Raw genomic sequence first — 1,153,433 nt, forward strand, 5'->3', positions numbered from 1 at the left:
TAGCTTTTCCACCATGACTTTTGGCTGCACAATCCAAACCAACCTGTGCTGATTTACTTTTCCATCACCAGTTTGGCCTTGCTTTTCACCCTTTTTTTTTCTGTGATAAAGACACATTAATCCAGTAGGGAAATTGCACATGACTCTCAGCAGGTGCAATGATAATGACTGTGGATGAGATTGATGAGGGCTCAAACAGCCGTGTCATCAGCTCTAGATGTGCCCTAAAACTGGTCGCTCGGTTGTGGTGAAAAAGCAAATCCCCTGCCGCGTTGGGCTGCCATGCCAAGTCCCACCAAGTAGAGCCTATATCAGGCTACAACTTGACAAAATTTCAAAAAGTGAAGGGGATCTGAATACTTTTGAATGCACCGACATGGACTGTGTTATCTCCAGCTACCATGTTTCTCCCAATGTTCATTTGTCTACATGTCAGTTGTACACACTACTCAAAAACCTCAAGTAAAACTGTTTTCCAATTGGAGACTTCAGCCTAGCTGGGAGTCATTTTTATTAAAAAAAAGTGTGTTTAAAAATCATTCTTAGTCTAAACTTAAACAAAACAGAAATGTTTTTTCTTTTCTCCCTCCAAGAGCCTTTTAAACATCATCTTCAAACAGATTTTTTATAATTTAACCACACTTTTACTATGAAACATATATTATTGACCATAATTTAATAATTTAACCTTGGCCATAATTTTACCTTTAAACGGATGTGGATACTAGACTGCCTTTCTTGAGATTAATAAAGATGTCCTAATCTAAAACTCCATCTGAATACTATATATACCTGTACTTTGGATGTGCACAAAGCAGTGGCGTCAACACCACCACCTCGTATTCACAGGTTGTGACCTCTGCGACTGACAGGATCTCATGTTTGGCCTCTGGGTGACAGACGTACAGCACGGATGTGATGCGAGCCAAGTTCTGCTTAAGCACACAAGGAGTCCCGTTTCCCATCTCCAGCGAGTAGTAAGGAGTCAGCTGACCTTCTATGTTCTTTGTGGGAACCTGGTCAACCAAAGAAAGAGTGAAGGACAAGAAAAGAGATAAAATGCATGAAAACAGACACCTAGCCTGGCCAGTAAGGGTAGTTATTGCTGCTAATATTACTTACTTCTGTTTCATCTGATGATTTCACATTTTCTGGCTCCTCAGCTGTAATAAAAAAGAAATCAAAGCTTTAGAACTATCAAAAAAGGGGCAATCAGACTCACATTAATTATAAAATAAAAATTCTAAAAGTCCAAAACTCACTGGGTTCTGTGGACGTGCTCCTCTGTGACATGATCCCCAGGAAGTACTCCTGAACATTAATTTTCTGTTTAAACACATGTAATAATATTCAGTGTATACTACACAATGATGTTTGACATTCATGGCAGCTAAAAATCCTTTACCCTCTAACAACACTGACCTGCCCAGTCTCCTTTTCTTCATGATACTGTCTGATATGTTTTCCATGGCACACCTCGTACGTCCAGTAAGACTCAATCTGCAACAGACAAAAAAGAAAACAACTTCTGTTCATGCTCTGCTGACGTAGCATGAAGGACTCCACATGGTTTCAGACTCTGAGAGAAACAGGGAAATGAGAAGAGAAACGTGAAACCGTCACCCTGTAGGAGCAGCTGCTGCGTTTGAATAGTGGCTCCAGAAGTTCACCAGGTGTGGGCCCGGTGTACTCCTTCTCATCGTCCTAAGATCACAAAAGACACAAAAATTCAAATTTAGTGAAATAAATTAGGCAGTGAACTAAGCCTCAACAAAAGACACGACAGAGATAGAAAATGTCTTCACAAATCAGAGTTGTAATATTCAAATTCACTGAACAGACACTGAAACCCACAGTAATACTCCTCTTAATAAATAAAAGAGAGAAAAAAGTCTTTTTTAGGAGGCTTTACTGCTGCATATCATTTTTATCAGGACTGAGTTTGAAAAAAATCAATTCTTTGATTCAGATCAATTATAATTTTTTAATTAAGGTCTTGATTCATATAATCCAGAGATTAATATTTTAATATGTAACTTGAGACTTGACCTGCATTCATCTATAAAAGCCTTTAGACTCAGATTTGAGGTTTGAAACTTACGAACGACTTTACAGAGCTACAGTCGCTTACCTCTTCTCCTTCTGTCAGAGAGGGCAGGAGGCATTTATATTTCTCCTTCTCTGTCGTTGTCATGATCACGTAGTCATCTTCCTTATAAAATGCACCTGCAGTCGGCTGAAAGTATGGACAAACATACCACTTATGTCATAAATGAAATACAAAGGGAACTAGGAACCAAAGGTAGAGTCACAACAGCAGGTCCCTTCATTTTTTAGAGTATGTTCGTCCTTTAAAACAATGCCACAAAAAAGAGGAAGCATACCAGCGTGAATTCAGGGCCAGGCCAGGTAATTTTGAAGGGGATTTCGTCTGTAAAGGACGGGTATCCCCCTCTGTTCGCTGACACTCCACTGCAGACCTCTAGCAGCCCCCCGAGGAGCACCATCAGCAGCCCAGCCGTCATCTCTCCTACCCGGCTGCTGAGCTCCTACAGCCGGCTCCTCATGAACGAAGACAACCCGCCCTTCTCACACTATCCCCGGCTAAAGAGAGGACTGAGAAGCACTAAAAATTACAGGGAAATCCGGGTTGACTGTACGAGATAGGACTTAATGAGACGGATGTCAACAGAGCACAAAATACCGGAAGTGTACTGTTTACTTGCCACGTCAAGTTCCGCCTACGAGTGGGGCTGAAACTTCAGCAGCGCCCTCTGGTGGCAATAAGTTAGTGTGACAAAAGAAACAAAAGAAACCGTCCCAACTCTGACCTTTCAAAGTTAAAGACCAGCACCGTTAGTGAAAAAATAGATAAATAAAATTAAACAAAAATAGATTTGATTTAATTAAAAACTTTAAAGTATTAGTATGAGTATTACTATTTGTATTAGTATTACAACATTTTAATACGTCCACTTAATTGACATGTTCGCTAGCAGCTAAGCTAAATAAAACTTTGCATTGTTGGGTCACCCAGGAAGAAGGACGAGTCTGAGTGAAGAAAAAGCTTTAAACACTAATATATTTAGTACATCATAAAGGGTTAAATTCTCTGGATTAATATGAGCCATGGTACATGTTGAAATTTGAGTAAAATAGGAACAATCTTGTCGTCTGTTTTTTCATGTAACTGACAAGATATTTTCCCACCAGCTACAATAGCAAGAGGCACCTGGCTGCAGACATCAGGCATCCTGAAATGCATGCACACTTGGACATTCATAAGCTACGGCTCCACTCAACATGTCCAAGTGGCGGTCATGCTGCGCCAATATCTGCTGCCTTCTGTTTTTTTTTTTTGTTTTTTTTTTTATTTTTTTTTTTATTAAGGTGTCTTTTCATTGAAAACTGAACTCTACAAACTGTAGGTCCTATATAGTAAACCTACACTTTATTTCTGTGGATGAATTTGACATAGTGAGAGGGAAAAGATGTTTAAAAGTGCAGAGGCCTTCCAACATTGCACTACTTCAGGCTCCCAAAATGTTTGCATCTGCCAGAAAAATGTCAGCACTTTCAAAAGTTTTTCTCCGTCACTGTTAGATTATGTATTCATATATTGACAACAGCACTTTCCTTATTGTGAAATACACACAATTGAGTGCATTTTTTTTTTAATCAATAAGAATTCTCAATTCATAAAAAGGCAAGTATTTGATGTCCACATATGCATGTGTTTATGGATCTCTGCAGGAAAGCTCTCTTGAACATATTTGAGGAAATGGTTCACCTTTAAGAGTAATTCTCACAGAAAAATAGAATTTTTTTAGTAGCAGTTACCCAGGCATCTTAAGTTTATTAACCCAATTTTACTCGTAAAATTTATGTCAAGTTAAATTCACTTCTATTCGTTTAACTAAGCTGCGGAAACTTCACTTAAATGTAAAGGTTAAATTAAACTCATTACAGCATGTTAAAGTACTTTTAATAAAGCTTAATGTTTCCCATTTATCACAATCTTAACAACATTTTTACATATTTCAATTTTGAAGATTCTTGGCATCATAGCTAAGCTATCATGTGTGGCTGCAAGGTGCACACTGAACCAGGAAGTGCACTTCCATCTCAGTTAGCACACCACCTATAATGATTTGGCTCCCCACAGTGGGACTTTCTAACTGAGTTGGTAACTTCATTTGTGGTGCAAAAGAATCTACTGCCCTACGGCATTCTGGGAAAACTCTGCAGATCAAGGGCTGATTGTCACATGATTTGAGTACAAATACAAAAAATACTTAAAGGTGATCGAGTACTACTTACCTTAAAAAAGTGTTAAAAATAGAAAGATTAATATAATTTAGATTAATAAAAAAAATAGAGCTTAAATAGATACTTTGGATTTTTTCATTAACATAAATCATCCATTAAAACTACCTGTTACTGTTAAGCCTTACAATGTTTTATACTTGAATATAATGATTTAGAGTAGGTGAAAGTAAAGACAGTAATTATATATATTAAATGTAAAGCTCTGGAGGAAGGCCAATAAAGAAAAGCAGTTTATGTCATCACAAAGCTAATTCAGCATTATGTCTTTCTTTAGCTGATCAATAAAGTCAGTAATGTTTGAATTCCAGGGATCTTAGGAGAAGCTGTTCAATGAAACAAAACTTTCACTGTATTATCTGAACTTTTCCACTGTGAATGCAACTGGCCGGAAACATTTTTCTCCAGTTGAGCTGAAATAACTGCCTCCTAGGTCATGAATGCATAAAACAGATTAATGTTGCCTCATCACTGCCCCCCAGTGGATGGATTTGGATGTATAACTGTGGTCTGGATACACAGAACTTGTGTTTTAGGTGGCTGTATTACAACAGATCCTGTTAAGAAGCTGATTTACAGAGCGTTCTTGGGTTAATACATCAGATGACTTACACAGAGGCAATAACACGAGCAGCTCTGTGCCAACTTTGCAGCATCCTTACTATTTCATCCATGGACTTTGTTGATGCAGCATTGCTGTGCCATGAACGCCAATAAATAACCTCCCCCTACATGAACAGTTCACTTGGAAGCAGCTCTCAGTTAGGAGGAAATTGAAAACATAGACCTTGGAAATATGAGGCGTTGCATTTCACTGTCGAGGCAAACTGCAGGGAGCTCCTTGGAGTGATGGAGACACGGAGGGATGAAGGTGGTTTTTCCCACCTGTTGGTGGAGCTGTTGATGTGAGAATGAGCTGCACAGGAGCCAGGAGAGAGGAAAGAGATTACAACAGAGATTTTGAGACAAAGAGGGAGAGGATTTGGGGAACAGTGGGGGGGTGGAGGAGGGGGGGTGGTATGGAGGAACAGGAAAGGATACAAGAAAGAGACTATATCTACGAGGCTACATCCATCCTCTACACCACTCTCCTCTGCTTACATGTTAAAACCTGTATGCTATGGACATACGAGCCACATATAAATGTTAATATTTACTGACACACAAGCCTGAGTGTGCATATAGTAGGCTAAAGGCTGTATTTGAGGAAGATTAGATAAAAATAGAGCAGGAATACATCAGAAATGACACAATTCATTTCAGTGAAATTATTCCTCCTCATTGAAAGGTAATATCAAGTTTGTAGCAAGCTTTTTTCTCCTCTGCTTGATTTTGTTTTAAGGATGGGTATATTCTTAACCTTGAAAACTACTGGACATGAAAAGAAAATGTAAGAGTTCTTTGAGTTCATGTGAGATTCTTAAAGTATTTTACATTACTTAAAAGAAGACACTGAGATCTACATGTGACTGAATTTTGGATTGGGACTGTTGGAAAGTTTTTCACCTCTTTTCTGGCTTGGTTTCATGTGGGCGGGGCCAATATGTGGGCTCATGATGTCACAAGCCCACATTTGGGAATGACCCCGCCCCTCTGACACCACAATATAAATATGTAATATATAATAATATGAGATCAACAAAAGGTCAGGAGGCAGGATAAGATAAGATGATATAAAGTATATATAAGTATATATATACTTTATTGTCTCCGAAGGGAAATTTCCCCTGGGCAGCAGTGCACCGTACACGTCTCAAAACATACGCTGACATGCAGACATCAAGATTTAAGAATATAAGTACAGAGTCTGAAAATACTATATAAAGTGCCTAAGAGCATCAGACATCATAATAATGGTGTGATTGTAACATTTTCAAACCTGTGAGGATCATATTTCTCCTGAGTGGGCGTGGCTTTATCTCATTCAGTAGACACGGCCACGCCATCTTGGAGCAACCTTGTTTTTCATGATTTTGAAACTTAATTCTATAAATGTTTTATTGACTGAAATTTGACCTTGGAGTTCATAACACAGTGACCTGTCATACAACAAACCTAAATATAGATTTATTTTCACTTTACAGGGCCTTTAATGATCAAATGGCAAAAAAAGAAAAAAACTCCTTAAACTAGTTCACAAAAAATACTACAAAATACAAAAGGCTTGCTAGAAAAATTACAAGGAGCACAAGGATGCACTGGAGGCTGTATGACATTCAGTGAACTGACAAAGACAAAGGGAAACAGAACCTAAATACACAAGGAGTGATTGGACACAGGAAGACAGGTGAGGCAAACCAGATACAAGTGAGGGCAATCAATGAGGAGGGAAACCGAGGCAGGAAGAAATCCAGAAATCACACGAGGGAGGCAAACTACAAAATAAAACGGGAAAAATGGAACACCTCACAAGATAGTTACAAAGAAACACACAAGGACTGAAAGACAACAAAACAGCACAACAGAAACTAAAACTGAGGAAACACTGCAAACACAGGAGGACACATAGGCAACAACAAACTACAACCAAATGGAACATAACAAACACAACACAATGAGGGAAACCATGAAATATTTACAGAAAGGGAACAGAAAAACTCAAAACACTAGAACAAACTCAAAATCATCATACAATACTCAAACTACAACTAGCAAAGCATTACAACATGGTGTAAATTACTCAACAACAAATCAACATCACCACAGAAACGTTTGAAATCGACAGAGGAGGAAAAAGTAAAAGTGTAGTTACTCAGGTTACAATTTACTTAAGCAAAAGCAAATGAACTGGTCTATAAATCTACTCAGGTAGAAGTAACGTATTGAGTACTGAGTAGCTGCTGAGGAGTTGTACAGTAAATTTGATCTTTCCTTACTGGCATGAACAACAAGAGAGCAGATCTCCAACCAGGTTGTTCAGGTGAAGTCACACCTCTATAGTAAAGTGAAATACACAGTAGAACTGACAGTTTTAATTAAACCTATATAGAGTTAAACTGAACACTTTAAAAGTGTCTATACTGGCCCACAACACAATGCTGCAGTACATTTTTGAAAATCCGTGACAAGGTGGGTCTCCTCTGGCAAGAACAAAGCAGAGTCAGCCTCATAGCAAGGCAATTCATACTGAAGAGGAATATGCACTATGCTTCATTTAAAAGCACCTAGACTCATGCAGGAACTCTAACTCTGTTGATAACTTCACTCATGGTGCAAATGTGTCATCAAAAACAACAAAAATATACCAGAAACATGACCCCCCCAAAAAAACAAACAAACAAACAAACAAACAAACAAACAAACAAACAAACAAAAAAAAAACAATAGGGATCACTGTACATCAGGCAACATCCAAACAAAACTAAACATCTAAAAAAACCTTTAAACACTTGGCTCAAGGGCACAGTGCAAACTAGTGCTACTGTGTAGTCAACAGAGGTGGCAAAGTACAAGAGTAGTGCCCGCTTTTACTTCTCACTGAAAAAGAAGAATGATTTTAAAACTACTCACAAACATCACCTTTGGTCTTCTTTTGTCAGTAAGGCCCCGGCCACATGAAGATTTTTAAAAACTTAAATATTTTTTTCAATGTGAGAGACACCACACATGGTGACAAATAATCCGAGATTTCACCATTTTTCCTAACAGATTCTGTTCACTGACTACCAGAGTCTAGGCCTGGCAGTGGCGTGCACAGACTCTTTCAAGGGCAGGGGCGAAAAGAAAAAAAAGGGCACATGCAGCGAGTTCTTGCCACTGAAGAGGGCACTAAGTTTCGCGTGTTTTCAAGGGCACTTTAGACATGTTTATAATGTTATACAAATGGCACATTATATAGCCTTAAAACAGACTAACTAGACAGACTACTCAAGTTAGTTTGTTGTTAGGATCAGCATCCACAAGAACTGTGTAGATTCAACATTAGACTGCGAACAACACACAGAAATAAATAAATACATCCCTAGGGGGTCTGGGGGTCTTCCCCCAGAACATTTTCAATTAAGTAGATGCCATTTCCTGTATTCTAGTGCATTTTAACACCATTTTAGCACCAGATAATCCAAACTGGTTCTGTGAGGTATAGTTCTGGCTCAATATAGATCCAAAAAGGGCCCAACATAAAAGTCATTGCAACAGTAATGTTTCATAGTATTTCTTGGTCCTAATGGTCTTCTGGAGTTTAGTGTGTTTTTGGTTTAGTGTTTTGCCAACTAGGAGGGCACTTTAGCACGCGTTTTGGCTCCCAAGAGGGCACCTTACAAGCGTTTTGGCTCCCAAGAGGGCACTTTAGCACGCGTTTTTCAACAATTGGGCCAACAGACAGGCCAAACGACAGAGTTCAATTTGCAAGTCTGCAGGTGCCCCAGCAGAGGGTGCTGATGTTAAAAAATGCACCAGTCCCAGTGGAAACTCATTAAAACACAATATGAGCAGTAGTTATACCACAAACTATGCAAACTATGCCAAGTGATGGCAAGAGAAATCATCACTGCTTCACCTGCTCTCTTAACAATTGCCCCAGATGTCTTTTACTTTAATTATACACATTCTATCTGCCAAGGAAGACCATGAAATGCAGTTAAAACCCCTCAGAAAAGATAGTAAGTAGTCCTTGAGTCAATGAGTTGCAATATTCAAAAGCCCTTTGGAAAATAAACACTCATTGGCTTTCTTGCTGAGCATTCATAGAGAAGATTGGTAACACTTTTGTATTGGTGTGATAAATATGAAGCTTTATTCTGCTGTGGAAAACTAAGCACAAAGACCAGGACAAAAAGGTAAACAGAATCACAATCAGAACCACTTTATTGATCTCTAAGGAGCAATCTGGTTGGTTCTGTTGTGCTTACACATGATATAGTGTTGGGAATACAACCACAATTCCAGAAAAGTTGGGACACCGTGTGAGATGTAAATAAGAACAGAATAAAATTAATTTCAAATTTCATAAACCCATATTCTATTCTGAATAGAACATAAATAACATCAGATGTTGGAAATGCGACACTTTACCATTTCATGAAAAATGTTAACTCATTTTGAATTTTATGGCAGCAACACATCTAAAACAGTAGGGACAGGGCCATATGAACTATTATCAGCATATCATCTTCTTTTAACAACAGTCTGCAGACATTAGGGAAGTGAGGAGACCAGTTGCTTAAGTTTTAGGAGGGGAATGTTGTCACTGAATGGGAAATTATGTTGCTCCAAAACCTTTTCTACAGCATTGATAAAGCCTTTCCAGATGTAGCCTATAAGCTGCCCATGCCATAGGAACTAATACAACCCCACACCATCAGAGATGCAGGCTTTAAACTGTGGACTGGTAACAAGCTGGATGGTCCCTCTTCTCTTTAGTCTGCAGGACCAAGCATTCATGGTGTCCAAAAAGTATTTCAAATTTGGATTTATCTGACCACAGAACAGTTTTCCACTTTTACTCAGACCGTTTTAAAAGAGCTTTGGTCCAGAGAAGATGGCAGCATTACCAGATGCTTCCTTGCATGATACAGCTTTAACTTGTATTTGTGGATGGTACAGCCAACTGTGATGACAGTGATTTCTGGAAGGGTTCCTGAGCCCATGCAGTAAATTCCAGTAAGAATCAGGCCTGTTTTTTATGCAATGCTGCCTGAGGGCCCAAAGATCACGAGCATCCAATACTGACCTTTAGCCTTGTCCCCTGTGTACAGAGATTTTCTCCAGAAATGTTTGATATTATTCACTCTAGACAGTGGGATATTCAGTCCCGCCAGTTTCCCTGATAAGTTCCAAAATGCTCCTTCAGCTGTGTTTCTATTAGTACCACTTACCTTTTCCTGCCTTTTGTTGATCCGTCCCTACATTTTTTGAGATATAGTGCTGCCATCAAAGTCAAAATGAGCTAATATTTTTTGTGGATCGTAAAATGTCTTAGTTTAAACATCTAAAATGTTGTCTGTTTTCTATTGTGAATAAAATATGGGTTTATGAGAAGTGTAAGCAATTGTATTCTGTTTTCATTTATGGTGTGCATGTCGGTGCAGGGGTTAGCGCTGTTGCCTCACAGCAAGAAGGTCCCTGGTTTGCTCCGCAGTCAGGGCCTTTCCGTACGGAGTTTGCATGTTCTCCCGTGCATGCGTGGGTTCTCTCTGGGTTCTCTGGCTTCCTCCCACTACAAAACATGCTCATTAGTTTAACTGATGACTCCAAATTGGCCGTAGATGTGAGTGTGAGCGTGCCTGGTTGTCTGTCTCTATATGTCAGCCCTGCGATTGACTGGCGACCAGTCCAAGGTGTACTGTGCCTCTCCAGAAATCCAGGTAGAGATATGAATAAAATAATACATAAACTTTGGAATAGAGCAGTATGAGCTGTGTACAAATGAGAACTATTGAATTAAATCAACATGAATAAAAGCATAATATTGAAGAATAAGGATAATCCACACTATGCTCAATAAAAAGCAACTTTAGCCAGGTAGTATTGCATCATTATGAATTTAACAAATTGTCTACCGATTCCAAAGTACCAATTAACAAGCTATTGAAGGTCTGTCTACTCATGTATGAGCTGAGGAACTGGAAAAGTCTTTCTACCAAGAGGAATAGTTTAGGGGGTAATGTAGAACTTTGCTGACATTGCTGTGAGCTATCCATTCCTTCCATAACCAACATGGCTTGTTCTACATATTTCCACTGTCACTGCTTTGCATACAATCCTATTTCATGGATAAAAAAGGGGACCCATAAGAGGAGACTTTGCTTTCTGCCTATCTCAGAATACTCTCTACTTTTGCAGATGATGCCGTTCTGTCGGCTTCAACAGACCGTGACCTTCAGCGCACACTTGAGTCATTTGGCACCAAGGGGGAAGCAGTGGGGGGAAAACCAGGGACTTTGAGCCTGAGGCCATGGTTCGCTGCTGGAAAACGATGGATTTCTTTCTCTGAGTTGGGAGTGAACTGCTGCTCAAAGCAAAGATGCAAAGCTGTCCTGGGATATGGAGGCAAAGCTCCTGGTTCACCAGCAGATCTAGATTTAAACCCTTCCCCATGCTCATGAGCTTTGGGTAGCAACCAAGGAACTGGCTCGGAAATGTAGGCGCAAGAATTAATTTCCTCCATAGAATAGCATGGCTTATCTTACAGATGTGCTAAGGAGCTCTAGATCTGTAGCTGGTCTGCACCAAAAACAAGCCAAGGTAGAGCTGGCATCTAAATAGAGTGTTGGTCTTTTATAATCACAATGTGTGAGATATAAATGTTATGACAAGGCAAGCATACTCGTGATATATAAGAGACATAGTAGGCTATAAATAATAGCTTTAGCTTAATGCAAGTCTGGTTGCGTATCATTCATATTATAGAGGAGTACTACATGCTTTTTGGAGTATCTGATTGGCTCCTGCATCTGTTTAAAAGGTGCTTATCATGTTGGAGTCAGGTTACTTGGGTTGTTGTTAAGTTCTGGAGCTCTTCTTTCTCTTTTCTACGATAATCTTTGGCCTCAGTGCCAAATGGGGAGTGGGGTTGATGTGAATTGGTGTGAGATGTCAAGTTATTGTGTTAAAAAAATACTGATAAAACACACTACAGTTAAATAGACGGCTCCTTTTCTCTGAAGTGCTTGTTATCAGGTTTCAGAACTTTGACTGTCAAAGTGTTATCTGTGGTTCTGATGGTTGCCTCGTCTCTTTTTAAACAGTTTTTAAAAAGTGTGTATCTTGTGTATCTTTACCTCTTATCAACTGAATACAGATGTTTTGATCAGACACGTTGCCACAGGTGTATAATATCAAGCACTTATGCAGTCTCAATTGACTAATATTTGTGATACAAAATGGGTCGTTCTGAAGAGCTCACTGACTTCTAGCATGGTGCTGTGATGGATGCCACCTTTACAATAAGAGTGGTTGTGAAATTTCATCCTTGCTGGTTATTCCACAGTCAGTGGAAAGTGATATTCAAACATTTAGGATTAACAGCAACTTAGCCATGAAGCAGAAGACCATGTACAATCACAGAGCAGGGTCAACGACCGCTAAGGTACATGATACGTAAAAGTCGCCAAAACTGATGATTCCATAGATGAAGAGTTCCAAGAGGAGCTTCATGGAGAGGGGTTCCATGGCTGAAAAGCTGCATACAAGCTTCACATCACAAAGTCCTATGCCAAGCGTCAGATGGAGTGGTGTAAAACAAACCAACACTGGACTGTGGAGCAGTGGAAACATGTATAGTGCTTCTTGAGTCATCTGACCACTCAAAGCACTGTTACACCACAGGACACACCTACCAGTTCATACCCTTTCACACCTTTCACACCAACATGTGACTGCAGGATCTGGGGATTGAACACATAACCTTCCAATTGCAAGACAACCTTCCAACATGACTGTGCCTCAGTGCACAAAGCAAGGACTATAAAGACATGGTTGGATGAGTTCAGACTGGCACTCACAGAGCCTTGACCCCCACAAGCACCTTTGGGATAAACTGGAACGGAAAATGCGAGCCAGACCTCCTAGTCCAACATCAGTGCCTGACCTCATAAATGCTCTACTGAATGAATAGGCTCAAATCCCCACAGAAACACTCCAGAATCTCTTGGACAGCCTTCCAAAAAATGTAGTGTCTGTTATAGCTTCAAAAGGGATTCCAACTCTATATTAAAGTACATGTATTTGAAAACAACGGACACAAGTGTGGGAGGAATGGTGTGAACAGATTGGGTGTTACAGTCAATCCAACATAACAAGACAGAAAGTTTGACAAAACAAACCGAGTAACTTTGACACAAATCTAGGTTGCCTGTTGAGCTTTGAAATTGCTATTTCTACATTTTCTACAAATAGAAAATGTACTTATTCGTCACTTTTTCAAAAGCTTGGATAGCTCTGTTTGATATATCCTGTCTGTTTTCATTCCTAACTGTCCTTCACAGCAGTAGTAATTGGTTTCCAAATCTCTAACAAAAATTGGCATTAGTTATGATACAACCAGCTGAAGTGTGCTAAAACAAGTTTTCATGTTTCACGGACTTTTCCAAGGCCTGCCTGATGGGAACTTACCTCAGCTGACCACTTTGAAATGAGCATTTTCATTTATTCTCTGCCATGGATGGGGCGAGCCTGATTTGCATAGATGCCTTGCACAGACACTCTCACCTTATGCATAATTGATACAACTGTCATCTCCCCAACCATAATAACATCATTCCAAAGGGAGCAGGGAGAAATGAATCTTGACATTTGAAGGTCTCGAGTGAGATTAAGACATCTCCTGAGGTGTCATCAGAAAAAATACACACTGAATATGTCAGGTGTCAGATCAATAATGTCACTTGTGCTGGATTTTTTTAATGGGATTCAATATCGATTCAGCTAAAAGGTTTCTGCATGTTGTATTTTCGTTGTGATCTTCACAGGTTCCCCTTGCAAGAAGTGTTGTTTTTCAAGCATTTCCCCTTGGACTCATCCATACAGCTTGTCTAATTAATCAATGATGCTTCATACTAGTGTTCACATTAATATTGCACACTTGTCAAGCATATTAGCATAACATCGTGCATTTTTGTCCTGCTGCCTGAATCAAACAGACTCAATTTGCGTACTGATTTTGTTGGTGTGATGAAAACACCAAAAGGCTCAAACCGTCAAACCGTTTTGAATAATCTTTCTCAAGCTGGTAGGTATGTTTACCAGATTAAAGACTGAAGTGTCAGTACATGTGGTACGCCTCCTGATGAGCATTTTAAACCAGGCTTGAGCAAACTCTCCTGGTTCTGTTCCCTCTCTATGTACACAGTTGTCACTCATGCTCCTGTTGTGCTTTAAAACGCTGTGTTATAGCTTGAACAAATCTTGTAAAGGGGCTACCACTTGAATAAATGATGCAAAGGAGCAAGACAAAGTCAATAAAGTCAGAGAAAGTTGAAAGAAATGGATTTCACCACGCTGGAGGATCAGAGTGCTGCTCTCCACAGCCCTGCAGGGAATGTAATGAGGGAGTATTTTGGTTTGGATGGATCTGGAAAGGCTCCAGATCTTCACGGAGCTGCTTCTTGCTTTATTTGCCTGTGTTTGAGGCGTAAAGCTGTTGTGGGGTTCTCTGAGGTTTGTGTCGCAGTATGGTAGCCACGGCAGCTGCAGTCAAACTGGCCCTTTTATTAAAGAAATGTGGTCCAGTTCTCATGTAAGCTTTAACAGTGAAGTAAATTCCTGTATTTGAACTTAAATATGTTTGAATTTAAGTTAAACAAAAAAAAAGATATAATAAGTTGACATCTACACAGTGAACTATCTACATATTTTATGTTACAAAGTTGTCATTCCAAGGTTTACATGTTAAAACATTTTCAGCAGCATCTAACAAGAGTTACTAGGGTATGTTGAATCTGCCTCTGGAGTTTCCATCATGTTTACTTAGAGTTTAGTCCTTCTGATCTCTGATTTGTCAACTGCATGACATGTGACAAGTAACCAGGAAGTGGGCATTGTTGTGGAGGAGAGGAAAAGTGGCTGTCATTAAAACTAATGCTGACAAAGTTATCCCTTCACCATATATCAAACCCTTAACCTTGCAATGCAGAAGGATAAGCCCATTTCCTTGTTTCTCACTGGTGAATCCATCTTGCAAAGCTCCCGTCTGAAACGTTTGGGCCCAATTAGAAAGTGACAGGACCAATCGGCGACAAGGGGCAGTACTTTTGGGCGTGGCGGAGTCCTGACGTAAGCAAGCAGCAACAAGAGCCCAGTGCTGTTATACTGGAAGACAGTAGCGTGGATGCTGCTAAAGGGCCAGTTTTATCAGAACTTGATGATATTTCTCTGTTAAAAGAACAAAGAACAGCAGTGAGTTGTTTTCTTTTCAAAAACAACAAAAGTCATGTACTGACATGTCTACAGTCGCCATGGTTCATGTCATGCATTTCTATATGGAGTTTATTCATCGGTAGCTGTGCACGCACACCTCAGTAGCGGCAATGAGGTAAAGATGTGGCAGACAGAACGTTCATCCAATCACCCTCCAAGTTTTTTTTTCAAAGGCTCTGCCCTTTCTCAAACGCTGTATATCGAAGGTTTTCCAGATGGATGTGTGCCAGGTTATCGAACCCTCACATTACAATCATAAAACTGCTGCTGTACTATGCCTACATCCAAGCTAAACACTAGCCATGGCTACATTCTCCCAGTACAACTACACCCGCACATAGCAACTGCCTCATTCTCCTCTGATGATGCTGATTGGTCAGATCTGATAAGACTTGGCACAATCATATCAGGTTTGATCTTTGCAAGATGGATTTGTCTGATGACAGACATGAAGTAAAGCCAATCCATCTGCTCTGCAAAGTTAGCTGTTTTGGTCTGCAAGCTTCAAAAGAGACAACAAATACAACCAAAGTAAAAATTGAGTTTGTTTTTTACTGTAAATACGTGAGAAAATAAGTAAAGTGTCTGAAGAAGACTCTATGGGTCTGAGGAAACCTGGTGGTGCGGGTGTCTTAACTGTGAGCTCATATCCATGGACCCAGACGAGTGTGACTTTTCTTTTTTAAACAATTTATTAAGCTCAGACGACACCAGCAGCTCATATTTGCCTGCAGAGTGTATGACTCACCATCCAGAGCTTCATGCTGTACTGAACACTGATATTTTACAGGCCCTCGTTAGAATTTCACAAATTCAGTTAAAAAAAGACAGAAGAGCTTGTCTACAAGGAAAAGTTTTTGCTCCCACAAATTCTCTTTATTGCTTAGTAATACAACACATAGTCTGTACAATATATTTACTTGATCCAAACTTCCCATGTGTTGGTTGTGAAGAAAAAAAACTGAACTAGAATAAAAATCTTTATATGAGCAATTATCTTTCAAAAGTTCATTATACAGGCACATCTGTAAAAAGTTAATTTTTCAAAGCAATTTGATTTAAAACTTGAAACGTCCTGGATTCATCACGCTCAAATCTGAAATATTTCAAGACTTTTTTTGTTTTAATTTTCATATTTACGGCTTAGGGCTGATGAATATAAAAAATTCTATAGCAAATCTGCAAATCTGTTTCCGCTCTGCTCAGAACGAGCTGTTTCTGTGTCTGTGGCTTTAAATGTTACTGAGCTGTCTGACTGCGCCCCTGACTCCACCCTCTCAGGAAGTAGATGTGGCTTAATAGATGTTGTTCTCCTGATCCAGGATCAGGAGAGGAGGGCGGAACTTTCTTTCAAGTGGAAAGGCCCAACCAAACCTGGGGGCGTTGCTAACTCCCCACATGACATCATCAGGGGAAAATTTGACAATGGCTTGTTTCAGCACACTTTTTTTGAAAGGTGGAGAAAGAGTTGGGGGGTAGGATTTTTCTGGTACTTGAGGGGATTGTGGACAGGCCAGGGGCACATATTTTTGTTAGAAAAGCCTGAAAAAGTGAGGGTGGCACCACTGTTGCCAACTTCAACACCTGCAACTTGATAATGGATTTAAAGACACATCACATGAAGAAGCAGGATGACTTCACATCAAAAACAAAAGAGAAAAATTGATCTACTGCAGCAGCAAAGTTTGGAGGCAGCAGATCCATCGTTGCAAAAAGTGTTTCCAAGGCAGAATAAAAGTAATAAAGATAACCATCAAAATTTTAGTTTATTGTTTTAGATGACCAGTCCCTCTCTGTTTTGGAAAATGTGGGATTTAGCCACTTAATGGAGTATTTGGAGCCATGATGTAATATGCCAAGTTGCAAATTTATATCCAGTTTATAAAAAGTGAGTTGTTATATTAATATCTAGCAGTAAAACTCATGATAATTTGGGGGAAAACAACTTTAATTTTAACAGAGAGATTGTACAATTCTATCTGTTGAGCCATGTTCTGAGTTCACTCTAGGGCTAAAATAATGTCGGTCCAGAAAGTTTACACCAGTATTCGACTCGGTACTAATGTATTCCAGATGAATTCTGTGACGATTCTAACAGATGACAATGGATGATAAAGTAAATAATCTTTGCAAAACTGAGGCTTCAAGCTGTTTCAGGGATTCTTCTGTTCTACACTTGAATATGAGTCATACGAATATAGTCGAGTACGAATATAGTCTGTGAAGCCCTTGATGTTAAAGTTTTGTCTATGAGCATGAGCAGATTTTGGGTTAAACTCTTAAAGCAGCACTCAAGAAGTTGTGGGTGCTTTGAGTGAGAGACATTTAATGTTTCTTCACAGTTTGAAAGTGACTGGCACCGACACTGCAAAGTAAGGAGGAGAGTGCTTGTCAGCCTAGATGGAGAGCGGATTTAAGATTTTGTGGATATTTAATCAATATTAAGAGCAGTATCAGAGAATCTGGGGAGGATTAAATGTAAGCCAGATAACACTGAAAAAGATGCTATACTCTGCTAATGTTGACAAGGGAATAAAAAAGAAAACATGAATGCTTTTTCAAGTAAAACTCTTGCCTTGTTCAAAGATAAATAATCCCTAAACAGGCCCAGCTTTGCTGCCTTCAAACAGTAACACCTGTTTAAACCTTTTACCATAAAAGTTATCAAGGGAGCCACATTGACGTTAGGTTTCATGACAGCATATGCACTATATGGACAAAAGTAATTGCCCATTCCTCTTAATTAATGAATTCAGGTGTTTTAATCAGACCTGTTGCCACAGGTGCATAAAATCAAGCACCTAGCCATGCAGTCTCCATTTGCAAACATTTGTGATACTAAATGGGTCGTTCTGAAGAGCTTACTGACTTGATGCTATCTTTGTAAAAAGACAGTTTGTGAAATCTCATTCCTGCAGGAAATTCCACAATTGCATGTAAGTGATATTATTATAAAGTGGAAGTGTTTAGGAACAGCAGCAACTCAGCCAGGAAGTGGAAGACCATGTACAGAGAGAGGTAAATAACTGCCAAGGTACATGATGTGTAAAAGTCATCACTGCTAATTCCACAGCTGAAGAGTTCTGAACTTCCACTGGTGTTAATGTAAGCACAAAAACTATGTGGTGGAAGCTTCATGGGTTTCCATGGCTGAGCAGCTGCATGCAAACCTCATATCACCAAGTCCAATGCCAAGTGTCAAATGGAGTAGTGTAAAACATGCCAACACTGGACTGCAGGACTGTGGAGCAGTTGAAACGTGTTCTGTGGAGTGATGGTTGAGTCTGGGTTTGGCTGATGCCAGGTGAACATTACCTGCCTGACTGCATTGTGCCAGCTGTGAAGTTTGGTGGAGGAGGGATAATGGTATGGGGCTGCTTTTTCAGGGTTTGAGCTAGGACCCTTATCTCCAGTGGAGGCCAATCTTTTTTATTCTTAGATGACTGTGCCCCAGTGTACGAAGCAAAGACTATAAAGACATGGTTTGATGAGTTTGGTGTAGAAGAACTTGACTGGCCTACACAGAGCCCTGACCTCAACCCCCCAGAACACCTTTGGTACAAACTTGAATGGAGATTGAGAGCCAGGCCTTTTCATCTAACATCATTGCCTGACCTCATAGATGCTCTAAATTGGGCACAAATTCCTACAGAAACACCCTAAAATCTTGTGGAAAGCCTTCCAGGAAGAGTTGTACTGAATGCAAGATAGAGAATACAAGATTAGCATTTGAGGAAAGGCAAACTTGGAACTTTTTATTATAATGTGCATAAAGTTGTTGCATAGCATGAATTTCCCCATAAACACCTCATTGTTTTGCTGTGGAGAGTTGTGGTAAACACTGTATTTACTGATTTATTTCTGTTCTATTGCCTGCTTTGGCATTATTGATGAAAACCCTACACTATTCATCATCATTTGAATGCAGTAATGGATCTGTTTGGCACAAATTTAAAGTACAGATGGGTTTAATTGGCTGAGCTATCTAAATGATGATGGCTTCATTTCATTTTCTACTTGTAAGCATCTTCTCAGCAGAGTAATGACTGACAACTGTGGGAAAAAATGAATAGATAGAATTTAACCTCAGGCTTCCTTCAAGATAGATTTTTATAACGCCCTCACGTCTATTTCTTCTGGTTGACAGCTCAGTCAGTGGCCCCCGGCTTCAAAATCTGATGATCCAGGTTGGTCTTTAATAATGATTTGGCAGGTGGATTGCTCTGCAGCTGTGTTAGCATTTAAAGATATGCAACATCAAGTAAAATTTCCAAAGCACAAATCAAGCACAAATGTCTGGAACAACAATTAAGACTCATCCTGTTTGATTTTGAAAGTAAAGTTTGTGTTCAGTTGTTGGACATTGTTTTCCCTTTGAATGTTCAACAGCAACTAAAGGCTCTTTTTTGCTCATCATTTGATATGATAAAACATTTTATTTGTACTTCATCTTATTTCCATCAGTGTTTCTGCATTTTTTCTGAAAGGTTTCAGCTACAGACATAACATTAAAACACTTGTGGGGCCAGTGATGGCCTTGCAAAGCGGATGGATTGGACAGATTCCATGTCGGTCATCAGGAAATCCATCTCACAAAGCTCCAGTCTGAAACAAGCTTGAATATAGTGATAGTATGGCAGCAGTTTTCGCAGAACTGGACCAGGTTTCTTTATTAAAACAAGATCAAAGAACAGCACTGACAGCTTTTCAGGATGGAAAAAATGTTTTGGCTTTTTCCGACTTGCTTCTGCATGACTTTGCAATAGCCAAGTCGAGGTTAAGTGATACTGTGAGCCGGTATGTACAGTAGCTATAGTGTAACGCAAAAGTCTATGCTTAGTCTCCTTATCTATCTGTTTAATGCATTAAGAAACCGCACCTCCAGCTCTGGAAGTTCTACTTAATTGTGAGTCACAGAAGTTTGTCTGCCAAGAGTCTCGCTGAGATTTTTTCAAGCTCCAGAACAATTGTTTAATTTTTTCATACATTAATCTAGACTCTCATCATGTTAATTTGAAGACGAATTAAACTTTTCCTCTGAGACATCCAAGAATATGCTCAGCTGTTCCATCTCTTCCTACCTAGACGGGCTGCACTTCCGACCCATTCGGCAAACTAACTGGACCTAACGGAGGAAGAATTCTTTAATCTGCTTCCAGCAAGTAAGGTCTCCTCATCCTCAAGACGACTAGGAAAAGGGTAGAGTCATATGAGCATACAAGATGAGAACTCACACGGGATAAAGTTTAGTTTAACTCTTTGACTATCCCATTTCCTGTTCTAATTACATTTACATTACTGTCAAATAAGTTCATTCTGAACTCTGATGTTATTGAATGATTTTTCTGTATCACACAGCGTCACTATTCATTCATCACCATCATTCAGTTATTCATTTTTGCTTAGTTACAAATCTATTCATTAAATCTAATCATTATTAATTGTTGCTTATTAGCTTTATTCCCACCATTGCAAACTCACCCGTAAATAAAAATATAAGTTACTATTAACTTTTTTGTCTCTGTGCTTCTTTGAGTAGTTAAATATTACATAGAGCTAATTCCTTTCAGATATGAGACTGACTAATCTGTAAGTGTTTTTATATATTTCCCTTGTCTTAGATGGTGGTGCCCGCAACCAGTCATTATATCTATTTGAACTACAATCCACTACTGATGCTAAACATACAATTCCTATAGAAAGTGTTTACCTCGTTGGATGTTTTACCGTTGAACTGATTTTATAAATCAATCATGGTCAATATAATTTGACATTCTGGACAAAACACACCCTCTTTGATGTAAAAGTGAAAACAGATTTCTACAAAGTAATTTTATATTTAATTTGGACATTACTGACATCTTGTATCTTCCAGTCGTACTCCTATGTACCCTCTGTGTTTGCACACAGCCCTGCTGTCTCATGCCCTTACATGTTCTACTTCATGACAGTAATCTAATGAGGAATAGCAGTTTGTTGTTATTCTTAATTGGCCAGTCTGAATCAATTTTTTTCCAAATCTGTGGAATAAAATAACTGATATCTCATTTCAAGCCAACATCTAGAATAAGATATTTATCTGAACTTGTATTTTTTAGTACAAGTCAGATAAATATCTCACCAAAATTTAATTTGTTGCAGTGGATGAGTCTTCTTTCTCTCTTGTATTGCACTGTTTACTTATTTAACTTTATATGCCTTAACACAAAACCCAGACAATGCATGTATTTAATTTAATTGCTCACATCTGGTGCCCTTACAACGCTTCTTGAGTCATTTCTATTCAACATATTGTGTTTCTTCTCCACCCACAAAGTTTTCCTAACTGCAAACAAACAGCCACAGTAAACTACTTGGTAAACAATGTATGGTGTTAACACTCAGATGAAAAATTATATTGGCATGTTGGTATCACACTGCCTCTTTTCCAAATGGCAAAAAGGATGTGACCTTTTCATGATCTCTCCGCTGTCAAAAGATGACCTTTGTGCACAGCATCTCGGAGCCAAAGTGTGTGAGTCTTCAGACAGGGCACAAACGCTGCCTTTTCAAAACCACTCTTTGAATGTGGTGAGGAATGTAGGAATAAAAAGTAGGGAGGCCCCAGCCATGATTTTTCTCTGCCAGCACCAATCATATATAAGTGAAATCACGATGTATAAGGATACTAATTTTGCTATTATTTTGTGTTGTGTTACAGCGGCTTGATTAGAATCAGATGGCAAAGATTAATTGTAGATTAATTGGGGCATGTCTGATGAAAAGGTGATTTTATTTTGTTTTTTAAGTTATGAAATAGTGGTATTTATTCTACCATATCCCAAAAAGTCTGGTTTGTGTGACCATAATTTGGAGGAGTTCTGGTTAGAATCACATCAGAAAAAGAATGATTCAGAGACAAATTTACTCTGGCATTGATAGAGGCAGCGACTGAATCTCAAGTGAATAAAAGAAAATTCAATTCAGACACCCACGCAAAATCTGTTAGTGTTTTTTCAGGACATTCTCACACCTCTTTTCCTGGGGACTTGAGAAACTTTGTGAATCAATAAACTTCTGTTATACTTCTCGGTTTGTGGGCGTAACCTGAGGGAATGGCAGGATGAGGATGAGGGGGAGGAGGAGGTCGAGAACGGGCAGCTTGGCTTCCCCGGCGGGTCAAGGTGAGTCTGTTAGCCTGATGGCTTGTTCACTCTGCAGATGTCACCTGGTCATTATCCTGAGGCGGCCATCTGCCAGCTGGTCCTGCAGGGCCTGGCTACTCAGTCTTCTGGGTCTTTTGTGACTGGCAGGATCCATGCTGCTCCTCTTCTTCTCTTCTGACCCGATCCTCCTCCTGCCTCCAGCGTCCAAAAGGCCAGGCTGGTCAGGACCGCGGGGAAGACAGAGGACACACGCGGAGAAACAAAAAAGCAAGCTTTGAACTCACAGCCTCAGTGTACTGTAAAGGGGGGTGAATTAATGACGCATATACAGCGTTTTTTTCTCTTTACCTGGGCTCCCCTCACCGCTGTCTGCTCGGCTTCTCACCCTCAGTGCTGCTGGGATGCACAGGAATGCTGCCAAAATAAACTCCAGCCCCCCTGAATCAGCTCAACGGTTTCACATGCCTCTAGTTTTACCTCAAAAGTGTTTAACATGATTAGTCTATTTCTAAAAACCAACTATTGAGCGAACCTGAGACACTGCAGCTAATGAAGAGCGTCGTTACATCACAAAGTTAATTGTTAGCCCTTAAATCTTGCAGAAAGTGTCTCAGGGCGGGTAATTATATCTGAAATGAGAGTCTTACTTTTGGACATGCTTAATCATGCCCTCCTTCAAGGTGTTGGATTTGGATTTGAGTTCTGCTTTTAAGATGTAATTTGACTTGATAGGGTTCTGGGTGAACCTTCATTACAGTGAGATTATATTTCTGAAGAGATAGAGGGAATCTTTACTGATATCACTGAGATTCTTCCACAGGATCACATTAACTTTGTAGTTTTGATTTTCTGCCCTTGGGTGTTCTCACACAGAGGAATGCTCTTTATAAACCATTTTAGATTAATTTTGGATTTACACTGAGGTCAGAGTCAATCTCTTTGTCACGATAGTCCCTCTGTCAGATTAAGTGATCACAGAGCCACGAATTTATGCTTTGAATTGACCTGCAGACATGACAGACATGGTTGTACCCTATCTGACATGAAGATGGAAGAAGGAAGAGGAGCTGGGCTGGACCACACTTGGAAAGACTTTGAACTAACTGTACTTACAGTACTAAACCATGTTTGTTTGTCTGTCCACAGTGTTTTCGTATATGGCAAGAATCGGCTTGTTATTCAAAGTTAAATAACTTTTGAACCGTAAATCATAGGCACTTCCTTGTTTTTCCTCCATAGCCCGCTGTTGTGCCGTTGTAATATCACTATCTCTAACCAAACTGACTCCACAGACAACGCCATATCTTCAGCTCGGCCTCGGCCTGGAACACCTAGACTGAAAAAATACCCATGTCTGCATGTTGTTTGTTGACTCCAGCTTGGCATTTAATACAATAGTCCCAAAGCACCTGGTCACCAAGCTGGGCCTACTCAGACTGAGCACACTACTAGTGTTGTAGTACTCGAGAATGGTCTTGGTCTCAAGACTGGTCTCAAGACCACATTATGAATGTTTTGGTCTTGTCTCAGACTCAAGAGCATTTTTTTTTTTAAGGTTTATGTTAGGAATTTTTGTGCCTTTATTTGATAGAAGAGGATAGTGGATAGAGTTGGAAATAGGGATGAGAGTTGGGGAGAGACATGCGGTAAAGGGCCTCAGGCCGGATTTGAACCCGGCCTGTCCGCGTACATGGGGCGCGCCTTAACCACTTGGCCACCTGCGCCCCTCAAGAGCATTTTTACTCAGTCTTGTGTCAGTCTTGTACGGTTTCCATCAAGACCGGTCAAGACCAGCTCTGATCTGCTTTTCTTCAATTTCATTAATGTAAAATAAGGAAAAGAACTTGAAAAAAAACAACAAGTAGCTACAACTGCAAAAAAACTCAGACATCTTATTTCTTGTCAGAAAAACCTCTGAACACTTACTTTAGGCCTCATTCACCTGACAAATCTAGATAAACATCTCATTTTCAGATATTTAAAATAATTTCAGACTTGTCAGTGGCTTTTAAATACATACAAGGATTTATTTTTTACAATAAGTTTGTTGAACAAATTTGCTAAGATTTGAGATTTGTGCATGTTGTGCTTTAAAAATGTTGCAGACACCTTGTATCCATCAAATTTATTTAAAAGAAAACTAAAATTAAAGAGAGAATGCTCTTTAACTGTTTAAACGATTAAAAACATCAAATTCCTGGGGTGCAGGTGGAAGACAACCTGTCCTGGTCCCTGCACACCTCCTCCCTGGCGAAAAAGGCTCACCAGCGCTTACACCTCGGTGTCTTAAAAAGGCACACCCCAGCCCATCCATCCTCTCCCCTTTCTTCAGGGGCATCATTGAGAGTGTCCTGATGAGCTGCATCTCTCTGTGGCATGAGGGCTCCACCACCATGGACAGGCCCTGAGGAGAGAGGTACAAACAGCTTAGAGGATCATAGGACACTCACTGCCCTCTATAGACTTTCTGGCCCAGAAAAGGACACTTAGGAGGATGACCTCAGTTTCAGGAGCCTGTGCTGCAACTCAGCAAGGCTCAATAAATCCTTTTACCCAACAGCCATCAGGCTGTAAAACAGAGTCTCACAAAATAAGGACATTCTGCCATTTCAAAAATGACACATGTAACATTCAATATTCAATTTTTCTGCACATACCTACAAACATGCATATGTGACCATTATCAAAACACGAATATACATTAATAGGGTAAATAAATATTCAGGTTTTCCCACTGTTTCTCTCCTCTTTTTGGAGTTGTATAGAATAAGTCATCTGTTCCCAAAGATACAACTGTTTTACAATGCTGACAAAGAGGCCAGCAGTTGGGCAATTTTCCTGTAACCAGCACTTTGTAACAGCTTTTTTGCTAGCCGCTAGCAAGATTTTTAGGAGGTGTCATTCCTATTGAGACCATATATAATCCATCTTTTGATTGTTCTGGCAGCTATAGCGAGTTAGCCCCCCTCCATATTGTCATATTGTTTGTATCCCAGAGTGCATCGGGACTGGGCTGTGACAACCAATGGCAGGCTGTTCCGTCATCATGTCATGCTTTGCTGCTTGTGCACAGACTTCAAACTGAAGGAGAGAGCCTGAATGACTTATAATAGAGAGAGAAAAAGACACTGAGAGGCTGTGATTTGTTTCTCTTTGTGACTGCAGATAGGAGCCGCTTGGAATAATGACTCAAATACCCAAAAGTTAAATAATAAATTAAAAAAAAAAAGAATTTGGAGCCTTTTTAACACAGAATGATTTTTTTTTTAAACTTTTTGGTCTCAAAGAGACAGGAGAACTCTTTGTCAATAATATTTTAATTCCAGTGACATTTCTGCAGCACTGATATTCTTAAAGCCCAGGTTGTCCTGAAGAAAAGGATGTTTAGAGCTTGACTGTGCACCACAGAGTGGATGTGTTACAAGCTTTTTGAGACAAAAAGTCCAGGGGAGACACAATGGATAAAAACTAGATTAGGGCTCACAGGGTTAAGATTATTTATAAACTTTTAGCCTTTCTGTAGACAGGAACACGATAGGAAAAATGAAGAGAGAGAAAATATGAGGAGAAAGAGTGGGGCAAGACATGCACCAACCAGTGCTGGGAATCAATCCCCTGATTGGGGGGGGGGGCATTCGAGCTAAACCGACATCTTGTCTATCCAAACATTATGATGAATTCTGCGCTAACCAGAGGTGTCAAAAGTATTCACATTTAGTCCTCAGGTAGAAGTATAGATAGTGTTTAAAAATACTTCTGTAGAAGTTGAAGTTCCTGTAAAAGTGTAAAAGTACTGGTTTCAAAACTACTCAAAGTATAAAAGTAATGTAAGGGGGGAAAAAATGCCATTAAGGACAAAAGCTTAGGCCGCCCCACAGGGGCCTACCCCAGCTTCCCAAACAAAACATTTTTCTAAAGGCCATAATGACTATAATGCTATATTAAAATGTTAATGTTGAAAAATTTGGGATGCACCTGTTTCAGCCGTATTTATGCCCATTGAAAATGAACATATTTTAGTGAAATGCAAATACATTCAAGAACCATAAATGTGTACTACTGAGCGTTAACACGTGTTTCATGAAGCAGAAGATAAGATGACTGGTTGCCTGTAAGTGTTGGTCTTCCTGGCTACCAACCTCCTCACTGGTGTTTGGTTGGGACATTTCACTTGAGTTCTCTTGAGTCTCTGCCATGGACATCTTCATACTAGGCTACATACTTCTGCTGTTTCCTTGCTGGAGTGATTTGTGTTGTGCGCGCAGGTGCGATGGATTGCTTACAAATCAATAGGGTGTTGGAATGGTATTATGTTTATACTTCTCGTCCAACCACAATCAAATTCACTCTATCCATATGGCGCTGTTTATCTGGATAGTTTTTTTTTTTTTCTTTATGTGTGTTTTTTTGAACGATGACAAGCCGGAACAAAAACAAGCCGAAATGAAGTAGGAGTAACAAGGCTATTTTAAAAATGTAAGTAGAAAGTACAGATAATTGCGTAAGGAGCAGAGGTAAAAAGTCAGCTGAAAAACGCTTACTCCAGTAAAGCATAGATACCCAAAATTTCTACTTAAGTAAGGTAATGAAGTATTTGTACTTCATCACTTGACACCTCTGGTGCTAACTTGATGTCTGACCATTGAATAATTTTATTCAGAAAAAGATCAATAAGAAGAGAAATACCAGAGCACAAACTAGAGGTGCAAAACTAAAGGTGGTGCCTTTTAGAGGCGCACATTCAAGAAAAAACTGATTACCAGAGGCCGTGACAATCAATAATCTCCTGTTTGTAAACGACAGCATAGATGGCCTGCTGAGCTCATGCTGCCCATGTCTTCTACCTTATTTTTCTTGTCACCCTGATTGGCCCGTAATGAATGTGACAGGCAGATTGTTCGGCCAATCACCTTCTAAGATTTTAGTAGTCCTGCCCTTCCCAAAGCTTTCTATGGCAGCTTTTCCAGTTGAACGTTAAATATATCCATACAATGGGTTTATAAAGCAGTCTATCTGGCATGTCAGGTTAGTAGAGAGTTTCTGAAACAAGACCAGACAGTTTTAAACCTTTGGTGAGGACAGACTGTCCTTTTTGATTCCAAGAGTAGAGGAGGAATGCTTCAGTTTATTCTGTTTTTTCTTGTCAAAAATAACAACGGTGCAAAACCAGTAACACTTGAGTATATTTTTGGAAATGACTTCTGCGTGCCCAGTAGAAATACAAGTGAAGTATTTCTCTTTGACCTGTTTAGTGGACTCTTTTTAGGCTGTGCATTTTTCTCTCAGTCCCACTGACACATGCTGATATCAGGGACTATTTGAGGACAAAATTCACAGGTAACCAATCAGGTAACAGCCATAAACACAATCATCCTCTGCCTGCCAGTCATGCCTGCAGGGCTTTCAATTTATTATCAGCTCCACACTTTCATCATTTTGCCACAAAATACCTTTAGTGGCTTATACGCACACACTAACGCACACACTGGTGCACCTTTGATCTTGTAGCCTCGGTGAGTCGGCTTTTTTCATCCTCGACCCGGATTGAACTGAGGGCCTGCAGTAATGTGCTGGACATGAATGACTGCGTGGGCAATCTGCTCCTCCTTTCCTTCTGTTGTTTTTTTGGATCAATTAGGCTGTTGTTCTGGAGGACGGCACACACATCTTGAAGCTTGGCAGAGTTTCAGCCTCCGATATAAAAACGGAGAAGTATGATAGTAGGAGGCCCGCCCTCTAACCCGCCTGTACCCCTGGCAGCCAGAACAGACCAGCTGGTACTGTCAGCAGTCCTGACAGATGACCTGCTGAGCGGATACTTTTAGCTCATGATTCCCTCATCATTATACAAACATACACTATCATGTACACAAGGCACTCAAAGAAGGCTTTGTATGGTGATAGGGGCGACAACAGGGTGTATAACCAGCCTGGAAATGTAGATTTACTTTAGGGAGCAACCAGAAGAGGTCAAGAAATGCTCTTGACTTTATTTATTCATTTATTAGGTCCTGAGAACCGACCTCAGAGCGAGGACTCTATTGAAACTGAAGGGATTCTTTGTTTTTAGTATTATTTTTTTATTATTTATTTTATTATTTATTTTTTGTCAAATAAATTGTAAATTTTGGGGTCCCAAAAACTTACCAAACCTTCCAGAAAATTTGAACCCTGTGGGATTGTACGTATATTGGTGGTTTCATACAAGCCCATTGCACAGGGCCTCCATGGAGTCCCAGAAGTCAGTGAGGGAACTAGGTAAGAGCTATATGCATAAAAACTGGTACACATATGTATCAGCTCTAGATAAAAAAAAATCTCATTGGACCAACCTTCACATTTCAACAAACTCGCCTGAGGGATTTCATCTGAGTGACTCTGGAATTTTTTTGCTCATTCTCGACAACCTGGACATCTCATCATCATCATGCCCTATAATTTTTCAGTGCTTATGTCCATCATCATCAAACAACGCAGAGAGGATCACACATTGATCCTGAAAAGGATCAAAAAATATCCTCCTCTGAAAGTTCATCTATTCCTCCAAAACAGCTTTAAACAATCAACAGAAACACTGCTGATTTTGAAAAACTCCTGATAATTTTCACACTATGACCCCCAAAATTTCAAAGCAAATTCCAACCAACATTTCTAAAAGCTGCAGTATGTACAAATAGGTATCCCTAAAATTCCTTGAAAAATTAAGGAAAATTTCCAAACATTCCCCTATAATCCAAATAAATTTCTGTGAAAATCTGAACCTCAGATTTTCAATAGAATATCCCCAAAATGTACAATTGAATTTCCTAAAATTCCAAAGGTAATTATGGAAAATTTCAATAACATATCCCCCATAATTTTCATGAAAATTTGAGAGAAAATTCCCTCATCATTCCAAGCAAATTACTTTAACTATATGGAAATTCTGGAAAATTATCTCAAAAATTTGAATAGTAAATGCATTGCTATGTTGTAAAGCCTAAATGTAATATCCTCTTATGTACATGCAGGGTCTCAAGAGGTTGAGTTAACTCTGTTTTGTGCATCAAATGGCAAAATGTCTAATATTGTTCATAATCCCTTTACAAATAAAGTTAAAAATTAAAATATGTTTACACTGTATACATGGCTTTAGCCATTTAAATCACAGGGCAGAAATTCTGAAAAAGAAAAAAACATTTACACATCCATGTCTTATTAAAATCAATGAAATATATGTCTGTACAAAGTAACAGGATTATTTTTTATAATGAAGTGTAACATTTGTTAGACATTTGGAATGAACATTTCTTTCTTCAGTTTTAATTGTCTCCATGGCTTTTCTGAACCTCAGGAAGAGTAAGAGTCTGTGTCCATAGCTAGCTTTTTAGCACTCATTTCAGTTAAAAACCAATGTAGCCCATCGCTCTGAGCCTACAGCGCCCTGGGTGAAGAAAACACCCTCACTGTCAGCTGTTTGTGTTGCTCCACTTAAAGCACTCTTGATTAAAAACTATTCAACTTTCCTCATTAATATTGGCCTCATTAATATCACTACTTCCTCACTTGCCAATCAAAATCAAGAAGGGGCGGGACTTCTGACAATAGCAGGAGAGAAACCGATCTGACTCGTCATTCTTTGTCTTTTTCGATGGTAGTTTTCAGGTCTGCAGCTGCTGCCTGTATTAAGGATTCCTTTACATTGTCTAGCAATAAGAACTCTAGAAATGAGCTCCTGAGTGCTGCTGGTGCAAAAAAACAAAAGCCAGCTATGGACACATCACCTAAACTCTGCCACGGTGAGACACGCTACAGATACACACTAAGGCCCAGAAGCACAAATAGAACCCAGAGACATGCCTATAAGCAGAGATGTTAGAGTAGTGGGGGCTGAATTCAGACTGGCACTCTGGGCAGTTGAAGGTCTAGTGCCTCTCTGAAGGGCACTTTGGCAGGAAGTAAACCAGCATCTTTCTTGCAACTAGTCCCAATTCAAATCTTGGTCTTTCCCCAGAATCAAACTAGAGACTCTTTGGTTTCCAACCTAAATGTCTGCAGAGTACTGATTCAGTTTTACTTTACTATGCAATGCCCTATTTGCAAAAACAAGTTAAAAAAAACAAATACACAACTCGACAGATAAACCAAATAAGTAAGGTGGATAAACAGGTAAATAAGAAGAAAATTTTATCAAGAAAACCAGTCTACAGAAAGAGATTTAAAAGCGTTTTTCTGTCTGAGATTTGCAGACAGGGAGTTCCACTGCTGTGGGGTCTGAGCTGTAAAGGCTGGGTCATCTTTGGTGAGTTTTAGGGGCCACAGGCTTACAGCATCAGGTATTCCTAGGTGGTCTAACATCAAAGTACTAAGCAACCGACCCTGGGCAAGTCTAAACCCCCTCTAAAATCTCTCCCTTTGAACACCACAGAAAAAAACATCCTTTCTTCGAGTTTTTTCTTCTCTTTGAGTTTTGCTTTATTTCTCATATTTTCTAACAAATAATATTATGTTAATATTTTTTCTCTGCTCCCCTACATTTTTGGATGCATTACTTAGTACTGAGTAGCACTTGTATTTTTCAGACTTTCACACAATATCATAAAAATCATACATAACAATATTAGGTTTTATTTCCAGCCCAGTGATTCTCTTGTTGCTTAGATGGGCACGATAAGCTGGCTCACAGTTCCCATCAGTAATACATCCATGCAGTAAATCTGACAGAAATGTTGGAATAAAACAGGAGAAAAATACCCGTCCTTAACACAGTCTGCATCAACGTCCAACCAGCATGCCTGCAGGAGTCCACGGCTGTAGAGGAAGGGATTCCAAATAGACTCAAACTATAAACCATAATGTAATGTAGCCCACAGACATGTGGATTGTGTTTCAGTCTCTTGTCCTTCACTGGAATAATTTCTGCTCTCTTCCTGTATATTTACACTATCACTGTTTTACACACCTCCTACACACATAACCTGTGGCTGCATGCCAAATGGTTTGTGGCTGTTCTGGAGGCTGTTTCAGGGCATTATGGGTAAATACTTACAGTTCAGATCAAAGGTGAGAGAAAAGGAGCAGAAATAGAAGCACAATTGAAAAAAATGCCATTCACATTGCAGATTAGTTACACACAGCAGGTCTTATACGGTTAATGAAATGTTAACCAGTTTGCTCCAGAACAACCAGGACAATGGAAAAAAAGGAGAACATGAATATTTATTATTTTCAGTTGGTCATGGCTTCTTTCTCACATCCCCTAAATCTGAAATATAGACTTAATCTTTGGCTGCTCATCTGTCTTTTAATCCTGATTGTATGTTCATTAAATGTGGAGTGAAGCCGTGGTTTACCAAATAGAACAAAGAAAATGCTATGTCAATGAGAATGAAGGATAGGAGGCTTGGAGCACACATTTCATACGTAGGTGAGGTTTTTCTCATTTCAAAATTCGATGGCAGCAATTCATCTCAAAAACTTGGGACAGGGCCATGTTTACCATTTTGTAGCATCCCCTCTCCTTTTCACAACAGTCTGTAAACGTCAGGGAAGTGAAGAGGCCCCTGCTGGACTTTGGGAGAGGAACTTTATTTCATTCTTGTTTGATGTATAACAGTCCTGGGTCTTCCTTGCAAGATTTTTTGTTTTATGATACTCCAAATATTTTGTTGTGATGGATGTGGTATGTGGTGTAACATTGTCTTGGTGAAATCTGCAAGGTCTTCCCTGAAAGAGACATTGTCTGGATGGGATCTTCGGTTTTGTCCCCTGCACACAGATAGATATTCAAAGTCTTCACAGTTTTACATGGATTGGTGAACGTCTGTCTATCTTTACTTCTGAGAGACTCTGTCTCTGTAAAATGCTCCTCTTATACCCAGTCATATCGATGACCTTTGCCAGTCTACCAAATTAGCTGCAAAATGCTCCTTCAGCTGTTTCTTATTGGAACGACTTTCCAGCCTTTTGTCCCTACTTTTTTAAGATGTGTTGCTGCCATCAAATAGACAATGAGCTAATATTTTCCATGAAATGGTAAAATGTCTCAGTTTCAGCATCTGATATGATGTTCATGTTCCATTGTGAAATAATCATTGTTTTTATTTACATTTACACAGCTACAGTCTTTATGGAATTTGGGTTGTAGAATACAAATTTCAAATCCTTTTCAACCGATATTCAGTTAACTACAGCACAAAGACAAGATATGTAATGTATGTAATGCATAAACAGATTAGCTTTTTTTAAATACCACACATTTAAATGTAATGACATGTTCTAAAAAAAGCTGGGACAGCGACAAGAAATGATTCGTATAGTTGCAGGAGGCTCGAAAAACACCTGGAAGATTCCACAGGTAAGTTGATAAAGTGGTAACATTGGTGATAGTGCCCAGGTTGGATATGCATTAAAATCCAGCATAATTCTGTGATGGCTATTACAACAGGAGGACTTTGGAAAATCAATGTTGCTTACGCTGTACACTGCTACAAATGTTAGTGAGTCTAAGACTCAAAGCGAAAGCCATATAAACAATATCCACACGTGATGCTCACTTCTCTGAGCCTGAGCTCATCTGAGATGGACTAAGTGTGCTGTGGTTGACGAGTCTACATGTCAAATTGTTTTTGGAAATAATGGCCATCAAGTCCTCCAAACTGAAGCGGATAAGGACCCTTCAGACTGTTATTATTGGATGGGATGGGGATGTATCAGTGCCAATGGCATAAACTGCACAACTGTGAAGGCCCCATTAATACTGAGGGGCACATACAGGTTTTGGAGAAGTAACAGCATGGCTTCACAGTGAAAGACTGTGGGTACTAGAGAGCAGTAGTACTATGCAGTCCAGACCTGTGTAGTGTACTGCGCATAATAGAGTAAAAAATATAACAACAAAAACCTCCACTGTAGAGCAACTTCAGGTGTTCATCAAGCAAAAACGAGAGTTTTACTTTTAATACTTCAATAATTAGTGCTTCCCATCCCCAGACACTAAAAGAATGCTGTTGGAAGAAAAGGTGATGCAACACAGTGGTAAACATGCTCCTGTACCAACTTTTTAAGATGTGTTTTGCAGGTATCAAATTCAGAAAATGTGTATTAAAAAAAACAAACAAAAACAATTTTATTCAATTGAACATAGGTTGGATGTTGTTAGAAGAGAAGGTGATGCAACACAGTGGTAAACATGCTCCTGTCCCTTCTTTTTTGAATGTGTTTGGCAGGAATCAAATTCAGAATGTGTGTATTTAAAAAAACAAAAACAATTTTATTCAGTTGAATATCAGTTGGATGGATTTGCAAATCACTGTATTCTGTTTTAATTCACATTTTACACAATGTCCCGACTTTTTTGGAAAGCCCAAATTTGAATAAAATCAATATGAGAAAAGACTGAATTTGATCTGCAATATTATGTTCATGTTAAGCTTGCACTAAACAGCTGAATGTGCCTTTCTTGACTACATCAATTTAAAATTGAAAGCAAATACTTGAAATTGAATGCAACAATTACTGAAATTTAGCAACTTCACCATCAATTAGCCCATTTCATATTCAAATGTGTTTCATTCAAACAGAGCTGGAAAAGAGGCTGAACATCTGGAGGAACTTTTGTTCTCTGAGTGACTGAAGGCAGCTGCCTCCTCAGACGGTGGTCTGACACTCTTCACTTGGCTAACTGCAGCCATGTGGCTGCGGTCCTCTCTCACCTCCTCAGCCAATGAACAAGCCCTCCCTTTGCTTGATGAAAGGGATGCAAATTGCATCTTACAGCTGTAAATACGGTGATGAGCAGAACACTCCTACCAGTTTTACTGGTGTCAATACTAAACTGTGCTGCCTTCCTGCAGGTGCACGGTTAATTTGTTGGCATTTTGGACATGAAGCAACAGCTGTGTGGAAAATGACCCACTAGCATGGCTGCTTTTACAATCTGATATGAGAAATGTCAATCCCTCAGTAGCACAGGGTTAATTTGACACACTGGGAAGAGAAAAACAAAAACTTCTCTATTCATAGCATTTGCTCTAGCTATAGTGGCCCACAAGGTAACAGCACAGTGACATTATAATCAAAAACAACACATCCAAGATACATTTCACACCATTTTACTAAGCAGGACACCATCATTAGGATATAAAACAACAGAAAAACATTTCAGATACAAAATTACATTTCACAAATTAAAAAAAAATGAAAAAATGAAAAAATATGTAACTGAACAAATAATTTAAGAAACACTTAGATATTCAAGAAAGTCCAAGTTTTGGTCAAGATAAATCACAGCTTTTGCTTGTGCATGGAAAACCAAAGTCCCTCATTGGTATCTTCTGCAATCAAAAATGCACTAATTTCAGGACAAGCAGCATCAAGTGTAGAGAAAATGAAGCCAGTGCACACGTGCAAAAACTGCAGTTTTTAAAGTGTCCACTTGAGCCTGACTCCAAAAACCAATCAGCACTTTCTCTAAAATGTCAGATTTTACTTCAGAGATGGTGCAGGAAGCAGTTTTGATTTTAATAGAACATTTCTTGATCCATGAAACCGTGTCAGGAATTGAGTTTTTGTTACATCTCTTCTAATTTTATGAAAGCTGAGTGATTCATATATTTGCGTGAATTTGGACTAAGTTGATGGACAGCTGGAGGTTTGCAGCTGTTTGCCAGGGAGCTTAGCTGCTTCAGCTCCACCTCGTCACTTGTTATTTGATTGATTGTAGGTTAGGTCCAGATAGTATTTTTGCATTTTAAATATCATATCTCCGGGCTTCACTATGTTTCTTCAGACAGAATTGGTGACATCACTAAGACAATGCCCACAGGACCCTTTGTTTTATGACAGTGCCACTGAGCCCATGGGTGCCACAATAAGATGCAACAACAGGATGACAGAGCTAACTTTTTCAGAACAATCAATGGTTGAATTGGTGTAGGTAGCATTCCATAAGGCGTGAGGTTTGCCAAGTGGTGTTAGCTCACACTGTGCAGCTTTGGAGGCAGAAGCAGGGATGGGAATTCTGGCCCTTTTAGGGATCCGGATCATTTAGCTAAGCTCAGCAAGAAGAGACGGCTTCTTTGGCTCAAACAGCTTGTCATTCGATGTCCTTTTAGCTTTATTAGATCAGCCAAATTTAGCAAATAAGCCATTCCACTTCATTTAATGCATCTAACACAAAATACATTGATGTACTTTAATGTTTCAGTAAATCTTACAGAACTGAAATTGGATTACACATATTACCGATAGGAAATATAACAAGGTAATTGGAAAGAACTATTTTATATATACATAAAGAGAGAGAGAGAGAGAGAGAGATACATACTGTACATATAATATGTATATAGTACAGTTGAATATATAGTATATACATTATATGAATACAATAGTTATTTTTACTGGTTAAATAACTTAAACATGAATGCAAATAGAATGACAAGAAACCCTCCATAATCAGTTTTAAAAATGAATGGGAACTGTACATATAGTCTATCAAATTGATTTCTAAGGGAAAAAAAAATCTTAAAAAAAAAAAACAATATGAAACCATGGTTTAGTTTCTGAAATTTTAATTTACTTCTCATACCTTATGTAATTTAATCTAAACTTCTCTTTACCTGTATGTGGGGTTATTTATGTCTAGTAAATACGTTTTGTTTCATGTGCCAATGCTGGATTAACTATTGGAATCTGTTCAATAAAGTTGTATCAATATAAAAAATAAATATATAAAAATAATTTTGAAAAACTGTTTCCCGTCGCCATTCAGCCCTGTCTACACAGGAACGTTTTCTATTCCGTCTGTACTAGAACAGCGATTTGGGTGTTTAAAAATGGAACAATTTGGAAACGAGCTACAGAGTGAACAGTTTTCAGTCACCTCCCTCCATGTACACAAACAGTGCTGCTTTCTCGAAATGCGTTTGCGCACTGTGGTTGCAGTCAATTGCCATGCGCGAATCGTTTCGCGCAGGCGCGCGAGAAAGAAGGACCTTATACGCATGCGTTGTGGTTCGTTGGAAAATCAAACCGCCAACGGCTGCCTGGTAAACTACAGCGTTTCGTGTCTTCTGTGGTCTCGCTGCGCGGAAATATTTCATAAAGTTGCTGTCTGCTCGCAGAACGGGCTGCAAACGAAGATGGAATACAAAGCAGGACATTAGCGTGTATTAATTCGGACGTCACCCGGAGCTATTGGTAAGGTATGTAAAACTTCTTTTTGTAGTGTCAAATATTTCTTGAGTTCTTTTCATTCAGTAACACCACGTGTTTATAGGTAGAAGTTAAATGGGTCAGGAGGCATTTTGTTTCAATTCTAGACCAGCCAACATTGCTGTTTGATTTGTATTTTTTGCTGTCATTTTAGCGTGGAGAACGTTTAACACTTGATGTGTTGGGGACCATAAGTGAACCCCAAGCTCAGAGCTAACCCACTTCAGACTTTTGAAAAATGCACAAAAAATGGGCGATTGGGTGCTGGGAACACTGGGAAGAGGGAAAGAAAAAGGACGGAGTTTTCCAGATGAGGTGGGAGTGACCGTGAGGACCGTGATGTCCCCTAGCCAAAAAGTGAGAGTCCCGCCGCAGCACTGATGCTTCAGAGCGACCTAAGGTGAAGGATTTTTCCCCTTCAGAGTCACATTCATATCTGTGTTCAGAGTCATATTCATATCTGTGTTCAGAGTTATATTCATATCCGTGTTCAGAGTCCCCTGAGGCAGGCTTTCCAGCTTATTCCTACCCCTCCATGAATATGGGCGCAACATCCGCTCCGTTCTATCTAAATGGGACTTTGCATAGAAACGAGATGCTAAACGTGACTATTAAAGCAATTTTAATACCAAACTACATAAACTTAGACTGCTTAACCTCAAACGGGATAATATTATTATTATTTCTCTAGCCTCTACTGGAGAGTTCAAATTGATGACATTACTTTAGATAACCTACACGGACATATTTAGCTAACTTTATTAGCTTTATATCAGTATAAAAAGATACATTTCTAGTTTGTGGAGTTGCTGAAATTCTCATTTTACAAACTAATCCCTCTTAAATATGGGAATTATATTTATAAAATTATCCATGACTCAAGTTGCCAGCTCTTCAGTTTGGTAAATGTCAAGTTTTGTATTAAGATTTAATGATAAATTAATACTAAAAGAATCACATCCCCAATGCACTTAGACAGTGGACAGCATGTTGTGAGAGACATATTTAACTTTGTCATAATATTAGTACCATGAACATAGCAACAGGTACTGAGCATTACAGAAAATATGATTAAAAAATTTCAGCTCATTGATTTAACAAAAATGAAGCAGTATTTATTACAGCAAATATTTATTTATTTCAGAACAACCACTGTTGACACTAAATCACTTTAGTAAGCCTTTGGAAAAATCATGTTTTTGCTATTATTGTTACTGTACTGGAAGTTCCACTTCCATTCATAGCTACAGTAGACCCCCAGGAATAATGTGGTATCCACCTTATTTACTTATCTACAGCTTATAATACAAACAATGTGAACATGTGATAACAAAAATATAAATATTTACAAATTCCAGAAGAATTCCTATTGAAACAACTGTGGTTCTTTGTTAGCGTCTATAGTTAGCTGCTGTACTAGAATACATGTATTTAATGTAGCCTACTTCTGTTTTGGCACCGGAAGTTTCGCCCATATTCACATTTACAGTAGCGGCCCCAGGAATAAGGGGGATAGTGTGGTGGTGGACTGTGGTGGTCCTGGGCACTACCTGTTGACTCCAGCACCTCCTAAATGCACAATGGGGATATGTGCACGTCAGTGTCATGGCACTAAAGATTTAATAGCTCACTTGAGTTTTGCAGTTTTGCAGGATGCCACAAAGCTCAAGATTCAGAGAGGACAGTTGGAGGGCTGCTCAGAGGACATAAAGGGTATGGAGTTTCCCTTCTCTCCTGTTTCGACAAAAAGAAGACAACCTCTTTTGCCTTGTTGAAACATTCTTGCCAGATGGGGTACCAGTGGAAAGCCTGCCCCATGTATTGTTTTTTGTAGTAAGTGGATCTCAGAAACACTTTAAAGACTCATTTGGATGGTAATGGATGATTTGCTTGTAATTCTTTTCTACTTTTATCATCCTCCCAGGAGCCTCTTGCTAGGCTTCAAGGCAGCTCATGCTATGCATTGACCAGCATTGGGATCCACTCAGGAGTTCCTACAGAGGTAATAATTTTTCCTCTTTAGAGGTAGTTATATGGTATAGTGTAATGCTGGCAAAATGTTTTATTTCCTTCCAGCCGTGTGCATCATATGATACAATATCAGTTATTTTTATAACTGTGTTAACGTTACCTGTAACAACTGCTATCCTGAGGAAGACGGTTCAGAACAATAAGAGCCAAAACTAACAGACTGAAAAACAGCACATATCCCAGAGCAGTTGCAATAATAAACTAGAGAAGCACTCAGAGAGTGCAGACCTCCGCCATTAGCCCTATCTCCCAATAGTGAAGAGTCCTTTAAAAATTCCTAGATCCAGACGATGATCTGGATCAGTCCCAAAATCAAATCAGTTCTTCCTTTTGCCATTTCTGACATTTCCTGGAAATTTCGTCAGAATCTATCCATAACTTTTTGGGCTATGTTGCCAACAAACAAACTAACAAACCCTGCCGATCACATAACCTCCTTGGCAGAGGTAATAATAATTGCACTGAATGGAACTGTGCAAAATTTCGTTGTACTTGTGTACAATGACAATAAAGATTCTGGTTCAGATTTTTAGGTTTGATAGTATCCAAATTTTCAAATTTAAAAAACAAAAAAAAAATAGATGTACAGCATTTTTTCTAAACCAAAACTGTCGTGAGCAGAAAAAGCGCAAGGGCGAGCAAGATGACATACAGAGCTGTGGGATCAACACACACTCGGGTAGCACCAGTCACAGCTTAGTGTTGATTTTAGAAGAACATATAAACACAGCAACACCCGTCTGATAACTGCTTGACAGCTGGATCACTCTACATGTATGTCTGCATTTTTGTGTCTGCTGTAGCTTCTGCCACAAAACACAAGGGATGTGACAAGACATTCAGCTCACGGGACAAGAAGAGATTGGGTCCACTCCTTTTTTTGAGTGAATTCAAAAATTGGATAGTACTTTGCAATCAGTGCATACATAAGTGTTCAAAACTTCTAAGTTGACATGATTTGGTGCTTTACCTTGTCTTTCTATTTTTCCTTACTCTTTTTTAAGGTCCTGTTTCTTCTGCTAGTAGTGACTAGGACTCCATTACTTTATACTGTCTCCGGTATTCCACTCTTCTAAAAAGACGCCAGTTATCAAGGATTAATAATGGTAAGCCTTGCACAGCATTTGTACATACCTCAATAAATTCTTTAGATTAATCTTTCTTTAAGCAACATGAAGCCATTTTATGTTTATTTTATGTAGTTTACACCAAGCACTGCATTAATCTGGTCATGTAGAAATACCCAGAATACTGCCATGCCACTGCTTTGTCCAGCTTGTTCTCAGTGTTCTGATGATCACACCATATGGGGGCCAATACAGTTTTCTGTGTGAGTCATATGTTTTCATTATGATTGATTTAAAATTCAGCACCCATCATCTTTGTTACAGCAAAATCCTTTTGTACCCCAAAGCATTTAGGGTAAGTGTACCCATTAGGCCCACCAAAATCTAAGTTCACGTTTTTCATAGATACTAAGATGGTTTAGAATGAAGGATTAATCCCTCATTTGAACGTATATTTCTTTACTAATGCATATTTTAAAGACCAAATTAAAGAAATGTTATGAATCAAGTCAACAGTCTGGCATGGCCTTAATTGGTACCTAAGTCCCATTTAAGCCCACGAGTGGTCCAACTAAGCCCACAACCATGTTTATTGACAGAAATTTAAAAAATGATTACATTTTTCAAGTAGTAAACATATATTAATTCAGTAACATGTTATACATGTTAAACACAATTTATTTTTTGAACTTGGCTTTAATGTTTGGCTTGTAACAATGGACCACCACAAACATGACTAAGTAGGCTTAAAAATCATTTTCATTGGCTTCAGTATTTAACATTTCATTGAACATTTTATTTAATATTGACAAAATTTGATTCAATATTGACAAAATAAAAAAATGTTTGTTTTTAAAAGTATTAAATGACATTACAGTGCATCAACAATATCTTATTGAACTTGGATTTAATGTCTGGCTGTAACAATGATGATTTTAGGACAGTTGTAATTCCTCTTTTTGTTGGCATTTTTCTCACTATAAACAAATAATTATGCAAAATTAACTGACATAACAATTCTTCTGGGCAGTGTGTGATCTGTGATGTACTCGTGTTAAGGAAGTTGGTGAGGTATAACAACATCCAACACAGGATTACAGCGAAAAGCTATCAAACCTCAAAATTTCATTTTTTCTATTGAAACACATGAGGTGGGCTTAAATGGAACACACTGGGCTTAAATGGTACTACAGTGACTACCAGGAAATGAAGGTAATATGTTCTCACCAAAATTAAACAAATGTTTAAAGAAATGCCTGTAGCCTAAATATGCTGTAAAACTTGCCATCACAGTTATTCCTCTTCTGCCAAACTTTCTGAATTCATCAAGGAATTCTTGTTCAAAGTTTTATGTAAGATTTATGTAAAATGAATCAGAAAACACTTAGTTTGTGTACTTATCATTTTTAATCATTAAGCAGTGTATCTATCAGTAGGGCTACATGTATTGACTAGTGATTAGCTACTAGCTAGCATGACTCATCTTTTCACATAAAACTAAATAGTAAGAAATTACAAAAACTACTTGTTTATACACAAAAACAAATCAATAATCTCTCAAATTACATAACATGAATGTACTTAACAAGTCAGTGGCTGAAAATAGTTGAAAAGAGTTTCTTTCTGAGGGGTCCCAAAACACCAAAGTTTTGAGGCGACTTTATCTGAGCCTCCTTGAGACTGCACAAATGTAGGCAGGCCTTTTTCAATATCTACAAATGTGATTGGTGTCAAACAAAAACTGACATATAATTAAGAAATTGTGTGATTGGACAAAATAATGTATAGCATAAGACAGGCCCCTCTTTTTTTTTTTTAAATTGACTTCAAAGTCGCAAGTGGGCTTAAATGGTGCCTGGGCTTAATGGGTAGGCTTACCCTAATACAATACAATAATAACTTTATTCATCCCCGAAGGGAAATTATATAGAAATTATATATAAAATTATATATTATATTTACATGTAAAAGCAAATTCTATATTTATTTGGGTGGTCTTACAAGTAAATATATATATAAAGAGCATAGTTTGCAAATATTTATCTTGTGGTTCAACTACATAAAATCACAATATAACCCTTATGAATGGTTCATACAAGGTCTTTTGCTAACACTTGTGGTTTGGGCTATTGTGTGTAGCTTTAAATCAGTGTTAATTTTGTTGACTTAAACTATGACTAAAAATGTTCATCGACAGCTTTGTTTTCCATGACAAAAACTAGACTAAGACTAACAAAAATAGATCTGTGATGACTAAAACTGACAAAAACTAATTTTAGTTTTTGACTAGAATGTAATGTAGTTTTCGTCGGACATTCAAAATCCATGATATCTCTCCACTGTGGGTAATTCTGTCAAAAAACAATGCAGCTGTAGCTCTTCTGTCTCTCAGCTGTAGAAAGCAGGGACCCCAGGTTTGGCAGGGTGCAGAGAACATCCCACTATGACTTGGTACCAGATTTAAGCAAGACAATAAATGCTTGGACTAAAAGTAAAACCTAAAATATGAGGACTTTTTATGGACTAAAACTAAATGGACAGAAATGACTAAAATGTGACTGAAACTAAAATTCATTTCACTTAAAGACTAAAACGAAGACTAAAATTAAAAATATCTGCCAAAATTAAAACTGCTTTAAATAATGACATCAATTCAAATTTATGTTTAGTTTTTACAGCAATAGCTATGTCACTTTTTGTGTGGGTCCATATCTTCTTGGATATGTGAAGGAGGGGGGAGCTCAGTGGATACAAGCCTGGGCACCACAGCTCTAAACTATAAAGGAAAAGCAAATTGCAATTAATATGTCATAACTGTCTCATTATAATCAATAACGGAAAAAGTAATTGGCTGTTGTTAGGTGATTGCTGACTTAATAGCTGGCACTTGTGGGTACATTTGCGTTTCTTCACCATATTCTATTATAGAAATGATCTGTATGTACTGTACACACTGTTTATTTTATTCTGTTGTGCTGATTGTAAGCATGGCTTATTAGAGCCTAGTTTTCTCAAATTTACATCTATGTAGGCATTAAACTGAAGCACTGAATCACTCTAACTTTGCTTTGTATATGTACTTCCTGCAGAGAGGATGGAGCCAGTCCAAAGTAGAACACCTGATGAACTGTGCTTGAGTCTTCAAGAAGATGAAGTTTCTTGGCCACGTGAAGCTTCCCAAGTGGAAGGCCTTCTTCAGTCAAGACTGGACTCATTTACTCTTGAATCATTTAGGGGCAAGTGACTTTGTTTCATCTTCATGCATTACACCAAGGACTACCTGTCATACATATGGACACAAGCTTTTTTCTTCCAAGATCTAAACTGCTTTGTGAGTATACGGACAATTTATCAGATGTGTTGAAAGGTTTTTTATTGCAAACATATAACTGCAGAGTTTCTTATTGTTTATCAGAGAGCTTGAATCTTTTGTTAAAAGTAGGAGTATTAGGGCACTACTGCAAAAATCTAGCAAATTAACTGAAATGTCACATGTTTTGTACTGTATTTTTTACAGTAAATTTCTGGCAACCACAGCTGCTGGTAATTTACCGTAAAATTTAAAGTAAGGCAGTATTAAGCTACTACTGTAAAATCTGCAAACATCAGCTGTAATTTCTCATGTTTTGTCCTGTATTTTTTACGGTAAATTTCTGGTAACCACAGCTGCCAGTAATTTACTGTAAAATTTAAGTAGTTATAATAAAATACCGTTAAACATTATACGGGTCTACTGTTTTTATTACTGAGATAGATTGTATTTAGATTTACAGGATTTCTGGTGTTTTTAAAGTAATTTACCGTAAACAGGTTTGTTTCATTATCGTTATTTTTACAGCCAATCCCTGTAGAAAATGTTGTGATAGTTCTGTAATTTCTACATCAAATTACAGTAAGTTGTACAGCAAATTACCGTAAATATGGTTACAGTATAACTGTTATTTTTACAGAAAATCCTTGTATAAACGGTTACAATATTGTATTTTTTTAACAGAAATTTACAGTTAAAAAAAACAGGTTTGAACTGTAATATTTACAGTTGTAGAATGAAAACACCGTTTTTTCTCATACATTCTCACCGTAATTTTTACAGTAAATCTCTGGTAACCACAGCTGCCAGCGTTTTACCGTAAATTTAACGGGATTTTTTTTACAGTGTAGTTTTCTTCAGGTGTAACAGGACACACACCTTCCACAAAGTTCAACTTTTGTCTCAGCAGTCCACAGAATATTTCCCCAAAAGTCTTGAGGATCATCAATTTTTTTTTTTTTTTAAATATAAATAGAGTCTTTGTGTTCTTTTTGTCAGCAGTGGTTTTGGCTTTGGAACTCTACAATGGATGCCATTTTTTCCAAGTCTCTTTCTTATTGTTGATTCATGAACCTTGACCTTAACTGAGTCTTTAGATGTTGTTCTGGATTTTTTTGACCTCCTGGATGTGTCGCCGATGCGCTGTTGGAGTAATTCTTGTGTGTCTGCTACTACAGTTCAAAGTTTTTTCCATTAATGGATAATGGCTCTCACTGTGGTATGCTGGGGTCGTAAAGTCTTTCCAGACTGATAGATATCAGTGACTAAGTTTCTCATCTGTTCTTGAATTTCTTTACATGGTGCAATGATACATTGCTTTTTGAGATCTTTAAGCCTACTTCACTTTGTCAGACGGGTTCTTTTAAAGGATTTCTTGATTCAACTGGTCTGGCAGAATTCATCCTGGGTGTGGCTGGTGAAATTAAAGTCAGCGTTCTAAAAAGTGGTTAATCACAGTTAATTCATGATTTAATAAGTGTGTGTGTGTGTGGGGGTGTGTGTGTGTGTGTGTGTGGCTTTTTTCCCTTAATTATTGAAATCATCATCTAAAAACTGCATTCAGTATTTACTCTGATTACAAAAAACCAAACAGAAATCAGGAAGGGACAAAGCCTTTTTCACAGCATAGATGACAAAAGCAAAATCAAAAATTAAACATAGAACTTTGAAAATGTTTCCTAATTTTTTATCTGTGACTAAAGGCAAAATAGGAATTAATGTAAATTGAGAAAGTGAGAGAAACTAATGCATATATTTGAATATAAAGTGATTAAATACATTTTTAAGGTTCTATTGCATGTCATTAACATTCCTTTGACAGGTAGAAGATCTCGTTTGAGTTTTATTGTTGCTTACGTAACCAACATGTCATTTACCTTTCTTGTGGTTGAAAATCTTACTTTTGTGTGACCCATTCATCACTGATAACTATCCTCTATTCACACTTACCTAAAGATAATAATGTAATGGCCTCTTGGATAAATTAACAAACAAAATAAAGCTCGAACAGAAAGAGACCAGTGACATATACAAACGGACACAAACAAACTGACTCAGTTTTAAAGAAGTATACAAGCTTTATTTAACAAATTAATAGACATCAGTTTTTAAATTAAATCAATGAAACAAAAAGAGGCTGTAGGCACCGGCCAAAAAGAACAAAAGTGGGGTGGTGGAAGTGGCTAACCCTGAAAGGCCATTAGACCAGCCACCATCCCAATGAAAACTACCAAACCAAAAATAAACTATTTAATATTGAAATGAAAACAAGAAAACAAGACTACCTGCAAACTACAGCCTAAACTAAATAAAAAAAAAACAAAAACAACGAGCAATCTAAACATGCATGGTGGATAAATAAACTGAAGCAAAGGAAAAACGATCAGAAGTAATAAATCAATCAACAAAAAGAAAAGTTACACAACAAAGAAACTTCCTCGTGTATTTGTCTGGGAGTGTGTGCCAGGCTCTCTCTGTCTCTGTCTGCATGCTCCTCTCCCCTGCCTCTCTAAATACTCCCTCCCCCCACCCTGAGTGCTGATCGTACTCAGGTGTGCAGCAGCCCACGGGTAGAGGGAGGAGGGAGACCAGAGAGCCAGGGAGAGAGAGGGCATGCAGCACTCCAGGCCACACGTAACAGATAGATTAGATATGCTGTGGACTACAGCATCATATTCTTATGAGGTAGAGCATTGATGAAGCTGCTGGAAAGGGGAGCCAAAATCAGAAATAATGTTGGATGAGAATATTTTTTTTATATTTACTGGCTGAGCTCTTACAAAGGCATCTTATAAGACCAAAAACACACTGGCTGTTGTTATTTTAAGTTTGTCTGAAATACACAACAGAGTGAACTGATTATTCTCAGGTATCAGTGGCAGCTCCCTCACCTGCTGGACTCAGACCTACAGGACCAGCATCTCCACCCTCAGTCTATAAAGTATAGTTAATTTGGATAACTTTTGCATGTTGTACTTTGTGAAATGCATGTTGATGTTTTTAGAACCAACAAATATTTTCTTCATGCTTCTCTTACATCAATAATACAACTCTTTCTGTATATGCATTTGTTTGTCTGCTGCCTGTCTCTGAGTGTTTTCATGGGATATTTCTCCTTCATTGTCTCTGACTTGAATCCAAGGTGTCCCAACCGCAGGAACATCCAGTTTTCAGCTTTGAGAAAATGGAGCATGTTTGAAAGCTGTGGTGGAGTCTGGAACAGTCACTGTTAAGTAAAGAGGCTTCTCCTAAAGCTTAAAGTTGGGTCCCATCCAGAAAGATGAGAACAGGGATGACTCTGTGCTACACTGGACTGTTTTAGCCTTTGACAAAATATGTTTTAACTCAGGAAGGCAAATCAAGACTCAAACGTTTGAATCAGTCAGTGCTAGAATCAAATTTCTGAACTATTATTAAAAAAGTTGGAACATTGTGTAAAATGTGAATAAAAAGAGAATACAGACTGCAAAGGTGGTTGGTTTTATACACCTGTATCCACAGGTCTGATGGTAACACCTGAATTCAGTAATTAGCAGGTGCATCCAAATACTTTTGTCCATAGAGTGTTTTTTCAGTTGAATACAGCACATAAACAATATATTTAATGTTAAACCTAAAAAGTGACATATTTAGTTAATCTTCACTGTCTTTTCTGCTGAAATGCCTGCTGCTGCTCTAAAACAACATTATTTCTGTACCTATCTACCAATCTATCTGCTCCATTTGCCTACAGATGATCAGTAAAGATGTCCACACAGAAAGCTAACATGCAACAAAAGGAGTGATTGAAAAGTTCCCCTAAAAGCTTTTTTATTTCCATCTCATCTGCTCTGAAAACAGTCAGTAATTTCCTTTTAGAGGAGCTGACCGCTCTGTTGGCTGTTATAAGTTTGGTCAGCCTGCGTGCTTTATAGAATTCATGATGAAGTCGACTTTATAAACCAGTTCATTTAAGGACTAAAGCTCACTTTGAAAGTTGTACTTCTGTCAAAAAGCAATTTTCCCATGTAGCTACTTTTCATACCCTCCGAGGTCTGACTCGCCTTCAGAAACAAAGAGCTTGATTGGAGGAGAGAGGGGGAATATGACCCAATAAGACCTGCGGGCCTGTGGAGCTGCCTGCTGTGATTGGCCCCAAAGAACAAACTGGATTTTTTTTTTGACATGTTAGGGAAGTAAAGAAGCATAAATAATTCATCCTTGTTTTTTCCTCTGTTAGACCCTTTTAATTTGTCTGTTCTCACTTTAATGATGACATTTCTGAATACATTTTCAGAGGGTCAGATCTTATAATCAAAGCTTCTGATCAAACAGGCCAGTCATATTTGCGTTAGGATTATGAAAAATGTATGTTTGCAAATATCTCACTTATATAATTTCACATGGATTAATACTAGGCAGAATACCATAAATTTAAATGAATCCTCCCTGTATTTTTCTCTTTTCTTTCATTTTATTTATCTATTTGTATTTTTATAGATATAGATAAAAAACAAATCTAAATAAGATGTGTTTTTGACAAAGTAAGATATCTAAAAATTCTTTATCGTATTAACAAATTTGGTCAAATCAGTCAAAAAGTCGGTTATCTTACAAAAACAACATAGGTGTAGTAATAAAAAATAATCAAGCGTGAGCCATATACTTCATTTGTTTAATATAAGATGAGAATATAAATACTTTTTTTGTGGCATACAACTGTCATCATGCCATATAATGAAAATCTTACCATTCTTCAATGGTAATTTTAATATCTTACTGAGGAATTTTCGGCTGTATTTAATAAAATCATTATATGCTCTATACTGCTTGTGAGAAATCTTTTATAGTGTTCTTGTTCATAACAGTGACATCTGATATTTTAACATGTATCTAGGCCAGGTATAACTTAAAAAAGAAATTATATCAGTCTGGAAAGGTTTACAAAGCCATTTCTAAGGCTTGGGGACTCCAATAAACCACAATGGGTGCCATTATCCACAAGTCGAGAAAACTTGGAACAATGATAAACCTTCCTAGAAGTGGCCTGCCTACCAAAATCCTTTCAAGAGCGTCTCAAAGAAAACCAGAACAACATCTAAAGACCTGCAGGCCTCACTTGACTCAGTTAAGGTCAGTGTTCATGATCAACATATAAGAAAGAGACTGGGACAAAAAGAACACAAAGACTCGACTCACATTTGTCAAAAACATCTTGATGATCCCCAAGACTTTGGAAAAATATTCCGTGGACTCATGAGACAAAAGTTACATTTTTTAGCAGTCAGGCATCCCATTACATCTGAAATGAAACTAACTCAGCATTTCATGAAAATAACATCGTACCAACAGTCAAACATGGTGGTAATAGTGTGATAGTCTGGGGCTGCTTTGCTGCTTTGCTGCTTCAGGACCACTTGTGGTAATTGATGGGACCATGAATTCGGCTCTAAAGGCAAAATGAAGGTTTTGGAGTGGTCTTCTCAAAGTCTGGCCTTTGATCCAATTGAGATGCTGTGGCTTGATCTGAAACAGACCATCCATACTTTAAAAACTGTGGCTGAATTAAAACAAAGCTGCAAAGATGATGGGCCAAAATTCCTTCAAAGAATGTGAAAGACTCACTGCCTTCAATGATTACACAGCCAGTTATTAGGTTTGGGGGGCAGATACTTTTCCATATCAGGCCAGGTAGGTTTGGATGTCTTTTTTTTTCCCTTAATAGATAGAATCATCATTTAAAAACTGTGTTTTGTATGTACTCAGATAATCTTTGTCAAATTTCTAAATCTAAAAAAAAGCAATCAGGAAGGGGCCAAATACTTTTCCACCGCACTGTCCATGTAGGAGTGCATGAAAAAAATGACTCACTCAGCTTCTGTACTTTTCAGGAGATTTGACTGGTTTCCTCTCTCTCTCTCTCTCTCTCTCTCTCTAAGTAACCCAGTTAAAGTTAACATGATACAGGTGATCAGAATCCCAGCAGGAAGCACAAAGGCTGGAAACAGGGAGCAGGATCTGAAAGACAGGGACAAGGTAAGTCAGAATTACAACAGGAAAAAAATACTGATTAATTAGATGGAAAAACAAAAATTTGCCTTAAGAAATTCGTTGCATTGTGTCAAACCTTTTGCAAGTTCAAAATAAGAATATAATGACATTTAAGGAGTCTGAACTCCGTCTGTATAGTTTGGTCCAGACAGAACAAACTATAAAATGTAATTGATCGAATAATTGGAAACTCATATGAAGTGACCAAAATGAGGAAATGTAAATTTTTCCATGAACTTTATTTTTGATACCATATCCATCCATTTTATCCCGCTGTTTGTGTCACATTGCATCAGTGTTCAATTTAATCTCTATCAAAGAAAGCAAAAAAGAAAAAAACAGATCACTGAACAAAATCAGAGGGAGCATCAGAAGGGGGCTGCACAGTACAAAACAGTCTTATCAGCAGATACACGATAAGGCTCTCTGTGCTATTAGGAAGTCATATCGAATGAGGGAGATATGATACAGATTGTATGATAAACATTACAGTCGACAGAATGCAGGAAGAAAAATCCCCACAAAGGGCCTGTTCTCCATTATTTTCTTCCACTAATCCAATGATTCACAGCGCTTTGGGGTCATTTCTGTAAAACTTTCCAGCTCAGAGTTTCTGTGATTTTATTCAGAAGAAGATACAGACTCAGATAATTTACACATAACATGAGTGACTGTCAGTTTTTATAAGTTATAGACTCTATCTTTTAGTCTGCATGCACTAAAGCCTGAAGCAGACATCTTTTCAGTTTTCCAGTGACAGCGAGCAATATCTGTTTGCTTTCTTGGGATCCAGACTGATTTTTCTTTCTACCTCAACAATAAAGAATGTTTTCCAGTTTTATCTGATTAATTGATCTCATTATCCAAGATAAAAGAAGCTTTTTTTCTTGTGAAATTGGACCAAATTTATGATGATCTTAAAAATACAACAATACATTGCAGGTATGAAAGGCTGCCTACATTAAAAGAACATCATATCAACAGTCAAGCACGGTGGTGTTAATGTGATGGTCTGGGGCTACGTTGCTGCTTCAGGATCTGGACAACTACATGGGACCATGAATTCGGTTCTCTTCCAGAAAATCCTGAAGGAGAATGCCCAGCTAGTGTGTGACTTCAAGCTCAAGCACTCAAAGGTTATGCAGCAGGACAATGATCTGAAACACACCAGTAAATCCACCTCTGAATGGCTTAAAAAAGAAAAATTAAGTTGTGGGATTGACCTAATCATTGTCTGGAATTAGATCAAAATTGCAGTTTCAGCTGAAATTGCACGTGGATGCTGAGAGCTAAATTGTGGAAGAACTGCTGAAAATAGCCAAAAGCACAAAAATAGCTGAAAATAGCATAAAATGGCATAAAATGGCATAGAAGTAGCTGAAAATGTCAACAAATAGCTCAAAAAAAGGATAAAAATAGCTAAAAGTAGCCTTAAAATAGCTGAAAATAGCATATAAATATCTGATTTTGGCCTAAAAGTGGCTGAAAATTGCAATCGATGGCTGAAAAAGCAAAAAAAAAAAAAAAAAAAAAAAAAGCTGAAAATTGCAATAAAATAGCATAAAGTGGCATACAAGTAGCTGAAGGCCTTAAATAGCTCAAACAAGGATAAAAAGACTCATAGCTAGTTATTACAAATGCATGCTTGCAGTTGTTGCCACCAAGTGAGGCACAACCAGTTATTAGGTCTAGGGGGCAATTACTGTTTCACATAGGGCCAGGTAGGTTTGGAAAATGCATTTAGTGTCAACTCTGGTTATCTTTTTATGATATGTAAATTTTATTGATGATCTGAAACATTTAAGGTGAGAGTAACTCTCACCTCCGACAGAGCTTCAACCACGTTCCGGGGGAGGCGGGGGACATTGAGTCTGAGTGGGCCATGTTCCGCGCCTCTATTGTCGAGGTGGCTGATAGGAGCTGCGGCCGTAAGATGGTCGGTGCCTGTCGTGGCGGCAACCCCCGAACCCGCTGGTGGACACCGGTGGTGAGGGACACCGTCAAGCTGAAGAAGGAGTCTTATCGGGCCTTTTTGGCCTGTGGGACTCCAGAGGCAGCTGGCAGGCCAAGCGGCTTGCAGCTTCAGAGGTTACCAGGGCAAAAACTCGGACGTGGGAGGAGTTCGGAGAGGCCATGGAGAATGACTTCTGTACGGCCTCAAGAAGATTCTGGACCACCATCTGGCATCTCAGGAGGGGGAAGCAGGGCGTTGTCAACACCTTGTATGGTGGAGATGGCGCGCTGTTGACCTCGACTCAGGACGTTGTGGGTCAGTGGAAGGAATACTTCGAAGACCTCCTCAATCCCATCGACACGCCTTCCGAGGAGGAAGCAGAGTCTGGGGACACGGATGTGGGCTCTTCTATCTCTGGGGCCGAGGTCACCGAGGTGGTCAGAAAGCTCCTCGGTGGCAGGGCCCCGGGGGTGGATGAGATCCGCCCTGAGTTCCTCAAGGCTCTGGATGTTGTGGGGCTGTCATGGCTGACACGCTTTTGCAACATCGCGTGGACATCAGGGACAGTGCCCCTGGACTGGCAGACTGGGGTGGTGGTTCCCCTCTTTAAGAAGGGGGACCGGAGGGTGTGTTCCAATTATAGAGGGATCACACTCCTCAGCCTCCCCGGTAAGGTCTATTCAGGGGTCCTGGAGAGGAGGGTCCGTCGGATAGTCGATCCTCAAATTCAGGTGGAGCAATGTGGTTTTCGTCCTGGCCGTGGAACAGTGGACCAACTCTACACCCTTGGTAGGGTCCTAGAGGGTGCATGGGAGTTTGCCCAACCAGTCTACATGTGTTTTGTGGATCTGGAGAAGGCATTTGACCGTGTCCCACGGGGAATCCTGTGGAGGGTGCTCTGGGAGTATGGGGTGCCGGAGCCCCTGATAAGGGCAATTCGGTCCCTGTACGACCGGTGCCAGAGTTTGGTCCGCATTGCCGGAAGTAAGTCGGACTCGTTCCCAGTGCGTGTTGGACTTCGCCAGGGCTGCCCTTTGTCACCGGTTCTGTTCATAACTTTAATGGACAGAATTTCTAGGCGCAGCCAGGGTGTTGAGGGCATCCGGTTTGGTGGCCCCAGGATTAGGTCTCTGCTTTTTGCGGATGATGTGGTTCTGTTGGCTTCATCAGGCCGTGACCTTCGGCTCTCACTGGAACGGTTCGCAACCGAGTGTGAAGCGGCTGGGATGAGAATCAGCACCTCCAAATCTGAGACCATGGTCCTTAGTCGGATAAGGGTGGAATGCCCTCTCCAGGTTGGGAATGAGATCCTGCCCCAAGTGGAGGAGTTCAAGTATCTCGGGGTCTTGTTCACGAGTGAGGGAAGAACGGAGTGGGAGATTGACAGGCGGATCGGTGCAGCGTCAGCAGCGATGCCGTCTCTGCATCGGTCTGTCATGGTGAAGAAAGAGCTGAGTCGAAAGGCAAAGCTCTTAATTTACCGGTCAATCTATGTTCCCACCCTCACCTATGGTCACGAGCGGTGGGTAGTGACCGAAAGAACGAGATCACGGATACAGGCAGCTGAAATTAGTTTCCTCCGCAGGGTGTCTGGGCTCTCCCTTAGAGATAGGTTGAGAAGCTCGGTCATCCGGGAGAGACTCGGAGTAGAGCCGCTGCTCCTCCACGTTGAGAGGAGCCAGATGAGGTGCCTCCTGGACGCCTCCCTGGTGAGGTGTTCCGGGCAAGTCCCGGAGGCCCCGGGGAAGACCCAGGACACGCTGGAGAGACTATGTCGCTCGGCTGGCCTGGGAGCGCCTCGGGATCCCCTGGGAAGAGCTGGATGAAGTGGCCGGGGAGAGGGAAGTCTGGGCTTCCCTGCTTAGGCTGCTGCCCCCGCGACCCGATCTCGGATAAGCGGAAGAAGATGGATGGATGGATGGATGGATGGATGAAACATTTAAGGGTGACAGATGTGCACAATAAATGAATGAAAAAATAAAATAAAATAAAATAAAAAATCAGGAAGGGGTAAATACTTTTTAATGGCACTGTAGGAGTGCACACACAAAATGACTCATTGAAATCTAATGATCCCAAGTAAAAGCAGCGACTTTCACATTTTCAGTTCTGGTTAAGCTACTGTACTTGCAATTACTTTTTCACATATGGGTAGGTAGATTTGGAAAATGTGACCCAGAATAAGTGATACAGAAAATTGATGGATGGATGATCTAAAACATTTAAGTGCGACCAGTATACAACTTAATAACACACCAAAAAGGGGGCAAATACTTTTTCACAGCACTGTGAAAATGAGACTACAGGGCAGTGTGCAAACACAAAACGCTCACAGGAGTGAGAAGAGAAGTGGAAAAAGTCTGTCATCATACAAATTAGAAATAAGTAACCATGTGCCAGACTCAAAACGATTAGGCCGAAACCTATATTTATTCTACAAACATGTTGCGTGTTATTTGCAAAATGCAACTGGGGCGGTAAAATGATCATATTGACACTCTCTTGAATAGTATTCAGGCTTTTTGTGGCAAGCCTTAAATGGGCTTAAAAATCAACCTAAAATCTGTAGTCAGCCTAAGTACAGGATAAAAAAATCCACAATCCAATACATGTAAGCATAAAACGGAACCCAAACGAGCCCAGAGTGTATTCAGGATGGGTTTGTAACATACTGCATGTTGCTGGAAAAAATAAGGCAGTCCAATCATGCTACCTTGCTGAAAAGAAAAGACACCATCCTTTATTTTAGAGCTTATGTGCAAACAACACAATGACATTCTGGCAAAATAAGACAAAAAAGAAGTGTGAAAAAAAAAAAATCAGTGATCCTTTGGAGAAGGGGTGTGACACCATATGTAGGAATTTGGATCCCACTGAGGTTCTTTTGTTCTCAAAGGAGCCTTGGCCTCGACTTCAGCTCTGTTGGAGCAGAAGCCGGCTCTGTTCCACAGGGCTCCACGTGCAGCAGACCTGATCGATGCATCTTTGATCTCCTGTGCTAGCTCTCTTTTCTCCTGCCTCAGCTCACCAGGGGGTAACCGGGCTTCTTCATCTGAGACGTAGCCGTCAGAAATGGCTTTGGAGTGGTGTTTGTAAGCTGTTGGTTCAGCCTCCTGCCTTACTAATTTTTGGCGCATTACCACTCAGAGCTCTTTCCAACATGAAGCTCAGAACGACGGGGGATTCCTCTATGTGCAGGAAAATGCAGTTGTGGTCTGCTGCTGCCAGGGGAATGCATGTGTCATCTGCAGACACTGCAATTCAGGATGACATTTCTTCCAAATGATTGCCCCTGAGCTAACATGCCATGTTTGTTACACATGAATAATCCATCACTCCTCATGTCTGCTCAGAGCACCAACTGTTGAACTACAAACTGGTTATACTGTACATTTCATTTAAATGACTGTTATGCAAAAAAGCTCAGAGAAGGCTGAGGCTTTCCATTCTTAACTCATTTATTGAAGTCATACAGCTAGGTAGGATGTATAAAGAGCTTGTAATCCATCAGAAATACATAGTTTTTATTATTAAACCTCCATGATAGCCAGGGCCTCAGGCATGATGTTTTTGCATTGCCTCTCTGTCTGTAAGTTAGTATAAATATAAGGTCCTTTCTTGTGACTGTGATATCTCAAGAATGCTTGGAGGAATAATCTTCTAACTTTGTTTAAATGTCCACTCTGACTCAAGGGTGAACTGCATTGTTCAGGTAGAAGGTCAAGATTACTGTGACCTCAAATCTAATGAGTACAATATTTCAAGAATGCACAGAGGGATTTTTGACAAATTTGGCACAAACCAAAAGTCACTGTGATCTTATGGATTCTGAGGTTGCATTGACTTTGTAGTTTCTTGGGAACTGTACCTTCTTTAAAGTGTTGCTTTTTAAAGTGGCCATACATTTAACCTTGCAAAGCAGATGGATTGGCCAGATTCCATGTCTGTCATCAGACAAAGTTTTGCAAAGAGTTTGCAAAGAGTTTGCATCTCAGGCAGGGTTACATTGTTGGATATAACAACACAAACGCCAATGTAGCAACTAGCTCAGATGTAACTATAGTATAGCAGCAGTTTCATCAAATCTGGGCCACATTTTATGTTAGAACAAGAGCATAGAGCCACTCAGAAAGTTTCTCTTGGCAGAGGATATTTTTTTGTGTGCTTTAATTGGTAAAGAAGGACAGTGGATAGAATCGAAAACAGGGATGAAAGAGTGGAGGAGGGACATATGGGAAAGGGACATGGGCCAGATTCGAACCCAGGCTGTCTGAGTACGCCTTAAACCACTCGGCCATCTGTGCCCCAGAGGAGATATTTTTGACCAGCCTTGGCATGAGTTTTATCCACCAACAAGCTCCACTGTTCATAAACTACGGCAGCACCAGTCGGTCGAGCTCAGGTTACTACTTCAGCTGCGCATGCCTCATTTTGTCTTGTTGTTCTGATTGGCCTGCAGTGAATATGACTGACAGAATATTTGCCCAATCACCTTCCAAAAATCTTTTTGAAAAGTCCTGCCCTTTCCAAATGCTTTATAGTGAAGGTTTCCCAGATGAATGTGAAATATATCCATGCAATGGATATATGACAGTCTATCTGGCCTGTCGGGTTACTTACAAGTCTACCATTGACTAAATGACATTTTATTGCTATTTGTTTACAAAATGCCAAACAGTAACCACCAACAAAATGGCCATCACTGGATATGCCCTTCAACAGATGAAAACAACACAGGGAAAAGGTAGTCTTGCATGGAAGTTGTGCATCCCAGAGTTTCCACAAGACTTTTTGTCCCCGGGAAAAAAGGCCTTCAGTCTTCAAGAATTCTGGCTATTTTAAACAACAACTGGATATTTGCTTCAGATAGCCAAATTTGGTATACAACCTGCATTTAACAGCAATTAAAAATACAAAAACAGAAACACTGTGGTATTGCTTTATGTCTGCACTGAAACAGGACTTGGGACAGATTTATATTTCTGAACCTGACCCAAGACTGAGACAGTAGAAACTGAGCCTAATGGTAAATCAGAGTAATTGTTGTCCTGTTATTACGGCCTGCTTGACCCATATTATGACCACACCTTGGAAATGACTATGGGAAAACACTCCTTTGTTGTCTTTGTTCAAGGTGGTTAAACAAGCATAATGAAAATTGTGAGCTTTTCCTTACCCACCTTCAGTTAGTTGCACAAAATACGCCAATGTTTATCATGTAAACAACAACAGCATTTAGCCTCACATTAGCACCATTAGCTCTAAATTAGCCCATTAGTTGCCACCATAACTCAGCAGCTTACAAGAGCCAAACACCATCCTCCACTGAAAACACCAATAAATAACTATTACCAGTGCTCCGTTAACCTGACACATCTAAAAATCTGCATTACAAATTAAAACTGAGTCTTACCATCAATTGTCCCATATTAGTCCTCAAAGACTGATGATCTCAACTGTAACCTCTGCTAAAACAGTAAAATCCAACCACTGAGGTTTATTTGGAGTAGTCCCGAAAAAAAAAAAAAAAAAAGTGTCCACTGTAGATAGATCAGTAAAGTCCTCTCATCGTTAGATCTTCCCACACTGCTGATTTGCCAGGATGCCCTCGAGCATGAACACCCAGCTACGGGGGGATGAGAAGGTGCTGGCCCTACTGATGGTCTTTGTCCCAGCCGCTGCACTGGTGTTTATGCCAATCAGCTGTCTTCATTTCTCTTTGTTTCTCCTTCTTTATACCTGAAGCGATGACTAATCCAAAATCCTTCCATACCACTTGATTTCCCAAAGTTTTCAGTAGCTCTAATCAGAGATAGGCTTTGCTTGACGTCATCCACGTTGATTACATAAATACACTGCCTAAATTAGGACCTTGCTGCCTACGTTGATAAACAACCCCAGCACTGCACAGGAAGTAGGCCATAGAACTACTAGTTTAGATTACCTTGAGTTTATATTAAAGTAATCTTGCCACATATCTTCTAGATAACTCAATAAATAATATGTAATGATTCACTATTTGCTTTTATTTGGTATTTGGCATATTTTCAGCTGGACATTTTAGCGGTTAATATTCTTATCTGCTGGACATCCGCCTCTGAGACTGGCCAAAAACCAGTAAATGCTGGCAAACAGTTCACCCTAACCTCTGACTTTGCCAGAATCACAGAGAAATCCAGGTCCCTGAGGTAATTCATCTATATCAGACATTGCTTGGCGAAGAGTTCTAAGACTGATTCCGTGTTAATCTCAGAGCTACGAGAAATGCATCTTCCGCTTCCTAATATGCAAATTCCTGAGATGTTTTGTTTCCACCTCAGTCTGATTGTGTTTTTCCAGCTGATACTTTTTTTCCTCATTTGATGAGTGAAGCTTTTTCAATTCAGAGAAACATTGGCATCATAAATTCCAACAATGTGAGACTGAGCCCATCATTCTGCTCAACAATAATCATATTCATTTACCATATTATGATTCACTTTCTCACCATACCTACTTGTTTAAATTTATAAGCTTTTTCACAAGTTGTTTGTTAGAAATCCATGCATCCTGAAATGAATAAGGTGGGTGTTGTGCTATATTTTTCATTCTCTCAACAAATGTGATTAAAAGACAAAGAGGAAAGTGTGAGTCTGCCTTTCAACACTTTCCACCTTCCTGCTTGTTTTTTTGTCGTCTCACAGCTCCAAGTTCACAATCTTCTGCTAAATGCATAAATATTTATAACAGGCTCTCATGGAAAGTTAATCTTTAAAGCTTTCCTTATAAGGTAGCTTCAACGTTGGTAGTAAATATTGGTGTAAATGTAGTAAACAGGACATTTTCTCAGGAACATTTTGCAGCTTGTCTCTGTGGAAACTCCACATCATTTCTACCACTCACCCCTTGCGTCCTTTTGACACTTTGGCAAAAATGCAATGGGGAGTTGAGATGGAGTATACACATGACTAAAAGAGGCAGTGCAGAGGCAGATGTCCCAGAAATCATTGGAGGGATTATATATCCTGTCTGGTCTAAGGATACCCCACGACCAGCCAGAAGGAGTGGGAAAATGTCACTGGGGAGAGGGGCGTCGGGGCTGACTTGCTTAGCCTGCTGCCTCTGTGACCCAGCTCCTCATGAGTGGAAGAAAAATGATGGATGGATTTTTTCCCACTTGGACTTCAAATGTTTTTGTTTTCTGATTTTGTGTTGATCTTCATATTTCTTCTCCTCTCCTTCCACATAACTGGGTTTTTGCCTTTTTGTCATTATGTCTCATCAACCCACCATCACAGTGTTCTTAAGTTTTCTCCTAATGTGCCCACTTCCATGTTTCTACATACACTATATAGACAAATGCATTCGTCCACCTGACCATTACACCAACAGGGACTGTAATGACATTGTCTTCAAATACATGATGGAGTCTGTCCCTGTTTTACAGCTACAACAGCCTCCACTCTTCTTGGAGGGCTTTCATGAGACTTTGGAGTGTTTCTGTGGGAATTTGTGCCCATTCATTCTGTGGAGCATTTATGAGGCCAAGCACTGATGTTGGACCAGAAGGCCTGGGTCTGTTCCAGTTGAAATCAAAGGTGGTTCATGGGGTTGAAGTCAGGGCTGTGTGGAGGCCAGTCAAGTTCTTCAACACCAAACATATTTGTACTGCTTGCTTTGGGCACTGGAGCACAGTTATGTTGGAATGAAAAGGGCCTTCCCCAAGCTGTTACTCAAATTTGAAAGCATAGCATTGTCCAAAATGTCTTGGTATGCTGAAGCATTAAGATTGGCCTTCACTGGAGATAAGGGGCCTAGCCCAAATTCTGAAAAACAGCCCCATACAATTATCCCTCCTGCACCAAAATTCACAGTTGGCACAATGCAGTCAGGCAGGTAACGTTCTCCCGACATCTGCTGAACCCAGATTTACCGATCTGACTGCCAAACAGAGAAGTGTGATTTGACACTCCCCAGAACACGTGTCTACTGCTCCACAGTCTAGTGTCAGTGCGCTTTACACCACTCATGTAAGTGGTGTAAAGCCTCACTGATGTGAGGCTTGCATGCAGCTTTGTCGGCCATAGAAACCCATTCCATGAAGCTCCGGCTGCACAGTTTTTTTTGGTTTCATTAATTTCAGTGGAAGTTCAGCTATGGAGTCAGCAGAGCATTGGCAACTGTTACACACCATGCACATAAGCAGTTGTCCCCACTCCGTGATTTTAAAGTGGTCTTTCCATTCATCGTTGAGTTGCTGTTGTTCCTAAATGCTTCCACTTTTTCATACCATTAGTAGATCACAGGGATGAAATTTTACAGACCGTCTCATTGCATAGGTGACATCCATCACAGTACCATGCTTGATGTCACTGAGCTCTTCAGACCGACCCATATTATAATCATAAATATTTGCAAATGTAGACTGCATGGTGAGGTGGTTGATTTTTTTACACAAGTACTTTTTTCTATATAGTGTATATGAAAAAAATAGATGATATGTAATTGTTCATTTTGTAAATATTACAGCACAAAAAGACAAGGCATGCACATAATTAACCCCTTAAATTCAAACAACATCAAACGACTAGATTGCGTAATGCAGTTTCTCAGGGAGTAATCTGGCAGCTCTCAATTAACCATTAAACGCAAAATTAATTAAACAGACTATAACTAATGACCTACCTAACAATTACTTTCTAATAGTGTTTTTGAGAAAATGTGGCGTGTCAGTGGGGCGTAAATTTATAATAGCCTTATTATCACTGATGTACATGAACTTTGTATGTAAATTAGTGGTAATTAGACTATGTGTGTATGGAATAATTAACAGAGAGAGAGGAGGTAATGGCATCAGTTAACACAACCCATGCCAGATTTATTCTGCTCTCCAAATGCACGCTGAGATACAGCAGAAAGTGGAGTGTCTGAAGGAACAAACATGATCTGTACATTCACTTTGATCCCACATGAATCTGTGAGCTGCATACTGACTGGTTTTGCTCCAGGCAGCATTGCTCATCTCTTAAAACAGCTTTTAGGCAATTTGAATACCATTTTATATTGTTTGCAGTTGTGGAAATAGCTCATTTTGTATTAAAAGTAGTGATTTATCTAAGATCAAACATAGGCCCTGCTCCTGCATGTGCTTATAGCCAATGACATGTTGCTCTGCATTCATGAAAAGAAGCCTTAAGTGTCTGAGGTTGGACTGACCCTTTTTATTTCCCAAGTAGCTGCTGTGTTGAGTTCAGCCGAGTTGAAAGCCTATCAGATTTAATTGATGGAGACCCTCCGGAGTCAATGAGGCTCAGAAAGCAGGGCAGCCCCTCTCTTTGGCGAGCCAGGAGGCCATCAGTGAGGGAGGCAGGATGAGGGCGGTGTGTGATGTTCATGCGTGAACCTGGGGCTTCAGAGTAATGGTGTGTGTCTACCCCGGTGCCACGCCACATAAACTTAGGACCTCCCTGTCAGATCCAGACACAGAGCCTGTGGCAACGCGCAGGAGGAGTCTGCACAGAAGAGACTCGACTTCCCAAACGCTTATTTGTTATCACGTGGGTGTCACAATTAGGACACATTAGGTCAAGAAACATTTTTCTGTTACTCTTCTTGGTTAAAAACTGCTTGTGCTTGCATGTGAACATACTTAAATGTGTCTAGAGGCCAAGTTACTTTTAAAACTCACATTAAGAAAGCTTTTGTTTGACATAACATTCATGCATTTTCAAACCTAAATCCAAAACAGCCTTCTTATCATGTAAATGGGTTTATGTCTATCATGCAATAATTATATTATATTAGTAAAAGTACCTGTAGTCACTCTGGGATGAAAACTGATGTTTCTTGTGTCAACTGAAATAGTGCCAGGTTCAGGATAAAAACCTGTAACCAGTACATCAAGGACAATAGCCTGCTTATGTCGGTCTGCTCTTCCAGCACCCAAGATTGACTGTTTTCTATCTTGATTTGATTTTAGAACATGTATCCCCTACAGGGTGGTTCCTGTTGGTCAAGATGATTTAGGGCACACTAAAGAAAGACTTTAGTTAACATCTTCCCAAACAAATACTTACAATTGGTAATACACTTAAAAGTTAGTGAGTGATTCTATGTAATTTCAGAAATATACTGTAAGCTGTGAGGCCTTCTATAGAGAGGTATGTGCCTTTCCAAATCATGTCCAATCAATTTAAGTTACCACAGAGGCATCCTTAAAGGTCACTTTATCATGTTTATTTACCACTGAGGCATCCTCAAAGGTCACTTTATCATGTTTATCCACCACTGGGGCATCCTTGAGTGCACTTTATCATGTTTATTTACCACAGGAGCATCTAAGAGGGCACTTTATCATTTTTAAATACCACAGGGGTGTCCTTGATGGTGCTTTATCATGCATATATACTGTAGGGGAATCCTTAAGGTCACATCATCATGAAAATCTACCACAGGGACATCTTTAAGGCCATTTTTTCATGTTTACATACCTTAGGGGCATCTGCAAGGTCACTTTATCATGTTTATCTACAACAGGAGCATCCTTGAAGGCACTTTATCATGTTGATCTTCCACAGGGGCATTCTTAAGGTCACTTTATCATGTTTATTTTTCTTTTCCTGAACATATTTATCTTATTCATTTATTTCTTTAAGCATTTTTATCCCTTATAATTGACATTTTATTTCATTTAAGGACTTTTAACACATTTATATGTTTGCAATGATATATTTTAGACTGAGATACAATAATAAATCAAAAAATATTTTGTGACTGACTGTGCAATGGCAGATGGCCAGGCTTCTTTTCCTCCTGATTCAGACAGTCTGTAGAGGGTTTAATATAATAAATGCACATGCAATGTTTCCTGTGATTGGTCATGGCCATGGAGGATGCTCAGGAAGTAACCATTGATGGTTCGGAGAAGGATGAAGCACTTGTGTGCTAGGTTGAATGATCCTTTGAAATGGGAGAGCCTTCACTGCTGCTGTGATATAATTAGTCTTCAAGTATGCTTTGCCAAATGATCCACCCCTTAAACTGAGAGAGAAATTTGAGTGTAGCCAGGGAGATATTAATAAAAAAGCAATCATCAGTGGATACACAACTATGAGAAATGGTCTAAACAGCAAAGGAGCAGCTTTTTCATCAGGTTTCTAATAGTCATGAACATTAAGACCCACTCAGCTTTTGTGGATGCTTAATGAGACTCGACATCTTGGTTCTCAAGTTGCATTGCCAGAGGCTTTGAAATAGCCAGGAAATATAAGGTAAACAGTGTGTCCAGTAAACTTCAACAGGCCATGACTGGTACTTTGTGGAAACATTTATCTTGGAACAATGGGTCTCTAAAAGTCCTAGAAGAGCAAATGGTGAGTGGAGGACCCTCTGACAGTCTGTAAATTGAGGAAATTACAGAGCGAGCACAATCATCTGCCATGGCTGTAGGGCCAGAAAGCAGCACTGGCAGTATCCTCAGAGCTCCTCCATGCAGCATCAGCAGTGTCAATGGACTGTGCCCAGTCCCAGCATAGAGCATCTGGACAGCAAGTCACAACACAGCAGAATGATCAATGAGCAGTCTCAACAAACCAGAAACACTGGCTGTTTTATGGTGAGTGATCAATCACAAACTGGCATCCAATATTTGCCTGTCTGAAACACTGGAAGTGAACTGATGAGAAAGTTGATCAAATCTGCATCATTACTGTTTGCCAGAGTCATTATCAGAAAAAAACGCTGTGCTGTGGTTATTGACTGCCTGTAAAGTAAAAGGAAAATCTGATGCATTGATTTGCTTTTGTCTTGACAATTTTGCAACACAGGTGATCGTGTTTGGCACATTCACATTAGATGAAGGAATAATGGGTTTAGTTTGGTGCATGACTGACCATACCTCAAACGTCAAAAATAAAAAATAATGGTGAGAAAATGACAAATAGTATTGTACTTCACTGCAAAATGACAGAATCTGGTCTGGATCAGACTATGATTTTTATAGTTTTTTTTTCAGATTAGTTATTACTACATAGCTACTTTTCTGTCCCGAAAGTAGTAAAATATTCAAGTAAGAATAAAGAGTTTAAAAACTCACACAGAATCAGCAGTGGGCCTCTGTTTGAAGCCTGGAGGAGCGGTTTCACGCAGCACTCATGTATGGTCTGTTTCCATTAAGTGATCCACTTTGGTTCAGTAAAGTTTGCCATGGTTAAGCACATTAAACTTTAAACTGTGTTTCCTCAGCTTATGTCCATCTTACCAACCTCCAGCCTCGTTTGTTGTGACAGGAAATCCGTCTCTTTCGAAAAATCCAGATCATTTGGCTCAGCTCAGTACAGCTTGTTGTTTGTCTCCTAAATGGCTCTTCTTCGGTACCAGGGTGGGAAATTAGCACCAGCCGCCAGTTGAAGTGTCTGGTGAATTTGCTCAACCTACCAGCTATTCGGGCAGGTAAAAATAAATGTAGCAAAATAATTTTGTGACAGTAAAAGGTAGGGTTGTAAAGGTACATGGATTCATACCGTACCGATTCAGTACGGGCCTCTCGGTACGGTATAGATGAGTACTGAACGAATACATGTGGAACGAAGCTCACATAGAAAGACAGAAAACCAGAGAACAACTCACTGTCACACTGTCCTGGCAACCACACAATCCCAGCAAACGCCAGCAACAGCCTGAATATTCCCAGATAAAAGTGTCCTGTTTAGGAACACTTTGTTTCCCAGTAAAATACAACAGTTGACAAAGACAACAACAGTACAACAGTAGCACTGACATTATTCAGCAGCTGTGTTGCTGACAGCATATCGTCCAGCGGACCAATCAAAGCATTTGAAAAGGTTCCACTCAAACAAGAACGTCACTGTAACGAGGAGGAACAATTAAAAGTCTCACCGGCCAGTTATAAATGCCCTATTCTTTAAGATCGATGTCTGCAGCTGCTTCATAGGTAAAGTTACCCTCAGATTTCACACCTCTTTATCCACCAAGATGGGCTGTGAAAAGTTCTCCCAAACTTTGTAGTAGGCCCCACTGGTTAAAAAATTAATCCAGTGCTGAAGTCCGTGTTGAAATCGGCAGGAAAGACGCTAATTTGCATACTTAACAAGCTAACACACAGTTGTATGATGATGTGTTCAAGTCAGCTGGGACATTTTAGTGTTTAAAGAATGGGTACAAATATGTCAATATATCAATTCAAAAAACCTAGTAATTAAAAAATGTGTTTATTTATTAATATTTTTAATCATTGAAGAACCTTTGGAAGGAGGTTGCTGCATTATTAATAATTTTAATATAATTTGTTCAGCCCATTTATTTTTATACAATATAATTTAAAGAAATCATTTATTTGCTTCAATTACCGTACCGAAAATGTACCGAACCGTGACTTCAAAACAGAGGTACGTGCCGAACCGAAATTTTTCTGTACCCTTACACCCCTAGTAAATGACATAAACTGAGTCCTGATGTTTTACAAACTGACCCAAGAACCCCTCCTCCCTGTGCCAGAGCTTCACTTAAATGTTAACAGTGGGCTGTGTATTGGAATGGTTTGACTTAGTGTCAAATGAGTACAGTGCTGCAACTGGGCGCCCTGTTAAAGGTGCTTTAAACCGTGTTTCACTCATCTTAGTCCAAGATAGTTTAGCCAGCACGAGATTGTAGGAATTGTGTACAAAATTTCTAATTCTAAAGATGCTGCGTGAGTAAACAATGCCTCCATTTGTCACTTAGCAAACATTTTCACAGATGAGTTTAAGGACAACTGGCCAAAAATGCAGTTTAAAATGAGCGACAGCTTGGATCATCTTCCTCTTCATTTAAAGAGCTTCATCAAGAAACAAGATCTATACTATACTATGATACTAAATACTAATCCCTATAATTCTTGATTTTCATATTATACCTCATCTCATTATGCTGCTTGTTGAAATAAAGAGGCTGGGAATCAATGTGAGTGGCTGGTAGATTTTTTAATCCATCAGCCAAAGTGGCAGGTAGGCAAAAAAGTTCATTTCCAACCTTGCTTTTGAAAATGTGGATAAAATAATGACAAAGCATGGGGGAAAGAAAACTGGCACTCAAACAAGTGTTAGCTACAGTAGCTCACATTTAAAGAGCAGTTTTGTAGAACAGGCCTACTCTTTAATGGGTTTATGCAATTGCTAGTATATCACTGTTTTAATTGAAAGCATGCCTGCGACAAAATGAGGATTTTTTATATGTCGAAAGGGCTCAGCTAGCCTCTTAGCTTGGTACAACACTCCTCAAGACTTGTCTCCCTTTATGTGGTTAGACAATGCTAGACACTCAACGTCTGCAGGACAGAGTGGTTTGTGATATTGATCACCTCCACACCAGATAAATCTGTTAATCTTCCCTTTATTGTAAAGTGTAGGGGTGTACTCAATGTATCAAGAAAAGTACAAACTTTCCTCCTTTCCCAGTCATTTCTAATGGCTGCCCCCCACTCCCTAACTCCCAACGGACATTCAGGATCATGTGATCGCAAACTACCTACAAGGTGTGGAGATTTTTCGTGATGAAACTGCTAATGCAGAAACTTTTAATTTAAAGTTAGACCGCCCATATGTCTTCCTCTGGCTACAGCACAATGCTGTCTGTTTGGGTCCACAGGATTTAAAGGCGACCACAACTACAACCAAACTATAACGTCAGCAATATTTCCAGCAACTATGGCCATGTATACATGAAAACAATTTCAGCTGAAAACAGTCAACTCTTTTCACCATCAATTTGTTTACAATTAAAAATGTCTTTAAGTTCCTGTTGAAAAAAACATCATGCTGTATTATGCGTGCTTACATGATCAGTTTTAGTGTCTGTGTGTGATAATAATGAATGTGCAGGGCAAATTGATGGCAATGAATTCCACCATGTTGCTCTGCCTTCACTTTTTAAGAGAAAACATCTAGATGAAGTTGTTACCAGTGTCTCTATAATGTGACAAAAATAATAAGCCTGCTATTCCTATGAGTGAATTTGCCTTGCATTTAAAACATTTATCTAAATCTACTGCAGTAATGTTATAAGACCCATCAGGCATATAATGAGTGTGATATTTTGATTGCAAACAGAACAGTTTTTGAGCGTACTGACTCCACAGTTTAATTATGTTAATGTGACACTAAGTGTACCAGTGTGTCTCTTCTGTACTGGGAGCTTCAGTGCTGTGAGCCCATGCTGCATGTTGATGGTTCAGGATGCAAAACAGTTTCTTCTTTCAATTTACAAAAGCTACTTTGTGTCACAGTATCCCAGCTAGTTTGGTGTTAGTCTCTAAACTCCACAACCCAAATGGAGTAAAAATAAGAATGAGTCTTGGATTTCTGAAAGATGTCTGGGGATAATGGTTCCCAAAATTCTACCAAAATGGTAACAGACAAAAATATGGCATGCACTGTATGGACAAAAGTATTTGGCCACACCTGTCAATTATTGAATTCAGGTGTTTCAATCAGACCCATTGCCACAGGTGTAAAAAATCAAGCTCCTAGCCATGCAGTCTCTATTTGCAAACATTTGTGATACACAATGGGTTGTTCTGAGGAACTTAGAGACTTCAAACATGGTACTGTGATGGATGCCACCTTTTCAATGAGACAGTTTGAGAAATGTCATCTCTGCTGGATATTCCACCATCAACTGTAAGCAATATTATTAGAAAGTGGAAGTGTTTAGGAACAACAGTAACTCAGCCACAAGGCAGAGGATCATAAAGCTGCTACGGCGCATGGTGCGTTAAAGTCACCAACCCTCTGCTGATCCCATAGCTGAAGTGTTCTGAACTTCCTCTACTATTAACGTAAGCATGAAACTGTGCAGTGGGAGCTTCACTAAATGGGTTTCCATGGCCGAGCAGCTCCCATCACCACATCAGATGGAGATGTAGGAGTTTGAAGCAGACTAATACTGGACTGTGGAGCATTGGAAATGCAAAGTTCTAACCATTTTTATTTCCAATAACTTTGCTCTTCTCAGCACCAGCTTGGCATGCGTTTGAGGTAATTGCGGGTATGTTTTAGTTGTACTGCATGCCAGTAAACAGTATTCAGGCAAAAGTTTGAAAGTTTGAAGAACACAAAATCATATTTAATGCCAGTTTCTGATATTTTTCCAACAGCTTCAGAGTATTTATTCTTGTAGAAAGCTGTGAAAATCTCAGAGATGATTTATCAGAATAAACTCCTTCCTTGGTGCTAGGTGGAATGTGTTAATTAGTGAGCTTTAGAGGTGCTCATAAGCAAATTTGGTTACCTGATGTGGACTGTGCTAAGGTAGATGTTTCTCCCTGTTTGGGGACTTTGTGCTTAAATAAGCCTTTGTAGCTGATTACCCTGGAGTGTATTGATCTGAAAACTTTCTAAAATGACAAAAAAAGCCACCTCCTTTCTTCAGTTAAGCTCTGAAGGTGTATGAAGTGTAGATTTATGTGTGTTTAGGATCAGATGTACAATGTGTGTTTATATTTGACAGAGAACGTAGAAGTGTGTAAAAAGCTATGTGTGATCTCTGCGATAGCTTCTTTGCATATGAAATGGCGTATTTATAGAACGAACAGATTGCATGTCAGGTGTATGTCAAAAGTCTGCTGCCAACATCATGCTACAGACCTTCATATTACTGTAAGCTTGTAGAAACAGACCTAATCCATCTGGGTGTTGCATGTTGCATAAGGTGCGTGATGCAGCATTGTTTCTCATTAGTATCCAGCGTGTTAAGATGCCAACTGACAGCAGTCCTGGGGGATAGCTTTGTGCTGCTCCCTTATTTATGTGCCCAGTGCAACTCAGGAACGTCTCTTCCTACATGCTCTCCACATCCCCCATCTTTATACATTAAGCTCAACCCCAGGAGCACCTCTGGCAATGCAGAGGTTGGGTATATTTGTCTTCCCACTCGCAGAGGCGACGTGGAGGTTGGGGAAGGTTTCAGACGTTTCAGTTTTATGTAAATGTAATTCATGACATGCAGAAACATTCATTTGAAGTTGTCTAAAAATAAAAGCTGATGCTATTTGGACAACACACAAATCTGCTACCAAATTAAAAGTACATACAATTGAAAGCTTTGGTTGTAATAGACGTTCCTAAGCAGCAGGGTTGGGTCAGTGGCTGATTGCTGTGCTACTCCATGCTTGGATATGATTGGTGCTGATCAGGAATGGAGATGGAAGCTGAGGCTATGGGGAAAATCATGTTGATTTGGTCCTGATTGCCATCTGAATTTCTGAAATTCTTGCATAGCATTCACTTGACCCTAAGAAGCAGCTTCTTAAAAGTATGGTGGGTTGACCTCAGCAGCCATGGTCCCAGAGATTTCAGAATACTGCAGTGCTGTGTTTAAAAACATTCAGGTGTTTCTTCAGGCTGTTGTACCAGCAGACAGGTTGATATACAGATGCTATGTCATCCACAGTACTGTGTTATCAACTCATTCCAGAATTCATGCATGTATTGAGGCTATGGTTGTTTTGCTGTACATGAAATAGATGGTATATTAAACTCTCAGGATTTCTCAGAATTGTAGTTTCAACAAACACCTGTGAAGGAAAAGTCTTTTATAGAAACCCGACCATTACACCAACAGTGTCTGCACTGAAATTGTATTCCATCACATGTACTTTAATATGGAGTTGGCCCAGCTATAACAGCCTCCACTCTTCTTGGAGGACTTTCCACAAGATTCTGGAGTGTTTATGTGGGAATTTGTGCCCATTCATGTAGAGCATTTATGAGGTCATGCGCTGTTGGACCAGTAGGCCTGGCTCTGTTCCAATTCATGCCAAAGCTGCTCGATGGGGTCAAGGTCAGGCATTTGTGTGGACTTCCATACCAAACTCATCAAACCATATCTTAATACTCCTGGCTTTGTGCACTGGAGCACAGTCATGTTGGAATAGAATAGGGCCTTCCCAAAACTGTTGCCACAAATTTGGAAGCATAGAATTGTCCAAAATGTCTTGGTTTGCTGAAATATTAAAGCCGGATATACACTGTGCAATTTACATCCAATTCAGCCACGAATCTTGAGTCGCAAGACTATTTTTAAAATCATTATCCCTCCTCCACCAAACTTCACAGTTGGCACAATGCAGTCAGGAAGGTTGCCTTTCCTGTGTAATGCTTACATTTATGCCAGTGGAAGTTCAGAACTCTTCAGCTAAAGAAACAGTATAGCATTGGTGACTTTTATGCACTATGGGCCTTAGCAGTCGTTGACCCTGCTCTGTGATTGGCTGAGTTGCTGTTGTTCCTAAATGCTTCCACTTTCTAATATTATTAATTACAGTGACTGTGGAATATCCAGTCTTATTATCCGTCTTATTGCAAAGGTTGTATCAAATTGCAATTTGCAAATGGAGACCATGTGGCTAGGTGCTTGATTTAATACCCCTGTGACAACAGGTCTGATTGAAATAATGAAATTAGATACTTTTGTCCATGTAGTTTACGTTTAGTCTCTTTTCACAATTGATATGCAGTCCAAAATATAATGGCTTAGCCCTGTTTACTTCAAGGAATTGCCTTTTTATATCATTTAAAGGGTATAAAATGTGATTACTTAGGTGAAAACAACCTCCTCACTAAACCTAGATTTTATCTTTTGTACTTTGGGGCATTCAAGTTGAAACAAAGGTCTTGAATACAAAAAAGAAATCTGTCTGCAGGCTCCAACTGTGTCTGTCTAACCGCTTTAGCATGGTACATCTGTTTGGATCAGGCTTTCAGGAGAAGACAAGGGTGGCAGGAGAGTCGTAGTAAACATGACTGTGTGGGGCCAGTGTGCCAATCCCCTGCAGACAGCAACACACCACAGACCCAGAAAACACAACAACTGCAATAGGACAAATGTGGGCTAACTATAAACATTCAGCTGACCTTTACTGTTAAAAAAAGCTTAAACAATGTGTTGCACATGAACACAGATGCATAAACATTCATTGTTCTTTTCAAATGAAACTGATCAAACAATAATAATGTAAAAGTGCTGAATAAAAACAGAAGTTGTGAACAACAGAGAGACACGGCAGATCAAGATTAATTCAATTTGAATGGAAGGCTTGGCTTAAAGCAATTAGCATAACCTTAATGCTCACTGTTCTCTGGGCTCTCTGAGGGCCTGGATCTGCTCGTGTATTTTGTTATTAGAGACTGAGAGAATCCCCAGTGACGCACAGGAAATGGAAGAGCAATAACTGCTTTTCACAGCTTCAGATCAGTGGAGCTCTGACGTGCGAGAGATGACTGTGGAAGAGAAGCTCCATGACGGAAGGAGGAGGAGGAGGAGGAGGAGGGGGCTGCTGTAAGGTCCATCTAAGAGCCAGACAGCAACTTATTATCTGAGACTCTAAAAAAGAAATTTGGCTTGATTTCAGAACATTACTTGAGTTGATGGTTGTATAAAACTAGAGAAATTCTGAAGAGCTATTTAAGGTAAAAGCTGACGCTGTAATGTTCAACTAACTAAATGATCATTTGTTTGATTAAACTCCTGCTTTTGTCATCTAGCATCTGTGTTTGGAGTCTACCAAACATAGCGTCTTGTCTTAACGCCAAAAAACAGCACTTTGGTCTCATCATACCAAAGAACTTTCTTCTCCTGCATGCCTTGTGGTTGACTCTAGTCCAGATTCAATCTGAGTTTTCTTCAACAGTGGATTGCGCTTCGCCACTCTCCCAAGAACCCAGCCAACAATTGTTGTATGCAGAGTCTCTCCCATCTCAGCTGCAGAAGCTTCCAACTCCTTTAGAGTAGTCATAGGTGTCTTGGTGGCCTCTCTCACTAGACTCCTTGTTGCAAAATGCTGATTTGATCCCTCTTGCCTTCTATCTTATTTCTTTTTTTACCAGTTAAATTACAGCCTCATTGTGTTGCATTGATACTTCCTTGGGTGACATATTGATAGCTCCAGACAAACAGCAGCAGTAGCTACAGGTTTGAAATAGCTGAAGTGACTAAAAGCCTGCAAAAAATGGTGGTCAGTGAAGAGACAAGTGCAGATACAGCTATAGTTTAAATTTTTAAGAACTAGACAACATTTTTTTATGAAAGAAGAGCAAAGAAATGCTCTGAAAGCCTTGGCAAGTCCAAGCTTTATTTTAAAGGTTCTGCCCTTCCCAAATACCATCTATCACCTTTGACTTCACACAGATACTTTATAACAACATTCACCCTCTTACAGTTTTCACTAAGAAATGTCCCTGATGCAGACATCCCTTTGAAAGTTCACCCCTTGAGCCAAATACAGCTAACCTTGCAAAGCAGATGGATACGCCCGTTTCCCTGTTTCTCACTGGCGAATCCATCTTACAAAGCTCCCCTCAACCGTTTGGGCCCGGTTGAAAGCTCTGTCTGAACAGTTTGGGCTTGGTTCAAAGGTGACAGGATCAATCAGCGACAAGGGGCAGTACTTTTGGCTTCAGCGGAGTCGTGATGTAAGCAAGCAGCAACAAGAGGCCAATACAATTATATCGGAAGACATAGCATGGATGCTGCTAAAGTGACATTTCTTGGTTAAAAGAAGAACAAAGAAAAGAAGTGAGTTGTTTTCTTTTCAAAAATGACAAAAGTTGTGTAATGACCATATACTGTAGAAAGAATTGGACAAACCCTGTGTGACGTCAGCCAACAACTTAAAATAGGCAGACTCAAACTGCTCTTGAAGCCAATCCGTGGTGACTTCCATACTGACATAACGGTCTCATCTGAACTTTGGATCAACCTAACGGCTCGCCAAGTAAGCTCGACTTCCTGTCAGCTAGCTAGCTAGCATTCTTCTTGCTCTGATTGGCCTGTAAAGATGTGACAGACAGAACGTTTATCCAATCATCCTCCGAGTTTTTATTCAAAGGCTCTGCCCTTTCCCAAACACTGTCTGTGAGTGGTTTTCTAGATGGATGTGTGGAAACAAATCCATCCGGCATGCCAGGTTAAGCTACAGCCTGAGAAAGTGAAGATATATATATATATATATATATATATATATATAAAGTCGTGTTGTGGTACAAATAAAAAAAATGTGAGTACAAATTCTTGACAGAAGAGCAGCTGCAGATCTCTGGATTTATCTTTTTTGGATGCAAACTTGAGCACTGTTAACCTTTATGTCTAAAAATTGTAGTGACACAGAGCGATGGAGCCACTGGCAAAGACCAGCAGAGAGTCGCTGGAGTGCAGGCTGAGGAGAGCAAACACAAAGGCTACATGTGCGGTGACGCGCAATAAAGACATGTCAGGGAAAATGAACGTTACGCATGATCTCCAGATGCTGACATTGATGCTCCTTTAGTGATTTGATAGGAAAGGATTAACTTTTCTGACAGATTACAGTGATTACAGGGAACACTAGGCAGCAATTGAATGACAAATCAGGAAGCAGTAAAAGGATAATCTGTTATCATCTGAACTGTGCCAACAGTCCTTTGCAAGAAAATTCAAAGACAGCATGAACATATGAGCCTTATTTCTATTACAAGTATTCCATACTAGAAATTCCAAATACCATCTTTGGAAAAATGTCAGAAATTATGGGCCATTTTCCTTCAACAAACTGCATTGCCAGTGAGTAGATAGCTGTTTAGTAGGGGTCTAGAGGGGATGGAGGCAGAGGAACAGAAAATTGCAATAAATAAGATGGATTTATAACTATGATGCTAGATATGATTAAAATGAGGAAGTAATTAAAGCAGTTGAAGTCCAGCAGCTCAAAGACTCACAAAATCATTTATAACAATGGTCACAGAAAGACTGATAATAATGGTAGTGGAATAGGATTCAAGTGAGTCCACAGCAGCAGGCCGCCCATGCCAATGATCCAGAGGAACATATGAGGGAAGGGAGTTAAGGAAGTCCCAGGTAGATATAGGGTTCTTAGCTTAGATATTCAAGAAGATTTACAGTTGCAATGCAAACAGAGAGAGAGAGAAGCTCAGAGTGCCAGGCCACTCTTTCTTTCTTTCCTTTGTGGATGTGAGTTTGAAGCAATTCTGTATGATTGATTTGCTCTACAGTAGTGGGGCTCTCTCTTTTCTCATGGGATATTTTCTCTTTCCTCAGTGGTGCCACCTACTGTATTGGACTGTGTGTGCATGCAAATTACACCATGGAAAAAGTATTCTACCACCTGACCACACCAACAAGGACTGTAATGATATTGTATTCAAATAATACATGTACTAAAATGTGGAGTTTGCCTTCTTTTGCAGCTGTAACAGCGTACAATCTTCTTGGAAGGCTTTCTACAAGATTTTTAGCGTTTCTTGGGAAGTTGTGCCCATTCCTTCTACAGAGCATTTATGAAGCAAGGCACTGATGTTGCATCCCAAAAATGCTCGATTGGGTTGAGGTCAGAGATCTGACTCATCCATGTCCTATATCTTTAAAGTCCTTGCTTTGTGCACTGGAGCACAGTCATGTTCGAAGAAAAAGGTCTTTCCAAAAACTGTTGCCATAAATTTGGAAACATAGCATTGCCTAAAACATCTTGGTTTGCTGAAGCTTTAAGAGTGGCCTTCACTGGGGTTAAAGGGCCTAGACCAAACCCTGAAACACAGCCCCTATACATTAATCCCTCCTCCACCAGACTTCACAGCTGGCAGTCAGGCAGGTAACGCTCTCCAGGCATCTTCCAAACCTGGACTTGCACATCTGATTGCCAAACAGAGAAGTGTAACAGAACACGGTTCCACTGCTCCACAGTCCAGTGTCAATGTGCTTAACACCACTCCATCCAACGCTTGGCAATGGACTTTATGATATGAGGCTCGCATGCACCTGCTCGGCCGTGGAAACCCGTTCTATGAAGCTCCCTTTGTGTCATTTTTGCCAGTGGAAGTTCAGATGTCTTCTGCTAAGGCATCAGCAGAGCTTTGGCGACTTTTTCTCACCATGCACCTTAACAGTCATTGATTTTATGTAGTCATCTGCTTCACTGTTGAGGTGCTGTTGTTCCTAAATGCTTCCACTTTTTTTTTTTAAAGATGTATTTTTGGGATTTTTAGTGCCTTTATTTGTGAAAGAGGAGGACAGTGGATAGAGTTGGAAATGGGACGAGAGTGGGGAGAGACTCGCAGCAAGGGACCACAGGCTGGATTCGAACCCAGGCCACCTCTGTACATGGGTAGCACCTTAGACCACTAGGCCATCTGCGCGCCCCTAAATGCTTCCACTTTTTAATTACATCACTTAAAGTTGAGTGTGGAATATCCAGCAGGGAGGAAATTTAACAGTGTTGTTGCAAAGTAGGCATCCATCACAGTACCACGCTTGAAGCCACTGAGTGATAACCTTGCAAAGCAGATGGATACGCCCATTTCTGTGTTTCTCACTGGCGAATCCATCTTACAAAGCTCCCATCTGAACCGTTTGGGCCTGGTTAGAAAGTGACAGGACCAATCAGCGATGAGGGGCAGTACTTTTGGGCGCGGCGGAGTCGTGACGTATGCAAGCAGCAGCAAGAGGCCAATACAATCATGGTGGAAGAGCTAAGCATGGATGCTGCTAAAGCGCCAGTTTTATCAGAACTTGAAGACATTTCTTCGCTAAAAGAAGAACAAAGAACAGCATTGAGTTGTTTTCTTTTCAAAAACAACAAAAGTTGTGTACTGACATGTCTACAATCGCCATGGTTCGTGTTATGCAGCTCTCTATAGAGAGTAACTTCCTCCGTAGTGGCAAGCCTTGGTAGAGACTATGCCATGTGTTTTGTCCCTCTGAATGGCCCGTAAAGATGTGACAGAATGTTCATCCCATCACCCTCTGAGTTTTTTTTCAAAGGCTCTGCCCTTTCCCAAATGCTGTGTATGAGAGGTTTTCCAGATGGATTTGTAAAACGTGTCAGGTTAACTGAGTGACCCATTTTGTAAATCAAAGCAGGTTTTAATCCAAACAGGAAGTAAAGAACTGTTGCTTTAAGAAAGAACAAATTAGAAAGTAAATGCATACCACAGAACTGTTTCTAGAGAGAATGTATTTGTTTCTGAAAGGTGCAAATGCATTCTGAGACATTGGTGAGTCATTTTGTACATGCACTCCTGCCTATATCTCAATTACGAAGTGTGTTAGACATTGTTTTTAAGGTATAAGCAATTTGAAGCTGTCTTCTATGTGTAGCTGTTTGTTTTGGACCTCACTAACCCATGAACATGACAGATCTAAGTCAATCACAGAAAATATGTTTCCTTAACCGTTTATGATTCCTAACTATATGTGGTCAATGTGAATGTTTGAATTTGCTTTAAATGAAAAATACATGTTTTAAAAATGAAATTAAAACTACACTAAACTCCAGGACTTCAGTGATGAATCACCACTAAAATGTAATTGTTTGACAGCCCTTCCCATGTACATTTATAGTCATTCTGTTTTTGTAATACATGAAGAACCCAATTAATGAAAATTGATTATCATAATAAAGTTAAACTTCTAAATCTCATTTGAAAGCAGCACACACAGACACTCTTTGATGTGCAACCAGGAGTAGAAAGCTGTTTCGGGCTGCCACTTCTGTGTTTCAGGTGAAATTTAAGGCTCCCAGCTGAAATAACATGAGGAAAACTGAGGCTGAGGTTGACTGTCAGCGCTGAGGGTTGTCCCTGTGAAAAATAATTTTGATGAGATTAGATGAAAGCGATTTGTGTTTAAACTCCTCTGATACCTCAGAGAGGAGTGCCGGGAGAACTTTTAAGTCACAGGAATATTTCAAGGTGAAGACAAAAATGATGACATTATCATGCAGTATAAAAGGAGAACGCTGCAGCTGATGTCTACATCTTAATTCAAAGTGATTGCTTCGTTATAACTCTGCCAACCTCTCACTGCATTGCCCTGTCATGACTTGTGCGACTTCATTTAAACAAATTCATGTTTAAACTTCCAGCAAATGGCTGTCACTCTAATTATAGCACAGAAAAAAAAATCCAGTCTTTGAACAGTGTTTAAGGCAGTGGTGTGAATAATTTTAATTACTCAGTTTCACTTCATTACTCATTCATTTATTCATGTATTCACTGTCTTTACCTGATAATTACTTTCCTTGTTATTAATGGTCATGTAGGAATGGAGTCCCAGAGTGCATTGGGCAGAGGGAAGAAAAGGTTTGGGCTGACAGTTTGTCTGTCCACTGCAGCAAATCACTGCTGATGATGTAAACACAGTGAGTGACATTTGACCACAGCACAGCCTCATATGTCAGGAAACACTGAAGCAACAACCTGCAATGGCTGCAGGAAGAAACACAAAGTTTCTTGCTTCTTCACCTTGCTGAACAATTCTGCAGGTTTTAGTGAATTCAACTCCATTTTTATGTAATTTATGTATTGTGACCATCGTTAGAAGTGCATACAACTAAACTAATCAACATGTCAGTATTCAATAGAAAACACGGCTAGACTTTAGCTACTGTGTGTCATATTATGGTGAAAGAGGAAGGCTGTCTTCAGGTAGTTTCTCTATTAAGAATGTAGGAATGGCAGAAGTTCTGGCAAAACCTCATCAACTTCCAAAGGTGCATAGAGGATGAATAAAATCTTGAAGGAAACAGAAAGCTCCAGCAACACCTGTAGTTTAGAGAACAACTTTGTTAGACAGCTTTTTGGCTTATAGCCTTCATCAGGGAATGTGGGGAAGGTACTAATATTTTCAAGATCTGTCTTCCCGAAGAAAAAAATACTTTGCAAAGCTAATGTGCTGGCCTGTCATCCATCTTGCAAAGAAACGTCTGTTCCCGGTCAGTGAATGACCGTACCAGTAGGCATCATTTTAGGAGAAAGAGATGGGAGCTACAGGCGTGGTTTAGATGTACTGTAGGCCAGTAAACAATGGATGAGCCGGAATGTATGTACTGTTTTATAAAACCTGGACATTTCTTTATTAAAGGAAGAGCAAAAAAGATGCTGGAAAAGATGTTTTTCTCTTCTCTCAACCTGCTTTGTCAAGAATATATATTGTATATTTGGAAAAGGCATGCTCAGAATTAATAGTCAATTTTTAAAAAGCCAAGCACCACTACTTTTTCCTAACAATGCACGTGCCAGTATGTATTAATAAGTGTAAATGTATTATAGTAGAGTAATACCTGCCTGGCTGAACTGGCCTCTTTTTCAGCACTGATAGTGTCTTTACAGATGTGTAAGCTGCCCATGCCAAAGGCACTAATGCAGAGATGCAGGCTTTTGAACTGAATGCTGATAACAACCTGGATGGTCCCTCTCCTCCTAAGTTCACATGGCACAGCATCTGTGGTTTCCAAAATGAATTTCAAATTTTGATTCATCTGACCACAGAACAGTTTTCCATTTTGCCTCAGTCCATTTAAATGAGCTTTGGCCGAGAGAGGACAGCAGCATTTCTGGATGGTTTCTTTTTGCATGACACAGCTGTCATTTTCATTCGTGGTTAGCACAGCCAACTGTGTTGACAGAAAATGATTTCTGGAAGTTTTCTAAGCTACCTATCTATGATTACCAGTTTAGAATCATGCCTGTTATTAATGCAGTGCCGCCTGAGGGCCCGAAGATCACAACATCCAGTACTGACCTTCAGCCTTGTCCCAGAGATTTCTCCAGATTCTCTGAATCTTTTGATAATATTGTAAACTGTAGATGGTGGGATATTCAAAGTCGTCACAATTTTCGATAAGAAACATCTTTCTGGAATTGTTCATCAATTTTTAGACACAGTGTTTTGCAGATTGGTGAACCACTGCTCGTCCTTATTCTCTAAAATTCTTCCTTCATACCCAGTCAGGCTACTGTCCTGCTGACAATTAACCTAATTTGTTGCAAAACACTCCTCTAGCTGTTTTTCTTTTTATCACTTACTTTTCCAGCCTTCTGTTGCTCTGTCTCTACTTTCTTTAAAATTCAAAATTAGCTAATATTTTCATGAAATGGTAAAATGTCTCATTTTTAAAATATGATATGTTGTCTATGTTTTATTTTGAATAAAATATGTATTGAAGAGATTTGAAAATCCTTGCATTATTCACATTTTACACATTGGCACCCCCATTTTTTTAAATTGGGGTTGTGTTTTAATTTTAAAAATTGGTTGGTTAAATTAGTTCAAGAAATAAATGCCTTGACTTAAAGTAAAGATTAATATGAAGAGACTTTTCATTGACTAAAACTGGAGTTAAATGTTTTTGGATTTTCATTGACTAAAACTATAACAGTTAAAAATGATGACAATAATGTGACTAAAGCTAAAAGGCATTTTAATCATAAGACTGAAAGTAAGACTAAATTGAAAATAGCTGCCAGAGTTAACTGTATTAGGCAGCACCAGCCTCACACAACTCAGCAGGTGAGAAAAGAAAATTAAAAGCACAGATTCAATTAAAAACTACAACATGCTGAGGACTGGACAAGGAGATTTATGAGACCATCTTTCTCTGATTTCAAGCCAGAAAATGAGTAAAGTATCACATCACAGGACTGTTTGACTGAGGGGTCATAGGGCTTGAGCATGCATTTAAATGCATGATCCCTTTGAGTTTTGCAATACTGCAATAAAATACCATTACCACAGAGGGCAAAATAAATACAGTGATATAGATTTCAGGTCATATCTTCCAGCTCTAGATCAGAATAACAAAACATCAAATGTTAACCAAAAGTGTCAATTTTCTTCTCCCAACCCCTGGGAATGTGTCATGTATCATTGCTCTGCATCCAGCTGACACCCTGCTAGATTTCGCCTGCAGACACCGGCGTAATTTGGTTGCTGGCTCTGCTGCCAGATTTTCACCAGCAAAATGAAAACATCTCATAATTCTGTGTGTGCCCCTTCCCTCAACCTCCCCTGTCAAAATCCTCCTGCCATACACCTCATTGCCTCCCCATGGGAGCAGCAGCAGGGCAGTCTCTGTCACATTTGATTACAGCCTTGAAGGCAAAGAGCAACAACATAATAGGCTTATCAGTAACAGATGATTGAGATCTTCAAAGAGCCTGCTCTGCCTCGCTGCCTGTTCATCTGACTGACCAGGGATGCAGACTGATCAAAGGCCTCCAGAACATGGCGGCTCAGCAGCCCCGGCTTGCACAGTCCACATGCCTTACAGTCAGCCAGCTACATTCACTGTGTTCATGCATCGCCACTGACAGGTGTCACATCTTAGCCTCCTGTGTGGTGCTTTCTGCCTACTGATCAGGCCCAGTCAATGTTATTTGATCTAAAATGCTCTTGGTGTCAGATAAAAGTCAAGAGGTTCTGATCTGTATGAATCATTTCTTTAGAGTATTCATGTCCGCAGAACACTGATGAGAAATAAGCATTTCTTTGAAATTTCCACTTTTTGATTCACTAAAAACATCAAGGTTACTTTTTTTTAAAGAAATATGGTGTTTTCTCAAAGAAAAAAATTTATAAGTAATAAAGTTTGCCTTTATACCAGTAATTTTCACCTGCTGTGGTGAAAGCCACAAAGACGGTTTTACTATAAAGCATCATAAGTCACTTGCCTCGGGCCTTCTGCACCAAGGGGCCTCCAGGCATAGGCAGAGGTATGCATCAAATGTAAGGTGTAAACATAAAAAAATATTCCAACAGTTAAGATAAGTATTTATAGAGTAAACAAGGTACCCACAGTGCTTTAAAAAAGCATCAAAATAGTTTGATAGTACAACGCTACTTTCTAGAGAGTTTGGGCGCTGTGTAAATGTGAATACAAACAGAATGCAATAATGTGCAAATCTCATAAACCCATATTATATTCATGATAGAACATAAACAAAACATCAGATGTTATGACTGAGACATTTTACCATTTCATCTCATTTTAACACATCTCAAAAAAGTAGGGACAGGGCAACAAAAGGCTGGAAAAGCACAAAACAGCTGGATTTGGCAACAGAAGACTCCTTCGGTGTACTGGTTTAAAACTGATGCCATAATATATGCACAGAAATCTTAAATATGTACAGATTTTCTCTAAAGTCTCTCAAATGTTGTGCAGAGTCATCAGGGGACAAGGCCAAAGGCCAATACTGGATTCTTGTATTCTTCAGGACCTCAAGCAGCACTGCATTAAAAACAGGCATGATTCTGTACTGGAAATCATTGCATGAGCTCAGGAACACTTCCAGGCATCATTGTCTGTCAACACAGTTTACTGTGCCATTCAAGAATGTAAGTTAAAGCTGTATCATGAAAAGAAGAAGCCATATGTGAAAATGACCCAGAAACACCATTGTCTTCTTTGGACCGAAGCTCATTTAAGATGGACTGATGCATTGTGGAAAACTGTTCTGTGGTCAGAATAATTTTTTGTGATTGAATATATATTCAAAGGCAACACCCGCACACTGTCCAACTTGCAAAGAAAAGAGATATTTATTTGCAAATGTCCTGAGAAATAGATGTGCGAAGCAACCTTTCCATTATTTTTCAGTATGAAAGTTGAATTATAAACACAAATTAATACATACATTTCTTACTCCCTTCATTGTTGAGACCGCTTTAGCACCATTAATTTGACCAACTGTGAGTTCCAAGGATATCTTGTCCAGCAACAGAAGAGTCCAGAGCTTTATCTAAAGCTTATGGAGGCTTCAACCTCATTACCAACTTATAGCAGCTGTCAGACCTGGAAGAATCAGTTTTCTCTGAGATTTGTTACCACTTAATGCAGAAGCATTATTCTAGGCCAGAGCTTATCTAAAACGAACTAAAGCAAAAAGGTTACTATTCTGTGGTCTGATGAATCAAACTTTGAAACAATGGATGCCATGTTCTGTGAACCAAAGAGGAGAGGGACCATCCAACTTAAAGTAAGTTCGGTCAGTTTACCCATCTGGAAAGGCACTATCAGTGCTGAAAAATAGGGGATTTAGAGCAACATACGCTCCCATCCAGACAACGTCTCTTTCAGGAACAGCCTTGCATATTTCAGCAAGACAAACCACATACCCATCCATCACAACAGCATGGTTTGACAGTAGGCAAGTCCAGAGGCTAAACTGGCTTGCCCGCAGTCCAGACCTCTCATCAACACAAAAGATTTGGTGCATTATAAAACCAAAAATCTGGCAAAGAAGGCCCAGGACTGTTGAGCAGTTCAAATCTGACATGTAGTCTTCATTTTGCTTAATTTGTCATGGACTTAGCCAATTTTTGGCACACATTTGCAACCCACTGCAAACAGGTCTATGGCCTACTTTTGAGTCTTGAAGCACATTTAGAAGCACTGCTCAAGCCAATCCAAGTCGATTCACTCCAGCACATAGCCAGTGTTTGAACCTCTGACGGACTTACAGACATGCTCTGCAAAATGAGCGTACACACTAAGGCCCTGTCCACACGGAGACGCAAACGATATATTGCCGTTTAATTTTGAAAAAGTTTTCCGTAAAGACGGAGTCGTTTCAGAAAATAGCCGTGTAAACACGGAACCACTGAAATGACTGAAAATGCTGTAGTACATATGCCAAGCCTGTAAGTGGCGCTGTATTGCTGCCACGGAAATGGACCAAAGGAGAGAAAAAGATCTCTACAGTCTATGCAGAAAACGGACACAAACTTTCTTCTAGTTGGCCTTCTGGTCGTTCTCCATGTTGGTGTGTGCGTTTCGCGGTGGTGGTAAAGGAACATCAGATTTTGCTATAAAAGCCATAACAAGCTCAGTAGCTTCTGCAGCACAAACACAACCCTGTATTCAGCCATTGTTGTTTTGGTCAGACCTGCACAGGCGTTGTAAAAGAGCTAGGCTATGTGTGACGTAATTGTTTCAAGAAGGATGCGGATAGCTGTCCACACGGAGACAAAACGGTAGTCGTTTACGGATTTATGCACTCTGGGACCTGTTTTCAAAAAAGTATCGTTTACAGTCACCCAAAACGCAATTTCCATGTGGCTGAAACGCCGATATGACAAAAAAACTTTTGCACTTTTGCATGTACTCCTGATATTGTCTCCATGTAACCTTGCAAAGCAGATGGATACGCCTGTTTCCTTGTTTTTCACTGGCGAATCCATCTTGCTAAGCTCCCATCTGAACTGTTTGGTTAGAAAGTGACGGGACCAATCAGCGACGAGGGGCAGTACTTTCAGGCGCAGCAGAGTCATAACGTAAACAAGCAGCAGCTAGAGCAGGTGCAGTTATGGAGGAAGAGCTAAGCGTGGATGTTGCTAAAGCACCAGTTTTATCAGAACTTGACAACATTTCTTCGTTAAAAGAAGAACAAAGAACAGCAGTGAGTTGTTTTTCTTTTCAAAAACGAAAAAAGTTGAGTACTTTCATGTCTCACCATGTTTCATGTTATTCCTCAGTAGCTGTGCACATGCAGCTCGATAGCAGCTACATCACGTGTTCTGTTGCTCTTATTGGCCTGTAGAGATGTGATTGACAGAACGTTAATCCAATCACACTCTGAGTTTTTTACAAATCCTCTGCCTTTTGTGAAACAAATCCATCTGGCGTGTCAAGTTAGTCTCCTTGTGGACGGGGCCTAAGTGTTACTGTTGTTAAACTTGGAGATGGAATAACTTGCGCTCACCTGATTCACGTTCACATTGACATAGGGAGGTGCCATTTATTCACTGAGTGTGTAAGTTCACCTGGTGATGCTTTATAACCATCAAAGCAAAACATTCAGAAGCCCAGGACTCAACACGAGCTGCTGTTTATCTCAAATACATGCCATTTGTATTTTCCCACCAGCATGGCTGCAAGGTTAGGCTATCGGTTGCATCAGTTTACCTCGTATGAGCACTACAACCAAATGCATCTTTGAAAACTGGTGATAACAGCATTGCAAAAAATCCATTTGGGAGCAGAAGTCACACGAGTGACGGTATTAGCACCAGTTTACTGCCCACCATCTTTCTGATTTCGGCTGTGCTGCAGGCTGTTTAGAAGGCAACAGGTGCAGCATGTCTTAGCTCATGCACATATGTCATCACTCTAAATGCCTCTCAAAGTGCTCCCTTTATTAAATTCAGGCTTTTCCCTTTAAAGACGTCAAACTGAAGACTGCTCTCCCCAAATGATTACCTTTCCTTCAGAAGAATCAAAGCCTTCTGCAGAGGGAAGGCGTTTATTTCGAAACGCCAGCTTGAATAAATCATGAAGCCTCCTTAATGAATATGCCATACATGTGTTGGGAAACTCATGCTCAGCTGCCTTTAATGTGTTATTAGTTGTCTCTCAGATGAAGTCTGATGCATAATTCTCTCAGCCACTGCTGCCTCTGAGTGTAAACATGAATCAGAATCAAACAAATTCAGCCAGATTACAGCTAATTACTGTCTGTATAATTCATTAATGTGCACTGTATGTTCAAGGAGATACTCTCTTGTGCATGTAGAATATCAAACATTCATTTCTTCTGATGAATGCTTTGGTTCAGGTGGTTCTTGTTGCCTTCATGACGCGACGCTGAGCTAATCTGTTTTATATTAAAACAAATCAATCTTTCTGACATCACAATAAGCTAAGGGGGAACAAGAAGAGAATATTAAGCATGGGGAAGAAAGAACTAGTTTTCCCTTTAATCTTCTCCATCACAGTCTTAAAATCCAAGGGATTAGGCCCTGCACCCCTGAGTCACTTTCATATGGGAGACTATTGGTGCATGCAACATGTCTTATCACCTTTTTTTCATTTCTACTATTCATACCAAGGTTTCTTGCACAGAAAATGGATTCGGAACAACTCACAATTTTAGGGGATTTTTCACCTGGATGCATGCAGGAGTTTTATGGGAAAGGTAGCAATATTTACTTTTGGAATTAGTGCTTTCAGTTCAAATCCCTGCTGGGAAAAAAAGCAGTAAACATTTCTTCTAGTCAGGACAGACAAATGCAAGTTTAAGAAAAGGAGGCAGACAGGGCAGAGCTGAAGGTCAACAGTCCATCATGTGCTTGTTAAACAACTAAAATGGAAGTCAAAGAACAATAAAACAGGGAATCAATAGCCACCGAAGCCAAGGGATCAGACCCACTCCTTTTGACAGGGATTATCAGACGAGCTCACTGGCTTTTAAATGGCAAGCAAGGCGGAAAGCTCTGCCAGCGATGCAGCTAGCTGCAGCTATTTCATGCACATTCCTCTCCCCTCTGTCTTGCTGTTCCTCGAGGCGATGACCTTTGCAGTAATACTTCCATAGACATGCTGTTAATGGACAGGGCTGACATATAAGTATGCTTTGCCAAGTTTGACATCAGGGATTATATAACTGCCACAGTCATTGACGGAGTGTTGAAGGGGGAAGAAGTGCCTGCAGTCTATTAGAGATTTAGGTCTCAGGGCAGTTGTTTGCTCATTTGATTAGATGATTAGCAGTAATTAGATAACGACATCCTCATTATGTCGTTATAGTTTCAAACACAGTTCAAACGTAAGAAATCCAGCAATAATTGTCCCGTTGACACCAACTGACTGGTACTGACTCTGGACCTATTTGCTAAATTGTAGTTCAGCCCAAACCAAAAATCCTAAACTTTCTTTGAGGGTAAACATTTCCAAAAACAATCTTAACATAATTGACTTGGCTAGCTTTTTGCATATCCATGGCATAAGATATACAGCAAATGAACAAAAGTATTTGACCAGACCCTGTAAGTTATTGAATGTTTCAATCAGACCTTTTGCCACAGGTGTATAAAATCAAGCTCCCAGCTATGCTGTCATTAGCAAACATTTGTGATACTAAATGGGCCGTTCTGAAGAGCTCAGTGACTTCAAGTATGGTACTGTGATGGATGCCACCTTTGCGATAAGACGGTTTGTGAAATTTCATCCCTGCTTGATGTTTCAGCTCTAAGTACTATTATTAAAAAGTGGAAGAGTTTAGGAACAACAGCAACTCAGCCACAGAGTGAAAGACCACATAAAATCACAGAGTGGGGTCAATGACTGCTAAAGGGCATGGTTGTAAGGACTTTAAAAACATGCTTTATGTGTTCAGTGTGGAAGATGTTGACTGGCACAGAGCCCTGACCACAACCCCAATGAGCACCTTTGGGATGAACTGGAACGGAGATTGTGAGCCAGACCTTCTCGTCCAACATCAGTGCCTGACCTCATAAATGCTCCACAGCAGGGCTGTTCAGTTAGATTGGAATGAGGGCCACTTCCTGAAAAAGGATCCTAAATGAAGGGGAAGAGAGATATCATATAACTTGCATAATATATATTTTTAATGTCGAAAAACCCTCTACTAAATGCCTTTTTCTTCTTGCCTGAAGTCCATACCTCACCTAGTGATGCTGATTTAGCTGTCTTTTGTTCTGTGCAAGCCTGAAAAATGGTGCATTTTCTTTGCACATAACATGAGGCTGCACATGTCTTTTGCAGCAAACCTTAGTGAAACAAAATGGTGTTAATGGACACATACTATTCTGCCCATTCACTGTTGAACTGCCTTGTCTTTGCAGCAACTTTTTTGTCTTTCTTTAAGAAGAAAGACAGATTTTGAATTAAATGTGACAGACAATCATAAAAATTTAATTAACATGTTACTTTATTAAAAAAACTGTGTATCATTTTTAAAGCATTAGCAGTCTACTCCAGGGCCAATAAAAATCATTTCAGGGCCTGACCCAGACCCAGGGCCTCCAACTGAATGGCTGGCTTTACAGAATGAATGGGCACAAATCCCCACAAAAACACTCCAAAATCTTATGGAAAGCCTTCCTAGAACAGTGAAGGCTGTTATAGCTGCAACAAGGGGCAACTCCATGCTAAAGTCCATGTATTTGAATACATCATTATTACAGTCCTTGTTGGTGTAATGGTCAGGTAACCATATACTTTTGTTCATATAGCTTTTTTTCTTTTAGCTGATCTTAATCTAGTTTTTCTCATGGATGAAATGAAAACTCACCACAGGAAACAGAGTTAAATAAAATGAATGGTCTCCTAGAGCTTCTGTAACCATACACACTTATTAAAAAGGATTGCCCGCCCACCCCCATGGGCATAGCACAGGGGGAAAAGAAGGTTACTGATTACCTGGGCCCACAGTAGGCAGGGGCCCTTGGGAAGCCTGCAATGAAAAGTGTATTTTGATTTATTTTTTCTGAGTAATTAGTGACATTATGAAATCAAAAGTGACTACAGCAGTGATCTTCAATGCCCATTTAAGCTGTCTTGTGCAGTTTAATGCCACTTATTTCCCATTTTGCCACTCTTTGATGGTTTTTGCCCATTTAAGTCACTTTTTCACTCATTTTTTGCCACTTTGGGACCATTTTTGACACCTGTAACTCACCCAATTTTTGCCACTTTGTGCCCTTTTTGCCATCTTTGTCCCAGTGTTTGCTGCCTTTAGCCCATTTTTGACACTTCTTTTTTGTCACTCCTCACCCATTTTTGACACTTTTATCCTGCTTTTTGCAATATTTTGCCCCTTTTTGCCTTTTTGCCACTTCTTGCCTATTCAAGCTGCCTTTTGCTTTTGTATATCACCCCCCCCCCCCTTTTTTTTTTTGTTTTTGCACAGTTTTGTCACTTTTCACTAATTTTTTGCCACTTGTTGCCACTTTGGGACCATTTTTGCTATTGTTAACTCATTTTTTGGTCACTTCCCACCCATTTTTGCCACTTTCTGCCCTTATTTGCCATTTCTCTCCCAGTGTTTGCCACTTTTAGCCCATTTTTGACACTTTAATCCTGCTTTTTGCAATATTTTGCCCCTTTTTGCCTTTTTTGCCACTTCTTGCCTATTTAAGCTGCTTTTTGCAATTAAGTGCCACTTTTTTGGCCTTTTATGCCACTTTTTCTCTCAGAGTTTGCCGCTATTTGACCATTTTTGCTACCTTAACTTATTTTAATTGCCACTTTTCACCACTTAATTTTTGGCTCTTGCAAATGCATTTTTCAACAATTTGGCTCTTTGGTTAAGCAGGGTTGGGTAACACTGAACAAAATGAATCGGTCAACAGACTGAAATCCACATAAAATAGAGTAAAATACACTACTGCTCCTCCCTTAAAAATGTCCAAATGGTATAGTCCAGCGCTGCGAAATATTGCAAATAAATGTAATTTAGCCATTGTTAAAATATTGCTCATAAATGGGGAAATTATGTTTCAAAAATACATTAAAATGCATAGATGTTTGTAAAAATGACTCAACATATGTTGCTTGTCTCACCAGTTAAAGGGGGCCCTGTGTAAATTCTTTCTGGGGGCCCAAAACCCCAGCTACGCCCCCGCCCACCCCCCTTTATTCAGTCATGTGCTTTGTTTCATTTGAGGTTGAGAATTTTCAAAAATTTGGGTGGCAGTTTCTCATGAATGAGGTGGGGATTTTGTCATGAGGCTGGACCAGTGGAGAAACACTGATTTAGACCACAGGGGGCTGTGTTTAAAGGTGGGAAAATGTCACCTTTAAAACTTAGTTTGTTTTAAATAAGGGTTAAACCAAAGGGCAGGATGCTACACCCTTACCAACCTCTCAGATACAGTTAAGAATAAGAAAGGAGGCCATTCCGTTGTACTAGAAACAGTTTCACTTTTTAAAGAAATTAATGAGGGAATAAATCAGTTTCCTCATCTTATCCATTTTATCCTTAGTTGCTTCAGTAAAATGTATGCTGTTTCTAAATCTCTGTCCAGTTTAGTTGAAATGTGTCTTTTTTCTAATATAATGTTTAAATTAAAGACCAATTGAACTTAACAGTATTAAAGTTGGGACAGTTTTAAAGAAAAGGAGGGAGCTTGTTAGGGCATCTGAACACAATAATAACCTTTAAACAAACTCTAAAAGCTGATCATAGCCTGGCCAAGAATCGGCTTCCGTAGGCAGGCTATGATCCTGCTTGTTTATATAATCAAATCACACCTGGGGACTGCCCTTACTGGGTCCTTCAGGAGCCCAGCCATAGGCCTGATGGCATGCATGATGCATGTCACTGACGTCTGATATTTTATTTTAATGTCACACTAAATTGCAGTTAATGCTAGTAATTTTTCATTCTGATTTCTTGTGTGTTCAGGGTGAACCCTTCATGGACATTACATAATTCATACAATTTATCAAGACCTGTGGTCTCTCCCTCTGTGAGTAATGGCCAATCAATAGCAGTAATGATCATTAATAGTCTGCATGAGCTATAATCTCATATTTGTTTGGTTGAATGAGCAGCCTAAATAGGCATCTTGAAGTTGTTGGAAATGCAGCATCCACCCATAAGGACTCTCTGTAAGAAAATGCATGTGTAGTCGCTCTACTATGTACCATGTTTCAGTGCCATTCCTGAGAAATGCAGTGTATAAATACTGACAAAATCAGACACTGGTTTCACAAGAATTCTTGGTGTTCAAAACAGAATTGGTTAAAGTGGGCTGAGATGGTCTGACACTAGAGCTGATGCTCTAGTTTAAGTGCCGGGTCAACAGGTCTTCAACATTCAGGAGAAACATTCAGCACGTTCAGTATGCAGTCAGTTTGATTACTGAAAACATGGAAACTTAATTGCACTCATTGTTATGCGTTGTCACTTCACTGGTCAACGCGCTGCTGAATTTCAATGAGCTCCTGATAAATCATGTCTGTGCTAAACACTCCAAGGGAAAGAGAAGCAATTGTCCAATGTTGCTCCAAGGACACGAAAATCTAAATTAGACTCTAACATGTGCTAAATGGAAAGAACTCTGAGGATGCATCAGAATTGGGGTTGCAAATTGTTTCGTACAATTCATTCTTGACAAATTAAGTAAAATGTAGCCTACATTGTCCAGGTTAATGACTCTTCTAACTCAGGCAAAGGCTGATGTATCTATACAGTTTCCCATACTGAGGAGCTGAGGGTCTGATGTTACTGTGATTGTAAAAGTTAGGTATCAAGGTTTCAGTCAAACACTGTCCCTAAAGTGCAGGAGCACTTAAAGAGAAAACACTGAAACATCTAGCCACCATTTCTTTGCATATCTGCTTTAAAACATGCCATGCTTACTTAGTTTCCAGCTTTACATACAATACAAGTAGGCCAAGACCAGTATGTGCTATTAATAATTCATTGGTCAATCTCATCTGCATGGTTGAGCAAACAAAGCTTTAAATAGCATGTTTGCATACTATTAACTGATATGTATGTGTAGCTCTTCCTAGAGATGATTGCAATCAGCCATCAGCATTTTACTCAAGCAGAAATCTATATGAGGAATAAGGAGAGACAACATGACAAGCATAACACGACAATGACAAGGTGGTGCGCTCAGACTGTGTAAAACATGGATGTAGTCTTCAGGATGTCACCTATAACCCAGAGATGGACCTCAAACCTCCTGGCAAACATTTACAATATAAAGACCAGCTTCTTTCAGAGAGTTCTAGGTGTTCACCTGGGATGAAGGGGAATTCATACTCTCCCACACCTGGAACTCTCTCCTCCAGAAACCATTGGGCGGCAGGGGGTGTGGTCAGCTAGGTAGACCTGTCAGGTCTGTCAGTCTGACAGCTGATGAGGACACCTCACAGTAGTCAGGTGGAACTTCTGAGGAAGACTGCGGAGGACAGTCAAAACATGTCAAGGTAAAAAACACATCGCCTACATTTCCTTCTCTGATAAAAGAGAAACAAATAATCAAGATGAAAGAAAAAATGACTTTTCTTGATCTAATTTAACCCACATTCAGTTCTCATCTTAGTAGGTTGTAATCATGATTTTCCTTTTGCTCTGACTGCTTGGTCCACGACACCAAATGAAATATGATCTATAAATAAGACTGATTTCCTACTGATGTGTCTGATGTGTCTGATTTCCTACTGATGTGTCTGATGAAAGGTGCTAACCTTGCAAAGTAGATGGATTGGAAAAATCCATGTCTGTCATCAGCAGTGCTCAAATTATTCACCATAATGCACCATGGTGTTCCAAGTCACATGCATGGCATGTACATAAGTGCAACATGGTCAGCATCAGAGTTAACAGTCATTCTGCCACTTCTGCAGCAAGAAGTTAATGCTGGCAGTAACCTGCTGTTTAGACACAATAACAACAAAATAAGTATCATGCAATAATCTAATCAAAGAATATCAGAGCGAAAAATAAATAAAAAAACAGACAATCTCAGGAATCATGTTGTTATACCTACAAAACTCAGAAAAAACACAAACTCTCTGATTAGTTTAGGTACCTATGTAAATTGGGGTATTATTTCAGTGCAGGGCTGCCAATTACGAGTAACCACAGCAGGAATAGATGCAGAATTGAGTTGATTTGTGAGGACAGATGGTCAAAAAATATAAATTATTATGTATTGAACAAGTAAAAATAACAACACTGAGATATTTATATTATTGGTTTTACATTCGAGGAACATTAATATACCTAGAAGAAAATAATAACCTATATGTTGACAACTCTTTAGAGCTCCCTCTGAACATTTCATATGAGGCTTTCAGGGTAGCTCATGCCATTTTCAGGGAAGCTGAGCCCCTGTAATTTGACCTATGGTCATCAGCAAGTTTATAATATTCTGGGATTTGTTTTTTAGAACTTTGAATATTTACTTCGTTTTCACCTTTTGTTTAAATTTTCAGTTTAGTTTAATTTGTTTTTACTGCTGTTTTTTTTTTAATTTTAGTTTTTGTTTTAGTGTTAGTTTTAGTTTTGTCAGCAATGTGGGATAACCGCCAGGGGCGAGACCCAAAAGGTTTCTTTACTTTTTACTTTAATCATTCAATTTTAATGTTTTTAACTCAAGACCTAAAACTACCGTTGTGTAAAGTTGTCTTAAATCAAATCAGGTGGTTTTACTTTCTCCAGGCTTGGGTGTTCATGTCAGTTCTCCTGACTGACCTCGGCATGAGTTTTGTCCATAAACAAGCTCCACTGTTCATAAACTATGGCAGTGCTGGTTGTTGAGCTCAGGTTACTAGAGATGCACATGTCTACTATTTGGTTTTGTTTTGTTGCTCTGATTGGCCAGTAATGAATGTGACGGACAGAACATTCATTCTATCACCTTCTGAGAAGTCCTGCCCTTCCCAAAAGCTATGGGAGGTTTCTAGCTGACTGTGAAATATATCCTATGACATGTCTGTTTGAAACAGTCTATGTGGCGAGTCAGGTTAGATAGGTGTAGCCTGTGGGACAAAACAAAGGAAAAATCAGTTCCTCAAACAGAGGAAAAGGTTCCAGAGTCTGTCAGTTCTAATCACTTAATGTAAAAATAAAGCATTGCAAAGTTGTTTAAGGTCAGGGAGTTGGCTTGCTGAAGTTTTCTTCGTATGGATGAGTGTGCAGCTGAATTCACAGCTTCACTTTAACTCCAAGCACACAGGAGAAATATATCGTCAGCCATCTCCTTGAATGGGGAGGCACTGTAGCAGCCTTTTTGCAGGAATATATCAGGGATAATGCAGACCATCAGAGAAGCAGTCAGGTCTTTGGGCCAATGGTCCATGAGCTGTTTAATGAGGACTCGGGGATTCTCCCTCCACAACTCAAAGGGCCATATGGCTTACAGCAGCTGCTCGCCATGACTGCTGATCGCATGTGGCGCTCTCAGCTCAGGGCAATCGTAACTATAGCACCGCTTTATGATAGCTATACAATTAGGAGTTGAGAAAATATGCAAAACACTCACATTCAAAAGTCTCAGCAATTCTCAACTTCAGCTGCTTTCCCTATCTTTGCTGCAGAGCTGTTAAACATCTGATGGGATCCCCGCCTTACTTCCTGCTTTCAGTCACAGGACTTCAAAGAGCAACGTGCTCCAACACTCGTAGGACTGCAACACCAGAGTCCACTAAAACCACATGAATCGACCATGAAAGTCACATTGACAATACAAACTGCTGCATTGTTAGATCGCCATTGTTGACATGAAACACTTAAGGAAACATGAAAATGGTAATTATCATACTATTATGATTCATTACAGCAACATCCATTAACACAGCTGGAGAGCTGCTCCCATTTAACAAGCGGTATATGAATTAAAGCCGAGGCATTATGCAAAAGGCAGTTAAAAGGGGTGGAAAAAAGGTTGCATGAAAGCAGTGTCAAATTTTCCCAACAGCATTTCAATTACAGAAGATTTTTTAAGAACTCAAACTGTGTGCTTTAAATAATGTGATATAAACAAGTCATTTAAGCACATCTACAACTAATGCTTCAAAGAAAATATCTCAGAGATGTCCTTCTCCTTCACGATGGCAGCGTCTATGTTAATAAGCCTTGATTATGTGTGACTGCTTCTCTTTGCTGGTGTCAGCTGTCCTCTTTCAATGCTTGCTTTCTTCTTTGTGTCTTTTTCTTTGGATCCATGCTTCTTTTGGAGATTTCCTTATCTGTAGTCATCATCCGTTTCTTTTTTTTTTGTTAAAGTAACTGTTTATTTAATAATTAAAATGTGGCTGTTTCACAAGACCTTTTTACTTGGTCTAATCAGGCCCTCAACTTCAAAATGTGACCTTTCAAGCAGAAAGCTTTACTTGACACGCTCGTCTCGAAAACCTCCCAGAGAAAGCATTTGGGAAGGTGTAGCGCCGCATTATGTAATAATGTGATACATTTTCAATTCATGATGTAATAACGCCGCATTTTGAAAGCCACTAAGCAGTCAGGGTTAGGGCAAGGTAGTAGGGCTCACCTTAAGTTCTAGGGTTAAGGTTAGGTGTTTAGTCTAGAGCAGGGGTCCTCAATTAGTTTTTCCTGGGGGCCAACATTTTTCAAGCACAGAAAGCCGCGGGCCAGACATGATTTCTTGGATATATATACATACACCCTCACACAGAGTATGGCTTAATTAGCTACACTTTAGACAGAGGATTTATTTGCAAGTAATCTAAACAGGTCAGTCATGCTGTCCTTGTATCAGGTGGCATTTTTAACGTTTTTAAGACCGACTGATGTTAAATTTACAAGACTGGAATATTGATTATAAACATTCATTCAGCATGACTGTTTATGGCTTTAAAATGGCAACCTGTCGTCCACAATATCTGATCAGACCCTCAGATTATTTCACCTGGCCTAGGATGAGTGCAGAGTCCAGAAAGAGAGTCCTCACCTCACCTACTGAGTGAAACTTGACTTATAAGTACATGTCTGAGCCACAACAGTCGTTCTTCTGCATGTCCATTCTCTCTGAGTCCACCTGACATCCCTGCGCACGTCATGAAGTGGCACATCTCTGTGCGTAGTTCTGTCTGTGAGCGCTGCACCAAGACCAAAAATGCCGATCTCTCATGTCATTGGACAGCCTGTGTCCAGGTTAGGATTATATTTTCAGTTATGAACAATTTGTTTTATTGTTATGAGAGTAATTTTTACCATTTTTTAACAAGACCTGGAGTCAAATACGCGTATGATTTATAAACTATGTCCCGTTTAAATGTTAATGATCTAGACCATAATTGCACGTCTTGTTGACATAAAATTAAATTGTACGTAAATAAATGTAGTTGATATTAGTTTGGTGTTACAGATTCTTTATAATGAGGGATTTCAAAATTTCAATCTTTTTTCCCAAATTCCTCACTGACGGCGGGCCGTAAGTGGCCCACGATTTGAGGACCCCTGGTCTAGAGCCCTGAAGGGGGGTTAGGTTTAGGCATGAGTCACTAAGTGGTTAGAGTTAGGGCAAGGTAGTTGGGTAGGGCATACCTTGGAGCCCACACTAAGTCCTATGGTTAGGGTTATTACATAATGTGGCACTACAGAAGGTCAGGACTTTCCAAAAATTTCTCTGAAGGTGACTGGACAAAGGTTCTGTCCGTCACGTTCATTACGGACCAATCAGAGCGACAAAACAGAATGAGGTCGTAGGCACAGTTCCAGTTGTTACCTGAGCAGACAACAACCTGAACAGACAGGTGCTGTCCTGGGGTATCAACAGGGGAGCTTGTTGGTGGATAAAACTTACTCTGAGGCCCGTCGGGAGAAGTGCAACACATATTTTCTACCTAGAGAAGCTTTCAGTGCTGTTCTTTTCTCTTTATTTATTGAGGGAATGTGGTCCAGTTTTGGAAAACAAAAAATGGCACTAAACCAGGGTAGGAAATTAGCACCCACCATTAGCCAAATGCTGGTACTTTGAGCACTGTCAGGTGAATTTGCTCAACTTACCAGCCACTTAGTCTGACCTAAAAGAGCTATTTTTTTTTACAGTAAACTGCATAAATGAAACCTTTTTTTACAGTGTTAGTCCTATTGGACGCCGAGCGGACTACTAGATCATGGACGCTGATTCCTCCTCCCTGTGCCAGAACTGCTGTCATATGTTTACAGTCAGCTGTGTGCTGGGATGGTTTGATTCACTACCATATGAGAGTAGTTCTCCATTGCAACTATATGTACAAAAGGAATGTTTGAACCAATCTTACTTGTCTAAAGTCCAAAGCAGTCAAACAAAGCCTGAACTTTGCAAGAGACTGCTGAAATGGTGTACGGTGTACAACAAAGGTCAAATTCGTTGAAAAAGAAGATTTTAAATGAGCAATTTCAATGGGGTTAGGTTGTGGACTTCTGGCAAGCCATTATGGCCTTTCCACTCCTAGATTCTGGTGATAGTCTCTTACAAACCCTGCCCTGTGGGGGTGAGCATTGTCATCTTGGAGGATAGGGTTTTGCCCCAGACTGTGGCGATATGGGATCGCCACTGGTAATATCCCTGCATGGAGATTGCCTCTAATGATGAAAAATCTTGTTTTTCCAGTGAAGGGGATGTTGCCCCACACCATCACACTGCCTCCACCAAAAGATGTTACCCACTGTGCAGCAATCAGCATAGCGTTCTCCGTGTCTTCTCCACACTTTGACCTAATGTTCCAACCACCGTAGACAGGATCTGGACTGCTGCAACATAATGTTCTTCCACATGTTCAGGTTCCAGTGCACATGTTGCCAACATCAGTGCAAAGGGGCCTGATGATAAAGGCCAGTCATGGCAGGTTTCCTGGTAGCCCTGTGAGACCGGGGATTGGCTGTGTTCAGTCTGTTCGGGATTGTCTGGGCAGAGAGCCATCGGCCACCTTGTCCTGCAAACCTTGACTGCAAATCTGTAGAAGACAGCCTACAGTTCCTTAGTGCTGACAGGGTGAGGAAATCTTCTTGGGGTGTCGAAACAAGAGCTAATAGTAACAGCAAAATAAGCTGTTTGGCACTGGTGGGGAAGATTTGGAAAATTTTTCATCAGTGCAGCCCACATCCTCAGCTCTGCTGTTCATCCCACAAATGCATGTTCCTTACAAATTTGGCTCCTCTTTAAAAGGGAAATAAACAGGTTTTCCAATGGTGTAAGATTTATTATCAAGAAGCATTGTACAACAAAGAAATATTTCATTATTTAATATTCAGATTCAGAAAACTTTACTGTCTGTCATGACAGAAAACTGTCTTAGGTGTAGCTCAACTCAACATACAGTGAAGATACCAGTCAAAGACAAATGACATAAATAAAAACAATAAACAAAACATTCCTAAAACCATTCCCATTATTTTATTGGGGGAATTTGTCATTGTAGGCATGGATTTTCATTTATTTATTTATTTTTTTGCTTAAAACTTTATTTTCTTATAAAAAAATTGCAAAAATACATAAGATGAACACTCTGAGATTCAATGAAATGTGCATTTATGATGCATCTTTCTACATATGATATAGATATTATATAGTAATGCATAAGTGCTAATATTGTTAGCCTCATAGCTAACAAAGTCATTTTTTGGCCATATTGTGATATCTGTAATTCCACTCTCTCAACGCTGCTGATTCATTATAGTTTACAGCCTATATACTCAGCCAATCAGAGTGCTTGTTTCAGTCCATAATCACTGTGCCTAAGTCATCTATTAATCATCATTTATTTGTTATGTCATCCTTTTAGCTGCTTTTCTTTTTTAAGCAACTTGTTCACACATCTGGTAGAAATTACAGTTACAATAAAAATTTGAAAAAAACCCTATGTATTTGCCAAAATATGTTTCTTTCCTTTTTTTCTGAAAACCTTAAAATATGACTTAGGCAATTATGCCATGAGGCTAATGATACAGAGATTTTATCGATCTTTCTATTTATGTATTTTGCCAGTCATTTTACTTTGGCTTTATGTTTGCAAAGAATATTTTGATATCTGTAATGTATCATCAGTGGTTTACTTTGTGCACATATCATTGTCTTTTCTACTTGTACAATAGCTCTCGTGTTTCCTTTGGTATCTGTAATGTTTTTGGCATAGATTGTAAATCAAGGCTGTTGAATAACATGTTAAAAGTAACTGAAATAAAGTTGTTGATGCTCTGTAGTATCCATACTTCAGCCACATAGTTCTACCTATTATTAACCCCTTCAAGCCTGTTGTATCATATTTGATACATACTTTTATGATACCTCTATCTAAACAATATGATAATAAAATACTAAAAAAAAAAAAATTCTGAATACATTCTGAAAAATGATAAAAAAAAAAAAATGCCCTCAAGTGGATTATCAGTCACCAAAAACACCTCATGTATTAAATGAGATACAAAAAATATTTTAAATTTTATGGACATTTGGATTTTTGGGGATTTCAAGTAGAAAGTGAAATAAAAATTTCAGTTCTGCAGTGAGATGAGCTCGTATGCAAACTTTAGGATCAAACCAACATCAGGGAGGGGGAGTGCATTTTTAGGGAATCATGTGGTTTTAGAGGAATACATCCAAACTGAAATAGTACTCATAACTGCTACATATTACACAGAATAAACGTTTTTCAATAATAAGATTTGAGAATAAACTGTACATTTTCAAAAAGATTGCCCGGTCATGATGCCTGTGCTTTTTGTTAAGAAGTAATTCAAAATGTCTTCTGACTTAATTATTATCCCTACTGTCCACAGTCATGCTTCGAGACAGAACATACAGGTGAATTTAATGATTATTTCCTCATGACTTTTTCCATCATCACTCAGTCTTAATGCAAACATCGTGGCTGTGATCAGAGAGAAATGGGCTTAATCGTCTTTGTGATGTCTTATCTAGTGGATAGATGGGGGCTTAACAGAGATTTATCTAAATAAAACTCAGATTATTATTCTAAAGGTGTGAATAATTGATAAGTCATGTAAGATCACTTGAATCCTGCTGTTTTCAGATTTCACACTGTGTCGCTCGCCCACTTGGTTAGAGCAGCACAGTTTAGACTGCTCGTCATTTTCCCCCAAATTTCGTCTGATCTTTCAGCTTTCACCAGGGGAGAAGTTGTTAACAGTTGTTTCTCTACTATAGCGCTGCAACCATTGATGTATCGTGCATTTTTCATCTGAAGACAGCTTTCTGGGACGTACAGCGAGCTCTGTTACCATCAGTGCTGGAGATAAAAAGGCACACGCAGTACCTAATCAGGAATGCTATCATGCGTCTTCGCCACACAATACTAAATTCAGCCTTTGCCACACATACACAAAGCGAGGCGGGCTGCTGTACAGAATAAGAATGTCACGGCTCACAAAGAGCAGAGTGCCCCATTTTCGACTGCTGGCTGTGGAATTGTAAGATATGAAGTGAAGCCCCCCTTCTCTTGCATCAATATAGTGCAATTATGGTCTTCAGAGAAATTGCTCATGCAACGAGGCAATCCATACTTCTGTTTCTTGCCACATTTCAAATGCAATCAGTGACACAATAGAGAAAAGACCGATATTGGCAAGTACAATGTGTGCACGCTGAAACTGACATCTGCAAGCTTTTCTTACAGCCATGAAGGGCCTGATGTCCTTTCCTGTAAAACTAACCAGAAAAGCTATAAAAACCATAGCCGGCAGCGTTAAATCAGTGAAAGCATTTGATTTTCTTAAGAAGAAACGATGGAGGGAAAAAAGGGAAATTGATAATGTGCGTGAATGCAGTGCTGGGAGCTTCACTTTTCATGGTTCCTCAAAAATCATACACCAGAGTGTAATGAAGTCAAGGCTTGATCAAAAACTCGCAGAGAGGTGAAATGGAGCAGAACTAAGCATCTGGAAACAGCAAAGAAAAGTTCCCTGAAGGTGCTCAGCAGAACCACTGGAGAGCGGGGCCACTTTGCTTGGTCTCTCTCTGGGAACATAACTGTGATTAATGACTGCTATTTAAATAACTGTTTGTTTTGCCACGAGAGGACAACAAAGTGAGCGTGCGAGGCATTTACACAGCTGTTATTCTTTTATCTCTGTATTTTTCTTCTTTTGGTGGCTTCATGTGTGCTAGAATACCTGCACCGTCTCTCTCTGTGAGCGTATTCTCACTCAGCAGCTATTAAATCCTGCAGTTATTCCCCTCCACATCACTGATGGATAATTCATCAGTGCTAATTTAGCGGGTTAATTCATTCAAAGGGTTCATTAGGAAATTTAACTGAACAAATCAGCATTTACGTGTGACCCATTGTCATCAACATCAGTCATGGACGCAGAAGGTTGGAAGTTACGGACAGCTTTGATTTCTCCTGGCCTCGACACGAGGTCACTCATTAAGCCAATCTTCCCTTCAACTGCCCGTCAAACGAAGCAAATCCATTTGATTCACGGGGGCGCAGCTCTCCTTTAATCCAATTTTCTCTCCAAAACTAGTTTGTCACTCTTTATCACCTTAGTGCCATACAGAAGATTTGAAAGACAGACACTTTTGGTTCAAAGCATCAGTATTGAGGGGCAAAAAAGATGGGAAAAAGTTGATATATATCCACCCTTAAGGCCTGTCAGACAATAAATGTTACTTGATATCATGAAAGTTAATGCCAGGTCAAAAAGACATTATTTGCATATTGTAGTAAATTTTGTATTGCTCCAATAGGTTCATGAGCATTAACCCTCTGAGGTCTAAGGGACTTATACGTTATTTTTTAATTCACTTTTGACGATATTACAAATAACACAATACCCAAGTTTTATTTAAGGAGCCTGTAAAGTGAAAATAAATCTGTATTTAGGTTTTTTTATGACAGGTCACTGTGTTATGATCCCCCAGGTTAAGTTTCAGTCAAATAAAACATCTCTAACTTGATAAAATTAAGCTTCAAAATCATGAACAATGAGGCAATAAAATCTGCTCCAGGATGGTGTGGGTGTGTCTGTTGAATGAGCTGAAGCCACGCCCACTCAGGAGAAATATGATCCTCTTAAATCAAAAAATGAGGAAAGCACTCGCACCATTATCCTTCCCCTTAACCTTTTGTTGACCTTAGAAGAAGTGACAAAGTCAGTTTTCGGGCTCAAATCTCTGCTATGATGCTTTAAATCAGTGATACTCAACCCTGCTAAACCAAAGAGCCAAACTGTTAAAAACATATCTTTGCTGCAATCTAAGTGCTAAGTAATATGGCAATAAAGGGTTAAAGTGGCAATAAGAATAAGTTAGAGGTGGCAAAAATGATCAAAAGGGGCAACAAAGTGGCAAAAATGAGGCAAGAGGGGAAAATAGGCATAAATTGACAAAATCTGGGTGAAAATTGACAAAAATCTGGAAGCAAAAAGTGGCAAATGTATAGCAAAAAATGAAAGAAAAGTGACTAAAATTTGTAAAAAAAAAAAAAAAAGCAGCAAAAAGTCGCGAAAAATGGACAAAAAATTGCAAATTGCAAAAAGCAGGATATTTGTGGCAAAACTGGGAAAAAGTAGCAAAAAGAAGTGGCAAAAGGGGCTAAAAGCAACAAAAATTGATTAAGAGTGGCAAAAAAATGGAAAACAAGGGCAAAAAAGATGCTAGTAAGGGAAAGGGAAATACACAAACAAAGAATAAAATTAAGCCTACTGTAGAAATGTGGGAAACAAACTGATTAATAATGACTTGCAATGGATCATTTCTGAGTCAAAGTTATTTTAAGGTTTTCTGGGGAATAATATTTCAAATTAAGACATAAAAGAGCCACACTTGGCTCTAGAGCCACACGTTGAGTATCACTACTTTAAAAGATCCATAGACCACTGTGGCTGGTAGATTTGGCTAATTTACCTCACAATGAACAAAACAAAACAAAAAAAAAAACAGCATTTAACTGACTTAACTTTCAATAGTGGCAGTGACATCAGCTAACAACAGACTGTACTGAGATGAACTGCTCTGGGATTTTATATTGAAGTGTTAGAGGGGCGGGGTCATTCCCTACTGTGGGCTCGTGACATCATGAGCCCACATATTGGCCCCGCCCATATGAAACCAAGCCAGGAAAGAGGTGAAAAACTTTTTAATGGTCTCAGTCCAGAATTCAGTCACATGTAGATCTCAGTGTTTTCACATGTTTACAGCAACCTTATTCCAACATATCTAGAGTTTTAAGACAAAAACTTTGGATTTCACTTTACAGGGACTTTAAAAATTTTCAGGACAATCTCAGCTTTATGCACACTGAGGCCCATTTTTGTCCTAGAGGACCGTGCAAATAGTTATTTTAGTTATTTTAGATCCTGAACTTTGACATCTGATCTTTGAAAATTAGTAATCTCATGTGTATGAACTGTTTTGGTGCTTGAACTATGTTTACCAAAGTCTTAGCTGCACAAAAGTAGTGGAATATATGAATGAAATAACAAGAACAGAAACCATGTTAAAATGAAATTTTGTCACATCATTGTTTGATCACAATTGTTGTCTGTCATTCTATTTTCACCAACTGTCTCAATTATGAGAAAAATGAGGCTGAACGATAACTTCAGCTTTGCTTCACCATCATTGGAGATCAACAGGTCTAAATCTCTCCTCTTGCCCAGTCTCTTGCCTTACCTCTCCTGCAAAGTCTGTGCAATTTGACAGATTCAACCAATTCTGTGTGCGCAAGATGCCAGACAAAGAATTCATCCAATGATACACGGTGAGAGGTGAAACCATGTGATTGCTCTCTTATTGGCCCTGTAACTCTGGCTGTGAATCACATGGGATGGCAAGTGAGGGCAGAAGTGAAAGATGAGATTCTCTTGTTCACGAAAGTGTTTGAACCACATTTATATTTAAAACATAGTGAAAATGTTGCAAAAAAGGGGCGGAGCATGTGCCAACCTCAGGGTTAACCTCCTGAGACTTGAGCTTGTGTTTGGAATGCATTTTTAGTTTTTCCCACTTTTTTCGGATAGGTAGGACATGATCAGTGAAAACACTGGCCTTGTCTTTGAGCAGGAATTTCTTAAAAATGTCCCTGTCCAAAATCCAAACAAATTCCCTACAATTAAAAAAAAAAAAATTACCTCAAATTTCAAGAGGTCTCTGACAGCAGATCTCAGATGCCCTCCTTGCAGAACACTACCATGAGACAGAACCTCTGTCTGAATGGAAGTGACGTTATTTGCCTCTACAATAAACACATTGTAGATATTACAGACTAAGCATAATTCTTAATTTCTTTTTGACTTTTATTGAAATAGAAAATGTTCAACAATATAAGCATTTCAGTTGTGTGAGCTGTTCAAGAACAAAGCACAAAACCCTGCAACAATAATGAAAAATAAATAAGATACACAAAGATGAGGGGGCTTGGTTGTTTCTTCTAATAATTTTATGTCATCCATAATTTGAAGAAACAATTCATAAATGATACAGGAAAAGGTCAGAAATCTAATCTGTGTGCTGATTTGCTGACTAGGACCCTGGAGCAGAGCAGCCAAAAAAGTAGGTGAAAAGAGTTTTTTCACAGATGACAACAGTGCAAATGAAGGTGTGTTGAATGGCTTGTGGCAAGGAGAAGCACTGGCAGGGTGTAGAAAGCACTGCAAGAAAGAGACAGAGTCACGAGGTGGTAAAAAGAGAACTTGATTACTTAGAGATTAGCTGCAGCTGTGATGCTGACGAGCTGCAGCTGAGACTGCCAGTACTCTGGACCTGCCCAACCAGTCTGCAGTGAGAGAGAAAATCAGAGCCTCCTGTCCCAAACAATCTGAAACACAGGAGGTCAATCATGACAATCTGGGAATAAATCATGTATAGATCTGTTTTAAGTTGTGCAAATGGTGGCTCCCTTTAGCTTCATTAGCTTTAGCTAAAGCTAACTTAGCTATGCTAACTATGAGGTTAACAGTACTACTTAAGCCAATATGGCTACATTAGCTTTAGCTTTATTAATGTGAGCTCAAGCAAATGTAAGTAAAACGAATGTAGCTAAAGCAGAAGTAAAATAAGCAAATGTAGCTTACATAGCTTAGTTATCTTAAGATTAAACTATGCAGATAAGTAATCTGCAAAGCTAATGTAGTTTTGTTAGCTTTAGGCCTAGCTATTTTAGCTGCCATAGAGTGTTTTCATGGAGGAAAAGCTCTTTCTTCTGTAAACAAACTGTTTACTCAGCTTTATGTTCTGTAATTAGGTCAGGTTTAAATGACTTCTATTTCATTTTACTTTACTTTAAGTATCCTAACCCCTACCTTTACCTTTATCCTAACCCTAAACAGAAGTGTACTCCATTTTTTTTTTTGAAAGTTTTAACATGAATTTCCATGTCTCACAGTAGTGGGCTGTAAGGGCTGAGTGCTGTTGCTGAACTGTCTGGAAAATTTCTGTTAAAAATTCTTAAACATATTTCTAAAATATTTCATAAAAGGTACCCCAACATTTCTTCAAATGTTTTGGTGAAACTCAATATTCTAATAAATTTCCCCAAACAATTTCATGTAAATTCCTTGACATTTTCAAGCAAAGTCCCCACATTACAAAGTAAATTCTCCCAACAATTTCAGAGCAAATTCCCAAAGATTTACACATGCATTCCCCAAAATTCCATGAAAATGGCACCAACACCCAAATATCACTCCCAAAATTTCTTAGTCATGAAAATTCAAGGTAAATTTCCCAAAAACTTTCAATAGAACTGTCCAAAACATAATGTCCCCTAAATTTCCATGAAAATACTTGACATTTTCCAGGCAAATTCCCTGAAATATCCAAACAGCACATTCTCCCAGCATTTCAATTGGATTACTTAAACTTTGATGGACATTTGTTGTAGGACAGCCCAAATGTAATGTCCTCATATGTATGCAGGATATGTATGCATCAATCGCGATAAAATCCTTCATTAGAACTTAGATTTTTAAAAAAATCACATAAACTGCATGTCTCTTTGTATCTTTAAACACACTTTGTCTAAACCACTGCCATGTCTCCCTGCAGCCACAGTGACACAGAATTAGTAGGGCTGTCAAGATTAATCGCGAATAATTATGGTCCAATATGAGCGCTTATTCTTTTGTCAGTAGCTATTTGCATACTTTATTGTGTCTTTCAGCATGCTTTTGTAAAGCCACATCACCGTCAACAGTAATGTAAATAACTAAGTCCACCACTCCTTCTTAATGTCTTATTTCACTTTAAACTCTCAGAAGGCTCAGTGGACAAGTCAGAAGTCATCTGACCCAGTGTAATCAAAAAATACTGTACTGATGTACTATGTTAACATGCATTACCTGGAAATTGAAATGCACTCACCACAGTAAATATTTATATTGCCTCCATGTGATGTGCTCAGATATATCAAAGGTAAAAGGTAAGGAGTCTCACTAGGTTTTTTGTTTTTTCTCCTTATATGTAGCTGTATTTCACTTCCTGTATTCTTCTCCCTGAAACCCCCTCCTCCCAATCTCTCTGCATACACACACAGCTCTGACATGTCCTTGACATTCAGTAGAGGTGCTTCCAGCGTATGCCCCATTTATTTCCATGCATCACAATATTCCCGGAGTACTTACTGTTTGCATAAACTTCACCTGGTGCACCACAGCTTGTGTCCTTTTTCAGTCGGATTATTCCACTGTCCTGTACATCCTTCTGAGAAACACAGAGATGTTAGTCTTCTTTGTAATGGGTGTCATTAGCCAACATTTTTTTTCATTAGAAAAAGAGATCTCAAAATTGCTGTTGCAAGAAGCAGCCTTCAAATCTGAGAGACCTGGAGCAGTTTGCAAAAGAAGAGTGGTCCAAAATTCCAGTTGAGAGGTGTAAAAAGCTTGTTGATGGTTATAGGAAGCGACTGGTTTCAGTTATTTTTTCCCGAGGGTGTGCAACCAGATATTAAGTTGAGGGTGCCAATAATTTTGTCCGGCCCATTTTTTGAATTTTGTGTAAAATTATGTCAGTTTTGGCTTTTTTCATGTTTTTTTTGTGTTGTTATGATGCACATAAATAAAATAAACATGTGTATACCAAAAACATTTGTAATTGCAACAATTTCTGGGAGAAATGGTGTATTTTCTGGAAAAATTCCAGGGGTGCCAATATTGTCGTCCATGACTATATATAATATCTTTAAAAGGTTCAGAGAATCTGGAGGAATCTCTGTGAGCAAGGGATAAGGCTAAAGGTCATTATTGGATGATCTTCAGGCCCTCAGGTACTGCTGCATTAAAAACAGCATGATTCTGTACTGGAAATCACTGCATGAGCTCAGGAACATGAAAATCAGTCTGACAACACAGTTGGCTGTGCCATTCACAAGCAAGTAAAAGCTGTATTGTGCAAAGAAGAGGCCATATGTGAACAGGATTCAGAAGTGATCCAGGTGTCATCTCTGGGCCAAAGCACATTTAAAATGGACTAAGGCATCATGGAAAACTGTTCTGTGGACAGTTCAGCTTGTTTTCAGTGCATAGTTTAAAAGCCTGCATCTCTGATGGTATGGGGTTAACTTTAATCTCAGAATTCAGATTTTTTTTTTTTCTTAGAATTAGAAAAAATATTTTTTTCTCTGTGGCCATGATCCACTTCTGTAGACAAGACCGCATACCGACGCACAATTGTATACAGCAAATTTTGGAGCATTGATGTTATACTAAAAAAAAATTGTATGAAATTACGGAGTTTTGAGCACAGCCTTGATCTCACTGAAACAAAAATGGATTTTTTGAACAGAAAACGGAGTTAAATTCATTTTATGGATGCATGAGGCATTTATTTATAATATACTTTTAAACATGCTGAATAAAAGTCAGCGCAAACATTAAGTCATTTTTTTGTAAATGTAAGGATTTTTGGAGGGTTTAAAGATGAAACTGAGTCAGCAAACCTTTGACGCACAGCAGAGGAACTCTAACTGTAATATCAGAGTCACCTTTAGTCTTCAAACAAGATGTAAGACAATCCAAAAACCCCTGACTTCAAATCTGAAGATCTCTGTGGAGGGACAAATCTGAAATACAGATAAGAGTCAGCCTGTAAGTACTTTGAAAGAAAGGCAAGATAAGCAGAAAGCTAAATCTTCAAATATCTTTTGAAAGTGACTGAATGAGCAGAGGTAATAACAGGAAGGCTATGATCTTATCTCCTTGAATTTATTAAAAACCTTGTGACAGCTGGTGACCTGGTCTGACCTTGTTGACACACTACTGGGGAGCTTTTGAAGGGACAAACCATGACTGACGTCGAAACTGTGTTCCAAGGTAACTGGTGCATACAAAACACCAGGCATTTTGTTTTTATCGAGGGGGCCATGGTCACTAAAGTCAAACAAAGTTCCAAGAAGGTTAGTAATAGTTTTGAGAACATCCACGCATTATTTGCACTGCCGGCTGGTTTTGTGGATATAAGGCAATGAATCTATCCTGCAGTCTTTAATATTTACACAGCCCTGGCTCTTTGGGGGAAAAGATAATAGAGTGAGGTGGAAAAGGATGAAATGATAACTGTAAGAAGTATAAGAAATGTCATTTCCTATCAGGCAGTAATCTTTCTCTATAGATTTATGTGAAAGTAGTTTGGCTGCACTGACGGCCCAGGGCAATATGTCTGACCCGCAGAACAAGCTCTTTAGAGAAATCCGACCAAGCCAGGTCTGCATGAAATCATTTCCATAAAAGAGAAAAGTGGAAAAATACAAAGAAGAAAAGTCTGACAAAATTAAAGCTGTAAGTTAATTTGGACACTTTCAGAAAGAACTGAACTTTTTTGACAGTACGAACATCCCGGGTAGAGATGTCCTGATTGACCAGGGACCAATCACTGTTGGTGGAATTTTATTAAAAATATAAGATTTATGAATTAGAGCTAATGCTTGTGGTTTCCTCACCCATAGCTGATACTCAGACGTCTGCTGCCAAGAGAGGTACTGCATGTGCATTATAGTTTCTAGGCCAAATGTGTTACCAGCCAGTAACTATTAAAAAATAACTAAACCCTTAGAGCCAGCCCGCTCTGTCAGGGATCAGTATGACTGGGCCTCCACCCTTGCCTGCCACCTAGTCTACATTGCACCCGACCCCCATGCCTGTTCCTGCAGATGGTGGACCCACAGGGTAACGCCACCCTGGCACCCGTCACCTGTCAGCCCCCTCAGGTCTGGCTCCACCTTTGTTTCCCTTTTCCAGGCAAGGTAGTTTTGGTCCGAATTTGCCGATTCATGAGGGTTCTTGAATCGCCCTTTGTCTTGACCCTCCCCTAGGACCAATTTACCTTGGGGGACCCTACTAGGGGCTAGTGTCCCTGACAACACAGCTCCTGGAGGGCACAACCCTCCACCATGATATGGTGGCCATTCTCCAAGGGAATCGTTGTGATGAAGCTGGAGCTAAGCCAGAATGTCAGGATTGTGGTTTTCCAGAAAATACACCATTTCTCCCAGAAAAAAAAAAAAAACCTCAAAAGAGGACCCAAATGCAGATAAAGAAACAAAAAAGATTTAATTAAACCAAACAAAAGAACTTAACAAAAATAAATCCAGGGAAGTGAAACTCAAATTCCAAAATACAAAGTAAAATCCACAGGAGGCACGAGGAGAAACACTGAGAGTGACACAAGGAGTAACAGGCACGGAGACATCTGACGAACTGACAAAGGACAAGGAGAAACACAGAACCTTAATACACACAGAGTGATTACACAAGGAGAGATAGTTGTGGTAAATGAGACTCAGGTGAAACTAGGGAGGGCAATCAAAGTGGAGGGAAACTGAGGCAGGAAGAAAAAGTGGAAACACACACAAGGGAAGGCAACTACAAAAATAAAACAGGAAACATGGAACACTTCACAAGAAGCACACAAAGACTCAAGGACAACAAAATAGCACACTAGAAGCCTAACTAAGGAAACACTGAAAACACAGGAGGATACAAAGACAACAAATTACAACCAAAGAGAATACAAAGAACACAACACAAGGAGGGAATCTCAAACACAGGGAGGACCAAAGACACAAAATAACACTAAATACTAGAAACTAAAACCTGGGAAAAACTATACATAAAGAATGTAAATTAAACACATAAAATCATAAACAAATATGAACACAGGGAGTTCAACTAAACATGAAACACAGGGGACAGGGAATAGAAGCCCACACTCATAATTACACAAAAAATACAAACAAAGAAAACTCTAAGGAAACCTAATACAAAATAAAACCAGAAACATGGAAATAAAAAAGAATACACAAACCGTATTAACACAAGGGCCACAGAAAACACCTAATAACTAAACTAAACAAAATCAGGATCATGACGGTTAGTCAACACAGGGAGGGAAAAGGATTTACAAAACTCATAAGAACAACACAAGAAATGAAGAATCACAAAGGGTAGTCAACTTAAACACTAGAAACATGATACAACATAAAGCACAAAATACACAGAAACACAACAGGGGCTACAGAAAACTCCTAATAAACCAAACAACCAGGATCATGACACAGAAGACAAAAACTATATCTTCGTCCCAACCCTTATCTATGGTCATGAGCTCTGGGTAATGACTGAAAGAATAAGATCATGGATAAAAGCGGTCAAAATGAGATTCCTCAGCCTTAGAGATAGGGTGAGGAGCTTCGATATCTGGATGGACCTTGAAGTAAAGCTGCTGCTCCTCCATATGGAGTGTAGCATCCCCTTTCCTTTTAACAACTCTCTGTAAAAGTGGGGGGGAGTGAGGAGACCAGTTGCTCGAGTTTTGGGAGGAATGTTGTCCCTTTCCTGTCTGATGTAGGATTCTAGGCTGCTCAACAGTCCTGGGTCTTCTTTGTTGTATTTTTTGTTTTCTGATACCCCAAACGTGTTCTGTTAGTGAAAGGACTGCAGGTAAGCCAGTTCAACATCCAGACTCTTCTATTGTGAAGCCATGCTGCTGGGATGGATGTGGTAAGTGGTTTTCCAAAATATGCAAAGTATTCCCTGAAAGCCATGTTGTCCGAATGGGAGCATATGTGCTATAAAAACTCTTTGTACCTGCCTTTATAGGTTCTTTCTAGATGTGTAAGCTACCCACGCCATAGGCACTAATGAAACCCCATGCCTTTAGCGATGCAGGCTTTCGAACTGTGCCCTGATAGCAATCTGGATGGTCCCTCTATTTTTTGTCCGCAGGATACGGTTCCTGTGGTTCCAAAAAAGAACTTCAATTTTTGATTCATTTGACCACAGAACAGTTTTCCGTTTTTCCTCAGTCCATTTTAAATGAGCTTTGGCTCAGAGAAGATGACAGCACCTCTGGATTGTGTTCACATGTGGCTTCTTCTTTGCATGATAGCTTTATCTTGCATTTGTGGATGGCATGGGGAACTGTGTTGACAGTGCTCCTGAGCCCAGTACAGAATTATACCTGTTTTAAATGCAGCAGTACACGAGGGCCAGATGGTCATAAGCATCCAATACTGACCTTTGGAATTTGGGCTGTGCTTTTGACATATTAACAGCACCAAGCAGAACATGCTAGTGAGAGGAAAATATGATGGAAGTAGTTTCACTTCATACACAGAGATTGCACTGGATATGTGCAGTCTGTAAAAAAATCTGCTTATGATCTTGAAATTATGCAGATGATGCCCAAGTGTACATTTCCATTTTGCTCAATGATACTTTCAGTGAGCACGCCATCCCTCAGCTGTTACAAGTTACTGGGCTTATGGAGGGAATGGCATTAAATTAATTGGAAGTGCACCAGTATGCACAGTAGACTGTTGGAGAAATGTGAGAAAAATGTTCAGGGGAATGGAGTTAGAGACAGCTGTTGTGAAAAGGCAGAAATCTAGGGGTTATTTCAGGGCAAGCCAAAGTGGCAGGATTTGAAATAAAAAGAGAGGCAGTACATGGCAGAAAGAGAAGCAGACAAGGGAAATGTGAGACCAAGAACTGGCTCACATTGTGACAACTGGTGTCTGTGGTCCTGATCCACTGGTGCCAAGAGGAACAAGTGGTGCTGGAGTGGAGTTTCTGACAGCTTGACAGCAACTGTTTGATGCACCTTCATGACACAACTTTGAAATAACACAGGCATCAACTGGCATGTTTTATTTTATTTTATTTTTTTACCAAGCTCAATGACTTACAAACCCCAAATCCAAAAAAGTTGAGACCTGATTTGCAAATCCTATTCAACAAGTTGAATGAATACACCACAAAGACAAGATATTTAATGTTCAGAGTGCTAAACTTTATTGTTTTTGGAAACATACATACATTCTGAATTCTATGCCTGCACCATGTTCCAAAAAAGATGGGACAGGAATATGTTTACCACTATTATATAAACTTCTCTCCTGTAAGCATCTGAGCACTGTTTGAGTACTGAAAGTGGAATTCTTTCCCTTTTTTATATGCATTTAAAGTTAATCAACATTGTTATATTTTGAGCTTCATTATGCACCATACATTTTCCATTGGTGACAGGTACCAGCATTCTTTCACTGTGAAGCCATGCTGTTGTAACTCTTGTAGAATGAGGCTTAGCATTGTCTTGCTGAAATAAAAGAGGAGGTCCCTGAAAATCACCTGGATGGAAGGAAATGTTGTTCCAAAACCTGTCTCAGTATTAATCTCCTAATTCCCAGCATGTACACATAAGGACATCACATTTTGGCTCTCCTACAACATAGTCATAATTTCTACCATCAGAAATTTTGAGATAATGGTCCTGAAGTCCTTAGAAGTTTATGCAATTGGCATGAAATGCTGGGAGAATTTGCATGAAATGTTCATAAAAATGTAAAGAATGGGTTTGGATATTTTGGGGAATTTGTATGGAAATTTTCAAGTATTTTCATGGAAATTGTGTTTGTATATTTGTAGATTTTGGCTAGTTTCATCTGAAGTTTTGTGGAATACTTGCTTTGACATGTTTTGGCATTTTCATTGAAATTGAGGAAACGTGTGGGCAAATATTTTTTGGAAATTTTCAGGCATTTTGTTGGAAATTTTGGAAATGCATTTGTATCTTTTGGGAGTTTGATTAGAATTCTTTGGTGGGTGCTTCAAGATTTTTTCATCAAAAATTTCCAGAATTCGTTTGGAGAAATTACCTGCCATTTTCATGGAAGTTTGAAGGATATATTTGCAGGTTTTGTGGAATTTGACAAGCAATTATAGGCAGGCTTTTCTTTGAGTTTTTGGAAATTTTCAGGAATTTACATGGAATTTTGGGGGAAATTTTTTTTGGAATTTTTAGGCTTTACAAGCATCTTTCACTGAAACATTTGGGTCTGTATATGAATAAAGTTTGGGGTACTCTTTATGGAATAGACAATTTCTTGGAATTTTAAAGACTTTGTGTGATTTGGAAACTTTTAATGAAATTTTGTCCTTGTGAACCATTAACAATGAGAAAAATGACCACCACCCCCCATCCCTCTCAATGACTCACACCATTTCTGTCTGCCTGAAGACTCCCAACAACACTTAGCAAAAGCATGTGCTTTAAACTTATCAGGTCCTACGATCCCAAATAAGTGTAAGGAACTATAAATGCATTTCAAATTAAAGCTCAGGTATCTGTAACCAATGGTGCTTTCACAGATGTGCAAGTTACCCATGCGATGGGCTTTAATACACCCCCGCCTTATCACAGATGCTGGCCTTTGAATTTGGCATTGGTAACGATCTATAAGGTCCTTTTCCATTTAGCCCAGCTGTTATTTTGAAATTTGAAATGTGGACTCTTCAGACCACAGCGCACTTTTCCACTGCAGGTCAGTCCATCTCAGTCGTGCTCAGGCCCAGAGAAATCAAAATCTATTCATGGCATGATCACCTGTTACAGGTTAACCTACTGAGCACCAATGGGATTTTCTGGGTGGTTTTTTTTGAGCATTTCGACACTTTTTCAGTCTGTCCTTGCTCCTATCCCAAATATTTTTGCAACATGTCACAGGCAGCAATTTCAGGATGAGTGCATTTCTAAAAATCTGTAAAGTTTTTACAGTTTGAACATTTCATATCTTCTCTTTGAGCTGTATTCAACTCACTTTAGGTTGTAAAGGATTTGAAAATCACTGTTCTACTTATACACACATTTTACACAATGTCCCAACTTTTTTGGAACAGGGGTTTGAACATGCATTGAGTTTTGATTTAAACATCATATTAACTAATGTTAAATGGACCTCCTTAGCCTGTCTGTCCAAAAACGGGTACTTTTTTAAAGCAAGTAAACCACTTTTATCAGCTTTTGTGAACCCACTTCACCTCTTAATTTTATAGCAGTTTTTATTCTTAACAGTTATTTTTCAAAATCATCCTTGCATTCAAAGTGGGTTATTGATTGGGAGAAAGGAGTTCTAAGAGAACTTAATATCTCCAAGCAACACTGTGAAAAGCAAAAAGTGATAGATTTATTTTGTACTTGTACTTTTTGTCCAGTCTCACTTTACATATTTATGAGAAGCATTTTGTTTTGACTCCCTCAGCACAGACAGGCACTAAAAGTGACAAAAACACAAAAGCAGTGAGGAAAGCAAACAGCTCTGTCCCTCCATTTTGCCATGACCACTCTACTTTTATTCTGTCACACCAACAAAAAGGCTTGTAGAGGGAAAGTGAAGGTGATGGATGTTACTCACAAAAGTATTATGCTGCAAACTTAAAGGGTGCTGCGTCACTTTTTCCGATTGTAATTTTCTTTTCTAAGGAGTAGGGGTACAGAGGTTGGAATGACTTTCCCCACTCAGCCCTGATTTCTCTGCAGACACCAAATTCAGCTCTTCAGCAGCTAAAAGCATAAAGCGTTGACAGAATCTAGATGTAACAAGAACTCTGTCGATGCAGAAGAAAGGAGGCTTTGTAAACTTGATTGCACAGACAACTCAGCTGTGACCAATTCAAAGTTTCCAGTGCATCTGCCTGTACTCACAGAGACAAGCACAAAAGAAAAGTGTTCCTCATCATTTGCGCTGATAGAGGTGATTGCACAAAGTGTACAGGACAAATAAGGACAAAAGAATACGCTGTTGGATGCAACGATGCAGCTCATTTTATCAGTTAAAGTGTTGTGGAAAGTATTTACCCCTTCCCTTGTATCCTTTTTCATATTTGTTACACTTATTTTTTCAGAACATCAAACAAATTTAAATATTAGACAAAGTTAACCTGAGTAAATGCAAAATGCAGTTTTAAAATGATGATTTCATTTATTTAAGGGGAAATGATATAACCCTACTGGGCCCTGTGGGGAAAAAGTAACTGCCCCACTCTATTAAATCATGTATTAACTGCGATTAACCACATTTTTTAGAAAGCTGGGTTCAGTTTCACTAGCCACACCCAGATTTAATTACTGCCAGACCTGTTAAATCAAGAATCCCTTGATTCACCCTCCTAAGGAATCTCATTTCAATCGCTTGAATCTGTCATCTCATTGATCTCACATTGAATTCTGTTTCTGAAAAAAGAAAATACTGGTAAATATAGTATAGTCATGAAAAGGTTTTTGGTGGGCCTCAGAAGATTTTCAGGTCTTGATTGCAGCTTTTCATAAACTTAAATATGCTGCAGCCCAATTGAACTACTTTTATAAAATGATTATAGAAGTCTGAACATTCAAGGAATAAAGTCAATGTTAAAAGTGATGCTGTAAAGGTACGTATGAACCAAAATTTTGATATACAGTAATAATATTAATGGAATAAAGATGCATGAGTAAAGTTTAGACATAGCCCCCTACTCTCCTTGTAATCGAGTTTTATTATGCATTACATTAAAGTCTGAGAGACTGCCCCCTTTTTTTCGAAAATTTATTTCAAGTCATAGACAATTTTTGTGTTTGTAAATAGATAATAATGTGTTTTTTAGACCTAGTGGTGGCAAAAAGTTAGCCAAGTGCAGCATCCGTTCTATTCACATCAGAAAGTTATGGACCATCTGGTCACCTCCTCCAATTATTTTAGACATGCTGTCTAGCGACAAGCTAACCTTAGTAATGGGCTGAGGTTTCTGACCCATACTCACCGTCAGGTCAACAGGTCAATAAGTCAACAAAACAGTTAACCTGCCAAAGTTTCAGTGGGTGTGAATCACTTTGTGGAGAAACCCAACTATTCAAATCTCATGATGCAAACATGGGTGACAGGAAGATGCAAGATTTGATCTATCAGAATCAAGTCAAACATCTTTGTTGAACAGGACTTGTATGGCAGAGTTAGAACTATTGCCTTAAGGAATTGGTCTGTGTTTTTATAACTGCGGTGTCGTTGCATTCAACCCAGGAGTCCTTCCTATTTCCACCTTGATGCATGGTTGCAGCCTGCCTTTATATGATGCTTAGCTCACAATCATAAACATACATATAAATCCTATCCAGATCACCTATAATCAGTCATTTTATGCTGTTGTTCCTCATGCAGATGTTTTCATAGCATCTTCTTGGCTGTTTCTAATGTAGTAGGAATGTTGTACTTCAGTGAAATATAACTTTAATCTACCCAGGACATACACAATATGGACAAAAGTATTCTAACGCCTGACCATATTACCAACAGGGACTGCACTGGCATTGGATTCAAATGCATGAACTTTAATATGGAGTTGGCCCCCCTGTTGCAGCAACAGCAGCCTCCACTCTTCTTGGAAGGCTTTCCACAAGATTTGGAGTGTTTCTGTGGGAATTTGTGCCCATTCATTCTGTAAAGCATCGATAAGGTCTCCATTCCAGTTCAACCCAAAGTTGCTCAATGGGGTTGAGGTCAGGGCTCTGTGCTGGCCAGTCAAGTTCATCCACACCAAACTAATCAAACCAGGACTTTATAGTCTTTGGTTTGTACACTGGGGTACAGTTATGTTGGAACAGGACCTTCCCCAAATTGTTGCCACAAAGTTGGAAGCATAGCATTGTCCTAAATGTCTTGGTATGATGAAGCTTTAGGTTGGCCTTCACTGGAAATAAGGGTCTAGCCCAAACCCAGACTCAGCAATCTGACTGCCAAATAGGGAACTGTGATTCATTACTCTAAAGCAGTGGTTCTCAAATGGTGTGGCAAGGCACACTATTGTGCCTTGAGGCAAGTCTAAGTGTTCCTTGGGGATCTGGCTGGGCCCCTGAAAAAAAACCAGAGAATGGACCCTCCCCAGCTGTGATTTATTTATGATATCAGTGTAAGTGTGTTGGATCAGTAGCATTCGTTCTAGTATCCTGGCTACCTCATTTGGCAAGCTATTATTACTATTATTATTATTGAAATTGGTGTTGATTTATTAATTCATGCTACTTTTAACCAATTTAACCAATTTTTTGTCCCGTTTTGCCACTTATTTTGACAACTCAAACCATTTTTGCTGCTTTTTTGCAATTTTGCAACTTTTTAAAAAATACTACTAAATGCTCGCTTTTAGCCTATTTATCGGGTTTTGCCTACTTCTGCTATTATTTGGACATTTTTTGCCAATTTTTTTCCATCACTTTTAACCCCTTTTTACCACCTTTTAGCAACTTTAACCCTTTTTGCCACTTTTCTGCCACTTGTAATCTATTCTAATCTAATTTCTATATTACCTTCTTGCCTATTTTCACTCACTTTGCCTTTATTTGGCCACTTTTTTTGGCCAATTTTAGCCATTTTTAATCACTTTTAACCCATTTTACCATCTTTTTACAACATTTAACCCAATTTGGCCACTTGTAACCCACCTTTTTGAAACTTTCAACATGTTTTCCACTTTCAACCCATTTTTCGGCACCTTATGCCAATTTTTACCCATTTTTTACTTTGTCTTGCTACATTTTACCCAATTTTGTCAAGTTTTTGTCATCACATTTGACCAATTTTTGCCACCTTTTGCCCTCAGTTGTCTGGACTCCAGAAACCTCTTCCCTTTATCCCCCCTTTTGGGCCACCTTGACTGTTATGTTATTTAAAAAGTCTATTTTGTATTGATATGAATATAGTGTGCCTTGAGATTTTGGCTTAACCTTAGGTGTGCTTTGGGCGAAGAAGTTTGAAAACCACTGCCCTAAAGAACATGTTTCCACCGCTCCACAGTCCAGTGTCAGGTGCTTAACATCACTCCATCTGATGCTTGGCACTGGACTTGGTGATGCCAGGCTTGCATGCAGCCGCTTGGCCATGGAAACCAATTCCATGAAGCTCCTACCAAAGTCTTTGCACTTACATTAGTGCCGATGGAAGTTTGATACTCTTCAGCTATACAACCAGTACAGTGTTGATGACTTTTACCCACCACGCGCCTTAGCAGTTGTTGACTCCTTTGGCTGATTTAAGACAGTCTTCTGCTCTCTCAAACTGTCTTATTGCAAAGGTGGCAGCCATCACAACACCACGTTTGAACTCACTGAGCTCTTCAGAATGACCAATCTTGTTTCAAAAAAGTTTGTAAATGGAGACTAGGCATGATTTTATATACCTGTTGGAATGGGTCTGACTGAAACACATGAGTTCAATAATAGACAGTAAATATTCAACCAAATCCTAATAATTGCCATGCCAATAATAAACAATAAAAACCAATGAAGAAGGAAGCCAGGGGGAGAGTGAATATGTTGCTCCTGGTTTTCAAATGCTCAGATATCCAAAACAACATTGTGATGATCTGTAAGATTTCATCCATTTATTTATTTGAAAACCAGAGCACAGCTGTGTTCCAGTCTTAACATCAGTGGACTGGTGAAGATGGTAAATAGCTTCAAAAATCTCAGCATTAGTAGCTCCACAAGGTCCTGCCTTTCAAAGTCTCTTTGAAAGCATCAGACAGAAGAGTCATCAGGTACCTCCTCTTACAGGCATGTCAAAAATTCAGGGCTGCAGAGATCACGCTCAGCTTTGTTGGGCTTGCCAATCACAGTGCTTGTAGTTAAAAACACAGAGCTACATCTGTTTAATAAGTGTGTATTTGCCAGCAGGGACAACATTAAATCAGCTCCAGTGTGATAAAGAGAGCAGAGACCAGATCTGGGCTCTCTTCATTGTTGATGTGACAATTCAGCTATCTTCAAATCTGCAGTTCAAAATGAGTCAAATCCTGAGTTGCCTGAGGAAAAGTGTGCTTCAGGGAAACCATGACTTATGCCGTCTCACATCTTATGTTTGTAATTAATGGACAGAAAACAGAAGAGGAGACACAAAGAAAGGGTCAGTCTGCTTTCCCTTCATAGTTTTCTGTACTAATGAAGCTGTTGCTCCAATGCTAACCTTTCCATGAGTCAGGCCAGACCTTCTAATTAATAGTCTGAAATATAACAAAGAAAAATTGGAGACAATTAAAGCAATGGCATCCTCACCTTTCTGTCAGTGAGACGATGAATCCCCCAAAACCCCCACCCACCCACCCACTCCTAGACTGGAATTAAGGCCGGATAAACTTAAAACATGAGAAAGTTCAACAAGCAACCAAAGTAAGGCCATAAGCCTCTGTGGGTTAGTCACAAGTTAAGTTTGGCCTAAGAGGTTGTATTTTGATGCAGGTCTGCTGAAAGGCAACCATGATGTGAAATAACATCAACACAAGCTGGATCAGCTGTGTTGGTGCTAGCCTTTTGGCTAAAATTAGCCATGTTTTTACAGGCTCAGGTTAGATTTTGGCACTGACTGAGAAAAAAAGTTGCTACTAAGTTATGATGGTGGTCTAATACAGGAGCCAGCTCCCTCCTTTACTTCATGACTCTACTGGCGTCTCAACTCTCTTGGCATGATGATACACAATAATAATTACATTCAGAGGGTCAGACCATGAGGTTACCTTTGGAGAGCAAGAGACATGTACCAAGAAAAAGATGGGGATTAAAGTTACATTTCATTACTGATGTTGCAAAGCAGAACTCTTAGTCTTAAAGGTACATTACAGATTTGCTGAATTTGGATTGTATGAGCCATGTGGTGATAGTAGTGCTATTGGCCTCCAGAGTTTTCAGTGTGTGTTTCCCCTTTAATAAGAAATCACTTTGAGATGCTGTAGCGCTTTTCAAGGGAAAATCTCTCCATGTATTTTAGCGAGTTTAAGGTAAAAATAGGTCAAAAAACAATGCTGGCTCAACTGTACTCTATATTTGGCATTTCTGCAGCATTTTATTTTTCACCCAGATAGTGGCTTTGTTTGGCACTATTTGGCTACTGGCTACTGTGCGGTACTGCGGGCTTCAACAGATCAATAAAGGAGTTACTAAGCTAAAATAAAACTAATGACTGATATTGACTGGACTTCAATCTTTATTGGCCCAACAGTGCAATATAGCCTAGCTTCTTATTAAAGGGGAAACACACACTGAAATCTCTGAAGGCTAATGGCACTACAATTACCAAGTAGCTTATATACTCCAACTTCAAAAAATCCGTTATATCCCTTCAGGCACTATTCACACTGGACTAGTATTACCTGTGGACCTTTAATTTAAAATAACTCCCTGACGTCAGTGTTTAAAGCAGTGCAATCATACACAATAAGTGAAGTCTGTAAATTACTCAAATTTGCAGACATATCTGAAGGAAAGCATAAAGGTGCTGCATGGCAATAGAAATCCACAGCGAGCTTCATTTCTAAAGTTCATACTTGAAATGCAATGTTCTGCAAGTCATATTCTGCAGGTGATGTTTCCTGCATGTGTCTTATACATTCTGTTAACCAGAGTTTCCAATAGAAACACACACGTGTTTTTCCCCCTCCCTTTCTGTATATGTAGTTTAACAATTTTAGATCTGTAGCAAGTCGTCGATAACTAACAAACTAGAGAACAATCTCCCCTAACACTCCCATTTTGCATCAATGTGGTGTAAGCCACCTGTGCGTATCTGCGGCTGATCAGACAGAGGGGAAAGTCAAGCATCCCTCCTGATAATGTATGAGAAATGGAAACGTCTTATGTTGAATATGATCCTCGTTTTATCGATACCAATACTCTTGAAGAAAGAATAAAATATTGGACTCACAAACTTTTTAAAGGTACACATTTTAGGCAAATAAAAATGTGTATGTGGGCCACTCAGAAATTCATTTAGGGAGAAACTTAAATTAAATTAAAATGTTTGTGCAAGCAGGTCAAAAAATAAAATAAACCAGAAAATAACTCGGAGAGCGAAATCCTCCACCATTAGCCCTATCTCCCAATAGTAAAGAATCCTTTAAAAAATTCCTGGATCCACATTAAGTGAGAAAGACAGCTGGGTTCACATCACAGACTTTAAAATGAATTCATATGCAAGCGAGTGGAGATGCGGAAATCCGTTACTCATTTATGATTGGCCCCCAAAGTCACATGGTACATCAGGTTCGACTGGTCCGATTGGTCTCCAAATTCACGTGACACGGACGAGCAGTAAGAGGAGAGAGAGGCAGGGAGGTACTCTGTGGAGAAGCGTTGGTGAGACGTATTTTATATTACTCATTCGGTATCGATACTGTGCTGGAGAGATCAATACCAAAAGAGTACTTTGTAAATATCGACATATTGATACTGTAGTATCGATACTCCCACCACTATTAGGCAGTTCAGACAGAATAAACCCCCCTCTTTAGATAAGTCTCCTCCAGGGCAGTAAAACCACATGAAGTCCGGGTCTATCCGTTGCAAACTGAGAGTGTCCATGTGATCAATGTATGGCTTCACATACAAATCATGACGTGCTTTACGCATGAAATGTACGGCTAATTAATACCAATATAAGATCCAGCACTCACAAAGAGAAACAGTAAGAAGCAGAAGAGAACAGAAGCACTGTGTGAAAGAGAGCAGCAGTGCACACACGTCTGAACAGCAGAGTTTGAATGAGTTAAGTGAAATGAAGCCATTTTACATATCAGCTGAAATTAACTGAAAGAGAAAAACTATGGACTATATGTGTCAAAACACTGACAGTCTACTTTATTATTTTTTTCAATCAGTAAAAGGAGCAGAAAAAGCTGCACGGATCGTAACAAATCATAATTACCACCCTGAATTACAGAGATGCCAATTTGTACAGGAGTTTTTGCTGTGGCCCCCTGTGTGTGCTGAAAGATGGTAGATCATTTGCCCTGGAATTTTTACTCTGCAAATTACAGACAAGGTCGATTTGCACAGGGTTAAAATCACAGACTTCCTTCGCAATTATTACAAATGATCAGAGGTCGCTAGGTAATACTAGTCTTGTGTGAATAGGGCATAAGGCTATGTGTTTCTATTCATAACTTTATACAAAGAAGCCAGACAACACAAGGAAAGGAAAAATACATTTGCCTATAATTTACTTTAAAGGCCCTATTTTGATGGCATAAGAATGTCCGGATACTTTTCTCCGCTTAGTGTATTTTCAATCAGGACTTCAGTAAAAAGGGAAACAATTCCAAATGTAATCTGAAAACTCTCAGTGTTGCTGTGTGACTGTAAAGTGATCAGAACAGAGAGGAGAGGATGAGATATTCCAACAGTTTAAATCTGACATGCAGTTGTGACATCAGCAGCGACGAACAGAAATGCCTTCATAAATCCAGGGAAATGCCAGGAGAAGAGCAGATTATGAGGCCATAACACAAGCCCGTCAGTGCATTTAAGTGTTAATTATTCAGCTTTTCTTCCCTCATAAATTTTAACTGCAAGCTTTTTGTGATTAAAACAAAATATCTCCCTGAGAGTATCCTTTGGGGACTAGCATCCTTAAAGCCCCTTTAAAGAATGGTGAATAACGACAAGGCTCCCGTAAAAATGATCCCTGGAGGATTCTGGCTGTTTCTCACTCTTTATGCTGCAGACGAGCTGTTGTTTTTAAGTGAGGTCCATTGGAGCTCATGAAAGGGTGAACAAACAATCGCCAGGCAGGCTGAACACACAACAGCTGAACTGTATGAAGCCATAAAATATGCTCTAGCCTCTGGGAGCTCTAATTGCCTAATGATCAAGTTAGTGTACATTATATGGGCTCTATCAGGTGGAGGTGTATAGATGGCAATTTCCTCTTAATTCGTTTAGAGGATGGTTAATTTAATGGCCATTCAAAGACAGTAATGATCTCCTTATCTTTCACACTGCTAATCTCCTACAAATAACTTCCTTCCTTTCTCTTGTCAGCACACACACTCACACACACTCACACTGCTTAATCAGAGACCAAACTTAACTGTTTTCCCCACTTGATTAGCAGATCACATATGCATATCCACACACAATTTCTCAGCTTTGTTTGCATTCAGAGCCACACACAGACGACTGCTGACCGAAGCTGGCGTCTCTGGTCGTCAGCAGCTGCCACTAGATGTCACAATACTAACACCAGGCAATACTGCCTCAGCCAGCAGCAGATACCCAGCCCTGAATCATCACTGTTGTTACATAAATGCTGCTAAAGGTAAAACACTGTGGATTCTGCTCCTTCTCCTACAGGCATACCTCCTACCTTTTCATCTCCTGTCTATCCTTTCCTCTGGAGCCTGCAAGATTAGTCTTTAAATGTTAGAAGTAAGCCGTGCAAATGAGCTTTAAGAGCATAATCATATGAGACAAAGAGGGAAAAAATTTCCTCAAGATATTATAAATGCAATTAAGTGATAATATTGGAGCAGGGCTGCTGTGATGACCCTAACATGCCAGTGATTTCAATGTCTATCAAATAATGTGTCTGTTTTATCTGCAAGTATTTTTCAGTGATTTAATTCAAGAAATAAAACTTCCATAAGATGATTAGAGGTCATAAGTCACAAAAATCTTAAATCTACTGTCTCAAAATATTAGAAAACCACAAAGTTCGGTCCAAAAAAAAAAGGGGGTTAGAACACAGAAATATTGACCTAATGGGTAATTATGCTCATTTATGCTCTCAGACATTGGTTGGAGCTCCCTTTGCACAAATTACTGCATCTATGTGACGTGTCATGGAGCCAGTCTGTGGCACTACTGGGGTGTTATGAAGCCCCGGTTGCTCTGATAGCAGCCTTCAGCTCGTTTTAGACTGGGAGCGTGACACATGCGTCTCAACCGCGACACACCTGGATTTTCAGTTTGATTGCACATCCAAGAAGCAAAACACGCTCCCTGTCTGAAATGGACTTTCGGCTCGTCTGTATTGTTGAGTCTGGTGTCTCTCATCCTCCACTTGACATTTCTCCAAAGATTCTCAGTGGGGTTCAGGTCAGACCAGTTGGCCGGCCATCAAGCACAGTAATACCATGGTCAGCAAACCAGTTTCTGGTGGTTTTGGCTTCAGGTCAGGTGCAAAGTCCTGCTTGGAAAAAGATTCTGCATCTCCATAAAGCTTTGCAGCAGATGAAAACATGAAGGTCACTAAAATCTCTGAGTAGATGGCTGACAGTGTTGACTCTGGATGCAATAAAGCACAGTGGACCAACAGCAGCAGATGACATGGCACCCCAAACCATCTCTGACTGTGGAAACTCGACTTCAAGCGCCTTGGATTTTTGACCTCTCTGATCTTCCTCCAGACTCTGGAACTTTGGTTTCCAAATGAAATTAAAAATTCACTTTTATCTGAAAATGGGACTTTGGACCACTGAGCAATGGTCCAGTTCTTTTCTCCTTAGCCCAGGTGAGAAACTGACGATGTTTTCTGTGGGTCAGGATTGGCTCTACACTAAGAACACAACATATGTAGTCCTTTTCCTGGACACGTCTGTGTGTAGGGGCTCTATATCCACCGACTCCATCCTCAGTCCACTCCTTGTGATGCTCCCCTAAGTTCTTGAATCTGCTTTGTTTGAAAAATCCTCCTCCTTTTTTATATTACCACACATTTCTCCTACAGTCAACTTTCCATGAATCTGCTTTGATACAGCCTCAGAGAACAGCCTGCCTTTTCAGTGACCTTCTGTGTCTTACACTCCTTGTGGAGGGTGTCAATTGACTGTCTTCAGGACTTTAGCCAAGTCAGCAGTCTTCCCCATGATGACAGCTGTGTGTTCTGAACCAGAGTGAGAGAATGAAGGCTGAGGAAACCTTTGGAATGGGACTTTTCCTCAATATTCAAAAATTTTGAGATAGAACATTTTTGATTTTCATGAGCTATTAGCTGTAATCATCAAGGTTGTATTACTACATATATGCTATATAGTGCTCTTCCACATTCACACAGGAAGCTATGCTAGAGAAAATGTGCATCCTTGGATCCTTCAGTGCATGCACATTCAGAGACTGCTTCCACAGTGAACACAGAAGTGCACTTTTGAGTGCATTTCCCCCTCATGAGAATATGGTTTTCTGTTTAGAAAATATGCCTTATGAGGAGCTGTTTTTTCAAACAGAATCCTCAATTCAAAACATAAAGTAAACAAGGAAGATGGGTGAAGCTGGGCTGAGCTTGTCTTTACTCACCATAATATACTGTTTTAACAGAGAGCCCCCTAGGCAGAATTTTACATATAGTGTATTTAGATTGCTTTAGCATATGTAAGTGTATTTTGGGAGCAACATATATCAAATCAGAGCGTGAGCTCTCATTCCATTTAAGATCTAGATGCACCCACAGGCTGATGTGTTGGTATTTACTAATCCCAGTTCCACAGAAATTGAGATTTTGTACAATTTGAATTAGGGGTGACCCGAAATAGTCGGCAATTCAACGATTCAATTCGGAGGAGTCTGATTCGACTATGAACCTCATAATCAAATGTTGTTATGTAACCAAGATCGCACCATTCTGACTACATGGGGCTGCTAAGCCTGAGTTTCTGTTAGCTGGCATTTGCCGGTCATTGGCGGGTAAAAAGGGCAGAATTCTGGCAGATAAAAATATAACCGGTCAAAATGTCCAGCAGAAAACATGCAAATGACCAGATAAGTAAATACTGAATACTTGCATATTATTTTTGTGTAACCTTGAAGATGTGTTGCGAGAATGCTTTAATATGAACTAAAAGTTGCCTAATCTTACTACACCCACTGTCCTGCAGTGCTGGGGTTGTTTGTCTCCTCAGATGGCAAGCACATGGCGTCGATGACGTCAAAGCAAATCTATCTCTCTGCGCGTGCACAGTATTGCTGGGGACTATGCAGGGAAAGTGGGAAAGTTTGACCAGAGCGTTCTCGTAAAGCAGAATTTTAAAGGAGACATATTTTACCCCTTTTTCCTTTTAAGTATTTCATTTTGGGACACCTTTGGAATAGTTATTTATGATGTGCAGCTCAAAAAAATCCTCACTTATCTTATACTGGCGATAGGAAAACCCTTATTTTCAGCAGATCTCGCCTACTGCTGAAAACGCTCAGTTTCAGTCCTGTCTCTTTAAGACTCAGAAATGTCCGTGACCTTACCGTTCTCTGATTGGCCAGCTTGGTCAAAGCTTCCTAGGGGCTGAACAATGGGCCAAACTGTTTTCTCAGCCCATTGATCACCGAGTTTTGCTTAGTTTACTGATTGGGCTTTTAATCAGCACAAGTCAAGACTTAGTAATGTAAAGGTACACAATGTTTCACGGCATAGTTTTGCTTTCTGCTGCTTTCGACCTTCGGGAGTGCATACAGAGTAGATTTATCGTCACAACCAAAAAACCACGAATAAGTTTAGAAAACATGCTGACCGGAATAAATCCACACGACAGCAAGAATCCAAACAACAGCAGCGTTGTATACATGTTGTATATGGGGAGGGGGCGTGGCTGAGAACAAGCTGCCGGGAGGGCAGGTCTGAGAGCCTCCTGTGAGAAGAGGGGAGGGGAGTCATCTGCTCAGAGCCGTCCAATGGGGAAGCCGGAAAATGAGTTGACGTCAGCTCGTATCAAGTCTCGCAACGAGCTGTTCAGAGAGGCCGGTAATCTCGTTTGCAGGGTTTATGGAAAGATGCGTGTCTCTTGATAAAATGAAATCGGTATGGTTTAGAAAGGATCCTCAACATTGTAGCATTGTATGCAAGTGTTAAAATATGACTTAGTATAATATGTCTCCTTTAATCTAAGTGAGGTTTTCCTGGTTAACCAAAGGCTTAATATCATTAGCGGTATGGAGGAATTTTGTGTCATCGCTGCGAGTAATGGAGAGGCTGAAACAAAGGGAACTGTATAGCTGAGTGTCGTAAACACCGATGCAGCAGCAGAGAGAGAGAGGCTTACGCTGAGCAGAGTTGTAGTGGACTTTGATAAACTACCTATGACCAATCCTCATATAAAGTTGGATTGTAGTCAACACAGGACCACATTATGCAGAACGGCATGCACCGCTTGGAGCTTATAACGAAGGCTCTGTTCCTCTTCAACATAGCTAGTTTTTAATGCTCGGGATGTCCTGGCTAATTAGCAGAAGTAGTCTTGGATAAGCCGCTAGTCCAAATAAACCAGGATGTTTGGATTTCCAGCTTTAGCAGAGGTTACACTTAGATCATCATGAGGACTGATATTAGCAACTGACGGTAAGACTCATTTTTCATTTGAAATGTAGAGTTCTAGCGCAGTGTCCAGTTAAGAGAGCACTTTTGTTATGTGTTTGGATGCTTCGTTGTTGTCAGTGGAGGATGGTAGTTGGCTGTTGTAAGCTGCAAAGTTATGATAGCGGCCAAAGTGCTAACAGGCTAACGGTGCTAATGGGAAGCTAACTGTTGCTGTTTATGAGTTTAACGTGGGTGTATATTGTATAAATGACTGCGTGTGTAAGGAAAAGCGCACAGCTTTCATTTTGATACTTTAAACCACTTACAAAAAAAAAAAAAAAAAACACAACATGCTTGAGGATGAAGTGAGAGTTCCCAGGAATTTCTAAGCTCTCTACAACTTTCTCAGTCTTTTCTTGCTCCTGTGCCAACTTTTTGGAGTGTGCTGCAGGCATCAAATTTAGAAAATTGGACTATTCATCAATTTAAAAGCTTGTCTTTGTGCTGTATTCAATTGAAAATAGTTTAAAAAGGATTTATAAATCACTGTATTCTTTTATTCACACTTTACAAAATTTCAGGACATTTTTGGAATTAGGGTTTGCACATGTTGCATACCAGTCTTCTGATAAATGCATCAGGAGGAAACAAGGAAAGACACCTGCACTGCTTACCAAGAACCTTTGAACCAGGCTTATGATAAGGCTTTTCTGTCAATCTACTAAACTCGGCTGTGATGATTGACCCCTGGGAGTTCAAACATCTTGCTGGCGTTTCATAAAGTGAACACTCACATTCCCCACAGAGCAAATCAACTGTAACTTAAGTTATGCAGTGGAAGGGTTGTTTAAGGATTATGCTCACGTGTGATAAGAGATGTTCCTTTCTCTACACATGGATAAAGAGACTCGGAGGTTTCTTTTTGTCCACGTGGATTTCAGTCAAGCCTATACCTGCACTGAATTCCATGTGGACATTATGGCTCATCCTCAGAACTTGGCCACATTTCCATAACTTTTATTTTCCATGCCTCTGCCTGGGTTTGCACTGACCCCGCTCTTCCTTTGGGATCTTTGATTATTCGTACACTGAGACCTGAATGCAAAAACAGAATCTTTTGATTGAGAGGCTGCACAGAACTATATGGGAGGCAACATGGACAGTTTCAAGGTCTTTCTTTTTGCAGGAAGATGTTGATGTAACCCTCTTTGCTTATTCAGGAGATTAAAACCAGAGGTGACAGCTTTGAAGACAGGATCACTGCTAGATAGAAATCTCAACCCTTTCAGTCATGACATGCATACAGAGTTGTACGTATGAATGTTTCAGTGTCTCCTGGTAAAAGGAGATGTTCAAATACAGACCATGGTGATCTACTGTATATATGTCCCAGTTAAAAGGCTCCACACCATGCATGATGCACTGCTTGTTAGACTGTCAGCATCCAGTGTAAAGCAGCCAAATATCAGTAACCTGATTTCATTTTTTGATTTTTAAAGTTGATGTGTCGGTCAGGAAAAAGTTACAGTGCTTTTGTGTGCCTAAGGGATGGCTTTTAAGCTCCTCATATCAAACTATGATTCACACTGGAAATGTGACTTAATCTGATGAATTTCTTTGGCGTTATGTCACCTTCTGTGACAAGATAAGAGAAGTATACAAGATTTTTACATGTAAATACCAGTACAACTATATAAAATACTCCTTTTGACAAAGTCAAAAATCCTACCTAAGTTATACAAGAGAGTCGAAGGCAATATTCAACAAAATCTGTGGTCAGATGAATCAAAATCTGAAACTCTTTTTGGAAACTATGAGCGCCATGTCCTGCTGACTAAAGAGGAAAGGGACCATCCAGATTGTTACCAGCACACAGTCCTAAAGCCTGCATCTCTGATGGTATGGGGTTGCATTATTGCCAATGGTGTGGGCAGCTTACACATCTGGAAAGACACTATCATTTTGAAAAGTGGAGGTTTTAGAGCAGCCTATGCTCCCATCCAGACAATGTCTCTTTCAGGAAGGACCTTGCATATTTCAGCAAGTCAATACTAAACTGCTTACCACATCAATCACAACTGCGTGGCTTCACAGTAGAAGAGTCATCATGCTGAAGTGGCCTGCCTGCAGTCCAGACCTTTTACCAGAAAAATTTTTGCTGCATCATAAACAAGAAATCCCAGGGCTGTTGAGCAGCTAGAATTCTATATCAGACAAGAATGGGACAGCACTCCTCTCCCAAAACTCCACTAACTTGTCTCCTCGCTTCCCAGACGTTCACAGACCGCTGTTAAAAGAAGAGGGGGTGCTATACAATGTAAACGTAGCCCTGTCCCTACTTTTTTGAGATGTTGCTGCCATCAAATTCAAAATGAGCTAATATTTTTCGTGGTTTTGATTTCGACATTGGAAATGGGGTTGCACCTCTCTGCAGATATGGGCAATTTGGTATTTACACTCAATGTATCGACTTTATAACCTGACACGCCAGATGGATGTGTTTCAGACATCACACATGTGTTTCACACACCCATCTGGTAAACCTCCCATAGACAGCATTTGAGAAAGGGAAAAGCTTTTGAAAAAAAAAAAAAAACAACTCAGAGGGTGAATGGATGAACGTTCTGTCTGTCACATCTTTATGGGCCAATCAGAGAAAAAAAACACGTTGTAGCTGCTACCAAGGCTTGCCACTACGGAGGAAGTTACTCTCCATAGAGAGCTGCATAAGATGAACCATGGCAACTGTAGACATGTCAGCACACAAAGTTTTTCATTTTGGAAAAGAAAACAACTCAATGTTGTTCTTTGTTCTTCTTTTAATGAGGAAATGTCGTCAAGTTCTGATAAAATTTACACTCTAGCAGCATCCATAATCCATAATGTCTTCCGCCAAAATTGCACCGGCCTCTTCTTGCTGCTTGCAAACGTCACGACTGTGCTGTGCCCGAAAGTACTGCCCCTTGACGCTGATTAGTCCTGTCACTTTCAAACCGGGCCCAAACAGTTCAGATGGGAGCTTTGCAAGATGGATTCGCCAGTGAGAAACATGGAAATGGGTGTATCCATCAGCTTAGCAAGATTACGTGACATTAGACTCTTGCCAAATCGGGTAGGGAGAACGGCAAAAACATTGTTTCTGCAAAGAAAACAACTCACTGCTGTTCTTTGTTCTTCTTTTAATGAAGAAATGTCATCAAGTTCTGATAAAACTGCCACTTTAGCAGCATCCATGCAAATGTCTTCCGCCATAATTGCACCGGCCTCTTGTCGCTGCTTGCTTACCTCATGACTTCGCTGTGCCTGGGAGCACTGCCTCTTCGTCCTGATTGGTCCTGTCACTCTCTCACAGAGCCCAATCTGATGGGAGCTTTGCGAGATGGATTCACCAGTGAGACACACAGAAGTGGGCGTATCCATCTGCTTTGCAAGGTTATTAACCTTACACATCAGTAGAAAGTACAATAATGATAATGCTTTATTATGAGGTGAAACCTCAGTTATACGTTGTTTTTAATTCTTTACCCTCAGTCCTTAATAGGTCTGAACTACAGTTGATTTATTATTTAGCACTTTAGAGAAGGTGCTTTTGGTTATAATTGTACATGACTATCCAAATCACTGCATGTTAATACTGATGCTTTAAACTGTATGTACATCTCTGTCATAGTGTGTATATTTTATTCTCATTGCTGGCTTTTAACCTGAGGGGTTTGCATCCCTCCAGAGTCGCATGATTAATCTGATGGGATCTGATTTGATGAATGGGGCAAAAAGAAGGAAAAATATGACCCCCTGTTTCTCTTCATGCATACAGTAGGGAAAATATGATACATTTCCTTCTGAAATGTAAAGGAGTGTAAGTAAAACTGCAATAGAGATGTCAGCATGAAAATGTATAAGGGAAGAAGCTTATAATGGAGACAATTTACCTAAATACTCAGCATTTTCATTATCAAGACTATGCTGTTTGTTCTACATGTCTTATTGTTTAAAGCACTTTTTAAAATCAGTTTTCAGTTTTGTAAAACACTCTTATCTATATCAGTGCAGAAACAAATAAATATTTGTTTCCTTTTTAACAGATAAAGTCAGAGCTTATTGTTTTATTCTTATCTACCAAACACAAAATAAATGCAAATAGCTCCTTTGAAAAGCAAAAACCACATTTTGTCTCCCTCGAGTGCATTTTGAATTTGTGGTTGTGTTTTTCTAACACATTTAAAAACCACATCACCCTTACATGGAGCCATTCTCATTGTTTGAACATGACCTAAATAAATACACGTGTGTGTATCTAAATGCTTTTGTAGTTCATTATATGAGACAGATAATGAGCTGTAACTTTGAACATACTCTACAGTTCTCTTATCAGCACAGGTCACCTGAACTTGCTCTAATTTTAATGTCTGCATTACTAATGGAAAGGTTTTCTCCATGATATAGCATTTTAAATGGACCTGACTGAATAGTAAATGAACCACATCCATCTTTGTGACACTGCATTGCAGGGTACTTTCCTCCAGAATCCTCTTCAGATGACCTTGCTATTTAAAGTTTTTTTGTTGATGTGCTGTCCTACCTGGAGGAAAAGTTCATTTATTCACCACAGATTAAAAAAGGGAGGGATAAAATTAGGGCATACATACATTAGATACATATTCAAAAAGCACGAATGCTTTCAATCATAAAATCATTTAAAGGTACATTCTGAAGAATTATTGCACTGAAATATCTACATTAATAAGATAAATACTTAACATATGTTATATTCTTTTAGTTGGGCACTCACATCACTTTAGATATACACTTTATGGACAAAATTTTTCGGCTGCCTGACCATTACACCGACAGGGACTGTACTGATGTGTTCAGGTACATGTACTTTAATAAGGAGTAGGTCTTCTCTTTTGCAGATATAACAGCGTCCGCTCTTCTTGGAAGGCTTTCCACAAGATTCCCCAGTTTCTGTGGGAATTTGTGCCCATTCATTCTTGAGAGCATCTATGAGGTCAGGCACTGATGTTGGACTAGAAGACCTGGCTCGCAATCTCCATTCCATTTCATCCCAAAGATTCTCGATAGGGGCGAAGTCAGGACCCTGTGTGGACCAGTCAAGTTCTTTTACAACAATCTCGTCAAGCCATGTCTTTATAATCCTTGCTTTGTGCACTGGGGCACAGTCATGTTTGCCTTCCCCAAACGGTTGACACAAATCTGGCCAAAATGTCTTGGTATGCTTAAGCATTAAAGACCCTGTAAAGTGAAATCCAAAGTTTTTGTCTTACATTAGGTGTGTTGGAATATGGTTGCTGTAAACATGGGAAAACACTGAGATATGTAACTGAATTTTGGATTTGGATTGTTAGAAAGTTTTTCACCTCTTTCCTGGCTTGGTTTCATGTGGGCGGGGCCAGTATGTGGGTTAATGATGTCATGAGCCCATAGTAGAGAATGACACCGCCCCTCTAACACTACAATATAAAATCACAGAGCAGTTCATCTCAGTCCAGTTTGTTGTTAGCTGATGTCACTGCCTTTATTGAAATAAAACAGTCAGTTAAATGCTGTTTTTTGTTCATTGTGAGGCAAATTTGCCAAATCTATCAGCTACAGTGGTCTACGGATCATTTAAAGCATCATGACAGAGATTTGAGCCAGAAATCAGATGTTTTCTCTTCTCTGGTGCACAGCCAGGCAGCTGCATTTTGCTCATAAGGCCAACATTCAGACTGTTGCATTTTTTAAATCTGAGAGGATTGTATTTTTACTTAGTGGGCGTGGCCTGAGCTCATTCAACAGCCACGCCCACACCATCCTGGAGCAGATTTTACTGCCTCATTATTTTATGATTTTGAAGCTTCATTTTATAAACGTAGAAATGTTTTATTTGACTGAAATTTAATTAAGGGGTTCATAACACAGTTACCTGTCATACAACAAATCTAAATACAGATTCATTTTCACTTTACAGGGTCTCCAAGATTGGCCTTCGCTGGAGATAAGGGACCAAGCCTGAATCCTGACAACAGCCCCATACCGTTATCCCTCCTCCACCAAACTTCACAGTTGGCACAATGCAGTCAGGCAGGTAACGCTCTTCTGGAACCTGCCAAACCCAGACTCGCCATACTGATTGCCATACAGAGAAAGAAACAGAAACAGTCCAGTGTCTGTGTGCTTAACACCTCTCCATCTGATGATTGGCATTGGACTTGGTGATGTGGGGCTTGCATGCAGTTACTTGGCCATGGAAACCATGGAGCTCCTGCTGCAGTTTTTGTGTTTACATAAATGCCAGTGGAAGTTCAGAACTTTTGATGATGACTTTTATGCACCACGCACCTTAGTGTTGTGATTTTACATGGTATTCTGCTTTGTGGCTGAGCTGCTGTTGTTCCTAAATGCTTCCACTTTTTATAATATGTTTGCAAATGGAGATTGCATGGCTAAGTGCTTGGTTTCATTAACTTTGGCAAGGGTTCTGATTGAAACACCTGAATTCAGTAATTAACTGGTGTGGATAAATACTTTTGTCCATGTAGTGTATCCCAGAGAACTGCTAAATACAGCCCATGCTACTCTGCCTCTGATCGGCCTACCCAGATATTAAAAATCTATTGTTAGGGTGCAGAGCGACAGACTAAGGGCTGTAAATAGGCTGTATAGTGACAGTAGAGTAGATGCATTCAGAGGCAGACATATAGTAGGCCATATGTTGTTTTTAAAACTGACATGTGGAACAATTACATCAGGGTATTAATATTTAGTGATGCAAATGCATTCCTAACACTTACTTGTTCTCAGCATGTAACACAGTAGCACAGTAGAGTTACTTTGAAAAACAACACTGCCTAACACTGATCATGATAAACATTTCAAATAAGTCAGGGTTGTTCAATATACCCTGCCTACAAAGTTCAGTCATCCACATGAAGCTGAAAACAGCCTTGTCAATTCATTAAGTTTTTACAAAGCTTCAGTTCCTGTCTGTTAAAGGAAATATTTAGCCTTATTTAAAAATTAAACTTTACATTAGTAGCTCATCATTAAAGATGTCTTTAGAAGGAAATAACAGGGTGCAGAAGACCAGTTAGAAATGCAGAGTGTTTTTCTATGTTTGATATTTTCATTAGACATGAACTAATGAATGATATTTAGAATTATCACTCTTTAACTTAATAATACAAAGCTGCTGCATCAGTCTATCTAAATGACATTTCTATCTCTCTCTCTTGCCCTCTCCCTGTTTCTCTCTCTCCCCCTCGATTATGCTGAGGTGATCTATCAGTCAGACGCTGCTATCTTTAAAGGACACATACTGCAGTTGATTTGTAGAACGGAGGGAGTAGCTGGGGTTCATTACTGAATCCAATTATTTTCCAGAAGCTCAAAAACAACCTGAATGTTGTTGATAGATCCATGTATATATTCCAAATAAATATTCATGCCTTCTAATAAGCTATATCCCCCCTGAGCAAGTAACAAATTATGAGATATCCACTCAAATTCTAAAAAAGGCCTCAAAATGTTTTTCTATCGCTTACCCACAACATAACAGTTTTTCCACAAGAGACACTTTTCCTGAAGGGACAAAAAGTATGATTACCCCTCTAACCCCCCCAGCTGCTATACTTTGAAAGACCTTGTTTGGGTTAGTTTGGGATCAAATGCAAAGAAGCCTCAAAGACACAGCTGTAAATAGTTCACGACAAAACGCAGTTTATCAGGAGTAGAGTTTGTCACACTAGACTTTGGAGGTTTTAACTGAACTGTTTGGATTAACTGAGACTTCAACTAATTTAATTCTCAGCTTCTATCATGGGTGTGTTTGGATATATTTCCAGGATATATTTTTTGGGTATTTTCTGTTGTAATTTCCTTTTTTTCCACTACACTCATTGTTTCTTTATGAAAAATAAAAATATTACACTGACATAGGTGTCCAGACACTTTGCAACGACACTGAAATCTAGCTCACCTTCCTCCAATTTCTCTGGATCTTTGCTTAGATGTTTCTACACTTTGATTGGAGTCCACCAACAGTCAGTTGAATTGACTGGACATGATTTAGAAAAGCACACACGTTTCTATAGAAGGCCTCATGGCTGGCAATGCATATCAGAGTAAAAACTAAGCCATGAGGTCAAAGGAACTGCCTGCAGAGATAGGATTGCTGCAAGGCACAGATCTGGGGAAGGGGACAAAAAACAACTGCCATGAAAGTTCCGAAGAGCAGAGTGGCCCCTAAAATTGACAAATGGAAGAAGTTTTGCACAACCAGGACTCTTCCAAGAGGTGGTCACCCACCAAATTTGAGAAATAGATTGAAGGGCCTTCGTAAGAGAGGTAACCAAGAACCTGATGGTCACTGTGACTGAGCTCCAGAGATCCTGTGTGGGGATGGGACAAAGTTCTAGAAGGACAACCATGACTGCAGACCTCCATTGATTTGGATTTAATGGCAGAGTGGCTAGACAGAAGCTTCTCATCAGTGCGAAACACATGTAATTCAACTTGGAGTTTGCATCAAAGCAATTTAATGACTCTCAGTCTGTGAGAAACAAGAGTTACTGGTCTGATCAAACAAAAACTCAACTGCTTGTCCTCAATTCTAAACATTATGTCCGGAGGAAACCAGGCACCGCTCATCACCTGCCTAGTACCATCCCAACAGTGAAGCATGGTGGTGGCATCATCATGCTGTGGGGGTGATTTTCAGCAGCAGGGGATGGAAGAACCCTGGTCAGGGAAAGCTGACTGGAGCAAAATACAGAGATATCCTTACTGAAAACCTGTTCTGCAGCAAACAGAATCTCAGACTCAGCCAAAGGTTCACCTTCCAACATGACAATGCAGCATCAGGCTGCTACATAAGAAACATAAAATAGTGAAGGGGGTTTGAATATTGTGATGATGCAAGTACATACAGACAACAATAAAACAGGCAAATAAAAAAAAAACAAAACATCATCAAGAGGGATAGCAGTGAAAGAGGACCATTTCTGGAAGAATGAAACTCATTATCTATAAATTTTGGACAGAAATTCACAATGAAAAGGCACAATCAATAAAATAAATAAGACAGTAAAACACAATTGAAAGATTAAAAGCAATGACAACTAAAATCAATGAGGTCAGCCATTAAAACTTGGGATCATCTCACTGCATTGATGTAGACAGTTTAAAATGTTTTTTTGACAGTAATGAATCTCAGGGCAGAGTGGTGTACTGCAGAGGTTTTAGTGTCTAGAATCCCTTCGATGAATAACACCACAGAGAGAAAAATGGCTCCAAGTATTTTTTTCCTTATAAATAAAGATTAGCAGGAGTTATTTCTAAGGAGACATCCAAGCCTCTGCTTGAACATTGATACAAGCATGTCATTAGGTATTGTAAAAGAAAGATCTTCATCCATCCAAATTCCAAGATATTTATAGGACGGCACTCTTTCTATTAGACTGTTTTCAGCCAACTGAATCCTCATACCCTCATAGTCTGTGTGTTTTGCATTTGAAACAACATCCATTTTGATTTTGAGCAGTTTAGGACCTGTTTTAAGTTATGCAGAAGGTTTTGAAGGTGACTGAATGCTGGCAGAAGTTTTCAGGTGGCACAATTGGCGAGTTAAAGGTAATGACAGAGAAACCAGAGATGATGGAATTAACAAAGGTGTAAAGGACAGTATCATCGGCATAGAGATGGAAATTGCAATTGTGTAATGCTGATATAAATAGTACATTAACCTTGCAAAGCAGTTGGATTGACACGATTCAGTGTCTGTCATCAGGCAAATCCAGCTTGTACACTTTGTATGGTAATTTTCCTAGATGAATGTGAAATATATCCATGCAGTGATATATGAATCAGACAATCTGGCATGTCAGGTTAAAGGTTAATAGCAGTGGTCCAAGATCTGATCCTTGGAGGACGCCCTTTGAGATGGGAAGATTGACTGGATATTTCCCATCTTTATACACTGCAGCCTATTAGAAAGGATAAATAAGGGGCTTTATCATGATGTGTGTTCTGTAAATGAAATATTTTTTAAAGTACGATAGAATCAAACAGTGCTGTGTTTGGCCAGGTTTGAGAAGGACAATACAGGTAGGACTCAGATCTTTAAATGTAAAAAGTAAGTAAAAAGAGGGATTAGGATGAATGAACAGGCATAAAAAAAAAACAAAAAACTGTTATTCCAAATTTTCTATAACTCTTTTCTCTCTCCATTTTAATTCCTTGGCACCGCACAGGGTGTGACTGAATTTCATCCACTCCTCACAGAAGTGTGATCAGTGCCAGTCAGACAACTTTACAACATGTTCTGGCTCCATAGATGAAGGAAATTTAAGCAAAACTGAACTCACACCTAACAATGTAATCAGATAAAAGTATACAAACTTAAAGGAGGGAATATTAGCTCAATGAAATTCTTAACCCGCAATGATGTATAAATGTTACAATAAATGATAATTATTTTTAAATAAATAGATAATAAATAATGTAAATAATGTATTATAATTATTAGCCATCCATGCCCTGATATCCTCCAGACAATTAGTGAGGGAAGTGGGTCCTGTTTGGCCAATTGGTTGAAGGGGGAGATATAACTGGGTGTCATCAGCATAAGAGTGAAATGCTGTGTTTATGACAAATTTTACAAAAGAGAAGCATTTAGTTGTAGAAAAGGAAGGGCCCAAGGACTGAGCCTTGGGGGACCCATGACAGAGGAGCAGAGGTGGATGAGGAGTTATTATTACCTCCGCCAAGGAAATCATGGGTGACCCTCAACAAAGAAGATTCTGTGATGTGGTGTGCCCAAAAACCTGACTAAGACTTTTCAAAGATGGTATCATTAAGGTATGGAATCAGCAGTGAGGACTGCTTTATACAAGGTTTGAGATACTTACATCAGGCTTACATTTGGGCTTGGTCTCTTATCTCCAGTGAAGGCCAATCTTAATGCTTCTGTATACCAAGACATTATGGACAATGCTATGCTTCCAAATTAATGTCAGCAGTTTGGGAAAGGCTCTTTTCTATTCCAACATGACTGTGCCCCAGTGTACAAAGCAAGGATGAGTTCACTGTGAAAGAAGATGACTGGCCCACACGGGGTCCTGACTTCAACCCTATCGAGAATCTTTGGGGTGAACTGGAGCGACAATTGTGAGCCAGGTCTCCTAGGCCAACATCAGTGCCTGACTTCATAGATGCTCTCAAGAATGAATGGGCACAAATTCCAACAGAAACAGGCTGTTGTAGCAGCAAAAGGGGGCCAACTCCATATCTAAGTACATGTGTTTGAATACAATGTCATTGCAGTCCCTGTTGGGGTAATGGTTCAGGTGGCCGGATACTTTTCTCCATATAGTAGCCTATATCTTCCACTGCCAAGCAATTAAAATAATTGGAGAAGGCACCCTGATGGTCCATAGCTTTGTGATGGAAACTGTCCACAAGCTACAACTTGCTAACTTTCTTCCACCAGTTCTTCTTTACCCACAGAATCCCCATGTGCACAAAAAAAAAAAAAAAAAAAAAAAAAAAAAATCTGTGAACATTGTATCTTCACCTGCAGGTGTGGTAGAAAGTAGTCACATGATTTAATGCATCAGATACCATCATGTTTGCAAACTCAGTTCACCGAGATAAAGAGTACTGAATAGTGTATGCATATCAAAATATTTCCCCATGTTCCCTCTAAAAGAGATCAGCCCAGAGTTCACACAGGAATCATGGAGTGACCCTTTCTTGAACTCAGAGTGAAGCATATGGCTCAACCCTAAATTATGCATGGCAAAATCTCCCTTTTTTTCAGAGGGAATGAGCACAGAGTGTTATTTTGGTGTAAGGTGACCTCTTTAGCAGTGATATCATCTGATGAGCATCAGGAAGACTTTTCCCTGTCAGTAAGTGTGTCCCTTCATTCATTTTCCCTCTCAGTCTTGTAATTTCCACAAAAGGTCACAGAACTTTGACTTTCCAGTAGATGTTTCTATAAAAAAGGTAAGTGTCATCCCTTTTTGATGTACCTCCTCTTGGACAGACTGATTTAAATATCCCCTTTTCAGATTTGCAGATGAAGGGTGGGCTGGCATCTTTTGAAATTCTCCAGTAATGTCAAGGGAATTTCTACCAGACTCTTCCAATTCAGGATCTGAATAGAAAGCACTGAATAGCTTCAGAAATCCACTGGGCAAACGTTTAAAGACACTCCAGAGTGCTGCAGGATGGTACAACAAAAGCTCTATAATTACTGTGCAGCATCCAGCGATGTGGAGTAATACACTGCCCGAAGTAGAGGTGATATAAATACAGACAAGTGGCAAACAAGTCGAGATTCAAATCAACTTTATTTGAGACCAATTTCATACACAGCACAAAACCTCAAAATGGCTTTTTTTAGGCAGAGGCAGGAGGGGGTCTCTATTAGGTCAATGCAGAGGAAAAGCTCCTATAAGACATTTAAATTGCCAATTCAGATGCCACCAGATGCAAGCTTTATTGAAGTCTTAACTAGAAGTTGAATTAAAGATATGTAGGTAAGTTTTTGGCTGTGCAGCAGCGTCTGAGGACTTCTGCATTGTGTTGCTGGAGAAAAAGGAAGAAGATGTTGTGACACCAGGATCTCATGGTGGTTGACCGCCGTTTATCAGAGTATTGGTACTCTGATAAACAGGAAAACACAACCTCCACCTTCACTCACTTTAATGTCAGCTCAGCTTCTCCAGTGGATTAAAAAAAACAGTAGTGAGATTCAACCTGATTAGTGAAATTAAAGCTTGTTACCAGATTGACATAGTAAAAAGCTTTTAGATACAACCCCAGTTCCCAAAAAGTTGGGGCGCTGTGTAACTGAAAAAAAAAAAACGAATGCAAAGTTTTACAAATCTCATGAACCCATGTTTTATTCACAATAGATCATTAACAACATATCAGTTGTTAAAACTGAGACATTCTAGCATTTCATGAAAAATATTACCTCATTTTGAATTTAATGGCAGCAGCACATCTCACTAAAGTAGGGACATTGCCCATGTTTGCCATTGTGCAGCATCCCCTCTTCCTATAACCACAGTCTGTAAGCATGTGAGAAGTGAGGAGACCAGTTACTGGAGTTATGGGAGAGGAATGTTGTGCCATTCGTCTCTGATGCAGGCATCCTGAAATATGCAAGACCTTCCCTGAAAGCGACATTGTCCGGATGAGTTGCTCTTAAACCTCTTTTTACTTTTTCAGCGTTGATAGTGCTTTTCCAGATGTGGCTTTTGAACTGTGTGCTGATAACAAGCTGGATGATCCCTCTCCTCTTTAATTAGTAGGACATGGCATCTGTGATTTCCAAAAAAGAATTTCAAATTTTGATTTTATCTGACCACAGAACAGTATTCCACTTTGCCTCAGTCTATTTAAATCAGCTTTGGTCCAGAGACGGCAGTGACGTTCACACACGACTTCATCTTTGCATGACACATCTTTAACATGCCTTTGTGGATGGCACAGTGGACTGTAATGATAGACAGTGATTTCTGGAAGTGTCCCTGAGCCCATGCAGTCATTTCCAGTACAAAATCTCGCCTGTTTTTCATGCAGTGGTGCATGAGGACCCAAAGATCACAAGCATCCAATTCTGACCTTTGGTCTCATCTTTTGCACAAAGAGATTTCTCCACATTCTCTGAATCTTTCAATGATATTATGGACATACTTCTGAGAAATTCTGCCTCTCTAAAATGCCCCTTTTATACCCAGTCATGTTTCTGACCTGTTGCCAATCTACCTGATGAGTTGAAAAATGCTCCTCAAGCTGTTTTTCATTAGTACCAATTCCTTTTTCAGCCTTTTGTTGCCCTGTCCCAGCTTTTTTGAAATGTTGCTGCCATCAAATTCCAAATGAGCTAATATTTTTCATGAAACGGTAAAGTGCCTCAGTCTCAGCATCTGGTATGTTGTTTATGTTCTACCATGAACAAAATATGGGTTTATGAGATATGAAAACCATTGCATTCTGTTTTTATTTACATTTGACACAGCGCCCCAACATTTTTAAATTGGGGTTGTTAATGATGGGCATTGTGCATTTATGATTGTGCACTTTTGGCAGGAACTAATCAGACCAAAACCTTTTTTGAACCAGACTGTAAACATGCTTTATTTTGCTTTGTATATTTTTAACAATGAGACAGTAAAATGTATAAGGTACTTATGACCTTTAAACAAAAGAATATAAATGAATTGTCTTGTTTTTATGAACAATATTTGACGTTCTCTTGTGGCTACTGACCTTTCTTTTATCTCAGTCTAGGATGAATGCAATCACAGAAACTACAGCTGAACATTTCATTAAGTTTTAAAAGTCCAGCAGGTCTTCTGTTTAATTCCCAGAGCGTAAAAACACGTCTGATTGCCAGCTGTTTACATATTCAACAATGCACAATAATTTAAACTCACCCAGTCTGTGCAGAACATCATCCAGCCATGAATTAATTAAGGCTTTCTGCTCTGATAAGTACCAGCCAAGAAGAGAGGGTGCTGCGTCGAGTCTTTCAAGAGTGTATAATGGTTAACTCTGAGCTGAGGGGAATTTTACTCATCCGGTTGGTCCTCTCAAGAATGCTTGAAATACTGGCAAAATATGCATGCGTGTCATGTCTGATAAGGAAGCGGTGGATTGTGAATTTCAGTCCAGAATGTGCGATGATTGCAGTAAAAAGAGTTACTCTGATTTTAAAGGATGCATTCACTCATTTCTAGGAATTCATCCTGGTAAATGTTTCTGTCTGGAGGATGGCATCAATGTCACATCAAATATCCTTTCAATGAGATGACTCTAATAATTACTAATAAAACTCTATTATACTTATATTCATTCTTATTGAAACATCATCACCAACCGTACTAAAGACATTCTGGTTTGTATAACTGCTCTAAAGGGAAATCACAGTGGTCTACCTGCAGCTGTCCTGAAATGACCAAGCCTCCATGAGCTTTAATATTCATGTCCAATATGCTCTTTCTTGGTGCATTTTCATTAGCTAATGGTAGCTATGTACAGTATATCACAATATACGGACAACCTAGTGGAAGAAAAAATATTGGCCCGCCTAACAAAATCTTTAGCAATGGACCATAAAACAGATGTTCAGGTTCATTTAGGTTCTTACTAATACTAAGAAGTGCTTTTTTATGCCTTTGTGCTGAGGCTAGTGCTGTATAATTCTAAAAAGTCTGGGCACCTGAGATGAAATCTTCATTCTGAGTCTCCCTGTGCCCAGTCTTCAGTACATCCTCCCAGAACAGATATCGTCCGCCTCCACCAGCAGTGCTCAGCACATCTACAATCCCAGTCTGTCATTAAATACATGTTGTGAACTGTGGGACTTGGAGAGGGGTTTGCCCCCCTAACGCCCTAATGTTGAAAAAACAGAGTGAAAGTGCTCTCTAAGATGAAGTGCCATTTTAAGTTTGAATTTAATTGGACAAAAAACACTGTATGGATAAAAGTATTCGGCCACACCTGTTAATTATTGAATTCAGGTGTTTCAATCAGACCTGTGCCACAGGTGAAGAAATCAAGCACCTAGCCATGCAGTCTCCAATTGCAAATATTTGTGATACTAAGTATCTAAGTGTGGTACTGTGATAGATGCCACCTTGCAAAAAGGTTTGTGAAATTTCATCCCTGCTGAATCTTCCACAGCAGCTGTAAGTAATATGAATAGAAAGTGGAAGCATTTAGGAACAACAGCAACTCAGCCATGAAAAATCGCAACGACGGGTAAGGTGCATGCTGTGTCAAATTCACCAACACTCTGCTGATTCCATAGTGAAAGAGTTCTGAAATTTCACTGGTATTAAAGTAAACACAAAAAATGTGCAGCCAGAGCTTGATAGCGAAAGGGTTGATAGGGTTTCCATAGCCAAGCAGCTGCATGCAAGCCTTACATCACCAAGTCCAATGCCAGTGTTAGATGGAGCAGTGCAAAGGACACACTACTTGACTGTGGAGCAGTGGAAACGTGTTCTGTGGAGTGACCAATGACATGTCTCTATTTGGAAGTCAGATGGATGAGTCTCGGTTTGGCGGATGCCGGGAGAACATTAACCAACTGCGAAGTTTGGTGGAGGAGGAATAATGACATGGGGCTGTTTTCCAGGGTTTGGGCTAGGCCCCTTATCTCCAGTGAAGGCCAATCTTAATGCTTCAGCATACCAAGACATTCAGGACAATGCTACGCTTCCAAATTTGTGTCAACAGTTTGGGGAAGGCCCTTTTCTATTCCGACATGACTGCACCCCAGTGCAAAAAACAAGGACTATAGAAACATGGTTCAATAGTGTGGAAGAACTTGAATGGTCCACACAGAGACTTGAAATCAACTCCATCAAGCACCTTTGGGATAAACATCCCAACATCCAGTATCAGCACCTGACCTGACAACCTGACCATACATGATAAAATTGTGCTTGCCAAGCCATACATATGGGCAGCAACTTTGTCACTGTAGCATTTACCTTGATGAGTGCATTTGTATCATAGCTAAAGATGAATGTTGACTTATAGTGTTGATATATAAATAAGAACAAGTTGCAATAAAGGTAAATTATCCTCACTAGCTGTTGCTGCAGATGATGTTAATTCAATTAAAACCATGGAGATTTCTGTGTAAAGATTGAGCAGTTCTTTGCAAATGGGTCCTTTAATACGGGACATCTTTCACCAGCATGTTAACAGTTATTGGAGCTGTAATGTGAGATGCTCTGATGCTGTGATCACTTTGCACACAATGAATTCAAAAAGGGTATCAGTATCAATGCACGCTCTTGTGCTTCTCCCTCTCCGTTAATGTGTGTGTTGGGGGAGTTGCGACTCAAACAGAAGCCACTTTAATCTCTGTCCTTGAGAGTAATCTTGCCTGTGTGCAAAATGGCTCACTTTATCAACTTGGTGGCAGCCTGCCCTGCCTGGAGTCTGGAGGCAGCAGAAGCAGCAGCAGCGATGCTTTCCTCCTGACAGCTCAGAGAGAGCAACCAGACGATCACCTTCTCCAGAGGCCCTCTGTGAGCCGGGCAAGGACAAGGAGGAGACTATTTATGCTTTACTACTTATCAAACTGGGATTCATCGAATGAAAGACCTGCATCAATGGAAATCATATTAACGGCAGCGAGGTTATTCCTCATTTTCTCATGATTGATGACAAGATTTACTTGTTTTGTATTGATCTTTATATTACTTTTCTCTTTCTATTACATAGCAAGAACAACAGTTATTGATTTAATCTGTAAAAAGGAGCAACTTGAGCCAGTACTGTTGTACATCTGGATAATTTATTGTTCTAACATTCAGTTTAAATGTTTAAAAATATTGGCTGTATTATGTCTGCTTTATTCATCTCATGACTCCATCATTTCTCACCTCATACAGCTTTGCTCTGATGATCCAGTCATAAATGTTCTCTTTTGGAACCAGCATATCATTGATTATGATAAAACACAGACATATGAGGCCTTTTACAGTTGAAGTGATGCAACAACATAAACACAAATATTGGCTAACTGTCCTGTTGAGATCAATTGTGAGGCATTGATTGATTACAGGACAATTTATCACAGACTGACTACAAGACACAGGCTTGGGCCACTCAGGTCTGCAGGGGCATCAGCAGATGGTGCTCATGCTACACTTAGTCTGAGTCCCAGTGGAAACTCATAAGAGCACATGATGATCAGTATTTTTGCAATTAAAGTTGTAAAAGAGTTTAAGTTATGGTTAGTAATGGGCTTAGACCATTGCAGGTGACGGTTGCAGTGCTATGAGCCATCACAGCTTAAATCAGGCTGACTGATAACCTGACACACCAGATAGACTGTTCCACATATCTACTCCATGGAAATATTTCACATTCATCTGGGAAAACTCCCATAGAAAATGATTGGGAAGGGCAGGACTTTTCAAAAAATTCTCAGAAGGTGATTGGAGGAATGTGCTGTCCGTCACATTCATAAGAGGACAATCAGAAAGACAAAGCAAAATTATGTAATGCACATGCGCAGCTCCTGGGCTGTCAGGCACTGTTGCTGTTGTTGTGAATGGCGAAGCTCTTCAGTGAATAAAATTCAAAGACATCTTCTCTGCCAAGACAAGCTTTCGGTATGACTCTTATAACTTAAGCAAAAAATGTGGTCCAGTTCCAATTAAACTGCCAGTATCCTGCAGCTACATCTGAGCTAATAGCTACTGCTGCAGCAGTCATTGGATACACCGGCAGACCCCACCCGTAACAATCGCAACTCATGCCAAAGCAGGCCGGGAGAAGATGGAAAACATCTTCTCTTTCACGAAAAGCTTTTCGTGTTGATTTACTCTTTTCAAAGAGAAAAGTGGTCCACTTCTGATAAAACTGCCTCTATGTTAAAGCTACATCCATGCTAATCTCAGCACTGGAAGCAGCCATTGCAAATGGCTTCAAGTATAATTTCACCCCACCCATAGCTACCACCTTGTCCTCCTCAAATGATGCTGATTGGTCCAAACAGTGTTTGGTTTGGTACAAATGTTATTTTCTTCTGGAGCTTTTCAAGATGGATTTGCCTGATGACAGGCATGGAGTCTGGCAAATCAATCTGCTTTGCAAGGTTAGCCGACTGTTGGTGTTGCCTATGATTCAGTTTCAGTTTCAGTCAAATGGGATATGGAAATCGTGGTTTAAATGCTCAATAGGCCCGGAATACCTAATCTGGAGAACTGGCAGAATTCCCTGTGTGCCGGCTGGTTTCAGGGCCATGAGGGACGGTGTGCAGTGACAGTAAGTAAATCATGCGTAATGTTTCCCCTAACAACTCCTTTTCTTTCTCTGCATCTCCCTCTGTCTTGCTTCATCTTCATCTTCAGACAGTAATGTTCAATCAACCAATCAATATGCTTGGGTGTCCATGTGACTGGAAACATAAACTTATTTGATTCTGTGATTACTTTAGTTCCTTAAAAATGGTTTATCCCTCCACCCCAACAAACTGAAGACCATGACAAACAAAGGAAGATGGATCATAAAAGAAGAATAGGTGGTGCTGAAAAGCTAAATAAAAACCCTGAAAACTTTAGAAGCATATATATTTGCTTAATATAGATACTTCAGTGCAGAAATTCTCCATACTGTATCTTTTAAAGGATATAAACACCAACAAATATTTTCTCAAAGTAGAATATTTCAGAATAGTGCTGTGAATTTGGCAATGCACCTACCTATCTTTACCTGTCTTTACAGCTTAACTGACCAAGTCAGAAAAGGCCTAAGAATTAAAACCTTGCAAAGCAGAGGGATTGGTCAGATTCCATGTCTAGTCATCAGGCAAATCCATCCTGCAAACCTGTGTCTGAAACATTTGTGTCAGGTCTGAAAAACCAATCAGTGTCATATAAGGAGAATGAGACAGAATGTGTGATGCGTTGAACTCAGATGTAGAGATAGTGGCAGTTTTACCAGAACCGGTCATTTCTCATTAAAGAAGTGCAAAGTACTACACAGAAACCTTTTCTAGAAAGAAATACGTGTTGGTTCTTCTCCTAACTTGTCAAGAATTTCGTTCACCAACTGGTAGACTCTGAATATAGCATACTAGTATAAATATTAATATACACTATATTGCCAGAAGTATTCACTCACCTATCCAAATAATTGAAATCAGGTGTTCCAATCACTTCCATGGCCACAGGTGTAAAAAAAATCAAGCACCTAGGCATGCAGACTGTTTCTACAAACATTTGTGAAAGAATGTGTCCCTCTCAGGAGCTCAGTCAATTCCAGCGTGGTACTGTGACAGGATGCCACCTGTGCAACAAGTTCAGTCATGAAATTTCCTCACTCCTAAATATTCCACAGTCAACTGTCAGTGGTATTATAACAAAGTGGAAGCAACCGGGAATGACAGCAACTCAGCCACAAAGTGGTAGGCCACATAAAATGATGGTGCAGGGTCAGCGGATGCTTAAGTGCATAGTGCGCAGAGGTCTCAAACTTTCTGCAGAGTCAACTGCTACAGACCTCAAAACTTCATGTGGCCTTCAGATTAGTTCAAGAACAGTGCGTAGAGAGCTTCATGGAATGGGTTTCCATGGCCGAGCAGCTGCATCCAAGCCATACATCACCAAGTGCAATGCAAAGAGTCGGATGCAGTGGTGTAATGCACGCCACCACTGGACTCTGGAGTGATGAATCGCACTTCTTCATCTGGCAATCTGATGGACGAGTCTGGGTTTGGTGGTTGCCAGGAGAACAGTGCTTGTCTGACTGCACTGTGCCAAGTGTAAAGTTTGGTGGAGGGGGGATTATGGTGTGGGGTTGTTTTTCAGGGGCTGGGCTTGGCCCCTTAATTATAGTGAAAGGAACTCTGAATGCTTCAGCATACCAAGAGATTTTTGGACAATTCCATGCTCCCAGCTTTGTGGAAACAGTTTGGGGATGGCCCCTTCCTGTTCCAGCATGACTGGGCACCAGTGCACAAAGCAAGGTCCATAAAGACATGGATGAGAGAGTTCGGTGTGGATGAACTTTACTGGCCTGCACAGAGTCCTGACTTCAACCTGATAGAACACCTTTGGGATGAATTGGAGCACAGACTGAGAGCCAGGCCTTCTTGTCCAACATCAGTGTGTGACCTCACAAATGCGCTTCTGGAAGAATGGTCAAAAATTCCCATAAACACACTCCTAAACCTTGTGGAAAGCCTTCCCAGAAGAGTTGAAGCTGTTATAGCTGCAAAGTGTGGACCGACGTCATATTAAACCCTATGGATTAAGAATTCGATGTCACTTAAGTTCATATGCGAGTCAAGGCAGGTGAGCGAATACTTTTGGCAATATGGTATATAGTAGTAAAGTAGACTGTACTATACTGGTTCCCCATCTGGTAGAGTTTGAATGATATTATGCTCTTTAGATGGTGGGATATTCAGGGATTCAGAAGAAATCTGAAGAAATCTCTCTGCACAAGGGGCAAGGCCAAAGGGCCCTTAGACAGCACTGCATTAAAAACAGGCATGATTCCGTATTGGAAATCACTGGATGGGCTCAGGGACACTTACAGAAATCACTGTCTGTCAACACAGTTAGCTTGGCATCCACAAATATGACAGAGCCCGAGTGTTAATTTGGTCAGTAATACCGAGCCCAGTGATTCAAACCTGACATGCGTCTAAATCAAATCACATAACTCACATCCTCCTTATACAGTGGTCTATTTAAGCTGCAAGATTTTTGGTTTCTTCCTCTGCTCTGCCCTGGATTAGAACTGCGCTCTCACTTCAACCCACCTCCACCCCAGCATCCACCTGCTGGCTCCGACTGGGGGTGTTTAAGATGTTATCTCATCACTCCTCAATTCTGCATTTAAGATAAATCTGCAAGGAGTGATGAAGTTGGAGCCTGACGCCAAACTATGCTTTGCTGCCAGAATAAATGCTTAAAAAAAAATTACAACCATGAGACGACTGACTGAAATTCAAGTTAAAACTGTATCATGTAAAGACGAAGGCATATGGGAACACTATTCAGAAATGCCTTTGTCTTCTCTGGGCCAAAGCTCATTTAAAACGAACTGAGGCTGAATGGAAAACTGTTCTGTGGTCAAATGAATGAGAATTTGAATTAATTTTTGGAAACCATGGACACTGTGTCCTGTGGACTATAGAGGAGGCAGACCATACAGCTGGTTATCAGTGAATAGTTCAAAAGCCCGCATCTCTTCCAGTATGAGGTTGGGGGCAGCTTACACATCTGGAAAGGAACTATCAACACTGAAAAGTATATAGAGGTCTTAGAGCAACATATGCTCCCATCCTGACTACGTCTCTTTCAGGGAAGGCCTCGACTATTTCAGCAAGATAATACTGAACCACATTCCACATCCATTACAACAGCGTGGCACAGTAGAAGAGTCTGGATGCTGAACTGGCCTGCCTGCAGTCCTGACCTTTCACCAATAGAAAACATTTGGAGCTTCATTAAACACAAAATCCAGCAAAGTAGACCGAGAGCTGCTGAGCAGCTAGAATCCTACATCAGAAAAGAACGGGACAACATTTCAACATCCCAAAACTCCAGCAGCCAGACTGTTGTTTAAAGGAGAGCGTATACTACACAATTGTACTCTTGGCCCCCTCTCTAGTTTTTAGAGATGTGTTGCTGCCATAAAATGCAAAGTGGGCTTATATTTTTCATGAAATGATATATTCTTTAAATTCTATTGTAAATAAAATATGGTTTTATGAGATTTGCAAAATTTTGCACCTAGTGCCCTAACTTTTTAGAATTGGGTTTATATAGCTCTGAAATGCACCAATATGTCACAGGAAATTCCTTGACTTTGCAAAACACTTCTCTCTTCTGATTTCTAATGCTAACACCTTATGCTCCTTGTAAACACAGCACAGGTTTTTTCTATATTTTTTCCATCAAACTATAACAGAATCTTTGTGCTGGCTGTAGATCCTGGGAACCTGCCGGAGGGGAAAAACAGCTGTTTTCAGTGTTTCTCCTGACCAGCCAGCCCTCTCAGCCTCCAGAATCTACCTACGGCTTGATGACTGTGCCTTTACAGCGTCTGTGTAGGTTTTCACTGCATTATCTCACAATGATCTGCATTTTTCTTGCTGTAACTAGCTTGATTGAACCTGCTATTTTTTTCCGAAAAGGAGGATAAATATGTATGTTTTTGGTTGGTGGTTTAAAATTCAGCAGATGTCTCTGGCTGTATTTTCTCTGCAGTCAGCCCGTATGAAGCAAATACATTTGAAATCCAAACAATGGTGTGTTCTTTGCCCTCAAAAGTAAAGACTGCATTAATATAGTCTGTTTTGCCTGCAGCTCAGGCTAGTCATTAGCCTCCCTGTGTCTTACAGTGTAAGGCTAAATTGGGTTAAGGAAAACACGCACACAGGCAGGTTGAAAAACAGTGGAGGGCAGCCTTTAAATCAGGTCATCACTGAGGAAGAGTGTGTGTACGATGTGCCTTTGGAGCAGATTGCACTCCTCTGGCCTGTATCCCATAACAACCACCTTCCAAAGGCAGCGGTCAAGAGCTCAGCATGGATACCCCTGTGGTCACCCTTTATAACCCCTTTTTTGAGGTTAAAAGAGGGTTTGATCAAGGGATCTGCCCCCCCCTCCCCAACCTCTGGTCAAATGCAAACTGAGCTTCTTCATGTCTGGAGCTCCCAGAGGGCCTTTTTGAAGACTGATCCCAATTACACAGCAGTGAAGCTGCAAAGATGGACTGTGGCTCTATATAGGATCTAAGGTTCTTTCTTAATGTGTCTCGAGTCCTGCTGTGATTACATCACTGTTTAACTGAAAGCCTGCATTTAAATGTGAGGCAACTTTGAGCCAACCCAATAATTTATCCATGAAAAGACCTCAGAGTTCCTCTGCAGAAAATGAAAGAATCATATCAACAATTGAAATCTTTTGTAAGATATTGACTTTTCATTGACTAAATGCTATCCTTAAGTGTTATTGTAATATCAAAACAGGGCTAATAACATGCTACGAATCAGTAAATGTCAACCTGGATCCCGAATTCCATTAAGAAAGCAAACAGGTTTTAGAGATGAGGAGGCTGACATTTATCTGTTTGTTGAGCTGAAGCTATTTGAGGGTTTCACTGCTGTGTGTCAAAGTCTCCAGAGAACGGAGGTGTGTTGAAGGCTTGAACATCTGTTATGAACAAATCAAAGTCTCCATTTCCATACTTACTTCCTCACTTGATGACTTTTATTTCTTTGAAAAAGTGAGCTTGGAGTCATCGGACAACTCTGTTCAGTTCATAAACTCAGCACTTTATGAAAATCTAATCAGGTTTTGGATGCTTCCACTGATAAGGACAACTAAACATGTCAGGTTAAAAGAGGCTAAGAAACAAGTTTGGCTTGAAGAGATCTTGGTAGGTGTCAGTATTTCAGGCAGTGACAGGCTGGTCATCTAGAGTTTGGGCAAATGGCTGAAGGGGCCACCTAACCAATGGCTGTTACGGCCACTCTGAATAATGATCTTAATAAGTTAAGGATGTTGATGAAGCCAAAGAAAAAAAAACTTCAAGATCAACAAAACTTTACTACTATAAGGGCAAGAGTATTTGGCTGCACCTGTTTATTATTGAATTCAGGTCTTTCAATCAGACCAGTTGCCCCAGGTGTAAAAAATCAAACACCTATAGCCTTGCAGCCTCCATTTACAAACATTTGTCTTACCAAATTGGGTAATTCTGAAAAGCTCAGTGACTTCAGTATGGTACTGTGATGGATGCCACCTTTGCAATAAGACTGTTCATGTAATTTAACCCTTTCTGGATTTTCCACAGTCAACAGTAAGTGATATTATTAAAAAGTGGAAGTGTTTAGGATGTTCCGGCTACAGCTGCATCCCCTCTCCAGTGTGTAACTGATTTCTCCTGTGGAGTGTTTGTGCACGTGCACAATTTTATTTTTGTAATAAATAACTTTATTTAACCAACACCAACTGGTTTTATGTCACTTCCTTTTACCCACAATGAGCTGGGTCATAACATAAAACCAGTTAGTGTTGGTTAAATAAAGTTATGTATTACAAAATAAAAAATAGAATATTAGGCAAAAAAAAAGAACCGCTTAGTGCTGCTTAACATCGATATAAATGGGGGCTTGTCTGGGATTGATCAATTAAAGGATACCCGGTTTTTATTGAAGCTATTTATCACGAGGTAAGGTTGTTTAAGTGATTTGTGTGTGTGCAGCTAGTTTTGTTGTGTAACTTTGATTAGTGACTTTCAGGAAGTCATTTGTGTGAACTCTCCTTGTGTTTCTCCTTTGATGGTGTGTCTTTATTAAGTTAGTCTACTTCAGATCGCATTTGATGAACCTGTAGTTAAGAAACTACCCTCACTCATCCATGGAGACGGCAGCCATGACAGAAGAAGGGCATGTACTCCACCCTGTCGGTGATCAACCTGCAGGAGTGACTGACATCTGGGTGCTGACGTGCTCTATGCCTCAGGATGGTTCTTGTTGTGGAGGTGAAGAACCTAAAGTCCAGCTCACCAGATCTACAAGCACTACCAGAAACTCCAGCATGGCTGTAAAGATGACCGCAAAGCGGATCAAACTGCCTGAGTGGTACCTGAGTGCTGGAATGAACCCACTGCATCATTGTGAAACTGTGGTCGCAGGTACAGACTCCACTTCCACCATATCATTCAAGAATTCATTCGATATTCGCCATAAATTTGGGAATTTGTGCCAAACAGTTTTGGTGACAAATGTAGACTGTTAAGTTTTGTATGGACTTGTTACTCTGTGCAGTTTTTGTATTGCTACCTGCCCAGTTTAGTAATTCTTTGTTTAGTGTGAATTAGTAATTTTGTGATGAGTGTGATTTGTTGTAACAAACCTTTGGGTTTGTATTTTAAGGGGAGGGGTGTTACAGCTACGGCTGCATCCCCTCTCCAGTGTGTAACTGATTTCTCCTGTGGAGTGTTTGTGCATGTGTTTGTGTGTGTGTGTTTTTGAGTGTGTTGCATCCTCTAGGTTGATTCCCGTCACCTGTGCTGCTGCTGAAAGGTGAAGCTGATCAGTGTGCAGCTGCAGCCAAACCAATCAGCCAATCAGAGGACAGCAACAATCAACTCAACCCTCAGCCTGGCCACCCTTCAATCCGTGCAGCTTCATTTGGTGTCTGAGCTTGCCACTGTGCCTCTTTTGTTAGAATTGTGTTTAATTTTAAACTTGTGTTGTGATTCTGTTTGATGAAGAACTCATTTTGATTCATTGGGCCAGGTAGTAGTTTAGTTTAGGCGACACTCACATGTAGGTTTTGTTATATTTGTTTAGTCAGACTAGTTTTAGGGGTGCTGTTCTTTTGTTGTTAGATTTGGTTAGTAAGTGTAGTTAGTTAGGAATTATGTTCATTTTGTTTTGCCAAATAGTTTTAAAACACTAGTATAGGCTCTGTTTTGGTTGGTTTTTAGTCGAGCAGCACACAGCGGTCCTTTTATTTTGCCTCACCTTTGTTAAGCACAGTTTTATTTTTGTAATAAATAACTTTATTTAACCAACACCAACTGGTTTTATGTTACTTCCTTTTAACCACAACCAGCTGGGTGGTAACAAGGAACAACAGCAAGTCAGCCATGAAGCAGGAGACCATGTAAAATCACAAAGCGGGATCAATGACTGCCAAGGTGCATGGTGCCTTAAGGTCCCAATATTCTGTTAAAGAACTTCCACTAGTATTATTGTAAGCACAACAACTGTGCAGAAGGAGTTTTATGAATGGATTTTCATGGCCGAGCAGCTGCATGCAAGCCTCACATCAGCAAGTCCAATGCCAAGCAGCAGAGGGAGTGGTGTAAAGCACACCGACGCTGGACTGTGGAGCAGTGGAAACATGTTCTGTGGAGTGATTAATCAGGCTTCTCTGTTGGCAGTCAGATGGGCGAGCCCAAGTTAAACTCTGTGATAGTCTGCTTGGCTTTCACATGGACTATTTTACAAACTCCAAGCAGGCTTTCATGTGTTCTGCACTGAGGAGAAGATCCGGTTGCCACTCCTCTGAGACCTTTGTCCTATCTCCACACAGGATCTCTGGAGCTCAGTCAGTAGCTGGGTTTCCATTACAGTTTTTGCAAAATAAAAGCGATATTCCTTAAATTCGATTAAGTACAATTGCGCTTTGGATGCGTTTCCATTAAAGGGAGTTTTGGGCATAGGTCTTGCAATTCTCTTAAAATCTCATCTTGCAGTAGGGAAGCTTGACGCTCAAAACCTGTTGCGTGTTGGTACAGTTTTGGTTACATCTATGGCGGTTGCCTTGATAATTTTGAACAAAAAAACGAAGGCAACAGATGATAGTTCATAGGTAAAGTCCGTATGTATGGCAAAAGTCACGCATAAGGGTAGAAGTATGATATTAAGAAAAGTCTAGTCTCTTCTTCTGTCTACACGTACCGCGCCATGTTGTCTCGGAGTAACTGGTCACGTGACACCGTACGTCACGTCCCGTGACTTGTAAATGTGGAAAAAGTGTTTCCATTACACTTTTGTGATATATTTCTATATTGAAACACCTGAAAAACCTCTTCATCAAAGCGTAAAAACTTTTTCGCAATATTTTAGTTTTTTTTTTAAATTCAGGTTTTTCCATTACCAGTTTTTTATTGCGCTTTCGATTTTGCAAATTTCCAAGTGTAATGGAAACCTAGCTAGAGTGACCATCTGGGTCTTGGTCACCTCTTTTGTAGCCCTTCTTCCCTGATTGCTCAGTTTTGTTGGCAGACCAGCTCTTGGAAGAGTCCTTGTTGTGCCAAACTTCTTCCATTTGAGAGGTCGCTGTGCTCTTTGGAACTTAACTTTTTTTGTAGCCTTCCCCAGATCAATGCCTTGCAACAATCCTGCCACTGAGCTCTGCAGGCAGTTCCTTTGACTTCATGGCTTTTTTTTTTTTTTGCTCTGATCAGCATTGTTAGGCTTAAGTCTTCTGTAGAGAGGTGTGTGTCTTTTCAAATCATGTCCAATCAATTTAATTTACCACAGCTGGACTTCAGTCAAGGTGTAGAAACATCTCAGTAAAGATCCAGAGAAACAGGAAGAAACCTGAGCTGAGTTTCAAGTGTTCAAGCAAAGGTCTGAATACTTATGCCAATGTTCAGTTTTCTATTTTTAAGAAACTTGCAAAAAATTCTAAGATTCTATTTTTACTCGTCATGATGGGGTACTGAGTGTAGATTAATTTGAATTAAAGTGATTTTTTTTACTGTAGCATCAGGCTGCTATCATAACAAAACTGAAAAAGTGAAGGAGGTCTAGTCAGTGGAATAGATGAAATGATAAACATTGCAAAAACGATTCTTTGGCTTTTCCATCTTGTACGTGAGACTGAAGGACACAGTGTTCATTATTTTCAGTATTTTGTTTGGGCATTTTTGAAGTTAAAATGATGTAATACTTTCACCAACATGGTACGAGGTTAATTTAGCATTTCACAGACAATTCACTTGAATTAGAAGACTAGTCATTACTTTCATACTGTGAGTACATACCAAACTCTCTTTTTAAACTTTACTTCAATAAAGAAATTAAATCAGCGCTTCTGCGTTTGCTTTCTAACATCTTTAATTCCACTTGAGTAAAACTGTATGTACTTTTGCCATTTCTGCATGTTAGATAAAAGGCAGTGATTGGCTGGAGCTGAATCAGGCGATATTAAAATCTGTCTGAATGGAAAGGAATCAACACATTTACTAGAGCAAATAAAACATGAGCTTTCAGATGTCTCTTTTTCCCAGGCTGTAAATGAACAACTGCTGTAACAGAAAATACAGCCGATCAGATGGAAAAAGAGAAAAGCATGAATCTTGGTGGGCCTCTAAGCATATTGAGCATAAGAACACAAGGTCTGGGCAGCATTACTGGCTCAATGAGAGACTCACATCCAACTCTTCAGCATGTCAAGAGGCAAAAATCTGCCACAATCTTCCCTCTCAGCTTGTTGTTGAATGGATATCTTGCTGTTTGAATGTTTCTCTCAATTAATTGTCCTACTGAACCAGAAAAATGGAATAAAAGATAACAGCAAATTATCAGTGATGTGCCTTTACAGCGTAGTGACTGGGGTGTGAGAATGGTGGCCTCTTGCTTGTTCAGCCTCTTCACACTGAGAAAATTACTGGACTGAAAATTTAGAGTATGCTGCTTCTGAATGGTGACAGAAAAGAAAAACCCCATGAACCCTGGTATGAACAGGTCACGAATATGTGCCATGCACAGCTCACACTCTCCACAAGCAGGACAAAATTATGGCATGCAGTTACCTCTCATTAAAGCTCTGTATACTCGCAGTAAAAAGTACAAGAAATGCAGTTAAAGCTCTACTATAGCTCAATTAAGTCTCAAGGTAAATGTCTTCATCTCTGTAATTGAGAATTCATGGCAATGCAGTTAGTTTGAGCCCCAAAATTTAGTTTTACTTTAGAGTAAATCAGACATCATTGCTAAGCCATGATGTGCACAAATATCAGGATACCAGAGAGTAAAATAGAGGGATCTATAATGACTTCGAGGAAAAATGGTGAAATGATTTCAAAATAATAGCAAAAATTGGCCAAAATGGGTTTAAAGTGGCAAAAATGGCGGAAATAAGTAGTGAAATGTGGTGGAAGAGTGGCAAAATGGGTTCCAAATAGCAAAAAAATGGTTAAAAGAGTTATAAATGGCAGAAAATATGGGTTAAGAAAGGAAAAGTGACAAAACTGGCTGTAAAAAAGTGGTGAAGAGTGGTTAAAAAGTGGCAGAAATGTGTTAAAAATTGCTAAAAAGGGCAAAAATGGGCAACTTTAGTAGTGAAAAGAGGTTAAAAGTGGCAAAAGTTTGCTTAAAAAGAAAAAATTGGGTTTAATATGGAAACAAATTTGGCAGAAACACTGATGAATTGTCTTGTCTCTCTGATTGGCCCGTCATGAATGTGACAGACAGGACATTCCTCCAATCACCTTCGGAGAATTATTTGAAAAGTCCTGCCCTTCCAAAACACTTTCTATTGGAGCTTTCCCAGATGAATGTGAAATATTTCCATGCAACTGAGATATAAAACAGTCTGTCATGTTATGGATGGTTATGGCTGGCAGCTTTGCAGAAACTAAATAGGATTTTACTTTTGAACCACACTTAAGTGCTATTGTCTATTTTTCACTGTATATTGCTCACAACCAAATTAATTAAACACAAGCTGATGACAATGATAAACTATAGCAAAGTTATCATAGGCAAACATTAATGCTTGTTGTCTTTTAACAGTAAAATAACTCCAGTAGATTGTCGGCTGACTGTTCATTGATAATAGTTATTAGAAAGTGTAACCAGTGACTCTCATGTGGCTCTATCAGTGCTGGCACTTTGAGTTCACATCCACGGCCTCTCTCCCTGCTGCAGAAATAGAGCTTTAAAGCTAAACCGGTTTGGACAACCAGCTCCGCTCCCAGCTCGGGGCTTTTCCTCTCACCTCAACACAGACAGAGCATCACGTAGGAACCACGCATGTCACATTGACTTACCACCAGGGAAGGCAAAATTCACAAAAGAAGGGCAAAAGAGGAGAGTCAATGAACGGGAATGAGAGACACACAAATCAATAAGATGACAGCGGCAAACAAAAGGGTTTTCACAGACGTCTGTGCGGTTGTGCAGTGGAGCATGAATGTAGCGAGGGCAACAAAGAGGACCTGCAACACCCTACGCCTCTTTTAGAGGCACTTCTACTAAATCTGCTGTTTTTAGTTCTACAGTAGCTTCACCTTATCCAGGACTGGAGTGTCATGGCTCAGACCAGCCCGCTGTAGTTCACAGCCTTTAACTGGATTCATTTATTTGTGGATTTAGTATATTTGTAATATTATACATAATACATATACAAAATTAAGAATTTCAAAAAGCCTGTGGTAAAAAGGTTGTTTTTTCTTTCAAGCAAATTTGTTTTACAGAGCTACAGGTTTTTTTGTTTTTGTTTTTGTTTTGCAGTTTCAAAAGTCTTCCATTCTTCAAAGCATATGGATTGGCAGATGGATACAGAAAATTACTATTGGCAGATACAATGAGAGAGGGGGAAAGAGAAAGACAAAAGAGGTTGTGAGGGTAACAAAGAGTGCGTGTGCCCACACCTCATGACTTCAGCCTGTACGATCTTTGTTCAGTCACTGGACACTGACCCTCACGACCCTCATGGGAATCCTCCCAGTTCTCCAGATTAGCCCCTCCAGGCCTGACCTTATCTTAAGTCACTAATCTGAGTAGTTAGTATTTTGCCAGCAAACTCAATTGTGCACAGATATCTCTGCTGTTTTAATTCAAAGCATTTTTCCGTAGAAAACATTGAATCTACACTTTTTCAGGCTTTTCTAGCAAAAATGAGCGCCTGGCCTGTCCATAAACCCCCCCCCCCGGAAAATGTGTGCTGAAACAAGGCATTCTCAGATTTCCCCCCCATGATGTCATGTGGGGAGTTGGCACCGCCCCCAAGTTCGGTTGGCCCTTCCCATTTGGAGGAAAGTTCCACCCTCCTAGTCAGGGGCGGAGTCAGACATCTCAGTCACAGACACAGCTCGTTCTGAGCAGGGCTGAAACAGAGGAGACATGAAAAAATCTAATACTGGAGTGTTTTTTTAACAACAAACTTCACAGACATGTTTTGGGGACCTCTGAGACCAATATAAACTTGTCTTAAAGGAGTAAAATATGTGACCTTTAATGTATTTTGTGTCAGTGTAGAACTAAATAGAACAGGTTAAACTGTATGTCAGCCAGTGAGAAGGAAAACCTAAAGTGAGAGAGGCAGATCACATGTCCACCTCCTTCCACGGTGAGTTAGTGCTTGAGGGGAGGTGATCATTAGGAAAATAGGAGAGTGGGTGCAGGATGCCGGCTGAGAGATGGATAACTCTGGAAGGCATGGAAGGCAGAGCTGCAGTGAAGGCAGTAAACAGGTCAGACCTGAAGCAGCCTTATGGGCATCTAAAACAGAGACAACTGCAGTTATTGGTTCACGCCTCCACTAATAATGACAAATGGAAACCAGCAGTGATAAAAAAGAGCACAAGTGTCAGATTTTGGGTCAAGGTTTGATATTACATCATCTGCTATTGTATTTTATTTGTCTTTTGTTGTGAGGATTCATCTCTTTGTCCACAGTAGCCTTTTTCACATATGCACTCCAGAAAATTGAAAGCAGGCTGCACCTGAAACCTTCCTGAGTTTGTTTTATGCATTTATCTCAGAGAGGAGACTTTTCCTGTTCGAAGTGGGTCTCAGGAGGCAGGGATGATATTATAAGACTATGTAGAGGAGCAGCAGAGTCCACTGCTATGATATACCCACTTCACTGACATGTGTATTTCAGCATATTCACAGCATTAACTAAAGAAGGGAGAGGAACAAACTGGTGAACAGAAAACATGATGAAGCACTTTCATTATGTGTATGGAGATTGTGCATCATATGCCTACTGTACAGCCAAATACTTTTAGATTCCTGCTGTTTATTTTTAAATGAAAGTGTAAAACTTGTACTTGCAAGTCTTTGATGGCTGTAGTTTTATCTCCATGTTGACCCAAGTCAGATATGGGTATCATTAATGCACATATGACAGCTTGTCCAACAAGATAACAAGCCCTGTGGAGGGAGTCAGGTGGAAGAAAATCAGGGAATTTTCTGATCTGACACTCCTGATGCCTTGTCATCTCCCTCATTCCTTGTTCCTCACCCATCTTAACTTGGCGACAGAGGCAACTAAGGATGGGGCAAGGAGGCAAAAACATTGTACTGCTTCAGGCTACATCACTACTGGGCTGTCAGGATACTGCAATAGGAAACAGTTCAGAGCTAGTTTTGGTGCTGATGCTGGCATTAGGACACACTGTTACCCATAGTTTCCACATACACCACTCTGCAGTGTAGTGGTTTTGCTCCAAATTAAGGTGAAGGAACCTTTCACACTGAAAGTGTGTCTAGATTAATTTGACCTTTTAGGATTGAAAAAATGTATAGTTTCATGTAAAATTCAGAGATATTGAAATTCTGATAAATGCTAGATGAAAGCACGGGCAGGGGAACTGCTCTGATTGACTAGCGAGGGAGTGATTTGCTCCTTGGGATGCTTCGGTGTGGTGATCGCACCACAGCCAATCTATGGCTATGTTCACACTGCACTTAAAAGTGACCTGAATCTGATTTTTTTGCTCACATGTGACTCATATCTGATTTTTTTTCTGACAGTGTGAACAGCACAAGTCACATTGAATCTGACCATTTCAAACCAGATTCAGGCCACTTGAGAAAAGATCAGAATTGAGCATTAAGGCCCGCAGTGTGAACGCAGCCTTTGTGGAAACGACAGGTATGAAATCGTACCTTAGCTCAGGAATTCCTAACAAGGAGTCAAAGCCTAAAAAGATTTTTGTGCATTCTCAGAGCAACTCTGAGCAAAAAGAGGTCAGAAGTGTGATTCTAGGTATGAATCACACTCTTTTGATTAGTTAATCTAAAAAAGAGCTAAAAAAAAAAAAAGCCACTTTGAAAGTATAAAACCTGCAAAATGTTTTAAAACACATGCTCCTGTGTATTTGGAAAGCCTTTAATCAGTGATTGGATGCACCTGTGGAGAAAACACGTTTAGAGGGATCACTGTACTGCCTCTCTTTGCACTGAAGAAAGTTCAAGATGGACTGAAACGTCTAATTTAAAAGTATTTGTTCTGTCAACTGCGATGCCAAAGGGTCTGTGTTCGGGTCTTTCCTTATGAGGATATTTCGATGTGCTCATGCTCATACACCAACTGCAAATGTAGTCAGTGTCAGTATTCTAGTGAGGCTGTCACAGAGCTGTAATTGAGTTATCACCTCTCTCTCCACCTTTCTGCTGAGAAACTCTCAGGCCTCGTGAAAGTCCTCCTCACTACTCTGAGCAATTTTTCACCTTAGGAGCTCTCTTACGGGCTAAAAGGCTTTGTGAAGAACTTATCTTTACAAGGATCTCATCTTTTCTCTTGTCTTTTGAGCCAGCCAGAAGCCTCTATGGTTGCCCACCATAGAAACCATTAGCTTCATAAAATAATTGTCTAAGTCATTTTTTGACCAGATTGTGTTTGCCTAATTCTACTCTCCTAATGCTGCTGATTCATTGTGCCTTACTGACTATTTCCTCAACCAATCAGAGGGCTTGTTACGGTCCATAATCGCTATATGCCTATCTATTATTATTATCTATTAAACCACTCTTATTTGTTGTGTAGTCCTTGTTGTGAATTTTCTTTATTAAGAAACTTGTTCACACATCTGGTAGAAAGTACTGTTACAGTATTTAAAAATGTGTTTGCCAAAATATGTGTTTTATTTTTTACCTTAATGGCCAAAATACAGCACCTATGAAAAAGTATTACCCTCCTTGGATGTTTTGCCCCTTTATTGATTTAATAAATCAGTCATGGTAAATATAATTTGGCGTTTTTGACAACAAAACATTACAAGGGTTTTTTTTTAATGTAAATGTGAAAACAGATTTCTACAAAGCAATGCCATTTAAGTACAAATATGTAATGTAAAATAAGTGACTGCGTAAGTATTCACCCCCTTTAAAGTGACTGACCTAATTCATCAGGAAAAATGCTGAACATAAACATAGTTATGTTCAACAATTCTTTAGTCTTTTTGTTCTTCCTCATGGGCACTAAAGATAGTTCATAATGCCAGTTGTTTGTGATCAGTGTATGACTAACCAACTGAGAGCATCTGGAAAATCACACTGAAATGTTCACAAGTGCTTGAGCAGACTCTAACATTCAAAGACAACACAAGAAAACCCAGAGAAATGCTCTCATTATCTCTGATGGTGAGATAATGAGTCAGCACAGAGAACAGCAACTAAGCATATCTACGTTTATCACACCTGGACTCAGTCAGAGCCAATCAGTCACACCTGGCTCTGAGATGATTCACTCCAAACACTCTTTGAGTGACCAATGTGATCTCCTTTACATATTTTAAGGATTTACTTCCCCATTCTTACATTGTTCATGCTTGAAGTGCCTGGTTTCTCCCATCTTCCTGTTTTCCACCCACAATTATTTGACTTTTTTCTCATCTACTTTGCTAACATTGAAAAAAATAGTCATCTGCTATTTTGGATCTTGTGCTTCGGCTTCTTTATCCAACACTGATATTTCTTCTTGACCCAGCTATAGCCACCAATATCCATCCACAGAACACTGTAAACTCTCTAAACTAGATCACCTAACTCCTGAATGACTCAAAATGAAAAGAAAAGAAGACAGCACCAGTGTTAATATTCTTATTTCAAAGCAGCTGGTCAGTAGTTGTTCCTCCATGTGTTTTCACTGCTGCCTCCCTGAGCATCTAGGGACAGCTGCTCCTTGAAAAGCAAGGTTTGATTTGCAAAACTTCCCCTAAAATGTATCCTTGGTATCCCCTCTGGAGGTAAAATAGTTACAAATGCAGTGCACAACATCCTATTGCAAATGTTCTGAATTGCAATGGAATATTTGAATAATGTAAAGCAGGGTGTCTTTCATTCCCCATAGAAACCATTTTCACATGTATCAGTCTGTATAAGTTGATTATTCAGTGTTGCCTGGTGTCTGTGTTTAATATCCTCAGTGATATGAAGGACAGCTGTGAGGCATCTAAATGTTCATATGTATTTGACTCACAGGGTTTAAGATCTGTCAGACCGTCCTGGATGTAGAGATCACAACTTTATAGAAGTAAAGAAGGAGCCTTAAGCCGACAGTATCTTTCAATCCAAATAGAGAAGGGGATCACAAAGACAATATGAGGGATTTGTGACCAGAAAGAAACCCAGTACAGCAGGTTTGATCACTATCTAGCCAAGGCCCACAGCCATACAGTCACTTCTTTTCTTTTTTTTTTTTTTTTTTTTTTTTTGGGGGGGGGGGGTTTTAACTTTTTTTTTCATTTTCAAGGCAGACCCAGTTTGGACATAGGTGAAGTATTTGTTAGGGGTTGAGATTCTTTAGTATCCCATAGCTTGATTTTAGTTTTTGGGGTCATGATTTGAATCAGAATATCAAAAAAGCAATAAAGGACATTTGTGTTTGGTAGATTATTTCTTTGTTGTAACAATGCCTCTTGGCAATAAACCCTTGATAAGCCAGTTTAAATGGAGCCTTTTAAATGGAGCCACATCTGTGAGGAACATGCTTTTGTAGGATGAGCAGCAGAGCTAAGTATGTGGGTTGTGCCCTTAAAAAATTTAACCAAGTCCTCTCTGCCCATGCCCAGTTGTTGCTGACAATCAGGTGCCTGATTGATGTGAGCATGGCATGTTCAGCAATGAGTCCAGATGACTGACCAGATGTAACAGAGGTCCAGCCAATTGGTGCTAGTAGTCTCACAATTAGTGAAATGGGCATCACCTGAGTGCAGTGGATGTGTTTCAAGTGATTGTAGTATAAAGACACCTGTGTCTTAGGTCTGGTTAATCATTATTCCTGGCTACCATTACACCATGAAGACAAAAGAACACTACAAGCAACTCCATGAAGAGGTTATTGAAAAGTATATGTCTGGAGATGGATACAAAAAAATCAAAGGCAATGAACATCCCCCAGACTTTAATGAAATTTATCATCAAGAAATGGAAGGAATATTGCACATTTGTAACCTTGCAGAGCAGATGGATACATCAGTTTCCGTGTTTCTTACTGGTGAATCCATCTTGCAAAGCTCCCATCTGAAACAAATCCATCTGGTGTGTCAGGTTAGCACATGTGTAAATCTGCCTAGATCAGGCTGTGCTTGAAACTGAGTGACCAGGCAAAAAGAAGAGTAGAGAGAGAGGCCACAAAGACACCTCTGACTACTCTGAAGGAGCTGAGATGGGAGAGACTCTGCATACGACTGTTGGCTAGGTTCATCACCAGTGAAGACTTGATTAGAGAGTGGCAAAAAGAAAGCCACTGTTGAAGAAAACTCAGATTAAATCTGGAGTAGAGATTGCCAAAAGGCATACGTGTGACCACATGGTCAAGTGAAAAAAATGTTCCCTGGTGCTCTTTGGCCATCAGACAAAACACGATGTCTGGAAGACATCAAACACTGCACGTTATGAAGCACAGTTGGTGGCAGCATCATGCTGTGGGGGATGCTTCTCAACAGCTGGCCCTGGATACAAAAAATCTTGAGAACAATCTTATACAGTCTGCAAGGGAACTACGGCTTGGGGGAAGATTTACTTTTCAGCAAGATAATGACTCAAAGCATACGGTGAAAGCTACACAGAAACGGCGTAAAGACAACAAGGTGAATGTGGCCGAGTGAGAGCCCAGACATCAATCCAATAGAGAATTTGTGGCTGGACTGTCAAGCCTGAACCCTGTGCAACCTGACAGAGCTTGAGCAGTTTTGCAATGAAGAATGGAGACAAATTGCAGTGTCCAGACATGCAAGCCTGGCTGAGACCTATCCAGACAGACTCAGCACTGTGTTTGCAGCCAAAGGTACATCTACTAAACACTGACACGGAGTGGGTGAATATTTTTGCATCACTTATTTTACATTACATATTTTTATTTAATGTACGTTACTTTGTAGAATTCTGTTTTGACTTTGACTTTAAAAAGATCTTGTAAGTTTTTTGCACAAATATGCCAAATTACATTGGCCATGAGTGATTTATAAAATCAATAAAACAGTGAAACATCCAAGGGGATTAATACTTCTATAGGCACTGTAGCTAGGTAGAGTAAGTTGTCTCTCAACTGGAAGACTAGGGGTTAAATTTCAAGCTCCTGCATATTACTCCCAAAACACAATCATTTATAATCAAACCCCTCATTTCAGCCTTTTTGCACCCTGTACTTGTGTTGTCCACCTTCAAGGTTGCAAAATGTAGATGGACTACCCCCACTTGCAGTGCACCATTCACTTCAGACAGTACAACTTGTGCTGTCAAAATCAGGCCCTTAGACTTTGTGGTCTTGCTGTCAGTTAGGGCTCTAAAGAGATTAGCAGCACAAAATAACTCCACAGAGTTTTGTTTTTTCACTCTTTTGTATTGTCAGATCAGTATTTATAAGAATAATGCTAGAGTTCATGCTGTGTTTGTATTCACTATTGGGAATTGTATTTCCCATCATGGATGCTCTCCTATCTGGCATAGAAGCACACAGCTCCAGTCTCAGTGAGTATTCTTGCGTTTGAAACCACCCATCACCACATTCAACAGCCTCTGAGAACACGCCAAATTTGATTTTGAATCTAGTATACAGGAGAGTACGGGGGCTTTGGGAAACGGTGCCCTCCTGCTCTGTGGAAAGAGAAAGATTAGAGGTAATCAGCTCCTCCCACTGTATTCAATCTCTCACCTCTCTTTGCTCCTTGATACACTTTGTTGTTTACAAAGAGGAGCGATCCATCAAAGCCTTGGGAAGATGACATGTGGGAGAGGAAAGCCAATACACAGAGTCTATGGGAAAGACTGCAGCCCACAGTAGACTGGTATTAGAAACACATTTGTTTGATGTTGGACAGAAACTAATCACTAAACTGAAGAGAAGCATTCATACTTTACTTTACTTGAGTAGGGTTCTTAGATATCTGTGTGCAACTCTTTAATGCCAGCATTTCAACACATATTTACACTTCTTACTTCTCGCATTTTCAGAACAGGCTTGTTACGTAAACTGAAAGGCATTTCAGGGGAGTTGTTTGACTTTGCATCATCAAGCGCTGCTTTCCAGCATCGAGGTTGATGTCAACATATCTGAACGGGACAAGAAAAAGATTAGTTCAAATTTATCAGTGCATCCTGTGTGATAAAGTGATGTGACAAAAAATGAAAGACGTGTCAAGACAGAGACGGACAGGGAAGGGAGGCTTAACTACAGAGAAGTCTTTTAAATGTGATGTCAGGAAAACTCATACTTACCTGGATGAAAGAGGAAAGTCATAGACAATAAGGCAGGAGTCATCAAGTACATTTGCACAGGGGCCAAATTTAGTCTCAGCAGAAACTCTGGGGCCGGACTTTCAAATGGATAAAAATTAGATAAATATTTTGGTCTGATTAACATACTACTGTGCAGCAGGCCACAAGTAGACAGGCCTGCCCACATGGCACCAGTATTAACTCATTTTGACTTTTTTGATACTTTTGATACTTTTTTACCCCTTTAACCAGTTTTATGATATTCTTTAACACCTTTTAAGCCACTTTTCCTGCATTTTTATCCCCTTTGTGTTACTTTTTTATCAATTTTTGCCACTTTCTAACCCCTTTTCATTACTTTTTTTTTTACCACTTTTAAACCAATTTTTGCCACTTTTCCCCCATTATTCCACTCTTTAACCTCTTTTTTGCAACTTTCTTGGGAATTATTGCCCCTGTGTACCTCTCTTTAACATCTTTTCACTACTGTGCCAGGCTATTTTTAACATATATATTTCTGCCCCTTGTCACCCCTTTTTGTTAGTTTAACCACATTTTTGCCACTTTAACCCCTTTTAAACCACTTTTACTGCATGTTTTATCCCCTTTGTGCTACTGTTTTATCTATTTTTGCCACTTTTTATCCCATTTAAATTACGTTTTTGTTTTTTTTTTTGCCACTTTTGACCCATTTTTGATACTTCTTTCCCCCTTTTACTTTTTTGCAACATTTCAACCTCTTTTACCTACTTTTTCTGTCAATCTTTTGTCCCTTTGTGCCACTCTACAACCCACTTTGCCACTCTTTAACCCCTTTTCACCACTTTATCTGTCCATTTTTGCAACATTTCTGCCAACTTTAACCCTATTTAATTTTTTTAACTAATAATGGCTGGAAAGTAAATTTCTATAAAGAATGATCAAATGTTAGGTCATTCTCAAACTATTTCAATTTTAATCATTTTTGGTGTAGATTTAACAAGCCAACAACATCTTCTTCTCCTCCTTTTATGAATTTAATCACCCTCTGGGGGCCAGACAGAAAGCCCGGGGGCCTGATATGGCCCCTGGGCAGCCAGTTGATGGTCAGTGCAATATGGACAACACCTCTGTGTTTCCTTACATTGCACAGAATTGAAGCCAAAATTACACCTGCAATGACTCTCATTGAGTATTTTCCTTTTTCTTATACTTGCATGTGTGTTTGAAGTAGGGGATTTACAGCTATACTGTAAAGAAATGCAGTTAGCTCCAGGCCTGTAGCCAACCAAAGAATAACTGGGTCGACTGAAATTACCCAAACTGACCAATCATTGAGTCATTATTTGGGACCAAGCCCTCGATCAGCGTAAGCAGACAGTGTTCTCATTGAGGCCTGGTCAACCCACCAGCTCCTGGGTACACACGATGAGCTGGATCAGGCCTGTCAGTGCTGTGCATCTACTTCACCATCACCAAACTGCACAGTGCAGCTGTTCGGCCTTGGGAACCCATTCCATGAAGCTCCCACCGCACAGTTTTTGTGCTGATGTTAATGCCAGAGGAAGTTCAGAACTCTTCAGCTATGGAATCAGCAGATCTTTGGAGGCTTTTACTCATCATGTGTCATTGTAGGTGTGACCAGCTCTGTAAATTTTACTTAGTTGTCTGCTTTGTGGCTGAGTTGATCCTGAGTGTTTCTGATTGCCAGTATCACTTACATTTGACTTTAAAAATATCCCACAGGGATGGAATTTCACAAATCGTCTTGTAGCAAAGGTGGCATCCATCACAGTACCTCGCTTGAAGACACTGAGCTCTTCAGAACGACCCATTTTGTATCACAAATGTTTATAAATGTAGACTGCACGGGTAGGAGCTTGATTTTATACACCTGTGGCAACGGGTCTGATTGAATTGCCTGAATTCAATAATTGATAAGTGTGGCCAAATACTTTTGTCTATATAGTAAACATGGTCTTGCCAGTGATACCCAAAAATGCATCAAAGAGAAGCTGTCACAAAGGAGTCCAGCCAGCATCTCTACAATCTGTCAATGTACAGGTCTCATAGGAGAACATGTGACTTTCTGCCACATGCTCAGATATCCTGAGCGCCACACTGCCTTGCTCAGCAATCCCAACAACACCCCATTTATGAGTCCAAGTCAGCAGTTGATCTCAACTTTGCAGTTAGCAGATCAATGGATTACACTGCAAAGATAGGTGAACTGCTCCACAGCTTCCACGCTCTCAACATCCAGGCACAGATTTGATGGAGGATCCAAAGCATCCCTGAATGCCTGGATCTTTGTTTCGGCAAATTTTCCAGTGTTTCAGCCTCATCAAGTTAAGAGCCCCCACAAGGACATCTATTGTTTCCGCAAGGATCGCAGCATCACACAAAATCCAGATTTGACAAGATGGAGGAGTCTGGGATTATGAGCTACCTTGAGCCAATCAGTGCTGGGGGCCATAGATGGGTGTAACTCCATTTATCTTATTATGCACGCTATGGGACCAGCCAACATGGTCAATGATACCAGAAAGATTCAGAACATACTCAAATGATTGCCTCACTGGTTTTGTTGAAGTTAATTTTCAAATGTGTTTCTTAAGACTATGTTTTACCTTTACACTGTGAGTACAATTCATATCCTGTCCATTTTACCTTCAGTAAAGAACAGACCCCTCTTCCATTTCAGTTTGATTTTACAAAAGTACAAATGTACCTGTGCCTCTACTTGTGTAAATATCTGCCTGTACTTTTGCCACCTCTGAGCATTGTAACACAGAAACCTGAATTCCAAATAAACACACTTATAAGAATTTCCTACACCAGCCCCGTGCCCCTAGAGTGTTGCACTGCATGCTAAAATAGCTGCATAAGCTTAAACAGACAATTCAGTAAAATCCTTTAAGAGCAGGTGTGAAAAAGGGATGCATTTACAAGTCAGCCAACATTTAACTACAGACCTTTGCATGCATTAAGAGTATTGATTCTGGGAAAATAAACAGGTATCTGAGTTCAATTATGCAATCAATTCCTGGAGCCTCTTGATGTTCTTTCATCAGCACGCTCTCTCAGCAGAAGGAAACTGAAGCTCATTAGCACAGATGATCTGTAATTGATGTCTGAAATGATACCAAAACATTAGTTAATATTCCAAATCAAGCACCCTGTAGCAGAACCAACAGACGCAGGAGCACAAACAAATATGTCTCCTCTGATGTTCGGGAGGTCTGGGGAATCCTCTGCAGGAACGAGCTGATGTGAGATTGACAGGGGAGTTTAAGGAAGGTGTTGTTTACAACCACAGTGAACTCCAACTTCTGAGTTACTTATCAGAAAGAATAAATCATAGCCTGTGTGTGAGGGTGTCACTTTATGGAGAGGCAGGGCCACGTCATCCCTGATTAATTCACATCTGCCTGCCTTAATTAACTCTATCAAGTACATGTGCCAGTCACACCCCATCTACAGAACGCACAAAGACACTCTGCAGCCGGCTCACTGTCTGACTCCACATCACACTCATTCACACTTTTTTTTTAAACTTGTTTAGCACATTGGCTTATTAAAGCTGACCAAACACATTTACTTGCAGTGTAATCCCAGGATTGCCAAACTTGGCAATGTGTCAGTGACACCAAGTTCACTGAGAGTTTGGAAATGTGTCTGTGACTTTGAAACTGCTCTAAAAGCACATTTCAATTACCATGGAGAGTACCTCGGCAGATAAAAAACACGTCTCCAAATCAGTGTTAATTCAGTCAACTATAGCTGTGAATAAAAACATGTGTAGGACATTTTCGTTTTAACAGTCTTCTGCAGGTGATGCTTTCAAAAATCTAATGCACCTTAAATTTCAGATCATTAAGCACTGACAACAACCCTCCTCGCACAGATCAGCTGTTGAGCAAGGAATGCTGAGCAACACATTTCAAAACTGGATGGATATTTTAAGCTAAATAATACTAATATAAGATCATGAACAGGTAAAGAGAAGCTGTAGAAGGCAGAGCAGAAGAGCTGTGCTTATTAAGAGAGCAGAGGTGTGAACTAACGTTTGGAAACTAGTGTTTAAATGAATAAATCAAGCAAAATAAAGACATTTGTAAACAAAAGCTGAAATTAACTGAGTAAAGAAAAGCAGCATTATTAACTTCCATGGATCAAAACTTTGTCGACAATGTCCTACACAGTCAGAAAAAGGAGCAGAAAAAGCCCCACAGTCTGTAAATTACACAATGACCAGCTTGAAATACAGAGATGCTGATTCACACGTGCAGGATTAGTATTATGTTCCTAAGTAGGAGTGAAAGTTCTGCTCTAGAAAGCTACTCATGTAAAAGTCAAAAGTAAGCCATTCAAAGTTTACTCAGAGTACTGAGTAGCTGCATGTGATCCCCAAGGGATTTTAATGGTAAAATTTGGTCTTTCTTTAATGTACACTATATATGAGAGAATATGGATCTTCAACAAGGTTGTTTATCATAAGGTGTTACTTAACCTAAACTGGAACACAACAGGATGAAATGTGGGATTGTTATCTTGCTATTGCTGCAGACCGTCATGTGTTGTGGAAGTCTAGCTTGAAACAATTTTCTTGCTGTTGGCAGAAAGCTTAGACCTCCTCATTTTGGCTTTTAGTGTTTATTTTTTACTCAGTACTTTATGCTTTTTAAAAATGTGGATAAGTAAAATACCAACCCCAAAATAAATGCAAGCAAAAGTAAAAGAAGGGATTTTAAAAAGTACTTAGAAAAGTACTGTACATGTACACAACAAAGCTACTCATTTACAGTAACTTGAGTAAATGTAATTAGTTACTTTCCACCCCTGGTGAGCAGCACCAGAAAACAAGCAACAAGTCAGTCTGGCACAAATCCTATAAACAAAGGAAAACTTTTTAAAAAAAATTGTGATTTTTTTATTTTTTATTTTTTTGGCAAAATATGCTAATTGAAAAGATGAAAAAGTCACTCCATGCTTCGATTAACAGTATGGGGGGATTTAAACCTATAAACTGTATTTGAATTTGGGTTCTTTTAGAGTTTCGAGTGGGGGACACCACAGCCATAACCCCTGTGGGGGGTTGGGTTAAGTAAGTAATGTAAACGGCCAGGTTTTGTTTCCGCCCCACACCTGACTCTCCAGGAAGGTGGTGAACCTGAAGAAACTTTAAAGCTCCATTTCTCACAAAACTATTTTGAGTAGTGCACTCATTCAAATAGCCACATCGTCTAATAGTTTTGGATTTTCATGTGTTAGACATTGTTGGAAAGCTTAGCAACCACAATTTCAGAATCTGTAATTAACTCAGAATGCCCCTGGGTAAACTTGTTCCTGGTTTTTCCATGGCTGGTTACATATGGTTGGTAATTTGCCCTGCAGTTTTTATTTCGCAATTAAAAGACATGATAAATCAAATACAGAGACATCCCAGAACCCAGGGACTGCTGGTAATAATTACCTATTACCAGGGGTCCCTGAGGTCCCTAATGGCGTGCGAATAGGGCAAAAAACTGTCAAGGTTAAAAATGACAAAAATGTGGTGAAATTCTTCTCTGGGCCGTAGCTCATTTAAATGGACTGAGGCAAAATGGAAAACTGTTCTGTGGTCAGATGAATCATAATTTCAAATTCTTTTTAGAAACTATGGTCGCTGTGTGCTGCAGACTAAAGAGGAGAGGGACCATCCAGCTTGCTATCAGGGCACAGTTCAAAAGCCTACATCTCTGATGGTATGGGACTGCAGTAGTGCCTATGGCATGGACACATGCTGCATTCATCACAACAGCATGGCTTCACACTAGAAGAGTCCGGGTGCTGATCTGGCCTACCTTCAGTCTAAACCTTTAACCAATAGAAAACATTTGCCTCATCATGAAACAAAAAATCCAGCAAAGAGGGCCCAGCAGCTAAAATCCTACATTAGACTAGAATGGGATAATGTTCCTCTCCTTAAACTCCAGCAGCTGGTCTCCTCACTTCCCAGACGTTTACAGACTGTAGTTAAAAGAAGAGAGGATGCTCCACAAGGGCAAACATGGCCCATGTTTTATTGTGAATAAATAAGGGTTAATGAGCTTTGTTTGTCATTAAATTCTGTTTTTATTCCCAACTGTTTTGGAAAAAATGAGAGCGATCATTAACTCTGACTGTGTCCTTAAACTCAAAATATTTGTGTGACAGCATTCTGCTGAGTGTATTGCCATCAGTATCACTCCATAGAAATTTCTGGTGAAAACTGATAATGAGCTCTTCTCAAATGTCTCCAGCAAAGTTAAAATGAAAATCACACATCAGCGAGTGAATCACAGCCTATGAGTCAAACCCAAACTTTGCTAAAGCAGATAATTAAAAAGGAAATTGGTCAAATTAGATATATGTGTGATATTTGCAGGAGTCTGACAGCACTGGGGGCTGTCAGTGCCGGGCTGGGGGCATCGCCCCAGGCTCACTTCAGGTAACTCTGACCTACTCTTCTTCTTTCTTTCATGTTTCCCCTTCTTCACCATAGCTTCACGTCACTGACACAGACGTCTCTGTCCTCCCTCAATCAGCCGGGTGAGGCTCTGATAAGACCATCTCCTCACTGAGGTGCTGATGGAAATTCATGTAATAGCTTTATTAAAGGCCTGAGAGGAACCGCTCCTTTGTGGTGAAGTAATTTGAAAATTGGAATGTTTGATATGAAAGGCTTCTGTGCAAATACAGACTCATTATTGTAATTAATGTTTTAATGAACACAGCAAAGAGAGATTACTTTCTTATAATTATAAACGCCAAATCTCTCCACTTCTATTGAGCAAAGTAAAAGGACAGTGTGCACACACTTATTCCTTTTTGCTGAGTTCATGCAGATGCAATGTTTTAAACTTGAACAAACATCTTCCTCCAGCATAAAGTTCTGTCCTACTTAGACTTTAATGACCAATATATCTTCATATACAGCTCTTATCATGCTGCTGTAATTAAAAGTAAAGGGTTGTCCCTGGAGGCTCGGGCTGAGTGGATTCACTGCCAGTGAAGAGTTTGTGGAGCAAAAAAGAAAAAGGAAGCTCCTTCACTGAGAAACAGGAGCAAGATGGCAATTTGATCCTGTCAGGGAGAATCAGCCCATCCTGAACTGTAAATGGTTTACTCTGATGTGCATCGCCTGTCTCAGGATTCTTGGAATTGGTCGAGCAAATAGAGACGCAGGGACAATTTCTCCACAGAACTGATGTTCTGCCTCTGTATTCCAAGTTTTCTTTAGAAGTTAACCGGTCAAGTTCAAACATCATTATCCTCACTTCAGTATGCATTTTAATATTCATCACTCAAGAGTTGTGTTGTCAAATCATCTTTAAGCCACTTAATGTAATTTGTCAAGTCATAGATCTGAGTGCAACAGCTGTGGTGAGATCATGAGTGCCTCTCTGGATCAGTGTTGGCATTTTAAATAAAGTTTGAATAAACTCTTGGTTGTAGAGAGAGGGAGACGGTGATTATATATGAGAAAACACCGTAAAAACAATTAGGGTGCTCTCACCTGGATCATTTAGACAGGTTGTTTCAAATAAGGGGATGTGTGTGTGTGTGTGTGTGGGGGGGGGGGGGGGGGCTCATTAGGGCGACGATGGCCGTCTCTCATCTGGAAGGTCAAGGGTTTGATCTCCAGCTCCTGCAATTGCATGTTGATGCATCCTTGACACTTAGGGCCAATCCCATTTCTACCCCTTAGTCCTTATTTTAGCCTTCCCCTTGGTTTTGCGCATTCCTGTCAGGTGAAGGGGTGTCCCAATTCTCTTTTGAATCAAGGGCTAGCGCTAAGGCCTGAGGGCTACATAGCCCTTGAAACAAACATTTTCCAGGACCACACTTGAAACCAAAAGGTATGATGAATTTCCCACCATGCAGAAATAAAAAACAGAATGCAAAATTTTTCAAATCTCATAAACCAGTAAAACTGGTATCTTATTCACAATAAAACATTAATAACATATCAGACATTGAAACTGAGACATTTCACCTTTTCAAGAAAATCATTAGCTCATTTTGAATTTGATGGCAGTAGTACATCTCAAAAAAAATTAGGGAGGGGGCCATGTTTACCATTGTGTGGCACCCCCTCAACAGCCTGTAAACATCTGGGAATTGAGGAAACCAGGTGCTTGAATTTTGGGAGGGGAATGTTGTTCCATTCTTGTCTGATGTAGGATTCTAGGTGCTCAGCAGTCCTGGATCTTCTTTAATGATGCTCCAAATGTTTTCTATTGGTGAAAAGGTCTGGACTGCAGGCAAGCCAGTCCAGCACCCAGACTCTTCTACTGCAAAGCCATGCTGTTGTGATGGATGTGGTATGTGGTTTAGTAATGCTGAAATATGCAAGGCCTTCCCTGAGAGAAACATTGCCTGGATGGGAGTATTGCTCTTAAACCTCTATCTACTTTCAGCATTGATAGTACCTTTCCAGATGTGTAGGCTGCCTACACCATAGGCACGAATGCAACCACGTATCATCAGAGATGCAGATTTTTGAACTTAGTGATGATAACATACTGGATGGTCCCTTTCCTCTTTAGTCCATAGGACACAGAGTCAAAATATATATATTTTTTATTAATCTGACCACAGAACAGTTTTCCATTTTGCCTCAGTCCATATAAATGAGTTATGGCCCAGAAAAGGGGCGTTTCTGGACCTTGTTCACATATGGCTCCTTCTCTGCATGATACAGCTCTAACTTGTATTTGTGGATGGCGCAGTGAACTGTATGGATAGACAATGGATTCTGGAAGTGTTTCTGAGCCCATGCAGTGATTTCCAGCACACAATCATGGCTGTTTTTAAAGCAGAGCTGCCTCAGGTGCTTAGGATCATGAGCATCCAATATTAACCTTGGGCCTTATCCCTTATGCACAGAGATTTTTCCAGATTCTCTGAATCTTTCCATGATATTATGGACTGTAGATGGTGGCATATTCAAAGTCTTTGCAATTTTATATTGAGGAACATATTTCTGAAATTGTTCTACATCCTTTTCATGGGTTGGTGAACTGCTGCCCATCTTTACTACCAAGAGACTCTGCCTCTCAAAAAATGCCCCTTTCATACCCAGTTTATATACCCAGTTTATTCTTTTATACCCAGTCATGTTACTGACCAATTAACCTAAATAGCTGCAAAGTTCCCCTCCAGCTGTTTTTCATTCATACCACCTATTTTGTCTCGACTTTTGTTGCCCTGTCCCTACTATTTTGAGATGTGTTGCTCCCATCAGAGCTATTTTTCATGAAATGATAAAACATCTCATTGTCAACATCTGACTTGTTTTTATGTTTTATTGTGAATAAAATATGGGCTCAGAGATTTCACCATCATTACATTTGGTTTTTATTTTAATTTTACACAGCATACCAACTTTTTTGAAATCAGGGTTGTATTTAAAGATCTTGAAGTCAGAACAACAAAAACATTCTCTTTTCTTTTTCAGAAGGCTACAACTGAGCTCTGGCTGTTTGTTTCATTGTTTATAACCTGGAACAGTTCACAGTGTTTATCAGAGCAGACAATGTGTGAATCTTTCCTTTATTTAAACCTTTCTCCCACACGAAGAAGCAGCAGCGGCAACGGGAGATCCTTGGGTGAGCAAAGGTCTTTTTTCTGTGGCATAAAAATGACAGATGTGTCTGCTCTGAGTATGAAAGGTTACATGCTGACAGCTTAATAGAAATGCATGTGTGAACCAGGCAGCAGTGCATTTCTTAATACCACACCACTTTTAACTGTCAAAGAGAATAAAGACATCACACGCTGCTTATCAAATAAAAAAATCAATCGTCTTTGCTTCAGTGCTTGTCACAGCAACAGGAGGAATATTCTCTGATTTTATCCTTGAACATGAGGCAGCGCTCTACTCCACTTGTTTGTGTTCTCCAACATTGCAGCCTTATCTGTTCATTTACTCACTAATGATAAGGCTTCACATATTCTATTGTGCGTGTGTCCGTTGTGTGAAGCGGAGCTCATTCACATGGTTTCGCCCCGCTGCTGTTCTCTCATGCTGTGAAATGAACAGACAGGCTGACCTTTCAGTCACTCTGCTGTTGGGAGCCAACAGAGCACTGCCAGGGTGCATGGCAAACCTTTTGTGTCCACCAGGCAGCTGAATAACAATGAAACAGCAATATTCTGCTGTGCTGCAATCAGAATCACACACCCCAAAAGCCTTTTTTTCCCCAGCCATTTAAAATCAAACCAAGCTGTGGAAGATAACACATTTTTCAGGCCATTTTTATAAGTAATATTAAAGGACATAAAAAAGAATCATAGGCCTCCGGGTAGAATGAGGCTTGCTCTACTTAGGCTGGTTAAATGTGTATTAGAAAATGAGTTCATTTGAATTTTTCAAAGGGTATTGATAAGCTTGTGAAACAGGCACGGCCCTCCTGCTGAGCGGATCTGTACAATTACATGAAAAACACAGTCATATTGGAGGTACTGGAAACATCCATGACAGGTGAGGTGTTATAAAACACAGGATGAACTCAGCTTAATAAACGAGCCGATGATTTTCAGGTAGATAACTGAGGTAAGTGACAAAATATGAAGTCGTCTTCTTTAAAATAAGCCTTGCAAAGCAGATTGATTGGCCAGATTCCATATCTGTCATCAGGTGGGTCCAAAGTCTCAGGCTGCATCACTTGTTCCTAATCAGAGAATGACTGGACAAGTCTGACCTGCCCTGCCAGATAGACTGTTTTATGTATCCATTGGATGGGATATACAGTGCATTCAAAAACTATTCAGACTCCATTCACTTTTTCAATTTTCTAATGTTGCAGCCTGATGCTGTAGGAGAAAAAGAAACATTTTTATTTCAGATATCACCACACATTATGCCTCCAACTCTCTGAATCTTTGCTGAGATGTTTCTCCATCGTGATTGGAGTCCACCTGTATTAGTAAAAGAAGGCCTCGAGGCCGACAGAGCAAAAACCAAGCCATGAGGTCAAAGGAACTGCCTGCTGAGCTCAGAGACAGGATTCTTGCAAGGCAAAGATCTGAGAAAGGCATCTCTGCTGCACTGAAGGTTTCCAACAGCACAGCAGCCTCCATAATTCTCAAATGGCACAACCAGGACTCCTCCAAGAGCTGGTTGCCCAGCCAAACTGAGCAATCAGGGGCGAAGAGCCTTAGTAAGAGAGGTGACCAAGAACCTGATGGTAACTCTGACTGAGCTCCTGTGTGGAGGTGAGACAAAGTTCCAAGAGGACAACCATCACTGCAGCCCTCCACCAATCTAGGCTTTATGGCAGAGTGGCTAGACAGAGGCTTTTCCTCAGTGTAAAACACATGAAAGCCTAACCTGGCACACCAGACGGATTCATCGGAGGATGAATGGATGAACATTTTGTCTGTCACATCTTTACGGGCCAATCAGTGCAACAAAACACGTGACATACCTGCTATAGAGCTGTTTGTTCTTCTTTAAAAGAAGAAATGTTGTCAAGGTCTGATAAAACTGGTGCTTTAGCAGCATCCACGCTAATGTCTTCTGCCATGATTGCACCGGTTTCTTGCTGCTGCTTACATACGTAACAACTCTGCCATGCCCAAAACTACTGCCCCTCATCGCTGATTGGTCTGGTCACTTTTTAACCGGGCGATTAAGACAGAAGCTTTGCAAGGTGGATTCGCCAGTGAGAAAGATACAGGCATATCCATCTACTTTGCAAAAGTTGATGAAAGCCTGCTGGGATTTTGCAAAAAGCATCTTTTGGACTCTCAGACTGTGAAAAACAAGATTCTCTCATCTTATGAAACCAAGATTGAACTGTTTGGCCTCCATTCTAAATGTTAAGTCGGGAGAAAACCAGGCCTAGTACCATCCCAACAGTGGAGCATGGTGGCAGTATCATGCTGTGGGGGTGTTTCTCAGCAGCAGGGACTGGGAGGCCATTCAGGGTTGAAGAAAAGCTGAATGGAACAATGTACAGAGACACACTCAACGACCCATTCTGCAGTGATCAGGATCTCAGACTGGGCGGAAGGTACACCTTCCAACATCACAGTGACCATAAGCACACAGCCAAGACAACACAGGAGTGGCTTAGGTACAACTCTGTGAATGTCCTAGAGTGGCACGGCAAGAGCCCTGACTTGGGAACATTTTTGGAGAGACCTGAACGGCTGTTCACCGACTGTCCCCATCCAACCTGACTGAGCTTGAGAGGATTTGCAAAGAAGAATGGCATAAAATCCCCCCATCCAGGTGTGCAAAGCTTGTTACACCATATTCAAAAAGACTTGAGGCTTCAACTGAGGCTTTCCCCCAGCTTTACTTAGTAACTTTAACCAGTCTTCAGAGACAGCTCTAAATATTCTGACTTCATTCCTAGGCAGCTGTTTCTCTGTCCATCTTAACATGTAGTTTATGATTTTACCCACAGAGGCAACAAACTCAGTTTAACAACATCTCTGAGGCTCACCAGCTTTCATGCTGTCTGTTTTATTTACCTGTTCAAGTAAAAAAAAAAAAAAAGATCATTTGGGAGTATGTGATGGGCCGTTTTTCAGCCTGGGGCAGATACATCCTAAAGTTTAAGCCGATACGAGCCAGCTTAAAAAGTTAAATTTGTACTTTTTTTCGGCAAAAACACTAAGTTTATGTGAATGACCCTCTAAAAATCCACTGCTGATGCATTTATGACTAAGACGAGTTCGTTAAACATATTTCTCTTGTCATTCCTGGCCCGTCGGCTCTTGAGGCTGTGCATTCTGAATGTAAGCAGACAGTGTTTCTGACACTGGAGCTTGGCCAAATGAGCGAAAGCTGAGCTAATAGCAGCCTCAGGTCTATTTCCATGTACAGTGCTCTCTCAAGGTCGTGTAGAAAGGCTTCAGAGCTGCGATAGGCTGCTTATCTCCTCCTCGGGCAACACTGGGTCCCTCCATTAATCAACCGGTGTTAGTTACAGCAGCAGAGCTCAGCGTGAACGGCCAAGTCAAGGTTTGTGTTTGCATGTAAACATATGCACATACATTTCAGCTTTCTTGTAGTTTCAAGGTCTGCACAGGGTATCAGTATCAGTTATTTGCAAGAGGTGCTGGCATGGAGGCTGGAATGGACCTTACTTCACTCCATGTGCTCAGCGATGTGACCTTTGAGTGGAGGTTCAGCTGTTCCTTTACTGTAGGAAGATGCTGTAGAAACACGAGCCAGGAAGTCCTGCCTGCTAAAGTACACATTATAAATCTTGACTCTACTGTAGACTACTTCATTTTCCACCATCCTCCGTTATCAAAAGCACTGCATGTGGATGCATCGTCGGTTTGGTTGCCGGCTGCAGGGGTAAAGTCTGTGTACACTGCTCGGAACAAGATAAATGATGAAGTGAGGAAGTTGGGTGCATTCATCGACAACACAATTGCCTTACTGTAGCCTATCTCTGGAGCTCCCTCTGTCACTGTCTCAAGGTGTAGTGTACTGTAAAATGGAGCTTGCTTCACTAAGTCCCCTTTATTAGTTTTTCTTTTTATAGGGGGTGATTTGCACAGATAATTTCCTCCTCTCCATATGTTTGAAACGGGCCAGTGCTCAGGTTTTCCTGCTCAAATTAGCCTAACTTTAAGGCAGAGCTGCGTTCTTGTCAGTCTTGTATAAACAGTATACCTGCATGAGGAATTCTTTTTGGACCAGTCTGGAGCAGTGTTGGACAAGGATGGCAGCTGTTTTAATGATAAATGATTAATAAAGGCTGAACAAACTACATTTCCTTTGTGACCATGTTTGAAATTTTATGTTCAGACTTGTGCCGACAAAGAGGTGAAATTTATGCGAAAGTTTAAAGATGCATCAGTGCATTCTCAGTTGTTTACCCCCTTTATTTTTAATTTTTATTTTTGCATTTTTGTCATATTTAAATTTCATTCAAGTTTCTGATTATCAACCAGATTTTAAAATTAGGCAAAGATAATCTGAATAAATACAAAATGCAGTTTTTGAATAATAATGTCATTAATTAAGGGGGAAAAAGCCATCCAAACCCACCTGGTCCTGTGTGAAAAGTAATTGCCCCAAACCTAATAACTGGTGGTTTTGACCCTTGGAGTGGAGTGCCATAAAGGTCAGTTCTGGATCCAACCCTATATTCATGCTCTGAGTGACTTGCTCTAGTCCACCTGTAACACCTCCTGCCACTGCTACACTGATGATACATAGCTGTATTTTTCATTCAAACCTTTTCACCTTAACAAGCTTTTTGTTCTTAATGAATGACTTTCTGCTGTTTCTAACTGGAAGTCTCCAAAAATTTCTCAGTCTCAGTCCACATAAAACTGACGTTCTTGTAATCAGTCCTGGGATTTTGATAGAGGATCTAAGACTCTTACCTCCAATTTCCACATACACTGACCGCATCGCGATCCGCCAGCGACTCGTACTGCGGAGCCCATTGCTTCCTCTCTAGTCTCTCAGAGCATTTCCACAGCCAGCAATCCAGTTCGGCAACGGCGCATCCCTGGAGTGCCACTCTACTCCGCTTCAGTCGAGATGTGCTGCAGGTCTGTTTTCAGCACTGACAGCTGCCAAACCTCATAAATTTCTAGTTGTTCCAAAAACTCCAAACAGGAAGTCACAAGCGTAGAAGATCAGGGTTTTTGAAAATACAACACAATGCATGGCTTCCAGTGGCAAATCATCACTACATCAACATTACATCTAATCCTGCAAAGGGACACCAAGAGGTCAGTGGGTCACAGAGCTACAAAGGTGCCACTGATGAGGAAAAGTTAACTTTTGAGGACATTTAGCCAAGGAGTTTTACATAAAACCACAGATCCTTTAAGCAAACATTAACCTTTCAACTTCGGTGGCAGCAACTGCAAGCCAGTGTTGGCGATAACTGGCAATGAGTCTTTCACATCACTGTGGAGAAATTTCGGCCCACTCCTTTTTCAGAATTGTTTTAATTTGGGCACATTGGAGGGTTCTCAGTATCAATGCACTGTTTAAGGTCTTGCCAACACATGTCAATCAGCTTTATCCCCCTAAGACCCTGCATGCACAGACATTGTGGCAGCATATTCATAAATTCTGCTCTTAGAATTTTTGGGAAAATGGTTTTGAATATGTTGTTTAAGTAGTTTCTTTAAAATGTTGGGATAATTTGCTGTTTGGACATTTTGGGGACTTTGATTGGAAATTTAGGGGATATGTTTGTTAATTTTGGAGTGTTTCATTGGGAGATTTGGGAGAATTGCTTTGATTTTTCTGTTTATTGAATTTGGAATTTAAGGGTAGGGTTTTTCCTTTTAAATTTTTTAGGAGTTTCCATGAAAATTTCAGGGAATTTGTTTGAATGTTTGGGGGATTTTTTCATTTTCATGGAATTTTTGGACATTGTATGTGTACATTTCTTTTGCAAAAAAAAAAAAAAAAAAGGGGGATTTGTTTTAAAAAATTTAGACATTTGAATAAAATTTGTTATTTTTTTTAAATTGGAATATTTAGATTTTATGGTAAAGTTTCACTGAAAGATTTGAGGACTATTTTAAAAAAAACAAACATTTTTTTCACAGACATTTTGGTCAATTTCTTTGAAATTTTATACAACTTGCTTGGAATATGGAAACCAACATTTCCAAGAAATTCCTGTTCAGAGCCTACTTATCCCAAATAACTGGGAGAAACCAAAGATATCTTCCAAACAAAGGTTCAGGTCTTAGGAGGGTAAGTCCAGACTTTGACTGGGTCACTCCAAAACAGTCATTTTGTTTTTTAAGCCATTCATAGTTGGACTTGCTGGTGTTTCTCAGATCATTCTCCTGCTACATAATCCAAGTGTGCTTGAACTTGAGGTCACAAACTGATATCTAGACATTTTCCTTAAGAATTTTTTGGTAGAGAGCAGAATTCATGGTTCCATCAATCACAGGAAGTCATCCATGTCCTGAAGCAGCAAAGCAGCCACAGACCATCACACTACCTCCTCCATGTTTGACTGTTGGTATGATGTTCTTTTTATGAAATGATGTGTAAGTTTTACTCCGGATGTAATGGGATGCACAGCTTCCAAAAAGTTCAACTTTTGTCTCATCAGTCCACAAAATATTTTGAATGTGAATGAAGCCATTGTGTTCTTTTTTTGTCAGCAGTGGTTTTGTCCTTGGAAATCTACCATGGATGCCATTTTTCCCCAGTCTCTTTCTTATCATTGAAACATCAACTCTGACCTGAACTGAGTCAAGTGAGGCCTGCAGGTCTTTAGATGTTGTTCTGGGTTCTTTAGTGACCTCCTGGGTGAGTTTTTTATGTCCTTTTGAAGTCATTTTGATAGGCCAGCCACTCCTGGGAAGGTTCCCCACTGTTCCATGTTTTCTCCATTTGTGGATAATGGCTCTCACTCTGGTTCACTGAAGTCCCAAAGCTCAAGAAATGGCTTTGCAACCCAGATGTCAATAAGTTTTTCTCATTAGTTCTTCCATTTCTCTAGATGGCAGCATGACGTGTTGATTTTTTAGATTTTTGAGCCTACTTCACTTTATCAGACAGGTTTTATTCAAGGGGTTTCTAGATTCAGCAAGTCCGGCAGTAATCCGTCCTGGGTGCGGCTAGTGATGTTGAGCTCAAGTTTCTAAAAAAATATGGTTAATCACTGTTAATAACCTCCGCCAAGGAGGTTATGTGATCGGCAGGGTTTGTTAGTTAGTTAGTTTGTTCATTTGTTTGTTAGCAACATAACTCAAAAAGTCATGGACGGATTTTGATGAAATTTTCAGGAAATGTCAGAAATGGCATAAGGAAAAACTGATTAGATTTTCACCGTCTGGATCCAGGAATTTTTTAAAGGATTCTTTACTATTGGGAGATAGGGCTAATGGCGGAGGTCTGCGCTCTCCCAGTGCTTGTCTAGTTCATGATTTAATGATCTGAACATGTGTCACCATGTGCAAAAGAAAAAAAAAATCACATAGAAATCAGGAGGAGGAAAAAAAACTTTTTCACAGCACTGTAATGAAAAATTTACTCGGAATGGAAACCAGAAGACCTAACAGAGAAAATCAAGACCCCTGTGGACAGATTCTTCATTCCTACATACGTAGATTCTGTAAATGGAGATTAGCCCAGCGCCAGGCTGGAGTTATGAAACAGCCGCACTGTGGACAGCTCTCACTGTAGGATATAGGGACAGCATTGTGTTAATATTACCTAAGGTTGCATTATTTATGTTTCCCTTCCTAACCTCCATGCTCCTGCTCAGCGTGTCCTGGAAGTTCAGCAGCCTGCTGGTAATTGTTAAGAGGCCATCTACTGTATTATGAATGAGTAGGATTTGGCATTCGCCTGCTGTTCAGAGGTCTTTCACTGTGAAGTCACACTGAAGGTATGCTATTGGCATGGCGCATCTGGGCCCGGTGCTAGCTTCTTTGATCACATCTTCATGCTGACAGCCGTGTGTGATCCTGCTTTAAGCTGACAGTGCGAAGCTTAGGCTTGTGTGTGGCTACAGGGAGAGGGCCATGAGAGAGGATGAGGTTTGAATGAGGGTGGATTAGTGCAATGGATAGTACAACAGAGGGACATTCAGATGGATAGAGGATGTGATCTTGAATAATGTATGTAAAATGAATGCATGCATGGTGAGTGGTGCAGCTTCCCTGCACTGATACAAGATGCATTGTGACATCAGCGCATGGCGTATACGTGGTTTATTATTGTTCAGCTCCTTTTAGGGCTAAACAACTGAGTGGTGCTTCCAGAACTCAGAATGCAAACAGACATTTCCATCTGTGAAGCTGACAATGCAGAATTCAACATAAAGCTAAAACAGGCAACCAAAAAAAAAGTGTGCATTTGTAAAGGAGAGTGAGAGAGCTACAAAAGCAGAAGCAACTTAACTGTCCTTGGACGTCCTTCAGGGATGTCACGGTCATGCCTTAATGGAGTGGATATGTCCCTGTAAAAGCTTTCACTCCACAGAGGCAGAGTGGGCTTCATAAACAGCTCATGCAGAACTGTCATAGCTCACACAGAAAATGCCCCCTTTCGCTTAGAGGAAACTTTATATAGAAAGCTCAAAAATACTAAAGGTATATTAGCTAACAGGCAGCTCTATCAGATACTACATGTAGAAAACAACACTTTTTTCTGCTCTTAGAGGAAAACACCCAGGAAGATCAGTGATGCTCTACTGATGCTTTACTACATTCACAAAGAGTTTCTGCACCATTCCTCAGTGTTTGGCTGCCTTAAATGAGCAATACGAAGAGTTTTTGCACTGAAATTTCAAAATTAATTAAGATAAGACTAAATTTATACTTATGCTGTACTGAAGTCTGTCTGATGACTGAATATAAAGCCATTTTTATGTGCTGAACATTTCAGGCAGACTGTCCCTGAAATCTCCCTGGGTTGGTTGCACGCACTTCACAGCGGGAGACTTCACTGTCAGAAGAAAGATGTGATGGAAAAAGGATGACACAGAAGTGTCATCAGCGCTATAATGAGAATATTTGTCTTCATATCTGTACTATGTGTTCCACAGTTCCACAGAGAGAGAGTGGAAAGGAGCACACTGGCAAACAGAAAACATACTGAAAAAATTTAAATACATGTGCTGCAGTACTATCAGTCAAGCACATACATTATGCACAATATCAGCTTTTCCCAACCATTTTTCCTTGTCCCCCCCCCAACATGTACCGAACAAAAGTAAAGCCCCCCCGGAACCCAAGAGAGAAGAAAAAGTGACACACTTCCGACAAAAGTCCCAGAGTTTAATTGTTTCACTGATAATACCCTAAAAAAAGGCCTATGCATGCTTTTCTTATCATGGTTTTAGTCAATATTTTCAAATCTAATTTTGGCACCCTCAGAGCAGACAAATCTGCATGCCCCCATAAGATCTTTGCCCTCCCGGTGGGTCCCAGACCCCAGGTTAGGAACCAATGCACTATGGACAAAAGTTTATTATGAAATTCGGGTGTTTCAATCAGACCTGTTGTCACAGATGTGTAAAATCAAGTGCCTAGCGATCCAGTCTACATTTACAAACATTGTTGATGCTCAGTGGAAGGGGAAAAGGTTGGGAACTACTGTACAATAAACTTGCCTTACCTTGCCTAAATTTTGCCTCTTATTTCTTTCACGTCTTGTGGAAAGGACCTTGTTCTCTTCAGGACATTCTTCCTGGTCAAATTGCATGTCTTTTCTCCCAGGGAACAAGAAGATCTCCATCTCCCACGTTCTTCTGAGGCACTCACTAATCTGGTCCAGAAGACTCAAGATGGGCTTAACATCCTTTTGTTTACTGAGCTCATCCTCAGTTTAGAGGAGAGAAAATATAGAAAGTAGGCTTAAAGCCTTTCATCTTGGATCATTTCAGCTGATAGGGATTCATAAGGCATCATGGACACCCCTGATCATCTGCAATTAATGCTCGTAGTCAGGAGGCTCCACCCGGACTTTTGTTTGTTGTAAGAAAATCAAGACTCACGTCCAAACTCTCAGAGCATCCATCCTAACGAAGCAGTAACCAAAGGAATAACATTATGTGGATTGTTTTGATCTCTCGCCTGCTATTGTGAGGCGCTGTGGGAGAGCCGTGAGAGCCTGGAATTCAGCTCACCTCACGGCAACAAAGCAGTTGGCAGTAGTGGACGGGGAGCCTGTTGTCATGAGAACAGTGCAGGGGTAGGGGGGCGGGGGGGGCTGTCTTCATTAGATGAAATAGCAAGAGGGCTTTGTATGGATATAACCAAGACTAATTGGATTTGAGTGATCTGCTCAAAATGTGGCACTGTCATGAGAGTTATGAGGCTGGATCTGCTACAATGACAACTGGGAGTCCAGTCTGAAGCAAACATGCTGCTTACTGAACAATCTCAGCCAAACAACACACGTGTAGGAAAAATGAAGCCACTGTCAGTTACATTTCATCTGAATCTGTCACAGTTTTAACTTAGAATTATAGTGTATTCTAGAATGATACGGCCTAGGGGTGTAATGTATTTGTATATGCAACAGTGCAGGGCTCACAAATTGGTGCATGTAGACACGCAACGAATACACCTGAATAGAGAAAAAATATAATCACACGACAATATATACACACCATTCTATGTGGCAGTAAGTCTAAGCCTCTGGATGGGTCAAAGACACTGGCTACAAGTGTGCATTTAAGTGCTCTGCTCAGGCTCCATGACAACATCCAATCCTGTGTCTACATACGGTGCAGTGAAAAAGTATTTTCCCCTTCCTGATTTCTTATTTGTTTGTCGATATGAAATATGCAAACATATTATATCATCAAGTTACTGTGACTGTATTTTTTGGAAAACTGAGTTCAGTTTCACTAGCCACACCCAGATCTGTTGAATCAAGAAATCCCTTAAATAGAACCTTTTTGATAGAGTGAAGTAGGCTAAAAGATCTGAAAAAGTAACACATCATGCTATCATCTAGAGAAATTCAAGAAAAGATCAAAAACAAGGTCGTTGGCATCCATCAGTCTGGAAAGCGTTTGGGACTCCAGCAAACCATGGTAAGAGCCATTATCCACAAATGGAGAAAACTTGGAACAGTGGTGAACCTTCCCAGCAGTGGCCGGCCTACCAGAATGACTGCAAAAGGACATTGACGACTCATCCAGGAGGTCACAAAAGAATCTAGAATAACACTTTAAGACCTGCAGGCCTCACTTGACTCAGTTCAGGTCAGTGTTCACGATTCAACAATAAAAAAGAGACTGGGCAAACATGGCATCCATTGGAGAGTTCCATGGGCATAAAAGCTTGCCTAACATTTAACAAAAAACATCTTGATCATCCCCAAGACTTTTGAGAAAACTTTTGGGCTGCTTTGCTGCTTCAGGACTTGGAACATCCATCCATCCATCCATCCATCCATCCATTTTCTTCCACTTATCTGGGGTCGAGTCACAGAGGCAGCAGGCTAAGCAAGTCAACCCAGAGATCTCTCTCCCCAGCAACATTTTCCAACTCCTCCTGGAGGATTCCAAGGTGTTCCCTGGCCAGATGAGATATATAATCCCTCCAGAGAGTTCTGGGTCTACCCCAGGGTCTCCTTCCAGTTGGACATGCTCGTTATCCCAAATGCTTGCTTGCAGTTGTTGCCGCTAAGGGTGGCACAACCAGCTTTTAGGTTTATAGGGGAATTACTTTTGTATGTATGTCATTTTACTATATAGAAAGCCCTCTCAGTCTCTGTATGTTTACTTTCTCATACTTTTGTGTATGTATGCAGTGTGCTGTTGTATGTTTAAATGCTGAACAAATATTGAAACATGATGAACAACCAGAATCTTCCTGATGAAATCAGCAGATTGATATTGTAAGCATGCAAGCATAAAAGTTTTAAAGGTAACTCATTTTACTTGGCATGGCAAAATCACAAGATTAAAACAACTCCTGTGAGGATTTCCTGACAGAGATAATAATAACCTTGCACATGTTGGAAACACCGGTGTCTGAAAGCTTTTCCATCAGGTTATAGATCATTTTCCTGCGGCTACACTGCTGTAAACCTCTCCGGACTCTCTGTAAAGGCAAGCAAAACCCACATGCTCAACAAACTGTCAACTGTCACTCTCATCACATCATCGCTCCGAGCCTGTGGGTCGACACCCAGTCAAAACTTCTTTGCCAAAAAATGAAAGCATCACAGTCTTTCCATGTCATACTTGCCAGTGCCTCTGGTGTCTCAGAGTATCACACTGTGCCTCTAATAGCCTCCATCCTTTCATATTTGAAGATGGTGCAATAGCCTGCAGATAGTTGGGCTCTTTAAAGGCCTTGGCTGTGGAATTTTCAATCCCTCCTGATAACAATAATCTAAACAGACGACGTCCACTGGAGCAAATAAACAATTAACCTCCACAGTCAACCATAAGCCTGTGCACTCCCATCTGTTCCCAGACAGTTATCATACACTCATCATCCTCCCTCAGTCTCTGACCTGATTTCTGTTTTGTTTTGTCTCTATTGTCCAGTCAGAGAACAAGAGTCTGCAAAGAGTGAGTTCTGAGCACATTTAGAAGGAATAAATCCACAGTATTTCAACATAAAGGGTGCTTTCAGCCAGTGATACTGCAGCATTTCACCTTTTCATGCATGCATTTTAATTAAATACAAGTTTTTGTTTCTCTGTAATTTCCTGACACCCATTCTCTTTCTAAGATGTTGATATCGGAGGATGGTGCACTTTAGTGTCAATATCATATCATGATATTTCAGGGAAGCTTACCTCCTTAAAGAACTGTAGTCATCATGGAAAAAGATGACATCCAAGAGGAGGCAAATTGAATGTTCACAGGTCCTTAAAAATGAAATATTTTAGACTACTGAGATTGTGTTTGACAGGATGAGGATCTAACACTGCCAGACATACACTGCACAGCAAGTCCACTACGACTTGAAATGTGCATAAATGAGCTGAGACCTGAGATTTGAGATCTGTTCATGCTCAGATTGACACATGCTAATCTGTACAAATTACCTAAAACTTTTCCATACACTTGTTTGTTGAATGAGGGACATTAATGTGGAAACAGAAAGTTCCAGCAACAGCTAAAGTTTGGAGAACAGCTTTGTTGGAGGGACATGTTTCAGCTTGTGTGATTCATCATGGTCATCAAGAAACACATAATTAACATATTCCACAGATGTGGGCATGAATATTTGCTAAAAAAGGTAAATATGGCTCTCTTTTTTTAAGATTTATTTTTGGGCTTTTTAGTGCCTTTATTGGACAGGGGGGGACAATGGAAAGAGTTAGAAATGGGATGAGAGCAGGGAGAGACATGCAGCAAAGGACCACAGGCTGGATTCGAACCCAGGCCGCCCGCATACATGGGTAGCGCATTAACAGCTAGGCCATCTGCGCGCCCAGGCTCTCTGTTTTTGTATTTTCTGGTCTATTTTGGCATTGACTGGTGGAAAAATAGGTGAAGAGCTTAAACAGTAAGCCTGGGAGCCCTGACATGTTACCATGTGCTCCAACATGAAAACCAAGCTGTGAAGCAGCTGAGATGCAGCCATCACAAATCCCATGGCCAGAGACTTGTCCTTTGACTTTGGACCAGTAAACATAAGCTATATGGACAAAAGGATTTAGAAGCCTGACCATTACACCAACAGCAACTGTAATGATATTATATTCAAATACATGTACTTTACAATCGAGTCGGTCCCTCTTTTGCTGTCATAACAGCCACCACTCTTCTTGGAAGGCTTTCCACAAGACGTTGGAGTGTTTCTGTGGGAATTTGAGCCCATTCATTCTGTAGAGCATTTATGAGGTCAGGCACTGATGTTGGACGAGAAGGCCTGGCTCCCAATCTCTGATCCAGTTCATCCCAAAGGTGCTCAGTGGGGATCTTTACCAAACTATTGCCATAAACTTGAAAGCACAGCATTGTCCAAAATGTCCTGGTATGCATGAAGCAGTAAGATTTGCCTTCACTGGAGAAAAGGGACCTAAACCAAACCCTGAAAACAGCCCCATACCATTTTCCCTCCTCCAGATGACTGTGGAATATCCAGTCATGGGATAAAATTTCACAAACCATGCCGTTGCAATCCATCACAGTACCACACTTGAAGTCACTGAGCTCTTTGGAATGACCCATATTGTATCACAAGCATTTCCAAATGCAGACTGCATGGCTGATGTTTGATTTTATTCACCTGTGGCAACAGTTTTGATTGAAACACCTGAATTCAATGATTAAAAGGTGTGGCCAAATACTTTTGTCCATATAGTGCATCCACAGGTTGGTCAAGAAGTACATAAGACAGGGAGATGTTTACCTAGTTTGACTGAAACTGAAAGAAAGTGCAGACTTCAGAGTCACTTCTCTTGATTTAATTTCCACATAACACATAAAAGTATTTCTACATTGGAAATAGCATCAATGCTTTATAATGACTTCCGTGCTCTCCATTTTATCTTGGCCCTCTAACTGTCAGAGTTATTAATGCTGAATTCACAGAGGGCAGTGCAGCTGCATGGTCTCTTTAGGGGAGCTGATGAAGAATCTCCAGGCAGAAATATTTCAAAATATATGAACTCTCATTATATCTACATTTGAATAAGCTATCTATCAAGCTCAAATCTGTGCGATGCATTCACCCCTGCAGCAAACCCTGAACGCTATTTACCACATTATACATTAACTTAATGGTGCATTAAGAATCAATATTGGTCACATTTTCTCTTCAGACACACATAAGTAGTCATAGATAGTTTATTTTTACTTACTAATCAGCTTAAGTGGGAGAAGAGCGCAGGAAATAAACGGCTTATTACTTAAAATATTATTGCAATGATTTGTTGAAAATGCCATGGAACTATTGGGCTACAAAGAAAAGGGATCTTTTTTTTTATGTTTCTCTTTCCAGCTTTGTTGTGATTTGCATAAAACAACTAATTTGAATGTTAAACCAAAATGATGCGTTCTCTCAGAGGAATAGAAATGTTTCCAAACAGTGGCCTGGAGCATGACTGATGCATATCCAAATGAGCCGTCTGATTAAAAAGACTGTGAATCTTTTAACAGTGGTAGCATGAGCCTTAGGGGTCTTCTGGCTCCAGGCTGTTCAGGGGATGTTCACTGACTCCAAAACTCGTGGGCCAAATTCTGTTATCTAAGACAGTGAAAATAGTGATCATTTCAACTGTGAATATGTGGGACTGGGTGCTGTTACAGACTACATCACACCCCTATTACTTTTCTTAGTTTCTTCTCAGTGAATCAAATCTCCACTGAACTGAAAACTGCTTTACTCAGTCACTCATCTGTTTAATGCTATCACTGTTTTATTAGCAAAATATTGAATTTCAATGTTTGAGTGTTGTATTTTTAACACAGAGGTCAGCAGGTGGCGATCTATGCATAGGGCAGCCATAGCACTCACTAAGAAGTGCGTGGTGAGTGAGTTCAAGCATGGTAGTAACACAAAGCCTCTCTGATATGAACTGTCATTTCTTCTGTTATCTAAAAGTAAGCTGACCATAAATATAAATCTGGTCAATTTTGTACAAGTTCACACTTAAAGTAAACAAAAAAGCATCTGAAGGACGCTAAAAAAGAAGATTCTCTGATCTGATGAAACCAAGATTGAACTGTTTGGCCCAATTCTAAACGTATGTCTGGAGGAAACCAGGCACTGGTCATCTCCTGCCCAATATCATCCCAACAGTAAAGCCTGGTGATGGCAGCATCATGCTGTGGGGGTGCTTTTCTGTAGCAGGGACCTTGAGACTGGTCAGGGTTGAAGGAAAGCTGAATGGAGTGAAGATAGACAGAGATATCCTCAATGAAAACCTAAAAACAAGAGCAAAACCCAAACCGCCCTGGCAACCACAGCGAATGACAGCAACAGCCTGAATATTCCAGGATAAAAGTCGCCTGTTTGGGAACACTTTGTTTCCTAGTAAAAGTGGACTAAGACAAGGGCGAGACTAGGAGAAACAAACAGAGCAAACACAGCTCAGTTTGGATGTTTAAAAGCCTCTTTCTGGCAATTTGATGATGAAACTGATTTTTAAAGCAGCTGATAAATTCTAATCCTCTGCTTTTCAACAAAAGTCTCACCAGCCCTTAATGAACTTCTTTTGATTTAAGGTCTCTTTATTACAACACAGGTGCTCCAGTTTTGTGAATCAAATGAAACCTAAATGTGATACCTTTGACTGTCAGCCTCAGAGAGGGGGACTCTGTCAAGTCTGCAGTTGTGTCATAGCAAAGCTAACAGCTATCGTCAAACTCCAGACTAACCCTTATCCACTCAGATGGGCTGTGAAAAGTGCTCCCAAACTTTGGATTTCACTTACAGGGTCTTTAACAAGCAAACTTAGGGTTGTATGATGATGTGTTCAAGGTCAACTGGGAAATTTGAGAATACATGAAAGGGTTCAAACATGTCAATATTTTAATAAAAATAACCTACCATTTGAAAAAAAAAGACAAAAAAAAAATATATATATATATTCATTGATAATGAACCATGACTTCAAAACCGAGGTTTATACAATTTTCCATATATCTATATATATATATATATAGTGGTGGCCAAAATTATTAGAACAGCTGTCAGATCAGAAAATATTGACATTTTTTGCCTCCAAAACATGATTTCATTTCATAATGTTCATGAAACATGCAGGTGGTTGCTCTGAGCAACAAATATCAGATGAAGTGAGTCCTATTGTTTATATCCACTTTTAATTTTGATATTTGGTATGTCCACCTATTGCAGCAATTACAGCAGCACATCTCTCTTGCATGGTGTCAATATATTTCTTGAGAACTTCAACACTAATGTTATCCCATGTCTTCTGCAACTCAAGCCAAAGGCTTTCCTTTGAATGTACAATGGATCTGTCCAGTTTATTTTCCAACTCGCCCCAAATACGCTCGATGAGGTTGAGGTCCAGACTTTGAGGGGTCAGTCCATCGTTTTCAATGTTCCACCAGATTCCTTCTGTTGCAGGTAGTTCCGGCAATAGTTAGAAGAATGTTTAGGGTCATTGTCCTCTTGGAAAATAAATCCAGGCCCAGTAAGACAAATCCCAGCTGGTACTCTGTGCCTCACCAGAATGTTGTGGTATACTTTGTTATCCATGATGCCATCAATTTTTACTAAGTCACCTGTTCCTGAGGCTGAAATGGCACCCCACACCATAATACTATCCCCCTCTGTGTTTAACTGTTGGCAAGAGGCACTCATTTTTATAACCCTCCCCCTCCCTCTAAGTTTGAACATACACTGTTTGCTTGTTGCCAAACTGTTCAAACTTAGACTCATCAGTCCAAAACACTTTATACCAATCTTCCTTTGTCTATTTCTTGTGCTCTTTTGCAAATTTCAGGCGTTTCACTCAATTTTTTTCTCTTTCAGTATTGATTTCTTTGCTGCTATTCTGCTAACAAGTCGTTCTTCTGCCAGTTTCCGACGCACAGTTCTTGAAGACACTGTTGCACCATTACTCATTGTGGTGTTGATCTCGCCACGCAGTTTTAGTGAGGTCTTTCTTAGGTCCTTAAGACTGAGAATTTTGAGATGCTTCACTTGTCTGTCTGAAAGTTTCTTTTTTCTACCTCTCCCCTTTCGGTTCTGGTGAAAACCGGTGGCATCATGGAGGTCTAAAGTGTACTTTATAGTACTTGGACTGGATCTGAAGTCTTTGGCTGTGTGACGGTAACTCCAGCCAACATCAAAAAGGGTCTTTACTCAAACCTGTTGCCCACTCCTTAGCTTCTTCTCCACCTTAGCCATGTTCAAAGAGCAACATGTGCTTCAAGACGACTTCTAGAGGCTTTGAATTTATACCAGTTGGTGGTGTGGCCTCTGTGACAAAACCCTGATGTTACCAATAACTTAATAAGCAGGGTAGGCCTTTTACATTTAAAAGAATCTAACAGCTGTGTTCTAAGACTCTTGCATCACCATTAATTTAACCACGAGCACACCTGACAATAATAACACAAGTAATTTGACTTCTTCTTTGAAGGAACATGATTGTGTGACATTGACAGTGAAATAGGCCTAGCTTGTTTTTTGTAAGAAAAATTACCTAAATCTCCTTATGATGGCTCTATTCTATGGTTTATAGAGCATAATGGTGACTTTATAAATATTTAATTTGTTTTATGGGTATTTTAATGGCCAATTCAACAAATACAGCTGAGACTTCTTAAATATGCCAAGTGTTCTAATAATTTTGGCCACCACTGTATATATATATATGTATGTGTGTGTGTGTGTGTTGTGTTATGTTATATATGTATGTTGTGTTGGGGTGTGTGTGTATGGGTGTGTGTGTAAATATATATTTTTGAATTGTTCCAGTCCTGGTGCCTGAATCAATACTTTTAGAAATAAAACATCATTTAACCTGACATTATGTAACGTAGTTTAATTTGACAAAATGTGACATGATGAAGCGTGACATAATGTGAATTCCACAGAACTGCACAGAATACCAGGATAAAGATAGTCCCTGTGTTTTATTCTTACATTTTGTTTAAAATGATGTATCTTTTCAGAAGCATTTATCAAATTTCATCATTGTTGAACAGTTGTTCACGTGGCTACTAGAGGTCAACTGAAAATTAACACAGGTTTATAATTCAGGGTGTGCACGAATGACCCGTGAGGTCGTAAAGATTGGAGGACTTGGTGGACTCACGGGAACTGGCAAGGAAGTGCAGTTTCTTTTCTCACATCGTCACTGGTTCACTTATTTCAGCCTTAAAGGTTGCCACTCTGTGTGAACCCAGCTCTTACACAGTATGTCTACCACAGTAACACTTAGTTTGATCACACGCTGAAGGTGGAGACAGCCTTGGGTGTGAAATTCATGTGTGTGTCACGTGTTAATTTTCTGCTTGTCATAATCTACAACCAAATAATCCTCAGGAGCGGCTCATTTCCCCTCCATACAAAGGTTGAATAGTTAACATGGCTGTAGCTTACTTTCAGTGTAAGGTGGTGTGCCCGGCAGCAGGAAAATCTCTGTTGACAAAGTATGAGGTGCTGCTGCAACAGTAGGGCAGGGAGGAAATTTCTTTGTGCCAGCTGCCAGGGTAATTAGTTCCTTGCTGAATTATGCATCAGCAGAAGTGTCAAGCAATGTTAGAATCACGTAGGTACAGAGAGAAGGGCTAGAGGAGATCTGTCACACAAAGCTCATAAACCCTCCAATACCAGCAGCCAATCCCGACATATTGAAGACCCTAGAATGAAACTGTCAGTGGAGCAGCAATGCAATAAAAACATATCCTTATGATACTAGCTCCAGGAACAAATGCTTTGCAATTTGCTATAATGAAAATGTGTTTCCAAAAAACATTACCTGAATCAAACCAACATTGAAACAATTGGTTTAAAACAAGCACATCCCTCCTGTTATCCTTTTTATATGTTTTGTGTTTCTGTTGATTTCTCTTGCTTGCTTAGTGATGTGTTTTTGTATCCAGCTGTCCAACCTTTTTATAATTCAAATCAAACATTTTGTTATTCCAATTAGGTCCAATAACACAGAAACTAGTGAAGAGAGATTTAGCGTTAACTGCAGCTAATACAGCTCTGAGTGTGTGAGAGCTGCCTCAGCAGGTGTGTGATGTAAATGAACACAATCCAACAAGAATCACCAAATGGTGTCTGAGTAACACATCAATGTCAACATGAGTGCTTTCACAAGCCATATTTTGCATTTTGCGTGTCTTTTTATGCCACTTAGTCTCCACTGACTTCTATTCCACAGACCAGAATGTCGATTACAAACAATTTTGATCCCAAATATTCAAAGAGACTAGAGGTGCTTTCACACCAAAGCTGTTTGGTATGCTTACAAAAAACTCAAGTCCATTTGCCAAGTTCATGCAATTCATTTATATTGGTATGAAAGCTGTCAATGAAACCCTGGTATGAACCAAACAAGCAGGCCAAGACTGCTTGAAAATGTGTGTCTTGGCCTGATTTTATTCTGACTGATGTGGTTGGATTGAAGTGAGATTATCAAACCAACCTAACAGCAGGAGCTTCAAAAGCAACTGCACATGGTGTTTTTCCTCTCACTCATCAGGATGCTCTCTCTATGATAAATATTACAAAGGTCATGCACATCAAACGCTTAAACATGTAGACTATACCTGGGCATCACTCACAGGTAGGCTATGAACAGTTAGTGTATTTATTTCATTTGGATAAATTGACATAAAGTTTCCCAAGTAGCAAAGTTGCATACCCATTTAGAATGTGTATACAAACCACAATAAATTCTGACCAATTACAGAGAATTTTCAATGCACATCACACATTTTGGTCGGTTTGTACATGGACACCGACCAGACTTGATCTAACAATGAGGCAATGTAACAAACTGGCCCATGATTTGGACTGGAACAAACCTGAGTGCAAATATAATGTATATAATGTAACGTAGTTTAATATCCTAAGGTAACATAATCAAATGCAGTTAATATTTATTTTAACTTAAGTTCAGGAGCAGGGCCACATCAAAACCACACCCTCTATCACCTGATGAGCCTACTTAAACGTAACCAACCCACATCACGCTGTCTGTCTGAGACTCTACAACCCACCCTCCCTCTCTTCTGTAACTCATTAATCTCCTCCTTCATCCATTCACTTCACCCAAGACTCATCTAATTCTAGTTACAGTCTGGGTCGAGATCAGCTCGGGCAGAATGACGCCTGAGATGGAACCCCCATCCTGAGTCTCCCTCTGCCGAGCCTTCATGCATCTCCCAGACTAGACTAAAACTACTTACCCACATCCCTCATCTTTCATCTCAACAGACAACAGTCTCGCTGCACGTACTTATCAATCTTGATAAAACCTTTAATCGCATTCTGTTGTGGTGTGGTCCTTGCTAGTGAAACATATTGTTATATGAAGTAACTAAGTGTAAAATTCCTACGTGACATAATATAGTGTAGTGTGACAAAATGTAAGGCAAATTAATGTCATGCAATGTAACATAACATAACATAATATAATGTAACACTTTATCATTTGACATAATTTAGCAAAATATATGTAAAATAACGGGGTTAGGTAATGTAAGAGTTCATAAAGTGATGCAATGCAATGTATTGTAACATAACCTAACTTAAAATAAGGCAGTATAATGTAACAGCAAAGTGTGGTGTAATGTGACATACCATAAAATACCGTAACATAATATTAGGGGATTTAATGAAGTGTAACTAATCATAAAGTAACACAATGTAGCGTGACATTATGTGACAAAATGCTGTAATTTAATGCAATGTAATGTAAAATATTATGACAAAATTCAACCTGATGTAACATAACATTAGATTCTGTAACATTGATGTGGCATAGTTTAACATATTTAACATTACAGTGTTACATAGCAAAATATTTTGACCTCATCTCAAGTAATGTAATGCAAGTAGTGTGATGAAGCACAACATATTGTAACACTACCTAACCTCACATTATGCAACCTAATGTAACATAAGGCACTATAATGTAGTGCAGCACAGTGTAATGTAATGTAACATATCAGGAATAATGTGATGTAATGTGTCAAAGTCTAATGCATAGTAATGTAATGTAATGTAATGTAACACACTGTGGTAGAATATCACATGACATAATGAGATGTAATATAACATAACAGAATGTTACATAACATTATGTGACATATGTAAACACAACACATTTGATGTTACAGTGTTACATAGCATGAGCTTTAATAACTTGATGTGAAGTAATGTAGTGCATCACAATGTAATGTAAAATAACTAGGCATGTTTATATAAATGCACTAACGCTCGTGATTAATCTGAAAATCTTAATGCGTTAAAAAAAATAACGCAATTTAATCATATGACAGTTTGACCACGACATCCTCCCGTAGTCCTGCGGGGATTTTACATTTCAGGGGTGAAAAGGTTAAAGGCAGGTCAAATGACAGCTAAAAAGGCAACTAAAGTGGAGCAGCTGGCCCGAGCTACATTTATTACACTGACGAGAGACCACTGGACATCAGTCAGCAACTTCAGCTACCTCGGAGTAACAGCACACCTGGTCATTCACTTTACAGCAGAAGTTATTTTCTACCTGATGTGTTTGTTTTCTGTGCTCATTTGTAGTTTATAAATATTAGCTCAGTGAATTAAGACACAGATTTACAAACCTCAAATATTTAAAAACTCTAGTTTATTTGATATTTCTTCATTGAAACACCATACTTGAACTAATTTATCTCAACCAAAAATACAAGTAAATGGTAGTATTTTAAATGTTAATTTAATAATAATAATAATAATAATAATAACAATAATAATACATTTTTAGTGAAAACGCCTTTCAAAGTGTTGTACATAAAGTTAAAATAATGAAGATAAACACTTGATAATAACAACGTTTAAACATTTAAAAAATACTAGAACTAAAGAAATACTGTGATTAATCATGATTAATCACAGCATAGTTATGTGATTAACTTGATTATTTTATCAATTAACAGCACTACTTTTTACAGTTGCTCCAGTGGCTAATTTACATAAAAAACTGGAAAAACCAAAAATTTTTTTTAACACATATTAATTTTTTGACTAATTTCGAATCTGATAAATTTCTGACCCAAAATTCCACACTTTAAAGAGAATAAACAAGGCAGTTTCCTGCATGGGAGCCTGGCGCTGTATTCTCAGCGGGGTCATGTCCTGTCAGAACCTGCGTGCCTACTGTCAGAAGCTAAGCTATGGCTCTCTGAGCAGGCTGCACAGCCACGCTGTAACTGTCAGTCACCTTGGGCTGGGGTGCACAGGAAACCACAGCCGTGTGAATAGGAGTCACCCATTGGCACCGAGCACAGATGGCACAACATTACAGCCTGCTATTCACATAGCCCCCTCATTCTGCCTGTTTAGAATGACTGATGTGACTGTGTGAAGCCTTAAAACACACTCCGTCTCATCAATTAGTAATCCAATTAGACAGAGCTGTTTGTCGTGGTTCTAATGATCACACAGAGGAGGGAAAAATCCATTCAGCAGTATTAGATCCTATAGCTTTCCATACCATAGTGCCAGGGTCTCTTTGCAGCCTAGTAATGTGCCTGCTGAAGTGGAAAGGAGTGATTGAATGGGATAACCTCAAAACTCAAGGACTGGGAGTGCTATTAGCTACTATATTCTCAGAGGAGAGGCTTTTCAGTCACTGTCTGCTGAGTCTTTTCCTCAGAGCCAATACACAGACACTGACATACACAGAATATGTGAACCCTTTCTGGAAGCAGAGCACATACTCAGGCACTCACACAGCAGCACAGACACATCCAACAGCATGAGCAATAGACAACAAGTACTGCAGCATGCGTTTCACACTAAAGAAATAAATAAGTGTTACACAAACTGAATAAATGTGAGCAAACCCCCCTCTGTGCTCACTCCCAGTGGGTCATGCTTGTTGATCTAAGGCTAACCAGATCTGACTTTAAGATAAGAGTATTCATGATTTCATTTCCATGCATGCCTTCAATTTGAACCCTTTAAATATTTAAAGTATCAATCCAGTATTTGGAAATGTTGTGTGTCAGTAGTATTGAACATGTGAACTCTGGCCTGGATTCACTGCTGGAACCCTTTCTGACCCACATAGAGCAAGAGGAGGTGCAGGACAAAAACAGACAAAGACGTTAGTGCATGATAACTAGTACTGATTATGAATTTCAATCATGATTAATCACTGAATTTCAATAGAGGGTATGCACTGATCTCACTTTCAGTGCACAACATGACTGCTCCATTTGGCTGAGTAGCAAAACATTCTGAAACACGGCTGCCTGGCAGGAGATTGGATGACAAGCTTTAATTATGAGTATTAGGACTTGACAAAGATCTGTAATGTTTTCTGAAAACTCAGTGGACTGTTGGCATTGATATGTGGTCATAAATGGAGTTTCCAGACAATCATATGGACCTGAAGTAAAGCAGATTCATCAGTCATTGATGTGAGACTGAATTAATATTGAAGTTTTGTTAATGCTGCGTTGGATTAGTTGTTTCTCCATATTTCAATGTGACAGCTTTTACATTACGTCATGTAAACTGGTATAGCATTGGAAGCATTCACTATATTAAATGTTCACAGAAATACCTTCTGTATTTCACAAAATAGAAATTGTGTTTATTTAAAATGGCTACTTCATTTAATCTGTGATAAATATCTAAGGACTTGACCATTTCTAGGTCATCCCCATAAAACCAGACATGTTATTGGACATTGGGAGACTCTGCCTAATCTGTTGTCATTAGGTGCTGTCACCTTACATTATATTTTGCCGCATGGTTGAGCTGCTGAAATTCAAGGTCTTAATTTACCAAGAAGTAACCTGACGCTGTTTCATATATCCATTTGAAGCTTTTTTTTATATTCATCTGGGGGAAACCTCTCATGCAAAGTGTTTCTGAAAGGTGGGATTAAAAAAAAAAAAAAATCTTGGAAGGTGATTGGACAAATGTTCCATCTGTCACATACATTATGGGCCAATCAGAGTGGCAAGACAAAATGTGTCAGGCATGTGCTCTGCTGGAACCTGAGCTTGACAGGCAGGTACTTCAATAGTTTACAAACGGAGGAGCTTGTTGCTGGATAAGACTAACGCCAAGGCCAGTTGGAAGAAGACTGGAACATCTTCTCTGCCGAGAGAAGCTTTCAGTGTGGCTCTTTGCTCTTGTTTTAATGAAGAAATCTGGTCCAGTTCTGATAAATCTGCTGCTATACTACAGCTACATCCAAGCTAATCACTACACTGGCAGCAGCCATTGTTCATACCGGCTTACAGGAGAACTCATGACTATCGCAAAGTCATGCTGATGCAGGTTGGTAGAAGAGCAAAAACATCTTTCCTGTCATGAAAACCTTTAGTGCTGTTCTTTGCTGTTGTTTTAATATAGAAATTTGGTCCAGTTCTGTTAAAACTGGCGTTGTACTATAGCTACAACCGAGCAAATTGCTACACCGGCAGAGGCTATTGCTACAACCACACGGCACCCATAAAGCTTAATTCTTCTCCAATGATGCTGATTGGTCAGGCCAATTTTGAGATCTGGCACAATGATTTTAGACCAGAGCTTTGTAAGATAGATTTGCCTGAAGCCAGACATGAAATCTGGTCATCTGTTTTGCAAGGTAAGTTAAGAAGAAGGAAAATGGAGTTAAGCTTATTTTCACCCCTAACTGAATTTTTGTGGTAGCTACTGTAGTGCCACTACGTCTAACTTCTTTATTAATGTCACGTAACGACCAAGCGGCAACCTCTGGTCCTGAAAAATGAAGCCAATGCGGAAGTGCAAAAAATTGCTATACTGCGAGTGTCCACTTGAGGCTGATGTGCTGCTCTTAAACTGGTTTACAGCCTGGTTCAAAACACCAAACATGTCTCATTAGCTTGTGTCTTATTGTGCTCCCACTGTACGGGGGGTGAATTTTTTTTGTACCACGATCGTTTGGATTATATTTAGGATAAACCTCACTTCACGGTGATTGGCGCATCTCATTTGATTGACAGATAGCTCGGCAGGCAGAGGCTCCGTTTCTGTCAACCGGAATGCTAGCTAGCAGGCTGCCAGGAAGTTGTGCTTAGTGGACGGGCCGTTAGGTTGATCTGAAGTTCAGTTAAGACCGCGATTTCAATATGGACGCATCTACAAATGGGCTTCAAAAGCCGTTTGAGTCCACCTATTGTAAGCAGACGACTAACGTCACATGGGGTTTGTCCAATTCTATCAGTCTATGGTTACGACTCATAACATTTCTTTAAACGGAATTCTTCATGGTGAACATATTGAAGATGTAGTTTAAAAAAAAAATTGACTTTTGAGTTCAAATAAAGCATTTTACTGCTTACTCAGTGGCTTGAACTGCAGACTCACACTGTCTGTGATTTCTGCTACATTTCCAGTGTAAAATCAACACTACGAACATACTACATTTAACACTAGAAAGGTGTGTATGTGAAAAGTCTTAACCAGGTGGCAGTAATGTTCCTAACTGACTATTAAACAACCAAAGAGGAAGAAGAAAAAGCCGGCAAAACAAAACATGCAAACAAGAAAAGTTGTCTGCTGAGCGAAACCTGCCAGTTTCCACTCCCTCTCCTCATCTCCTGATGCAAAAGCAGAGAGGTTTGAGGATAGATTACCATTACTAATACATTTTTGAGGCCATACACAGACCTGCAGAAGTAGAAAACACTGGTTACAAGCGTGAATTTAAAGACCCTGTAAAGTGAAATCCAAAGTTTTTGTCGTAACACACTAGATATGTTGGAATGTGGTTGCTGTAAACATGTGAAAACACTGAGATCTACATGTGACTGAATTCTAGATTTGGACTGTTGGAAAGTTTTTCACCTCTTTCCTGACGTGGTTTCATGGTTTCGTGGTTCATGTTGGGCCAATATGTGGGCTCATGAGTGCTGTGCTCCAGCTCTGTTGCAACACCCCATCCTGTGTTTACATCAGCTTGTCTGTGGTCACTGACCAACATGAGTTAAGATTTTAACCAAGACAGTGTGCCATTGCACCACAAACAACAGCGTCACAGCACACTTCATAGATCATGGATATTTTGCTCTAAAATGCACATATTTTAATTTGCATTTAATACTGGATTTATTAAAATCTAATTTCAATAGATATTAGACTGTTGATTCCTGTGTTGCTTTTTATTTTGCATGGATTTTATTTTCCTCTTTTTTGTGTCATGTTTAATACTTCGCAGGCTGTACAAACCAGCGCTGACAGTTCCAGATCAGGAGTTCCCAAACTTTTCAGCCCACAACCCCCAAAATAACAGTGGACCCCCACTGTGCTTAAAGTTGGTTGAGGCACAGCTGTGCACATTCAAGAATAGTCATGTGCAGACAAACATTTTAAGGATTTTTTAGATGCTACTTTGATTTCAGCATAAATCTCACCAAATGTTTTTATCTTAAATTTAACACATTTTATGCACAGCTTTTTACAAAAAAGGTAAAATATACAGTTGAATTTTCAGTTGATTGTACAGCCTTGTTCTCCATATGTAATCATATTTACAGAGGGTTTAAACATTGTGCTAAACTGTGGTGTCAAAGCACTGTACTTAATCTGGCTCACCATCCGCTCATCGCTGACATCCGTTTCCTGTTTTATAATGTGAGTGTGATCCAGGCTGTAAATCCACTTCTTTCAAAATGTTTCAGGCAAATCAGGTTAGAAGCATACAAGTTTATTTAGTAGGAGGTTTTTGTAAGTTAATGATGTTAAAACCTGCTGGAGATGAACAATCCTGCCACCAGGATCTGTGTGAATAATGGATCTAAATGTGAAAGCATTGTGTATGTAACATGGTTACTGTAACATCATGTGATTTATCTCCCAGGTAGGAACGCACACTTAAACTTAAACGCCATCTCTTGCCTACTTGAATTGGATCTTATTCGAGCTGTGAACCATCTGAGACAGTGCATATTTAACTTTAATGGTTGTGGGGTCCTGGTGAGTGCAGGCTTCGCAGAATGTGGAGTGCCTGCCAACAACCACTGCGATCAGTTACGGTTGAACCATTACTTAGGTAATGTGTTTCAGGTCAGCTCTTCAGCTGGGGGTGCCGGGCTGTGTGGAGAGAGTTCACTGAGGGCAGTGTGATGTCGTTGATAACACCACAGTTCTGCGGTGTTAACTTCCCTGAGGTGGAGATTTGTCTGACATTTGAAATTGATCATTTTTCAAGAAGCAGATCCAACACAGAATGCAGTAAGGGTGTTCAGTTTAGAAGCTTTGCACTGCAAAAACTCCAATCAAAGCCAGTCTCTGATATCTAGAGAAAAAAAAATCCCATTACTTATAACCCACACCCAGTAATTTCAGGTTAATATCAGGTAAACAAACCTTTTTTGTTCTTGATTTAAAAGCACTAAAAGAACACATCTTTTCTGTGGCGTGTCCTAACTGATGTTTTAACTTGGGCTGTTGACACGTTAATGTTCGTGATTAATCTTGAAACCTTAACGCATTGAAAAATTAATATCAACTTAGTTTGACCACAACTTGCTCCTGTAGTCCTCCAGTACGGATGTTTACGTGTTAGTATGTCAGTTAAGATAAAACAAAAGTTGTGGGAACATGCTGCAGTGATGAACTGTCTTTACACGGAAGCACGAGTCTTAAGTACCAACTTAGGGCAAAGCACATCTTTGCTAATGTTAGCAAATATGCATAACAACAACACAGGATCAAGCCATGGTCATACCGCTCTCTTCCACTGCTCCAGGACAGTTTTCTTCTTCAGCTGCTCAGATAAATGCTGAAAAGTGCTCTCAAACTTCAAGCAAGTCCTGTTTGTTAACAGTATTAATCCAGCGTAGAAATCAGTGGTGGAATTGACAAAATTGAAGTTAATTAGCGAACTTTACGAGCTAAAGACGGAAAATATATGCATTCAGGTAACCTCAGTAAATTAGATGACTGTATTCTGTATATGGGAAAATTTCATTTTTGATGAGAAACCTCAATAAATACAGTGTGAATATGTGTTTATATTTGAGGGATATACAATAGATGTGGCAGACTGAATCACAACTTTTTAACTCAAGCACTACTCAGATCAGATCACTTGTAGTTTAAATATTTGCCCTCATTTTGTCTTTCCACTAAACTATAGAAAATATCGATAGTGGTATCGATAAGGACTCAGATCAGCACTTTAAATGTGCTGTACATAGAATTAAAAGAATAAAAATAAAGCACTTGACAAAGCACAACAACCTTTAAAAATCTAAAAACACAAACATATACATAAATTATTTAAAAAAATGCTGTGATTAATCATGATTAATCACAGCATAGTGATGTGATTAACTTGATTTTTTTTTTTTAATTGAGTAACAGCACTAGTTTTAACCCTTTTAAGCCCACAGCAGCAATAGCTGTCAAAGTTCATGGTTTTCATTTTCCTCCCATACATGCAAGTAGACAACAGTCCTCACAAAAATGATTCATGCCATGACTTTTGAATTTCTCCAAAAAAAAGTTAGTTTCAAGTAATAATGAAGTTTTACTTGGTCATAAATAGTGTTGTTCCCAAGACCACACTATCCGAGACTGAGACATGCCTGAGACCAGAGTGCACCAAGACAAGACCAAGGACAAGACCAAGACCATAAAAATCTGTTTAAAAAGCATGACAAGGTTGAACAGTTTAAGAGCATTTTCACTTTAATTTTAGTTTTCTTTTTCATGAATTTGACAGATAAAAACAAAGTGTCTGCAACTCTTTCAAAGCACAACATGCAAAAATCTGAAATCCTGATAAATTTGTTCAACTAACTGCTTGTAAAAAAAAAATCCTTGTATGTATAACAGTCACTGACAAGTCTGGAATTATTTTAAATATCTGAGAATGAGACTTTTATCTAGATTTGTCAGATGAATGAGGCCTAAAGTAAGTGTTCAGAGGTATATCTGACTAGAAATAAGGTGGACTGATGTCCAAGTTTTTGCAGGTGTAGCTATCTGTTGTTCTGGCAAGTGCTTCTCCTATTATCACAGAAATGAAGTCGAAGAATAGCAGATCAGTGCTGGTCTCAACCGGTCTTCCTACTTTTGAAAAGCTCCCCATGCGTATGGTTTTAATTTGCACCTGTGATCCCCTTTGTTGAGGATGTGACCGGGTCAGGCTTGAAAAAATAAGAAATTGTCTCTCTGTGTGAGAGCACAGCCTTGGATTTTCAGTTGTTTTTAACAATTCTTAGATTTAGGCTTTGGCTTCCTTTTTATTCATCATTCAAATCAGAGCAGAGTAAAATGAAGCATTTCTAAGAATCAGAATAATAACCTGATTATGTGCGGATTTAGGAATTGTTGGTAACTGTGGAAAATGATGCTGCTTGATTTCTGAAAGTTAGGCTCCAACAAAAACATCCTGGTACATTGTGTATATCAAAAAAGCACACACACAAAACCTTTTGCCAGTGGTTTGAATAATATTTGTATTCTGCTCTTTGCATTTGGGCTTAACCGACTCATTTTATCTCCACGGTTCCATATCCTAACAGGCCGCTGCAGGGTTAACCTTTGGCTGCTATCAACCACAGCTGAGCTCTGTGCCATTCAGCCGCGGTGTAAACCAGATTACCTGATCATTTAGTCGTCATTGGCCAGACTGTCTGCCTTCTGCTGTGTGCTCCTGTAGAGATCTCATTCTGTAAGAGTTAGCACTGGGACCAGGTCCCAGAAAGACCTGAACGCCAGTGTTAATCTCTGCCTGGGCCTGCAGCCCATCAGCGGGGCCTGTAATCTAGCTGGGGTGATGTTCTTATCTTTAGTACAGAGTATTCAGCCGTGGCTTTTGGCTCCAACTAACCAAGCTACTGTAGCCCTCCTTTGTCCATATGCAGCACTCTCTGTTGTCCTCTCTAGTCTCTGTGCTACCCTTTTAATTGTTTCCAGCTCTACTTTTCTTTCTTCTCTTATGGTCAAGGCTTTTCATCATGCCATGCCCTCTCTTCTACACCTTTATGGCATTTTATAAACAGGCCAGTCATTTCAGCCCATTGTAAGGTTATAGGGATAGGGGCATGGGTGACCAACAACCCTACAGATGTGTTTCTTGACAGACTGTAGTGTAAATAACAAGTGAATGTTAGGCAGAGGATGTTTCAGTAGCCATGTGGGAGCATCATCATTATCTGGATCAGACAGCTTTTCAGTAGCTGATGTTAAACATTTAGTGTTGTTGCATCTGAACAAGCTACATTTTCTCCTCAAAAAAATGGAGGAGCTGCAGAGCCCTCTGTCACAGCCTGAAATCAAACATCTAAGGCTGAGCAGAACACCTCAGCTGATACAACCCAAATCCTTCAAAAGTTGGGACATTGTGTAAAGTGTAAAAAAAACATTATGCAATGATTTGCATATCTCATAAACCCACATATTATTTAAAATAGAACCTAGACAACATATCAGATCTTGAAACTAAGACATTTTATTTCCTTGAAAAAATATTAGCCCATGCAGTGATTTCTAGTCAGACTCTTGTCTGTTTTTAATGCAGTACTGCCTGAGCATCCAGTAGTGAACTTTGGTCTTCTCCCTTGCACAAACAGATTTCTCCAGATTCTCTGAATCTTTTGATGATATTATGGACTGTAGATGGCGGGAGACTTGAAGTCTTCATAATTGTACATTGAGGAACATTTTTCTGCAATTGTTTCAAATTTTTTACACAGTTTTTGCAGATTGGTGAACCTCTGCACATCTTTATATCTGAGACAATCTTCTCCTCTAAAATGCTCCTTTTATACCCAGTCAGTGTTACTGATTTGTTGCCAGTTAACCTTTTTAGTTTCAGATGTTTTTCCATTGGTACCAACTACTTTTCCAGCCTATTTTTTGAGATGTGTTGCTGCCATCAAATTCAACACGAGTTAAATTTTTTACATGAAATGGTTAGATGTCTCAGTTCTAACATGTAATGTGTTGTTTATGTTCTATTGTAAATAAAATATGAATTTATGAGATTTGCAATAATTTATATTTATATTTTACACAGCAACCAAATGTTTTTGGAATTGTATTTAAATAAACCACCAAAGTTAACCATCTAAAAATCAATCTGCATCTTCATCGGACACCATACTCCCACATCACCTCTATCCAGCTTTTAGTAAAGCTGGATAGAGGTGTAAAGAGTAAAGAGACACTTTGGATAGTTTCATATCAGGGACATGGGCCTGGATCCGAGTACATGTAACTCCAAAGTCCAGCTCATATTCATAGTGTGAACATGAGGGTACCAAAGAAGTGGCTGTGGGCACGATACATGTGATATTGTCAGTGGGAGCTGTGAACTCAACTGTGCTCAAGTACTGTAAGGGGGACCCTTCAGTGAGAAGAGCTGTAAAGGCAACTCTATAAGTCACCTGTCTCTTCAAAATCTATCGTATCTGTGCAGCACAGGCCATTTCATCCTCTTAGCTGCATGCTTGGTGTGGAAGTAGGAAGAGGTTGATATTCATGACTAATATAGTTTAAGCAGCCATACTAATAGGATGGACTCCATTGTTCACACATAACATAAACTAATGTCATCCCGTTGATGATGTGAGTGGTTGCTTCTTCTCTCATCTTTGTTAATTTGCAAACCAACCACACCACTATTTACACAATAGAAGCTATCAACTAAACATACAAGGGTCACACTGATTGGAAACAACTTTTTAATTCATTATAAACAATCACATAATGAAAGCAATAACTAAGAAAACAATAAATAAAAAATCTTAAATCAATTACAGGTTTTTTTCAGTAAGAAATCCCAATAAGTCATAGATATCAATAATAAGAGCAGAACTGAATCACTGGTAGATTTCCTCTTAAATAGCTGGTTATAAAGCTTACACCGACTTTTAGTATTTGAACTTCATCTTGGTAACTTTATTTTACCCCTTTTATGTTTTCAAGAGTGAATTCACAATTAAATTTAATCTGCACTAGGCTGCCTTCCTTATCCATGTTTTAGTCTCCCTCTGTCTCCCTCTGAACAGCATGAAGACTTTGACAAGCTTTTGAAACAATGCGGGTATGATGTTAGTGGGATTCATTTGCATAACATTTTTGATATGAGAAATATGAGAAAAAAGTATTCAGAGCTCACGATGGGCCCCCTTGAGTGTGTGGCACCCTAGACAAACATCTATACCTGATGGTTTGGTTGTGTATTTTGCTGATATTTAATTGTGATATATGATTTATACTGCCAATATACAAATCTGATATATAGGCTGAAAATTTCAGCAGAATTGTTTTCTGCTGATACAAAGAAATTTAACTTTTTAAGCTAATATCTTCCAATACCATGCTGATAATATTGTGCATCCTTAGCCCTTGGTGTTGAAGAAATTATTACAGTGTGAGTGTTCATGACCAAAAATGGCAACATGCTGTAGATAAATAACAATGAAAATAATGGACATCAATATTTTTTTTTCTAACTTCTTTTGCATTTATTCTTAATCAATAGCTGAATTGATCATATAGATAAAATTTTGATTATCTTTCTATTATTTTTTAACTCTTTCAATAACAGCTTAAGTGCAATTTTTTTTATATTTGTATACAATATTTTCAATGTAAAAAAAAAAAGAAACAATTGTCTTGTTCTACACAGGGAAATCTGGGAAGTAATTTTTTCAGCACTACATATGTTACTCATAAAAGTAAAATGTGCTGTTTTTTGAGTGTATTTATTACCAGCAACCGCCAGATTTGGAGTAAAAACAGAGGAAATTCTGCTGAAGTAAAACTTTAACCACACCCACTTTAGTTTGAACTCTCCTGCCATCACTCATGGACGTTCACGGCTGAAGCTCGTTAGGCGTCCCAGCTGCAGATAATCCTTGGCAATAGAGATCTACACACCTGGTGATGACTTACAGACACCTGTGTACTACAGCTTCTAGTTGGGTCACCTGGCATTTATTGGTAGAAAGGCAGCAGGATTATCCATTTAGAGTTAAATGTAGCTTTATATGAAGAGGAATATTGATCAAAGATACAGCTCTACAAAGGTTGAAACATATTTCTATAATGAGTAAGAAACATTTCTATAAGAATTAAAAACAGCGCTAAAAGGGTTAAGTACAACACTATCATGAGTGAAAACAGCTCCATGATAAATGTCCTTCAGTATTACTCTGCATTAAGTGCAATTGCTGTAGAGCGGCATGTATTTTGTTCATCATGTTGATCATACATTATCATCATTCACAGTTAAATAAAATCACTTTATAGATTAAAATAACTCTGAAAACATTACTCTCCAATCAGACTGAATTTTACTCCATATGGACTGGGATCACATGTTATAATTTTCAGAGTAAAATTCTATTCAATTGGAGTAAAATTTACTCAAGTAAATTTACTGTTTACATGCAAATTGTATTCTCTTGAAGGGGCTTACCATAGCCTTGAATATTCTGATAATAATAATAATAATAATAATAATAATAATACATTTTATCTATAAAGCACTTTTTAAGAACTCAAAGACACTGTACAAAAATAATAAAACACATTGCATAAAAAAACAAAACAGGACAATATCACAGTCAAGCAAACAAGCACGCAGTCAAAGTGAGAAGACAACAACAGAATCAAACATTTAAAGCCAGTTTAAAAAGGTGTGTTTCGAGCCGTGATTTGAATGTGGATGAGTCCGTACAGTCTTGGATATGTTTAGGGAGTGAGTTCCAGAGGGAGGGGGCAGCTATGGAGGAGGCTCCGTCACCTCCAGGTTCAGCGCTTGGTTCTTGTTGGTGGGGAGAGGAGATTGAGGGTTGAAGAGCGGAGATTACGGGAGGGGGTGTGATGGTGCAGGAGGTCAGGAAGGTAAGGAGGGGCCTGTTGGTCTAGGGCTTTATGGGTGAGGAGGAGGATTTTGAATCTGATGCAGTAGGGGACTGGGAGCCAGTGGAGGTTTTGGAGGACCGGGGTGATGTGGTCATGAGAGTGGGTGTGTGAGGAGGCGTGCGTGGAGTTCTGGATGTATTGAAGACTATTGAGGACTGTTGAGGATGTGCCATAAAGTGCTATTGCAGTGATCATGTCAGGATGTGATGAAAACGTGGATAAGTGTTTCAGCTGCAGGGAAGGAGAGTAGTGGATGGATGCAGCCTGTGTTTTTCAAATGAATGAAGGCAGTTTTTGTGAGCTGGGTTGATCAAAGGAGAGGTGAAGGTGATGCCAAGGTTGCGGATGTGAGGGGAGGGTGAAGGTGTCAATTTGAAGCCTGAAGTTCTGGATGGATTTGGTGAGGGACTTGGGGCCAATGACCATGAGTTTGGATTTATTGTAGTTTAAAGAAATAAAATTGTTATTCATCCGGGATTTTATTTCAGAGATGCAGTTGGTTAATGTGGAGTGTGTGTCTGTGGTGATTGAGGTGGTGGAGATGTATAGTTGGATGTCATTGGCATAACAGTGAAAATAAATCCATGGTGGTGAATGATTTGACCAAGGGGGAGCACATAGATCATGAAAAGGAGGGGACCAAGCACCAAACCTTGGAGGACGCCTTGTGTCAGGGGAGCAGTGGCGGAGGAGCAGTTGTCGATGCGAATGAATTGTTGTCTTTCCGTGAGGTGAGATTGAATCCAGGAAAGTGCAGTACAGGTGATGTTAAGTGAAATAATCAGCCTCAACTCTATTTTCCATGGGTTGATATTTTTTTAAACATTAAGATCTAAACAAATTGTTACACTAGTGCCCCTACAGGATACCATTAAAAAGTATGCAATTTCTTTTCGTGCCAAAATGGGAAAATGGCTGACAATCGGTGATGAAGGAAAAAAATGCAAATTTGAAGCTTAGACTCCAGAATGAAAGCATAATGTCAAAAAATGCACGGTAATGGCTGGGGGAAAGAAAATTGTGGATTAATGGCACATTTTTGGACACAAACACCCTGAGTGTAAACAAAAAGTTTACAGAGCTTATTATTGACCCCTGTTAGGTTCTGATATTAAAATGTATATATTGAAACAAAAACTAAAACTATACACCCCAGAAAGCCACAGAATGGCCTTGACACCCTGTAAGAGCTAGATTATGGTCCCATCCAACAATTTCAAGACCTCAACAACTGAGATTGATGTCCATTTTGTAGACAATTGTCTCCATTTATAAATAAAGTTAATAAAACTATGCTTTGGGGTGTGACCCGCAGTTTTCGCAACAACGGCTGCACCATGCTCCAACTGAAGGCGAGCGACCAAGCACACTGGAAGACTGTCTAGAGTGTGGTACGATGCAGCGCAGTCCTGATCAGCTTCAAACACGAGGGCAGAGATCACGGGAGAACTGCGAGTTCATGGAGGAATAGGAGCAATAGGAAGTTGAAAGGTAAATGTATGCAGTTTCATGTAAAAGTCTGTTCCTTTTTATCTCAAAAGTTAACTTTTCCTTGTCAATGGCACCATAGTAGCTCTGTGACCCACTGACCTAATGTACATCAACGAGACGTAATGCTGATATAGTGATGATTTTTGATCAGGAATTGGGGCGTTGTTTTGTATGTCGAAGTTAACCGGATACTTTGCACATTTTTCTGGCTGTTTGGCTCGATCTGTTCTATGTAGATTGACACAGTTATGCAGCAGCAAGCACTGAAAATAGCCCTGCTTCTTATCTCCAATGAAGCGAAGTGGTGAGGCGCTTCAGGGCAGTGCTGTGCAGGGCAGTGGAACTACAGATTGCAGCGCAACTGAATGGGGGAAAGTGGAGGTGATCATGAAGTCTACGAGGAAGAATTCAACCAGGGGTGAGACATGACTATGTCAGCCGTGTCAATGAAAAAAATTGCAATGAATAGTCCCAAAAATGTAGATGGCAGCACCTGAAATGACAAATTGAAACTTATAAAAAAGTTGGATTTTGAAACCAGTGGGTAACATCCAAGTGAGAAAATGAAGCCAATGCAGTTCTTCCTGTAACCTCTTGAAGATTGCTGCAAAAACCCTGAAAGTGCCAAACACACCAATATTAAAATGCCCATTTTTGCAGCAAAGGTAATCATTTCTACAGCCTGGATTTCAAAACAGAGTGAGGCCTAAGAGTTATATATAATGTAGAGTGGCTGAACTGACTGACAGGTGGGCATGTTGTGGCTGTTTTTCAGGAATCTCAAGGCTAACATCCATCAAGGGTGACCAAAAATAAAGTTAAAATAGCACACAGTCTCCGGTTTTCTGGCATAAAACTGCAGCTCTCTCTCTTCTGGCATTAAAAGCACTATTCAAAAGCAAACCAGGCCAACCTCATATTTTTTCAAACTTCAGCCGGCCAATCTCTGACAGTTCAGGGATTGGGAGAGGGATGGTGCTGCTCTGCCTCGTTCACCAATCTCTGAGACTGAATATAGACCCAAAGGTCAAAGTGATGTTACACTTTTAGTCTTTTTCACCTTTCTCATCAGACAAGGGATTCTCCATCATCAGCAGAGAGCCATTAAGGTGTCTCTTGCTTAATGGACTTGTCGGGGATCCATAGACAGACTGATGATAAATGGTAAATACTAAAAATGAAGATGGTTAGGTTGTGGGGAGATGGCGCAGGAGGGAAGGGGGTTGTCCTGAGTCCACACTGATTCGCCTGTCAAATGGTGGAGTCTAATCTCCCCTCCAACAACAAATTACCCCCATATCAACACCTCCATCAAAACAATACTCAGAGCGTATGAGAATGGCATATGCTGCTGATGTGTAGCTAAGTATTTTAAAATACAAAGGTAATACATAAAGCCTGAGTGACAGAGTGGAATACCTAAGGCCATTAAATTGATGTTTTGGCAGGTTTATGAATGAACTAGAATGCAAATGATAGTGGGGCTGCAAGTTGCAGAACATGGGCTGTTACTCTTCCCTATCACATTGAAATGGATGAACTACAGTTTTGCAAATGTGGGAATCTGTTTTTGCTTCCTGTGAAATGAGTTAATGATTTATTTGAAGTCTACACTACACTGAAAAATCTTTAATGCACCCTTATGCTATGTTTAAAGGGACATGGACAAACAAGAAGGGTGCTGGTCATAGAAAAATGTAGCCTTTATTGTACAATGCACCTAATAATTAAGCAGTTAATATTTAATAATATAAAATATACAATCAGGCATTGGTCTGACTTATATTTACAGTGTCTATAAAAGTTTACACCTCCTTGGGTGGTTGACCCTTTTATTGATTTTATAAATCAATCATGGTCAATACAATTTGGTTTTTTAGACAAAAAAAAAAGGAAGGTCCGGTCACTGGTTAATCAGTATTCCTGGCCACTATTACACCATGAAGATAAAAGAACACTCCAAGCGACTCAGGAAAAAGGTTATCGAAAAGTAAGTGTATTCAGTAAGTGTATTCAGGGGATGAATACAAAAATATCCAAGGTCCTGAAAATCCCCTGGAGTTTAGTTAAATCCATCATCAAGAAATGGAAAGAATATGGCACATGTGCAAATCTGCCTAGATCAGGCTGTCCTCACAAACTATGCTGACGTGCAAGAAGGACACCAGTGAGAGAGGCCATCAAGACACCCAAGACGCTTTGTTTGGCACACACCATCCCCACTGTGAAGCATGGTGGTGGCAGCATCATGCTGTGGGGATGCAGGCCCTGGAAGGCTTGTAAAGGTAGAGGGTAAAATGAATTGCAAAATATAGTAAAATCAATCCTTTTCCATCTGCAAGAGCACTACAGCTCAGGAGAAGATTTTTTTTCATGCAAGGCAATGAGCCGAAGCATACAGCAAAAGGTACACAGAAATTGTTTAAAGACAACAAAATATTTATGCTCTCACTTGATTTACCTTACATATTTTTGTGTAATTGACATTACTTTGAAGAAATCTGTTTTCACTTTGATATTAACCCTTTACCTACTGTCTAAAAATGGTGATTTGGACATATTTTGTTATTATGGCTGTAAAATAGTCAGGAAATGCCCTAAGTCTGAGAGTTTTGGTCCCCTTTCCCAGGAGTACTTGAACTTGACTTTCCAACATCTGGTCAATGATTATTGCACATTATATGGAATTGTCAGCAGATTAAAAGAAGAAAAACACAAAAATGGATTTGTTTTTCATGGATTTTATGAGAAGAAATTTTTTTTATTGCTCATGAAGTATTGATTTGACATTTGAAATGTGAACCTATATATGTTTATAACAATCACCAGTCATTTTTTGAGTCTAGGACTCTGGGTGTGCAAAACACAGTGCAAGATATATATACATAGGTGAAAATTAGTGCAAATAAAGGTGGAAAAATGCAAGTAACATTTTGTTATTGCACATGACAGACACGCATGTGCGCATGCCCACAATTCTCAGTTTTCCAACACTGTTGGAATTTTTCTGATTGGACAAACTTTGACAGAGTTATGGTAATAATACTCCGGACATTAAAAAAAAATACAGCACCGGCGCCAGGTCAGTAGGTAAAGGGTTAAAGAGGTTTTTTTTTGTCTTTTTTTTTTTTTTTTTTCAAAATAGCCAAATTATATTGACCATGATTGACTAAAATAAAAAATGAAATTAATAAAAGGGGGGTGAAAAAGGTGAAAGGGGGTGAATCCTTTTTATAGGCACTGTATGCTAAACACTGTTATCTTAGTATATGCTGACATAATGGATTCCTAGTAACACCAGTATTAATTGCCTATGGCATTTGGTGACTGAATCTGTTGGTTTGCATCACTGCAAATATGACTGCATCAATTGGACAACATAAGCACATTACTCTTGCATTTTATATCCAGGACATTACAACCATGTGGAATTTATTCACATTAGTGTCAGAATAGGAGCAGTGAGACAGGACTGCAGACAAAGGGTTCCTTCAAGTTATCCTAAAGGGATCACCACTAACATTGCACATGATTAAATGGGAGAGAGGAAACACAAAAGAACAAAATGGTAACAAACCCAAACCCCATGAAGCCCCTGCTCCTAATAGCACTGAGATATAGCAGCTGACTGGAAACTGAAGCTCTTGAGAAGACTGAGAAATGGCTCCTCTAATGAACATAAAGGTCACTATACTGCTGTTAAAAGACAACCTAAAAGGCTGGGAAAGCACCATCAAACTTCTCTATTTGAGCAACTAAAATCTGGGAAATCACACTGAAAAGTTCAAGACATGCTTGAGCAAACTCTCAAATTCAAAGACAACACAAGAAACACAGAGAGATACTCTCACAGGCATTCATTTATCAAACTTGGCGTAGAAACCAGCAAAGATTTAGGTTTAAAGGTCATCTGACCACAACAAATGCCAGCTCACAGCATTGATAAAATGCTATTCTCTGACTGTCCATTAGACCTGAATGTCTAAATACTGTTTTTTTATCTACATTTTACACAGTGTCCCAACTTTTGTAGTATTAGGGCTGTATCAGCTGGGGTTGTTCTGTTTTATTTATCTTTTACAAAGCGCCCCAACTTTTCTGGCATAAGGGTTGTAGATCTAGCAGTTTTTTGTCTGCAGCTAAAGTATTCTGAGCATTCATCTGCTGTCATTTTTGTCTTCATTTAAGTGTTTTGATTGTAAAATATTTAACGCAGATCACAATTATTTCATGCACAGTTGTTTTTCAGGAGATACAAAAATGATTATTATAGTTTTGAACATTTGGTTGTTTGCATTTAGATATAAATAATGATGTGATTTTAGTATAATTATATGTTATTGGCTTTTGCATAAAATCATCACCACCTGTTATAAACATGGCAGCCCATCAACAGCTCCCTGAATAGTTTTTCTCTGGGGCCAATTTCTGTGAGACACAGATGGTAGGCCATGAAGTCTAGTCATATATAAATACATCATACAGGAAGTGATTTTTTAGTAAGATTTAGACCTGGCCTGGTCTGCTCTGATTTAAACACTCGATGGCATTAGTATACATGCTGCATGACTCCAGTCTGCTCTGTCTGCACACAGCATGCTACTGTGCATTTCAACAGGCCTTTCAACCCTCATCTCTATTGAGACATGGCTAATCAGTATTCCTATTTGATCATCTGAAAATTCATTACAGCCTCCTGCAATGGATCAAATGTATTACGTATGAAATTACAAGATACAAGCTGTCAGATATGTACTGTAACTACTGACCAAAAGAAGACGTCTAAGCTGCCAACATCAGAATGTTTTTTTTCTCTGAGAGAAAAGCACACCATGCTGCTTCTTTGGCACAGGTACAAAGTAAAACCGTCAAATGTTTACTTTTTGTAAAGGTGATTATCACTGGATTTTGACAATTAATCATGAATAATCACATTTTTAATTGCATGATTAAAACTATTATTTTGCATTTCAAAAGATTTTTGTTTCAGTTATTACTGGAAGTGTGAATCAGTTCTTACCAGGGCTTTGATTTGGGAATCAGATAGAGTCATAGAGGTGTATTTTGTGATGTTGGCTTTTATATTCATCATTTAAAGAGTGCTTTAACAGTGTGAGCTGGAACCATGACTTAGATGTAGAGCTTTGGAGTTCTTATTCTGTAAAATTAAGTGTCTTTGGTTGTTTTCACACCTGATAGTCTGGGGGACTTGGTTCAGTTGGGGGCACAAATTGCATTGCACTTGGTTAAAGGAACCAAACCATCAAGATAATATCAAGTAGTTATACGTTTGTCATCCCAAACAAGGAGCAGTGAAGAAGAGAAGGAGACACAGAAGACAATAGCAGTCTCCTTCCGCCATTTTTTTATCACATAAACAATGAAACAATACAGAATTTATGCTGTCTTGGGATTCCTGCTCTCGCTTTAGGGCATTATGAGCAGCCAGCGAGGTGGCAAGCTGTCCAGCATGTTGTTCTTTACATGAGACGAATGGGTCAGTACTGAAGAAGAAGGCAAGCCAAAGTGAGAGCAAGAGACTATGACGTGTTGCCATGGTTACACAGATGCAGAGCAGGGTACCAACATGTGTTTGAGTGTATCAAATGACATAAAAAATGTTTATTAGTTATTAGACCCCTGTTTCTAAGTGGACCAGAGTTAGCTTGTGAAAATTAATGTTTCAATATTTCATATTTCATAATGCTTCATGAATCTGTTTCCGTACATCATTAAACTGAGCTGTTCACATTCTGCACAGGTGAATCCAATTCCCAAATCAGCAGGTCTTCACAAATAAGTGGGCAGGAAGGGATACATCCTCCAAAACGACCCGTGACACTGGGAGTTTTAGTTTTGGTTTCCCAGGCTTCACCAGGCATGCAATGAACTCAGCTCTTTCTGTTCACAACCAGCTATAGTTTCAAGGAAAGAAGGGTGAGAAAAGAAAGACAACAAAACAGCTTTAACAGTTAGTAACCCTGACAAGTAAACAAGAAAGAAAATGTTCTTTGTTATGCTTTATTTTGAAACTTGTACTGTCAAGAGCTAAGGGTATTTCATTAAATCTGGACTAGAGTCCCCCAAAAAGGTGTGTGGGAGACTTCATGGTCAAGTGGAAGAAAGTATTTTGGTTTGAAGAGACCAAAAGGGCGTGTTCTGGCTATCAGACAAGACGTTATGTTTGGTGGCCGCCAAATACTGCACATCACCACAAACACACCATCCCCACAGTGCTTGATAAACACTTGGAGTCTTAAATCTAACACTAGAAAAGTGTTCATATATGTCCACACTTTCAAGGGTTGATTTAACACTTTTAGAAGTGTTAATATTCTAACTCTCTTGGTGTTAATTTTTAACACTCAGTGTTATTTTTTTTTTTACACATTATAATGCACTTTTCATACAATATTGTATTTTCTTTCACATTAGGTGTAATTGTGAGGTACTTTAGATTCAGTTATTTACACAGTTCAAAACTCTTCACCTTCATAATAAATATTGATTGATACCTCACATTGTCACAGTTGTTTAATGTGAATTGCCTTATGGTAACCATGGAGCAATGAAGCAAACTCAGAGCCAGAATATAGCCTGAGTTGAAAGTCTGCACTCTCTCCTGTAATGTGGGCAAGCAATCACCACAGTCAGCAAGTGACCGACTTAGCAGACAACTTCACTCATGGTGTCAAAGTGTTTGACATCAAAAACAGCAATAATTCAGGAAACATGAACAAAAGAATTCCAGAAATGATCACTCTAACAGGCAACATCTGTAAAACAGTTTAACACTCTAAATACATCTAAAACATCTGAAACACATCTAAACACTCTGCACTAAGGCGTGATGGCAAAACTCTGCTCCCCAGATTTGAAAAGGCAGCGGGCGGGGCTTGGATCAATTGACTCTCTACAAAGCTGGACTAACACTGGTCAATCAGCACTTTCAAAAAACTCCAACACTGAAGGCCATTTACTCTGAATGGAGTTTAAAATACACTCTAAGTGTTAAAATCAACACTGAAATGTTTAAGACTGAGAGTTCAACAATCCAGTCTTAGTCTGCAAGAGAACTACAGCTTCAAAGCTTTATCGTCTCATAACTTTTTTTTTAAATTGACGTGACATTGCTGCAGGACACATTCTTAAAGCCCAGGTTGTCTTGAAGTAAGGATGCTTAGAGCTTGACTGTGCACCACAGGGTTGATGCTTTACAAGCTTTGTAGGACTAGAAGTCCAGGTGAGACACAATGGTTTGAAAATAGCTACGGGCTCAGAGGGATAATTAAAGAAATCATGATTTTAAGACAGCATTTGTATTTACTTGGGTTATCTTTGTTTAATTTTAAGCTGATTTGACGATCTGAAACATTCAAATGTGACAAATTAGCAAAAAATAAGAAATCAGAAGGGGGAAAATACTTCTTCTCAACACAGTAGCATCCTGGAGCTGCGACAGCATTTCTGTTACTGGAGCGGTAAAAACAGGCTGTGATGTAATGCCGTGAGGACAGTCCAGTTGTTGTGGCCTCTGGCCCTCTTTACAGTATTGCAGAGTGATCACAAAATGACCCAAGGGAAAAATGCGACAGTGTTTCAGTTTATCATCCAACAAAGGTAATCATCCTAAATCAGTGACTTTTACTTTCCCCTTTTCTTTTCTTAGTTAACCTCTCTTAAATATTGTCAGCTTCTGCCTTCTCTCTGTGCCTGACTGAGTGTCACCAGCCATCGAGCGTAAATGGACCCAGGAGAGGCACAAACCTGCAGACCTGAGTGACACTGCTGAGCTGGAGGACAGCTTTAAGCATACAAAGGAGGAAATGGCTGATCTAGGCATCATGGTTCAGCAGCCTCTCACCACCCATCAGATACCTAGAGGGGCAGGCTGTCGCTATTTCCACCTTTATCCAGTAGCTTAATGCCAAGGGTCAGTGACCACCCACCAAATCTCCATCTCACAGTTTTTAGTACAGCTTCTCAGTCGCACTACCACGTTTTACAGGTCCACGAGAAAGGATAAATACTCAATTAAAGGACAGATACTTAAGAAAAATCCTGTTTATTATTATATTATAATTAATGCATCATTTATAGCTGTTAGAAAATGCAGTAATAAGTTTAATCATTTATAAGTTGATGTGGACAATCAAAAAAAGAGGAAGAGTCCTGTATTTTTGGGGTTGCATGAGATATACTTGACAATATGATCCTCCTTAGACCCTGCTTGCATGTATGAGGACAGTTTTTGCTTTCCTACAACACAGTTTCAAGTTTTTGAGATAATTGTCCAGAATGTACATTGAAGTTTAAGTAAGATTGTTTGTAAATTTTGGGGAATTTGATTGGGAATTGGGGAGGGACTTAAAAATCTTCGAGAACTTTAATGAAAATATCAGAAATTTGTATTATTTTGGGGAATATTCCTGGAAATTTCAATGTGCTTTCATGGACATTTTGGGGATACATTTTGTAACGTTTCATTAAACTTATGGGGGGAAATTTGCTTTAAAAATTCTTGGCATTTTCATAGGAATTTGGGATATTGTTTGTAATTCTCTGGAGGAAATTCAATTTTCGATTTTTTTTTTTTTTTATGGAATAAAGGGAAAATTGTTTGCAATTAGAGGAGGATTTGATTGGGAATTGGGGAGGAACTTCAAAATTTTCAAGAAATTTGGATATTTTGGGGAATTTGCCCAGGACTTTTCAGGTATTTACAAGGAAATTTGGGGAAAAAAGTTTGCATATTTAAGAGAATGCCATTGAAACTTTTGGGGCAAATTTCTTTTAAATATTTTGGCATTTTTATGGGAATTTCAGATATGTTTAGAAATTTGGGGTCTTAAAAAATGTTAATTAGGATATTTGAAAATTATTTGTAAATATTTGGGAATTTGATTGGGAATTTGGGATGGTTTCTTTCATTTTCATGGAATTTGTGGGAATAATTTTTTGTAAATTTTGGGGAATTTAATAAGAAGTTTAGAGGGAATTTGAAACAAATGTCAGGGACATTTTTATTGGAAATTTTAAGCTTTGTGATAAAGTTTCCCTGAAACATTTGGGGAATATTTTAAGAAATTTTCTAGAGAATTTTTGTCGATTTCAGAAAGAAAAATTTCCAAGAAATTCAGACAGAATTCTTCTTTAGTAGAGAAATTTTGTCCAGTTCTGATAAATCTGCCTCTATACTTTAGCTTAAATCTTATTTACCATTGCTACCAACTAAACCTGGCCTGTAGTGACTGCCTCGTTCTCCTGAAATGACGCTGACTTTTCCGGCCTGGCACAATCATTCCAGAGTGGAGCTCTGCAAGAGGAATCCACCTGATGACTGACTAGCCGATCCATCTGCCTTGCAAGATTACCGGTCATTGCACTTACTGTCATTATTTGATTTATACAACCCCAAAACAATAACTACTGAACTATCCACTTAAAGCCAGTACAGGAGGTTTTAGTGAAAACTGCAAGAAACTTAAACTCACTCATTTAAATTTCCATTCAGGTCAAGAACTATCTCCAAGACTTGCTCAGAGAACCCACACATTGGTGTTTTCTTTACATATTGAGCGTCAGTTGTTGATTTCAAGCTTTATTTATGCCTCCTTAGCCTGCATCTCTTCTGTGGACGGTGGAAAAATGCAAATTGGGGTTATTCATCTCAGTAGACATGAGTGCTGGAGAGAAGTATGAGTGGTTGCTGTTTGTGCTGTGTGTAGATTTTCAGCTGACTGGAGTGAAATGGCCAAAAGCCAAGACCAATCGATAAGTTTTTTTTTACGTCTTCTGCATGGCCTTGGCTAACCTATACATTGAACTTACATGGAGTATCAACATAATTATACATATTCTGTATATGTGGTGGATATGTATGTGGTATTGTCTTTTCATCCTTCATGCCATGCTGCTAACAAATTGCATAAATCCATCCATCATTTAAGACCTTCAACAGACAAAATAGATATTGTGTAGGAAGAGGATATTTTTATTGGTTTTAACCTAACAAGATATTATTTTTGCCCTACAGGGACGAGAACTAAACCCTCAGACTTGTTTGTCTGAGAAACTGATCTTTTGGCTCCAACTTCTCTAATAAGATATTCAACTATGTCCTTAAAAAGTAACGAGAAAAGTTTCTAACCCTTTCCTTAATGACATTTTTTAAAACTTTACAAATAAATGATTTTTTATTCTTCATTTGTGTTTATATTGTTAATAAATTACTGATACTACCGATAGTAATACACAATAGGGACAAAAAAAAAAAAAAATGGCCACACCTGTTAATTTTTGGATTCAGGTTTTTCAGTCCGACCTGTTGACACAGGTGTTTAAAATTTAGCACCTAGCCATGAAATCTCCATTTGCAAACATTTGTGATACAATATGGGTTGTTCTGAAGAGCTCAAGCGACTTTAGGCATGGTACTGTGATGGATGCTATCTTTGCAAAAGTGTTAATTTTGGCAGCTATTTTTAATTTTAGTCTTAGCCTTTAGATGAAATGTCTTTTAGTTTTAGTCTCATTTTAGTCGTTTCTACCCTTTATAGTTTTAGTCTAGTTGTAGTCGACAAAAAGTCCCCCATGTTTTAGTCTTTACTTTTAGACCAAGCATTTACTTTCTTGCCTAAATCTGGTACCGAATCATGGTAGTGTGTTCTCTGCCAAACCTGGGATCCCTGCTTTCCACAGCTGAGAGGCAGAGTAGCTGTAGATGCATTGTTTTTTGACAGATTTACCCACAGTAAAGAAAGGTCATGATTTGAAAGTCCAACGAAAACTACATTACATTTTAGTCTAGTTTTTGTCATCTTGACAAAAACTAAACTTACTTTTAGTCAGTTTCAGTCATTAAAGATCTATATTTTTTTAGTCTTGTTTTTGTCATGGAAAAAAAGGCTGTTGAATAGTTTAAGTCATAGTTTTATTTGACAAAATTAACACTGCTTTGCAATGAGATGGTTTGTAAAATTTAATCCCCGCTTGATATTCCATATTAGTTATATTATTAGAAAGTGGAAGCATTTAGGAACAACAGCAACTAATGCCCATGGTGTGTAAAAGTCGCCAATGCTCTGCTGATTACATAGCTGAAGAATTCTGAACTTCCACTGGCAGGAACTTCATTTCCACAGTCAAGCAGCTTACAAGCCCCCCTAGATGTCATGGAGTGGTGTAAAGCAAACTGACACTGGACTGTTGAGCAGTTGAAACGTGTCTGAGTCTGGGTTTAGCAGACGGGTCAATGATATATAAAGCTGGGTGTACACTGCGATTTCATGCTGACCATACGACAGTTGTGGCAGAATGTCATCCCATACTGTACGACTGAATCGCTTACGACGCACGACCACCGTGCACAAGATGTGTGCTCACACTGTGCGACTGAAGTTGGGACGGACTGTGACAGAAACCCACAGAGTTTTCTTTGTAAAAGTCTCACACACTCAGGGTGAAGTGTCTCCAGTCATATTCTCTCTCTCTCTCTTGCGCTCTTGCTCTCTCTCCCTCTCCCGCTACCTCTCTCTGTCCAGAACACACAAACAGCATCATCTCTGTGTCAGCTGCAGGTACACGTAAAGGAATATTTCCTGCTTGTATATTTCCTTTATCATAGCGGGGTGCATCAGGAAGTCATTCCAGCTGATGTCATGGTAATATAGGACGTTGTCTGACCATTTACAAAGGAAAACAATCCCCCAGAGATGTTAATTCTGCTTGCGTTTCTGCTGACTGTGAAGTGTCTGGAGTCGTACAACGAACATGCCAGAAATCCTCCCGACCAGTCAGGAGCAGGTCGTCAGGTCGTAGTTGGGCTGTGGTTGGCCGTTGTACCCCCCTGTACACAACATGACAAACAACGCCTGATCCAACTGAAAGTCAACTCAAAGTGAGTCGTGCAACTCTAAATTCTTGGCTGAATCACAGGAAAATCGCACAGTGCACACTTGGCTTAAGGCTTCCATGATAAGCGTCCATAATAACACTCAAGCTGATCATCTCTCTCTGTTTGGGTTGATTTTTGTTATGTCTGCTTAACGCACAGAATGGACAGAAACACGGTGGGAGCAAAACAAAACCGGTCCATTGCCTAGACAACTTTTTTAACCGAAATGTGTAAAAAGCACAGAATAGTTGATCAGACAATATAAGGTCCCACACCAGGGAGTAGAATAATCTAATATTTCACCTGGGAAGGAGTTGAAAAAATGAGCGAGAGACAGCAGTTTGTTTATAACAAAGGTGTAAAATTTCTCTGTCTTCAACAAATTTTAGGTAGATTTGCACATCAGAGCACTTTATATCAGATCAAATGTATGATGCATGAGCATCTGAATAATGCCGCATCTTGAAGTGTCCATGTGAAAAGAGAGGTTTAAATCTGTTCAGAGTACATTAAATGGGCTTGTGAAAAAAAAATCCTCATGCAACTGCAGCTATTGGAGTTGCACCACCTGATATTTGCAAATGCTTTGACACATGTTGTTACTTTTATTCTTGTGAGAAAGTGGTTTTCTATATTTTAAAATCATATAAAGAATTTTTTGGTGAATAAAAGTTTGCTGACATGAAAGGTGTACCCGTCCACCAATACCATGGGGGAATACTGGGTAAAATATGCTTAAGAAGATCGAGTGACAAGCCTTCATATTTTTAGTCTACAGCCGAGTAACAAGCTCCAAACCTAAAGTGCAGATGAAGCTAATCCACGTCTCGCTTTAGACCAGGACCTGATGGTGACAAATGAAAATGGATATTCATGCAAATAGCAGAGATAGATGCAGCATTCAATGTGCAACTTGTAAAATGGAATATCCCTGTAATTGAAAACATAAGTTATAGCCTCTCTTGCCCCCTTTGGATCCCAAGAAGCTGTTTCATCAAAGGAATCACACTGCGGAGGAAGAGGACATGGCTTTCGAATGTTCTGACTGTTCCAATCTAACAGATTAATGAGTCACCCAGGCCCGTGGCAACTCTGCCCCCGAGGAAAGGAGGAACCACGATGATCCATATCAACAAGAAAGACCTTTCTCTGTCATTACTTTCTTCAGAAGCAGTGGGATGGCAAGTGAAAGGCGCTTTTGAAAAGGGCACATTTATTTTGGAGTTAAGCTAAGAATCCTTAGGCATATAGCTTGTGGTGCTTTTCCATATGTCACAGTCTGATTCACAGCCTGCATTTAAGCAACCAATACACAGAGTAGCACTATAAATCCTGACCAGTGCTCTTTGAGCCAACATTAAACAAGGAAATAACAACACTGGACAAACTGAATCAGACTGAAGAACCAAAATCCTCCAGCTCCAGAATTAAATAACAATTCAAAGCTGTTAAGATGTCATATTTATTAATTCATCCTGTCACTTATTCTTGATGGAAATGTGCCATGTTTATGATAACACTGAACATTAAGAAGTTATGGCAAGCACAGACAGCTCAGATTTATTCAAATGACGCTGATTGACTTTGCTGTGAACGTGTCATACATTATAGACAAAATCAAAATGCAGCCAGTCACAGTGATGTAGAGAGTTATGGTCTATAAATGCAGCTATACAGGGAGGAAACGCTGGCATGGTTAAAGCCTGAGAATGATTCTCTGTATCATAATTATCACAATTATGTTAATAAAAATGCTGGATAATGATGTTTGAAGTCACATGAACATTTTACAGAATCTTACAACACAAATTCAAAAAAATTTGGGGTGCTGTGAAAAATGTAACTAAAACAGAATGCAATGATTTTCAAATCTCATAAACCCACATTTCATTCACAATAGAACATAAAAAACACAGTTGAAACTGAGACATTTTACTATTTGATGATAACTATTAGCTCATTTTAAGTTTAAAGGCAGGAACACATCCAAAAAAGTAGGGACAGGGTCATGATTACCATTGTGCAGCATCCCTGCTTCTTTTAACAACAGTCTGTAACGTCTGTGAAGTGAGGAGACACCTGTGTGTGTCACTGTGTCACCTAAGGGCTCAAAGACAACAAGCATCCAGTATTGACCTTCAGCCTTGTGCACAGAGATTTCTCCAGATTATCTGAGTCTTTAATGATATTATGTACTGTAGATTGGGGATATTTAAAGACTTCAAAGAATTTTACTTTTGGGAACATTTTTCTAAAACTGTTCTAATTGTTTAGATGCAGTTTTTCACAAATTGGTGAACCTCTGCCCATCTTTTGAGAGACTTCTCTAACATGTTCCTTTTATACCCAGTCATCTTACTGACCTGTTGCCATTTAGGCTAAGTAGTTGCAAATTGTACCACAAACGTTTTCAGCAGCCTTTTGTTGGCTGGTGCCATTCTGTTTTTATTCACATTTTACACAGTGCCCCAGCTTTTTTGGGGCTGTTTACCACTACATGGGATACTTTCATGAGCAGGAACCATTGTCACATAAGTACAGCCAGACTGGACACCTATGCTATATGAGTGTATTTGGAGCATTTGTGTAAAAGAGCCAAACTTTTATGGCAGAAACCCGTTTAGGCCCCACATTCATCTTTCCGGAATAATGCTGCATTTTTCTGCCTCCAAGCTGGAAGCAAAAGGAACACTTTTTAATGACCTTAGTTTGTGCTGGGGAGTTTAAAAACTTCTTTTTAACTGTCACAGACAGACCCGTAGGGAAGAGAAAACCATTTCTCGAAAGATGTTCAGGTAACCATTTATATTTTTGTTCTATATGCCAACCTGCTATGAGGAAAAACAGAGCGTTGACAGAAACAGTTTAATCTCCCGGCTGCTGTCAAAACTCGTACACCATTAAGTCCCGATAGATGTGAATATGCTTTTTATATAGATGAGACACGCTCTTTAGGGTTACATCAATGGTAGTAATCAGTATGCCAATTTTTACCTGTGACATCCTTTTTTACACAAATGCGGTCAGATTCCCTTTATGTCATCTGTGGGTAACTGTAATAGAAACATTTAACACATGGATTATCATCACAACACAGCTCCTAAAATCCTGAGACAACAAATCCAGAACTTAAAACAGTCAGAAAGGAAATATTTCTGCCTCATATGTTTAAGGTTATACAGGTTAGAAATGAATAATCCAACAATACAGATGTAAATGCACTGAAATAAGTCTTTGCTGAGTCATGGCTTGGACATACTGGTGGCAGTTGGCAACCTTGTGTTAACTGTTGGAAGTTTTTAGTTTTATCGATGTAAGAGGAAGAAGTTTCTACAAGATATACTGGTATATAAACATCCCTGAGGTAAAGTTCTTTGTGACGTCGATAACCTCATGTATCTTAGAGGAGTGTTTCCAACTTTTAGCTGTGAGTGCAGCTCAATAATTAAAGTAATGAGTCACACCTGGGCCCAGTGTGCAGACGTTTTTCAAGCTCCTGCAGTCAAGCTGTCCTCACATAGGTGTACCAAACTTCTGTTAAGTGTGTTAGATTAGGTTAACCTTTATCTGTTCGCATTTCACGACTTTAACACACACACATTGCCTTCGCTCATGCACACCACACACTACTGACTTTCATACTTCACTGTGTAAATCTTCAATTTGATGTCATTTAGTTTGATTTAGTCTAATTTTTCTAACTAAGAGTTATTTGATTTGTTGTGGTTTGGTTTAAGACATCCTTGTTTGATTTAATGATTTTATTTGGTCCAATTTTCTGAATGAGTAATTGTTTAATTGGAATGTTTTATTTGGCCTATTTTGGTAATTAAGATAGGATAAGACTTATTTGAATCCCAGAGGGGAAAGTCTGGCATTGCTACAGCACAGCAAGGGAGATGGATAAGACACAAAAGAATAGAAATAAGAATAAGCAACATAAATAAACGAAATAAAATCAATTAAAAAAACAGGAGGTATGCAATTAACATTGCATCCAGTCAATAGCAATAAGAGTGACACATGTTTTTGTAAAGTTGCATGGTACATCTACATAAACCAATTATACAGCGGCGGTATGACATTGACATGGGATAATACAATAGTGCAAAAATAGTCCAATAAGAATGGGATGTTAGTGCAGTATAGAGGGACAAGATATATTGATAATACAATTATATAAAGATAAACAGTACAGGCTGGTGTAGTACTGTGAATGTTAATAGCACCTATGAATATTTATAGTATACTAGAAAAAGCTAACCTTGCAAAGCAGATGGATACGCCCGTTTCTGTGTTTCTCACTGGCAAATCCATCTTGCAAAGTTCCTGTGTGAACTGTTTGGGCCCGGTTAGAAAGTGACAGGACCAATCAGTGATGAGGTGCAGTACATTCGGGCGCAGCGGAGTCATGACATAAGCAAGCAGCAACAAGAGGCCAGTGCCTTTATGGTGGAAGACATTAGAACAGATATAATATAATATACAATGATTAATATAATACAATATTATAAAATATAATATATTATAGCTTAATTAATAGGCAGCATTTATGGCATAATGAGTATGTACAGTAGGTATATTGTGAGTATCAGATAAAGTGCCAGTTTTCATGATAGTAACAGTGATAATATTACAGTATGGGATTGGTGTAGTACGACAGATACTGTTGTTCAGTGCAGACACAGACTGTGGCTCCCACTGCTGTTGTAGAGTCTGATGGCGGTGGGCACAAAAAGAAATGTCTAAATCTCTCTGTTTTGCATCTGGGTTAGATGAGATAATGATAAAAAACCTAACAAATAAATAATTGAAATAATTGTGCTGGGTGCTGTGTAACCTACAATTTCCACATACTCTGCCTGCCCCGCCGTCTGCTCACAAAGCACGTTGTGAAGGAATTCACTCCCTCTCTAGGCAATCTTCGTAGTTTCACTGCAGGCACCCCCATCTGTCTGCAGTGTGTCCCAGAAGCATCATTCTGCAAGGTAAATGCAAAGTCTATTTTTAGCGCCAGCAGCTGCCAAACCACAAAGAGCAGATCAACCTAAACAGTTGGCAAAACATGCAAAGCATCTGTTCAGCTTAGAAAAACAACACTATGCACTGACTCCTGGTAGTAAATCATCACTATATCAACATACTGTCCCATCCTGTGGAACAAGCAACAGGTTATCGGTCAGTCAGTGGGTCACGGAGCTGCTACGCTGCTGTTGATGAAAAGAAGTTAACTTCTAAGGTGTAACTGGTCAGAGCACCCGGAAAAGCAGCGTAGGTGGAGTTTGTGGATTTTGGGGGTCTGGGTCATAAGTGTGTACATCAGTTTTTCTGAGGTTCTTAAGGGATGTAAACATGCCCCTTTGGAGAAGAAAGAAAATGATACAAATCCTACTACAGCTCCACATGGCAGCCTGTGGTAGCAGCAACTTACCTAAACTCTTGTTGCCCTCCAGACTTCTGCACGTCACGTTACTGAAAGCTAAGAACAGCCAATGCATGTGTCCTCTAGTTTCTAGTCCTCTATTGTAACCTAAAGTCTGAAGCTTTTCACTATTGCTTATTTTCCAGTTGATCACCATGTTGCCCCATGCCTCTGCTCCTGTGAGCATTCATGAAGCTTTACTCCTTATACAGATAAGCATCTTAATCTTCTGTTACGAAGTTGTATTGGCATTTAATAGTCAAGACCCCGAATATAGAACGACCCCAGTTTTCCCCGGTGATTCATCTTTATTTCTTAGCCTGTACAGGAAGTTTCTTTACTACTACAGCTGCTCAAGCCTCCTTTATACAAACTGTTTTTATGCTGAATTTACAAGCCTAGCTCTCTCCCATTAAGCCAAATCTCTTGAGACACCAGGGAACCTTCATCCTAACGTGCAGTTGGGTATCTGGCAATAAGAGCTCCCTCATTCTGTACCTCTTCATCTATGTGGAAGCATCCTGTTTGCACCATTCACTTAGCTGCTGCTGGCAATTGTGCATCTCCAACAGAGAGGAGAGAGTTCAGACTGTGGTGACTCAGAGCCAGCGGCCCCTTAAAATAACAAGGACTGAAAACCTCTCTTTATCCAAAGCGATGTTGGGTTTCCAGCTGTTTTCCTGACTGAATCTTTATCTTAAATGGATGCCTCATTCCAGTAACACTGTTTTTTAAGAGAAACTCTCGAGGAATTTATGCTCAGTCCCATTTATAACTTTTTTCTTCTATACCTACCCCTGCCCTTTAGAGTTACAAACCATCGTGGTGAAATCCTCCCCTATAAATTGGGTTGACCCTTCAAGACCCTGATATGTCATAAGTAGTTGTCGACATTTTCAAATGCTGTCTTCAGCCATGGTAATTTCTCTTGTTTGAGCTGCACTTGTAGGTGACATTTTCCATGCATGAACATGTACTTTAAGAATCCTGCTCTGTACGCTAAAAGTAGAAACCCCCTGCCAGTCTGTACTGATAGTTGCAGAACAATAACAAGTCCAGTAATCACTGCTGGACTCAAGTAAACTTTCAGGCATTGTATGCCTTCAAAATATGACAAGGAAAAGTGTCAAATGCAGGACTTTTGGGGACAAACTGAGAAACTGTGATGTATCACTAGCCACCTAGCTTGTTGAAGTACCAAAAGCATACCAAGTTTTAGGTAAAAATGGGCAAAAAAGAACAATGCTTGTTGAGTTGTATGCTAAATTGAATATTTTTTAAGCTTTTTATTTTTCACCTAGATATCCTGATTGAGGATAGCGGCTCACAGACGCCTGCAGCCTGCATCACTCCCCATCTGGAGTTCTTTGCCTTACTCAACACTGGCATTTTACCAACCTTCTTCAGCTTTCTGAAGTTAAATTGGAGAAACCAACCTTGACCAGAAATGCTGAATGGAAATTCTCATTCAAATAAGTTAGAGCTGTCAGTTTATTCAGCTAATGGCTTAAAATTAGACACCTGTTGGGAATCAGCCATGTTGATAACAAAGGCTCAGGCCTAGCAAGCACTGCAGAAGCCTGCTATTGTAGTAAGCAGGAAATTTTCAGACAAGGGTTCATAAAATCAATGGACTCATCAACCCAGGGTCTTTTGAAGCACATCACTCTATCCTAGGAGGAGAAACTGCAGAGGATCCACAGATAATAAAAGCCCCTGTGACCCCTCCTCAGTTGCCATTAAATTGTGTGTTGCCTTTCCACAGCAGCTGCCTTCTACTGTGTCTGGCACAGTCAGCCCCTAGCTGGTCGAGCATAAAGAGTTTCTGTTACTTCCTTTGACACCATCTGGATAGGCGTGCTGCAGAAAGCCAACTGGTATCCAAAGAAGGACACACAACTCTTCTCCCACCTCAGAAAGACAATACCATCCCTGCTCTCCTCCTAAAGTAGAACTCTGATGCTGCAAGACTTTTAACTTGCTGGAACAGTGGAAAGAACATTAATGTACTGACTCCTGCTGACCCCTGGAACTAGTTGGACAACAAACTCTAATCACACACCATGATTGCAAGTAAGAGGCTCTGTCTCAGCAGTATTAGGAGTTTCATGTGCATTCACTGAAAACTGCATTTGTTGTCTTACTGTTTCTGCTTATGTGTTAATTTGCTTTGATGTGTCCATTTAAGTCCAGTAGTGCCTTCAGATACAAAAACACAAGCTGACTACCACAGAATCAAAGTCAGGCCACTGGGTTTCCACGTAGTGAAGTTATCACACTAAGTTTGTAGCTAAAGTCTTTCTTCAACCTCATTCCACAAGTAATAAAATATGAAAAAGACTTAGCACTGATAAGTGATTTTGACATTTAAAAAGTTAAAAAGATACGTTTAAAGGCTCACAAACTGAGAAAACGATATTTATTATTTCAAAAAGGTCAAAACATGAAATTGAAATTGAAAAATTGTGTTTTTTAAAGGCAAATATATTAGAAATAAAGTCAAAATCATGAGTTTAAAAGGTCAATATATGAAATAAAATTTATAATCATGAAATCAAAAGTCAAAATATGATTCAAAATTTTAAATTGTGAGTCTTAAAGGTCAAACTATGGGATTATGACGTCAAAGTTTGAAGTTGAATATATGAGGTGAAATTCGAAATAATTGATTAAAAAGGTAAAAATATGAATTATAAATGTAGCATTATTAATCTTAAAGCTCAAAATATTACTTGGGAAGTCAAAATTATCAGTTGAAATGCGCAAAGTACGAAATAAAGTCAAAATCTTAAGTTTGAGTCCTAATTGTGATTCCCCCACGTCCTGACTTCTTATCTAAATATTTTTAATCCTTACTTTTTCAGATTTTCTGACTTAAAGATATCTGAAATCATCAAGGGTGATGGGCCAGTTACAACAGAAATATGATATAATCTTGGGGGCCGGATTTAACTGTTCCACAGGCTGGATTTGGCCCCCGGGCCTTCAGTTTGACACCCATGCTTTAAATGAAGCTGAATCAAAGAATTGTGGCTGAGTCCAGTGCATCCTATGCCAAATGAGATAAAGGAAGAAATGAAGTTTCTTTCCTTGAACAGCTTGTATCATGGTCAATACTTCAAGAGTTTAAGGCATTTCCTTCAGTTAGGAAACTTCCTGAGCAACAAAGATTAGATTTGGAGTGATTTTGTTTAGTTAAATAACAATAAAAAATAATGAATTCTTGAATTTGAAATAAGTTCAAATATATGTATGTCTTTTACAACAAGAAGTCTAACAAATAGAGAAATGCCTCAAAATTTTACTTGAGAAATAAAACCAAAGGTATGACAATAACAGAAGAATTTTAAAAATATATATATTCTAAATATTGATGTAAACAACTTCTAAAAAAAGCTTTTTAAAATCACTTTTATTTTCTTCTACAAGTTTTTGTTTCAGTTGTGACAATTTGGAAGATGAAAATATTAGGAAAGTGAAAATACAAAGCAAGATTGAAGTTGAAAAATTGTAGAAGCATGAAATATTAATTTTAATATATTTTCAGGACATTTCCATTTCAGTTTTTGCATTAGACCCAAGTTTTGTTACACAGATTCATTAAAATAACCCCAGTGTCCACATATGAGGACATCACTTTTTTAACTAATTGTTTTTGAAGTATAATGTTTAGTTGTTATCAGGTCCAACAAATCCCATAGAACTAATGGAAATCAAAAATACATACCGAATAAAAGCTTGGGTCTCAGAAGTATGGGCTAAGTGGTAGTGTAAGCAATTTGGTGGGGCAGAGCTAAAAGATTTCTAACTCAATCAGTGGTGCAGTTTTCTGTCTCATGTCTCTTTTTTTATGATCCAAGCTAAAGTGACGTAAAGAACTGAGCCACATGCATTAAAGGAGGACAGCATTGCATAAAGATTGTATCAGAGAACATACAATCTTTTTAGTGTGTTTGATAGAAAATAAATTCAGCTCTACTGGTGTAACGTTGTCTGATAGGATCTTTATGTTCTAACCCATGAGCTGCACACCATAGATGAGCTCTGAAGTGTATTTAATAGAAATTCTTTGCAACTGCCAGTGTCATCTTTTATCAACATGAACCAAGTCATTTTACCAGGCAAGGAGAAAAGTAATTATGACTCTTAATTGAAACTGGCAGCGATTTAGAGCGAGGGGAGGGGGATGAAATGGTCTCCTCAGCATGATGAGGAGAAAATAGCTGATTGTGTTATTGAATTTATATCAGAGCTCCAATAAACCTGTACCCGAGTCACAGAGTGCGTGCAAGAAAGACTTGCACCAAGGGGACCTTTTGTGGGATTGAACTTCACTAACGCTGTCATGCACGCTCTCAGACATCCACACGTTTCCACTGAATTCTATTTTGCATCGATGGAGCTAACACTGAGATAATGCTGTCCTTGTGGAAGAGGATACCGTCGGGAATTTCACACTGAATAACCATCACAGAGCTCATCTCCACCTTGATGTGTGCCTTGAAATTGTTTGTGGTTCCAGCCTGAATACTTAAATACAACAGGCTGTGAACTGGTATTTGTTGAGGAGTGGGGGTTTAGGAGGAAGCCCTGCAAATGATAGCAGAAAGGAACAACATCAGTAATGGATGGAAGATTGAGAAGGCGATGCAGAAGGTAAAGGCAGAGAGAACAGGCATTAGTATCAGGGAAGACAGAGAAAATGGAGATTAAACGGAGGAAAAACCATCAGTAGAGAGCAGAGAAAAGACAACAGTATCCCTGCAGACTGATAACAGGGCAAACATGATTTCATCCTTTGGTTTGATGGCTGTCATTTTGAGGCCACTAGTTGGGCTTTTGGCTCTTCTCAGATCCAAATCTTACAATATTGAAATGAGAATGTTACACTGATATCTCTTGAAAACCACTCATACAAGTGGAAGAAAAGAGACCCAGTGTGCCTGTTAGTGCTTACTTAAATTATCATTTAAAATTGTGGTTGATCACTGAATTCCAATTTCATTTTTAATCTTGTGTTTAAATTTACTTACACTATATGGACAAAAGTATCCAGCTACCATCAGAGACTGTAATGACATTGTGTTCAAATACATGTGCTGTAATGTGGAGTTGCCTTCTCTTTGCAGCTGTGACAGCCTCCACTCTTCTTGGAAGGCTTTCCACTATATTTTGAAGTGAAGATTTTACACCAACTCATCAAACTATGCCTTTAAAGTCCTTGATTTGTGCACAGTCATGTTGGAATACAAAAGGGTCTTCCCCAAAGTGTTGCCGCAGTGTTGGAAGCTTAGCATTGACCAAAATGTCTTTGTATGCTGAAGCATTAAGATTGCCCTTCACTGGAGATAAGGGGTCTATACCATTATCCCTCCTCCACCAAACTTCACACTTGGCACAATGCAGTCAGGCAGGTAAAGTTCTCCTGGAATCTTGAAAATAAAAAGTTGGATTTATCACTCCACAGAACATGTTTCCACCTCTCCACAGTCCAGTGTCAGCTTGACTTTGTGATGTGAGGTATTCAGCTGCCTGGCCATGGAAACCCATTCAATGAAGCTCCCCTCACACAGTTTCTGTGCTTACATTAATGCCAGTGGAAGTTCAGAAGTCTTCAGCTATGTAATCAGCTGAGGGTTGTGGCTTTTACTCACCATGCGCCTTAGTAGTTGTCCCTGCTCTGTGGTTTTATGTGGTCTTCTGCTTCATGGCTGAGTTGCTGTTGTTCCCAAACGCTTCCACTTTCTGGTGATATCACTTACAGCAGGGATAATATTTCACAAACTGTCTTATTGCAAAGGTAGCATCCAACACAGTACCACGCTCTAAGTCACTGAGCTTTTCAGAACAACACATTTTTTAACACAAATGTTTGCAAATGGAGACTGCATAACTTGGTGCTTGATTTTATGCACATGTGGCAACAGGTCTGATTGCAACACCTGAATACAATAAATCGTCAGTGTCGCCAAAAACTTTTGTCCATGTAGAGTATTTTTCATCACAGAACACCCTTCTCAAGCCATATAGATAAGGTTTTCTGGTTAACATGACAGCATTGCTGGATGAGTTCTAGTGAAGTTGCTTTCTGTGTATGCAACTCACTCAACTTTACAGTAACAGTTAACTTAAGATTTTTTTTTAAAGAAACAGTTCTTTTTCATGCTTTTACTTGTAACGTTTAAAGTTTTGCAAAAACAAGAAAGCATTTAATGACAGCATTAAACTAAATGCTTGAATATTTCATAAATAAAAGTAAACAGTCATGAACTGTTTTTGACCATCAGGGCCACTGTAGAAACTATAAGAAGATAAAAAAATTTTCTAACAAATACATGCTAAAGCTAAAGCTTTGGTAGCTGTACTATTATAATTAGTCTCAAGGGACAAAAAAGCACACAGTTAATGCATAAAAAATGTAATGAATTAATTGTGGACTTTAATGGCATCATGATTAAGGTGTTAATGCAACACTACACTCAACCATACAGCAGGCTGCATCATCTCTCTAATATTTGAAACAAAGACAATCTGGAGGAACCAGAAATGCATGTGTAAAAAGATGTTAAAACCATCAAAACTATCAATATTCACCTCTCAGTCCAAGTTACCATACCTCTAACTCTGCTGAACTTTTAACCTGATCAAAACAAGTCACGAAGGATCATGGAAAATCCTCCCATTGGGAGGCTGAAATCTGAGACCCCCTTCCCACTATCTCTCCCTTTCTTGCTCTACCCATTGTTCTATCTAATTAAAGGGAAATAAAATCAATCACCAGATGCAATTAGAAAATTGGAGACCACACTTGTGGTTTCTGGGCATCTCCGAATACCTTTAGCTGTCAGTGGGGGAACAGTGACATCTTTGATGTCTTTAGAGTTCATGCTCTGGTGCATCTTGTGAGTGACAGCTCTGATATGCCCACTGACAGACAACAAGACCCAAGGGTGTGAAACGAAGGGACTCCCCTTAACTTAAATTGCTGAAGATATCCAACTACAACAGAGACTGCAAAGTCAACTGTCAGAGGGAAAAATGACTGTCATAATGAAAACACACACAAGGTCAAAGTCAGATTAGACTTCAGACATAATTGAGGAGTGGCATGAAAGATTTCCATCTAGCATATATCCATTATTTAGTCATTTATGGTACAATGATGCTCATTTTGGTGACATCTGTCGTTGTATCAGGTTTGTTGTTTTGCATTTTGTATTGATCATATTACATAAATACTGCTTATGACTGGACTGTTGGCAACTTGGACAAAATGAAACAACAAAATATGTACAATGCTGAGAACAAGTGTTTGCTCCCTTCCTGATTTCTTGTTTTTTGTTTTTTGCAGAGTTTTCACACTTTAAATGTTTCAGATCATCGAACAAGGTTTCATATTAGACAAAGACAACCTGAGTAAATACAAAATTCATTTTTGAAATGATGATTTCATTTATTATTGAAAGGAAACAATCCAAACCTACCTGGACCTATCTGGAAAAGTGATTGCCCCCTAAACTGAATGACTTTTCTCGTTTTGTAGCGACAACAGCAAGCAAGCGTTTGCAAGTCTTTCACATCGCTGTAGAGGAATTTTGGCCCACTCGTCTTTGCAGAATTGTTTAATTCAGCCATATTTACAGGTGAGCATTATTGGCTTGGTTAAGGTCATGCCACAGCTTCTCAATTGTAGTCTGGACTCATAGTCCACTTCAAAAACCTTTATTTTGTTTTTTGAGCCATTCAGAGGTAGACTTGCTGGTGTGTTTCCAACATTGTCCAGCTTCATAACCATAGTGCTCTTGAGCTTGAGTTCACGAACTGATGGCCAGACATTCTCCTTCAGGACTTTCTGGTAGAGAGCAGAATTCATTGTTCCATCTATAATAGTAGGTGGTCCAGGTCCTGAAGCAGCAAAGCAGCCCCAGACTATCATACTACCACCACCGTGTTTGACTGTTGTTATGATGGCCTTTTATGAAAGGCTGTGTTAGTTTTACTCCTGATGTAACGGCACACAGACCTTCCAAAAAGTTCAACTTTTGTCTTGTCAGTCCACAGAATATTTTCCCACTAGTCTTGAGGATCATCAAGATGTTTCTGGCAAATGTGAGATGAGCATTTGTGTGGTTTTGGCCTTGGAAGTCTCCCATTATGCCATGTTTGCCCAGTCTCTTTCTTACTTTTGAAACATAAACACTGACCTTAACTGAGTCAAGTGAGGCCTGCAGGTCTTTAGATGTTGTTCTTGGTTCTTTTGTGACCTCCTGAATAAGTTGTCAATACACTCTTGAAGTAATTTTGGTAGGCCAGCCACTCCTGGGAAGGTTCTGAGTTTTCACGCTGGAGTCCCATAGCCTTGGAAATGACTTTGTACTCCTTTCCTCTCTTCTGCAAAGAAGAGAGGGCCAAAATTCTCCACAGCAATGTGCCAGACTAGTGGGCAGTTATCACAAATACTTGCTTGAAGTTGTTGCTGCCAAGGGTGGAACAACCAGTTATCAATTAGATTTAGGGGGTGATAAGTTTTCCACATAGGGCCGGGTTGGTTTGGATGGCTTTTTCCCTCAATAAATGATATCTTTATTAAAAAAATGCTAAATTTATACAAAAAGTGCACAAATGTTTAAGTAAACGGTGAATTGATTACATTTTGAAAGCACAAGGTCAGTCCCTATAATATCCTGTCTGGTAATTGAATATGTCACAAAGGCATACAACAAGCAAAGGGCATTTTTGTAATTTGGGCTTCTTATCATTCAAATCTAACTTTGCAAAGCAGATGGATACGCCCGTTTCTGTGTTTCTCACTAGCGAATCCATCTTGCAAAGCTCCCATCTGAACCGTTTGGGCCTGGTTAGAAAGTGACAAGACCAATCAGAGACTAGGGGCAGTACTTTCGGTTGCGGCGAAGTCGTGATGTAATTAAGCAGCAACAAGAGACCGGTGCAATTATAGCAGAAGAGATTAGTGTGGATGCTGCTAAAGTGCCAGTTTTATCAGAGCTTGACAACATTTCTTCATTTAAAGAAGAACAAAGAACATCACTGAGTTGTTTTCTATTCAAAAATGACAAAAGTTGTGTACTGACATGTCTGTAGTTGCCATGGTTTGCAATATGCAGTGCTTTATGGAGTTTACTCCTCCGTAGCTGCTGCATCACGTGTTTTGTTGCTCTGATTGGCCCGTAAAGATGTGACAGACAACATTCATCCAATCACCCTCCGAGCTTTTTTTCAAAGGCTCTGCCCTTTCCCAAACGCTGTCTATGAGTGGTTTACCAGATGGACCTGGCGTGTCGGGTTAATTCAAACATAGTTTCTGCTGCTCTGCAGAAGAATTCTGTTTTGATCGTTCCCATCATCACAGCTCAGCTTTTAGGCAGACATTTACTCATGAGGGTGAATCTGTTCAAAATACAAGCACAGAAAGAACATTTCACATCCTTTGTCTTCACTGAGAGAAAGGTCAAGGCTGCATGCAGGATCACATGACCTTGAATAAACTGCTGTGTTGAATCTGAGACTTAGATCTGTTTGCATTGCTGCTTAAGCTTTTGAAGGTGTGACCTATAATCTCTACTGGAGGAGAATGCTGAGCAGAACTCCAGAGCAAAGCTTGTTGATTTTTTTTCTTTAAAACATTAGATGCAGATTCCTGTCCTCTCTATTGTTATGGAAAAAATACACAATTCTGAGATTTGACAACTACTACATGACATCATCGATGCATGTAAATCTGGTTTAAAATCGCAAATTTAAGAGGTGCATGGTCCATAATGGCTGAATAAAGGGATTAAAGCAGAAGTCAAAACAAACTGCTTGATTCTTGGATGTCTGCCGATTCATTATCTGCTGGTTAAAGTAAGTGAATCAAGCCCAGATCCACAGTGATTCTAAAGGTCTGCAATGTACAGTTAGTGGAGCTGTAGGTTTTTTCATGAGGGAGCTTAAAAGGAAAAGGAGAACAAGGAAACCTAAACTTGTCATGTTTGGGACAGCCGGGGCTCAGGAGGTGGAGGGGGTTTCCATTAATTGCAGGATTGGCAGCTCCACTTGTCAAAGTGTCCTTGAGAAAGACACTGAAGCCCCAGCCACTGCTGAATCGCAGCACTGAGTCTGTCAGTGTTTTATTCTAGTGTGTAAGACAGGGAGGCAGAATTGTTCTGCTCTTTATATGTCATCAATTTAAAAAGAGCTTTCATATATGCCTTGTTTGTTCTGGATAGTTTCCAGAGATTGAAGGTGGTGCGCGTTGTTCTCTTACTGAAAGGCTTGTTGAACTGATTCACTTTTAATATGGATGGCACTACAACAGCAATGGAGACAAGTAATCTAGGATAAATATGTTTTAATTTCTCAATATTCATTTGTTTTAAAGGGATATTTCTATATTTTTGAAGTTGGCTTGTATAAGGTATGGCTATTAAATGATGCCACTGCTCTTTTGAGAATAAAACCCCATGGTTCACTCTCACACTGAGAGTTTAATATATACTGTATAGGGCCAATCCCAATTCTGCCACTTAGCCCTGGTCTTGGCGCTTTCCCTTGGTTTTACGCATTCACGTCAGGTGAAGAGGTATTCCAATTCTCTTTAGAATCAAGGGCTACATAGCCCTTGAAACAAGGATTTTTCAGGACCACACTTGAAACCAAGGGGTATGATGAATATCCCACCATGCACTGCATTCACTTGCGAAATGGCCCAATGGACTACAAAGGAGGTGCATAAATGTAAATATTTTTGGCATTATTCATAGAAAATACAACAGTTATGTTTTCTCATACATTCAATCTTTAGCCACTATAGATGGGAGTTTATTGTATTTTTAGTATGTACATGTGTAAACGAGGGCTATTAATCTTACGGGACGTGATGCTAAACTGTCTGTTGTGCCAATAGGTGGTATACACTTACCTGAAGGTTTCTTTGATGTTAAGAGTGATTGGGAGTCCTCCTGGTGGTTTCCCCATGGTGGTTCCTTGATGTTAAGAGCGTCACTGGAGGTGCATCTCAGATATGGACAGATGTAAGTTTGGGACACATTGTCAGTAGTGTACCTTTGAGTCATAGGGTGTTTCGGCCTTTTAAACACTATAATTGGAGAGCTGTCTGTCTGTTTGTATGTCTCCATTTGCAAACCTCCTTGTTGCTCCAAATGTCTTTCATACCTCTCCAAGGACTTCTTGGGCATACTGGGTTGAAATTGGAAGCCTGACAACATCATAAGCATGTATAGATTTTGTGTAAAACTCCAAAATTGTGTTTTTTATGCTTCACGTTGGTCCCTCTTAGGTCCCGATCCACCGACATGGCTGTACAGTGAGCCTTATTGTGTCACTTTCTTCTTCTGTCCTGCGTTTCTCTTTGCCAACCGAGAGTGTATGGCTGCAGCCCTGGAAACCTCTTGGATACAGACCTCTACTGTACAGACTTCCAGGAGGTGACAGCGATGTCCTGCCCCTGTGCTCTAATTTCCCAACAGGTAAAGCAGTTTCTGGCCCAAAACCAAATCACAGTGCCTGATCCCCCCCCCCATTCACCTGATCTAGCACCATGAAACTTTTTCCTTTTTCCTAAGATTAAATTAGTCCCAGTCCATCAGAAGTTAAGAAAAGACTGACAGAGGTTCTCAACTCAACTTTATTTGTCTGCCAAACCCAGACCCATCTATATGACTGCCAAACAGGGAAGTGTGATTTGTCACTCCCCAGATCACGTGTCCGCTGCTCCACAGTCCAGTGTCAGTTTGCTTTACACCACTTCATCCGGTGATGTGAGGCTTGCATGCAGCTGCTTGGCCATGGAGAGAAGCTCCCGCCACACAGTTTTGTGCTTATGCTAAAACCAGTGAATTTTCAGAATTCTTCATTGACTTCAAAGCACTGTGCACTTACGTAGTCTTCAGCTTCATGGATGAGTTGCTGTTGTTCCCAAATGCTTCCACTTTCTGGTATTATCACTCAGTTGACTGGAATATCAAGCAGGAGTGAAATTTCACGAACCGTCTTATTGCAAAAGTGGCGTCCATAACGGTAACACGCTTAAAGTCACTGAGCTCTTTGGAACGACCCATTTGTGACACAAATGTTTACAAATGGAGACTACAAGTCTAGGTGGTTGATTTTATACACCTGTGACAATAGGTCTGACTGAAACACCTGGATTCAATAGTTAACAGATGTGGCCAAATACTTTTGACCATATAAGGTCTGCATTTGATAAATGTTGGTGTGTTTTTGGGTTCCTCTTGTTGTGAAATGATCAAAGAAGTAAAACTATTTTTTAACTTCATGTTGATGCAGCATGAAACAAATTTTATTTAAAAAGTTTTTTATTCCTGAATCCAAAAGCTCAAGTTTTTTTTTTACTTGTTATGAAACAGTTTGAAATCGATACTGATGCCTCTATATGACCTACTTTAGTAAAATAAACACTGGCTGTGTACTGTCAGAATTAATACCTATGACCGCTGGTGCGTGGTTGTGTGAGAGGAGACCAATTAATTAGCTAAAATTAGACAGAAAGGTCCACACATGAGTGTCAAGGGGACACATCATGTCAAATGTCAGTATTTTTCACACAGATATTTGAGTATCTTCCGGCCCACAAAACGTGACATAAGCCATCACAGGCCTTTGTAGATGCCCCTCCAAGTCTGAAAGCCTGCTGGTCTGATGGCATGGGAGCATCATTATGTGAACACCCCTCACCTGGTTTCTTCCTAGATGAACTTTTCTGGAGGTCTGCTGTTGTTTTCTTGCAGGTGTAGGAGCTGCTGGAGTAATGTGGTCTGAAAGAGCTCAGCATGTTGGCAGCAAAGACCAACATGTGTCTCTACATTGCACTCCAACCTCTGTTGCTGGGCTAGAGCTGGAGCTGGTTCACAGGTGGTTCAGTCGAAATATCAAAGAACAGATTTGCTTTCCCATTGGCTGGAGCCTGCCAGAGGGCCCCGCCAATACGTTACATTACGTTTCTATTTATGTCTTGGTTTTCCCGGCAATACTGGCGCCAAATTCAGGCACAACAAAGATATCAGAGCCTGTTGTGTTACAAGTGTTGTGGTGGCTTTGTCAAAGCTTCCCTGGTGCTTTTCCAGACTGATAGATTTCAATCACTTTGTTTCTCATTTGTTCTTGAATTTCTTCTGGGGGGGGGGGGGTGTTACTTTTTCACACAGGGCCAGATAGGTTTGGATTTTTTTCCCCTTCACAAATAAAATCATCATTTAGGACATGCATTTTGTATTTACTTGCGCTGTCTTTGTGAGATATTAAATCAGTTTGATGATCCAAAACATTTAAGTGAGATAAATTTCCGGCTCTGTATGCAAACATGCAGCATCCAACATAAACTGGTTCTTTCCCTTGGACCAGCGAGAAGTCATTGTCACCCTTGAACCTGTTTTTCTGACTCAGTCAGTTATTCTAAATACTGTCACATTTTATGTATGGTTGGAGATGTGGCCAACCATACACATCTACCACTTGAAGGTATCAGTGGGCAACATTTCTCAATATATTATATAGAGCAGAGTAATTCTTTAAGTGCAATATTAATTTAGTCTTTCTCACGTATAAGCCAAACTCACAAAAAAATTGAGGCGCTGTATAAAATGTACAGGAAAACAGATGATTGTCAACATTTAAGTAGTTGATGGCACTTGACACTTTGAAAAAGAGGAATGGGGCAACAAAAGCCTGGAAAAATAAGTGGTACTAATGAAAAACAGCTGGAGGACAATTATACAGCTAATTAGGTTAATTTGCAACATGTCAGTAACATGACTTGACATATAAGGATCATTTTACAGAAGCAGAGTATCTCAGAGGTAAAGATGTGAATAGGTTCAGCAATCTGAAAAATCTGAGTCTAATTAGTGCAAATGGCATGGGCAGCTTACACATCTGGAAAGGCACTATCAGTGCTGAAAAGTATACAGAGGTTTTAAAGCAACATATGCTCCCATCCAGACATCGTCTCTTTCAGGGAAGGCCTTGCATATTCAAGCAAGACAATCCTCAACCACTAAATCCATCACAACTGCATGGCTTCACATTCATGGTGCTGAACTGGCCTTCCTGTAGTTCAGATCTTTCACCAATAAAAAACAATTGAAGAATCATAAAAGAAAAGATCCACCAAAGAAGACCCAGGACTGTTGAGCAGCCACAATCCTACATCAGACAAGAATGGGACAACATTCCTCTCCCAAAACTCCGGCAACTGGTCTACTTACTTCCTGAATGTTTACAGACTATTGTTAAAAGAAGAGGGAATGCTACGCAATGTTAAACATGGCCCTGTCCCTACTTTTTTGAGATGTGTTGCTGTCATCAAATTCACAATGAGCTAATATTTTTCATGATATTATGAAATGTCTAAGTTTTAACAGCTGATATGTTGTTTAAGTTCTATAGTGAATCGAATATGGGTTTATGAGATTTGTTTGAATTATTGCATTTTTTTTTTCCTTTGGACTTTACACAGTGCTCCAGCTTTTTTGGATTCGGGGTTGTATTTATGTAGAGCTCTTTACAGAAAGATGAGCAACAGCATGCTTTGGCCGAAGCAGCTGACAGAAAAACATGAAAAATGCAAGGCCTCTACGATAAACATGGCATTTGTGTTTGTGCACTTAAGTATAGAAGTGGATGTGAAAAAGCCAGCAGCATCAAGGCACTCAGCAGAAACAGTAGATGAACGACTACAGGGAAGTTTAGGACAAATACATAAAAGCAGAGAGAAAACACTGTCAGGTTCAGGCTGTAAACTGTTCTGGATGAATTGGTCTTCAGTGTGGATATAAGAAGAAAGAGTCTGATTTCCTCAAAGTGGCAGTGAGCTCACCTCTCTATGAGAACTGTTGATGTTAAAGACTTTTCTTGTCTGTGTGGACTACGGAAAAGTCCTCCTCCTTCTGAGTGAGGCATTTGTGTTAACTACAGATGAGACGTCAACCTCAACGCCTTCTCATACCCCTACAGCCAGACGTGGAACTTTTCATCCATTATGTGTACAGGAGGGAGCCACTGAAGGGAGAATGTGACTGGGGTAATGCATTGGTGTTAGCGCTAAAGAAAGCTAAATGGTGACTCATTGTTTGTTGATTCTGGAGGAAGTGGAAGTATAGATTTGTTTTTCTTGGCCGGTCAAAGAAAAATGCCTTATCCTCAAGATATTTTCTAAATGGAAAAACACAACGAGTCTGACAAAACAGAAATCTGGAGTCAAGGGGGCTGCAAGTTTTGGCAAATATGTGAAAAGAAGATGAAAGCAAGAGAACTTTTTGGGTTACTTATTAGCTCAGTTTGAAAAAGGCAGTCATTCTCTGGATAAAGAAATCTTGGTTTAACCATGACTAATGTGCACATGTATGTCAGTCACTTTTTGTTGTTTTGACCAATGAAAGTGGTCACAACTCTCCTCTTCACACTTTATTTTGCAGTTATTTATGTTACGGAAGCATCTTATGCAGCATAATGTTCACACTCTGGGTGGAGACGTACTTAAATTGAACATTACATGTGTTCGAGTCATCAGGAGATGTGTTAGGGTTGTATGAGATACAGAAACAAAGAGTAGGGAAAAGCAGAAAAACGGAGGGAAATGCTGGAAGCAAAATGATGAAGGTACAAGAAAAGGGAAAAAGGAACAGAGAGAGAGATGCAGAAAAAGAAAAGAGGGAGATACAGAAAGAGAGAGAGAGGAGGGAGATGCACAAATAGAAAAGACGGAGGTACAAAAGGGGGGGGGGTGTAGCAACAGAAATGAGGGAGCTATAAGAGAAAGGTTGCAGATACAAAAGATAGAGATACAGTAAGAGAGAGGAGGAAGATGCAGAAAAAGAAAAGAGAGATATAAAGAGAGAGAGGAGGGAGATGCAGAAGGAGAAAGAGAGAAGACTGAGGTGCAGAAAAGAAGGAGATAAAGCAAGATAGAGGAGGGAGGAGAGGTAGATGCAGAGAAAGAAATGAGGGAGATAAAGAAAGACAGAAAAGGAAGATGCAGAGATAGACAAACGGCAGATACAGTAGAGAAAAGAGAGGAGGGAGGAGCAGAATAGAAAAGAGTAATATACAGAAAGACAGAGGAGGAAGACAGGGAAAATAAAGAGGGAGATACAGAGATAGAGGAGGAAGATGTAGACATAGAAAAGAGGGAGACAGAGAGAGAGAGTAGAGGGATTTACATAGAGACAGTAGAGGGATACTGCAAGTCTCTAAACGCTTAGAAAGAAAAAGAGAGATGTAAAGGCCTGTGCCTTCAATGCGTGGATTGTGTGTGCAGTATGCCCTCTTTATTTGTTTTAAAGGCTATTAAAGATGGATGAGGCTCTGTGTTTACATGAATATTGAGTTGGAAATTATGCTGCAGTGATCACTGGATGATCAGACCAGGTGTAGACAGCTGCATCTCTTTAACTCTATGTTAATGTTATTGTTCTCTTTACTGGTCAGCTTGATAAAGGGTTGACGGGTGACTATAGCTGAGGCAATAGTATTCTATCCTCTCCTTCAACATCATCTGTACAGGAGAGCTGCAGAAAGCCCACCAGCATCCAAAGAAGGACACACAACTCTTCTCCTGCCTCAGAAGGAGGATATGAACCCTGCTCTCATCCTAAAGCAGAATATTGATGCCACACGACTTTTAACTTGCTGGAACCGTGAAAGAAACATTAATAGACTGACCTCTCCTCACGTATAGATCTGTTGGACATCAGACTCTAATCACACCGTTATTTACATCACAAGGGAGAGGCTTTGTGAAAGAACTAGCTGTAGGAAGCATTTCATGTACATTCATTTAAAGCTGAATTCGCTGTCTTGTTGTCTCTGCTTATGTGTTGATGATTTGCTTTGCTATGTCCACATTAAAGGGGACATATTATGCAAAAATTACTTTTTCAGGCTTTTCCAACAAGAATATGTGCCCCACCCCGTCTCTTTCTCCACCGTTCAGAAAATGTGGGATAAAACAAGCCATTCTCAGATTTTCCCCTCATTATGTCATGTGGGGAGTTAGCACCGCCCCCAGGTTCGGTTGATCTTCTGTGCTCAGTAACATTTAAAACCACAGACACAGAAACAGCTGGAGCAGGGCTGAAACAGAGGGGTTTTTAGACATACAAAAATCCAAAACTTGAGTAAATTTTTTTTTAACAACAGACTTCACAGGCATGTTTTGGGGACTTCTGAGACCAATATAAACTTGTCTTAAAAGGGTAAAATATGTCCCCTTTAATGTCTAATACAGTGCCTTCACCTACATGAATATGAATGTAATTGCCATCTAACCAACATCCTACCACTGGGTTTTTCTGTGGCAGAGTTGCTATGTTGAGTTGTAACAGAAAGCTAGTTTCTTTGTGCATCTTCTGTCCTCAGTCCACCATCTTTAAATCCATAAAGCCACATGGGAGTTGGCCATATTGCCTTCTTTGTTCTAGTCAGCTATTTTAAGTGACAGCTATCTTCTCTCTCTCTGAATTGTAAATAGTTTGTTGAACTTTAGTAGTCATAGTCATTCGTTGAATTAAGTGTCATTGATAACCATTGATGCTGCTTTGTTTGATAAATTCTTTTATAGATTTAAATAGAAGTTTTTTCTGATTATTGTGCACAAACACAGCAATAGTTTACTGGTTGAGAGGGTCAGTCACAATTTCTCTCCTTTTTATTTAAATACTCATATTTATTAAACAATAATAATTATATTGAATTATTAATTCTGAGATTGATTTTGCTCCTTTTTAGGTTGTTGTTCCCTATTTCATGGTGGTGCTGTGTGAATTATTAATCTTGCTAAACAATGTTTTTTATTTGTCTAATAATTACAATCATAAATAGTTAAATAATAACCACAATCTAGCACTGAAACCCCAACAACTGCAGACTGGCCAAAGAATTTCTGTTTTTGTGTTTGAAAAAAGTCGACAAGCAGTGCTACCAGGCACAGTTGGAAAACAGACTCATTAAGAGCATGTTTTCTTCAATATTAATTATTTTTCCCTGTCTACAAGGTGGTTTTTCTTTGTAAAAAGTTTCATACTGTTTGTAGGCAAGTTCATATTCACCAATTAGGCTCCCTTTCACCAGAAATCATTTAAATCAGGCCTTCACATAAACTGCTTAGTCATACAGATTCTTCTTCCACAGTCCTTTCTGCTGACAGAATATTTGATGTGAACAGATGTAAAATCCACCACATTATTCTGATTATTTTTAAACATCTCTTTCTGGGATCAATGATGCCCTGCTGTTAGACATCTAAAAGCATTTTAATGCAATAAAAATACAAGAAAAGAAGATGACAGCAACTCCCAGGAGTGTGCTTGCCTGATGTTCATTGTTCAAAACTGATGTGTTTCAGCAGCACGTCTTTGTTTGAATTTTCACCTGCTGTTCTTTTCTCTGGCGGATAGACAATCAGTCAAATGTGATGCTTGCTGCTGCATATCGATGAAAAAACTTCTGCACAAGCACATAATAATAATAATATGCAATCCCTATCCCATGTATTGGATTGTATAATCTTTATTTTTAACCAACAGTGGCCCATCTAAGTTAATGAAAATATTTGCTTGTACTGGTAGAAGCTCTTAGTCTTCCCCGAGAAATTTCCAGTGCAAGCTGCTCAAGATTATTCAGAATAATGTGCTGACTTTGTTTTTGATGTTGTGTAATGAAAACCTTCAAAGGAACATGAATGGGACTAGCAGATCATAAAACTTGCAGATAGCCGTCTGAAATGGCTTTGAAAACATTTAAAGTGATTCATAGTGCAGCACAGAAAAGATCAATATCCTCTTCTTTTCCTCTCTGGCTCAGAGGATCGCATTTTTAACATTTAGGCATTAAAACATTCTCATGAAGAGATGTTTGACAGGTCTTTTAATACGCTCATCTCCACATAACTCAGCAAATTGTGCACAAACATCCCTTTTCTTTTATGAGGACTTGAATGCTGCCAAGTTTGAGTTCCTTCCCATTTTAAATCATAGCTGCATGCATATTTTCTCAGCTGAATGTGGTTGACTCATGTAATACACAAAGATGCCATCAAAGCCTGTTTGGTTGGGATTCAAAGGGAAAGACAGACCCCCCTGGGAAGCCGAGTCATATGGGAGAAAAAGGCAGTGTCTTTGAAGCCTGAGTAAATGAGGCGCTTTTGCTCATCTGGGGAGTGGAGGGGAGAATGAGTGAGAGGATGCCTGTGATGCACACAGACATACCTGCAGATGGATCATTTCACAGCAAGGACAAGTGCTACATCACTGCAAGAGCTTCTACAGCCAGAAACTCATGTAGACTCAGGCCAGGGATGGGGAAATGAATTGTGCCACAGTGCAGGTTTGAGGGAACAGAGAGGATTTTATTTTTTTGTTGTTCAGGCAGCATCAAATCAAGGCTGAAACAAGAGCAAGGTGAAAACAAGCACAAATTACATGACAAATGTTCATTGGGAGCAAGATAAAAATATTTTTCAGAGTCAAAACAGACAACAAAGCTCTAGTGAGGAACTTTGAGTTTGTTTTCAGGATTTTTGCACTTATATTTGGGTATCCAGAGCATCTACTGACCCATGAAATGTGAAATTGTGACGCTACAGTGAGAGTCATCATGATAAAAGCAGCAGCTGACGTTGGAGTGCTGTGTATGATGTTAATATGAACAGAACACAACGATTTCCACATCTCATAAAGAACACATCAGATGTGGAAACTGAGACTTTTAGTATTTCATGAAAAATACTGGCTCATTTGGAATTTGATGCACAGTAAATTTACCTGAGTAAATTTTACTCAAATTGAATAAAATTTTACTCTGAAAAATATAACATTTGGTCCCAGTCTATTTGGAGTAAATTTTACTCTGCTTGCAGAGTGTTTTCAGAGTTGTTTTTACTCTAAAAAGTGTTTTTATTTAGCTCTTAATGATGATTATGTACTCCATAATGAACAAAATAAAAAACTCTACAGCAATTGTACTCAATACAGAGTAATTCAGACCATACTCATTATAGAGCTGTTTTTCTCATTATAAAGTGATATTTAGTCCTTTCAGAGCTGTTTTTCATTCCTCTTAGACATGTTCTCCACTCCTTACCATACAATTACTCCTCCTTTTACAACTGAGTAACACTAATGTAGAGCTGTCTCTTACTCTAAATAGATCTATCTTCCTCGTTATAAAGAGCTACATTTCCTCTTTATAGATAATTGTCCCTTTCTACCTATGAAAGGCATGACAACAAGAAAATTTTTTTGCTTATATGTATTAGACATAGTGTTCTTATATTACAGAAACAATTGTGACGAACATATGACAAGGACCCAAGTGCAGAGCACGAGATGAGGCAGTAAGGTTAAAGAAGTTTATTTGACGACGTCCGTGCAAATGATGGTGTGCTGGCTGGTGGTTGGCAGAATTACTGGCAGTGAGATGGAGACACTGCAAAAAAAGAGGACAAAATGGAGTTAGACAACGCAAAAACTCACCTGAAATCACTAGACTATCAATGGTTGAAGAGGAGCCAGGTTACCTGATTAGAAGCTGTAGTCCACAGGTGTCTGAAGGTTCATCACCAGGTGAGGAGGTCTTGATTGCAAAGGATTAGCTGCAGCTGGGACAGCTAACAAGCTGCAGCTGTGACCGTCCATGAGTGACGCCAGCTGAGCTGGAACTTAAGTGGGTGTGGTTCAAGTTTTACTACAGCAGAATTTACTCTGTGTTTTTACTACAACTCTGGCAGTGACTGGTAATAAATACACTCAAAAAAGAGTGAATTTTACTGTTTTTGAGTAAAACATTTTTTTACTCTGGAAAAATTACACCCCAGATTTTCCAGTGGTCACAACACATCTCAAAAAGATTGGGACAGGGCCATATTTACCATTATAGCATCCCCTTTTCTTTTAACCACAGTCTGTAAACATCTGGGAAGTGATGAGAACAGCTGCTGGAGGTTGGAAGAGGACTGTTGTACTATTCTTGTCCGAAGGATTCTCACTGCTCACCAATCCTGGGTCCTCTTTGCTGATTTTGTAGTTTTATAATGTTTTCTATTGGTGAAAGGTCTGGACTGCAGGCAGGCCAGTTCAGGTCTCAGACTCTTCTACTGTGAAACCATACTGTTGTGATGGATGTGGAATGTGGTTTAGAATGCAAGGCTTTCCCTGAAAGACACGTTATCTCTAAAACTTCTATATACTTTTTGGCATTGATAGTGCATTTCCAGATGTGTAAGCTGCCCACGCCATTGGCACTAATGCAACCCCATACCATGAGAAATGCAGGCTCGCCATCTGTGCTGATATCAAGCAGGATGGTCCCTCTCCTCTTTACTGTGCAGGACACAGTATCCGTGGTTTTCAAAAAGTTTTAAATTTCATTTCATCAAACTGTGCTAACAGACAATGATTTCTGGAAGTGTTTCTGAGCCCATGCAGTGATTTCAAGTACAGAATCATGCCTGTTTTTAATGCAGTGCCACCTGTGGGCCTAAAGATCACAAGCACCCAATCAACCCTAGGCTTTTTCCTTTGCACACACAGATTTCTCCAGATTCTCTCAATCTTTCTATTACGTTATGTACGGAGGATGGTAGGATGGCCTTCACAGTTTTCTGTTTAAAGACATTTTTCATGAAATTATTCCACAATTTTTTGACACAGTTTTCGCAAACTGTTGCTTCTCTGCCCATCTTTACTCCTGAGAGACTCAGCCTCACTAAAATGCTTATTTTTTATACCCACCCATGTTACTGATGTGTTCCTAGTTAACCTTTTTAGTTGCAACATGCTCCTCCAGCAATAATACTTATTTTTACAGCCTTTTGTTTCCCTGTCACCAATTTTTTTAGATGCAGTGCTGCAAGCGAATTCACAGTGAGCGAATATGCTTCATGTAGAATGTCTCACTTTTAACATTTGAGTAATGTAAGAAACCACTTGGTAAATCATCACCCCAAAAAGATTTATGAAGATGTGAGGAGCAGAATCTGATGTGGTGGACAACGCAGGTTTTAGAAAGTTAACACGCTGGAGCCAAAGTTGTTATTTTTCAGCCTAATGCACACCTACAGTGCTTTTTGCCATACTGTAATATGTAAAGTGCAATTGTTGTTTAATAAATACACGTTCCTTCTTTTCCAAGTCTTCATTTGTTGTTTTGTAGTTTGGTTTTGCAATAAATACCATACCCGTCGGCTTGTTACGGAGGTTTTACTGTTCTGTGAGATTTTGATACTGCTGTTACATCCCTAGTTGATTATGTTCTATTGTTAAAAAAATTATGGGCCAATGGGATTTGCACATCCTAGCATTTTGTTTTAATTCAGATTTTACACCACTCCCCAACTTTTTTGGAATCAAGGTTGTACAAATGAACATTATGCTGGCAGCTGTTCTGCAATCAAACACCCACATGGTTAGATTAGCTACAATACAAAGTCACAATGTCAAGTTGCCATGAGAGTGCCCAGCTATACTCATGTTGGGACAGACTGTGGAAAAAGAGACTGGGTGGGAAAGAGCTTATTTACAAAGAAAAACCCTCACACCAGCTATCCTGAGATAGGCCGTTTAGGTCTGGTTTAATCAGGGTCCCAAACCTTTATAAACAAGCTCTAAAAACTTGGTTTATACCTTTGGTGCTTGCTTCAAATTACTATTTCACCAAAGCAAAGCATCGAAATGTCATTAAGAACAGTGATTCTCTACTGGTCCAGCCTCAGGACCCACCACCTCCCTGATGAAAAATCACAACCAAAACTGGAAAAAAATTCAACCGCATAACTATATTTAATGAAAAATGTTGGAGTCTGGACCTTAAATGGGAAAAATGTAAGCGAAGAGACAAAACACATTTGTAATGCATTATTACAGGAGCTCCTGTACGATACTCATGCATTTATCTTTGAGTTTCTCATAACAATGTGAAAATTTTTAGAATTTCTGGAGGAATTACCTCGCTGTATTGGGAAAAACAGCTTTGCTGTCCTAAAAAGGAGACAGATAAGTGAAAATCTTGAGAAAATAAGCATAATTTGCTGAATGACTATGGATGTATGCTTACACATCATGGACTCTAGCCTCCTATTTTTCCTGTAGCATAAATTTGTGACCGAATGGTACTGGTACCCACTTTTGGGTCCCAATCCAACAGATGAGAACTGCCGAGTGGGACCATCTCACCCTTCACCTCCTCTCTGATCCTGTTTTGTACTTATGTAAGTCATGGATCTCATGGTTTAAACAGTCAAATGTATCAGTTACTGTTGAAGGTTGCAGCTGAATATGTAAACAAAGAGTTTTGGCAGAGAGCTATTAATTACATCATCTGACACTGACCCTGCGGCAGCAGTAACAGGCATTAAAAATAAGTATAGAATTGCTCCATCTTGTTAGTAATGGTTCAGCTCGCTTTTGCAGGTCATAAAGAGGCATCATTATTGATTTGAGTTTGTTTCATAAGCACATAAAAACTCCTGCAGGAGCTTTAAAAGGTCTGCTAGTTTTTCCTTTGATATAAAGATTTTGATCTGGCTATGGCTCATGCATTTGTTTGGATGAGGAAAAGAGAAAAGACAATTTCTGCAAAATGCCCCCAATTCATACATAAAGTTCTGTCTATGAATTTTGTCGTCTGTTTACGGTCATGCAACAGCATCTCAGTTGGTTTAAGTCTGGATTTGGACTGGGCCATCCAAATCCTTCTTGTGTTTTTTTAAGCCATTCAGAGGTGGACTTGCTGGTTTGTTTTTGATAATTGTCCTGCTGTATTCCAAGTGTGCTTGAGCTCGAGGTCATGAACTGATTGCTGGACATTCTCCTTCAGGATTTTCTGGTAGAGAGCAGAATTCATGGTTCCATCAGTTACAACAAGTGGTCCAGGTCCTGAAGTAGTCCCAGACCATCACACTACCACCACCATGTTTGACTGTTGGTGTGATGTTCTTTAATGTAATGCTGTGTTAGGTTAACACCACATGTTACGGGATGCACACCTTCCAAAAAGTTCAACTTTTGTCTGGTCAGTCCACGGAATATTCTCCCAAAAGTCTTGAGGATCATCAAGATGTTTTTGACAAATGTGAGACGAGCTTTTGTGTCCTTTAGGTCAGCAATGGTTTTGGCCTTGGAAATCTACCATGGATGCCATTTTTGCCCAGTCTCTTTCTTATAGTTGAATCATGAACTCTGACCTTAACTGAGTCGAGTAAGGCCTGAAAGTCTTTAGATGTGGTTCTGGGCTCTTCTGTGACCTCCTGGATGAGTCGTCGATGCACTCTTGGAGTCATTTTGATGTGGCCGCTCCTGGGAAGGTTCACTACTGTTCCAAGTTTTCTCCATTTGTGGATAATGGCTCTCAGCATGGTTCACTGGTGTCCATTAGCCTTAGAAATTACATTGTAACCATTTCTAGACTGACAGATGTCAATGACTTTGTTTCTCATCTGTTCTTTAATTTTTGTAGATGGCGTCATGATGTGTTGCTTTTTGAGGTCTTTGAGTCTACTTCACTTTGTCGGTTCTATTTAAGGGACTCTTGATTCAACAGGTCTAGCAATAATCAGGCCTGGGTTTGGCCAGCAAAACTGAACTCAGCTTTCTAAAAATCTGTGGTTAATCACAAATAATTCATGATTCAACAAGGGTGGGACAATGACCTTTTCAAGTAGGGCCAGGTAGGTTTGGATGTCTTTTTCCCTTAAAAAATGAGCTGATGTATTATTCACCTTGTGAAGGGGTTGCATGGGGAGCAAAAAAATCCAGTCAGAAGATACAAACTGCAACTGTCTTTTTAAAACAATCCAAGGCATAAACATAAGGATTATGTAAATGTATGCCTTCATTTTACAAGGCCAAACATGAGTAAAAAGTCAACTCTAGCAAGTTTCAGCAGAGTCATGTCTCTGGCAGAGATGTTGTATCTCATAAATACAGTAAGAAAAATAACTCTCATATGATGCCTGTAAAACTTTTAAAACTTTCTTGTACTATTCATCCAGTGTAGCCTGTAGCTAACAATTTTGGTACTCAATAATCTCATTTTCACTAAGAATGCTGCAGTTATAACTATTCTCTTGTTATGCTTCATAATTATACGCCAGGAGCAAGATATTGCTTAGTAGGCAATCCATAAATGTTCCATTATAAGAGCATGGTTTTAGAAATATGTCCAGTGTGACCTCCATGGACTGCACTCCTGACTTGCAATGTATTTCATGGCAGAATAAACTCACTGCAGGAAATAGAGAGGAAGATCTGGAGTTGTATCCAACCAAGGATGACTCATGCAGCCGTGCTCTTTTACAGTCTCTTTCTTTAGTCAGTCTGTGCTTTCATCTCTTTGCTGATCCCTGTCTGAATCTGTAATAAACAGGATGAAGAGTTCATCTTGGACCAACAGAACAAATTGCCTCCGTATATTATGGTAGATTTATCTCTACATATATTCTACTTCACCTTTTTCAGGTTGTTTTATTACTGCTTACACTGCACCACCACTCTCTTCTCCTTATACTTCCCTCTCCCCAGCTCCTCCTGGTTGATCCTGGGGCATCTCCTGGCTAAATAGGATATATAATCCCTCTAGCATGCTCAGGGTCTACCTCATGGCCCTAGACCACCAAAGACAGGCAACCAGCTGATTATTTTCAATGTGGAGGAGCAGCAGCTCTACTCTGACCTTCCTCAGGACCTCCCAGCTCTTCCACATATCTCTAAGGTGAAGGCCAGCCACCCTCCAGAGGAAACTCATTTTGGCTTTTGTTTCTGTGACCTTGTCCTTTTGGCAACTACGCAAAGCTCATGACAATACTAGCAGTAGCAAGTTAGAATGAAGAATGACAAGTAAATAAAAAAATCTTTGCTCTTACTAATACGTTTACTTATATTCACTACCAGTGTTTATTTTCTGTTAAAACTAGGACTGAAAATGTTTTGTCAAATAATGTTTTCCATCAGAAAGACGACACTAAAACAAGCTAAAGACAGATCTTTGATGGTAAAAACCCTGAAGAAAAGTATTTTTGGACTGAGATGAAGCTAACATGTTAGTGCAGGACTGTTGGACATTCAAAAGCCATGATTTTTCTTCACTGTCTTAACAAGGTACAGTACTGTGCATAACTTTAAGGCAGGTTTGGGCCAAAAGGTAAGGCTGCATTAAGGCATAGATGTGGAGAGAAAGCTGCCTGAGGGCATGACTGGGCGTGAAGGAGGATTGACAAAACCATGGTCGTTCTCTGGATGTCCTTTCATATTAACAGGGGCATGGAAAAATAATCTGTTGAACAGATACAAATGTGGCGAGTAAGCACGGCCTAGGGTACTGTCCAGGTGAGTATTGGGGTTGCCATGAGCCCCTGGTGGTGCTGTGGATGTCCCAGGGACCCGAAAAATACTGGTGGTCTCTGGGCATATAACCAGGGGTGAAAAGTTACAGATAAAAGCAATGCTATTGAACCTGACCTTGGCTGCCAAGTGACCAACGTGTGTCAAACTTGACTCTTGCTGCCCTCCAAACTCTCTCAAGCCCCAGGATGTGGCACATCAGGCCAAGTCATAAATCCTTAGAGGCCCACATGCCTAAAACTAATGCACATCACTGTAACCTGCATTTTTTACATAGTGCGACTGCGCCATGCACTGAAGCGCCATGGGTTTGCTCCGACCGAAGACAAGTGACTTCACCCACCGGAATGTGTCTAGAGCGCTGCGCCGCGGCATGCAGCCCTGATCAGTGGGCAGAGAGCACGAACTGTGAGTTCATACAGGAATGCTATGTCAACAGCAGACTATTTTACCTTTTTGGATTAATTTATCATCCTTTTCGGTATAAGTTCATGATATTTTTGCTTCCTTCAATGGATGAGTACATTAGGGAGTCCAAAGGTTAATGTTTGCTTAAAGGATCTATAGTTTATGTAAAATTCTTTGACTTAATGTCCTCAAAAGTTAACTGTTCTTCATCAATGGCGCCATTATAGCTCTGTGATCCATTGACCTCTTGGTGACCCTTTGCTCTTGCTGCAGGATGAGATGTAATGTTAATATTGTGATGATTTGCGACAGGGAGTCCATGCATTGTGTTGTATTTTGAAAGAACCAGATATTCTACGCTTGTGACTTCCTATTTGGAGCTTTCTGATCGACGGGCATTGATGCAGTTTGGAAGCAGCTGGCACTGAAAATATGCTTGCAGCGTATCTCGAACAAAGTGGAAGCAAAAGTGGCGCTCAAGGCATGCGCCGCCACTGGACTGGAGCACCAGCTGTGGAAATACTCTGATAGACTAGAGAGGGAGCAATGTGTTCCACTTGGCCCTCCCCTCTCATGGAAAATAAGGGGTTGATGTCAGGGCTGTGTGGATGATGTTGAATGAGAAGGCCAGTTGACTGTCTTATTACAAATGTGGCATCCATCACAGTATCACGTTTTAGGTCAGTGAGCTCTTCAGAACAACCATTTTACATCACGCAAATGGAGACTGCATGGCTAAAAGCTTGATTCTATACACCTTAATTCAATAATAAACAGGTGTGACCAAATACTTTTGTCAATACAGTGTACTACAAACAGCACTGTAATGTAAGGCTTATTTTATTTTGTGCTGCAAGTCCCTTCAGTGGTAACCAACTCAGTGAAAGCATTAAAAACAACTAAATAGTAACATCCAGTTTCCTCTCTGATCGTTGGGTTTTCTTAGTTGATCTCATAGGTCTGTACTTTAAATCCCACTCCACATAGTAGCTGTAAAGTCACTCCGAAATACAAATGGAGGCACAACACAATGATTGTAATATACTGCTGTGGTACTTCAGACTCAGTATCTATCTCTGGAAGTGTCTGAGACTGTGCGTAAATTGGCTCTTTGAACACCAGGGTGCACCACGGCAAACTGCAATTGCAACCAGGCAAGCTGCATCACCACAACAATAACAATATGTCTGCCAGACTGCAAGCTGCTCCAGTTTATCTCGAGTGTTCGTCATTTTAATTAACTGACATTTAGATTTTTTTCATGTCCCTACTTTCAGTCAAAACCAACTTTGATCGCCATCAAATCAGACTTTTAGACACTGAGATCCTTTATACATTAGTCATCTAGACCCTCTGACTGTCAGAGTGAGGGTTCATGCCGGAGTAACCATACCACTCCACGGATAATTAGAGCTATATGTGACCTTTAACTCATCATCTTAGACATAAAAATCCAAACTTAAAAAAGGACAGCTGACTCATGAGTGTGGAAATTTATTGCAAAGATGAAAATATGATTCCTGTGATTAAACATGCACAAACTGGAATCAATTAATCAACAAAAATATGTAAAAGAAGTGTGCACTTTCCTTTAAAGCTGGTCAGAGTAATAGCAGCAGACCTGTTAATGAAGTAAGAGCGTATTCAAGTGTGAATTCCTCGGGAGAACTTTTGATCCAGTGTAATTTATGAGAGCACTGAGCTGTGGTTTGTTCTATGCCTTGAATCTAAATCCAAACAAATGAAATGACAGCTGCTATACAGAAAAGTTATACATAGTATAGATTTTTAAAAATCTCTTCAATTCCCTCCACTTTTTATATTTATACAGCCATATATGTAGTTAAATTTAAAGCTCAAAGCACTGTATGTTCCCTGCTTGGTTATTTTGACAGATCATTTCCTGTGGGACTAATTATTAAGATTTTCTCGTTATACCCTGCGAGATGAGTTGTCTTCTTCCTAATCTTCAGCCATGTGACATTTGGTGTAATTAATTCCAGTTGAGCCTTCTATTTCTGGCCGCGCTGTTGCTAATGAAAGCAGGATGGTGCGGTTTTATCACCTCTAGCTAACACCTCTTGTTCTAAAGGCAGAGGAGGCTGGACTGAAACAGAGAAATGTTGACAAGGGGGTTCCCATGGAGTTTACTCATTCAAGGCCATAATTTAACACATGTAAAAGCCACAAATACGGATGCTGCATAATTTCACAGCTGTTTTAAAATTGCTTTATTCAGCAATTTCATTTTTTCAGTTACATGCTTTATTGTCCCTTTAGGCAGACTTTGGTTCAGCCATTTTATATATATATATATATATATATATATATATATATATATATATATATAGGCTATTGCCAATATTGTGCACTACAGATTTTTAAATTGTTTTTTAAAAGCTCACTAAAATATGCTCCAGACTTAAGCCAGAAATGAAACTCATCAGTGGAAATATGCAATAAATGTAAGGTCCTCACAGTTGATAATCCTGTAGGAAAGTGGGTGTTATGGTTTGACTAGTGACCGTGTTAACTGGTGATTATTTAACTGAATGTGCCGTTGTTTGTCATAGTAACAACGCTGTTAAAACACTGGACTTTTTCTGTTGTGTTTAATATATACTTTGAAAATATGATTTTACTCAATTGCATTTGACGTGTAGTCATCAGTTACCATGGTCACTAATTAAACCGTACCACCAGTCGTTTATCGTATCTCTTTGATGTGAACTCAGACATGGACCTTTCCTGGAGAAGCTACTTTAGTTTAGCACACTTAGCGAACATGCTGGGTCAGGCTGCCTCCTCCCTGGGATTAGGAGTAAGTTTTCTTTTGTTAAACGGGTCAGGCTGAGTAAATTACAGTTCCTTAAACAGTGCAGGCAGTTCTCCAGTATGTAAGACACAATAATGTAAACCTTGCCAACACTAAGAGCTAGTGCTGCTAATGCTAGTGCAGCATAAAGCTACACATGCTCCTACAGCTGAGATGGTACACTGAGGGAAATACCAGCAGTGTGTCTGATGTTGAAAATGCACAAAGGGAGTGAGAAAGTATGTTGGAAAATATCAATTTTTTTGAAATTCCAAGTCAATTCAGAATCTTTAAAATTACTGCTTGCGATTCTAACCTGAATCGATTCTTTACAGCGCCTCTGATCAGCAAAACATCTACCTGTTAAATGTTTCCTTTTTCAATCAAGAACTAGTTCCCTCTGCTGCAGGTTAAGTTTCTTTCATATTCTTCAATCTACCTCAAGTTCCTTATTTTCCTTCAAAACAAACCTGGTCTAGGTGCCAGTTTAGCTCAGGTGGTAGTGCAGGCGTCCTATACAAAGACTAAAATCCTAGTTCAAGTTTCTCTCCACATATCCTGTCTTCTTCAGCTGTCCCACCAAATAAAGGCAAAACACCCCCCAAAAAATCGTTAAAACTAGAAAAGCACTCAGAGAGTGCAGACCTCCGCCATTAGCCCTATTTCCCAATAGAGAAGAATCCTTGAAAAACACAGACAACTGGAAGTCATAGCAGAGGGTGAATATTCCTCTATTCCTCCCAGCATTTTGAGTATTCTTGCTACAATTTGCTGTCTTTCTCTCTGTTATGCTCCCACTCATCTACTCGACTGGGCGTGCGTCTTTCAAACTCTATAAACTCCAAAACTTTGAATAGAAACACACCCAAAAACTGCTGCTGGGATTGAAGTTACTCATGTCCGCCATCTCCTGGTGTAAAGTGATAACAGCGCAGACCTCCGCCATTAGCCCTATCTCTCAATAGCACAGAATCATTTAAAAAATTCCTGGATCCAGACAGTGATCCGGGTCACTCCCAAAATCTAATCAGTTCTTCCTTATGCCAGTTCTGACATTTCCTGAAAATTTCATCAAAATCTGTCCATAACTTTTTGAGTTATGTTGCTAACAAACAAACAAATGAACAAACCCACCCGATCCCATAACCTCCTTGGCAGAGGTAAAACTAAAGCTGGTCTGTTCCTCAAACATGAAGTAAATCACCCTCATTTAATACAGTACAAAAACCCAGAAAGAAACTAAACATTTACATAAAGTGTTAAAAGGCAGACCACAAAGTAAAATACTGCCATTTCACAACTGAGATCAGCTGATGTCACACAAGCCCTCATCAGCTGACTGCCAGCTGGTTCACACTAAGTGTTCTATTGGCTAAATAAAGTCAGGAAGGGAAATAAATACATAATAATCCCTGTAAAATAATAATAATAATAATAATAATAATAATAATAATAATAACTGCAAACTATATTTTGTCATGCCTGAACAGTTTTAAATTCTTAAAATGATTATTATTTCAAAATGAAAGGGTGCAGCTTGTTAACCAACGGGTATGGGAATTACTTTAAATTTTTAGCTTTTCTGTAAATTATTACTGAAAGAGTGGCTGTGAGAGACTCCTGTTATCATAATAAGCGGCGTGCTGGTGCCAAAAATAAAAGTCTATGCCTGGTTCATCTCACAGTCTACACAACATCTACATTTAGATACGTTGTCAAATAGATTTTGCACAGAGCCTGAGTGCCTGTTTACCCTTGTTTCCAGCTTTGAGCTAAGCTAAGCAGCTGCCAGCTGCAGCTCCATGAGAGTGATTTCAATTGGAAGTGAAGAAGCATATTTCCCCAAATGTCAAACTATTTCTGAGCACCTGACCTCTACTCTCAACGCCTAAAGACAGGACTCTTTCTGAAGGTTGAGGTTAAAGAAATTCCTGTTATTGTAATATTGCCTTTTAAATGTTCTCTTTGATTCTTAACTTAGCTTATCTGCCTTGAAGTAGTGGGATTTTCTGTGTCACTCTTTCATGATGTGTTAAAGCTGATGGACTGACCAGATTCAATGTCTGTCATAAGTTAAGTAGTAAAGCTTGAATTTGAAACGTTTGTTCCTATTCAGAGGATGGATGGAATAATTAGCATCATATGAGGAGAACGAGACAGTAGCTATGAGCGTGGTTTGGTTGTACTGCATGCCTGTAAACAATGGTGGCAGATTAGCTTGGATGCAGCTATGTCAGCAAAGAGCAAAGAACCCCACTGAAAACTTTTTTTCCTTTTTTTTTTTTGTTGCATATTCTTCACACTTCAATGTTTCAGATCATCAAACAAATTGTAATATTAGGCAAATATAAACAGAGTAGATACAAAATGCAGGTTTTAAATGATGATTTCATTTATTAAGGCAAAAAATCTTTCCAAACCTACCCCCTTGTTAAATCATGAATTATTTGTGATCAACCACATTTTTTGGAAAGCTGAGTTCAGTTTCACTGGCCAAACCCAGGCCTCATTACTGCCCGGCCTGTCCAGAACCTGTCTGGAGTTCATGGTGCCATCTAAAGAGATTCAAGAGCAGATCAGTCTGGAAAGGGTTACAAAGCCATTTCTAAGGCTTTTGAGACTCCACTGAACCATGGGGAGAGCCGTTGTCCACAAATAGAAAAAAACTTGGAACAGTGGTGAACCTTCCGAGTTCGGCCGAATAAAAATTCCTTTAATAGTGAATCAACGACTCATCCAGGAGGTCACAAAAGAACTCAGGATAACATCTAAAGACCTGCAGGCCTCACTTGACTCAGTTAGGGTCAATGTTCATGATTAAACAATAAGAAAGAGACAAAAAACAGCAAAAATGGCATCCATGAGAGAGTTCCAAGGCCAAAACCACTGCTGGCCAAAAAGAACACAAAGACTCGTCTACAAAATACATCTTGATGATCCCCAAGACTTTGGAAATATTCTGTGGACTGACGAGACATAAGTTGAGCTTCTTGGAAGGTGTGCATCCCGTTACATCTGGAGTTTTCAAAGTAAAGTTGCTGCGGAGATACTGATTTCATTTATATGGAATGCTTTTGTTTTGATTTTTCGACAGAATAAATCAAATCACTCATATGGAGATTAACATTTACTGAGGTAAAACTTCTGGTAGAGGACAGGGTGGTGACTGTGAGGAGACTCAGCCAACATGCAGCACACATGTGACAGCTGTGATGGCATGATGTGGAGCTGACAATCTATTAGCAAAGTTAAGTTAATAAGATGGCTCAATAACTGCTCACAAAATAAGAACTGGTTATAACCTTTTGGCTGACAAAGTAGACTTTGGTGAGGTCAGCCCCTCTCCTAAATTTCTGGTGAGTTATTGTCCTCATTGTGCTTCCTATCTGCAGATTAAATAAAATAATAAAGAAAGGAGAGGGATGAAGGGCAGAGGAGAAAGAAAGCTGGAGGGCAGAGGAAGAACATCAAGCTATCTGGAACTGCTGAGCTGTAATTTACTTGAGAGACGACAGGAAAGATACAAGCAGAAGTCCCAGACTGATAGCTTCTGGTTATGAGGGGAGTGGAACATCAGTTATCTGGTGGCTAAGTGACAGAGCGTGTTGATTGTACACAACACAGCCACAACTCTTCCAAGAGCAACGCCGGCTCTTAAATCAAAGAAAATTCCTGTCGTTTTTCTCTCGCCCTCCTCTGCAATCTATTTCTCTTTAATATTTCTCCACACACCCCTGCACTGTATGGCAGCTTGTTTCGCACTTTACAAATGACCAGACAGGAACTTTGGCTAGCTGCACTCCTCTATACATTTTGAAAACGCTACACAAAATATGGATGATATGCCTCGCATAGTTGTCAGGCCTGTAAAGCTCAAAAATAATGAAAACTGTGTCAGCCACATGAACTAATGTGAACTCAAATGCACTTAATAGCCTAAATACCAGCTCAAGTGTTCAAAGTATAAACTCTCAGCCCTTTAAATAGGGCAGACTTTGCATTGCTATTTCAAGTAAGCACTTGACATAAGCAACCATGCTATGATATCAAACAAAAGCCAGTGTTACCCCAACAGCTACACAACAGCAGGCGGCGGCTCCCGTGGCTGAAGGCTTGAATTGGGCTGTCAGTGCAGACTTGAAGGAGCAGCAGGCCTCAAGCAGCAATTATCAGACTGGCAGCTGCTGATAACTGCCACCAGACAAAACACGACCGTGAAATATTACCCTTCTCTGCTACACTTTTTTCATTCCCGCATCCTCAGCTCCTAACACCTTTGCTGCCACTCCAGCAGTGGACTGACTTTATGTGCTCACCTAAGCTGCACTTTGAATTTTATTCCATTGTAGCTGTTTTATTGTCATATGTAAACAAGTCATTTGTGTTGGACTGTCTTTAGCAAAACTTGTGTATTTGGAATTGAAATGATAGATATCACTCCGGCAACTTGAGTGTGGTTTGGTGTTTTTGGGTCGGCTAATATTTGTTTTAAGATAGCAGAGGGTTTAAACAGCCAGAAAACGCTGCCTTGGGCCCTTCGCCCAAGGAAATAGTTGAATGACAGTACCAGCAATAAGGCACTCAGGTTCATTATCCTGATGAGGCAGGATATGTGGTTCAGGTTTAAACAAAACAGAAAGTCTATCAGAAAAAACATTATTCATTCAGGAGTGAATCATGCCAGAAGCTAAGGTTTACCAGGGGGTGAGATGGTCGACAAGGGAGGGGGAAAACCCAGGAAGGAAAATCCCCCCATTAAGACAAAGGGGTACACAGCACACAAGAAGAGGGAACCACCACCAATAAGAAAACACAAACATGTACTAAATTAAAGTATTTGGCAGCACTAATTCACAAATTGACTGACACACTAAATGCTGCCTCAAACTGACCACATAACAGTTCAGGCAGGCCACAGTGTTATGCCCTGCCATTTCATTGGCATCAGCTGAGCTCACACAAGCCCTCATCAGCTGACTGTCAGCTGAGTCAGGCTAAGGTTCCTGCTGGCTAAATGCACTCATGCAACCATGCATATTTTAGCTGCTTCGTCTGCCAACTGCTTTTCCAACCGTCCTCCACCCCAGCTCATCCTTTGTCTTACTTCTGACTTAATAAATGTCAGTGTGTCGTCAATGATGCCTGGTCTGCTCTGGGGTTATCTGCTGCTTCTTCCCCTGCCTCAGGCCTACTTGTACTTAGCAAAAACTGGAGTGTTGATATTTCAGTGTTAAATATTGCTTAACCCTTAAAGTGTAATTGTCTCAGCCATGGCTGATTTCCAGACATGTAAGTTTGTGTGATAATCATGTGTCATGTGTTTCATGTGATTTATTTACCAGTGGAGGTAGAGCTGTTGGGTCATTGTGTGCCAATAGTTGTGCTTTTCACTGTTTGTCTCCTAAACAATGAGTTCTTGGTCTAAAAATTGTAGTATTTTTTTGGTATTTTTTTCTGTTTCACTCTGTCATTGTGGTGTTGTATTATTAGCGGACAGCCACTGGTATGCCACACACTAGTGGCGAGAGTGCTGATACTAATAACCGATACTTACAAAGTACTCTTTTGGTATGGATCACTCCAACAAAGTATCGATACCTAATAAGTACTTTAAAATATGTCTTGCCACCACTTCTCCTTGAGTGTTTCCTGTCTCTCTCCTCCAGACTGTGTTATCTTCACTGCTTGTCCAGGTCACGTGACTTTGGGGACCAATCATACTTAAGTAACAAATCTCAGCAGCTCCACGCGCACATATATGAACTCAGCTGTCCATCTCACTCAATGTGGCCCCCAAGTCAATTTCAAAATTGACTCTGCACCCTGAGGTCACATGTAAATACCACAAAGTGTATGAAGACCAAATTGTAGAAACATAGAAAGGTAAATATTTCTATGCAAAGTTTCTGGGCATATTTGCACCTGCACATGATAAGAGCAAAATGCTCAGTGAATTCTTTGCAAAAGAAAAAAAAATCTCAGTGGATCTGTCCTGAGTTGGTTAACAGGATAGTGGAGTTAAGGCATAAAACTTGTTCAACTATTTCCCATTTTGATGAACTATTTCGCAAACATTTTACATTCCTTAAAGGCCAACATTTTCACTTTTTAATGCCACATAATGTTAGTCCAATGTTTGCCTCAATGCACATTCCTGACAACTGAATGGCAACACATGGGCAAATTTAGACAGTTTATTTCAGGTTTCCATCTAAACATAAAGAAATGCACTCAAGTGCATAGACTTAAAAAGATATCGTACCTATTTTTTTGGATGTATGAGCACTAATAACATACTCAATTGGAAACAAGGTGCGAGTTTATGTTTGTGAAGCTCACACTGTGTGTCCTGCTTCCCCAAAACCTAACACAATGTAAAACCACATTTGGATCACTTATGTTATGCTGTAATGAAGGCACTGTGTAAATGCAAAAGCACACTAACAGAAAGACTTTGTTACTAGGAATGACAGTCTAATTGGGTTTTTTATCTCAGAGCATTTCAGCAGTATAACATCCTTAGACATATTAGAGACAGATACAAGGGGACATAAAAAACAGTCATCTCTCCAGTTCAGCTCTCATTTTGGCAGTCTGCCTGTTAACAGTGCCCAGACCACAAAAAGAAGAATCTTTGGCCAAAATATCTATCATTGCTTAACCGAAAAGCCTCTGGCTACACCCAAAGCCTTGAAAAATTGGATGACGCTCCCAGAGGCGATATCTAGACCTGATACTGTCTGATGGATTTTGAAGTAGTCAAAAAAAGTACAAGAACAGAAGTTTTGCCTTTAACAGTAGATTTGTTTTAACTTTGAAAAATAAAGGGACATATCAGTGCATAAGTATCTTTTTACTATATTGTTTAAATAACAAAATAGTCGGTCCCCTTTGAATGGAACCGATGATACTGTCTAGCAGTGGTTCTCAAACTGGGGTCCGGGGTCCCCTGGGGTCCGTGAGCCACAGTTTGGGGGTCCCCGAAATAATTCAAAATAAATTATTAAAGTAACGCCATGTCATTAAAAAGCAGATATACACATATAGGGACCACAGCGCCATAAAACAACCATACCAAACCAATGACTCCCACATAAGTCAGCTTTGGGCCAATAAAAACTCAGACATGATTGTGACATACCTAAATGTATCACTGCTCACCTTCCAGTCACTTTACTCAGGACACATTTGGTGTGCAGGTCCAGCTAGAAACAATGGATAAATATCTAAGCGCATCTACTTCATCAAGTGATTCTAGACCCAAACCAGCTAAACTGAAAATATGAAAACAGCTATCTGGAGTTTGGTTTCATTGAGAACAGCAACGGAAAATCAAAATTTGCTGTGTGTCTGTGTTTGCAAATGAAGCCGCGGAGCCCGCCAAGCGTCATCTGATAACAAAGCATGCAGAGTTTAAGGACAAAACAAGAGATTTTTTCCAACAAAAGGGCAACAAAAATGATTAAAATTAATGTCTTGGACACAAACACATCTAATAAGATGCTTTTACATTAAAACTTTAGAAAAAAATCCAACAGTGCTGTTCTAAAATATAGGAAATATTGAGAATGATACTGAAAGGCAAGGCAAGCATGATTCATACACAGAGCAATTCAAAGTCCTTTATCAGAGTGAAAAACATGACATTTTTAACCATAAGACCCTCTCAAGATGGCAAAAAGACATTAAAGATGAAATGTATTTAGATAAACAGATAGAAAAAAAAATCAGAAAGAGTGGATAATGAACACATGAAAGGCTGGTAAGTGTAACTAAAGCAGACCTATTTGTCTGTCATCATCAGTGGAGTTTCCTACCAGAGGAAGCATGCAGACCTTAAACCTAAACCAAATTCATCAATGATGCTCTGACTTCTTCAGCCATTATCCATGGCTTTGGAGTTAATTGGGTGAAACTTTTCCTTATCTTTAATTTAAAGTGAATTAAATTTGGGGCCGATGAACTAAAGGATTAGACAGGCTCTGAAGGTGACCCTCTCCTCATCCCAGCGCCTAATCGGTCTCCTCTTACTGCACACTCAGAAAAGAGCAACAGAAATGAAAATGATACTTGTGAGACTGCAGGGTTACAAAGAAATATGAGCTGTAAATGAAGCTCCAAGTGAAATGCACAAACCTAGAATAAAACTTAACATTATAATGACTCAATAGGCCCTGTTTTGACAGAGTAAAGTGGTGAAAACCAGGCACAGATTGCATAAAGGATGAGTTAAGTTTCTTGATTATACATGGGTGTGCTTTGGGTCTAGCATGAATCAGTGTCAGCTCTAATTCCCTTTCAGAGCCAGGTGCACCTGTAGGTGTACATGTTTGTATATTAGTTTTAATAGACCAAACTCTGGCTGGCTCCTTAAATGACTCTCCTTTCTTTGTATGACCGAACACATAGAACATACACAGTGCACTGTATGAAATGTGCCAGTAGGATTTAAGGCACACAAGGGCATCCTTATTGAATATTAAAACCTCCATACTTTCCCCTTTGGCTCAGTTAGTTATGCAACTAGCAGGTAAGTCCCACAAATGGGGAAGACAATTTAGCATCTTCTGCATGCTCACCATCAAACAGAGGTAGGCTGTAAACATTCATTTATTTATTTCCTTAACTGGAATCCTTGGCTGTATTCTCAAATGAACACTACAGGCACAAAGTATTTGGCAGCCGAACCATTACACCAACAGACTCTGTAATGACATTGTATTCAAATGCATGTACTTTAATATGGAGTTGGCCTCCCTTTTGCAGCTATAACAGCCTCCACTCTTCTTTGGAGGCTTTCCACAAGATTTTGGAGCATTTCTGTACTAATTCATTCTATAGAGCATTTATGAGGTCAGGCACTGATGTTGGACGTGAAGGCCTGGCTCCTAATCTCCATTCACTTCATCCAAAAGGTGCTTGATGGGGTTGAGGTCCGGGCTCTGTATGGGCCTGTGAAGTTCTTCAACACCACACTCGTCAATCCATGTCTTTGTAGTCCTTGCTTTGTGCACTGGGGAACAATCAAGCTGAAATAGAAAAGGGCCCTCCCCAAACTGTTGCCACAAATTTGGAAGCATAGCATTGTCCAAAATGTCTTAGTATGCTGCATTAAGACTGGCCTTAACTGGAGATAAGGGGGCCTAGCCCAAAGTGTGAAAAACAGTCCTATATATTCCTCCTTCTCCACCAAACTTCCCAACTGGCCTAATGCAGTCAGGCAGGTAATGTCCTCCTGGCATCTGCCAAAGCCAGACTCACACATCTGACTGCCAAACAGAGAGGTGTGATTCGTTATTCAGAAGAGCATGTTTCCACTGCTCCACACTCCACAGTGTTCATTAACCACTCTGTCCAGCACTTGGCATTAGACTTGGTGTTGTGAAGCTTACATGCAGCAGCTCTACAATAAAAACCCATCCCATGAAGCTCCCTCTGCACAGTTTTTGTCCTTACATTAATGCCAGTGGAAGTTCAGAACTTTTCAGCTATGGAGTCAGCAGAAAGTTGGCGACTGTCAAAAACTAAACTTAGTTTTTGTCAGTTTTAGTCATCCCAGATCTATTTTTGTTAGTCTTTGTCTAGTTTTCGTCATGGAAAAAAAGGCTGTCAACGAACATCGTTACACACAGTTTTAGTCGACGAAATAAACACTGCTGCACACTCTGGGGGGCACACAGACATGACCGGGAGGTTGTTTTCTCTTTGACCCTTCATTTTTGCAGACCTGGCTGTTTTTCATCCTTCTTGAGTGTTTGTGAACCAAGAAAATGTTTCAAAGAAAAACAAATCACAAAGTGAACCATCAGGTTTCTGAGTCTTACAAACTTTTCAACAACTCATCTTCAACTTCTAGTCACTCACGGATCAGATGTTGATATTTTTCATAGATATTGTCTGTCGTGTTTTTCTAGGGAGTTCCCGGAGTGCTGGCAGCTGTGAGAGTCAGAAAAGGCTGTTCAACTCTTTGGAGCTGCTCTCCTCTGTCTTCATGTCCTGCAGAAGTGAACAGATATGCAACATGACTTTAACCTGAAGACCACACTAGACTCAACGGCCAATCAAACGACTGGGGCGGTTGAAGGACAACAGATTTGAGGAGTTGGAGTATTTGGTTTGTATGGCACTTTACACCGCTGTTGTTTTTCCAATATCACTGTTGTTGCTACAGTTTTCTGAGCACTAAGACCCACCTTAAAGGATATTTTTTTCTTTCTGCTTGATTTAATGGTCAGATGTACTTTAGAAGATAATGCAGTACCATATAGTATGGTATGATACTGAAGAATAACATATGCAGGCCAATTTTTATTGAGTAGAAAACTGATTTAGCTCCCGACTCAGACAACTTTAATTCAGTTTTGCAGTCTACTCAGATCACATTTCTATATACAACAGCAAACAGGCAATGTTAAGACTATAACAAATAGTTAGTACATAGACTAAGATGCCAGTTGGCATGTTGACCCCCTCATGTGGCCAAGGCTGGACTGGCAATCAGGCATACCAGGCATTGTCCAGGTGGGTAGAGACACTTAGGGACAGGTATAATAATAATTATTTTTTTTTTTCGCTAAGAACTGGCCATAGACTGTAGAAAGAATTGGACAAACCCTGTGTGACGTCAACCGTCTGCTTACAATAGGCGGACTCAAACTGCTTTTGAAGCCATATCCACGGTGGGCTCCATATTGAAACTGCAGTCTCAACTGAGCTTTGGATCAACCTAATGGCGGCCCACTAAGGTCAACTTCCTGTCAGCTAGTTAGCTAGCATTCAGGTTGACAGAAATGTAGCTTCTGCTGTCAAGCTATCTGTCAGTCAAATTAGACATGCAATCAGTCCGCAGTGAGGTTTTTCCTCAATATAATCTAAACCATTGTGGTACAAAAAAATTCACCCCCTGTACAGTGAGAACACATGAAGACATTAGCTAATGAGACACGTGTGTTTTTTTGAACCAGGCTGTAAAACAGTTTATTTCTAGTGTAAAAAACAACTTTTTAACAGGTGTTCAGCTGGGTCTTCCGGTGTTCCTGCAGCCAGCCTCAAGCAGACACTTGCTGTATTGCAATGTTTTTGCACTTCCACATTGGCTTCATTTTTCAGGACCGGAGGTTGCCGCTTGGCACTGGCCCATAGAGCAGGAGCAGCCGCTCATTGGATGTTTTCTTTATGATGACAGTTAACGGGCCAATCACATTTTCTAAAGTTTTGGTTTATGCCTCTCCCCTTCCCACCCTGCTCCAGAGGAGAGGGAATCGTAAGTGTTAAAATGATCAATTTGTAAATAAAGATCAAGTTAAAAAAAACAGCTAAACAAGATGCTGCCAAAGTTGAAGAGACTGCACAGTCTACAGCTCCTACAGCAGACAGTCTGATGCTTCACACAGCTTTGTGTGTAGGAGGAGGACAGAAGTGGCACAGAGCAGGTGAGGCAGGGGAGCTGAGGTGCATGGTGAGCATGAAGAGAGGAAAGCAGTGGTTGACTGAGCTCTTTAGAGTCTAGTAATACAGGCTAATAAGCATTACTAGACTGTTGATCCACTTCACAAAGAAAAAAAAAACAGTTTGAGATTAACTCTGTCACTCTTCTACGGTCTGAGGAATAAAGGGAGTCCTCTTACTGCATCGTAGGTAAAAGCCCTGAATTCTGACGTTGCACCAGTATTTTCAGAATATCAAGTTTGAGTACTCTTATTTTTAGTAGTTGAGTAAACTGCATCCTTTGAGTAGTTTTCTATCATAATAATATCACAGCTGCATTGATATATATTTTCATGTTTGATTCCTTGTACATTGTGTGTTCATGAGATTATAAAAACTGCTGCTCTGATTGCTAAATAGTTCTTTACTCACTCATGAGATGAAATGGAGGAAAAAAATAGAAGAATAGCAGCTTTTTTATGAAGCATTTAAAATATTTTTTTTCTGCATTAGTCAGTAAATTTACTTAACTGATCAATAATTTAATAATTTCAGGAATCTATGATAGTTCAAGACCTACTTAATTTGAAAATATATAATGTATTCTGGCTGAGATTTTATTTTAAAGTGGATACTGTGACATGAACAAGCCCCTCACAATGAGCTGAATATGACAATAACGGTACATACCATCACTTTGCCCCCTTCATACGAAGAGCAACCAAAATCTTTCCCCTGAAATTATCACATAATTTAAAGGGAAGTGGTGTAGACACATGTAACAGTGTGTTTTTACTCTGTTTTGATCTTGTGTTCAGGGGTGAGTGTGGTGGACACTGAAGCTTCCAAAGAGCATGGTGGCCTCCATAATTCTCAAATGGAAGAAGTTTGGCACAACCAGGACTCTTCCAAGAGCCGGTAGCCTGGTCAAAATGAGCAATCAGGGGAAAAAGGCCTTAGTAAGAGAGGCGACCAAGATCCCAATGGTCACTCTGACTGAGCTTCAGGGAACCTGTGTGGAGATGAGACAAGTTCCAGAAGGACAACCATCACTGCAGCCCTCCGCTGATGCAGGCTTTATGGTGGAGTGGTTAAACAGAAGCCTCTCCTCAGTGCAAAACACATGAAAAGCCTGCTTGGAGTTTGCAAAACTCCAAGGCCAGAGGAGGGCTGCAGTCCTGGAACATTGTCCCATCTCCCCACAGAATCTCTGGAGCTCAGTTGGAGTGACCATCAGGGTCTCGGTCCTCTCTTACTAAAGCCCTTCTCCAACGATTGCTCAGTTTGTCCGGGCGCCCAGCTCTTGGAAGAGTCCTGGCCATGTTAAACCTTTCATTTCAGAATCATTGTCAGCTGTGATACCTTCTATGGAGAGGTGTGTGCCTTTCCAAATCATGTCCAATCAACTTGATTCACGACAGGTGGACTTCAGTCAAGGTGTAGAAACATCTCAGCAACAAATCAGAGAAATGGGAGGAACCTGAGCTAAACTTTGGGGTGGTGCGAGGGCTTATTCAATGATGCTTGCAGCCTTAATTTTGCTGTATAAAGCCAAAATGACATAAAAAGCTGAAAGATGACTGAATGATTTTCAAAGAAAGTCTTGATCTCAGTTCTAAAAGATACACAGGTCATTTATATTCAATCTAAAATCATGGAGGCCCACTTCAAAGTTGCTTGTAGGTTGAAAGGATAACTGTGTTGGCAAGTTTGCAACATCAAAACATTGGTTCTTATTAATTGTTCCACTTTCATGTTTGAAATCTCACTGTTTGACGTCTCACCGATGCTTCTACTGAACAAGAAAAGCTTATGTAACTTTTGCTCTTTGGCAGCACTGTTGACACCCACTATGCAAATTAAAGTCCTCTCAGTCCATAATTAGTGAAAAACCTCATCTGGCCGAGTTATTCAGCATGCTATTATCATAGAAATAAGGTCACATGAGGTCGGGAGTGTTTTGAAAAATAATCTAGAGTGGAATTATTAAAAGAGTATCCTGGGGAAACATCACATGTTCAGCTCGGAGGAGGTTAGGCTACATGGAGACACTTGAGTGGTAATTACTATCAGTCCTCTGCTGATGCTGTCGAGGATTTGTTACTCCTTTTCTGATGAGGTCAGGTCCTCGTTATAATTACTTGTTTCACTTAAGTATACACAGCGGCAAAATGGAGAGCAATAACTGGAATGGTAATTAGTGTATTACGAATTATTAGGGGTGAGCTTGAAAATCAGCAGGGACTGAATCACTCTTTCATTAAATCTGTAAAGAAGTCAAATAAATAATAAAAATGGATGAAAAGAGGCCGTCAAGGAGTAAATAAGAGGGAAATCAGTGCTGCATTTCAAAGCTCTCTTAATCTGTCTCCATTTGGTTTTAAATACAGACCCTTCAATAAAAGAAGCAAAAACAATGTTTATAAGCTCTCAGATGTATGTAATTCAAATGTTTGCTTTACTCTGTGTTTAAGTTAAATCCTAGGTCAGACCATAATATCAAAAGCACTCCAGGTAGACTTCCCACAAGCTACCTGAGTTTAATAAGACGTTTTATATTCTTGTGAAAGATGCAAATTCACCAGGCTCATTCTGAGTAAAACACATTTATTTAGCAATCTTGGAGAAAATAACAACACTACCCATAATCCTTTTGTGTTACAGTGATGCCTCTGATTGGTGGAGGTTAATGATAGCATGAAAACAAAGTGTGAAGCACTAGCACAAACTGAAACTATAGAGGTCAACAGTGGTTCCAGAAGTAAAACAAATCCCTTTATATTTTCTCCATTGCAGATTTGATTATTATCTAAAATGATAGAAATATCAAAAGTAGAATTACCACGGGCTACAGGAGTGTGAAACAGTGGGTTATCATCCTGAAGAAGACATAAACTAAATGTTCCACTTTCATGTTTTCAGTCGTTTCAGTCAGTCGTCTCATGTTTGTAATTTGTTCAAGCATTTATTCTGGCAGCATAGCATAGTTTAGCATCAGGCTCCAACTTCATCACTACTTGCATATTTATCTTACATGCAGAATTTAGGAGTAATGAGATAACATCTCAAACCCCCAGTCGGAGCAACCGGTGGATGCTGGGGTGGAGTCGGTGCTGATCCAGGGCAGCAGGCAAATGCAGAGCAGAGGAAGAGAGCGGAAATCTTGCAGCTTAAAAAGACCACTGAATAAGGAGGATGTGAGTCATTTGATCTGATTAAGACGCATGTCAGGTGTGAATCATTGGGCTCAAGATTATTGACCTGAACTAACTCACGAAGTTCGTCACATTACCTGCAGTCAGGCAGGTAACGTTCTCCTAATGTTCAGTGGACTTTATGATGAGAGGCTTTCATGCAGCAGCAGTAACTCACAATTTTTGTGATTACACTACTTATAAATGTTTGCAAATGGAGACTGCACGTCTAGGTGTGTGATTTTATACACTTGTGGTAACGGGTCTGATTGAACACCTGAATTCAATAGTTAAGTGTGACCAAACAGATGCAGATGCACTCTGCAAATTTAATGCAAGGACACAGGAAAAAAATCTGAATGACCACCGTATTAAAACTGTCCATTAAATAACTACCCCTTTTTTCTACCATACTATAACTCTATCTATACATCTGTATAGGATTTAATGAATCAGCTCAGAGCTTCACCTCAATGAGATGTGAATGCTACAACATGAGCACAGTATGTAATTTGGTCCCTTGGGCCAGCAAGTTGAATCATAAGTATGCATTATTCAAGGAGAAAGCTCTTTGTGAGGTCGCACTCATACATAGAAAGATGAATTATGCTCAAGGCCTTGACAGAGTTAACAGTAACAAGGTATCCAAATCAATTACTATCTATTTTACAGCCAAACACAGTTGCACATTTACTGATGCCATCCAATGCAAAGTCCTGCTAAGAAATAGAAGTTACACAATTTTAGCCAGTCATGGAACAATATTGGACACCCTATGCATGTCTGCAAAACACATTGACACCTTTCATAAACAGGCTTAGGACAGCGTTACTTTATGTGTAAATGAGGCATGCCAAATGTATGGTGGCCTCAAAGGTCAAACAAACTGTTGCATGTTAAACAATGCTCTCTGGGGGTACCATATAGTGAGATTAGGGGAAAATTCGGGTCTTTTTTGCTTTTACAAAGCTGGCTCCTTTTTGAACTGGCTGAATATCCATGGTAACTTTGCAACTGATCAGCACCAGGTCATGCCCAGAGGTAAGGCTTAAAATTGTTTTGGTTTTACCATTTTTATTTTCCATTACCTGGGAATTTACTCTGTGAACATTATGGATCTGCACCTAGATAAATGTTTATGGAAAAACTCTGAAATGCCTAAATACTCAAAGGATGGCTGGATATGTTCAACTTTCTTTGTGGTATCCCCCATCTGTGACATTTTTAAAAATAGATTTCACATTCCCTGAAATGACTTTATTTTACTGAAGGGAATGAACTTATTTACATGTTGTGTTTTAGGTGTTGTGTAAAAAGAAAAATACATAAATAAATAAATTTGTGTAATGTCTTTATCTTGAAATATTCTATACAAAAGACTCAGCTGGCACCACTTTGGCTATCTTTAATAGAGTAGATTAACTGTTAACTAAATTATAAATTGAGCCCTTTTCATGTACAATCTCAATTCCAAAAAAGTTGGGACACTGCATCAAAAACAGGCATGGTTCTGGACTGTAAAGCACTACATGAGCCCTGGAACACTTTCAGGAATCATTGTGTGTCAACATAGTAGTGCCATTGATAAATGCAAGTTAAAGCTGTATGATGCAAAAAAAGCCATGTGTGAATATGATCCATAAATGCTGCTGTCTTCTCTGGGTCAAAGCTCATTTAAAATGACTGAGGCTAAATGGAAAACTGTTCTGTGGTCAGATAATTAAAAATTGTTATGATTTTTTCAGAAACCAAAGATGTCTTGTCCCGTGGACTAAAGAGAAGAGGGACCATCCAGCTTGTGAACCTGCATCTCTGATGGTATGGGATTGCATTAGTGCCTATGGTGTGGGCAGCTTACACATCTGGAAAGGCACTGTCAATACTGAAAAGTAGATGGAGGTGTAAGAGTAAAATATGATCCCATACAGACAACATCTCTCAGGGAAGGCCTTGCATATTTCAACAAGACAATGCTAAGAGTCTGGGTCCTGTTAACTGTCTTGCCTGTAGTCCAGACCTTTCACCAAAAGACAACAATGGGACAACATTCCTATCTCAAACTCCCACAGGTGTCTCCTCACTTCCTAAATGTTTACAGACTGTTGTTCAAGGAAGAGAGGAGGGGATGCTACACAATGGTAAACATGACCCAGTCCCTGCTTTTTTGAGATGTGTTGCTGCCATCAAATTTGATAGGTTTTTAATGTTCTGCTGTGAATAAAATAATGGTTTATTGGATTTGCAAACATTACATTCTGTTTTTATTTGCATTTTACACAGCGCCCCAACTTTTTTGGAATTGAGGTACTTTAAACTCAAGGTGAAGACACTGAAGACTGATGTATCTGCTAGGACTAGAAACATAAAGTGAAATGGTCAGAACATAGTGCTGTATTAGAATGTACAGGTGTTTATTAATGGCTGAGCTAACAATCCACAAGGACTTCACAAGTTCACAGTGTTGAAAGCAGAACAAGCATTTATGTCATTTTCATGCACGGCTTCACGCCCTTTGGCTGTGATTAGAGTTGTTAACAGATTCATCAGAGGACTCCTGTTAAACATCCAATGAAGTTTGTTGTAATTTGTTTCTTTCTGAGGAAACATTTTATTGACATTATGGCTAAAAGCTATGAGTAAAATACATCCATTTTAATCAATCATTTGGTTCAAACTGTAAGCAAGCTCTCTGGGTTTCAGGAATAATGACACATCTGGGTTTGAACATTTCTGCAGTCCCAAAGCATTACCTCACACTGTAATACCTCTGCCAAGCCTGATTAAATTATAAATGGGAAAGATGGAAAGCGTCCAGATTAGCCAAGAGCAAAGAATACGACACATTTCAACTTATTTACTTTGGGACATCAGAGAATTTATTTTGAATTAGATATCTGGGGAAGAAAGTGATGGACTGTTTGCAGCAGTGGAGCAAAATCCCCATTTACATAAGTTTTTCTGATTTTATGTTAGGGATGAGCAGCATATTTACAGCCTTTTACAAACACAGCCTCTTCTCTCTCTCTGAGAAGAAAATCGTGACTTCACATCTAAGAAAGCATCATTGTGAGTACACACTGAAAACTGATAAGAATCCCAGTCTTGTTAAGCTGTGATTGAAATGTATTCACATTAAGCTCCATGAAAACATGGGGCTCGTAGTGAATTAATAAATGGTGTTTAATTCAAATCAAGACACTAGAGTGGAAATCCAGAGTCAATTGCAGTGGGCGGGGGTGAATGGTCACCGTGGTAACCAAGTGTAATTAGATCACTATCCGCATTATCTGTGTGTGATATTTCAATTTTGAGAAGTTTGCCTATGATAATGTGTAAATGTACAGGTGCATCTAAAAAAATTGAGTATCATGTAAAAGTATTTTTCCCAGTGATTTACTACAGAAAGTTAAACATTTATACATTCTAGACTCATCTCATACAAAGTGAAATATTCCAAGACTTTTTAGTTTTAATCTTGATGATTACAGCTTACAGCTCATGATAATAAAAACTCCACTTCCTCAAAATATTAGAATATTGTGGAAAAGTCTCATCTGCAAATGTTTCCTGAGTCTTCATTCTCTTATTCTGGTTCAGTACACACAACCACACTCATGGGGAAGACTGCTGACTTGACTAAGTCCAGAGGACAAACACTGACACCCTTGAAGAGGGGTAAGCCACAGAAGGTCACTGCTGAAAGGTCAGGCTGTGCTCAGATGCTGTACATAACCTGACACGCCAGATGGATGTGTTTCACACATCCATTTGGAAAACTTTCCATAGTGTTTGGGAAAGGGCAGAGCCCTTGGAGGGTAACTGGATGAATGCTCTGTCTGTCACATATTAACGGGCCAATCAGAGCAACAAAACACGTGACATAGCCAGTTCTGTACGGAGTAAACTCCACAGAGAACTGCATAACGCGAACCATGGCGACTGTAGACTTTGCTGTTTTTGAAAAGAAAACAACTCACTGCTGTTCTTTGTTCTTCTTTTAACAAAGAAATGCCGTCAAGTTCTGATAAAACTGGCGCTTTAGCAGCATCCATGCTAAGCTCTCCCGCCATAATTGCACCAGCCTCTTCTTGCTGCTTGCTTACATCACGACTCTGCTGAGCCTGAAAGCACTGCCCCTCGACGCTTATTGGTCCTGTCACTTTCTAACCAGGCCCAAACGGTTCAGACGGGAGCTCTGCAAGATGGATTCGCCGGTGAGAAACACGGAAACGGGAATATCCATCTGCTTTGCAGGGTTTGCTGTACGGTAAATGTTAACCCCTTAAAGCCTGAAAATTCAAATAATAGCCAAAAAAATTCTCATTTTTTGGAACTGAAATATTATTTTAACCTTCTACCAAAATTCCAAAAAAGAAAAATTGCCATAAGATTTCACTTTTATTTCATCACATTTGATACTTTAGGTGCATTTTGGCAATTGATAATCTGCTGGAGGGCATTTTAATCATTTATCAGTTTGTATTCAAAAGGTTTTTAGGTAATTTATTAATCATGTTGATTAGATAGACTTCTTATAAAAATGTGTCTCTAATATGATGCAAAAGGCTTTTAAGGGGTTAAAGCCTTCTGGCCTCGTGCAGACTCCCAAAATGCTTTGCATGTAGCTCACGTGTGGCAGAACACATTAGGACTTTTAAAATAGCTTTTCTTCTCCAGTGTGAGAAATGTATTTATACACTGACAACAGTGCCTTACTTGTTTAAAAGTGCAGTTTGTATTGATAACACTCTTCAATTAAAAAAAGGCAGGTAAGCAATGAAAGAGGGCAGAGCACCACTTGCATGTGTTCAGTGGGCTGCTGTAGATTATGTAGTGTTCATTTATGAATGTCTGATATCTGCAGCCAGGCTCTCTTAGATATAGTTGGTTATTCCCACATAATCAAGTCTGGTCTTGTAAAAGCACCTCTACAAAGACAAAAATGTGCCAAATGTGCTGATGCGACCAAACGAAATAACTTGTTCATTTGGTGAAATCGGTCAAATTTAGGGTCAGTCCCAGAGAACATGAAGTTTCCCATTTGAATGAAAAGGCAGTCAAATAATCTAACATGCAAGGCACCAGGAATTGGGAGGTTGATGGTGTTCCCTGTGCCTCCAGTTTGGGTTTTAAAGTTTTCTTTTTGTTTTCTTTCTGTTCTCATGAAACAAGAGCATTACATTTAAAAAGAGAAAATTCACATTACACACACCTACCTCAGTACACCAGTACAGCTGGTTTAATACAGCGTTTAAAGAGAGCGCTCCATCACTGGTGAGATAACACCGTATTTCAATCTTTAATAACAAGGTTTCCCCGCACAGATGGTGATGAAAATTCAAGCTCATTATTAGTCCAGGAAATAAGCAGCACCTCTCAAGTCCCATTGAGATATCAGGGAATTAATCAATGACTTGATTTCATTAGCAGTTCTCATCAGTCATTGATTTTTGCTTTAATAAGCACCAAGTCAGGTGAAATCAATTTAAGAATGTTATAATGATTGCTAACACCGCTGAGGTGTGATGACTCATGAGTGAGAGGCAGCTAATCCTCTTTATTTTTACTGGGAGCTGAACGGAGCTCCTCTCTCCTTCTATTTTCAAGAAGACTGACTTCTTTCTGCCTGGGTCTCTGCTGTGGTCATTAGACAGAGGCTCACTTTTTGTCTTCATTACCTGAGCCCAGCCCGTTGCATTTTCATTATTTTCTCATTTGTTGACATCCCCTGGGCGGTGCAGCAGATTGCAGGGAGAGTTATTTGAGGTCTGGTCTTTAGACAGTGAACATATGACACAGCTCATGATATTCTTTCAAGAACAACGAGGAATGTGTCACGCTTAATGCGAATATTTAAAGAAGGTTTGATAGTCGTTATTTAGGAGTAGTTCAGAGATTTGTTTGATTGGACAGATGAGATTAAAACCTAATTGTTTTATTCCTAGGGCTGTCAATGTTAACATGTTAATCCTGATTAAATTAAAGGGATATTTCTTTTTTTAAGTTAGGACATATGAGGCATTTTTACCACTGCGTCTCACCTGGACTTTTTGTCCGAAAAAGCTGGTAAATCATCAACCCTATGGTACACAGTCAATCTCTAAACATCCTTTTGTTCAGGACAACCTGGGTACAGTAATGGCACTTGAATTTTTAAAAAAAAGTTACGGGACTATAAAGGCAAAAGAAAAATGAACAGATATTAAAACTCAACGATTTTTATGTGTGACACACAGTAAACAATAATGACCAAGACATTTGTGTAAACTTGTCCTCCCATCTTTAAGGGACCAAAATGTGAAAAATAATTAATCTATGACAAAAACTTTCTTTTTGGATCGGCTCTATTTGTGCCATTAATCATAGCAGTTCCTGTCTGCAGTGACCAGTGTTGGGCAGCGTTACTTTTGAAACAAACTCGTTGGATTACTGTGTTACCTACTACCTACTCTAAAACTAACCCGTTAGAGTACTTTTGCGTTACTAAATATTGAAACCCTTTAGCCACTTGTTCCACTTGGCGGTTGTAAAAACAACAGATAATGACCACATGTCTGCATTTGAATGTGCAGACTCTAATGCCAATGTAGCGTCATTTGCAGCCCATAATCTGTATCTCTGCAGCCTGAGAACACCACTAACTAACAGGAAAGCCTTTACAGCTCTTTAACGGGCTCACAATCTGACAACAAGCTGAGCAGAGGCAGACAGAATCACTCCAATGCTGTGCATAATAACAGCACATAATTGGAACAGCTGCACAGCTGGTTCAATGAAAGCAAACGGAGCTTTAAAAGTTAGGTTTCACCACAACGCTGTTCTTGTCCCTTTTATCCCAAAATCCATCATAATGGGGATAATTCCACGGTGGCCTGATGTCATCTCTGTCACCTCACTTGTTCAACAAGCTAACAATGAGCGCATGATGGCACAGAATGTTTACCTTCCACTGACACGCCAACGTGACTACAGGAAGAGAGAAGGACAAACACAGCAGATGCTTTAAGGAGCTTCCTTCTTTCTTTCTCTCTTGTTGAAGCCACAGAAGAGAGAGAGGAAATTTGGGATTTTTCTATTAGTAATGGATTACTTTTATGAAAATGTAACTAATAATGGCATTACTGGAATTGTAAAACTAATGCGTTATGTTACTCGTTACAACAAAAAAGTAATCTGAGTACTCTGACAGATTACTTTGTAACACGTTACCCCCAACACTGGCAATGACACAGAGGGACACATCCTATGCTCTCTATCGCTCCTTCTCTCTTTATTCAGGCTGTCTCCACCAGGCTCTGCACAGAGTTGTGCAGATTGACAAAGCATGACATGTTGACGTAACAGCCTACCATTGGTTGTCACAGTCCACCACAAAGCATTGGTGGATACAGTATGGTGGTTAGCATGCAATGCTAGCAACTGATCAAAAGTTGATTTCAACATTGGTAAAAAGACATTAAATAGATAGATACTTTGTTAAGCCCAAGGGAAATGCAATATTTGATTTATTGGGTTGGATTTAATCTTTAATACCATGAAAAGTCACCTAGTTTCAAGGCTTACTAGAAAAGCTTCTGTAAGGGCTAGGAAGGAATGGATAGTGTTATTGGAACAGCATAACGGCCTGCTTCAAAAGGGGGAAAGTAAGTGGCTATGACTTGTGGTTCAAAAGTTATTAAACTTTTAATAATCAGTGCTTCTTCTTGTCGTATACAACAAATTTGGTTTCAGATGGTTAAGAAGACAAACTGGTTATTCTGGCAAGGACGCTACAGCATAGCAGATGGGTACAGTTTCTCTGTGTAATTTAATACATTTTAGGTAAAAATGTAAAAAAAAAAAAAAACTTTGCTCAAACATACACTATCAGAATGGTTTTCATGCGTTTAATTCTTCATCTAGAAAGAGCCTGTATTTTTTTAAGCATTCTGCAATGCAAGCTTTGCACACATGGTGGGAATACCATGTACCCCAGTAAAATACGGGGAAGGATTTACAGTTTTAAAAAACAGATGCTGCCCAATCCTAGTGAGCTGAAAGTTACACTAGAGTAAGCAATACTTGTGCCTTCATTTCATTGTGATTATACAGGTGCATCTCAAAGAACTAGAATATCATGAAAGTTTATTTTTCCCTGTGACAGTGTTGACTCTGGATGTGATCAAGCACAGTGGATAGCAGACAGCATGACACCCCAAACCATCACTGACTATGGATTGGAGTCTGGGACCTTGACTTTCAAATTAAATGCAAAATTGACTTTCATCTGAAAACAGGCCTGTGGTTCAGGAGTGGCTGGACTCTCAGAACACATCACTTACATTCTATTTCCTGGACCTGTCTGTGGTGGCTCATGATCCACTGACTCCAGCCTTAATCTGCTCTTTGTGAAGCTCTGTGAAGGTCTTGACTCTGCTTTGTTTGTCAGTCCTCTGAAGGCTGAGCTCATCCCAGTTGCTTGTGTTTGTGCCTTCCTTACCACCCTTTTCTCTTCCAGTTTTGGACATTTTTCAGTCAGCAGTCTTCCCCATGATTGCTGTTGGGTGTAATTTTGAGATTGGTGGATTTTTGTGAGCTGTAAGCCATAATTATCAAGATTAAAACAAACATAAAAGTCTTATAGTATTTCATTTTTGAGATGCACCTGTATGCATTACTGCTGACAGCCCTGATTTTGCTGTCTTCAAAGTTTTCCTGAATTTGGTCAGTGTCCAAGATGGAATATTGTCTGCATCTTTAAAACAAATTGGAACATCTCTTCAGATAATCAAAGTTTTTTTTTTTTTTTTTTTTTTTTTTTTTTTACTTTAAAAGATGATTAAGATAAGATAAGAGAAATAAGATAAGATATTTCTTTATTAGTCCCACAAGGGAAAATTCCAAAATTTAGTGTGTTCTGTTTGATGTTCCCACAGGTGGTTTGTAAAATCAATTTTAAATTAGATGTAGTCCATTAAAAGCTTTATCCATGTACCTATCACTCAATTTTCTTCCTTCATATGTAGATCACAAACTAGATTTGGTACAGAATCACGCCTACACAAGCTGCACTAGGTATTAAGTGCTTTGCTTAAGGGCACTCAGGTCAGATTTCTGTGTCCTCTTCTTCAAGGCCAGTGTCACGAAACACAAGGCTGGCCTGCTGTCTCCAAAAATAGAAACTCAAGCCTGGGGACAAAACTGTACACAGCTTACTGGTGGCAAAAGTTGGTCTTTGAGATGGATTCATTTTGCACAACAAATCGATACTGTTGTAAACAAGCGTCCTGTCTCTGTGTATTTCTTAAGCCAGATGGAGAAAGACAAGTATATACTCTTTTTTTTTGTGGAAAACTCTCTGGTATTCTGGATTAAAGATAAAGAGGCTTTGTTAAAATGTTTTATCATGAAGAGTGAAAGGTCTTATTAACAGACATTTTCATTTTGGTTGATATATAGTTCCTATGAAAAGTATTCATCCCTTGAATGTTTACCTTTTTATTGATTTTTTAAAATCAATTGTGGTCTATATAATTTGGCTGTTTTGACAAAAATAACTACCAGAGTAAATAGAGATTTCTTCAAAGTAATGTCAATTAAATAAAAATGTAAAATAAGTGAATGAATAAAAGTTCAAACCCATTAAATTGACAGACCTAATTCAACAGAGGTCCAGCCAATTAGCGCTAGTAGTCTAGTAGTTAGTGCCATGATGGTCACCTGAGTTCAGTGAATGTGTTTCAGGTTATTGTAGTATAAAGACACTTGTGTCTGGAAGGTCCAGTCACTGGTTAATCAGTATTCCTGGCTACCATTACATCATGAAGACAAAAGAACACTCCAAGCAACTCAGAGAAAGGTTATTGAAAAGTAGAAGTCAGGGGATGGATACAAAAAAACTCCAAGGCACATGCGTAAATCCGCTTAGATCAGACTGTGCTTACAAACTGAGTGACAAGTTTCAGCAGCTGAGATAGGAGAGACTCTGCATACAACAACCAAAGCCTTATGGGAGAGTGAGAGAAATCCACAGTTGAAGAAAAGTCATTAAATCTCGACTAGAGTTCACCAAAAGGCATGGAGGAGACTCCAAGGTCAAGTGAAAGAAAGTTCTTTGGTCTGATGGGACCAAAAAGTCGCTTTGTTATGGGGACACCAAACACTGCACACCACCACAAACACACTATCCCCACTGTGAAGCATGATGATGGCAGCATCATGCTGTGGGGATGCTTCCTGGCAGCGACCCTGGACAGCTTGTAAAGGTAGAGGGTAAAATGAAAGCAGCACAATTTAAATCCCTGAGGACAATTGTATTCATTCTACAAGAGAACTACGGCTTGGGAGAACATTTGATATCCGGCAAAATAATGACCCGAAACATACAGTGAAAGCTACACAGTAAGTGTTTAAAGACAACAAAGTGAATGTTCTGGAGTGGCTGAGTCAAAGCCAAGACCTCAATCCAATAAAGGATTTGTGGCTGGACTTGAAAGAGGTTGTCAACAACCAATCCATGTGCAACCTGACAGAGCTTGAGTAGTTTTGCAAAGAAGAATGGAGTAAAATTGCAGTGTCCAGATGTGCAAGTCTGATTGAGACCTATCCACACAGTCATCTAAATTATCTCACATATAGACATTACTTTGTAGAAATCTGTTTTCACTTTGATATTAAAGAGGATTTTTTGTCAAAGAAAACAAATTATATTAATCAGGATTGATTTATAAAACCAATAAGAGGGTAAAACATCCAAGGGGGCGAATACTTGTTATAGGCCCTGTAGCCATAGAAGAAACAGTCCTATTACAGAGACATCCATGGTCTTCATTTCACTCAAGCTTTTCTGTAACAGGACATTCACACTACAGATTTCTCGTTTGCATCACCAGCTGTTTTTGCTCTTAACCATTTATTTCCTACCTGCAAATTCAAAGGGCCTTTATGCTGTGAACGCTTTTCCACACCTGTTCCCCCTCCGACGCATGCCACTCCGCTCCACTCAAGATACAAGCAGTGTCTGTTTTTGACTGAGACACTTACAGCACATATAAGCTGAACTGAGTCGATCAATGTGGGCAGGAAGTGAAAACAGGTACAGCATCTGATCATTTTCACATAAAACCCCATGTACAAAGTGTGCAAAGTATATCCCAGTTAATGTGAGATGTGCCCAATGCCAAAAAAGTCTGATTTTTTTCTAGTCTTTGAAATGAGACAGCCATCATGGCCTCCAGTGTGACATGTCTTCAAATCTGCATTTTGAAGGAAGCATCCCCTTAAATTGGACACAGATAAAGTGCATTACACCTTTTTTCTGTCTATTGTCCAACAGGAGGGTCACTTGTCACAGAAAAGTGTGATTACGTAAAAGTCAGTATTAAAACGACCCTACTTTGTTCAACTTTATGATCATATTTGACATTTTCACTATGGGTTTACTAGTTTCAATTTGTGTCCATTTAGTCAGGGTGGAGCCACTGATATGCCAATGTTTCATTGATAAAATATGGTCTCTTCAGTCTCCAAAGCATGGATTTCTACAGGGTCTAAAATGGTTTCTTCTTTACTTCAGACGGACTGCAGGAGACTGCCAACAAATCATTTAACAGAGCAAGAAACAGCATCCAAAAATAACCCATGTTTCTGAGTTAGTTTTGAGTGCTGCCTGTGATCATGTTTTTAGTGTAGTTATATTTCTGTTTGTGGAAAAGTGTAACTTCGGGCACATTCCTTTCATCCTCATGTGGCATCATTAGCTCTGATACACGTCCCTGGTGTACTGCAGAGAGAGGAACACTGAGTTCAACTAAGAAACAGTGTTGTCACCGTCCCAGTGCTGCAAATGGAAGACAGACTGAAAATGAGTGGACTGCATTGTAGAGATTTTGCTAAAGTGGATATTTAAAGCAATGTTGAATAACAAAATGATCATCAAACAACCACTTTTCCTTTACCTCATTAACTCAGCAGTTTGCAATGAAATAACTTAAAGCCTTAGTGACAGATCAGCAGATGATCCTGGCGGATGATGCACTTGTATATCTTGAGGGGAAATTGCTGTGATGCAATCCTAAACAACAGTGGAAGGACAAATCACTTCTCCTCCACTTGGCAGGAAATGGTCACAGCTGAAACCAAGCATATTGTGTTGGAGTTGGAACTGATAAATCTTGTTCAACAGTTGATTCTGCTGCAGTTATTCCAAAGAGGAGACACAGGTGGAGGTCACATGCTTGACAATTGAAGTGGTCAAGGCAGAGGTTAGGGATATTATTTAGCTTGTTCCGCCGCTAAGACTGTGTTTCTAACATGCCATTTCCAGGGCTGGTGCTTGGCCAGAGCTGGAGCTGCTCTGCAGATGGTTAACTGAAATAAGTGTCAGGGAACCAGTTCACTTTTCACAGCCTGGAGCTGACCAGAGAGCCAGGGAATTACATCAGTTAATATGGCTTAGTGCAGCGTCATTTTCCCAGCAACATTGGCACTTGTAGCTCACTCCAGTTTTCTGTGTACTTCATCTGAGGCCTACACAGCTAGGAGACAGCATCTCTCCTCCTTTGCTTTCACATCTACACTACATAGACAAAAGTATTCAGCCGCATGTTGCATCAACAGGGACTGTAATGACATTGTATTCAAATACATGTACTTAAACATGGAGGTGGCCCCCGTTTTGCAGCCACAAGAGCCTCAACTCTTCTTGGAAGGCTGTCCACAAGATTTTGGACAGTTTCTGTGGGAATCTGGGCCCATTCATTCTGCCAGTCAAGTTCGTCCACACTGAACTCTCCAACCCATATCTTTACAGTCCTTTGCACACTGGGGCCAAGTCATGTTGGAATAGAAAAGGGCCTTCCCCAAACTGTTGCCACAAAGTTGGAAGCATATCATTGTCCAGAATGTCTTGGTATACTGAAGCATTAAGATTGGTCTTCACTGTAGATAAGAGGCCTAGCCCAAACTCTGAAAACAGCCCCATACCATTATCCTTCATGAAACTTCGCAGTTAGCACAGTGCAGTCAGGCAGATAATGTTATCCCAGCATGTGCCAAACCCAGAGTGACTCGTCACTCCCCAGAACATGTCACGTCACTGTTCCACAGTCCAGTGTTGCTGTGCTTTACCCACTCTAAGCAACAGTAAGAATTCCTAATCTCTGTAAAAGTTGTTTGATTGAGTAAGTGTCTGGATGTTTATTAATTTATCATTGGGGTTAGGGTTAAGAGTTAGGGTTAGGTGGATCAACAAAATGTGCCAAAATGAACAGAACAGGGTGAGATTTGATAGGACTGGTCAAATAGCATTGAGTGTGTGGCAGTGTTAATTTTGTCGACAGCCTCTTGTTCATGGCAAAAACTAGACTAAGACTTACAAAAATAGATCTTTGATGACAAAAACTAAGTTTAGTTTTCATCAAGATGACTAAAACAAGACTAAAATGTAATGTAGTTTTCATTGGGCATTCAAAATCTGTAATATTTCTCCTCTGTTGATAAATCTGTCAAAATATCATGCAGCTGTATCTCTTCTGCCTCTAAGCTTTAGAAAGCAAGGACCCTGGGTTTGGCAGGGCGCATAGAACACACTACCATGATTTGGTAACAGATTTATGCAAGAAAATAAATGCTTGGACTAAAAGTAAAGACTAAAATGTGAAGACTTTTTATGGACTAAAACAAGACTAAAATGTTTTGAGTTTTCGTTGACTAAAACTAGGATAAAACTAAAAAAGGATAGAACTGACTAAAATGTGACTAAAACTAAAATGCATTTTATTTAAAGACTAAAACTAAGACTAAAATTAAAAATAGCTGCCAAAATTAACCCTGGTGTGTGTCGTGTCCAACGTTGAGCATTGCTAACACTGAGCTCCACGTTGGGCACCGCCCCCTATTGCACACTGCCATGAAGGGCTTTTCATGGAATCAGCAGAGTGTTGGCCAGTTTTACACACCATGCATTGACCCTGCTTCGCGGCTGAGTTGCTGTTGTTCCAAAATGCTTCAACTTTCTAATATCACTTACAGATGACTGTAGAAATCCAGCAAAGTTGGCACCCATCAGAGTACCACACTTGAAGTCACTTAGTTCTTCAGATTGACCCATTTTGTAACACAAATGTTTGCAAATGCGACTGCATGGCTAGGCTAGGCTAAGTTGATTTAATACACCCTTTGCAACAGATCTGATTGAAACACCTGAATTCAATTATTTACAGGTGTGGCCAAATAGCATTGTCCATATAGTGTATGTTTGTTTACACTGTTGTCTTGTTTTCTTCTTTAAAGCTATGTTGTACAACTGGCACTCTTCCTGCTATGTCTTTCTCATAAGTTCAAATACTGCCTACTTTGAACATGTGTACTAACTTTGGACAGAGATTTGATTCTGTAACATTTAAGACCAGATAAGTTAGTTTAAATGTAGGCTTAAGTTATAACTTAAATCTTACACATGCTGCCTGCAAGATGTGAAGATCTCTGTTAAATATGGTTCTCTATGATTTTGAAAGGTGGGATAGCTAGGAGCTTGATGAGGAAATGAGGATTTTACCAGCTGCTTGATGTCAGCAATGTGTTCTCCATGATCAATTACATCCCTCAGAAATGTATGATGACTTTCTTTGGACTCACACCTCCTATTTTTCATGAGCATAAATTATTTCCACCATCCAACGCTGAAGTGCAGTTAAATTATCTTATGTTGTGGATAAATTCATCACACACTCTTACTCTCATCGTTTTACACTGGCTCTAGGTTTAGGGAAGAGGTCAACACTTAATCACAATATTTTGACATATTTTCACTCACTTTTGGCACTAATTGAGGCTTAAAAACAACCATGCTTTGCAGTTGGTCTTACATAATGCGGTTTACACACACCTGCTACATCTGTTCTGTCACTCTGATTGGCCTGTAATGAGTGTGACAGACAGAACAGTTGTTCAGTGACGCCTCTACCCTTCTAAAACACTGTCTATGGGTCGTGTTGAGATGGATGTGTAATCTACAGTATCTCATGCCGCGCATATGTGGAGCAGTCTGTGTAGCATGTCAGGTTACTGCACCTGGTCAGAAATATGCTTAACTTTGTGTGAACATGTGCAAGATGGATTCCCTGCATGTCTGTGTGACTAAGTCAACACAGCAGCAGGATAACAATGACACAAAGTTTAGGAGACAAGCTGATAAGATCAAGTCTGCATTTTCCACATCTGTATGATATTTCATTGTCACTGTATCGCAGCAAACATGCCTGTCAAACTCAGCAGTGACAGATGGGATCTGTTTTGGAAGTCAGTGTGTCAGTCTGCAAAACCAGTGGGGAAAAAGTCAGTGACACATCCATAGAGGGTAGAAAATGTTTAAGGTTTAAGGTTTAATTTATTTAACAGGACATCGGTGTCATTGGTTATTTACAAAAATAAAAAGATGGCTGCACCAGATTTAGCGTAACACTAATTTCCATCTGTAGTCCTCACATTAAAGACAGACATGTACGGAGTACTAATAAACAGAATAAAATATATAAAACGCAGGTGCTGCGTACAATGACAGATAGGAGGCACTTACTGTAAAGTGCATACTAAAGTGAATAATTTGAGAATAAAGAGAGGATTGTGCTGAGTGTGCATTTTGTCCATCGGTCAAAAGCTGCCTGAGCTGATCTGATGCTAATACTGATTGCTAATGATAATGTCATTTCACTTCTGACCATAATATTAACATGTAAGTGTCACCCTTGTCTGTTTAAATCCCCCGACTCCATATGGCCTGAGCGCTCATGTATGCCCTCCAGAAGCATGTGAATTAAAAAAGGGGCTGCATGGCAGCGCAGGGGTTAACTGTTGCCTCACAGCAAGAAGGTTCCTGGTTCACTTCCCGGTCAGGGGAAGTGAACAGGAACTCCCTTGCAGAGTTTGCATGTTCTCCCTTTGCATCCGTGAGCTCACTCCGGGTACTCCAGCTCCCTCCCACCACTGAAGACATGCTCTTTTGGTTGACTGGTGACTCTAAATTGGCCGTAGGTGTGAGCATGCCCAGTTGTTTGTATCTATATGTCAGCCCTGGGATTGACTGGCAACCAATCCAAGGTGTACCCTGCCTCTCGCCCCAATGACAGCTGGGTTAGTCTCCAGCCGCCTGCAACCCCGAAAGGGTAAGGCAGTCCAGAAGATAGATGGATGGATTTTTAAAAAGGTACACCAATGTGCAATCTGTGTAAAAGCTGGATTCAGCACACTTGCATTCATGACCGGTTATGATGCAACTGGTTGTGTTAATTCCCCCTGACCCTGAGTAGAATAAGGGCTATGGATAATGGATGGTTGTGTTCATGCAAACAAGGTTAAAAAGCAAGCATATCTCCAGTCTATATACAGAATAAAATCCGGCTGTTGTTGACAACACACATATGAAGTCCAAGCTTAACATCTCAATGGGAAAAGATCTCAGAGATGCAATTTCAGTCCAAAAAAAGGAAACTTAACTGTGCCATGTAATTTGAATAACACATCTCTGACTTTGCCTCTCTTCCCACCTCATCATTGTGGGGTTTCTCTAAAACCATATCCAGAAATTAACTCTACACGATGCCAACAAATTTGCAGTCTTGCTGAGTTTTTGGCATACGCGTTTGATTTCCCAGCTAAGTGTTATTTTACTGCATTTCCATGTCACAGCCAAGTCTGACATCCCCAATTTAGACTTTCTCATAAATAAATGGAGTGAAATGACTTAAAAATATAAATCTTAAAATGATAGTGATCATATGGCCAACATTTCGGAGAACAAATCGTCACCCAAATGGCTCTCATCAGTAATCAGCTTCTAAATGTGGCAGCATAATTTCCTTCCAATGCTACTGGCAGAGGTAAATGATTCTGTTTAATTACATAATGTTTGAAGCTGTAAACAGAGATTTTATTTTAAAAAGCACACATTTCAATCTCTAATTTAGCAAATACCTCCATCAGGGTCTTGATTATGGATTATATTTCATATCTAAGTAGGTCATTCATAATGACTCATGTCAGAGACTCTAACCTCTGAGCTGGCCGCAGACCGTCACCATGCAAAGGCATCCTGGGATGCTTCCCTCTGCACTGCTCTCTTTTATGTTCCACTATCTCCTCCAAGCCACATGAGCTTTGTACCTCCTCAGTAATTTGAATTTCTATTAATCAGCTTTGATCAATTTCTTCTCTCAAGATGTTGGCATGCAAGTTTCTAATCTCTAATCGGTGCATATTTTTGTCCCATATGACTACTCTAATAGTACCCATCATTTCCCCTTCAACAGGATGACTTATAAACATTGTACTTGGCTTTGATCATTTTCATTTTGTTTACCAAACACATAATTGGCACTGAAAATCTTTTCATTTTTTAATGAGCTTTCCATATTTCCTATTTTTTTTTAATCAAATGAGCATTTTAGAGAGGCAGAGTCTCTCAGAAGAAGGGCAGAGGTTCACCAATCTGCAAAAAACTGCAGCTGGAAAGATTTTGAAATGATAATAATAATAACTTTATTAATCATTTAATAAGATAGTAGTTGTTTAATAAAACTTTATTAATGCATTTAAATGCATTTGAAAAAAATCAAAGAACATGATTCTCACATCAACGCCATACCTCAGTATATCATGCAAAGATTCAGAAAATCTGGAGAAATCTCTGTGCACAACTGTCAAGGCTGAAGGTCAATATTGGAGATCATGCTCTTTTGGTCCTCAGGCAGCACCCTGAAAAAACAGGCATGACTCAGTACTGGAAATCACTGCATGGGCTAAGAAACACTTCCAGAAATCCACAAATGCAAGTTAGAGCTGTATAAAAGAAGAAACCATATGTGAACACAATCCAGAACGGGGCCAAACATCTTTAAAACTCATTGAGGCAAAATGGAAAACTTTTCTGTGGTCAGATAAAACAAAGTTTGAAATTCTTTTTGATGCCAAGGACACCGTGTCCTGTGTACTAAAATGGAGAGGGACCATCCAGTATGAGGGGCTGTGCAACATGTAATTCATCCTGGACCTTTCACATACATACATTCTTCTCTCACAAACATATATTCTTCTCTCACACACATATTCTCCTCACACACACATATATTCTTCTGTCACACACATATTCTCCTCACACACACATATATTCTCCTCACACACACATATATTCTTCTCTCACACACATATATTCTTCTGTCACACACATATTCTCCTCACACACACATATATTCTTCTCTCACACACATATATTCTTCTCTCACACACATATATTCTTCTCTCACATACATATATTCTTCTCTCACACACATATATTCTTCTCTCACACACATATATTCTCCTCACACACATATATATTCTCCTTTCACACACATGTATTCTTCTCTCACATACATATATTCTCCTCTCACACACATATATTCTCCTCACACACACATATATTCTTCTCTCACACACATATATTCTCCTCACACACACATATATTCTTCTCTCACACACATATTCTCCTCACACACACATATATTCTCCTCACACACACATATATTCTTCTCTCACATACATATATTCTTCTCTCACACACATATATTCTCCTCACACACACATATATTCTTCTCTCACATACATATTTTCTCCTCACACACACATATATTCTCCTCACACACACATATATTCTTCTCTCACAGACATATATTCTCATAATCCAGCTTGTTATCAGCACACAGTTCAAAAGCCTGCATCTCTGATGGCTTGGTGGTAGAAAAGTCTGGGTGCTGGACTGGCCTTCCTGCAGTCTAGACTCTAGACCAGGGGTGCCCAAAGTCTTTTCAGTGAAGGGTCAAAAATGAATCCAGGTGGAGGGTCACTGGCCAAAAAAAATTAACATTCATGTTGCAGTGCATGAAATTATATATGCCTATAGCATAATTGTGCGAAATAATAACTCATACAACGTAATTCGAAAAATGAATAACACTATTCTTTATTTTGTTACACCATGAAATTACTGAACATCCATATGGCACAAATACTAATTAGGCATACTGCCTTGAAATCAATTTCAGTAAAAAAGTACTCACGTTCCCAACTATTTTTAAACTTTCTCTTATCACCACCTTACCCCCAGTGCAACACAATGTTAATTTGTGGTCAGGAGAGGAAGTGCAACAATAAATAAATATTGAAAGAAATATTTAGAATGCTGGCAGTGGGAAAATAATAATAATTTTAAAAAAAATCATCAAAAATTTGAACATGGGCAGCGGGCCAAAAATAATCGCTCGCGGGCCAAAGTTGGCCCCAGGGCCCCAAATTGGACAGCCCTGCTCTAGACCATTCACCAATAGAAAACATTTAGCACTCCATAAAATGATAAAACTGGCAAAGAAATATGATAACAATTGAGCAGCTAGAATCTTACATCAGACAAGAATGGGACAGCATTCCTGTCCTAAAACTCCAGCAACTGTTCTCCTCACTTCCCAGACGTTTGGCCCCGTCCCTTCTTCTTTGTGATGTGTTGTTGCTATCAAATTCAAAATGAGGTGTGATATTTTTCATGAAATGGTAAAATATCTCAGTTTCACCGTCTGATATGTTGTTTATGTTCTACTGTGAAGAAAATATTTATGTATGAGATTTGCAAATCATTGCATTCTGTTTTTTTTTTTTTTATATATATATTTTCACAGCATCACAACTATTTTGGAAAAAATGTGCAGCAGAACAACAGTAACAGAATAAAAAGGCTGTTTGACAACTAGACTCTGTCTGAGCCACGCCCCAGTTCTTGTCATGTAAACATCCACTCTCGTCACCACTTATTTGGTACTAATTAGCTTCAGTGGGATGATGTTATAGAAGGTAATTCTCTGCAGATGGAGATGTGTCAGAAACTGATTTGTTCTGTTTTTCAGGTTTTAGAGTTGTGGTTGTTTTTCCAGCCTTTGTTTCAACTAAATTAACTGTGAAAAGCACAACACGGTGCTGGGTGTGAGCTTGTCTTTTGTGGATAACAATGGGAGAAGCTGCTTCAGTCGGCTACAGCAGCAAATACAACTCTGTTATGTAATGTTCCGCTGCAAAACCACCATTCCATGTGTCATAACCACTAAAAAGGATTTATTTATATATCTACATTTTCAAATGTTCACTAAGGGTGTACAGTTTTGGTTCTTTCACGTTTACAAATTTACCGATTCACACAGCTATATACAAACGTCAGCCACAGTGACATTTTTCTTATTTCAATGGACTAATAAGAAGAACGCTTTTACAGATGTAACCTGATGTTAATCCCATAAATAAAGAACTTATAGAATGTATACAATCAGCACACTGTATTGAGTTTTTTCTTGAACACAAATTGTGTTTGGTCTTCAGTCTTACTCAGTGAAAGAAGAAATGTTGTCAAGCCGTCTCTCTGCATTCAAATGTAAATTAATGTGATCACTCATTCCTCTGTAAAGACTGTTTATAGTTATAAGTGAAAACATTCAAACAAAAAAGGTGTAAAAATGGGAATACTGAAAAATGACTCTTTGTTATGATGCACAGAAACATATTTTGATGTGAATCTTTATTTTGCTCTGTAAAAACATGGTTGTTGATCTATAAAATGCTCGTTACCTTTCCCTAAATAAAGAACTAAAAACAGAAAGTCCATTCACTCCTATAGGTTATTTGCAATTGTGTGATCACAACTGCCTGATGAGGGCTGAGAGTGGGGGACAGCCATCAGAAATGAACTGGAACAGAGCTCTAAATGGACCTGTCATCATCAGAAAACTTCTACTTATTTTGATCCCTACACTTCACCAAAAAAAAAGATTTTTGTCATCAATATCACAAATTCGTCATCAAGAAAGACGAAGGGAGACAAGTCCAGAGGAGTCTGTACTGAGCTAAGAGGCTAGCTGAGCCTCTTTAACATATAAAAAAAAATCCTAGTTTGTCAGAAACATGCTTTAACTGAAACAGGATAGACTCTGTGTGGTAAGAGACTGAGTAATGATAGGCCATTCACAAACAAGCCTATTCTATACCCATTAATGTTAGTCAGTGTAGCTCCTGTTTGAGAGTCAGTTTCCTTTCCTCCAACTGTTCTTGTTATCTAATCTGCGTTTAAAAGGCCAAACTGTTAAAGTAATGTAGAGGCATCTTGGGGAAAAACAGCCAGCTCTGCTGAGTTGAGCCAAATGATCTGGATTTCTTAAAAAGAGGCAGATTTCCATCATAATGAGTGAGGCTAATGGGCATCGGCTGAGGAAACACGTGCATTTTTGATGCTTAATCACTGAAATCCATTACATCTTAATTGTTATCATCACTTTCTGTTTCTTCCTCCTTTGAGGCCTTTTTCTTAAATGAAACATGAAAATGGTTTAGCTGTTAATGATACATGATGAATAAAAGCTATTAAAATGATCAATTTTGCCACTAATTCATCAAATCACCTCAAATGAATCCATAATTTATCACTTAATTTGTAAAATTCAAATGCTTTATATCTCTTCATTATTTGATTCACAAGTTTTTATCACCTCCACTTTATAATTTAGTTTTTGTTATTTCATCCTTCATAAAAGGTAGGTCGATGTTTTGACTTTCTGTTAATCTGATAATTGATCAGCCAGTCAATGTATTGATAAACACTGATGGATTGTTACAACATTAATATTTCCTAAAAGACAGTTTTAACTGAATAAATTTGGCATTGGCAAAGGACCAAGTTGTTACAGGTTGTTGGATATTCTGATTCAAACCCTGTGATTACTAATGATTGAATAAAAAGAAGATGTTTCTTATATTATCATTTATTATACATTTATGTTTTTAAACCCAAGTGCAAATAGAAAGCTGCTTTTTTAAAGCCGAGTAGTTACTTGATATTTTACTTGTTTATTTTTTGCAAATCTGTTTAAAATCTACTAAAAAGAAAGAAAAGAAAAAAAAACTAATAAATAAATAAATTAAAAATGAACTACACCCCCCCAAAAATTAAATGTAATTTAAATAAATTAAAATAAAAATAAAATGAGAATAAAGAATAAAGATTTTTTTTCTATTTTTAAAGAATAAAAACTAATAACTTAGTTGTATTAAAAATAAATAAACATAAATTAAAAATGTAATTGAAATAAATAAAAAATAAAAACATAATTAAAAATAAATCAAAGGAAATTGAAAACAAGTATCAAATTGTTTGACTCAAATTAAAGAAACGAAATAAAAGTCTGACCATATACCAGCAGTGAATATGAGAAATGTTTCTGATTAGCTTTTTTCATTTTTTCTTAAAGTTTATAATTTTTTGGTTCTTAAACTTTACTTGGGGGACTGCATCTTGTAAGTTGGAGGGCTGCACGTGGCCCCTGGGCTGCCAGTTGCCCAGCCCTGGATTAGATTTAGTATTGAATGATGGTCAGACATATTTATTCAGTAACAGGAGGTTGTATGTCTGATGCTTCAGATCCTCTCAAAAGAGAGAGAGAGTTACATAGTGAAGAAGAGAAATGTGTCTTTTCACTGCTACAGAGATGATATCCCGTCTTATCTTCTTTTACATTCACATGATCTCTACCCTACACTCTTTCACCCCTGATTCATTTCTAAATGAGTACAAAGGACTGACTGGATCAAACTATCTGAAGCTGATCAACAACAGAGGAGTTCACATTTGGAGCACACTGCAGCACTGAAACAAGACCTGAGTTCACTTCTATGTCACACACTTGTCAGACACAAATATCTCAAAATCTTTTATATTTTTTCTTACAATTAAAAATACATCTCCAAAAAGAAGATTTTGTGCCCTTGTGTGATTACAGAAGTTTAAACATGCTTCTTTTTACTTGAATAATGAAATCTTTTCAATTCCTGCCTCAGGAAGAATATCTTATCTCAGGGAGGGTTCGGAAAACTAAATTTAAACTAAATTCTAAAGTCTTTTCTCAGTATTTTTGTGAATGAGATCACACTGATCCCTTCCTCAGTGTCTCTAGGAAATCGCCTCGGTGTAGAGTCAGGTGTGTGTGACTGATTGACCCTGATTGGTTACAGGTGTGTAAAGTTTATATACTCTTGGATGGAGCATCAGAGGTGGTGAGAACATCTCTCTGGGTTATTTTGTGTTCTTCTTGAATGTTAGTCTGCTCAAGCTCATCTTGAACTATTCTGTGTGTTTTCCATTTGTTAGAGGCTCTAATAAAATAGTGAGTTAGTGCCAGAGAGAGTCTTTTTGGTTCTGTCTAAACACCAGTCTAGTGGCCTCTGTGTTTCTTTAAAGGACTGTTTTTCCTCAGCTCAGTTTCCTCAAGACTTTTTGTTTCTATTCGGCTGCTCAGCAGCATTGGCTTTGTTCCCCCTTTTCTCAGGGCTGTTAGAAATAGGAGCTTAACGGTTTTGACTCAGACAAGTTTTTTCCTTCCCTATTTAATTGTCTGTGATTGTAGTGGCTGATCTCCTGGGACTAGTTTAAAGAAACCTGGGGTCTGCAGTTGTGCACAACATTTCTCTTTCCAGACAATTAGATTTTGTTTTATTGGCATCTCTGACTTTTCCCATGAACAAAGGAGGAAACGAGGGCAACTGGGGCACCAGGCTACAGAGCTAAGAACATGTAAAAGCCGCTAAAAAAAAAGTGTGCCAAGTTTGTAATGACAGCAAGGGTGATTTCTCACTACACTATTGGGGGGCAAACAGGAAATTTTTCTCAAGATTAGTTAATGAGGGGACCACCAAAGTTACAATTAAACGCACTGTTAAGCAAAACGCCTTAACAGATATTAAATATATCAAGAGGAAACACTGTCTCTTAAAACAGTTGTTCTTAAAGTGGGGGTCTGGATCCCCTTGGGGGTCATGGGACACAGAGGGGGTTGTCAGGTGACCTTGAAAACAAAAAATATTTTTAAAATGATATATTTAAACAGTATATTTTATCCATTCTTATAAAAATACATGTAACCAATTGTATGAATATAACATTAACACATGATCATTCGATGAGATTTATCTTGAAATCAAAGTAATGTTTAAGAAGTCTGTTAAAGGGAAGTCTGCACACAGATTTGGCTGTGCCCCTGACAAACCCAGAGAACGGGCCCCAGCTGGGATTTCCTATCAGTGCATGTGAGCTAAATCAGTAGCATTGCTGCTTGCTTCCTGACTAACAGTTACCTCATTTTGGAACTGAAAATTGTCAAACTACAGTTGGGTTATAATGTTGAAAGTATCTTTGTGCAACTTTTTAACCACTGTTCCCATCCAATTTTGCCACTATTATTTGTCACTTTTTTATCTATTTTGCCCAATTTGGATGAATTTTTTTCCTCTTTCTACCCACTTTTGCCACTATACACCAATTTTGCCAAATTTAACCTGTTGTCATCACATTTTTCCTCCATTGTTTTTCTTATTTTAAGGCATTTTTCCTAACTTTAACCCATCTTTGTCCATTTTAAAACTTTTCCACCACTTTTTTTCTGCCTGTTTTTTCCACTTCTAGACCAATTCTTGCCACTTTCATCCCACTGTTGCAACTGCTGAACCATTATTGCACTATTAACCTCTTTTTACACCCATTTTCACGAGATCTTCTACTTATTGAACCCATTTTTGCTACACTCACTCATTTTACCATTTTGTTCATTTTTTCCTCTTTTATCAAACTTTTGCCACTTCCAAACCATTTTTGCTACTTTTAAAATCCCATTTAATAATTTTTGACATTTTTTACCCCATGTAAGCAATTTCTAACCCATTTTAATTCTGTTTTTAAGAAAAGGGATTTACATTGTTCAGAAGGCTAAATACTGTGGCACAAATGAATAAAAAAACATCTGTTGCTTTCATAGGATTGGTTATTATTCAGGTACAAAAAATAAAATATGGATATCACAGCTTAAATTTACAATGGACCATGATTTTGCTGACCTCCATGAGCCCCCAGTTTGGCTGGGCCCCAGAAAGTTCTATCCTTTATCCCCTCTAATGGGCAGCCTTGTTTGCACATGACTATTCTTGAATGTGCATGACTGTTTAACCACCCTCCAGTATGGTGGGGGGGTCCCTGGACTCTGACACCTTTTATTTTGGGGGCTGCGGGCTAAAAAAGTTGAACCCCTGTCTTAAGATATACTGAATAATTAAAGGCACATTTTTAAGGGTTCTATCAAACTACAAAAACACTTGAAAACAATAGCAAACCCACTGTTGTTGCATATTATGTTGGTCTGCATAAAAATCTTGGAACCTGCTAGAAACTCTTCCTGCACAGGTAGACTTGATGATGTGGGGTAATAAACCAGCAACGCAGCAGTCATGGGGAAATTTACTTGCAATAAAAGCACACTCTCTTTTGTTAGTTCTATTAAAACCATAATTTAATTACAGTTTAGAGTGCAGGGCTAATACTTTTAAACAATTTATTCAGCGAGTGTCTTACGTAAATTATCTAAGGTCCTTTATCCACCACTAAACTCTTAGATGACTTGTTATTATGGGGGGTTGGTCTTTGGAACAGAGCTTTAATCATGGCGAGGAAACATATGGTCTTTTTCAGACTTTATAAATAGTGGGCATAAGTGCACAATGAATTCGAAAAACTATAAAGCAAGTTAAATGAACACAAAGCTGAAGCAAATGACAAGAATAAAACCCTTAGTCAGCCAAATTTGTTTTGAACCATCCTGCAACAAAGCACTGAAGTTGTACTCTGCAGTTCAACAGCATTTACCTCTTCAGACATCACCATCTTTTCCCTCCCCAAAGCTATTACAGCTGTCAGGCAATATGTCGGCAAACCTCAAGGAATTCACTAAGTGGAGTCTGCACTGCAGGGATGTATTCCCTGCAATTTCTACAAGTGGACTGTATCAAGGGAGCCAGCAAAGCTTTTTACACACAAAATGTCCCGCTCCGAAGGGAGTCGAGAAAACAGACAAACAAGCAGCCGAAAGCAGGAGAACTCTTGTAAAACACGAGAAACGGAATCATATGAAGGTCATACATCATAAAAACACAGCAAATTAAAACCAAATCAAATATTTATGTGGGGTTCTGAAATAGTACTCAGTGAAGTCCTTCTGTTGGAGGCTGGTTGTAATTACAGGAAGTCTGAGGAAGGATGCTAAAGTCAATGTTAAAGTAGAATTTTGTTTGTTTTCATTTAGTGGCACATGAACCAGGTGATCCATCTAAATGCAAGACAAGCAACATGATTATTCTAAAATGAGGCTGTAGGGGATCCAAAAAGGCTACACTGCTTTGTTACAGCGCAGGCACTATCAGCTATACTGCATAGCTCTGTCTTTAAAAAAACATACTCTTATTTATTGTTTTGAGTATTCATTTTTAACGCTAGCATTCGCTCAATAAAAACTGGAGCAAAAAGCAGCAGGGGGGGCAAGTAGTCTGGCTGCGTCTGAAGGTCAGATAAAGCCAAAGAATAAAAACTACCTTTGGATAGAGCGAGGTGAGCTCTCTTTGAATGGTGCTCTTAGAGAGAGAGCGCAAATTAGATAGTATAGAGTCTCTTTGATGGGAAGAAAATCAATTTAATCAAAAAGGCGACTCTTTGAATCTTCGAAACTAGAAAGAAATGAATGAGTAGATGTGAAACACAGCAACTAATCCGGCCCATTAGGAGAGTTTCAGAAATGTCATGCTGTGGTGATAAATAAGGAGTTGTTTGTACTTTGTATTAACCTTGCATTAACATCTGTTTGGGGTGTTGGATACCAAGTTGACCGCATTTAATGCATATTGTGGACTCACATACTAATATGTCCTTAGCAACAACCCATAATTTAAATTCTTACTTTTCCAACTCTTGTGAAATACTAGCCCATACATTACTGTGTCTGCATGCTGTGGACTGTGAAGCCACTGGCAGTACTAGTGAATAGAGGTGAATTAGCCATAAGCTATTAGGCTGAAGGCACCTTTTTGACAGCTTTTCTCCCTCGTGCTAACATGGAGAGCTCATACTACTGGATGGAGATTGCACTTGGGTTAATATCTCTTATAATCAGATGTTTTTTAATCATTTGCATAAAGTTGAAACGAAAGGAAAGTTAAACACAGAAGCAACTTTGCATATTACTGCAACAACCGAAGAACTATCCCAGAGATACTTCAGAATAAAAGTACTGTATGAACATGCGAGTAGTCTCACCTCAGAAACAAAGTGATCAGGCTTTCACTTTGAAAATCCCAGTGGTGGTTTATCGTACCTGTCATGTCAGCCTGAAATGAATTGACAGACAAGGCACACAATCACACAGGTGCAGTTATGTGAGTTATGAGCGGCCATTCAGCAGCTCTAGACTGATCTACACTCTGCTTTGAAAAATGAAGTGATTTTATGTGTTTACACACAGCAATGGCTCCCATTGGTTGTAGACGACAGTCACGGCACTGAAAAACACAATTTGCATACAACCAGACCCAGGTTTTTATAGATAACTAAAACAAACTAGATAACTAAAACTAAAATGTAAAAAATCATTTGAGTTAACTGAAACTAAATAAAAACTAAGCTTTACAAATAAAATGCAAACCAACTAAAACATTGTCTGCTTTCAGAACTAACTGAAGTGAAATAGAAATAGGATCAAAATCTCCTTAGTTTTAGTCTATGACACTAGCATAGTGACATTAGCAACCATGCCTAGAGAGAGTAAATTCACCTGATTTAGTTGAAGATAACTCCCCACAATGGTAATTTTAGATCTTGATTGGTAAACAAACACCAAAAACTGATAATTACAGTGAAAACTGAAGAGCCTCTTTAGGTTTTGCTCGTGGCAGGTATCCCACATTGTAAAGAAAAAAAATTACACTAAAATTAATAAAAACTAAACTAAAATGAAGCATTTTTGCAAAATAAAAACTAAACTAAACTAACAAACCAAATAAGAATTAACCGAAACTAAACTAAAACTTAAAACAAAAGGTAAAAACTAATTAAAAATCAAAACTTAAACTACTAGCACATTTGATAATGTCGCAATGCCAAGACTGAAGAAAGATTGCCTTAAAACCACTCAAATCAAGTCTTATGACAACTGAAATCACAGGAGTGAGCTGCAACTTTAGCAAGACTCCCATGATTTTACTCCGACTTTGGAATTTTGCCTGCAACTTTGAAATCCCAGGAGAACTCTTTAGGTGTTAGGCTGCCTTTACTTTTCACATCTACACCCTACTTCAGCCTCAATTGTTTGCCCAAACATGCCTTGAAGTTCTGCACAGTACTGTATTGCATGTCCATGTTGATGGAATGAATTTTTCCAGGCTCAGTTTGGCTATACAATAAAATCAAGTCCCTTTACAAATTTATTGAGATTAAATTATGTTGAAAGACAGGGAGATGCGGCAAACATGCAGCACACGTGCTTGGTACGAGAGCTGTGGCGATGCGAGTTGGAGTAGACATAAGTGACCACTACGTGCACCAAACAAGGACCCAGTCTGAATTTGTTTCGCCATTCCATCAATGCTTTCTTCAAAAGTCTATTATATGCATCTTTTGTTTTAAGACTTAAATAAGTGATGAATGAGAAGGAAATGGATGCATAGAAGTAATTATACCACCATCAGATAGATAGCTTTGACACTTTGGAACAATGTGCCACAATCTGAACCAGAAAATTAATGACACTATATCTCATTTTGTCCTCCCAGCCCCCTCACTGCCCAGTTCAGTTATTTCACTTGATCCTTGTACAACCACTCTCACCCCACATGGCTGCAGATGACCAAGGAGCCAAAGATTATTGCTGTTATGTGAGAGCTGTGCCAGTATTTCATCTAGCCTGGTTTTCCTTTCTTCCAGTATTGACACAACATACAAAAATGTTCTTTCTCTGCCAGCGCCCCCCCTACTCCCCCTCCTCTTTTCTATTTCTCTCCCCCTTGCTCTCACTGAGGCCTAATTACATGGTGGACAGAGTAATCGATACAGGAGAGAGTGAAAGTCCCGAGCAGGCAGCTTGAGGACCCTCGTAACTCTCTTCAGCAGACCCTTCTCATACTCACACTTGCAGCACTGGTGAGTCATCTTGACTTTTTGCAGACATTAGACCCAGACTTGCCTATTCCCATAGCGCAGTCCATGGTGCATAAACAGAGGAAGTGCATTAGGGCAGAGTGAATGAGCTTCTCTTGGAAAGAAAGAGTGGTAAAAAGCTGTGGGGCCTCGGCATCAAGTTTCTATGCAAATGGTCGAACTGAGCCATCCATGTTGTAGGAAATAATGTATCGCATGTCAAGAGACAACAACAGTGTACCACTGACAAGATCAATAGAGTGTGGAAATGCTACTGATCTAGCTGGAGTGCATTGTGCATGCATGTAACACTGTCACAGATGAATGCTTCAATCCAGCTCTGATGTGTGAATGATGAATAAAGAAAGGATCACACATAATTACGCAGTGAGGCGGCGAGAGAGACTGCAATCACAAATCATGCATTTGCTATCTCCAGTTATTTTCCATATCTACTCAACCATAACTCTGTCCAACTACAGTGTAGTACAGTAATTAAAAATACACACAACTTTTTAACAGACACTTTTATTCAGGAAATAATTGAAAATAATTAACAGTGATAATTTTGATGTTTGTTGGTGCCCACTGAAAGATGACATGTAACTAAAAAATGAAATAAAACCTGACATAGTGTATGTTTCCTATCAACAATACACCATATGGACAAAAGTAGTCACCATCAGACCATTACACCAACAGATACTGGGTCCCCCGCAGCTTTAACAGCCACTTCTCTTCTTGGAAGGCTTTCCATGAGATGTTGGAGTGTTTCTGTGGGAATATGTGCCCATTCATTCTGTAGAACATTTAAGACCACCAACGCTTTGGACCAGAAGGTCTGGTCTGGTGAGGTATGAGCGCATATGCCAGTTTAGCACTTTGCTGTGTCATCCTTGGTCCAGCACTACTCTTGCCTCCTGGTGGCCATCCTCCAGGCCTGGCCCATGCCCTGTCTCTCCAGGTATTCTCCCAGCTGCCCCCTCCCAATACACACGCTCGACCCTGCTATCTGGACCAGCCCACCAGGCCATGGGTACCTAGAATGCTGTGAGCTGGATCAGGCCTGGGAAAGCGTGTTTGGTACCCATTAGAGTGCAGCTGGTGCTACTGTATCAGGCACCCTGACCCTTCCCATCACAGCTATCCTGTGCACATCAGCATTAGACACAAGGTCTTGCCAACAATGCTTAAAGTTGCCCTGAAGAAGAGTTGTCACAAAGGAGTTCAGTCAGTGCCTATGACCATCAGTTAAGATCCAGGCCTCACAGGAGCACAGTAAGACCAAAAGGACCAAGGGCTGAAAGACTCTGACTTTAATTGGCATGCTCAGATAATGGGAGTGCTACACTGTCTGGCTCAGGGAACCCACTGTCCAATGCTCAAGTTGATTGAGGTTGATCTCAGCCTCATAGTCAGCGCGTTTATGGTTTACGTTGGTAAGGTAGGTGAGCTGATCTACAACGTCCATGCTCTCACCATCCAAAGACACAGATTCAGAAGCTGAATCCAAGGCATGATCAAATGTCTGGATTTTTGTTTTGGTGTGGGAGGCGTGCCTCCCCAGCTCCTCAGCCTCCTCATGCAGCAAGTTAAGAGCCCTCATGGGGATGTCTGCAGTCTCTGCAAGGATTACGGCATCAACAGCAAAGTCCAGATCAGTCATCTGTCTGAAAATGACACACCATAGTTTGCTGCCCCTGTTACCTGCCCATTTTTTCAGTTCATACAGGTACTGAAGAGCATAGGGGCCAAGATGTACCCCTGCCTCACCCCGGAAACTACTGGGAAGAAGTCAAAGGTGGAGCCACCACACTTAACAGCACTCTCTATATGAGAATATACACTGTAAACCTGGGTTTTGTTTCTAATTAAACTTTTTAGCAATCATTTATTATTCTTTCATGTTTTGTCAGAAAACGTTGACATTACTAAATCAAATTAGTCATCTGTATTATTCAGCTGAAAGATGCAATGCAATGATCATTTTAAGCTGAGATAACTTAGTATGTTTAGTTCTTTAAGAGGAGGGAGGGGCTATTTCAAAATTTCAAAAAACCATGGGTGAGACTGTCAGCGCATCTGCTGGCACCAGCAGGCAGCGCTTCCACCATAACAGTCCACACGTAGCGAAGCCAATGCTTTGCCTCACCACCCCAGGGAGGGAGTAATCAGCAAATTAGATTTTGGGAGTGATCCGGATCACCGTCTGGATCCAGGAATGTTTTTAAAGGATTCTTCACTATTGGGAGATAGAGCTGATGGCGGAGGTCTGAACTCTCTGAGTGCTTTTCTAGTTTCATATATTTTTATGTAAGTTAAACTTTGTGAGGGCCAGTCAAGTTCTTCCATAAACTCATAAAATCATGTCTTCGTAAGCTGGAAGTATGTTATTGTCCACAATGTCTTGGTATGCTGAAGAATTAAGATTACCCTTTACTGGGGACAAATCCTGACAAACATCCCCAGACCATTATACTTCCCTCACCAAACTCCACAGTTGGCACATTGCAGTCAGGCAGGTAATATCTTCCCATGCCCATCTGACTGCCGTCCCTCACAGAACATGTTTCAACCTCTCCACAGTCCAGTGTCGGTGTACTTTACACCAATCCATCAGACGCTTGGAATTGCACTCTGTGATGTGAGGCTTGCATGCAGCTGCTCCGCCATAGAAACCCATTCATGAAGCTCCTGCTGCACAGCTGTTATCAGCTGACAGCCACGTCTCCCTTTTCACTGCTCCCACCAACACCAACGCTGCTCACTTGAACGCAAATCTGGCAGATCCTCTCCACCACCACCCCAGCCTACTTTGTAACAGCCTAAAGCTTCTGGTGCACCCTCCTCCAGACGCTCCCTGAAAAGCTGTGGCACACTGCTCAGCAGAGCATCAGCGCCAAGTTTAACTGTTTCTCAAATCTGTGACAACAGTGTTTCTGATTGAAATGCTATAAATATCTGCATGCTAGTTCCGCTAACAAAGTGGGCGTCAAGCAAGACGTCACCTCAAGTTCAACTTCTCTGCTTTATTGTGTATTTTAATATCTTAAAAAGAATCAAAGCGTGTTAAAAAAAAATTCAACAGGACATTTCAATAACCAGAGCTAAGAAACACACTTTACACACCCGGTAAATTCATTCTGGTTAGTAAAAAGAAATAACTGCCTTTAAATCAGCTGCCCTCTTTGTACACTTTTCACTTCTGCTTGGCAGTTCGGTGCTTGTATGCAGCTCTGACGCCCAATCTTGTTTATACAAGTGAACTTCTAATTAACTCTGTATAACCTTTAGAGTGAGACAGAATTTCAATAACTGTCATTTGAAACAAGCAACTGAGGAAGTTAAATATGCTGAATATGGAGAGAAGGGAGTTCATGTCGGAAGAAATAACAAGTCTATTGAAAATCACAGCAAAACAACTTTGTTTCACGAGACAGATTTTGAAGACGAATGAAAGGGGAATGAGGCTGCAGTTAAAACTTGAATGTTGTCAAAAATAAAATGACACATTAAAATAAACAGCTTGTTGGCATTAGTAAGATTTGTTGGAGACAAACATGCACAAGAATGCACTTTTTGAGACTTATTTTTAGATTCTGAGCTGAATTAATTCAATGCAGGTTACATAATATGGACTACAGGATTGATTTTACAGTCGCAGGCCTTGGTTCTTGTGTTTCATAGCAACATATAGCAACAGCAAGAGATGGAACAAGACGGGGGATCTGCTTCATCATCAGGAGCAAAGAGGCTCACAGTGCAGAACAGCTATCAGTGTGGATACTAAACAACACAGTTCTCGCTGTCACACTCTGTTCATATTAAGCTCAATAATCAGTGTTAATTTTGTCCACTAAAAGTGTTAGTGGACAACTTTTTTCAAGGAGAGGACTAAAACTTGATAAAAACACATTGCTGATAATAAAAAATCAAAGACATGAAGTGCAATGATGCAACAAACTTTGCACACCTGGATTGGGGGACTTTCTGCCATTCTGTTTGTAAATTCTCTCAGGCTCAGTCAGGTTAGATGGGGGCTGTCATTTGAAAGCCATTTTCAGGTCTCTCCAGAGATGTTCAATCAGGGCTCTGGCTGGGCCTCTCTAGGACATTCACAGAGTTGTCCCTAAACCACTCCTGAGTTGTCTTGGCTGTGTGTTCAGGTCATTGTCATGTTGGAAGGGGAATCTCGCCAGAGAGTTCGGGGGGACGTGGCGTAAGGGTCTGCCTGCTGTTGTGAGAATTAAGTTCACTCAAACTATCTAAAATCAAGACACAAATGAATGGTTCATACAAAGGTTTTTGGTAATAACACTTGTGTTTTGGGCTATGTTGATTAGCTTTAAACAATGAAAAGAATTTAAATTGGTGTGTGTTTTTGACAGCAATATATCACTTTTGTGTGGGTTGTAGGCAGCCACAGTTCTTTCTTGATACAGTGCTATGAAAAAATATTTCATATGCATTTCATATTTCAGTGCAAAATTTGCCCCCTTTCTGATTCCTGAGTTTTTTGTCACACTTAAATGTTTTGGATCATCAAACCAATTTTTATATTTCACAAAGACAACCCAAGTCAATAGAAAATGCAGTGGAAATGGTTTTGTAACCTTTTCCAGACTGATAGATTTCAATCACTTTGTTTCTCATTTGTTCTTGAATTTCTTTGGCTCGTGGCATGATGCATTTCTCTTTGAGATCTTGTAGCCTACTTCACTTTGTCTGACAGCTTCTATTTAAGTGATTTTTTGATTCAACAAATCTGGCAGTAATCAGGCCTGGGTGTGGCCAGTGAAACTCACTTCAGCTTTCCAAGAACTCGCAGTTAACTCATGATTTAACAAGAGGGGCAATTACTTTTCACATAGGGTCAGATGGGTTTGGACCCCCCCCATATTATATATCATAGATTATATATATGGAGACTTGCTTATGGTCTCTCCTGCTGTGTACGCAGGCTCACTCATCGATCTTAATATTTCATGTTTCACACAGTTGCCTGTCAGTGTTGTGTGTACACAATTTATAGCTTAGCTTGAATTAGCTTTCAGTCAACCGACTAACGCGGAAGCCTGGAGGGCAAAAAGAGCTTGGAATGGTGGCAGCTACCTCTGAACACTGTCGAGCTGCAGCGAAGGCTTGTTCAATTTTCCACCTCTTCAGAATCATGTTTAGATTAGCTGGCAGCCACAGAAAAAAAAGGATGTTGAGATTCAATGCCAATGCAATATCCTTTTACCCATATAGAGTAAGATATAACACTGTTCACAGACAAAAGTCAGAAAGTGCTTATTGTGAGATGCAAAATTGAAAATATAAAATTAAAATGCAAATCAATTTCTTTACCACACTTCCGACTTTTTATCTAATTATTTTTACTCCTTACTTTTTCAGATTTTATGACTTAAAAAGAATATCTTAAATGATCAAGGATAAGTTTAAATTTTTATCTTTGAGGAAATCTGCAGACCTTATACTGATGGGCCAGTTATAACAGAAATATGAGATCATCTTGTGGGCCCAATTTAGCTGTTCCACGGGCCGTATTTGGCCCCCGGGCCTTGAGTTTGATACCCCTGCTTTATGACCTACCATGGAAGGCAAAAACGAAGATAAAATGAAATTGCACTCAACTGGCAAAAAGGCATGTTTTTAAAAAAATAAACTATAAACAGTAGTGCTATCAAATCTCTAAGTGTGACAAATACTTTTGAGCATACAGATGTTTGCAGAAGACCATGTTGAAACAGTGACAAGTGTGACTTGTGACCTGCAAAAAAAACAACGCGATAGGTCTTGTGCAGACAAAACGCCATCACGTACACGTAAACTAGGAAGTACTGTGAAAGGCAGTGGTCTGGATTATGTTATATTATATTGTTTTTGATGTTTCTGCTTTTTACTACATTTCTGCAAAAGAAGGAGGGATATTTCTGGAAGGAGACAGTACTCTAGGACACACTGAATGTGTGATATGTTAGTGTTACTCCTCCGGTTTTATATGCAAAAAGATTTTTTCCTCTATCTCATTTGGTTGCAGTTTTACACGGGCTTAAAAATAGAAATGCACCGGCACTCCTGCAGGTCTTAAAGGGCTACCACAAAAGCCAGTTTACCAGAGGATGGATCTTTTAAAAACCATTCACGATTAGAAACAACTTTTCTGATGATTCACCCAGTGATTGTTGTATGATTTCACTCAGGACAATGACGTCACAATGATCTCTCCAATGACAGAGCTGATACAGTCATACCAAGATAAAAAAAAGTCTTGTTTCTATTATTGATCCAGATGGACTGTTTCCATGTCCCCAGATACTTTTGAGATGACATCACTTCATATATTGGCAGAAACAGACTATGTTCCTGTTGATTCCCAGCCGATGAAGCCTGAAGTGGGTCAGCTTCAGTTTCTTAACACAGTTACGCTGTGAAACCAACTCCTATTTAAAGCCTGTGACAAATATCTGACCTTTTCTCTGTTTCCTGCTCTTGTTCCCACATCCTCAGGAGACAGATATGAATGAAGGCTGGCGAAGCCTTTCATGGAGGATCTGATCATCTTAAGGATTTGGATTTATCCCAATTTAAATCTTTTACAGTGCACAACTTTAAACTTTATCACTCTCAATCTTACATGAAAAATGATGTGATCCTACTCCTGCAGCTATATTGGTCAAACAACGGCTCTCAAACACGGCAGCGATTACAAATAATCCAGTTTTAACATTTCTCCTCCCCGATCGTATCATGCCAAATTCATCAACGTCTTTCTCATTTATTACTAGCCGGAGTTTCAACTGTCTCCTCTCAGTGATTCATTGCTGATAGTGAACCTCTCCTGTCTCATTTGGCTCGCTCTCAGCCCCATCTTTGTTCTAGCCACGTCTGGAAGGCTGAACACGGCTGTACTGACACTACGGGATGAGAAGAGAGCACAAAGCCTCAGCTAATTAAAGTAGGCAAACTTCAGCGGCCTTGTCTCACTCTCATTGACCTTTATCAAAACACTGGCATTCATGTCGTGCAAATGCTGGCACACTCCGCTGAAAGCTGTGCAGGGGAAGAGAGGTAAACAAACAAAGCCTCATTAGATTGCACCAGAGACCATCCTATCACCTCAGTAATCTTGTGATGCTTAACAATTGAACATACCCCCTCACCTGGGATTTTAAGCTGCGGATGGGTTAAAGAAAGCATCACTGAGCATCACAAGACACATTTGAAATAAGCAAATAAAAAAAAACAAAAGTAATCAAATGCTTCCTAATGTGACCTTCAAAACTCACCTGGGGCCTGTACTGCACGGCAAGTCCAACATAGCCTGGATATGTTTAACTAATCTGGCTTCACTTACCCCAGCATGAAAGATCGGGCTTAACCATCACACAAAGCTGGTTATCATTGGATAGATTTACCCAGGCTTGCACATACATTCACATGTCACTGCTATCAATCATGTTTTGCTGTTTACCACCATGGTGTGCCTCAGGGGTCAGTCCTGGTACCAATTTCATTCTCTTTGTACGGGTGCATCCAACCAATTACTACGTTCATAACTGAGCATAATTAACCAGAAGGTCAACATTTCTGTATCATAAATCCTTTTTTGGACCTATGTTTTGCTATATTCTAACATTCTGAGATAGTGGGTCTTGTGGTTTTGTGAGCTGTAATCATCAAGATTAAAACAAAAAAAAGTCTTGAAATAATTCTCAATGTCAATCAATTTAGTTAATATTGAAGTTTTATTTCTTGATTTAAGTGACAGGAAAATAAAATTAAGTTGTTCACATTTTTTAAAAGGTGCACCTGTTTTCATTAATGCAGTTGTTTTCAGAAAACCTTCAGTGTGCGCTGAAGCTTCATGATGCTTGCATCTAGTTTTTTATCACTTGACTTTTGTTGCATGTATGACAATTAAATTTTAGCTCCAGCTGTATCAAACATTGTGACACTGAGCAAACCTAATAGTGAAAAACATCTCCCATTAATATTTTCATTTATGAAATCATACAGGGAACACAGAGTGTTTGCTGGTCTCTCTCCCTCCTCTCCCCTGAATCAGCTCTCAAAGTTTCATGGTAAAGTTTGGACGGCGGGCACAGATTTTCAAAGAATGGTCTTTAACCCCAGTCATAACCCGCTTCGTGGCAGATTTTGCTTGGCCCATGTTACTATGGTGATCCATCCGCCACATTCAAAGTGCTGGACAACCAGAGTTAAGAGTGAAGTTGCATTTCTCTCTGCTTCATGTGTTTCAAATGTTTTTATGTCATTTTTCTCTGTCAGTGTAGCCCTCTTTACAACCTTCTGTGTCTCATTCTGTATGATCTCATTATGTTCTGATTTACAAAATGGTTGAAAGAGATGTAAAAGAAAAGGTTCAGATGGCGGTTATTGCAATGTTTGCCAGAATTGCTCCGTGTCTGTGACAATTTTTAGGATGAGTCAGACACGGATCAAAAAGCATGTAAGGTTACACAGAGGTCTACCAATGCTGGAACAAACTGGCTGAAAAGCAGGGGAGACAATTTGGCGGATGATTAGGGACAGTGATTAAAGGTGTATATAATAGGTGTCTAATTAAGGTAATGAGGCACAGGTGTGTGGGTGACCGAGGAATTATGGGAAAAGGAATTATTAAAGTGGTTGGCAGAAAGAAAACTTACGCAAACATAATACAGGAAAGAACTTAAATTATGATGATGTCAATGCAAAACAACAAATTTCAAAGTTTTTACATTTAGACTTTCAAATGATAACAATGATACGTTTAGACAGGTAGAGCTGTGCAAAGGAAGATTGTTTCATTTAAGATGCTTCATTTCTGGATTTTCTGGAGTTGCCTGCTTGCTCACTCTTATTCCTTTGAATTAAACAAACCTGAACCTGTGCAGTAACACACAAGCTTGAAATGAGATGTTGTAAAATGTTTCATTCACAGTGTTTGAATGTTGCAATTTCATGTGGCACATACATTTGCTCAAGGTAACATCCAATATAAGGACTGACTGACAGGGACTGTAATGACATTATATACTAATATACTTTCATATGGAGTTGGCCCTCCTTTTGCAGCTATAACAGCTCACACTCTTCTCGGAAGGCTTTCCACAAGATTTTGAGGTATATTGGGGGAAATTGTTTCGTTTCATTCTGTTGAGCATTTATGAGGTCAGGCACTGATGTTGGACAAGAAGGCCTGGCTCACAATCTCTGTTTCAGTTCAACCCAAAGGTGCTCGATGGGGTTGAGGTCATAGATAGGAGCAGGCCAGTCCAGTTCTTCCACAGTGACGTCATCAAACCATGTCCTTATAGTCCTTGATTTGTGCACTGGGGTACAGTCATGTTGGAACAAAAAGGATCTTCCTGATACTGTCACACAAAGTTGAAGCATATCAATGTCCAAAATGTCTTGGTCTTCTGAAGCATTTATATCGGCCTTCATTGGAGATAAGCGGTCTAGCCCAAACCCTGAACAACAACCCTATGCTATTATCCCTCCTCCACCAAACTTCAGTTGGCACAAATCAGTCAGGCAGGTACTGAGCAGTTCGGCCATGGAAACCCATTCCATGAAGCTCCTGCTGCACAGTTGTTGCGTTTTCATTAATGCTAGTGGAAGTTCTGAACTCTTCAGCTATGGAATCAGCAGTGTGTTGGCGTCTTAGAAGTCGTTGACCCCGCTCCGTGATTTTATGTTGTTTTTTGATTCGTGGCTGAGTTTCTGTTGTTCCTAAACACTTCCACTTTCTAATAATATCAAAGGTGGCAACCATCACAGTGCCACACATGAAGTCACTGAGCTCTTCAGAACGACCCATTTTGTATCACAAATGTTTGCAGATAGAGACTGCATGCCTCGGTGCCTGGTTCCATACACTTGTGGCAAGGGGTTTGATTTAAAAACCGGAATTCAGTGATTAACAGGTGTGGCCAAATACTTTGTCCAGTGTTTCTATCATGTGCTGTATTGTTAAAAAATTAGGTATATCGCTGTGATGTTCTGCACTGAGGAGAAATCAGCACTGAAAGCTTGCTTTGGTGTTGTTTTGAAGTGCTTTGGAAATCCTTTCATTATTCATCTCAGATCCCTGCAACAACTGTAACAACTGCAAGTAGGAATACTGCTGTTTGTTTAAAAATTATACCCAGTGCAACATTCATCTTCGACAGCCTTCCCCCTTTGCAGGATAACGGGGGGTCTTTGGCATCATGCAGAGCCAAGCATTAAAAAAACATAGTCCCATCAGCTAGTTAGAGTATCCAATACACCTGGCCTACATGGCTGAACTGCAGGAGAACCCAGAGGAAACGCACATGAACGGGGGAAACATGCAAAACGTATGCAGGATTTCCCAATCCTCCCTGCTGTGTTCAAACCAAAAGCACTCTTGCTGTGAAGCTAACCACTGAGGACCCCTCTTGATGTGATTAATACTGAGGAAATATAAATAATACGCTGCTCCCTACTCAGACCCTCAGATGTTCAAACAGAGTAGTTATTGGCTTCATGTTTGCAGTTTTAACTTTAAAAATAAAAGATTATTTCTTAGGAATATAATAGCTTTCCTGTCAATTCACATTGAACAGCTGCATTTGCAGTGCATGCTAAATGCAAAAACCAACAAGCTATACTCTCAAATGCATCCTGCACACATACACACACACCGTAATAATAAAAACAGATGTATTCAGTGTGGTCTGAAGTGGTACATAACCTTTAGATGAGTGGTTCTCAAGTGGTCTAGCCTCAGGACTCACCACCACATCCTTGATATGAAGCTGTGACCCATACTGCAGAAAATTTTCAACCATTCAGATTGATTTAACTGATACGTTACAGTTTGGATCTTGGGTGAAAGAACACATAGGATTTAATGAAGGCTCAGCCTATCACACCCCTGTCCCTACCACTTGGACTTTCTCCTGTATTTTGCAAATTCTTGTGTGGGGTACGGTGTCCGGATACATGGGCTTCATGGCCCTCCAAAGGGAGATCTTCTATTGGAACTCTTCAAACTGAGTGTCCCACAATGTCTAGAAAATAACTGGCAAGATGGCTGCTCCAGCATAAAAATAAGTGCCCAAATTTACTGTGTTTTCCAGACTATAAGTTGCACTTTTTTTCATAGTTTGGCTGGTCCTGTGACTTAAAGTCAGGTGCGACTTAAATATCAAAATATGTTATTTAACATGTTTTCAAATGTTAATCCATACTGACTGACATGCACAAGGAGTAAACATCATCGTCTACAGCCGCAAGAGGGTGCTCTAGGCTTGTGACAGCCACATGCTGCTCCTGTACCACTTAAAAAAATAACAAAAACGGTAATCCAGCAGCAGAAAGAAAGTTTGGAGTGAGTGAGAAACTTGTGAGGGACTGGTGAAAAGCAGAGGTTACTCTTACTGCAATGAAGAAAACAAAGAAAGCTAATCGTGGGCTGAAAGCAAGATGGCCAGAGCTGGAGGAACGAGTCCACAGATGGGTGCTTGAATAACGTGCTGCCAGGAGAGGCTTGCAGTTATGTCTCCACGCCCTGGTAGTTGTGAAGGAGATGAATATGAATGACATTGCAGGCGGGCCTTCTTGGTGTTACTGCTTCTTGCAACGCAACCACCTCTCTATCAGAGCACGGACAACGGTGTGTCAATTTCTAAATATATGCAACTTATAGTCCAGTGCAACTTATATGTTTTTTCCTCTTCATGACGCATTTTTTGACTGATGCAATTTATACTCCGGAGCGACTTATAGTCCGGAAAATACGGTAAGTAGTTTCTTCCAGTTTTGGGTTCAAAACTTCCCACTGAGAACCACAGATTTAGATATCAGAACCTCTGATTTTTTTTTTTTTAAATTTTTCAATACAAAACTATTTTAACCTTACAAGACATGGCAATTTCAAACATTCCTGATGGTCACCACCAGGACAAGCAGTAGCTTGAAAGAAGAACTATATTTGCACTTTTAATATGATCATTGGATTTACTGAACTGACACAAACAAGACATGAGAATGTTGCACTGGTTCTTCCATAGTGCTGACTTTAATATACAGGTGCATCTAAAAAAATTAAAATATAATGAAAAAGTTGTTTTTTTCCCTGTGATTTAATTCAAGAATCGAAGCCACCATATATTCTAGATTCATCTCATGCAAAATGAAATATTTTAAGACTATTGTGCTTTGCTGATGATGATTACAGCTTACAGCTCACAAAAATCCACTGTCTAAAATTCTTAATATATCACAAAACATCAGTCCAAAAATGATTTATAATACAGAGATAATGACCTTCTGGAAAATTTTTTTACTTTATAACTCAGTACTTGATTGTAGCTCCTTTTTGCACAAATTACTGCATCTGTGCAACATGACATTGAGCCAATCAGTCAGTGGTTAAGAAGCCAGGGTTTCTCTGATAGAAGTCTCATCCTGCAGCACAAGTTAACTTTTGAGGTGGAAAACCAGATAATTTTACATAAAACCACACATCCTTTATAAAAGCATAAACCTTTTTACATCATAATGCAGTCACCCATGGCAGAAGCAATAAAAACATGGAATCATGTCAAAATGAATGGCAAATCTTTCCCAGGAAGGCAAAGTAACCAGCTGTTTACATACTATTACCATGTTAACTCGTAGGCCTTCCATGATTTTGAGTCTCAAGCTACTCATTGCTGTGTGGAGCTGTGCAACACTCTTTCATACATTCACCATCAGACAACAAGCTAGGCAGAGGAGTACCGTATTACACACAGGCTGTGCGTAATGCGATATGCCTTAGCTGGTTCATTTGACATGAGCTTTTGAACTTATGTTTCACCAGAACCTTCTCACAGGTTGCACCAGCTAGCTTGATTCAAGGTGTTATAGTGCAGTTCATATAGCGGTAGCTGTCTCCTTCAAAAACACTCTTGTTGCATCACCAATCTTTGGTCTGAACTGGATCTTATATCTGTTTTTATACAAGCCATTTACATGATTCCTCTACACCTACACACATGCCTTTATATTTTCTTTATGGGCTTCTGATTGTTGTATGAAACCAAACTATCTGACCAAGTATGAGGACATGTTTATAAAAAACACAAGCAGCAGACAGCAGGAAAAAACAGGCTGCTGTGTAGGTTCAGGGTTATTTTCAACTATATGGTAAGAACAACACAAAAATCTATCAATAAAATGACTCATTCTTGGTTTTATTATTCACTTATGATGCTCAGGGAAAATGTCCCAAGAGATCCGAGTCAGACTGGAGGAAACTGTGTGTGGTTGTGAATAATAGCACAGCCTTTCACCTGGACTGTTCCCTGAGCACCTTCGCCTATACTTCACTTTGACCTCAAGCAGCAGCCGCCGAGGCTCAGCCATGAGGAGGAGAGAACTCAGACTGGAACAAATGTCATCAGTTTGAGTCATTCTACTAGTCAATCTCTCAGAAAGTGGTACTTCTAACAAGTCAAAGCATTTAAGATTAAATTTCTGCTTTCTTTACTGAACTGATTGTCTCTATAAGCAAACGCTGTATATGGACAAAAGTATTTGGCCACAGCTGTTAATTACTGAATTCAGGTGTTTCATTCAGACCTGTTTCTTTTCAAGTGTTGACTCAACCAGCATGGTGGCTCTTACTGGAGTTAATATGTTAGTCATTCTTTCTATTGGTTTCCTTTATGCCCATGTATGCTCTGCATATTCTTCTATTAAGAGTTCTTCACCAAGGCACAGGCTTAAAAAGTTGAGTCCCTGAGAGCAGCACGGCGGCTGCCCACTGCTCCTAATGCTTCACATGGATTAAATACAGGGAACAAATTTCTCTAGGGATCAATAAAGGAAGACTCAACTTAAGCAGACATTTAAATGGTTGGGGTTTGCAACCCTCTACCTCTTGGACAAGAAATAATTTTGTTATAACTTAACTAAACTTCTGTTTCACAATAATGAGGTCCATTTATTTCAAGAGGAAATAAAGAAAAAAGGAAGAAGTGTCAGCTAATGTATAGTTACGGCTCTAAAAATGTCTATACATATTCCATCAGCTGAGGATCCATAGTGACTGTGATGAACATCATCACGATGTAGTTATTAAAAATGCTCAGCAGTTTGAACCCATCAGCCTCGGAGACTTTGTATTCTTGTGTTACCTGCCTGGACTACATATGTAAATTAGCAGTTTGTCCAACTCCAGCAGGTTAACATATGAATTTTATGTTTATTAAATCTTTTATGGGGCAAGGAACCATCTATGGTCACTTCAGTCAGGTTCCTCCATGGCCTCTCCCCGACTCTCTTTGATAGAGTACAACCAGAAGTTTTTTTTTCTCAGCTAATCAGTAGAGATTGGTAAAGGTCACTGAAAGTGACATCACACCATCCAACCAATCAGCAGTGGCCCAGAGCATCTCAAACTTCCATAACTCAAAAAATGCAGTTTCAGTCTCCAAAAGAATTAGACTAAAATCATAGCTAACCTTGATAAGTTAGATGATGAAACTCACACATTTTTAAGGTGAATAGCAGTGCTAAATATCATCATAGGTTTTATATGCATAGGATTTCAATGACTGTAACTTTGGCATGAAAAATGGAGGGGCCATATTTGGACATATGTCTGGTGAGGTGTTAAATTGTGTCTTTATTAAAACCGACTCATCTACCAGCCATACTAAGGGCTTTTCTAGATCAGTAGGTTCCCAACCCTCCAGGAACCCCTGGTGGGGCGCCGAAGAGCTCGTCAATATTAGATGTTCATATTTTTTTAAAAATCATGATTAGAAACATAACGTACAATGGTGTAAAAGAACCAACCTAAAAGATAAACATTTAAGGAGAATCTGTTGATCCGATCAAAAGTGTCAAAATAAGGATGGGGGAAAAAATCCAAATTTTTAAGATTATAAAGTCTTATATTTACAAGATTTAAAATTTTCAAAAGTCAGGAATTTACAAAATAATAATAATAATAAATAAATAAATAAAATTTCAGAGTTAAAAAATTTTAAATTTTGACATCCATCCATCCATTTTCTATACCGCTTATCTCGTTTGAGTTTGCAGGATGCGAGAGCCTATCCCAGCTGTCACTGGGTGAGAAGCTTAAATTTTGACATCAGAAACAAAAACATTTCAAGTTTATTGAAATCATAATTTTACAACTGTGTAAAGTCCAAAATTTACAAGAAGCCAAATTGAAAACAGTGGTAAGATTTTGATTTTTGGTCTTTATAATCTCAAAAATTCTAATCCAGGGTTCAGGCACATTTACTGCTTTTAAAGTAAGAAATAAAAAAGTGTTAGTTTTTCAACAGTAGAACCTTTTCATTACACTTAAACAGCATAAATCAGTTTTCGTGTTTTTATGAACCTCATATGCTTGAATGCACTTAGCTTTTTTCATATTTGTGATTATTATTATAGGTAAATTCATGAAATTATAAGATAAAACTGGTGCTATCACAATAACTTGTACAGTAATCTGAAGCTAGTCATGTCTTGTCTCTAAAAGAGGTCAGACTCTAAAGTCAACCTCACCATGTCTTGTAAAAGTAAACAAAAATATATTTTTAATGTGCGAGTAAATACTCAGACAATTTCTGTGCTTAATTTTCTTTTATTAACATTTTTATATATATACATGTTGAGTGCTCTATAAAGTGATAAACCGTCTCAGTTTTAGGTTAACCAGCCTCGGCCTCGCTGGTATTGAACTGGAGTATGATGATTAAAAATCTAGACATTTTTAAACTGGACTTTTAAAAGTGTACTGTCCATTTGAGGACCCCGCTTCCTCCTGATATTACACAATTTATTTATTTTTTGAAAGGTAAGGAAAATGGTTTGCATTGGATTGTGGGTAACTCCTGCAAGCTGAGGATACATATGCTTCCTTGGAAACTCTCTGTTTGAAGGACTCAGCCCTTGGAAAAATTCTGAGGATCCTCAACATTAGAAAAGTCCTCCTATAACAAGTGGCCATTCAAGGATCCTTCCTTTGCTTTGAGAAACAACAATTACAAGATACTGGCTTGCTTTCCATGAAAAGCATTTCATAAAAATGATACCCCTTCCATGATCTTTATAAAGCGTGTACCTGACCTCTGTTACTATACACAGTGACTGAAGTATTTCTCTCAGCCTTTTTAGAAACAGACATTTAATGGCTGTAATATTAGAGTTTTCCTGTCTCTTATTCTAATGTGAAAGCTTCTGTAGCACTGTGGCCCCTGAACCATCAGTAGGCTCGTCCCATGAGGTGACCTATTCATGGAAACATGCATCCTGTAAGAACGGGAATAGAGGAGGCTTTTAAGCAAGCTTTTAAACCAAGCCAGTGTGTCTCTTGGTGTCCCTCACATCATGTTGACAGAAATCCAATAATTTCGGAGTCTCATTAAGTGTCTGCAATTTACCTGCTGTAACACATCAGGAGCACATCTGTAGCGAGAGCCCCTGAGCACAGAGTCTGGAGTGAAGCAGGATCTGCAGCCGCAGCAGCCGTTATTGTTCATGCAGCACCTCACCCTGGTGCCCGGCGTTTCACGATTCTTATTCAGAGAGAGACCTTCTCACAGCTACTGCACCTCCTTTCCCTTTGCTTTGCCACTGACAAAAAAGAGGGGAAATCAATGAAACCAAGGATCAATAGGACTCCTCCATTGCTAAGCCCATCTGCTCCTTTTTTAAAAGATGATGTAAAGTTCAGCTGTGAAAACGGCTGCAGCTTCACAGTAATTCTTCACACAAATGGATGTGATTTATTATCCTAAAACCTCCGGTGAGAGATTACGAAAAACAAAGGCTGTGCTTTACAACCAGTGTTGTATTCATATGATATTAATGATAATAGATTTTTGCACTTTTTTAATAAAATCTTCTTCCTTCTATCCACGGAGTCATCGACCCTGACCAACCGTGACATTTTGTCCAGAGCACTTTGTTCTCCGTTTAAAACACCAAAGTGTGGAAAATATTTGTGTATTTGTTAGAAAGTAGCCCTTTTGAAAGGGCACACTAAAGCACCATTAGTAAAGAATTACAGCAAAGTAATAGTCTGGCACCCAAACCAATTTATCACCCTGCATTACATCCAAAACGCAATCTGCCTGTTGTGACTAAAAGCTTTTATACCCGTACTGTTTACATTAATTGCCCTTTAATATGAAATCGTACTGCTGCAAGGTTGTGTAAAGGAAAGGCTTGGATACCATACGAGGGGAGCATTCTGACCATCTCTTCTCTGGCACAGGGTTAACACCGACCCATCCCGCTACCTTTAACATCACTGAGTCCTGGCATACTGTCCTGATGACACCCAACACAAGTGGGTATCAGTGACAAAATCCGCTTGATTACACTGATTCCTATTTTATTCTCTGTCTCAGAGACAGGAATATTTCCTTGGTTTTCTTTCACCTTCCTCATTCAACAGAGTTTGTTAGCTTGTGTTACATATTTGAGATACAGGTTCATTTACATACGTGGACAAAAATGTTGGTACTCTTATATTACAATAAAGAAAAACCCACAATAGTCAGTGAAATACCTGGAAATAGACAATGGTAAAAATAAATAAATAAATAAAAAATGATTTTAAAAAATAACTAATGAAAATCAGGCATTGCTTTTGAATTGTGGTTCAACAAAACCATTGAAAAAAAAAAAAAAAACTAATAAAACTAGCCTGGACAAAAATCATGAGAAAAGATTGAAAATAATTTTACCATCGGGACATGTTAAGCCAAGGTGTGTCCTGTAATTAGCATCACAGGTGTCTTCAAACTTGTAATCAGTCTGCCTATTTAAGGGGTAAAAGTAGTCATTGTGCTGTTTAAACTCTGTGTTAACCACATTGAACATGGACCACAGAAAGCTAAGGAGACAGTTGCCCCAGGAGATTAGAAAGAAAATTAGAGACAAGTATGTCAAAGGTTAAAGTTACGGATAATACGAATGCTAACTAAAGAGCCAAGAACAACTCCAAAGTCAAGGTACATCAGAGTCAAAAACACACTTCATTGCTGTTTGAGCCAAACGGACAATTGAGGAACTTCAATGTAGGAAGCAAATCATAAAAAAGCGAGACTGGAATTTGGAAAAATGTATACCGACAAGCCTCAAAGCTTCTGTGAGAATGTCCTTTGGACAGATGAGACAAAACTGGAGCTTTTCACTGAGTCACATCAGCTCTATGTACACAGGCGCAAAAATGAAGCATACAAAGAAAAGAAAACTAGCTACTGTGAAACATGGAGGAGGCTCGGTTATGTTCTGGAGCTGCTTTGCTGCATCTGGCGCAGAGGGGTCTTGAATCTGTGCAGGGTACAATGAAATCTCAAGACTATCAAGGCATTCTGAAGTGAAATTTGCTGCCCAGTGTCAGAAAGCTTGGTCAAGATTGCTAAGAGAAAACATTGGACTGTTCTGAAGTAGAGGAGGAGGAGTTGAAACATGCAGTCTGGGGAAATCACTCTTCAAATCTGAAACAGCTGGAAAATAATTTGTGGACAGGTGCACAAGTCTCATTGAGAGTTACAGAAATCACTTGATTGGGGATGATTGCCTCAAATGGTTGTGCAACAAAATATTAAGTTAAGGGTGCCATAAGTTTCGTCCAGCCTCGTTTCATTAGTGTGTTCATTTTAAATGATTCTGTTGAACCACAATTCAAAGCAATGTCTGATTTTCATTAGTTAATTTTCATAAAATCTCTATTTATTACTATTTTTGTCAGTTTCAAGGTATTTCAGTGATCATTGTGTGTTTTTTTTTTTTTTACTTTAATGGAAGGGTACCAACAATTTTGTCCACATTTGTATAATAACATCCATGATTGAAATGTTATGCTTTGACTTGTGTAAACACCATTCAGAATGCCCCCTACTTACACAGTGGGACACTAGGTATTCAGTATGACGGATGTGAAAGCTTGCCCCACATAGCAACAGTAACTAAGGGGGACTTAGCAAAGGATCAATTCACAAAAACACAGTAAATTTAGCTCTGTTTCCTCCCATTTCTCTCAATCTTTGCTGAGATGTTTCTACACCTTGATTTGGGGTCCTCTTGTGCTAAATAAAAATTATGGGCACAATTTACAAAGGCACACACCACTCTTTAGAAGGCCTCACAGATGACGGTGCACTTCGGCGCAAAAACAAGCCATGAGGTCAAAGGAACTGCCCACAGAGCTCAGAGACAGGATTGTTGCGGGACACACATCTGGGGATGGCTACAAAAAAAAAAACAAAAAAAAAAAAACTGAGCAATCGTGGGATTGCTCGATTAACAGCATTACAAAGACATATTCAGAGGTGACCAAGAACTCTGACTGAGCTCCAGAGATCCTGTGTGGAGATGGGACAAAGTTCCAGAAGGACAACCATCACTGCAGCCCTCCAGTGATCTGGGATTTATGGCAGAGTGGCTAGACAGACACCTCTCCTCATTTCAAAACATATGATAGCCACTTTGTCATGATGGGGTACTGAGTGTAGATTAATGGGAATGAAAACTCTTTCTGAATGCACTCTAGGTCTTCATGCTGTAGAAGCCAATGTTTTTTTTTTTTTCCCCAGTGTTCTCTCAGCATGCTTTTAGAAGTCGTCAAACATGAAAGACATATTAGATGGCCTTTCTTGCTTCCATGTTAAATGTCTTTTATAAAATAATAAAAGTAACACTTAAAACCATAATGGTGTTATCTTGGATTCACTCATGCAGCTCTTACTTAGCTTTTTTTTTCAAATAAGCAAATTAGCATGCTCAGACACTGCTTCCATTATATTCACCTACACAATGCCTTCAGGCCATGCATGTGCATACTATGGTGACCCTGTCTAATTTTTTCTACTCTTATCCCCCTCAGGCGCAGACTACTTGCTGTGTCTCCTCAGACAAGCTGTATAAAGATACAGCTACAGGTGATTGATTGAATAATCCTCCACATCCCTTATCTCAGCCTACTTCATCACTGCATCCAAGCTCAGGAGCAAATCTCCATATCTGCTCACACTGAGGATGGGCTACAGGTGAAAACAGCTTATTGTCTCTTCCTGTTTCTGTTATTTCACTTCCCACTTTGTTTTGCTGCTTTTTATTTTTCCTCACATGGTTCAATAATTGCACAAAGACTGCATGTGACTGCAGAATGCATCCATTCATTAATAACAGGCCATTATACTGTCAGATATCTTAATTTATCATCATCTTGTCTGAAATGCCAACTTTAACATGCCATTAACACATCAACCTAAATGCACCAGGGTAAAACATAGCAGGAGCCCATTAAAGAAATCAAGGCTAAATTATAGGATTGATTATTTTCCAGCTGTTGGCCTTTCTCCTCCGTCATGTGGCCTTGTAAAGACGCCCCCTTTTTCATTCTTGTTACAGACTTTGAAGACAGACAGTACAGATCAATGCTTGACTTCTCACGTTAACCTTGGAACGTCATTAGTGTCTGCACATTAAAGCCAAGCTTGACTTGAGCTAATTTAGCTAAATGAGGATATCTCCCAGCTGAGATGGAAAGATGAAGGGGAGTTTTGGCGGCGTGACTTCTCTACCTACAGGAGAAACTATGGATTCATCACAAATGGATTCATTAGGAAACTGTAGGGCCACATATGAAACAAAAGGTTTTTGGATTCATTTTATTCATTGGGCTGATGCTATCCAAAGAAAAAGACATATTTAGTCCTGTCATTTGTCTAAAAATAAATCTGAGTGCAGCTGCCTCACTCTGTGCCAGAGAAGAGACCAAGTCAGTTTTCTGGATCAAATCTCTGTTATGATGCTTTAAATCATTGTTACTCAACCCTGCTCAGCCAAAGAGCCAAATTGTTGAAAAATACCTTTGCAAGAGCCACAATCTAAGCGGTGAAGCAAAAACAGCTTGAAGTAGCAATAAAAATAAGTTAAAGGTTGCAAAAATGATCAAAAAGCAACAAAAATGAGTGAAAACAGGAGGAAAAGTGGAAAAAGGTCAGAAAGTAATAAAAAAATGGGGTATAGGTGACACAAAATGGTCCAAATGGGGCAAAAATGAGTGAAAAGGGACTAGAATGGGCAAAAAGGGCAGTCAAGAGTGGCTAAAAAATGGCAAAGTAGCTGAAATGGGTGAAAAGTGGCAAAAAAATGGTGAAAAACGGCAAAAATGGGATAAAAGTGGCAAAAAATTGGTAAAAAGTTGCAAAAAAAGTGGTATTTCATGGCAAAAAATAGCTTAAATAGGTCCAAATGTGGCAAAATGGTGAAAAGGGGCAGAAATGGGATAAAGTGGCAAAAAGAAGTGGCTAAAATGGACAAAAACTAGGAAAAAAAGTGGTATTTAATTAAGAGAGGTAGCTATAATGAGTTAAAACTGGGATAAAAGTGGCAAAAAAGGGTAAAAAATTGACAAAAAAGTGTCAAAATGGGCAAAAAAAAGTAGTAAAAAAGTGATATTTAATGGCAAAAAGTGGCTTAAATGGGTCAAAAGTTGCAAAAAATGGTGAAAAATGGAAAAAAGTTTCCTTTTTAAGATTTTCTGTGGAATTATATTTAAAATAGACATAAAAGAGCCACAAATAATCACAAAAGAGCCACATGTTGAGTATCTCTGCTTTGAATGATCCATAGACCACTGTGGCTGATAGATTTGGCAAATTTACCTCACAATGAACAAAAACAGCATTTAACTGACTGTCAACTTTCAATAAAGGCAGTGACATCAGCTAACAACAGACTGGACTGAGATAAACTGCTCTGTGATTTTAAAATGTAGCTTTAGAGGGGCGGGGTCATTCCCTACATATTGGCCCCGCCCATATTAAATCCAGACAGGAAAGAGGTGAAAAACTGTCTAACGGTCTAAATCCAGAATTCAGCCACATGTAGATCTCAGTGTTTTCACATGTTTACAACAACGATATTCCAACATATCTAGTGTGTTAAGGCAAAAACTTTGGATTTCACTTTACAGGGTCTTCAAGCAGAAACTTCAACACAGCATTCTGACAAGCTACCTCCTGGTGTGGTCCATGTAGTCCAGCATGGGTAGCTTTCATCGAGGCCTGTCTCTGATTTGGGAAGCAGGTTTCTTCAACACTGGCTTTATCTTTCCCATAGAGCTTTGACTGGGGAATAACCTGGGCAACAGCTGTATGCAGCTTTTCTCCCATCTCAGCAGCAGAAGCTTGTAACTCCTCCAGAGTAATCTTAGGTGTCTTGGTGGCCTCTCTCACAAGTCTCCTTCTTGCACGGTCACCAAGTTTTTACTGAGTCACTCAGATTTACACATTTGCCATATTCACTGCGGAGAGACTAGTATGACTGTTGTGCAAGTTATGATGCTCCATCCGTCTCTCCAGGATGTCTCAAGACATTTTCTGAAGTGCATGTGTGAAAAGTCTTGTTTTGATCATCTGCAGCAGAATATATATTAAACAGCTCACAATATGACTCATACTCACACATCTGATCAGCACATATGAGACATCTTCCCTTATTAAAATGGACAGTGCATTAACTTGTAGAAGGGTTCTGTGTCCCGCATATCCATCAGTCTTTGATACATGCATCTCTGCATCTCTGTAATCTTAAATAAGCCCTAGGTACCGATTGTTTTTGTTGTCATGTAGAAATCCTCTCTGCCACTACAAGATCTGTTCATCTCATGGATGAGCTCCTCCAGCCCGCTGCTTGGCAGACACTCATTACTGCCAGAGTAAGTCTTGATTAGAATAATGGGAAATTAAATATTTTAAGAGGAAGGATACCCGCTCTTTATAGAGTCTTAATCAATTTTATAGATATTGTGCAGGAATTAAATGAGATGAAATTAGCTTCTTTTCCAACTCTATCACTGAAAGCCTCCCTTTTGTACAGCCACATTATAAATCCAGAAACACAAATAGAGGAGAAGTGATTATTATTTCCAATGTAAATGTCCTCTTTAAACTGATACATTTAGCTCTTAAGCAGGAGGTTACTTAAGGTGCAAGCAGCGTGTAGAGAATAGAAAAGCAGAGAAAATCCTTCGCAGACCTTGTACTGAAATCTATAAAGACATGCTGCTGGGGTTGGAAAGCAAATGTACTGTGAAGAAAATGTGTCATATGCACAATGTGTCCCATTCCTCAGATATCATTGTGGAAATATTCCTGCCCCTATTACAGTATAGCTCCTAGATACCCTGAAACATTGATGCAGCGTCTGTTTTCAGGTCTTGTACCGTGGCAGCTGCTGAAACAAACACCTTGATGGCTTAGGATTTACCCGTCAGTTTCAACAACAGTATTAAGAGTACGGCTGTTCTTATATACTTGGGAATGGCCTGTCAGTGAATGAATAATAAGAAACAAACAAAAGGCTTTCAGACACAAGGGTTTTGTGAAGTGCAGAGCAGAAACAAGAGAGAATAAAGGTGTGCACTTGGCATGAATAAAGACGAGCTGTGGTTCATGTACGCTGATTGACTCTACTGCTTCCCTGCTCTATGGGCGTAACTGTGAAGTGTTTAAAGGAGCATAACTTGTAGCTTTGCTTTTATCTGACTCACTCCTCTCTTTGAAAACAGGATTACCAGCCATTACAAGCAGTGCAAAAACCATTACGCTATTAGGACTAGGAGAATAATCACGGACCACTGTGCTAGATGTTAACATAAAACATTCATGCTGTTTGATGCATACATGTTAGAAGAATGCTGAGGCTGCATGTGCATTTATAGCCACATTTCCAAAGACTCAAATAGTAAGTCTCTTCAGAAATCATCATCCACTTCACTCTCACCTCCTCCAGCAGCGTCACATAGAGCGGCAATAATTAGCAGCGAAGCACAAAGTGCCGTGAATAACTGAAAATAAATGAATGAATAATCATTTAATTGGGGATGCGGTGGAGGATTGTTGAAATGACTGTGAATAACGCCCATACAAATGAGACAGAACACCCCACTGCTGCTCAAGTTGGTAAACTGTTACGCAAGCACATCACCCCAATCTTTGATAACAAATCAGATTCTAGATAAGGTTCAATGTTTAACACAGTCAGAACAAGGCTATCATTTCTTTCGATGAATCTTTTGTAAGCACGACCTGACTAAACTTCTAAACGACACCACATAGTTATAACCCAAGGTCGTTCAGGAATATTTACAGCTTGACTGCGCATAGGAATCAATTACTTTTCAACATGGATGCTGTTTTTCAACCATGTTTCAACTGATCCTTGTGAAAAGAGCTATAACATTATACACTATAAAGGCAAAAGTATTTGGCCACACCTGCTAATTATTGAATTCAGGTGTTTCAATCAGACTTCAACAGGTGTATAAAATCAAACACACAGCCATGCAGGCGTTCTGATGAGCTCAGAGACTTCAAGCATGGTACTGTGATGGATGCCACCTTTGCAATAAGACTTCAGGAAATTTCATCCCTGCTGGATATTCAACAGTCAGATATTATTAGAAAGTGGAAGAGTTTAGGAACAACAGCAACTCAGCTACTAAGTTGCACGGTGCATCAGTGCTCTCCTGATTCCATAGCTGCAGAGCTCTAAACTTCCACTTGCATTAACCCTCTGAGCCCTAAGCCTTATTTAACAATATTGTCTTGACTGGACTTATTGTCTTAAAAAAAGCTTTAAATTTTCAGAACTGTGGTGCATAGTCAAGCCCTAAACATCTTTTTTTATTCAGGACAATGGGGTTTAAGAATATGTGTGCTGCAGTAATGTCACTTGGATTAAAATAAAATAAAATAAAAAAATTTACGAGACTATAAAGACAACATAAAAAACTAAACAAAAATTAAAACTCAGACACACAGTAAACGATAATGTCTTAGACTTTTTGGCACAAAATTGTCTTCCAATCTCTTGGGACCAAAGAGTGAGAAAATACTCATTCTGTCACAAAAAGTCTAAAAATATTCACATATTTACAAAAAAGTCCTTGCACTTCTTTGTTTTAGCCATTAGTGCCATTATTCAGAGCAGTTCCTGTCTGCAGTGACACAGAAGGCCACATCTCAGCCTCTCTTTCTCTTCATTATGAGCTATCTAGGCTGTTTTCCCCAGGATCTAAGTCTTCAGACATGTATAGTTTAACAACGCAAGAAGAGATGACAGAACAACCTATCGCTGGTTGTCACAGCCCATCACAATGCATGGTTGGATACATAGCAAAGCATAGCATTAGCTGCTATGACAGGAACAATCAAAAAATTGATTAAAAATTGATGAAAATGCCCCAGGAAGTCACCCAAGTTCCAGGATTACTAGAAAAGCCTCCATAAGGGCTAAGAAGGCATGGATAGTGTCATTAGAATGGCAAAAATGGACAGCAACAAGAAGGAATAAAATGCATGGCTACGATATATTGTCCAAAGTTTATTTAACTTTTTGTAAACTTCTTGTTGGACACAATAAAGTTGCTGAGCAGCTGCGTATAAGCCTCGGATCATCAAATCCAGTGCCAAATGTTGGATGGAGTGGTGTAAAGCACACCAACACTGGTGGTATGGGGCTGTTTTTTGCACTTTTGTATTGGCTTCATTTTTCAACAATTGCTGCTTGGTAGAGGCACAAAGGTGAGGTTTCATTGAAAATGCACAATTTCCATCTTCACAGTTTATGGAGAATCAACAAATTTCCAATCCAAAGAAAAACCTTTGTTTTGTCTACAGAGACTTAAAAAACTTAGATCCAAATCAACTTTGTGCTGTGTATGTGAATGTAGAGCAATCAGACGAACAGCTGCATTCAGTCAGAATATAGTGACAAGGAAGGGGAGGAGGAGGGTGCACTGAAAGTGGCAAAATGGCCAAAAAAAAGAATTGTTTTGCTCCAAGAGACCGGTGGGCAACAGCTACATTGCACCTACTCTGAAAGTCAGACATCATTGCTTTTAAGAAAAGATCACAAACAAAATCTTTAATTTACACTCAGGCATGAATTATCAAACCAGGAAAGTCATATTACTTATTTATAGCACTTGCAATACTGGCAGGCCTCACTGCAAGCACTTTAAACCTGTGCAGATGATCCAGAATGCAGGAAGGTGAAGGCCAATCCTATACCAAGACATTTTGGACAATGCTATGCTTCTAAATTAGTGGCAACAGTTTAGGTAAGGCCCTTTTCTGTTTCAACATGACTGTGCCCCAGTGCACAAAGCAAGCACTATGGTTTGAAGAGTTGATGTGGAAGAACTTGACTGGCCCGCACAGAGCCCTGACCTCAACACCTCGAGATGATGATCATGAGTCAGGCCTTCTCATCCAACATCAGTGCCTGACCTCATAAATAATCGACAGAATGAATGGGAACAAATTCCAAGAGAAACACTCCAGAATCTATGGAAAGCTTTCCAAGATAGACTAGCTGGTAGGCCATCAAATTACTCATTCACGTGGGTCAAATGATATTAGAGGCTTTATTGAAGGTCTGTCCCAGCTTTGCAACGTATGAGTTCCTTTACAGTCAGAGCATTTCATTTGATTTCTGTTGCTTTATAGTGAGAGGTACAGTAGTTCCAGCAAACTCAAGCTCCTAAAATACATTCCCCTCCTTAGCTGTAACTAAGAGGAAAGTAGTGATAGCATCGCTTTCTCTTAAATTATTCATATTCGCCACTTAAAAAATGTTCTCAACGAACCACTGGTTCTTGCATGAGGCTCAATGTCCCTTAACGAACAACATATTTTACCCTCAACTGCTGGAAGTATGACTGTTTAATATGTATGTGGGGGTGGTTCCAAGGCTAAATCTATTTTCTCACTCATCTACCATTTCTACAGTGTGTGACATGTGGATGGTGGTGATGAAACAACCTCGGTGGTTAAACTGATAAATAATAGTCAGGGTTTCTTAGCTCATTTCCCTTGATTGACTCGGGCTCACACTTAAAAGGAAATGAACCTGGGCAGGAGTGACAAGCCTATTCAGTGTAATGCATTGTGGTCTTCCCAGGTCTTCAGATTTGTGCTTGCTGTCTGGAAAAGCCACCATCCTCTGCCATAGGAGTGGTTAATGAAGTGTGTTCCCGGGCCCTGGTTGGCAGTTTGACGAAACCACAGAACGGAGCGATGCTTTTCCCCTCCCTGGATAAAGGACAGGGGAGTAAGATGGCAGAGAATCGGCTTATTTTTCATCTGACGTGTGGAAGCAACCAGCCTTTACCTCGCAGCTGTTTAGCACTTTTTAATTGTAAATCCTTCCTGTGCTAGGAGAACAAGACCGCTCTGAATTACAGAATTACCTTCTTCTTTAGGCTTTGGAGTGAATTATTGTGCTTTTACAAATTCAGGACAATGCACTCTGTAATTTAGACTTGTTCCTTAAATCTGTTTCTTAGACATGTTAAAAGAGGATTCAGATGCAGAATACATTACCAGGCTTTAGCTGAGCCTTCACTTTGAATCTGTGAAATCATCTCTGTGGTGTTGTTTAGACTATTTCCCAGTGACTGCCCTTCCAGTGTCCTCTCTCCTGAGGTTTACTCACCGATGCACAAGTAGTCAGAGGAGCACTGTGGGTGCTGCATTCTTCATCATTACTTGGTGTTTTACTGGCCTATCTTCTTCAGACAAAAACGTTAAGTCTTTCTGCTAATGCATTGGGTTACTGGGGCATGTAAAAGTAATTTCCACATTAATCCAAGGGAGAAAAGAATTAGGGCCGATAAGAAGCAATCCTAGTAGCCCTGAGGTCCATTTGTCTCACAATTGAAGTGGCAGGACAGCATAACTGACCTTTTGTTTACAATATCCAAAAAAGTATCTACATGCTTATTTAATGCTTTTGGGGGTATTGCATGCTACAACAGTTATCTGCAAATGCTTACAATCTTTTTAACCACGATGGAACATGATCATTCTGGACCCACCTTACCCACATTCAATAGGAGTCACCTCATAGTCCTGAAAAGATCTGCTGACACAGCATGCAGAAAGAGTTTGCAGTATAAACCCCATAACTAAATCATGTAAACCTGTACGCTAATTTGAAGGGCAGTGGAGCCTTACACTGTGCAATGTCATCAAGTTTACCCAAGGTCCGTTTTTTTGTTCATAACTGACCATCTGGCAAATCCACTTTGCATCCCTGGTCCCATGATGATGCTCAAAATGTTTATTTTACATTATCTTAAGCCCAGAAAGTAACTCTCAGCAGTTGAGCGATGACAGAAAGGGTCACCGGTTTGTTACATGTGAGCAACACTCACATTAAAGCATGACCCATATGAAGAGCCACAAGAAAACAGTTTTGGAATCACTCTAAATGTTAACACTGGCCTAAAAAGGGTTGTGATGTAAAGCCTCCAGCTGAAGATAGAAACAGGAATGAAACCAAATCTGTCTTCTTTACAAGAACTTTCAATGAAAAGCATCCTGTACACAATGAAAACAATCAATGGCGAGTGGACATCTCAGGTAACGTGTTATGTAATTGTACTTGTATAAGCACTTTCATAACCACATCCATTCCTGAGCTGCCAGGCGGCCGTTGACCTGCCTGCTGTCTCTGCCTGTGATGGAGCTGACACAAACACTCTGCTGCCCTGTAGCGTCTAGCCGTATCACACACATCCTCACTACAACAGGTTAAAACAGCACGACTCTCATTGTAGTGAGGAGAGTCAGCTGGCACTGTGGTGCACAGCAAACTGTCTAAAGTCTGCTACAAACACTAAACACTGTTTCATATCACACTGAATGTAGTCCTTCCATAGGTCAGGACAGAAAATGATTCCAGGCTAAACAGTGTGTGCACGTACAGAGAGGGTGGCTAAGAGTGCCTGAGCACATGCCCTTTCACCCCTGACATCCGAACTACCCCTCTTTAGATCCTTTAATAAATGTAATTCAGTTTTATTCTGACTGGGCAGGCAGGTACTAAAGTATGGAAGCCCATTTCTGCCACTTATGAAAGCAAAATGTGAAAGTTAGGCAAATTTGAAAAAGAGGAAAGAATCTTAAGTAATAATTATGAGAGAAAAAGTTGACTCACGGGGGAAAAGTCCTAATTATGAGATGAAAAGTACGAGATAAGTCATGATATTAAGATAGAAAGTCAAAATTATGAGCTAAAATATTGAACTTTTGGATAGTCATAATTATTACATAAAATGTAAAAATTATGAGATAAACTTTCAAAATTATGAAATCAAAAAGTAATAATTATAAGAAAAAATACCAAGGTTACGAGAGAAAAAGTGATAATTATGTGAAAAAAATGTCAAAATTACCAGCTAAAAACATAATTATGAGATAAACTATCAAAATTATGAGATAAACTCAAAACTATGGGATAAAAAGTCATAATTATGAGATAAGAAGTCACAATTATGAGGAACCTTCAAAATTATTACAGAAACTTTCAAAATTATGAGAAAAAGTTTCAAAATAACAACATAGAATTATATGAAAAAAATCAAAGTTAGGAGATAAACAGTCATAATTATGAGATAAAAACAATCTTATAAATTTGACTTATCCCACAGGTAAGACCTTTCTTTTCATGTTTGTTTTTAAAACTGCACAACTATTACATTTTTTTTAAGTGGTTGAAATGGACATCCACACTTAAGCCTGTTTTGCTCCTATCAAAAAAAAAAAAAGACAATCGAATGAAAAAAAAAAAAAAAACCTCTGTAATTGAGACAAGCTGATAGTTGAAGTCATTCGCCAAAAATCTGGGGCTACAACTCCTCAAGAATTAATGGACGTGATGCGTCTGACCCTCAGTAACAGCTGGATAAAAGTTTTACGTTCGGCCATTAAAATAAAAGTGCAGAATACACTCAGGATTGTTAACTTTAGGGGGTTTTGTCATGTTATTCTAGCCAGGATTCACCTGCATTTCCCAAAGGTAACTCATACAGCTGCAGGTACGGCACATCCTTGCACATTAAAGGTTCAACAGTGATGTCATCAACGTCATGCAGAGTTAAGATGCACATAGAATGTTCCATAAATGTATATTCCACACTTGTTGATCAAAAACTCAGCAAAGCTACTGAAAAGCTTGATTTATAAAATAACGACACCACCACAAAGCTGCTGAAAAATGCACTTAAGCTAATAATAACGCTATTTGTAGAGATGCTGCTGCCCACACTGTCTACCATAGACAATAACCAGCATTTTGTTTGGTCAGATGTGTGCTTTTTGGATCAAAACTTTGAAAATATAGAGCATGGTTAAGTAAAGAAACAGCTGGTGTGAAAGCTTGCAGTGACGAGCTACATACTTTTTTTTTTTTTTTTTTTAAGTTATTTGCATAAAAAAATCACGTTGGGTCTGCAAGGGCCTTAAGACCTCTCTTGAAAACACTTCACTGGTTCTTTGTTCTGTCTGAAAACGTATTTATAAAAGGCATAAAGCATACATGAAACATTTTTCGAGGCTTCTACTGTATCTACTTAAGGACAAAGTTTTGCTCATGTGGCAGTACTGAAATGATTTAATTCATCTGCTGTTATATACGTAGAAGCAGTGGGCATAATTCCAGCACTGTGCATTTCAAAACAGCTCCATGTTGAAAAACCACTTGATCTTTCGGTTTAATGAAGTGAATGACAAGAAATCTTTAAGCACCACAACAAAAGAGCTCGGTGGCCATTAATCACTTATTCAGTGTGTGTGTCCCTGGTCGTCCTTTTATCACTGCACACCAGTCACAGAACTGACACTGGACCGCCTTTAAATCACAGAGACAGCAGGCTGTTTTAACACACCGTTTTAAACTGTCTAGGATCAGTTATCTTTGGGTAGTCTCACTTTTCGAATATTAATCACACTACATGAAATGAAAAATGGTTTTAGTAGAAGGACAGAAGTAGAGCAAGTTATGGAAAGTATTGAAAAATAAGTTTACGCTGATAGACTGTATGAACAGTACAAGTCACATAATTCCAAGTTTATATAGTAATGTATGGTGGCCAAGAGGTCTCACATGAATGCAAATTCAAAACACTTTGCAAAAAGAAAAAACACGACATTTGACAAAAACACAAAAACAAAAGTTCACAACACAAATACAAAAACTTGCTGCAGCGCATGAATACAAACACTCAGCACCGCCCAAAGAAACATAAACTCGGCACAGCACAGAGGCAAACAGATTCCACAACAGCATAAAAATACAACAACTTGGTGCAGCAGATGCAAATAAAAAGTCACAACACAACGGAAGTGGGGCCGTTATTAGGGACGGACCTGATAGCGGCTCCGTTAGCAATAAAGTTACGTGCAACACTGCTACTCAAAATAATTTCTGTACTCACAGTATGTAATTTGTAGTGTGTTTTTCGTGATTTTTAATAACTGTAACCTCCTGTACAGTTTAATATGTATGTAAACAACTATCTAAATCAAATTGATCGAGTCCATTCATTCGTCTGACAGCTTACGTCATGCATATCAGACCCCAAACGTAGCTGTCCGTGCTGTTTGCCGGTTAAAATTACTTCTAAAACTTGTCAATTACAAAATAAAACGTGCAAGATGTGGAGCTGATGAACGAACAGTGTTTACTTACTTCAGTTACTCGATCCAAGCGTGTCTTCAGTTAGTTTGCGTACGTAACTTTATTGCTAACAGAGCCGTTAGCAGCTCAGCAGGTCCGTCCCTAATAACGGCCCCACGTCCGTTGTGTTGTGACTTTTTATTTGCATCTGCTGCGCCAAGTTGTATTTTTGTGTGGTTGTGGAATCTGTTTGCCTCCGCGCTGTGCGGAGTTTATGTATTCATGCGCTGCAGCAAGTTTTGTATTTGTGTTGTGAACTTTTGTTTTTGTGTTTTTCTCAAATGTCGTTGTGTTTTTTCTTTTTGCAATGCGTTTTGAATTTGCATTCGTGTGAGACCTCTCGGCCACCGAAGTAATGCTGTAACCTGACACGTCAAACCACTCATACACAGCATTTGGGAAAGGGCAGAGCCTTTCAAGGGTGGCTGGAGGGTGACTGGATGAACATTCTGTCTGTCACATCTATACAGGCCAATCAGATCAACAAACATTTGACATAGCGGCTATTGAACTGTGCCCCTACCAAAACTAAACTCCATAGGGAACTGCACAATGCGAACCATGGCAACTGCAGACATGTCAGTACACAACTTTGTTTTTGAAAAGAAAACAACTCACTGCTGTTCTTTGTTCTTCCTTTAACGAAGAAATTTTGTCAAGTTCTGATAAAACTGGTGCTTTAGCAGCATACACGCTAATCTCTTCCGCCATTATTGTGCTGGTCTCGTTTCTGCTTGCATATGTCATGACTCTGCTGTGCCAGAAAGTACCGCCCCTCGTTGCTGATTGGTCCTGTCACTTTCTAACCGGGCGCAAACGGTTCAGATGGGAGCTTTGCAAGATGGATTCGCCTGTGAGAAACCAAGCGGCAACCTCTGGTCCTAAATAATGAAGCCAATGCGGAAGTGCAAAAAGTTGCTATACCGCAACTGTCCACATGAGGCTGGCTGCAGGAAAACCAGAAGTTCCATCCACACACATGTTAAACAGCCGGTTTTGACACACAACATAAACTGGTTTACAGCCTGGTTCAAGGATGCTAGCTAGCAGGCTGAAAGGAAGTCACGCTTAGTGGGCAGGCCGTTAGGTTGATCCGAAGTTTGGTTGAGACCGCGATTTCAACATGGAAGCATCCATGGAGTGGCTTCAAAAGCCGTTTGAGTCCGCCTATTGTAAGCAGATGACTGACGTCACACGGGGTTTGTCCAATTCTTTCTACAGTCTATGTGAGTAAAACAGAAACGGGCATTTTCATCTGCTTTGCAAGGTTAGTAATGTTGCCAGCATACTCTAAAAATATTGGGAAATTTTATTGTGTCTGTCCTGGGTTTGCCTAAAGTACTTATATCTGTCATTCTTAAGTCCATCAACTGAATGGTATCACTTTTGTAACTGTTCAATGACTGAACTAACCTGACGCGCCAGATAGACTGTTAAATATATATTTTCATGGATGTGTTTCACATTCATCAGGGAAAACTCTCATAAAAGCCGTTGGGAAGGGAAGGGCTTTTCAAAGATTCCTGAGAAGGTGATTGAACAAACTCTCTGTCCATCACATTCAATACAGGCCAATCAGAGCAAAAAGTCAAAATGAGGTAGTGGGCATGTGCTGCTCCAGTTGTATCTGAGTTCAGAAAGACGCTGTCAGTAAACCTGTTTACTCAGGCAGAGACTTGGTCTGGTAAATGATGTGAAGCAGCAGTGAATTAAAACAAGGTATTTGTTAGATATTTCATATCTCCTCCAGTCAGAAGCTGTACTTAACTCTTAGTTTCTAAGATTTTATTTATCAAAGAGTAATGTTAACCAAAGAAGAATACACATTATATTAATCCTTGTAGAATGTGAATAAAACCCAGAAAATAAATCGCATATTTTCCAAATAGATTATTAAGTACAATAGATTGTTAAAAGATAATTTAATAAACATAAACAACTCCAACAAAAATCAGAGAATAATGCTAAAATAAAATTAAGGGTGTGACACAGTTAGTTTTAGTTAAAATCAGAGAAGATTCTTCAATATTTTTTGTTTAAAAAGTTGACTGTCAGTTTTCTAATATGGTCAAAAAAATTGAACATCCATTAATGAAAGAGAAAAGCTATTAAAGAAAAAGCCACTAAACAAGCTTTTTGATATCACTACAAGTTTTTAAAGACAAAAATGTGTATCATTTAAAGTCTTTGTCAGAGCTCAGACCAGGAAACAGCTGGAAATTAGAACTGACCAAATGAATTGGAATCAACGTGTCTTTAATTTGAGTAGTACAAGAGCAAAACATTGGTTAAAGAGAAAAACAGTTTTGATTGATTTAGCATAAATTAAATTATTAAAATTAAATTTGCCCTAATGTGCTAGATTGATGCTATTAACTTTAACTTTTGGTGCATGCCCCAGATCCCCCTAGAAAGTTTGGAGTCCAGCCACCATAGTCTCCTTAAATCCTGTGGGAAACACTGCCCTTCATTACAAAATACATTGCTTGTAAAAAGTGATTGCTTCAGCCAGTTTAGGCCACAAGCACATGTCCACACGATCAGAATGGTACCACCTCTGCTTCAGTTTGAGCCAGGAAAAACCATGTGAATGGTTAAATCTGTTTTCAGACCTGTCACAAAGGTTGTAGACTGGAGCGTTGCAAGAGAAAGGATTTACCTGATGACAGACACGGAGTCTAGCCGATCCATCTGCTTTGGAAGCGGAAGTTTCAAAGTTTCATACGTGTGCAGAGAAAGTTTTAAGCATGCATAGAAAGTTTCGTGCGCACATACAGGGAAAAATTAAAGACTGACATTTTCAAGCAACTTAATGAAAGGACTGTTTGGGCATGAACACAAGAAATTAAAAAAAATCTATTTATAAAAATGTGAGCCCAATCAGACATTTCTAGCACAAACAGAGAACATCTAAGTACAAAGACACAGTGTTGAGTTTTAACAGAATGTTGAAGAGAAATCTGAGCCCAAATCAATAAATCATGCTTTCCAAATGTAAAAATGTGCTCTTGAGTTTTGCAACAAAAACAACTCCTTAGCAGTCATGTGCCAACTGCATCTACAATGCATTCATTTCTGAGGATGTTGACAGTTGATGTGCCCAACAGAGGAACACGTGGCAGCCATTCTGCATACACATACACATGGTTAACAGCAAGTATATCTCAAGCCTTGAAATGAGAAGTGATCATGCTTTTCTAGTCAGTGCTCCTAACCTTCCTTCTTTTGTCCAATCCATCCCTACTTTCAGCTCTATCAAAAACAACAGACTGTTGCACTATTTTGCATTGAGTCTTCCTGAAGTTGTTGCATGTTCTCTGTATTATTTATTTTGCTAAATGTACAGAGCTGTGCTGTTTTAAATATGCTACGGATAAAACTGATTAATTTCTGCATTAGAAATGAAAACAAATTGAAACAGATTTTTACCCCTGCCTTTCCTCCATGTCTGAGAAGTTAAACTCCAGGGTAAATAAGGCCAAATGGATGTGATTTCATTTAAAACCCCTTCTTAATGTGCTGTGAAATATATCTGTTTTGTTCGTGTGAGTGTGTGCTTCTCCAATCGTTTTGCTATTTCTGTAGCGTTGAGCCTGTATTCAGTAAAATCTTTTTTTCCATGGCAATAGCGCTGACAATCCCAAATGATAAGGCAAAGATGCTGCCATGAAATGCTGGGATTACTATTTGTGATCAGCAGGTGTGTCAACAGTCTCATTTTATCAGGCCATTTCACACCCGCTTGCACTCCAATGAATATTATCCCACATTATCATACGCTTTACAGATATTGGCCAATGATACGGCTGCACCTTTCCAGCACACACTGATCTCACGAACTTTGCCAAGTTTAGCGGTTGTGTCACTGAATTCTGAAGTAAATTTACAGTCCCATTATGCCCAAAGAGATGATTATCATGTATGGAGGCATTGTGATAAGACCCTGCAAAGGTCACAGAAATACAAAATCACACCTGGTGAACAAAAAGCAGTCTTTTGCACAAAAGTAAGCCATGCTGGTTTCACAGTAAAGCATTAGTTGTGTGATTTGTAAGCATTTAGCTCAACAAATTACACCTACAAATGCATGCAATTAATCCTGTAATGGATGTACCAAATGGGACAAGATAGGAAAAACAAGGAATGATGCTGCATACATCACTGAGGATAAATGCCCATTTCCTAGTACGATCAAGGTCAAGAGTTCCCTTAGTACCTCTGAGGATCCTTGTAACAATCCATTATTCATCAGAAATGTGCAGATATTCCACACACACACAAGCATGCATTGAAAGTAAACAGTTGCTTGCATGTTTATTTGCACATAGTTATGAGGATCCCCAAGGCTACCTAGACCAGAGATCTCATGAATAGTACAGATAAGACAGGATAAAGACCTCAGAGAGAAAATCTATCTTTTATCATTACATGAATGCAGGAGTATTGCACAGCCTTAGATGATCTCTTGTGATCCACTAACCTGATCCTGCGTTGAGAATTTCTCACACTGTGGGGACCTGAAGGACCCAGTGGTCTGGTAGGAGATTAAAAACAGGGATTCAGGGATAAATCAGTGTTCAGTATTCTCTGTGCGGGAAAATCTAGGATAAAGGGAGGAAGATGCATCCCGGACAAACCCCCATGTGGACTCAAAGTGATTGACAGATTTACACGATTTAGAAGAAAGCGCCATTACACACGTAAAAGACGGACATATTTTCAGACACATCCTTTCCAGAGCCAGTGAAAAGATACTTGACATCTTGACACTCATACATCTAAAAAGCATTCATATCAGCTGTGATATCTCAGTTTTATTCAGTACAATAAGACTTAGATGTAAAATTTTTAAAAATGCATGAATGATGATATGACCTAAGTTAGTAATACTCAACCCGCAACTATTGAGCAATATGCGACTCTTTAGTGACCAGTTGCTGCTCTTTTAAGGCTTACTTGGAGACAAAAAAAATCCTCCTGACAAAGCTCAGACCTCAGTCCGAAAGAGAATTTGTGGATGGACTTGAAAATGGCTGTTCCCAACCAATCCCTGTGCAGCCTGACAGAGCTTGAACTGTTTTGTAATGAAGAATAGAGTAAAAAAATTGCAGCATCCAGATGTGCAATCCTGATTGAGACCTATCGAGAAGCCCCTGGCTGCAGCAGATCGAGCAGTGCTCAACATTTGGCGTTTGACTCCATCCATCTCAACGTTCCATAAACCAATTGCGTTCAGTCTTGTTACATACAACTTCACTTCATTTGAGAGGGACCCAACTGCAGTCAAGATGGCCGACATGGGCGTACATCCAATCCATGCCGGAAGTCCCAGCTGCCAGTGTTTGTCGCGCCTAACCCTAACCCTTGGTGCTGGATCTCAAATATATCACCTTCCCTACTGCCTTACCCTGAACCCTGAGCCTAACCTAATGCCTAAGCCTAACCTTAGACGAACGGACTTCCAGTTGAGACGTCCAATATGGATTTGATGTATGTCAGCCATCTTGCCTGCATCAAGGTACTCTTGCTTCATTTTGCAACCGCTTTTTTACCCTGTCTCCTGCTCATCTCCCGACTTGTAATTCCTGTTGCTTATCCCCCTATTTTTAAGTATGGTCCTGTCATCTCTAATATTTTTCAAGTCAAAGCAAGTCCTCTACTTGTGCTTTATATCCAAACCTCAAAAAAATCCACCCATCTTCATCACCCATAGTTGGTTTGATCCAAAGACACTGCATGAGATCCTTTCTGCAGGTTACACAGACACAAAGGTAACTGTGGGTCACTTGTTGCTGAAGAGTTTATTAGAGCATCAGCTCTTTTTTAAAAACGTGTTCACATATGTGATGAGTTATACTGGTTGGTTAAAGAGTTTATTCATCCTGTGGTTTAGCCCTGTTCTCGCTATCTAACATAAGTTCTGACGTGCTTTAACGTAGCATCCTCTAATATTCATGAGGAGAGTTTAGAGCTGCGCAAATCTTAAAAGTAAGGAGGCTGACTGTTACTATCACGACTGACTTTCATAGAAAGCATCTTGTCTACAATCATCCATATCCAGCGGTCTCCATCGTCCCTCCCCTCATCCACAAACAGCTGAAACCTCGTTTCTGTCTCTCCCCTACTCTTCCAAAAAAAAACCCTCCTAATCAGCTAAAAAAATGCCTAAATTTCTATCCCACTCATCTGCATAAACTCCAAATCAGTAAATACTTTTCTAAATACTGCAAATCAATAAATATCTTTCTAAATACCGCTAACAACATTGAGCTCCAACTCAGCCAATGGAATTGCATGTGCCTCGGCACACCATTTGAGAACTGGTTTAGACTGAGACATGATAAGCTAGCCAGCTAGATGTTTAGCTTATGTGACAGAGAGGCAGACATGCCTTGGACGAGGTAAGTGACCGAGGCTGTGTGAGGCAAATGCAATGATTTATTTTAGTGTAGTGATTTATTTTACATTCATATTCCATCCTAAGTCAGTACTGGATCAGCCAGTGGTGGCTTTGCTGCACAATTCATTTGCAGTCTCAATGCGGGACATGGAAGGATGAACATTTTCTGCCCTGACTGCAGCTGGAAGGGACTAATGGGAGAGTACTGGGCTGCCTGTGGTTACTTTGGGATGAGGTAGGGTCCACAACAGCATCTGCTGCTAGCTGAAAAGAGTAGGAACAATGTGTTCTTTCACGTCAGAGTGACCAGAAGTCTCCAATAATGCCAGAAAAAGTCACTAGATTTGTAGCTAGTTGTTTCTTTTTTAAAAAAAGAAAAACAGTCGCTCCAGGGGTCTAAAAACTCACTTGAGGTGACAAAGTTATGAAGTTGGCAACACTGGGCGGTAAAAGTCAGTCAAAGAGCCATATTCATCAAGAGGGGGTTCTTGTACGTTGCATTTATGAACTCCTGCGGTGTCTGAATTTTCATAATGTCTAACAGTTTATGTACTCAATACCTTTTTTAGGAGAGATGCAAAAACAACCATTTGGTTCATAAAAAGTATCAAATAAGCATGCTCCACACCATTCTTTGCATCTGTGAAAGTGAGGGTTAGGGCGAGTAGAGATTGGTCTTAAATTATGTTATTTTCACACAAATGGATAAATAAATTCTGTTCATAGTCTACCTGGGAGTGAGGCACAAGTGAAGTCTGTGTGTGAGAGACAATGGATGTTCATTAACTTTTTAATATTTCTTGTAGACAGCTGCTTGACAAGAGGCAGAAGAAAAAAACATGGCAACAAAACAAAGCCAGAGCTGCCCACAGGTGGTTAGTTATGAAGCATTCGCATTAAATGCTAATAATGTGCTAACAGTTAGTAGCACAAAACTAATTTTCAAACAGCATGTTCCTTGGATGGGGCTGCACGGCGGCGCAGTGGTTAGTGCTGTTGCCTCACAGCAAGAAGGTTGCTGATTCGCTTCCAGCCAGGGCCTTTCTGTGTGGAGTTTGCATGTTCTCCCTGTGCATGCACGGGTTCTGTCCGGGTACTCTGGCTTCCTCCTACCCCCAAAAACATGCTCGTTAGGTTGATTGAAGACTCTTAATCGGCCGTAGTTGTGAGTGTGAGCATGCTTGGTTGTCTTTCTCTATATGTTAGCCCTGCGATTGACTGGCGACCAGTTCAGGGTGTACCTCGCCTCTCGCCCAATGACTGCAGGGATAGGCTCCAGCCCCCCACAACCCCTAACGAGATAAGCAGTATAGAAAATGGATGGATGTTCCTTGGATGATGCTGATCATTTTCCGCACTGCAACCTGTGGTCAATAGGAATTTCACCACTCTGTACTTTTCAAAATAATCAGTTAACTACTTTAACTTAAAAACTCATGACTCAAATGACCCCAAAACTCTCACAGATGTTGTCCGGATACTCACTGTCACACATCTCAATTTCCATTCAAATCTGTCAAACAATGTGCCCATAACATTAATTGTTTTACTACAATCAGTGCTGTATGCAAAATATTTGTCATTGCACTAAATATTTTCTCAAGGTTTTTAATTATTTTGGCTGCTGCTGTCTGGTGTTAGATCCTCCAATTAAGCCAGCAGCTAAGGCTGATTTCCTCATTTACTGGAAATGCATGTGTCCCATTCACTTCTTCATTAGCTCCAATGATTAAGCAACTGACCAGTGATCATGAATTCACAGGTTTAAGGCCAGGTTGTGCCTACACCTCTGCACTAACAAAATATATTCATGCAGGCGTTTGCTATCAGAGATAGTTTATGTAACTACTAGATAAAGATTAGCCTTCATACACAACCACAGGTTGTGCTGGGTCCATTGCAGTCTTTCAGTAAGTGAACTGCTACAGGGTTTAAATGGAGGAGAGCCGAGATCACCTCTTTTGGGCAGTCTTGGCTCACTTGTTTTGCTCTGCAGTAAAGTGGGACTGCTGTGTTCACATAAACAAGAAGGAATGGCCACCATGTGTCAGAACAATTTCCCCAAATGAGCCAGGTGTAAAAACCTCCTTAGTTTTCCTTTTCACTGGTGCAAAAGAAGCTGCGAAAAGCTGGAATAATTAAACATACCTGTTTGTCTAAACAGATCTATACCTTGAAACTCATCCTTGATGTCTGTAATCTTCGATAAAAAGCAAAATATGCAAACACTGACATTTTCCAAAGCTCAAAATCAATTGATTCAATAATCCCTGGACCTGATGTCAATATCCAGTGAAGCAATTTGTTCCAGACTGTTTGTTCAGGCTTTAGAATCTGGATTTTAATCAGATAATTTTGGCATGTTAACGCTCTTCCCATGCATCTTCAGATGGGTCATTATGTAAGAGTCAATACAATCAGTAAACCCATTCAAGCTGGACATGAGAGCAGCTCTTTGAGGTCCACACGCCTACGATTCATTAAACGTCTGAATGAAATTTAGAGTTGCCATGTCCTTCTGCTTCTCACATAATCTAATAGCTGTAATGATAGAGATTTCTAAATTCAATAAGCATTAATCTAGAGTGTACAGACGCTTTCAATAGGGAGAGAGAAATGGTCCCAGCTGGTGAGTGGTGAAACTGTTATGAAGAGAATTTAGCTTCTTTGGAGGGGTTTTAATTAATTCAGGACAGTCATATTTACTGAAAAGATAGTATTTCACACTATTATGGAAAAGGGATACTACATTTTTAGGGCTTTATGTTTGAGGATAAGATAACTCTTCTCATATATAAAGAAGAACATGAAAAGTAATTATGGAAGGATGGATAGATGAATGCTTGGGTGAAGAGATCCTTGGATGAATGGATGCCTAGATGGATGCCTGGATGGAGGGATACTTGGATGGATGATTGGAGGGATGATAGGATGAAGGGATCCTTAGATGGATGGATGCTTGGTTGAACGCTTAGATAGATGGCTGAGTGAGTGGATGATGGACAGATATCTCACTAGATGGATGGCTGGATAGATAGATGGTTGATGGCTGTATGCTTTGATTGATGAGGAAATGTCTGGATGGAAAAATACATTAATGGATGGATGGATGGATAGATGAGTTGCCTAATGCCTAAAAACATTAATTTCCAGTGTAACATGTCATCACATTGTTTTGACAATAACTACTTGTAGCTGCTGGAACTGAGTAGGTCTCCAGCTTGGTACTAAATATCCCGGTCTTTAAATCTACTGTCAGAATGAAAAAAACTATCATGAATAACTCTTCATTTTGCAGGTTTCCTTTAAATACTGTATATATCTATGAGTCTTAGGCCGGCCACACACTGCAGGATTAAGACCCTGAATCGTAAATACCAAACATGTTTGATATTTACAGTTCTAGGTTGTAGTGCCGCTGACAGAGTAGCCACAACAACCAATGAGATCGAGCAGACCGGGTAGCATCACCAGACGAATCACACGTACTTTCACTGTTCACAACCATAAACACAACAGTACCTTAATTCCAGCCAGGATTTCGTCCTGAGTCTTTTCCCCTGTTTCATGATTGTTGCTGCACCTGTAACCCACACCAGGACAGCTTGTTGTGGAGAGACAGCAAGACGGTATCGACAGACATCAGTGTTTTTTTGTTTGTTTGTTTGTTTGTTTGTTTTTTCTGAAGTCACGTGATCACTCGAGGTCGTAGGCAGGTCAGCAGGTGTGTGGTCTCCAGTAATCTGACAGTCTGGCTGAGTCGTCTAGTTGTGCGTTCAGAGGATTAAAGATGAAAAATCTTCGGAAATTGTCCTGAAGTCTGTGGTCTCTCACGGTTTTAAAATAGTTTCAGATTAAAAAATCATCTAGTGTGTGGCCGGCCTTAGGTGGTGTGTATTTTCAGTCTTAGTTTGTTACTCCAGTCACATCAACAACGTTTTTTTTTTTTTTTAGTCGCCCAGTATGACAATGGGACGGTAACCAGGTATGCATAATGAGCAGCTGAATGAAACAAAGTCATCATTAATTTTATACACCCTCATCCATCATAAGTCTGCCCACATACCACCCACTGACAAGAGGTCCAAACTACCCGGCTAATTGAAAACACCTCCGTGGGTGTGCAGGGCCATTAAACCAGCCTTAAAGCAGTGATTAAATTAATTAGCAGATACATAACTAAATAATTTCAGGTATATTTGTTTTTGAAGTCATCACATAATCCTTTTGAACTAAGAAAGTTATCATGCCTAACCTGGCTCTACAGGTTACAGAGGCAGTAAAATGTAATTGATTGAGAGTCTCAGATAACAACTACATTGAATAACATGGCCTGTAACAGAGTTTTACACAGATTTTAACAAGTAGTATGACCTTGGTTTGGCATTATAGGAAATAGAGGTGTACTAAGCACCGTTCTAACACTGGATGCTTCCCTTTCTTTCCCTCCCAAAGAGAAAACGTTTTTTTGCCTCCATTGTTCTGGCACATTAGGAGTTAACCTGACTCATTACAACTGAACCAAGAGTCATGGTCATGGAGTCCCATAGACTGACAGGCAATACATTCAGTGGACAGTTTTTTGTGACCCATCATCCTGCATAATCACCTCATTAGTTTGTTCCAGCAACTAAGATAGAGTTAAGCTGCATTTTACTGTGTTTAAAAGCAATTTAATTGGTCACTAGCATCCGTCAGGAATGCTATTGGACTGCATCTGTCATAAATAATGGTGGGTGGTTTGAAAAGGAGGACAGGAAAGAGTTATGGTGGAATTTGTAGATGCCAAAAAGTAGGCAGTGATACTCTTACAACCACAGAATGCTTTATGACAACCCTGTTTGTCATCCAGGGGGAAGCAGAGACACACACAAACCCTACATGTTGGATGGATACTTGGATGAATGAATAGATACTTGGATGGACAGATGGATGGCTGGATGGAGGATGGATGGATGGATGGATGACGGGGAAGATGCTTGGATGATGGCTAGATGGATGTGTGGATAGATGCTTGAATGGATGGATGGATGATTGGTTTGATGCTTGGATGGATGCTGTCACAGGTATGCAAAATCAAGAACCTAGCCATGAAGTCTCTGTTTGCAACCCTGCTGGATATTCCACAGTCAGCTGTAAGTGATATTGTTAGAAAGTGGAAGCATTTAGGAATAACAGCAACTCAGGCATGAAGCAAAAGACAGCATAAAATCACAGACCAGGGTCAACGACTACTAAGGCACATGGTGCATAAACGTCGGCAATGCTCTGCTGATTCCTTGGCACTCCAGAGGCCTAGTCCCAGTGCCTCGGTGGTCCCACTACCCAGGCACCCAGTATTAGGTGAGTTGGCTTGACCTGAGAAAGTTGTCCAGGTGCCACTAAGTGCAGTTGATCTCATCCTCACAGTTAGATCTATGAATCCATGAATTAAGCTACAAAGATAGATGAACTGCTCCACAACTTCTATGCCATCCCCTTTCACAGAGACAGCATCCCTGAGTGCTTGGATCTTTGTTTAGGCCCAGGACACAGAGTCCCAATGAATCGGGTTAAGAGCCCCCACAAGGACAGCTACAGCCTGTACAAGGATCATCAGCAAAGTCCAGATCACTGATGTAGACATCCCCACATGATAAACCACAGTTGGCTGGCCCTGTTACCCGCCCCATTATCCAATATTTGAACTGAGTAGATCCATGATGCATCATTACCAAAACACAGTGGCTGTTTGGTTTGCAGCCAAGCACTCACAAAATGTACTCCATGGGATTAATATTGTAAAACGGAATTTAAATCATACAAACCATTATGAATGATTGAGGCTACTTCGTACATTTATGTGATACCAAAGGTATTCATCTGGCCTTGCAAAAGCTCATTATGTGTCTGTGATACAGCCCTACTTCACCTCTATTCATGAGCATTAGATGAAAATGTGCTCAAACATTTGAGGAAAAACTGGTTGCTTCCTATTATGAGCCGGACAGAAAGCCTGGTTTTTATGTTGTTTTATATGTTTTGAACAATAAATGACTTCCTATTTTCTGTATTATTGATACGTGTGTTTGAGGGATATGCATCTTGTGTTTCTTTAATGCTTGGCGGTATCTGAAGAGGCTGTTGCAGCCTCACCTGTTGTTGGGCATTGTTTTTTTTAACCCTTTAGTTTATGTCTCCTGCAGTCAGTGTCATTTAAAGTTTATAGATTTTCTATAAAGTTAATCTAAAATTCATGGTAACATAAAATAATAGATCACATGATGCACATTTATTTTTTTATCAGTGCTGTCGGTTATGTCATTTAATTAAAGAGCTCAAACGTCTGTCTACAGCAGTGGTTCTTAACTAGTGGGTCGGGACCAAAGGGGGTCACAATATAATAAAACTTTGATATTTTAATGTGCCCAGTTTGAACATTCATTGTACTATTTCCAACTTTGGTTCTCTGAGAATCTCTTAAATGTTGAGGCAAAATAAGTTTTGTGACTAAATATCTCTACATGAATCATATCAAATCGAATCAAATCAGGGCTTTGTGAATCGGAATCAAATTGATTCAGGCAATCAGTGGCAATATTGAGGCTACTTCTCTCTGCTCTAACTGACCAATGATTGATTTCTAAACATGTTAGTATGATAATGCGTTTTATCTGATTTAGTACAACAGCGGATGCACAAGTGTGTCATCAGTGTGTTTTTCCTTTTTATTCGAGTCTCTGAGTTTACCATAACCATCTGATGATCATCTGATGCCTTGGTTCCTAACCTGGGGTCTGGGCCCCACTAGGGGCGGAGTCTGCTCTGAGGTTGTCAAAATTAGGTTTGCATTAACTAAAATCATCATAAAAATGATCTAAATATTTTAAACCAAACTAATGTAAAATAATAATTTTTTAAAAAATTGTAGAGCTCTTTCTTGCTTCTTTCAATGAAACTAAAATTGATGATGATTTTTGATAGCACTGATTTCTTCCCAGGTTGGTCACGGAGGGGAGGGGGCTCAGTGGAAAAAGGCTGGGAACCGCTGATCTAATGTGCCAACACGTGTGTATTTTGCTTCATGTCGCTGCAGGATCTTTGTTGGCATTGTAGCATCAGCAAGTTCTTCAGTGGATAAGGTGCAAAAGAGGAGCTTTTAGCCAGCACAAATCTTGAGCTATACTTTGGCCTTACAGTGTACAAGCTGTACCCCTTTATTGATGTTTACTAATGCATCCATATAGCATGTATAACTGCGATTACAAATGGCATATCAGTTAGTTAATAATGCTCTTTAAAGGATGAGTAAGGTATTTTAGTAATGCTTTATTAATTCTTAAAAGTATGTGGTTATAACAAAGTGTTCGTCTTTTATATCTTCATAAATCATTGATCTGCTCTGAGGGCTTTGTAATTTTCAAAAGTCAAAAAACACATCAAAATAAAAATTTGGAATGGATGCATTTTGAGGAACTTCTTTTTCTGATCAAGATACCCAAAGGGGTTAATAGAAGTTTTAAGAAGTCTATTTTTAGTGACTGACTCATCCTACGCTGAATAATTTAGGAAAGATGAACAAGCAGAGCAGAGGTTAGAGGCCTTAACATAAAAATGTGTTTTGTTACATCAGGACCATCTGCCCCCCTGCTGGATTGTCTGAAAATGTCTAACAGTCTTCTTAGACAGTAAAGAATGTGTAAGACGTGTATGGCATTTGGATATCCGGACTGTGTGGGTCTCTGAGTTCAGGAGAGGAAGTGAAGAAGAGAGACGAGGAAAGAAGATGATAGCTGATGCTGTTTGAATATACAAACTATGCTCTAAACTAGGTGTTTAAAAATGTTACTCAGTTTAAAGACACAGTATATACATTCTGCTCCTGGAGGGTCATTATGAAAGCAGGTGGGGAATCATGAAGTTGAAGTTTAGAGAACATGTTTACTGCTAAAACAATCAATCAGTCAAACAATCTCTGTATACTTTTCAGCATTGATAGTGCCTTTCCAGATATGGAAGCTGCCTGTGCAAAAGGCACTTACGCAACCCCATACCATCGGAGATGCAGGCTTTTGAACTGTGCGCTAATCCATCGTTTCCAAATATAACTAGGAATTTTGAGATATCTGACCACAGAACAGTTTTCCATTTTCCCTCAGTCCAATATGGCCCAGGGAAGATGGCGGCATTTATGGATTGTGTTCACATATGGCTTATTTTTTTGGAAAGTCAGCTTTATCTTGCATTTGTGGATTGCATGGCCAAATGTGTTAAAAGACCATGATTTCTAGAAGCGTTCCTGAGCCCATGTTGTGATTTCTAGTACAGAACCACGCCTGTTTTTAATGCATTGCCACCTGAGGGCCCAAAGATCACGAGCATCCAATATTGACCTTCAGCCTTGTCCCTTGCACACAGAGATTTCTCCAGATCTTTTGACTGTACTATGTATTATGGATGGTGGGATATTCTGAGTCTTAGCAATTTTACTTTGAGAAACAATTTCTAAAATTGTCTGCCCAGCTTTACTTCTGAGATTGTACCTCTCTAAATGCTCCTTTTACACCCAGTCATGACTCTGACCTGTTTCCAATTAATCTTATTTGTTGCAAAATGCTCCCCCAGCTGTTTTTCATTAGCACCACTTACTTTTGCAGCCTTTTGTTGCCCCGTACCGACTTTTTTGAGATGTGTTGCAGTCATAAATCTCAAAATGAGCTTATACGTGTCATGAAGTGATAAATTGTCTCACTCTCAACATCTGATATGCTGTTTATGTTCTACAAAGAATAAAGTATGGGTTTATGAGGTTTGCAAATCATTGCATTCTGGTTTTTGTGACATTTTACACAGCGCCCCAACTTTTTTGGAATTTGGGTTGTATGTTAAATGCTACAGCCATTTTGAAAGAAAACTGATATGACTGTTCAGATGCCTGTTTAAATCGATGCAAACAATGACTATTTTTGCGCAGTGTTACTGTCATTATGAATCTGATGGATTTATTAAGGTTTTACTGTGGGAACAGAAGTGAAACAGACTGAGGGATCAGCACAGAGAGGAAGAAGAGAGGGGAGTCCTGCATGCTGTGTTTACTCATGTTTGATCAACGACAACAGTTCGGTCTGCTTTGTGGAGTTGTATAGTAATGACATGGATTACTATAAAAATGACTAAATTCTCTGTTATTATAAACTGTTTCATAGTCAAGGTCATGTAAACACTAAACTGTAAATATACATACCAGAGGTTTAGTGATTGTTTTAAGAGATTAAGATATTTCAGTGCAAATATGATCCACGTTGTACCTTTAAATATTGTATTGTTTTTAACTTTGGTCTTTGGATTACTTAAAAAAAAAACAAGCGATTACTAATGTCAGCACAAAGAGCTTCCTTATCTTATCCCCGTATGAACTCAGAGAGCTTAGACCTCTATTAATCTTGAATGCACTATCTCTCTTTGTTCTCCTCGATCTGTCATCACAGTGACACTAGCAGCACTGTAACCTCAGATGTTTTTTTTACGTCTCGACTTCTGCAGTATCTTACACTTGCAAAGACAAAGCCTTATTTATCAGCTGCTATGACTAATAGTTTATTCTTCAAAAGTCAATGGAAGACTGAGTTGAAAGTTTCCTCCACGGCTGCTCTGTTCAGTGAGAAATACACAACACTGTTCATTCAGTCAACGTCTCCAGTTTCATGCAATATTTCTTAAATAATTTTTTTTTTTTACGTGGTGTAAAGTGAGGTTGCAGATCTGCAGGATTCACATCTTTGGTTTACAAAAGGCCACCAAAGTAAGGTATACAGCCTTAACCACTGGTGTTTATTAAAATCCACTTTAACAGGAATATATTTTACATTTATTTTAAATGTTTAGGTTCAAGATCTCTTTAGTACCACATGTTTACACATGCTGTGTTGTTTCTGAAGCACAGCATAGCCAGAACTAGCTGATGATGAGAGATCATAAGATCGCTGTAAAGCTGCAAGTTTGAGGCACAGATGGGTCCCACTTGCATACATAGGCTGCAGCTCCTTTCCACATGTCTCTCCTGTTCTTTCACCCCAGTTTTCAACTATGTCCACTGTCCTCCTCTCTGAATAAAAGCATAAAAACCCCCAAAATATCTTTAAAAAATCAATAAATAACATCTCAAAACAACTCTACATCACTAGTGATAAATGGACCCCCTAACCCCTTCAAACTCCACCCGCTCCAAAGTAAAAGAGTTATTTTCTTTGCTGTAAATGTCATTTTGCACATGAAATATCCTCTCACTGTGCTTCCCTTTTGGTCACATGAAAAACATGCAAAGAAGCTTTCAGCTGAATGAAAAGACTGATTGCAGCACAATTGCACCAGACGTGAGTGCACAAATTCTGGTGCAGGGCCTGCCTGCTGTGAATAAAACATGCATCCGGCATGCTTAGTTGTGAATGGAATTACTAAGATGCAGTCAGGAGATTTGTGCCAGATCTCTTGAAATAATCTGTCGTCAGATAAGTCTACAGCAGAATACTTAATCTGGTCTTGTCTGTCACAGTTAACATATACAATACAGTAAACCAGCTAAAGTATGTCTTATGTCCAATAACAGGTGTTGTTGCCTTTACAGCCAGCACAAAATCCATAATTCTTGGAACTGTAAGTGTAAGAAACATCCCACTGTAGTGACTAGTCATATATCAGAATTCAGTGTTCTGTAACAGCAAAAAGTATCACCATAAAAGGCTGAGCAGGTGGAATGATAATGCACATTCATCTCATTTTTAAAGTATCCGTTTTTCTCCACATGTAGAGTGGTTGACCTCAAATTGTCCAAACAAAGCTAAGAGGACATTTTCTTCTCCCTTACTGTTTCCTGCCGCTGAGGAGCTTTTTCATTCTTCGAGTACCTTCTTCAAGGACGCCTCAATGGTGTACTGTAGTAGTGCTCACTTTACTCATTCACAGGCTTTTAAATGGACATCTGAGCTTTACTACAGCTCTCGTCAGCAGAACACAATTTTACCAAGGTCTAATGATTGTTTTACTGTTACCCAGTGAGGTTTTCACATTGAAAAATAATTTAAAGGCATGATTACAACAGTTCATATATATTTTATGATGAAATGGCTTTAGTAATTTTAAAAATTACATATGAAATATGGATTTTCAGTGTCCAACAGACCAGCACAACACATCAGTCTTGTTTCAATCTCCTTGACAAAAACTATCACCAATTCAGTGTTAATTTTGGTAGTTATTTTTAATTTTAGTCTTTAAATAAATGCATTTTAGTTATAGTCATTTTAGTAATTTCTGTCCTTTCGTTTTAGTCTAGTTTTAGTTGACAAAAACTCAAAACATTTAAGTCTAGTTTTAGTCCATAAAAAGTCCTCACATTTTAGTCTTTACTTTTAGTCTGTGCATTTATTTTCTTGCCTAAATCTGGTACCAGATCATTGTAGTGTATTCTATGCACTCTGCTAAACCTGAGGTCCCTGCTCTCTACAGCTGAGAGGCAGAATAGACACAGCTGCATTGTTTCTTGACAGATTTTCCACCAGTGGAGAAATATCACAGACTTTCAATGTCCAATGAAAACTACATTACATTTTAGTCTAGTTTTAGTCATGTTGATGAAAACTAAACTTAGTTTTTGTAAGTTTTAGTCATCACAGATCTATTTTTGTAAGTCTTAGTCTAGTTTTCGTCATGGAAAAAAAAGGCTGTCGACGAACATTTTTAGTCATAGTTTTAGTCGACGAAATTAACACTGCAAAGATCAAGTTTTAGCTAGTCTGAGTTTAGTCATCTGGGTACTCTTCCCAAACGCTGCCCCATCACCTTCTGGTGAAAACATTTCATATGAAAGGAATGGTGCCAAATGGGAAAGAAGGGGGCTTTAGGGGCACACAAGCAGACTACACCTCCACCAAAGATAAAAAATATGGAAAGTTATAGCTTTGATTTTTTTTTTATCAAGCTGAAAATGCAAAACAGTTACATTTCATCCCATTGCTACCATAATTTTCTAATCTACTGCTTTTCAGTCTCCAGGCACGGCCGCTCTGAATGGAAAGCAATGATGTTTGATGGGGGGAGGGGATGTGAGATATACCACCACCTTTAGGACGGAAATGACAAAATTTGGCAGTACAATGTATTTACAGTTTCCGGCTTTAGCAATATAAGCTTCAGTAACGGTATTAAAACAGCTACACGAGCTTAGCCATAAATGTAGTTGTTAATGATAACCATGTTAGCTAATTAAGCTACTTTTGCTTTATAGGTAATGTAGCAATGTTATTGTGACCTTACAAGTCAACGTAGCTTTGTAGGCAAAGTAGCTACACTGGTTTGAATAGCGTTAACTACATAGCTAATGTAGTTACAGAATCTTTAGCAATGTAGGCTTTAAGCTATAGCTTTAGCTAAGTTGCTACATTGGCTTAAATTGTAATGTTAACTATGTCGCTGACATAGCTATGTTAGCTCTAGAAGTGTTACATTACTTAAGCTAACATAGCTACATAATATTTAGCTATGTAAGGTATCATTGCTAAAGCTAATGTAGCTATGTTAGTTTTAACAATGTTACCTTATGCAGCTAGAGCTAACATCTACATTAGCTAAAAACTCAAATCTGATTATTCTGATATAACCACGTAAGCTAACATAGCTAATGTAGCTTCCACCAAGTTAGCCTAAACTGCATCAGAGAGTTTTTATGGAGCTTTTTTTCTGTTACCGTTGGCTATGTTATCGTTTCATTGTAAGGTTTTGCAGGTCAGATTTTTAACTTTTGCCGTCCTAAGTTTAATCTGGTTTTACTCTGAAAGTTTTGCATGTATTTCCTGACGGCAGTGGTGCTGTCTGACTGTAGTCTTCTTCAGAGCAGGTGTCTGAGAAAGGTGGTCTGCAGTCAGACTGTCGTAGTTCAGAATTTTGGAGTGACCCACAGTTTTCTAGGGTGGCCACCCGTGCCCCCCCCCCCCGATACAGCCTTGAAACTTGCTGCCTGCATAATGCATGCCTTCTTCATGCCACATATTGTGGGGACTATGCAGCCATATCTCCTTCATTAATTACACACTATTAAAAACAGGATGAACATCCTTAGAGATGCTGGACAAGGTCATAAATATAGACTGTACCATAAACACGACAGAACAAATAAAGTGCACCACTAAAAAAGTGAGCTATTAAACCATTCAGGTGTATCTCAATCTGTGAAGAGAGAACTGTAAGTGGGCTGTTTAAATGTTCTCTCCTTTTTTATGAGTGACTGAGTCTGATCGGTTGCAGTAATTCAGCACAATCGATCTGTAAGATAATACACACAAACTAGAACAAAAGACAGACGCTTCCCAAAGTGAACCTTAACATCCTCTGCCTGCCTGCCTGTGTCTTTAGTGCGATCAATGAATCAATCCCAGCAGTTTTACAAGCCTTATCTCCAAAGTTGTCTGTGCCATAAATGACCGTGGATGGATGCTCGTGGAGGCAGAGGCGCTGTCCAAGGTACTGCATTCAGCCCCTCCCCGGTAGACATCACTGGGAGACACGTGATACGCTCTGTCTGTGGCTCCTGACAGTCGCTGGATAAGCTCAACAGGGAGACCAGATTGCACCTTCTCCTCCTCAAAGATACAAGGATTTTGACTCCGCGCGCGCCTCCATAACGGCTGCATCCGGCTTTTCTTGCTTTCCTCTTTAGTTGTGATTTGTTTGGAGAAGGAGCAAACTTGGAGGACGGGATATTTAAGGTAATTTTTGCACCACTCTGTGAGGTTTATAGTGGAGTAAGAGTGAAAGTGGACCCATCTCTCCATATTTTTCCCTCTCTCGCTGATGCTGTGATTCACTTGAAAGCATGTGAATGTTTCGCCTGTTTGGATTTGAGGTACAGGCTCTTAAAAATTTCGGGCTGTCGTTGCTCTCAGGAGCTCAGATCGTGAATGAATCGCATTTTCCCTCTTGTGCCAACTATTAAGGTCCCGTACGAGTAAAGTTGACGCGTAAAGGTAAAATAATGCATCTCATCTTATTTTGCATTGATTTTTATAGTTGTTGGCGTCTTAAACCCGCAGTTAGAGGCTTAGAAGCGCAATATGATAATAATAGTGCGCGCTTTCCAGCTGCCGTCCAGGGGAAGATGTTAAGGTATGGGGCATGTTATTGATGAGAGGATATCCCGTTTTGGCACAATAGACTGACAAATTCTACTCATGATTATTCAGTGTGTTAGATGAAGCGTTGTAATGATATGAACCTCTCTCTCGTCTTCAAACGCTGATCATGGAGAGGATGTTACGGCTTGTTTAAAGTGCAGTGCCGAAGTAAACCAATCCTCGTTCTTTCTTTTTTGGAATGCAAACTAATTGCGACGATTTTTGGATATTTTTACGCAATTTGAGTTTGGGTGTAAAAGCAGACCCCGTCTCACAGTCTGAATGAAAAATTGTGACGAGGCAGATATTGTGGTTTTGGAGTCTGACTGAGACCCAGCAGGCTGCCCGGCTGGTTCGCCTTACACAAACGAACCATTGTGAATCAAATGACGCACTTTTTCTCATGGTGGGTCTTCAAGGGAGGGTTATCCATCGAAAAAAAAAACAATAGTGTAAATCGGTATGCTGCTGATAATGGTCATTCACGGCTGCAGAAGTTGCAATGAGGTCAGGGAAAAGTGTTTTTGCTTTAAAAAAAAGGAGAGTTTGCGACCATTTTCTGACTTTGGTGTGATTGAAATCATCTGCAGGAACTGTTTATTGACGCGAGGTGATGTGATTAATTATGCAGGCGCGTTATAATTAACATGATTGTCTGTTGTGTTGCATGAATGCATGTTAAAAGGCTGTTTCTGATGCACTGAGATGTTGTAATGCGAGGATTCATGTCTGCCCAGTGCTGCTGTGAGCTTCCTGGAAAGCCCTGATGGTATTAATGTAATGATACACCCTGTGTTTATTGTGACAAAGGCCTTTCTGGGTATAACTGCCTGATTGGCCGTGCTTCTGCCTTAATCTCAGTATTAACTCGGACTTTTGATTAAAGCTGTGGCCAAAGTGGATTTGGAAATGGATCCAGTGAAAATGCTGATACTGTATTAAATTTGCTTTTCTTTTGCAGAGGGCTTTGGGACTGAGGACCACCTTGACAGACAGACAGACAGACAGACTGCTTCTTTTGCTGAGCTTATCAGCCAGCGTGGCTCCATATGGCTTTTTTTTCTCTCATTGCTACAGAGGATGCTGGGTGAAAAGCCCTGAGCAAGGCTTCCAGTTACCCGCCAAAGAATGTTGGCATGAACATGAAGATTAAAGCTGCCATTTCGACTCAAGTGAAACCGTGCACACTCTAACTGGCACCAGAAGGGACTGCTCCATAATTACATAAATTAGACCAAGTGTGCCCAATGGATATTTGATTCCTTGTCACTTTTCTCTAAATAGCCATGGCAGAGAGGACCTTTAAACTGTTCAAACTATTTTGGCGCCAACAGTGAGAGGTTTGGCGCGCGGCCTGGACAGTGTCAGGTAATGGTATTTGCTCCAGGGATATAGTGTCGGCCAAGCCTTTTCAAATGCAAACATATGATCAGATTTGATCTTTTCTCTTACAATGCATCAGTTTGCTCTTATTCACCCATGTAGACAGTCAGATACTTGTACTCTCGTACAGTCAAACAAAGACATCTGCCAATAAATTCAGCCCTATAAGACCCTCTCCACCTACCTTTTGAATCCAAGATGCTTTTACAAAAGCTGCATGGCGCCCATATCATGTGGGTTGGGCTGCTCATTTGTTGCTCTCTAGAGATGGGCACTTGTCTAGAATTTACAGGTGCTGAGGGACAGTGGGCTAGATTTCCAGTGTGGAATGCCTGTTGTGAGAGTGAAATGAGCTTCAATATGAAGACTAAGAGTTCCCACGGGCTGCTAGTTTACTTCGACGATGAGGGATTCTGTGACTTTTTAGAACTTCTCATTCTGAACGGTAAACTCAGCCTTCGTTTCTCGATCTTCTGCGCCGAGCCCGCCACCGTCCTCTCTGACACGGCGGTCAACGACAGCCAGTGGCACGCCGTTACAATATGGAGAAACTTTAAGAACACAACCCTAACGGTGGACGGTGAGACAAAATGGGTGGAAGTGAGGTCCAAAAGACGGGATATGACTGTTTTCAGCCATTTGTTTGTTGGTGGAATACCTCCGGAGTTACGATCTGTGGCGTTACGACTGACGTCAGCTGTGGTCAAGGATCAGCCGCCTTTCGCTGGATGGATAACGGACATAAAGGTCAACAACACGGAGTCTGAGATGATCAATGGTGACGGAGTCTTACAGGACCTCTGCGGTACAGCCAACATGTGCTTAAATGGAGGAGTCTGCAGTTTAATTAACAATGAACCAACATGTGACTGCTCTCAGACAGGCTTCCAGGGAAAAGACTGCAGTGAAGGTAAGACATCTGGTTTCTGGTTGGTACGACACGTCCTCTCTGTAGCCTTTCCAGTCAGCTGCAATATGGACTGCATTAAAGCCCCCTTTTGTAATAAGCATCAGCCTTAAATTAATGCATTCCCTTCCTCTGTTCAGCTAAAGCCATATGTTTACTTAAGTCTCATGTGTGTAATTGATCTGCAATACATTTGTTTGTGAATGATCTCCTGCAAGGCCTCATTAGCAAAACATGCAGGTGTTCTTCATCCCCAAAGGTGTCTTCCATTCGTATCGAGCACGTCCGTGGGGATTGGTTGACCTATGAAACATCATCTCCAATGGCTTACTTGGAATGCAAAAGCAGGAGTAAACATGCACAAGTTAGACTAGTCAACATGAATGATATCACTGAATTTATCTGATGAAAGAGCGCCTAACACATGTATGTATCTGGCAACAGAAGGGAGCCCAAATATTAGTAGGGATTGCCATTAATCACACAGAATTACGACCCATAATTAGGATATAATTCTGCAAAAACTGACAGAAGAATGCACAATTGCTGTTCCACATCTTCCCCCTGCACTGTGCTCTGTATTCATTTAATAATTCGTACTGATAAGAACAAATCAGCAGGAGAATAAAAGCGCTAGCAACCCAGCTAATCAATACACAAAGAGAACACGGGGTTCTTTGAGGTAGTGAGAAGAGTGTCGCTCTGACTTTTTCCTCTCCTCCCTGGTGTTGTTTGTAATGAAAGTGTATCAGTATTCAGGGTATTCAGTGCAGAGCTTCCCACAGATTGGCAGGTTGCTGCTGTGTCGGGGAGGAGCAGGTTTGTTGGTCAGGCCGAGTGTCGGTGGGGGAGGGGTGTGAGTGTATGTGTTGTTTTTCCAGATCTATTTTTAAGGTTTGTTCACATACTCTCGGACTTCTGGGCTCACTGAAACATATAGGCTACTGTGAATATAGGCCGTGTCTAATTTCCATTGCATTTCATTTGCTCGTGTGTCTTTATTCAAGCAGATAAATCTTTTATTAACAATACGCTCATTAGGCCAGCGTAGGATAACTTACTACTGCATTACTAGATATTCCCATCTGATTGTCATTAGTCATCGAGGCAAATAGAAAATACTACTAATTAATAAGTCCTCCACATTCTGTGCAGGCTGTGTTTGGTTTTATGCTGCACTCAGAAATTTTTAATGGTGTGAATACAACAGGGAGGATGCTGAGGGCCTCTACAAACCTCATACACTGACAGAATGAATAAATGTTGCTCAAGTTCGCTAACAGGCTTTAGATGTTAGGCAGCATTATATACTGTAAATCTTCTGAATGTTATTATCAGGGCCAGACCACTGACGGTGCTGAGGACCCCCTAGAAATTGTAGGGATTATTCATGATTTTATTCTGCAAACTCTTTTCATATTTGAAGGCTTTAACATATGTGAAAAGTCTTGAAACTCCCCAAAATGTATGGGGCCTAGTGAAAAATGTGATATTTTGGTAGCACTTTACCAATTTACCAGTTACCAAGTAATTTCATACTAATAAATGTAGTAATTTGTCAATGATAAGGTGTTAATTACCTAGTAATAAGTATGCATTTTACAGAGTAATAACTTGGAAATATGTTAATATAATGGAAGTAATTACCTGGTGATGGTGTATAAATTATCAAGTAATTCAGTCTAATATTGTGGTAAATCTCTGGTAACCTGGTTTAAGTTACTTTATTTGTACCCATGGGTAGATTTGTTTTGCAGCCAGTGAGATTGTATCATCCATTATGGCACACAGATGACAAGACAGGAGTAATATGAAGGAAACAACAGGGAGAGTAAAGGTCATTCAAAACCTATTAAAAACCTGACCCCTAGCCCCTACTCCACCCCTGAAAATGACACAACATGCAAAAACAAGAAAAAATAAAATATGAAAGTACCCCAGGTTCCATCAATCAAGGCATAAGAAGAGAGTGAAGCACCGTCCAATCAATTATCAATTAAAAAATTAACAAATGCATAAAGCTAATTATGCCAGAGTGAAACAGGGCAAGACTTGAATGTAGGAATAAATATATAAAGAAATGAATAAATGTGTGCAAATATGGCTACAGCTTGCAACAGCAGCAGAGACAAGGCTGTTTTTGTACTGCTTTGCCCTGCACACTGGGACTAAACTCTCCCCCAACCCTAACTCTTGCAACTAAGCTAATAGGATTCCTATTTCAAAGTAACCCTCTAACCCTAACTTTTAACTTGATAATAATTCAGGAAGGACTGATTTTAAATTAGTGTACAAAAATAAAGACATTGCTTGGGAATTATCAAGAAATTTATGTGGAAAATTTCACCCCATTGCTAAGAAATTACTTGCTAAAACACCACATACTTACAAGAGAAATGCCACAATATTCTGAGCATTAGGGTAAGGGTTAAAAGGTTTGGATGACAGAAAAACACCACCTACTTACTAGGGAAATGACACAACATTATAGGGTTTGGGTTAGAGGGTTAGGATGAGGATAAAACACCCCCTCCTACACATGAAATGCATCAGTATTACAAGGGTAATGGTTAGAGGGTTAGGGCGGGGGTAAAACACCACCTACTTACTAGAGAAATGTCACAATATTACCCGGGTTAGGGTTAGAAGGTCAGGGTGAGGGTAAAACACCACCTACTTACCACAGAAATGTCACAATATTACCCGGGTTAGGGTAAGGGTTAGGACGGGGGTAAAACACCACCTACTTACTAGAGACAGTTAGGGTTAGGGGGTTAGGTTTGGAACAAAGTGATGCTAAGTAGCATTGGTGCATGGAGGCAGGTTAATTCTTATATCTTTAAAATCTTATTGATTTATCTGTTTCCTGTGATGAGTGTGCCTATCTTTATTTGGGTTAATTTTTTTAAAATATTATTAATAATACCAATACAAAAATCCAAAATAAAACGGATACTTCTAAACATAAAAAGAGCCCATGGGGTTAATGGCCCCAGGAGGTTAGGGTGAGGGGTATGGTCAAGGGTAAACCACAAGCTAATTACCAGAGAAATGCCAAAATTTTACAATGAATTTGAAATACTATCCCTAGATGAATATGTCCTTAATTTTACCATATTCTGAGTTAATGTTTGTAAAATGCTTACTTAATACTAGGTAATTATGACCTCATTCTTGAGAAATTATTACACTTAACACTGATTACTATAGAATTCAGAGGTAATAAGGGCCCACTGAAATAAAGTGCTACCTATATTTTATTGGTTTTGTACACAGGTGATGGGAACTGGCTCACTTTCGCCCCCTAAACTACGCTTAAAATCCAGCCACTCAAGGCAGTTAGCCTCAGAGAGAATAAATTTGGCAGTCAAATTCAGCTTCACAAGACTCACAAAAAAGTTTAATACCATCATGGTGAATTCTCAACAAGAAGTCTGCCATTTTGAATGAAGTGGAATATCTGGTATTTTTTGGCCATTTCCAAGGTTCCTTTGTAATTAACTTGTCTGAGGCTGTTCGTGCAATCAAGCTGGATTTTGATAGATAAAAGGGACCTGAATTATGAAATTGTGTGGCTTGTGTGCAAAAGTCAAAGGGCGTGGCAATGTGGAGCCCCCAGATTTGCTTATCTTTCAAAAAAACAGAAGTTGTGTGTAACTCAGGCATGCATGGTGCTTAGTCCAATCAGTCTGACATCAACAAAGTCAAAGTCTAAAATCACCTTTCTTTGCCATTTTTCTGATTGTTTTGAACTTAAGCAGATCATCTTGACCATGCCTACATGCCTGAATGTAGTGGTTGCCACCATATGATCGACCGCTTAGATATTTGCATTGACAGGTGTGAAGTGTATTTGATGTTCAGTCAGATGTATTTGCCCCAAGATCATTTAACATACTTGTAAATCCTCCAGTAAAAGCAGCTCATTAAGTGTTTGGCCTTTTTAAATTCTTTCCAAGTAGAGGCAGCAGCAATTATAAACGCCATTTTCCCCGGTGCAGATCTGACCTTTAGAACTTGACAGTATGAAACAGTCCTGAGACTGACGGTGATGGTTCCTGTACTCTTCTGATGGATGTAGGTTAGAAGGAAGAAAACATAATTGTTTAAGTGTTGACAAAGACCATCCAGCATGTTCATACAATAAACAGTGATGGGTGAAGGCTTTAAGATTAGTGATTAAGCCCAGAGCTCCTTTCTAGACAGAGTTCAGAGCATGTAAGCTCTGAAGTGAGGCTTGCATGTATGAAACATCAGCTTTGACCAGCACAGACATAAAGGTGGCCACAACCAGTATTTCTTAGATTGAAAAGAAAAGTGGTATTCATTCTGATTCATAGATTTCAAAATCAAGATATCTGTAGCTTGAATCAGACTCGATCTGTGCACGCTGAGAAGTGGAGGTTAGGTTTCAGGGGCTTCGATTATGCACTCTAAAAAAGCATGGCTTTGTTTTGTCAGGCTTGAAAACATTTTTTATTTATAAAAATGATGCTAATCACGGTTTGAAGCAAGTCCTATCAGAGAAAATGCTTGATCTGGAGTACATTCTGAGTGGTAATGACAGTGTCATCAGCATACAGTTTACATATTGAATCAGACACATTTTGATCAATGATATGACCCCATTAAAAACACATCCCAAATTAAGGCCCAAACCCTTTAACTGGCCTTGTGGTGACCCATGATTTGACAAATAAAGGCAGGCCTCAATTGCAGGCCTCACAGTAAGTGAGGGATTGGTTTGTGGAACAAAAATAAGGAGAAAAAACAGCATGACACCGAAATAATGTGAAATAATTCATGCCATCACATTGTTTTAACCCTGGGAACTCCAAGCCAGTTTTTACAATTTTCAGTCCACCTGTATCTTTTATCCAGAAGTGCATGTAGAAAATCAGCCCTGCACATTAAAGTTATACAAATGTATTTTTTCAGACCAAGTAAGAACAAAACTACTATTGAACCTCATAGATATTTATGCAAATCACACCCAGATCAATGATGAACAAGCCGTTTCACATCTGCTTTAGTTCCTACAGACCTTATCTACCAGGTGCAAAAAATTACTTTCTAATAAACACAACAAAAACTGTCAGTATCATTTATCCCTGTAAAACTAGTATTCCAGTGCATATCATGTACATGAAACCAATTTAGGAGTCATCTTTTCTTTTTTGGGCCATAGAGGAGTATTTTTTCAAACTGGCAGAAAACTATCTTGTCTGTTGTCTTTGGCTGGCCCTGGTTGGTCGCCATCGCCAAGAAAACAACAGAAGTAGAAACTAGAGCATCATGATTGGTGAACAGACTCACATAAAGCTTTTGTTTTGTACTTCTGGCGGTAAAATTGAGGAGTGATAGCAAGACTGTTAGTTTATCCTCACAAAACACCCTAGTAAATAATAATAATATCATGGATTTAGCAATGCGGATTGGTAGTGCCACAGCTCTGAATAAAGACCTAGATAAAAACGTTCTGCAGAGGTATAAACGCCTGGAGCCATCCATAGATTGGCAAGAAGGTAGGCTTTGTAAACAATGCACGAGCTACCGCTTGGGATCATTGGCGATCCAGCGGGGTTCTGAGGAAGGTGTTTTAATAAGCTGGAATAATGCCAAAACTTGAGCAAGATAAAACATCTATTGAGTCATATTTTTATCCAAAAACTCAGCCACAGTCTTAACTATACAAAAAACAGCAACCGTTTCTATTTCTAAAATTCAGCTAAAAAGAAAGCAGCAGCTCTTTCCAGCTTCACCCTCTTGTCCAAACGTTGCCAATGTTTTGAGCAATTTGGACAGTATGCAAGCATTTGCCTGCAGTTTTTGATAATTAAAAACAAGAATTTTCTAAATATTGGAAGTCTAGGACTCCTATTTATACTGCTATGGCATTAAACAGGCATCAGTGCTTCATTCTGGCTAGAATCAAATATGAAATTAGATAAATGATTTGTAATTTAATTTCAAGCCCCATCTTTGCTGCACACCAGTGCTGATGAAGAATAGTTAAAGGCCCGGATCATATTGATACCTGTTCCAAATGAATGAAATTCATTATTAAAAATTAATTAATGATTTTATTTAGATTATTGCATAACAGTGAGAATGCACAAACGCTGCATTGTAAAATCTATGCAACATTTACAAGCAGGAGGAAATGCACTTTGACATATCACCTGAAAAGAGGTGTTTTCTCTTTCCTGCTCTTTTCAAGGCAGCCTCTCTTCTTTTACTGCATTATTGCTGTTATTTATTTCACCCAGTTGCCTCGGTCCCTTTTGGATAATACTCTAAATTACATTAGAGCAAAAATAAAACCTGTGGAACACAATTTGGCTATTATTTTTTGCCACTTGCGTATTATAAAGTACAAGGGCCTACTTGGCATTTTCTCTGCACTAAGGTGAAAAATGTAGAGCTGTTCCTGTAAAGAGGAGTGGAAATTTAAAGGATAAAACTGTATCAGTAAGAAGCAGTAATACGGATGCACAATGGATGATGACTGATCAGTGACAGCCATCTTTTCCTATGATGTGCAGTATTTCAGCTGATATCAGGCCTGTGTAGGGAAGCTCTGATACTGCTGTAGTTATGCAAATTTCTTAATAAACAGCTGCAGTCTTTAATTCTTGTATTTATTTTTAATTAGATGTACTTTATTAAACCCAGAGGGAAGAATAGAGTGATGGAGAGGTGTGCTACTCACACACAGGTCTGAAAATACACACAAGTACAAACAGGACTTACTGATGTTTGTTTAAATAAACTGGAATCTCCATGTTGAGACTAATATGAGGAGAGTTATGATCAAAACAATCATAGGTAATGAACAAACATATTTCAAGGAATTCCTCTCATTTAGCAAAGCCACCTCGCTACAGAGCAGACTCCTTCAGCGGCAACTTTGGGTACCAGGCAAGTTGGACATGGTGCAACATGCAGAGCTGAAACTGGCCTCTGTGAAAAAATGTACTCAGGATGAAACACAGTAAGTTTAAAATAATGATTTTTGGACATTTCTAATCAATTCAGAATCATAGATTTTAATATCCGTGACTACAGCGGGGGTCATCAACTCCATTTGCACAATGGCCAGAATTTTCTTAGCAGATGCTGTGGGGGCTGAACATTGAAATTAAATACAGCAATAATCAGTATTTTGGTCTGATTAACAAATTCTTGTAAAATTATTATGTTCTTCAAAAATTATCAGAACTTTTAGCCATTAGAGATCAGTGCCTTTCACCTATACTGCTGCTAGCCACAAGGGGGCAATTGAAATATATTACCTACATAATTAATTTCTGGACCCCTCATATTGTCCATTTCTGAGTTTCTTTTTTGTTTTTTACTAATATGATGTGTCATGATTGACCAAAAACACAGAGCTTCAGTGTAGATTCTCAGAAAGGGAAACTGCATAATTGATGTGAAAAACCACAGCTTTAATCAAGATAAGACATTAAAGTATACGTTTACCATGCTAACTACAGTCCTCTTTTATGACAAAGGCATGAAAAGCCCAGGATAAAATAATGCATTTTATCTCTCTTAAATTTTCTGAATTTAACAATCTTCCAAGGGCTGGATGGGATGTTGTTGGGTGCCTGATGTGGCCCCTGCTCTACAGTAAAACATGGGTACTTCCATGTATTTTACCCTTACTATGATAATAGTACAAGCTTGTTATGAAGATGAAGGGGTTTTTAGAAGCTAGGGGTCCCCCTTAAGGAATTTGTTTGACATTTAAAATCTATTATTTTTATGCACTTTGAGCACATTATTTACATTCCTAATATGCATCACAGTTTATTTTTTCAGATCTATACCTCAGATTTGATGCAAACCTAGTTTACCAGCCCTCCCATCAGTATGTCATGGCCCTATTTGAAACCTGAAAATCTCCTGGGGCCCCAAAATCCTTCAACAACCACACCATGAGACTATACATATTTAAATCCATGATTTTATTCAAATAACAGAGAATTTCAGTGCAATGCTGATTTTTCAGATATGTTAACGATTATGTCCAGGAGAGTGATTTTCAGGCCACAAAGTACAAAATGAAAAAAAAAAGATGAACCGCACAGTCTTCTGTTTTGATCAAGCATCTGCAAAGTCACCTGTATGTTTTTCATAATATCTCTTTTAACATACTTTGTGTCTCCACATGTGCCTGCTCAGTGACATTAATGCCTCTGCAGGCACTGATACATTGTTATAATTGGGAAGCTAGTGGCGTAATGGAGTTGTTAATAAACTGTCCCCAGTTAATTCAGCACCAGTTGAACTGTGACATCGGCTTTGTGCATCAGACGAAATGAAAAATTATAAGGTTGAATAATTACAAGAATTCATATTGCTAAAAGTCTCCATCATTAATTAAGTCTGTTTTAACTTTAGCAATGATCTGTCAGCTTAGTCACCTCAGCAAAATCTGGCTGTTAACTTTGCAGAAAGACTGTTGCCATTCACTTGAACAATCTTGGCCGCGTGTTTATCAAGTGAGGGCCACTCAGAGGGAAGAGGTCCTCCTAGGAGACCCTCAGCACTCTCGATGCAGAGTTTAGACTTCTGCCATCAGAAGTCTGAACTCATCATTTTTATGATGTTTGTTTTGTATGGACTTCTCTTGCAAAGCGAATTGCCCCTCAGGCACAATGAAGACTTCTTAGATGACATGAAAGTTAAATCTTCTGGCTGTATTTTTTTTTTCAAAGACCTGTAATCAAGTATTGTATGAAATGACCTCTTGAAGCCCAAACTTTAGGAAGCACTGGCCTATGCCTATGCAAAACTGCCTGTGCTGAAGGTAGTTGAGTACAGAGCTCAACAGTGCCCGTGCACTTTTTCCGGAAGGGAGATTTTTATTCAAATCCCCCATAGACATTTCGTAAAATCCTCATTATAGCGCTTTTATTAATGCATGAACCAAGCACCGGCCACATGAGTACTCATGACTATGAATCATTAGATTTGGAACAAAAACAGCGTTTGAAGGCAACGGTACAAGACTGTGTACTTATTTCTTTACTGGAAGAAAGGAACTACGTATCCCACAATCCATTTTGAATCATTTTCATTAGTTATAAATGATCGCTTTACAAGCTTTCAAACCATATGCGTACCTCTCTTCTACACTTATCTTTATTGTAGTGTTTACATTTGAAATGAATGTTATATCATAGTTTGGGCATGGGCTTGGTCCATGGTAGCCGAAAACCCCACCAATCAGAGCTATTACTGTGACACTGAGGGATTGTGGGTATTGTAGTATTTCTTTGGCTGAGATCATGAATAAAGTTTGTCTTCAAAAGGTTGATATCTTGCTCATTTTTGTCTTCAACAGGAGCATGTACAATCTCTGGTGGCTTGTGGTCGGTCCAGCTTGGACACCTCTGATAACATGGCTAATAATCAAATCTGCTTTGGAGATAGTGAATGTGATTTTTGCTTCCAGAACCACACTGTTGAGCCCTATAGGCAACTCCAACCAGGAAGTGAACCAGGACTTCTCCAGCAACCTTCTTGTTTGAGTGGCAAGTCCTTGCAGACTAAGCTACTGCTGCTGATCTTAGATCAAATGCAGCAGGATTTCTCATTTCAATAATAAACCATCCAGATTACTATCTAAACTATGCTATTTTTTTGTTTATGTTATTAGTTTGCATGCATTTAAAAAATATGCATTCTGGAAATTAGGCCTATTCCCCTTTATATGTGGAGATTTAATCATAGAAAATGTGTCTCAGTGTTCTGCTTTCATATCCACTTATTAAAAACTCATTCCAAAGTTCAACCTGCCGTTATTTGTCTGAGACGAGATAGGCTGTAGTCCTTAGAGGTCGTTCAACTTCAAAGTAATTAAGGATGAGGTAAATGAGATATAGAAACTATAAAACTTTACTTATGAACTCACCTGTCACTCAAAAGGAGGATTCAACCCTTAGAGCTCAAGCGGCACTGATACAAGCCGCAGACACACCCCTTTGTAAGTTTCTTGGTAACTTTTGAACCGTAGGTTGTAGACACTAACTTGTTTTTTTCCTGTGAAAACTCTGTGTTGTGCCTTTCTAAATATGTTCTTCATGCTTTCGTAGCTCTAACAGAACGTTTTCTAGTGAGCCCAGAACTTGGCTGACTTCCCGGGGTTTCTGAGGACAGCATTATCATATTGTTTATAAAAATGTTAATGACTTTTGAATCATAAGTCATGGACACTTACTTTCCAGGGTCTTTAAGATTAAATCTACGGCCTTAGATCTGATAAGTAGCATCTTTTTATCCATTTTTAATCCATTTTGGATCATTTACTTTGGCTTTACTTTGGCACCATATTTGTTGAGGGCAATGTTTACATGCAATGCATTGTGGGAGGTGCTGTCAACCAATAGCAAGATGTTCCATCTCTACTGCTTAAAGGAATGGCACAAATGAATCTAACTGCAAAAAAGCAAGTGGCCGTTTTTGTATATATGTAGATATGAAAACCTTGAGTCACAGAAGGTTTATTTTTTTCACTGTTTTGTCCCCATAGATGGGAGAACAAGTCTGTGCAAAGAAAATGCTTGGTCACTAATGTTTGCTGTGTGTTACCGATACAAATCTTTGGGTTTCAAATTCCGATTTGTTTTTTCTTTTGTCTTTAGAGTCCTATAACATACTCAAAATTCTAGTTAAATTAATGTAGTAGATATATTCTGAAACCCCAGGTTTTCCTGAAAAGAAGATGTTTAGAGCTTGACTGTGCACCACAGGGTTGATGTTTTACAAGCTTTTTAAGAAAAAAAAGTCCAGACGAGACATGATGGTGAAAAGAATAGCTGTGAGCTCTAATTGTTAAACAACACATCCCCATATTTCAGAATAAAAGTCTGCTGTTCCACATGGTTATTATTCGGTGCTCATGTTCATGGGTGGGTGTGAACTTCTATATGCTTTCCCGTGGGATTTCTTCCGTTTGTGAGTGGGTTTCATTTTTCGAGAATTCATCAGGAAAGATTATGAATCTAACAGCAGGGTGTCCTCTGATGATAATAGTTTCATGGCCGTGGAGGACCTAATTGGTTATGTTATTGCCATGTTAAGATGAGCGATGTGAAAGATATCATCCTTGTGCTGCATGAAGGATGAGCCGTTATTGTTTAAAGGGGTCCATGTAATGAACAGAGCGTGGCATGGTGTCAGGATCCATTATACGTAGTCATGAAGATGAAAGTTACCAAGAAAATATGGTGTAATCACTCCCTCTGTGTTGTCTCTCGCCTACATGTTATCTGAGAGCGGATTCTCTCGAGGTCTAGCTGAGTTTGACTGAGCCTGGCATTGGAGATTTATATGAGTTATAGTCCTAATTGTAATTGTGCTGCAGTGATGTGATCTAGAAATCAATGCAGTGACACTGGCAATACTTTAGATTACATTTACCCCTGGTTTACCTTATGTCAAGTCTACAGCAGGTCACTTAAATGAAGGCATGAGAACTACAAGATTACACAACAGAGAGACAAAGTGGAGAAATGTCAGTCTGGATGTCTGCTGTCACCCCAGACAGACAGACACACACCAGTGTGGGACTGAAACCCTCTCTCTCCCCCTCTCTCCCTCTCTAAAGACATGCTCTTTCTCTGCTTGGCAGAGTTTCCCAAAATATACAAGCTGCCACCCAGCTAGAGTTACATTGTTTTCTGATGCAGTCGACCAGCAGCATCTGTTCAAAACACGAGTTTAAAAGGATTTTGACGATCCAGGGTTTCAAGAAAGAGTATGTTATGTCATCATCCAGCACTGTTTTCCAAAGTAAAGTGATTGGTGTGACGTGCAGTTTTGATGCTTAAATTGAATCTTTTTTTAGACTATCTTTGCATGAGACAAAGTCACAACTGTAAACACAGATGTGACATTGTTGATACTACTTTATCAAACTCAGCTGTACTGGAGAACAAGCTGGTAGTCACACTGAATCTGAGTTAATCCAGAGGTACTAAACCATCACTAAACTTTGGCAAAGTTACAGTTTTATTGTGATATACTGAGTACTTACAGAACATGCATCAGATTGCAATTAATTACATCTGTTCAACTTTAAGGGCTGCATGGTGGTGCTCTGTCACTTCCTCTGGCGCCTTCCCACAGTCCAAAGTAGGGTTGCCAAATTTCCTGTATAAGCTTGGACGCCGAATTGGTTTGTCCTGAGCAGTCCTGCATTCTGACATTACCTCTGCAATCACTAGACGACACTTTACTGATCCTGGATCAGATCAGCTGATACATATAGTCCATCGCGCTCTGATTACATCTATCTTGTGACACCTGTCATTTAATGCTACATATAAACCTTTAAATAAAATGAAATAAATACATTTTTTTTGTTCTAAATAACATGTAATTATACAAGTATTTATATTTTCTGTCAAAATGTAAATAATTTCAAAGTATTGATAGAGACATCAGTCCCTGTTGCCTCTGGGCTATCGAAATAGCTGGGTTTGACACTAATATGCTGATTGGTGAAAAACAAATGGAGGAAATGGGTCTTTTGTTTTCATTCTCAGACAGAAGAATCACACTATCCAAGAGCCTGAAGTGACAAGTTGACACAGAACACAGCAGATTTATGCATCATATTTACTTATGATAGCTGATGGTTGCATTTCTGTAAGAAAATGGATCAAACATGGAGTCATTCCTGATAAAATGGTTTCAATTTTGATTGGGGTGGATTTGAGAGCTGCAGGGAAGATGCCCTAAAAACTCTAACATCTTTTTCCTCCTCACATTTTCTGAATTTAATCATCTTTTGGGGGCCTGATATGGCGCCCGGGCCACCAGTTGATGATCCCTGTCCTAAAGCATGAAAAGCCACAAATCTCACTGAATTACATTTCAAAAGAAGGCCACCTTAGTAAAGGGTACAAGCAATATGAGTGCATCTGAGTGACATCAGTAGCTGCAGTTCCATTACACTCAGAAAAGCGCAAAATCTAAAAAGCGCAATAAAAAAACTGGTAATGAAAAACCTCTCAAATATCACTAAAAAGTTTTTACGCTCTAATGAGGAGGTTTTTCAGGCATTTCGATAAAGAAATATATCGCAAAAGTGCAATGGAAACACTTTATCCACATTTACAAGTCACAGGATGAAACATATGGTGTCACATGACTAGTTCCCTCCTAGACAACACGGTGTGGTACGTGTTGACAGAAGAGGAGAGGAGATTCTTCTTAACATCATACTTATACCCTTGCACGTGGCTTACACGTTTGCCTCTGACCTTTCATCCGTTGCCTTTGTCTTTTGTTCAAAATTATCAAGGCAACCACTGTAGATGTAATAATAACCGTACCAACCCGCAGCAAGTTTTCAACTTCCAGCTTCCTTGCAGCAGAGTCTCATGAGATGAGATTTTACAAGAATTGTGCAGCACATGCCCAAAACTCCCTTCAATGGAAACACATTCAAAGCACAATTGTACTTAGTTGAAATTGAAGAAATAACTTTTATTTTGTGAAAAACTGTAATAGAAACGCAGCTAGTGATGCCAGAAAATGACAAAGATGGGGCAAGTAAAGTGTCATCTGTGTAAACGAGACCACACAGGATGCAGGTTCATCAGAGCCGATCAAACTAAACTTCCAAAATGCTCAAACTGTGACTTGTCATGTAAGGACTTTTCTCTGACGGTGCAAAAGGACTACAAATGCTTAAATCTGTCAAAAGCTGCAAAAATATTGATAAAAAGTTAACTTAGTGAGTCATGCATGTTGTTAATTTTTTAAAATAAATTTTAAACCAAAAGTGAGGACCTGTGATCTGTCTTATCAATTATTTTGGGGTTTATTAGAGAGGTTCTCAAAGTGGAATCTAGGGACTGTCAGGGGTCGATAATTGACATTTTTTCGGAAGGCATAATCACGATAACTTGACTTAACTTGTGGTAAAGGTGTCATAATTTAGCAAATGACACTAAAAGACACTTAATGGCAACATTCATGAAGCCCTATTCATGTTAATGACAGGTGTCATGTCATGATTATGACAGAATAATGTCAGTTTTATAAATAAAACTTCAAATAAAGTGTTAACATTCATTTTACCACAGGTGGATTCCAATCAAGGTGTAGAAACATCTCAGCAAAGTTTAAGAGAAATGGGAGGTGCCAGGGCTGAATTTCAAGTGTTTTGCCATGGGTCTGAAAACTTATGTCAATGTGATATTTCAGTCTTTTCTTTTTAACGAATAAAAAAAAATCTACAACAACAATGTAATTTTTGGAGTTGGGGAAGTCATGAGTTAGTACAAGTACACCGTCTCCCATAAATCAGAATCAGCTTTTGCAACAAGAAATTTGACTTTGCTCTCAATGTACGGGAAGCACTTTATAAGAATAAATACAACTGAAAAAGTATAAAAATTAAGATTTAAATTTGCACTCGGTATTTTAACTTGTCTGAAAAAAATCAACCAGGTCAGCTCTTACGGGTATCTAGGCATTTACTTAGATAACCAGTTTAGCTGGGAAATACACATTACTAATTGTTGTTCTCGTTTATGGCAAAGGCTGTATTTTTATGCTGACTCAGGGTGTTTTGTGTTGATCAGAAGATCATGTTTTTGTTTAACAGGCTGTTTTAGAGAGCATTATTCAGTATGGGATGTCAGCCTGGTACGGTAATCTCTCTGTCCAGTTAAAATCTGAACTTGCTCGTCTGGTGCAGACCGCCATGAAGGTTGTAGGGAGGACTGAAAACTCTTCCCTGCAGTCCATGTATGAACAGTCTGTTCTCAGGAAAGCACAGCGAGCTTTATCTGATCCTTCTCACATCCCTCACCCTGAGTATGAACTCCTTCTGTCTGGTCGGCGATACAGAGTCCCCAAATGTGAACTGAACTGCTTTAAAAACTGGCTTTTGCCCACCTCAATTAGGGTTTTGAATAATGTTTCATGAAGATGTAGCCGGATTGTGCAATAATGTCATGGTGTTATCTTTTTTATCTTTTTTTACTTTATCTTGCTGTATTTTATTCTTTGTCGTTGTTATTTATTTCCAGCATGTTTCTTTTTAACTATTCCTATGAGGGTCTTGTGCAACATGGATATGTGCCTTATGTGTGGGTTATGTGATTGCAATTTTGTTCTAGTCTATTTCTTCTGTGTTATTAATTGGCAGCTTAATCTGTACAGCTCTTGGAGTCCAAGACAAATTTCCCTAAGGGGACATGAAGTGTATCGTATCTTATCGTATTGTAAATAAGTCTTTGTGCTTAATGGTATGGTAGCAAGAGATGCAAAGGATGCAAGAATGCTGGATAGACATGATCTAAAGTACAAAATATGCAAGCGGATCTACATGAAGTAGATTAGATAATTGAGATAATTTACATTAATAAGTGCAGATTCATTTAAGAGGTGAAGCTTTCGCCATGCTGAGTTCTCTTACAGTATTTAAGTTAGAGTAAAGCAGTAAAGAGACGGCGCATGATGATTTACATGAAACAGAAAAGAGTAGCCTTCATTACTGTGATATAAAAGTAATGACTAGAGCAGCTTTAACTGAAGGTCGGTGTAGAGGGATTGCAGCTGTATAAAAACAAGGATCCCCGAGACTGCCAAACCACGCTTGAATAAACAAAGATGAAGGGAGAGCTGAACATAATGCCAACCATAATGTGTGGCCTTGGTGTTTCACAACCATCTACTTCAATGCTTTGAATAAAAAAGAGAAAAATAAATGAAAAAAAACTACCAAATCTTTCTTTCTTTGTTGAGAAGCAACAAATAAGTTTACAATAAAACTTCTTCACATACCTCATTTGTATAAGCTCCTCTTCTGTTGGACTTAGTTCGCCATGCTCCCCTTACATCTCGGTTTTATGCATTTTGTCTGGTGCTTTAGTGCCCCTTTCCTCCACACCAGACCATATAAAACATTATTTTACTACCTGGTATGACGAAGGACTGGTAGATTTTTATGGCTCATTTCAGCGTGGCACTAACGTCCTAAGACACAGAAATTCAATTCCCAGCAGAGCCATTCATGCTGAAAGTGTATGAATTCATGCTACCTTAAGTCACTTTGGATGAAAGGATCCACCAAATTGTACCACTGCCGGATAAATTACTATTCCAGCAAAAATGGAGTTTTTGATTCTTCCATCTGGAGGTAATGTTGCCGCGTGCTTTCTCATGAAAGAGGAAAGTGAATTTGTGCATGTTTGTTTGCAATAGTGATGAAAGCTAGTGTCCTTACTGGAAATGTGTCAGATAAATGTATCAGAGTCAGAGCATTCAGGTGTATAAATCAGTTTAATAGTTACCCCCAAAAACATTGTAAATCCTCGAATGCAACCCAGATTCCAAAAAAGCTGGAGCGCTGTTTAAAATGTAAATAAAAACAGAAAGCACATCTCTTAAACCCCAATTTTACTTACAATAGAACATGAACAACAAATCAGATGTTGAAACTGAGACATTTTACCATTTCATGAAAGATTTTAGCTCATTTTGAATTTGATGGCAGCAACACATCTCAAAAACATAGGGACAGGGCCATATGCCATTGTGAAGCATCCCCTCTCCTTTAACATCAGTCTGTAACATTTGGAAAGTGGTGAGACCAGATATTGGAGTCTTGGGAGAAGAATGTTGTCCCATTCTTGTCTGATGGAGGATTCTATTCTCCACAGTCCTGGGTCATCTTTGCCAGGTTTTTCCCTGTATGATGCTCCAAATGTTTATTGGTGAAAGGTCTGGACTGCAGGCAGGCCAGTTCAGCACCCAGACTCTTTTTCATGCTGTTTTGATCTGTGTGGTATGTGGTTTAGCATTATCTTGCTGACATATGGCCTTCCATGAAAGAGATGTTGTCTGGATGGGAGCACATGTTGCTGTAAAACCTCTGTCTACTTTTCAGCATTGATAGTGTCTTTCCAGATGTGTAAGCTGCCACCGCCATAGGCACTAATGCAATCCCATACCATCAGAGATGCAGGCTTTTGAACTGTGCACTAGGGCTGGCCATTTTATCAAAGTTAATATTAATACATATATGCCCTACTGAACATTTTAAATTGTAGAAGGTGTAATATTTTTTTAACCTCACATGTGTGTCAGAATACCTTTTTTTCAGCAGAGAACATTCAAGTGCCATTTTTTTTTCTGGAATACTTTGCAAATTCTGCTTTCCTCATTCTTTATATGTTTTACATATCAAGATAAGAATGATTAAAAAAACGATTCCTTTCAACACAACAGTTCATCTGGCCTTTTACCTCAAAATCATTCAGCCCTACATAGAATATTTTTTTACTTTTGTTTGTCAACAAACAACAAGATGAGGAATTTAAAAAAAAAACAAAAAAACGTTATATTTATTTGCAGTTGCAACAATGGCAAAAAACACAATAAGATTATCATTCTGAATTGTTCAGTCCTACTGTGTGCTGAAAATAAACTGGATTGTCCCTTTCCTCTTCAGTTGATAGGAAAAGATGTCCATGGTACCAAAAAGAATTTTACATTTTGATTCATCTGACCAAAGAACAGTTTTCCATTTTGCCTCAGTTGATTTTAAATGAGCTTTGGACCAGAGAAGACAGTGGCGTTTTAGTGTTGTGTTCAAATGTGGCTTCCTCTTTGCATGATACAGCTTTAACTTTCCTTTGTGGATGATATCGAGAACGGTGTTAACAGATAACGATTATTGGAAGTGTTTCTAAGCCCATGAGTTGATTTCCAGTACAGAATCATGCCTGTTTTTAATGCAGTGCCACCTGAGGGTCTTAGGATCATCTAATTTGACCCTTGGCCTTGTCTCTTGCTCACAGGGATTTCTCCAGATTTTCTGCATCTTGTGATGATATTATGGACTGTACATGATGGAAAATTCAGTGTTTTCTATCTGACATTGAGGGACATTTTTCTGAAATTGTTCCAGAATTTTAAGATGCAGTTTTTTGCAGATTGGTGAACCACTGCCCATCTTTACTCCTGATAGACTCTGCCTCTCTAAAATGCTCCTGTTATACCCTTGTTGCCCTGTTCCTACTTTTTTGAAATGCATTGCTGCCATTAAATTCAAAATGATTTAATATGTTTCATGAAATGTTAAAATGTCTCAGTTTCAACATCTGATATGGTTCAGGAGATTTGGATATCATTTCACACAGTGCCCTGACTTTTTTGGAATTGGGGTTGTATTTAATAATGTTTACTATCTTAAGCCAAGAGTGCTTGACTTGTTCTGATAACTTGATGTTAATTTAAGAGAAACTAAACTTCTGGTACTTAATCAATATCAGGTCAACAGTGTAATGATGGACTTTCTGTGCATCTAAGAGGATGTGAAACAGCTGAAGAGCTGTCTGGAAGGTTTTTTTTAACATGCCCCACTATAGTAGCTTTACCACAAAATAGAATGTGATTAATACAATAAGAAAATGAATGCAGTGTTGAGTGCATTAAAGCTGACAGCCCTACTTAAATATGAACTAGTATTCTTCTCCCAGAGAGCCTGGCACCTTCTGCAATTCAGTAAGTAAAGGCCCCGGTTATTATTAGAGGATTTATACAAAATGGGTCCTCTTGTAAGTTACCTTAAGCCCATACATTCATTCATTTCCAAAGTACATTGAAGTTGAGACTTTACCTGTCCATTAAATAATTTAAAAGCTGTTGTATCACTTTGATCAGATGAAAGGATTACAGGATTATTCACCAGACCTGTCAACACTCCCCTGTCCTACCAGGAGCTTGCACAATGCATCACCTCACACACAGACGCACACACGAAAATCCCTTTGATCGGTTAAAACAATTATTTAAATGCACTGTTCTATGGCCAGGAAGTTCTCCCAATCTGTCCTCTAGTTTCTCATTAGGGAAATAACATAGATGCATTGCATAGCTCCATATTTTATCCTGATAAAATGGAGCCATGTTGTTTATTCCATCGCACATTACCTAAACATACTAAATCATCCCTGGCAGAAAAGTAGGGCAGACCTCAGCAGAGACTGTGCCGTGTGTTTCCATTGTTTATCATGTACATTATGTAATTCAACGTACATCACATGTAACCATGACTGCATTTTTAAGTGATTTAAACTGAGAGGAGAGCTTATAAAGGCTGTCGTAAGAAATTGTTGGAAATCCCTGGAACTTGCGTCACTCGTTGAAGCGCAGCCAGTCAGACAAGTTAAGCCACTTGATTTAGCAGCTAATGCATGATGACAGTGTACCAAGAATGACTGTGGCATACAGTAAGGGAAATTGTGTCACACCTATTTTCACATATGAATCATAATTGTCAGCTAGCTTGGTTATGCAAATGACTTCATTTAATTGACACAGCAATATCACAACAGATTTTTGTGCTGCTGATGAATTGAATAAGAAATGTGGCGAATTAGATGCAAGTGCTAAAGGGTGTGCAGGCTCATGCTCCAATTTTGACCATTCCTTGTTCTTTGTGGGTGTTTTTCAACAGCTAATTGGGTTGTGCTTTTTTGTTATGTCTGGTTCAAGGTTGTCAGAAAAATATTGCTAATGTGGAATCTTATTTCATAGTTTGAACTGAATTTTCCATGTGATTCAGCATCTGACAAATCTTGAGGTTACATGTGATTTTTACCATAAATTTGCTGATTGTGAATGTTGTTTTGACTGTTCTGAGTCTAATTAGAAAAATGACTTTAATATGAGCTCACAATTTAATGACATGCAATTTCTACCGCTTTGTATGCTCCACAACTTAAGGTCGTCTGCACACAGGGCGATATTTGCACCTAATATGAGCTTGATTCAAGGCTCATCACATAACAGTGTGGCATCAGTACATCAGATCCAAATTGAGCTGGAGTGTTCCTGATTTGGAATTGTGCAAATCAAACAGGTCTGATATTTATGAGTCCAGTTCGGGCTGCCTTCCATGGAAGGCCTCGTGGTCGTCCACGAGGATGACCAGACTAGAATCATCACCAGCTGGATGTTGGGTATTTTTAGAGCTCACAAACATGGTGGTGTACATAAACATAACAGTGCTCAGAGCCAAGTGAAGGAGTGAAATAGAAGGCCAGCTTGTGGAAGGATAGCATCAATATGAGTGTCATGATGATGTCTCGTGTGAGACCCACCATGAAAGGGACAGTCTGTAAACATCTGGAAAATGAAGAGGCTCCTTTCTGGTGCTTTTGGAGAGGAATGTTGTCCTATTTTTTGACTGATAAAGGATTCTAACTGCCATACAGTCCTGTATTTTTGTTTTCTGATGTGCCAGATGTTTTCTATTGGACTTCACGCAGGCTAGTTCAGCACCCTGACTGAAAGCCATGTCGTTGTAATGGATGTGGTCTGGGTTTAGCTCTGTCTGTAAGGCCTCCCCTGAAAGAGACATTGTCTGGATGGGAGCATATGCTGCTCTCAAACTTCTATTTTTCAGCGTTGATAGTGCCTTTCCAGATGTGTCAGCTGCCCACACAGTAGGCACCGATGCACCCCCATACCATCAGAGATGCAGGCTTTTAAACTGTGCATTGATAGCAAGCTGAATGGTCCCTCTCCTTTTAAGTCTGCAATGAATTTCAATTTTTGATTTATCTGACCACAGAACAGTTTTCCATTTAGCTTCAGTCCATTTCGAATGAGCTTTGGCCCAGAGAAGATGGTGGTGTTTCTGTGTTTACATATGGATTCTTCTCTGCATGATACAGCTTTAACTTGAATTTGTAAATGGAACAGTGAACTGTCTGCTGACAGACAATGATTTCTGAAAGAGTTCCTGAACCCATGCAGTGTTTTCCAGTACAGAATCATGTCTGTTTATAACGCAGGGCTGCTTGATCACAAGATCCAATATTGACCTTTGGCCTTGTTTGTTGCACACAAAGATTTCTCCATATTCTCTGAATCTTTTGATGATACCATAGATTGTAGGTTATTCAAAGTCCTTTTTTTTTTTTACATTGAGGAACATTTTTTTTTCTGAAATCTTCCCAGAATTGTAGTTGCAGTTTGTCACAGATTGGTGAACCTAAAAGCTTAAAGAAGATGAAATGCTCTTTTAGGCTAATGTGGACTAGTTTCAAAATAATTTTAAATTTTAATACCACAACCTGTAGCAGGTCAATATATGTTCTGTGTTCTTTTTGTTTACACCCAGGGTGCTCATGACCAAAAGAAGCTGAATGAAACCCACTAATTTCACAATTTTTGATCCCCCAGCCACTGCCATAAAAAACATGCATTTTATGATATAACCCTTCTTTTTTCTTTGACACCAAATGTCAGCTGTTTTCCCTCATTTGGCACGAGGGGAAACTGTATGCTTTTTCCCTGGTTTCCTATAGGGGCACTATTATAACTACAGTATTTATCAAAATCTTTAAATAATTTCAAAAAAAGTAGGAAAAATATTTGTTAGTCATAATTAACACATAGCTTTGATAATTACCCTCAAGAAAATCCAATTTGCTTGTAATAAATGAAAAATGTTTCCTTTTTTTTATTTCTATACAACTGTATTAAAAATCCTATCTTGCACATAAACTGACATTGAAAAGGTTATATTCCTTAAAATTAATGTATTTTTGATATTTATGATCAGGCCTAATCTTGTTTTAAAAGCAAATGCAGATAACAGATTTTTGTGCTATTTATGTATGGCATCCATGTTTAGCCACTTATACCCTCAGTGTGACAATTTAAAAAAATCTTAAAATATAAAAAAATATAATGCATAACAATCAACTTAATTAATCATACTTAATATTTATAATCAGGTCCGATCTCAATTAAAAAATATAATGCAAAAGAAATTGGAAAAAAGTATGAATGTGTCATACCAATGTCAGCTGCTTACACCCTGAGTATAAGAATGATTTTTTTTTACACCGTCTGAGTTTAATCAGTCTCATTGGCTTCATTTTGAATTTAAGAGGCCACATCCACTTCACATGCAGTCTGAAAAGGAGCAGTTCCTTCATGATTGTCCAAGGCTTGAAATGTAACATGAATTGCTGTAGCCTTGATCAAACAGTTGGACTGTAAAACGGAAAGACAGGTTTCTTAGACATTAAACACCCTATAAAAAAAGGAGACACTATGTCACTAAGTCAATCATTCGGCTTAATTCACGAGTATTTTAGGTATCACAGAAGCCGAGCCCGGCTTCTAACACAGACGTTGTTGGACTGCTCAGCATCCAGTCACTTTGCATTTGTTTCTGTATGAGGAGGAAAATCAGTGTGAAATTTCTGTTCGGTTGACTCTCTGGCTTTATGCCTGAAGTCAGTGCTGCACATTTGTGCCAAGTTGCATCCCGAAGGACGACTCAACTTAACACAGTGAAAGCAGAAATGAAGCAGAGCAGCGGACAGGGTTAGAATGGGTGGCTGAGCAACTGAACTGACACGAAATCTGATTGAAAACCCTTTAAAGGTACAGGATGGCGAGGGCAGTGTGCTTTTACTTTTGCTATTTGTTGAGGAGACGTTTCATTAACCAAATCTGTGACTTGGATCAACTACAAGAACGGTGGTTTTTGCACACATGTATCCTGACAGGCGCGTGGGAGAATATGTGATGACACATAGTAAACCAAAAATCATCCCTTGACACTACAAGCACATTATAAATGTGAATGAATACAATAAGTAGCTTATATTTGACATTTCAAAGCCTACACTTTCATTTCTGCATGATTTGTTAGCATGCCAATGACATGTACGTCTGTGATGACCTAGTTTGGAGTTGGTTTTTCATGTGCACATTTATGAATTAAACCGCTCCAAGACACACTGCAAAGAAAGATAAACTGTAATTTGAATGAGCGCTCTCTCTCAGGCATGCCTGTCATTGCAGGAGCATGGACCATGTGACCTGACCGTATCTCTGCAAGTGTCACTCCGTCTGGAAGCCTCCTGCAGCTTCACTCAGACAAAAGCAGATTAATAGTATACTGCTGTCTCTGAGTCCAAAGGCAGATATTGGGATCAAAAGATTAGAGGGATTTTCCCGGCGGATTTTTGCCTTGTTTAAATACAACTGCTCCTGACTGTCAAAGGGTGTTTGTGAAATTCTTTGACACCAAACTCCTCCTTTAAAAGGATTCGTCCTCCTGCACAAATAAACACATATCTGTGCTGCACAAGCTTGGCTTTACTGTGTTGTCTATTGAAGCATGCTTTAGCTCTGTTGGATTTAAGACTATATCATGATGGGAATAATTTATAGATTGATTGATGGATCTCTGCACTGCAGGAAAAAGATGCCTCATTTGGCACCTGGCTGAATTCTACCTTCAAGAAAGTATTTTTTTTTCTCATCTTATCAGAGATTGAGTTTTTATTCATACCTATGTTTTGTGTGGAGGAATATCTCACTTTGCATAATTGCTGGGTGTTTTCAATGAAATCTGCACGGTTTGATCTCACCTTCATAGATAAAGATTGAAGCTGTATCGAGGCGAGCGTTTGCCTCTTTAAATTCCAGGCTGGAGTCGATATTTTCTCTTTGAAAAGAAGTTGCCTTTGATGCTGATGGTTGGGTGTCATCCTTCATGAGAGTCGTCTGAAATGCCAAAAAAACAAGTCGAAGGCGCACTGCTGTAATTTGAAAGCTGCCGCGCTAATGATAGAGCGCAGACAAATCACTTTTCAGGAACATTTTTCACTACTTTGAAGACCTTTTGACTGGAAAAATAAGCCAAACTTCAGTCAGCTGCAGTGAAGTTTGGGTTCCACAGTGTAGACGTCATATTTGGAGGAGTTTTCTAGCTGCGGAAAGGGAAGGAGAGTGATCCCTTTACACCAGTGGTTCTAAACTTCGCCCTACTTAGGAGCCTCATTGAAAAAGAAAAATTGCATGAGCCAAAATCCAAATAAAAATCACTTTTTCTGAAAACAATCAGCATTTTAGGAAAGGTTATTAGTTGTAGTTTTTTAGGGATATAAAACATGATGTGCCCCAAATTATGGATGTTTTAGGTCATCAAACAAATTCTTATTTTAGACAAAGGGCAAGAGCAAATACAAAATGCAGTTTCTAAATGATGATTTCATTTATGAAGGGAAAAATCCATCAAACCTACCTGGTCATACGTGAAAAAGTAATTGCCCCCTACACTTAATAACTGGTTGTGCTATCATTAGCAGCAAAAAACTGCAAGCAAGCATTTGTGATAACTGGCAATGAGTCTGCACATCACTGTTGAGGATATCTGGCCCACTCTTCTGTGCAGAATTGTTTCATTTCAGCATGAACGGCCTGTTTAAGGTCATGCTACAGCATTTCAGCCAGGTAGAAGTCTGGACTATGACTAGACCACTCCAAAACCTTCATTGTTTTTTTGAAGCCGCTCAGGGATGGACTTGCTGGTGTGTTTGTGATCATAGTTCTGCTGCATAACCCAAGTGTGCTTGAGCTTGAGTTCATATTCTGATGGTCTTCAGGATTTTTAGGTAGAGAGCAGAATTCATGGTTCCATCAATTGCAGCAAGTGCTGCAGGTCCTGAAGCAGCAAAGCAGCCTCAGACCACACTACCATGTCAGACTGTTGGTATGATGTTTCTTTTGGTCAAGATTTAACAAGACACACTCCTTCCAAAAAGTGTAATTTTTGTCTCATCAATCCACAGAATATTTCCCCAAAAGTCTTTTGGGATCATCAAGATGTTTTTTGTCAAATGTGAGATGAGCTTTTGTGTTCTTTTTGGTCAGCCATTGTTACTCATTCTCTTTCTTATTGTTGAAACATGAAAACTGACCTCAACCAAGGCAAGTGAGACCTGCAGGTCCTTAGATGTTGTGCCGGGTTCTTTTGTGACCTCCTGGATGAGTTGGAGTAATTTTGGTAGACTAGCCACTCCTGGGAAGGTTTATCACGGTTCCAGGTTTTCTTCATTTGTGGATAATGGTTCTCACTGTCGTTCACTGAAGGCCCAAAGCTTTGAAAATGTCTTTGTAAGCCGTTCAAGACTGATAGCTTTCAGTGACTGTGTCGCTTTTTGAGATCTTTTAGCCTACTTCACTCTGTCAGACAGGTGTCTAGATTCAGGAGGCCTGGGTGAGGCTGGTGAAACTGCACTCAGCTTTCCAAAACATGTGGTTACAGTTGATTCATGATTTAATAAGGGGAGGTAATTACTTTTACAGACAGAGCCAGGTTGGTTTGGATGTTTTTTTCCCTTAATAAATGAAATCATCATCTTAAAGCTGCATTTTGTATTTACACAGGTTATCTTTGTCTAATATTAAAATCAATTTGATGATCAGAAAGAATTCAGTGAGACAAAAAGGTAAAATATAAGAAGTCAATAAAGTTATGTTTATTTATTTATTTATTTATTTTAGATTAATTTCAATATTCCTATCAACACTGCTGGTGCTTTATAAGCCACTCTCCACACAGGGATTTGTCAAGCGTCAACAGTGGAATCCAAATCCAGTTTCCTTCACCAACTGCTGAGCATATTTAACTAGATGGATGATTGATGAACATCTACAAACACAAGAATGTGATTTATGTAACATTAAGCTGAGCCCATTCTTATAAGCATGTAGCTTACATTGATTTCTCTGTCCTCCTGTCAGGCTTTTACTCTCAGAAAGATTTACTCAAATCTGTAATACTAGCACAGATATATCAGGATTAAGATTATTAGAAATACTGTATAATCTGCTATGTTGATCCTGTTGGATCACTACAACCCACAAGATGCAAAAGAATGGAGAGAGGTCTCCAGCACATCTGCTCCCACAATCCTCTCTGTTTGGGCTGTCTGGTTTGAAATATGTGGATTGACTATATTGTCCACACACCATCTGTCCCACGGTGCTCAGAAAAGCTCCATAATAAGATTAATTAAATCACTAACACTTGAGCTGTTTGGATTTGATTAGAGAAACTAAGATTTTGTATGAAGTGTGCTGCAGTTACACATAGAGCTTCCACGTATTTTATTTGACTACATTTAGCCTTGATTACAAGCAAATTTTAGTTTATTTAGTGAGAGCCCCACTTATTATCTTGTCTTATTATCTTAACTTGGTATGAAAAGCTAGTTTTACTGCGATTGACCATCTATAGTTCAAACTGCAGCTTCTTTATCACAAAGTTTAAGTGTCTAGATCAGTGGAGAACCTCTGAAGATATCTGAAAAACAGCCAAAACATTCCTCAAAAGTTGGGGTGCTGTGTAATATGTGCATTAAAACTGAATGAAATGATTCGCATCATATGAAAAGCTCAAAATCCCACATTTCATTCAAAATAGAACATAAATAACATATCAGATGTTGAAACTGAGACCTCTAACTATTTCATGAAAAATATTGGGTCATTTTGATTTTGATGGCAGCAACAAATCCCAAAAAAGTAGGAACAGGGCCATGATTACCATTGTGTAGCAGACTCTCTTCTTTTAACAACAGTCTAAATGTCTGGGAAGTGAGGACACAGTGACAAGTGAGGATCCTTGCTGCTCAGAAGTCTCAGATCTTCTTTGCTGGATTAATCAGCATATGATGCGCAAAATATATCATATTGCTGAAAGGTCTGGACTGCAGACAGGCCAGTTCAACACCCAGACTCTTCCACTGTGAAGCCATTCTGATGTGATAGATGCAGTATTTGGTTGAGCATTGTCTTGCTGGGATTTGTGAGGCCTTTCTTAAGAAAGATGTCTGGATGGGAGCATTTGTTGCTCTGAAACCTCTATCTTCTTTTCAGCATTGACATTGCCTTTCCAGTTGTGAAAGCAGCCCACACCATAAGCACTAATTCGACTCCATAACGTCAGAGATGCACTTTTTTAACTGTGTGCTGGTAACAAGCTGGATGGTCTTTCTCCTTTTAAGTCTGCAAGTAATTTCAATTTTTGGTTCCTCTGACCACAGAACGGTTTTCCATTTTTCCTAAGTCCACTTAGAATAAGCTTTGGCCCATAGTAGACATTTCTGGACCATGTTCACATATGACTTCTTCTTTGCTTAATACAGCTTTACCTTGCATTTATGAATGGCACAATCAGCTGTGTTGACAGATGATGATTTCTGGAAGTGTCCCTGACCTCACACATGCACTAATGCAGTGATGCCTGAGGGCCCTAAGATCATGATCATCCAATATTGACTTTCAGCCTAGTCTTTTTTGCACAGAGATTTGTCCAGATTGTCTGAATCTTTTGGTGATATGTTGCGTTGTAGGTGTGTTTTCCCAGAGAAACCTCAGCCTGTCTTTACTTCAGAGATTTTGCTTCTTTAAAATGCTGACATGTTGCCAATTAACCTGCACAAGACTCCTCCAGCTGTTCTTGATTAGTACCACTTACTTTTCCAGCCTTTTACTGCCTCATTCCTACTTTTTTGAGATGTGTTGCTGTCATCAAGTTCAAAATGAGTTACACATTTGGTTGATGAAAAAGTAATATGTAATACGTTGTTTATGTACAACTGGGAATATAATATGGGTTTACGAGAATTACAAATCATAAAATCCTGTTTTTATTCTCGGTTTACACAGTGACCCAACTATTTTGGCATTTGGGTTGTTGATTATTGTCTCTCAGTCTACTTTAGCAGATGGTTCCACAGTTTTCAGGCACCCATTTTCCCTCTTATTTTCAGATGTTTGTTTGAAAGACATTTAAAATTGTAACAGAAAACATACTTATTATGCTTATTGGTGACTCTGAATTGCCCATAGGTGTGAGTAGAGCATGGCTGCTTGTCTCTATATGTTACCTGTGGGATTGACTTTGACCAGTCCAGGGTGCGCTCTGCCTCTTGCCAAATGAGAGCTGGCATCAGTTTCAGCCTTCCATGATCTCAAATGGAATAATTTAGTAGAAATATGTGTGTAGAATGGATGCAGAGAACTTCCCCTACAAATCAAACTCAATATACAGGCTAGAAGACATATTAAAGATGATCCCCTTTTAAGGAATCCAGAGTCAGTTGATCACCCAGAATGATGCGATGGGGACGGTATTGTTCTCAAAGTGTGTGTGGCAGCTTTGACAGTCTCAGCTGGTGAGAGCAGAACTGCTCAGTATAGCCACAGCTCTGGGAGCTATCCATTTCCATCAGAGCGGCTGGTCACTCTGCCTGTTTCCTCTCTCTCCACTCTCACTGCTGCTTGAGGAGGATAATGAGGGAGATGGTGAGCTGTGTAATGCCACTAACACTCCTCTGCTGGATAGATGCATTAGGTTTAGGCTGAGGTACTAAGAGATGAGCCCTCACTTATACTCATTACTCTTGATTTGCTTCAAATTGTAATTTAACAACAAATCGATCCTCTGGTAGCTCTGACCTTTGCTGGAAGGCTTTTACATTTTCCCTTAAAGCAGCTCTGCGACAAGGGACTATAGAGCAGCTCTTCTGCTGCTATTTTTCAATTCTACAGCTGTCTAATGGGCTGGCTGAGGAGTCAGTACTTTCTGTTCTGTGTGATTTCATGTACGGTGATGAAATGGTACATCCCGATGACTTCCACTGCACAACAAGAAAAAGTGCTCTAATTTCGTCTAAGGTCAGACATACTTAAAAGTTTCATGTGTTTTTCAGAGGCCAAGTAATGACTGTGCTATTCTTGAGTTGTAGGATAGGAACTGAATCATAATTATGCAGGTGTTTTAGGAATAACTAAACCCCAAGATCTTTTTTTTTTAACTAAAAAGCTATGTATTTGGGTACTCAGTTATACTGTTGAATGTTTACAATCCAAATTTTGACATAAATTCAATTGCACATTTCTTTTGGCTGATTTGGTGGCAGGAGATAAATGTGGTGCCAGCTTTTCTCAACACAGAACTCAACAATGATTGCCCATTTCTTCCACAACCCGTGCTAGCAACTGATAACTGACATTTGCAGCAGACTCTACTAAGGATGCACATTTAAATTGCATTAAACCAACTTGTCTAAAGAGGAGAAACTGCTCAGAAAACAGTCATCACTGGGTCATTTTATCAGAGGCTGCTGTGCCAAGGAGTGTGGCCAAAGTTAGCCACTAGCTCTGCCAGCTTTCATTCCTCTTTGCAGATTAATATCATGCTTGGTGGTTACTCACTTTGGTAGAGAAGGAAATGTGAGTAAAATCCTCAACAGCCTACATACAACTTTATTTGCATTTTCTAGGTGAAACACTGCCATACAGTGTTGTTCTTGTGACATCAGAACAGCTCAGGCAGGAAGCCAGTAGCCATTAACTGAAGCTACAGCTGCTACTAGTCACAGGAGGCTTTATTACAGTTTTAAAAGATGTTAGATTTCAGGCCTGTGTTTATAAGAATAATGGATATTTAGTTTAATAGACTTGTGAATCTTGTGCCAGCTAATTTGATATCCGAATTTAGCCATTAGCCATTTAGCCAGCTAACTGTGTGCATTCATAGGGACATCAATCTGACAAGCCATGATTTGGGGTTGTGTAGTTGTTGTCGTGCAGTCCAAGACCATGGTTCTCTGCCGGAAAACAGTGGGTTGCTCCCTCAGAGTGGGGAGGGTGTCTTTTTCCTAAGTGAAGGAGTTCAAAGACCTCGGGGTCTTATTCACGAGTGAGGGTAGAAGGGACCGCAAGATCAACAGGCGGGTCGGTGCAGCATCGGTGGTATTGCAGATGTTGTGCCGCACCGTCCTGGTGAAGAGGGAGCTGAGCTGGAAGGCAAAACTCTCTATTTACTGGTCGATCTTTGTCCTCGCCTAAGGTCATGAACTCTGGGTAATGACCGAAAGAACAAAATCACGGGTTCAAGCGATTGAACTGGGATTCCTCAGGAGGGTGACTGGGCTCAGTCTTAGCGATAGGGTGAGGAGGTCGGACATCCAGAAGGATCTCGAAGTAGAGCTGCTGCTCCTTCTTATTGAAAGGCCACTTTAGGTAACCTGGCACGCCAGATGGATTTGTTTCACACAGCCATATGGAAAACCACTCATAGACAGTGATTGGGAAAGGGCTGAACGTTCTGTCACATCTTTACGGGCCAATCAGAGCAACAAAACACGTGACGTAGCCACTACCAAGCTGCGCCCGTACCGAAGGAGTAAACTCATAACTGCATAACTGCATAACGCGAACCATGGCGAACCAGTACACGACTTTTGTTGTTTTTGAAAAGAAAACAACTCAATGCTTTTCTTTGTTCTTCTTGTAACAAAGAAATGTCGTAAAGTTCTGATAAAACTGGCGCTTTAGCAGCATCCACGCAAATGTCTTCTGCCATAATTGCACCAGCCTCTTGTTGCTGCTTGCTTACATCACAACTCTGCTGCGCCCCAAAGTACTGCCCCTCATCGCTGATTGGTCCTGTCACCTTCTAACCGGGCCCAAATGGTTCAGCAGGGAGCTTTGCAAGATGGATTCGCCAGTGAGAAACAGAAACGAGTGTATTCATCTGCTTTGCAAGGTTACAGTTGAGGTGATTTGGCATCTGATCAGGATGTCTCCTGGTCGCCTCCGTGTGGAGGTCTTCCAGGCACGTCCAACTGGAAGGAGAACCCTGGGTAGACCCAGAACTCGCTGGAGGACCAAAACTCAGATAAGCGGATGTAAATGGATGGATTTAGAGTTCTTGTGATTTAATGACCTTGGTTTGTTCAATATATAAACTAGTAGATGTTTGAGTTTTTCTCAGCAGTCTTTCCTGTTTTATTTTGTTGCTCCTCCTCTAGGGTGTTCATGTCCTGGCTTTGCCATCCTTGATTTTGATTTATTGTCTTTTAACCACTTTTCTGATTTAAAATATGATTCCGTGTATTTTAATCGATTCAACTCCCCTTGTTTTTTGCAGTTGTATGTAAATGCAGAAAGAAGGACACAAGAAACAATAAAACAACAAATGTAAGACAAATAAATGTTTTTCATTTCATGGCATATGATGAAAAAATCTCAAATTATGGTGTCAATATTTGAAGGATTAGCAATAAAAACCACTATTGATGGAAATAAAACAATGCAATATTAGCATTAGCTGCTAAAATAATAATTAAATAAAGAGGGCTAATATTAACAATTATAGCAGTAAGAGGAGAGTTGATCTTTTTTTTTTTTTAAGATTTATTTTTGGGCCTTTTCATGCCTTTATTTGATAGAGGAAGGACAGTAGATAGACTTGGAAACAGGGAAGAGAGTGGGGAGAGACATGCGGTAAAGGGCCACAGGCCGAATTTGAACCCGGGCCGCCTGCATATATGGGTAGTGCCTTAAACAACTCAACCATCTGCGCTCCCAGGAGAGTTGATCTTTGATTGACTTTAACTGTTCTAGGAATGACATTAGAAGTCAGGATGGTGTTGGTCAATGCAGCAGTTGTAGATGCAGTAATATGATTTGAATAAAGAGATAATCAGAGAGGAAGAGAGAGTGAAACTCAGTGTGCAAGACCCCCGGCAGGCTAATCCTATAGCAGCACAACTAAGGGCTGGTCCAGGCCTGAGCCAACCCTCACTAAGCCTTAGAGGAAGCCAAAGAGGAATGTTGTTCTGGAGTTTAAGGGAATGTTAGTAGATGAAGAAAGACGGAAGAAGGAATGGCAATAATAGTGAGGAGGGGGATGCTGGGAGAGAAAAAGGGAAGTGAAGAAAAAGAGAAGAGGGTGGTTTCTTGTCTTTCCTGTTTTATTTTGTAGTTCTTAACCCTTGTGTCCCACGTCTACTTTTACTTCCTTTTGTTCCCCCACTGTGATTGTGCAGTCAGTCTCACGTGTGTCTAATTGTCCCAGTCTCACCTGTTTTTGATCGTCCCAGTCTCACCTGTTTTTGATCGTCCCAGTCTCACCTGTGTTTGATCGTCCCAGTCTCACCTGTGTTTGATCATCCCAGTCTCACTCGTGTTTGAACGTCCCAGTCTCACCTGTGCCTGATCATTCCAGTGTGTATCTCTAGTCTCTGGGTCCCTGCCCTCCTGTTTCAGTTCTTCATTTGTCATCTGAGCTCTTTGTGTCTCTGTGTGGATTTTTACTGGTGAGCTTTTGTGTTTGGATTTTTTTTCTCAGACCTTGTTCATCTTTCTTGTTCGAAGTAGTTTTAATTTATACGTATCGCCTATTGTTTAGATAAATCCTTTTTTGTATTTTAGTCAGTAGTAGCCTACAGCAGCAGTTCATGGTTTAAAGCCAGCTCCACCAATCAGAGACTTTGCTGCAACACTAGGATTGTCGGTAGAGTCATTTCTTCCCAAGATCATGAATTTCCACTAATATTAGGGTGCTAACACATGCACTTGTGTCATCTATAGGAGCCTGTGTTAAGTCTAGCTTCAATGACTAGTAATCTAATTTTGAAAGCTGCAGAGATGTGTGGCAATGTGGCTATCAGCCCCACACTGATGTCCCAAAAGCCTTTTTGAAATTCAATGCTGGATGTGCCCAAGCCAAGACTCTGGGGTTTAGTCAGTCTTTAAAGAGCAACTTTAAAGTTGGAGATCCAAGTAAATAAATATGTTGGAAAATAATTCTTAACATTTTCAACAAAATTGACAAATGAGCATGCATTCTGGAGTCAATTTAGTGTGCTTACTTTTACTTCTGCATTTAAAGGGGACATATTTTACCCTTTTAAGACAAGTTTATATTCTTCTCAGAGGTCCCCAAAACATGCCTGTGAAGTTTATTGGGGAAAAACGCAGTATAGGACTTTTGCATGTCTAAAAACCCCTCTGTTTCAGCCCTTCTCAGAACAAGCTGTGTCTGTGGCTTAAAATAATAATTAGCTTTCTGACTCTGCCAATGACCATGCCCCTCTTAGGAAATGGATGTGGCAGTCCTGATGTTACAGACACTTTTATCCAAAGTTTAGGACCTGACTGGGATTCAATCCTGCAATCTCCCAGACCATAGACAGCAGTGTAACCCACTGAGCTATCCAGCATCTCAGATGGTAGCTGAGAGGATCAACAGAGGAGGACAGAACTTTCCTCCAAGTGGGGGAGGGCCAACCAAACCTAGGGGTGGGTGCTTACGCCCCATGTGAGGTCAATAGGTGTAAAATCTGAGAACGGCTTGTTTCAGCACATATTTTCTGAAAGGTGGAGAAAGAGAGGGGGAGAGGGAATGGATTTTTCTGGTACTTGAGGGGATTGTGGACAGGCCAGGGGCACATATTTGTGTTTAGAAAAGCCTGAAAAAGTGATTTTTTGCTTAATATGTCCCCCTTAATGTTATTGGCATATTCTCATTTATAAGGCAATACTAAACCTGCTTCCATCATGCGTGTGTGATTTTATTCATGTTCTGGAAGCTACAGCCTTCACTCTGTGACTCAGTCACAAGACTTATGCCATCTGTTTCTAAAGTTAATCTTGAGATTGGTAAAAGGCATTTCAGCGACGCTGTTCCTGCAGCCTGTGTCTGGGGGAGCTGGTCCCTTTAAATTCTTTTGAAAGTAGATTAAAGGTGTTCGAGGAGGATGCATCAGGTTGTAGATGTTTTGACTGATGACTTTCTGCTTTGAGACTTAGTTGTTAGTTGATCTTTGTTTGTAGAGTTTTTTTAGGTTCATGTTTCATGTCTGCAACTCTGATTCTGCTGCTGCCACCTTGCTGATTGTGCTCTTGTAAATGGGATCCTTAACCTCAGTGAGGTTTTCCTGGTTAGATACATTTGAATAAATAATAAATTCAACCAGACTACTGAAATTTTACAGAAACAGTATAAGTTCCCTTTCAGACTCACAACCTCCTAATACTGTATCTTGAGCTAAGAAACGTTGAACATTTGTGACATAGTATGATGGGGAAAAAGCAGCTTAATTATGTACCCTTTATGCTGAAGAACATAAGAAATGTGATTACCTGCATCAACAGGCATTATCAGACAAGGTTTAGTATGAATTTAGAAAAAAAGATTTGCAGGTTGCTCTTTAAGATCCAGAAGAAGCTTCCAGGAGCAAGACTGTTTGCAATGAAAAAGTAGATAACATGCAGCATGATTTTATGCATTTCAAATCAAAAGTGAAAAGAGCTGTGAGCTGGTTGCATCCTAAGAAAGCTCAGTTCTCTCTTTTTCCTTCATCTGAACACCAAAGTTGGCAAACTTTGTTTCTTGACGTCAACGACTTCCACTTCAGCATTTTCAAACTCGAACTTTTACTGCTTGTGCAGCTGCTCCATTGCAAATGTTTGGCTCATTCAAAGGCATGTCCAAATATTCACATAATTTTTTATTTTAGCTTTTCCATAATGAAACATAGCTTCAGCTGACCTACTTTTACAGAGCTGGCACGATAAACTGCTTCAGTCTCAGGCTATTTAATATGGAATTGAACTACTTCCATTAAGAAGTGCCTGTTGCTTAATGATTTATGTTGCTGAATTTTACTTAACATATTATTTTTTTATTCATTTAATGACAACGATAAAACCATTATCATACTAGAGCGACTCTATCAGAATCTAAAGGACTAGAAGCCAAAGTAATCATGACGCTGTGAGAGAGAAAAATGAAGTGATGTTTCTTGAAAAAATGACTCGATGAATCGCTCTATTACAGATGCAGATCATGGAGCTCATACTGCTTTTGATGTCAGACGTATTAAAAGTTTGAGGTAAAGTCTGAATGCACAACTTTCCAGGAGAGATTGGGTCCATTTGTTTTAAAGCTGCTACATTACACACACAATTAGGCACTCTGAGAACGGGCTGCACAAATCTTTTTTGTAATAGAAAGCAATTATTGAAATGCAGCTTTGACTGCAAATTTCATTTAAAAAATAGTAATGGAACCACAAATTTACATGCATTAGTGCCTCCATACATATGGTTAAGAATAATTTAAATCAATTTTACATCTGGTTCACTTGAATTATTTTCCTTTTACATGAGTCATAATTATAACAAAAGGGTTCATGCACAACACTTCCTTTTAGCTGTCCTCAAAAAGGCAAAGCTTATTTTTATGCTCCACTGAAAATTTGGTGCTGAACAGTAAAAATGCATTCAAATGTGAGATTCTCCCGAAGCATCCACAAAATATGAAGCAAATATAAGTGTTACCTAATAAAGAGGTTATGTAAAAGGGTGAGCTGAATAAGCCAAAGCTTCAGCCTACACCTTTTGTTGATTTAATCTATAAATGTATGTGTTTTTAAGTTTTTGATTGTTGTTATCACCTTATTATTTAAATCTTTGAGAATGCTGTCTGGAAAACACTAAGCTACCATGATGTAAATGTTAAAAAAGACAGCTCTGTGATTGTTTTTCTTTAGAGGGAATTTCTCTGAAATGTTTAAGCATCACATTTGAAGTTATAATTTCCTAGCAGTAATAGCAAATGTGACCATTGGAGTTGTGCATCATTTAACAGCATGGTGAATAAGAAGCAGACAACTAAATGCATTTATGTTAGCTTTTATCAAATGCAAGCAACAATTTTTCATTTTCCTGATCTGATCTAAAACCACATTTGTAATGCTAGATGATAAAAATGCTATAAAACAGATCATGAACTGTGGTAGAAATACACAACCATGGGAACAGACCCAGCACCAGCAGCCATGATTAATGTCCTGAACTGTGCTGACACCGAAAAGCCAAACAGATTAGAGACCCTTGTTTTGTTTGGGTGTTGTGTGGTTTTAAGTCTAAAAGGCTATCTGAAATTCCAACACATAGGTGGCATTTATCTTCCCTAATGGTATTTTTATATTTGGAGATTCAAATTCAGTTTGGATGCATTGTAGATTATCTGCTTCTGTTGCCTGGGCAAGTCAGTACTAATAAATGACATTTGTATGGAAACAAATTCTGATTTTAGTTGAAGGTTACCCTTTTGTAAGGCCCCTTTTGCTGCTCTAACAGCCTCCCCTCATCTCAAAAGGCATCCCCCAAGATTTTGGAGTGTTTCTGTGGAAATTTGTGCCCGTTCATTCTTTGGAGCATTTATGAGGTCAGACACTGATGCCGGACAAGAAGGCCTGGCTCGCAATCTCCCTTCCAGTACATACCAAACATGCTCAATGGGGTTGAGGTCAGGGCTCTCTGCAGGCCATTCAAGTTCTTCCTCACCAAAGTCATCAAACCATGTCTTTATCGTCCTCGCTTTGTGCACTGGGACACAGTCATGGTGGGATAGAAAAGGGCCGTCCCCTAACTGTTGCCACAAAGTTGGAAGCATAGCATTGTCTTTATCATTTCATTTAAGTGTTGATGTTAGTGTCTCATACAGACAGAAAGGAAGCAAAGGAGAGAAGACAATCTCTACTGGTTATTAAGTCCTAAACTACAAACTTTTTATCCTTCAGCCCAGTAAATAAACACAGCATGAGATCTGATATATGCTCCTTAAAGGGATACTTCAACATTTTGGCAAATTCACCCATTGCCATAATTCCTGTAATCTTAGAAATAGGTTCATTACCTTTAGTTGTCGGTGCAAGCGATTTTTAGATCGGCACTGCTGAGTTCTGACCTGCTGTGCCAACTCAATGTAAGCAGAGGGTATTCTGGCTTTCCCTCATCACACTCATGAAATACACAATCCAACAACTCCAAAACGCTCTCGTGGACAAGTTGTGACCTGCACATTCACCACGCTATGAAATAATCATGGAACATTATGTAACATTACGACACATGAAGCAAATACTCTGAACTATTTCTTTAGTAAACCACTGGGCGGAGTGACACAGTGCATCAGCCATGTCTGGAGTGCAGTTCTGGCTCAGCATTTAACTTTAAAACATCTCCGTCTCGTAATGTTCCATGATTATTTCATAGCGTGGTGAATGTGCAGGTCACAACTTGTCCACGAGAGCGTTTTGGAGTTGTTGGATTGTGTATTTCATGAGTGTGATGAGGGAAAGCCGGAATACCCTCTGCTTACATTGAGTTGGCACAGCAGGTCCGAACTCAGCAGTGCCGATCTAAAAATCGCTTGCACCGACAACTAAAGGTAATGAACCTATTTCTAAGATTACAGGAATTATGGCAATGGGTGAATTTGCCAAAATGTTGAAGTATCCCTTTAAGGAGCATATATCAGACCTCATGCTGTGTTTATTTACCGGGCTGAAGGACAAAAAGTTTGTAGTTTAGGACTTAATAACCAGTAGAGATTGTCTTCTCTCCTTTGCTTCCTTTCTGTCTGTATGAGACACTAACATCAACACTTACATGAAATAATAAAGACAATGCTATGCTTCCAACTTTGTGGCAACAGTTAGGGGACGGCCCTTTTCTATCCCACCATGACTGTGTCCCAGTGCACAAAGCGAGGACGATAAAGACATGGTTTGATGACTTTGGTGAGGAAGAACTGAGGAAAACCTATTTCTAAGACAATAGAAATTATGGCAATGGGCAAATTTGCCAAAATGTTGAAGTATCCCTTTAATGACATAGTATGTGGTCCTGTTAATAGATGTCGTTATAAATAAACACAAAAATAATTATCTGAGCTTATGCCGTTATCATGCTGTGGTCACAGAAATGCAATGGTTAAAGGCAGTTGCTTATCATCTCTGCATTAACTATTATTTCAGTACAATGTGATGAGGAAAAAAATCATTAATGCTTAAAAAGGTTTATTTTAAATTTTAAGTTAATTTAGACTACTATAGTGGTGCAGTGAGGAACCTGTCATGGATTAACCTGATTACAGGCATACTTTTTACATGGTGTTCTGTTTCATGGCTGAGTTGCTGTTGTTCCTAAACCCTTCCATCGCTTATAATGTTGCTTACAGTTGACTGTGGAATAACTAGCAGGGATGAAATTACATGAATCGTTTTATTGCAAAGGTGGCATCCATCACAGTACTACGAAGTCACTGAGCTCTTCAGAGCGACCCATTTAGGATTAGACATATTTGCAATTGGAGACTGCATGGCTAGGTGTTTGATTTTATACACCTGTGGCAACAGCTCTGATTGAAATACCTGAATTTAGTAATAGAACAGGTGCGGCCAAATACTTTGTCCTTATAGTTTATTTTATTGTAGTGTGAAGGCTAATTGTGATTCAGCAGTCCAGTGGCTTATGTTAGATTTCTAGAATCTTTAGTTTACACTGTGAATCCTCCACAGAAATATAAAGGCAGAAAAAAATAGAGCATCCAACAAAGCGAGAGCACTGTGGTGCTGGTGACTTTAAGTGTGCAGAACAGACGGTTGATGCAGGCTGACAGGACGGTCTAAAATTGTCAAATGGCAGAGAAAAATGAATTATATCTATTGCTGGATGGTGAGTATAGTGAATGTGACACATGTTCCTTCATGTGAAATGTAGCATCACCCAGAACCCCCATCCCCTGCCTCTGTATGTTTCCCCAGCCAGCTGCACTCAGACACACTGCAGGACAGATGTGGATGTCTCATTGCGACACTTAGAATAGCCAGTGCGGTGTAGAAGAGTGGATTGGTTGCCACAAGTTTGGCTTTTTATGGACTGTCAGTTTGGTGTGAACCAGTTGTCACAGATTTAAGCTCACAGTGGGGTTATCATGGTGCTGAGGTGTGAGAGAAGAAGAGGAGTTGATCCATAGATTTATTTACAGCCTTTCATTTCTTTCAGCTGTCGCACACCAGATGTTTAATATTTTTACAGGCATCAATTTGAATAGCAATGTAATTATTTTCCATGAGCCACACACCATGTCGATGATCACCAGCACAAGACCATCGTAGATGCAGATCGTCTGATAGACAGTTGAGTGCATTTTGGTGTAGTGTTACCAGCACAATAGCACTGGGATCACTTTGTCAAGGGGATTAAATGGATTTACGTCTCTGGATTAGGATGTAACCAGCTGGGTACATTTGTGAAAGGAAATGTGTGTGTATGTGTGAGAGGGAGAGATAGGGGGCTTGTTTTAATGGTCTCTGTCAGGTGATACCGCTGTTAGAGGAAAGCTTCTTTTCTGCAGAACAGCACAGAATAAAAGCCCCTGTAGTGGGGCCAGCGAAGGCTGAGAAAGAATCACGACTGGACACAGTTTGGTAAAATGGTCCTGGCATTACTCCCTAAAAATCCCTTAGAAGCCCTCTGCTTTCTTCTGTCAAAATTAGAAGCTTAATGTACATGTATAAGCATTTTTCAAAGCTAATGGGGTTTTAATTGCTCAGGAAGTGTGCTTGAGGAGATTTAATGCAACAGCACTACTGCATATGTATGATGTTATACTTTCTCTTGCTCTGCTGATGAATTAGGCATAAATGTTTACTTTCAGCACGAGAATAAACAGAATTCTGTTTATTCTGATTACAACAGAAGCCTATAGATGTCTCAACAGTTTTACTGCACTTTGTATATGAGGCAGTACTGGCCACAAACAGTAGGTGGCAGTATGAAAAGAAGGGTGCTAATATGTAGAGGATGAGTACTATCATATAAAATTCGAAGAAGATTTGATGTTTTTTGTTAGAGGTGTTACTGGCTTCTGACAGTAGGTGGTGCTGCAGTAAAACAATGAAATCAACATTTAACAAATTACCCATTTGTGTCACTTCCTGTTGCCAGCAGGGGACGCTTTGATGAGATGTTTTCATGTAGGTGTGCTTAGTGTGATACAGTTGTTTTGCCAGAAAATTTTGAAGAACACAGAATAATATTTCCAAAAGTTATTACAGGTTATAGTAATGTAGTGCCATTAAAAAAAAAGAAAAAAAAGAAAAAAGCCTTATTTTGAAATAATGGTGAAGCTGGTGGACTTCCTGTTGGGATTTTGGTCTGGGTCCGAGAGGCTTCTAATAACTTAAGATCACCAACTAGTCTAGAATCAGCAAAAAAAAAAAAAAAAAAAAAAAAAGCTGAGTTAAACAGGTGAAATCCCTTGGAGGAGTTTGTTAAAATGTGGGACCTGTTGAAAAACTGCAAAATATAATCAAACCAGGTGTGTCCAAACCATGGCCCGGGGGCCAAATGCGGCCATCAGCCCATTTTTGACAGGCCCGCAGCAAAATCTAGAGAGAAAAAGAAATATAGCCCACATTAAAAAATGAAGCTTGTCCTTAGTTGTATTGTAGTTCTTTTTTTCACCACAAGGCAGTGCCACTATGTTAAATCTGTAAACAAACATTTTGACAAGAAGATATCTTGATTAATAACGTCCTGATGGATTATCACAGCAAATGGCAGTACCAGTAACTTTTCAGGGGCAGATCCAGTGGCATTCATGGCTAAACGGCCTCCCTGAAATCTGATTGGCTGCCCAAAATCCTGATAATGACTGTCTATTTGACCTGTCAGTCATTAACTAGCCTTTTAGGCATACTCAATCATTAGGCATGTATTATTGTACATTAGATTAGTCTTACTAACTTTCAAATCCTCATGGCGAGGAATATGAAAGTGGCCCCATAATCATAATATATTTCTGTATGTGGACCCCTGTGGAAAAAGTTTAGACACCCCTGATATCTAAACTCTTTATGATTTCACTTCCTGTGCATTTGTTTGTATTTTTTTAAAAGAGGAGTATTCGTTACCAATTTTCATGCTTTCGAACTTTCCTGAGGGGCCGTCAAAAAATTACAAACATAAAACCACCACAATGTAAATTTTCATCAGTTTGTAAATTTTATTGAGAATTAAGTTATGTTAGGCCCACCAAATCAGGAATATATTTGACAGAATTACAAGACATGGGTTGGACTACTCATATCTGCAAGGGCCCCAGCAGTAGAAAATAGCTCCTTCACTGAGTTCACCACAGCAGCTGTTCTTTATTGTAGACATTAACAGGGAGGGACAGTTTCGTAGTTTTAAGGATCATACACTTTAAACACTTAAATTCAGATCCTCAGTGATCCAGTTTCACTTTACTGTCAGCAAATATCAGTTGTATTTATAAAAAAATGTCTATTCGCTTTACATCTGCATAAAATTGAACCACTACTTCTGTAACGAACACACAAGTGAGGATTTAACAGTATTTCTCACACTCCTCAAGCCTATATCTAAAGCCTTTGCAATGAGTGGCGTTGTTCGGCTCATGTCTTTACCATTTAAGCATGAAGTGCTGCTTATGATTTCCTGATCCCAGAAGTTGAGGGAAATTTTGACTTTGTAGCATCATTCAGTGCTGTTTGGGATGACATGGACTAGCCTAGCTATTGATGCAAACTGCTAATTTTCCTGGTGTTGGTTTAGATGAAGAATGGTATTGCTTCAGTGTTTTACCTTGTGTATTGCACAGCTTACATGACTCATGTCCAACTCCTGATTTTCTGGTGCTTAAAGAATAATCCAGTATATTTCCTTTTAGCCTTGCTGACAGTACATAGACACTGTGATCCGTGTTACTGCTCAGAGTACTACCGCTAACTTGTTTTGATGTGAGGAGTTGTGTCTGCCGCCTCCTGTTGGCTTTCAGTGAAGGCATTGACACCAGCTAACAACAGACTGTACTGAGATGAACTACTCTGTGATTTTAAATAATTGTAGCATTGTAGCGTATCATAGCATCCTCCCTCTTTTCTAGTGATAGGGGGGCAGGTAAAAGCCCCATCAAGACCAGTAATGTCATGGGCTCAGATTTTTGCCCTGCTGAAATTCAACCAAGCCAGGAAAGGGGTGAACAATTTTCTAACAGTCTAAATCCAAAATTCAGTCACACATAGATCTCAGTGTTTCACATTTCCAGTAACGTTTTTCCAACATATCTAATGTGTTAAAACATAAAGTTTGGTTTTCACTTTGCTGGGAATTATTACAAACATAACATGAAGAATGAATGAAAGATGGCGCCTCCAGTCCGACCTGAATAAAAAGAGGGCAGAGCACAGTGGATGAAACAGTGAAACAAAACTGCACTGACCTGGCTATCCATAAAGGTGCCGTTATGCACAATCTAGAGGAGAGAGAGGGAGAAACCTCCTTTTATCTTCTGCTCCAGTATATCAGTTTGTCAGAGGGCAGAAGAAATTATACCTCAGAGACCTTTGCAGTGCAAATATTTTTTGAGAAGTTGCATAATTTCTTTGGAAAATTGTGTTGCTCCTGATATGCATAGAAAGGTGCATCAAAATTTGTTCTAAGTTATTCACATTTTTTTGCCTTTAATTCACGTCATCCTTGATGCGCAAATACCTTTAGACGTCAACTTTGCTGCCATAGACAGGAAAGGAGAAGATAGTATGCAAACAAGCCAAGGCAGTGCGGATTGGGAGAGAAGGTGAGTGGTGTGATTAGTGGAAGCACCACTCAGTATCTCACACCTTCATACACTACTGCTGTGGTTTCTTCATCTTCAGGAGTCACTGTTCTACCGTCCTCTTCTATCCTCTCAGCCTCTCAGAAAACAGTTGGAAAGTTTTTGTATTTTAATATGTTTTTACTCAGTTGGACCCAAATAACACCATCTCCTCTTCTCTGTGCACTTCTGCAGCTCAATTTGTTTTGGTGTGGGATTTCCTATTTCTGGTTCTCATGCTGTAATTTTTTCTTGTCATTGATATTCAGATCCAAACCTTTCAAAATAATCTTTTCACTGGGCATAAGCTGGACCATGGTTCAGTTTGGTTTGGATTGAGACCACCTTTTTTCAGCAGACTAAGGTCTGGCTGTTTGGTCTGGATCATGCTTTCACACCTATCATTTTGGTTTGAATCAAACTGAAAAGTCCAAAAGTCCAGAACAAACACTGCAGGTGTGAAAGCCCCCCTAAAAATTGCTGTCACAGCATTTACAGCCATATCGATTTTGTAACATCCATCCATTTTCTATTTCGCTTATCCCGTTCGGGGTTGCGGGGGGGCTGGAGCCTATCCCAGCTGTCATTTGGCGAGAGGCGGGGTGCACTCTGGAATCATAAACTCTGCTAATATGCCTGTAGGGGGTTGCTAGCGCCTCCTATTGACCAGCTGCCACTGCCAGGATGGGAGAATGATTTGAGCATGAGCACAGGAAATTTGAACTAGATAAGAGGAATTTATGTTTTATTAATAAGGGGGTGACATTAAATAAGTGCATAACTTTCCTCACTCTTTTCGGATATGAGAATCCACCGACATGTTTGATGACCTCGTGTTTTGACTCTTTGAATGCAAAGTTATTTTTTGTATCACTATTTTGCTTTTTTTTTTTTTTTAACAGGGTTAAAATAAAAACTTAAGTAACTGGAATAGATGTATTGCTTCCCCAATCTAATCAAAATAATGTTTGATTATGTAGAGAAAGGAAAGGGAATCACTAAAACTGTTGGTAGCTCCGTTACATGATCCAAAGCAAACTCAAAAGAGCCAGTTGTTAAAGTGAAATGCAGTTGGAGGTTTTATTAGCATCATGAAATGTTAACATCAGCTTCAAGTGTTTTTTAACATCATCTGATGTTGATTCTTTTACTTCATTTCTTCTCATGTAGTCACTCTGCAACTTCCAGCTTCATGCTTGCCTTGTTTGGATGTTTTTCAGCAGTGTGCTGTTTCATCACCAAGCAAAACTGTTTTGTGAACAAAGTGCATTAGAAATGAGATGAACAAGAATATAGAGAGTGTAAAATTTCTGAAAACTCCTTTTATTCCTCCAGCTAGTCATAGAACATCATGTTGGTAAACTAATCAAATACAAAGAAAGAACTGTAAAATGGAATTGGTCTTCCCAAGTTGATGTCCTTGCCATTTGTTCACAAAATGATGTCTGGGATTGTTTTCTTGTGCATGGTGTCTGATTTGGAGAGTGGAGCCGGTGGTGATGGTAAGTTTTTGGTCGAACCATCGCTTGAGTCTGGTTGAAGATTTTAAAGAGGTAGGAGTTTATTCAGTAGAGGAAACTGGGCTTTGATGCTGCATGGTTACAGCAACCGGACTGAGAACAGGACCATCTTTTGTTGAATGAATACTGAACAGTCATCGCATGTTCTTGTCTCTGTGTTGTTCTTTCATTGGAAACTGAAATAGAGTGTCAACTATTTCTTTTGTCCCCATTTTGTTTTTTGTGCCATTATGATTTCATTTTATAAATAAAGAATGAGGCAAACTATACACTCTCAGTGATAAGGTGACAACTGACTTTCTTGTGCTCTACTTGTTGGCAGTTTGGCCCGTAACACCTCTATTTGATTGTTTTTGCATGCTTCAAGTCACATTTTTTTTTGTTTTTATTTCAAACTTGCAGATTGATATACATTTCAATTGTTTGCTTTAACTCCCATACAACCATACTCCCACAGCAGCCTTATTACTGTGGAGTCACGCTTCGGGTGGGAAGCTCAAGTGCTGCTATTTTGTTATACTGTTATATTCCAGGTTGTCTGTCATATAAATGTTGGATTCTAGCAGCATCTTTTATTCTATCACTCCCTGACTGAAAAGCAACTGCAAATAAAAGAGATACCCAGAACTATGGGAAGATCAGACCACATTTTGTGTTGAAAAATCTTAACCTGAGCTACCGTTAGAAGCTAACCTTAGCATCCTTCCACTTTTCAGTTATCATTTACATTAAATAATTGTGATCATAATTTTATAAAAAAATCAAATAAAAAATCAAGACATAAATGCTTATTTTGAATATATTTATGTAACCCTAATGTAACGTCAATGTTGTAGCTCTATCTTCAAGTTCTACTGTAACTTTCTAGGGATGTGCATTCTGAGGAAAATTACTTTTTTAAAGAACATTATTTGAAGATGATACAAAGATTCTAAAAGAAGGACCAGGCTGCACAACTGTGTTTGTTAGCTTGAAGCTAACAAGCAATAAAAACCGCCATTAACAGGCTTACAAATTTAGCATTGAGTCATACTAATTATGACACCCCCAGCGTTTGCCAAATCACACATTTCTGTACTGAATACTACATATTTGAGTGCAAGTGTGAAAATTACTGCACACTCAAAACTGTCAAAGAACTGAGTGTAGAAACATTGGACACTTGGCCCCCTTAATAAACGCCATTTGTTTACAGAGTGTTGGCATGGCTAGTTAATGTGTTAATAGCAACATCAGCACATTTCAACCAAGAAAAGGACATTTAAGGCAAAAAAGTTTATTTTATTGAAACTAACATTGTAAACATAGAATGCATGCACATAAATACAATGAGTGATTATAATTACCTGACAGCTGTTATATGTCTGATTTAAAAAAAACAAAACAATGCAGGTGGTCAAACCATCCTCACTTCCTCTTAGGACAAAACAGTGGTGCTTTGTTCGGGACAGTCCTAACCTGCTGTGATTAAGTGAGCTGCACTGCAGTGTGTTACAGTGTACTAACAGATGTATGGGATTTGAGACACTGATTATCCTGTTAGCATGCTAGCGTGCTAGCTAGCTAGCATCCCCAAGCTAGCTAGCTAGCTAGCTTTGTTTGAAACTAATAATGTAAACAGAGAATGCATGCAGATGAATACAATGAGTAAAAATAATAAAGAAGTAAATTAGAAGAAGAAAACGCAGGCAGTTAAACCATCCTCACTTCCTCTTAGTGCAGAATGGTGGTGCTTTATTTGGAACTAACCTGCTGTGATTTAGTGCTTTTCAGTGTACTGTAATATAGTATAGTAGCAGAAGTATGTGATTGAGAAACGCTGTCTATTTCACTTGACAATACTAGGTCGAATAGATACTTTAGCTGATCGTTAACATAAAGTTGTTTAGTGAAATTTTTCTCAAGTTAAGAGATGCTGAGTAGGTTCCTTTCAGCACCACTCTCTCTACATTTACATCACTGTCATCTTCCTTTGTTATTTAGGCCTAGTGGTAGCTAGCAAGCAGCTTATTTATCATGGGAGAGTGCGCAATGACATTGATCATTCATACAAAGTAATTGAAAACATGGTTGCACCAGATTTAGCGCTAATTTCCATCTGTTGTCCCACATAAAGCTGACACAAACATAAAAGTCTCAAAACAAGGGCAGACACCTGACAAGACCACAGCTGACAAGACAAAGTACCAAAATACAAAATACACTGTTGATCATTATAGAGGTCGATAAAAAGTCCTCCTAAGTACGAATTGTATAAAAGTAAAAAAGTAGTCTAAAATTTTCACATTTTTCAAATTTTCATAATGACTGTTCGGGGCACTGCTGGCCAGGTGGTTATGTCAACGCCCCTCATGTACAGAGGCTGTAAATCCCTGAAGTAAGAAACCTGGGCTCTGGTTGTGCCTTTAAACAGAAGAAGCACCTGACCTCCTGAGAACGGAGATTTTTTGGAATGCTTTTTAGTTTCTACCGCTTATTTGTAATAAGTCAGGCCTGATAAGTATAAAACCTAAGCCTTGTCTTTGAACAGGGAGTAGTTACCACCAAAAGTGATGTCTGCATATTAGGACAGTAGGCTTATCTTAACGTATAACACATACAAAAAATATTTTTTATACATTTATACAAAGAACATGTTCAAATGCTTAAGATGACTTCTCCGAGACAAACTCATAAACAGCATAACACATCTCTGGAAGGTCCTGTTTCAGCAGAAACAACACATCCCTGAGTAAATGTTTAACCATGCGTTTTGGCTTTGTGTCAGCCAGTTGGAAATTTACATTAAATCTGTGAGATTTCCAAGAATTAAAAAGAAGTTTTTACCAAAAAAATATGTGGAAATGTGTAAACATTAAAAAAAACATTAAATTCACCCAAAATTACCTAAAGTATCACCTGATCTTTCAGAAAAGGCTAAGGATTTATATTTGAAGAATATTTCAAGCAAACTTCCCAAAGTTTTAAATCAAATCTTACCCAAAATTACCAATCAAATTACACAAAATTTACAAATAAATCCCCGTCTGAAATCAATGGTAATGGTAATGATGGCTGCTAATGTAAGCTTGAATTTGAGAGAAGCTAGAAGAAGAAGCTAATGGGAGAATAGATATTGTTAATTGGCATGAATGAAGTCTGATCTCTCTCTGACTTCTCAGCTTCCATTGTCGTTGCAGTGACATTTTAATCAGGAACAACCGTTCTCAGAATGCTCACTTTATATGATGAAAAACCTGGAATATCGCAGTCATGAGAGCAGCATTCAAGCCCCCACTGTGGGTGTGACATCACAAGAACATTGCCACTGTGGGGGATATGGTCTAATGATGAGAGAGAAACTTTTCCATGAAATTTCTCTCACCTCTACATGTGTCACTTTGCTTGTTCCGGTGTCAGGGCATACTGTTTATATTTTAAATATCATTTAAAATGTTTGTGTTAATAACTATCACAGTAAATAATATGTAGACAGCATGCTATGTAGGTTCGTTAGCTGAGGTGAATGTGGAAAACAACATTAGCAGGTTGACTGAAGAAAATTTAGGCATTGTGAATCAAATTAAACCAAGATGCAGTAGCCTACCTTAGACTGTCAGTTTGACAAGAGAACAGAAAACTCAGACTGTGGGAGAAGTGTGCTCTCTCTGACTTTAGCTGCTCTTTATCTGCTCCTAAAGTCCATGAAAAGCACTCCAAAGCTTTGGAGCAACTCCCGTGAGTTGAAGATATTAATTCAGAGTTGAAATCTGCATCTAAATCCATAGAACTGAAGTTTATAAGCTCACCTAAGGAGCTGATTTGTTGTTAAATTATGATGCATTCAAGGACAATAAGAGAACGCAATTAGTCTCAATTAAGTGTCACTATAATATAAAGAAAACAAAACAGTTTTTTTAAAAGCTGATTTTAAGTACAAGGAATATGTTTACTTTTGAAGCAATACAATCGATATAACAGATGGACTCATGAGCTTTTAAACTTTCTAAGTCAAATTAACTCATCATACACCACTTCTATTTAAAAAAGGATAGTCTTCATCTTTCATCTGATAATAAAAAGTCCCAAATTGACCAACTAATTTAGGTCATGATATTCATGATGTGAAATTCTAATACCGTGACATCTCTACCAGCCGGTGTCTCCTCATTGCTTTCACTTCTGTGACCAAATCACCTGACTATGTGTGATGCCGTCACAGGACGCCACCCTATAACTCAACAGTTATATTTTGTTATTGTCTCCTGCACTGCATTTCTCCACTTATGCTTTAGAGAGGGCTTTAGTTTGAAATAAACACACTTTCACAGATTCCTTCGAGTCTGCTGAATGAAACAGATGTTGATACAGGAACTAACAGTCCATCTTGCATAAGAAAAGCTAAATAAATAAAAGATACACAGAGCTGAACACAACAGGATGAACCGGCCTCAAGCCTGGAGATGTACTTTTTATCCCCTTACCATCGGATGACTCATGATCGATACTGGTTCTTAAATCTTTAAACACGAATGCCAGTTTTTATCTACAGCCAACAAAGACTTGTTTGAAGGGATGTGTTTCTTCAAAGTTTAAAATGCTCAGCTTTTTGGGTTAAGACTGCCCTGTACTCCAGGTCAGTCAAGGCCTATGTATAAATCAGCATTTCCTCTGCAGGGGTTACTGTAGGTCACTTGCATGATGTTTAATGCCTTGCATGGTTACGACATGCAATGGCCTGTACTAGTCTGCATGCTTCTTAATGAATGTCTTCCTCTCTTTCTCTTTGCCTGTCCGTGCTTCCAGAAGACAACAATGCTGAAGGTGGGTATTTGATTTGTTGGTGTCCATTTTGTTTTGGCAATTGTATTTTTTAAAAATATTATTATGGCTGCGGCAACTGAAATGATGTTGACAAATGTTTACTCATGGTAAAAGCATTGATGTTACCGGATGGTAAGTCTCATTGTTCAGAGTGCAGAATAATTCTGCTTAATTTTGGGGAATTAAGTCACTGAATAAAGCTGGCTTTGGTATTTAATGTAAGAAAAGTCTACTGAAATGGGGAACAGGAGGTAATGTGGAGGTCATGCGCTACGAAAAGATAAAATCAGAGAACAAGGCAGAGATATATAATCTTACATTAGCTGTTAAATTCAATTAGATTGCATCGCATTGTGATTAAGAATTTAAATTAAATTAGAGCTGTCAGCATTAATAAATGACAGTGCAATTAAAGTCTACAATGTATACATTGTTTTAAAAGCTTGAATTGTTTGTTTTTTTGGACTATTAAGATACTGAAGAATAGCAGCAGCTTACTTTTCTATCCTTTGGAAGTTCTGTTTTTTTTCCATGGTAAAATTAGAATTGTAACTCCACCAGAAGTATCTGATTTTTCTTAAACAAAATCAAGTGTTTATCTGAACAGGGAGTGCTGTGTACTAAGCTTAAAATTATATAAATCACAAAATAAAAGCATACCAAGAAACCTTCTTGAGCGGAATCTTACTATAGTTGGTTCCCCTTAACTGAAATCCTGACACATTGAAAACAATGAAAAAGCCACTCTTGAAAAGTGGTAATCAGCGATCACTGAACTTCAGTGAGTCATTTTGTACATGCAGTCCTGCATTTTTATTATGTGAAACAATGTAAAACAATGTATATGACAGGATTTTTTAAGAATCCAAACAGGATTCCTTAGCTCGAGATGACATAAATTACAAAGTAAAAGCATGTCAAAGAATACCTTATTGTGAAAATATCCTCCTGTTGTTAGTGTGCCATAAGCAAGATACTGGCACAGAGAAAACACCTGAACTGGAAGTCTGGAAAAGTGATGATCCTGTCACTTTAATCTGCCATCATTGAACTTCAATGAGCCATTTTGTACATGCACTCCTGCATATTGCATTATGGGCAAAAATGTAAAGCAATGTAAATGATGGGGTTTATCCAAACAGGAAGTACTGTATCCTTAGCTTAAGATGATAAAACTTACAGAGTAAAAACATGTCAAAGAATACTTTATTTTGGAAATACCTTACCATAGATAGTTCACCTTGACTAAGATATAAATACATAGAAAAAACTAAACAGGCACGCTCATTAAGTGAAAAAAGGCCATCACTGAACTTCAGTGAGTCATTTTGTACATGCACTCTTGCATATTTCTTTTTTGTAAAAGAATGGAAAACAATGTATATGACCGGTTATTTTTATTTGAACAGGAAGCACAGTATCCTCATCAAAATATGATATAAATGACGAAGTAAAATCATGTCAAAGAATAATTCATTCTGAAAATATCCTACCATCGTTAGTTCCCCTTAACTAATATATTGATACAGAGAAAACAACTGAACAGGCACATTCAAAAAGGGAAAACAGGCCATCATTAAACTTGAAGAAGTCATTTTGTACATGCACTCCTGCACTATTTTGTAAACGAATGTAAAACAACATATATGGCAGTTTTTTTGTTTTTTTTTATTTGAACAGGAGGCACAGTATCCTCATCAAAATATGATATAAATTACAAAGAAAAGCATGTCAAAGAATATCTTATTGTGAAAATATCCTTTACCAGGGAATCATTGAACTTCAGGTAGTCATTTTTTACATGCACTCCTGCACATTTCATTATGTTAAACACATATATGACAGAACACACACTTAAAGCTGCCTCCTAAGTAAGTTATGGTTTTAGACCACACTAAATATCACACTAAATATCAAAGTCAGCATTGTAAAGTACACGTCTTTGTCATATTTGATTCATAAAGACAGTGGTAAGAACTGCAGCTAAACATTCAAGAAACAGGAAATTGTAAAATAATTAAACAGCAATCTGTAGAATGTGATGCGACTCTACTGCTTCCCTTACTTTTTCTTTTTCTCATAGTTAAGTGTTACAGGCAGTGGCTGTGTGAATCAAATTGGATAGTGGAAGGCTCTTTGTAGACTGAATATGCTTTGTTATGAAGTGTGTCAAAAATTGATGAATACTATACAAATACAAAATGGTGTGCAATTTATTTTTATACTTCCTGAGGAGTCTAATTGAAGGAACTGGCTTATTATTTTTGTTTGATGTCTTCTTTACATAAAACAGCAGGCTAATAATAGTGTGCACAATGTGTTGTAAAGAAAAACAGTGAATTAAGCAAGTCTCAGGGCCAACATATATCCAGTTCCTATTTCTAGAGCCTGCGTATTCAGGACCTTTTATTTTTCAGGCTGTTAATCATCTTCATATCAATTATTAACTTATTTAAATGCTGGAAGATTTAGAGCAACTAAATAAATTCTCAAAGTAAAACTGAAAAGGGTAAAATGAAAGAAAATTAAAAGGTAAGATGGCAAAATTGATATGAATTCTGATGATAGCAGACATGTTTTAGGTGTTGCAGTTGAACAAATGAAGAACCTCTGAGTGGAGGTGACTAATGATGTGCTTAGATCTATTCTTCCTGGTTTGTATTGATTAAATTCAATACAATTAAACACCTAATCTAAGCAGTTTGTTCTCATTGCTACTCAAAATTGCATGGATACTTGACTATTTCGATGGATTTTCTTCGACACAAGCGTGACTCATGCAGGCACTCGACAGATGTTGAAGCTCAAGGTGAAAGGATGTCGAGCTATATTTGTGTGCAGGGATTGCTCTGTCATTGGTAGGTGGGATGAGACTTTGTGTATTCAGGTCAACCTGAATGTATATTTCTGAATGATGACTAGTAAGTGACTGATGATGCATTGCAACCAGCTGGGGTTGACTAAATGCTCATCATGCTAACCCCGTCTGTGCACCCTCCTCCTCCTCCTCTCCGTCCCACTCTTCCCTCTCCCAACACTCCTCAGGTAACACAGACATCTGCTCTGACAGGGACGCCTGCATGTCGGTATCACACAGCTTCCCATGATCCCTTGTTCTCTGCTGACTGTGCTCTTGTTTTCCTTTAAGGTCTGGCACACCTGATGATGGGCGACCAAGGTATGAGCTCTGTTCCTTATTCCCGCCGCTCCTTCATTGTCCCTCGTTCTCAGTGTGAACTCTCTGGCTGTGCTCAGGCTTGACGCTTCAGATATGAGCTGTCATTTCACTTATTCTGAATGACCTACTTGGTTTCATTCTCCAAGCATCATTTTATTTAATATTTTTTTCATGTGACCTCTTTTTCAAGCTCATTTGGCTCTCTTCTCCCCGCTCTCTTCTTCGGGTGTCATTTCGCCTCATCTTTCTTTTCTTTTTAATTATTCACATCCACATTCTGATGTTTTATGATGATGTGGTCCATTGAAGGCACATTAACATTGAAAATTATTCAGATATAATGCATGGCAGCGGACTGAATTTTTAAGATAATCCTACATCTGTCCTTGTAATGCATGCCACTAGTCTCTGCACAGACCGTCTGTCCATTCTGTTGCAAACTTTCCCTTTATGCAGCTTCTGCACATCCTAATGCAGCGTAACAAGGATAAAAAAGCATTGTTCTTCGTCTAATTTCCTTTGCTGCTGCCACACTCCTCTCTCTAATATTTGCACATATAGGTAGCCATCAAGCCTCTTTCTCCTGTCGTCAATCCTTTTCCGACATGACACTTATCGGTGTCTCCTCTCCTTTTGTTCTCCCTCTTTGTCTGGAATCTGCTTTCTTCATGGAACATTTCATCAAATATCATAGGTAAAAGTAAAGGTACTGGCCTTTCAGTTCTCTGAATTTGACCATAGCAGTGCTTGTGGCATTTTACTCTCAATGCTACACAAAGTGTGTAAGGTCATTGGCATTTTCTAAAAATCTGCTTTCTAACTATTAATGAAAGCTTTCAAGGTAGGTGCTGCTTCACTCTGCATTCACACGCTCATGTTATGTCACCGTTTCTTTTCTGCTTGTTGCATGGGAATCATTCCTGAAACTCATACGGGCAAATTAACACAAAAGCTACCGTGGTAGCTGCCGTAACACAACTCAGGGGTAACTATCTTTATGTTTGAATTGGGGGTTTTGTGTGAGGTTTGATCATAGTGTTGTGGGCCTCCCATCCTGTGGGCTGTGATCCTCACCTCCTCTCCCTGTGGGGTAAGTGGACCTCTGATCTTTGCTATTTGACTCTCCTCCTCAGGGCAGAGAGGGGAAGCTTGGCTTCTAAGGTCCCTACTGAGCATTCAAGGTAAAAATTTGTTGTTTTTTTTTCTGTTTCAAGTTTAACTGCAGTAAAGCTGTATTTAGTGAGCCATCATAAGCTCACTGAAGTGTGGGAGACTTGAATGTCACTTTACTAATTGGAGAATGAGATTTAATAATACAGTGCAAGCGTGATTTTGGAGAGTAGAGATTAACACGCTGACTTTCAAGTGTCCCACTTACATTCTGGGATTATTTTTCATGATTTTGCTCGCTCATGTTGTTGATTTGGCATTTATTATGTTGTTAGTTCTAGTTTTGCATATTCATACAAGCAACCTTCCGACATTTCTTTTACTTTATACTCGACGTTTGTGTTATGTTGAATGCTATCAATTGTCAAAAACTTGTGAAGCATCACCTGAACAGGTAAGTCTTCAATATTCACTGTTGATGGCTTTTTTATGCTGTGTGAGTGGGAATTGTAGATGCACTATTGCCTCTTCTCATTGCTTCTGCAAATACTGACACTTTATCACAGCGCACAGATGCACATGATGTTCTTCACACGATTTATACTTTTGTGTCAAATTTCAATTGTAGCATCCAACTCAATATATTTATTTTTTCTATTGTTTTCACATGAGAAATCTCAATTGATATAAGCACAACTTTCACAAGGAAAGTACATACCTGAGTTAATTATTCATTGCAATACAAGGAATGATGTGCACTTTCTCAAAAAGCAGCTGTGCATTTAAAGATGCAGTTTGCAAGCCCTGTGATTGGTCCACTTGGTAGCATCAAGTAACTGCTAGAATCTGAAGTATGCCTATAAGCATATTTTGAGCACTCTAAATCTACTTGTGGAAATCTAACTTTGCAAAGCAGATGGATTGGTCAGACTCCATGTCTGTCATCAGGCAGATCCATCTTGCAAAGCCCCAATCTGAAACCAATGTGCCAGGTCTGAAAACAGATCTGACCAATCAGCGTTATTTGTGGAGAATGAGGCGGGGTTTATTTGTACTGGGAGATGGTAGCAATGGCTGCCGCCTGTGTAGTTTTTATCTTGGATGTAGCTATACTATAGTGGCAGTTTTATCAAAACTCGGCATTTCCTATGAAATAAAGAGCAAAGAACAAAACTGAAAGCTTTGCCTGATGCAAAAGATATTTTCACTGTTCTTCCAACTTGCTTCAATGAGTTTCCAATGGTAAGAGGAGGAGTTTAGTTGTACCGTAAGCCGGTACATACAGTGGCCGCCACCAGTGTAGCAGTTAGCTTAGATGTAGGTATAGTACAGCAGCAGTTATATCAGAACTGGGCCAAAGATGTTTTTGCACCTCTCCTGACCGGCCTTGGCATGATTTTTAACCAACAATCTCCACCGTTCATAAACTGCATCAGCACCTATCTGTCGAGCTCAGGTTACTACCGGAGCTGGTCATGTCTACTACCTCATTTTGTCTCGTTGCTCTGATTGGCCTGTAATGCATGTAACGGACAGAACATGCATCCAATCACCTTCTTAGAATTTTGTTGAAAAGCCCTAGCCCTTCCCAAACCATTTATATGGGAGGTTTCCCAAATGAATGTGAAATATATCCTTGCGATGGATGTATGAAGCAATCTATGTGGTGTGTCAGATTAGCAATACCAGTTATTTGCAAATAATCCCGGAAATACTGGTTTCTGTATTTGGGCTTATACCTAAAGTGAGCCCAAGGGATGCCCCTGAATGACTTATATACTAGCTTGAACTGAGACCCAAACAGACACCCCTCTGCGATCCTGTAGTCAAAAAGCAGCATTTATGTTGTAAACAGAAAAGGAAGTGTTGTCACTAATGCTAGCCGCTGGCAAAAACAGAATTGCTGAAGAGTTGGAATTCATTCCCAGGAGCAAAGATCATCCATTAAACAATGACTGATGATGGCTTCCTAGATTAAATTTCCTCTGTAACCACATTGCTTTACGCAAAACAGCAGACTTTTGAGGGCAGCATAGTGTTGTTGAAATCTTTTTTCAAAGATTGTTTTGGGCTTTTCCCTTAACCTTGAGAGGACAGTGTGAAGGTCAGATATCACAGCAGTAGAATAGCTTTCAGGAAAGGAGCCACAGGTTGGATTAAAACCCAGTCCACCTGCTTAGAGATCTATAGCCTGGGTATGATCTTACCTCTAGACCACCCTATTATTGTTTTAATACTCTTCAAAAAGAACCATGATTTGTCACCGAATAGAGATCTGCAGTTAACCTCACATTAAATAAAAAGTAGTCAGACACCCCCATGTGCATCTGTATGACAACCATCAGACCCTGTCTTTGGCATCTGTATGAACCAGTTGTGACAAAGTGCTTGTATTTGAGAACATGGGATGAGAAGAGACTCCTTATATTCTGCTATAACATCTTATAGCTGCAGTGACAGATACATGGATGAAATTCATGCGCACACCCACATTCACAGACACATTCACACAGATTGAACGCACTGCATAATAAAAATGTAGATATTGAATTTTTCATCACCAAAGGTAAGTGCCATTTTCATAGTCCTGCGGTTTTGTTATGTTTTTGCAAATGACTCATACAAGTCGGCTTGTTTTGACACATACACACCGCATACATCCAAGAAATGTAAATGACAACTGTTTGCAAAAGATTGTTCAACTTCATGAGCTGTTGGTGGCCTATGCATGTTGGGATTGCTTTTGTCATAATGTAGGCCAGCTTTCATCTCTGCGAAACAAACATGAGCAAACATACAAAGATATGGTGAAACTTGTAATAAAATGTATTATCTAGACATGTTTTAATTATCCTCCTAAGAAGCCACTTGTTATCTTGTCAAACAGATTATGATACCCCTTTTAGACGCATAATAGAGCTCAACAGTGACCGCCCACTTTTTTGTTGCCTCTGGTTCCAGAAGTAAATTTCCTCCTTCAAATCCTCCACTGACATTTCAGAAAATCCTTTCATCAATATTATTAATCCTGTAACCAAGCCAACCAGCCACCGTAATGCTCGTGACTATAAAACATTTAATCAGTGCAAGAAGGTGATGGGAAAACAGAGAAAATGTCTCAGCTTTTGTCTTATGACTAAGTTTACAGTTTGCCTTAAGTACAAAAAAAATCATATTTGAGGCACATCAGGAGGTAATCAGTGTTGTTAAATCATATATGTTCTTAATCAGCAGGCTTGTGCATTTCCAGAGACATTTTCATTCTGAAATGCCTCCATTTAATCAGATTTATTAACAACACAAGCATTTCAAACCACAACTATATTTTAGATTCCTTCAATAAGATCAAAGAGAGAGAAGCTTCATAGAAGCTCCAATTAATACACCATCATACAGATGGGAAAATGCTTTAAATCCTGTTGGGTTGGAGAAAACAATACTTTCAGAAATCTAAAACTTTTCAACTAAAGAAAAACAATAATAATATAACAGGCAATTTTCACCCCTGGACACTGAAGGGCAACATGTCTTTTTCAAAGTAGGCTAAATTTCAAATTACATGTTTTTACAACCCAAATTCCAAACAGGCTGGGGCGCAGATGCAATGATTTTCAAATCTTAAAACCTGTATTTTTTCACAGTAAAATGCAAACAACATATCAGATGTTGAAACTGAGACATTTTACCATTTTACAAAGCTTATTTTGAATTTGATGGCAGCAACACATCTAAGTAAAGTAGGGCCAGGGCCATGTTTACCATTGTGTAGCTGCCCGTCTTCTTTTTAACAACAGTCTGCACGTCTGGGAAGTGAGGAAACCAGTTGCTAGGTTTTGTGAGAGGAATGTTGTCCCATTCTTGTCTGATGTAGGAGACTAGCTGCTCAACAGTCCTGGGTTCTGTTTTGATTTTTCATTTTATGATGTGCCAGAGGTTCTCTGTTGGTGAAAGGTCAGGCCTGTTCAGCACCCGGATTCTTCTACTGTGAAGCCATGCTGTTGTGATGGATGTGGTATGTGGTTTAGCATTGCCTTCCTGAAAGAGTCAGGGCCCAATGAGCTGGATGGTCCCTCTCCTCTTTGGTCAGCAGGACTCAGCGTCCTTGGTTTTCAAAAGGATTTCAAATTTGATTCATCTGACCACAAACAGTTTTCCATTTTATCTCAGTCAATTTTAAATGAGCTTTTACCTAAGACAGACGGCAGCATTTCTGGATTTTGTTCACAAAGGACGTCTTCTTTGCATGATCCAGCTTTAACTTGCATTTGTGGATGGGGCAGTGAACTGTGTTGACAGACAATGATTTCTGGAGGTGTTCCTGAGGCTCTGCAGTGATTTCCAGTACAGAATCATTGCTAGTTTTAATGGAGTGCGACCCGAGGGATAGAAGATGAGGAGCATCCAGTATTGATCTCTGGCCTTGTCCCTTGCTCACAGAGATTTCTCCAGATTCTCTAAATCTTTTGCTGATATTATGAACTGTAGATGGCTGGATATTCAATGTCTTTGCAATTTGAAATGCTCTTTTTATACCCATTCGTGTTACCGAACTGTTTCCAATTTACCTCTTTAATTGCAAAAACTCTTATAGCTGGTTTTCATCACTACCACTTACTTTTCAAACCCTTTGTTGTGTTACTGCCATCAAATATAAAATAAGCTTGTATTTTTGTGTGAACTGGCAAAATGTCTCAGTTTCAACACCTAATATGTTTTTTATATTCTATTGAGGGTTTATGAGAATTGAAAATCATTGCATTATTTTTATTTACATGTTTCACATTGCCCCAGTTTTGGGGAAATTTGGATTGTAAAATGATGCAGACAAAAGATGAACTTCTGGTTTTTAGAGGATCAACACCATTGTTTTACACATAGAGAATAAGTGGTAACTCCACCTTGGATGGTTTTGACATCACTGTCTCACAATGGAGAAAGTGAATGTGAGTTTTTTACTCCTGGAGCCACACTGTTGAGCTCTGTACTATGATATTCTGCTGTTTTCACTGTACACTCTACATCCACTGTACTGAAACCTCCAGGTTTTTACTACACTACACCTAACAGTTGTCTTACTGTGGAAGTGGCAGAAGGAAAGCCACAGGGAGAGATTGAGAGAATGCTGATGAAGCACATAACCGAGCACACTGTTTCTAATTCGGGCCATGGTTAGCTTTCCCCTGTGTTACAGTGTAGAAACCTTGTCACCAGTTATGTAGTGTGTGGTCACAAACACATATCCCCTTTGAGTATTAAATCTAGGAGCTGGGGCAGTGCCTGTGTTCATTGTCTTGTAAGAATATTGTGTATTATGTTGCCCACCGTGAGGTCTTCCTGGGTCGTGTTAACCATTGGATGGTTTATTCTCTGTTTCGTGGCTTCTCCCTGGAGGATGGGCTGGGGTTTTTCTGTGTCTTTGTGCTGCTTTCAGCTGGTGAACTGGCAGAGGATTCAAAAAACCTTGCTTGCACCCGGCTCTAGAGAGCAGGGCATACAGTAGGATAAGTCATAATACCGCTGGCACACAAATCACAGAGTATATAATTGCTGTCATCACAATAAACTGCCATGTGCAGCTTAAGAGGGAGTGCAGGCTGTGCAGGCAGGCTTACAGGTACAACCGGGCTATTTCTAAATTAGTGTACTTTCTAATGTAATTGCTTTCACTTTCCAAAGATGGAAATTGTCTCTTTTCATTACACCACACACATTCAAGGGGATTTGAATTTGGTGAGTGAGTGGAATCATTTGGTAGCTGTTTGGACATGATGACCTGTATCTACATGTAAAATTAAATGGATGTTTGGGATGTCCTACTACCCTTTTTGATTTTTGTATAACTCTGATACACCAGGGTATTTCTGAAGTTACGACTGTATTCAACTCTTAGGTGATCTTAGACCCTTTTTTTTGAGGGCTGAAGCACCTGAAATTTAATTGCAGCATCCCCAGAGAATAAAAACACTACCCAACCAGATTTTTAAACATGTAAGAGATATTTTGTAACAACTTAATTTTATTCTTAGCTATGATTTTGAAAAGAGCATAGTTATAATTATTGTTGCATTAACATACTATGTGCCATGTAAGGCTGGAAAAAGGTGACCCCCCCTCTTCTTCCCTCTGTTGATCATATCCAGAAGCCATGCTTTGACCTGCAGGTAAAAAGACATGGTAACTGCATGGAGCAATGAGTTGCCAAAGTTGTAACTGAAGCATTAATTCATTTAACTCAATGTGAAATATAAGTTTAAAGTAGGCACAGCTAAAGACATTAGCCTTCCCCCATTCAGGGATGTAGCACTCATAAGTGTTTGCCAATGTTAATAAGCTTTTTATGATGTAGTATCCAGTTTGCCACCACCAAAATTTACCTTCACTTTATAACAGCGGAGACACTAATAAGGGCCTGAGCTCCGACCTCAGAGCGAGGATCCTACACCAAAGTCTTGGTGAAAATTTCCAGGTTTTGATAGTTTTGTGCATAAAAAATGGCTCCATAGTGCCCCCTAGAAGCCTTTTTGGAAAGCCCCTTCCACTGGTTTGAGCTACATTCATGAACATGGGTGTTCTGACTAACAAAAACCTAATTACTATATTTTTTAAAAATGTACAGGAAGTGAGATAATAAGGGATAAAGGTTAAATTTAGGGCATTTTTGATTTCCAGGTGTCACATCTGAAGTTTCTCTTCAAAGGGATTTCATCTGATTGACTCTAGACGTTTTTTCCTAATTCTTTATAAGATGAAGATCTAAAGTTGTAAAATGCTTGAGTTTTCACCGTAGGACGGGGCCACAATTAGGCACTAAAGTTGGATGACAAATATTGGCACTGTGCCAAAAACATAATTCACTATAACTCTGCACTGTCTATATCAATCATCACCAAACCACATAGGCATGATCATACTCCAAGTCTGAACGCATTCATGTCCATTTTTTTTAGTCACAGTGCTTCCTGTTGGCAACAGGAAAGGTTTCTTTTTCAGAATAATAAGTTGTCTTTTATACATGGTTGGTTAGATTGTCCTAAAAAGTGGTGTGGTACATCCAGAAATCTATTTGTTTTTGGTATTTCAAGGGCTTAACATGCTCATGAAGTCAACAATCATGTTGAATGACTCTTTTCAGAATAATGTGATCAATCACTGTATAATGCTATAAGTAGGTCTATTGATGCATTCATGTGTTAATCACTTACAGTAAGCTGTGATAGATGAAGCTGGCTTTATTTATTCAGAACTGCTGTTCAGTTTCCCCACAAAGCCCTTTACATTCTTTATTGAATTAGATGTTTTCTATTGCTGTAATATTCTGTCCCATCAACCTTAGTGAAAAAAGAAAGTGGTTAAGCAGACAGATAAGTTCGCTGAGAACCCCTGAAGTTCTGAATCAAAAACTGCCCCTACTTGTAAATATCAAAGTTTCAAACCCAGCGATCAGTTTCAGATACGAAGATTTTGCTCTTTAATGTCTCCTGCTGCATTTTTGTACATTGCAATAATCTGCTGGGTGTCTCTGCTTCATTGAAGATGAATATCAAATGTGATAATTTCACAGCCATTGTAGGAGTTAAAAGGGTGTTGATATTAGTCATGTTCTCACACATACAAATCCACTGTGTGCTTTGTGGGTTCGAGGAGTACAAAATCACACACTTAACATGTATGAAGATTAGCGTGGGTGTATTTGTGAGTTCGTGTGATCTGTGTATGTTTTTTTATGTTAAATGAATAAAACTCAGGCCACATGAGATGCAAATGATGGCATGATAACACTATGTTCTGCACATATTAGCAGTGCTACAGTATGGCTGATTAAATCACATCCATTAAAGTTAGATACAGATTTATGCACTGCATTATGTTTATGATAAAAAACAAACAAACATCATAATAAGATTAAGAAGTGCAGGAGTGATACATTTCTGATGTTACTGTCCCATCTAATCCATAGACATGTTGACTTCACCCTGAGGAAAAAGCATCTTGTAAGGAGATGAGCATATGTTTGCATTCCTAATGGAATTGTTTAGTGCTTAAGCTGGGATTCAGCTCAGCTCAACGTAGAAGTGCTGTAGGAGTGTGTTTAGGTCAGTGAAAGACATGGAAAAAGCCTCACTTTACATGCAGTATGTGGGATTTTTCAAGTGCTGTCGTTTACTTAAACATAAGCTCAGAAAGACACTTTAGTGTCCCATATTATGCAGTTTCACCATCTGTCTAACAGCAAGAGGTCACAGTGGAGGAGCGTTTCAAGAGCTCCAACACTACATGCTTTAACTCACAGTCTCAAAAACACAGAGCACTGGGTGGCCACATTATCTGTGCTTTGATTATTTTGTGTCAGTCACGGTGTCATTCGTAACCTCTGACTGAGAAATCTGTTAAAATCAGTGACGTTACTGTTGTAACTTTTAATAAGAGTTGCACTCCTTCCTCATTTTTAAATTCCTCTGGTAGGCCTATCCCATTAACTAGAAGCTTTTTTTGAAAAAAAAATTTACTTCTTATTGTGAATGTAAACCTTTATCCCAGAATTTTGAGATTTATTGTAGGCATTCTCTATCATATTAAATACTCTGGAAATTTCTGAGAAAATGTGAAGACATATGAATGAATCATTCTTCTTTGGGGGTAGTATAGTTTAATGTTTGCTAAAAGAAATTTAAAGTCACTCGAAGACTAGGAATTAAATAATAATTTCGATTAATATTTCTTAGGAAGGCTTCCTAAAAACCATCTAAATTTCATGATAGATTACCCTTAATATGGGGGAATTATTTTTATAATATAATAAAAAAAATGGATGTTTTCTAATCACACATACTGTGACTTCACCTCAGTATTCATTTCATATCATTCCACATCATACACAGCATTCCCTGTTTTGTACTGGTACTCCAAACTCCTTCAATGTATTATAAAGGAAATAGAAATGTTTTTAGTTGTGTTTTGTTAGTTATGAATGTCACCTTGATGCCAGTAATTTATTTTGTATTGTCTATTGTATTTAAAATCATGTATTTTTTAGGAGTGGCATTTTTTCAGTCACCACACAAAACACTTAAAAAAATAAATTAATAATAATAATAATAATAATAATAGTAATAATAATGATAATAATAATGATAATAATAGTAATAATGATTTTTTGATATTATGGGAACCAGTTGTCCCAACTTTGGTTGAGCTTTATTGACAATTTAAACCTAAGTCATGCATTTTATACGGTTTCATATCATCATGCAGCTATTCAGTAAAAAAGCCTTGGATTTGAAAGCTGGCAATTCAACCAAAAAATGAGTTTTATAATCCTCATTTAGTTATGAATATCTGTTAAACCAAAGAATATTTCAGTGGGTCCATTTCTGTCCAGGGTAGACGTTATTTTCTGGCTTTCATGTTGGCGACATTACCAGGATTGTGTGCCTGAGAGAAAGGCAGCAAAGTGTGAAAGCATCAGCCAGAGTAGCCTTGTCAAAGCATTGCTAGTTGCTTCTTCAGGGTCTTTTAAAGAGGGTGGGTTACATGTTTCTTTTTTTTCTAGTTAACAGCTTTGTGAGATGACAGCTGAAATTTTCCGGTTGTCAGAGTACAACAACATGCTTTTACACATATGACTGTATACACATATCTGTCAGTGGGAAATAACAACTATTATGACAAGGAAAGGCTCAATTTGTCAGGGTGTTATATAACTGATATTCATACTGTCATTTTCAGCTTAAAGGTGTCTATGCATGTTGCCTTGGTGGAGTAAAAAACATCTTTGTGAGGGAGTGAAATAGTAAAGTTAGAGTACAACTCCCTGAAGTATGCATTAGAGCCTCTTTCTTTCTCCCTTTGTTCTCTCTTGATGCTCTGATAAATCTGAAGCCGTGACATAGATTTGTCACAATTCTCCACGATCCTGATTATTTCTTGGCGTACAAACCTCGACGATCAGTTGTAGCAGCGTCTGAAATTTTCGGGTGACAGCTGTAACCAAAGAGTCTCCCATCTGAAGAGTGCAACACCTTTGCGATGAAAACGCAACAAGTTCTTTCAGATAATGTGGAACGGCATGTCAGAGTGCAACTTGTCAAGCCTTGTCTGCTTTCTTTATCTGACAGGTAACACGATACCATGTGGTGTGCGTTGAATCAACAACAGATGTTGCCTTTGTAGCTTCAACATGAAACCTGGAAGACTGTCAGTGAAATCCTTTCGGCTCCATTGACTCCCCCAGGATTACAATTTCTCAGCTGGAAACCAAAAAAATGCAGAGCGAGCATGTTTGTGGTTCTGGTAGTTTCTCTTAAATGAACGCTAACCTGACTGGTAGATGGTGAGATTATTTTAACACAGACCTTTCACTTAGAGCTGCATTTGGTGCTTTTTTTGACAGGCTTGATTCATATTTCTTCTTGAGGGCTGTTAAGTCAAGTGAAGTCTAATCTTACCAACAGATATTTGGATTTGGAAACATACTCTTGGCCAGGGATGGTGTTTTGGTATCTGCACTGTTTTGATAACCATTTATAGTCCAAGGAGTGCTGCTTTTTGCTGGAATCAGTCTGTGTGGAGATAAAAAGCAATGTAATGTTGGCAGTAATTTTCCTAGAACCTTCATCACTACCAGCTATAATCTAATCTTCATTTAGCCTCTCTATAATGGGACATCTGCTCATAAAACTACAGTTATAGGGGTTTGTCTTTAAACTCATCCACATCTCATGTTACTTTTAGAAAAATCAATCAGTCTTTATTTATGTAGGGTCTGGGTCAGAGGACGGTCTACTGAGAATGGCTGGGAAACTGCACAATAGTGAGTCTAACGTTGCCTCCTGGTCTCAACTCGGGTTGTCACGTATAAACTCAGCCAAATTTCTAAGCTTAGCTTAAAAAGAAAGGGTATTTGTGTTTGGCAGATTAATTCTTTGTTGTAACAAATCCTGGGAATAAATCTTATACAATTGGAAAGCCTGTTTACTACCATCTTAAATGATGCCACATTTGTAAGGAACATGTATTTGTGGGATGAGCAGCAGAGCTGAGTATGTGGGTTGCACTCATGAAATATTTGCCAAATCTTCTCTGCCCATGCCAAACAGCTTATTCTGCCCATGTCTCTTGTTTGGTTAATTGGGGGATTGAAGTCTGACAAATTTGCCCTTTTAAAATTGTTTCATTTAACAAACAGGAGCCTCAGCAGTTTGTGGAAGAACCATACACAGCCACAACCGCCTGGCCCCTCCTCCTCACCCCGGTCACCAGCCTGGTCACACACTGCTGTGGGATGGCATCCCATTCTTCAACCAGTGTTTGTCACAAGTCAGCCTCTGTGGTTGTGTTGATCACCCTGGCATGAACAGCACACCCAAATTGATCCCATAAGTTTTCAGTGGGGTTGAGGTCAGGACGGCTGGCAGGTCGTTCTTTTCCACTTCCAAATTCTGGAGGTAGTCTCTGATAAACCCTGCTCTATGGGGGCGAGCGTTGTCATCTTAGACAATAGAGTTCGGTCCCAGACTGTGAAGATATGGGATTGCCACTGGTTTGCAGAATCTCATACCGATATCTCTGTGCACTGAGATAGCCTCCAATGATGACAAGCCTCGTTTTTCCAGTGAGGGAGATGCCGCCCCACACATCACACTGTGTTTACCAGAACTGGATAACATTTATTTTTCAAAGAAGTGTAAAGATCAGAACTGAATCTCTTCTCCCGACCAAGCGTAGCATGAGTTCGCAGTTACCGACAGCATTTCTATATTTATAAAGGGACCGCACTGAATGCTTTTCTTGATAGAAAAGATGTTTTTGTTCTTCTCCAGAATGACTTACAACCTGACATGGCAGATAGACTGTTTCATATGTCCACTGATTCCACAGTCATCTTGGAAACCTCCCATATAGAAAGCATTGAGGAAGGAAAGGACTTTGAACAATCATCTTCTGACATTTTTTTAAGTCTGTCACATTCATTACGGACCAGTCGCAGCAATATGAGGTAGTGGGCATGCCCTGTGGTAGCCTGAGCACAGCAGACAGTCGCAGGTTATGAATGGTGGAGCTTGTTGGTGGATAATACTCATGCTGCAGCCGGTCACTAGAGGTGCAAAAACATCTTTTCTGCAAAAAGAAGCTTTCAGCATGGCTCCTTACTCTTGTTTTGATAAAGAAATGTGGCCCAGTTCTGATGAAATTGCCACCATACTGTAGCTACATCTGAGCTAACTGCTATACTGGCAGCAGTCATACTGCCTTACAGTACAACTAAACCACGTGGCACGTTTGGAGAAGAGAGAAAACATATTTCCATCATGGAAATCTTTCAGTTCTGTTCTTGCTCTTAGTTCAATAAAGAAATGTGGTTCAGTCCACTATACCATTGCAACATCCAAGCCTATCACTACACTAGTGGCGGCCATTGCTATCTGCTTGCAATACTAAACCCCGCCCACAGATACCACCTCATTCTCCTCAAACGATGTATGCATATTCGTTTCAGACTGAAGCTTTGCAAGATGTATTTGCCTGATGACAGACATGAGATCTGGCAAATCCATCTGCTTTGCAAGGTTAAATGACGTTAGCCAGAGTATCATTAACAGGCTGGCTCCACTGATAGTAACCAACCACTGCGCCTGTTGTTAGAAAGATTTAAGATTCAAAGAGACTTATTGTCATTTTCAAAATATTTGGCCCATGAGAGGAAATATATATATATATATATATATATATATATATCAACAAAATATATATATAATGCAAGTAGATACATGCTTAGCTTTACATAGCTAAACTGTAACCTGTACAAAATGCTAGATATGATAACAATACACAACATACATATTAAACTGAATAATTTCTTGGCCTGTAATCAATCAAAACAAATCTTGCATCTGCATATAATCCAGCTTTATTTCTGTTACTCTGCTGTCATTTCAGGTATTTGCTGCCTCAGTATGGGAGAACAGCATAAAAGGAATCATACTCTAAAAGCTTCAATAAAATGCAATAACCATATCACTTATAATACCCATAATTATGGGTTTAAATGGTTTTAAATTATTTGTTTTGGACCTATTACACAGTTTTAATTGGTCTAAAAATGGAGACTTTGATGAAAACAATCCTTTAATCAAAGATATTCTTAATTTGAGTGGTCATCTGGACTCTTATTCATGAAAACTTCAGTGGGCTTGATATTTAAGAGGCTGACTCAATAAACTTTCAACAACAACATGATTGGGTTCATCTCGAGGTCTTGGCATATGAACATCATCATCACCATCTGGTAAGAGAAACACAAACTTCAGAGCTCAACTGAAAATCATACTGCAGAAAAACTGTAGCTGTTTGCTTTCACAATTTTAATTATTCTAAAATAAAATGCCCTTTTGTGTGAAATTGGTTTGATATTACTCTGAATGGCCCTCTGAGGCTGCCTAGTTTATTCAGAAGAAGATTTATAGTGAAGAAGCTATCGTCTTTTAAATACATCCAATAAAGGCTGAGTCTAGCAGAGAGTTTCACATTTAAATAAAAACCAAAGTTCTTATACAAACATATGGACTCTCCTTTATGTGTTTGCTTGGGATTTCTGTCAGATGCAACCAGCTCTTTAAGACAAACCCAGCACAAACTAAAGACACGGAGAATTTTTAGTAGGTATTATTTTGGAAGGGTCAGAGCTGTGCACAGTTTTGGTTTAAAGTTTTATCTTCTGAGTGAAAAGTTCTCATGAAGTCTTTTACGTCAACTTATGCAAATCTTCCTGTTGACTGACCTAAATATTCAAACACCATCCCTTTGTTTGACGCAGGTTGCAATGTAAAATTAAACAGGTGCATACCTTAAATATCTTCAAACCCCCTAGTTGAAAATTTAAATAATTTAACTCTTTTTTTCAGTCTGTCCTCACTAACATTTTTTTTAGCTGCAGGCCGTAGAGCTGTGTCTAAGTGTAATTATTGCTCCATTTATAAATCTAATGTAAACCACTGTAACAAAAATGGGGCTGTGGTTAAACTGAGTTGAGAATGCCACGAAAATTGTGTCCAAACTAATTTCACACATTTTGTTAGTCATCCTTCTAAATAATGATGGTGTGAAAAGCATGAATAAACATGGGTGAGAGAGGGGAAGTGTGATGAACAAGTATTGTCATGATTATTTTAGTGAAATGGATCCTTTTGGATCAGGTGCTGAACAGTCTTGTTATGATGCACAGATGGAGTATGATGACATCATCTACATGCCCATTAGATCAGCAAATGTAACAAGCATCAATGGTATCACTGTACAGTCAGGTACACAAACAGTTGTCTAAAGATAACAAATGAATAATTAACCACTGCAAACAGTTCCAAGTTCTTTTCAACCACAACTTTTAGTTTCAGGAGCTTCTCTAAAGGAACTAAACCGTTCCTGTGGCGCACTGTTGTCTGCATTTCCACCAGGGTTCAAAGATGCATATCAGGCATCCTGACACAGCCAAACTAAAGGCCGGATCAGACAGGATCAGGGTCGTCCGAACTATGGACTGGGGGCCAAATTCGGCCCACAGTCCATTTTTTAATATCCCGCAGCACATTCTAAGAATAAAATGAAATATTGCCCACATTGGAACATGAAATAAGACTGTATTAAACTTCTTACTTTCAGCACTTAGTTTCTGCCTCTTGTTTTTCAGTCTTCTCAAAGACTGAAACACAAGAGGCAGCACTGCATCAAACAATGCATCAAGAAAAAGGCTTTACAATGATGTTAAAATGTTATTTCTGCTCCAGGATTTTGGTTGGATTGGATATTATGCAGTTCTACTTCATATAAACCGTACAATGCAACAAAAGAATAGCACAACTAAGACTACAGAAACTAGATTAGACCTAGGGTTTGGTGTGTACTTTACACCATAACTACAGGACGTACATGGGGCTGCTATAAAACGTCACTGGAGAGCTTTTCCAAGAGGTGGACTTCTGTATTGGATGAATCTTTCCCTGCTTTTATTAAATTTAGCTCCTGTCCTCTCAAAAACATGTATCATATGCTTTATGTCTACTTTCCATATCTACGTTTTTTCCCTTCAAACATTCTTTGTAGGTCAAAAGTACCCAATCTTCCCCATGATGAAAGGAATATTAGAAAAGTCGGACTTAACATCTAGGCCAAACTACAGGCCAAGCTGGCCTTGATGTAATCAACTTTTTACTTAAAGCAGGAAGATGAAAAGGAACTCAGAGTTACTGATGATGAAAGACGTGCTAGGACTACAGAAAAGTTGAAATATGTTGGAGATGTTCACTGGCCGACTGAGAGTTTTGTTTTTAAGAGACCTTGGAACTTTTTTACTTTTTCCACTTGTTTGGTTTAAAGTTTTTTCTTCATGTTGACTCTAAAGGGGATGAGTGCTTTTACAGCTGTGAGCACAGATGATTTGGAGGCTGCCGTCTGATTGGTACTTTGAGGAGAGTTGAAAAAAATGCCAAAATTTGAGTATTTTTGTGCTTTTTATTGTAATTTTAAACAGTAACACTTAAGAATACCAACTATGAAACAGAACAATGGCAGTAAAGTTACTAGATATTCAACCATTAATTATATTTGATTGCAGTGTTGCAGTTAATTCATGCTCTGTACCCAGACTCCACTATCAACCCATGCTGTTGTGATGGATGTGATTTAGGAATGTTTTGCTGAACTATGCAAGGCCTTTTTTGAAAGAGGCATCACATATGACTTCTTCTGTGCATGATATCTCTTGAACTTGCATGTGTGGATGGCGTGGTGAACTGTGTTGACAGACAATGATTTCTGGAAGTGTTCCTGAGCTCTTTTTATGCATTCTGTCTCCTTTGAGCGACTGCTGGACTTCCCAGCTGCTGACCATTATAAGTCTTTGGCATAGCAGAATATGTACAGAATTATATTTGCTTTAGGCAATGAGAACTGCATTCCTTAATAGTGCCAATGAATAAATTAATTTGACTTGTAAGTTCTCACGTGAACATAAGTCTGTCTCTATCATGGACTGAATGTTTCAAACATCTCCGATTATAAAAAATATTGAAAATATTTGTCTTTAAGACAAAGGTAAAGGTTTAAACTTTTGATTTGAATAGGGCCCAGCCAAGATCCAAAGCCTTAATCCTGGTGCTGTGCCTGTTTTCAACAAAGAAACCTTCACAGGGCTAAAGTTTATATGTTTATGAATTTGTTGAAGAAACAGCCAATAAAACAGACAATAACACACATTTACAGGGTCTGCTCATTCTTGACCATCAACAGCCCTGCCCTCAGATAGTGCTAGGTCCTTTATTCATTTGTGGTCCTATTTTTTGCACCTTTTAACCACTTTTTCTGCCATTTTTTCCACTATGAACCCATTTGGGCCCTCTTTTAACCAATTAAGTCCACCTTTCAATTCTGTTTCACCCCCTTTCTGGCCACTGTTGCCACTTTAAGCCTTTCCTGCACATTTTTTAAACCCTTTTCTTCACTACATCTGCACGTTTTTGCCACTTTCAGCTTATTTTTGTCCCAGAAACCCATTTTCACCACTGTTAATCTCTTTTCACTACTCTTTTTTGCCCATTTTTCTCCAGTCTTACCACTACCTGTTATGTCCGTTGCCAGTTTATAACCATTCTTGCTAATTGACACCCACTCTTTGCCCCTGGTCACCCAGTTTTCGTCATTTTAACCCATGGTTATTCTGTTTGCAAGGAAAGGTGACTTACATTTGAAGAAGGCCATATACCACAGCATAAATATATTTCAGAAATATGTTGCTTTGGTCATTATTTCACTACAGCATCTTAACTTTTCAGTGGACCATGATTTTGCTGATCTTCATGGGCCCCTTGTTTGGCTGGGCCCCTGAAAGTTCCCCCCAGTATCCCCCCTTATGGGCGGCCTTGACCGCCAGAGAAAATGGACTTTTCAGCAACACTTTCTTATGCATAACTGTGGTTTATCAGAGCACCATCTGTGCCAAACAGAAAAGGTAATGGCTCCAACACAATCATCCAAAAGCAAATGCCAAAACAAGACATTTTTCCAACAAGGATATTCCCCATCACTGTAACCAAAGTGTCTCAGCTGAAGAGCAAACCTCCATTCATAACCAAGGCACTTTCAAGAACTCCCATTGGTGTTTTCAGGAAAAGCAGCTGGCGTTTTCAGCTTAGAAAAACACGTTGTGGACAAAGGGGCCTGAGGGACTGGTCCCCTTGTTTTTTCTGTCCAAACAAAGATTATTGCATTACAATTTCACCCACCCTGATAGCTTACTTACCACATACTAATTCACCTCTTTCATGCCTGCCCTGGCTGGCTTACCTGTTCCATATACCACCCCAGGGCCATCGGTATGTGTTACAAACAAGGTAATTGTACTTGATGGGTCGCCGAGGCAATTTTCACTGCAACAGAGATGGGGAAACAGACTCCTTTGCAGTGCCGAGAAAAAAGGCCTGTAATTGCCTGGAGTGAGATTTGTGTATCTTGACATGGCAGATTGGCAAGACTGCACTAAAGCTCCACAGATTAGTACATTACCACAGATTCTGCTCCTAAGGGGGAGGCAGGAAGACACACAGAGCGAGTGAAGGACTTAGAGTAGACGGAGAGAGGCATTTAAAGAATGAGCACAAGGAAGCAGGCTGAGAAAGGGAGAGGGGAGAGAAGAAGCGTGATAAAGTGGGATTATAAAACAGAGGCATGTGATTATAACAGACGCAGAGGAAAAATACAGTAATGAAGGGAAAAAAGAGGCACACACAGACTGTTGCCCGAAGCTAAATGAGACTGTTTTCTTTTTGAAGAAAATTGGGTGTATTTGTTTCGAGCAAACATTTATTTTCATGCATCAGACCTGCTTGCCTGGCTTTCTGATAGACATGTTTTCTCTCTTAGTGCCAGTCTCTGCTTCATCGCCAGAATCCTCAATCAGATAAAAAGAAGGAGCGCACCTTCACATCTCTGAACTGTCATAACAGGCTGACGTTGGAGGCAGCTTTTCAACATCACTCCTGTCTCCTCACGTAGACCATCAGCGATAACAAAATCCAAACGCCGACTTCGGATTAATAGCATCAGCGCCTTTCCCAAAGAATATTTATCATTAAAGATGACAAGCATATATATTTCTCCAAACCTAAAGAAAGGGCGAAGGAGAATGTAGAATAAAAAGGTTGGATCAATATGAACAAGGCTCATCTGGCTCCCCAGGTAGAGTGGAAGGAGATCTGCTCCGGATCAATAATCCTGGTCGATGCCAGTGAGAGACTGCAGTGATGAAAAACTCTATTTCTTGGCCTGCAGAACAGAGTGGATGAATCTTAGCAGAAAATAGATAAAATGGGAGATACCCATGCTTTAGCTGCAGACTGTGAAATGCATCCATTGCATGTTGGTTTGTTTAGTTATAGCTCAGCTTTTAGATCATTGATTATGGGTATTTTACAGCCCCATGTGATGGAATCCCACCCTTGTTGATATTACCTTTAAAGGCTACGAATGCATACTTATCCTTTCTTGGAGTATTTTTAAATTCCACAATACATGTTTACAGACTGACGTATGCTGCTGTATGGCTGCTTTGTGCAGGTGATTTATAGGCCAGGCTGCTGGCTTAACTACCTTCAAAGAGACTGTTATGTTCCACCATTTTTAATGGTTCATTCATCTTCCCCCATTATGCCATGAGTCTACAGCGTGCTGCTTTCAAGGCATGTTGGAGAAAATGGATACAGTGTGGAATGGAATCAGTCACAGTGGGATAAATATTCATTTGTCCTTCCCATGACTGTTGCCCAGTGTGTTCAATATGGCTTTGACTGGAGAGGAAGTAGAGTCAGTGCAGCAGAATAATGCGTTTTTTATGATACAGATTCAAAAACAATTTACAGATTATGATAATAGGTATATTTACTCTAAAATATGCAGTGTTGGGGAAGCCACTTGTAAAATGTAGCGAGCTAAGCCAGTAGTTAAACGAGCTTCTCAAAGCTTTGGTGAGAGAAATATAGCGGAGAAATATAACAAGTTATACAGCAACACAAAAGCAGTAGCTATTACTCTTTTCTTTCAGCAGAGTCTACAACTTTCTGAGTATTTTGCATGCAATTGTGCCATTTTTTTAGCACAATAGTTTGAACAGGGCTGCATGGTGGTTACACTGAACCCTGACCAAGGTTATTATAGTTAACTAAGGGGGCTTTCACACCTACGTCGTTTGGTCCGGACTTTCGGACTTTTCTGTTTGGTCCGAACCAAAATGATAGGTGTGAAACCTCCCCTGGACCGTGGTCCGGACCAAACAGCCGGACCTCGGTCCGACCAAAAGAGGTGTCTCGGTCCGGACCAAACGGAACCACAGTCTGGTTCATGCCCAGTGTGAAAGCATTATTTTGAAAGGTTCGGACCTTCGTATCAATGACAGGAAATTACGACATGACTACTGGCAAAAGAAATCCATCACCATAACAAAATGAGCTGCTGAAGAACCCACAACAATCTCACGCTACCCAAATTAACCAGCAGCCTGGACAGGGTAAGCTAACAGTAGCTGCTTTACGTTACGCGAGGAGTAGAAGTGTCCGTTATTATGTTGAATGGGGATCGTCCAAGCATGGAAAATTTCATAAAATTGTAGATGAAGTTATACCTCACTACTGACAGCTCATCTTTTCAGGAGTTCTACAACACATACCTTCTCTCCCGAGTCGGTGTTGCAATGGCTCGCAGGATTGCATACTTTCTTCTCCTTTCCTGTCCACAATGATGAAGTTGTCGTCTAATGATAAAACTCATAAGACAAACTCAGACCAGCCTGAGGTACAGTTCTTCAAGTTTTTGCTTTTGGTAGTAGAAAATCAACAATAATATGATGGTAGGAGTGATGATTTCATTCAATGTTCACAATATTAAAGACTCGTGTTATTCAACGTGTTGACGTCAGATGCCCGTCGGCCAAATGACCAATCAGTGTAAACTACAGAGACACACAAGCCACGTAGTTGATGATGATATTACGTAGGTTTGTCTTGTAAAGTCTGTTAGTCTGTTTGCAACCATGACAGTGTGAAACCCAAACGGACCGAACCAAATGTATACAATGTAACAAAAACACGGACCTTGGTCCACATTTTCAGGTGTGAAAACACCCTAAAACTAACTAAACAACTAAAACTAAAATTCAAAAATCATTGTAGTTAACTGAAACTAAATAAAAACTGAGCATTTACCAAAAAAAAAAACGAAACTAAAACTTTAAAGTGCGCTTACAAAACTAACTAAAAACAAATAAAAATGGAGATAAAATATCCTTTGTTTTAGTCTTTGACACAACCATACTGACTGGCACTGACACCCAACTGCCTGATCTGATTGGTTAAGACTTCACCCAGTGGTAGTTTTATGTCTAGAGTTATATTCAAACATCATCATTAAGTAAATAAAAAGATGAGTAAAGAGTAGCCTGTTTTAATATTTTTAAAAATGTATAACTCTCACTCAGCCTCAACATCTATTCGTAAAAAACTAAAACTAACACCAAAACTAATAAAAACTAAACTAAAATGAAGCATTTTTGCAAAAAAAAAACAATCAAACCAGCAGTCAAAACTAATAAAAACTAAACTGAAATCGATCACAGAAAGTGAAAACGACATAGAAATAAAAATTAATGAAAAATCCAAAACTATTATAACCTCGACCCTGACATTGATGAGCGGATTGGTGCAGCATCAGCAGTATTGCTGGCGTTGTACTGTACCACTGTGGTGAAGAGGGACCTCAGCCAGAAAGCTAAGCTTCCGATTTACAGATTGATCTGCATTCAAACCCTCACCTATGGTTATGAGCTTTTGGTAACGACCGAAAGAATGAGATCACAGATACAAGTGGCTGAGATGAGATCCCTCAGGAGGGAGGTTGGGCTCAGCGTTAGTGATGGGATGAGGAACTCTGACATCAGAGGGGACCTTGAAGTAAAGCCGATGCTATTTTGCATTAAAAGGGGCCAGTTGAGGCGGTTGGAGCATCTGATCAGGATGTCTCCTGGTAGCTACCTGTGGAGGTCTTCTTTTTGGATAGGCCTCAATCAGGATTGCACATCTGGACACTTTCGCTGGCTTGGCCACTGCAGAACATTCGTCTTGTTGTCTTTAAACCGTTTCTGTATAGCTTTCGTGTATACTTCGGGTCATTATCTTATTAAAAAATAAATCATTTCCCAAGCTGTATTTCTCTTGCAGGGCGAATAAGATTGTGCTCCAGGATTTTCCGATATTTTACCACATTAATTTTTACCCTCTACCTTCATAAGCCAGGGCTGGCTGCTGAGAAGCATCCCCACAGCATGATGCTGCCACCACTGTGCTTCACAGGGGGGATGATGTGTTTGTGGTGATGTGCGATGTTTGGTGTCCACCAAACATAGTGTCTTGTCTGATGGTCAAAAAAGCTTCATTTCAGTCTCATCAGACCAAAGAACTTTTTTCCACTTGACCATGAAGTCTCCCGCATACCTTCTTTGCCATCTCAGCTGCTGAAGCTTGTACTGTCACTCAGATGAGTTTGTGAGGATGGCCTGATTTAAGCAGATATACACATGTGCCATATTCCTTCCATTTCGTGATGATGGATTTTATTTCAGTCTCATGTATTTTGAATGTAATAACCATTTCTGGGTCGATTGTCTCAGTATGAACTGACCTGTGACCTCTGTGAATATTACAACACAAGTTGAGACTGAGTTTTGATTCTTCAGTGAAATGATACACAAAGTGATTTCTTAACCATCATTACTAACAAATCTTTACATAGATTTGGATGAAAACTGTATTTGTCTCTGATATTGATGCCTACTTCTCGCTATAGATGGAAATATGGATCAAAAACATCTGACGAGAATAGATAAGGGTTATCTTGAAAACGTCTATAATTAGGACTTGAGATTTTTTGCAGCACTGAAGCAGCATTCTGTGAATATTTTTGTGCGAGCGACCAAGCCCAAAGTGGATGCCTTTTCAATGATGCATAGCGAGGAAATGGCACAGCTCCCTGTGGGAAATTGAATAGTCCATTTCCAATCGAGTGTGCCCTGGAAAATCCATGGGGGTCAGTGGCAATTTGTCTCAGGAGGTCTGCGCAGAGAGTCATTACGCTCAAGACCAACATGTCCCTGGGGACAGAACCATTCTTTATTTCCTTTTGATATGTATAAAATATTTCCCTTCTCTCCTTGTGCTTCCTGTGGTAAATAGGTGTGAAGATTTCTCCCCGTTCAAAGGAGTAGCATGAATTGAATGTTGCATAACAGCAGCATAACCAGCACATTCTTCCATTTTACTCCAGCAGCATCCCATTAACTTCTATTTTTGAGTAGCTCATGTTTGTTTAACAAATTGCTTGTGTCCCTTGTGAAATTAGGAGCAAAGTGCCCCATTTATTCCACTTGGAGGACCTTTTGTGAGCTTTAATAGAAAGTGTTGTTAATTCTAATGGGCACAATGTTCAGCTCTCAATCACTGTAGTTTGCACAGGAGGAGGAAGGGGGCTTTTTTTTTTTTTTTTAGCAAATATTGATACAAAAACCAAATTTCTTGTCTGCTGCTATGACTTCCTTTGAGAGAATGTATTGTTGGAAAACCACTCAAGTAGGTGAGGTGAATAATCGTGGTTTTACCACAAAAAAGACAGTCATTCAACTGACCCTAGTGTATTTAAACAAGCAGTATCATGTACGACACAATTTGGAACCCAGTAGAAGTAATCGTCTTTCGTCATCTGATATAAAGCACACTATATGGACAGAAGTATTTGCCTCCTCTTTGCAGCTATAACAGCCCCCACTCCTATTGGAAAGCTTTCCACTATATTTTGGAGAGTGGGAATTTGTGCCCATTCATTCTGTAGAGCTTTTAAAAGTTCAGGCACTGATGTTGGACAAGACGGCCTGGCTCACAATCTTTATTCCAGAGTGTTCCACAGTGAGCTCATCAAACCATGCCTTTATAGTCTTTGCTTTGTGCTCTGGGTTACAGTCATGTTGGAATGGAAAAGGGTCTTTACCAAACTGTTGCCACACAGTTGGAAGCAAAGCATTCAAATGTCTTGGTATGTTGGAGCATTAAGATTGGCCTTCACTGAATAACAGCCCCACGCCATTATCCCTCCTCCACCAGACTTCACAGTTGGCACGATGCAGTCAGGCAGGTAAAGTTCTATCAGCATCCACCACACCCAGACCTGCCCATCTGACTGTCAAACAGAGATAAGTGTGATTCATCACTCCACAGAGCTCATTTCCACTACTTCACAGTTCACTAGATTGTCATGGTAGTTTTCAAATCTTGCAGATGGTTTGCAAGATTTTGAGAGATTTCCCAGAACACTCATTTTGGAGTGTGCAGCTGGAAAATCTCCATTTGAAGGGCTATATTGAGCACTTCCTCCTATTCTAACAAAATTGAGACACTATCTCTAGATATGAAAATATAGGTGTAGGACGAAGTTTAGGGGCAAGGACTGTAATGATATTGAACCTGCAACTCTCTTATATTCTTGTTCTTCTTGAGCAGAGAACGTTTTACCAGATTGATAATACGCCATTGTGTGTCTTTAGTACATGTAAGATTCTTTCACTAAGGAAGGTACTGTGCAGACATTGGCATAACCTAACCTACCAAAAACATTACACAAAAAACAAAAGCTTTTTAATTCTGTTGACTGTTACAGTGTTATTGAATTTAAGACTGAAATGGCAAAAACGTATGGACTGGAGTTACAGTTCAGGTTCTGTGGCACTACGTACCAGAAACCTTCCTCCTCAAAAACTGGTTTCTATAGTAGGGTTAAAGGAAAAAAACCTCCATTTAGCAGCTGAACGTCTCAAGACCTAGGTTGGTTTTATTCCTATCTTTTCGACAGAAACTTTGCCCTCACCTTAGGTATCCACTCATCTTCCACCTCTTGTATTACCTGTGGTGTACCACAAGGTACTGACCTTGCAAAGCAGATGGATACACCTGTTTCCATGTTTCTCACTGGTCTGAAGCGTTTGGGCCCACATTAGAAAGTGACAAGACCAATCAGCGTTGAGGGGCAGTACTTTCGGGCGTGGCAGAGTCGTGACATAAGCGAGCAGTAGCAAGAGGCTGGTGCCGTTATGGTGGAAGACATAAGCGTGGATGCTGCTAAAGCGCCAGTTTCATCAGAACTTGATGACATTTCTTTGTTAAAAGAACAAAGAACAGCAGTGAGTTGTTTTCTTTTCAAAAATGACAAAAGTCATGTACTGTCAAGTCTACAGTCGCCATGATTTGCGTTATGCAGCTCTAATGGAGTTTACTTCTTCGGTAGGGGCACAGCTCAATAGCGGCTATGTCACGTGTTTTGTTGCTCTGATTGGCCGTAAAGGTGTGACAGACAAACATTCATCCAATCACCCTCCAAGTTTTTTTTCAAAGGCTCTGCCCTTTCCCAAACACTATGTATGAGTGGTGCTAGGTGCTAGGTTAACAAGGTACAATCTTAGGCCTACTTCTCTATTTATATGCTTCCACTAGGATTATTAAATGTAGTTCTTTTCATCTTTATGCTGATGACATACAGATATACCTCCTTGTCACCCAAAAAGCCTAGCTGCTGTTTTTAACTGTTTCGAAGATTAAAATGTTTACCTTTTTCATACTTCAATGATTAAAAATCGGAATATGAAAATGTTTTCAACAACCCAAACTGTCCAAATTTAGGTTTTCAATTTTTTTTTGTTTCTAATGTCAACATTTATGGCTTTTTAAACTTGGAAATTTTGTGTTTTGCCCTTTAATTTCCAAGTTTAAAACACTGAAATTCTGAATTTGTTGTCTTGTAAATATACAACTTTATCATTTAAAAAGAAAATTATTTTCCCCCAAATTTTGAATTTTTTGCTTTATAATCATTGGATTCTCTTATATTTTTTAATCTTTTAGGTTTGCCTAAATATGCCATCACATGTTATATTTCTAATAATGAGTTTTTAAAAAATATATGCACACTTATTTTGACAGTGTCAGAGCAGAGAGGGACCTGAGAGGTCTTTGGTGCCCGGACCCCAGGTTGGGAACCACTGACTTGCTGAATTTTGTTTCAGCTAAACACAGGATGCTGGAGCTCTTTAATGGCCTTGACCATTTCCTCTACAAATATTGCAATCAGAGGTAGCATTACAATAATACATCTAAAATGCTCTGTTTCCACTGATAAATCTTGCTCCTGTATTTTTAAAGGACAGTCTCAGTCATTTTATTTTCAAGGCTGCATAATAAAACCCTGAACCCTCTAGTTCCCAATTAGTGGACTTTTTTCTATTCCTACTCACGCCCTTTGTCATAAAATAGATACTGAAATGGCAGCCGTGCAGCTTAAAATGAGACACAAGGTTTATATTTAAACCAGCCTGTTTTATTAGTGTGCTTTCCACTGCTGCTCATTTGAAAAAATGTTTTTCACTTTAGATGCAGCAAATTCAGCCGCCTCGGCCCTATTCATCCGCCCTCCCCTCTCATTTCCTGCTTTGGCTTTCTCTCTCTCTCTCTCTCTCTCTCTCCCTCTCTCTCTCTCTCTGCGGCTCAGATTCAAATCACCTGCACACTGCCCACACATCCTAAGAGAGAGAAAACGAGCTGATGAAAGACACTGCGAGATTACATGACCCCACTTGATCCATAGCCGCAGTATCAATGAATTTCCAGTTATCAGTGCAGTCTTATTTTGGCTTGTGGATGGGATCAACCTGCGAGAATCATCAGAACGGCAGCAAGATTCCTGTTTTTCATTTCACTGTTGTTAGAAGAAGTTCAGAGGAGCACGATGATAACATGCAAACCCCGGGTCTCAGTCGCTCTGAAGCACATGCACCAGCTCCAAAAATACCACAGAAAGCTTATTTTCAATGGAATATTTTAAAGAGTTACGGCGTAAAGGCTGCTTCATGATAAAAAATCCCAGAGCACATGAGCATGACAAAAACTTCAGGGGAATTGAGGGCACTGGAAAGGTCTTTGAAAGGGCAGTGAACATCTTAGGGTAAATATATTTTATTCCAATAAAAAATCAAGAATTCAAGCTCTCTTCTGAAATATTTCTCTCTGTATTTATGCCAGCAAATACAACTGAGATGGAAAATAACAGTGGAATGTAACCCAGTGTTATTCAGAACCAAAGCTGCAAAGCTGCAAAGCTGACTCTTTTGTATTATTGATTCAGAATTTATAATGATAGTTAGATGTTTTTCTATGGGTAACACTTTACATTGAGGTTTACAAAAATTAAAAATAAGCAATACAAAAAAAAGGTTATCTAAAGTGAAAATTATCTTTTTCCATTTCCTTCAACACTTTTCCCATTGGGGGTCGTGGGGGGCTGGAGCATATCCCAGCTTTCATTGCGTGAGAGGCCAGGTACACCCTGGACTGGTCACCAGTCAATCACAGGGCTGACATATAGAGACAGACAACCAGGCACACTCACACCTAAAGCCAGTATAGGGTCACCAATTAACCTAATGAACATGTCTTTGGTGGTGGGTGAAGTACCCTGAGAGAACCCACTCAGGCACTGGGGGAACATACAAACTCTGCACAGAAAGGCCCTAACCAGGAACCATCTTGCTGTGAGGCAACTGTGCAGCAATGCAGCTCTGAAAATTATTGTGAATTAAAATTGTGATCTCATTTTTGATATAAAATAATTGTGATCATCATTTTTGTCCAAAATTGTGCAGCCCTAACCCTACCACCACCATGTTTGACTGTTGGTATGAGGACATTTCCATGACATGCTGTGTTAATTTTATTTCCGATGTAACAGGATGCACACCATCCAAAAAGTTAAAGTTTTGTCTCGTCAGTCCACAGAGTATTTTCCTAAAAGTCTTGAGGATCATCGATGTGAGACAAATCTTTGTATTCTTTTTGGTCAGTAGTGGTTTTGGCCTCAGAACTCTTCCCCATTTTTGCCTAGTCTCTTTCTTATTGCTGAATTATGAATACTGACCTTAATAGATGTTGTTTTTAGGTTCTTTTTTTTTTTAACCTCCAAATGAGACGTCAGTGTGCTCTTGGAGTAAATCTTGTTGGCCGGTTACTCCTGGGAAGGTTCGCCATGGTTCCAAGTTTTCTCCATTTGTGGATAATGGCTCTCACCATGGTTCACTGCAGTCCTAAGCCTGAGAAATGAATTTATAACCCTTTCCAGACTTTGTCTCTTGTCTGTTCTTGAATTTCTTTAGGTGGTGCCATGATGTGTTGCTTTTTGAGATCTTTTAGCCCTGTGCACTTTGTCAGACAGGTTCTCTATGGCGATCTCCAATTCAACAGGTCTGGCAGTAATCAGGCCTGGGTGTGGCTAGTGAAATGGAACTCAACTCCCCAAAAAACTGTGGCTAATCACAGTTTATTCATGGTTTAACAAGGGAAGCAATGTCTTTTTCACATAGGGCCAGATAGGTTTGAGTGGGTTTTTCCCCTTAATAATGGAATTATTATTGAAAGACTGGATTTTGTTCTTATTAGAGTTATTTTCGTATAATATAATTTCAGTGTGACATATATGCAGAAAATAAGGAGTCAGAAACCAGTCTCTACAGCACTGTATCACAAAATAGTAATTCTTTAATTGAAAGCTAATAATTTCAGTATTGTCCTGTCTGTATAGTGAACTTTTCAGTGTGCATTAGAATTAATTTCTTCACAAGATAAACTTGGGAATATATCCCCCACATCTCTTCTCACTGATGGGATTCACACCTCTTATGAATTATTGATGAAACTAATTGTTTCATTTGTGGTTAGTCCCTCAAGAGTTTGACTAATCTATCATTTATCTGCTAATCTCCAGCTCTCTAATTGGTCTGTTTTGTAAAAAGCTTCAATGAAATCTCCCAGACAGCTAAACTACTAAAGGTAGGATAATTGGACTAAAGAATGGCTATATCTTACTGTAGTCCCTGTAGTGACAAACAATGAAAATATATGGGAAAGCATCTGAGAGCTGGAATTCTATAGATAAGATTTAAGACTTCATTTATATTATGAATGTGGTTCATTAATAACTTACAGTACTCAGGCTAATAGACTGACTCAGGCCTGCAGGATGTATGGGTTTTTAATCAGGTTGCTGTGTGAGTGCAACAGAGATCATTTAGACAGTCTCATGGCACACTGACATCCATAGATGATCCTGCATGTTAGAAATACATGCTGTAGGGGTACCCAGTAGGGCTAAAGAGTCCAGACTGCTTATTCATAAAATAAGATGGGGATTAGATCTCAATGTGCACATGTGCAGCTACTGCATGGAACTTACAGGCTAAATAAATGTCATCCCATCATGCTGCATGCATGCTTGATGCAAAAAGAGCATTTCCAGAAAGGTTGTGCAAGTCAAAAGGCAGAACGTCATGATGACCTTTTGTTTTAAAAGAAGCTGTCACATGGCCGGCATGCAGAAAATCAAAAATGTATACAGCATTAGAAGGAATAGGTTAAACATGCAATTTTCCCCAAATGAGCCTCTATTTGTTCTGTTTTCCATGTCTGAGTCACAAGTAAATGTGTAAAAGAAGCCCTGTTTCCAGAGAACAGAATTTAAAATACCCAAATGTTAAAATGAGTGAGTGTATGTTTGTACATAATACAGTAGATGACTGGTGTAATTTTTCACAATATACATTGCTGTAAGCAGCCCTAATTGACTCATATATCCATCCTACATAATTAATGTTAAAGCCTAATGCCCCTTTGCATTGTCTGGCCTGGAGTAACACGGAAGCAGCAGCAAGCAACTAACTAGATTAATATCTGTGTTTACAACTAAGTTTTTCTCCCTCACACTCAAGACTCAAGTGTAAGCAAGTGCATTTGTCTTATTTCTAGTCAAAATATCTAATTATTCTTATTTAAAGCCAAAATGAACCGACAAGCCCAGGGGAAAACATCTAATTTCAAGATATAAAACCCAAAAATAAGGCCTGCATTGCTTGTTATAAGAAATAGAAAGAAAAAATGTGACAGTGGGGTGAGTGGAATTTCTTGTTGGGCGTCTCAGGCTGTGTTTAAACAGGTGTCATTTCAGCCAGACTTGTTTTACCTGTTCAGGGTCACTTGGTGTAGCAAGCAGGGCAGGTGCTGATAGAATTCACCTGCCTGACTGCACTGTACCAGCTGTGAAGTTTAGGCTAGGCCCCTTTTCTCCAGTGAAGGCCAGTCTAAATGCTAACATACCAAGACATTATGGACAATACTATGCTTCCAACTTTGTGGCAACAGAGTGGGAAGGCCCTTTTCTGTTCCAACAAGATCGTGCTCCATTGCATGTAGCAATGACATGGTTTGAAAAGGTCACTGTAGATGAACACGACTGGCCCACACGGAGCCTTGACCTCAACCCCATGGAGCACTTTTGGGATAAAGTTGTTCTTACATGCCCAATAATTGCATTGCTGTGTGCAAACATTAAATGAATACAAAATAGATAAATAAATAAATTGGCTCCAATGAAATTTGAAATATTAGATATCAGCATAAATCCAATAACATGCATCTCTATAATTATTCTTCTGGTGATAAGTGAGGGAAGCCGTCTCTTATGGTGACAGGTGAACAATTTAATATGACAAATATCACTGTATGCTTGGGGCCTCTGCCAGCAGTGGGACCTCAGAACCATTCTAATTTTTCTCCCCATACAACACTCTTGCACCAGGGCCACAATAACCTCCTGATACCTGAGCCTCTGTTCTAAATGCATTTTCAGTTTCATCCTCTTATACAGTAGAAGTAGTACCTGACCAATCAAAACATCAGCTTTGACTTTGAAGAGGAATTTCTAGGAAATTTTCCTTTCTTAAGTACACAAATTCCCCTAAATTCCAAAGGCACAATTTCTATAAAGATTCTTAAATCTTTAAAAGGAACCCTGCATGATGAGACAAGTTTATCTTGTTGGATAGACATTTGCATCTCTCAAATGTATATTGAACTAAAAAACTTACTAAATATCCCAGGATGTTTAGCTGGATTTGTTAGTTGAATTCTGCTCAAAATATGTGTAATGAGATATCTGACTCAAAACTGACAAATACACTTGCTTAGCTGTGAGGGTTTTTTGTATGAAATTAAGTGTGAGAAAAAAAACTATGACCAAAATGACTCTGCCTTTTAAAAAACTAAGATTTCACACTTGATGACCATGCATCCTGCAGGGACTGACATAATGAACTGTAAATATATTGCATTCAGCCGGCCCTGCTGAGGCTATAATTCCCCGGCTCTGAGCTGAGGTGAAGGTCACCAGGGTTGGCGGGGGGGGGGGGGGGGGGGGGTCAAAGAGTCCGTGTTCCCATGAAGGCGCTCCCACAGCAAGGCTCCTGAGAATTAAAGTGGCTGTCTGAGAGGAGCCAACCTGGATCATTAATTTTCATTTTTGTTCACAGTCAGCTGTTATTTATCCTTGGCTTTTATAATCTGGAACTGTGGGGTTTGGGCCAGGTTGGTCCACTGAGGCGGTGAGCTTTTATTTGGCTGAGTGGCACTGAGTTAGCCTTTATGTTTTCTCTTACAAGTAAGGAGCATGTGAGGATTGCATAATATTCAGTGGAGGTTTATTGGCACGAGCATGAAATGTCACTATTTCAGGTAGCAGCAGAGTCTCTGAGTGATACACACCTAATTCAGTGAGAGTGGATCATGTATTAGTGTTTTAATCATCATTATGCCTTATTTCAGCTGGAAAAAAATTGTTTCTGCATCGTGGAACAAGTGTAATGCATGTTTAATAAAAAAAAATCACATCTGCCAGTTTCTGAAGAATTCTCACAATGCTGGTGTGCATTTTTTTTTATTAAAGCTACAGTAGGCTGAATTTAACATGAAAAAGGATCTTATCAGGCTGAATCACAGAGTTGGGCTATGTCAGAAGGCCATCCTATCCACCGTAATTGAGATCGCACACATTTCTCCTACTGGCTGAAATTAAATTGTGGCTCTGAGAATGGTCACATCGCCCCGCAGGAAATTAAAAATCAAAGCTCACTACAAAGTTGTCTCCTAAAGAGCAGCGAGGAAGTGCTCTGCTTCGTTCCCTTTTTCATATCCTTGGTCTGTCTCCATGTTATCAGTAATAGAGTTCCTATTTCCTCTGCCAGCAAGACAGCGATGTCCAAGTTCCAGTCTTGATTTATAAGGTTTAATAGCGAATTTTCCCATAAAATAAATTAACAGAGCAGCCAAACTAACAAACTTGTCAGAGGAGATCTCAAAGGCTGGTAAAACAATTGTGATGAGAGTAATACATGAAAAAAAAATCTAGGGTGAATATAGCATGCCTCTTCTGGCCTTGGGTATTGAGCTACTGTATATATGCTATAGTGTATCAAACATTTGATCAATAAATTATTACTATAAAGTCAGAACCAAGCACAGAGGGAGGTGATGTGTTTTCTATTATGTATGAATTCTGTATGCTGCCCTAGTTTCTGCTGCTCAAGAATCATGAAACATATCACAGCCAACATACTTCTTTTCAAAATAAAACTTCACTTGATGAGATTTTGCAGCATCTCTCTGACTTGTGGTGCAGCAGTTAGAGACAAATGCAGCTACATGCATGGGTGGTTTTTGGTTTTACTTGGAAGGTAAAAATAATCAATCTTTTGCTACTTGGTTGCACAGTGGAGCAGTGGTTAGAGCAGTCAACTTACAGTTAAAAGGTTCCTGGTCAAATGAGAGGGGTCTGGCTGCAGACCACAGCTCTCAGGCACCCCCTCTTGCAGACCACTGCTGTGAGACGCCGCCTCTGTCAGGCTTGAAGTGACATAATTTGTAAATATAACACTTTTTTTCCATTTTTTTAGAAGCTTTTTTTAAATACACTTCCTTCATCCATGAAATAACAACACTGCAAACATACTGTAGCAGACTAAGCAACATTTCATGAATTAAACAGAACAAGCGTCTAAGGTCTAATCTGGGATTTAATTGTGTGTAGACCTGTTAAGATGTAGTTACATGAACAGTGGCTTGCTTTAGCTTCATTAGCTTTAGCTTAAGCTGACAAATCATGAAAGCTAGGTAGTTAATGCTCATACATAGGCCAATGTAGCATCTTTAGCATGCTCTAGCAAATGTAGCAAATGCTAATATAACTATGTTAGCTATATGGGTGACATCAGCGTAGCTTTAGAAAATGAAGCATTAGCTAACATAACTAAAATGGCTTCATTAGCTTTAGCTGTGTTAGCTACCTAGCAATTTCTCATTTACAAAATATGGGTTTGAGATCTGTAAAACTGTGAAAGGCACACAGTCTTCAGCTACATCAACTGCATAGCCTAAGTGGCTAGAATAGCTTCATTAGCTTTAGCTATGTAAGCTATGTTGCTATTTTAGGTGAATGAAATATGGGTTTTATGAGGTTTGTATAATTGTTAAAGGTGTTCAGTCTTCAGCTAAGTTACCCATGTAGCTTACGTAGCTATCATTGCTAACGTCGTTAGCTTTTGCCATACTTATGCTAGCTGACTTTGAGTGTTTCCATTGAGGACAAGGTTTTATTCTGTTGGCAGACTGCTAGTTGGCTGCATTAAATGTTTGGTAATTTGGTTTTGTAGGTCAAGTTTTTAACTTTTTAAAAAGGTCACCCAAACAATGTTTCAATTCAAACAATTTCATGAAAAATAGTAGCCCACTTTGAATTTGATGGCAGCAACACATCTCAAAAAAGAAGAGACAGGGCCATGTTTACCATTGTCTAGCATCCCTTATTCTCTTAAAAACAGTCTGTAAACATCTGGGAAGTAAAGAGACCGGACGTTTTGGGAGGGGAATGTTGTCCCATTCTTGTTTGATGCGGTATTCTATCTGCTCAACAGTCCTGGCTCTTAATCTTTTGATTCATCTGACCGCAGAATCATTCCCAATTTTGCCTCGGTCCATCTTAAATGAGCTTTCCCTCAGAGAAGGCTTGTGACGCTTCTTCATTGCATGATACAGCTTTAACCTGCTTCTGTGGATGGCTTGGTGAGCTGCATTGACAGACAAGTATATCTGGAAGTGTCCCTGAGCCCATGCAGTGATTTCCAGTAAATAATCATGCCTGTCTTAAATGCAGTCCTGACTGAGGGCCCCAAGATCACAAGCATCTAAAGTCGACCTTTAGCCTTGACCTGTTGCCAATTAACCTTAGTTGAGATTCTCTTCCAGCTGTTTTTCAAAAGTCCAACTTACTTTTCCAGTCTTTTGTTGCACTGTCCCTACTCTTTCGAGATGTGTTGATCACTTTAAATTGCAAATTAGATATTACTTTTCATTAAATGGTGAAATGTCTCAGTTTCAACATCTGAAATGTTATATTCTATGCTCTGTTGTGAATGAATTATGGGTTTGTGGGATTTGCAAATCACTGAATTCTTTTTTTATGTACAACATTTTTGGAACTGGGGTTGTATATGAACTTGTCAAAATGGTTATAAGGAAGCATTCTGTAAACTGGTTAACAGAGCTGGAGCTGCTCTGGCTGTGTAATTTAGTGGCTGTGTCAGTGACTAAAATAGGCCTGCAGATAAGAGCTGAGGATGGCTTGCACATCATTAAGTGTGAAATATAACAACACCCCCCTGAGCTGCCTACTGTTCCCCCGGAGAGACGACAGCTAGATAGGGCTCTGCACAATTACGGCTGAGAGAGAGCCACAGACCTACCTTCTGCACGTTGCTTTATTTTAACGCCTCTCTGATGGAGAGTTTTGCAGAACAGCACTACATGAAACTCCTGATAACAAAGGTACAACAGTGCGTGAATGCTGTTTGTTCTCTGGTCCGGTAAAGTAGTGATAAAGCTGAGGCAGCTCTGCTTGGATTTCTTCTCTTTTTATGGTTCTCATTGTTCATGAACAGCAAGACATGAGGCTGGAGTGTACCCGGAGGCAGATTATCAGTGAAATTATTACACACCACTCCTAGTACTCCCAGGAAATGGAGTAAGAAAACATTATATTATCCAGGAAGATTCTGCTCTAGAAAATTGAAAAAGTATACAGAGGTGTATTTTCTCTAAGAGGCAGCATGCTTCCCTTTTTATTCCTTCATTTGCATGAAAGGCCTGACTACTTGGTTCTGTGAAATTGCATGCTTATTTTAGCGGTACAGTACAGTTGGCTGGAAGTGTTGGCAAGGCTGCATCATTGTCATTTCCTCAGCTTTTAAATATAATCAAACACCACTTTAGTGAGTCATTTCATTACACGTTGGGAACAGCAGAGTAATTAGCAGCAATATAACACAACAGTAACCGCGACAGATCCTATCAAACACTCACTTTAATTCATTATGCATTACAGACGGCTTATGTGATTCTCTCATGATGCATGTTACCTATCTCCATAGGATATTATACACTCTCTCCTATTGTATTCAGCTTCAGAGTGAATACACAATGAATCGTATACATTACAGAGGAAAAAATGAATGCTCTGTTGACATTGGTATTTTCCAATCTTTTCCGTATCCCTCCCGCTGCAGCACCCTGGGGATCCAGAGATGAATAAAGAAAAAAGTCCCCTTACATTGTGGGTTTTTAGACTGCTGACAAGGTGTTCTCTGGCTATTAAATCCATTTCTCACTGTCAGTGCAGCCAGAGCGACTCAGATTTGAATGAGGAGAAGATGCTTCTGCTGCTATGGGACCTGTCTATTCACTGGAGTCTGTACCAGGCATTGTGTCATGACTGATGTAAAGTAGGATTGTTGAGGAGATGAGGTTGTTTGGGGCAGGTTATGTACAGGCCTGTAGGGTTTGGTGGTTTTTAGATATACCACAGATATCACAGGCCTCCTTCACTTTTCAAGTTTGATCTGAAATTTGTTACCAAGATGAACCTAAAACAAAGACTTATGTAACCTGATATGTCAGATGCACTGTTTCATATATACATATTGCATCAGAAATATTTCAGTCATCTGGGAAGGGTTGGAATTTTCCAAAATTCTCAGAAGGTAATTGGGTGAAATTCTGTCTGTCACATTCATTGTGGCCCAAACAGAGCAACAAGACAAAATGATGTAGTACTAGCTCCATTAGTAACCTGAGCTCGACAGTAAGACATTGTTGTAGTGTATGAGCGATGGAACTTCTTAGTGGATAAAATTGATGTCATGGCTATTTTAGTGTGGTTCTTTTGGTATTAGAAATGCGGTCCAATGCGGATAAAACTGTCACAATATTATTGCAACACTGGAGCTAAATGCTACAACAGCAGCAGCCATTACAACCAGCTTCCTGTGGAACAAAACCTAGCCTGTAGCCACTGCCTCATTCTCCTCAAACGGCGCTTGATCCAGCCTGTTCTCAGACCGTGCACAAATAGTTCAGGTTGGAGCTTTGCAAGGGGGAATTGCAAGATAACAGACATGGAATCTGGCCAATCAAATGGCTTTGTAAGGCTAGGTCAAACACTGAGAACTGCAGAGAGTCATTTTGATGACTGGGTTTTTGTGGTAATTTGTGCCAATTCATTCTGTAGAGCATTTATGTGGTCAGGCAGAAAAGCCTGGCTCACAATCTCAATTCTGGTGCATCCCAAATGTGCTTGATGGGGCTGAGATCAGGGCTCTGTGCAGGTCAGTCAAATTCTTCCATAATGAACATACCAAACCATGTCTTTATAGTCGTTGCTTGGTGCACTGGGGCAAAAACTGTTGCCACAAAGTCGGAAACATAGTATTGTCCAAAATTTCTTGGTATGCTGAAGCATTAAGATTGGTCTTCACTGGAGATAAGGAGCCTGGGCCAAACCCTGACAGGCAGGTATTACTCTCCCGGCATCTGCCGAACCCAGACCCACCCATCTGGCTGCCAAACAGAGAAGTGTGATTTGTCACAGTCCAGTGTTGGCGTGCTTTACAAACTCCATCTGAAACCTGGCATTGGACTTGTTGATGTGAGGCTTGCATGCAGTGTTCAGACATGCCAGTGGAAGTTCAGAACTCCTCAGCTATGGAGCAGAGCGTTGTTGCCACTATGATTTTACGTGGTCTTCCGCTTTGTGGCTGTTCCTAAATGCTTATATTTTATAATAATATCACCAACAGTTGACCGTGGCAGGGATGAACTTTCACAAACCGTCTTATTGGAAAGGTGGCATCCACAGTATCACATTTGAAGTCACTGAGCTCCAAACTCAGTTGCTCCCTAATGTTTTACTGTCGGTTGTCAGTTTGAGATGAGCTTTCTTTTCAGATGTCAAACATGTTATTTGTTTGAGCCATGGTTACTTTATGTAGATCAATGAGCCCAACCTCAAGGTCCAATTAATATAGACATTCTTTTGAAAACCTCGTACACGGTGCTCATTTGCATACAGACATTATTTGGTTTCCATGGCAGACAATATCAATTGTATTACAAGGTCTGTTTATTGTCAGCTCTTTCAACCAGATCAGGCTATCTGCAATAAATATAAATATAATCCTAAACCAGTGTTCTTTATTTGTACATCTAGGAACACAGACATAAGCCCTTTTAAATGAACAATAGTTTCATTTTTAGGTGAATGGCACTCATGACTAGTCATGTAATGCTCATATAATGCTCTGTCCTTTTACATTCAATGGTAAATCACAACATACAGGCCATCCAGAATAAATATATGAATGTTGCCTATACTAAACATTTATCCTTTCATTCAAACCTAATTATATCTCTATGAAAGCCCCTTGGTCGGCAGAGAGCTGACAAAGGAGTTCTGGTATTAAAATGGTTGTTATGAACTTTATCTGGAGTCTTATTTGAGTAACAAATGGCCCTGTCATCAAGAACACACCATCTATAATTCTTTGTCCTTTTTTGTCCACAAACAGTTATTCCGCCCATGCCGGCCTTGGTGCCAGAAGATAAATAAAGGGAATTAATTTGTGTCAGGATGACAGGAAAGCGCTGCTCTGTTTGGCAGGAAAAACAGTGCAGAGAGTGTTATTAATGACTAGACGGGTGGACTGCAAGGACCACAGTCACTCAGAAGGAGGTCAGGAGAGAGAGGGGGGGTGAGCCAGAGGAACGGGGCGAATGAGAACACGGTGCTAAGAGAATAAGAATACCCGGCAAAATGGAAGATCAATGATTATCTTAAATGTTAGCATTTTAGAGACTCATTGTATCCTTGATGCTCCTTGTTTTCAGTGTTACAACCTTGCAAGGATCTTTGCTGGTCATCTCTCTGCATAAGAGTCTTTGGAAATGTAATTTGCAGAGTTCAATATCATCTGATAAGTGCTAAATTGTCATGAGGCTGGAAACATTAATTGCCAATTAGATTGAATCTCTGCTTTGTAATTCGTCATTGATCATTTGAATGAGTGAACAGTTCAGGATTTTGCTCTCTCATCATACAAAGGAGCTGATAACAGATTTTCTCAATCAGCCTCCAATGATGGGACTCCTTGTGAAAACTATTTCTTCTCCAACTATTTTTCAGAATGCACACTTCTTATCCTTTTGTATTACTGGTTAGAAGTAGGTGGGTCTCGTTTTGGTAGCACCTTTCGTTTCATATTTACTCCTTAATAAATGTAAATCAATTTAAAGCCAATGTTTAAAGCAGGGCTTTTTGGTATCAACAAATTTGCAGATTTGCTTTATATTTGCATTATTAGAAACAATTGCACTGGACATGCCTCTGGCTGCTGGCACTGCTGCTGCCACAAAAAAAAAAAAAAAAATCTTAAAACTACTCTCTTCTTAAAATGTTTTCCCTCAATCAACTGTAATCCAATTACATCATTTTCTGGGCACTTTTGAAATAGAGCAGGTAGGCCTTTAAATTGTACACTTTATAACATCTACACTGACTGAATCCTACCTGGCTTCTCTCGTGGCTCTCCCTCACTCTTACTGTAAGCAGCAAACTGGGTAAGGGGCTGCAGCTGCTGTAGGTGGAGTTCATGGCGATGTTTTACATTTAGTTTTAGCTGTAACATCACTACTATCTTTATATAGATTATCCTTGTTGTGGGCTATTTATTAGGCTACATAACGCTATCCAATTCGCTGAATTCATTCATAAACTTGGACAGGGATTTACATGCTATGTTGTGTTTTGCTGCATGGAGATGCAGGGCTTGGAACTGTTGCCTCACAGCAGGAAGTTTTCCGGTTCACTTCCCTACCAGGGTCTTTCCGTGCAGAGTTTGTCTGTTCTCCCTGTGCTTGCATGGGTTCTCTCCAGGTACTCCGGCTTCTTCCCATCACCAAAAGCATGCTGGTTAGGTCAATTGGTGACTCTTAATTGGCCGTAATTGTGAGTACTAGTGTGCCTGGTTGTTTGTCTCCATATGTCAACCCTGTGATTGACTGGTGACCAGTCCTGGGTGTACCCCGCCTCTAGCCCAATTACAGCTGAGATAGGCTCCAGCCTATCCACCCAGAGTGGGATAATTGATGTAGAAAATGGCATGTTAGCAAGCTGTGCGCTTTAAAAAAAAAAAATCATATTACATTTGCCACATTTGGCCACATCAGCTTAGGAATTACTTGATTATTAATACATTACAACTCGGTAAATACTTCCTGGAAAAAAGCCAACTTACTTCTAGGTAATTACCACCTTATTCTTTAGACCACTGGTTCTCAACTGGTGGGTCGGGACTCGAAAGTGGGTCTTGAAGCCCTCTCAGTGGGTCACGGATGTGTGCCTGGGAAAAAAATGCGCCAAATTGTCTATGACACTCATAAAACATGCATGTTTTGTCCAGTTTCATTGTTTTCTTATACATGTTGTACTGTCTTAGGCCCAAGCTCTATTATTTTTTTACTAAATACATCTGATGGACCAAAAAAATCTCCAAAATTTGGATCGCAATTCTCCTTGAGGAGTTGATGGTGGGTCCTGTGCTTTTTGAGATTTGAGTTGAGAACCACTGCTTTAGACATTACTAGATAATTACACCTATTTCTATTGCAATTTCTGTACAACATGCATATGCTCCCCAAGACATAAATGAGCCTGTCAAAAGGTCTAAATCGCTCTTCTAATCATTAAAAATAACATAGTGGTGGTTTCTGTATCTTATGCTTACCAAGTAATAAAATTCTATGTAGCATAGCAGAAAGAAAACAACATAAGCTTTTTTGCTTGAAGGAAACGTGTTTATTTTCTTTTATTTTTTGTAAAGTTAGCAGTGTCGTGTCACCGCTGGGTGAGCTGATGTAACTCTGAACGAGTCACCATGAGTGTAAGAGACACAGGTCTGCATGGTGACACAGTTTCATCAATACTGCAGGATAGAAAGCGCATTTTCCTTCCAGAACTGCGGCACATGCAAAGCAGTAAAATAAAGCCTGTTTCCACAAAAACAAAGGACACCCTGCAGCCACCGAGACGTCAGCACTGACCCGGGTCATGGTGTGAATTTTAGTTTAAGTCTGCCACGTAAGGGAAAGCATGATGCAATTTCAAACGTTTCCTAACATAAGTCCTTGAAATGCAAACATTCAAAGAGAAGTTGTGGGTTCAAAAGTTCAGGATGAAATTAATAAGCACTTAAACTGCACAGTAAACACGGCTTTCAAATGAATTTTGGCATTTCATATCAGCTGCTGCTGTAAAAACATGCTTTACCAGCTAGAAAAATAAGGATAGTGTGTTTTTATATGGAAGCTGAATATTCAGCCCATCACCAGATAACAACCTAATTATCTTGTTATTCTCAGAAATTATGCTTTTTTACATGTGATCTCATTGTGTCTCCTCACAGTGCAAAGGTTTCCTTTTTTTTAATCACAAAAAGAGAAACGAAAACTAGAGCAAAGAACAAGGTGCAGATTGCATGTTGATAATAAACAGTCATGTGATTTGTGTATGTTTTTGCACTGAACCAAATCAAACAGCTGTTGTGAACTCATTGTATTATGTGATTAATCATTTCCACCCTGAGGGTTAAGTGAAAAAAAAAAAAAACAGCACAAAATTGTGGATTATTCTGGGGCAGATTTTGGCACACCTTCTCATCCAGATCATAAACATCACTTTTTTTTTTTTTTTTTTTTTTTTTAATTACACACATTCCTAAAGAACAGTTGCAAAGTGGAAGTCTGCAGTGTGGTGTGCACTGTTGTCTGGAAAACTGACTAACATCAAAACAGAAGTTTAAACAGAGCATGTTTGTCTCTTTTTGTCCTCCTGATCCGTGCATTTCTGTGCAATTCCAAAAAGTTGGTTTGCTTTGTAAAATGTAAATAAGAACAGAATGGAATGCTTGTCAAACCTCATAAACCCATATTCTATTCACAATAATGTAAGCACTGTGGCAAAAACAGCCATTACTTTCACCGACAGTCTATTAATCTCTGGGAAGTCAGGAGACCAGCCACTGAAGTTTTTGGGGAGGAATGTTGTCCCATTCTTGTCTGATGTAAGATTCTAGCTGCTCAACAGTCCTGGGTCTTCTTTCCAGGATGTTTTTAGTTTTATGATGCACCAGATGTTTTCTGCTGAAAGATCTGGACAGGCAGGCCAGTTCAGCACCCGGACTCTTCTATTGTGAGGCCATGCTGCTGTGATAGATACAGTATGTGGTTTAGCATTGTCTTGCTAAAATATGCAAGCCCCTGAAAGAGACGTCGTCTGGATGGGAGCGTACGTTGCTCTAAAACCTCTAGATACTTTCAGCCTTGATAGAGCCTTTCCAGATGTGTAAGCTGTCCACGCCATAGGCAGTAATGCAACTTTATACCATCAGGGATGCAGGCTTTTGAATTGTGCGCTGATAACAGATCTCCTCTTTAATCTGCAGGACATGCCATCCGTGGTTTCCAAAAAGAAATCAAAAATTCAAAAATCCACCAACCTTGAAACCGTATCTTCAGCCATGTTTGCAGTGCTCCAGAGCTCCACCCCTGCTTGAGGAAGCACACCTTTCTCATGCAGACCATTCAGAATAACATTCCTAAGCTCTCTCTTAACTAAGGTCTTAGACACAGAAATCTCAAAATGGGAAGCAATCAAACATAGGTCATCTTTTCTACAACTATTCAAGACCTCTAGCGTAGGATTGGACACAAAACTTTCCAAACAAAACTGAGCCATGATCATCAAATCAATTAATCAATTGCTCACTTGACAATCAGATGAGATTGAGCCCCCACTTATGTTACCACCTTTTTACAATCTAGGGGTAACTAAAAGGAGTAACATAATAAATTTTAAAATCAACCAAGAGTAACTAACAAAAACTCCCAAACTAGAACAGCAAGAATTTTAAAGATTTATTTACAATGAAAGTAGGTAATAACAAAACCAAGCCTTAGTTGATCAAGTGGTGAACAAAGGAAAAAGTTTGTTAACAAAGAATTGACTAATGAAAACCTCAAACGGAAGTACTGACTTCAGGGAACTCAAAGGCCAAATTAACAAACAAAACCCCAAATCTAACTACAAAAGAACCAACCTTAACTATCTGTACCAAAATTTAAATATAATCCTAAACTCCCTGACCAACCACAAAACAGGATAAAAACCAAAATCTAACTAAAGTGGCAGAGATTCCCCTACCCTTCCTCTGTGTTAAACTAAAATGGTTTGATTTTACTAAAGTACCAACAGAAGCAGGCTTACAACAACAGGCACACACAGCATCATCATGGCTCAGCAGTTGAGTGAGAGAGAGACTGAAGCTCTGGCTTGGGCGTCTTTTGTAACCTCTCAGATGAGCCAGATCAGCCTCAGCTGCTGCATACTCCTGAGGTGTAGCAGAATGAAGCGGGGGAGGTGTGGCAGACCTGCAACACAATCATGGTGAGAGAAGGCCCAAACAAAAACAGAAGATTCACACAAAAAAAAAAAAACTCTCTCTTCCATATCAGAGGCTGTAACAGCATCTGACCACAGAACAGTTTTCCATTTTGCCTCAGTGCATTTCAGATGAGCTTTGACTCAAAGAAGACAGCTGCATTTCTGGATCGTTTTTTCATGTGACGTCTTCCTCGCATGATAAAGCTTTAACTTGCAGATTGGCATGGTGAGCTGTGTTTACAGACAATGATTTCTGGAAGTGTTCCTGAGCCCATGCAGTGATTTCCAGTTGAGGATCATGCATGTCTCAATCTTTTACAAGGCTGCATAATACATCAACAACTAAAACAACAAAGTCATAAGAAGACATTGTAAACTGTATTAAGAGAGCCAAAGTAGCATGGAGTGTCAAATCTGGCAAATGATTTTAAGTGAAATCATTCTTACAAAGCCCTATTATTCCTACTATGTGCAAGCAAACAGCTTAACAAAACATAGACATCATAACCTATGGGGTGTGGAGGCCTATGTAATGTTTATTTGTTGAAGCAGACTAGTGAAGCCTATGCACTTGTAGATTTCTGTATTCCACAGTGGCTGCTTGAGTGGGTGTGTCTCAATAATTATGGCTAAACACCAGCATTCAGAGTCTGTCACTGAAATTAATTCTGCCACTCTTACATTAAGTACTGTTAGTGAGGAAGAGCACTTTGCTAATTGTTCGTGGCAGAGTGTGATATGCTTTTAACAATATAAAGGTCAAGCGTGCACTTCACATTTGAGTGTGTGGGGGTGTCTGTTTGTGGATGGCATCTCCAGAGTATCCTCAGCCGGAACACCCACACGGAGAACGCACAAAAGCAGAGCTGACCTAAAACGTATCAGGCTCATATGCATGTAATAGAGGCTGATTGTTGCTTTGTTCAGCCTTCTGTGAGAGCCACAGCCTGTCGGCTGATATAAAGAGTGACTTTAGAATATAGAAAATGTCATATTGAACTGCATTTAAAACTAACTTCCAGGGGATATGGTTTATTTAAATGCTGTTTTTTAAGTTTGGCTAGCATTAATTATTTATCATACTCAGGTAATAAAAGTCTGGAGATTTGTCAGATCTGAGTCAAAGAAAAACTTATTAAAATGCACTGTGTGGACAAAAGTATTTGGACGGCTGACTATACACCAGCTAGGACTTTAGTGACATAGTATTCAAATACATGTACTCTGATATTGAGTTGGCTCTCATTTTGCAGCTATAAGAGCTTCCACTCCCCTTGAAGGGCTTTCCACAAGGTTTTAGAGTATTTATGGGGGAATTTTCACAAAGTCCACACGGGCGCTTTAAGTACCATCTGTTTTCGCCGTATGGACTTTGTGTATTTACCAGCTACAGTGCAGTAGATGAGCTCTCAGCCTCCGCTTATTGTTGTGAGGCAGACTCACAGCCCGCCAGTAGCCCTTGCTGTTGTTATGCATGCTGTTGTTGTTATGTATTCCAATATTTTCTGAACTGTGAAGCAACCATTTGCAGTGCAAGTTAGCATGTTTTATATGGATATATTTCACATTCATCTGTGAAACTTCCCATACAAATTGTTTGAGAAGGGCAAGACGTCTCAAAAAGTTCTAGGAAGGTGATTGGACGAACGTGGTCACACTCATCAGATTGACAGGACAAAATGTAATGCATGCACAGCTCTAGCTTTATGAACGGTAGAGCTTGTAGGTGGATAAATCTCATGTAGATGCCAGTCAGGAGAAGTGCAAAAACATCTTATCTGCCAAGAGAAGCTTTCAGTGTTGTTCTTTGCGGTTGTTTTAATAAAAAAATTGGTCAGTTTCTACCACCACAATATGTCTACATCCGAGCTAATCCCTATAACAGTGACAGCCATTGCATACACTAGCTGTAAGAACAAGTTAACCCTGTCTAATACTATTGCAAACTCATGCTAAAGCTGGCCAGGAGAAGAGAAAACATCTCTTCCATCTTGAAAAGCTTTCAGTGCTGTTCTTTTTTCTTTATTTAATAAAGAATTGTGGTCCAGTTCTGATCAAACTGAGGCTAAAGCTACATCTGAGCTACACACTACACTGGCGGCAGCCATTGCTACTGAGATGAGTCAGGCTGCAGACCATACATCTCTGACGACCACTCTTACAGACTGTTTATCTGAGACACCGCACATCTGTAAATTTGCCTGTTCAATGTAGTTCCAGTTTTAGATTTTGTTTTTTAATTCATCTTTATTCATACAATGAGTCTGGCAGTTCATTCATGAAATAACTACACTGCAAAAATTACAGACTAGGGGACATTTCATAAAAAAAATAGGAGAATAAGCTCAGAGGTCTAATCTGGGATTAAATTGCATGGACCAGTTTTAAAAGTAGTTACACGCACTGTGGCTCACTTTAGCTAAAGCTGGCATAGCTATGCTACATAATTAGCATGACTACATAAGCCAGTGCAGCTAAGTTAGCTTTAGCAATCTGAGCTTTAGCAAGTGTTGCTATGGAGACAGCATATCTACATTGCTTACATAGCTGCTTTGTGAGCTTAGCTTTAGCTACAGTAGCTATGTAGCTCTGTTATCTATAGCTAGGTTAGCTTTCAGATTGGAGCTTTGCAAGATGTGCAGAGGTTTATTTTTCTACCTCGGCCTCCTTATTGTTACATTTAACTGATGTGAATTTGGTGATAGCAACAGCCTCCTGCTTAGAGAACTAACCAGCATAAAGAATGTTCAGAAACCCAAACACTGAGCTGAGGAAGGTCAAATTGCTTTACCTCTTTTGTACTTGTTTTTTTCTCGTCTCTCTACTGAGCCTTCTAATTGTCACAGGCTTCTTTTCATTGAGCTAACCGACAAAAAAGCATGTTCATAAAGCCAAACACAGAGCCCAGGAACTAAGGAACAAAGAGGAGCTGCTGCTCAGCTAGCTAACCTATTAGTGCAAAACCCTACAGAGCACACAGCAGGGCACAAACTTGCATGTATTCAGCACAAAAAAGGAAAACCATGGCATTACAAAAAAACAGTATAATTTCAGTCTCCCTATTTTTGTGAACAAATGAAAGATTCTGGAAAAGTTAGACTTGTCTGAGCCTGCTGATGAAGTCACTGAGCATTTAACAAAGCAAGGTCATCTCAGCATTGTTTCTTTTATATATTCTGCAGCACCGTTGGTGATGAAAAGAACACCAAAGGGAAGACAAACGCGTTTCTCAGCAGAAGAATCTTTATAATCGAGTAGGAGACAGGCTGCGCGTGTTTGTGTACGCGAGACAATCTGACAAGAGACGCACAGTTTACATCCCTGAGATTGCAGGGGTCTTGACAAACATGTGATTATTCCTCGGTAATTAGCTTGTTGGCATCCCTGTGGTAAAAAACAAGGGTGGTAATTATGAGAGGGAGGTCTTGGGACTGCTGTCTGCCTCTCTACCAGAGACATAACTCACCGGGGGATACGACAATGAGAAGAGGAACAGGAGGGCACGGGGAAGGAAGAGTGAGGGGGAGCATGTGTTGAATGTGTCCATGTTGTCATTGAAGAGAACAACAGCCTCCTAATTACCATGCATGTAGGCTAAACACAGAGAGGGGTGCAATGATGTAGAATAAAGGGAACAGCACAGTGAGTGACAGAAGATGCCTTTTAAAAGTCATTGAATGAAAATATGAAGCTGAATGTGCTGCAAATAAGGGATGTGTATGCACTGAGCAATGACATGAAGAATACAAAGATTTTTTTTTATATCTAGGTCTGTTTTATTAAATTCAATGACTCTAGATCAGCTCTGCAGCTCTTTCAGCCTTTAAACTTCTATATTTTGTGGTGTATTATTTGCACTAGATTCTCAGCTCTCAGCGTCCAGCAGGCTGTGCAGAGCTTCGACGTTCTGTCTAAATCAGTGGGCCAGAGGGTCGCAGAGGGCAGATGAAGATCCATCACAGCCCGGACTAGTGCTAGTTGGACCACTAGGCCACCTCTGGACCCTCAAGGCCCCAATTGCGGCAGTTGCTTGGCAACCCTTGCTGTAATTAGTCCTGAGATGTAGCGCCTCAAGTCAGATGCCCAGTATTCACAGCTAGGTCAGACCACAGTAGGAAGAGAGCCACACCTACACACGCCGCAGCTACTCATGTGATTTCCTATTAGAGCACTAAGCACACTGTCAGCATATAAGCACAGGGAAAACTCCCCTTAATGGCTGTTCAACTCATTTCCATGGACTTAGAAACTAAGAATTGATTAATTTTCCCACATGCTTTAAAGCCAGAAAAAGTTTCTGAATGTATTCTTACACCTGCAGATGCTTGAGCACAAGAATAAAGGGATAATATAACTTTAGCAAAACACAGACAGCGCAAAAGGTCTTCCACCAGCAATAGCTAAAAAAAAAAAAAAAAAAACATACATTTGCATGTAAGCATGTTGAATGGCTCCATAAAGGTTTTTCTTCATACAACCCCAATTTCATTAAAGTTGGGGCACTGAAACTAAAAACATTTGACCATTTCATTAAAAATATTTGCTCATTTTGAATTTGATGGCAGCACTCCATCTCCAAAAGTAGGGACAGAGCCATGCTTACCATTGTGTAGCATCCCCTCTTCCTCTGTAAATGTCTTGGAAGTGAGTAGACCAGTTTTTTAATAATGCACCAATTTTTTTTCTATGGTGAATGGTCTGGACTGTAGGCATGACTCTTCTACTGTGAAGCCATGCTGTTGTGATAGGTGCAGTATGTGGTTCAGCATTGCTGCTAAAGTAGTCAAAGCCTTCCCTGAAAGAGACACTGTCTGGATGGGAGCATATGTTGTGCTTAAACCTCCATCTACTTTTCAGCATTGTTGGTGCCTTTCCAGATGTGTAAGCTACCCATGCCATAGGCACTAATGCAACCTCATACCATCAGAGATGCAGGCTTTTGATCTCTACACCGGTAACAAGCTGGATGTCCCCTCTCCACATTTGTGGTTTCCAAAAAGAATTCAAGAAATTTGATTCATCTGACCACAGAACAGTTTTCCATTTTCCTTCAGTCCATTTTAAATGATCTTTGGCCCTGAGGAGATGGCAGCATTTTTGGATTGTGTTCAGACGTCTTCTTTGTATTATACACCTTTTCCCTTGCACACAGAGATTTCTCCAGATTCTCTGAATCTGTTGATGATATTTTGTACTGTTAATGGTGGGATATTTAAACTCTTCATAAGTATACATTGAGGACCATTTTTCTGAAAATGTTCTACAATTGTTAGACAGTTATTTTCAGATTGATGAACCCCTGCACATCCTTACTTCCAATATAATCTCTAAAATTTTCCTTTTATACCAGTCATGTCACTGACCTGTATCCAATTATTCCAATTAGTTGCAAAATGCTCCTCCAGCCTTTTGTTGCCCTGTCCCTACTTTTTTGAGATTTTCTTGCTGATGTCAGAATGAAAATGAGCTAATGTTTCTCATGAAATGGTAAAATGTCTCAGTTTCAACATCTGATTTGTTGTTAGAATATGGGTTTATGACATTTGCAAATCATTGCATTCAGTTTTTTGACATTTTAAACAGCACCACAACTTTTCTGGAATTGAGTTTGTAGAGCCAAATTCCACCAAATGCTTCTCATATCATTTAAGAGCCTTGCTTCTCAAAAGCAAGTCACTGATGCTGCAAAAAGTCTTTGATGTGCTTTTATCTTGAAGGTCTCCTTGTCTTTCTTTTGGAACATCTTTTATTCTAGGGCTTTCCAAAGCATGGGCCTGGGCCTGTGGTGGGCCCCAGAAATACTGCAGATGGGCCCCAAGAGGTCATTAACATTGACCATATGAAATATATTTTAAAAAATTAAATCATATTATATGATGTTCCAGATTATTGTGGAATACCTGATTTAGTCTCGTAGTATGTCTTAACTCATTACAAAGCTCCTTTACAGAGATGAATATCAGAAAAAAAGGGACTTTGCAGATGCTTGATCAAAACAAAATAAATGGCATTGGCTCATTAATTGTACAATCACTTTCTGACTAATATGAACGTCTCTTCTCTCAGTTTCTCTCCCTTAGCAACTTTTATTTCCCTGCCACTAGTGTGTATGTAACTGCTATGAAACCATGACGTCTGCTCCAAATTTGTCTATTGAATCATACATGGTGAATGTAGGTGAACAAGGGAGAGAAAACTGTCTCAATTGCAAAATTTCTCAATAAAGAGTAAAAGCTCTGTCTGCTGATATCAGGAGAATGAAGTGCTGATGAAGCCACAGTGAGAAATAAGTGTTAAAATGTTCATATTTTACCAAACGTAAATGTAGCTTTAAGCGTGAAACGTGACAAATGAGGTACTGAGGAAGCTAAAGGCCACTTTTGGCAGACTAGAAGAGAATGACCCGCGCTGCAGAGGCTGAGGGAGGCAAATGGGGACCTAAATAAAGACAAATTGCCACGGCCATATTGCGGTGAGATTGCATTTACTGACGGAGGGAGAGAGTAAGAGCTCATTCTCCAGAGAGACACTTGAATAAATAAATCATGCCGCTTGCACATGAGACTGACAGAACTCCTATGTGTAGAATCTGGAGGCTGTGCAGAGGAATGAATAGAGTTAAGATGATACAGGTTGAATGTATAAAATACAAACAAATGGTCATGTCTGCCATGTACAAGTGGGCTGATCATGCCTGCTACTCTGCACTGAATGCATTTTAGTTCACACTAAACCTGTTGATCTTATTACCTCACATCCTTACTCTGAATAATAATAACAAATGTGACGTTATTCATGGTGCTCCTGGCAATGGCTGAATTTTCTCCAGACTGTGTTCATAACTGTGACCTCAGTTCAGTGGAACTTGTACACAAAGATGTTCATATGGTGGATTTACCATCGCTGCTGAAAGTCAGCATCATTTCTGCAGCACTTCCAATACAGAACATCTTGTGTCTGGCACTCTGCTCGACCTTGATATCTCCTGTAGGAAGCTGTGATAGTCATGTCTTGGCAATATGAGTATTTATAGTATTTCAAGTTGGCATCAAGGTACAGAGACTACTGTATGAAAGTGTTGGTTTCTTCAAAAAAATCAATTTTCGGTTATGTGGACTTAATACAACACAAGTTTTATGCATATCCCTGCAGCTGCTATTCAAACTCCTAAACAGTATATGGAATTATTGCTTCTGTAATTTGCCGCCATTGCCATGTAAGTGTCTTATAAAGTTGAATAAATAACGTGGTGTTTTCAGGCTGTTAGAACCACAATGGAAATGATGTTCTGAGCCCAAAAATATTAAAAGTAAAGCCATCTTTTAAATGGGTTTTAGCTTTTTATTAAATTTATGTCAGAAAATACAGTTTTTGGGCCAAAACCTTTCATTAATCTCTGCTAATCCTTTCACTTAATAAAGCACTAAGTCACTCATTATTTTCAAGCTAGCTTCTGTTCCACTAGATTAAATGTATTTTTAATAGAGGGCTACAGTTCACTTTGTCACAGGAAGAAACATGATATTGCCCATTTATTTTCATATTTAAATCCAAATTGGGAGCTAAATAAACAGTAACTTAATTTATTTTATTAAAATTAAAAGGAACACTGACCAACTTTGTTCAGCAGCTTCAGTTCAGTTACTTTTGTGCATGCTTGAGGGAGCTGAATTTGTGAATGACAACACTATCTACCTTGTTCCTCACCCCCGTGGACTTCTGGTGCCTTCTGCCAAGCTACTGTTTTCACAGTAAGGAGATGCTAATCCTGATTACTAGAGCAATTTAGAGATGAAAATGAATAAATGTCATTTGTTACACCTCAAACGTGATCATGTGATCCTTCTCTGCTTGCGACCATTAAGGGATTTGAGGAAATTATGATGAAATGGCCTAAACTAACAAACTCAAGTTTACTTAGGTAACTTGGTATCACTTTATTTGAAGGGGTATGCATAACACCAAGGGTTCCTCCATTTTCCCAAGTCAGCATGGGAATTTTGGCAAGTTCTCACGGAATTACCTTGTTATCATGGGAAAAGATCAGGGCAGGTATGGGAGCATATGCCGGTTCAGCACTTTGCCGTGTTAACCTTGGGCCTGTACTGCTCTGGCCTACTGATGGTCATCGCCTAGCTTGAGAAAACCAACATTGTCAGCCCCCAAAAGAGTTCAGTTAAAATCTTTTAAACAACCAAGATTTTACTGTTTTGACTAGTTTTTTTTTTCCCAAGGCAAACATTCACAACCCACCGGAAACAGCTCTGCGACCCACTTTTGAGTCCTGACCCACCAGTTGAGAACCACTGCTTTAGATGTTGTTCTGGGTCCTTTTGTGACCTCCTGGATTAGTCTTCGATGCACTCTGAGAGTCATTTTAGTAGGCCGGGCACTCCTGGGAAAGTTCACAACTGTTCCAAGTTTTCTCAATTTGTGGATAATGGCTCTTGCTGTGGCTTGCTGGAGTCCCAAAGCCTTAGAAATTGCTTTGTAATGCTCTCCAAACTAATCGATGCTAATGACTGTGTCTCTAATATGTATTTAAATTTCTTAAGATGGCACCATGATGTGTTGCTTACTAGGTCTGGGTGTGGATAGAGAAATTGAGCTCAGCTAAAAAAAAAAAAAAAAAGTGGTTGATTTTAGTTAATTCATGATTTAACAAGGGAGGCAGTTACTTTTTCACATAGGGCCATGTTGGTTCAATGGCTTTTTCCCCCTTAATAAATGAAATCATCATTTAAAAACTGCGATTTGTATTTTCTCTGGTTATTTTTGTGTGATATTACAAATTGTTTGATGATCTGAAACATTTCAGTGTGACAAAACTGCACAAGAAAAGAAATCAGGAAGGAGGAGAGTAATTTCTCACGGCGATATATCAGATTGATTTAGTACCATTTCTTCGTCAGAAGGTGGATTATTGTGTCTGTCAGCTGTTTGATGCATTAGCAGATAGGGTACGAGTATTTTTTTTTGTATTTTCCCTGAAAACAGATGGTGGCTTTGGATGGAAACAGGTCGATTTCATGAATCCAGAGCAGTTTACTAAAACGCTCCACAGAGCTGAGGGGAACTATGGAGTAAGGTGATGATTCCTTGCGCATTACTTACGAAAGCAGTTCCCGTTCACATTATATATGCTGTTTGGCTCCATTCTGTAAATGAAAATATTGATTACGGCAGCTTCTTAGTCCCATTCAGCAATGCTTGTGTTTGGCACTGTAAGCAATTTTTCTAAAAGGCTGTTAAACAAGCCTTCTCTGAAAACAACCCTTAAGTCATCATACACACAACAAGGGCATTGAGTTGTCCTTAATTTTTCTCAGTGTCCCTTGGTGTTTGAGACGTGATGAGGGCTTGTTTGCCTGTAAGTCATGACCTGTGACCCATACGTGTGACCCATAAACCTCAGCGAAGTATCAGGAGGTCAGTCCTGACTCAATAAATCCACACACCAAACAGATAGAGCCGCAATAAAACAGACACGGCTCATAAACGATGCCCTGCGGAGCAGAAATATTCCTCTCACAAGGTTTAGAGAGTCATTTTAAGATCTGAATCTTGTTTTTGTGTGCCATTAAAATAATCTGTGATTTATTGTTTAAAAATTCATGGATTTTTCCCCCTTGTTCGAGCTCCTGATGATGCTTTTATCATGTTCCAACCTCCAGTGAAATGAACCAACAAATACGTTGGCAGAAAGTGGCTCTGTTATCTTTTGTTTTTTCACTACATTAAGCTGTCTTGTGGTCTTTCGAAGTGCTGCATTGATAAAAATAGATTCTATTTTTATCCTTTTAAAGAGACATTAAAAAGATTTCCCACATTGTCCATGAGTATAGGGCTGTGTGACACGAACACTGTGACCCACATCTCCTCCAAAGTGTTGCTCGATCCCACTGGGGAATTTTGACATTTCTCGATGTGTTACTTCTACTTCATTTTTTCTCTAAGCCTTGCTCCTGACAGCTCTGTCTCCTCGTTAATTTTGAGCTTTGCAGGCTTTGCATATGTCCTTTTTTCCTCTTTCAAAGGCCTCATGAATTGCTAGTCCACTAGCAAGCACTGACAATGAGCACTCCACTATGAAATAGATTTATGAGGGCTAAACCTTAATAAAGGCTGACCCTGGGAGCCACATCTGCCATTAAGCACCATGTCTCCATAATTTACAGCTCTGACTATGTGGGCATGCTCTCAATACTCTCTTATACAGTGCTTTACATTTTCATTTATATACACTGTCTGCTCACTTTGATCGATCGCCCATTAAAATGTAAGGGTCAGAAATGACTCCAATTCATTATTGTGACAAAGGTTCACTGTGCAGCCTGCACTGTTGATTGATTTGCAAGGTATATCAATATGCTAATGTTGAAGGACCCACAATAAGGAATAGGGGCTTGAAACTTTGCACGATATCAGACTTAATTAAACTGTTAGAATAATGTTATGGGCAGTGTTAACAGGGCTTCCCACTGGCTTACTATGGAGATGTTAGCCTTTAGGAAAAAGTAACCAGCATGAGGCATCTGAAAGCTTGCCACCAACCCTGCATCCATTCATTACACAAAGTGACAATGTCTTAGGCTCATTGTCCTGGAAATTTTGAGCATCTGACTGAAAAACAGTAATTAGCTGATTATCAAGTTAGAAAATAAGTTATTAATATGTCATGTTGGATTTTTCTACTGTCTTAGCCTGGCCACACACACTGCAGGATTTTAAGCCCAATTTGGGGCAAGATTTGCCTCCCCCAAAGATCATGGGGGCGTATCCCGAGAGGAGCCTCGTCGCAAACGAGTGTTTGCCTGAATAATCCTTGTGTGTGTGGTGTCAACATGATCGTTTTACTGCACCAAATTGCGTTGTTGCCTCCAAAATCCCGAAATTGTAAATATCAAACATGCTTGATTCTTACAATTCTGGGTTGTAGTGCCTCTGACGAAGTACCTACAACAACCAATGAGAGCCAGCAGACAGGGTAGCATCACAGCCGGATCATACGTACTTTTATTGCTCACAACCATTAACGCAACTTTAACTTAATTCCAGCCAGGATTTCATCCCGAGTCTTTCCCATGTTTTATTATTTTTGCTTCACCTGTAACACATGCCAGGGCAGCCTGTTGTGGAGGGACAGCAAGAGGGAATCGACAGACATTCGTGTTTGTTTGTTTTTTTTCTGAAGTCACGTGATCACCGAGGTCGTTGGCAGGTCGACAGGTGTGTGGTCTCCAGTGATCTGACAGTCTTGCTGAGTGGTCTAGTGTGTGCATTCAGGGGATTAAAGATGAAAAATCTTTTGAAATTATCCTCACATCTGTGGTCTCACTCGGTTTTAAAATCGTTTCAGATTTAAAAATCGTGTGGTGTGTGGCCGGCCTCACACTAGGGGTATTTGACTTCCTGTTTGGACACAGACCTGCCATAGGTATATGGAAGTTTTCTACATGAACTTAACAACAGAAAAAAGGAACTTGTTACCGATTCAAAAGCAAACAAGGGGACAGTAGAAGGGTAAATGTCTGATAATACAATGTGCAGATGCCTTTTGACTTTTCCAGTCAGCGGTCTCTAATTTTTAAAGTGAAATGAGACATTATGGAGCAAAGGTGAACTTATTTAGCAGGGAGATGCTGACATAGCCTAACCTAAGCTTGCGGAAAGGGAAAATCAAGCATGAAATTAATTGCGACCCAAAAAATAATGCATTAATTGTGGATCTTAGTGAATTGCAATTAATGTAATTCATCTTGACAGCTCTTGTAATAATATATAATGAGAAATTTAACCATAGTACCACCATGGAGAGATTACTTTTTATGTTCAAGTCTCAAGTTTTTACATTCTTGATATAAATCTTAAATGTACAGTAAAAGTGAGTCTTGACTTGTTAGTCAAACTATTTAATTAAGTCAACATTAAAAGTAGCCAGCAGTTGCACCTATTGAAAGTCTTGTGTTAAGGCTAATTTATGCTTCGTTTACATATAACAAACAGATCTGTATGTAGAATTGGAATCTCGGAAAAGAGTGTGGAACAAGTAATCTTGCAAAGCAGATGGATAGGCCAGATTCCATGTCTGTCATCAAGCAAACCCATCTTGCAAATCTGCAAGATGGGAAAAAGGATCTGACTAATCAGTGTCATATCAGGAGACTGAGGCGGAGCTACAGGCAGAGTATAGTTGTACTGGAAGAGGGTAACAATGGCTGCCGCCAGTGTAGCATTTAGCTCAGACGAACTTGGACCTCATTTCTTTATTTAATAAAGAGCAAAGAACAGCACTGAAAGTTTTTCATGATAAATTGTTGGATAGCTTTATTTGCTTTTATCCCAACTGGCCTCAGCATGAGTTTTATCCATCAACAAGCTCCATTGTTCATAAACTACAGCAGTGTCTATTTGTTGAGCTCAGGTTACAACCCTGGATAGGCACGTCCGACTATTTGTCTTGCTGCTCTGATGTAATTCTGAGAAATTCTTTAAAGTCCTGCAGTTTCCAAGCATTTTGTTTGGGAGGTTTCCCAGATGAATGGGAAATATATCCTATGCAATGGATTTAAAGAGCTGTCTAAGTGGCGTGTCAGCTTAGGGAGCAAGCACAGGAACGGAACTACTGCCCAGATGTGAATTCAAGCTCAATCATATATTGTTTTCAACTTTAATGGTGATTTTTGCATGCTTAATAGTCACATTGCAGAATGTGTTCTTAATCACAGGACCTGAAGCATGCCATGCCTCTGCCCTATTGTTGGATGTAAACAGCACCATGAGTAGTCAGAGAACGGAGCAATGTGCATGCAGAGTCTGTTCCTCCTGCATGTACAGTGCTTAACAAGTTTATTAGACCACCTGTCATTTTTGTCTCAGAGACCATCCAGCATCATGAAGTGCTTTAATGCGGACTCTTTCATTTTCAGTCAGCTCTCCACGTTTTACCATTTTGAACAGGAATGAGGAATTTCAAACTGAATTCACCCAAATTTGAGCCAGCTCACTGGGCTTCTCTGAGAAGACAGAAGTTAATCAAGCATAACATTCAACCACTAAAACTCATTTTTCTGTTCAGGAATGCAAGTAAATAACTATAATTAGACATATTAATCAAGAAATATTAATGTGCTTTACTATTTTTTTTTTTTTCAGTTTTTTTGTAAATCAGTAAATTTGAAAATTCATGGATAGCAATAAGAATTATATTTTAGCATTAAAAATATCATTTGGGTTAAAGAGCTTCTACATATTGGTGTATTAACCATTGCAGAAAGACAAAAAATGATTTTGGTAATTACCAATGCTATTAAGTTAGGGCAGCTGTGGCATAAACCTTACTTTGGTTAGGGTTAGGGTGGTCTAATAAATTTGTTAAGCACTGTACATTTAGGCTACACATGTTGCTGCCATCACAGATACACGAGGATGATGCTCCATGCAGATGCTCAAATATCACAGATACACCTGTATGATGCTACATAGAGATGCTCATATATCACAGATACACCAGGATGATGCTCCAGGCAGATGCTCAAATATGCAAGGCCAATCTAAGTGAGTTCACTCCCACTAACAGCAGCACCTCATGGTTTTTGCCACTGGTGCCTAACCTGTGTATTTTCATTGATAAAACTGTCATAAGGACCCATATACTCAAATGATGTTTTACATGGGATGGATGTTTAAAAATGTATTGTCCCTCACAGACCTCAGAATCTCCTTGGCTGCTGTCCAACAGATGTTGAATTTCTGTCTGATTTCTTCCTAGCTGTATATTGCAGCTCTCCGATCCTGTACCTGGGCACGCTAACATCATGTATGTTCCTTGTTCCTAACCAGCTTCTGCAATCTTTCCTCAAACAGTGCAGCCTACTCCAACTTTGCTTGTCTTGCTGAAGCTGTTAGTGACACTTTTCAAGACTGCATCTTCGATTTCCAGGAAATATGAAAATTAAAACACATGCAGAGTATTCACATGTGTATTGAACACACATACATGAGATTTTAATGTTAAATAAGTCAGACAACATTGTTTAAAAGTTAAATCTCTTGTGACATGTTTTGTGCAAGGTTTAATATACATCCTGTTGTTTGTTTCCGTCTCCTATCCCCCTTTGATTTCCTAATGACATACACGAGAAGAGAGAAAACAACAATGTTTCAGCCATGTATGCACAACAGAGGAGTATGTAACATGTTTCATAGAGCATCCTGATTGGCTGCACTGTTTGTTTCCTGTGATCCCTGGTTGTCTCCCCCTCCCTCATGACTCGCCTGCGGTAACAAAAGCACCAGCGTGGATCCTATCCCAACTTGGTCCCTTGAGGAACTTCATTTAATGAGCCACTGTGAAGTCAGTGCTTTTACCTTGAGATGGGATTTCTCCTCTCTATGTACAGCACAGGCCTGAGGGCTACACGGGATATAGAAATCAGAGTTAGTGCTACATAATGGCGTAATTATAGCTGTGGTTAAACATCGTCAGGCTTCCTCCTGGAGGCACTTATAAGAAGCACAAACTGATATGAATTATGTGTCTTCTTGATTTAAACAGTTTCTCAATGCACAGTTGTGCGGAGGTGTTTTGGTGATGAGCATCAGCTACACTGAGTGGGAAGGATCTGAGTGATGTAGATTAGTTTTGGATGTACATTAAAGGATCTCTATCTCAGAATGCAATCCACCTTACTGCCAGATGAGAACGTTTATAGGACAGTTCTGAAAAAAGCCTGGGCATTTGTTCAGAAAGCCCCAATGCAAATGTTTTTGTTGCTTTCTACAATATCTACACAGGCTGAGCACATCATGATAAAACATTAAATGACTTTGATACTTTTGGCACCCGGGGGCCAGAAGAGAGAAGTTGTGATACCCATGTATCCTAGAGCCCCTCAGCTACAGTATTATATATTTACAATGTTGCTTTTGTAGATCTGATGAATGTTGGCCCCACATACACTCTCCTTTGGTTGCTAGAATAAACTGAATGAAGTTCCATAATAACTGCTTATTGCACTTCTTTATTCAACAGTTTGTAACTTTGAGAGCTCTTCTATTGAAAATAGCGACTTCAGAACAATGCAATGAATGCTGAGAGATTCAACCAAATGGTTGTGGGACTAAAATATAATTATAACATGCTGTAAAGCTGGCGAGGCTTCCTGAAAATACATTATGTGGACGAAAGTATTCAGGCGGGACCATAATGGCATTATATTCAAATACATGAACTTTAGTGTTGGGTTGGCCCTCCTTTTGCAGCTATCATAACCTCCACTCTTCTTAGAAGGGCTGCCACATTTTTGTGGAGTGTTTTTGTGGGAATTTGTGCCTGTTCATTCTCTAGAGCAGGGGCTCTCAATGTTGGGGTCGCAAGACACTGAGAGGGGGTCTCCAGATGCCTTAAAAACTAAGAACATTTTTGAATTACAGTGTTGCCACTTTACACCAATTTTGCCAATTTTGTCCATTTTAAACCCTTTCCACCACTTTGTTCTGCCTGTTTTTGCCGCTTCTAAACCAAATCTTGCCACTCTCTGCCGATTGTTGGGTCTGTTGACACATCATTGCCAATATTAATCCCTCTTTACCACTTTTTAAGCCACATTTCACATTTTAATATGCCCATTGTTGCCAGTTTCTGACTGTTTCTGCCTCAGCTAACCCTGCTTTGCCAGTTTATATCAATTTTTCATCCCATTTCACCAAATGTCCGCCTATTTTTGGCACTTTAACACCATTTCAGCCACTTTCGAATCCCCTTTTACCACCCGATATGCCCATTTTTGCCACGCTAACTGATTTTTGCCATTTTTTGGTTATTTGCTGCCACTTTTCTCTTATTTAGCAATTTCAACCTATTTCTGCTGCTTTTAAAATCTCATTTCACCACCTTTCCCACCATTTTCATGTCATTGTTAACCAATTTTAGCTATTTTTAACACATTTTTGTTCTGTTTTTAATGCGCATGGCTGTGTTCAGCCAACTTCAGGAACAGTGGGGGTCCTCGGTCACTGACACCTTTATTTTGGTGGCTGCAGGCTGAAAGGTTGAGAACCCCTGCTCTAGAGTATTTATGAGGTCAGGCACTGATGTTGAATGAGAAGGCCTGGCTCAAAGTCTCCGATCCAGTTTATCCCAAAGGTGCTCACTTGGGTTGAGGTCGGGTTGGTTCTCCCACACTGAACTCATCAACCCATGTCTTTATAGTCCTTGCTTTGTGAACTGGGGCACAGTCATGTTGGAACAGAAAAAGGCCATCCCCAAGATGTTTCCACAAAGTTGGAAGCATAGCATTGTCCACCCCAAACCCTGACGAACAGCCCCATACCATTTTCCCTCCTCCACCAAACTTCACAGTTGGCACAGTGCAGTCAGGCAGGTAATGTTCTCCCAACATCCACCAAACCCAGACTCACCCATCTGACTGCCAAAAAGGGAAGTGACTTGTCACTTCACAGAACACAAATCCACTGCTTCACAGTCTAGGACTTGGTGATATGAAGCTTACATGCATCTGCTCACCCATGGAAACCCATTCCATGAAGCTCCAGCTGCACAGTTTTTGTGCTTACATCAATGCCAGTGGAAGTTCAGAGCTTTGGCAAGTTTTATGCACCATGCACCTTAGCAGTTATTGACCCAGTTTTTTGATTTCAAGCAGTCTTCTGCTTCATGACTGAGTTGCTGTAGTTCCTAAATGCTTCCACTTTCTAGTAATATCACTTACAGCTGACTATTGTATGTTCAGCAGGGATAATAATTCACAAACTGTCTTATTGCAAAGGTGGCATCCATCACAGTACCCTGTTTGAAGTCCCTGAGCTCTTCAGAGTGACCCAAATGGAGACTGCATGACTAGGTGCATGATTTTCAACACCTGTGGCAACAGGTGTGATTGAAGCACCTGAAATCACTAATTACAGGTGTGGCCAAACACTTTATCCACACAGTGTGTGTTGTCCAGATGTTGACAGAAATAGCTAGTTTTTAGCAGCACTGTAAGCAACTGCCTTTAGCAGTGTAGCACTCACCATCACATTTCAACACTCATTTGGTAGTTCACGTTGTTACAGTCTTTTTTTCAGAGGTCATGTGGGCTGGCCTCTCTTCCTTCCAGCATCATCAGTCTAGTAACAGCACACATTTATGGCTCTGTGGTCACCCAATCAGATGCAGTGACCATCATAACAGAAAAAAAGGTTTAGTAGCCCGACCTTAGAATAAATCAAGACCCTAGAGAGCAATCTGCAGCTTTTTGGTCAAAGAACTATAGCCTCAGACATTACATTTTAGAATAACATCACACCCAGAAAGAGTCAGTAACCATCCCAAGTAATTTCTACATCTATCAGGCTGTTTTGACTTTCTGCCTTCTGTTCTTTGGCGAGAATATCTTATCTGTTGTACTCCATAACCTTCCCGAGGGTGGTTGCTGGCTAATATCCTCACCTGGGTTTAGTCCAGAATATACATCTCTGCTCTCAGACTCTCTTGGTGACCACAGGTACACAAAAATGGAGCGCTATCTCTCTGCAAGCTCATTCAGTAAATGGGGAAGACCATTGTAGAGAAGCTTTTAGCTAGCTTCCTGGGGAGCCCCGAAGCCGATGACATTTCTAAATGGACAAACAGTCGGGTAGACGGAGGCACTTACTCCAGAGACACTTCAATTCCCCTTTTTGTTACCTTTGGCTGTTGTCACTTTGTGCTGTGTTTTCTCCTTTAAAACATATCCTTCTTGTACTATTGCTCCTTTTTTTTTGTATTTTTCCAAATGCAAACTGATGTCACATATTAATATTTGCTGTATATTTAACTCCCTCTCAGTGTCAGACAAAAATAACAACCAGGCTGAAAACTGAATATATTTCAGGGAGCTCACATATCATCTTTATTTTAGGCCCATTTTTTAGAGCTGAAACAGTTATGGCATTGACATAAACTGTGATGAAGTATAATTGGCAGCCTAAGCCTGAATGTTTATCACATCTAAGATTTTACACGACAGCATCTGCATCTTAATTTGTGAAAATGAACATGTCTCTATCAAAGCTGCAGACCGGAGACCAATTTATTTTTATTTAGGTGATCAACAGACACATCACATTACTTTGCAGAGGCTCCATCGACAGACTGTGGGGCTGATGTTATGGGTAGGCACAGAACAAGTGCAGATTTAAAGACATATTACCTGTTATCTATTATGTAGGTCAGTAGAATCAGCGTTTTATTATCTATGAGGATCCACTGCTATTATTACTGAGTAGCCGCATAACCCTTTTACAACATCTGGGACTAAGAATGGGACCTTGGTCAGCCAAAAGGTAGTGCATGTATAGGCCAAGACATAGATGATAAATAACATGGACAAAAGTATTTGGCCACCTGACAACTATTGCAGCAGGGACTGTGATGACATTGTATTCAAATACATGCACTTTAATATGGAGTTGGCCCCTTTTGCAGCTATAACAGCATCCACTCTTCCTGTGATGCTTTAAGCAAAAATTTAGAGTGTTTTGGTGGGAATTTGTGCCCATTCATTCTGTAGAGCAGTGGTTCTCAACCTTTTCAGCCCGTGACCCCCAAAATAAAGATGCCAGAGACCGGGGACCTCCACTGTACTTGAAGGTGGCTGAACACCACCACCTCCAGCCAAACTGGCCCCCAGAAAAATCATGGTCCAAAGTAAAGTTAATCTGTTGTATATGCTTATTAAAGAAACACATATCTTTTTAGTTCATTTAATTCATTCAAAAGTTAGATAAAAGTGGCAAAGTTAACAAAAAAAGGCAAAAATGGGTTAAAGCGGCAAAAACAGGCATATTAAGAGGAAGAAGGGGATTAAAAAGTGGCTGTAATGGTGTTAAAGTGCCAAAAATAGGTGGAAATTTGGCAAAATAAAGGGTTAGCTGAGGCAGAAATTGGAATAAAGGGTTTAAACTGGCAAAAATGGGCATATCAATTTGTGAAATGTGCCATAAATAGTGGTAAAGAAGGGTAAATAGTGGCAATAATGGGACACCAGACCCAACAATAGGCAGAAAGTGTTAAGATTTGGTTTAGAAGTGGCAAAAACAGACAGAAAAAAAAAGTGGTGGAAGGGTTTAAAAATTGAGAAAAAAATGGGTTTAATTGGCAAAAGTGCAACAGTGTAATTTAGATAATATTCTTAGTTTTTAAGGCATCTGGAGACCCCATCTCAGGGTCCCACGACCCCCAATGGAGTCCCAACCCCAATGGATCCCTGTTACAGGGCATTTAGGTCAGGCACTGATGTTGGACACGAAGGCCTGGTTCTCACTCTCCGATCCAGGTCATCCCAAAGGTGCTCAGTGGGGTTGAGGTAAGGGCTTTGTGCGGGCCAGTCAAGTTCTTTCACACTGAAATCATCAAACCATGTCTTTATAGTCCTTGCTTTGAGCACTGGGGCACAGTCATGTTGGAATGGAAAAGGGCCTTCCTCAAATCAGTGATCTCTTCAGAATGACTATTTTGTATCATAAATGTTTGCAAATGGAGACTGCATGGCTAGGCGCCTGATTTTATACACCTGTGGCAACAAGTGTGGTTGAATCATCTGAATTCAGTAATTAACAGGTGTGGCCAAATACTTTTGTCCTTGTAGCGTACTTTGGATTTGAGAAACAGTTCATCTGGTCCAAATACCAAAACAAGATGGGAGCAGCTGACTGTCACTTGTAAGGCTTCAAACATCAATCAGTGTCATTCCAGATGCTCAGACTGTCTTTTTAATATTTCAGTCAGAGTTCTCAGTCGACTCAAATTATTGGACTTTGCAGAGAACCATAAAAGTTCTGCATCTACATTATAAACACATGCAGCAGTATCACCCTGACCTTTTAACATCTCTTTATGGTGAACATCGTTGGATGTTCCCCTGCTGAACTGAGGGCTTAGACTGCAACATCTAACTACTTGGGAATAGCTTGTTTTTCTGTAACGGCATCAATCATTTATTTTAGTGGATAGTTTACAAGAAATGTCATGTTTTCAGAGCAGCCTGTATGTTTTCCCAGACTGAAGATTTGAAACAAAGACAGCAGAGTGAGTGGCTTGTTTTCCCGCTCAGGTGTGGAAAGAGGTCATGTTGATGTCTGCGTGAGATGAGAACTGTCAGTCAGCTTTTGTGGAGGCTTCTTGGGAAGTTTTATCTCAAAATAATTCATGCATGTTGCTGTCAGACAGAAATGAATGAAGAATGGGTTGCTGGATTGCTTTGGCAGAGAATAACTAATGACAAGGCTCTTTGATTTGTGGCAACTGTATTAGTAGAGATGAACAGAGATGCTTTCTTACTTTAGATTAATGTACCATACTGTTTTTTCTGTTTACATTAGGATTCATTCAATGTGCCTTTTCCCCTGATATGATGGTTTCAGATTTTTTCGTTCCAGTTGGATTTATATTATGATCCTGTAAGAGCTGCGATGTTAGCATATTGATTATGCTCATTTTAATTTGACTAGATTTCATCTTTTTGACTGAAAAAACAGTCAAATTCAAAAAAGGAGAATATTTTAAGTTAAATTTCCAAAAACAATCCACATCTTAAATCAGTCCCTCAGCTGCCGTGCTCAGGTGATGTGTATCTTTGTTTCCTATACAGAAGACAAGCCCAATCCCATATATGAGTGGTTGCCAGTAGCAATTATAACGGCCCCTTACTGACACACCTTATTCCAAGTACTCACATGCTGCTGATTTCATTCTCTGGTCAATGGGAACAGCTATGCAAAAAGATAATTGGGCTAATATAAGAGCAAACTGCAGCTAATGCTGACAGGCTTAAAGAAGCAAAGAGATTCACACACAAGGAAGCTCCTATTGAATTTTATTAAACCTTTATTTAACCAGGTTAGTGCCAGTGAGATCTCGAATCTCTTCAAAAGGGAGGCCTGACCAAGAATGGCAGTAATATATAGTATCTGAAATCAAAAGCACACAAAACTCACAATGAAAAATAAATATAGTAATAATAAAATGTCAGCCAAAAAAATCAATCAGAAATCTAAAAGCCTTCTTTCCCAGCTCTGTTCAGACTTTTGGAATAACAACATGCACAAAGTCAAATAAATGCAGGTGTTGCATTCAGTTCACCAAGATTAAAAGAAAAGAAAGGTAGGTCATAGCTTTGCCCAGAATGGTTTTATAAATGAAGGCATCCAAGACAAGGTGTACTTAAGGAAGTCCAGCTGAAGTTAGTGGATAAAGTACAGTGGCAAGATAAAAATCCACAGTTAGTAAATCTTAGAGTCTAGAGGAGACTCTGAACAGAGGGATTCATGTACAAAACATCAGCATAAACAAGAACGGCTGAAAAGCTTTCACCGAGTAAAAACCGTAGATGCACAGCAGTAAATGACCATGTCATCAGCATAAAAATGATGATTGTAAAATTTTCTGTACAAAGCAATTAATATAGATTGTACATACCAGAGGGCCCTGTTCTAAACCTTTAGGTATTTTAGGTATTAAGTCAAAATGCTTTATGTTAGTTGATTTTGGATCTAGCTCAAACTAAGGGATGCACATGTTGATTTACTAATTAGTAATTAGCTCAGAGCTAACATGCCCACTTCAGACTTTTGAAAAATGCACAGAAAATGGGCAGTTTGGTACTGCGAGGAGGGAGGGGAAAAGGTCAGGGGTTTCCAGATGAGGCGGGAGTGACAGTGATGTCCCCTTGCCAGAAAGTGACACAGAGTCCTGCAGCACTGCTGCCTCAGAGCGATCTTTTGTGGTGGAGGATATTTCCCTCCAGAAGCAGGCTGTAGTGTGGTGGGGGAGCATGGTGGTCCTGAGTACTACCTGTTTGGGCTGTTGGCTCCAGCACTGGCGTTACTAAAGCCGGAGCTCTCAGAGCTGAGGCAGTGCAGGTGCAGGAGAGGATGGGAGTGGTCTCTGAATGGTGAAGTTGGTTAGGGGCGGTGACGTTCTACCTTTTATGTAAAGTTTGTAAGCCACACCTTCTAAGGAAAGATTTTTAAAGCATGTCTGTTTGAGCTAATTTAAAGCCATAAAATGCAGATTTTTATCAGTTTGGTGCAAAGGTCAGCAATAACTCCAGCATTGATGTGTTTTATCACAGTTCAGTCAGATAATTCAGTTCATAGCTGAATTTTTTTTTTAATGCGTTCACTACCTGCAAGTGGGCTAACATTAATCAGTGATCACCTCAGCAGCAAAAAACAGCAAAAAAAAGAAAGAAAAAACTAAACTAAAATGAATATTTCTTTTCAAATTCAAACCCTGGATTCACTTGATTCAAACCCTGCTATCCACATTTTTTGAATAGCAGCTGATGTAAAAAGGTCCCCTCTTTAAAATCTGATTGTGCATAAGCTCACGAGCTAGCTAGCTATTTGACTTTATCAAATAGCTAGCTAGCTGACCGCATACTGACAAGACAACCACTTACCGCTGGTTATCTCCCTTTAGTAATGATAGAACAGTTCAATAATTTACCAGTCTGTTCAGGCAGAGATACTGGTTAGAGATGGCACTCAGTTCTATTTTTGCTTATAATCTTGTTGTTGTGATTCAGGGAAAAACAATGCAACCCTTGTCTGATATTTTGATGCCTTAGCACTGGTGATAGCCATTACTGAAGTCATAATGTTTTTGTATGGATGTCTGAGTCTGGATGAGAATAAGCACCTGCAAGTCTGAGACTATGCTTTTCTGCCAAGAAACAGTGGATTGCTCCCTCTGGGTGGGGAGGGATTCACTGCCTCAGGTGAAAGAGTTCAAGTATCTGGGGGTCTTGTTCATGAGTAAAGGTAAAGGGGAGCGTGAGATTGGCAGTCGGATTAGTGCAGCATCAGCAGTACTGCTGGTGTTGTGCTGGTCCGCTGTGGTGAAGAGGGAGCTGAGCCAGAAGGCAAAGCTTTCCATCTGCTGGTCAATCCAGCTCCCAACCTTCACCTATGGTCATGAACTCTGGGAAATACTGAAAGAATGAGACTGCAGATAAAGGCAGTCAAAATGAGTTTTCTCTAGAGGGTGGCTGGGCTCAGCCTTAGAGATAGAATGAGGAGTTCAGACATCTGGAGGGACCAAGACTAGAGCCGCTGCTCCTTTGAATCTAAAGGTGCTTCTCTTTGGAGGTCTTCTGGGTAGTTCCAACTCGAAGGAGAACTAGGGGTAGATCCAGAATGTGCTGGAGACCTGTGTGGTTTTGAGAATGAATCTTGAATAGCCAGAAGGAGTTGGGAAGTGTCGCCAGGAAGAAGAATGTGCGGGTTGACTTGCTTGGCCTGTTGCCACCATGCGACCTGATTAAATGGAAGAAGATGGATAGACGTCCATCTATCCATCCACCCATCCATCAGTCTAGGTCATTTGCACACAACCTGGGAATAGATTTGCAAGTATTTTTGAAGATTATTATTAGAAACATAATAATAGTTATGCATAAATCTCATATAAAGATATGTGGCCTGTTCTGTTGGATTTTCACCAATGAAAATGATTAAAATAAGATTTTTAACATTTGATTTTTCCAAGTGGGCTGGCTTAGCTTTTCTTATGAGAAGGAGGGGGTCATGAGGAGAAAAAGGTAGGGAACACTTTGATCGATGTTCTTTGATCTTTGTACAAAAGTCCACTCTAAGTTGAGGTCATAGTCTCTGGACCTTATATCCATACTTTGCTTGAGATTAGAATATGTTCAGAACAGTTTGGAGGATTATTAAAACTAGGGCTGTCAAGATTAATTGGGTTAATTGCAATTAAATAAGGTCCACAAGTAGTGGCATCTCCCTGTAGTCACAGTGATGTAGATTAAGTCCCCCACTGCTCCTTATTTTCTCATTTACTTTAAAAATCTCACTGGCAGCTTAATGAACAAGTCAAGAGTCATCTGAACCATGTGATATTGAATATTTACCTTTTTGCTGCCCTCTTTTTTTCTCTTTTCAATTCATAGCATGTTTCTTTTCTGTGGTTGCCATAATCTTAAATGTAGGTCTGTATCCAAACAGGAAGTCAAATGACACAAAAACAGTTCAAAATGCAAAATAGTGGAATTTTAAAATATGATTTTAAAAAAGTGCAATTAATCACTGTTTTACCGAAGAAGTTCTGAGATTAATTGTGATTAAAAATTGTAATCTTTTGGCAGCTCTAAAACAACAAAATGATCACGCCTTACATTCATCCTTTGTTTGAAAATGTGATCTCTCACTTCGATGGATTTTCTTTGAACTTGTACAAATGTCAACTCAGGTACAAGGCAAAGGTCACAGGGTTTCATCTTCATCCCTCAGTTGTAAGATTTCAATTACAAAGCTCTGCTTCTTGACCTATTACTGTTCTTCCTCTGTCTGTAATTGTATTATAAAGGCATTTAACCCCAGGTAGTAATTATCTTTTGGTTACTCTTGGTTCACACTGACTGCTGTTTTGTAGGCAGACATCACATTCATCAATCCTTGAGGACAAAATTAGATTTTTAAAAATATCTCCAATATTAAAAGAAATACTCTGGCAATTCTAACTCAATGCATGAAGGAAGGCCCTCAATGATCGTATGTCTTTATTTGTATTTGATTATTGCACACACTGTTCATCTTTCATTGTGTGGCCTGTATCTTTCGTCCGCTGTGGGACATATTTGTATTCCGAGCCCTGTCTGCCTTGATGACATCCTTTTGATTATTTATGATGTTTATCCTCCCTCTTGTGCACTTCCTGTATCCATGGATCAGAGGGAAAATATCTGGACAATTATGGGAAGTGAACCAGCAAAGTAATAATCTTCTTATGAATAATGAATCTACTTAATGGTCTGAAGTATCGCTTTATGTGTACAGGATGACTGGAAATGTAAAGGGATGGAAACAGGATTAGATACCTGAAACAATTTCCACATACATCAGGAAGTCTGTGCCTAAAATGTGTTTCATCTGTGGTTTTTAAAAAGCATTTATTTCCCATGTGTTTGGGGAGTTGCTCCACTTACTGCAGTGATGCGTCAGATGCTTCTAGGACTAAGAAAAAAATGGAATCCTTTACTCTTCTTCCAATTGCAGAGGCCCTTCAGTGCTGATAGAGATCATTGACTTTTTAAATGAAGTAATCATTACCTTCTAATCGCTGGAGCTCATGCTGTTTCATTCGGACTGAACTGGAATGCCATTTTATTTATTAAAGAGGGAGGAATGATGCTGCAGAAGGTGAACCTGACATGTCTGACTTTCTGCCACACAGATTGCTGAATAATGCACAGCCAAACCCTCAAAATAAACCATCCCGAGTCCCACTTTCTGCCTCTTTTTCTCACCACTGTCTGGAGCTCCTCTGAATAAAATATCCCGGCCCCGTCCTGTGCAGTAAGCGCCTGGATGGGAGGAAGAAGGTTTTTAATTGAAGTCACTTTTGGGACTTTGCTGTGTTCTTGTCCAACAGGAGATGGGACAGATTTTCAGGCTAAGTCCTGCAGTACTGGGGTGTGATGCTGTTTGTTAGGTGCATGGTGATTGGCCAGAGGAGCGTCGAGGCCGCCCCACAGACTTTTAGCTCCTGATTGATCGGAGATGTTGACAGACAGCGGCGTTTGATTCGGCTCCTGTTATCTGTAATGTAGCTGAAGCTCTCAATGGGCTGACAAGATTAGAATGCATTACTGTCAGAAAAGCAGGGTGCCCTGGGGCTGCACCGCTTGTTGAGTGTTAATGACTCAGACTTTGCATCACCAGCGCCGGGCCTGTGCTGACAATCCATCTCGTCCATTGAATCCCAATCAGGCCGGCTGGTTGCCAGAAACACAAAGACTGGCGGTGGATTCCACTTGATTGATAGCCATGGGATATTCAAGACATGGCTGGTGTTGTCTCCATTGTAATTATGATGTCACTTATGGACCAGTTGTTTAACCATTGCTGATTTCAGAACCAAATTAATGCTTTTACTGTGTTTTCAAAGTCCTTGGGCTATTCATGAGTCACATCAACTTTGTTCTGTCATAGATCTGTCTTAAATTTGAGTACAGAGTGGAAACTAAAATGTGTTGAAATAAATTTGTTTGCGACTTGGTAAATGGTGAATGGACTGGAGCTTGGATTGCACTTTTGTTGTCATTTTGACTACTCAAAGCACTTTTACACCTCAGGTCAGGTATTCATTAGCACCCATTCACTCCACATTCACACACTGATGGTGAAGGTTGCTATGCAGAATGGCCATCGGCATTAACTAAACCTTTCACAGCCACTGACTCAGTCTTGGGAGCAAATTGGGGTTAACTGTCTTGCCTAAGGACACATCTAAACATGACCGTAGGAAATGATGATCAGAACCCACAACCTTCTGGTTGTGAGATCATCTACTATACTTACCAAGCCATAGTCAGGTGAAACTGTTTGGTTGCACTCCAGATCCAAGGTTCATCCTCATAAGTAAAGCATAAAGTTCAGATTAACAAAGATCTAGTCAAAATTGATGTTTTTACTTTATGTGATTAATCAGTGAGAAGCGGAGCTGCCACTGGCCTAACTGACCTATCACTAAAGATCTTCACATGCCTGCGCCACCTGACGCACAGCTGAATGATCACCCCCATTATTTTCTATCAAGGCTGGACTGGGAAGCGAATTTGGCCCTGGCATTTCCAGCTTGAACAAGACTTTCAAAACAGGTCGGAACTGTAGATACTCTTACTCTGTCCTCCTTGATACACAGAGGAACCTTTTTTTCAAAACTACTACAAATCTCAGAGATAAGTGGCATAGACAGGTCTCTGCTTTGACTGGTGGACACAGCATCCCTACTGGAGCAGAAGTGCATGAAAAGTATGCACTTATTTTAAAAAATCACTCCCACAATGTGTTATATTTTCAAACTTAACAGGCTTGAATTTGATACAAATGCTTACAATAGTAAAATTAGTAATAGCTCCAGTAAAAGTACTGAATAATGCCAATAAACACAAAAATACAAAACTGATTTTAAACGCTTAAAAAGAAAAAGCTAAAATCATGAACAAAAACAAGATATAAGGAATAAAAAAATGTAAGTTTACTGTATTCAGTACCTATAAATTGCAGCTGTGATATTATTATTATTATCATAGAAACAAGACTTGTTTCTGTAGTAAAAACCAAGCTAGGCCTTAGAACCATTCTGAATGCACTCTTTAAAAGCCAAGTTTTCATCAGGTAAAAACTGTAAATATTTAAAAGAGGATAGGAACTCAGTTTCTTAAGCAAGTAACAATCTCAAAAGTTCCCTTTTGCTGCTTTTGACGTTTCAGTGAACATGCGTTTAGTTTTATTTGCATTTAGAACAAGCTGCAGCTGTCAAAGCTGATCTTGGACAAAGCTGATCAACATGCTGAAGATTTGCAGAACCGTCATCATCATCAGTATCATCTGCATAGCAATGACAAGAAGCATTTGGTACATTCCATCAAAGGCAGTCAATGTATGTAAATAGCAAATAAGAGCAGTCACAAAACTGAACCTTGAGCTACACCGTTGTAGACGTGTAGTACCTCTGATCTAACAGCCTCTAACTGAACAGCCAGGGTTCTGACAGTAAGATTGTTTGCAAACCACCCAACTGCAAAACCCAGTAGCTTCAAGATGGTGCAGTAAAGAGATCCACATTGTCAAAGGCCTTGGAGAAGTCTATAAAAAGACATTGACAACATAGTTTGTTATGTACAGCCTCTAGAAGCCTTTTTAAGAGATGCATGTTTGCTACATGTGTGGGCCTTTTCATTGGGTTCAAGACTATGCAGACCTATAAAGTATGCTGCAGCATAGATTCAATGCAGGAGTACAAATAAAAGAATGAAAAGAAGCATTTGGTGTAATCCATCCAAAGCAACTGATGTACATAAATAGTGAACAAGAGTGGTCCCAAAACCAAACCTCGAGTTACCCTGTTGTAGATTTGTGATGACCCTCTAACTGAACAGCCAGGGTTCCAACAGTTCCACTGTTTGAAAATGATCTAACAGCATGCTCTGCAAACCAAGTAGCTTTAAGGTGGTCCAGTAAAGTGTTCAACATTGTCAAAGGCCTTGGAGAAGTCTATAAAAAGAGACAGACACCAAAAATTGTTATCTAAAGCCTCTTAAAGGCGTGAACATTGGTTACGTTTGTGGTGCTCTGCAAAGGCTGTGCAGACCTATGATGTATGCTGCAGCATAGATTCAATGCAGAAATACAAATCAGGTTTCAAGTGTTGCCAAAAACAGTTAAACATCTTTTACATGTGAGCTTTTTTTTAAATCTAGCAAGAAAATATAACTTAAAGAACAGTAAATGTGGCTAACTGTTTATGACAACAAAGCGCTGAAATATCTTCTTTTATTTCTCACAGTTTACTACTGCTCTTCTTTTCTTGCATCCATTTCCAGTATCTCTTTTTCTTCAGACTAAAGAGTCGATGTGAGCAATTTAAAGGATCACAGTCAGATTTGAACCAGAGTATTTTACTCCCTCGGCAAATGCTGTTTTATGTCTCTAGCTTTCTGTCGCTTGTTCCAATCCCAGCTGTGTAATTGCTTAAATGGTAGATAACACTACATGGTAATTTTGAGAGGCAAAATGTCACTTGTCTGCTTAGAACCAGTAAGCAGGCATTTATTTTAACGCACAATAGTTTGTAGTTTCATGAAAAAATCCATAGTGTATTGATTTTTTATTGAGCATAAGTGCCTGCCTCTGTATGTTTCTTTACTCCACACATGTGTGTCTAAGGCAGGTACATGGCCTTGCAGTTGCTGCCTATTGAGTTGAGAATTCTTTCAATAGGCAGCTGAGAGGTCCTTGAGGATCACGAGATGGGGAATTGGATCATTAATGCTCAGGTCTTTAATAAGCGCCCAGGGGAAAATTCATATCCGCTAATACTCAGTGCCAAGGGTTGCTCACCTAATAAGGTAAGAAGTGAATCTCACTGCTCATACGCAGGCAGGAGGGAGACCTCTACAATCCCACATAATGTGTTTCTTCTTATAAATGTCACCTCTTTGACTGCGGTGATTGACAGCGTGTTCTCGCTGTTCTTCACGGCTGCTCTGGTACATTTGACAATGTGTTGGAAAGCTCCCTCCTGTGTATGAGAAATCCAATACAGTGGACTTTGCTTAGTGCTTTTTATTGACCCTTACTCTACACGTGAAGCTTGTTTTCGCTGGCTTTGCTACAGATTCAATAAGGAGCTGTCTGCACGGCTCCCGTGGCCCACATAGGTTTGCTGTGATTGGATATATAAATACCTGTTTATGTGTTGTGTATCGCCAAGACCACAGAGTCTGAAAACAGTCACCGCATTAAGATGTCTTTGGCCTTGAGTCTACGTATAACAGATGTGTCTACAGTTGCCATGGAGACAGGGCTTCCTGTGACCCATATTAATTTGCCAATTACAGTGCAGTGCATTAACATCATCTCTTGTATGAGAACAGCTGGAAGTGAAATAGGAATCCAAAAGTTGAGACCATGTAGAGTGATATAATGGATCTCGCACAAAGGTATGAACCACAGTCACACAAAGCACCTGGAGGTTTGAGTTTGGTTATTTAGCACTTTAACACCCTTTTAAGGTCTCTGAGTTCAACTGCACTGCTGGAAAACACAGAGTCCATATTATAGACCAGTAGATCTCATCTGGTCTATTATCAGGACACTAGGCCTCCTGTTTAATGATAAATCACAACCCAAAATTCTGTAAATGTTCAACCACGTCAATACATTTCATAAAAAATGTTGCAGTGTGGACCTTAGATGGAAGAAGACATGACTGAACAAAGAAAGAGGTTTAAGAAGCACATAAGTACAGAAGTTTTGGCAGTCCATGCTTTTTTTTTCTTTTCCTCCATTTCCCAAGATTAAATGCACATTTCAGTTGTTCTCATGAAATCTCTGGAAACTAGCAGATTATAATGGAAAAACCAGTGTTGTTATCCAAACATTACATTACATTTTTCCCACAACTTACCCTCCAAAAAAATGAAATCATGATCCACTCCAAGTATTCAGCCTTGATTTGTGCAAGGAATAAGCTTTCCCAAAATTGTAGCCACAAAGTTGGAAGCATAGCATTATCGAAAATGTCTTGGTATGCTGAAACATCAAGACTGGCCTTCAGAAGTGCAGAGGTTTTAGGCATGTAGAGCGCTAACGGTTCTTCACAGGTCTTGACTTGCCCATCTGACCGTTAAACCGAGCAGCTTGATTTGTCACTCCACAAAGCATGTTTCCGCTGCTCCACAGTCCAGAGTCGGTGTGCTTTTTACACCTGTCTATCTGGCGCTTGGTATTGGATTTGGTGATGTTAGGCTTGCATGCAGCGGCTCAGCCATGGAAATCCATCCATGAAGCTCCCCTTGCACAGTTTTTGTAAATTAATGAAATTGGAAGACCTTCAGTACTCTTCAGCTATCGAATCAGCAGAGCATTAGTGACTTTAACACACCATGTGACTTAGCAGTCATTGACCCCGCTCTGTGATTTTACGTGGTCTTCATCTTCATGGCTGACTTGCTGTTGCTCCTAAACACTTCCACTTTCTGATAATATCTGTTACACCTGACTGTGCAATATCCAGGTGGTATCCTTTCACAGTCTCATGCCTGAAATCTGTGAACTCATTGGAACGACCCATTTTGTATCACAAATACTTGCTAATGGAGACTGGATGGCTTGATTTTCTACATCTGTGGCATCAGGTCTGATTGAAATTCCTGTATTCAATAATTAAAGGTGTGACCAAACACTTTTGTCCCTATAGCATAAGTTTTCTCATGCTCTTGATGAATCTTTAAAACACAAAGGAGATTTCTATATGAAATAATCAGGACTTTTCTCCTATGAGAAAAGTTTTGCACTCTGAAATTCTCGCCACACTGCGAATAATGCTCAACATTAAATTGGGGAAGCCTCAGTGTGCAATATTTCATGGCCCTCCGCTGAGTGTGCTTCCACAGTCAGTATCGTCCCATGAGTGCTGTCAGGCTGAGGTCGGAGTAGATATTAGGAAATACTGTGTGGAGCCGGAGAAACCCCTGTTGCTTTTTAGGGCCCACAAACTCACCTTGAAGCAGGAGGAAATGTACTCATCACTGAACTCTGGAAGAGAGCGCAGCAACAGGGCTGCAGATGATACGAGTCTGAGAGGGAGAGAAATCCAGACACAGTCATGCAGTGGCAGAGAGAAGGGGAAAAAATAAAGTACTCAACACGAAAACAACCTGCTATCTGACACATGATATGTGGAGGGCTAGAAAGAGAGGCTTTCAGAGACACAGCTGAGTATAGAATATATACTCAGTGCAGTGCACAGTATTAGCTCTCATGGTTATGGACAGCTTCGTGCAGCAGCTGCAGAAAAACAACATCATGGAGGTAGAACTGTTCGCTTTCGATGATGTAACACTGACACGATTTGCCCCCAGGCCTGTGTTTATGTGCATGAGAGGATCTACTGTAGATTTCACCAAACACTACATGCTTTTCCCAACAGGCCGTGGAAATTTGCAACGCATGTGATGTCAGATACAGTAATTTCACATATCTGCTTTTCACAAATGCTGCACTCTGGATTAATTCTGCACAAAAAGATGAAAAATAGAGCAAATATTCCAGCTTTAACCTGTCCCTTTTAATCTGAGAGTGATCCTCCTCTTCATTTCAACAAGGAATGATAAGATTTATTGCATAAAGGGAATGACTTAAGAACACAATTTAGTGATGATTATAGACATGGTATAAAAGTGTCTTAATGGGGTCATCACTTCTATAAAAGGTTGACAATCTTTCACCAATCTGCACCTCAGATAGTGCTAATGCATTCATTAAAGGTATCATATTCGTTTTGGTGGTCTTTACATAGAGAGAATTGACTGAATCCTACATGCAGGTTAGCTGATATGATGCTCTGATTCATGCCAATTAAAAAACATCATATCTCACACCACAATATAGACCACTGTGAATTGAATGGTCACCAGGAAATAGGCTGTGGGCAGGTCCAATTATGATGCCAGGATCGGTGAAGGGAGATGTTTTCAGCTTTCACCTTGCTTTGACCTTGACTGAAAAACACAGAAAAGCTCTATGCCTGAAAAATATACAAAGACCTACATTACAAAGACATACATCTATATTTAAAAGAAAGAATACCTTTATTTTACTGTGAAAGAAATTTTTCACCATGCTGGATCCCAATCAAAAAAGTGCCACGTGATGTTGTACAGGTGTCTTTTCACATTAATAAAGTCTCCACCCTCAGCAATCAGATCAAAGTGTGTCAATCACATGAAAATATGTAAGTAAAATATTTAACATTTTGAAAATAATGATAAATCCAAAACTGTTATAACCCTTTTTACACTAAGTGCTCATGTTTTAGCAGTTCCAGCCCCTTAAGCCTTGTACAAGTGACTTTGCCCAACATAATTTATACAACATGCTCATGCCGTCAAAAGAGGGCCCTTTTTCTTTTCATACATAAAAAGTTGTGAACTTACTAACAAGAAACACTGACTGCATAATAGTAATATAACATGGTCACTGTATCCTCTAAAGGGGCCTAATATGGAGAGGACGAAAAATTCTGTAAACATCTTCTGAGCTTTAATTTGGAATGCAGTTATAGTTTCTCCAACTTATTTGGGATACATAGGTTTCAAGTTCAACCTCGTCTTTGAGCTAGAATTAGTTTTGACCAAAAATGATGTTCTGCAAACCTCCTGAAGGTCCTGTCTCTGCAGAAAATACAGACTGGATCGGCTTTGGAGCAGATGTTTTGCAGTGTCTCAACCAGTTGGTCTTCAGTCAGTAAGAAATGGTGTCACTCATACAGAGAGCTATGGAAGAGCAATTTTGATGATGGACCACGAAAACTTGTTAAGGCTAAAACATGAAAAACACGAAATGCTCCTTTCCTAACATAAAATTTCACAGATATTACCTAGAAATTCTACAACTCTTTAAACAAGTATCCCAAAATTTACCCCCAAATTTTTTAAAATATTCCTCAAATGTTTTAGCAGAACTTGATCATAAAGTCTTAACATTCCAATAAAAAAATCCCTGAAATTCCATGTGAAATCCTTAATACTTAATGTGAAGTCCACAAAATGTCATTTTAAAATTTCCATGAAAAGTCCTTTAATTCCCCCCACCCCAACTCCCAGTCAGTCCTAGAACCATCCATCCATCAATTTTCTGTAGCGCTTTTCCTGTTCGGGGTAGTGGGGGGCTGGAGCCTATCCCAGCTGTCATTGGGCGAGAGGTGGGGTACACCCCAGACTAGTCGCCAGTCAATCACAAGGCTGACATATAGAGACAGACAACCAGGCATGCTCTTATTCACACCTACGGACAATTTAGAGTGATCAATCAACCTAACGAGCATGTTTTTGGCGGTGGGAGGAAGCCAGAGTACCCGGAGAGAACCCACGAATGCACGGGGAGAACATGAAAACTCTGCACAGAAAGGCCCTAACCCATGAAATCCTCATGAATTCCCATAAAAATGGCAGAAAAAAATCAAAGTAAATTTCATTTAAAAACCTCAGTGGAAACCCTCCAAAAGATTTAAACATGTTTCCATGAAAACGCCAGAGAACATCTAAGAAAAATTCCCAAAAATATCTAAACAAGTTCCCTAAAATGTCAATGAAAATTCCTAAAATATTTCCATAGCATATTACATGTCTAACATTTCAAGTAAATGACTTAAAACTCAATGATCTCAAAATTCTAATAGCAGAAATTATAACTATGTTATATGAAAGCTGAACAGTAAAGTCAGGTTCATGTGAACATGCAGGGTCTTAGGAGGAAACTAAACAAGCTGAAGTAAAGGAGCTGTTGAATGATGCATTGCTGCAGGACACGCCTCTAATGTATTTAGAAAATATATATATATAAAATGACAGACGCACCTATCCCTCTTCAAACCCGCAGCTCCTCCTATCACCTTACAATGGTGTGCTCCAGGTGTGTTCGTCCTACAATGAGAGCGGGACAGGACGGAGCCTGAGGGGTAATGAGAACAGAAAGGGGACGAACAGAGACAATATGCATGTATGCATGTATGCATTTGCGTGTCACAAGATGCTTGTCAGTGTGACAGGACAGCTGCTGAAACACACACAATTATGTACCTGATGAAGGTGACATTAGCCCTGCAGGGTGGCAGCAGGTGTCTGTGGAATGGGTACAAGGAAATTTCCCAGTCCTCTAGGGACAGATGTGAGAAACGGTACAAGGCCTCTGCATCTCCTTCTAGTTTGTAATAGACTTTTAATTTCCGCCTAAATGTGAATGAAAATTTGATAATAATGCTTCTCAAATGGGGAGTTAGGGCCCAAGAGCTGGTGGCAAAGCTGTTTTCAGGGAGTTCTTAAATGTGGAAAAATGAAAAAGTCTGTTGTATTCTCGAGGTGTTGACTTATTTATGTTTTTCTCAGAATAATAAAGCCAGCTTTCCAGTTTTATAACCAGAAGAGCAGCCAAAATGCAACAAAAGGTCACTGTTTTCCACTGAAATTGTCACCTTGTACACATGACCTTTGTTGAAGTGGTTGAAACTTTCCATAAATACACTAAAAAGATAGCAGTATGTCTTGAGGCTAGACCAGCTGATAACCACTAGAACTCCTCCAACGGTCATGTTGTTTCTCATGTGTAAAATAGCTTTACTCTTTACTCTAGGTGTGCGTTTTCTTTTCTTCTCTTCATTCTATGTAGAGCTCCTCTCATCTTGATAGACAGTACACAGCTCCAGCACGTGACGTGATTATGAACTGAGTCTGTTTGCTCCTCTCGGGAAACGGAGTGGAGCATCACACTGAACAAACAAGACAGCAGCTTCTCCAGCAGCTGCAGTGTGCAGGTGAGACAGCAGAGGCCAAACGGTTTGATGAAGCAGTGTGACAGACGGAGAAAGTCACGGTTCATCAAATGGTTTAAAGAAAAGACGCCGTGCCATCTAGCAGGATGCCAGTCACAGACTATTGCTGTCTTTTATAAAGCCTTTGGATAGATGTTATTAGAACCTCAATTCCAAAAAAAATTGGGGCGCTGTGTAAAATGATCAGATGTTGAAGCTAGGGCGTTTTCATGAAAAAGATACCTCACTTTGAATTTTATGGCAGCAACACATCTCAAAAATATAGGGGCGGGGCAACAAAAGGCTGGAAAAGTAAGCAAAAAGAGGAGCGTTTTTCAACTAATTAGGTTACCTGGCAACAGGTCAGTTTTATGACTAGTTTAGAAGGAGCATTTTAGAGAGGCAGAATCTCCCAGAAGTAAAGATGGGCAGAGGTTCACCAATCTGTAAAAACATTATCTACAAGCTGTATAGAAAAAAAGTTTCAGAGAAAATTTCCTTAACAAAATTGAAAAGCCTCTGAATGTCCCACCATGTACAGTCCATAATATTATCAAAATATTCAGAGAAATCTTTGCACAGCAGACCAGGCTGAAGGTCAATCCTCCTATTCTTTGGGATCTCAGATGGTACTGTATGAAAAACAGGCATGATTCTGTAGTGGAAATCCCAGCATTGGCTCAAGAACACTTCCAGAAATTACCGTCTGTGAACACAGTTTACTGTGCCATCCACTAATGTAAGTTAAAGCTGCACCATTCAAAGAAGAAGCCATATGTGAATGCTATCCTGAAACACCACTGTCGTCTCTGGAGCTCATTTTCCACAGACTAAGGCAAAAGGGAAAACTTTTCTGTGGTCAGATGAATAAAAATGTGAAATTCTCTTTGGAAACATTGATGCAGTATCCTGTGAAATAAAGAGAGTGATCATCAAATTACTGCACAGTTCAAAAGCCTGCGTCTCTGATGCTATGAGGTTGCATTAGTGCGGTGAGGGCAGCCTACACATCTGGAAAGGAAGTTTCAATGCTGAAATTTATATAGAGGTTTTTGAGCAAAACATGCCCCCATTCAGACCACTTCTCTTTGAGGGAAGGCCTCGCATATTTCAGCATTACGATACTAAACCACATACCGCATCCATCACAACAGCGTGGCTTCACAGTAGAAGAGCACTGGTGCTGAACTGGCCTGTCTCCAGTCCAGGCCTTTTCACCAATAGTCAACATTTGGAGCATCATTAAAGAAGGCCCAGGACTGTTGATCAGCTAGAATCCTACATCAGAGAAGAATGGGACAACATTCCTCTCCTAAAACTCCAGCACCTGGTCTCTTAGCTTCCCATGTGTTTACAGACTGTTGTTAAAATAGGAGGAGATACTACACAATGGTCAACATGGCCCTGTCCCTACTTTTTTGAGATGTACTACTGCTGCCATCAAATTCAAATTGAGCTAATATTTTTTCAGAAAATTGTAAAATGTCTCATTTTCAATATCTGATATGTTTATATTCTATTGTGAATCGAATTTGGGTTCATGGCATTTTCAAATCACTGCATTCTGTTTTTATTTACTTGTTACACAGCGCCCTGTTTTCCTGGAATTGGGGTTGTATTTATTTCATTATTTCTGTACTTTACTGGGTGTGTTGCTCATTTCTTCAATTTCTTTCTTTGCCTTTTTCTTTGTCTGTTCTCACTGAAAGTTTTAAAACCACGCACAAAGATTTATGTTTGAAATGAATGTCAGTTTTTAGGGAATCAGAGGCTTCTCCTTCATAAAATTCTCATTCGACACGCACAGTAATACGTCTGAATTCTGACTTTTGGGCTGATATATTTGAGAAGATCCTTCACATACTGACAAAACCACATTTGAAGCAAATTGAAACAAATTACATTGCATTATATTGTTGTTTATTGCACTGAGACAGGGCTGAATTGAATCATATCAAACTGACTGACTCAAATGTGTTCTAGGTGCTCTGAATTATTGAGAGGATATTGAGGTGCATATTGAATCTGTCAAGGAAAGAGAGATGCACAGCCTTAGGAGTGAATTCAGTTGTGGTCCAGAATCTCATCATGGTTTAGAGACGGCGATGATGAAGATGAAGATGAAAATGCGTCCTGGATCTTTGACCTCATGTGGCAGTGTTGGTCACATCATTTTCTGATTTGCTCTTAATTGCTGCTTTAGTGAATACTTTATAATGTGTTATATGAGTTCCCACTGAGACTGGTACTTTGAGCAACATGGGCACTCACTGCTGCTTCTTCCAGGCCCCTGCAGACTTACACATTGAACCCTGTTCCTTGTAGCCAGTCTGCAGTATAGCTGTCTCTGCAGTAAGCTGATTTGTCATGTGGGAAAGCAATGAAAGTATTATGTGTCCAAGTAATATGTTTGAGAAAACTCCAGAAATCAATATGAGACATGTCTGTATCAATGCTGATTTGTTATTTGGTACTTAAGGCTCACCATATTTTATTTTGGTTGCAAAAATCACCTGCAATTTTTGCATCAGCCTGCATCTCAAACAGAAAGCCAGTTGTTACCATCTACAACAGGAGTGTCAAACTCATATCGAGTCTGGGGCCAGATTTGCTCTGATGAGAAGCTCTGAGGGTTGGACTATTTATGCCAGGATTGTGAAAGTCAATCCTGGATCTAAATTTAGGCCTTACCTAAGAGCCTAACAAGGTCAACATATAAACATAAACTGTCAACCTCACTTTCGCCATTAGTAAAATATGAAAAAAAAATATAAATAACACTGATAATAAATCATTCTGAGATGAAAAAGGTAAAAATGATAAGTTTAAAGGCTCAAAGTCTGAGAAAAAGTCAAACTTATTAGTTCAAAAGGTCAAAACATGAAATTCAAAGGCAAAATAATGTTTTTAAAAGGCAAATACATGAGATAGAAAGTAAAAAAATCACAAGTTTTAAAGGTAAAAAGATGACTTAGAATTTAGAATTGTGACTTTTGCAGGTCAAAACATGAAAAAAAGTAAAAATCATGAGTTTAAGTCAGAATTGTGAGATGCAAAATTGAAAATATGAAATGACAACGTTAATTTCCTTTCTCACCCTCCTGACTTTTTATCTAACTTCTTTTACTCTTTACTTTTTCAGATTTTTATAATTTAACAAGGATATTTTAAATCATCAAGGTAAAGTTTACATGTTTATACTGGAAGAAATCTGCAGATGTCATACTGGTGGCCCAGTTATAATAGAAAGATCGTATGATCTTGCAGGCCAGATACAACTGTACAATGGGCTGGATTTGGCCCCTGGGCCTTGCGTTTGACACCTGTGATCCACAAGTCCCAATCTCCCCCAGCCCCAGTAAACCAAGGCGTGCCTCAAAGCTCTGTCCTTAAATCGCTTCTTTTTATCATCGACTTGCTCTCTCTTGATTGAATCATTCCTATGCTAATGACACACAACTGTATTTACAGACCAAATCATCCCCTACCCCCCCACCCTGCTGGTCAACTATAATAATAATAATAATAATATCTTGAATTTATATAGCGCCTTTCAAGAAACCCAAGGACGCTTTACAGGAACACATAGAACTGTCTGCAAGAAACAAAAATCTAGATGTCAACCCAGAAACTTAAACTGAACCTTGCAAAGCCTACGGATTGGCCAGACTCCATGTCTGTCATCAGGCAAATCCATGTTGCAAAGCTCTTGTGTGCAACGTTTATGGCGAACCAGATGCTGTTCGGACCAATCAGCATCACTTGAGGAAAACAAGGCAGGGGGTTTTTTGTACTGTGAACTGACATTAATTTCCACGTTATTAATAGTTAGCTTGGACCGTATTTTTTTTTTACACAGTACAAAGCAAAAGACAACATTATAAGCTTTTCATGGTGGAAAAAAATGTTTCCACCCTTCTGCCAACCTGTTTCAGCATGAGTTTGTGAGAGTTACAGGGGAAGGGAGGTGTAGTGTGGGTCTGTATGGGGGCTGGTGGAGCATTAAGCTGAATTTCAATTTACATTTAGTGCTTCTTTCATCTTTATTGTCCCATAACTTTTAAAAATTCAGATGACATTACTGCAGCACATATTCTTAAAGCCCAGGTTGTCTTGTTGTTTAAGACAATAAGTCCAGGTGAGACAGAATGGTTAAGAAAGAGCTTAGGGCTCAGAGGGTTTAATGCCTGCAGATCATTTATGTGTTAAACGAGCACTCTCCATAGAAATGACTCTTCTACAGCACAAATCATGGAAAGCAATTTTAGGCATATACTTCATGCTTGATGCATACTTGTGATTATATTTGTTTATTTTATTTAGTGACTGATGATGACTTTTTCTTGGGGCCCTGTAGAGCATGGCCCCTAGATGACTGCTTACCGTTGCCTAATGGTGATATGGCCCATGACTGTGGTGTCAGAAGTGATTAGTCATTAATTACTAATTATTCACACAAGGTGAAAGAGAGTACACACAAAAGATACAAAGTGAGCATTTTTCTCAAACACAAACAAAAGAACTATGGTACCTCTTTTTTTTTTAAACAGAATTTATGATAAGTTTTATTTCTCTGCCACATTATGTCTGATAGGTGAACAGATGTTGCCATCAAGCAGTGGAAGTGACTGTCTCTGATGTCTTGCTTGGCTGAGGTCCCAGCAGTATCAGACAGAGAGCTGAGCAGTGTCTGTTTGTGCTTTCAGGTATGTTTATAGCAAGCAAAGGTGCAAAAGAACATTTCCTTGTTTTGACATAATTGTGTGCAAACAAAATAACGTCAAAGAAACACTGCTTAGTATTCAGAAAAGTGACTCATATGCCAGAAACATGAGCTGGGACAGTGTTTGTTGTCATAGAAATACTTAAATCCTGCTGATGAGGAGTTTTTTTCTATGTTTCTGGCCAACAAATTTAAAAAAAATAATGTTGGGGTAGGAGTCAAATGGTTGATTTGCCATTCTTTATGTTATTTTAACTGATAAAACCAACTATACTACATGGACAAAAGTATTTGGATGCCTGAACATTGCACCAGCAGGTACTATAGTGACACTGTATTTAAAAACATGTACTTTCATGTGGAGTGTGTCCCCTGTTTAACAGCTAGAACAACCTCCATTCTTCTTGGAAGACTTTCCACAAGATTTGGAGTGTTTCTAGGGGAATTTTTGCACATTCATTTTTATGAGGTCAGGCACTGTTGGAAGAGAAGGCCTGGCTCAAATCTGGGACATCCCTGAATGCATGTAAAACTAATGCTTGAGTGTTTACTCGGGTTGTTTTATTTGAGCTGCCTACCAACTGCACAGCAGGTGTCGCCATCTAGCATGACACTCCAGACAGACTGTATTTATGGATATATTACACATTTATCTGGGCAACATTCCATAGAGAGCATTTGGAAAGGGCAGTACTTTTTTAAAAATTTCTCAGGAGGTGGTTGGTCGAACCTTCAGTCTGTCACATTCATTACAATGTGGGAGTGGGGACCCTCTTGGGGGTTGCCAGATTAATTCCAATAAACAAAAAACACTCTTGAAGGATTTCAGAGTGTTTATGTTGCCTATTTCTGTAAAGATATATGCATAAATTAGTTAAATGTAAAATAAAAACATGGCTATTTTGTGAGATTCATGCTAAAATCAAAGCACAGCTGTGTTCAACTATGCTGCAACCACCTTTAAGTACAGAGGGAGTTCTCAGTCTCTGGCACCTTTATTTTGGTGGTATAGGCTTAAAGTTTGAGAGCCCATGTTTTATGATACAATCAGAACGACAAGATAACCACAAGGTAGTAGCCATGCAAAGCTCCATGAGTAACCTGACCCCTACAGACAGGCACCGTCTGAGTAAGTGAATGCTGAAGCTTGTTTGTGGATAAAACTCAAGCCGAGGCTGGTGGGAAGAAGTGCAAAAACAACTTCTCTGCAAAGAAAAGCTCTTGTTTTAATAAAGAAAAGGGTTCCAGTTCTGATAGCACTGCTCTTATACTAAAGCTACATCGTGGCTAATTGCTACACCTTGGCAGCCCCTGGTATTGGCCTACAGTAAGATTAAACCCTGGCTGTAACTATTGCACACTCATGCTGAAGAAGGTCAGGAGAAGAGCAAAAACATCTTCTGCCATGAAAAGCTTTTAGTGCTGTTCTTGAACTTTATTCAGTGGATATTGTCCAGTTCATTTCAGCTAATCGCGACACGGGTGGCAGCCATTGCTCTTGGCTTCCAGTATAACTAAACCTCGACCATAGCTACAGCCTTGTTCCCCCTTAAATGATACTGACTGGTTTGGTCCATTTTCAGACATGGTACCATTGTTTTGGAGGGGAGCTTTGCATGATGGCAGACATGGAATCTTGCCAATCCGTCTGTTTTGCGAGCATAGGTCTAAAAAAGCGACACACTATGGTTCAAATCCCCACTGTAATGACTTTTCTTTCTATGTTGAGTTTGCCTGCTCTCCTCTTGCATTTATCGGTTTCTTGGTGCTCTGGCTTCCCTGTACAGGAAGTCAAAAAGATGCTTGTTAGGTTAATTGTTGGTTTTAAATTGTGAGTAGGTGTGAGCATGAGTGGACATGGTTGTTTGTCTCTATGAGTCAGCCCTCTGATTTGCTGATGACAAGTCCAAGGTGTACCCTGCTTTTCGCCCAGTGACAGCTCAGATAGCCCCCCTGCAACCTTAAACAGGATGGAAAATGGATGGCTACATTCGTTAGTTTAATTCGCTCGACTGGTCAGCATTTGCTGCTGTTACTGTAACATGACATCATACCGTTCAGACATTGTTAGAGATGGAGAGGTGGAGGATTGAACAATTAGAGCCACCACAGATGAATAACTGTAGGATTCTTCTAATTTCATTACCTTCACATTTAACATTCTTCACGCCCCTCCGCCTGCCTCTTCTTTTAACCTCCTCTTCAGGTGTCACTTTAACCATGCAGAGAGGTTCGTTCTCTTGCCCACTGGCATAATGAATCACATGGCATGGCACTAGTTGGCGGGGCCTTGTCTCCTCTCAGCTGCCCGAGGAGCCATGTCAGATTGATGTACCAGTCACCTAGAGACTCCTTCGCATTGTGATTAGAGCAGCCAAGCATCCACCCCGACGATGGAGGGCTTCACCACGGGACGGATACACACTCTTTCCCCTCAGCTCACGTACACGAGCGGGCACGGACTTTGAATAGCAAAGGTGATGCAGTCACACCAGCTTTGTCACAGGGCTTCAGCGTGTTTGCGCCCCCAGCAATGTTTCCTGATGTGAAGCCACTCATTAAGCTCCAACCCATTCCCCTTGAACACAGCACGCTCCCAGCCATATTTTTTAATTAGTTTATTTAGCCTTCCTTATGACTCAAGGATGAAACTGCCCTCCTCTTGCACATGGCTATTCGTTAGTACTTTACTTAACTCTGCAGGGGGGAAACTGTGGCAGGATTTCAAAGGGCAAGTGTACTTACAAAAGGTGACTCAGAAACTCAGACATACAGTAGACATGAGAAGTTGGACTGATGACTTTGTAGCTGGACAGAGATCAAAATTAAGCCCAGGAAAGCAGACAAAGATTACCCTGGATAACGAGTAGCAAAACTAATTAAACATTTGGTACTTTAATCATGTTAGGGGCGGACAAATGAGGCTTGAGATCTCTGTTTCTTTGCCAAGCCATTAGCTTAATCATTGTAAGAACACCAGTTCCTCCCTGATTTTTAGTTGTTTCTGCCTCCCCAAGCCACATTTCCATTTACTCCAGTCAAACACCATAATATGATCTGTGAATAACTCTTATTGATTGCGACATGTTAGGGGAAGCAATGAAGTTGATTATTATTTAGGTAAAGAGACCTTTGACAATCTTTTTCAGTCTGCAAGAGCGCCATGTCTTTGGAGAAGATGTATTTTCTAGCAAAACAATGACCCAAAGCATACAGCAAAAGCTACACAGAAATGGTTTGAAACAATAAGGTGAATGTTCCAGAGTGGCCGAGTCAGAGCCCAGATCTCAGTCCAAAAGAAAATTTATGGCAGGACTTGTAAAGGGCTGTTTATGCCCAATTTCTGTGCAACCTGGCAGCGTTTGAGCAGTTTTGCAAGTAAGAATGGAGTAAAATTGCAGTGTAGGGATGTGCAAGCCAGATTAAGAACTATTCATACAGACTCAGTGCAGTGACTGCAGCCAAAGGTCACTCTACTAAATACTGACTTGAAATGGCTGAATATTTATGCGGTCACTTATTTAACATTACACATTTTTATGTCCTTGGCATTACCTTGTAGACGTATTTAACTCTGACATTGATTGATTTGATTTGTCAAAAATAGGTGAAATTATATTGACCATGATTGATTTATGAAATCAATGAGAGGGCAAAACATCCAAGGAGGGTGAGTGCTTTTTATTGGCACTGTGCTCCAAGACAAAAAACATAAAAACAGTTCTTGAGCAATTGTACTCAGTTGACTCCACCCACTTCAAGATTTCAAAAAATGCACAGAAAGTGAGCAGTTTGGTACTGAGAGGAGGGAGGGGGAAAAGGACGTGTTTTTTATTTTTTATTTTTTAAAGGATGGGGTTTTCCAGATGAAGCGGAAGTGACAGTGACTCCCCTTGCCAGAAAGTGACACAGACTCCTGCAGCACTGCTGCCTCAGAGTGATCTTTTGAGGTCAAGCATTTTCCCCTCCAGAATCCCCTGAAGCAGGCTGTGGAGTGGTTGTGGACTGTGGTGGTCCTGAGCACTACCTGCTTGTGCCGTTGGCTCCAGCACCAGCGTTACTAAAGCCGGAGCTCTCAGAGCCGAGGCAGTGCATAGGGGAGTGGTCTCTAAATGGTAAAGTTGGTTAGAGGTGGTAATGTTCTACCTTTTATATAGAGTTTGTGACGTAGAAACCGACCGTCACAGAAGCCCTGCTTTTTCAGGAAAGATTTTTCAAAGCAGATGTCCGTTTGAACAAATTAAAAGATGTAAAATGCTGATTTTTATCCATTTGGTGCAAATGTCAGAAATAACACTAGCATTGATGTGTTTTATCATAGTTCAGTCAGATACTTCAGTGTACAGCTGTTGACGTGTTCACTACTTCTTTACTACAGTGTTGTATTCCATCTTTTCTGAGCTGTTTTCCATACCCTATAAAGCTGCTCTTTCATTCCATAAAGTAATGTTCCCTACTCATTGTAGAACAAATTTTCTCCACATAATAATGGGTAATGTTTTGTGCAGAGCTGTATTTTACTCTAAACAGATGATGTTCCTGTTTTTAAAGAGCTACAATTTACTGCAAATAGTTCATTCTCTTTCTGCTGCTTTTTCACCTGTTAAAGGAGTAACAACAAATTGTAATTTTAAAGGAACAATTGTGACGAATATACGACATGGACTTGTTTATTTCACAAGAACAATTGTGCAAATGATGGTGAGTGTATTGGCTGGTTGGCAGAAGCACTGGCAGAGATGAGCTACTGCAAAAGAGAAGGACAAAGAGGTGTTAGACAAGGCAAAAACTCACTAAAACAATCACGAGTTTCAATGTTGGAGAGGAGCTGGGTTACCACATCGGAAGCTGTGGTATACTCTGGCATCTGAAGGTTTAACATGAGGTGATTGAAAGACAATTTTGGATTAGCTGCACTGAAGCCTAACGAGCTGCAACCATGAGATCAGTGCTTCTGCCCTGCAGTTAATGATAGATCTTTCTAACATAAAAACAACAAAATAGACACAGCAAATCATAGCAACAGCCTTTTACTGTGCAGTAAACTCTTGGGGCAGTAACAGCAACCTTCATGATAAAAAGCATTAAAGGATTATCTTAGGACAGCTATGAGATACTCCAGATGTATTTATGTAGTTTGCATGGACCACTATCCAGAACACAACTGGAATAAATGCTGCACAGAAAACTGAAATATCAAAGTGATGCAAATTAAAATGCAACAGCAATATTTTAATGCAATATGTTAGATGAGCAGGATGTTTAGTGGAGCTGCTGGCTGCTGGAACTCTCTGCATGGTGCTGGTGACAGACAGCAAGGGACAGGCGAGCCAGGAGGGTGCTCCGGGTGAGTAGGCGCGCACCCCCCCCCCCCCCTCCCCTTGCCTCCCTCTCCTCCTGCCAGTAACACGCTGAGACGGCACTTTCCCCCCACAGACAGAGGGATTGAAGGGATACAAAGTGCAAATCAGCTCCCTATCTCAGCTGGCAAGGGTTCATCTATCTGTCCATCATTGGAGTCTACAAGCGATCTGCCTCTATTTATTCATAAATCCCTCTCGCTCTTTATTCATTGCAGCCATTTTGTTTCACAAGGTCTTAGCTGAGAATGAGACATGCCATTGCACTCATATACACACACACACGCACCTTGTAAGCTTCGGTGTAAGATTGCATCTCGGCCGTGTCATTTTCTGAAATTATTGAAGGTGCTAAGGAAGCGATGCGATGCAGACTGATGATATGAGAGGAAATTGAGGAATAAATACCAAAAAGGAATCTCCCTGAGTCTTAGCAGTGCTCTCTGTCATTATTCAGCGGAGGGGAAAAAACAGCATGCCAATTTAAAAGCCCTGTTTATGGACTTCCATCAATTTTATGGCTTCATTTACTATCTGCAATTGAGGTCTGTGACAAGCTATGAGGGAGCATGACCAGATGCAGAGCTGAAGGATAGGAAGTGTAAAAATGGACACACTGTGCACCGACATATGAGGAATTAAATTAGAGATGCTGCAAATAAATATTCTTGATTTTACTGTGTGTTTTGAGTAGGGCTGTCAGGGTTTATGTGTTAATCGCAGTGCTATTAAAGTTAAGAATTAATGTTTTCATTTTCAGATCGCGTAAATCACATGCTGTTTTTCTCTCTGAGTTTTCCTCTGGAGATCAATTAAGTTTGTTGTGGTCTTTTAGGCATACTGTAATTAAGCTACCATAGCATGGCAGCAGCTGCATACCATTCACTCTCTATATAGTGTCTTCCTGTTCATCCCCTTTTATTTACTTTTCCATCTGTGATTCTTAGTGTCATAACTTTCAATCAACAAGAAGATCCTGATTTAAAATGCTAACAAATCTAAACATCATTATTGTAGTAATGTTACAGTTCCCACTCCAAAAAAAAGAAAAAAAAAAAACATGTAGAGCTGACAATAACTTTTAATATGCTTTGATTTTAAAGTGTCACTTCCTAAAGTATAGTAAGAAAAATTGTAAAATTAAAGGCAAAATATCTGTGGTTTCATTTATACATTTATTTTTCAGCAAACAGAGAGTTTTAATCTTAGTACAATGTAAACAGCTTGTTTATTGTTTTTACTGCAGTGTGTATCAGTCTTGGAAGTGAAAAAAGGTTTGATTTTTTTCCAGTTTGGTTACAAGAATGATATTTCCATGTTGTGATCAGCAGGGTCTTTCTTTTTTCTATCTACCTATGATAACTGTGATAGGTAGTCATTTAATGTGGGTCATTCTCCAGCACTTTATCTGCAAATACATATGCACTTTCAAAAGTAAGGTTTGTTTTAACTTGTTGTTGTAATCTGGCACTGAAATGTATTATTTGTTGTGATGTGTGCTGCTGACTTCTTAGCAAGGTTGCCCTTGTAAAAGAGATCTGGATCTCAACAGGTTTTATCTGGTTAAATAAAGGTTAAATAAAATAACACTGCAGTAAAAACATTTTTTTACTCTCAAAAAGACTTGGGGCTTTTAAGAAAATATTTGGGGCTTAAGCCCCTTAACCGAGCCCGTTTAGTATGTAGGTCCAAAAAGCTTTGGATATATTTGAGTATAACTTGGGTTTGGTATCGTTTGAGTTTAATCTGATACTGGTGCTAAACCAACACTTGTTAAACAGTGCCCCAGCCTAACGGTGCCTGGATCAAACCTTTTAAGAGCAGAAAAAGTGTTAAAAAATGGGTGGTTGAATGATAAAGATTCATAGCCAGTCCCTAAAAGCTGTGTAGGTATCATAAATTATTCAGAAAAAATATTTTTATGTAAGATGCTCAAACAAAACTTAAATATTGCATTTGCATTAGAGACAATTGAGTTAATGAGTTAGTCAGTTTAACTGTCCTTCATAAGGACATCACTCCAGACAGTAAAGTGATTAAAAGATGTTCATAATCCTCTGGAATTAAACAAGTGCACATAAATAGCACGAATTCCATAACTTATTATGTGCCTTTGATTTGGAGTAGCAGTGGGTTGCATCAGGGTGGTGGGGTACCAAAAATGAAGCATTAAAATCTGGGTTGTATTTTGATCCGGTAGGTATCGGACGTGGTAGAACTGGTACCATATTGGTACCAGATTTTGACCCATCCCCAAGTAAAACCTGACCTTGCTTGTGTAAAACTTTATTGCCATTGTCTAGCTCCAACAGTGCTACAGCATGCTGTTCCTATGAGGTTCTATCAGTGCTATCAGTTCACCGTTGTTTATAATGAGTTCCAGAGCGTTATGGCAGTCGCCATAAATTCGAGCCACAATGGCAACTAGTGGTGGCTAGCTGTTTAAGCATTTGACTGGGATTGTAGGCCTGAGCTGATAGAAATAAGAACTAGAAAAGCACTTGGAGAGCGCAGACCTCCGCCATTAGCCCTGTCTCCCAATAGTAAAGAATCCTTTAAAAAATTCCTGGATCCAGACGGTGATCTGGATCACTCCCAAAATCTAATAAATTCTTGCTTATGCCATTTCTGACATTTCCTGAAAATGTCATCAAAATCTGTCCATAGATTTTTGAGTTATGTTGCTAACTAACTAACAAACTAACTAACTAACAAACTAACTAACAAACCCTGCTGATCACATAAACTCCTTGGCAGAGGTAATTAGGTTCTTCTGGTGTTACTGCGGAATGCAACTTTAACTGTTTAGCTAGTTTAGTTTTTATTCAAACAGGAAGTAAATTACTCTCTGCTGAAGACAGTTTCTTTCAAAAATCACTCCACTTAATTGTTAACCTTGACTTGGATAGTTTAACTAGGCTCGAACTCCAAATTATTTCACATTATATGGAAATCATTAGGTATCAGTGGGTCATTTTGTACATGCACTCCTGCATAATTCTAAATGCATAACAGTGTTGAGCCGTGCATTTGACTGGATAAACACTTTGAAGCTGTCTCTTATTTCTACGTCATGGTACATGGACATGGCTTATGTGGTGCTTTTCTAGTTGTCTGACTAGTCAGAGCACTTTTGGATGGGTAGGTGTAGGTTGGGACCTTTTTGTGTCATCAGTAACAGCTGATACTAGTCATTCATGCAAATTTACATGCTTCCAACAAAGCAGTGGGAGCACATTGGAGTTAAGTTTCTCACCCACATGACTGCAGGAGTTGGGGCTTGAATCCATGATCTTCTGATTGTGAGACAACTGATTCTACCAACTGACCCATAGTCCTCTAATGGGGACTAATGGGTCAGTGTAAAAGTAATCATGGAAAATGAAAAATAGTGGGATTTTAAGCATGCAAAAAAAGGCTATTAACTGTGGTTATTTAAGTGATTAATTGGGATACATTATTTATGTTATAGTTCTTGTTTTTAATTTGCTGGCCCCAATAAATCACATAGGTTTTGCAGTTTCCAGGTGCAGTTTACTGTCCAAACATGGTGCTTGTATTTCACTCTGATGAGGTGTCATGATAGGTGATGTACTGGTATTAGACAGCCTCTGCTTACAAGGCGTGGCACATTGTTTTACAGTTCAATTTCACCCCGTCAGCAGCCCTCACAGCTGTTTGTTTTAGCCACGAGAAGGCTCTTCGGCCTTATGTGACACAGGGGCATATTTTCTGAGCCGATCATCTAGAAACCCTGAGCCCTGCGTGATGATGTCAGCACACGCAGTATGGGATACTCTCTGAACTATGATACTTTCTCTTACTTTGTGCTTTGCCCTGTGCTTGTGGTTGCCTCTGCTCCTCTGTCTGCATTCATCCATTCTGTTTTTATAGCTGCCGGCCTGCCCTCCCTTCCATCAGGGCTGCTCGCTGCTGTCCTGACAGTGAGCTGTGCTCTGCAGGGCTGCTGGGATGGTCTGCATGCAAAGCTGGGAGGGGATGCAGGGAGCTGAGGCCAAGGCTAGCACAGGTGACCTTGGAGCTGGAGGCGCATGCAGTATTCACATGAATGGAGGGAGACGGGAGGATAGAGACATCCATCACATTTTTATTAGCCTCCCAGCATATTCCTGTTTAAATTACACTGACCAAGTAGCACTCAATTTTTAGCACTTCTGTCATGATGCACAGCCAGACCTAAATTTCAGTGTTTTGCATTTCCCTCTATTTCCATTTCTCTTGTTTTTTTTTTCTTGCTTTCACATCGGTGGTGGAGGCTCTGCTGTGAGTAATGAAGTTCCTCCCCCTGGCACAACATCATAGAGTGCATCTTTTCCTCCCAGGGCCTGGGGAAAAGCTTGGGCACCCACTACCTTGTACTAATAAATTCTCTGTCAACAACATTAATCTGCGCTGTAATTGGCCACCACTTCCACAGCAGCCCATGTTTTATGAGCAGAGGCACAATAGAAAGATTGACTCGCTAAATCCGCACATTCAGTGCTGTAATCGAATGACATGGCTGTGTAAATAAGCAGCGGGGGAGACCGAGAGATAACTACTCTCTGCAAAGACCGCGCAACACTCAGCGGGACTAAATTCATAGTTTCCTGAACAAATTATCATCCTGCTGTATCATGATGACAGTAAAAACACTGTTACAGAGCTGATACTTTCAGGCAGTCTCCCACTCTTATTTTTAGGTCATGTCAACACAGAAGGAAGACGTAATCTTTGTTTATGTAGTGCAGAGATAACTGGTCAAATATGGTCGCCAGGTTGGTGGTCAAACATGTCAAGAAGTGGCACTTTAACCACACCGAATTATATTTCATCATGATTTTGTGCCTGTTTTTTTTATGGTCCAAAAAAACTGAACAAAATGGGAATATTTTGACAATGCACACTTTCTTTATCATCTGCTTAGTTGAGTTAGCTTGCTACACAGGCTAGTAGCACAAATGTAGGTTCAACGTCTGTATTTGTGAAGTCTGAGAGAAACAGGCAGTGTGTATGTTCTGGGATAACGCTTCATATACGTGGAAAGAATCCAGCAGCAACTGCACACGTTCCTGCTCTTCCTGTGCCTACAAGAAAAGCCTAAGCAGGGAGCGAAGCAGCAATAAGCCCAGAGCAGAACAGGCATCAGTGACAACAATATGACATTAAGTCGGATATAGCAGTAAGGAGTAGCTGGGGTGGAGGAGGGTTGCAAAATGCAGTTTGCAGAGGGAGTAGACAAGCACAGCCAGGCTAGAGCAGTTTAAATATGGCAGCATGAGTGCAATTAGCCAATAGTGTGCTTAGAGCAGATCAGCTGGCCTTCAGCTGCACCAGGGAAATGTGCAATATCTTTAATAAACTGTTTACTGCAGGGAAGCCAGTGCAATATTACAGGGCAGGTGCAATAGTATATCTGCAAGTCTCTCTTATTCTGGGTCAGTGTGGACCATTTATTATCTGTCTGTCTATTGCCTGTTTGTTTTTATGATGAATGTATTGATTGTGAGCAGCGCTGCACTTATGTCCATGACAAATTTCCCCCCTGGGACAATAAAGTTTATCCTTATCCTTATCCTTAGCTGATGAGGGTGTGTAAGATCAGCTGGTCATGATTTTAAGGGTTCAACTCTGTGGCGACAGTTTTACTTAGCAATAATGGTCTTCACGATAAAAATTAAATTGGATTAATATAAAGATTAATAAAGATGTTACACCTTCTAACCTTGCAAAGCAGATGGAGACGCCCGTTTCCTTGTTTCTCACTGGCAAATCCATCTTGCAAAGCTCCCATCTGAACCGTTTGGGCCCGGTTAGAAAGTGACAGGACGAATCAGCGACAAGCAGCAGTACTTTCAGGCACCGTGGAGTCGTGACGTAAGCAAGCAGCAACAAGAGGCCTGCGTAATTATGGCGGAAGAGATTAGCATGTATGCTGCTAAAGCGCCAGTTTTATCAGAGCTTGACAACATTTATTCGTTAAAAGAAGAACAAAGAACAGTATTGAGCTGTTTCTTTTTAAAAACGACAAAAGTTTTGTACTGACATCTCGGTCGCGGCTACGTCACATGTTCTGTTGCTCTGATTGGCCTGTAAAGATGTGACAGACAGAACATTCATCCAATCACACTCAGAGTTTTTTTCAAACCCTCTGCCCTTTCCCAAATGCTTAGTATTGAAGGTTTTCCAGATGGATGTGTGAAACAAATCCACCTGGTGTTTCAGATGGACAACAATCACATATATTGCACTATTTACACTATTTATATTTCTTTGTAATTATACCAGAAAACAAAAGAATTTCACAAATATTTAATGTCTGAATTAATTTGGGCAAAAAAAAAAATACAGTCAAAATCAGTATACATTTATAGAACTGACCAAAAATCACACATATTTTATTTACTATGTATTAATACCCTTAGTATGGTTGCTAGATCAGTTGGCCATATGTCTAACATAGACACCATTTTACATCCCTAAACAAGTGTCTGTCCAAATATAGTGTCTTTATTTTTCTCACTAGAATTTCAGTCATTACTAGAAATTCTACACAAACAAAACCATGACATTTAGCACTACTTTCACTTTTAAAATATGTGAGTTTCATCACCTTACTGTGGTTACTTATGATGTTAAAGTAATTTGTTTGGGACCAAATGAGACAGAATACTGCATTTTGCAAGTTCTGGAGGAAACAGGAAGTTCTGGGCTATTGCTGATTGGTCAGATGGTGTGATGTCACTTCCTATGACTTTAACTGGCAGAGAGGAATCATTCTGGTTCTACTGTATTCCAGAGAGTTGGGGTGAAGTCACGAAGGAAGTCGTCTAAAGCAGCCCCCCCCCCCACATGTACCTAAGAAAAGCAGTGCCCCCCCCAAGAACCAAGAGAGAAGAAGAACTGTCACACTCCCAAGAAAAACCAATATAGATTTTAATTGTTTACCTGATAAAAGCCTAAAAATGCCTTCATGCTTTTCTTATCAACAGATCTTTGTATAAACTAATAGCTGCTTTTTTATGGTTTTAGTCAATACTTGCAAATCTAATTTTGGTAGCCTTAGAGCAGACAAAGTCTCGCATCCCCCTTAGGGTCTTTGGCACCCCCCTGGGGTCCCAGACCTCAGGATGGGAACCAATGGACTGAAGTGACCACTGGTTCCTTGTCCCATAAAAAAACAACAGGGATGTTAAAACACCAGGGCTGAAGTGTGAGAAAGAGAACCATAATGTTCTGATGGTACATGGTGAGAAAACTGTATGTGAAATGTGAGGCTAAAAAGAAACTTTATTTCAGAACTGTTAATATTTTATGAAGGGGAAATCTGACAGTTTGTAGGACAAGATTTGATGTTTTCATCCTCAGATCTTCATTACAAAAGAAAGCTCCTGAACTACAGCTGGAGGCACAAACAAATGTAGTGTAAGGAAGAGCTGTAATGGTAAAAATGTGTTAGATAAGCATCTGGGGGGAAAACAGTGAAATATTTATCATCTCTTTCCCTCACTTTGCATGTTTGATGTCTCTGAAAGGCACTGGCATCGTTCCGGTTGACCAGCAGCTGAACTGGCCGACTCATATTTCAATTAATGTCCCGTAGAAATGTGTCTGCTACGCTCAACGAAAGCCGGACAATTAGATTTAGAGTTAGGGACTGGCTATGAATCTTTGATAAGTGCTGAAATGCACTTTAAATTATCTGGTTCTCTTATAAAAGCATCTTTTTTTTTCACATCAATATCCTAGCGAGGGCTCTCACCTCTCCTGGTGCTCTATCATAACAGATTGTTTGAGCAGACTTGTAAATGTTAATTAGAGAGGAAAAGGCTTCAGCCAGTTTGCAATTCACCAGGGCATGTCTGTGGATCCCTCTGAAATCTCCACTTAAGCTGGCCACAATACGTTGCAGAGTCTCTGCTTTTGTGCTGGAATGAATCAAGATAATGGGGAACCGTAGATCCAGGCTGTCAACTCCCAGGCCATATTTATGGCTTAAGAGCCATTAGACATTGGTTTGGTGTCAGTCCCGCCTGACAGACTGCCACCCTGGGGTCACTGGAGAAGGACAGTCTTTGCGTCCAAAAAAGGGACCCTAAAAGAGACAACAACGAGAGCAGAGTTTCCACATGACTTATCGCCTCTGGCTTCATATCCCTCAGCTCTCTAAATTTGTAGAAGCTGCTTTGGCTATTTTAATCTTCGTAAGCGTTGTCCTAAATGAGGGCAGACGTCAGCGTGGATTGTCTGTGTAACAGTGCAGAGCCGCTGGTGTGGGTCATTTGGATGTGAAGTCATGCCCTTCATCATGCCTGAGTGCCAACCATCCAGCCCCCACCACCCACCCACCAACCCCCTCCCTCCCTCCCTAGTGATTACTGCTGCTGTTTGCTTGAGGTTCCTGGAGGGAGACAACACTCTGAGTGTTTGTCATTGTCGGTAAAATGCAGCACCACAGTTATGATTGTGCACTCACCCACATTGTTGGATTGGCTGAGGTTAGAATCAAGTTCAGAAAGTTTCCTTGTGGCTCTGAAAAGGTGTTGCCTTTTTGTGCTATCGAAAGGTCAGCACAAACACGAGACGGAGCAAACGGTTTTCTGGCTGAAAGAGTAAAAGAAGGCGTAAGCTTTGTAGTGGTAAAAAAAATCTTCCACAGTGCTAAGCTAAACTTTATGTACGAAAGTATTTGGACACCTGACCATCACCCTGACAGGGACTGTGATGAGACTGTATTTAAATACATGCACTTCAAGCTGCAGTATTAAAGCTATAACAACATCCACTCTTTCACAAAATTTTGGAGTGTTCCTGTGGGAATTTGCCCCCATTTATTCTGTTGAGCATTTATAAGGTCAGGCACTGATGTTGAACAAGAAGCCCTGGCTCACAATCTCTGTTCTAGTGCATCCCAAAGGTGCAGAGCTCTGTGCAGGCCAGCCAAGTTCTTCCACATCAAACTCATCCAACCATGTTTTTACAGTCCTTGCTTTGTGCACTGAGGCACAGTCATGTTGGAATGGAGAAGGGCCTTCCTCAAACTGTTGCCACAAAGTTGGAAGCATAGCATTGTCTAAAATGTCTTGGTGATAAAACATTCAGATTGGCCTTCACTGGACATAAGGGGTCTAGCCGGAACCCTGAAGAACAGCCCAATACCATTATCCCACCGCCACCAAACTTACAGTTGGCACAGTGTTGCTCAAGAAAACATTTCTTAGGATACACATGAACAAATGACCTAACTGCAGAGAGGAAAAACAAGAGGGGGAGAGGGAAATAATATAATAATGATGAACTTTATTTGTATAGCACCTTTAAAAACAGAGGATTACAAAGTGCTTTGACAATAGGCATCATCACAATTATGACAGAGCATCAAACACAAACAGCAGAACACAAAAAGGAGGACAAAACCCCAACAACAAAAGAACCCTTCAAAAACTCAGCCAGCAATCTAACTCCAACAACAGTAGAACATTATAAACACAAAAAACATGTCAAGTTAGAAAGACATCATAAAACCCAACTATAGTGCTGATTTAATACCTGGATTCATGTGGTGTTAAATTGCACCACTTTAACTGCCTGTGGTAGTTAGTGCTGGCCTTTCTGGATCAGTTGCCATTTGTAATGATGTTGATTGTCATACAAGATGTGCAATTTTATGCCAAATTTTTGAGTATTCAACATTCTACTCCTCATTTACATACATGTACAGTAAATTGGACATGGTGCTGTTTGGTCAGCTGAGCAGTTTTGGAGTTACAAGGATTTCCCCTTTGCACTTGCTTTATGGCTCAGGCACAATTTATGTTGCCATTTTCACAGCTAAAGAACTTGCAAAAATATGTGCTGTTCTTTAGTGGATTTGTCCCCATGTCCTTCAGTGGAGATAAGGGGCCTTCCCCAAACCCTGAATAACAGCCCCTTTATCCCTCCTCCACCAAACTTTACAGTTTGCACAATGCAGATAGGCAGGTAAAGTTCTCATGGCATCCACCAAACGCATCTGACTGCCAAACAGAGGATTCGTTACTCCACAGAACATGTTTCCACTGCTCCACAGTCCGGTGTGTTTTCCACCACTCCATCAGACAGTCTGCACCCAACTTGATAATGTGAGGCTTGCATGCAGCTGCTTGACAATGTTTGGGTAGTTGTTCAAAAAAAGTAATCTATTACATATTACTTTTTACTTTCTAAAAAAAAATGCAATGTGTTATATTACTTAATTTCTCACAGCAATAAGTATCTATTTACATGACTAGTTACACTGCTTTTTGCATTATTCCTTGTCACCTGAGACCTTCTTGCCAATGAAAAATACAGTGCTGAACTTTCCCACATTGGTATAATATAATGAAAAGGCTTTATTTCATGCAGCAAAAGGCATGAGGATAAGTAAGTGATGTTATAAGAGAGGGCTTAGTGTGCTCCAAAAAACAAAAAGTTAGTTGCCTGTTGACTACATCTGACGTGTTATGTTAAGTCGTGTTAAGTCAACTAAAGACAGCCACTGCCTTTTTATAAGTCTATATAACACTACAATTAGCACAAATCCTTACTCTAATAAGCAGGACAGACCTCTCCTTTCTGCTCTATAATACAAAAAGGGAACAACAAAGATGTGAAAATCAGACCAAAACATTTCCTAACAGAAAAATATGTCAAGAACAAGACCACACCATACAGTGCATGCTGCCAGCCTGCCACAAGCCTACTTATCTCAGCGTTTGTGGTTGCCTAAGTTGTTGTTGAATTTCGAGCTTTGGCTCCTTGATAGGTGTCGGCCTCATGCAGTTATCTTGAGCTTCAACTGGGCTCTGGGGGTCTTGAGGTACTAGCTTTGTGTTGCTGCTTTTGCAGATGTTTGGGAAGATTTGATGTGGATATCACAGCAGTGTAGAGTTCTTTAAGGCTGGGACACAGTTTACACTTCACCGTCACGTTCTTGTCCTTATGTGCAACAAATTCAAAGTAGTGTTCATGGCTTCACACATCTATCCATAATTGAAGAACTTTGCTGTTTCCCTCTTCCTGTTTCAGTCACCTGGATCAGTGAGTTGCATAAACATGCATTAACAGGGATATGTTTTCTCTTTGCTCCCATTTTACAGGTAGTTTGAGGATTTACAGTAACCCAAGTGAGAGATTAATATTTTACAGTAAATTTAATGTGATTCCGAGGTTAGCAGCAGTAATGCATTATATTACTGTGTTACTGATGCGTTACTTTGTACTGCATTATACCCGACACTGCCACTTAGCCAGAGAAATCCACGTTTGTTTTTTTCAATTCCATTGTTTTGTTTTCTTCATTTAATGGAATTCTTGAGGTAAAGGAAGTCATGTGACCATTATGAAAGGTGAGCATTTCAAAATAAAAGCCTTCATGTCAAATCAAGAGTCATCTATTGTGTTTAACAGTATTATAATAGTTGTGTCTCAGAAAATGCATGCTGTAAAAGGCCTGCTATGTATTGACCAGAATTGAGAATAAAAGTAAATAAAATGTCATTAAATTACAATCTATTAAATTGCCAGTACGTTTACAATATAAAGCATTTATCATACATTGTTTAAAGAGCACTTTGGCCTATTATCATACTGTTAAACACAATAGATGGCTCTTGATTTGACATAAAGGCTTTTATTTTGAAATGCTCACCTTTCCCAATGGTCACATGACTTCCTTGTTCTCAAGAATTCCATTAAATGAAGAAAACAAAACAATGGAATTGAAAAAAGAACAAAATGTTATTTGTTTTTTCGTTTTTTGTGACCAAAATGAAAAAACGGAAAATGGCTTGTTTTTTTCATTTTCTCTATTTTCAGTCAGAAAAAGAAAAACAGCTCTTTTATTGTTTCTGCTATTTTTGGTCAAAAAACAGATTAACGACAGTTCCTCTCGTTTTTTTGTTTTTTTAGTCTGGTTTCAACCAGGGAATGGATCTGCCAGAAAGTACACTGACCTTTTCTGTTTGGCAGACCCTTTTTTTTTATTTTTTTTTTTTTCTTTTCTTTTTTTTTTTTTTTCTTTTTTTTTTTGCATTTATGCCATTGGAAGTTTCTAACAAATGTTTTTATTTGGTCCTTCACTTCACATCTGAGTTGCTGTTGTTCCTAAACTCTTCCACTTTCTAATAACATCACTTACAGTTGACCTATGGAATATCCAGCTGGGATGAATTTTCAAGAACCATCTTATTGCAAAATTGGCATCCATCACAGTACCATGAGTCTGATTGCAATAATCATATAATTAACAGGTGTAGCCAAATACTTTTAATGCAACATTTTAATGCAGTCTCTTAGCATCTAAATGCTCAAAATATAAACAGGATATAGTACTGTTTGTGTCTGCTAAATGTGTAAAAAGACTGAGAGTTATCACGATTGGGTTTAGAGCTTTCAGTTGCCTGAATGCCAGGAAATATGACAGTCTTCTTCCTTGATTTTTAATTTCAGCCATTCTCTGCTAAAATTCAATACAGTTATTTACATTTTGCATCTTTCTATGCAATGTATTCTAACTTATGGGCGGCACTAGGCTGTGTATTAGTAATGTGAGCCTGCAAGGGGTTTCTGTTAATGGAGGACGTGTCACATCTAAGAATTTTGTAATCCATCAGAAGCCTCGGTCCGGCACAAGCCTGAAACTGCCAACTCTGCCCCGTGTTTGATGCAAAATATCGCACACAGGGTGAGCTGTGTGCTCTTTCTCTCTGTCTGCTTGGTTCTTTGTGTTAGCCACAGAAATGTGGTGAGAATGATCCACAGCCCATTCACCATATGCACAGCCATATTGACAGTAGAAGCCCATAAATAACTAGCTGCATTGATTGGTTACCATTGTAGCTCATCCATCTCTGACAAGGCTCTATTGGGAAGAGATCGATAAACGTTTCAACATGCATCACTCACATACTCTAAGTATTATCCATCTGGTCAGAGGGACAAAACAACAGATCCATCTCCACGCCATTGCCACTCCTCGTCTCTGTTTTGCCACTTTACTCCTCTGTCATGTTTTTTTTTTTTTTTTTTTTTTTCTAAATCCTCTAAGCATTATTTGACCCTGGCTGCCCTTCCCTCAGCCGGCTTGAGGTCTGCACCCCCCACAGGACTAGGAGCAGTCTGGAAATGCAGTCCAGCGAGACTCTGCCGGGCAGCATCCAGGGGTTAATGCACTGTGATGGCTCTGGGTTCATGGCACCGGTATGGCTGAGTGAACATCCTGTTCTAGCACAGTGAAGCTAAACTCTGCCTCTCCGATGCACAGGCCACAGATTGGCCTTTTCGCATGAGAACACAAAGGAGGATACGATTGTGAGTAAACAATGCAAAAGACAGGCAGGGAGAAAAGCCATTGTTGTTTTGGTGCTCAGAATCACCTCTGCTCCTTGCGTCTGTAATACCTGAGCAAAGTGAACTCATTTCTTCTTCAAGGGTAGGGAAGAGATAGGGAGCAGTGTGACGGGGGAAATGTCAGAGGGTGGTGGGTGTTAGCTGGCAGGAAATCTCCAGCAGCAGAACTCTCCGTTTGATCCCTGTGGCTCGCTTCCATCTGGCTATATGCTGACCGTGTTTGTGGACAACTGCCACTGCCTCGTGGCAGCACAACACTGGCTCATGTATGATAGCGGAGGGCGCCTTATCTTCTAGTGAATCAGCGATGTCTTACTAAACACATTGTGTGCCAGGAGTGTATTAGCTGTTTCGCTTCACACACACCGCAGCAGATAAGGATTTTTATTTAAAGATGAAATAGTATGCATAGGGGAGTCTCTATGGTGAAGTGTATGCATACAGATTTATTACGTCTGAGTGGCAACTACATGGCATCCTGCAGTGATGTGTCTATGCCTGTAAGATTAATAAGAAAATGCTAAAATGATGTTAAACACAAGCACGGTTGCATTCACAAGGTGACCATAAAAAGGATTTTGTCAGACAAAAAAAAAAAAAAAAAAAAAACAGTCAATCTGCCATGACAAACCTCACACAGTAGTAAGAGCAAGGAAAAAGGTTAAACAGAAGAAAAATTTAAGTGCTGAAATTATTTTAGGACAGTGGCAATAATAAAAAAAAAACCTATGTACAAGCCAAAATTTTAGAAAAGCTGGGACATTTTAAAAAAATCTGATTAAAACAATACAGGAATTTGCTAATTCTTTTCAATCCATTTAAGTACATCCCAAAGACAATATATTTAATTTTCAAACTTATAAAATGTAGTGTTTTTATGAAAATAAGCACACATTCTATATTTGATGCTTGCATCACATTTCAAAAAAAGTTGGGACAGGGTCAATAAATGACTGGGAAAGCTGTGGAATGCTCAAGAAACACCTGGGATATTCCACAGGTAGGTTAATAAATACAGGGGAGAGTGCCATAAAGCGATGTTGATTTCATTATGAAAAACAATGAAAAATGTTTGTTAATGACCTTTTTTTACAGAGAAAGACTGGACGCAGACAGCCTTAAACTAGATTACTAATGATATCAACTTTGATGAAAAGTCAGGTTAGTTTTTGTTTGACTTAACTAGACTAAAATGTACATGCTGGACTGACAGACATCCAGATTTGGTGATTTTTTTCTTCTGTTTCTCACCTGCTGTCTGATAAAACAACCAGAGAGGAGATAGCAGAAAGAGCGTAGTAAGTCCTCTTAGTTAAAGATATGTATCCAGAGTTGAAATCTGCATTAAAATCGACAAGATTAATGCTAATTAGTAAAGTAAATGAGGTGACATATAGTCAATTCATGATATGTTTCATGACGACTCAGAATTTCGACTATGGGGGGTAAACCCCTATCATGATGTGTTTAAATGTCACACGGAAATACAAGTCATTTTTTTTTTGCCGAGAAATCTGAATTAATGCAATCGTTTAAAGTGACAGAAAAAAATCTGAATTTAAGGTTAGTTGTATGAAAAGCAACTGTGCTCTGAATTACCAGGCCAAATTTCACTCATGAAAAACATCTCTAGGTTTATGAAATTAAGCTTCAAAAATAAGGCAGTAAAAACTGCTCTAGCATGGCTTACACCAACACAGTGTCAGAGAGAAACCAGAGAAACAATCACATTTATGTCATGACAGGAAGTTTAGAGCTAAAAAGTCTCATTTTCATATTCTCATCCTGTACTTAACTTTTCAGGTGTTCCTTATATCTCATTTTCTGTGTGTCGTTAACTCTCTTTTGTTTCTGAAATGACTTTGTTGTTAAGTTGCTGCTTTAAACTGTTGTTCTTCAAAACAAAAGCCTTCTTGGCAGGAATAGACCATGTCTATCATTGGATACTAAACTATAGCATTGTGACACTGACATATATGAGACATTGACCGTTTCTGCTTTGAGAGAGACAAAGCCACTGTCTACTTCTTTTAATCATCCAAGACTAAAGACAAGTAAAATATGGATTTAAACACACCTTCAGCAGGTGAGATATTTGTTCCGGCTGAATCTGGTTAAAGTGAAAAATAGATAAGTACTCCAGCATTTAGCCTGCTCCTGACCTTACAGTGAACTCTGGTCAGAGCACAGCTGCATGGCTCTTTGCCAGAGCAGAGACAGATGTTGGATTAATTTTACTGTTTTCTGGCACAGATCTCTCTGGTATGACCCTTTTAATGACCTGTAGGTCACTATGGCCGATAGATTTGGGAAATTTTACTCACAATGACCAAAGACACAGCTGGCTGTTAAATTTCAATGACATCAGTGACATCAGCAGACAACAGACTGTATAAAGATGAACTGCTCTGTGATTTACCACCATTGTATCATTAGGGGGGTGGGGTAGTTCCCTATAGAGACCGGTGATGTCATGGCCTCCTATTTTTACCCTGTCCAAATTAAACCAAGCCAGGAAAGAGGTGAACAACTTTCTAATGGTCTACCTCCAAAATACAGTCACACATAGATCTTAGTGTTTTCACATGTTTACAGCAGCCTTATACCAACACATCTAGTGTGTTAAGACACTTAAAGGGTGAAAAATTTTTTTGATTAGTAATATAAAAACAGTTTGAGTTTAGTTAAAAATATATTCTTGTCTCACCTTTCCACTAAATAATAGACAAATTGTCTCATAAATATCATTGATATTATAGGGAAAGAGTTTGATCATCCATGAGGTTTTAATAAAAGTACCAATATCAATCAAAATAAACATTTTAAAAGTATCCCTATTAATAGAGAAAAGTTAGTGTTTTTTTAAATTTAAAAATTTGGCTGATTAAGTTATTTTAGAGAGAAAATATGAATAAATTAAAGACTTAAATACAAGGAGTTTTTATCATCCCCCTCTCTCTCCCCATATTTTCTCAACTCGTATACTCGACCACTGGATGATGGTAACAGAGGATAGAAACAGCGGATTAGCAGCTGTGAAATATTTCAAGGTTTCAGATAGAAATAATTTTGCAACAAATATCAGGAATCCCAAGCAAAGTCTGTAAAGTTAACAGTCAATGAAATAGAAGTATTCTGCAGCTAGACTGCACTTAATTTGAAAATCTTAAGAGTTTGATAACCTGTATATTTTAGATCAGACTAGAGCATGAAGGCTTTGTGCATCTAGGTCTCCACAGGCTTTATAATATCTAACACAGAGAAAAATGCCCTCTTTCTGTCAGAACAGCAGTTAAATGAAGGAATCTTGTCTTGTGCACTACTTTCTGCAGAGTCCTTCTTTAGCACTCTCCATCAGGGCCATAGCCCTGGGTGACGGAGCCTTTTACCTTTCTGCTGCATCCAGCCACCTGCCATGGAAATCACGGCTGTTTCCGCCATATGCCTCAATGTTCTGCCAAGCCTCTCCGGTCTGTTCCGCCTTGAGCAAATTTCATTATGGGATGGCTGGGAGCACTCGGCGCTGCTCATTAAGGCTATCAGCGTGGCACGTCACCGTTTGTAACACGCGGATGCAGGAGGTTGAACACCCCCAGCAAAGAAGATCGCTTCACAACTTTAGCAATTTAAGAACTTTTGTTCAGAAACAAGGCTGTGATAGCATATGGTCCTCTCTCCAAAACACGCCAAGGTCATTCTGAGATTTAAGCAGTGCTTTAATTTTGGAAAAAGGAGTTAGGTAAGAATATGATGAAAGAGAGAAAAGAACTGACCTCATGCAGTCAGGAAGGAAAGTAGCAGGCAAGTGTCAATTAAAATCTTATTACAGGACACAGCAGGAGTTCAATAGTTCAACGATTGTTCTTAAATCTTTTCACTGGGTGTCTGAGTGAGACCCTGGAAAGAGGCTTTAACAAATTCTCCCACTTCAAAATGAAGAGAGAGATTCATACGTAATAAAAGCCCCTCGCTCAGCTCAGTGAGGGGTCACAGTGTAGTCACAGTATTTAACTGTCGCCATCATACTTTACCCACTCTGTGACAGCTGTCTTTACCTGTTACCTTAGGTCACATATTCATATCCATGCAAAACTCTACTTTTAAATAATTTATGTCTCTATATGTAGAAACAAAGGTATGGATAGGTGCACAGATTTAGCTTTTAGTTCCATTTTTCTGCTGTGCAGAATTTTCATAATCAGCGTTGGCAAACTAGTAGGAGTTGAGCTCGCTCACCCTCTTGGATTGTCTTTTGATAGATAAACCTTTGACTGCAATCACAGCACTGAGTCTGTGTGGATAGGTCTCAATCAGGCTTTCACATCTTAACATTGTGAATTTGCTCCACTCTTCTTTGCAAAACTGCTCAAGCTCTGTCAGGTTGCACAGGGATCAACTGTGAACAGCCCTTTTCAAGTCAAGCCCCAAATTCTCTGTTGGGTTCAAGTCTGGGCTTTGACTCAGCCACTCCAGAACATTCACCTTGTTGTCTCTAAACCATTTCTGTGTAGCTTTCGCTGAATGAAAATAAATATTCCCCCAAACCTCAGTTTTCTTGCAGACTGATTAAGATAGGCCCCCAGGATTTTCCTATATTTTGCCACATTCATTTTACAGTCTACTTTTGCAAGCCTTCTTGGGCTGGCTGCTGTGAAGCATCCCCACAGCATGATGCTGCCGCCTCCGTGCTTTACAGTGGGGATGGTGTGTTTGGTGTCTGCCAAACATAGATGCTTGTCTGATGGACAGGAAGCATAATTTTGGTCTCATCAGACCAAAGAACTTTCTCCAACTTGACTATGGAGGCTTTTTGTGAACTCTACTCGAGATTTAATATGAAATTTCTTTAACAGTGGCTTTCTCTTTCCTCGCTCCCACAAAGCTTAAAGTGGTGAAGAATACAGCCAACAGTCTCTACCATCTCAGCTGCTGAAGCTTGTAACTCCTTCAGAGAAAATCATAGGTGTTTTGGTGGCCTCTCTCACTAGTCTCCTTCTCAGTTGTTGAGGATGGCATGATCTAGGCAGATTTACACATGTGCAACTCTACAACTCTGGGGGATGTTCAGTGCCTTGGATTTTTTTTTTTTTTTATCCATCCCCTGACTTATAGCTTTAATAGTAACTTTTCAATAACCTTTTATCTGAGTATCTTGGAGTGTTCTTTTGTCTTCATGGTGTAATGGTAGCTATGAGTACTGATTAACCAGCAACTGGACATTCCAGACAGAGGTGTCTTTATACTACAATAACCTGAGACACATTCACTGCACTCAGGTGATCCACATTTCACAAAATGTGAGACTACTAGCAACAATTGGCTGGACCTCTGTTGAATGAGGTTAGACACTTCAAACGAGATGAATATTGTTGCAGTCACTTATTTTACATTACAAATTTACATTTAATTAACATTATTTTGTAGTAATATGTTTTTTTTCTTTTCTTTTCTTTGTTTTTGTTTTTTTGTTTTTTTTGTTTTTTTGTTTTTTTTTTTTTTGGTCAAACAAGTCAAATTATCAGGGCATGATTACCAAAAAAGAGAGATGACAAACAGAGATTTAAATGCAAAAAAAAGAAAAAAAGACATTTTAAAACAGGCCAAAAAGTGGGAATAATCACAATTAACTACACAAATTCTAATATTAATTGCTTTTTTTAAACTAATCAAATGACAGCCATTATAAAAATCCTATATGAGTCACAAAAGAGTAGAGCCAGTTGAGTTAGACGTGATTAGACATGTAGACCACAGGGCTATATGTGAAGCTGAGAGTCTCAGTGTTAAAAGGGGACTAAAATGACCTCTTTGTCTAATCTGTATTTCTTAAAGACACAAAAGAAGAAGCCCATGCTGGGACCTTGTTAAGGCAGATTCACGTCTCTGGAGCACACTTTAAAGGAACTAAAAATGCTGTCCTGTCCTTTGATTAATTTGGAAATTTCCAGGCTGTTACAGAATCATGCTTTAGGAACATAGTCCTCCTCCCATGAGGGGCCACTGAAGACACAAAGGATCACTCGTAAACAAGCTCACTTTGTGCATTTTTCTGCTGGATGTGTATTTTGCATACTGTATGGATGTCAGCTTTTGTATATGCATTCGTTTCAACGCAGCGACTAGAATGGAATTATGCAACGTATGTACTGAATCATTCCTTTGTCGGTGAACTGCTGAAACAAGGAAATCCCATTAAGTCTGGAGTCTTTTCCAGGAAAACTGTTTGAGAACAAAGCAGACAAGTACACAGAAAGTACACAAACAGAGACTAGAAAGAGACTATTCAAGTGAATTAAAGGAAGCAGTTTGCTGTCAAAGAAAGATTTCTGAAGTGCTGAAACAACCTCCAACTGCTTCTACCTCCCCACATTGAGTGTGCACGATGAATTTGTTGGTAACAGTTTGATTAAAACTTTCTCATGCCCAAAGATTGCAGTCTGAGTGTTGTGAAATACTCTTCATAGAGCAGAATAACTCAACTGAGGTCTGGTTAAATATGTTAAATATTTTAATAGCATCCAAAGGAAATAAATTCAGACGACTGCAGAATTTTAATCTACCTTCTATATGCAAAGCTGTTTGATACAAAGACAGTTTCTTTTGTATTACAAGAGAAACAATGTTTAATCTACAGAAAGCAGAATAGAGTTGAACACTGAAGCTTGAATCCATGACCAAACATCATCCATGTGCGATGTTCAGTCTTCACCATGGATTTGCTACGTCCACGGCCATAGGTGATACCCTTCTGCTGGGGTTCCCAAATGGTGTGCACACTGGTGTGCCTTCAAGCAAGTCTAGATGTGCCATGGGAATTTGTATAGCCATGCGTTATTTCTACAGCTTTACAACACTGATAACATTTTTTACACAGGCTGTGGATTTTGGTATCTTGACATTGTGGATGATCTGAGGTCTGCCTTGGGCAACAAAAATTGAAAACCACCACTGGAACTGTTATTGAAGGGAAGCAGAGCACAGTGCAACCCAGCACACATGAATTTACAAGTTCACAGGATCATGCTGGAATAGAGAAAGCACCATACAACAGTTGGCTGCATGCTTGTCTGATGTTAATTTGCTTCTCGTTTGGTGCCTGTTTTGATGCATTGTTGATATAGATATGGAATATAGAGGCAGCCTGTACATGGAGTCTTATCTCTGAATGGTCAGGATGGTCCACTGTATGTGTTCAAATGTCTGACTTCATGTACAAGTTGATCTTCAATGTTCAGCTTGATGTGTACTTGAAGTGGCAAAATAAAATCAGAGAATTCTGTTACCCCTTTATGGCCTTCTGTGTGAATTGCTCGTTGCAGAACAGAGACAGGCATTCTGTTTTACCTTTATTGTGGAATCTCTGTATAAAAACGGCTACAGTTTACCGGCTTTCAGTACAACTAAACCCCGACTTTAGTCACCACCTTCTTCTCCTCAAATGGCGCTGATTGGTCAGGTCCATTTTCAGATGTGGCACAATCATTTCAGACTGGATCTGCCTGATGACAGACATGGAATCTGGCTGGTCCATCTGCTTTGCAAGGCTAGATGGTTTCACTGAGCTGTAGAGATTTATGGAAAGCCATTTGAGCATTTTTATTGACATTGGTGATATTAACCATCGGGTAGCTCTACTGGTACAGCATCTGCCAGTGCTAGAACTTAAATTAGGTGCATTAGTAGGTGACTAGGCTGTGCCAGTAAAGCTAAAATTCTTACTAGAAGAAATGGTTCAAAAAGGCCTACTAGTACTGCTAGTAGACTGTCAAGCCTTTCTAGTAGTACTAGTAAGCCCTAAAACGCTGACTAGTACTACTATTAGGGTGTTTTTTTTTTAGCTTACAAGCAGGGCTAAAAACGTCTACTGGTACACAAAGCAAAAATGTCTTACCTGGCTGAATAAATTTTTTTGTTTCATGGACGAATTTCACATCATGAGGGAGAAAACCTGTAAAAAATTGCAAACACATTCATGATTTGCACCACAAGCGACTCCTTAAGTGCAACATGGGGAGGCAGCGCCATTTTTTAGATAGCTTTCTTCCCTGATTGTGTCAAAATAATGCTCTTAAAGAAAATGGTGGTTTAGAAAATAAAACTAGTTGTGTTCAGTTCTGAAAAGACCCCTCAGTTCAACATTACAAGTAGGTCGTATGTAAAGTAAGTAATGAGTTGATCCAAGGTGATGAAGTGGAAAAATGCACATTGATTTGACATGGTGTGATCAACTCAATTGAATATAAGGTATACAGCTGATATGAGGTCCAGACTTTAGTTACACAGAAACAGAAAATGAACTGAATCCAACAGGCTGTCATCTCCCATCATACAAACAGATGAACTATTCATGGTTAACTTCAAATTGATCTGGATTTCTGGACTTTAAAGGGGACTACAAATGAAATTCAGGGCCTCACACAATGTCAGCAAAAATCCTATGTGCTATATGATATATATGGATAAAGACGTTAAAAGTAGAGCTATAGAAGGAGTTTCTTGAGAATAGGAAACAAACCCAATTTAAACTAGAAACTTTTATCTACTCCAGCCCAGTGGATAACAAATTGAATTCTGAGACACCATATCTGTGTTGGATGAGTCACTCTGATGGAAGTGAACTCCCCGCTGATCAATTCATAAGACTGACAGGATTGACAGCGACCTGAGAAAAGAGCTGTAACACAGTCAATACCTCTTAGGGTACTGCTGCACTGTGATGACTGCTCTCGCCGATCACATGCATTTATTCCTGTGGCACGGCTGCTGCAGCCCCCAGCAGAATGCAAAACAGGACGGCTCACGCACGCCCGGTACAAAGCAGATCTATTTGTCACCACTTTGAAGGCTTGGAGGGCAAAATGCAGGATCATCTTTTTTCTATCCCTCTTTCTTTGCTGTTTTCAATCCTGATGGAGGCTGATCTTTATCAAGCTCCCGTAGCCTTGACTCCTGTCACCGTAACTGGCTACACACTCTCCTTCATCAGTCAGGCCTGTTGACAGCAGAGTGGCAGCTGGACAACCCATTATGAAACGACCTTGGTCTAGTGTCAGCAGGGCCACGCTGCTGCTGGAACAGTAACACCCCAAAGTGAGTAATTTTCCCTCCATAGGTCAGCATCTTTGCCGCCGGACAATCTCCCCCTGTAGATAAAGGTAAGAAGGGGGTCTTGCCGCTATCAATCGCAGAGGTGATGGAAGTAGAAAGGCGAGCTGGTCACATAATCAACCGTCTGTGAGCAAACGTTAGTGAGGACAGCGGCGTCAGTGTAATTAGAGCGATGGACTGATCTGATTAAGCAGACTGCAGAACCAAAGAATAGATTAACAAAAGCACAATTAGATCTTGCGTTACATCCCATTTCAGGCTTGTTTGATTAGTCTATATATTTATTTATGCACTCGCTGGACACCTTGAGAACGCTTTAGGTTTCCAGGATGAACAGTAAACAGGACTTTTCTTCTAGGGTTTATATAAGCTTGTTGGGTTTAGTTTAACCCTTGTGATGCTGATGACGACTTAGTGCCAGTGGCTGACTCAAGATCTTTAAGGGGCAGGGGGGAAAATGATCCTTAGGGCACCCAACATGATTACAGCAATTACACCTCTGTAAAAAAATATATATTTTTAACCATTTATTTCACAAAGATACACAAGAGATAACAGTAAAAATGAACTTTAACCCGAAGAGCTCACTGGTTTCTACTGTTGGACATGTGCTCTGTCTCGTTTTGTCCACTGTGAGGACACCCTACCTACTGGAAGGAAACCCTGGAGGGCACTTAAACTCTACTGGAAGGATAGCTGGGATGATAATTCATTATGTATTGTTCATTTAAAAGGCACTGTAGAGGGCACTGTTGAATTTTGTCTCTTTGGAGGACATTAAAGAGGGCATTTGTCAAATATTGTCTATTCAGAGGGAGCTATAGGGGCACTTTGTCATATTGTGTCCACTCAGAGGGCACTTAAGAGTGATCCATTTCAAATTTTGTCTCACTAGAGGGCACTTACAAGGCCCAATGGCAAATTTTGTCCATTCAGAGGGTACTAATGAGGCACTTTGTCAAATTTTGTCTTCTTAGAGGTCCTTTAAGAGGGCTCTTAGTCAAATTTTGTTCATATAGAGGGAACTAAAGAGGGAATTTAGACAAAATTTGTCCACTCAAAGGAAGCTAAATGGGCAATTCTTCCTGGAGGGCAGTAAAGACGCACTTAGTGAAATTTGTTTTCCACTAGGAGTGCTTAGGAAGGCACTTTGTCGAATTCTGTCCACTAAGAGGGGTCTTAGTCAAACTTAATCTCCCTAGAGGGCAATAAAGATGCACTTTGTCATTTTTTTCGCTCTTAGAGGACTCTTGAAGGGGCATATTTTGTCCACTTAGAGGGAGCTAAAGGTGCAATTTGTCAAATTTGGTCTTTTCAGAGGGAACTCAAGAGGCACTTTGTCAAATTTTGTCCACCTAGAGGGCACGAAAGATGGTATTTTGACAAATTTCACTGGGGCATTTAAGAGGCCAGTTTGTTAAATTTTGTCCAGTCAGAATTCACTAAAGAGGCAAAAGTCAAATTCTGTCCACGTCGGGGAACTCAAGAGGGTACTTTGTCAAATTTTGTCCACTTAGGGGGAGCTTGAGAGGCATTTTGTAAAATTGTATTCATTCAGAAGGCAATTAAAAGGGTTATTTATCAAAGTTCCTCCACTCAGAGGTCAGTAAAGAGAAAATTTTCTCCACTTATAGGCAGCTTGAAGGGAAATTTATTTTAAAAAGTGTTAAGAGGGCATCAAGAGGGTTCTTTTTCAGATTTTGGCCACTAAGAGCGCACTAAAGAGGCAATTTGTCAAATTTTGTCCAATCAGAGGGTACCAAAGAGGCAATTTGTCAAAGACTGTCCACTTAAAAGTTGCTGAAGAGGGCAGGAAAAATGGCATTCTGTCAAATTTTGTCCACTCACAGGGCACTTCAGAGGGTGCCTTGTAAAATGTTGTCCACCTAGAGGGCACTAAAGAAGCAATTTTTCAAATTTCGTCCAATCAGAGGATACTTAAGAGGCAATTATTCAAATTAAATCAACCAAAAATGAAAGGGCACTTCACTTAGAGGGCACTACAGAGGGGTCTTTATCATGTTCATCTTTCTACAGTATATGGGCTTCAGAGAGGACACTTTAGCTGTGATAATTCAAACATTAGGGCACCGAGGGGGGCAACTGCCCTCCCTACCCCCCCTCTGAGTCCACCATTGCTCAGTGCTTAAATGCTTTCGACGTGGTCTGTATGCTGCTTCTCACTGCCCAGCAGGGTATATTTTCTGCCAGTATCTACCAATAAAGACACTGTTGACTCAGACTCTTACAACGTTCAGTCAACAAGGGGAAACCCTACATGCTTTTCCATTACCTGCTAAGTGAGAGTGCTGCTTTGTAGTCGTTATTTTTGGCACATCTTTACAGAGGTGTTTTATCCCTCAAGTGGTGCTATGCCGACACTGTATGAATGCCCCTCTCCTCCTATCAGACCTTGGTTTTATCTATCGAGTGTTGGGCTCAGTGCAAACACTTGTGCCTGTGGTTCTCCACTGCTGAGGATACCTCAGTGTGATCCTACTCATAGCTGCAAGGCTTTTTGTGAGACACAAAGAAGTATGTGTTGTCTTTACTTGCTTAAATACCCCTCAGAATAGTGCTGGCACTGCGACAAGCAACTTAGAAGAGAAAAGGCACTGGGTGCTGTTGTTGAATTCACACAGAAGCTTCTGTAGAAATTCCTTTATGCATGTATTAGAGGGACAACACAACCAGGAAAGCTTGTCTGACCTGGAGGAAAGTAATTAGTTAGGGGCTATTTTTATCATCCGGTTTGTATGAATGCAGTACCATACTATACCATAATATGACGTACTGTACAATACCATACAACACGATACAGTGTATTATGATACCACTGGACATGACACAACACAACACAAGCTACAATGCAATATGATATGATAGGATACAATATGATGTGATACCGTTTGATAAATAGGGTATGGTTTGATTTGATTTGACACAATAGCATAACATACTATATGATATTATACAATAAAATACCATATACTACAATACAGCACATTATGAAACAGTATGATACGACATAATAAATATGATATGATACAGTATGGTATATTATTTGGCATTATAACAACAATTAAATAATAAAATTCAACACAATACAGTACATTACAAAAAGACACAATATGATATGGTAGGAAACAGTGCAATACTTTATATTTTGATTTAATATCATGATATGACATGATTTGACACAATACCATATCATACAATACAATACAATATGATATAATATAATACTACATGATGTGATTTGATTTGATACAATTTGATACAATATTGTAAAATAGTGTTTTATATGATACAATATGAGATATGATATGATACATCATGATGCGATACAATTAAATATCCATTGATGCTGGTTGATTCATTGCAATGCAGTACCATACAGTTTTGATATAACCCCATGAAATACAGCACATTATGATATAATCTGATATGCTGACTTAATATGACACAATCTGGTATATTCTAATGATACAATATGAAATAGTCCTGTGATTGGCTGGCGACCAGTCCAGAGTATAACCCACCTCTCACCCAATGATAGCTGGTATAGGCTCCAGCCCCTGCAACACCTAAAAGGATTAGTGGAGTAGAAACGAGATGGAGGGATGGACGAAATAATGCAATACATACAGTATGATACAATACAATGGCATTCATTACCATATATTTATAAAACAATAGAATGCAATGATTTGACACAATATGGTACAATATGATAAAATACAATATGATACAATATGGTACAACATTTTAGGATTAAATTCATTATAATCTGGGATGTCCAACAATTAAATTTTAAATATCAATTTTAAAAATTTAAAAAGGTTAATAACAGTGAATCTTCCTTTTCAAATTTCCAAATTCCAGTCTAAAATGTAGTGAAACAACTTCCTGTTTGGCTAAAGACATGCTTTTATTTACAAAGAAAATAAAGAACTACAGGTATAGATTATGATGTAAATCTAACCATGGAAAAAGGAGCTTGATATGGATTGAAAAGGACAGAATTGGAAATTTCTGCGCAACACTAACAATGTGATACAATTTATATGATACAATAGAAGAAAATGCAGTTTGGTAAAATTTGATATGGTAGGATACAACATGATACATTACCTTATAGTACAGTATGATATGAGCTATGATACATGGAAATATGATATGATGCCATGTAATATATGTCAAGAGTTACTTGTTGTCTTTAATGTCCTGTAAGTTCTTCACAGCTGCCTCCACAAATGAATCAGTGAAAAAATGTAAACAGCACACACTAATCTCAACAACAAACAATATACATATTGCATTTTACTTATTACATATTGCACACTGCCCCTCAAAAAATCAGCAGAAATAAGATGACAGATTTTTATAAAAGGACAGCCTGACACTACTGGATATCCAGGAACCAATGCAGGATGCTGGGAATGCCATCTTTAGCCAAGAACATAAAACCGGAGCTGGTGTTGGTGACCTTGCCCAGCAGCTCTGCGAGGTGATGCTGGGGTTCTGTCAAGCTTCAACGTCCTGCAGCGATTTGTTCATCGGAGCACATATTTAAACATGCAATGATGCTGCTCAGCATGCTGTGCCGTGTTCTCTCACATCAGGGGAGTTAACACATGTAGCAAACCTCTGTTAAGTAACCACCAAAAATCTGACAACAAAACCCAGCTTATGAAAAAGGTGTGCATAAAACCAAACTGCAGGGCTCAGTGGTTCCCTTTCTTGTCTGAGGAGAGCTAAGGTAATTTGCAGGGAAGATTTGGTTCGGATTCAGGATACATTTATCTCAAGTCCACATCACTGCACCTGAAGGAACTGGTCCTGGCAGACAGGCCACTTCGCCAGTGTCAGAGTATGAAAGGCTTGAATGAACAATCTGATCTCATTGGGTTGACTTTAGAAGTGAAAGAACAAAATATGAATGTCTGCCAGCGGAAGTCCTGATGCTTTCAGGTTACTACATCAGTGGCATTAAAAACAAAGCTGTTAGCCTCCAAAAGCTGTTTATATTTTTTTCAGTGATAAACAACTACTCTGAGGGTTCTTTTGAAAGTATACTGCCCCCCAAACTGAAAGTGAATTTAAATAAAGGATCATTTGAAACTGTTCTTCTTTACTCGTATTTAACTTAATTCTATAAATAATTAAAAGGTACCTTTGTTGAAACAAGCTCTGGTTGTTCCTGAAAGGCAAACACACAGTTTCGTCTGAGGCACTAAATGCTTCGCTTACAGTCATAAATTTTTAAACACAGGGTATAACTGGTTCTCTAGTTGGACTTTTCAAATCTAGCTATCGTCCTGTGGGGAATGAAGGTTATGGCAGTGACCCAGATGATGATGGCTTCCCAAATTATATGGTTAAATTATTTCTGGCAGCTCATAAAACACAGCAGTAAGTGTTTCAGCTACAGCTGATTAAGTATTTCTGCTTTTATTGAGGCCTGAGTGTTGCTAACATACGGTGGAGCAGTAAATCTCTGCAAAAAAAAAAAAAAAAAAAAAAAAAAATCTCAGCAGAGTGAATTGATTAAAAGTATATTTTCTTCCACAATTAATAGCATGAACTATTTAGGAAAAATCTGTTGGAGTCTGTCTGTTTCACTCCCTCATAAATTTAGTTGGTCAGAATGAATTATTGTTGACTTTTTTTTTCTATTCAATTTTACAAAAAATAACAAAGGCATGCTTCTTGCAAGGAAACTCAAAGGATATTACAAAAGAAAGGAGCATTAATAATAATCCTCCCTACTTAAGTCTGCATCATCCATGATGAGTATTTTTATGTGATAAAACACTCAATCAAGCAGAAAATTTAAAAACAGGTATTTTCATTTATCCACAAGGCAGACTTACTCCTTTATGTAGTAGTTTTATACTGTCTCTTTTATTGTGTGATAAATCAGGTGAATAATTTCTATTTTTGCACAAAAACAATATTTATTCTGATAACAACTGAATCATATTAGGCCTAATTAAACCATTCTTTTCATTATAAGCTTGAAAAATAAACAAAAACTGTAAGCTAACCACGGAGATCAATATAAAAGCTACAATTTTAGCAGTGCAGTGCAATGCAGGCTACTTGTCAAATTTAGTGAGTGAAGCAAGTAGTTACTCTACCTTTAAGTAAGCTTGACCTCGTTAAAGTTATCCCGAGGGACATTTTACAGTATAAGCTAAGTACATGCATGCAGTTGCTATCTCCACTTGATTTTTAACAAAATGGCTTTTATTTTGTATTTTGTATTGTAAATATTTCCTGTTTTATCAAAGCCATCTTTGTATATTTCACTGTTCTGCGCTGTACTGCAGTAATGAGATGGATCCAAATACAATTCTAGTACATAACTTTTGCAAACTATTAAGTAGTACTGCACTGTCAATGTTAACTTAATAGGCATTGGTTATGTTTGTCTTGGATTAGCATGCATGAACTCATGAAAGCCTGTCTGCATGTTCCTTAGCAGTGGGTTAACATGTTACAAAGTAATCTGTTAGAGTACTCCATTGGAGTCATTTTGCAATTGAGGCACTACATTATTAGTTCCTTTTAATCTGAAAAAAAGCTATATCAGTACGTATGTACTTTTTGTATATTGTATCTTTTTATCTTACAGTAAAAAGTAAGTTCAGAAGCTCTTGTTGTACTAGTCATTTTTAGTGAGGTATGCTGCATTACGCACAGTCTGTGGGTAATTCACACAGCCTATGTGTAATACTGTATGCTAAAGTGATGAGTATCTACATTAAGCACCCTATTAATCAGCAAAGAAGAACGAAGGCTAGCTGCTAACTTTAGCCACTCTCAGCACAGCAGCCTCACTCACATACCCACTGACACAATAACCCTGTGATGAATTTGACTGTTGATTTTCTTTTCTTTAGACTATAGCTGGATGAATGCAATTTCAATGCAGGTTTTGAGGAATAGGGAAATAGCGGCCTGGGAACACCCTCACTCTTAACAAAGCTATTTGTAGTGTTGTTTCTGCCAAACACTGGATTTTAGCTTGCAAAGCATACCACTGTGCTGAGCCTACAGTACTAGACAATAAATCTACATTGTCACAGAAATGTTAATATTAATTTGGGATATTCAAATGAATATATCATGTAGAAACATAATGCTTTAACTGAGAAAACTCACATTTTTTTGGCAGAGCACATTAAAAGATCGTCTTACCACAGTGATATTTGGTGAGATTGGTCACGACACACAGGTTGAACCACTCAAATCTGCGGGGGCCCCCAGCAAAAGATGTTCATTTTATAGAAGCTCATTTGGATATACTGAAATCAGTATTTACATCATCAAAATAGTCAGAACAACGGAAAAAGTCGGACCGCTACATTTACATGGATGATAAACAGTCCAATCAAGGTCATCCTGAGCTCAACACTTGCACTGATGCATGCCTTGGGTGGACAATGAGGGATGAGCTTTGAGGATGAGGAGGATAAGAAAGTGTCTGTCTCTGTGTGTCTGCCTGCTATCAAGCATTCATACTGTGTCAGACCGGGAGTGGATCTCTGAGCTCAAAGCAGTGAAGACAAGAGCAGAGCTCTGCACAGAAATCATCCGGAGACACACTGGCGATGTAATTAGCACATGAATTATTTCTGTGCAATGACACGCCTCAGTGCCTCTTGACTTTACTCTTGTCTGAGGAATGTCTCTATGTGTATGGCCTAAATTAGACATCTGCCAAATGCCAGTCCTTTACAGTCAGACACGCCGTCCTCGACTCCAGTAATCAAAAGTGGACTCTGCTGCTCCCTCTCAGCGTGCACTTTAGGTCCACATCGGCAACCTTGACAAGGGTACGCCCAAACTGAGCAGCTTGTTAAGATGCTTATGGCAAAGATTTATTAGCGCTAGCACATTTTAAGTGCAGCTCATTTGCTCAGGAAGCTGCTATGAAATGTTACTACACACCTGTTCTTGCAGCTCATTTGCTTTGATAGTAAATAATCACTCCCATATCATCATCAGGTACCATGCATTAGCACTGATGGCTTCATCACATCTCCTATAGGAGGCAGAATAATGTTATAGTCTCCTGCTTTTTTATGTGTAGTTAAGTGAAGTGGTAACCATACATTAATATCAAAATGCTTCTCTTTTGATGAGGATATTGATCCCCCCATCTCCCCCAGGCTTACACTATTATCCCCTGGATTTACTCCGCAGAAATGGATTGGGCTTTGCAGATTAGTATTCAGCACATTACACTCTCTCTTCACTGTAATGCTGTTGTGATTCTGTAATGGGCTGAGAGCAAATGAGAGCCCTGCAGCTGGAAGTGTGCTGTTTAGTATGTGTATTTATGCAGTGTTTGTTTGTCTATTTGCACACATTCACATGCATATCGGCCTGTCTGTGAGGGTTCAGGTCAACATTTTTCCCTCTAATATCAGTGTCTGAGTTAGACTGACTACACGCTAGATCATTTTCAGATCTTAACCAATCTTTTGAAGAAGGGCCACCGACATAAGGACGGTTTGAAGTGATTTTAACGGTATAATATTGGTTTTTCAGGGCAGATACCAATACAGATTATTAGGAGTTCGTGATAACAGACATTTACAAACATGTTTTCACAGAAAGTAAGTGTCAGATCTACAAACTGTGATAGGACATAAACCTATCATACAATAAAACTAAGCAACTTCATCAATGTTTATGAAAGTGTTAACCAGAAGTACAAGTGAACATTTAACACATACACTATATGGACAAAAGTATTTGGCCACACTTGCTAATTATTGAATTCAAGTGTTTCAATAAGACCTGATGCCAGTACTGTATAAAAACATACACCTAGCCATGCAATCTCAATTTGAAAGCATTTGTGATATAAATAGGTTGTTCTGCTTCAAGTGTTGTGATGGCTGCCACTTTCGCAAAAAGATGTTTTGTAAATCCCCCACCCCTTGGATATTCCACAGTCTGTCAGCTTAAGATGATACTATTGTAAAATGGAAGCGTTTAGGAACAACAGAAGACATTGTGCCAACTGTAAAGTTTGATAGAGGTTGAATAATGGGTTTGGGCTATGCTCCCTTATCTCCAGTGAAGGCTAATCTTAATGCTTCAGCACACCATTTTGGACAATGCTGTGCTTCCAACTTTATGGCAACACTTTGGTGAAGGCCCTTTTCTATTCCAACATGATTCTGCCCCAGTGCACAAATCAAGGACTATCAAGACATGGTTTGGTGAGTTCGGTGTCTCTGTGGCCTGACCTCAAACCCATCAAGCACCTTTGGGATAAACTGGGGTGGAGATTGCAAGCCAGGCCTCCTCGTCCAACATCAGTGCCTGAGCTCATGAATGCTCTACAGAATGAATGAGCATACATTTCCACAGAAACACTCCAAAATGTTGTAGAAAGTCTTCCAAGAAGAGTGGAGGCTGTTAAGGCTGCAAAAGGGAACCAACTCCATATTAAAGTACATGCATTTGAATACAATATTTTACAGTCCCTGTTGGTGCAATGGTCAGGTGGCCAAATACTTCTTTCCATATTGTGTATTACATCATCAGTAATGGAAAGTGGGAAAACCTAAACATTTAGCACACCAAGCAGGAGAGAGCAGGAGGAGGGAGGCAGAACCGGAAGCTACATAGAGAGAAGTTAACTGCTGAATCAAGCTAAGCTAAGCTAAGCTGTTGTTTGAAACTAAACACTTCAGCATGAGGCACTAAAGAGTGAGAGTGCATGATGATAACTTGTGCTGGCTACATCTAGACATACAGCAAACAAATAACAGCAGGGATTTGAGAACTGCTGAAATGATGGGGTAAAGTGAACAATTAGCAGAAGCTCTATCAACACCAGGAGCAACACGACACAAGCGGCGGGGAAACAGGAAGTGACCCATTAGGTGTATTCATAGGCCCAAGCCCAATTTACAATACCAGAAGCCTGATTTTTTAAATAAGTTGGCTTTTATGGTTAATGTCTTAAACTACAATTATGATTATTTAAAATGAAATTAGTCTGTTCAGTTAAGACTGTCATGAGTGCAACACAGAACCATGTCTTAGACATTGTCTATATGGTTTATGATATTCAGAGCAGTGAGGATGAGGAGCAGACGCACGGACATCACTGTGCACTGACTGTGCTGAGCTGTTTTGAGAGCATCAGTCTGTAAACAGACGGCTTCATTAGAAAAACTGATTTGCATTAAAGCTTTGATCAATTGAAGTGTTCTCTTGATTTCTTCCATCTGTGCATAGTTGGTCCCTGTGCTGCCTTTTATCAGCTTTTCTCCCTCATGACCTCAAAAACATACATTTGAAGAAACCAGTGATATAATGTTTAGTAAGTAAATCACTTGGAGTGAGGTTTAAAAGATGTCTTGATTCAAAAGACATGACCACAAAGGGTACCTGGTCTTGTAATTTGTTCATGGGTCTGCACTGAGGGATGTTGTCCTGATGTATGAAAAAAAGTGAAAAAATAAGAAAAAAGGACAAAACTCAAAAAATAGGGTAGAACTGCCGGGTCTGGTTATGCTGCCAAGTCTGACAGGACGTCTTTGACGCCTGACCCAGCCTGGGCCCTAGGGTATAATGGGGGATCCTGGCCCGGCTTAGTTCCGGGCCTGGGGCCAGATCAGGGAGTCTTGGGAAGAGAATTTAACCTCTCACGTCCAGCCAGTCAGATTGCGTTGTGGGATGGGTATTGAGTGAGACTGTGGAGAGTGAAAACAGAGACAGAGGGGGGAAAAAACTCACAGTAAAGCTGAAGTAGTGCACTTTTTCATTCATGAATTTATGGGCAACTGGTAATTTGCTGACCCCTAATTATAATCCTCTGAACATACAGTTTAGACAGTTTGGATGGACTGTGAGACCACACAGCTGCAGTCATTATTTACAGTGTCACAGTTGCAATTTCACAGACATGGGACACTTGTGGGATACAAAATTACTTAAGTGAATAACAAATATGGAGGAAAATAGGCGTCTTCAGCTGGCTTTACTAGCATGCATTCGGTTTGCATTCCTGTTTGATTCCACAGGCTGATCTTTCTCAGTGTTTCTAATGGCTTAGAGCACAGTTGCGTTTGTAGTCACTGCTGTATTAGGGGTCTGACCTCTCTCACTGGCTAGTTTGTGTATTCTGTCTAAGGCGGCCCAATCCTGAATTGTAAAAATCAAAACGATCTAATATTAATGATTCAAGATCAGGAAGGCTCTGACTTGATTGAAGCAATATAAAGATGCCCCTCACTGGGGTATTCTTGTTAGAAATCCAAAGGCTTTGCTGCTATCGCCCTTCCCCCCCAGCTGTGTGTTGACTTAAAAGAGGCTCAGGTAGACCATCAAGAAATTTCTGTCTTGCCAGGGTCATTAAGTCCTCAAGATGCTACTTTTTGAGGGGAGCTATTTGTTAACCCCACTCCAGAAAATTGTTCCCGTTGGTAAGGGAGTGCACCCAAAGATCTAGTTTAATGGCCCAGCTGCCACCTATAAATGTCTGCCCGTTTTTATTTCTGGCATACATTTGATCTGGAGAATCCTCTGTAGTTGAAACTAGAAGAGTTCTCCACTTCTCGTTCAAACTCTCCACTGATGCTCATGGAGCTCAGAGTATCTAAAGCCTCTTCGCACACAAATCTGCTATTTTAATACCGTGTCTAGTGTGGAAAAAGCCAGCATTGTGTAATTGTAATATCTTAAAAGCATCACAGTGAGAGAAAATGAAATGTAATTGCAAAGTGTTCAGTTTGACCAATATGAAGTCTTTCTCTGCCATGCAGATTGATGCTGGATGTGAGTCTGCACATAATAGTTTGTTTTGAAAGCTGTCTGAGTCACCTTTTCTTGAGGAGGAAATTGCAGTTCATGATGTAGACGTTGCAGAAGCCGGTGTTGTTATTAGAATGTCATGTAGTTTATGTGTCAGAAGGATGAAGGAGATAATACTCTTTAATGTGTGCGTGTTCTGTGTCCATATCAGTTTTACTGTGACTGTTTTCATGCACGCATGAACGTGTGCACAGGCTGTTTCACAGTCGTCATCACATAAGCTACACCCGAAGGAGAGACGCCTGCACACCTGATTGAGACTCTGCCAGCAGGGCTGAGCAGGCCGACAGACTCTCATAAGGCTGCTCTAGCCTTGTTGGGGTTATTAGATTTATTGGATGATCTCCAACACTGAAAAAACTCTCTACCTTGAAGCTGTGATTTCATATCTTAGAAACTTTAACTATGCATCAGTATAAGACCTTGCAACCTCAAAATTCTATATGAATCCCATGTCTATACTTCGTAAGAGCGAGACGAGGATAGTGGCTATAAATAACAAAATAGCCTTAACCTTCATTCTGCCTTTTTTCCAACAGTTGCTGTAAACAGTTTTTTCTTCTTTTTCTGTCTCAGTCAGGCAAGTGTAGCTTTGGCTTTGTGTTTCTCTCTCTCCTAGCAGCAACTGACTGAGAAAGAGACAATGAGACGTGATATATGCAATCAAGAATGAGTGAAAAATGGGACCCATTTTAGAGTGTACATTTAGCTGTGGAACAGTTTGAATCAGAGATACTCATTTGGATACAGTTCACAGTTTGCAATGCATTGATTTGTTACATAGGCGTACTTATTTCAGGATCTACTCCAGTCTAGTTTGCACTAGAGTAGGGATGTAGTTCAAACCCCGCTTTGCAAGGAACTGGTTCCACATTTTTCAAAACCCCAAACTTTATAATCTTAGGGTATATCCTAGCATCCTCCTTCACCCAGGCAGCCGTGGCTAGTCCCCGAAACCCTCTCTCAGGTCCAGCTAGTTAAGAATAGTTTTTCAATGGTGAAATCTGCGCTAAAACCTGCAGGATAAAATCTTGCTTTCTTAATAAATGTGGCATTATAAGGTAACGCAAAGATGCGTTTTAAGGTCAGGTCAGTCAAGTCAGGGATTCCCAAACTTTACAGCCTGTGACCCTCAAAATAACAGCGCCAGAGACCAAAGACCTTGCTGTCCCTTGAGCTTACAATGCTGCACAAAGCTCAGTGACTGTTAGGCAAAGGAAATAAAATGTCATTATGATTCGTTGAAATGTAATTTAAAAACAAAGAAGATCCAAGTTTTGGCTGTTAAAATCAGAACCTTGGTATCTATGGCCAGTTAAAATCCCATCCATTTGCTTCTGCTCATGCTGGGCCACTTTGTCGTGGCAGCAGGTGAGGCAAGTCAGCCCGGACAAACCCGGAGTTCCCTGACCTGATGAGATATACGATTCCTAAGTCTACCCTGAGGTCCCCTCCCAGTTGGACTTGCCTGGAATACCTCCACAGAGTTGCAACCAGAAGGCCTCCTAGTCAGATGCCTGAACCACCTTGACTGGCTCCTTTCAGGCCAAGGTGGCTCCTCTTCAAGCTTCCTCCAGATGCCCGAGCTTGTTACTCGATCTATAAGGCTGAGCCCAGCCCCATATTTCTGTCTCTTCAGCTGCCTTGTCCAAAGAAAAGGAAAAAAAAAGTCCCCCCAAAAAGTCTACCCCCATTCCAAAAAAAAAAAAAAAAGAGAAAAGAACATGACTTGCTGAATGCTTAAATATGACTAAAATGTGTGGGCTTAAGCCAGCTAACTTAAAACAATGCAATCACAAATCCCTCCTAGGTGACATTGCTGTAGGGCTGCAGGACTTAGAAAATGAAGCAGAAGACAGATTTTGTTATTTGTGCTTCACTTTCTAATTGCAGACCTTACATATTGTAGGCAGTGCATTAGTGCCATAGAGACCACCCTACACTGGAAATGCTGCAAGCTAGCTAATGTTAGCAGTGGAACTGACAAGCCAGGACCAAGGAGGGCCACTACTAGATGTGCTGCACTCAAACTGGCTGCTGGTGAAAAGTGAATTTGGATGAATGACGAATTTTGGAGAATCATTAGATGTTGGCATGGTCTGAGTCAAATCAGAACCATAGAAATTAATAAATGAAAGCATCTACTTTCTCACAACCCTGTACCTTATGTATGTTGCTTTCTGCCATATGTAATGGTTATCATTTTTATTATCACAATCACAGCTCTAATAGTTGATAGTATACATTATATTTACATGTTTGGCCTCTCTATGATACGACATATTGGAAGTGGGCGCAAAACATGGAGCACTGAGTGTTGAGAAACTGCCTAATGAGGCATCTTTCGCCCTTTTTTCTGCATCTGGATGAGTTTCCGGAAGAAACAAAAAAGACAACTTCCTTCCTACAATCCGTGTCGCCAGCTGTTCACACGGTGCTATCTGTGATGCTGCTGGCAGCAACTGTGTGGCAACAGCTCGGCACGACTGTGTAAAAACCTGGCATATTTAGCTCATTTAAAGGACAAAACTCACTCTGCAGTGCAAGCAGTTTTCCTTCTCTGGTGTTAACATTTTCCAAGATAAAAATAACATTGTACCGCATCACTATTGTACTCAGAGCAGATAAGTTGGGGGAGTTTTCAAAAACAGAAGGTGTAGTGAGTTTCCACCTTCTTTAGCACTCACAAAAAAAAACTGTAGGCTTTCTTTCTTGAGGTACAGTTCAATTTCTTGGTAGACATGGCTCAGGCTGCAGCATGACAGAAATCCAATGAGGATTTAGGCTGCTGTGAAGGCAAAAACAGGACTACTCCTCTCTGTAGTCTCCTTTAGTTGTAGGCTGTACCTTTATTTTGTGACAAACCATCTCCAAATTGTATGAATTTGAAAAAAAATAAATAAATAAACATCTGGATACAAAGAGGCTGTTTACACCTCCCATTAAGAGCCATTGAGAATTATCTGATAACAAGCACAATACTTAAGTGCTGCTGTTAGCTCTTTGCATTTAGAACACGTCTCCATCTAGTAGTTAAGATCAGAATTCACTTTCCTGCCTCACAAGGAAATAAGCACCTGTCAGTTTGAGAGACAGCAGCATCGTTCTCCTGGTTTAGCAGGCGATCCTTAATGCTGTTTAGGATGGATTAGCGTTTTATCAGACAAGTGTGTGCATGCCAGTTTACCCCACCACCACTACCAGTGAAAGCATCCTCTGAACCAGTTGTTGCTCATTTTTTACATTTTCAGGCCTGTGACTATCCAATTCAAGGGAAATCAATTTGCATGTATCCACTTTGTGTGTGTGTGTGTGTGGGGGTGTGTGTGTGTGTGTGTGTGTCAGGGTTTTGTACTTAAACAAGCATTTAAAGTGTCTAATTACTAAAAAATATTTTAGATTTTATATTGAAGATCAGGTCCGATCATGATTTTAAAAATTAATGCAATGAAGTGGTTTTTTTTTTTTTTTTAGGACTTGTGTTTATTTTATTGTTATTTTTATTTTTTTTTCTATTTATGTTTGGCACCAATTTTAAGCCATTAAAATGGTACACTGAGTGTACCATTTTATTAAAATCTGAAATTGTATTTAAATAAAAGCATAAAACGCAAAGTTGTTGCTCATTTCTAACATATTAAAAGCTGTGATAATCCTCTACAATGAAATCCAATCTCAAAATAAATATTAAAAAATCAGGGTTTTTTTTGTTTGTTTGTTTTGTTTTTTTTTTTGTTTTTTTTTTTGTTTTTTTTGTACTTAACCTGGCGTTGAAAGGGTTAAATTCCCTAAAAAAATCAGGTCTATGCTTGATTTTTAAATTGATTCAAGAAAGTGTTGTTTTCTTATTGCTATTGCACTAAATAGCAATGAAACATAACATCTTTGCTATTTGCACCCTTAGTGTAACAATTTATTAAAATCTTGAAATTTTATTAAAAAATGCATAAAAATCAAAGTGTTTGCTTATTATTTACATATTTAAGGCTGTGATAATCCCTTTCAAGGAGGTCCAATGTGTAGAGAAAATATTTTCTCACATTTAAAATATTATAAAAATTAGTTTGTTTGTTTTAACTAGTCAAACTGGCATTAAAGGAGTTAAATTCCTAGAAAGTCATCAATATGTGATATTTATGATCAGGTTTGATCTTGATTAAAAGGTAAATGCAAAAAAGTGGTGCCTTTGAATATATAGCAATTCATAAAAAGTTGTGGTTCATTATTTGCATAATCAAGGCTATGACAGTCCCATTCAAGGAAGTCCGATTGCATTGTACTTCAAACATATATATATATTTTTTTCTTAAGTTACAAAATTCAGGGGTTTTGTAGTTAAATAGGCATTTAAAGGCTTATATCCCCCCCCCCCCCCAAAAAAAATAATCACTATTTACTGTATATGATCAGAATGATCTTAATTTTAAAAAATAATGCAAAAGAATTAAAAAAAAATCTGAATAGGATTAAATATTCAGACCCTTATGTTATGGTTGTATGAAGGATTTGGTGGGCCTTTGAAGATTTTTAGGTTTTTAATTGGGCTTCAACAAGCTTGAAGGCTGGTGTGTAGTGATTTTGGAGAATAATACTGTTAAAAGTGACTGAAACTGTGCTTATCCCATACTTTTATGAGTAGTCAGCCTCAGACGACCCATCCCACAGAGGAGTCTCCCACTGTGAGGTGAATGTGTGAACAACAAACTCAGGAGGATTTCAAGGAGAGTTCCTGCATTTTTGAAAATGTTCAGGAGCAGGCACATGAAAATAGCACATTGAATATCTGCCAAGTAAAAGGAGGAGGGAAGACATATATGCTGATGATTGCTTTGTCCAGAATTCTATTAGAATAAATCTTTAGAGTAGAAATGCATTGTCAAAGTAACAGATGATCACCTTGAACGCCAATCATTCTGCAGAGTTAGCTGCACGTCTAATAAGTGCCTTAAACATTTGACAAGCTGAATGGAAAAGCCAATTATGAGGAAGCTCAGTGTGGACTGAACATCTCTGCAGACTGACAGACAGGGAGGGGCCTGTTTCTGAGCCCAGCGAGACGTCTGTCATACTGGGAACCTAAATGACAGTGTACGTTAAGCTAGCACAGCATGGTGTCTGACAGAGCTTGCTATGTATAAGCTTACACATGTGCACACATGCTGACTGCTTCAGTCAAATGCCTCCCTACATTTAACAGAGCTAATTGAGGCTCTGTCATTGGTTTCTGCTGCTCTGGCACAGCCTGCAACAAAAGAAGTCAGCTTCACAGAGACTTCATTTCTTTTGCAGACAAAAACAACTGATGTGAAGTAAAACAATCAGTGGTTTGGGAATGCCTATCTTTAGAGCAGTTTGAGACTCTTTATGAAGTTGTTTGAATGGTGTGATAATCATGTAATAAAATACGTTCTCAGAGAAGCCGACACTTCACAAACTCTTCTCTCTGTCATAACGTAAGAGGCTTAAGCCGGCTTCATGACGCTAACTTCCTATCATTTTAATAGACTTCCAGACAGTGACTTCTGTATCATTTTAATAGGCTGCCACTCAAACAAGGAAACGGGGAGTGAATGGGAACAGAGTGAAATCCAGTGTCAGTCACCGAGCTTCGCCGCAGACGATTAAACAACTCTGGTCTTTGTGTCGCTTTGCATCAGATTCCTGTTTTATTTATGGCACATCTAGCCCTTGGAAATCCACAGGTGTTACTCTGGAAGCCTTTTTTCCTGTTTCTACAACTGTGAACTCCTTCTGAACCTGTAGAAAGTTGAGTGTGACACAACAAGCTCTTTGACTTCAGCTTGTTACCAGGAGCAGAAGAGGGGCATTTCTAGTGGTGTGAGGACTTGGGGTAGGTGTTAGTGAGATCTCTGACAGTCATGTAGTTAGTCACAGTTATAGCCGGGGAATGTCATGAACAAGACAGCACCAGTGGAGCTTGGCTTTGCAATTACTCTGGCTGTTCTAGCAACCCTACCGTTGCCTCTGGAAGGGGCCAAGGATCCATGATGAGGCTGCATGCCACCATTTTTTTTCTTTTTTTTTTTTTTTTTTTTGAAGAAAAGTCATAATTTGGTCAGCACATGTTGACTGTGCCTCTCTGCTGTCACAGCCCCATCTTTCATTCAGTTTTACCTCAATAATCACCTGACAAGTTGATCCATTGTACAGCTGAGCCAGATGATTTTCAGAATAAAAGCATTATGCCCAAATGAGGTAAGTTTCTCCCCATAAAAGCGCCACTGCTCTCATTTTCCTGCCTATTTATGCTGTGAGACACACTCACCTCACGGGTCAATAGGCGAGCCCTCTATTCTCAAGATTCTTGAAACATGCCTTTCAGCAAAGGTGGAAAAAGTACAAGAATATTTAACTCAAGTAAAAGTACAGCAGAATTAAAATTTATACAAGTACAAGTAGAAGTACTGGCCTATAAATTTACTCAAATAAAAGTGAATGCACAATTTGAAAATAATTTGCAGTTGCAATTAAACAGCGCAATATTGTGATTTTGATTACAACATTAAGCATAAATACTATCATGAGTCTAATTGCTTGGTAATTGAGGAAAATGCAAAGATAGATAATTTTGTAGTTAAGTGCTCAACTCAAAATAAGTATTAAGTACAATTAGAATACAGCAGCTGTTTTTGGATGAAATGTACGATCGATCTCTTGCTATGTGCTGCTGACTGGCATGTGTTGTGAAAGCTAAACTAAGTGCAATACTTACCCCAAAATATACTTAACTAAAAGAAAACAAATTTAAAACTACTTAAAAAGTAAAAGTACACAAAAGAGCAACTCAATTACAGTAATTGAGTAAAACTAATTAGTTACTTCCACCCTGCCTATCATGCATGTGAGACTTGGTGCTCACACTCGCAGTCTGAAAGTCCTAACTCATTAACATGCAAGGTGAAATGAATATGAAGCCATGATGCAGCTGTTATGCAGCCACCATGCACTCAGTCTAAAGCTCATTTCACTAACAATTACTACGACAATAAAATAAATGGATTTGGGTGATTAATACTGGCATGACTCTAAGGGTCAACAAATAGGGGGTAAGGGTGGAGGGATGAATTGATGAGGTCAGATTAGGGTCAAGGAATGAGAGTTACTACCAGAACTGCACATGCCTACTACCTCATTTTGTCTTGTCGCCCTGATTGGCCTGTAATGAATGTGACAGACGGAACAGTCATCCAATCACCTTCCAAAAATGTATTTAAAAGTCCCGCCCTTCTCAAACACTTTGTTTGGGCGGTTTACCAGATGAATGTTCATGCAACACTTTGCAGAACAAACCAGAAAACAGAAAAAAGACAGAAGTAAAGAAGAGGTAAATGACGAGTAAAACATAAAACATGACATCTGGTAACATAATGAGGCATGTCACTGAACTGCATAAATAAACATTAGTTGAAGAAAGGCTCTAATACATAAAAAAAATATGAAACTAGCAGAACATCCTTCATGTTTCTTAAAGTTTCTGCAAATGTCTTTCATCATCGAGTTTCAAAATGTTGCCGCTGAAATGAAGACAATTTAAGCCAGCGCCACCCCCTGACGTTCATTTCCGAGGTAATTTGTTCGCACTTCCTGCTGAGTCTGTTGCAGAATGTTGTGTCATGATTTGATGTTGACAGGCAGAGCACTCCCCTGGGTGCGCGCTAATTTAAAAAGCAGCCGTAGAGTAGCAGATGCCAGATTAGTGTCAGAGCCGAGTGACTGATGAGGAGCCTCCTGGTCGCTCGGTCCCACGCTGGCACTGTTGTACTTACATATGCTCCAGCTTGTGGCCCCTTGGCACGTCATGATGAATGACTGATTTAGTTCTGTGCGCTCAGCTTTTATTAGCTGGGGGTTAATTGATACTTTGGGACATTTATGCTGTCTCTTCTTTTTATATTTTTTCCGGCGAGGTGTACCTGGCTGGCTGCTGGAGATGCGTGCAGCATCGTTGCACTTTGACTCTTTGTGACACTAATTCAATTAGAGTGGCGAATAATTGTATTACTTCCATCAAAAGGGGCAGTTAGTTCTGCACCACAGCTGCAAGTGTACTGGAACCACAGAGAATGTGGTTTGGGGATGGTGCTGGCAATTATGTGTTATTGATTAACAATTTCTTTTACAGCAGAGGATGAGAATAAAATAGAAGGGGTTCATGGGAAAAATAAGAGTGTCGAGTAAAGAGTCATTTGCCATAACTCTACTGAATCTTTGGCTGGCTTTACTCAAGATCTTGAAATCTAAATCTTTGTAACAAATGTGGAAGATCATTACCATAAGAACATTTTTCAGGTCAAGTCAAGACTTTTTCCAACCACTCAGTCCTGACAGGAAATGATGGGCATTTCTGCTTAGTCTGCCTGATAGAAAAACAAGTGGATAAAGCAAAGACAAACAATGTCTATGAAAGTATGGGGAATAAATCCAGTGGTAGTTGCCACTACTCTAAGCTTTTCAGTGCCTCTGTGTTGTCACATGACTGTTAGCTATAACTTGTTTTTCTTGGGATATCATAAAGGCATAAAGTGTTGTTGCAATAACTCCACAAGCTGGTAGTCTTTTTTCCATATTCATCTTGGCTCAGGGCGCAGTGGTGTTTATGTATGCTGCCATGTTTAAAAGTATGCAACATCTGGTTGATGGTGCTTCCAGGTCTGCTCGCTCTCATTGGCCGTCCTGGGTATTCTGTCAGAGGCCGCCTGATGGCGATTTGGAAATATCAGACATGTTTGATATTTATGGTTAGGGATAGGCGTGGCTCTGTCTCTGTAAAATCATCATTTTGACTCCACATGCTTGAGTTTTAATTTGACGGCAGGTGTAAAGCGTGGTCTGCTGATGATGAATTTCTAAGCTTGTTAGCATCTTGGTGTAAATTTAGTGTGAGGTAAAACACTGAAGTTCTGCTTCTATGTAAAAAGGGCTGATTAGAACTGAATAACAAACTGTGATAACTTCTTACCTGGCTGGTGTCTATTTCTGGCCTCTCCTCTGGAGCTACATTTTCACTCTGTTCTTGTCTTTTCCTGTCCTCTGTTCTCTGAAAACAGACTAAAGGATCTGGCTCTTATCCATGTCCCCGTTCAGTGTCATGACTCAAGGGCAGTAAGATGCCAGCAGCGTGCTGTAGATTGATTGACTATAGAGCATAGAAGAGCCCAGAGAGACAAGGTGGGGTGCTCACCCAAAATGCCCACAAGAGCGAAATGACAAAACTTCTCCAGCATCATGTAGCTTTGTTTTTTTTTTCTGCAGGAAAGTGACACATCTGAGTGACACATCGGCTACAAGACTGCAGGTTGTTGTCTGCTGTGATCCTGTGTCTGAAAGAGATGCACACAAAAATGTACTTGTTGCTCACCATTTGCGCTGCTGTCGCCTTTTTTGTAAGGCTTAGAAATTATGCAGCGAGCACACAAAGATATTCAGGTCGCTCTTTGCATATGGTGGTGTAATGAGGTGAATTCAGGTGGAAGTCATTATCCGCTTTAAGGGTATGTAAAGGGGATAATTGTCAGCAATGTGAAATACACTTTCAGAATGTGCTTTCACCTCGAGGGGACGTGGTTTAATTTTTAGTATTTGTCCTTTTATTCTGCTTTAAAATATAGCTAATATGTGTTTATCTAAATAAGCCACAAATACTGTCTGCATCCATCAGCTTTTGTTAGATTTTTATTGATTTATTTATAGCGTAGGCACTGTCAGTTACAGTCAAATGGAGTTTGAGTTCCACCCATTATATGCACGATTTTAAAGCTAAATAACTGATGTTAGGCCGTATTTTGTAGCTTTCAGCACACTTGTCACAACAAGCTTGTGCTGATTGTAAAGCAACTGTTCAGAGCAGGATAGCTTAGAGCCAAAGCTGCTGTTAAAGCAGCATTAATGCTTTTTCAGAACACTGGGTAGCTTGATCACAAGTATTTGACATGTTATTTTTTAGGCTGCAGTTTTGCCGGAATGTTTAAATAATGTGTTCCAAAAAGATTCAACAGAAAAGAAATCAGAGTTGGGATTTTTTGGCAACCCACAAATTTTAAAGTTCACATTCAGTGTGCCTTAAGCTCTGTTTCTGTCTCTGCCAGCTCTTATCCTACACCAGTTTTTTTTTTGTCTTTGGATGCTATCATTCTAACAAGATTATGCTAGGAGTTCTGAATGTCTATAACTTTGGTTCCTTGGAGATAACAGTGCTTGAATTTCAAAAGCCAATGAGTCTGAGCTCTTTCAATTTGTGTGGGTTCTTCTGAAGGAAAACATCTCATTTACCTAAAAAAAATCAAGAACTATTTTACTTTTTCAACTAGAAGTTGAAGTAATTTCAAAATCAGTCTACAACAACTAAAAGGAACGAAGCCCATCCATTTTCCACAGAGAGCCCGGTTGTGCTTCCAGCATTATGTAACTTCAGTGGTAGCTTGGGGTTGGCCTGTCTCTTCCAACTGCTGAGGTTAAAGGTCTTTACACATTGGGTCCTTTATTTTCGGATGCATCTTTTTTCGGATCCGTAATCCGAGAAAATGTCACGCACTCGGACATTGCACACTGGGTCTGATGCGTTTTTATTTGCCTTCACTGCAAAAATCCATAGAAAGTGGCAAATAGTTTCGTACTGCGAGCCTGCGTCTCTGTCACTCCTTTAAAATCCCACTGGATCCATCCTGACAGAGAGCTTCATTCAGCACCCATTCATGCGTCATAGCACTGAGCCACGTTGGAGACACTGAGAGCAACTTTTTTAATTCTGTCTCTGTTATAAGCTGTGAGGAGGCTACAAATGTATGCCTTTATCTGTTATATTTCCATGGTTGATATCCACATTACACACCTGCAAACTACGGTGTTTTTAGTTAGGTTTCAGGAATGGGAGAGAGGGAGGTCTTGGACGGGGGTGAGTGAGCGAGAGAGCATAAAGGTGCTGATCTGAATCATAAATCACCCATCTATCTGTTATATTTCCATGGTTTATATCCACATAATAAATGAGCAAACTTTGGTGTTTAAAGTGAGGTTTCAGGGCGAGAGAGAGGAACAGAGAGAGGGAGGAGGGGTCTGGTGGGGGTGAGCAAGCAAGGAGGAAGCAGCAGGCACTGTTTTGATTCATCATTCACCCATTGAAATGACTTGAACTGATGCTAAATTTTGCATAAATTGAGTCTGATCCGAAAAAAAATGATGGTCTGACACCAAATGAAATTTCGTTGTCAGTGTGCAACCTTGATTAGAACATGTGCTCGATTTTCTTTTCTTAACCCTCGGTCCCTACTATGTCCGTTTTGAGGACATTCATCATTTTTATCATCGTTTTTTTTAGTTAATAGTCACATTTTTATAGATTGAGGCATCAAATTTGGCCAAAGTTATTATTTTTCTTCATATAAAAAAAAAATAATAATAATAAATGAAAATCGTGTCACCCATAGAACACCCATGACACGAAATAGCTCCATCCAGCCTTGTTTGTCCGAAATCGGACACATAGACTTCCATTAAAAACACATTTTATGACTGCGTGTCTAGGGCACCAAAACAACTTATAGCACCCATTTTTTTGCAGTCAGTCGATCACCAGGGATCTAAATTTCACCATTAAACAGTGATCCAGTGGATAGTGCAGCACACCATTTAAACCCTTTCAGCAGCGCAGACAAGGTTTTCCTTCCATGCACTCAGAGTGTTCAGAGCGCTATTTCACCCGCTAAACATTATCAGAATTAAATGAACTGATTCATGCCACTAGATATGGATGTCTGAGAGTGGACTAGATATGTAAGGAAAAGTTTGTGGGCTCCTACGTGTGTGATCGGGTGCGAATCTGCATGTATGTTTACAAGCGGACATGCCGTAAGTGAAGTGTTTACATTAGGATATGCTACCTGTGGATTCTGCAGCCTGGGACTAAAAAAGAGGGACATTTGGACGATTTCAACTTTGCCCTCATTTCATAGCAAGTGGATTTACAAGCATGAGGATGCACGGGTCCTTTCGATCAATAGGTAAGAATATATCACCTCAAAGATGCAGTACATTTATATCTGCACGTAATTGGCATATTTTTGGTCACATTTTGGTTAGAGGTGGAAATGCGCGTGTTCGTGGTTCATATCCTACAAATATCCTCTGATTCTTTATGCCTGTACATAAAATAAACCTAACATGAACAAATGCATTCACTCGCATTAGATTTGGTAGAGGAGGAGGCGTGAGAAAAGGAGGGTAAAACTGGCGTGTTTTACTCCCGGATGGACCCATCTGTTTAGGATGGACGAATCCAAGTCATAGGCATAGTGTACAATAAGTGGCATAAAAAGGGTGTAACATTAAATTAAAAAAAAAAAAAAAATTCAGTAGTCAGGGTTGAAGTTGTTGAAGAGATCTGAAGCAGTGAAAGTTTTTTAAAAAGTTGAAAAATGAGTATTTTATTAACACCTTTCTGCATGTCCGTTTTCAGACAAACAAGGACAGATGTAGCTAAAATATGGCATTCGGCACTACTCATCATTGGCATGGCCCAGACTCTGTTTATTGAAAAAAAAAGATTTGGGCAAAACTGGCAAAAAAGGGTTAGCTGAGGCAGAAAAAGTCAGAAACTGGCATAAATGGGTATATTAAATTGGGAAATGTGGCTTGAAAAGTGGTAAAAGGGGTTAATAGTGGCAGTAATATGTCAAAAGAGCCAGCAATAGGCAGAGAGTGGCAAGATTTGGTTTAGAAGTGGCAAAAACAGGCAGAAATAAATGGTGGAAAGGGTTTAAAGTTGACAAAAATGGGTTTTAAGATGCAAAATGTGTTAAAATTGATAAAATTGGTGGGGAAAAGTGATGAAAACGGGTTAAAATTTGACAAAATTGATGTAAGTAGCAATAGTGTCATCTAAAACATGTTCTTAGTTTTTTAAGGCATCTGTCTCGCAACCCCAAATGGGGTCCCAACCCCAACGTTGAGAACCCCTGCTCTAATCAATTCTGCATTCATGTAAAATCTGATCAGTCTTACATTTCCAAAAGACAGACATGACTCGTATTTATTATGGAACATATCAGGGAATTCTAACCTTGAATTTCTAGGGATAAAGGACAACTTTTAAGGTTAATGAGATTTGTAAGAATCAATGAGGGAATTCATCAGATGTTGTTATGAAAGGTGCTATGTAAATTAAGTTGGGTTTATTTGAGGTACTTTTTTTGGGAAGGACGGACAAAATGCTAAACACAAAGGGCTTATGAAGTCTGTTTGCCACAGTGGTCAGTGGCAGCTCTATGGGCCTCAGAATAAGGATGATAAAGACTGAAAATTGTCCTCTAGCTTCAAACAAATGTAGAGTGCCTCCTCAGCTTTTCTTAGGAATATACTTTGCATTGAAGATTGGCTTATTATCCGAATCCGGAAGGCATCTAAAAGGAGGCAGCTGTGTGCTTTGTAAGCAGTCGAGCATTAGTGGCCAGATGGAAGTTGGAGTGCTAGCTTGGCCTGACACTTGACTTGGCTGAGAAATTGAGAGTGAAAAGCCTCAAAAAGCAAAATGTGTGAAGCTTGCCAAGTCATACTTTGCCAGTGTTAATATCAATGAATAGCTGTCTGTAGTAAGTTTGTTAGTTATGAGAACATTCCTCTCACCTTTAGCCCTTTCACTGCAACATGGGAGTTAAACAATAGGCATGCAACACTCTGATTGGTGTTGGATTTAGCACTTTTTCCCTCTAAAAATGCACAACAGCCAAAGCTCGAGTAATGCCCAAATTGTTCAGCTTCATTTAGACTCGTGTTTACATCAGAGTACAAGAGACTGCCAGTGTTTGAATGGAAATGCAATTCTCCATGGAGATGTACGCCCCTCGTCCCGAAAACTGCCTCTTGGCAGAGCCCCAAGTGTCGTAAATTCCCAACAACAGCCCTGCTGTACACACACAATTCATTCTCCATTGGTTAGGGGAATTAACTGTGAAGTGCAGGCATGGGGATGTGGGGAGAGAGAGAGAGATGAGAATGACCCCACACGATTGGCTGTATTTGTTATGTGCTCACTGAGCTCGTGGATCAGGGAAGGGAGGGTTTAGTGAAGAGGGTAGAGGTCTTTCATTTTCACTGATAGGGGGCTCAGACATTGAAGGAATGACCAAAGAGCAGGGTGATCCAGTCAACTTCAATTAAGGCCCCTTGTGGTTTTCCCAGAGGTGCTCTATAGTGCCTTTAAGGGGGAATCAATGAGGTGACAAATTGTTGTGGACAGCAACCCCTTTTATTTGTTGTGTTGTTGCATTCATGGCTGGATGCTACTCTAAAAATGTGTGAGTATGTTTGACTGCGAGTGTCTGGGTCTTTGGAAAGCATGTATACAAAACGTGCAACACTCTGCGTTTATGATAATTGAATGCTTTGGTCCATTTGTGTTTTGTTGGTTTATTTTCTGCTGGTGGCCTTAATGGCTTGTTATCTGTCTAAACCTGTTTTTAAACGCTCGCTAATGGGTCTTCACATGCATCACCCTCAGACGCTCAGCTCCGCTCTGTTTTTCATCCCCACAATAACAGTGTTAGGGTTTTTTTCTCAAGGTTGTTTTTGCTTTGCAGAGCGTCCTGTCACATCTGAGGATGTCTGACAGCTGATGAGCGCCGACTTGTCTGAGTTTATGGAGATACATGTGTAGCTGAATTAATTGAGTGTTTTTGATGGTGCGCCGCGTCCATAAGAAGCTGTCAAAGACATGCAGCGTTTGAAGAGTTCTCTTCTGGGAGGATGTTGGTCAGAAATATGGTGTTTGTTGTACTGTGGAGCCTGGGAAAACACCGCTACACTTACTGGAGTAACAAGACATTTCAGTATCCTTCTTTAGACAGATAGTGAATTGTCAAAGTAAAAATATCAATTTTGATTCAGGACATATAAATGAATTCAAATGGGGGGCTGAATTTGCCCTTGCAGTTTATATGAGGTTACTATGATTAGAATTAAAAAACTCAAGGCCCAAACTTTTCAGCCCATGACCCAAAAAATAAAAGTGCCAAATCTCCAGGATATGTGGGGTAGATTAAAGCATATTATGTTGTGCACATCAATGCACACTTGAAAATAGGCCTTTCCTAACCTGACACATAAGATTGTTTCATATATCTATTGCATAGGGACTGTAATGACATTGCATTCTAATACATGTACTTTAATATGGAGTCGGCCCCCCTTTTACAACTAAAGCAGCTTCCACCTTTCATGGAAGGCTTTTCAGAAGATTTTGGAGTGATATTGTTGAATTCATGGCCATTCATTCTGTGGAACATTTATATGGCAGGCGCTCATGTTGGATGAGAAGGCCTGGCTTGCAATCTCCATCCTAATTCATCTCAAAGGTGCTCAATGGGGTTGAGGTCAGGGCTCTGTGTGAGCCAGTCAAGTTCTTCCACACTAAGCCCATCAAACCATGTCTTTATAGTTCTTGCTTTGTGCACTGGAGCACAGTCATGGTGGAATAGAATACTGATAATAAGGGGTCTAGCCCAAACCCTGAAAAACAGCCCCATACCATGATCCCTCCTGCATCAAACTTCCCAGGTGGCACAATGCAGTCAGGCACGGATTGTTTTTCCAAATGACTGCCAAACAGAGATGCTTGATCCGTCACTCCACAGAACATCATTCCTGTGCTTCATAGTCCAGTGTCGAGGTCCTTCACACCAATGGTTCTCAGCTGAAAGGTCAGGACCTATAAAAGTTTTTCGGTGAGTTGCGAATGTGTGTCTAAAAAATGGTGGTAAATTGTTTATGTACTCAAGTTTATTACAAAGTCGTTAGGAGGCACGCATCCATACATTTTATTTCACTGTTTTACTGTAAAAATGAGTATATTTATATGATTTCTCAATATTTCAAATAATTTATCTTTTTTTTTTTCTTACAATAACTAATTAGCTTTCACACATGATAATTAGATCTCTGGAAAACTAGCAAAAATTTACCAGTTATGATAGAATGGAGTGTAAAATGTGTCATTTCGGTTCTGTCTGTGTTTTTTTTTTTTTTTTTTTTTTTTTTGCTTTGTTCCGTCCAAGATCTACACTGCATCATTTTTATTAAATAAAAATGTGTTGTTGAAATTTTTTGAAAATTTGGGTTGCAAATTGCCATTGAAGAGACTGGTGGGTCAAGAGACGTGACCCGCTGATGCTTGGCATTGGACTTGGTGAGGTGAGGCTTGCCTGCAGCTGCTCGACAATGGAAACAGATACCATGACGCCCCCACAGCACAGTTTTAGTGTTTACATTAATGTCAGTAGAAGTTCAGATATCTTTAGCTATGGAATCAGCAGGGCGTTGACAACTTTTACACACCATGCACCTTAGCAGTCATTGACACCGCTCTGTGAATTCATGTGGTCTTCTGCTTCATGGCTGACTTGCTGTTATTCCTGAACGCTTCTACTTTTTAATAATATTGACTGCAGATTTTTTTACACATTACTTTAATTTCAGCATATAACTGGGCTATGACTATGGTTGTAATTGGTATTGAACGAATCTAATCATTTTTTCTGTACAATAATTGGGAAAATATCCTATTTGAATAACTTTTGACTTTCAGTTTTCTTTAGAAGGCATATCTTGATCCCCTTTGTGTCCCCATCCCCACTTAAAGAACCAAATCAGAGTACTGAAATTGGTAGAATGTCAGTTCTGCAGCTGTTATATCCTTAAACTTCATGATGATACATTAATGGGTACTTCCTCAAGCATAATCAAAAGATGTCACTGGGAAAAAGGGGAAAATAGCTCACAGACAAAGAAAACAAAAAGAACTCAAGTAGTAATCCGTCAAGCTGTTTTTTCCCCTCCTGTGAAATATGTTATGACTTTTTGAAGGAAATTATGCAGGTTGAATAGTGTTTTTTTTGTCAGCCAGTTAAAACTTCAATTAAAAAAAATACTTTTTATCATTTGGTTCTGAGTAATTTTCTGATTTAAATCCTAGTTCCTAAACACACAGTGACTTTGGTATGTATAGAAGTAGGGGCAACATGTTGAGTAAGAGCGACATGTTTTATCATAATTTTAAATATCAACTCATAGCCTTCAATTATGTAACTCATACATATTAAAACATTTCTTAAAGTGCTAAACATTATGCAGCCCCTTGACTGTAACTTTTAACTCACCATGTTGAGCTCCCTGTGACTCAAACACTTCACCATGTATACTGCTAGCATGGCAGCTAAAAGTACATATTCAGTCTGCACCGGGAGCTGTGTTGCTGTTCTGTCAGGTAGGGTCCGCTCCTCTTGATGTTACAGAGGGTAAATTGCCATGACCGAGCAATCAAGTCCACATGAGCCTAAAAGGTGACATCAGACAGACTTTTATTGAAGATTAGTAAAGGATATGAGAAAACTGGGGGCCTTGCCTTCCATCAAACAACATAGATGGCAGAATGACATGCTTCAGATGCATGTCCTGGGATGTGACTTTCATGCGTGTGTGCTTTGTAATCGGGTGGGTAAATGATATAGAGTTCCAGCCTTGCAGGTAGCAGCAGTGTGGCATAATGTGTCATATATGGCTGCATTTGCAATGTAGAAAATTCCCCAAAGACCGAGGGACTTTTAGAGGAACTCTGTATTTTCACCTCAGGGAGCAGGGTATTCATCCCAAAAACACTCCCTTGTTTACTTTACAAAAGAGGCATGACTCTGTTGTGGCTCCAGCACTGAATATTTCTGATTGGTGAAGTTCAGGTGTGGCATTTTTTGCAGCAATTTAATTAGCCTAATCCTCACAGGTCTTTAGTGGAAACAGACAACAATGGGCTAGGGGAATATTTCAACCGCTTGAGCTGAAGCTCCTTGAACTGAAAGTCCTGCAGCTTGTGTTCATATATGAGGCAATGAATGTGATGAAGTAAGGCTCTCCTCTTTACTCTGGCCAAGGTTGGTACAAGTTAGTTAATAGTTAGTAAGCAGATTTCTAACGGTGTCATTCTTCACATTTCAGAATGGCTTGTCTTTCCAAATCCATTGTCTTTTTTTGTCCTGACAGCTTACCCGATAAGCACCCAAGAGGCCAAAATATTAATGCACCACATTTCTCTCTTTTTTTTTTGTCTCTGCAGGAAAAGAAGAGTATGTTGCAACCTTCAAAGGATCCGAGTTCTTCTGCTACGACTTGTCCTTGAACCCGATTCAAAGCAGCAGTGATGAAATCACATTGTCATTCAAAACCCTACAGAGGAATGGACTGATGCTGCACACGGGCAAATCAGCTGATTACGTCAACCTGGCGCTGAAAAACGGGGCTGTCTCACTCGTCATTAATTTGGGGTCTGGAGCCTTTGAAGCTCTGGTGGAGCCAGTCAATGGGAAATTTAATGACAATGATTGGCATGATGTCAAAGTAACAAGGAATCTACGTCAGGTAACAGTACAGAGGGTGATGCAGAGACTCAGTAAATGAATCAAAACAAATGCACTTAAATCATTACCATCATACAATATATCATTTTTCCCGACATTGTAATCGGATTGCTAAATTGAATCATGGCGGTGTATGGTGGAGATAAAACAGAACCACAAGTGAGCAGGGACATCTAGATGTGAATCCAGACTTCTATTAGGTTACAGTTTAAGGGGGAAAAGAAAAACATTGCTTTGAAACTGCAACCAAAGCATTAAGGGTCATCAAGATGCTGAGGTATGATGTTTTTTTAGACTGATATATGCAATCTCCCACTTTTAAAGGTCGCTGTATTTAAATGAAACTAAATTAAAAATAAACTCACACATATAAATGCAGTAAATTCTGCATCAGCATTTTTTAAGGTAGAGTAGGTCATATTCCTCAAATGAAATAATTAAAGCGCATATTCTGATTAATGTTTGACAGTGCATGAAAAATGCAATGAAAGTAATGGATTACTTAGTGAGGATTTAGGGCCATTAACCCTTCCTGTCCCTGTAAAGTGAACTCCAACATTTGTGTTGCTGTAAACGTGAAGACATTGAGCTCTATGTGTCTATTTTTGATTTAGACTGTTTAAAAGTTGTTCACCTCTTGGTTTAATTCGGGCTGGGCAGATCATTCCAATACTGCCTGCTGTTAGCTGATGTCACTACCTTCACTGAAAGTTAACTGCGGCTACACGCTGTGTTTTTATTCATTGTGAGATATATTTCCCAAATCTTTCTGGTGGCCTACAGGTCATTAAAAGTATCATAACAGAGAGATTTGTGCCAGAAAACAGTAAATTTAATCCCCAGCTTCTGTTTCTGCTCTGGCACAGAGCCAGGCAAGTGTGCTCTAGCCAGACTTCACCGTTAAGTCTGGGGCAGGTTAATTGCTGGAGTACTTGTCTATTTATCACTTAAACAAGGCGCAGCAGGAACAAACATCTGACCTGCTGAAGGTGCGTTTTAATCCATATTTCACTGGTCTTTAGTTGTGGTGATTAAAAGGAGCCGTCTGTGGCTTTGTCTCTCTCAAAGCAGCAACAGTTCAATCACTCATGTCTGCTAGCTTCACAATGTCAAAGTTTAGTAAAGTGTCTGACAACACATTCAATTCCTGCCAAATCTGCCACAATAAAAGCCAACAGTGTTAATCACCATTGAAGACTTTTATTTTGAAGAGCAACATCAGGAAACGGAGTGCTTTCAGCAGGAACTTAACTTCAAAGTTATCTCATAAATGGAAAAGAGACTTATCATCATGTAACTCAGAATATGACATATTAGGAATATCTGAAGAGTTAAATACAGGATGAGGAAATAAAACAGGCTTTTTAGCTCTAAACTGTCTGTCATGACATGAATGCGATTGTTTCTCTGAGAGTCGTAACATACCAGCATAGCAGGAGGTTGATTCCTCTTTTCAGGTTGTAGCATTTTATAAACTTGAGAGGACTGTTTTTCTCCTGTGTGGGTGTGGCTTCGGCTAATTCAACCAACACACCCACACCGTTCTAGAGCAGACATTACTATCTCATTTTTCATGATCTTGAAGCTTAATTTTATAAACGTAGAGATGTTTTTCGTGGCTGAAATTTGGCTTTGTGGTTCATAACACAGTAGCCTGTCATACAACAAATCTAAAATACTATTTTTTTTATCAGTTTACAGGGACTTTAATAATGAAATGTGGCCAAGTTCTGATAAAACCACTGCTATACTGTAACTACATATGTGCTAATCGCTACATGGGTGGCAGCCATTGCTACCAGCTTCAGGCACAATTAAACCTGCCTGTAGCAACTACCTCTCCTTTTCAGACCTGGCTCAATCGTTTCAGATTTGAGCTTTTCAAGATGGATTTGCCTGATGGCAGACATGGGATCTGACTAATCCATTTGCTTTGAAAGGTTAGATAATCAGGCTTTATGTCTTGAAAATACAAAAAATATTGTTCCTCCCTTAAGTAAAGGAGGACAATAGGGTAGAGAGGTGTGATCCATGCAGAGAGGGGAAGACTTTTTCCACTACAAACACTAGTTCTAATCTCACAAAGCACGTAACCAAACAACATACTTAAACTAAATGAGCTACCAAAAAGCCTGGCAGTGCAAACACTGGTGACCCAGGTGCAGCTCACATCAGCCTAACACAGAGGAGGATCCACTCCATCCAAACAGACACGACTTGATTTTAAATCACTGCAGTAAACCATGACTTAACAGACTGGTTTTAAGGTATGTGATCGGCATGCTAAGTCTTTTTCATTCAGAGAACTTTATAGCAAAATTTTGAAAAAGGCTCCACTATTGGAATGGTCTGGTCATTGAACATCTTTTATATTGAGGTAGAAATCACAGTTTTGAGACTAATTCTTGAGATTTTTCCATCATAGTAAGAAGTGAATTCCATTTAGCAGCTTGTGCCTTTTGATAACTTCAGAATACATCAGGCAGCGCCCTTCGCCCGTGGCAGTGCGTCTCATAAACATGGGAGCAGTCAGGGAATCAACAGAATTGATTTTTGCCTGACTCTCACCGAGAGCAGAGGAATCAGATGGGATGAAGGAAAGATGTTAAGCAGAGCCTCTGGCCGTAGAACATGTGCAAGCGCTTCCACCTGCTAGAACAGATTGTCCTGGCAAGAGCGAGGTCAGTCAGTGTTTGCAGCATTGCAAACAGATTCATTACTGCTAATTTGTTCCAGGCAAACATGTTCTTAATGGTGTCAGGGAGCCACACTTGGACTTGACAACACAGCTGATCTGGTAGAATCATGGGGGAAAGGCCTGTGATAACTATCAGTATGTTTTTAGAGGCTCTCAGCAATAGCTTTGTTTACATGGACAAATAATCGGAAAATGGCATATCAGAACAAAAATGCATCAAGTAAACAAGCCAATCAGAAGAGTCTGAGCTGAAATGGTCCATTTAGAATGAAACTTCTACTGAAAACTTTCACTTTCACACTCTTTATCAACTGCAGGAGAACTTTGTATTTCTGGGCCTTTGGATTTAGGAGACAAGCAAGAAAAGTATTATGGATATGATGTAGATTAATTTTTAAATGGAAGAAAAAGGAAATGCAGACATGAAATTTCTGTCTTGCACAGGGGACAAGAAGTTCAGCAACAGCCTTGTTTGTTTTCAACACAGGCGTGGCTGATATACTATCCCTGCATGAACTCGTAGTTCTCCCATGATCTTGTGCCTCCTCATCTCAAGCTGGGCAGTGCTGCACTCTAGTCACGCTTATACATATCAAATCAATCTTTTAAATGTCCATTAAACAAATAATAAGACAGATTTCATCAGATTAAAGGAACTTTGCACTTTTCTGGTGTAAAAGCCAAACCCTTGTATCTCCAGTATTCATGATTCTATTTTTTTCATAAACGAGTGCTGTTGTATTACACCTTTCAGTGGGTTTTTAAAAAATTTGCACCAAAAAGAAGTGTCAGAAAGATGCTATGAACTTTCAGTGTTGAATTATTTGTCAAATACAGCATTTTTTTCATTACCTAAAAATTGGTGGTTTTGGCGATATGAGGTTTCGGCCCGACAGTACACGTAACACACATCAATGTAGCTGGCTTGTTATTGTCTTTTGAGGTAATCTACCTTTGGGGAGCTGATGCACTAAGAATGAGTCCCAGCTGCTAATGGCTCCAGAAATCATTGCTTCCCTTCTGTGCTGTTCGCAGATTAAATTCACAAAAATTATATCAAAAATATAATAGTGCAGAAATTTCCCATCATTATTGCTGTTATTAGCCTGAATATGCAAAAAACTTTTTACCCCTGTAGATGCACAGTGCTGCCAGGAGGCTTTCGTTCAAAAGATCTATTAGTATTGACAAGCCCTGCTCAGCTCCGCTTATGTCTGCTCTTTACTTCTTGTTTTAAATTGAGGACTCTGTTCTTCAAGAATGGTACTCCCAAAGATGTACTTAACAGTGAACCAACATTCTGATTTCTGATGACTTTCATATAATGAGGGAGAAAACCCCTAAATAGTGCTCTTCCAGGTTCACCATCCTTTTTGCAAGCATGATGCAATCACTTGCAGTGAGAAACAGGAAGGCCCCTTTATAACAGTGTTCCTCCCTTATTGTGAGGAATCTAACACGGAAACTGAAACACTGGTTTATCGTTTCGTAAATACACCTTATGGAGTGTGTTTTTTACTGAACAGAGTCCTCAGTTCAAATAATGAGTAAGCTGTGGAGGCTTGTGAACTGTGGAATATGAGTCGAGCCTTTATGCTCTTTATGATCAGCATTGTCAGGCCTCAGAAATCTCCCATGGATACCATTTTTGCACAGTCTCTTTCTTATTGTTGAATCATGAACACTGACCTTAACTTACTCGAGTGAGGACTGCAGGTGTTCAGATGTTTTTCTGGGTTCTTTTGTGACCTCCTGGATGAGTCATCGATGTGCTCTGGGAGTCATTTCTGTTGGCTGGCCACTGCTGGGAAGGTTCACCACGGTTACAGTTTTTCCCTATTTGTGGATAATGGCTCTCACTGTGGTTCAATGACGTCCCAAAGCCTAAGAGGTGGTTTTGTAGCCAGACTGATGTCAATGACTCACTTATCTGTTCTTGAATTTATTCAGATGGTGCCATGGTGTGTTGCTTTTTAAGATCTTTAACTTCACTCTGTCAGACAGGTCCTATTTAAGGGATTTACTGGGGCTATCTTTGTCTAATCTTACAATTAGTTTGATAATCTGAAACATTTAAATGTAAAAAGATATGCAAAAGAATAAGAAGTCAGGAAGGGGGGAAATACTTTTTTACAGCACTGTACTACCTAAACCATCCTGAAAAGTTTGTTAAAGGCAGTGATGAAGACAGATCTAGGCCAAGTTCAGTCAGTCAACATGCCATGCATATCAATCTAGACAACTTGGTGCTGGATGGCACACTTAGATCATTTGTGGTTGGTGCAGATTGTTTGCTAAAGACAGCTCAAAAGTGCAGGTTTCCTTCAGCATCTGCAAAGCCTTTCATAGACTAAAGCTCTAAAAGATTAATTACTTTCATGTTTGCCAGGCCAGCACTTTTATCCTGTTGGATTGTTTAGTCTGTGTTAAACAGAATAGTATTCTGTATGCCCCACAGAGTAAAACATGTGATCTTGACCCACATAAAATGCTTGATTAGACTTCTAAGACTCATGTCTTTGCCAAATATAATTAGGACATCTCTAGATTTGTCTCTGCTCACTTGGTGGGAAACCTTTGTCTTCACCCCCAGTACCAATGCTGCTTCTTTTGCATAATCAGCAAATTGATTATCGGCAAACGTAAGGATTCGGCCAGCTCAAGCATTCATTGCATTCAAATTGTGAGAGGAAACCATGCATATTGAGTGCATGCTCTTTGGGGGGGAATCCAAATTGCCATCCTCCTCATTCTGTGTCAGGGTCTTCTTTGCTTTGTCTCATTGCAGTAAAGTGATCCTAAAGTTCATCAATAAGACCAAACGGAGGCACAGTACTGAATGAACGCCGGAAAGTCTGAAACTGGATTGGTCTTCGGCCTCAAACAAAGAAGAAAATACTAGAATGATAAAAAATGGTCTTGAACTTGGGAATTTGTTAAAGAGGGTCAACTGATGTGCTTTAGGTATTATTTGAATGAGCCATTTGATTTCTGTCAATCATAACCTTACGTCAGGCTAGGGTAAAGGAGCTTTTGTGCTCCTTAAAGGTATGGCTGCATACACAACATGGTGCAAAAACACCATGAGGAACCTTAGGGAGTCACTGGTTGAGCTCTGGCACCTCTTGTGGAGCTTTCTTGTTATTTCCTTGGTCTGCTTTTTTCTTGTTAAACTTATTTTGCCCTTTTTTCTCTATGTTACTAACATGCTTTGGAAACTAACTAACATCATTCATGGAATGTGCCATTCTACTAACAGTATGGTTTTTGCCGTTTAACAATGTACTAACAGTATTGACCATCATATATGATTTGAGTAACAATCGTTATTCTGTTCACAGTTTTTAATTTCCTTTCTCCCCCCTTTTCCACAAAGCACTCAGGCATTGGACACGCTATGGTAAACAAACTACATTGTTCGGTAGATATCATTCTAATTGTTTCTTAGTTTGGGTTTGCCGTGTGTTTCTTTTCTTTCTTTTTTACTGTAGACGTCATTAACAAAAAAAAGGGAAATTGCGGTTGGTACTCTTCTGCTTACTTTTCAAATCCTCTTTTGATTTCTTGGGTCATTCATTGGTTTCACCCTCTTTATTTCACTTGTTTCCTGTCCAATTCTGTTTGATCCACCTTTTTAGGAGCATCATTTCGAGCCTTTTGCATCAAGCTGTGGTTAATAATGAGGACCCCTCTCCTGTCTGGCTGGCCTGATGCTCTTGGGCTCAGCCAGTTGTATCCCCCATTCACTTTGCATGGCATGCAATTTCGACTGTGTTGCAAATGTCACACTGCCCATTTGTCAACATCATCGTGACAGTATAGCTGTGTTTGTCGGTGGTGCTTCTCTTGCTGCTTTCTTTTCTGGTGGTGTCCATGAGCTTTTGCATGCATCTGACACTCTTACAAGCTAAAGTACTATAAATACTCCTATCCCAATCAAAAATATGGGAACATTTTCTTTTTGTTTGCACAAAAAGAAAAGACAAATGCATGCATTCTATTTTTCTCCAATTCCCTCAGTCATTGTCCTTTACTAATTCTTAGCGATTGTGCTTTCAGAGCATGTGCTCCCTATCTAACCCAGTAGCACGATTTGATTTCTTTTGTAGAAGTGCTGGACGTACTAATATGGACTTTTAACAGTTAACTAACAAAGATAACATTCTACTAACACCATTTTTGTGTCTGCTAAATTCTTTTAAGTTGCAGTAGGTGCAATACTAACACTGTATGGGCAGATTACTAACTCTCTAACCAGAATAGCATTTCTCTGAAGGCTTCCGGTCTTCCAACTAATCAAAATGGTCAAAATAATAATAAAAAACAAGAAAAAAGACAATGAAAAGAGACATGAAAATGGGTTTCAGAAAAATACCTGCAGGGAAGTCTTTCATAGAAGACAAGAAAGGAAAGGCAGAAGCACTGCGTTTTATAGGCTGTCTGAGTATAGCGTGTTCTGTCCCTGTGCTTTCTTCTTTAGGTAACAATATCCGTGGATGGGATTCTGACCACTACAGGGTACACACAAGAAGACTACACCATGCTAGGCTCGGATGACTTTTTCTATGTTGGAGGGAGTCCTAGCACAGCTGACCTGCCTGGATCTCCAGTGAGCAACAACTTCATGGGATGCCTCAAGGAGGTAAACACCACTTCTGCATGCACTCAGCGGCTGGTGGGTGGACTGGATCTGACTGGCTTCATCTTAGGACACCACAACAGGGCCCTCTCCACCTACACACTGACCCTGTCTCATCCTTTACTCTCCGCTTTAGTTCGCTGCTCCCGCTCTCCTCACTAACTCTCACAAATACTTTACTTTTCCTCCTCCGCCCCTTCACTGTACTCATAATGCTATTCACACATATAAACATCCACGTTAAAGGGTCTGCTGTAGCACAGAAGTAGGCGTGTAGGAGTCTGTCTTAGAGAGGAATTTATCACAGGCTTCACACAGCTCTGTCAGGTGCACTTCAAAGAGGAGCTGTGATCCTGAGATCAGGCGGTTGAATTTTCATGAGCAGTCAGGAAACTTCGACGGTTAACATCTCACAGTGATTCCACTGGGGAATACGCAGCACCAGACTAATACTATCTTACAGCACCAGTTGTGACTTATGACAATAATGTTGAATGTTGTAAAAAGTAATAGAATGTAAATGTACACAAATTAAGCTCAAAATGTACTAATTTTTAAAATTTTGTTGGGTGGTTTTGGGTTGAAGTTAATATTGAGTCAGCCTGACCTTTGAGAAAGGATAAAATTAAAACTGTAGGGGTTTTTATCATGGCACGAGTAGCAGCCTCGCCCTGAGAACACTATTGATACTGTAGGGGTTTTTATTCTGGCCTGTTCAGTTTTTACATAGTTTTCACTGAGGCCTGAACACCAAACTCAGAGAGAGGACCCTATTAAAACTGAAGGCATTTTTCTTTGTTCTTTCTTTGTTCTTTCTGTCAAAAGAATTGCTAATTCGGGGCCTGAAAATGACCCAAAAATCACCAAACTTTCCATAAGATTTTCCCCCAGTAGAAATTTACATATTTTAGTGGGTTTGTACAAGTCCCTTGCACGAGAACCCTAAGGGGGGCACTGAAATCAGTCTGGGAAGTGAGGAAGACTTTCATGCATGAAAATCGGCACACATATTGTGCAATCAGAGTATTCAGACCCTCTTCACTCCTTTTCAATCTTATGATGTTGCAGCCTGATGCTATAGTTCAAATTATTTTTTTCTTTTATTATGCTACACTCAGTACCCAACCATGCCAAGTAAAAACAGACTTTTGATTTTATTTTTATTTTTTATTTTTTTGATTTATAAAAAATAAGAAACTGAAATATCACATTGGCATAAGTATTCAGACTCTTTCTCAGTACCTGGGCAGAAATTACAGCCACAAGTCTTTTTAAATATGATGCAACAAGGATTGCACATCTGGACTGGGGGATTTTCTGCCATTCTTCTTTGCAAATCCTCTCAAGCTCATTTCTGTCAACCAGAATGCTAGCTAGCTAGCTGACAGGAAGTTAAGCTTAGTGGGCGGGCTGTTAGGTTGATCCAAAGTTCAGTGGAGACATCGATTTCAATATGGAACCAGCTGGCTTCAAGAGAATCAGAATCAGAGTCAAACCAGCTTTATTGGCCAGGTATGTGTGCACATACGAGGAATTTGGCTGGTTAAACTTTGCTCTCTTAGTACACAAAATATAGATTATAAATACACACTATGAACATTGAACATGTTAACTTATATATACAACAAGAGAAAGAAAGGTGCAGAGGGTGCTTGGTGATAGACTATGACTATAAACATGCAGGTTTGCAGCTGGGTGATTAACATGAGGTAGATGAAGCAGTTGAACATGATTGTGGTTATGCCATATTTACAAAAAAACAAAAATTAAAAACTGTGTGCATACCTATGGATAAGGGGATGACGTTGACCTGACCGGGATGTGTGGTAAAAATTAGTAATAAGTTATTATAAATACAATAAATACAGAAATATGGTACAGAGTTGTCTACAGTAAAGTAAAAGTAAAGTAAAGAGCTGTTTGAGTCCGCCTATTGTAAGCAGACGGCTGACATCACACAGGCTTTGTCCAATTCCTTCTACAGTCTGTGGGCCAAACAGTTCAGTCTTGGTTTCATCTTGTTTGTCACCATCTGAGAGTCTTTCAGGTGCTGTTTTTTTTTCTTTGCAAGCTCCAAGCAGGCTTTCATGCATTTTGCACTGAGGAGACTTCCGTCTAGCCACTCTACCATAAAGCCTGGACCGGTTAAGGGCTGCAGTGATGGTTGTCCTTCTGGAACTTATTACCACACAGTCTCTAGAGCTCAGTCAGAGTGACTATCAGGTTCTTGGTCACCTCATTTGCTTATGCCCTTCTCCATCTGATTACTCAGTTTGGTCAAGCAACCAGCTTCTGCTTGTGTCAAACTTCTTCCATGTGAGGATTATGGAGGACATTGTGCTGCTGGGAAGCTTCAGTACAGCTGAAATCTTACTTGTAGCCTTCCCTAGAGCTATGCCTTGCAACAATTCTGTCTCTGAGCTCTGCAGGGAGTTCCTTTGACCTCATGGTTTGGTTTTTGCTCCAATTTTTGATTTGCTTTCCTAGAAAATGTAAATAAAAAATGTAGGCCCGGCACATCTGTCTTCTTAATCAGGAAGGGGAGAAAAATGGACTCATATCCACTTCAATTAGAGATATTTGGGCTCAACCTGTTTACTGGAGACACAGTGGACTGTGGGCAGTGAAATGTTACCATAAATCATGCTTTCTGACATTTATATGGACCTGATTACAAGTACACAAAGCAGAGCCTGAAGGCTCACATCAGCCTGGTTCATCAGTGATGGATGTGAAACTGAATTTCTGTCAAAGCTTTGAAACTAAAAGATAACTGTGTCTCTGTATTTAGTGATTTGTTTACTTCTCCCTACTTTAGCTTATCTTTGAAGATTGTTTTGTGGTTGTTAAATCTGTTTGAAAAAATTGGAATTGGATCTCAAAAATCAAAATTGATGTTCCCAGGCTGTTTTTCTTAAGCTAGCTTGAATTTATCAGCTGTTGAACTGTTGATACCTCTGGTTTATTTTTAATGAGATGTATACAAATAGCACAGCTCTTACATTGCCCATATTCACTGTTTTTAGGTCAAATAATTTCACTTCACACAAAAAAAAATTGAGGAAATACCTCCAGAATTTGACCAAATAAATGTGATGTTAACATAGAAAGGCTCCTTTATTAAATCTGTCAGGAATATCAATGGACATGACAACTTCTTGTGTTTCCCCACAAAACCAGCCATGTTAATCACTGATTTGGGGGTTTTTTTGTACACCTATAATCATAATTTGTGATACTTAGGCACCTTGTCACCATAGATATAGTTTTACTCTATGGTTGATCTGCTGATTTTTAAAGTCTTAATTTTGTCTTAGAGTAAAAACAAGAGGTCAGTGAATGGAGAGGGGTTCAGCTTATATCAGTCTCTAAATGCTTATGGCAGCTGCTGTAAATGCTTTGTCTTTTGGCTTTGTTAACATTTTTTATAAACATCATCTGAGGATCTATACTGTCCAGGCTGAACTTCATAAAGATATAATTATTAAATAGATGGCAGGTTTCATCTGAATTAAAGCCATCTGCTGCTTACTCCCTACTGGTTCCTATTAATAATAATAATAATAATAATGATAATAATAATACATTTATTTATAAAGTGCTTTTTGTTACAAGTATGCACTTTGTGACTGGAACTGAAGAGACTTTTGAAACTTCCCTACATTTCTGCTATGGAAAACATTTCATGAGCCATTTTTGAAAGCAGGGAGGCTGTAGATGAACTCCAGCTGAGAAGGATGATTTTCTTCGCTACAATAATGCTGACCAACAAAGCCATGGCTTTATTTCTGTGTAACCAGGATCCTTATACCATCCAAACAGTGAACTTTTAGAACTCAAAATCAATTCATAGTTCAAATGATGTGGTCAGTCCATTCTATATGGCACCCCATTTACACCTGGTATTAAAATTACATCGTTTTAATGAACATAACATTGGTCCAATATCTCCCTTTGTTTACACCTGTGTTTTTAATGCATTCTTGTTATTGTCACTGAGATTCCTTCAGAGAAAAACTTACATGTGAGTAATTTAAGGAGGTAGAAAAATAGCAGTAGGCCATCATTTAAGTAGGCGATGTACAGCACACTTTTGCTATTACAGCCTTTAGCTATTTAAAAATCACATTTTCCCTTTATCATTACAGAAATGTCTATTCCCAACCTTGTTAATCCATTTTGTGGTTGAATTTCTTTTTTTCCCGGAGAAACTTTCCATTTAGCTTGGACAGGGCTGTCACACCCTTCAAGCTAACAAGCATTCTGTTTCTAATGATTCCAACAATTGGACTCCCCCATTTTTACTCTTAACTGTTTTATAAATTTACATTTTTGTGGATTAGCTAAAGGGCAAGTGTTTCATAGTATACATGGTAGGCATTTATTTGGAATTATTTCCTATATTTTTTCTGTTAACCCAGTATGTTTATGAAAGATATTGCAATGCTCCTTTTTTCCAATACCGTTCAGCTGTAATCATACAAGTCTTTAATGCTACAAAAGACAGATGCATTGTAGAGGAATGAACCCGTCAAAAAATACAAGCAAACACCTGCACATTGGTTAAATGCACATGGTAATTTGCACCATTTTGGAACTAAAATCATTTCTAACTTTTGATTATGAAAACAAGAAATTACCAGAAACTTTGGGGCCACGACTTTCTTTATGCACTATGTTATATGTTACACGTTATTTTATATTGTTTTAGTATCGAAATAGTTTAGTTACAGTTTAAAATTCTGTTCTAATCCTGACTGTACAATGGTCTAAATGCATTGTTGGCATCTTATAAAGTATGGGTTTTCATCTCCAGAAGGTCTGATCACAATGTGAGCTAGGCTCTCGTTGGATGTGTTCAGGTTGTCTCACACCCCAAATATGGCACATAATCTAGACTGTGATCCAGATACTAGGGCTGTCAGAGTGTTAATGGGATGTGATTAACCCTCTGAGGCAGACATTGTGGTATATGACAAGAAGAGACACGATTTATAAAAAACATAGCCTCTTACTTTTTCCCCATCTTAAAGCTAGCCGCTGTGCTAGCCCAATGATGCTAACTTTTGGATACATTACAGAAGCTCTTCTTTTGAGCCTGGAACTTCAGTGACTTTCCGGGATCTTTAAAGATTAAATCCACACCAGTAACTCCGACATTGAACATCCTTTATCCATGTTTAATCCATCTTTGACTGTTTCTGCAGCTAGCTTTGTATGCTAACTTCCATTGTTTCCCTACAATAGTTTGTTATGGGCTTACAAACTATGGCTAGCTGTTACATTGTCATGTCATGCTTCGTCAAATTAGCACAGCTGTATCTGCAGATCATGAGGGAAGCGGCATGAATAGCTCGTAATGGAGAGAAAGACAGACATAAAGCCTGTGATCTGTCCCTCTGTGTCACTGCAGACAGGAACTGCTTTGAATAATGGCACAAATAGAGTCAAAACAAAGAAGGGACTTTTGTGTAAATATAGGAATAATTTGAAGATATTTTTTCCCTGATAATTGTTTCACTTTTTGGTCCCCAGGAAATGAGAACAAGTTTGTGCAAAAAAAGTATCAGTCATGATTATTTTCTTTGTGTCATACAGAAGAATCTTTGAATTTTAATTTTAGTTTTTTCTTTTGACTTTTTAGTCCCATAACTTTTTAAAACTTCAAGTGACAATACAGTAACAATAATATTCTCTCATTCCCAAATAAACTAATGTTTTGAGCTTGACTGAGACCACAGATTGATGTTTTACAACATCATAAAATATTCTATATCTCTTTGCAGTTATTTGATTCCAAAATGTAAGGCACTTGTAGAAATTGTTTTACATTTTTTAAATATATAAAATATAGTAAATAATTAAGTTTTAATATGATACATCTAGATAATGATTTTTACTAAATTATTTAAATAACTTTATAATAATTTATATTTTATTATAATAACTGTTGATAATTTAGATTAAATAAAATATAGATTTACTTTGTTAAATGCCGAAAATGTAATATTTAATGTGATTTAAATGGGATTAATTACAGTTAACTCTGGGGATAAAGCAGTTAGCCATGATTAAAAACTAATTATTCACAGCCCTTTCATATTCAGACATCATTTCAATAACAAGTATGAACAGGGTTTCGGATGCTACAAGGTAAAACACACTGCCTTAGTCTTAGTTTATTAGAGACTTCCACTCTGCTTCACCTATGTCTGTAAGAGTTCTGAATTTGGCCATACCTTCTGTAAACTCTGCGTTTTATCATAGAAATGAAGAAAAAATTAAATATTTTCCACCAGACAGGCTGTGAGTTATCACTTACTTCAAGCTGTGATCTTAGGACTGTTTGTTTTGAAGGTAATAGGATTTTTGACCTTAAGCATTTAGTTTAAGGGCCGCCACAAAGATTTCTACCACACAAATCCCCAAGATACAGCAAAATACTCCTTTCATTTATCTTTCAACTTGAAGCCAGGTCCCCCCTTTTTTATCATCTCTCTCCTCTTTTTTGTTTTGTTCTTTATCGTTGGTGTCCTACATTTCGTCTCAGACCTAAAGCAGGTACAGTCGTCCTCAGTGAACCTCTCTGAGAAGTTGAGACATTTCTGTTTAATGAGCAAACTGGGCATGGACCACACGTCTGCACGCCATGTACATCTTGTTACAGGTCTGGCTGTTAAAGGGGTTTCTTAGTTAACTACATGCATGCTTCACAGGAGCTGCAGATGCGATGACATAGGGAATGGAATCTGTGCTCTATACACTTTATCTTTCAGCTTTTAGCACGACCGGCAGCAAGCTGCTCCTCTTGTTAAATCATATTGCTGAAAGCAGTGCACGGATATGATTATACCCTGGTGATATGAGATTTACTTTCTTTTATTTTCTCTCGAGACAGTTTCAGTTTTATTATGTAGTTTTATAAGACAATGGAGGTGCCAATACAAGAAGGAAAGGCATCCCTACACTGTAAAATCCATATTTAGTATCTCTGGCTTGGATTTGCTGCTGACTTTTATGGAACATAGACACCCTCATTGCATCATCCAGCCTGTTGAATTATACAGAAGCCCTGCCACAGGTCATCTTCCATGTATGTCATGATAACATGCGAACACTGGTTGAACATATGTGCTGTAGCACCTGATTGATGCCTTGCTCCCTTGTGGGGTTTTTCGCAGCATTAATGTGCAGATTCCAGACTGACTCGCCACGCCTGCCTGTTGGTTCTGATGGCAAAACAAATGGTGGTGCAGTAATAGCTCAGTTGTCACAGGCCTGAGCTTGATGACAAATTAGTGCAGCACTGCCAGTGCAGCATAGATGTAGCTCAGACAAAAGCCCTTTTGACTCTGAAAGGTGCCCTTTGTCTTGACTTTTAAGAATTGATTTGGTTGTAGAGGCTCTATCTGTTGAATGTTTAGAATACCTAACTAAAGTTCAGCAAGCATAGTAGACATTTGAATTACATTGCTCTCCTTTCAGTCGTCTGTATAGATAGATACTTAAGTCAAAACGCTTTTTACTGGTAACCCTTTGCAACGAGGTATACAAAAGATGGCACAGCACAAGGCAAACAATTAGCTTTTAACTGCCAGTTAACCAGGGAATGATTAAAAAATTAATAAATACATTTAAATTTGCATACTTATTAGGTAACAAACGAGTAATTACTGGTATTAAACCGGGGATAGGGGACACAAAATTAGTTACTATCTACCTTGAAAAAGTCATACATCCCCTCATCTTCTGACTCGATTTCTGTAACTCTCTTCTCTCCGGCATCAGTCAGAAATCCCTCTCTTGCCTACAGTTAGTTCAGAATGCAGCAGCTAGACATTTAACTGGTTTAAACAGATGACATCACATCACCCCCATTTTAGCATCCCTACACTGACTCTCTGTACATTTTAGAATTGATTTTAAGATTTTACTCATTCCCTTTAAGCACTGAAGGGCCTGGCTCCAGGCTACTTAACAGAACTTTTAACCCCCTACAAGCCAGACCCTTAGATCCTCGGGCGGGGGCCTCCTGGTGATTCCAAAGTTGAGGCTTAAGACTAATGCCTCGTTTATACGACAAAGTTTTGCTTCGTTTTCCGTTTTTGTTTCCAAAAAGGTCTCGGTTCAGACGGCAACGTTTTCAAAACGATCTCCGTTCACACGAGCTTGCGGGAAACACCAAAAATGATGTAGTGTACATGCCAGACCAATAGATGGCAGTGTGATTTTCGTGCTTGCACCAGATTCTGACTCGACCTATATGCCGTCAAAGTGCATGTGGGTCGAGTCAGAATCTGGTGCAGGCACGAAATACGTCTCTGCTGATCCAAGTGATGGTGAGGTAAATCAACACTTTGTTGGAGAAGTACAGTTAAATTCAAAAGAGTGAGGAGCACAAACAGTACAACGGTGTCTGCCATCTTTGTTTTGGGCTTCCCATCCTTGTATGTGTTATAAGCCTACTTGCGCATGGATATTTACTGCAGCCGCTATGTTCATTTTCAGAAAGTGCTGTTTTTCCTTTTCACACGGAGACAGAGATGGGGGCATTTTGAAAAACTTCCACTCTGGAGCCTGTTTCCAAAAAGTTCCGTTTTCAGGCACCAAAACGCTGTTGCCGTGTAAACAGACAGCCGAAACGCTACAAAACTTTTGCGTTTTCACTCAAAAACGTCGTGTAAACAGGACATAAAGGTGACAGAGCCTTCTCTGTCAGGGCGCCTTGACTTTTGATCGACTCTTTTAGTGTCTCCCATCTTTTTTACATTTTTCTCTCTTAGATCTTTTACTTTTCTGTCAGATTTGACATTAAAGCCTCTATGTCTGCTATTCTCAGCTCTGTATTTTATGCTTGTTGATTCTTATTGTGATATGTCCACTTCTCCCGTTTGGTTTTAAGAGCATTGTCTGGATTGGTCTAGGTTATTCTGGGTTTTTATTCTTTTTTTTTTACTTTTCTGAAATCTAACATCTGAGTTTTTATGATGTCCTTCTAACATGACACAATTTCATGTTTATAATGTTCTGCTGTTTTTTATGATGTTGGACTTACAATGCTGGCTGAGTTTTTCGTGGGTTCTTCTGTTGTTGGGGTTTTGGCTTTCTCTGTTTTGCTGTTTGTGTTTGATGCTTTGTCATAATTGTGATTCTGCTTATTGGCAAAGCTCCTTGTACACCTCTGTTTTTAAAGGTGCTAGACAAATTAAGTTTAAGATTATTATTATTATGATTACTATTATTATCTGTTAACTAATGCTTACCTAGCAATCTGTTCATTGCAGGCAGTTGAATACAAATGTTAAAAGCATTGACAGAAAACTAAACCTGAGCCTTTCCAACCTCATGCACTGCTGTGAGCCTCATCTACTCGAACAGTCACAGTCACAGTAGATGTGAGTCAGTGATAAACACAATGCCCCATGCAGATGCAATCCCATCGGAGATGTCCCGGTTTTCAGGTGAGCCGTTAGCATGACAACAAAGACAGAACATGGGCAGCGTTTTCCACAGCTGTACCTCATTTGATTTATCCCATTGAAGGCTCTATAGATTAACTATTGCCACTGCTTTGTTATGTAAATACCTGTGAGCCAGAATGAGGCTATTTGTCACTTGATAACCTTATCTACCAATTAGCAGTGCTAGAGTGGTGTGGAAGAGCCCATCGACTCTGCTCTTGCCCCTCTGGGGGGGTCGATGTCAGACATTTGTTGCTTCTTTATCCCTCTGCCTGGCATGCTATCGACAACTTTGTCCTCAAAGAATTGTTGTGTTGAGGAAGATATTTTTAATACTTGTGTGTTGATGAAATAATTTTGTTGTATCGTGACTATAGTGATGTCTGAATGAAAAAGTTTTGACATTCGCCCAGTGTTAATTAGCATCTTTTATGGAAATGAGGTAGACTGAGGAAGTCTTGTTATCACAGCTGCACTTACACAAGATACCCCGTCATTATAGAGATTGGATAATAACGAGGTGCTGGCTGTCTCTTATTTTTCACAAGATTGTTGCCAATTACATGCTGTGACATACAACGTCCCCAATCGATGCACAATGGAGCTACTTTTTATTCTTTAGAGATGAAAATGATCAATATTTAAAGATTTCCCTCATGTTCAGCGTCCTACACAGCTCGAGTTAAATCAGTCTTTTCTACTGTATTTTTATATATTTATAATGATGCAACATCATGTTTAAAGGAAATAATCAGCCTGGTGAATTGGACTGTTGATGCTTGCATTTTAGCATAGGATAATGATTTCATACTGTGGTTAATTGGTATTTTAATGACATTATAGTTTAGTCTATGGTAATGGGCTGCTACTGGCTGTCACTGCTCCTTTGCTTTGCAGTACTTGGCATCACAAAGGTCACAGCGCTAATGTACTTCATTTAGAGAAGCTCTTTGATGCCAAACTCAGTCTGGTTTGCTGTGTCTGAGAATATAAATACACTGGAACTATTGAGCAGTTTAGTATCCAGTGCAGTGATTTGCGTTTCTTTATAGATGGATGGAACATTATAAAAACTAGCGAGTTTTCTTTTCCTTTTTTTACCAGCAGTTTGGAGCAGACATTTGGAGCCTGGAGCATTACTAGGAAGAAAACAGTATCAGTGTTGCATGTCAACAAATGTATACAGTCCTGTGCTAAGTTCAGGGCATGAAGGGTGCTAAAGATTCATCATGGGGCCCTATGTGCCACAACTCGGTTTGGAGAGAGGGCAACCAGAGTCAAGCTTGACAGATGTTGGCAAAATTAAGTTCAACGGTGGTTCTTTTGAACTTTTCACCCTTGGTAATTTGCTTGGAGACCTCCGGTGTTTTTTGGACCCACATCCACAGCATGACTGACTCGTGGCAGCTCTTATCTACTACCTGCTTGGACAGTAGCCGAGGTCACTCATTCCCAAAGTCAGGACCCATGGTTGGGTTGCAGGAGATTTAATTTGAGGTTGCAAAATGAGTTCTCCAAATGTCTTTGCTGCTGTATTTAATGGGACATTTATGGCTGCAAAAACGCATTACAGCCACATGGAGGGCTCTGCCCTATAACACTCACCCTCTCCCCTATAATTAACACACAGAAACAGGGCTCTACCAGCCACTGGATGGCAAAAGAGATAAAATCACAGTTGTTGATGCTTGGCAAATAAAGAAATGCATCCTAAACCAGAGACTACTGAAAGCTACCAAGGGGTAGAGAGCACAAAGAAAGCCATTATGATGAAGGTAAAGTGGCTTCTTCCAGGCTTGTAAAACAGAATGCACCAGGTCAGAATCAGAGTGCGTCCAGGATTAACATTATCTAAGCTAGCACTGGCCATTGGTTCGACCAACCAGCTGAGGACGCCACAGAAGGCAAAATGATAAAGCAGTTACGAATGAAAACGAAGCTGTTGGGTCATGAGGGCTTGTAGCTGGTTGGTCACCAGTAAATGAAGTTTAGGAAACACTGTGCTTGGCCACTGGTTCCCATCCAAGGACGACGCCAAAGATCTCAGGGGGGACCCAAGGCTTTGTCGAAAATAGATTGGCATATATTAACTTAGATCATGGAAAAACTTTAATAGTTTATACAAGTGTCTTTTGGTATTGTTAACATATATAGACTTATTTTCTTAGGGTTTTGTTTATGAAACAATTAAAATTTATGTTGAATTTTGACAGCAATCTGTCACTTATTAATTCGTGTGGGCCTCAGTGGGACTCAGCTTTTTTGTAAGTACAAGTGGGGGCGCTTCAGGGAATAAAGGTTGGGTACCACTGCCCTAGGCCATATTCACTTGCCAAATCCATCCCTTACGTCGCCCTAAAGGTGTAAACTTTATTTTTTTCAACAGATTATTTTCCCATGCCCCTGGTAATATTCAAGGACATCCAGAGAACAACCTGGGTCATGTCAATCCACCTTCATCCCCAGTGGTGCCTTCAGGAAGATTACCTGCCATTTTAGGCCCAAATGTGCCTAAAAGTTTGGTACAAGTTAAATAATGAGACTGTGCTTATAAAGATAAAACAACATGGTCACACTGAGTGATGTATATTGGAGGTTGGATATTCATGCACAACTGCTCTAAGTTGACGTCTTTAGCTCACTGCTAGCTACTGATTGAGTGTGTGGTTTTGTTAAGGCATCGGGAAACAAATAGCTTGAAAGTTGACATTTTAATCTTTGCATTAAATGAGGAACATTTTAATTTGGTGTAAAACTTATGGGACGGGCCCACGCAGGCCAGATAATTGGCAATGGCTGCCGGGACCTGGCCCAGGGGCCACCATCTGGATATCACTGCATTAGGGTTTTAGCAAAAACAAGAAAAAAAGGCAGCTTTCTGCATTTAATCAATTTCCTATATTATGTACACAATACTTAATGTCTAAATGTGTTTCTTATAAATTCTGGCACTCATTTTTAATATGCTTTAGGGAAGCATATCCATCACCTGCCCACTTTTATTTTAATCACAGCCTGCCACGGGGACCTTAATCAGCATTTTCCTCCACACCTGCAATTAGGGCAGCAGTTTAAATTTATCACTCTCCTGCTCGCTTTTCACATACAATCCCAGAATCCCAGGAGACGCTTCCTGATAGAATCATTTTCTCTAAGTATTTTCCCCATACCCCCCTAAATTGAGGCCTTCTCTGCTTTAGCTGACACTGGAGCTAAAAGTCAAAATGGATGTCAGAGCAGCTGAGTCGTCTGCACGCTTCATCCAGCCATAATAACCCGTGCATGTGCTGCGAAGGCTTCAAATGTGGAGGGGGAGTAAAAGCAGAATGATGTGGGTGACATTTGGTGCCATGTTGACACAGTTTCTCACGCATAGGTGCAGTGTGACAACGATGACCGAGGGTTGAGCCGTCCAAAGCCTGCTTATGACACACTGTCCTGAGGGGAAGAAATGTCACAGTGACAGCTAATGTTTTCATATCCAGCTCATTCATTTTGGAGGCAATTGTACATATAAAGCTCCCTCATCTTAGGCTGTCAAATACCAAGGCTTTATCATGGCCTTCTGGCATCGCATTCAGACACATGCATTACTATGTAGCACTGTAGCAACAGTCATATTTAACTTTTAGGCATGTAGGGCGCTAAGGATTTATCACGGGGCAGATTTGCCACAACCAGGGCCTGGACAGGGGTTGGGCAGCCAGAGTCAAGCTCGGCACATGTTGACATACATGTGTTGCTCTACAGCCAAGATCAAACTCAATGGCAATGGTCTTTTCACCAGCTGGTGGGTTTCAGGTCCTTGGAACATCCACAACATGACCAGTGGTTTGTTGCAAACCTTTTGCCCCCCCCCCGATGGTACCTAAGGCCAAGCTGTAACGTTAAATTCTTTAAACAATGTTCCCCATGCCCCTGGTAATACGCGAGGACATCAAGAGCATGACCTGGGTTGTGACAATCCTCCTTTCCCCCCATTGGTGCCTTCTGGTGTGCACACTCCCTATTACATGCCTTACTTTAGCCTTAATTTTTGACCCAAACATGCCTAAAAGTTCTGCACAGATCTGTTCATCTCAGCCATTGCTATCAGCTGCCAGCACAACTAAACCCTGCCTGTAGCTCATTCTCCTCAAATAACGCTAATTGGATGGGTCCGTTTTCGGATGTGGCATAATCTTTTCAGATTGGAGCTTTGCAAGATGGATTTGCCTGATGACAGACATAGAATCTGGCTAATCCATCTGCTCTGCAAGGTGACTGATCTTGAATCATAAATCTCAAACATATTTGATATTCATGGTTTGAGATCAAGTAAGCTCAGACTACATCAGGAGCAGTAAAATGTATTTTTTTGACATTGCCATCCAGACGATTATTTTGACAAATAATCACTTGGGGCAAGCCTTAAACTGCATCACCTCCATCCCTACAAAATAGGTTGTAAAATCATCATCAAAATACCTAGCCTAAAGGTAAAAATAACTAATAAAGAAAACAAGGAAATACAATGGAACAGTCAGAAGAAAAGTTTCCATTAGTCCCCCTTGCAAAGGTGCTGTGTTGTTTTGCACATCCAGCATTACTACCATTCACTTTAAGAGGGCTTTCTGTTGATTTCAAAGAGGTCAGTAACTCTGTGGGGTTAAGTAATAAAGCTTGATGTGTCTTATAAAAAAGGAAAACCTGCTGAAGGGTGCCTTGTAACAACATGGGCTTGGGCAAATTGTTAGTACTTCAGGCCTGCAGGTTGATGCACTACAATGATTAAATTGCCACTGAACTATATTCTACAAAAAGCAGTAAAAGACTTTTCCCCTCTTGGGTTGTGATGTATGATGTTTGACGAACAGCTTAATAATTGATTTTTCTCTCTACTTTCAATACAGGTGGTGTACAAAAACAACGACGTGAGACTTGAGCTGTCCAGGCTGGCAAAACTGGGGGATCCCAAGATGAAAATCCACGGCACAGTGGCCTTCAAGTGTGAGAATGTAGCCACTCTGGACCCCATCACGTTCGAGACACCAGAGTCCTTTATTGTCCTCAACAAGTGGAACGCCAAGAAGACTGGCTCTATCTCGTTTGATTTCCGTACCACAGAGCCCAACGGCCTCCTTCTCTTCAGCCATGGCAAGCCCAAGCAGCAGCCAAAGGACTCCAAGAGTCCCCAGACTCTGAAAGTTGACTTCTTTGCCATTGAGATGCTGGATGGCCATCTGTACCTGCTGCTGGATATGGGCTCAGGAACCACAAAGACCAGAGCGGTCAATAAGAAAGTCAATGATGGGGAGTGGTACCATGTGGACTTCCAGCGGGACGGCAGATCAGGTAACCTTTAAGTCCATTAATGTTTACTATCTTTAGACAAAGAGTGTGCTGCAGGAAGGTGTGTGCTCTTGTTACTCCCTCTATGGTGGCCCAGATGGTCCAGTATGTTACAGTGTTTGTAAGAGCACACACTAAACAACAGGAAAAAAGGCACATATGGTGCATTTAGGAAGTATTCAGACCCTCTACAGTCAAAAAATCCTTTTTTACTCTCATTAATCTACATTCAGTACCCCATCATGAGAACAAAATTTCACAAGATTTTGCAAACAAACTAAAAAGGAAAAAAAAACTGAAATGTCACATTGATGTAAATATTTAGACCCTTTGTCACAACACTTGAAATTCAGCTCAGGTTCCTCTTATTCCTCTGGATCTTTGCTGAGATGTTTCTACACCTTGACTGGCGTCCAGCTGAGCTAAAAGAAACTGCCTGCAGAGGTTAGAGACAGGATAATTGCAAGGCAAAGATCTAAGGAAATTTACAAAACTGTTCTATTGCACTGAAGGATCCACAGAGCACAGTAGCTTCCATAATTGTCAATGGAAGGAGTTTGGCACAAGCAGGACTCTTCATAGCGCCAGTAGCCTGACCAATCTGAGCAATGGGTAAATTATAGTGAAAGTATACTCATTGATTCACTCAGTAACTGGTTGGAGCTCCTTTTGCACAAATTACTGCATCAATGCAATGTGGCATGAAGGCATTTAGTCCGTGGCAGTGCTGGGGTGTTATGAAGCTCAGGTTGCTCTGATCCAGATGCTTTATGAGGCTTAGGTCAGACCGGTAGACTGGCCAATCAAACACAGTAATACTGTGGTCAGCAAACAAGGTTCTAGTAGTTCTGGCTTCACTGTGGGCATGTGAAAAGGAAATCAGTATTTCCATAAAGCTTCGCAGCAGATGCTCTAAACTCCCCTTGTAGACGGCTGACAGTGTCGACTCTTGATGAAACTCAGTGGACCAACAGCAGCAGATGACATGGCACCTCAAACCATCACTGACTGTGGAAACTGGAAACATTGGACTTAAAGCATCATGGATTCTCGGCCTCCCTGATCTTCCTCCAGACTCTTTGACCTTGATTTCCAAATAAAATTAGATAATTACTGTCATCTAACAGAAAGGACTGAGCACTGGTCCAGATCTTTTTGTCCTTAGCCCAGCTGAGATGCTTGTAACATCTGTGGTTCAAGAATGGCTCAACACTAAGAACACAACACTTGTAGTTCATTTTCTGGACCGGTCTGTGTGGTGGCTCTTGATCCACTGACTCCAGCCTCAGTCTACTCCTTGTGAATCTCCTCTAAGTTCTTTGATCTGCTTTATTTGAAAGTCTTCTGAAGACTGGGAATTTCTTACCACACTTTTTCCTTCCAGTCAAATTTCCCTGAATATGCTCTTACACAGCCTCTGAGAACAGCCTGCCCTTCCAACAGCAAGTTTACTCGGCTTACCCTCCTTATCAAGCATGTCAATAATCGTCTTCTGGACATTTGCCAAGTCAGCAGTCTTCCCCATGATTGTAGTTGTGTGTACTGAACCAGAATGAGTGAATGAAGGCTCAGAAAAATTTTGAAAATTGGACTTTACCAAGTATTCAAATATTTTCATTTAGCTGGTAAATAGCAGGTTGCATTATGAGTATCACTGGTCCTTTAACACTTGAGAGTCATCTGCTGCAGACCTCTGCAATAAGATGGCCTCAACTGTGGGGAGGGAAGTGGCGTATTACTCCTTGTTTGGTTTTTCTTTAGTTTGTGGTGTGTTATTTTTAATTTCATCCCATTCTCCTTTCCCTACTCTTGAGGGTTTTGGTGCCTAAACCTAACCCTCTTGGGGTTTCCCTTGGCTTTTGATGTGTTTAATTTAAATTTTTCCCCCTCAGTAAATTTTCAATTTTTATTCATAAAATTCTGCTGTTGTGAAATATCCACTTCCTTAGCTCTGACAGTGAGTGGAAAATATTTGTCATTCAGTACGTCATTCTGGTTCTGGCTTAGGTAATGTGCGTCACTTCCTGCCTCACGGTTGAGGTCACCCCATTGTAGATGAGCCCAAAATGCCCCACCACCAGCCAGATCCTGTTGTAATACTTTGCAGCTTTCTGCAGACACCTGGGGTGTTAGCATTGCTCTGCATCATCCAGATACATTATTAAACTGTTAAAGTAATATTCCTGCAGGGTCACAGTTTACTTTGCTGTGAAATAAGACATCCCAGTTGATACTACATCACTGAGAAAAATTAAATATCTGTTGCACTCATGTCTGTTGTTAATTATCACAGCTATTTAATAAGAACAAAGCTTTAAATGATAGTAGCCTCACATCACGGTATCTGTGTGTCATTAGCTGTGGTTCTCGGCCTGTGTTTGCCACAGAATAATTTTGCCCCCTCTCCCGTCGTGTCCTCTACGCCCGGGGTTGCTCTGCTTTGGTCCCTGTTGATTTGCTTATCTAAGCAGCAATTTGTTAGTGTGTGCTTGGAGCCAAGGCCTTGCAATGTCATGCTGCAAATTAGATATACCCCTTGACCATGTTTTCCACTCCATCTCAAGAGGTGGAAATTAGATTAACTGTTTCATTACCCCCAGAGCGATCCTGTGTTGTGTAAATTGAACTATGAGTGTGGTTAAAATAGCTATAGAGCCCATTCATGTGTTTCTTTTTTTTTAATTCTCCATGAGGCTGTTGGTTATGTGTCTTTATGTGTCAGATTTAATTGATTAAGCCCCAGGACAGTTATTAGGGTTGCAGACTACAGTCATATAAAGTTACATACAGTTATAAATGTCTTTACCTGAAACTATAGGATTTGGTAGATTAACTTTTAATAGGTGCTGTCTTTAATTTAACGTCTGTTGTATAAAAATCCTAACAACCATCCCTACATACACACACAAAAGCTATCAAACATCTTTTTGTTAGTTGAGCTCATTCTCCTCTCTCTGTCTACCCTGCCTAAGTTTCCATGGAAACAGGAGGTGGTCTCTCCCTGGACTGAGACAGTTACTTCACAGTTCTGTGCTGAGCTGTGCACTAATGACATTTCAGAATAACTTTTCTTCCTTTTTCTCAAGTCTGAGGCATCAACACTTACAAGGGGACATAAAAAGGTCTCTGCCATGTGATGAATTCCCATGTGAGGAGAGAAACAAGATGGCTTCAACACCGAGACTCAAAACGGAAAAACATTTTCACATTTTCCCAAAGCTGTTTTATCTTTGCTCACCATTTAAGACAATCCAATTCTGCAAGTACGCAGTTCTTCTAAATCTAAAATCTAGCATCTCCAGATTTTCTTTAGCTGTACAAAGCACCATTGTTTGCAGAGAGTAATGATGTCTGCATGGAGATTTAGAATTTTTGCACCTCCTTTGTGCTAAATGGGCCTCATTTAATTTCCATTTCATCCCACTGGAAATGTGTAGTTTTATGAGGCATCTAAGGCAGACTGAAGTGCTATAAGCCTTTTTAAAAAACTAAACCTAAATACATACAATACTTGGACAAAAGTATTTGGCCAAACCTGTTAATTATTGAATTCAGGTGTTTCAGTCAGACTCAATGCCAAAATCAAGACCTAGCCATGCAGTCTGCATTTGCATACATTTGTGAAACAAAATGTATCTCCAGTGACTTCAAGTGTGGTACTGTGATGGATGCCACCCTTTGGGGTATTTCTTCCCAGCTGGATATTCCAGTTTGGTAGTTTTGCAGGTGCTGTACCACACTGTTGTGGTGAAGAGGGAGCTACACTAGGGGCCCGGTCCTAGATCCGAGTGCACTTGAGCCCAAAGTCCGGTCCGTTTTGGTAGTGTGAATGCAAACGAACCACGTCCTCCTTTGCAGGGTTGTAAACCAGCTACGTGCATACCGCCACCTGCTGTTTCAGACTGAGTAAATATGCAAGTACGCCCTGGCACGGTTCGATCTTGCTAGTGTGTACGCAAGCCAGGGGGGGAATGGGGAGGGGGAGGAATCAAGCTGCGGCGTGGTTCAAAACAACTGGGCCTAATGTGAAAGCACCCTGAGAGTCACCTGTTGATCTATGTTCCAACCCTCACCTACGGTCATGAGTGCTGGGTAATGACCAAAAGAATGAAATCGTGGGTTCAAGCGGTTGAAATGAGATTCCTCTGAAGGTTGTCTTGACTCAGCCTTAGAGATAGGATTAGGAGCTCAGCTTCTTTACATTGAAAGAAGCCAGTTGAGTGGTATGGGCCTCTGATCAGGATGCCTCCATGTTGCGTCCCTGTGGAGGTCTTCTGGGTACATTCAACTGGGAGGAGACCCTGGGCAGACCCTGAACTCGTTGGAGGGATTATATATCCCATGTGGCTTAGGAATGTCTTGGAATCCCTCAGGAGGAATCATAAAACGTTGCTGGGGAGATGAATGTCTGGGTTGACTTGCTGCCACCATGACCTGACCTCAGATAAGTGGAAGAGGATGGATGGATGGATATTCCACTGTCAACTGTAAGTGATATTATTATAAAGTGGAAGCGTTTAGGAACAACAGCAACTCAGCCACGCAGGTCTATGATAATTCAGGTGCATGGTATGTAAAAGTAGCCAATGCTCTGCTGATTCCATTGCTCAAGAGCTCTGAACTTCCACTGGCATTGAATTAAAGAAATAAACTGGGCGGCAGGAGCTTCATGGAATGGATTTCCATGGCGGTGTTGAATGCAAGTCTCACATCACCAAGTCCGACGGCAAGCATCGGATACAGTGGTGTGAAGCACACAGTTACTGGACTTAGGAGCAGTGTAAACATGAAGGATAATCATATGGGGCTGTCCCCTTGAAACACAACATAACTGAGCAAAGAGACAGGGCAAAACAAGTGCATTGATTTGGGTTGAGAAAAAACACGCATACATTTTATTTCATTTTCCTATATGTCAGCATGGAAAGTGGTAATTTCTTGAGAAATGTTGTCATTATCTTTGTAAAACCAGATTTATTATCCAAAGAAAAGGAGATGGATAGGTAGAAATCTTGAGACAATCCCCTTATATCACCTTAAGGCTTCTAAACATAGAATTTTTTTGCCATTTTTTTCTGGCACACATTCTAAACCAACTGGAAAGCCAAGCTACTTTTAGGTCCATGACCCACCAGTTGAAAACCATGGATCTACAGATTGAATGGGCCCAAATTCCGAAAGTAAGACTCTAAAATCTTGTGAAATACCTTCTAAGAACAATGGAAGCTGTTAAAGCTGCAAAAGGAAGCAAACCCCATATTAAAGTGCATGTTTTTGACTGCAATGTCATTACAGTCCCTGTTATGGTAATGATCGAGTGGCTGAATACTTTTGTCCATAAAATGTAATCTGCCACCTCTCCCTTGCTGTCCTTATTTAATATTTGAAAGACTTAAGGTAATTTTAACACTGAAAAAAAATCCAGCAGCCCTCTGACAGCATGACTCACAAAGCATATGGTCTGCTCGCCTTTTCTTGTGTGTGTCAGATGTTTTATTAATACACACCATCAAGCACATCACTCAAAACACAAGTGCAACACAACAGCCAGACATAATTATCTGCAGTCGGGTCCTCCATGTGGAACACTTCCTGCAGCCGTGACAATGGCGGATAATGATCCCAGCCCCTTTAGTTCAGCCGGCTCTTCCTGCAGGAAACAACCCTGTAAATGGACTCTGGCTCTCAGACAGCATCTTCTAACCTCAATGCATTAGAGACGCTAAGAGACACTCCGCTTTTAAGTGGGGGCTTCTGGGCCGAGAGTGCCGTGGGTCACTCATCAAAGACATTACACGGACATTTCTCTGTTGTAGCTCCCACTTCCTGCCAGAGCACGCACAACCACCACTTCACACACACATGCAGTACACAAATAGAAACATGCACATACACAAACATATAGGCAACACACACCCTCATCCCCAGAGCCCACTCACAAGCTTCCCTCTCTACAGAGAATCCAATCACATAGAGAGATTTGGCCGTATCGCCCTAACTGGATTGTAGTAATCCCCTGTCTGACATGTTTTGGGGATGTGAGAGTGGGGTTAGGGGACATCATGCCAAGTTGAGCCTGGCTGCTGATGCAGAAGGTGTGAGCAAGATCTGAGCTGTCATTTGGACTCCTGCCTTCAGGTTTGATGATGGAGCACCACTTTACGGGTCAGGCAGCAGGAATGAAGAGGGAGAGGTTAAAATAGTGTTAAAATCTAGCCAGAATGCGAATCTTTGTTATGATTGCTCAGCCTCATTTAGTACTGGTGTCAACATTTTGGTTTGCATTGTTCATTGTTATGTCCAATCTGGGGGAGGCCAAGACACAACATGAGAGGCTCATATCCCCCAAGTCCAAAGCATCCCCAGAACTTACAGACTTGGTAGGAGCAGTGCCTATGAAAAGTATTCACCCCTTGAAAGTTTTCTTCTTTTGTTGATTTTATAAATCAATCATGGTCAATATAATTTCGCTTTTTTGACCAAAAAATAAACAAAACACCTCTTTAATACCAATTAAATTGACTGACCAAATTCAACAGAGGTCCAGCCAGTTGATGCTAGTAGTCTCACAATTAGAGAAATGGGAATAACCTGAGTACAGTGAAGGTGTGACAGGTGTCCAGTCACTGGCTAATCAGTGTTCCTGGCTACCATTACACCAGGAAGACAAAAGAACACTCCAAAAAAATGTCCAAGGCTCTGAACATCCCCATGGAGTTCAGTGTAAATCTGCCTAGATCAGGCCGTCCTCACAAGCTGAGTAATTGTGCAAGAAGGGGGCCAATGAGAGAGGCCACCAAGACACATATGACTACTCTTAGAGAGTTATGAGCTTCAGCAGCTGAAATGGGAGAGACTTTGCATACACCAGTTGTTGGCCGGGTTCCTCACTAGCCACAGCTTTATGGGAGAGTGGCAAAGAGAAAGCCACTGTTGAAGAAAACTCAGATCAAATCTGGACCAGAGTTCACCAAAAGGCATGTGGGAGACTCAGTAGTCAAGTGGAAGAAAGTTCTTTGGTCTGATTAGATCATTATGTTCTCATTAGATGTGTAGGTGATCACCGAACACTGCACATCACTACAAACACACCATCCCTACTGTGAAGCATGGTGATGTCAGCATCATGTTGTGGGGATGTATCTTGGCAGCCAGCACTGGAAGGCATGGCTCTGTTGCAGGCTACAAATGGCAGAGCGTTTCTCCATTTCTGATCAAACTGCCGCTATACTGAAGCTACGTCAGAGCCAAACCCTACACTGGAGGCAGCCATTACTACCAGCTTGCAGCGCAACTAAAACCCACCACCTTAATCTCCTCAAATAACACTGATTGGTCAGATCCGTTATCAGACCTGGCACGATTATTTTAGATTGGAGCTTTGCAAGATGGGTTTGCCTGATGACGGACATGGAATCTGTCTGCTCTGCAAGGTTTGGGGTCCGGCACTTGTAATTGACATGTAATTACAGTGAATAAGGCACTATTCAAATCAGTGTGGCTATTAATTTAACCAAACCACAATATTTAAACTTCACCAAAGCACCTTTATTGCCCTACCTTGATCCTGATCCTTCCCTAGAACACAGTGCTGCTGTTCCCTTTACTGTACCAAAAGTGAGGACCCCACTGGCTCCAGCCTGCCCCTGGTTCCTATGGCTGTGTACATTAATTCAACATTTAATCTACTCTTAAAGAACACTGTCTGCAACCACTATCCATGCAGCAATTACGCTGTCATTATAACATAATTAGAGAGTCATTTAGTTGTGTGAAGACGTAATATCCAGGAGACGGGCTTGCCTAAACTGTTCACCCCTTTCTTGCTTCTCAACATATTCTTTGCTGCTGCGTTTCCTCGTCTGCTTTCTTATCAGTCATCATGTACCCCTCCCTCATCTTCTTCCAGACATCTTTATCTGCGTGTTCCCATCTTGTTCTGAATCCATCTCCACCTCTTTTGTGCTCAGTAGTGTTCACAGAGACTCGTCCCCGTTCCCCTTTTGGCTATGAGTTCAGTTCCAGACATAGGCTGCCATCCTGCAAAGTGTGTTATGCTTCTCATGCTGCTAGCCTGACGATGTCACATGTCCCCATGGGATCACATAGTGCCTTGTGACTTAACATAGCTTGACTGTGTTTACCCGTTTCTTACAGGACTGTGACAAGTGAGTAGAGCACTCTGAGCAGATGCTTGAAAGATGATGACATCCTTCTCTTGTCTACCACTTACATCAATTTCGACAGACATGCTTACCCTAGTCTGTGTTTGCTGTTTACAGCTGTTGTGTTACTTAAATGTACTGTGAGGAGCTTTGAGCTGGTTATGAAATAGACACAAGTATTACTATTGTCCTTACATGACCTACAAAAGCAAAACAGACCATCAGCTACATGCACAACTATTTTTGTATAGTTATTTTTTAATGCCCTGTCACTGCTGCCACCAACAAAGCAATTTAGAGCAATGAAAAAAAGTCTTTGTTTGCATTTGCCAGGACAAAATTCCTCTGTGAGTCATAGTGGTCCAAATATAAGACAGGGTTTTTCTCCTTGAGACAAACTGAAAAAAGCTGGTTTGTCTCTGGGTCTAGACTTTTAAATGCAAATATTCACAACAATAGAGAGGGCTGCTTATCTGAGTGCACCGCTCATGACTGAGGCCAGCTGTCACTCAAAGGTGCAGGAAGTGGTTCAAAAGTAGGGCAACTTAACCACCAACTAAGGCAGAGTAATGATGCCAGTGTAAGATGATGGTTATCAGCGCACCATTATATCTGGATAACATTAACATCAGAGACTAGAGACATACTTGCTGTATCATCTGGCCTTCGTGTTTGTGTCCAGCTGCTTGGTGAGTGTTCTCATCAATATACTTGCCTGTATACGGTGTGTGTTTCTGGTTGACACCACTAAAGGGCACAAAACAGAGTTGTACAACTTCTGACATGGTGAAACTTGCTGAGATTTCTATGATGCCAGTTCTATGATCAGAGCTGACTTATTATTATCATCAGCTATAGTAACATCAGATCAGTTTATTTGATAGTATGGGTCATCAACTCCATTATCACAAGGGCCAGCTTTTTTTTGACCAACATAGTCATTGAAATAAACTGAAATAAAAACACATTTCTGTCTAATTGAAATATTCTTGTAAAAACATTAAATCCTTCCAAAATTAAAGGAACGTTAAGCTTTTAACAATGAGACAAGTCCCTATCACCTATACTGCAGCCAGCCACAAGGGGGCAATTGAGATTTTTTTTTAAATTTATTATTTATCCGTTTATTTGTCAGGGACAATACATAAGCATTGCTGCATTTAATTACAGTGCAAGCGATGCAATATATAAAAGACATCTAGCCATGGCTAATTTGCAGTCCTTGTCCCCGGTTAGGCTTTTAAGAAAAAATGTTAAGTGAAATGCTAAGCCGGGTTAAATGCTTTATTTAAACTTCAAGAAAAAATTGAAACAAATGCATGCCATATTTTATTTATTTATTTATTTATTTTATTTATTTTTTTGATTTAATAATCATCTGGGGGCTGAATGGGAAGCTGTGGGGGGCCTGATGTGGCCCCTGGGGCTCCAGTTGATGATCATTCTTTTCCAGGTATAAACACTGACTTTAAAGTGAATTTGTCTATCCCAGCCTGTGTGACATACATGCTGGCCTCTGTGCAGTGACAGCAAAACATGATAGAGATCATTCTGAAATTGGTTCTAAACCAATTTTACATTTTTTAAAGGGATAATGTTGGTATTTTTGAAGTTGGGTTTTGTGAGGTATTTGGTGATAGTAGTGGCATTAGCCTCCATTGATTTCAATGAGTAATGCCCCATTATAAAGACTCACTGGTTATTCTAGCAGGGAAGCTAGGCTACACAGTGCAGCAGACGGGTACAGTTTCTCCATGTAATTTAGTTTTAGGTAAAAATGGGCCAATAAACAATACTGGCTCAAACTTGCACTCTATCAAAATTATTTTAAGCATTTAATTTTTCTCCCAGAAAACCTCTGTGTTTGGCATTATTTTGCAATGCAAAAAGTATTCACTTAGATTTGCTTTAACCTTCTGAGATCAAGCACTCACAGCGCAATGTTTTTATGAATATCTTTGTCATTTACATCATAGAAATGCAGTTCAAACTCTTCTGTGAGCAGGAATCTGATCTTTCACTTCCACCCTCACTTATCTATTTTATTTATTTATTTATTTATTTATTTGTTACAAGGGAAAATGCACATTAATAAACATAGACATGTAAATGTGCCAGATTGTAGCCATAGGCTAATTTCCATCTGTATTCCCCGGCACGTTGATGCCAACCCATGTGATTCACAGCCAAAATTACAGGGCCAATAATAGAGCAATGGGCACATGTCGTCACCTCTCACGGTGTATCATTGGATGACTCCTATGTCTGTCAACTTGAGCATTCAAAATTTGGTTCAATCCTTTGTCCATCAACCTTTCCCAACCAATTGACACTCTGAAATCCCGAAAGCCCTCCCTTTCACAGATTTTGCAGGAGAGGTAAGGTGAGCGACAGAGCAAGAGGAGAGAATTTGAGCTGTTGATCTCCAATGATGGTGTAGCATTTAAGTGTTGCAGAAGCCTTGGAACAAATTCTGAGAGGCAGTGATGAAGATGGCAGAGCTTAATTTTGGTGAAAATACAATAACAGACAACATCTATGCTCAAAGAACCATATGACAAAATTTCATTTTAGACATGTTTTCTATGTTTTACTCATATATTTCACTTTTTTGGATAGCTAAGACTTTGGTAAACCTATTTTAAGCACTGAAACAATTCACCCCCATGTGTTTTCACAAGAGATTCAAAAAATTTTAAAGATCGGATTTCAAAATTCAGGATTTGGGCTAAAATAACTCTTTACACAGTCCTCTAGGACAAAAATGGGCCTCAAGCTGATATTGTCTTGAAAGTTTTGTTGCAAAACAATTGGATATTGTATTATTTAAGTAAGTACTTTAAAAAGGTACCCCTTTGTGAAAACTGAGAAAATACCCTTAGACCTCAGAGGGTTAATAAAGAGTTGGTCTCCCTGCTGCAGCTCTTCTTGGAAGGTCTTCCACAAGATTTAGTCATTTCTGTTGATATTTGTGCCCCGGCACTGATGTTGGACAAGAAGGCCTGGCTCACAATCTCTGATCCAGTTCATCCCAAAGGTGCTCCATGGGGTTGAGGTCAGGGCTCTGTGTGGGCCTTTCAGGTTCTTCCACACTGAACTCATCAAACCATGTCTTTATAGTCCTTGCTTTGTGCACTGAGACACAGCCATGTTGAAACAGAAGAGGGCCTTCCCCAACCCGTTGCCACGAAGTTGGAGGCATAGTATGGTCCGAATGTCATCTGACAGCCAAACATAGAAATGTGATTTGTCATTCCAAAGACTCTGTGAAGAGTCCCTCATCCCTTCATCCATGGTCGAGGGTACTCCTGCCGCACAGTTTGTGTGCTCACATTAATACCAGTTGAAGTTCAGAATTCAGGGGTGAATTCAGGATCTCAGCTATGAGATCAGCAGAGCTTTGGCGACTTTTATGCACCGTGTACCTTTGTAGTCATCTTCCGCTTTGTTGCTGTTGTTCCTAAACTCTACCGCTTTCTAACATCTGCTACAGTTGACTGTGTAATATCCAGCATGGATGGAATATCCCAAACTGTGCTATTGCAAAAGTGGCAGTCATCACAGTGCTACAGTTGAAGTCACCGAGCTCTTCAGAACAACTCATTTCATATTGCAAACATTTGCGAATGGACACTGCAAGGCTGGGTGATTGATTTTATACACGTGGCAACTGATCTGATTGAAACACCTGGAATCAGTGATTAACAGGTGCAGCCAAATACTTTTGGTTTAACACACACTTATTAACCAGTTTTGGTGCAATCCACTGCCCTAATTGCGTTTTACACATGTTTTTTTATCCCCTAATAAACTTTTCATTTTATTTCTGCGCTTAACTAATTGTGAGGGTCATATAAGGATAGTGGCTCTTGCAAAAAAAAAATTTTTTTCAATGTGGCTCCTAATTAGGGCAAAGTTGAGTACCACTACGGTGAACAATACTACATAAGCATGTACCACTTTGTCTGCAGGGGCAGCCAAAATCAGGACAATGTTAACGTTTCATTTAGTTGCTTTTAGTAAAGATGCATTGGATTTACAGTAGCCTTTCTGTAAAGACTGATTAGATTAGAAATGTTTTACAGAAAAGGAGCAGCTTGTCATATAATGAGATCTGATATGTGCAGTATAGATAGCCTACTTCTATACTGACTATGCTGATGCTCTTCCTCCAGCCGGGCACCTGCTATATATCCAAGCGAACTTTCCCTGCTAATGAGTTTGATGTAGTGAGCTCGTTAGCTCTAACCTGAAGGGAGCTGTTCTGGCTGCGTGACGGGTGGCCCTTGCCAAGTGTGCAAAGCTTGGAAGTCACAGCAGCTGTGGCTGGAGGGAGCAGGGGCAGTGGGTGGCGGCAGGAAAGTGCTGGAACAGATGCCTGAGGCCAAGACCCCGGGAAAAGAAGTGGAACATGTTAGTGGGACCAGGTTAATCATTGTGCACTGGGTCCTTAGCTGTCTCTCTCAAGCGCTTTGGCAGGACGGCTCTCACCTTGGCTGTAAAGAGCATACCCAAGACTATTATTAGCTAACAGAGTGATTTAAATATTTCTTTTTCAGGCCAAAAAAGCAAAGAAGAGCACAATGAGTTTCTGCTTTAATTAGGAAAGAAGACCTGCAGATATTTATCACACGTATAATTAATTGTGATATGTATATTCATGCATGCTAATAGGAGCTGTAATGAAACGTGAAAGGCCCCATTTAATGTTTAATGTGTCTCTAAAATGTGCCAGGCAGCCCTGCTGAAAATTCATGTGTGGCTCCAGGCTTATTTCCCCAACATAAACAATTTGCCTGGAAAAATAAGTTAAAAGCTGTGCTCCTCCTCCACATACAAGCTGTTAGGACTCTGCCATTAAGCCTGAGGAAATCAGCTAATAGGTCTTTCATATCTGCCATGGTTTGCATCTGCCACTCAAAATGCAAATGACGACTCTATGGCATTTTTTTTTTTTTTTAAGCGTCTTTAGGCGGCTATTTCCCGGCCACTCTCCCTGGGCAGTGGCGTGTGCGGATCCTCAGCGGCGGGGTGTATAGATTACAGGACGAGTTTGTGGGCAGTGGAGGCAGCCACCATTAATTAAAGATCCACAGTGGCTCCTGCACTGAGAGTAACAGATCCATATACAAATTAATCACCCAGTCTGAGCCCCACAGTAAGGCCTTCCTTTCTGATGCTTTACAGTCCGGTCATGTCCGCTGTTGTTTACGGTGCTCCAGATCGAGAATTAAACCTGAATGAGAGCGATAAATCATGGTAGGGAAACACACAAACTCCCAGTGCAGGTTTATGTGTCGGGGAAGCAAACAGAAGGGGAGACGGGGTGAAAAAAAAAACAGCCTGGAGTCCGTTAATCAAGTTCTAAAAGATGGCGATGATGTTTTTTTTGTTTTGTTTGGTCTGTTGGCTGAAATGATAGAGGGCGCAACGATTTTTCTTTCCCTCTCTGCCTTTTTTATGATCACTGCTTTATAGATAAAGAAGATTTATTATGGGAAATCCATGGAAAATGGAGAGGATACTCACAGGGATCCCAGATTAGGCCACTAATAGACTAGCTGTCCTGTGATTAATGCATCCTATCAACACTCATCAGTCATTCTAAATGAAGAAAACCCTGACCCTGTCCAGATGGATAACACTAATTAAGCTAATTTCTTCATCAAACCATCTTAAAACGGTCTTCTCTGCATGTTTTCGTTACTGCAGGGCAGATAGTCTTTTGCCTTCGTACAGCAATAGGTGTTATAATCTGTCCATCTGTTAGATAACCTGGAAAAAACAATCACATCCCACTCTCTCTAATTCCTCAGGTACCATCTCCATCAACACCCTGCGCACTGCCTACACAGCCCCTGGAGAAAGTGAGATCCTGGACTTGGATGACAATCTCTACCTCGGGGGTCTGCCTGAGAACAAAATGGGGTTGGTGTTCCCCACTGAGGTGTGGACAGCACTACTCAACTACGGCTACGTGGGCTGCATCCGAGATCTGTTCATCGACGGGCAGAGCAAAGATGTCCGGCGCCTGGCTGAGGTCCAGAAGGCAGCAGGGGTCAAGCCCTCCTGCTCCAAAGAGCCTCCCAAACAGTGTCTGAGCAACCCATGCCAAAACAACGGGGTCTGCAGGGAGGGATGGAACCGCTACGTGTGTGACTGCTCTGGGACTGGATACCTGGGACGGTCCTGTGAAAGAGGTAGAACTTTTATTTTGTTTATGGGATTAAATCTGTCAATCTCAGAGTCTAAGCTATTTCATAATAATCATAAAGGGGCATTTTAAGGGCTTCAGATAAGACAGAAATATATCCAAGACATTTCTTGTTTTTACTACACCCTTAAAGGGATATGGGCTGAAAAAATGAATTAGGGCTGTCAAACAATTAGGTTTTAATCATGATTAATCTCAGAATATCTGGAGTTAATGATGATGAATTCCCCTTTTGGTTGCATTTAGACATTGCATTATTTTGTATTAGCAAAATTTTTTCATCATCTATAACTGAATGTTGTTGAATTCCTGTTTGGATACAAACCTGCTTTTGCTTTAAAAAAAATTGTGATTTGTGATTGCTACCAAGATATACTACATAAATAATATCATGAATCTACTTGCTTGGTTATCAAGGAAAATGCAGAATATAATGATAGTTGTGATGTGTGTATTTCTCCGATCAAAACACACAAATATTAACAAGTATAAAAAATACAAAAGCTGACATTTTTACAGAACAGCTTCAAAATAACATTAAAGAAAAGGTTTCCTTTTTTAAAAATAAAGGTACTTTTACAATGGAACTAGTGTAAATGTATAGGCTGTTTCCACTGAGCAGTCTGGATCAGTTTGGTGTGGCATGATACGTATTTATTTGCATTGCCATTATCAGACTTGGAAAGGGTCCCAAAAAGTTAACCCGGACCATCCCACTTTTTTTTGGAAACCTTCAGTAGGGGTGCCAAGCTTACCTAGCCACCCCTAAATGGAGGAGCTTCACACACAATGCAGACACTGCAGTTCACTGATTGGTCAAAAGAACCGTCGCTCCCCACATGACAGCAGTAATTAACACAAACACACAATCTGCTGTGGATTTTGGAAGAAGGCTATTATCAAGACAATATTTAAATCAGGAGAGACATATTTGAAAAGGAATTGTTTATTAAAATGATAGTGATTATGATTTACATTTTTGAGATCGAGAAATTTCTAGTCTGACCAGCATTGGCATAAACCTATAAAATGGGCGAGGGCTTGCATGGCTGAAGATCCTGCAAAGATTGGAGGAGATGGGAATTTGGAGGGGCACGCTAGACATCAGCATGACAGAACTGGGGAAGAGAGAGGGAGGCATATTTAAAAGGGAGAGCAGAGAGATGATGGCTAATGAGGAGAGAGAGGCACCATGCTATCGGTTAGATGCATCCAGGTAATGATACAGCTGATTCCCCAGCAACGTCCCACATACAGTGACACTTTACTTTAGTGATGATTTACTGTCAGAATAAACATACCAAACTGTACTCAATTAATATGGACCACCAGGTGGAACTGAAACCTTTCTGCAGGCACTTTTGTTAACCTTTCAAATATGACTTAATACAAAATTAATTGCAGCCTTTTATGTGATTGTGTAACTGCACAGCCTGAATCGGAATTGCTGTTGCATTTTGGTTAACTGTGCAACTCGATTATGGATAAGGGAGTGGTAAGTAAAATGTTTGATAGCACAAGTTGCATAAGACTTTTAACTTGACTAATGAACTATCCTTAGATAGTTCTTTTTACTTTTATACTGAAATGAGACACAGAGGTACTGTCGCGTTCTTATTTTACCTCACTGTGGCTGCAGGGATTACACTGGTTTAATCAGTGCACTGATAACAGCTGATAGAAGAACTTTGTGGGGGCATTATACAGAGAGCTCCACCAATCAGAGACGTTTTTGTGACACTCCAGGATTTTGGGTGGTTTAGTTATTTTCCCCAAGATTAGGAATTGGCCTAACCTGACACGCCAGATGGATTTGTTTCACATATCCATCTGGAAAACCTTCAATACACAGTGTTTGGGAAAGGGCGGGGCCTTTGAAAAAACTCAGAGGGTGATTGGATGAATGTTCTGTCTGTCACATCTTTACAGGCCAATCAGAGCAACAAAATACGTGACGTTGTCGCTGCGACCGAGGTGCGTGTGCGCAGCTACAGGGAATAGCATAACGCGAATCATGGCAACTGTAGACATAACAGTACACGATATTTGACGTCTTTGAAAAGAAAACAACTCACTGCTGTTCTTTGTTCTTCTTTAAACAAAGAAATGTCAAGTTTTGATAAAGCTGGTGCTTTGGCAGCATCAGCGCTAATGTCCTCTGCCATAACTGCACTGGCTTCTTGTTGGTGCTTGCTTACATCACGACACCACGCCCAAAAGTACTGCCCCTCAACGCTGAATGGTCCTGTCACTTTCCATGTTTCTCGCTTTTTCGACCGGGGAGAAACATGGAAACAGACAGATCCATCTGCTTTGCAAGGTTAGAATTGGCCACGATTTTCTTAAAACAAGGTTGAAATCATCCAAACTTCGGTCTTATCCTGAAGTAGTGGGGTAGTTTGTATTGGTCTGCCTTATGAAATCATGGCGGTGGATAAAAAAAAAAGTAATGTGATTTTTACTTCCAGTATCACACTGTGTCTGCTCTTTTTCTACTTTTTATACTCACAAGAAAGTATTGCATGTACACGTGAAACTCTGAGAGATCTTCAGCTCAGAGAGGACAAAAGACAGTTCAGCTCATCCTAGGAGAGAATGGCAGAAAGCCGGCTGCACATGCAATACTTTATAAAGTTCACAAGAGACTTTTCGTACACTTGGGAGTGCACTTGGTGCACACAAGATTTCCAGGGCACCTGAAACTTAATTTTGATTTGTTTTGCCCATGCTCTTTGGGGTTCTATATCCTTTTTCTGTACCCTAGTCAATACATTACGTTATTAACTAAATACTTACATGGGAGTTCAGAGACAGTTTCTACAAATGGCATGCTAAGTTTGCTTCTACAGTGCTGTAGAAAGTGTTTGACCCTTTCCAAGTTTGTTTTTTTCTTTATATTTGTCCCACTCCAGTGTTTCAAATTATCAAACACATTTAATTAATAGACAGAGATAACCCGAGTAAATACAAAATGCATATTTAATTGATGATTTCATTTCTAAAAGCCATCCAAACCTATCTGGCCCAATGTGGAAAAAGTCACTGCCCCTTAAACCTAATAACTGGTTGTTCTACCCTTGTTAGCAACATCTGCAAGCAAGCATTTGCGATAACTGGCAATTAGTCTCTCACTCTTCTTTGCAGAATGTTTCAATTTATCCATATTGGAGGGTTTTCCAGCATGAATGGCCTGTTTAATATCATGCCTCAGCATCTCTATTTGATTTAAGTCAAGACTTTGACTGGGCCACTCCAAACCAAGGAGGACTTGCTGGTGTGTTTTGGATCATTTTTCTGCTGTATAACCCAACTGCCCTTAAGCTTGAGGTCACCAACTGATGGCCGGACATTCTCCTTCAGGATTGTCTGGTAGAGAACAGAATTCATGGTTCCATCAAGGTTGACCACTGTTTTAAATTTTCCGCATCATGGTTTGCTGGAGTACAAGACCTTGGAAATGGCTTTGTGACCCTTTCCAGACAGATAGATGTCAATGACTTTGTCTCTCATCTGTTCTTGAATTTCTTCAGAAGGTGGCATGAATTGTTGCTTTTGAGATCTTTAATCCTTAACCAGATTATTTTTGTCTTTATCTATGAATATCAATTTGCCTGATGATCTGAAACATTTAAGTTTGACCAATATGAAAAAAAAGACATTGGGAAGGGGGCAAATACTTCTTCTGTATGCAGACGATGGCTCTGGGATGAATTGCTCCCCAAAAATCTTGTCCATCCATTAATGTGTGGAATCTGCTGATAGAAATTGCTGCTATAATCTGGATCTAAGAGTGTGAAACATTCACAGCACTGCAGAGTGACACACTTACATCTTAACATGGGTTTTCATGAGGTAGGGGAGGGATCATACAGCATGATTATAATTGACATCAAAGCATACAAAAAAAAATATTTAATTTATATATACTCAGGTTTCTTTGTCTGGCCTTCCTTTCAAGTTAGGGATGAACAGCATCATCAGACAAAAGCCTAGAGGGGGTCTTTTTACCCCAACTGATGGCAGAACAACATCACCCCTTAAACAGCAAATTGAAAGTAGAACAAAGCACTGAAGAAAGTCTGCATGTGGAGACAGACAGCCTCAGAGAGGCAGACAGAATGAGTCAGGGCACACAGGCTGTTGATTGACTGATGTTGAGACCGTGCTGAGTGGCAGGTGACTGATGCACCGCTGTGAGACGCCGCTGGTCACGTCCACCATGCACACCAGCCTGTAAATTGGCTGTCTTCTGCTAACCATTTGGCTCATCAAACCGCTCGCTCATGACCAGAGCTGGTGCAGAATACTTATCCTGGCCTTCTCTGAAGAAGAGAAAAAAGAAAAAGTGAGAGTCAGAAAGTGAAGTCTTGTCCATGTCCTTGCCAGAAAGCATCGGGATCACAGTTTCTGTGGGAGTCCATATCAGAGATTAAAGAGCAGAGCCTCTTATAGGTCGTCCTTAAAATTGCGTTACTTTAGTGTAAGTTACAATACAAATACATTTTCCCACTGACATGGCTACACTATTCAAACAGTATCGCTGTGGTATATGTTGTATTTGGCTGCTTACATCACATAAATATTTTGAGCAGATTTCAAAACCAGAGCAATTATTAATTCTCTTAGTTTCACAAAAGCTGTCAAACAGTCATCTTTAACCCTTTTGTTACTATTTTTTCCCAATATTTTTAATGCATACAAGTATGTTAATTGGATCCTATATGGATATATTCAGAAGTTCTTTTTTTTCAATTTATTCTTTCATTTCTAAAACTCTCAGTTGAATGAGTGGCAACCGTTGTTGCCTGTGGGTTCAAAAAAATGTGACAAAAAATATTTTTTCTCAGAAAAAGGTGGCCTGTAGCCTATTATTTGTAGAATGAAATCTTTTTTTCATAGGGGAACTAATCAGAAGAAAATTCATTTGTTCTAATTACTTACTATTTTAATTCAATTAATCTTTTCACTAAATTATTTTTTGCTTTTTTAATTTATCTGTCAAAGGGCTTGAGATATGTACAAATCTATATTTGGAGTTACATTTTTTTATTCTATAAAAATTATATTAATTTAAAAATATTTTTTTGTGTTAAATCAGGCATTCTTGGTCTCAGGCGCCATTAAGAAAAAGTATTTTTTAAGTATATTTTATTAGATTTTGGCACAACTGTGATGGATAAAATTCTTAGCAGGATGTCCAAAACATCTGCATTATGTTTTAAAATGTACGTTCTTTGCAAACGGTGGTTCTCAACTGGTCTAGCCTCAGGACCTAAATCTCCAAAAATTTACAACAATGCATGCCTAGTTAATTACCTCCGCCAAGAAGGTTATGTGATCGGGTAGGTTTTGTTCATTAGTTAATTAGTTAGTTAGTTAGTTAGTTAGTTTGTTTGTTAGTTTGTTGGCAACATAACTCAAAAAGTTGTGGACGGATTTTGATGAAATTTACAGGAAATGTCAGAAATGGCATAAGGAAGAACTGATTAGATTTTGGAAATGATCTGGATCACTGTCTGGATCCAGGAATTTTTTAAAGGATTCTGTGCTATTGGGAGGTAGGGCTAATGGCGGAGGTCTGCGCTCTCCGAGTACTTCTCTAGTTAAAAATGTTAAACTTTGCATCTTGATTGGAACATAAATAATGACAGGAAAAAGAGACAGGACAAACCTGGAATGTTTTACACCCCCTTGCCCCGTGATAGAGTGTAAATCTTAGCCAATTTTCCAGAGATCTTAAGAAATTGCTTCACTATCATGGTGAAAGCAGCTTTTTATTGCAAGAAAAGGAGAAAAAATGAGTTGAAATATTGATAAAAGATTTCAATTTTCCCATTATCACAATAAAACAGAATAAAATAAGAGGTATGGATGCATGTTCTTCAAAGACTTGTGCCACCATTTTTTTTTCCCAGACACACATTTGCGATGAACTAAAAACTGCTCCGTGACCTACTTTTGGGTCCCGACCCACCAGTTGAGAACCCCTAATCTGTGGTGTCTGTTGAGGGTGAGGTAGCGACAGCCATAAGGAATGAATGGGAACAGAGGAAAGTTTGTACTTAAAAGCTCTAAAAGGATCTATGCTGCAATGATCAGAAAATATCTACAAGCAATTGAGGCCACATGAACCTTGAAGGTAAGCTGGTCATCAATCATGACACCCAGATTTTGGAAAGACTTAGTTGGCGTGTGTTTATTTACAGGGAAAAAAAAAAATCACCATTTTTAGCCAAAATTGTTGTCATACATGTGGCATAAGCCTTATACAGTATTTGGAAGAAAATTAAACTTATATCATTCTTGCTTCTAAAGAATGCTTTAAACAGTACACCACAAAAATAAACATTGCACTGTGCAGTCCTGGTGGATGCAGAGCGTCTTGCTGCTCTGAAACTGCTTCAATATCCTGATCCATCTTTGCTGCTTTACTTTCATCCGTCTGTCTTCGACATCAAATTCACCAGACGCCTCTTCGGTGTTGTCGAGTCTGTCTTTCTTGTCTGCTTCGTCTTTACACATCTTTCATGTGGTCTCTGTTATGCTACATCTGTTGTGCAGCATATGCATTGATTTATACGCCAAGGATTCATCATTTCTATATGCTTTGGTCCCGCCCGTTTGGTTGGAAATGTTGTGAAGTTGGCATGCAGTGATGAGACACAAGCATATACACTCACTCCCCTCTACTGCATTTGAGCTGTGGAGTTACAAGCCAGTTTTGAAAAGATATAGGTTGCAAAAAGTACAGATTTGTGTGTTGAATATAGAGGGCAAACCAAAAAACTAAATGTAACCAAAAAAAATCCTCTAAGAGTGTCTGTGAGGTATTTTTGGTTTGTGAATATTTTGGCACCCCCCTGTGGACAAAGCAGTACCCCAGCAGTGTGTTATAAAATAATTGAACTGACACCTATCCTGCTTCAGCATTTAAAGTGACTATGGAGAAACTGTCAGTATTGCTGATGATGGTCTTGTTGGATTGGATTGGGTTGTTAACTTTTGTAGTTCATAAAAGGGCATTATTACTCTTCTGTTTCATCAGCCACTCCTCCTACCAGCTTTATGGAGTTATTAGTTCTTTGTTGCCTTTCCACTCTGATGATAGCCCAGCTTTCTTTCACTCTTTGTGTGTTGTAGATACAGCAGTCATGCACTTTCTCCTGCAGTGTGTGATGAGGCAGTGATATGCATTTACTTTTGGCAGATAACAACAAAAGCATATTAGGTATTTAAAAGCCACTTTTGTAGAAATAAGTAGGGATGTGCGTTCAAGAAAAAAGTATTATTCAAAAGTCATCACAGATTCTTCCAAAAAAAAAAAAAAAAAAAAAAAAAAAAATGATTCTTAGAAATGAACCAAGATTTACATCTGATAGCTTAATGGGAACTAAAAATGGGAATTATGATTAACTGGCTCACACATTAGCACTGCTGAGGGCTAACTACATTCCCAATTCCAAAAAAGTTAGTACACTGTGTAAATATAAATTAATGCAATAATTGTCAAATCTCATGAACCCATATTTTTACACAATAGAACATAAATAACGACAGTCTGTAAACATCTGGGAAGTGAGGAGACCACTTACTGTTCTGACCACAGAACAGTTTTCCATTTTGCCTTGGTATATAATAAATGAGCTTTGGTCCAGAGAATACTGCAACGTTTATGGACTGTGTGCACAAACTTCTTTTCATGATACAGCTTACTGTGTGGATGGCAGGGTGAACTGTGTTGACAGATAATGATTTCTGGAAAGTTCCTGAGCCAATGCAGGGATTTCCAGTACAGAATCATCTGTTTTTAATGTAGAGGCCCCTGAGGGCCTGAAGATCACAAGCATCCAATATCGACCTTCAGCCTTGTCTCTTGTGCACAGAGATTTATCATGATTCTTTTGATGATATTATGGAATGTAGATAGTAGGATATTTAGAGTCTCTGCAGTTTTACATTGAAGAACAATTTTCTGAGATTGTTCAACAATTTTTAGATGCAGTTTATTACAGAATGGTAAACCTCTCCCCAGCTTTATTTATGAGATACACTGCCTCTCTAAAATACCCCTTTTACACCCAGTCGTGCTGCTGCCCTGATGCCACTTAACATAATTACTTGCTAAGTGCACCTCCAACTGTTTTTCATGAGTACTACTAACTTTCCAGCCTTTAGTTGCCCTGTTCCTACTTTTTTGAAAAGTGTTGCTGCCATCAAATTCAAAATAAGCTGACATTTGTCTCAGTTTTAACACGTGATATGTTATTTATGCTTTTTTTGAATAAAATATGGGTTTGTGAGATTTGCAAATCATTGCATTCTGTTTTTACATACATTTTCCACAGTGCCCCAGCTTTTTTGGAACTGGGGTTGTATACAGTCCTGCCAAGCAGGCATTTTGTTTGTGTTACTGCATGTGTAGTTGAACTGAAAATAAGAATCCGTTTCTGTGAAGGCTAAGCTCATCAGTCCCCTCTCTGCCTGCCCCTGAATTAGCGTGTTGGTCTTTCTGACCAGAGGATTGCTCTTTAACCCACTGGATTAAAACAACAACCAGCGTTGTGAGGAAGCCCAATCCTTCACTGGCTAACATAGCCTGCACTGAGGCAGTTATTATCTGTCTTAAATTGGATTTCAGGCTTATTTACATAATCAGTCTGAGTGAATAAATATGTTGGATGTATAGTTAATTTCCTAAAGAGATTTGGAATATTAATGTTTATTACTGGTGGAGGATTTGGGCGCAGTGAAAAGAGTCTGAGGACATTATTCAACAGTTTTTGAGTCCCCAATAATAGACGAGTGGTTTTAATTTGTATTGATGTATTACTGAAAACAAATGCAGCATAAGTGAGTATTCAGTGTATGTAAAGCTGCCCAGTAAAGTGGATTTATAACGGATTTTACATCTTAACCAATACAATGTTTGCAGTACAGTATCTCCATTAATACCTTAAGTGCCAGGATTAAATGTAAAAAGAACCCTCTTTGATAATTTCATCTTAATGGATAGATATTTGGATCTCTTATATGTCGATATAAATCAGACTTTGAAAGTTGTGCATAAAATACAAGAATTGGTTTGAAAAAATTGATCGGAAAGCAAGAAAATAAATGTTTGGTCCTTAAATAATCTGTGAGAGAACTTCCTAGCCCTTACCTGTTTGTTCCAACTATGGGATGGCAATTATTCTAAATATTGAATACATTAACCAACAGGCTGTTGCAGAAGAAAAAGATAAAACTCTGACTTGTAAACATAATATTTGTGCATTTATAAAAAAAACATATGAGGAATTAGTTTGTTTTGATTGAAAAAAATTGTCTCAAAAATGAAATGAAAAAAAAAAATCATAATAAAATCAAGGTTGGGATCAGGCCTTAAAAATGATATGATTCGATGTTGTCCATATTCCCCATCCCTACATATAAGAGATACAAATTTCTGTCAATATAGTGAATTTGTCTGATCCTTTTAAGAGGGCAAGCTTTTGTGCTACAGCGGTTTTCAGTTTACAATCTCACCAGAGCCTGAGCAGCAAATGAGCCAAACAGTTAACATATGCATAATCAAGGCAAATGTCAAAAAAAGAGAGCCCAGGCATGTCACACTGTTATCACAGCGTGGTACATCTGCGCAGGAGCGACAGCAGGAGCAGGTTCTCTCATCGGGGAGAAAAAAATATGAACTTTTGTAGAAATGTAACACCTCCTACGCAGTCACATGTGTCATCTCTACATGTACCCGTGCTTCTTCTGCCTGCCCTAGTCAGTCAAGTCATAAAACGCTGTTGCTTAAATATCCTGTAATTGGGGGAAATGTCTGGCTGGGATGCTAATGATGCGACTGGATGCTGATAGAAATCTGCTGAGTCCAATGACACCAGGCATGGGATGCCTGTTTGCTGTTATGAATGATGCAGTTATGGGTGTTGTTTGCTTTCAGCTCGTCTTGATTTCGGTTAATGCTGAGACAGAATATTAATATGTTGTATTTGGGGAGAAAAATAACTGTAGGAAAGACAGAAACTGGATCCCTCCATGTCTGATAAATGTGTCACTTAGGCTTGGCTCTGCAGCGCTCAGATTCTCCACATGTGCCCTTCCATTCCAGCTAATGAGTTGACAGGAATTAGGGCATAGTGGATGAGGGAGGTGGAGTGGGCACGGGATACAGATTGTCTCACTTCAGTAAGATAATTACTTATGCGGAGAGTGCTCTTGGATTGGGAGAGATATAATCCGCTCTGACCTCGTGTGGAAACAAAAGCACAACACAAACAGCTCTGCCGTTTGAAACCACATCACAGGAAGTGCTGCGTGCTACAAAGTCCCAGCGATCATAACCCCTCTCTCCTCCATCTGAACACTTAAGCGATTTCTGGCGTCTCCACTGTCCAACCCCCTTGTTTCCTGCCTGTCTCCGCTCTGTGTATGAGACTGGCATCGGCGAGAGAGTGAGTGGGCGCAGTGGTACTGAGGACGGGTCCTGGCGTGCTGCCAGCTGTTTTGATGGCTCCAGATTGCCTCAGCGCTGGTAGGATGGAGCAGGCACCAGCAGGCCGAGGAGCTGTCAAAAGAATTACCCCAGCTCTCACTTATCCATGCATGGTGTACCACCCGGTGGCAAATTTCAGCTACTGCATATGGCGGAGGAGGAGGACGACAAGGAACAGGAGGTGGAGCTTCGGAGTAGAACCACAGAGCCATTCGCCCTATTTTGAAAGATTTTAATTAAGCAGACAAAGCAATTTTCCCCTCTTGCATCCCAAATGTCTTCTCCTTCATTGTTCCTCCAGTTGCTAATTAGCCCAAATATTAGTCTTGCAGAGTGAGGCTAAGGCAGCCTCCCAGATGGTGTAATAGGTGTGCAGCAGAACACGCACACATTCCCTAATGAGATATGACATGCTTGACTCCAGCACTGACAGCACCTGCATTATTTCACATGGACAGCAGCAGCAGAGGGATGCTTTCACATGCACATCTGTGACAGATAAAGATAAATACTGGAGATCAATGTACAGATCAATAAGAATGATACCGACTGTGCAACATACATGCTTGAATCACAAAAACAAACCCCTTAAGAGCATTTGTCATCAGCATTTTCAATCATTTGTAGATGATTGAGGGAGGATTTTTACAGGCAGGTGAAGAGAGAAATACATTCATCAATCCAGGAGGATAAAATAGAAGAGATGTGACTCCTTCTCACACTTTGAATCAGAATCAATTCCTGATTCACAACCGATTCAGCACACACATGATTTCAGCATCTGCTCCAGTCTGCTGTGCACTAAGGGGCTTTGAATTATTCTGTGACATTACAAAGCTTAATAAAATACACTCAAGATAATGGTTTTATAGCATATTTGTAGTAAATATACAATAACAAAAATAAAACAGTAGTTTATGCTTGAATTGCAAAATACTTAATGTGAATAAAATGTGTGGGCTTAAGCAGGAAATGTTTCTCAGAAACTTGTCAGAGAAAAAAATGATTGTAAATCCAAACTTAAAGGGATATTTCGGGATTTTTGAAGTTGGGTTGTTTGAGGTACTTGGCTATAGTAGTGGCATTAGCCTCCAGTGATTTCTTTGAAAGTTGATCCGGTGGTTATTACGAGCTCAGAAAGATCCGGCGCATATTGGCTGTAGATGGGATCGTTTTATCCATGTAGTTTAACAAGTTTTACATAAAAAGAGGCCAAGAAAATTTTTTTGTTGAAAATGTAAAAAGTGATTCATTTCTCCAAAAACCCTGTGTGTCAGGCACTAATTTATGATGCAGCTTTTGCCATTTTGTCTCCTTCTGCTGCACGAAAGCTCGCAATAACCACAGGAGCAACTTTCACAGAAATCACTGCAGGCTAATGCCACTGCTATAGCCAAGCACCTCATACGACCCAACTTCAAAAATCCCCAAAATATCCCTTTAACTATGCTGTAGGAGAGCAGGTGTTATGCCACCATATTGAGTTCCCAAAATGGATGTCACATGGGCTGTGACAACCAATGGCAGGTTGTTCAATAATTACATCATGCTTTACCAAACGACACATGTGTATATCTTTGAAATAGTGTTCAATTGGACAGCTATGTTTAATTTTAATCTCGGTCTTATTCTTCAGATTAAATGCCTTTTAGTTTTAGTTGCATTTCAGTCATTTCTACCTTTATAGTTTAAGTCCAGTTTTAGTCCATAAACAGTCTTGCATTTCAGTCTTTATTTTTAGTCCAAGCATTAATTCTCTTGCCTAAATCTGGTACCAAATCATGGAAGTGTGTGACCTGGGGTCCCTACTTTCTACAGCTGAGAGGCAGAGGCAGAATAGCTGCATATGCATTGTACTGTATTTTGACGGATTTACCCACAGTGGAGAAATATCTTGGATTTTGAATATCTGACAAAAACTACATTACATTTTGGTTTTGTTTTAGTCATCTTGATGAAAACTAAACTGACTTTTTGTCAGTTTTAGTCATCAAAGATCTATTTTTGGGTAGTCTTAGTCTCGTCATTCTCATAGAAAAAGTGTGCTGATGTACATTTTAAGTCATAGTTTTATTTGATGAAATTAATGCTGCTTTGAAACTGAAGGAGACGGCATGAATGACTCAAAATGAAGAGAAAAGAGACAGAGAGCCTGAGATGTGGCCCTCTGTGTCACTGTGGACAGGAAATTCTTTGACTTAAGGCTCCCAATTATTTGAGTTTTAATTTATGTTTAGTTTTATCTTTTGTCTTCATAGTCTCATAACTATTAAAACATTCAAGTGACATCACTGCAGCACACATATTCCTAACCCTTAGAGTTCACAGCTTTTTTATTTCACTATCATGTCTCCTCTAGACTTTTTGTCTTAAAAAGCTTGTGAAACATTAACCCTGTGCAGCACAGTCGAGCTCTATACATCCTTTTTTCAGGACAACCTGGGCTTTAAGAACATACCTATTACAGTAATGTCACTTGATTTTTAACAAAGTTATAGGACTCTAAAGACATAAGAAAAAACAAATCAGAATTTGAAACTCAGAGATTTGTTTTATAACACACAGAAAACATCAGTGACTAAGCCTTTTCTTTGCACAGTCTTGTTCTCCATCTCTTGGGGACACAATGGAGAAGAAATAAACGTTCTGTGACTAATGGTTTCCAGAATATCTACATATATACTAGAGAAAAGTCCATGCACTTTTGTGCCGTTAGATTCATTTGTGCCATTCCTCTAAGCAGTAGAGATGCAACTGATTGACTGCCCTCCCACAATGCTTCGTGGTAAACAATATAACGATGCCCTGGGCAGAAAGCCGAAGTAAATGATCAAAAATTGATTAAAAATGTATAAAAAGACACTTATTATTGGATCTACAAGTGTGGATTCAATCTTTAAAGATCCCGAAAAGTCACCAAAGTTCTCGCTAGAGCTGCGAAGCAAACAAACACCAAGAAAGTCAGCTTTCAGAGGAAAAAAAGAGTGTCTATGACTTATGGTTCAAAAGTTATCGACATTTTTATAAACTTGTCCCTTCTTGATATTTATGACTACCCATCCTCAAAGACCCCGGAAAGTCAGCCAAGTTCAGGGCTCACTGGAAAATGTTCTGTAAGAGTTATGAATGCATGGAGAACATAATCAGAAAGGCACAACAGACATCTTTCAGATAAAAAAAACAACAACAACAACACATGGATCCATGCCACGAGTGCTCTAAGGGTTAAAGCCCAGGTTGTCCTGGGAAAAAAAAGGATTTCTAGAGCTTAACTGTGCACAAAAAGGTTGCTGTTCTAAGCTTTTTAAGACAAGCTGTCCATGGGAGACAAAATGGTTAAACACAGCTTAGGGCTCAGAGGATTAAAGCATGTTTGTGGAGAAAATATGGGAGAAAAGCTGTTAAAAAGGTACTGCTAGCCTCATAGCTTGTGGCTAATTCATCCTAATACTTTAGTATCCACAGTGGCCCTCCCTGTACACAGGTTGTAGTGATACTAAGTGATGGTAACAGAGCCACAGATGTTGTGTAGGCTGTTTACAATAGAGGTGGGCAAGTCAGTTCTGATATCAGTTTGTCACTGAAGTTAGAAGTATGGCCACATACTAAAGTGCATCCTTTTATCTGAAAGCCCAAATTGCATCGTTAAAGTGAGATGTAAAAAGCGCCCTTGTTTTTTTAAATTTTGTGCAGGCTCCTTTATGAGCAAAAAACAGAAACCTCCAGCGCGGCAGAGCCTCTGTGTTTAATTAACTGTAGCTAACAGTGTAACAGCTTCATCACAAATGCATAGATGCCTTCACATGTAAGCACGTCCTTTGCACAGGGATTTCACCTCTTTTTACACGCTCAACTGCAGGATTTTTTAAAGCTTAAAGTCTTTGTTTTGTTGTTTAAAGCAGCCCTCATTCTGCAGGTAATAATTCTGGAAGCACAAATCCATAATCCATAAAAAAACATTACCGCTGGTCCTATTTGCCATTACTGTGATGATAGATACTGTGCTCCACAACAGTCTGCCATTGTTCACATCTACAAAATTTGCATAGAATGCATAATAGCATTATTAAAATTAGAACAGCTACAAAAAACTAGTTCTTTGAGCATATTTATTGCTTTTCAGAGCATAAAGCTATTTGCCATTGGCCCGGAGCGAAAGCCAAGAGGTGCAGAATGTTGTTGCATAATTGTGAAATGCCCTCAAAGGGGACTGGGGCTGTGTTTTAGCATTAAAAACATTTTAGCCATGCCCTTTGACAGCACACTGTGTGTTAGTCACCATTCACCACACTTAAATATAGTCGCAAATTAGAGAACTGGTTGCCTCACGCCCTGAAGTGATGCACACAAATGTGCAAAAATAGGTTGGGAAACATGAAAAATGTGACTGTAAGTGTGTGTGACGGTGAGAACTTTGAGTTAATTTTTTGGGGGATTATAAAAGCAAATAAAGAAGAATAAAGGTTCTGTTGGAAGTTTGTGTGCACAAACGATTCAATGAACCTCTCAGTCAGTGTTTAAGCTTTACATCACAGCTTTTGATGTGTGTTTTCTAAAGCTTGGTATAATAGGTCTTGTTAAGAGACCAGAGTAAAGACAAAAGACTGAAGATTAACTTGTTAATCATTAAACTAAGTGGTAATTCTTCTTTAATAGTCCCAAGGGGATGGAAAACCTAATTCACTCCCCCGTCTTGGCTGTCACATGTAGGCCTGACAGCTCATGCTGAAGCTGCAGATTCCATCCCTCTGCACAGACACTCTGATCCATCCCCTATCTCTGCCGTAATGAAGCCGCCGTCTGGTCATAGAGCAGCGGATGTGAAGTCGGCCAGCGATGAAGCTGTTCCCTTCGGTACAGAAAGGGAATACTTGCCATGTCTCAGGAAATCCACTCAGCTGGCAGGTTGTTTTCACACATTTAATAGCCAGCCAGTCTATTTCTTGGATTGTGTACACTAAGATACTCAAAGAGGGCTGCGGTGAGGGAGACACGAGCAGCTTTGAATTATTTATGATATCTCTAAGCCGTGAAAACATTCTCCAAAAGCCTTTGGCAGGTAAAATTTTTGAATTGGATTGGACCTGGTGCCCCGATACAGTGGGACATCACAATCGTGTGACATGCAGCTGACAGTTCTTCCTTCCTGCAGAGCCTTTTCTCCTTGAGGGAGGATGGAGGCAGAGCTGTGTGCATGTCTGCCAGCACTCCTACTTGTTAGTAGCACAACCTCATTTGTAACTTCTGTGGAAGCAGCACCAGTCGCTGCTTATTTCCATGTGAAAATCAGAAAGCATTGTTGTATTGTGCTTTACAGGAGAGGAAATGAATGCTTGGTTTACTTTGGTATGCTCTGTCTCACCGCTGACAGCCTCCTGTTGGGCTGGGACAGACAGAAGTGGCTTCAGTCCCCTCAATTTATTTTGATATTAAACATGGGAGTGCCATTTAAAATAACTCTGCTGCCAGGATTGGATTTTTGACAGGTGTTCACTTTGCATTAGGTAATGATTGCTTCACATGCCATCCTTCATATATCCAATCCTAACTAAATTTGTCTTATTTACAGCAGTTCAGACAGTTTTATTTGAATCTCAGCAAAAGTGACGGCCTGGATGAAGCGACGTATCTTCTACAGCAGTGATTAATTTAATACAGAAAATCTGAACTATTCATGCGACTCAAACATTCTCTATACATGTTCTTTAGGAAACATCAAATCATTATTTTGTCTCACCTTTAGAGAGTCCTAACAGCAGGAGAGCTTCAGATATTGTGTCGCACTCTACACTGCCTCTGTTAAATTTTTAATTCTCTGCCCGGTAAATGTCACTTTCTCCTTAAACAGCATGACACATCCAGCGCTTTCATTTTAAATACAGAGAAATGGAAGTTTAGTGCTTTTTATTGTCACGGCAAGCACAACGCAGGGAAACATTTACACGCATAGGGCTCCCAAGCGTCTGCTGCTCATTCGAATTTAGCGTGTAGCTGCCAAGCTCAAAACAAGATAAGGGAGGTGGACCTTACCTGCTGCATCCTGTCTTCATGGCGACAATGAATGTTGTCAAGACTGGCAAACTCTGCTTCGGTCTAACACGTACATCTCAAAGTGCCATCTGATGACAGTTATTTATTTATTTAATGACATAAACACACAACAAAGACACAAAGACTAAAATTAACATGGTAACAGAAAGTGAACAGGTAAGCAGCCTCTTTTTCTACAAGAAGTTAGCAATAGTCAAGTATGCTTACATGCACAGCTGATGGAGTCTAGCTGGACTGTTTCGAGTTGTGTAGACTCAGTCCAAATAGACTATATGACAAAAGTATTTGGTCGCCCAACCATTACTTCAACAGGGACTGTAAAGGCATTGTATTCAAAAGCATGTACTTTAATATGTAATAGTCCACCTTTTGCAGCTGTAACAGCTTCCACTCTTCTTGGAAGGCTTTCCACATGATTTGTGGGAATTTGTGCCCATTCATTCTGTTGAGCATTGATGAGGTCAGGCACTAATGTTGGACAAGAAGGCCTGTCTTGCAATCTCCGTTCCAGTTCTTTTCCAAAGGTGCTCAGTGGGGTTGAGGTCAGGGCTCTATGTGGGCCAGTCAAGTTCATCCATGCTGAACTCATCAAACCATATCTTTATAGTCCTTGCTTTGTGCTCTAGGGAACAGTCATCTTGGAAGAGAAAAGGACCTTTCCCAAACTGTTGCCACAAAGTTGGAAACTTAGCATTGTTCAAAATGTCTTGGTATGCTGAAGCTTTAAGATTGGCCTTCACTGGAGATAAGGGGTCCAGCCCAAACCCTGAAAAACCAGCCCATATTATTCTCCCACCTCCACCAAACTTCACAGTTGCTACATTGCAGTCAGGCAGGTTCTCCCAACATCCGCTAAACTTGCCCGTCTGACTGCCAAACAGAGATTTGTGATTCGTCACTCCACAGTCCAGTCCACACCACTTCATTTGACACTTGGCCTTGGACTTGGTGACGTGAGGCTTGCATGCAGCTGCTCAGCCATGGAAACCCATTCATGAAGCTCTTGCCACAAAAGTTTTTGTGCTTCTATTAATCTTAAGCTATGGAATCAGCAGAATGTTGGCAACTTTTATGCAGCCATTGACCCCCCCACCCCACACCTCTGTTACGACATCTTCTGCTGAGTTGCTGTTGTTCCTTTCTTATAGCAAAGATGGCATCCATCACAGCACCACACTTGAAGTCACTGAGCTCTTCAGAATGACCCATGTGTGCCACAAATGTTTGCAAACAGAGACTGTGAGAACAAATAGCCTGGTGCAATCTCTCCATGTATTTCTATTGTTATGCTGCATGCAACCACTGAATAAATAACAGCAATATTTCTGATAACCTCAGAGACCTACTAAAATGTATTTCTGAAGCTGGTGTCTTTCTACTCCCTCTTGTGATTCTGAGTCAGACAATCCAAACATACTGTTACTGTCTAAAGCATCACTCTTGTTTGCGGAGGCTGACAGACGTCAATCAAAATGTGATCTGACATGCCCACACAGTCTGGGGAAATGGTCTTAACAGCAAAAAGTGCATTTTCAAACCGGCTTTATAAATATTTATTTTTAATCTGAGGTCTGTGAATGCTAATCAAGCACTAAACAATGATATTACGCATTTTTACTTTTTACAGGAATATCTCTTTAGGCTTTACAGCATCATGCCTGACAATGTCATTATTTGTGCATTTGCTTGATTCAAATCAGTTTTATTGGTAAAACTCATTTCATACAAAGGTAAACTCAGAGTGCATGACAGAAGATTACCTATTTTACCCCCACTAATATGTGTTCTTGTTTCTGTTTTTGTTGACCTACAATCAGGACTTTGGTTTTATCTATAAGCTGAAGGAAATTCTGGGGCATCCAGTGGTTTATTTAGTCAATGCATTGGACCAGAGGAGAATGAGACATAAAGCTGCATCTCATCAGCATATGAATAGTATGAGACTTTATGTTTCTGAAGAAGGAGCATGTAAAATAGTGGGCATCAACTGGTGGCCAGTGGGCCATATCAGGTCCCTCAAACCTTCCCATTTGACCTCTAAAAACATCATTAGATTTAAAAAAATGTGAGGGGGAAAATGATGTCTTGGTTTTTAGGGTATGTTTGGCCTTTAAATCCCTGCAGCTATTAAATCAACCCCAAAAACAATCAGTATCATACTAGTTTTATCAGAATGACTTAATTTTTGCTTTGTTTTTGCAGAAATACTTCTGTCAGCCATTGTTTATGTAACCCAAAGGCTCTGCGTGTCTACTTTATGCGTAGCTCTGCATTGTGTTTCTTGCTTTATTGGATGCGGAGTGTCATGCAGAGAGAAGAGGATCAGACAGCAGGGGTCATAGTTGTGATCTAGACTCTGGATTTAATTATTGCCAACTTCTCATGCATGCACAACCTTCAACGCCAGTGAAAAAAGTGGTCTGTTTTAACATACACTTTAAATGTTTTTCTTGATTCTAAATGAACTGGCTGAGATTTACAAAAAATACATATCAGGCATACTTTACAACTAAAAATATTAGCATGTCACCTTAATTCATTTTGGAAAAAACAAATAAGCTACACATGCAGCAACCAACAAACAGAAAATACTAGCATGTTCTACTGCATGCACACAAAGCTACCTGCACATAGCATTGAAATTAGCACAAACCATGAAAGGTTAGTTAGGCTGTAATCCTCAATATACAGTCCTTAAAACAAGATTTTACACTTGTTTTACACTTCTCAGAATCATATTCTAAAGAGATTGATTGATTAAACGCTGTCTAACTTCTATTTTTAGTAAAAATATGGGCTGCCAGGAGCACTGCTTCCCTTCAACAACAGTGGAACAGAGAATATTTAGCGAAACATGGCACCCCCTGCAGAACACTCGCAAACTACGTTGTCCTGGAAAGGAAAATAGCTAGAATTGCTTGGCTTAGCAGAACAACAAACAGTGCTCCAGCACCATCTAGTGGTGTGTTTCAGTTACAAACATGTTTAGGTTACATACATGTAGCTGATAGAAAAATAGTAAATACTATGCATGACAAAAACATGCTTATCAGTCCAATCCTGGTAGTCAAATGTTGATGCAGTTTTATGCATCAAAATTTGACTACCAGCTGTTAGAGAATGCAATTTGCCCTGTCTGAGAATCAACACAAAACACCTGTTTACTGTACGCATGTATTTCACCAATCAAGACTCACTGTATTAGCGTTAAACCCAGTGATGAACAACATGACAGAAATATGTAGCCATTAATCATCCTCCTGTGGCTGAGAAGTAGCAGAGCGAAACTGAGAATGGTCTTTAGATACGATTTGGGGAGTTACAGATCCGGATAGGCCACTGCAATTTTCAAGATTCATGATGAACTGTGTCAAAGGCAGAACTTAGATCCAATTGTTAACATCATACAGATTGTTAAAGGTTAGGTAACTGATTACTTTTTCTATGATTTTACTGATAAAGGGAAGTTTGGAGATGGGCCTGAAATTGTTCATTATTGAAGGATCAAGCTAGTTATTTTTGGGTAATGGAGTAATAATGTCATGCTTGAAAGAAGGGACTGAAGGAATGCATTGATAATATGCAGACAGTTTGGTAGCATGCAATCCATCCATCTTCTATGCCACTTATCCCGCTTGGGGGACCTATCCCAGCTGACATTGGGTGAGAGGTGCGGTACACCCTGGACTGGTTGCCGGTCAGTGCAGGGCTGACATAAAGACAGACAGCCAGACACACTCACATTCACCCCAGCGGCAAATTTAGAGTGATCCATCAACCTAATGTGCATGTCATTGGTGGTGGGAGGAAGCTGGCGTACCTAGAGAGAACCCGGGCACCCTGCGCTGCCATGCAGCCCTGGTTGCATGCAATGAAAAACACATTTACATAGTTGCACTTGTAGGTTTTTAGGACATGCTGTAAGGCTAGGCATTACAGTTCAAAACTAAATCAACTTACCAATTCAACAGTTTCATACTTCTCACCTAAGACATAAAAATGCTTATTGCAAACTAGGCAGAGAGAATTTCATTAGTTTTTCACAATTCCTCCAACCCTCCCTTCATCTCAGTAAGTGTGGATTTGACAGGTTCTTTGTTATATTTTTAAATTAATTTATCACATCACATGCTTACACTTACAGGTGAGATTTCACAATGAGTCAGGGCGCCTTCTGCCTACTGTATGACATCTGTTTCTTACCAGCACCATCACATATGATCATTCCTTCCACTGCAGTTTAACTTTTCCATTGTTTGGAGATTCCCCCAGCACCCTTCAGGCCAACAGGCGACTTGTCTATACAGGAACCTGGGCACAATTGGTGAGAGAGCAGACAGTTCTTGTCACAGTGTCAAGGCTCCATTGAACTCTGCCACCAAAAATATACACACAGATTTGACTCGTACAGTTTCACAGTTTCAAAATTGCCACCACCCTTTTTTCTTGATTTGACAAATTTGACCTCAAGGGGACTCAATGTGGAAAAAGTAGCACCTGTACAAAAGTGTAGAATTTGATTTTTTTTTTTTTAATTAATTTCTTTTTGTAGTTTTGTTCACAGGAAAAGTTTTAGGCTATAACAAACACATTTAGGGACTGTTGTTAAACCACAATATGTGTTTTTTTTCCCACTAATGTATATATCATGTAACTGCAATTAACTAGTCCTATGTTATGTATATACTTTACAGTTTAGTTCTGACATAACCACAAGTACTCCCCCCAAACCACTGTATTGTTGGGCATTCCCTCTGTGGCTTACTTCTTGTTTTGAATTGAGGACTCTGTTTAGCAAATCTGCTTTTAAAACAATATTTTTACTACACAGTGAAGCAAGGATCTGCCTTATTCATGGACTTCACATGAGTGAGAAAAACTTCTAATTGTGGCCTTCCTGGTTAATGCTGCAAGCTACTTGAAAGCATTTTGTGTTTGCTTGCATCGGGAATCAGGAAGGGCAATTTTAACAGCTAAGTATGCAGCATCTTGCTGAGTGAGGAGGCTTGAGGCGTTGGGAATGTACGTCTCCTGGGCTACCAAAGATCCAGGCAATTGGGGATGCCTTGGATGCTGCCATCGAATCTGTGCCAGTAAATGGTGAGAGCTTGAAAGTTGTGGAGCAGTTCATCTACCATGGCAGCATAATCCATCAATCTCCTGACTGCAAGGCTGAGATCAAGCACAGACTTGGACTCCCACGTGGGGCGATGGGTTCGCTGGGCAAGACAGTAACTGTGTTTCCATTACCCTTAGAAATGCGCAAAATCTAAACAGTACGATAAAAAAACTGGTAATGGAAACAACTACATTTCGAAAAACCTCTGAAATATCGCAAAAAAAGTTTTTACAATCTTATAAGGAGGTTTTTCAGACATTCCGATATAGAAAAAGTGCAGTGGAAACACCTTTTCCACATTTACATGTTACAGGATGTAACGTACCTTTTCACATGACCAGTACACTCTGAGATAACATGGTGTGGTACGTGTGAACAGAAGAGGAGACAAGACTTTTCTTAACATCATACTCATACCCTTATACGTGGCTTTTGCCATACGTACGGACTTTGCTTCTGAGCTTTCATCCATTGCCTTCATCTTATGTTCAAAATTATCAAGGCAGCCACTGTAGATGTGATCATAACTGTACAAACACACAACAGGTTTTGAGCATCCAGCCTCCTTGCAGCGGAGTCTCGTGAGATGAGATTTTACGAGAATTGCGAGGCTCATGCCCAAAACTTGCTTCAATGGAAACGTATTCAAAGCACTTTTGCAATTAGTCAACACAGCTATTGTTGCACCCTGGGTATCTTAGCATGCAGACCAAAGTCAGAGTCTTCTGGTCCCTTTTCTTTCTGGTCTTCCTATAGACCTGGACATTAACTGATGGACAGACGTGCCGACTGGACTCCTTTATGATGACCTCTTTGGTACATTTTTGGGTATTGCTGGCAAGACTGTGAGTCTAAGGTTGACATGATCAGGAGAGCAGGGATGGGAAGGGTCAGCTGCTGGATACAAGAGCAGTTGCATTTCTACAGGCACCTTGCACACTTTCTCGGCCTGATAAAGCCCTCCACATATTGGGTGGCCAGGACCCAGTTGGCTGGACCAGAGGTCGGGGATGCCCACATGCATTGTAGAGGGGTCAGCTGGGAGGATCCCGAAAGAGATGAGGCATAGGCCTGGCAGAGGCCTTACTGATAGTGGTTCTGGCTGTAAAGAGTCTGTACTGAGCATCAGGTCTGGCAACTTTTTACCTTTTAGAATAAGTTCATTTAACACTCCACTGACCAATGACCAGAAGAAGTCAGAAGAAATACATAAAGCTGCTTCAATGCAGATTTAAATACATCAGTTTAAACAGGATTGTTGCTCTTCATTTGTTTGAAACTATATAATTATATTTTGAAAAAAAGAAATATTTAACACAGTCCTAGCTCCATGTATAGAAAAGTCCCTTTCTAGAAAATGCCCTCATCGGCTCTTAGTGCTACTGTGTCTAATGTAACAGTGACAGACACTTTTCAAGTATTAGCAGATTTTCAACAGTTGCTCTGTTTTCCTGGCATCTGCTAACAGTTCCTAAAAGCGTCCCTTTGCTTTTGCTGCCTGGCAGGAGGCAGACAGTTTAGCAGTGAGAACTCGTTTGTCACACGCCCCTGTCATCTGCAGCGTACCCCAGGAGGGCGTGGAGAAATTGGATTTGGGTGAGGAATGTGACGGAGGCGTCCCAGGGGATGGATGTGACATTGGCTCTGTGTGACGAGGAAGTGCCGATGAGGTGGTGTGTGTACATTGGTACCCTATCGCCCCCACCGCTCTCCATCTCCCACCCGTCCGCCTCGGCTTCTATCTGTCTCGGCGCTGCAGCCGCAGTAATGGCTTTCTTATTGGGTTATGGTTTAGTTACACTACCAGAAATGCTGTTACAACCTCCTGCCGACGTTAAACAATCTCCCCTGCATTTCTCCAGACGACTGCCTAATGCTCTGAGTAAATGCAGTCACCCTGAGCAGAAGCTCAATATTCAAGGTCCATACACTATTTCTATTCTGTCGCTGTTTATTTTTTCTCTCTTCAGTCAATATCAATTTGTCCTTTTGTAGTCTGTCGGTACTATATCTCAGCTACAGAGAGAGTTGATGCAAGGCCGATACTTCTTCTCAAGTAAACTTGTACATTTAGTTTGATGGAGTTTCTTTTATATCCGCTTCAGTAAGATTTTTATCTGTTCTCAGTTTGCGTGCCTGTTTTCTCTTCTCTACTTTCTGAATGTTTACCTGTCCTCATACTTTGTGTTTTCACTCATAGAGGCTGCCACCTACATCTGGCACACAGAAGACAGAACTCAGACTTGGAGGAGAGTTGGGGGGCTGTCAGCTGTAGTACACACTGGAATGTGATGCCAGACTTGTGTCATGTCTTTGCACTTGCACTGCTCATGGATGACATATCTGTGAACAAACTGTGAGGAGTCACTAAGCAAGGCGTTTTGCATTGACTCACTGATTTTGTATGTTATCTTTTGTAGTGCTGCTCACTTGGATGTTGGTTTCATCATGATTCGGGGTGTAGTGTTCTCTGGAAGACTTGGAAACTGGAATGACTGTTGTATATCTGATATCTGTCATACCAATTAGGAATGAGGAAATGTGATCTGCTGTTGGTGATCCAGCTGAGTGTCATCAGCATAAAAATATAAATAAATGTTGTGTCAGGAGATCACGTGTCCCAAGGGCAGAATACAAATGGAAAACAGAAGTGGTCCCAGAACCAGGGTTGGACTGGCCATCTAGCATACTGGGCATCGTCCCGGTGGGCCGTCGACCCAATGTGGGCTGGTCCGGTCCGCTACATTTTTTTTTTTTTTAATCAATAATTTGACATGGCCTATCAGACGGCCTATGTGGGGCGGTGCAAGTTTCTTCATTTTCTAAATTCCCTCTAATTGGGCCTGCCAGCCACTCATCATTGGCTACAGAAAGCTAGCAGTGTGTTGCCAGCAGTTATCTACACATATTATTGGTGCATTGTTTGTCATTGTCAATCAATCATGGGCTGACAGGCTCAGAGAGCCCTGACAGTGCTGTCAATCACTACACGAGCCGGGCTGGGGCAGGACCTCATGGGTGGGACCTTGCAGCCTATGGGTAGGCAGACTAAACAAAAAAAGCATCATATCATCCTTTCACCTCCTGACTTGTGCGCAAAGCATCATATCAGTAAACAACCGACCAATCACAGACAATCAAGCGCTAGTTAACATCATAGTTAACATTAGCAGCGAGAGTTAATTTCAGCTAACAAAATGGACAAACGGACATTTGTGAAGGAAAAAGATTAAAACAGCTGTGACTCAGAAGTCATCAGCAGCAGTCGCTGGAACAACAGCTGATGCACCTGCAGACAGAGTTAGTGCTCACCTGTGCGGGCATCTGAGGGCAGCGATGAAGAGTTAGCAACATCCGCTAGCAGGCTGCTATCACTGGGTACCTGGATCACAGTAGGACTAAAGGGACAGACCTGAGAGTAAAAGGCAGCTGTTTATCCATGTCACAGTGTAGGTAAGACGATGTTTTAACTATAAATTTGTCCGCCATGCCTTAACACGAGCTCTTTATTTTCGCTGCCCATAATTATGTTTGGATGCATTTATAGCATTCAGTGATGCCTGAAGTGTGTGCATTTTGCCATGTGAGCTGTTCAGGCTCTGGGTTCAGACTTTCTGCTGTCTTTTTTGGCTTGGATATGATTAACGTAAGCCCCACACGCTACTAATGTGGGCATGTGTCCTGTGAACTGTGGAAGCAGTCCACAGATCTATGAATGAAAAGGCACTTAGATGAGAGACAGAAGTTCATTCATGATCAGACCATAGACCTGGAAGTTTACTCAGGCAGTCATCTGATAGAAGAGTTTTGTTTTTGCAGACAATCTTTGATTGAATAACAGAGTAATATCTACTGAATACTAATGACGTGACAGGTGCAGTTTCATAAATAATATTTCAATTGAATAAGTGGGTTTTTGTGTAGTGAAAGTTTAGTAATGTTCTAACTGAATAAGCAGGTTTTTGTGTAGTAAAAGTTAAAAGTTAAAGCTGAATGAGCTGGTGGTGATTTTGCGCTGTCCTTGGTGCTGAAACACGGCAGATTTGACTGACAGCTGCCGCTCAGAGAAAGAGTAAGGGAGAGAGACGCTCTCCGTAGAGCTTCTCTGCAACAGATTCTTTATCTAATCATTTAGATTAATAGGTTGTTTTCAGTTACACGATCTTCTTGACCCATTTTTGCACAAGGCACAGGTTTTCATTTTTGATGTATTCCGTGACATTTTTGTTTCCCCCTTACTACTGGAACAACACCCAGTCTGCGTTCTGGGACCTGAAGATTTACAAATCTTACCGGGCTGTAAGAAGTAGCCGAAACGTTAATGAAGAGAGGGAAGTTTCATGTAGGGTGGAGAGCTGTTGTGTGTGTGGGTGGTTGTGTATGTGGTTTTGAGGGCAGGGGGTAGCCTACACATGTCAGCCAGCACGCAGTCAGAAAGACACTGGAATGACACAAAAATGATGATAGCCTGTGGAATTAACAATGAAAATGTTTTGGGATGTGTGTAATAAAATAATAATAATAGTAGTAATAATAATAATAATAAAACAGAAAATGTAAAAAAAAGTAAGAAAAAGAACAAAGTTGGAACAGTTAGAAAACAGTTAAATTAATACAATTTGAAAATGATTAGAGACACATCTTCACTAAATAGTATCTGGGGAAACTGTAGGCTAAAAGTGTGCAAATGCTCAACATAGGAAATTATTACAAGACTCATTTATTTCAGTCAGACTTAAAACATGCAGAATAATATTAGCCTATAGAGTTTGTGCACAACCTCATCCTTGCTGGTTTAGAGGTGGTCACCCTAGTGTTTGTGTTTGTGTGTGTGTGTGAGAGAGAGAATTGCCTTTATAGTCTTTGTTTTCAAATAATGCTATGAGTAGACTTGGTGTCCAGTTTACAGTGTGTGGCCATCTCTCCCTAGATGAAAGTCTCTGTGAGTAGTGAAAGAGTGTATCAGTTTTTTAACATGGTTACTCTCTTCCATGTATGCTGCTGTGCTTTATTTTAATTTTTGAATCAACACAATGTGCACATATATCCTCTGGTATGTCGTGTTCCTTCGCAGATAAATAATTATGGTGGGCCACCATGGCCAAAAATGCCAGGGCCATTTTTTGCAGTCCACCCCTGCCCAGAACTGACCCCTGAGGTACTCCAGATGATTTATACTGGAAGACTGGGATTTTCCAATGGCAGCACTAAAAGACCTCCCTACTGAATGAGTTAAGGAGGCACAACCCCAGTTCCAAAAAAGTTGGGGCACTTTGTAAGATGTAAATCAAAACATAAACCCTTATTTCATTCATAATAGACACAAACAACATATCAACTGTTGAAGATGAGACATTTTAACCTTTCATGAAAAATATTAGCTTTTACTTATTTTGAATTTGATGGCAGCAACACATCTCAAAAAATTAGGGACAGGGCCATATTTACCACTGTGTAGCGTCCCCTCTACCTTTAACAACGGTTTGTAAATGTCTAGGAAGTGAGGAAAGCAGCTGGAGTTTTGGGATGTTGGAATTCTAACTGCCTCTCATCGTCAGTCCAAGGCTGTGTCTGAAATCACTCCCTATTCACTCTATAGTACACTATATGGTAAATACACCATTTTGTAGTGGTGTCCAAATTCTGAGCTTGTTATTGGCTGTGTCCGAAACCACACACTCGTTCCCCACTCCCTATCCACTCTATAGTGAGCAGCATATAGTGGACTATATAGTGGACTCAACTGCAAAACACAAAAATGATTTCAGACACTACTCTGGCTGCGGGCGATGACGTCATCGCCGTCTCACAATTTAAACGTTTAGCAGCAACGGCTCGTAAATTTCCTTGACAACAGCTGAGGATCGAAATTAACAGTAGAATTTCAATAAAAACTGCTACAAAATGTAACGTATTTTCACAAAAAAAGATATACTAATAGATAAAAAAGTTGTCTCTATAGTGACAACATAATATACATTTTTGTGTGTATTATCACTTATTTTTGCATAAAGCTGATGGTCTCATGTCTTGTAATCATCATAGAGGGAAAAAGTGAATAGTAATAGTGAATAACAATGCTCACTCAGAATTCGGACACCACTACAAAATGGCGTATTCACTATATAGTGCACTATATAGTGAATAGGGAGTGGTTTCAGACACAGCCATTGACTATATAGTACACACATTCTATCCCACAATGCATTGTGAAAAGTAGTGAACATCCGATGGTCACTAGCCAGCAATATTTACCATAATGCATCGCGGTTGTTGCTCTTAAACATGACGGACGAACGAGAGGAGCACGGGAACATATACAAAAACTTTTTAAAATGCTTATTTGTTTGTTGGTTTTAACAAATCTGTAAGAAAATATTAAGGATTCAAAACAGAGTAACTGTTTCCCCCTATGATGGTTACAAGGCATGAGACCATCATCTTTATGCAAAATAAGTGATAATACACACAAAAATGTTTATTATTTTGTCACTTTAGAGACAGCTTTATTTATCTATCAGTATGTTTGTTTTTTTATTTTTTTAAAGTTACATTTTTTAATCAGTTTTCATGGAAATTCTACCGTTAATTTCGATCCTCAGCCGTTGTCAACGAAATTTACCAGCCGTTGCTGCTAAACGTTTAAATTGTGAGACGGCGATGACGTCATCGCCCGCTGCCGGAGTAGTGTCCGAAATCGTTTTTGTGTTTTGCAGTTGAGTCCACTATATATTCCACTATATGCTGCTCACTATAGAGTGGAAAGGGAGTAGGGAATGAGTGTGTGGTTTCGGACACAGCCCCAGTGTTATTTTTTGGTTGTCCATCTATTTGTTTTGTTTCCCATCTAAAGTATCAAGGCGGAACTAATGTTTGTTAATTAGTGTTCCCCCCTGCACGTAATTAGAACACACCTTAGGAGAAGCGCAAGAAGACATGATAAAGTAAGAGTAAAGTTTGAACGCACAAATTACTGTAAAGAAAAGGAAAAGGAAGACAAAGACAAGAAGATATCAAAGATTTAGCCCCCCTTTAATGACAAGCAGCCTATGAGGTATGTTTTTAAGTTTCTGTTTGTTTTGTGTGACAATGTAGAGCACCTACTTTAAACACGTGTGAATTGCTATGCAAATTACGTTCGTATTATTATGCTAATTAGCACATAGTGTCGCTTTATAGACGTGTTGCCTGTGCTGTTTTTAAGTGCATAGGTTATACAATCTGTGGGGTATAGAGACAGTATCCACAGTGTGTTTATTTTATGATGGAAAATGTGCTGCACTTCTTCAGTTTAAGTTGCAGCATTGAAAGCTATGGAAGCTACATTGTAAGACATTGTGAAACATTCATTTCTTTACTAGTTTATTTTGTTTCTTTCTTTACCCAGTTCTCATGGGTTGGCCAGAAATTAAAGTACACCCCGTTTTTTAACCAAAACCTCATGACTCTTGCATTCATTGGAGGGAGCTACAGGGATGTTGTCGCATTCTTAGGACTCTAGCTGCTCAACAGTCCTGGGTCTTCTTTGCCAGATTTTTTAGTTTTATGATGCTCCAAATGTTTTCTATTGGTGAAAGGTCTGGACTGCAGACAGGCCTGTTCAGCACCCGGACTCTTCGTCTGTGAAGCCATGCTGGTGTGATCAAGGTTGTAATAGTTTTGGATGTTTCATTTGTTTTAAATGCAATTTAGTATTTGACTTTTGTTTGAATTTTTAGTTTAGTTTTAATTAGTTTTTACTGCTGTTTTTAGTTGAGTTTAGTTCATATTTTGCATAATGTTTCATTGTAGTTTATTTTTGACTAGTTTTAGTGTTAGTTTTAGTTTTTGGGATACATGTCAGGGGCTCTTTACTTTTCACTTTAATTATTACATTTTAATTTTGGATGCAACTCAAGACCTAGAATTACCACTGTGTGAAGTTATCTTCAATCAGATCAGGGAATTTTACTCTCTCCAGGCTTGGGTGTTCATGTCAGTCAGTATGCTAGTGTCAAAGACTAAAACTAAGGAGATTTTGTCCCTATTTCTATTCTGTTTCAGTTACTTTTGTAAGCACACAGTACAGTTTTAGTTAGTTTTCATTTTATTTGTAAAGCTTAGTTTTTATATAGTTTTAGTTAACAAAAACTGTTGTTGCATTTTAGTTTTAGTTATTTAGTTAGTTTTAGTTAACTATGATAACCATGTTGTGATGAATGTAGTTTGTGGTTTAGCATTGTCTTGCCTCATCATTGGACTTGCCTGAAAGAGACGTAGTCTGGATGGGAGCACATGTTGCAACCCCATCAGACAGGCAGACTGCTGAACTGTGAACTGAAAACAAGCTGGATGGTCCCTCTTCTCTTCAGTTTGCAGGACAAAGCGCCCATGCTTCCTAAAACAATGTCAAATTGTTATTTCATCTGACCACAGAACAGTTTTCAACATTGCCTCAGGCCATTTACAATGAGCTTTGGCCCAGAGAAGATGGTGAGTTTTCTGGATCGTGTTCACATATGGCCTTTTCTTGGCATTATTCAGCTGTGGGTTGCATTTGAGGATGGCACAGCTAACTGTGTTGACAGCCATGTTCTTAAGCCCATGCAGTGATTTTCAGAACGAAATCATGTCTTTTTTAATGCAGTGCCACCTGAAGATCACAAGCATCCAATATTGACCTTCAGCTTTGTCTGTTCCACGTAGAAAATTCTCCAGATTCTCTCAATCATTTGATGATATTATGTACTGTAGATGGTGGGATATTCAAAGTTTTCACACTTTAATGTTGAGGAGCATTTCTCTGAGATTGTTCCTCAATGTTTAGGCACCATTTCTGTGAATGAGTAAACCTCTACTCATCTTTACTTCTGAGAGACCCTGCCTCTCTAAAATGCTCCTTTTACACCCAGTCATGTTCCTGACCTTTTGCCTATCAACCTAATTAGTTGTAAAACACTTCCAGCTGTTTTTCATTGATACCACTTACTTTTCCAGCCCTTTGTTGCCTTGTCCCTACTTTTTTGATGTGTTGCTGCCCTCTAATACAAAATAGGCTGATATTTTTCATTAAATAGTAAAAAAGGCTTAGTTTTGTTGTTTATTTTCTTTTGACAGTAAAATATGGATTTATGAGATTTGCAAATGATTACATTTTCTTTTTCTTTACATTTTTACATTGTGCACCAAGTTTCTTGGAATTGGGGTTGTAATCAAATGGAGTGGTCAACAGTATGAAATGCAGCAGATAAATGTAAAAGAACTCACATTGAGGATATTCCAGCACCAATCACTTTAATACTTAATCTTAATCATCTCTTCTATAAAGATTTAAAGTCACTAAACTAGATTCTGCCTCATCTTTTAAACCTTTATTTTACTCTCACTCATCCTGTTTCCCCTGTTTTTTCTCTCTTCAGAGGCAACCATCCTCAGCTACGACGGCAGCAAGTTTATGAAAGTCCAGCTGCCAGTTGTGATGCACACAGAAGCCGAGGACGTGTCTCTGCGCTTCCGCTCCCAGCGAGCCTATGGCATCCTGATAGCCACCACATCCAGAGACTCTGCCGACACCCTGCGTCTCGAGCTGGAGAGCGGCCGCGTCCGCCTGACTGTCAACTTAGGTAACGCCTCGGACATACTCCGACTGCAGCGGCAAAGATAGCACACGCACTCACTGACACCCACGCTCAGACAGCACATTTTGAATAGAAGGAGTAAAGACTTTCAATGAAAAGAGTCTGCGGCTCTGCGCTCACTGCCAGTTGAGCACACAGCTGCTGTTGCCCAGCAGGGAATGCTCGCTGCCCGTTTATTCAACATCTGTACATGTGTAATTCTCAAAAGGAAAATGCCCTTACACGGCACATGCTGCTCCTTTTTCTTGTTCTGCCTTATTTGAAATTATTAGAATTCATCTGAGGAAGCTAATAATGCCTCAAAGATGAGTCTGTTTATGATATCACAATATCCCCAAGCTTGTGGTTGACCACAGTAATATGATGAAGTGCTTTTTTTGGCTTGTGGCAACCTGCAGACACATTTTTAATCGTTTGCTCTCCCGTGCTGCTGAATCATTGTAGAATGAATGCATGATCGCACATAAATCCACAACCGTGTCTTAAATTTGAGTGGAAAAGACATTCCCCACCTGCGCCCACAGCCAAAAGAAAATTGAGGACAAAATGAAAGACTCTGTGTATTTGTGTATGTGCGCTTATTTGCTCAGGAAAGGATCCAATGATGCCTGTGAAAAGTTTGATATCTCCCAGACAGAGCAATGCCGCACAAATGATAGCCATCTATTTCTCCTTTCCACTGGCTAAACAGAAATGGGCTCCCTAAGCGGAGTCGTTTAGCGATGCATACAAAGTAGACAGTCTGTTCCAACCACAAGGAAGCATCTGTCGCTCCGCAGAAGACAACAGCGCCCCACACTGACAGGGCTGACAAGTCTGATCATTACCACGACACATAGATGAAAACAAAAGGCCGTCCTGTTACGTCTTCTGTTGAATTATCTTTGACACAGAAACAGAGTCGGTCCGTTCCTTCAGAAAGCAGAGCATTCCCTGTAAGGGTCAGGCTGGTGTTGGTCTCTGGCTGTCTGCGACCACTTTTCTGCTGTGGTTGACAACACGCGACAGGCAGGGCCAAGGAGGCGAGGAGGGGAGGGAGTCGATCGGGTCACCTTTTACAGAGCACGACTTTAGCCTCAGGAAACAGAGAGGTAAATATAGACAGAGAGGGAGTCGCACTCTGTGTGCCTTTGCTAGAAGTAACTAGAGCTGTTATAAAAAGAATTCTAAATCATTGCTGGACAAAAATAATGAGAGAAATGTTCTGTACCCCAAAGCTTTGAGTAGTTTACTTTAAATTAAAGGAGAAGCCCAGCAATTTCTATTGCAGGTTCTTTAAATCTCACTTAGAATTACAAGAAAAACATCAGCAACCTTTACTGGTTATGCACAATGACTTTCTTCTTTATGAAAAAACATGTAAATATTATTATATGACATAATTGGTGCCATGACCTGTACAAGTTTTCAGCTTAATACCTATGCAAGTAGTAACTTGCCTTTGCATAATTAACTATTAATAAAAGCAATAACAAAGTGTAGAAATATTCATTTGTACAACTAGGGATAATCCCAGGCAAATATTTCAAGTCTGGTTCAATGCCAAATTAAAATGTGTTTGGTGGATTGGTTTGAATTTAAGAATACCCTCAGAAAAAGCCAAAATCTAGCACAGCGTGGCATAAAATCAAAGCATTTGTGGGTATCAGGCTTCTTACCTGACTGAGTAAATTCGGTTTTTAGATTTACTTTGGGTAAATACAGTAGATACAAAGATAGGTAAAGGGGGAAACAAAGATAGAGAGAATATTGGAAAAGCTTCCAGCTGGCCCTGTCTGACCCTGACCGAAATCTGATGCTCTTACAGTGTAAAGAAAGTTATATACAGTTTTACATAAATCACCTTGTTTATTAGACTTAAAAGGATTTGTTTAGTTCAATAAAAAAAGAACAAAAAAATCAACAGTGTTATATAACCGGACCTCAGCTCTCGTTATTTTCTCTTCTACATGGCTGGAACATGTCTTCCAGTAAACTATGCCTCGCTCCTCCGGCACAGCTACACTGCAGAGCTTTTACCAGCTCGCTGCAGCTCAGGGCAAAGGGTGAGAGCATCAGAGGACGGACAGTGTCCGTGTGTCTGTCCCCAGAGGGGTGGACTGTATGCTTTAATGATGTCTGCAGCTGTAACATTGAAAGATGAATTTATCTCTCATCTATTCTTCCCCATCTAGATTGTATCAGGATTAACTGTACCTCCAGTAAGTTACTGTTCGACTTTCTTCTTCTTTTTCTTCCTCCTCCTCTTTTTCCTCTTTTTTCTGTTTCTGGATATTCTTTTTTTAGTCTATAGAACTGTTACCATATGTTGTCATGTTTATAATTTCTTCTCTGCAGCCTCAATATGACTCTGACAAGAAAAGTTTTATTAATTGGAATTTACATTTGCACTGATATGTACCTGATATGCACCAGCATAGTCAGAAAGAAAGTTTAGTAACACCTCACAACAAGGTAAGCTAAAGGTGGCATGGTAACCAGGTAAAAAATGACTAATTGCTAGTTAACTAGGGAACAAATAGGTAATGAATGACTCACCAACTAGCACAAAACCAGAATGAATAGCTAACCAACTGCTACTAAACCAGAATGAATGACTAACCAACTGCCTAGTAAGTGGAATAAATGACTAACCAACTATTTAATTAACCGAAATGAATGACTAACCAACTGCTTCTAAACTGAAATGAATGACTAACCAACTGCTACTAAACTGCATGAATCACTAGCCAACTGCTTATTAACCGAAATGAATGACTAACCAACTGCTACTAAACCACAATGAATGACTAGCCAACTGCTTATTAACCGAAATGAATGACTAACCAACTGCCTAGTAAGCCGAATGAATGACTAACCAACTGCTACTAATCCAGAATGAATGAATTACCAACTGCTACTAAACCAGAATGAATGACTAACCAACTGCTACTAAACCAGAATGAATGACTGACCAACTGCTACTAATCCAGAATGAATGAATTACCAACTGCTTCTTACCCGGGAATGAATGACTAACCAACTGCTACTAAACCAGAATGAATGAATTACCAACTGCTACTAAACCAGAATGAATGACTAACCAACTGCTACTAAACCAGAATGAATGACTAACCAACTGCTTCTTACCCGGGAATGAATGACTAACCAACTGCTACTAATCCAGAATGAATGAATTACCAACTGCTTCTTACCCGGGAATGAATGACTAACCAACTGCTTAATAACCGAAATGAATAACTAACCAACTGCTAATTAAGTGGAATGACTAACCAACTGCTTATTAAGTGGAATGAATGACTAACCAACTGCTTATTAACCAAAATGAATGACTAACCAACTGCTTATTAGCCAAAATGAATGACTAACCAACTGCCTAGTAAGCCGAATGAATGACTAACCAAATGCATAGTAAGCCGAATGAATGACTAACCAACTGCTACTAATCCAGAATGAATGAATTACCAACTGCTACTAAACCAGAATGAATGACTAACCAACTGCTACTAAACCAGAATGAATGACTAACCAACTGCTACTAATCCAGAATGAATGAATTATCAACTGCTTCTTACCCGGGAATGAATGACTAACCAACTGCTACTAATCCAGAATGAATGAATTACCAACTGCTACTAAACCAGAATGAATGACTAACCAACTGCTACTAAACCAGAATGAATGAATTATCAACTGCTTCTTACCCGGGAATGAATGACTAACCAACTGCTACTAAACCAGAATGAATGAATTACCAACTGCTACTAAACCAGAATGAATGACTAACCAACTGCTACTAAACCAGAATGAATGACTAACCAACTGCTACTAATCCAGAATGAATGAATTACCAACTGCTTCTTACCCGGGAATGAATGACTAACCAACTGCTACTAATCCAGAATGAATGAATTACCAACTGCTTCTTACCCGGGAATGAATGACTAACCAACTGCTTAATAACCGAAATGAATAACTAACCAACTGCTAATTAAGTGGAATGACTAACCAACTGCTTATTAAGTGGAATGAATGACTAACCAACTGCTTATTAACCAAAATGAATGACTAACCAACTGCTTATTAGCCAAAATGAATGACTAACCAACTGCCTAGTAAGCCGAATGAATGACTAACCAAATGCATAGTAAGCCGAATGAATGACTAACCAACTAATAACTAAACCAGAATGAATGACTAACCAACTGCTTATTAAGTGGAATGAATGACTAACCAACTGCTTATTAACCAAAACGAATGACTAACCAACTGCTTATTAGCCAAAATGAATGACTAACCAACTGCTTATTAGCCAAAATGAATGACTAACCAACTGCCTAGTAAGCCGAATGAATGACTAACCAACTGCCTAGTAAGCCGAATGAATGACTAACCAACTGCTAACTACACCAGAATGAATGACTAACCAACTGCTACTAAACCGAATGAATGAATAGCCAACTGCTACCAAACCAGAATGAATGAATTACCAACTGCTTATTAACCAAAATGAATGACTAACCAACTGCCTAGTAAGCCGAATGAATGACTAACCAACTGCTAACTACACCAGAATGAATGACTAACCAACTGCTACTAAACCAGAATGAATGACTAACCAACTGCTACTAAACCAGAATGAATGACTAACCAACTGCTACTAAACCGAATGAATGAATAGCCAACTGCTACTAAACCCGAATGAATGACTAACCAACTGCTACTAAACCAGAATGAATGAATTACCAACTGCTTCTTACCCGGGAATGAATGACTAACCAACTTCCCTCCAAAGCCGAATGAATGATTAACCAACTGCTTATTAAGTGAAATGAACGACTAACCAACTGTTTATTAAGTGAAATGAACGACTTACCAACTGCTTACTAACCAGAATGAATGACTAACCAACTGCTACTAAACCAGAATGAATGACTAACCAACTGCTAACTAAACCAGAATGAACGACTAACCAACTGTTTATTAAGTGAAATGAACGACTTACCAACTGCTTACTAACCAGGAATGAATAACTAACCAACTGCTAACTAAACCAGAATTAATAACTAACCAACTGCTTCTTAACTGGGAATGAATGACTAATCAACTGTGACTTACCCAGGAATGAATGACTAATTTAACTACTTCCTAGCCAAGGAAAAAATACTCAGCCAACTAATTAACAACACTAAAACTAACAAAGTTGATTAAAAAATGACTAACCTGCGGCTTATTTACCTGGGTATGAATATGTTACTAACCACTGGTTAACCAGGGAACAAATAAGTCCCTTTCTGCAAATGAACCACCACCTCAATCAACCACCAGTTAACCAGGATTGAGGAAATAGCTAACCGCTGATAAGCATCACTATAACGGCTGAGCTTGTAGGTACAAAATGACTAAATTCCAGTTTGACAAGGGATGGCTGGGTCACTAATGGCAGATAAAACGATTGTTCAAAGAGTATATAACTGTTTTAGGTATAATTTAGGTATAGTTTCTGGTTGAGTAAACAGCTAACTTCTAGTTATCTATTTCTAAAATCAGCACTGCTACTAGGGAACACATGATGAACCAACTGCTGTTTAACTTGGGAAAAAAAGTAACTTTTTGCTAGATAACCAACACTAAAATTTGGCATAGTTATTAGATAACAAATAACTAACTAGCTGCAGGGGAATAAATTAGACCGTACATAATTTACACCGTAAGTATGCAGATTTTACTGTAGGTTAACAAGCAGTTGGTTTTCCATTCATTCCATGGTTAACTAGCTGCTAGTTTCTCATTTTCTACCAAGTAAATATCCCTATTTTTGTGTGCCTTGTTGAAAAGTGTTACTGAAAGTTCACACCAAGTCCTAAAGCTGTGGGTGCATTAGAACTGCATGGTGTTGTCGGGTGCATCAGCTGTCCAGGACGATAATGAGCAGCAGGGAGGAGATGGAGGGAGGCTTGAATTAATGACGGACCCAAATATGGCAGTCAGCTGTGATTTAACACACTGAGTTGTTCCTAATTAACGAACCATTTCACTCGTGAACTCAGGCTGATATAAAACGCATGCTTTGGAAGTGCAGGTATTTTAGACACGCATGATTTCCCCGACTCCCCCCCACCACACTCCGCTTCCCCTGTCTCTCTTTTTTTTTTTTGGTTGTTTCCTTTCTACTTTAGTATCTCACGCCAGTTGTAAATTGATGAGGCCATTCAAGGCACAGAGGAAATACGGAGTGTGATTTTATTATTCTCATTAACCTGCCTCACAGAGCAGAAAGAAAGGGATAAAGAGGGAGGGGGAATAGATCTTGCTGTGGGATTCACGGTGGATATGTGAGTGTTTGTGGGCGCGTTTGTTTCAACAAAGAGGTTACATTGCAATATTTTGGGAGGTAAATATCCCTGACATTTATTATTCAGGAACCGTGATGAATTAATAATTACTTCTCTGGAGTCATAATACGCGAGCCCTCTTCCTGTTTAATGATTCTGAAGTGACAGGCCACACTCTCAGTATCAGTAAATACCAACAGGAATGAGACGCTTTAAGCTCGGTAATAGAGTGCCAGTGTCACACGCTGTAAAGAAGGACAAACTGCTCGCTCTGAAAACACGCATGTCGGATCTGTATTTGTGTGAAGTGTTAAAGTATCTGAAGGTCACTGCCTGTCGAGAAGTGGAGACTTACACAACATAACGCCTTCGCACACAAGCACATGATGTGACCTCTAGACATGCCTGTGTGAGCCAGCCCTTCTTAACACCTTTCTAAATGCTAAATAGCATTTTTCATGCGTCTTGGCTTGCCTCCCTTGTTTGTGTATGCAAATAAAAAGCTCTAAGCTGTAATTCCTCCCTCTGATGCCTCAAAAGGTCACTCTTGGTTTATCAGGATAGTGTGAAAGAATAATATGTGCAAACATGGTAACCAATATTTACCACACAATGGACTTATTAGTTCATACTCTTCAAGGTCCTTTCTCTACTTCTGTGTATCCATGTCATCAAGATGCACCATGCAGTCAGAGCGTTCCCATACCTATATTTTACTTGGAACCCCTTTGTTACGTTGGTGCATAAGTGCAAATTTTAATATTAGAAAAAAATTACCGAAGTAAATGCAAAATGCAGTTTTGAAATGATTTAATTTTAAAAATTCATCCAGACCTACCAGGAACATTTAGCCTACGGTAAAGACATCATGATGTTTACAAGGAAACTAACAAGACATACAAATTTATTTACTGGTCTTAGTAAATCATTCAGTTCTTATTGCCCACTCCAAAAATATTATTGTGCTCCTTTCTGTTATACATGATTTTTAAACTGGAAATAATGCCTCTTTCCAGTCACTAAAACCAGTCACCTGTGGTTGAGACTGCGGTGTCACTAGCCAAGTTTCTGTTAACCGTTGTTTGACAGTCTTTGGCCGGTTCCACAGGTGGATGTCCAGCAGATAAAATATTAACAGTCAAACCGTCAGCCTGAAAATATGCCAATTACCCGATAAGTAAATAATACATGTTTTGTTACCTAGAAGGTATATTGCAAGAATCCTTTAATATAAAGTCAAAGTAGTTTCACAACTAGCTAGTTTCCTTGAGAGCAGGACTGGACTGACTGTGGGTGCTTTTGTCTTTTTAGGGAGTGGAACCAAGAACCAGTTCCCATTGAGAACGGTTCCAATTGGGTCAATCCATCAACAACATTTTTTGTTTTATCTTAACTATTCCCTCGTCGATGCCTTACTCCTGCGTGCCATGAAAATCACTGCCTGACATGCGGCAGTCAATGAACAAGAAGAGAGAGGTTGAGGGAAAAAAAAACATATACCGGGCTATACAATATTGCTGCCAGATGTTTTAAAAACCCATTATAAGAGCACTTGTCGGCGTGCACACATAAGCACAATGAGCAGAGTGTGCGCCCCTGCAGCGCTTCATTTATCCTTTATCAAAATGCTTCCAGTCTAAAACAAAACATGTTTATAAGGAGACATTTACAGGAGCGCGAGAAGTGATTTATATACCACCTCAACGTGGGCGACTATGGCTCTGTAGGTAGAGTCGGTCATCTCATATTCGGAAAAGTGTGGGTTTGATCCTAGCTCCTACAGTCACATATCGATGTGTCCTTGAGCAAGACACTTAACAGTGGCATTACTTTGAGCATGTCTGATCACCTCACCCTATCTCTAAAGCTGAGCCCAGCCACCCTCCTGAGGAATCTCATTTCAAGCCCTTGAACCTGCGGTCTCATTCTATCGGTGATTATCCAAAGTTCATGGTCATAGGTGAGGGTTGGGACAAAAATCGACCAGTAAATTGAGAGCTTCCAACTCAGCTCCCTCTTCACCACAATGGTGTCGTTTAACACCTGCAATACTGCCAGTGCTGCACCAATCCTCCTGTCAATCTCACGTTCCATTTTACCCTCATGAACAAGATCCTGAGATACTTGAACTCCTTCACTTGTTGCAAAGACTTACTCCACACATGGAGGGAGCAATCCACTGTTTTCTGGCAGAGAACTATGGCCTCAGACTTGGAGGTGCTGACCCTCATCCCACACCTGCTGGACGTCTCCAGCTGAAGAAGCCAAGAGAACCACATCATCTGCAAAAAGCAGAGATGAAATTCTGAAGTCACCAAACCAAAAATCCTCCTCCCCCTGACTGTGCCTCAAGATCCCCGCATGAAAATCACAGACAGAATTGGAGACAAGGCACAACCAAGTCATTGTCATGTGTTTAAATATAACCTTTAGAAAAGGAAATATAGGTCTTGGCCAGAAAATAGAATAAATACAGTTGTTTAAAGGAGAAATTTGTTTTTCTTTCCAATATATTGGCCAATCTCACTCATAGATGATCAGTATTGGTAATGTGGCAAAAACAGGACCATAGCATCCCTAATTTCTTCGGTGCACAATGGTTTGACTAAACAGTGTAAAAGTATTTGTTTAAAAGCTGAATAATTTCTAAAAGACTGTTGGAAGATTACTAAAAAAATACTTACCATAGGCACTTGCCTACTGTTAGACTAAAGCACTTTTATTCTGGCATGTTTTCTTTGATCAGTCAGATATCAGTTCAAACACGTTTTCCAAATATAGTTCCTTCATTTTCTATCAAAATAATTGTCATAACTGACACTGTGCAGTGTTTTCAGATTTGCATTATTAACTGATGTGTTACAGATAAGACTGCAGATGTTTTCCTCTGATAAATGAGCAACAATCAAAGAGAAAATGTTTTTCCCATCAGCATTTATTATGATAAAGGAAAGCTAATGTTTAAGTTGAATAGAAAAAGATTAAAAAACATCTTTCTTTAATAGATCCAGACCTAATTGTGTCATGAGAAAATACTTTCATGAAGTTCTTGGAGAGAGCTGTGTGAAACCAGAGCGTTTCCTATAATAAAGAGATAGTGTTTAATGTATTTTCTACTAGGTTGTTATTTTGCACCGTGTTATTTTCGGCCCTTTTCTTTTCTGTGTTAATTAATGTGTCTTGTCAGGCGCTGCAGCTCCGGTCAGCGTGGTGGATGAAGAATTTCAGCAGCGACTCAAAGAACACATCACTGTCAATTAGGGACCTCAGCTCCCTGGGGCTGCCCAGAGCTGTCTGAAGAAAACACTGCCACTTCGACTTAAACACTGTTAACAGGCTCTGAGTGACAACAGACTAAAGATATGAACTAAAAATATCTTCTGACAGATTGGCTTTTTCTTTTCTTTTTGTCTGCCGTTGTGGTCTTCTATTATTCATTAACTTCAACTGCAGGATGATCACGTTTTACAGTGGAGCTATGATGCTGTGATGAGGGCAACTTTATGTGATTAATCTCGCCTTGACCTTCTTGGGCAACATCTCAAGGTAGTTTTTCCCTCATAATTGATCTTCTCTGCACATCTATCTTTCATTTTTGACTTATTTAATGTGAAAGAGCTGCAGGGGATTCTTTTACATGGATTTTACACCTGTGTGTGAAGGAACTGACTGATGGCTGGGGGATTTAAACCAAGGATATACAGAGGAAGGAGCACATTCTGCATCTGCACCCTGCTTATCAGCCAAAGCTTTGCTATAAATTGCTAGTATTGAGTGCTAAAAGATGAATAGTAGTTATTACAAAAACAAATTAATATGCATTGAAATTGTTTTTTATGACATCATGCATGTTGCAATGGTTTATACATGAACCATATAGTCTGTATGTATGAGGCAATTTTGTCAATTTTTTAGCTGCAGTTCCTCTAATGGCCAGCAGGGGTCAACTCCGCATGTTGCAACATTAAGTCTTATTGTAGGGCCCAGATATTTCTACGTACGAGTCAGTTATTTTCTTGGTTAACACAACGAAAAGTCAACAAAGTTTCCGTCAAAGAATAAATTTAGACGGAGTCAACTTAATGGTACAATGCTGTGAAAAGTATTTGCCTTTTCCTGAGTCCTTGTTTCTTTGCATATTTGTCAAACTTCATTTTTTTAAATGATAGTTTAATTTATCAAGGGAAAAAAGACAGCTGACTATACCTGGCCCTATATGAATGGCCCCTAAGCCTGATAACTGGTTGTGCCATCCTTGTCAGCAACAACTACAATCAAGTTCAGAAATTCAAATTCAGACACATTGGAGGGTTTTTGAGCATGTATGACCTAGTTAAGGCCATGCCAGAGCATCTAAATAATATTTAAGTCCGGTGTAGGTACCAGATCTGTCCGTGATCCTGCACCTCCTGTTGACATCGCAAATATTATTGACTATGACAACTCCAGGTGGACAAACCACAATGCTGCAGAGTGGCTAGATAGATGGATATTTTATTCAGTCCTTTTAAGATAGATGTTTTTAATGTTTTATACTGAAAGTGATAGATTTTTTCAGTTTTCATTTTCACTATCATACAGTGATTTTATACTTTTTACATAGAAACTAGGCCTGTCAAAAGATAAAAAAAAATCTAATTGCAAATAAATTCAGGATTTCTGTAGTTAATTGTGATTAATCACACCCTTTCTATCCCATTCTAAAATTCATCTATTTTGCATTTAAGGTGTTTTTGGGTCATTTTACTGATAAAACTAAGAGTTACTGACCTCAAGTTTTGAGAAAGACCTGCTTGTGTAGGTCAGTTGGAGATTTTCACATGGACTTAACCACAGAAAAAGTAAGGTGTTATGCACTGAACAGAAATTATATGAATAGTAAAAAGTAAACGTTTGGTAACACAAGGTTCAGATGTCTTCTAACTTGTCCACTGAGCTGTCTGTGAGTTTTAAAGTGAAATAAGACATTAAGGTGCAGTGGTGGACTTATTTTCCATCACTTTAGCTGCAGGGAGACGCTGACATGGCTTCTCCAAAGTTTGTTGAAGGCAAAAATAAAGCATACGATTAATTGCAATTAAAATATATTAGTGCACTAATTGTTGATTGTAGTCAATCATGATTTAGAGATAATTGCAGTTGATGCAATTAATCCTGATGGCCCTTACACAGAGCCTTCATTTGTAGATAAAACTAATATTTTAACCATACAGTACTAGAAATAGAATTGTAATGAAAAATATATTGGTTATTAAAAGTAAGAGGCTGATCCATCCCTGCTTAAGATCTGTTCAGTTTCAAAGTGTAATGTATTGCTTTTCTTGAATAATAAAATTATTATCTTTTTGTATGGTGGGTTGAAAGACGACGAGGTTAAGAGAAAGTCTCAGTAAAGATAACATTACAACGCTAAAGTTAGTGTTCAAATTTAGCCTTAGGAAGGCTAACGGGTTCGCTGTCCTCCTGCGTAAGCTTACAGCCAATAATAACACGACCAGAAGCAGACTTTACCATTAGACCAGTGTTTCCCAACCATTTTTCCTTGGAGCCCCCCCTACACGCTCCTCAGAAAGCGGAGCCCCCTAGGACCCAAGAGAGAAAAAAAAAGTGACACATTGATGCCAAAACTCAACATAGATTTTAATTGTTCCACTGATAAAACCCTAAAAAAGGTCAATGCATACTTTTCTTAACAAAAGGCCTTTGTATGAACTTCTTTATAACTGCTTTATCATGGTTTTAGTCAATATTTGCAAACCTATTTTTGGCAGCCTCAGAGCAGACAAAGCCTCACACCCCCCCCTACGATCTCTGGCCCCCCCCCCCCCCCCCCCCCCGGGGGTCCCGGACCCCAGGTTGGGAACCAAGGCATTAGGCAATAGAAGGCAATTACCCGGGGCCCTGGGAAGACAAGATAAACTCAACCCTTTCTCCAGCACCAGCCAGTGTTCTGGCTGTTTGGAATTTAGCGGGCTTAACACACTTAATAAGAGTGAGAAACATGAGTAAACTTGGTCAAGTTATAAGCTAAAAGGAGAAAAATCTCAAGATTCTGACAAAGTCCAGCAGTAATGGCTCACAGATACACATCAACAGAAGCTGACACTTGAGTTTGAGGAAAACAAGAAAAAAATCAAACTCACAGTATGCGCTGCCTGCGTTCTCTAGCGTATCGTAGCCTGAAAATTAGATAAATCCAGTTGAAGGTAAGGATCCAACAAATTAAACTAGCAGCTTTATTTGGTCCCAAAAACTAACCAACTTAAAAAATCTTTACAAAAGACACTACAAAAACAGTGCTTATCTCTGACCCAACTTATTGTGCGTTAAGTAATCTATCATGTCTGACAGAGGTGGTGTACTTGAGAAAGTTCCCCCTCTCTGTGTCTCAGAGACTCTAAGGAACAAATCAACTGCACCCATGTGATCCTGAATAAATTCTCATTTGTTCATTAAACAAACATGCACACTTTGTATTCATACAGTTCTAACGTTATTTCACCTGAACATTATTCTTGTGCAATATGACAGAATTGTGCAATACTAGGTGTCCATTTAGATTCTCCAAATGGCATCTTAAAATCTGCTGGTCATTTTTGGTTTGTATTGCATCAAATATGTTAGAAATACAGAAAATGAAATTTTCAGTTTCTGTTGTGGGTGCATTTATTTAACTGTCTGTTTTTATCTAATCCAGTCCAAGAAATCCTTACATCATTGCTGTGTAAAGACTGATTATAACAAGACGTTAAAAGCAGCTCTTTCTTTTGTAAAGAAGATTCTAAAAGGGGAGAACAACGGATGTGGAGGGCCCCCTGTCTTTGTTTGCCATGGACCCTAAAACTGCTAAGTGCGCCGCTGAACACGGCACGTCATCACAGCCATTCATAATGTGCTATATCATTGGAAGGTGCAGGCCCCGGACAGACCTGTCAGCTCTCTTTTATCAACATGGGACTTTGACTAGGCTGCTCCAAAACCTTCATTTTGTTTTTCTTAAGCCACTCAGAGGTGGACTTGCTGGTGTGTTGAGCTTGAGGTTACAAACTGATGGCCTGACATTCTCCTTCAGGGCAGATGTTCTTAATACTAATCCATCTAAAATTTTGTCTTTGACATTTGTGTCAACAATAGCACACCATCCACGTACAACATGAATGAGCCAAGATGATGAGAATGATGTGAGGCAGTAAACAAAGCTTTGTAACAAAAACGTGACTAAATATATTGTTTTTATAATAAAACGCTATCTCAGGAGAAATTCACAGACTTTATATCACATCACCAAAATCATCAATGCAATTAAAGACAAATATTATATTAAACTAAATATGTTTCTGGGTGTACATGTATGCAATCGAAGCACAAAGAGGAAAGAAAATGGAAATGCCTGAGCTCAGCTGTTTATCTGAGGTGTTCTTTATGTTTCTGCTAAATTAGCATCATAAAGAGGCCAACACGTCGACTCAGTGGTCCTTGTAATAAAAATTTCCCTCTGAGATTCAAAGCTGAAAATCAACATTGACATCCCCCAAAGTCGCAGCACACTGAGGAACTCTCCTGTCAAGTCAGCAGGTAGTTAACACGACATGATTGTGCAGTTGTTGCTAAAAATAACCTAATCTCAGGAAAGTGATGGCAGTTAACATGAAGAGGCAACCTTTCAACATGTTCAGCGTGACGCTTAGCCTCATTCTACACACAGAACAGATGCAAATAGCAGCAGATTAGTATTGATTGTCACACCTACTGTGATTAACACGGGTTGACCTCTACATGTTCCACTTTTTTATAATTAGTATTCACTTAGTATGGCATTGATTTGATAGGCAGGCTGCAAAACATTGTGCTGTTTTCCTGTTAATGTGTGCAGATTTTGATGTATGCATATCAAAAACTTAAACCTAAGCAAGTGTTTCTGGTCTTATTTCTTGTCAAAACTATCTCACACTTATTTCAAACCAGAATTCACAGACACAGATGAAAATCATCTTACAAAAGCTAAGTAACTTTCTAATATAATCATATTAACACCCCACACAGGACACGCAGGATTATTTGGATAAATAACCAGGTGCAACAACCCATGAATTAGGCCATACCCTATTCATGTCTTGTTGGATCAAGGTATAAATCCAGCCCAAAGCCAGGTATAAAATTGCCTAGTGTTTAGCTAACTTAGGTTAGATATTGCAGCTCAATTAAAAGCATAGACTTTGGCATTGAAAGCATTTTTTTTTTCTTAAGAGCAGTGGGGTTTTTTGTGTTTTATATGTTATAAGGGCTTCTGTGATGAACACGGATTAAATTGAGACTAATGACATACTTCTAGACTAGATATCAGACAAATATGCCTGCTAAGATTTGAGTTTTTGCAGTGATGTTGATTGTAATCCAGCAGTAGTGGCCTTGTTTCTTGGTCAGCGTGTCCTGTTTCCCCCCAGCATGCTTGTGTCCCAGCTTTAGCGGCCAGCAGAACCAGTATCTGTCCTGTCATCGAGCCAGCCAGAGCTGATTGACTGGATAATCACATCTTCTCATGCTGCCTCGTGCCACACTTCTCCATGAGCTCCCTTGGGCCCGGAGTCAATGAGGCAGGGAGAGATCACTGTAGATCCATCACTGCAGATAGATCACCATCAGCGAGGGCACTACACAGGGCTTTATGTGCCAGAGAGTGGCCCTTCATATCTGGCTGGCAGTTTGCCATTTGGACCACAGGGTGCACCACAGGCATGAATGCAGACTCGACTATGTCCTGCAGAAATGCACGTCTTAAAACTATTGACCTCTTTCCCCCCGATTTCCTTTTCTTTCCTCCTTGGAGAGCAACAAGGACAGCATGATGGAAGGCAAAGATCAAGCCTGCTTTCAAGTCCAACTCCATCCCATTATTTCATATCTCTCTGCTTTAATCCCTCGCCAGTCGTCTGGTTTCAATCCTGGCCTGGTGTTTAGTGCTTACAAAGCACAACTGTGCCTCTGAGATTGAATGTGTCCCAGTACTTTGGCACCCTCAGATTTGCATACACATTGTATCAGAGCTTTGAAGATTGCTGAAAAGGAAGGAATGAATAGCCATAAATGGGTGCAGGGGAATGAACCTGGCACCCTTCTGAAATGCTCCCTACAGTGGGAAAGATATTCACATCCTAGGGCTGGGCAATGTGGACCAAAAATCCTATATTAATGTTTCTCTGTGAAACAATGATACACGATAAATACTGTATTATGATCTCTTTTTTCCTGTAAGGAAAAACATGTTTGCCAGAATTATATACTCTGATACGTTTTCACATCAAAAATGCAAATTCCTAAAATCATGGCATCTTTCCATACATTGAGGCTTAAAATGAGAAAAAAAACCCACCTCAACTACTTTACTGTTCAATTATATCAAAATGTTCTGAAACTAAATGACCTTCAGTCATCCTTTGACCAAAAGAGTGTTCACCAAAAGTGGGTTCCCACTTGCTGTTTTCCTCAATTTTTCCAAATTTTGACAAAATATTTTTTGCAATTTAGGTTTTGCAGGAGTTTTCGTGTGACTTCTGGCCTAAAAGCAATTGAAAACAACGTATTACCCAATATCTGGTGTCTAAAACTTCTATTCTGGAAAAGTAATACACCCCTGAACTGGTTGTAACTGGTAACTTGTTGTGCCACCTTTGGGGCAACAACTGCAAGCGTTTGCAATAACTGGCAATGAATCTTTCTCCTCACTGTGGAGGAATTTTGGCCCACTCTTCTTTGCTGAATTGTTTTAATTCAGACACACTGGAGAAGTTTAGAGCACGAATGGCCTGTTTAAGGTCATGCCACAGCATCTCTAAGTCCTGACTTGGACTTTGCAACTCCAAAACTTTAAATTTTCTTTTTAAGCCATTCAGAGGTGGACTTGCTGTTTCGGAGAATTTTCCTGCTTTATAAGCCAAGTACACTGGAGCTTGTGGTCCAGACTGATGTCTGGACATTTTCGCCAAGTGGTCCAGATCCTGACGCAGCAAAGCAGCCCCAGACCATCACTCTGCCACCGCTATGTTTGACTGTTGGTATGATGTTCTAATTATAGATAGCAATAGATAGATAGTCGTTTATTGTCATTGCTTTGTAGAAACACAACAAAATTACGTTTAGCAGTCTCCTCTGTAGCAGCAAACACAGTCGTCCAAGCGGTGGTCAGAAATCCGCAGCCTCGCATCGTCCATCCTGCTGGCAAGGGAGTGGGCATCGGGGAGAAAGAAGCTTGGTATGACAGGATTGTGTGGGGCTGCTCTTAGCCTAGGCTGCAGCCTGGCTTGTTTGACCCCCCTTCGCCTTTTCGCCAGATGCCCTCTCTGCCTCCTCCCCACCGGCTGTAGGTGTTGTGCTGCTCCACGTCATCCTCTGTTCAGTCTCTGAATGCCGCGTTCTCCAGATAATCTCCGTCTGGAAAGATGTAAACTTCGTAGGGCTTTGTTTTGCTGCTGGTGATGGAGCACCGGGCTGCTGTGTTCGTGCACGCTGGCCCATGCTACCTTAGTAGGTTGCATTCAGTAGTCTCCAGTTGATCAGCCAGTGTTCTGTGGCAGTTACTGGCAGTTGCTGTTAGCTTATAAGCCAGCCACGAGTTGTAGTTGAGACTGAGGTCTTCTTTCTCACCTTTTTTTTTTTGTTGATGGAATTTTCCTGTTCTTTCTCTCAGAGGGTGCCCTGAGTTTCAACATATGTTGCCAACTTAATTGTGAAAAAAAAAAAAAAACACTAGACAGACACACTAGACACTAGACTAGACAAAGACAGGCCTTTGTGTTAGTTTTGGTCAGCAGTGGTTTTGGCCTTGGAACTCTCCCATAGATGCTATTATGTCTAAGTTAAGTGAGGCCTGCAGGTTGTTTTATGACCTCCTGGATGAGTCATTGATGTGCTCTTGTAGTCAGTTTTTTTTAGGCCGGAAACTCCGGGGAAGGTTCACCACTGTTTCAAGTTTTCTCCAGTTGTGGGTAATGGCTCTCATCTGTTCTTGCGTATTTCTAGATGGTGACATGAAGTATTGCTTTTTGAGATTTTTTTTAGCTTCACTTTGTCAGACAAATTCTATTTAAGGGATTTCTTGTTTCAACAGGTCTGGCATTAATCAGGCCTGGTGTGACTCGTGAAACTGATTTCAGCTTTCTAACAGATGTGGTTAATCACAGTTAATTCATGATTTAACAAGGAGGCAATTACTTTCTCACATAGGGCCAGGTTGGTTTGGATGGCCTTTTCCCTTTAATTAATGATATTTACATTTAAAAACTGCATTTTGCATTTTCTCTGGTTATCTTTGTATAATATTAAAAATCATTTGACTCAAATGTGGAAAAAAAAGGCCACAAAGAAAAGAAAATAGGAAGGTGACACATACTTTAACATAACTGTACATTTCCCAGCCCTACTTCAGCTGAGGGATTTTAATACAGTCACAGCAGCACATTCTCATTGGTGTGTTTGGTTATGTGTGCCCAGCAGGGAACATCAGAGCTCTATAGCAGCTCAAAGATGCTCTCTGACGGAGCTGGCATGAAAAAATAATGTGCTGCCCCAATTGGACCAATGTTGGAATTTCTAAATGCAGGAGGGTATCTCAGAGAGATTATTTTTTCTCTCTGCTCTGGAGATCACAGAGACTTAGTGCGGTCGCTCTGATTTATCTGTGATTCTAAATTTGATTATCTCTTCTTGAGGTTCTTGGCACTGTGATGCTGTGTGACATCTCCATCTCTGCCTGGGAGCTGTGACACACTTTATGCAATATTAAAAGGCTGGTTTCAGGACTCAGTGAAGGAATGATTCAGAGATTTGATTCATTATTTGGCAAATGTTAATCAGTCAAACGCTCCCTATGAATTATTGATCAGACTTAACCTAATGTATTTTTTGTAGTATTGCTGTGCTACTCGCATTCTCTTCTAAATAGCCATACATTTTCAAGGATGCTGGGGAAAAAAAAAATCACACTCTGTATTTCCTAGATTTCCAGCGACAATGGCCCGTCTGTTTTCCTTTAAGGCGTTTTTTTCACCACAGCCCCCATTACTCACGTATTCCTTTCAATATCACTTTTTCATTTCCTGTGGTGAGCAAGAGAAAAAAGCAAATAGTGGGTTGCACCATCGAAGGTAAACAAGATGGAGAGTGATGCTGAGTTGTTAAGTGCTTTGCACCGGGGCAGCCTTTTGGAAGATATTTGCTGCCACCAAGTGGTGCAATAGGAATGAGAAAAAAATCTCACAAGAAATGAAAGAGGCCAGTAATGAAATGTCTAATTATCTTTGGTTTCTTTTGACATTATTCATTTACAGCACACGGTTTGTGTTAATATTGTTGTTAATAATAATGTGACATCCTGATTCCTGCCTCCCTCCTCTGTGTTTGAAGAAAATGATGTTGAATTCAGAAATTGACGCCCTATCTAATGGTGCGATCAGTGCAGAAAATGCAAGTGAGAGCAATGTGTTTTTATGGACCATTAACTATGTCTACCTTAATGTTTTCTGCTTCTGTCAAGCTCTGTCTTTCTTTAGATCCCTCCACCCCCCCTCTATCTCTCTCTCTCAGTCTGTCTGTGATGTACAGTATGGTGTGTTTGCATGCATGTGTGTTAACCGCTGTCTGGACTGTCCTACAGGCAAAGGTCCAGAGACTATTTTTGCGGGTCAGAATCTGAACGATAATGAGTGGCACACGGTGCGTGTGTTCAGGAGGGGCAAGGGTTTGAAACTCACCGTAGATGACCTGCCGCCAGTGGAAGGTACATCCCATCCTCTCTGTTCCAGACAGAAACGTATTTTTCTACTTTAAGCTTGAATTATATATAAAACCTTCTTGGGAGGTTCCTCCAACTCTAGGTAACTCTACAACAGTGTTTAGTGTCAGTACTCAGTTCTGCTCTTACAGGTCTATGTCCTTGCGTTTTCAGAGTGAAAAAAGAAGCGTGGACAAATGTCGCTGTTTTGGGACCTTTTTTTTTTCTTTTCTTTTTTTTTTTTTTTTTACCCATGTTTGGGTGAAAACAAGCCCTTAGAGTGTATCAGCCATAGATTAGAACACTGATTTCAACATGATCAAATGCTATTGCAAAGAGTTTTACACTTCAAACAATTAAACAAAAAGACTGATATCATAGTCAGATTAAAAACAAAACTCAGGCTTTAGGCTGAAACTAGAGAGAAGTAAAAATAGTGAATTGTGGGACTGGTTTTGTGTTCCTGCTAGGGTTAACCTCCTAAGACCTGAGCTGAAGTGCATTTTCAGTTTCTCTTTCTTGTTTGGGATAACCTGATGAGTTTAAAAGCACAGCCTTGTCTTTGCACTGGATCTCTTTTAGTGCAGGTGTTCTGGCTGTGTGTTGGTCTGTTTTTGGGGGTCTTTGGTTGAAAAGGAATGGTGTAAGTCATTCAGAGAGCTGTGGCAGAGACATTTTTAAAAATGGACCACATCGACTTATTAATACCAAGCATGAACAAAACTTCCATTAAAAGTTGTGCATTTCTTGGAATTGTTCCTTTACAAAATGCACAAAAATTCCCTAAAATTTCAAAAAACACCCTGAAAAATTCTGTGAAAATTCTTAAACACGATTTTAAAGCACACAATAAATATACCCCAAAATTCTTCAAATATTACCCAAATGCTTCACTTAGACTGCATCGTAGTTTAAACATTTAAGAAAAAAAAATCCCAAAATTCTATGTAAATTACAGAAATTTTCTTTCAAAATTTCTAGAAATGACAAAGCAAATTCCCCCCTAAACTATTATATCAAATTCCCCAAAATATCCAAACAACATCCCTGAAATTTCCTTGAAAATACTTGAAAATTACAAAGGATACCTCCAACACCATTCCCAATAAGATTCCCCCCAAAAATTGCAAATTACTTTCCCTAAGTTACTATTACTTGGATTTTAAAGCAACCCCTCCCTGCCGCCCCCCCCCCCACCCCCACCACCACCACCACCACCACACACACACACACAAAATAATAATAATAATAATAATAACCCCCAAAATTTCTCATAGAAGGTCCTCCAAAACTTTCACTGTAACACAGAAATATACTAACATATCTCCAAGAATTACATTAAAATATTTGAAAAATCCCTGTAAAATTTCTACTAGAAATTCCTGGAAATTTCAGATCAAATTCTCCCAACATTTGAAACAAAAGACTTGAACTTCAATGGGCAATCTGGATAATTATCTCTAAAATTCTAAGCAGAAATTATTTCTATGTTGTAGGAAAGCCAAAGGTAATACCCTCATATGTACATGGTCTTAGGATGTTAAGCTGCCAATCTGCAGCCTTTTGACTTGATCTCCTCGTACTTACTAACATGTTAAAAATGTTTTAACTGTCACGTCTCATCATTTGTTTTCCATCAAAGAACACCACAGCAGATCGTACTGAAACATAAATGCAAAAATGACAAATTTGCTTGCCCAACATTACACCCTCTTATCCTCAACTCGGAGTTCTCACTTGTCAATATTTTAAAGCAAGATGGGTCTGACTCTAAAAGACTGCTGCTCTCATCAAGGCTACTTTTTATCAGAGATCAAACATCTCCCTGTATCAGATGTGCCAACTCGATTTCATTTTTCAGATCACACCTCTATGACTAAACCTCTTCACTATGTCTTCAAAATGAGTTAGCTTGTAAGAACTTAAAAATCTGTTTGTTTTTTTACCATAAAATTAATAAAATTCTATGAATAAGTGAATTAATAAAGGATTGTGTCTAATGAATAAAACATAAGTTTTTGAGTGTCCCAACCAAATTGGTAATGCGGTTGTACATGGATGGATTACTTATCTGGACTTAGCTGTCAGAGGGCTTCTTTTACATAGGATTGTACTGTCCATAATGCTCATGTATATTAAGAATTAGTTTTTATTTGTTTGGGAATGACTGATCCAAAGATTCAGATATGCCCCAATAATGAAACACTCTCTCCCACTCTGCTGATCGAAGGTCAAATGGCGGGCGACCACACCCAGCTGGAGTTCCACAATATAGAGACAGGCATTGTGACAGAGAAGCGCTTCATGTCCATGGTGCCGTCCAACTTCATCGGCCACCTGCAGAGCCTCTCCTTCAACGGCATGGCCTACATAGACCTGTGTAAAAACGGTGACATCGATTACTGCGAGCTCAACGCCATGATCGGCTTTAAGAACATCATCGCCGACCCCGTCACCTTCAAGTCCCGCTCCAGCTACGTGACCCTCACTACTCTGCAGGCCTACTACTCCATGCACCTTTTCTTTCAGTTCAAGACCACGTCCTCTGATGGCCTCATCCTGTACAACAGTGGGGATGGAAATGACTTTATCGTGGTGGAGCTGGTCAAGGGGTGAGTAGATTCTTTCCTGTAAAGCCTGAAAACTTAAAACCATGACAATAAATCTAGTTGTTTTCACTTTTGCTGTAATGCCAGCTGCTTTACATGGACCATAAATTAGCAAACCTGAGACATTACTAGATCTAGAGATGGCAAAAGTATCAGCAGAAAACACTGATTCAACTTGAAAAAGGGAGAAGTGTATTGGAATACAAAACAAGAAATTCCCCAAAATGTGGCCCTTCTCTCCTCTGTTTCTGTGTCCCGTCTACTGACATTGAAGTAGGCCTTGATGTTGGGAAGGTGGAGTGGGATTATGCCATTAAAAATGATCAATAATTCTCTAATTAAGGTGACATATTAAACCCCCTTTCCACCTTTTATCACAGTCCCCTTGTGGTCTAAATGAAACGTGGATACCATGCTTTAGTCAAAATAGAATAAGGAGGTTTTTGACCCTGTATAAACCAGCTCTTAACAGCCTTTCTCAGACAGTTGGCTTTGTTGTGTTGTCTTTTAAATGCTCTCATCCTCTCCTCTCTTCTATGGGGTGCAACAACAGCACAGCTGTGGCAGTTTGTCCGCATGTCCCTGAAAAAACACGACACTAAACATGACACAAATGTGCAGAAAGGTGCAGAAATTTAGTTTGATTGCTGCTGAAGTCATAGTCCTTCCTGCCTGTTGTACCTCTACCCTAGTAGCTGTTCTGTTGACCAGCGGATAAATACATTGGATTAGGTCCCTTTAACATCTAATTACAAAGCACATTTTAATGTTAGTGTCTTTAACAGAGCAGATGAGAGAGGCTGTGCTGTCTCCTGGTTCCTTAAAGTAATTCTTTATGTCCTGACCTGTTGTTTTTGAGCTTCAAATCCCTACAGAACCACAGATGCCCCTAAAATTGTCCTAATGTCTACTGACAGATTCTACGTACAGATGTAGGTTTTTAACATGTAAAGTGTTTTGGTTTCCATGTGTAGCACATTTGTATTTTAGGCGTGTTGTCTGACTGGATCAGCAGTTGAGCTGAAGAACAGTATACTAGTGGGAATTTGTCTGCACTGATAACAAACCAGCTCCAGCTAGTGACAGTATTCTGATGATTATGTGCCTCGACAAACGAATATCTGCATTAAAGCACAGCTAACAATCCTTGATAGATCAAACATGTAAACTTGAGCCACAGATCTGTTTGACAATTGGAACAACCCTCAGATGGTGTTAAAGACATTGTTACACTAAGTGGCAAATAATGGAAGGATAAGTAAAACACAACAAAAAAAAATAATACACATTACTATTTTTCCAACTTCTTTCTATTTTTTTTCACTCAAGATCAGAGCAGAGCATAAATATCAAATAATGATTATTTTGGAGGGAATTTAATGGTGTCCATTTATGGGAACTTACAATACAAGGTTTACAGTTTATCAAAATCTTAAATAAAGAAATTACAAATAAAACAAAAAAGTCACTATTGTTACTTTATATTAACATATTTAAGGTTGTGATAATCCCCTTTCAAGGGAATTCAGTTTGCATGTAGTATGTAAAATTTATTTTTATTTCTTTTTTTGCATTCACCTAAACTAGCATAAGAAGGGTTAAATTTCCCCAAATTTATTAGTATTTGATAATTATGATCAGATCTGATCTTGATTTTGAAAATGAATGCAAGAAGAATGTAGATTTTTAAAATTGTTTTTAATTTTATCTCTCTATATATTTTTTAAGTATTTATATTTTGCATCCATTAATAGCCACTTAAGTCACAATTTATTAAAATCTTAAGATTAAAAATAATGACTGGAATGCATAAAAATCAAAGTTTTTGCTCCTTATGAACATATTCAAGGCTGTGATAGGAAAATGAATATTAATATATCAAATGGAAAATATTTCTGTTTTTGATGTTTTTTTTTTTTTTTACATAACAAACATCAAGTTTTTGCACTTAAACTGTTATTGAAAGCATACATAAGTAGCAATAACAATACTACACATAATTTTTTTTTTTTTTTTTAATCAAGATCACACCTGGTCATAAAAGTCCTTTTTTTTTTTTTTAATGCCTAACCTGGCACACCAGGTAAACCACTCACAGACAGCGTTCGGCAAAGGGCAGAGCCTTTGAAAAAAACTCGGAGGGTGATTGGATGCACGTTCTATCTGTTACATCTTTATGGGCCAATCAGAGTAACAAAACACGCTACTGATTTGCGCCCCTACCGAAGGAGTCAAGTCCATAGAGAACTGCATAACGCGAACCATGGCGACTTCAGTACATGACTTTTGTCGTTTTTTTAAAAGAAAACAACTCACTGCTGTTCGTTGTTCTTCTTTTAATGAAGAAATGTTGTCAAGTTCTGATAAAACTGGCGCTTTTGCCATAACTTCACCAGCCTCTTGTTGCTACTTGCTTATGTCATGACTCCGCTGCACCCAAAAGTACTGCCCCTCAACGCTGATTGGTCCTGTCACTTTCTAACCGATGGATTCGCCAGTGAGAAAAACGGAAACGGGTGAATCCATCTGCTTTACAAGATTATTGAAGGCCAGTGTCAGGGCAAAACCTAGTGTTTGAAATGTATAAAACACAAAAACTGAGAAATTTTTCAAAGACTACGTGTAAATTGTATTTACCTTGAAGGGGATTATCACAGCCTTGAATGTATTTGTAATAAGCAACAATCTCAATTTTCATGTATTACTAGTTTTTTATATTTTTATGAAAGATTTTAATAAATTGTTACACTCAAGGAAGTGGCCATACATGGATACAATACAAAATTGATTATTAAACACCTATTCATTGAAAAAAATCTGCTTTTTATTAATTATTTTAATCAAGATCAGATCTGATCATAAATATCAAACACTGATGAAATCTTTTTTTTTTCCTTTTTTTTTTTTTTAGGAATTTAACTCTTTAAATGCAAGTTTAAGTGCAAAAACTCCTAATTTTTGTGACGTGTAAAACACTTTTTTTTCTATTGTACTGCATGCACATTGGATCAACCTAAGGTGATTATCACAGCCTTTAATGTGTAAATAATAAATTTTATGCATTATTATTCTTTAAGATTTTAATCATTCGGACCAACAGTGCCTCTATTGGAAACCAGGAAAAATGTATGCAATTTTTTCTCATGCAAAACATGTGAAAATGGCTGATATTTGATGCTGAACAGGTAAAACTTCAAATTTGAGGTATTACACCATAATGATACCATAAAATGCATGTTCTGTATAGTGTTTTAATGAGTTTCAATGGGCATTTTTGGTCACCAGCACCCGAAGTGTAAACAGAAAGTGCACAGAGCTTATTACTGACCCATTACAGGTTCTGGTATTAATTTCTCAAAATTCTGTTGAAAGAAAAACATGTACCCTAAGAGTTCGATTCTCCACACAAACTCGAGACTTGCCCAACATGACCCAGAGCAAGATTTGGCCAGAATGTCAAAATGTTTTGGTATGCTGAAGCATTAAGACTGGCCTTCACTGGAGATAAGTGGCCTAGCCCAAACCCAGAAAAATAGTCCCATACCATTAACCCTCCTCCATCAAACTTCACAGTTGGCACAAAAATCAGACAAGTAACATTCTCCTAGCATCCACTAAACCCAAACTCATCCATATGACTGTCGAACAGAGAAGCGTGGTTCATCACTCCACGGAACTTCAGCTTCATGGCTGAGCTGCTGTTGTTCCTAAATGCCTCCACTTTTTAATAATATCACTCAGTTATCCAGCAGGGATTACATTTTCAGAGCTGTTTTACTGCAAAGGTTGTGTCATATCCCCCAAAGTCTCTGAGCTCTTCAGAACGACCCATTTTGTATCAAAAATGTTTGTAAATGGAGACTTCATGGCTAGATGCTTGGTAAAGGGTCTGATGAAAACACCTTAAATTACAGGTGTTGGCCAAATACTTTTGTCCATATAGTGTGCTTCACTCTTAGTTGATGGATGGATTTTGTGCTTTCAATCACAGGAGGAGCTTAAAGAAAGGCCTGAGTTGGCTATTTCACATTCTGTGGGACTGTAAATTCTCAGAATTCTAAAATATGCATGCCAAAATACTGAACAAGTGATTGTTCTTAGTTGAAAAACATCAGAATGTTTCAGGTATCAAAAAGTGTCCTTGACTAAAGCAACAAAGTTTGTGTTTTGTAACTCTGCTTGTTTGTTCTTTCCTTGAATGATTGTGTTTTCTACAGTAGTCCTGCGTTGTTTACTGGCTTCCCTTGAGAAATTATGTCCAACAACAGTGTTTTCTGTATTCTGACATGTTTTAAGGGGAATCTCTACCGTGTGGGTGGCTCGTTGTTTCTCTTTAGATGAAATAGCTGCTTTTCTTCACTAACAGCATGGCTTATTTCTGTGTCAGACCTACCTCCACCAGGTGTAAAGACCAAAAAATTAGAAAAGCAAAAAAGCATTTAACTGTGTTTATTGAGTTTGAAATGAGTGTGGCAAGTTGTCTATTTATGTAAGAATCTCCATTTAAATGGATTATGAATTTAATAATGCAGCTTTTCATACTATATGACAGTTTCTAAACAGAAATAATTTGTGACAGCTTTTTAAGCCGTCACTTCAGGAATTCAAATTCTTCCTTATCACCTCTGTGCCAGAATATTTACTGAAAGAGCTGTCGGCTATTACTGTTCTTTTTAATCTTCATGAAGGCAACACAAATAGCCAACATAAAAGGAAATCAACTGCACAAGGGCGCATTTCTTATTGCTGAAATGCAGCTATAGAATGACCTTCTTTTAAGTAACGCCTGGAGTTAAGGTTATTATTCAATGTGCTAAACATTAAAGTCATTCATTTTAATTAAAAATGAGCATGACAATCATAAATAGCCCGTAAACCTAAAGAACTGAAGACAAATTAGTTCAGCACAGCCCAGAACCTTTTGTTAACTCTGCAACATGCCAATTATTTAGCTCCATTTAGACAGCTGCACTCTCTGATTCCTTTATGAGGGCACATGCTCACAGTCGCTCCACTTTTCAGAAGTTCAATGCACTTTTTCTTCTTCAGAAGTTCAGTCTTTGTATGAGAATTTTATGCATGCTCTTCACTGAGCACACTGTGGTAAAAAGACAAATAAAAGCTGCAGTATGAATAGCACGGATTGGTCTTTATTTTCTTTGATTTAAGACGGTGATGCCTTGCTTTCTTATGCTTTGACGTCTGCACCCACTCATGTCATCCAATGTTCCTCTCCAGCTATCTGCACTACGTGTCTGACCTGGGAAATGGAGCCCACTTGATCAAAGGCAACTCCAACAAGCCCCTGAACGACAACCACTGGCACAACGTCATCATCTCCAGGGACACCAACAACCTCCACACTGTCAAGATTGATACCAAGGTCACCACACAGACCACCACAGGAGCCAAGAACCTGGACCTGAAGGGTGCGTTGGCGAAACCAATTTATATACGTTTTTTTTTTTTTTTTTGTCTTTTTAAGATTTCATTTAACTGGGGCAGCAGCGGCCTCGAGGTGAGAGAGGCAGGTTTGGGACTGAAAGGTTGCACCAGGATAAACCCTGCGGGAATGGAGAGGGAAAAAAGCAACGCTTGGCTGTATTTCATTACCACCACTGAGCACCCTTAAGCATCAAACTCAGCCCCCATCTGTTCCACAGCCAACATGGATGCTTTGCATGAGAAGCAGGGAGTTCATAGAAGAGACCGTTTGTGCTTCACTGACCAAAAAGTTATTTGGCATAATTATTAGTGGGATGGTCTGTTAATTTGGGCTCTACCTAGAAGAATGTAGTACCTATTCATGTCATATAATTTTCAAATTACATATCACATAATTTTGTCTTTTCAAAAATATAATTTAACATATTTTAGGGATGTGTTCAAGGCTTTATTTTTTACCCAAAGATTTTATAGTCCACAGAATGTAAGAAAGGTTTGACTTTGTTTTATAACTGCAAGATGCTTAAAGAAAGGGTTTTAGAAGTGTCATATTATTATTACCCACCTTTGCAAAACAGCTCATTTAAATTTGGAAAACACAGATCAGGGAAACTACATGGTCATCAAACTTTGAAAAATCAAGCCCAGATTGAAATAACTTGAAAAAAGTAAATTCAATAAAAAGTGTTGTTTTCTACTTTCCAGGAAAAACAAAAAGTATCTCATTTCTATGGTGGCCCCTAAGGTCAAGTATGAAATTTTTTTTTTTTTATTTTTGCTTCCCAACCTTGGAGAAATACTTTAAAGAACAGCTTATTTAAATTTGAAAGACATAGATCAGGGAAAACTATACGAATATCAAACTTTGAAATATCAATCCCACATTTCAAGACTAGAAAACCAAAATTCATTTATTTATTTAAAAAAACAACAGTAAAATAAAAAAATCTAATTTCTATGGTGGTGGCTCTAAAAGGTCAAGTTTAAAAAAAAATAATTGAGGAAAAAAAATCAAACAAAAAAACATTTTAGGGCCTCACAGCGGTGCGGGAGTTAGCGCTGTTGCCTCATAGCAAGAGGGTTCCTGATTTTAAAGAATGGCACCCAGTCTGGGTGTACCCTGCCTCCTGCCCAATGACAGCTGGGATAGGCTTCAGGCCCCTGCAACCTCTGATAAGAAAATGGATGGATAGACAAACATTTTATGAAACCCAAAAGCATTTTGTAAAATACTAAAACATGTTTTGAAACAAACAAAAAAACAACAAAATAACAATAACGATGACAAAAAGTGACATAAGATTGAAACAATGTGGAATGAAAACATTTCATGAACCTAAAAATTATTTAAATACACAACAAAAAAAAAACATTTTATGACATATGTGTTTTATGTTTCAATTAATGTGTTTGAGTTTATAAAATATGCTGTGTTTAACTAAATGTTCTGGGTTTCATTATATATGTGTATCTGTTTTTAAAGATTATTTTGGGGACTTTTTGCCTTTATTTTGATGGGACAGGAAAGAGAGAGTGGGGGAAGACATGCTCCAAAAATTTTTGCTTTTAAACTTCAGGGCCACCGCACTTTACATCTCTTTTTAATGCATGTTCACCTGAAATGACAAAGTTCTTTCACCAAGGTCAAAAATGAGGGCCTGCATTTCTCATAATGTTATTGACAGTATAGCACTGAACCAAGTTAGACTGTCATTGTTTCATTGGTAGATAGTTTGTTCATATTCTAAATATTTCTGACTGTACTGTTTGCTGCATAAATCTGCAAGTAAGCTGTTTACAAGACATATCAGGTGAATGTGGATTAAAAAGCAGTGCAATGGTATTTCATGTCTTGAAAATAGATTGATACACTTTTTGCTGGTGAGCATGTTGTGCTTTTATAGTTTTGTTCTTCCAAGCTTGTTCCTTTAAAGTCTCACATTTGTCCACCAGGGGTCAGTGTTGTCACATTTGTCATTTCTGCACAGGTAACCTATACATTGGCGGGGTTGCAAAGGAAATGTTCAAGGAGCTGCCAAAACTGGTGCATGCCAAGGAGGGCTTTCAAGGTTGTCTGGCATCAGTGGATCTGAACGGGCGTCTCCCAGATCTGATGTCAGATGCTCTGGACTGTGTGGGACAGATAGAGAGAGGATGTGAAGGTGAGTTCTCTCTCTGAGCCCACTAAGGAAACTGTGGAGTTTTTGACATACTACACCACGTTTAAATTAAACAGTGTTATTATTGATTGATAAGTGATGAAAGAGTTTGTCTAAAATCGAAATTTGCACATAAATGATCAGTTCATTCTTGTAAATCAAGGATGGGCAACTTTGTTTCCCAGGAGGGCTACATTCATTTTATTCTTACTGTCCGAGGGCCAGATTTCGAAGGACATACTAAATTAGGGGATCACAATTTCTTGTAATTTAACCAAATGTGTAGCTTTTATTACAACCTGTAATACCAAGGTTCAATTTTATAGCTCAAAAGAAAATAATAAAGCAATGAGATAGTTACTTTTTCCAAAGCACTGAGCAATTTTTACTGGTTATAAATGGATATTTTATTTACAATTTAAAAAAAATCTTTTAGTCATGCTTCATAAAGATCTTTTGCAGACACAATAGCAGCCAGTTATATTTTCCTATGCTCTCCTGGTGCATGGTGAAGCGGCATCTCCGATTGAAATACTTAATGGCAGATTTGATTGTATTTTACTCATATTTATGATTCATTGGTATCTAAAATTGACTTGCAGGCCATATTGAGTGAGAATAGGGGTTTGCATGCTGCCTCTAGGCCACCAGTTGCCCATCCCTGTCTTAAATCATCTGGTTTCCCCTTAAGGGTCATCACCCTGTGCAGGCTTACTTGCAGACAAGGACACATTGAAGTGTGAAGCACACCCACCGAGGCACCCACACTGCCAGCCTATGTCAAATAATTTAACATCCATAAAGTGCGTTAGTATTCGGTTAGGATGCATCAAACCCTGACACTCCTCCACAGGCAATCATTTCTGTTTCACTTAGCCATAATCTGATTATTCTCTCTGCCATATTTGTCCTGCCAGTGTTATTTCCCATTTTATCCCCATTTTGTTTTGCTCTATGCATGCTTGCTGGATCTGAGAGTTTGCCAGAAGCAATCCTTTTGAATAATGTATGAAGCCTTTGTTGCATGCATGAATATCATTTGCCCAGTCTAATGTGTGCACCACATCCAGAGACAATATTTGATTTATTTTTCAACTTCACTCACTTAGTTTAATTTCACAATTCATCCACTCTTTTTCTGTCGAGCTCCCAATGGCTGATCTTTTCATGTATCAACATCACAAATCTAATCGAATTCGGCGCCCTGTGCTGGTCCATCAGATCTGCCGTTTTGGTGCAGCATGGTATCACTGGCCGCTCTCAAAGGGGAAATAGCTTCTATGATAGAAAATGTATTGCATTGTGCTCAAGGAGTCAGAAGGTACAAATGGTTGCTGATGAATTTTGACAGCAGCAGGGTCCGTTTCAGAATCTGCACGAGAGAAAATCTGAGTTGTTCTTTCACTGTAAGTTTCATTGAACAAAGCAGACAAAGCACATCCACTTCCCATTATCATGACTTAACAATTGCCTGCTTTTACTTCATATTGCTGATGCCATTTTGAGAGCAGTTGCAATCACAGCTGAGCTAAACCTAGCCTCCACTCTACAATACAACCCCCCCCCTCTGGCTCTTCCTGAGGACAAACATCCACCTCAATCTCATCCCCACTGCTTCAACAGTCTGTGTTTCTGTTTCTCCACCTCTGGTGCTTTACTAACAGTTGGTATGCTTTGCCTTTTCCTTTCCTATTATTTTGCTGACAAAAGTTGCATTGATGAAAGCTGACTTGCAAGGTAGATAGCTCTGTTTGATACAGAGTCTGATATCCCCCTCACTCCCCTTTGTTTGCATCTGAAATACCTCTGCCTCCCCGCCTTCCCACAGTCTCTGCACCCACACTCCTAAACTCTCCCCGAGCAAGACGACTGAATTCACCCACCTGATATATGAAATGGACTTCAGTCCCATAGGAATACAAGTATCATTTCTATCTTGTATCAAACCCTATGGGGCCCACCCTCTGATTGGCTCTCACACTATGTCTTTTTCCACTAGACATAACTTTGGTGTTCTTGTGCTTATGTTTTTTCTTCACTTATTCTGGTTGTAAAGCATACATTTGCATGACCTGTACAAGTCTAATTAACAAACTTTTCTCCTGCATGTATTTCTTTTTTCCTTTTAGAATTGAGGTTTTACTTCAAAATCCAGTCATTTATTTTTTTGTTCCAAAAAGGCTTCAAAAGTCTCCTGTCAGCCAAACACTGTTTTCTCTAAATAGTCTTCTGCATTTTATTACAAGGTTATTTTTTTCTCATTGAATTGAAGAATAATACATTTTTAAATGGTGCTGTACAGCTGCATGAAACATCCGTCAAAAAGGTATTAAATGTTACTTCAGTGATGTGCCTATGAGGACAAAAGGAGTTAACATGTAACAACAGGGTACTCAAAAATTTACATCATAACCAGGGGAATGAAAAGCCAATCGGCAGTTAACCTACACTAAAATCTGTATTGTTTCTAGCAAACAACTGAGTACAGGACTGCTGGTGAACCTACAGTTAATTTGGCATAGTTACCAGCTATAAAATGGGTAACTAATTAGTGGTCATTAGAATACTAAAAAATGAGTAGCTCCTAACGATAGCATTGTTACTAGCTAACAAATAAGTATCTAACTGACAGAATATCCACACTAAAAATTGGCATTGGCATATTGATATTGTTAATTAGCATTGTTCTGAGCTAACAATTGTATATCTTGCTGCTAACAAACTGGCAAAGTTACAAGAAAACAAATTACCAACTAGTGGCTAATCTACACACAATAGCATAGTTAATATCTTAAAATTGAGTACCAAAGTTCAAGTTAGCCTTCCCTTAATTTGGCAGTTACTTGCTAACTATTGAAAAGTTAACTGCTAACTAAGCTACACTAAATTTGGCATAGTCACTAGCTTCCAAATAAGTAACTGACTAGCAGTAATCTGTGCTAAAATTGGCATTGTTACAAGTAAAAAAAGAGAGGCTAACTGGTAGTAAGCCTAAACTTAAAGTTATTAGCCAACAACTGAGTAGCTTACTTCAAGTTAACCAACATAATTAGCATAGTTATGTGCTGCATGTCGGATGGTTCAGGCCTCCATTAATCCCTGATAATTGGACGCCTCGTTGGCCATTAACCCACTCATACCATGGTCACTTGCCAACAAAAAAGAATTGATAAAACTAATTTATAATTTCATACGTGTTGTGATCAAAATAGAAAGTTTTACTAAAACAAAACTTCCTTTCCCCTAGCAACACCCGAGGGCTTGACTAATAACTGGAATAGTTATTCCAATCCCATAATGTTCTTTGGGAATGTAAACGTTTTTCAGTACTTCATTAAATTGGACGGGCCATAGACACCAAGCCACAATGGAACAAAAAAAGAAAAAAAAATAGACCGCTCAGCACACTTTCTGAACAGATTTATCAATGAAAAGGCAAGAAGACGTTGGAGACAGAGCGTCATCTTTTTACAGAGCCAGTCAGAATCGAGTGTTCACCAAGACCATGATATAATAGACAACCATTGAAAAATTAACTGCTAGTAATCCTACACTTAATTTGGCTTTTTACTACAACAAATGAGTGCTAACTGGAAGTTTAAGTGGCATAGTTTCTGGGTAACTAAGTAGCTGCCTGCTAGTTAACCAACTTTTAATTTCACACAGCACGAGCAAACAATTAGTCGAGCATCTTCAAAAAATTGATATGGTTTTCCCGTTACAACAGAGTAGTTAACTGTTAGTTAACCTACATTAAAGCTGTCACTTTTTAGCTAATCATTGAGAAGCTAACTGATAGTTAACCTTTACTTAATTTGGCATAACTTTTAGCTATCAAACGGGCGACTAATTGATAGTAAGTCTGTAAAATTAACATAGGCTACTAGCCTACGTTAAATAGCTAACTGCTAGTTAACCTACATTCAATTTAGCATAGCTAATTGGGCTAACATTTCACAGACTAGTTGTTCATTCACTCAAAATTTCCATCATCACTATGTAAGAAATTAGTAGCTAACTGCTAGTTAATCTACGTTAAAATTTGCATAGTTGACTGGGTAACAAATGAGTATCTGCTTGCTCACTAGGGAACAAAAATGAATGGCTACATGTGTATGATGAGTTAGATTTTTACTCACAATGAACTAATAAGGACATAACTACTAGTTAACCATTTATTAGACAGTGAGTAACTCTTCATCAAATTTTATAAAGTATGATAGATTTAATTTGTAACCATACTAAGTGAACACACAGTACTGAAGTATCAAACAATCACTACCCAGTCATCTAAACATAATTTTGTGCCCCCAATACCGCAAAGTGCTACATCATATTGAATACTCAATACTTCATCATTACCTATTCCCAGTTTGGTAAAGATTAATAAACAGTTAATTTCCTGAGATGAAGCAGTGGATTCTAAGCCCCACAAGTAAGTGAATAAAAGATAAATCATTTTATAGTAAATGAGAACTCCTCAGTGCAGTAAGTGAATAATCAAGAGGATGTTTAAGAGTAAATTAACAGATTAAATTGACAGAAGTGAATAAATGAGCAGACAGTTAATGCACAGGAGATGAACAAACAAATTAGCAGTTATTGCACAGTGAGTAAAATAGGTAAGTAAACAGTTATTGTTCAGGGAATGAAGATTTAATCAAGTGTTTTTGGTTTTCTAAAAGATACAAGCCCAGTTCCAAAATAATTGGGGCACTCAGTAAAATTGAATACATCCATTTTGTATACCACTTATCCCATTGGGGGCCGCAGGACAATCACGATGCAATATTTGTAAATCTCATAACACTACATTCTATCCCCAATGTAGCATAAACGTCATATCAGGTGTGAAATTAGACATTTTACTATTTCATGAAAAATATTAACTAATTTTGAATTTGATGGCAGCAACACATTTCCAAAAAGTCGGGACAGGGTCATGTTTACCATTATGTAGTACCCTGTCTCCCTTTAACAACAGTCTAAACATCCGGGAACCGATGAGATCAGTTGCTGAAGTTTAGGGAGAGGAATGTTGTCCCGTAGGATTCTAGCTGCTCAACAGTCCTGGGCCTTCTTTTATGACGCACCGAATGTTTTCTATTGGTGAAAGGTCTGGACTGCAGGCAGGCCAGTTCAGCACCCAAAGTCTTCTACTGTGAAGCCATGCTGTTGGATGTGGTATGTGATTTAGCATTGTCTTCTTGAATATGTAAGGCCTTCCCTGAAAGAGACTTTTTCTGGATGGGCATATGCTGCGCTAAAACCTCTCACACCATAGACACTAATGCAACTCCATACCAACAGAGATGCAGGCTTTTCAACTGTACACTGACAGCAAGCTGGAACTCTCTCTTCTCTTTGATCTGCAGGACACAGCACCCATAGTTTCCAAAAAGAATTTTAAAATTTGATTTATCTGACCACAGAACAGTTTTCCATTTTGCCTGAGACCATTTCAAATGAGCTTTGGCCCAGAGTTAAGTGACATTTCTGGATTATGTTCACATATGGCTTCTTCTTTGTATGACAGATTTAACTTGCATTTGTGGATGGCACAGAGAACTGTGTTGACAATGCAGTGCTACTTGAGAGCCCCAAAATCAAAAGCACCCAATACTGACCTTTGACCTCGTGCACAGATATTTCTCTGGATCCTCTGAATCTTTTGATGACAGTATGTACAGTAGATGGTGGGATATTCAAAGGCTTTACAATTTCGAGGAACATTTTTCAGAAATGGTTTACAATTCTTAGACAGTTTTTCACAGATGTGTGAACCTCTGCCCAATTTTTTTTTTTCTAAAAATGCTTCTTTTATACCCAGCCATGTTACTGACCTGCTGCCAAATAACCTAATTAGTTGCAAAATGCTCCTGCTACTTTTCCAGCCTTTTATTGCCCAGTCCTGACTTGTCTGAGACATGTTGCGGCCACATTTTCCTGAAATGCTAAAATATCTCAGTTTCAGCATCTGATATGTTTATTTTCTACTGTGAATAAAATAAGGGTTTATTAGATATGCAAATCACTGCATTCTGCTTTTATTCACATTTTACACAGTGCACCAACTTCTTTGGAACTGGGGTTATAAATTAATTACACACTAAAGAAACAGCTTCAGCATCTTAAAAGTAAGAAACGTAAAGGGACATCCTGCAAAAATAATAACACCACTGGCAACAAATAATTTCAACTCAGATATACTCTGATAAATACAAACCTTTATGCATGTCTGGATAGGTTATTAATGTAATATATTATTTTATTACATCATGCGTAACATCTAAATCAGCCTGCAAAAAGCTGGCACATGAAACCTAACTGTGTTTCTTAACCATTTAGCTTTTTGATGTCTTCTAATTACAGGATAAATAAAAGTTAACATTACACTTGTTTTATCTCATTTTTCACATTGCTATGCTAAATTAGCTTTTAATTACAAAGATGTTCATAAGCGGTGCATTGATGATCATCTGAAGTATTTGGATGTTATTTAAGCTCATATTTATCGGAGCAAGATTTGTAATCGGGATCAACTGTTTTTATCTTCTAGCAATGAGTCCTCTGTGAACAGCATGTTTATATTTTGCATTTTTCAGCCTTGAGTGGGCTACAGCAAAAGCATAACTATTAAGCAGTTACCATAGTTACTCTGAGTCTGAGCAGCATCTACTGTGGTCACACTTAAATAGAGGATATAGACATAGGATCAGACTGTAGTGTCTGATCCTATAGATGGTACAACAATAGAACAACTTAATTAAACCTACAAGAGTAAACAGATAAGGGAAGACAAATGCAGTATCAAAGGTATTTCTCCATAACTCTGCATTATTGTTGAACAAAGACAACCAGACAGTAAATGTTGTATAAATAATCCATCACTGAAAGTGAATAACAGACTGACTGATTTGTGGCTGTAATGGTGGACGCACAGCCAGAGGATCTATCTTAGGTGACCCCGAACACTTGAATATTCATTGATTCATTCAAAAAAAAAAAAAAAAAACAGCCGAACACCTACTTATGAAACAAGGATCATTCTAATCCAGCCATAAGGGGGTGTTAAATGTCTAATTTTACATAGATCTTCCTGTTCTCTCTGAATAATTCCTGACTCATAGGTGATCTTTGTATAACTATCAACTTATTAGCACTTATTACTGCAGTTCTGAAAATAACTCATGCACTTTTAATGACTCTCCTTTGCAACTGAAGAGATAACAAATGTAATTAGACTAAACTTTTAGACTCATTATCTCTCTCTGCAGTTATTTCTTGATATTCAGAGGTGGTTTGGTGTGATTCTTTTTATGTAATCCAAAATGTTACTGTCTTTTTCTTATTCTACTTTGTGTTGCCATTACTACACTCTTAACAGCAGAAAACTTTAGTTCATGTTGATGTAAAAGAATCCATTGAAGTTCCTGTAAAGTAGAATCCAAAATTTGTTGTAACACCCTAGATATATTTGAATAAGGTTGCTGTAAACATGCGAAAACCCTGAGATCGATGTGTGACTGAATTTGGATTTAGACTGAAAGTTTTTCACCTCTTTCCTGGCTTGACTTTGTTTAGCAGGGCAAATACAGCAGCCCATGGCTGCCATGGGGAATTACCACGACTCCCTAATGCGACAACGATATAAAATCACCTAGCAGTTTATCTCAATATACAGACTGTTGTTAGCTGATATCACTGCCTTCATTGAAAGCTAACAGCGAGCTACATACTGTGTTCTTGTTCATTGTTATGTAAATTTCCCAAATTGATCAGCCACAGTGGCCTACGGGTCATTACAAGTATCATAACAGAGAGATTTGTGCCAGAAAACAGTCAATTAGATCCCCAACTTCTGTCTCTGCTCTGGCACAGAGACAGACAGCTGCACTGTAACCATAGGTCACCATAAGTTCAGGGGGCAGGAATTATGGAGTGCTTTTCTATTTTTTACTTGAACTAGATGAAGCAAGAACAAACATCTTATCTGCATAAAGTATGTTTTAATCCAAATATCACTTGTCTTTTGTCCTGGATGATTAAAAGAAGTGGACTGTGGCTTTGTCTCTCTCAAAGCAGCAAAAGATCAATCTCTCATGTTTCTTAGCCTTGGGATACTAAAGTTTAGAAGAGTATCTGATGATTGACATGTTCTATTCCTGCCAAGTCTATCACAGTAAAAGCCTCCAAAGCTTATCATCACTGAAGGCTTTTATTTTGAAGAGCAACACCAGGAAATGGTGTGTTTTCAGCAGCAACTTAACAACAAAGATGCCTCATAAACGGGAGGGAGTCATTAAATTTCGAGTGGATCATGTTTCTCTGGAGTGGGCGTGGCTTCAGGTCATTCAACTGACACGCCCACACCCTCCTAGAGCAGACATTACCGTCTTATTTTTCAGGATAGTGAAGCTTAACTTGATAAACTTAAAGATGTTTTTCATGACTGATATTTTGCCTTGTGGGTCATAACATAATCATGCAGCAAACCTAATATACAGATTTTGAATTACTTTACAGGGACTTTAACTTGTAGAGTTTACTCTACATGTCTGTAGTGTCATGTAGCATCATGGGATTCACAATTTATTTAAACAGGAGGAGACAGGAGTCTCTTAGCTGTTCTCAGGAGTATTTGCAACATGATGTTTGAGAATCCAAAACCAATCAAGCACTTTTTTTACCTCTAAATTTGCTGCAATTACTCTTGGGGAGGCTGACAATTAGCTCGAGTTTCATCCGACTGCTTGGAAAAGATGTGAAAGCATGCACAATTTTAACCCGCTTAAGTAAGACGCTGTCTGCAGAAAATATGTTTTCTTATTTATTGGGATACATTCAGATACATCGATAGATGCAGAGAGTACTCAGACCCCCTTCACTTTTTTTTAAATTTTGTTATGTTGCAGCCTGGGTTCTTGGTCACCTCTCTAACTAAGGCCTCTAATTAATAAGATTAAGAGAAAAGGGAGGCACCTGAACCAAATTTCAAGTGTTGCTACACATATGTCAATGTGATATTTCTTTCTTTCTTTTTTTTTTTTTTTCTAAATTTGCAAAATTTCTAAAATTCTGTTTTCACTTTGTCATAATGGGGTACTGAGTGTAGATTGAGACAAAAATGAATTTAAATAACTGTAGCATCAGACTGTAACAAAAGAAAATTGAAAAAAGTGATGGAGGTCTGAATGCTTATTGAATGCACTGTAGATATCTAGGTACTTTATAAATCCAGAGGGAAATTCAGACCTTTGCATTGTGCTTATAGTGAAACTCATATTGAAGTCATGATGAAATTGAGATTTATTGTCTAGCCCTCTCTAGAAGCATAGATTAATTGCTATTTTACAGCACAAGGTTAACTCAGACTCCTGCACGTAAACAATAGAGCATCATTTTCCAAGCATCCCTCTCACAGTGCTCAAGATTCACCAAAGACGGATTGTAATCTGACTGCACAAAGCGTCTTTGTGTGGAGGCTGTGGATGGATTAAAATCTGAGGTAACAGTAGTTAACACCTGCTCTAAAGTTTAAATGATAGAAGGAAAGAAAGGAGGAAATAGGAGTGGTTCTATGTGATATTCATAATACTACTCTTCTCCAATAATAGTTATAGAAATCACTCTTAACAATTCAAACAATTGAATAAACGTATTTAAATATTTTAGATGTTATTTATGCTGACTTTCTTCACGTGCAAGGTTTTTCTTGTGTCTGTTTACTGAATACAATTCAATTCATCTAGAGTTCAGGCAGGCAGTCAGCTACAATCTGGCAATTTGCTGCAGTATTTGTAGAAAGAATACCAAATGTGACTAAATACACAGTTGTTAGTGTTTGCATAGCATATGTATGTTTGTTTTGTGGGAGCTTCCATTTGCAAAAGCCTATTGTCTGTATGTTGTGCGTGACATTTAATTTCACTGCAGAGTCAATCTGCACACTGTGCTGCTTGTTATTATAAAACTCTGCTCACCAAGTTGCTATTTATCTCCATATTCAGGCCCCAGCACTACGTGCCAGGAAGACTCGTGTGCCAACCAGGGCGTGTGTCTCCAGCAGTGGGAGGGCTTCAGCTGTGACTGCAGCATGACGACATTCGGAGGACCGCTGTGTAATGATGGTAGGATTCAGCTTTCTGGTGCTTATTTCTCTAAAGCTGATTTTTTCCTCTCTGTCTTTCATCGGTGAAGCCAGGTGGTGGCATACGAAGCTTGAGCCTCAAATGTTTTCACAGAAGCCCCGTATCATTCAGGGGTCACATTTATAAACACTGTGCAGGCACGAAACAGGGCCGCAAGTTGGCATACGCCACTTCCCACACAAATATGTGATCTATAAAAAACAAGACCTGATGGTGAAATGTGTGCACCTGCAAGCAAGATGTTTTGGAGATAGAGAAATTGGTGACATATGGTGAGGTTGGGAATTGAAACCAGTTTGTATATTTATTAGGGATTTAATGGTATAATACCTCTGTAACATGTCCACTGTACGGTAATTGGGTAATTGTTGCAACCCCCCCCCCCCCAACAAAACAACAAATGAAGACTCCAAAAAAGTGACACTGGCCTTTATTAAACAATTGAACTTTAAATATTAAAATATGGCAAAAAAGTGCTGTAGGTGTGCAGAAGGCTTGAAGATATGTACTTATACTTTGGCTCCAGTGTTTACTAACCCTTTTAAAACCATCATTGTCCAACACAAAAAACAGCTGTAGGTCTTTGACAGTATATTCACTGATACAGCTTGTGATCTGTAGAGTCCTCACGCTGTTGTGGATCTCTAACCTTGCAAAGCGGATGGATATGCCTGTTTCCTTGTTTGTCACTAGCAAATCCATCTTGCAAAAGCTCCCGTCTGAACCGTTCGCGCCCGGTTAGAAAGTGACAGGACCAATCACCGACGAGGGGCAGTACTTTCAGGTGCAGCAGACTCGTGACGTAAGCAAGCAGCAACCAGAGGCCGGTGCAATTATGGCGGAAGAGATTAGCGTGGATGCTGCTTAAGCGCCAGTTTTAGTAGAACTTGACAACATTTCTTTGTTATGAGAAGAACAAAGAACAGCAGTGAGATGTTTTCTTTTCAAAAACAACAAAAGTCGTGCACTGACATGTCTACAGTCACCATTGTTTGCGTTATTCATTGGTAGCTGAAAAAGCCAGACACACCTCGGTCACGTATTTTGTTGCTCTGATTGGCCCATAAAGATGTGACAGAACATTCATCCAACCCCCCTCCGAGTTTTTTTCAAATCCTCTGCCCTTTCCCAAACACTTAGTTTTGAAGGTGTGAGGTCTGTGGATGTCTATATCTATGACTAACTTTAACTTAACTTTTGAACCATAAATCGTAGGCATTTCATTGTTTTTTTCTCTGCTGAAAGCTCTCCATTGTACCTTTCTTATGATATTTTCTATGCGTTCGTAGCTCTTACAGAATGTCTTTCGTAAGCCTGGAACTTGGCTGAATTTTCAAGGGTCTTTGAAGATTAAATCCATATCAGTAAATGTGATACTGGACGTCTTTTTATCCATTCATTATCCATTTTTCAAACGTTCCTGCAGTTGGCCTGCTAAACCAGTTAGCCTGCTGCCAAATTGTCTGTTTGTATCCCAGAATGCATTGCAACTGGGCTGTGACAACCAATGGGAAGCTGTTCCATCATCGAGTCATGCTTTGCTAAACAGCGCATGTGCAGACTTAAAAAAATTAAGAAGAGAGTCTGAATGACTCATAATAAAGAGAAATATAAACGGGGAAGCTGTAATTTGTCCCTCAGAGTCACTGTGCTTTAAATAATGACTCAAATTCCCAAAAGCACAAGGACTTTCTAATTTCTTTCTTTCTAATTTCTTATTTTTTTCTTTTGTCTTTATAGGCCCAAAACTTTTTCAAGTGACAATGCTGCAACACACATATTCTTAAATATTTTACCCTTTTAAGAAAAGATTATACTGGTCTCAGAGGTCCCCAAAACATGCCCGTGAAGTCACCCCAGTATTGGATTTTTGCAAGTCTAAAAAACTCTCTGTTTCAGCTCTGCTCAGAATGAGCTGTTTCTTCGCTTTAAATGTTGCTGAGCTGTTTGACTCCGCCTCTCTCAGGAAATGGATGTGGCTTAAAGGATATGGCTGTCCTCATTCTCCCCTCAGCTGCTCAGCTGCCAGCTGAGGGGAAGATCAAGAGAGGAGGGTGAAACTTTCTTCCAAGCAGGGAGGGCCAACCAAACTAGAGCTAAGGGTGGAGCTAACTCCCCACATGACATCATGAGGGGAAATCTGAGAACGACATTTTCTGAAAGGTGGAAAAAGAGAGGGGGGTGAGGGAATGGGTTTTTATGGTACTTGAGGGGATTGTAGACATGCCAGGGGCACATTTTTTTGTTAGAAAAGCCCGAAAAAGGGATTTTTGCATAATATGTCACCTTTAAAGCCCAGATTGCCCTGATGAAACGAATGTTTAGAGCTCAACTGTGCACCACAGGGTTGATGTTTTACAAGTTTTCCAAGACAAAAGGTCCTGTAGAGACACAATGGTTTGAAAATAGCTGAGAGCTCTAAGGGCTGAAGTCACTAAAGTCTTCTCTAGTTTCCGCACAGAGCCATCCTTTTACTCTCCTTTGTCAAAAAAGGATGAAAAAAAAACCCAGCAGTAAATCTTGGATTTTTAGTTATTTGATGCCCAAAACACAACGCAGTAGTGTTTAATGGGTATGCTAACGGTGTTTCCTGATCTACTGCCATTCAAACACGGAGGTTGTTTTCACCGAAATGGGGTTGTGGTCACAATGGAGCGCAGGAAGTGACATGCACTGATTCTATCAATAATCGATATCAGTTGCTAAAACACAGTATTAGTTGACCCCTAATTTAAATGGATTTGTAAATGTTTAACACTGAGATATCAGTTTCTACTGTGTAGTTGAATTAATGTGCACAGTAAACTTCTACTGCCAAAGAAATGCCCCCAGACCCTCATAGGTTTGTTCTGAGCCTCAGATATCTGACACCTCTCAGCTCTGCCCCTGCTTTCTTTTATGCACATTGTAATATTTGATTTACCCATATTAGTCATGGTATTTCTTTACTGATTCATTCAAGACCCTAATTATCGAATACAAGGTGATGTGTTGTATACATCTCACAGCATTAAATGCAAAACTCATTCCATCTGTTGAGCTCATTAATTGCATATAGGAAAAGCATGGCATCAGATGTTTTAAAGTGGGTGTTATCATCAACAGCAGGGCCATTTTTATCTTGAGCTTTCACACCGCGTTTGTTTTCCAGCTCATTAGTGTTTCCTGTGTCTGAGTGCCTTATTTGTGCCTTTAAATTGCACCACTTTTTCCAAAAATATGACACACTCGCTGCATAAACTCTCCAGTCCAGCTATGTAAAGTCTCAATCTGTGCTGTATGCTTTAACTGATATGTTGTAACTCGGTCAATTAGGGTGAGTCTTGACACTCCTTTTTTTCTGCAACAGTTGTGTTGCTTTGAATACTTATTTTCTTCCCCTGACAGAGTTGAGAGCTGCTGCGCCTCTGAAGGGCAGAGACTTTTAAGGATCAGACATCTGGCTGACAGTTCAGTGAAAGCTCATTAAAAGTTGACAGATGTGCCACTAGAGGGAGCAACAAACATTGTGCTGCTAAATAAGATCAACAACGGGTCAATCAGGCATAAAAAAGAACCTGTAATGCATGGATTAATTATCGGAAGCTCCACTAGAATGCTCTCCGTTCAGCACTGCAGTGTCCGATACCAATTACATCCTCATACAACCCTTTAAAATTCCAACTAAGTTCGAGCACCATGAGGCAATTTAAAAGTTCTGTGATATTAATCTCTCTTAAAGACAGTTAAATTGGGATTTTTAAGGGACTGAGTGCTCATTAATGTTACGCTTTTGAGAGAATCGGGGTAATGTCTGCCCTACCTTTAAAAAATGGGCTACTTTGTTATGCAAAACATGCACCAGGGGTTCTGTTTGGTCATTATTTTCTTCTGCAGCTCTTCACACAGTAAGGGGTGAATGGACAAAGTGCTGAACTGCATTAAGGAGGAAAAGAACAGAGCGGGCTCTCTGGAGACGCCACAAAGGCAGAGGAGAGAACAGCATAAATGTTAATGCATTCGGTGTCACTTCTACCAGCATGATAAGACCCCAACTTCTGTTATCACCACAAAGTGTTAATAGATTTGTGTGAACATATCTGCAGCCTATGATAACACTAAAAGGATTCTTCTGCCCATGAGATGCAGGCTTGAGTGCAGCTCGTTCTGATCCCAGCCCTACTGTGCACGTTTTACTCTCCCTTTCATTTCTCAGAAGTGTTTGGATCAACAGAGGAGTGGGGCTTTGCTGGAGGTGTTTGGGGATATTTTTGATGGCGAACTTCTCATGAACCTTTCTTCATGCATTAACGGAAGAAGAAACGCGGGGATTTTTTTTTTTCTTCCTATCATACATATTCATCTTTAGTAGGCCCAATGAGCTCATTTTCAGCATCGGGAGCAGAGCTGCTCTTAAGACATGTGTGCATGTTTTATATCTAAGAAGGGCTCTACCTGCTGAGTCTAGTTACAGCAGCTATTCTGGGTATTCCTGCTGAAGTGACAAAACAATAGGACGGATCAATGTGGAGGCCTGGGGGATGCTAAATGTATCCACAAAATATACTTTCTAAGAAACATCTTTCACTATGGATGAGTCCTCGGAATGGTGATGCAAGACATCCTTGGTCTGCAGAGGAAATCTGTGAGGAGGAAAAATGAAGCTGGAGATGGTCGGGTTTTATCTGTGTTGATGGATTGTCATGGGGATCGAGGGAGAGGAGGGGGAGGAGGGTAGCTGCAGAAGAGAGGCATCTCTGAGGGAAATGTGACTTTTTACTGGGTGTATTTGCATAAGCTGAAATGCAGGCAATTTACAGCAGAGCACAGGGTCTCCAAGAAAGCGTCTTACACGGAGAGCTCGCTGCGTTTCTGAGATTCCTCTAGTGGGAAGTCTCGGCACCCTGCCTTCTCACAAGGAGAAGAACTCCATTTCACAGCCCCAAGCCCCATAGCATTTACAGCTGTCAGTCATGAATCATCAGGGATATAAAAACATATCTGATAGCACAGGGTTCAGCTTCCTGTTAACTCAACTTCATGTGTAACTGTTTGTCATAGATTTATCATTAGTAATGTATACATCAGAAGCTACATATTGGTCACACTTCATGTTTCCGATCATCAGACAAATTTTAGATAACCAGAGAAAATTCAAAATGCAGTTTTTAAATGATGATTTCGTTTGTTAAGGGTAAAAAGTCATCAAAACCTGCCTGGCCCTAGACCTAATCAGTGGTTGTTCCCCCCTTTGCGGCAACAACTGCAAACAAGTGTTAGCAATAACTGGCAATGAGTCTTTCACATCTCTGTGGTGGAATTTTGGCCCACTGTTCTTTGCAGAATCGTTTCAGTTCAGCCACATTGGAGGGTTGGACATGGACAGCTTGGTTAAACTAATGCCCCAGCATCTCAGTGGGATTTAAGTCCAGATTTTGACCAGGCCACTCCAAAATCCTCATTCTGTCTCCACTCAGAGGTGGACTTGTGTATGATCATCATCCTGCTGCATAACACAAGCATGTTTGAGTTTGAGGCCATGAATTGATGGCTGGACATTCTCCTTCAGGATTTTCTGGCAGAGAGCAGAATTCATAGTTCCATAAATTACAGCATGTGGTCCAGGTCCTGAAGCAGTAAAGCAGCCTCAGACCATCACACTACCACTGTTGGTTTGAGGATCTTTTGTTCCAGATCTTACGGGATGTACACCTTCCAGAAAGCTCGGCTGGTGTATCATCAGTCCACGGAATATTTTCCCAAAGTCTTTGGGATCATGGGGGTGTTTTTTTGATAAGATGAGCCTTTGTGTTCTTTTTGGTCAGCAGTGGTTTTGGCCGTGAAACTCTCCTATGGATGCCATTTTTGCACAGTCTCTTTCTTATTGTTGAATCATGAACACTGAGCTTAACTGAGTCATGTAAGGCCTGCAGGTCTTAAGATGTTCTGGGTTCTTTTGTGGATGAATATCAATGCACTTTTGGAGTCATTTTGGTAGGTCAGCCAGTCCAGGGAAGGTTCACCACTGTTCAAAGTTCTTTCCATTTGTGGATAATGGTACTCACTGTTCTTGGCTGAAGTCCCAAAGCCTTAAAATGGCTTTGTATCCCTCCAAATCAAGAAAATCTTTCTGTCCAACACTCCTGGTGACTTTTCATCTCCCTCTTTCCTTGTCCTTTGTTCTTGTAAACACGAGTGACTGAGAAGATCAAAGGAACGGGGTGTCAGGGGGCTAAAGATAGGACCTGCTGTTATGTCACCTTGGTTAGCCAGCTACTCAACTTAAATTTTGCTAATTTAAACCTGGATTTTAACATATTTTTTACTGAGTACAAAGTTTGTGATGTGGATGAATTCAATAATAATTGACTTGCAATTTAATTAACCATTATATAATTGGACTACACCCAAACACAGTGTTTTTCTTAGCTGCAGAATCCAGAATATTTACTGTCTGTGAGTGTGTTTTTGTGATCGGTGACTAGCCTCTGATCCTATCCACTGATTACATGATTTTAATGAAATCAGCTGATGACTGATTGTCAGTCAATCATGGCATCCCTAGTGGTTCTACTTTGTATGAGGACCTGTGTAATTTATCCTGTTTTACAGGTGTATACAAACTCATTTTTACACATATTTCTGATCAACAGTCTGTTAATCTTCATACGTATGCACGAATCAGAGTTCTGGGTTTTATTTTCCAGAACAACCCACCATTTATTGTCTGATCTTCTAGTGGGTTTTGATAAAAATATTTCAACTACACAGAACAGCCCTGCACCACTCAGCACAGAATGATTGGCGAGATGATGACACAGATATAAAAATAATCTTTAGATCTTCTCTTCATCATCATCCCCCCCGAACTCTCCTCACCAGTGATGTGTCAGTGCTGCTATTTATTCAATGAACTGTGGACACCATGTGTAAGAGTCCTATTTATTTATATCTCCAATTATCTCCACTGGATACCTACAGACAGTGAAATGAGGGAGAAATAAAGATACAAGCAATGCTGGCCAGGATGAATCACATTCTCCTCCATGCATGTTAAATGAATTATGATGCCTGTGAATGGTGTTAAGCTTGCATTTGGTCTCATCACTACGAGCTGTTTCTGATGCCAGGAGGAATGAAAAGGCACGTAGAACATTTTAGTCAATGACTGAGGAAGGAAACGCAGCATGGATGAGTGTATGGTTTTGTCATCAGTTCTGCAAATTCACACCACTAGAGTAGAGATTTATCATCACTTTGTTCTAAGATTTAAGTTTGTCAATTTAAAAATTGACGCATTTAAATTGTTTTTAATATTTTTAGTTCATAAGAAAACCTTATAAATAGGTCTGTTTAGTTATAAAACCTTTAAATTTGGGTGCCAGTAGACGTGATAGTTATTTCCATGCACTCCCTCTCCAGGCTTTTTTGAGTCTGGCATGTGGTTCCTTTCCAGTATGACTCTGCCAGTTTCTGACTCTATCCAATGTTTAATTTCTACAATAAAGACTAAAAAAGCCAAAAAGTAGGTCATAAAAAAGCTGAGAATAAAAGACTGTACAGTATGTATTTTAGATAGTCTTAATGATTAATATTTAGAATTTTAGACTAGTCGTATGTGTTGCTTTGCTTAATTTTGTAGTTAAAGTTCAATAAAGATGATGACATTTTGATGCACTTGAATGAATGAATGTATGGAGTCTGCTATTCAAAAACATGCACTTAAATATGGAGTCCCCCCCCCCCCCTTTGCAGCTATAACAGCCTCCACTCTTCCTGGAAGGCTTTCCACAAGATTTTGGAGTGTTTCTTGGGGAATTTGTGCCCATTCATTCTGTAGAGCATTTATGAGGTCAGGCACTGATACTGGATGAGAAAGCCTGGATCGCAGTTTTCATTCTTGTTTATCCCAAAGGTGCTCGATGGGGACGATGACAGGTCTCTGTATGGGCAAGTCAAGTTCTTCCACACTGAACTCATCAGACCATGTCTTAGTAGTCCTTGTTGGAAAGTTGGACGCATAGCATTGTCCAAAATGTCTTTGTATGCTGAAGCATTAGCTGGAGCAGAAGCATGGAGTTAAGTCAAACCCTGAAGAACAGCCCCATACCATTATCCCTCCTCCACCAAACTTCACAGTTGGCACAGTGCAGTCAGGCAGGTAATGTTCTCCCAGTAAACAGAGAAGCATGATTCACCACTCAATAGAACATGTTTCCACAGTCCAGTGCCTGTGTGCTTTACACCACTCCATCCAATGCTTTGCATTGGACTCAGTGATGTGAAACTTTCATGCAGTTCCTTGGCTATGGAAATCATCAACCATGAAGCTCCTGCTGCACAGTCCCTGTGCTTACATTAATGCCAGAAGAAGTTCAGAACTCTTCAGCTGTGGAATCAGCAGAGCTTTTCAGAGTCTTTGCAGTCATTGACCCCGCTCTGTGATTTTACATGGTTTTATGCTTGGTGGCTGAGTTGCTGATGTTCTTAAACGCTTCCACTTTCTAATAATATCACTTGCAGTTTTATGTGAAATATCCAACAAGGAGCAAATTTCCCAAAATGTCTTATTGCAAAGGTGGCATCCATCACAGTCCCATGCTCAAAGCCACTGAGCTCTTCAGAACGACCCACTCTACATCACAAACTTTTGCAAAAGGAGACTGCATGGATAGGTGATTGATTTTTACACCTGTGGCAACAGGTCTTATTGAAACACCTGAATTCAATAATTAACTGGTGTGGCCAAATACTTTTGTCTATTTAGTGTGGAATAGAACAAACACCACTTTAAATGAGCTCACAGATTTGCACATGTTCACACGGACATTCATACCTTCAACAAACACAGCTTCACACATTGACAATCTAACATAAAAACAGATCATCTCAGCCCTTATTCCCCATCGCCTTAGTTTTATAACTATACTTTTCCTCTCCTTCTGTTCCTTTAAATTGGATCGTCACAGAGGCTTTGGCAATATTTCCTCTATTACATTAATGCCAATAAAGCACATCTAGTTGAATCAGATTGAATTTAAACTTTGCTGCCAAGCCCAGGAGGGGGGTTAATAAAAAGTTTCATTGAGAAGCCGGTTTGGCGTGTGTTTGTGAGACTTTAACTGCAGTCTGGACCTCCTGAGGGACTTTGCCTGCAGTGGTCAAGCTTCTGAGGGTAATGCACAGAGACAAACAGAATGGTGTTTGCTGTAGAAGTAAAGTGGGTCGTGGAGAGGCTGCAGCGAGGGGTTTGCATGGCCTTCACGCAATTTTGTCTCGCCTGGTTGCTCCGAGCCAGAGCTATTAGTGCCATGTCAATATTGTATCAACAATGGAGGTTGTGTGTGGGTCTGGTCTCCATTGTCTCTGCCCGAGGGGCGAAGACGAGCCCCTCTCACTTGATTTCTAATGTGTCTGAGTCAATGCTCATTCTAGTAGCTTTGTACCTTGAGAATCGTCAATGTGGGCACTGGGCTTAGTATTTACTATGTGATCTGCAATTGACAGGGGCCTGATTTTTCCTTAAGTGCTAATAGAAGATGTTCCTATTTTTAATCATGTGCCTCCTGATAGTGAAGTCTAAACACAGCTATGATACAGAGGTACCCACACTGTTGCATCAGCCCAGAAAAGCAGAATTCAACTAAATATTTTAAATGACAAAAGAAAGCACAGAAAAAGAAAACCAATCCCCAGAGTGTCTGACTTCACTTAGAATTGTGCAGTCTGCAGCACTGCATGAGGTCCATGTCACCACTTTTACACGAGCTAATATTTGCTCCTAGTTTAGCCTACTGTAAACCTTCAGGCACATTCCTAGAATCTGCTTTTTATAAATTAGGGCACTTGTGTTTCAGTACAGTCATGGCGGCCCTCCAGATTCATGCAGATAACCACACAGGAGCTGGCGGGGAGTACAGCAGACAGTTTTGCCCCCTTCCTCTTTGGTGGCCTGTTTCCCTGCGTGCACGGATTAGACCACTTAGTTTGGTTTCAATCAATACAAGGGGACACCAAGTCCAGTAGTTAGGCCAAAGGGGGATATGCGGCACTGGAGTAAACAGCCTGCTGTCACATGGAAGTAATGTCCTCTTTGCCCTGGCTGTGGCCCTCTTTTTTAATGCAGCAGAAAGGAAAAAACAATCCATGGGTCTGAAGATACTTGGGCTGCAGTCTGTACTGAAAGCTTGGCCTAGCTTTAAGCAGCCTTTGTGCCCTGAGATATGAGAGGAGCAGTCTTAAGTGCCCCTGTGCATCCACTTCAATAGACATTCCTCTAAATGTGCACACATGCTGACAAGAATTAGAGCACATCTTCTTTGATTGGTTGTTAAACTGCTCAAGTCTTCTAAAATGCACAATGAAAAGGCCACTCAATCACTGCTGTGTAGTGTTTTTTTAATCACCCTTATAATTTACATGTTTTCATTTACAATAAATGTAAATGAACTCTCCCAACTACAGAAATGGGACAACCTGTCAAGTTTTTGATATGTTGTAAGTAGCTGTCAACAGTATTAAGCAGATGGAGCCTGACACGACAGTTTAATACATCCATTGCATAGATATATTTCACATTCATCTTGGAAACCTTCCATATAAGGAGTTTGGGAAGGGCAGGACTTTTCACCTCAACTGGCTCCTTTTGAGGGAAAGAGCAGTGGCTCTACTTTAAGATCTCTCTGGATGAGCTCCTCACCCTATCTCTAAGGCAGTGTTAATTTGGCAGCAATTTTTAATTTTAGTTTTGCTCTGTTGCTTAAATTTCTTTAAGTTTTAGCCACATTTTATTCATTTCTATCCTTTAGTTTTAGTCTACTTTTAGTCGACGAAAACTCAAAAACATTTTAGTCTAGTTTAAATCAATAAATAGTCCTCACATTTAAGTCTTTACTTTTAGTCCAAGCATTTATTCTCTTGCCTAAATCTGGTACCAAATCATGTGTTCTATGCACTCTGCCAAACCTGGGGTCCCTGCTTTCTACAGCTAAGACTAAATAGATCTTTCATATTTTGACAGATTTACCCACATTGGAGAAATATCATGGATTTTGAATGTCTGACGAAAACTAAATTACGTTTTTGTCTAGTTTTAGTCATCTTGACTAAAACTTAGCTTACTGTAGGTCAGTTTTAGTCATCACAGATCTTTCTTTGGTAAGTTTTAGTCTAGTTTTTGTCATGGAAAAAATGCTGTTGACGAATAGTTTTAGTCATAGTTTTAATTGACAAAATTAACACTGCTCTAAGGCTGAGCCCAACCACCCTCTTGAGAAATCTCATTTTGACCGCTTGAATCCGTAATTTCATTCTTTCGGTTGGTACCCAAAGCTTTTGACCAAAGGTGAGGGTTGGAATGAAGATGGTAACATCTGCAATACTGCCAATGCTGAACCAATCCACCTATCAATCCCACAGTCAATTCTACCCTCACTCATGAACAAGACCCCAAGGTACTTGAACTCCCTCATTTGGCCAAAGTCCCCCTCCCCACCTGTAGGGTGACCACCGTGTTCTGGCAGAGAACCATGGCCTTGGAGGTGCTGACCCTCATCCCAACCATTTTGCACTCAGTCACGAATCACCTCCAGTGCCTGCTGGATGTCCCTGGCTGGATAAGCCAAAAGACCCACATCATCTGCAAAAAGCAGGGATGGAATTCTGAGGTTACCCAACTGAAAACCCTCCTCCCTTGGCTGATCCTCAAGATATTGTCCATGAAAATCACGAACTGAGTTAGAGATAAGCCTGAAGGAGGCCAACACGAACTGGGAACGTGTTCAACTTCGTGCGTAGAATATGACACAGCTCTCACTTTGGTTATACAGGGACCTAATGGCTTGCCTCAGTGGCCCCAAGACCCATATTTCCCCTATACCCCCCGCCACATTACCTCCTGTGGCAATCGGTCGTAAGCCTTCTTTAAGTCAACAAACTACATGAAGACGTGTGTGAGCACATATGAAATGTTAAAATGTTAACAGCAATGAAAATTGATCAAAATGGAACAAGGTTTATAGTGTTCATTCAAAACATCCTCTATTACATAAGGAGGAAGCCTTTGTAAAAACAGCAAATGTTATGTTTGATCCTCTTTCACACTTCTACAGTATGTGTCAGTATTTAAAGCTCCATCGTCCGATGTTAATCTACACTTTTTCATGTATTTTTCATACCAAAGCTGCTGTGTGCAAATTGTACCAAGTCAACACAAGATATTTATCCTTCTTTTTGTTCCAGATATTCTTCCTCCATCTCCAGCTTGGTATCAGTGGTCGCTATCTGGCCTTAGCATCTCAATAATTTCCTCCTGCTGATTGAATATCTGAATTTAAATGGGTTTCTGTGCCAGGAAGCAGTGGCCATATTTGGCTAAAGGCTGTTGGCATGGAAACCAGGTTCCTATTTCTCCTGCTGTGGATGCTGTAACGTGTCTGTAACCTTGCTCATGCAGTTGCTCTCCCTGCAGGGAGTTGTGAAGAATCGCTTACATCTTGAAGCTATCTTGGTGGAATACTGAAGACTTATAAATCCGGCTTTTACGCACATACACATGACTGAAGTTAAAACACAGAACATAGCTGTGAGCAGGCATGACTCTGGCTTATTATGGGATGCAGCTTCATGCTGGCACGGTGGCTCTATTATGGAGCAGCAGCAGTGTCTGACATATGTCGGATTGCTTTATAACACCATGCTGCTGTTCATACAGTGTGACTGAGCTGTGCTGTGCCCTCAATGATACAAACTCAGCTGGGGGGAGCTCTTCTTCTGCTTTGTATTTTACAGAGGCATCTGAGCATTATTTTCACACCAATGAGCGGTATGTGGTCAGATCACAGTCGAGCACCAGCTTCAGTCGTCTTGATCGAATCTCCACTGTAATCAGAATCTCATCTTGAGCTGATTGTTGTGCAGCCGTGGGAGCTTAATCTTTGAGGTGTTCTTTATTAATTGGTTGCCCTGAGGGGTATGTTGACAGGGAATAAGAAGCTGTTGTTTCTGCACAACACAATACTAATTAAAGTCCTGACTAGAAGACAGAGTATCTGCTAAAGCACCCTGCTGGGTCATGCACTGACGCCGCGAATATCTTCCTCTTTCTCTCTCTTAAAGTCGGGCTATTGAGCATGACACATGGGAGAGCTGTGCTAAGAATCTCATATCCTTAAAAAGTTTGCTTGCTCGTTCTTTTTCCATTTAAAAAGAAAATTTCTATCCGTCTCTGAAAGGCGTTCTGTGAATTATTCCAGAGTCAGAAGTCATTTAATTGAAGAGATAATATGAGTTTCAGTTGAGTGAATAGCAAATTGAGATGCTGACAGACAGTGTAATCAAAACTTGCAGCTTTTCCAAAACACAATAAGCACTGGATGTTCCTTAGTTAGAAACGAATTATAGATATTATTGTGCACATTTTATCTGAGAATAGCCTGCACATTATGAATGTATATAAGCTCCTCTGACGGACAGAAGGTCAGAGGTAACCCTAGAGTAACACCATGTGCTGAAGAAGATAAAAGAGTGGTTCGCCTCAAGACTGAGTTTTTCCTCCTTAGGTTTCTACATAACTAAAAGTTATTTATTATGCTTTTGTTATTTATACCTTTCTTGTGTGCATAACAGGGTTTAATTGGCAGATACACTTAGTCTAATATTTCAGCCTATCCACAGAAATAGAAGGACTTCTAAATGGCTAAGAACATGGGCCCTCCCCGATGGTGAATGCAGATCGTTCCAGCTATCTCAGCGTGAATAATACCTCCAGTCTGAGAAGAGGAATGTCATCCCATTCTTGCTTGTTGTAGAATTCTATCTGCTCAACAGTCCTGGGTCTTCATTGCCTGATTTTTCCCTTCCCTTATGATTCGCCAAATGTTTTCTATTGGTAAAAGGTCTAGACTTCAGGCAGACTAGTTTAGACTCTTCTACTGCAACATCATGCTGTTGTGATGGATGAGGTATGTGGTTTAGCATTGACTTGCTGAGATATGGAACTCAATTCCTTTAAAGAGACATCATCTGGATGGGACCTATGTTGCTCTAAACCTCTATCTACTTTTCAGCATAGATAGTGCCCTTCCAGATGTGTAAGCTGCCCACACCATAGGGTCTAATGCAACCCCCTACCATCAGAGGTACCAGCTTTTGAATGATTAGACGCTGGGTGATCCCTCTCCTCTTTAGTTCCCAGGCGTCCATAGTTTCCAAAAATAATGTAAAGTTTTAATTGATATGACCACAGAACAGTTTTCCATCTTGCCTGAGTCCATTTTAAATGAACTCTGTCCCAGAGAAGGTGCAGGTGTTTTAAGATCGTGTTCACATATGGCTTCTTCTTTGCATGATACAGCTTTGACTTGCATTTTGTGGATGGCAAGGCGAACTGTGCTGACAGACAATGATATCTAGAAGTGTTACTGAGTCCATGCAGTGATTTCCAGGACAGAAATGTGTGTCAGGCGTCACTGTAGCTCAGTAGTAGTAGTAGTATTGTGGGCGCCCATATGGCCTTAGTCACTGACACACTGGTTGGCATTGTTTGAGGCATGTCTTCCCCTCACTCTTTCATGAGCATCTAATATTGTCCTTTAGCCTTTTCCCCTCACTCACAGAGATTTCTTCAGATTTTCTGAATATTTTCATTATATTATGGACTGTAGATGGTGGGATATTCAAAGTATTCAAAGATTTGATCGAGGGGCATTTGAGGAACATTTTTCTGAAAATGTTCCACAATTTTAGAGACTGGTTTATGCAGTTTGGTGAACCTCTGCCCATTTTTACTTCTGAGAGACTCTGCCTCTGTAAAATGCTCCTTTTATACCAAATCATGTTACTAACCTGTTGCCAATTAACCCAATTATTTGCAAAGTTATTATTTACTTTTTGAGATTTGTTGCTGGCATCAAATTCAAAATAAGCTCATGTTTTCATGAAATGGTAAAATGTCTTAGAAATGTACCCCAGTCTGTTTCAAAGGTCTGAAAAGCCTCTAAAAAGAGATGGGGTGCTAAAATGACTCAAATTGTTTTTTTCAAAGATAGAAATTCCTACTTCCCCCTTTTCAATCAGGGAGGCATGCCCCACTGAAAGCTTGTTCCCCTTGGTTGTTGTCCTGAGCATTCCACCCAACTGAGAGAAAAAAAAGTATTTTTTTCCAGTGTACCGTCTTATTGGTAGAAATCATGAGGTGTAATTTGCAGACATGCTTTGTCTAGAGTCTCTGACTCAGGGTTGAATAAGTTGACTAAATTGCCTGTTTGAGTGGCATATCTAGTTAAAAAAAACTTTAACTAATATTATTCATGTTAACTTAAGTTTAAGAAAAGTACTCCACTGGTTCATTATCATTATTGGCATAATGATGAACCTATTATGTCCCCAGCTGCATGCTGAGCACAAGGCTGGGCTTTGTGGAGCTCCAACTGTGACCACTGATCACAGTTTGTCAAACAGGAATCTGCTGCTGAACTCCTGCTGTGACATCGACAAGTTGACAACATGCCTCATGATGAGTCATTGAATGAAATGAATCAAATCAAACCTTTCTTGCTTCTCTTCTCCCTTCTTACCTGTTAAGAGGTAAAGTGGATAAAAATTTGAAAGTTTGATTTCGTGAGTGAGCTTTGAGTGCACAGTGGTGGAGCAGTGGATGTTAAGATTCAGCATCATGAACATTACCAGCACTGGCAGAGAAAGCATTCTTCTTTTCCATTTCAGTGACACTGCTGTGTTCCCTCCACAGGGGGTCCTTTTGCAGATGGATCATTTTCTGCTTTCAAATTGTACGTGATAAAACTTGTGGCTCATTTTTGATAGTGTCACAAATAATACAGAAGCTGAAAGCACACATGAAAAAGAAATATGCCGTAGTCAATACTTTGCTGACCCATGCTTTCTAGATTTTAAAGCATATTTAGTTTGTTATTTGTGCTTTGGTTTGGGTTTCTTGGGTTTGTAAAACAAGAAAGTGAGGTTTAGGGAAGGATCAAGAACTGATTCACAGGGATGCATGTGGGGGATACACAGTTGGTCAGTGGAAGGAGCACTTTAATGAAACTGTATCATACAAGGAAGAAGCCTATGTGAGGTTGATACAGCTTTTACTTGCATTTGTGGATGGCACAGTGGACTGTGATTTCTGGAAGCGTTCCTGAGCCCATGCAGTGATTTCCAGTCCGTAATCATGCCTGTTTTTAATGCAGTACTGCCGAGGTGAACCTCTGCCTATTTGATAGGCCTTTCAGACCAGCAGGGCTTCTTGCCAGTTCTGGTTCCTGAACTGCATTTTGAACCAGCCAGCACGTTCAAACCGAAAAGAAAATTGGTACAGAACCTGAGAAGTTGGTCCTCAGCTGGAACGAAAAAATAGTTGGTTCTTCCTCATGAACAAAGTCTTTATTGGTGTGCATGTAATATTCTAGGCTGTAAGGACGAGCAGAAAATGGAGAAAAAGTGCTCTGCTGAGGAGACAAAATGTTTGGTTGTGATCTGAGCATTGACAGAATTTAAGGTGAAGCTGGAGAGTAGAATAAGAAAGAGCAATTTATATGCCAAACTTGCAGGAGCGATGGCAAAAACTTGGTTCATCTGAACGCCAGAAAAAAATAATTAATAAAACCAAGAAACCACCTGAGTAATGTCCAGAAACATCCTCCAACTTTGGTTCCACTGACACAGTTTTAAACGCGGGCTAGTTCGCCAAAAGTACCAAGGTTCTGAGACTCCAGAATGGATCCAGAACCAGAACTGTGTCTGTCTGAAAGCACTGAGAGATTCTGCCTCTGTAAAATCCACCCTTTATACCCAGCCATGATACTGACCTGTTGCCAAGAGCCTAATTAGTGCTCCTCCAGCTGTTTTTCATTAGTGCCATTTACTTTTCCAGCCTTTTGTTGCTCTGTTCCAACTTTTTGGGACAGAGCAGGCTTCTATTCAGAATAAAACATGGGCTTATGAGATTCATAAATGATTGCATTCTGGTTTTATTCACATTTGACACAGAGTCCCACCTTTTTTGGAATTGATGTTCTATTGAGAGGATAAGAGCTCAATGAAGAAGTCCTTAAGCCAACTTAAGTTTTCATTTTCGCCCCTACAAGTTGTACAGATTGATGGGCAGCAAAAGGCCAGCTCTTTGCCCCCATCTGCTGATGTTCTGTCCACTTAGCCTCATGACACCTCCAGAGGGTTGTAGGTGATCTCCAGCTCTCCAGAGCCAACTTCCTCTATGCTAGCTCTCACCACCCATCATGCCAACATTCTATACTGTACCTGTGCTACCACATGGCCATCACAGCCCTAACAGCAGCACCACCTTTCAAGGGCCCAGGCTCTGTACATCCAACCTCCAGGTAGCAACAATGCTGATACCTTCCATTAGCACATAGCTTGTAATTGCAAGCACGAAAAGACAACTTTTCCTGTTGCACGGTCTTGATAGAACCAAATGTTTTCAACAGTAGCAGCCATGCCTTAAGAACCAGCAGGTTCACAGTCATGCAGTCTCAGCAGATATAATCCATTTGTTGATCCATCCATCTAGACCTCGCCCCCTACATGGCTGGTTTCACCCTTTAATAGCTATAATCTCCTGTTCCTTTGTCTTAAAGTGAAAGACGACATTTCCAGAAGTCTTCGTTTCATAAAATACTAGAAGATGAATTGAAATGACAGTTGTGGACACTCCAAGGGAAAATATTGTCAGCACTGACACAAAAATGCCTTTAATTAACTTTCTAAATTAGAAAATTCTAACCTCCATGAAGGCCAACAACGTACAATTTATCATTCACTTTTCAGTGGCTTTGGTGAGCCTTCAGAGTGGACCTGTATGTGTTTTTTTTCACTGTCATTTTCTTTGACTGCATTGGTGTGACTGTCCTTCAGTTAAAGAACAGAATTGGAGAATGAATCAGACATCTTTTTTTCAGTCTCTCTCCAGATCTTCTTTAAGTCCAAACTTTTTTATAAACAAAATAACACCGTCATTACACTACAAGACTTGCACTGTGCCTGAAACATCTCACTAAACCTGTTTATTATTGGCCCACAGCAGATAAAAGAGCCTTTATGTCAAGGGAAGATGCCAGACTGTTTCCACGGCAAACAAACAACTGTAGTACAGTATGTCAAAGTGCTGCCATGTGCTCCAAGTAATATTAACAATGGGCACCAAGAGCTGCAGCAATGTGAACTCTTTTCTCTTTCAATATCATGGAGAGATCAATATAGCTTATCTGGCAGCTGAACTGTCCTTGAACTCTAATAAACTCCATGTTTAAAAGAAAGATTTCACATGTTGTGTGCTTTTCAGATATCTCCCCTATTCCCTGACTTCATAGGAAGTAAACAGTAATCATTGTGTCTCAGCAATAAAGTTGTCCTGACTTTTAAGAGGAAACGTGCTAAGGCTTGACAGATATTTTCGACAGGATGTTTTGTGTTGGTGATGCAAACACACAAGGCCCCAGAAGATGAATCGTTGGATGTGTTGTTGCTGAATTGATTTAAGAGATGTCACTGGAAAGGTTGGTGAAAAGCATTCCATATAGACATCATGTGCAGCTATATTCATGTAAAAGTGAGTCTATATGTGCTGGTCATCCTTTGTGTTTTAGTTGTTTAAAGGCATGATTAAAAGGCAGTCAAGGCTGGGAGTTAGACTGCTTTGCTTGGTCTATTTGGCACACTTTTCATAAGCACACATTGCGTGCTGGGCTTAAGGGTACTGGCTATTCATTGACCAAGCATTCACTTAGATGAGAATGGCTCAGTGTAATGTTAAACATAAATGGCATTGTTCTCGCTCTGAACTTTTCTTGACTGAGCTATCGTGATTCCAGTGGTCCTTCCTGACTTCTAGCAATGGGCATACTGTCCTCATGCTGCTGATGCCTTGGGAGGCACTGGGCACACATCAGGCCACCTTTGACCAATACATGTATTGGTGCCAAGAACTCACTAAGATGTTTTTCCCTTTTATAAATCAGTCAAAGTCAGTATAATTTGGTTTTTTGACAAAAATACAAAACCCCTCTTTTAATGTCAAAGTGGAAAGAGATTTCGACAAAGAATGTCAATTAAAAAAAAATACTTCATGTAAAATAAGTGATTACATAAATATTCACCACCTTCAAGTCATTTAGTAGATGCAGATTTGGCTGCAATCACAGCACTGAGTCTGTGTGGATAGGTCTCAATCAGGCTTGCACATCTGGACATTGCAGTTTTAATCCATTCTTCTTTGTGAAACTGCTCAAGCTCTATCAGGTTTCAGGGGGATCAGGAGTGAACAGTCCTGTTCAAGTCCAGCCACTACCTCTCTATTGGATGAAGGTCTGGGCTTTGTCTTGGCTAATCAAGAACATTCACCTTGTTGTCTCTGAACCATTTTTGTGTAGCTTTTGCTGCATGTAGAACCAGCGACACTGGGCACTGTTGAGTTCTGTGGTAGTAGTTTTATCAGGAATGGACCATATTATTGAATAAGAGCAAAGAAATAGTGTTGTAGAACTCGAGAACTGTCTTGGTCTTGAGACTGGTCTCTAGACCACATTTTGAATGTCTTGGTCTTGTCTCGGACTCGACAGCATTTTTATGCGGTCTTTGTCTTGGTCTCGGACTGGCCAAACTCTGGATATGCCATCAAGACTGGTCGAGACCAACACTGATCTGCTATTCTTCGACTTCATTAATGTGATAATAAGGAGAAGCTCTTGCTAAAACAACAAATAGCTACACCTGCAAAAACTCGGACATTAGTCTATCTTATTTCTAGTCAGATATACCTCTGAACGCTTACTTTAGGCCTCTTTCACCTAAAAAATCTAGATAAACATCTCATTTTCAGATTTTTAAATAATTCTGGACCTGTCAGTGGCTTTTAAATACATTGAAGGATTTATTTTTTTCAGGAAGTTAGTTGAACAAATTTGTTAAGATTTGAGATTTTTGCATGTTGTGCTTTGAAAGAGTTGCAGACACCTCTTTTTTATCTGTCAAATTTATTTAAGGGAAACTAAAATTAAAGAGAGAATTCTCTTAAACTGTTCAACCTTGTCATGGTTTCTAAAATAGATTTTTAGGGTCTTGGTCTTGGTCTTGACTCGGTCTCGACCCCCAAAAGTTTTGGTCTTGCTCTGGTTCCAGTGCTATCTGGTCACAGGCAAGTCTTGGTCTCGGATAGTGTGATCTTGAGTACAACATTACAAAGAAGAGCACTGAAAGCTTATTCCTCTCCTGACCTGCTTCATCATGAGTTTGGGTTGGTTACAAGAGGGGTTTAGTTGTTCTGTAAGCCGATACCAATGGCTGCTTTCCATGTAGCGGTTAGCTTGGATGTCACTATAATATAGCTGCAGTTTTATCAGAACAGGATCACGTTTCTTTGTTAAAACAAAAGCAAAGAGCCACGCTGAAAGCTTGTCTTGGCAGAGATTATGTTTTTGCACTTCTCCCGACTGGCTTCGGCTCAAGCTCTACTGTTTCTTAAACCATGACGCTCAGGTTACTACCTGAGCTGTGCATGCCTACTACCTCATTTTGTCCTGTCATTCTGGTTGACGCGCAGTGGCTGTGTCAGACAGATCGTTTGTTCAGTCATCTTCTGAGAACTTTTTGGAGGGTCCTGCCCTTGCCAAACACTTTGTATGGGAGGTTCCCCAGATGAATATGACATATATCCTGTGCAATGTATACATGAAATGCATGTTAGGTTAGCAGCACACTGCTTCTAGTGAATACACACCTTTCTAAGAGAGTGGGCTTGAGTGTGAAGCTTGTGTGAAGTACAACCACTGTATAGAGTGCTATAATAGAAAAAGCGCTGAGAGGATGAACCTTATTTGTCTGCAACAGTTCATCTCATGCACCTGATTCCTGTTGTGTCCATGATTTCTAAAGAGATGGGAATGAAAAATATGCAATAATAGACACTTGAAGCCAAGACGTCTCATGCCATGTTGTTGAGTTAAAGTGTGAATGAAGAACACTAGAGAAAAGTAAAGTAGTAGTCATAGTGGTCATTGATTAAACTTTGTGTAGGAAGCAGCTTTATTATATGGCTGCCTGTTGAAGGTTCTTCACTTCTCCACCTGCAGTGATCAGATCATTTTTGTTGATGTTTTTCAGAAAATTGAGAAAAACCAGAACGCTGTAGCTTTGCACTCAATAGAACACAATTGTATCTCTTTCTATTTTGTAGATTTGAGTCCAAAGCACGTACGGCATTCAAGAGGAGGCAAGAGGCTTTTGAGAAGAGTGTTTATTAATACTTCAATTTCATAGAAAGATTTTTTTTTTTTATCTATCTGCTCTTTGCTGTCCGAGTTTGTTTGTGTGGCAGAGTGATACGTTAACAAAGACGCAGTAGGCTCCTGATGAGAGACTCAGTCTGTCCTTGACCTGTTCAGGATGAAGCACTGTTAGAAGGAGACTGATCTACTTTGGACGGATTTCACGAAAGACAGACAGACAGCGAGAGACAGACACTGTGCCCCGGTGGCCCACTGCATCTTGGGAACTGTCAGAGGAGATAGAGAGAAAGCCTTCGGAAAGCTGCCGACCTGTGACCCCTATCTCTCTTACTGACAGTTAGGATTTGGTTTATGCATTTGCAGACACACAAACCCACTCTCTGACACTCACAGAAGCACTGCGTACTTTCTTACGCACAACTACAACCTTTATTTGCACTTAGGTGCAAGGATATTTGAATGATATTTCCTCTGCGCTTGATCATAATGTGTATTTAAATGGGTTTATGGAAATAAATAACACTGTTGTGGCATCGTTTATGCATTAGGAAGGAGGGAAATAAAAAGGTTCTTAACATCAGCCAGATTGTAAGGCATCCCTCGCCAGCTGAATCCAATGAGAGAGGGAGCAAAAGGAGCCGATTGGCTATACAAACAGCTCAGTGTGCAGTGAAAAAAATCCATCTGTTTATCTTCCATATATGTTGTTTGGGCCCGCTCCAGCCGTGGTAATGGAAAGGATGCTGTGTGCAGTGTGTCTGTGTACATGTGCACATGTGTTTACGCTAAACAAGAGGAGTAAACAGCATCATTATTGGTCTATAACCATGTCAGCGTGCTTTTATGATGATAAATTGTTGTGCAAAGCAAATTCTGCATCATGCTGAATGGTGAACCTCTACATGTTTACTTTGAGTTCCAGTGTATGCAACACAAAATCATATCAGTGCGCACCCTGTAACCAGCAGGCACAAACAAACCACATTTTCAAAAAAGATGGGACACTGTGTAAAATGTGAACAAAAAACAAATCCGTTTCATCCTTTATTCAATTGAATGCAGCCCCCAGAAAGGAATATGTTAAAACTAATGACAGGAAACATGCACTCATTCTGAATTTGAAGTTTGCCAACATGTTCCAAAAAGCTGGGACAGGGACAAAAATAGGCAGGGAATGTCGTGGAATACTCAAAAAGCACCTGGAACATTCCACAGGGAAGTATGATTGGAAATACAGATGAGGACAAAATGATTACCTCCCCATGAAATTTCAGATATGAAATTACTTCACATAATCGAAAACAACCAGGGTCTAAATTATCAGCCCCCTTTAGATCTGACCTTTATGTTGAGCCATAGCACAAACCACTGTTGTTCAATGATGTGCTTTAGCTGTGTAATGCTCAAATCTTGTGAAATCAAGTTAAAACTGAGGGCTATCTTCTGATTTACACACAGTATAAAAACTTCTGTAAGGTTGTGAGCTGTCACTGAGAAAGCATCAAGGCAAAAACAAAAGAAATCTGTTTAAACTTGAGGAAATGAATTGTTGATGCTCAAAATGCAGGTGAAGGATCTACAAAGTTATCAAAGCATTTCCAAGTGTCAAGAATCAGAGTGAGAAGTACCATCAAGAAATTCAGTGAGAGCCACACAGTCCAGAACAAGCCTGGAGTTGGTAGGAAGAGAAAGATTTTAAAGACTCTAGAAAGAAAACTAGTGAGACATGTGTCTAAAGACCCCAGAACAACTGCCAAGACACTAATGAGTGACAGCCAAGTTAATAATTGTAGTCTTAAAGAGGATGATCACTAGAGCCCTGCACAGGAATGGACTGCAAGTTTGCAGACAAAAAAAAGCTCTACTTCTGCAGAAAATATGCCATCAAGCCAGACTGAAGTATGCAGAGGACAACCTGGAGAAAGATTCTGCATACTGGAAGCATGTCCTTTGGTCAGATGAGACCAAACTAGAGCTTTTGGCCATTGAGGTGTTGCTTATGTTTGGAGGAAGAAGGGAGAAGCATATAACCCAAAGAACACCGTCCCCACAGTGAAACACGACAGTGGGAGTATTATGCTGCAGGGATGCTTCAGTGGATCTGGAACTGGGTGTCTCGTAAAGGTGGAAGGAATCATGAAGAAAGATGGGTATGTTAAGATTTTAAAAGAAAACCTCAAGCGGTCAGCAGCAAAACTAGGTCAACGAGGAGTCCACATTTCAAATTGCTTTTGAGTGCTTCGGGCTAAAGAGGAAAAGGATCATTCAGATTGTTATCAACACAACGTTCAAAAGTCAGCATCTGTGAGATAGTGTGGATGGCTTGGATTACCTGCACATCTGTGAAGGTGCCATTAATGCTGAGATGTACATACATTGTATCCTGTTTTTATTCATGTTTTAAACAATTTCCCAACTCTTTTGGAATCTTACCTTATAACCAAGTTCCTTAGTGCTATATAAACGTAGCACAAAAAGTAAGGAAATTTGTGTTTGGTAGATTATTTCTCTGTTGCAACAATGCATCTTGGCAGTAGATCTTGTGCAGTTTGAAAGTCTGTTGATTTTCCTTTTAAATGGTGCCACATTTGTAAGGAACATGCATTTGTGGGATGAGCAGCAGAGCATAAATTTTTTCAATCAGTTAAAACCAGAAAGATTTGTCATACATGCAAGGCTAATTGAGTTAAGCTATCATAACCCATGGGTGCCGGTGAGGCTACTGCCTTTAGTAGACTGGTTGCAAGATCATTCCCAGTCTTGGGGCATGTTTGGTACCTGCCTTCTTCAATTCTCTCTCCCCATACTTCCTGTCTCTCTTCGGCTGTCCTATCAAATAAAGGCAAAGTGCCCTAAAAATAATCTTTTAAAAAGCTGTTAACCTAAAATGACATGTGCACTGTCTACGAGTAATCCAATGTTTCCTGAGTTAGGACGTTTAAAACAAGTTCTCATGTACCCACCCGGATAAGTAAAACAGAAGGTTTTTATTGAAGTTATTTTCACAGAAACAAGAGCTCCTAAGATAGGCCTGTTTCACCCCCCTTTGGTAGCTTAAATGACTTTCTTTTGCTGTTGTTAGCTTAATTGAATTGATGATGATGTCTGAGTCATTTGAGACAAAATTAGAGAAGGATGACTACATACTGATGCAGAGTTTTATTTCTTTGTTTTGCACTAAATGAAAATGAAGTCATTCCAGTACACCACCATGCATTGCCATTTGCTGATTTGATTTACAGCACTAACTGTGCATTATTTCCTATTAGCGGGCTGTTTTATCAGCTTGAGTGGTGTTATTTATGTAGTCTTCACAGCTTGCATAATGAACAGTGTTTGCAGCACAAATCTCTGTGTGGTGCACGAGGGCTCCTGCATTTAACATCAACCATGTTGGGGGTGGGGTTCTGAGTTCACTGCATGTATGCATGCATGCTCTGTTTCTTTGATATAATAATAATTGCCTGTGTGACCACTGCACATGCATGAGCGATGGATCACAGAAAGAGCTAATCATGTAATGATGTGGGGAGACACTCCCATGGTGAGGATTTAAGCCCTGAGCTACAGGAGTCTGCAGCACAGGAGATGCAGAGGCGCAGATGAATAGAAAACCAGCAAGTGGATGCTTGTTTGATCCGTGGAGGTCAAAGTTTATTTCGCTCTCTCTAAGTGATCCAGCAGAGCAATCTGACAGACAGGTACCTGATGTAACATCCTCTGCTAACACAAACAGTATTGACACTGTGGCTGCCCTCTCTGTTGAAATACTGTTCAGCTAGTGTGTTTGTATTGAGTGTTGACTCCCTGTATCTGCCTGGTCTTATCATGTCACATCTCAGGATGACTAAGACAGCCCTCTGCTTCTATTCCTGTACACATGGACACATTAGCATCAGTGCTTTGTGTGCTCGTCTGTGTCTCTCTGTAGCATCGTGAGCCATGTTCGGATGAGTAATGACACGTTTTATTTTCGCAGAATACTCCTACTGAATAAAAAGCTTAGGTTTAATATTTTATGTCAACTTATGACGGATGATATTAAAGTCAAATGTCTTTGGAGAGAAGAATGAGACTGTAGTGCTGCAGCAGATGCTTCTTTCCTTGTTTATGTCTTGTGTGCATCAAAGTAGAAATCTAAATTTTGACTCATCACAGTTGGTTGCTCTTTTCCCACAAAATATACTTAAAAATCAAATCAAGCAGCATTTTCATTTCCCCTAGTTTATAAAATAAAACATTTTATTAGGATGGTAAATTGCTTTACTCCCAACATAACCTACAGTTTACTCTCGACCAGTGCACAGTTTACCCCTGAGAATAAGGCCTCCAAATGTTCTGCTGCGCAGGGACTCATAAGTTGTTGTCCCTGACACAGATGTGTCATCCCAGCACTCGACAGGTAGACAGTTCATGCATGACTTGGCCTGCATGCTTGATCAGCTTCATGTCAACAGTTGCATCTGATACGGTAAACTGCACCTGATTAGAAAATCGGGAGAAAGCTGCTGTCATCTGGGAACCTGTCGGCACTCCAATTATTGTAGACTTATAATTATGTCAAATATCATGAAGAATCTACACATTTGAAAAATCTGGTTCAACCCAAATGTGAAAAATTGACAATTTGTCAGTCCCACTATCTTTGGTTACTGTTTCTAAGCTAGACAAAATCTCTTGTTCTTTTTCTCTCTCCTGTTTGAAACAATTTACATTGCCTTACAATCAAACTGGCTTTATTTATATTTTATTCTTTTATCAACTTGAACTAAGTAAAATAATAAAATCAAAGACACAGCAGGGTGAATAAGCATAAGTAAAAATCTCTAAAATTCTGTGCAATCCTCTAAAATATTCTGATGTTGGATGTCAGTGATGTTGGCTAACCTTAGCTGTCCTCCCTCAGCGCATCATCAAAGTTCTTTTTTTTACAAAAAGAGAGAGACGAGATGTTCTAGCCTCTACAATATCATCTGTGTAAAATCACTAAAAAAAAATCATATCAAACAACACATCAGACTTCCAGAAGGAAACAGCACTGTTCATGTCTTTTGTCTCTTGTAACTCATCTTGTGATCCTTCAGTGACCCCTGCTAGTTGATCCATCAGTGTTGACATGTTCCTGTTGAATGATGGTTATGTGATGAGGATGAGAGCTGCAATTGAATTGCCCTCTTGGGATCAATAAAGTTGTGCCTGTCTGGGAGACAGGATAAAGCCATGATTCACCAATCAGCCGACTAGCCATTTAACCATCTGGTTTAAGGAGTTTTAATCTTCCTAACCCTTTATAGGGCACTTACATATATATATATATATACACACATATATATAAAATACATAATTAAAAAAACAGATACTGAATTTCTAAATTGATTAAAGCATAAATAAGGCTCATATTAAAAATGAAAACTGATAAAAGCCACCTAAGTGTAATACAATTGTTACAAGTTTATAAAAAAATAACAAAAACAAAATCTATTTTACTATTCATGCTTTGTAAATGGCTAGAAATTAATAAAAAATTAACCACTGGATCACTCTTTAATATTTCATAGACCTGTGCAGTGATTCTAAACGGATGTGGAGTCAGGACTCACCACCACCTTCCTAGTGAAGATGCATACCCCAAATTTCTTAAATCTTCAATCATAGCCAAGTCTTTGTCATGAAAGCAGGACACTTTTGAAATTAATTAAATACAGGATGCAACAAAACAAAGAGATGGAGAACTGCCCTTCAAAATAAAAGCATCTCAAAGTCTAACCTCTAGGGGTGTAAAGGTACGTGTATTCGTGCTATACTGATTTGGTACGGGCCTCTCGGTATGGTACAGACGTTTACTGAATGGATACATGTGGAAGCTCATACACGGACAGAAAACCAGAGAACAACTCACTGTCACACTGTCCTGGCAACCACACAACCACAGCAAACGACAGCAACAGCCTAAATATTCCCAGATAAAAGTGTCCTGTTTAGGAACACTTTGTTTCCCAGTAAAATACAACAGTGGACAAAGACAACAAAAGTAGCACTGAGATTATTCAGCAGCTACGTCGCTGACAGCACGTTGTCCAGCGGATCAATCAAAGCATCTCAAAAGGCACCGTTCAAACAAGAACTTCACTGTAATGAGGAGGAACAATAAAGTCTCACCTGCCAGTTATGAATTTCCCATAATATTAGATCTTTTTAACAATGGTGCTCTGGTTTTGTGAATCAAATTAACACTGATACGGAAGAGGGGACTCCATCATGTCTGCAGCTGCATCATAGGTGAAGTTATCCTCAGATTTCACACGGCTCTAACCTCTTTATCCGCCAAGATGGGCTGTGAAAAAATTCTCCCAAACTTTGTAGTTGGCGCCAATCCAGTGCTGACGTCCATGTTCAAATCAGCAGGATAGATGCTAATTAGCATTCTTAACAAGCCAACTAATGGTTGTGTGATGATGTGTTCAAGTTGGCTGGGAAATTTTAGTGTTTCAAGAAAGGGTATAAATCTGTCAATATATCAGTGAAAATAACCTAGTAATTCAATAATGTATTTATTTTATTCATATTTTTATATTATTTTTTATTGAAGACCGTTTGGAAGGAGGTTGCAGCATTATTAATAATACAAATGTAATTTACTCAGCCTTTTTATTCTTATACAATTTAATACACTGAAAAAAAAAAAAATCTGTTATTTATTCGCTTTTATTATCATACCAAAAGCGTACCGAACCGTGAATTATAAAACGGGGTACGTACTGGACTGAAATTTTTCCATATTGTTACACCCCTACTAACCTCCTATTTTTTTTCTCTGCTACCCACTGAAAATGGTTTCATGGCCCACTTTTGGGTCCTGACCCACCAGTTGAGAGCCAAGGCTATACAGCACAAATGTCCTACATTCTGATAAGTTATCTGTTAAGTTAGTGCACTTAGCATAGCTTGCTAAATGAATCAGGCATATGTTTTAATATTGATACACATTTTACACACATCAACATATGATCAGTTATGGTTCATCCATTTTTTTAAACTAAAACTGCAGTAATTTCTACAAATCTAACACAAACAAAACCTATCATGACATGTAGCATTACTATTCACCTGTATAATGTGTGAGTTTCATCAACTTGCCATGGTTAGTTAGGATGTTAGGGCTGTTGGCTTGGGACTAAAAGAGAAGTAAAACTGTATAGCGCAATTTCTGGAGGAAACAGGAAGTTTGAGACAATCTGGGCCACTGCTGATTGGTCAGATGATGAGATGTCACCTTCCATGATGTTGACTGATCTTCACTAATTGGCCGAGAAACTGGTTCTAGTGTATCATGGAGGCTTGGGGGTAGGCAACGAAGGAAGTTTGCCAAAGTGACCATAAATGGTTCCTTGCTACTTAAAGCTTCAAAGTTGAAGGTTTTCTGTTTCCTCCAGTATTTTAACTCAGATATGGTAATTGCGCTAATGTCAGTGTTGTCAGATAATGTCCAAAGGAGCTCTGCCAAGTTTTACCAGTACTGAAAAATGCAAAAAAAATGCAAAAAAAAAAAAAAAAAAACTGCCACAACTGCTTATTTTCCCTCAAATGCTGAAGAGTCTCATCTTTCATATCATGAATGTAGGCTGTGTTTACTTTTCAAGGCACATTTTTCACCAGCCTTAATTCAAATAACACCTCATTAGATGATATGTTGTCCTTTAATCCCCAGTAAATATTAAAGTGCTCTTGAGAAGGAGAAACAGTTATATTGAAGTGATTCTAAGTGCCCATCCAGTTCTAAAGGGTCTCTCCATGTGTGATAAATCGTCGCCTGATGGTCCTTGAGCTGATTTAAAGGCCCTGCTCCAGTCAGGTCAAATACTCTAAGATCACCCATCTGCTGCACTCCAGTCTTTTCTCCTTCAGTCCTCTAAAAATCATCTCATCAGCCCAGTGCACTGCGGTTTCAGTCTTAAGTGAGTATCACAGACTAGCCTTTCCTTTTGAGACCTTCTGCTCTCAAAGGGACGATTACACCCAAGACCAATTTGTCCTCTGGCTGATGAGAAAGGAAAAGTCAGCTACGCATTCCCACTTTTCCCATTTTGCTTTTTAAAAACTCTCCATGGCTTCACTTCAAGTTTTTCACATTTAGAAACACAGAAAACAGAAAAGTGTAGATAAAAAAATGAAAGAGATCTCAAAGAATCACATGCATGAGAGACTCGCACAATCCTTTGGGGTCTTTAGTGGAAGCAAAGACGATCTGTTTATGGCTCCCGGTCAAGACAGAATCTCACTAACAGGAACAAAAGTCAGAATACAATAGGAGAGAGGAGGGAAAAATTCTCTTTAATGATGAAAGTTTAGTCATGGAAGATTTTCTCATTTTGTAGCCAGAGCTGTACAATCATCTGGTTAAAGCCGATGAGATCTGTAACTGTGCAGAAATTAGTTTAAATCCTGGTCCCAGGTGTTTGCAGGAGGAATTTAGCAGTGAATGTTTTCCCTAGAGCTGTATGCATGCCCTCTGTTTTCGCATCTCAGACTTCGGTTTGCCAATTTGTCTTGAAAAATGACTGGAGCAAAGGTTAGCCTGCTGAAGGCGTCGTCTAGTAGAAGGGGTTTTAAAGAAATTGATCAGAAGGTTCAGATTGTATCAAATCACAACACACTGTCCTCTTCTATCATGTGAATCTGCAGAGTAATATGATGCAATAATGATGCTTTTGCAGTAGTTGTTTATCATGCTCAATGTTATGGATCTTCTGTCGCACATAAGCTGCTGGCTTCGTTATAAACATAAAAACTTTGTGTGCTCTTGCAGGGATGTGGGAAGTGTGCTGAAGGTGTTGCAGCACCCTGTTAAATAAGGCACAATTAGAGTAGTGTTCTCGTCCAACTAAACACCAACTTAAACCAAAGCCAATGAAGACAGAGTAGTAGGAAGGGTTTCTCTCATTTACTGTGAGCTTGCCCACTTTAACAGGAAGGTGAAAGCTGCAAATAAACGTATAGAATCATTTGCTGAAGACACATCATTGCATCTTATATTTACATGAAACAAAACAACACATTTTACAACCATTTTACTGAAATACCTAATGATATAATTTGACAAACACCTCTATGATATCATAGATTACTTACAGCATTGCTTGTCTGGTGGCTCTCTGTGGATAGCGTTGGATTGTCCTCAGCATTTCCTGTCCATCTGAGCTTGCTGCAACTGCTTAAAATCCCCAACAAAACAAAGCCCGCCCACGACAGTCATGAAAGCCAATCTGAGAAAGTTACGAATGCCAGAGATGAACAAAAAAAACCTCAACCCCAACCAGAAGACAGACAGATGGGATTTACGAATCTTAATCAAATTGCTTGGAGATTAGCATCTTATTAACAATTCAAAGTCCGCTGAGACAGAAAGGACTGGAAGTAGTGCCCAGATTTCACATTTCAAGTATCATCGCCTTAAATAGTCTGAACTAGTTTTAGTTTAGTTTGCTGTTGGGGTCTCTGTCAAAGCGGAGGAGCACGTAGCCAGTAGCCATGGCTTGCATTGCAAAATAGTGCCAAACACAGAGGCTTTCTGGGTGAAAAATAATAGATAAATAATACCAAAACACCTCAAAAATTTTCCATAGAGCTGTCATTGGTTTATGGCCCATTTCTACCAAAAACTCCCTAAACTAAGTGGAGCAACTGTTCCTGTCTGTGGTTGAGCTACGGCTTATCATTTGCAACAATAAAGTCATCATTGACATACTAATACTTTAAAAAGAACCCTGCATGCTCAGAAAAAGTTTATCTTGTTGGATAGATATTTGTATCTCTCATATGTATATTGAACTGAAAAACTCACTAGATGTCTTTATACTGCTGCAGCGCTCCTCGCCATTCCTATGCAGTAGCTGCTATTTCAGACTGGCAGCCAGTTTTAGGATTTGAGGTCTCTTCTATTATTTCCTTGCACAGTTATCAGCGTTAACCGTGCAAGGAGCAGTTATCAGTCAAACTAGACAGGGAAAAGGTAAATACAGAGCCATATATAACCTTGTCGTAGCAAATATCTACGTCCACATGGGTAGAATATGTTTAAAATCTGTTTCTTGATGAACCGGATAAAGGCCACAAGAAAAAATAAAGTTTTTAATAGTGTTTAGTAAAGTTGTTCCCCAATTCCAAGAACAAGTTCTTCTTGTGGTGTAAATTCTTTTAGATCACTCAAGAAAGCCTAATTTGCATACTCTCATAAGAAAATCTCCCGGCAATTTCTAATATTTGTTATCACTTTTTTTGGTCTAACTATTAGTTTAGTAAGTATTATTGCAGGAGTCTTTTAAGTTATGCAGAGGGCCTTACTGCCTCAGAACCCAAACATAACTGCTACTGTAACAGGTTAGAAAATGAAGATGTAGTAGAGTTTGAAAGGTATCAAGAGGGTCTTGAAAAAGGTCTTACTTAGTATTATATTTAATTCAGAATTGTTGTATATACCCTGGTGAAGGGCCTCATACTGCTTTTAGTCTAGGGCCTCCAACTTTACCACCAACTATACACCATGTATGCACTTTCAGTGGGGTCTTTCTTTGTAGTGTATTATGAATATTCCCAAAGGTGCTGTTGATAGTCTAATCACAGTAGTGTAGAGCAATGGATCTCAACCTTTTCAGCCTGTGACCCCCAAAATAAAGGTGCCAGAGACTGGAGACCCCCACAGTACTTGTTTTTTTTTAGGTGGTTTAACAGACATGTCTATCAAGAGTAGTCTTGTGTTGACAAGGTCTCCCATAAGGGGGGATAAAGGGGAGAGCTTTCTGGGATCCAGCCAACCAGGGGGCCCATGGAGGTCAGGAAAATCATGGTCAATTCCTTAAAAAACAGAATTAAAATGGGTTAAAATGGCAAAAAATTGGTGGAAAAGATGGTGAAATGGGATTTTGAAAGTAGCAGGAATGGGTTACAAGTGGCAAAAATTAGATAAAAGTGGCAAAAAACAAGCAAAAAATGGCAAAAGTGGGTTAAAGTGGCAAAAAACATTAATAAAAAGTGGGAAAAGAGGATTAAAAAGTGGCTAAAACGGTTGGGAAATTTGGTAAAATGGAAAGAAAAATGGGTCTTAACTGTTAAAAACGGGGTTAACTGGGGCAGAAAAATATGCAACAAATGTGCAGAAATGGGTTAAATTTTCAAAAATGGGCATAACAAATAGTGAAATGTGGTTGAAATGGGAAAGAAAGGGCTTAGAAAGTGGTAAACAATAGTTAAAAGTGGCAATAATGGGTTAACAGAGGCAATAATTGGTAGAAAGTGACAAGAATTAGGCTAGAAATTGCAAAAATATGCAGAAATAGGTGTTGGAATGGGTTTCAAATTGACAGAAATGGCTTTTAAGTGGCAAAAATTTGATACAATTTGACAAAATTGGTGGGAAAAAGTGATGAAACGGGTTGAATTTTAGCAAAATTGATGTAAAGTTGCAAATGTGTAATTCAAAAACATATTTTTAGGTTTTTGTAAGGCTTCCCCAGAGGGGCTCCGACCCCCAGGTTAAGAACCACTGATGTAGAGAAGTATACTCTTACTTTGTCCCCTGTATTTTTTTAAGCTCCCCATTCAGGAAAGGAAAACCACCCTGTGTTATAAACAAAGACTTGCCAGACCATCTTGCATATTTAGTTCACTTTAAAATAGGCCTTTAACTGTCACTTAACCCTTAAGCTTCAGAAATTAACATTAATGAAATTAACAGCCAAATAAGGGCGGAGCTTACCATCACCATTTATAGGCTGAGACAGGCTACATATGTTTTCTTAGTTAACTATTTCATAGCCGGCTTGCAGGTAAAATGTGACAAAGCAACACACTAGTGTACTCAGATGACTTTCTTGTTCCCTTTATCAGAGAGTATACTCCACATACCTGCTTCTACCCTGCACTGAACCATTCTATAATTACTGATAATCCTGATTCATGATGTGAATTTTCATAGCCCAGAGAATGATGTCATTATTCAGAGCAACTTCCCTCAGCACTCCCAACTAACACAGACTTCCAACATCCCTGTGCACTTCACAGTGTGGCCACTTGGGGGCACAAATGAACAACTAACTAGTGATGAACCTGATAGAGGTATCACCTCACTGCTGATGTCATTAACTTCAGGTGCTGCATACCAACACTGAATTTCCATTAAACACATAATGCAAAGTAAAAAAAAAAAAAAAAGAAGAAGTGTAACCGTGTGCCCATACTGCTACTCTGTTTACATAAATGTGGAACTTTTCAATTTAAGATCCCATTCTGTGTCTCTGTGGAAGTTTGCAGTTGAGGACATAGGAAGTCAGGCTGTTGTCCTTGGCAGGCAGCCCTGATAGATTGCCTTATTAGGTGTAATTATGCAGATTGCACTGCTGATAATTATAAAAGTGTAAACACATTCAGCAGGTACATTCCTTTTCACCATTGCAAATGAGAGTGGAGCTGTGGTTCCATGCTGCTGACTTTTTAGCGCCAGGTGGCTGCACCAAGTTATTGAGATTCTACAAGGTGAGAACAACACAGTTGCCTAATGTGTGCAGCAGCTGCTTTGTACTTCAATCGCTTCATGCCGCTCTATAGGAGCAACACGCAGATAGAGGAGATAAATAAGAAGTATCCTCATCTGTCCTCTTTGTGCCAGATGGCAGATTATATTCATCTTAGTGCTTATGTTCATCTTCTAACAATTAAGTGTCTGCTCTGTTCTTTTTTCATGTATTCAGATTCACATTGCAGCAGCCATGCTATATATTAAGCCCTTATTTTAAACGTATATGTACTCAGTAAATGGATCAAATAAATTGTTCATCATTAGTGTTCATTTAATTGGGTCTTTCATTGCTCCAGGCTTCTTTCCTTGTCAAGTGAAAGAGAAAAAACGGAGAAGGACACATTATCCTCTGTGTCACGCTGGCTAAGTTGGCTTTCTTTGGGCATGAAATGCCTGTGTAGTCCCTGTAAACCGTAAAGATCGGCTCAGCAGTGCTTACATTTTTCTCTGCCTGCAGCTTAGAACACTGCAATCGGAAAAGGGGAGGATGTTGAATGTCCAGTGTGCACACAGAAGCAGGCACGCTGCAGCTGAGCTTTGTGCTCTCCAGTCCTGAACTCTGAACACTGAGCACACTTCCCAGCTGAACCAGATTGTGTTTATCAGCAGGGCTTTTATGTCCACATGTCCTTTTGCATTCCCGTAGCCCTGCGCTGCTCTCTGAGTCTGCGATCAGCATTCCCTCTCCTCTTTTGAGAAATGCTCTTTTATTAGCAGGCGAGGCAGACTTGCCCGGATTCAGCACCCTCTCAGTGGACAGCGCTCCACTGCCTGCCCGGGATGTGTGCGTGCTTTGTTTACATATGTGTGTGTGAGAGCGCGTGCACATTTGAGCGCTCATATGTTTGTGAGAGAGAGAGAGAGAAAGGGGGAGAGTTCTCTGTGAGCTGCAGCATCATCACTCTTGTAAAATCTTTCTAACGTTAGACTGCAGAGTCCGGTCGAGAACCTATAGAAAAACAGTTTTCCAGGGTGATGGAGAGGCAAGGACTGGATTGGACTGCTTTGCTCCCATCTGCTTATATCCACAGGACTTTTGACATACAACTTCCCAGAATTCAAAGATAGAAAGAGTAAATGGGGAAAGAGAAACCTGGAAACAACTGAAAAGAATCTGCCCTGTCCTGCTCTTCCTTTGCTGTCTTTCTCTCTTCCCCTGCTCATAAACATCCACACAGGAGAGTGGATTGAAGGAGACAGAACAGACAGAGTGAAGAGAGGTTGTGAAAGGAATCAGGGCTGGGGGACATAGCTTCAATTCCTGCTATTCTGCCTAAATAGGCTCTTCCTCTGTAATGCACTCAGGCTCCAGTGATTCGCTCTGTGAATGCTGCCCATTTGCATAGCCACTCTCCCTCCTGCTTCCTGGCTGGCTGCTGAGGCTCCCCCCCTCCCTCTCTCTGTCCTCCTCCTCCTTCTCCTCCTCCTCCTCTCTCCCCTCTTCCTCTTGCGCACATCTTCTGGAACAGCGCTGCCGATGCTGCCCGTGCGTGTTTGTGTGTACCAGCCCAGGGCTGCTCTCTCAGGTGCTGCCGCTGCTGTCGGTTGGTCTCATTGAGCGCAGACATCTCTAGATGGGGAACGGGTCGCTACTTGGCACAACTTACAGGTGCAATCACGCCTTCTCCCGTGCGCTGCCGCATCTGTCCGACACATGCAAATGAGACTCGGATTTAACTATGGTCCCATTCCTCTGGACATCCTTTGAAACCACTGGAGGAGAAGGAGGGAAACTCAGAATGTCTGTCTTGGTTTTCTGAAGAAATCCACTTTGCACAGGTGCTATCAGCCTCTTTTTAACTTCTTCTTTTTTCCTGGTAACAGCATTTTTTTTTCTTTTTTGGAATATTAACAGCTTTTGGGGGAGATGTTTCTAATTTTGTGAGTGCCTCTAAAGAAGAAACAGAGAATAAGGGAATCGGATCAAGCTGGAATTTCTTCTTCTGTTTCAGGTTGCCCTAATTTCTTGAGTGAATGTTTTTGATTGTTCTTATATGATGATTTATGAGACTTCTTTGCATCCCTGGGTGCTGCCACGGATTTCCTAACTCAGTGGAGGACTGCAAGAGGCTTTTCCCCCCTTCAACCGACATTTTGTGGTGTCCCTTCTGTTTTTTTTTTTTTTTACCCCCTTCTTTCTCTGTGGATCTGTGTGAGTCTCTCTGGGCATAGTGAGATTTAGCAAGGTGAGAAGTATGGGGCTGTGAGGCTTCACTGAAGTTCCGCCTTGATCTGACGCCTCATCCGGCCACTCAGGGAAGATGTTCGGAGGCTGGAGGACACAGTTTTCTCCCCTGAGGCCTGAAGCGGAGCCCCTTAACAGGAATTCAGCTTCACTCTCCCACCTGGCCTTGTGGATCGCAGCGCTGGCTCTGGGCTTTGTGGCCGGGTCAGACCCGGGTGCTGTGGAGAGTCTGCACCACATTCACCTCTCCCATGGAAACAAGCGTCACCATATTGTGCCTATTGCTATCCACAGATCACCGGCATCCCTAAGAGCAGGGCACAGTAAGTATTTTATGGCTCACCATCGGGCTGGGCGGTATGAACCAGGTCTGGATATTTGGTAGCTCAATAGCCCTATATCATATTGTTATTTTTTTTATAAACTATAAACTTTAATGTAATCGTAATCCAAATCAAACCATACTTAATCCTGTTTGAGACCACAGCAAAAAAGTAGAGGCCCTGGACTTCCAAATGTCTGTTTTGATCATCAAAAATTGCAGAAATAAAACAAAACTGTGCGAAACATTTCAATGTATCGACTTTGTCAAATATTTCTAAAATCTTGAATAACTTCAGAATCTGCCAAATTAGAAAATCTCAAGTTTTTAATGATTGCAATATCAAAAAACACAAAACATATTGATCTTTAGTCATACTTTTAGCTAAATGGGAGGGGGCAATGACTTTGTTGCCTAAATATGTTGGCAACATTTGAAAAGTGGGCGGAGCTTGTGTGGACTAAGAAATTCCCTTGAGGGCTTCCCTTGTTTTTCACAAGTGCCCCCCAAATTTTCAAATGTGTCCAACCTGTTTGTGCAACTTAGACATTGTGAAGGAGTTTGCCTGCAATTTTGACCTAAAAAACAACTGCCCTTGACAAGATGTCAAATTCTAAATTCCTGTACAGTTTCTAGATTTGAAGATTTTCTGTGTTTCTTTCAAGTTACACCATCATTTCCATAAGTTCCCAACCTATCTGTGAAATTTCAATTTTGCAAACGTTTAGGGTGTAAGGGGAATTAATGATTTGTTTAATGGTGAAAAAAATGCAGGTACTGACACTTACATTGTCTAAATTGCAGAAATTTGTCTGCAACATTGGGAAAAGGGGGTGGAACTTTTGAGAAACAAGGAAAACTCTTACTCTTCCCTGGTTCTATCTGCTTTTCTAAATGTTGCCAACCTACTTGTGCAGGAGATTCCCTGCAGTTTTGACCTATTAATTGCCCTACATAGGATGGCAAATTCTAGATTCCTACATACTTTCTGAATTTGAGGATTTCCCTTGCTTCTTGCAAGTTACACCCAAATTTGCAAATGTTGCCAACAAAGTTCGGCAATTTAGATATTTTGCAGGAGTTGGCCTGCCTTTCTGACTACAAAAAACATTACTTTTCCTAAACAGGATGTCTAATTCTAAATTCCTGCACACTTTCTAAATTTGAGGGTTTAACATGTTTAGACAGTTCCACTCAAATTCCCAAATGTTGCCTACATATTTGTGAAATTTAGATTTTGCAAAAGTTTAAGAGAAAATCATGTGGTTTAATGATGAAAATTGCGGGCACTCCACTGCACAATGTCTAAATTGCAGAAACTGGTTGGCAACAACAAAGAAGTGAAACTCTTATTCCTCCCTAGTTCTGTATGCCTTTCCAAAAGTTGCCAAACTATATGTGCAATTTAGTCATTGTGAGGAGTTTGTCTGCAATTTTGGCCACAAAACCAGGATGCAAAACTCTAAACTCCTGCACACTTTGTAAATTAGGGGGTTTACGTCTTTTGCAAGGTCCACCAAAATTTCAGATGTTGCCATCATATTCGCACAATTTAAGTGCAAAAGTCAACATTTAGGAATCCTGTTTCGGGACACTGATTTTTATTGTCAAAAGTGCAGGCAAACTGCTGTACAATGTATAAATTGCACAAATATTTTGGCAGTATTAGGGAAAAGTGGGTGGAGCTCGCGAAAAAAAAGGGAAACCCTCAAGGGGAACTCTGATTCCTCCGGAGCTCTACCTAGTTTTCAAACATTGCAAAACTATTTGTGCAATGCAGAGACATGCAGAGTTTGCCTGCAATTTTCACCATAAAAACATGTATTGCCCAAACATAATGTTAAACTTTAAACTCCTGCACACTTTGTAAATTTAGGGGTTTACGTCTTTTGCAAGTTACACCTAAATTTCCAAATGTTGCCAACCAACTTGTGCAATTCAGTCATTGTACAGGAGCCTGCCTGCAATTTAAACTATACCAAACACATGAATTGCCCTAAACAGGATGTGTAACTCAGAATTTCTGTGAATTTGAGGGTTTCCCTTGTTCTTTACAAGTTCCACCCAGAATTCAAAACATTGCCAACATATTTAGACAATTTAGAAGGTGTGCAGAAATTTGCCTGCAAATTTTGACCATTAAAAACGTAAACACCCCTAAATAGTTTGTCTAATACCATTGTTTTTGTGGCTGAGGTATCTAACAGGAATCAATATTTGATTGGCATTCATGGAGATATGTTTTTTCCATCAAAAAACTGATTTGATATAAAAAAGAATCAAACCCCCAGAAAAACAGGATATATCGCCCAGCCCTATCTCACCATCACTACACTCTGCGCAGAGTTACCTTCTCCAGCTTGTCTTTTTTACTGATTCTATCATTGCTGCAAACTTCTTGCAGCCTTCATTCCCTCTCTGGTGTATATTTCTGCAGATTCAAGCTTAAAACTCCCTCATTATATTCTTTGTATGAAATATTCCCCTTCCCAAGATGCACACGCTGCTCTGCAAGACAGCTGCAAGTCTAGCTTAGATCCATCCTCGCTTTTTTTCCATCTCAGCAAAGTGCCCTCTGTCTCCGTGCCTGAGATTAGCCATATCCCTATCTCCAGATGCTCCGCTGTGTCCAGATTAGACAGGATTAGAACGCTGTGGCGCTCCATGTTGCCCCTGGGTGTTTGAAAGAGACAAAGATGTGTTTCCCTCCAGCTCCGCAGGGCGTCTAGCTGCTCCTGGCCCCTGCCCAGCGTGGAGTGTAGATGAGGCCTCTTTACCCCGAGTTGCAAGAAGGTTCGTGACACAGGCAAGACGAGAAAGGAGGAAGAACCTCATCTCTGAGGACTTATATAACCCCGTCTCCAGCATTCATGCTAGACTGCAGTATGCTTGCCTCGATCCAGTATGTGTGAATGATTCTTGAAAAACTGCAGATTGTTTTTCCCCCACTTTTTTTGCAGTACATGCCTCCCACTTGAATTTCACTCCGTGTAAATGTCTCCTCAACTTTTGAGTGATGCCGATGTTTTACAATGAGTAAGTGTGACACTCAGAAGCCCAGAATACTCCTTTTTTAGTCATCATGCTGCCCATGCTTTTTAGAGTGACGTAATCAGCACTGGTGTAACACTGACGTAATGCTGCCATGTATTCCATTGAGTAGAAACTGCTCAATAATACAGCAAAAAATATTTAGCTCTAATACTCTTATTTATTGAGGATTAGCAGTGCAAGGCATTAAGTGTGGAGTTTAACCATGTCAGAGCAGGGCTGGCATTTTAAGGATGTTTTTTCATCAGACCCAGGGTGCTCAGAAGAAGACCAGAGTGTGGATCACTGGTCCGATTCAGACCTATACGTACACGGGAGGCAATGATGAGGGAGACAGGAGGTTTGCCAGCCTACTGAGACAACAAGAGAGCCAATTAGGCCACTCTGCCGTGACCTGTCTGAGGCAGACAACACTCATTTCACCCCCTCCCTGCTCTCCCTCAGGACCCCGGGGGCATATGGTGCTTTCAGGCAGATTCCACGAGTTAATATCACAGTTATCATTGCTGCTCCATGGTGTTGTGAGAAGGAGCTCGAGGGAGCCTATGGAAAACTCTTTCGTGTAACATGATTACATTTTTGGTTGATCAGCGTACGGAGGGTGCATGAAAGCGAAATGGGAGACATGCTGTTCAACACAGTACCTGGCTCCGGGACAAAGCGTGCTGTTTAAAGCCCCAGTGCAGTTGTCTTAGCTGTGCGGCAATTGGCTTAATTTTCATGGGGCTTGTTCCTAACATCTTCACTGCAGCAATTACACATTTACAGCTCCTTTTTTCACTTTCATTTGCGAGTACAAGAGCTGTATTCCCTGAGGGTTGATTCACTACCTTTTTCTTTATATTTATCATTTCATTGTGTTCAACAACAGCCTCCTTACCTCCCCTCTGCCCCCGCCCCTTCATCTCTCTCTCTCTCTTTCTCAGCTTTTTGGTGTCACGGCCAATGCTAAAATCTAATCCTATTTGCAATACTTACGTAACTGTACCTGCCTTTCACCACTGTTGTCACAGTGCATTTAACATTGTCTCAAGTGATTAGGCTAAACAAAGCTAATAGAGTGCTGACACTTAGTTCTATATGCAAATTGCCTCCATCTCCAGTTCATGAAAATGCACTTTTTCACTTAGTATGGAGCTATATATAGCGTCTGCGCCTGCCCTAATGGTGGGCTTTAAATCCACTCTCCATGACAGCATCAGAGAACTCCTGTAAGTGATCTAATAGGAAACACACATCTCTCTGCCTCACTGGTTTGTAGGTTTATCATAGATATATGTTTATATATAGAGAGCGCATGCTGTAACAGAAACCCCCCATTTTCCTTTGTATCGACTCTGTCATTGATTTATGTGGAAAGAAGAAGAAAATTACCATGGTCAGGATGTATGAAATTGAGTTGGAGTGTGATGCATTGTTTGTTTAGGCCTAGCAGTAATGAGGTTCAGACAGTATACACTCAAAGAAGCAGACCTTCCATTTATCATGAATGGACTCCCAGAGGTGATAGTCTTCTTTCCCAGATCCACATCCCAGGGATACTTGATATTCAGCTAACTAGGTTATCATATTTTCCTCTCTGACTGGATTTCTTATTCATTGATACTGGACAGATAAGATGATGTAATCGATCCGAATAGTGTGATAGGAATTAATCTTTTCACTTGATACCAGCAGAGTGGACTTTCTGTACATTATTTACTAAAGAAAACAGAAATCTGCAGTGATTTTACACTTTACACACTCTTATTTGCAAACTCTGTCTATGTACCGTGTGAATATGTGTGTGTGATCTCTAGAGATGAGCCAATTTATTAGTAGCCGATCATCATCAGCTGATTTTTATTTTTAAAATACAAAATCGTTAAATGGGAATTTATGGGCTCTGCTTTGTGTACTTAAAATCAGGTCCAGATAAACGTCAGGAAACTTGATTTGTGGCCAGATACCAATATCCACAGACTAGGGAACAGTTTGAATCTCTGTTAAGTCCAAATATCCCAGATTTAAGCAGATACTAGTCAGTTTTTCGACCGTTTTTGCCCACTCCTCACAGCACAGACTTTAGTGTTTCGCAGCCCGGAGCCGAGCAGCTGAGCAGCTGCGTTGTGTGCTAATGTGATGTCAGTGCAGTCTCCTGTTGTTGTGTGTGTACCTCCACCTTTTTGGTAAGGATAGGTAAGATTGGTACCCCTATGGAAGGGTGCCGAAAAGTGGGATGGTACAGGTCAGTTTTTTGGGACCCTTTCCAACTTTTGCTCTATGGAAACACCAAAAAAAAAAAGCGTGCCATTCTGCACTGAACTGAGCCGGACCGCTAGGTGGAAACGACCATTATTAAACATTTCACCTCTAACAGCAACTGTGGTAAACCCCCTCACATGATCAGCCTGGGGGATTAAAATTTTGACTCAAATATTGAAATTTGTGTTGAAACTGGGAAAATAAAAGCTGAGTAGAGCTTACTAAACAATAGTAGGTTAGGATACAATACAATAAGGTACAATACAATGCAAGACAGAACAATATAAGATACAATACAATAAGGTACTACATGATATGATATGAAGCAATATAAGATGATAAGATACAAGACATTACAATATGATACAGTACAACCCAATAAGGAATGACACTATGATGAAAGAGGGTATGATGTGTACAGTACCATGAATGAACAAAGAGACAAAAATCTGTAAGTGTCTAGGAAACTTATCTTAGAGGATTCACAGAAGTTTATGGTATAAATTCCTGGATAAAAATATTTTTAAAAATCCATAATAATTTGTAAATTTTCCTACCATTTCCAGTCAAAACACATGAAATTTTACTGGCCTCTTTATGGAGAAGATTTATGAAAGCTTCTGAGAAAAGTCCTGATAATCCTGAACTCGATGGGAAATTTCCAGAGCAGAAAAGTTTATGGCCCGTGGAAGCCCTCCTAGATGCAGAAAGTTTAATCTCTTTTGGAAGTTATCCCAGAGTTACCCAAATATTTCAGGTAAATTTACAATGATGATACCTGAATCACTTAGGGAAACATTCTGTGAAGCATGTTTTTTTCCTTTCTGCTCTTGAAACGTAAAGGACGGGGGGGGAAAGTTTCAGTTAAGCTTCAAATATTCCACCATGTATCCAAACATCCAAACAAATTCCAGGTAATTTCCATAAAGATTCTTGAACATTTCAAAAGACCCCCCTCAATTCAATTCAAATTTCCATATATATATATATATGTTTCCCAAATTTCCATGAAATACCTAAAAATTTATCTAAAGCTCTCAACCAAGCTCTCCAAAAGACAAAAACATACCACAAACTCTCCATGAAATTACTTGAAAATTTCCCAGTGTACACCCTGAAATGTTCATGAAATTTTTTGAATATTTCAGTGGACCTCGACCTCCCAGTCAGAATCAAAGTCCCAAATGTTTATTCATAAATTTCTCAAGTTTCCATGGAAGCACCTTAAATGTTACATTAAGTTTCCCCCCAAATTTAAATTCCTATAAAGTCCAAATCCATTTCCCCAATTCCTTTGGAGATGTCAAAAAAAAAAATCAAAGCAAAACTTCCTTTCAAGCTCTCTAAAAGATTCAAAGGTATTCCCAAAATTTATAATACTTGAAAATATCCAAGAGAGTTCCCCAAAATATCAAACTTTTCCTTGAAAATTCCTGAAAATTTCATAGTAAGCTGTCCAAACATTTCAGATAGATTAGTTAACCTCTTATTGACACTGTGAACAATTAGCTCTAAAATTCTAATAGAGGAAAGTCAAACTATGTTGGAGGAAAGCCTAAGTGTAATGTCCCTTATATACACACGTATGGTCTGTCTTTCTTGTGGCCTTTCTAGTAATTTTCTCAGAACCATAGCACCTCTTTATACCAGGCAGAGAGGAGGTAAACCTCCAGAGCTTTTAGGATTATGTGATATGTACTTAGCATGTCTGAGGAAACCCCAACGTAACACCTGCTCTGTCAGCCGACACACAAGTGGCTTTCGATTTCAAAATTCAGTGGTTTGATGAAAGTCGGTGAAGCAATTTCAGTGATTATTATCACTTTAAAGCTCTCCACCTTCAGAGCTAATGGTTGAATGGATTACAGGCAGCGCTCATCTGTGCTGGCGTGGCTGCAAAGAACAGCAGAGAGGAGAGGGGGAGCGGGAGAAGGGCAGAGGGTAAAAATTAAAAAAAGATAAGAGATCCAAGATGGAGAGAGTGGAAGAAGAAGAGGGAGAAAGTGGATGCTCTCTGATCCTGCCTCTCTGCCGGTGTGTTGTGGGCTTGTATAATATAATTACTCCCATGTCTCCGAGCTGATGTCATTCTGCGATAGTGTGGGGATGACAGTATCTGTGCTTCTGTGAGGCGGCGGAGATGATAGCTGCCCTGATAAGGATCTGAGTACATGTTCCTCTGCTCCAGAGGGAGAACAGGCAGTTATTGACCCGCGAACGAGAGAGAGTGAAGACTGCAGTCGTTTCATTCTCCTCCTCCTCTGAAGTGTGAGAGCACAAACACTCCTTTTTTTTTTCTTTAGGTTTTTAACCTACTTAGAGCCAAGATACTCGCTCCTTTGCTTGGCTCTTCTCCGACTCTCTTCCCTTGACCAACCCCCAGCTCCATTGTTGGTCTTCAGAGTCCATCCATGCAGACAGAGTGGGCAGTCTTTTGTGCCTGCAGTGGTCTGTGTGGTTTCGTTGGTGACCAGGCTATGGTTGGCATGAGGGGAAATGAGACCTGACTGTGCGTGCGGTGGGCAGCGAGGGGTCAGCTGAGTAATGTGTCTGGTTTTTGGATTAGAGACTTTGTAGACGAGGAGGGAGAGAGAGAAAGAAAAAAGAGCCCCCTCCTTTGACTTAAGGGTCTTTTTGTGGCCCTAACATGCATAGGTCCTGCATAAGTTTGAGTCAGGGAGCTCTTTACCCATAAGGCACAGGGTGAATCATCATCAACAGCCCCGTCTCCTGTGCCATCTTTCTGTCTTTCTTATTCATCCAGTCCATCTGTCTGTTTACACCTCTGGCTCTGCTGTATAAAGGTACTTTTTTAGAAATTACTTCAGATGATGAGCTGCTGAGCGGTACATTTATCGAGCAAGTAGAGAAAAATAGACAAAATAAAGCTTTGAGTGGGTTTTGGCAACATTTTCCATGTCCTGCAGAAACAAGGCTGTACTGTAAAAGTAATGATACCACATAGTCTGGGAAATAACATTAGATGACATGAAACATTAATGTGTCCCATGTAGGGGATCTGTGTAAACAGCAGGATACATCAAAAAAGAGAACAGCTAGTGTTATATATGTAGCTGAAAAATGGCACAATCATGTTCAAAATAGCCAGCGGACATGACAAAGACCCACACATCTGCTGTGAATGAAATAAAGATCGTCTTTAAAGGAATGCATCACAGAGACAGGAGGCTTACTGGAAGAACAAATACACATTTAAAATAGCCCTGGCTTCTTCAGGAAAGGGATGGATCCATTAAACATCACAAGCAAATTTCTTTACAATCTCTACATTGCACAAATACTCGTGCATTGGCAAACATTGAAATATGGCCTATGTTTTTGTAACGTTAAGGCAGTCTGCAGGAGTGTGCATGCAGTTTTCAAGAACTGAAAATAAGTTCTCTAAACCAGGGGTTCCCAAACTTTTTGGCCTGTAAACCCTAAAATAACACCACTAGGGATGCAATATATAATTCGCATGATATCTATATTTGCAGATATGAAAATTTCTGCTGACATTTAAACCCTGGTTATAAAATCTGCCTGTATCAGCTGTAAGAATGGCTGTACAAACAAGTAAAATACTGGAGTTTTAGGCTGGACAAACAGACTGACGTCAGCTAAAGTCTTTTTAATTGTCCATAATCGTTCCTTAAACTTCAGAGTGTGTTTTAGGAACTGGAATGTATTAATGTGTTCATCCTAAAGACTGAAGTTTTAGGTCTGAACTACATTTAAATATCCGTATTGATATTGGTATTGGCTAAATTTAGCTGTTTGACATCAGCATGCTGGATATCGGCAAAAGATCTGTCCTGGATTCTTCAACAGCACCAGAGACCGGGGAGCCCCACTGTCCTTGGAGGCAGTCAAAACTTACAATGCTGCACAAAGCATCATGTAAAAAGTTACATTTTAAGGAGTTTTTGTACAAATTACTTACATTTAGGCATAAATCTCAATAATTGTGATTTCTTTTTTTTTTCCTTAAATTTACCACTTTAACTCTTTTTTTTTTTTATTAAACTATTTTGGTTTGACAATTGAATGAATCAAATGTTTGTCTTTTTTTCTGTCTGTTTCTAAAACAAAGAGGATGTCAGAATGCTCAACTCTAGTACAGGAGAGACATGGCGGTCCTCACTATACGAAAAAGCATAAAATGAGTCCAGAAATATTGACACATCGAATATCAGGAGTGATTCAGTAACATGCATCCCTAGTTAATAGAGATCTATAGTTAAAGGGACTGGTATAATTCAATTTATTTTCTTAGATTTACAATGTTGCTTAGAACAGTGGTTCTCAACTGGTGGGTTGGGACCCAAAAGTGGGTCACAGAGTAATTTTCATTGGGTCACGATTAGGTGTCTGGAAAAAAAATGGTGGCAAAAGTCTGTAAAACCTCGTTTTACTGTCAAATTGGATAAATTTAAATTTTTTGTTAAATATTTCAACTAATTAATCTCCTTTTCTTGCAATAAATGGCTACTTTTCTCATGATAATGAAGTAATTTCACAAGTTCTCTGAAAGATTGGAAAAAAAATTAACAAATGATGATGGAGAAAGAGGGTATAAAATTAGTCGGTTTTATCCCTTTTCTTTAGTATATCAGGTACTTTGGTCCAATCATGCTCCAGACTGTGACATATTCAATAAATAAACATGCGTTGTTGAAAATGTTTGGGAAATGTGGGTCGTGATCTGTCGTAAGATAGACTGGTGGGTCATGGGGCTGGACCAGTTGAGAACCACTGGCTTAGAACCCTTGAACTGTGACGGCTCTAACACTGTCTTCTTTGTAACTATGTATTTAGGGTCTGGTCTACATAATAAGCATCCTGGAGTCATTTGAGTAAAAATGCAAATTCAAGATATTGAATTGGTGGTATATTAGGTGGGGTTAAATTTGGACATATTCGGCTCAAATTGTGCATTAATTCCAACAAAGCATTCTCAGTAACCAACACCTCAGATGTCTCTGCTTAAAGTTGCACAGTGCTAATTATTGTGTTCTAATCATTTTGGATCTGACACGCCCACACAGTCTTGAGAATTTTGCCTTTTTTCACTATTATGCTACCATTTCGTAGGTGCTTAAAAGATTCACATCCTTGACATCAAATCTACAATTTTGCCATTTTTTGCCAGATTTCCAGAGGCTTTAAAAACGTGTGAGCCTCAGCTCAATTTTGGCACTTGCCCGGGAAGCGTTGGAGAGATGCAGTGGAAGAGCAGGTCAAGGTGTTAAGGATGCTAATGAAAAGAGCTTAAAGAGTCCTCCACATCCCAGTCTGATTGACTCTATAAATGTTTCTATTTCCCAGGGGAAAGACACAAGAAAGAGAAACAAAAATGCAGCTGAGATCAAGAATGGAAATGCCCCGTTTCTTTTTTTTATTTCTTCTGAATGAGTTCAGTCACCCTCATTCTCTGTCATTCTAATGAGGAAGCAGCTCTGTGTGCCAGTCAGGCCTGCATAAACACATGCACATTCACTCGTTCATGCACACATGAGCAGAAATCATCTTTGATCACTTTGAATCACTGTCACCGCCAAGAAAGTGTGAATGTGGGTAGTTAAAGTGGCATGGGTAACGTCTCAATTATAAAGCCAGTAAGAATTTGAGCAGGGTCATAAAGAAAACTGTGCGCTTGCAAGGTATAAAAAAAAATAATAGTCCAGATGTACAGTCCAGTGCAGTGATAGCTCCCTGAGTGATGCTCTAATTGGTTCCAGGAAAGGTCAAAAGAGGAAGACGGAAGATGGACGGGGAAATCTTTCAGCCTTTACTTCTTGAGAACCACAGGGGAGGTCAGACAGGATGGCTTCTGTGGCCGGCAGCTCGTGGAAGATGAAAATGTATGATTGCCATTGATCATCCGATCAATAATGAGGCGCTGCTTAAATTTCACACGTCTGTTTTGGGACCAAAAAAAAAAAAAGAAATGCCATCCTTGAGCTCTGCTGCGTGGGCGGTTTGAGTGACAGTATTATAATTATTCTAAGCTTACAAGTTGGAACTTTATTTATGCTCATGTATGCCGGCTTAATGATAGTTTAAAAATATAAAAGTTTAAAAATTAATAGCTGCCCTTTGTTACAAAAGAAGGCCTCGATTTGAACCGACCATGTCATAACTATCTGTTTTTCTCCAGCTAACAATTGCTCACCTGCAGCGGAGAAGCAACAGAAAGAAAGCTGCCCCCTAATCCACTCTAATAGGATTGTGTGGGATTTCACCTTCCTCATTGCTCCTGCCATCTCTTAGTGCCTCAGGCCTGCTGGCAAGGGCTGATAAAAACACGCCCGCCTTACACCTAAGTGCAAGCTAATATTAGCATATACTTTCAAACGTAGTGTGGAAATACAATGCATGCCCACTCACGTGTCTATTTTTTAGTTTCTAGATACACAGCATCATTGTGAGATAGAGGAAGGCGCAGGTTTCTTATGGTGCTGCAGGTTGATAAGGTGGAGGCAGACTTGTGTTCAAATTGTAGGAGGGGTATCGTGCTGCAAAAGCTCCCTCTCATACACCTCGCCACAACTACACTCTTATTTTTTTTCTTGATCTTTGCCTGATTTATTCCTTGTATAATTTCTATAAGATATGCAGCTAATTAAATAATATCTCGCCACTTAAAGGGGGCTTACTTACAAAGTGAGGCTACTCAGCAATAAGCAAAGCAGATGTCTAATCCTGCAATTAAGGCCAAGGCGCTGGCTGTCTCCTGGGTACGGCTTACAAAGGGAGAAAACATTAAAAAATGAGCTTGTGTCATACAGAAAGACATCAAATTAGACAAATTAGCATGAGGTATAGGCCGATTTTATATAATGTATTTCTTTTCACAAATTGGTTCGAGTTTTCCTGTACATTGGCTTTTGTGTTAACACATTTTCCAATTAAAGGGAATGAATGTATGCGCAGTCTATGCTTACAAGAGTAAGTCTAAGGTTTATCATACACAATGACAAGAAAATTAGACACATTAGTTTTAGGAATAGACTTGTTTTGTGGTAGCAGAGGCCAACTTTACTATCAGGCAAAGGCAGGCAATTGGCTTGGGCCCCAGACAACTGGGGGCCCCCTGAACACATAACTTACTTAACCCTTTCTCCTGCACCGGCCTTTATTTTAAGCAGTTTTTAAGGGGTTAACACACTCACTTAAAGTGCAAAATATGATCTATACTCATGTTACAGAGGCATTAAAGCTCCAAATGATGAGGTGTAAATATCTGTGTGAATTGCGGTATACTTTTTTCAGCTGTTCATTTGAAAAAAAAAAAAAAGAAAAAGAAAAACAACCAAAAAAAAAAAAAAAAACAAGTCATAAGGTGTCACTGTTATTTTTTCAAATATTTTCTAATAAATATTATACAACTATATTAACAAAAAACAAATATAGTTGCCACTTGTTTTAGAGGTTTTGGTTGGTAAAAAGTGACCAAAAAAGGAAAAAAGTCCAAAGTGGAACTGTTGTTTTTCTATGCTAAATGCTAAATGGTCAATTTTGGTTGCTTTTTACATCAAGTTATAGGACTTTCTTCAATGAATATGAATTTTAAAGGAGAAGAACAATGGATGTGGATGGCCGCATATTTGTGTTTGCCAAGGGCCATAAAATTACTAAATTGGATTCTGAAAACAAGCGGTGACTGAAGTCAAAGTAAATATGTGAGTACGTAAGTCAAATGAATCTAGATAACTAACAGATGCTCAGTCTACTGATTATTTGAGCTAAAGTACAGGAACAAATATTAAAGTATTCAAAACATTGTATTTCCACAAATATAAACAGGGTGTACATTCTTACAGTTCTACAAGTCATACTTCATTTTAAAATCCTCAGACTTGCGTGTTAGCTACAGCCATGGCTACACCTGCTCCATCATGACAAAAATTTGATCTTGATTATGTTATTTTGATTGGTGTTGAGATTACATTCATTAAAGAGATCAGTAATCTATTTCTCAACCTCTGCATGACATGCATTTATTGAACTTAAACACTCTTAGCACTTAAAAAACACACATTAAAAATGATAAAGCTAAAAATCTAAAAAATGGCAACAGAATAACATTCATAAATGAGTAGAATTACTCTCATGGCTTAATTATAACAGACACTTAAAAAATAGTGTAATTTTAGTGATTACACTATTTTTTTCCTGACATTTCTTTGCATTGTGTTTTTTATGTTCAAGATCAGACATGATCATAAATATCAAACATAAACAGATTTTGGGGAATTTAATCTTTTCAGTGCAAGTTAAAGAGCAGAACCTCTGTCTGTAATGTAAAACACACAAACAATGAAATATTTTTCATAAACTAAATGCAAATCAGATTTCTTTGATGGTGATTACCACAGTCTTGATAATGAACATCTATGATTTCCATGCTTTACTATTTTTTTAATTTCAAGATTTTGATAAATTGCTAAATGCAGTGAACGTGGCAAAAATGGACGCTATACATAAATAGCAGTTAAACTTTACATTTTAAAAAAAATCCATGTATTTGCAGTTATTGTTAAAATCAAGATGAGACCTGATCATGACTATCAAACATTGACTAATTTTTAGGAATTTAACCCTTTCAGTGTGATGTAAAAATGGCAAAACTGTATCATTACATATATAGTACATTAAAAATTAGATTTCCTTGAAGCAGATTATCACAGTCCTGAGTTTGTAACTGTTGAGCATTAACTGTGTGCATTATGACGATGATGATGATTATTGTTGTTGTTGTTGTTGTTTTTATTATTTTACATTATAATAATCAGAATAATATAATTATAGTAAGATTTCAATAAATTGTTACAATTAGGGTGTAAGTGGCTAAAAATGGACACCATGCATAAATAGAAATATAAATAATAAACATTATAAAATGACATTTATAAGACCTTATGATAAATGTAAAAAAAATATATATATTTTGAAATCTAACCCTTTAATGGCCAGTACAGAAAAAAAAAATGCAACAATAAAATATATAATCCCTATATATATATATTACATGCAAATTTGATTTTCTAGAAAAGGATTAATACAGCACTGAATATAATAATAGTAATATCTTGAATTTATATAGTGCCTTTCAAGAAACCCAATATGAATATGTTAATAATGAGCAACGACTTAGATTTTAATGCATCATTCTTATTACTTTTCTAAAAGTTTTAGTAAATCCCATCATTACAAAAGTATCTCAGTAGGAAACCAACAAAAAACATGCAAATATATTTGAAAAAGACTGACATTTGGTTACAAACAGGAAAAACAGCAAATGTTTGGATTTGGCAATGGAGCATTTTTGAATATCCCAAATAAAACCCATTAACAGCATGAGTGTATACAAAAAGTGTTTTGAGTTTATTATTGACCTGTTACAGGTTCTGATTTTTTAGATTTCAAAATTCTACTGGAAACAAAAGTTACCCTCTAAAATACATGTTGCTGGCATTAACAAAGTCAACATCATAATAATACAAAAGAAAAAAAAATACCAGAATAGCAACAGGATAGTCTCAACACCCTTTAAGGGTTAAATGAAAAATGTGTATCATATGTGTTACATCCTCTCCATTTACAGTGAGTGAAAGTGAGTGATGCAGACGTTGCAGAATGCTCTGCATGTGCCAAACTGTGTTGGCGAGTTTGTGAGGTGTTGTTTGTGCTCCACTTTCAGACTACTTTCTTCGCAGACTACTTTCTGTTCATCGCCTTAGGCTCAACAGTGATGTACTAAAGAAGCGGGACAGTTGGTTTTACCTGCTAGATTCACTGAAATGTAGAGTAAGACACGTGGATGTGTTGAATCAATCAAAGAGAGCCCTCCTGCAGCAGAAGCATTTTGTAATTATGCAGTCTAATAAAGGCTGCCATAGCATTTGCTTCTGTGAACAGTGCTAATGTTGGAGTATCATCAGTGGAGCACAGCAGTGCTGTCTGATCCTAAAGCAGCCTCTCAGTGAGAGCTGTGTTTGTGCTGATGCAGGTTGGGCTGCATATGGTGCTGGGGAGCCAGAGTCGTCTGTAGTCTCAGATCAGAGCTCTGGCCCCGGACTCTGTTTTTTTCTGCCTCACTTCCACTGTGTAATTATCCCCCACACTTGTCTTTTTCAGTAATTAGAGCTGCAGTCATACTCCACATCTGTTGGCTCCCAAATAGAGAAGACAACAGCTTCTAGAGACCATTTGGAGGCTGTGATGTTTGGAACATGCAAGCGCAACAGACACACTGAAACTAAATAATGCACTGAAGTCTGATGGCATGCAATCAGTCAAAGAGGCTTTTAACTGGCAGTGAAAAAGCAGAGAATCGACTGATGCTTGATTTTATTTGAGTCTAACTTTGATATGTGTGTATGCTGGCAGGAAAATTAAACACTGGATGCAGAAAAATCTAATCAACAAATTGCTGGCGAACAAAATGGCTGACCTGAACCGAGAGAAAGGCAGCATTGTGTCTGAGGAGCAAATGAGGCAAGTGATGATGAGAGAGTAAATTAGAAGCTGTCGATACTGTGAGACACCTCTATCAGAGCCAAGGCTGCTGGCGCGGGAGGCAGATATGCAGCTGGTCGGGGTAACAAAGGGCCCGTTTGGTGTATTGCTCCATTAAGACACTGGGTCTTGTCAGCTCTGCCTGGATGGGCCATTCTGCTCCACAAGGCAGGGGCTCATGTTTCACTCAGGGCTTAGGGGAAGTGAGCATGGCAGAGGAGGGGGCGGGAGGGTGTGAGTGACACTGGTCGACTGAGCATTCATGGTATAATGTTACCAGCCCGGGGGGCAGAACTTTACCTCAACCATGAATTGATGGTCTCCTGCCACAAAGAGGGAGGGCGGTTGGTATGGCTACCCTGGAGCCCCGTCATGATGAGGTGAAGGCTTATCTCCTCAGAGCAGTGTGGAAGAAATACGGTGAAGTTCTACAACAGTATGAGGTGGAGGCTGGGATCTATAGCCACTGTTTGACAGCTTAGTTTGAATGACCCAGTGTGATTTAAATATGCTTAGTATATCTTAAGATGTGTACAATTCAAACAATAGTATGACTACATTTTCTTGGTAGTAAAATTTGTCAGGCTTCATATTTTATGCTACATAAACCAAGACCTGCTAGCTAAGCAGGTCTATTTTTTATCAGGACTAGAAAGAACTAGGGCTGTCAAACTATAATCTATTTAATCACAGCTAACTGCAGAATTTTGATATTTTATCAGGATTTATTGCATTTAATTGCATTCTTAAAAAATATTTTGCATTTCATAACAATTTTATCAGTCCATATTGACATTGTATAGCAGTTCTTACCAGTGTTATGATTTGGGAATCAAGTGAAGTCAAAGAAATGTATTTCATTTGCTGCACTGTTACACCAGTGTAGTGTAAAACCATGACTTAGGGGTAGGAAATGTTTCAAAGAGTATACTCTGCCAAAAACAGAGTTTAATACTGTTAAACATGAAGAAACATGCAGGAGCGCATGTACAAAATGACTCACTGATATCCAATGATGCATTTAATGCCATGATCTAGTTACTTTCTTTGTGTAAGTAACCCAGTTAAGACTCATAATTAAGAAAAAAGATTTTCTAATGAAACTGTTGTATGTTATTTTTCTACTAAGGATATTCCCAGGGCACAATTTCCCTATGAAGCACATATTTAAATAGCATTTCCCAGGCTAGTCAAAAGTGGAGAAAATACTCAAGTACATCACAGGGTCATTGTGTTAGTGGCCGTATGATGTGAGGCTCCTGTGCTAGAGTGTGGCTAAAGTTAGCATCTAGCTCTGGCAGCCTTCATTCCTCTTTGCAGATAAATATTGTGCTTAATGTGGTTACTCATCACTTCAGTTGAGTAGTTATACATTAGTATAATCTTCAACAGCCTAAACAAAATTTTAATTTTTTAGTTGAAAACACTGCCAGACCGCTCTCTTCTTATGATACACTAAATGATAACCCAGCCAGCATGTCCATGAGTCCCATATAGGCCTCATCTCTAGAGATCCAAGATAGATCCTACATGCAGTTCACATGGGCAGTCACAGGTGGGGTCACCATGGAACTCATGGACAAACCCACATGCGACCCACGTTGTAGCCCACATATAACCCATGTTAGGCTCACAAAGACATGCTGGCAGGGAAACTTCTCAGGTTTACGTCCAGCTAAGTGCCATGGGGGGATGCTCCTGTAAGAAGGTAGCAGCATTAACTGAGGCTGTTTTATGCACTCATTCTGCCACAACACAATAAGTCAACATGTGGCTGCAGGAGCTGGAAATTTAACCCACAGCCTTCTGGTTGTTGAGCCCCAGTTGCCCACACCCAGTTTAACTTATTCATAAATCTAGCACCATCTAATTTGATATCCAGATTGAGCCATTTAGCCAGCTAACTGTGCACATCCTTAGCCTATACTGTGTTACTTTTACTGTCTTCAACTCGGGATGCTCTACTTCCTGTCTGGGTAAAACCTCTAAAAGAAAAAAAACTTCTGGTAGATTGAAAGTGATGGTATGAGCTTAACCACAGAAAAGACAACTTTAACATACAGAAAAATATATAAATACAGCTAAAGGGAAAGGTGTTAAAATGTAATTTTTGATATCAGAAGGTGTAGATATGTTTTGACTTGTCCACTAAGCCATCTGAGAGTCTTTTAAAGTATGAAATGAGAAATTCAAAGAAGCAGAAGTGTTCTTGTTTTTCCTCAACTGTGAGAGCAGGAAGGAGATGAGCCTCAAGTGAAAAAATAGACCCAGATTAAAGCAATTAAGATCATTTTTGTATTAATTTTAGATCTTAATACCATCACAATAAACACATTCAACTGACTAAGGACATATGCAAGATTTTGCCTTGTGATGTTAAACTGTGAGTATGACAAATGATGGAAATCCTTAAAATTGTGCCTTACTGAATAGGAGCACAATTTCACAAAAGTAAAATGAAAAATATCTAGCCCTAAATGTTGTAAATATCTTCACATTGAGTATAAATATTGTATAAAATATCCTCAAACTGAACAGTTCTGTTTGGGGAGTAAACCCACTTAGTTAATTAATGTTGAATGTCAAAGAACATGTGCTGTAATGTTATGCTAGTGGAAATCATCTTTTCCCAAATGCCAGACTAGCTGCATTCAGTCTTTAAAATTACATTTAATTGCCATTATCTTCTCCAGTTATCACTGTCTTGCTTTTATTTTTCCCTTTTCCTCTTTTTTTCACCCTCAGCCAGAAATTTCCTCTTCATTTTCCTGGAATTTCTTTGACAAGCTGAGGTTCAGAGTGGATGTTGTCAGATGGGGTCCCACTTTGGGAGATTTTCTTGTGTCATTGCAAACTAGTGGTGGGTGGCAAACCGGTATCAATACTGTCACAGTAAAATTTCTGAGTTTTTTGACACTGGTTTAAATGCATATGTCAGTAGCAGCTTAACACAGCTCAGCACGGCAGAGACTAAATGTAAACCTATGAGTGCAGTAAGAAAGAAGAGAATCCTTGAATGAGAATGGTTAAAGTGTTCCATAGTGCGCTCCCTTTGAAAGATACATTTTGCCCAGTCAATACCATGATATGATATGATATTCAGGCCATAGGCCTATTGCAAACTTAGCAAATTTCAGTCTCTGCTTCAGTGGTTCTAAGCCCTCTGGACCCCCCTACTGGCATGAGGTCCCAAGCAGTTGCCTGCCCGTTGACAAGCCAGTGCTTTTGACTGTGTTTTAAAAGATATTGGTCGCTGAAGTATTCCTCCTGTGCATAATGCCCATTGAAGCGATTCTTTCCTGTCCCCACCTCAATGACAAATAGCTTACTCACTCCTCTCAAAAACTGTAGAGGTTCAGTCGAGGCCAATATCAGGCTTCAAGGAGTCTGAGTCAGCCGAATCAAGAGAATCTTACCAGTCAGAGTCTTTTTTAGTACGCTATTTCCTTTTTGTGTTTCCCCGGACAGTGAATTCCTGCTGAGCCAGTGTAAAGATGTACTTCCTGGTAATCGCTTTAAGGTTTCTTGTGGGTACTTAAACGATCTCTATTGACCATTGTGTGATACAGACTTCTATCCACATATCCACATGGCATGGTTTTATCATATTTGATAGTTTGGGATTTGATTTACCAAAATTTGCAACCTGACACAACGAGATCAACTGTGGAAAAAACACCAGAATCAAAGAGATAATCTAATAATGAATGAATGCACACAGAAGGGTTCAAAAACAGATTTGAGGATTTAGATACCTTTTTTAAAGAAAATGACAGATTGCCTCTATTGCCTCACATAATATTGATGTCACTGGGTGCAGAAGTGTATGCATTTTGTTGCAGCAAGGTCGATTCACTGAAGGTCAGTGAAGACAAGATTTTTAGGAGAGTATTGTACTCTGAAATAAGAAACTCTTCTTCTTGAATACAGAAAAATTGATCATTTATAAAATCCATTCCACTTCTTGCAGGATGAAAAACATGAACCTAGTTTCTTAGCCTGGACTCTCTCTGCAGCCAGTGTTTATTTCTCTCCCGCTCCCCCCTCCTCGATGTGGTCATTCTGCACTGTACTCGCCTCGAGGCCTGACTTAAGTGCTTCTATGTTTTCCCTCCCTCTTCGTCCTCGTGTTTATTAGGTTTTGTTGCGGCTATGATTTTGGAGCCAGCGTCTTATGCCCTCTAATAAGGGTGACCAATCATAGGGGCAAGCGGCAGTGCCTCACTGTTAGTCTCCACTTAATTTAATTACATCAAATTAGCAAAGCAGGGTGAGAGAGTGGGGTGGGAGAGAGAGGCTTAATCCTTTGCAGCTTATGCAGGCAGGTTGGACACTGTCAGCTGTCCTAAGCAGAAATGCTGCTGCGGGATTGTCTTCATTAGAAGGAGCTTAAGGCTCTTAGGTCACTGGATATTGTTAAAACAATACATTGGAAATGGGCTAATTAAAATATTTGCCTAGTCTGGAGTTAAGACGAAGGACGGGACTTTAGAGGTCCAGTATATAGAAGTATTTCCACTGAAATAGCACTTTCTAAACCAAGAGAGAGCCTTAATTTATAGTTGTAATAGGACATGTCTCATCCACCATGACAGACACAATAATACTTGTCACTGAAAAATACTGGATGTTAAAGATTGCACAAATTTAATTGGGAACTACTACCAGAATTTAGCAATTTTGGAGTTTTGTCAGGCAGGACTGCCCTGTTATAGGTCAGATTTAAGTCCGGATCTTGACTAAGGCCCCATCCACATGGAGACAAATTCAGGAGTATACGCAAAAGATTTTTGTCGTATCAGCGTTTCATCCACACGGAAACAGCATTTTGGGAGGCCGTGAACGCTGCTTTTTGAAATCAGGTCCCAGAGTGCACAAATCTGTAAACACTTACCATTTTGTCTCTGTGTGAACAGCCGACCGCACCTTTCTTAAAACGATTATGTCATACATAGCGTAGCCCACTTAAGCCATATGCGTGAATCAAACCACAACAACAATGGCGGACTACAGGGTTGTGTTTGTGCTGCAGAAGCTACTGAGCTTTTTATGGCTTTTACAGCAAAATCTGATGCTCTTTACCACCACCGCGGACAGCATACACCAGATGTTGTTAGATCCAACACGAAGAACAACCAGAAGGGCAACCAGGAGAAAGTTTTGAGCAGTTTTCCATAGTCTTCTCTCTTTTGGTGCATTTCCGTGGCAGCGTTACAGTGCCACTTAAAGGCTTGGCATATATACTACAGCCTTTTCAGTCCTTTTCAGGGGTTCCATGCTTACACAGATATTTCCTGAAACGATCCTGTGTTTATGGAAAACCTTTTCAAAATGAAACAGAAATATATCATTTATGTCTCCGTGTGGAAAAGGCCAAAGCCTCTCCAAAACATTCATTTTGCATTCTAAAGCCATTCAGAGGTGGACTTGCAGGAGAGATTCAGATCATTGTCCTGCTGCCAAATTTGATTACGCCTTAGGTTATGAACTGATGGTTAGACACTTGCCTTGGGATTTTCTGGTAGAAAGTAGAATTCATGGTTCCATCAATTACGGCAAGTGGTCAAAGTCCTGTAGGAACAAAGCCTCTCTTGTCAGTCCACAGAATATTTTCCCAAAAGTCTTGGGGATCATAAAGATATTTTTGGTAGATATGAGAAGAGCCTTTGTGTTCTTTTTGGTCAACAGCAGTTTTGGCCTTGGAACTCTCCCATGGATGCCATTTTTGTCCACTCACGAACACTGACTTTAACTGAGACAAGTGAGGCCTTCAGGTCTTTAGATATTGTTCTGGGTTCTTTTTGGACCTTCTGGATGAGTCATTGATGTGCTGTCTGAGTTATTTTGGTATGCCAGCCACTCCTGGTAGGATTCACTAGTGTTCCAAGTTTTGTCCATTTGTGGATAATGGCTCTTACCATGGTTTGCTTGAATCCTAAAAGCTTTAGAAATGACTTTGTAACCATTTCCAGACTTAAAGATGTCAGTGACTTTGTCTCATCTGTTCTTGACTTTTTTCAGATGTGCCATGTGTTACTTTAAAAATCTCTTAAGTTACTTCACTTTGTCAGACAGGTTCTATTTAAATATGAAAGTTGAAACAAGCCGTGCCACTCTTGATAAAATTTGTGTCATTGTTTGGATTGGGAGGCACCCCTGGTGTTAGAATTTCCACACTGTGGGTTTAAATTCATACTTTTCCGCATGTAGCTTTGTTTTTCATCCATGTTTGTCTTGCTTTGTCAATAACTCATTACATCTGCCATCAGTGAAATACCTTGAGAACATCTCAGCCAAGGTGTGTATAATATCTCAGTGCAGAGCAGCAGATTTAACGCCAGTGAAGATTAAGTCTCTGAGCAATGAAGTGTAAAAGTTTATATCGACTGTGCTGTATATATGCCAATATCTCCAGACTTATTAAGCCAACACGGAGTAAGCAGGCAGACTAGGCTCTGGCTTGATTTAGCACCTCTGTCCACTCTGCTTTCTGCTGACTGCAAAGAGAATAGCTCTTCTGATAAAGACTGAGGGGGGGATTTATCACATAGAAAAGGAAAAAAAAAGGAGAAATGTGGAAGGAAGTAAAGCAGGAGGCAACAGAGTGTGAAGTATACAGTATTTTATGTTATGGACTACAGCAGTTAAAGACTAGCTGGCTAAATTGCTCAGCCTCCACTTCACACTATAAATGTTTTGGCTTTTGCACGATTGCAATGATGTATGAAATGCAGGACATGCTTGCACAATACCCATGTTTGTTATCTTGCAAAGGGAATCCCAGCCCCTCTTATTCAGGTAGACGCATTACAAGTTTGTTTTGCTGTCATTGCAGACATATGCTGTAGGTTTGTTCCAGCTTCAACATGAGATGAAACCTTTTTCTCATGCTTGCTGTTTCTGTTCTAACTGCCATTCCCATTATAAGGGAGGCAGTTGTTTGTGCTGAGAGAGGATTAAGACAAGTCAACAATCCATAGCCTTTTTAGTCTCCCAAAGGGCTGCTCACACACCACTGAAGATAGAGAATGGCTTTTTCCAGGAGCACAGCTCGAGAGCGAGGTTTAAATTGTTGAAAGAACCTCGCTGTACTGCAATGGAACAATGAGCAGATATAGAAATAGAGATTGTGCTGGGGAGGGGGTTGGAGGGAGGGGGTATGGCCACAGGGATCTCGCTGCATCCACCATACCTCGCTTTCCTGTTCTCATTGTGTGGCTCACTTTTCTTCATTTGTAGCCCACACAGGGGACAGACAACCACAGGCTGATGTGCTTTAACTACTATCTCCTGATAACAACAGCAGCAGTAGCACTCTAAGGCGCACAAATAATGGCATAGTTACAACGCTGGAGCAACTAGCTGCTAGTTAACCAGGGAACGGGGCACGATTAAGCAAGATTGATTAAGTAAAGCGTCACCATTGTGGAACCACCAAAATAAACATGTTACTTCATTTGATTTGAGTTGGTTATTATTCATTATTATTATTAACCCATGGTTAACCAGCTGTTAAGTCATCATTCATTCTATAATAAGTGTATTAATTCAGTCATGATCTATTAAGAACTCACTGAGTACCTAATAGATGTGATGGTCATTTACTCATCATCCACATGCTAACTATTGGTTGTCTAGTTATTAATTCCTCATTTGTCCCTCACTAAACTAGCTGTACATACATACATACATACTTATGTCTATATTGTTCTATCTATCTATCTATCTATCTATCTATCTATCTATCTATCTATCTATCTGTCTATCTATCTATCTATCTATCTATCCTTCCGTCCTTCCTTCCTTCCTTCCTTCCTTCCATTTATCCATCCTTCCATGCAGCTGGAGATTTTTAGAATGGGTTACCATGGCCGAGCAGCTGCATGCAAGCCTCACATCACCAAGTCCAATGCTCAAGTGTTTAATGGGGTTGTGTAAAGCACACTGACACTGGACTATGGAGCAGTGGAAATGTATCTGTGGAGTGACAAATCACACTTCTCTTTTTGGCAGTCAGATGGATGAGTCTGGGTTTGGTGGATGCTGGAAGAACATCACCTGCCTGGCTGCATTGTGCCAAATATGAAGTTTGGTGGACGACAGGTAACGGTACAGGGCTGTTTTTAGGGTTTGAGCTAGGCCGCTTATCTCCATCGAAGGCCAGTCTCAATGCTCCAGCATACCAAGACATTTTGGGCAATGCTTTGCTTCCAACTTTGTGGCAACAGTTTGGGAAGGCCCTTTTCAACCCAGTGTAACTGTGCCCCAGTGCACAAAGCAAGAACTAAAAACAGTTTGATGTGTTCATTGTGGAAGAACTTGACTGGCCTGCACAGATCCCTGACATCAACCCCATTGAGCACCTTTGGGATGAACTGGAACAGAGATTGTGAGCCAGGCCTTCTCATCCATCATCAGTGCCTGATCTCAAAGATGATCTACAGAATGGATGGGCACACATTCCCCAAAAAAACACTTGAGGCTGTTATAGCTGCAAACAGTCCCTGTTGGTGTAATAGTCAGGCATCTAAATGCTTTGTTAGTACAGTGTATATGATGTGTTGCCATTCAGCTAAAACATTCAGATTTTTGGTCCATATCATCCAGCCCTGCCTTATCGTGCTTTATTTTACCTTGCTGCCACAGCAGTTGCTCTCAGCTCTTATTTTCTGAGTGACTCTTTGTCCCTGCACTTAATTATTCCGGCATAGAGAGGCTGCCAGTCAAAGGTGACAGGCAATTAATCACCTCACACGTCAAACCATCACAGCCACAGAAGTCACATCTAACTAGAAGGTCTGTTTTTCCTGCTGGCATCTGTTCTTCTGTGAAAATGATCATGGAAATTATAAAAGAACACCATTAAAATAATTGTTGTGAAACTTCTTTTTCCCTTTTTAGAGAGTCGTTTTTAATGACTTAGTCAAGAGAAAGGCTGTAAACTCAATTAACAATTAGACTAAAGAGATTTTTTGTTGGAGAAGCACTAAAACAGCATTCCTCATTTGCTTTGTAATGCCTCCTACTCTCACAATAAACCGTCACCTTACACTGTGAGGCGCTTTTCCTTAAAGCACTAAAAACCCACCATGTGAATCATTAAAATGTCTGCGGGAGGAAAGTCAGGACAGAGCTCTAAAATGGGTTTTTATCAGGCAAAGGTTAAACAAAGCAATATGTAGCTTTACTTGATGGTCGGAGAGATTAGCATAAGTTACAAGCTTGTGACAAACTCTTCTAAAATTGCTCCCTTTGAGCTAAAACATGAGCTTAATTCACTTTGATATAACATCTTGTGACATATTCATTTAAATAATTTAAATATTCCCATCTGCAGTTGACCCAATTAACCCAAAAGCCTTGAATTGAGTACTCCAGGCTGTATAAGACAGAACAGGACCCGTGGCGTAGGGTGTGGAATCGACTTTCGTCGTGACCAGAAGTTCACAGTGCATATGTGGTGTTGTTGGCAGACTTGTGGAATAAATTATCAGTCGATGTGGTTTTCATCACCAGTCAGAGCAGCGTGCTCTGACAACTCTGATGAACAACAGAGAGCAGAACAGACGAGTGAAAAACTCCCTCATGAGAACGCTCGTGTCCTTGTGCTAAAGGTGCAGAACTGCCACGAGCAAATGTATCGCACTTTAAATTCAATTAGCCTGGGAGGAGATAACATATTAGGCTCCGGTGCTGCTCTGGTGCTCAGAGATTCAGCCCCAAATGAAAGAAATACTTCAGTGACATTAACTAAAGAGCCAAACACAGCCAGCGACAAACTACAGGGACAAGACTGCTCACTGCAAAGGTGCATCCACCAACCTGCTCCTCATTCATTCTGCAGCCACATGTGAATATACTTGGAACGGGAAAAAAAGCCTTTTTTTCCCTGCTTCAGGGAATTACATCAAAGTCAAATTGGCCTACATATCTACAAAAAGGTTGTACGCTTATGAGTAGGATCTGTACATGCACACATGACTCGGTAACGGCATGAAAGTAGCACAGAGCACGACTGCAGTGCAGCACAAACCTTTGACGTGGACTCAGAAGGTGAGCGAGACAGGAAGAAATCCCTGGTGATTCTCTCTCTCTGTACGTGGGATTGGTAAAGTTCACACTATGTCGCTAGAAAACCAAGCAGGCACAGTAAACCTTTGCAGCAATATAACCTCGCCAAAATAAAAGCCAAAAAATCCTCACAGTCTTTCCAAGAAAACACTGTCTGGTTTAAAGACAATAGCTTTAATGTTTACAGCAGCAGCACTGGATAAATCAGAATTAAATGGTCTTAAATGAGTGGTTACAAAAGCCACATATGCAGCTGAACACAAATAAAGCTCAGTAAAAGACCATATATTTTTGCATCAGGAGCTATAGGACACAAAGGCAGGCATTATCGGTACATAAAAATTCAAGGCTTGAAGCCCAGCTGCTGGAATCACCATGACCCGAATGACTGAGAAGCTTCACCTACATGAAAACTGCTCAACATTCTCCGTCCTTGGTTGCAGCATGCTCCGCCGTCTGAATGTTGTCTCTCAGTGATCCACGCTCACTTGAAACATCTTGGAGTGATTGTGTAATCCCAGCAACAGATTTTCTTTCATATCCTCCACAGTCAGTCACCAGCAAACACAGGAGTGAAAGAATAAATGTGAGGATGTCATTGACATCAAAGCTGGGAGATGAAATCTTTTTGTCCAACCATTTTTGGCTGACATAAATAGTGCAAAAAATAAAAGAACATGGTTGGCTAACATTGAAAAATAGCACTTTTTCTTCACACTTGTAAATAATCAAATCTTTTTTTGTGTTTTCTTAAATTGATGCTGATTCATTCCTTTAAACACTTAAAAATCAGACCCTATATCTGTATTAGATTAGACAGATAAATGGGTTAAAGGGTTGGGGGAAGTGTTGAGACACAAGTTCTGGCTATTTATCTATGTTTCAGTTTTGATTATAGTTTAAGCTTCCCATGCTCATAAAAGCAAGTAAAGCAAAATTAATTGGTTTCTGTCTGACATGCTGTGTGGCACTCCTCTGTCCATTTATAGGAGCGATCCATCAGGGTACTTTGCCCAAACGATGTGGCCCTGCCCCTTTCTGGTGAGAAAATACAATCAGTGTCAGTGAAGGAAAAGATTGTCTTTATGGATTTAAATGCACAGTATGGAAAATTCTGCCACCAGGGGGCTTTCAACCAAAGCAATAAATCAATATGACAAGCCCTCTTGTAGATTCTCATTCACACAGGTCATGGTTACAGACCAACGCTGCCCATCTCCACTCATCTCTTATGTTGATTTTTCATTTTGAATGGAGAACTGTGTTGAATAAAAACCGTCCCTCATAAGGATCATTTACTAAAGAGAAAACCAGCGTTTTGCATTCATTCATAAATTTCTCATAATGAGGGAGAAGGAGAAATGCTCTGAGAAAGGCACTTACTGGTCGTACTGAAAACAGCCCCAGGATGGAAGCAATGCTAGAGTTCTCACTTTCTCCCTTTTTCAGAGGAATAATCAAATAAAACAACTCAAATACAAGACAAACATCTGCCTATGCTGCTCCTGCGCTGTCTGGCAGCATGATTTGATAAATTGGACTATTTTTGTGCTGAAAACAAAACGTCTCAATGTGCCAAACATGCAGTGTGTGCACCAAGGATATAATAGTTTTTGATTTTTAATTAGTTTTAATTTTTATTTAGTTCTCCCTTTCTATGTTCAGTTTCAGTTTCATTTTAATTAGTTTTAACTGTGGTTTGTTAGTTTAGTTTTTATTTTGCAAAAAATGTTTCGTATAGATTTTATTAGTTTTAGTGTCAGTTTTAGTTTTTTTTTGGATACATGTCAGGGCTGAGTGAACATCATACATTTTTACAAACATATTCATACAGACTGCTCTTCGCTTATCATTGTTTTATTTAAAGATGATGTTTGAATACATCCAGACATAAAACTACCACTGTGTGAAGTCTTAACCAATCAAATCAGCCAATTTTACACTCCCCAGACTTGTGTGCAAGTGCCAGTCAGTATGGTTTTGTCAAAGACTAAAACTAAGGATACTTCATCTCTATTTTTATTTCATTTTAGTTAGTTTTGTAAGTGCACTATACAGTTTTAGTTTTCTTTTTTAGGTAAAGCTTAGTATTTATTTAGTTTCAATTAACTAAAATAAATTTAGAACTTTAGTTTTAGTTATTTAGTTTTACTTAACTATAAAAAGCATTAACATTTAGAGATAAACAGCTGTAGTAGAGAGGACCAAAACTGCATCACATGTAGGAGAACTTCCTTGCCATAAAGGGGCATCTCCTGGGCCATTTAAAGTATCTGATTTCAGGGAATGCTGCCCACACCACTATTCCTTGAATACTTCAGCTCACAGGGTATGTTTTTAAACAATATAATACTGCATTCTGATAGAAGATGGGAGGCACACATGGCAGCAGAGCATGAAATATTTGAATAATAACCTGTTTAATTTTTTTTTAACATGTTTTATTCTAAAGTGCCTCATGCCTGGTTCCTGCTGGTTCCATGGCCTATTACTGTTGATTAAAAGTTAATCTTAGGATACACAGGGAGCACTGACTTAATTACAGAGAGGAGAACTGAGAAGAAAAGAGGGGCAGAAAGAGTCAGCTCTGATTTAATACCTGGTGTCATTTGTTGTTAAATTGCAACACTTTCACTGCCTGTTGCATTTAGGGCTGGTCTTTGTGAACCAGTTGCTATTAGTACTGAGGCTTATATGCATATGAGGGGAGCAATTTTGAAATATTACTTCATTTAAATGCATGCAAATGCGATACGGCGCTATTTGCTCGGCTGAGCAGTTTGTGTGCACTCAGCATTAGTTTGCATGTGCGCCGTAGATCTTTATTTGCCTGTGGATCTGCTCCTGAATGCTGTGCAAAGGAATTAAGGACATTACACTGAAAACCACTGGAAATATTTAAGGTTTTGTCATCCATCCATCCTTCTCCTTCCGCTTATCTGAGGTGGGGTCACGGGGGCAGCAGCCTAAGCAGGGAAGCCCAGACTTCCCTATCCCTGGCCACTCCGTCCTGCTCTTCCTGGGGATCCCAAGGCGTTCCCAGGACAGCCGAGTGATATAGTCTCTCCAGCATGTTCTTGGTCTTCCCCCGGGCCTCCTCTCAGTGGGACCTGCCCAGAACACCTCACCAGGGAGGCGTCCAGGAGGCATCCGGACCGGATGCCAGAGCCACCCCATCTGGCTCCTCTCAACACGACGGAGCAGTGGCTCTACTCCAAATCACTCTTGGAGCTTCTCACCCTGTCTCTAAGGAAGAGCCCAGCCACCCTGTGGAGGAAACTCATTTCAGCAGCCTGTATCCATGATCTCGTTTTTTTAGTCACAACCCACAGCTCTTGACCCTGGAACGTAGATCAACTGGTATATTGAGAGCTTTGCCTTTCGACTCAGCTCTTTCTTCACCACAACAAGACCGATGCAGAGACCGCATCACTGCCGACGCCGCACTGACCCGCCTGTCAATCTCCTGTTTCATTTTTCCCTCACTCTTGAACAAGTCCCTGAGATACTTGAACTCCTCCACTTGGGGCAGGATCTCATTCCCAACCTGGAGAGCGCATTCCACTCTTTTCCGACTGAGGACCATGGCCTCAGATTTGGAGGTGCTAATTCTCATCCCAGCCGCTTCACACTCGGTTGCGAGCCGTTCCAGTGAGAGCTGTAGGTCACGGCCTGATGAAGCCAACAGAACCACATCACCCACATTAAGCAGATACCTAATCGTGAGGCCACCAAACAGGACCCCCTCAACGCCCTGGCTGCACCTAGAAATTCTGTCCATGAAAGTTATGAACAGAACCGTTGATAAAGGATGTTGTCATCACTTGACTAAAAAGCTATAATTAATTTCAGTGCAAAAATTCTATACGTTGTTCAGAACTGTAGAATCTAGTTGCAGTGATAGGTCAGTGGAGAAGAGAAGTAAAATTGATCATGTTGCCTCTCTATTTACCTCCTGGCTCTAAATCCTCAGCAGCATTGATCAGCGATAGCTCCTTTACCACATACCAATAGTGTTTGATTGGCTAATAGTGTCCTCATAAATTGTGTTAATGATTTCTCCGGGAACAGAAATAGTAATCCAATAAACATCATTAAGCTTCTTTTAATTGTTCTCCTCCCAGGAGGGCGTACACGCCAAATATAAACCCAAGCAATGTCGACTTTGATGTGTTTTTTTTAAAAATATCTTCCATATGAACAGCATGCTGTTTATGGTAATGTTAGTTTAGGATAAGTTCGAGTGCTTGGCTGACTTCATGGATGTTGTCCTCATTAGGCTGATTTCCTTTGTAAAGCTGCACAGACCAGGGAATCTGCTGTTTATATAAGATGTATAAAGTTTACAGGCATATAAGGGTTTAACCTAGTTAAAACTCTTGTTTGTAAGATTCGAGGAAATGATCAAATGCTACATGCCACATCTGGTGCAGTCTATTTTTGCACCGCAGTCATTACGGGAATCCTTGGCAGCAAAAAGAGAGAAACACAAGTGCGAGGTGCTGACAGAGAGCAAATCTATAACGTCATCTCCCCTTTTCATATTTCCATCACAACTATGTAATTATGATTGGATTCCTCCCCAGTTTCTCGGCAGAGGTGGTAATATGAAGCTCGTTATGACGGCTGTGCTGGAGGTCAGAGGAAAGACAGTCTGGGATGCGAGGCGTGACCTCAGCTGTCCAGCACGCACAGCCCGGTTTGTGTATTCTCACCACCCTACGAGTGCTTCACCGGGGCACGGAGCCAGCGCTCTTTCCTTTACTCACACCTTCCCGCCTCTTCATATGACACCGAGCAGTTTATTTAACATTCAGAGCTCAGGGGCCAGTTTGCTATATACGCTCCTGCTCCATTCCAGCAGAAACAGATTGAGACATTGTGAAGTCAGTGCCAAGAGGGCTCTATAACACACAGGCCGTGTTTGCTATCCTGCAGCCGCCTATCCCACACACCTCTTTGGCCGAACGCAGGGGGAGCTCCTGGGATGGTGCTACATTTTTAATGAAAGCAGAGTGTTTGATCTGCCAATGTTTATCTTCTTTGATGTTAAGTGACACAGCGGAGAGCAGCCTGCTTTGCAATGTAGTCCAACACGAGGACAGATTAATTCATTATCCTTCAGCGGAGGGGGGCTTGTAGTTGAGGAGTTCATGCCGGAGGTCTGATCATCCACAGTCGCCTTGAGTGAGACCTCCCAAAACGTGTTTGAAATGCAGCACCTCCTCCTGCGCCGTGACCTCTCTGGGGAGATGTGTATGAATATAAGAGATAAAAATGCATGAGGGGATACGTGCAGCAAGAGCATCTTAATTACATTCTGTTTGCTTGTATTGTTTAGCTCTCCACCTCTGAGCACTTTCTCAAAAACTCCCCTCATTACCTCCAACATCTCGTCCTTTCATTTGTGTTTTATTAAACTGTGGCTGAGGAGGGAATAAACTGAAAGTCTTGTCAAACTAAAGAGGAGAGTATTTCCAGGACACTACTGTATCTAATGACTACAACAGATCCATATCAGGGCCCAGTGTCCCAGGAGGGCACAGAAATAACAAATATGGAGCCTGTGCATAATTACTCCCACCACTGGAGTTACACAGGCACGTGTCGGCTGATTTCATGCCACTGCGCTGCTGTGTAGGTGTGCATTAGTCGTGTTTCTCCGTGTTTCTTAATCCTAACAGTCCCTTAAGGAGTTTTTGCAGCACAGGCCAGTATAGATTTCAGTGGTTCTAAAGTGGCAGGTTGGGACCCCAGTGTGGGCTGTGGAGGTCTTTTTAGTGGGTTGTTAATGTGTGCATGGAGAAAAGATGTGACAAAACATCAGTGAGGTAAAGAAGCACCAAGCTGATGGACATGCATGCATTTTATTTTGCTCTGTTTCGCCAAAAATTATTTATCTCCTCTCCTTGGGATAACAAAGCTGACATTCCAATGATTACATTAACTTCTTAAAATACACTATTTAGGCAAAAGTATTTGGACACCAGGCATTGTATTAAAATGCATGCACTTTACTATGGAGTTGTCCCCTTTTGCAGCTTTAATAGCCTCCATTCTTCTTGGAAGACTTTCCATAAGATTTTGGAGTGTTTCCATAACAATGTGTGCCCATTCATACTGTAGAGCATTTATAAAGTTAGGTACTGATGTTGGACAAGAAGTCCAGGCTTGCAGTCTCCCCCAATGGTGCTCCGCTGGGCTGAAGTCAGGGCTCTGTGCAGACCAGTCATTCTTCCACACTGAACTCCTTAAACCAGTGGTTCTCAACTGGTCAGGCATCAGGACTCACCACCTCCTCCTTAAGAGAAATCACGACCCAAATAAAAAAGAAATTGACAGTTATTTCATGAATGTTAATTAGTCAGTATTCATGGCTACCATTACACCATGAGGACAAAAGAACACTCCAAAAAATGTTGATATTTAGAATCTAAATAGAAAATGTATTGAACAAAGGGACAGGACAAAACAAGCACGTTAGAAAAACATGTTGATTACAGAAAAATTTGCATACATATTTTACTCCATTTTCCCAAGATAGCATGAAAGTTTGGAAATCCTTGTTATGTTGGATAAACCAGCTTTATATCCCAACAAAATTGAGATAAATAGGTAGAAATCGTGAGTAAAATACTGAATTTTACTCTGAATCACAGGAAAACCTAACAAAAAATTGAGTTTTTGTCACTTTTTTTCCCCTGGGACACATTAGCGACCCACTTGAAAGCACTTTGCGACCCACTTTTAGGTCCTGATCCACCAGTTGAGAACCACTGCCTTAAACCATGTTTTTGTAGGGAAGGTCTTTTTCTATTCCAAGTATAGCATTGCCCAAAATGTCTTTGCATGCTGAGGCATGATTGTGCAGTTAGAAAAAAATGTGGCAAAAAGCCAAAGCAAAAAGTGTATAGACATTCTAATTTTTTATTTTTCCATTGAAAGTAAATGTATGTTTTTTTCTTAAATAGAAACCCTAAGTAGACATACAGTACCTCCATGCACTTGATCTTCCACTTATCTCATTATAATACATATTTTTCATTAACTCTGCCCTCCTCAAAGATCTCAATTATGGTGATCAGATGTACAGAAATCCTAAGGCTGGAGGATTTTTGGCCCAATTTTAGGCTCTATGTGCAGTCAGCCTATGGAAATATACAGTGGTGTCTAAAACATTTTGAATGTTATAAAGTTGTTTTTTTCTCTCCTGTTATTTAATTCAAGAAGTGAAACTTCCATATACTTTATATAAATCTTCTATAGTGAAATATTTCAAGGCTATTTTTCTTTGAATATAATTAATTAACTCATGAAAATCAAGAATCCACTATCTCAAAATATTAAACAAAACCTCAGTCCAAAAACAGATTTATAAATAAGAAACGCTGATTGTCCAGATAATTATGTTTATCGGTGCACTTAATAATTGGTTGGAGCTCCTTTTGCACAAATTACTTCATCTATGCGGCAGGAGCCAATCAGTTTGTGGCACTGCTAGGGTGTTATTAAGCCCAGGTTGCTCTGATAGCAGCCTTCAGCTCGTCTGTATTGTTGAGTCTGGTGTCTCTCATCTTCCTCTTAACATTTCCTCAGAGATTATCTATGAGGTTCAGGTTAGACCAGTCAGTTGGTCATCAAAACACAGTAAAACCATGGTCAGAAAACCAGTTTCTGGTGGTTTTAGCTTCCCTGTTGGCAAGGGCCAAGTCCTGCTGGGAAAGGAAATCAGTATCTCCATAAAGCTTCTCTGCAGATGGAAGCATGAAAGTCTAAAATCTCCTGGTAAATGGCTGAGATCGTTGACTTTGGTTTGGATAAAGCACAGTGGACCAACAGCAGCAGATGACACGACACCTCAAACCATCACTGACTGTGAAAACTTTCTTCTGAAAACAAGACTTTGAGACTTTGTTCTTGAATCTGCTTTGATACAGCCTCTGAGAACAGCCTGTCCTTTCAGCAGTAACCTTCTGTGGCTTACCCCCGAGGTGGAGGGTGTCACAGATTGTCCTCTGGACAACAGTCAGGTCAGCAGTCTTCCCCATGATTACAGTTGTTTGTACTGAACCAGAATGTGTGATTGAAGGCTCAGGAAACCTTTGCAATTTGGACTTCTCCACAAAATTCTAATATTTTGAGCTGGTGGATTCTTGATTTTTGTGAGCTGTAATCATAAAAATTAAAACAAACAAGTCTCGAAATATTTCACTTTGTATGAGATCAATCTAGTTAAACTTTCTGAAGTAAATCAAAGGAAAAAAATAACTTTTACATGATATTCTATACCGTACATCCATACATTTATTTTTTTCTTGTGATAGCATTTGTTAGGCGTCTTGTCACGAAGAAGGTAGTGGTGTATTTTGAGGTCAGACTGGTTGAGAACCACTTTAGCGTCATTATCTGCTCTGTCTGATTCTCTTCTGAAGCATTTATGTAATCTGCACGTCACTGAGTTTAGTCGACCTTTGTTGCTTTGACATGGCGGCCTCTGCTGTTTATCCATTTAGCTTAAGGGCGGCACAAGCCAGATCTGCCAGCACTCGGATGAAATGAGCCATCCTTATACTTTACTGTTTTTTGTGGAGGTCACCAGAAGTAAATAAGCTGTCAGAGGGAGAAAGTGGGTGTCAAATCATATGAATAGACAGAGGGGGGAATGGGCGCTTAAGGGTCCAGCCAGTTCCAACACTGACATGGTTTAAAAGAGCTTAATTATAATAAGCCGGAGTACGGAGCAAGTGTTTGGAGGCTCGAGGCGAAAACTCGGTGACAGTGACAACAGTCCGGCAAGAGCTACATGAATTGAAGATCGCTGTGTGAAGGGGCCGGCATCAGATATGCATTAATGGAACACGGAGGCTTTTCAGCTGTAGCCGCCAGACTTCATGAAAAAGAAATGACGCCCGCCTCGCAAATATATTACACCATAATGTCTTTTCCTTTGTAGAAGTCATCAACGCTTTATCCATTAGTCGAACAAGAGCACTAACAGCGTTATTTCATTTTACAAATGCGAGTTATGTTTTATGAAAACAATAAATCCCACCACAGATCCGTGTGTCCCAACATCGTTTGTTAATCACATTATCGCTAATTAATGATGCAATTCTTTTTAGCTAATGGTTGACAGTGTGTATTGGCTGGAATGAGGGGCTGGAATTGGAAAAGGAATTTGAGAGGAGAGTGACGCACTTTAATCACTCCGCTGAGAAGAGGAGCCAGAGGGAAGGAAAACAACAGAAATAAATAAATAAATGCAAAATATATCGATAGTTTTATATCCTTGTGAACTGGTTTACAAGAAAATATTGGAATTACAGTCAAAATGATTTATAATCTATTGTTCAGGCTAAGGCTGTTTAACTCCCTGCTCCTAGGAATATTAACTCCCTCTCTCTCTCTGTCTATCTGTGTCTCTCCGTCTCACACTCACATGTATACACAGCAGCAGAGCTCCCCGTCTAATTTTTCATGAAGATAGCTGTTTTTATGCTAATCTGACAGCTGCATTCATTTTCAGCCTTTCTCCCAGGCATTTATTTCCCAATCACATACTCACTCATGCACAATAGCACATGTACTTTTCTTCCACGCCTGTACTTTTCTGTGTCTTGGCAGAAATGAATTGAAACACTATCCTAATGAAGGTTTCTAATTGGGAAGAAATAGGCGCTTATTTGATTGAGACAACTCTGACAGCTCTGGTTGGCTGGCTAGCATCAAACTCTGAGATTGTTGCTCCATACATGAATAAATTGTCCTTATTTTAATAAAGCGCTTCCTTTATTTGTCAAGGGAGCCTTATTTCAAACCGTCAATTTGACTCGGTCACCGGCGTAACGCTGCGCGGCTCTTTCTCGCTGAATAGCTAGGTAATTAGAAGCGCTCTTCTCTCCAGCAGGTCATGTTCGAACCTTTCACAGGGCTGCTAAAGACAACGAGGTAATGCAGCGAGACAGGAAAGAGTCAGTTTTGAGGTCATGAGAAGGGCAGAACTGGACCATTCAGTCAATAACGCTTCCAGCTGAGGCTGCCTTTGAGGCTGCTAATGAAGCACGAGAGCAGGGAAGGGCGTGCTGGTAACCTGGGAAGCGTTGACACAGCCGCTAACATTCAGTTGAATCTCTTCCCTCTGGAGATGAAGCATCAGTGGCAGTTAAACTGAGTAATAGTGCTGCATTATGAGAAAAGTGGCACCAGTACCTGCCTCCTTCATTTCTGCAGAAATTCCCTCTTCTCATGAACTGACGCGAGTGTACTTAAGCCCTCAGACGGGGCTGAGAGCTGTTCAAGAGTGATACAGTATGTTTCTCGGTGCTTTACAAAGACATTATTCAGTGTAGTGGTCATGTACTCTAACCCAGGTTTAAACGTTCTCTTTTGGCATTAGCACACCTCTAATAACAGGAGCACATTAGGTCTCTCATGGCCACCCTTTTAGTAATAAGCTCCAGTAATGCACAAGTCTAGTCCAGTGCAGACAAGCCAAAATACAACCCCAGTCTAAAAAAAGTTGGGGTGCTGTGTAAAATGCAAGTAAACATAGAATTCAATGACTTGAAAATCCCATAAACCCATATTTTATTCACAATAAAACATAAACAGCGTATCAGAAGTTAAAACTTATTTTACCATTAAAAAAAACCCACTTTGAATTGGATTGCAGAAACACATAAAAAAAAAAAAATCTAGAAAAGCACTCAGAGAGTGCAGACCTCCGCCATTAGCCCTATCTCCCAATAGTGAAGAATCCTTTAAAAACATTTCTGGATCCAGACGGTGATCCGGATCACTCCCAAAGTCTAATTTGCCAATTACTCACTCCCCGGTGGGGTGGAGAAACGGTGAGGCAAAGCATTGGCTTTGCTACGTTTGGACTGTCATGGCGGAAGCACCCATGGTCTCACCGGACGATTGAAAGTCATGGCAGAGGGTGAATATTCCTCTGTTCCTCCCAGCATTGTGAGTATTCTCGCTACAATTTGCTGTCTTTCTCCCTGTTACACTCCAGCTCGTCTCCTCGACCCGGCGTGCGTTTTTCCAACTCTATAAAGTCCAAAACTTTGAATAGAAACACACCAAAAAATGCTGCTGGGATTGAAGTTACTCATGTCCGCCATCTCCTGGTGTAAAGTGGTAACAGCACAGACCTCCGCCAATAGCCCTATCTCCCAATAGTAAAGAATCCTTTAAAAAATTTCCTGGATCCAGATGGTGATCCAGATCAGTCCCAAAATCAAATCAGTTCTTCCTTATGCAATTTCTGACATTTCCTGAAAAATCATGAAAATCTGTACATAACTTTTTGAGTTATGTTGCTAACAAACTAACAAACGAACAAACCCACCCGATCACATAACCTCCTTGGCAGAGGTGAAAACAGGGGTTGGAAAGTAACTAATTACATTTACTCAAGTTACTGTAATTGATTGGCTATTTTGTATACTTTAAATACTTTTCAGTTTACTACTTGTAGTTTTACTTAAGTACATTTTGAGGGAACTACTGTACTTCACTACATTTAAAAGCTTCAAGTACTGAGTAAAAAATATTTACACTAAAAGCCAAAACGTATAGCTTTCTGCTAACAAGAAATGACCAGAAGTTTGACTTCTCAGTACTTTGAGTACATTTTAAATGGCTTACTTTTTACTTTTACTTAAGTAGATATTAAGATTACATCTTTTACTTCTACTTAAGTAAATTTGATCCAAAGTAACTTTACTTTTACTTGAGTACAATAGTTTAGTACTTTTCCACTTCTGCAAAATAGGAGGGACAGGGCAACAAAATGCTGGAACAGTGAGTAAAAGATAATTGGCAACATGTCAGTAACATGACTGGGTACAATACAGGCATTTTAGAGAGGTGGAGTCTCAGAAGTCAAGATGTACGGAGGTTCATCAATCTACAAAGAACTGCCTCTAAAAATCATGACAATTTCAGAAAAATGCTCAACTTAAAGTTGTGAAAACTTTAAATATCCCCTTCTTCTTCAGTACATAATATCATCAAAAGATTCAGAGAATCTAGAGAAATCTCTGTGTGCAAGGGACAGGCTTAAGGTCAGTATTAGTAACAGGCAGCACTGAATTAAAAACAGGCCTGATTCTGTGCTTTTTTCAAATCAGTGCAGTGGGCTCAGAAATCATTGTCTGCCAACACAATAGGCCGTGCCATCCACACATGCAAGTTAAAGCTGTATCATGCAAAGAAAAGCCATAAGTGAACAGTCCAGAAACACCGGCATCTTCTCTGTGCCGAAGTTCATTTAATCTAGAGTTGAATCCAAATTCAACTCTTTTTGGAAACCAAGGACATTGTGTCTAGCGTACTAAAGAGGAGCGGGACCATCCAGCTTGTTGTGAGCGCACAGTTCAAAGGCCTGCATCTCTGATGTTATGGGGTTGCATTAGTGCCTATAGCGTGGGCAGCTTACACATCTGGAAAGGCACTATCAATGTTGAAAACTAGATAGAGGTTGCAGAGCAACATACGCTCCCATCCAGATGATGTCAGGGAAGACCTTGACTGTTTGAGCAAGGCAATGCTAAACTACATTCTGCATCGATCACAACACCATGGCTTCACAGTAGAAGATTCCAGGTGCTGAATTGGCCAGCTTGCAGTCCAGACCTTTCACCAATAGAAAACATTTAAAACATCATGAAAGAACTATCCAGTAAAGATCCAGGACTGTTGCAGAATCCCACTAGGACAAGAATGGGACAACGTTACTCCCCCAAAACTCCAGCAGCTGGTCTCCTCACTTCTCAAATGTTTGGAGACAGTTGTTAAAAGACGAGGGGATGCTACACAATGTAAATATGGCCCTGCCGCTATTTGGTATTGTATTGTATGTGACGGTATGGTATGGCTTTGTGTCATATCATATCATATTAACAGAACCAAAGCAGTAAAATAAAGGGGGGTTTTGGCAAATGTTGATGGCAGATGGAATCATTAACACTGCTTTATCAGCGCTCTGTTACTGTGTCATCACTGTTGGCTCTGCTGTCTTAATAATGTCTGTTTGCCGTCAGTTCATTTCTGGTTCACAGTTGTACAGGGAGAATACACTATTAATGCCTCCTCTTTCCTCTCTCCTTTTGTTTTGTCTCTAGCGGGAACAACATACATATTTGGGCGAGATGGTGGACTGATCACGTACACGTGGCCGCCGAACGACCGTCCCAGCACGAGGGCAGACCGGCTAGCCATCGGCTTCAGCACACACCTGAAGGATGCTGTCCTGGTGAGGGTGGATAGCTCCTCTGGTCTCGGAGACTTCTTGAAGCTTCACATCGTAAGTCGAGAACTGTTTCTTAATATAACTCCAATCACAGTGAACAGAAGAGAAGAACAAAGGTTTTTCACTGTTAAACTGAGGTTTTTAACAATTATTCCTAAAACTTGATGCTTGAATCACACTCTGCTGATAGCTCTGTTTCTGATTTTTGTCAATGAAATATCATGGCTACAACCAAACAGTCCAGATGGCTCAAACTGGGTGTGATTTCTAGTGTTAAGTCATATTAAGTCACATGCATTCAGTACTATGGAGAAATCCCTGAGATTTGAAGCCCATGATGTTTAACGGTGATGGCTCTTGCGTTGAGTCACCAAAGAGGGAGGACATTGTGTTTAATGGCCATTACATCATGCATGACCATGCAGCAGTACATTATTATTGTATGTGCTAACAAGGGGCCCATGCTTGCTCACCTCCTCTAGTGGATGTGGTGTTGTGTCTGTGTGTGTGTGTGTGTGTGTGTGTGAAGTAGCAGCCACAGCTGAGGGAAAAGGTGCTCTAATAAGGGTTAGCTCCATATAGTGCACCTCTGACCTGGACATAATTCTGCTGGCAACCACATGACCTTCCTCTCGCTAGCACCCTCTTACTGACAACACTCATTAGTGGGTGAAAGGGTGCTGTAGCTTCTGCTGCAGCCCCTCCTGCTGGACAGAGCGTCTGTTTTTATACCTAAGTGTTGTGTTTTGGAGGGGATTTGCAACAGTTCTGCCCCACCCTGAGAATCACTGCTATGCATTGTTGCTGTATGCATCTTTGAGATTAAAGGGAATAATATCTGCTAAATATCTACAGCCTGGTTTTCAAATAGATTAGGATTCAAATGCTTTAAGGACACTTTAAAAGCAGTAAAAAACCTCTTAAATGTGTTTTTAGCAATGGAGGGTGTGCACTGACTGTTGGACAGAGTTGCAAAACATTCTGAAACATGGCTGTCTTCTCAGTGAGGAATTGATGAAAATGGACGCAAAACAGACTAAAGTCATCTTAAATTAGGGATATTTGGACTCAGAAGACATCCATACCATTTACTAAAGTCACAGTGGACAGTTGATGTTGTTATATGGCCATAAATTGAGTTTCCTGACATTTATGTGGACCTGATTCCAAGTACAGCAGCGCCTGAAGGCTTGCACCCGCCTGGTTCGACCCATGATGCATGTGAAACTGAGTTAACAAAGTTTTGTGTTTCTACAAAACTATACATGGAGTGGATGAATAAGCAAGAAAAAAACTTCAAGGCACTCTCTTGGTCACAAATTGACCTTAAAAACACACCTTGGCATGTTTCAGCATCAAGCTTTAATAATAATAATAATAATAATATCTTGAATTTATATAGCACCTTTCAAGAAACCCAAGGATGCTTTACAGGAACACATAGACATGGACAAACTATGTGAGGGGTAGGATGAGTGGAAGGGGTGGTTTAATGAATACTGTAGGCTGTGGTGAACAGGTGGTGCTTGAGACGTTTTTTGAAAATGTCCAGAGATGGAGCGCTACGAATGTCTGCAGGAAGAGTCTGACGATAAAGGGTAGAAAAACTCATCTGTCCCTGCTGCCATTGGCTTTTTAAGGTTACTTGCAAATAACACATTACCCAGGTGTGTTACATCAAAATTTTGAGAACAGTCTCAGCTTTATGTATACTCAGGCCCATTGTTGTCCCAGAGGACTGTATAATGAATTAATTTAGCCAAAATGCTGAATTTTGAATTCGATCTTTAAAAATCTTTGAATCTCTTGTGAAAACACACCTTCACTCACGTGGATGTTTTCTTTTGGTTCTTGGTTTGTTTTTTGAGCATAAATGTGAAAGGAGACATATTATACCATTTTTAAGACAAGCTTAAATTGGTCTCAGAGGTCCCCAAAACATGGCTGTAAAGTTTGATGCTGAAAAAACACTCCAGTATAGGATTTTTGTACGTCTAAAACCCCCTCTATTTCAGCCCTTCTCAGAGCAAGCCGTTTCTGTGTCTGTGGCTTTAAATGGTAATTAGCTGTCTGACTCCGCCCCTGACCACACCCCTCTCAGGAAATGAATGCAGTACTCCTGATACTACAGACACTTTTATCCAAAGGTTATTGCATTTGACTGGGATTCGAACCACAACCTCCCAGACCATAGTTAGCAGGATAACCCACTGAGCTATCCAGCATCTCAGCTGGTAGATGAGAGGATCAGTACAGGAGGGCAGAACTTTCCTCCAAGTGTGGGAGGGCCAACCAAACCTGGGGGTGGGTGCTTACGCTCCTGGTGAGGTCACCAGGAGCTAAATCTGAGAACGGCTTGTTTCAGCACACATTTTCTGAAAGGTGGAAAAAGAGAGGGGGAGAAGAAATGGATTTTTCTGGTATTTGGGATTGTTGACAGGCCAGGGGCACATATTTGTGTTAGAAAAGCCTGAAAAAGTGATTTTTTCCTAATATGTCTCCTTTAATAATAATAATAATAATAACAATAATAATAATAATAATGCATTTTATTTATAGGTGCCTTTCAAATCAGTCAGGCTGAATATGCCAGTTTGAAAAGTTGGGTTTTAAGACAGGATATAAAAATGAGGAGAGAGTTAATATGACGGATGTCTGGTGGGAGGGAGTTCCAAAGTGGAAGCAGAGCGACTAAAAGTTCTGGAGCCCATGATGGTCAAGTGGTGGAGAGACGAAGTGGACCTGAGAGTGCAAGAGGGGGTGCTGATGTGAAAAAGGTTTAGAAAGGTATATAGGGGCGAGGTTATGGATGGCTTTGAAGATCAGGAGCAGGATCTTAAAATCAATGCGGTAGCTGACTTGGAGCCACTGTAGCTGCTGAAGAATTGGAGAGACGTGATTACTGGATGGGGTTCTATAAAATGTTGTCTGTTATTCTTTTTCTCACCAAATATCTCAAATTTGAGATAAATGAGGCTGAATAATGACATCGGTTTTTCTCCACCATCATTGGAGATCAACAGGTCTAATCCTCTCCTCTCTTTCAGTCTCTTGCCTTACCTTTCCTGAAAAAACTGTGATAGGGAGAGCCCTAGGGATTCCAGAGTGTCAACAGGTTGGCAAAAGTTGACAGGCAAAGGATTTAACCAGATATATGAGAGCAAGTTGACAGATTCATTTATCCTATTCATGGAAGTGTTTGAACCGCATTTCTATGACATAAAATGACAAAGATATTAATAAAAACATAGCGAAAATGTAGCAAAAATGTGGTGGCGCATGTGCCCACCTCAGAGGCTTGAATGATTAGTTGTGTGCCTGTGTTATTTCTTACAATGTATGTTTATTGTTGAATTGCATACTGTCTCTTGAGCTTATTTTTATTTGTTTTTTACATACTTTGTTTGTCTAGATGTATCTTTGACTGCTGGCTGCCCTTCACGAGGATAGTAATGTGAACCTTGAACCTTGAGGTTCTTCAAATAAAATACTGATGTTTTACTGTTAAACTACAGCATTTCCAAGTTAAAGAAAACATACAGCAAGCTTGCACTGGCCACAGCAGCCTTTCACCAAGTGCATGACAGCTCTGTTGGCCAGAAGCATACAGCACATACACACTCTTACAGTACAGAGCCACCTAGCACACAAGCAAATTGATCTTGAAGTTTGCCTCAACCCAAGCTGCCCACACACAGAGTCACACGTACAGTGAGCATGCAGTGACATAAGAAGGCCTGTCCTGAGGACACAGAGCGACCATGATGTTGTTCGTATGAGACACCTATGTACTCACACTGTGTGGAACTGCTTTTTTTTTATACCACTTTCTAATCAGACATTGGGGCCAAGTCATATTTAGCCCCTAGTTATAATTCAGGAGTAACAGCTCATCTGAAAGCATACAACCTCTACATTAACTATGTGTCTCTAAATGCCAACAGGGACCCACACAAGATGTTCAAAAGAGTAAAATGTCAGTAAAGAAGCATTTGTATACTCTCTCAGACGTGTCTGGGCTCCTGTCCATGTTCACCAAACACCTGAAAAGGGATGAAACAGCCACATTTTCTTTAGGCATGAGAGAGGGAAAATGTCTCCTCCTGAAAGTTGAAATTAAAGGGCTCTGCTTGGTTGCTTATCCCGCTGCAGTGCTGATTTCATACATACAAATTTGCTCTTGAGCTTGCATTCACATCTGCTGCTGCATTTTTGAGGAATTCACACATTTTTGATATTCATTCAAATATGTCTGGGATCATTTCAGCAAGTAGAGGGTTTTAAGCAGCGAGAAGCTGCAACAGGGTTCTGCAGATGGTGTTTAAACCTGGAAGTCAATTCGTTTGCACATTTGTAAAAGTTTTTTTGAGTAAGGATTAGGGTGTCAACATTTTTAATCATGATTAAACACACATAGTTAATTAGCATACAGTCCTTTGTGACCAGAATTAAAGGTGAATTCCAGGACAACTGCCGTTTGCAGCTGATGCCCTGCACACTGCTGTAACTGCTGCACTCTGATTACCTCAAAGGTAGTATGCATGGCATACTTTACAGCCCCTTTATGAGCAGACCAGAGATAAAACAGAGAGAGAAGTAAGCAGGAGTCACAGAGGTCATAAGGTGAGGGGAACTCTCTATGAAGACAGTTTGAGCCCGTGAACCTTGTTTCAGGTTCACTGCAGAGCAGAGATGAATGCGAAGCGAGTGGGAGAGGGGAGTCTCGCATGGTGAAGCACGGAGATCATGCAGCTCACAGCAGATGCACGCGCAGCCTTGTTGATTAAATGTGAAGCATTCCATTGACATTTTACAGGGAGAAAATGTTGATAAGGCATGTTCTTACAGCTGGGGCAGTGGGTTGTGAGAATCCCCTCTCCTCTCGCATCAGCAGTCACTCTCAGTGCTTCCACTTATTTATTTATTTCTTCACATTAATCTCAGGGCTTTGTGAAATGTTGCATTTAGTTAGAAAATGAAAGAGGCATGATGGAAATGAGTTTTAGAGGAGGCAGGAAGGGCGGCAAAAAGACCATGCTCTTGATTTTTGTTCATCTAGAGGAGTGTCAGAGTTGTATTATAACTTTATAAAGAAGTGTTTTAACTTTTTAGGTTTTTATTTTGTGCTTTAGAAAAAAATCAACAGAGATCTGTGGCATACTTAAATTTGTGTCTCAGGCCCTCTCCTTTGCTCCAATTAGATGTGCACCATTGTTTGCACAAACACGTACAGACACACAGTTGTTCCTGATTGCAGCCCCTTTCTCCCTTCCTCTCTCCCTTGCACTAAAACGTCACTTCCCTGACCATTGTGCCCATTCTGTGGATTCTAACCATATGAAGCAGGAAAAAATGAGCTGGAAAGATGCACTAGGGCTGGGCGGTAATATGTTTCAGGGCATTAAGAAATAGCCATGGTATTGCTTTGATTACTGTCTTAGCAACGGTGCTGTGTGATGAACAAATATTTATCATAAATCCCATGTGAATATGTGTTGGCAGCACCACTTCCTGTGTGTGAAGATGCTTTAAAAAGTGTTGACAGAACTTGTTATTGCCCATGTATTGTACCCGTGCATCAGAGAGTCCTGGCACATTGTTGGCACAGTGCTGTGGCCCTCTCTTAAGTCAAACTGTTTCATGTGCACCACTGGCTGTAATGTGATCCAAAGGCAACATTAAGTTAAAAATACTTAAGTTTTTTTCTCTCTGGGGGTGGATTAGTGATGAGAAATGATGAAGTTTATTAATAACCATGAGGTCTGTCCTACACCTGTTGCTGATCAGAATCATCGGGGATCTCAGAACATGAAGAACACTACCTCCGATGCAGTGGTGCCCAAAACTCCTGCTCCTACTCTACACAAACTCTCCAGCCTGTGCTGCCACTCTGATGCATCATAGTAAAATAGAGTTTGGTGGGATGCACGATTTATCATTTCATCGACGCTGGCTCCACTGACACCCATCGGCACACCTGCAAATAATGTGGCGAGAACAGATGTCATTAGCTGATTTTTATATGTTGTGCAGCATCAATTTAAAGCAGGCATCAGAATTGTTTTTTAAATATATATTTTGGGGCTTTTCATGCCTTTATTATAGGATAGTGGATAGAGTCAGAAATAGAGAGGAGAGAGTGGGGAATGGCATGCAGGAAAGAAGCCATATTGAATCATGTTAATGAGGTGCAATGCAACTGCTAGTTGAGCTGCACCCAGTGGCATTAAGCACACCTAACTGTTGATGTAGAGAGAAGCCTAAGAAGTTGCCTCTTGGACAAACTGAGATCTGTTTTAGTAGTCTTGTACCAAAAATGACCTCTTTCCCCTCTGTCTGATCTGATCTGAGGAAACACTAATTTAATATAAAATTCATTGGATACCGTTGGGACTTTATGAATAAATGAAGTTATGCTGCTGTTTATTAATGTACAGGGCATCATTTTTCATGGTTTTGGTTGTTTCTGATGTTGTGGGAATGTGTCAGTGTATAGCTATAAGTCAAATTAGTGATAAAAGTAATTCAGAAAGTGTCCCTGTGTGTTATGTTTGTTTCTGTTACAGAAGAAGGGGAGAAATAACAGTACATTAGCTGACCAAAGCCCAGTCTGACAAGGAATTAACACTGAAACACTGTGAAACATACCTGCCTGCAATCACAGCTCACTCAAAGGACAGAGAGCTGATGTAGTGATTGGCTTGACTCATGTTACCATGAACCCCAGAGGAAAAGATAAAAGCCCTGTATAACTCCAATTTAGGGGTCATCAAAGGTGGCAAAACCTTTCTAAAGTGTGTGGCATATTTGACCACATAATGACTTTAAGAGCTTCAAGTAATGATCCAAACTGCATTTATTTATTTTTTATTTTTTGTGTTTGATTGAAATGACTTGCCTTATCAACACAACATGATTGACTGATAGATTTAATTGTCATACTGGATATTTGCTGAGCTTTGTGGTGCAGTCAAATTCAAGAAAAACAGAAAATGTAATCATAATATGTTATGAAATTGTAATGCTTATGATACAAACCCTCTAGATATGTGCTTCACGCTTCTGTCTGCTCCTCATTAATTACACAGGAAAGGACGTGTTTTACAGCACTCCATTAAACACAATGAGCTGTGCAAAATTGCCACTTTGATGCCTTTCTTATGCAGAAAAAGCAGCACTCAGCTAGTCACCTGCAAAACCTTATCTGGTTGAACTGCACCCTTAGAGGCTTGCTCTTTAAAATGAAATAATATTACTACATAATGACTCTATGGGCCAATTTGCCTTTACATTATATTGGGGCAAGTTAGTTTCACTCAGCGTGGTCAAATTGTTTTATTTTCTTTATTAGAAAAAGCATAGGAAGTAATAAGATATGAGGGAAAGATGTTTATAGCTGGCATTGATTATGTCTAAATTGATTCCAGAGTTGTTGCAGACAAGCATACTTTAAAACAACATATAATAAGCTTTATTCCCAATGGTATTTCCCTGTTTCCATTCAGTTACCTCAGCTCTGAGCAGAAATGTCTTTGGAGGAGTGTATCTTCAGCTCTATGAGATGGGATTAGACCAGATTTCAGTATTTACCCCCCCTCCCTCTCCATTTTCTACATCCCTCACCCCCCTAATCTCCTGCTCCCATTTCATGATGACAGGAAACCCAGCGGGGCTTGAAGGACGCCATCTCAGTTCACACTCTCAAGAGGGAATTTTTCTGAGTAATATGTGGGAACTATGATTTAAATGCACCTCTAAGGAATTGCCATCCTTCCCCCGCCTCTCCTTTTCTATCGCAGATAAAGACAATGACTGGGAAGTCGGTGAACCATCAAATGTACGACAATCACTTTCCTCAGGCTCATTACTGTAGCGCACATGGAGGAAGGGCCGGATTCATAATAACACTGCTCCCGTTTCTCCAATTATGATGATTCTCTACATTCCTTTTTCCCTTTTCCAAAGGTGAAGCATATTCATGACGCTCCTCGAACAAGTATTCCATGTGGATATGAGACTTGTCTGTACATGATAGCATGCCCTGGCAAAGTATCTGCATATATGGAATTAATTGCACACTATCTAAAAGTCAAATCCAGGGAAATATTCACACTGACATTATGCAAATTATAGATGTAATGATCCTTGTTCCTTTCAGCACAGTGATTCATACAGAAGAAGAATTGGATTATAGTTTAGAAGATGTGGGAGCAGCACCTGCAGTTTTAAACGCAGTGATATGATTTACTGTCTAAGTTCTGCTTAATTTAACCAGTAGAGCAGTGTTAATTCTGTCAACTAAAAATGTTTGTTAACTTCCATGTGGAAAACAAGACTAAAACTAGCTTAAAAAAAAAAAAAAAAAAAAGTCTCTGGTGATAAATACCCTTACAAAAATTAAGTTTAGTGTCAGTCAAGGAGACTAAATTGTTAAAGCCGTTGGACATTCTAAATCTATATTTCTCCACTGTGCGGATAAGGTATATGTCGGTGTATGAAAATGTCCCCATTGGGAGTCTTACACCAAAAAATAGTATTAAAAATAACATTGGTATCAGTAATGGCTACCGTGTTATTTTAAGAAGAGGCTCTGGCCCTGATTTTCACAATCAGCACATATCCACTCCGTATGTACACATTTAACAATGTGGGTAGTTACCTTTCACTGATCTAAGGCACTTATTACTATAAAATCTGATACTGCAGAAATTTTGTGACTTTATGAAGTTATGCTGCTGTGTATTAATCTACAGGGCACTGGTATTTATGGCTTTTGTTGTTTCTGATATTGTGGGAATTAGAAAAAAATAGAGTCACGTCAAAATTGCTTATACTCATTTCTACTATTCTGAATCTATTTAAAATGACCAAGAACTTATATTTTTTACTCACAAACTGGTGTTACGGTTAAATAAGGGACCATGTTGACTGGTGACCATGGGTCACATACCTGTGGGATAATAATGGATATAAGTAAGTTAACAAGCCCCTTTGTTTAGTTTTTCAGCTGAAAAGTCACCAGTTAACATGGTCACTTGTTAAATCATAACACCTGCTCTCCCACAGCATCATTTACAGTTAAGGCTTTAGATTTAGGATTGTTCTTTTCTGCTGACGAGTTCCTGATAAATACATTTCCTGCCTTAGCCCACACCTTGTGTTCATATTAATATATATTACAATTTAAGCACACATTAGTGTTTTCTGTTACTATTGTAATTAATTAATCAAAAATTTTACAAATATGCTAATACTGAAATATGAGATATGAAATGCTGAAATGTGTAGTAGCAGTTCTGCATGACTGGTAGTTTGTGGTATTGATCGCCTCCATTCCAGGTAAATCGGTTACACTGTGGGGGTGGGGATAGGGGGGAGGGGGCTCTTTATGTGTAGGGATTGTACTCAATGTAAAAATGTTCTGATGATAACTGCAGCGTGAGGTCCATTTAGAGCTCTAAAGTACTAACTTCTTCAGTTCCCATTCATTCCTAACGGCAGTTCTTCACTTCCTACCCCCCATCTGGCATCATAGGGATCATGTGACTTCAAACAACCTGTTCAAGTATTGATAGTTAAATAATATAAGTGTTTTTTCATTATATTAATTTTACATTTTGACTGATTAAATTAGATTAATGGAAATAAATGCATTGGATAAAAGTAAGACTATAATATAAAGACCTTTGTTGGCTAAAACTGCACTACAATGTTTTATTTGACTGAAAGTATAAAGATTAATAATGACTAAAGTGTTTTAAACTTAAAAGCATTTAATTTCTAAAGACTAAGAAAAATAGCTGCTAGAATTAACTCTGAAGCAGAGGTATATTTGACTGGTGCTGTTGAGGCTTTTTTATTCCCACAAAGGAAGTATCATCTATTTTCCAAACAAGGGCACGCGTCTGTTATTGGAAATCCATCCGTTCTTTTTTGGGAAGTCATTTACTCAGTGAAATTGAGGCTTTGCAGTTGTTTTCCTCCTTTTTTGTTGTCAATGAGCAGTGGTGACAGTGACTATCAGAGGCTCTTCACAGTCTCAGGCAAGGCCCCAAGGGGCCCACTGAGCTTGTTTTGAGCTGGTACTCAATCTCTGTAGGGGGGTTGGGAACTATCCCAAGTTCTTTCTCCTCTCCTTCTTCTAATTACACGCATCCCTTTAAAAACAAGCAATGAAGGTGCTCTGACTAAGACAGAGATGCTATGAAGTTAATATATTCCATAGACGTGAGGCTGGTGGAGAAATAATGACTTCTCTAGTGGAGCATTGCTCCCCTCAGTCCTCCTTAAAGCTCTGCCGCAGAGAGGAGGTAGTTCTTTGACTGAAGACACCTTTAATTGCAGTTTCAACTCCTGCTCTCTACCCTATTAATCTTGTTAAATGGCTTTACAGGAGCAGGCCCACTGTTTGAGTATTCAAGTTAAAGGAAATGTCATCTTTTATGTGTTTTTGGAGCTCACCTTCCTGTTGGAGTTGTGACTATGCACAGTCGCGTGCCTCATTAAGTGAAAGCTGTGCTCTTTCATTTGATGCTGCAGGTGATGTTGTTACCTGGGAGAGGTGCGAAATATCTCAGGAGACAAACCAGTGTCACGCTATCCCCAATGCTCTTATTAAAACACCTGCTCTGGGAAAGGATCTTATTCTCATCCACTCCTCTTGTTAAGGTCTCAGACCAGGTAATTGCATCTGGTGCTTGCTGTACACACAGACAGAGAGCTGACCTGCATGCAATACCCTCAGGAATGACAGGCATTCAGCTTTGCTGTGTTGCTTAGAGGCACATCAGTCACTTATTAGCAGACCTCCAGAGGAACTGACAGGTAACACATTGCTACTATACCATGTTATTGCTATGATGATGATAGATGCAACTTAATGTCCAGCTGTTTACCGGGATGTGTGTTCAGACTGAGTGATTGCATCCACAGCTGAACATTTGTGTTTTGTTTGAACAGTTGTTACTTCACACTTTCTCTCAACTTTACTTTATCAGCTGTTGCTATGGTAACAAACCCAGTGTAAGGCTGGTATGGTGTGTTTTGCAGCAAGGTGATGTAATGCATTTAGAAGAGATTCAAAATTAGAGAGAGCTGGGGTTTTCAAATTAGAAATTGGTCCAAAAATCAAATCTTTATTAGATATTCTCAATCCTCATCCTTATGGTTGATACCTCTGACAAAATGACAGAGAATACCAAGTGCATGCTCTGGGATTATAAGCTGAGTCTATACAAGTCATGTAAGAATGTCATCTCACACCAGGCCTGTACTAAAAAAAAAAAAATCAATATGGAAATGTATTGTCACACACATCTTGCCAATATGTATATACAGATGTTCCAGAACCAATATGGTGGCAAATGCCATGATGGCAGTTTTAAAATACATATTTCCTATGGTGCAGTTAAAGACCCAATAGGGGGCAGCAGACTCTAAACTCAAACAGAAATAAATAAATAAATAAATAATTGTAATATGGTTCAGAAAGCACTGCAAATTAGCCATGGCTAGAAGTCTTTTATACATTGCATCAGTTGCACTGTTATTAAATGCAACAATGCCTATGTATTGTCCCTGACAAATAGACTGTTAAAAAATACTGGATTATTTCGGATTTCAGCGAACATCAGAAAGACATGCAATCTTCAAGCTATGGAAAAACAAGGTAAAACACTGCAGCAACACCAATCTTCATCTACATAGCAAAAATATGAGGTTAATTAGCAGTTAGCAACAATTAGCCTTGTCAAACTGGACTAGTGTGTGCCATCACTTAATGAAGCTGTAAAGTTAACACTTCCTGCAACTTCAAAACAAAATCTGAAATTCACTGAAATTCAAGTCATGCTGTTTAATCCCGACTTGTCAGTTCATTACAGAAACTGTGGCGTCGTGTTAGGCAGATGTAAAGCAAAGAGACATTCTTGCAAATACAAGTGGGCTTACAGTAAAGTGAAACCAGGGTATTATTGTTGTATCCAAAGCAAGAAAGACAACAGTTACAAGTTTTAAAATGAAATAATCTTGTTTTTGCATGAATTGATAGCTCAGGAATAATAAACAGAATATTTTAGAATTATTCTTGGATCTATAAATATTTGAAATGACATGTTTTGTGATGCAGGATCCTTTCAACTTTGTCATTTAAGTCAACCTCTATAATAAGGAACCACTGTTATCCAAAAGTCAATGTGTATTGTGATATGTTTTGTATTGTGGTCAATGTATCATGATACATACAGTATCATATGGCTAGAATACCCAGCCCTAGCTCACACTGTGTGGTTGCAGTGTTTATAATGCACAACCAACACGCATGGTTAATGTACTCACACTATATGGTCCGATTGCAAGGCAGTTGCCATACTGTGTGAGTAAGGGTTAAATTGGGACAGAAGGTTGATGAATGCCAGTGACTTTTCCTTCGAAAACTCCAACAGATAAAGGCTAAAGCCATGTGAAGCCTGTCTGTATTTCAGTACTGCCAGGAATGCTCTTGCCACATACGTACACAGAGCATCATCAGCAAACACAACTAGCAGCTGGAGGTCTGCATAGTTCCTGCTCTTTAGTAGTAGTAGTAGTTTTTATTCAGTCATCACACAAAAAAAATATACAGTACAGTTTTAAACAAAGTGAGTGGTCATACTGTATATTGAGTAGTGACTGAAGTCAAAGGCAGAAGCTTATGAAAGCATATTCTGCATTCTCAATAATTGTAGCTGCCAACTTTCACAGGTGCAAAGAAACAATCACAGATAAATCAAATAAACGTATAAGCCTCAAAAATAGCTATACAAGCCATTTTGTGAATTGCGCGTTTTTAAATTTATATTGGCATCCTTTCAGCTTTTAACCCCAACAATACAAACACATCTTCTTTTAAGGCCTTTTTAGTTTTTTGTCTTTTTTCTAGACCCATTGATGCCCTCATATCTCTGCACATTGTAGTTATCTCAAATCATTAGTGAGTAAACTTTATTAAATTTTCTAAGAATCAATAATGAAGTCTTGGGGGTGGGGGACACCAAACTGAGGGTACCAAAGAGGCTAGAGCCAGCACTGGCTATCACTGATGTAAAGTATGAATGATACTGGTCCAATCAAAGATCCCTGGGGTACTCCACAGGTAACCTTTTTCGAAATCCCAGCACAGACTCATTAATTTGCACACACTGCTTTCTGTTTTCTAAATACTGCAGCTTTCTAGTCAAGAATGAAGGATCATGTCCCATACAGCTCTAGCTTTTGAAAGCGTTCATATCTTTCATGATGGCTGCAGGGGGGGATACATCAACCAGAGTGTCCCCATGTTGATTTCAGATGCTTTCCAACAGTTTGCACAGGTACAATCAGGAAGAAAAAAGCCCTGAAGATGAGGAATCAGTTTGAAGCTCTGCTCTCACTCTGCAAGTGACTAAAACATCAAACATGCCATAAAATCATCCAACCTGTGAGGAGCAGCTAATCAGCTGTGGCTTCCCCCTGTATACTGCACAACGAACAACACACTTCCAGGCTTGAACCTGGCCTGACTTCGGAATCTGCTGTACAACTCAATAATCAGGTCAGAATCACCTTGAAACAACACAGTGTCCACCTGGCCTTAAACAAATGTCACAGGCTTTGAAAGTTACAGAAGTATATGGCACACTGCTCCTTTGTAGCTGCACTAAAATATGAAGGGCCTTAATGAAAATAAGCTCTGTGCTGAAGCATTTTGGTATTAAAGGGTGTCCAAACACAGGCTTGTTCCCCATGACATGATTCATCATCGAACTGCCACGCTCTAATGAACAGTGGGTAGAAGTAAACACATCCATCTCACAAGCGATTTGACTTTGCATGCTTTGTGCTGACACGAGTCACTCTTACTTCTGCAGAAAACACGGCTCGCTGGGACGTTAACTTAAGACAGACAGCCGGAGCAACCGACCCTCTACACTTTCACCAAAGAGGTTTAAAAGCAACAGAGCGTGAAATTTGAGGATCATCAGTAGAATACCATAGAGGGGAGGATGCCAAAGTTATTTCTTTTTACTTTGGCTCCAACACTTTTTGTTTAAGCAAGTCTTGCACTTCCTAAAACTTTTGAGAAAGACTTCAGATATTTTTAAACCTAATTCTGAATCCTGACTTGCATATCTGTAGATACCAATTTGATATTAAAGAGGGTACAGCCAGGTCTGGTGAAATCTCTTGACTTGAAAATATGTACTTGTAAAATGAGCGCCATAGAAGTTTCTTTTACTGAGACAGAGATGAGACACCCAGCCATATCCAGAATACAATAACTATTCAGTAAAGAGATTTAGTTGGTGCATCTCTCACACTTCTGTCTGCTTTAGCTCACTGGGACATTGAGTTTAAGGTGAATGTTCCTTATTCAGTTTTACTGGTTTTCATTACCAGTCACTTTTTGAGAGGAGGGGACCTATAATATAATATGATCTGTCTTCAGTTATGACCTTGTAAATGATGAGTTATGAAGAAATCTTAACATTTAAAGCCTGAGGTTAAAGTAGTTTTAAATTATTGGTGGTACTTTTGACATAACTTTTATTACTTTATATTGTTAAAGACCCTGTAAAGTGAAAATGAATGACAGGTCACTGTGTTATGAACCTCTAAATCAAATTTCAGTCAAATAAAACATCTCTAAGTTTATGAAATTAAGCTTCAAAATCCTGAAAAAGGAGGCAGGAAAAATCTGTGCCAGGATGGTGCTGGCGTGTCTGTTGAATGAGCTGAAGCCACGCCCACTCAGGAGATATAAGATCCTGTCAGATTTATAAAATGTTAAAATCTTAATGTTGACCTCATTAATAGAGCACAGCTGCCTGGCTCTGTGCCAGAGATGAGATGAAGTCCTTTTTCTGGCTCAAATCTCTGTTAAGATGTTTTGTGGCTGATAGATTTGACAAATTTACCTCACAATGAACAAAAAACAGCATTTAACTGACTGTTAACCTTCAATAAAGGCAGTGACATCAGCTAACTGACTGTATTGGGATGAACTGCACTGTGATTTTATGTTGTAGTGTTAGAGGGGCGGGGATCATGACATCATGAGCCCACATATTTGCCCCGCCCACATCAAACCCAGCCAGGAAAGAGGTGAAAAACTTTCTAATGGTCTAAATCCAAAATTCAGTTACATGTAGATCTTAGTGTTTTCACATGTTTACAGCAACCATATTCCAACATATCTAGTGTGTTAAGACAAAAACTTTAGATTTCCCTTCACAGGGTCTTTGAAAGAGGATAATGTACACTCATTTTACAACCACACATCCCTGTCTTTGTGTTATTTGAATTTTTGGATGAATAAACACATAAGAGAAAACAGATTTGTTTCACACACCCATCTGGAAAACCTTCAATAGACGGTGTTTGGGAAAGGGCAGAGCCTTTGAGAAAAAACTCAGAGGGTGATTGGGTGAATGTTCTGTCTGTAACATCTTAACAGGCCAAGCACAGAACACGTGACATAGCCGCTACCAAGGAGTAAACTCCACAGAGAACTGCATAACGCGGACCATGGCGACCGTAGACATGTCAGTACATGACTTTTGTTGTTTTTGAAAAGAAAACAACTCAGTGTTGTTTTTTGTTCTTCTTTAACAAAGAAATGTCATCAAGTTCTGATAAAACTGGCGCTTTAGCAGCATCCACGCTAAACTTTTCCACCATAATTGCATTGACCTCTTGTTGCTGCTTGCTTACGTCACGACTCCACTGCGCCCGAAAGTACTTCCCCTCGACGCTGATTGGTCCCGTCACTTTCTAACTGGGTCCAAACGGTTCAGATGGGAGCTTTGCAAGATGGATTCGCCAGTGAGAAACACGGAAATGGGCGTATCCATCTGCTTTGCAAGGTTAATAGAAGCTAACATGGTCTGTATTGTGTCTGTATTGTTGTGATGTGGCCTTAGATTCAAATCATGAAACTTTCCTCCTTTTAACACTGTACTAACATAATCGGTGGCGTGTCTGTGTCTGTCTGTGCTGATTTGCCACATCGTTGCTCCAGTTGTCCTGATACCTCTCAGAAGTCTTCTTGGATGTACTGGTTTGAAATTGAACTGTGAAAAAATTATAAATAGATACAGATTTTCTATAAAATCCCAAAATGTTGCACTGAGTCATCATTGGAGGACTTCTGCTGTATTCCATTTACCTTAGAAGTTAAATCTCAGAGCTGGGAATGATGTCAAACCCAAGTTAAATGTTTGAAAATGTTAAAAGACAAAGAAAGAAAAAAAAAAAAAAAACTCCACCTTAAGTCTGGTGAAGTGGAGTCAGAACCCACTCATGCATTGTCCCTTGCATGCATGTCGATGAAGACATGAGTGACTGATTGATTTGAAGTAATTGATCCATGACACATCCATGGTGGCAGACCAGCACAGATTGCTGTGTAGACTCCTTTTTAGGTCTGGCATGGAAAATGATTTCCAGAGGGAGAAAAAAATGAAGCTTTTTAATTAAATGGCAGAGTCAGACTTAGTGATCATGCTGATATTTGTTTCTGCATTTGGTCACTGTTTGGTCATTATTTGAGGCTTTTTTTCCTGTAATAAAAATAAACTTGTTTTCCCCTCTTTACCAAAACTCCTTGTGCAGGATTAATTAATCAAGCATGGGACACTAGTAATCATGGCTTCACTTATGCTAACAATGCATATTAACAAACCTCACAGCTCTGACAACTCCGCCACATTTAAATTCACAACCAGATGCCGTTTCTCCCTTTCCCTTCTCTCTGCTCACTTCTCTGAGTGTCACTGAAATCAGAATTGCCATTTGCTAGTCAGTGTATTTGGCAGTTGCAGTATGTGGCAAAGCTAAGCTAATGGCACTGTAATGGTGAGTTAATAGCCGACTGTGATGAGGAGATAGCAGTGAAAGGAGAAGATGGGGGAGCTTCATTGACCTCATTTAGTCCCTCTGTGTCGGCTCAGTCACACGAACGTTAATAGAAGGAGACAGGACTATTTATACTCCCGTGCTCCTCGTACTGTAAACATACAGAATTCAAGCTAGTGGTGATGAACAGTTTCAGTAGTCCAGCACTGGTTAAAACAGCATTGATTTAGTGTCAGCTGTGAGTGATCGTGGCAAAAAGCCCGTATGTGCAAGCGAACGGCCTCCTATCGCTTTGAGTCATAGCCGGGGCAGGCACTCGGCTCGGATGATGTACCTGACCTCAAAGAATCAAATCTCATCATCTCCATATTGAGAAGGGACAGCGCTAGAATCACCATTACTCATCTTTCAATTCCAATCATTTCTCAATTTGTTCAAGCTCTTTGCCACTACAAAGCCAAGTGGTCCATGAAGAGGAGCGTGCGCGAGGGGGAGCGAGAAAGCGGGCAAGAGAGAGAGAGGAAGGCATGTGCTTATGTGTATTTGAGAGGGCAGGACAATAATGTTACTTCACTTTTATTAGTGTAACAAATCACAGTGAGTACAGCTTGTCATCCTCAAAGCTGTACATCAATACATTATGAGCCTGCCTCATATACGGCGATATTGCCACGGCTAACTTGGGCTAGATTTGATTTCACCGTCTATGTTACATGGTCAGGCATGTTCACTTTTCTCTGGGTTATAACATTAACATCACTGACTTTATATCGATTGTTTAAGTTAAGAGGATAGATCTAGTTTGTATTAATTTAATCACCTTTTTAAATTTTGCCTTTCCCAATAAAAAGTTGGCATGTTTCATACATATGCAGTTGTTTCCAATCACTTTAATGGAATGCTGTCTTGATGTATGAGATGCGTTGTAATTAAACTACAGGAGAGTATAGCGGCTAGATGCTTCTCAGCGTAGTGTCTTCCTGCTGTCGGGGACACTGCTGCAACTTTGAATTCAAAGATAGCTCATCAAACAAGTCAAAAGTAATATGCACCTGTTAGCTTGTTGGTATTTTATCCCCAATTAAGATAGTATTTTTACTTTTGATCCAACAGAATACCCTTTATTCCTGTTGGAATGTTCAATAACACTGTCCTAATTGCATGCAACAAAGTCAGCTTGATTACATTAATTATTATTGCAGTTACCTGACAGTAGGGAGTGCTGCAGTGTGATGCCATTTCCCCCAGTTCCCCTCTTCCTAAGTATGTTGCTTGAATCGAGATGAGCAAAGAACACAGAAAAAGGTAGATAACAAGAAATAATCAGTGTCAGACAGAATATTTGTTTGCTTTTCTTTCCATTTCCGCACTCTGCAGAGCTTGCTAGCTAGCTAGCTTGTTTTACACAGTTGAGATTGCGGTGCATTGATGATATCCATACCTAACTATCAGACACAAAGCTGTCAGAACAAAGAACCACATGGCAGTTTCTCCCCTTTCAACATAAAAGCACAGGATGTCATATTTTTAGACAAGGAGAAAATGAAATTCACGGGGCAGAGAATCAAATATTTGACAGATCCAGTGTTGACAGCGAGCGTATGATGCTGTGCGATACAACACAATGTCTGATGCTCACATGCTATTAGGACACGGTGTCACAGTTTCTTAAGAAAATCTCTTAGCTTAATTTTAAACCTTAACTGGGTTACTTGAACAGAAAAAAACAAGCAAATGTGAACTTGTAAAGTGTGCAAATTCTGTCACATTAGCTAGGGATCACTGGCTTCAGTGCATCATTTTGTATGTGCACTCCTGCATCTTTCTTAATGTATATCAATTTTAAAAGCTGTACTTGATATAATAAGTGATTTGTATCCATCTCCTGCCACAAGTAATGGTTTCAGACCACACTGGTGTAGCAGTGCAGCACTGAATTGATCAATAAATCTAGAAGTTAATATAATAAAACACATTACTCTTTGCATTCATTTGATTCCATAAACAAGACATTGGTGAGTTCTTTTCTCCCTGGGCAAGCCAATTTTGATACATTTGGTACACCAGAGGATCCTTATTTTCTTCTAAAATAAAGCATTGTTTAAACTCCAGTCAGGAAGTAGAGTGCCCTTAGCGTAAGATAGCACACTAACAATGTCTTGAGAACATTTTAGCTCAATTATTACCCTAATTGGGTCTAAACGTTAACTTGTGAAAAGTGCAAATGCTGTCACGTAAGCCAGGGATCAGTGGCTTCAGTGAGTCATTTTGTACATGGACTGTTGTATTTTTAATAATGTATATTAGTGTCGAAAGCTTTACTTGGACAAAATAAACACTTTGAATCTCTCTACTAGCACTAAGTAATGGTTTTAGACCCTTTTGGTGTAGCAGTGTAGCTCTTAACTGAATACAGAATCTGGAGGTTTAGATTATAAAATACATCACTCTTTTTGTTCATTTGATTTCCAAATCAGTACATCAGGAAGAATCACTTCACATTGTCTTTATGGGCCTCAAATAGTTTTTAAAACCAAAACCTTTAAATTTTCTAGTCATTTTATTGCATTGTATAGCCTTAAATCATTCATATTTGAAGCACTTTTGAATTAATCACAAAATGTTGAATGAAAAAATCCAATACTAGAATGTCTTTGCTTCTTGATCTTAGTCTGAAAGCCAGAGAGGGTTTGTGTGCACTTGGGACTGGAGCGGCGCAGCATGGAGTCACCATAGTTGTTGACTTTTGACACAGCTGCCCCAGCCTTCAGGGTGGGATGAAAATAGTCTCGCTCTTTTTCGCTCCATTGCAGAGATCTAACGTACAGCATTCCCAGCCAACACATGGAGAAGGTTTTCTCCAGAAACACTGTGTGCAATCTAATTTTCTTTTCTTCTCTGTATCTTAAAACAGTACATGCAGTATAAATGAAATAAAGTGAATAATGCTCAAGGTAATTATGCTAAGGTAAATACTCATTACCTTCAATGTGTCTCTGCTGCCTTGGCTTTGTTTTTGCCTGCTCAAATTAGCAGACTTTTCCTAAAGTTATACAAGCTTTTGACTAAAATCAGTGTTTTAGGGTACTTCTGTGTAATAAAGCATATAGTGAAGTTTCTCGAAAGTTGTCATTATCATTGTAAGAAAGTTTGAAATAATCTGCCTATTGCTGCAGCAAGAATACAGTTTTCTCACAGGAACTTTTCAGATTTACTTAGACCAGACAACAGCAGAGCAGGAGAGAATATTTTGGGTTTGCCAGATACTAATCTTGCAAGCAGACTGATTGGCTATCAGAATGAATCAGATTGAATTGAACAGAATTTTTTTTTTTTTTTGTATTTTTTTGTATTTTATTGAATCATGAGTGAATTGAATTGTGGCCTGCGAATTGAGATTCTATTGTAATTGTTTGGGGAAGGAGAGATTCACACCTCTGACAAAAACAGTTCCTGCCCAGTGTTAATTTGACTAAAGATGTTCATCAACAGCTTTTTTTCCATGACAAAAACTAGACTAAGACTAACTAAAACAGATCTGTGATGACTAAAACTGACAAAAAGTAGGTTTAGTTTTTGTCAAGATGACAAAAACTAGACTTAAATGTAATTTAGTTTTCATCAGACATTCAAAATCCATGGTATTTGCTGCTGTGGGTAAATCTGTCAAAAAACAATGCATCTGTAGCTATTCTGCCTCTCAGCTGTAGAAAGCAGGGACCCAAGGTTTAGGAGATTGCATAGTAGAGCTGGGCAATTAATCACAAATTAGATTAAATTGCAATGTGGCCTGCTGCAATTTTCAAATTGCAGAGATTGCAATATTTCTTTAACTTGAAATGTGTCCAAATACCAGTTTGATAAATCAATTCTTTGCAGCGACATAGATTTTATGAACATTATGCAAACATTCAAGAGTCAGTTTTTTCAGAATGGTTTACAAAAATCCTCCTTTTGTGTTTTATGTATGTTTTTCATAATCAAAATGAGTCACATAAAATTGATAACGCCCTTAAACAAAGCAAATGACATCACATTTGTAATGTGAGCAAAAATAGTTTGCTTATTCCATCTAAAACTGATGAAGCCTAGCGTTACTTCACAAAAGTCATAGCCCAGCTGCTATCAGCTGGTAGCCAGCCTCACCTCCCCCACCCCAGCTGCCTCCTTTATAGCTTAAAGCTTGTTGCACCCCCTTATTCAGATTCATGCTACTAAGGCCTAATTTCTTCAGAAATAACTTCATTGTTTTCAATACACATGGTCCTATTTATGGAATTATTTATTGCTTGAATTTGTTGAAAAATACATAAGATTAACCCAAGAATAATCACATATTAGATTGGAATCGCAATATTTGGTAAAAAAAAAAAATATATATATATATATATATATAGAATCGCAATTAGATTATTTTTGCAAATCATTCACCCCGAGTGCATAGAACATAATTTTATGATTTGGTACCAAATTTAGGCAAGAAAATACATGCTTTGACTAAACGTAAAGACTAAAATGTGAGGACTTTTTATGGACTAAAACTAGACAAAATGAGAGCGTAGAACTTAATAAAATGTGACTAAAACTAAAAGATGTTTCATCTAAAGACTAAGACTAAAATTAAAAATAGCACCAAAATGAACACTCTTTCTGTCTTTGTTCAAGTGGGCAGGTTGGTCATGTTTATGCACACAATAAACATTAAAAAGGTCATCTTTTATACCATCTTAATTTCTATAAGGACATAGAATTATGCATAATTAGGGGCATTATGCATTGTAGCTGCATCTGCAAGGCTTCAAGTGTACCAGCACTTCACCTCTGTGCCTGTTTCAAAGTTGACCATAAGTTTATGTGTGGCAGTAATTTGCAATATAGCAGCCGCCATCACTGGACTTCCAAATGGGGCTGATAGGTAACTGAGCTGATGTCAACCTTTTAAACAATATGTGTTGTTTACCAGGGTTGAGCAAATTATGAAGTTAATTTCAACCAAGCCGAGCTGGAAATAACTTATGCAATTAAAGACACATATGAACGGCAAAGACGAGTCTTCAGCAAGCTTCTCAGATAATTATTCCATAATTGTTATTGGTGCCCCGTTGTTGATGGCTTCCACAGCGCTTTGTGTATATCTGCATGAAATATTAAACACACGCCTCCCCTTGTTCTGGTCAACTTAATTACCTTTTTCACTGCTGCACTGTTCTCATCTTCCGCCCCTTGTGTCTTCCATCCAAGCCTGTTTAAAATATAATACACATACAAGCATGCTGTTTTTAATTATGCACTGCTGCTGTGGAAACATTCGGAGCGTGTCTCTGTGGGTGCTTTTCATGTGTTGCTGCTGATGGTCTACCTCACTTGACTTTAGCGCTTGATTTATTTCTTACCTTATATTCTTTTTTGTTTGGTTATTTTATTGAAGAGAGTCTCCTGCCTTGTGTGTCTCCCACGGACTAGAGAAATGATTCTCTATTGTTATCACTCGCTTTCAACAAGAAAACCGCACAGACTCATAAAACATGGAGAGTAAATGAGCAGCGGGAAGCTACAGATACAGGCATCATTTAGAGAGCTGGAAATAAGCACGCTGAAACCAATCTTGACTGAGGTTGGGAACTGTATCCACTTTTAAAAATGTCTCTTGGCTTCTCTGGGAGCAACCACATTGTCAGCAGAAATGCTCACCCTTCTCTTGTCCCCTCTTTATGAATAATGGATTTAGTGACCCTCCTGATATCCTCAATAGCTACCAGTCAATATTACTCTGGTCCAACATGGAGATTTTAACTCCAATTATACACTGAGCAGCACTTGACATTCAAGTTAAATATCACTAGACTCCAGCGTATTTCCTCATCCTTGTAGCACAGGCTTGTCTGGCCAACGTCTTGTCTCTGAGAGTTACACTGCAGCTGAGCACTCTTGCAGACCCTCTGGTCATAGATAGCTATTCTACCGCCTCATCAAAAGAGAAAAAGATGCATGTGTTTGCGCACATGTGCATAAAAATACTTCCCTGCCTCTCTGCAATAATAAGAGCTGTGCAGTGAAGGCCAGCAGTGCTGCCTGTGCAAGAACAAACAGCCCATGACGTGTCAGCAGCCTACATGTGCTGCACAGCTCAGAGAGGGAGATCAAACAGACAGGCACATGTTGTTGTACCTTTGTCCTCTCCTATCCCTAAGGTAAGCACATGAGGTGAGAAGAGCACTTCTGGATGTGTGGCCTCATTCTGCTCGGTTTATCGACCATGCAGCAAGAGAAGAGAGATGTCGCAGCCAGAAGTTTTTGTTTATGTTGCAGTAAATGTTGCGCCATAGAAGAGGCGTTAAACTTTATGGCTCATTCTTCAGCTCTTCTAAGTAGCTGGTATGAGTGATGGTTTGGTTTGCTTTTCCCAGAAGGGCGAAGCAAACACCTTGACAACAGTAATTAAAAGTGCATGTGAGGCCTAATTCATTTTCTTCTCTTCGTCTCCTCCCTTCGCTTGGCCTAATAAATCAGTTATGCTTGAAGTATCAGCTTCTTCTTAACTCTTTAATCCACCAGTGCATTTTATGAAATAGCCTTGTGTCTGACAAGGAGCAGCTATAAAAGATGTAGAAAATTGTTGTGGGAATTCTCTGTCTCTGCTGGATCCAAACTGAGCTCAACACTTGGAGGCAAAGTTTTAATCTGCCTTCACCACTGAAGCATTATAATGGCTGATCGAGTATACTGTTTAAGGCTACTTTAAGTTATCCCTGTGTTTTTTAGGCTGCACTTTGGATGTCTCAAAGATGGCAAATTATATGTATTTTCCACCCTTAACACAGCCTCCTGAGGTCTGAATGAAACACCTGTGCTGTCCTTTGGTCAAGATAAATGGAACGAGCTTTGGAGGAGGTTTTGAGCCTGTTAAAACCAGCTATAAACAGCCTTTCTCAGGGCCGTTACACGCAAATGCCCCTCTAACATAGCACATTTTGCTTCTTTTGTAAATCTATCAGCATACTCAGAGGAGAAACATGGCTGCTGGAGGCAACACAGCAGTCCAACACTATGACCCTACTCGCTGAGCAGATAAGTGCTCAGCCAAGAAGTCCCTAAACCCAGTAAAATCCTTACTATTTGCCTCCATAAGTCAACCATGCCAACCCATAGGCAGCAAGAAGCCAACACTTTACCAGTGTTGTAAAGCGAGAACACCCCCCTTCTCCGGTTTTGTGCACTTAGTTCCACGACACCAACAGAGCTCTCACCGCCCACCATGCCAAAACAGAGACAATCTCTTTCTTACCTAACCAACAATATTGCCGGCCCAGCCCAAACAGCAGTGCCCCCTTCAACAGATCCATGCTAAGGAAGAAGATGGAGGAATCAGAGCTAGGGTTAGGTGTCCTGACAGGGGCTGACGCTCTACCTCCCACTCTACCTACCCCAGCACGACTCATAATTATATCCACCTCAAGCAGGGGCGTAGCTAGGGATTTAGGGATTTAATGTTGCATCTTTTCTACAAATATTTATGCATTTTAATGTATTTTTAAACCACAATTGAATACTTTTAATATAGTTAAATTAAATTTGCTTGCAGTATTTCACATTGCTGTACTATACCATTTGGACATTTTTAAGTGGGGAGCTGGGTTTGCTAATTCCCCATTTCCCGCCTGGGTAGACACTCCAGGAACCCAAATATGTGCAGAATACTGAAAAGGTGTGTTTTTCATTGCATGTCACCAACATGTCAAAGACAATTGTGAACAAAATAAGTATAAATAATAAGATCTATGTTTCTTAAGGAAGTTTATAAAGCCAAATATATAACCTATTGACTGAACATGTCATCTGAATGTTGTGTAATCATGCAAAAACTAAAAAATGTATAGCTGTCATTGATACCCTGTCTGTCTGTGCCCACTTCTCACAGCCATCACTGCGGCAATTACAGGCCAGAGAGTTGCTCTTATTTATATGAAAATGTAACTGCTATTGAGCGCCAGTGTCACCCACCATGCTGCTCCAGTCAATAGCTACACAAATCGATGTTGAGACAGTCGGCTAGTCTGCATTTGTTTGTTATTTAATCCATAAACATCCACTCCATAAACTTGCAAAACCCTGGTGGTCACGGCCATGATTATGGTATTTCCAAGCTGGAAGTAATTGCATAATCATTACCACTTCATGAAATCTTAATAGGTGCTGTAGATTGCAGACAAACTAATGGCAGCAGCCAGGAAGTTGTGACCCATCAGTAGTAAAACAGATGGCAGAAGTAAAGTTTGTCTCTCTAGACCTTTTTATTGTTTCACTCCTCCGTTAGCATTTCTCTGGATGTTTGAGCAGTTCATAATTTGGACAGTGGTTGAGAAAATGTACACACACATCAAAGAGAATCATGCATCTCAGTACAGGTAAAAGTTTTAATAGTTTTGTCAAAGAAACAAGGTAGTTCAATATAATTGGGCTTTTTGACAAAAGAAAATATGAAAAAACCTCTTTAATGTCAAAGTGAAAACAGATCTCTACAAAGTAATGTCAATGAAATAGGAATCTGCAATGCAACATAAGTGACTGCATGAATATTCAGCCTGATGAAGTCAGTATTTAGTAGATGCACCTTTGGCAGCAATCACAGCACTGAGTCAGTGTGGATAGGTCTCCATCAGGCGTGCACATCTGGACACTGCTATTTTACTCCATTCTTCTTTGAAAAACTGTCCAAGCTCTGTCAGGTTGCACGGGGATCAGGCCACTCCAGAACACTTACCTTGTTGTCTTTAAACCATATCTGTGTAGCTTTTTCTGTATACTTCAGGTCATTGTCTTGCTAGAGAATAAATCTTCTCCCACCTTTAGAAGCCTTCCAGGGCTGGCTGCCAAGAAGCCTCCCCACAGCATGATGCTGCCACCATTGTGCTTCACAGTGGGGATGGTGTGTTTGTGTGGATGTGCAGGGTTTGGTGTTAAACACAGCGTCTTGCCTGATGGCCATCAAGCACCATTTTGGTCTCATCAGGCCAAAGAACTGTCTCCCACTTGACCATGGAGTCTCCCGCATGCCTTTTGGTGAACTCTAGTCCAGATTTAATGAGTTTTCTTCAACAGTGGCTTTCTCTTTGCCACTATCCCATAAAGCTTTGACCGGTGAAGAACTTGGCCAACACTCCTTCAGATAAGTCATTGGTGTCTTGATGGCCTCTCTCACTAGTCTCCTTCTCACATGGTCAACTTGATGATGGATGTAACTGAACTCCAGGGGATGTCCAGAGCCTTGGAGAATCCTGTGTATCCATCACCTATCATATACTTCTCAGTAACCTTTTCTCAGAGTTGCTTGGAGTGTTCTTTTATCTTCATGGTGTAATGGTTGCCAGGAATACTTATTAACCAGTGACTAGATCTTCCAGACACAGGTGTCTTTGCACTACAACCACCTGAGACACATTCACTGCACTCAGGTGAACCCCAGTTGGCACCCATTGACTGTTGAATTAGGTCAGTCACTTTAAAGGGGGTGAATATTCATGTAATCACTTATTTTACCTTACATTGATGCTTTTTTTTAATTCAATTGACATATCTTTTCAATCTGTTTTCACACTGACATCAAAGAGTTTTTTTTGTAGCTTGTCAAAATGCTAATTTATATTGACCTTTATTGATTTATAAAATGGGTAAAACATCCAAGGGGGTGAACACTTTATATAGGCACTGTATCTTTAAAACAGTGTATTGGTGAACATATACAGCAGAAAAGCAACAGTCAAGAAGATGGCATCTCAGACAGCAGTAAACACTTATTTTATCTTGTTTGACATGCAAACATCCAATTATTTTTTATCAAAACTTCGAGCTACACACCTGTGTAAGTGAGCTTTAGCATGTAATTGCACGTGTCAAAGGAGGAGGGCTGACATTTTGTCAAAGGAGGAACCTGACACGAGGGTCTGATAACTCCCAGCTCCACTGGGGACTTCCTAACACTCCCTGTGAAGAGGAAGAGGCAGTGGAGGGAGGAGAGATGCCGCAGTGAACTACTCACCCATAAGGCCTTATCAGTCTGCCATATTATTTCACCACAAAGAACCACAGAGGGCTTATCTCACACCCATCAGCCTGATAAGGTCTGCAGCTACAAACAAAAATAAAAGACCAAAAGGAGGGCTAGAGAACAAAATGACAAAGAGGAGCAAAGCCCTCTCAATATGTTGGCCTTTTATTACCTTTCCCTGCAAGATGACTGATAACAACCTGAAGACAATGAAGGAGGGAAAGACAGAAGATAAGTTGTAGAAGGAGAAAGGATAAAAGTGTGACGATAAAGAGTAAAGACTGTGTAACCCAAACATTTCATTAAAGGAAAAGCCTTGTGTTGGCACAGGGGGATGAGGAGGATAAGATGAAATGAGGGAGGTTGGAGGATTAAGTCTGGTAAAGGACACGAGCATTCACACGAGTCCCCATCCTCCGACTGATAGTGTTTCTGTGTTTTCAGTGTATTGGGAAAACTCCTGACGAGTTGTCAGAGACAGCCTGGTCTTCAGGAGCTCTGCGACCATTTGTTGCTGCCTCTGTGTCCTCAGTGTTAGAAGTTTTTCAACATGCATGACTTGTTTTCTATTTCATATCTTATTTTTAGGAGATAGCCATTCATGCATGTCAGATCTACATCTGTACACCCACTGTGGGGGGCACTGTGTTACGAGACATGAATTTTTCATCAGTCTTTGTTCAGATGGGCTCTGCACTTCGAATAAGTCAAAGAGATTTTGAACAGAAGCGCTGGGTGATATCACACCATAGCTGCTGCCTCTAGTCTCTCTCTGCTTGGTGCTCCACTAGGAGGAGTTGCAGGCCAGTATAGGCAAAGAGGTCCAGACAGTTCTAATGCACAGCATTTATCATCATGGCAGCAGTGCTTGCCACCCTGGCCTGTTCACTCCCACTGTTATAAACCACAACTCTGAGGATAGCTGAGTCAGGATCAGCTTGAGATCAGATCAGTACCAGAGCATATGGTGAGAGTCATATCGGCCCAATTTTTATGACACATTGTTGGCCTACTTTTATCCCCACTGTAGAACAGACACAAACAATATGGAAGACTAAACTTTACTGTACTGTGTTGTTTATGACACCATATTTTCCACTGTGAAATTGTGGACTTGTTTAAGTTTTAAACAGACAGTCAGTACAATTACAGGACAGACCTTCATACAGCCTGCCAGGTCTATAAGAGTTTGCAAGAAGCCATTTCAGTCCCCATGAAATCTTGATTTATATGTAGTGCTTATGCTGAGAGTGGTGGCCAGCCACTCTTATGCTGCCTGCCAGTGCTGAGGACCATGAATTTTCAGTAGACACCTAGAAATCAGAGTTATAGTTGGCTGTGAAGGACAGATCCCATGGCGGTGTGCTCATGCATGTGCGGTGTGCGCTTGTGTGTGTCCCTGTGTGTGCGGTATTGAGTGTGAATTGTTCAATAAACTCATCACAGGCCTCATAAAGAAGCTGACATTTACAGCAAAGCGCAAAGGTCAAGGAGTTGGGCCTGATGTGATCATGATGAAGGGAAAAGAATGTTCTAGCCATTGTGCCTGATGAAATTAGAAGAGTGGTAGAGGGAAAAAGATCCAAAAATAAAAACAGCAGGAAATTACAGCTGTAAGCAGTGATGAACGGGCCTTAGCACCTTAGCACTTAGTGTGCAGAAGCAGTGGCACAACGCAGCGGCCATGTAGATCCTCACAGGTTTGTTATCAGAGGTAAATTATTTAGCATGTAGTACATTGTATATGAGGCAATACTTTGGGTAACACTAGGTGGCAGTATGACAAAGAAAGGTGCTGATATGTATACATGATCAGATCAGGACTTAGATGTGCAAAAGTAAAAGTAGATAGGCAGTAAGTGGCGGTGTAGCAAATCTTGAAATGTCACATTTAAATGTGTTCAGGGTCAAACCATGATCATACATGTGAGATTTGAAGCAAATCAAATGTTTTGTGTGAGAGTTACAACAACTTCCTGTTCAATGGCGAGACATCAAAATAAGAAATAGTCCCAAATACATACTTAATTGAAAGCTCTTAGTTTTATGAACAGAAATTGTAACATTTGACAGCTTTTCTATGCAAATCAAAGCATTGTATGTTCAGCAGAGTTTGACAAGTGAAAAATGGCTTAATCGTGCCACTTCCTGTTGCCATCAGGGGGCACTACGGAGAGGTATTTGCACACTGGTGTGCTCAGTCTGAGATAGTTGTCTTCTCAGAAAATGTTGAAAAATACAGAATGATGTTTGAGTTTCATTATTATAGCACCAAAAGAGACATTATTGTGAAATTCAGATCAATATTGTAGACTTCCTGTTACAATTTGTTATGGGTAAAGGAACTTTTTTGTTGCTCTTGTCATGGAGCATCTGCACTCAAAAAATAGCAAGTCAAGGCTGAATGTTGTGGAGGGGTTCAATGTTTGGAAGTTCTTCAGACAGTAAGCCATTGTTCAGACGGATAAATTTGCTGCTTACTTAAAGGGGCATTGGAATGAAATAAAGAAATCTCACACCTGAATATATTCAGACTTAATGTGTGACCATCCCTGTTGGGTTTGGTCATGATTGACGTGAACACTGTGGAGTTAAATAGAATTATTGTTTTTGGCACATTGCCAAAAAGTAGTAAAAGTAGCTAAAATTTAGGCCCTGATTACGGCCCACCCTTGGGTTAAATCTCAACTTTTTAATAGCTTTTGTTCTCCAACTTGTGTAGAATCACCAAAAAATGTTGTAGTAAATCAGACAAAATCCTTCAGATGAGCTCATGTGTGTAGCATATACCTGGCCCCAGGGCTGATTTTAGGGGCATTGTGGAGTTTTTGAGTATGTCAAAGCCCCCAAACTTGAAGAGGCTAATAACTGTCAAGTCTAAGCTTAATGTCAAAGCACATTTTAAAACAACAAATGTTGACCAAAGGGCTGTAAAACCAAGAGACCAAAAATTGATGTAAGAGAAAATATCCAATAAAACACAGAATTGAATTAAAATGAATTATATGCCAAACTAAAGCGCTCAGTGTAAAGCAATGACTTAAAAATGTTGACAGACTGGGCAGAGATTGTTCAGTAACTTGTGAGCAACCACTGCAAAGGCCAGATCCCCTTGGTTTTTAAACTTTGACCTTGCGACCTCAAGCAAGCTGGTTTGCTGACCTGAGTGGTCGAGTTGGCATTTAAAATGTTAAAAACAATCAATAAAATCTCACAATCAATGCTACATTTCACAGGAAACCAATGAAGAATAGCTAGGATAGGTGTTATGTTGTGATATTTATTTATTTTTCCAGTGAGGAGACAGCAGCAGCCTTTAGCACAAGCTGTTGATGGCACAAAGATGATAAATTTAAACCAGCTTACAAAAAATTATCCAGCAGGAGTGGCTTTCTCAAAGTCACTTTTATTGATGCAAGATTTCACTTTTGCTAAAAGTTTGAGCTGGAAAAAGTCAGTTCTAACCAGTTGGCTTATTTCAACACACTATCAACGATAACACCAAGATTTTTTTTTTTTTTTTTTTTGGCCTTTTTGCCTTTATTTGATAGGACAGTGGATAGAGTCGGAAACAGGGGAGAGAGCGGGGAGAGACATGCAGGAAATAGTGCCACGGGCTGGATTCGAACCCAGGTCGCCTGCGTATATGGCATGCGCCTTAACCACTCGACTACCGGCGCGCCAACACCAAGATTTTTACATAAGTGAAGTTTTGAGCTGCTAAGGGGCCAAATATAGCTGCAACATTGGTCATGGTGGCCTGTCCAAGCATCATAACCTCTGGTTTAGATTTTCAAAGAATTCAAGTCCATTGAAATTTTAATATCACTGAGGCATTTCAGCCATGATCACAATGGAACCTCACTATTATTTTCAAAGGCATATAGATTTAAATACTATCTGTAGAGCAATGACAAAAAGATTTTTTGTTGTTGTTGTTGTTGTTTTTTGTGTCTTTTTTGAAGGATTGAGCCCAAAGGCGATAGATACAATAAAAAGAGGGCAGGTCCTAAAGTGGACTTTTGCCGGACCCCACAGGTCATGGGAGCCATGTCTGAAGAATGGTGTCCTAGCTGGACTGAGAATGTTCTATTGGTTCAATAGGACTCAAACAAATGATTCCTTCAGTTTCAATAAGGTTCTCGCTACAAAGTCTAGTGAGGCCCTTAAGCAGCAGCAGGGTAAGATAAACCACAGGAATAAATGGCTGTGTAGGTTTCGAATAATGGAAAAGTAAATATCAGCCTCATGTAGGTGAACAGAAGGAATACACATCTTTAGTGGTTACTTAAACCGAAGATAAATGAAGCATCCAAACAGGAGCTGATCGGGCCAATGTGGACAGAGAGCCTGATAGTGTAGATCTAATTAAAACTCCCCGAATGGGACCAGAGCGTATGTCTCTACCGACCCACACACCGGGCACAGACATGTCCTCATTAGCACCAACAATGTCACCGGGCCTGGCCAGCGCAGCCTTAAAATGTGCTGGAGAGCACAAAGTGCCCTTTCTCTCTGTATGCCGATGCTTTGAAACTCTCCTGATTTCTAAAAAACCAAGGCCCGACTACTAACGTGAGCAGCGTCTACAGGCAAAGTTAATGAAGACAGAAACATCAACGGGAGGGAGCCATCGGGGCCCGAGTCTTTGAAAAAAGCCCCAGCTCTGCGTTTGGGGACTGAAAGTGTTGCCAGATTGGCAGCTGAACCTTATGGGCCCCTCATACCTTTGATGAAACGCTGAAACTGGTGAGGAAGAGCTGACAGGCACACTCCCTTTGGCCAAATTCTGTCTTTTTTTCTGTCTTTGTTGTATGACTTTGTCAGATCCCTGAATTTTTATGTTTGTGTGAGTAAGAATGAGACAGAAAGACTAAAAGAAGGCGAGGGATATAGAGAAGCAGTGTGTGACTCCACGCCTCCTCCTGTGTGTGTTCTGGGTGAGCAGTCATCTGATGAACTGCCTTTTCACAGCCAAGGCTTGTGCACGCCCCAGCCACTGAGATGCTGTTGATGTTGTGTTGGTTAACAATGCTCTCCCCCAACGCCACAACTCACAGAGCTGCAGTAAGACGTTGGCAGACCCTAATGGAAACGTCATCTTCCAGATAAAAGATGGCCTCGCTTTGATGAGAGGGGGAGTTATGGGAGGAGTATAATAAAAGAACCATTTCCAATTGGTTCTGAAGCCAATTTAAGAGCCCCGAATGAAGACAGACGCTGTCATAGACAAACTGAAAAGCCCACAGTCACTCATAGCTGTTCTCCTGTTTGTCAGCTAGAGAGGCCTTTCAGGATAGTGCTCCATTCCGCTGCCTTGAATGGGACAGGCTATAACTTTAACCAAAGGCTTGATCTGGGAATCAAAACTCTGGTGTGCACTTCCATTATTGTTCTCTCAAAGTTTTCAGGCAAACTCAGCTGTGATGCTGCACTCATGCTGGGAATGTTTTCTGACTGATGGCGTACTTATAGAAAATAATGCGCTCTGTTCAGAATGTTTTTCTAGCCCAGGTGGTGCCACACACTGTGAGGGTATGATTAGAATTGGCTGAAAAAGTGAGCAGTGCTCAGAATTATAACATTTGCTGCGGAAGGAGGAATTATTTTGCTGTATCAACTCTATCAGTTCTTGTTGCTGGGCTCCAGACAGGGAGTGTTGTTTTTTTTTAGTGGTCATTACGGCCAAAAAGAAATTCTTTGGTGCTTGTTTTTTGACAGATCACTTGCACTGGAACCTGCTGCAAATACCAAACAGCTCTGAGCATTTTTTTCCACCAAAACTGATGAAATGCTGGCAAAAACAGCTCTGTGGCGGCACCTTAAATATCATTTATCACCAAGAAATGAATTAAGAAAGTGAGGAAACCATGAAGTTTTGCACCTAGACAAACGAGTAGCAGATTTTAAACAGCTTAATGTAGTACCAGCAGTTGATACCGGTCTTAGGATACACATGAGACCCACAAATCTTGCAACTAGGCCTGAACTTTTGAACTTTTCAATCCCCTGCTCCTACACATCTCATACATCAATGTGTCCTTGGCAAGACTATTAACCTGGAAATGATCCTACTACTGCAGTGAATGTATGGATGTGTATAAATTAGTGCTTTTTAATTGACTAAAACAATCAAATTAATCACATCACTATTGCACTGCATTAGTTTTAGTAATTTTTAGATTTTTAAACGTTATCACCAAGTGTTTATTTTCATTATTTTAACCTTATGTACAGCTCTTTGAAAGTGTTTTTTACTATAAAATATGCATTTTTATTATTATTGTTATTATCTATAAATTAACATGTAAAACACTACTATTTACTTGAATTTTTGGTTGAGATAAATTAGTATAAACAAGTTTGGTGCTTAAATGAAGTAATATTAAACAAACTAGAGTTTTTAAACTTACTTGTGGTTTGTAAATCAGAGTGTCTTAATTCACTGAGCAATAATATTTATAAACTGGAAATAAGCCCAGAAAACAAACACATCAGGTACAAAATAACTTGTAAAGTGAATGATCAGGTGTGCTGTTACCCCGCGGTAGCTGAAGTTGCTGACTGATGTCCAGTGGTCTCTCGTCAGTGTAATGAATGTAGCTCAGTCCAGCTGCTCTATTTCAGTTGCCTTTTTCGCTGTCATACAGTTCCCGGATACTTGTGATAGTAGTTCTCGTAGGTGTTCTGTGGTACAGGTCATCCAAGGCGACCCGGATGATGTCTTAAAGCCCCTCGTCTTCAACGATGTCGATGGTCTGCAGTCTTTGGTGACACATTAGCAATCATCAGTTAGCTTAGATGTTGTCGTTTTGGGGACAAATCTGGGTCTGCTGGGCTGTGCCGATGTAGCTTGATGTTATGGCTTGATCCCGTGTTGTTGTTAGCTTCTTTGCTAACATCGGCAACATTAGCTTTCATGGCTTGATCCCATGTTGTTGTCAGCTTCTTTGCTAACATCAGCAACATTAGCTATCATGGCTTGATCCCGTGTTGTTGTTAGTGTCTTTGCTAACATTAGCAAAGATGCGTTTTGCCAGGAGGTGGTACTTCAGACTCGTTGTGCTTCGGAGTAAAGACAGTTCATTACTGCAGTATGTACACACAACTTTCGTTTCATTCAGACTTCCATTAGGCAGCTTTTCAAATTGAAATTTGCTGTGAAGCAGACCTGGGTCTCACACATCCCAGCCTCTTCCTGTATAGCCAAAAGTTTTTGTTGCACCCTCATTTTCACTTTCAAGCTACTATAGAGTAAATTACTGCTAGACCAGTTTTCATTGTATTCAACATGTGTTGTCATGAATGTATGGGGGTTTCTAGCAATGCACTCCCTGGAAAGTCAAAGCATGCTGCTTGGCTAACCCAGGGAGAGTCTTAGCGCCTTCTCCGCCAAGTTAAACTGTGTATCCATTTTGCAATAATGGTTAAATGCATGACATCAGTTTTCCTGAGTGAAAAGAGATTTCTTAAAAATGATAACCACTTTGCATAGCAGCCTTCACCATTAGTGCATGAATGCAGAGTGAATGGATAAGTGTGACCTGCAGTATAAGAGGTTCTCTGAGTAAAGTGCTATACACCTGAATCCAAAATGAATAATAAAAATATGTATATAATTATTTATTTATTTCCACTTAGTTGGTGCTTGATGAGGATATCTAAAGCTGGCTTGAGCTTCTTCTGACAGATTGAAAATGATGTGAAAGCATAAAAATGCTGCTAAATATCCTCCATACACTGGTGAATATTGTAAAAGTATTGTGAAAGAGCTTTTGCATGATCTGCTGGACAATCTAAGAGAAGATACCATTTCTAAATCCCTTTAATGGCTGTTTTCAGACTGGGTGCGTGGCAGCTGTGTAACAGCTGTGTCATGGCTCGACTATCATTTTGGTTTGTATGTTAACAAGCCAGGGCTTTTTAAACTGCTGGTGCAGGTTCCATGGCTTCTGATAAACTGCTATTATACTAAAGCTAGAGCCAAGCTACAAGACAGCTAAACCCCTGCTAAAACTGGAAACTCATGCCAAAGAAGGCTGGGAGAAGAGCGAAGAAACCTTTTCAGTGCTTTTCTGATTCTTAATTTGAAAAAGAAATGCGGCCCAATTCTGACCAGCAACAGCCATTGCTTCCAGTACAACTCAACCCCACCTGTAGCTACCACCTCATTCTCCTCAAATGACGTTAGTTGATCAAATCTATTTTAAGACTTGGCACAGTGGTTTCAGATTGGAGCTTTGCAAGATGGATTTGCCTGATGATAGACATGGTATGTGGCCAATCCATCTGCTTTGCAAGTTTAAGTGGAAGTAGCTGCAGCTACACAACCCTCAACATTTGCATTGTGCTTCTAAGACAATCTTTGACGGTGGCATTTCATAGCAATATTTTCCCACATCCTTATTTTGACATTCAATCGCACAATGAGACTTTTTGCTGTTTTCTTCACTAATTTTCTGCCACCATACTGCCCGTGTTACTCCTATGACATAATTGGGACATCCACTCCAAATCAGCCGATACGTTCATTGATGTCATAAGAAGTAAAGGCTGAAAAATGTATTTAGTTGGACTAAAAGCGCCATTCAAACAAGGGCTACTTGCTACCCGTTCTGGTCTTCAGTCTTCACATATATCATTCCTCCTTTAGTCACAATTTCAACCCACAGCAAGGCAGACGAGGCGCTGGGTATCGAGTTAAAGTATTCTCACTCACATTCCTCTTGTATAATAATGGGAGACATTCAACACGAGCTAGAGAAATGATTATGGTAATGCACGCAGTATAAACAAGCATAAAGCCTATTTTCCACGTGCCCAATAGAATCATATTTATTAATATAAACGAAAGCAAAGGGAGACTCATCTGTGTAATGTGCAGGCATGTTTACGAAGCAGTTATTTTTCATATTCTGTTGTTCATATACCTCGTCTCTGCCTACATTTGCTGTGATGTTGTGGAGGTGCTTATGCTGTGTATACATTTGCATATTTATTGCCCGAAGCCTTTGTATGAGTTTTATTCCCTCAAGTGTGTAAGATGGACAGGCCCTGCTTGCAGACAGGCGTCTGTAGGAAGCTGGAATCATTGCACTTTTAGTTTAGTGATTTTAATGCAAATAGGGGTTCACTAGTTTGGCTTGTTTCTGTCTCTTTTTGGGGAACTCATCCTGCATCATGTTGCTTTGAAAGAATGAAGTGAAAGGATTTAACGCTCATCACGTCCACTTTGTCGGAACAAGATGAACAGGTTGTGGCTCAGTCTTCTAGCAAATTGGGAAATTGTCAGCAGACTCATTCTTACAATTTGTCAAGGCTTTTGAAAATTTCCCCCGAAACTTCTCAGAAATGACAGCCTCCATCACAGACGCGTCCCTTTCCCAACAAGAATTGACAGGAAAGTTCCCTTTCATCATATTCTGATCCTTATTTCACATATTTATGGAATCCATTTGATAGTTATTATCGTCCTGTCAAGCAGGCTGAGGAGTTTGTCAAAGAGAGACGAGCGAGGCAGGAGGGCAGGAGATGATGCTGCAGGGTGGCAGCCATCTTACATCGGAGCTTTATCATTTCAAAGACTAAAATGTGTAAGAGTCACAACAAAGACAAAGCGTAGCCATTTTCATCATCCTTCCCGGCTGTCATCTTTTCACTTTCTCCACTGGAACATACGGTGCCATACGGCAACTGAGTTGCAACTTTCTCTGTCTTGCTCCTTTACAGTATCTGTCTTTATTTCTCTGGAACTATTAGGAGATTAATAAGGCCTGTCTTGGCTCTTCTTAGACGTGCTCTGCTGATGGTGCTCTTCCACTGGAGAGGCTGGTGGGTGGCAGCCATTAGAACATGGTGGCACTTTGATCTGCTGGGCGGATTTACAAAATTGCACTCCTAGCTCCTTGTCGAAGGGTGAAGGAGTAGAATGTGAGAGAGAGAGAGCTGTTAGGTGATGTTTTTCTCAGCAAGTTTCAGTGTGAGAAATGTGGCTTCTTGTGTTTGTTGAGGAAAATGTTTTGGAGAACCAAAGAAATGTCGTGCTGGTGAGTTTCTTGTATTTTCCAACAATAGCCCGTGTCTGTCCTTCATCTTTTTATGAATCTCTAAGCAGCTTCCTCTGCCAGACACAAATAAGGAAAGTGACTCCTACATGCCCTCCGCATTGTCAGAGTAATGAGTACAAGGCATTATATCTCCTGTAACTGCCACCCCAACACGCACACCTCGCTCCGTCAGCTCAGCTTAATTAGCAGCGCATAACGACCTGTAGTGAATTATTGTTTTTAATTATACAATTTTACCGCCTCTACAAATAAGATCTGTGTTTATGGACTAGATGAGACCAGCCAGCAAAGGAATCAGTTACCGTCAATTTTCCCCTCCGAGTCAAAGTGAGGGTGAATTGAGGTGCAGCTGCTGAGGAGAGAAAATTAAATTCAATTTCCACTACCATGATAAAGTGATTACATCACATCACAGAGTGCCCTATAGCTAAGTATGGAAATCTGAGCACATGTATGTACTGGCCTGCCTTCAGCACCCACAGAAAGTGATGCATGTCTCCATGCACCCCACACAGACTTTCTCCTCTTCTCTCATATGCACACACTCACACTAACATGGTCAAATACACACATAAAGAGTGTATTGAGCCATCACATGGATTAATGTTTGGCAGAGTGGGCTTGGATTTGCTCTCGCCACAACAAGGATCCAGTGCTCTCCCTCTCTCTACTTTGATATCCAGCTTTCATGGCCACGTTACACCTGGATGGCTCTGCTAATGGAAGCATTTTATTAGACTTGCATGCAGGATGCTGGCACGACCGTCTCTTTTTATTATTCATATAGCTCTGTTTCCAGAATCCCTGCTCATTTTAGCCCGGTGACCCCTCCATCAAGTCAGTGCACTAACTCTCCTGCACACACTGACACGGACTCTTTTGCTGGCTTGAAGATGTGCTTGGTAGGACATTTGTTTGTGCACAAGCTGGCATTGGGGTGCGGATGCATTTGGCTATTCCCCTTTGATACAGAGCATAGCTGTCATTTGCAAAGAAAGCAGTGCGACCTCTCTTTTTTTTTTTTTTTTTTTTTTTGCTGTTAGAGGCTTTCAGGAGGTTTTTACATTCTAATTATGCCCTACTATTCCACTGCAGTCCCAGAGCACAAGCCCCAAGCGTGACAGGAGTGCCCCTGGTTGATGGAAGGGACTTAATGATATGAAAGACATAGAAATCTTGAGGGAAAAATTGGCCACATTTAGTGACCCTGATTCCAAAAAAGTTGGGGCACTGTGTGTAATGTAAATAAAAACAGAAAGCAATGATTCGTAAAACCCATAAACCCATATTTTACTCACAATAACACAGTATCAAATGTTGAAACTGTGACATTTCACCATTTCATGAAAACATTAGCACATTTTCAGTTGGATGGCAGCAACACATCTCAAATAAGTAGATACAGGGCAACAAAAGGCTGGAAAAGTAAGTGATACTTGTGAAATACAGCTGGAGGAGCATTTTGCAACTGATTAGATTAAATGGCAACAGGTCAGTAACATGACTGGATATAAAGAAGGAATTTCAGAAAGGCAGGGTCTCTCAGAAGTAAAGACAGGCAGAGGTTCACCAAACTGTAAAAAAACTGTGTCTAAAAATTGTGGAATAATTTCAGAAAAATGTTGCTCAATGTAAAAACTGGGAATACTTTAAATATCCCATCATCTACAGTAAATAGATTGTGGGATATTTCTTTCTTTATTTTTTAAAGAGGAAACAGAGAAATCTCTGTGTGCAAGGGGCAGCCGAAGGTCAATATTGGATGCTTGTGCATCTTCAGGCCCTCAGGCTGCACTGCATTTAAAAACAGGCTTGGTTCTGTACTGGAAATCACTGCATGACCTAAGGAACACTTCCAGAAATCCTTGCTTGTCAACACAGTGCATCATGCCATCGGGGTTGCATTAGTGCCTATGGTGTGGGCAGCTTGCACATCTAGGAAGGCACTGTCAATGCTGAAGAGTATGTAAAGCTTTAGAGTGACATACAGTATGCTCCCATCCAGACTATGTCTTTCTCAAGGAAGGCCTTGCATATTTCAGCAAGTCAGTACCACATCCATCACAACACTGTAGCAGAGTCTGGGTGCTGAACTGGCTTGCCTGCAGTCCAGACCTTTCACTACATCTGGAGCATCATTAAAGGAAATATTCAGCAAAGAAGACCAAGTGCTGTTGAGCAGCTAGAATCCTACGTCAGACAAGAATGGGACAACATTCTTCTCCCAAAACTCCAGAGACTGGTCTCCTCACCTCCCAGATGTTTACAGACTGTTATTACAAGAAGAGGGGGTTCTACACAATGGTAAACATGGCCCTGTCCCAACTTATTTGAGATGTGTTGCAGCCATCAAATTCCAAGTGAGCTAATATTTCCATGAAATGTTAAAGTGTCTCAGTCTCAAAATCTGATATGTTGTTCATGTTCCACTGTGAATAAAATATGGGTTTATGAGAATTGCAAATCATTCTGTTTTTAATTTACATTTTACACAGCGCCCCAACTTTTTTGAAACTGAGGTTGTATGTTTCTTCCTTAATGCCACGGGCTTGTGCTCCACGGCTCAATTACTCTAACAGTGGAGTGGCATCCTCCATGTAAAGTTCTCAAATGTTGAATCAATGTAATCACTAACTGGAAATTTGAGCTATGATAGCAGACCAGTAGATATTATACTGGTGTTCTGTAATTGATGCCGATGTAATTTCAGTTGATGGATGCTCTCCGCCAAGCGCCTCTGCTGCTGAAATACTTCTAATTTGCTTAATTTTGCTTCTCGATGCATCGTATGAATGAAGTGTAATTGCGCCTCATCCTCGCTGAATAGTGGAGCTGTTTTGTCCACACAATGCTGTGAATTGGAAATCTCTCATATGTACTCTGTGATTTAAATCAACACCCTTGAAGCGTATGTTTTCACGGTGAAAACAGATCATTCCCTAATAGCTTCTGGCAAAACATCCCATCGCTTTGACTCGCATTGAGAAACAATTCCTGGCTGTACGGTAAATATTGTCGGGGGCCGTCAGGCGGACGCGATATTGCAGAGGAAGGCAACAATGGGACTATTTATTTGAAGAATTGATGCAGCAGGATACTGAAACCCACCAGTTAGACTTTGCATGTGTGCATCCTTTTATGTGTGCACATACTCTAGCAGCAGAACATAGGTGGGTTGGAGTGGTTACAGCATATCAAGACCACCGCAGATCATTAAACATTAAAATACAACACTTCTCGCTCAGCCTACTTAGCCTATCAAAGCAACCTCACTCCCTGCGTGTTTGTGTGCGTGTCTTTGGTGTTCATCTATGTCTAGAACAGCTGGATGAAACGTCTGATGCTCCATTGCCAAATGTCACAAGTAGTCCATCCTTCTGGGGAAATAAATTGGCTCTATCTTAAGCAGGGAGAATGTCGACAGGAGCCGCAGCATATGGTGAGGATCGGACAACTGAAGACGACAGTTTCTCCTCTGTTTTGCCTTTTCTCATTATGATACGGACAGCACCTTGATGATGAATGTGTCTTTGTGTAGAATTCTTTTTGGGGATAAGATAGCTGTTGGAAACTCATGCATCTTTAATGAGAAGCTGAGCATAATCCTTGGCATGTTTTCTTTTCTCTCCAGGTGCTTCTTAATGTCCTCTACCTGAGACCTAAGAACCAAGATATTTCATGTAGGACAAAACTTTGTTATGGGGGCTCGGATTGAGGCACTACTCTTTTATGAAGGTGCTAAAACTAGTGCGTGCTCATGTAGTGGCTGTGCATGCTCTCTTGCATGTTATATTATTATTAGGTCTCTACCAACTGTTTTTGTTGTTTTAAGCTCAAAAACTGGACAGAATAATAGATATCTTCCTGCTATTAAGAATAAAGCTTGCCTATTTTTTCCAAGAGCTGTGTGCGTCTCTCGGCAAAAAAAGACAGGAAATTGAGAAAGACACAAAGGCCACAAGCCAAAAGCGTTGATTCCATCCTCATGCCCTGTTATGGTATTTTTTGTAGTTTAACATTTTATTTTTGCAATACCTTTGGCTGGGACTAGTCCCTGGCCATAATATTTAGGGAAGATTTGGGTTTTTCATTGAATTTTAACATTTTTGAATTACACCCAAATCCATTCTATCTTGACTGTATGAGAAAATTTTGCCCTCACTTACTGTAAACAATGAAATTTGTTCAATTGGCTTGCATTTTAACCACATTTTACCACCTATTGAAATGACAGGAAAAAAATAAATAAATACAAAATAAAAGAAAGATTTTTCCTGTGAGTTTCCATTTCTCTACAGAAAACTCGTTGCAGCTGTGGAAAAATAAAGTCAAAATATGTCAGATTTTTCACCACTTCCCCCAGCTATTGTGTAGACAATAGCTGCAAATCAGTGTAATTGAAAAGAGGCATCTTTCTGTTCATTCAATTGTTCTCAATGTGTGGCTATTTTTTAAAATGTCAATATTGTGTCTGTTGATAACAAAACCAGACACTAAAATCCAAATAGAAACAAATTGCAATATGGTAAACTTGTAAAAATCTGTAAAACCAGTTTTTTTTTTTTTTATTCCATGTCCAAAGCAGTTTAAATGTAGTTACAAATTTTGCTGTTAAAAGTAAATGTGTGACAATTTTCTAAAGTCTCGCATTGTTCAAAAAGAAAAAAATCACCAACATTAATGTTCTAGCTCATCATTTTGGGAGGCCAGCTGGTGGTATTGAAAATAGAAATATCAGTTACGAGAACATTAAATTTTCATTTATTTTCATAAGTCGTGATATAGACTAAATAACAATCCTTTGATAAATAACATTTAGAAATACACATAGATCGATGGATGGATGGATGGATGGATGGTGCCAACATTTAGAACCAGTTTAGACTCCTGATCCTGACACTTGGTGCATGTCACCCCCATCCTGCTATCTAGTAAAGGTGAAAAAGACCTAAAAATACTGATGGTTAAGAAAAAATAACAATGATGAAAAAGTTGCTGCACTTCAAGAATGCCTTTGAGAGCTTTAACAAATGATGGCAACAGATCAAAAGTAAAAATATGACCAATGTGGTTACAATCCATCCTGCCTCACTGTTTCCATCAATCCCTCAGAAAGTTGGTAAGACATTTCTCCAGAATATCTCAAAAGTCGAGCCTCTACGGAGCCAGAGGAGAAGTCGGATGATGGAAATGTGTCTGATAGTTCTTGAGATATTTCAGTCTTGACCAAAGAGGAGGACTGACTGACATTCTCTGAAGCCATGCTGCTAAACATTTACTGTTTTGTACTAATTAGCTCTTGGACATTTTACATGGTCCACAACACACCATGCTTCCCATGTCACTTTTCATAGGAGATGAGAAAAAGATTTTTTGAATGCAAATTAAATATGACGTCTAAGATGAGAGATATACTGGATTCAAAAGGCAGAACTGCTTCTCTAATGGAGGACACAGTGTTTCAGTGATGCTTAGAATAATACATGATAAATGTTTGAATTTTAAAATGTTGGCCAAGAAAAATTAACAATGATACTTAGAAAGTCAAGTCCCAGCAGATTTTTTTGAGAATTGAAACTGAATGTGACTTTTTTAATTTAATGAAAAAGGATTTACTAAATAATATTTCCAACTTTTGTTTCAGGTAATTGGGTTTTGGTAACAACAATGAATGCAACAAATTAAAAATCCAATTAAAATACTGTACATCTTTGATGCCTGAGATGGACCAAACATATTATTTGATGGCTTATTACCTGTATGTATTTATTATTTAGTATCAAAAAAATGCCAAGCGTTTATCTAGCTGTTAGCTACTCATTCTTTCCCCGTTTATCTAGCTGTTAGCTACTCATTCTTCCTGGTTATCTAGCTGTTAGCTACTCATTCTTCCTAGTTATCTAGCTGTTAGCTACTCATTCTTTCCCCGTTTATCTAGCTGTTAGCTACTCATTCTTTCCCCGTTTATTTAGCTGTTAGCTACTCATTCTTCCTAGTTATCTAGCTGTTAGCTACTCATTCTTCCTGGTTATCTAGCTGTTAGCTACTCATTCTTCCTGGTTATCTAGCTGTTAGCTACTCATTCTTTCCCCGTTTATCTAGCTGTTAGCTACTCATTCTTCCTGGTTATCTAGCTGTTAGCTACTCATTCTTTCCCCGTTTATTTAGCTGTTAGCTACTCATTCTTTCCCCGTTTATTTAGCTGTTAGCTACTCATTCTTTCCTGGTTATCTAGCTGTTAGCTACTCATTCTTTCCCCGTTTATCTAGCTGTAAGCTACTCATTCTTTCCCCGTTTATCTAGCGGTTTCTACTCATTCTTCCTGGTTATCTAGCTGTTAGCTACTCATTCTTCCTGGTTATCTAGCTGTTAGCTACTCATTCTTTCCCCGTTTATCTAGCTGTTAGCTACTCATTCTTCCTGGTTATCTAGCTGTTAGCTACTCATTCTTCCTGGTTATCTAGCTGTTAGCTACTCATTCTTCCTGGTTATCTAGCTGTTAGCTACTCATTCTTCCTGGTTATCTAGCTGTTAGCTACTCATTCTTCCTGGTTATCTAGCTGTTAGCTACTCATTCTTTCCCCATTTATCTAGCTGTTAGCTACTCATTCTTTCCCCATTTATCTAGCTGTTAGCTACTCATTCTTCCTGGTTATCTAGCTGTTAGCTACTCATTCTTCCTGGTTATCTAGCTGTTAGCTACTCATTCTTTCCCCATTTATCTAGCTGTTAGCTACTCATTCTTCCTGGTTATCTAGCTGTTAGCTACTCATTCTTCCTGGTTATCTAGCTGTTAGCTACTCATTCTTTCCCCATTTATCTAGCTGTTAGCTACTCATTCTTCCTGGTTATCTAGCTGTTAGCTACTCATTCTTTCCCCGTTTATCTAGCTGTTAGCTACTCATTCTTCCTAGTTATCTAGCTGTAAGCTACTCATTCTTTCCCCGTTTATCTAGCTGTTAGCTACTCATTCTTCCTGGTTATCTAGCTGTTAGCTACTCATTCTTCCTAGTTATCTAGCTGTAAGCTACTCATTCTTTCCCCGTTTATCTAGCTGTTAGCTACTCATTCTTTCCCCGTTTATCTAGCGGTTTCTACTCATTCTTCCTGGTTATCTAGCTGTTAGCTACTCATTCTTCCTGGTTATCTAGCTGTTAGCTACTCATTCTTCCAGGTTATCTAGCTGTTAGCTACTCAATCTTCCTGGTTATCTAGCTGTTAGCTACTCATTCTTTCCCCGTTTATTTAGCTGTTAGCTACTCATTCTTCCTGGTTATCTAGCTGTTAGCTACTCATTCTTCCTGGTTATCTAGCTGTTAGCTACTCATTCTTCCTGGTTATCTAGCTGTTAGCTAATCATTCTTCCTGGTTATCTAGCTGTTAGCTACTCATTCTTTCCCCGTTTATTTAGCTGTTAGCTACTCATTCTTCCTGGTTATCTAGCTGTTAGCTACTCATTCTTCCTGGTTATCCAGCTTTTAGCCACTCTTTTTTTCCCTGGTTATCTAACTGTAAGCTACTGATTCTTTCCCTGGTTAGCCTTGACCTGTCTTCTGCAGTTAACATTGAAAATTAAGTATGATCCCTTCACCTACAAAAAATTGTTTCCACAGTTTAAGCGATTTACCTGGCATAGGGGCCAATGTTTGTCAGCCTTATTGTTAACTCTTATAACTTTCTGTACCTTATTTAATTTGGCCTATGTGCTTTACCACTTATAGTACTAAACAAAACTCTCCAGCACACAGACACCCACACAGCCCCCGTCTTTCCCCCTGTATCACATTTTGCATCACATACAGTAGGTTTCCTGTTGTCTTGCTATAGGGTTGCACTGATGAATTATTCAGTGCCGTGGCTAAAAACAGTAAAGTACAAACATAGTGGGAGCACTTGCTTTTTTGAGACATCTCAAGCAGTGCACAGTAAACATTAAACCCAAGGCATGCACACTGTCCATTTTTCTTCCCTCCAAAAAACTTGAGAGAAGTGCCCTCACTGTTTTCATACACTTTGTCTCCCAAACGCTCTTCCTTTTCATGATACAATAAGCTCCTCCATCAAAGCGTTTCACGGTGAAATGGCCCTTGTGCCGTCACCTTCCTCACGAGACTGCGGTGGGATCCGTTGCATCCTTTTTCCACTTTTTCCTTTTTCTTAGTGCACAGTGCAGCCACGGTTAGTAAGCTCTACTAAAGTCATCACAGCAGTTTTAGTGGTCTTGCCACGCTACCTCCCCGTTGGGTTCAAGGGCATGTGCCTGTTTCTTACAGCGGGGAAGACTGTGACTGGTGAAATTTGCCTTTCTTACTGTGTCTGGTGCAAAGCTTACACAGCTAACAGGAAGGGCAAAAACTACTAAAAATAGACCAGGTCTAAATCTTTTAATTTTGTGACGTTGGATGTCTTATGCTATGTAATGCTACAAAATAGCACATTAGCATTGTAGTGTATGCCTCATATTTAACACTTCACCAGTGGCTGCACTCATGGAAAAGACTTTCCTCTTTTTCATAACATTGCATTCAATTTAATGGTAGCCTTTGTGATTTTTAAAGCAGCAGTTCATGCATTTCTTTTTGTACCTCATATGGCCTCAGGGACAATTGAATTCCAAATCCTTCCATGTCTCCGCTTTGCTTCAGATTATAGAGTGTAGTGCATTATTCTGAATGCATTTTGCTGTATTCTTTCATCATAAACACTGAGATGACTCAGATGATTTATTTGTGACTCGCTCAGTATTGACATTTGTTACATCAGAGTCATAGTCTGTGTACTATAAGATGACTTCGCCTGTGTTTTCAACAGCAAAGACGATGAAAATGTGCCTTAACCCTGAATTCCTCTGAAATAGCCAGCAGGGGGTGATTCAACATAGTGCAAAAGTAGTCCATTCATTACTTCAGTGAAGATTTTCTAAATGAATTTATAGTGTCTCTCATGTTTTTAAATTTAAAAAGCTAAGTTTGTCCAATAGGCGACTTCCTCTGCCAAACTGAAATAATCTCTGAATCATTCGCTGGATGAACTACATGTGGCATTAAATGGCTAAATGGCTACCTCTAAATGTACAGCATGTTGAATATTGTGCTTAAATGTATGAATTATTGTAGAAAAAATGACAAACCCTAGGTTGTATAGGGTTTTTAAGTAATAATGACTAGAGCATTAATCAGAACATCAGTCAGTCAGTCTTTATTTGTATATTACCAAATCATAACTTATGTTATCTCAAGAATTCTTACTAATAGGGCATGTCTAGACTGTACTCTTTGTTATGTTATTTAAAAAGAGCAAACATTTATCCACCTTGAGCTCAGAATTAGGCAACATTAAATAAACTTTGGGGTTTTTGCCTTTATTCGAGAGAGATAAGACGTTGGATGGTGCTGGAAACAGGGATAAGAGAGTGGGGAAAGATGTGCGTTAAAAGAGCCACAGGCCAGACTTGAACCGACGCCACCAGCATACATGAGCTTTGAGAATTACTCCCACGATTCTTCACCGAACTCAGTGTCATCTTTTGTTATTATTGTGATGAAGTGGAATTGACAACGCTGATTCCAAAAATGCGGGGACGCTGTGTCTTCTGTCTTCTTATCTTTTCTTTGGGTTGTTGCTTTGTTCTTCTGCTTGCTTCTGCACTTGTCAAAGCACTTTGTAAACCCATATTTTTAAAAGTGCTATACAAATAAAGTTGTTATTATTATTATTATTATTATTATTATTATTATTATTATTATTAAATGTAAATAAAAGCAGAATGCAGTAATTTGCAAATCTCATAAACCCATATTTTATTCACAATAGAACATAAACATTTCAGATGTTAACACTGAGATATTTTACCATTTCATCAAAAATATTAGTTCATTTGGAATTTGATGCCAACAACACTTCTCATAAAAGTTGGGACAAGACCATGTTTTCCATTGTGTATCTCTCTTTCTTTTTTAAACAAGTCTGAGGAGACCAGTTGCTGGTATCTAGGGAGAGGGATGTTATTCCTTGCCCGATGTAGGATCCTAGCAGCATAACAGTGTTCAATAATGGCTTCCAAGAATTTGAACTATTGATTCATCTGACCACAGAACAGTTTTCCATTTGACCTCAGTCCACTTTAAATGAGCTTTGGCTTAGAGAAGATGGAGGCATTTCTGGATCATGGTCATATATGGCAAAATAAAGCTTAAACTTTCATTTCTGGATGACATGGTAAACTATGCTGACAGACAATGATTTCCTGAAGCCATGCAGGGATTTTCAGTACAGACTCATGTCTTTTTTTAATGCAGTGGTGCCCCAGGGCCTCAAAATCATAAGCAACTAACATTAATTGTCGGCCTTCTCTGTTGGGCACAGAGATTTCTCCAGATTCTGTATCTTGTGAAAATATTATATATTGTAGTAGGATATTCAAATTCTTTGCAATTGTACCTTGAGAATTTGTTTCTGAAATCATTTCACAATTTTTAGACATAGTTTTTCACTGATTGGTGAACCTCTTCCCATGTTTACTTCTGAGAGGCTCTGCCTCTCTATAATGCTGCTGTTATAACCGGTCACGTTACTGACCTATTTTCAATTAACCCAATTTGTTGCTAAAAGCTCCTCCAACTGTTTTTCACAAATACCACTTACTTTTCCAGCCTTTTGTTGCCCTGTCCATACTTTTTTGAGATGTATTGCTGAGCTAATACTTGCATGAAATAGTAAAATGTCTCACTTTCAACATCTGATATGTTGTTTATGTTCTATTGTGAATAAAATATGGTTTTATGAGATTTGAAAACCATTGCATTCTGTTTTCATTTACATTGTACATGGCACACCAAGTTTTTGGGAATTTGGGTTCTGCATTCTCTGCATATAAGTCTTTATTAAAACATCATAGTGTTCAATTCTAAAATAATTTTCTAATTTGAGGTAAAGTTGAAGGCAAGAAGATTTAGTATGACATCTAGCTTATCAACCAGGAAACTGACACATAAATACGTCCACTTCTTGTAAAAAACTATGGATGAGATTGTCATAAATTGTTCTTGGTACCTCAAAATGCTTCATCAATTTCTCGTACACAGTGCATATCCAGAGCACAGGGTTGTTCCAAATTCAGGCTTTAGCTTTGCATACTTTTCACAGTATTTTCAGTGCCCAGTTTGCATGAAATAAAGTTTCCAAGCGTGCCTCCTATCTGTTTTCCATGTTAACATATTTCATGCGGGATGCCAGCTGAGTCTCAGTCTCCGTCAAAGCAAGCCACAGCTGGGGAACAACGTTTACCCAACAGGAAGATAAAGACCTGCCTGTATTGAAAGAAATGTTTCCATTTACTTAGCCTACCCCAGTCTTACATCTGTATACATGTGAGGAGAAACAATATGCGCTTGTGTACGTTTGCTTACGAGCATCATGGGGAACTGCTTGCATAGTGCTGCCGTATGGATCGAAATAGAGAGAAAAAGACTGATGGTGCAGGCAAAGATGTATGCTTGGCTGGAGAAGTTAATAAAATTGAAGCTGTGTTATGATGAATAAGGAAAGGGCCATAAAAGAGAATGTATGTAGTGAATCTCCCTGGCGAGCACTGCTGAACAGCCTAGTGAGCACACCCAAGGGAAGGCTTTTTAATCTGCAGCCCTCCCCAACACTTTGTGCTGCACAGGGAAATGGGCCCACTTTCTGTTTGAGCTACAATAAGACAGAGATATGGAAACCATGAGCTGGACAGTGACGGAAAGATGAGCTAGAGCTGTGCAGGGAGTTAGGAAGGTGAAATGAATGGGATTTTCCTTAGGAAAGGCAGAAGTGTGAGGCTGTGTAAAACAAACATTTCTCACTGTAGGTGTTAAATAACCATAAGGGGATACTAATTATTGCCTAACAAGGGGGGTCATTGCATGTACAAGTGACACTTGCACACATGCTCCTCTCATGTAGTAATAGGGCAGGCTTCTGGTTACCAGCACCTGATTGATTGCAACAACACCCACATCACTAATGCATTTCTACTAAAGACCCAAGAGCAATCTCAGCGTAGGAGGTTCAATATGAAGCACAGAGTAATACATACATGCAGCTCTTGTGATAATGAAACCCCCGTCTAGTATATAGAGGAGGGCACTGAAGCACAGACTGCTGAGTGGAAACAACATGATGAAGAGAAAGACGACCTTCCTTAAAGCGAGGAAAAATCATCCACCCATAATCATCCACTATAAGATGCAATGCATGAAGAAGCTGCAGTGCAATCTATAACCACTTTTACAAGAAAGCAATGAGCATCTTTAACCAAGTCTGAGTATGCATTGCTTTTCCTATCCCAATGCTGCACACACTTCACATCCACTTTGATACAGAAGGTGGTTATTTTTCTCTGATTTGCAATTTGTTTTCACCAAACATTCACAGAAAGTTTCTTATCGTGGATATACAAGAGTGCGTTCACACCCTTAGACAAAAGAAGGCTGCAATCTATTTCTAGAAAGTCAACCTGCTCCTCATTGATTAATGTGGTGTGAATTAAATGGGTGTTAAGGAACAGTGTTTAGTCTGCTATTCAGGTGTTAAAAAGAGCCTCAGGCTTTATTGATGTCATTGCATGGATTCCATGTAGTATCAGTGTGATTTACCCTGTTCACACAGGCCAACAACTTCAAGGTACAGTATGTCAAATGTTTGCACTCAGTGGTATGAAAGCAAATTATGACCAATCCTGTGCCATACACAGTTACTAGTTGACATTACTTCAAGTATTTCCAACAGTTTTTTAAGCCAGAGAAATCCTTTATTTTCTTGTAATTTGTCTTGCCCACCTCAACAGTATGTATATTGCCACTATGGAATCAGCAAGTGTGGCCCGACTGTTTTTGTTTTCCTTTTTGTCAATCGTGTTGGCATGGACAAGGGACAAGGACAGAGGGAGAAGACAGGGCACCAGGAGTGCCAGGCAGGAAGATTTTCTTGATTTTTTTTTTTTTTCACTTTCCTTGCTCAGTATAGTTTGTTTGTTTTACAAAGCAGTGAGAATTGTGCATTTAAACCTCATAAGACTGTGGATGTAGATATAAGGGAAATTACATCTTAGCAGTGGTAACACTTTATGCTAGTACAATTTTTTAAGATAATTGTCCAGAATTTCCATTGAATTCTAAGTAATTTGTTTAAAATATCAGGAGAATTTTCTGTGAAATTTTCCAAATTTTTATTGGATACTTTAGAAAATTTCCCTGGATATTTTGGGGGATTTGCTTGGAAATTTTTTGGGAAATTTGGTTTAACATTTTTTGGCAATTTTATTGGAATTTCTGACATTTTTTTTTACTGGAAAAGAAAGGAATATTTAGTGATTTTTTTTTCTCATTTTAGAAGTAACAGTAACTATATGGTTCAACCACAAATTCTCTATTACCCCGAGGTCTGGGCTTTGTCTTGACCACTCCAGAACAGTCACCTTGTTGTCTTTAAACCATTTCTGTGTAGCATTTGCTGTATGCTTTGAGTCATTATCTTCCTGGAAAATAAATCTTCCCCCAAGTCGTAGTTTTCTTGCAGGCTGAATAAGTTTGTTCTGCATTATTTTCCTATATTTTGCTGCATTCAGTATACCCTCTACCTTTACAAACCTTCCAGTGGCAGCTGCAAAAAAGCGTCCCCACAGCATGATGCTGCCACCACCATGCTTCACAGTGGGGGCAGTTTATTTTCGGTAATGTGCTGTGTCATAGTGTTTTGTCTGATTACCAAAAGGCACCACTTCGGTCTCATCAGACCAAATGACTTTCTTCCACTTGACCATGGAGTCTCCCACATGCCTTTCTCTTTGACACTCTAATAACGCTTTAACTGGTGAAGAACCCAGGCAACAGTTGTAGAATGCAGAGTTTCTCCCATCTCAGCTGCCGAAGCTTGTAAATCCTTCAGAGCTTGGTGGCCCCTCTCACTGGGCTGTGAGGGTGGCCCGATCTAGACAGATTCACATGAGACAAATTCCCCCCATTTCTTGATGATGAACTCTGGGGGATGTTCAGTGACTTGGAAACTGTTTGGTATCCAAAACCTGACTTTCAATAACCTTTTCTCTGAATTGCTTGGAGTGTTCTTTTGTCTTCATAGTGTAATGGTAGCCAGTAATACTGATAAACCAGTGACTGGGCCATCCAGGCAGACCTTCCAGACCTTCCAGGCTGTTACCAGTCTTATCCAGATGTTTGCATCTTCATGTAGCTTGAGCAGCATTTCACAATAAAAGCACCTGGGCCAAAGATGATTTATCCTAGTATGCAAGAGCAGGGTTTAGGTCCTTCTTCTTTCTCAGGTTAACAGACTAGGTAAACCCAGTGTGTCGGCAAAAGAAAACTGAATTTATTGTAAGAATACGGTTTTGATAAAACTTAAAAATCAATGTTCATGTTAGAAATGAGTTAAAAGCTCAATAACAATAACTAATGGTTAAAAAAAAATACATCTGCCCAGCTCTGCTCAGTTCATTTGGCAGCTTGTCTGTCAGACATTCAGGTCTGAATAAAGACTGTCAGAGGTCCACTCACTAAATCATATGTTCAGGACAACTTTGCTTCAACAGAAATGTTGTTTTTGCTTCCTGAGTGCAGTTAAGTAACCCACCATTTACTTTGTATTTCCTTGCAGACAAATATGGCATTTCTGTGAGCAGTTATGTTTTTAAATGACAAGATGTCTGACTAGTTTCCTGTTGTTGGAAACTGTGGCTGGAGAAATGTAGAAAGAATGGCGGGGTCTTTGTGAGCGCAGACATGGCAGCTGTTCATTTTTCGCCTGAGTTGCTCTCCGAGAAGCCAGTTACCTTGCTGATGATAAATGCCTCTGTATGCCGCGCTGTCTCAGAACTCCAGCAGCCTTTACACCCTGACAGCCGGCGCAGCCTCGGCCCCACAACCTCAGGGCTCCAACCTCAGCCCGTCCTTCAGCGCAACAAATCAATGGCAGCTTCTCCTCGCTCTGGGCAGCGGCTGCTTCAGCCCACGCAAAAAAATGAGCCTACTAAGTAATATGGGAAGTAATGCTCATGTGCAGTGACAGGTGAGACCTCCATGACAGTGTGATGTCCTGGGGATCATCACTAAGGCAACATGTGTTAGCCAGGAAGTGGGCGTCTGTTGTTGAGAGATAGAGTAATGGCTTGTGATGGGGGAGGTATTGGGATGATGGTGATTGCTATCTGCGTGTGGACAACCAGACATCTGGACACGGTGTAATCTGTGATAGAGTGATGAGGCCGACCTTCTATCCTCAGTGCAGCTTCATCCCATGAGACCGGCTCCTACTGGTTGCCTTAATACTACGAATTCTCCTTTCTCTTTAGCTCCAATCTAAGTCCACCAACCTCGAAGTCCACCTACCGTTCCAGCTTCTCTCCTCTGTAATCGAGTTTTTCATCCTCCTGTCTTTAAACTGCCTTCCTCTTTTTCTCTAATGCACTCCTCTTTTTCACTCCAGTCTCTCCTCTCTGCTTCTTCTTCTTCTCCTCGTCTCCATCAGCAGTCAGCCTCTGTGAGTCAGGCGCTGGGGCAGGAGATTAACGATGGTCGAGAAGCTTTGGCACTGTCTGATTTTCTATTATCAAAACTGAACTGCCTCAGCCAGGCGGTATTTTCTGTTTGGATGTGGTAAAGCAATGGCAGATGGGATTGCTCTGTTATCACTGAATTGAATCACACAAATACAAAATGAAATGACCTCATTCCACACCTAATACATAAATCGGTAAAGGAGTTGAAAAACACAGGCTACAAACCCTTTTTCTCACTGCGTGTTTGAGGTGGTGCCGAACGTGAAAGCTGCAGAAGCACACAGGGATCCAGTTTAAGTCACACAAGTAATGCTAGGCAGGAGACCAGAGGCCTCTATTTATATATATGGAGCTGAAAATAATGCTTACAAAGTCGGTCACAAATTAGGCAAATTTCAAAGATATTCATATTATTGGTACACTTTAAAACACATGATCCTTGTTTCTATATGATCATTGTTTTTGCATACCTTCATTGTCATTTTTTAAAGAGTTGGAGAGTTCAAACTTAATCAAAAAGATAAAGATGATGTGTGTCAAAAAATATGCATTTTTTTGGATGGGATCTACAAAAGAATTACGAAAGTCATATATATATATATAAACTGTGAGTCTTCAACAGCAAATCCTCAGTATTCAAATCTGTTAATTGCATATTTTAAAAAATATATTTTTTTCCTTTCACAAAAGCCCATGTTAATTATGTTAATTATGTGAAGCAATTCCTAACAGTGTCTTGGTTTTTGGAATCAAGTGAATTGAAAGAAATCTGCTTTTTGATCTTGATTTTCTTTAAATTATTATTCCAGAAAAAGTGACAGCCAAAGCTAAGACTTGGTACACTTGGTGTATCTGTGGTTTTAATCAAATTAATTTTGAGTTCCGTTCAGTTCTGATTGGGGATTAATGTAAAGAGACACAAAATAGACAGGATAAATGGCTGAATGCAGCAGTAAAGAAGTGAAGTTTTGAAACCATGTGGTGCAGATTGCTTTGAACTTGTCCACTGAGCTGTTTGAGACATTTTAAAATGAAATTAGACATTTAAAGGCACAGGAGGTGTCTTTATTTTTCATCTCGGTGACAGTGGCTTAACTAAAGGAACTAAATAGTGATAAATGTAATTCAAAAAATGAATGAGATGATTTTCAACCTTGATGCATCAACACTCAACTAAGTTATGAAACCCTTCTCACAATATACCAGCAGTTGAATTGATGAGTAACAACAGTGATGCAGACACTGGCAGACACATTTATGTAGGGCTCAAATGGTTAAGAGGAGCTGGGAGGATGGGAAATAAGTGGATTTTGTCTCTCACTTCATAGGCTTGAAGCTATGGTAAAATGTCTCTGACTGGATAGGGAAGAGCTTCCTATATCATGTTTAGAAAATCAGTTTTATGAATTGGTTTATGAAAGAAATGGACATTATCAGGTTGGAATGATTTGGTGACAGACTCAGCATGTCTGCATGTTGCCCCTATTTTAATCACTCCTTTCATAACAGCATAGTCCTTTATGAAACTAGAATACTACGTTTCTGTAATGCCCCTTTAACTGTGCTCTGTGTTGGTGGTGTTATTTATAGTGCTACTCCAGATAAAACGCTCGAGAGTTTAGAAATTTTATTTTGCTTTTGAGAAAAGATAAGTGACGGCAACACATGGCCTGACCCAAATAAACACTGGGTTTATTTGTTTTCTTTCCGCCTTGCTGTGAACAAAAAAACTACTTCACCTGTCATGGTAATGTGTCATGCAGTGCTTGAAAAGAAAAGTGTCCGTGAAGGGAAAAAATTGAAATTGGAGGTTGAAGAAAATGCTGGATCTGGCTTATTTGTGACCTTGTTTTTGGTGCATTTTTTATCAAAGCACACAACCGTTTCCCACACTCATGCTTCAGAGTTGCAGAGGTCATCTGTTTGAGCTGATGCATAATGGAAGAGGATGCTAAACAGGTGATATCAAGACATCGCCACAGTCTTTGTAAACATGCATCTGCTTTTTGCTGTATGTGTGTCTGCATGCATGTTAGCATGGTTGTCCTATCAGTGTTACAACTCTGGCATCATCACAGAGACTTCACCGTCCCACAAGAGACGACCTCGGCTTGCAAACTTTGTGTAGGAGGCTGCTTCGACATGAGGAATGTGCGTCACATGTCTTTCCCACTCTGTTTTTGAAGTCCCAGATACCTTCAAGGTAAAGGAGACTGACAAGGAAAGGATAAGAAACATGGAAAATGAGATTGAAAGAAGGGAGAGGGGAATTGAGTAGGAGGTAAAATCGGGAGAAAGCAAAGCGAGGAGTGGAAGAAATAGGACACAGTGAAAATCGAAGCAAAGTGATGGAGAAAAGCAGGGGGGAAAGAGTAAGAGCCCCAGGCTGTGAGGCACCAGCCCAAGTATCATAGTCAATTAACATCCCAGCCCAGCACTAATTCTCAGTCTATTTCAGACCATTAATTATGTGCACCATCAGTTCCAGCTCACTTGGCCTGACACAAGTCTTCATCACATTGCCTTGGCCCCTACGGATCATGTTTTACCAGAGAAAAGGAGCTGCAGTTTACATATTCATGATGAAATGGAGATGAAACTGTACATATAAAGACCCTTTTAAGACCCTCAGTTGAAAGGAAAGATAATCATTTCGACTAACACATACTCCTGAAGATAACAGCTTTATTTTCTAAGCTGTTTTGGTTTAGTTTTATTCAGGCTGTCAAACAAGTCTCTGGATTTCAGCAGATAATTGTGGTTAATCCATTTTTGTGGCAGATGTTTTAAATTCAATAATTTGCACAATTATTTAATTCCATATTGACGATGTGGAGCAATTCATACTTGTTTCTTGATTTTGGAATACACTGAAGTCAGAATGTATTTTATGGTCTTGACCAAGTCACCATGTTCTTTAGCAGGTGTTGCTGTCCAAAGCATCGTGCATGTGGGACAGGCGTTCATGACATCGAGGACCTTTCCAAACCTGGGACAGCTTCAGCTGAGGGCTGTCTACATGAGTCTGGTCTGCTTCCTCTCTCTTAAAGACCCTGTAAAGTGAAAATAAATCCATATTTAGGTTTGTGGTATGACAGGTCACTGTTATGAACCCCTAAATCAAATTTCAGTGAAATAAAACATCTCCAAGTTTATAAAATTAAGCCTCAAAATCATGAAAATGAGGCAGTAAGATCTGCTCCAGGATGAAAATGCCACAATCTGGAGGGAGGAATGCACTCACGCCATTATCCTGCTTCTTGACTTTTTGTTAATCTTAGAAGAAGAGACATAGTCCGTTTTCTGGATTAAATCTCTGTCATGATTCTTTAAATGATCCATAGACCTGCTCACTTTGTAAAATGTCTTGAGATAACTTCAGTTAGGAATTGGTGCATTACAAACAAAGACTGACCTTGTCTTGCCCACACTGGATGGGTAATGTGTTCTGCAACAAAATCAGTGCGTAAACAACTGAGCTATACGGCCCTCTCATTCACAGGTTAAATGAGACTGTCACTGTACAATGGTGTGTTCTGAAACCATGACTTAGCAGTAGGAGACAGATTCAAAGTGATTATTCTGTGAAACACAGTGTGAAGAGTACAGTTACAGATGAAGAAATATTCAGGAGTGCATGTACAAAATGACTCACTGATGTCAAATGATCCCCAGATAATGAGATGACATTTACACTTTTTATATAAGTACCTCAAATGAGCTGAACAATTAAGGTAAGAGATTTTCTCAAAGAATTATTATAGTTCAGTAAAATGTCGATTTTGGAAAATATGAGATTGCAATTACAATCTAATACATACTTAGTATAATGAATGTACTTGCTTGGTTACCAAAGAAAATGCAGTGATGATAATTTTGATGTGTGAATTTCTCAACTCAAATAGTATAAATATTAAGTAGCATGAAAAAACAAAACCTAAAGTTTTTTACAGCACTGCTTTCAGTATTCTCTTTTCTGAAAATAAAGGTACTCAGTGTTTCCTATTAATTACTTATGGCACTCTGCCATAGTCTATCTTTTACCACCATAGAAAACGGCAAAAATAAAAATCCACTGAACTTGCTATGGATAGAAAAGTAGATGAAAATAGCTAAACAGAACGGTAAAACGTGAAATGTTTGATATCACGAAGTGTAGATTACTTCTGACTTGTCCACTGAGCTGTCTGCAGTTTTTTTTGTTTTTGTTTTTGTTTTTTTTTTTTGTTTTTTTTAAAGTGAAATGAAATATTTAAATGTGCAGTGGTATCCTTAATTTTCTTCACTGTTTATAGAACCTTAGCTTGGGAGGAACAATGTTACACAGTGTTAAATGTTCTGTCTTATTGCTGTTTGCTCTGACACCTTAAGAGTCATTACTGTTAAGCATTGGTGTTAACAGGCTCCTGCCTTTGTGCCATATTAATATTTTAAAGGCTCATTATAACGGTTTTGTGATTCTCTGTAATGAGGAACTGTGTTAACAATGTTGTGCATGCCCCCCCACCCCCATCTGTCCTGGAACTCAAACAATTCCCTGATGCCTCCAGAATATAGATTTGTAAGAAATATTAATAAAATAGGCATAAAACTAATGGCTTAAAATGAAAAGTATTGTGGAAGTAGGTACAAAGGTGTAATTCTGTCCCTGGGATGCCTTATCTTGCTGCTGTCTTAGTAGGATTCCTAAAAGGAAATAAGTTTTGACAGGTTACCCATAGGGCTACAGTAGTAATTACTAACATGTCTGGGAAGTACTTTAAAGTTTCAGGTATCCACTGACCCATAAGGCAAAACGTTGCTCCTATCTCTGGACAGCTGGGATAAATCGCCCTACATGCAGAAATTAGGTTAACTGTGGATGGAGGTGGGTGGGTGGAGGGAGAGGCAAATGGTATCAGCAAATTACCTTTCTTTCATATCCTGGCCCAGACTTCTGGAAAGGCCAAATCAAGAGTGCTGGGCTCTCCGCCTGACAAGTTGGAGAGTGTACTGTAGTAACACCTGACTTCTCTGTTCTAATTTCACCAGCAGCAGGAGCAACTCCTTTATGTGCCATAACTGGCAGCCCAGAAAACAATCGACCACAGGCCAGGAAACAGGCCTCAAATGGAAGTCAGACTGGAAGGCACATGGAGCCATAAAAGGGTGAAATAAAACTGATTAAGAAGCTAGAGAAGTGTGCAGAATGGCCATGGAAAGAGTTGGATTATTCGGGAAAAGTGTTAGGGTTAGGCACGAGAAAGAAAAAAATGAGATGACTTTTTAACTTTGAGAACAGAATCAGGAAGAAGAGAGAAAGGCTGAAATAGACAGAGAAAAGAGTGGAGAACAGTGTTGAAATAAAATGTCTGGGTTGAGGTTGTTCACAACTTCATTCTCATCATTTCTATTCCACTTCATGACATTATTCCTGTTATTTGATTTTTTCTCACCTTTCAGTCTTTTCCTGAAGCACTTTGACTCTTTCTTGATTTTTGACTGTTTGACTAATTCTTCTGTTTTTTTTTTTCTCAAAAGCTGGACCTTGTTCTGGTCATTTTCACCTTTATCTTGACATTTTATTGTTTTGCTTAAGATTTCATTCATTGACCAACATTTAGAAATTTTCTAAAATGTGTTCTTTTTTCCTCGACTTTAAAATTTGTCAGGTTTTTTTTCATTGTGAATTATTCTCCCAACAGTTCCCCTATTTTTCACTTACCTTTGTCAATTTTCAACATGTTGACTTTTTTTTCATCATTGTGACTTCTTTTCTAAACTTTAATTTTTTTCTAAACATTTGTACATTTTCACTCACCACTTCTACTTCATTTCATCAATTTGTCTTTTTTTTCTACAACATTTCACACCTTCTCTAAACATTTGGATGTCATTCTCAACATTTTGACTTAATTTTCATCTATTGATTTCTTTTTCTTACATTTGAAGACTTTTTTAATTCTCTTTTTTTAGTTCTTTCAGGATTCCCACTATGTTCTTAATATTTTAAATCTCTTCCTATCATTTCAACTCTTTTTTCTAAACATTTTTCCTGAGCTTTATTGTCATCATTTATAGTTATTTTCTACACACTTTAAATATTAGTTTATTTTTCTGAGAAAATTCATTTTTCTGTACATTTTGGCTTTATCTCATTATTTAAACACAACCCCCAACATTTGCACTTGTTCTTAGTTCATAGTTGTTGTTCATAGATTCACTTTTTATCTCACTCTTTTAACTTTGATCTCAACATTTTCTTGATCGACATTTCAACCTTTTTTTCCAACATGTATAATTATTTTCCAAGTTTTTGACACTACTCCTATAATTTAGAATATTTTTCACAACTTTTCAAAGTTGTCTCTCAGCAAATTGACTTTTTTTGGCATTAGTCTCATCATTTTGAGTGCTTCAGACCGTTTTTTCCCTTAATATTTGTTTTTCTTCTTCGACTCAACTTTCCTCTCAAATTTTCAAATCTCTTCCAATCATTCCAGTTTTTTAATACTTTGGCATCCTTCTCGTCATTTTGGGTTCTTTCTCAGAATGTTTCTTTTCTCCCTTAACATTCTTACTTTTTCTCACAATGACTTCATTCTCATCTTTTTAACTTTTTCCTCAACACTCCAACTCTTTCTAAACTTTTTTTTTCTTGACATTTGCACTTTTTTAACATTTTGCCTTTTTGTTTTTATTTATTCTTCCCAGTTTGACAGGTTTTTTCAACATTGTAAGTTTTCTCTCAAAATTTTGACCTTTTTTACTTTACTTTCAATCTTTTCATTAACATTTCAACTTTGTTTCTGCCCATTTGACTTGTTTTCTTAACATTTTGCCACAAGAATTCAACTTTTCTGTTAACAAATTGACTTTTTTTCCCTTTAAGAAAAACTATTCTGTTTCTTTCAGTTTTTCCTTTTCATGCCTGATCCTGATACTCTTTCATAGATTATATCCTCTGAATTTGCTAAGACAGGCCATAACAGGGTCTGAAACTTGAGTCAAAAGCTGAGAAACTGAGTCAGAGAATAAAAAAAGCCACACAGTGCAAACAAAGCCACTGGCGAGGTGACATTGTCTCATTAGAGGCTGCTAAATAATCTCAAAAATAAACCACTACTCCCGAAGGATCACACACTTTTACTGGCATCAATTTCTTGTTGATGCAACCCAAAAGCCTGCTTTAATCAATTTCCTCTCATTAGAGCAAATGTAATTGGCTTCCTCATAGTACAACAATTAAAATGTGCCAATACCTCCTCCAGTTAACCGTTCAATCGCTGCATGGTACACGGTCTGAGAGTTCAGTCCCTCTAATGATAATCAATCGATGAATATCAAATAGCCAACACAGTCTGGGAAGATGGATGAGGCAACAGAGTCTCAGGGGAGCCAGTTAGCCACTCAGCGCCACCAGAAGCTAACACTTTATACAGCAACTATCGATCATAGCTACAGATCATTTATGGGACAAAAACACAAACAGACTGCAGCTAGGAACGGTGCAGATTGGGTCTCCTCACTGTTGTTTTTGCAAGTGAAACCAGCGTGTACTGCATGCTGGAATCAACTAAGCAGGGAGAGAAAGGAGCTGGGAAAAGTCAGCATCAAAAACAAGATGAACTGGATGAAAGTGCCTGCTCAGCTCCACAGAGATGACAAACATCTAGATATCTGTCACTTGCCGTCTATTTGTCATCACCTTCCAGAGAGCCTGTCAACAGCGCTGTCAGTGTGTCCATCGGCACATTTTCACCCCACACTATTTATTCCCAAGCAGGTGTTCTTTACTGCATTCACAATAAATGACAAGTGAGAATAATTGGACAAAATCCTGAAATTGAGTGGGATGGATGAGGATTTTCGTTTTTTGTTTTTTGCTCCCTTGAACCTTGGAGAAATTAAAATAAAATCACGGGGTCTCACCGCTGATTTAGATCAATTTAAATCATTGCAGATGATTGCAGTAGCAGTGTGTTAATTTGAGAGTGGAATGTAGAAGTAAAGTGCAGCTCCTGCCATTTTATGAAAATATACTCTGGTTTAACACTGATTCACTTGGCTTATAATGACAGCTCCTGGCTAGACTTGTCACCTTGCTCCATGGCCCTAACAGGCATTTTCTTCGACACTATAATGTCAGCCTGCCACTGGTCGGAGCAGAGAGCTGAATTTTAAACCTTTGCAGGGTGCGCAGGCAGGTATTGATGGCTGGGAACTTAGGAGAAGACATTTGAGGTGAACTTTACTTGGTTTAAATCATTAGAAACAAGGACAATCACTATAATTTCATCTGATTTCAGCCCTGATTGAAATTGACGTTGATTTCATGGTAATAGTTTTTAGTCAAACTTATCCTCCACTTTAACAGGTAAACCATGAATAAAGTGAACTGTTGAGAGGTAAAATGTCTGCCTTTGATTGGGAAACTTTAACTCAAGTTTGAGTGAATACTTGCTTTTGATTGGCTGCATTGATTCCTGGAAATTAAGTAGTTTTGTTGTAGCCATTCTGAAATAACACTCTGGTTTCATATGAGCCTTTATGCACTATGGGTAGCCAAAGTGACAGATGGTTTAAAAGAGCTTTTGACTTGATGAATATGACAACTACACTTTTAAAGTGCTCTACCAGTACATGTACTGTTGTTTTTATTATTGATGGCTGATATGGATAATAAGAAGGTAAATTAAAAGTACTTTTTAGTTTATACCTCATCAAAACAGCCATGATAAAGAGTACCATGGAGCTGGTTGGATCAGACACACAAATATGGACAAAAGTATTCGGTCGCTTGACCATTACACAAACAGGGACTGTAATGACCATGCAATCAAATACATATACGTTAATATTGAGTCAGCCTCCCTTTTGCATTTCTTCTTGGAAGGCTTACCACAAGATTTTGGAGTGTTTCCGTAGGAATCCATGCTCATTCATTCTGAAGAGCAGCCTTTCCAAAACTTCAGTTTGCCACGGCCCACTTTGAGACCTGAAAATAGTCTGGGGCCCACCAAAAACCTTTGTACAACCATAACAAGAGACTCAAATACTTACCTTTTATTGACCATGTTTTCATTCACAAACAAGATATTTCAATACAAATGCTTTGCTTTTAGATATATAAACATTACTTGGAAAGTGTTTTGGTCAGGTATCTACAGAGACATGTTTTCTTTTCTAATATTCATCTCTGTTGTAGCCCCAAAAACTACCCTGAATTGCATTAATGTTTTCGAAGATACTGATAAATTCTTAAAATCGAGAAGCAAGCAGCAGTAGAATATGTCATGGAGTGTCGCCAGTTAATCCAACAACAGTTAACCCTTTGAAGCCTGATACCTCAGATAATAGCGATAATCCACTGGAGTTTTTTTTTTTTTTAAATAATTTATCAGATTGTACACAAAAGGTTCTTAAGTGAATTGTTGATCATGCTGAATAGAAAGAGGTCTCAGAAAATTGTGTATCAAAAATAATACACTTGGGTTTAAAGGGTTAAACTGTGACAACTTTTCTAAACTTAAGATAAAATAATCTATTAAAAGGCAAAATGAGATGAAATTTCTGGCAATTCTTTGTTACTTCTGAGACCTAAAATAATAACATGCAGTTAAGTATTTCATGATCATTTCAAGTGAAATTTACATTTTTTTTCTAATTGATATGAGTTTTAATTTTTGTGCATGACCTATCATGGCCCACCTATGTTACCCACAAGTGGGCCTCGGCCCATATTTTGGGGAGCACCTCTGGTTGATGGGGTTGAGGTTTATTTGTTTAGTTGCTGCCAGGGTAGCAACAAGTCTATGAAATGAGATTTACTAGTTATTTAGCAGTGTTTTATTCCAGGAAGTCATTTAAAAAAAAAGAACATACAGACATCAATAATTATAGAATAATGGGATGTGAACTCCAGTCTCCTGAGTGATAGACATCTAAATTACCGCTGAGCTAATGGGCAAGCTAATGATGTAGGCATAGTTTACGTACAAAGCAAAGGCGACACCTGAAGTGGCTACTACTGCACTGACAAATAAAGCTGTTTAATCAATAGTTAGATTTAATAAAGCATCAATGTTTCAGTCACACTGATGCAAAAACAATAGTCCGCTTGTTTCCTTACATTTCACAGACGTGAGCTGAACAACTTCTGGAGCATCTGCAGTGACTGAGCCATCACTCAAAAACTCGCTGGCCAATGGGGATACGCCCCAGAAAAGCCTGCCCACTCGTGACATGTGTGTCTGAACTCAGACGAAAAACTCAAGAAACGCAAACAAAGGATCAGGCAGCACAAACGCAAAACTGAGAAGCGAGAGCAAAAGTCTGATCACCGAGAGAGAAAAACAGGAACTGTAAACAAAAAGATAGATGTTCAAAATTCAAAGACTAATAATTTGGTTGCTATTTCAAATTTGTTCTCTTGATATGAAAATTTTCCTGCTTGGATCACATTTTTTTGCTCTCAAATTCTAATTTTTGTTTGATACTGAAAAAGTTTTTGTTTGAATCTTTTTGACACAAATTTCATTCCATACAAGTCTTCCTGGGGTCCCTCAGTAAGGGAGGTCATGGTTCCGTGCAGGCCAGTCAAGTTCTTCTGCACTGAACTCATCAAACCATGTCCTGGCTTTGGGGTGCAATAGAAGAAGATCCACCCCAAACTGTTACGTATTGGTTTACTGAAGCATTAAGATTGGCCTTCACAGTCGATAAGGGGTTCTACCCCAAACCCTGAAAAAAAAAGCCCCATACCACTATCCATCCTCCACCAAACTTCACAGTTGGCACAGTGCAGTCATGCAGGTGACATTGTAATGTTTTTGTCTATATATAGTATCTTTCAGTGCCAGGTTCAGAGCTGAAAACATGACAAATCTAAGACATCAAAAAGTTTCTACTTGTGTAGATTTTCTATACAAATGTGTACAATTTTGAGTTGTCTGAGTCATCACAGCCTCTTAAGAACACCAATCTAGTGACATTTTAGCACATTTCTATGGCTAATGCCTGTCAAGGCATCCATATAGGAAATATAATTGATACCTACTCACACTTCATCCGTCATGTACAGCAGCTTTCTGTTTTAAATCGCTTAGCTGTATACTCAACAGCCTGAGCAGAAAAATGTCAGCAATGTCAGGAAAGAAAGACGGCAAAAACAGCACATCAAAACAGACTAAGACCCAATATATTTTCTAATACTCCTGCTTCTTCAAAGGTTATCTTTCCCTAACAGTCCTCTGCAGTGTATCGAAGCCTCCATCAGCACAGAGATACTGGGTCAGTTTCACTCAAAAATAGCAGCTACACCGGCGGATAAAGACAATGATCCCATATCTCTTCAGGGTGCTGGGTGTAAGTATCAGCCTCCCTTGTGTTTTGAAAAGATATGGCTGGAAGCAGACAGGCATTAGAGGACTGTGAGAAAAACAGGACAAAAACAAAAGTGAGTAAATATCCCATTTGCTGCAGAAATCACACATTTTCACGGTTATCCCCCATGATAATTTGAATGTTTTTCTTTTTGCTTCATGGCAAATTCCAATATTTTTTCCCTGTGTGAAGTTAGGGTAGCACAGCTCTGTGTCTGCAGCTGTAAAATGATTTTCACTGTGGCCAAATAGTATACATGGGAGGCAGCTGTTGTATGGAATAAGGATTGGTTTGTTTGGAATAAGTTTGAAGGTTCTTTTTCTGGATTTTATGCCTCGGTGCCAGCGATAGCAAGGGCCGGAGGCAGTTTCTTTTCCGGTTTTCTGTCCAGCCGTGCTATTCTTGTGAACACAATATCTCGAGAACGCTGTGGGGGATTTTTATCAAACTTTGCACATATACCCATCCTGACTTGTGGATAAACTGATTAGATTTTTGTAGAGGAAGGTCAAAGTCATTGAGCCTCATGTCCTTCTCTTTCTTGTGAACGCAATATCTAAAGAACGCTTTGAGGAATTTTCTTTAAACTTTGCACAAATATCTACTCTGAGACAAGGATGCATTGATGTATTTTGCTTTTGTCAACGGTCACATGACCTTAGATCTATGAACACTACATTTCAAGAATGCACTGAGGATTTCTTGTCAAATTTGGAACAACCCTACACTTGGACTTGAGGGTGAACTGATTGGGTTTTGGAGGTCAGTGTGTAAAATCTCACAACACTTTCAAAGCTAACAGTTCATGCATTCATAGTCTGAGGGCTTTTTCAGTTATTACTGCAAAGCTTAATGTCTAACACTGTAGCATCATGACAGTCACATCGATATCATGAACAGCATTGCAAATCAAACAACCACGACAGCAGTGAAAGCTCACAGGGCATTACATAACAGTATGATTTGAGTGGACTTCAGATCCCTTCTTTCATCCTAACAAAAGCAGATATAAAAGTGGAGCATTCCAAATTTATATTAAAAAATGTTTTTTTTCTGGGGCAACAGCACTTTATTACCCACAATCCTACAGTCCTAAAGTGTCACAAAAACATCTCTGATTGGTTAGAACCGCCTAACTGCAAAATGTCTGCGTCCTGCCGCTACTCGTCATTTTTCAAAAACAATAGACAATTTTTGGAAAGGCATGATTCATTCACTTTACAGTATCTGGTTAAAGTTCTACTTTCCCCACAATTCCAGTGGGTAAAGATTCCATGGCTGTCATCAGTCAAATCCATTGCCAAGCTCAAGTCTAAACAAGTCTGCAGGTCTGTGAACAGAACTGACCAATCAGCGTCATTTGAGGAGAATGAGGCGGTAGCTACAAGTGGCGGTTTGTTGTACTGGAAGCTGGTAACCATGCCTGCTGCTGTTGGAATGTTTATTTTAGTATAGCGGCAGTTATAACAGAACTGGACCACATTTCTTTATGAGTTTTATCCACCAACAAACTCCACTGTTCATGAACTAAGATACTGCTTGTCTGTTGAGCTCAACCAGAGCTTCGCATGGCTACTACCTCATTTTGTCTTGTCGCTCTGGTTTACTCATGATGAATGTGACTGACAGAACATTTGTGCAATCACCTGAAGAGAATTGCCCATCCAAAACAATTTGTATGAGAGGATTAACGGATAAATGAGAAATTTGTACATGCAATGGATATAGGAAACAGTCCATCTGGCATGCCAGTTTAGCACCTGACTGGTGTGATTCATATTTTTGGCTATTGCCTGTTACCACTGAAGTTAACAGTAGTGGAAAAAGTGGATTGGTTGAAAATGCCACCACAGAACTCATATTTTTCGCAAGCCAGTCACAATTGCTCAAAAAGACCACTAAATACACAAGTACATAGGTTTCTATCTGAGGATTAAGCTGCGCTTTGATATTAAAGATAGAAAAAACAACCAGATAAAAACAGTTAATTTAATAATGATAATAGGCATGCTAAAATCTTGGGAAGGCCAAGGTCATAAATGGGTCAGCCTGGCCCTTCAGGGTCTGATTTATGACATATACATTCATATCTATATACATTTATATTGAGCCAAGGTCAAGCCCGATGACAGTTTTTTTTTTTTTTTTTTTGGGGGGGGGGGGGGGCGGGTGGACGCTGGAAGTTTCCAGGCCCTTGGGACATCCATAGCACAACCAGGTGCTCATGGCAACTCCACCCTAAAGATGTGGACTTTGTTATTGCTTCAACAGAATCTCCATGCCCCTGGAGCAACCTTCCCGCCCGTTGGTACCCTCAGGCAGGCTTTGTCATCATTACACGCCATACTTCAACCTCAATTTTTGGTCTTGCATGCCTAAAAGTTCTGAGTTCTTTGCAATGTTTGTCACAAAAATGCCCTTAAATCATTTAAGGAGCATGATTTCATCCAGTCACCCTGACACAATAACCACCCAGACTTTCTGTTTGAGCCATATTGTACTTTCACCTTCCAACCATTGTATAGTACCTCATGGTACTTCTAGTCTCTTACTTCTTGCTGTGATTTTTGTCAAGCAGACATTTTTAGCTCTTATTAACTATTCCTAGCACATCCATTCATGTGCTCAGCTTTGATTGATTGTGGTAAAATGATTAGTTCTTATCTCACCCGTCGACTGTAAAGGATACTCAGCCTGCGGGCAGACACAGGGGCTTGATTCTCGATCACAAACGCAAGAATTGCATCTCCTGCTTTTTATTTTCTCTAAGGAGCCCCACTCCAACAAAAAACCTTTCCATCTGCCGAGCATTGTTCAAAATAAAAATGGGGCCCGAGAGCGGCTATAACAGAGTGTGGAATTACATTTTTCAGAGACTGTGAAAGCAACGATAGCTCTCCATTATCTGCAAAATCTAGGACGAGGTTCATTCCTCTGAGGTTTAAATAAAGTGAAGTCCTTGTCATAACTTAACACCTCTTGTTCCAGATCTTTTTCCCTCTTCAGAAATGACTCCAGCTTCAGTGTGGGAATAAGGAAATCTGTTTGAGCTGAGTTAATATTAAAGACAAGAGAGAAGTTGGCGGACATGAATAAGTGAGAGGGCACAGGGAGACTCGTTTGTCTTTATCGCTGAAATCAAAGAGGAGCCGAGTGATGATGGAGCGAAGATGGCACAATAATACATGGGGCTGATAGGGAATGGTGTTGACGCTGAAAAAGGCAGCCATGAAAATTGCATGTTGCATCCTCTGAAACCTTTTGATTGGTGGTGGCAATTTGAAAGCCTGGCATTTTCCCAGTTCTCTGCAAGTATTAGAAACCAGCACTTTAAGGTTCTCTTAAAGGAAAATGCATCTCAAACCCTGTTAAATAACAGCTATTGGCAGTAAACAGTTCTAGGTCCATTCTGCTCCTTGGTAATGTGTTCGTCTTCCTGCTGATAGCTGGCCAGACATTACAATTGGCCACTACAGCTGTGTGCTACTTAATAGGAACATGCTTTATCTGTCTGCTTTTTCTACAGCAAATATCCAATTTAAGTACTTTCAGTTTGAGACAACAGATAAGACTGGAGCTCTCTGAATGCATTCTTGGCAAAGATGAATCTGTTCAAGGAAATTGCACATTGTCTGAGCGTTTGGTGTTCAATTTCCACCTGCTGCAGACTTCAGTGTAAAATAAATCATGAACAACATGTCAAACTTCTGACTGACTGCTATGGTTATGAGAATTACACAAAATTGCTGCATTTTATTCTATTTATCATGATGGCAACCCACTTAACAACCCTAACTCCCTGTTTATCTCATTCTTTGGTGCAGCTTTAGATAGTTGTCTCATAAGGTTTTCTGCACAACCAGCAAGGATTAGAAATATATGCAGAAATATTTTGTTGACAGCCAAGACAATGCATCAATTATAAGTAAAACTAAAACATACATTATACGTATAAAAGTATTAGAGCTCAGTGACTTCAGGCGTGGTACTGTGATGGATGCTACCTTTGCACTAAGATGGTTCTTGAGATTTCATTCCCACTGAATATTCCACAGTCAGCTGGAAGTGATAGTCCTAGAAAGTGGAAGCGTTTAGGAACAACGGCAACTCAGCCATGAAGCAGAGGACCATGTCAAATCACAGACCATGGTCAACAACTGCGTAAAAGATGCTAATGTTCCGCAGGTTCCATAGCTGAAGGCTTCAGTGCTTCTGCTGGCATTAATGTAAGTACAAAAACCTATGTAGTGGGAGCTTCATGAGTTTCCATAGCCGAGCAGCTGCATGCAAGCCTCACATCACCAAGTCCAATGCCAAGCATCAGATGGAGTAAAGCAAACCGTCGCTGGACTATGGAGGAGTGGAAATGTGTTATTTGGAGTGACCAATCACGTTTAGCAGTCAGATGGGCACGTCTGGGTTTGGTGAGTGTGGGGAGAATGTTATCTGCCAGACTGCAACTGTGAAGTTTGGTGGGGGATGGTTGATGGTATGGAGCTGTTTTTTTCTTTATCTCCAGTGAAGGCCGATCTTAAAACTTCAGGGTATCAAGATATTTTGGACAATGCTATGCTTCCAGCTTTGTGGCAACAGTTTTGGGAATGCCCTTTTCTATTCCAACATGACTAAAGCTTAATCAAAATGTAGCTTAGATCACAGTATGCCCTTCAATTTTCAAATCACAGCAGGAGTAATATTGCTTCAACCTGAAATGTGTGTCAAAATACCTGTTTAGTGCAACCCTAGTTTAACCCTTAGAGGTCCACAGCTTTTTTGCCATTTTGTCATCACTTTACTTTTGATTTTCAATGCTTTACTTTTGACAATATTAACCACTCAGAAATTGTATACCATACTCATGTTTGGTGTCATTTTTTTATGACAAAATAGGGGATGATGAAATCACACCAGGATTGTGGGATTGTAAACCCCTATGGGGTAAATCTATCTAATATTGTATTGGTTTAATGTAGAATGATTTATTGCTTATGTTAGTTGAAAAAAAGATAAGACAAGAAACTTAAGAAATAATTGCATATTAAATTGCAACTGCAAAAGTGGGGGAAAAGAAATCACAATGAAATTATTTTCCTAAATCATTCAGCCATATGACCGTCCCCCACTGCACAAAATTGGAGTCCCACAAAAATCCAACAACCAAACAAGGCTTTAGCCCATAATATTAAAGCTAATACAGCAACATTTCAGACACACATGAAGACACATACAACTAAAAATAAGGTGACCTTACATGCATTGTCAGCCATGTATAAATTATAAATCTGGCCCTTTCACAGTCTTCCTGTCATAAAAACAGAAATATAACAGGCCACAGTGTCAAGCTACTTTTGCCAATTAGCAGCTACAATGTACTCATTAACAGTGGCTGCTCATTGGATTACACTCCTGTTACGATAACTTATTTTTAGAATGCATAGCAGAAGATAGGACTACGGAACAGGTCGCAGTCTTGCTATCACATCATGTTATTTTTATTTAAAGAAAACCTGATTTTAAAACCGCCTCTATAAAAGTAAAAGTGTCTGTTTTAGCTATAGAAGTCTGGCAGAAAATGAGAAATTTTATTGAATGAGTTCTAGTATGGATGGCACACTTTGGGGAAATTTTAGGTGATGATTCTTTTTTGTTTTCGACTGATGCTTTGATAAATGAACTCTTCATAAACCCTCCCAATCTCTGACCTTTCATTTGATTCCCATGTTTCCTCTTCACTGAGCACAGGAAGCATGGAGAGCAGATTGGCCGCCTTATATTGCAGCTTGTAAACTTAGTTTCTTGTTTTTTTCAGCACTTTATCAGAAACATTCACAGTAAACATGGTCTCAGGCCTATTTCGGCCTCAGCCTTTAATCAGAATAAAAATGCTGAATAGAGAGATATGCGCTAACAGATTAGTCTTATCCACTATAGGCTTGATTTTGTACACAGGTCCTAATCAACCAATAAAAATTACATTTCTTTGTAAGTAAATTTCATAATTATGATACAAAAGACACAGTTGAGAAAAAATAATTGGACATTTTTATGCCTCTAAGGCAGCGATAGCCCAGGCCAGAAGGATTATGATTTGAGGTTGCGCTTCCATCCAGTCCTCTGTCTGACCTGCACATTTTCTGAACACATAGCCTTTAATGGATTTTCCTTCAAATTTATATAAATGTCCACTTTGACTCGGGGACGAACTTTCAAGGTCAAGCATATTGGGCTTCATATTGAGCTCTCCCTTGTGAACAGATATCTCATGGATGCTTTGAGGCTTTTTCTTTGCACAAATGTCAATTCTAACCCGAGATCAAGGAGGTCAAGGTTACAGGGCCAAATATTTGACCCTCACTCCAAAGACTTCTACTGCTCACACCATAGAACCAGAGGGCTGCAAGATGCAACTGCTGCAAATGCATAATTGAGGATTGTACTAACCTTTAATCAGACTTGATTATATAGAATACAGGAATTAAAACGAATCAGCAAGATGCAAAACAAGTAAAGCCAGCAGCCTGTCCATTTTGCTTCTGTGCTGTTTTTTAGGTTGAGATCTCTCTCTTGGGATGAAACATGCATACAATTCCACTTTTGGCTTCAGCATGCCATTCATTTTGATAACAACAGAAGCATATGAGATTCTTCTGAGGAAGACTGCAGGAAGTGAGAAGTCCAAACATGTCAAGGTAACAACAATTTTCTTGTCTGTCAGTAAAAAAAACAGAGAGAAGAAAAGAAGAATACAAGTTTTCTTACAGCTATTCCTGGAACAAAAAGCTCAAAAAATGCATGAGGACAGCGTAGTGCAGACTGGCCACAACACAGGATGTTGTTTACAACATTTGAGATGAATGTCAAATGAACCAACTGTTAGACTAATGGTTCCCAACCTTTTTACCTTAAGGACCCCCCTATATGTATCTAAGAAAGGTTAAACACCTCCTAGAACCAACTTTGAAAAATTAAACATTAATTTCAATAGTGTTCATAGACAGTATCCCAACATACTCATGACAGCATGTGAAGGCCACTCACAGAAATAATAAATAAAGATCTGTTCATTCTCAAAAAAAAAAACTCACACTTTTCCAGCTGAAAAATTCAGAAATTTTTTGACAAAAAAAACAGGATTTTTTTACTTTAAAAACATGCTTGAAATTTTTGAGACTATAAAATAAAAAATAGCTGATTAAGTGTAAGAAAATCAGAGCAGATGAAGCTGCAAAAGTCCTGCAGCTGAGAGCCAAATCAAACTACACTTCTACTGACTGAGCAGTAAGGAGGTCCTTGTGATTTTAGCCCAGAATCATCACATTATCATTACAATTATCATCCAGACTTAGAGGAGACATTTCTGTAGACTGGGGTGATCCAATCACTGGTTCAGTGTGGTTACTCATACATTTTTTCACTTCACAATGTTTCAAATTTATTACTTTAAAAACTTGATTTAAAAAAAATTCAAACCACTTTCTGAAGTTGGAAATTTGGAGGTTTTCTTTTTCTTGCAAATTCTCAACTTTTTAAACATGAAAATTCTGAGTTTGGTGTCTTGTCAATATAAAACCTTATTATCTCAGAAATTTGAAATTCTGCTCAATTATTTTTTATTTTTGTGTCTCAAAAATCCTCTTTATTTTAATCTTTTAGGGTGGCCCTTATATGCCGTTGTGTATTATGCTTTTAGTCATGTTTTTTTAATCAAATAAAATCTAATTTTGACATCATCATAATTTTCGGGGGGAATTGAATTTTAAACAAACTGCAGTCCGGACGACTCAAAAAAGCATGTGCATCTCAGTTTGTGGGGTAATGCTTCAGAGCAGCCTTGATATTAAACTTAAAATGTGCAATAACACAAAAAATTTCAAGTCCTGTTATAAGCAGATATTAATAGATCAGTACAGTATTCAAGAATCCCATAGGTAGGTAGATATGTGTGGATGTAAATGTTTATTTTTGAAGGAGTGTAGATATGTTTCATTATATGTGTATAAATTGTTGTGTGTATACACATATAAATTACTCAGGGTTTAGTATCTCTTAAAATGAAGAAACGTGAACAACATATATACATCTGTGTAAATGTAGGCATGGCATTTGTACACATATTTACTCAGGTATCAAAATCTCTTAAAATGAATAGGGTAGGTATCTAGGATGTATGACTGTTGTGTGGTTGTATAAATGCATTTACTTAGGTATTAAAATCTCTTAAAATGTAGTAACATGGTAGGTATTCAGGCATGTGTATATATGTATATGCTATTTTTAGACACTTTTGTACTTACTCAGATTGAACAATATTTTATATTGAAGTAATATGGTAGGTAGGGGCAGGTTCAAATAAGCATTTAAGCTTCCACCTGTCCCTTTTCAAACATTGGTGGGGCTCTTTTTTTCTTTTTTGTTGTCCTTTATGTCTGGTATGACAAGTGATATGATTTTCATTAGGCAACAAATTGTTGTATTTCTGTCGTTTGTTTTATGTTTGAGATGAATAAAGATCAAATCAAATCAAAATCAGAGTAGACACACTGTAAAACAAGTTGAAACTGCTCTTTTTTTTACTGATCATGTTAAAGGGTTTTACTAGTGGAAGTATATTTTTTGAGTAATAATTTCTTGAACATTTATGTTGGGTTAACTAGATTTTCATAAATTATACTGCACTGTTGAAACTTTCATACATCAAGTAGCTTCCATGGTCTTCTTCATCCACTGCAGTTTTCCTTTTTTCTATCACCTTCTTTAATCTTTATGTTACCAAAGGTGGGCAAATTTAAGGAACTACACGTGGCAGTAAGTGAGACTGAGTCAGTAACTTCACTCATGGTGCAAAAGTGTCTAATGCCCAAAGGCATTCTGGGAAAAATCTGCAGATTAAGAAATGATGTCAAGTGATTTGAGTACAATGACTAGTGAGTAATGTTCACTTAAAGCAAAAAATGTGTTCTATAAGAAAAATCGAGCCGAAATAGCTATTTTGGATTTTAAAGTAAGCACAACTCATTTTTTCACAACCTTTCATCTTACAGTTCAGGGTGAACTGCCCCCCACCCCATCCCCCAATTCCCCATAGGGGTGCCCAGACCCCATGTTGGGAACCAGTGACATGGAAGTTTCAGGTCCTTTTGTAATTCCTTCCTGGCAACGGAAGCAGCAAATTTAATGACTTTTTTTTCCTGAGTTCTGATCCTTTGGACAGACAGCAAGAAAAAATCCTGATGATCTGTTCCATAGCTTTTCTGAATGAGGTAGGTCGGAGGGTTGGAAGACAGACTGAAAACCGCAGATAAGAATAAGCCAGTGTTTGAATCTACGTGCAGACAGAGAAGACCATCTGACCCATTTATACAGCAAACAGTGATGGGCTGGAGCCTTAAAGTTAGAGATGAACCTCATGATCACAGTGTCCAGAGCATGTAAGCTCTGGAGATGTTTCATATCATCATGCATAGCATCATGTTGTAATATCCAAACTGCAGAATCAGCAATCCTTCTTTACATTTTCCACCATTGTATCTGTAATCAAATCCAGTTATCTGAGTATTTTGATGGATCTACAACTATAGAGTCAGACAAGTTTGAACAGATAATTTCTTCTTTTTCTTAAGCTTACTGAATCAGTTCTGCCAACACTGAGGCCCTGAAGTCTCTATACACTAAAAGACCTCTATCTTCCAGAGTCTGATAAAAGCAAGGTTAAAAGAAAGACAGCTTTACAGTAAAGCTGCTGCAGAGGTGTTTGAGGTAGTCCTGAGTCTGAACGTATTGACTTAAAATGCATGAAATCTGTCTGTACATATCTCTGCATCGGATTGTCATGTGGTCAGAATCACCTCCAGATTATCTCTCTGTGCAGAAATCTTTGTGTTGTCTCTTGTGCACATCTTTCAGGGACAACCTTCTGCATATGAATCACTCTATATAGTCAAACATTGAAAGTTTACTGCTCCAACTTTAAACTTGTTTTACCATCTACTCAAAGTGTTTTCATGTATAACAAATGATAGCAGCTCTAAACAACAAATACATTTCAGTTTCTCCACTTCAGTGAGCTACAACCAAAGATGTAATAACCTCATCTCCCTTTTTACAGAAACATGGTTATTTCTAAGTTTGAGAAAGAGTCAAAAAGGTGAAATTGATTTCAGATTTACAAAACCTTGTTTGTAAATATGAAGAAATGTTGAGAACAAATCTCATAAGAATTTTCTAAAGCTTTTCAGCTATTTTGTTGAACACTCTGCATGACTATGCAGCTAAAGTTTTCATTGCTCAGACCAGTGGTTCTCAACCTTTTCAGCCCACGACCCCAAAAATAAAGGTGCCACAGACTGAGGACCCCCACTCTACCTGAAGATGGTTGAACACAGCCATGCACAATTTGGAAAAGCCATGTGCAGACAAGGCCATCTATAAAGGGGGATAAATGGGAGGGCTTTCTGGCACCCAGCCAAACTAGGGGACCATGGAGGTCAGCAAAACCATGGTCCATTGTAAAGTTAAGCTGTCATATCCATATTTCATATTTAACCTGAAAAAATAACCACTTTTATCAAAGAAAAAAATATCTTTTTTAATCTTTCATGTAGTAAATAGCCTTCATAAAAAAATGTAAATCCCCTTTGTAAAAAAAAAAAAATTAAAATGGTTTAAAAAGTGCTACAATAGGTGAGTAATGCAACAAGTGGTGGAAAAGGTGGTGAATTTGGATTGTAAAAGTAGCTGAAATGGGTTACAAGTGGAAAGAATTACAAAAAAATGGCCAAAAAAAGGCAAAAATGGACATAAATCATGGTAAAAGGGAGTTAAAAAGTGGCTGGAATGGCTTTAAATCGGCAAAAATGTGTGGAAATTTGGTGAAATCGTATGAAAAAATATATAAACTGGCAAAAAAAAGGGTTAACTGAAAAAAATTGGGCAGATATAAGCAGAAATTTGTTAAACTAGCAAAAATGGGCATATCAAATGGTGAAATGTTACAATGGGAAAAATTGGGTATGAAAAGTGGTAAAAAAGGGGATAATAGTAGCAATAATAGGTCAACAGAGATATCATTAAAAGTGGCAAGAACTGGTTCAGAAGTGCCAAAAACCGTCAGAATAAAAGTAGTGGAAAGGGTTTAAAATGGACAAAAATAAATGTTAAATGGAAACACATGTTAAAATTGGTGGGAAAAAGGACGAAAAGGGGTTAAAATTTGATAAAATAGTTGTTGAGTGTCAACAGTGTAATTCAAAAGAAATTCTTAGTTTTTTAGGGCATCTGGAAACCCCCTCTCAGTGTCTTGCAACCCTCAATGGGGTCCCGACCCCAAGGTTGAGAACATCTGGCTTAGACAAAGGTTAGGCTTTCAGGTGTTCTGATCCCAGTGCAAGCTGGCAGAGATTGAGCAGTTTTGCAAAGACAAATGGAGAAAAAGTACCCAGATGTGCAAGCATGATGAGACCTACCCACACAGACTGAGTGCTGTGATTGCAGCCAAAGGTGAATCTACTAAATACTGACTTGAATGGGTGAATATTTATGCAGTCACTTGTTTGACATACTTTTTATAAGTGCTGTAAGGAAAGGGGTAGCATTGTTGCTGATATTGTGGCTGTCTCAAGCTGTTTTCCTGCCTCTGTTGTGGACACTAGTGGAGCTATAAGGCACTGAGGGCTTGAATGTTTTACTGGTTTTATATTCCCAATGAATGCCTCTTTAAATCAAAATGGTCATTGTCTGTACCCAGCTGGCTTCGTTTTGCATGCATTGACAAATTTATGACCTCAAATCCATGCATAAATCCTGCTCTACAGTCAAGATGGCACATTTTTCTGTCATGAATTCATTTCAACATTAGTCACTTGAATAAAAAACACACAAGTATAAATTGAGAACCCAGAGCTATAATTATGGAAATGTGACATAATTTAGCTGAACTGTGTTGCAATAGCGATTCTGCATTACTCAGGTGAAATGTGCGCGACACCTTTTACAAGATTATTAAACCTGTCACATAATTACAAGAGGAGCTCCTACAGTGAGAAAACAGAGTGGAACAGATCTCAGAAGAACAAGAGGGGAATGCATATTTATGAGAAAGAACAAGCTCATTATTCAGAGACGCTCAGCTCGGCGGAAACCAACAAAATTAAAGTATATCCTAAAGAATGGGGACAAATACAGCAATAGATCTGATGCTGAGACTGCAGAATATCAACATCGCACCTTTATTTGGCAAATGTACACTATCATTGAGTTCATTTACGCAGACTAGAGTATATCATGAAGTGTTTGGACATGTAGACATCATATTTAGATTTCAGGAAACAGGACTAGTCTTCATTCTGATTTTGAGAAGGCCCTGCCTGGGGAACTCTGGGTATTTTGGCATGTAAACCCATTCAGTTTTCCAACTGCTGCCAACTACCTGTCCAGGCAAGGCCTCAGCCAAGTGACATATCAGCAAAACAAACATGGTGACAACGAGAGGGGTGAAACAGAAACTGCCTGTCAATAATGAACAGATTAAATATAATTGGAAGTCTAGATGGTACGCTGCACCACCAGTCACAGCTATGTATCATCACCCCCATGTTTTATGGGATGGCAGTGACAGGCTGACACCAGTCAGAGGTGAAGACAGGTTTATTTTGCTGTTGCTCCCTTCTCCTGTTGGTAGAAATGCATAGAGTGATGTGAAAAGTTTTTTTTTGTTTTTTTTTTTTACATTGTCAGTCTTAAATGTTTCTGATGATCAGAAAATTTTTATCTTAGACATAGAACACCTGAGTAAATACAAAAATGATGATCTCATTTTCTGAGAGAAAAATTCATCCAAACTTGCCGGAATTTCTTATGTGAAAAAATAAATTTTCCCTAAACCTAATAACTGGTTGTGCCACCCAGCGGCAACAACTGCAAGTAAGCGTTTGCAATAACTGGCAATGACTTTAAAATCCACTTGGAGGAATTTGGCCCACTCCTCTTTGCAGAACTGTTTCTATTCAGCCACATTGGATAGTGTTCCAGCATGAGCGGCCTGTTTAAGGTCATGCCACAGCATCTCTGTAAAATTGACTAGGCCACTCCAAAACCTTGATTTTGTTTCTCTATCAATTCAGAGGTGAACTTGCTGGTGGGTTTTGGATCATTGTTCTACTTCATAACCCAAGTATGCTTAAGTTTGAGGTCCTTCAGGATTTTCTAGAAGAGGGCAGTACTCATGGTCACCTAGGTCCTGAAACAGCAAAGCCGCCTTAGACCATCACACTACCACCCCCATGTTTGACTGTTGGTATACATCAGATGTTAATAGGACGCACACCTTCTAGAAAGTTCAACTTCTGTCTTGTACATCCTCCAAATAGTCTTGGGGATCATTGTTTTTTTTTTTTTGTTTGTTTGTTTTCTTTTGTTTTTTGTTTTTTTGCAAATGTGAGATGAGCCTTTGTGTTCTTTTTTCTTTCTTTCTCTTTCTTATTGTTGAGTCGTGAACTCTGACCTTAACTGAGTCAAGTGAGGCCTGCAGGTCTTCAGATGTTGTCCTAGATTCGTCTGTGACCTCTTGGATTAGTCATCAATGCAGCAACTCCTCGGAAGGTTCACCACCGTTCCAAGTTTTCTCCACTTGTGGGCAATGGCTGTCATTGTGGTTTGTTGTGGTGCCAAAGCCTCATAAATGGCTTTCATAGATGTTAATGGCTTTGTTTCTCATCTGTTCTTTATATATATATATTTTTTTTACTCTACTTTATCAGACAGGTTCTATTTAAGGGATTTCTTGATTCGACGAGTCTGGCAGTAATAAGGCCTGGGTGTGGCTGGTGAAACTGAACTCAGCTGTCCCAAAAAAAGCGGTTAATCACAGTTAATTCATGATTTAACAAGAGGGGGCTTTAACTTTATCACTGAAGGCAAGGAAAGTTTAGGGCGCAGTCTGGGTTAGACGTTGGTCGTAACCTATGTACAGAAGCTGGTCTCTCAAGTGGGCAGTGCAGGTTCAAATCCAACCTGTGGCTCCCTTTCTTCATTGTGTTTCACACTCTCTGATCTCCTTAACTTTCAACAGTTCTGTTCTCTCAAAATTATGTCACCAAAAGAATCTTTAAAAGATAACATCTGATATCTGTTTTGCTGGGTTTTAATTAGAGCTCCACTGAGTTGACACGTCATGCTCGTCATGATTTGTTTTCTTGTCATGTGTCAGGGCAGATTAAGGGGCAGTTGCAGCACATGTTCTCTTCCTTCTGGCGTCTGTCCCCAGTTCTTCCTGAGCTCATGATTTTTTGTTATTTCTCTCACTAAGGTGATTGTACAGTCCCACTCCTCCACAGCAGCACACTTTATTTTATTTGATCTTATTTAGCTTGAAAGCTGTGTGAAAAGAATCGCAGATATGAGGTGAGCTGGACTATGACAATACTCAGGGGAACGCAGGAAGTCCTGGCAGAGGACGGAGATGAAGGTCGAGTCACCTCGACTGCTCGCCAGCTGTCATGAGTGGACAGACGGGAGAATCACCTGAAACCTGAATTGATTTCTTTGAGCGAGAGAGAACAAAATTTCAGATATCTGTTGACCTCCCTTGATGGAAAGTGTCACAGGCTGGCCAAAGATGGAGTATAAGAAAGAGTGTAGACGGACAGAAAATGTCATTTCAGGAGGAGACAGGCTGTGCCTTTTGAAAAGTGCCACTGGCCAGCTCCCATTACGCTCGCTGCTGTCACTTCCAGCTGGATGTAAACTCTTGAACTACAGTGCTCTGCAGCCTCTAATGAGCAGAGAATCATGCTTTTATTGCAGTAAAAACACTAAATGAATGTTTTCTTCAAACATCTCACAAAGATGGTGCTGCTGATTACATGTTAGCATAAATTACTCTTTTTGTATTACATCCCAAATGGCACAATAGCCGTATGTCTAGTTATTCTCTTTGCGCCCACCTTCAAACAGCTGCTGTGGCTGGTTAGATGATTTATTAACTCGAGGTATTTGATGAACCTCTCGTGGAGAAAGCCACTTGATAAAGTCTCCTAGCAATGGAAACAATTTCAAGCCAACTTCACAGATAATTAGGCACTTTAGCTGGCGGGCTTGATTTCGAAATAAGCCGAGCTCCCAGCAAACGCTCTTATACCTCTCTACACTGGAAATGCTCCAGGGCATACGGAGAAAAGAGGAGGGGGAGGCACCTTTTGTTGGAGAACTTTGCTTTATTTTTTGGAGGGTGTTTTAGAAGATGACCAACGTGCAGCTCGGGAGCTCCAGATATAGTTTTTCAGCAGTTTTCACAGAGCTTTTAGCAAGTTTTCTTACAGTTACCAAAGAGAGGAAGTCAGAGATACAGTATCATCCACCACCTCCATACTTCTAGTGGGAGTACCAGCTGTAAATATGGACCATATATTGGGATGCAGGTTAAACAGGGCTCCTTCTCTTCTCATCTGTTGTGGTGTTACACAGGATGCTATATTATCTTTATTTAAACAAGTTGTTTACAGCAAAACAGGCAGTTTAGGTCATGTACAGCTGTGTTGTATTTTCAGCAGTCGTTTACTTAATCATAACACATGCAGTGTATGCATGCAATGTGTAAATATTTTCACTGTAATGATTTCATATTCCCAGTCTGTTTCTTGGGTTGTTGGCACACCTATAGGTTGTTTACAGTCCCGTAATCCAAGGTTAGGCATTTTAATGAACTGAAATGGAAATTCAAACTGACAGCAGATAACTGATTTATTTATTTATTTATTTATTTATTTATTTATTTTATTATTTTATTTTTTTTGCATATTCGTCACACTTAAATATTTCAGGCCATAAAACAAATTTCATCCAAAATAAATACAAAATGCAGTTTTTAAATGATGTTTCTATTTATTAAATGGTAAGAGCCATCCAAACCTATCTGGCCCCATGCGAAAAAATAATTGCCCCCTTAACCTGGTGGCACTAACTGCAAGTGTTTGAGATAACTGTCAATGAGTGTTTCACATCACTATGGAGGAATTTTGGCCCATTCTTCTTTGTGGAATTGTTTCAGATCATTGTCCTGCTACAGCAACTCCTGGCAGCCCGGCAACTCCTGGGAAGGTTCCCCACTGTTCTAAGTTTTCTTCACTTGTGGATAATGGCTCTCACCGTGGTTCGCTGGAGTCCCAAAGCCATAATCCCATTTCAGACTGAATGCGTGAGATATGCATCTTGGCCACGACACAGCTTGATTTTCAGATTGTTTGTATGTTAAGTCAAGACCCTCAGGCTGCCTGCATGTGCGTCGCATCTCACATGCCTGATCTGTGCAATGCGGGTGCAGATAATTTGGAGAACTGAGGCGCTTTTCAAAGTAAAAGCCCATTTTAGCATTTCTTTGGAGCAGCTACCTTCATTTGTACAGAATGCTTTTAGTTGAAATAGTTCCCAGCACAGTTCCACACTGAATGAAGTCACTTGTGGGGAGGTTTGTGGAGGTAACACTTGAGAAAAAAATTACAAGGCTTTGATAGCAGGGAGATGCAGTCAACACACAGCAAACTCGCCCCTAGTGTAGAAAGCTACACCAGCAGCAGCCGGAATGGACAAGTGCAGCACACACACGCAGCGAAACATGCATCCAGTCTGAAATGAGCTCCAGAAATGTTTTACCCTTTCCAGACTGATAGATATCATAGACTTTGTTTCTCATCAGTTCTTGAATTTCTCTAGATGATGTTATGATGTGTTGCTTTTTGAGAATTTTTAGCCTACTTCACTTTGTCAGGCAGGTTATGTTAAAGCGATTTCTTCTTCAGATTTCACATTAGGTTAAATCTGTCAGGACTAAAAAGTTACTCAAGATAATGTTTTTCACATCAGTAGGCACAGCTGCACGAAACATTGCTGTTTTGACAGTGCTTCCCTATGCAGAAATCTCTTCCTGTCCCCCGTCTGGAGTTCTTCACTGTCACATGACATCATCTGCAAACAACCTACAGTTCATTTGCTCTGGTCTGCATCACAGATCAATTTGTTTTGCCGCAAAACATTCTGTGTTCACACAGGGACATTCACAAGCAGATCGAAAATCCTCTTTAATTGGTTGGAATAAACTAAGACTAGCTGACTCTTTTAAGGCTGTGGCTGCTCCAAAACCATTTTTTAAATTTCAAAATGGACACAGAAGTATGTGGCTTGATCATAGGTTTATACATTGTTAGCATTTATCACTGTAGGCAAACAATGCAGGTAGAAAATGTGGTGCAACTGAACCTCAGAATTAATATGTTGATGTTCTGTCACCACAGGCTATGGAGACTTCAGCAGAAGGTGCATATTAAACTTCCAGAACCATGTCCAAACCATGTCATATTTCCAAAGATCTGTCAGGGAGTTGTGACTTTTAACAGATGCTCAAGAATGATGAATCGATAAAACCCACAGGGTTTTTTTACTAAATATACTGGCTGGTAAAATTTACGGTAGCTTTTTTAATCCAAAGAAGCTCAATACTTCCTGCAGTTAGTTTAATGCATGGTCAATACATAGTCTTATACTTCTAATGAACAGCAAAAGTGTCTGAAAAAGCAAACCAAGACCCCTTTTTCAGTGGTCTGTTGTTTGGTCTACACCAGTCTGATTGACAGCTTTCATACTAGCGCAAACAAACCGCACCAACTTGGCAAACAGGCTTTAGGCCCATTTAGCCAAACCAAAGAGGTTAGGTGTGAAAACGCCCATAATCCGACACTGGACCAGAGAGGAGATCACTGCTAAGATGATTCACTGTGAAGAGGAAGAAGAAATTAACACTCTGAGTTCTGCTTACACAGAAAGGTCAAATATCTTGGCAACTCTTTGAAGATGACTCAATGATCGAGACATATAATAATAATAATGAATAAAAATTCAGTATGCTGCAAGGTCTTGGAAATAAATGCTGCTTGTATTCTGTAAATCATGTCAGACTGACTCCATTTAAGAGTGCAAGCTACCAAAAAAGAGCAAAATTCAGAGGTCTGTGCTGCCTACAGTCATGTCGTTAAATGATATTAATGTGTATGCCAAGATATGACAGTGTTAGTCATTTTATCATCACCAGATTAGTATCTACAAGTCAGACAGTGATAAGAAACCTTGTGAAGGAGCACACTGTGAGCATGTGGAGAATGGGATAGATGGAGGACATATAAAATGAATGAGTTATAAAACATTTGAAAATGGTTGGAGAATTCATAGGGGCAGATTTTACATGATGATGCTGGAATCAATGTCAACTATTACATTATGAGCAGTAAAAAGAATGTAGTAAAACTCGAGAGCTGAAGCAAAGTGGCCATGGGGAGATCTTTTTTATAATCTTGGTTAAATAAATCTGAAATAAAAACTGAAAGCTACAGTCAGAATTCCTTTTGCAAAATAATCAAATGATTCTTTTTTTTGTGATCTGAAAAAAGATGTTGGGTGAAAGTATTTACTTATTTGATGGTGTGCAATGATTCTGCACAATATTAAACTGAATGCAAAGGAATTTATCTATTAAGGATGATACATTTTTGCATAGTTAAGTAGAAAACATGACACAGATGTGCTGCACAGAGAGTCTATGGATATGGCTAATTTAATTTCCAACTTATGTTCCTAAGAGGGTCAGTTATTTTTTAAAACATATTTAAGTCCAAATTGTGAAGCAGTTCTTGCCAGGGTCTTCTTTTAGGAATCAAATGTTGTTGACTTTTAGAAGAATTATTTAAATGAGTGCTGTACTGCGACACAGCAAACGGATTCAAAGTGTGTAGTCTATCAGATACGCTGTTTAACATGGTTACACATATCACACTCAATATGAAGGAGTGCATGTACAAAATGACTCACTGATGTCATATGATCCCTTGTTAATATGAAAGCCACAAACAACCAGTTTAATTGCTTTCTCCATGTAAGTAGATTGACAATTAAGCAGAGATTTTCTCAAATAACTCTTCTTTGTTGTACTTTTACTTTGTAATTTGTACTGCCTTAAGGTAATGGTGTTTTATGAGCATCAAACTCCCACTGTTCACACTGTATATGTATTATATATTACATTCATGTTTGCACAGACACTACAGCAGGGGTCATCAAGTGCATTTTCACAGTGGCCATATTAAGTCTTGACAGAGACTCTGGGGGCTTTCAAATAAACAAAAATTAAATAAATATTTTTGTCTGATTAACACAGTATTTTTTTTAGTATTTTTTATTTTCCTTCTAAAATGCAGAACATTTGTATGCATTACCAATGAGATCTATCCCTACTTTCTATAATGCAGCAGGCTGGAGAGAGACAGGCCTGCCCACAGAATTGGTTGGGCCCCTGAAAAACCCAATTGGCATTTAGCACAAATAATAACTCCTTTTTGACATTTTTAACTCATTTTCACTACTTCAATCAGCCATTTCTGCAACATGTTTTGCCATTCTTAACCCATGTTTGATATGTGCTACTTTTTAAACTAAGTTTTGCCTCTTTTCACACATTTGGCCATGCTTAAACCTCTTTTTGCAACTTTGCCTGCAGATTTTTTGCCATATTTTTGCCACATTTAACCCACTTTTGATACTTTTTGTCCCTTTTTGCCTCTTAAACCCAACTTTTTTCATTCTTTAACCATTTTAAACCACTTTTCCTGCATGTTTTATCCCATTTGTGCCACTTTTAACCTTTTTTCATAACTATTCTTTTGCACCGTTTTTGCGATATTTAACCAACTTTTGATACCTTTTGCCCCATTTTTCCTCTTTACTTTTATATGCCACATTTTACCTCCTTTTTACCGTTTGTCCTGCCAATTGTTGTCCCCTTGTGCCATTCCACGACCCATCTTGACACTGATTACCCATTTTTGCCACTCTCTAACTTCATTTCACCACTTTATCTGGCCACTTTTGCTTCATTTTTGCCAGTCTTACACATTTTTAATGGCTGAAAATGAATTTCTGTAAAAAAAGATCAAACATGAAGTCACTCTAGAGCTATTTCAATATTACTTGTTTTGTGGTGGATTTAACAGCTGCATACATTTAAAGCCAAAAGATTCTCTTAAAACCACAACATCTTCTTTTCCTCTTTTCTGAATTTAATGATTTTCTGGGGGCCAGACAGGAAGCTTTGGGGGGGCCTGATAAAGCTCGTGGGCCCCCAGTTGATGATCAGTGCTCTAGGGATATGAAGTATTTGAAGATACACTATATACTATATGGACTAAAGTATTCAGCCGCCTGACCATAATGCCAATAGGGTGATGACATTCATGTACTTTAATATGGAGGTGTCCCCCCTTTTTCAGCTATAAAAGCTTTTTGGAAAGATTTCCACAAGATTTCTGAGTCTTTCTGGGCTAATTTGTGCCCAGTCATTCTCTATGGGGTCAGGCAGTGATGTTGGCTTGCAATTTCCATTCCAGTTCATCCCTAAGATGTTGGATGGGGTCAAGGTCAGGGCTCTGTGCAGGTCATTCATGTTCGTCCACACTAAACTCGTCAACCCATGTCTTTATAGTCCCTCTTTGTGCACTGGGGCACAGTCATGTTGGAATAGAAAAGGGCCCTTCCCCAAACTGTTGCCACAAAGTTGGGACCATAGCATTGCCCACAATGTCTTGGTATGCTGAAGCATTAAGCATTGAATTGAGCAATTTACATGTGTGGCCAAATACTTTTGTCCATATAACAATATCCAGTAACTCCTATTCCAAGTTTGTGTTCAGCTTATAAAGATATATATTTTAGACTCATGTCTAAGGCAATAGTCTGCATCAGAGTAAACTAGATAATGTATTTTGAGTGTAATGCGTGTGTGTTCTGTATGGGATTTGCAGATTTGTTTCTTATACGTCACACAAAGTTCAAGCTTTTACATTTTCACTGCAGTAGAACAAAGTTTGAGGATGATTCTGGATCTGCAGAACCCACTGGTTTTAAACGTTAGAGACATTATGGTGATTGTCTGTCACAGTCCACAATGTCATTAAATTGTTTTGGATATTAGGGAGTTAATGTATCATATGGAGCTTCTATGAGGCTGAAATTTCATTTTCTGCACCATGGTAGTGATGCTCTCATACTGCCTCCAGGTTTGTTATGAATTTACTGCACTCTAAAAATTACGCCCGTGTGATTGCATAGACTCATGTTTGCTTAACCGTAATTGCGGGTGCATAGATGAATAACAGAGTAATGTACAGTATACAGACCACATACTGCAAGGAAGGAAAGAAAAGCATTTTCCATCTCTAAGTATTCCATTATGTCTGTAATTTCATTAACGAAGCTTTGCTTAAAAAGAGAGAGAGAGAGAGAGAAGCAGAGGACTGTCAGAGGTAATTAAAAGATAAGGTGAGCAGTACAGTCTGCTAGCCGCAGCTGCATTAAGACATTTAGCTTCTACAGCCGGAGCATAATATCCCCTCAACACACACACAACACACACAGCATAGTGATGACAGAGGTGCTCTCTCACCTGCCAAGCACACCCCTCATGGATATGAGCACTGGAGGGAGATGTGTTGCCGTCCTGCAGCGTTGAAACTGGTGAGATATTAAGTGTGACGTGTGCACAATGGTTGTCAGCATGAATGACTCATAAACAAGTGAGAGATTAGGACAGCCTACACCGCAGCTCATTTCTGCAGAGATTGGAGAGGAGGCACGACACCATCTCAGATATCACTTCTCACTTCCATTTTGTCTTTTTTTTTAAATGTTGTTTTGAGGTGGGAAAGGGAAAGAGCAGCAGACAACCAGCTTAAAGACTTCAGGATCATATTTATACCTGGTGCTATTCTGATTTATCTGACCGTGAAGTAGATGATGCACAACATTTAGTACATGTTAAAGAGAAACATAAGGATCATTATGGTTTATTCCTTTCTTATTCACTGTTTTAGAGAGGTTCAAGACAGTTTTCTTTTAATTATACACCTTAAACAGTCATTTATTATGTAATATTTCACAATGAAGATTTTTATTCATGTATTTATTTATTTATATATTAATTTACATACCAGTCATAGGTAAAAAATAAGTAATTGCAAGGTAACAAGGAAACAAATATGTAGCACTAAACTTGACATACACTTTATGGACAAAAGTATTCAGACATCTGGCCATGCATGAACTTTAATATGGAATTGGTCCCATTTTTGCAGCTATAACAGCCTTGGTTCTTCTTGGAAGGATTTCCACAAGATTGTGGAGTCTTTCTGTAGAGCATTTATGAGGTCAGACATATGTTGCAACAAAGGGCCTGGCTTGCAATCTTCATTCCATCATCCCAAAGGTGCTCAGTGAGGTTGAGGTCAGGGCTCCGCATGGGCCAGTCAGGTTCTTCCACACAAAACTCATCAAATCATGTCTTTCCAGCCCTGATGGAATTGAGAAGGGCTTTCCCCAAACTGTTGCCTCAAAATTGGAAGCATAGCATTGTCTTGGTATGCTGAAGTTTCAATCAGAGGGTCTGATTAAAACACCTGAATTCACTAATTAACAGGAGTGGCCAAACACTTTTGTCCATATAGCGTAGTTGCCGGGTACTGAGTTAGTAGCTTGCTGCTAGCTAATCAGGGGATGAATGGGCAACTAACTGCTTGTAAATCTACACCTGAACTTGCCATAGATAATTGGCAAGGGGTGAGTAGCAGACTGCAAGTTTACCAGGTAAATAATTGGTAACTGAATGGCAGTTAACCAGGGAAAGAATGTGTAACAGTGCTAGATAATCTACACTGATGTGGCATAGACACTAAGTAAGGAATGAGTGGCTAACACCTTCATCACTTCCTGTATGGAGGCCTGTGTGGGGTTCCTTGCAAGGCCCTGGACAGGCTCCATATGTGCAGGACTCCAGGGAAGCCCTGGTAGCGCATCACCCTCATCCTCCTCCACCGCTCCCAGTCAAATCCTGCATCTCTTACAAAATCCTTCATCCAGTCCATACCAGAAGCTCTGGTTCTAGGGTACTGGTGAACTCTCCTCTTCCAACTCCAACCTGTGGGCATCTTTGGGCTAGAGCCTTCAGTGTGGCAGTTCCCACTCTCTGGAACTCTGGGAATAATAAAATGCAAGCTGCATGAGTTGAAATCAAGTGAAAACCACCATGAAATTGCCTTACATCTGTTTACAACTTGATGTAAAAAAAAAAAGCAGTAGAAGAAGAAAACAGATGCTGGTTCAACTGTTTACACTTCCTGTAAGTGCAAAATGTCAGTGCACAATTTGGAGCAATACTAACCCAGCATGAGTGATCTATACTCTGTAATAAGCTATACTTACAGAAAATTGTGATTAGAACACAGTGATTGACTGGAACAGAGAGTGCTCTGAACACTGCAACAAAAACTGCCTGACAACAAGGGTGTTTTTCTCCATGCTGGGCTCTGGGCACTGAAAACACTGGACCATATTGGCTTTGTAAGTGGAGCATCCCACCCAGTACCTATCATTACATATTCATGCCTTCTCTACTTTTCATTCGTTAGCTTGTAGCATGCTGATTTTTTGTGTACTCTCCTCTCTTGAATGACAAGAGGTATTTTATAAAAAGTTGCTCTGTTATGTTTTTGTTGACATGACTGGAGGAAATACATGATGGCACTCTGATAATTACAGAAAAACACTTCATCTACAGAGGCTGCTCTGCAGCTTTATAGCTAGTAAAACAAGTATCTCTACGGCTGTATAATGAGCGCAGATGGAGAGTTTTAACGAGAAAGTGACACCCCGAGTATTGCTGCAGCTACTCCACCCTCCAGCTGCAGGGATGAGAAGCATGAAAAAAAGGGAGCAGATTAGAGGAGAATGGTGGATCAACTTCATCAGTTAATTAAACTCTATTGCAGCTTGATGAGCAATTAATCAAGGCAGCGTACAGAGTGTCAGGCAGGGCTGAGTTCTTCGGTGCGGTATGTGTGCACCATACAGTATTGTCCCGGGGGGGCCGCCCTGCGGGGAGAAGCACTTACCAAGTGAGCAGCCCTAAAATTGTACAGGGTGTAATGGGCTGGGTTTATGTAAGCAGCTATCAATCACTCTGTGACATAAGCCTGCACCCTATTAGAGCTCCAGGATTAGACTCCTCTCTGTGGTAATCTAACTGAGAATTACTTGTCTAAGTGGATCCAAAATTCAGGAAATGCTGTTTGGTAATTATTTAGAGGAAAAAGTATGGGTGTTCAAAGCAAATCCCAGGCTTGAATCTGAAGGCAGAGGCAGCAGCAGCCCATGTTAATCATGTTAATATGGGAGAAATACAAGCATGTCAGAAATTTAACTTTGTTTTCCCAGGCTGCAGCTGTAGCTCTTATCTTCTATCTCATATCTGATGGTTCTGGTTTTGTCCTTTGTCACTTAGTTTTCATCTATGTCTTCATCTCTTTAAGACGTGCGATTCAAGCCTTTCTTTATGCTATGAAAATTCAAGTTGGCAGTTTGTGGCTAAACGCAGTAAATTTATTAACGAGACCATGGGGAACATTAAAAGTCAATTGAAGGAGGCTATAAAAAGCAGGATTTTAATTGGGTTGGTCCCTCCACTATAGCGTCTTTTTTCGTCTCTTTTTTTCTGAGAGTACTAAAAAGTTCTCAATTAATGTGTTTAGTGTGTGGTAGTCCTTGAAAGAAAGTTCTCATTTGGACTCACAGATGCTACTCTGGTGTTAAATTTCACTGTAAATTGGAGCACTTGAAAGATAGAAAATTGGGTGAAAATCTGCCTGGCTGTGAGGTCTGATGATGGCAGATGCTCGTGCTTTCTGCTGTCTCTCTCTGCAGTTAGTCCTGCTGCTGGAGCTGCTGTCTCTGTAGCTCTTGCTGAAGGGTTTTCAAGAGGGGCAAGTCTCATAAAATGACGGATTACAACCAGCACAAGGTTCCCACAACAACAGCAGCGTCAGAAAACTTGACTCCAGCTGTACTGTAGCCACTGTAGCATCTGCTTTCCAGTTTTCGTTGATTGGTGTTTATGCCCGCGAGGATTTGGTAAATTGTGTTAGTACTGTAGCTTTAATGCATCAGATTATATAATCTGTTGAAATTACATTACAAAGCATGCAATTGTCCTAGTTTTGGTAACTTGGTGTGACACATTACAAATGGGTTTAATTGCACTTTAGCTTCTGGCTCTTGAGACGTGCTCGACTCATTCTGCACTTTAACGGGACCAAGCTTTGTGTTTGTTTCTCTGTGTGTATTAGCCGGCTGAAAAAGAGTCAATTTGTGGATGTGGGAGAGTCAAAGAGAGAGATGTAGTGGAGAATCGGCTGTGCTGACTGGATAATGACATGCAGAGTGCTGCGCTGCTACAGCAGGTTGAGCCTCCAACCAGATGCTCCTTTCCCTGCAGCTCATAAGCAGAGAGCGAGGCTGCACCAACACACATACAGAGACACTCATCTGAGCTGGATTAAGAAGGAGGATTGAGGGACTTCGATCATGTCGAGTAATAAGAGCTTATTAGAGTCGATAGCCATCACATGTGGATCTGAGGAGACGTAGGCTAAGCTCAGTTCAAGACTTTCTTTTTAGACATTTCACCACTTAGGCTGGCAGCACATCAGATCATTTTAGGCCCAATTTTGGCCCAGTTTGTCCCCACCCCTTTCAATGATTGGGGGAATGGCTCAATTCAGGCTTGACACCACACACTTGAGGATTATTTGTCCAAATAATCCTCAAGTGTGTGGTGTCAATATGATTACTTTACTGCCCTTAATCTAGTCAGAGCCTCTCCAACTTAGAAATGTTCAATATATAGGATACCACATCAGGCTGTTTCCTACAGACGCTTTGACAAGGGAGCAGTGGTTCCCCAACCTTTTTTCTCAGAGGACCAACACGGACAAAAATGATAAGATGCTGTCAAAGATGAGCATCAATTTCAAATGTGGTCCGTGATAAAATACCAATCAAAAAACATGCCCATACACATTTGTCATTACCAAAAACCTTGTAAACATGTAGGGCACTAAAGAGTCTTCACAGGGTCATGTGTGCAACAACCCAGGCTGGAGTGAGGGGGAGAGTCAGCTTGACAAATGTCAACATGTCTGTCACAGCCTCCAAGGTCAAGTTCAAAAGCATTTCTTTTGTCTGGGCCCTTTCAACCCTTGTGATAAGCCTGGAGACTACCTGCAATTTTCAGGCTCCTGGAACATCCACAGCACAACCAGGGCAACCCCTGGCAAGCCACTTTCCTCCTTAGGCCTTGCTTACTCACCACATTCCCCTCATATGCCACCCTAAAGGAGTGGACTTCGTTATTTTCCTAGGGAGCCCCCTAGGGATGGGAACCAATAAGAGTAGAATCAAACAGATTTCTTCTATTTCTGACATCAAATATTGCGTTACCAACTAGCTAATAGGCTCTAACGAGTCATACGTTTATCAGACTGATACAAAGTCAGTTTGATATAAAACTAGAAAAGCACTCAGAGAGCGTGAAGAATCCTTTAAAAACATTCCTGATCCAAACAGTGATCCGATCATTTCCAAAATCTAATTCGACGATTACTCCCTCCCTGGTGGAGTGGAGACATGGTGAGGCAAAGCATTGACTTCGCTACATGTGGACTGTCATGGCAGAAGCACCCATGGCCTCACCGGATGACTGAAAGTCATGGCAGAGGGTGAATATTCCTCTATTCCTCCCAGCATTGTGAATATTCTGGCAACAATTTGCTGTCTTTCTCTGTTACGCTCCGACTCCTCTCCTCGACCAGGCATGCATCTTTCAAACTCTATAAACTCCAAAACTTTGAATAGAAACACACCAAAAACATGCTGCTGGGATTGAAGTTACTCATGTCCACCAACTCCTAGTGTAAAGTGGTAACAGTGCAGACCTGCGCCATTAGCCCTATCTCCCAATAGTAAAGAATCCCTTAAAAAATTCCTGGATCCAGACAGTGATCCAGATCACTCCCAAAATCTGATCAGTTCTTCCTTATGCCATTTCTGACACTTCATGAAAATTCATGAAACTCCGTCCATGACTTTTTGAGTTATGTTGCTAACAAACAAATGAAGAAACAAACAGACCCACCTGATCAAATATCCTCCTTGGCAAAGGTAATAAAATAAGTTGATTCAAAGTGCTGTATATATCAGTGAGGACCACTTTGTCAAGAAGCATGCATGATTTGTGGCTCAGGATTCATCACAGGGATTCAAGCTGTTATTCATATTTGTGTGTGGCTGTCCTGGGATCCCCCTGCCCTTCCACATAGAAGGCACTAAGCAGGACAAGCACATGTTCCTGCTCTTCCTATGCAACAAAAAAACAACCCTGAGCCGAGCAGAGCAGGCATCAGTGACAACAGAATGACATTGATTAAGGCAGAGGCAGAATGAAGGAGCTGGGTTGGAGGAGGGTTGCAAAAGCAGCTTGCAGAGAGAGCGGCAGGGCATGAAGTTTTACATTTCAGGCAGACAAAATTTTTTCCCTTATTTTTTAACATGTAATTTCAGTGCCTGTTGTGTAATCCCCAAGTTCCAAGTTACTAAATGGCCTGAAACTGTAAATTATCCTCTTCCCATGGCTACAGCTAGTAGTTTTTTTTTTTTTTTTTTTTTTTTAACAAGGTTTCTAGGAGGCCGATAGGATGCATCATGCGTATATATGGACAGATATATGGACATCAGTCACATAACGGAGGATTCTCCTCTACTGTAGATGTACCACTATGTAAACATCACTGAAGCTAATTTCTAGCTGGAACTTTTCACATTGTAGTGATTTAAATAGTGTCCCTGTGCTGTATGAGGGTCCAAAGTGACAAAACCTTGCTCTAACTGGCTAACTGAGTGAAGGGGGGTTCCCACATGATAACCCAGGCTAAGTGCTGACCCTTTGCTGCCCATCAGTCTGCACGGTTGTGCATACTGGATTTCAGGATTTCGTGTCTGAGTGCTTATCCTTTCAGCATAGCACAGGCATCGTGTGTTTTTCCAATAATATCTCTGTTTGTTCAGTTATAAGGTGATGTAAACAAGCATCATTATGAAGAAATGGAGAAGAAATGCCAGTGCTGCAGTGCCACGTTCATTGGTAGCTGCCATTGTCCATAGCTTTTTTCCCCTCAAGGCCTCAGCACCTGTCACATGAATAAAAGCTATGAATAACCGCAACAGCCTGTGAGAGCAAGCAGACCAGGAGGTGTCAGCAGCTGGACTTGGCATGCTTTTGTAGCTCACCATGGCAGTGAACCTGAGTCGAGGAGTTTCCAAAAAAGACAACCATCTTGGGAAATTATGGAAACAACACAAGTGTCTCTGTAATGTCTCATATGTGAGTCATACATATGTTTCTCTCACTTTTTTTTGTACAGCCAGCTGGCGATGCTGATCATACCCAATTCTTGTTTTTCATCTGAAGTCACATTTGATCTTGCAAGTCTCATGAAGACTGTTTTTCAGCAGGATTTTACTCAGTGCTGACAAGAGCGTGTTTACAATATTTACAAGGGTGACCACATAGGACTGTGTGGATGTGTAGCAGTTAAAAAGTTTTTATGGCACTTTAAAGAGGCAGATGGCAGCGTCACACAGAAGGACAAGAGAGGCACACAGCACACTTAAGCTCGAGGGGAAACTCTGAACCACTAACTGTATAATTTATTTAAGTGGTGTTATTAAAACAATAAAGTACCGTACGCCTATTACTGCTGTTGTTTTTAAAGTTTAAAGAAGAACTTGTAGGAGTAATACAGCTTTCAAAAACAACACGGTGCTGTACTGTATCCATTCTGTCATCTACATCGTGGTTTCCACAGCAGTCTAATGCATGTAGGCTTGGCATATCATTTTAGATCACATGTTAAAAGCAAAAAAAGGGAAAAAAAATATGCTAAGGAGCATCCCTCAAGGAAAGCATATGCTGCCATGTAAGATACTCCAGAGGATGACAGATGTAAACACCACAGGACCATAGCAACAGCACAGGAAAAGCCTCCACTGACAAATCCCTCATGCTTTACTGTTTTGTCATGCTGGAAGCAAAGGCATTTAGAAAGAAATCATATTCTTATTTTACATTCATGAGCTTAAAATCAAAGAATAGTTTTCCTGCTTACTCAGATCTACTGGATATCACTTCTGACCCCAGTCCTCCTCATGTACATCTGTGAGGAGACGGAGATCACATGTCTCATACAGACTCCAAACTGAAAAGCGTGCATCATACATTAGGACTCCTTTTCATTAAGCTGGCAGTGCTCTGTACTATAAGAAGTGCCCTCAGTCTAATGCAGAGTAAATGCTGTATGCAAACTGAGTTTGAAAACTCAGTCTTTATAATTTAATCAAGGTTATTCCATTAAAGCAGCTCTATAGTAAAAGTACCCACTGGCCCTTATATGTTGACTTGATTGACTTGTCTTTCTGCATGTAGAGCTGCAGAGCCAATGCACTGTTAGTCATTGACTCTTCAGCAACAACATATTTATAGTAAGGTAATCTTGGTAATTGTTATAAAATCTCTGCTGGCTTATTTATATTATTTCAAGGCATATTCATTCATGTGAGGCTTCACCTTCACTATGAATGTCACTGGGTTTGATAGAAAAGTCTGTGTTGTCCACTGGGGGCAATTTGTTTGCAACATAAATCCAAAAAGGCTATGGACACAATCAAGAATGTGAAAATACATACACATATATGCATGTAAAACATAACTTCCATGGAAGTCACTATGATAGATGGGCAGTGAGATATGGCGCACAAGTCCAGCAGTCCATAATAAACAGTATGTGCGTTATCAGAGGTGTCTACAGCTTACATAAAAACCCAACAGCTGACTGGTATCAGATTAGTTTGATTTGCCCCTCCTGTCATAGGTAAAATGTGCTTTCTGTCATCACTAATCTCAACTCTGCCTGCAGGGGATGCTGAACATCTCACAGGAGGCTTTTGCTTTTCTTTCAGCTTTCATTAAATAAATATTGCTAAGACCATTCATTCAATGCCACTAATCTGTAGATAAAGGGATGGAGGCATAATGGGGGGATGGTGATAGTGGACTGATGGAGTCTGCATTGTGTGTATTCATGTCTGTGTGTGTGTGCAGCTCCTGCAGTGATGTACTCTATTGAATTTTTGCTAAGCCATACTGCAAAATAATGCAAAACTTGTTCATGGAGAGTTTACTGGAAGAGAAAAGTGTGGTGAGAAAGAGTAAACAAGCAACAGGGATGAGCTCAGCCTTCAGAGGATTGTCAAACAAAGCAGATTCAAGGACTCAGAGGAGCCTCATAAGGAGTGGACAGAGGCTGGAGTCAGTAGATCAAAAGCCACCACACACAGTTGAGTCCAGGAAATGGGCTCAGAGTTTTGGGTTCTTAGCGTCAGGCCACATACATTATTAGCACCTCACCTGGGCTAAGGAGAAAAAGAAGTGGACTGTTGCTCAGTGGTCCAAAGTCCTGTTTTCAGATCAAAGTAAATTTAGCATTTGACTTGGAAATCAAGGTCCCAGAGTCTATAGGAAGATCAGAGAAGCACAGAACTCATGGTGCTTGAAGTTTAGTTTTTCCAGTTTCCACAGTCAGTGATGATTTAGGGTGTCATGTTCTGCTGCTGTTGGTCCACTGCGCTTTATCAAGTCCAGTCAACACTGTCAGCCGTTTACCAGAGAGATTTTAGAACACTTTGTACTTCCATCTGCTGAGAAATTTATAGAGATTATGATTTCCTTTTCCAGCAGGACTCAGCATCTTCTCACAGTAAAGCCAAAACTATCAGAAACTGGTTTTGCTGACTGTGGTGTTACTATGTTTGATTGGCCAGCCAACTGGTTTGACCTGAACCCCATAGAGAATCTCTGGGGAAGATGAGACAGCAGACAATACAGATTATTATATTCTAATATTCTAATATTTTGAGAATGTGGCTATTTGATTTTTGTGAGCTGTCAGTCGGAATTATCAACATTGAAACAAGAAAGTATTTGAATATTTTACTTTGTAATGATGAATCTGGAATATATAGATACATATACTGTATATATACCTAAACAAGAACTGCTACCATGACTGACACCTTTCCTTTTCCTGTGTTCTTGTCTTTCAGGAAAAAGGAAACATTGCCGTTGTATTTAATGTCGGAACAGATGACATTAACATTGAGGAGACGTCAAAGTTTGTAAATGACGGAAAGTACCATATAGTGAAGTTTACGAGGAGTGGGGGTAATGCCACTCTGCAGGTGGATGACCTGCCAGTCATTGAGCGCTACCCCACAGGTGAGTCACCCGCTCGGCCTTTAGCTACATCTGCTGCTGCTTTAGAAGCCATAAAATGACCTGTAGAGATGATCAAGCTGACTATCAAAGCCTTATCTGTCAGGATGTTTTTGTGTTGACTTGGCATGTGCTTTAATTGCTTTTTTATGTTTCTGTTTTCAGCAGCTGTTGAGATCATTACCAGTGTTGTGGGGTTTTTTTCTTCCTCTCTGATGTTTATCGCTCAGCATTAATCAATGCTGTTAAACAACAAGTCTATGCAAAAACACTGCACTTCAAAGTCTAAAATATAAACTGTAAGAAAGGGCATCCACCCACTGTGTCTGCCCATCTGCATTATTCCCCCGTATACATTAATAATCCACCCACAATGTGTGTTCACAGAAACTCAAATCAATAGACTATTTACTGACAAATTACCACTTTTATTGTGCCATGTAATTGTGTGCCAGTTCAATATTTATTCCTTTGCCAATACAGTAGATTGATTGAATTAAAGCGATGTTGTAGACAAGCCTGCAATGACACAGTCAAATGAAATGAACACCTGAATTAATCTGTTGTTTACTCAGAATTAAATACCAGATGATCAGTTACATTTCAGCATCTGGTTAAAGCATGACGATGCACTTTCATATTAATCATTTTCACAGCAAACACTGCAATTACTCATTGTGAGTTTCATTTTCTTTGTCATTAGTGTTACTACCAATGATAATCATTGTTATTTGTGTAGCAATATTCATAAACGAGGCTTATGTGACAGAAGAAAATGCATTACCTAATTACCTCCCTCTGTAATGAGTATTTAGTGATCAAAAGGAATGATTTGTTTCACATTATCTGACTGGAATAGTTGAGCTGGCGCTCTATTTTACAGTGAAGTGGTAAATGAAAAGCGTGTCTGAGAAAAGAACTCAGCAACACTGGTACATTTCTGTAGAATGTCAAGATGTTAGCAGTTTGATGGCTTTTTAAAATGAATTTAAATGTCACTGCTTGTGTTGTTGAAATTGTTAACTTTTTAACTGCGTCAAGGCTTTGACAAAAGCTGCAGAGGGTTAAAGGAGTGGGACTATTAAGTAACTGTTCTGGTATAATTGTGTGCTCAAATGCCTATTTCAAAACACCTAAATTGCTGCAGGAATGAGTCTTTGTTTCCGCCGCCTTGAATCAAAAACATCCATCCGAATGTGAGCATGCATAAAATGACGGGGCTACAGGACAAACACAAGGCAGATTCCACCCGTCTCTTCCCTTTTGCATAATGTCTGGTGACCTTTCTTAGCTCTGTCCAGTGCATTCATCCAAATGAAGGAGGGTTTTGTGACTGTGAGACTCCACCGTCACCGTCCGCCTCAGGTGATATGGGGAAAGCTAATGGCTTCTGACATGCTGTGGACATGGCAGAACGCACAGCAGGGTTAAACGCTGGGATGCTACTATCTTAATCTTCAAATAACAAAACCAGCGTCTGTCTGTATTTCAGGTTACTCTGAGTGGATCAATTGAAAGCAGAGTAGCCCATCAAGCCAGCATCTCCAGACCAAACAGCAGACCAATTTTTCTAATTGAGAATCAAAATGATTCCTATTTTTTTGTGTCTGGCTCTGGGGGAACTGACGTCTGCAAATGAAAACCAGGCCAGATTCAGCATCATCCTGCTGACAACGCCAAAATATGAATTAGCAAAAATGAGACAGACGGTGCATTTGCCAGCCAGAATTTGAGATTCTAATTAAAAACATATAGATGTGTGATGGAACTTCCAGGTACAGAGCAAAAAGCCTCTCTTATACTATCAGGATATATGGTCTCAAACAGGCAACCCTGTGTAGCATTAATACAGTGTCTTGTTACCATAAAGCAAAGGTGTCCAAACTATGGCCCACGGTCCTTTTTTGAATGGCCCACAGCAAATTTTGAATATGAGGCTTTTGCTTGACTATTCTGTTATTCAGTACAAGGTAGTGCTACCATGCTAATTCTGTAAACAAACATTTTGGCCTGCTAAGAAGTGACCAAAATTAGATTTGCACATAACCTCACTAAAGTCTTGCTAACTTAACAATTTATACAAAGGTCTTTCGGTAAGAACTAGCATGTACAGGCAAATTCTGTCAATGACATCAATGAAAACAGTTAAAAATGATGTAAATTTAAACAACAATGTATTGATTTTTTTCATTAAGTACACTAAAGACATAATAAAAAGAATAATGTACGGATTAATTAACATAGAAAAAATGTTTATTTGCATCTCTACTGCCTAGTAAGGGTACCTGCCAAATTAAAATTGGATTAATCAACTTAGCCTTTATTTTACCGGGATATGAAATACAAACAAGACTGGAATTAAAAATCAGCTTCATAAAGTGCATCTTGGTCAAGACAGGCACAAGAGTATTTTTTAATACAACAGGATGTCTTTCTCCTCTGATAAGCTGATTAATAAGTGCTGCAGGTAGTGACCAACCTCATCCCCACCAATCAAATGCCGGTGACAAAGCCAAGTCCATCTACCTTATTAGACTTGTTTCAGACTAATTATATCCAATCACAATTACTGCACTGTTCCTCCCTCACCCCCAGCACACAAAGCCATCATTCTCTCAGCTCGCCTGTAGTTTGATTAGTATCCATGTATGCCTCTAACGCACTCATAATAGCAGCCCTCAGCCCCTCGTAGGCCACTCACAGATCAACAGTGATTATAATAAGAGCAGACAGCAAAGATAAAAATGATGGCTGCGTAGTGAGGAAGACAGAGAGTGGGAGATTATATGGGAGGGAGCGATCATTCTCAAAGCAAGGAAATAATTGCTTCACCAGGGCGTATATTGCTGCCCTGCTAATCTCATTAAAAGTCTCGTACTGCATACTTGTGAGCCATTAAAAGTCTTTAGCACAATTATTAGAATCTAAGAAAGCAGGCGCAGACATATAACTAGCTTCTATTTGTTGTCCTTTATTCTCGCTTTCATTCTGAGCTGCACACAAAAGCCTGGGCAGCTAAAAAAAAAAAAAAAATCAGTCCCTTCTCCTGAGTCTCAGCCATGGAAGTAATACCATCACAATGGTGCTGCAGGACCCTCGGGGTACTGTGCAGTATCCTATACGAGCACCCAATGAGTACTCCCAGCTCACAAAGATAATGGAGAAGTCCCTGGCCTTATTCTTGTGCTGTTATCAGAGCGTGGTGCACTTACACAGCTCTCTGTCTCCTCCTGCACTCCCCTCTGCTCATGGTTTCCTCTTTTCCTGTCCTTTCTACCCCGTCTGTCCACCCCTGCCCCCTCTGTCGATCTCAACCTGTCCTGTTTTCCCGCCTTACAGTGTGGAGTAAGATAGGTGGGATACAAGGGTAGGAGGGTTAGCGTTATCCATCAAAGCTCCATCCTATCTGCCCTGCTTTCTCTTCTGTTCCATCTAGGGTTGGGCAATAGGGACCAGAAATCACATCTCTGTATTTTCAAGCCAAATGGCTACACATACTGTAAATATCTCTAGTTTTTCTGTTAATAACCAACAAATAGTTGTCATTTTTTTCCAGAACCATTCTCAAATATTTACTGGAACACTTTCACTTAAATAACATAGTTTACATGGCTTCTGTAATTACAACAGTATGTCAGATGTTGGCAGGTGTTAAACAAAAATGTCAGTGCCAGCTCAGTGTGCTGGATTAAATCAAGACTGAAACGTTTCACTGCCTGTGTGTCCGCTCCAGCACGCACCGTCACAGCATTCATACCAGGCGTGAGTTTCCTATGCGTTGGCCTCGTCTCCCTGTCAAAGCCCTGTCATTCCTCCTAAGTTTTACCTCTGTAAACCGCAATAGAAGTGACATGATTCAGTGTATAGTGAAACCGTGCCAGGAGCTTTTCAAAATAAAAGCACTATGTACAACGGGTGAGAGTTTTTCCGAAGAAATGCTAAAGCAGGCTTTTACTTTTAAAAGCAGAAACCGGAAATGTTTCACACTGTTTATCTTTACCTGCGACATTTGTACCGCGTGGAAACAGAAAGCTTCATAAATGGTTGAAGTTTGGAGAATAACTTTATCCATCAGGTTCATCAAGAAACAGATTGCAGACACATTCTACCAATGTGGATGTACATATTTGCTACAACAAGGTAAATATGGTGCACTATACATCATTCCTGTTTATTTCGACCAATAACCACCCGTGGTGTGCAAAAAAATGAGAGGCCTCAAATCTCAAAATTCTATGTGCATGAGACGTGCGTATCAGCGCCTGAGATGCAGCCCTTACACAGCTACCAGTCTTGGCCAGTTAAGACAGTAAGCTGAGGAGCGCTGTGGCCAAGTGACGTCACACTACCACTGTGGACCAAAACATGGCAGCTTCCTGGTGAGTTATAAGTAGTGATGGGTCGTTTGTGAACGAGCTGGTTCAAAGAGCCGGCTCTTTTATGTGAATGATAAGAGCTGGATCCCGTTAGAGAGCCATTTTATATTTTTTAAATTAATATTATTATTATTTGTAGTAGTATCATTTGTTTATAGATGGTGTGTTTCTGTGTGTTATTTGACTGATTATTAGGGATGATCTTTTATCATCTTCCACAGGCAGACCAGGCATTAAGGACTCACGCTGGGTGGTGAAACATTAGTGTTTACTGTCAGGTGTGTTATACACCCAAGCCAGTGAGCAGATTTCATCAACATTAGATGTTGAAAAATTACATGATATTTTCATCAATTTTAAAAACTGAGCAAAATACCTGACGAATTATCAATCATATGTTATAACACTGCTAAAATTGGCATGTCAAATGAAGCCAAAATGCTACCTAAATAAAGAGCTGTTTAGGAGCCGAAAGAGACGATTCTTTTTGGTGAGCCGAGCCAAATGAGTCGGATCACTGAAAAGAGCCGAAATTCCCATCACTTGTTATAAGCTCAAATTTACTAAAAATGCAGATATCTAGTGAGATTTTTTTGTTCAATATTTATTTGAGAGATACAAATATCTATCCAAAAAGGTGAATTTGTCTGATCATGCAGGATTCCTTTTGAAAAAAATCTCCTGATGCAAACGCAGAGAGGGTTGAAGTGCAATAACAAAGTATAAGCTGCACTAATGTTAGTTTAAAAAATGATAATGAGAAATTAGAGAAACCTAGAATTATACATTTGGGGACTTTATGTTCCTTTTTTATCAATGAACCTGTACCGAACCGTGACTCTAAAACCGAGGCGCAAATCAAACCATGACCTCTGCAAACAGTTACACCCCTTTTATGTAGATTATGATTTCTAAAGATATCCCCAATTTGTGCACACATTTCAAATGAGTATATACCAAGACCATGTAACAAAGGTCCTGTCTTTATAGCTTCTTTGCTTTTCAAGCTAACCAGAGCACATCTTGGCTTCATCTGCTCCTCACTCAGACAAAAATGAGAGCTTAGTGGGAGGGGCCAAGCACTTCCTGTGCTGTAAAGAAAAGGAAGGTGTGCTCCATTTACCACACATGTCAAGGCCTAAAGACAACGTGAGTACAACACAGCATTCTGCACAGAACCTGTTTAATCTTTCATGATCTTTGGAAGCCAAAGGCTCATCAAGCAGGTATTGAATTTTACAAGTATGATATTAAAGTCCAAAATTCAAATCACAGGACAGCTCCATTAAAGACTCAAGTGACACTAGACAACAAAATATAACTGCAAATATATGTAAAAAGCTGTTGCATTCAGTCTGATCTTCAGCACTGAACATGAAATTATTAATCCTACAAAATAAAATTATCTTAAAATGACAGCCGTTATTTTAGTTTTTGTGCTGCTGTCAACCATTTTCAACAAAAGAAAAATGTGTTAAATAACTGGAGAATTACACACAGTAGACACATGAGAGTCTCAGACAGGCAGGCACCCACACTTACAGTAAACACACTCTGTTATGCTCAAACACACCTAGAATTGTGCCAAAATCTTCTACTTTTGTGCAAAAGCACGCTCCATTTTCACAGACAGTTACACTATCTGTTTGGCTCTGCACCCCTCGTGGCGTGCTCAGTCTCTCCTTATACCGAGGTTAATTAAGTGTGGATATAATCAAGGTTTGATCGTGTATTGATCCCCACTGTGGGACTCCCGCGTGTTAAACAATGCTGTCCCCTGGGCTTTGGAGCTGCAGCAGGGCCCATTCATTGTGCCTGCGAGCGGAGCCAGTGACTGCTGCTGAGCGGTGATTTGGTTTGGTGCGGGACAGCCCCGCTTATCTCCTCCGCCAGACAGCAACGATTCAGCTGAGCCGTCCCTACTGACCTGCTTTGCCCTCACTCACTTGTTTTCTTTTTTGTTAATAAAGTGGTCAGATAAGGTGGGAGCTTTATCTCATTACAAGCCCTAGGACACTCGGCACATTAAATGAACAAATATGCAAATGCTTCCTCTGTTCATGGAGCCGGGAGAATTAAAAAGGAGGGGACCTACACAAATCTCACTATTATTTTCATTATTCTGCTCTCTTTCATTTCTTATTCCACTCTGGCCTCGGTGGCCATTGCAGCATTTTAAGCATGCACAGTGATGGCTGCTTGCACAATGGGCTGAATAGGCTCAGGATAGAACAGAGGAGAAAGCAGGGTAGATAGGATGGAGCTCTGACGGATAAAGCTAGCCCTCCTCCTTGGGCTGGATGACATTGATACATTAAGATATTTTCAAATTACATACAACAAAGCATTATTTATATCAATATACCTACGCTGATTTGCAGGAGTCACCTAGACCAGAGGCGAGACATTTAGAATACCTTCACACTTATCATAAAACTGACATTGAATGATAACCAGTCACTTAGGGAATTCTCATTGTAATGACTGCTGCTCTTCTTTAGTCTAACGTCATGTGTCCTCCTCGCCCTACAAACAGCTGTAGCCTAACTGCTCTCCTGAGCCCCGTTTGAAGCTGACCCCTCCTCAGTTGAGGTGTCATGGCAGGAAACGCAGAGGTGACATAATCAGCACCCCGTGACTGACAAACTGAGGTGACAAGAATGAACAAAGCCCAGAATTGCTCCCTGACAAAAGCAATTAATGGATGAATCATTAATTTAACACATTGAAAATATATGAAAGGAGCGCTGTGAGGGTGTCAGAGCTTGTGCTCTTTGTTTATTCATTTGTTTGTGTCTCATTCTTGCATCATGCTCTGAAGGATCAGGTGGTGCAGAGCTCCAGGGGCCTTGCATAAGGGAAATACGGTGTGTTTGACACCAGGCAGTGCGGTAGATGTTACATAAGCCGAAAGCAACTGGAGGCTGGTGAGCTCTGAATCCACCTACCTGAAGGAAGCGCACTGATTTTTGAGCCGCAGCATAAATTAAATCTATTGCTCAGTAATTCTAAGTTATGACAGTGCCGCGGCATCAAGGAATGAGTGATATGAAACATTTTTCATATTGTTGAACAAATCTCAAGAAATGATTAGGAACGTCAACAAATTGATTTTACAAGTGCTGCCTGTCTACAGCATCTCATAACTGACACTTCTGTGCCTCAGAGCTCCAGGCTTGTCAAAAATCACATCCGTACTCTTTACACAGACTTGTTTAAATCTACAGCTGAAAATAGTCCAAAACTAAAGCACAAGTGTTTAAGATAAATGCTTTAAAAACTATAACAGTTAGCCATCATTTTGGTTATTGATTAATATTATGATTACTTTACTGAGTTTATGCTACAAATTGTCAGAGACTTGTTATTAATTCATTTCTTAAAGCCCAGAGTAACATCTTTAGGAAAATCAAAAACTCAACAGCCCTTTTCACAGAGCATTATTGCTACAACAAAGCTCTGCCATCATTACAATTTTACGTCTAATTTTCACATAGAACAGCTGTGCCGTGATCTGCCGGAGAAACATTCTGCAGAGCAGCTCGCTCCCACTCTTGTCAGTCAGAGCAGTTCCACTGCCTGACTCCAGTCCAGTTTCGGCAAGGCTCCGGCACGGCTCTGAAGCGCCACCCTGCTCCGCTTTGTTTAAGATACACTATGGGTCTGTTTGACCGCGTCAGTCCACATAGAGCAGATCGTGTAAAGTAATTAGTAGACTTCAAAATACAACACAGTGCCAAACTACCATTTATAAATGATAACTATATAAAGCATATAAAGCGTCTCATCCTGCGAGCAAAAAGTCATCAGGAGGTCAGTGGGTCATAGAGCTACAACAACGCAACTGTCAAGGAAAAGTTCACTTATGAGTTCAAAAGCCACAGAATTTTACATAAAATCACCAAATTTTGTGGGGCAAGCCACCCACGGCAGAAGCCATAAAATCATGGAATAATGTTGAAATGAACAGCAAATCAACACAAAAAAGGCAGAAAAATCCACTGTTGACATACTATTCCATCTTGAACTTGCAGTTTCCCCATGATCTCTGCCCTCTTGTCTCAGGAATGCACTGTGCTATATTGCACAGTGCTCTGCTTTCAGTGTGGGAGGTCACTCACCTTCAGTCAGTGCTAAACCGTGGTGCTGCCAAGCATGGTGTATGCTGGTGTATGTGGAAATTCCAGGTGAGACATTAATATCGAATCTGCAATGCCTCATTGGTGGCATCCCCATCTGTGAATTCATATTGCAGTACACTGTTGCAGAACTGCAAGAAAGCACAGCTTACTTTGCAAAGCAAATGGACTGATCTGATTCCATGTCTCAAAATGACACCTAAGAAAGACAACTCTGCGGTGGAGGAGGAGTAAGGGGCGATCAGGAAATCTCTCAACTTCATGTTGGATGAATTTAGCTAAGTGGATAAACAACAAGGTATGCTACGTGACCTTAAACAATTGAAAAACCTGATCAAAGAGAAAATGATAAAATAGCTTGGAGCTGAAAATCAAGAACCTTGAGCAAAACACAAAAATGGATAATATAACTATCATTATTATTAACAAATTGGAGACATCACACTAAATCTATGCCAGTGCTATGGCAGGGGGAGGTAAAGCTGGGGAAGATGCCCCAGCAACGGAGCTACAAGCACTGGAACAAGTTATAAAAGTCCCTCTGAGTTACAATGTGAGTATTCAGAGTCACAATATTGCTACCTGTCATGCCCCCTGTTTGTTTTGAAGGTAAATCGATGTATTTCGTTGGGGTTTGATTTCAAATGCTTATCAAAATAACCTCACTAAATGCATGTCTGTCATCAGGCAGATTCATCTTGCGAAGCTCCCATCTGAAAAGATTGTGTCTGGTCTGAGAGCACATAACCAATCTGCATCATTTGAAGAGAATGCCGCGGCAACTATCGGAGTTAAGTTGCACTGGAAGTTGTTATATATAATGGTTTCTGCCTGGGTAGAGATCAGCTCAAATATAGACCTGGTGTAAGGGCAGGTTTTTATCAGACCTGGGCTACATTAATTTATTTACTCTATAAAAAGCATAGAATGGCACTCTTCTCTCAAACCTGCTTGGTCATGAGTTTGCGATAGTCACGCCAAGGCTTGGGGCACCAAACATGCATTTTGACAATACTGTTAAAACCACTCTGTACAATTTACACCTTTGTGATTGTTCAGCATCACCTGCTAAGATAACCAGACGTTGTTACAAAATGTTCCTCTGACAGATATTTAGAGATCTACATCAGATATTGTACACGCTGTCTCTTTGTGGCTTTTTTTCCGATGCAGAATACTTCTTGCTACGTCAATGTTGAGGTAGAAATGTTCCTCTAAATCTCCTTCTCAAGTCTTTGTGCTTCAACCTGGCACAATCAGCCAAATTCCATGAGACAATCTCTGAAACCCTTTTTCTGTGCAGCTGATCCTCCACAGTAATTCAAGCTGATGCGATTAAAAAAATGTCTTTTTATGCGTCTTCTTACCTCTAAGACCTTTCAATGGACCGACTGCGCATTTGTTACAAGGTTACCTCCTCTCCTTCATGTCTCCGTGATCACTTCCCTTCAAAGCTTTTCTTCACCGAATCAGTCTCAGGCACCGGATCTTTTATCTGCCAGAAGTGAATTAATATAGTTGATGGGACAAACACTGTCAATCTGCCGGAAGAATAGAGCTGACTGAATTCAATCTGTGCAGACAATACCAGGGGAGAAGCACTCAGAGACAGTGGCACTTTGCTGAGAGTCTCTGTTCTGGAGAGGTTATTGGCCCTGACAAAAGAGGTGATGCAGAGTTTGCCCTCATTAATGCCAAAGTACCCCTCCAATCATGAAGTGGAGCTTTTCTCTTTGTCCTCACTCTTATTTGGATTTTTCTTTGGAAAACTACTTTTCCATTGACTCCACTGTCATCAGAGTGCACTATTTAAGCCTGGCACACACAAAAAGTGTTTTTTTGAAATCCTAACTGATTTTGAAAATGTGACAGACTCCAGACGTAATAACAAATATTAACGGCTTTAACAGTTCAGTCAGAAAAGTCACTCTTAGAATTACTCAAAACATTTTTCATAGCAGTTGAACATTGTTTGTGTTTGGTGTCTCCTCTGATTATCTGGGCCCACTGTAGGGAGGGGCCCTTGGGAAGCTTGCAATGAAAAGTGTGTTTATATTTATTTTTCTTAGGAACAAGTGTCATTATTGAATCAAAAGCAACTCAATGAACAGGTCACCAGACTTACATTTGTATCAAATAGAGTGAAATAAAATACTTATTGGCCCCTGCTCCTCCCTCAAAAATGTCCAAATGGTATAATCCAGCGCTGGGAAATAATGCAAGTAAATTTAATTTAATCATTGTAAAAATATTGCTCAAAAATCTGGAAATTATAATTCAAAAATACATTTAAATGCAAAGATATTTGTAAAAATGATGCAACATTTGTTGCTTGGCTAGTAGGTTAAGGGCGGCCCTGTGTAATATTCTTTCTAGGGGTCCAAAATCCCTTGCTACGTCCCTGGCAGTAACTCTCTGTTTGAGCTCCCAGTTTCCACGCCTATATCAACAGTTAACTCAGGTCTCTCCTCTTGCTTTCTTCCCACTGAGTCTCCATCTGCAGGAGATGTTCCTCTGTGTACTCCAGCTTGTAAAAAGTATCCCCTCGTATCTGCAGTGAAAGACTTTGTTACCTGAAAAGACATGCCTCAAAACATTTTGTTCACTGACAATGATTGCTGTCAGTTAAATAAGCCAGAGCCCATGTTGTTTTTCTTGCCTGGGGCCTTGTGACTAAAACCAGCCCTGGTTGCTGCCACAAATCGACGAATTGTTTTGGCGTCCATCTAACTTTAGGCTTCATATTCACTATCATTGCCATTGCTGTGTTTTGTTAAGCTCCCTTGGGGTAATTCATAAATTATGAGAGGTCCCAAGGTAATACCAGTCCCGTGCAAATTGTGCTAAACCTCGACTTTTCCCTCTCAAAGCTCTTGTCAAAGCCTTTTTTCATGAATCTTTTACAGTGTATGTATCTACTTTGACATTGTCCTCTGACTTTTTCTCTGAATAGAAGCTCTGAATGTTTACTGTGTTGATTGTTGTATTGCTCTTAGAGGATTTTTCTTGATAATTAGGCTGTGTATAAATGGGGTGGGCATGTATAACAAGTTAAAGTTAAATTGTTCATCTATAAACTATAAAAGGTTGATTTAATAATAAATTTAAATGTTGTTCTTCTGTATAAATGCATATAACTAGAATAAAAGCCATTTAAAAAATAAATGGGGTGGAAAAGGGTGGGAAAGATTTTGTAATGTATATGTATTTGATTTGGGTTGGTTTATAACATAGATCTATTAACCTAGGTGAAACATGAGCGTGCTAGTTGAATTATTTTCAATAATATAGGCCTAAATTGTTGGTTAAAATAAAATAAAGTTTGTTCAGATAATGTTTCAGTAAATATTGTTTTTAAAATATATAAAACGTTTTAAATATTAAAACTTTGTGCAGTTGTTTAGCTCCAGCATTAAGTATTAACATTTAACCTTTGACTTACAGATTGTAACCAATGAAATGTCTCTTTAAACTTTAAAGGCAACAATGATAACGAACGCCTGGCGATTGCTAGACAGCGAATCCCATACCGACTTGGTCGAGTAGTTGACGAATGGCTACTCGACAAAGGTAAAATCACTGATTAAAATTTCAAATAAAATAATTTGAACATAACCAAGTGGTAGAAGTATTCTGTAAATAATAAACATAAAATAAATGTTCAGTTAAACTTAAAAACTAAATGATCTGAACAGTTAAATTAAGTGTTTCATACTTTTCATAATAATGTATTTCTTTGATAAATGTCAGCTGTTTTAATACGTGTTTATTGTCAACTAAAGGTTAAAGGGACTGTAAATAAGAATTTAAATCCTCTTACTGAAGTAATACCAGTATTGTTAAACCCACATAAATGTTGTTGCTGTAAACATCTAAATGTTCAATTTAAAAGTGTAGTCATCACTAGTTGCTAAGTGTTATTTGAGACACTTCTGACACATTTACAGTACAGTACAGTACTGGTTGTGATTAAACTGCTAGAAATGATAAATAGAGATCAATATGAATTGGCATCAGAATTCTGAGTCCCTTTAACAGACATTGTAAATATGTATAGGGCTTAGACCAAGGAACTGTAATATAAAACAAACTGAGTGCATGCTTTGTTTTTTATAGTTCGATAACTAATTCATATTTTTCACTATAAATGTGAAATGAGCCCTATCATTTCTATTCTTTTGTCCGTTTTGTTTCTGTTCTTGGGTTCTTTTCTGTTATATAATGTTATTTTGGTTTTTCATGTACCCAACCATGTCTGTCCTAACTTTGACTTGCCTTGGTTGCTTTTGCTAAAAGGATGAGTAGATCCAAATATCCAGAAGTGTGCCCTGCTTCCAAGGAAAACTTCATTTTCCACAGCTAGTAGCCGTATAAGATTTTTTTTCCTTTCCATACTTGCTGTATATATGATAAGCACATTCAAAGGGAACTGGGAGTTAATATAAACAAAGCATGAAGAAATGCACTCACTGACCACTTTAATAGGTATACCTGTTCACCTGTTCTTTAATGCAAATACCTAATCAGCCAATCACATGGTCTTGACTGGTTTGTAGTTTGCCACATAGGTTGATCCCCCAGACTACTGTTCCAGTGGGATTTTTACAACTATTGCCATGGTTTTCGGGGAACATTCTGTGGACGACAAAATATCCAGTAAGCAGCAGTGCTTTGGGCTGAAGTCGGATAAGAATGACCAGACTGGTTTGAGCTGATAGACAGGCAACAATAAGTCAAAAAACCCACTTGATGAACCTTGAAGCAGATGGACTACCACAGCAGAAGACCACACATTGTGGGTGCCACTTTTGTCAGCCAAGGATCACCCAAGATCATCAAACTGATTTTTTTATCTTAAACAAAGACACCCTGTGTAAATACAAAATGTAGTTTTTAAATGATGATTTCATTCATAAAGGACAAAGTCAACCAACAGGTTAGAAACAAAGTCAATAGCATCTATCAGTCTGGAAAGGGTTCTAAAGCCATTTCTGAGGCTTTGGGACTCTAGTGAACCATGGTGGGAGCCATTATCCACAAATGGAGAAAACCTGAAACAGCAGTGAACCTTCCCAGGACCAACCTGGCGACCAACCAAAATGACTCCAAGAGTGCATGAAGGACTCATCCAGGAGGTCATAGAAAAACAGAACAACATCTAAAGACCTGCAAACCTCACTTTACTCAGTTCAGGTTAGTGTTCATGATTCAACAATAAGAAAGAGACTTGGCAAAAATCACATCCATGGGAGAATCCCAAGGCCAAAACCACTTCTGACCAAAACACTGCTTAACACACAGGCTCACCTCACATTTGCCAGAAGACATCCTGATGATCCTGAAGACTTTTGGGAAAATATTCGGTGGACTGATGAGACAAAAGTTAAACTTTTTGGAAGGTGTGAGTCCCGTTACATCAGGAGTAAAGCTAACACAACATTTCATTAAAGAACATCATACCAACAGTCAAACATGGTGGTGGTTGAGTGATGGTCTGGAGCTGGTTTGCTGGGGCGTGTACAAAATCCAGTACATGACGTCCAGGGCTGACAGTGGAGGTGGCCTTACGGTGGAGTCTGCAACTGAAGAGACCTGTTAGTGGAGTTCTGCAACCAGACCCTTTCCACAATTAAAAGATGTTCAAAGTCACTTAGATCACCTTTACCCTGAAATTTTGATTCTGTTTTGACTTCATCGCATTGTTTGGACCATGTCCATATGCCTTTAGCATTAGTTGCCACCATGGGATTGGCTGATTAGATATTTGCATTAATAAGTATTTGAAAGATATACTTAATGAATTGGTTGGTGTGTTTTTGCCTAGCTTTGTAGTACAGATGTTTCACATATTTTCCCCCCAGGCAATTTCCTGCAAACAGTTTTTCAATTTGTAGATCATTTAATCTTTGACTAGATAAATATTGTTTAATCTACAGCACACACATAACATTACTGTTCTGATTAATCTTTCCTTCTTATTATTTTTAGATTAGCCTGCCCTTTTAGCAAAGCTGCTTTGAGTTTCTTAATCCTATGTTATTATTTCACGTTTCTTTTTTTTCCTTTCTGTAGGCATCTCATCATTATAACTGCAATAAATTACCCGGGTTTGCCTCGACAACCCGTAATTTATTGGACTCATTAGCCGCTGGGCAAATAATCTGTCTTTCTGTCATTCTGTTTTTTTTCCTGTGTGGTAGAAGTGGCTGAATCCACAGTTCAACATTCTTGTATATATGTAACATTGTTTTCCCGCAGGGAGGCAGCTTACAATCTTCAACAGCCAAACCACTATACAGATTGGGGGCTGGGAGCGGGACCGGAGTCGATCGTTTCAGGGACAGCTTTCGGGCCTCTACTATAATGGCTTGAAGGTGTTCAACATGGCCGCCGAAGGAGATCCCAACATTAGGATCCAGGGCAGTGTGCGGCTGGTGGGGGAGTCGCCCTCCTCTATCACGCCGCAGTCGAGCACCACGGCGAACCGCTCGGAGACGTCCACGTCCATCATGGAGATTACTACCACCACGGCGTCCAACCGGCGAGTCAAACAGACGACACCGCGAGAGCCTCAGCAGGTAAGATGGTCTTTAAATGATTCTGTCGTCAGTGGCTATTATTCATGGCATTATTGTCTCCATTTGATCCATTTCAAAGCTCTTACAATGCCCAGCATGCGGTTAAGTACATCCTGGATTAATTTAATACATTATGTAATTATGCTTTTATGAAGTGGGATGCATGCCTGATTCTGAGGCATCAAGTCTTTCTTCTCTTTGAGTCCTCTGACCTAAAAAAATGAAGAAAATAAGAGCATTGTTCCATCAATAGGAGCAGCTCCACTGGCTCACTGTGGAGCATTTCTCTCTGTGCAATCAGATGTGGCCCCGTGCACTGTGTGTCTATGAGTGTGTATTAAAATGATAACCATCGTTGAGGTTCTCCATCATCTTTATCGGTCCTCCATGAGCTGTGCAGCATCTGCAGCAGCATATAACTTCTCAAATGTCACAATGTGTGACTAAACAATGCAACACAAATCCCATCACATGAAATGGGGATCAGATCATGCATGATCAGTCTTCTCTATTAATAGAAAACGGAATTTTCTGGTGAAGATATGTCATTATTCACATGACGGGTCCAGATGTAAACACTGTTTTAAGATACTACAAGCAAAAAGTAAATTTAGCATGAGTGAAAAAGTGCCAATTGACCTAAGTTTCTTCTTTTTAGGTAATGATCTAATTTACAGAAAGCTAGGTTTACTCATTAAAACAATTAAGACCTAATTTTTTCATTCAGTATCTTGAAATAAAATGAAGTGATTGATTTAATGTGAACTATTAAGTGTAAAATTATATTTTTAGATAGATTTGACTTGAGGAGATTTGACTAAAATCTGAGGGTTTTTTTTTCCATGTTTTCTCATGTTTTGTGATGAACCAGGCATCAGCTTTCACTTTTGGCACCACCACACTGTTAATTCTGACAGCAACAGAAGAATAATAGATCTCTTATAATCACTCTTACAATAATTATCTCCAAAAATTTTGAAAAATAAATCCAAATTTATCTAACATTCTTCATAATGGAGATCAACAGTGATTTAATATTTGAGCCTTAATTACTCAGCAACTCAATATGATCAGAGACATGGTTGATATTGATTATGGAGACTCTTACAAACAAACCACAGATATGATAATACATTTTTTAATAAATGTATTGTTGTTACAAATCATCCTACCATGGGGACAGCATAGTGCAGAAAGGCACTGGTACACAGGCTGAACCACTCAAGAATGCCAGGGCCCCAGCAGAGGACACTTCTGTTCAGGCCAGATCGGCTAATCTGGAGAACTGGAAGAATTCCAGGTGGGCCAGGCTGATTTTAGGGCTGGTAGGGGCTGGCGTACAGTAATGGCAAATAGATAATGCAGGTTGGACACGAGCAAGAGCACACATACTTTCCTCACATAACTCCTGTCTTTTCTGCATCTCTCTCTCTTGCTGCATGTCCCACCTCAATCTAACAGCTGACCCATGCACTTGGTCAGGATGGGCTATCGGTGCCCGTCTGACTGGAAACACTCCTGTACAGGGGTGTAATGGCATTTGTATCAATCCCGAACTGTCACAATTCAGGGGTCTTGTGGTGCAAGAAGTCACAAGAAGAATCATCACCAAAAAAACAGCAGATGAATGTCGCAGGTATTGCCAATCAGCTGCCAATCTGAGAGGCAGGATTGTTCCTAAGTGTTGGCTGGCTGCTATGCACCTCTGCAGTTTAAAAATCATAGTTCAGATGTTCTTGCTATCTGTCGGTGATGTCAGTAGAACATTTTTGGTATAAAGGATGTTTCAAGGGCTTCTTTCTCACAGGCAAATCCAAAGAAGAAACTGTAGCACATGAGCCACTTTTGTACAATTAAATCAGGTGCAAAGGACTACTATTACTGGATCTTCATCAGAGTCAAACAGTAGCGGTGCAATTGAAATACCCTCCTCATTACAGAGTGTCAACCCTGATTGGTTGAATGGGCACATAGGCCTTTCAGACTGGCAGGGCTTCGTAGCGGTTCTGGTTCCTGAACCTAATTTTCAAATGGCTGGAAGAGAGAGTTATTTGCTAAACTTGCAGAAGAGATGGCGAAGGCTAGGTTCACCCCAACCCCAGACCAAATAATAATTAAGCTCAAGAAAATGAAGGAGTACAACAACAAGAAGGACTTGGGAAAAAGTGGAACCGTTTTGTTGGTGTTGTTTACTTCTGCCAGAGTAACGCGGAGTAACCTCCTCCCACTTTGGTTCCGCTTATACTGGTGTGAACACAGGCTGGTTCGCCAGAAGGCACCAAGGTTCTGTGACTCCAGAATGGAGCCAGAGCCAGAACCGTATCTGTCAGAAGGCACTAACAGTGACTCAATACTGTGACAGCACTCATATCTAGCTCTCTAACAGGGTTTAAACTTTGTAATGAGGAGAGTATTTCAGTTTTTCAAAACAGCAGCACTACTGTTGGACTCTGATGAAGAAAAGGTGTGCATTGAAATGTTAGTCCTTTGCTCCTGATTAAATTGCATTAAAGTGACTAGTGTGGGGGCACAGATGGCCTAGTGGTTTGGGGCGTGCCCCATGTACACAGGAGCCCTAGGTTCAGGTTCAGCCTGTGGCTGCTTTCCCACATATCTCTGCCCCACTTTCTCACCCCTGTTTTCAGCTCTATCCACTCACTTCCTCTTGAATAAAGGCATAACAAGACCAAAAATATAGCTTTAAAAGTGACTTGTGTGCTTCAGGTTCTTCTTTGGATTTGCCTGTGAGAAAGAATCCTTTGAAACATCCTTTTTATGTTATTGGTCTTTTCTGAGAGCACTGACCTCCACCTGTGGAGGAGCCGAAGCGCAAGAAACTCCTTCCTCATCTTCGGTATATCTTTGGATGATTCTGATTTTGGTTTCTTTCTTGGTCCAACCCGCCTATAAGAATTTTGGCTAATGCCATTTTTGTTTGCAAAAGTATCCAATTTGTCACCAAAAACCAAAATAACATCTCTTTTATTTTATTTATTTATTTATTTATTTTTTTTTTTTTTTGTGGAAATTGATTTCATGCTACGTTGATTTCACATCTTGAGAATATTTGAACAGCTGTTTATTTAATGACATTGAAGCACAGTTATGTTGTAGCAGTGATTAAGTCAACCTGCCACAGTGGCTAGTTGGAGCCACTGTGTTGTCACAGGTAAAATTCACCTGCATTTTGTGCGTTTGTGGGTGTTATGTCAAGCCCTGGTCAGAACTGGTGGACACTTCAGTGTGGGCCAAGGTAAGTGTGAACTGCTGTCTAAAAAGCACCTTGAGTTGTAAGGTGATTAGACAGGCTTTACATTCATTCACCATTTACCAAACATGCTTGTGGTCCTTAATCCTTATCTGATGCGTGGTAGCACTTTCCTAGAAATCTTGGCTTGATTTCTTCAGTAATGGCTTCTTTACATGAAAAGAAACCACAAGGCAATGCCTGAATAGAGGCAAGTAAGATATCTCCTCATAGATACAATACAGGGGAATCAAAGGGGACATGGAGGCTCATGACAAGCCAAAATGTGTGTCATAATTGGGAATATTCTCCAAGCCGGTTACAAGAAAAGCACACACAGTGGTTTAAAATAAGCAGAATAGTCGACTGAAACCACCCTTTCATCAGGTATTAATCAGCTTTTACAAATATAGTTTAAAATCATCTTGGATTTACTCATTTTGGATTAATCGGATTGGGGAAAGGAAGATTATGGCATCTCCATGAGGGGCTGGGTTTAACTTCAAAATGAGAAATGTGCACCCAATTCAAATGATATGATTTAAATTCTTCTGTCTTTATTGTTTCATAAGGCAACATTTAATACATCTCAGTCCATCAGAGGGATTTAATGCTTCAGATTCCTTAGTGTGATGTCGTGTCGTTCATCCTCATTGTCCAGGAGAACTGAAATGTTCTTGACCTATTTAAATATTTAATTTCAACCAAAGCTCTTTCTGTCTTCTTCATTTCAAAAGAAAGTGCTAAAAAGCCTTGAACCACAGCTGTAAGTCTACCTCTAAAGACAAATTCAGCTTTTATCAAGAGCTGTTTAAAAAGATCAACTATTCTCGAATCAAAACCAAATGTCAAGTATTTTCTTTCAGTTTAGTTGACTGTTCAAGCTACAGCTCCTGTTATAAAATGACAAACTCCCACAGAAAATTTGCACCTCAATTTCAGCTTTGCGGCAGCAAAGACCCTGCATAACTCTCCATCTCTCTCTGTTTCTCTGACCTGCAACCATCCAAACAGTTTGTGTAAGGGTGCGCACATGCTGACAAATAATACAATCATAAATATTGATCCAGTGGAATGGTTTTCTCTCAGACTCAGCAGGGCTCCTGGACTGTTGCAGGAGCATGTAATGTGGTAGAAATATCAGACAATAGACTATAATTATATCCCAGCTCCATGCGGTGTAATAAATTGCCACAAAGGATCCAGGAGATTGGCAGAAAGGAACACGCTTGATAAGATGGATGCTCATCTTTTTCGGAGCTGAACACATGAAGGATATAAATGACCACGTCGGTTTATAAAGGAACTGTATTACAGAGATAGTTATTCGTTTACATGTTTTCTGCTTTAGTAGTGGGAAATCATTATGGCTTTATGCTCATCAGATATACTATATGGACTAAAGTATTCAGACGCCTGACCATGGCACCAACAGGGACAGTGACGACATTGTATTCAAATACATGTACTTCCCCTTCTGCAGCTATAACAACTTTCACTCTTCTTGTAAGCTTTCCACAAGATTTCAGAGTGTTTCTATGGGAATTTGTGTCCATTCATTCTGTAGAGCATTTATGAGGATCAGGGTCTGTGTGGGCTAATCAGGTTCTACACCAAACTCATCGTACCGTGTCTTTATAGTCCTTGCTTTTTGCACTGAGGCACAGTCATGTTGGAACAGAAAAGTGGTGCCACAGAGTGGGAAGCATAACATTGTCCAAAATGTCTTGGTCTGCTGAAGCATTAAGACTGGCCTTCACTGGAGATAGGGGTCCTAGCCCAAACCCTGGAAAAACAGCCCTGTACCATTGGAATTAGACTTGGTGATGTGAGACCTGCATGCAGCTGCTCCACTCCATGAAGTTCCCGCCATAATTGCTTTTGTGCTCACATTTATGCCAGTGGAAGTTTGGAAATCTTCAACTATGGAATCAGCAGAGTGCTGGTGACTTTAAGCACCTGTGTCCATAGCTGGCATTTTTAGTGCTGGCAGCGCCTGTAACCTCATTTTCAGAGCACTTCTCACCAGCATTCCTTGTTACTACATCACCAAAATAACTTTTCTCAGTAGAATCTATACCATTGTTTTGAAATGACCATGTGCTTCACATTTCAATAATTTAAGGAAATGTCCCACAGAAAACATTAAGACTATGTGAAGGAATCCTTTCTTGACACAGGCAGCAGCTGCAGACCTAAAAAACTTTACCCTCAAAAAAGACAAATCAGATGGGTTTCTATTCCGCTATTGTCAGGAGTCCCGCCCCTTCTTGGTTTTGATTGGCATGTAAGGGAGAAAGGACACTGACAAGCGCAGCACTGTTCAAAAAGCTGAATGGTTAAGCGTGCTGTCAAAAACAGCTGATGCTTAGAGGTGGATAACATTGCAGTATGACAACTGTAGCATTGCTTCACATCTATAAAAAATAGTTTTGTTAGTTATTTAGGTAAGAAACACTTGTTGAGAATATCACTAAAATCAGTAGAGAAACAGATGTACTTTGACTTTGTGTTGGCGGTGTCCTTTAAACTGACCTACAAAGGCTTTTGTAAAAATGTGGGTAGTTAAGACTAACTGTGATGGTTACTGTGTTATCTTATGCACTCACACAGAATAAAAAGGTCATCGAATTAAAGAGTTGCTCAGTGATGTGGGGGAAAGATGAATGAGGCATGCAAAAACGTGTGCATCGGGAGTTGTCAATGTGTTGGGTCTGATCTGACGTGACGACCTTCCCGTGGAGAGCTCCTGCAGTATAGAACGTTACTGTCTCAGGACACTACACTCACAAAGACATCGTGTCTGGCCTGTGTAAAAAGAGATGGTGCATTCACTGTCCTTTCCTCTGAATAGTCAGCGTTTTAATCATTGTCCAGCTGTTCCATCTCTCCTCTGATGGCCACTGCAATTCAGCGAATGCTTTTATATCCTGAGAGCCTTGCATTACTGGGACACATACATTTTTAGTGAGGCTGGCCTCAGTGGAAATGGAATGGCTAATGCTGCATGGAGGTTGGCAATATCAGGCTATAAGCATTGAAGCTGGATGACAAGAGTGCTCCAGAAACGTACACCAGGATGTCAGAAAGTGCAGTTTGATCATAGTCGTAGAATACAGTATAGCTGGTATCTTTTATGGGCCAGGGAAGGATTGCAGACAACACTGTGGTTAAACTAAACATGCATAAATCTTTAAGTCTAGTTAATGGCACTTGATGTAGGAGTCACTTTCTTTTAATATTAAAGCAGGTACATTTACTTTTGATATTAACAATAGATGACTTTGAAATGTAAAAGGCTTCAGCCAAAGTGACTCACCCACAGAGAAAATGTCCACCAACCCCACAGTCCCCTGTCACTCTATGGAGATAATAGCAGCTTTCAGCAAAATGTTGGGGTTTTAAAGGTGCAATTCCCCTGCTTTTATTCAGTTAGAAATACTCTCCTGCAAAAATGTCATCAGATAATTACATGCACATAAAACTAGGTGCAAAGTATGATAACATGAATACCTCAAGTTTCCAGGGAGAGAACTAAATAATGATAGAAAACTATATTCACATATGAAATCCAAACTTCCTTTTACATGAGTGAAAAAAAAACTTCATTAATGGGTCCAGAGAGCCAATGCAAGACGGCTCCAAACAGCTCCTCACTTATTGTAATCTTGCATTATTGGCAAGTCCCGTTGCCAATGTCATTGTACCTGGCACCGAAACAATAAAGATATTTTATATTTATGCCAAATACAGAAGAATCTTCCAGTAGTAAAATATGCAACAAGCTGCAGCATTAATTGTTTTCCCCACATAATTTAAGGGTATATAAAAAGCTGGGTAAGCATCTGTTAATCCATTATTTATCAGTCTGACATTTTTCTAAATTGGTTTGTAGCATCTATGTTACATCTATATTACAGTTTGTTTACCCTGGAGAGATGAGGATCCAGACATGAAAGATATATCGCAGACAATCTGAACGAGAGCAGATTTCCTCCTGTACTTTGAAGAGCTTATCGAATAAAGAGCCAGCATTCCCATCTCTGTCACAGGTATTTTAATTCTAAGTTTAGGGCTGTCAAATGATTACATTTTTTAAATTCCAATTAACCTTGGAAATTCAGTTTTCAATCCAATTAATTTCTCCGTTCTGAAATTTCCAATTTGCATTTAAACAGTTGACTTCTTGTTTGGATACAGACCTGCTTTTATTTTGAAAGAAAACAAAGAACTTCGGGTTGGTTAGAGGATTATTAGCTAAACCACAGAAAAAGGAACTTGTCATTGATTTAAAGGGAAATAAGGCAAAGGTAAATGTGTATTGCAAGGTGCAGATGACTTTTGACTTGTCCACTGTGAGTTTTTATAGTGCAATGAAGCATTAAGGAGCAGAGATGGACTTATATACTGCAGTGGCTTAAACAAAGTTTGCTAAAAGAGACAATAATGCATGTGATTAATGTGCATATGATTGCATTCAAAATAAAAGTGCAATAATTCTGGACCTTGAATAAAGGTGATTTATGGATTAACTCTTGCACCCCTTTCTAAAATGCTGCTTGACCAAGGCTAATTGTAGTTACTTACTTCCAGAGTGCCACTGGAATGAAAACTATTGATAGATAAAACAATCTGTTTGTTATTCATAGATCTGAAGCAACTGGTAGAATTAAGATAAAATCAAATAATTTATAATGTTATAAGATTTTATGAGAGTAAATATTCCAAAGCTTTGAAGATGCAACAAGTGTTGAGATAGCAGTTGTAGGTTCACAACTTCTTTAAACTAAATAATTAAATATATTTAACTGTGACAATATGCCCCCTGTGTTTCTGTGTAGCAAAAAATATCAATGTCATTTAGGCTGTAAATGCTCATATCATTGCCAAACTAATGTTTAGTATATTAGTTTAAGGCACTGATGTTGGATGAGAAGGCCTGGCTCACAATCTCTGTTCCAGTTCATCCCAAAGGTGCTTGATGTTCAGAATTCTGTGTGGGCTAGTCAAGTTCTTCCACACCAAACTCACCAAACATGTCCTTATAGTCTTTGCTTTGTGCACTGGAGCACAGCCATGTTGGAATGGAAAAGACCCTTACCCAAGCTATTGCAACAAATTTGGAAGCATAGCATTGTCCAAATGTCTTGGTATCCCATTATCCTTCCTCCACCAAACTTCACAGTTGGCACAATGCAGTCAGACAGGTAACGTTCTCCCATCATTTACCAAGGAACATTGCATGCCTATACGGAAGTTTTACTATAGAGTCATAGTAATAAATACTACTGTTGATTCATCCAGGCTGATTCAGGAATGATCAGGAGTTTTGTGCCAGCTTAATTCAGGTTACTGTTTTATAGCAGGCCAGTATAATCTTTCAGAGATACTAAAGCTCTGTTGATTAAAGCTTTGTCGTCTTGTACAGACTAGCTTCTGTCCTAGAGGGTAAAGTCAGCCCTGGTTATCATTAGTGTAATGATTTTGAACGGCTCTAGAGGGACTCAGCCTTCTCAGGTGCCCCATAAAAAAGTTCTCTGAATGCCTGACTGGGGTTATGTTGTTATCGAATACCGTGGGCCTTGGCTTATGGGGAACATTACATTAATGTCATTCTTCTCAAACCACTGGGTGTCCACTCATGCTTTATTAACAGGAATATTATCATCTTAGAGCTCACTGGCTTAATCAGGAAAGACATGCACCATGGGAAAAAAGCTGATGAGTCAGGATTGTTATTTTAATAGTGATTAGAGTTTTTCCTTTTGCTTGAGGGATAATTAGATTGATTTGATTCCAGGACTTCCAGCCCACTCAGAGGAGAGTAGTGAGCCCTGGTGTTGATTTAACCCTTGTTTGGTTCACATCAGGAGGTTTCATGTTGAGTTTCTACCCTTGGCTCTTTTATGTCAAGTATTCTCTGCGGCAGCTTTTTCTGCTGTGTGCTTCCTGCTCTGTGCGGGGGAGTTCGCTTACTGTATGGGCCTCACTGTCATGTCTTAATGAAGAGTGTGGTCTCTGTAGCAGGGCCTGGTCACATCCAATTAGACCAGAATGCACTTGGGTATGCAGTCAGGAACAAAGGCGCACCCTCTGTTCAAATACTGTAAGGAGTTGAACTAATTTGCCATTTCTGTTACTGTTTTGAAGACTGATTTCTCACAGATGGACTACAATTGAAAGCTTATCGTGTTAATGCTAGTACATAATTGTTTTTACCATTAGTTGGATAACAGATATGGCACACAATGATAGCAGTAATTTTAATTTTTGAAAGTATCTATTTTACTTTGCATTATTAGGCAACCAAGTTTGTTTAATTTTTTTTTTTTTTTTTTTTTTTTTTTTTTTACCCTAACAGGACCAATCAGGAGAAAGAGGCAGTACTTTCATGCACGGCGGAGTCGTGACATAACTAAGCAGCGACAAGAGGTCGGTGCAATTATGGTAGAAGACATTAGCGTGGATGCTGCTCAGTGTCAGTTTTATCAGAACTTGTTGACATTTCTTTGTTAAAAGAAGAGCAAAGAACAGCAGTGAGTTGTTTCTTTTCAAAAACAACAAAGTCGTGTACTGACATGTCTACAGTCGCCATGGTTCACAATATGCAGTTCTCTGTGGAGTTTACTCCTCAGTAGTGGCTACGACATCACGTGTTTTGTTGCTCTGATTGGCCGGTAAAGATGTGACAGAACATTCATTCAATCACCCTCTGAGTTTTCTTTCAAAGGCTCTGCCCTTTCCCAAACACCTTCTATGGGAGGTTTTCCAGATGGTTGTGTGAAACAAATACCTTTGGCGTGTCAGGTTAGGTATAACCATGAAATAAAACTGTTTTGTGCCTATAAATTATATTCAAAAATAAGTGAAATTTTGCCTTCTTCAAATTGACTTGCTCTCTAAAGTTACTTGTTTTGCTCTCCATCAGTTAAAGAGAAGATTTGGTACCCAGCGAGTGAATGGTGTTGAAATGGTGCTGAGGCACAATGGTGTGTCTCGAGACATATGACAGGCGAATTTTTACAACCAAATATATTTACTACAACTAAACAGCAACTGAAGACACTGACACACTTGTCTGAGAGGCTATTTTGCATTGATGTGAACACAGCCTTGAGATTTTGGCTTGATCGTACTCTGTATTTCCAACAGTATTTGGATGCCTAACCATTACACCAACAGGGACTCGCATCACCAAGAAGTGACTTGGTGATGTGAGGCACGCATGCAGCTACTCAGCCATGGAAACCCATTCCATGAGGCTTCTGCCACAACGTTTTTGTGCTCACATTAATGTCAGTGAAAGTTCCAGAACTCTTCAGTTAGGGAGTCAGCAGAGTTCTGGCAACTTTTACGCTGTCATTGATCCTGCTCTGTGATTTAATACAGGTGTCTGCTTTATGGCTGAGTTGCTGTTTTTCCTAAACACTTCTACTTTCTAGTAACCTCACTTACAGTTGACTGTGGAATATCCGGTAGCGATGATATTTCACAAATCGTCTCATTACAAAGGTGGCATCCATCAGAGTAGAAAGCTTAAAGTCACTGAGCTTTTCAGAACGCACTGTTTAGTATCATCAAACATTTTCAAATGGAGACTGCATGGCTAGGTGATGATTTTATGCACCTGTGGCAACAAGTCTGATTGAAACACCTGATTTCAGTAATTAACAGGTGTGGCCAAAACTTTTGTCCATATCATGCCCTTCTTTGAAATGTCCAGTTGTGTACAATACAAACTACCAGGCAACACAGTAATGGCAGCACTATCATCTAATGAGGATTTAATATCAGAGTAATGGTCCTGTAGCTCTTCATTATCCGTCTCAATGTTCTCCAAATGTTTGTTTGTTGAACATGTGTGATAACTGATGTTGTTTTAATGTTTAGATGTGTTTAGACTGGTGAAAGTCTGGTATCATTAAATGAAGGCAGAGTTATAACATGTTGTCTGTTGCAGCTTTTTAAAGTGCAGAAGCACAAAATAAAGGAAAATGTCAAGCTTCAGAAAGATAGCCTCTAATACCACATGATGCTTAATCAAAAGCTCTCACGGATAAGAGATTGCACCCTGTGTAGCTGTTTCCTTCCCTGCAAAAAAGAGGGAAGAAAAAGTCTTAAGCCTGCTATCTAGAAGAGCCATTGAGGGTTCTTGACAGTGATGGATCCTCACCTACGTTGCTCTGTATTATCAACCCTGGCCAGCACACATACAGTATATAAATCTCCTGAGGAGCAGTCGTAGAGTGACGCTGCCATCTACCACCAGAGCTGTCTGCAGGAACATCCTCTAAAGTTGGCATTTGTTGCAGCAACATTGAGAGACACAAGGACAGAATACTTCTGGAGATTAATATTTTCTTAACTTTTCTGTTTTTGGAATCTGAGATGGATGTATGCAATTAAAATAAAGCCATTTTGTTCTTTTATTCATTGGATATAAGTCAAGCTAATTACAACCAATTTACCATCGCACTGTTGTCTTACTTCAGTCAGACAATAGTGTGATATAACATGTGAAATATTAGAGTTACTCCTACTCCCTGTGTAAGTGGCGAAATATCCAAAAGCTCACCTTCGCCAGTGAGTTGTCCTTTAGGATGTTAGTGTTGTGGACAATTATTGAGGACTTTGGTTGAAAAATCTGGGCTTGATAGTTTCAGTACAGTAAGAGAAATAGTGAATGCCCAATTGTCTCACTTCCTGTTGCCAGCAGAGGGTGCTATGATGAGATGTTTGCACATGGGTGCGTTCATTGTGATGCTGTTGCATTGCCTGAAAATGTTGAAAAACAGAATTATGTATACTAAGGTATAAGAGGTTAAAGTAATTTGGCAACATCAAAAATCTTTGTTTTGACATTGAGATGAAGCTAGTGGACTTCCTGATGGGATTATTGGCATGGGTCCAGAAACTTTTTTTTGTCTGATGATTACCTACATACAGACCAGAATTCATAAGCCTTGGTTGAATGTTGTTCAGGGGCTGAATGTTTTTGAGGCACAAATTAAAAGTCAGAAGAGGAAATGTTCAGCTGGCAAAAGGGGGTGCTGTGACAAAGCAATGATACTAATGCATGGATGTATTCAGGAGCAATGTGTGATCATCCATGTGAAGTTGGGTGATGATTGAAATAAACAATAAAAAGTTAGAAGGCATTATTGGTGTATCTTTACTGCAAAAAATATAGAAAAAGTAGTGTAAGTCTGGGCTTCTATAACGGCACTGCCTTATGGTGAAAACTCACAGTTTGCATAGCTTTAGACCTCCAGGTTGTCTAGTATGAGCAGAAAAAGTCTGGAGTCAATGGGCTAAAATCCCTCAGACTAGTTTGTTACAATGTGCAACGTGTGCATCCATGAAAGCACAAAAATTTGACCTTTAGCTGGTTGTAGTCTGTTTCCTGTACCTGTTAGAGGATGGCTCGTCATCATACATGCATGTTGGTCTTACCTAGTCCCACATCTCATGTTTGGGGCCATTGTGGGGGCCCTGCACAATGTACTTGGGGACAATTTTCTCGAAAGTTTGCTGAGTTTTTTTTTTTTTTTTGCTTTCACACAACTTTGGCAATGTGCTGCAGCTTTCTCATTTTTCAGCACTAGTTCACACACCAGCCTTCAGTTAAAAAGAAGCCAGTTTACCCGTCCAGATACTGTCTGATACAATGGAAGATATAAAAAGGGTGGCTAATAGTTGATGCATAGAAGCAAAAAAAAGAGGGAGTGACCGAGCAAGAGTTAAATTGGACAGGCTTTCACACATTGTGAGAGTTACACAAAACAGTAGGCTGAAACTTGGACAGCAAGCTGGTTTTAAAGCTGTTGACTTCTCTGCTTCCCTGCAAGCAGGTTTTTATATCATCTGTCTCAAGCAACAATCTGACAGCAGTGTGTACATTCCTGCTGATATGATTCATAAGATTACAACATCGCTTTGGCTGTATCGTGATCAGTGTCATTGTTGTCCCATGATTAGCAGCTTTACCAAACAGTGGGCTGCATGTCTGATGCCAAGCCGGCTCTGCTGCTAGTGGACCGGTGAGTAATATTGTACATACACCACATGCAAACAGTTTGCAAACAATGAGCTGTGGAGGCTAGTAGGGTCATATTTGTGCAAAATCTGGTATCCGGTATTCCCATTCTTCACCAGTCAGTATGATTCTTTGGCTTCTCACATGCTGCATTTGTCAAAGACTTTGTGAGACGCTCTGTTGTCAACACATGTCAAGAAAAGGGAGGTGTCAGTGAGCAGGAAAAAAACCCTTCAAATCAAACTACCCAAAATATACGAGCACATCCCACTTTTTTCATGAACATTTCAAAGCAAATTCCTCCAAAATTCCATGCAAATTACTTAAACTTTTATGGAAACTGAACTATCAGCTCAAACATTCTAATAGCAGAATTTGTTACTATGTTAAAGGGAAAACAAAATGAAATGTCCTTATATATTGTACGTTGAGACAGCCTGAACATCATACATGGACCGGCTGGTGGCCAAAATATCCCGGTACTAAATTAAATAATTAATAATGATAATGCACATGGTGGCTATGACTTGTATCTAAACCTGCATTATATAAAAGTCATATCTCCTTCCAAACACCCTTGGTGCATTACTATCTGTATAAAGGTTTTGAAAACAACAGGGTTGAGTTTTACCTCATGTACTTGTTGAAAGACACATAAATATTGACTGAATCATAGAAGCAAGGTTTTTATATAAAACAAGTCATTTAAGTGCATGTCAAAAACACATTACCTGCTTACTCCTAGTTAGTGGTTTATTAGTTTCCATGTAAACAGGCTCAGTGCCATGAATGGGACTCAGAAGCCCCCTTCATTAACTGAATGGCAAAAACCAATCAGTCAATCTAACACAAAGGAGGTGGTAGCTGTGGTGGGTTTGGTTATACTGGCAGAAGGTAGCAATAGCTGCTTCCGGTGGTATGTTTACTTCAAATGTAGCAATAGTGAAGCAAACTTGGCCACATTTCTTTATAAAAACAAGAGCATAGAGCCACACTGAAAACTTATCTTGGCAGAGATGTTTCTGCACTTCTACTGACCGGCATCAGCATGAGTTTTGTCCACCAACAAGCTCCACTGTTCATCACCTAAAGGCTCATTTATGCACTATGCACTCACATTCAAAAATAGATCTGTCAATATAACAGTCAGTGTTATGTGTGAGTGGACACTGAAAAAAAAATCTAGAGTTCACCATCTTTCACAGAGCTCCTTTGAGCTGCTCTGTCTGTCTCACAGAATTAAGAAAGAACAGTTCATCCTGTGCTCAGCCGTGCTCGTCTCCAAACCCAGGTGAGCTAACATTATTGATATGTTTGTATATTTTCTCAGAAAATTCAAGTAAGTTCTGCCTTTTTTCAAATGATTTTTCTTTGTTGTATTTTACTTCTCTAGCTTGTTGGCTGTATTGCTCAACAATGCCCATGAATGGCGGCGGAGTTGCAACATTTGGTCCATATCTGTAAACTTTGAGGCATATTTGAGCCTTATGACAGCGCTTGTCTGTCGTCCAATCACCTTTCTTGCAAGTCATGCCCTTCCCAAACACTTTGTAGGGGAGGTTTCCCAGATTAATGTGAAATATATCTATGCAGCAGGTTATAGTTTCTCCTTTGGGCTTTTCGAACAATGATTCATCCATTTTTTTATAAATCATTTAATGTGGATATTTCTTGAAAATGTAGCACACAAAAAAGTTAATATTAATGTTGCCCCTTTTTGTAATTAATTGTAGTAAAATGTGCAATATAGACACCCAGTGTATGAAAGTTTTCATGAATAATTAACTGTTTAAATTTTTTATGCATGTCAATGTTTTACATGCTTGTAGTAGTTTATTAGAACTGAGTACAAAACAAATCTCAGATTGATTCCAATTATCATAGTTTTGCTGCAATCTGGAAATTAATAAAAAATATTGGATGATTAGATCTTGCTAAATCTGCTCTGGATCCAAAAGTTGTCATGAAATTTTCTTAAAAACAAATGACATGATTGCAGCTGCAAAGCCAAGAAATCAATAAAGTCGAAAGTAGACTTAGCCACATTGTAATAAATGCCTGTAGAAACTTATGAATAAATTCATAAAGTGGATACAAAGCTATTCCTGCAGAGAAGTTTAAACCCTGACCTGCCCTAGCTTCAAAATAAAATACCCTCATCTCTGCAACTGTATTAGAAAATATATTGAGCTCAAACCAGTACAATATTTCTTTAACTAACAATAATACTTGACCTCAAACAGCTCTCCATGCTTCCTGCCTTTCCCTCATAACCTTTTCACTATAGAGTATATTTTCTGTTTTATTGCTTGTTGCCAGTGGAAATTCAACAAATGCAGATTATGGCCTGTTCCGAGGGAGAATGAATGGCTGCGATGTCACATCATTGCCACCAAATAGCCAATTGGCCCCACTGTTTCTGAATTAACCCTAGGTGAGGTGGGTGTAATGGCCGTTAGGGGGAAGTGAGGAACATTCAAAACACATTGTACGGGCCATTTCATTTGCAGTCGCAGCACACGGTTCAGTTCCAGCTGAACTGCCTTGTAGTGGCTGGTGTTTGTCTTGGTCCCTGAGACGAGGGGCAGAGACCCAGCCTCGCTGTTATTCACAGGGATAATCGAAGATTTGACATGCTGCACCGCTACACCTTCAGTGCAGTGTTTGGGTACCTGCAAGCCTCCCTTGCTGGCTCTTACAAACACAATATAATAAACTTAGTGTCACAGTAATCTTGGGGTGAAAAATCTTCTCCAAGTTAAACCGAGTAACTGCTCAGTCTGCAGCTTCTCTCCCTTTATAATCATCCGTACACTATGTCTCTTTATTGTATCTGGTACTACCTTCAGGCATTGTTGTGATTGTCTAGATACTGCTAGGGATTATTGTTTTACAAGCTAAGGCTGCAATAAGTCTGCACAGCCCAGATTTAATACTAATCCTGCATGCATCAATATTCAGACCTGAGACTTATCTCGGGTATTAAGCACTCCTCAGGCAACTGCACACATGCACTGCAGGTTCTTTAATTGTACTACATGATGTGATACTCGGATTTGAGTTTGAGGATGACTCAATCTTCATGTAAGATGCATGCTGATCTGCTTTTCAATTCTGGCTCTGCCTCTCTGATCTTTAGGAAAGATTTGAATGTCAGCAAGTTGTCCGTGATAATTAGATGTCTAAAAAGACCAATCCTGCAGCGTCATGTTCTGCTTCTACCTCTTTTAAGTGATTTTTAAAGTGAGATAAATGTACCAGAAAGTGCTAGGAGAGTGTAACTTTCTCTGCAGAAGGTTTTTTTTAGTAGTCGAGGGGCTCTTTTAATCACTAATGATCAGACAGCTCAACATCAGTCAATGTAATTAATTTTATTCAGTCTGCTTTTCACAGAAACTACACTGGTGCTGGAACCGAAGTATCTCGTTTCAACTTCAGGAACTTCATGACCTGCGGCATGTACCAACCAAGCCAAATCTAGGGCTGGCTCAGAGCAAGGGAGAGAATCTGCTCTGGGCCAGAAAAAGGTAGTTCCAGTGTGGCACCATCTCCCGGATCGGTTTATGTTGGGGGTTGCATGCTTATGTCCGTAGCCAGAAGCAGGACTGGAACATAAAAATCACCATTATTAACAGAAGAGTTTCAATCAAGAATGGTCCAAGGAGGAGACAGGCCATCTTTTGCTGTGTGGGTTTCAGATGAAAACAAAAAAGGGAGCTACGAGCCACTAGTATTGCTGTGAAAACAGAGACGCACTCTGACGTATTCAGCAACGTCGTGATGTTGGTCTCAGGCCAGCTCCCACCTGTGGAAAAGCAGACTGGTTCTCTGACGGTTCTTTCAGCAAACCAATTGCGAACCAGCTCAACTGTAGCCTAGCACCAGCCGTCCAAAACAGCTTGTTGGAAAAGGGGGGGTAGTGCTACTGAACTGTAAGAAGTGGACTATCCAAAGTTCTAGACGGGGCATAAGGCATAATTTTAGCCTTGTTGCAAGAGAACGCATCTGTATGCAGAGGCTTCGGTTTTAACTGAACTGGTTGCAGGATAAATTCCCGGTCCTGGTCCTGTGTGGTACATGTCCTTCCCCATTTTCTCTTCCCATATATCCTGTTTCTTTTCAGCTCTTCTGTCAGATTAAAAAAAAAGCCCCAAAATGATCCATTAAATGTTCTGGACCATGCTTTTTTATTGGATTTATAAACTTAAAAGATCTGGTGCATGTCACTGTGTAGCAATAAAACCAGTGAAAACACATTAAAAGCCAAAACAAGGAGGTTCTAGCTTTCTGCAACAATAAAAAGTTTGCCTTTACAGCACATGATGGTCAGTAGCAAGAGAATGATTCAAATTTCATCCTAAAGCAGCTGTTGCATTTGACTTAGATAAAGTCTCACCTTATATAAAACAACCTGGTAATAGATTCATATTGTCTTGTAGAGAAAACATCATATTTATAACTTCCTCAGATATCAAAAGTAGCTACTCAGTACTTAAAATCAATTATAAATGACCTACTTTTTACTCTTACTTGAGTAAATTTATAGATTACTACATTTACTTCTACTTCAGTATATTTTATCTAAAGTAACTTTACTTTTACTTGAGTACAATAGTCTAGTACTTTTTCAACCTCTGCCAGAAAAAAACTTAACCTTGCAAAGCAGATGGATCATTCAGACTCCATGTCTGCCATCTGGCAAATCCATCTTGCAAAGCTCAGTCTGAAATGTTTGTGCCAGGTCTGAGAATGGACCTGACCAATCAGCAGGACTACCACTCCCTATACGTAGACCATGCACAGCGTGGATGGCCTCGTCATCTGTTGGGGGCCTCACTTTGAGTGAGTGTTTTTTTTTTTTTTTTCTGTCTCTCTCTCTTTCTGCACACTTTGAATTAACTCTAATCTCAGGCTAAATAAAAATTTTCAAAGACATAACTAGTAATGGGAAGTGAGCATGTTGGGGTGGTCAAGGGTGGGGGAGTCTGTGTAGAGGGCTTCATGCAGTGTAGGAGGGACCTCACCAGAGTCTGCTTAAGGCCTGCCTTTGGTCAGAGGTGACCCTGCCAATCAGCATCATTGAGGAGAAGAAGGCGGTAACTAAGGGCAAGTTTAGTTGTAATGGGAGAGGGTAGCAATGACTGCTACCGGTGTAGCGTTAATAATTAAAGGGCAAAGAGCAACACTGAAAGCTTCTATTGGCAGAGATGTTTTCTCCTGATTGGCCTTGGCATGAGTTTTATCCACCAACACTGTTGTTACACTGCTCCACTGTTCTTAAACCAGTGTTGGGTAGCATTGCTTTTGAAACTAACTCATTAGATTACTGCCTTACATATTGAGAAAAGTAATTTGTTAGATTACTGTGTTACCTGCTTCTAAAACTAACGCGTTAGAGTACTTTTGTGTCATAATATTAAAACTCTTTAGCCACTTGTTCCACTTGGCGGTTGTAAAAACGACAGATAATGCTCTTTAACATGCTCACAATCTGACAACAAGCTGAGCAGAGGCAGACAGAATCATTTCAATGTTGTGCGAAATAACAGCACGTAATTGTAAACAGCTGGTTCAATGAAAGCAAACAGAGCTTTTAAACTCACTCGCCAGATAGATTTGTTTCACACATTCATCTGGAAAACCTTCAATACTAAGCTTTTGGGAAAGGGCATAGGATTTGAAAAAACTCTGAGTTCTGTCTGTCACATCTTTACAGACCAATCAGAGCAACAAAACACATGACGTAGCTGCGACCGAGGTGCACGTGTGCATCTACCGAGAAATAATGCAAACCATGGTGACTATAGACGTGTCAATACACCACTTTTGTCGTTTTTACAAAAACAATTCACTGCTGTTCTTTGTTTTCCTTTTAACGAAGAAATGTTGTCAAGTTCTGATAAAAGTGGCGCATTAGCAGCATCCACGCTAAGCTCTTTTGCCATATTTGCACCGGCCTCTTGTTACTGCTGCATACGTCCAGACTCTGCTGCGAGAATTTTCCATGATGAAAGTAAAATATATCCATGCAACGGATATATGAAACAGTCGATCAGTCTTAGTCAGCCCCCAAACTGTCTGCAGTTTTTCATAAATTAAAACAAAATATTACACAGTAGCTCCCTAGTCATGCTGGTGATATTGTTGTTAAAAATGTTAACGTTTGGGATTAACATTTTCATGGAACTATTTTAAATGCCAGCATTGTTACGTTAATTGAAGGCTTTCTGCCTGCAGAAGCTGAAAAAGTACCTTCCCAGCTCTCCAGACTCAATTTCATCCCTTGGTGCGAGTCAGACCAGGACACTGAAGAGTCTCTTGCTTCACATTAACTTACAGTCTGCAGAGTCCCTGTAGTAGAAAAAGCCTAATTGAAGGCTTATGTCACCAACCTGCACTGAAAATGACTAAACTTTTACACCTCCCTGACCTACTTTTGGCTCTAAAAAATGAAGTGTTTGGCTGGTGTCTGTCTTTCAGCTATTAAGAAGCCCACCGTTCACAGCCTGTGTGTGCAGTTAATTGTACATGTAAAGTCTCAATAAGTCAAAAGGCACTTCTGTGTCAGCTAATGAGAAAAATGCAAGCTTCTAACAAGCAAGCCAGAGCTGAATTCTGAGTAGCTGGCAGTAAAAATCGATTCTGGGGCATATTTTATCGCAGTATAAAAAGCATAGGTTGACTTTGTTTGTTCATTTTATGGCGTCAGGATTTAGGATCCCATCTGTTTGTGCCGGTGTCAGCTGTGTGATCCTAACTCTCTTTGCTGAATTTCATGATGGATGGTTGTTATTTTCAGGTGGCTTTTATTGTTTTTTGGAAAGGTAAATGTAATGCAGTTAGGCCACCAGTGAGCACACAGGGAAGGTAAAAGAAAGCAGAGTCTGCCCGGCTGGCTCCTACTGATATATGGAATTAGACGTCTTTTTTATTAAAATAGAATTATCATGAAGAATTTAATTACTCTCTATCACAAAGTATCCTTCATCTTCTTTTCTTCTTCCTATTTGAATGCCCTTCTTCTGTGAGTGCTGCATGTTTGATAAGAGAGACATTTTAAGATGAGACGCCAACATTTTGTACTTCTTTTGTTCCCTTTGAAAATCAGGCAGATTCTAATTCAATTTGTTGTTAGAAAATAAGTCATTTGAAGGAACTCCCTCAAAAAGAACAAGTAGAATACAAACTGAAACGTGGCAGATTCAAGCACAGTTGGAATTTATTTTGTCAAGCCTTCACAGAATAAAATCAGAGCCAGTTTTGAAACATTAATAATCCTGCTCTGAATGAGGCTCAATCGGAAATTACTGATTTGCAAAGATGATTGTACAAGTCGCTTTTTCTCTCTGTAGCCTCCTTTTTTCACTTTTATATTAATAGGAAGCGCTCACACTTTGCTAACCAAGTGGAACTGTTTTCTCCAGTACATCTAAAGGCAGATCATATTGTAAGATGAAAACTTGCTTTTTTGTAGAATTTCTTCCCCGAGTGTGCCAGCAATTAAAAAATATGCACATGCACAGCAAACTGAGGGGTTAGGGAGAAAGGCACAGGGAGGGGGATTAATCAGCCAGGGTGCAGTCATGTTGGAGGATAAATTGTCTTCTGGACTTAGAGACATACTGCAGTGTTCAGTGTGAGTGTCAGTGCCCTGTGAGCTTGTGGTGCCTTCAATTATTCACTGAAAGAAAACATCCTCAGGATAAGATTTCCCCTGCAATGCAGATGTATGGGATTGACCATCATGCTACTCAAATACTGTGAGCTTAAGGGGGAAAAAGAGGGATTGTTATCGGACAGCCGGCTTCTCTGACAGGTGCTTTATTGATTGTTCTGGTTGTATTATATTTATCGTCCCTTATGAACAGTGGCGCCAGGGAGCCGTGATTGAATGAGATAAGGGGCTGAAGTGTTTGTATAAGGTTCTAATGATTTTAGCCCCAACAGAGAAACAAGATCAGTACATGACACAGATCCTGGTTCTAGAAAAACACACTAATAATTTTAAGTAAACTTAAAACAAAACAGTAAGGCAATTTGTGTTTGGTACATTATTTCTTTGTTTTAACAATGCTTCTTGGTAATAAATCTTATGCCGTTGGAAAGCCTGTTTATTACCCTTTTAAATGATGCCATATTTATAAGGATCATGCATTTGTGGGATGAGCAGCAGAGCTGAGTATGTGGGTTGCACCCATGAAAAATGAGCCAAATCTTCTCTGCCAATGCCAAACAGCTGATTCTGCCATTGACTTTTGTTGGGTGTTTGGTGGATTGGATGATTGAAGTTTGAAGAAACAAGACATAGTGACAATTTAACAATTTATTCATTTAACAAACAGGAGCCTCAGTAGCGTGTGGAAGCACCATACACAGCCACAACAGCCTGGCACCTCCTCCTCATGCTGGTCACACACTGCTGTGGCATGGCATCCCATTCTTCAACCAGCATTTGTCGCAAGTCAGCCAACATGGTTGTGTTGGTCACTCTGGCATGAGCAGCAAACCCAAGCTGAGCTCACAAGTGTTCAGTGGGGTTAAGGTCAGGACTGCTCTCTACTCCCAAATTCTGGAGGTAGTCTCTGATGAACCCCGCTCTGTGGGGGGCAAGTGTTGTCATCTTGGTTCTTGCTGACAGGGTGAGAAAAAAGTATTCACTGGGGTGTTGTCTCCTTGGGACGCCCACTTCGTGGACTGTCTCTGACATTCCCCATTATATGGAACTTAGCCTTCAGTTTGGCGATGGTACTAGGGTTCACTTCAAACAATGCCGCAACTTGGTTTTTGGGGAACACCAGCTTGAAGTTGCCCAACCGACGAGCCCTATCTAGATCAGTCAAACGTGGCATGCCGATTCTTGAAGCAGACATCTACTGACCACTGTAGCAGGGCCCATGCTCACAGGTGTTGCCAATCAGGCACCTGATTGGCAGCACCTGGGGGTACCAATAGCTCAAAACAAGAGTCAATAGCAACAGCAAAATAAGCTGTTTAGCATTGGCAGTGAAGATTTGGCACATTTTTCATGGGCGCAACCCACATACTCAGCTCTGCTGCTCATCCCACAAATGCATGATCCTTACAAATGTGGCATCATTTAAAAGGGTAATAAACAGGCTTTCCAGTGGCATAAGATTTATTACCAAGAAGCATTGTTACAACAAAGAAATAATGTACCAAACACAAATTGCCTTAACTTTTGTTTTAAGTTTGATTAGTAGCTGTCTGCCAGCTGTAGCTAACTTTAGCACTAGACAGTAGTGCACTACTTTACCTGACAGGTACTACTTGCTAGTTAACAGCTTGCAACCTGTAGCCAACTTCTGCTTGATGCCAGAGATAACTGATTATAAGATGGCCACAGAAAAATCTCCAGTGTTTTATCTAACAATAGAAAAGTGTGTATTGCTACTCTTTTGAGTGTAAATAAGGGTCCCACTGTGTCCCTAAGGCTAAAAAACACCCCCAAATAAAGACGGCCTTAGAGGATTTATGTGCTAATGTATCATTCCAATTTTTTTATGAATACTATCAGTAACTTAAGTCCTCACCATACATTAAAAATATACCCATTCTGTTCAAATTGTAACCCCTTAAATGCCAGTTTTTGAGATTAGAACTTGATTTAATTTAAAAAAGTGAATTATTTTCCATCCCATACATGCAGAATTATTATTATTATTATTTGAGTGGGATTATCAGAGCTTGGGAGTGTCAAAGATTGGAAGAAACATTGATTTGATCCATTTTATTTTTTGTGCAGTGTTAGATTTGTATAAAAAGTGTAACACTTTGGGAAAATTTGCAGTAGGTTTGACACTATTAATAATCAAATACCAACCAGTCCTGATCTATATGATATTTAGATTGATATACTGTTTGAAAATGTGTTGGTACTGCTAGTCTAAAAGTCCCAACTGTAACTTTTTTACTTAAAATCAGAGAAAACACATTGTCATCATGCTTTTTTACAAGGAAATAACTTGTTTTGTTTTTTTTTTGTATGTAGACATACCAATTCTGATTTCATCAACGCTTAAAAGACTACGGGTGCTCAAGATCTCATATCCTCTCCCATGCTGTGATGTTGAAAACTCATTAATCACCACATTTTGAAGTAAAACAAAGAAAACACAGGGTGAAAAACTCATTAGCTGAATGTGAAGATTTAACAGTGGTTTAATGAGAGCAGAAACTTGTTAAACTGCAGCATATGTAGATTAAAACCTCTCCTGTGCCGCTCTCGTGTGTCTTGCTGACCTCCCCTCCTTGCCCTTAAAGTGAGGTGAGTGCTGTTGTTGGTGGTCCTGGTGTTTTGTGCCCCTGGCATGGTTATGGGTTCACGCCCACCCAGTGCTGACAGATGGTGAAGGAGGTATCGGTGTAGACCTGCGGTGGCCTTGAGCCCGCAGCGTTCACTCCCAGCGACAGACCTTATCCATCATCTCAGCCTCACCGGGGGCCATTAGGGAAGCTGCCCTTCAAATGCTGTGTTTTACACATGGAGTCTAAGTGACTGGCTGGTCCAGTCCACCTTGACAGGGGTGAATATGCTTGCTTATGTTAATGTGTTCTCAAATATGCTTGTATTTTGTGATATTTGAAAGGGAAAACAAGCCTCCCTGCAGCAGGTACATGATAATCCTCGTCTTTTTTGGCTTGTTTTTAAAGGTCTGTTGAAATTGCAGACAGGTCCCTCTTACCTCCAGCCGTTATTAAGATAGTCAACAAAGAAGCATCTTTGTTTTGCAGGTTTCACACTGTTGGCAGCAACTTCAGACGTCTGCAGATTGTCCCGCTAAGTGTGTTTGGATGACAAAAATGAAACCTACGCAGTGTGAATGTTGTCTCTGTTGTTTAATAAAGTGTTGGAGGAAAAACTGACACTGACAGCTTTACAGCATGTTTTATACAGCATATTGTTGTCTCTCAGGACATTTGCTGTTGTGATTTGTAGAAACAGAAAATAGTCGTCGGCCAACTGTTGAGCATAAGATACAGTTTGTGCTTCGGTGCGTCACTCCCACCTGCGAGATCGGGCTATCAGCTGGTTTATACATGACATTCATGAGCATGAGCTTGGTGCCAACTGCTAGTCAAGCCGCGCTGAGATCACTGCATTTTTAAAAAAGCATCTCCTCAAAGGCTGGTAGACGGAGTCGCATGAATCTAAAAGCATATTTGTTAATTAAAGAAGCACTGGAATTAAAATTTAACTAAATAGTTCTTGCAAAAACAGAAGTCATAAATCATAAATCCCGTCATTTATTCCTGCTGTCGTCACAACAAATAGGCTGTGGTTTGTTGCAAAAAACATCAGTAAGCTTTCCATCAAGATGTACACTAATCTGTGTCTAGTTTAAAATAAAGTCTGCTGAAAACCTTGGCATGAGAATATGCTGTACTCGTGTCAAGATGGCCGGTTCTCATCGTGACCTGTTGTTGAGCAGCACACCGAGAGCTCTGAAGGAGAGTTTAGGAATGTGAAGGAGGATAATAGAAAGTAACTTCATTACTACGCTGATTCTATTAGCCTAAAAGAAATTCCAGGAGATGCAGAAATGAAATAAAGGCATCTGCATTCCAGCAAATGAAGCCTGCTCTTGATTTGACTAGAGCGAGACATGGAAAGAGAGGCCTCTGGAGAAGAATGTAACTCAATCATAAGGGGGGGCATGCATTCGAATCTAAATATACTTGAAATAATAGTTTGGTGTTTTGGAAAATTTTCTCGGAGCTGGAATCTTAAGGACGTGCAGACGGTGGTTTCGCCCATTACCAGTTTTGTCAGCGAAGCTCATGCACCAGAGAACAGATCTCTTCAAAGAAATGTCAACTAAATAAAAAAAAAAGCAATACAAAATAAGCGACTGCATGAATATTTGTCTGCTTCGAGTCAGAATTTAGTAGATTCACCTTTGGCTGCAATCACAGCACTGAGTCTGTGTGGAAAGGTCTCAGTCAGGCTTGCACAGTTGGAATCTGCAATTTTACTCCATTCAGGTTGCAAAGGGATCAGGCATGAACAGCCCTTTTCAAGCCCAGCCACAAATTCTCTATTGGATTGAGGTCTGGGCTTTGACTCCAGAACATTCACCTTGTTGTCTTTAAACCATTTCTGTGTAGCTTTGGCTGTATGCTTCAGTCCATCGTTTCCTGGAAATAAATTCTTTCAAGCCATAGTTCTTTTGCAGACTGAATAAGATTGTCCTCCAGGATTTTCCTATGTTTTGCCGCATTCATTCACTCTCTACCTTTACAAGCCTCCTATGTGCCATATTCCTTCCTTTTCCTGATGATGGATCTAACTGAACTCTGGGGGATGTACGGAGCCTTGGAATTTTTTTTATCCATCCCCTGACTTGTACTTTTCAACAAACTTTTCTCTAAGTTGCTTAGGGTGTTCTTTTGACTTCATGGTGTAATGGTAGCCATGAATACTGATTTATCCCCATGGCTGGACCCTCAAGACACAGGTACTACAATCACTTCAAACATAATTACTGCACTCAGGTGATCCCCACTTCCCCAAGACCTTTTTTCCCTTAGTTAAGCTAAATTTAGGTTGTTAAGTCTAGAAGAAATGTCTTCTTTCTTTCAAAATAAAAGCTCAGTTTTTTATCTAAAACAAAAGTAAAACACCCTGAGCTTAAGACAGTATAAAATACAGACCTTTTTCTTCTAGCTTTATTATCACCCTTTTTACTTTTCAATCCATATGTTTTTTTTCCCCTTGGATAATCTGATATTACACCTTTAAGTCTAGCAGAAGTGTCTTATTTCTTTCAAAATAAAAGTGGAGACAGCAAAAAGCTTATCTAGAACTCCTGAAAGGTGTAAATGCCATCATTTGATTCCCAAAACAAGGCACTGGCAGGAATTTGTTAACATTGTCAAAGTGGACACAAAATTCATTTTGAAATGCAAAATTACTGAATATTAGTCATGCAGTTTTACAAAAGCAATAAATCACAATTCATGATCAAATTAAGCGATTAGTTATCAATTTAAAATCCATGGTTTGATGACCCTTTTACAACATTTACACAAGTACAGAAAATTTAGAATGAAAAAGACACAATAAATCCACATTATTAAAGTTTTTTGTTCATTATTTCTGCTCATATTTTTTATTCCAGTGCCTTTTGTTTCAGCTCTCCTCTCTGAGTGCATCCCTCATTAGTTTTAGCAGTGGCACTCGGCCCTCCATGAATGACACATCCAGACCTGCAGGACAGGAATCTGATTATGACGACGCTCTGTGGGAGCTACAGGCGACCTGGTCTGCTGTTGTAGGGCAAAGCTGCTCTCCCTCTTTCCTCATGTCATGTTTTGCAAACGCTACACATGGGAATAAGAGCCGAGTACATTCATCTCAGCCATGATGGCATCTATATTAGGATGACAAATTTGTTCCTGTCACCTGATGAGGGACTGGGACTGCATATCAAGACACAGGTAAAGTCAGGAAGACAGCGATTTGTAGCCAGGCTGCATATCTCTTCCCCTCCTGCTCTCTCTCTCAAAAAAAAAACCCCATGCATGCTTAGATTTGTCATCTATTTTTAGATTTGGAGAGCCAGGAACATGAAAATGAAGAATTGCATAGTGGATGGAGCCGGGCTGTTTCCCCTAAATGACACATGTTTATATGTTAGCATTTAGATAGAAAGCGCCATGATTACAAGCCATTCACTGATAATTGTAACCCCTTCCTTCTTCCAAAGCTTATCCTTAGTGTGTGATATTCCTCCTGGGCAGTTCCCTGCTCTCAGGCCAGATTACTACCAAGGCAAGCTACAGATGCATGCAGAGCTCCAGATTCGATTTCAGATAAGGAAAATATCAGGGCATCCAGAGGGGAAAATGCTTCAATGCTGACAGATTTCATTTATCTGAGAAGTGTGAAAGAAGGGATGTGGGGAGCCAAAGTCGGCCATGTCGTATACTTCTACTGAGAAGCGTTTATGCAAAGGCTACGGAGAGAAGAAATGAGAGAACAAGAGGGGGGAGCGTAGGAGGTAGATGGAGGCAGATAGTTCTTATGAATTTCATATTAAGATTTTATCATTTAGAGCAAGTAGCTAACAGAAGGCATTCAGCCGTCTCCCGTGTAATCTGCTCGAAGCTTTACACTACATGGCAGCCGCTCAGTGTGCACTCTCTCTGCACCGTGTGGTGACTGCAGGCACTCGGCCATATTGTCTGCACATTATTTATACATCCCCAGTAATAAATAATATGCATCGTGCTCAGTTGGAAATCAAAATATCAACTGTTCATCATTCCCTACAGAATGTTTTGAGTTGTATGAGAGGATGAATTAGGCACCAGTCACACATGGTGCACTGTGAGTCACAGGCTGACTGTGTAATGATGTGACGCAGGAACTGACTGGGAAATTCTGGTTGTCTTTCTAACCCACAGACTTAATAAGAATTGGTCGAGGCCTTTGGTAATCAAAGGAATGCCAGTGTGAAAGTGCCCTAAACATGCATTCTGTTTCATTGCCAACAGAGTTACAAAGTAACACGTCAAGGATGATGCAAATAAAAGGCACACAAGTTCAAAAATTCATTGGTGTGTTTTGACGCACCTTTCTATCCAATTCAACTATACAATTATCAAAAGGCTGAAAAGATCATGCTGGTTCAACATCCTAAATCAGGGGTGACCAAAATTTTTCCACAGAGGGCCACATACAGAAAAACATAAGGATGTTGGGGCCACTTTAGTATCCACAAGGTGAGGTTTATGAAAAATTGTAAATCCAATATAATGTGGATAAAGGTACACTTAGTGATTGAGTATGCCTGAATGGCTAGTTCATTCAGGAGGCAACAGAGCAGAGCAGGCATCAGTGACAACAGAATGACAAGGATCAAGTCAGAAGCAGAATAAAGGAGGAGCTGGGGTGGAGGAGGGTTGCAAGAGCAGCTTGCAGAGAAAGCAGCTGAGCGTGGCCAGGCAAGAGAAGTTTAGATAAATAGCAATTAGCCACTAGCCGGCTTAGAGCAAATTAGCTGGCCCTCAGCACATGAGGGCTTAGGTGATTAAGGCAGTGCTTGACTCCGTGGCTTGCCTGAACTAATGCTATATGCTTGATTTAATGGCTGACAATGCAAATAGACAGTCATTTCCTGGTTTCTGGGGAGGCCAGTCAGATTTCGGGGGGCCCTGTTTTGCCCTAACTACCCTTGGCTCTGCCCCTGGGATATCAATTGGAGTGCTAGTTGCTGCCATAACCCATATGTTTACCATGTAGAGTGTTGTCTCAGCTTAGTCAGACAAAAACACATCAGTAAATTCTTCTTGTCAAGATGTTTACAGAATTAGCAGGGTAGCCCCACCTGAGCTGAAACTGACTGAGAGTCTTAAAGTACAATACAGTCATGCACAAGCTTCGTGTTCAAATGTGGGCCATATTTCATTTAATTTCTGGAATTTGCTGCAGGCCAGTCAAAATCAGACTGCAGGCCACATTTGGCCCCCGGGCCATAGTTTGGATACCCTGGTCCTAAATAGTGCACATAATGCAAAAAAAGACAAGTACTAGGACATTAACACAGCTGCATAAATCGACTGATTGATGGAGAATTTTTGTAAGCTGTGATGAAGTTTGTGCGGGGTAAATAGAGTGAACATTTAAATGATAGAAATAGTTTTTCATATCAAAAACCTCAAACATCGGCTTTAGATAAGACCATGGCTGCTCTGGTGGAGAGTCATTGTCCTTCTCTGCTTCAGCCATCATTTTTATTGAACTATTTCCTCAGTGTTACATATTGTTTGTTTTGCATTTGCTCTAAGTTCTGGATAGCCTTAGATATTCATTACATAATTCAGATACAGCAACTCTTTGTAGAAAAACCATATGGACAGTTTATTATCTCACTAATCAGTCTTTGGGAAAAAAATCATCAGGTGTCTTGGGAGAAAAAGTAACAAGTAATGAGAGGGTCAATAGTAATGTAGTGGAGTAAAAAGAAAAAATAAATAAATGAATAAAACTCAAGTGAAGAAAAAAAACACTCAAAAACTAAGTATGGTACTTAAATAAACTTATTTTGTTAGTGTCCAAAACTGTTTTATATCGCACACACTAATGCTTGCATGTGGAAAAGAGACAAACACAGCTGGAGTCATGTACAGAGAGCAGCTTTAGGGTTTGTTTGCATAGCTGTTTATTTAGTGCTGGCAGCTTTTATTCTTAATTCCAAACCAATGTAGTCCAGTGCTCTGAGCGGTGGAAAAAGCCCCCCCTGTGTTAGCTGTTTTTGTCGCTAAACTTAAAGTGCTGAAAACAGTTCAAATTTTGGAACAGCGGTGCTCCCCGTCAATGTCTTCTCCCTCACTTGCCAATCAAAATCAAGAAGAGGCGGGACTTCTGACAGTAACGGAAGACAAACTGATCTGACTCGTATTTCATCATCTTTTGTTGATGGTAGTTTTCAGGTCTGCAGCTGCTGCCTGTGTCAAGACAGGGTTCCTTTACATTGTCTGCATGTCTTCTGTGTGATGTCTCCTTGTAATACGAAAATATGAAGCACAGAGAGCTATTGTTAAACAGTACTGGTGGACATGCAGCCTTAAAAGAAGAGGAGAAAGTTCAGTTCTATATTTATCCTCCAGGATGTCAAAGCATTGTTCCTCTCTAGATTGATTCCTCACCTTACAGTGCCAACATGTCTTTGAGTCAGAGCATTAACACGCACCCACAGAAAGAGGATGAGCCACATTGCAGGAAAAAATGTGCCCAAATCAGCGGTGTTGCAGCGCATATCTACACTGGCCTTAACAGTTGAGTACAGCTTGAGTGAAGTATAAGTTGTGTCAGTGATAAATTCAACCTGTGGCTAGCTAGATTAACTGTGGTGCCCACCACAGTTGAGATCCATCATATGCAGGTGTAAATGTCAAGCCCTGCATAGATGAGCCTTAATGTTTACCTTTCTCAGTATGTAACACAGTAACTTAAGCTGTAAACATTTCTTATGGCAGCAGTTTTGAAACATAAAATACTATTTTCCAGAGGAACATTGTCTTACTGATATCTAATAGGGCACTGCTAGCTAATAGGGCACCATTTGATGTGTAAACAAACTGAAAGGACAATCAGCTATTTTCCAAGTTGAATTTTTACCTTAGTAAATTATTTTCATGATTTTTTTTTTTTAGTTTCAATTGCTACGTAGTTTCAAGTGTTCTTGAAAACAGGATGTTGTTTATTTCACAAGTGATGGTCCCATTCAGAGAAGAGCCACTTCTAAATTGGTATGAATTTTAGGTCATCTACTTCAGCAGCCATGCCACCAAGGACAGAGTGAAAACCAAGTCCTAATGCAGGGGCTGCATCCTTGGAGGGCACATTTGACGACCAAGTACGTCATAGTGGTGTGTTCAAGGCTGTCGTTTCAATGGCTCCTTCAAAATTGAATGGCAAATGCGTCCTTCTTTTCGTGGACCACAAAAGATCCTTCTGGTGCATTCTTCCTGGAAGAATAAATTCTGAGATTCATTGTGTGCTATTTTGTGGGGCTTTCATACCTGTATTTGATACCTCAGTTGACCAGATAGGATATCAGGGGGAGAGAGTGAGGAATGGCGTGCAGGAAAGGAGCAGATTGGATTCAAACCCACATCAACTGCCTGGAAGACTGAAGTATTTGTGAATGGTGTGAAAGCAAAATTCTTGGCCCCAGAACTTTGAATTAAATTTAAAACAATAGGTTGGCAAGTTCTGGTGCTCCGTAGGTGAAATGATTAACAAAAGAGTAAGGGCGGAGACAGCCTGTGATGCAAAGGGAGAATCCTCCATCGATCAGACAGTCTCATTTCAGCCTGAGCGTTCTGCAAAGGCTGGGTCCTTTAAAGGTTGCCAACCCTGAAATGAGACACAGAATGTATATTCATCCTTTCATCATTCTGGTTCCAAAAGTCTAAGATAACAGCATCCACTTCTCCATGCTGTAAAGGGGGTTAGCAAACTAAGAGCAGAAATCAAAGTGACTATTCTGCCATCTGCTTTTTTAGTAACGTCAGTGGTTAAATGCCAAGCTGCTACGAAACTCCTGCTCTCCAGTTTGTTCCTTAGCCATATCATACACTTCGAACAGCGTTGAATTAGCATTAAGGCCGTGAGTATCTCTGTTCCTGGAAAAATGAGCTGATCAGGGTCCTGAGGGGGACTTCAGAAACACCAACAAAGTGATTCAGTCGTGCCTTGAAGCAGACACGCTGAAAGGAGTCACAAGGCAGAGTTCTCAGGTACTCCAGAGGGAGCATGTTTAATGAGGGCACAGGCATGTGTACAGTTTCAAGCAGCTCTGTTTTTCCCTCATTTGCATTTCTTCTCGTACATTACACCTTTACATCGGCTCTGACCTGTCTCCTGAAATGCATCCTCACATTTATGCAGCAAAACCCCCGTTGGCACTGTGCAGCGAGCTAGCATATGACCTGTTATTGCTCACTCATTCCTCAGTCTTATTGTCTCGCTTTAATATCTGCTGCTTTTGACTTTATGTACAAATGAAAATCGATAAACTGCTTTATTACCACTAATCTTTACACTGAGGTTTTAAAATCACAGATATATTCTTTGCATAAATTGATGTACAGCTTTGTGTGGATTTTTTAAGGGTTAGTACTGATTTAATGCCTTGCAGTTGTAAAACTGTAAAAGGACACTGCTCTGAAATGAACTCAGAGTATAAAAGTGAAAAATTAGCCCTGTAAAGGACAGCTCTACAGCTACTTTTGTGCAAAACCCACATTCACATGAAGTGTGGTACCTGTTTCTCCACATTCAAAATAGAAACATCAGTTGTCACGCAGTATGGAGAAAACTGACATTCACATAGAACTAAACAATTACCACAAATAGAGTTGACAAAAACAGGCTGTGCTGCAACATGCAAGCAGTATCTGACACTTGCAAGCTGGTAGGACAAGCTGTTAAAGTCTATAAATGAAAACAACCCAACTGAAAATTGACTACTATTTGTGTTCTAATGTGCATTCGTTTTTGTCCCATCCATTTAAGTTGAAATCCATCTTGATTAGGAATAGATATACCTCAAAATCAATAATAGCTTACTGATAATGCTTTTGAGCCTTGAGGCTTCTGTAAGTTAATGCCATCTTATTATACCTCTGCAAAAACATACATCACTTCTTGCAAGGGGGAACATAAGCTCAAAGCACATGAGCATTGTGCACCACATTACTCTTACATGTGGTAGCTTCACCTTTAGAGTGCACGTATAAGCCCTGGCGTTAGCTCCTGCAGGACGGTTTTCTTTCTCATCCGCTCAGTTAGGTAAGAATTGCCCCCAAACTTTGTAATAAGTCCCATTCAGTGAAAATACTAACCTAATGCTGAAATCTGTTTTGCAATCTGCAGAAATGTTTAATCTAGCCGTCTTAATGAGCTCACAGACAGTAGCATTGTGATGTGTTCAAGGTCAGCTCAGTAAAATGACTGATAAATTGTCATGATGTGCTTGAATGTAACATCATGACAAAAAGAGATTTCATTTTTGATTAAACTCAAATAAAAACAGTTCTGAGGAGAAGAATTGTCTGCTTTTTTAGCAATAGATAACCCCAATTCCAAAAACGTTGGTTTACTGTGAAAAGTGTGGATAAAAACAGAATGCAATTATTTTCAAATCTCATAAACCCATAATTTACTCACAAAAACAGAAACACCATATCAGATGTTGAAACTGAGACATTTTACCATTTCATGGAAAAATAACAGCTTATTTTGAATTTGAACACAACTCATCTCTAAAAAGTTGGGACAGGGCCATGTGTACCATCGTGTAGCCGCCCCTCGTCTGTAAACATCTGGGAAGTGAGGAGACCAGTTGCAGGAGTTCTAGGAGAAGAAAGTCTTCCCATTCTTGCCTGATTTAGGATTCTAGCTGATCAACAGATTTTTCTTTCAGGATTCTTCATATGTTTTCTATTGGTGAAATGTGTGGACTGCAGGCAGGCCAGTTCAGCACCCGGACTCCTCTATTGTGGAGCCATGCTGTTGTGATGGATGTGGTATGTACTTCAGCATTGTCTTGTGAAAATATGCAATGTCTGGATAGGAGCATATGTTGTTCTAAAACCTCTATCTACTTTTCAGCATTAACAGTGCCTTATCAGATGTGTAAGCTGCCCATGCCATAGGCACTAAAGCAACCCCATACCATCAGAGATGCAGTCTTATGAACTGCACACTGATTACATGTTGGATGGTCCCTCTCCTCTTAGGTCCACAGGACATAGCGTCTGTGGTTTCTGAAAGTAGTTTCATATTTTGATCAATTTGACCACAGAACAGTTTTTCATTTTGCCTAGGGCCATTTTAAATAAGGTATGGCCTCCTTGTCACTGGGTGGGAGTAGCAGGGATTCATATCTGTGAGCCCCCTGGTTGCAGAATTGACATGCTGTGAAATATACACATTAACTAGATCAAGTATTCAAGAAAATCCCTCCTTAGTTCTGGTGAGTCCTGGTTCCCTACTTTTGAATAAAATCCATGGCTCAGGGTGTGACACAAATGTCACCGCTCCACTAGGGACTGTGTGTATTTGTGGGTAAAACAAAGCTTGTATGTTGTTCGGTGCACCCACTGCGCACTGTGCTGAAGCTGCCTCCCAGCACCTTGTTAGACCGTCTGGGGTGCGGTGACTTCAGCCTGGAGGAAGATGTATGGCAAGACAGAAACATGTGGGTACCAGGGGAGGAGATGGAGAGCCTCCGACCATCCTTTTTTTAATGACACTCTGATACTCTGCCTGAGGTCCAGTTGCAGCAACAGCTGCTTCATTTTAAATAAAGCAAAGCCTTTTCCCCAAGAGGGACGGTGTCTCATAACTTAGCAAGTGAAAACAGCTGTCCACCACAGCCAGTTTTACACTATACGGCGAGCATAGGCAGTCAACACAGAGAGGAGGAGTAATTATTAAGAGTTAATTGCCTTTGAGAAATGGCAGCATCTTTTTGCATGAATTCACCGCTGTTGTGAAGAATCCCACTGCCTACAGAACGCACTTGGTGGCTTCCTTGTATTCAAAGACAAAAGATACCTCAGGTAATTACCAACAGCTTTGAGCAGTAAGAATTCTTCTGTGACCTCATGTTTTGATGTCTCTTATATGAATGCTGTTGCAGTCAGAAAAGTCAGGATTGCTGTGCAAGGAGGCTTTCATTTCTGATAAAATTAGGTGATTATTTTACAACAGACACTCATGAAAAAGCCACCATGCTTGCTCTTTCCTAAAATGATATCTTTCCAGGCTTATATTGTATGTATTTACTGTCAAATTGTGATGCACAGATGACCTATGTGTTTATAATTTGCATCCAAAGTGAGGCTTTTTATTGCAAGGCTATACTTTTGGATGCAAGTGTTTATGTTTCTTCATGACAGCAGCTGTGCTGTGAAGCTGTGAAGCACACCTTGCTCAGCGAATCACTCATTTTATGGTTGACAACATTTCAGTAAAATCTCAACAATTCATTTCCAGGGAAAAAATGAAGCACCTGGTGTTGTTTGTTTGTCTTTTGCATATATTTTTGGTTTGCTTATTGAGGGATGTTTTTTGGCAGCGCCTGTTTGGAAGCTTTGTTGATCCATTTGCTGAGAATCGCAGAATCTGATGTAAATCCTCTCAGCGCGGATGCAGAGGAGAATATCTCCATTTTTACCCTGCTGCTTGTTCCCTATTGTTCATCCCTCTACTCTGAGTCACAGAGCCAATCTGTCGTGTCACCATGAAGCCTCACATCACAGCGTTTCCTTTATTGTACAAAAGCTGGAGATCAAGATGTTTTCAACATGATAAGTTTTGTAAGCATGCTGTATATAGGTATAAGTCTTTTTTCTCTTCACATCTAAGCCGTGATAGTGAAAATGCCATTCTATTGTCTTCCAGGCTTGCTAAAGTCTGTGTCTGCGTGAGAGCATGATGTTGACAGCTTGGCAGACCAGCAGTAGGAAGAGTGTGGGCGAAGGCCAGGCAATACACAGAGCTGAACTCGCAGTCTTAGAGGCCCACACGCCTTCATTATTCAGTTGGAATCTATTGAGCATCTGGGACTAAATTATTCATCAACATCGACCTAGTTCCAGGGTGCTAAGTTAGATACTTGGATGTCATCAGGCGTTCTGATAAGAGCTGCTGCTGCAGTGTGATAGCTGCCATGGGTAAATTCATCCCAACCATGAGCTGTTTCTACACGCTGACCCACCGCCGCCGTCTCACCCCCACTTCTCCCTCCATCTCTGGCACGTTAATGATGTGCTGCTGCAAGAGTGAAGCTTAGGACAACAGACTCCTCCCAATTAGTGAGTGCAGACCGCAGCTCTGGTCAGACCTGGACCCGAGCAGAGCGACATCAGTGTAAATCAGAGCCAGCATGAGTCTAATGGCACACGATCTGAGCAGGAACCCATACAGAAAACACATCTCTCTGCTTTTAGGGGCATCCGGTGCCAATTACAGATAACTTATGAATGACATTTTCAGCCGCTGTATCGGCTTCAAATGGAATCTTGAGCGTACACTCAATATTTGTTAGGATTATCTTGAGATAATGGGAATAAATGGGAAATGAGGGCTGTACTCAGCACACTTTACAAAAGCTGAAAGCATCTTTGCACTGATAAAACAATGATTCTGTCCTATCCGCTGTCGTTTTTACAGTATATACTAGCATTCTAAGTAGAAGCACTCTGACCTTGTTACCTGAAACATCCAAGAGATGAATCCTTACCTTGATTTTTCAATAACAACACAATAAGTAGGTGGATTTGCACTCTGTTATCTCTCTTTTTCTCATTTATGGAATCAAGATAAGGAAACCTCCTCTCTTGGCAAATAAAGAGGGATTATAGTAAAGGCTGTTTATGAAAGACTACATGTGTGGGATCAGTTTGCATGTAGAAGAACTGTAAGCCAACTCCTGCCCACTGTTAAACCTAAAAAACAACATTTAGTTAGTAGAAGGAGATTTATGCTTCAGCAGGGAAGAAAAAAATTGTAAAAAAAAAAAAAAAGTAAAAATAATCAACTTTTGTGGATTTACGATCTAATGTGACCAGTGTTTCTCTGGTTACAAGACTGGAGTCAAGCTTCTTTCCTTTCTGAGTCTGTAAAGCCTGCTCCCTTGGCCGTGGTTTTCCAAGATTGTAGGTAAGGACCACAGGAATTTTGTTCATCCATTCATGCTTGTTGCTTGTTTTTAGATTAGACTAGACAAGACAACTGGCTACCTTAAAAGAGTCATAGTTACTCCTGTCATTTACCACATGTCTTTGAATTTTGTCACTTATGGTGATGTTATTCAAAATGGAAGCATTTAGGAGCAACAGCAACTCAGCCCCAAAGCAAAAGACCAAGTAAAATGACAGAGCCAGGTCAATGAATGCTGAGGCATAAAAATCACCAACTCTCTGTTGATTCCATAGAGCACTGATCATCAACTGGGGGGACCACATCAGGCCCCCCACAGCTTCTCATCTGGGCCCCAGAAGCTGATTAGATTCAGAAAAAGTGCGGAGGAAAAGAATGTATTGTTGTATTTAGGGTATCTTTTCTTTCTTTCATTTTTTGATCTCTACAGATATTTCAGTAGCTAACTTATAAGTCCAGTCTTGATTAAAGCAGCAGATTTCTGTGTAAATTTTGTAGTCCAGGGGGTTAACAGTTTATTTTTCACTGCCTGAGAATTAAAAAAAATCTTTTCGATCAAGTTCACTGCTAAAGGCTAAAAATGAGGTACATTTCAAAGAAAATACAATTATTTAGACAAAAATGTTTCTTTTATTTAGTTCATTAAACACACCGGCCCTCACAAATGTACAAATGTGGTTGACAGCCCCTGCCATAGACTTCTGAACATCCACTGGAGTTGATGAAAGCAGAAAAAGCTGTGCAATGGAAGCTTCATGAATGAGTTTATATGACAGCAGCTTTATGCAGGCCTCAGGTCACCAAGTCCGGTCCCAAGCGTTGGATTGAGCGGTAAAAAGCAGTGTTAATTTTGACAGCTATTTTTAATTTTAGCCTTAGTCTTTCAAATAAATAACTTCAAGAACATTTTCACACCTGATAGTCTGGGGGAATTGGTTTGGTTTAGGGCTGAAATTGCAATATTGTTGCACTTCCCTGTGGTCTCCAAACCGCCTGGATGAAGTCAAGCAGTCATACATTTGTGGCACTGTTCCAAACAAGGAGCAGTGAAAAAGAAAAGAAGACTTAGAAGATAAGGAAACTGGAAATCCATCTCCTCCCAACGGCCTTTTTTGAACATAATTTTAGTTAATTGTATTCTTTGTAGTTTCGGTCTAGTTTTAGTTGACGAAAACCCTAAAGCATTTTAGTCTGGTTTTAGTCAACTGAATTTCTCACTTTTCAGTCTTTACTTAGAGTCTAAAAATGTCTTCTCTTACCTGAATCTGGTACCAAATAATGTTAGTGTGTTGCACTCACCCTGCAAAACCCAGGACCCCTGTTTTTTACAGCTGAGAGGTAGAAGAGCTACAGATATGCCGTGTTTTGACAGATGTACCCACAGTGGAGAAAAATCATTGATTTTGAAGGTCCACCGACAACTAAAAGTTTTTGTCTCATTTTAATCATCTTGACAAAAAATAAACCTACTTCCTGTTAAAGTTTAAGTCATCAAATATATATATTTTTAACTAGTCTTTCTCTTAGAGGAAAGGTAGTCAACAAACTTTTTCATCACAGTTTTAGTCAATGAAATTATCACTGGTGTAAAGCACACCAACACTGGACTGTGGAGCAGTGGAAACATGGTCAGTGGAGTCATGAATCACGCTTATGTGTTTGGCCGTCAGATGGGTGAATATGGATTTGGGGCTGTTTTTCAGGGTTTGGGATAGACCCCTTTTCTCCAGTGAAGGCCAATCTTACAGCCTTAGCATATCGACATTTTGGCCAATGCTATGCTTCCAACTTTGTTGCAATAGTTTGGGGGAGGCCCTTTTCTATTCCAACATGACTATACCCCACCGACAAAGCAAAGACTACAAAGGCATTGTTTGATGAGTTTGGAGTGGAAGAACTTGACTGGCCTTCACAAAGCCCTGACCTCAGCGTCATCAAGCACATTTAGGATGAACTGGAACGGAGCGAGGCCTTCTCATCCAACATCAAATCCCCAAAAAACACTTCAAAATCTTGTGGAAAGCCTTCCAAGAAGAGTAGAGGCTGTTTTGCGGCAAAATGGGGGTCAACTTTGTGTTCAAGAATGCATTTTAATATAGTAGTATAGTGGTGTAATGGGCAGTCGTCCAAATACTTTTGTCCATATAGACTTTTCACTAAGGCCACTTCCTTGTGTGGTCTCTGAGGACCAGTTCTCCTGTAGGACTCTCATGACTGATGGGTTTGCAGTATGTGCTGATATATTTTTATGAAGCATCAGACAAAGATCTGTTCCGAGCAAAAATCTGCCATTTCTGTGCGGAATTAAACAGACAATAAAAGGATTTCATATGAGCTGATGCATCTGGAAGCATCATTTTGATTTTTCAATCAAGCCAGACTTCCCTGCCTGATAATAGTGCCGCTTTTTGGCATCCTGGAAAACTATTGGAATTCACAGCAGATCATAACAGCAGCAGATTACTGCCATTGAGTTAAAAATATCAATTTTCTTATTGTCACCGATCAGCAATGGAACAAGAAGCAGCTTTCTAAACAAGAGCTTATTTTGAACAAAAACCAGGGCTTACTACAGAAAAAAAGCAGAAAGAAAACAGCAAGCATCCTCAGAGGAATACATTACCAGGACAGCAGAGGCATGCTTCGGATAAACCCTTCAGATGCCTTCAGTGTCCTCCTGACTTTCAGCTCGTCTCCAAAGAGACGTGTTGTGTGCCAGAGAGCATTCATCAAATTAGACCGCAGAGAAAACAATGTGAAAACCCGCGGCTCTCCGTGGAGACATGCCGACAGGTTATCACAGAGAAGGTGTCTCTAGCTCTCCAGCACCCGAGCGGCAGCACACAGCAGTCTGTCTGAAGAGCGCCCCCCCCATCCCTCAGCCCAGGAGTAAGAGGGGAAAACATGCAGGTGTACAGATGTAGAGCATCACAGCCAGGCCACATACTCCATACAGCAGTTATTAGAGAGCAGCATTAAGCAGTGTGCAGACAAGCATTAGCAGAGAACAGATAAGCATGCGTAGGGTCATAGATAACCCGGTGTCCAGCAGGAGGAGATGGTGCTGACTAAGCTTTAGTCACACATGCAGACCACAGCTCGGTGTGGACATCTCATTAAGGAGGCCATTATCAATCCTCAGAGATCGAAGAGCAGCATGACAGAGTTAAAGAAAGCACCACATCGCCCTGGACCGAGTCAAGATGGACCTTCCTGGTCCACAGCCCATTTACTGGTTCAATAAGTGCATGAGTCAAGTTTAGGTCTATAACATCCACGCAGATTTATTTTTGAGTCTGGTAAAATCTCTGAAACACCTTAAACGTATTTTCTTTTTTAAGTACACTTAACTCATTTCCAAGCAAATTTCTTTGTCTAATTCATCATCAAAACATCTATAAGGTTTATTTACTAAACAAGAAACCACCATTGTTGTTTCATAGATAAATTGCATATAATGGGGGAGAAAAGCTGTTAAAAGTGCACTACCTGGTTTCCTCTCTGCATGTTATTGTTTTACATGGGAGACCTCTGTCAAAATAATTTACATCCTATGCCCAGGCTATTTAACTGGAGGCCCTGGGGTCGGGTCAGGCCTCCATGGTCATTTTAGTGGTCCTTAAAATAGACCACTAATTCTCAAAGATGATCACCACATTTTTTTTCCCTTTTTATAATAAAATGTCAGTTTCTTTTTTTTTTTTTTTTTTTTTTGGATGATCGGTCACATTCTTCCCCCAATTTTTTTGCTCCATCTCCCATTGTTGAAGTTATCATTGTTTATACTTCTGCTCTCATTCCTGCATCATATTCACTGCTCTTCATTGGTGTTTAAGGACTACAATTTACAAAGGCATTTTAAAAGAACACATGCTAACTTTGACATCAGCAAAGACATGGCTCCTTTTTCCGAGCTTGTACCGAACAAGAGAGAGCAAAATCAAGCTTCATGCTTGAATCAATTGAGGAGGTTATTACAGATGAGAAAAAATCCAAAACAGTTTGACTGAGTAAAGCTATAAAAAATATAACACATATGTAAGTCATGGAATATCTCTTGGCTGCCTGTATGAGGTTGCTAACCTCTGCCATGAACACGGCATGTTGGCCCACAGAACTGCCACTCTCTGGATAGTTCTCTTTTTTGGACCATTTTCTGTAAACCCTAGAGTTGTGCATGAAAATCCCAGTAGATCTGCAGTTTGTGAACCACTCAGACTATCCCATCTGGCTCAAACAAGTCACTTAAAACACCTCTTTTCCTCATTTTGATGCTTGGTTGAAACTTCGGTACATCATCCTGATATTGTCTTCATGCCTAAATGCATTATTTGCTGCCATGTGATTGGCTGATTAGATATATGAGCAGGTGAATAGGTGCAATGCTGTGAAAACATATTTTCCCCTTCCTGATTACTTTTTTTTTGCATATTTGTCATACTTAAATGTTTCAAATCCTCAAAAAAACTTGATATTAGACAAAAATAACCTGAGTAAATACAAAATTAATTGTTTAAATGATGATTTCATTTATGAAGGGAAAAAAACCCATTCAAACCTACCTGTCCTAATGTGAAAAAGTAATTGCCCCCTTATAGCTGGTTGTGCAACCCTTTCCAGCAACAACAACAAGCAAGAATTTGCAATCACTGAAAATGAGTCTTTTACATCATAATGGAGGAATTTTGGCCCATTCTTCTTTGCAGACATTGCAGGTTGTTGAGCATGAATGGCATGATTTTTTTTTAGGCCATGCCACAGCATCTCAATCAGATTTAAGTCCAGACCTTCAAGTAGAGAGCAGAATTTATGGTCTCATCAGTTGTGACCAGGTCCTGAAGCAGCAAAGCAGCCCAAGACCATCACACTACCACCACCATGTTTGACTGTTGGCATGATGTTCTTTTTACGAAATGCTGTGTTAGTTTTACTCTACACTTTCCAAAAAGGTCAACTTTTGTCTCATCAGTCCACAGAATATTTTTCCAAAGGCTTGAGGATCATCAACATGTTGTTCTTTTTTTGTTTTGTTTTGTTTTGTTTTGTTTTGTTTTGTTTTGTTTTTTTGGCAAATGTGAGGCGAGCCCTGTGTTCTTTTTGGTCAGCAGTGGTTTTGGCCTTGAACTCTCCCATGGATGTCATTTTTGCCCAGTTTCTTTCTTACAGTTGAGTCATAAATGCTGACCTTAACTGAGTCCAGTGAGGCCTGCAGGTGTTTAGATGTTGTTCTGAGTTCTTCTGTGACCTCCTGGATGAGTCATTGATGCACTCTTGGAGTCATTTGGGTAGGCCAGCCACTCCTGAGAAGGTTCAGCACTGTTCCAAGTTTTCTCCATTTGTGGGTAATGGCTCTCACTGTGGTTTGCTCAGATCCCAAAGCTTAAAAAATGGCTTTGTAACCCTTTCCAGACCCTACATGTCAATGTCATTGTTTTTCGTCTGTTCTTACATTTCTGTAGATGGAGCCATGATGTGTTGCTTGTTGAGATCTTGTGGTTAATCACACTTAATTCATGATTTAACAAGAGGTCTAGGTAGGTTTGGATGTCTTTTTTCCCTTGATAAATGAAATCATAATTTAATAACTGAATATGAAAATTTGTTTAATGATCTGAAACAATTAAGTGTGACAAATCTCCAAAAAAAGTAAGAAATCAAGGAGGGAGCAAATATTTTTTCTAAACACTGTATACCTAATAAAGTGGTCAGTGAGTGCTTTTAGAGGCTTTAGGAATAACTCTCCACGTACACACTATGATTGTTTCATAGGAACTCTGATATAAGGTTTCTCTCTATAGTATTTCTTTTCCTCCACTTTTTCGTGCTTCAAACTCCCAGCTGTCTCCCCAGGTTCTCTCAGTACGTCTCAGAGGACCGCGTTCTCTGCTGCTCTGAGCAGAGGCAGATAAATGAGCTGTGCTGTAGGTTCACCACGGCTTCAGCATTTTACCGCTAGATTAATGATGCTTTGCGAGCCCAGAGTCTTTTGCTTTTAGCATTTTTAAAAGTACCTTCATAAAATGAACTACAGGTACATCTTGTTTATATGCTCATGTATAGTAGATTCTATCCTGTGGTCATGATGCTTATCGCATCAATAAACCTGACTGCTGAACTAATGAAGCCAACTCAAAAATACACTGTTTCTAGAAACTTTAGGAGAGGAGCCATTTAAACCAAAAGACCGGATTTAGCTCCAAATCACAGCACGGCCATAATCATCACATGCAGATCCTGTGTTATTTAGGACAGCTCCTTTAGAGAAGATTTCAGTGTCCCTTTCAGACATCTCAGCCGGGCTACCTGTCACTTTTCATCACTGTGGCTAAATTGCATGGTAAGCCCCTCACATAGCACCGCATTGAATTGTCACGGGTGAAAAAGAAGCCAAGCGTGGTTCGAGGACACCATGAATTGGTAATGTTATTGGATTTCAACCAGGTCATGACCACATCAAAATGTTGACCTACACACTAATCCATGCTGGCAGAGTGATGCGCGCTAACATGTGAATTCATTTTAGTGTTGATTCAGAGGCTTACACCCCCTCTCCCATTCCCAGACACGCACATACACACACTGGATTCATTTAGAAGTGTAGCATAGGGTTGATATTTTGATAAGATGAGACAGAATTAGACTCAGAGGTGGCTTACAGGCACAACTGAGCTGCAGCTACACTGATGTTCACACAGTCTTTGTCCTTGGAGGCTGGAATGATGAGGATATTATTTTATGGTGTCATTATGAAACTATATATCATGGTTCCTTGACAGATATATGAAAGTCTCAATCAAAAGACCATAATACATTTACTTACTTTCTTATAGTTATAATGGCATGTCAGTATCAGTGAGACAACATTTTAAAGGTTAAACCTGATGACACAGCAATACAAGCTAATAATCTCCACTTTTACACACTAAACAAACACTGATGAGCCGTGAGTGTTAACTTTAAATCCATCTCTAATTACCTGGATGTGATGTCTGCAACTTTATAGAGTATTAGAAGTTTTGCTTGGTGCAATTTGGCACACACTGAAGGACTAGTAGTGCAACCAAACTCTTGTAAACATGTTACCTCCACCTGATAAACATAGCACATTTGTTGGGAAACAGAGGGCAGCGTTGCCACCAAAGTACCATGTTAGAGATCCGTTTAACAACATTAATCTGAGAATCAGGAATGGGCGGTAATGCGGTAAGACCGTATACTGGGGTATTAAAAAATTGCCATGCTATTGCTTAAACTATACAGTAACTGAAGTTCAGTCAGGACCAATTTGTCATGAAACAAACATGATTTATTTTATTTGTTTATTTAATTTGGATCCCCATTAGCTGTACCCTGGAGCACAGCTAGTCTCCCTGGGGTCCAGGCTAAAAACAAATTTATTTACAGGCATATCATATATACATTTAATTTTACAAGAAAGCACCACAGTCTGTGCAAACCATCAAATATTGGAAAGAGAATTAAAATCATACTTTACACAAATCCAGAAACTTAAAACATCTATTGGACTTTACAATAATTTCTGTCAAAAATAAAATAAATGTCAGCCATGAAACATTGATACAAAGGTCAGAATGAGAAAACTACAAACACTATGTCTAGCGTACTACATACATGATGTAAATAGTGCTTCTTTATTAGCAGTTTCAATTTGCATTTACTAATGTCATTCATATGTGGCTGTTCTCGAAGGAGGAGCTGGGGTGGAGGAGGGTTGTAAAAAGTGGCTTGGACAGGGAGCAGCAATGCATAGCCAGGTTAGAGCAGTTTAAATACTGCAGAATGACTGTGATTTGCCAATACCGTGCTTTAAAGCAAATCAGCTAGCTGTCAGCTGATGAGGGCTTGTGTAAGATCAGCTGATCTCAATTATATAGCAGTGCTTGACTCCGTGGCCTGCCTGAAATAATGCTATATGCTCGATTTACTGTAACATGTTTTGAATAGGCAATTTTGTATAGATCTGGATTTGGTGTGCCTTGAAATTTTTGCCTTGGGTAAAAAAGATTGAAAACCCTGGTATACACATCAAAAACTGGGGTTGACTTTAACTCCCAGAGTGTCATTTTAACTCTGTTCTGAGTGAAATGGTCTTCAGTGTTGGAGTGGACCTGACGATGTTGATCCACCAGTGTTAGTCTAACTCTGTCTAATGGATCCAAGCTCTGCCCACTGCCATTGAAAAACTGGAGGGCAGAGTTTTCCCATCATGTTCTTGGGTAGAATGTTAAGTGTATTAGATTTTTTTTTAAATATCTACACTACCGCTCAAAAGTTTGCAGTCACTTGGAATTTTTCATGTTTTCCGTGGAAAAACTTGTGAAATTAGTCTGAATAGGAAATATAGCAAATGATGCTGACATTGTCAGAGTTAGAAATAATGGTTTTAATGAAAAATGTTCTTTAATCTTTGCCTTCATAGAAAAAAAATGTTTTTTGCAGCAATTACAGCTATGCAGACTTAGACATTCTAGCTGTCAGATTTTCCATATAATCTGATGATTTTCCACCCCATGCTTCCTGGAGCATCTCCCACAAGATGGATTGGCTTGATGGCATCTTCCTTCATACCATACAGTTAAGCTGCTCCCACAACAGCTCAGTAGGGTCCAGATCTGAACTGTGCTGGCCACTCCATTACAGCCAGAATCTTGGTTGACTGCTTATTCTTCAAATATTTCATAGACATTTCAGAGGTGTGTTTGGGTCATTATCCTGTTCTGGGATGAAACTGACACCAAACAAGTGCTGTCCACAGGGCATGGCATTATAAAATCTTGCGATAGCTTTTCTTCCCCAAGGAACCTTCCACATTTTACAAATCTCCTGTTCTTTCGCCTCCAACGCCCCCCAGGACGGTCATGCTGCCTCCACCTCACTTGACTGATGGTTTTAAGCACTGGTTAACTTGGATTAGCAGCCATACTAGGAGATTGATGCAGAGGACTGTATATGTGTTGAAATTTGTCTAGATGTTGCCTGTTGTACTGTGATCACTGCTGGGATTCCTTTACTCACATTTCTGGTGGATTTTTGTTGTTTCTGATAGTTAACACTTCTGCACCATGAGTGAAGTTATCCACTGAGTTACTGGTCTCCTGCATGTGGCAGGAAAGTGTAGTGTGCTGATTTTCTTCAAGGGTGTTTCCTAACTACATTTGTCTATTTGCTCCATCCTTAACAGCTAACACCTGACTTTGCCACCAGTCCAATACAAAATAGCAATCTTTATTAATTATAAGACATGCAATGCAATGACTGATTAATTAAAATTGTAAAAACTTCAAATTCATCCTAAGTGAAAGGAAATAACATGCTGAAATCTTTATTTTAACAATATTTAACACCCAGTTTCACAGTTTCAGATCGGTAAATTAACTTTAGAGAGAGGAGGGGGTTGACCTTCTTAAGGTATGGTATCTGGCACACGTTTGATATAGTATTGATTATTACTATGCTGTGTTCAAATAAAAAGATATTTACAAAATACCTGTCTGACTATACAAATCTGGTTGGGCAATGTCTCTGATATTTTTAAGGGTGCTGAGATGAATTTAAGGGTGCTTCAGCTCCCCCAAAAAGGGTCTCAAATCAACTACAGTTATAAAATCAGAGATTCCCTTGATCGAAGGAAAATAACTATCCATCTTCTTCATTGGATTTGATGCTTGTGACAGAGTTGAAGGCATAGAGCTGCAGCTTTTATGACCTGAATGTGGAGACTGAAACATATAAATACGAACGGGCTCACACCTCCACTCTGGTTATTCTATGGGGAGTTAACCTACATCTCGTACACCCACATCACATTGCTTCCTCTTCTCTGCTTGCAAATAAATCTGAAGGACAGAGCTGAGAGGAGAGGAGGGGTAGGAGAGGTAGAGAGCCAGACTGACAGTGGTAAGGTGGGAAAACATTTGAGAGAGAGAGTATTGATTCCTTGATTCCCGCACCTCTGCCAGTGAGTGCAGAGTGTCAAGATCTCCCGCCAGGAAAAACAAATCACAAGGCTGAAGTGATGGATGTGGCACTCCAGGATCCGGCGGTTTTGCCATCTGGATGGCCGACACTGTATATCAGCCTCATGCACAGCAAATTAAATTTACATTTGGATGGCTTCCCCGGGCCTCACCCTGCACAGATGCACCAAAAACAGCCCTTCACCACAACTCCCTTAATGGCTTTGATCTATCATTTCCAGGTCTATTATGTAAAGATGATTTTGGTCTGTGTACAGAATGTCAAAATGATGTTACAGTCACAACAAAATCACATTATATGCAGCCAAATGGATGTTAAACAAAATGACATCACCTTTAATTTCTTTAAGATGAGTCAATACTAATCCAACTTGCAGATGTATTTGGATGCAGTCAAACATTAGAAATAACAACACAAATTGAATAAAACTTCAGTTCCATCTTCATTTTTGCAACCTAATGCATTTTCCACGCTTATTTCCTTTCTTTATTTAATGGCTGTCACATGTATGCAAACCCCCGAGTATGGAACCTTTAAGGAGAAACAGACAGCTTTTTCAGTTTGAAACTTATCCACATGTACTTTGTTGATCAATTTGGGTCCATATCTAAACATTTGAGTACAAAGTATTTATTGTAACTGTTTTCTACAGATTGAAACTCCGTAACTAAGTCTGCAATTGAATTTATCTGTCGGCTGGTCTGGACACAGGTGGCATATGGGGTGCCAGCTTAAGACACCAATAGTGACTGCCTACTTTTTCAGCAGCTCAGAAGTAAATTCAAATTCTTCAATGACATTTTAGAAAATCCTTACATCAATATTTTCAATCCTGGAACCAAGCCAACCAGCCAGACAAAGCTTGTGATTATAAAACATCTGATTTGGTGCAGCAAATGACTGGAAAATAGAGGAAAAAGGTATAAAAGACAATCTGCTGTTCTAAAAAGAAGGTCTTATTATGCACTTCCAAACCAAGGTTCAGTGCAAATGAGAGCCTCTCCAATTAGACTCAACAAAGGATAGTTTAGTGCAGTGGTTTTCCTTTTTTTTTTTTTTTTTTTTTTTTAATCTAAGGCAGCAACATTTATCCACAATCTCAAAGAACACCATATTCTTTCCAGTATCTTTAGCTGTTGCATTAGTAAGATATAGTAAAAATTTATTTGAAATGCATTTTTGATATCTCCACACTAGGCGCTAGGTCTAGGTTACGATATAAGACAATAAAGACACAATTGTGTAACAAAATATGGACACCAAATTGGTGCAATAAAAGAGTTGGAAATATCCTGAAAAAAGTATTTCTTCCATTAAATAATATATGCTTGCAAATTGCTAAACACTCAGGGTACACATTTCTACAGTTCCCCTATCAAATCTTGTTTTGTATTTTCACAGTTTCCTGATATTTTTCATCTTCCAGTTGGTCACTTCTGAAAACAAAACCATACATGACGAAATTGAAATAATCTTAAAAAGATTTTGTTTAGATTAGCATTTAAAATATATAAAAAATAAACATCCAGTTATTGACAAATTTTATTCAATTTTTTGAGTGTATCTTGTAGGGCTTTTCCCTAATCTTAATCATATTTTTTATGTAAATGGCGTGCATTTAAGAAATTTAGTAACCTGAGCTCATCAGACAGACAATGCATTAAATTCGTGCTGAGGCAGGTTAGTGCAAAAGGATCTTCTCAGCCATTAGAAGCTTTTGAGTGATGCTTTGCTCTTGTTTTGATAAAGAATTGGGGTTGAGGTCTGATAAAACTACAGCTACATCTGAGCTAATGGCTACACCAGTGGTGGCCATTGCTACCATCTCCCAGTACAACTAAACCCTGCCCATAGCTACTGCCTCATTCTCCTCAAATGATGCTGATTGGTCAGGTCAGTGGTTTCAGTTTGGAGTTTTGCAAGGTGATTTGCCTGATGGCTGACATGGAATCTGGCCAATCCATCTGCTTTGCAGGATTATAGGGCTTTTATTTTGAAAATTACCCCAGTGCTATCCATTTTGTACCCCTGCCTTTTACTGACAACATCCGTTCCACAGGGGGACCTTTTTTTGTCTCTTTCTTCTAGTTATTTCAGTTTTTGAAATGGAAATGAAACAATTTTACAGCTGATGCTCTTCTCTATTTTATAATTCTCATTACTGTGCTTCAAACAAAAGTCAAACAACTGTTCATCTTTCATTTTCATTTTCTGTTTCAAAAGAAGCAAAAAGATACACATTTTTTGGCTTTGTTTAATCAAACACATCAAAGAGAAAAGTAGTATTATCAGCATTTTCAGATATATTTCAAGTTTTTTAATCAGTGGGATGCTGAGCCATTCTGACTGGGCCAAATAGACAATAATTGGACGGCCTTTCTTGCATTTGCCCATATTCCACTTGGCCAGTCTGTCACTCTGTGTGTCACATACTATAAGGTGTTGCTGACGGTGGCGTCATGAAGAAGTGGGTTAGTGTCATAATTCTCCTCCCCCAGCCCTGCCCATGTTGATTCATTAATGTTGCAAAGGCTGTTTTCTTTAATTCAAGGTTAGATACACCTCAGCCAAACTCAGGGCTTTCGTTACCCTTCAAGTACAATAAATATTGTCAAGCATGCACTTGAGGATTTAAAAATATTAGTACAGAAAGGATAAGTGGAGGTGCCGGGGCTAAATATATAGCAGCAGGTAATTCAGCTAAGCAGAGCTCCATAACGGCGAATCTAGCCCGGCCCTGTAGAGGCTGCCATGCTTAAATGAAATGACCTTTAACGCAGAGCTGATCAAATGGCCTGAAGCAAGACTATAAAAGAACATTGCAGTATAATGTTTTACAGTACCCTTTTTTTTCTACTCTTTTGTTTGCCCTTTCCCATTTTCCGAGAGGGTGAAATGTAGAGTGTTTGGCAGGTGAGGAAGTGCATTTCAAACAGTCTGCAATGGATTTAGTATTAGAGTAGATGTGGCAGCTGAATAATGAAGCACCGCTATATATGCTGTGGTTTTGGTTTATTCTTGATGCTCTGTCTGAAGAGGAGATACTGAATCACATGGAGAGGGATGAGGAAAAAAATATTGATTTAAACCTCTGCTGCTCTGCCCTTTGTTTTCCAATCTCTCTTTTAAGCTTTCATGGCTGCTTGTCCTCTAAATGTCAGAGGTGTTTTGTGATGGCTCTTAACAATCCCTTGAAGGGCTATGCAAAGGCACACACTGCAGCACAAATTGAGCATGCGAGTTGACAATTGTGCTGTGAACTTTAGCCACTACTCTTCCCCAATAATCAGATCTCATATCTGTAAGGAAAGCATTGCCTGGAAAGCAGCAGAGCAGCTGCTACAGAGGCAGGCAGCGTGTGACCGTGTTGACAGATAAATCCAGCAGCCAAACACCGGAGCTGTCCGGATTCACATCTCATCTGTGCCGCTCTCCTTAACCTAACCCTCAGGAAACTCAACGATTCATACTTCTGAGTGGGAGCCGTCTTACCTCATAGATAAATCTAAGCAATCCATGCCCTCACAGCTCTTTTCTGTGCCTCTCTCTCTTTTCCAGACAACCGACGACTTGCTGGTGGCATCGGCCGAGTGTCCGAGCGATGATGAGGACATTGATCCCTGTGAGCCGAGCTCAGGTGGGTTAGGTTAGTCATCTTTTTTATTCTACTTCTCTCTGGGTGTGTCAGTGTGTCTCTGTGTGTCACAGTCCACTTCCACCAAGACACTCCAGGCTCACACACAATCCAAATGAGCAGATTGGAGTTTTAGTGAAAGCTTGAACACTGCTCAGAGGCAGAGCTTCTCTCCTGTGGTTTTCAACACCTGGATAATACAGCGAGCTGGAGAGGGCTCATTAGGTCTGTGTAGGGAGCTTTAATCCCACTAAATAGTATGGTTTTACTAAATCTTTTATTTCACAGAACACGAACGGTAACTTTTATTTTAGTTTTTAAAAGTTTTACATTAAAGAAGAAGAAAAGGAATAACAATTTTGGCAAATTCCATGTCTGTGAAGTTGCAGGAAGAAGGAAAAAACATATTTTCCTTGCTTTTAAAATTTTTAAATTTTTAAACTACTAACCCAGTTCCAAAAAAAGATGGGGCACTCGGTAAAATATAAACAAAAATAGAATGCAATGATTTGCAAATCTCAGTAGTTGGAGTTTTGGGTGAGGAATGTGCCAAATATTATTATTTTTTATTCAGCACCCATACTCTTCTATTGTGAAGCCATGCTGTTGTGATGGATGCATGTTGATTGCTGAAATATGCAAGGCCTAAACTGGAAGAGACATTGTCTGGATGACTGCTCTAAAACCTCTATCTGTCAGCATTGATAGAGCCTTTCCAGATGTGTCAGCTGCTCACGCCATAGAGACTAATGCAACTCCACACAATCAGAGATACAGGCTTTTGAACTGTGCGCTGACAACAAGCTGGAAGTCCCTCTCCTCTTCAGTCAACAGGACATGGGGTCTGTGTTTTTACAGTGTTTCAAATTTTGATTCATCTGACCACAAAACAGTTTTCTATTTCACCTCATTCCTTTTTTTGGGTCAGAAATGACCGTAGTGTTTCTAGATCCTGTTTGCGTATGGTTCTTCTTTGCATGATACAGCTCTATCAACATTTGTGAATGGCACAGTGATCAGTATTAACACACTGATTTCTGGAAGTGTTCCTGAGCCTATGGAGTGATTTCCGGGAAAGAATCATGCCTGTTTTTAATGCAGTGCCGCCTGAGGGCCTGAAGATCACGAGCATGGACCTTGTCCCATTCTCACAGAGATTTTATGAGATTCTCTGAATCTTTGGATGATATTATGAACCATATGGTGGGATATTAAAAAGTCTTTTTAATTTTACTTTGAGGACATTTTTCTGAAATTGTCCCACAATTTTTAAGACCAAGTTTTTTCCCAGATTGGTGAACCTCTGCCCATCTTTAATTCGGAGACTCTGCCTCTCTAAAATGCTCCGTTTATAACCAGTCATATTACTTACCCCTAGCCAAATAACTTAACTTGTTGTAAAACGCTCCTCCATCTGTTGTTAATTAGTATCACTTACTTTTTCAGCCTTTTGTCCCTACTTTGTAAGATTTGTTGGTGTGATCAAATTCAAAATGAGCTAATATTTTCGTGAAATGGTAAAATGTCTCCATTATAACATCTGATATGTTTATGTTCAATAGTGAATAAAATATGGGTTTAGGAGATTTGAAAATCATTGCATTCTGCTTTTTGTTAGAGCGGCCCAACTTTTTGGGAGTTGAGGCTACACCTACTAGCCAATTTTACAGTAAAGAGATATACTTGTAGTTAACTATGCTGAAGCATCACAGCTGCTTTGCCATTTAACTCTTGGCAAGTTTAATGCACACTGATTTATACATAGTAGCTAAATGTCTAATTAGAGCTTGTACTCATTTTGACTTAAGTTTTATTTTTTCCATTTTTTAATTTTCATCGTTAAGGTTATTTCCTGTAGATTAAAAGAAAATCCAACTGGAACCAAATTCCTTGTTTGCAATCCCAGAATGCTTTGAGGGGAGCTCAGGGTGTGACCCAGAAAGGCATCCCCACCTGTAAACAGATCGTCCTCCTCAGTATGTGATATTTAGATAAACTGTAAGAAGCTAGAGAGATTCATTCAGAAATTAAAGATGTACCTCACCAAACACTGCCGGTTTAACATAACAGCTCTGAGTCTGAGAATTGCATGCTTAGCTAACTCTCCTGAGTGCTGGAGGTGTTTTGTGTCAAAGCAGCTGTTAATACTGTGTTTTAATTGTGCACCTACTCCGTCTTCATTAGCTCATGGCAGTTGTTAATGCACAAACAGGGGAGTTCTCGAGAGGATTTAAGAAATACATTCAGCTTTAATTATCAGACCCACATGAGTCCAACACATGAAATCAAGCAGGGTAAACCCAGAGAGGAGTGTGTGAAGGCTGATTCTTACACCAGGTTGCAGCAGTGGGAGTTAATATTGAAAGAAAGAAACATATATATTAATCTACTGTTGTTGAAGCATGTTTTAGGGTTCTGATAAGAGCTGGTGAACTACAAATGTGCATTTTTATGGGATTAATGGCTCGATTTTGATAATAAATCCATTTTTTCACATCTTCAGTTTGATTATTTTGCCGTCCCAAAACCAAATTTTAAGTCCATATTGGTAATGTGAATCTTGATTTTGGGGAATCAAATTATTGAAAAAATAACTATTTCATTACCTTGACTTTCAGATTTACAGCCCCAATTCCAAAAAAGTTGGTACACTGTCTAAAATGTAAATTAAAACAGAATGCAATGGCTTTCAAATCTCGTAAACCCATATTTTATTCACAACAGAACATGAAAAACATATCAGATACTGAAACTGAGACATTTTACCATTTCATGAAAACTATTTGCTGATTTCAAATTTGATGGCAACATAGCTCAAAAAAGTAGGGGCAGGGCAACAAATGGCTGAAAAGTAAGTGGCGCTAATGAAATACAGCAATAGGAGTGTTTTGTATGTTACAATTTAGGTTGATTGGCAACAGGGTATAAATGTTTTAGAGAGGCACAGTCTCTCACAAGTAATGGTTGAGCAGGTTCACCTACTGGTGAAAAAAAATCCAGAAAAACATTCATCATTGTAAAATAGCCAAGACTTTGAATATCTCCCCATCTACAGCTCATTATATTATCAAAACATTCAGAGAATCTGATAAAATCTCTTTGCTTAAGGGGCAAGGCCAATGGTCAATATGGCATGCTCATGATCTTTGGGTCCTCAGGCACCTGGTTCTGTACAGGAAATCTGTGCATGGGCTCAGTGACACTTCCATAAATCAGTGTCTGTCAGCACAGTCTGCTGTGCAATCCACAAATGCAAGTTAAAGCTGTATCATGCAAAGAAAAAGCCAAGTGTGAACCCAATCCAGAATTGCAGCTGTCTTCTCTGGACCAAAACTCATTTTAAAATGATAGAAGCAAAATGGAAAACTGTTCTGTGGTCAGATTAATCAAAATTTGAAACTATTTTTGGAAAGCACGGATGCTGTCCTGCAGTCAAAAGAGGAGAGGGACCATCCAGCTTGTTATCAGTGCGCAGTTCAAAAGCCAGTATTTCTTTTGTTTTGAGGTTGCAATAGTCCCAGTAAAAGAGTCTGGGTGCTGATCCTTCCTCCACAGCGAGCTATGAAGACACTACAATAAGTATTGTTCAGCTGCTGCTCAACTACAGTGTGTCTAAAATGACAAAATACTTCAAATAATGCATTTTGAATAATTAGATACATTAATTTTGGGCCTTTGATTAACACGTTAATGCTAACAGGCCTAGTTCTGATACATTTAACACAAAAAAGCTCTTCTTTCTACTAAGAGTTTGAAAATAGCTCTATTTTTATCAGCTGTACTCTGACAAATTGGGATGGTAAATCTGTTTGTTCCCTGCAATGCCGCCAGACTTTTAATCTCTTACCTTGCCACACATGGAAGGCAATTAAGTCAAACCCTAGCGCCTGCCTATGAATAGAAGGATTTTCAAATGCAGTCTGAAGTGATGAGAGGCAGAGAGAACAATTAAGTCCAGACCCAAGGCCCCCCACTCCATCTAGATGTGCTATCGATCAGTATGTGGTCATAAAACCTCCACTAAATTAATGTCTGCCCCACAGCAAAGACTATCAACTTTCAAGTCTGTGTCTCTTCCTGTTCTCCCAGCTCTCCACTCACAGGATTAGCTTCTGCTACACTTCTCTCCATATAACTCTCGTGCTGCACATCTCAGTGATATTCCCACTGGGCAGCATCACTATAGGTACTTCCAATGTACATCTGCTACCTCTGTCAAATACAGTGCACAGGAGATTGGTCTGATTCACACCAGCAGGCTGCATTATGATGTGTTTTTTGACAAGGGCATCTGCCAAAACATCAGTGGTGAACTGTGTGATGCTTGGGGACACAGACTCCCAGAGCAGAGTATCCCTCTCCTTCTGTGATCACTGAAGGGGATTTGACACCAGAGCTGCGGGCTCCCAGGGTGGCAGCTGTCTAACACCGTATCCTGATTAATATCTACATTCAGAACCATTCACACGCTCTGCCAAGCACTCACCGCATCTCAGACACCACTGCCGTGGATAAAGAACTGGATCCACTCCTGCTGATAAACTACTTTCTCATGTTTCTCTTCAGCCGGCTCCTTTTAATGACACCAATAATATATCACCTTTCAAGCAACACCTTGACAGTCTGCTCCGTCTGGCGCTTCAGCGCAGAGGGCAGCTGCACAAACTTTTTTATATCTCTTTCTTTCAGCCTCGTGCTCCGGCTTTGCAGCAGCATATGTACACAGTCAGATAATGTTTGTGCATAAGTGATCCCAAGGGCTGAGCTTTGAAGCAGACTATTATGTGAGCTATCTATGGCCCAAGGTCAGCTCTAGATCACCCTGTATATCACTGGAGTCTGGTCCCACAGCACTCCCTATCAGTCGAATGAGTGACATCAATTGGGTAAACTTACTTATTGCCATGCTTTATTTCTCTTACCTCCGGAAACCGTGGAGAGCCAGTGGTACCAGCAGAGCTTATCACACGCCTGCACTAAGATTAGATCATACTGCAGCAAATTGAATCCCCCCTACACCCCAGTTCAAAAATCCACTAAGGAATACACCAGCCCATGATGCTGCAACACTGATCTGTAAAAGGAGGCTGGTTTGAGGAGCAGACATGTACTCCAACAGGGCTCTGACGGTCGAATATTACTGTAGCACCATAGCAGACAGACTTAAAGGAGGAATATGGAGAATATTTGCACTGAAATGAATTATATACCTGGCCACAGGTATGTAATACATGGTATTTACATGATAAACTGCCAAAAATATTCAACCGCCTAACACCAACAGGGGCTGTGATGACATTGTATGCAATTATATTTACTTTAATATGGAGTTGCCCCCCCTTTTTTGCAGCTATAAGGAAGGCTTTCCACAAGATTTTGAAATGTTTCTGTGGGAATTTGCACCCATTCATTCTGTAGAGGGTTTATGAGGTCAGGCACTGATGTTGGACAAGAATGTCTGACTCCAATCCCAGTTCCAGTTCATCCCAAAGGTGCTCAGTGGGGTTGAGGTCAGGGCTCTGTGCTGGACAGTAAAGTTCTTCCACACCAAACCCATCAATCCATGTCTTTATAGTCCTTTGAGCATTGGGCCACATTCATGTCGGAATAGAGAGGGCCTTGCTCAAACTGTTGCCACAAATTTGGAAGCATAGCATTGTACAAAATATCTTGGCGTGCTGAAGCATTAAGATTGGAGATAAAAGGCCTAGCCCAAACCCTGAAAAACATCCACATACCGTTATCCCTCCTCCACCAAACTTCACAGTTGCAGTCAAGCACGTTAACATCCTCCTGGCCTATGCCAAGCCCATACTTGCCTATTTGAGTGCTGAACAGACCTTTCCCCCCTCCATCCAACGCTTGGCATTGGACTTGGCTTGCATTCAGCTGCTCAGCCATGGAAACCCATTCCATTAAGCTTCTACCGCACAGTTTTAGTGCTTATATTAATGCCAGTGGAAGTTCAGAAGTCTTCAGCAGACTCTTTTGCACCTTACCAGTCATTGACACCACTCACATGGTCTTCATCTTTGTTGCTTAGCTGCTTTGAGAAACACACATTAAATAGTTAAGTAAGAAGTTTCACAGCTTTATTGAGTTATGGGGCTTAACTTTATAATTCATGATGTTATTTATTTGGCATAACAAGCTCATAGCTAAAATAATGAGTTGGATGATTTTTTTTTCTTTCCAGTATATATATTAGTAAGGTAGTTACACCAACTATTTCAGTCGAGCCCCCAGAAAATGTTGGCTCAACTAAAATCTGTAAGTTCACCTGGTATACCTTGTATCCTGGTTCCCAACCTGGGGTTCGACAGGGGTGGCGCCCAAGATCTTGGGGGGTTGTGAGGCTTTGTCTGCTCTGAGATTATCTAAATTAGAATTACACATATGAACCAAAGTTCTGATAAAACACTTTAAGGCATTTTGGAAAGAATAACAGCAATCAATTCACTGTTCATGTATTTGGGTTGTGGGGTGCTGCAGCCGATCCCTGCTGCCATTGGGTGAAAGGCAGGCCACACCCTGGACTGGTTGTCAGTCAATTACAGGGCTGGCATACAAACAACCTGGCATGTTCACACTCACATCTACGGTCAATTTAGACTGTCCAGTTAACCCAACAAGCTTGTGTTTGGTCAATGGGAGAAAACTGGAGTACCTAGCTTCATAATTTGTTCACTCAACATTAATCAAGTTGGTTTTTTTTTGTTTGTTTGTTTGTTTGTTTGTTTTTTACAGTGTGTTGTTTCTTAACGCTTCCACTTTCTAATAATATCATTTACAGTTGACTGTGGAATATCCAACAGGGATGAAATTTCACAAACCGTCTTGTTGCAGAGGTAGCTTTCATCACATTACCACACCTACATTCAGTAAGATCTTCAGAACAACCCATTTAGTATCACAAAGGTCTGAAAATCGAGACTGCATGACTAGATGCATCTGTGGAAATAGATTTGATTGAAACACCTGACTTCAATAATTAACACATCTGGTCAAATACTTTTGTCCATATGATGAAAATGTATATTTCCTATGGTTTCCTGCTATTTTCCTTGAATAAAGGAAATAATTAAGTGCACCAAGGTATTTCAATCAACTGATCCGTCAATCTTTATTTGTATAGGGCCAATTCATGACTAAAGTTATCTCAAGCCACTTTAGGGCGGGTCTAGACCAAACTCTTGGTTATATTATGTACCCAACATTGATCCACCAACAGCTCAGCACTAAGCAACATTTAGAATAGTTTCAGTGGCAAGGATAGACTTCTCCTTAACTATCTTACAGAACCAGACTCAGTTTTACTCTTACAGTGGAAAAAAAAAAACAGATGTCTTATGGAAAAGTTGCTCTTCTGTTGCTGTATCTCATTCATGTTTTGTGCTTTTTTTTGTGATGGACCACAGGTGATCTAAGCAGGTGGTCTTAGTTCACACTGTGGCTCCTTTTCTGCTTGTCGCTCACCATTTGCCCTCTGATTCTGAGTCCATTCATTGTCCTGACTTTCTGATAAAAAAAAAAAGACAAATTACAAGCCTAAAAATAAATCCTAAAAGACGATCTAAGAATAAATGGATCTGTTATGTAAGCCCAGGTTATGCAATAGATTCAACTGGTTAATTATAAATATCACAAAATTTATACTCTAATAAATATAAAAAGGTGTGAAAGGATAACCAGAGCACACAGTGGAAACGGATTATATCATATTCCTTTTTTCTATGTTTAGAGCAATTTTTTCATCCCTGGTTTGGTCTTAAGCTGCAGGACTTGCATGTAATTTTTATGACTGATTCAGAATTTTTGCACAATAAAACATCAAGCATGACCTGCTCAAATTTACAGCCAATATCACAAGGTTTTCAAAAAATGTAAGTGACAATGCTTCACGAACAATTCACAGTAGGAGTACTGACAGTATGATACACCAGAGTCAGACTACAGGATCTATTTGTCTGTCACAATGTTCACTGTGTCAGATAAGGCATTCACAGAGTCATTAAACTGGGCATACTGGACATACTGCTTTTTTGTTTGTCTGTCCAGAGATTATGATGAATGATTTGCTAGGTTGATGTTAATGCTAATGTCCAGATCGTGGATGATGCTGTGATCCTAGTGGGGGCTCTTAACTTGTTGAGTAAGGAGGCTGGAGTGTTGGGATTGTGCATGTTTTGGGCCAAAAAAACAAAGATCCAGGCATTTGGGTTTGTCAGAGGAGAGCAGTTCACCTATCATGGCAGCGTTATCATTGATCTGCGAGGCTGAAATCAACCACAGACTTGGACTCGTGCATGGGGCAATGGGTTCACTGAGCAAGGTGGTATGCTGTTCCCAAGTGGCAACCTCCAGTCCTGACAAATGAAGCCAGAATGGAAGTGCAAAAAATTGCAATACAGCGAGTGTCCACTTGAGGCTGGCTGCAGGAACAGTGGAAGTCCTGTACACAGTACATGTTAAAAAGCTGTTTTTACACTAGAAATAAACTGGTTTACAGCCTGGTTCAGAAAACCAAATGTGTCTCAAATGTCTGAAGTCGCATCCTCACACTCAATTATATCTCGGAAGAACCTCACTGCAAACTGTTTGGCACATCTCAGTAGATTGACAGATAGCTTGACAGGCAGACACTACCACCAGAAGGCTAGCTTTAGTGATAGCTTTGCTGACAGGAAGTCGAGCTTATCGGGCAGGCTACTGTCTGCCATTAGGTTGATCCAAAGTTCAGTTGAGACAGTGATTTCAATATAGAGGCCGCCACGGATTGGCTTCAAAAGCTGTTTGAGTCTGCCTATTGTAATCTATGGCTGCTCCCTGTATCCAAGCAAGCAGACGAAAGTCAGAGTCTTTTGGTCTTTGGTCCTCCCGGTCTTACTAAACTCTTGTTAGCCCTGGATGCTGACTGATGGCCAGAGGCACCGTCTGGACTCCTGATGACTTCTCTTCTGTGCATTTTTGGGTATTGTTGGCAAGACATTGTGTCTCGTGCTGGTGTGCCCAGGAGAGCAGGGATGGGAAGGGTCAGATACTGGCTATGGGAGTGGCACCTGGTGCGCTTTCCTGGGCCTGATCCAGCTCCAGCATACTGCGTGCCCAGAACCCAGTGGACCAGATGTCAAGGGCAGCCACGTGCATCATGTAGAGGACAGCTAACTGAAGAGATGGAGCATGGACCTGGTGCAGACCTGGACAATGAGCAGTACAGGACCAAGGTTGACCGTCAAAATGCTGCACTGGCGTATGCTTCCATAGTTGACATGACCTGATCTGCTAATGCTAACAGCAGTTGCTTACACATCCTAAAGGCAGGGCTATTGTTGCCAGAGCCCCACAAACCTTTCGTCTATCTCATTGCTCCACATCCCAGCTCAAACTTCAAAATTGTTCTCTGGCTTTGCCATTTTGCTTGTTTACACTGGTTGTATGAACAGAGTCCTCTGTGCTCTCATTGGTCAACATCAGTGATGTGACAGAACAAATCATAGAAGACAGACAGGAAAATCAAACATGCTTCGTTTTCTGTCAGGAGTTCGTGAGTTGTTCCAAATGTTGCCGTGGTGCTGTTTACTCACACTGCAGGGGGGGTAAACTGGTTGATATGATTGAGTGGTTGATTATGCCACATCAGGCTATAATAATAATAACGCTTGCAATATAAAGTCAGACCTTGGCATAAATTAGTTAAAGACAGAAAACAATGGTGTAAAAATGGGATTAACTGCTGAAAAGGGATCTTAAAAAGTAGATTCACAATCAAATAATCAGTTCCCTAGAGCACAAGGCAATTTATTTGGCATTGGGTAAAATCCTTCTGGTTTTTCACTTACATTTAAAGCAAGGACTTGCAATAAAAAAAATAGCAATGTGGGAATACAATACATGCTCTCAGTTAGATAGAGCCAGTGCAGGTCAGAATGCCTGCTTTTGTCATTTCAGTGTAAATGCAGAGGGTTCAGCTTGTTTGATGTCCCCTCGGCTTTGAGGACAGAAATGTAACAAGATGCAAACATTCAGCCTAATGATCTCAGGTACTTTTAAGAGCAGTCCTTATGCTTCAGAAATAGCGTGTAAATCGAAGTCATTACCTGAGAGGAGCACAGGAAATGAAAGAAAGCCTGCTCAGTTGACAATCAGGATGAAGTGTCAGCCAATCATCTGCAGAAAATATAAATGCAGGTTTAGTTGTGTGAAAAAAATCCCAGCGAACAGCGCCTGGTGCTGATTTTCAAGGACCAACCTCGGGTTTTATGGTGGAAGTTAATGGAACAGGTTGTTGCCGAGCAGCATGGGGTCAGATGGAAACGGATGTGTCTTACCTACCTGCTTCATTTCATCGGCGTCATGCAGGCCGTTGATGGAGGGCAGCTGCTGCACGCTGACCCAAATCCAAGGTTACATCCTGCAAACTGCCTTTGTTCCTCATCATCTGGATTTCTCCCCGAGTATTCGTGCTCCTGCAACCAGTCCTCCATATTTGCTTAAATTAGTCAAATTCTTTCATTTCATCAAACTGGATTTAATTTCAGATATTTCTTCTCACAGTTATGGTTATTTGCCCACTTTCTAATTATTCTCATAATTGACATAGTTATATGTTTGAGGCCATCAAATAAATTTCAAGCTGCATTTTTATGATGAAGTCTGCTGTTTCATGCCTCCTTTGTTACACTGATTGAAATCCAGCATCTCACATTAGATTTATAATGTATATAAATACTGTCTGACCTCAACAGGATTCAAGCAGGACAGCTGCTCTCTTTCCACCCCCTTGCCTCCATTGCAAGAGAGATCATCCTTTCAAATTTGGCTATCCTAACTCAGGATTGCTGTGATTCAAAAATAAAGATGATTATTTTTGAGAGTAGACAGATAAATAAGACTTTGATGAGATTACACAGATTAAATCTCATTAAACTCTCATATCTAATAATGTATTACAAAACTACCAATGATGCCACATTATTGGCCCCCGTGCAAGATCTAAATAGCTTGTTTTGTGCACTGGAGCACAGTCATGTTGGAATAAAGAGGGCCTTCCCTAAAGTGTTGCCGCAAAGTTGGAAGCATAGCATTGTACAAAATGTTTTGGTATGCTGAAGCATTAAGACTGGCCTTCACTGAAGATGAACAATAAACAGCCCCATACCATTATCCCTCCTCCACCAAACCTCACAGTTGGCACAGTTCAGTCAAGCAGTTCTACTGGCATCCACCAGACCCAGATTCTCCTATCTGACTGTCAAACAGAGAGGCAGGATTGGTCACTCCAGAGAACACGTTTTCACTGTTCCATAGTCCAATGTCAGCTGGATGGAGTGCATCCAACACTTGGCATTGGATTTGGTGATATCAGGCTTGAATGCAGCTGCTCGGCCATGGAAACCCATTCCATGAAGTTCCAGCCAGACAGTTTTTGTGCTTACATTAAAGCCAGTGGAAGTACAGAAGTCTTCAGCTATGGAATCAGCAGAGCGTTGGTGACTTAGTTGGTGACTGATTTTATGTGGTCCTCCACTTATTGGCTCAGTTGCTGTTGTTCCTAAACACTTCCACTTTCTAATAATATCACTTACAGTTTACTGTGGAATATCCAGCAGGGATGAAATTCCACAAAGATGTAATATTGCAAAGGTGGCATCCATAGCAGTAGCATGCTTGAAGTCACTGAGCTCTTCAGAAAGCCTATTTTGTATCAGAAATGTTTGCAAATGGAGACCACAATTAGCCATGCCTGTGGCAACGGGTCTGCTTGACACATCCGAAATCAATGGTTAACAGGTGTGGCCAAATACTTTTGTCCTTATGTTACATAAAAGTGAATATATTTACTGTAAAACATGCAGTCATGTAAAACTTGGTATCTCTAAGGTGTAAATAGAGTTAAACCTCATTGAACATTTCCAGAATAATCTCAGTGGCTTTACTCTGAGCTGCAGTAGCCCGTCACTGTGGATCGCCCATAGGCAGCCTAAGGTTAATCACATCTAGTTGCCTCCTCTCTCTGTGCTCTCTCATCTTTCTGTGTCCTGAAGCATCCTGCTGTGACATTCTCAGCTACTAATGTGTCTGACATTTGTTTTAATAGATTTAATTTATGGGTGGGGGAAACAATACATCGAGTAAACCAATAAATCAAACGACAAATGAATCCTCTCTTTAACCCAATGGCAGTGACTTGAAGTCACCCAGCCAAGGGGGAAAGAATAGAGTAAATTATTGTTTTAAAGGTAGCTGTGAGATAAATGAAACATTAAGAGCACTGTGCTGGCTTAAGAGGTCACTGGCCATATTTAATAGGTTATTCAATCATACCCAGCTGGAAAGCATCGTGTGTGTTCATGCCTCTCTTTGTGGAACATTGTAGCATGCACCTTGCATGCCAACAGACTGGCACTGGCGGAAATGGTTTAACAAACGGAAGAAAAATCTCTGCAAGGACTGAATGCCCGCTGAATGTGATCAGAGCACATGCCTATTGATAAAAGATGACCTTCAAGCACTGTATGTGCCGTTTGTGACAAATATGTTGCCTTTATTAATGCATATTCTTGAAATATATGCAGACTATCTTATGGAATATTGCCATTTTTGTTTTTCTGCATCCTTTCAGCGAGGATTATGCCGTCCAAGTCTCCTCTCTACATTCTATTTTAAATGGTGTGTTCTGAGAGAAAACAGGATTTCACACTCACTGTCAGTCTTTCTCTTTACTGATCCCACCATATTTATATTTTCAATTATTTTTATTTTTCTACCCCACATCTTCAGGGTGTGATGACATTGATGCTAACACATTGTGTCTGTTTAGAACTCTAAGTAGGGCATGAAAGACTTTGCTTTCCTAAGAAAAGAAAAAGAAGCCCAGCCAAAGGTCAGCTCTGGTGATGGTGAAAGTTAGCAGATGCTTTGAAATATTACAAAACAAATGACAGCTGACCAATCAGAATACGGCTCTCTACTGACGCATCTTGCCAAAAATATAAAAGACATCTTAACAGCCCTCTCACTTACTTTTTCTGCACACAAAAGAAAAATGGGTGGATGTTTTGCAGTTACAGAAGGACAAAAACTTTTACAGAATTTCAGACTAGTAGCTCCAAAAGAATCAAACTCCTGAACTCTTGTTATGAATTATTTATCCACTAGTACAAGGAGCCTTAAAAGCTCTTTGAGCAATGAACTTAACAGTGACCTTTTTTGAGTCCAGAAGTTGGATATTTATGTGAATGTGGTGTTTATCCTGTTGCTCTAATGGTGAGAAAGAATCTACAGGAAGAGAGGAAAACACAACAGCTGTTGCAGAAGTTGTGAAGCTCGGGGAGACTATCAGAAATCTTTAAATGTTACATCTTTCCAAGTTGTACAACCATATTTAAAATACTTTTGGCCTTATTTCGGTAGCATGCTGTCTAAACCACTCTGATTTGATCTCAACAAATCAGAGCATCAGATTTCCTTCCCTTTAAGAACCAGGTGCACCTGCAGGCTGGTGCGTTGGTATTTACACTGCAGTCTTTATAAATAAGCGCAACTCAAGCCTCCAGGGAGTGGAACGAGCTCATCAGACGAATGTAACACAGCCAACAGACTTTAGACCAGGAATTAGGTGGTCCTTAACCTTGCAAAAGAGATAGATTGGCTAGATTCATGTCTGAGAATGGGGCTGTAGGTATGGGCGGGGTGTAATTGTACCATAAGCCAGTGTATGACTGCCCTCAGTGTAGTATTTAGCTCAGATATTGCTATAGTATAGTAAGATGTTCTGCTCTCCTTCTGACCTGCTTCAGCATTCTTTGCCACAGTTATGGACGGGGTTTAGTTTTACTGTAAGCTGGTAGAACTAATGGCTGCTGCCAGTGTAGACATTAGCTCAGACACAGCTATTGTATAGTGGCAGTTTTATCAGAACTGGACCACATTTCTTTATTAAAAGAAAAACAAAGAGCTACTCAGAAATCTTCTCTTAGCAGAGGTCTTTCTGCACTTCTCTGAACCTCAGCATGAGTTTTATTCACTAACAAGCTCCACTGTTCATAAACTACAGAAATGCCTGTCTGTCGAGCTTGGTTACTACTAGAGCTGCACATGCCTATTACTGTATTTATTTGTGTGGTTCTGGTTGGCCCGTACTGAATGTGACGGACAGAAAATTCATCCAATCACCTTCCGAGAATTTTTTGAAAAGTCCCAGCCTTCCCGAATGCTTTGTAGTGGAGATTTCCCAGATGAATATGAATATGAATATACCCATGCAATGGATATATGAAACTGTGTCAGGTTAGGGTGTAGCATGATTTCAGCTAGTATCAGCTTTCATTTCTTCTAAGAGTCAGGTGCACCTGCAGGCTGGTGTGCTGATATTTACATTGCAGTTTTCTAGTCTTTATCCACAGAAAAAACTAAACCTATTTAAATTCTTCTGTTTCATTTTGCCACACCATGTGTGTGAAACAGGCTCAGCAGAAATGTGCAACATACTCCACAGACTTTAGTCCAGGTATAAGGGGGTCCAAGGTGTAATTGTTTTCTGCTTTGTCAGTATAGGAATGCACCAGCTTTGTGGCTGACCATTCTTCATTTTAAGACAAACAGATCACTGGGTGCTAACAGGAGTGCAAGTTCATCTGCTGTGCAAAAAATAAATAAATAAATTTTTAAAAAAAAAGACTGCCTCATTTTAAGTGTTCCACCTACCCATCTACTTTGACTGCTCCCTTGCCCTTTAAAACAGAGTTACAAGGGGTAGTGGTGAAATCTTCCCATATGAAATGGGACAACCTTTTGGGACGGGTTCAACAGCATCCACATAATAAGACGTGACAGCAATGCATGATGGATATTCCTACAACAAGCACTTTTTCTTTTTGGGTGGAGTCTTCAAAAAAACCCAAACATTGAGCTATGATCAACTCAGTTCATCAATTGTTCAATTTTGGAATCCCGGACGAGCCCCCCCTTAGTAATGTCTAGGGAAAACTGAAGGGAGTTACAAAACTAGTTTATAAAGTGACAAAATTCAGTTGCTCTAGAAGCAACAAGTTACAATGATATATTTCAGATAACACAGATGATATCAAAATAGTAAACCCTACTTACCCAGATTGGTTACAAAAAGGAAATTTAGATAGCAAAAAGTCAAACTGAAAAACAGACAAAATGGAAACAATGACCCTAGGGAATTCAACTATAACATTTAAAACATAACACTTGCTTCAAAGTTTGATTCTGTAAAATCTCAGTTTTAAGGGCCGTGTAGCCCTGGTACCCCTCAATGTGAAAATGTAAAACGAACAGCTAGGGCTACTAAGTAGGGGCAAGGGCTGTACTGGTTTTGAGCCAAAGTGAGCACAGCTCATAAAAATGACATCTGTGTCACATGGAAACCGGAAAGACTCCTGTGCCGTGTGCCAAGATGCTTTGCCCTGAATGTACAATAGAGCCACTTATTTTCCTGTGGTTTCATAAGCAGAGATATTGGAAATATTACAAAAAGAGTGTGTTCACACTCCCTGGACTCATCTAACAGAACAGTTTGTGTCAAAGTGTTGAAACAACACAGTGCGAGTCTGTGGCTGAGATCTGATTATCTCCTCGCAGCAGAAGGCTACTCAGCTTTATCAACACAATAGAAAGCTCCTGTGTGGCTACAGGCAGACTTTATATTACAAATAGAAACCCTTAGAGCGTGTTACCTAAGTTTTTCAGGAATCTAATCAAGAGATGAACTCCAGACTCGTGGCGTTTAGGCCTCTACTTTCATCTCTTTTAGTGGAACCTCTGGGCAAAGGCTTAAACTGCACCGTACCTTTGACTGGGCTCATTCAAACACCTTTTAATATTCCTCCCTCCGACCTCATTTCATGCTCACTCAGCTCTCTGTTCATCAGCCACCATCAGCATGAGCAGAGCCACTTCAGACTCACACATGCATGCTGTCATCGGGCACACTGCCAGCATGTCACAAGTACAGGATGGCTTGCATCACTTCTCGAGGACACTCAGATAATTAAAGAGGGAAGAGGGATTTAATAAGTGTTTTGGCTCTGCTGCAGTTGATACAGTGACCTGTCTGCATACTGATCCCCAACTCTGTGACGGCTCTGACAGCTCGTGATTATAGCTGGATATGTGAAGGAAGAAGATGGTGGAACACTAATCTGGCTGAATAACAGCAATGTGTCACTGAGCATGCCAGCTAAGCCAGGGTCGCTCTCAAGACAGCCCACAACCACACCTCCTTAAGCTCTCAGAGATGCACCATGTACTGCTCGTTTATCAGCTGATGATAGAGGCACACAAAGTCTCATTTCAGCTCAGTCTGAGTGGAAATGTCTGTTTTTTTAAATATTTTGTCTGAGTAAGCAATGAACTAAGGGTCACCATTAAAAACAAGACAAAAATCTATCCACCAAAGTATCTTGATTTTTTTCTTCTTCTCTTTCAGTGGATGATTTTAAAATTCTCATTTTTTTACTGTTGATTGTCATGACATCAAATCTGACCAAGAGAAAATAAACACAGCCAGCATGAGCAGAAATGATGCGTGCCTTGCTTGTTCAATTGTTCGATCTCATTCTTTATTTGTACAGCGCCAATTCAAGACACTTTGCAAAGAGGGAAAAACTTCCTTTCACAGGCAGAACCAAACTCGTGTTGCACGGCCATCTGCTGTGATGGGTGTGTGAAGGGATGGAGGGAAAAAAGAAAGAGAAAAGAGGGAGATGCAAAAAATGAAGAGACATGCAGAAAGACAGAAGAGGGAGAGGCAGGAAAAGAGAGGAGGGGATGCAGATAGTAACAGAGATAAGAGGGAGATGAAAAAATGTAAAGATGCAGAATAGGAATAGAGAAATGAAAGATGCAGGAAGATAGACAAGGAATATGCATGAAAACAGAATAGGAAAATGCAGGAAAAGCAGGGAGGGAGATGCAGAGAGAGACAGCGAGAGATAAGAGGGAGATGAAGAAAAATAGAAGAGGAAGATGCAGTAAGAGAGAGGAAGAAGATGGAGAAAGACCAAAGAGGGACATGCAGGTATAGAGAAGAGGAAGAAGCAGAAAGACCGAAGGGGGAGGTGCAGACAGAGAGAAAAGGGAGGAGCAGAAAGAGAGGAGAGGGAGATGCCTGAAGATAGAAGAGGGAGAGAGATGCAGAGAGATGTAGGAAGAAGATGCAAGAAGATACAAGAGGGAGATGCAGGATCAGAGAAGAGAACGATGTATGAGAGAAGAGAAGGAAGATGCAGAAAGATACAAAAGGGAGATGCAGGAAGAGAGAAGGGGGAGGTGCAGACAGAAAAAGGGAGATGCAGGTAGAGAAAAGAGTAACAGTGCACTAATGCTGCAACCATGAAAAGGACTTTCTGCATATTTGGGGAAAAAAAAAAAGAATTTCAACATTTTTAACCATAATCTAAACTTGAATCATTTTATATCGATTATAATACTTTCTTCTGCTATTATTATCATTATCATTATGATGACTTTTAAACTTGCTTTACTGATCATGTTTCCATGCCAGTAAAGCCAATTGAATTGAACTGAAATGAATTAAAAGAGGGAGATGTTATTGTAAAGTCATGGTCTTGAATTTGGCCATAAAGTCAGTAATGACTGGAACAGTGTCAAAAAATAGCATTAATAGCCACAGCGATGTCAGACACTTTTTTAAACTAAAAGAAGCAGAGGTAAATATTTAGCTACTTTCTTCTTCTTTTGTCATTTAATGGCAGCTAGTAAACAGCATTTAGGAATACTACAGCCACCTGTATTAAAACCAGGTGCTGGTTAAAGTAAGGAAAGAATATTGTGTAAAAGAAATAAAAGTTTTGTGAAATCATCAGTTTTCATAAACTGATGACACTGATTGATGAGGGATAGGCCAGGGGCACATTGTTTGATGTTTGATTTACTAATGTTCTCTTAAAAATAGAGAAGAAAACTGCAGTAATTTAGACTACTGAATTAAGAACGGCAAGCAAAATGGCTATTTAAATCCCTGTGACTCCCAGAACTATAATAGAATCGCATCATGCCAATGTTGCCCCAGCCCTAGCTGCCATAGTGCATCCTCTCATGAAAAAACGTTTCCTGTGCACTCTTTTGACCCATTACAGCCTCCAGTTAACAAAAGGTCAAGCCCTGTCTGTCCATCCAATATATCCTGAGTAGTCCTGGTTGCTCCATTACCTCTCAACAAGCCTCGCACGCACCTGAAGTAACCCCTCAGCTCCTCTCTGTGTTTTCCTTCATCTGCAGCCTCTGTCAAACCTGCTCGCCCCCTTTTCCAAATTACCAAACAAATGAACCCTCTCGCTGGAGACAAATGAGGAAAAATAGTCTTTGAAGAGGACCATTTATTCAAATCCCGCCTGACAGTGTGGAATCTCTGATCCCCTTCCTCTCCTTGAAAGCACGTGGCAAAAAAGAAGTCAGGCAAAAAGAAAGGGAATCACATCAGGCATTTCACAGGCTTTTAAATGACAAGTTTCATTGCGGCGATGCTTATATCTCCAAGAGGCGAGCTCATGTAGCCGTACTGAGGAATTCAGGTAGAATGAGGAGGAAAAGATGCTATCAAATGAACTCTGCAGGAAGTAGGACATTGAAGGCGAACCAATCTCACTGCTCATGTCATTGTGCTTTACTATATGGCAGATGCAATTCATGCTCAGGCTGTTTAGTTCTTTCTGCAAGCATTTATGGATCAGGGTCATATAGGAGATCATCTGCTCCTTTGTTGAAGTCTTTTGATGTGCATTTCTTCTGAGGAATCTGCACAGGATTGGCAAAAGCAAATGATTTGTGACTAAATGGCTTAAACATTAACTGTTGTCCTTGTGAATAAAACAGCAAGGACTTTATGATGGTCTGAATGTGATACTGTAATTTAAGCCTTGCTCAGGGATGAGGCACAGAGGAGAAAGTTATTCTGGCAGCTTTCTGCAATCCTTCAAAAGTTAACCCCCCTGAGTTTACCTCCATCACTTCACAAGTACACCCCCGCTATGCCGCCATGAAGCTAGGCGCCACTTTAAGGTCATTTTCCCCATGTCTAATTTTACCCTTGGGTACGCTCGAGTAGAGCACATAAGAGCAGCCATCATTTTAAACACTTGTTTCAGGCGCTATTTCTTTCTCAGTTTATGTGCCTTCATTCTGAGGTGATGGAGTGCTAATGAACAGACAGGCAGATGCATTTTCGCTGATGTCTTATGAGGCGTTCTCGAAGGCCTCGTGTCTGCCGCATTACTTTGTCTGAACCTAACTTGAGGGACAGCAGGGCAGCGTGCACGGCATGAGCAACAAACGAGCCACATCATCAGGTGTATCGGCTAATCCAAGGGACCAGGAAGGATCCACTCAAGCCATCAGGTGGATGTTTGATGGACACTACTGAGACCAAATACGAGCTAATGAGCTGTAATGAATGCTAATCTTTTTGGACCAAACGTGGCTGTGTCAGCACTGAGCTAGATGCAGTGTTAATCCTGTAAGTACTGGTCAATGCTCTGCTTTCTTTATGCAGATATTAAACTTTGCAGGAAAAGATATTTTTTATTTTCCTTATTTATTTAAACATATTTAACCAGAAGATTAAGAGATTAAGAATCACATTTACAAGAGTGTCAGTTAGAGACATGGAGCATGAAAACACTACAAACACAGATCAGCCAATCCTGAGTCACAGAGCAGAAAGTCATCAGTCAAATTATCTACAACCTGATGAATCTTCTTTCAAGACCTTTAGTCTACTTTTAAAACAATTTAAAGAGACCGCTGCAGGAACAGCATATCCAAAAGTCCTTATACCCATTTCAAGATGGACTTTGGGCACAGATAGCAAAAAGTAAGTCTTAGCAAAGTACCCACCTTTAGAGTGCCAGAGTAAGGCATGGCAGGTAGGCACAGACTAGGGTACTGTCCCTGTGGGAAGCAGGGTTGCCACAAGTCCTGTATTGAGCTGCTGATGTCCCAAGGCCATGAAAACCAACGGTGGTCTCCGAGCATACTACCAGGTGTGAAAAGGCACAGAAAAAGAGATGCCATCGAGCTCAACCTTGACTGCCAAGTGTCGACATGTGTCCAACTTGACTTTGCCCTCCCACCCAACTCCTCTCCAGCCCAGTGGTGAATCCTTAGCAGCCTACATACCTACAAAACGTATGCACCTGACTATATTTCACATCTATCTGGGCAGCAGTCCGAAGTCTGTGTTTTGAAAGGCAGAAACTTTAACAAAAATTCTTCCAGTGTGATTGGATGAATGTTCTGTCTGGACAAGACATTTGATGTAATGGGCATGCACAGCCTAAGTGAGTAAACCTCTTAATGTGGGCTTTAAAACAGCTACTACCAGTGGAGCCAGTTGATGAATAAAACTCATGCCAAAGCCGGTTAGGAGAAGTGCAAAAACATCTTCTCTGCCAAGAGAAGCTTTCAGCGGGGCTTTTTGCGCTTGTTTAATTAAGAAACTTGGTCCAGTTCTGATAAAACTGCCACTATACTATGGCTAGATCTATAATAATAATAATAGTAATACATTTTATTTCTAAAGCTCTTTTCATAACACTTAAAGACAATGTACAATGCAGAAAAAGATAAAATTGCATGACGAGCACCATTAAAAGCAGGCAAAGTCAACACAAGCAAAACAAACAAACAAAAGATCAGAATCACAACTTAAAAGATTTTTTTAATGAGATGTATTTTGAGAAGTTATTTAAATGTGGGTAGGTCTGTGCAGTTATGAATATGAAGGCTGAAGGCTATTGAAGGCTATGGGTGGGAGTGTGACGGTGAAGGAGGCCAGTCAGGTAGGGAGGGGCTGGTGTGTTTAGGGCTTTGAAGGTAAGAGCAGGATTTTAAATTGATCTCGGTAGGGGATACAACCCTTGTATGTCAGGGTTGTAAGGGTACTAGTTGTGATTGAGCTGGTTGTGCTGTAGAGCTGGACATCATCTGCATAACAGTGGAAGTTGAGACCATGGAGACGGATGATTTTGCCAAGGGGAAGTAGGTATGTGATGAAAAGGAGAGGACTGAGCACTGAACCCTGGGATGTCGTCACCTTTCATAAACTTACTGTCGAGCTCAGGTTACATCCGAAGTTGCACATGCATACTACATTTTGTCTTGTCGCTGTAATTGGCCCATTACGAATGTGACAGAATGTTCGTCCAATCACCTTTTGAGAAGTTTCTGAACAGTTCTGCCCTTCTCAAAAGCTTTCTATGGGAGTATTCCCAAATGAATGTGTAATTTATCCATGCAATGAATAAATGAAACAAAACAGCCCGCTTGTCAGGTTAACTGGCGACTTTGAAGCAAACGAGGTTTTGGCATTTAAATCAAAACTAAAGATAGAGATGTTTGTTATATAGGCATGAAGGCTTGTATATGCTGTAAGATCACTGGCTCTGTGTGGTTCAGTCTTGATGAGTTTTCTCTGTTTGAGAGAGACCAAATGAGTCATTGACATTGGGTTAGAAATGCACCTTGTATGTTTAGACATTACCTTGCGTCAACACTAATGCTTCTGCCCTCCACTGTAGTAAGCTACATGGGGAGTCACATGTCTGCAAGTAGTCAACACCTAATCAGCAGTGCATTTTGAGTATATAGCATTATGCCTGAGACATGTATGAATTTGTATGAGAAATGTATAAAAAAAAGAAAAGGAAATGGGCTCAGATGAGTGGTTACTTAAGTTACTGTGTGAACCATGCCCATGGAGAGCCAATCAACAGATTCTTGCAGGAGGAAATAACAAAGCCCAGAGCTGAAGGTGTTAGATGACAGGATGGAGAACAACACACCATGGTCCCGTTATCATATGACTCACTCCTGATATCGCAGACGGAGGCCGCCTGCTTCCTGAACTCTTCTAACTCTGCCACCTTTCACAAGGAGCGAGCCCAGGCCTCATACACCACAAGCTTCCCTCTGTCAACCGGCTGTGTTATCTACAGTTTCACCTCTTTGACCCCCAGACAAAGGCTAGATAGCAAATATGAAAGTAACTCAGCATTAAAGTCGGTACAATGGCTCACTGGAGAAGAGCCGTGTCAACCAGTGGCTTTTGCCCACAAGGCGAGAGCATTCTTCACACCTGTCTGCAAGGATAAGTGGGCTTGTCACAAGCAGAGCTAATCTGTTGCAACGCTCAGTCACACTCAATCCCCCAGTGGTGCCCCCTGCTTGTCCTTGAATGTCTGCTGGCACTGGAAGCATACTTGGGCCACTGATCAGCGTCACCACGGTGGGAAACATGTCAATGAACGGCAGCAGCATCTCATCTCCTGGCAGACAGCTTACAGAAACTTTTGCCCTTTTCCAGTTTACACTTTTCACACCTTTTTAGTCTGGCATGAACGAGATTTTCCAAAAATAGACACGTGTTCCATCTGGAGGGGTCATAAGCTAATATTTCACCATTCAAAGCAAAGCTCATTTAAACATTAAGCTGTCAATCAACAGAGAAATGAATGCAATCGGAGAAACTGCTTTATCTCTAAATCCATCAGCTCTGATGAAACAGGTTCAGGGAAACAGTGATGAGAGCTATCAGAGACGTAAGCAGAGCTGTATTATAACTTGGACAGCATTCAGAATATGAAGTGTGAATACTGTTGTGTAATCACTTCCCTAATCAGTGGCAGGGATGATGCCCAGAAACATGGCCTCAGAGTTAGTGAAAATGAAAGGTTGTTGTTGTGAAAACACCAGATTAAAAAAGGAATAAATTGTAGGAAATAGATGAAAGATTGTCAAAAATGCCGCTTCTTCTATATGTCTTTATTGTTTTATTGTTTAGTGGGACCCCCATTAGCACTGACAGTAGTCGAAGCTACTCTTCCTAGGGTCCAGAGCATGAAACAGTTTACATATAAATAGTTCATACCATTCTTTACCTCCACATACTTTAAAACAGTGGTAACCAACCTGTGGTCCTGGCATCCCTAGGAGGGCACCAAAGATCTCGTGGGGTGGGACCATGTCTGTTCTAATATGTCAAAATAAGATGTGTATATATTTTTAAAAAAATGATTATTAGAAACATTAAAAGTTTTTTTTTTTTTTTGGGGGGGGGGAGGGTCAAAATATTTGAGATTATAAAGTTGTATATTTACAAGCTCAGAATTTCAGAGTTTGCAAAGTCAAACATTTTAGAGAAAAACTCAAAATGTCTGAGTGAAAAAAGTCTTAAGCTTAACTTTAGAAACTCATAAATTTCAACTTTTTGCATCATAAATTTACAAGAGTGTTGAGTCAGAAATGTACAAGAAACCAAACTAAAAACAGTGTTTCGACTTTCAACTTTTCAACTTTATAACCTCAAAATTCTTAAATTGGTTCACGTACACTTACAACATTTAAAGAAAAAAAACTTTTTTTGTTTCTCATGAATTAGTGATTTTAAACTTTAGAATTTTGATGTGTTTTTTTTTTCTCTTGAAAAATCACTATATCCTCTTTTTTCTAAACCGGCCCTAATACATCATCAATAATGGATGGTTAATACATCGATTTTTTTTGTCAAGAATAATTATAATTGATGTTTTATTTTTCCAAACCGGCATTGTGTGAGAAAGAGAGCAGCAATGGTCTACTGAACTGTAGAGAGAGCAAGTTCTACTACTGAAAAACAAAGAAGTGATGCAGAGAAATAAGATGATTTTCTTATCGCTTCACACACTAATGCTCATATGCACTAAGAAACCTGTCAACAACAAAGACTGTAGGTAAATATAGCCAAGGTCTGAGTGAGGTTACTTATTTGGTTACTCGGGGGGGTTTAGAACCCGTTGATGATGGGTGCCATATTGAAAATGTAACCTTAACCCGGCAAAGCAATGAAGCTGTGACAGATCTAAAATTTCCTGACAAATAACTTCAACACACCGGCCATACAAGGTGACATAAAGTGTATCATATGGTATCGTATTAAACCAGTAACCAGTATACCCCACTGTACCACACAGTATGGCGTGGCATGGTTTGGTATCATACCATACTATATGGCATTGTATTGAATCGTATCTGTTCAAACTCAATTGATGTTTTGAACATGGCAGAATATGTTGATTTCTGCTGATTCATTTACAACCCTAAATCCAAAAAAGTTGGGGCACTCTGTAAAATGTAAATAAAAGCAGAAGGCAACGATTTGCAAATCTCATAAACCCATATTTTATCCAGAATAGAACATAAACACCATATCAGATGGTGAAATTGGGATATTTTACCATTTAATGAAAAATATTAGCATATTTTCAATTTGATGGAAGCAGCATATCTCAAAAAAGAAGGGACAGGGCCATGTTGACCTCTGTGTAGCTTCCCCTCTTCTTTTAACAACAGGCATCCGTGGTTTCCAAAGCATAATTTTGAACTGTGATTCATCTGACAGTTTCCCATTTTGTCTCAGTCCATTTTGAATGAGTTTTGGCTCAAGCAAGACAGCGATGTTTCTGGATGTGGTTCACATACAGCTTCTTCTACAGCTACAGCTTTAATAGCATTTGTGGATGGCGCGGTGAACTGTGTTGACAGACAGTGATTTCTAGAAGCGTTCCTGAGTCCATGCAGTGATTTCCAGTTTAGCATCATGCCTGTTTAAGATGCAGCGCTGCCTGAGGGCCTCAAGGTCATGAGAATTCAATGTTGACCTTGGCCTCACAGCTTTAAGACACAGTTTTTTCACATGCTCCTTTTACACCCAGTCATGTTGCTGTCCTGCTGCCAATTAGTTGCAGAATTCTCCTCCAGCTGTTTTTCATTAGTCCCACTTTCTTTTCCAGTCTTTTACTGCCTTGTCCCTACTTTTGTGAGATGTGCTGCTGCCATCCAATTTAAAAATTAGCTAATATTTTTGTTTATGTTCTATTGTGAATAAAATACATATTTATGGCACTTCTTTACATTCTGTTTTTAGTTTCATTTTACACAGCACCCAAACTTTTTCGGAGTTGGAGTTGGAGAAAAAATGTTGAGAGGACAATTTTTCCTGATTGATTTCTTGATCAATCACCTGTATTACTGATAGAATACTCATTTATTTCATTTGTTTTCATAGAAACATGACAAACAGCAGAAAAAGGACGCTTAAAACTTAATTTCAGCATGAAATTTATATAAATGTTGTACCTTTGCCTTTTTTTTTGTTGTTGCTTCAGACAAAAAAAAAGGAATGAATACTGTTTGACATTCATCATGAACACTAATACTGTGGTGCCAGGGGACACTGTGCTATTTTTCTACTTTGTTGTTTCATCAAGAGCATGAGAATTAAACTTTATAAAAGCATTTCCTCCTGAGCCAGACAGACCTTATACTTTCAGTTATTCCTTTAAAAAGAAAGCCAAATACCAAACCAAGTGAAGTTTTCTTACCAGCTAAACCTTTCTCACCTACCCAGTGAACTACAATCTGCATTTTGAAAGACTTAGAGGGTTTAAAGGGCAAAATAAATCAATGAGTGTCAAAGGACGGCTGGAAAATGTCACCCTAAACTGAATTAGCATGGTTAGCATTATGGTGATGTTAAGTTTATGTGATTCTTTGTAAATGTTAAAATATGTAAATCCACCGGCACGGTCCTTTAAATGTGAATTGGTTAAATTTAGTGTAATCTGAAGGACAGGAACACCTTCTCTAAAAATCCCAGACTGTCTGGGGTTTATTTTGTACTTGTTCCACATGGAGAAATTGCAGCTAAAGTGGCAGCCTGGGATGTGCTGTATCATCTTATTAATTCAGCCTGTCCTTCATGGATCAGGAGGAAACTGTCTTTTTTTATACAATAGGAACAAGAACTGGCCTCTTTGCTCACGCTCAGACAAGTAGGTCTGTCATAAAATAAGGATCTGATCAGATGAGACAAGGTGATTGTGCTGAACTTCAATAGCAGCAGAATGCTGTTTTCCGTGTCTTTTCCCTTTTGATGTGAGAGAGCCACTCTCCACTCTGGATACGGAGTTGTAGTTTAGGAAGAGAGTTACTCTTTGGGAAACATTTCCGTGACTGGACTAGATCAAAGGATGAAGATAATGAAGAGACAATGTCGCCTTTTTGTTTTAGACTCAAATTTCTTTTTAAAGCTGCGTCTATATCAAAGCTGGAGAATGCAATTATTTCCAGAACCAAATGTTCCCGGGAAGAGGAAGCAGTGGGGAATGTGGGACTGCAAAATGGGACATGAGGAACTGGCATGTCGAATACATTTCCATAAATATTAAGATAAAATGTTGATGTCTCTCTTAGTAAATGTAAAAATGTAGAGAAGTTATGACATGCTTGGATGAAACTGAACAAAACTTTGACTGAATATTACAGTGATTTTTTATGTATGATGCATTATCTTCTGTTCATTAGTTTAAATCTCCATGCGGTATCAGTGAGTCTCACCAGACTTTATAATGATGCTGTTTGATGGATGTGCACTTCTCTAGATCAGTGACGAAAGCTTTAATGTTTCTGTACCTCAGTGAACACAGTTAAAGAAAGAAAACTAAGAGGAAGAACAATTCCTTGACATTACAATAGAAAAGGTACAGAAACCTCATTGAATTCCATCTAGTGTGGCCTACGTTTAATTTAAATCAACAATCAAAAAAATAGTTAAAGCTAAACCTAAATGAGCACAGCATTAAACTTTTTCAATAATCAAAAATACAAGTGGAGCAAACTGAACAGTGTAGGTTTGCTGCTCCTTTAAATTGTTATAACTGCATGTTTGAGGCCAACGAAGCAGTGCTGCCATTGTACACCCACTCTAAAGTAAAAACAAGATGGAGCTTAACAAGTGCAAAACTTTGGTAGCTGAGAAGGGCAGATGATAGACACACATAAAAGTGCAGCTTATCCAGAAAGGCTGCAACTGACAACACAGGCAAACTGCACATGCCAATGCAGGGAGTGAAACGTGCTGCAAATGCAACAAAAGTGTTGCAAAAAAGCTGAAACAATGATCTGCAAACACAGAAATAAAACAAAAATTAAAAAACACAAACTGAAAAGCAACTGTATAAGGGAATCAGAGTAAGCTTTATCAGCCAAGTATGCTTATGCAACAAGGAATCTGACTCTGGTCAACTGTGCTCTCACTTTACAGGAATTAAACATGAAATACAAGAATTAAAGGGGACATATTTAACCCTTTTAAGACAAATTTGTATTGGTCTCAGAGGAGGGCGGAACTTTCTTCCAAGTGGGGAGGGCCAACCGAACCTGGGGACGGTGCTAACTCCCCACATGAGGGGAAAATCTGAGTATGGCTTGTTTTAGCACACATTTTCTGAAAGGTTGAGAAAGAGAGGAGGGGAAATTGATTTTTCAGGTACTTGAGGGGATTGTAGACTGGCCAGGGGCACAGATTTTTGTTAGAAAAGCCTGAAAAAAGTGATTTTTGCATAATATTTCTCCTTAAAATAAAACTGGAAAGGTATTAAAAAAAAATTAAGATTTAAATATGTACAAGCTCTCACTGTAGGTAGTTCTCAAGTATATCAAAGCCATAAAGCCATGTGTACTGCAAGATGTGCAAAGGCTGCAAGAATGCTGAGTAGACATGATCAGAAATATAAAATATGCACAGAAGATTTACATGAGTTGGATAGGATTGTTTAACATAGTTGATTAGTGCTAATATGCAGATGAGGTAAGGCTTATCCCACAGTGAGCCTTCTTACTGTATTTGAGGTATAGTGAAACAATGATTGACAGTGTGTGATATTTGACATTGGACAGGGCTAGGGTGCTCATAAGATTAAAGATCTATTTTCTGACACTTTATGCCTCTTGAGTGGTCATCAGAGTAACTCTGTGATTGTTGAGTGCTTATCAGAGTAACTCCATGACTGTTGAGTGGTGATCAGAGTAACTCTGTGACTGTTAAGTGGTCATTGGAGTAAATCTGTGACAGTTATTTGGTGATCAGAGTAACTCTGTGACAGTTATTTGGTGATCAGAGTAACTCTGTGACTGTTGAGTGGTCATTAGAGTGATTCTGTGACTGTTGAGTGGTGATCAGAGTAACTCTGTGACTGTTGATTGGTGATCAGAGTAACTCTGTGAATGTTGAGTGGTGATCAGAGTAACTCTGTGACTGTTGATTGGTGATCAGAGAAACTCTGTGAATGTTGAGTGGTCATCAGAGTGACTCTGTGACTGTTGAGTGGTCATCAGAGTAACTCTGTGACTGTTGAATGGTGATCAGCGTAACTCTGTTACTGTTGAGTGGTCATTAGAGTGATTCTGTGACTGTTGAGTGGTGATCAGAGTAACTCTGTGACTGTTGAGTGGTCATCAGAGTGTCTCTTTGACTGTTGAGTGGTGATCAAATTAACTCTGTGACTTTTGAGTGGTTATCAGAGTAACTCTGTGACTGTTGATTGTTGATCAGAGTAACTCTGTGACTGTTGAGTGGTCATCGGAGTAAATCTGTGACTGTTGAATGGTGATCAGAGTGACTCTGTGAATGTCACTTTTGACTTTCCATGTGAATTAACTTTGGATTTTTCTTCCTTAAATGTAGCACATTAGATGTTAATACAGCTGAGTCTGCATTTTGCAGTGGTTCACTCGTCACATGTATTTTTAAAGGTGTGCAAAATGCCATATAATTTGCAGTTTTGTCAAAAATGCTGCATGTTTACCTTGATTTGTGACATTTTGGACAAAGCCAATCATTTGCCCTTGTCTGCCACTGCACAATTCACATGAAGTTTTGTTAAATTAATCCACAATGTAGTACTAAAAGTACCGTGGATGTTCTTGTGGGGACTCTTTAAATGCTGAGTGAGTAGGCTGACATGTTGGAGATGTGCGTCTCCTGGGCCAAACCAAAGATCCAGGCATTAAGGGGTGGCTTGGGTGCTGCCATTGAATCTGTGTCTGTGTATGGAGAGTGTATGGAAGTTGTAGAGCAGTTCACCTAGCTTAGCGGTGAGATCAACCGCAGACTTGGACTTTCGCATGGGGTCAGAGGTCCTTGGTCCTCTCAGTCTTAATATACTCTTGTGAGGCCTGGACTCTGACTAATGGCCAAAAGTGACAACTTTTTGTCAGCACACTATAGATTTAAGATATTTTTGAAGCTATCAAAACAACATGATGAAATAGAATTTTAAAATCTGACAGCCCTTACATGTAGTCAGTGAGCTCGACAAAAAAAGCAGGACATTTTCTTTTGCTCTTTTGTTGCTTGCATGCCTTCAGTGCCATCAGCCTGCACTTTACCTTCAAGATAAGACATCAAACTGGACCAATGCTGGCATTGGCCTAAAGAAATACCTGAAAATAATAAAGTGGAACTATAATAACCCTGTAGACCGTACTAAAGGGCACTTACAGGAAGTAAAAATGATTTCTGGAATGCTTCAGAGCACTGGATAACCATCGCTGTCATATATTTACAGACTCCGTTAGTGTTTCAGTGTTCTGTGTCCAAGGACAAGGAGCAGCAGTAAAGTGGGAAACTGTGACGCTTGCCAAACACTTTTACATTTATAACTTTCCAGTCAACACAGTGGAAATTTAATCACACCAATGTCAACACAGCTATTTATGCGTCTGTGTTATTTATACTCCGTCCAGAGTAAATGCAAATCGAAGTGTAACATCTTCCCCTCCAAGTAGCTATGATCTGAACCCGGCTGTAAATCCCTCAAAATATTTTTTCTCTGCCCAAATCCAGTGGAACCAGAGTGCTTTCATTTCCAAATGTTAGCGTCGAGTGTTTGGATTTCACAAATGCAACAAAGAGGGCTTAAACAGAAATGATGACGGCTACAAAAAACACACAGAGATGTGCCAGGAGGACTGAATAATATCAGGGGGCTGACGTGTTTTCAGAATATGTTCCTTTGAATGGCAGCTTTTCACAGCTGAAGTGGGGACAGCCTTTGGCAAAATCTGCTGAGTCAAATGAAGGATTGTTTTTCTCTGAAAGACTTATTTTCACACACTAAGAGATACAGTCATGCTGCGTGGATATGCAGTGAATGCTGGAGATGTGGTCCTCTCATTCATGACTGTGCTTGAAGGAATGAGATCTTAATGAATCATGTACACATTCCTCCTGTCTGCTTCACTTCTTAGTGTCATCTTTAATCTTTCTATCATACAACATCACACCTTCTTCTCCCTTCTGCATGTCAACACTTCATTAAATGTAATTGGATTAAAGTTCTGCAGGTATAATGAGGGATGGGGATCATTAGGTGACAGGTGTGAGACATGTTCATTGAGCGATCTGAGGCTGCGTCAATACCACTGCCAATACGTACCTAGTATGTGGCTGAAAGAGGAGATAGCAACAGGTTTTTAATGGGACTGCTTTCTAGGAAAAAAAACAAAAACGAATTTGGACTCAAAAATTAATGGAACCAACACGACAGAGATGACCTTGCAAAGCAGATGGACTGGCCAGATCCCATGTCTCTCATCAGGCGAATCCATCCTGCAAAGATTCAGTCTGAGTAATTGTGCCATGTCTGAGAAGGGACCTGACCGATGAGCATCATTTGAGGAACCAGAGGTGGTAGCTACAGGCTGGGTTTAGTTGTACTGAAAACCAGTATGCACAATGGCTGCCACCAGTGTAGCAATAAGCTAAACTGGTGGCTTTAGTATAGCAGTGGTTTAAGCTGAACTGGGCCATTTTTCTTTACAAGAGAAAGGAGCAAACTGGAAACCTCTCTTGGCAGAGAAGTCATGCCAAGGATCTATTTCTATTATTTCTTTGTAAAATAACTATTTTTGAGTAGTTCACTGTTTTCTTGAAGCGTTTTAAGTATTTGAAATTTTATAGTATTGTGACGGATATTCCTTGGCTGAAAGGTGCTGCTGAAATGTGTCTGTTGTGGTTTGTGCTTGACATAACCTGACAGGTCAGATAGACTTTCATTTATCCATTGCATGGATATATTTCACATTCAGCTGGAAAACCTCTCATACAAAGTATTTGGGAAGGGTAGGACTTTTAAAAAAATCATGGAAGGTGATTGAACGAGAAGAGACAGGAAATATTCAGAGGGAGAATTGGGGTAAGATTTGCACCAAACATGCATCAGACTGGGAATTGATCTTGTGACCAGTCCATTGAGGACTAGAGCCTCTGTTTATGGGCCTGTTCTACCCACTGAGGTTGACTGGCACCTATCTGTCACATTCATCACGACCCAATCAGAGCAACTTGACAAAATGAGGTGGTAGACATGTGCAGCTCCGGTTGTAACCTGAGCTTGACAGACAGGTGCTACTATGGATTATGAACAGTGGAACGTGTTGGTGGGTAAAACTCATGCTGAGGCCGGTTGGGAGGGGTGCAAAAACATTTCTGCCAAGAGAAGCTTTCAGTGTGACTATTTGCTCTTGTCTTAATACAGAAATGTGGTCCAGTTCTGACAAAACTGCTGCTATACTACAGCTATGGTATATAGTGGCAGAACACATTGTATATACCGGCTTTCACTTCAGCTAAATCCTACCTGTAGCTGCCACCAGGTTCTCTTCAAATGACGCAAGTTCTCAGACCAGGTACAATCATTTCACACTGGAGCTTTGCAAGGTGGATTTGCCTGATGTCAGACATGGAATCTGACCAATGCATCTGCTTTGCAAGCTTATGAACTATTAGCTGCATTGCTCAACACTGCCCCCATGATAGCCCACGGTATTGCAACTTTTGGTCCTTCTGTGAGCTTCCTTACCTCAGAAGGGTCTACCCAATCTGTGCTGGGATAGGCTTCAGCCTCCAGGTACCCCTAAGAGGATATGCAGTGTAGGTAACGGATAGATGGATGATACTACAACAATGGAATTCATAGTAGAAGTTTTTAAAAATGCAGATCAGGTCCTATTGGAACATGGTTTCCATCCCCATGCTTTGGAATAACAATGCTGACAAGCAGCTGATTCAACTGGTAAAACAGCATGCACTTAAGGCAACTGTGACAGAAACATCTGCCCCTACCTTTATTGAAAGTTGTAATAGAAACTTTATTTCTTCAGCGTACAACAGGATTGACTGTTGTATAATTTCATGGGTAATTTAAAATTCTGCGACTGGCAAAGGATTTAGAATACAGTCTTTTAGAGAGTTTAAGAAAATCCACACAGGGGTATTTGTGTCTCATTACACAGTGAGGGGAATGTTTGACAGCCTTATCATGAGCAGCGGTGGGATTTTTAAAGCTTAAAGATTCAGATGTTTTACTTTTTTATTAATCTACTGATGCAAGAAAGAGTTTATCCAGTACTCTCTCATCCTGACTATTTCATGGCATTTATATAGCATCATTAATACAGACATTGTGTTTTGTCTCTTTATGGTGCATGCTTTTCTTTGAGACAGCTTACTCTTATTCAGTAATCCTGGGGCATGATGACTGTTATTCAACATTAAAGTGTGATATTGATGCACACATGAAGATTCATTCACTCTCATGATTCTAGTTAAAGTAACGATGAAAAAGATTATGAGTTTGATGTTAATGTTTATTTGTCTTGCCTTGCAGCCAATCCCACCGGTGCAGGAACGAGGGGAAGCTCTGACACATCTTCAGAGGTCTTCAGGGAGTCCAGCAGCACGACAGGAATGGTGGTCGGCATCGTAGCGGCGGCGGCACTTTGCATTCTCATCCTGCTTTACGCTATGTACAAGTACCGGAACAGAGATGAGGGTTCGTACCACGTGGACGAGAGCCGCAACTACATCAGCAACTCGGCGCAATCCAACGGCACAGTGGTGAAAGAGAAACCGGTGAACACGGCGAAAACTTCGAGCAAGAATAAGAAGAACAAGGACAAGGAGTACTATGTGTGATTGTCAGAGATTTGGTCTTTGTTAGACCGACGTCAACATTTACTGAAAAAGACAAATCAGGACTTTGACATGTGTACAGTATAATAACAAAGATGAACATTATTTAGTCTTTTTTTTCCTATGAGACAATGCTCTGAACATCAAAAATGAAAAAATTGCTTTCTTTAGACTCAAGAGCTGGAGACAGCGGAAGAGACCTGCTGTCCACTGATGGGAAAATGTCTCTGGTAAGCGGTTAAAGATGAACTGAAAACATATCTAACATGACAACCAAACAATATGAACACATCTGGGACTCATCTCCCGGCCAGGATAATGACTCCCTTGTTCCTGGCACACGGAGGAGCACAGATGCACTTTGCAAAGGGAGCTACAGCATTACAGACTTAATGGTTTCATTTACATTGCCTGTGTTTGTGTTGTTGGGACTTTTTCTACAGAAAATGACACAATGCATAAATAAATACATACATAAATACGCCAAACATTTACTGTGGATGAAAAGAAAAAATCAGGTTGCAGCGAGGAGAAAAAAATCCCTGTGGATGCGTGAGGAAATCAGCCGAAGTACTCCCTGAAGAGGTAGCGACAGCCGGCAGAGACTTACACCTGGCCGATTGTGCTGACGCAGTGCAAAAGATGAGAACGGATGGTAGTTTCTCTTAAGGACAATGTCATAAGCAAGACATCAGGAGGTTTTTGCATCATGTGAATCAAAAGGTGAGACCCTTATGGTGTCCGGAAGTGAAGATCGGGGAGCCGTGCACGCAAAATTATCTTATTACAGTACATATGTTTATATACAGTACAACCACATCTATATGTGCTTTCTGGACTGTGACAAAGTGGTGTTTTATAGCCTGTTGTATAGATGATGCAAACTATAACTGCTCCTCAACCGTTTTGGAATAAAACTACAACAAAAGAGACAAAAAAGAAGACATAAGTGTTACTAAGTGTTGCTAGACATAGAAGATTTTATGAAGACATCTGCTTTTTTTCAGTTTAATGATTATTTGACTCCCCCTGTTTTTACATGTGTTCCTATATAGTTTTTATACAAATGCCGACCTGAGATAGACCATCCCGGACCAGTAGTAGCCTAACCGTTTCCCCAAAACTGCATAAGGCGTAGGAAGGATGGCATGGAGCTCTCTTTAAGGATACTGGTAGAATCACTGCCTTCCTGCTCAATCCTGACTTACATGAGTGAGAATGAAGATGATGAATGATGATGATGATGGATGATGACAATGATACAGATAAATTAACTTGCCGTGTGTGTTTCCAAGTGGTATTACAAGATTGTCCGACTGTGTGCTTGGGCTGATGCAAAATCAGAGGAGAATAGCTCAATTAAGTCTCCGTTTCAAACTGTTCTGTGTTTGTTCTGTCATTCTGTCAGTCAATTCTGCTTTCCAGAGACCTGTACTTGGAATGAGTATGAGGAAAATGACCATGATCTATAAATGATGATTATAAATTCTCTTTGTTTGCTTCTTTTTTATTTCTCCTTGAGTGTTTTGTGTTCAAATGTAACTTTTTTCTTGTATTCAAAGTAAAAAAAAAAGTTATAAAAACTAGTTTTGAAAAATCTGATGAATAAAATATTACCGAAGTGAACTTAAACCAGTCTACTGACAAAATGTATTAAAGAAATCTGCAGGATTAAGATTTGTCTTCAGGCAATCATCATATATTTCATGGTTCCTACACACTTTTTACAAATTCATGACTTTATGAGACCTGCAAACTGAGAAAAATTAATACCATCTTAGCCCAACTTCATGACTGTCATTTCCCTTCCATTAATACATTTTTAAATGCTAGGTTTAAATGCTTTTTCTATCAGGAGATACTTTAGAAAACAGTCTTGAGAAAAACAATCAAGTGTCCATGCATTTCCTGTCACATGTCCTTGTTGAATTCCTGATCCATTTTTATCAAGACAAAGACAAAACCTCACAATAAAAGGTAAATTATACATCAACTTAATCATGAAAGTCTCTAGAATAACCCAAACAACATAAATATTACATCAAAAGTTTAGTTTTCTGTGTTGGCTCATTTGTCTAAGTAGAAACTGTTGTTGCAGGTGAGTAAATATCTCTTCAGTAACATTGTGAAAACACAGGTAACAACACTGCTAAAACTATTATCATAAAAAGTATTCAGCGCCTTTGATGTTTTACCATTTTATTGATTTTATAAATCAATCATGGCCAACTATAGTTTGCTTGCTTGACAAAAAAACATGTCAAAGTTAAATCAGATTTCCACAAAGTAATGCCAATTAATAAAAAAAATATTTAAAGTAAAATAAATGACTGCATACATATTGTGACTGACCTAATTCAACCAGCAATAGGTGCTAGTAGTCTCACAATCAGAGAAATGAAGATCACCTGAGAGCAGTGAATGTGTTTCAAGTGATTATAGTATAAAGACACCTGGGCCTGGAAGGTCCAGTCATTGGTAAATAGGTATTCCTGGCTACCATTACACCATGAAGACAAAAGAATACCCCAAGCCACTCAGAGAAAAGGTTGTTGAAAAGTAAATGTCAGGGGATGAATACAAAAAATTCCAAGGCACTGAACATCTCCCAGAGTTCAGTTAAATCTATTATCAAGAAATGGAAGGAATATGGCACATGAGTAAATCTGTGTGAGGCCATCCTCACAAACTCAGTGACTGTGCAAGAAAATGACTAGTGAGAGAGGCCACCAAGACACCTATGACTACTATGAAGGACTTAGAAGCTTCTGCAGCTGAGATGGTAGAGACTCTGCTTACAACAACTGTTGCCTGGGTTCTTCAGCAGTCAAAACTTTATGGCAGAGTGTTGAAGAATACTCAGATTAAATCTGGACTAGAGTTCACCAAAAGGCATGTGGGAGACTCCATGGTCAAGTGGAAGAAAGTTCTTTGGTCTGATGAGACCAAAATGGTGCTTTTTGGCCATCAGAGAAGATGCTTGGCACCACAAACCCACTATCCCTACTGTGAAGCACAGTGGTGGCAGCATCATGCTGTGGGGATGCTTCCTGTGGATTGTGTGTATGTTACACGATCTGGCAACTTTGGTGTCCTCAGAGAAACATACAAAATATATGATTCTGTGTTTATGAATTAGCATTTTTATAGTTGAGCTATGAAAATTACAGGGGAAATAACAAAACGGGAAGTTTTGGCCAAAAAATACGGGACAAGCCCAGGTAAAAACAGGAGTGTTGGCAGGTATCATGATTGATTTACAAAATAAAAAGGAGGGTAAAACATTCAAGGGGGCAAACACTTTCATCAGCACTGTATTTTGCTCATTTACAATGTAAGACTGATGTATCATGACTCATATTGATCCAGAGATTTTTACCCTTTATGAGGTACTGAATATAACTGTTTTAAATATATTTATTTACTCAGACTTTCTTTATCCTGGGCCACACCACAAAGCAAAGCAGCAGTTTTAGTTAGCTTACAAGTAAACACATCAAGAACATGGGCAATATTCAACATAAAGGTATGCAGATATAGCCTAAGATGAAGTGATAATGTGGTAGATAGACCTCTAGCTAGCAAGTCATTAGTGCTGAAGATGCTAATATTGACTGCATTGCAGTGTTTGTGATGTCCACATTTACATGTTGCTGTGGATTTATGCCATTATAATTTAGACAGTGATGTATTATCATGCCATGTGACAATTAGTAATAGCCTGTTATTATAATGCAACATATCATCTCGTGGTGCTGGAGCGTGAAATTCACAACAGGGGATTGGTCTAGTACCTGAAGCTCTTGGACACAGAAGCAGATGACAGGTAGATGTGTGGCAGGTGGCTTTAGGGCTTAAAACCCTCTTTTTACCGTGTTGACATGTACAAACACCCATAATCGTGCTTCTGCTAAAGACCTAAATTATCCTTAATTCATATGGTTAAGCCCTTGCTTGCTTGCTAAAATTAGTTATGATGCAGCGACCTGTTTATGTTGATAAAGTGAGATTAGATCTACATGAATCTCAGGGCCATAGAGCAGGTAACTTTAACAGCATTAAATCAGAGGTAAAAGGTAGCAAAGACTACATGCAGCGTGAAGGAGGCAGAAGGATATTTTTTCTTGAAAAAAAAGTCCAAAAGCTCAAGCTGGAGAGGTTAATAATGCAGGAGTGTGGTTTTGGTGAGGTCATTTTATGTAAGGCAACTTAAGTGGTAGGAAAGGGCTCAGGTAATTCACTCCCAACACCCACTGTAGAGATGCAGTGAATAAAATTATCCTGCATTCGGATGCATATTGTTAAAATTATAGCACATAGCACAATAATATGCTTGTTTTAAAAGTAACAGATTAATAGTTTTTAAAATTAAAAATCACATGTAGTGAGTCCCTTAGTGTTAAAGCATTGGAAGTCAGACCTAACAGTACTCTTTGTTGTTTTTCTATGTGCTAATGTGAGTCTGAGAAGTGTAACCTTGGGCCATTTTATCAGCTCTAGAGGAGTGGAAGTACTGTACCAAAATCAGGCAGGCAGGTAAAGGTGCTGATCTGAGGAAGGCAGGTAAACATGGGAGACTATTAAAAAAGACAACATGATAACAATGATGATAATGATGATGATTAAAACAGTAACAGCAGCTGTTAAAGTATAATTTGTTGGAGCACTGTGTTAGATTTAGTCAATTAGAGAATTGTACTGTGAAAATACAGCAATTACAGTGTGACAGATGTAGATTTGAAAGAGGTTCCCTCAGACTTTCAGACAGATAGAGAAATAACACCCACAATCCTTCTATTATATACTGTATGCGTAAAAATGCATAAAATAGCATCATTCTTCCTAATTTTTCAGATTTTCTGGCATGCGTGACACCCCTGATAGAGAGGGAGAGACAGACTTGAGCTTGTTTAGCTCTTTTCTCTTCATTTGGCTACTCAAAGAACCTTTTACACTGCAGGTCACACCTCCCACAGTCACTATACCCTGGGTCATCAGCTACATTTGTATGAGGGCCAGCTTTTTCTTGGAAGACACAGAAGGGGCCAGACTTCCCAAAAACTAAATGTAACTTAAGATTTTGGTTCATTTGTTTATTTATTTTTCCTTTAATATGTAAAGAATTTTTGCCTTTGGCAGGGAGATCAGCCCCAATTGCCTGAACTGCAACTGCCACTAGGGGGGTGATTGAGATATTTTTATTTCTGGGGCTGGCATGTTATCAATCACCGGGTCTGATGCTAAAATGCCGTGTTGTGATTGGTAGGGAAAACGGGCAGGAAACCAGTCTATTCTTGTGGGTCTCTGGCTGGAAAAAATTAAGTCACTCATAATGACTGATAGACGGTTTTCTAAAAAACTGATCAAAAATTAAACCAAATTAAACCGCTGTCTTTAAACCATTTTAAAGCCAAATACCACAACATATTTTTCCTCTGCACATTTTCTGATTTTAAAAATCTTCTGAGGGCCGGACGGGAAGCTGTGGTGGGCCTGATGTGGCCCCCGGGCCACCAGTTGATGATCACTGCACTATACATTCATGGTAGAAGTTATCTAGTATTAGCTAATCCCACTCATACACATTTTACACACCACCAACAAAGAAGTTTAAGCAAACTGGAGTTAAGCGTCCAACCCACGACCCTCTGATTGTGAGACGACCGACTCCACCTCCGGAAACACAGTCGCCCAAATATGTTCACAGTATTTCTGCATTAAACTCAACACATTGTTTTGCCTGTCAACATTTTAGAATAGAAGCTAGCCAGATTTATTCTTATTTTGATATATTAAATCTTCATTTAACCAGGAAAACCCCTCTGACATTAACAATCTTATTAAAGAGCACCTTACCTGTGATCTACCTCCTTGTTCACAAACTAAAGTTTACTGTTCAAATACAGAACAGCCCCAACTAGACATACAGGATTAACACTGAATTAAAGCCCCTGTAGGGTGATACAAAAAAAAAGTATCTAGGTCTTTTAGTATGACAGATGAATCACCAGGCCAAAATTCAAGTCATGAATATCATCTCTAAGTGATCAATTTAAGCTTCAAAATCTTGAAAAATAAGGCAGTAATATGTGCTCTAGAAGGTGTGGCCATGTCAGTTGAATGAGCCAAAACCACAGCCACTCATGAGAAATACAGTCTTCTCAAATATATATATAAAAAAATGATACCACCGAATGGAGGAATCATTTGTCTGCTATGCTGGACCTGTCAGCCATCAGCCTCCAGAGAAAGAATCAGATTTACGTCATGACAGTCTCTGTTTCATTTTCTTATCCTGTCTTTATATCTTCAGGTGTTCCTTGTATGTCATTTTCTGAGTGACGTAAAGTTATGTCACTCTCCCATTTATGAGATGTCTTTGTTGCTAAGTTGCTGCTGAAAATATCCATTTCCTGAGAATTGGAGGCTTTTATTGTAACAGACTTGGCAGGACTAGAACGTGTCTATCATTTGATACTTTACTCACTTTTAGCATTGAGATGTTAACATACAGGATTGAACTGTTTCTGCTTTGAGAGAGACAAAGCCAGAGTCAGCTTCTTTCAGTCATCCATGATTAAGACAAGTGAAATATGAATAAAAACACACTTTCAGCAGGTAAAATATGTGAAGTATTTAAAGTATTCAAGTGTTATATAGACAAGTACTCCAGCAATTAGCCCTCTCCCTGACCATACAGTGAACAATGGCCAGAGTGCAGTTGCCTGGCTCTGTGCCAGAGCAGAGACAGAAGTCTGTTTTCTGGCACTAATCTTACTGTAATGATGATTTAAATTATCCACAGGCCACTGTGGCTGATGGATTTGGGAAATTTACCTAACAGTGAACAAAAATGTAGCATGAAGCTGCTTGACTTATTTGTGCAAAGTCTGAAGAAAATCCCTCAAAGAATTCATGTGATATCATGATCACAAGAATGGCCCTGCCAGATAAACAGTAAAAAGACTTTGCTATAGACTGAAACCTGAAAAACCCATAATGCCTCAGGCCCTAGCTAAAGGCATAAACATCATGGTTATTGAACTGTTCCAGCAGATCAAAAGGTTTCATTTCTAAAGAAGTTAAATATTGACTTTATTTTACCTTTTGACTTTGGTAAAAGAAAATAAATACAACAGTTTGAATCACATTGAAAATGTAGACTGAAGACGTTTAAAAGATTGAGATTAAAGCTACATCAGTTATTATCTACTGCACCTCATCAGAATAGACATTCAAACACTTGTTGAATTAATTTTAGTGTTGGCAATTGACATTGTGAAGATACAAACTTTGCCTCACCATGGGAAATGTACAAAAAAAATCTTTTTATTGCTCAATTTTCAGATACAGTGTTTAATACTGAAGCATAACTTAACACACACAGCACATCCCTATAAAGTGCCTATAAAAAGAATTCACCTCCTTGGATGTTTTACCCTTTGACTGATTTTATAAATCAGTCATGGTCAAAATAATGTGGCTTTTACAACAACAAAAAAATACAAACTTGTCTACTGTCAAAGTGAAGACAGATTTCCACAAAGTAATGTCAATTAAATACTAGAAAAGCACTCAGAGAGGGCACACCTCCGCTATCAGCCCTATCTCCCAATAGTGAGGAAACCTTTAAAAACATTTCTGGATCCAGACGGTGATCCGGATCACTCCCAAAATCTTATTCGCCAATTACTCCTTCCCCGGTGGGGTGGAGACACGGTGAGGCACAGCTTTGGCTTCCCTGAGTGTGGAGTATCATGGCGGAAACACCCATGGTCTCACCGGACAACTGAAAGTCATGGCAGAGGGTGAACATTCCTCTATTCCTCCCAGCATTGTCAGTATTCTCGCTAAAATTCGCTGTCTTTCTTTCTGTTACGCTCCGACTTGTCTCCTCGACCAGGCATGTGTCTTTCCAACTCTATAAAGTCCAAAACTTTGAATAGAAACACATCCAAAAACATGCTGCTGGGATTGAAGTTACTCATGTCCGCCATCTCCTGGTGTAAAGTGGTAACAGCGCAGACCTTCGCCATTAGCCCTATCTCCCAATAGTAAAGAATGCTTTAAAAAATTCCTGGATCCAGACAGTGATCCGGATCAGTCCCAAAAATCTAGTCAGTTCTTCCTTATGCCATTTCTGACTTTTGCTGAAAATTTCATCAAAATCCGTCCTTTTTGAGTTACGTTGCTAACAAACAAACAAACAAACAAACAAACAAACAAACAAACCCACCTGATCACATAACCTCCTTGGCGGAGGTAAAAAAAATATGTAATGTAAAATAAGTGACTGCATACATATTCACCTCTTCAAGTCAATATTCAGTAGATGGAATTTCGGCGGCAGTCACAGCACTGAGTCTGAGTCTCTACCTTTACCAGCCTTCCAGGGCCAGCTGCTAGGAAGCATTCCCACAGCATGATGCTGCCACCACCGTACTTAATTACAGTTTCTGTATGCAGAGTCTCCCCCATCTCAGCTGCAGTAGCTTGTAACTCCTTCAGAGTAGTCATAGGTGTCCTGGTGGCCTCTCTCACTAGACTCCTTCTTGCATGGTCATTCAGTTTATGAGGATGGCCCGATCTGCCTGACACACATCCCTTCTTTTCTTGATGAATGATCTGTCTGGAGTCCAGGGGGTTCAGTGCCTTGGAGATTTTTGGATTTTTTGGAGATTTATCCATCCCCTGACTTAAATTGTTTAGAGTGTTCTTTTGACATCGTGGTGTAATGGTAGCCAGGAATACTGACTAACCAGAGACTGTACCTTCCAGACACAGGTGTCATACAGAGATCATTCAAGTCATTTCACTAATTTGTGAGACTACTAGCACAACTTGGCTGGACATATTTTTAGGGCCTGAGCACCGAGTGGTGCGAGGACCTAATTGTATTTGCTAGGATTATTTTACTTACGCATTTGCTGTCATTGCATGGACTTTTGAGACCCTTAACATTTCTGAATTTGTGGGAATGCATGTACATCCAGTCTCATGAAAATTTTGATATTTTTTAGGTCTCCAACATGAAAATTCAGAATTGCAAAAATAGCGCCCCCTAACAATTTTCAAAGTTAAAGCCCCCCTTTGACTTTGTCGTAGATGCATGAAATTTTGTGTGCAGGTACGGCTTGGGGAGATCTACAAAAAAGTCTCTCGGGCCTACACTCTATCTCCAACAGGAAATCTGCCATTTTAAATAAATATGCAAAAAAGGGCTTTTTTGGGCCTTTTCCAGGCCCAATCTATCTGGATTAACTCCTCTGAGGGATTTCATCCGATCGACTTGTACTTCAGTACAGAGCTACATGAGACATGGATAATGAAAAGTTATTTGGGGTTTTCTCATTAGTCGAAAGGTGTGGCCATGGCGAGCCCTCAAATTTGCATATTTCTTTGGTAAACAGGAAGTAGTTTATAACTCAGCTGTGCATTGTTCAATTGGACTAATATTGCTCAGGTATATTGACGGTCATGGCCTGCACCCATTTATATGGTTAGACTTTTTACAGATCAAAGCGCCACCTAGTGGTGACAGGAAATATCAAGGTTTATGGTGCAAGCTACAGTTAAAAAATTATCCAAGATATCCACTTCAAATTTGTGTCAGCAAAGACTAAAGGATTGGATTTAGCTTTGTGAAAAATAAAATTGACTTCGGCGGGGGGACAAAGTCAAGAATTGCCATTTTATCTCGCCAAAAATTTTTAAACAGTCATAACTCTAGTATACATGGTCATATCTGAGACAGATTTCATGTGCTTGATAGCAGTCCAGGCCAGAACACACCCATACTGGAAATTAAAAAAAAAAAAAAGTAGCGCCACCCTCTGGCAACAGAAGGTCACTACTCCTGAATTTCACATTGCAGTACCTACATGGTTGGACAAATCATTCTGAAATTCACTCAGGCAGTTCCCAAGGAGTTGGCCTTACACATACACAGTGGTCAAATGTCTATGTTAAAGGCCATGGTGATTTTTTGTTTGCTATGAAAAAGAAGTAGATTTTTCAAATGGTTATAAGACATTTAGAGCAATGAAACTTGGCAAAAAAAAAAAAAAAAATCTCATTGGCATTCTTAGATGATTAATGTTCATTTTGTAGGTGGGTGTGGCCTATTGGCTCATTGGCGCCCCCTAGAACATTTAAAAAATTCAGCCCCCCTAGCAGGTTTAACCTAGGATTTTGAACATGTGTGGGCAGATGTGTCATGTCAGGATGCAAAAAAAAAAAATCCTTTGGACCCATATCGTCAGTCAAACAGGAAGTTGGCCATTTTGAATTTTTTTTGGTAAAACAAGCCATATTTTAGGGGTCATATTGAATTAACTAGTCTGAGGGCATTCATACAAACTACTTGATCTTTAGTGTAGCGCAAGAGGAGATGTCTTAGGTCCAAAGTTATTTGGGATTTTCTGATTAGTCGAAAGGCGTGGCCATGGCAGCCCCTTAAACTGAAATGCTTCATTATGTGATAAAAGTGGCTGATGCTCACTAAAAAATTTCCATTTATTACAAGATTGGCCAATTCTTGCTGAAATTAGCCCAGGCACATTCCTCAAGGTTGGTATTACTCAAATCTGAAGGTCAAGAGTCTACACCTAAAATGGTGTGGCGGTGACAATTTTTCATTCGCCATGTAACAGGAAGTAGAATTATCTAGTGCTTACAAAACTTGTAAAGCCATGAAATTTGGCAGAAAAACACCCAGTACCAAAACAAGATGACTGATAGGATGATTGTCGGTGGGCATGGCTTTTTGGCTCAGTAACGCCCCCTACAGTAATTTGAAAATTCAGCCCCCGCAGCAGGATTATCTGAGAATTTTGAAAATTCTTGAGTTTATACATCATTTTAAGTTCTACAAAAAAGCCATTCAGACCCATTCTTCAAAACAAACAGGAAGTCTGCCATTTTTATTTTTGTGGTCAAAAATCAGCACATTTAGCTACAGCCACTACAGCCATTTTTACACAAAAACTATACTCTGAGAACAGATTCCCTTTTCTTCTTTGTTTTTTTCTTTCTTTCTTTTTTTTTATTTTTCAAGGTTTGGTGTTTAACTGTCAGTCAGATCCACTAATGTGCCTGAAACTGCTGTAGTATCCATGCCAGGCCAGTAGTTGGCAGTGTGACTGACAATGAAACACATGCATGCACACCTTTCCTTCCTCCTGGTGGTGTCAACAGACAAACATGGCTGACACACAAATGTTTGTGTGGACAGATGAAGTCAGGTTGCTTCCTAGTGACAGTCAACCACAAAATAAATAGATATTTAAAAAATGGGAACATATAAACGTGGGCAGGAAGTGAGCATCACAAACAAACAGCACATTTTTGTGTGGTCTGTGCAGCACCAGGCCAAGATCAAGTCTCTGACGGACTACATGCAGAACATGGAGCAGAAGGAGAGACAGCTGGAGGAGAGCCAGGACCGAGGAGCTCGCTAAGCTGCAGGCTCACGGTTTGCACATTTATATTAACCATTAAAACATCTTAGCTCAAGAAAAAACAGGTTAACTTGATGGAATTTTCCTCTGTTTTTCATTAGAGAAAACACACAAGATGACAGGAGAGGAGAAGGAGGACATCGGCAGACATGATGGGAACAGGGACATAAAGGTGATGAGGAAACACGTCACTGGGAATCTCTGTTACAGAAATGTGAAAAAGCTGAATGTTTTTGTGTTTGTGTGGCACAGAAAACTATGGAGGAGCAGCTGGAGAACCACAAACAGCTGAGCCCACTGAGAGACGAGATCGAAGACGAGCCGAGCTGGACAAGCTCACAGAGTAAGTCTGACTGTTTTAAATCCAACTACATTTTTAAAGAGAGCACAGACATAAGAAGAAACACATGGCATGAGATATTTGAATCAAAGTCTGCAGTAAAACAAGTATACTAATTATTTAGACCAGTGTTACTGAAAACTGCTCAACCAAAGAGCCAAACTGTTGAAAAATACCTTTGCAATAGCCACATTTAAAGTGATGAAAAGTGGCAAAAATGGATTAAGAGGGACATAAATGGTCAAAAAGCAGGAAAAAATGGTATAAAGGTTCAAAATTGGAATAGAAGGGGAAAAACTGTGTGAAAAGTGTCAAAAAAGGAGTTACAGATAACAAAAGTGGTCAGAAAGCAGCAGAAAATGTACTAAAAATAGTGAAAAGTGACTGAAATGGCCAAAAAGTGGAAACAGAATTAGTGAAAAGGCGAAAAATAGGCCTTAAATGGCAACAACTAGGTGACAAGTGGCAAAAAATGGGGGAAAAGCGATGTAAAAAAAAGGAGTTACGGATGATAAAAATAGTCAGGAGCCGCAAAAATGTGGTAAAAAAATAGTAACAAGTGACGAAAAAGGGCAAAAAGCAGCAAAAATGTGGTAAAAATTAATGAAAAGTGACTAAAATGGTCAAAAAGCTGCAAAAATGTGGTATAAAATAGTGAAAAATGACTACAATGGCAAAAAGCTGAAAAAAATGTGGTTAAAAAATAGTAGATGGTGACTAAAATGGTTAAAAAGATGCAGAAATATGGTAAAAATGAATTAATAGTGATTAAAATGACCAAAAGCTGCAAAAAATGGTGAAAATGTGCAAAATTGGCAAAAAAAAACAGGTGTAAAGTGGAAAAAACTGGGTGAGAAGTGACATTAAAAAATGAGTTACAGATAATAAAAATGGTCAGAAAGTGGCAAAAGTGTAGCTAAATTAATAAAAATTGACTGAAATGGTCAAAAAGCAGCAAAAATGTGGTAGAAAAAGTGAAAAGTGACTGAAAAGGTCAGAAAGCAGCAAAAAAAAATTGGTGAGAAGGTTCAAAATTGGAATTTAATGGTAAAAAATAGGTGAGAAGTGACACAATAAAGGTGTTACAGATGAAAAAAAACGGTCAGAAAGCAGCAAAAATGCGGTAAAAAATAGATAAAAGTAAGTACATTGGTGAAAAAGATGCAAAAATGTGGTAAAAATAGGGAAAAGTGACTAAAATGGGCAAAAAGATGCAAAAATGAATGAAAAGTGACTAAAACGACTAGAAGCAGCAAAAAAATGGTGAATAGTTAAAAAACAGGCATTAAATAGCAAAAACTATGTGAACAGTAGCAACGATGGTTAAAAAGTGACATAAAAAAGGAGTTACAGATGATAAAAATGGTCAGAAAGTGGCAAAAATGTGGTAAAATAATGATGAAAAGTGACTGAAAGGGGCAAAAAGTGGCAAAATAGGCTAAAAAATTATGTGACTTAAATTGTAAAAAGCGACAAAATTTGGTATAAAAATTGTGAAAATTGAGTTAAATAGTCAAAAAGTGGCAAAAATGTGGCCAATTTTGGTGAAAAGTGACAAAATGGGCAAAATGCTGCAAAGAGTGACAAAAACATAAAAAGTGTCATTTAATGTCAAAAAGCAGCTTAAATTGGGTGAAACGTGGCCAAAAAATTACTAAAAAGGGGAAAAGCAGGATGAAAGTGGCAAAAACTACAAAACTGCCAAGAAAAAATGGCACAAATGGGCTAAAAGAGGCAAAAATGGATTAAAAGTGTCAAAAAGGGAAAAAGGGGAGAAGAATTAGAAATAAGGGTAATGAAAAAAACTAAAAGAAAAAATAAAGGTTGACAAATAAAGCCTCCTGTATAAGACTGGGAAACAAACTGATTAATGTTACTTGATATGGATCATTCCTGAGGTGAAGGTTTTTTAAGGTTTTCTGGGGAAAAATAATTGAAATGAAGACATAAACGAGCCAAAACCATCCCAATGAAGCCACATGTTGAGTTTTACTTATTTAGACTAATAACTGTTTGTGACAAGACTTGAATTGGATCTGGAATTTAGTCTAAAACTGTCTAAACTGGGCCTAAAATTTTGACTTCAAGTCCACAGAGACGAATGAAGCAGTTAAAAAATCAACAAACCTATTCATGTTTGATGTTTTTTAGATCTAGGATATTTCCACAGATTTGATTGGTTCTCACTGAACCACTTTATGCTGTTTAAATGATCCTAAAGTTTGTTTTTTTTTAATTGTTTTTTCAAACCAAAGTAGTGACAGTCATTATAACTGTCTACTGTGTGTGATCCTCATAAAATCCTTGTACTACTCCTCTTTACTGAGTCAGGAACTTTTAGCTGCATACGACTGTAGTCTGGCTTTACACTGGCTCTAAAAGTCTACCTGTCACATTGTTGTCATGTGAAGGTTCCCTACCTGGAGTCCAGGCACCCTTGGGGGGGGGCGCCTATAATGAACTTTTATTTATAGAGTCATGATTGAAAATGTAAGAGGAAGTATTAGAGCCCTCTAAAAGGTCGAACAAAATAAAGAGGATCTGTACATTTCTTGGTAAAAGGTGACATTTAAAAGTACATTTTTGAGATGATAAAGTCGTATTTTTTCAAGAACCTGAACTCAGAATTTTCTAGTTCAAAAGTCCTGTTATTACATCATGCACTTTAAAATTTTAAGTGTGTAATGTCAGAATTGAACATTGTAAACTAGTGAATTTACAATGATCCAAACTGAAAACAGTGAACAGAAATGTCTCTTCAGAGTCTGGGGAATAATGATAATGTGATCATTCTTGGGTCATTTCCTCACTGATCAATCCTACTAATACTGATTAGGCGATCAACTGTAGGACTTATGGAAGGAAAACAGCTTCTTCTCTTGTCATTTTCTTTTTCCACGGCTCTTTTGGGTTTTATAATGACAAAAAATTCTACCTTTTAGTTGACATAAATTTCCAGTTTTCTTTTTCTGGTAAATGTATGACTCGTTAAATTAGAAATGTTTGAGATTTTCCTTAAAAATTGACTGAACCTTCTCATTTTGGTATTCTTATGGTGGCTCTAAATGCCGTTGTAATGATGGATAGTTTATATGCAGATATTTATGAAGAACTTGTTTATGCAGGCCTGTTAGGATTTAGTCAATAAACAGTTAAAAATTATGTTAAATTTCTCAGAGATTGAAAAAAGGTTGGGAGCCACTGATGTAAAGGTCTATCATTTCAGAAATGTTCTGCTTTGTACCATTTTTGAAGCTAAATAACTGTTCGGAGAAATTTCCAGAAACCAGATGAACAAAATGTTGATGTGGTTTGTTGACATTTCTCTAGACAGTTACTCTGCCATTAAAAAGCACCCAATCAGAGCTTAACGAACGTCTCCTCTCAGCCTGAACCAGGGTCTGCTGCTGGAGCAGGAGAGGCTGATGTCAAACTACGACAAACTGAAGACTGAAGAGCAGGAGAAGGACGCCAAGCTGCACATCTCATGTGAGTAAAGGACTCATCCGTATGTTTATTTATGTGGAATGTGAGTTCATGTGGTTTCTGTTTGCAGGCTGCTGAATGAGCAGAGGGAGCAGGCCAGACAGGACCTGAAGGGCCTGGAGGGTCAGGGTAGCAAAGTATTATTTATTTTGAAAGGGCATTTGAACGTACGCAAATCAAGAAAACGGACAGCTTCACTCATTTTTCGATTCTGGACACAAATAAAAAAACGAGTGAAGTTGTCCGTTTTCTTGATTTGCGTACGTTCAAATGCCCTTTCAAAATAAATAATACTTTGCTACCCTGACCCTGGAGGAGGCCATGGTAAGTATTTCCTGTTTCTACAGTGGAGGAGACGAAGTCCCCATGAGGGGCTCAGTGATCATCCATGCATGCAAATAAAGACTCCATCCTGTAAAACTCCTGCTGTGTCTACGTTTTTGTTGCATAACCCCCTACTTACATCTCTGACGGCTCCCCAGGGGGGGCGTCGTGCTGCGCCCCCCCTTCCCCTTCAGGCATGCCTTGATCCAGGTACCAGCCACAGTGGGGTTTGAACCCCAGCATCCCCTGCAGAACTGGTCTAGTCCAGTCCTCTGTGCCACCGCTGCCATACCTTTCACGCTATCAGCTCTTCTCCTGGCGTATTTATCCTCTTTGTTCAGGCAGTGGCTTTAAAATTTACTGAGACCAAGATGGGAGTTGAACCTGGAACCTCCAGACTCTGAGTCAGTTCATGATCTCTTTAGGCTACAGAGCCAGACATACAGCAGAGCCTCAGAGGGGCTTTTCCTTCTTGATTTGGACTCCAATCTTGAATACTTAAAGATATTGGTTAGATTTGAACGGCCTGGTCTGTCCAGGTCTTCTGAAGTCTATATCTGGACTCAGACTTTTAAAATAGCCCATGGTAAGATTTGAACCTGTGAACTCCTGATTCACAGTCAGTTGGCTTTTCCACTAATCTACTGAGACACACACCTGGTCATGTTTCTCAGAGGATCTGATCTCTGCTTTTGGGGACTGGACTTAAAAATGCACAAGGGACAAACACCCCCCACCATCCAACTCTATGGCAGTCCTCCTTACTCCTGAGTCAGCAATTTACACCAGCAGCTTCAAAAATCCACAGATTTGAACCAACAACCTCAAGACTCCATGGCAGTTACCTGTCCAACTGAGTTAGCACACAGGCTAAAGCTAGCTGCACTTTCTCTGAGGACTTCACATCTGGAGTAGAACATCTCTACGATCCACAATCTTTGCTGCTGAAGACCATTTTCACATCTTGAGTTGCACATCTCCATGAGCGATGATCTTTGCTGCTGAAGACCATATTCATACTAGAGTAGAGTAGAACATCTCTACGATCCACAATCTTTGCTGCTGGAGACTGTTTTCACATCTTGAGTTGCACATCTCCATGAGCGATGATCTTTGCTGCTGAAGACCATATTCATACTAGAGTAGAGTAGAACATCTCTACAATCGACAATCTCTGCTGCTACTTGAGAGGAGATATTAATAGATTTAAGGCAAAGCAAGGCAAGGCAAGTTTATTTGTATAGCACATTTCAGCAACAAGGCAATTCAAAGTGCTTCACACAGTTCATTAAAATACATTGACAAAGGGAAAAAGAAACACAGTGAAAACATTTTAAACGAAGCATGTAAAATGTGATTAAAAACAGCAAATAAGACCCACACAAGATAGACACATCCCTAGTGCCATTTGTCTGAACTTTATATGTAAAATAGCAGATAAAATCCAAAAAAGATAAAAACACACATAAAAAGTTAAAAAAAAAAAAACAATAAAGATAAAAACAGATATTAAAGTAAAAGCTACAAAAATGAAACATTTGAAAAGTAAAACTTTTTTTAGTCAAAGGCAGCAGTGAACAGATGTGTCTTCAACCTTGATTTAAAAGCATTGACGAAAGTGATGAAACCAACTTGTACACATCTTGAGCTCTCTCTTTGCTCCTTTGGTCGATCTTCATCACCAATGATTGGAGATTCAGTTAATGCTTTTAGCCACTCGGTCATTTTTCTCCTGTGGACACGTGCACACGAAGGAGAGGGAGTGAGGCTGCAAGCATGCAGGAGAGAGAGATAGAGAAACAGTGGCTGAGCCAAGCAGAGCAGAAAGAGGAGCTGTTCAATTGGCAATACAGTGATTTGTTCATAATTTGGAGCAGCATTCAAAATTTTCAGGGTGCATGCCTCCTTCCCAATGATTAGCTTCCCACTGGTAAGCTCTGGAAATTAATGACGGGTATCATGATGTGTGAGTGTTGCAGAGCTCACATAACCCATGGGTGCAGCGCGCCTTGTTGCTGGCATGCAACAGTTGCTACATATCCACTTTTGCGTAACACCTCGACATGCAACGGGTTGCAAGGGCCCATTGTCGCTGCTTGCAGCTTTAATTATTTGATTGTTTTTACTTTTGTATAAATTAATTTTCACTTTTACTCTTTATTGATTTTATAAATCAGTCATTGTCAATATAATTTGGTTTTACTGACATAAAAAACTCTTCAAAGTTAAACATTCATCAAGGTAAATACTTTCTATAGGCACTATAAATGCACAAAGAAACAGCAGACAGCGTTACATATTAGATCTGCTTTTCAACAAGTGTTTATGTCTTACTCTAAGATCTATGAAGGCTTGGTTTGATTTACAGATCACACATATAAATAGAAATAAAATTATAGCAGTGTGACCGATTATGAGCCAGGTTCAGGTCCATACAGCGCTCTGCGCTCCTCGAGAGACTCCGCCCGATCGTTACAGCTTTTCATCAGCTGCTCAAGCAGCTTTCTAATGTGAGAATGTGTGATCTGTTATATGTTACTGATCTGAACTGGCTGAGGCTTTTTGCAGCTGGTTAGGTTTCACTCAAGGACGCAGGCGAGAAGAGGAAGATTCTCGCTAACACAATATCACACATCAGGCTGGATTCAGGCTAAAAATAGCACTGTGTTAAAAATGGGCAGGAAGTCCCTAAATAATGGGCGTTTAAACTACTTCTATAGAACCTCATTATCACATGCTAAAAACACCATCACCGTCACCATTAGGCATCACCTAGAAACAAGTGTTTCTTTAGGTTAAAACAATAAAACATATATATCTAGTTTTAGAAAGAACTGCTTCATGTGGTTGATCAGATTTGGTTGGGATAGATTTAATAGCTAATCAAATGGGATCTCACCTTGTCAAACCAGTGACTCACTCACAAACACGACAGAAGGTGTTGAACTTGGGCCGTTAAGGAGAAGATAACAGGTTGATTTTGTCCCTTTAGTGACTTTAGTGTGGAGAATAATGAGAAAATACACTCACTGGCCACTTTATTAGGTACACCTTGCTAGTACTGGGTTGGACTCCCTTTTGCCTTCAGAACAGCCTTAATTTTTCATGGCATAGTTTCAACAAGGTGTTGGAAACATTCCTCAGAGATTTTGGTCCATACTGACATGAAAGCATCACACAGTTGCTGCAGATTTGTGGGCCGCACATCCATAATGTAAGTCTCCTGTTCTACTACATCCCAAAGGTGCTCAGTTGGATTGAGATCCGGTGACTGTGGAGGCCATTGGAGTACAGTGAACTCATTGTGATGTTCAAGAAACTAGTTTGAGATGATTTGTGACATAGTGCATTATCCTGCTGGAAGTCGCCATCAGAAGATGGATACACTGTGGTCATAAAGGGATGGACATGGTCAGAAACAATACTCAGGTAGGTCCAATTGGTACTAAGGGGGCCAAAGTGTGCCAAGAAAATATCCCCAACACCATTACACCACCAGCAGCCTAAACTGTTGATACAAGGCTGTTTTCCCCAAATTCTGACCCTACCATCTGAATGTTGCAGCTGAAATCGAGACTCAGTTTCCTGTTCTTAGTTGACAGGAGTGGTACCTGGTGAGATCTTCTTCTGCTGTAGCTCATCTGCTTCAAGATTCCACATGTTGTGTATTCAGAGATGGTATTCTGCACACACTGGTTGTAACAAGTGCTTATTTAAGTTACTGTTGCCTTTCTGTCATCTCCAATCAGTCTGCCCATTCTCCTCTGACCTCCGACATCAACAAGGCATTTTCTTACTGGATATTTTCCCTCTTTCAGAACATTCTCTGTAAACTCTAGAGATGGTTCAGTAGATCAGCAGTTCCTGAAATACTCAGACCAGCCCATCTTGCACCAACACCTATGCCACAAAGTCACTTAAATTCCCTTTATTCCCCATTCTGATGCTCAGTTTTAACTTCAGCAAGTTGTTAACCAAGTCTACATGCCTAAATGCATTGAGTTGCTGCCATGTGATTGGCTGATTAGTTATTTGTGTTAGCAAGTAGTTGTACAGGTGTACCTAATAAAGTGGCTGGTGAATGTATATTCAGGGTTGATTATTATAAATGAGCTTTATGTTGTTCTACAGAAACCATCATCATTCCTCCATCTCAATTACTGAAGATTCATTTTGGGCATTTTTGTACCTTTATTTGATAGAGGAGGACAGTGGATAGAGACAGAAACAGGGACAAGAGTAGGGGAGAGACATGCAGCAAAGGGCCCCAGGCCAGATTCGAACCCAGGTAATCCACGTATGTGGGGCGCGCCTTAAACCACTTAGCCACCTGCGCCCCTCCATCTTAATTATGATGGAAAACATTCTCCATGATATTAAGAAGTGAAATGTCTCAGTTTCAACATTTGATAGACATTTGCAAATTATTGCATTGGTTTTATTTGCATTTGACACAGTGACCCAGCTTTTTCAGAATTGGGGTTGCACATATTGTAGTTTTACCTGCAGGATTTTAAATAAAGAACGTAAAATTAGTGTATTATTCTGATTTTTTAAAACACTTTTAAATACAATGGAAACCTGTCACCAATAATCCTATATTATAACTGTAAATGGTTACACTCGACCAGTCGTAAATACTTCAAATGTTTGTGCATCATGATGTTGGTGAATGAGCTTGGTATGACTGCAACACCGGAAGAGAAAAGAGAAGCAAAACGGCAAAGAAATAAATACAGGATCTGCTGTTCTCACAATTAAATTTTCATAGAAAAAGACATGCATGATAAAAGCGAGTGGCTCCACTGCTTCCTCTCTTTGACCTCATTGTCTTATGGTTCTAATACATGACTCATTCAGGTCACCTGGCAGCTTTTAAATGATATACATCATAATATCACTCCAGAAAAGATGACAGAACAGCAATTAGCTTATAAGTGGCTTCATGGATCAACCACCCTTCTACCGCCACACACCTCCCCCTCCCCTTCCCCACAGTCCAAGGTCAGAAACACCGGATTGTCATACCTGACATCCCTCACTCCTCTTCTCTTTGATTCCCCCTGACTGTGCAAAGCGCAGAAAAACAAACAAGACGGCTGCTTTCTGTGAAGGCTTTTGTGTTTGCCTGGTCACATATGAAACAACCTGTCCTCACGATTCATGCTACCGCTCTCTCACTTCATCTTTCCCATGAACACTTGCCCTTCCTGGATTTGTATCTCGACCTCCACATACAGCATCTTCACCAAAGGCCGAAGCTCCCCAGAGATGGTTCAAAACTCCTGTTTCTTTTTCTCCATGAGGCTGTGCTCAGAGGAAACAATGGATGACTCTGAGTTCAGCCTATGTTTGTTCAGTCTGTGGAAACTCACCTTGTATTTGAAGTAGGATGTGTTCAGGTAAGGTCAAGCAGGGCAAGTACCTGATCCTGGCTGCAGTCTGATTTCCTTTGTGTTGTGCTGTAGTAACCTGTTTTCTTATGGCCTACTTTCTTAGCAGGATGTGTTGTGAGAATAATGGATTAATAGTACACAGAACATGTTACATAAAATATGAAGAAAACACGTTTTCATCTATTTCTTGTTTAAACTCTGAAACTGTGTTCATTTATAATATTCTCACAGATTTTTAACTCACATATTTTACATATATGTCACACTTACATGTTTCAGACTAACAAACAAATTTTAAAGGGGACATATTTTACCCTTTTTAGGCAAGTTTATATTGGTTTCAGAGGACCCCAAAACATGCCTGTGAAGTCTGTTGCTGAAAAAACACTCCAGTATAGGATTTTTGCCTGTCTAATAAACCCCTCTGTTTCAGCCGTGCTCAGAACTAGCTGTTTCTATGTCTGTGGCTTTAAATGTTACTGAGCTGTCTGACTCCGCCTATCTCAAGAATAGATTTGGCTTAATGGATGTGGCTCTCCTGATCTTCCTCTCAGCTGGCAGCTAAGAGGGAGATCAGGAGAGGAGGGTGAAACTTTCTTCCAAGCAGAGAGGGCCAACCAAACCTGGAGGTGATGCTAACTCCCCACATGACATCATCAGGGGAAAATGTGAGAACGGCTTGTTTTAGCACACATTTTCTGAAAGGTGGGGGGGGGGGGGTTAAATATGTCCCCTTTAATATTAGACAAAATTAACCCAAGTAGATATGGAAATGTAGATTTAAATGATGATTTCATTCATTAAGGGAAAAAGGCACCTTTACTTACCTGGCCCTATGTGGAAAAGTAACCCTTGCCCCCTCTTTTTTCTGTGTTTGTGTGTGTGGGGGGAGGGGGCAAATGCTTCTGAAATAGGCCTCAAGATCTCAGAAAGGAACACATCATGGCGCCATCTGAAGAAATTCAAAAACAGACGAGAAACAAACTCATTGAAATTTATCAGTATGAATAAAGTTACAAAGCTATATCTAAAGCTTTGGGGCTCCGGCCACAGTGAGAGCCATTATCCACATATAGAGAAAACCTTTAACAGTAGTTACTCGAGAGGTCTTGTTAATTTCATGGTGACAGAAGTGTCTCAGAACCATTGTGGACACGTGAAGTTTTCAAACTATAGATCTTTAGGGTAAAAAGTGTTGTTTTTTAGAGGAGCAGAGTGAAGGGAAGTGGAAGTACTGTTACCATCAGCCCTCACATAGCAAAGAAGAGTGGCCCAAAATTCCTCCACAGCAATGTGAAAGACTCATTACTAGTTGTCACAAACGTTTGCTTGTAGTTGTTGGTGCAAAGGGTGGAGCAACCAGTTTTTAGGTTTACGGGAGAAATAAATCACCATTTAAAAACTGTGTTTTGCATTTACTCTTTGTCTAAACAGTTTGATTCAGATCTGAAACATTTAAATGTGACAGATATGCAACAAAATGAAAGAAATCAGGAAGGGGGCAAACACGTTTTCACAGTCATGTTTTGTCATGTTTCCTAGTAAGTGGATGAACGCTAACATTAGCCGCTGTCTTACTGAGAAATAAGGCCTAATGGAGCTCCAGATTTCCATTTAATATTTCCTTAGTGGTTGCTGATTAAATGATAAACTGCAGTCATAACAATTTCTTCCCCACTTTTTCATAATTTCCAAACCTGGGACCCATCAGTGAGACATTATTACAGTGATTCCTCTCCTCTCCTCGACCCAGACACAGAGGATAATGTCCACTGTGTGAATATGGTGAATAAGAGCATTAGCTCTAATCAATACCCCACTCCAGCTGTTGTAAAACATCTTTAAATCCTCCTTCCAGTAGGAGCTACAGTGATATTTTCTTTGCTGTTCCATGTGAATCGCTCAGGAATCAGTCACTTAACTGAATGTAACGTCTTGCTTTGTGGAGCACAACAGAGCAGCCTCCTTTATCCACCAGCAGGACGTGATATTCTTGTTGTTGGTAATCGATGTCAGAGCCCTCTGATGCTGCTTCAATGATTCTGCTGCATAGCGGTGATTTTGCTCTGGAAAAAAGCCTGGGACCTAAGTTGTTCTTCCTTTCCCTCTGCCTTGTTGTTGTTACAGCGAGTTTATTCAGCACAATAAAAGTGTTTTCTCTCTTAAGTTAACCATCTGAGCTGTTTGTTGTTGGCTGTGCTTGGAGTCTGGCAGCGTCACACCTCCTGACTTCACATTCACTCTCTGTTCTTTCAGTGTTACTGCCCTTTGACAACAATGTGTTGAGTAGAAGAGTTCTGTGTCTCAGTCTGCATGCTTAGAGAAACTATGAAGTCTGCCTAATCTAAGTGGAAGTTCTTATTAGCAACATCTGGTCGCTCCTTTGCATTCGGGCATCGCTTGTGAGATTTCTTACATACTCATTTAGCTGCTGTGCTAAGTATCCTGCTGACTTCTTTAAGGAAAGACAGTGCAGACCTTAATAACACAGAAAGTAAAGCAGTTCTTTATTTTACTGTAAAAATGACTGCTTTTATTGATCTGCAAAAGCTAATTTGGACTGAATATGTACTTCACCCCCCTTTAAAGGCGACATATTGGAAAGAGAAAAAAAAACTTTTTTAGTATTTTTATACATATATTTGATTAAACAGAATATCCTCCAACCCACTAAACATGACATAAACCGAAGCAGTGCTTCATTTGTGGTCCGATATGCCGATCTTCCTGTCATAGTAACTGCATGTCACTTGCTGTGAGTCTTCATGTTCCAAACCTAGTACAAAAAGAAAGGAAATTTTGTGTTTGGCAGATTATTTCTTTGTTGTAACAATGCTTCTTAGCAATAAATCTTATACCATTGGAAAGCTTGTTTATTTTCCTTTTAAATGGTGCCACATTTGTAAGGAACATGCATTTGTGGGATGAGCAGCAGAGCTGAGTATGTGGGTTGCACTCATGAAAAATTCGCAAATTCTTCTCTGCCAATGCCAAACAGCTTATTCTGCCCATGTCTCATGTTTGGTGGATTGAGTTATGATTTGCACGATCATAATTACAATATCACTTGAGTTATAAACAGACAGGAGCCTCAGTAGTGTGTGGAAGAAGCATCCACAGCCGCAACAGCCTGGTACCTCCTCCTCATGCTGGTCACCTCCCTGGTCACACACTACTGTGGTATGGCATCCAATTCTTCAACCAGCATTTGTTGCAAGCCAGCCAACGTGGTTGTGTTGGTCCCTCTGGCATGAGCAGCACGCCTGAGCTGATCCCACAAGTGTTCAATGGAGTTGAGGTCAGGACTGCTAGCAGGCCATTTCATCCTCTCTACTCCCAAAATCTGGAGGTAGTCTCTGATGAACCCCGCTCTGTGGGGGCGTGCATTGTCATCTTGGAGGATAGAGTTCGTCTTAGACTTTGGAGATTTGGGATTGCAGTGATGACACTAGCTGTGGTTACATGAGCATTTTTTTCACAATCCAGTTAAAATTATTCTGATTGGAGATTTAGGGTGAATCCCATATCTACCCCTTAGCCCTTCCCCTTCGTCTACCCCTTTTCCCTTGCCCCTTGAAACAGAGTGGTAATGAAGGGGTGAAATCCTTCCCTTAAGAAACGAGACGCTACTTGATTGCAGTATAGTGATAGGAGTAGTTAATATGCCAAGCCACTAGGCGGCGCCAAGGTAATGTTTAGACCTGTGAGCTAATTATATTGTCAATATTAGATAATGCGAGTGAGTAGTAGAAGAAGACGGCACTGGCTGTATGTGTTTACACAGAGATATTCAAAAGTAAAGTTCAACAGACCCATGTATCTTTCATGTTTTAAAGAAAAACATAACATGCAGTTCATCATCACACATTGCCGATAAACAGCTGCGTCATCGGAGGTGACTATAAAACTTGGACCATCTTGTTCATACTGCATCGATCTTCTCCACTTATTTATACAATTAACAACCCTCGTTTACATGTGTGGACACCAAAAATACATTAAACTTCAATCCTCAGTGGCTAAAGATTGAATGTATGAGAAAATAAAATTGTTGGCTTTTCTATAACCATTTTTCCGAAAATATTTTTTCATTTATGCGCCTCCATCGTGATCTGTTGTGCCATTTCGCAATTGAACGCAGTGCATGGAGGGGAAATTCATCATACCCCTTGGTTTCAAGTGTGGTCCTGAAAAATCTTCGTTTCAAGGGCTATGTAGCCCTTGGCCCTTAGCCCTACCCCTCGATTCAAAGAGACTTGGGACACCACTTCATCTGACGTGAAAACCAAGGAGTAGGGCTAAGATAAGGGCTAAGGGGAAGAAATGGGATTCACCCGTAAACTTCTCTTTTTACATGGACGCTAAAAGATGTGTGTGCTCAAACATCATGCATTTGATGCTGAATAACACTGCTCTGACCCACTGGTCAAATCTACTGAAAATCTGCCATGAAGAAGAAATTCTTCTTTGCCTTCGCCGTAAACAAACTGCCATCACTCACTTGTTGTTCTTCTCCTCACCACACAAAGATATTGGATTGTTCTACTATCTTGAGTCTGTACTGTAAATTATCTGATCAACAATTCTGAGGTCTTCTAAAGGTTGGAGTAATTTAAGCTGTCTCTGCAACAGACCAGTTTGGTTTTGCTTCTGCCATGTTTCAGGGACAGACATGTGCAGTAAGACAAAAATCACCCCAGACAGGGAGAGATAATCCATCTGAGAGTTTTTATGGACGCTGATCCAAACGACATAAACCACCCCTCTCGTTCCAAATGAAATTTCTTTCCTACTGAGCCTGATTGGAGAATTTTATTCTGAATGAAGAGTTTTATTGAGATCAGGCATTTATTCCGATTACAAGTGGTCCATGTAAACAAAGCTAATGATGACAATCAGGCACCTGACTGTCAGCACCTGGGGGCAGAAGAAACTCAAAACAAGAGTCAATAGCAACATCAAAATCAGCTGATTGGCATTGGCAGAGAAGATTTGGCCATGTATTTAAGCATTATGCTTTTACTTTGAAAGAAAATACTGAACTTTGGGTGGATTAAGGTTATAACACCAACTAAACCACAAAAAAGGAACTTGCAATGGATTATAAGGGAAATAGGGAACGGTATAACAGTGAAATTGTTGAAAACACGAGGTGCAGATGACTTTTGTCTTTTCCACTGAGCTGTCTGTGAGTATTTTAAGGTGAAATGAGACTTTAAAAAGCAGTGGTGGACGTATTTGACACCACTGTGGCTGCAGGAAGACTTTGCCAAAGTGTGTTTAAAGGGACAATAAAGCATTAACAAGAATAATGCTTGGATTACAGACCTTCATTAATTGCAATTAATGCATTAATGCTGACAGGTCTATTAATAACCTCAGACACATTCAGCAGTATAAAAGCATTTCAGGCATCCTGATCAAGAATACTATCACCTTTACAGAGACACAAAAACATGTTCATAATATGAAAAGTGTGTTAGTCAAAAGCGACTTCACTGATGATATGAGAAAACTATGCATGATTTTTTAGACCTTGGGTGGCAGACAGTAGCTCTCTAAAACTGAATAAACCATCAGACAGCAGGAGCAAAATATTTCATAACCTGCTCTGTGTTTTAACCACCTGTAAATACTTTCTGTAGATTCTACTGATTCACCGTCTGCACAACAGAGTGGAAATATTGCTGTCATGTCCTGTATATCTCACCGTGTATTTCCTTCTCAGCACCGCTACAGCCTGTGTCAGAGCGTTTCAAGGCTGAGCACATCATGCTTTATGTATGTTCTGCCTCGGGGATGATGGGAGGGAGCGCCGCACGCCGAAAGCAGGAAGAAATCTCAAATAAAATCCTGGGGGTCTGTGCTCTTGTGGAATATTTTCAAATGCAGGGATTTTGCCTTAAAATGAAAGGAAATTTTGAGGATTAAATGCTTGCTTTGGGGTTTATGTTCTTCATTACACCATCTCTTTTACATTCAGAGGCATTTAACCAGTATGAATCCTGTGTATCCCCAAGCCTGCAAATATTTTTAAAAGAGATTGTGAAAATCAAGGCCAGTACTGATACCATTGTTTGAAATAGCAACTTAGCCGATGGCCAGTGGTTGATTGGGATGTTTGCTTTTTTCATCACTTCTTTTGCTGCAAGACTCCCACATGTCCAAGAATTTCTCTCATGCTTGACCATGAAAACAGATCAGACTTTGTCCGGCAGCTGACTTCCTCAGCCCAATAAAAACCCGTCCTCTGACTCAGCAGTTAGGTATTACATTTGCCAGTCTGAGACAAAACAGATAAACATCAGCTGCTGACATGGGTTCTTCCCACACCGCCAATAGGCCTGCGTTCGTCGAAGGATGGGAGCCGTTTTCTTTTTCCCCTGTATTTATTGAAAAGACAGGATAAAGAGAGGATCTGTACTCCACACACCTCCACCACAGGCAAACTACACACCGAGGACTCAGGCTTGACAGTGAAACATTAGAGTTTACATCAGGGGGTCATGGCACCCAGTCAGTGAGCAGAACATGTCCAGCCTGAAATTTTTTAGGGGCACACATTATTTTGGAAAATGGTGATTTTCATCATCAAAACTAAAATTGAGAGCAAAATGAGAAAAAAAACATGCATGTGTTTAAACCACAGGTCAAAGCATTGCTAAATTTGCTTGATTATCCCTCCATCCATCTTCAATACTACTTATCCTGCTGGGGGGCTGGAGCCTATCCCAGCTGTCATTGGGTGAGAGGTGAGGTACACCCTGGGCTGGTCACCAGTCAATCACAGGGCTGACTTCTACACAGAAGTCTCTCCTCAGTGCAAAACCTTAAACTGCACTGCAGGCTTCCTAGACAACCAGCTCTGGGAAGGGTCCTGGTTGTGCCAGACTTCCTCCATTTGAGAGAGTCCACTGTGCTCTTGGGAACCTTTAGTGCAGCATAAATTTCTTTGCAGCCTTCCCCAGATCTGTCATCTCAATCCTGTTGGTTAGCTTTGCATGCTAACCGCCATATTGTGTCCCACAATGCTGCGACAACCAATGGCAGGCTGTTCTGTCACCGCATCATGCTTTGTCAAAATGTGCATCTATGACTGCGCAGATCAAGGTGGAGATGGCCTGACTGTATCATAACAGAGAGGCTGTGATGTGGCTCTCTGTGTCTCTGCAGACAGGAACTGACTCAGAAATCACCAAGACATAAAAAGTGCAAGGACTTTTTTTTGTAAATATGTGAATATTTTGAGGACTTGTCACTTTTTTTTTTTTTTTTTTCAGTTTTGGTCCCCAAGAGATGAGAAAACAAGTCTGTCCAGCCTCGGATAGAAAGATTAAAAAAAAAAAAAACATCACTGCAAGTTTACAGCCCTGCAGCTGATAAATCAACAATAGGCTAAATAAAAAATAAGCAATGTCCACTCAGGTATAAGTGACTTTGACTAGTTTTGTCGTGACAACCTATCTAATAATTTTTTTTAATGTTATTGTTTTCTTCATTAGCTCCCACTGGGTCGGTTGTTTGCGTCTGTTCATTTCCAGTAGCCAGCAGCGCACTGAAGCCTTTATTCCCTACTGTGAAACACTGTATCAGCCCAACACAAAACACAGGGAATAATAAAATAACAATAACAATCTCACAGCTTTATTCCAGCGCTCATCGTCTGTGCCAATAGAGGCAAAAAAAAAAAAAACTCATAGGGTGGGAGGTATTTTTAGCATCGTGCTTATCCTCTCCTCTCATCCCTCCTCCCCTGCATCTCTCACTCTCTCACACAATGTCTTTGTCCCCGTCTTTTGCATTCATCTTCTGCCATTTCCCCTCTCTCTCTCAGGCTCTTTGCTTCTATCTCAGCTGGATATACCAGACGTCTCTTTAATTCGACACACTAATGTAATTCGCCTTCTCTATAATCATCCATTTTCCTGTTTTCATGCCCTCCTCCCGAACTTGAGACACGTCTTGTGGATTCTATTTCGCAGCAGTGCACCAGACTACATCAGTTTCCATTTCATTTATTCAGTATTTGTTTAGGAGCCTCCGTGCTGCTCTGCTTTGAATCAACACTGCCTAATAGAAGCTACCCTGACTGCCCAGGTTAAAGTGGGTAAATTTACACACGGATCACAGGGTACAATTTAACATTCATGTTCTAAATCAAACAAAAATGAATCTGGGTTCTTGCAAAAGTGTCTAGTCTCACAAGATTACCAAGAAGGTTTTATCTCACTGTCTCTGAGCACCTTTTTAAAGAGGCCTCATCACCAACAGTGCTGGGTATGACATGACTTTTAGAACTTAGTCACTACATTACTGTTACCTACTGAGAAAAATGAAACATGTCAGAGTACTTTTGGGTTACTGAACACTAAACCCCTTCAACTACTTGTCCAGTTGTTGGTTATGGCCTGCCTTTTAATATGCCAACTCTACTGCCATTGTACAGCCTAGTTTATGGCCTACAATCTTTAACTCAACTAACAACCAACTGGGCAGAGGCATACAGTATTACGCACAGCCTGTGCGTAATACTGTATGCACCGTAGAAGGAGGTGTTTTGAAAAAGTATTCGCCCCCTTTCTGATTTATTATTTTTTGCATTATTGTCACCAGGGCTTGACATTTACACCCGCCAACTAGCCAAATGCAGGTGGATTTCGGCCGTGGCGGGTAGCAGCATGACTCTAACTAGCCATGATGGCTGGTTGAATTTATCAGTGTCACAACTAATGCTTCACTGACCGTGCTTGTCTGTTAGCCATTATGATTTAGGCTTACAGAGAGGCCGTTCGGCACACAAAAGCTCAAATTTCCCTCCAAAATAACTGAAAAGGCTGGTCTTTTCATCCATTCGTGGGTTTTTACGCAGCCGCAAGAGCTTTGATGTTGCATTGGGACCTGTGAATGATTAAATATCACCGCATCAATGCCACTGTGTGTCCATGTCAAATAAATGCTAAATGAATAAATAAATAACAAACATATACTGATACACACTCACACTGAGGTGTTGTTAATGTAGACTGAAGGCTTCTATCTGTTTAGGGAAAATGTTTCAGAATGTTGGAGGATAAGCTCAGACCTGAACTCCCTCCTTCTGCTTTAAAGCTTCTCTCTCTCCATGGAGGATCAGTGCATCAGCACCATTTGTGTGCGTGTGCGCTCCAGCTGTGTGTCTCTGTCGCTCGTGCAAGCCAGTGTGTGTGGTGTGTCTGAACATTGTTTGATTAACACTCCATCTATATATCTATATTCTTTGTTTGTTAAGGGTGATCTAAATGATAAAACCTCTGCAAATACGAGCATAATTTAAACATTATTAAAACCTTTGATACGTTTGTATAATGATTTGCCATATATCGATAATTAACGGATATAAACGACGAGAGAAACTCTGAAACTTTAAAACAGTTCACAGAGGCAGTGAGAAACAGAGCCAGAAGAATACAAGTCTGTAACTGTTCACGTAGGAGTCAAAAAGAATTCAACTAAGCAAAGATTTTGCTTTTTTATGCTTTCTGTTTATCACTGAGGGGTGTAATTGTTCATATTTTAGTACAACAGAAAAATCATAATGTTACCGTAATAGTGATAGCCGAAAAATTAATATTTTTGAGTCAGGGTTTGTATCATACCTAATAAATATTAGATTGATAAAATAAAACATTAATATTCCTTTTTTTTCTTGTAGTCTAGCTGAGCGTTTCTGAATGAATGTTAAACCAGGTACCAGCTGTGCCCCTCTCCCTCTTTTTCTCATTTAGTGAGAGTATTGATGTTTGAGTCATCTTTTAAACATTTTAAATCTGAGTTTTAAAGTGATGGTTGACCTGTGTCTGTAAACAGATTTTTAGTGAATCTAAAATCAGTGTAACTTTGTGGATCATTGAATGTGAAAGAAATCATCCATTATGCTTTTAGTCCATTTTCTGTTTCCAGATCAGACGTGTGTCAGGATTACTGCTGATAGATGTGTGCTTTGTCTCGTATTTTTGACAACCAGCATTCATCGCTGCAGCGGTACTAAAACATACAAGAAAGACTGCTATGTAGAGAAAAGAACATTTTAAAGTGCTGCCTTTTTTTCTTCTAAATTGGTGCAAATAAAACTTTAGAAGAAAAAAGTGACATAGGTGAACAAGAGACACAAAACATTAAAACAAGATAATGACAATATATGGGTGGTGTAAAATATAGTGAACATTTGGGAGATATTTGATCAGCAGTTTGAATGTGTGTATACGTGTGTGTGTGTGTGTGTGTGTGTGTGTGGAGGGGGGTCACATAAACGTTTTTGTCTAAAGGAAAGTGTGAAACTGTGTTTGTAGGGAGCTAAAGTGTAATAAACACAACATTTCTGATAAAAATACAGTATGAAATAATAAAAATAGATTAATGACAAAGAAAAAATAAACAATATTAATAATAAGAAGAACACAAATAATACTAAACAACAACAATATTAGTAGCTAGTTGTGTTAACCCTCTGGTACCCCTTGTGCCAAAAATGCTCACTTTGTTGACTTTTTTTTTTTTTACTTTGTCCTCTTTCACAATTAATATTATCATGTAATGTATTTTTTGTTCATTTTTGCACAGTTTTCAAAATTCTGTCCCAGCCACAACAATCAGCCTAAAATAAATAAAGTTAACCTGTTTTTATAGCGTTAATATCCCTGGTGTGCAAAAAAAGCACATTGAAACCCATTCAAAGCACTTCTTTTGATCTATACGTCATTAAGGCATGAAACATGCGTTTTCTGGTTTCTGGGCTTCATTTGAGAGTTGGAGCTTTACATTTGCACCCTGACCATTTTATTTACCCTGTGACATCACTTTTACCGTATATGGGCGAGGGCAGGAAACCCATGTTTTTTCCACCAGATTTCAGTGTTATACTGGCCTTTGCTCCCCTTCTCACTAACTCTCTGAGGTTTTAAGTGCAGATCAGTGTGTGAGTCTGTGAGTGTCTGTGCAGTAATCAAAAAATAAGTTATCTAATTTTCATGTACTAACTTACAAAAAAATCCTTTTTTGTGTATTTTGCATCTAAAAATGCAGCGACATCATCAATGAAACATGGCATTTAAAGGGTTTAAAAAATTAAAATGAATGAGTATTTGACATTTATGGTTAGGGCTGACCTTAAATGAGAAAAATATAATTCAATAACAGTAAAACAATTTTGAAATGTAAGATATTTATTACAAGATTTAAAGGTGTGCCTTTTTTGTGCAGAAGGGTGAAAAACATGAGTATTTTAGAATAACTGACCTTACAAAAAAACTAAGAATGCATTTTAACCAATGTTGCTACTAATCAGTGACATTATGCCAGGCTGCAATCATCTATAAGTAAGTTATTCACTTTGAGTGTAGTATCTTGACAAAAAATCAATTTGTGTTTTTTTTTCATCAAAAAATTGGTTTGTGTACATTACAAACATGGCGATTAAAGGGTTAAAAGATATGACAGCTATTGAGTATCTGGTATTTTTGTTAATGGCACAAGTTGATGAAACAAGGAAAACATAAAAAAATTAAAAATAAACTAATATAACTTTTTTATTTACAGTAATAACCCCACTGTGCATTTTTTGCACACTAGGAGGAAAATGAGGCAGCAATTTGTAGGGATACCAGAGGGTTAATAATAATTATATGGTAAATAAATAAATAAATAAATACAGTAACATTAGTGGAAATCAGATTATGTGCTTAAAAAACAGATATATTTACTATAATGGGCTGCAAACATGACGTAAATAACAAAGAATAATAAACAATATACTTTTTAATATTTGTAATAAATAGAATATTGTCACATATGATTGATCATTAAATTAATAAGGGATTGAAATAAAAGAGATCAATAATTATAGCAACAACAACAACAACAATAATAATAATAATAATAATAACAATAACAATAATTACCATAATCATAATAACCATTATAACCATCATAATAATAATAATCACAATCATCATAATCATCTTCATCATCATGATAATCATAAGAAAGGTGTTTTTATTTCTAAAGGCAATAGAGGCTTTCTTAAAATGTCATTATTGATCTTTGTTTTGTTTTTTTTTCATTTCCCCTTTAAGGCATTAACATGCAGGTGAGCTAAAGTGGGTGGATGTGATAGCAAAACAAAAGCAGTTATTGTTTGCGTAGGTGTGTGTGTGCATGTGTGCCTGTGTGTGTGGGGGTGTAGGCTGATATTGAGCATAGAGGACTAAAATCACTGATGGAGTACTATGATGACTTCATTGAATTTATGAATAGTGGCCATATTGAATCTTGAGGTTTTGAGTTCTGTTCAGTGGAGCTGGAGAGTTTGTCTAATGAGATGTAGTCCAGCAGAAGGTTGTGCGTCCATTTTTGATGAAACATGCTGTTTATCTTCACCTTCACTGACTGCCTCACGGTAAACTCTCCCACACTGCTTCTCCATGTGTGCCTATATTTTACATGGGTTTGCTCGCGAGCTCTCAGTTTGGCTGAGAAGTGTCACATGGGACAATCTCTTCAAATGAAAACACACAGAAATAAGCATGTTAATCTTCTATAATATCTGGCAATTAAAGGGGAGCCAGCCCTTGTTTGCTTGTGTGGCCCACGACCTCTGTCATAATAAGGGCCCAGACAGTTTGACTTCTGGTCTTTATTAGAGTAAATACAGTATTTTCCTAAATTATCTCTCTTTTATCAAAACATCTCGAGTTTATGTCACATCTCAGCGGTCCTCCTTCATTTGCATTGGTGTCAAGCTTTGGCACAACTTGTCCTTCTGTGCTGGGGCAAGGGAAGTGTGTGGAATAAAGCACTCACACTGGTCAAATATACTGGACTTCAGGCTCAAATGGGGCACGGTGCAGATTGCTTAGAGTGAATGCGCCCTTAAGTCAACCCGACATACGTCATGTCCACAAACAGCATAAATATGACAAAAGGGGCAAAAATGATCTGATTTGTCTCTCTTCAGTCCTCAGCCACTGCAGCTGCATGTCCCAATGATGCAACAACAACGTCATTGATGTCATTATCTCCCTCTTAAAGATGTAGAAAGGCTGATACATGCTTTTATTTCTTCAAGATTAGACTATTGTAACTCTCTAAATGTGGATTTGGACCACTCCTTGGTCCAGCGCCAAAATGCGGCTGCTCGCCTCCTAACCGGCACAAAGAAGATGGACCACATAACTCCAGTGTTGCTCTCTCTGCATTGGCTTCCTGTCCACTACAGGACTGAATTTAAGATTCTTCTGTTAGCTTATAAAGCTCTTCATGGTTTGGCACCATCATATTTATATGAGCTGCTTCATGTTCACACCCCAGCCAGAGCTCTGAGTTCTGCCAATCAGCTGCTCATGGATGTGCACAAAACAAGGCGGTGGAATAGCTTACCCTTTCATGTAAGATCTGCTCAAACTCCACAACATTTTACGTCATTGATTAAAAAAAACTCATCTAATCTCATTGGCTTTCAATTCAGGATGAGATTGTGTTCTCCCAACAGAATTTAGATTTTACTTTTACTATACTGTATAATGTTCTATTTGTATTCATTTTACTATCTAATAGTGATGTATTCTTGTTTCATGTTTTGCTTTTATACTGGGAAGCACTTTAGTCAAATGTGTTTTTTTTAAATGTGCTATGTAAATAAAGCTGAATTGGATTGAATTATCAGCAGCTAACATGACAGCAAATGATGGCCAAAATATTTTTCCATTGTGATGTAGAGTTCATTACAAAGAGCTGCCTATGCAGGGATTAGAGAGTAGAAACAAGTGTGTGATTTCAGGCACAATCGTGTACTTACATCCTTTTTCAATTAACTGGAGCTACATTGAGAGTATTTTTTATGCAAACTGGAAATGTGTCCCAGTGTGACCCTAGAGAAACATGCTGGATCCTCAACTGCTGGAGAGGGAAGGAGCAGAGGAGCAGATCATCTCCAAAGACTCAAACATTTGCTCCTGACGTAGGGTAATCAGACAACAGACACCTTAAAGTCCTTCTAAAACTGAACCTGTGCCTTCATTTAAGTGACAAAATGAAAGATACGTTTATTAAACCTTGCTTTATCACATCATTGCAACGAGCAGCTGTAAAATTGACTCCATAGACTGCTACTCAATCTTGACTAGTGTCAGACAAATTGAAATGAAAGAGAGGTAAGTAAAGCATCCAGAGAACAGTGTTAATACAAAACAAGCCTTTCCTTTTATGTTTTCATGCAATTTTTGAACTGTCAACATGCTTCATGATTCCTTTCCTGAGGATAGATTATTTTGCAACAATTTTAACGCATCTTAGACGCAGTGTGAACGAGAATAAAAGCAGCATTGTGAGTCAGGGTTCCTGGCAATCTCGGCGCCGCCTCCGTCCTGTCAGCTCTGAGCCCCGGGTGGAGGGGTTAAGGTTGGAGCTCCGGGCCAAACCCAGCAGTTGAGAGCCCGCCCTCAGGAGAGGGAGTCAACATGGCAAGGGCACCAAACACATTCAGGATGCATAGGTGCCATTTATCATGGTTGACAACTGCACCTCTCCGTGCCATTTGGGTTTATTACTGGTACATTTCTCCCCACATAATGATGTTTTCCTTAGCATGCGTCCTCTGAGGCCAGCTTCAATGAAAAACTGCAGCAGAAACATCAAGGTGACAGCCCCCCCCCCCACTTTCTCTTTATAACAAAGTTCGCTGCATATGACTTCTAAGGACGTGGAAATTTAAACAAAGAGGAAGAGGAGTTTCCTAGTTTACCTACAAGTTTAGGTGCACACAGAACCCGAGGATTAATCCACGTGCAGGCAGCAGAGACTTAATACCTGCACACGTAGGTATTCACTGCTCACTCGTATTTGGTGAAATCCTTTCAGGAAGCTGAACAACAATGTCTGGCTTTCACAAATAGATACGTTTGCAGGTATTTTGCTTCACAATAACGGCTTTGGATAAACAATTTGAACCAAAAATGGAATTCTCTAAAATCCCATCAGCGAAAACATCCTCCCAAAACACTGAGATGGAGGGTTATAATTGACCCTCGAGCTACAGCCACATTATCTATCTGTGTTCTTCACAAAAAATCCCTCCTCTATTTACCTGCTGGCTGTGTGCGACTGGAGTAAAGTTATATTGATATTTACTGAATAGGCTGCAGGGTTTTGTGCAAAATGAAGGTGCTGAAAAAGGGAAGCTTTGTGTAAGCAGGTGTACTTATAACAATATTTACCACAGGTCTGGGATTGTTTGCTTTATGAGTTTTTATGGTGGAAAAAAAAACACCCAACCACACAGGCAACATTCAAAATGAATCAACTCAAGGTGAGATTGGAGGAGTTTAAGGAGTGAAAGCTGCAGCAGTGGCACTCACTGTTATGTAACAATAATGCACAGCATTAAAGGGATATTTTGGCATTTTTTATGTTAGGTTGTACGAGGTTCTCAACAATGGGGTCGGGACCCCCTTGGGGGTCACAAGAAACTGAGAGGGGGTCGCTAAGACCAAACTAAGAAAACATTTTTTATTTATTTCAAATAGTATATTTTATCAATTTTTATGAAAGTAGGTGCAGAAAAGTAGTTTAATGAAAAATAAAAACATGGTCATTTAGTTAGATTTAAGCTGAAATCAGGGTTGCCAGGTCTGGGTCACAAATCTAGCCCAATGGCCGATAAAAACCATCCCAAAACTAAGCCCAACGCTGAATTCAACATAAGCCAGTAAACCTCTGCTACACCACATATTTGCTTGTGTAAGTGCAGGTGTGTTGTGTCTGTGTGTGCTGTGTTGCATAGTGGTTGTGTATCATGTTCTACTGAATGTTTTCCTGCTTCTCTGCTGGTTGATTTAGTATTTGAGGGTAAATAAAGTAGTTTATTCTGCTTTGCATATTAGATACACACACACACACAAGACATCAAAAATGGGTCCACTCAACCCGCGGGCAAATAATCTACCCACGGCAGTACGTAAAAAGAAGCCCAAGTCCGGTGGACCTTGCAACCCTGGCTAAAAAACAAAGTAATTTTATTTATTTATTTCAGACAAACGAACAATCAAAAAAATAAAGCAATGATAAAACAATTCATAGTCCATCCCACAAAGTATTTCATGAGTCCAAAAAAGGAGTGGGAAGAAGCAGAAGCTTTTTGAGTCCTACCCCCACTTACTCTCCTTTTATAATCACCATAATGTTCCCGTGTCACTCCCTATCCCAAACCTCCCTTACCCACTCCCCCATTCATTCACTCAGTCACTCACTCACCCATCCTCCCATTCATTCTTCATTCTTTAGCGTAGCAAAGTCAATAGAGACAAACTTGTCTCAATCCCCAAATCTAACAATTCCAAAAATAGATACAACAATCCTGACAATAACAGATTGTTTTCCCGAGGATTACACGAACAGCCCTTAGACAACACTTGGCTCTCCTTCTGTGATTCTATATCTCTCAAGAATACCTTTTTTATAACTTTTCTTAAATCTTTAATCAAAGTAATGTTAAAAGCATTTATTTGTGCCACTTTTTTGACACCATTTTTCCACTATTATTTGCATCCTTAATCATTTCATGCACAATTTGGAGCAATTTTTGCCTCTTTTTTTACCCACTTTTGCCACTTTACACCAATTTTGCCAAATTTAAACCCGTTTTTGTCCATTTTAAACCCTTTCCACCAGCTTTTTGTTGATCACCTCTAAACCAGTTCTTGCCACTTTCCACCTGTTGTTGCCTCTGTTGACCCATTATTGCCACTAACCCCCTTTTAACCCCTTTTTTATGCCCATTATTGCCCATTTAACCACATTTCACATTTGTTTATCCCATTTTTATGAATTTAAACCACTTTATCATCCCATTTCACAAAATTTTCCAACCAGTTTCAGCCAATTGAAACCCATTTTGGACACTTTTAAATCCCCTTTTGCCACTTTAAACCATTTTTGTAGTTTTTTGCTTATTTTTTTGCCACTTTTATCTAAATTTTCCAACTTCAAACCCATTTCTGCTGCTTTTAAAATCCCATTTCACCACCTTTTCCTCCTTAACTCATTTTAATTCTGTTTTAAAGAAAAGGGATTTACATTCTTTAGAAGGTTATTTACTGCAGCACAAATGAATTAAAACATTTTTTCTTTAACTCATTGAGTCCCATTGACGTATATATACGTCATTTAAAAAACAACGCTTGAGTGCCATTGACATATAAATAAGTCACAGTGTTTTTTCGGTGGCTGGCACAAGGGGGCGCTCTCACACTCCCTGTGGGTAATTTTGGGGCTTCTGGGATACGTAGTAGGAACACTACAGTCAGAAGTGACGGTAGATCAAACATCAGAGGTGGAGACCCTGGGGTCAAAGAGCAGAGTGATCGTTGCGGTGGTAATCTAAGCTAAAAGTTCTAACTTAGACGCAGGAAGAAACTTTAAACTTTTGCCTGAGAAATCGCTTACTCACTGGAACCGACACTGAACTTAACGACAGCTAATCCAGGGATCGGCGCTTTTACTGATCTGCCTCTGCCGGCAAAGAGGCTGAAGAATGCCGCAAGGTTCCCTCCCGTGCGTTGGAGAAATAAGGCAGCCTCTCGCCAGCTGGATGCATACAGCAACAAGCAGGAGAGGACGTGGGCGTATAGGGGGGTCATGTGGAGGCCGTCCAGTTCCAGAGTGTGAATGGCATGACAGTGACTGGAAGCATTGGTATTTATTTTACACTAAAATAACATTTGTAATACAATTTTCAGATGTCTTTTATGTTACTGAAGGCAAAATTGTAACATTCAAATCACTGTTCTGCTTGACAGACTCTCTTTCACATAAATGCATTTTTCTCAGCTTTCTAGAAAAAAAAGTGGTCTTTTTGGTGAAACTAGCCTCTATTCAACTTCAGATAAATCAAGAATGGAACAAGCTACAAAAAATGTTTTTTTCCATGATGAAAAAGAGAGATTCTTCTTTCATTTGAGCTATTCGGTGTTTTCAGAATCATAGTACAAAATATTCTGTGGGTCTTGAAAGATGACTCAAAATGGCCAAAAACACTGGCACAAGACAATTTCCATTTTATAAAAGGGCTGGCACTCAATGAGTTAATATCAGTGATTATTATTTAGGTTAAATATAAAATACATTTATCACAGCTTAACTTTACAATGGACTATGATGTTGCTGATCTACATGGGCCCCCATTTTGACTGGGTGACAGAAAGTTCTCCCCTTTATCCCCCCTTATGGGCGGCCTTGTCTGCACATATTCTTATCCTTGTTCATGGTGGTTGTTCAACCACCTTCAGGAACAATGGGGGTCCCCAGTCTCTGGCACCTTTATTTTGAGGGTCATGGGCTAAAAGTTTGAAAACCCTTGACTTAGGGAACCACTGTTTCAAAGCGCTGGTTACCAGGATCAAGCTTATGTCGTATTAAAAACACCTTAATCAATGTGATAATGTTACCAAATTACATAATTTGCACTTTTTAAACAGCAGAAGATGAAATTTAACAGGAGAGATTAAAAAGCAACCAGCTCATTTAAAAGAGGGTCAGAATCAACATGGTTCACAACACAGTGTGCCTGTCACAGCGAGCGGAGTGTTTGCTTATTAATTGATCACAGATTGCGCTATTTCTCCAATAATTCATCAAATAATCGAGCGCTCATGGCCTTCCTTGGAGTCTTGCCTCAAAAATCAGAGACATCTGTTCCTCTGGAAAGGTCAGAGCTATGACAGGATGAGGCCTTCAGCACCACAGACAGCCTGTGTGTCTGTTTGGTGCGAAAGCACCCTGAGAAAAGCTGAGCCCTGCCTAGGACCCACATGAAACAAGTTAAATATCACAGTCTAACACTAAAATCTATTGTATATTTTTAAAAATCTTGTTGTTAATGATAAATCCAGAGATGAAACATCCTAGCCAGGGCTATATAACAATCAATATATTCAATCAAAATTAATCATTAACTTTCTACAGTCCATTGTGATAGATCTTTCATGTTGAAATTCAAATATTTTGTATTTAAGACTGTTGTTTCATTTTTTGATTTCTTAAACTAAGGGCAATTGACTTCTTGTATGACTATGACCTGCTTTTATTCCCAGAATGAAAATGAGGAACTTCAGGTAAATCAAAGATTTTGACATAAACTGAATCAGGGAAAAGGAAACTTGATCTGGGTTGAAAACTGAATAAGGGAACAGTAAAAAGTAAAAGTTCGACAAACTATTTCAGTGGTTTTCAACCTTTGTTGCCCAAGGCACACCTAAGGTTAAGCCAAAATCTCAGGGCACAGCATATTCATGTTGATATGAAATAGACTCTTTAAATTGTTACAGTTAAGGCCACCCATAAGGGAAGATAAAGGGAAGAACTTTCAGAATCCCAGCCAATGGGGATCATGGAGGTCAGCAAAACCATGGTGTTCAGTCAAGATATGATAACAATATATTCAACCTGAATAATAAACAGTCTTATCAAAGCATCAAACATATTTTTTATGATATAGCAAAAAATGGGGCAAAATTGGGCAAAAAGTAGCAAATGGGATTACAAGTGGCAGATTAGGGTAAAAAAAACACATGACAAATGGGTTAAAAGTGAAAAGAAGAGGCGAAAATTGGCCACAATTGGCAAAAAAAAAATTGGAAAAAGGAACAAAAGTGGGCTAAATGTGATCAAGAGAAGTGGCAAAAATTGGTAGCTAGAGTGTTAAATGTAGCACAAATTAACAATTTCAACATCTGAACCCACAAATAGCTTGCCACACTTTCAGCTTCAAAATCAGGGAACTCTTAGCCAGGATGCTAGCAGCAATGCTACAGATCCAGCACACGCACACACTGATATCATCAGTAAATCACAGCCTCGGAGGGCCCATTCTCTGAGTGTTTCAGGGGCTGATCTAACTCTGTTGGCAGACCTGGTTACAGTACTTTTCATAAGGTTGTAGTAATAGAGTATGGTTGTACAAATTCCCAAGGCACACCTAGACTTGTCTCAAGACACACTAGTGCGCTTTGCCACACCATTTTAGAATCACTGTGCTATATGTAAAAAAAGCATTTGATCATTACACCAACAAGGACTGTGATGACACTGTATCTAAACACATTCTTTATATGGAGTTGGACCCTCTTTTGCAGCTGACAGCCCCCGCTCTTCTGGGAAGGCTCCCCACAAGATTTTGGAGTGTTTCGTTAGGAATTTGCCCATTCATTCTGTGGAGCATTTATGAGGTCAGGCACTTACGGTGAATGAGAAGGCCTGGCTAACAATCTCTGCTCCAGTTCATACCAAAGGTGCTCAATGGGGTTGAGGTCAAGGTTCAAGTTCTTCCACGCCAAACTCATGAAACCATGTCTTTGCAGTCCCTGCTTTGTGCACAGGAAGAGTCATGTTGGGCCTTCTCCAAACTGTTGCCACAAAGTTGGAAGCATAGCATTATCCGAAATGTTTTGGTATGCTGAAGCACTGGAGATAAGGGGCACAGCCCAAACCCTGAAAAACAGGCCCTATACCATTATCCCTGGTGGAAGGATCCAAAGTGGGCTGAAAGGGGCAATAAAGCATGCGATTAATATGATTAAGTAAAATTAATGCAATAGTTGTGGATCTTATTAATCATAATAAAAAAAAGCTTCAATGCTGACTGCCCTAGTTTAACACACCTTTGTCTTTACCAAATGGCCTTTCTAGAATAATAAACTCCTCCATCCCCAAATTCCAACCCAGAATAAGTAGAAAAGTCCAGCAAAAGTTGGTGGCAGTACATAAACTGATCTCTACCACATAGGCTATGAGCAAGAACTTTTTCAAAGCTTTCATTTATATCCAAAACACTGTTAACATAAATGATTTATAGCAGGCCCCTGCTATTTAAATGGTTTGCTGCCAAAGCCAAAAAAAGAAAAAAAGAAGAACAGCAGAAAAGTGTTTTTATGATATTTATATCCTGGCCAAATTGGCTAAAATTGAAAATGTTCTTGCATTTATTTAACCTGCGAGTTATTTATAATGTTTTTGTGCTGGTATTTCTGCTCCAAAACTAATCTCACATTACCATGCCTCAATAACTCTTTTTTAATTGAAGGATGCTCTATTTTTATCTCCTGCCTTTCTTTTCAGACTTTCCCTGTGTCAGAATAAAATGAGCCGAGGATTCGTAGGCTGCACTTGTCCAAGTCAAACAAGTTTTCTTGAAGGGGTTATGTGAAGCACAAAGCTCCTCTCCCAGAAAGTTTCCAGAGACACCAGTGAAGTCTTCCTTCACTTGGAGATGGTGGGGGGTTTTTAAGAAAATATTTCTGATCTGTTCTGAGAGCAGAGGCAGGGAGAAGAGCATGCAGGTCACACTGCAAATAGACTCATCCTGCATATCTGTTGTCTTATCTGAAAAGCATATGCACTTTATCTCCGTCAGCCAACTAATCATAGCCTTAGAGGAAGGATCTCATTAGCACCAGTCACAATCTCTTTGCCCGTGAGATGGAGCCAATCATTATCTGTTGTGCTGGCGATGGTGGTGGAGATGGTGATGAAGATGATGAACAGCTGATTGATTTGTGCCAGTGGGTACGATCTTTGTTCCCAGAATTAAATATGCTCTTTCAAATGAAATTTATTTTCTGCTTCTGGGATCCATCATGATGCTCAAATCAATATTTAATATCCTTGGATCAATGTTACGTTGGGCTTTATTTTGCATTTGTTCTGTCGGTTTATATCAGAAGAATAGTGTGCAAAGGATGAAGAAAAGATCCCATATTGTGAAAATACTGTCCCATGTCAAAGACAGTAAAGTCTTTTCCTCTTTAACTTTTTTGATATTTTTCCTTTCTGTTGCCAGGAATGCCTCTGGCTACTGGTTGAAAAATAGATGCAAAAATAGCAGAGCATTATATCCTGTCAATTTTTAAATAAAGATCATGCATTTATGATTGTTGAAATCAACGATTGCATAATCACTGCTGTAGCTTGGTTCAACAGTTGCCAAGCTTAACTTAACGTGCTTAATGGGGCATAAGAGGTGAGATGTTCAGCAGTTAACATTCTCCCAGCATCCACCAAACCCAGACTCGCCCATCTGCAGCCAGACAGAGATGTGTGATCCCCCACTCCACATATTTCCACCGCTCCACAGTCCAGTGTTGGTGTGCTTTACATTACCCCATCTGACACTTGGCAGCTCCCGCTGCAAGATTTTTGTGTTTACAATAATGGCAGTGGAAGTTCAGAACTCTTCAGATATGGAATCAGCTGAGTGTTGGCCACTTTTACCACCACGCACCTTTGGAATCATTGACCCTGCTCTGTGATTTTATATGGTCATAGCAGTAAGCATACTTTGTACAAGTATCCACAGGGTATCATTACCAATAAAAAAATGATTCCCATCCCTTCTAATAAAAAAGAAAAGCTTTAAATAATTGGTGCTGCCCACCTAGTGTGCCTTGCTATGTATCTCAGCACATTTTTAATAGATATCAAAAAAGATATGGCAACACAACTTTAACAAATAAAAGAAATTGTTAAAGAGTTCTTCTCTTTTCTCCAGATATTACCTAATTTTATTTTTACTGGTTACTGAACAAAATGTCAAGACTGGAAATGTGTTCTTACCCATTATGCATTTCAAAGTCCTCTGTGTTCTTCTTGTGGCAAACTTTTTGTCCATTATTAACTATAAGGATGTATTTTTTATAAATGCTTTGGGCTGTATATTCTTTAACCTCTTGTTGTAACTCATCATTTAGCCATTTGATAATATGACTAAAGATAGTTTCAGACTGTCTTATATAACCTTATCTGTGGTATAGTGTTTTGTACTGTTTATTATCTTATACTATCTAACTGGATCCTATTGTATCATATCACATCATACCATATTGTATTGTATTTACAGTACGGTATGGTATGTAACCATATTGCTCCTAAGTGTATTGTACTGTTTATCACATGGCATTGCATCCTATAGGACTGTATTGTGAAAAACCTTCTGTATCATATCATATCATCTCATATTGTATTTTATATTACCATATTGTAATGTACGCTATGTAAGGTATAGTATGGAATGGAATGGAATGGTATGGTATGGTATGGTGTGGTGTGATATGGTTTGGTATGGTAGGGTTTGGTATGGGATGGGATGATTTGGCATGGTATGGCATGGTATGGTATGGTATGGGATGGCATGGTGTGGTGTGGTGTGATATGGTATCATATTGTATGGTACTTTATAATATACCATATGGTATGGTATGGTGTGATATGATATGGCATGGTATGGTATCATATGGTGTGGTGTGATATGGTATCATGTTGTATTTTACTTTATAATATCGTGTATGGTATGGTATGGTATGGCATGGTATGGTACTTTATAATATACTATATGGTATGGCATGGTGTGGTTTGATATGGTATCATATTGTAAGGTACTTTATAATATACCATATGGTATGGTGTGGTGTGATATGGTATCATATTGTATGGTACTTTATAATATACTATATGGTATGGTATGGTATGGTGTGGTGTGATATGGTATCATATTGTATGGTATGGTATGGTGTGATATGATATGGCATGGTATGGCATGGTATGGTGTGGTGTGATTTGGTATCATGTTGTATTTTACTTTATAATATTGTGTATGGTATGGTATTGTATGGCATGGTATGGTGTGGTGTGATATGGTATCATATTGTATGGTACTTTATAATATACTATATGGTATGGTATGGTGTGGTGTGATATGGTATCATATTGTATGGTACTTTATAATATTGTGTATGGTATGGCATGGTATGGTATGGTAAGGTATTGTATGCCATGGCATGGTATGGTGTGGTGTGATATGGAATCATATTGTATGGTATTATATAATATATATAGTATGGTATCATAAGATTGTATAATTTAGTAGGTATGGTATGGTATTGTATAATGTCATATATGTTATGTTTTGGTATGGCATGGCATGGTATGGTAAGGTATGGTGTCATATTGTATGGTATTGTTTAATATCTATGGTATAGTATGGTATCATGGTATCGTATAATTTTATAGGTATGGTATGGTATTGTATAATATCATTTATGGTATGGTATGGTATGATGGTAACGTATAATTTTGTAGGTATGCAATGGTCTTGTATAATATCATATATGGTATGGTACGGTATCATAATATCGTATAATTTTGTAGGTATGGTATGGTATGGTATAATATCGTATATGGTATGGTATGGTATCATGGTAATGTATAATTTCGTAGGTATGGTATGGTATCGTATAATATGTGACCAAAGCTGGTAAAAAGTCCTGTAAGTCGTCCAAAGTCATTTTTGAGTTTTTTACACATTATGAAAGCGTAGATTCCAAGCTTTCAAACAGTCTATCGTACACCTTAATCTGATCATATTTTACAAAGATATGCTCATTTGAATGTTAACTTCTAGTTCCTGCTTCTTCTGAGAAAACCAGGCTCAAAGTTTTAGGACTTCTCCTACCTTCAGGCAGGCCGGGAGATGGGGATGAACAATAGGGCCACATTCACATAAAGTCCACCCAAACCAAGCTTCTGAATCAGACTGGTGACCCTCATCAAAATATTCCCATAGGAAATCCGCCGTCATCAAACTTGGCCTGTCGAGGGATCCTGAAGTTGTCCGAAGTCTGTTGATAATTCTTGCTGTCTCTTCATGGCTCTTCTACTTTCTTCGCTGCAGGGTGCATCTTGAGGCTTGTTGTTAAAGGTGATAACTAGAAACAGCTGTATATGTGCCGGGGGGGGGGGCATTTGAGCCATGCGGTGTTTGTTATTGTCCATCTCAATGAGCGAAACTGGGAACAATGGAAGACTGAGTGGCCAATTATCAACCCGCAGTTTCGCTTACCCCTCCCTTCAATCTCCTTGAAGCAACTGCGAGGATAGGGCATTTTAAAACACAAAATTAACGCTTTTAAATATCACAATTGTGTTACTTTTTTCATCAAATAAGTAGTTGAAATGTCAGACTTGCATAAAATGAGAAGAAACGGAAAATGATCGTTTTGAAGAAAACAACATTGTATCCATTTTTCTCAACCAGCGGAATGCCGACTTGCAGGAACTTTATCTGGCTTCGGTAACATATCGTATATGGTATGGTATCATATGATATCGTACAATTTCGTAGGTATGGTATGGTATGGTATCGTATAATATCGGATATGGTATGGTATGGTGTGGTATCATATGGTATCGTACAATTTCGTAGGTATGGTATGGTATCGTATAATATCGTATATGGTATGGTATCATGGTAACGTATAATTTCGTAGGTATGGTATGGTATGGTATAATATCGTATATGGTATAGTATCATATGGTATCGTACAATTTCGTAGGTATGGTATGGTATGGTATTGTATAGTATCGTATATAGTATGGTATGGTAGGGCATAGTATACTATGGTATCATATTTTACCATAAATGACACTGCACCACTTTGTATTATACTATACTATACTATACTGTACCGTGTCATGTTGTATTGTATCTTATCATAATATCTATAATTGCTTGGATTTAAAAAGTGCCTTTCATGGGACCAAAGACGCTTTACAAAAAGACAGGAGACAAGACACAACACAAAGACAAACACTGGCTGACTTGGAAACGGAAATAAGTAAAGTTACAGATTGTATCGTAAGTACTCTTTCTTTTAAGCTTTGTTCCAACAGTCGTCTGCTTATGGTCATTCTGGAGACTTTCTCAGACTCTGATCTAGAGACTTTCATCTCTGCCTGAAGATCAGCATTGGTCTACCTTCTGTCACTACCCAGACAGCAAGACAACATTGAATAAATGTTGATATTTCATCTGAACTGTCAGAATGGTTGATATCGATTTCTCAATGATAAATAAACATTGAATCATCATTGAATTGTTGATGGTACCTGATGTTGATGACTATAACATTGGAACAACATTGATTTATGATCGGTTATTGTGGTTGATTAAGCATCTATTTCTGGTTGACCTGGCGATGACACCAATGTTGATAAATAGTTGAAAAATGATTGACAGCGAAACTGCATGTTATTGAAAAGCCATCGATTTATAATTGACCGGGAAACTGCAAGTTGCCCGGGAAATATGATCGAAAATTAGATGATGTATGGTTGACCGGGAGATCATCTTGAGGCGGACTCATCCATTTATCTCTCATCCTCAAGCGAAGCACCCAGGTAAGCACACAATCTGTTATCTATTGTTCAAAAATCTGGTATTCTTGCTTGATGATATGCAAAGGCCAAGGTGGTAACACATCCGTGAATCCTTTATTCTTTGGACGTTCCGTTTCAAAATAAAATCTGAAACCAACCAAAAAAATCTGTGTAGTTTGTAGAGGGTCCGTGCCGGTTAGCTAACCCTGCTCTAGTAGCCTATTGCAAATGAGCAGCGCTAACTCTCGCGTTCACACACATCAAATAATGATGAACAGATAACAACAGTTATAACAAGCAGGCGGCGCTGCCTTGAGAAAAAGAAAAATCTCCGTTACTCACCGCTCATCTGTTTTTGGAAAGTAAAAATCTCCTTTTGCCCAGCATTGTACGGTCTTGTCTAGACGTTCCAGCTAACCACTCTACGTTCTGCCTTTTTGAATGCAGTAGCAAAAACCGCTGGCACAGCGAGCGTAATGGCAAGTGTTTCTACAGTTAACGTCCACCGGCCCGTATTCGGGCCGTTGACGACATAATTTGCATAACACCATCTTTACAGAGAAGCAGTGACAGCAGTAGCATATCACAAGTGTGATCCTCTGTTTGAAAGCTAAGAATCTCATGTTTTCAGCCATATAATCCAATCTCAGATACAACCATAACAGCAAACACAGTCCGTCAGACCTGCAGCAAAAAAGACGGAGTAAAATAAATGGAATTACTCACCTTTGAAGCCCTGTCCTGTTCCACTGCATCAGAATATTCCCACAAAAATAGTCTCAAAATCTTCCTAAGATATCCATAAATCCAATGACACTCAGCATCTTGTCCAAAACTCATAAGAAAAGGCCATAAATCATGACTAAGTATAGTTGCATTTACAAAAAGACATCCACTCTGTAAATTTCCTCCTCCTTTTTCGTTATATCTGCATATTCCTCCCCCCGATTGTTTACATCTCTCCTCAAAATGGCCGCTGGGGTCTGACCGTTTGATTGACACCTCATTTGAGCCAATCGGAATTTGTATATCCAAACCACAGGCTCTAATGTCCAACCAGCGACCGCAGTTCAGAAAAGACCAGCCCGGACTCCTGCCCTCCAAACTTTCAGCCAATGTGAACCAGCTCCTTTTTGACTGACTAGTCGTTTAGCCAATAGACTGACCTTTCCTACGATGTATCACATGTAGGGGCATGGATTAGATTACATGATGTAAATGCGCCATATACATCCCACTGTGTTTTGTGGCCTAAAAGGACTGTTACAATGACTGGCACAGTACACACGGACTGTAGATTGCATGCAGATGTAAAATCAGTTGTAAATAGTGTAATCTAATTAGTTTGTTGTGTTATATATATATATATATATATATATATATATATATATATATATATATTATTTTTACAACCAAAGCACTTGTACTGACCTCTTATTTTCTACAATTTTAGCAGCAAAAAGGGAAAAATGCACAAAATGTCCCTTTTTTCCTGCAACAAGTCACATTTTCACTCTAGGTTTCCTGCTCCTGCCCCCTCCTTTTTTAAAAAAAAATTGATTCACGGAAGTATAAACTATGCGTAACTTTGCACTTTGTTTGTATTTTCTATTTAGATGCTCTTGTACTGCAGGGAGGGCCCGCGATGGTGACCCAATTCATGTTTTCCCAGGCAGTTCAGAAGTGGCTCCGCTATGCACCGGACAGGGCAGGGGGAGCTGGACGCCTGCACTGGTAAATGTGTTATTAGATGTAAATGTAAATGTGTTATTAAATGTAAATGTAAATGTGTTATTAAATGTAAATGTGTTATTAAATGTAAATGTAAATGTAAATGTGTTATCAAATGCTGTTATATTCTAATAAAAATTTGTTTATATGTACTTTAAAGTCATCAGGTGTGGTCATTTTTTTTGCCAACCCTAAAAGGTTTTCATCACTTTTTCACACCATGGCTTTAGATAAAGCAGGGTTTTTAGGCCTGGATATTCAGCTTATTACAGTTGAAATTGAATTGAAAACACCTTGATTTATAGTTGAGTAGAAATGTCCACGTTGTTTCAATATTCCTGATAATTGAAATACCATTGAAATTCTGTTGTTCTATGTTCAGAATTTCAATGTTGTTTCAATATTAAAAAATGGTGCAACATGATGTAGAATCAACATCATATTTCAATGTTGATTCAATGACTTAATGTTGAAAAAATAACGTTGGTTCAATAGAGTTTCAATAACTGCTTGCTGTCTTGGCAACATTGTTTCAATATTCCGATAATTGAAATACCATTGAAATTCTGTTGTTCTATGTTCATAATTTCAATGTTGTTTCAATATTAAAAAATGGTGCAACATGATATAGAATCAAAATCATATTTCAATGTTGATTCAACGACTTAATGTTGAAAAAATAACATTGGTTCAATAGAGTTTCAATAACTGCTTGCTGTCTGGGTAGTACTTAAAATCTTGAGGTGTCGGACATCTGCTTCAGTTGACTTTCGTTCCATGCCTCTTTGTGGGATCATTTTGTAAGTACCAGTCTGGACATTGACTCCAAAGCATGCTTGACTACACTGTGAGAAGACTTGATATCTTTCCCTATTTGTCTTAGAGACCATCCAGCATCATGAAGTGCTTTAATGTGGACTCTGATTTTCAGTAAGCTCTTGACGATTTACCATTTTGAACAGGAATGAGGAATTCAAACTTAATTCACCTTTTTCTACCAGCTCACAGGTCTTCTCTGAGAAGTCAGAAATTAATCAAGCACAACATTCAACCAATAAAGCACTGTATATATACTGTATTGTATGTCTATGGAAGTATTTATTTTAAATTTATTGTATGTTATATTACATTAAACATTGCGTCATTGTAACGTATCGTGTATGATTATCCTGCAACATCCACCCCTTGTTATTTCAGGCCCTATATTACCTCAAATGAACCCTGTGATTGGCTGGCGACCAGTCGAGAATGTATCCCGCCTCTTGCCCAGTGACAGCTGGGATAGGCTCCAGCCCCCCGTGACACCCCCCCAAACGGGAATGACGGTATAGAAAATGGATGGATTTCCTTAAATGACTCTCAAAGGACAGCTGCTACCATACAAGCTGCTCCCTATTAACACAGAGACATTTTCACAACATTTATTCAACAACTATAGATAAAGCTGTGGTTAAACAACTTTTAAAAATATGAGACATTGTTGTTGCATCATGTGTCTAAAGACAGATCTTATCTAATCCCATTTCACTGGTTACTTAACAAAATGTCAAGATTGGGAATGTTTCTGACCCATTATGTGCATTTTAAAGTCCTCTGTGTTTTTCTTGTGGCAAACTTTTTCTCCATTATTAAGCATGAGAATGTATTTTTTATAAATGCTTCTGGCTACACTCAACCTTTTGTTGTAATTCATCACTCAGCCATTTGACAATACAGCTAGAGATAGTTTTAGACCAACTTGTATAACCCTGTGTGGTACTGGCAAGGAGAAGTGCTGGGTTGTGTTTATTTACAAAGAAAAACTTGGTGAACTTCATTAGTGTCTTTGAATGTTCTTTTGTAAAAAAAAAAAAGAAAAAAAACATTTCCACACTCCACTTGCTTTCAGGCAATTTGGTTTTGAACCAAGTTTTACCAGCACCAATGTGGTGTGAATATTAAAATTCAGAAAGCTAGAATACTGCTCTCAAGACAAATAAAAGCATTTACAGAAAACTCTTAATTACTCCCTTTCATTAATTCAGATCTCTTTAAACTGACACAGCATGATGAATGCATTTAATTTGTATTAAATCAAGCTTCATCTAAGGTGATTTTTGTCTACTCTCTGAATGCTTCTGTTGTTTTATTGCAGTATTTTTACTGTTTACTGTAATCAGATGGTTCCCTTTCCTCTGTCAAGGAAGAATCCTAGTTTGTGGAAGTCACCATCTTGCTGTAGCTGCTGCTTCCTGACTGTGACAGCAGCCCTGCTACAGTGGTCAGTAGATGTCTGCTTCAAGAATCGGCATGCCACGTTTGACTGATCTAGATAGGGCCCGTCGGTTGGGCAACTTCAAGCTGGTGTTCCGCAAAACCAAGTTGCGGCATTGTTTGGAGTGAACCCTAGTACCATCTCCAAACTGAAGGCCAAGTTCCATATAACAGGGAATGTCAGAGACAGGCCACAAAGTGGGCATCCTAAGAAGACAACAGCCCAAGAATACTTATTTCTCACCCTGTCAGCAAGAACTCTATCCTCCAAGATGACAACACTCGCCCCCACGGAGCGGGGTTTATCAGAGACTACCTCCAGAATTTGGGAGTGGACAGGATGGAATGGCCTGCCAGCAGTCCTGACCTTAACCCCATTAAACACTTGTGGGATCAGCTTAGGTGTGCTGTTCATGCCAGAGTGACCAACACAACCACCTTGGCTGACTTGCGACAAATGCTGGTTGAAGAACAGGATGCCATCCCACAGCAGTGTGTGACCAGGCTGGTGACCAGCATGAGGAGGAGGCGCCAGGCTGTTGTGGCTGTGTATGGTGCTTCCACACGCTACTAAGGCTCCTGTTTGTTAAATGAATAAAATGTTATATTGCCAATATGTCTTTTTTCTTCAAACTTCAATCATCCAATCCACCAAACACCAAACAAGAGTCATTGGCAGAATCAGCTGTTTGGCATTGGCAGAGAAGATTTGGCAAATTTTTCATGGGCACAACCCACATACTCAGCTCTGCTGCTCATCCCACAAATGCATGATCCTTACAAATGTGGCATCATTTAAAAGGGTAATAAACAGGCTTTCCAACAGTACAAGATTTATTACCAAGAAGAATTGTTACAACAAAGAAATAATGTACCAAACACAAATTGCCTTACTTTTTGTTTAAAGTTCATATGCACAAAAGTATTTAGCCACACCTGTTAAGTACAGAATTCAGGTGTTTCAATCAGACCTGCTGCCACAGGTGTATAAAATCAAACACACAGCCATGAGTCATATGCAAACATTGATGATAAGAAAAAAATGTGTCGTTCTGAAGAGCTCAGTGACTGCAAGTGTGGTGCTGTGATGGATGGCACCTTTGCAATAAGGTGTTTTGGGAAATTTCATAACTGCTGGATATTCCACTGTCAGCTGTCAAGGATCAAGGATATCTTTATTATTCCTAAGGAGCAATTTGCTTCCCAGCCTGCAGTACCATACAAACAATTCCTTACACCATAGGAATAAAACAAATGTTCAGACACACAGGAAGCGATAGCAATGGCATTAAAACAAATAAGGCATAGACAAATTTTACCTTAAACTGTTCAAAACGCTAATGGCAGTTGGGATAAAGGAATTGTTTTTAGTCTGTTTGTCTTACATGATAGAAAGACATATCTGCGTCTAGGAGGGAGCAGCATGAACTCCTTAGAGAGTGGATGGTCTGGTTCATCAAGGATAGACAGGGGTTTTTTAAGAGTTCTGAGTTTGAATACATCAGTCAGATCACTCAAGGAAGTGCCTGTGATTTTGCAGCATGTTTTAACTAAGCCCAACAGCTGGGTCTTGTTTTTTAAAGGTACAATGTGTAGAATTTGGCTGCATTTCGCCAAACAGAATCGGTGTACATGGGATATAATGTTTATATATCTATGTGAAGTATGTTAAAATAAGTGCACAATCATTTCCTTTAAACTTTCATTTTCTTTTTACAAAATTAGAAAAAAGCTTTATAAATTTACATTACCGCGGGTCGCCCCCACGGAGGCTGCCATATTGAACCGCCATGTTGTCTACGGCAACGTTTTGGGGACAGAAAGAGCGAAACGCGATTTTTATATACGAACCTGCCCGCCGGTCCTGAAAGCTACCTGGAAGGCAGGTGGAGAAGAAGACTGACCTATAATCTATAAAAATTATGGTTACAAAAAGGAATGAATAAACTCTCACCTCGTCACTGCTGTAAATGATGTCCGGCTCACGATCCTTTTTGGTCTTCACAGGCTCTCGTCGCCTAGTGATGTGACGTTTTGGTAACAGATCGGCTCATTCTAAAATCTGAAAGCTAGATGTCGCTAAAATGCCAAATTCTACACATTGTCCCTTTAAATTAAGTGAACTGTAAAAACGGTAAAAGAGAATGTAAGAACACATTCATTAAAATTCCTAAGCTTGCAAGGGATATTATTAGAAAGTGGAAGAATCTAGGAATAACAGCAACAAGGCAGAAGACCACTTAAAATCACAGAGTGGGCTAAAGACAGCTTCTGTGCAAGGTGCATAAAAGTTGCCAATGCCGTGCTGATCCTTAGCTGGAGAGTTCTGAACTTCCACTGGTTTTCATGGCTGAGCAGCTGCATCCAAGCCTCACATCACCAATGTGGTGTAAAGCACACCGACTGTGGAGCAGCGAAAATGTGCTCTGTGAAGTGATGAATATTACTTCTGTTTGGCAGTCAGGTGAGTCTGGGTTTGGCGGTTGCCATGGGAATGTCACCTGCCTGATTGCATCATGCCGAATGTGAAGTCCAACTTTGTGGCAACAGTTCAGGGGAGGTTCTTTTCTATTCCAGCATGATTGTGTCCCAGTGCTCAAAGCAAGGACTAAAAAGACATGGTTTGATGAGTTCAGTGTGGATGAACTTGACTGACTCACACAGAGCCATGACCTCAACCTGCCTATGGGTTGAATGGGCACAAATTCCCACAGAAACACTCCAAAATTTTGTGGAGAGCCTTCCAAGAACAGTGGAAGCTGCTTTATCTTTTATGGCCAACTCCATATTAAAGTACATGAATTTGAATACAATGTCATCTCTTTCCTTGTTGGTGTAATGGCCATGTGTCTGAATACTTTTGTCCATATAGTGTATAAACAACATATACTTACTAATAGAGTTATATTTGTTCTTTTGCCACAAACCATGACCTTTAAAAATGAGCTCATGACATTTTACCAAACACTAATCAAATATTTTACTGATCTGATATTTTCACATCAGTCTACCTCATAATAAACTTTCTGATATGAAGACTTAGTGGTGCTGTTTTGAGGACTTTGCAGGAGAGGGGCCATGGGTCCTCCTTTTGGATTTCTTCTGACAGTCTTGATGCCCTTTTTGCCATTCTGGGCTGCCTAGTTACATTATAAACAGTCATCATTGTTATTAATGATTTTCTATATAGACCTCACATTTCATGCTCACCTTTAAATATGCCCAAGGCAATTGCCTATGGTAGAGCTGTGTATGTTTACATGAACAACCTGATTACGTAATAGATTTATGAAGACAAAACTTAATAATTACAATAAGCATGTATTTTCTTTATTCCTTAGTCTTTTACTTTACTAATGTGCCTGGTCTAAAATGACTCATGCAGCTCTTACCTGATTACACCCGCTTGTCAAGTAAGATAATAGAAGATAATTTCTTTAATTGCTGAGTGATGAAGTACTGTGGGCCAACTACAGGTCACTCAGAGAGAATAAAAATCAGTCATTATTATAATATTCTTGTCTCCATCCACTTCTGAAGAATACCTCAGTCCTCTGTACTATGGAGGACTGAGAGTGCCAAAATGAAATATATAATTCATTAATTAATTAAATGTGCCATGAATTAATAAAATGTGTAATTTATGAATTAATTAAATGTGTAATTTATGAATTAATTAAATGTGTAATTTATGAATTAATTAAATGTGTCATGAATTAATTAAATGTGTAATTTATGAATTAATTAAATGTGTAATTTATGAATTAATTAAATGTGTCATGAATTAATTAAATGGGAATTACCCATTTAAAAAATTAAATGTGTCATGAATTAATTAAATGGGAATTACCCATTTAATTAATTCATGACACATTTAATTAATTCATTGTTCCTGCTCCAGCAGTGCATCATGAATTTATTTTATCTGTCATCCTCTCCCATCAAACTCAGTGGGCGGGACTACAAGGACTGGCAAAAACCATTGGTTTGGTCTGCAGGGCTGCCAGACGAGGGCGTTTCCCACCAAACAAACTAACACACAAACATGGCCGCTATCACTGAGGCTCTGCATGAGCTTTCCCATGAGTTAATAAAAGATATTTTAGTCCTGTCAGAACACGCTGATGCTGAAATTTCGGATCCTGAGCATGTGGCTAGCAAAGCGGAGGGATTTATTGAAGTTCTTGGAGTTATTTCCGCTCTGTCTGACCAAGATATTGACCGAAGAGTGTTCGCAAAGTGTTGATTAACAGGTTTATTTGTCAGCGCGGTAGTAGATGTTGTATTGTTTCGCACTATGTGCCCCAGCAGTATTTCATGAATTTATTTCATCTGTCATCCTCTCCCATCAAACTCAGTGGGCGGGACTAACGCTGAACAGTCACAAACCATTGCTTTGATCTGCAGGGCTGCCAGACAAGGGGATTCCCCACCTAACAAACACACACACACACACACAGACACAGACAAACATGGCAGCAATCTAAGTTTGCGAACACTCTTTGGTCAATATCTTGGTCAGGCAGAGCGGAAATAACTCCAAGAACTTCAGTAAATCCCTCTGCTTTGCTAGTCACATGCTCAGGGTCCGAAATTCCAGTGTCAACATTCTCTGACAGGACTAAAATATCTGTTATTAACTCACGGGAGAGCTGATGCAGGTCCTCAGTGATAGCTGCCATGTTTGTGTGTTAGTTTGTTTGGTGGGAAACTCCCCCATGTGGCAATCCTGCAGACCAAACCAATGGTTTGTGACTGTTCAACGTTAGTCCCGCCCACTGAGTTTGATGGGAGAGGATGACAGATAAAATAAATTCATGATGCACTGCTGGAGCAGGAACAATGAATTAATTAAATGTGTCATAAATTAATTTAATGTGTAATTCACATTTAATTAATTCATGACACATTTAATTAATCCATAAATTACACATTTAAATAATTCATGACACATTTAATTAATTCATGACACATTTAATTAATTCATGACACATTTAATTAATTAATGGCACATTTAATTAATTAATGAATTAAATATTTCATTTTAGCACTCTCAGTCCTCCATACTGTACAGTCAGTGAGTTTTTGAAATGGTCCATTCTGTTACAGGGATACATGCTCAATACATAAAAGCCTGTTTATGTGCACTCTTTTTGTTGCAGTCGGGTGCCGATTCAAATCTAAATAACTGAACGCAGTGATTTTCAATTCTCTAAACACATTTTATTCACAATAGACCATAAACAACATATCAGATGTTGAAAGTGAGACATTTTACCATTTCATGAAAAATAGTAGCCCATTATCAATTTGATGGCAGCAACACTTCTTAAAAAAGTAGGGACAGGACCATGTTTACCACTGTGTAGCATCCCCTCTTCCTTCAAAAACAGCCTGTAAATGTCTGGGAGGTTAGGAATGTTGTCACATTCTTGTCTTATGTAGGATTCTAGTTGCTCAACAGTCCTGGGTTTTCTACTGATGTTCCAAATGTTTTCTATTGGTAAAAGGTCTGAACTGCAGGCAGGCCAGTTTAGCATCGTCTCTTCTATTGTGAAGCCATGCTGCTGTGAAGGTTGTGGTATGTGGTTTAGCATTGTCTCGCTGAAATATGCAAGGCCTTACCTAAAAGAAACGTTGTCTGGATGGGAGCATATGTTGCTCTAAAACCTCTAAACTTTTCAGCATCGATATTACCAAGGCATCCATGGTTTCCAAAAACAATTTCAAATTTATATCCATCTGACCACAGAACAGTTTTCCATTTTGCCTCAGTCCATTTTAATGAGTCTTGACCCAGAGAAGACAGCAGCATTTCTGGATTTGGTTCAATATGTCTTCTTTGCGTATTACCGCTTTAATCTACATTTGTGGATGGCACAGTGGACTGTGCTGACAGGCCATGATGCCTGGAAGTGTTCCTGAGCCCATGAAGAGATTTCCATTACAGAATCATGCCTGTTTTAATTAACCTGGCACACCATGCCAAACCACCAATAGATAGTGTTTGGGAAAGAGCAGAGCCTTTGAAAAACTCTGAGGGTGATTGGATGAACATTCTGTCACATCTTTACGGGCCAATCAGAGCAACAAAACACGTGACGTAGCCACTACCCAGCTGCGAGCCTGCGGCCACACCAAAGCAGTAACCTCTATGAAGAACTGCGTAACGCCGTGAACCATGGCGACTGTAGACATGTCAGTACACCACTCTTGTCATTTTTGAAGAAAACAACTCCATGCTGTTCTTTGTTCTTCTTTTAACAAAGAAATGTCATCAAGGTCTGATAAAACTGGCACTTTAGCAGCATCCACACTAAACTCTTCCGCCATTATTGCACTGGCCTCTTGTTGCCGCTTGCTTACGCCACGACTCCGCCGCACCTGAAAGTACTTCCCCTTAACGCTGATTGGTCCTGTCACTTTCTAATCGGGCCCAAACGGTTCATAAGGGAGCTTTGCAAGATGGATTCACCAGTGGGAAACACGGAAACGGGGGTATCCATCTGCTTTGCAAGGTTATGTTTTAATGCAGTGCCATATGAAGACCCAAAGACCAGGCGCATCCCATATTGACCTTCAGCTTTGTCTCTTGCCTGCAGAGATTTATCCAGATCCTCTAAATGTTTTAATATTATGGACTATGGTGGGATATTCCTTTTATTGATTTTTTTTTTATGTTTCCACAATTTTTAGATGCAGTTTTTCACAGATTAGTGAACCTTTGTGCATCTTTTCTTCTAAAAGACTCTTCCATGTCTCTCTGAAATGCTCCTTCACACCCAGATATACTAATGAGGAAAATAAATGAAAACTATGGTTAGGTAATAGTCAGTGAAATATCTCAATTTTAAAAAGTTTTAACTAAAGTTCTGCTCCGTCCCTAATTTAAACATGTTGTAGGGAGACACCGCTGCACTGATGGCGAATTGACAACTTCCGGCATTTTGTCAGATTAGTTTGTAGAGAGCAATTTCAACAATCTTTTAACTTCAGCTTTGGTATGAGCCTACACAAGCAAGCAACAGCAAATAAAATCTGCTAGTTAAACTCCTCAAATATGATTCACAGGCCCTGTCTCTGGTGAAAATCCTCAGTGAGACTTCTTTGTGAAAAATCCTCTGTTTCGAGAAACTGAAGATCTAACTTGTTTATTTCATGATGAGAAACTGAATGGCACCCTGTCTCTGACGTTGTTTTCATCCGCCTTGTACATCCATGATCATAGAGTGCCCACAAGTTGAAATGAAACCCAAGCTCTTCCTTCCTGTGGTTTTCTTTGTCCAGGCCAAGGTCACAATTTATTATTTATCCCGGGGAAGGAAATGTATTCTTGTGGCTTTCGCCTTCATAATTGAGTCATCGCTGCCTGAAAGCTTAAATGCGAGGCTGTTTTGTATCCATGGTCTAACAGAAAGCTCAGCTGTACTCTCCTATGTCTTTAAAATAAGCAGAGCAGAGCGCAGACATGCTGTCAACATTGCACCGAGTCACCATAATTATAGCAAGGTCTCCCCTGTTCACAAGTGCATCCTCGTGTGACTGCAGTCATCTTTGCCTCAGTCAGCTACACAATGTGTACAGCACCGCCGCATGGCATACAGATTAATGAATGGCTGGCTGACTCTACGCTGGTGAACAGAAAGCTGTTGTTTTATGAAAACAACATACCCAGCTTACGGATTTCTAGCCCAGATACACTCTGCAGTTTCCTCTGTTGTGCAGCTCGAACAGTAGAGCAATGTGACAAAGTGGACAATCTGATTTGTTTCCAAAGTTAAGACAAAACCTAGATGAAATCATCCAAAAACATGAGATTAAATGATTCATTTCCCAGTCATCCTGTGGTTATTATTTCCTTTAGTCTCTAACCCACCCTTTGTTTTCCAGGACACAATGACCTCCACATCTTCAGAAAGCTGTATGTGGATGTCTATGCGCTATAGGTATCTTTTACAAGTATTCCTGGCCCCGGGGACTCTTGGGACCAGTAGCTCCATATGGCACTGCATAATTAAATGTGCTGAGTCAGTTTTATGCACATCTGCAAGAACAAGAAGACAGCCTGATCTAAGGCTTCTACAGATCCTGTAACAGATAGGCGTTGCTGTAAAACCTAGCTGTACAGGAGTTTGACACATCAGATAAGACTAAAAACGTCATATACTCATCAACTTGAATTCTGAGTCTAAAAACCTCTATATTGATCTAAAAACAAACAATAGTGGATTGAAAAATAAAAACTAAAGTAATGACAATGCATGTATTTAAACCCCTAACCTTGTGAACAAGATAATGCCGATTGATTCAGTTCAGTCCTGGAATGATTTGGCTGTCAAAATACATTCAGCCAATTTATTATTTAAAATGAGAAATCAGCTGCATTATTCCTACATAATGTAGTTGTTTGTTGCCTTATGGCGTTCGTAACTTTCAGGGGTGGCTTTCTCAACTTTCATGGGTTGGTTTACGTAACTTTTGTGGGCGGGCTTTGTTTTGTTGGGGATTATTTAACAGTTGCAGCAAGCTCAGATGGACAGGGTATGCTGAGGACAATCCAACACCACTGGAGGCATCAGACAGACAATGCTGTGAGTGATATATTCGATATAATTCATTTTAATAACTTTATTAGTGACTCAAGGGGTAATTTGGAGAAGCTTGTACATACAAAACATAGATAAAACACAGTGGCACAGACAGCAACAATATGTGTTAGCTAAAAGACACAACAATGCTATATGCTTTTAAGAGGTGTGGCTATTAAAAAAATTACACTAATGCTGTAAGCCAATTTTACTGATTTACATTTTTCAGTGTCTCTCACCACTGCATTCAGGTCTTGCACTGATCAAAGAAGTGCAGTAGGTCTACTTTGGACAGTTGTCTCAGAACTATGGATTTCCTAAGCATCTATTTCCCTGTTTGGCTAAACGCTCATTTGAAATTCGTTTAACCGACTAGTTAAAGAGGATAAAATCCTTAGAAAACAGTCAAATTCTTCACAGAGTCATTGTGTGACATTAGCCTGATGTACTCTCCGCAGCATGGCTAACATTACAAGCTAGCACCACAAGCCTTCATTCCTCTTTGCAGATTAATATTGTGCTTTGATGTGTGGTCTCTTTTCACTTCGGGTGATTAGTTACTCGTGAGTTCAACCCTCGATAGCCTACGTATCAGCCTACATATAAAATATTACACTACATACTGAAAAGATTATTGCAAAAAATTTAGCAATAAACATTCACTAATAAATTATTACTTACTGTGGCAGTGATGATGATGTTCCCTCCTCCTGCTCATCATCCTTCTCCACATATCTGCTGGGCATTTTCCTCTCTCTCACTGATCTTCTCGCCATTTCTCCTTTTAGTACTGCTAAGACTATACAAAATCTATACAAAATGTGGATGATCCCGAGCAAAAAACTATGAACACAGTGGAAAAAACTAGTTTGATGAACTTTTGAAAATGGCGAAAACACAGCACAAACATGCCCAGCAAAAACACTTGAAAAACACTTAAGAACTCTAAAAAACACTACTATTACGAATATATACAATCCAAACTAATATTTAGACCAAAATTACTGCTCAAACACCACTAAAACTCTGCTCAAACACCGCTAAAACTCTTCAGGGAAATGCCTCTTCGTCTCGCTCCCTCTCACTCGCCTGCTCAACTCCTCAGCGCACTTCTCCCGCTGCTTCTGTGGCACCAGCTGCATAAACTGTAAAACACAGTATATCATTAGAAACAGCAGCTTCTCAGCTTTCTGAAGCCATTGGAATTATGTCAATAGCACAAATACTTGCGGAGTTACGGTAATTTGAAAACAGCTAGAGGGGTTAACTGAAAGCTACAGTAACCCTCTAAAAAATGATTGATAATGAGTTTAAACAGCTCGTAAATCTCGCGCGGGCTAATATGCTAAACGAATCTAAGCATCTTACTGATTAACCATGTGCATCCCTAATCAGAACCTATGTTGTTTTTTTGTTAATTGCTGATGGATTCAAAATGTGTTCCTTTGAGCACAGATTTGATCTTAGGAAAATGAGAAAGTCGCATGGTGCTAGATTAGGTGAATAGGGAGGGTGATCAAGCACTGTTATTTGTTTTTGGGGCAGAAAGTGCTTTACTGAGCGCAGTGTGAGCTGGCGTCTTGTCTTGATGAAGAAATAAATTGTTTTTCCACAATGTCGTAGCTTCCTTAGGAATTTTTCTTGCAGTTTATCCTGAACCTGTTTGTCACAGTGGTTCACTGTTGATCCTTCTGGAACACACTCCTCTAAAGTTTTACCCTTAATGTCAAAGAAAAAATCAACATGGCCTTGAATTTGGGCTTGCTTTGTCATGCTTTCTTCATCCTTGGTGATGATGGTGTTTGCATATGCATTGACTGCTGTTTTGTCTAATATAAAACACTTGTGTGAACTACGTGGTTTTATCCTTATAAGCGCAGTCTTATTATTTAATAGCCATACCCCATACGCTTCGTAAGAAGTAAGTTTCTATTAGAAGCTTTTCATAGAAGATATTAATGAATGTGCCTTGTAGTTCTCAGTCCTTTATACCTGTTTTTTTCCAACTGAAAAAATATGTTTCTTTACACTTTGTAATCTGAGATAGATAGACTGTTTATCTGGTAAAGCTCCCATAGAAAGCATTTGGGAAGGGTCATATTTATCAAAAAATTCTCTGAAGGTGATTGGAGGGGCAGTCTGTCTGTCACATTCATGACGAGCCAATCAGAGGGACAAATGCGCTCATGCTGCTGTAGTTATGAATGGTTGAGCTTTTCTGTGGATAGATTCATGCCAAGGTCAGTCGGGAGACATGCAAAAACATCTTCTCTACCAAGACAAGCTACACATACCAAAGCAGGTCAGAAGAAAAGCGAAAAACATCTTTTTCATCATGAAAGCTTTAACTGTTGTTTTACTCTTTATTACATACACAAATGTGGTCCAATTCCGATGAATCTGCTGCTTTCAAGATGGATTATCCTGAGAGCTGAGATGGAATCTGGCAAATTCATCTGCTTTGCAAGGTTATACAGTTTGAGCAGCTCCAATGTGCACAATAATTTTCCTCTCATGTGATACGACCTCTGATCATACATATAATGACTTTGATTGTTTGGTTCCTGTTTACTAATGTGGGCTCCTGGGGATTAAATTCAGCAGTCAATAACTTTTGTATATGCAAACAGAATGCACATATGTCCTTCATAAATGTGTTTGTTGACTTTGTGTATTAACGTTGATATGCAATAAGCAACCTGCAGCTTTTTTATTAACTACTGGAAAAACATAAAGAGGTTAGTGGGATGGAAGCCATGTGGATAAAACAAAACACTGAAAACCTTTTTCTGACAAGTTTTAGAGTAATTAGGTGGAGACAGTATATTACAAACATGCACAAGAAATACTAATTAATAATAATAATTAAGTCTGTAGCATTTAACTACAGTGAAATGTTTCCTTTGATCAGAAATATCTATATTTAAATTATCAGTTTAGTTCAAGGTTTTGTGTATGAGAAAATACTTGATGAGAATTATTTTGGATAAATCATGTTTATGGCCTACTTTCAAAGCTCAAAAGTGTGGTCCTTGAGTTAAAACCCTTTTTTCCTCCAAAGCTGATTTGACTCTTGGCCTTAATGTACTAACCATCCAAGTATTTAAAACAGAAGACAGATGCCCCAAAGCTGTTGAAATCCAGTGAAAAATTTAATGTTGACAAGCTTTGCTACATCAAATAAGTTTAACAGGCTTTGGAGGGGCACACAAAAATATAAATATATGCTTTACCAGTGTGAAGACTTGTAGCTTTTTCTCACTGACATACAAATACACATTTTGATTCAGCAACTCCTTTTTATAGTGGAGTACTATTGTGGTGTATTAAGAGGACTTTTGCTTCTACTTTTGGCAAACATTTCATCACAGAAGAGCTCCAGATTTCACCAACCAAACAGAATTTTTTGTCAAAGTTAACGCGTTAATAACGCAATAACTGAAATTAATTTTAATTCCACTATCGCATGATTAACACACGTGTGTTTTATATGACCCTCAACCCATCCAGTACTTGGCAAGATCAGAAAGCCATGGCGTAGTGATGAGGTACAAGCAGAAACCGATGAAGGACAGAGACTTTTGTATGGCAAATTTAGCTTTAGGATCATGCCAATTAAGACTTAAGTTATTTGCACCAACTGTTGAGTTACCCAGAGTTCGTAGAGTCATAGGGTGCTTTCACATCAGGCCTAGTTGTTTCATACCGCGCCGCGATTCCTCCCCCTCCCCTGCTGGCTTGCTTTCATACTAGCAACATCGATACGTGCCTGGGCCTACTTGCGTATGTACTCTGCCTGAAACACTCTGGCGGTATTCAGCTGTATGATGAACCTACCAAGAAGGAGAAAGAAGAAGCTACCATGGCAAACACTCGGGTCATGACTTGAGCGGAGTTTGTTATAGTTTTAACCCAGCAAAAAAGTCCATCCTGCAGCCATAGAGGATTCAAAATCACTTTTATAGATGCTAGGAACATCGCCCTTTGTATCTGCACATCTACGTGCAGCTCAGATGATTAAATGGGCTCGCGCTGCGCAGATACAGTGGTTTTTGAGGTGACAGGAGACTTTTATTGCCTTTGCATCTCATCTCACGGACTCCAACTTGTGTTCATCCGTAAGGTGAGTTACAGCAGACTGTTTATTGACTTGATTCTGATGATTTCTGCCTTTTATTGAGAAAAATGTGGACAAACTGCTGCACCGTGGAAAGAACTTTAGTTTTTACGATGACGTCATAAAGCTGATATGGCGCTCTGTCCCGTATCCTGGCAAGGTTGCATTCACATCTCATCTGAACCGTGACAGAGTCCGCTTGAATCGTGCCCCAGACCAGCTCCCCAGGTGGGCCCGGGCCTGGTGCTTGGGCACAGTTCGTTTGCATTCACACTAACCAAAACAAATTGGACTTTGGGCTCAAGTGCACTCGGATCCAGGACTGGGCTCCTTGTATGAAAGCCAGCTTAAATAACACGTACCACTTGCTGACCAAGCACACTGCCAATGCAGAGAGCTGATTCTGGATATGACCTGCTTCTATTGATAGATCAAAGATTTTAACATGAACTACACCAGAGAGAAAGGAGCTTGTTATTGACTGAGAATGAAATAAGACAACATTAAAATGGGTCTGATGATTTTTGACTTGTCCACTGAGCTCTGCAAGTTTGTTTAGGGATATTTAAGGATTTTTGAAGTTGGGTTGTATGAGATACTTGGCTATGGTAGTGGCATTAGCCTCCAGTAATTTCTGTGAAAGTTGCCTCTGGGATTATAACACGCGGCATAATGGCTGTAGATGGGAGCGTTTAATCCGCATAGTTGAACGAGTTTTACAGGAGACAAAATAGCAAAAACTGCATCCTAAATTAGTGCCTGACACAGTTTTTTTTTTTTTGAGAGAGAGAAATGAAGTGCTTTGTATGTTTTCAATACAGTGTACAGGTGAGCTAACATATTTTCTTGGCCCATTTTTACGCAAAACTCGTTAAATTACATGGATGAAACGTTCCCATCGACAGCCATTATGCCGCGGATCTCTCTGAGCTTGTTTAAACCACAGGAGCAACTTTCACAGAAATCACTAGAGGCTAATGCCACTACTATAGCCAAGTACCTCATACGACTGAACTTCAAATATCCCAAAATATCCCTTTAAGTTAAACGAGACATTAAGGTGCAGTGAAGGACTGATTTTACATCACTTTTGCTGCAAGGAGATGCTGACATGCCTTAAACAAAGTGTGATAAAGGGATGATAAAGCAATTAGACAAAAATGGGCACTAATTGCGGAACTTAATCATGAATAACTTAAATAATCTTGACAACCATTCCACCAAAGGCAGGTTACCTTAAGCAACAGTAAGCAAAAATGGCTATGAGTGACCCACTGATGCAGTAGTTAATGGATCACTCAGTTTGGTAGTGCCATCCAACATCCAGTGACATCCTAATAAACATTGCCCCTGTAGGTGGGACCTCCTTAACTGAGACGTTAAATTCAATTGTGGTGCAAAAAGGTTTCATGCCCAAATGAAATTCTGGAAAAACTTAACAGTTCTCAATCAATTTAAGTGTTTTAACCTAAAACTAAAAATAAGTTACATCCACTTAGGAAAATAGAGTTGAAGTAGCTGTTTTGGTATTTTTAATTAAACACAAATCCATTTTTTAACCACTTTTTTCCAAATACTACATTTGTTTTTAACAAATAAACATAGAAGTACAAGTAACTTCATCACAAGTAGTGTTTAGAACAGGTTACATTAAAAGAGTTAGTTCAACTCAGTTTCTGAGTAAAACTGATGTTAGCATTTACAGTGTGGAAAACATTGTTACTGATACACATTTAGCCTCATACTGTTTTCTTGCAAGCACAAGTTACAAGAAAGTTTGAAATGCTGTCATTTTCAGGATTCAACTGAATTGACCTATGGCTAAGCCACGGATGTTGTTAATTTTATCCACATTGAGTTGATGTTGTGGTCTACCGCAAAACTTTTCTCCAAAGAAGACATTTTTCTCGGTTTAGATGTGGCTTAGGAAAGGGTAAAAAATACACTCCGTCGCCCAGCCTCTCAGGATACCTTGTGTTGGAGTCGCATGTACCCCATGAACACCGTTTGACCATTTTTACACTTAAAATCTAAAAATACCCCTCATAAAACTGGATGAAAACCGACTTTCTCCCATTCATTTCAGTGGACGTCCAGGCAGCCGATGTCCGAGTGTATTGGAGGGGCTATACACACTGCGATTGACTCATCACGTTTGAGGACGGGACTTAGCCGTAGGACAATTGCAATGAACTGTACAATGCACTTCTGTCTTTCAGGGAAAGGATAAAGTCCACAGTCTTACACAGTATAATTGCCTTGATTTAAATGTACCGGTCCTGTTTTTGCTCTGATTGAATATTTAATAGCACTAACATTTATTTGGTTAGCTATCTGACTTAATTCCTGGATTAAAAAGATTAATATAAGGATTTTCTAAAATGTGGAGAATTAGAATATGGAAAATAAAAACATTTACTTCTAAGTAGCATCTTTGATGGTTTATGTAATCTCAATAGAGTTTAACTGGAGTAAGTGCAGAAAAATCATTGAAATACCACAAAAAAATGTCAGTGTAAGCAGGAAAGCTGAACATATTGCAGACAAGCTTTAAAACAAGTGAAATACCAATAGGCTGTGTTTTTTTCTGTGGGTTTTCTTCACCCAGTGTCTCTTTCTTTACACCTGCAGTGACTTTATGGATCCTGGTTACATTAGCCTCAGGCAAGAGGCTGTTTCATTGAAGACAGCTCATCAAGATGAGTGACAAGTGTGGGGGCGGGAACTTGACCAGCTGAGGAGGCGGAGGGCAGGACTAACAATACATTTTAAACCTCAAAGTAAGAACTTGCATACAGAAGTTATAACTAGTAGAGACTGATGTGATGGAGAGGGAAAAAAAATCTTTGTCTGGTGGAGCTCAGAAACTGACAGACTGCTGTTGGTCTTCCAGTTTTTCCATTTCCTCTGTGTCTGCTCCTCTTCTTGTAGAAACACCTCTCCTTTTTAGAAATGTATGTTGTTAATGCTTTTTCCCTGGCATTTTCTCAGCAAATCTCACCTGAATCTGAAACCCTCAATAACTTACATGAATGGTTCCAGTTAATGCAGCTTTTCAGTCAGAGTCTGTGTGGAGATCCTGTGAATTAGCTGACTGATTGAACAGATGGAAGACAAGCTACAAATCAGAGAAAATCTGTGCCCGCCTCTCGTCACTGATCTCACCTGCAGTATGTTTTGAAGCTTTGGAGAGATGAGGAAAAAGGCCAGTCGGCTGTTTTTTTTTTTTGTCTTTTATTTTTCCGAGATCAATATTGTTGCACCAAATTCTCTATGACTTCCCACTGATCCATCTCTACCTCCTCCTGTTGTTCTCTGTTGGTTTGCTCTTGCTGAGAGGCTGGAAGGCACAATATACTTTGATATCAGCTCAAGGACAATTTTTTGCATTTTCCTCTATGAAAGAACCATCTAAAGAACAAAGAAATCATTGACGATTGAGTAAGGGCTTTGCAGCTCTATGATATGAACATGTACTTTCAATCATTACAGTTACGCATGTAACCAAAGCATAATAGGCTGTAGATCTCATCTGTTCTATGGAACTGATGAAAGAACAGGAAGTCAATAAGAGTTCTTTCAATAAATCTGTTATGTACCTCCATTAGTATTCATCATAGACTTTTATATCCAAAGTGATGAACCAATGTGAGATTTTTTTTTTTTTTTTTACCTCTACCAAGGAGGTTATGTGATCAGCAGGGTTTGTTTGTTTGTTAACTCAGGCAGTTCTGGACAGATTTGGATGAAATTTTCAGGAAATGTCAGAAATGGCATGAGGAAGAACTGATTAGATTTTGTGAGTGATCCGGATCACCATCTGGATTCAGGAATTTTTTTTAAAGGATTCTGTACTATTGGGAGATAGGGCTAATGGCAGAGGTCTTCGCTCTCCGAGTGCTTTTCTAGTTTAAAATTGGGACAGTATGCATTAATGGACATTTGCATGTAAATATATGGGATTATAGCCCAGTGGCTAATTTCCATCCCCAGTCCCATTAGCAGGTTGGTGCCAATACATAAAACAAAAACAAACATCAGTAATAGGAATAAAACACACTGGGTGTATTAAAAGACAAGCAACATACATAAACCGCAGACAACCTGAATGACATACTGAATTGATCACATTGTGACTCAGCGAGATTCATATAGTTGACAAAAGATAGATCCAAGGGACCAGTCCAAGTGCGTTTTGCCTAGACAGAGCATACTATATGGACAAAAGTATTTGGTGACACTTGTTAATTACTGAATTCAGGTGTGTCAATCAGACCCGTCTCCAAAGGTGTATGAAATCAATGACTGCTACTAAGGCACATAGTGTGTACAAGTCTACAACTCTGCTGATTCCATTAAAGAAGATATCTGAACTTCTACTGGCATAATGTAAGCACACAACTGTGTGGCGGGAGCTTCATGAATGGTTTTCCATGGCCAAGCAGTTGGATGCAAGCCTCACATCACTACGTCTAATGCCAAGCATCTGATGGAGTGGTGTAAAGCACACCGATGCTGGACCGTGGAGCAGTGGAAACATGTTCTGTGGAGTGATCAATCAAGCTTCGCTGTTTGGCAGTCAGATGGGAGAGACAGGGAGGACGTTACCTGCCTGACTGCATTGTGAAGCTGTGAAACTGAGGTTGGATAATGGTATGGGGCTATTTTTCAGGGTTTGTACTAGGCCCCTTATCTCCAGTGAAGGACAATCTTAAAGATCACATATTATGCAAAATACACTTTTTCAGGCTTTTTAAACAAGAATATGTGCCCCTGGCCTGTCCACAATCCCCCCCCCAAAAAAAACCAGAACTCAGAATTTATAAAATAAAGAAAAAAAATCAAGGTAAATCACTGAAGCACACCATTTCTTAAAGCCCAGGTTGCCCTAAAAATGGATATTTAGAGCTTGACTGTGCACCACAGGGTTGATGTTTTACTAGCTTTTTAAAATAGTAAGTCCAGGCTAGACAAAATGGTTGAAAATAGCTTTAGGCTCAGAGGGTTATCTGACCCGTACAGAGCTCTCACTTCAACCCCATCGAGCACCTTTGGGGTGAACTGGTATGGAGATTGTGAGCCAAGGTGTCTTTTCCAGTGTCAGTGCCTGACCTCATAAATGCTCTATAGATTGAATGGGAACAAATTCCCACTAAAATAATAAGAAATCTTGTGCCCTTCTAAGGAGAGTGGAAGCTGTTATAGCTGATAAAGGGGGGGGCAACAATAAATGTTTTGAGATCAAACGCCTTAGTTTGTGTAGTACACAAATTTTCAAAATGTCAAACAACAGCATAAACACCTTGTAATAACAGGCTTTTAAATGGATCCCGGACAAGCCCCCAATTGTTTCTCCTGCAGAAAAACAAGATTTACAACAAAGGTTGCCGATGGGGAGACCAACCAAAAAAAAGCACAATAATCAAAATTAAGTTGAAATAAAGTGGGTCTTTGATTTCTAAAAGGTGGCAGGGGATTGATTTTTCAAGCTGCTACCCACTAATTCTATTAAAAGGTGAGACAAACTTAAAATCTGACCAAAACAAGGATAGGTGGGAGTCACTACATTAAGGGGTACGTAAAATAACAAAAGAAAGATTTTTGATCCCCCCACACATGCACAAGCACTTAAACTTATTCATTTACAAACTCACCTCAAAGAGTGGCAACTAATAATCCTGACTCCCTGGCCCACACACCCCAACTGAAATGAGCAACAGCTTCCTCCCTATATAGCCTCCCAGACCAGCTGATTACAAAGAGCTCTCAAATGGGAACAGCCATCAAGGTGCACCCAGTTTTCCTTAACAAGCAGGGTGAATTTCACTGCATTTTGTGGGGAAAATCACCAAATGTCTTACAAATCTAGCCATTCAGAACAGCTGCAAATGGGGAAACAACTGTATATTAAAATACATGTATTTAAATACTATGTCATAGCAGTCCCTATTGGTGCAAACAAAACACTTCAGTCCATATAGAGAGACAAAAGTTAGGAACAATTACAAAGGAACACGGGCACAAAGTGGGTAAAAATCACAAAGTAAAACAGGAAACAAAAAAACATTTGTACTTTTGTCTGATGTAAGCCAAGAAAATCAAATCCTTTGGGTTGAACATATCACGTTTTCCGTGTCCCACTTTCCAAAAGTTAAGTACCTGTCAGAATAGCTGAGTTGTCTGGTCAGGAGGACTTGGCCGGATTCAGAAATAGGTAAATTAACTAGGCAGTACTTTAAATAAAAGACAGTACACATAAGAACACAATACTTGTGCAGCAAAACCAAACCATGGTGTTTACATGGTGCTAAGGTGATGGAAACCTCAGGTCATTCTCTCCTTTAGCCTTTCTGTGACCTTACTTGGTCTGAATAAACCCACCATCACACTGCTTCACCTCTGGACTTGCTTAGATCAACGAGGTCCCCCTGATCCTGACCTCTAAAGGCAGATAACTACAGAAGAGCAACAATAAATTGCCTCCCGTGTGTGCAGCACTAACTTGTTTGTATCTGTCGGGCCTTCGGTAATGTTTGGGGACAAGAAAACAATGCATGTGTGCAGTTTTTGGTGAGTGTATGTGTGTGTTTGCTGCAGGGGTGGGGTATTGGGGTCACTGTGCAATTTAGCAAACGCCAACTGGAGCTGGCAAAAAGAGAGAGAAAACAAAATGAAGGCGACGAGTGCCATCTCAGCACTTTCACACTGCTATGTTTTACATTTTTCGTCAAAACAGGAGAGCAGATGATGTCAACAACTCTGACAACTGTTTGGTTGACAGATTCACAAGAGGAGAGCAGAAGAGAAAGGGAGGTAGCTCTACATCTTATCATGCAGCATAACAGTCCTGTCACATTTACAATATAGTGGAGCTGAGATTGTAATAGAGTGCTGTGTTTGCAAAGAGGACACTGTGGCACTCCCTTATTGCTTCTCATCATAGCGCTGCATTGCTGAGCAATTAAAAAGCCATCAACTGACTCCCAGCTGATTACCTACAGTGTCATCTAACCTTGTTGTTGATATTAAATAAAGTGCTCGTCTGTAAAATGAGGTGAATGGAACAAAAGCATATTCTCAATGTGCTTGATGCCAAAGACTGGACCAGGACCATATGCCTGTCTTTATTACAACATGGCCATTACTGTGGTACAAATTAACGTTTCAACAAAGGGAGAGAAAGGAGCGTGTTTACCCACTTAAAGGGAATTTTTCCTGTGTGCATCAGGGCAGTAATGAAGGCTGATGTTGGAAGGAAATGCAGCCAGTCAGTGATGCAGAACACAGGACAAACTGTGCATGAACAAGACATGATGGAAGCAGACTTGCATGGTTCTTTCATATTAATACAGCAATGCCTCTTCTCCATCAGCAGATATCATACTGACAAACATCACTTTGTCAGCTGATAATGTAACTGTTAGATAAGTAGGCTGTTTTTGTTAGTGCCCTTTTTATGCCTCCAGAGATGTCCCAAGAATGAGTCAAAGGATTTTCTTTTGACTTTGCACAAAAGTCCAGGCTGACTCAATGGAAATCAGGTTTTGGCAGTCAAAGGTTAAGGTCATACGGTGCAATGTTTAACCCCTGCTTGTGAACGAGATATCTCACAAATACTTAGGGGCATTTTCTTCAAACTTTGGAAAAATGTCCACTCTGACTCAAGGAGGAAGAAATGACATTCTGGAGGTCATGGGTCACAATGTGCAATGTTCATTCCTTGATTGTTATCAGGATATCCCAAGAATGCTTGGAGGGAATGTCTTTAAATTTTGGTCATAAATTGTTATGTTCGTTACTTGCCTCTATACACAGTATCTCAAGAACTCTATGAGGAAATTTATTCAGATTTTTCACAAATGTCCACTCAGTCTTAAGGATAAAGTAATAAGATCTTGAAAGTTACATGTCGAAGGCCCAAGCCATAGGCCGCAATGTTCATCTCTTGCTTGCAGAAAGCTCAATATTGATTTTAAGATCTTCCTTTGAACTTTGCACAAATGTCCACTCAGACTCAATAACTGATTAGATATTTGGGGTCATAGTTCAAAAGCTTGGGTCATTAGGTGCTATGCTCATCCCTTGCCTTTAATCACAATATCTCAAGAATTCTTTGAGGGTTTTTTTCTCCAAACTTTTAATAAATATCCACTCTGACTTAAGATAAAGTACAAAGATCTTGAGGTCATAGGTTAAAGGTCCAAGTTATAAGCTGCCAGGTTCATCTCTTGCTTGTAGGAAGGTTACCTCAAGATCAATCTAAAGAATTTCATTTAAACTTTCACATATGTCCTCTCTCATACAGTGATAAATTGATTAGATTTTGGGAGTCATAGGTCAAAGGTCAAAGGTTCATGTCATAAGTTATTCTGATCATCCCTTGCAATCAAATAAAAAATCTCAAGAATTCTTCAAGAAATTTTATTCAAACTTTAAAAAATGATAAATAGTAAATATATGAGATGTTGGACATTATTGGCCAAGAGACAAACTCAAAAGATGCCATTTTTAACACATTTAACTTTACAAAGAGAATATCTCAAGCACTCGTAGAGGGGTTTCTTCTTATCTTGCACAATTGTCCATTTTCCCTTAGTGATAAACTGATTAGGTATTTGGATCATAGGTCAAATGTTCTGGTTATAAGATGTTGTCTTTAAACACAATATCTCAAGAATTCTCAGGAAATGCAATCATTTTTTTCACTCTAACTCAAGGATAAAGTGTTAAGATGTTGGAGGTCATATGTCAGAGCTCCAGGTCATATTCATCTCTTGCTTATAGAAACCTTACCTCAAGATTGATTTGAAGAACACTCAGAGAGGTTTTCTTTTAACTTTGCGCAGATGTCCACTCTGAGTCAACAATGATCTGACTATATATGGATGCCAAACAGTGAGGTATTGGACCTCATGTTCATGCCTTCCTTGTTACATAATGTCTAAAGAATGCTTGTAGGAGTACTCTGCAGATTTTGGACAAATGTCAACTTTAAATAAAGGGTGATATGTTCAGATTTTGGAGCTCCAGGATCAAAGTTGACGCAAGGATGAACTGATTAGATTGACTAAATTAATACATTATTGGGTCACAGATGGAGGTCAAGTTCACAAGAAAACATGTTCATTTCTGAGGATTTAAGATCAATTTTAACTTGTAAAGTGTGTCCTGGATGTTATCAAAGGCTTCTCGTAAGTGACAGAGAGCCAGATGCTGTGTAGGAGTGGAGCAATAAATGACAGTGTCATCAGTATATAAATGACATTTGCATTGGTAGCATTCTGACGGTAACCTTGCAAAGCAGCACTGTTCAGACCAATCAGTGGCATTTGAGGAGAACAAGGTGGTAGCTATGGGTGGCGTTAGTTGTACTTAAAGCTGTTTGTGATGTCTGCCTCAATTACGGTGATTAGCTCAGAAGTAGCTCTGGTACTTGGTTTCCCAATGGGCCTCTGCATCATTTTTATTCACAGAGAAACAATCTATGGCAGCGGTAGCATTTCAGCTTAAGAATAGCACATGCGTACGTCATTTTCTCTTATCCCTCTGTTTCGCCCATCATGAATGTGACAGAACATTGCTCAAATCACCTTCCAAGAGTTTTTGGAAAAGTCCTGACCATCCCAAACACTTTGGACAGGAGCTTTTCCAGATGAATGTGAAATACATCCATGCAATTGATATTTGAACCAGTCTAACTGTATTGAACTCAACACATTCAGAAGTAAACCTTCAGCAAGAATACGCTGCCTTTTGTTTGATAAATAATAAGACAAGTCAGACAAATATTGAGTTTGAAACATTTCTAATGATGGGATTTGATCTAGAATGACAAAACACACTTTTACGCATTAATGGTTAATGTGATACAGAGATGTTTTATGAATCATGTTAAACTCTGCTTCTTTCAAAAACTCAAAGATTAGACTTTCAGTGGATGAGTAATACATTTATTCACATGAGCAATCCATTTTATATTCATGACAGTCAAAGAACAGAATTTTAAACAAACCAGGCCATACTTTGGATTTCCAGCACATGTCAGACCTGGTTTGACTTTTTCAGAAAATCACAGAGCTTCTGGCTGCTGAGTGGCAGCATCCTCAAAATTAATTTACTGTGAGTGGGACTTCAAACATTGCTGGCTGCACACTGCACTGTTGCTGTACATGCCGCCACATCAAGGTTTCTGTCACTGGTAAACCCAATTTCTGTGTTAAATTACATTCCCTGTTACCAGCTGTGAGGAATCTTTCTGCTTTTCAGGGGCTCTAATAAAATTCCAGTGTTGTGTATATACTTAGGAGGACTTTCTGCATACAGGAGGCGATCAATCAATGCTAAGCCTGAAATGCATAATCTCATTTTAAACAGATTTAGGAGAACTCTCTGTCCAAAAACATTTCTATGCAACAAGCTACAGAGGTGACTTTAATTTGTGTGCAGGGAATGATATTAAAGTGGTTTGATCGTCTCTTTTTTTAAATCATCTTATCCTGGTTTCTGGAAATCATAGACGTGGATGTCTCTTCCTGGATTCAGAGATGTGTTAATACTGCTGCCATTTGGAGAGCCTCTGCTGTGCCTCTTACTAAAAATAAGTCCATGTATGCAGTGTATTTATTTTTTAATAAACTCAGTACCCCATCATGACAAAGTGAAAGCAGAATTTTAGATTTCTTTTTTAATTTATTAAAAAGAAAAAGACTGAACTCTCACACTGACTTAGATATTCAGACCCTTTGCAACAACACTTGAAATTTAGCTAAGGTTCCTCCCATTTCTCGTGATCGTTGCTGAGAGGCAGACACCTCACTATAGATGTCCTCACAGCTGACAATGCATACCAGAGCAAACGCCAAGCCATGAGGTCAAAGGAACTGCTTGCAGAGCTTAGAGACAGGATTGTTGCAAGGCACAGATCTGGGGAAGGCTACACAAAAAAATCTGCTGCACTGAAGGTTCCCAAGAACACATAGCATCCATTTTTCTCAAATTGAAAAGGTTTGGCACAACGATGATGATGAACGATGATTTGCAAAGAGGAATGGCAGAAATACTCTAAATACTTACTGAATGCAGTGTGCATGGTTTTACCCTTTGGTAAAAACTGGCAATTTTATGGGGCATCGTGCTCCAAGGAGTGTCAAAATGTATAGGTTCTTTTCAGATGACGCCACACAGCAGAAAAAAACCCTCTGGAGGCAAGACGTGATTTCTACATAGAGAAACACTACTAAAAAGGCCATGTTTTGAGCTGAGTTGACAAATATAATCATCCTTAAATATAAAGCATTTATGTCCTGAAAGTAGTGAAATATTTAGGCAAAATAAGAATTCAGGAATTCAAAAATACAGCCTGGACATGTGGTGTCACACAACGCCACTTGTCAAAGATTCAAATTGTACCCTTCTTGGATAAACACACTGTAGGTTACTCTCAATATTTATAACCAATTATAAAATTGTCAAGCCTTTTTATTGGCATTGGAAAAACTAATATCAGTATATAGTCCTGTTTCTTACTGGCCAGTTTGACTCCAGGCCTCAGCACTTTAATGTGTCTATCTGACTCTCTTTTCTCCACATTTCCTGTCCCTCTTCAACTGTCCTGTCAATAAAAGCAACCCAAAAATAAACTTAAAAAACCTTGTGGTCACATATCCTCTTCAGAATTGGCTAGAAGTCTTCAAAGTTTATTCTTTAGCACAAAAAGACAGACCACAGACATGCCCAGATCCACACACACAGCAGTATTGTGGTAATTTGCCCAGTTTTATGGCGTTCTTTCAGGATGTTGTCCTCCCTCTGATGAGAGCGTATAACTCCTCTTTATGTCACCACCTTTCAAAGCCCCAGTGCTCTTATCAGAGGCAGAGTGCTGATGGAGCAGCCCGGCTCCTCGCTGCTGTTGGGCAGTAGAATTAGTTTGGTTCCACTGAATAATGAAGTAGAATGTGTACCCAGTGTTCTAATTAAAACCCATGGTCATTCATCTATCTAATTGATACAATGCCTCGCAGTATAATTTTGTCCCAAATGTACCATTCCAGTCTGTGTTCCCTGCTCTACAAGCCTCTGCTGAGCAGAGCGGCTTCAAGCCAAAAATACATGGGACGAGACAATGGCCACATTTCATCACATTACTCTCCCTTATATCCTCACAAACTCTGTCTGCATGCTTACACACACACACAAAGAAATGCAGACAAGTCACACAGTCAACTCCAGCTTACTTGTTGCCACACAAACTGTGCCAAGACTTGAAATCTGAATGTTCAGACCCTTTCTAATACAGCAATGCTCCAGTCACAACTAGCATTTTAATTAGGCACAGCAGGATGTCTTTGACTGAAGTACCAGCTGAAGTGATATACATGCACAGCCATATGTGGAGTCTCAGGAGTTTTGGGGTCTTTTTAAGTTCACTGAAGCCAAAATACTAAAGCAAAAGTATAAGGCATGGATCAAACGGTTTTATTCTGCTACTATAGCCTAATTTATTGGCTGAAAAGGCAGGAAGAGGCCTCACAAAAATAAATGAATTGGCTTTAAATACGTCTCCCTGGCCTTCTGTCTCTTATCTCTCACGTCATCTACAAGCCCAGTTCCAAAAAACATGCGACGTGGTGTAATGTGTAAATAAAAACAGAATGCAATGATTTTCAAACATCATAAACTCATATTTTATTTACAATAGAACATAACATATCGGATGTTGAAACTGAGACATTTTACCTTTCATGAAAAATATGAACTCATTTTGAATCCGATGGTAGCAACACATCTGACAAATTACAGAAAGGACAATAAAAGGCTGGAAAAGTAAATAATGCCAATTAACAACAGCTGGAGGAGCAGTTTTTGACTAACTGGGTTAATTAGCAATGGCTTAGTAAAATAAATGGGTATAAAAGGAGTATTTTAGAGAGGCAGAGTCCCTAAAAAGTAAAGATGGCCAGAGGTTCAACAGTCTGCAAAAACTGGGTCTGGAACAATTTCAGAAAAATGAACCTCAACGTAAAATTGCAAAGACTTGAAATGTCCCACCATATCTAGTGCATAATGTCATCAAAAGATTCAGAGAATCTGGAGAAATCTCTGTGAGCAAGGGACAAGGCCAAAGGTCAATATTGGATGCTTGTGATCTCCAGGCACTCTGGCAACACCACATTAAAAACAGGCATGATTCTGTACTGGAAACTACTTCATGGGCTCAGGAACACTTCCAGGGGCTGAATGTTTTTTGGGATTGGGGTTGTATGTCTGCATCAGTTGTACAGAATATTTTCACACATCGTGTTGTTTAAGTCACCTTGAATAATTCTGCAAACATGCCAGTCAACAGTAGTCTCAATGACCACTATGACAGACCTTCTTTTCCTTTAAAGGGAAAATAAATCACATCTTTATCTTCAAGATGTTTCATTTGACAAAATACAGAAACCAACATTACCTACAACCATTCAGTCCTGCTCTCACAGCCTCAGAAACATGTGAATAGTGACACATTTTCAGCACTGCAGTGACAAGGCTGATGGTTCCCGGAGGAAGGAAATCTAAAAATATCCAAATAAAAAATACGGCGAGGGAATCATGTTGAAATATTCAGCGAATGAGAACATGATATAAGTTGTATAATGTAGTCCATGTATAGATACATCATACGTTCATGCATGGATAATGAACTCCGATCTTAGACATTTTGAGGATACCTTCCCTCTTTGGAGATGAGCTGAGTCCATTTCTATGAATTATATATACTACATGCTGATTATATATTTTTTATAAGGTATAATTTAGAGATAAGGAGATGACGGAGGTAAAAATGGAGTGTTAGGAGGGTCTGACACCTTAAGTGATGCTGCGTAGGCTGAAATAAAGTATTTAGGAGATTTTCATTACCTCTCAAAGTCAACTTTGCATATTTTCCTTTTTTTATGCGGCACTGCATTGGTGTCCTCAGAGTAAATGGAAAAGAAATGTATCTATGACATGGTAAATGTGTCCCTCTGTGCATCAGTAAGCACAGCCGTGGAGAGTCTTCAGATAATGAACCGAATGCTGTACTTATCTCAGTAATAATAAAGCACACATTGAAGTTGAAGCTTAAAATAGATCAAATCCATTTCTTTCCAGAGTCTAAGATATGTGATAATGTGTTAATGATGGACAATCATGTCACAGTAAGCTTTATTCACTTAAATGCTAGTTTGTCTGAGAAAATTACAATGTCCTTCCTGTGAAATAGCTGGCTGCAGGATGAAGCAAATAAACAAGTGAAGCCAGACATGAGGGAAGGACTTCAAGCATCACTGGCACTGACTGCCATAGTGAGGCCAACATTGTGGATAATTGGGTTTATTACAGGACATAAAACTCTGTTTTTTTCACTCTTTATTCCTCACTTACATAAAGTCCATTTTGGATTAGGTCCATTCCTTTATTCATTAGAGGCAAGAATAATTAATTAACATTATGTATGCCACACTTTTTGCAATAGAGGTACATGCAGTGGCAGCTGTTAGTCATTAAGCACCTATTTATGGCAAACCTTAGCGCTCCAGAAGGACTTGTATGCACCTATTTTTCCACTCAGCCGTAATCTGTCCTGAATTATAATGAAGGGCCTCCTGTATATAATCTTTGATAGGAACACACAACAGGCTTTACCTGGTGACATTCTGTCTCCGTGCAAAGTATCTCCAACTCCTGCTCCACATTTAAAATAGCTTAATGAGATGCAAGAAGTGTAATAATGCCATTACCTGTCTGGGGCAGAGCTGGGTTTTATAGCTTGAAAATTGCACAGTAGACCATTGCAGCAGGCTGAAATGATATCGCTGAGACTTAAATATTGTCCCCGGGGAAGTCAAGGTGTCTGTTTCCAAAGCAATAGAGTAATCAGCGCTGTAGTTCTTGGACTATTATTGCAGGCAGGAAACTTTGAAAATCCTCACTCCAGAATTAAATGTTCGTGCTCTGCCTGAATAGCATGTTTGGCAACTTTACTACAACTCATCAGTAAGATCAAGTATGTAACTTTCCCAAGTATCTTAGGAAAAACACGACTTTATGCACTGAGGGGGTGTATAATAAAAAACACAAAGTAGTAAGAAAAACTAATGCAACCATGCATTCACTCAGAAGTTGCAGCATATGACCTCAAAGCTCCATCAGATCCTAACTCCTGAGATTTCACACTACATAGACTAGAAAGTTGATTTTTAAAAAGCTTACTGGGCAGCCTTTAAACCATTTCTGTGTAGCTTTTGCTATATGCTCTGGGTCTTTTGGGAGAACTCTGGTACAGGGTTAACCTGAGTTTTCTTCAACAGTGGCTTTCTCTTTGCCACTCTCCCATAAAGCTTTGACCGGTGAAGAACCCAGGAAACAGTTGTATGCAGAGTCTCTCCCATCTCAGCTGCTGAAGTTTGTAACTCCTTCAGTCATATGTGTCTTGGTGGACTCTCTCACTAGTCTCCTCCTTGCACGGTCACTGAGTTTGTGAAGATGACCTGATCTAGGTAGATTTAAACCTGTCATATTCCTTCCATTTTTTGCAGGGCTTTTTATGCCTGTATTGACAGAGGAGGCAGTGGACAGAATCGGAAACAGGGACGAGAGAGCTGGGGAGAGACATGCAGGAAAGTGCCACAGGCTGGAATCGAACCCAGGCTGACAGCGTGCATGGGGTGCAACAGATAAGTCAGATAAAACGTATTCCCCCAGTGTTAATTTTGGCATCTATTTTTAATTTTAGTCTTAGTTTTAGTCTTTAAATGGAATGCATTTTAGTTTTTGTGACACTTTAGTCTATTCTTTTTAGTTTTAGTCTAGTTTTTGTCAACGAAAACTCAAAACATTTTAGTCTAGTTTTAGTCCATAAAAAGTCCTCATGTTTTAGTCTACTTTTAGTCCAAGCATTTATTTCCTTGCCTAATTCTGGTAACAAACTATGGTAGTGTGTTCTATGCACCCTGCTAAACCTGGGGTCCCTGATTTCTACAGCTGAGAGGCAGAAGAGATATAGATGCATTTTTTTTTTTTCGACAGATTTACCCATAGTGGAGAGATATGACAGATTTTGAATGTCCGACGAATACATTTTAGTCTAGTTTTAGTCATCTTGACAAAAACTAAACTTACCTTTAGTCAGTTTTAGCCATCAAAGATCTATTTTTTAGTCTTAGTCTAGTTTATGTCACAGAAAAAGGCTGTTGACGAGCATTTTTAGTCATAGTTTTAGTTGATGAAATTAGCACCGCCCCCCACCCCCCGGCAATGTGCACCCTGATGTGACTACATAAGTGGTAATGAGTATTATTACTGCGTAATTACTTTCCTCCAAGTCACACTTCAAAACAGGATCACAAGTCACTCCTCAGAGGCTCTTTCTCTTTGCCATCTGTCTGTCTCTCCATCTTGCTCTTCCTGCTAGAGCGCCCCCCTGGAGGCCGGGAGCTTTTTGAAGTTTCCTGTTTTGAAGGGCGTTTTGAGTGTGGAATTATTTCTGTATACAACGTTTGCTGTTCATTAATTAGTATGCTTCTCGGAAAGTGTTTTGTCATTTGCACTGCGTTTCCCCTTTTGAAGTTCGTTCGGACTTTTGATTGCGTCTCTAAAGTTGAAGCGTTCCTCTTATTGAAGCTGTTTTGTTTAATTCGAAATGCATCTGGCTTTTGTAGGCCGTTTTTCCTTACTGGCCACCATACATCTGCGCCCCACCTTCCATTTCTTGATGATAATTTTCCTGAACTCTGGGGACTGTTCAGTGCCTTGGATTTATTTTTCATCCCCTAACTTGTACTTTTCAATAACCTTTCCTCTGAGTTGCTTGGGGTGTTCTTTTGTCTTCAAGGTGTAATGGTAGCCAGGAATACTGGTTAAGCAGTGACTGGACATTCCAGGACCCATTTCACTTATTGTGAGACAACTAGCACCAACTGTCTGGCCCTTACACAAATCTGGCTGATGTCCCCTGCTTTGTATAATCTATAGCTGCATCAAAAGCAGTTTAATTTGTATTGAAATCAGTTCAAATGGCCTTATGTAATGATAGCTTTACCCTGGAGGCTCCTTCAGTTAATAACATGGTTTAATAGGAATAGTGATGAGTCAATAACAACAAGAAAAGTTGTTAAAAAATACTAGTTGACCAATCAAGATAAAGTAGTTTGTGAATATCATTTTAAAGTAGCTGGAAGGTTTATTTCATTGTTTATTCCCTGGATATGTAGTTGTTGATAAAGAGAACTTAGTTGAAGCTGTGAAAGTTTTCAGGTGCAAGTGCCCTAGTGTGTTTGATTTATCAGCTGCTTGTCTTTTAGAGGTCAATAAGGCATATTTTGTGGGCATCAGCCAGAGCAATTTATTTCTAATTATTTGCTCAGCCATGCTTGTATCAGACGGGGCAGCTGCCAGTTGGAGAGATTTAAAGCATCAATTAAAGAACCAGGGATCTTCGTGCAAACACTGACTCGCAGGCACACTTGAGTGAGAATACTCGGCACATTGAGCGTAACGTCTGTCAGTCATCACAGGCTTTCAGGCACTGCCGACATACCGCCTACAGACATCTCCCGGTAAGCAGTCTATGTTTAATTCCACTGTACAAACACTCAGATGTGTTCAATTACCCATGATGCACATCTCATCCTTTTCATCTTTTTAAATGTCACTGTATTATAAGCAATGCTCATGTTGATGTGTGCTCATAAATCACTTGTAGCCAGAGGTGGCCTAAAAGCTAACATGCTGCTTTGGGGTTAGCTAGAGACTCATCCATAATTTCCCAGGATGCCAGGTGAGAGGTGTGGGCAAGGGAGGTTGCTCCTGCTAAAATGCCCCACGCTACAGGGGGCACATGTTTACTGACAGCCCCACAGAGGCTGAGAACAATCACCTGCTACTACATGTTCCTAGAGGGGCTGTGCTGTTACATTAATGCATGGGGCTTCATCTCATTATTCATAGCTGCTTGACTCCAGGGGAAAACAGTTGGGATGAGGCCACTACAGAAGCAAATGGATACTGGGTCATCTTTAGCATTCCAGGTGGTATCAAGCCAAAGGGAACATGGCCCATTGAGGGAGCTCTGTAGCTTTTTGTCGAGCAAAACGGAGAGCAGGCGGTAAATCTACCCTAAAATTGACCTGTTGAAATATAATGAATGTGCACAGGCTTTAATGAACACACCTCGTCTGTTCACCTTTCTTTAAAATAGGCAAAACTGACGAGTGATTTAAAATGACTTTATCTATTATGAATAAAAACCCATAAATCAATGCAACTCAGGTCCTTTGAGACATTCAAGGACACTCATTTGAAAAACAGCAGGTCAATAATTAGACTCTGTGAGTCTTGAAATGCAAATTGAAATATTGATACCTGGTATAAACATGCCAATACATTACTGATAGAGTTTTTCAAGTTGAATCTCTCTAGATTTATGACGTACATGTAGGGTGACTAATTAACAATATTCAGCAGTAATGCATTTCTAGGCATCTTATGCAATCAGAGTAGTATTTAATCCACAAAATAAGGTATGCAATTTTAATTCATTTTTAACATTTCATTGGATGATCAGAATATTCCATGTTTTTCCGCTTCTTCATCTTGTCCACATTTTTATCCAGGCTAATGATCAGGTTGGATGTTATCCTCTCTGTAAGCCTTGTCAGTCCATTCTCACTAAAAAGTGGTCAAATAAGGTGGGGGCCAGATGCTTCATAAATTTATTGTAGGGCAGTGGTGTAACAAGACAAGACATCCATAAACACATGCACCACCAAAAGGCCCGTTTAATATGGAGTTGGCCCCTCCATTGCAGCTTTAACAGCCTCCACTCCTCTCAGAAGGCTTTCCACAAGATTTTGGAGTGATTCTGAAGGATTTTGTGACCATTCATTCAGTAGAGCATTTCTGAGGTCAGGCACTGACGTTGGACAAGAAGGCCTGGTTTGCAATCTCAGGTCCAGTTCATCCCAAAGGTACTTGTTGGGTGCAGGCCAGTCAAGTTATTCCACACTGAAATAATCACACGTCTCTATAGTCCTTGCTTTGTGCACTGGGGCACAAAGTTGAAAGCATAGTGTTGTCCAAAATGCTTGAAATCATCAATTGGACTGGTGATTGAGGCTTGCATGCAGCAATGGAAACCCATTTCATGAGGTTATACAGTTTTTGTGCTAACATTAATGCCAGTGGAAGTGCCGATTTCACCACGTCATGCGCCTTAACAGTGGTCTCTGTAATTTTACATAGTCTTCAGCTTTTTGGCTGCGCTGCTATTGTTCCTAAACACTTCTACTTTCTGATAATATCACTTAAATTTGTTCTAAGAATAGTATAGTTAGTGAATATTCAGCAATGATAACATAATCTCAACTAGCAGCAGGTTAGCTGGGATAGAAATACAAGTATTTAAAAACTGGCACACTTAAAAACATTTGTGAAAGAAGGGGTCGCTCTCAGGAGCTCAGTGAATTCCAGCGTGGTACTGTGATAGGATGCCACCTGTGGAACAAGTCCAGCCGTGAAATTTCCTCTCTCCTAAATATTCCACAGTCAACTGTCAGTGGTATTATAACAAAGTGGAAGTGATTGGGAACGACAGCAACTCAGCCAGGAAATGGTAGGCCACATAAAATGATAGTCCGCGGTCAGCGGATGCTGAGGTGCATAGTGCGCTGAGGTCGCCAACTTTCTGCAGAGTCAATGGCTACATACCTCCAAACTTCATGTGGCCTACAGGTTAGCTCAAGAACAGCGGTAGAGAGCTTCATGGAATGGGTTTCCATGGCCGAGCAGCTGCAATCAAACCATACATCACCAAGTGCAGAGCAAAGCATCGGATGCAGTGGTGTAAAGCACGCCGCCACTGGACTCGAGCAGTGGAGATGCGTTCCCTGGAGTGACAAATCGCACTTCTCCATCTGGCAATCTGATGGACGAGTCTGGGTTTGGCAGTTGCCAGGAAAACGCTACTTGTCTGACTGCATTGTGCCAAGTGTAAAGTTTGGTAGAGGGGGGATTATGGTGTGGGATTGTTCTTCAAGGGCTTGGCTTGGCCCCTTAATTACAGTGAAAGGAACTCTGAATGCTTCAGCATACCAAGGGATTTTGGACAATTCCATGCTCCCAACTTTGTGGGAACAGTTTGGGGATGGCCCCTTCCTGTTCCAACATGACTGTGCACCAGTGCACAAAGCAAGGTCCATAAAGACATGGATGAGAGAGTTTGGTGTGGATGAACTTGACTGGCCTGAACAGTCCTGACCTCAACCTGATAGAACACCTTTGGGATGAATCAGAGTGGAGACTGAGAGCCAGGCCTTCTTGTCCAACATCGGTGTGTGACCTCACAAATGCGCTTCTAGAAGAATGGTGACAAATTCCCATAACAAAAAAAAATTCTGTGTAAAGCGTTACAAAAAGAGTGGAGGCTGTTTTAGCTGCAAAAGGGGGTCAATTCCATATTAAAGTACTTGTATTTGAATATGATGTCATTACAGTCCCTGTTGGTGTAAAGGTCAGGTGTACAATTATTTTTGACCATATAGCGTATTATATCACAACTGGTTATGAAACTTGGTACCTCCACTAAATCATGCTGAGTTATTAATCTATCTTTTTATTCATGTATTTATTGGATTATGGATGTGCTCAACAAGTGGAGTCACTAGCAATGTAAGTTGGTTAAAAAGCTGCAACTCCACACAGTACTCCACATTCTATTCTCACACTGAGCTGCTTAAAATAAAACTTTATAACACGCACAGAAAATAACCACTGATAGTAACTTACTGTGGCATCACTGAGGCAGAAACTTGTTTACTTGTTTTATTTCATTGAACAACATCAGTATAAACCCCTGCAGCTCTGTGGTGGTTTATTGTGCAGATCACAAGAATGTAAAGACAGAAAGCTTCAGTTATTATAATAACATGAATATGTAGGATATTTTAAAGAAAGATTAAATGAATATTTGTAAAAACCAAAGTAATTCAACTGATAATCAGAGAGTTACAACAACAAATTCCGCGTGTAAAAATGGATTGTTTCTTATTTAAGACATTTTATGAGTTAATTTTCACACCAAATTCACAAGAAATAATCTAGCCCAGCCAGTGAGCAGAACTCATCTGACTCACAGTGTATGAGACAGTATATTTTGAAAAGCAATTACATGATATTTTTATCAGTTTAACAAATCAATCAAGAACTTCATTTGTCCCCAATGGGGGCAATTCAGTGTGCAAAATATGGGGAGCATAAGAAACATATGAGACACGTAAAACGCGTAAGAGTACATAAGAACATGAAAGTACATGAAACAAGAGACAAATAAAACCCAACAAGCAAACTGATTAATTAATCACCCTGGGCTGTCAGTGTAAAAAGTGATCTCTTCTTAACTCCAGTTATGGAGATGGTAGTAGGGAATAAAGGAGTGTTTCTATCTCTTGGTTTTGATTGGTGGAAGTCTGAGGAGGGAACCTGGTGGAAGAAGCTCAACTTGATGATGTAATGGACGAGAGCTGTCCGACAAGGTCGACTTTGCCATGTTGTTCACCCTTTTGTTGTACAAATCCTGAAGACCAAAAAAGCATAGTTGGAGTGAAATGCCAGCACAAAAATCTGTTATATGTTATGATATTCCTAAATTTGGGATGTTGAATGAAGCTAAACTGGTACTCCAAAGAAGAGCTGTGTGGGAGCCGGCTCTTCTTGCTGAGCCGTAATAGCTATCACTAGAGAAGTGACATATTTCTCATTTGATAAATTATTCTACTCTGTCCTCGTGTCTCACCGTCCTGTCTCTCTTTTAATTCCTTGCTTGATGGAGCTCCAGTACAGGGAAATGACACGAGTGAAAGACAGAGTTTAACGTCTCAAAACCTGAGACAAAAAGCTGATGTTGAGATTGTGGAGAGCTACAAATATCTGGGTATGTCTTTGATATTAAACTGTGTTTTGAACTCCATGTTGATGTCTCCAAAAAAAGTTTAGCAAAGATTGTTCTTTTTGAGAAGAATGAGCTAATGGCTCTCATTTACAGAAGTTTTACTGAATCTGTTTTAACCTGTTTGAGCTTTTGGCCTCAGGTGGTCGTCTCAGGGCTCCTGACTCCAGGTCTCATTCATCCCCAGTGCAATTCATTTACATGATGATAATTAACCCTTTAGGTTGCTCTTGTTCTTCTTCCACTATTAATGCTTATTTACACTTCTTCACATTGCACTTTGCATTACTTGGTAGTAATTTTTCCATGTCAGTTTGAGCTCTGAAATGATTTTTGTTACTGATTTTGTGCATGTTGTTCCTTACATTGTGTGATTTTTATTATGTTTGACTTTTAGACTTTTGAATTGATGTTGTCTTTGTGTACCTTGTCTCTGTGTGCTCCTGCTGCAAAATTAATTTCCCTTTGTGCTACAATGAAGAGAATCTGACTCTGAAAGGTGGAAGGATACCAAATGGCAACTGGCATAGAGCAGGGGTGTCAAACTCATCTACAGTAGGGGCTGGATTCTGAATTTGGCTCTAACCTGAGAGCTTAGCAGTGTCAACATTAAACCATGAATTGGCATCCTCATTTTAATCAGTGATGAATTATGGGAAAAAAATGTTGAGATTTAGAGAAGTCAAAATGATAAGTTCAGAGGCTCAAAATCTGAAGGAAAGAATAACTCATATTTGTCAAAAGATCAAAATATGAAATCAAAAGTCAAAATAATGTTTTCAGAGGTCAAAAAATGAAATAAAAGTCAAAATCTTGGGTTTAAAAGATCAAAATGTGACTTAAGATTTATATTGTGGGTTTGTGGGTGAGTTTCACATGTGAAAATACAAGATTAGATTAAAAAAAACGAGTTTAAAATATCATATTATAAGATAAAATTCAAAATTGTGAGTTGTAATGATCGGATTATGAAGTGTAATTTTAAATTGTGAGTCTAAAACCTAATATATGGGACTTTTAAACGTCAGAGTAAGAAGCTGGCTAGGTCAAAACGTGAGAAAAAATTCAAAATTATGAGTTTAAAAAATCAATATATGAGTTTGGATTTGAAATTTTGAGTCTTAAGTGCAAAATATGGGATTAATAGTCAGAGTGAGAAGTTGCCAAGGTCAAAAACATGGGACAAATGGAGTTCAAATGGTCAAATTATTTTAATTTGACACTGTGAGTCTAAATAGTGGTTCAAAACATATAATTAAAAGTCCAAGTATGGTGTTGGCATGGTCTAAACATGAGATAAAGTTGGAAATCATTATTTTAAAAGGCCAGTATATGAGATAAAACTCTAGATAATGAGTTTAAAAGGTCAAAATTTGAGTTTAAATTTTAAATTGTGAGTCTAAAAATCCAAAGTTGGCAAGGTCAATAAATCATGAGTTTCAAAGCTCACAATATGAGATAAAAAGTCAAAATACAAAATTGAAAAGGTTAAAAAATGAAAAGAAAAATATAAATGTTAAGTTAAAGTCATGGTTGTAAGATGCAAAATTGAAAATATTAAATGGAAACACAAATTAATTCATTTTTATTTTATTAATTCATTAATTAATTCACTCATTTTTCCCACATCCCTGACTTTTAATTACATTTTTTCACTTTTTTGCATTTTTTTGACTCAAAAAGGATATAATGAATTATAAAGGTTAAATTTACATTTGTATACTGGAGGAAAACTGCAGACCTTATAGTGATGAGCCAGTTATAATAAAGATGTTATATGATTTTGTGGGCTGGTATAACTGCACCACAGGCCGGAATTGGTCCCGGCTCTTGAGTTTGACACCCCTGGAATAGATCCTACATGAGTCCCCAACTTAATCAACCTAACTCCAGTGACTTAAGATAAGTCCAGAGGTGATTAAGTGTGGACTTATTTTGAATTTTTGTTAGCAGATAAACCACGGGTTGCTTTTTTATCACCACCTCTTTGCACGTTTCATTTTAAGCCCTGCATGCTCCACAGTGCCACTGGAGTGATTCCTTGGTCGTTGTGTTCTGAGGCTCAGCGCTCTGTCATAGCTGTCAGTTATGATGCTTCAGGAGTAAGAAAGCGATGGTGCAGTGAACAAAATGTTCTTCGATATGTTTGACAAATACATGGAAATCCAGGATTGATATAGTTGGCCTAAAAAATTTATATTCAAGGATTGGAGCGGAGTATCGGTAAACCCTTCCCCCTCACTGTAAAGACAGGATTACTTGTGCTGTATGCAATCACTGTAGCTACCGTTCAGCTAACTGATGCAAAGCAGATGAGCTTGCCAACACGATACGAACTCATTATGCTGCTCAACATGTGGGGAACAATGTGGAGAGCTCATTGTTGTCTGATGTCCCACAGGAGATGAAGAGGATTAAGAAAGTAAATACCTCAAACACGTGGGCTGGCTGCTTGTTCAACCATAATGTATCCCAGACTATTTCTACATGTACTGAATATCTCTGTGGGTGTGCAGAGGTTAGAGCTGGCACACTTTGCAGAAGTGTGTTACAAGGTAATGACTGTCTTTTTTCTTCAGAAAAATCATTCATTCCATATTTTCCATCTGCATCTGATTGCACTTTCCTGTAACTTTCCCATCAGTAATGTCAAACTTCTTCTAAAACCAAACACACATTTGCAAAGTGCTGTGGATGAATGATTGATGCCCCCCCCCCCGCATCCTGAAGAGTTCTTTCTTCTGCAACATCAAAGTGAAACTATGCAAAATAAGATTATACAACGACAAACTAAAAAAGGAAGCACAGGCAGAGAGAATATAATGTCCGTAGTACTCTTCCTTTAGCTTCATTGATATTATTTGAGTGGAGTGAGGACTTCAAAGAGAGGCAGGGCCCAATCGATGGTGCAGATTCTAGGGTATTATGTTGACTCACGCAGCCGGCATCAACAACTTAAAGGAAGAGAGAATGAGCCTTCCTTCCCTGCCCCTCTTACCTTTCAACATATTTCGGACTCTTTTCTTACACCTTGCCACAGCCTTGACTGTCATTTTAAGATTTCTGTTTCTTTTAACTGAGGATGTTGTCGGGTGTCAGCAGAGCCTCATGAATCACTACATACATGCGTGGACTTTACTGAGGTACATACATTGTTGTTTTTCTTAACCCAGCCTCAAGGACTTAGTGGGTTCACACTTTCTGATAGATCTGGGTATTTTTGGTGGGGCAATTTTCTGTTTAGGTTGTGCAAAAAGTAAACAAAAGTTAGAGGGATGTATAGGGAGGCAGTTTCTGAATGATAATTTCATTTATTAAAGGAAAAAGCCATCTAAAACTACTCTTCTTTGCATTCAAAATTCAACCACATTGGAGGGCTTTCAAACAGTAACAGCCTGTTTCAGGTCAGGTAATGCCTAACATCTCAATCAGATTCAAGTCCAGACTTTGACTGGGCCGCTCCAAAACCTTCATTTTTTTGAGGCGACTCGCTGGCGTGTTTCAGATCACTGTCCTGCTGCATAACCCAAGTGTGTTTGAGCTTGAGGTCATTAACTGATGGCCAGACATTCTCCTTCAGGATTTTCTGGTAGAGAACAGAGTTCATGGTTCCATGAATTACAGCAAGTGGTCCAGGTCCTGAAGCAGCAAAGCAGCCCCAGACCATCACGCTACCACCACCATGTTTGACTGGTGGTAATATGTTCTTTTGATGAAACGCTGTTTGTTTTACTCCAGATGTAACGGGACGCACACCTTCCAAAAAGTTCAACTTTTGTCTTATCAGTCCAAAGAGTATTTTCCCAAAAGTCTTGGGGAGCTAAGGTGTTTGTTTTTTGCAATCGTGAGACAAGCCTTTGTGTTCTTTTTAGTCAGCAGTGGTTTCAGCCTTGGAACTCTCCCATGGATGCCATTTTTGCCCAGTCTCTTTGTGATTGTTGAATCATGAACACTGACCTTAACTGAGTCAGGCCTGTCCACCTCAGGTGTTATTCTGGGATGTTCTATGACCTCCTGGATGAGTCATCAATGTGCTCTTTGAGGAATATTAGTAGGCCGGCCACTCCTGGGAAGGTTCGCCACGGTTCCAAGTTTTGTCCAGTTGTGGATAACGGCTCTCATCGTGGTTCACTCGAATCCCCAAACCTTAGGGCCCCTTCCAGACTGATAGATGTCAATGACTTTATTTTTTTTATCATTTTTATTATTTTTATTTTTTATTTATTTTTTTTATCATTTTTATTTTTTTTCCTGAGTTTCTTTCGTGATGTATATTTTTTGAGATCTTTTAGCCTACTTCACTTTTTCAGACAGGTTCTATTTAAGGGATTTCTGGATTCAGTCTGGCAGTAATCAGGCCTGGATGAGGCTAGAGAAACTGAACACAGCTTTCTAAAAAGGTTGATCCGGGTTAATTCATGGCTTAAAAAAAAAGAAGGGGTTGGATAACTTTTTCACATAGGACCAGATAGGTTTAGATAGCGTTTCTCTCTTTCACAGCCCTGTAGGTGTTCTTGTTTTCTACTTAACTGCTTAACCATTACACCCCTACTGCTGCCACCTGTTACCAGTTAACCTTCCTACCTGTTGAATTTTCCAGGTGGTTTTAAGGGTTCTAGACTTTCTCAGTATTCTTTGCCCTGTCTAAACTTTTTTAGAACTGTTGCAGGTACTGAATTCAGAATATACAGATATTTCCAAAAATGAAATGATGCCACAGCAAATGCGTGCCATATTCAAAGCTAACGGCAGTCCAACAATATATTAGAGTATGTGAATATTTTTCGGGGGAGAAGGGCAGTGTATCTTGTTCAGTGCTTATTCAGTTGAATTTACAACCAGGAATCTTTTCTTGAAGTTCTTTCAGTTTTGTTTTTCATCGACAAAGTTGAGATACCTTTGTATTGTTAGACCCTGTAGAGTGAAAATAAATCTGCATCTAGGTTTGCTGTATGACAGGCCACTGTGTTATGAACACAGTCAAATTTCAGTCGAATAAAACATCTTTAAGTTTATAAAATTAAACTTCAAAATTATGAAAAATGAGGCAGTAAAATCTGCTCCACGATGGTATGGGCGTGTCTGATGAATGAGCTGAAGCCACGCCCACTCAGGAGAAATATGATTATCTCAAATTGAAAAATGCTACAATCTGAATGGAGAAAAGTTCTCACACCATTAGCCTCTTGACCTTATGTTGACTTTAGTAGAAGAAACAAAGTCTCTTTTCTGGCTAAAATCTCTGCTACGATACTTTTAATGATCCATAGACCACTGTGGCTGATAGTTTTGGGAAATTTACCTCACAATGAACAGAAGAACTGCATTTAACTGACTGTTTCCCTTCAATAAAGGCAGTAACATCAGCTAACAACAGACTGGACTGAGTCGAACTGCTCTGTGATTTTATATTGTAGTGTTACAGGGGCGGGGTCATACCCCACCCACATATTGGCCCCGCCCACATTAAACCTAGCCAGGAAAGCGGTGAAAAACTTTCTGTCTCAATCCAACATTCAGTCACATGTAGATCTCAGTGTTTTCACATGTTTACAGCAACCATATTCCAACATATCTACAGTGTTAAGACACACATTTTTGATTTCACTTTACAGGGTCTTTAATGTCCATATCTGAGATAAACTTTGTCCTGGTTTGACTTTTGTCTTCACTGAGGAAAAACTATGTGGCTCACAGCTGCCAAAGGCTTGTCAGTGCAAAGAATACTTTACCATGTCAGGAACAAAAACCCTAGATGAAACACTGTGTAAGGGGAAAATTGAAATCAATAGGACAAATAATTGAATATCTAATACATACAGTGTGGGCAGCAAGCATGCATACCTGCAAATGTGATGCTTGCACGCTGTTATCATGTTTAGATTTTAAGTTGTAGTTATTGCTGTTTTTTTTCTTTGTTTTTGATATCCAGTCAGAGGAGATGAATGATCTAGAATCATAGATTTTATCTCCTGACAGAAATAAATTAATAAATAAATGAGACAGGAAAAAGAATTCAAAAGCTGGCGGAAAGTTTCTGCCATCATTGTCTGCTACATGTAGTGTTTTACTTAAACTTCCAAAGGAACATGTGGAAGTTTGATTCAATCTGAATATTTCATGCACTTTCCAGCATAATGTTGTGACTTATTTATTGTTCTAACAGAAAGTAGCTCAGCTCGCCCATAGCTGCCGTGCCCTTGTAGATTTGTGCAACATTTCAGAGGTTATTTTGGATGCCATTTAAAATGTTTTCCTCTCACCAAAATGCATTGCAGCCTCCTGTGTGTGTGTGTATAATCATAAGTTATACCGGGTATTTTTGGCTCTGCGAGGAAGAAGGCACGAAAAGTGCATAACCGTCTCTATCTTCCTGAAGTGACTGAAATAGAGGAGCGACTCTGCATCCTGAAATGATATTTATAAATCACAGGAGAGTGTTGGCAGAAAATTCCAAGAATGGATTGAATCAATCCTCGAGCTCTGCAAAGCAAACATCCTCTACATTACTTGTGTTTGAGGGAGCCATCTGCAGGGTACAAAATGATAAAAATATGATCATGTTCTGTTAGAAATTTACAGGTTTTTACCTCTGTTGTTTTTCCTTAACAACTTGCACTCTCGTCTTAAGTGTAATTTCCAGTTTTGTGAATTCTGCACGTGCCACACCAAAGTAATTCCCTCGGATTTTATCAAACAAAAACACTCTTTTTAAGTCTTTTTTATCGCGTACCTCTTTACAATTTTCTCTTTTCAATCATTGCTTTGCACTACTGTACGCTCAAGCAAACAAACGTGCCTGCTTATACTTGATGTTACAAACAGAGTGTTTTCCTTCTTTGCAGAGAAACACTCAAGGACACGCAGCACTTACAAGGCAGGGAGGAAATCCCAGAGCACCTTCAAGGGAAAAGTTTCTGACAGGTTTATTGGGGGACCTGGATGTGAGCCCAAGGGTTCCTACAAGAGCTGCTTAATACGAGATAGTTAGAGAATGTGGATGAACTCTCCGACGCTGAGTCTGGAGCCAAGAAAAGCCAGGCCCTTAGAGATAAGAACGAGGTCGTGTAACAGCGGTGAATATTTTAGCACATCATATCAAGATAATTCTTTTTATCTGTCTCCCACTTTCTGCCCATGGACAGCTTCCATTTAGGAGTTGTACCCCCTCAAAGTGTTCTTGATGGCATCAAAGTTAAAACCCAGACTAATGGTTAAGCTTGGCACAAAGTGCATCTCCCTGCAGAGGTATCCTGCACTTTTATCTGCCTTTTGTACACTTGCTCTGCCTTTAATAGTGTTGAGTACTCTGCTCTCAGTCCTCCAGGTTTGTAAGTGCCTTTAAGCACCTTTTTATGAATACTGTAGGCCAGGTGTGCTGTTTAAGGCACTTAAGCAATTAAAGACACAAGAGTAGAGCACATATTTACCTTAAAAATAGAATGTGCTAAGCATGTATAATTGGCCCCGTGCTAGGCAGCCTGCTTGAATATGCAATGGTTTTACTAATGAGTGTCACCACAAGAGAATCACAGCGAGAGGTGCAACAAAAAGCCTCTGGCAGTCTGTTCACCTACTTATTAATATCTGTGATCAGGGTATTGAACTAAATATGGACCTTCTCTGTTCTCTAAAATTAACCAATACTTTAAAAATGATATTAAAAATGTCTCTTTGCTCATGGGGATTGTGGATCATTTTAGCAGATTTATTCTGAAGTTGCTCAGATGGAAATTGATATTGTTTAAAATGGGATTAAAGCAACAGTGTGTAACTTTTCCACCTTAAAGTAGAAATTACAAAGATAATCTAATAGAACAATAACTTTCAAAAGTGAGAAATTTGTCTACCTCATTTTCACAGAGCCTTCTGGTCACCTGTTTCCAGCTCTCTGTGTTGGCTTGCTGCCAGTCTAATGACAAATGCATGCATCCAGCTGCATAATGAGTGTACTTGTAAAAATACTTGCCAATGCATCCATGCGTTACCGGAGGAAACCACTAGAGAGCACATCAGAGATTTCAGGCTATACACAACATACCTGATGTCAAGGATGTAAACTACAAACATGGAGACTCTAGAGCACGGGTGTCAAACTCAAGGCCCGGGGGCCAAATTTAGACCTGTGGAACAGTTAAATCCGGCCCACAAGATTATCTCATATTTCTGTTATAAATGGCCCATCATCCTTGATGATTTAAGATATCCTTGTTAAGTCATAAAATCTGAAAAATCTCACAATTAGGACTCAAATTTAGGATTATGACTTTTCATTTCATACTTTGAGCATTTCAACTCACACTCTTGACTTCTCATATCCACCTTATTCCTATCCCCCATGATTCTTTGCGTGAAATGTGGGCGCAGCTTCCAGTCCTTTATCTAAATGGGAATTCGCATAGAAACAAGACGCTGAAGGTGATTATTAGAGCAATTTGGACACCAAAATATGTAAACTTCAACTGCGTCATCTCAAACAGGATAACCTTATTATTTCTCCATCCTCGACTAGAGAGTACAAAGTGACAACATTACCTCAGATAACCTAGACAAGCATATTTAGCTAACTTTGTCAGCTTCATATCAGTATAGAAAGAGACGATCATGTTTTGTTGAAGGGGTTTGGACACCACCTTCAGATAAATTTCTAGTTTGTAGGGTTGCCGAAATGGGCAGTATTTATTGCAGCAAATATTCATTTATTTCAGGACAGCCACTGTTGACGATAAATTTCCTTTGGTAAGCCCTTGGAAGAATCACGTTTTTGCTATTATTGTTACTGTATCGGAAGTTCCACCTACATTCATAGCTACAGTAGACCCACCAGGAATAATGTGGTATCCACCTTATTTACAGCTAACAATACAAACAATGTGAACATGGGATTGCAAAAATATCAATATTTTTAAATTCGAGGTGAATTCCTATTGAAGCAACTGTCGTTCTTTGTTAGCATTGTTAGCTGCTGTATTAGAATAGATGTATTTAATGTACTTCCGCTTTAGCACCGGAAGTTTCGCCCATATTCAGATTTACAGTAGCAGCCCCGGGGAATAAGATGGATAATGTTTGAGCTTTAGGGTTCATAATTCTATATTTTATTTTCATATTTTGACCTTTTAAACTCATGATTTTGACTTTCTTTCTAATATATTTGCCTTTAAAAAACATTATGTTTCAATTTCAATATCATGCTTTGACCTTTTTGAACTAACAAATTAACTTTTCTCAGATTGTGAGCCGTTAAACTTATATTTTAACGTTTTAAATGTCAAAATCATTTATCAGTGCCAAGTTTTTGTCATATTTTATTACTGGTGAAATGAGGTTGCTGTGATTGAGTTTGACACCCCTGCTCTGGAGAAAGTTCCTAACATGTTTATTTCAACATCATAACTAACAATATAAACATGAATAATACAACCCAAATTCTAAAAACTTTGGGGCGCTGTGAAAGTTTAAATGAAAACAGAATGCAATGATTTACAAATTTCATAAAGTCATTATTCTAATCACAATAGAACATAAATGTTGAAACTGAAACATTTTACCATTTCATGAAAAATATTAGCTCATTTTGAATTTGATGGCAGCAACACACTTTAAAAAAAGTAGAGACAAAGCCATGTTTCCCACTGTGTAGCATCCCCTCTTCTCTTAATCAAAGGTTTGTAAATGTCTGGGAAGTGAGGAGACCAGTTGCTGGAGTTCTTGGAGAGGTATGGTAATATTCTTGTCTGATGTAGGACTCTAGCAGCCAAACCGTCTGCCACCAATCCGCCAGGGAATTGCGCGGCGGAGCAAATCACCCCCTTAGTCAATCAGAGTAGTTCTACCACTCTGCTCCACTTTGTTAGAGATACACTGTAGGTCTATTTTTGGCAATGGCCGCTTCCAAATCACATCAATCTGCATGGAGCAGATCGGCACAAATAGCCAGAAAAATGTGCAAAGTATCCGGTCTACTTCAAAATACAACACAACAGACACACTTCCAGCATGCAAGGTCGCTGGCATTTAGTCAGAGCAAAACCAATGATGCTGCGGAGCGCAGCACAGCTGGTGTATGTGGAAATAATGAGTAACAGTCCTGGGTCTGCTTTGTCAGAATTTTCATTTTATTAAGTGACAAATGTTTTTTATCAGTGAAAGGTCTGGACTGCAGGCAGGCCAGTTCAGCACCTGGACTCTTCTATTGTGAAGCCATGCTGTTGTGATGGATGTGGTATGTGGTTTAGCATTGTACTGCACAAATATGCAAGGCCTTCCCTGAAAGAGATGTCTGGATGGGAGCATATGTTACTCTAAAAACAGTATATACTTTTCAGCATTGATAGTGCCTTTCCAGATGTACCCACGCAATCGTCACTAATGCAACCCTATACCATCAGATACAGGCTTCTAAACCGTGCACTGATAACAAGCTAGATGGTCCCTCTCTTGTGTGGTCTGAAGGACATGGCTTCTGTAGTTTCCAAAAAGAATTTAAAATTTTGATTAACCTGGCCACAGAACAGTTTTCCATATTACCTAAGTTCATTTTAAATGCCCAGAGAAGACAGCAGTGTTTCTGGATCTAATATTGCTTTGACTTTGCATATTACAGTTTTAAATAAACATTAAAACATAAAGAAATCAACTAGATAACTTGATGGGTTACTTTGGGATACCTGTTGCATTGTTCCCACTGAGATTTTTGTGCTGCTCTGTTGAACAAAATCAGTAAAAGTATGTTGTTGACTGAAAAAGGATGACTTTTGTGCTTTTCTTAGGTGACAGTGCCACCTATTGGAGGTCCCAGTAAACTACAACGCTAAGTAGACTGGCCAACAGCTAAACTGGCTGCTGTAACAAAATATAAAATAGGATCCATAACAGTGTTAAATGATCTCTGCTCCATGTTTTTGCTTTTTTGCTTTAACACAGGAGGATTTTACTGGGTTAAGGATCATCATGAGAGTGAATCTAGACAGCTGCATTAAAGAAGAATGTAAAGACATTTCCTACTAGTGTTGATGGGACAAGTAGAGGGGTTTGCACATTTTGAAGGACGCAAAAGCAGATCTATTTGTTGTTTCACCGATCCTTTCTTCATACTTCATCTCTTCTGTGCAGTTTAGTCCAAGCACCACTTCATTACCTTTAAATAGTCCTCATCCCTGGATTCAAAGAGTCCTAAAAATATGTGAGAGCTGACAGGTAATTTGCAGAGGAGCAGATGAGTTTCAGATTGAAGAATAATTGAGCTTCTCTCCAAATAGCAACGTACATTTTAGGTCTTTACACAATCTTAACATTTCAAAAGCACATCAAAACAGGAAGTTAGAGGATGGCGTTGAGAAATGACACTACAATGGGTCCTTCAGCCACATAAATAAAGCAGCAAGCCACTGTCAGAGCTGCTGATTCAAGAAAAGTTAACTCCCTGAAACCCCTTTAAAACGCTTCATAAAGAAAGTTGTTTGGTACGAATAAGGTAAAGGTTGTAATCTGTTCACAAAACAGCAGAAATTAGACATTATCTAGAAGCAGTGGTTACAACCAAATCAGTGCAAATGACAGGAAGTGAAATCATCAGTGTTTCCAACCCTGATCAGAGCTAGCACTCAATCCCGCCACATCAGGTTTTAATTTAATCACGATAAACGTGTGAAACTTCACAATGATTTAAAAATTTGTTTCTACAGCTCCGAAAGGCTGCAGAGCATTGAACAGCTGCTTAGCTTTCTTCTGCCTTGAGGCACCTCTGCTGATTAAAATGAGTCAGGGCTGCTCTACACTTGATTTAAGAGAACATGGAAAAACAACATACTCAGGGAAGCTGTTGAGAAAGCCTGCTATTCATTTTAGTTACTTTGTTTTACACCCGTCCACCATTCAGTGGAGGATTTAAACTTTACAGAGTCCATGGCTTTAAGGGAGGAGCAGAATGTAAGGTCATCAGTCAGTGAGCTATCATTTCAGTCTAAGCTGCAGATAGTGAGACAGCTTGGTGGATCAATATTACATTCCCTCTGTGCAGTGAATCAACAAATATACCCAAAGGATCACAGAGGGACAATTGTACACTTGCTTGATACAGTGCAGGTTCTTTGTCAATCTGTCAGTGAAGGTGGACGCACATTTTCACACTTGAGCTGGATAATTCCTGATGGCAATGCCTGCAAAAGTCAGTCAGTTCACAGCACTGTCCTGGCAAGAATACTAATGAAGAAAAGGAGGCGTGTCATGTCCCTTTTCCACCTTTTAACCCTAAGTCTAAATGAAACATCTGTGCCTACTTTGGTAAAGATACACTATAGCATGGATCAATCAACCAGAGGTTAAGGTTTATGAACTTTTATAGACCAGCTAACTGCTAACTGTAAATCAGCTCCTTCTTCCTTCGCACTTCTTTAATATAGTTTGCCAACACAAGAACAGCTGCATGTTTCCATGGTAACTTATCCTTGGCCCCTTCGGAGGAACATGGCTGACAGAGGAAATACAGCAGTCCTGTGGATGTCATACAATACGATATTAGACAATACAACACGATACCAAAAAAACACAATACAATGATAGGATACAAGATGAGATGAGTCAGCTTGTAGACAGGACACAATAAGATATGATATGGTCAGTATGATACAATATGATATGATTCAATACAATACCAGATGGCTTGAACCCAGAACAGTGCCGACATGACACAATACGAGATGACACGACACATTACGGTACAATACAATGCAATATGAGACAGCTTGAAGAAAGAACACAGGACATTACACGACATAATAATACATGATGCTTTCACACTAAGCCCAATTATTTGAACTGCTCCAAGGCACAATTCCTCCCCCTCCCCACCCCTGGCGTGTTTTCACACTAGCAAAATCAATCCATGTCTGGGTCCACTTGCGTAAGTACTCAGTCTGATACAGCAGGTAGCAGTATGCACGTAGCTGGTTTGCAAACCCACCAAGGAGGAAAAGGAAGAAGCTACCATGGCAACCGCTTGGCTCATGACCTGAGCGAAGATTGTTCATGTTTTAACCCGGCAAAAAATGTACATCCTCTTCATATCTACACATCTAAGTGCAGCTCAGAGGATTAAATGCATGCATGCATTTTTTTTGGGTGACAAGAGACTTTTATTGCCTTTGCATCTCGTCTTAATGACTCCAACTTTGTTTGTATTGAGGAAAAATGTGAGCAAACTGCCACACCATGAAAAGTATTTTTTACAGTGTCATATAGCTGACTCAACTCTGTCCCGTATACGGGCGCGATCGCTTTCACATCTCCTTGCCAGAGTCCACTTGAATCCCACCTGAGACCACATATCTGAGATTCATTTTCATTCACACGGACCAAAACAAACCAGACTTTGGGCTCAAGTGTACTCGGATCTGGGCCCAATAAGTTCCTTATAAATACGGACTGCTGCCAGGTTGTGTAACATGGCTTTCATATTAAAAAAAAGTACAATTGAGTCATTCTTTGAGTTTTATGGTTTATGTCTCCATGCTCCACTTAGGATGTGATTTATTTGGGATTTTTTTAAAGCAAGGTTATTTATTCTATTATAATTATTTCAGTACAATAAGATACAATATAAACAAAGACAAGCTATATGTAAACAGAAAAACCCCTACCAATGATGAGAGTTAGAACAGTTATTACTGATAGAAGTTATTACTGATTAGCTTTCGTATAACGGCCAAAGCAGCTGAAAAGATACAGTCATTCTGATAAAAACTTCCATTTCCTGCTGATAGTTGGCAGATCAACAGTCTTCGGAAAAACTCTTGTCTGTTAGGAGTTTGGCGTCCAGTCCTGCATTGTGCTGCCTGAGGTTGATGAAGCAGGCGGATGTAAAATGTTTGGCACAATTGAAGAAGTTTTTAACAACTCCTAGAGACTGAAGAGGATTTTTCCATTGAAAATGAAGCCCAGCTATTTCACTCTTAGGTCCTCTGGGATTGGAGTGCAATGTAAAGACACATTTTTCAACAGTCTAATTATATTGGCCATGACTGATGTATAGATAAGGGTAAAGCATCCATGGGAGTGGATACTTCTCACTGTATGATGTCCCATCTGAGTATGACTGCTGTACTGCCACTGTATGAGCAGGTATGAGTCTTAATCCACTTCCACAGGGTAGTTTACTAAAGACTCATGCAGGTAACAGCTCTGGATTATTGTGCAGGAATATGGTAAGCAGTGTTTAAGTATAGACTATCTCTCTAAAAGCAACACATCAGCATGATTTGATTCTATTTTTATCACATTGTGATGAAAGCAGCAGGGCGAAGATGAATGCCTATTCAAGGCAGAAGAAACATGTGCTTTAAAAATGGAAATATATATCGGATACAAAGAAGAGAGGCTATTAAAAATTCAGGTGTGATAATCTTCCAGGAAGCAGTTGAAATTACATCTTCCAATTTATCTGTCTCTTTCTCTGCGTGTTTTTGTGACTTGCGAGATTCGCACTTGTTAATCAGGTCACGTTTTTCCCTTTTTCCCTGCTCAGCCAGTTACCAAAAGAAATGTGATCCAATATCTGAAAATGCGATTTAATGAACCTTTTCTGTGCCCAGTCCAGAAGACTGGGATGTAGATTACTCTAATGAATAAGGGAGCAGAGTTTGCTCCGAGAGGGAGAGCACCACACAAATGCAGATGATGGCTTGAAAGCTGTTAAAGTGAGTTTAATTTATCACGGTCTATTACAGAATGTACAAGCTTTCATGATCAAGGCAATGAACCGTTTTTCCAAACAACTACACAGCGTGTGGTTTGAACACTGTGGGTGGGAAAATGTACCAGCTTTGATTTACAGAGAAATGTAGAAATCTCTACAGCGAGCACATCAGGGACAACATGTAACCACAACCTGTTCTTTGAATGACATGAGGTCTGTTCTCTGTTTTAGATTCCCCATCCTTTAAATCTTCATTCTACATACCCTACATGCACGGTAAGATGTGGGCTGTTTGAGGTGAGGGTTTCTTTTCTACGGAGGTATCAGAGTCTCTGTCAGCTGGAGCTTCGGTCTCAGCCGTCTGCTTGAACCTCTGTAGTTTATGTTAAGAAGAGAACTCGTCTTCTTGCCTAAGAGGTTATAAGCAGAGCCATTTTAGTGCGATTTAGTAACTCTGTCAGATATATTCAGTTGAGTCTTTATGGAGTTTCTCAATAGTCAGAGTTATTTCGCTTTTGATAGCAGCCATTGTGCCCCAATTCCTTTTTTTCCCTCACATTTTCTCTCAAATATACCTCTTGGAAAAGATTTTCTCCATCAGCTTACGTTTATCATGGTAGAAGTCCTCACATGCACCTTAGTCCTTATCTCATATAGCAGAAAGTCCATATCCTTTTACCAGCTGGGGGTCTGATTAACGTAACAGCAGAGGTTTACTTAAAAAGATGCCTTTATTAAGTAAACCTTTATTTGTCGTCTTAAGATAGAGACTTTCCTCACTACACACACAGCTGAATACTATACACTTCACTCATTCAATAAAGCCATTCATTGTAAACAAAGAGCACCGGACTCAACAGCAATGACCGTGAGTGAAGAAAAACAACAGAAACAAGCATCAGTACGTCTACAGACATTACTTGTACAAGAAACAGCAGAAGACAGCAGGCATCACATAAAAATGGTTAAGAAACGATGTACAATGGGGTGTACAATGTTAGATTTTCAACGATATCTGATATGCTGACAAACATATTTATATTAGCTGATACTGATATTTAAATGTGGTTCAGATCTAAAGTTAAAGGAGACATAAAAAAATCACTTTTTAGGCTTTTCTAACAAAAAAATGTGCCCCTGGCCTTTCCACAATCCCCTCAAGTACCAGAAAAATCCCCTTTCAGCAAATGTGTGCTGAAACAAGCAGTTCTCAGATTTTCCTCTCATGATGTCATGTGGGGAGTTAGCCCCGCCCCCAGGTTCAGTTGGCCCTCACTGCTTGGAAGAAAGTTCAGCCCTCCTCTCCTGATCCTGGATCAGGGGAGCCACATCCATTAAGCCACATCCATTTCTTTAAGGGGGCGTAATCAGGGGCGGAGTCAGATAGCTTAGGAGATAGTAACATTTAAAACCACAGACACAGAAACAGCTCGTTCCAAGCAGGGCTGAAACAGAGGGGTTTTTAGACATACAAAAATCCTACACTGGAGTGTCTTTTCAAAGAAAAAACTTCAGTCCTTTAAATACACTTTAACCTTTAAGAATGAACAAAAACAAAAATTGGTTACATTGTACTTTGAACATACTTTGAACTTCAAGGTCCTCAAAATACACTTTAACCTATATGGATGAACAAAGAAACAAACTTCAGCAGTTCAAACACACTATAAAGTTAAAGGATGAAACAATAAACACAATTCAGGCCTTTTAAATAAACAATAGTGACATTTATGGATGAATAAAGAGACTAACTCTAGTCATCAAAATACACCTCAGTCATTAAAACGCACAGTTGCCTTTAAGGATGAACAAAGCAATAAACTTTAGTCGTTAAAGGCACTTTAGGGTCTGAGGATGAACAAAGACACAAAGTTCTGTCCTTTAAACACATTTTTAAGTATAAGGATAAACATGTTAACAATTTGTTCCCTACATATATTGTTCCCTATATATCTTATAGTGTGGAATTGTGGGGATCCACCTTTAAAACGACCATAAATTCAATAAAAATACTGCAAAAACATGCCATATGTGTCATCAATAAGGCTGATTATTATGCTCACATGGATCCGATTTTTCTAAATTCTCATGTTATGAAATTTTATGATGTGTTTTACTATAAAATAATGCGAATGATGTTCAGAGCAAAGTCAGAAACGCTCCCTGACTCAGTACAGAGGTTCTTTTCAATTCAGGATAGTCCGTATAATCTCAGAGGTATTTGTAAATGTACTGTACAAAAAGCTAAAAAAGATATGAAAGGAGATGTGTGTCTATTGTTGGAATGGTGCCAATCTAAGTTTAAAAACATGTAATTCTCTTTTGGTTTTCAAGAAAATGGTTTGTAAATCTATCTCTGAAGCTTTTCAGTGCGACTGATTATCTGTTGTTGTTTCTTTGCATTTCTGGAAGTTGGTAGCTTAAATAGTTAAAAATGTAGGATAGGCTTTTATAAGCAGCTTGCTTCTGCTTATACCTTTTCATTCATTAGTCAACATATGACTAATGATTTTGTTTGAAATGTCTATACTGTGAAAAATGTTTGGAATGTTTAGAATCCTTGATTTCTAAAAGGTGACAGCGGGTTATAGCTCCATGCTGCCACCCACTAATTCCATCAAAAGAATATGTAAACTTAAACGCTGATCCAAAACAAAAACAGATGGGGGTCACTAGCGTAAGGGGTGGATAGAAGAGAAAAAAGATAAACAGGCAGTCAAATAGATATTCTTTGTAAACTCAGACTCAAAGAGAGCCAACTGATGGCGTTGTCTCCCAGGTCAGTTCCTGCTAAAGCCTCCCAGACCAGTTGATCAGCAACAGCTCTCAGCTGGGAGCAGCCGCCACAGGTGCACCCAGTTTTCTTTAACGAGCAGAGTAAATTTTGGCCAAGTTTTGTGGGGAAAAAATCCCCAAATTCCTTACAAATCTAGCCATTGGTAGAAAAATACTCTTTAACCTTTAAGGATTAACAAAGAAAGAAACCTCAGTCCTTAGAAGACACTTTATAGACTCTTTGTAGTCAAAAAGTCAGATTTCTTGATTAAGCAGGTCCAGCAGTTCTCAGGCCTGGGTGTGGAAATCATCCTTTTAAAACTACAGCATGTTTTTACTCAGATTTTCTTTGTCTAACATAAAAACTTATTTGATGATCTGAAACATTAAAGTGTGAAAAATGTCCAAAAAATAAGAAATCAAGAAGGGAGAAACTCTCACAGCACCATGGCACTGCAAATCACAACTGATTGTGAAAAATCAAACACTAGACTTCAAGACACCTGAAATATGTGCTTCAACAACATCAAGCAATCCTTTTAAGGAGCAATTGATGACTTTTTGGACAAAGTGTTTCATCTTCTGATAAGAAATGATCATATTTTTGCTTGAGGAAGAGTCCAGGGTGATTTTAAAAGGAAAGGAACTGCAGGGACATGCATTAAGTCTTATGCAACTGGAAGTGACCTATAAAAATCCCTCTCTGAACTCTGCATATGTTAATCAGTGTGACATGTGGGCTCCATCATGCTTCTATAACGTCCCCTCTGCCTGGATGATGTGCTTGTCAATGCTTTAATGCAGAGGGCTCTGGGCTGGTGTCAGAGATGTTATGAAGTGTTTTTGTTTGTGCCGCCTGCATGTTGCACTCTTTAACATCCCACAATAATATTCATGTCTTATGAAAGCCACCATGTGCTCCGCTCCACTCTGCTCTGCTCTGCTGTAATCCGGTGTGAAAGGCAGAATTCTCTCTTTCGACGCACTTTTAAAGCCCCTCCTGGAGTCACATTTTATGAGAAGTGCAGCACCTCGGAGTTTATCAAGGAATATTACTCAAACGTCCTTACTTGTGAGGTACTTAGGATTTTTTATATCTGTATACTGGAAGGAGATGACTCATCAGAAAATGGCTGCCAAAATTTCTGAGCCTGGCCTTGCTTGCCTGACAAAAATCTTTATATGTTCCTAGCTTAGTGTACTTGTACAGCCAGGCACCTGTCCAGGTTGATCCAAAGGAGACTGTGTGCGTGCTATCATCTCAGAGCTGTTTCTGATGGCTCTGCAAAAAAGGTTATTTCCGCTAATGCAGTCATAGCACTCTAAATGTGCCTTTTCTACCTGAACTCCTGAAGGCTGCTATATTAGAATTAGCTCCAAGCAAAGGGCAGGTTATTACAGGCGATAATAGCCTGGCAACTGCTTCAAGTAAACAAAGCAAGACCCTCACGGTGTAAGGGTGCCAGTAATTTCCATGAGACCACCTCACATCGTGGCTGCATGTTTCTGACATACGACTCGTTCTGATTGGTTTAAGCTCATTTGCATAACGCAAGGCGGCAAAGCCTGCAGGGGCTTTGCCCGTGTGTGGAGAAGACGAGACAAATTAAATGTAATATGAGAGGAATTTAAAATGGCTTTCAAGATTCACAAGATTAGAAGTCAGACAGAAACACTTCCTATAAATATTATATTATCTCTAACTGCATCTCAAGTGTAAAGGCTTTATCAGTAGCTGCATCGCAAGCATGAAGACTTTATGAGGTCAATATCTGCATTAACAGTGTCACAATATTTGAATTTGAGACTTAGAAATAACACTAAATCTGATGATTTTGATTCCAAAATGGCAACAAAGATAGAAGCACACACTTGAATGCTTGCACTATATGGACGTAAGTATTCTGACACCTGACTATTAGACCAACAGACTTTAATGACATTGGATTTAAATACGTGTACTTTAATAGGGAGTTGACCCCCTTTTGCAGCTATAACAGCCTCCACTCTTATTGGAACGCTTTCCACAAGATTTCTGAGTGTTTCTGTGGGAATTTGAGCCCATTCATTCTGCAGACCATTGGCTCTCAAATGGTGTGGCGAAGCACACTAGTGTGCCTTGAGCCAAGTCTTGGTGTGACGTACGAATTTTTAAAACCATATTTAATTATTACAACTATACAATAACTTAAGTTCAGTCAGTGCCACTTTGTCAAGAAACACACATAATGTGTTTTTCTTTATTAGCAGTTCCAAATTTGCACTCATTTCTGCTATTCGTATGACAGTTTTGGGTTCACCCTGCTCTTCCATGAAAACATCAAACAGGAGCACCACACGTTCCTGCCTATCCTGTGCCTACAAGGAAAGCCTAAGGCAGGGAGAGAAGCAGCAAAAAAAAACCAAAAAAACAAAAAACAGTGCACAGCAGTCATCAGTTACAACAGAATGACTGATAAAGACAGAGGTAGAACAAAGGAGGAGCTGGGGTGGAGGAGGGTTGTAAAAAGCAGCTTCCAGAGGGAGCAGCAAAGCATAGCTGGGCAAGGGCAGTTTAAATATGGCAGCATGAGTGCGATTTCCAATAGTGTCCTTAGAGCACAGATGTCAAACTCAAGGCCCGGGGGCCAAATCCAGCCTGTGGAAAAGTTTAATCTGGCCCGCAAGATGATCTCATATTTCTGTTATAACTGGCCCATCAGTCTGAGGTCTGCAGATTTCCTCAAGTATAAAAATGTAAACTTATCCTTGAGGATTTAAGATATCCTCGTTAAGTAACAAAATCTGAAAATGGAGTAAAAATATTTAGATGAGAAGTCAGGAATGTGGGAAAAGAAATTAATAGTTTTTTTTCATTTCACATTTTCAATTTTGCATCTCACAATCAGGACTCAAACTAAGGGTTTTGACTTTTAATTTCATACTTTGAGCATTTCAACTCTTTATTTTGAATTCTCATATAATATTTTGAGCTTTAAGATTCATAATTCTAATTTTTAAGTGAGATTTTGACCATTTCAACCAATTATTTTGTATTTTACCTTATATTTTCAACTCCAAACTTTGACTTCATAATCCTATAGTTTGAACTTTTAGACTCACAGTTTAACATTTTGAATCATATTTTGACTTTAAATGTCATGATTACAAATTTTAGGTCATATTTTGACATTTTAAACTCATGATTTTGACTTCTTTCTAATATATTTGCCATTAAAAAAACATTATTTTTCAATTTCACCTTTTTGAACAAATATATTTACTTTTCTCAGATTTGAGCCTTTAAACTGATCTTTTTAACTTTTTAAATGTCAAAATTGTTTATCATTAGTGCTACGTTTTTGTTTTTTTTCATAATTATCACTGAAATAAGGTTGACAGTTTATGGTTAAAAAGGTGACGCTGTTAGGTCATCAGGTTAGACCTAAATCCAGAATCTGGCCCCTGCTGTGATTGAGTTTGACACCGCTGCCTTAGAAGGAATCAGTTTGCCATCCGCTGATGAGGACCTGTGTGAAGTCAGCTGATCTCAATTATATGGCAGCTTTCGACTCCACTGCCTGCCTGGACTAATGCTATATGCTTGTTTTTTTTGGTAACATGTAAGAGGCTATTTTGCATAGATATGGTTCTGGTGTGCCTTGAAATTTTGGCTTGATCATAGGTGTGCCTTGGGTCAAAAAAAAAAAAGTTGTAAACCGCTGCTGTATGCATTTATGAGATCAGGCACTGACAATGATAACGAGGCCTGGCTTACGATCTGAGTTCCAATTCAGCCCAAAGGTGGTCAGTGGGGTTGAGGTTGGAGCTCTGCACAGGCCAGTCAAGTTCTTCCACACCAAACTCATCAAACCGTGTCTTTGTAGTCCTCGCTTTGTGCACTGGGGCACAGTCATGTTGGAATAGAAGAGGGACTTTTCCAAACTGTTGCCACAGGATTAGAATTATAGCATTGTGCAAAATGTCTGGGTATGCTGAAGCATGAAGATTGGCCTTCACTGGAAATAAGAGGCCTAGCCCAAAACCTGAAACACAGTCTCATACCATTATCCCTCCTCCCAGGGTGTCTCTAGGGTTTTCAAAAGTATTTGATATATCAACTTTGCAAAAATTAAGGATTTGAAAGGTTATTAGAAAAGTCTTAAATGCAAGACCATACAGTCTTAAATCTTGTAGCTGTTTACAACTGTTTTATTTGTCAAAAGAGGCAGTAAGCTAGTTTTTATGCTGTTGTTTTTACATGTAGTTTTAATCACAGTGAGATTCTTATGGATCTCCCCAGATCTGGTGTCAGTCTGCACACGTGTTTCTGTTCTGGCCCGTAGATCTTTCGGTGCATTCTAAAGCTCTGCTGTGTCTCTAGATAAGTTAACTGTGTGACCAGTGATGTGTGCATGTAAATGCAAGCTTTCTGAGAAGTGATGGAGTACAAGGAGTTGGAGCTGAGGCCAAGGCCAATGCTTGTTAACATTTTACAGGATTTTGACAGTAAAAAGAAGTTTTGCATTGGTGTTAGCACTGTCAGCCTCTCAAAGAAAGCTTTATTATACTACAATTACAAATACTATTTGCATTTTCTTGACTATAATGATCTTTATCTTAGAATCTGCACAAAACTGTCACAAATGACCTGGTTTGAGATTGAAGATGCAATGGGGTCTTAACATACATTTAGAGAGTTATGAAAGGTCTAAAAGAATGCAATAAATTCAATGTCAGATTTTCTGTACAGAACATGTTTCCACTGCTCCATAGTCCAGTGTCAGTGTGCTTTACACCAGCACACCTGATGCTTGGCATTGGACTTGGTGATGTGAGGCCTGAATACAGCTGCTCAGTCATGAAAGCCTATTCTGACAAGCTCCTGCTGCACAGTTTTTGTGCTCACATTAATGCCAGTGGAAATTTGGAGCTCTTCAGCTATGAAATCAGCAGGCATGTGCCCTAGCAGTCATTGCTGATGTTCCTAAACGCTTCCATTTTTTATTAATATCACCAACAGTTGACAGTGGAATATCCACCAGGGGTGAAATTTCACGAACTGTCTTATTGCAAAGTTAGCATCCATCACAGTACCACACTTGAAGTCTCTGACCTCTTTAGAACAACCCACTTAGGATCACAAATGTTTGCAAATGGACACTGCATGGCTATGTGCTTGATTTTATTCACTTTTGACTCTGAGTCTGATTGAAACACCTGCTGTTTTGATACTGAGTAAGAATCATCAGGAAGCAAGTCTGCTGAACATGTCGCTTATTAATTCAACACCAGTTCAACTGTAACACTGTCATCTATCTTAATCTCTTTAATGTGCAGGGGATGCTTTTTGACAGATGGACATGTTGAAATTAAAACATGGAGAAAATACTTTGACTCTCATGTTTGGGTAATGTGAAGGTTTTGGTTGTTCAGGTCTCAGGGTACTTGAGTCCTGAAGAGGCCGCTCTATGCATTCCATCATCTGATGGTCTTGGTTGATCTGCACAGTTCAGCTTGATGCATGCTGGAATCCCCTTCACTGATAACAGACTATGTGTATTTTGAGCAGAGGAGTGCAGAGTGGCTCCTCAGGGACCACAACAACACAGCATTGAATAGATCAGATGCGATCGTCTCTGGAGGTCACAGTGCTCGTGGATTGTGTCTGGTCTGGGGGTGAGATGCTCGGTCACAACACAGTGCAGGTGCTTTCTACTTGCAAAACTGAACTGGATTAGTTCCATGTGAGAGCAGTAAAATGTAAGCAGATCAAAAACATGCTTCTCAGTTAGCCTTAGCCTTGTGGTTTTTTTTGGCTCATAACTACTAATAATTTATATTTTACAACTCTTTCAATTACTTATTAAACTTTTTTTCTGTAAATGATTTATGAACCATAAATGGCTCTATTAGCTAAACTCATGCATTATAAATAACCTGGGCTGGCAAATGTGTCTCCTTAAAGATAAACATTTATTTATTTATATTTTTCTTCTATGACCAAGGTTTATTTGAATTAGAATATTGAAAATAAACTGGCATGGACATCAAACCTTTACTAATATCCTTCTCAGTTTTACCTCTTTCTTTGCAACATTTTATTTTGAAAATTGTTATCCAACTTTTCCACCTTGAAAATTATTCTTTATCATACAAGATGAGTTGTACTGAATCACTGCCTCATTTTTATATTAAATCAAGATTAAAATAATTCTATCATAAAGAGCTCACATTAAGACCTCTGATACTCCTGTAACTGTCAGACTAATTCAAACCAAAGCCATTGTTGTGTTTAATGTGGTTTTGTCCCTCTGCACAGCATGATATGTGTAAAAACTGATGAGCACACAGAACTCAGGATTTTCTCTTTATGCAGTTGAGTGGTTGCCTTCCTGTTTACTCATGCATTAAACCAACCATTTCCTATGAACCTGTCGCTGACTTTATGCTCCCGTGTCGACCGCTGACCTGCAGAGCAGCACATCATAGGCTCCGCTCTCACTTGATCCCAAGGTGGACCGTTCCAGCAAGGTCAGTCTTTTTCCAGCTATTGATCACGGTGTACATCAACGCCAGAGACCTATACAATGCAGAGTCAAGGACTACTAAATCCAGTCACAGGAAGCCAAAGGGACTATATCATTTCCTGCGTCGAAGGATTTTATGATTTGGAACCAATTGACTCATCACTGATGCTTTAAAACAGAGTGAATTGTTTGGATATATTTAACTTAAGGCTTTTGTGATTAAGATGTCAAGAAGGGTAGCTTGGCTAAATGCTTCAATGTGAGGATCTACACGGTCATCTAGCTCCAGTTTGGTTCACACATGACTCCAGATATAGTGGTGGGTGTTACTTTTGCCATAAAAATGAGTCATGGCAAAACCTTCATCACCAGTTTAAATACACAGGGTTTGGTTGTAGTGCTTAAAAGAGGACCAACAATGCCTCTGATAGGGATGAGGACTGAATCTGGTACCGGTGCCGGCATGTCTGATACCTACTGAACCGAACCAAAACAAAGATTTTGGTCATGTAGGCCTGCACTCGTGCACGTCTTTTATTCATTTCTCAGCTGTGGAGTAATGTCTGCCCTGCTCCCTTGCATCTTTATTTCATTTACTTTGAGTAGTCTGAGACGCAGCACCAGTGGATCATTATTGGGTGAGTCTTTGCTTTGAGAAGTCACTACTTTATTTTTCTGATACTGTGCCCAATTTACATCTTTTTAAGATAACTGTCTGAACTATTAAAGCTTAAGGTACAAAGACGGCTTTTATTCATGTGCCTTCCTCAGTGCTTTAATTGATTCATGTGAGCGTGCTACAGCATACCGTAACTATAATGCAGAAATAGCATTTGTGGTGGCGATCATTTTGATTCTGTTTAAGGGAAATCTCTCTTATGGATGATTGGCATGTATTATTAGGGCTGTTAACATTACCGTGTTAATGCTTGTGATTAGTCTTCAAAGCTTAACGCGTTAAAGGAATAATAACGCAATTTAATCACATGACTAAGTTTGACCACACCTTGCTCCCGTAGTCCTCCAGCTGGGATGTTTATGTGCCTGGGGGTGAAGAGGTGAGAGGCAGGACAGACAAAGCCAGCAGTGATGAGTGAGGAGACAGACCCAGGTCTGCTTAGTGACAACTTTTTTTTTTTTTTTTTTTTTAGGAAGCTGGTGAATGTTAGTTAAGATAAAACCAAAACTATGGGTGCATGCTGCAGTGATGAACTGTCTTTACACTGTCTTCACCACAAGTCACCAAAGCACATCTTTGCTAATGTTAGCAAAGACGCTAACAACAACACAGGATCAGGCCATGGTCATACCACTCTCTTCAGCTGCTTCAGGACAGTTTTCTTCTTCAGCTGCTCAGATAAATGCTGAAAAATGCTCCAAAACTTCGAGCAAGTCCTGTTTGTTAAAAATATTAACCCAGTGTAGAAATCTGTGGTGGAATTGGCAAAATTGAAGATAATTAGCAACTTTTACGAGCTGAAGATGGAAAATATGATGCTTTCAGGTGACCTCAGTAAATTAGACAACTGTATTCTATATCTTATGATGTGTTCAAATGTCACATAAAAATGGGAAAATTTAGATACTGATGAGAAACTTAGACAAATACAGGTGTGAATATTTGTTTATATTTGAGGGATATACAATAGATGTGACAGACTGAATCATAGCTTTTAACTCAAGCACTACTCAGCTAAGACCACTTTTAGTTTAAATATTTGCCCTCATTTTGTCTTTCCACCAAACTATAGAAAGTATTGATAATGGTATCGATAAGGACTTACATCAGCAATTTCAATGTGCTGTACATAAAATTAAAAGGAATAAAAATAAAACACTTGACAATAACAACCTGTAAAAATCTTAAAACATAAAAATATACTTAAACTTTATTTTAAAATGCTGTGATTAATCATGATTAATCACGAGGTAGCAGGGCTGGAAATTCGGCCCTGGCATTCTTGACTTGGACTGGCCCCTCAAAGCAGATCAATATATAACATAATGTTACACACATTTTTTTGTCCCCCTTACTACAAACAGCTACAAGAAAAAAAAAAGAAAAAAAAATCATCAAACTATGACATAGTTTAGAGGGTTTTTTTTTTAAATTTACTATAAATGATTACAGAAATGTAATGAAGTAGATTTACTGGAATAATGTCGATTAACACAAATTTGATGCTAAATACTTCATGAAAAGCTCCTCTGCTTTAATGAACATTTGATGGTTCTTTATATTTCTACTGCCATACATCTCATAGGTCAGTACTGAACTGTTCAGCAATCATACCAGCCTTTTTTCTGAACTCATGAACAAAATATAAGCAATCAGAAATGAAATATGCTAAATAGGCTAATATATTGATATAACTCTGATATTAGATGATGGCAAATTAACCACAGGTAACATTTTATTCTACTATTAAAATTATGGGCATTCAATATTAATGAGAGTCCTGGCACAGGTGTACCTGTATGTAACTAAGTCTGAATTCAGGACTTTCATTTATAATTGAGTAATTTCATGGTGAGAGGGTTTTGCCATTCTTCAGCTCACAGGAGAGCCATTAAGCTCAAACTGTTTAAGTTTTCTTTACAAAGTAGAACCACAGTCTGATTATGTTTATTAGCCTATATTTTGATACTTCACAGAGCTCACTCACCCACTGCTTTCGTGCTCCTTGTGCTCATGATACACCTGCCACACACCTGCCTCTCCTCCTCCACACATAGCTGCAGCAGCATCAGACTTTCTACTGCATGGTCTGCAGAGTCTTTACTTTTTTTTTTTTTTTTGCATCTCAACAGCTTTTTGTTCTAATTTGACAATTATTTCCGTATCCAATCGTAATCCAACTGTTTGCACGATTAGTTTCGTTTTTCCTCCAGACACTTTAGTTTCACTGTCTGAGCTGGAGCAGGGTGGAGAGGGGAGGGCGTTAAATGGACTTTTAGGACACGTGATTGGGCCAGTAAACTGTCATTATAAAGTGAACAGCCGATGGGCCACTGGCCCTGCTCTATTGGCCGGTGCTTAGCAAAAAATGAAAAGAAATAGATCATACCGGCCCCACAGTACGTCGGCAAATGCCCAGTGGCCAGTCAAGCCCTGCGAGGTGGTGATGTGATAACCTTAATTAATTTTTTAAATTAACAGCACTAATTATTATTTGTTTATACTCATTTCGGAGAGAGGGAGAGGTCATCAGTGAGCCATGGCCTTAGATGAAGGAGAGCATGGCGTGCTGATGCTCTATTAGCTAGCTCATCTCATTAGAAACCATATAATATAAACAATCAGACAAGGCAGGACATTTAAGCACTACCTCTAGTCCTTTCTTAGTTTGTTTCTGATTTTTCTCATCGTATGAAATGTTTTAAACTGTATGAAGCTGACAGAGACACACATGGCAGCATCTCTGTGGATCAGATCAACAAAGGAGAAATAAAAAATTGTCTGACTTTTACCTGGGTCAAACTTTAGTCCTTTTCCTTCTCCGTTATTGCCGTCTGTACCCCATCAACAGACCTCTCTGCTGCAGCTGATTGTTAACCTGATGCACATAATGTGTGTTCATTAGTTTCAGAGCAGAGATGGATATAGACTTTTTGGTTTGGGGGCCTGGACCCTGATTTGTGCAGGGGGGGAAATGAAGTTTGTGTGCACAAAAAAGGCTGATCATGATGTATTATTATAATATTTAATGAGCTGTCTGACTCCGCCCCACTCAGGAAATTGACATTGAGATCCCGAGTTACCTGGTAGTGTAGGTGTGGAAAAGCTGTATCATAAATTAGTACCTGACACAGAGGGTTTTTTTTTTTTGGGAGAAATAAAGTGCTTTGTAAGTTTTTGACACAGCGTAAAAGCGAGCCAACATTTTTTCTTGGCCCATTTTCACATAAAACTTGTTAAATGTTCCCATTTACAGCCATGATGCCCCGGATCTCTCTGTGCTCGTTATAACCACCAGAGCAAAATTCACAGTAATCACTGGAGGCCACTCCTGCTGACGCCACTACTATCACAAAGTACCTCATACTACCCAACTTCAAAAATCCAGAAATATCCCTTTAATGGATGTGGCTCTTCTGATCCTCCTCTCAGCTGGCAGCTGAGAGATGGGTCAGGAGAGGAGGGCGGAACTTTTTTCTCCAAGTAGGGAGGGCGTGGCTAACTCCCCACATGACATCATGAGGGGAAAATCAGAGAATGCCTTGTTTCAGCACACATTTTCTCAAAGGTGGCGAGTGGGGGAGGGGTCTTTATGTAGGAGTAAGCATATATTAACACAGGTGAAAGAGCAATTATGTTGGAGCTTCAGTGGAGTAGAAAAATCTATCTTACATTGTCAAGCCATTTAAGTTTTTATAAACCTTATCCTGCTAAGGTTCACAAAGGGTTAGAGTCAATCTCAGATGTCTCACGGATTGTTGTAGGCACAAGCTTGTTCAGAGAAAGTGCCCTTTTTAAAAGTATTTTCCTGTTTGCACAGCCTTGCCCATAGAACAGATACGTTTGTTATCAGGTCAGGAGATATATGACCCAGACCAGTATGATGACCTCTCTTCCATCCACTTTACTGCTGCAGCTCTGATAGCAAGCACCCACACACTTACGAGCATGTATGTGCACACCGTCAGTGTTAGAGCAGTGGGAGAGATGCTGGAGGTTCTCTCTCCTCTGATTTTTCCAAAAATAAGGGTAAGAAGTTAAACCCTGCAGTAACTTCTCCTAAAGGTCAGCTGTTGCAGTGTGTAGGCCTGATGGAAGGTGCTATCAGTAATTGGTGCTCCACATTTGTGGATCATACAGCATGCTTTGACATGCTACATTTAGAAAGATAGAAAACTGAATGGAAAGAGAAAGAGACAGCGGCAGTGGTACATTGGATTAAAAATAGTAATAAAGATGGATTTATAATTGTTCAGATTAAAACAATTATTACAGATAATGCTTCACACCCCTGCAGTCAGATCTCAGCCCTGAATATGTCTGTGATGTTTCATTTTATACACTATATGTACAAAAGTATCTGACCACACCTGTTAATTATTGACTCTTTGCCACAGATGTGTGAAATCAAGAACCTATGCAGTCTGCCTTGCAAACATTTGTGATATAAAGTGGGTCATTCTGAAGAGCTCAGTGAATTCAAGCATGGCACTGTGATGGATGTCCCCTTCGCAATAAGACAGTTTGTGAAATTTTATCCCTGCTGGATATTTCACCGTCAACTGTAGGTGATATTATTAACTGTTAGGACATGGTTTGATGAGTTTGTAGTGAAAGAACTTAACTGGCCCACACAGAGCCCTGACCTCAACCCCATCAAGCACCTTTGGGATGAACTGGAAGGGAGATTGTGAACCAGGCCTTCTCATCCAACATCAGTGCCTGATCTCACAAATGCTCTACAGAATGAATGGGCACAAATTCCCACAAAAAAGAGTCCAAAATCCTGTGGAAAGCCTTCAAAGAAGAGTGGAGGCTGTTGTAGTTGCTGAACAGCTGGGTGAACCCTGAACAGGTCATTAGTCAGTCAAAGGGCTGACATTTAGAGTCAGACATTCACACCTACAGGCAGTTTAAAACCACTGATAAATTTAACGAGCATGTCTTTGGTGTGTGGGAGGGAGACAGACAGAAGCCAAGCAGATTAAAGGAGAAAGTGTCAACTTCACACGGAACGAGCCATGCGCTTGAGTGGGCTCAAACCTTGAACCCTGTTCGATGAGGGGATGAGGGTAGCATCCTCACCACCATGTCAGTCGTTGATTTTCAGTATTTGTATTAAAATAACATCATAATAGTTGGAAAGAAAACCTGAATGAATTCCTAAAAAGCTGAGGGCCAGGAGTAGAGAGAAAGAGGAAGCAGTGTGAGAGAGAGAACAAAGAAAAACTTGTGTCAAATAAAAAAAAAGAAACTGTTGAGTTGAGAAACTTGTTCCCTCGCCAACAGGGAGTTTGGGTTGCCTGGTTACCAGTAGCAGGATGGAAAGTTGGGAGAGAAACAGTCTTTGTAAATTGACTTTCAGTCTTTTGTGACTTGACAGCTGATCTCCTCTGGTTTGACAGCCTCCCCATGGTGCTGGACATCACTTGATTTTTCACTTTAGGTCTGACACTGTTTTGACTGCAGCAACTGTTTATAGCTATACTGTTATAGTGAGAATATTTTCTTTTAACTCTATGTTTTGGTCGGTTAATTTTTCTGTTTTTCCAAATATCATCATGCCTGTGTCTTAGAGCAGCTCTTTAAAGTCCATGTTTTTCAGCATGCTTCCCTTCTTAAGCAAGGCTCTGAGGTTCAGACTGGATCGCCTCAAAGTTTGAGCAGATTGGAATGAAATTTTTAACATATGAGGGAAATCAACATTGGCTAAGCTCAAATGTAGAATCTGAAAGTAAATCTGAATCCATGGTTGATTTTAGACCATTTTTCTGGGGGGCTTCAGCACCCCTAAATTTCTCCTCAGCAGTCCTAAAAATAATGGCACTACACATGCCTGATAAAATGTTGAAAAAGGCCTGTAATAAGCAAATGTGGGAGGCACATAAACATAAATCAAATCCTAGGTGACTACAACTATAGACTCAGATACAGTGCCTATAAAAAGAATTCATCCCATTTGAGTTGATTTTATAAATCATTGGTCAATATAACTTGGCTTTTACTGTCAAAGTGAAAACAGATTTCTACAAAGTAATACAATAAAATAAAAATATTTAATGTAAAATAAGTGACTGCATAAATATTCACCCCCTCTAAAGGGACTCAACTTATTCAACAGAGGTCAAATGGTTGAGTAATCTCACAATTAGTGAAAAGGGACCTGAGTCAGTGAACGTGTCTCAAGTGATTGTAGTATCAAGACATATGTGTCTGAAAGGTCCAGTCACTGATTATCAGTATTCCTGGCTACATTACACCATGAAGACAAAAGAACACTCCAAGCAACTCGGTGAAAAGATAATTGAAAAGTATAAGTCAGGGGATGGAGACAAAATCATCCAAGGCACTTAACATCTGACAGAGTTCAGTTAGATCCATCATTAAAAAATGGAAGGAATACGGCACATGTGTAAATCTGCCTAGAACAGGCCGTCCTCACAAACCGAGTGACCATGCAAGAAGAAGACTGGTGAGAGAGGTCACCAAACCACCTATAACTACTCTGAAGGAGTTACAAGCTCCAGCAGCTGAGATGAGGGAGACTCTGCGTACAACAACTGTTAGCCAGGTTCTTCACCAGTCAAAGCTTTATGGGAGAGAGGCAAAGAGAGAGCTAGTTGAAGAAAGTTGAAGAAAACACATTAAATCTCGACTAGAGTTCGCTGAAAGGCATGTGGGAGACTCAGTGGTCAAGTGGAAGAAAGTTCTTTGGTCTGATGAGACCAAAATGTTTTATGGCCATCAGACAAGACACTATGTTTTGCACATCACCACAAACACACCATCCCCACTGTGAAGCACAGTGGTGGCAGCATCATGCTGTGGGGATGCTTCTCAGCAGCCGTAAAAGTAAATGCGGCGAACTAAAGGAAAATCCTGGGTGATAATCTTATAAGGTCTGCAAGAGAACTCCAGACTGGGAGAAGATTTCTTTCTTCAGCATGACAATGAGCCAAAACAAATAGGGGAAACTACACAGAAATGGTTTAAAGACAACAATTTGAATGTCAAAGAGCAGAGCAGCATTGCTGCAGGTTTGGTGTACAAAAAAACTTTTAGATTTAGTTGATGGATACTGTCCTGTAGTTTCACATATCCATTTCTATTCCATTCATTACAGGTTAATCAGAGCAACAAAACATACGATGTAGTATGCATGCACCACCCAAGGGAGTAAACTACATAACATGGGCTCAACAGCTAGCTTTTGTCATATTGGGGGAGCCAGTTAGTAGATTAGGCTCTTGCCAAAGTCAGCCGGGAAGGAAGCAGTCTGCCTTTTTATACTGCCTGTATTGTTTACAGGCTTGCGGTCACTTTAAGCCATGCACACAGCTATTGTCCTTTCTCCTCAAATGTTGCCAAACAGTCAAGTCATTCTCTGACCAGAAACAAGCATTTCGACCTGAAGCTTTGCAGGGTCATTGCACTGTAGAATAGCTGTCAAACATGTAAAAATGTAATACATGATGGTTTTGAAACATTCACAGACTCAGACCCTGCAGCTCTAATCAAACATGCACAAACTCCATAAGACTATCAGAAATTTCAAGGCTATGCAGCATGTGTGAAGGCAAACAGCTAAATGATTCAGACATCCAGACTTACGCAGCATATATTCCTGCAGGTTCCCTGATATATTCCACTTAAAGTTGGGGTTCGCTGATGTGAAAACAGAAGAAACAATCATGAAAATTTAGAGTGAGCATGCAGCAGGGGGTGATGACATTTACATCCTGTGACTGGCAAACAACCATAGACTGCATGCATGTGACTGATGAAATCTCTGTGCATGTAATGAAACGGCTCTCTTAGGTTTTCTGTTTACCAGAATTTTCTTTTCTGCTATTTTATTGTTATTGTGAAACTACAGGAGGCAATAATATAAAGGCAAAACATTGTTTTACAGAATCTTACAGTGAACCCTCTATTGCTTTGACATTTTAGGTAAAATTTTCAGGAGTACAAATGTGAAACTGTTTTGGATGACTGTTTTGTGGTTGTACATTCATGCCAACATGTGAAGTTACAGTTATCTTCTGTCTGTTATTTTTCTGCAGATAATTTGTCTCCAACCCCTTCTCTCTGCAGCAGAAAGTACAAGAGGCTTACAGCAAGTGAAGATGTCCACTAATTGATCTCAGATTGTGTTGTTCCCTCAGGCACACTAACCTTTGACCACGAAATTTTACTGGTTCATCCTGAAAGTTTGTCCAATGTTGAGGATATTCCCTCCAGCCATTTCCGAGGTATTGAATTCACAAGAATCGGAAGAAAGTACGGATTCACGGTCAACCAAAAACATAAAGCCTGGGGCCACTACCACTGCCAGCACAAGGGCATGAAAACAGAAAACTATGTTTTAAATATTAGGAAAAGTTTTCTGATGCTGTTTAGGAAAACTAAATCACCCACAAATATCCAAGGTCCCAGAAAGCTGGTGTCCAATGCACCACATATTGTAGAAAAATATTAAAATGGAAAAAGGAGCAACAACCATTTATAAGGGTCTATGTAAGATTTAAAGGATATGTAGGTCTGTGTTTATTCCTATCTAAACAGTCTTCATTGGTGATAACAATGTATCTATATATGAGCAAAAAAATAGAGGTTAACCAGCTTTGGAGGAGATGCAGATACTGATAATTAGCAGCACATGAAACCAGTAACCAATATTTAAAACTGATGTGCATTCACAGCAATGATGAGAAAATCTTTCAGTGAAAATTCTGACTTTGAATTGATCCTTAGCTAAGCCCCTCCCTAAGACAGCCACGGTCCAATCCCAGGTTAGCAACTGTAACTATGCACAAGAAGCCTGACAAACTTTTAACAGATGCTAGTGTACCAAAGCGGTGAGCTTACAGGACCTCCACATCTTAATGGTGTGGTGTTAAATTTTTCACTTTCACAAAGCCAAAAAAAAAAAAAACTGAGAGATGTGAGATATGGATAAAAACAGTGTCTAAGACTGAGACTGCATAAACAGCTGCAGTGACTTAGTTTAGTTAGCAAATGGCTAACGCTAACACATATTAAATGCTAAACTAACATAAGCTTCAAATGTTTTGATATCTGAAGGTACTCTGCTGTACGAGAGCAATGCTGTTTCGCTATGTTTGTCCAGATGGGTCACATATTTCTGTCTGAGTTCTGACCCGAGTCACAGACCCTAAAAAACAGAGTGATAGTAAACCTGAGCTGTTTTTCCCTAAACAGCCTGCCTGTTTACAGAAATTACACATCATCAGACTGTGAAAACAACTTTTAAAAGTCATTATTTCATCTATCTGTATCTATGTAGTTTTAAAAAGACCTAATAAAAAATGTGATCAGCTGTTTTTAACATACATACTTTCTGTTGCATCACACACACTGCCTCATTAAACACATAAACACCAGCACTTAGCTTTATGTTAGCCCGATAGCTATACAACAGCCAAATAAAGAGAAAACAACAGCTAACCAGCAGTCATTTCTTATCAGACATGTAGATTGTACAAAGAATTGGACAAAGCCTGTGTGACGCCAGCCGTCTGTTTACAATAGGTGGACTCAAACAGCTGTTGAAGCCAATCCGTGGCAGCCTCCATATTGAAATCGCAGTCTCAACCGAGCATTGGATCAACATAACGGCAGACAAGAGCCTGCCCAGTGAGTTCGACTTCCTGTCAGCTAACCTAGTGCTAAAACCGGCCTTCTGGAGGTAGTATCTGCCTGTCAAGCTGTCAATCAAGTGAGTTGCGCTAATCAGTGTGCAGTGAGTTTTTTCCTAAATATAAACTCAACAATTGTGGTACAAAAAAATTCACCTACATACAGTGAGAGCACATGAAGACATTAGCTAATGAGACACTTTTCATTTTTTTTCAACTAGGCTGTAAACCAGTTTATTTCTTGTGTAAAAAATGGCTTTTTAACATGTGTTGTGTACGGGACTTTCGCTGCTCCTGTAACCAGCCTCATGCGGAAACTGTGGTGTTGCACATTTTTGCACTTCTGCATTGGCTACTTAATTACACAGTGGAAAGCTAGGTATTCAGTAGGGTGGATGTAAAAGCTTGATACCTGCAGCAACAGTAACCAAGGGGGGTGGGGCTTAACAAAGTTGGCAAAGATACATGAGCACAACCGCTATAAAGGTGAGTTTTTATCTCTGAAGACTGTTTCACATTTCATGTCGCAACTCTCAAGTCTGAGAACAGACCTGTGTTACAGAGCTTTTAAAACAGGGTCAAGTACGATTGCTGTATGTGGAAAGTGGAGGTAAGTCAGTCTTCATAAAAATCAACCTGATTGGAGATCCATATTGTTGTATTACATATTAGGAGAGATCATATTTCACCGTAAAACCCTTTTGGTAACAACAACAGCTATCAGGACACAGTACTCTGAGTAACCTTTAAAGTACTAACTTTCTTTTACTTGAGTAGATTTATGGACTAGTTATTTTATTTCTACTTAAGGAAAGTTTAACCAAAGTAACCTTACTTTACTTGAGAATAGTCTGGTACTTTTTCAACCTCAAAAAAATTTAGTTCAAAATACAGGACATCTGGCAACCCTAGTATAGCAGCAGTTTTATCAGAACTGAACCACGTTTCTTTATCAATATGAGTTTGCAATAGTTAAGGGAATAGGTGGAGTTTAGTTTAACTGTAAGCCGCCAGCGTAGTGATAAGGTCGGCTGTAGCTGTCGTTTAGCGGCAGTTTCATCTGAACTGGGTCACATTTCTTTACTAAAACAAGAAAAAAGGATCCTGAAAGCTCTGCTTGGTGGAGATGTTTCTTCCACTTTTGCTGACCAGCCTAGGCATGAGTTTTATCTAAGAACACGCTCCACTCTTCATAAACTATGGCAGCACCTTTCTGTCAAGCTCAGGTTACTGCAGTGGATGTATGATAGAGTCTATCTGCTTATCAGATGAAGCCACTCAGATCGTTCATTCAAGTGGGACAACTGTGAATCAGCCAAAAATGGACCTTTGGGTGTTAGTAGCTCACTTCCTGTATATTTTTCACCATTACAGTGAAATACTTTTTTGTTTATTATACATATGCATGTAACTTAAACTCACCAAAGTGCTCCAGTGTGATCCCACTGTAAGGATGAATACAAATTCTATTTAAGGAAAAATCCACTCAATCGGCCTGTCTAACAACCTGTCTATTCTTACACTGCTTTATATCCTGCAGCAGTGTTTCGTCTCAAAGGACGATAAGATTAAACACATAATTAGGACACAGTGTCATCTACCAGGGTACAATGCATCTCTCTCTGCAGCTGAAGAAAACATTTGAGCATTGTCTACATATTTCAGCCGTGTTTATTTTGGTTGATCTGGACTATTTTTGGTAAAAAGTAAGTAAAAAGTGTTCAGGGATGTTCAGGTCCTAAAGGTGACTTACAAAAGAAGCTGAAGGCGTCTGAGGTGAGGATGTATCTGAAAAAATGGAGCGATCGTCCCAGAGGTATCTGCTTCTCACACAGGCATTGTTTACATGGGCAAGATCAATGGCAAACTTCTTTGCCCTTTGGCTTCTTGCTCCACTCTGACATCTTCTGAGTCCTCCAGGGAAGACAACTGGCAAAGAGTATAAGGCTCTCGGTGTAGCACATGAAATGTTGCCTAAGGGTGGGAGGAGGCAGAGTCCAAGCAGACAGTGAGGAAGTGATGCAGAGGTACAGGAAATAAAGCTGTCCCTATAAGACAAGGCACTGGTATCAGATGTTACTCTCAAAGGTTAGGGGGTGCTGGCATCCAGGAAACAAAGCACAAACATCACAGTGGTGTCACTGAAGTCTACCTTATCTTGGTAAAAATAGCACTAGAAAATTAGTAGAATTTACTCAGTGAACATCAAAAACACTGGTTATTTTCTGACATGATGACAGACACACAACTTTCAAACATGTCACTTCTGTCTTTGTTTCCCTTCTTCTACCACCGCATCAAGATGTCCAAGATTTAAAAGGGACAAGAAACTAGGGGAGTTATAGATAGAGATTTAGGCCAGTGGAACAGTAAATGTCCTTGACATACATCCCAGAGGATTTGATAATTTAATTTGCAAGTGCAGCTTGAAGAGATTAGGGATGTTAATAAACTATTTTATTTTAGGTAGGGCTGCATAATGTACTGTTTTACACATGTGATTGAGATGCACATGCAAAATAGTAACACCACAGCAGGGATGAAATACTTTTAAATTCTTGCACTTGTACTTTTACCACAGCCTTTTCCAAGATGTCGTATGTGGCCCCACCACAATGGCCCAAATTGACCCTGCAGAATTGCTATAACCACACCTCTATTATGCACATACTCATTCTGCCAATGTGCATCTCTTGAGCTTGGTGTTACACTGTAATTTTGAGATGGATGTGATATTTCTTTGGGAGCATCTACAATTCAAGATACTTCTGTCACCAATTAAAGGGATATTTCTGTGTCTCTGAAGTAGGGTTGTGTGAGGTACTCGGCCTTTGCACTTAAACCTCCTGAGACCTGAGCTTTTGTTTGGAATGTTTTTTTTAGTTTCTCCCACTTATTTGGGATAAGTAGGCCTTGAGTCAAACAAATTAGCCTTGTCTTTGGACAGGAATTCTTGGAAAACTTCCATTCCAAAATCCAGACAAATTTCCAAAGAAATTACTTCACATTTCTTTAACATATTTCTAAAATATCTCACAAAATACCCCAAAATTTCTCCCATCTACACATATTTACATTCCTGACAGTTTTCAAGCAAATTCCCAAATGTTGAATGAAGGTCCCCCTAAAAATCATAGCAAATTCCTGTACATTTGCAAATACATTCCCCAGAATTCCAGGAAAAGGACAAAAAAATAAATAAATAAATAAAAAAAATCCCCAAACAAATTCCCAGAAATTTCCATAAAAAATCTTTAAAGTTTAAAAGGACAATCCCCCACAAATTCTCAGTCGAATTCCTGAAAATTATACATTTTCCATGAAAATGCCAAAAAACATCCTAACAAACTTCCAAAGCCTCTTAACAAATTTCCCAAATTCCCATTAAAATGCCAAAATAAACTCAAAACAAATTTCCTTGGAAATGTACAGACATATCTCCTTAATTTCCAAGAAAATACTTGAAAGTTTCCCAGCAAAATATTCAAACAGAAATCTTTCTAACATTTCAACCAAACTGCTTCAACTAGAATGAACATCCTGGGCCCTTATCTCAAACAGTCTTCCAGCAGAAATGACAACTACGTTGTAGGACAGCCAGAACGAAATGTCCTCATATGTTCATGCAGGGTCTAAGGAGATTGAGGATGATATGAATAAATGGAACAAAATGCAAATAATTCAGAGCCAAATTTTCATGTGCCTTTCTATGAACATCAGATGTACTGTTTTACAATGAAGTCACCTAATCTATCAAATCATGAGATTTAACCTGATGATGATGATTGACTTGTGAATATTTTAGATATGACACAGATAGGTCCCGTCTGAATTCCTGGATGAAAATCTAAATTACTCTTCTGATTTAGTCACATTTATTTGAAAAATCAGGTGCTTCTAAAAAAACAGAATATCATGAAAAAGCTCATCTTTCCTATGATTTAATTCAAGAAGTGACACTTCCATATATACTAGATTCATCTCATTCAAAGTGAAATCTTTCAAGACTTCAAGACAGAAATCCACCATCTGAAAATATTATAATATCACAGACATAAGTGCATAAAACGATTTATAATAAGCCATAAACACCAAGATTAAAACAAAAAAAAGTCTTGAAATAATCACTTTGTGTGAGATCAATGTAGAATTTATAAAAGTTAAACTTTTGAAGTAAATCAAGGGGAAAATGAATGTTTACATGATATTCTAATTTTTTTTAGATGAACCTGTATTTCACTTGGCTTGCCTCTGCATTTCTCCTTCATTCCTTTTGCTCTCTGGGGTTTGGACACGGTGCTTCGATACTTCTCAGCTGGAAGGCGCACCGGCTGGTGCTTGTGCTTCTACAATAAAAGGCAGTACTGAGAGATAGCTGTGTCCAACACAGACGGTTCAGGAGTAATCCAGAACAACTTATGGGCAAATAATAAAGAGAGAAGCATTGTTTAAGATGATGCAATGTGAGCAAATATGTTTTCTTGCTCAAAGTGTGACTGCCACTCATTTTGGATGTATGCTGTTGACATACAGCCTGTCTTCCTGCACCAGCACAAACTCTTTTGGAAGTACTGAACTGTTCCAGCTTACTTTCAGCCCTGCACCACAGTATGTGTGATATGATCACATCACTTGTAGCATTGCCACTTCTGTGTTGTTTGATGGAAAACAAAGGCAAAAACTTTCTCATTTCCTTGTCTGACCTGCAGTTAAAGTCTGATGCGAGTATGATCAGTCAGGTAAATGAGCGCTGTGTGTACTAAGTTGGACTGGCGTGATACTGGACAAAGACACTAAATTACCGAAGATGGGCCTTCAAATTAGTGTATTCCTGCTATCAGCAGTTTGACATGGTGCCCATTAATGCTGTGGCCACATATATATGCTCCACTGATTTATGTTATAGGTGTGTGTGAGTCACAGACTGTGAGCTTTCATTCAATAAGTTACACTAACAGTGTTGAACATGAAGGCTGAATATAGCACGTTAGAAATGGTTTGAGATGTTTTTGTAACATATTATCAAGTATTGAGTTTATTTGTGGAGTCGAAGATGAACTGTGTTGCTCAACGGAGAGAGAAAAAGTTCACTTTTCTTTCTCCATTTTCCCCCTCCTTAAGTGCCAGAGTAGCTGTCTGAGGACTGTGAGGTTTTATTAAAGAAGGAACAATCACCAGAACTCTTTAGAACCATTGGATTGAAAATTTACTTAATGTAGAGGGTATGCATGTGACATCACCGGATGTGCAAGTCTCTGCCGATCCAGCTACTGAGTGACAAAGATCACTAAATGGTGACAGGAATCAGTAAAGAGTAAAGAGCAAACATCTTTAGTTAATATCATGATTATCATGACCTAAAATATCATACTTATGCGTATTGTTATGTATAATTTGTGGATTGTCAAACAAAGCAGACTCAAGATCTTAGGGGAGCATAACAAGGAGTGGACTGAGGCTGGAGTCAGTGGATCAAGAGCCACCAAACACAGACGGGTCCAGTAGCTGGACTACAAATGTCATGTTCCTAGGGTCAAGCCAATCCTGAACCACAAACAGCATTATAAGCTTCTCACCTGGACCAAAGAGAAAAACAGCTGGTACATTGCTCAGTGGTCCAAAGTCCTGTTTTCAGGTGAAACTACATTTTGAATTTCAGTACAAAATCAGGGTCCCAGAGTCTGGAGGAAGATCAGAGAGGTAAGGAATCCAAGGTGCTTGAAGTCCAGTGTTGCGGTGATGGTTTTGGGTGTCATGTCATCTACTGCTGTTGGTCCACTGTGCTTTATCAAGTCCAGAGTCAACCCTGTCAGCATTCTACCAGAACTTAGACCTTAGACCTTCATGCTTCCATCTGCTGAGAAGCATCATGGTGATACTGATTTCCTTCTCCAGCAGGACTTGGCACCTGCCTTCAGTGAAGCCAACACTACCAAAAAACTGGTTTGCTGACTATGGTATTACCAACAAACTGGTCTGACCTGAACCCCATAGAGAATCTCTTGAGAAATGTCAAGAGGAAGATGAAAGACACTGGACTCAACAATACAGATGAGCTGAAGGCTACTATCAGAGCAACCTGGGCTTCATAACACCCTAGCAGTGCCACGGACTGATTGGCTGCATGCCACAAAGAATAGATGCAGGAGCCAGGCCAAGTACACAGTGTATAAATGAGTTCCTGCACCTTCCTGCATGTTTGTGTGGAGGTGTTGGTGTGCTTCTAAGATAATTTTCCTGAAAATTTCAACATTTCAGCATTGTAATTCCTTTCTTTGAACTTTGATTTTTGTGAGCTAATCTGTAATCAGAAAGATTAAAACAAAGTCTTGAAATATTTCACTTTATTGTGAGATAAATCTATACTGGAAGTGAAACTTCTTGCGTCAAATCTAAGGAAAAAATAAAGTTTTTCATGATGTTCAAATTGTTTAGATACAACTCTATAGCTGTAGAACACAATAAACAAGGATGACCAACTTTTCATTTCATATTGCTTCTTTTGGTAACAAACAGCGAGTAAAATATAGTAGATAGGAGTTACTGTAAAATCAAGTATTTAAGATACACCTTTAATACCATTTGTTTATCTAAAAATGAAAAGTATTAAATCTCTGCATCTTATGGACCAATGTGACCATAAACCAGGATAAAAGCCGGAGACACTCTCTGCCATTACTGCAAGTTTGTGCAGCTGCCACTGTTGTACGAGACCCAGTGGAAATGAAAATACCTGCTGATTGGGTATTTGCATGTTCCAGATTTTGATTTGTTATATTTCTGATTTCTTTGGTGTTTCTGTGTAAATTCTATGTCTACTTTTCATGTTAAGTTTTATTTTGTATTAAGGTATTTGTCTGTTTGTCATTTCATCCTAGTTTGTACATTTGGTATTTGATTTAATGTTTCTTGTGAGTTTCTGATATCTTCCTGCAATGTTAAGTTTCCTGTTTTATTTTGTAGTTGCATTCCCTTGTGTGTGATTCCAGTTTTCTTCCTGCCTCAGTTTCCCTCCACTTTGATTGCCCTCACCAGTTTCACCTGTCTCGTTTGTCACACCTGTCTCCCAGCTTGTAATCACTCCCAGTGTGTTTTAGTTCTGTGTTTCTCCCTGTCCTTTGTCTGATTGTCATGTGTTACTCCTTGTGCATTCTCCAGTGAGTTTTTGTTCCCTTGCTTTTTTAGACTTTGACTTTTTGTTTCTTGGGGATTGAGTTACAATAAGTTTATTTTAACATTAAATCTATTTGTTTTTTAGTATTGCAGAACATGCTGAAAGATAAGACACAGACCAGAGTAGCAGATGGTAGCGCCACTTTTTAACCACTTTTCTCCCATTTGATCACAATCCTGCATTTAGAGACAACATATACTGTTTAGTCTCAAAAACAACTCAGACAACAAGTGACAGGCAGAAATAAGAGCGACTGAGACGTGGGCTGAGAATCTGTCACATGACAAAGACAGCAGGCTGAGAGCTCAGGGATCATATTATCACTAATTAGTAGGGATGCACAATAATTATTGGTACCGATAAATTATCGGCCGATATTGCATATATTTTACATATTTTAATTATCCCGATAATCTCACGAGACTACACATTCCGAGACAGCAGGTGGCGCAGCAATACAAGACCCGCTGTTAAGCACCAGAGAGGAAGAGGAAGCAGCCTCAGTGCTTCAGGCTAACAAACTGGTGGAGTTATTCAGAGTTTACGGGAAGGATAACACGACAGTGTTTGCAAAATTTGCCCCGCAAAGATCCCGAAGAGTGGAAAGAAGTCCTGAGTTTTAACACAATGGATCTTATAAGTCACCTAAATGTCTTCATCATAACGACGTTAAAACAAAGCGGCAGTAGCCACTAGCATTAGCTGCAGGCATTAGGACTATAGACAACGGCTAGTACCAGGCAGAGCGCTGATTCAGCAGGCACTGGAAACTGCAGAAAGTTTGTCAAAGCCAAAAGGCAACGCTAAAAGGCACCACTGCTTTCATAGATGTATCCCTGCCTGCTCTATTTGATGTGCTTTCATTCAGTCTGATCAACATTAGGAACAGAAGTTTAGCCACAAACCACAGTGGACTTTACATTTTAACCTACCTCTAATATGACTTCTGTCAGAGCATATTTTGATGTTTATGTAAAACATCAGCTCTCTGTAATTCTGACTTATGCAGCAAAAACAAAACATCTCCATTTGTTAAACATGATAGCCTGTTATCATTCGGTCTTTACATCTGATTTGACACAAGTTAGCTGAATTCTTGTTTAGTTTATTTAAATTTCAGATTTGACCACTTGTTAAAATACCTGAATTTATTTCGAGGGAAAAGGGGAAAAATCTATGTCAGTTGTTTATGTATGTTGTACTTTGGTACACAAATGTTCAACTTAAAAAATAACAGCTGTAAAGTCAGAATTGTTTTCTGATGTAAACAGGAGTGATGTCAGTTAGTATTAGTTATAAATATCTTTGCTCATTACATATTAATGATCCCCAGATGTGCATAAACACATCCAATAAACTTATTTTTTAACATCAACAATTGAAAATAAATTATCCATTATTATAATAAAAATACTTATCTTGCATCACTAATTACTAGTAGACTTACAAACTCCAAACGGAGAAGTCATAAGGTGATACAGGAGCAACTGAAACTTAAGATTCTGAGCTTTGCTGGACAAAATGGGCATGGTTCTATCAGACATGAGTATAACCTGTACACCCTTTGACAGACTCCAAAAAAAGACTGTGGCTTATATACCAGGCTGATTAATATTCCAGATGTTATGGTATGTTTAGTTTATTTGTGTATGCCAGGTCTTTATTTAAGTTCAAAGCACTGCGGGGCATCCTAAAGCCGTCGTGTGAGTCATCATGCTTTTTTACATGCTTAGGCTATACGTTTAAATTACAACCCTACATGGTGACATACCTTTTAATGTTCTTAAGATTTAAATGGGTCAGAGTTGTTTATGCTAGAAGTACATCTTTAACCATGTTCTCTGATCATGACAGCATAACTACCTTGTGCTTATTCCTAACTGGTGGTTGACAGTTAATGATCTGTTAATAAGGGTTAGCTATCTATAAGAAAACACATCTTAATTAGCACCCTTAAAAGAGCTTATCTGTGCTGGTAATAGGACATCTGGTCATGATTTGTTGTTTTTACCATGTCTTTTCTTCAAATATTGCAGAATTTCATGGAAAAATATCACAAAACACTTGCAAACTCGACAAAATGTTCAGTCCTTTTAACTTTTGATGGGCACAGTACAGAACAACATGACCACCTGTACAGTATTATGCAATACAAAGCAACAGCCCAGCATTGAATACAATGTCTGTGTTGACAATGTCAATGAAGTGCTGACAAATTAAATTGTAGGTTTCAGAAAGGTGGTTATTATTGCAGTGTTGTTGTGCTGGGCTGCAGGTGTTCACGTCATTGTCCACCCACGGCAGCATCTTCAGAGTGTTTTTTTCTTTTCCTATAATAAGGAGGTAGGCAAATCAGTGGTGCACATAAAAACAGGAAATTGAGTCTAGCTTGCAGTAAACTTATAGAGGATATAGTTTTGTGTATTTTTAGTGTCAAACACAAAACTTGGAGATGATTTGATAAGTCGGTGGTTCAGTTTCACCGCAGACTGCTCAGAGGATGTGACTGTCTCATCATCTCCTGGTGTTGTTTATACTGAGGTGGCATTCATGAGTCAAATTAATATTGCCACTTAGTGTTCATCACTTATAATGAGCAATATAATCAACCAATTACACTCATAATAGTCTGTGCTGAATTCCAATTTACCCAGATGTAAATGAACCTGAGGCTTCTGGAACTTTTGAGAACAGAGCTGCCAGTCGATCAGCTAGTGCCAAAATTAACCACAAAAATGAAATTCATGTTTGAAAACTGTTTGTCTTTTGAACTCACAGGGAGGTACAGACCAAAAATCAGATCTCAGTATGTGTTAGCTGAATCTCAAACCATGGCATATTTCTTCTTAGAGCTGTTAAAAGTGGGGGAAAATGACACTATACGGACAAAAGTATTCAGCGGCCTGACCATGACAGTAACAGGGACTGTAATGACTTTCTATTCAAATCCATGTACATCAATTTTGAGTTGCCCCCCTTTTGCAGCTACAACAGCCTCCAGTCTTCTTGGAAGTGTTATTGTGAGAATTTGTGCCCATTCATTCTGTAGAGCATCCATGAGGTCAGGCACTGATGCTGGATAAGAAGGCCTGGCTCGCAATCTCCATTCCAGTTCATCCCAAAGGGTTGAGGTCGGGGCTCTGTGTGGGCCAGTCAGGTGCTTCCAAGCCAAACTCATCAAACCATGTCTTTATAGTCCTTGCTTTGTGTACTGGGGTACAGTCATGTCCGAACTGGAAAGGGACTTCCCCAAACTGCTGCCACACAGTTGGAGGCATAGCATGGTCAAAAATGTCTTGGTCTGCTGAAGCATTAAGATTGGGGATAAGGGGCCTAGCCCAAACCCTAAAAAACAGCCCCATCCCATTATCCCTCCTCCACCAAGCTTCACAGTTGGCACAATGCAGTCAGGTGGATGACTTTCCCCTTGCGTCCACCAAACCAAAACCCACCTATATGACTGCCAAACAGAGAAGTGTGATTCATCACTCTCCAGAAACATTTCCACTGCTCCATCGTCCAGTGTCGGTGTGCTTTACATCACTCTATCTGATGCTTGGCATTATGGGGCAGCTGCTCAGACGCGATACTCATTCCATGAAGCTCTCAGCGCACAGGTTTAGTCCTTACGTTAATGCCAGTTGAAGTTCTGAACTCTTCAGTTATGGAATTAGCAGAGCGTTGGCAACTTTGTCACACCTTGCGCCCTAGCAGTTATTGTTAAGTGATTTCATCTGGCTTTTTTTCATAAAAGTTTAAGTGATCAACTATCTTTGTTATTCAGGCTTCTTTTTAACGATACAGCCGGGAAAATCACTAGCAAGAACCTCAAAATCAAGAGGATGCAATTTTCCAACTAGTTATTTATGAGATATTGCAACAATTATTTTGAGACATTGTTGGGAAACGTTAGCAGTCGCTGACCCTGCTCTGTGATTATACGTCTTCTGCTTTGTGGCTGAGTTGCTGTTGTTTCTTAATGCTTCCACTTTCTAATAATATCACTTATATCAAACAAGTTTGTCTTTTACGACACAAATACCCACTTATGCACTGAACCTTACATTAATTACTGGCCAAAATAGTTAGACATCAAAAGCTTTGAACTACTTGCATACAATAAGTCTGCCTACAAATGTGGGGTGCACACTCTGCAGTTTCTTACCCTGGATTTGAATCATCATATTCAACTCATCAGCCTTCCAATCTTAATTATTCAGATGTCAATATAAACATTGACTATTTTATTTGGCCCATGTTGATGCAGCTTAATGTTTCTTTTTCTTAGTTATCTGTGTTGTTGATGCTCACATTAGGTTTTGTGGAGGGGGAAGACTTTAGTGAGCTGATGGCGTATGTCTAGCTGTGATGTCACTACTTGACATAACTGTGTCCTAACCTTTGTCTCCAAGAGAGGAGACACATTGAAACTGCCAAATGTACGAAAAATAAAGTAATGATTGAATGAAAAAGCTGCCCATTTCATGGTTAAAGAATGCAAAAGTAACTTGAAATAATCTTAGAAAATTATATTTTGGTGGAAAAAAGAAAAATTTCTTTTATTTGACATATTTGTGCACAGCTGGGCTGCACAGTTTTTGTGTTTCAACACACAGGCAGGACATGGCCATGGAATAGGCCGGGTGGATCTGGCATTGTCCACTGCTGCCTCACAGCAGGAAGGTTGCTCAGGTCCCTTCTGTGCCGAGTTTGCGTGGGTTCTTCTCGCGTATTCTGGCGTCCTCCCACCACCGAAGACATGCTCGTTAGGGTAGCCTTGTTGTTAACCTGCGGCTGGTCCTGCAGGTCTCGAAGCCAGACAATGTTCATGAAATGGCTGCATAGAAGATAAAAAGGGTGTCATTACACTTCATATTAAGCTCCTGTGGGGAGTTGTAAGCTGGTTATTGAAATTATTACTGATATCTCCTTAAATGGCTGTCCATAAGGGGGATAAAGGGGAGAGCTTTCTGGTGCCAAGCCAAACTGGGGGCCCATGGAGATTTAGCAAAATCATGATCTATTGTAAAGTTAAAACGTGATTAAGATATTTTTTAACTTAAATAGTAACAATAATAATAATAACATTTATAATATGGGAAAAAACCTTCCAAAAATGGCAAAAACAGACAAATATTGGCAAAAAGAAGTACCAGAATTTGCTCAGAATTACAGAAAAGGGTTTAAATTGGCAAATTTTTCAAAAAAGTGGCAGAAATGGCATAAAAGTTGCAAGAAATGGTTAAATGTAGAAAAATATGGCAAAAAGCATCAAAGAAGGAGTTTAAAAAGATCTAAAAATAGCAAAAATTATATATAAGTGGCAAAAAAGATGAAAATAGGCAAAAAAGGGAAAAATTGAGGTAAATGGGACAAAAAGTTGCAATAATGGATGGAAAAAGTGGTGAAATGGATTAAAAAGTAGCATATAAAATCAGAACTCTATATTAGCTCGACACTTTTCAGCTCCACAGTTAGGTAACACCAATGCTACTGATCCAACACTTGTACTCGGACATCATCAATAAATCAGAAAAGGGGAGGGCCCATTCTCTGGGTTTCTTCAGGGACCGAACCACTTCTGCAAGCGGGCCTGCCTCTTTATAACCTGTTGAAGCAAACAGTGCCACGGGGTAAAGTACATTTTTATATATATTATTGCTTGGCCAGGGGAATTCCAGTTCATATGTAAGAAAACCTTGTTGAGTAACCTAGAAAAAAACTATATTTTTGCTGAGACATTGACACTTTTTCCTGCTGAAGACACATATAAAAGGGGCAGCAGTGATCTGATAGGCTAACAATGAGGGAAGGGAGCAGTGCTGTTGAATAGGTGTGACCAGGTGATGTGAACAGCTGATTATGATGTGACAGAGAGCATGAATGAGGGAGTGCATGAAATAGTGCAGGCATGAACTACTATACCAGCATGGAGAATATGGTCTTCCTGCCTGAACTAATGCTAAGCTTCATTTAGTTACTTTCCAACCTTGCTGTTCACTTACCAGTTGAAGAAGTTCAGTTTGTCCACTATCTGGCACACAAACTTGTCCACACAGTCTTAGATGTGGAAAGGAAGGGGTGGTCTGCTGTGGGACCACACCCTTGGCTTTCTTCTCCCCGTTCTCAGACCTCCTTCTGGCACTGAAGAGACACTGATATAGACTTCAGTCCTGTTAAAGTCAATGAGCCCCTCCTCATCCTCTGGAAAGTCCTCCTCTTCCTCTTCGGGAATGACTTCCAGCCCTGGAGGGACACTGATGCGGTACACAGGCCTGTAGCACTCAGTCAGCAACTCGTGGTCCTCAGGTCCATCCTCCTCCTCCTCCTCCTCCTCCTCCTCTTCGGCCCAGAATTCCAGCACTGGAATGACTTCAATGTTGTCTTCACTGCTGCAGTCAAAGAGCGACTCTTTGTCTTCTGGAAAGTCCTCCTCTTCCTCTTCGGGAATGACTTCCAGCCCTGGAGGGACACTGATGCAGTACACAGGCCTGTAGCACTCAGTCAGCAACTCCTGGTCTTCAGGTCCCTCCTCCTCCTCCTCCTCCTCTTCAGCCCTGAATTCCAGCACTGGAGTGACCTCAATGAGGTCCTCAGTGCTGCAACTGCTCTTTCTCTCCTTAGGCCCAGGTGAGGTGGAAACTCTGCAGACAAATAGAGAGAGCTGGTGATTTTACTGTTCACTGAGTCTGGACTGTACTGAAGGGTCTGCAGTGCTTGAATGCCATTCATTAAAAGACTTTAGCTCTGATTTGATGCTAAAAGCTCATGGCTGTAGGAGAAATATTCTTACCTCTGCTGACTGCTGCATTCCTCCTCAGTCTTTGGAGCAACTTTAACTTTGCTCTGTAGAGTGATCACAAATACAAGGATGATAATCTACTGTTTAAAGCATCTTTAGAGTCCAAATATAAATGATTCAAACGTCTGTAATAATAACACAGAGCACTTTTTATTCAACATACCTGTGATCGACCGAATAGTCTGTGCATCCAAGTGACCCACTTGGGCGTCTTTGGGGGGGTCTTGGTGTCAGACGCTGCTGAGACCTTGACTCTGGTGATTGACAGAAACACAGATCGGCTCAAAAAATCATTCAAGAACTTTTTAAATGCAATTCATACTTTCACAATCACACTTAAGAAGCAGATAAACTGTTAAGAATGATTTAAGACATCAGTATTACATATGGAAGCCCAATAGTGCCACTCAGTTATATGAGATAGTAATTATTAAAACCCAAATAGTTAGCCGAAATTTTGAGGTAAAGATTATGAAATTATAAAATCATAATTTTCAAGGTTAAAAGTCACAGTTTTTCAGTTAAAAAAGTAGTGTTCAGTTAAAAAAGATAATTATGAATAAGAAGTCAAAATTATAGATAAAAAAGTTTCAGGATTGAGATTAAAATTTGTCATAATGGAGATAAAACAAAATCATTAGATTAAAGTATTATTTTCTTAATAAAAAATCCAAATTTTCAAATCAAAAGTCATAATTATGAGCTCAAGTCAAATTTTTGGACATTAAGTCATAATGATAGATGCAATTATTATGTGATTATAAAATTATTATTTATGATAAAAAAAGATACATTCATGAGGTTAAAATTTATGATTATTCAGTATTAAGTTAAAACTAGAAAAGCACTCAAAAAAAGTGTAGATGAAATAAAACATCAAAATTACACAATAAGAAATCATATTATGGTGACAGCTGGGATAGGCCACAGCCCCCGCGACCCTGAACAGGATAGGAGCTATAGATAACGGATGGATAGAAGTCAAAATAATGGAATTAAAAGTCATTATTTTGAAATAAAGAGTCGAAATAATGGAATAAAAAGTCATAATAATGAGACTTCATTATTATAAAATACACTGAATCAAAATTTTATGATTTAAAAACATACATTAATGAGGTTAAAAGTCCCAATTATTCAGTGCAAAGTCATAATTTGTGAGATACAGCATTAAAATTATGAGATCAGGAGTCAAAATTATGAGATTAAAAACACAACTATGGGGTTAGTTAAAATTATGAATTTAAAGGTCCTAGTTATGACATAAAGAAACTCTAAATTATTAAATACAAAATTATTATTGAGATTACACTATTCTGAGACTATAAAAGCACAATTATATTATCAAAAACACACACTGATGAAGTTAAATCTCACAATTATTCATTGCAAAGTCGTATTTTGGAAAAACAGTCAAATTTGTGAGCTAATGAGTCTTAATTATGAAATTAAATGTAAATCTTTTTGGTTCATAAATTTATAATAATGATAACTTAGGTCAAAAGGTTAAGATGGAAATTTTAATTATGAGATAAAATTCAAACTTATGAAATAAAAGTCAGAACTTTGGGATATAAAGTCAAACTTATGAAATGAAAAATCATATTATTAGATCAACGTCAAAATTACATTAAGAATTAAAATTTCAAAGATTAATGGTTAAAGTTATATAAAAACCAAAATGTGAAGTTATGATATAAAAAAAAAAACACAAGATAGAAGGTCAAAGTTTGGAATAAAAAGTTAAAAATTTTTAGATCCTCTTTTAACAAAGTTGGTGGGAGCCAATTTAATCCATCAGAGAAATAGACTGTCAGTACATTTAGGACGTCTTAAAATTTGATGAAGAGTACTTTTACTAAGTATGACCACACTGAGTCCAGAAGCAATGAAGTCTTTAATCTGTAAAGTCTTAACTTTGATGTTGGAACATTTTTAGATAATCAGACTCTGTTTTGATGCCATTTTATTCACTCTTGTTCTCTTTCTGAAACAGTAATTTTAGATGTGCATTTTCTATTTAAAGTGAATCTATACTGACTATCTCCTGAGGCCCCTTGGAGTTCAGGGCACTAATAACAACACCTCCGTTAACTGCATCCAATTATAAATATATTTGTAATCCACTGTCACAGTGTTCATTGTAGCAGCTATTTAAATTCAATCCTAGTCTTAAGACTAAATTGTTCCACAGTTTTAGTCTCATTTTAGCCATTTTGAACCTTTACATTTAGTTTTGGTTGACAAAAGCTCAAAAATATACAAGTCCTGTGTCAAAACAATGATTTCACTGCCAAAATGAGCAGAGCACTGTCAGGATCTGTGTGTGTTTGTGAGTGACTGTCTTACCCTTCATTGTTGACAGTGGAGTTATTCCTCTGTGCTTCCTCAGTTATTTGAGGAGAGATTCGATTTTTCTGTGCAGGAAAAGTTACAAAAATATTACGACGATGCAACAAGGATTTTCTATCACGGATATTAGATAAATGTGGCAAATTTTTTCATTGATGATTAATGTTATCACACAAATGTGCAAAGAAAGAATGCATATACTCATTGTTTTATGTAATTAATCATATTTTTTCCAATTTCATTATTAATTGTGGATTTGTTTAATATGTAAATTGATATTATGTGTTAATTTTTAATGTCTGTTTTTTACACTGCACAAATCTGTTCATGCCAATAAAGCAAATTGAAATTAAAAAATGTCTAAAACACAGGAAGATTTACAAACCTTGCAAAGACCGAAAACCATTGTTGAAAATGTTTCAGAAGTCTAACTGGACTGAAGTTTGTTCGCGACTAAACGACGAGCTGCTGAACTGAACCGAAGTCTGAGGTGAACTGAAGGCAGAACTGAAGGCTTACCTCAAGATCAAAGCACAAAGGTTCTAGAATGTGGCGTCATAAGGACTGAGTTCCGTCTGTTTGTTCCGAAGATTAAAAAAATAAAATGACTGAAAATGAACGTCGTGGTAGATGAACGATAACACAATGAATTTAAGTGTAAATAAGTAAGATTTATTAAAAGACACAAACAAAACAGCCTGGTTCTTACACAAAGTCATAATTTTCTGGCTTTATGTTCTGTCATTCTCCCACGTTTGAATCATCTTGAAAATGATATGAATCCCAATCCTTCTTAATCTGCCTGTTCCCACCTTATTTGGCATATTTCCCCCATTTTACCCCCTTTATCCACCCATATAATAACAATAAACGAGCGACCATATCCCTTCGCTCTCCCATTACGTAACGAGATTGTCTGTCACCTGTGCGTCTCCACAGGTGATCAGAGAAGAAGAGGAAGAGAGACAAGAGCGCTGCTGTGCTCCTGTTGATGTATGAGTATTTAAGACAATAACAGAGAATAACCGTCTCTACAAAATGCCTTATGCCTCATATCAACGAATATGTGAAATTATACCTCATTACTGGATTAAACAACAAAGAGATTCTCTCTTTGCCACATAAACACAACATCTATGATCCGCTGTTAAATATAACAAGTTACGACTTTTCCTCATCATTTCGACTTTAATCTCGACTTGCCCAAAATTATTTTCTCCATCAAAAATGGCCCTAATCAACTTCCGTACTCCTTAAGCATGACCTGGTGTAAAGAAGTTTCTTCCTCTAGATGGTTTTCTTGTTTTTTTTTTTTTTTTAAAGTGGCTAAAAGATAGCTGTTTAAACATTGCCCTCTCTGGCTGCTAGATTAAGGTGCACGATACCGCCGGTGTGAACTCTGACCTTGCAGAACAGTCATGGGTGATAGTAATAGAGGAAGTTCTGAATATTATTTATTTTTAGTACAGACTGTAGACATGTTAAAATCCCCCAAGACACACATTTAAACATTAAATTAATGAATCCGCGCCTGGTCCTGGTCCATTTCAAACCCTCGGCCTTCTCTCCTTCATGATGACAGAGCTGCCAATCACACAAACACTAGCAGCTCTTAATGAAAGAAACTCTGTCCAGCTGACGGGGATGGTTGGTGGATACGGCGGTGGATGGGTCTCCCAGGTGGTTGTAGTCTTCCTCCCCTGGTGTGATTTTCTTGGCTTCCATGCTAAACTCGACATTAGCCACAGTCAGGCTAGTGCTCGCTGTAACTTAAAGTTACCGTCGTCTTCTTCCATTTCATTATCTTCTCTGTTGATGTTTGAGGATGAACCAGATGAGCAGTTAGATTTAAGAGGAGCACATGGCGATATTTAACCTACAACCAACAAATAACATCAAATGAACTGTGATTTCTCACATTGTGGGGCAGCTTAACTAGAAATTCCATAACAATTGTTCATTTTGTGATACAAGCATGAAATCTGGCACAGTTATAGCCAAAGGCATACCCAAAAGATGTGGATATGGAGGCATCAAGAATTTTCAACATGGCGCCCATGGCAGCCACTTTTCAAAATGGCCACCAGTGATAACCATTTTCTCATCAATTTTCATATCAAGAATACTAGTAGATATTTACTGATATTAAGGACCTAATCAATTTAATTTGTCTACCATACCATTGGAGAGGGTGGAGGTTAGGTGAGAAATTAGGGCTTAGATCAGGAATGGGTGTGGCTTAAACAGGGGTTGTTTTATTTCTGCAATTTCATATGACACATAGAAACTGAAAAGATGGAATGGAAATTGAGTTTGTTGTTTTTTAAGCCTGAAATTGGTACAGTTACAGATACAGGTAGATTGGACTGTGAGACTGACAGGTGGATTGGAGCAGTATTAGCAATTTTGCAGGTGCTGTACTGTTGTGGTGAAGAAGGAGCTTTCCATTTACCAATCATTTTATGTTCCAACCCTCACCGAAGTCAAGAGCTTTGGGTAGTGACTGACAGAATGATATCCCTGGTTCAAGCAGTCAAAATCAGATTCCTCAGGAGGGTGGCTGGACTCAGCCTTAGCGTGAGGAACTCAGACATCTGGGGGGATCTTGAATCAGAGCTGCTGCCCCTTCACACTGATAAGCGCCAGTTGAAGTGGTTTAGGCATCTGACCAGGATGCCTCCCAGTCGCCTCCCTGTGGAAGGTGTCCAGGCATGTCCAACTAGGAGGAGACCCCAGGGCAGACCAGAACTTAGATCTCCCATCTGGCCCTGGAAGCCCCTCGGGATCCCTCAGGAGGAACTAGGAAACGTTGCTGGGGAGAGGGATGTCCGGGTTGATTTACCTTGCCTGCTGTCACTGCAACCCAACCTCAGATAAGTGAGGAGGAAGATGGATGTTTGGACAGGTGTGGCCAAATTCAAGTTGATTATCTTGTTATTAATAATCACACCCTATTACCAAAACATTAGGCCTGACATGACTTTTCTTAAATCAATATCAACAAAAACATATTGATGCAAACCATATTACCTTCACCTACAGCTTATTCAACTCTAATGATATGGGTGTATCTTAAAAACTTGAGAAGTTGTCCAGCTCCAACTTAAATACTACAATAAAAAGGTAAATGTCACGCAAAACGCCACTGCATCAAACACCACATACCCCATGTTGTGCTTTCCAGAGCCAAAGAATATATTTTGTTATCATGCTGCTTTATCTTACAATCATCACACGAGGTGCATCTCTGCAGGCTCTTATCAAAAATGGGTTCAAGCATCCATCCAGCTCCAATAAAGAAAACAAGAGTCGCTCCACAGCTGATGCTTATCACCACAGGAAAATGCGATGTTTTGGCCATAGGCGGCACTCACCAGATAACATGATTACTTAACTTTCCATGGCCTTATTTCTTGTGCAAAATCAGATTTATATACAGGGGAACAAAGCACGGCCTGTTCAGAGAAGACGAGAAGGGTTTAAACTTAATCATCTAAAATGACATGACCATGTATTTTCATTTAAACAATTTCCTGATATTTGAATTATATTTGCCTTAAATGTTGGATCTGAGGGCACCAGCTTAACTCACTTGGCAGAGCAGGGCGTCCATATACTACTGTCCCCAGTACACTGGTCGCAGAATCTAATCCTGATCTGGATGCTGTTTGGTGCATGACTCCCTCTGCGTTTTTCCTGTCTCTCCTTATTAAGTCCTGTCCAATGTAATAAAGGGAAAATAGATACAAAAATAATCTTTAACAAAGATCTTGGTTTTGATATATTGTGCTGTGTTCCTAGCAGTAAACAATATTTATGCATTTGTCAAAGGAAGTAAAAAAAGAGAAAGCACTAGTGGAAAAAGTTGCAGATTTGTACTCTGCCTTTCAAAAAGGTTCAATGCTGATGCATTCAAATGAAGTTGTCAGTAAAACTGGGTCAAAGTAAATGCCGTCATGTTGGATAGGACGTTTTTCTAAACACCTGAAGGAGCTGCAAGCAGAGCATGTTGATATGAAGATCATTATCAGAGCTGCTATCATTATAATTACATGTCTACATAGAGTTTCAGACAAATCTTTAATGGAGCTTCTACTATTTTTGTCTTTATAGAAAATAGACTTGCAGTTTGTTATCAGGTATAAGATATTTTAAAAAGTTTCAGTAGTGTGTTTTTTCTTCAAACTATGGAGTAGAGTTGCTCTAGAGACTGTTTATCTCCTGAACAATGCATGCTGGGAAGTCTAATTACTGATCAATTTTCAATAGAGACTTTAATCAGCTGAGCTCAGCGGTTCATTCATTCAAGCTGTTATTTAAAGTCAAAAGAGTTCAGTAAAAAAAAAAAAGTCTTGTTAATAAGTTGTGAAGCTGTCTGAAGAATGAACATTTGACATTAAAGCAGGTTTATTTTAATGTTATATATGATAAAAATGTAAATATTATACAGTGCCATGAAAAAGTATTTGCTCCTTCCTGATTTCTTATGTTCTGCACATTTGTCACACTTAAATGTTTCAGATCAAACAAATTTCAATATAAATGTAAATGAACTTTATTTATATAGCCCTTTACAACACCCCACAGGTGACCAAAGTGCTTTACAGAAAAATCAAATAGCATTAAATATACAGCACAAGACAAATTCATAAAGATCAAAAATAACAGCACTGACAAATACAGACTAAAATGATACAGCACTACTAGGTTTTAAAGGCCATACTGAATAAATAAGTCTTAAGTTTTGATCTGAGGGGAGATTATTCCAGAGCCTGGGTGCAGCAAATGAAAAGGCTCGGTCACCCCAGTGTTTCTATTTGGACCAGGGCACTTCCAACAAAAGTTGTTAGATGACCTCAAAGCCCTGCCATGTCCACGAACAGTTAAAATCTCAGATAAACAGGATGGAGAAAGGCCATTCAGAGTTTTAGAAACAAACATTAAAAGTTAAAAATAAATTCTAAAATGGACTGGAAGCCAGTGAAGGGAAAAAAGAAAGGGAGTAATGTGCACTTGTCTGTCTGTGTTTGTTAAAATATAAGATGATTTCATTTATTAAGGAGGAAATAAGTAAATACATTCAAGAACAGATGAAAAACAACGTCATTGACATATATCAGTCTGAAAGGGTTACAAAACCATTTCTAATGCTTTGGGACTCCAGTGAACCACTGTGAGAGCTATTACCCACAAATGGAGAAAACTTTGAACAGTGGCGAACTTTCCCATGAGTGGCCGGTCTACCAAAACGACTCCAAGAGCGCCTCATCAGGTCATCCAGGAGGTCACAGAAGAACCCAGAACAACATCTAAAGACCTGCAGGCCTCAGTTGACTGCATTAGGGTCAGTGGTTATGACTTAACAATCAGAAAGAGACTGGGCAAAAACGGCATCCATGGGAGAGATCAAGGCCAAAACCACTGCTGACCAAAAAGAATACAAATGCATCTCTCACATTTGCCAGGAAACACCTTGATTATCCCCAAGACTTTTGGTAAAATATTCTGAGGACTGATGAAACAAAAGCTGACCTCTTTGTAAGGTGTGCATCCCGTTATCTGGAGTAAAATCAACACAGCATTTCATCAAAAGAACATCATACCAACAGTAGTGTGATGGTCTGAGGCTGCTTTGCTGCCTCAGGAGCTTGGCCACTGCTGTAATTGGTGGAACCATCAATTCTGCTCTCTACCAGAAAAACCTGGAGGAGAATGTCTGAGGATTAGTTTGTGACCTCAAAGTCAAGCACAATTCAATTATGCAGCAGAACAATGATCCCAAACACACCTGGGAGTCCACCTCTGAATGGCTTTTAAAAAGAGAAATTAATGTATATGAGAGGCCTAGTCAAGGTCTAGACTTAGATGTGATTGAGATGCTGAGGCATGACCTGAAACAGGCCGGTAATGCTGGAAAACCCTCCAGTGTAACTAAATTAAACAATTCTGCGAAGAAGAGTGGGACAATGGTGGTATTTGGGGCTGTTTTTCAGGGTTTGGGCTCCAGTGAAGGCCGATCACGCTTCAGCATATGAAGACATTTTGAACAATACAATACAATACAATACAATAACTTTATTTATCCCCACAGGGAAATTCAATTGTCTGGAGTCTCTCTCATCTGTTTACGGTAGAATTATAAGGTCTAATTGCTGATGGAATGAAAGATTTTCTAAATCTTTCTGTCCTGCAGCGCAGGGATAGGAGCCGTCCACCACCGTTGTTATTTTGGTCATTTAGGGAGATATGAAGTGGATGATCCATGTTCCTCAGAATGGCCTCCACCTTCTTCATTGTGCGTCTCTCCACCTCATCCTCCAATGAGTTCAGCTTGATTCCAACCACAGAGCCAGCTTTTTTCACCAGTTTGTTCAGACGCCTTGCATCCTTGTGTTTTACACTGCCTCCCCAGCAGACTGTAGCATAAAACAGAACACTTGCCACCACAGACTGATAAAACATCTGCAGCACCTTACTGCAGATGTCTATTGATCGGAGTCTTCTCTGGCAAAAGAGGCGGCTCTGCCCCTTTTTGTAGATGCTATGCTTCCGACTTTGAGGCAACAGTTTGGTGAAGGCCTCTTTCTATTCCAACATGACTGTGTTCCAGTGCACAAAGCGAGGACTCTAAAGCCATGGTTGGATGAGTTTGGTGTGGAAGCCTGCACAGAATCCTGACCTCAACCACATTAATCACCTCTGGGATGAACTGGAATGGAGATTGTGAGCCAGGCCTTCTCCCCAACATCAGTGCCTGATCTCATGAATGCTCTACAGAATGAATGGGCACACATTTCAACACCAATGCTTCTGATTGTAGGTGCTGTAATAATTGGAGGATGTTTCATTTAGATGTCAGTTATTCTGCAGCTTTGACAAACCATGGGTATCATTATTCTTTATAATAAAAGCAGTACTTTACCATGGTTTTAATTGCATTCCATGTCCAGACCATGATTGGGGGTGGCAGGTACCCTGGAGGCCCATCAGGAGGCCATGGAGGTAAAACATGGATTAGCTGTGCTTTAATTTCAGAGGCATTTGAAGGTTCTTTTGTTGAGCATTAGTTTCCCTTTTGTGTGCCATGGACAAAGCTCAGATTCTGAAATTTATTTCGGCACCAAATAATCTCACAACACAGAATAGGAGTGAAGATGAAGATAGCTGGGAGGCATTTTTTCAACCACAGTTGTTGGAGTCTAACTCTTCAGCCATTCTTACTTGTCTACTTCACCGAGGAGGTTTTTCAAAAGAGTCGAGAATAGACTTGTGCTGTGAGTGAAGCAGCCTCCCTGGGAGAGGAGGCGCTGGGACTGACGGAGCAGTGAGAGGTGGTGTCAGGCCCACAGAGATTTAAAAAAGTGTATGCTGCAACAATTATGACTGTATCTTGAATTCCTGGCTTACTGAAGAACATACATCTCAGAGCGTGTTTGTGTGCGAGGGTGCAGCATGAATCTCCTCTCAGACCTCTTTGTTTCGCACAGATCTTTGTGTGTTGGGCAGTTTTATGATTCAGAGAGGTCTGAGAGGAGAATAGAGATGTAGGAACAGTCCAAAGATGTTTTTTTTTTCTGTTATAGACGTAGAAACTTTGTTAAAAACATTTGCAATTCATTTCCATCTGAGATGCCTCAAATCGACAGGCATTTCATAACCATGATACCAATCAGAAGCCTCAGCGAATGCATGATAACTTCCACTGATGACACCTTTAGTCAGAGAATTTCTATTTAAAGGTGCAGTTCTCTGTTCTGTTACCTGGGCTCCCTGGTAACTCAGAGCTCAGTCTTCCCATGTCCCTGCTGCCAAGGCACTGTCTTCGGAGTAGACATTTACATTAAAATCAAGTATTTAGTCATGCTTTCCACTTCTGCCCACCCCTGCTGCTTACTTCTTGCTTTGAATTGAGAAGTCTGCTCAACAAAAACTGTACTCCATACTTACAGACCAGCAATATCACTGTTATGTAATGCTCATTGTGCCGAGCATTTTTAAAAAGTAGAAATTCAACTGAGGTTTTCAAGTTGTCCAATACTTTGATCCTTTTTAAACACTGGTTCCCAGCACGGGGGCTGCAGTTCACAGAAGAAGTGGGAGGTTTTGTCTGCTCTGAGGTTTTTAAAATTAGGTTTCACAAAACTTTTAAATAGTTTATGCAAAGGTGCTGTGGTAAGAACAACATCTGTAGACTCATTTTCTTGGAGTTTATCAGTGAAACACTGTTAAAATTGATGCTGATTTTTGACAGCAAGTATCTCTGTCTATTTGTGTGGGGGGGCTTAGCTTTTCTTAGAAACAGGTAGAGGGGCTGCAGGGAAAAAGTGTTAAAAGGTCACAAGCTCTGATATTCTAATAAGGCGGTTTGAACTCTTACCAAATTATTTGTGAAATTTTGACAGAGTACAGGAGTTTGTCAGTATGCTTTTTGGTCATTGCAAAAGAAATGACCAAGTATTGAGTGTCTAGCATTCAGTTTTTTTTTGTTTTTTTTTATCAAGGCTTCAAAACAGTTATCAAGTTGTTGTGATTTTTTGTCCTAAAATCTTAGAGAAAACATGTCTTTGAATATCCCACCATCTACAGTCCATAATATTATCAGCAGATTCTGAGCTCCTGGAGGAGACAAAGCTGAAGGTCAGCCCTGGATGACCGCGATCTTCAGGCTCTCAGGCAGCACTGCATTAAAAACTGGAAATCACTGTATGGGCTCAGGAAAACTCCCAGAAATCATTGCTTTAACACAGTCAGCTGTGCCATCCACAAATGTAAGTTAAAGCAAAGAAGAAGCCACATATGAAAACAATCAGGAAACGCCGCTGTCCTCTCTGGGCCGAAGCTCATTTAACATGGACTGTGGTCTGTGGTCAGATAAATCAAAATTTAAAAATTCATTTTGCAAACCAGGACACAGTTTCCTGTGGACTAAAGAGTAGAGGGACCATCGGGATTGTTATAAGGGCACAGTTTAGAACAGGGGTGTCAAACTCAATCACAGCAGGGGCCGAAATCTGAATTTAGGTCTAACCTGAGGGTCTAACAGGGAAAGAAGTTTTGTTATTTAAATTTTAACCATAAACTGTAAATGTTATTTTCACAGGTAATTAACTAAGGGGGAAAAACTGATGATAAATGAATCTGAGATGTTTTAGAGTCAAAATGATAAGTTTAAAGGCTCAAAAACTGAGATAAAATGTAAAAATTCAGTTCAATAGGTCAGAACACAAAAACAAAAGTCAAAATAATGTTTTCAAAAGGCAAATATATCAGACAGAAAGTAAAAATCATGAGTTTCAAAGTCAGAATACAGGATAAAATCCAGAACATTAAGTTTAAAAGGTCAAAATATGGGATTAAAAACTAAATTTAGAGTTTAAAAGGATGACATATGACTTAAAATTTAAGACTGTGACTCTAAAAGCTCAAAATATGAGATAAAATTCTAAATCATGAGTTTATAAAGTCAAAATATGGGATTTAAAGTCAACATTAGGAGTTTAAAAGGGCAAAATGTGAGATTAAATTTGAAATTATGATCTTGAAATTTCAAAATATGACTTGAAATTCAAAATTGAAATCTTTAAGTTCACAGTATGAAATAAAAAGTCAAAATCCTAAGTTTAAGTCAGAATTTTAAGATGAAAATTAAAAATATTACATGAAAACACAATATCAAGTCCCTCCCTCATTTCTTACTTTCTACCTCATTATTTTTATTTTTTACTTTCCAAATTTTTATAACGTAACAAAGGATATTTTCAATCTTCAAGGTTAAATTTTCATTTCTATACTGGAGGAAATCTGCAGACCTCAGACCTGCGGGCCAGTTCTAATCAAAATATGATATGATCCTGCGGGTCGGGTAAAAGCCCCCGGGCCTTGGGTTTGACACCCCTGGTTTAAAGCCTGCATCTCTGATGGTATGGCGTTAGTGCCTATGGTTTGGCAGCTTACACATCTGGAAAGGCACTATCAATACTGAAAAGTATAGAGGTTTAACAGCAACATGTGCTCCCATCCAGACAACATCTCCTCAGGAAAGGCCTTAACTATTTCAGCAAGGCAATACTAAACCACACACCACATCCATCACAACAGCATGGCTTCACTGTAGAAGGTTCTGGGTGCTGAACTGGCCTGTCTGCAGTCCAGACCAAAACATTTGGAGCATCATAAAATGAAAAAGCACCTACAATTCTACATCAGTCCTCTCTTGAAACTCCAGCAACTAGTCTCCTCACTTCCTAGATGTTTACACTGTTGTTAAAAGAAGAAAAGCTACATAATGTTAAACATAGCTTTGTCCCTATGTTTTTTTTTAGATGTGTTGCTGCCATCAGATTTAAAATGAGCTTACATCTTTCATGAAATGGTAAAATGTCTCACTATAAATATCTGATAGGTCATTAATGTTCAATTGTAAATAAAATATGGGTTTATTATATTTTTAAATGACTGGATTCTTTTTATTTACACAGTGCCCCAACATTTTTGGAATTTGAGTTGTAGTTTTTTGTTTGTAGCCTTTACAACGTGCCTGCTCTTCTTTTAAAGAACAACAAAATCAAGTGAGATGGTTCCATTTAGCACTTTTTAGCCTGAAGAATAAAATTAAAATGCACTTAGAAAAAAGAAGGATCCAGAAATGGGTCGCCACAATGCAACATTATCCTCGATAAGAATGGTTTGACTGTGTGCGTCTATTTGGAGAGAATAAAGTGTTATGACCAGAGGAAAATGAATAGACGCTCAAATTTCCTCTTAGCTGACAAAGACGATGTATTTGTTGGCTGTAAATGGTTCTTGGTACATTAGGAGAGGTTTCATTTATACTGCCTGGGGGTTTGCACCAGACCCAGATACTTTTAATGATATACCAACACTGCACTCATACTGAGAGCTTTACAGCCATCTCTGATGAAAATCTGGGTTTTAGTTATTACTCATGTCCTCCTTCAGCCTCATCCTCCTGACCAGAGTAGCACACAAACAATGATCCCGAACACAGCAGCCATGAAATGGAGCATGACTTGTGACAGAGCAAAAGGGGAGAAGAGGAGACCTCAAGGTGGTGGTGCGTGGGTGGAAGTGAGGCGGGATATAATCTGCCCAAATTGGGTTAATGTACTATGACATCTCACTGCTCAAGTCATGTGCACCGAGACGCCAAATTTGCACGGGATCTATTTAGAAACGTTGTTTGGGATGTGGGGAGAGGCAAAGCGTTCAGACAGGAAGGAGAGAAAGGAGGAGAAAGGAGAAGGACCCCCTCTGTGAGCCCCCCGCGTGTCACGTATAGAGACTGTCAGCGACTGTCAGCGCTCTCACTCTGATTCTGATTCAGGTGAGTAAAAAAAGATGGCAGCAGTTTATGACTCTGACCTGAATGTAGATGGGTTTTCTAAAGGCCGTCTGCTCAAGATGTTTTTCTCAGCTGCATGTTTACATTAAACTTGTATGTATTTTTATTTTCAAGCTCTCGCAGTGGAAGTGAACAAAAAGGTGTGCTTGAAAAGCAAGATTGATGCCTTGCTAGCAGCTACACTCCCACATACTGCCATCAGTTTTATTTTTCTGAGCTGACATCCAGGTGCAGTTTATGTCTACAGCAGGCTACATGCATTTGTCAGCTTGCTCTGTGATCAGCATACTCATAAGGATGGGCCACGACACAGCGAGCCCCATAGAAACCCTTCATATATCCAGACTAAGGCTGTCAAATAAACAACATATTTAATTACAATTAACTGCTAAATATCAACGATTAACTCCAGCTATTCTAAAGAATATGTTTAAAATTCAATTATTCTGAATTTCAAAACACAAAACTTTAAGCCCATGCTGCCTATGTAAGGCCGTTCTTACCAAGGACTCAATTTGGGAATCAGATACTTCTGAACAGGATCCATGATCCACTGCTCCAACAACAGAAGCCTGAATAGTTGGGCTTTATAACTAAGAGGTCTACGGTAGACCTCATCCTGGCTCTCTGTGTCCTCACTTAGTGTGTTGTGAATTCAATAGACAATTCAACTTAAATCAAAATCCAGAAGTCCATGACAAACAGTGGTGAAAAGGGTTCAAAAGAGGCAACAATGGGATTAAAATGGCAAAAAAAAAAAAAAAATATAGAAATGCAACAAAAAGAAAAATGTCAAGAAAATTTTAAACAGTGGTTAAAAGTGACAACATTGGGTTGAAGAGGCAAAAACATGTAAAATATAGCCAGATAAACTTGTAAAAACAGGTCAAAAACTGGCAACAATGAGGTCAGAGTCAGAACAAATGGCTAAAAGTTACTAAAGTCGTTGAATTTTTTGAAATTGGCAAAAATGGGGAAAAGTGGCAAGAATGGGTTACACAAATGCAAAAAGGGTGCCAAATGGGTGGAAAATGGTGAAAAGCAGATGAAAAGTGGCAAAAAAGGGTATAAAGTGGAAAAAAGTTGCAATAAATGGCTAGATGAAGTCGGAAAATGGGTTCAAGAGTGAATAAAAAGTGGAAAAAATGAGCATAAAGTGGGAAAAAGTGGCATAAATGAATCAGAAAAACAGTGGCAAAAAAGGGGTTAAAAAGCCCCTATTTCACCGATCCAGCACACATGCATTGATGTCATCAATAAATCATGACTGTGGAGGGCCCATTCACCAGGTTTTTGTGTTGAAAATAGCCCCTGAAAATGATTTTTGTCGTTAAATCTAATTATTTTGGCTTATGCTGTATAAATACAAATAAAAAGATAAAATTACGCCACTTTGCACTCAAGACTGTAAATATATTTTCCAATAATAGGTGATAATAGATTGACTACAAAAGCCAAACATGACATGCAAGTAACATTTCCTTTCTTTAACATTAGAGATAAGTGTATTTTTCTAAGTCTGTGTGTTTTACATGTTCTACTGAGTCTGTGTAATGCCCTGCCATAATGGGTGTGGGCTCTTATGGGTTAAAGTTTTTGTATTTTTTGAGGAACCTTTTTATGAAATTTTTCCACAGTTTTTAGACGGATTGTTGATCTTCTGAGTGTTCCTGCCTCTCTAAAATGTGTCTGTTATACCCAGTCATGTTACTGACCTGTTGCCAATTAACCTTTTAAGCTGCACAAGCCTTTTTTTTCCATTTGTACTTCTTTTTACCAGCCTTTTGTTGTCATGTCCCTACTTTTTTGAGATGTGTTGCCACATTAAATTTCTAAATTAGCTGACATTTATTAATGTTGTACTGTGAATAAAATATGGGTCTATGAGATTTGCACATCATTTCAATCTGTTTTAATTCACATTACACAGCACCCCAACTTTTTTGGAATTAGGGTTGTATAAACAGCAAGTATATCTCTGGCCTTGCAGCTTTGGCAGTTTTTAGCCAATTATATACCAGACAGAAATGAATGCCGATGCCTCTTAATGATCTTCAAAACAAACGCGAATCAGAGAGATTGATTTTGAAGTCATTCTAATGCCGTTTCCTCTCAGAGCTGCAGTTTGATACAGAAATAAACAACTTGAAAAAGACTGTTTACAAATTGTAAAGCAAAGATTTACAGTGAGTGATATCTTTAATGGTTAAAATGAAGCAGGAATAGATTAATCATCAGAAAAGAGTAATGTATGAGGAGAGTAGGGTCAGCAAAGAGCTAAAAGGGGTCACCAGAGACACAAAATAAAGGTTTCTCATAGTAGCCTTAGAGGAGATGAAGCTGTCTATAACACTTTAACACAGAAGAGTAAAAAAAGGGCACAACCCTCTTGAGTTTGAGCAGAGAATTCGTCTTACTGCAGCCCCATGAGAACCTTTTAAATATGTGAAGAAATCCAAAGAAACCCAGCAGGCATGCTTAAATGATAATGTAACCTAAATATTTGTCAGTATCAGGACATAATGTCTCATTAAGTTGGCACTCCACTCAAGGTTTAAGCTCGCAGTGTGCACAGAGCTGCTGGAGAGGATGAAGGTCAAGACAGAGGCAGCCTTGCATTCATATGTGTTTCTAGCCTGCATCCTCTGATAAACTGTTTCCACCGTTAGTTACCAAAAGGTCATGTGTGAAACTCGGAATAATACTTTAAAGAAATTGTCATGCAGCCAACAACTCTGCATTCGAATCGTACATTTTTTTTCTGCATGAATCTAAATGTTCTTTTCCCTTTCAAAGTCAAATAAGGGTCGATTAGGATGCACATAATTGCTCTCATAGAACGGAGGGCAGCAAAAACTAGAGTGCTTGTTCTCACTCCTTGCTTTTCAGAAGTTTGTCAGTATAGAAATCTATCGTGCTCATGGAGTCAGATTTTGTTTCTCTGCTGTTTTGTTTAGATTACAAAAGTTTGGTTGGGTTTGCATTGAGAGTCAGAAAATACAAACTCTAACAACACTTATTTAGTCCTTGTGAGTGTTATAGCTCTGTAATTTTCCCTGATTGATGGTTGAGAAGTGCATCATTGACTGGTGATTGGAGAGTTGACGATTGCAGGCGCAGCTAAGCAAAGGGGGTCAGACGGCTGAGAGAAACAAAATCAAATATTCTCCAAGCGCCAAGTGAAAGTCTGATTGAAGGAAATGGCTGGCAAGTTTGGAATATATTGTAAGATGCACATTGTCTCAATATGTGCATATTTAACGGTCGAATCTAATGGAAAAGACGTTGTTCCTTGCAAAAATATCAATATAGGTTAGTCATCATCCAGCCTATCAACCCTGACAATGTGGAAGCAAAAGCTCTCAGCATTGTTTCTACAATGGTAGCTTACCTACACACAAAACAAACCATTAGAGAACACCAGTGCACTTGGGGTCACAAACTGGTGTTCAGACATTTTCCTGCAGGATTTTCTGGTAGAGAGAAGAATTCACGGTTCCATCAATTTCAACAATGGTAGGATATTCTTATGAAATGCTGTTTTGGTTTTATGCCACATGTAATGGGATGCACATCTTCTGGAAATTTCAACTTTTTTCTCATCAATCCACAGAATATTTTCTCAAAAGTCTTGGGGATCATCAAGATATAGTTTGCAAATATGAGATGAGCCTTTGTGTTCTTTTTGGTCTGCAGTGGTTTTGGCCTTGGAACTCTTCCATGATGCCATTTTTGCCTAGTCTCTTTCTTAGTGTTGAATCATGAGCACTGACTTTGAGTGGGTCAAGCGAGGCCTGCAGGTCTTTTGTTGATGTTCTGGGTTCTTTTGTGACCTCCTGGATGAACTGTTGACGTCCTGGGTTGGTCAGCCACTCCTGGAAAGGTTCACCATGGTTTCAAGTTTTCTCCATTTGTGGATAATAGCTCTCAACATGATTCGCTGGAGTCCCAAAACATTTGTAACCTGTTCCAAACTGAAAGATGCCAGTGACTTTGTTTTTTATCTGTTCCTTCTTTCATGATGTGCTGCTTTTTGAGATCTCTTCGCCTACTTCATTTTGTCAGACAGGTTCTATTTAAGTGATTTCTAGACTCAACTGGTCTGGCAGTGTTCAGGCCCAGGTGTGGCTAATGAAACTGAACTCAGCTTTAAAAAAACATGCTTAATCACAGTTTACTCATAGTTTAATAGAGGATGGGGAAATTACTTTTTACATAGGGCCAGGTGGGTTTTGGATGGCTTTGGTACTTGAATAAATGAAATCATCATTTAAAAATTGATCTTGTATTTACTCAGGTTATCTTTGTCTAATCTTGAAATTAGTTTAATGAAGTGAAAGATTTAAGTGTGACTAGCATGCAAAAATAAAAATCAGGAAGGAGGCAATTCACAGCACTGTAATGAGGTCCAAAGAACCAACATCTTAACACCATTTTTGTTTCTGATGAAGACACAGTGAGCTTTAAAACCTTACTGAACTGCAAAAAGTGACTTGTGTGCTTGAGTTTTTCTATGGATTTGCCTTTTTTAAAGAAAAGTGCTTTCTTTAAATCCACTAACATGACTTGTTCCTTAAAAAGGCATAGGAGATGTTTATTTTGTTTTGATCTTATTTAAACTTTTGTTGCCTGGTTAGTCCCACTGGGGTCAGAGATCTCTTTTTTAGGTGAGACTTGGCCTACACAGTTTCAAAAATCAAAAGCACACCAACTCATACAGTACACAATAAGCAATAAATACAACGACAATAAAGCACCAGCTAAAACATCTGCATACAGAAAGTCTGGATTCAAGACCTATCAACAGGAATATGAAAAACATTCAGAGCCATTTAGTTTTGCAGTTAAAAGTCAGTGTGCAGATTATTTGAAGCAAAGGTGCAGAAAATCAGAAAGCATTTTTTCCAACACCATTTTGAATGACAAACGTCTAAACCTAAACTAACAAAGGCTGCACCATCCTTTTAGAGTAAAAGAGAGGAAAGACAGTCTGGAGTTTTGCACAGATTGCTTTTAAAAACAAAGACTTACAAATCTACAAGACACTTTGTACTTGAAGCAGCCCAGTTGACTTTAAACTATAAATTTCACTGATAAGAAAAAAATACACACTGAGTGATAAGTATCAGTGCACCATGGTGCACACTGGTCAACATATGAAGATCGTAAGGAGAAGCATTCATGTTCAACAATAATTAAGGACCTTTTTTGGCAGAAAAGAAGAAAATTGCTTGTTTCTGTAGTAAATACCAAGTAAAACCTTCAGTTTTCCAAGAACAGACTGAATGTGCTCTTTGAAAAACATGCTTTCATCAGGTAGGTTCCTAAATATTTAAAAGAAGATACCGACTCAATTTCTTAACGGTCTTTTGTAGCACATTTATCTTTTTGCTGTATTAAAGATGTAAATAACCTAAGTATATTTTCATCTGCATTTAGAACTAGAAAAGCACTCGGAGAGCACAGACCTCTGCCATTAGCCCTATCTCCCAATAGTAAAGACTCCTTTAATAAAATCCTGGATCCGTCTCCATGTGCCCCCCACCATGGCATTCGCTGACTACTCCCTCCCCAATGGGGTGGAAACATGGTGAGACAAAGCATTGACTTTGCTATGGGTGGACTGTCATGGCAGAAGCATTGCCTGCTGGTGCCAATAGATGTACTGACAGTCTCACCCATGGTCTCACTGGACAACTGGAAGTCATAGCAGAGGGTGAATACTCCTCTATTCCTCCCAGCATTGTGAGTATTCTCGCTACAATTCGCTGTCTTTCTCTCTGTTACGCTCCGACTCGTCTCCTCGACCGGGCATGCGTCTTTTAAACTCTATAAACTCCAAAACTTTGAATAGAAACACACCCACTGGTGGGATTGAAGTTACTTACATCCGCCATCTCCTGGTGTGAAGTGGTAACAGCGCAGACCTCCGCCATTAGCCATATCTCCCAATAGTACAGAATCCTTTAAAAAATTCCTGGATCCAGACGGTGATCCGGATCACTCCCAAAATCTAATCAGTTCTTCCTTATGCTATTTCTGACATTTCTTGAAAATTTCCTTCAAATCTGTTCAGAACTTTTTCAGTTATGTTGCTTACAAACAAACAAACTAACCAACACACAAACTTACTTAACAACCCTGCCGATCACATAACCTTCTTGGTGGAGGTAATAAGAGGCAGCTGACAAGCAGATTTTGTACCAAGTCAAATGCACGCTGAAGATGTGTATAACCTTGTCCAAGTTTAGGTGCAAAGCAGGAAATAATAATATCATTGGCATAAAAGGAATAGAAAAATTGGTATGTTTTCTGCAATTAATACAAACAGTGCTTAACAAATTTATCAGACCACCTGTCATATTTGTCTCAGCGACCATCCAGCATCATGAAGTGCTTTTATGCGGACTCTTTCATTTTCAGTGAGCTCTAAACATTTTACCATTTTGAACAGGAATGAGGAATTTCAAACTGAATTCACCCAAATCTGAGCTTCACTGGGCTTCTCTGAGAAGTCAGAAATTAATCAAGCATAACATTCAACCACTAAAACTCATTTTTCTGTTCGGGAATGCAAGTAAATAACTATAATTTGACATATTAATCAAAAAATATTAATGTGTTTTGCTATTTTTTCAGTTTTTTTTTGTAAATCAGTCAATTTGAAAATTCATGGATAACAATAATAATTATATTTTAGCATTAAAATGATCATTTTGGTTAAAGAGCTTCTACGTATTGGTGTATTAACCATTGCAGAAACATATAAAATGATTCTGGTTATTACCAATGCTGTTAATTTAGGGCAACTGTGGCATAAACCTTACTTTGGTTAGGGTTAGGGTGGTCTAATAAATTTGTTAAGCCCTGTATATAAAATTAAAAGTAAGGAAATTTGTGTGTTGTATATCACTGGAAAGCCTTTATTTCCCTTCTAAATGATGCCATATTTATAAGGATCATGCATTTGTGGGATAAGCAGCAGAGCTGAGCATGTGGGTTGCGCCCATGAAAAATGTGTCAAATCTTCTCTGCTAATGCCAAACAGCTGATTCTGCCACTGACTTTTGTTTGGTGGATTGGATGATGAAGTCTGAAGAAACAAGACATACTGGCAATTTAATAATCTACTCAGTTAACAAATAGGGGCCCCAGTATTGGTGGAAGAACCATACACAGCCACAACAGCCTGGCCCCTCCTCCTCATGCTAGTCACCAGCCTGGTCACACACTGCTGTGGGATGGCATCCCATTCTTCAACCAGCCTTTGTCCCAAGTCAGCCAGTGGGGTTGTGTTGGTCACTCTGGCATGAACAGCACGTCCAAGCTGATCTCACAAGTGTTCAAAGGGGTTGAGGTCAGGACTGCTGCAGCAGGCCATTCCATCCTCTCCACTCCCAAATTCAGGTAGTCTCTGATAAACTGCGCTCTGTGGGGGTGATAGTTGTCATCTTGGAGGATAGAGTTCAGTCCCAGACGGTGGAGCTGTGGATTGCCACTGGTTGCAGAATCTCAGCTTGATATCTCTCTGCATTAGGATTTCCTCCACTGATGACAAGCCTTGTTTTGGTTTTCCTCTCTGCATTTATATGATCAGTAACTGTATTAGCCTGTCTTGAGCACTTTTTTAAACTTTTAATGACATGATAATTTGCAGCTTCTTCGTGCAAAGCAGACTGTAGTGCTTTGTATTAAAAAAAAAAAAAAAAAACTTTCTGTGAGAAAAAAGTGAACTCTGAATCAGGAATGAGCTTGAATCAAAAATCAATTTTGAATCAAATCATGAGCCCAAGAATGGAAATCAATTCACACTGCTCATACGTTTATGCATGCATGCTGCATTCCTAAGACTCCCAACCAAGCCGATGAGCGAAACACGCTGCTTTAATAGAGCACGTTTGATTGTTGACAGACAACACAAGCTAAATGACTCCTGACTCCGTGACTTCATTAAGTGTCTGTACAATCAGACATCTTCTACAGAGACTGGTTTTCAGATAAATCTATTTGTTAAATGTGAAATTTACTTATCACAGAGATAGAGGCCTCAATGTGAAGTAGCACAGATAACGCTAATATTGTAAATAAGATAACCTGAATATCATTTGCTGCGTCTCTTTTAGCAGCAGTTCTTTGTCCTTGGAGAAGAAGAAAACACAAAACAATGAACTATTATAGCTCAAATGCTTCTCTGCAGCAAACACTGAGTAAATAGACTATAAGTGAGGGTAAACATCCAGACAGTAATCTGATTGCCCTCTTGAGAGATGTTTATTTCTTTGATTATAACAGTCTCTTCTTCCTTTCACCATTTGAAAAGAAACTCATTATACGTCACTTAGAAACAGATGGTAGGTGCTATTTAAATTTGATGTGCAGCTATTTATGAAAACATGTTATTGTAACCATTCTCTGAGATGTTTGCCTCCACAAACATTCATGTATCTTTTCAAACAGTGAAGCCAGCTTCAAACAGTTTTATTTTTGCTCTCTTTACTGCCACAAATCAAGTCTTTAAAAGTCAGATAAGTGTGCTGTTATAGAAATGTGCTATTAAATCTTTAATAAAATGTACTAGGAATAAAGTAAAGCTACACTATATGGACAAACGCCTTTGGCAACACCTATTAATGACTGTGTTGTTGCAATCAGACCCATTGCCACAGGTGTATAAAATCAAGCACATGCCATGCAGTCTCCATTTGTAAATGTAATTCTGAAGAGCTCTGTGACTTCAAGTGTGGTACTGGGATGGATGCCACCTTTGCAGAAAGACGGTTTATGAAATTTCATCCCTGCTGGATATTACAAGGATGCACTCTTTGCACTGTCAAATGTGATATTCGAAAGTGGAAGCATTTGGGAACAACAGCAACTCAGCTACTAAGCAGAGGACCAGGTAAAATCACAGAGCGTGGTCAGCTGCCGGTAAAAGTCAATGATTCCACAGCTTAAGCGTTCCAATCTTCCACTGGCATTAATATAAGTGCAAAAACTGTGTGGTGGGAGCTTCATGGATTGGGTTTCCATGGCTGAGCAGCTGCATGCAACCTCACCAAGTCCAACGCCAAGCATCAGATGGAGTGATGTACAGCACATCAACACTGTGGAGCAGTTGGAACGTGTCCTGTGATATTTTCAACACTGAAGCTCCACAAAGGCAATGTGTTTCAGACCCTATTTAATCCTTCATCGTTCAGGCAGTGTCTGTTTACCTGCTCCAAGGAGTGCTGTAACAACACCACCTGCAGGTAACAGAGGGGTGGTGCAAGAGGTGACACAAAGGAATACTTCATCCAACGTTTTGTGTCTGATGGAGGAGTAAAGCACACCGACACTGGACTGTGAAACAGTGGAAACACGTTCTATGAAGTGATGAATCACACTTCTCTGTTTGGCAGTCAGATGGATGAGTCTGGGTTGGTTGATGCCGGGGCAACGTTACCTGCCTGTCTGCACTGTGCCAACAGTGGAGTTAGGTTGAGTATTGTTTGAGGGTTTTCCAATACCGGTGCCAAATTGAGAATTTCAAAAGGTCCGGATGCCTAAATGGTGCCTGAAACGATACTACAAGAGAAAAAGAGTGTTAGAAATCAGTGGCTGAATGAAACGGCTGAGTATTGTTCATGATTGGATATATAAGTAAAGGAAATGGGTGTAACTTCTTCACATAATGTATTTCACACTTTTCCTTTGGAGTGGTGTGAGATTGGGTTCAGGTGGCGAGGTACCAAACTAAAAGGCCGAAATTTGTCCTGTAATCTAGTACAGTAGATATTGCATGTGTGGGAATCAGTACTATGTGCATACAAGATGTCAATACGCTAGCCTACTTTAAAGTTTGGTTGCAGGGGAATAATGGTATGGGGCTGTGTTCCAGGGTTAGGGCTAGTCCCCCTTATCTCCACTGAAGGCCACTCTTAATGCCTCAGCATACCAAGACATTTTGGACAATGCTATGTTTTCCAACTCTGTGTCAACAGTTCAGGGGAAGGCCCCCAACATGACTGTGCTGCAGTGCACAAGCAAGGACTATAAAGACCTGGTTTGATGAGTCTGGTGTTGAAGAATTTGACTGACTCACACAGAGTCCCGACCTCAATCCCATCAAGCATCTTTGGGATGAACTGGAACAGAGCTTGGGGGCCAGGCCTTCTTGTCCAACATCAGTGGCAGACCACATAAATGCTCTACAGAATCAACATATTCACAAAGAAACGTTTCAAAATCTAATGGAAAGCCTTCCAAGAAAAGGGAAGGTGGTTATAGCTGCAAAAGGGGGTCATTTCTATTTTAAAGTGCATGTTTTTGAATCCAATGCCATTACGATTCTTGATGGAATAATGGTCAGGTGGCCAGATGTTTTTGTCCATGAAGTGTAGCTCTAACTTCAACCTCCATCTGCGAGACTTTTCAAAGGAAATTAACTGATTTTCGTCGCAGTCTGTCCCAACTTTACTGGAGTTTTGAGTAAGAAAACAGTCTAGCTCAAGCTTCATCTTCTAACATGGTTTAACTTCACTGTATTTGTAGAATGATGCATGATGTTGCTGCCGGCTGTGGCTTTGTCAGCCGTGATTCAGAGGGGGGAAAGCACTTTATTTCTTCCTAATTAGAACTTTTCACTTATTGACTTCATTTTTCACTTCTGCTTTGTCACATTGGGTACAAGCAGCAGATTTTCTGTTGATTTATCAAAGTCAAAAGGATTACAAAATAAAACCTCATGGAAAAAGCAGGTGTTTTTTGTTCAGCTGGTTTTTACTTGACTTTTCTGCTAAGAGTTATTACTTAGCTACCTAGAAATATTTTAATGTCAGCACCCTTAAAATCTAAGAGGAGGTAAGATCCCATTTTTACCATGTCAGATGTGTGAAACTTTTCCCTCCAGCTTGTTGGGCTTTATCCGGAGACACTCCTTAAATAAAAAATGACAAACTCTTGTGCCTTTTTTTTTTTTTTTTTTTTTTTTTTTTTTGACAAGGCCAAAGTAGACTTTTAAATCCCTTGAATGAGACAGCCAGGACACTCGGCATTCAGCACCAGTTCAGCCTAGTCCTAATCCTGAGGCAGTTTAGAGCTGAGTGTTTGCAGAGAATCACAAAAAAAAATTCTTTGTTTGGACTTTGAACGATGGAGCGAGAACACAACAGCTCTGATCCCTCCTTGTATTACCTTTTTTCCTCATCTGGAAAACCCTATTGCCTCTGTGATTACTCTCTGACCCTGTGCAGTGCAGAGAAACCCTTCAAAGAGGCCACTGAAAGTCAGCGCTCCAAACCAAGAAAATCACAGACTGAAGCAAAGGTAGTCCTTACACTTTGATTGGAAAATTGGTCACTACAGAAACCACACTTGACACTGTTACTCATATTGAATGCTGCTGTTTGAAAAAGGGAATTCATAATAATACAAAAGACATTAATTTATGGACCTTGACGGAGAACAGTCATTTATATGTTTCCACGACTAACAGCTGTAAAACTAGGACACAAGGCCACAGCAAAAGGCTGAGGTCAAATCAAGTGAATTAAAAAAAATCTACCTTTACCACCTTTACTGGGAGAAATAAATTGGAAGAACTTTTAGCCTTGAAGTCACAAAGAAAAGGATAAGAGAGAAATAAAACCGTGTGCTGTCAAAAAAAAAAAAATACTGAGCATAAAAATGTTTGGCCTTACCTTATTTCCAACACATCCCTATCATTTCTGCTATTGTTCCTAATTTATTTGGCACAAGATGTCTGACGAGCATGCCATGAGGGGTAAAAACATGTTTCAATGATGTTTTTAATTCATGTTGTGTAGGACACAAACTTGAAATATAAATCAAACAGCACATACGTGTTTTTGGGCTGTTTTGCAGGCAGCTAACCTTGAAAAGTGGAGGGATTGGCTAGATTTCATGTTTAGATCCATCCTGCAAAGCTTCAAGATTAAACACTTGTTACCAGTCAGAGACCAATCAGTGTCAAATACTACATGGGCAAAGTATTTTGGCAACTTGACCATTCCAACGACAGGGACTGTAATGAAATTATATTAAAATACATGATTTTAATATGCTGTTGGCCCCCTGGCCTTAGCTATAGAAGCCTCCATATTTCTGGATGGATTTCTACAAGATTTTTGAGTGTTTTTGTGGGAATTTGTGCCAATTCATTCTGTACAGTATCTATGAGGTCAGACACCAGCGTTGGACGAGAAGGCCTGGCCCCCAAGCTCTGTTCCAGTTCATTTCAAAGGTGCTTAGTATGGCTGAGGTAAGGACTCTGTGTGAGTCAGTCAAGTTCTTCCACACCAAACTCATCAAACTTGGTCTTTATTGTCCTCTCTTTGTGCACTGGGGCACAGTCATGTTGGAACAGAAAAGGACCTCCCCCAAACTGTTACCACAAAGCTGGAAGCATAGCATTGTCCCACATGTCTTGGTATGCTGAAGCATTAAGATTGGCCTTCACTGGAGATAAGGGTCCCAGCCCAAACCCTGAAAACAGTCCCATGTCATTATTCCTCCTCCACCAAACTTCACAGTTGGCACAATTCAGTCAGACAGGTAATGTTCTCCAAACCCAGACTCACCCATCTGACTGCGAAACAGAGAAGCGTGATTCATCTTAAAGAACAAGTTTCCACTGCTCCACAGTCCACTGGTTGTGTGATTTACACCACTCCATGTGATACTTGGCATTGGACTTGGTGATGTGAGGCTAGCATGTAGTTGCCATGGACACCTATCCCATGAAGCTCCTGCTACATAGTTTTTGTGCTTGCACTGATGCCAGTAGAAGATCAGAACTCTTCAGCTATGTTGGCAACTTTCTTGTATGCACCTAAGCAGTCGTTGACCCCGCTCTGATTTTATGTCTTCCACTTCGTGGCTGAGTTGCTGTTGTTCCTAAATGCTTTCACTTTTTTAATATTACTTACATTTGACTGTGGAATATCTAGCAGGGATGAAATTTCACAAACCGTCTTATTGCAAAGGTGGCATCCATCACAGTACTTGATTGATCAGATTGAAACACCTGAATTTTATATATATATATATATATATATAATTTATTTATTTATTTTTTTAAGGTTTATTTTGGGCATTTTTTGTGCCTTTATTTGACAGAGGAGGATAGTGGATAGAGTCGGAAACAGGGTTGAGTGGGGAGACATGCGATAAAGGGCCTCAGGCCGGATTCGAACCCCGGCCGTTCACGTACATGGGGCGTGCCTTAACCACTTGGCCACCTGCACCCCTGAATTCAATTATTAACAGGTGTGGCCAAATACTTTTCTCCATGTAGTGTATGAGACACAAGTCTAACATATGGGGCCCAGCTATTTTTATCATAAGGCAGTTGTTTCTGTAAGTAAAAGACCTTTATGGATGTGACAATGAAACAATCAATACTTATACTACTGACTTTACTCTTCTACTGTACCATAGAGCTATACTACCATTTCAATGTCTGCTCCAAGAAACCCAGCGTATGTTTGTGTACAAACATCAACTCACAGTTTTTAAACTGCTGATCTTCATGGCAGACTTCTAACATAAAGCCTTTTCAAATATACATTGATAATTTGAAATCTCCCCCCACTAGAGCCTAATGAATAATGACAGATACACTCTTATGTTATAAAAGTAATGTGTTCTGTCGGTAAGGTAAACTATTGCTCAGATCAAGATGTTTCTGAGCTGTAGAGAAATCAGAACAGATCCTTGGCGCTTCAGTCTTTCTTTCTTCCTCCCTTTTCTCCCTCTGTGTTCTTCTTTGTCCGCCTCACTCCCGCTCATTCTGCTCCCACAACAGCTTCCCTCCCACCGCGTTGATAACAACCTCCACAAAATACCCCGTTGAAAACACATCGTCCTTGATCCGAGATTGCTGCATCCTCTCTGTTCAAAGGCATCACTTCTTTGTCGAGGAGACTTGGTTACCAAACAAGAGAGAGATTACAGGGCGCTTTATTGAGCTGTACGCACAGCTTAGTCAGTCCAACCTTGGATTTGTCTCAACTTAAAGGTGGAGCCTCACATCCCAGGATGAAACTCTGTAAGGAAACTGAGCTGGACTGTCCACTTACATTAATCATCATTTGGTTCTAGGAGAGACTCCCTCAGCTGAGTGATGGTGTTGAGATATTAAATGTCCATGTGCAAAAGAAGATAACTGTCATTTTATTGCACAACCCTTACCCTAATCTACCAACCATTACTGAAATGAAGTGCTATACCATGATACAATATCTTATTGGCTTATGGGACAACAGGCTTTAGCTGTTTGGTCATGATATGTTCTGATTTGTTTCCCTTCAGAAGCCTGTAACAAAAACCTTATATGGACAAAAGTTTTCAGCCCCCTGGCATTACAATAACAGGGAGCGTGATGACATTGTATTCAAATACATATATAAAATGTTCATCGACAGCCTTTTTTCCATGATGAAGACTGACCAAAAATAGATCTTTGATGACCAAAACGCAGTAAAAGTAAGTTAAGTCTTCGTCAAGATGATTAAAACTAGACTAAAAAGTAATTTAGGTATCATCAGACATTCAAATTTCATGATTTAACTCTATTGTGGGTAAATCTGTCAAAATACAATGGCTTTGTATCTCTTCTGCCTCTCCACTGTAGAAAGCAGGGACCCCAGGTTTGGCAGGCTATACAGAACACACTACCTTGACTTGGTACCGGATTCAGGTAAGAGAAGAAATGCTTGGACTAAAAGTCAAGACTAAAATGCAGGGTTTGAAAGCAGTGTTGGGGGTAATGCGTTACAAAGTAATCCATTAGAGTACTCAGACAATTTTTTGCTGTAACAAGTAACGTGACAATTACAATTCAAGTAATCCCGTTACTAGTTACATTTTCATAAAAGTAATCCATTACTGAAAGAAAAATTCCCAAATTCCTCTCTCTTCTATTGCTTCCAAGAAGAGAAAGAAAAAAAAGGAAGCATCTACTGTTTGTCCTTCTCTCTTCCTGTAGTCACATTGGCAACTGAAGGTAAACATTCTGTGCCATTACGCACGCATTGTTAGCTTGTTGAACCAGCGAGATGACAGAGAGGACAGCAGGCCACTAAGAAATGATCGCCATTATGATGGAGTTTTGGATAAAAGGGACAAGAACAGCATCGTGGTGAAACGTAAGTTTAAAAGCTCTGCTTGCGTTTACTGAATCAGCTGTTCCAATTATGCGCTGTTATTACTCACAGCGTTTGAGTGATTCTGTCTGCCTCTGCTCAGCTTGTTGTCAGATTGTGAGCATGTTAAAGAGCTGTAAAGGTTTTCACATCTGTTAGTGGGGTTCTCAGGCTGCAGAGATACAGATTATGGGCTGTAAATTAGGCTGTACATTGACATTAGAGTCTGATCATACAAATGCAGACGTGAGGTTGTTATCTGTCACTCTTACAACTGACGAGTAGAACAATTGGTTAAAGGTTCTTAATATTTAGTGATGCAAAAGTACTCTAAAGTGTTAGTTTTGGAAGTAGGTAATGCAGTAACATAGCAAATTACTTTTTTTAGTATGTAACACAGAAATCTAACAAGTTAGTTTCAAAAGTAACGATTCCCAATACTGGTTGAAAGTAATTACATTTACTTAAATTACTGAAATTGAGTAACTTTGAGTCGTTTTTTTAAATCACTGCTTTTACTTTTACTTAGGTATATTCTGAGTGAATTATTGTACTTAATTACATTTTACAAAGCATCGAGTACTGAGCACAAAAATAAGCACTTAAAGCCACAACAAGGAGGTTTATATTTTCTACCAACATGAAAATGACCAGTCTTTTGGCTTTCACAACACATGACGGTCAGTACATGCACACAGCAAGAGAATGATTCCTGTCTTCCCTAAACAGCTGTTGCATTGTATTTTAGGTTTTAATAGGCTATGATTAATAACCTGGTTGTAGGCCCATATTTTCTTGTTATCCCACATTAGGGACAGTACATATTTCAATGTGAAAGCCCCTTGGGTATCAAAAGTAGCTATTCAGTACTATCTACTCTACTCAAGTAAATTTTAACCGAAGGAACTGTACTTTTACTTGAGTTTTATAGTCTGGTACTTTTTTCCACCTCTGCTAGAATGTGAGGACATTTTATAGAATAAAATTGGATTAAAATGTTTGTGTTTTTGTCGACTTAAACTGGACTTAAGCTATAAAGGGTAGAAATGACTAAAATGTGACTAAAACTAAAAGGCATTTAATCTAAAGACTAAGACTGAGACTAAAATTAAAAATAACTTTCAAAGGTGCTCAATGGTGTTGAGGTCAGGCCTCATTGCACGCGAGTCAAGTTCTTCCACACTGAACCCATCAAACCATGTTTTTATAGTCGCTTTGTGCGCTAGGGTACAGTCACGTTGGAATAAAAGTAAAAGGGCCTTCTCCAAACTGTTGCAACAAAGTTGGAAGCATAGCATTGTCCAAAATGTCTTGGCATGATGAACCATTAAGATCAGCCTTCAATGGAGATAAGAGGTCTAGCACTAACCCTGAAAAACAGCCCCATACCATGATCCCTCCCCCACCAAACTTCACAGTTGGCACAGTGCAATCAGGTAGATCATGTTCACCCCACTGACCGCCAAACAGAAGAGTTACACCACTCAGTCCAACACTTGGTATTGGGCTTGCATGCAGCTGCTCGGCCATGGAAACCCATTCCATGAAGCTCCTGACCCACAGTTTATTCTGCTTACATTAATTCCGGTTAATTTAAAAGCTAGACAAAAAGGTAGGTTTTGAGTTTTTTCTTTTAAAAACATTCATAAGTATATTTAAGATTGGGCGCCAAATCCCATCGCCTGTTTTTAGTACTGGTGTGATGACTGCCTTTTTCCAATTACTTGGAAATGTATTTGCTCTAATTGGTAAATTAACAAGGTGATACAATCATTAAGATGCTTCAGACCTTGAACATTTCTGTCTTCTTCTCTGCTGGACCTTTTTCCACAACCTCAGCTCAGGTAGAGACTTTGTTTTACAGGTTTACAGTGTTGAAATTTGTAAACTGGGATACTTAGCTCCCCTGTGAGACATTAGCATTCAATATTTGACATATCCTCAATCTAAAGTGTTCAAAAAGAGTCCCAAAACTCTTATTTTACCTTTGTCTGTTTTCTGCTAATTGCATCTACTAAGCTGACTTGAATATTTTTTTTCTGAAGCTTCAAGGTCAAAAAATATTCCTTAGTTGAAGAAATCTAATTATCTAATGTGTTTTCAGAGAAATACAGTCAACATTACAAACATTAGTGAGACCATCAACTGAACACTTGAATGAAAACATGGAAACTTGTCAGCTAAAGATTTTTCAGGTGCAGTTTCACAGAAAAGCTCCTGTTTACTGTTAGACGGCGAGGGAATCTCACTGAACATAACAGTTAGATTTGCTAAATTGATGAAGTTAGAAACACATTTTTGGAAAGCAGGGTGTAGACCCGGTCCCTAACCAGAAAGTGCAGTGAGTAGGAAACGCTGCTTTTGAAACGCCTTTTAGAAACGTGTAATCCTTAATTTTCCTCCCCGAGCTGCTGCAACAGTTTAAGACTTCAATTTTACAGGGCAGCTCTCAGAGGATGTAGGAGAGTGAATATGAGTGCAGCTGAGAGAAAACATGCTCAGTCAACTTTTTTCTCTATAAATACAGACACAAAAGGTGCTGTGCTGCATACCTAAGAAGAGCGTGTAGGGGGGGAGACAGTCGAGGAGAAAGAGATGTCACAGTTCAGAGACCAGCCGCAGAGTTGACAGATCGACGAGTGTGGGCCGACACCAGCAGGGAACAAACGCTGCAGCTGTGCTGTTTTCTTATAATCCACCCCACCTCATGAAAACAAACAAAAGTCATAGAGACAAAAAATCAGTGTGCAGAGAAAATAGAAACACCATGAAAAGAGCGGAAGAAAGCCGTGCTGCAGAGACGGCTGTGCATGTGTGACCGTGACAATAACATTAGAAGTCATTACTGAGATGTGATCTGAGCTTCCTGGATGTGTAGTGAAGTAGAATGCAGAAACTTAAAGCACCACATATTCAGGTTATCAAATTAGCCAAAGGGCACTTTTAAGAACTAAAGCAGCTAAAGCAGGATGGAAGATGAAAACAAACTCATAAACTAGATCTGTCATGTGGTAGTTTTATGCCTCTGTGACGTACACAAATGCACAGTACTGGGTAGTAATGTCACTGCAAATAGCGTTGTTAGTAACTTAACTTTTTCAGCAGCTTTATGACAGGGTTGTTATTTTCTGAAACAAATGCCCTTACAGTAGCTAAGCTGATTTTTTCACAGCTGTGTCCAACAAGCTACGCTTTTGAGAGTAGCAGACTGCAGCTCCGCTCTCTTTCACTGTCCAGTAGTGTTGTAGTCTTGGTCCTAAGAACAGTCACAAGACCACATTTTGAATGTCTTGGTCATGTCTCGGACTCAAGAGCATTTTTGCTTGGTCTTGTCTTGGTATTGGACTGGCCAGACTCGGGATTTCCCATCAAGACTGGTTGAGACCAGCACTGATCTGCTATTCGTCGACTTCATTCAACAACAAGTAGCTTCACCTGCAAAAACTCAGACTTAACATCTCATTTTCAGGTATTTCAAATAATCCAGTATTAGTCAGTCGCTTTTAAATACATATAAGAATTTATTTTGAGACAAATTTGTTAAGACTTGTGATTTTTGCATGTTGTGCTTTGAAAGAGTTGCAGACACCTTTATTTATCTGTCAAATTTATTTAAAGGAAACTAAAGTTGAAGAGAGAATGCTCTTAAACTGTTCAACTGTCATGGTTTTTTTAATTGATTTTTGTGGTCTCGGTCTTGACTCGGTCTCTACCCCCAAAAGTCTTGGTCTTGTCTTGGTCTGGGTACACTCTGGCCTCGGGCAAGTCTTGGTCTCGGATGCCATGGTCTTGAGTACAACACTAATGTTCAGAGTCAATCTTATAAGGATGTTGACATATCTATGGAATGGACTGTTTACTTCATACTCCCATGTGACGATGACATCACTGTCTGACCTTTAACATGGGAACACGGGAATCATAAATAAAATAACATAATGCTCCAAAAGTTAACAATCACAAGGGTATTCAGCACTTTTATTTTAATGGCTGAGCTTAAAACCTCTAGCCAGCTGATACTTTTACACCTCCAACCTTCTGTCTGTTACTATTATATGTAAATGCATCATTTCATTCTTTTAACATTTTTTTTTTACAATTTTAATTCAATTTTGGTTTTATGGTTGGTTTTTATTCACTATATTTTATAGTTGGGGGGGTTGGGCTTGACCCCCTATCTCCAGTGAAGACCAGTCTTCAGCAGACCAAGACTTTTGGACAATGTTATGCTTCCAACTCTGTGGCAACAGTTTGGGGAAGACCCTTTTCTGTTCCAACATGACTGTACCCTAGTGCACAAAGCAAGGACTATAAAGACATGGTTTGATGAGTTCACTGTGGAAGACCTTGACTGCACCTTTCAAGCATGTTTGAGATGAACTGGAACAGTGCTTGTGGACCAGGCCTTCACTGGTCCAATGATGGTGTCTGACCTCATAGATACTCTAGTGCACAAAGAAAGGATTATAAAGACATGGTTTGATGAGTTCACTGTGGAAGAACTTGACTGGCCCACACAGAGGCCTGACCTCAACCCCATGAGGCACCGTTGGCATGAACTGGAATGGAGATTGCTCACCAGTCCTTTTTGTCCAACATCAGTGCCTGACCTCAAAAATGCTCTACAGAATGATTGGTCACATTTCCCACGAGAAAACTTAAAATTCTTGTGGAAAGCTTTCAGAAAAGAGTGGAAGCTGGCAAAGCAGGCCAACTCTATATAAAAGTACATGTATTTGAATACAATGTCATACAGTCCCTCTTGTTGTAATGGCCAGGCGGCCTGATACTTCTGTCCACATAGTGTAGCTCTAACTTCAACCTCCATCTGTGACACTTTTCAAAAGAAAGTTCACTGATATTTGTCACAGTCTGTCTCAACTTTTCTGGTACAGTGTGAGTGTAAAGTCATGCACGACCGTCAGACAAAAATCCTGAGCGCTGCTCTTGCATCATAAACGATTCAGTCGCAGTGAGAGCTGACAGTTCACCACGACTGTCATAGAGTCAGCTTGAAATCACACAGCGCTCGCCCACCTTTAGTCAGTATTACAAAGACTAGACTGGCTCTTTGCAACAACACTCCCAAAGTTTTTGCCTAAATTTGAAATTAAAATTTCAAGGAGAGGTGAAAGTGAAAGAAAAATAAATTCTGAGGCCTATTCAAGACCATGCAAAAGTTTCCTAAAAAGTTATTAGACAACAAAAAAATCCTTCCTTGTGATCTAGGCCTCTGCCCTGAAATCTTCATCTGTGTTCTCCAAATAGATGATTGTCAAACTTGAAGTTTCTCACACAGGTAAGAGCCTCTGAGAGCTTTTCTACGTCCTGTTCTGACAAGTGTTAAAGACCCAGCACACAGGAGAGGAAAGCAAACATTCTCATAGTTGACAGGTAAGAAATGTGTTGAATTGTTTTTTCTTTGAAAAGCACTGGGATGAGCGGTACATCAGGACTCTCAGGTTGTATAAATGAATAAAAAAACGGGATGGCAGGGATAAGGACGAGAACTGTGATGTTGCCTCTTTGGCTCATTAGGAGTGTGGGCCTGTAGCCCAAAGATTGATCTACTCTCAGTCATAAAATACACCATAACACCTCCTTTATTAATCCTCCTATGAAATAGTGGATGTTTACTGGAACTGTCTGGCATGTCTCCAACCACACAGTGAGTTATTACATGTAACACACAGGTGGCGTGTGAGTCCAAGCTCCTGTTTTTCCCACCCTGCCTGCCGTCTGTGAAGGTGTCTCTTAGCTCTCTGGGGCCTGGTGCATAAAAAACTCCACAGCAGAGCTGAGATTTAAATTTTAAAGGGGCCTAAAAGAGATGCATAAACAGTCCATGACCGTAAATGCTTCATGCAACACCTGTGCTTTACCAGTTATTTAAAATTACACTGACTCTGCCTGTTAAAGAGTAACTAAATCCCCAAACCACTATTCATGGATGGAATCGTGTATAAATATGGGTATTTGGTGGTGTAGTAGATCAAATCAGGACAAAATCTTAATTTTTTGGTCAAAGTATAAGTGGATTTGAATATGTAGGTGTGCAGTGCCATGAAAAAGTTTTTGACCCCTTTCTGATTGCTGGCTTTTTTGCATATTTATCACACTTAAATGTTTCAGATCATCAAACAAATTTCAATATATCACAAAGACAACCCAAGTAAATAGAAAATGCAGTGTTTGAATGACTATCTAATTTTTTAAGGGGGAAAAAAATCCAAACCTTTCTGGCCCTGTGTGAAAAAGTAATTGCCCCCTGAAGCTAATAACTGGTTGTTCCACCCTTGGCAGCAATAACTGAAATCAAGCGTTTGTGATAACGGGTGATGAGTGTTTCTCATCACTGCGGAGGAATTTTGACCCACTCCTCTTCACAGAATTGTTTTAACTCAGCCATATTGGAGGGTTTCCAGCCTGAACTGCCTGTTGAAGGTCACACCACAGCATCTCAGTTGGATTTAAGTCCAGACCCTGACTGGGCCACTCCAAAACTTTTATTTCATTTTTTATTGAGCCATTCAGAGGTGGACTTGCTGGTGTATTTCAGGTCGTTGGCCTGCTGCATAACCCAAGAGCGTTTGAGCTTGAGGGCAGGAACTGATGGCCAGATGTTCGCCTTCAGGATTTTCTGGTGGACAGCAGAATTCATTGTTCCATCAATCCCAGTAAGTAGTCCAGGTCCTGAAGCAGCAAAGCAGCCCCAGACCATCACACTGCCACCACCATGTTTGACTGTTGGCATGATGATCTTTTAATCAAATACTGTGGAAATATGACAAACATGAGGGCAAGACTAATGCTAAATCAGCTACACAGTTGAAAAAATGGTCTAGATCGCAATATATTGCAATATATGGTTTTGCGATACTCACTGTATTGCAAAATGTTCACAATCACAATAACATTGAATCGTGATAGTATTGTATCGTGGGGCCACTTGTGATTCCCACCCCTACTAAATTGGCTGTAGGTATGTGTGTGAGCATGCCTGGTTGTTTGTTCTGATACCTGGTAAATAGTGAAAATGCATTGTCAATGCATATTATTGATGCTTGTGATAAAGTGCGGTCAAAATGCCCAGAATGCATCACTAATGCATGGCATGTGTGTGCATGTTTGTGTATGTTGGAGATGCAGTGATTGTGATGTTGCTGTTCTGATGGTGACGGCTCAAATGGGTGAGTTTGCTCGTCCATGTCGATTCATCGATGTTGTAAATTGTTTAAATTCCAGGGTAGATACACATCAGAACAAAGTCTGGGCTTTGGTTACCTTTCAAACAAGATATCAGCATTGCAGGATACAGTGGAAGCCCAGCTATAACAATATGTCACTTCTGTTTGACAGTAAATAAATGAAACACTCTATACTCCTTCATTTCATCCTTTTTAGGTGGGCATCAATCCTCTTTCATCTCTTAATAAAAAACTAAGCTGTCCGAAACCCATACAGCGATCATCAGCCAAGTTTCCAACCAAAACAACCCTGAATATTTTTGCATATTTTTAATGTGATGTATTATAATGGGGCGGATATTTCTGCACACAGAAAGGAGCTGTATAATCTGGCATTATTCCTCAAATTGGAAAAACAGAAGAGTACGCTGATGTGCCTGTCATGCGCTGTCAAGCAGGAAATATCCCGAGCACATCCCTCAGGAGGCTGACGAGCTTCACCGAAACTTATCCTCGCTAAATGTAAAATAATGTCTGGCAAATTAACACAACTTTAAAGCTGAAACCTGATTAAGAGGCATTTCCCAGTTATGAAAGATTAAATGACTAAAATCATGTGAAAATATCAGCAGATCAAAGGCAGAGCTTTAGTTTGATGAAAGCTGAAAGTGTCAGCTGTGGATGAGCCAATGGAGAGGGGAGAAAGTGAAACTCTTGCCCGAAAACTCCAGTGGAACAGATAACCCTCAGAGAGTATGGAATGGGTATTTTTAGAAGAAGGAGGATTATCAAAAGTGAAGAAAAAGACTGATTACATCTCGCAAAGGAAAGGCTGATTATGAGAGGAAAATGATGTTGAAACGGATGCAGATTCAGCCTTGTCAACAACATAAACCAAACTTTACTCCTGACACAAAATTCTGTCATGAATTTGCAGGTTTATTCTCAAACTGATTTATTTATTTAGTCAGCATACTGTACGCCTGCTGTGACAAATTTGTTTACTTCTACCTCGACCTGATGCTTATCTCCTGGGTTTCCCTCCAAAGATCTTTGTTTGTTTCCTCTGGAGAACCTAAAAGGAAGCTTTCTTTCATCTTCTGTCAAGTCTTTGTTGTGGCACACATTATGCCAGCTATCGTAGCATTGTTAGCATACATCACACTCCCTGTCAAAACAAAGCAGCAGTCCTCTCATGTGCGCGTGTTGATTGAAGACGATAGAGTAAAATGTTTGCTTTGGAAATATTGATGGAGGGTAAATTCACAGGACAATTAGTGAATGCACTTCAATCTGTTCCACTCATTACAGCACCTTATAATCAACATCTGATCCAAGTAAGTTCAACTATAATTAGCTGTCTGTCAATAAGAAGTAGAGGAAAAATCAACAGCATATGTTTAATGAAACAACATGCAGTGTACCCTTTACAAGCTTAGTTTCAAAAAGATGGGACGCTGTGTAAACCCAAAGATAAACCCAAAGATATCAGATGTTGAAACTGAGACATTTTACCATGTCATGAAAACTATTACCTCATTTTGAATCTGATGGCAGCGACACATCTCAAAAAAGTAGAGACAGGTCCATGTTAACCACTGTGTAGCATCCCCTCTTCTTTAACACAAGTCTGAAAAGTGAGGAGAGCAGTTGCAGGAGTTTTAGGAGAGGAATGTTGTCCCATTCTTGTCTGATGTGGGATGTAGGATTCTAGCTGCTCAACAGTCCTGGGTCTGCTTTGCCAGATTTTTTCCATTCCTAATGTGCCTAGTGTTTTCTACTGGTGAAAGCAGGCAGGCCAAGTTCAGCATCTGGACTCTTCTACTGTGAAGCCATGCTGTTGTGATGGATGTGGTATGTGGTTTAGCATTGTCTTGCAGAAATATTTAAAGCCTTACCTGAAAGAGATATTTTTTGGATGGAGGCTCTAAAACCTCCTTACCACCATTGATAGTGCCTTTCTAGATTAAAGCTGCCCATGCCATAAGTGCTAATGCAACCCCATACCATTAGAGATGCAGACTTGTGAACTGTGCACTGATAATAAACTGGAGGGTCTCTCTCATCTTTAGTGCATGACACAGCATCACAAAAAAAAAAAAAAAAACATCAAATTTTGGTCATCTGACCACAGAACAGTTTTCCATTTTGAGCTGTGGCTCAGAGAAGACAGCAGCGTTTCTGGAAAGTGTTTTCTAATGACTTCTTCTCTGCATGATAGACAGACGATGATTTCTGGAAGTGTTCCTGAGTCCATGCAGTGATTTCCAGTACTGAATCATGCCTGTTTTTAATGCAGTGCTGCCTGAGGGCCAGAAAATCATGAGTATCCAGTATATTTCGCCAGATTCTCAGAATCTGTTGATTTTATCATGTTCTGTAGATGGTGGAATATTAAAAGTCTTCGCATTTTTTACAATGAGTGAAATTTTTCTGATATTGTTCCATGATTTGTAGACAGTTTTTCATTAGTGCCACTTACTTCACCAGCGATTTGTTGCCCTGTCCCTACTTTTTTGAGGTGTGTCGCTGCCATCAATTTCAAAATGAAGTGACAATTTTCAAGAAATGATAAAATGTCTCAGTTTCAACATCTGATATTTTGTTTATGTTCTTTTGTGAATAAAATATGTGTTAATGATATTTGACAATCTCAACATCCCAGCTATTTGGGAATGGAATTTTATTTGGGGTGGTGCCCTGTAAAGTAAAGAGTCTCAATCTTGTGAAAATAAAAATCACTCTAAAACACTTTCAAACTCTGTCTGTGTGAGTTGCAATAATATATCTCTCACCCTCTAACAGCTTTATTTATCCAGAACCAAGAGGAGATATTAGCCTGAGAAAGTAGCAGCATCTTTATCTCCTCTTTACATCAGATGTGCTGATGCATCCCTGCTGCTAATCTGCTTACACTGAAGGAATCAAAACTGAGATTTTTGAGACTGCCTGGATATTTACAAGTGAGCATCCATGTGGAGTAAAGTAGCTAAGAGGCTTTTCTTGCTTGAACTCTCTGAACCATCAACAAGAAGAGAATCAGGCGGAAATATAGGGAGACTTCCTTAAGAGGAGAGCATCATATGGACATCACTCCTCACAGATAACAGATTTTATTTTTTATTAAGAAAAATCTTGCCATTCCTAACTCTCTGACCTTGGAGGGGACTGTGGATGCATTTAACCTGACACATCATATATCTGTTGTATAAATATATTCCGCATCCATCTGGGAAACCTCCCAAATAAATTGTTTGGGAAGGGCAGGACTTTTAGAAAAAAAATCTCTAAGGGTGACTGGATGAGTGTTCACTCTGTCATATTCATTATGGGCCAATCAGGGCAACAAGATAAAATGTGGTGGTATGCCTGTGTAGCTCCAGTAATATTATGAGTTCGGCAGGCAGAGCTTTTTGGTGGATGAAACTAATGCCAAGGCCGGTCAGAAGAAGAGTAAAATCGTCTTCTCTGCATCAAAAGGCTTTCAGTGTGGTTCTTTGCTCCCATCTATGGTGGAGCTGAATAATACTGTAAAAACTAGCATTATGATATTTCTATTTTAGCTTCATATATTCAATCTTTATTCTAAAAGAAACTGTGAAATTATACTGCAGGACCTTTTTATGTGCTTTTTTTCTGATGTCAAACAACATGCAATGAGTCAGCCCTTTGACAATAGCTCTGACACACAGACACAGAGTAGGAGGAAGGAAAATAGAGGGACAGAACAGGTAGATAGATGTATTTCTTCATCTTTACAAATAAACTTGTTGCTTCTTATTGTATTAAACACCATCAATTGGGGCGCAGGTGGCCAAGTGGTTGAGGCGTGCCCCATGTGCGCAGACGGCCCAGGTTTGGGTCTGGCCTGGGGACCTTTGCCACATGTCTCTACCCCACTCTCGTCCCTGTTTCTGACTCTATCCACTGTCCTCCTCTGTCAAATAAAGGCACAAAAATGCCCGAAATAAACCTTAAAAAAAAAAAAACACCATCAACTATTTCCAAGGATGCTGAAAGATACTTTTTAATCTCCATAATTAGCCTAGTGAGTGTAACTTGCATATTTTACATGTTCTTACCATGTTGTGTCTTATAAGGCTCACCCATGCTCTACACAGGTAGCAAAATAGGCCATGCATTTTAAACATGACACCTTGCGTTCTTGTAGTGTTCTGTCTCTTTACCCAGGTGGGACTACATCACTGATATATCAGTATTTTCTAACTCACTCCATATTCAGCAATATTTCATCAGAAAACTTGAACAAGTTCCACCTTTTCCAAATGATTCTTCTTCATTGTGTTTTGCTACTCTGGGCTGAACTGCTGGCTACATTACTCAACAATGCCCCAATGATTGATGGTGGTATTGGTGGCTACGGTTGGTCTGTATCCCTCGGCTTAAAAGTCAAAAACCGGCACATCTGTGCCATTACTGTGCGGTATATTAATGTGAACCAAGACAAGGTGCTGTTGATTGAAAAGAAAGTATTTGTTTAAGATCTGTCTCAGATGTCATGCAGGTGTATCTGTGATGCCAGCAGCACCGCCAATAGCATAAAGGAAATACAGAGTCTGAATACACAGTACTCAGTTCTCTGACTGCTGGTGGTGATATCAGACCAACTTTTAATGAGGATTTGATATATAAAACATGCAGTTTGTTTTTCTGTAGTCAATGCAAAGGTTGGCAGCATGGCATGCTTCAGGTCACATGACTAACATCATGCATCCTGTGGTGTGGCCATTGTGCATGTGCACATTACCATCATGGCTGTAAAATGATTTATCATTCAGCCCAAACCAACTGTAAAAAGTAGTTCATCACAGTATTTCAGCAGTTTCTGTAACCATGAATCCTTGTCCCATCCCATCACAGTACCAGTGGTGTGCACGGGGGCAGGGAGGGCAGTTGCCCCCCCCTGGGCCCAATTGTTGAAAAATGCATGTGTTAAAGTGCCCTCTTGGGAGCCAAAACACATGCTAAAGTGTCCTCTTGGGAGCCAAAATGCGTGTTAAAGTGCCCTCTTGGGAGCAAAAACACGAGCTAAAGTGCTCTCAATAAGCCAAAACGCATGCTAAAGTGCCCTCTTTGGAGCCAAAACACACTTTAAAGTGTCCTCTTTGGAGCCAAAACATATGCTAAAGTGCCCACTTGGGAGCCAAAACACACTTTAAAGTGCCCTCTTGGGAGCCAAAATATGAGCTAAAGTGCCCTCAATGAGCTAAAACGCATGCTAAAGTGCCCTCTTTGAAGCCAAAACACATGCTAAAGTGCCCCCTTGGTAGCCAAAATACACTTAAAAGTGCCCTCCAGGTTGCCAAAACACATGTTAAAGTGCCCTCGAGAGCCAAAATGCGTGCTAAAGCGCCCTCTTTGGAGCCAAAACACACGCTAAAGTGCCCACTTGGGAGCCAAAACGTATGCTTAAGTGCCCTCCAGGTTGGCAAAACACACTAAACTGCCCTCTTGGGTAGAAAAAACACACTAAACTGCCCCTTGGCTGGTTAAAACATGATAAACTGCCCTCTTGGGTGAAAAAAAAACACTGAATTGCCCTCTTGGCTGGTGAAAACACGATAAAGTGCCCTCTTGGGTGGTAAAAATGCATGCTTAAGTGCCTTCCTGGTTAGCAAAACACAACTGCTCTCTTGGGTGAAGAAAACACACTAAACTCCAGAAGACCATTAGGACCAAGAAATACTATGAAACATTACTGTTGCAGTGACTTTTATGTTGGGCCCTTTTTTGATCTATATTAAGCCAGAACTATATCTCACAGAACCAGTTTGGATTATCTGGTGCTAAAATGGTGTTAAAATGCACTAGAATACAGGAAATGGCATCTACTTAATTGAAAATGTTCTGGGGGAAGACCCCCAGACCCCCTAGGGATTTATTTATTTATTTTTGTGTGTTCTTCACAGTTCAACATTGAATCTACACAGTTCTTGTGGATGCTGATCCTAACTACAACTAACTTGAGTAGTCTGTCTAGTTAGTCTGTTTTAAGGCTATATAATGTGCCATTTGTATTATATATAAACATATAAACATGTCTAAAGTGCCCTCGAAAACATGTGAAACTTACTGCCCTCTTCAGTGGCGAGAACGCGTTGTATGTGCCCTTTTTTTTCTTTTCGCCCCTGCCCTTGAAAAAGTCTGCACACCACTGCACAGTACTATATGCAATAATAAATTAAAATAGCATCACAGTTTCTCCTGTCAGTCTAGGTCTGTTTGTGCTCTACATCACTAGTAACAACGGAAACCATCTTTCTATGAACTGTGGGATTCACAGGCTGATTTTAAATCCGTTGTGGAAATTCCTTAAACAACAGATTTCCATGTCTTGAAGGCTGGAGAATCTCAAGCTACTACAAGAACCATGTGGAATAAATAGATCTTATTTCTGGTTGTCATTGTTTCTCTAAAGCCAGTAAAAGCCCCCTGGTTCTTCAGCAGTGGCTTCCAGAGAAATCCCATCTTTCACCACATTCTGCCTTTTAATTCCAGAGCAGTTTCATCAATTGGAGGAATTTGTGTGGTGTCTAATAAGCAGAGCAAACACAAACTATCAAGGCAATGATCTTAATAGACCATAAACTTTGGTCGAAAGACAAGACATGCCTTACATTCTAGACCCAGCTACAGTCCACCTAACTACATCACAGATAACACCACCAGCTGGCCTGACTGGAGCTGCAGTAGCTCCGCTCACAATGCTGCATGTGTCCGCTGTAGCGCACTAAAACTGTCTTATTGCATTCTATATTCTGAACTGGGTTTAAGCCAAAGTCCGCTGCAGCTATTTGATCTTGTCATGTAAAGTGAAATCGTCTGCCTCTTGCAGGTTTTGATGACTCAGCTGCTGAAACCTCAGCTTGTCCCTGCGACTATACCTTCAGGATGCCGTGATAAGTCGTCTGCTCGTTTACTGAATGATAGAGTAAATTGTCAACGCAGTCCAGAATGACAGATCTGCTTTGTTTTTTGCCCTTGCCTGCAAAATGTCTTCATCCTCTCATTGTCCTGTAGACTGTGTTTTACTGTCTGTCTATCAAGAAGACAGCTTCCTCTCTGAGACACTGTCATTGGAAATGACGGGTAGAGATAAACTCATCTGAAACAGCTTGTCATGACCTCTAAAGAGGCTCCTCGTAAAGCAGCTCCAACACAACCAAACAGGTCAAGAAGAACGCGGGGAGTAGGGGGGGCTGAATATTTTTGACAAATATTAAAAGATATATAATTTCCTTCAGTTTAAACATTATCTCTGAAACAGCCAAACAAAATTTAACTGCACTGAGTTAAATGCCAGCACTGACTGCAGACTCCTGACTCACAGATGACTGCAACCCAAACAAAAGCAGCAAGCATTCCCTTCAAAAAGACAACAGAACACTGTCCACAGAGCAAACTGAAATACTGAAAAGCACACAGATGAAGCAGCCAAACCAAAAAATATCAAAGCATGCACAAGTCACTAAAATATGTTAACTTTAAAAGTTTTCACTGGTTTGAAAGAGTTTCTGAATAATAGCCCAACTCACCAAGAAAACCTCTTACCTATGTAACCATACAAAATCTAATCTTTATCAGCCTACATTTAGCTGAAAAAAAGCGAAAAGACAAGGTATTTCATCTTCAAATTGATCAGCATTTTGTCTTTGAAATATATATGCACACATGCCTGCTGTACATCTCAAAAAAGCTGGTACAGGAGCACTTTTACCTCTGTGTTACATCAACAGTTCTTCTAAAGCACTGTCTAGGAGTCTGGGGACTGAATACACTTAATGCTGAAGTATTGACAGGGAAATACTTGACCATTCTTGCTTAATGCACATCTTCAATTGCTCAGCAGCATGGGGTTGTTGTATTTGGCCCACCTGGCACTTCACAATGTGCCATACATTTTCAGTGAAAGGTCTGGACAATGCAGACCTCTTTTATTGAGAAGCAATGCTGCTGTAAGTTGTTGCAGAATGCTTGTTTTGTTGTATAGTATAGTATACAGAGGATTACAGTGCTTTGACATACATACAGAACATAGAGAGAACAGGGCATAAAAACACAGACACAAAAAAACTGAGCAATGACAACAAAAACACACTAAGCAAAAGAATCATCACAAACCAAACCAGTATTCAGAAAGTATTCGGACCCCTTTCACTTTATTCAATTTTGTTACGTTGCACCCTGCTATTAAAGTTGAGAAAAATCATGTTTATCCTAATTTAATCTGCACTTAGTACCTCATCATGAGAAAGTGAAAACAGCATTTAAGAAATGTTTGCAAATCTATTAAAAAATTAAAAAGTGAAATATCAAATTTGCATAAGTATTCAGATCCTTTGTAAAAACTGCTGAAATTTACCACACCTTGACTGGAGTCCACCTGTGGTATATTAAATTGATTGGGCATGATTTGGGAAGGCACACACCTCTCCATAGAAGGTCTCACAGCTGGCAATGCATATCAGAGCAAAAGCCAAGCCATGAGGTCAAAACACTAAACACAAGCAGGCTTTCATGTGTTTTACACTGAGGAGAAGCTTCTGTCAAGCTACATAAAACCTAGATTGGTGGTGGGCTGCAGTGGAGGTTGTCATTCAGGAACTTTGTCCAGTCTCCACACAGCATCTCTGGAGCTCAATCAGAGCTCCAGACCTCTCTTACTAAGGCCCTTCTCCCATGGTCGACCAGCTCTGGGAAGAGCCCTGTTTGTGCCAAACTTCTTCCATTTGAGAATTATGGAGGCCAATGTGCTCTTGGGAACCTTCAGTGTAGCAGAAATTTTTGTAGCCTTCCCCAGATCTGTGCCTTGCAACAATCCTGTCTCTGAGATCTACAGACAGCTCCTTTGACCTCATGGCTTGGTATCTGCTCTTATATGCATTGCCAACTGTGAGGCCTTCTATAGAGAGGGGTATGCCTTTCAAAATCATGTTCAATCAATTTAATTTACCACAGATGGACTCCAATCAAGGTTTAGAAACATCTCAGTAAAGATCTAGAAAAATGTGGGGGACCTGAGCTAAGTTTCAGGTGCTTTGGCAAAGGTTCTTAATACTTTTGTCAATGTGATAATTCAGTGTTTTTATTATTAATAAATTTGCAAAAATGCATTATCTCCAGTGAAGGCCAGTCTTAATGCTTCAGCATACCATGACGTTTTGGACAATGCTATGCTACAAACTTTGTGGCGACAGTTTGGGGAAGGCCCTTTTCTATCCCAACATGACCATGCCAAAGTGCACAAAGCAAGGACTATAAAGGCATGATTTGATGAGTTCAATGTGGAAGAACTTGACTGGCCTGCAGAGCCCTGACCTCAACCCCATCAAGCACCTGATGGATGATCTGGAATGGGTTGCAAGCCAGGCCTTGTCCACCATCAGTGCCTGACCTCATAAATGCTCTACAGAATGTATGGACACAAATTAGGGCTGGACAATTAATCACAAGTTAGATTATATCACAATATGGCCTAATGCTATTTTCAAATCACGGACAGTGCAATATTTCTTTAACCTGAGATGTGTCAAAATGCCAGTTTGATACAACTTTTTCTTGCAGCAGAGATTTTATGCCCTACATATTATGTATACATTTAAGTTTCTTTTTAGATTTTATTTTTTACAAAAATCCTACTTTTCTTCTTTATGTTTATGTTTTTTCTTATTTAATACAAGAATAATAAAAAAAATCACAAATACAACACTAATAAAATATAACAACAGGCTTAAATTGTTTAAGGCAAAATTGCAAATAGAGTGTTTTTTTTTAATTGTTTATCCCTAGTTTAATTCATCTAATATTGTGCTGGTTACAGTAAGGAAGGATTTGTTGCTTGTGTTTGTTGAACAACACATTAGATGAGGAACCTAAAAATTATCGCATATTAAATCACAATCACAACACTGGGGGAAAAAATTGCAATTTGATTATTTTTGCAAATCATTCAGCCTTAGCACAAATTCCCACAAAAACACTCCAAAATCTTGTGGAAAGGCTTCCAAGAAGAGTGGAGGCTGTTACAACTGCCAACTCCATATTAAAGTACATGTATTTGAATAAAATGTCATTACAGTCCCAGTTGGTGTAGCGGTTAGGTGTCCAAACACTTCTGTCCATATAGTGCAGGTTGGAAAGGGTTTGCAAATCATTCTCGCTGTTTTTCTTTACTTTTTACAAGATATAAGAACTTTTGATGGGAACTGGAGCTTTAAAAAAATCAGACTAAACAGGAACCCAAGCCTAAAGAATGATGTCTCTTAAGATAGCAGACTTCGGCTGCTTTCTTTCTACCTAAATACGACATTAAAGAGTAAACTTCAAAGAAATAGAGGCATCAAAATTGGGCTAAAATGGCCTTGTAAGATTTAAATATAAAAGTAAAAGACTTAGAAACTACAACTAAATTATCACAGGGTGCAGCATGCAGCTGGAGCAAAGGAGAAGGGAGAGTATGAAGCTCCAGTCTGTTCTTTAATGGTTTTCCCAACTATCACTTCAGATCAAGTACACCTGGAGGTAAGACCCATCCCTTAATCATACACACATCAACCAGCAGGGGGAGCGTGTCACAGCTGGAGCCCCAAGGTTAACCTCCGAAGGACGCACTGCAGAAATGGGCCACCTGAGGAAAACAGCCATAACAGTAAAGCTGAGTGTTCATTTGCCAGGATTTTCTTTCCCAATTAAGCCTTTAAGTTTGCCTCTCTAAGATAAGTCTTTGTCTTTATAACATAACCTTTGACTAACATTACTTTTTATGGTCACATCTCCTGTCCCTCAACATCTCTATTAGTTGTGTTGTAACACTTTTATGGAGCTTCAGGTGAAAAACTGTAATCAGTTTTATGCCAGCGTCTGTGATGGAAGATATTTGGCTCAGGACTCAGTCCAGGACTGTGCTTTACAATCCCGAGCAGGGCGGTACTTGGAGTTGGGAGGCCGTAAGTCTGCCTCCTGCTGACAGATAAAGTGGGCAGGTAGTAAATAATAAGAAGCAGTAGAAGACCTTGGAGGTGGCCCCTGGACTAATTTAATGTCCCATCTTCTGGATTTAAATTAGACTGTAATCCACAGCTGCTTTTTGAAATCACAAACATAAAAATATGCCTCTGGTGCAGCTGTACTCCAGGGTTGGAGCAATCGTTTAGGACGGTGGTGGAGTCTCTGCTGCCTGCTTTACTTTACAGGAAATACAGTGAGGAAAAGATCCATAATCAAAGATTTTTATCCATCAGGAAGAGTCCCACTGTTATTAAACATTTATGAGATGATACTTTCTCTGAGAAATGGCTCTGCCTACTGCTGGGAAATGAGGTTTATTTTTAAGATGTACTGATGTATTTTCAGGAGGACATAGAGTAATACAGCATCATTTAAATCAGTTAAGTTGATGTTGATTAAAAATAGACAGATGATAGTAAAGCAACAGGAAGAACCACTAACAGTAATCTTTTTATTATCGCTTTTTTAAAATGTCTTATGAGTCATAATTGATTTATTGTAATGTTGGTTTGTGTGTTGCTGTTTTTATCGTTATTGCTGTAGTAACCTGACACAGCAGATAGATGCTTTCATATACCCATTACGTAGATATATTTCACATTCATCTGGAAAACTACCTGTGCAAAGTGCTGGGGAAGAACAGGACTAAATGAAAAATCCCCGGAAGGTGATTGGATGAACGTTCTGTCTACCATATTCCTTACACGCCAATCAGAGGGATGAGACAAAGTTTGGTAGTAAGCATGTGTAGCTCTGGTAGTGACCTGAGCTCGACAGACAGGTGCTGCCGTAGTTTATGAACAGTAGAGCTTGTTGGTACATAAAACTCATGCTGAGGCCAGGTGGGAGAAATGCAAAAACATCTCCTCAGTGCTTTTGAACTCTCCCATGGATGCCATTTTTGCTCAGTCTCTTTCTTATAGTTAGGCCCCGTTTACACGAAAACGTTTTCGAGTGAAAACTTTTTGGAAACGAGCAAAACATTGTCGTGTGAATGGGGCCTTAGATTATGAACACTGACCTTAGCTGAGTCTAGTGAGGCCTGCAGGCCCTTAGATGTCGTCCTGGGTTCTTTTGTGGCCTCCTGGATGAGTCGTCGATGCACTCTTGGAATCATTTTGGTAGACTAGCTATTCCTGGGAAGGTTCAGCACTGTTCCCAGTTTTCTCTATTTGTGGATAATGGTTCTCACTGTGGTTTGCTGGAGTCCCAAAGCCATGGAAATGGCTTTTGTATCCCTTTCCAGACTGAAAGATGCCAATGACTTTGTTTCTCATCTGTTCTTGAATTTCTTTAGATGGCTCCATGATTTGTTGCTTTTTGAGATCTTGTAGCCTACTTCACTTTGTCTGACAGGTTCTATTTAAGGGAGATCTTCATTCATCAGGTCTGGCTGTAATCAGGCATGTCAAGTTGAAAAAGTGTGCTTAATCACAGTTAATTCATAATTTCACAAAGGGGGGCAGTTGTTTTTCCACAAAAAGCCAGATAGGTTTGGACGGCGTTTTTCAATTACCAAAATTAATCCTAATTTAAAAACTGTGATTTGTATTGACCTATGTTATCTGAAACATTCAAGTGTGACAAATATGCAAAAAATAGAAATCAGGAAGGGGACAAACACTTTTCTAAAGCACTGCAGGTGTTATTTCTGGTTCAAACTGCCCAGCCCTACTGTCGCGAGTATGAAACATTTATGAGATGAAGCCGTCTTTCAGAAACCACTCTGTCATCAGTCCTTGTCATTTATCAGACAGGAGCTCACTTTCTCTTTGGAGAGATGAGAAACTTGCTTGTATTGATTTCTATCTGAAATCTGTAGGAGAGAAGTAGAAATCAATAACAGGGTTTGCATCCGGCAGCATTTAGAATAAAGAGAAAGTGGCACCAGCCAGACGTCCAGTTGAAAGAGAGACAACGACAAGAAACGGAAATAATCTGTCACCTTCTGTTCGCTTTACTTCAACATGCTAACTCGACAGAACACTTGATTGTGTTTCTCATGGGAAGGAAGTACTGCAGCTCTTCATTGAACTTCCTGGGAATAAGAACGAAACTGCATATCAACGGGAACTGTGCCCTCCTTTGCATGCAGGTGTGTTTCTATACATCCAGAGCTAAAAATAAACTTTTTATTCATGTACACTAATCTTCTCTACATACGCAGACTGGCTGGAACTGAGTGTGACCTTAGAAACAGAAGATGATGAGAAAAATGTCACAGCTTAGCTCTCCCCTGATAGCTGATAATGATTCTGTGCTGCAGTTTAAAGCCTTCAAAAATGATGTTTGCTGTTTCATTTGTAATATTGTGTCTAACGACTGTTTCCAAGGTTAACAAGAACATTTGAAGCCTTTATGGTGTTGCTATGGATAACAAGCCCTGAATCATCTCATAATCTGTTAAAAAAAAGGCTGTGAGATGTGGTTAATATTTGCTCTCAGATATCTTGTGAAGGCACTTTTACCAGGCCCATTTCAGCTATCATGTGCTGAAGCATGTTTGCTTCCCTCCTGTCGCCTGACAGCCTGCACTAACTTTGCACCAGGGCCAAACCAGGCCTGAGCACAGTAAATAAATAAAGTCAATGACATCTATCAGTCTTGAAAGGTTTACAAACTATTTCAAAGGCATTGGGACTCCAGCGAACCACTGTGAGAGCCATTATCTACAAACGGAGAAACTTGGAACAGTGTTGAACCTTCCCAGGAGTGGCTGGCCTGCCAAAATGACTCCAAAGGGGCATCGATGACTCATCCAGGAAGTCACAAAAGAACCCAGAACAACATCTAAAGACCTGCAGGATTCGCTTGATTTCGTTAAGGTCAGTGTTCATGATTCAACAATAAGAACGACCAAAAAGAACACAAAGGCCTGTCTCACATTTGCCAAAAGGATCCTGATGATCCTCAAGACTTTTGGGGAAATATTCTGTGGACTGATGAGACAAAAGTTAAACTTTGTGGAAGGTGTGCGTCCAGTTACTTGGAGTAAAACTAACACAGCATTTCATCAAAACAACATCACACCAACAGTCAAACGTGGTGGTGGTAGAGTGATGGTCTGGGGCTGCTTTGCTGCTTCAGGACCTGAACCACTTGTTGTAACTGATGAAATCATGAATTCTGCTCTGTACCAGAAAATCCTGAAGGAGAATGTCTGACCAGCAGTTTATGATCTCAAGCTCAAGCACACTTATAAAGCAAGACAATGATCTGAATATCCACCTCTGAATGGCTTGGAAAAAGAAAAAAAAAATTCTTAGAGTGGCCTAGTCAAAGTCCAGACTTGAATCTGAGTGAGATGCCGTGGCCTGACCTTAAACATACTGTTCATGCTTGCAAACCCATTGAAAAACTGTATTTTCTATTAACACTGGTTATCTTTGTCTAATATTATGATAATGTTGATGATCTGGAATAAAAACAGCTAGCATCAATAGTTTTTTGTTGCAGAGCTTGCAGCGCTCTCAGCTGAAAACAGCTTAAGTTTCATAACTGTGCCACACTCATCGATGACTCTGTCCTCACTGGCCAATCAAAATCAAGACAGAGTCTTAGGGACTTATAAATACAGCTTTTGCAACAGCAATGGGGGAGGTGAAAGTGATCTGGCTTGTCTTTTCGAGGGTAAGGTTTCCAAGTCTGCAGCTGCTGCTAATGCCAGGAAAAGATACCTTTACATTGTTTTCGTGTTTTCTTGGTGACATTTCCCCAAAAAGAGAAAAACATGAAGTGCCAATATTACCAATATTTAGAAATAAAAACAGAAACATTAGATTGATTCCAACAGGTCAGTCCAAAAGAAATTTGCTCCAAGTCTAAAACTGTAGCACAGTAGTTTTCTAACCTAAAGCTTTACACTAATATTAAGTCATCAACCTTCATGTGTGCTTGTAAACCTCTGATGACAGTTGTGCTCTCATAATGCTACCACCTAAACCCCTGTAGCTCACAGTTTAGAGAACTTTTCAGCTCATAAAAACAAGCTACAAAGGTCAATTAGAAGCCAGAATTTGCCGGGCAGGAAAGTTTAATTAAAGACACTCGTCAGTTGAATTATTGCATTATTTATTATTTCGTCTACAGTGAGGGGAAAGTTCACAATCCACTCTACTGCTTCAATTTTGACCGTTATTGTTTCAATGCTCAGAGTCCCACAGCTTTAAACAAGTGTAATTATCTGCACAGCTCATTCTCCGTGCCCTTCGTAGATTTAATCAGAGAAATATGCAAACTTTAATTGCTTTTACCTGGATTCACCTTGTACTGTTACAACCTGAACAGATGGTGTCTAATATTTGTATTTAGTTTATGTCTGAACTGAAATGAAGGTAAATTGCTGAGGGAGACCATCAATATGCAGTGACATTACTATAGAATTTTTATAGCATTAATCATGACTCTAACTAAGTCAGCTGGAGCAAAATATTTGCTGCATTAAGTTATTTCAGTTCTTTCTTTAGTCTGTGGTCTTGAAAAATCACATCTGGATCTTTTTTAGCAATAGTTTTCCTGTAGAGAACTAATAAATGGTTGAACAACACTGAGACCAGTATGATACCACAGAAACAAAACCAGAAGTCCTAGACATCTATTATTGGTGTTTAAAAAATCCTACATACTGTGTAAACGGAACAAAAACATCAGTTCTTTTTGTGCATTTAGACTGTTAAAATTTTAGTTTAATGTGGTTCAAAAAACAAAATATCTATTGTTATAATGATATTTTATATTATAATATACAGAAATGTGTAAAGTTTTGTCATATTTGAACCAAGAGTGAGATAGAGAACAGTCAAAATTGTCTGAATACGGTTCTTCCACTCTCCCAATGTTGCCAGCATACACTATATGGACAGAAGTACACTGTTGAATTCAGGTGATTGAATCACACCCATTGCCACAGGTGTATAAAATCAAACACCTAGCCATTCAGTCTCCATTAACAAACATTTTTGACCCAAAAGGAGTCGTTCTGAAGAGCTCAGTGACTTCAAGTGTGGTACTGTGATGGATGCTATCTTTGCGATCCCTGAAATTTCATCCCTTCTTCATATTCCACAGTCAACTGCAAGTAAGATTATTGTAAAGTGGAAGCGTTTAGGAACAACAGCAACTCAGACATGAAGCGGTGACTATGCAAAATCACAGAACTGGGTCAAAGACTGCTAAGATATTTTTACAAAAGTCGCCAACGCTCTGCTGATTCCATAGCCATAAAGTTCTGAACTTCCACTGACATTGATGTAAACACAAAAACTGTGTGGCAGGAGCTTCATGGGATGGGTTTTCATGGCCGAGCAGCTGCATGCAAGCATCACATCATCAAGTCCGATGTCAAGCATTGGATGGAGAGGTGTAAAACACACCGACACTAGACTGGGAATCTGATAATTGCGCCTCTCTGTTTGCCTGACTGCACTGTGCCAACTGTGAAGTTTGGTGGAGGAGGCATAATGGAATGGGGCTGTTTTTCAGGGTTTGGGCAAGCCCTCTTATCTCCAGTGAAGGCCAACCTTGAGGCTTCAGCATACCAAAACATTTTGGACAATGCTATGTTTAAAACTCAGTGGCAACAGTTTGGGGAAGGCCCTTTTCTATTCTAACATAACTGTGTCTGCTCTGAACTCAACCCCATGAAGCCCCTTTAGGATGAACTGGAATGGAGATTGTGAGCGAGGTGTTCTCGTCCAATAGGAGTGCCTGACCTCATAAATGCTTTACAGAATGAATGGGCACAAATTCCCACAAAACACTCCAAAATCTTGTGAAATGCCTTCAAAGAAGAGTGGAGACTGTTATAGATGCAAAAGGGGGGGCAACTCCTTATTAAAGTACATGCATTTGAATACAATGTCATCACAGTCCCTGCTGGTGTAATGATCAGGCTTCAAAATGCTTTTATCTATAATAGTGTATCTTAAAAACAAGAGGTGAACATGGGGTCCAACGACCTTGACCTGTGACATTCAAAATCTCATGAATTCAGCCAAGAGTCTGAATGAAATTCGTGTAAAGTTTGAAGAAAATCCCTTTCAGGGATAAAAGCTTGAGATGTGTTTTCAACTGTGGCCTGGACATACGGACAGATGCATGGACAGGGGGACAGACATCCAAAAACAAGATTTGGATGTGAAATTAAATGTCCGATTTAGTCATAAAAACTCCATATTTCCCAGCCCTAGCTGCTGTCAGGAGCAATGCTGGTCTAGATGCCTGTTAACACAATAGACAGTAGCATCTAATGGGGTTACGGCGACGTCTTTATGCAAAACAGGCAGGTCAGAGCAGGGTGAGAATGCATCTTTGATTGTTCAGATGGTCCGTAGGGGGACGGTGAGAGGACACTTGATGTTAGCTTCCCAAGCCACCTGCTGCCTGCTGTGCAGCGAGGAGTCCAGCAGGTCTCTCTGCTAATGAAATTTGACATACTGGAGATGACAGGCGCCATGACAGCACTCTGCCGGGATACAGTGGAAGGGGAGGGAATGTGAATTCTTATAAGGTACCACACCTGTGCACCCCTGCTCCGCTGCTCCAAGGTGAGCGTGTGATGGAGGTGCTGGTGATTTCTAAGCCGACAGGTGATACATCATTCAGCAGCGAGTCCGCGGAGGTACACTCTCAGCAGAATAATGACAGGTGTGATGACAGTCGCACATCTGAATAATCGTGTGGCATTAATTTTTGAATGTTGAATGGACCTTGACCTGATGTAGTTTATACCTGGTAGATTGAGGTTAAATTTATCCCCAAAACGATGGTGGAGAAAAGAACTGACAGTGTTTGTGCTCCTGTGTGTGAAGTGAAGTAAAAGATTGTGTCTGACTGGAATGAGGTTTTCTGTTTTTACATGTTTTCAATTGTGTTGTCATGTCGACTCTCATTAATTCGCAGTCGGGGAGTCTGTCTTAGTGAGTCATTTATCTGCACTCTCATTTCACTCACAAATGCACACTTCAGCCACTATCTTGATTTTGTCACTGTGTGCAACTCATGGGCATGACAGATCTGACATTTCATTTGATATCTTTCTTACATTCTTTGCATGTTAATGACGATCAGGTGTAAACAAATTAAGTCTTAAAAGAAATACTTGAACAAAAGATTAAGGTTCATCCTGTTTTACAAACCTCAACTCCAAAAATGTTGGCATGTTGGGTAAAACCTATTTTTAACTGAATACAGCAAAAAAAAAAAATCAACATTTAGAAAAGATACAGGTATTCTCATTTTGATGCAACACATTCCAAAAAAGCTGGGACAGGAGAATGTTTACCTCTGTGCCACATCATCTTTTCTTCTTACAACACCGTAGGTCACTGGGGACTTAAAGGTCACATATTTTACCCCTATAAGACAAATTTATATTGGTCTCAGAGGTCCCCAAAACAAACCTGTTAAAGTCTGTTGCTGATTGTAGACAGGCCAAGGGCACATATTTTTGTTAGAAAAGCCTGAAAGTGTGATTTTTGCATAATATGTCCCCTTTAATACACTGATTGCTGAAAGTGGAATTCTTTCCCATTCTTGCTTGATGTTCATCTTAAGTTGCTCAACAGTGCAGGATATTTGTTGACATTTTTTGCACTTCATAATAACCCATACATTTTCAATGTCTGGACTGAATGCATGCCAGTCCAGTCTAGTACCTGCACTCTTTTATTGTGAAGCCATGCTGCTGTAACTCGTGCAGAATGTGGCTTGGTATCGCCTCAGTAAAATAGGCAAGGACGTCCCTTTAAAAGAAATTGTCTTGATGGAAACATACACTTCTGTGCAGAACTTTTAAGCATGTTTGGGCCAAAATTGTGGCTGAAGTCAGGCATAGATGTGGTGAGAGCACCGTCAGACAGGAAGGAGGACTGACACAACCCCGGTCATGATCTGGATGTCCTTGCATATTACCAGGGGCACGGTAGAAAAATGTGTTGAAAAAATAAAGTTTAGGGTGGAGTAAGAGGTGGATGTGGTAAGTAAGCTTGGCCTAGGGCAGGGGTTCCCAAACCTTTCAGCCCACGATCCCCAAAGTAGCAGTTCCAGAGACTGGGGAGCCCATACCCAAAGGGGATTGAAGCATAGTTGAACACAGAGCAATGCATATTCAAGAATTCATTTTAAGGATATTTTAAACACCAATTTGATTTCAGCAGAAATCTCTCCAAGTGACCATGTTTTTATTTTAAATTTAACTAATTTTATGCATATATCTTTATAAAAAGGGTGAAAAATACTATCTAAATCATTTAAAATATTTTTGTACTCATGAAGAAATCTCGTGACCCCCTCATAGTGTCTCACAACCCCCCAACGGCTTGAAAAATCACAGTTGACTGGTTTGTCGCCAGGGGCGAAAAGGCCTCAAAAGAAATGCCGTTGAGCTTGACCTTGGCTGCTGAGCAACACATGTCCAACTAGGAAGTAGGGTTGTCACAATCTTGACCTTGTCCCCCCTCCCCTGCAGTACTGCATGTTGCACAGAAACCTATTTTTTTCTCAGTATTAATGGCACCTTCACAGATGTGCAAATTACCCATGTCAAGGGCTCTAAAACACCCCCAAAACAACACTGATGCGGCCTTTAAACTTTGCACTGATAACTGTCTGAGTGGTCCCTTTACTCTTTAGCGTGGAGGATCCAATGGCCATTATTTACGAAAAAAAAAACTTAAATGTGGAGTCGTCAGGCCACAGCACACTTCCCACTTTAGGTCAGTCGATATCAGATGAGTGCCAGCTAGAGAAGTTTGCAGTGCTTCTGGATTTTGTTGTTATATGGCTTTAGCTTTTCATGCCAGAGTCTTTACTTACATTTGTCAGGCAAAACCGTTCCATCTCTAAGATCACTATTTTTCAGGGAATGACAAAAACACTGTATTTTTCAAAGAATTTAACCTTGAATGGTCGTAGTTGTCATTTATGCTTTTTATTGGCTCAAAATGTGTAAATATTCACTGATGGATGTAATAGGTGAGCAATAGCACTAATTTTGAAAAATAAATCAAAATCATGTAAAATGGAGATACTATGTTTTGGCCCGATGCCTATTGTGTAAACTGACAATGTCTTTTGGAAGTTTACCTGACCCTTTTAAACATTAAATATCTTGTCATTGTACTGTAAACACCTGAATATAGTTTGTAGGTTCTTTTTTTATTCACATCTTACCCAACATCCCAGCTTTGTTGGACATGTGTTCTGTATATCTGAATATCTCTGAGCGTGAATGAACAAGTTTTATCCTCCTTGAAAATGTATACTTGTATAATATATGTGAAACACTTAGGATTCTGTGATACAGAAAACAGGTTTGTTTATTCTATTTGGATTTAATGCCATGGCTCATGAGTGACTTCAAAGATGGCTCAGCAGCCTCCACCAGCTGGTACAAACACAGTGTGACCAAAGGTTGTTACATTGGTAGGATAAGAAGGTAAGAAGCTAAAGCCTCCATGAGCAGTGTTTTAGTGGGTACAGTTTCAAACTAACATAGTGAAGCAGGCTAAAAGATCTTAAAAAGCAACACATCATGGCGTCATCTAAAGAAATTTAAGAACAGATGAGAAAGTCAATGACATCTATAATGCTGGAAAGATTTATAAAGCCATCTCTAAGGGTTTGGGATGCCAGGGAACCACAGGGAGAGCCATTATCCACAAATGGAGAAAACTTGGAACAGTGCTGAACCTTCCAAGGGGTGGCCAGTCTACCAAAAGGACTCCAAGAATGCTTGGTCAACTTATCCAGGAGGTCACAGAAGAAACCAGAACAACATCTAAAGACCTGCAGGCCTCACTTGACTCAGTTAAAGTCAGTGTTCATGATTCAACAATAAGAAAGAGACTGGGCAAAAATGGCATCATGGGAGAGCTCCAAGGCCAAAACCACTGCTGACCAAAAAGAACACAAAGGTGTGTCTCACATTTTTCAAAAGACATCTTAATGATCCTTGGGATATTTGGGAAAATATTCTGTGGACTAATAAGACAAAAGTTGAACTTTTTGGAAGGTGTGTATCCCATTTCATCTGGAGTAAAACTAACACAATGATTCATAAAAAGAACACCAGAGCAACAGTCAAACATGGTGGTGGTAGTGTGATGGTCTGGGGCTACTTTGCTGCTTCAGGACCTGGACCACTTCCCATTATTGATAAACCATGAATTCTGCTCTGTGCCAGAAAATCCTGAGGGAGAATGTCTGGCACTTAGTTCATAACCTCAAACTCAAGCCCACTTGGGTTATGCAGCAGAACACACACCAGCAAGTCTACCTCTGAAATGCTTAATTTAGGTTTTGGAGAGGCCTCAACAAAAGTTTGATTGTGATGTTGTGTTATGACCTTAAATAAACCATTCATGCTGAAAACCTCCAATGGGGTTGAACTAAAGCAATTCTGCAGAGAAGAGTGGTTGAAATGCTTTTTGCATTTGCAGGTTGTTCCAGTTGTTGCATTTGTTTTTAAGTGTGCATGTGTCTCAATGTTTTTCCTATTCTGTCAATTGTTTGCCCTCCTTGGTTGCTCATCTTTGTGGTTTCTGTTGTCCATTTGTGTGTATTTTGTATGTACATGTCTTCTTCTGCCTTCTGAATTCTACCTTCTTTTGCACAATAAAGAACTTACCTTTAGCAAACCATATTTCTTTTTTTTTTTAGTCACAAAAAAGATCATACCAGGTAGCGCCACAGAGCCATGACGCATGTGTTTGATACAAAGAATAGAGAAGCAGAAACTTTCATTATATGCTGTAAATATGCAAATTTAATTAGAATAAATGGGAAACTGTCTTGGTACACTGTATCCAGACCTCATAATGGTTTCATGTGATGCACAGCTGATGAGCATACACCGCAGAGAGCTCCTGGAGCCTGACAATGGAAATTAGAGTTTCCACATACTGTTATAATAAATGTACTGAAATGGTAATTCATGCATTCACAGCACAGATTGAACAGAAGTGACATTTGACAGAGAAATCGACCCAGTGAGACAAGTGATGCCAAGAATCCGGGCCAAATCTGGCATATGATTGTGTCTGTTACACGTCAGATGTCATAGCAGTCATTTGCCTTACACATCATCAACCTTAACAACTTATGGGGACATAATCTGATGCAACCAACACATAAATATTGTTTCTTTCAGGGAGAAGACACTGCTGCCAGTGGGAACTCCTCTGCATTGTTCTATGTGAAGAAAAGTCTAAGCTTTTTTCCTATTAAATTTTCTCCTTCTTCCTTCTCACCCGTACATGCTTAAGGTTCCCGCCTTTGTTTTTACATTTTTTATTCCTCTTACTTCATTCTTTTTGAAATCTCTGCAGCAGGCTGCTGTGTGCTCGAAGGCCTCACTGCTGTTGCACTGCGGTGTGTTCATGTGCCATGGGACAAACTCCAGAGTTACATTTAATAGTAATGGAAATTACTGGAAGAAGTTAAACATATTCAACGGAAAATACACACAGTGTTTGACAGACTTCCAGTGATGTTACGCAGCTGATGCACACATGTGTGGAAGAAAGTGGAATGTAAGAGCAATGCAATACAGCAACCACAATAAAGACATGTAAAGACCTTTGTTTAATGACTTTAATTATAATTTTAATAAGGAGTTACCCCCTTTTTCAGCTGTAAAAGCCTCCACTCTTCTTGGAAGGCTTTCCACAAGTTTTTTGAGGTACTCAATGGGGTTGAGGTCAGGGCTCTGTGCAGGCCAGTCAAGTTCTTTCGACCCAAATTCATCAAACCATGTCTTTCTAGTCCTTGCTTTGTGGGGCACAATCATGTTGAGATAGAAAAGGGCCTTCACCAAACTGTTGCCATAAAGTGGAAAGCACAGCATTGTGCAAAATATAAAATCAAGAACCCAGACATGCAGTCTCCATCTGCAAACATTTGTGATAAAAAAAAAATGGGGCGTTCTGAAGAGCTCAGAGCTCACCCATCTGACTTTAGGATGAACTGGGGATTGAAAGCCAGGTCTCCTCATCCAACATTAGTGCCTGACTTCTTAAATGCTCTACAGAATGAATGGACACAAATTCTCACAGAAACACTCCAAAATCTTGTGGAAAGCCTTCCAAGAAGAATGGGAAGAATGCTGTCCATCAAATATGTAGATCTTTGTCTCCCAGGTGGTGTAAAGCGATTGGCTCTTGGGGTGGGGTTTGCTGGTAGTGGCATGAAAGGTCCAGACTGGTTCCTAGGCAGATTCACTGAATTTCAAAACTAAGTTTGGCCCTGGTCTCCAGACTGTGTTGGAAATTGTGAATTGGGTTGTTTTGGTAATTTCTTTGTAGTCTTGTTTGAGTTTGGTAACCTCTTGATTGTGGTTTTGGGTAAATTTGAATTGTTTGGTTTTTTTTTGGCATTTTAACATCTCCTCTCTAAACACGTGTTATACACCTACGCCCTAGATGGATATGTTTCAAAATAAGTTTAAAAAAGAGCGTTTTTCCTTCTCAGATGAGCCCCCAAATTACGTAATTACAATAGAATACAGCCAAGGCTGTAACAAATGTTTGATTTCACTGTTATTTTTATCCAGTAGTTTCATGAAATCTAAATACTGTTTACCTGTTGTGTTGTTTATTATGTTTTAAATATCTTATGGGTATTTGCAGTTATATAATGGCTGTTTCAGTTTTTTTCTTTGTACAGCTCAACTGCACTGTATAAAGTAAAACTTAAAGTACTATAAACCACCAACTAAAAGAATAATCTCTAGCTCTAGTAGGGAATGCTACACTTCTCTGTGTTGTGTTTTACCTGCTGCCTGGCAATCCTTAGTAGAGCTCAGGTCCTGAAAAGAGCCAGGTTTCAATAATAAAATATGAATTATAATCACATTGAAGACCTTTCAGAAAACTGAATGAAACTGCTCATCTACTGCTGACCTACCACAACTTTCTCTCTCTCTCCTCTGCCCACAACCTGTTAAGTAAGAGACCTTTGCAGCTATGAGACAGTGAAGATTTGATGTTAACTCAAACACTCATATATACAGTTTATATATAACCATGTTGAAGAGGAAAAATAGCTTGAAGAAAATAGTTCTATCCATTTTCTGCTGTTTTGGGAGGAGGTGTGTGGGCCTGTGTATGCTATCTGAGGTTATAAGACATCAGAGCCACATTCAGTCTTTACAATGAGAAAAGAGACATGATGGCTCAGTCCTATTTCCAAATTTTAGCCTAACCCTCAATTCAGAGTCCCACATTAATTACTGATATCTTGATATTGCTCCCTTACGAATGGGATGACCCTTCAGGGTCCTGATATGTTACCAGCAGTCATTTACAGCATTCACGTTAACAGAGGGAGTTGTAACCGCGCATTTCCCAGAAATGTATTTGACTGTATGTGACCAACGACTTGTACCGAATGACAGGAAATTCAGCTACCACACCATTTTTCTTAAAAGTACTGAAAAATACTGATAATATTGATATACCATGCAACACTGGTCATCTCCACCTGGCTGGTTTACATCCATCTTTCTCTCTTGATAATCACCTTAACCGTCTTGGGTCTGAGGGATGAACCGTTGACATGGTACACCTGGAACCAATGTAACAGTAGAGTTTCCAGTCAGACACACAGGGATGGCCCTCCCCACCCAGCCAAGCATAGGGAGGGGGCTGGGTGGGTGGGGGGTGGGGGTGGGGAGAACAGGAGTTGTGAAGGAAAACTTAAGTCAAACTATGAGTGCTCGTTATTTACCGTCACTGTACACTGGTCCTAAAACCACACCAATAGTGTGTTAGTGAGACCAAAAGGTCCAAGAACTGAGAGACTTTGGTCTGCATCCTCTGATACAAGGAGCACTACTCCACCTTTCCCAGCGAACCCATCTCTCCATGTGCAACGCCAGGTCTGTTGTAGATTTCGGCCTTGCAGCTGATAAATCAGTGATCACACTGCCAGGATAGGTGCTCCAAAACTTCCACACTCTCACCATCCACAGACACAGATTTGATGGCACCATCCATGAGTGTGCTGCCTCTGGAAACTCTGTTTGAAGGGCCATGTAGCCCTGGCACTTCACCCTATCCCCTCCAGTCCAACAACAATAGAGACACCCTACTACCTAATATGAACGGACAAAGGGGTAGGGCTAAGATTGAGATTGAACCTACATCTTTTATTTCCTTTCAAAGAGAACAAGTTCTTCTGCTTGTCTAACATCAGCAGCCTCAGTGTGAAATGAAAACGTTATTATACTTGATAATGCAAAACCTGGCTTGATAATCATCCATTTAAAGGAACATCCTGTAGGCATTTATCATAATCTGAAACAAGCTCATAGCGAGTAGTCGAGCCATTCTTCCGTGATGTGATTAGTGACATACAGTATTGGGAAGTTAATTTGTGGATCTGGCAGCTGAACAAGATCAATTGCACTCCCCTCATCGTCTGTCCCTTGTTTCGTAATCCACCATACAGAAACAATGAAAACTAAAACCATTCTTCCTCATTTTAAAACTGTTTTCACTCCAGCTGCAGAAATTGCTTCATACATAATACATCAACTTTTCGTTATTTATTCATTACAGCGGTTAGTATTGTTACAGATACAAGCTTTTAATGCAGTCTCCAGTTCCTTCTTTGCTGTTGCTATATGGCAGCAGCTCGCTTTAACTTTCCTCTCCCTGTTGGATGTTGATTTTTCCCTCTGAATTTAGACATCAAGCTTCCCTTCTGATAAATGATGCATAGCCTTTTTTTGTGTTAATGACTTCCAAACTACAGACATTCAGCTGGGGATATGGTGGGAGGAATAACGTCATATCAAAAAACCCGTTTTTGTTGTTTTTAGTTGCTTTGTCTGTTCTGTTTACATGTAAATACCTCAAATTCTGTGAATGCATGCCATGACATTTTGATCATTCACGGTCGTAGAGCTTGAATTCCCAGTGACACTGTCAGGTCAAAGTAAAGGCAAACACAGGGGCAACTCAAAGAGCTCAACAAAGGCAAAGAAAAACATTTAGATATCTAAAAAAATATTAGCATTAATAAGCAGTGATGAAATCCAACGTACAAGGACAACAAAGACAGAATTCATGGGTGTGCATATATTGATGCATTCAGCTTATTAGGCTTTTATTTCAACCAGGCAGGCAAAAGCCAGGGTCAGAGGTGTTATTTTTTTCATGTTTTCTGTTCTGGGACATTTGAGCCATTTTAGTGCAAGCCATATCCCGAGAACGCTTAAGGAAACTTAAATATAAGGTATCATTAAATCAAAGACATTTTTAGATGATGATTAATCTTGAACAGTGATGTCTTGGAGAGGCACTTCTTACATATTTTTGTGTGATATTGTTGATCAACTGGGTTATGTTTGGCCAGTTGTTAGAAAAAGTTTTATAAGTTTAAGAATAAGTTTTGGGCATGTAGGGTACCAACGATTCATCGTGGGGCCTGATGTGCCACAACTCCGGGCTTGAAAGGGGGGATAGGGGCCAAGGCCAAGCTTAACAGCATCTCTTTTGTTAGGACCCTTTCACCTCTGGTAATACACCTGGAGACCTCTAGTGGGTTTTGGGTCCTTGGGACCAATCCTCAGTTCAGCTGAAGTTTTTTTGTATCCTTACCCAGATCCTTTCCTGTCAACAATCCTGTCTCTGAGCTGTGCAGGCAGCTCCTTTGACCTCATGGCTTGGTGTTTGTTCTGATATGCATTGTCAGCTGTGAGGCCTTCTATAGAGAGGTGTGTGTGCCTTTCCAAATCACGTCCAATTAAAAACCCTCTGGGTTCAGATTTGTAAGATTTGAAAACCCTTGTTATTTAACCATGAGGCTGACATCTGGGGTTTAAAGGACTGTCTTAAAGACCGTTTGATGGATAGTCATGATTTGGGCCACAGAAATTCACATGTCCCTCAGGACGAATTATAACACCACTATCCATCCCTTCAATATAATACAGCAATATCATCAGGCACACTACAGGGGAGCCAGAAGGAGTCTGGCTCCCCTTAAAAAGACATGAGCTCACCTGAAAGCATGATTTGAGAAATTCAAAGGGTCTCCAAAATAATCACAGTTCACTTTTTTAATTACCATGATGATTCCTGACTACGTGTGATCTAATTCCCTTTAATAAAAATGCTGGCACGCATTCATTATATCACCATTACCATCACCAAAGTATAGTGGCACGGCTTCACTCACTGCTGCACATTAAAAATAACACTAAAAACGTTTTGCTTTTTAAGTCTTCTTATAACAAAGTTTAAAACATTGTTTCCATGGAATTCCTCAGTTGCATGTGTGAATTTCTCATGTACCAACTCCAGTGGCCCTGTGCTTCCTGTTTATCTCCACAGCTGATGGAAGTAACAGGACTGTCTACAGAGCTCTATTGTCAAAATTTGTTTTAAAAAGTCAGATGCAATCCAAATTCACAACAAGATTTATCAAATAAAATAGCCTTCTACCAAGTAATATTTGTTTGATTGCACGTCTAAACAAAAAGGTATGTTCAAGTTCCAAAATCATTTCATTACAGCTCACAATTCATCTTAAAAATGTGACTAACAGCTAAAAGGAATAGTCAAACAAGATGAGTCTGGCCATTTGTGGACTGAGATTTATCTTGACTAGTGAAAAACATTAAAAAGCATCTCACTCTGATTGTTTCAGAGTTGTCTGTTTGTAGAACTACTACTATTAAGGCATTGTTCCAGATCAGTCGGGTAAAACGTAATCACAGGTATGGCAGAGTAATATTTGCTGAGGGATGAGTATGATGTGTCATTCTAAATGTCTAGTTGACCAATCAGATTACTTAGTCAGATTTAGTTGGTGTAAAAGCTAGTGCATAGATGTTTAATGGATTATTATATATCAGGTTGCACATGTACAGCAAATAGGCCTACCTGTTACATCATTTCTTTGTTTTTGCAACAGAAGTTAGTACGTCCTTTCTTTAAGGCACTAGCAAGCCTCCCTATTAACCTGTTAAGCCCTAGCCTCTTTTATTAGGCTACTGCTCAAAATTTACAGCCCAGGGCACTTGTGAAATTTGTTCAGAGTGTAACTATGTGCATATATGTTACTGGATCAAATAGAATCAAGTTGGCAAATGAAAAATTCTATTTTCGCCTAATTTTCTTTGCAGTTTTAGCATATATATCGCATAGAAATAATGGAGTTGAAGTCCCAAAATCTCCAGTAAGCCATAGCACCAATTTGGACATTACCTCTTTCAAATTTCATACTACTAGAGGGTTATCGGGACAAAATAAGAGTGATTTTAGTTAAAAAAATATATATATATATATATATATATCCAGGCGAAATCCCCTCTTGTGCCATTTGGGCTCAATTGGTACCATCTCTGCCATTTGAAAAATTTCAGGTATCAAATTTATTTTTACTCATATGTCATTATAGGTGGTCACTGAATCAGGGAATTTTTTTTCTTCCTCAAATCACCCAGACCTCCATATAGTTCCCTTTCAAAGGAAGTCTTACAAAGGAACTAAAGTTTGACACCAAGATGAGCAGATTTATTTTCAATGGCACAAAAAAAAACCCAACACAAAATAAGGTGCAGAAAACTAAAAGAAACTGTTGAAACATGACTAGAATTTTCAGTAGAGGCTGGGCTTTCAAATGAGACCATGCCTGTGTCTGTAGTACCAGGCACCATCCCATAGGGAGCGGAAGTGTCTGGCTACCTATGGCACTACGGCTACTTTGATATGTGTTTATTGAGTTGAGTCCTTTTTGTTTAATTTGATGTGTCACATGACTATTTTTGTGCAAAAATAGAGTGCACAGAGCAAGTTTGGATCAAGGCGAGCAGGACCAAATTTAGTCCTGCTAGGGCTTAAGAGGTTAAAAGTCACCTCCCCAAAAGTCATGCTATAGTTTGCACACTGTTGTAAGGTCAAATTTCTATTTTTTTTAGCAGTTATGTTTAAAGCCAATTGCACGGAATACTGATAAAATATTATAGACAAGTCCAAGAAAATTACTTTAAATGGATTTCTATCCAGGACAGCCATAAATCTCTTCTTTTATTCTGCATCTCTTTTTCTCTCTCCCTGCATTTCTCTATCCCAACAAAGCTTCTGTAGATGGCTGTTCAAGTCTGGTCTGGTTCTGTTGGTAGTTTCTGCTTGTTGAAAGGTTTTTTCCTTGTCAAGTAACTTTTCTAAATGTTGCTTAGGGTTGAGCTTGTGGTTGATTCATGTTGGGACTGTAAAAGTCAGGTCTAGACCTACCCTTTCCTGAGGTGTCTTGAGATAGCTTTACTTATGAATTGGCACTGATTAAATAGTCGACGTCTTCATGTTAAGACCGTTGTCTTCAGTTTTTTTGTAAATCAGTAAATTTGAAAATTCATGGATAACAATAATAATTATTTTAGCATTAAAAATATCATTTCTGTTAAAGAGCTTCGACATATTGGTGTATTAACCATTGCAGAAACATAAAAATGATTTTGGTAATTACCAATGCTGTTAATTTAGAGCAGCTGTGGCATAAACCTTACTTTGGTTAGGGTTAGGGTGGTCTAATAAATTTGTTAAGCACTGTTAATGCATGTGTTATTTAATCAGAGTTACTACTCTGATTGTTGGCGCCACATGGTGTGAAAATTCAAACGAGGCTCTTGTACTGGAGGTATGTTTTGATATTTTTAGTCAAGAATGTAACAACAGTTCATTATCACAAACTTGATGTTATTTTACTGTAAAGTTAGGTCTTATTTGTTTTACAGGAGTTGATCACTGCATAATTACTGACTCAGAGCAACACACTGAGTCAGTGTTAATAGCCGTGACAACGGATAAACAAATCACAATGTTTCATTAGGGAGTCCTTGGACTAAGGATAGCTTTAGACACTGGAATTGGATGACTTTCTTTACTCACCTCATTTAGTTGTCACCTCATTTTGGCATAGAACTTGTTTAGAGCACCATGCGTCACTTTTACACTTCTTCTGAAAATGTTACAAATGTGGATAAATGAAGCTGTGGTGAGGAAAGTCACTTTAAATGAGTAAACACATTTGTCATTGCACCAAAATAACCCAACATCCTGTAGTTTTAACACTACAGAATGAGTGGAACCAGAGAGTTCCTCTGCAGTGACTCTGCCCCCCTTCAGACAGCTTCCTCACTTTGTATCTGTCCTGCTCTGAACCAGACTGTCGCTGCTCATAAAGACTTTTTGCAGACATGACTTTGTGACAACACTAAGGCTACCACAGTGGATGGCAGGAGGGCTGGTGCTGACATTAAACGTTTGGGTTTATTAACATGTTCAAGGTGTATTTGGGAGTCATAACAGTAAGAGAAAGTCAAATAATAGAATAAGTCCACTTAACACTGTTAGATGAGCTGAGTCATCTCTGATGACTCATCCACGACGATGAAAGTCTCCAGGAGCATCTACAGGTAGTTCTGATGTGTTTGAGTCAATAATGCCGAGTTTGAAAGTGAAAAACAAGGAATTGAAGCATAGGTGAGTGCTCATTAGTTAACACTAGCTAGCTAACGTCACTTAAAAATATGATGATCACTGTCAGCTGTCAGTCAGTGTTTTAGGGCCCACTTAAAGGCTGTCACACTCTTCTAAGGTTACCAAAATATCAGATGCCAGGGTTAGGTGAGCATTTGTCTGCATGCCAATATCAACAACTTCATTGCAAAAAACATAAACTTGCCAAAACATGTAGGTGACCAACAAAACCCTCGACTTCTCTATGGTGCACAACAGTAGTCAGCCGTTCACCAGGAGGCAGCTAAATGAGATGTGACTTCCCATGAAGGGTATGGTGGAAAGAACAGCAAGGCAAGCTATAAACTAGGGTTGCCCCCCCAACTACCACAGGCTGGAGGAATGGGGCGGGGGTACCAATACTACTAATACTACTCTTTCTACAGACAGAGTAGCTTTTTTGTTCTTTTCTTCACTTGGGGACACATGCCACCTGAAGCCACTCCCTGTTGCTGGGCTGCTTCTCTTAAACCGAGAAAAGCTCACAGACTGACAGACAGAAAAACCTCATGATTTATGAAGTTTGTGAGGATTCATGGTATCCTGTGAATGGGACTCCCATCAAAACAGCTTTAAAAAGCTGTTATTATGGTATGAGTCTCAGGGGAATTTAAAAAAAAAAAAAAACACCACAGTTTGGCTCTTTTGGGTCCTGTGTTTGTCGCTCTCTGGAAGCATGTATTTTCTTAAGTCTGTCAGACCGCTGTGCTCCGCAGAAAACACCTGAAAGTGCACACACTGCATTTGCCTTTTTTCTCACTTTTAATGTCCAACCAAGTGTTTAATCCTCAGAGATGTAATGTTCCAGAGTCCTACGGACTGATCCACATCAGTGGAGACAAAGAAGCATCCAACACTTACATACACTGATGGATAAGAGCTTTAAAATCAGTGATGAACCTCAAAGCCATGGTACAATATCAAGAGTATTTAAAGGGGACATATTTCACCTCTCTAAGACAAGTTCCCCAAAAACATGCCTGTGAAGTCTGTTGCTGAAACATTCCAATGTTGGATTTGTGCATGTCTTAAAAAAAAAAACCCTGTTTCAGCCCTGCTCAGAAGGAGCTGTCTGTGGCTTTAAATGTTACTGAGCTGTATGACTCCGCCCCTGACCACGCCCCTCTCAGGAAATAGATGAGGCTTAATGGATGTGGCTCTCCTCTCAGCTGCCAGCTGGATCAGGAGGATCAGGAGAGGAGGGCAGAACTTTCTTCCAAGCGGGGAGTGCCAACCGAGCCTGGGGGCGGTGCTAACTCTCCACATGACATCATGAGGGGAAAATCTGAGAACTACTTGTTTAGCACACATTTTCTGAAAGGTGGAGAAAGAGAGGGATGGAGGGAATGAATTTTTCTGGTACTTGAGGGGACTGTGAACAGGGCCGGGGGCACAAATTTTTGTAAGAAAGCCTGAAAAAGTGATTTTTTCCATATGTCCCCTTTAAGCTCTGAGACAAAGCATACATATTGAAATGAAACATCATCACAATCTTCTCTCTTTCCTTCTCAGACTCTCTCTTTTCACCTATTTAATGAGAGAAATTAATTCTGATCACCCTGTTAGGATTTTAAATCTGAGTTGAATGTGCAACAGGTTAACCTGACAGGCCAGATCGTTTCACACATCCCTCTGGAAAAACATCGGTATACAGCGTTTGGGAAAGGGCAGAGGCTTTACAAAAACACTTGGAGGGTTATTGGATGAATGTTCTGTCTGTCACATGTTTACAAGCTAATCAGAGCAACAAAACACGTGATGTCTTAGCCGCTACCAAGGTGCGCATCGCAGCAGGAATAAGCTCCATAGAGAACTGCACAACGCAAACATGGACACTGTAGACATGTCAATACAAGACTTTTGATGTTTTTGAAAAGAAAACAACTCACTGCTGTTCTTTGTTCTTCTTTTAATGAAGAAATGTTGTAAAGTTCTAATAAAACTTGCATTTTAGCAGCATCCACACTATGCCGTCTGCCATGATTACACCGGCCTCTTGTTGCTGCTTGCTTACGTCACGACTCCGTCGCGCCCAAAAGTACTGCCCCTCGTCACTGATTGGTCCTGACACTTTCTAAACGGGCCCAAATGGTTCAATCGGGAGCTTTGCAAGATGGATTCACCAATGAGAAACAAGGAAACAAGCGTATCCTTCTGCTTTTCAAGGTTAGTGACAGGTAGCTTCCTGTAGATTTTTATATCGACTCAACTTTAACGCAACATTGTTGGCACATTGTTAGGATTTGTTTGTATTTTGACAGGATTGCAGAAAATCAACCACATTTGACTTTAGGCTCATACATTTTTATGGCACATTAACTCCACAACAGGGTGGGAAATTGGCACCTCCTACCAGCCAAATGCAGTTTCACTCATCTTAAGTCCAAGATAGTTAAACTACGCCTGAACTCTCATGTGAGGTTGCAGGAATTTAGCACAAAATGTTTAATTTTCTCAAGGCTGATGCTCATCATGCAGGAAAATGCCATAGAAACATTTCACATATTGAATAGCCTTAATCTTGACTTCAATAGCCTTGATTATCATATAATACCTCATTATATTATATTCATGGTTAAAATAAAGTGGCTGGTAGAAAAACGCTGGGTGGAAGATTTTTTAATCCATGAGCCACAGTGATGGGTAGTAGCACGTTACATGTACTCGAGTAGTTTTTTGAAAAATCACATTTCTGAGAGTAGCAATTGAGCAAAATACTTTTTACTCCTACTTCGTTACATTTATGATGAAAATATATACTTCTGCTTCATTACATAAATACACCGGCTACTACTTTTACTTGCCTATTATTTATTTTCATGTAGTATCTTTTTTTGCACTCAGCCGAGCCGAGCTCTCACACAGCAGAGTAAGGTCAAAACCCTCAGCACCACAGAGTAAACGGAGAATGACCCCGCCCCCTCCACTATCAACAGTTGGAGAAAATGGCTGAATGAAACACCTGCGCCTGTCTCTTGTCTCTCTTTCTCTACACGCGCTCCCGGCCCAACAATGTAAGCACAGGGGGGTGTAGAGTGATCATTTATCCTGATAGACCACAACTTGATGTCTTTAGATTGTTCCAAATGTCACTGAGTAACGTGGAGAAAGTTAATTCATGAAATTATGTACGTTTTCACATCCTGATCTCCATCATAGGTGCTAATAAAGATGAAGAGGCTACCGTTAAGATGGGAAAAGCTGCCCCAATTTAAAAAGACTATCACTGAAACACATTGAAAGCAGCCCTGTTAAGAAGGGAAACAGGTCATTATTAGAGTATTTACAGTAGCTACACAAGCTGAAAACATTATGTGCTGCCTCTGCATGGCTGCAGAATCGTCCACATCTGCATCCTGACGCATCGTGGAAACAATTATTTTCAACACCACTAATTATTTAAAGCACAGCAGACATTTCACTGAGCCCACAGGGGACTAGGTTCAAAGAGAGAAAAGAAGCTTGTCACCTTTGATAGTTCAATGACTTAAACAGGTAAGAAAGGTAAAAATTGTCTACACATTTCTAGAAGTGTTTTCCAGTCCTCCAGCAAACCACAAAGAAATTTTCCAGTGCTGTTATTGATCGATGTTGGTGCTGCAGATATTTGAAGGTGACTCCTCGTGAGCTCAAACCTGCGTGTGCCTCTTTCAAAACTGTCAGCCCTCCTCCAAAGAGGAAACACAGCTCTCAGTCCAAAGCTCTGTGTTTGTATTTACCCGTGTGACTGCCAGGCAGAATAAATATTTTATTTTGACTCTTTTCTAATTCTCCTCACCACAATAGCAAGCTGTTATTGCAGCAAAATTTTGCTGCTACAAGCAATTATGGCTAAAGGGCTGCACAAGCTGGGCTTAGTGAACTATTGTTAGCACAAATTCCTTCAAGAATATGAGATTTAATGCATGAGAGGTGAGACTTTTCATTCCACTCTACAGCGATGAAGCTTTGTCCCGTGTATTTGTTTGGGCTGAAGGTATTGTGTTTGCTGCCATGACAATTTATTCCTGGCCAGCCTAATTTAAATTGTTCCAAAGATAACATGCTAAGCCACACAATGCTGTGTAACATTTTGACACACATTTCCAGCTTGATAGTTTTTCTGTTTTTCAGTTACATTTAAGAGAAATAATGCTTGAAATGTTCCCTCTGTTTATTCTATATTTAGTGTTGACAGAAGTTCACTGTTTCAGGAAAAAAAAGCAAAGAATCTAAAAAATGTCAACCTTACCGGTCCTCTGTGTCCTCCATGGGATAAAAACTGCATGTACAGCACATCCCACTTTGTTCAAGTCAGCATCTTTACCACTGTGACAGCTTTTATTTTGGCCATATAGCCATGTAGCATCCCAGAGTATTAAGAAATTCTTCAGACAGTGACGGCTCTATACCATATCATATTTGAAATTATGGGGCTATAAGCGGAGGAGATTCCTATCATCTCCTGGGATCCCACTGTAACATGTCTGCCCTGAGGCTTCCACAGACATCCCCTCCTCTTTCTGTTTGCATTGAAAAATGGCCTCAACAAATGCCAGATGCATTTTTCTTTTTCATTCAGCATGCTGTCGTATCCATCATGGGCCTATGGTGTCCCTGAATGATGGTTATTTACCCCAAAAGAGGCCACACAACACACTCAGGACCAACACTGTGGTAGTGAAACTCCAGGCCATACTCTGACCATGAGTGCACAGTACGACCACACAGTCTGGCTCTGTAAGCCTCGGGTATGTTCAGGTTATTCATAGCTTTCATGTGACGTCAAACACTGATGCTCATGCTTCCTACTGCTGTACACTACAGAGAAGTTAACGTCTCTGTGTCCACCTTTGGGTTTAAGCCAGATTTTTAATTTATTTTTTATTGATTGAAAAAGAGTTGCAAACTGACATGTCAAAGTGGAGCCAGGGATCTTATTCAGATATAAAGTCTAATTAAACTGGGAGACTACTTGAAATGTATTTAAGTCAGGAACACTCTTGTCATACGTTTTAGCATTCCACTGCATAATGGAGCTACGCTTTCACTTGGCAGAAATAGCTTTGCTCAAAAGATGCTCTCTGGGCTAGTCGAGCAGCATGCTTTGGCTTTCCAGGAAGCACATAGCTAAAAAAAAACCCATATGCATGGATACATTAATGACAATGCATACTGAATACAATAAAAATAGTTTCAAAGCAATTAATGCATAGTAGCATAAATCCCAATATGAGGGTGCAACAAGGTTTATGCTATAAAGGAGGAGGCTGGGGTGGAGGAGGTTAAGCTTTGCCAGCAGCAGCAGCATGCATGGTGCATCAGCATTCATGAAAGCATGGATTATTAGTGGGGATGCTGAGCATCCATGCTATTGATATTCACGTCTGCCATTTTGTTTATTATTCTTCTTCCACCCTGGCTATCTCCTCCTTCATACTTTGTAGTATCGACACTGTTTGAACTTTAAAAGATTCAGTTTCTTCGTCATTTGACTGCTATGACTTTTCTAATTTCTAACTTTTATAATCTTTAAAATATGGCTATTTTCATGCAATTACAGGTACTTCTATGCTTTTGTAGCCATTAAATGCATTTTTCAGCTACTTATAGGACAAAATCAGCTATTTTTATGCTATTTTCAGCTATTTTTAGGCTACTTTCAGCTATTTTTAGGCTATTTCAGCTTGTTTTTAGGCTAATGTCAGCTATTTTTTGGCTGTTTTCAGCTATTTTAAGGCTATTTTAAGCTATTTTAGGCTATTTTCAGCTATTCTTTAGGTACTTTCAGCTTTTTAGGCTACTTTCAGCTATTTTTAGGCTATTTTCAGCTATTTCTATGCTATTTTCAGCTATTTTAAGGCTATTTTCAGATATTTTTATGCTATTTTCAACTATTTTCAGCTATTTTTAGGCTATTTTCAGGTTTTTTTTTTAGGAACTTTCAGCTTTTTAGGCTACTTTCAGTTACTTTTATGCCATTTTCAGCTTTTTCTTAGGGTACTTTCAGCTATTCTTATCCTTTTTTGCGCTACAGAATGCCATTTTCAGCTACGTTTATGCCATTTTTTGCTATTTTTATACTAATTTCAGCTATTTTTGTGCTTTTGGCTATTTTCAGCAGTTCTTCCACAATTTAGCTCTCAGCATCCCCATGCAATCTTAGCTGAAATTGCAATTTTGATCTAGTTTATTTTCAGAGCAGATGTAGCTATAGTTTATCAGCAGTATAATTAGAACTGGACATTTTTCTTTATTAAACTAAAACAAACAGCACCAAAAGCTTTTCATGATGGAAAAGATTATTTTGCTCTTCTTCTCCCCTGCTTCAGCATGAGCCAATAAGCTCCACTGTTCATAAACTACAGCAGGGCTACACATGCCTACTAACGTGTTTTGTCTTGTCGCTCTGATTGGCCCGTAATGAATATGACACACACAACTTCAATCCAATCACCTCCCGAGAATCTTTGAAAAGTCATGTGCTTCCCAAATGAAATACATCCTATGCAATGGTTATATAACACAGTCTATCTGGCATGTAAGGTGGAGAAGTAATGAGCCCTGCAGCCTCACAGGAAGAAGGTTCCTGGTATGAATCCAGCTGGACAGGGCCTTCTGTGAGGAGTTTGCATGTTCTCCCCATGCCAATCTCCAGCTTCCTCCCACGGGCAAAGACACTCTTCCTGTTGTCCAATGACAACTGGGATTGGCTGCAGCCTCCAGTGACTCCTAACGAGATAAGCAGTGTGGATAATGGATGGATAGATGGGTGGATTAATATTCAGAATGTCATATATTAAGCCTTCACACTACGTGGCTTTAAGCACCTTCAGGTGTGAGGCACCTGCTTCCTCTTGTTTATGCTCCAGTTCTCTCTGAGTCTGACAATTAAGTCTCCAAGTGTTACTTGCATCAGTTTTCAAGTAACATTATGTATATATTAGCAAGTGTTGATTAGAGGCTGGATGTATATTCAATGAGCTAATATGTTTCTTGGCTCACAGCTAATGAGTGCTAAGCCATTAGCGTGTAAACAAGAGCAAAGTGAGGATTGAATTACTTAAAGAATCAACGCTAATCTGCTAAAAAGAAGTCCTTTGAGGCATATGAGAATAGATGTTTCTTTCCTTCTGTTGGGTGAACATTTTGAGAATGAAGCCAACCAATTTGATTTTAAGATGAGAAAGTTTCAGTAATCAGTTACAGGTGGAGACAAATGTCATCATCCACCACCCAGAGGTGGTTAGTCTGCCTAGAAGATGTAGTCATGAACCCATTCCTCTCATCTCCTTTAAATCAAAGTAAGCAGTTATGGTCAAAAGCAACAAAATACCGATGATGACTGTTGATGTTTGAAACTTCAAAAACATCGACAAATACGAAGAAAATCAAACAAATTCAGTGTTTGGATGAACAAAAGGAATCCAAACCTTCAGTGAGAGGGTTTGTTTGAGGCTGCCAAAGAGAATTAAACTTCTATCTTTCAGACTGCTACAGTGATTAAAAAACAAACCAAAGAGGATTTTTAATTCCCACATATTCAATCAAAAGTCACTAATGATAAAGTTAAATTACCTGCTGTTTAAGCAGGGTAAACACTAGAATAAGCAAAGTCCTGAATTTTGATGGTCCCAAAGATGTCCTAGTTGGATTTTCCCATATTGAAAGGTGTGAGGAGAGATTGTATCGACTCATAAGAATGTCAGGCATCAACACAGACATGATTATATAGTTTTTAAATGCTGATTTCAGCTATTAAGGGGAAAAGGCCATCTAAACCTACCCGGCCCTATGTGAAAAAATTATTGCACACCGTGTTGGATGAATTAACTGTGATTAACCACACTTTTTGGCAAGCTGTGTTTGACAAAGTGAGGTGGACTAAAAGATCTCAAAAAGCAACACATCATGGCGCTATCTAAAGAAATTCAGGAAGAGATGAGAAATAAGTGATTGTCATATATCGGTCTGGAAAAGGTTGGAAAGCCATTTCTAAGGCTTTGGGACTCCAGTAAACAAACCATGGTGACAGCCATTATCCACAAATGGAGAAAACTTTAAACAGTGCTGAACCTTCCCAGGAGTGGCTGGCTCACCAAAATGACTCCAAGAGTGCATCAATGACTCATCCAGGAGGCCACAAAAGAAACCAGAACAACATCTAAAGACCTGCAGGCCTCACTTGACTCAGTTATGGTCAGTGTTCATGATTCAACAATAAGGAAGAGACTGGGAAAAAAAGCATCCATGGGAGAGTTCCAAGACCTCTAGCACTGTACATTCTGTAAAAATGTGTGTACCGTGAATTCAAAAATAATGAAAAAAACAAGAGAAAAAGTATGCAGTACTTAGCATTCACTCCCTTTAAGATCTGTGAGGAGGAACTGCAATGCTTTCTGCATTTACCAAGGTTTCTGTTAAACAAAGTACCAGATAAATCACAGCTTTTTAAAAATATCTCCCTTTTCATAGAATTTAACAGGATTTCCATCTACAGATTGCACTTGAACTATATTTTTTACAGTGAAAAGCTGTATACCCAAACAACATCCCCGGGTACCATCTGTCAAGGATGGTGACATCTCAAACTAATGAACACAAACAACAGACACATGATGATTTGTGTTTTCCTGATTAAGTGTATTCATAAGAATGTGTTTGTTCCACTGAGAGTAGATGAATGAGCCTTTCCCCATTTGTGCATTATGTGTGCATGTACATGTGAGGCATATTTTAATGCAGCAGCAGCAGCATCATTACAGAGTATAAAAATCTTCACAGTGAAGCTTTGTCTCACTGACAATAAAAGATGAAGTCCTACTGTAGTTAATGATTCCATACAGTAAAATGTAGCAGATCTCCATGCATTTAAACAAATGTCTCAATAATACAAAAACACGTTATATTCTAGAGGCAGAACTCTGACTCACATATAGATGAAGCCTCAGTGAGTTCAATTTGACTCAATGGAGGTTAAAAGAGGACGTGAAACAATGATTTCCATTCCTTAATCTGCAGTCTTTGAGACTATTTAAGGTCATGCATATTTATAACAGCAAAAGCCCCAAAGTAATGAGAAAGCCTCGCATTTATCTTGTTTCTGTCCTTCCACAATGTATGCCAATCTGCTCACAAAGAGGCAGCCGCACAAACTATCCATTGCTTGCATTTCAATTGAATTTCAGCAATAGGAGGGAAGAATTGATACAAAGAATAGTTGATGCAATAAGCAGATACATAAATAGGTTTCAGTAAATATTAAGAGCTAAAAGAATTCCTGTATAAAGACTTTATTAAGGAATATAGGTCAATAAAGGGCTGTGTTAGTAAGTTAAGGGTCAACATATTGTCGTCACTCCACAGGACACGTTCACCACAGTCCAGTTTTGGTGTGATTTACACCACTTGATGCAATTGGACTTGGTGATGTGAGGCTTGCATGCAGCTGCTCAGCCATGAAAACCCATTCCATGAAGCTCCAATCACACAGCTTTAGTTAATGCCACTGGTATTTCAGAACCCTTAAGCTATGGAACGCTGGTGACTTTAAAGCACCATACACCTTAGCAGTCGTTGACCCCACTGTGATTTTACGTGGTCTCCTGCTTCGTGGCTTTGCTGCTGTTGTTCCTAAACACTTTCAGTTCCTAATGCACATGCCAAAGAACTTCTTAAAGTGCCACAGAAATAAAGTTATTATAACTGCTGTTGTTCCTAAATGCTTCCACTTTCTAATAATATCACTTACAGTTGACTGTGTAATATCCAGCAGGGATGAAGTTTCATAACTGTCTTATTCCAAAGGTGACATCCATCACAGAACCACGCTTGAAGCCACTGAGCTCTTCAGAATGACACATTTTGTATCACAAATGTTAGCAAATCAAGAGACTACATGGCTAGGTGCATGATTTTATACACCTGCTTAAACAGGTCTGAAACACTGTAATTCAATAATTAACAGGTGTGGCCAAATACTTTTAGTCATATAGTGTACGTATGTGAAATCGTGAAAACAAGTACACATCTCTGTGAATTTTGTTAAGTGTCTCAATGTTTTTTTTAAATCTGGTTAAATAAAGGTTAAATAAAAAAATAAAATAAATAAAAGCGTGTGCTCAAGGCTCTACTTTTCTATGCCTACTTGGTGCCCAAGGGTGCCTTAAATGTTGTCAGCATCTTAAAAAATAATTGTCTTTCTGTAAGAATAGATGTGTTTAGTGTCTGTGCTGCCCACTTGTGATAGACAATGTCTAACCTCTGCTATCAGTAATGTGTTCTGTCCTTGCATCTCTCCCCATTCAGCTAATGCAGCTTTGTTAGCATTAGCTTTGGCTGCATAGCTATTAGCTATCAGTTTATAAGATTTGAAAGACAGTAAAAGTTGTACAGTCTTCGTCTACATTACCTACGCACTTACGTAGCTAAGGTAGCTTATGTAGCCTTGTTGGCTTTAGCCGTAGATACGTTAGCTGTAAGAGTGTTTCTATGGAGGATAAGGTGTTTTCCTGTGAGTAGACGGTTTAGTTTTCTTTATTAAACATTTCGTAATTAGAATTTGCAGGTCAGGTTTTTTACTTTTAACTTCTGATGTCCCAACTCCCACCCAAACCCTAATTTGAAGTTTATATCAATTTTATTTTGAAAGTTTTAGCGTGTCTTTCCGTTCTGACAGAGGTGCCATCTCACAGTAGTGGTCTTCAAGAGGGGGTGCCTGAGCGCCGCTGTCAGCAGCCAGACTGTCTTTGAAGTTTCTTGGGTTAAAGGGAGCTCAGTCAATCAGAGATGTTGATGTGACACTTAAGGATTGTGGGTATTGTAGTGCTGTTGCCCAAGATTATGAATCAACCATATTTTTCCAAAAATTAAGTGGATAACATACAATTATATGTGTTCTACATGACCATATACTATTGCTTCAAACTCAGATAGCTTGTGGTAAGACCACCTTATGTATGAGATTATGGGTAATAGCCAGATGTGAAAAGCAGCATAGATTAAAGATTTAAAAAGTAGCATTATGACAACCTTAAATTCAAGTTTGTTCATATTTCTTATGTTGTTGTAACATATAGCTTTATTTATCACAGCTCTAGGATGATAGAGCACACTGATTTGAAAGGTGATGCTGTTCTCAGAGCATTATTTGTTTACCTTCCAGCTTGTCAAGAGGCCAGTTTTCCCCTCCTCTTCAAGTGATTGATCAAGAAGCGTCTTTGACAGGTTGATGGGAGCTTGAGTGATGGCCATCCCAGACTGTATCCCACCTGTCAGGCTGGAATGAATTGTCCATCCCATCAAAGATCACCTTTGATCCTGCTGGAGGAGATAGTGGAAAGGTGCGAGCAGAGAACTAGAGCAAAAAAACATCAAATAATTTTACAATAAAGAAAAAAAAAAGCTTGTGACTCCTCCACCCTGTTTCCAGTCAATCTCATTCGGAGGAATTGCTCACTCTTCCGAGTCATTTCACACTTGGAGTTTATGTGATATGGTTTAAAGGTCTTTTATGGGATTCTCACATGATATGTTTATAATTGAACACCTTGACTAGATGCCCTTGTGACAGACTCGGGCTATAATAAAACCTCTTTGCTATCACAAGTAAACAAGGCTTTGTGCAGATGTGTCAAATTTCAAATCAATCAAGAGCAAGCATGACCCCGTCAACCTTCAAGGCCTTGAGTGTAAATATGTAAGCAAACAGATTTATCGTAATCTGTCATGGGTATTTGTAGTGCCAGGATGACTTAAACATGATTATCCCAAAGACAAATGTTTCTACTTGCTGCAGAAGCCCTCTCACCCCCACTGCTTGCTAACAACAAACAGAGGAAGGGGGATGAGCTCAGTGGCTGCATTACCAACGTAGTCTATGAAAGGCCTGACAGGTAAGAGCTTCCTGGCACTGCTTGAAAGAGAGGTGGTGATGCATTTAGGTGGTATGGAGGTAAAATAGTCCATCACCACTGCAGGGACCTGGGTTCACTTCCTGGCAGCTGTAGCTCAGCTATGAAACAATGGACTTGGTGGGAGGCCAGTTAGGGATCAGATCCTGGTCTCTGCTAGTATCTCATGCTGGCTGGACTCTCCGTTCTTCAGGGAGGTTTATCTCTCCCAGTGAGAGTTTCTGTTTTGGCAAGTGAAGGCCAGTGAACATTGTTAATGCACGCAGTGAGAAAATATTGAGCCAAAATGATGATTTGGATGAAAAGGAGAGTACAATTAAACCTCGTAGCTAAGCTGGGCTCCCCATCCTCCATGCTGCCGTAATTTGTTAGCATAACATTACTCGGTGAGATGAGAGAGTCCATGATTTCTTTATTATTCTTACACGATTTTCTAAGACAAACAGGTATGTTTAAATAAAAACTGCTCTCTTATAAGATGTGTTGACTGAAACCTGGATTTCATCAGTAATTTTTCAACCATACAGTATTTCAGGGCTTTTCTAATGCAACCCACAATCTAAAAAAAAAATTAGAGCTCTGTGTAAAATGTAAATAAAACTGAATGCAATGAATTTCAAATCTTATAAAACCATACATTCAAAGCCCTCCCTTACAGAGACATTGTCTGGATGGGGGCATATGTTGCTCTTAAACCTCTACTTCTTGTCAGCATTGAAAGGTCCTTTTTAACACCATAGGCACTAATACAACCCCATACCGTCAAAGAGATGCAGGCTTTTGAACTGTGCACGAATAATAAGCTAAATGGTCCCTCACCTCTTTAGTCTATAGGATACTGCACCCATGGTTTTCAAAAAGAATTTCAAGTTTTGATTCACCTGACTACAGAACAGTTTTCCATTTAGCATCAGTCCATTTTATTTGAGCTTTGGACCAGAGAAGACGGCGGCAGTTCTGAACAGTGTTCACAAATGGCTTCTTCTTTGTATGGTCCATCTTAACTTGCATTTGTGGATGGCACGATAAACTGTGTTGACAGACAAAGATTTCTGGAAGTGTTCCTGAGCCCATGCAGTGATTTCCAGTACAGAATCACGCCTGTTTTTAATACAGGGCCACCTGAGGGCCACAAGATCTTGAACATCCAATACTGCACCTCAGCCTTGTCCCTTGTGCACAGAGATTTCTCCAGATTCTCTGACTCTGTTGATGATATTATGGACTGTAAATGGTGGGATATTCAAAGTCTTTGCAACGTGTTCCACAGTTTTGTAGATGTAGTTTTTCACAGATGGCTGAACCTCTGTGAAGAAATCTCACATGTGCAACTAAACAGATAAAGATGGGCCTTAATGATAATTTATTTCCACATTGCACAGCCTGATGAGCTCCATCCTGCTGTGAGTTCACTTTACATGAAGCTTATAAAAAGTTAAGAGCCTACAATAACCAACAAGCACTGATTAATATCTACATTCCACATAAAAAGGTGTAAAGAAGAAGAATTAATATGTTTTTGAAGTCACATCACATCACAGATGGTCATGTGTTTGATGTTAGAGAAGACCACAGCATGGCGTAAGGCCATTGCGTGCCATGCAAGATGTATACCAGCCAGTATAGCTATACTGTATGTGTCTATCATTTGCCATATTGGCCTGAAATCATTAGCAGGATTTCATTCATCGTGAACGGAATATTGAGACCAATCATCAGTATCAGCATTTTGTTTAACTAATAATCGTTCATGATAATTCATCAAAAAGTGCACTGATTTGGCTCCACTGTGAAGTGTGTCTTCCCCTCTGGCTTTATTTTCACTCTTCAAAGTTTCATCAAATGTTCTGTTTGCAACACAGTCTGATTGGCTAGATGTCACATAGCCAATTAACACTTTGGCTTGGGTGCCACTAACACAGTGAGCATTGACAATATTTCCTCTTTTCCTGCTTCTAATGTGTTGCTCTGTGCTGTTTCTCATGATGATAGTAGTGTTATATAAGCAGCTATTTTTAATTTTAGTCTTAGTCTATAGATGAAATATCTTTGAGTTTTAGTCACATTTTAGTCTTTTCTGCCCTTTTTAGATTAAGTCTAGTTTTAGTCCATCAAAAGTCCTCACATTTTAGTCTTTACTTTTAGTCCAGGCATTTATTTTCTTGCCTTTATCTGGTACCTAATCATGGTAGTGTGTTTTGTGCACTCTCCCAAACCTAGGGTCCCTGCTTTCCACAGCTGAGAGGCAGAGTAGCTACAGCTGCATTGTTTTTTGACAGATTTACCCACATTGAAGAAATATTATGGATTTTGAATGTCCGCAAAAAAAACCATTACATTTCAGTCTAGATTTAGTCATCTTGATGAAAACTAAACGTACTTTTTGTCAGTTTTAGTCATCACAGATCTATTTTTGTTAGTCTAAGTCTAGTTTTTGTCATGGAAAAATGGCTGTCGACAAACATTGTTAGTTATAGTTTTAGTCGATGAAATTAACACTGGATGAAAATAAGTCGGGGTGGGAGAATAAATCAATACAGCATTTTATCGCGATATTTGACTGGTGATATATCATCCACCAAGTATCTATTTTTTCAAATTAATTGCTTATATGAACTGAAGTCTATGAAAATGGAAAAATAAAATCAGTTTTTTGAACAATTGTTTGTCTAGTGAAGTCAGCAGAGGTGAAAGTTATACAGCAGGAGAAAGTTAGTACAACAAACATGGCAGTACAAGGGGAGGGGCATTAGGTACGCAGGCAGGGCAAAAATGAGATAGATGTGACACACGAGGTTTGCAAGAAGTGCTACATGAAAATAAAATACTGCAGAAATACGACAAACATGAGGGAAAGACTAATTCTAAATCAGCTAAACAGTTGAAAAAAATGATATAGATTGCAATATATTGCAATATATGGTATTGCAATACTCATTGTATTGCAAAATGTTTAAAATAGCAATAACATCGAATCGTGACCCAAGTATCGTGATAATATGGTATTAAATGGTGATTCCCACCTCTAATAGTTAGAGCTAAGCTGTTTATTTTCCTCCATTTTTTTAATCATGCACTTTTACTTTTGCCACAGTAAGTTTATTTTGTTCATCATAATATCGGTTCAGCATATCAGTTACTGGTCTCATGTAATAATAATTGGTATTGGCCCTGGAAAACCAATGTCAGTCTACCCCTAACTTAAAGCATCTTCACACAGAGATAGTGATACTGCTGGAGGAGACTGACATATTCCTAAGGAAATTCTGTGGCTATTTTTTAATACCCCCAGATACGGTATTACTGTAATCTTACACTATGCCTTTTTCTCCCTGTTTCACTCCGATCAGCCCTCCCCTCAGCCACTGATTGGACGTGGCGGGCGCACCCTCATTCCCTACGGGCTGCTGAAGCTGACCATCAGTACAAACAAAATCTACTCAGGTGCCAGCGATCTAATCCTTTGTCACAGTGGTCCACTAAAAAGTACAAAGCCTGCAATAAATAATAAAAGGCCCTAATATCAAACACAACATAAAAGTAACGAACTAAATTAACCCTAGCCAACATAAAAGCATGCATAACATTAAATTCAATAATCATAACAAGTGTCAAGAAGTATTGCAGTTTCAAGCAAAACAAAAGATTCTTGATCACGCTATACAAGTTATTAATCAGAGGTTTTAGGGTGTGTAAGCATGTGTTGTGCTGAAAGGATCCAGATGCTGCAGCCCCACAAAGTTGTCAATGTTAATTGCCACTCTTCAGTGCCGTTTTTGCCCTCCAGACCTCTGCCCTGGTCTTGTGACTGAAAGCTTTGAATTGAGCCTTTGATAAGCAGCAGAGAACACAAAGATAAGAGGGATTTGTGTAACCCAGATGCTAGTATGGCAGTAAACCTTGTACCCTGTTCCTGAGAAGGTGCTTCATTCCTGCTGCAAGATTGCTTTTTTGCTGTTGTTTTCAGAGATCTCACATCAGTCTTCATAAAGCTCAGGCTGGGTCAGAAACGTGCTGTTTGAGCCTGTAAAGCCCTGAGAGACGCTGAATGTGATTCATGAGTATTACAGATAAACCTGACATGACATACTTTGCTTTCATAAGAGACTAAGGTGTGCTGCTCCTTTCAGCCTGCGCCGCCGTCCAAATATCATGTGAAAATGCACTTAAGGCCGTTACACAGTTATGCAGAGAGCAAATGTGACATTTGCCTTGAAAGCCATTCGTCACTGTCATCGCATATCATAATCAATACATGACCAAGCAGGCTTTTTTTAATGCCAGATTCAGCTGATCAGTCCTGGCTGATTTTATTTTTCATTAAAGGTAATCTATAGTCATTATGGCTAACCACAGCTATCATTTGTCATAATCTTCTCATCGAGATTCCTGGATCTATTTCATGGTCAGAGATCAGGCTATGAGCTGGAATAACAGGCGTGTATATAGCATTAGATGTGATTTGATCTCAGACGCCGTCTCTCTTGCCTACATTTAATCTGCTTGGAGGTTAAAACGTCCATGTAACAAATAACCCTGAAATCCTGCATGATGCAATCAAATCATATCAATATAAGCTTCATTTTTAAGGACTTTTTACACTCAGCCTTTTATGTTTCCAACATTTTAAAGGCCTCTCATTGACTTGTTCTCTCAATTCACCTGATCTTTCTTCCCGGGGTTTTATGAGTACGTAGGAGGAAAGAGCAATATTCATGATTGATGACTTTCCTGCTGAGAAGAAAAAAGCCGAAAAACCTTACATGTCTCATGGATGCATTGCATTATAGACGATCAGGCCTGCTGCTGAGGGGAAATAAAAGCAGTTTCTTTTTCCTCTTCAGTGGGTCGCTGCATATATGACGGCAGGAGTGGAAAGTCCTGATTATGAATGAAAGCCTTTTGATGCTCGAAGGAAGGGACCAAAAACCCAACAAGATCTGAAATAAAGATCTTTTGTAGGGTTGGAATTCACAGAGTTAGTTATGAAGCAACACAATATGATGGAACATGATATGATAAGGCCTGTGATAAAATAATATCATAATACAGCAATTCTGCAATAATTCATACATTCCAAGACCATAACAATGATGCAGGACAAAAGCTTTTTAACTCATACATCTAAAAAAGTACAATGTAAGATTCAAGTATTCCCTGCAAATCAGTGTTACTTTTAACTCTTGTTCCACTTCATTTTTAACAACCAACATTATTTATCTGTTTTCTTCTTTCTTTAGTCTTCTGCCAGCTTCATCTTTGACCAATTATCTTTTGTTTGCATTGCCCTCTTTTATCTGAAATAGTACCACCATAGCTATTTTTGCACATGCAACCCAGAGGAGGAAGATTTTGGATTTTTGGAATTAATTAAAAAGAAATAACTGAAATCTCACGTTCACATAGTATGCACAGTATGCAGACCCTTTGCAAAAACACTGTAAATTTAGCTCAGGTTCCTCCCATTTCTCTAGACCGTTGCTGAGATGTTTCTACATTTGATTGGAATCCATCTGTGGTAAATTAAAACGATAAGACATGATTTGGAAAAGGCACACACCTCTCTACAGAAGGCCTCATAGCTGACAATGCATATCAGAGCAAAAATCAAGCCATGAGGTCAAAGACACTGTCTGCAGAGTCCAGAAACAGGATCGTTGCAAGGCACAGTCCTGGCCACCATAATTCTCAAATGGAAAAAGTTTGGCACATCCAGGACTTTTGCAAGATCTGGCCCCCCAGCCAACCTGAGCAATCAGGGGGAGAAGGGCCTTAGTGAAAGAGGTGACCAAGAGTCATATGGTCTCTCTGACTGAGCTCCAGAGATCCTACATGGATATGGGGCAAAGTTTCAGCATCACTGCAGCGCAGAGTGGTTTGATGGAAGCCTCTCCTCAGTGCAAAACACATGAAAAATGATAGAATAAAATCTGCAGGATAGAAAAAACTGAAGAGCAATGATTATCAATGGCAAACGCTGAAGAGCTGGTGTTGCCTGAAGGAGCAAAGTAATCACTAACCCTAGATGACCGCATAAATAATTCCAAAATCTAGAAAAAAAACAAAAACAAATAAATGCACTTGTATTCATTAGAAATGGAGCAAACTTAAACATAGAATAACATTTCCTCTCAAGGCTTCCGCACAGTCGGACTCAAGAGAACCTTCATTCAACATCACTGAGAACATTCAGGGGCAACTCATCTGGCTTTGCACAAGTCTTCTAACTTCGATATGGTTGGTAAAGAATCTTTTCCTCACCATTCAGTGAAATGATGATTTCAATTGTTCACACAGTGGGGCTTTTTTCTTTCCTTTATGATTTAGTTAAACTCAGCTGCAGGGTGGAAATTGATACCTATGACTTTGCTGTGTGGTTAGTGAGGTGGATGTTGATCAAAGTGGGCTCTGTCTCACCTCCATCATCTCCATGAATAATCTGAACATTAAAAATTAAAGGGAGGTCACAAAAGAACCCAGAACAACATCGAAAGACATGTAGGCCTCACTGGACTCAGACAATAAGAAAGAGACTGGGAAAAATGGCACCAATGGGAGAGTTCCAAGGCAAAAACCACTGCTGACCAAAAAGGAACACAAAGACTCGTCTCTCATTTGCTAAACAACATCCTGATGATCAAGACTTTTTGGAGAATATTTTATGGACAGAAGAGACAAAAGTTGAACTTTTTTGAAGGTGTGTATCCCGTCACATTTGCAGTAAAACTGACACAATGATTTTATAAAAAGAATATTATACCAAGTCAGACATGGTGGTAGTAGTGGGATGGTCTGGGGCTGCTTTGCTGCTTCAGGACCTGGACCACGGGCCATAAAAGATGGAACCAGAAAATCCTGAAGGAGAATGTCCAGCCATTAGTTTGTGACTTCAAGCTCAAGCACACTTAGGTTATGCAGCAGGACAATGATCCAAAAAATACCAGCTAGTCCACCTCTGAATGGATTAAAAAAACACAGTGAAGGTTTTGGAGTGGTCTAGTCAAAGTGTGGCCTTAAATCTGATTGAGGTGCTGTGGCATGACCTTAAAAAGGCCATTCATGCTCAAAAACCCTCCAGTGTCTGTAAAGAAGAATGGGCCGAAATTCCGCTACAGCAATGTGAAAGGCTTGCTGACAGTTATTGCAAACACTTGCAGTTGTTGCTGCACAAGTGTGACTCAACAGGTTATTAGGTTTAGGGGGCAGCTGCTTTATAACATAGGGCCAGGCTGGATGTTTTTTCCCTTCATAAATTAAATCATCATTTCAAACCTGCATTTTGTATTTATCTGGGTTATCTTTGTCTGAGATTAATTTTTTATGATCTGAAACTCAAATGTGCAACAAAGATGGAAAAAAATAAATCAGGAAGTGGAAAAATGCCTTTTCACAGCACTGTAAGTACCGCAATCATCCAATTAACTGCAGAACAGTGTCTGGAAGTCTGGCTGTAGTTAGCTAATGTGTTTACAAAGTGTACAGCTCAGTCTCCAGCAGCTCCGCTGTGTAATGAGGCCACAGACAGAGCTCGACCTCGCTAACACCACCATGTCCTTTCTCTAGTCTGCTGGCTCTGACCAACAACAAGGTGAAGGTAAAGACACTACTAATGAATTAACTGACCAATTATAGATATGCAGCTGCGCAAACATATCTTTACATGTTTGTTTAAACACAATAAATTTCTCTGTTTGCCTCTTTCAGCTGAGCGAGACAGCAGGAGCAAACTGTAGATAATTCAGGCTTTTATAAGAGGAAACGAAAGAGTGAGGTAAATGCTTCCCAGATAAAAAAAAATATACATATAAGTTTTATTTCAGGTATGATTTCTAATCAGTTCACTTCTGAAAGATGTCAAATAACATTCCACGTGTAATCAGCTTCTTAGACCTTACATGTCTCACTTCTTTTCTTTACAGCTGTTCTATCTGTATCTATATAGGATGCTGAATTGCCCTCTTCTCTACTGTAAAGGCAGAGTCTTCTCTTCTCTTTAGTTCATATTTGTCTCAATAACTCTTTTTAAGTACCTGCTGCTCCACGCTGTTTTCTGCTCATTATACACAAATTACAGCTCTCCCTTTGTTTTGTATGAAACAATGAACCTAATGTAGATCAGTAAACAGCTCGGGGCCCCTACCCACTTGAGCTCGCATCGTCTTCACGTCAATCACATATAATTGGATCAACAATGTGAAGGCGTGGACAAATCATTTAATGGAAAAATGCTAAATGACACGGACATAAAAACACACTTTCATGCACACATGGAGGTCCACATGAAGGCACGTGCACAAAAACAATTATATGCATAACAAAAGCTGGAGACTTCCCGCTTTTATACTGTACTATGAGGAATGTGAAGATGACGCCATGCAACGCTGCCCTGGGTCATGGACGCCATCTTTAAAGGAATGTCTTCTGTTTGTTTAGTCTGGACTGAAGAAAAGAAATGTCTGAATGGTTTATATATCATTGGAAGAAATGTAGAAAGTAAAGAAAAATGAAAAAAGACTCCATGAGGAAACAGAATTTCAGTCTGAAACAAAGAAAAATCAAAATAAATGCTCTTGATATAAATGATAGAGCCGTAAGAGTTAGCAGCTCAGGGCTGGATTAGGACCTTGATGAAGCACCGTCAGTCAAATATCCGGGCATCGGTAACTGGATGGATTGGTAAAAGACCTGCAAACTTATGAGTTGGAGAACTATAACAGCAGCTTTGCCCTCACCACCTTCTGTGGCTGAAACCAGGTAAAATACGAAGCTTAAAAAACAACTAATCTACAGTCATGGACAAAAGTATTGGCACCCCTGGAACTTTTCCAGAAAATGCACCATTTCTCCCAGAAATTGTTGCAATTACAAATGTTTTTGGTACACATATGTTTATTTTATTTATGTACATTGGAATATGAAAAAACAGAACAATCCAAAATCAACAGAATTTTACACAAAACTCAAAAATGGGCCAGACAAAATTGTTGTCACCCTTTTAAAACTGTGGGTAAATCATTTTATTTCAAGCATGTGATGCTCATTTAAACTCGCCTTTGGCAGTAACAGGTGCTGGCAATCTAGAAATCACACCTGAAGCCAGTTAGAATGTATAAAAGTCGACTCAACCTTTGTGTTGTGTGTCTGTGTGTGTCACACCAAGCATGGAGAAGAGAAAGAAGAGCTGAGAATTGTCTGAGGACTTAATGAGCAAAATTGTGGAAAAATATGAACAATCTCAAGGTTAAAAGACCATCTCCAGAGATCTTGAAATTCCTTTGTCCACTTGACAACGCAGGATAGTTGGAATGGTGCATAAACACCCTCAGTCAACTTCCACACAAATTCAGGCTGTCCTGCAGACTCAGGGTGCAAAAGTGTCAGCTCGGACCAAACGTCATCATCTGAATGAGATGAAGCACTATGGAAGGAGACTGAGGAGAACCCCACTACTGACAAAGAGACATAAAAAAGCCAGAATGTAAAAATGTACCTGAGTAAGCCTCAATCCTTCTGGGGGAAAATTTTGTGGACAGATGAGACTAAGGTAGAGCTTTTTGGAAAAGCACGTCATTCTACTGTTTACAGAAAACAGAATGAGGCCTACAAAGAAAAGAACACAGTACCTACAGTGACAGTGACTGTGTGCAAGGAATCATGAAATCTTGAGTCTATCAAAAGGTTTTGGGCTGCGATGTAGGGCCTAGTGTCAGAAAGCTGGGTCTGCGTCAGAAGTCATGGGTGTTCCAGCAGGACAACAACCGGAAACATACCTCAAAAGCACCAAGAAATGGTTTGAGGCAAAGTGCTGGAGAGTTCTGAAGTGGCCAGCAATGAGTACGGATCTAAATCCCATTGAACACCTATGAAGAGATCTCAAAATTGCTGCTACAAGAGGGCACCCTTCAAATCTGAGAGACCTGGAGCAGTTTGCAAAAGAAGAGTGGTCCAGAATTCTAGTTGAGAGGTGTAAGAAGCTTGTTGATGGTTACAGGAAGCGATTGGTTTCAGTTATTTTTTTCCCAAGGGTGTGCAACCTAATATTAAGTTGAGGGTGCTAATAATTTTGTCAGGCCCATTTTTTAATTTTGGGTAAAATTATGTCAATGTTGGCTTTTTTCCTCTGCTTTTTTGTTTTGTTCCAATGTTCACAAAAGGAAATAAACATGTGTATACCAAAAACATTTGTAATTGCAACAATTCCTGGGAGAAATGGTGTACTTTCTGGAAAAATTCCAGGAGTGCCAGGGGTTCATCCATGACTGTATGTAACATGAACAGGTACACTGTATAGACAGAAGTCTACAGAGGACTTCAGACTGTCAGATGGGGGCAGGAAGTAAAGATCAATGCAGACTCGCTCCATGAGGAGAATCACTCTCAGTATAAATAAAACAGTTATTTGGGTTCTCAGAGCATACAATACATAAATGTTGAGCAATTTTAAAATAAGAACGCACAAAAATGTACTTTGTTGCTTTTTCTTTTTCCAAAAACCTGAGTTTTTATGTTTTTAAATTTGGTCTACTTGTGCTCTCCATCGTTTAAATGCTGCAGCACTGAACAAAACATCTGGTGTAAACACAGTTAGGAAAGCTGATGTGCTGGCAAGCAGAAAAAAAAATCACATTAGTAATCTGATTACATTTTTGGCCAGTTCAAAACATGTCTTTGGACTGCTTAGAAATGTACTGGAAGGTTTCGACTTTGCAAATTCACACAAATTCTGACCTTCTGTTTTGAAGTCAGTCTATATTTCAGCCAGGACAGCGTGTTATTGAATTCATACATACAGAGTTGCATAAAATCAAATTATAAACCTATAAAAGATGTGTCAGGAGAGGTCAAGAAGCCAACAGGCTTTAAGAGAGCTCACCTTTCTATGAGACAAGGTAAGTTCATAAGAATACAAACGATGCATTCATACTCCTACATACACTATATGGACAAAAGTATTTGTCCACTTGACCATTACACAAACAGGCACTGTAATGACATTATACCCATATACATGTACTTGAATATGGAGTTTGGCTCCTTTTGCTGCTATAATAGCTTCCACTCTTCCTGGAAGACTTCCCACAAGATTTTGAAGTGTTTCTGTGGGAATTTGTTCCCATTCATTCTGTAGAGCATTTATGAGGTCAGGTGCTGGTGTTGGCAGAGAAGCCCTGGCTTCCAATCGCCGTTCCATCTCATCCCAAAGGTGCTTGATTTGATTAAGACCAGGGCTCTGTGTGGGCCGGTCACATTGAACTCATCAAACCATGTCTTTATGAAGCTCCCACGGCATAGTTTAGGTTTTAACATAAATGCCAGACAAAATTTAGAACTCTCCCAGCTACAAAATAAGCAGAGCCTCGGCAACTTTTGTGCAAACTTCTTAGCAGTCGTTGACCCAATTCTGTGATTTAGCATAGTCTTCTGCTTCATGCTGAGTTGCTGTTGTTCCTAAACTCTTCCACTTTCAAATAAAATCACTTACAGTTGACTGTGGAATATCCAGAAGGGATGCAACTTCCCGAATCATCTTATTGCACAGCAGCACCCATCACAGTACCGTGCTTGAAGTCACTGAGCTTTTCAAAAGGACCCATTTAACATAAAAAAATGTTTGCACATGGAGACTGCATAGCTAGGTGCTTGATTTTAAACACCCGAGGCCAGATTGAAACACCTAAATTCAATTAACAGGTGTGGCCAAATACTTTCGTCCCTATAGTGTATGTTCACATATGCATGTGTACACTAAAAACTGATGATGAACAAACAGAAAGGACAAATATTTAAAGTACAAAAGAAATAAAGAATTCATGAAGATGAATAGCTCTTAGCAGCATGTCTTTCAGAACACTGTATTTATACACAACCACATCTAATGGAGATCATCAACCTGTCTCTTGGTTATAATCTGATTGAATTTGGGAATTCAGTTTAAAGGCATTTCTCAATGATGATGGTAAATATAAAAGTAAAAACATATTTTTTATGAGCACACATATCTTATAAATGCTTCTATAAAACTGAAGAATGTTTAGTTTTTGAAGACGAAGGAGAGCTTAGAGCATTAGAGCAAGTTGCCTTTTTTACTAAACATTTTTTCAGAAAGTTGAAGGAGGATGGATGGGTGTTTGCCAAGATTACATTTCCATAAATCCAATATGGATAAGTAATTGAATAATGACATAAAATTCACAGGCTGATCATCTGCTCCTGACCCGACCTAACCTCTCATGTCACACTCACTCTCCTGAGACAGTGTACTTAAGTTAGAGGACATTCACAGTTACACTTTCTATGCCCCCCTCTCCATAATGAATATAATAAATATAACAGTAATCATAACAAATTCAATTAATTAATTAAAGAAAATTATCAGCTAAAAAACCAAGAGCTACAAAATCTCTCCAAAACACAAATTAAAATGATTGACAAAGAAAACAAATCTAAATACATCAAATATTGGCAAAATGAAATAAAATCCCTCAATAAATTAGAATATTATTGTCTGCTGAGAAGACAGCACTCTTTAGCTGGATATCTTGTGCATGTGAGAAACCTCACACAAAGGAAAATTTGCACAATTTACACACTCAGCAACCATGAATTAGAAATTGAAACAGGTCATCATAAAAACTGGAAACCTAGAGACCAAAGAATTTGTAAATATTGTGATTTGGTAAAAACTGATGATGAAACCCACTTTCTCCTCATCTGCCCACTATATGAAGCTGTAAGAAAGAACTTTTTGAGCCAAATTACAGCAACCAGATCACATGAAGAAATAACGAGACTGTGTCTAGCTGAAGAACCTAAACATATACACCTAGCTGCATGTTTTGTTTCTGAATGTCACCAGAATAGAGATAGAAATAAGTTTTATAATAGTCAATAACTTTGTGTTTTGTTTTTTTTGTAAATATTTTATTTTTATCAGTTGTGTTATAGTGATTGTCATTATTATTATTTGTTTTGTTTTATTTATGTACTCTGCTTTGGCAACAAAGGTTTTAACCATTCATGCCATTAAAGCATTTTTTGAACTTTGAACTGTGAACTAATTATATTGCCCGTGTCTATAACAGTGTTGGGGGTAACGCATTACAAAGTAATCCGTTAGAGTACTCAGATTACTTTTTTGTGGTATCGTGCAAAGCAGTGCGTTAGTTTTACAATAAACTAACAGGAAAAGGAATAAGTAATCCGTTACTGAAAGAAAAATCCCAAATGTCCTCTCTCTTCCATGGCATCACAAAGAGAGAAAGAAAAAAGGAACCTCCTTGAAGCATCTACTGTTTGTCCTTCTTTCTTCCTGTAGTTACGTTGCCGACTGAAGGTAAACATTCTGTGCCATTACGTGCACATTGTTAGCTTGTCCAGGCAGCGAGATGACAGAGATGACAGCATGACACTGTGGAATTATCCCCATTATGATGGAGTTTTGTATGAAAGGGAAAAGAACAGCATCGTGGTGAAACGTAAGTTTAAAAGCTCAGTTTGCTTTCATTGAACCAGCTGTGCAGCCGTTTCAATTACGCGCTGCTATTATGCACAGCGTGGGAGTGATTCTGTCTGCCTCTGCTCAGCTTGTTGTCAGATTGTGAGCATGTTAAAGAGCTGTAAAGGTTTTGCTGTCTGTTAGCAGTGTTCTCAGGCTACAGAGATACAGATTATGGGCTTTAAATTAGGCTGTACATTGGCATTAGAGTCTGCATATTCAAATGCAGACATGTGGTCATTATCTGTTGTTTTTACAACTGCCGAGTGGAACAAGTGGCTAAAGGGTTTTAATATTTAGTAATGCAAAGGTACTCTAATACGTTAGTTTTAGAAGTAGGTAACACAGTAACATAACAAGTTACTTGTCTCAGTATGTAACGCAGTAATCTCACAAGTTAGTTTCAAAAGTAAAGCTACCCAACACTGGTCTACAATGACTCGTAATGTGTTACAGTGCATGTAGTTATAAGTCATGATGGACACTGGCATTATAAAAGTTATGCTTACTGTTAGAAAGCATTATAAATAGTCACGAATGCTTGTAACTGTGGTTAAACAGCATAATAGGTGTGTTGTAAAACATAACATGGTCTTGGTGAATACTCAATTCTGATTGGCTCTTAAAACTTCTCAAATAGTTCTGGTAAGAAAATCTTTACACTGTTCCGAATTGATGCACAGCAGCCATTAGATGATAGGAGTAACCATAGCAACCTGAGGCATATTTTCTGAACAGGAATACAGTGTCACCAGCCTAAGGAGCCTTTGGACTGGAGTCAACCATCACTTAACTGACATAAATACATGACGGACCCCAGGTTTAAGACCAGTAACGCAAGACGGTCTTATGTCCTATTTTTGACTTACGTCTTTTTTCCAGACTCACCTCAACACTGAGAGGTGAGTGTCACAAAAAATGACTTCCCTCCTGTTCTAATTTCTATCAACTAATGTCAGAAGATTTAAATTACGTAAAACAAAGGAAGCCAAAAGAAACATTTCTGATAAACTGGAATGATAATATCTGATAAATATTGACATATATAATGGAGTGTCAGCACCTGCAGGGCGTGGACAGCTCACCTTTGATACCTTGTAGTGCAGAAGAGTATATTATTCTGTTTATTTAAACAGCTGGTCTGCTAAAACAAAGCTTTCTAGATAACTTTTCATGTTGATGTACAGGTTTATAGTCTGATCACAGATCTCTTTCTGTCTCCCTCGTCTTCAGGCCTTTGATTGGATAAATCTGTTGAGAAAGATGGTTCAGGCCTCCACGTCGTCCATTAATCCCTGACGACTGGATGAGTCGGCATTAACCCTTACTTATAAGTCTACTTATAATATGCTATAATGCATTGTAGAGAGAGGTGGGCATAGAAAAGTGTTACTAAATTTCCTTTAAGTTCTTGAGATATCACATTTACAAGCATTTGTGTACAGATGGACAACCCAAAGGCATACTTCCTCTAGCTCCTGGCTATCACAGGTGCAGAGGCATCAGATCACACATCTGCAGCTGCGTGTGGAAAGAGGCTTGTTTAGTGCAATGCAGCTTTTGCATTCCTTTATTTTTATGGTGAATTAAATATGTAAAGTTGTATGACAGTGCAGCACAAACTAGACTTTAAATCCCCCCTTGTAGTGGCATTTGAACAAAAGAGAATTACACCCCACTGATCCCTCGTCAGGCGTCTTCCCAGCCCCGGTACATGTAAATCCTGGAAGTGAATCACTGTCTGTCAAAAGTGTCAAAACACTTTTCTTCAGAGGCTTCATTCAGCTCAGGAACGACAAACACATCATGTTCAGGCACTTTAATACTGTCATCTACTGTAAATACACCGAAACAAGTCAGATGGAAGAGACACTTATTCATCACTCAGCTGAGACAAGTCCATCAGCTTCATCCTGCTGAATAAATTCACTTTTAGAACAGAACATTGCATCAGCAAACACAGACTTCATTGCTTTCGTAACACGACCGTGGCGTCTGAAGAGGTACAGATGTTTCAAGGATGCTGTGAAACAGAGCCACATGCTAACCTGTTTCAAGACACACCCGGAACCATACATCTTCCTGAACTACATCAAGGAGGCATATTCTACCCGTAGATTTCATTCCTCCAGGTCTATTTTTAAGTGAAGAGTTTCCATGGCAACCCGAGGTGCAGGTATTGCTCATTGAAAGTGGTTTTTGAGGTCTAGCCACAGAGTTGAAATTGAATAAAAAAAGAAAGAACCAGAAACAACAAGCTCACCTGCAATATTTTTCTTTTTTGTGCCAACAAGGACAAGAGGTGGAAATGTCTGAACTGATGGTCTGTGGGAGACAGGTGGTAAAAGCAGGTGAGGATGCCAAACTGTTACCTGATAGAGGCAAGCTGAGATTTGGCAGCCTTTGTGAGCTGGAGAGCTTTGTCTCAATTCAGCTGTTTACCTTCAGGGCATGTTTCAGAGCTGGCCCAAATGTTCATTACTGTGTACAGAAGAAAACCTGATGCTTTTCATTTGGAAGGTGGAACCAACTGACCTGGACATGTGGCAAAATATTTGAAAATATGTTTAGTTCAAATGCACAGTAGCTGAATTCAGCTGACAGGGAGCTCTCAACTAACCTAGGCAGACTGTGTCATATGTACAGGTGCATCTCAAAAAACTTCAAATATCATGCAAAAGTTACTTCTGAAAGTTAAATTCCCATATATTCTAGATTATTCTAGATTAAACACTTGTTTTAATCTTGATGATTACAGCTCACAAAAAATCACTATCTTAAAATACTGGAATAATTTGGAAAAGTCCAATTTGCAAAACTTTCCTGGCTCAGTACACACAACCACAATCACAGGGAAGACTGCTGACTTCAAAAAAGTCCAGGAGACAATCATTAACACTGCCGAAGGGGCAGGCTGCTTTCAGAGTCAAAGCATATTCATGGAAAGTTGACTGGAAGAGAAAAGTGTGTTAAGAAAAGGTGCACAAGCAACAGGGATGAGCTCAGCCTTCAGAGGATTGTAAAAACAAAGCAGATTCAAGAACTTAGGGGAGCTTCACAAGGAGTAGACTGAAGCTTGAGTCAGTGGATCAAGAGCCCCCACACACAGATGGGTCTAGGAAATGGACTACAAGTGCTGTGTTCTTAGTGTCCAGCCAATCCAGAACCACGGGTGTAAGAGCTTCTTACCTGGGCAAAGGAGAAAAAGAACTGAACTGCTGCTCAGTGGTCTTCTGTCCTGTTTTTAGATGAAAGTAAATTTTGAACTTCATTTGGAATCAAGGTCCCAGAGCCTGGGGGAAGATGATTGTTTGATCCATCTCATTTATTTTGGGTCAATCAGAACGACCAGATAAAATGAGGTAGCAAGCATTTGCAACTCCAGCGGTAACCTGAGCTCCAAAGACAGGTGCTCTTGTAGCTTATCAACAGTGGAGCTTGTTGGTGGATGTAACTTATACTGAGTCCAGTCAGAAGTGCAAAAACATTTTCTCTGCCAAGAGAAGCTTTTTGTGCGGCTCTTTGCTCTTGTTTTAATGAAGAAATGTGGCCCAGTTCTGATAAAACTGCTGCTATAGTACAGCTAAATCTGAGCTAAATGCTACACCAATGGCAGCCATTGCGACTGGCTTCCAGTTTGAAACCCCACCTGTACAGTGTCGTAGTGAATGACAGTCAACATTTAAGTTTGTCCCAGTGAGTAATCATATCCCTCCATGTAGTCTGACACACCTGTAGTAAAGCTGACACAGCATGAACTGATGGTTCTATGGTGGCTCATCTTGCTAGGCAAGCTCTGCATGCTGCAAGTACTTCGTCAGAACTGCCTCTTGTATTTTGTGATTTATTATCATGTCACAGTAATACCATACACCCTGGGATATTTTGGGGGGGGGTTAACCAGATTTAATCCGTATACTAACCAATCCTACAAGGGAATATGGTGATATAGTATCCAGCTGATGGCATGGAGTCTTTCCAAGGCAATTATATAAACATTTCTATCATGGCAGCCTCTGTGACAAGAAAAAAGGACTTTAAAAACTTTAAAAATGATGAATTTCTCCCTCACTGCAAACTGAAATATTTCAGATAATCAGCCAAAAAGCATATGCACCATCTGTTTAGTCCTTTTTTAATGTAATAAAGACACTACAGCGCAAAAATTCGCCATATTGTACCTTTAAGGTCAAACAGAAAAATAAATAAAAGACTGGTATTAAATCATTGAAGTGCAGGAGTGCAGAGCAGAGGGCCTGTCTTCTCTAAAGCCTTCAGGTTGAAAGAAATGATGACTTGGCTGTCAAACAGAATTTCTCAGCTGCTACGATCGTGTCCAAAGCTGGTGAGGAGAAGAGAAAACTGTATGGATTATACCGACTGCTAGCAGCAGCAATGACTGACTGAAATTAATAGTTAGGGAAGTGTTTCAACAATCAAATGAAAGGACACTTCATCTAGACTCCATCACGCAGACAGACAGTAAGGATTCTTCACTGATAACACACTCTAGCACCTTATTATGGAGAAATACACCCACATATGTTCACACTGTTTTATGTGCAACTGTCAATACAAATTTACAGTGTATTTCTAAGCAGTGCCCTTTGACTGGATGAGAATTTGTTATGATAAAAACAGCGCCAACACAATAAAGGGAAATGGCCGTGTAGTTTAACAGCTCTATTCTAGTCTTCTGATCACTTACAGCACTTTTGCACCACTGGTCTTCTTCATATACTGATGGCAGGGGATGCCATGCATGGACCCCACCAGTCCCAACTAATGACATTCATACAAATTCAATTATACATTACAAAACATTTTTAGTCAAAATTATCTCTATGAAGCAATTTTTGTAAGTGTCTTGATCTTGAAATCTAATTAGGTCAAAGATCAGTATTTATATTATTTACTTTTACAACCCCAGTTCCAAAAATGTTGGGATGCTTTGTAAAATGTAAACAAAACCTGAATGCAATGATTTGCAAATTTCATAAACTCATTTACTATTAACAATACAAAATAATCAACAAATCAGATCTTGAAACTGTGACATTTGACCATTTCATCAAAAAATATGGGCTCATTTTTAATTTGATGGCAGCAACACATATTAAAAAAGAAGGGACAGGGAACAGAAGGCCAGAAAACTAAGAGGTACCAATGGAAAAACGCTGGATGCACATTTTTAGCTAATTAGGATAATTGGCAGGTCGAGATGACTGAGTAGAAAAAGAGCTTTTTAGAGAGGCAGGGTCTTTCAGAAGTAAAGATGGGCAGATGTTCACCAATCTGTGAAATCTGTGTCTAAAAACTGTGGAACAATTTCAGGAAAATTTTCCTTAGAGTAAAATTCTGAAGACTGTATATCCCACCATTTACAGTATATAATACCACCAAAAGATTCAGAGAATCTAGAGAAATCTCTGTGCACAAAGGAAAAGGCCCAAGGTCAATGTTGGACACTCATGATCTTCATGTGCCCTCAGGAGGCACTGGATTAAAAACAGGCATGATTCTGTACTGGGAATCCCTGCATGGACTCAGAAACACTTCAAGAATACATTGTCTGTCAACACAAACACAACTCAAATGAAAGTTAAAGATGTATCAGGCAAAGAAGAAGCCATATGTGAACACAATCTAGAAATGCCACCCTTTTCTCTGGGCCAAAGCTCATTTAAAATAGACTGAGGCAAAATGGAAAATTGTCCTGTGGTCATATGAATCAAAATTTAAAAGCTTTTTGGAAACCATGGATGTCGTGTCTGGTGGACTAAAGAGGAGAGGGAGCATCCAGCTTTTTATCAGCACACGTTCAAAAACCTGCATCTCTGATTGCATTAGCGCCTATGGCGTGGGCAGCTTACACATCTGGAAAGGCACTATCAATACTGAAAAGCAGACAGAGGTTTCAGAGCAACATATGCTCCCATCCAGATGTTTCTTTCAGG

General features: G+C 39.5%; 2 protein-coding genes across 16 annotated transcripts in view; one reads left to right on the forward strand and one right to left on the reverse strand.

Moving 5' to 3' along the window:
* Window positions 1–2,727, reverse strand: part of erlec1 (endoplasmic reticulum lectin 1) — a 9,162-nt gene extending 6,435 nt beyond the window's left edge. Inside the window, exons 1-7 of one of the 2 annotated variants that reach the window (XM_041790373.1) lie at window positions 2,385–2,727; window positions 2,132–2,236; window positions 1,624–1,704; window positions 1,423–1,500; window positions 1,263–1,311; window positions 1,123–1,163; window positions 793–1,016 (exon numbers count right to left, since the gene is read on the reverse strand). In XM_041790373.1, the coding sequence (XP_041646307.1) occupies window positions 793–1,016; window positions 1,123–1,163; window positions 1,263–1,311; window positions 1,423–1,500; window positions 1,624–1,704; window positions 2,132–2,236; window positions 2,385–2,525 (719 nt within the window). In that variant the 5' untranslated portion in view covers window positions 2,526–2,727. Of the gene's footprint in view, window positions 1–792; window positions 1,017–1,122; window positions 1,164–1,262; window positions 1,327–1,422; window positions 1,501–1,623; window positions 1,705–2,131; window positions 2,237–2,384 lie in introns of both variants that reach the window. The other variant, XM_041790372.1, reaches the window with a different exon arrangement.
* A 347,547-nt stretch (window positions 2,728–350,274) lies between these two features.
* Window positions 350,275–922,786, forward strand: LOC121511094 (neurexin-1a). Of its 14 annotated transcripts, none has more exons than XM_041789632.1 (23): window positions 350,275–350,410; window positions 351,777–353,108; window positions 401,541–401,558; window positions 404,707–404,736; window positions 405,431–405,442; window positions 545,082–545,383; window positions 551,457–551,480; window positions 552,561–552,722; window positions 567,073–567,514; window positions 581,493–581,876; window positions 612,957–613,160; window positions 615,350–615,376; window positions 632,160–632,282; window positions 634,507–634,888; window positions 640,124–640,314; window positions 642,319–642,492; window positions 652,500–652,619; window positions 727,978–728,159; window positions 823,081–823,252; window positions 835,245–835,334; window positions 838,023–838,342; window positions 888,383–888,470; window positions 920,993–922,786. In XM_041789632.1, the coding sequence occupies exons 2-23, from the start codon at window positions 352,397–352,399 to the stop codon at window positions 921,298–921,300; spliced, it is 4,467 nt and encodes a 1,488-aa protein (XP_041645566.1). In that variant the 5' UTR covers window positions 350,275–350,410; window positions 351,777–352,396; the 3' UTR covers window positions 921,301–922,786. The 14 variants fall into 14 exon arrangements, with proteins under 14 accessions (XP_041645566.1, XP_041645567.1, XP_041645562.1 ...); XM_041789633.1 differs by having other exon boundaries at window positions 888,383–888,461; XM_041789628.1 differs by lacking the exon at window positions 405,431–405,442 and adding an exon at window positions 405,870–405,917.
* The last annotated feature ends 230,647 nt before the right edge of the window (window positions 922,787–1,153,433 follow it).

Source organism: Cheilinus undulatus, linkage group 6 (assembly GCF_018320785.1).
Source record: "Cheilinus undulatus linkage group 6, ASM1832078v1, whole genome shotgun sequence".
Classification (NCBI taxonomy): domain Eukaryota; kingdom Metazoa; phylum Chordata; class Actinopteri; order Labriformes; family Labridae; genus Cheilinus; species Cheilinus undulatus.

Coding starts and splice junctions, on each gene's coding strand:
- LOC121511094 (XM_041789628.1), top strand. CDS start 352,397: ATGCTTTTACAAAAGCTGCATGGCGCCCATATCATGTGGGTTGGGCTG. Junction 632,283..634,506: donor TGACCTGCCGCCAGTGGAAG/GTACATCCCATC, acceptor TGCTGATCGAAG/GTCAAATGGCGGGCGACCAC. Junction 823,253..835,244: donor CATTGAGCGCTACCCCACAG/GTGAGTCACCCG, acceptor TAAACTTTAAAG/GCAACAATGATAACGAACGC.